General features: G+C 36.3%; 58 protein-coding genes, 2 long non-coding RNA genes and 1 other non-coding gene across 149 annotated transcripts; 28 read left to right on the top strand and 33 right to left on the bottom strand.

Moving 5' to 3' along the window:
• Positions 1-55072: 55072 nt before the first annotated feature.
• Positions 55073-95927, bottom strand: LOC105229513 (steroid receptor seven-up, isoforms B/C). 3 transcript variants are annotated; one of them, XM_049449378.1, is made up of 6 exons: positions 95245-95910; positions 94326-95163; positions 75845-75994; positions 69003-69554; positions 59282-59439; positions 55073-56274 (listed from the first exon to the last, which is right to left on the bottom strand). In XM_049449378.1, the coding sequence occupies exons 2-6, from the start codon at positions 95071-95073 to the stop codon at positions 56158-56160; spliced, it is 1725 nt and encodes a 574-aa protein (XP_049305335.1). In that variant the 5' UTR covers positions 95074-95163; positions 95245-95910; the 3' UTR covers positions 55073-56157. The 3 variants fall into 3 exon arrangements, with proteins under 3 accessions (XP_049305335.1, XP_011208147.1, XP_029407513.2); XM_011209845.4 differs by having other exon boundaries at positions 94326-95461; positions 95616-95910; XM_029551653.2 differs by lacking the exons at positions 55073-56274; positions 59282-59439 and adding an exon at positions 61633-68850 and having other exon boundaries at positions 68941-69554; positions 94326-95927.
• Positions 55159-56151, bottom strand: LOC105229512 (sericin 1). Its single transcript, XM_049447061.1, has 2 exons — positions 56145-56151; positions 55159-56108 (listed from the first exon to the last, which is right to left on the bottom strand). The coding sequence occupies exons 1-2, from the start codon at positions 56149-56151 to the stop codon at positions 55159-55161; spliced, it is 957 nt and encodes a 318-aa protein (XP_049303018.1).
• Positions 95928-184125: 88198 nt separating the features above from the next.
• On the bottom strand, positions 184126-187111 carry LOC105229511 (chymotrypsin-2). The gene is made up of 2 exons (XM_011209842.3): positions 185478-187111; positions 184126-185320 (listed from the first exon to the last, which is right to left on the bottom strand). Exons 1-2 carry the CDS (start codon positions 186231-186233, stop codon positions 185156-185158), a joined length of 921 nt encoding a protein of 306 aa, XP_011208144.2. The 5' UTR covers positions 186234-187111; the 3' UTR covers positions 184126-185155.
• Positions 187112-187259: 148 nt separating this feature from the next.
• On the bottom strand, positions 187260-188309 carry LOC105229510 (plasma kallikrein). Its single transcript, XM_011209841.3, has 3 exons — positions 188157-188309; positions 187532-188079; positions 187260-187478 (listed from the first exon to the last, which is right to left on the bottom strand). Exons 1-3 carry the CDS (start codon positions 188239-188241, stop codon positions 187299-187301), a joined length of 813 nt encoding a protein of 270 aa, XP_011208143.2. The 5' UTR covers positions 188242-188309; the 3' UTR covers positions 187260-187298.
• Positions 188310-197191: 8882 nt separating this feature from the next.
• LOC105229508 (chymotrypsin-2) lies at positions 197192-198383 on the top strand. The gene is made up of 3 exons (XM_049449392.1): positions 197192-197341; positions 197433-198034; positions 198110-198383. Exons 1-3 carry the CDS (start codon positions 197248-197250, stop codon positions 198263-198265), a joined length of 852 nt encoding a protein of 283 aa, XP_049305349.1. The 5' UTR covers positions 197192-197247; the 3' UTR covers positions 198266-198383.
• A 1405-nt stretch (positions 198384-199788) lies between these two features.
• On the top strand, positions 199789-201305 carry LOC105229509 (chymotrypsin-2). Its single transcript, XM_011209840.3, has 3 exons — positions 199789-200228; positions 200291-200901; positions 200954-201305. Exons 1-3 carry the CDS (start codon positions 200165-200167, stop codon positions 201113-201115), a joined length of 837 nt encoding a protein of 278 aa, XP_011208142.2. The 5' UTR covers positions 199789-200164; the 3' UTR covers positions 201116-201305.
• Positions 201306-201440: 135 nt separating this feature from the next.
• On the bottom strand, positions 201441-203764 carry LOC105229507 (protein TsetseEP). 2 transcript variants are annotated; one of them, XM_011209838.3, is made up of 9 exons: positions 203485-203764; positions 203156-203381; positions 202777-203087; positions 202620-202718; positions 202482-202553; positions 202312-202416; positions 202216-202254; positions 202099-202152; positions 201442-202039 (listed from the first exon to the last, which is right to left on the bottom strand). In XM_011209838.3, the coding sequence occupies exons 2-9, from the start codon at positions 203337-203339 to the stop codon at positions 201758-201760; spliced, it is 1146 nt and encodes a 381-aa protein (XP_011208140.1). In that variant the 5' UTR covers positions 203340-203381; positions 203485-203764; the 3' UTR covers positions 201442-201757. The 2 variants fall into 2 exon arrangements, with proteins under 2 accessions (XP_019847107.1, XP_011208140.1); XM_019991548.3 differs by lacking the exon at positions 203485-203764 and having other exon boundaries at positions 201441-202039; positions 203156-203465.
• A 533-nt stretch (positions 203765-204297) lies between these two features.
• LOC105229506 (conserved oligomeric Golgi complex subunit 1) lies at positions 204298-207869 on the top strand. 5 transcript variants are annotated; one of them, XM_011209837.4, is made up of 6 exons: positions 204298-204540; positions 204604-205286; positions 205346-206412; positions 206480-207124; positions 207223-207232; positions 207627-207869. In XM_011209837.4, the coding sequence occupies exons 1-6, from the start codon at positions 204404-204406 to the stop codon at positions 207647-207649; spliced, it is 2565 nt and encodes an 854-aa protein (XP_011208139.2). In that variant the 5' UTR covers positions 204298-204403; the 3' UTR covers positions 207650-207869. The 5 variants fall into 5 exon arrangements, with proteins under 5 accessions (XP_011208139.2, XP_029407541.2, XP_029407539.2 ...); XM_029551681.2 differs by having other exon boundaries at positions 207202-207232; XM_029551679.2 differs by having other exon boundaries at positions 207223-207869.
• Positions 207870-209878: 2009 nt separating this feature from the next.
• On the bottom strand, positions 209879-211002 carry LOC105229505 (uncharacterized). 2 transcript variants are annotated; one of them, XR_007421818.1, is made up of 3 exons: positions 210988-211002; positions 210743-210928; positions 209879-210122 (listed from the first exon to the last, which is right to left on the bottom strand). It is a non-coding gene; the product is annotated as an uncharacterized LOC105229505 (transcript). The 2 variants fall into 2 exon arrangements; XR_007421817.1 differs by lacking the exon at positions 210988-211002 and having other exon boundaries at positions 210743-210981.
• Positions 211003-243576: 32574 nt separating this feature from the next.
• On the top strand, positions 243577-254197 carry LOC105229641 (uncharacterized). The gene is made up of 6 exons (XM_011210061.4): positions 243577-245090; positions 246802-248159; positions 250988-251222; positions 252056-252705; positions 252907-253012; positions 253825-254197. The coding sequence occupies exons 1-6, from the start codon at positions 245024-245026 to the stop codon at positions 253935-253937; spliced, it is 2529 nt and encodes an 842-aa protein (XP_011208363.3). The 5' UTR covers positions 243577-245023; the 3' UTR covers positions 253938-254197.
• Positions 254198-257298: 3101 nt separating this feature from the next.
• LOC105229504 (hypothetical protein) lies at positions 257299-265268 on the top strand. Of its 3 annotated transcripts, none has more exons than XM_011209832.4 (6): positions 257299-257698; positions 262148-262551; positions 262623-262708; positions 264016-264099; positions 264565-264815; positions 264876-265268. In XM_011209832.4, exons 2-6 carry the CDS (start codon positions 262149-262151, stop codon positions 265000-265002), a joined length of 951 nt encoding a protein of 316 aa, XP_011208134.1. In that variant the 5' UTR covers positions 257299-257698; position 262148; the 3' UTR covers positions 265003-265268. The 3 variants fall into 3 exon arrangements, with proteins under 3 accessions (XP_011208134.1, XP_011208136.1, XP_049305347.1); XM_049449390.1 differs by lacking the exon at positions 257299-257698 and adding an exon at positions 261355-261486; XM_011209834.4 differs by lacking the exon at positions 264016-264099.
• Positions 265269-268650: 3382 nt separating this feature from the next.
• Positions 268651-273401, top strand: LOC105229503 (uncharacterized). 3 transcript variants are annotated; one of them, XM_049449382.1, is made up of 8 exons: positions 268651-268875; positions 269525-269808; positions 270149-270190; positions 270306-270841; positions 271590-271827; positions 272219-272430; positions 272491-272596; positions 272743-273401. In XM_049449382.1, the coding sequence occupies exons 2-8, from the start codon at positions 269658-269660 to the stop codon at positions 272856-272858; spliced, it is 1401 nt and encodes a 466-aa protein (XP_049305339.1). In that variant the 5' UTR covers positions 268651-268875; positions 269525-269657; the 3' UTR covers positions 272859-273401. The 3 variants fall into 3 exon arrangements, with proteins under 3 accessions (XP_049305339.1, XP_049305338.1, XP_011208133.2); XM_049449381.1 differs by having other exon boundaries at positions 268651-269260; XM_011209831.4 differs by lacking the exon at positions 270149-270190 and having other exon boundaries at positions 268653-269260; positions 272743-273392.
• A 1456-nt stretch (positions 273402-274857) lies between these two features.
• On the bottom strand, positions 274858-283929 carry LOC105229640 (uncharacterized). Of its 5 annotated transcripts, none has more exons than XM_049449363.1 (5): positions 283501-283929; positions 282215-282474; positions 281551-282149; positions 281082-281492; positions 274858-280702 (listed from the first exon to the last, which is right to left on the bottom strand). In XM_049449363.1, the coding sequence occupies exons 2-5, from the start codon at positions 282306-282308 to the stop codon at positions 277334-277336; spliced, it is 4473 nt and encodes a 1490-aa protein (XP_049305320.1). In that variant the 5' UTR covers positions 282309-282474; positions 283501-283929; the 3' UTR covers positions 274858-277333. The 5 variants fall into 5 exon arrangements, with proteins under 5 accessions (XP_049305320.1, XP_049305319.1, XP_049305322.1 ...); XM_049449362.1 differs by having other exon boundaries at positions 283696-283929; XM_049449365.1 differs by having other exon boundaries at positions 283777-283850.
• A 1967-nt stretch (positions 283930-285896) lies between these two features.
• LOC105229502 (protein bride of sevenless) lies at positions 285897-291015 on the bottom strand. 4 transcript variants are annotated; one of them, XM_049449370.1, is made up of 5 exons: positions 290947-291015; positions 288871-288947; positions 287874-288806; positions 286350-287806; positions 285897-286289 (listed from the first exon to the last, which is right to left on the bottom strand). In XM_049449370.1, exons 3-5 carry the CDS (start codon positions 288271-288273, stop codon positions 286032-286034), a joined length of 2115 nt encoding a protein of 704 aa, XP_049305327.1. In that variant the 5' UTR covers positions 288274-288806; positions 288871-288947; positions 290947-291015; the 3' UTR covers positions 285897-286031. The 4 variants fall into 4 exon arrangements, with proteins under 4 accessions (XP_049305327.1, XP_049305325.1, XP_049305328.1 ...); XM_049449368.1 differs by having other exon boundaries at positions 288871-288944; positions 290841-290952; XM_049449371.1 differs by lacking the exon at positions 290947-291015 and adding an exon at positions 290841-290945.
• Positions 291016-292554: 1539 nt separating this feature from the next.
• On the top strand, positions 292555-294633 carry LOC105229501 (uncharacterized). The gene is made up of 3 exons (XM_011209827.4): positions 292555-293418; positions 293483-293606; positions 293663-294633. The coding sequence occupies exons 1-3, from the start codon at positions 292816-292818 to the stop codon at positions 294259-294261; spliced, it is 1326 nt and encodes a 441-aa protein (XP_011208129.1). The 5' UTR covers positions 292555-292815; the 3' UTR covers positions 294262-294633.
• Positions 294634-299859: 5226 nt separating this feature from the next.
• LOC105229500 (cardioacceleratory peptide receptor) lies at positions 299860-308348 on the top strand. Of its 2 annotated transcripts, XM_029551733.2 has the most exons (7): positions 299860-300254; positions 300322-300617; positions 305242-305377; positions 305485-305682; positions 305765-306025; positions 306078-306360; positions 306445-308348. In XM_029551733.2, the coding sequence occupies exons 2-7, from the start codon at positions 300450-300452 to the stop codon at positions 306668-306670; spliced, it is 1272 nt and encodes a 423-aa protein (XP_029407593.2). In that variant the 5' UTR covers positions 299860-300254; positions 300322-300449; the 3' UTR covers positions 306671-308348. The 2 variants fall into 2 exon arrangements, with proteins under 2 accessions (XP_029407593.2, XP_049305337.1); XM_049449380.1 differs by having other exon boundaries at positions 299860-300617.
• LOC125776563 (uncharacterized) lies at positions 303606-305884 on the bottom strand. Its single transcript, XR_007421819.1, has 3 exons — positions 305748-305884; positions 305516-305693; positions 303606-305313 (listed from the first exon to the last, which is right to left on the bottom strand). It is a non-coding gene; the product is annotated as an uncharacterized LOC125776563 (long non-coding RNA).
• Positions 308349-310131: 1783 nt separating the features above from the next.
• Positions 310132-312096, bottom strand: LOC105229499 (uncharacterized). 2 transcript variants are annotated; one of them, XM_011209822.4, is made up of 4 exons: positions 311279-312096; positions 311102-311225; positions 310770-311044; positions 310132-310700 (listed from the first exon to the last, which is right to left on the bottom strand). In XM_011209822.4, the coding sequence occupies exons 1-4, from the start codon at positions 311744-311746 to the stop codon at positions 310473-310475; spliced, it is 1095 nt and encodes a 364-aa protein (XP_011208124.2). In that variant the 5' UTR covers positions 311747-312096; the 3' UTR covers positions 310132-310472. The 2 variants fall into 2 exon arrangements, with proteins under 2 accessions (XP_011208124.2, XP_011208123.2); XM_011209821.4 differs by having other exon boundaries at positions 310134-311044; positions 311279-311984.
• A 491-nt stretch (positions 312097-312587) lies between these two features.
• On the bottom strand, positions 312588-318752 carry LOC125776561 (sodium-coupled monocarboxylate transporter 1-like). 2 transcript variants are annotated; one of them, XM_049449383.1, is made up of 9 exons: positions 318640-318752; positions 314774-314839; positions 314662-314713; positions 314512-314579; positions 314266-314420; positions 313957-314206; positions 313491-313871; positions 313267-313436; positions 312588-313174 (listed from the first exon to the last, which is right to left on the bottom strand). In XM_049449383.1, the coding sequence occupies exons 2-9, from the start codon at positions 314810-314812 to the stop codon at positions 312925-312927; spliced, it is 1365 nt and encodes a 454-aa protein (XP_049305340.1). In that variant the 5' UTR covers positions 314813-314839; positions 318640-318752; the 3' UTR covers positions 312588-312924. The 2 variants fall into 2 exon arrangements, with proteins under 2 accessions (XP_049305340.1, XP_049305341.1); XM_049449384.1 differs by lacking the exons at positions 314774-314839; positions 318640-318752 and having other exon boundaries at positions 314634-314705.
• LOC105229498 (sodium-coupled monocarboxylate transporter 1) lies at positions 318429-325196 on the bottom strand. The gene is made up of 9 exons (XM_049449377.1): positions 324711-325196; positions 322756-322915; positions 320398-320463; positions 320271-320322; positions 320127-320194; positions 319918-320072; positions 319599-319848; positions 318990-319543; positions 318429-318928 (listed from the first exon to the last, which is right to left on the bottom strand). The coding sequence occupies exons 1-9, from the start codon at positions 324986-324988 to the stop codon at positions 318661-318663; spliced, it is 1851 nt and encodes a 616-aa protein (XP_049305334.1). The 5' UTR covers positions 324989-325196; the 3' UTR covers positions 318429-318660.
• An 11271-nt stretch (positions 325197-336467) lies between these two features.
• LOC105229497 (superoxide dismutase [Cu-Zn]) lies at positions 336468-337717 on the top strand. 6 transcript variants are annotated; one of them, XM_049449396.1, is made up of 4 exons: positions 336469-336825; positions 336883-337101; positions 337207-337501; positions 337561-337717. In XM_049449396.1, exons 1-3 carry the CDS (start codon positions 336568-336570, stop codon positions 337486-337488), a joined length of 759 nt encoding a protein of 252 aa, XP_049305353.1. In that variant the 5' UTR covers positions 336469-336567; the 3' UTR covers positions 337489-337501; positions 337561-337717. The 6 variants fall into 6 exon arrangements, with proteins under 6 accessions (XP_011208121.2, XP_049305353.1, XP_029407577.2 ...); XM_029551717.2 differs by having other exon boundaries at positions 337556-337717; XM_049449395.1 differs by having other exon boundaries at positions 337207-337505.
• A 21633-nt stretch (positions 337718-359350) lies between these two features.
• LOC105229496 (uncharacterized) lies at positions 359351-398995 on the bottom strand. Of its 5 annotated transcripts, none has more exons than XM_049449373.1 (7): positions 398856-398995; positions 369730-370545; positions 368955-369436; positions 367582-367804; positions 367286-367413; positions 365589-365757; positions 359351-365059 (listed from the first exon to the last, which is right to left on the bottom strand). In XM_049449373.1, exons 2-7 carry the CDS (start codon positions 370106-370108, stop codon positions 364572-364574), a joined length of 1869 nt encoding a protein of 622 aa, XP_049305330.1. In that variant the 5' UTR covers positions 370109-370545; positions 398856-398995; the 3' UTR covers positions 359351-364571. The 5 variants fall into 5 exon arrangements, with proteins under 5 accessions (XP_049305330.1, XP_011208118.2, XP_011208117.2 ...); XM_011209816.4 differs by lacking the exon at positions 398856-398995 and adding an exon at positions 376490-376766; XM_011209815.4 differs by lacking the exon at positions 398856-398995 and adding an exon at positions 376075-376386.
• Positions 382499-384066, bottom strand: LOC105223351 (zinc metalloproteinase nas-13). Its single transcript, XM_011201067.4, has one exon. It carries the CDS (start codon positions 383632-383634, stop codon positions 382831-382833), a length of 804 nt encoding a protein of 267 aa, XP_011199369.1. The 5' UTR covers positions 383635-384066; the 3' UTR covers positions 382499-382830.
• Positions 384328-398999, bottom strand: LOC105223310 (protein fem-1 homolog CG6966). Its single transcript, XM_011200991.4, has 6 exons — positions 398856-398999; positions 386332-386689; positions 385672-386272; positions 385367-385620; positions 384853-385301; positions 384328-384799 (listed from the first exon to the last, which is right to left on the bottom strand). The coding sequence occupies exons 1-6, from the start codon at positions 398913-398915 to the stop codon at positions 384614-384616; spliced, it is 1908 nt and encodes a 635-aa protein (XP_011199293.1). The 5' UTR covers positions 398916-398999; the 3' UTR covers positions 384328-384613.
• A 3412-nt stretch (positions 399000-402411) lies between these two features.
• Positions 402412-421022, bottom strand: Frpd4 (FERM and PDZ domain-containing protein 4). Of its 8 annotated transcripts, XM_011201001.4 has the most exons (14): positions 420880-421022; positions 411811-411876; positions 411575-411753; positions 411361-411511; positions 410650-410766; positions 410398-410578; positions 410087-410338; positions 409814-409930; positions 409593-409724; positions 409268-409527; positions 409050-409194; positions 408745-408894; positions 407810-407987; positions 402412-407757 (listed from the first exon to the last, which is right to left on the bottom strand). In XM_011201001.4, the coding sequence occupies exons 1-14, from the start codon at positions 421005-421007 to the stop codon at positions 404879-404881; spliced, it is 4935 nt and encodes a 1644-aa protein (XP_011199303.3). In that variant the 5' UTR covers positions 421008-421022; the 3' UTR covers positions 402412-404878. The 8 variants fall into 8 exon arrangements, with proteins under 8 accessions (XP_011199303.3, XP_011199301.3, XP_019844836.1 ...); XM_011200999.4 differs by having other exon boundaries at positions 411361-411753; XM_019989277.3 differs by having other exon boundaries at positions 411361-411753; positions 411811-411893; positions 420880-420925.
• Positions 421023-423489: 2467 nt separating this feature from the next.
• On the bottom strand, positions 423490-431024 carry LOC105223312 (glycogen [starch] synthase). Of its 2 annotated transcripts, XM_011200998.4 has the most exons (9): positions 430865-431024; positions 430580-430810; positions 426325-426751; positions 426180-426253; positions 425431-425903; positions 424966-425368; positions 424425-424889; positions 424220-424355; positions 423490-424155 (listed from the first exon to the last, which is right to left on the bottom strand). In XM_011200998.4, the coding sequence occupies exons 3-9, from the start codon at positions 426749-426751 to the stop codon at positions 424064-424066; spliced, it is 2070 nt and encodes a 689-aa protein (XP_011199300.1). In that variant the 5' UTR covers positions 430580-430810; positions 430865-431024; the 3' UTR covers positions 423490-424063. The 2 variants fall into 2 exon arrangements, with proteins under 2 accessions (XP_011199300.1, XP_029404983.1); XM_029549123.2 differs by having other exon boundaries at positions 430580-431015.
• A 5542-nt stretch (positions 431025-436566) lies between these two features.
• LOC105223311 (uncharacterized) lies at positions 436567-441906 on the top strand. The gene is made up of 7 exons (XM_019989279.3): positions 436567-436730; positions 436817-436989; positions 437247-437984; positions 438542-438775; positions 438842-439283; positions 439508-440863; positions 440934-441906. Exons 1-7 carry the CDS (start codon positions 436691-436693, stop codon positions 441737-441739), a joined length of 3789 nt encoding a protein of 1262 aa, XP_019844838.2. The 5' UTR covers positions 436567-436690; the 3' UTR covers positions 441740-441906.
• Positions 441907-442757: 851 nt separating this feature from the next.
• On the top strand, positions 442758-447612 carry LOC105223314 (uncharacterized). Its single transcript, XM_011201005.4, has 7 exons — positions 442758-442933; positions 443005-443177; positions 443258-444001; positions 444496-444729; positions 444788-446722; positions 446778-447255; positions 447318-447612. Exons 1-7 carry the CDS (start codon positions 442894-442896, stop codon positions 447503-447505), a joined length of 3792 nt encoding a protein of 1263 aa, XP_011199307.2. The 5' UTR covers positions 442758-442893; the 3' UTR covers positions 447506-447612.
• A 112-nt stretch (positions 447613-447724) lies between these two features.
• LOC105223316 (inhibitor of growth protein 1) lies at positions 447725-454676 on the bottom strand. Its single transcript, XM_019989272.3, has 4 exons — positions 454284-454676; positions 453804-454166; positions 453209-453741; positions 447725-453154 (listed from the first exon to the last, which is right to left on the bottom strand). The coding sequence occupies exons 1-4, from the start codon at positions 454420-454422 to the stop codon at positions 452948-452950; spliced, it is 1242 nt and encodes a 413-aa protein (XP_019844831.2). The 5' UTR covers positions 454423-454676; the 3' UTR covers positions 447725-452947.
• Positions 454677-454838: 162 nt separating this feature from the next.
• Positions 454839-657639, top strand: LOC105223317 (microtubule-associated protein Jupiter). Of its 13 annotated transcripts, none has more exons than XM_029549126.2 (8): positions 578502-578817; positions 579583-579872; positions 647503-647636; positions 648896-648928; positions 652824-653084; positions 654697-654714; positions 654872-655378; positions 656342-657639. In XM_029549126.2, the coding sequence occupies exons 2-8, from the start codon at positions 579811-579813 to the stop codon at positions 656476-656478; spliced, it is 1152 nt and encodes a 383-aa protein (XP_029404986.2). In that variant the 5' UTR covers positions 578502-578817; positions 579583-579810; the 3' UTR covers positions 656479-657639. The 13 variants fall into 13 exon arrangements, with proteins under 13 accessions (XP_019844834.1, XP_029404987.2, XP_029404990.2 ...); XM_029549125.2 differs by having other exon boundaries at positions 578502-578829; XM_029549127.2 differs by lacking the exons at positions 578502-578817; positions 579583-579872 and adding an exon at positions 454857-455258.
• Positions 657640-660594: 2955 nt separating this feature from the next.
• Positions 660595-661445, bottom strand: LOC105223319 (D-aminoacyl-tRNA deacylase). Its single transcript, XM_011201022.4, has 4 exons — positions 661290-661445; positions 661138-661228; positions 660849-661084; positions 660595-660786 (listed from the first exon to the last, which is right to left on the bottom strand). The coding sequence occupies exons 1-4, from the start codon at positions 661330-661332 to the stop codon at positions 660620-660622; spliced, it is 537 nt and encodes a 178-aa protein (XP_011199324.2). The 5' UTR covers positions 661333-661445; the 3' UTR covers positions 660595-660619.
• A 110-nt stretch (positions 661446-661555) lies between these two features.
• On the bottom strand, positions 661556-664167 carry LOC105223320 (uncharacterized). The gene is made up of 5 exons (XM_011201023.4): positions 663235-664167; positions 662981-663166; positions 662834-662918; positions 662601-662756; positions 661556-662499 (listed from the first exon to the last, which is right to left on the bottom strand). Exons 1-5 carry the CDS (start codon positions 663483-663485, stop codon positions 662368-662370), a joined length of 810 nt encoding a protein of 269 aa, XP_011199325.2. The 5' UTR covers positions 663486-664167; the 3' UTR covers positions 661556-662367.
• Positions 664168-664286: 119 nt separating this feature from the next.
• On the bottom strand, positions 664287-665212 carry LOC105223321 (28S ribosomal protein S10, mitochondrial). Its single transcript, XM_011201025.4, has 3 exons — positions 665057-665212; positions 664726-664997; positions 664287-664657 (listed from the first exon to the last, which is right to left on the bottom strand). Exons 1-3 carry the CDS (start codon positions 665063-665065, stop codon positions 664402-664404), a joined length of 537 nt encoding a protein of 178 aa, XP_011199327.2. The 5' UTR covers positions 665066-665212; the 3' UTR covers positions 664287-664401.
• A 211-nt stretch (positions 665213-665423) lies between these two features.
• LOC105223322 (protein arginine N-methyltransferase 1) lies at positions 665424-667495 on the top strand. Its single transcript, XM_011201026.4, has 5 exons — positions 665424-665574; positions 665652-666008; positions 666096-666412; positions 666473-666660; positions 666729-667495. The coding sequence occupies exons 1-5, from the start codon at positions 665565-665567 to the stop codon at positions 667420-667422; spliced, it is 1566 nt and encodes a 521-aa protein (XP_011199328.2). The 5' UTR covers positions 665424-665564; the 3' UTR covers positions 667423-667495.
• Positions 667496-667621: 126 nt separating this feature from the next.
• On the bottom strand, positions 667622-669645 carry LOC105223323 (chromatin assembly factor 1 p55 subunit). Its single transcript, XM_011201027.4, has 3 exons — positions 669313-669645; positions 668698-669255; positions 667622-668644 (listed from the first exon to the last, which is right to left on the bottom strand). The coding sequence occupies exons 1-3, from the start codon at positions 669332-669334 to the stop codon at positions 667935-667937; spliced, it is 1290 nt and encodes a 429-aa protein (XP_011199329.1). The 5' UTR covers positions 669335-669645; the 3' UTR covers positions 667622-667934.
• Positions 669646-670298: 653 nt separating this feature from the next.
• On the bottom strand, positions 670299-672559 carry LOC105223324 (THO complex subunit 4). The gene is made up of 4 exons (XM_011201028.3): positions 672185-672559; positions 671159-671360; positions 670876-671094; positions 670299-670819 (listed from the first exon to the last, which is right to left on the bottom strand). The coding sequence occupies exons 1-4, from the start codon at positions 672398-672400 to the stop codon at positions 670677-670679; spliced, it is 780 nt and encodes a 259-aa protein (XP_011199330.1). The 5' UTR covers positions 672401-672559; the 3' UTR covers positions 670299-670676.
• Positions 672560-672858: 299 nt separating this feature from the next.
• On the top strand, positions 672859-674006 carry LOC105223325 (dephospho-CoA kinase). The gene is made up of 3 exons (XM_011201029.4): positions 672859-673083; positions 673170-673461; positions 673524-674006. The coding sequence occupies exons 1-3, from the start codon at positions 672972-672974 to the stop codon at positions 673810-673812; spliced, it is 693 nt and encodes a 230-aa protein (XP_011199331.2). The 5' UTR covers positions 672859-672971; the 3' UTR covers positions 673813-674006.
• A 9830-nt stretch (positions 674007-683836) lies between these two features.
• Positions 683837-710582, top strand: LOC105223326 (transforming growth factor-beta-induced protein ig-h3). Of its 3 annotated transcripts, none has more exons than XM_049449353.1 (9): positions 683837-683861; positions 688063-688189; positions 698562-698866; positions 699268-699418; positions 707767-707949; positions 708099-708372; positions 708447-708915; positions 708992-709692; positions 709760-710582. In XM_049449353.1, the coding sequence occupies exons 2-9, from the start codon at positions 688113-688115 to the stop codon at positions 710243-710245; spliced, it is 2646 nt and encodes an 881-aa protein (XP_049305310.1). In that variant the 5' UTR covers positions 683837-683861; positions 688063-688112; the 3' UTR covers positions 710246-710582. The 3 variants fall into 3 exon arrangements, with proteins under 3 accessions (XP_049305310.1, XP_011199333.2, XP_011199332.2); XM_011201031.3 differs by lacking the exon at positions 683837-683861 and adding an exon at positions 687685-687907 and having other exon boundaries at positions 698775-698866; XM_011201030.4 differs by lacking the exon at positions 683837-683861 and adding an exon at positions 687685-687907.
• A 2067-nt stretch (positions 710583-712649) lies between these two features.
• LOC105223328 (uncharacterized) lies at positions 712650-717460 on the top strand. Its single transcript, XM_011201032.4, has 5 exons — positions 712650-712907; positions 713146-713425; positions 714671-714835; positions 714934-715307; positions 717303-717460. Exons 1-5 carry the CDS (start codon positions 712765-712767, stop codon positions 717379-717381), a joined length of 1041 nt encoding a protein of 346 aa, XP_011199334.2. The 5' UTR covers positions 712650-712764; the 3' UTR covers positions 717382-717460.
• A 5964-nt stretch (positions 717461-723424) lies between these two features.
• Positions 723425-730382, top strand: LOC105223329 (hypothetical protein). 5 transcript variants are annotated; one of them, XM_011201033.4, is made up of 4 exons: positions 723425-723688; positions 728801-729194; positions 729703-730045; positions 730161-730382. In XM_011201033.4, exons 1-3 carry the CDS (start codon positions 723598-723600, stop codon positions 729920-729922), a joined length of 705 nt encoding a protein of 234 aa, XP_011199335.2. In that variant the 5' UTR covers positions 723425-723597; the 3' UTR covers positions 729923-730045; positions 730161-730382. The 5 variants fall into 5 exon arrangements, with proteins under 5 accessions (XP_011199335.2, XP_011199337.1, XP_011199338.1 ...); XM_011201035.4 differs by lacking the exon at positions 729703-730045 and adding an exon at positions 729312-729442 and having other exon boundaries at positions 723426-723688; XM_011201036.4 differs by lacking the exon at positions 729703-730045 and adding an exon at positions 729312-729463 and having other exon boundaries at positions 723426-723688.
• Positions 730383-731205: 823 nt separating this feature from the next.
• LOC105223330 (solute carrier family 35 member F6) lies at positions 731206-734220 on the top strand. The gene is made up of 5 exons (XM_011201039.4): positions 731206-731349; positions 731413-731507; positions 731634-731781; positions 731912-732065; positions 732875-734220. Exons 2-5 carry the CDS (start codon positions 731449-731451, stop codon positions 733666-733668), a joined length of 1155 nt encoding a protein of 384 aa, XP_011199341.1. The 5' UTR covers positions 731206-731349; positions 731413-731448; the 3' UTR covers positions 733669-734220.
• Positions 734221-735503: 1283 nt separating this feature from the next.
• LOC105223331 (mitochondrial glutamate carrier 1) lies at positions 735504-744255 on the bottom strand. Of its 2 annotated transcripts, none has more exons than XM_011201040.4 (6): positions 744010-744255; positions 741842-741886; positions 737544-737678; positions 736980-737465; positions 736775-736915; positions 735504-736714 (listed from the first exon to the last, which is right to left on the bottom strand). In XM_011201040.4, exons 2-6 carry the CDS (start codon positions 741883-741885, stop codon positions 736567-736569), a joined length of 954 nt encoding a protein of 317 aa, XP_011199342.1. In that variant the 5' UTR covers position 741886; positions 744010-744255; the 3' UTR covers positions 735504-736566. The 2 variants fall into 2 exon arrangements, with proteins under 2 accessions (XP_011199342.1, XP_011199343.1); XM_011201041.4 differs by having other exon boundaries at positions 744015-744255.
• A 290-nt stretch (positions 744256-744545) lies between these two features.
• LOC105223333 (uncharacterized) lies at positions 744546-747769 on the top strand. Of its 2 annotated transcripts, XM_011201043.4 has the most exons (5): positions 744548-744871; positions 744940-745268; positions 745338-745583; positions 745869-746694; positions 746752-747769. In XM_011201043.4, the coding sequence occupies exons 1-5, from the start codon at positions 744691-744693 to the stop codon at positions 746808-746810; spliced, it is 1641 nt and encodes a 546-aa protein (XP_011199345.2). In that variant the 5' UTR covers positions 744548-744690; the 3' UTR covers positions 746811-747769. The 2 variants fall into 2 exon arrangements, with proteins under 2 accessions (XP_011199344.2, XP_011199345.2); XM_011201042.4 differs by having other exon boundaries at positions 744546-744871; positions 745338-746694.
• A 2160-nt stretch (positions 747770-749929) lies between these two features.
• LOC105223335 (ATPase family AAA domain-containing protein 3A homolog) lies at positions 749930-752952 on the bottom strand. Its single transcript, XM_011201047.4, has 7 exons — positions 752597-752952; positions 752244-752398; positions 752014-752126; positions 751742-751948; positions 750848-751672; positions 750585-750783; positions 749930-750519 (listed from the first exon to the last, which is right to left on the bottom strand). Exons 1-7 carry the CDS (start codon positions 752802-752804, stop codon positions 750454-750456), a joined length of 1773 nt encoding a protein of 590 aa, XP_011199349.2. The 5' UTR covers positions 752805-752952; the 3' UTR covers positions 749930-750453.
• A 276-nt stretch (positions 752953-753228) lies between these two features.
• Positions 753229-756310, top strand: LOC105223334 (protein asunder). Its single transcript, XM_029549116.2, has 6 exons — positions 753229-754197; positions 754261-754553; positions 754610-755068; positions 755123-755292; positions 755596-755719; positions 755777-756310. Exons 1-6 carry the CDS (start codon positions 753361-753363, stop codon positions 755988-755990), a joined length of 2097 nt encoding a protein of 698 aa, XP_029404976.1. The 5' UTR covers positions 753229-753360; the 3' UTR covers positions 755991-756310.
• Positions 756311-756556: 246 nt separating this feature from the next.
• On the top strand, positions 756557-758456 carry LOC105223336 (zinc finger protein 436). Of its 2 annotated transcripts, XM_029549117.2 has the most exons (4): positions 756557-756699; positions 756789-756956; positions 757022-757455; positions 757522-758456. In XM_029549117.2, the coding sequence occupies exons 2-4, from the start codon at positions 756792-756794 to the stop codon at positions 758390-758392; spliced, it is 1470 nt and encodes a 489-aa protein (XP_029404977.2). In that variant the 5' UTR covers positions 756557-756699; positions 756789-756791; the 3' UTR covers positions 758393-758456. The 2 variants fall into 2 exon arrangements, with proteins under 2 accessions (XP_029404977.2, XP_011199350.2); XM_011201048.4 differs by having other exon boundaries at positions 756687-756956.
• Positions 758457-758697: 241 nt separating this feature from the next.
• Positions 758698-763994, bottom strand: LOC105223337 (arginine/serine-rich protein PNISR). The gene is made up of 9 exons (XM_011201049.3): positions 763378-763994; positions 763023-763299; positions 762802-762967; positions 762421-762645; positions 761954-762056; positions 761646-761702; positions 761023-761126; positions 760672-760951; positions 758698-760036 (listed from the first exon to the last, which is right to left on the bottom strand). The coding sequence occupies exons 1-9, from the start codon at positions 763808-763810 to the stop codon at positions 759048-759050; spliced, it is 2634 nt and encodes an 877-aa protein (XP_011199351.2). The 5' UTR covers positions 763811-763994; the 3' UTR covers positions 758698-759047.
• Positions 763995-764484: 490 nt separating this feature from the next.
• On the top strand, positions 764485-766572 carry LOC105223340 (aurora kinase C). The gene is made up of 2 exons (XM_011201052.4): positions 764485-764728; positions 764797-766572. Exons 1-2 carry the CDS (start codon positions 764627-764629, stop codon positions 766057-766059), a joined length of 1365 nt encoding a protein of 454 aa, XP_011199354.2. The 5' UTR covers positions 764485-764626; the 3' UTR covers positions 766060-766572.
• Positions 766573-766705: 133 nt separating this feature from the next.
• LOC105223339 (hypothetical protein) lies at positions 766706-768849 on the top strand. Of its 2 annotated transcripts, XM_049449355.1 has the most exons (5): positions 766706-766955; positions 767027-767128; positions 767988-768022; positions 768080-768334; positions 768412-768849. In XM_049449355.1, the coding sequence occupies exons 1-5, from the start codon at positions 766889-766891 to the stop codon at positions 768640-768642; spliced, it is 690 nt and encodes a 229-aa protein (XP_049305312.1). In that variant the 5' UTR covers positions 766706-766888; the 3' UTR covers positions 768643-768849. The 2 variants fall into 2 exon arrangements, with proteins under 2 accessions (XP_049305312.1, XP_011199353.2); XM_011201051.4 differs by having other exon boundaries at positions 766714-766955; positions 767988-768334.
• LOC105223338 (nucleolar protein 6) lies at positions 768725-775604 on the bottom strand. The gene is made up of 8 exons (XM_011201050.4): positions 775452-775604; positions 774141-775389; positions 772626-772914; positions 772444-772554; positions 771707-772383; positions 771081-771638; positions 770604-771004; positions 768725-769384 (listed from the first exon to the last, which is right to left on the bottom strand). Exons 1-8 carry the CDS (start codon positions 775482-775484, stop codon positions 768818-768820), a joined length of 3885 nt encoding a protein of 1294 aa, XP_011199352.2. The 5' UTR covers positions 775485-775604; the 3' UTR covers positions 768725-768817.
• A 396-nt stretch (positions 775605-776000) lies between these two features.
• LOC105223342 (E3 ubiquitin-protein ligase HRD1) lies at positions 776001-779502 on the bottom strand. Of its 2 annotated transcripts, XM_011201054.4 has the most exons (7): positions 779345-779502; positions 778936-779181; positions 778780-778836; positions 778531-778719; positions 777523-778028; positions 776873-777449; positions 776001-776812 (listed from the first exon to the last, which is right to left on the bottom strand). In XM_011201054.4, exons 2-7 carry the CDS (start codon positions 779059-779061, stop codon positions 776249-776251), a joined length of 2019 nt encoding a protein of 672 aa, XP_011199356.2. In that variant the 5' UTR covers positions 779062-779181; positions 779345-779502; the 3' UTR covers positions 776001-776248. The 2 variants fall into 2 exon arrangements, with proteins under 2 accessions (XP_011199356.2, XP_011199355.2); XM_011201053.4 differs by having other exon boundaries at positions 778936-779453.
• Positions 779503-779961: 459 nt separating this feature from the next.
• On the top strand, positions 779962-801650 carry LOC105223343 (probable ubiquitin carboxyl-terminal hydrolase FAF). Of its 9 annotated transcripts, none has more exons than XM_029549112.2 (21): positions 779962-780529; positions 781664-781942; positions 782071-782396; positions 782900-783048; positions 783120-784105; positions 784709-784966; positions 785047-785646; positions 786091-787467; positions 787540-789302; positions 789367-789682; positions 790428-790581; positions 790720-790870; positions 790957-791265; positions 791815-791926; positions 791991-792100; positions 792176-792527; positions 793034-793293; positions 793350-793920; positions 793991-794395; positions 795478-795580; positions 798596-798839. In XM_029549112.2, exons 3-21 carry the CDS (start codon positions 782137-782139, stop codon positions 798616-798618), a joined length of 8259 nt encoding a protein of 2752 aa, XP_029404972.1. In that variant the 5' UTR covers positions 779962-780529; positions 781664-781942; positions 782071-782136; the 3' UTR covers positions 798619-798839. The 9 variants fall into 9 exon arrangements, 7 of the variants coding, with proteins under 7 accessions (XP_029404972.1, XP_019844828.1, XP_049305307.1 ...); XM_019989269.3 differs by having other exon boundaries at positions 795478-795622; positions 798596-798735; XM_049449350.1 differs by lacking the exon at positions 795478-795580 and having other exon boundaries at positions 779964-780529; positions 781664-781779; positions 781847-781942; positions 782076-782396; positions 798596-801650.
• Positions 801651-804588: 2938 nt separating this feature from the next.
• LOC105223344 (methylcrotonoyl-CoA carboxylase subunit alpha, mitochondrial) lies at positions 804589-807768 on the bottom strand. The gene is made up of 8 exons (XM_011201060.4): positions 807601-807768; positions 806715-807486; positions 806349-806653; positions 806086-806287; positions 805733-806021; positions 805467-805654; positions 805131-805305; positions 804589-804935 (listed from the first exon to the last, which is right to left on the bottom strand). Exons 1-8 carry the CDS (start codon positions 807636-807638, stop codon positions 804808-804810), a joined length of 2097 nt encoding a protein of 698 aa, XP_011199362.2. The 5' UTR covers positions 807639-807768; the 3' UTR covers positions 804589-804807.
• A 3546-nt stretch (positions 807769-811314) lies between these two features.
• On the top strand, positions 811315-863881 carry LOC105223345 (hypothetical protein). 6 transcript variants are annotated; one of them, XM_029549115.2, is made up of 8 exons: positions 811315-811397; positions 819849-820074; positions 855627-855749; positions 858941-859080; positions 861465-861746; positions 861806-862297; positions 862588-862743; positions 862809-863881. In XM_029549115.2, the coding sequence occupies exons 2-8, from the start codon at positions 820032-820034 to the stop codon at positions 863415-863417; spliced, it is 1845 nt and encodes a 614-aa protein (XP_029404975.2). In that variant the 5' UTR covers positions 811315-811397; positions 819849-820031; the 3' UTR covers positions 863418-863881. The 6 variants fall into 6 exon arrangements, with proteins under 6 accessions (XP_029404975.2, XP_011199363.2, XP_011199364.2 ...); XM_011201061.3 differs by having other exon boundaries at positions 811316-811397; positions 819811-820074; XM_019989271.3 differs by having other exon boundaries at positions 811323-811575.
• A 1760-nt stretch (positions 863882-865641) lies between these two features.
• On the bottom strand, positions 865642-870634 carry LOC105223346 (uncharacterized). Of its 2 annotated transcripts, none has more exons than XM_011201063.4 (3): positions 869874-870634; positions 866733-866835; positions 865642-866678 (listed from the first exon to the last, which is right to left on the bottom strand). In XM_011201063.4, the coding sequence occupies exons 2-3, from the start codon at positions 866770-866772 to the stop codon at positions 865648-865650; spliced, it is 1071 nt and encodes a 356-aa protein (XP_011199365.1). In that variant the 5' UTR covers positions 866773-866835; positions 869874-870634; the 3' UTR covers positions 865642-865647. The 2 variants fall into 2 exon arrangements, with proteins under 2 accessions (XP_011199365.1, XP_049304399.1); XM_049448442.1 differs by having other exon boundaries at positions 870093-870634.
• A 3689-nt stretch (positions 870635-874323) lies between these two features.
• Positions 874324-875615, top strand: LOC105223347 (restin homolog). The gene is made up of 2 exons (XM_011201064.4): positions 874324-874642; positions 874705-875615. The coding sequence occupies exons 1-2, from the start codon at positions 874562-874564 to the stop codon at positions 875455-875457; spliced, it is 834 nt and encodes a 277-aa protein (XP_011199366.2). The 5' UTR covers positions 874324-874561; the 3' UTR covers positions 875458-875615.
• Positions 875616-877001: 1386 nt separating this feature from the next.
• On the bottom strand, positions 877002-878135 carry LOC105223349 (mediator of RNA polymerase II transcription subunit 15). Its single transcript, XM_011201065.3, has 2 exons — positions 877976-878135; positions 877002-877916 (listed from the first exon to the last, which is right to left on the bottom strand). The coding sequence occupies exons 1-2, from the start codon at positions 878054-878056 to the stop codon at positions 877158-877160; spliced, it is 840 nt and encodes a 279-aa protein (XP_011199367.1). The 5' UTR covers positions 878057-878135; the 3' UTR covers positions 877002-877157.
• A 994-nt stretch (positions 878136-879129) lies between these two features.
• LOC105223350 (uncharacterized) lies at positions 879130-880360 on the top strand. Its single transcript, XM_011201066.4, has 2 exons — positions 879130-879318; positions 879386-880360. Exons 1-2 carry the CDS (start codon positions 879241-879243, stop codon positions 880169-880171), a joined length of 864 nt encoding a protein of 287 aa, XP_011199368.1. The 5' UTR covers positions 879130-879240; the 3' UTR covers positions 880172-880360.
• A 6537-nt stretch (positions 880361-886897) lies between these two features.
• Positions 886898-944950, bottom strand: LOC105223352 (histone-lysine N-methyltransferase trithorax). Of its 3 annotated transcripts, none has more exons than XM_049449199.1 (10): positions 942309-944950; positions 908107-911328; positions 902165-903416; positions 901781-902089; positions 901362-901538; positions 894702-901282; positions 890267-893883; positions 890070-890203; positions 889827-890002; positions 886898-888109 (listed from the first exon to the last, which is right to left on the bottom strand). In XM_049449199.1, exons 2-10 carry the CDS (start codon positions 909559-909561, stop codon positions 887936-887938), a joined length of 13875 nt encoding a protein of 4624 aa, XP_049305156.1. In that variant the 5' UTR covers positions 909562-911328; positions 942309-944950; the 3' UTR covers positions 886898-887935. The 3 variants fall into 3 exon arrangements, with proteins under 3 accessions (XP_049305156.1, XP_049305157.1, XP_049305155.1); XM_049449200.1 differs by having other exon boundaries at positions 942493-944950; XM_049449198.1 differs by having other exon boundaries at positions 943630-944950.
• LOC125776547 (uncharacterized) lies at positions 942687-955612 on the top strand. The gene is made up of 2 exons (XR_007421806.1): positions 942687-942806; positions 955343-955612. It is a non-coding gene; the product is annotated as an uncharacterized LOC125776547 (long non-coding RNA).
• On the bottom strand, positions 950597-1117625 carry LOC105223353 (lachesin). Of its 11 annotated transcripts, none has more exons than XR_007421804.1 (14): positions 1117467-1117625; positions 1110030-1111059; positions 1049074-1049125; positions 986701-986777; positions 961626-962345; positions 961406-961542; positions 959596-959803; positions 956064-956237; positions 955670-955798; positions 955332-955530; positions 953732-953880; positions 952314-952373; positions 951466-952239; positions 950597-951352 (listed from the first exon to the last, which is right to left on the bottom strand). XR_007421804.1 is itself a non-coding variant. In XM_049449202.1 (13 exons), exons 5-13 carry the CDS (start codon positions 961705-961707, stop codon positions 952103-952105), a joined length of 1275 nt encoding a protein of 424 aa, XP_049305159.1. In that variant the 5' UTR covers positions 961708-962345; positions 986701-986777; positions 1049074-1049125; positions 1110030-1111059; positions 1117456-1117625; the 3' UTR covers positions 950597-952102. The 11 variants fall into 11 exon arrangements, 9 of the variants coding, with proteins under 9 accessions (XP_049305159.1, XP_049305162.1, XP_049305158.1 ...); XR_007421805.1 differs by having other exon boundaries at positions 950597-951228; XM_049449202.1 differs by having other exon boundaries at positions 950597-952239; positions 1117456-1117625.
• Positions 1117626-1121112: the final 3487 nt, after the last annotated feature.

Raw genomic sequence — 1121112 nt, 5'->3', positions numbered from 1 at the left:
TCAAGTTGCTTTCTACCAAACAGTTTCTCGCTTCATGGTCTTAAGCGAACCCCAAGTGCTCTCACGTCACCTCCATCGGAAAGGTTAAATAATAACGCGTTGCTTTCAGCGCACTTTATTACTATCCGTTGCGGCGCTTTGTACTTCTGGCAAACATTTTCCGCTTATCCTTTGTTTGCATTATAAGTTTTGGAATTAAGTGGCAACTCGCGCTCAATTTCCGCAACACTTTGTTGGATTATCAAAACATTTGTTTAACAACGAAGGTGCTTTGGAGACCATCGGAACAAAGACGCATTTTAATGGCTGTTTGTGTTGTGTGTAGGTGGTGCAATTATATTCGGATATTTACTAGAGCCCTTTGACACAACTAAATAAATAAAGATTTTATTATGCGCCATTGTTTGTCAGAGCTATCATACGAGTATTAGCGCGTCGTTCTACATACTTCTAACAGTGTTTTCGCGATTTCACCAATTTCAAATGAAATAGCTGTCTAATTCTTGCATACTAAGCATGTGCATATGTACATACATATGTATATAGCATATTATTATATTATAAATTAAATATCATTGATTCAAAACATATAACGGTTCCCAACTCCATTCAGTTGAATTGCAGTCAGAGCACTTTAACTTCAAATCAACCAAACTCTTTTTTTAGTATCACGACCTTCAACTATTTTCATTCGAAGTTTTATTGATGCCGCAACCTAGAAAAGTGGAGATTTGATGTACAAGGTGCGTTCCAAAGTAAACAGGACTTTAAAAAAACAGAACAAATGGCTTTTTTTCAGCAAAATGTATTTATTTTATTCAAAATATTCTCCTTCTACTTCAATATAGCTTTTTGCACGGTCCAAAAGCATGTCGAACGAGTTTTTTTTTAGCTCTTTGGCCTGTATGGCCGCCAGTATGCCGGTGGAAGCCTTTTGAATGGCTTCTACGTCTGCATAACGCTTTCCGTTCATGGGCAAATGCATTTTTCCGAAAAGGAATAAGTCGAACGTGCCATATCAGGTGAATACGGGGAGTTAAAATGTGATTTTTGGTCAAATAATCGGTTTTGATCAATTCACACACAGTTTCGATGGAATTTCCAGTGATCACGGATTTTGATTGACCCACATGTTGATCGTCATTTATGTCCTCACGACCACTTTGAAAACGTTGAAACCACTCGTGCACTCTGCTACGGGATAGGCAATCATCGCCATAAACTTGTTTCATCAATTGAAACGTTTCGGTAAAAGTTTTACAAATTTTAAAACAAAATTTAATATTGGCTCTTTGTTCGAAGCTCATTTTCGCACCGATAACACAAATATAGTGATACTTAAACCGCAATAACTTCACTTCCAATCAATGAAAAGTCATGAAATTCTCACTGGACAATCGATAAAGATAGCAGATTCTAACGCACCAGTCGACATATATAGTAGATGGCGCTGGATTCAAAAAGTCCTGAAAGAAGAAGCCTTTCGAAATTTTTAATCGAAAAATTAAACAAATTGATTCAGTTTTTACTTACGAAAGGATGAATAACATTAAAATGGACATTAGTTTACTTTTTTTATATAATAATATATTCAATATGAAAAAGCCTTCGTGATCACTCAAATCAGTTGGAACTTCGTAATCTCAAGTGGTTTATTACTGAAAGAGTGGGCGTAGTTTTTATATTGACTATATAAGTATTACACTAAAGAGGAGAAAAACGTTTCAAAAATTTAGTTTTACTTAACTGAATAGGTATATTAGAATATAACGACTCCTTATATTCGCGAGCTTTTCCCTAATACCTTTGTTTTATTTTTTCTGCTTCCAAATTGTGGTTTACCTATTCCAGTTTCCCGATTGTTCTCCACGAGCTGCAAAATGTTTTGTTCCTTGATTTTATAACGTATTTCAACAACAACATTGATAAAAATAGTCTAAATTATTTGAAATAGAGTACTGCCTTATTCATTACTTTCTATTAATATTTTTCCATAATAATCAACTGCATTGGCTCTTACCCTCGCCTCGAGTATTACTTATACAAAACAATTCAAAGTATAGTAAATCGAAATAGGAGTAATATCTTGTAAATACTATATTAACGGTTATGAGAAAAACAATTCTAGTGGAATTATACATTTTTTTGGTAAAGCTGAAAATAAAAACGAGAGTGTCAATTCGTTAGATAAATTAAGATTCCGCAATGTAGAGGTAATAATACAAGTTATCCTTCTGAAGGAGGTTCCTGAAAAGATCTTACAATAAGACTCATAGAGGATAATCGACGGCCATAAACTCGTAATTTGTGAAACTTTATCTTAAAATTACTCTGCTCATTTTGTGTCCACTTTCAATTGGCAACTATTTTTATCATAACATTAAACTTACATTAATAGGTATGAATAGGTATTGAATATGACACCAATTCACAATAAAATATGGTGTCACTTTCACACATTAAATTTTAGTTTTACAAATTTAAAGATTTCCGAACTTATTGGAGTTGCTTCTTGTGCTTTGTAACAAGTGTCGTATAAACTGCGCTCCTTTTGATCCCTTTACTCATATGCTTAGAAAACTTTCCATAAAGTCTGACACTTTACTCAGTTGACCAGTTGGGTTCGATATGGCAAAGTTTACTTCGCACGCTCATTCACACATGTGACGTGAAGTTTTCAGTAAGACCGGCATTGATGACAAAGTCCTTGTGAATGCCGACAATAGAAATATTATTTCTAAGTAAACTTTGAGATAAACAAGTTTAATTTAGGAAGGGTGGAAAACTTTTACAATGGTTAAGAATTCTGTACTGTATATAACGTATCGAAAAAGTACAATTGTTTATAGAATGATATGTTTGACATTTGAGCATTTATGCTGAGATGGCGAAGCTACAAGACGCCAGTGGCATGCAAGAAGATAATATTAATGAAACTCAGAAATGTAAATTCTCGCGGGACCAATCTCGATGCAATAACTAAGGGAGGAGCTACCATATCTTGTGATTTCAATAATTTGGAAAACCATAAAAAAATGCGGCTGCGTATCTTTTACTTACCAATCGGATCGGAATTGAATATGAGAATCTTCGTCCCTCCAAAATACTCTATGTACTCGTATAGATGAGTTGAGGCATATGCAGGATAATATTTCAACCGTCTTTAATTCATTCATATAACGAAGGAACCAAACTCGTTTTTATGTTCTTAAAATGTTTTTTATAATTATTTAATACCGTTTAACTAAATGAGTAAGAAAAATTATTATTTTTATAGTAAGTGTAGGTTATTGTAAATTAAATTCACTGTAGCGCTTCTGCCAGCCATTGCTTTTGATTTGAAATGAAATTTTCGAATTTGCGGCGAAGCCATTTTCTCCTCACTTAGTGCAGTCGATCACAATAGGTGGCTTAATTAAGTATTTTATTTCAACTGGGGAAATTACACCACACACATTCCGTGCAAACGAATGAGCATCCAGTGCAATCAAAGTTAAACTTAATCAAATTAAATGCAAATTTGAACATTGTAACCGCATGTTTGCAATCAAGAAACACCCACTGAAACCAAATCCAAAGCATACATAGTAGAAAAAAATTCAGAAAAGGAGAAGGAAAGGCTTAGCAAGCGATCGCATGAATAGGCGCGAATATCAGAATGCGATGCATCGCTCCAGATTCATGGTGGCATTCAGCTCTTAGCCTTAGCCTGAGCACTTGCTCTAGCTCTGCGGGCATTTCTATCCATCCATTCATTTGAGCTGCTGTTTTATCTGCTTGTTTGTCCTTCTCTCTGTACTCCATAGCCAGACAATGGAATATATGGTATGGGCGATGTATTTGTACACATGTTTGTACGTACCGTGCTCTAAAATGCCTCGCTATGATAATGCTGCTGGCAGCAAATTGTTATTGCCGCAATAAAAGTAGGTTCTTCAATAGATTGCGAATCCAAATGCGAATGCGAACGCGGTTTTTTGTTGAAATGCAGAGATATTATATATGTATGCACAAGTATAAGTAAGGTGCATACGTAGGTGACTGTTTGACTGCTTTCAAGGTTCACTGAATGACTGTCTGAACGCTCTCATTTATTTATTGCTTTGCTTTGTGGTTCTTGTTGCTGTTACGGTTTAGGCATCCTGTTGTGTGGATACTCATTGGGCTGACTGTTGATGGCTCGCTGTAGCGCCACTCAGAGTGCGCCTGGACGCCTTCCATCCATTCATTCAGTGGTAATTGAGTTGGTAATTTGACTTGAGGCGCGAATGGTGACAAATTGTCAATGTAAAACGGCACATACCGCAACGTTTTATGTATGTGGTTGGCGCTTCTGTTTTTATGTGAATTGATTGAATAAATTTTATTTTCGCTCAGCTTAGTGTGATATTAGTGATTATTATGATTTAAGTTTCAGTTTCTACTTTTAAAGGGAAAACAATGTTGGAACAATTTGTCGACAGCAGCCAATTTACAAATAAATGATTCAAAACAAACGTCGGCATTTCCGTGGGTTGTCTCCTCTTTGATATCAGCAACAGCCATGCAAATTTCCCGAACTAATTACCATTTTAATTATGAACACATTAAAATGCCATCAGCTTGTATCGAAAGTTATCTGCTGCGTTCCACATAAATGTATGCAAAAACTCGTACATAATTCCGATTTATAAGTTATGCTTTGTCATCGTTGGAGTGGAACCCCGGCAACAAGTAGAATCCTTGCTGCGTTCGGCAAATGCTTTGTTGTTAATGTTATCGCAAATTTTCAATTAAAAGCAAACAAAAGTTATTTCATATGCCGAGCTAACGCTAATGAATTGTGCAAATGAGTAATGGCTTCACGCATTCGACACGACTGAAGGTAACTGCTCTTCCGCATATACGAGTACCTATATATATTCACAACAATAATGTCGATTCGACGTTGCCTTATGGGCCGGATAGTTTTAGTTAATGATAATCGAACAGTTTGTGGGTGTCCAATGCGCTTAAAAGTACATACATATGTGTGTTGATTAAGCCTCACTCATCTCTTCGCGCTTGCAACCTTCGCTAAAAATAAATTGTTTCGGGCCATGCACAAAAGTATAATACTATGAGGGAAGTTTTAGTACAGCTTCGCTCTGAAGTCTCTAGTAGTTTTCACTCTGTGTTAAAATAAACAATTCTTCTGCTTCGTCGAAAGTTCTGCTTCTATAATTATTGTACATCCAGTTGCAATAGCTTCTAGTCAGGACTAGGCTGAGTTATTAGATCTAAAGCTTGTCAACCTGACAGTATCAAATGAGGAGTGGTTATATTTTTTATAACATTGGGTGTGGTTCTATGATGGGTGGAAAGTGAGATGCAATATGTTAGCATCATGACACAACCAATACAAAAACTTAGTTGGCCGGTCTCCAGGGAGTTTCATGCTCGGCTGAATGACTCTCGCAACCATAGCCGCTGAGTTGACAATGCTTTGAAAGCGTTTCCGTTTTCAATTTGCATGAAAGTACTGCAAATGAAAGCAAGAAAAATCAACAAATTGTTGGCGAAAAGCCGCGTTAATTAGGAAGGCAACGGGGGTTCCGGTAGCAGCTCAGTACCTGTTGCCCGCGCCATTCGTAGAGTAGTATAGCAATCGCTCAACTGGGGAGTTGTCGCATGTAAATGGATCACCTTGTGAAATTCGGTAATTGAGTGTAATTAAAGCCTTTCTCGTTTGTAACTCGCCGCAAAGTCGCCTATCAGTGTGTGGAAGCCACTGACTTCTGCTGATTTTGTCCTGTTGCTAATGCAAAGTAGCGGGTTATTTGGAGACTATTGGATGGCTGACGAGGAATTGCTCGGTGAAGCTCAACCTTTCTGTGTGAGCAGCGATTATTGTTTTAATTATGTGGCGTGAATAATTTTCGCTGCAGTGTTCGCTTTCGTCGCCAGTGTTTGTGTCATTGAGAATTTAATTTAGTCAAGCTTTGGATGCCTTGGTGCGGCATAGCCTCGGCCTTTTGGTGTGAGTTAAGCAAAGTTATTTGGCTTTGATTGTGGTTAATGTAATATCCGATTTAATTACGAGGCTTTACTGCTTTATTTAATTAATAAAGATATGCCCGTACTATGGCGTTCGAATTTTAAATTTAATGTTTCTAGTATCTAATTACGTTGGAAAGCTAGCAACGAGAAACAGGTAGTAAGTAAGTACGTATAAAGTATGGTTGAAGAAAACCTCTTGTGAAATTTAAAAGAGTGTGAGGATTTTGTGTTATAATAACAACTTATAAATAAACTCCATTTATTGGCATAATTTAAAGAATATCTCATGAATGATGTATGAGTAGTAAAACTTCAAGAGAACTTTGATTGTTTCAGGCCAAATAAAAAAAAATACGGAGAACTCCTTACACATCTAAACATGCATGGAAAATGTGTTTCATGTCTGGAATCTACATATGTATGAACATACCAAATTAATTCGAAATAGTTCCCCTGCAACTCTGTTTTATTAAAGTGCAGATTAATTACGCTAATTAATTGTTAAGTACATAGCTGAAACAACAGTTCCGACTTCATCAGCCTTGTTTACGCAGTGGTTGGGCAATAAATGTGAGCCAACAAACCAAATGGCATTTCCGTTTTTCATTAACGAAAATCACAAGCCGACACAAGCTACGAAGACCCCAGCATTGCCCTAGCATTGCGCTCTGACAGATTTATTTGCAAGCGAACACTCAAGCTGAAAAACGGGATAATCGGAAAAGTAAAGCAAACCAGCAACAAAATTGCTCCGTTGATGTGAGTCCAAGGAGATGGGCTTCATAATGAAAATGATTTGTTTTCTGGACATTTATTTTGCCAATATAAATAAGAGACGCCCAAGGAATCCTGTTAATCGCAGCGGATTAATCAGCGCCTTCATGGGGATATATTCATGTAAGAGCCGTTATTGACGGCATTTGTTTATACATGGATAGCACAAGTGCAAGTACCGTTCAAGCGGAAGCTGCTGGTGGCAGAATCGTCGATCCGACGGAACTAGCCAACATATAAATTCAATAATGTGCTCTTGGTATCAACTGAGTTGTAATTATAATTATGTCTCGATTACTCCTCATGTATGCATTACCAATATTTAAACAAGTTACATACATGTACATATGTACGTTTATACATACATACATATGTACTTCATATTTCTAATGGTATTTGTGGACTGTAATCCGTTGCGAAGAAACTTTTCCGCCCCTGTGCTGCTTGTTGCTTTTAACTTTATTACCTGCTCAAGTTGGTGATTTCATTTTTTATTTGTTGTTGCTGTTTGTCGAAGCGCTGGTGAAAAAGGATTTGCCTATAAATAAAATTTGATTTGACTTGATTGATCATTCCCAGTGGGAAACCTAGAGCGAGTGGATTAATTTCTACTCGAGTGAGTTGGGCGGACTCGAAATATTGCGCACAATAGGCTAAATCAAACTATTCAGGCTATTATTAAGCCTTGTGTGCTTGGTCCGTAGTATTTGCCAATTCATATGCACTCATGAGGGTGATTTATAACATAGCGGTTTATTTTCAAGTAGGTCATGATACTCCACAGGACGTCTGATAATGTTAATAATCACTTATATGAATCGCATGATTTTTAAAGTAAAAAAACGGCATGGCCTTGAGTAATAATTATTCTAGCCACCGGTTCTGCTTGAGATCTTACCTACATACATACGAGTATGTAACTAGCAAAAGCGCAATAACTAAAGTCCGCTCTATTTGTTTAACTTTTGCCGCAATAGTATTTAGATTTGCGTATGGTATCTACTTTGAGATATATAATATGTATACACATGTACGTACGGCCACCCCATTCAGAGAGTTGTATGGCGCTCTATATTATTTTGATATTGACAATATTTGGGTCCCATGTCTCGTTTTGATTCAAATCGAGTATTTTATCATAAGTTTGGTATGTTCGTAGCTGTCAGTCATGTCAATATGAAGTGTCAAAAAATCACAACTCAAAGCAACTTTCCGCAACAAATGTCACAAAAATCCATTCATGTGTAAATGACAGATAAAAAGCGAATCGAGAGCAGAAAAACTAATCAGTACAAATTTGTACAAATGTATGCTTATACACTTTCCCAAACCCTGTACTCTTGTAGCAACATACATAAATATTTACATACATACATATATGTAGGGATGCCTGTGCAAACGTACTACTACTTATAAACGGTATGCATTTTAAAGTTGTAACACATTATAGTATACAGACTAACATAAAATTAATTTTTGTAGGAAATTCTTAAAATATTCAACACTGTGGCACCTGCGCCCAACGAATAACTTTTCAATTAGCTAAAACCCTTGAGTTTATGACAATGGCTACGAAACACTCATACCGGAGTACTAACACTTAATACCTTTTATCCAGGTTATAATTCCTCTAATAACCAAAGTCTCATTTTCCTTTTTAACTACGGGAAGCGAGCATAAACAACGGCAGCGCCAGTCGATGTGGGCTGCATGTACATGCTTCATCGCCATGCGTGTGGTACTGCTCTACCCAGCCCGGCATACTAGTGGATTATTAAAGTCAAGGACAACCTGTTCGAACAATAACGCCCATTTTTCATTTAGCAACGGTAAGTTCCCTTGCATTTGCTGCCGCTGACCGCTGCTTCGCACACTGCGGCAGGAGTAGCATACTCCACACAAGCCAGTCATCCGCTCAGTCGATTTGTTTGTGGCGACGTGCAAATTCAACTTTCCACCCTGTTGCGTGCAATCCATGCTCGTTTGCGTCGCTCTGACGCCCTCCCTGGCTCCATGGCACGTACTTTCACTACAGTGATGGCAAAGTGCGAAACCGCAAATGTTAAGCAACAAAAGTCAATCTACGTAACTGGCACACACAAACCATGCGGCGCCACTGTAACCGCATCTAAACACACCGCAATGTAACCGCTATGTGGCTTGCCACAAATCCACAAAACGGTTGCACTCCCACCGTCAATTGAACAAAAGCTCACAAATTTGCGCGTCTATTATGGCAGCTCATTGTGGGATTACCGACGATCCCGTCTGTCTGTTTACGGTGCTGAAAGTGCTTCGTCCCACACGGCATTCATGCTACACGGATATAAGGGTGGAAACCCACTTTGCTATGACATTTGATTTTTTAATATTGCTACTGTGTTTCCCTGCTTCGTATGCTGTCGCTACATATTTGCTCCGACGCGTTGTTGAGTGCTCAATCGAATTGAATGACTTCGCTTGTGATGTTCCAAAAACATTTTGCATTCATGAATTTTATAGGATTACATTAAGAGAATATGACTTGTTTGTGAGTTACTTTTTTTATTTCAAAGATCTTCAAATTAGAACTTCTTAAGTTGTAAAAACATAGTTGACACTTTTCTCCTATCAATTATGGCATAAGCTTGTCAATTCACTTCATGAATTGGTTCTAGTCTAGAAATTTGAAAAAAATCGAAATTTTTTTTTCATAATTCGATAGTTTTGATATTCAAAAATATCTCCCTAAAAGGATTTTTTAAAACTCAAATTATTTTCAAAGTTATAGCCATTTTAGTGACGTGGCAACTAGACCGGTTGAGCGAATATCGTATAACGTAAAACTTAAAATGCGTTTTTCTCAAAACTCCTTTTTTTGATGCGGTAGCCACAATATCTCAAGTTCTAATCAGTCGATTTATTTGAAATTTGGCATGAATATTCTTTAAATATATCTCTATCACTAGAAGCACCAAAAAATAAAAATTTGAAATTTATAATATTTTTAAAACAATCGAAAAAATTTAAAAAATGGTGAAAAAACGACCTTTTTTTTGAGTAGCCGCCATTTTATGAAATTTTGTTTTTTAACTCGATGAAAATATACCTTTTTTTGAAATTTATTTTGTGTGCTCTTCTAAGTTCAATAAACAAATGATAAAAAACGGATAGTAAAAATATCTAGTGCTTCTTTTTTATTAATTGCTGAAAAAAGCTCGAAATTAGAGCCTCTAGCCTAGAATACCCCTTAAACTATTTGATGAGAAGTCTTTCGAGAATCACTCGGGACTCAAATGGATAATAATATCAGGAAAAATTAGAAAATCAAATTAGAAATAATATCACGCATATAATAATTTATATGGTAAGTGCCTTGGTCTCTACCGAAATCCCTAGATGACATAAAGTTTCTTTCAACCACCATAGACGTAGACTCTAGCTGAAACCACACTACTGCTTTGGCCACCAATCTTACTGACTTAGGAGTATTATTTTAATAAAGCTGAGAAGAGCCTTTTACTTTACGGCTCCATGTAAAAGCCAGTGGAAACACGTCCGGGTGAATTATGTGGCATTTTAAGACGCGTAAAGAACAAAGCATCTGCTGTGTAATTTCTTGAAATCAGGCGACGCCATAAAAATATCATAGATGATGAACTATCTGGTGAATTATCGGACGACATGGGTTTCTTCCCTACAATACGAGAATATGTGTTGACTAAAGAGCATTTTATAAACTTTTACGACAGCAGAATAGTTTTTTTTTTGTCTCTCTACTGACAATTAATTAGCTTTATTGTTCTATGTCGCATTTCATTTATGAGGTGTTTAGTACAGGTATCCCTCGAATAACACGGTTAATTGGTTCCGTGTTATTCGAAATCGTGTTATTTGAAATTTAAAAGGGAAAACTTTATAAACGCAATAATTTTTAAATTACATATGTTCAACCACTGGCACTCTCCAAAGATTGATTTGTTTTTCCTTGAAGAGGTAGAGGATCCTTAAATTTCAATTTTTAAAAGGAATTTTCGCGGCTTCGTGTAATTCGAACCCCGTGTTATTCGAGGGTTGTCGCAATTTTTAACCGTGCTATTCGAGATTTCGTGCAACTCAAGTACCGTGCTATTCGAGGGATACCTGTAATTATTTATAGGGGCTGAGCTTTCGCTCCTACTGTGGCGTGCGTCTAAACAAAATTTATCAATTAAAGAGGGGGAAACGTTTGAAGCCGGCACCAAAGCGATCAAACTCATTCGCAGTATCGATGAATTTAGCAATTGAGTTTCAATGATGGAATTTAGAAAACGTCGAAGTGCATATACAGGTGCGTTTATCCACCGTCGGAATGAAGGATAGTGATAAAAATGTCTTCATTCACATGCTTGTGTGGCAGTGTACATTTCAGCAATATTTAAAATTTCGATTGATATTAAATATTTCGTTCCTGTTTCCGCACTCAAGGTTCGTTGCAGTCCACTTTAGTCGCCCTACCGCATCCATATAAGTACATATGTAGGTATATGTGTACATATAGTATACATCAAACTTGCAACAACCCTTCATCTGTTGACGATAATGATCAACTCACCCCGAAGCGGCGCCTGTGTGATTTACTAATATGATAATATGCTTCTTGAGTTGCATTTGCGGTCACACAGGACGGAGGTGGGGATGCAGCATCACATGTTGACTTGACGTTTGAGAACTGAAAGTCGCTTTTGTGTGTTCTGATATACTTGTGTAAGTATGTATGTATGTAAATTTGCCAAGTGATATTGAATGTCAACGTTGCGAAGCTCTCGACGCGGTTGAACAGCATGTGGGTATGTATGCGTGCATACGTGTTAGAACGTGTCATATTTGCAAGTTTCGGAGCCGGCAGTGTCCTACGAAGGACTTAAGTGCTTTAATGCATTTTGCATAATAGTTTAAGTGTGGCGGCTAATGGCAAGACTATTAATTATTTATGACTTTGGCATTGTGACAAATATGAAGTGCACTAAAAAATCTGGCCGTTGAAAAATGTAAAGTAAATCGGTCTGTCTGTCCTTTTGTTATAATGTAATATTTACCACGTACCTTTTACGTATACACACGCAAATATATGTATATTTTAAAGTAAGTTCCAATACTTTAAAATAAGAATTGATTTTTCGCAACTCCTCGCTGCTGGGAGTGGGGTGAGTATGTGTGCATATGTGTTGATATGTGTAAGTATACATATGTATGTATAAGTAAAGTGTATACTAAAGTGAAGTTGTGTGTCAAAGCATACAAACATACGTGAATACAGATGCCATATAGTATACGAGTATATTTGAAAAAAGATGAAGGAAATGGCAAAATCAAATGGTTTGCAAAAAATTTTAATCAAGAAGCGGAACAGCATCATTGTCACCGAAGCACGACAACTCTTCGCTGCAATGGCCGATGCGATAACCCACAATACAATCGATTAGCGCGCTTTCACATTCGTCGAATACACATTCATTGTCGGGCTTTTAATTAATTGTGGTGTGAGAGCAACCCCCAGCAGCTATTCGGTGCACAAACATTGGCTCATAAGCGCTACGAGAAGAGCTGAAAAAACATTTTAGATTTCCGCAATGTAAAATTCGAAGCTTTTGTGCGCTTTTCGAAACATCGCAAAAAAGAATTGCAAAAAGAGACAATTCAAATATTGAGCATACCGTGTATAACGGCGACGGGACTATCAAAGTCAGTAACAATAATAAAAACCAATACTACAAGTATATATTTTAACGGTTTGGTTGATGTTCGCACTGGAGTGCTGATAACATTCAAAACGGAAAGGAAATTAAATTTTTTCCAATCAAAAATTTTCCACAGCTTTCAACATCCATACATGTACATGTCTACAAAGAAAGGTAAAGCTTCTATAAATTCATACGAATGTAATGATTTTCAGATCATTCAACTAGCGCACATACATACATACATATACATATATACGCACACTTTAATTTAACTTTAAATGCATCACTTTAGCCTGTAGAGCTAAATCATATGAGCTTAAAGTAGATTCAAAGCTTCTTGTGCCTTATACACAACATTATTTATATTTAGTAAGGTTATTTTGAAAAAATTCCTATAACTTATTTCCTACCAACAAGTCAGATTGTTCTTCAATTATTATGATATCTTATCTTACATTGTGAGAAAAAAGCACGGGGAAATTGCAATTAAATTCGCGGGTAAATGATATTTCTAAAAGATGTATTTTGCTAAGTTGTTAGGACTGTCCTTAATTACTATGCCAGCAGCTGTTTAAGTCCGTACACCTCCGAAGTGCGTTGCGATTTTTACAATAGTTGAAATTATCGAACAAAGAATTAGTCTCAATTTTTTTATTTCTAACCAAATTTCGTGTGCGGAATCGTTGCGAATATTGGAAAAGGCTCACGGTGATTCAGTTTAATCAAAAACACAAGCCTACGAGTGTCACAAAGTCTTCAAAGAAAGTCGAGAGATCGTTGAAGACATGCCTCTGTGGAACCCGTCGTTGAACAAGCTGAAGGCCAATAAGTGCTTATGAAAGATATTAGAAAATCGTTGGTGTAAGAATATTTCATCTGCTGGGTAGTACTTTGAAGGTGGCAAAATAAACATTGATGAATAATTAAATATTTTGCGTGTTATTTACAATTACCGGGTACTTTTCTGTCACAATGTATATCAAATATGTTTTAATGCCTGGTCGTTTTTTTGTACCAAATATCAAATTCACTTAGTCGGAGAGTTCATCTAATATTTGTATGGCATTGTTGGCTTCTTAACCAAAGATTGCTAAGTCTATATGAAATATTTTAGATTTTTCTGTTACTAATATACATTATATTATATTTATACCCTGAACAGGGTATGTTAAGTTTGTCACGATGTTTGTAACACCTAGAAGGAAGCGTCCATAAAGTATATATATAAATGATCAGTATGTTGAGCTGAGTCGATTTAGTCATGTCCGTCTGTCTGTCTGTATATATACGAACTAGTCCCTCAGTTTTTAAGATATCCTTTTGAAATTTTGCAAACGTCATTTTCTCTTCAAGAAGCTGCTCATTTGTCGGAACGGCCGATATCGGACGACTATAACATATAGCTGCCATATAAACTGAACGATCGGAATCAAGTTTTTGTATGGAAAACTTTGACATTTGACAATGTATCTTCACCAAATTTGGTACAGATTATTTTCTAAGGCAACTATGTAATCTCCGAAGAAATTGTTTAGATCGGTTAACTATAGCATATAGCTGCCATACAAACTGAGCGATCGGAGTCAAGGGCTTGTATGGAAAACTTTCGCATTTGACAAGATATAATCACGAAATTTGGTATAGATTATTTTCTAGGGCAACAATGTAATCTCCGAAGAAATTGTTCAGATCGGATTACTATAGCATATAGCTGCCATACAAACTGAACAGATAGTTACTAACAGAAATGCACCTGTGAAGGGTATTTAGCTTCGGTGCAACCGAAGTTAACGTTTTTTCTTGTTTATAAATAAATATCGGTTGTTAACTCGGCTATAATCGCGTAAGCTGTGTCTACGCCAATTAAGAAGAAATAAATATTACTTTTTCTTTTGAAAAGTCAAGTCACATTAAAAACCAGATAAACACAGCATAGTGTTGGATAAATTTATGTACATATTCCTTTATTTGTATACAGCATATAATCGTACATATGTATGGTCCCAATTAATATTAATTTACGAAAATTTCATCTGGTCAGTGGCATACGCGAGCACAAATCTTTCGAAAGCAAAAGCGACAGGAGCACCAAACAGTGTCAGAGTTTCCAAACCATAACGTTAAATCACTTAAAATGTCAACAAACCGCAATCGCCCGGCCCAAGCGCTATGAAAAAAACCCTAAATACGACTTTTTCACACATTTGCTGGGCCTTTTCTCTGCCCTATCCCGGCCAGATGGTTTCCATTATCATAATCTGCAACATCATCGCCATCGTAAAGCGATTGTTATTATATGGTGCACAATAAATATTTACAACAACAGTTGTGGGATATGTATGCACACATTCGAACCCCGCAGCACAACAACAAAAAAGCTGCGAAAATAAATTAAAGAATAGCACTAAAGTATATCAGTTGGCCTGGAATGCAAACAGTACTTGTAGTTAAGTTGAAATCTTAATTACTTGCGGAGCATTTGACCTGCGCCTTTGGCAGTCTCATTTGGTCAGTCAGTTGTTTAAGTCCATATGCCAAAAGCCATTGCGATTTCTAGTACTTAAAATGTCCACGCACACATCCATAGGCAAGTGCGGCGCCCTAGGTTCGCACCAAATTGCGGCAGATTAGTCGCATCATCAGCATATTCTTGCAAAGGCATCTATCCAAATAAGCGTCAGATCTAGCGTCTGTGCGTTGCTGTATATACATATTTGTTGGGTGCTGCTGGTTATGGCAGGACTCCAGTCATTAGCCAATATGTGCTGCGTTGAGGCTTACCGCCTTGCGCGTCCGCTCGGTCGTCCGTCTGCGTTTGTCTGCCGGGTGGGATGTGTTGCACTTGTAATGGGGGTTAATTAGGCTGTGCGCGCGACACGCATATATCTTGGTAATTAAGCGAGATACAAGATACGAATGCAAACGGCACACCAACTGTCCGCCTAATCGACATCTCGCCTCGTTTTTGAAGAAATGCAAAAGTCGGACGTCTCTATGAATTTGCGAAGAGTAAAGTAATCACAATTTAAGTGTCTCCCACATAAATATTGCCGTGCATACATACATATGTATGTGCCATAAATATGAAGTGTGTTGAGGACATGTGTTCGTGTTTTTGTCTGATGCATGTTTTGATATTATGCGTATTTCTTCCCTAAGTACTCTTGTCTAACGCCTTTCCATACATGACACCGTATAAACTCACATTTGTTTTCGTATTTATGCAGAATGCACGGCTTCGCATCTGGTTAGTCAAGTCGGTGAACTCAGCGAAAGCAGCTTCAATTAATTTATGGGGCGTGACTTTCTCCGCTGACCACTTACTGGAGAGTCTTCTTGCTTCCTTGCTGATACGTTGAAAAAAGTGTTGCCAATTAATAATTAAGCAGGACTTTATCGCACTTTCTTTTCTCGACTCACAGTGCATTAACTTGGATCTGGTGCTTTGGTGCTTTTATTATTCTTTCATTATGTTAATTACCAGCAATTGCCCCGAGAAGATGAATATCTGTATTCGCCATCGACAAGCGCTGCTGTTTGTTATTGTTCATAGAAGAAATTATTTTCTGTTCCTTTTCTGGCGACGGAGTAAATTCAAGAAAAGTTGCGCATAAATTGCAAAAAGACAAATATTCAATGGCCGCTCTCTTTAGAAATATGACAACCTAAATGGGGGAGACTTTAGTGAATATTGGATGGGTGGAAATACGAAAAAGATCACGACGGTTGAGACAAACAAATGAAGATTGAGAGCAAAGAATTTAAATTTATGAAGTGATGAAATTGTGCTTGATGAGTTCTACTTCCTACTCTCCAGACCATATTAAATGACAAAAACTAGGAGCACGAATATTTAGACAGTCGTAAGCTCTTACGCTCAAAAGATTGACTAGAAAATAGACAAACTGATGTTCGATTAATTTTTTCGAAGCCTTTACAGCTTTTCAAAGGCAAGCGTTTCTTCTCTTACTAGATATTATGCTAGGGTAGATTAGATTAGATTAGATTGATAGATGAGGAATGCACCGCGACTTTAGGACAAAGACTCAGTTAGCCCCAGCACATTGATGAAGTCCAATATTCTACCAGGTGCTAGTGAGGCGATGCGATCCCTATCCGGAAACATGGATCCAAGGGCCTTAATCCTGCATCTACAGACTGCTGTGCAGTCGATCAGCAGGTGTTCCGGTGTTTCAGACTCCCTGTCGCAGAACCGGCAGTTAGCTCAAGAGGATAGGCCCATGTTATACAAATGCCTATTCCGCTTGCAGTGGCCGGTATAAAATGCCTGAGTTTATTCCTGGGGAGGTTAATTAAAATTTTGACCCTGCTCAAATTGTACCCTCTAATATGGTTATCCGCTCATTGCGATAGTAGCGATGGAGGTTTATCTCTATGCACCGACTTATGGCAAAGACTGCCTGGAATATGTTCGGAAACCTCCCATGGGTATGGAGAGCTTGGTGCGTGGACCCGCGATTCCTGCACCGATTCCCTCCGATATTTTCGAGCCGTCGGTGTATCACCTCAACGTACTATTCCTTAGCATCAGCTCGAGATTGGAGTGTTCCACTCATCTTTGCTTCCGAGGATGACCTTAAATTTATTCGTGAAGTTAACTGTTTTGGTAGTGCTGTCCTTCGGGAGGAGCGCTAATAGTATATTGCCACTTATCTTTTCCATGAGATGAGATTACCTTGCCTTTGCCACACCCTTCTGCCGTTATTTGCAAAAGTGTGTGTTTGGCTACTTGACTGATAACCAAGTGAAGCGGTATAAGTTCAAGTAAGACCTTCAGTTTGACGTTGGACAAGTGCGCATTGCGCCCGTCATGCAGACACAGGCTAGCCGCTGTAGCTTCGCTAGTTTGATCCCCACCGAAATCTGCGACGCTATTGGGGCACAGGCCATGGCCCCGTACGTGATTATCGGTCGCACTGTCATGGTGTACAACCACCTAACGATCCTTGGCTTACAGCCACAGGACTTTCCCGCCAGCCGATTGCACACCATTAACGCTTTTGTTGCTTTGACCAAGGTCAGGTCTACATGCTGCTTCCAACGCAATGTAGAATCCAGGTTCCTGAGACCGGGTAGGGACCTGCGTCTCATGAACGGGACTACGGACGTCTTGAAGGGGTTGATATTCAATTCAACCCCCCTACACCACCCCTTTGCCAGGTTTAGACCTCTTTGTATTATTATTCTTTGATCTCCTACTGTGGTCTCAGCAATTCTGGTGCGCAGTACGGCTTCCATCCATCTACGCACCGGTGCTGCCACATTCCTTTTCTCCAATGCCCTGGCTACACTCCTGTAAGACGTGTTGTCAAAGGCACCTTCGATGTCCAAGAAAGCGCAAAGCATCATCTCCCCACTCTCCAGTGAACTCTCTATCTCAGAGGTTAGCTGGTACAGAGCAGTACTGGTAGATCTGCCCGCTCTGTAAGCATGCTGAGCCGCATGCAGGGGTACCCTCTTCAGCGCTTTTGACTTTATTTCATGGTCTACGATCTTCTCTATGGTTTTTAGTAGGAAAGACGTTAGGCTGATTGGCCTGAAGGACTTCGCCAGTGAGTAGTCTTTCCTTCCTACTTTGGGTATGAAGATCACCTTAGCTGTCCTCCATATTTTAGGGATGTACGCCAGTGCGAGGCTCTCTCAGCAGCCGAACCAGGTATGGCAGTAGAAACCGCTCCCCCTGTTTTAACAGCACTCGAAAGATGCCATCCACTCCCGGAGACTTGAATCTCTCAATGGAGGCCATTGCCCGCCTGATCGAGTCCGCCGTATATAGTAGTTTAGCGATACTTCAATCCTCGCCGGATGGCCTGTGTTCGATCACAGGTAGACATTGGTCTTCCTGAACAGTCTCCGGGAAGTGCGCCCGCAAAAGCCAGAGCCTTATGCACCCGAGCCGCTTCTGGTGTAGAGGTGGCATTTTCGCAGAATCTCCTGAAGCTTGCCTGCTTTGCAGACCTAATCTCCTTATTATATAAGGTGAGGTAGCCTCTGTATTCTTCCCAGACCCCCGTACGTTTCGCTTTGTTAAATAGACTCCGTACTTCTTTCCTCAGGTCTGCAAGTTTCCTTGACCACCAGGAACAGTTTCGTCTGTCCGTGGCCACTTTTAGGGGGCAACTGCCATGATAAGCATTGATAACAGACACGTTTAGCGCAGATAGCCTACTCTCCATGCCTCGGCTTGATACGTTATTGTCAGTCTGTCCCTCCCTGCTCAATTCCTCACTTAGTATCTCCTTGAAGGTATCCCAGTTCGCCCTCCGAGGGTTGCGTTTAAAGGGGAGTTGTCTGACCTCTACCTTTAGCCCGAACCTTACAATCCTGTGGTCTGAAAAAGAGGGCTCCGTTGAAACTCTCCATTGTGAGGCCAATCCGTTAGCAGGCTCGTTGCTCAAGGTGATGTTCAGCACCTCTCTCCTGCTTATAGTTATAAATGTGGGTTCACACCTCACATTCTCTATAGCTAAATTACTACCTAAAATGTACTCTAAAAGAGACTCACCTCTTGCGTTGCAGTTTGTAGTGCCCCATTCCAAGTGGTGGGCGTTCGCGTCGCAGCCAATGATCAGAGGAAGCCTGTACCTTCTGCAGTACTCCACCAGTCTTTCCACCACCTCCGGTGGTGCCGTGGATGCCTCCCCTGAAAAATAGGCTGAAGCCAGGACGAAGTCTTTGCCTTCAAAATCCCTGGCTTGCCCCGCCACCAGATCCTGCGTCTTTCCTAGGGTAAATTGGCTGGATTTTGTCACGAAGTAAATAAAAAACTGCCAAAAAGCAATCATACCAATCGGAAAATTGGTGAAATATCGTAAGACATCAGCTTGTAAAAAATAGCGGTTTCTGGTCTGAGAAAATCGGTCAAAAGCAGTATCTCCGGCTGCTTATGCGAGGGATGAGATTTTCTGCAGCAATTTCCTTTACAACCAAAACTTGAAATTTATTTGTACGCTTCCACCAACTGGTATGAAAATGGATTTCTCGGTCTAGTTTGCCTTTGGAAAATTAATTGTATTTCGCCCATTTTTCGCATTTTATGATTGGCATAAATCGTTCCCTTGTTTGTAGGCCACAGGATGCAGGATATAGAACAAGCATTTTGCCAAACATGACATGTAAACCAACATATCACACCCCCGTCACACGATATAATAATTAACAACCACTCATTATCAGATACATGTGTATACGCATACTTACATATTTACTCGAGTTCACATGACGGCAACAACTATTTGTTACAGTCCATTTGACTTCCTACGGTTCTACAATAAAATCAAATGCAACAATCAAACATCTGAAGCAACTGACAAACATCTTAGAGCTGCTCACAACTCATGGGATATGTAACTGAGACACATTTCGAAAGTGCGATGATTAATAGATTTGTTTTTTGACTTTAAAGACGATTTGAAAAATAGTCTTATATAAGAAACATTTAAACTCACACTCTCAGCAATTGGAAGAAGATACTTTAGACGACTGCTAAACATAAAAGGTTAATCTATTATAAGAAATGATAGAAGAAGAAATGATAGATAGGTGTCCTTCGCGTTTCTATCTTTAATTTAATCTTTAATATTGATAAAACTTTTGGTTTCCAATTTTTGTACAATAAAATCTAAAAATAAATTATAAAATCTCCAAGTTCTTCGCTTTTTATTTTGGTCTCTCTGTAAATATGCACATATACGTTAGTCATATAAATGAATATCTTTTGTTAAACCGGACTCCCACTGCTCTACTTGATTACCAAATCCATTAGTACTGCATGTCCACAAATATGGCATTATATGTTAAAAAACGTGTCCACGACGTCTTCGTCAAATGGACATTCGCCAGATGCACTAGGCGGACATGTACGTTCCGTCTAATGGATGCATTGTTTGCAAACAATGTGTGCATTACTAGCCATAACAAAATATTAATGAGTAAAAAACTCTTAAATTGGGATAAATTGAAATAATAGCAATTGACGAAACCAACCTTAGCTATATTTTAATATGTCCGCGTACACTCGCACGATAAGTACAGCGATCGGCAGGTCCATCATAACAAAACACTGAGCTCGGCGTATGCTTTTATTATGCTGATTTTACAAGCTGTTGAGTGTTCACAGACTGCTTAGCGTACTCTAACTCCAACGGGAGCACTACGAGTATTTAAGGAAAGTTTCTCTTTTCAATGTAATGGTTGGAAAACATTCATTGGGCTATGAATTCCAGCAAAACTCTAAATTATTTTCTACAACATTTTATTACGCACATCTCTCCCTACATGCCCTCAAATAGCTGTATTAGCAAGTTTACGTGATTGTAGGATTATGCACTTTGTTTTTTCCCAACAGTCTACACACCTTCATTTCAATTCGAAAAGTTTTCTTTGCCGCGTTTTCCAAAAACGTAGCATTAAGGAAAAAAATAGTCGCGCCGCTAATAAATAATTTTGCCGGATCTGTCTGTGCGGCACAATCGTTAGACATTTCGAGAGCGACAATTGTGAAGTTGTTGTTGGCTACCGTTTTTTCGCAACTTACTTTTTAGTGACTTGCCAAGTTTATCTCCCACAAAATGTTTGGTGTTTTTTCCTATTTTTATACCATAGCAATATGTTGCTGCAAAGTATAATAGTGTCGTTTAGCTAGTGGTTGTTTGGAAGCCTGGCTCCGCTCCCAATGTTAGAAACATTAAATTTTGCGCAAAATATGTTAAGGAGGAATCTTTGTAAAAAATAGAAAATGACCATGGCAACGTCTACTTTTGGGTGAATTTCTATATCTCAGCACCAACTTGACCAATTTCAACCAAATCATCATATTATCAAGCCTTCATTTTATGCCATCTCACATTCAGTAACACTCGAAATATGTGGATCTCAGGGCATATGTATGTCTGACTTTTCACTGACAATATCGGTTATTCGGAGAGCATATTTTCCAGATTATAATATAGTGATTCCCGACCTTCTAGTTGATTTTAAACCGCTTATTTGAGTCAATGTGTGGGATATTTAAATAAAGTAAGTTTATGCCTTATATAACAAATACCTATGTATGTATATGCTTTGCTTCAGTTAATATCTCATACATCTTTTTAGAAGATATTTCAACAAAATTACGCAGTTTGTATAATTGTAGTGCAGAATTCTCTCACCCAGTAATAAAAATTATGAACATCGGTGTCTACTCTTTTCTACAGTACTAATGCCATGAATATTGAAAGTGATTCTCGGCTTTCATTGTTCCTGAAAATTGAGAGGGTATAAAATATTTGGTTACACACGTACATAGTTCTTCCCTGCTGGCTCTGGTTAATTTGCTTTCGCACTTCATATTTTATCTCCGTTCATTTTCGGGTACTTGTCTTACCCTTTACCAATAAGTTACAGCAGTTGCGGGTCGATTCTGTGGCAACGTTGTCATCAGTTGCGCAGTTCATTGGGTAATCAATTAAGCACAAAATCCGGAAGAGTTACAGGTGAGAGCCAGCCACAATGGTGAGCTGAGTTTCAGTATCACACAAAAACAAACACAATTTTAAAAAGTTTGAGGATTTAAAGTTTGCCTGCAGCTTTGTGTGACTTCAATGTATGGTTTATTTAGAAATAACGCTAAGATTGTTTCTTCCTTTTAATTTTGATATTTAAAGCTGAATGTAAGTGTACTGAGTAGAGTTGTTTTCATCCTTTTGCAAACTCCATTTGCATGAGTCATAAACTCAATAAATTCAAACAGTTACTACCAATTTCATAACAATTATGAATTGTAGATTCAAAAACATTTGAATGCCACCAATTGGCGGCGTCTAATTACTACATAAAAAGTGATTAACATTCCCGTCCATAAAAACAAGAATTCCTTTAATGTTTGCCATATTTCTTTAAGTGCCTGCCGCCACCATTATACCCATATTGTCCACACGAGTGTGTATACACACATACAGACACATAACAATTGTTATTCAAATAAGGAATTCGGTTTTGTTCGAGATTCGCTTCGCTATCTGCACGACTCTATTAACCATTTGCGAGTCTTAAAGGCCGAGTGCAAAATGCAATAAAATTAAAATTATCTCAAGCGAATCTCTTTGTCTTTCGCGGTTTTGCCAAGCTAATTTATAAGAACTTTGTTTTCCGTCGCTTTTATTTCTACGCTTGTTAAGCACTAAGGATATATTGAAAGGGTTACCGTTATGCAAAGGAAGAACACAAATGTTGTAAAAATGGATAATTTCTAGAACAAATTTACACTGACAACAAGAAAGTGACAAAACACTGAAGAATCTATGAATCTTTAAACAAAGCAAAGCAAAAAATGCTGATATGCGAATGTATCAAAATATGAAAACATAAATAAATTTCTCTTTCCGCAGCAGGAAGCAAAGTTTGAGTGATTAGTTGGCAACTTTATTATAATTTGACGTCGTATTATAGTTCGTCTCAAGAGCAGTTTATATATCAAGGTTTCTGCTTTCTTTACCACAGCTAAAAGATAAAATAAAATCAACGAACTCTTTCGGAAAGACTCGTACACACCAAAATCGTGAATAAGGAAAAAAGCAAGTGCATTTGATGGACTCGTCAATTGAATTGCTTAGAGGTACGAGTACTCACCCTTAAATGCTTTTCTATTGGCGTTGTTTGATGACTGGCCTATTTCCATCTTGTTGGTGGTAATTAAAAGCCTACATTTTTGACATTAACCACCAACTCAAATTATCGAGGCGGAAGTTGTCAGCTTAATGAGTAAATAACAGTGCAAACAAACCTCGGCCAAAAAACCCAATGGAAACTGATGTGTTTAAGTATTTATGTAAATATTGAACTTCGATATCACAAGGCCGGCACTGACTAAGTATGAAGGGCAACCTGCTGGCAACGAAACAAAAACAATAACAAATCAAAGCACAAGCCATGAACTACTAATAAGTGGAAACCGTTGTGGGTCCTTAATGTGTCCTCAAATAGCGAAATCGTAAGCATTCAAACAAATGAGCGAGTTCATATTATAAACTTTTGAAAATATGTGGGTCTATTTATTTGCAAAGTCCACACATCCACAGCGGCGTGATGCATTTGTTTATTTAATCGTTTAACACGACTGAGCAGTGCCATTGCCGCTTCCGTCCGCATAAGGGATCTGGGAGAAGGAGCGCAGCCGAGTATGCATTTGAAGTGTCGCTGAGTTTGTATTTGTGTTGTTTCATAAGTTCGTAATTAAAAATGTAAAACTTTATGCAGTCCTCTGGCTTTGAGCTTTTAGTAAAAACAAACTTATGTATATGTATATGAGTTTGTGTTCGATAACAGAGCTTTTAAATTTTAAATATTAAATATTGAAAAAAGTTATGCACAATGGCTCGCAGAAGTCCCATTTAAGCCACATAAAATTTAAAATAAAAAAGATTTTAGTTTTCTAATATTATTTTCATTTGCACATTTTTTTTATTCAATTCAGTTCACACAGAGTTGAAGTCATATTTATTACTAAATAATATAAAATTTTTTCTAGGATTTTTGTGAAAAGGATAGCATTGTCGCTTTCAACTCTTTTTTCGAGAATATTTGTATGTAATTCAGTAAGAATGTAAATATTTATACTGCAGACCGATTAATTTTGACATTTTCGCCGGTTTCAGTCACGGTTGATTGATTTGTAAGCTGCTTCATTAACATGTTTGCTTATCGTTGTACAGTGGCGCTGACCTGTCAGTCACCTAGTTAGACCCACAACTGCGGGGCATCGACGTCATTTATTGACAATACGAGTAAATGCAACTGTCACATCAAGTGTAAAGCAGATACAATTTTATCTGATATCATTGCGAACAAATACACGTATTAACGCATTAAATAAAGCAGGAAGCAAAGAGCTGGAGTAATTAAAGCGCACATACTGCTCTTGGAGGAAGAACCATAACAATTTTCAGCGTGAAACTAAAAAATTGCCAATAGAAGTTCAACAAACGCCAATGCAATTTCAGTAAAAGCTAATAAATCAACATTGGAATGTGAAATTGCAGCCATTGCAGAAGGCATGGCCTTCATATTTATACGCATAGGTCTATCTGAGTTCAGCGTGCAAGCGTGAGAGTGAATGCCAAAGGATACATAAATTTTGTGTGAATCCCTATTGGCCCCTCACGCGGTTAGTGGCAATTCCACAATGCTATTGCAAAGTTTAATGAAAATATGTGAAGTAGGTATGCGTGAATGTACATATATAGTACTTCATGAATGGTCATCCCACATTGAGTGTCGACATTAATCAGCCAATTGTCAAGTTTGCATATACCTCAACAGATGTAACCCCGGGGTTATTGTGAATGACGTTGAAAAGGATTCGGAGACCACCAGGAAGAAGGATTCTGTTCTATTTACATGAACACATATGTAGGTACTTGTATAATGCCGCCGACTACGCATATACTTATATTATATGCAAGCGAATTATTATTAAAGAGAATACTTTGGCATTAGATGTCCATGAGAGTAGATATAATACGAGTACAGGATACGTAATGAGTTTATTGCAAATATTAAATAAATAAGAGCATATTTTAAACAAAATGACAATATTTCAATTTGGGTTATCAAATGATAATGATCCAAACGCAATCGCCTAAAATTATGGTATTTAATTTCTCTTTCGTTGTGCTTTGAGTACTTTAATATTCCTGCAAAGTTTTTCACGACTGCCTATTGTCCAATCCACCACATTTTCCTATGTTACATTTTATGTTTTTCCGCTTTTAAATATAATTCTTCATTCGAAACTCACACTTTTTTGTGATAATTTGTTATGTTTTCCTCCTTAGTTTTCATCGTATAAACAATTTGAAAACTGTAGAAAAGTTGATGAATGATGTATGGCGTCGACGCGTCGTTTGTGGTTTGCGTTGGGGTAAAGAGCTTATGAACTGGCTGGCTTTTTGGCCCTTTTTAACTTGTGCAAACCACAACAAATTTGCGGCTTACGTCACCACAATCCCCATCGGCTAATGTTCCGAGCACACTTGGTACCTTTTCTAATTAATTTTGATGGACTATGATGACGATGGCGACGTCGCCAGTCTTGAAATTAGCGAAATTAGCGAAGAGAGTGATGGTGAAGACTCATGCTTGCCGTCATAAGCTGTTGCTGCAGCTCATCCGAGTCGCATCTGTTTTGTGCGTGAAGTTCATTAGCCAAGGTAAAAAGTTAAAATTGAAAGTGGCTTTGCCACCTTTTTTATTCCACTTTACTTAAAGTTATTCTGAATTGTTTGTACTTTGATGAAAATGTGACTCGAAAGTTGTGTTGCTCTCATAGTAAAATTTATATTTTATAAAGGTTTTATGATTCCTTTCATATTTATATTTCTTATTTTCTTCAATTTTAATCAGAATTATTTTTGTTATATAATATAATGTTAGGTTGTCAAATATCTCCCTTCCGCCTTTTTGCTCTTTATTCAATGCTTTAAAAAAATGTTACAGTAACCCGATTTAGTTCAAATATGCGCCGTTTCGTTCAATAATCTGTTTCCATCCAGACGGCAACTTCATAATACCCCCTCGTAGAAGCCTCCCTCCTTATTTACGAAGAACTCGGATTGCCACTTTTCACAAGCCTCTTTTGAGTTCAACTTTACATCAACAAGGGCATTCGCCATGGACAGGAATAAGTGGTAATCACTTGGTGCAATGTCTGGGCTGGTGGATGGGATAAAACTTCCCATCCGAGCTCCCGTAGCTTCTGACGAGTCATCATCGCAGTGTGTGGTCTGCCGTTGTCCTGGTGGAACACTAAACCCTGCCTGTTTGCCAATTCTGGACGCTTCTGGTCGATCGTCTGCTTCAAGCGGTTCATTTGAAGATGCTTAAATTAAGCGTCTGGCCATATGGGAGCAGGTCATAGTGGATGATTCCCTTCCAATTCCATCAAACACACAGCAAAATCTTCCTGGCCGTCAATCCCGGCCTGGCCACTGTTTGAGACGATTCGTCGGCCTTCGACCAGGACCGTTTTCGCTCCATATTGTCGTATGTGATCCATTTTTCATCGCCAGTCACCATCTGCTTCAAAAATGGGTCGAGTTCGTCCCGTTTAAGCAGCATATTGCAGGCGTTGATTCGATCCAGAAGATTTTTTTGCGTCAAATCATGCGGCACCCAAACATCAAGCTTTTTTGTGTATCCAGCCTTCTGCAGATGGTTTAATATGGTTTGGGGACTAACTCTCATCTTCTGGGCGATATCACGAGATGTCATATGCCGGTCTAACTCGATGTTTTCCATGATTTGATCGGTATTCGTGGTCACAGGTCTTTCGCCGGCTGGCTTATCCATGGTGTCGTTTTCACACGCTCTGAATCCTAGCGGATGTGGATTTCATTTAGAGAAGATACCAGTGAAATTTTTCGTAAGATGCACATCAGAGTCGGTATTAATATGAATACTTCTTCAATCACCATTGACTTATTATCTCTTCGGTGTCTTTAAGTTAAACTGAAATAATAAAATAAAATAGTTGATAAATTTAGAAACACCATTTTTATACCCTGAACAGGGTATATTAAGTTTGTCACGATGTTTGTAACACCCAGAAGGAAGGGTCGGAGACCCTATAAAGTATATATATAAATGATCAGTATGTCGAGCTGAGTCGATTTAGCCATGTCCGTCTGTCTGTCTGTATATATACAAACTAGTCCCTCAGTTTTTAAGATATCGTTTTGAAATTTTGCAAACGTCATTTCCTCTTCAAGGACCACTATAACATATAGCTGCCATACAAACTGAACGATCGGAATCAAGTTCTTGTATGGAAAACTTTCACATTTGCCGAGATAAATTCACGAAATTTGGTATAGATTATTTTTTAAGGCAACAATGTAATCTCCGAAGAAATTATTCCGATCGGATTACTATAGCATATAGCTTTCATACAAACTGAACACATAGTTACTAACAGAAATGCACCTGTGAAGAGTATTTAGCTTCGGTGCAACCGAAGTTAACGTTTTTTCTTGTTTAATACTAAGTATGCTATAAAAATAATATGACTGGTAATTCTCATTTTGAAGACACTTCGCCTTTACAACTTAGTAAAGGTTAGGTTTGAAATACCACATTTGAGTTGGTTCAATGTACTAATTTACTTCATATGCAAATTTTAGAATATTTTGCGTATTGGGAGTTTCATTATTAAGTCCTCCAAACAGATAAGAACAAAAGGAGACAGAGAGGAAGAACATAAGCTAGAGGTACATATATTCTATACGAATAAATCTTTTGATCAACTTGGACATTAAATAAAATGTTAGTTGCTTTTGTTGAAACATTAAACGGTACTAATTCTCGGCAAACAATGACACAATTCACACCGGATTTCACATTTGTCTCAAGTCAATGTTTTGTATTTACCAGAACGAATTGTTTGTATGTAAACATTAATAGTCGACAAAAGAACAACTGTAAACACAACACAACAGCAGAGAAGATCAGGAATTTGGGATCGTGGTTAGTAAGTGGCAGGGCCTGGCACTTTATTGACATTCGATTTCGGGGCGCAACAATAAATACAAAGCAATCCAATACAATAATGAACATAACCGAAAGAAATCAAGAATGAAACAAGAAGAAATACTAAGTCGCCGTTTTGTATTAACTAAATGAAATAAAAGGTATCCGGACAAATGTCAGCTCCTGCTCCTGCTGCTTACTGCTTCGCCAGCGCAAAAGGTGTTCATTGCCCATGCAGCTATTGAGGGCGTCTCGCATTCCGGCCAAGTGATCCACTCGAATCGTTTTTTCGGTCAATGTTGTAATAAATTATCACTTCCAAGTAAATGAAAATAAAAGGAGAACACAAAGACTGAATAAAGCCAGCGAATAACAGCGCAGCAAAACAAAGACTACACAATGGAAGAAAGAAAGCAGTACTCGAATTGAAAATAAACATATTGAATTGACTGGAGGAATGTATGTAGTTATGTACCAATACACGGCGAAAGCGAATGTGACATAAGCGACCATAATGGAATGACCAATGAAACATCAAGCGGCGAATGCTGTGGAATGAGCGAAATTATGTTTGAAAACACGACGACGACCACCAGGTGAAGTGAGTGGATCTTGGTAAAAGCGGCAGCGGCAGCGGGGGCGAGGCGGCAGTGCGTGTTCGTACGAGTGTGCGTCGACGACGACATGCTGCGGCATTTGAGTATTCAGCGACAACAACACGCCAAGCCAATGAACATGGCCGTAGTGACAGTTTCAGTAGTGTCGAGAGCCACCGCAGTTGCCACACATTGCCATAAGCGAGTTACAACCGTGGCACGTCTTGCTATTCGGTGCTTGTCAACGTTGTTGCTCCTTGTTGTCATTGCTGAGGCTGCTACATGTACCCATCCTTTGCACGGATCCTTTGGCGTTTTTCTCTTGACCCAGCACTTTATGAGCCAATGTCCACTGCCGCATGTGCGGACATGCATATGTGTGTGCGGATGTTGCTTGGGTGCAACAAAAGGATCCCGTAGTGTTTACAAATCAAAACAAGCAAACGACGACAGACAACATAAACACCGGACTCGTACGATAATAACAAGCTAGTAAAACTGAAATGCCATACACACACACACATATATATATTTCTACAGAAGTGATGAGAATGCTGCAATGATGTTGCCACAATAATTTTACTTGCGCTTCTTGGAGCGTGTCTAGCCAAAAAATGCCTATTAATATAATTTTTAATACTCAATAGGTTAAACATAAAAATACATTTCTTTATAAAATAAAATTAAAACCAATAGAAACAGTTAGTTTGTTTGAGACCGTTTAAGGCATATGACTGGAAGTTGTCCAACCACGGCAGAAGGCCATGCAAGTATACAATCAATCAACGGTTATGATTTATTCTATATCTCGAAGCTGTGGAGTTGAATATCCTTTATATTGAGCCAAATTATTTGTGTCGCACATTTATTTAAAGTAATACTTCGTTAGATTTCCTAAAAATTAAGTTGATTTTAAAATTAAGCTCTTGTGTGGTAAGTATGTGAAGTGCTAGCCAAATTCCAGTTTGGGACCGGCAATGGGGAGACAGATTCGCTAACACGCTTAAGATTCTTATTAGGTCTTTTATATTTACTTACATGTTCCCAATTATTTAATGTAATCCTTTATAATTCATCTCAGAAGAGACGACAAACAAACGAGCCAAAAAATCATACATACCGACTTGAACGAATTTGGAAAACAGCATAGTGGCATCAGTTTAGCTTAGCGCTATGACCCCTGAGTCAAAATTAATGAAAAAGATATCCATCATTTAGGCGCAAATGTTGATTGTTGAAGCAACAATTAAACAAGAAGGGCAAAGCATCACAATCACTTATTACAATAACAATTGAGGAATGTGTTGAGAAATCTATCAAAATAAATAAGCGGGTCAAATTAGAATAAATTGTTACATAAACATGGGCGACTGCATTGGACCCCTTTAACCAGAGCGCTTCGGACGATGTGAGCACGAAATAAAATGTAAATGAATGTAAATGGCAATTTCGTAATAAGAAAGAATTAAAAATAAATAAACCGAATTGAATAATTTAGGTCATGTTTGTTGGTTATGAATTAATGAATGAATGCGTCCAAGTTTGGCCGACAGCGCGCAGAGGGATGTACATACATATGTACAGCGATATTGAAGAGGCCGACGACACAACTTACAATTTTCACTTATATGAATGTTTATAGTTGATGCTGCTTGTAAGCTGCGGTTGTTGATTGCGCTTAATTAATTGACTTTTTATGCCTTTAGATTCACGCTCTATTTCGTAACTTCGAGTATTGAACGTGGATACTGTAATTTCCAAAAAAATCTACAATTCTTCGAAACTAACATTTATGTCTCCTCTGAAACACTACTGACGCTCAAATTTGCAGATTTATGATCTTTACATATTTACATACATATGATGAGTTGTTTCCATTTATTCTGAAAAATCTTGAATCTTATTTTAGAAAATCTTTTTTTGCCTCCACCATATTAAAGGCTTACATTTTTCAGCTTTTCACAACACATTGTATGTTTTTTCTTTAGTAATATTAGATTATTACGTTTCAATGTTATCAGATCATTTATTATACTCTCGCAACAAAGTTGCTAAGGAGAGTATTATAGTTTTGTTCACATAACGGTTGTTTGTAAGTCCTAAAACTAACAGAGTCAGATATAGGGTTATATATACCAAAGTGATCAGGTTGACAAGTAGAGTTGAAATCCGGATGTCTGTCTGTCCGTCCGTTCGTCTGTCCGTGCGTAAGATTTCTTGTGTTCCGACCACCACACATCTGCTTATGGACCTCAAGATGGAACCCTCATATGTACATTCGTAGACCTTTTTCTATCGTGATTACTTTATTGAGTTTCCAAAAACCTTTGTAGGAGCAATACGTATACTACTCTGCTCTGTGCAACATGTTGGCTAAATTTAAGAAGGTGCCGCTAGCGATTCTACACATCTTCAATTATTTGATAACTAGTTGTGGAGTCAAATAATGTTCGCGTATTATTTACATAATTTGTAGTTTTGTTCTGCAACTGGCGACTGTGTAATGCTATCCATTTGTAACTGGGCTTAGTCGTTCTAATAGAGGTCAAATGTTGGCAACCAAGAATGTGAACATACTATGCAGAGTCCAATACGAGTACAAGCATATTGCTTTCGACAGTACTAGTTAAATATCATTATAAAAAATACGTCACCAATTCTGGTAGCTGCTGGTTCTGGGTCGCTGACAACCAAGCCGCTTGTAGCAATTAATCATCATGGGCGGTACTGAGTAATGATACAGAACGTGAAAGCAAATTGCCGCATCACCCCATTAACAAGAACAAATACAACAAGGCTGCGACAGATACATTTACTCCATTTTATCTACGAATTCTGTACTCGCCAAAGCTTCTATGCCGCGAGTCATATACTTATATCCGCATTTATGGTAAACTTCAAAGGCGCCTGCCTCCATGCTTTGTAAATCTCTTTGGCTAATTTGTGAGCGTAGTAGTTTATAGTAGAGGATAGGCGAGGTGAGGCGAGCATCGCATCTACGACAATGTACTCGTAATATGTCAATTGTGATTCTACACAATGCTAAAAGTGACTATGCAATGCGAAGTCGACTGCAGCGTTGCATGCAGCATGATGAGCAGCGCACTGTGGCGCTGTGTCGCTTGTCATGCAGCTACTACATTCAAAGTAACCGAACATGTGGCAAATAATAACTTGACATGCAACAGCGTTTCACATTTAATTGTGCAAACGACGCGAAAAGCGCGGACCATAAAATTAGTGAACAAAAATTGAATGCAATTTGTAAATTAAGTTGCCGTGCTGAATAGTGCATTTTTGGGAGCCTCGAATTTGATGATTCCAAGCGCAAGAACTGAGGAAATACTAGTAGTAACGGAAAGATTATTTGCAAACATGGGAATAGGAGAGATACGAAAAAATGATTACAATAATTTTATTACTTGCGGATCTGATCCAAAATTCAATTATCGGTCAAGCTCAATTTGAGTAAAATTTCTCTCTTCTCATTGATTTTCAGGTCGATTTCTCTTTTCAGTGTTAATGTGGAAGAAAGATTTCTGAGGAGCTGCCAAATATCATATCGTCATTTTTACGATATAGCTCAAAGTCACGCATTATGTATAAATTATTTATTTACTTAACAAAATTTATGTTGACACTTTCATATTTGTAAGTCTTGCAATCCACTTCAATGGACTAGGATAACTCCGTGATACTGCATACATAATTCTGCACTCTCGTAGTTCGTTATGCGGAATATCTTTAAACGGCGTCTTGCTGCAATACGAAGCATTTGGGCATGATTGGTGTATCAATGTACTTTCATATATCCCTCTATTCGATCATAAGCTCAATATGTGCGGTAGTACTTACAATGATTTTAGTCATAACCGACTTAGTCGGGAGTAATTTAAATGTTTAATGATTCTTGTGACTCCGTGCGAATACGAGTATCAACCGACCAATCGGTATCTACGAGTACCTGCAAAGTAAGTTTCTTTAGCATACACCGACATACATATGTATGTACATATGCACATACATATGTATATGTGAATGGCTATTGGCGCATATCAGCGTTTGAAACTTTCTTCGTGCGACGGTGCTCACTCACGCCTCAGTGCACTCACCCATCGAAACGTACGTACACATTGGTGCACCCACAAGATAAATTTGCAAATCTATCGTCGGATCGAAATTATTTCTAATGCAAAAGAAGACATCGCCTAACCATGGCCTGTTGATTTGTACTCGTACCATTTCAGAAATTTCTGCAAGTTGGGCGACCTAAAGTTAAGGCTGCGAAGGGTAGACTGCGAAAGTTGGCATTGTTCAAATCTGTTGGCCTTTCCAATTTGGAATTCTACCATCTTGAACTTTTTAAACGTCGTTTTTTGGTTGCTTAAGTGGATATTTCATGGTTCGTTGGTGTGTATTTGCCTTTGTGTGCGATACTGTGCCAATATGGTATTTGCATATATTTTGCATAACGCAATCGATTGTATCGACATGGAAAATATGTTTCGCCGAGCCAGTCATTCTATGTTTGCGCCATCCAGATGCTACTTTTTCGGGCATACCTTGCGGCCGAAGATGCGCCAGTGGCCAACGTAAAATGAATGCTTAATGTTGTTTCCTTTAGAGTAACTTAGACTGAATTGGTTGTTGTTGTAGTGGATGGAGTGTGCTTGGAAATATTTTGTGCGACATGAATTTATGTTGTGCCAGATTGTGATACTGTCGTCTGCGCGCTTGTGTAAATTTCACGTTATTGGGTGTAGTGGATATACGGTAAATGGCTTTGCAGGTGACTTGAGTGAGTACCCTACATGAAATGCATCGACCACGTACAACATTGAAGCTAAGCTATTAACAGATATTTCTAAATAATATAACAAGGTTCTAATACTTTTGAAAAAAGCGTAAATAGACCATATAAAAAGGGAACGTTAGCACTTTGTAATTGCCTTAACCCTCGTGGTCTCTCTCATGCTAAAATATAGTAAATTATGTACCTTTTGCAAAGAAATTATAGATATACGTGTCCTTTATTAAAATTTATTTAGCACTTTAAGAATTCCACCAAGCCACCGACCGAGAATACTTAAACCTGCTTGTTTCTGTCTCTTAGCTTTCACAATTGTAAATTGTTCTCTTCTCTTATGCATACACATGTCCACATATTTTCACATGAATATTATATACATATGTATGTATGTATGTATAAAATAATGTATGGGTCTAATAATTCGCATTGACGCTCTGATCATTTGCGCTGTGACTCACTATTTCTGCTATGGCAGCGTTCAACATAAAAAAGATAATTAAGTCTATCGAACTTACAGTTTGTCTGCTTGCTTATTTACTTAATCTTGTAGTTGTTGGAGTAGCTGTGCTTTTTATAGAAGGTCTATCTAAGAAATAAAATCTTAACAACATATTTTTCTTGCTAGAAAATTTTTGGTACAAATAAAACGTGAGCTTGGCTGGCAACTCTTCTACCCCTTCAGTCTCCAGGCAGGCACACAAAATTTGCAAATAAGATACATTCTTCAACAAAATATTGCTTGGCGATGGAGTATCGAACATGTACCCATGCAAGGGGATATTTGGAAAATGCAGTAGCAAACTTTTGGCACGTTGCTGCGTTCAATCTCCAAGCATATCTTTATTTTGCTACTTTTTTTTTGGTTTGTTTCGCGTCTAACTGATGATTTTTATCAAAAAATATTTTTGGTTTCGATATTGTCACTGGCTCCTGGCAATCATATTGTTGCTGGTGTTGTTTGTTGTTGTAAATTTGTACAATAGTTTTCGTTATCTGCAAACAGTAGCAGCGCTTGACTTTTGCTTGAACCCGCAGCCGAAATTAATTGAATTGAAATCGTGGCCAAACAGAAATAAACATGCAAAATTGAAATGAAAATAATATCTTTGTATACAACTTTGAAATATTCACCAGGTCTGAATTGTTGTATGCACGTGCATGCAGCTCATTGTTTATTTGGTTGAAATCAAGAATCTGCGATTAATTGTGAAAGTGGTGCGCTCTGGTGACTGAGTAAAGAATTATGCCGAAGAAAGCGCAAAACCCAAAATCTTAGATCACATTTTAGAAATTTTAGTTCCGATCATGCGTTTCTTTTCTTTTTCTGCAATTGATAAATCCATTAAAACTTAGCTTCCTTTATGATATGATTATTACCCAGTTTAACGGTGTAAAATGTATACATATTTCATAAGTGAATGCGTGTACATATACAGTTTACTGTTAAAGTGTATTTTCCTTGAGAGTGCGATTCAACCATTCCGATTGTGCCATTCACACTCTCAACGTATAGTATAACAAGCGATGGGCACAAAACGATGCCTAAAGATGTCCAACACCCACGGGAACAACAATAGTTACACCGTAAACACAATACCAACAGCAATGCCCCTCCAACGCCGCACACCTCGCTGGGTATAGGAATCTGGGCTTCTATCTGCATTGTTGAACCCACCGCCAATGCAACGTCAACACCATCACGGCTTCAATTGCCACCATTCACCATGTATCGTTGTACGCGCTGTCGTTACACTCGTCGATTACATGCCATATCCAATTTTTCCATCGACACGAGCGTGCATAAAGCGAATTAAAGGAAAAATCGGTCATCAAAATCGAAGCGCGCCGAATACCGTACGACACATCGCACACACCGAATACATCGGCTAGAAATGCAATAAGAAGTGAGGGACAAAAGGAATTTAAACGCTCATATTAACAATGTTAACACCACTAGCGGCCAACCGAAGAGAAGCAACCAGCATCGGTCCAACAGACGCTGCCGATGTCGCTACAGGAATTTCGGCAGGAAAAATCACAACACAAACAAAAAGAATAATCATTGCTGAAGAAACAATTTCAGAAATAGTTATACTACACTATAACCACATGCATCCCAGCAGTGGGCCAACGAATTCTTGTGAGACTCTCTGTTTCCCTCTGACTCACTGCAATGCACATATTATATAAACAGTGTTAGTGTTATAAGTAGCCGCTGAGGACTATGAGACGAAGCTTCCATGGCCAAATGTAACGTTGGAGTCTCCGTCTTTCAGTTCTCTGTTGGCATTGATCTTTCTACAGTGAAATCAACGCTTAATGGTGTTTATATGATTTACCTGCGAACAGCGTATTAATGTGTCTTCAATAGTCCATCTATTCCAAAGTTCGAGATGGAAAGGCAACAAAGCAGGAATTTTTAACGGCAATTGGATTTTTTGGCGATGCCTTCCTTTTATTGCATTTGCGGTTTTTGATATCTTTCGGAAGACCATTAGGTGCATTTGTTAGTGAAGAGCTAGAGCTAGTCTTCTGTTTGTAAGCCATTCGGTGTACTCGAACGTCGTCGTCGTAATCACCAGCGGATTCACCGGCGGTCGTCACAGCGGTGCATTTCGTTGCATTTGCCACCACTCAGCGGCACATTCATCGATCTTGACGTTGATGGCTGACTGAGAATAGGTCTGAAGGTGTGTGTGCACGTGCTGCTACGGTCGTGTCATGCTGTTGCTAGCAGCTAGCCAACTGGTTGCTTTTCACATCTCCCACTTTATATTTGCAGCTTTGCTTACTTTTTGGGTACCACTACTTATGCCGTTAATGCTCATTGGTGAAAATATTTCGTAGTCTCGCCTGGTTCAGTTAGTACTTTTAGTGGAGTCCGCTTGTGGTCAGAGGTGAGGGTACCCTAGAGTTTACAGTTAAGCATTTTGTTTTAACTTTGCAAAGGCAAATCGCTTGCGTTTTCAGTTCTTCACTCAGCATGAGGAAGCGACTGAAGTTCATTAGTGCGAATTGCTCATTGTGGATTGACGATGGTGCAATATTTGGCCACCTTTTAAACGAAGTGTTATAATGATTTTTTTTTTTTTCATCTAAAAGAGAAAAAATAAGGATGCACTAAGTTCCGGTGCACAAAGAATTTTTTTAAGAAATCACTTACTGAAATTACCTAGAGGATGTTGGTTTATTCGAAATCGCAAAATTGCAGCAAAATTGTGTGTTAGAAATTTTATAAAATTTCTGAACTCAGTAGATAATTACGGTGTAAAAAAATATTATAAAGGAACAGAGACAAAAAAATTATTTGGCATTTATAAATCGGTTAATTACCACGTCCAATTGCTTAATAACAAAATATTGAAAAACATTTAAAAGCTTGAACTTGAAAAGACTCACTCACATCGTCTGCGTGGTGGGTAAAGAAGGTATCTTTGGCACTACGGTCGGTAAATTCAGCCTCCACGAGGAAACATACCCAAATGGGTTGAAGCTGATCGACTTCATCAGGGCCCGAAATATGGTTATCTGTAGTACTAGATTCCAGCATAAGAAAATACATCAAGCTACCTGGCTGTCTCCGGATCGAAAAACTACCAACCAGATCGATCATGCTGTGATAGACGGTAGACACGTCTCCAGTGTTTTAGATGTGCGTGCGCTCCGAGGTCCTAACAGCGACTCGGACCACTATATTGTCGCAGCCAAAATTCGCACCCGCCTCTGTGCAGCAAAAAACGCACGCCAACAAACACAAGGAAGGTTCGATGTCGAGAAGCTGCAATCACAACAGACAGCCGAACGATTTTCTACTCGGCTTGCACTCCTGCTCTCTGAGAGCACTCGTCAACAACTCGGTATAAGGGAACTGTGGGACGGCATTTCAAACTCCTTACGTACAGCTGCAACTGAAACCATTGGTTTTCGGAAAGTGCAAAAGAACAGCTGGTACGACGAGGAGTGCCGTGTCGCAGCGAAGAGAAAACAGGCTGCCTACCTCGCAACGTTACGATTGACCACAATACGTGCGGGATGGGATAGATACCGAGAGTTGAAGAGGGAAGCGAGACGCATTTGTAGACAAAAAAGAAAGAGGCCGAAATGCGTGAATACGAAGAGCTTGATAAGCTGGCCGACGGGGGTAATGCTGGAAAATTCTACGAAAAGATGCGGCGACTTACAGAAGGTTTCAAGACCGGAGCATACTCTTGTAGAACCCCTCAAGGTGATCTAGCCACTGATGCCCAGAGCATACTTAGACTATGGAGGGAACACTTCTCCAGCCTGCTGAATGGCAGTGAGCGCACAACACCAGGAGAAGGCGAACCCGATACCCCAATCGATGACGATGGAGCAGATGTTCAATTGCCCGACCATGAACAAGTTCGAATAGCAATTGCCCGCCTGAAAAACAACAAAGCGGCAGGGGCCGATGGATTGCCGGCCGAGCTTTTCAAACACGGCGGCGAAGTGCTGATAAGGTGCATGCATCAGCTTCTTTGCAAAATATGGTCGGACGAAAGTATGCCCAAAGATGGGAATTTAAGTGTGCTATGCCCAATCCATAAAAAAGGAGACCCCACAATCTGCGCCAACCACCGTGGGATTAGCTCCTCAACATCGCATATAAGGTCCTGTCGAGCGTATTGTGTGAAAGATTAAAGCCCACCGTCAACAAACTGATTGGGCCTTATCAGTGTGGCTTTAGACCTGGTAAATCAACAACCGACCAGATATTCACCATGCGCCAAATCTTGGAAAAGACCCGTGAAAGGAGAATCGACACACACCACCTCTTCGTCGATTTCAAAGCTGCTTTCGACAGCACGAAAAGGAGCTGCCTTTATGCCGCGATGTCTGAATTTGGTATCCCCGCAAAACTAATACGGCTGTGTAAACTGACGTTGAGCAGCACCAAAAGCTCCGTCAGGATCGGGAAGGACCTCTCTGAGCCGTTCGATACCAAACGAGGTTTCAGACAAGGCGACTTCCTATCGTGCGACTTCTTCAACCTACTACTGGAGAAAATTATTCGAGCTGCAGAACTTAATCGAGCAGGTACAATCTTTTATAAGAGTGTACAACTGCTGGCGTATGCCGATGATATTGATATCATCGGCCTCAACACCCGCGCCGTTAGTTCTGCTTTCTCCAGACTGAACAAGGAAGCAACGCAAATGGGTCTGGCAGTGAACGAGGGCAAGACGAAATATCTCCTGTCATCAAACAAACAGTCGTCGCACTCGCGACTTGGCTCTCACGTCACTGTTGACAGTCATAACTTTGAAGTTGTAGATAATTTCGTCTATTTAGGAACCAGCATTAACACCTCCAACAATGTTAGCCTGGAAATCCAACGCAGGATTACTCTTGCCAACAGGTGCTACTTCGGACTGAGTAGGCAATTGAAAAGTAAAGTCCTCTCTCGACGAACAAAAGCCAAACTCTATAAGTCGCTCATAATTCCCGTCCTGCTATATGGTGCAGAGGCTTGGACGATGACAACAACCGATGAGTCGACGTTACGAGTTTTCGAGAGAAAAATTCTGCGAAAGATTTATGGTCCTTTGCGCGTTGGCCACGGCGAATATCGCATTCGATGGAACGATGAGCTGTACGAGATATACGACGACATTGACATAGTTCAGCGAATTAAAAGACAGCGGCTACGCTGGCTAGGTCATGTTGTCCGGATGGATGAAAACACTCCAGCTCTGAAAGTATTCGACGCAGTACCCGCCGCGGGAAGCAGAGGAAGAGGAAGACCTTCACTTTGTTGGAAGGACCAAGTGGAGAAGGATCTGGCTTCGCTTGGAATATCCAATTGACGCCGCGTAGCGAAAAGAAGAAACGACTGGCGCGCTGTTGTTGGCTATAATCGCGTAAGCGGTGTCTATGCCAGTAAAGAAGAAGAAGTATATCGATCATATTCCAACAGGCTTATGTATTGCTGAATTGATATTAAGAAGAGAACATCCATCCATAAAATGTTTACATTTTCTCAGGTCATATAGGTACTGTCCCGTATAATTCTGCTCACCGAGTTTATATTTTCAACAATTTAATATTCTTATTGTTCTGAAAAACACTCTTGCCACAGAAGCACAATGGCTTTAAAGCAAATAGTACTATTTATTTTAAGACAAAAGAGATATGAACTGAGTTCTGACTCTTAATTTGAAAAATGTTTCACCTATATAGACATAGGTATTGTGGGGCAGCCGGCAAATCAGAATGCAATAGAATTAGTATTCTTATACTTCAAATGTGAGAGTCCTAATTTGCATTTTAAAACACACACATGCGTATGCGAAAGGGTTACTATATATACAAGAGATCATATATTACTTCAGGTGGCATAAAACCGGCTGCTGGATAACTAATGTGCCACATGATCGCACAACAACTTATAAGACGCGAACTACTTCAAACTCAATGTGAATAATCGTCGATTCACCAATCCGCGTACATAATCAGATGGCGATAAACAAATTAAATAAGGGGCAGATTACAACCGGTTTCTAGGCTCCGTTGTTTCCATATGGCGTATGTGCAACGAGCATGGATATTTGTAACTCCATTTGGGGCAAATGACAGAATTATGCGGTTGCATGTTACATAATTGTGCATATCGCAATAAGTTCTGCGCATCGTCCACCGCTACAGTGGCAAGGATATCAGCTACAACTGATCGCTCGGTCCCAGTACCATAAGTAGGGGATTATCAAAACGCGGCTTGCGAGCTTAAGAGATATGCAACACTTGGCACAGCCAATTGTGCGGCAATTTGTTATTAAGTTGCAACAAACTTAGCAGCTGATTTGTTGATCGGCAGCCGGTACATTTGCCGCAACGGATGTCAGTGTTCTACTGCATTCGCAATGCTTTGGGCTGGGGCGTGCTGTCTCGTATTGGTAATCACACTCTACCTGCGGCGGGTTGATCGTGACACGTTGATGTTGCTGCTCCACCGGGCGAAGCACACATGATTGACAGGTGTTGATTGCTTAGGCAGCCAGCCTGTTGTTGTTAACTTGTTGTTCTTGCGGACATCGGCAGTGATCGGGAGCGGCGGCCGTATTCACGTCAACTCTAATGATGAGATGTTGGCGGAATTGGTAATTGGCGCATTGGAAGCGTGAAATAAATTATTACAGCATGTACGTGATTTCAATCAATTTTTGTATTACGTTCACTGGATGATTTATTGCAAGATTATATTACGCAAATGACACCTACTTCTACTCATGCCGATAGTTGTGTGCATCCATCGACTTATAACGGGTGTTTATTTTGTTCTGGTTTAGTCAAAATCGTATTAGCAGTGGTTTCTGCCTTAACGATTCCGTATAGTAACTCGAAATAATTGTGATTAATTCGAAGTAACTTTAAGATACTCTCTAGTTGCCCCAGTAAATGGCGAAATCTACTGAACGAAGTGATTTGTGGGTTATAGACCTTATTACAGTACCAAGCATTTGAAGTATACAGGTTGGTACTATTTGTTTATTCAAGATCATATCAATATCCTAAAGACTACCCATATAGCGCGTGACACCATCACATCCTAAAGATTATTAAGTTTGAGAATAGTAATAGTGTCCAATAACTTGAATGTACTTGTTATAAAAAATCTAAAAAAAACACCCTATATAGGTGAAATGGGAATTGGGATTTTAGTACACATATACACGTGTAATAAAAAACGCAGCCGCGGCCAATTCGTGTAATTGCCTTGTTTTAGCCGCAATTTGCGTAAATCGGGTTCTAATAAACGCCTTCGATGAACTTCGCATTCCTTCGAGTCTGCGGCAGCAGCATATCCGTGTTCGCTGGCGTATTCTGTGTAGCTGCTGAATTTTAATCGAAAACCCCATGAGCGACTGCTTTTGGAAGCGTGGAAGATTTCTTCAGTAATTAGTCGAGAAAGCATAAACAGGCGCTAATGCAAACAAAAACAAATTCTTCTTTCAGAAAACCCCTTGATGGCATCCAACTACTTATTTCGCATACTAGATGCCAAAAACTATAACTCAATGCGTAATAATATAGCTATGAATGTCTGTGTGTATGTACCAAATTCACATGGAATTGGTGCAATGGCTAACAGTACTTTGCCACTCAAAAACCAATAACACTGTTACAGCAGTCACGTCATTGTGTGCTAAATAGATTTCTAAAAGGCGATACAAATTTGCACAAACAATGGGCAGCCTGTGCCCGCCTAATCGACTAAACAACGCAGCGATCGGCAGCGCTCTGATCGTCGGCTCTCCTTGCCTACAACAGTGTGTGTGTATTCTACGCATGCGCAGCATTGACTGTTTCACAGATGGTTTGTTGTGGACGTTGTTGCATTTTCTCTTGGTTTTAATTTTGGTCGATTTGGAAAAAGCAGCGACAGTGGACCAGCCGCAGAAGCCGCTGCAGTTACGAAGCAAAGCGGGCGAAAATGGTGCTGCCGGCAGCTAGTGACTAGTGACACTCGCAGAATTGCGTGGTAACAATGACCACAAAGATCGGCTCGACAACAACAGCGATTGAGTGCAACGATCTCATCGGCAAGAGGAGTCGTTGCATAATACGTTTATAGCTACTTACCACACTGTGCCACGCAACATTTGTCTTCCTGAATTACTGCGAATGGACACATACACATACACATGTATGTATGTATATTTGTAATACTTCCTCTACATTATCCGTTGATGGGCCCAAACAATGTGGCTAAATACATTGACACTATTGTTTTTGTTTTGTTTTTGCAACGTCTGCCACTGCAATTCTCTTTCTTCTTACCACAAGAGCATAATATGATGAGTTGCTTGCCACATTGCCCATTGCCTTGCTTGCGTGCTATTATAATCTCTGTAGGTGATCTGCATTTTTTATTCTCCTCCGCTAGTCCTTTATAAAGGACATTGAAGTAGACATTCTGCAGCAAAGAAAAAGTAAAAATCAATTTATGGAGTATTGAAGATACCTAGGAAGAATTACGTTGCACTTTCGCTTTGTTTATGTTTTTGTTTTTCGTTCACAAATATGGAAGAACAAGCTAAAGAATAGGCGTGTGACGGCTGCTTTCTTTGCGCGTTGCATGGTCTTCTAGTAAAAGGTTGGCACGGGGCACGTAATTTGTATATTTCTGCAATGTGATTTCCTAATTTCCTGAGATTTATTCCAACGTCCAGACGGCAGATCTTGTGCGCTGCTTCTTGTAGTAATCTCCAACACATCTCTCTTACTGCGTAAAGAGTGTCTTTGAAGCTGGACATTCGCTACTTTGGACTGCTTACGGTGCAGGTAATCGGATTTCTCAAACGATCAATAAGTGCGTAATTTGTGGGATTTGAAAATTAGGTGAGTGATGCTCAAAAATAGCAATGCATGACGGCCACGGTTTAAAAGGCGGGATGACTGGCGCACAGCTGCTTCACTTTTATGAATTATCCATGACGTAAGGAATATTATACGACAGTTCGTGTGTTGATTTGTGTGTCGAATGCGAATTTTGCGTGAATTCTTCGGAAATGTGAATTGAATTTTGTTGATAATTAAAATATTCCGCCACATTGCTCGGTATCCTCAGGAACTTTTACCAAAACGTGAAAGCGCTGTGATAATACGTAATAATGAGTGGCCCACTCTTTGCAACTATAGGTAATTAAGTTGAAAATTTATTAAGTCCGCTATCATCAAAATTCATTAGCGAAAAAACCGCATGAAAGCTTGAATAATGCGAATGTAAAACAAAAGTCGGCCTGAAGTAGAAATTAAAACTCCTCAGCTATATGAATTTCAATCAGACACATTCAAGGGATGTCCTGTAGCTTGGCTCCAGCGGAAATGGTACAAACATCCACTTAATATTATTATTTTTTTGGCTTGTGACATACATACATATTTACATATTTCTGTACACCTATATGATAGCCGTAATAAAAGCGTTCTGAGTAGGGGGAGGGGCGGGAAAACATAGCCATGACGCACACAAAATGATTAATAATGTTGTCATGTACACTTACACATGCACACACACACATGCAATGCCACGAATTTGAGAAGAAGTAAATGCCTCTGTATCCTGTTCGCAGGCAAAGACAAATGAAAATTGTGCGTGGTCTGCTTTTCGCTGAAATTAGCGGGTAGAGCTGCATACTTGGCCGATTTGTTTCAGTGCTTTCTAATTTTTCAGTCCTCAGACTTAATTTTGGGTATCTTTTGTAAATGCTGATTTAGTCAACTGTTTGCTGGTGATAAAATTATTAGCAGCAACATTTCATTTTCAACGCGGAACCGTGCCGGATGTGGTGGATTTGCTGCTTTTTAAACGGCAGTACCGATGCCACTGTAGTGGTGGCAATCGCTTTTATATTTAAATGCAAATTTTTAATTCTGGTTGTTTCTGAGTTTTTAATCAGGGCCAGTAAGCACCAAGACAATCTTCTGCATAATTTCATTTCTCGTTTAAGGTCGCTTGTTTTTCGTTTTTGTTTTTGCTTTTTTATTTTGATATTGGTTGTATATCCTGTTGCGATGTGTCCTCTAATTTCGTTGTCGCACTTCGCTGATGATGAATTAGCTGACGCAGAGTTTATGAATGTGGAGTTCTTTAAGGCGATAGAAGGTGAAGATGGGAGATGCGTGAAGCTTATTGATTTACTGTTTAAGTCCATTTCTGAGGAAATAAAACTACTACTAGTACTACGATATTGTTTCCACAATTTAGTTAATCTTAGGCAAGGGAGTGATCAGTTTTCCCCGTTTGCACTCAATGTCGCAAATAAATATTTTAAGAAGCTTTAAATCAGTTGTCTTGAAGCGTCACTGTTGATAGTCATAACTTTGAAGTTGTAGATAATTTCGTCTATCTTGGAACCAGCGTAAACACCACCAACAATGTCAGCCTGGAAATCCAACGCAGGATTACTCTTGCCAACAGGTGCTACTTCGGACTGAGTAGGCAATTGAAAAGTAAAGTCCTCTCTCGACGAACAAAAACCAAACTCTATAAGTCGCTCATAATTCCCGTCCTGCTATATGGTGCAGAGGCTTGGACGATGATAACAACTGATGAGTTGACGTTGCGAGTTTTCGAGAGAAAAGTTCTGCGAAAGATTTATGGTCCTTTGCGCGTTGGCCACGGCGAATATCGCATTCGATGGAACGATGAGCTGTACGAGATATACGACGACATTGACATAGTTCAGCGAATTAAAAGACAGCGGCTACGCTGGCTAGGTCATGTTGTCCGGATGGATGAAAACACTCCAGCTCTGAAAGTATTCGACGCAGTACCCGCCGCGGGAAGCAGAGGAAGAGGAAGACCTCCACTCCGGTGGAAGGACCAAGTGGAGAAGGACCTGGCCTCGCTTGGAATATCCAATTGGCGCCACGTAGCGAAGAGAAGAGACGACTGGCGCGCTGTTGTGGACTCGGCTATAATCGCGTAAGCGGTGTCTACGCCAGTAAAGAAGAAGAAGTTAATATGACAGCTGTATGCCATAGTGATTCGATATCAGTGGTTCCGACGAATGAGCAGTTTCTTGGTGAGAAAAGAATTTTTGATCGATTCTTAACTAAAAGCTATGGAGGCCATGATCCCCCATTGGTACATAAAGTAAAATGTTGCATACTTCTTAAAAGGCATATTATGAATTAAGAAAATCAAAAATCAATATTCCTACATACAATGTTATGGATAGTTTCATCTGCACACGGAAATAATATGATTATTATAATGGTTATACCCACGTACCTCGTTTGCTGCTGTGTTACCCTGTGTGCGGTGGCTTCCTTTGAAAGATATCAAATTTCAAGCGCTTGCGCTTTAGTACTCGACATTTCATGCAAATGAAACAAAGTTTGTCACATTTAAATGACAGATTTGCTGAAAATTTATTTCAACGAGAACAGGAGAACTGAAGAATGGTTGAATGGTGGTATGGTAGTTGAAACATGCTCAATTAACTGACGACAGCCGGAGGCATACAAACATGCAAGAGGCGCACACTGTGATTTTGTGCATATCATTGAATCCGTTTATGCTCATAGAGGAAATTCGACCCCGACGCCTCGGAAAGGAAAGACCAAACATGAATTAATTCAGAAATGTGTTTGAATCATGATTTCTGCTGGACACCAGCGCTTGCTTTATTTCTTGGTTACTTTTTATGAATATGTTAAAACGCCCGGAATTATGCAAATTATATCATGCGATATGCCATAAAAGGTTGATATGCCTGCATGTGTGCGGTATTTAACCCTAATTGGCAAAGCGACCAAATTCGTACATTTACACACTAACACACAACGTGTAGCAAAGGATGCACGTATCCTTGCCGCAATTTAAACAAATGGTGACATTGATATGACCACACCAATGCGTACATTTTAATTAGAGCCAGTGATTGTCGCAACGTGCTTCTTGTCAGTGTATATGGTGTAGGAGTGAGGGAAAAGCTGAAGGGTGCTGTCGGTGGCGGATATCTGCCGTGTGACTGCTGGTTACATGAGCAATTGGCTCGATTATCTGTGCTGCTGAATCGCAGTTTTGACAGTTACATGGAAACGCACACACACACACACACACTGGACTGAATTGCCGGAGCACAATTAGTGAAGGGGTTAGTTGTTGAATACAACTCTACATTGTCCTGTCATTTAGGCATCCTTGACCGTCATAAAACGGCAATCACCTTCGACACATGCCAATGGCTAATTCCGAATACCACTAAACTGTCATTGTGGCTTAGTTAACTTTCAGTTTGATGTGGCAAAATTTGTCTGCAATTGCTATCACATACCTTTCGATGCCATCTACGTAGAATCGCTTCTCATTGAAATAATTATTAATTAAACGGGAAAAGGAAATGTGAAAGCAACAAAAAATACTTGTTTTCTCAATAATGTTATTTTCAAATATAGAAATAATCGATTGCTTCGCACAAATTAAGTTATTTACTAACCAAATCCCACAACGAACCTGAAGAAAGATGTTTCATTTACAACACCAAGAAATTAATTTGATAATTACTGAATTAATTATAAATTAAATAAATTAGAAAATTTTCCCGTGCTCCTAGCTGATAATTTAAACACCCTTTGATTCCATATCTGAATAGTTTGAAAATTTTAGATTACTTTCCTGACGATTGCTTAAGTGGCTAATGTGTTGGCGTTGAAAGCGCGTAGTTCTAGTTTTATTCGTCGCATCGAGTCATGCTATACCTTTTTGGAAAGCTCATTTCACGCGCTAACAGGTGTTTGATTGATTGTCGTTTCTTTTAAGTCGTTCGTGAGTTATAGCGTCGCAAACATGGAGCAAAATAAAAAGAAAATACGGCATATTTTACAGTATTACTACGATAAAGGCAAAAATGCATCTCAAGCCGCCAATAAAATTTGTGCAGTTTATGGACCCGATACAGTTTCCATTTCCGCCGCACAATGATGGTATCAAAGATTTCGTTCTGGTGTAGAGGTGATCGAAGATGCGCCACGCTCCGGAAGGCCTGTCGTCGAAAATTGCGATAAAATCGCTGAATTGGTCGAAAGAGACCGGCATAGTAGCAGCCGTAGCATCGGTCAAGAGCTGGGCATGAGTCATCAAAAATTCATTTCAATTTCAATAAAAAAAAAATCAATAAAAATACCGCAAGACTATTTTGACAACCCATTATTTCATAAAGGTGCTAACATAAAGATGCTAACACTATACGAAAACATAGCTAAATCGTTGACACTGCAAAGGTTTATTCTAGGTCATGTTGTATGCATATGGGTATCTGGAATTTGGATCTTATGAAATTCCAATTCTGGATATAATTACCTGGAAATAGATGGCTTATTTAATTTATGGTGGATATCAAGCTGTCGAAGCCTCATAAATACGCTCAGTCAAAATTTGTTTTCAATTATATTTTACCACTCGGGATAGTTAAAGTTAAGCAAAGTAATCGGCATAAAAGTGGCAGAAATATAGTACAAATATAATGAATTTTCTATTAGTAATTTATAGCGACCTGCTGAATGGCTTTAACAAATTGTCAAATCTCAAAATGAATTTTTCCTGCAACAAATTCCACAACACAGCAATTGATATACCACATGGTGTGCTAGCGCGGCTTGGCGACCTCACTAGCGCGAAGCGTGCTGATTAGGCAGGACACTGAGCAAGCCAAAGCGAAACAGACCACCCATGGCGAATTGGCGTATGGCAGATGGCCACACCGAGAATCTAACAGCGTAATATAACTACAACCTTTTGTACGAAAGTCCAAGACTTATGCATGTAAACCCGATGAGTGGGTGATCTTAGAGGAGGCAGAGATGAAAGGCAGTGTACAACGTTGCTAGTATTGTAACAAGCTTTTAATATTTCTTGCTACTCTCTGGCGAGTTCATTTGTTGGAGTCGCTGCTTTTTCAATTTCGGTCAATTCCATTGCTGTTGCTATTGTACACCAATCCCATCATAATTTTTCACCAAACAACACCTCACTGGAGGGTCCACCCGCCACAGCTCGCATGCCTGGTGTGACTGGTGCGATCGTAAAGCCACAACCGAATTGGCGCGTATTCGCAAGTGTTCGTATGTGCCACCATCAAAGCCAGGGTAGGAGCTGAATCTTTATTGTTGGTGTTTGTTGTATGAATTCAGTCGCGTATTTTTGCGCATTAACGCAGCATAAACAATTTGCGCCTTTGGTTTTTCTTATTGGGAAGTTGCTCAAAAGATTGAAAAATGTCCTCGCGATTACCACTGTTCCAACCACACAACAGCTACAACTCTTGTGCGTTCATACCGTCCTATGCATGCACACAGTCATAGAGCCATTTGAGCGGTGGTGAGGAAATTAATTGGGATCATAAGTAGCTTGCTGAGCGGCATTCAAACGGCGATCAGGGTTCGCGTACGAGAAACTCAGTCACAACTCGACGAGCTTTAGAGTCGAGTCAGCATACACATATGTATGTATGTATGTACACCCAGCGAAACAAAAAAGGCCGTACCCTAAATGTTTTGTATTTTGTATCCAAATATTTATTTATTTCGGGCACCAAGCTGGGTATCACGCTTTTCGTTATAATATTTTTACATTTCACAGCGTTCACTGAGCTCTCTAATATTAAAATTGTTTCCGATTCGATACCATTAATTTAGCGGGAAGGTTTCACAGTGGAAAAATTCCATTTTCTGGGAATCGTTCACACGTCTGCGACGAAATGCTTAATAACCATAAGGACCTATAAGGTTAAGCTTCGACTTGTCAGAAAACATTTCAGATTTCCACTTAGTTTGGATCCGGTTTAGTTTATTTTTAAACCAATTGTAAAGCCTTTATGTTTTCTGATAAAAAGTGGCTTTTGTACAGGATTTCTTCCTAGCTTTCTATCTCGTTAAGCCGATTTTGCACTGTTCGATAAAATAACATTGCTAAATGATTTCTGCAACTCTGCCTTAGTCTCGGCTGCGTTTTTAAACGGTTTTATAATTTTGTTCTTAAGTTAGTACGATCTTCTCCTAAGCTAATGCTACTTTTTCTTCCTTAAGTTATCATCCTTTCTACTTAGTTCGCCAGTTGTGCGATATTTTACAAAAACACGTCGCACTGTTTCTGATAACTTTTTGAGACAAAGAAGGCTGCGTTTGCTTAGGAAAAATTATGTTTTATTTCAAATTCATTGGAATTCGGGCGATACCCAGACGTTTTCCAATGAATTTGTAAAAAACATTTCATGAGACTTTATTTGTTTCGCTGGGTGTATATCCATTTGTGTGTCTAATTATAGTACCTACTTCAGATATTGCACAGAATGCAGCTTTGATGTCATTGAATTTCACTTATTTGCGTACAAGTAAAATATTAAATATCAATCAGTACTTAGAGTTGCATTTCGGTTTGATAGATTGGTTTCCAGACACCTTCTTTAAGATTTAAATGAAGCAAAATAGCCAATGACATAAAGTTAATACCAATTCATTTGGTTTTCGTACCTTTATTAAGTACCGAACTTACTGAATACCCCTATTGATTGCTTCAAGAAATCTGCATATTTGAAGATGCATGTATGTATTGGCACAATAATTTTCTGCGATGCGCCGCACTTTAAAGCTTTAATACGTTATTTATGTGTCACAAAAAGAAGAAAAGGCTTTGGATGCCACACGGAATTGTGGATTATTTATCATTTCACACGAGCTGTGCTGCACCAAAACGCTTGCATCGTACCAAAGTCCGAAACAGCATATTTTTCGTATTACCACTACAGTTTTTGTATTGCCAGCGGCGAAAAAATCGCCAATAAGTCCAGCGCTTTGCTTATGAGCTCGGTCCGACTGCACAGGCCGTGTAGAAGTGAGAGCACATTCAAGCCCCTCAGCCAGCGCCGTCATCCGCGCCGCATTATTTAAACTGCATTTATGCACAAAAGCCAGGCGTTTGTCAATTCGATTGGTAACCAAATTTATGACCACACGCACATAAATTAGGACTGGTCTGAACGCGCAGCGAAGGTGTAAATGCGTGAATATGCCAATTCAAATGGGGAGTGCAAAAAGTGTGGTCACTGGTGTCAGTACTCCAAAAAAGTTAATAAAGTAGATCCGTCTTCGCAAATTTTTCTCGCTATTGATTATCCGAAAATTATCCAGGAAGTGTGCACATGCAAACACAAGCTCACTCAGTTCTCCTGGAACAAAGGCGGACTGCCCGACTCTTGCGGTGGCAAGTGTTAATTGGAATCAATTTGATAATCTGTACATAAAGAATGGAATTGAGTGGCATTATAGTGAGCTCATGCATTTTCAAGTATTTAGCACACACTGTGAACAGAAGTTAGGCTGTTTCTAGCAGAGTCTACCTCTACCGTGATTTCTCTAATTTTTGTTTGTTGTCCTAAGCTGAGTTTTGAACAAGTGTTTAATATTTTAAGGTCATAGCCTTGGAACCTTACACTTTTGCGAATTCATTTGGGATCGCCATCTTTTTTCTATAAGCCCTTATCCGCTATATTATACTGATTATGTGAGAGTAAAAGGCACTTTGCATGCCCAGTCAAAAAACTACGCCCCGGGGGGTCTCATTCACGTGTTCGTATATAATATGTGTAATTGTTGTACATGTGTACGCATATACAGGTTATGTATTCTTGCCTGTGCTCCTTGCCTTTGTTGTGATTTGAGTGTAAGCGGATGAAAGCGTAATTCAAATCGAATTAAATGAAATGCCGATTTATTGCTCAAAAGCTGCCACCGCTAACCAAATTCACCAAAATCATGAAATGTGGAATGCTATAAATAATAAGGGAATTGCAAAATTTATCGCAAAACAGTGTAAATATTGGCGCAAATGATAAATACACACAGCCTAATACCTCAGACCCATGAAGAAACTGTAAAAATTAATGTAATGTAATTACGGTAATTTACTTTGGTTGGCCGAAGATCGCATTGCCCTAATACGTCTAGATCTAATTCTAACAAATTCAAATAGAAAAGTCTTACCAATGTTTGTCATATTAAGTAATATTCGTTAAACCATAGGCTCATAGTTAATTTTTTTGTTGAAAGTTAATGGAATTCAAATATCTTCGGGTTCCACAATTCTCACGCTCACTACACAACTGACAATTTCATGGTTTCAATGTACGAGTACGTTTCGTTTCGAGTAATCGACATCTTATCCCTGTATGCCAATGTGTGTTTGTTCCTTCTCTTAACTTACAAGCAGCGAGCTGTGTGTATATTGGGAAATAATCAACTTCCCCGCTTCCCAAGATGATCGACTCGCTGAAAACCAATTGGTGATTGGAGTGGTAATTTTAACACCTTCACTACCGCAAAATTATGCCAAAATGCTAACGATCATAAAACGGACCGCGGGCGCAACACAAACAAATCAATAAAAAATGGTAAGGAACACACTCGTATTGAGCATAAGGTCTGTTGGAGACTATGTAGTTGTATTCTGATTATTGTAGTCGGTGGCGATTATTAAAGTAAAATCATTCTTCACATTTATATTACAGAGAACAGTTGCCTAAACTAACCCATAAGATTAACACCTCACACATAAACGAAGTGCCGCGGGAACTGCAATAAAAGTCATGCAAATATAAAGCATTAACCGCCAATCGATTTCATATCACGATCTGCTTACCTTTTTGAACTAAACGTAGTCGGACAGCTGATACTAACATACATATGTACATAACATGCAGAAGTAATCATATGAACACCTTACGCCAATAATCCAACACCAACGCCAATCGTTCATCCATCAGCGATCTTAGCTCAGCGATCAGCCCATACAGCCGCTGGACAAACCGCAATTGTTGGCGACTGTAGCTGCCCTTAATTTGTCCGTCTTACTTGCATGCGATTTCTTTCATACAATAATATGTATAAAACTACAATATATACATACATTTCCAGGCAACATAAGTGTAAAACAGTTCGATGAAGCACACGTAGTATTGCGCTGGAGAGTTCTCAAGTTTTGATTGTATGATTGAGTGGTATGGAAATGCTAGGCCATAATATCATACATGCTTATGCAGCTACGGGTTGGAAGCTGACGTTGTCATTTATCGAGTTATTTCAATTTCACTCACTTCATTGTAATAGTTTGGCAAATTAACGCGACGATTGGGCAGTCGGTACTCATAGAGGTTGGACCTTTACTACGAGTACAAGCATCCAAGCAAATTAGTGAAACCATATTACCGTTGCTAATCGCACATTCTGCTTCGATAACGTTTTTAATGTATTCTCCACTTTGCTCCATTATTTGTAATTTGTGCATGATGTGAAGTTTTAGCGCAATCTTCCACCTGCAGTGGAAAGCTAAATTCAAATGTAACTAGATTTCTCAATGTGGATTAGTGTGGACCAAAGGCAACACTCCGACAAAGTATATATTTAAATAATACGTATAGTCTCTTAAAAAATTTTATCTTTATATATATAAATCTTCTGACTGTGTGTTTGTATTTGAACTGCTCCTAAACGGATGGACCGATTTTGATGAAATTTTTTGTGTATGTTCAAGGAGATTCGAGAATGGTTTAGATTTACAATTTGGTCCACTGGAAAATGTTTTTCAAATTATTTTTTCAATTTTAATCAATTGTTAATTTTGGAATGTTTGGCCGATAGATGGCGCTACCATCACAGTATCCAATATTCAAACCTTAAATTGGCGTAAACGTGCATTAAACAAAACGATGCCAAAGTAAAAGGCGATATCTGTGGATCAAGTTTTTGTATTGAGGACAGAGTTCGGGCATAACTGAAGTGTTGATAAAAATTTGAGATATACAGAAATCTTTTCGAAGCATTGCACAGAGCAATACCATATTTAAACGGGAACGATGAATACATATATGCGTACAATTTCAAACTGATTCTTCCTGAAAAATATTAAAATTGCTAAATATTAGGAATGGTAGAATAGAATTGCAATCAAACATACAATGCAATGAATTAAAACTGGCTCATTTATCATTCGATGAATAATATACCACGGGCATCCCAAAAGACTGTTGCCATAACCCTGCCAGCCGATTTTTTTGTCTTTCCACGCTTGAGAACCGTTTCTTAATATGCAGTCCACCAGGCTGACAATTGATTGTACTCGATTGATTTCACTGATGCACAGCCCAAATTCAATAGTATTTTTACCCCAAAAACCAATTCTTTCTTAACGCACGAAATGCTTTTTGATTCATTTTTGTTGCTTCATCAAAAATGCGATTATTCCTTAACTAATACTTATAATCTAACTAATAGAAATGATATAGATCGTATTAGTTACCTATGTAACAGCCACAGTAAAACGTAGGCGGATCCTCTAGTTTATTATAAATTTATTCATTACCCAATAACGGCTGCAACCTAGATTTTTTAAGCGGCACCATAAACACCTAATGTGTGCTGTTTCCAAATAAAACTATGTAATAATTTTAAAAATTTATTTTTCATTATTTTATTTCCGTTGTGAATTTAACTTGTTCCTATTTGCGTTTTTACACGTTTTAAATAATTTAATATAAAATATGAATTGGAAAACAAAGTTGTGCTTATTATTAATTAATATGTATGGTACTCGTATATATTTAACATACAATTCACCGATAAATAACTGTGAGTTCTTTTTACTAAATATGTCAAATAGTACATATAGGAAAGATTTGGCATGCATTGCTCTTTCCTAAAGTACATTTGTTTTTGTTTTTCTAAATTGTATAAAACTAGTATTTACGTTGTTAAGTAATTTAATTAAGGTCTATGTTAACCAAATTAATAATATATTTTACAATATGAATACACAAATACACACCCATGCATAAAATCGAAGCAAAAATTTTGTTTCCTCTCCGCTTTCACAGTGACAATCGCATGTCTCTTCAACTCAGTTATATACTTGTATGTACATACATATACTATATAGTACAGCAATACTTTGGGTCTACATAGAGAATTTATTGCTAGTAGAACTAAAGCTACGCCTTAACACACTTCGATTCGGCTATTATTTACAGTTTATTTTAGCAACGAATTGCATTGGCTTGTTGTACTAGTATTCTTAATGGAAAAAGTCGGCAAAGAGCAAAATTAAATTTACAAACCTTTTGTTGAAGAAAATCAAAATGCCATTTCAGAAAAATATCAAACTTTATTTCAAAATAAAATATATTCATGTTGTATAATAAATAAAAAGTGTTTCAGCTTAAATCTAACTTGCACTGGTTTTGATTTTCGTAAAATAAAATAAAAAATTTGCTAATTAAATTCTGCTTTTAATAAAATAAGGTTTTCTGGACATTTATTTGTATATTGTAAAATTTGTAATTTTACTTGTTTAAAAATATTTAATAAAGCACAAAATTGCAACAGTTCCGATTAGAAGACACTAGGAATTTTTTAAAATTAATTTGGTATTTGAAGCATGTGTAGAACAAACAAGTTGCACGAGATAAATAAAAGCATTTTATAAATTAAAAAGTACTTTTTAAATGTAAACTGAAATTAAGTAAGATTCAGTGCCATTCCATTTCACAAATATTGATATATCATTTTCGCTTTCGCCTAAGTATATGAAAATTGTTGCATTTTACCTTTTAAGACAACATTCAAAGTCTCGTTTAACGAGACTCTGAAGCGTCTATCATTTTTTTTTCAAAGAGTATGTCACTTGAAGCCGCCATATCTTTCCCGCAAATTAGGTTCAGAGCAAAATACTAGTTTTTGTTTCGGTAGTGATGATTATCAGCCTCATTTTAGGAGATTCCTTAGCTAAGGCGTTGCCATCGTTCGAGAAGAGCAGTTTACAAAAATTTTAATTCATCCTCAAACGGTTGGACTATTACTATTTTGTAATTGCTGCAGCTTTAAAGCAAGTCAATACTTTTACTTTTAATTTTTGGCTTCAAGTTTCATAGTTTTGGAAAACCATTTGTATAACTTCAATAAATAAATTACTATAAATATTAATTATTAAAATATTTACAAATGCATGACAATGATTAAATTTCTAAAAAATTGCGCTTTAACAACTCTAAAGAGTAAAAATTTATGCTAATTTTACATGTCTTCACATCAGCTTCTATTTTTTTTTTTTTGTATTTTTTTTTTTTTTTGAGTTTTTGTTTTGGTCAATTCTTAACGTAAACTTTTGAAATCTATTTAAGCTGCTTTCCTTTGAACCGCAATTACAACTATACTATATTTACTTGACGTCGACAACGAGAGGAACTTCGCTGATATCGATTAGGTTTGGTGACGATGCCAGCTGCGTTTGCAGTTGTTGCTGCCCCTGGAGGTCGTGGATGTGCATATGTGGCTGGGCAGGTGGATGCGCATTTGAGGGGCAGCGTTGGGTCTGCTGCTGGTATTGTTGACTGATGCTAGTGGCGGCTGAATTGACAGTAGACATTGGGCCAGAAGCGCTCGTGGTTGCCGTCGAAGTTGTCGGTGATGTCACTGCCGATATGGATGTGGCTGGCATGATCGCGTCTCTGTTCACAGTTGTACCGCCGGCTCCGTCAATATCGTCAGTGCAGTCGTGGCTATTGTGACCGTTCGCGAGGTTGTGACTGCTGCCAGCGCTATTGGCGAGCAACATTCGGTGGTGTTGTTGAAGGCATTGATTGGCATTCACCGCCGCCGCTGCCATCATCATAGCTGCGTCACAGTAATTGGACAACATTGTTGTTGGATTAACAACACCAGCCGTTGGTGCTCCCTGTGCAGTATTGGGGGCGTAAAAACAGCTGGTACTACTGCTGCTGTAGTCACTAGCCGCCGATGTTGAACTTCCTACCACACCGGTGGCTGCAGCGCCGAAAAACCCACTTCCATAGCTACCCACTCCGCTTATCATGCCCACACCTGCTTCGCCATTGAAATGCTGCACGTTACTCCCATTTCCAATGTCATTACTACTATTGTTATGACTGTTGTAATTCAGTAAGCTGCTGCTGCTGCTGCTGCTGCTCGTACTACTGCCTGTATGGCTGTGACTAACGTCCACATTACTCGTACTTTCTCTATGCGTATCATAATCATTGTTGGTGCTGCTACTCCTATTGAATGCAGCAGTGCTATGGATGTTGTGGTGGTCGTGGTGATTGTGGTGATTGTTGCTGACAGCAGCTGCTGCAGCAGCGGCGGCGGCGGCTGCGGCAGCGGATGATCAAGTCGTTGTCAATTGGCGCCACATTGTGTGTCACATCGATGGTAAGTAAGGCCAGGAGAAACTGTTGCCGGACAGCAGCATGTCCCGTATGAGCGTTTCTATTGGCGTTTTACCGACTAGACGTACAAAAAACAATTGCTCGATGACCTAATGAGAGGGGCGAAATAAACAGAGTGATGGAATCAAGCGTATATTTCATCTGACTTCGCAATTTTAATTATTACAGAGTCCAGAGATGATCAAAAATACTTTAAAATGGAGTATGTGTCTTGTTTTGTCCCTTTATAATAATAATTCTCTGACTCGACGATATTTTGAAACAAGGGAGAGGTAGTTCGGATGTGACCGATTTAAGAAAATTTGTGCACTTAATTTCACTAAAATATCGCAGATTTCGGGAATGGAGAAATGGGAGGGCTGTATAATATTTCAACTCTATAGAAATACCATATAGAGACTTGTTGGAATAAAATATAATGAAGTCATTGTATGTTGTATATGAGAGTTGGGGCCATTTGTAGATTAAAAACACAGGTTACTACATTAAATTATAGTTTAATATATAACGGGTGATTTTTTTGAGGTTAGGATTTTCATGCATTAGTATTTGACAGATCACGTGGGATTTCAGACATGGTGTCAAAGACTTGCTTGCAAATCATTGAATTTTATTACCAAAATCAGTGTTCGGTTCGAAATGTGTTTCGCGCTTTACGTCCGATTTATGGTCTACATAATCGACCAAGTGAGCAAACAATTAATGCGATTGTGACCAAGTTTCGCACTCAGTTTACTTTATTGGACATTAAACCAACCACACGAATGCGTACAGTGCGTACAGAAGAGAATATTGCGTCTGTTTCTGAGAGTGTGGCTGAAGACCGTGAAATGTCGATTCGTCGCCGTTCGCAGCAATTGGGTTTGTGTTATTCGACCACATGGAAGATTTTACGCAAAGATCTTGGTGTAAAACCGTATAAAATACAGCTCGTGCAAGAACTGAAGCCGAACGATCTGCCACAACGTCGAATTTTTAGTGAATGGGCCCTAGAAAAGTTGGCAGAAAATCCGCTTTTTTATCGACAAATTTTGTTCAGCGATGAGGCTCATTTCTGGTTGAATGGCTACGTAAATAAGCAAAATTGCCGCATTTGGGGTGAAGAGCAACCAGAAGCCGTTCAAGAACTGCCCATGCATCCCGAAAAATGCACTGTTTGGTGTGGTTTGTACGCTGGTGGAATCATTGGACCATACGGTGAATGGCGATCGCTATCGTTCGATGCTAACAAACTTTTTGTTGCCAAAAATGGAAGAACTGAACTTGGTTGACATGTGGTTTCAACAAGATGGCGCTACATGCCACACAGCTCGCGATTCTATGGCCATTTTGAGGGAAAACTTCGGACAACAATTCATCTCAAGAAATGGACCCATAAGTTGGCCACCAAGATCATGCGATTTAACGCCTTTAGACTATTTTTTGTGGGGCTACGTCAAGTCTAAAGTCTACAGAAATAAGCCAGCAACTATTCCAGCTTTGGAAGACAACATTTCCGAAGAAATTCGGGCTATTCCGGCCGAAATGCTCGAAAAAGTTGCCCAAAATTGGACTTTCCGAATGGACCACCTAAGACGCAGCCGCGGTCAACATTTAAATGAAATTATCTTCAAAAAGTAAATGTCATGAACCAATCTAACGTTTCAAATAAAGAACCGATGAGATTTTGCAAATTTTATGCGTTTTTTTTTTAAAAAAAAGTTATCAAGCTCTTAAAAAATCACCCTTTATATATGTATATATGTATATATATATATATATATTATGCATATATATATGTAAATATTAGGGTGTTTTTTTTTATTTTTATAGATGATAGGTAAAAAATCTATGAAAATTGCATACAGCCTTACTTAAAAAGCTGAATAACTCGAGAAGTATTAATGATAGCGATTTTGACCTCGAATGTTTTTTATAGCAAATAAAATTTCCTACAAATTTGCCATGTACGTTTTTTCTATAGCTCCTGTCGTTTACGAGATATATACAAAAAAAATGCGAAATTCCTAGGAAAATCGGGTTTAGAGCCCCGTACTACCTTGCCGGTGTGAGTCACGACTTTGTTGCACTGGGCACTTTTGTAGAGTGAACAATTCTGAGAAATATGCGTCTAAAGTCAAAGCGATGCCATAAAATACCTCTGATCTGTAGGAATTTAAAGATAAAAACGCACGTTTGTAGTGTATTTTCTATGGAAAATTTTTACAGACCTTGGTCCAGATTCTAATGTTAATATTAAGGCTAAAATTTTCATGGATTTTTTTTTTAGGGTATTTCCAAGAAAATTTCGTGACGGGACTGAAAAAATTAATAGTTCAATAAAAAAACACCCTAATATATATATGTATATAATTTAGAAAATGGGTTTATTATGAGGTCCTATTAGATATTATATGTAAGATTGACTGATATATACGGTATAAAGTCAATCCGAAGTTGGAAATTCGTATATAATTCTAATTAAATTATAGACGGTGCATGGATGCTAGGGAATAACTTGACTTGATTCTATCCGGTTTTTGTGTGGCGACATATCACATCAGATATAGGGGCTCTCTGAATTTCATTAAGAAACCTCACAAATTACCATTTTACATATTGAGTAGTATAAAGTCAAGTGAAAAATTTGAAAACCTATATATGTTTTTTAGGTATGCTAGGGAAGTATTGGAAGTTATCAAAAGGGGCCTCATGCAATACATGATGCCCGATTTCGGCCATTTTCAGTGCACAATATAATTGTTTGTATAACCTCACACGCCTAATTTGGTTGAAGTAGTTCCAAAGGAACATGATTTCGCCTAACTTCCGCGGTGCAACACCCGTCGTCTAATTCTTATAAAGCCCTTCTCTAAGATCCGGGTTGTGAAATTTAAGGATTGTGTCACAAGTTCAACGAGTTATAACGTTTTTAGTAGGTTTCGTTATAACCGTTATATGGCGATTGGGTGTAATTATTATTTAATTTTAAGCATTTTCATAATTGGATGCCATGAATATATGTATGTATGTATGTATTTTGAGTGTCATTAAAGAAAATGTGAATGAATGCGAAATATAGGGATTTTTATCAAAAAAATTAAAATTTGAACTGACCTGGGATGAAACGGTGCGCAGGGAGGGCAATCTTAAAAGTAACTTTCCAAACCGTGTTGGCTGACTGGGGTACTGTGTACGACAGTATTCCTCTAGGGCGCACTGCGACTTCTCTTGCAGTGATTCGATATGTGTGACGTCAGATAGACCGCATGCATCTAAAATAGGTAAAAAGCAAAGAATAAATGATAAATTAACATCATAAATAAAATAAGTACTAATTTATAACATTTTTATAATCACAGTCTGTCAGAGAAATATGCACATATGTATGTATGTATTTATATTCTCGAAAAAACTCAGCACCGAAATATGTACACATGAGGGCAAGATCAATTATGTAGACAAGATTAATTATATTTAACAAATTAATAATGTGGTTTATTAAACAAAACTGTTGATTTTAAGAATACAAAGGAAATACGATTTATATAATATTAAAATTAATTCAGCTCTATCTTCTTGCTGATACTCTTCTTCTTCTTCTTCTTTTGACTTTTCTGTGCTGCCATATCATTTCATTCCCACACATACATATATAACAGTTTAAATTTTTTCTATTTATATTCGCTTTAATCTCTGACAGACTTTGAAAATCTACATATGTATCAGTCTAATATCATAGAAGTTTAAATAGTTCGTACTTAGTCATTTTTACACTCAGATGCGCCAAATTATCCATTGCGAAAATTGTTTAACCACTCGAAGATTCATTGCTACATACATACATACATACATATACATGTAAACTGAGCATGAACATCGTTTTCAAGAAACAACAGTATTAACCTAAAACTCTCGAAATAAAAGCTAAATTTATTGTAATAAATTTATGGAAAAACAGCAACAACAACTCATTGATCGCTCGCCAAACATTCCTAAAGATAATAGCTCAACCTTCAATTGCTGCAGCAAAACTCGAATGACAGCGAAAAACACATAAGCGCAATCAAAAGTACTGCTAATATACATACATATGTACATATGTACTCGTATGTACAAACATGTATACTTGCTTTTGAACATTGACTGCGTCAGCCGCGCCGTCGGTAATTGACATAGTCAGTAATCAACAACAATCAACATACAGCACTCAACATTTAACAAGTATTTAATTAATGCTTTTTGTTTTAAATTTTTTTTTAGCTCTTTGTCTTTATATTTCTAATGGAATTTCGCTTCATATCGCAACATGGTTCGCCTATGAATTGACTGCGAGCCTCAGCTCTCGTTAGTGTCTGTGTATATATTGCCCCTGAGTGGACAACTTGTATCAAGTTGTAGCCATTAATAAAGCCAAGTGCAGACACATGAAGCCACTACACACTTATATTTCGTCACAGAAAAGCAATATCTTCCAAATTATCTAAAAGCCGAACTAAGCCTATCTCCACTTGTGAGACTGCCAAGCGGCGTAAAGTCTGATGCGTATACGCCTCGTTGGACACCTTTCCCGATAGGGTTCACTAGTTCAAGCTAATGTATGAACGTTTACACCTTAGTGAAGACTATTCTTAAAAGTGTGGTGTCGCCAAAGTAGTTTGTTACGCAAATTTAAATAAAATTAAAGTTTTAGAGCTTTTATATAAATTAAGTCTGATATTTAGTTTTTCATTTCTAAAACAGAATTTCGTGAAAGTCTTTATATGCCACTCACCAAGAAGAAAGTGAGGTTTCTTTTGCATTACTTTGTCTTTGATTTCAGTTTTTTGAAAACACGTGCGACAAAATGTGTTAGCTGAACCGAAAGCCAAGTTAACCTTTATTCTTGCCTAAGCTAATTCTTTGCCTTTTTTATTGATTCTATTTTAATGCATCAGCAAATTTCTCTAGGAATAATTATTCATATATTTGCCTGCTCTTTGCAATATACTACAAGTAACGGGTGATTTTTTTGAGGTTAGGATTTTCATGCATTAGTATTTGACAGATCACGTGGGATTTCAGACATGGTGTCAAAGAGAAAGATGCTCAGTATGCTTTGACATTTCATCATGAATAGACTTACTAACGAGCAACGCTTGCAAATCATTGAATTTTATTACCAAAATCAGTGTTCGGTTCGAAATGTGTTTCGCGCTTTACGTCCGATTTATGGTCTACATAATCGACCAAGTGAGCAAACAATTAATGCGATTGTGACCAAGTTTCGCACTCAGTTTACTTTATTGGACATTAAACCAACCACACGAATGCGTACAGTGCGTACAGAAGAGAATATTGCGTCTGTTTCTGAGAGTGTGGCTGTCGACCGTGAAATGTCGATTCGTCGCCGTTCGCAGCAATTGGGTTTGTGTTATTCGACCACATGGAAGATTTTACGCAAAGATCTTGGTGTAAAACCGTATAAAATACAGCTCGTGCAAGAACTGAAGCCGAACGATCTGCCACAACGTCGAATTTTCAGTGAATGGGCCCTAGAAAAGTTGGCAGAAAATCCGCTTTTTTATCGACAAATTTTGTTCAGCGATGAGGCTCATTTCTGGTTGAATGGCTACGTAAATAAGCAAAATTGCCGCATTTGGGTGAAGAGCAACCAGAAGCCGTTCAAGAACTGCCCATGCATCCCGAAAAATGCACTGTTTGGTGTGGTTTGTACGCTGGTGGAATCATTGGACCGTATTTTTTCAAAGATGCTGTTGGACGCAACGTTACGGTGAATGGCGATCGCTATCGTTCGATGCTAACAAACTTTTTGTTGCCAAAAATGGAAGAACTGAACTTGGTTGACATGTGGTTTCAACAAGTTGGCGCTACATGCCACACAGCTCGCGATTCTATGGCCATTTTGAGGGAAAACTTCGGACAACAATTCATCTCAAGAAATGGACCCGTAAGTTGGCCACCAAGATCATGCGATTTAACGCCTTTAGACTATTTTTTGTGGGGCTACGTCAAGTCTAAAGTCTACAGAAATAAGCCAGCAACTATTCCAGCTTTGGAAGACAACATTTCCGAAGAAATTCGGGCTATTCCGGCCGAAATGCTCGAAAAAGTTGCCCAAAATTGGACTTTCCGAATGGACCACCTAAGACGCAGCCGCGGTCAACATTTAAATGAAATTATCTTCAAAAAGTAAATGTCATGAACCAATCTAACGTTTCAAATAAAGAACCGATGAGATTTTGCAAATTTTATGCGTTTTTTTTAAAAAAAAAGTTATCAAGCTCTTAAAAAATCACCCTTTATATACTATATATTTCCCAGCAAATTAGTACTTTTGCTAAATTCGTCAACAGTCTTCACATTCTAAATGTTGTGAAAACTTACTTTCATAACAAGTCAACATGCGCATTATACATATAGTATGTATGAACATACATATGTACATAAATATGTTGTTTTTTTTTTTAAATTACGACAACGACTTGTCGCCAGCGGCGTCAAACATTTAACATTTAATTGCAAATTAACCACGAACACAGCCTTCGGAGCATCAATAATCAAATCACTTCACATAAAATAATTGTCAATTGACTTTCTATTAACTATGGCAGCAACATGCTCCTCAGGCTCCTAATGCCAGCTCTTTGTAACGACAATTTCTTATGGCGCTCGAAGACGCCTAGTGGACTGTCTGGTCATTGGATGGCGCGGTCAAGCGACCAATAAGCTCAAGTCAGCTGTAAATTCATAAAAATTACATTCAGTTCTTCCACGGACGCTTGGAGAAAATAAACTAGCTTTAAGCAGCTAACAAAAAGCAGACACTAAAAAACCGATAGTTACAAAAACAACAACAACAAAACTTGTACGAACTTGTAAAAAAGAATGCATTCATAGTCACGACAAAAATTTGACAATAACCAGCAATAAGGTACCGTACTAACATGCACTTACAACATAGGCATGTATGTTTGTATATACTCGTACTATATTTATATATAGTATAATATATACGTAGATAGTCGTCCTAGAAGTGCAATTGCTGAGTTGAGGGATAATGGTATTACTTTATTGGTAAGAGTACCATTTATGGAAATTTATATATTTTTATTAATTAAATCAGGATATATCATTAACACACATACCCAGATACAGACCCAATTTATTCAGAAGGAACCTTCATACTACGCAAAAAAGTAGTTTTCTGGAACAACTTCATCGAATAATTTCATTTTTGAAATTTTCCATTGAACGCATACTTTTAAAACTGTCCCGCATATTTGAAAATCGTTCAGTGCCCATTCAGAAACCTTGCTTAGATATCCTCTCAACGATACTTGAAATCACCAATCAGCCGAAGTACGAGTAAATGTGATTACCCACTTTGCCGATTTTCGGTAATGTTAGCATAATATTGGTGTTGTTTGTGCTATTGCTGAAAAAATCTTGTGAACAGTTTTCAAAGTAAAAGCTCGAATATGTATGTACATTTGTATTTTAGTAGTGCATAAAATAGTAAGCAGTGAGTGCACGAGGGCAATGGTGCGGCTAAGTAAATCCAATAGTGGTGGGGCAGGTAGAAGGAGTCTCTAACTCAAAAGATCGTGACCGCATGTCTTAAATGCATAATGACCGTAAAGTAGTTTCTGCAGCAGCCGCAGCAGCAGCAGCAGCACCAGCTATCAACGACGGCCACAGGAAAAACAGCAGCAATGAAGAGTCGCCAGAATCGTTAGTGTTTAGTGAACGCTCCAAACTAGCCAAAAATAAATTCCTCGGCGTGAAAGAAAGAAAAGTCAGTTAAAGCATTTCAACCTTAAATGATTTGGCCCGAAAAAGCCAGACTTGGTGTTGCACGCGGACGAGATTTGACAGACACAGACAGACTGGCAATCGAGGGCAGTGTGTGTACGAGCTAGCTGAGCTGGGTCAGTGATTTGGATTAAAGTATGGGAGCCTCCGTAAACATTGCATATGGACTCATGTACTTATTCGTATGCATATATGTATGTATTTACAGCTGGCGGAGACGAGGTTCAAGACAAACGAGCAAACGCCAGTCATTTACTTATTGAAAATTTACTGATTTCAACATTCTGGCATAATTTTGGCATTGTTGGCATATTGTCTTTATCTAAACTACTATCTAGTTAACTATTCTTTATTGCTTTGTTGAAAAACTCAATAACTTGATTATATACTAATTTATGCGACGTTGTTGGTCTGGTCTGTTAGTTTTGGGAGATAAATGAAAATAGAGTATAAGTTAATGCTGACACTTTGAGGGGATGCGCTCTTGTTTTATGGCTTGTAGCACCGAATGGTGAGTTTTGCGAGTACGTGGGAAATACGATGCATTTTCTCGTGAAAAATATAGCTTTATTAGTTTAATAGCTAAGATGCTATAAAGTTTCGAAACTATTTATCAGATATTTAGTAACATTTGTATGTGCATAGCATTATAAACTCCGTGACGTACGAAAAGATGAAACAAGTGAATACGACAACAACCAACAAAGAACTTTGCCGATCGATTGGCATGCGCCGTGTTTACCTGCACAATAAATCGGTACTCAACCGGCTATTGACTGAACATCAAGGAATACAATGTACGAAATCAGTTAACAAAATATCCACCAGCCGGTCAATGCCATGTTTCAATAGCCAGCCAAGCAGTCAGACTAGATCGATGCAGCCTAAGTGTGACCAAAACATACAAGATAAATGTACATACAAGTATATACGAGTGAATACTAAACAATCGTAATCGAAAATAAAGCTAAGTGGAATCAAATTGTAATGAAACGCTGGTGCTTTAGCTACTAAAGGAACATAACAAGGAATGGCGATGTAGTCGAATGTTTGGTGGCGAAGCGTTGAGGCGCTCACTTAGTAGGAGCAGCCCAAAACACCATTGCCACAACGACAACAGAAGTGCACTACGATTGTAAACGCGACAGCGTGCATTCCCGGCGATCTAACCCAGCAAATAGACAATTGACGGCGTCGATCGTGTCGCCCACAACCCAGAAATGTTTGGTGAGCGGCAGAGAAAGCACCACGAGAGATTTAACAGTGGCAGATGTGCCGCATGTCGGTGTTTTTGAAGAAAAATACAAAAATATACTCAACGAAGTCGTACGATATACGACACAAATGTGTGCACATGAATGACTGATCGGCTGAAGTTTATGGACAGCAATTCAACTACAATTGTAATTTTTGTCTCAGTCACCTCAGCTGAAGATCGACCGTCTTTAGTCAGTCTTTCGCAACTTTTCGGTGCCTGTATTGGTTCGCTTTTGTAACATCAACATTCTGCAGCCGCCTCAGACCATATCACATAACTGGTACAATTCCGAAATTACATTCAATGCCTCTAACATTGATTCTCCGTTTACATTTTCTTCGCAAATTTAGCTGCTTCTTAACCAGACTGTGTGGAAGTTATGTTTTTGACAGTATGCTTTATCGCGCTGTCGCCGGTGCGATACTCTTGGCATTACTACCGATTACTGAGAGGACCCATTGCGCTTGTAAATAAGCGACGTTAAAGCGTGTTGTATTAATGTTCATAAAGTGGTATCTTGACGTCAATAAACATCGTTCGGCCAACAGACAACCAGCCGCAGAGCTTCCTCTGCGAATGAGTCTGCGGCGCATGTTACTAAGGAGTACAAAAAAAGAGCCTGTAGCTATAAATTCCTTGCGTTCGCTATGCGTATTGGGTTAAAACGCCAAGAAGAAAGGTAAATCTAGTACTTCCTTGTGAATTAAGGTAGCTGTAAAGTGCCGTGTGGGTTCCTCTTCTATGAAACTAAAGCTTATTAATTCTTACCTTCCAAAATAAATGGAAGCCCTAACTGACGACCTTCTCTCTTTCAATTCAGAGTGAGATTATGTAAGAATAAGGTTTACTAAGCTTACACTTACATACTTTTAAATAAGCAAATTAATAACTTATACTTATGCATACCTTAGACATTAAAAATAAGAATTCTAATCATTCCATGAAAACGTATGTATATGTAGCATATGGTATGTAGGATTTATTAAAAAGTAATAAATAGATATATAAAATTAAATGAATAAATATGGAAATGGTTATATAATTTAGTAAATATAATATGCCTGAATGCTCCAACTGGTGTTTCCTCCCTCATATGGCCTTTTAACTGATGCAGGTAATTTTGAAGCTTAGTGACGTGCGACACCAATGCATTTTATCCAGATACGTGTATTAGTTCAGTGTGAGAGATGTAGATATTTATATGTGTGTGAGTGCATGAGTGTTTGGAATGTAAAAAACAAATTCTGACACATGAAACGAAGAAAATATATTCGTTAAGAAATGAAAATATAATCAACGTTGAAAGCAACTACAACAATACATTTCTATGTAGGCTGGTACTTAACGGAATAAAAAAGCTAAGAATCACTTCGGCTATGCATTGCTTCAACGGTGGATATGCGCAATTGTCTCCACGACACATTAGCGGCAAATAAAAAGGTATATGCATACATACATACATACCTTACTTACAGCAATTCTACTTTTATAAATTTACTTGCTACTTTTGTTAATACTACTTTTTTGATAACTCTATCCACATTTTACTACAAAAAGAATTAAGATAAGTACAATTTTAAAAGTTTCTAGGAAGAACTCTTGTATCAAACAGCCACAAAATACAACAGAAAGTACGAAAATGTCTACAAATAATAAATGGCAGCTAAAGAAAGAATAAGATACTTTTAGGCAAAATTACCACTAAAAACTTATTCGAAAGTAGTATTTGAAAACCATACTTTTTTCAAAGATGCTTTTGTTGCGGAATCATTTTCGTAATAATGTTAAAAACTTTTAGATTCTAATAATAATAATAGATTGAGTGTATCTGACTCAAACTCAATTTTACTTAGCCTGTTCACAAATATTGTTGTTGTTTTTAATACGAACTTTCCTTTGTTTCTTTGAATTGAATGGTTTTAATCGATAAAAATTAAGAAAACTTCCAATTCAATAACCATTCCGGTTTTAAATTTTTAATCACTAATTTCTGAGAACTTAAGTTGCAATAACAATATTAAAGCTCAACCCGGAAATTGCGTGATTAGTTTTGTTCAGAAAGCGTGAACCAAAATATTAAATAAAAAGAACGTCGTTTTTCAAATTAAATTTTAAGTAACAAAATTGTATATTTTTACTATTCCTTTTCATCATCCACTTCTTAGTGTCCAAATTATTAACCAAAATTACTACTAAAATAAATAAGACTTATGTAAGTAAATAAATTAGTTAGCACTTATTACTAAACTTGCTTAATCTTCGATTAAACATTTCGGGCACACTGGAGGCATATCACTTGGACATACATACATACTCGTACATAATACTTATAAATATATTTATATATCTACTAATACATAGATTTGTATATTAATTATATTACGTAAAATTAAATAAGGTGATTGCAACGTCTAACAAAATATACAACTAATCTCTTTAAATTACAGCGTTCTATGTCTAATTAAGAATCTAATAACAGTTCGTTACGAACGATCTGCTTCTATACACTGACCGACCGAGTTCAACACTCGGCTGCGCTTCGCCGCGTTCACTTATCGTACATATGGTATGAGTATGGCTAACATGTTACATATATGCTATGTGGACTAGACTAAACGCTATGTGATCCAAATTCTACGGCAGCTCTAACAACTTTGATTTGTCTCAAGTTTTGCAACTATTTTCTTAGTTCAAACTACAATTGCCACCTACTGCCAAAACTGTACGGCGAGTATCTATAACTGGGACTACCGAACGAAGCGCCACTACTCACACCGAACGGTGTGCTATGGTGGAACATATCAAAAGCCGAACCGAAGGCAGAACGTGGCGGCGTCTGATAGAACATAGCCGCTGTGGCCGCCGCTGCTGCGGCTTGTTGTTGGTCTTGTGCCGTCTGCGAATGGGTATGTGCATTGTATTGGTGTTGAGAAGTAGTCGGATGCGGCGATTGATATGCCCCACCATGATTACTAACTGCGGTACCAGGGGAGCTAGCGACAGTGGTTTGTGTGGCGCTATTACTCAAAGGCGAAGCGGTTAGGTTATTTAGAAGGGACGAACCGATTTGCGATTGAGTATTTATAGAAGCGCCCAGACCACTGCTATTGTTGTGACTCGCATTCGAGGTGGATGTGGTTGTGTTGGTAGTGTTAGAATTGGTGGTGACTGGGGCCGCAGAGTTAGCACTGGCATATAAGGCAGCAAGTAAATCGTCGGTGCTGGTCAATTGAGCCGAGGTTTTGTGACTTGGTGCACAAGAGCTGAAAGCACTTGTGGCTGAGTGTCCCAGACCGTTTGCCGAGCTTGTGGCGAGCTGCTGCGATGTAGGCTTCCGATCATCGTTTCCTTGATAATGCTCAGTATTTCCAGCATTCTGCTCTGCTATTGATCTAGATGTCGACGTAGTTGGTGTGATTGCTGAATTTTCAGTAGTCAAGCATACATTTTGCGTGACCGCTTCAACACCAGCTACACTCTTCATAAATGCAGCCAGGTGAAAAGCGGCCGCCGAAGTGTGCTGTTGAGACTCTGTTTCTAGCCGATTGAGTTCTTCGAGATGATCGCGCACCACCAACAACACTTGTTCGTGCAGCAGATCTGCATTGGAGCCCTTCGTCACCGACCCCGTAGACTTAGTTGTCACTGAAGTATCTGAATGCTCGCTGTTGGTCGTGCTGGCGGCAGATGCCAAGGCACACACTTTAGCTGAAACTTTAGTAAGCAGCGCCGGAATATCCCGGTAAAGGATGTCCAACAACTTACCAGTGGTGAAGAGCACAATCGCTTTGAGACAGGAATATTCAGCCGAATCTACGTGCAACGCCTTCAATTTTTCCACCTGTTCCTGGAAGATGCGTATATGGTCCATGAATGCTACCACGCGATCCGCCGCCATCGGCGATGCGTGCAGACCTGCAGCAGCCAACAGTGGTGCCACGTGTAATGGCATTGAACATTGGCTCGCATTTAAGACGAATAGTTCGGACCAGACCAGACGTAACAGCGCCACTTGATCCGTCACTTGTAACTCAGGAAAAAACGGTATGTTCTTGGCCCACTCGACGGCAGAAAATAGTAAACGCGCGGCCAATTCGCAGATATTATCGATACCCATAATATTGTTCGGTTGCATGCATTGACCATATCGGGATGTTGGGTAGGGTTCTGCGCGCAGTAACAATGAAATATAGGAACTTAGATAGGAGTGACCATTGAATCCGGCAACAGACATAGGATCGCCATTCGCTAGCTGGTATTGACCATGCATGCCGGCTAAGCCGGGCTGAGTGGGAGGCACACGACCGCGCTGAACAGCTGCAAAGAAAGAAATAGAAAGTAGAAATATAAACATTAGTATGAGCACACATGTATGAGGGGCTTAGAGTAAGACAGTGCTATAGGTTGTCCATGCCTGTGGCACAGCTGGTAACTTAATACCTTATTTAAATATCTAATTTTCAAATTTTCAAATACGAACAATTACAACAAGACTATTATTTTGACCACGACATCACACGCCGAACAATGCGGCTGCCAGATAACGCCGTAGATACGCATTCAGAGTGTGGCATGTTTTCAGGCGCGGTCACATGCACAAAGGACGCGACGACGACGACAAAACTCAGACCTTCACAATGCAAAAAACCCCTAAACTATCAGCCAAAACAAAAGGATATCAGCAACCTCAATCTGGGCGCATTGTAATGGGAAGCTACTACAAGAAGACATAGCGGTATAGGAGATGAAGCAAGGTAAATAATACGCTTTCAAAGATTTAGCAAGAAACAGAGCATAGCACAAACAGCCGAAGAGCAAACATTGCAACCCCTTGGCAAGGATAGTGGCGAGCCACTGAAGTTACTAAGATACTTTTTAGCATAGACGAGCGTTGCGTCATTAAGCAAGATACTTTTGAGCATTGAAAATGCAAAAGACGTTACACCCGTTGCTTGAATAGAGCACACGCAGAGACGCGAAGAAGAGGTCAAGAAACAACCCCCTGCCGTTTCTGCTTGAGCAATACGCCGCCAGCTAAGTTTTCGCCTAAGTGTTAATGTGTATTTACTCGTACGAGTATATTGTAAAATATATTTTCAACAAATCTACAACACAAATTTGCATTGCTATTTTGAGTGCTGAGTGAATTTACTTTTAATTAAAATGCACAATTTACAAACCATAATATGCACTCATACACACAAACGCTGTCGTCGATGCATGTATCTGCATATATGTACATACTCGTATTTATGCTTACACACGAGGAATATTCTTACTATGAGGTATCTTATTCATTGTGAGTACCGATGTGGCGAGGAAATGCAAGAAATCATTTGCAACACGTGTAGCTTTCGTGAAATAATTTCACAAAAACAATATTAACATACATATGTGCATATATTTATGCTTGAGAATGCTTGGTGGAGAAGCGTTTGCACCTTTTATTTAGTATTATCATAAACTTTTGACAGACAGCAGAGGAGCTCTTGCGACTAAGCAAGTACTTCCTCACGCTCGTCGATTTAATTGCAACAATATTACATTTACTAAGTTGATCCAACCAGGGAAGGATTCAAAAAGCAATATTTGGTAATACACCGATTTTTTCGCCTCGTGTGTCCCCTTATTTTTTACTCTGCATCGGTCTATGCAACATCGTATGAACTCTTCAGACCGTAAATTCAACAGTACCCCAGTGAAATCATAGAAAATCCATTTTGTCATGAGTATGTGTTTCGGTGTTTTCCTGACGAATTGTATTTTAGTAATTTTTCTTGTGGACTCACTAGCTTTTTTTAAATAGAGATCGCAGCAATGTTTTCACCAAATTGCAACGGCTAGTAAAGCGCGACTTTTTAATAAGCAAACAGCGTTTGCCCAGTTAGCTGGGAAGCGCTTCATCCTAAATATACATACATACAAGTACAAATGTTCATGCATACTTGTAGTGCAACGTACGCACCCACAACGAAGCTGAAATGATATGCAAGCTTTATCATTTGTGGAAATCTGCTAAAAATGGATATGAATGCGGGGCAAATAAATAAAGTGGAGAACAATGGAGCCCGAGGTGTTGGAGTGTGTATTAGGATATTGAAAGCGCAAATGGTAAACACTCCTGCAGTGTGCCAAATGGAATGCTTATAATTTCCAAGCTTTAACACTTACATTTATTCAATTACTTATTTATATGCCATCGCGAACGATACTTATGAAAGGAAGCGGTGATTGAGGGACGGGTTTGCAATCGTTACACTGTGGCCGGCAGTGTATTCTATGCACTTTTCATAGTCTGCGCATTTTTAATTCTCGCCATTAAGCAAACTTTTAAATATTGTATTGATTGTAGAATTTACCTTCGCGATGGTCAGCGCGCTGGTCATTCTTGGACCCTTGGTGTCTTTCTCTTTTTATTTATGGCAATTAAAAACTGTATATGCAAATTTGTGCGCAACTAAGGGTGGATGAAGCGGGTTTGACAAGTTTTTGAGGATACAATTTGCTTTCAAGACAAACAGTTCCTTAGGAAGGTAACTAAGTGAAATAAATTTTCTTTATAAATATTTTGTTTTGGTCAGCGTATTCTCCCTTTTAACTATTTCTTTTCCCCTTTTCCTATTGCTTTAGATCACTCTCTCTCTTGGGTGAAAACGGGAAGTATACAGGCCGACAATTAAATCGACAAAGCATTTGTGTAATTGTGTTTTGATTTAAGTTCCTCTTCCCATTACTTCATTGTCGCTGGCATGGCTTTGCTCCTTGGGCTGGGTGCGTGAACCAGCCGTTCAGCTGTTGTGTCGTCCACCCAGTACCCAGTGACAAACTCAGGTAGATTTGCGTGAACTGGACATCTAAACTGGTTTTTGAGCGAACACAAAAACCCAGAGACGTTCTAATGCATTTTGACCGGTTGACCACCGCCTCTGTCAATTGTCTGACCAGCCGGACACTAAGTTATAAATGAGCCTGGGAAAGCATAGTTCCGTTGCCTTTTTGGCACCTTTCTGGCCTTTGTACGTCTTTGTCGCCGCTCTTTGTGACCATAACCACAATCATTTGATCCTCACGCTGCGAGTCATTCTGCAGCGGTGCAAGTATTTAAGCTGATGCTGTGTGGTTTATGCACTTATGCAAATGTGACAACACATTTGGCTTTCATATTTTGTCATATGCTCTTTCTGTGAAAATTTAAACGGCGAAAAAACAACAAACATCTCACGCCAAAGTGTACAATTTACCCAACTCTCTCTTTCTTCTTGTGTGAATGTCGGTTTTTAATTTTATTAGCTCCGGTCTGTATCAACTCGCTGTGATCAAAGGCTTATTCCGACTAAACCATACTGTATTCAAACTTTAAGTATATTCTATATACTATTCTGAGTCATAGATGATATATCTAGTGAAGTGACCTAGCGAATTGATAAAATTTACGTGGAATCAAATTTAATAATACCGAAATAGTGATGTTTAAAACCGAGTTGTCTGTATTATGAAATTCGCTTTAAGTTTTAGGTTGTGCAACGCAAACTAGTTTTGCATGCAATGATTCGTGTATATGATCATAAGTATGTATGTACATTTGTACCCCGCATCTGTGCATTTTCTGTACTGGTGCTGCGTTCAGGTACAAGTGTGTGTCTTCCGTTAGCAACAATTGCCGCAACAGTTTAATTGTATTAACCTACCACCGTGGCAACTTTGACGCTGAACCTTAAACTTGTTGACCATTTCTTACACTAGGTTGTCAAGACTTGCCCTTTACTCAGTTTTTTATCGCCTGTTATTTGTGTTGATTACGTATTTTCATATGTCTTCATTTCGGGAGAAAACTGAACTTCTCGTTTTGAGCTTTTTATGTGCTCTCCTTCGGTTTGATAAAAGGGTGTTTTATGCTGAAAAATGTTGTCATTTAAAATTGCTGGAAGTGTTCTCACGATATTTCAGTGGCGATACGATTAACAGAGGACTACTGGATTCATGTTGAACCAGTTTTGCGATCATATTTACTATCTACCGTATCTACCGTAAGTACATCCGAAAATGTGTGCATGTGTTGAAAGAAAAAACCGACATGAATTTTACAAATTTGACATGAAAATGGTCAATCTCGTTGATGAGAAGCAGTTGAGTTGTTGTTCGCTAAGGGGTGTGCGGGGCAGTAGGAAGGTGTTGAACTCTTTTCCTAAACACAGTTGACATTCGACCGTTTCAGATGTCAGTGTTAAATGTGGTCTTCGCTGCAAAGTTTACATGACACCCTAACAACAACAACGTCAGCAAACGAAAATTGCGAATGACAATAACGAGTCGAGCAGTTGGCAGTAAAATGTCATTAATGTGGTTTATATGACCACTTAAGTGGTAATATTTCGCTGCCAGTACACTAAACTGTACACACACACACACACATATGCGTAGTTAACAAACGTTCACCAATGCTAGCTGTAAGGCGACTAATTGCACTTGTCCTAACAGCATAGACCGACTAAATACCTGCGCATGTGTTATGTTTATATGAATTATTTTTTAATAACATTTACTGCTGCTCAATTACAACCTCAACTGACTGCTTTGCGGTTCACTTTGCGTTTACATTCTTGTCGTTTGCCGCTGCTCTTGCGTTCCCCACAAATTACAATCGATCTTAACCCAAATCGATGCATGTAATCAACAAATACACACATCTATTAATTATTGCCTATGAAGCGGGTATTTTAAGTGTTCCACCAAACAGCTTTGGCCGCAGCTGAAATTACTCGAGTATTCATTTTCGAAGGATTTCTAGAAATCTAAAATTTACTCAAATTATTGCCATTTCAACACACACTGAACGAATTACATTTGTATAATCTGCGCAGCAAATGATGGAGTTTTTCACCAAATAAGTGATAAGGCAATATTTCAGAAAAAGAATATTTAAGAATTTGAAAGTGCAAATTATTAAGAATTGTTGAATTTTCTCTTGCTCTTTTGTTCTTAAAATTTTATTTTGGCATTAAAATAAATTCCTCTCTAATTTTTTTGCAGTGTATTGCATCGACAGATACAGTAATATGTTGACAGCCGGATAATTACTATGGGTCGCAACCGCAGCCACAGCAAAGCTTATTGCAATTGGTACTTGCTATAAAGACAAAATCACTATGGCTATGTAATCTTGTCAAAGTCAACAACTTTACTAGCAAATACAATAGCCAGAGCAGTTTTAGTTCGAGTCGGTACATATTTTGAGGAAGCCAACAAAAATTCATAACTCTTACGCATATTTTCAAATGTTAATTTTAACGACAAATAAGAAATTAAGAAAAACTGAAATGAAAATGAACAAATTGAGAATCAAAATGTCATAAAAAGACCCCAAGTTGATTTTTAATTGCAAATAATTAAGCAGCAACTGCATGTCAGGAGAGTTAAAACTGCACATACGCATTTATATATAGTAAGTACAAATGTACGCGCATATTTTTCGCAATTCATGCGTTTAATCTTATACATATTGATGTATGTTTACTGTCGGACGTGAAGCAAGTTGTTCGACTGTCAAAAATGACAACCCAATTATGGAACTATGCCATTAGATTGAGAGCTGACAATTGGATTCCACAACAGAAAATTAAGTGATTCGCGTCTTTCACGCAACTAAATGCCAATAAGCGCTTAAAACAAACCTTTTAACATACTCGTATTAACTTTTAATTAGAAATCGACTTTGAGTTACATTTATCGATATTTTTGTCTTTTTTTTATATATTACATGTATATTTGACTATGGACGTATTGCTTAAGAATTTCAATTTGCTTTAAATCTTGCTAAGATATTGTATGTACACTTAATATACTTAATCATAAAACTGCAAATTGCCTTACGAACCATTGCGTCAACGTAAAGGCCCAAGAGTGATATTTGTATGCAAAGCAGTTGTTTTTTTTTTGTAATCTTGGCTCGCAATCGATTGCTTCTAAACACATTTATGTATATAATTTATATTTAGCTTAGGTTATTTGAAGATCAGACCTATTGTTCGGGTGCAAGCAACTATACCAATAGACCTAACGAGCGCCAAATGTCGTTCTTCTCTGGTTATGTGAAGCGAGTGGCTAATGCTAGTGATAAGTTGCAAGAATTTTCCTTGCAAAGTCATTGTCGTAAACATTAGCTATATACATATACTTGTACGTATGTCTGTACTTCCGTTTTGAATCTGTTCTCTAGTCATTGCTCTCAACACTTTCTACTCGACGCTCCAATAGAATGATATTCTTCGATTGCTTTCAATTTATTTATTCTCAAATAAACTTACATTAGCACAAAACACTCACACATCCATCCATTATATATGAACGCATGTCCGCTTACTCAGCCTGTATATTTGACTTTTAATTGACCCTTTTCATTAGAATGTTGTTGATATACTCTTTGTTTTTGGTGTTTTCGCAATTTTCTTCGCTTGATGAGCGGTTGTTTTGTTGCAAATTTTACATTCCACACACACACACACACTGAATTTGTAAGCATTTATTTATTGCTTTCAATTTCAAATTTTAGCTGTACTGTAAATAAGTGAAACAAGTGTGAGCACATGGTGCTTGAGATTTTCGCTTACCTTCGCGTCGCATTCCCATTTTCAGGCACTTTCTTAAACGGCAATATTGACATTGGTTTCGATGATGTTGGTCGATCGGGCAATTTCTGCTCCCCCGACACGAGTACGTTAAGTTGCGGCGCACCGAGCGCTTGAAGAACGATTTGCAACCTAAAATAAGAAAGAAATCTTGCTAAAAACTGTTGAAATCAATATTTGGAAAGCTTAAAATTAGGAGAAAGTCAGTAAAAACGTAAAACAAATATTTCCGAATTGTCTGGGCTTCAGATTAGTTCGAAATATCTGATTGCAAGATGAAGTAAAAGGCGAGTGAGCCCAGTTATGTCAGACAATACAAGAAGATTACAAGTAATACTCCAAAGCAGTGACTACCTGTTAACATGTGAAAACGGGGGAAAATGTCCTGAGCTTGCCTGTTTTTTAAGCTTTAAATGCGCACGTGAATTACATTTAGATGAAGCCTTACAATTTTCGTTCCCAGTTGCATTAGACAGTGCACAACAAACGAACAAAACTGCAGAAAAACGTCGTGAAAAATGAGAAGCTAAAGCCTTGAAATCCTTTCGAAGCCATTTTGCAACGAACTGCTCAACGATTCTAATATATATGTATCTACTGTGAGCAAAATAAGCTGTAAAAACCAAAGGCGATTAAGCAAATGTAAGGGAAAAAGCTTCGGAAATCACAAGCGAGTGTGCGCAGACTTTTGTGGTTTCTTAGCAGCCATTTTCCAATTGGCAGCGCGGTGTACAAGCAGACTGCGCAAACCCCCCTCAAGGCACCGTAGCGTATAAACAAACCGTTTCTTGGCATTTTACCTATGGTGAGGGCGTCAATTCAATCAAAACCAGGTTTGGAATGCTGCTTAAAGATTCAACTGAATTACCATTTGGAGTTGAAGTGGATCGTTTTCATTTTGGAAATTCCTAACTACTTTTAGCTGTCTAATGCGAATGTAATCTTATTTGTTAATTTTTATGCGCGGTTATCTGGCAGATAACAAATAAATCGCAGTGAAACCGTTATTAGTATCGTCTGCAAACAGGCGCCTGCTTTGACTAAGGCTACAATACGATTCCATTAAGTCAGACGGTAAAAAATATTTTTGTACCTGCAGAGTCCTACTGAATAACAGCAAAAACAACATCTACAGAAAAGTATCGTTTTTCGCGTTACATTTGTGTAAAGCAGAATAGAATATTCCCAGATGAAAGAGTCGAACTTGTTGAATTGGTAATGGAGGCTGCCCAGGAGGTGGAAGGCGACAATCGACCACCAGCAACCAGTTTCAATATTATGTGCGGCAGTAACTGGCGGACAGCAAGTACAGACAGCGGTAAAGGTTCAGCGAGTTGCCGAAAATCTGGGAAAATATGTTGCAAAACAATGACCAAGTGAACGAGCGATTGCGCGTGCGCACACCACAAAAGCAGTATAGCGTGGGCAGAGATACAATGAATGAAAACAAAGAAAAACGAAATTATAAAAAATTGCACAAGAAGATACCGCGGCTAGGACGCACGAAGCGGGCGTGGCGGCAGCAATAATTGGGCATCTCCGGTAAGCGCCGAATTGTTAGCGACGAAATTAAAAGTCATAATCGCGCTGACCAGTCGTAACTTGACCAAACTAAAACAACAGCCGCATACAAAAAAGTACCAATCAAAAAGAAATTACGACAACAAGCATTCAATTCAAATAGCAGGAGCAGTTTACAAGTCGTCCATAACCATATAACATTCCAGTCCTAAAACACCAAACCATGTTTTAGCATTTTCTGTGCTTGTCAGCCGCTGGACACACTTTATTTTATTTCCAGCGTTCTGTGGTCACTGAGAGTTTACCCGGCGTGGTTAGCGACAGATCGTCTACGCGCAAGTTAGACAAGTTTATTTTCCTGTATCTTCTATTATCATATATAAAACTTGGAAAGTGTTGGATGAAACACATTTCTGTTTACAACAAATTGATCTTGATGTATTCACTTCCATATTAATCCCTTCAGTCGTTCAAAGCATGCATGCATCGAATCTGGACCGAGTTCATCACTATTCCACTCTTTAACTATTTTTGATTTACAATTTGCTTTTCAAGCACCGCTTTATTAATTATATATTTACGTATAGTGCGAAAATGAGTTGCCGAAAGTCAAGTCTACGTAAATGTATATAACCACTCTGACCATCTGTTGCCCAACTTCACCATCGTACTAGCATACGAGCATGCTTCCCTCTCTGCCATCCGTAGCATTCATAGGTCTTTATCATTATTTTAGATTATTATACTGCGCGGACTGATCTCTGGCTGAAGTATCTCCATCTGTAGCTAGGTATCTTCATCAATAGGTATAAGCGATACTCCAGCACACTCTCACACGGACGCACAAGGCATCGCTTTGAGACTAAGAAGAAGAAGAGCTCCAGATGCTGCTGAGATATATTGGGCGCATATGGGCAGTGCTACACGTAATGTGCAAGAAGTTCAGAAATAATCAAATGGATAAATAAAATAAATAGGATTTCAACGCAAGCAAACAGTAAAAGAGGAAAGCATCCACAGCAAAGCTGTCCCGCTGCTCGCGTAGCTAAGAGAGTGTGCTTATTGCAGGGAAATAAAAAAGGCGCAATGAAGCTATGGCTTGGAAAAAATCGTGACTCAAGAAATATCGTTGTTTTGCGATCGTATGGATCGTTTATTGTTTGTACGTGTGCATCAAACGCTAGGAGCCGCGTGCGCGCTCAAGCACCCCCAACTTCGCGGTGCTATATGAGCAATATGAGCTATGTACTTACATAGGAAGTAGTACGTAGTTAACCAAACAGCTGATGCCAACACAAACATCCTGACACGTATAAACACATGCCTATATGTATGTACATATTTAAGTTTGCTTGTTTACAAGGCGAAGAGGCATGCATATGTACGAGTATGTCGTTTGTAGGCCTTGCTTGCTTCAACCAGAAAATGGCGAACCCATATTGGAAATGTTAGCGGACGGTGGGCTATGAGCGGTTAGTAGGATAGGGCGAAACACGAGTATTTTGATGATGACTTTACAGCTTAAAAGGAATTTTATGAGCAGCCACCATTGTTTGAGATATTGTGAGAAATTTTTTAACTTTATAGACGAGTGAGAGCAGTTACATCTATAAGTATACATACTATATATAGTAGATAATTCGATTGCAATGTACATATAGCGAATTCCACCGGAATTTCGGCCTGTCATCATATTCCGTCTATCGGCAGGTTTCCCCCCATTGACAGATAAGTTATTCCTTACCTACGATTTTTTCTAACGAAAGAAAACTTGGCTTGGACGAACTAGTCTAAAAAGCAAATATCATTTATTTCCATTCTGCGTCAATTGAAGCTTGCAGATACACATGTTGAGATATGTGGCGACACAAAATTACGATCACCTAAGCATTGACTTTGTCAGGAAGGCAGCGAAGAAAAGAAAAAACTATACGTTGCTATTCCGTGTGTGGCCAGAGACCAGCGGGTATCAGCAGTTCCAACTGCTTGAGTGGCACAACAAACTAAAAGCGCTGTTGTTACATTTAACAGTAAATTCTTGTAGTAATGTTGCTACATTGATGCGCAGCCACCGTAGAAAAAAGCCAATCGCCCAACAGCAATAGTCTTGGCAATGAGTGGCGTTTCAACGTACAGCGGCGCGGCGTAAGTATCTCTGATATGCATTTGGTTAATTGAATCCCATTAAAGGTTATTTTATGGGAGGCGTTAAGCCAAGAAACGTGTGCAACAAGTTCGCCATTAACGTGACCCGAAGGAAATGTGCAAGTTTAGGACTAAAATTGTTTTGATATTTAGGGTTTTAACGGAATAAAGATATCTGAAATGAAATGATGCTACAAGCATCAGAAGTAGCGCATAAAAGCGCGCCATATACACCACAACTAACGAAAAGCTTTAGCACTGTGAGAGTTATAGCCTTCTTTGTTGCATTCAGTATCAGCACATACCTACAGCTGAACGGTAGCTCTTCCCTGAATTAGTTCATATGCAGGTAATTTGAACACAATTAATGATAACCGCTTGGGCAGTTACCAAGAAAGTGTTCTACTAAACAAGTAGAGGTGGCTAGCAGTTGCCACTTATTTGCTGCATCAGCATCAACCGAAAGCCGAAACATGGCGCAAAGCAATAAAACTGTCACAATCACTCAAAGCAACAAATAAACTTGTCCAATTGTGAAGGGAATTGCCAGATCAACAAAAAGATATATCATACAAGCTGCAGAAGGCCGAAAAAAGGATGTTAACAGTGTTCAGTTGAGATTTCCATATAATTTCGTTGTTTATGTAGTCGCGCGGCGAGCAATAACTACTACTGCAACAACAACAGAAACACTGTAGAAAGAGCACGGAAGCGACTCTGAGATGTCAACAGCTGATAGGAAGGTCGTAGAGCGGTCATGCATCGGGATATCTGCACTGCGTTTCAAAGAAGCAAAATATCGGTGCTTAATGTGTTACTTTTGTTCTTGTCATTATGTTTTCGTTTCAATTTACGTATTAAACCCGCTGCTTGCATTTGTGTTACTTTTCTCTTTAGGTAGATATGTGCGATATATAAAACTGATATCTAATAATCAATTTTCAAAAAAAAAAACTGAAACTTGCAAAGGCAATTTCACAAACGACAGGCTCAATCGCAAAATGTGTAACAGTCATGTCAGCAATATTGCTGATTGCGTAAATACAAAGTCACAATTGCCAACAACGCAACCGTTATTCTTCAGCACCACATTCCGACAATTAACGCATAAAGCTTTTCTGTATCAAGTAATTGATCTTGGGGATACTCAATTGACTGCTTGCGCTCAAGAGCATGAGTTTGTATATTATTCGTGGAATCTTCGAAACTAGGCTAGTAATTATGTATTGATGGAGATGATTGCGGAACTGTTCTCGGGTGTTGTGAACTTACAGTGCATGACCATCGTACCGTGATTCGGTAATGAAAGTGTATGCATTTTAGCACGCGCATGCGCACATGCAATAACACTGCAATGTTCCGTGGCACAAATTAAAGCATGAAATTGCTTGCGCAATAACAACAATTCCGAGCGCCTGCCTCAGCAAGCTTGTCAAAAATAGAATAGAAACTTGTTAAGCCTAAATAAAAACACCAACAACATTTGCAGCATCCACACAGAGAGATCTTGGCACAGCTTTGGTAAATGATTCATGTGGCACGTGAACAAGTGACTATTAGTGCGACAATTCATATTTCGAATACCTAAAAAAAGAAGGTTGTTGTTCTAGTGCGCTATTGATTAAGAAGCACAACCCGATAAAAACAACGCAAATCGAAAAGTATTAGTCTCTCTCGTGCAGCCGCTTTGTGATTTACCTTAGCGCCACACTGTGTTTCGTTCAACGAGCTGCATGAACGCCAAAACAATTTGAAGCCGTCACTCTTTTCGAAGTTAGCATTGCAAATACAACTATTGCAAGGCAACAACAAATAATAGCAAATTATTCAGTACAAAAATAGAAAAATGATTCTGGCGCTATGTAGTCATGTGTATGTGTGCATTAATGCTCGAAGCCAACACCCAAAGCGTCGACGGCGCTTATTGCCTGGAACTGATAATGATGTTGCCCCAATCAAAAGCCAAACAGACAAACGCTTCTGCGCTCAGACGTTGGTAATTAGCGCAGAGAAGCAAATTCAATTTACCTTCTGGAGAGGGGCGCAAAAGCTGTCTGGGAACACTCTGATAAACACCAAGCATTATAGCGGTGCTTAAATAAGAACAACAACGAAGAAACAACGGAGTGGCGCGCACGCGTTGTAAGCACACTGCGCATGCGCCATTACATGCCACTACAATTGATTGCACCGCACTGCAGAAATAAAGTATTATAAATAATAACGAGAGCAACTGCACCGGCACCGGCACCGGCACTTGGCTTCACCTACACCCCCACATAAGGCAGCACACCCTCACATGCTTTGATATGAGTAATTGCCACATAAGTCTACTAAACTGCAGCCAAAGTAATTAGCAGTCGAGATTAATGCAGAAGGTAACTAAGCGACTACCACGGAAGCCGAATTTCTGCGCGATCGTCATAGCAATCATTGTGCGGTGAAGGAGGCAGATTCATAGGCAAGCGAATAAACTGTATTATATACATATATGTATATGTACATACACATAAGTTATAGTAACAGTGAGAAACAATTTTCTTTCTGTTAATTTTGTAGTACATATCATGTACTAGAACAGAAAAGTTAGGCTAGATGTTACCGGTACACAACCGAAACGTAAAAAATAGTAGTGCCTTCCATCATAAATTGTCTAAGATAAAACAAATTTCATCTACTTAGTTGAAACTGTAGCATATTGTTAAGGTTTGTTTCATGTAAGCTCCCAGATATAGCGATAGTTGCAAGAATGTGACACACATCTGACCAGATATCGAACTGTATGTCAGAGTTTATACAAACGTTACACATAATAACCGACTTTTAACAACTTTGGGTCGTATTATAAATATTTTGTATTGTGGCACGTTGGCATAAGTAAATGTACATTGTCTCATTTACGAGTTAATACTTGCTTCCGCTTCTTCTCCATCGCACATCGATAAATGCATTTGTGGAAATTGTTGTGATAGCATATGAACGAGCATGAACTTAGCTAATTTAACGTCAAGTTAGTGAGGGAACAACTTTGCCGCAGGTACTTAGGCATGAGAGATGTGCGATAGTGTTTAAGGCAACAACAACTGCTGCAAAAGTAACGTGACCATTCTACATGGAAGGTGTTGTAACTGTTGCAAACGTTGTTCGCCGCGAATTATTGCCTGATAATAACTGGAACAGATAATATTGCTAAGCTAAAGCTAGAACATTTCAGCTTGAACTACAACTTGCGCGTCAATCAGGCAGAAATGATTTTAGGAATCTTAACGGAAATATGCCCTTTCGCTCAAGCTCATAAAATCGCTTTAGCTAATTAATATTTGAGTAATCTAACTCAAATGGGGGGCAGAAGCTTCGATACGAACCCATTTCGACTTCGCTTTAAGCAGTTGCAGATTATTTCAAAAAAGAGCTTCAAGTACATCAAATGAAAACTCATAACAACAATAATCATTTTTTTTTTTTTTTTTTTGCAAAGTGCAATTTTCATTCGCTTAACATTCATAGCGAAACCGTGAATCATAGCGGCGCTCGCTCCAGTCATTCCAACCTTGGCGGCATAAAATCGACTTTTTTAAGCGGGAGTATGGCCAATTTGAAAATGCGCTTAAGAACTTTCCACTTAAGTAAGTCGAAAGCTTAAAGGTACAACTCCACCACTAGAGAATGACTAAGAGAACTTGCTCATACACATGTCTATTTACGCTTATAATTTGGCCGATCACCCTTCTCTCCGTCATGTTCATTGCTGACCGTGCAGCGTCTCACTAAAACGTTAGTTACGCTCATGCAATAAAATTCAACGAACTAAAGCGTTAAATCAGCAAAAGATGCAAACAAACGAACAAACTGACGGACAGATGAAGTTGGGCATAGGTGGGCTCATAGAGGGACGAGGAGACTGAGGGACACATAGATGGCTAGGTGGCTAGGTGGCAACGTAGCGCGCAGATATGAGTCTGACTGCGGTCTATTCACACGGCGTCCATACCGCACGGGCTAGCTGAACTGGCTCCAACTTACAGCGCGGCGCACCGGAACGGCAAGTACGAGTGTGTGCCCGAAGATGAGGTATGTGGCAGCCGCGTTGCCAGCACGGAACAAGACATGCATTTGCTGGGGCGCGTGTGTGCAACCAAAAGCAATCGCAGAATAATAGAAAACACTGGCAGAATGAAGGAAGCATGCAGCCAAGCCAGACCATCGGCAAAAACTATGTACAAACAAAACTACAATGCTATCATTATCCAGGTGCCAAGTGAATGGACTACAGTAATAACAACAACAAATGATAGAAACACACAAACAATAATGGCTATTGGAAGAACAATAAATAGAATGAGATTTTCAACAACACCAACAGCATTGCCGTCCAGATAACCGATAACCGATATACGGTATGTATGTATGTATGTATGCGCAGGCTTGCGAGCATAATACTACACAAAGCAACAACTGCCATTGTAAGTATATGTTGCACATTGCTTTAGCTTCGTTCGCGACCAAAGCAATAACAGCAAAATCATTGAGGAAAAAATCGAAAAGCATAAGTTACAATATTTTTGATTCATGTGTTGTAACGCAGGGTGTGTATGCGTATTGCTCGTGTGTATGTAAATGTGAATGTGCCATGGCCTTTAGTACTCACTATTCGCAGCGGATTTATTTGTTAGTATATCCTCAGCCATAGAGGGCCACCAAACTTGGATTACAAATGTACGGGAAACTCCCTCCAACTGTTGCGGCGTTGGCCATGTGGAGAGCCATGGTGCGATATTAGATAGATGCAATCAAATGTGGCAAATCGAAATTCAACAGTTCAAAAAATAAACAGAAAATGCTTTAATCGAAGGGTGCATGTGACGAAGTGAAAACCGAATTTATTTGCTAGATTTAAGTTACTTTCGATAGAATAAATGGCAATAAAAGTGTAAAAAGTAAGCGCTGATTAAGACATGTAAGTATATTCGATAATCTGAGTTATGTTTCCAGTATACAAAAATCGTCCATCTAAAATCATTGTTGAAATATTTTGAGTCGTATTTGTTTACAAATCCTTCTTTACGAACGAACATCCTGACATTTTGACGAAATTACCTTAATTGGCGAGCGATTGTGGCTAATGCAAGCAAAGCAAAGCAAGCACTGCAGTGTTGCAACATTGAATATGGTAGATACATACAAACTTGTTGGTTGAGCAAAGTCTGCATCGATCACCAACCAAAAACTGTTGCATTAAATAACCGCGCTGACGCCAACCGTACGTACAACGTTAAGTACAACAGTTAAGTAGTGGCGGTGGTGCGGTTATCGATATCGCTTTTGCTGTTGCTGTTGCTGTTGTAGCTCGTGCAACGCGACGGCCCAACGTGCAATAATTAATTAAACCGTTATATTACACAAAAGTTTGTGGCGATTCGAGAGTAGCTAAGCAAGAAAACGATCACGACTTGCTGCCCTAGACAATTCTCTCAAAGCACCCAATGAGGTGACAGTGTCGGCTACGAATCGTGCCCAAGAGGGTTTGTCTGCTCTCGATATAAAAAGTAAAAACATTTTAAGATCTGTTTTTTTCAGAAGTTCTAGGCTTCAGTTCAGGTAGGCTGCTGTAATTGTTGTAGCTATGTTATTTGTTCTACAAGCGCGCTTAAATGACTACAACGTACGAGGAAGTATCAGTGCTGTGGAGGTTCAGTGCTTTAGCGGTGTAGTAATTTTTGGCTGGCGTCACTGATATCGCATCTGTTTCTCATTTAGTCTCGCTTGTGAGTTTGTAGTTATTGTTATTGCTTTACCGTTGTTGCAATCTGTGGTTGTTTTATTGTTATATTGTTTGTTGTCGATATTTCCCGTTTCTGTCTCGATTGGTAATTATTTGTGTCTGTTTGATGCTTGGGGATCAGGTTGGGGGTTGGACTTGTCGTAAAGTACGAGTAATTTTGGATTTTGCTTTTTAAGTTGGCTTAGTTGTGGTGTCTCCTAATCAACAGTTATCCCTAATGTTCTTAATGATGGCCAACATTTAATTAGCAGTTGTGTTTGAACGGAAAACTAACTTAAAATTTTCCCACGCTTAATAAGAAATAGACACTCGAAATGACGCTGGCTAAAGAGGTCGAAAGCGAAAGCGGAGGGTGCAACGATACTCAACGCAAACTACATACCTCAACTCAATGGCATGCTTGTGTCAAGAGAGTCTTAGTGTATTCAAATTCGCTGCTTCGAAAGACAATATTAAACTGTTTCCGCAGAGCTTATTACCGTTCCAAAACTTACGCAATTAAAAATTACCATACGCAATAATCTAGCTAAATAGTTTGCGCTTGGGCATACAAAACGTCATGGATAAACCACATGCTAACGCATGTATGTATGCATGTATGCATGACGGTAGAAGTTAAGTTAACCTTTGCAAATATGCTTGAACCTCAGAAGTGGACTCTGGTCCGCAAGCTAAGCATATGACTTTTTATGGTCATACATATGTAACGGGTGATTTTTTTGAGGTTAGGATTTTCATGCATTAGTATTTGACAGATCACGTGGGATTTCAGACATGGTGTCAAAGAGAAAGATGCTCAGTATGCTTTGACATTTCATCATGAATAGACTTACTAACGAGCAACGCTTGCAAATCATTGAATTTTATTACCAAAATCAGTGTTCGGTTCGAAATGTGTTTCGCGACAAATTTTGTTCAGCGATGAGGCTCATTTCTGGTTGAATGGCTACGTAAATAAGCAAAATTGCCGCATTTGGGGTGAAGAGCAACCAGAAGCCGTTCAAGAACTGCCCATGCATCCCGAAAAATGCACTGTTTGGTGTGGTTTGTACGCTGGTGGAATCATTGGACCGTATTTTTTCAAAGATGCTGTTGGACGCAACGTTACGGTGAATGGCGATCGCTTTCGTTCGATGCTAACAAACTTTTTGTTGCCAAAAATGGAAGAACTGAACTTGGTTGACATGTGGTTTCAACAAGATGGCGCTACATGCCACACAGCTCGCGATTCTATGGCCATTTTGAGGGAAAACTTCGGACAACAATTCATCTCAAGAAATGGACCCGTAAGTTGGCCACCAAGATCATGCGATTTAACGCCTTTAGACTATTTTTTGTGGGGCTACGTCAAGTCTAAAGTCTACAGAAATAAGCCAGCAACTATTCCAGCTTTGGAAGACAACATTTCCGAAGAAATTCGGGCTATTCCGGCCGAAATGCTCGAAAAAGTTGCCCAAAATTGGACTTTCCGAATGGACCACCTAAGACGCAGCCGCGGTCAACATTTAAATGAAATTATCTTCAAAAAGTAAATGTCATGAACCAATCTAACGTTTCAAATTTTATGCGTTTTTTTTTTAAAAAAAGTTATCAAGCTCTTAAAAAATCACCCTTTATATATGTATATACTAGTTGCCTTTACATAATTAAACATACACACTGCATGTACTGTTACAGACAAGCAAGCGTTGACGCTAATTAATAAAAGTGTAAATAATCATTAAAAAGCAACGGAATGGCCCCAAAAGCCGCATTAAAGCAACAACAAGTATTATGCACAATTTAATGGAATACGCTAGAACTACATTGTCGCAGCGGCACTGCATATTTCCATACCTGCTGGCCTATTGTGTACGTCTGAATCGCTGATAGCGGTCTAATAGAAAAGTTGAAACTACATATGTACTCAGAAGACAAGCGAAATGCATACGAGTGATGCCCGCGCGCGTCACACGGAATTAATGCGAGCAATAAATCAGCTACTTAGTGAGCTGACGCTCTGCCGCTGCGCCATTTAGTCGGCAGTGTCGTTGGCCAGCGGCGCATGCGTGCCATTGAACGAGGGAAAAATTGTCAACTGGCACAGACGAAAACCATTACTTGTGTGTGGCTTCATTCATGACGCGATGAGAATATTTAACATTAATAATTTTATGCATTTGAAATTAGTAGCAAATAGCAAATAGCAAACGCCGTAGATAGTAGTAAATTGTCATACAACTTCTTTATATTCAAAAGAAATCATTCAACTCAATGAGATGCTGTACAGCCCCGAAAGCTGAGCGCGAGGCAATCCTCAACGAAATTAAAAAAAGAAATGTTGCAAATAAAATTATTATGAATAACAGTAAAAAAGCAGAAAGGGGCAAGGGAAACAGTCAATGGTAACCAGTTCCCACGTTCAATAATTAAAGCGTTCCCTGTGGCATGATGGTGTTGTAGAAGCGCGACTCTGTTAATTTAATCACATGCAGCCTACAAGCAATGCCTGGGCCACTAGCGACGGGTATACCGTACGCCCTGCAACTTCTTGCAAGACATGCTGATGCTTACGTACTTTTAGTTGGGTTGTTTGTCGAATTATCAAACAATTCGTGTGGACACAGTAAGCGCAACTTTTTCGACCGAATGCGAGCCCGCCTCCGACTCTGACCGATGGACATAGCGGATGTAGGTAGTGAATATGTGATTGTGTACTAGGTAACTTTTATTGTGTAGTTTAATGTTGGCGGTTTGAATTATGTTTAATTTGAAAATTGGCAAACAACTTGTGTGGCCTTTTAATTAAATCGATTATGCGATATAGTTGCTCCTTTTAATGGCCCTGTCACTGGTTGTGCATTATATAAGAGCAAATTTTTGTAATACATCCATCAAAGAACACCAGTGCATATTCAGAAAAGCTGGTAATCGCGTTCATAAAAGAGAAATGCCAGCATAGCTGAGATTGCAACTCTGCTACAATTAATTAGTATAAAATCTTTCAGGTATGTAAGAGTCCTTATTTTATTAATTTAAGCTTTATAGAAGATGAAACCTCACGCTCATTAGTCGAAATACTTCAAATAGTTTCGAATGTGTGACAAAGTAGAGAAAAACCTGTATATTTATTGTATTTCAATTACAATCTTGCTAATTATACCCTGAACAAAGTATATTAAAATTGTCACGATGCAAACACACCCATATATATATATATATATGTATATCCAAAGGATTAGCATGGTGGGACGAATCATCTATTACTTTTGAAATTTTTTACACTCGGTTTTTTCCTCAAGAAATTGTCCATTTGTCGGAACCGCCGTTTATCGGACTACTATAGCATATAATCGCCAAACAACATGAACGATTGCAGTCAAGTGCTTGTATGGAAAGCTTTCTCTTGAGCGCGGTATCTTCAAGCAATTTGGCATGAATTGTTGCCTAAAGCGATGATCTCTGAAGAAATTTGAGATTAGATCACTATAGCATATAGTCGCCAAACAAACAAACTGGCCGATCAAAATCAAGTTCTCGCAAGAAACCTTTTGCATTTGTGAAGGTTTTAGCTTAAAGATTTGTATTGTTTTCCTTAGACTAACAAAATTACTCTTGAATTTAAATGTTAAAGAAAACAAGGATAAGTTTATGACAAATTAAGATCGCAAAAGGTAGTGACATGTTTTGGTTTTCACAAAACGTTCAACCATAACTCTCTCGTCTCTCCGCCACATATACGTATTCTAGCCAGTAATCTCAGCGCCTTTACATCCTCGCCCTAGTAGTCGTGCATCTACCAGCAATTTAAAACAGTTGCGACCAAACTTACCAAAGTCGACTTTTGCTTTCATTCGCCCTTTTATAAGATATTCGCATATTTTGTTTTTTATTGTTGTCTTTATGCTTGCGATTTGCTTTCTGCTTTCTGCAGGCAAAAACTGTGTGCTTCTTCTTCGGTGACTTATTATTTGGTCGTTAACATGCTCATGACAATGCCGTACCGCCCCCTTCACGTATGCACATATTTTCACTGCGCTCCTGTCCGTCCGTATGCCTTCGTCAGTCTGTCTGGGCATATACTCGTAATGCAGCATTTCATTTGGATTTATTTCAGTATAAAAAATTCAACAAAGACATCGTAGAGCAGCAACTTCAACGCTCACTACCTTCATTGCGCAGATCTCACAACATTTAACGCAGCAAAACCAATGCGGCTTAAAGTCGCTTGAGCTTCGCTATTTTGGCACAATAATTTATCAAAATTTGCTATGCTTATGCAAAACATAAGTTCAGACTGCGTACATACATACTTAGAAAAGAGAGAGAAAAGTTTCAATTTTCTGTTGCAGCTTCTTATGGTGACTGGGGTGGGGGAATCGCTTCAAAATAACAAAATCCTGTTTCTATGGTAGTGGTAGTGACATGTTTTGACGTTATTCGCATGCGTGCTTATAGAGAAGTTCGAAATTCAATTTTGAAATTTTCCTGCTCTGACTAATCAACCAAATGTCCTCCGCACTTATTGTTGCATTCTCCCCCCGAAGGTCAAGGGAAGGTAAAAGAATCAGGGGGATATCAACAATTAATAAATTTTCCCAGTGTCTTCCGATGCTGTTCATTAACATTCTTTTTGTGTAAAGGCAGACTTGAGCTGAAAATCTGCAGTAATAAGTGGGCGTTGTTGTACTCCTCATTGCAATATTTACGTATTGCGGGCTCTTAGTTTTCTCTTTTTTTCTCATATTTTTTCATATTTATGTACTTATACTTAAATGCTTTGCCCTTTACATTTGTGTGCGTTCATGTTTGTGCCAATGAGTGTTTTCGCACATGATCAGATACTCCGCCTCAGTTAGACTCTTCACACACGAAAATGATTTGCGCGTCGGTGTGTACATACATACAGACATGATTTATGTGATATTTCGATGAAGCTTAACAAAAGTTATCAAAATGAATTCAAAGAACAAAGGCGCCAACATTCAACGAAAAATTTTGGGCATTTCCAATATTTGGGATTTTTATTAATTTTGGCTATTATTAATTTTACACGATTTTTTAAAAATTTGCTTAAAATAAAAGATAAAAATTCAAACGCGCAATGAATGTTGTTTTAAGGTGTGTGTGCTTAGGGATTTGGTAAATTTACCATATGAATGAGTCACAACATGGTTACAATTTCAGTTTGCGACCAACTTTAGGAGGGTTTTCTGAAAACAATAGACGAAATTCAGTATACTCCTGTCAAGAGAAGTTGCTACTATTTTCCATCAGCCGTTATAGGTTCTTCTATGTGTAAGATGAACTACAATTAGGACCAAGAGGGAGAAGATTTTTTGTCAAAGTCAAAGTGTGAGTGCTTCACCGTTCATAGGTGACATTTTTAGCAGATTGTATAACATGTCAAAAATCAATTTCTTAGGTATTTCGCATTGTGAATTTACAATTTATATTACTTAAATATCGAATTATGTTCGTACATCTATAGAATTAGTTGCTTAAGTAAATTTAAATATTAAACCTTGAGTCCACTAGATTATTTTATTATGCTTAGCAGAATAGCACAGCAAACTCTCCGCGCTCTCCACAAAAGCGCTTGTTGCTGGCACATTTGCTTAATGGCCGATGTACGAGCATGAAGTACCCCATTGGCTTTCTTCTTTCCGCTTCAATAAAAAAAAAAAAACGTAAATATGAAATAAGAAAAATCGGCTTATCTTCATAGGGGCACAACAGCACGTCTATCCATCTATTCCTACATGTCCTTTCGCAATAGACACCGTGTCCAGCACGACTACTCAACTGATCTTAGCGCTTTTCGGTACAGTGTATCCATCACCACTGCAATTTTCATTTACGTGCGCTTATGTGCTTATATTTGCCAGATATCTGTGGGTACTTTTAAAAGAAATCGCGTTTGCCACAATTAATCTTCTTGTATGAGCATGTCGGTAGATTGGTATGAGCGTACATACTACATACATACATACATATGTATGTACACATGCACGTACATACATACATATAAGAAAAGCCAGTTGGGATAGGTGGCAGAGAACGAGGCAACGCCGCAGTAAGGTTTCATCGTCTTGCGCTGAGATGGGGATGGCTTGGCATGACATGAAAGCATTTGAGGTGTGCAAGCAACAGACATATAACAGCATAGATACAACAAAAACCAAAGCAAGAACAACAAACGTAGTAACGGGCACTGACTGGCCATACGAACGTTTGAGCGTGTACATATCCATATGGATACAAACACAACATAGGCATGACTAGGCCAAACGTAAGCACTGAGCACCAAACAAAGAATTCACAAAAACAACAATACCATAAAGCAGATACGACGGGATCTTTGCGTTGTTCACATACATAGATGAGGGAATACCTGTGAGGTGGACGAGAAAACGAAATGAACACGCATAGTTCACTTCGCGCAATTGTGGCTCATGCTGTTATCGGTGGTAAATATTCAGGAGAGTGCCGGCTTCTATTTAAAAGTTTTTGTGATTTTCCTAAGCTTCATAACAAATTTGGCACGCTGTTCTACAAACAAAGTGATTAGCAATTTAGGCACGATGATCACATGCTTTCATTTAACATTTGCAGAAGAATATCTTTGAGGAAATGTTATGGCTCTGATATCTATGTATGTATGTACTTATGCTTATGGTATTTGCAAGTTCATAGTCGTTGCCCAACAGTGTTGTGCGTTCGGTTTGTAAGCGCACATAACTTTTGCAACAAATAGTTGCACGCTCAATCCAAACTTCTAGCCAACTGAAGCCACAACAGCTTAAAGTTTGCTATCAACAGCCGATCTTATTGTATGCACCTCGCGTAAGTGTTAAGAATTGCCGCAGCAACCGCACGCTCTACTCCGCTCTGCACTCTGACTACATTGGGTAGAGTTCCGTATAGCTGTGTCTGTGTGGGTACGTGTTGCGGCCATAGGGTTGCCCATACGAGATATGAGCAAGAAAAAATAAAGATTCGTAAAAGATGATTACTATCAGCTCTGGTATATCTTGAAGAACCTCTTAAGAACAACAACAATAGTAATAAGCGGAAATATGCGTAACTATGTAAAAAGAGAACATCCCAAAAGCTTAGTACGCTTTCAAGTGACCATCTCGCGCTAGACATATGCATGTAGATGGACTTAGCAGAAGTTTGCCGGCACTGTGCACTTTGTGACACTGTATTATATCATAAAAAGTGTCGTTTCTATATATCTATGAAGTTTATATTTGTCTTACCGTACATCTAAATGCACGTCTTTCTTTCTAAGTAATTGATAATAATGGAATTTTCAGCGTCCTCTCAGTATGCAGTGTTCATTGTCCTGCCTCATCTGCCTCTGCATGAAGCTAGTCTGGTATGGTAAACAGAGCGCAGCGAGTATTACTATCAGATCTGCTACATTTATGTATAGTAAACACTTGCTCATTTGTCCGCGTGTTCTCCCTCAGATTTTTTACAAAGAAGGCGCGCACTTAAGTGTGTAATTTGCATGTTTGCACAATAATTGCTTTTGAAAAATTGCAATTATCTAGATATGAAATGAGACATTCGTGAATTCAGGCGCGCGTACCGCCTAAGCGCTTTGTGTGCTTAGTCGCGATGCTGGCGGGCCGCCTGCTCAACTGTTAGGTTGGTAGCTGATTGCCCGCCAGATGACTCTGACTACTTATCTTATCGGTTAATCAGTTGGGGAGCCGACGGAGATAACTGCAGTTCTACCGATTGTGCGACAGAAATGTGCTATTGTTAGTCTCACTTTGATTACCTTTTCATTAAGACTTTTTAACATATTCACATGAAGACTCGCTTTTCTAGGCGGCTATAATGCCTCATAATTGAATTGAAGTAATTTATCAGTAATTTGCTGGCGCTTTTTCAACATCAACATCATAAAAGTTCGAAATGGGGCCACACCGGTTAAGCATCGCTTAACATGCCAAAAGCGCACAAACTCATTCTGATGATTTTTTTTTTTAGTATTATTTAGTAACATTATTCAGTGTGCGCAATAACTGATCAGTTATTCAATCGCACGTATCACTTTTTTATGGACGTATTGTTATTGTTGTGTAGGCTTTCGCCAACTCATCAAACTCTCATAATTCACCTGAACTGTCAAAATTCAACGAAAGCGGCAGGCACGCTTCGCAGCATCAGCAACAATGGAACAACGCCGCAGTTTAGGCCCCCTGTGCTGCCAAATATCCCCGCTTCTCAGCGGCGACTAAGCATTGAGCTATCAAACTATCAAACTATACGAATGTCTAGTTTCCGCCGTCCGTATATTGGAGGAGTTTCTCTTTGGTCATCATCGAGAGCGTGGCACCTTACCTATGTACACATATTTGTACATTCGTACAACTCTGCAAACCGCTTGTCATCTGGTCGCGCTTACCAGTCCTTTGCTGATTTGCAGCATTCAACTATTTGTTAACTACGTATATTTCAAACAAATAGAGAAAAATAATGCTAAAGTTATGGATCGTGAATATCAGTCTATAATGACTTCGCATTTACCCTCCCAAACACACCAACACATATACGAGTACGGCACATATCTGGATTTTGACAGCCACACTTTCAAGGGACTCTGCTCATTCATCGGCCTATGGTTTATTGGCAATATGGCAATTGAAACATCATTGCGTTACATTGCATACACTCATATGACATATTGAATGACATTTTCTGATTTGCGATTTGGAAATTTTGATAAGGCTTTTGACTTGTAGTGAGTGTTTGCTATTTCGGGGTCAACGATTGTATAAGATTGGGCGCATGATGTGTAGTGGCGTTAAAGTTTTTTGAGTTTTAATTCTATTTGTAATCACATGCCAATGCAAACTCGTAAGATTCACGACTTTAACATATGAATTAATAATTATAATCTCAATGTACTATATCTGACATTATAAGAACTTCACCACTAGAGCAATTAAATCGATTTTTGCCACGAATTTTGCTAAATACATATGTGCGTAGGTATAAAAATGTATAATCACTTACCTTCGCAGGTGAATTGGCCGTAGTGTTTGCCGGAGCTCTTGTCTCCGCACACCACACACTCGATGTTTTGTTTGCAGTCCATGTTCTGTTTGGAGTCGCTGTTACTGCTTTGTGAATGTAAACTATTCGCCTGAGAACTAGGCGTTGTGCTTCCACCGCCGCCGCCGCTATTTCCTCCACCGCCCGCTGTACTGCTCGCACCTAAACAACTCGATCCCGTCTGTTGGCCTTTGATCATGACTCCCAATTCTTGCCCATGATTTTGTTGGGCAGCCGCGGCATGATGTACTGCCGCTGCATGGTGCGCTGCTGCACTTGCCGCTGCTGAAGCCGCCGTCAGGCTGGAGAGATCCTCTTTGATTGCATGGTGACCGCTTTGGTTGTGTGTATTAGATTGACCGCCGGCACCCGTCAGTCCAGAAATGTCCTGCTTGATACCGGCCGACTGTTGACTGGCAACGCTTGATGGCGTTGTGCCGCCGCCAGTGCTCACCGAACTGCCACCTGCACCTGCTGTGCCCGCCAACGAGCCGGGTCCAGCGGAAGCATGCAAATGGCCGCCGAGGTTGGGATCATGCCATGCAGAGGGCGGTGGAACGCCCAGCGCCATGGAGCGTGGTAGACCGAGATCAAAAGCGGACAGCTCTGCACCGGACTGCGGTCGGGGATTAAAGAAACCAGGAGCAGTGGATGGGGACGCGCACATGACGCCGCCACCATACACGCTCAACGAATTGTGAGTGATCATTTTGGCGGCTTGCGGGGTGTAAGAGGGAAATGAAGTATGCACTTTGCAAATATCCCGTCAACGGTAGACGGGACGGTACCGTTTTACTGGCTAGCCCAGATGGTGTATATATGTGTATTGTAATCAAGTGTATATTGGCGCGTTTATTCGCACTGCGTGATTTTTTAATACTTTTTTAATTTCACAAAATGAAACATATGCAAAACTTCAGAATTGTTTAATCCATTTGTATTTTTTAGCTGTATATTCTTTTAGCCAGCATTCATTTTTTGAATGATGAATTTCTTTTTATAACACTCATATATGTATGTATATTTTCACTTTATTATTCTTTATGGTCGGAAAAGATTTTCTTGTAAACACTTTTTGTAGATAACGCGTTGTTGCGCTGGAAAATATATTAAAAATTAATCAAAATTTCTTTTTTTCTTTTAATTTATATATTCTGAATCACACTTCGCGCGTATTTCATTGAATTTCTCAAATTGATGTATTTTATTGATTTTGTAAAAATCTTTATTTTTTGTTTAATTGTCACACACTTTGTAAAAATTGCGATATTCTCCTTCTTGACATAACTACGCAACTAGATATAAGAATAACTTTATTCAAAGATTCGGAAGATATGCGCGTCATGCGAACTAAAATTTTTTGCTGTTTTCGTAAGGCCTTTTAGAGCCTGACTGGCAAAACATTCGTGGCAAAAGGTACACGACCCGACCCGACTCGACCGTTTCGACCTAACGACACATCACACAAATCTCTCATTCCACCACTCAATGCTTCCACATTGCCACTATGAGCGCAATACGAAACACACTGACGCAGAGCTCTGAGCGAAGATAAACAACCATACGCTCAAGACAAAATCAGCAGTGCTGCTAGCCCCAGTCAACCACCCTGAAATCTAAATCGTGCCTTCATTTGTCTGCACCTCTCGCACATCCAGCGTCAGATAGTAACCGAATTTGAGTGGAAGTTACACTGTCTCGCTCACTCGCTAGTGCTGAGTCTGGGCGGTGCAGATGTACCAGAGGTGGTGGTAATGTTGGTGGTGTTGTTTGTAGTGGTATAAGCGATTTCGTGGCCTATGTCTGCGCTCTATGGCCGGGCAAGACCCCCAAAGTGTTTGGTAGAGTCGACACATCCATTAGAACTCACTCGCAGTGTGTTTGGTGTTTATGCTTCAGAGCTGGTTCAATGCAGTTGGGAGACACGACATTTCCACTCCACTCACACCAGGTAAAAGAGCTCATATTCGTACTTAGATTTTTTCTTCTTTTGTTCATTTCGAATTGAGAGTTGTGGTATGAGAACATTAGTTTGTTTGGTTTGTGTGAGATACGAGTTCGTCGCAGAGCGGTGCAAACAGTGAGGCCTGCATTGAACTCATTTTTCTTATTAGTACATTTACTTCGTATCTGTGAGCTGGCTTTTTGCGTTTTAAATATACCATATCAAGTTGTTGTTGTTTCAGTTGCAGCTACTTGGCGGTTTTAAGTGCGTTGTTGCTTTTGTTACTTTTTTACATTAATCGCAAAAAGCGCAAAACAATAAGAAAATGATAAGCAAAAAGTATTGTTCGCTCGATAAGAGCGAAAAAGCCACTTAAAGTGAAAAGCTTTACACTACTTCACTAAATCCCTCCCAATTTTTTAATGACTTCGTATGATAGTTTGCGATATTTTACTGGCCATGTTGGTGTTGCTGTTTCTCCATCCGTTCGCTGGTTAAAATGTGTGTGTGTCTTTGACAGCATCGCTTTTGGTTGGTTAATTTATGGAAATGCCGTTAACCAGCCAAATACACATACTCATAATTCATAGGCAAATTAAATTGAATGCATTGAAATTCCGATATGTAAACAGATGTACATAAGTACATAGTTATATATTTATGTATATATATACATATTTATGTATGTATATGTATCTATCTAACTTAGCCAAATCAAAATCCGGAAAGCAAATGCAAATAATCATTAGATATCACCTAATCAGAATGCTAATTAGAACACAAATGCCTCATTATCAACAGAAGTCCAATTAGATTTACAAACACTCACCATCGTTGGAGTCGGAGCTATCTCTAATGACTGGTTAATAAGGTGTTTAGCATTAAATTAAAGCATTGAAACACCCAAGTGATCACATAATTTCAATAATTGGGAACATTTTTTAAAAATACGAATAGCCACGCAAGCGTGTACTTACTCATTTGTTTACAAATCAAGGTCTAATATTCTACTTGTATAATCGAATTACTATTTAGAATGTCTCTCAAGCTTAAATCCTATTAGACTTACAACTTCTACAATCGAACTAATTCAATGTTCCGCAATAGCAAGGAAAAATAGTTAGACATCTAAGGTTTCTGAGTGACAAAGTAAATGCTACCTTTGGCATTCTGTTCACTCCAAATGGCTACTTCTATGCTGTCCATTGGCCATAGCCCTAACTAGTATATACTAGGTCACATAATTGGATTTTTGCGTGACAGTTAGACTTTTATGTGCGTATGTGTTTGCGATATGGGAATATGTACAAAAATGAATGAGCGTCTGAACTGAAAAATATTTTCTAATGCATTTTCTCTGCCTTAAGTTTTACTAAGTTAAAGAAAATAATACGTAAACTAAAATTTCGTCATCAAACTACTTCACAAGCACGTCCTCGCCCATATTCCATCTAATCTAAATATATGAAAGAAGATTTAAAGTCTACCAAAAGTTGTGGACAGTGGAACGATCCGACCAATAACTATATAATCCTTGTGAATATAAATTAAAGATCGTCAATTCTTGCTTCCTAGCAAGTTTTCATCTTATGTACAAATACCCGTCTTATTGAAAATCCTTTTGTATTGTGTTTGACATTTATAAGTAAAGTAAAGTTGAAAAATGACTCCTAAGACACATATTCTTCAATCTTTCGTAAATGTTACATTTTTTGTTAGACCGCTGATCCTCATGTCCATCCTTCAACTGTTTTTAATAATATTGCAATTAAATATTCTAATTCACCACGGACGTCACAATATTTTTTTTTACTTTTATACATACATACATACTATGTACATACTTATGTATGTATGTACATATATACTAATATGTACCTTTATACGTTTCAGATATAGACTGGAATATATGTATGTATGTATGCTCTTTTATTAACCAAAACTAACAATATGAACTAACCGTTCGTCGCAAATACTTCAAATACCGTTGTAACTGTATGCTGCTTTGAATTTCGGAGATGCCAGCGGCTTTCAAGTCCAGTTAACAGCTCAGAGGGCAAATACTGATACTAACACTTTGCTCTACATTTAAAAATGACATACTTTACAGATTTACTATGGTTAGTGCCGCTGGTTAGTGGGCAATAAGTGCCTCTCATACTAGACGTCCAAGAAAAATGCCAGAACAGTTCTTCCATTTTCACTGAGTCAGCCACTGAAAACAGTTTTTTGTATTGAATAGCTTTTTACCGTTAAGCCTTAGCACAAGTACATACATACTATGTACATATGTATGTCTGTAAGTAAATGTCAAAACACTGAGGGCCTTGGAGTACTGATATGACGGTCGGGGAGCAGGCGTACAATTGGATAATAAACGAGCAAGTATCATGGACAGGGTTGGTTGATTAAAAGCTTATTTTTTTTATTTTACTGAACAGCCAGCTCTCTCTCCTGGCTTTGGTTCACTTTGCGCAGAGCTCCTCCTCGTTCGATGTGGTAGGGCGCGATAACGAATACAAAAAGAGGTGCTAATATCTGCTAACCCATACAGACAGGGATCAGTTTTGCTCCATGTCAAAAGAGCAATGGGGTTTACAATTTTCTTACTGTGCAAGCAACCTCAATACTGCAACGCAGACGCCAAGCCACACCATATTAATTCTATTCAATGTCTTATTGGAATTGTTATTATATTTTTCTTGTTTGAACGAAATTCCAATTGGTATTCAGTGGTGTTAAAAAACTCACTCAAAACACATTGAATTGAGAATCTACATGCATTAGTTGAACAGAAAAGAAGTGCAGATGAGCACTCTTGCGTTTGCCTGCTTCTCGTTAACAGCTTTCGTTGAGTTTCTCTCTCAGAAAACTCAACCACATTTGAATTGAGTGTGTGTCGGTGCGCTTGCTCGCTTAAGTTGAGTGTACGCCCCTATTGGCCATCAGAATTGCACATATGCTCTCTCGCTCTCACTTCTCTTCTTTTTCATTCATTCAAAAGCACCTCCGATGTATAGGAATTCACTGTCGCATTATTCTTACCGGACCATCTGAGATCTCTTTTGCTCCAACTGCTGGAGCTCAACCCATGTGCCACGAAGCATCCAATTGGTATTGTTGTAATTGCTTGGACAACCGTTTGTTTGTTTGATTTGAATCGAGTTGCCCAACTTAACATTGCTCCTTTTTCTGTCTGTGTTTGATGAATATTGTTGTTGTTTTTGTGCTTTCATTGTAAATGGAACTAATCGCAGCGCTCTCAGCATCTTTGGAGCCCCGCCAACCCATCGAGAGTATGTATATGCGTAACTTCGGTTGTTGCTTGTTGCTGACTCAATAGTCGTCGGCGAGGTTCTGGTCGTCGGCGAGCAGAGTTCGCGCATATGTATGCATTGCACCTCCACCCTTTCGGGTTAAATACTGACAACCCTATTTGAGCGGCTTTTTGCACTTCATGAACATTTGAAGGCAGTCACCGAACCAAGCACACCTCTCGTCTGCTCACTCACCGGAAGGTATTTGGACGCCATTATTGTGGGCGGTTATGCCACCTCCACTTCCTTTCCTTACTAATACCTATTCTCCAACAATAACAACAGTTCGAATTTGTTGTTTGAGAGCAACTGATTGTTGTACTACTATCTTACTGATTTAATTTCCTTTTTACTCTTTAAATCTAATTTTCATACTAAAGACTTGCTCAGTTGAGTTGTCATTGCATATTCTTAGAAAAATATTTTATGCTCTTCGAAAAAAATTTAAAATAAACAATTTTCAACCTTACTGCTGACTTAGGGCACAAGCTTGCGAAGCGCACTTTTGATGAACATTTGACTATAATCCTGTAAAATGCATCTTCTATATATGGATGCTGTAGCCCACCTCTTTTACGAAAGTTCAGAATGCCAAGTTCGGCGATCGTTTGTACCACATAAAAAGAGAAACTTATACATATGTATAATATGTCTTACATGGGGCATTAGAACCCAGGTGTCAATATCGGTAAAAGTATACATAACAAATCTTCACACTTTATTAAAAAAAAATTCAATCTGAGAAGAATTCGTACGAGTATCCGTAAATATGCTGTATCGTATCAATCAACTTTTCCCTAGTTTATTCTTCTACAATTTCTTCATTCCATTTGCTCTCCCACAAGTCTTCCACGTTAGCTCTATGCCCACTGCGTTTGTTATTATTGTTGCTCATCGCGCGCTTCTATAGTGGGTAAAAAAAAAATAGGAAACCACCTAGTCAGCAGGCCAACCACACGGATGCTTCGTCGTTCATTTTTATGAATAAGTGTCGAAAAGCCAGAGTCCAGGACCACATGAACCTGACCATGCCATTCTGGTTAAACTGATGGCCAAAGCAGTTATACATATTGCTCCAGTTTGTATTTGTAATTTCATTTTTTTCCTTGTGGTTTTCAGTTTTTGCGTGCAATTGTCAGTGAGCGGGTGCAAAGTTAGTTGGTTTGGTGTTTCCTTTCAGCATTATACTCTCTTTCCTCTTTTTAAAATCTGAACGAATGAAAAATTTGTCAGACTTGGTATTTTGCTAGTGTGTATAATAAACTTTGTTATTATAATAAGAAGATAGATACGGACTGTCTTTAACTCTGGACTTTAAAGCAATTTCTTTTTATCCACAAAGATGAATGTTACCAAAAGTAAATTAGTGTTAACAGGGAAGGGATGAGCGCCGAGCAATTTTAAGTCGTATAAATAAATTTCATATTATTACTTATTTTTTAGCCAAAGAAAGTTGTTGAAATTTAAAACTGATCGGAAAAGTTTGATTAGAAAATTTTTGATAATACATACATATGTATATTCTTTAGAACAAAATTATTACCTAAGAATATTTTTAAATGTTATTTGAAGCTCATATCTATTGGGCTCATTCCTGTCAGAAAAAGTAAGCAGTAAATATTTTTCAAGAAATTTGGTAGTTATGCCTGAATAACCTGAAAAGGATGCGGGTGAACATCATTTATCAAAAATATTGTATTTGTAATTCCCTATATTTTTTTGATTATCAATTCAGAACAATATTTTTAACTATTTGCTGATTATTGTCCGAGTTTGTCAGTTGATAGAAGCAATTCTTTTTTAGATTAACTGGGCTGGACCTAGCTGGAATATCTTTTCGTTCTGCTTTTAGATCTAAATGTAAATTATTGGGCGACAACAGAACACGTTCAAAAATTTAGGGTTCAAATCTAATCATAGTTTTGTAGCTTAACTTTTCCTCTGTTAGAACTCTATGCATAAATAGTTATTTTGGTGGAAACATGAAAACAACTTTCCTGACCACAAATCGCTGCGCTTCATTAAAACTGGACTAAGCATTCAGAACAAAGAATGTAAAATCTTAGCAAAAATACCTCAAAGTCCCAACATTTTCTCACGCTGACCAAAATGCCAACATAATCCAGGGCATGCTATGCAGATACGCACTTTAAATGACAAAATCGTGGACATGAAAATACGCTACGAACAACCAAAAATTATAAAATCACCCCACAAAAAGTTCTTTGCACAAGATTTCAATAAATAGTGTAAAATTTCAGAAATCAAGCGGAAAATCATAAGAAAACTCTCTTTGCTTTGCAATTAATTCCACTTTCTTTGGGTGATTTATGAAATGCAACCAGTGTGTGTACAAAAACGCCAGCTGCAGCGCTGACCAACGCTGACCAATCTTCCTAGGTAGGCAAATGATACACATTACCATATGTATGCCCTGCACATGCGTGATTGGGGTGGAACATCATAATAAATACTTCACAGCTTCAGCGCGGATGTGAACTCTTAGATGACAGTCAAGGATTGAGGTTAATTTGATGTTATTCTTTGCAATATTTTTTCGTTCAAAAGGTCATACCAGTGGCTATTTTTACATCTCAAAAACATGAATTTGCATTTGACATTTCTTTTAAAATGCCTTGCGTTCGGGGATGATTATAGGACGAGCGTGGTGCGTGTGATCTTTACCTTTGATCGTCGGCTAGTGGGCCATGGCATTCATTAATCTTGCTTTAGAGTTGAATGTGAATAACTACAGTTAGGCACATAAGCAAACATATTTATATTTAGTGTAATTCAAATGTTCATAATTCACATGATCGATAAATATTTGAAGAAATATCGCAGTACCGTAATTAAAATATGAATACAGTATATATGAAGGCGGTTCGATAAGTACTTAGCCTGGCTGTTCGAATTGCACTCACAGTTTAGGACTCGATTGGCTAATGAAGTTGAGAACGTGGCATCTGTATCTTATACGGGAAGAGATAATGGGCTGAGATAGGTGTTGGCGCTCCCTCCGGACATACATACTCTTCTACCAGGAAAAAGCATCGCTTCACTGGGGTTCACTTGAAGCCGAAGGTTCACCGCAGGCAAATTGGTCGAATTAGGCTTTGAATTGCCACTTTTATTTCCAACGCCGGGCAGCTAATTGTTTGGAATGAGAAGTTTATCTCCGCCATTGAGAACTATTTTTCAGACTAACAGTAAACCTATTTTTCAAACTGGTTAAAAGAGTTGCATGACTGACCTAAGGGTCTCAATCTAAAACGAGAAAATGTTGAGATACACTATAGTATAACGCCAAAAATTACAAAAGAAAATATATTATATGTACGTTTAGTATTGTCCCCGTTTGTTTATTCACATATGGCTAACATGCATACGTATAATACATACATATAAGTATGTACATATGCTCAAATAAATCTGGGAATCGGTTCAATATATCGCTATTATATTATAATCGTTCTATGTCATCGTAAGTGTGTTTAATTAAATATATGTATACATACAATATCAATATATGTTGTATCATAGCCCGTGAAAATGAACGAAACGCCATATTGTCTGTCAGTGCACATGTGAGCGTCCACCGCTATATGTGCGCTTATGGATTCGACTATTGACAGCTCATAAATTAAGTTGGTTGATGTCGTCGTTCGTTGGGAGTGCTTTTGTTACTCGTTACCAGCGCTAAGTGGGGTAATGCTTTCGTATTCTATTTGACCTTCTGACATGCGCACACAAATTGTGTTTATATGTATGTATTTTCACCGAATCGCCAATGAGCCCGCCGTCCAGTCGCTCTAACAAAGGCCTACATACACATGTACGCACATATGTATGTGGGCCTTAAATTCATGAAATGAGCGAGCTTTATTTACGCTTTGTGTCTATATACAAACTTTATGTATACATATGTATACGTACGTACTAAATAAGTAATAAATATGTATGTATAGACGCCGCAGTGCATATTTGACTAAACAGTTCGACAATTAATGCAAATGAATGCAGGACATTATGCAATTTTCACATATTCGTAACTCAGCCGTTTTCTAGTGATACGACAATACTCGATAAATATAGTTCTACCGTTTAACTGGAAGCATTAAAAGTCGATAACTAAAGCTGAATAATTGTTCCCACTGTTAAGGGAAGAAAATTAAGTTATTGTGAAGGAGGTTGCTTTCCGGGTTCCTTCAGAATTTGGGGCTATTTTGAGACCGACATAATAAATGAATACCTTTAATTGCCAATTCACCTACTAAAAGAGCTCTGCAGATTGTTCTTTGGTGTAGAGATTTTATATGTAATATATGTAAACCTGTCATTCTTTCATTGGGGGTGTTTTTCTACGTGGCGGGTCCCAAACCCAGCGCACAACCCTATGCAGGGGATGTTTCGCCTTCTCACTTTAGCTCAACTTGAAATGGATGTTCTTAGGCTACCCATAGGATACTTGGTCAAAGACCGGAAGTCGTGAGCTGCTTGAGCCATATGTAAAAGAATCGTTTCTGGCTACTCCCAAGTGAATGGCGATCAGAGAACTTTCCTCACTTGCGTGAACTTCTACACATAACTCCATGCTCCAACATCAAAAGCTCCGTCAGGATCGGAAAGGACCTCTCCGAGCCGTCCAATACTAAAGAAGGTTTCAGACAAGGCAACTCCCTATCGTGCTACTTCTTCAACCTGCAGGTACAAACTTTTCTAAGAGTGTACAGCTGCTGACGTATCATCGGCATACGTATCATCGGCCTTAACACCCGCGCCGTTAGTTCTGCTTTTTCCAGACTCTTGATAATAGGTGCTACTTCGGATTGAGTAGGCAATTGAAAAGTAAAGTCCTCTCTCGACGAACAAAAGCCATACTCTATAAGTCGCTCATAATTTCCGTCCTGCTATACGGTGCAGAGGCTTGGACGATGACAACAACTGATGAGTTGACGTTGCGAGTTTGCCACGGCGAATATCGCATTCGATGGAACGATGAGCTGTACGAGATATACGACGACATTGACATAGTTCAGCGAATTAAAAGACAGCAGCTACGCTGGCTAGGTCATCTTGTCCGGATGGACGAAAACACTCCAGCTCTGAAAGTATTCGACGCAGTACCCGCCGGCGGAAACAGAGGAAGAGGAAGACCTTCACTCCGTTGGAAGGAACAAGTGGAGAAGGACCTTGGAATATCCAATTGGCGCCACGTAGCGAAAAGAAGAGACGACTGTCGCGCTGTTGTTAACTCGGCTATAATCGCATAAGCGGTGTCTACGCCAATTAAGAAGAAGAGAAACCTGTTATCATAATTTTTCTATTTTAGTTAGTTAAAGGAGAGTTCAAGATATTGTCATCAGTTTCGTTATCTTCTGAAAAAAGTCTAAGTCCCCCAACTCCTACATACTACATATAATGATTTTCGTTTTTCTAACAAATCTTATGTCGAATTTGTCGGCCAATGGATGAGTTACATATAGTATATGTATATATATATAAAATTGCTTATATTACGATCCTCTAGTTGTCGTTTTACATTATAAGATATTTCGCTTGCTTTGATAAAATGTTCAGTTGCAACCGAACTTAGCCCACCCTTACATGTATTAATGTATCTCACATACCACTACCAACAATCTGCATACATATACGGAGTAAAGTCAGTTGGATGTTCGAAAATCTGTATATTACGGTAGGTAGGTATTATATTTGGGGGCTAAGGGAAGTATGGACCCGATTAAATAAATTTTTGGCATTCAAATAAGTATATTGTTATCAAGAAAGAATTATCTCCAAATTTCAATTATACATTCAGAGATTATCCGGAAAGTAATAGGACTGAGTCGGTTTAAAAAATGTATTGAACCAATCGTTACAATTCTTTAAACACTTTCAAAACATAGTAGGCTCCTTCTGCGTCAATGCAGCGTTGCCGGCGCAATTTCCGAGCATTGAAGGCGTCAAGGAAGGCAAGCTTCGGAAAACAAAAAAAGTCCGGAAGGGACACATCAGGGCTGTAGGGTGGCTGCGGATGCGTTGAGATGCCCGCCTTGGGTAGGTAGCTGTTCACAAAAAAAGCGGTGTGAGCCAGGGCTGCGATGTCTTCTTGGTCCCGATTGAAAACTTGGCGTTGACGGTTTGTCCAGGAGGAACAAATTCTTGGTGAACAATGCCTTTGAGGTCAAAAAATACAATGGGCATCGTTTTCATTTTATATTTGATCATTAATCAGCGACTTCTTCCCGGCCACGTCTTGCTAAAGCAGTATCTGGGTAAGCCTGCTTGATCATATCAAAGGTCTCTGTCGCAGATTTACCGAGTATCACACAGAATTTAATCGCGTACCTCTGCTCTAAGTGGTGCGATTACGCCCATCTACAGTATCAAATTTCTTATGGCTCCAGGGCTACAGTCTACCATAATTCATCAAGATATCTTAATTTTTACTAAAGTTACACTTTGCAGTGACGGACGGGCATACGGACAGTCCCATTAATTTGAACTCGTCTCATCATCCTGATGTTTTCAGAAATATATAAAACCGCTCTGTGGCAACATGTTGCAAGGGTATAAAAATGTTTCATGTGAATTCAGCATACATTACTAGCAAAAATTGTGAACCGATATTTCATTTCTTGCCAACCAGTATTCCGAACTGCATATGATTCGCCGAGAAATTTAAAGAAATCGTAAATAATGTATTGTATACTTTCAGAAGTTGTTAATTAGATTATATTTACATATATTATATATATGTATATGTATATTTTTTTTCTATTGAATTATGTACATATATGCATCCAAAAATGTTTTTAAAAATGTTTATTTATGGAGGCAGACAAAATTAAGACAAACGATTGGAAGGCGGAGCTAATGAACCAGACCCCTGGGCTCCTCCCAGTTAGGAGAAATATTCCATATGTACAACCTCTTTACATTGCACGAATAAAATAAGGCTCGCTGCGAATATCTGCATAGTCGCGAAGACGTCATCAATATTGCAACAATAAGTAATGCGGTTAATTTCAAGGATCGCGTTCGCCGAGAACAGTATTTGTAGTTAGAGAAACACACATACATACACATGTGCATAAGCATAATATACTTGTATTAAGGTCTATAACAGCGTTGGCACTCATTCATACTTAAGCACATTGCTCTACTGTATGCACGCACACATACAGAAGTCAAAATATGAATGTGTTGCATGCACTCTCACAATACTGTTGACAATCACAAATCAAAAGTTGACAAGTCTCAGCAACACAACCAACAGGCGGGCGACTGAAATTGCTTCCACAGGCATGGCGGATCCACAACACGAAATGATAAAGTGCATATATTAAGCGATAATTATGACAATAGTACGTGATGATTGTGGGATATTGCATTGCAACAAATTAAAAACAAGCAACGCATAGAAATCCTGCATTAATCACACGGCAACTGGGCTTTGCCTCAAATAAGATGTTATTGGGTGAACGAAATATGTATTTATATGTATGTAGGTATATGCATCCATCAGGAAGTATGAAGGTAACGTCGGCAACTCAGCGACAGCAACGACACCTGCATTTATGAGCGAGATAAACATGCAACATACATATGTTTGTATGTATGTTTGGGAGGCGTAGGGCCCACAACTACACCCAGTACTCACGTGCATGCATCACTACGACGGGGATGCGACGGTGGCCAAAGTGGCTCATGTCAGATTATAGCAATAATTAGTTGTTAGTAGGGAGTGTCAGCGGCAAGCAAACAACGCCGCAAGTGTCATTGGGCGATTAGCAGATATCGGCGGCATGAGGGTAGAACAGAAATACGCACTGAATCCGAAAAGTAAACAAAAATATTTATTTTTGAAATATTTGGTTTTCTAAATTGTTATTGCTGAGGATCTAGTAGCGGCAGTATATCTTGTGTATGCACACTCGCAAACAGTGACTGAAATTAATTCATTTGAGGTCATCTTTTCTCTATTGGCGAGGTCAAGTTTCGACCCATTTTCTGTTGTCTGAACCTATTAAAAACTTGAGTGAATGAACACGAGTACGAGTACTTTACATAGAACAGCAACAGCAACATGTTCTGTCATTTCAAACACACACTAGTGGGGAAGACGGGAAGACTGTTAATGGGAGCTCGGAAAGCTTTGCACATGTTTGCTCATTTGTGCGCTTGTTCAATATTATTAAAGTAAAAATATGAAAATTGTGCAGTTTGGCTTTTGTTGTGAAACACTTTGGGGGGAGCACAACAACCATTCAATACAAATACAATGCTTAGCTATGCGTTCGTTTGAACAGATTGTGTTATACGATTCATTTAATTTTTAATGGGATGTGCAGTATTTCCACCTAAAATCTTTATTTTTTAAAGGCTCAAAACTCTCTTATCTATTTAGTTGCCAGTTAAGAAACATCAAAATCACGTCATTTTTTATTTATTCGTTTAGAAATTAACAACAAAATTATATGAATGAATGTATGTATGCATTATACATTATATACATATATAAGTACATATATAGTATATATTCTCAGTGCTGTCTGAACTCAATCACGGGGAGTTATAGTATAGCTTCACGCCCATAAAATGCGTTCGGGCAACGAATTAATTTATTTTCAGTGTTCCTGATCGGCAACTCGGTGCTTGACATCTGTTTTATTCCGATGCTCTTGCGTACAAACGTGCACATTTTTATTTGGAAGTAAAACTGCGAAAACTTTTTAAAGTGTCAATCGATCCAGACGTTGAAGAATGCAAAAGTTCATAAATAAAACGCCGGAATAGCATAAGGGTCGATGAATTTGCGTGTGGAAGCTGTGGCTCTGCGTGTTGTGTCTAGCCTCTTGGGGGCAAGCCCAGCAAGCGTGAAGCAAGTTGCTTAACTAAGGAATATTTATTTATGGAATGCAAAAGTGAAAATCGAAACAAATTTATTAAACAAAACTATTATTTAAAATTATATAAGCGAAATGAAAATCATTACCTGAAAAATCAATAAATAATTCCTGCAATAAAGGTAGGGAGCAAATGACATCTGTAGGGTAGTCGAAAAAGTCTTTTCGTATTTTGTCAATAGATGTCGTTGCAGTCGTGTATTTCAGTACTACCAAACACATTAAGTCATAACATATGGTGATGGAAAGGTGAGATTTTAAGCTTCATTCAACCAAATTAAATTCGGGGAAGTTGAAAAAATTTACATCTGTTCAAAAATTCGCTACATTTTGAAATTTTAGTATAAAAAAGGGAAGAAGCCACGTAAGCCACCAATGAAATTTGTGAAGTTTTCGGAAACGATGATGTGTCAGTTCGTGTTGCACAACAAGGGTTCGCTCGCTTCGGTTCTAGAAATTTCGATGTGAAAGATTCATCTCGCCCTGGTCGACCTACCGTTGAAAAATTCGATGAAATTATAGAAAAGACTTACCAGGACCATCATATAAGTAGTCATAGCATCGCTAAGGAACTTAACATTCATCATCAAATGGTTTTGAACCATTTAAAAAGGCTGGCTACAAAAAAAAACCAAATGTTTGGGTACCACATGACATGATTCTTTGCTGAAACGAAATGAAATCGAACTATTTCTGAAGTGAATGGTAACAGGAGACAAAATCTGGATCAAATACGACAATAATGTGCGAAAAAGATCGTGGTCCACGCTTGGTGAAGCTCAACATATGGGCGTAAAGACAGGATTGATGCCCCGAAAGGTTTTGCTGAGTGTTTGGTGGGATTGGAAAGAAGTCGTCCACTATGAGCTGCTCCAGCCTGAGCGAACGACTGGTTCTACATTTTAATGTCAACGATTCATGAGACTGAAGCAAGCAATCGAAAAAAAGGCCAGAACTGATCAAGAGAAAGGTCTTCGTCTTTCATCAGGATAACGCTAGACCAGACATATCTTTGGGGACTCGGCAAAAACTGGGAGAGCTTGTCTAGGAAGTTTTGAAGCTCCCACCATATAGCCCTGACCTTGCACCATCGGACCACCTTTTGTTTCGGTCAATGCATAACTCCTTTAGTGGAGTAAAGTTTTTCGTCGAGAAACCAGAAAAGTTTTACACTGATGGAATAATGAAAGGGTCGACCAAAATGGTATATATTTCATTCAAAAAGTTCATTGTAAATATAAAAAAATATGTTGAAGTTTGAATAGAAATACGAAAAGACTTTTTCGACTACCCAATATTTGTACTCGGATATTGCAATGTTCCGTTGTACGACACAACGCCATTCACTTGCATTAATTCGGTAAATATTAAGCACATGTGTTCTTACTAAGTACATACGAACATATGTATATATGGATACAGTTACATGCACATGTAAATGCATACAAAAATATACAACACAAGACCGTCTCTTTTGATGCAAAAAGCGCAAAACTGCTGGCAATTCCATTGACTTCAGAAGTATGCCAAGAATTTGAGTGGATGGTGAACATTTTCTGAAATTAGACAAGAACGTGATTTACGGAACCTCAGCGAAATAGCATTTTAATGGAAATATCAACACAACGGACGAAACACTCGCTGATCGTTGAGTATGGGAAAGTGCATACGAGCTTATGTTAATCATGGAAAGTACTGAAAACGTATACATATGCACATACTTTTTTATGTATATATGTATCTCTATATTTTTATATATCGCTGGATCGAACAGACAGAAAGAAAAGCACATGTGACACATTTGCAGCGCCGGGCTGTCACTGCTACTTGCCACTGCAACTACAACTGTTACTGCCGCCATCAACGTCGGCTGATGAACCGTTGAAGGGAGCTGTTCTTGCACACCATCAAAGCGTTGAGCTCTTCCGCCAATTTAGCTTTGTATGCCGTTCAAACGATCTCCATTGATTTATGTTTTATATCGATCGTGGCCATAAGTTGCATGCATCATGTGCCGCTACGCGCTATTCATGGGCGTTTGCCGTTCATGGAAGCGGAGAGAACTGCCAGCTATCAACAATTTAATTTATGCACTGTGGAGATTTTTATTCCTACTGCACACGTTGACATATGCGAGCCAAAGAATCTTCATTGCCATATATTTTGTGGAAAAAGTCATTAAGTCGACTAAATCTACAGATTAGCTGCTTAATTCACTATTTCGAATGAATAATCCTAGACTGTACTTTTATGCTCTCGCAACATATCGTATGAGAGGTTGTAATAGTTTTGTTCACTTAATGAAAACAACCGTTCACCTAAACCTAATTGAGATAAAGAAATGGTTATATGGATATAACCGAGCAGGATGACGAGACGAATTGCAATCCGAGTGGCTGTCTGCCAGGCTATCCTTAAAGAAACTTGGTACACGTATTCCTTGGTACCAAAGAAGGGCTGGTATTGGCAATGGGCGAAGTCGGCTCTTTGCCACGCCCACTAAGAGCCGTAAAGCATATAGCATATAAAGTGCAAGGCATCACAGTAGCGTGGGACACCTGTGAACTAAAAATTATTTAGAAGTGGTCTAAATGATTTAATGAACATATATTCTAGACCATTATAGATAAATTATCCAAACTTACTTTCATGCTCTTTATGTTGACAACTAACAAAATGTGATAACTCCCAATAGGGGGCCGTCGGCCCAGGCCCAACGTCTTGGGGGCGGCAAAACAATCTTCGCTGTTTTTTAATATTCAGAAAAATTTTTTTACAACGAGGGTACGAGATCTGCTATATATATTTCTGGCCTAATAATAAAAATAGGAATATTTATCAATTATTTTATTATTTTTATTGTTTTTCAAAATATTCTCCATCAAGATTTATACACTTTTGCATGCGCTCAAACCAATTTTCGAAACACTTTTTCCACTCCGATTGAGACACCTCCAAAACATGGTTTTTGAATGCTTCAACAGCATCTTCTGGCGACGAAAATCGTTGACTACGCATTATTTTCTTGATGTGTGGGAATAAAAAGAAGTCATTGGGTGCCAAGTCAGGGCTGTACGGCGGATGACCCATCAATTCGACGTTTTGGCCGGTCAAAAAGGCGCTGGTTTGAGCCGATGTGTGAGAGCTCGCATTCTCTTGTTCGTTTTTCGAATTTCTCCGAAGACTTCAGGCAAACAAATGGTGGTGTACCACTCAGAATTGACCGTCCTACGTTGCTCAAGCGGAACAGTCGCCACATGACCAGTTTTGCCGAAGAAACAGGCGACCATTTGCTTCGAAGTGCTTCTTCCACGAACAACTTTCGTTGGATTTGGCTCGTCTTGGAAGACCCACACGGTCGATTGCTGTTTTGTTTCGGGCTCATACGCATAGATCCATGATTCGTCACCTGTGACGATCTTATAAACGTCTTTTGAAACACCGCGATCGTATTTTTTCAGCATTTCTTTACACCAATCCACACGAGCCTTTTTTTGAGCGATTGTCAAATTGTGCGGGATCCAACGAGAACAAACCTTTTTTACGGCCAGGTGTTTATGCAACATCGAATGTATGCTGGTGGGAGAAATGCATAGGCATGCCTCTATCTGAAGGTATGTTACATGACGGTCTTGCATTATCAGTTCACGTACGGCATCGATGTTTTCTGGCACAACGGCTGTTTTTGGACGACCTTCACGGAATTCGTCTTTGAGCGAGCGTCGGCCACGATTGAATTCGTTGTACCAGTTTTTCATAGTGCTATAGGATGGTTTTAGTTCATCAATGCACTTTTGTCGTGATAATCCACGTCGAAAGTTGTGAAAAATTATCGCACGAAAATGTTCACGAGTTAATTCCATTTTTTGGCCGAGATGAATTTTTTAATTCCCTGTAAATAAAACAATTCACGATTAAATGACAAAACGTTCTGAGTGATGTTATGCTAAAAAATGTCAATCTTTCCAATGGAAATGTCAGATTGCACCTGCCAACAGTTAGTGTTGCCTAGGCCATAAATATATATAGCAGACCTCGTATACACTTTTTCGAAATTCTAGTTTACTTATATCGGTCAATATGTAAAAAATCTTAGTGAAATTCGGAAAGATCTCTCTCTTGCGATAGTATACAGAGGTTCCTATTTGTTGTAATTGATTTCCTTTTCAAAATTTTGCACCTGATCTGTGGCTCTTATACATACATACATATATACCTACAGTTGTACATAAGAATTTTGTCGTATATACATAAATCGATTACTTACTGAAGGAGGTATATGTTACACCAAGAGAGAATCTGAACCAAAGATAAGAGATACACTATATCTGTATTAAAGTCAAACCAAGTGCCCTTATCTCAGTATTTCTTTGATTCGATTCGACTAGACTGAGAGAGCAATTGTCAGCTGATTGCTCTCTCAGTCTAGTCGAATCGAATCAAAGAAATACTGAGATAAGGGCACTTAGTTTGACTTTAATACAGATCATTCTGCCGTTTCTACGGCAAAAATCCAAATGCCGTGGAAATCTACGGTATCCTACGGCAAAGCGGAAGGTAGAAGCGGTGTTGGCTGATCATTTACATTGCGCTGACACGGGCCACGGGTTTACGTTGTTCGCTGATTCAGCTATAAGCGGTTAATATCAGAAATCAAATACATACTTGCAAGTAGAAATGAATGTTAAAGTTTCTAAATCAGTAGTAGATACAATATGTTGAAAACTAAGCGCACCTCCATCAACGCAATAACGCATATCAATTATCAACTTTGAAAGAGTGCACTTATTACGCCCTGGGGGCAAATCATTACACCGGTTACCCCAGCACATGGAACAGAAATGGACAGTAACCCATTCATGCGATTTCCACCTTCATTGTGGCATGCTGCTTCCATCTTTCCGGTAGTACAAAAACCTAAGCCACCCAGGGTTGGAGGACTTAACCATCTCTCCATCACATGTGTGGTTAATTATAATTACGTAATTTTAATAACGCATCCGGCCACACAAACACTCACACTGCAAAGCATTCCTGCCAGAACAAGTATATGTATGTGTGTAAGTGCGTGTCTGTCTGTTTGTCGGCTGGCAGGTATGTTGACGTTCGGTTTAATTTGTGCACGCAATTGCGGTTTATTGGCCTGACTTCGAAGGCGGTGCGCAACAAACAGGTCCTGGGAGGGTTGCTTGGAGCCAAGTTATTGTGTCAGCACGCCGTTTTGCGGCAAGAAATGATAAATGAAACGTGATTCTCAATGCCAATAACAAACCACCCCCAGTGTTGGCAAGCTCAACCTCACTTCCCCCGCTTTCATTCAACTTGTATCACTGTACCGCATGGAACTTTGATTGAGCGTATCCGGTGGGATTAGTGGTAATGTTTGAGGCAATGAGTGAATGCGACGAATAAGCGGTGGTGGGGTGGCATCACCGTTTACGCAGTCGACTGAAAATTATTGGCTTTTATGCTATATATATGTATGTATAAGCGGCAACAATTCGAAGTCTATTGACAATTAAACAATACAAGTAACGTGAGCCACGCTAACCGAGCAAAGAAGCCGGTGAATCGACAACGAGCAATCTGTGTACCTGCTTGAATTTATTTGTTTGCAGCTCTCATCACAGGGCGGACGCTTTGTAGTTGACTACCAAATTGGATCGCTGTTTTGATATTTTTGTTGTTGACGTTTTGAATAGCACATTTGAGGGCGAATCCACGTAATTTGCGGGATTTTCCGTATATTAGTCGGATTAATTCGTTAGTGAGACATGAAGCAGGTTAACGCAATTAAAATACTCACAGATGTAAAACGAAAGCCGAGTAAGTGCATCCACGAGTATTCAATTATATCGGTGTGACTTAGGCTAATGTTCTCTCAGCTCTGAACATATGAAGTTTGTAAGCAGGAGAAAGAGTGTAAGTAATAATGCTGCCAATTACAGTTATTTCTTTTGACCTTTTAGGAAACGACAAAACATCACTGTTTTCAGCCAGATACTCGTATATGAATTTCATAACATTTGAGAATGTGTGGCTACAGCGCTGAAAAATTGTGTGTAGCATACGCGAGACGCGGCAAAATGGGTGTATGCGCATCCATGCCAACGCTTTGCCATTAGTCAACTTCACTTTTGATTGATTTCAATTAATCTTGGATGCGTGTAATTAATCACTGAACACTTTAATATGGTTAACAACTTCTGTCCAAGCAACGGTTAAAAAGATTCTGCCTTCAAAGAAGTAACTGCTCACAAGTGAACCAACGTAATGTACGTCAGCAAGTTGGCTCACAACCTAACCAACCGACGGACATGGAAAAGTCATATGTGATAATAAATACCCAGCGCTTAGCTGAGGCGAAGAAAATCTCATTTGAAGCCGCACATTGAATTTAGTTGTGGTATTCTCCGCAATGTTTGTGTAAAGCACTTAGAAATGCGTTGGTGTTGTAGGCATTTGTGATAGGAAAAAGCATAAATGATGTGAGTTACAGCCCAGAAGTTTTTGTTTTTTTTTTACCTAATGGAAGCAGCGCCATAATGTTGTGGTACTAGTGTCCTCATATTGCCAACTGTTTTTAACAAATTGTGGTCGATTCCTATTTAAATATGTGCCCCACTCTCAACACTCAAGCGGATTGAGAAGGCGGAGGAGCCGCGAATATAAGCTCTCTTGGGTAGGCTGGCGCAGTGTACACGTGTAAACTGCGATTGATGACTATCAATGCCTTGAATGATGTTGCAACATTCCATCCGCCCAGGTCGACACCTTCTATCTTCTCACCCCAACATCAGAATTGCGCTAATCACTTCTATTGATGGATTGGCATTGCCATGAACAGGGATATGAAAACGTATTGGGTATTATATATTATGTCCCAGAGAAATTTTATATGGAACCCACCTGTATGATTTGTTCTCATTCACTTTAGCATTGAGTGCTCATATAGTATAGTAAATAAGAAATCAACAAAGTAATAAAGTAATTCTTTCCGATTTATGTAAGTTTCGTTATTTAACAGTACCTATAATGCAAATTTGGACCACAGGAATACATCACAAAGGGCTTAATACGCGCAAACTTACTTAAGCTGCGAAACTCGAGCCACAAAGGACTTAGCAGCGATTAGAGAAGTGCATGTTTGATTGCAAAAATTTTTAAAATTTCTGAACAACGCCGCCAGAAACAAAAAGGTAGTTCAATTATTGGATTATGTGCGTGACATCAGTGTGACAATGTAAAAAATCGGTCTGAAATTAAACAACGCCATTTGAATTCTCATCAGCTTCTTTTACTCTGCAATATACATATGTACATATAGCTCCCCATTTACATATGCATGCATATCGGGTAACATATACTATAAAATATCTTAACGGAAGAAAGTGGAAATTTCTACTTGCAAAATTTTAATGACAAATGAGCAAATGTATCGAAGTGTTCAATCCGCATACAAACCTCTAGCAAAATGCCCGTAAGTGAGTTATTCTCCATTCGTAAACATATATTTCAATATAGATACAATATAATATACAAATCCATAAAACCGTTCATACATTCTTCCTAAAAAGACATTGTGCTCGACGCCCAAATGAACCATTTGGCACACTCCACCACAACTATTTCTATGTATAAATGTGTGTGCACCACTTTAGTGGTTTTGAAACGCGGACAATTTACCTTTCCATACATATGTATGTACTTAGTGTATACATACATATGTATGTGGACAGGAAAAGCTTTACGAGGTGTGAGTTTGCGTGAGAAGGCGCTTGTGAAAAAATATAAATGACATTTGTATGTGCTTGTGGTAATTTGTCCGCATATTTCTGTTTGTGTGCATAATTGTTGATGCGTGGGCGCCGTCAATTGCTGGCTGACAATGACCAAAGCACCATCAATTTTGTATGAATTGTTGAAGTAGCAATTTAATGCTATAAATAATAGCAACAAATTTACAACTCAACGCTCTGGTATTATATCCAATTGTGACTGTGTGAATGTGTGCGTTAAATTGGCTGGCCACTGTCCAGGGGTGTATGGCGATGGCCCAGTAATAATATTCACTTTCATAAGCCATTATCGAATTGGTGTTTCAGACAATATGGTGTCACATAGGCCTTTAATGGTGTTAATGGCATATATACATAAATAAACATACAGTATACGTATATACATATGTACATATATGCATATATTGATTTATTTTAGTTTTTGAGATCTTCACAAGAATACAGTAATTTTATTACTGGATCAACATTCCGTACTATTGATTATCCAATGGCTAAAATTCGAACTTTCTCTCGATAATACCGCTATACGAGTACTTGAGAACCTGCGATATTCCATTAACACATTAATAAATGAAAGCTAATAGTTGTAATAGTGTAAAGGGTATGTTTGTTTCTTTATCCATTCTTTATTCTTCATACAGCAGTTGAAATTATGCAGGTCAGCGGACCAAATATTTTCTCATAATTCCCTAAATTTGCTGGTAGCAGGTGGCTAAAATCATAAGTCGCACTTTTGCTGATGAATTTACAATAAATATTCGTATATTTTCGGCCATAAGTTTTCGTTCAATCGAGATTTTCCTCTATCCAGCAAGTCGGTGCATATTGTAATATTAAAATTAATCACGTCATTCATTACAATATATGTATACTTCAACTAGTCTATTCGCACTTGTATGTTAGTGATACACATCATCTATAAATCTGCCCTTGTCGCCAATGTATTTTTCCATAAGGCGAATGCAAATTACCATAAAATTTTATGTCGTCAAAGTAGCTTCGCTCCAATGAGAACTTTGTCTATTCATTTTAGGGCACTAATAAATATACAGAATCACTCCAACTAAAATAAATTTTCAATAGTCTTACAAGAAATTATCGCGTGCGTAGTAAAATTGCCGCTTGATGATACCGCGCGCCGAGGGATGGAGTAGATGGGATTTTGGAATGGAGCACGTAAAGTCGTCTCAGTTGGCAATTACTTTAACGACGAAATTAGGTTTCGAAAATTTCTTTATACGCTAAACATGCCGCGATCTGTCCTAATGACCTTCTTCTCATACTCCATCCATGTGCTTTCTCCAATAGATCGATCAAACATCTGCTGCTGTTTGAATGGCTCGTGCTGAGTACGTTACTGCAACAGCTACTCCTACGTTGTGGGAGTGTTGTTTTAACACTTCACGCAATGAGACAGCTACTTAGTGAAAATACATTTAGCCCTCTCGAAACGATGACAGAAACAAAAGAACAAAGGGGTTCTAATTGTATATGTTCAATCGTCAAATTGCCTGCATATTCAAGTGTTTGTCAGTTTATCTGCGTGTGTCTTACCTCTTTGCCGATTTATTTGTTTATATTCGATCGCAATACGTTTTGATGCCACTTGACAACATAATTTTGACAATCCATAAAATTTTATGGACCGCGTGTGATTCTGAGTTCAGATGTGAGACACTGTATATACTATACTTATACTTACTTACATACATATATACTTATGTATCTCTGTTTGGTTAATATCGAAGTTGTCGATCGGTCTCGGTATATGGGAATGTGCTGCGGCGCGTGCTCCACTCGAGATATGTACATCAAACATCGTTGTGGCATTAAAAGGGTTCGTGTGTCGTTAGGCTATAAAACTGATAGTTTGAAACAAAAAGAAATGAACGACTAGTAAGGGAACACCTGAGGTTTGGTTGGCTGCCACATTCAGCATCTGTTTATAAAACATTAATTAATATTTCGAATTTTTATAGTTGGATAAAGTGCGTAATTTATGTAAATGGATTTCTTTGGTATCTTTTTTATTGAATATTATGATGCTGCAATAAACACAAATCGCTGTATATCACAACAGCTGTTCTTCTCAAGGAGGATCCTATCCAAATGGTTTCCAAACAAGTTTGTTCCCATGATTTTTGTAGTATTGCAACATGTTACTGTGGTGTATAGTCGTTTTGTTCACCTAACTAAAACTAATTGAGATAGATATAGGATTATATATATATATCTTCTTCTTCTTTACTGCCGTAGACACCGCTTACGCGATTATAGCCGAGTCAACAACAGCGTGAACGCCTGCTCCATCGTCATCGATTGGGGTATCGGGTTCGCCTTCTCCTGGTGTTGTGCGTTCACTGCCACTCAGCAGGCTGTAGAAGTGTTCCCTCCATAATTTAAGTATGATCTGGGCATCGGTGGCTAGATCACCTTGGGGGGTTCTTACACTTTCCGAAAACCAATGGTTTCGGTTGCAGTTGTACGTAAGGAGTTTGAAATGCCGTCCCACAGTTCCCTTATACCGAGTTGTTGACGAGTGCTTTCAGAGAGCAGGAGTGCAGGCCGAGTAGAGAATCGCGACATGTTGAAGAAGCTCGCTTTGATGCGGATTGTGGCTAGACACACACAGAACAAGAAGATCATTATTCGAAAATCTAAAAACTGCCATAACCAAGCTTCAGCTAAGCTCACCTTTTGAAGGTGTAAAAATGGTTGAAATCTGATTATAACCTCGCACACACTTCGTATACCAGTTCTGTTGAAAACTACTAAAACAGCGATAACTCAATAAATCAAAGTGTCAGCAATACACAGTTTTGCATCCGAAATGATACAAAAAAGGTTTATAGGAGCCAATATCAAAATTGGATGTTCATTGGCACTGTCCATATTTAGTTGATAATCCATATCTCGGGACCTGCTCGACCACTTTTAATCAAATTAGTTTCATAACGTTGTCCGGGCATTCCCATCTTATAACTACATGTAGAACGAAAATGGGCGAAATCGGACTAAAACCACGCCTACTTTCCATAAAACACAATTTCATATTCCATCTGATTCTTTCACTTTTCAGTAAACAAATCAAGCAGCAATGAACATATCGCTATAATACCTATTATTATCAAATTTTATTGAAAGTATCGGTGAATGAGTGATATATAACATTGAAATTAAGAAAAGTTGCAAGAGTATGAAATGTTCAGTTACACCCGAACTTAGCCCTAGCAGATTTGTCCTAACATTTATTGATTATTTTTGCTACTAAGAAAGCTGCTTTGTGAAAGTTACTTACACTTTTTTCGAATAAAGCATTAAGCCTTGACTTCATATAAACACGTACATATGTAAGTAAGTGGAAAAAATATTAGCTGCATAACTAGAAGCAGTAAACGGCATCTGCTTTGAGTGCGATCACGGCACCACGCACCTGTTGATGCGAGTACCTCTCCATAAGAAGTGGCAAACATCTTAACTGAGCCAGCCAGATGATTAAACTGTTGAATGATTGAAGAAATACTCGTATGCGCCTGCGCAATGTGCAAGTTGAAGCCGAAAACAAAGCGCGAACAGAACAATGACTCAATAACCTGACCGAAAACGGATTGTAATACAACAATGCCAATTCATTTAGCCTCTTGTTGTCGTTGACGAATGAGCTCATCAGTAGGTGCCAGCTCGTCACAAGCTATTGTAACAATCATGAGATTATTTTGTGTTCAGAGAGCGGAATGTGCCTCAAAAACAATTTTTAGACTAACAGGAGGAGAGTTTCGTAAAAGTTATTAAATTAAAAAATTAAATAAAAGCAGAAATATATTTAAAAACATCTTCATTTGAGAGCATTCCTTCATTTTACTTTAAATCGTTAATTACTGGATGCACAGGGAAGCTTTCGTTCCCACGCAAGAAAGGAGAAGACAATATCAATTGCCCTCTGTCCCATTGCTTTGCTCCCTAGACTCCTAGTTTGGTTACTGCACGAGTATTCTGTCCTTTTCCATTTCTTACATACATACATAAACACGTATACATAATCACACGCCGTTGGCTTGTTATTTCCCAGTATGATTAATGATGTTAAATTATGAACTTGCTTGTTCCGAAATGACATGGCATGCTGAAGTTAAATCTCAGTTTTGTTAAAGAGCCAAGAAAAATGACTTCATTAAAACCATTAGCGCCCATGTGTGAAATTCGATCAATTGCTTTGCCTTTAACCACGAACCACCGAATTATAGTGAGCGTATTAGCCAATAAAAGCAAGAAGAAAAACAATAGAGCCGCATAAACAATATCGCTTTATGAAGTTAAGTAGAAAATAAATTTGATTCATTGAAATTACTCCCATATTCGCGCGTGAAGGGTTTTACATATTGCAAAGCATAAAAATAATCCATAAAGAACATATTATTTTAAAAAAGTAACTAATTAAGTAGTGCCAAAAACTGCCATTTCCATAAACAGTTCAAAAATGGAAGAAATCGGATAAAATCCACGCCCACCTCCCATACAAAGGTTATGTTGAAAATCACTAAAAGTGCAATAACAGTGGAACACTAAATTTTACGATAAGCTACTCTATAATCTATATACATATGTATCTATATCTACTTTGAATAATGGAAAAGGCGTGACTGTGATTTAGTTTTGGCAAAAACACAAGCCTACGATTGGTACAAAGCCTTCAAAGATTGTCGAATGATCCTTAATGCAAAATTTGCGTTTTAATTACAATTTCCGGATACCCACAATGCATAATATATACATTAGAAACCAATGATCATAGCGGAATAAAACTTTACTCAAATACGGTATGTGAGCTGAGGTATCCCTTGTGGAAAAATTGTCGTGATCGGACAATAACTTTTCAAGGTCATTGATATCGAACACGAAGAACTCAGTGCCAAACCTAACCTAACCTAATTTTTCACCGAAAATATCGGTAAATCTCTCAGAATTTAATTCTAATTAATTTTACAGCAAAATAAAAAAATATGTAAATGACGGATAATGAAATCTCGATTATCACTTTATCATGCGAGAGTATAAAATGTTCGGTGACACCCGAACTTAGCCCTTCCTTACTTGTTTTTTAGTTATATAAGGTGACATTTTCTCTCATTCCGCATTCAGGGCCTCTTTGAAGTCACAATTTTTCATTAGCATTTATGTATGTCAGTCGGCTGTGCTGGAGGCGGTGCGGGCAATTGTAAACTGTCCAGGTTTGCACATTACCTGATTTGTGCTTCGGATCATCATCGTGTTAAAAAACTTTGACCTTAGGCCCAGGTTCTCAGCAGTCTGTAACAGATTATCCTTCAAAATTTGTATGTTTGAAAATTTGTTGATTGTTGTCTCTGTAAAAGCTAACCTCCCAATAACAGCTGCTGAAATGCACGCCCAAAACCATGACGCTACCATCTCCATGTTTCACCGTTGATCTCAAGTTTTATTTATTGAGCTGAGTATTAGGTTTTCGCCACACATAGGTTATACCATCCGAACCGAAGATATTAAATTTCACTTTGTGGAAAAAATAACAGAATTCCAGTACTCGGTGGCTTAGAAATACATATGTACTTTGGCGAAGCTGAGTCTGCAATGCCTTTTTTGGCGCTGATAAAATACTTTTTACGCAAAACTAGGCCATGAACTTCCTGTTAGCGCAGCACACGACGAATATTTTCCACACTTCAAGATTTTTCGAGATCAGTTTCAACTTCAAAAGCCAGTTTCGGTGCGGAAAGTTTCGGATTAGCTTTTATCTTGCGCACTAATGATACTTTTTGTATGATATTAGTCTGTATACTCCTTATAGTCTCTTAGTTATAATGCTTTAAAGTCGGAAATATGTACGCATAACTGTAAATACTTATTTAAATTAGTTATTTCACCTTTTGCTCGAGATATTCAATCAAAAGTTTAGTATCATTTCGTAGCAGTTTCACCGAGATATATACATACATACACATGTATGTACAAAATTTTGTACCGCTATAATTTTTGTTCAATTTGTTTTGTAGATAAAACATGTTAATACTTTTTATTCCTATAAAAGTGCAGAATTTGTATTCCCTTAGGGAAAAATTAATTGAGGTCAGCAGTAAACAACGACGCAACATCTGAGAAAGCCCTCACACAGAACGCCTTATTGTGACAATGTGCGAATTAGCTGGTCAGAATCAAGATTTTTGCCGGAGTCTTATGGAAGTTGCACACTTAAAAAACTGACAAACAAGTCATCCCTACAGTTACAATATTACAATATTTATTGTTGAAAAGATTTTTTTTTATGAAAACGGTTATAAAAAATATTTTGAATAACGGAATTGGGCAATGCAAAATACTAATCGAAAACTCGGCAAAAGCGCCCTAATCTACCAAACTTCATCCTACATTACATTATGCTCCAAATTTCCCTCGTTAAAATAGGGTAACACAAAGCCATACATACATACAAACATACATGCATACATATTTATGTGTCTTTAACCCAGCCCAACTCACTTCTTTTACCTTCAGAAGTCCGCAATGTCCAGCTGTGTGGGTCCATGCATTCGCGGCTTATTTTCTTACCGAACAGCCGTTTGCCGTTTGCCGTTTACTTTTTACCTGAGTTGCTCCCTTTCTGTCCGTTTTGCAAAGCAGAGTAGACAGCATTAGTAGCAGTTTGAGAAAATGTGCGAACATTCGCCCAACAAATATAGCAGATTTTCGCACAAAACAATCGAAGATTATGCTACAAAAATTTGCTTTGAATCATTGCCCAAATGCGCTGACTGGTCGGGCGCGTTCCACTCTATTTGCATTTTGGACGTTTGTTTCGTTTGCATTTCAATAAATTACAATATTGTAAATTTGAATTTGCTATTGTTGTCGTCGATTTGGGGTGTTCGATTTGGGAGGGGTTGACGAAACATTCGGGTGTAACTGCTGAAGGTGATGCGAACGATTTTAATTAGACACGGCACTGTGACAATTGTTGCAAGTAGTTCATCGAGAATTTTACGTTGAGCAAACGAAACAATAACGTCCAAGCAACAACAATTTTGATTTAATTTTGGTTTTTGCATTTTGGTTCCCATGAAATTATAATTTCGTGTCACTGGACTTAAAATTTCCGACTTTTATAGAAATTGCAAAAGTAATATTTCAAGAAAATGCAAAATGTATTCAGACAGATTTTTTTTGTCGTACGTGGTACAGATTCCTGGCGCTGCGCTTATACATATGTATAGGTACATAAGAAGTAATACATATAAATATGTAGGTATGCAATTAGAATGCTTATGCAGCAAATATAGACTGGAAAATAATCGAAATTTCCATTAAAAATCAAAGGCACATCGAACATAGTACATTCCTTGGATTTAAAAATGTTTCCAAACTTTTTAGAATTTTCGTTTAACGGAAATTGAATACAGCATGTATAGACAAATCAATATTGGCTCCATTCTATAGTAATACCGTAATCTACTTAAATTCCATCTGTAAAGACTTTCGCATTTTCGTCAATAGGAGAAGTGTGCGTAAAGTGATCTGTCACACAACAATCGAAATGTCAAAAATTTTGACAGTTCAATTTTTTTCCTCCACAACTACAAAGAGACAACGGTGCCTAGGAAGGATATGTCATAGCAGCTCCTTTAAGGCACAAATACTTACGCATACACACACATGTACTAGATGCGCTCTTTGGGACGTTCCATCATCTGAGGTGCAACATAAAACAACAACGCAGTGAAATGCTACAAGAACGCCAACAAATGTCAGACGCGCGTCAAAAATGTTGATGTGCACGCACATACACACATACATACATATATACGTACGAGAGACTGCTTGTAACGTATGAAAGCATCGTGGAAATTAAATTGAAATTTCAACAAAAGCATCCAGGTTGGTTGCTGTCTTTTTGCTACTGCTGTATATATGTATATACATATACATACGTATGTATGTGAATGTATTTTTTATATTTTTGTTATTGTTTTTATCTTTTTCAATTTGTTTTTCAACAAAGTCATCCTTTGTGAGTCCTTTTGATAAAATCTGATTATGTAAGCGTATCTACACAGATGTACGCAATGTAATATCAAAACATATGTATGTGTGTCTGGATGTGAGCGTGATGATTCCATGACATGAGCGTACGCGTCCGCATCCGTCATCCAAGCCAACGCCCGCGCGCAAAAACTTTGGTGTTTGCGAACTCCCGGTGACATATGCAAAATATTTGCAAAGGAAATGAAATAATGAAGTGAAGTGTGAGGGGAGAGAAGATACATAAAAATGTAGAAGTAATAGTGACGTTCATGGTCTCTTTGATGAAACAACCTAGGGTCTAACATTGTTACTTTGCAGCGAAATGCCAACGAAATTAAAAATCAACACCGCCAACCTTAGTGAGTTGAAAAGGCCTGAGGCCGCACCACCAAAGTTTAACAGCAGAAATCGATTCTGTATTGAGTTCATATGGTGACTGCTTCAAAACTTTTGTGTGATATTCCCCACGTATATTTCGAGTAATTTCGATAATTTCGAGCTAGTTGTATTCTATTACTAAGAACCCATGCTAAAATAAATCAAAACGAAATCAAATTATGAGACTTTGACATGTCTCCAAGTTCCAGTGGTTATAAAGTGGGTTATACCGTGTGCCTGACTGCTTCGTCTCTCTTCTTGCTTCGCCGGGTATTTGTAATGCTTCTAATTTTATTTCTCTCGATCAAAATCGGTTTAAGATTAGTAGGTTGAAGGCTAAATTCGCTTGAAATACATATTCTGTATGCCATAAGTGTTCTGCAGTAAACCTTTTACAATTTCTTCGACGGCTCATTATTCAATGTAGTTTGCGCGTGCTCGTTATGAACAGTTATAAGACATAATTAAGACATACATCCGGAATACAACATACCAATGTACTGGATTAAGTTCAGAACACCCAAAGTTGGTCATTAAACTTTTGATATACCAACAAGGCAATAAATACCTGCTGGCCGCCTTTTGATCTCTCTTTGGAGATGACAAGCACTAAAAAAAATGTCGTAAAGTGAAAAGAATAAGTGAACATCCACAAAAGATACAAAAAAAAACGTAAATTGTAAAGATTTTTTATACATATCTACATAACTAGTTACGCGATTCTCCGAATAGGTAAAAAAATGTATATACTGAGTTTGGAAACTCGAATTAAATCTTAGTTACATACGTCAGGAAAAGTGAATACGGCCTAGAATGCTTTCTTCCTCCTTGCGCAAGGTTAGCTGACCATTTTTAGACTTTTAACGGTTTTGGCTGATCTCCTCTGAGCTCTATTTATACTATATATGTTTTCGATGCAAGGGTTTGCCTTCTAGCCGAATTTTATTTGCGCTTCTGATTTCGTCACTTATTTTTTGCACATTCCAGTCACATTCTTTGCATTTATGTGGATAAGTGCAATAGTACCTGATGATATCTATTCTGCCACTTGTGTCATATATGTATTTCCAGATTGTTTCATCTTCGCCGCTTGTAGTGACCTTTGTCGCAAACACTTGTTACTGTTCCTGTACATTTGTACTCGTTTGCACATAACTTTGGGATGATGTTGTTGTGGATACAACGTGCAACGTACCATAAGACCTCTGTCGCAGCAAACACACATATTTAATTGTCGGTTTTGTGTGGTGAAAGAGTTTTTATTATCACTCCATAACTACTTCCGGATTCCTTAACATACATGAAATGCGGAGTTGTCTTCTGAATAATTAAATTATTGTTGGCAAAGAAAGTATGTTCATATATGTAGTTATAAAGATAAGAAATGATATCTGCGAACAGTAGAGATAGACATTATGATGGTTCATTTTAAGAGGAGTAAAAAAAACTACTATTCATGTGGTTTTAAAAACTGTATAGATGTATATAACTATACAATTTCATATTATACATTTATATTATTTCTAAAATGCTTTAGTTCTTTTAAGCCGATATTGTTTTGAGCTAACCGCCTGCTTAAATTGTTTCAAAAAGACTTTAAATGAAGATTAATTGAGTACACTCGTCAACCGCGAAGCAAACACTGAACATATAACCCCTTCTCAAATGGGATACAACTGCTAAACCACTTCAATTTAATTAACATAATTTTACAGATAATATTTTGGTATGAAACTTCACCTTTTGACATTGAAGCTGGCATCAAGCAAGACGACTATGTATGTAAAAGTTGTATGCGAACATTGTAACACCAGAAGCTTTGTTGGCAGTGTTCTGTCAAATACGGGACGAAAAGTGACAATTAAATTAATAGGCTACAAGTCAGCGAGTCCTGAACATGGTGTTCGTTCGTGAACGCATCCTGCAGCAAGTTCTCTCTCACAATACTGGCACTTACACTTCTTGAGTTACAATTTACACATTTGGCTTTCTCTGGCGATTATTTCGATTGTTGTTGTTTTTCTGTTTTTAAAAATTTCCATAATTACCTCATCAAGTTGACTGATAAAGCAAATAAATCTCTGTCGAAGTGCTGTTGTCTCAGCAACTCGATATGCATAAATTAAATTAATATGAGTACAACAACAATAAGAGTACATTGGTGAAATTTAACCCTTACACGCTTAGATGATTGGTATTTTTCTGGGCAGTACGACTACTTTCCAGTTTCCTGAATTCTGTGAATCTGTTTAGTTGACTGGATTAGCCACTGCTTGGAAGATAGTCTCTCAAGGATAATAAAAATTTAGATCAATAAGAAAACGAAATACTAAAAAATACTTGCGAATATCACTCACAAACAAACATATACTATATGTACACAGCGATATACATGCTGATATATTTAGTTATTTGGTAGTTAGTACACAAAAAGATGTTGCGGAAAGTTTGTGCCAGTGCTAGGACCACACAATTCTGGTTTTGACAATATGCTGCCCTCAGTAGACCTAAATCCATGTTTTGCGTGTGATTGATAGTTGCATTGTTGGCTATTGTCGGTTATTGTCCGTCATAATGCTGAGTATAATAATAGCTACGCTCATTCATTAAGACACGAAAAGTATTTTAAATTAGGTAAATGGTATCGCTTCAAATTACAACTGGATTTGGCGCGCAATACGCGCGGAGCCACCGTGTATGGAGAGCTACTCAGTCGTTTGTTCGGCTATTTAAATTATAATCGAAAACGCACACACACACACACACACTCTCTCTCGCGCACACAATAAATGCGTAAACAGATTATTTTCATAAATCACACAAAATTAATTATTAAGACGGCAGCTATGATATTTCTTGAAGATGGGATTCGCGAACTGGACTCTGGGGAAATATATGAGCGGCAAAGGATTGCAAGCAAAATATGTATGTTGGAAAGTGAAGCGTCAATTGAAGGGTGGAAAATGCTGTTGAAGGGTAATAAGGCTCACAGTGGTCAGTTCAAATGTCCATTGGTCAGTCACGCACATAATCCCCTTGGACATGTACTTTGGGAAAGTGCTCATGCGCATGTGTTCGTAAGAATATTCTCTAACCGGTCACTCAGCGGACAGAGATCAGAGGTCATCACCGTACTTTTGGTAACTTCTTCTCATCAGATTCCAGCATATACAGATGTATGTGTGTGCTTGCGGAGTATGTTTGAAGAACGGTCAGTTGCAAAGAAAAGGATAAACCAGCAGGACATGCGAAATGTAAATGTGATTTTCTTTTTCGTTGAATTTTAATGTTTTTTATATTTAAATTAGATTGGCGCGCCTTGGCTAAACTGACGCGTACCTTGGTTATGTACTTAATGTATGTACATATATGATTACATAAATAATATAAAACTATGCATGTATAGTATATCTTTATATACATAAGCTTTTAAATAGATACTTGTGTATATAGGGATGAATAGTGAGGAAAACCATATGGTATATGCGTCCTTTCCACGAAGCATTTATATAATTTAGAGGAGTGGTCGCTTGAAAGCCCTTCTGCAGAAAATGGCAGTCATCAAGAACTTGATTCAATTGTTTCACATTGCTGCTTTAGCCGAGGTCAAGCGTACAACATTAGCTAGACATGATTCAAACAATACATAACAATGATTTTTTATAGAGTGAAATTGGTATGTGATCGAAAACCTTAGGAATTGTATACATATGTGGTACGAGTAAAAAATAGCAACACTTTGTTCATAATTTTAAAATTTTTCATTTGTTCTTCAAAATCTACGTCCTTCCCCTTAAAGTAAACTCTCTTGGCCCCAATTACACTTATTCTAATTTTTCTTCCAATTCTCGAAACAGTGGTTAAAGTCAATTTCCGGAAGAGACTTCAGTGCGTACTCGTATAATGCTTTCAGTTCACTCAAAACAGTTTCCTTGGAGCGATCGTTTGAGTTTGCTGAATAGCCAGAACTCACACAGAGCTAACTCCGGCGATTCGGTGGTTGCGGCACGATATTGGTTGAAAATTTGGCGAAAAAGTCACGAAGAATTAATGTAGTATGCGACGGTGCATTAACGTAATTCCAAAACCAACATTTCTCGGCCCATAATTCCGGCCTCCTTTTACGAATAGCTTCGCACAAACGACACATAACAATCAAAGAGCACTCCTTGGTAACACTTTAAGCGATCGGAAAGAGCGCGAAGTGCACCACTACTCGACATAACCTCCATTTTTGTCTTTTTCGGCTTCGGCTCACCTTTGCGACGATATTCGGCCGCTTGATCGTCTATTTCGAGCATATATCCAAGCTTATCGCCAGTAATAATACGTTTCAAGACTTCCTGGTAGTCGGAGAGCAATGTTTTACAGACGTTAAAGGCGCTGTTTTTTGAAAAAAATAGAGTGGTTTTGGAACCAATCGTGCTTTCACTTTTCTTAAGCCTAAATGATCTTTCAAAATGCTTTTAACTGATCCTTCTGATAATCCAATGATGCTAGTAAGATCTCTGACTGTAAATGATTGATTCTTCAGCATCAATTATTTTATTTTATTGACGTGTTGATCATCAGTTGATATTGATGGTCGTCCTGGAGGAGGTTCGTCTTCAACGCGTTCTCGAACTTCTTCGAATAATTTATACAAATCAAAAACACTTGCTTGCGACAAACAATTATCGACGAAGGCCTTTTCAAAATTCTGAAGGTTTCAGCACCAGAAATTTGATTCCGCATCGTAAAAATTGCCGAATGAATTTTATGTATTTCAGAAAGAAAGGGTATACTAAACACTTATCACTATTTGTATGTAACATTTGGCACAGATGTGACTGACAGTCATAACAACCTACAAAAAAAATATTTCGACGACTGGGTTTTCCGGCGAAACTTAAATTAAAAAGTCTTACTCTTTTTTGCCGACGGTAGTGCATAAGAGTTTGTGGCAAAGCCAAAGCCGAAAAGGTTTATTTAAGCGCTTAATTTTGCTTTAACTTTAGGACTAAATCGGTCATCTTTTCCAGACTAACGATTAAAATTGGAAAACCTTCAGTAATACTGCTCATTTCACGCTCCTTTATGCCTTTTGTATTTGAAATTAAAATAATTTTCAATGTGCATATTTCAACACTCACTTTCACCTGTTCAGGCAGCTGCAATCTGTATACAGCCTTTAAAACTCGGATGCCCGTTAAAGCAGTAAAAGTTTCATTCTATATGCTAATACTACATATCTAGCAAAAGTTGCCACCGCAAACGTTTTTACTTTGGTGGTTGCATAACAATCAAAGCGCTGCTCTTAAATTGAAAATCACATTTCCTGCAACTAAAACAACATTTTCCGGTGGTAAACAGCAATCAAGATAAGCGGGGGAAGTGAACGAGAGAAAGAACAACAAAAAATACAGCGAGCAAAACAAAAAAATCACAAAGTCATATTTTCGTCAAACACGGACAAGCCGACAAAACAGAGAGAATAGTGAACATTAAAAGACTCTTCACTGTGGCCGTTTAGCGCTGTCGACTGCTGTCCTGTTACGCTTTATGCTATTTGATTGGCATGCAACCACTTGACGCAGTCAGTCAATCAGAAACTGAGGAAGGATATCACACCGGCACAAAGTGACCGAGTGACTGCAGTGCTCCGATGCCGTGGAAAGAGCAATAGTTTGTGTACTCGAACCACTTATGCGCAAAGGTACTGCCAGTGCACTTGCACATAAGCAGTGTTTTAAACGCAATCAAATGCAGCACTTTCATACGCACCTTGCCTGGGAATTTTCATGTTGCGGGTTCAACGGAACTCGACTCGACCTCTCTTATTTATGTTTGCGTCGCCCAAACGCCGGATCTCGACTTCCTTACTTCCTGATTTCTTTGTTTGCGCGCGGCGAGGCGCAACAATCCGAGCAACAACCACACCTGCAGCTCACAGGTAGGGTTTTAATTTTAGGCGGTAGCGACAGGATAATAGTTATTTGCACGCAATTGTTGTCCTGTTTAGCGCGTAATGTTTGTTTCAACCAAAACTCTACTGGAATTCAATATGGTCGTTAAATAGCATTATGCAGTTATTGTTATCATGGGAAACAATTAAGAAGACATAACTTCCAGTCGAACTCATAAATGGATGAGTTTTTAAATAGACGTAAGTGGATACGAAATTTCATAATTTATTAAGATTTAAATATAGAATACTTATAGTTTGTACAAAACTTTAAGCTTCTGGCATCAAAATTCCAATTTCCTTTCAATATGAGTAAGTTCTTTTTTGTATCATTTTTATTTCTCTTTCAACATGCTAGCTTTGTCATCCAACGGCTGTTTGTATCACAAAAAAAACCGAGCTATAAATAGGGTTATATATATTTTTTTTATAGTAGGAGGAAGCATCGAAAGCCGGAGTGCGGGACTTTAATCCGCCAAATCTAACCTACTCCCAACTCAAAACTCTCCCACGGAACTACCAGACAAGGTATTACTTCATTGGAGTGACAAGAGATTTTACGTCTGCTCTATAACACGGATGGACTGACGCCTACTCTGCTGTAACTGTCTTAATGTAGTCATGAGGGAAGTGGCCGCGTCGCGAACAGCTATCCACTTATCAGAGGACTGACACATGAATGCAGTCAAATTTTCCACCGTTAGGCTACCACCTAGTGCAGTTTCTAACTTTTCCCTTATGTTTCGAAACCGAGGACAGTGGAAAAGTACGTGTTCAGAGTCTTCAATGGACTCTGCACACATCGAACAATACGGATTGGCGTCAAATTATGAAATTTGTATAGGTAGCCTCTGAAGCACCCATGCCCGCTTAATATTTGGGTAAAGTGGAAATCCAGGTCGCCAAGTCGTCTACCTATCCACGAATGGATGTCACGTATAATTCTGTCGGTCCACCGTCCTTTAGTTGAGGTTTGCCACCGTTGCAGCCATATAGTTATGCTTTTCTTTCTCTCTTTTGGATTTCTGTAATTGGCGCTGATGAGTCTATGGTTATATATATGTATTTATGTATCTGTCTCTCCTTCTGTCCACTTGTGCAAGCGATAACTTGTAAGTAATATCAAAGATACTATATTAAACTTAGTACACGTGCTCCTTGGGAGAAAAGTTCGTAGACGCGCGTAATCGGATCGCTGCCACACCAACAAAACACCATTGAACTAAAATCTAGAAAGTGCCATACAAGTCCCTCATCATTTCCGTCCTTGCTGTATGGCGCGTAGGCATGAACAATGACATCATCTGATGACTCGGCCTTAGGAGTGTTCGAGAGAAAGGTTTTGCGGAAAATGTATGGTCCATTGCGCATTGGCAACGGCGGGTACGCAGTCGATGGAACGATGAGTTGAACGAGATATACGGCGGCACTGACATAGTTCAACGAATTAAGAGACAGCGGCTGCGCTGGCTATGCCATGTTGTTTGGATTGATGAGAATAGTTCAGCTTTGAAGGTTTACAATTCAGTAGCCGCCGGTGGAAGTAGAGGAAGAGGAAGACCTTTATTCTGTTGGAGAGATTAGTTGGAAGAGGCCCTGGCTGCACTTGGTATCTCAAATTGGTTATTTCACGCAGAGGATCGCAGTATCAAGGGGTACCCGTGGGCTAAAACTAAAAAAAAAAAATTCCGTGGCGCCATCTGAGAGGTTTAATGTACATATCTCCTAAGCCAGTTAAGAAATCGGGTCGGGGTTATCACGTAGTTGGTTAAAAACTACTAAAGAGCGATAATTCAATTAATAAATACGCCAGGGACCTTATTTTTTACACCCATTGTAGGATAATGACTTTATAGAAGTGTGGGTGAAAAGTGGACGAAAAGGGTGGCAACGTCCACTTTAGCTCCTTTATACTAATAGAACTTATATAAAACTTCCAGTTGATTTTATAGCGCATATATGGGCAAAAAAGGCCGGACACTTTGAACACTTCATAGTCGAAACTTTTATACGAGGCCTGCTATATATATTTCTGGCCTAATAATGAAAATAGGAATATTTATCAACGAAAATGGTTTTATTGTTTTTCAAAATATTCTCCATCAAGATTTATACACTTTTGCATGCGCTCAAACCAATTTTTGAAGCACTCTTTCCACTCCGATTGAGACACCTCCAAAACATGGTTTTTGAATGCTTCAACAGCATCTTCTGGCGACGAAAATCGTTGACCACGCATTATTTTCTTGATGTGTGGGAATAAAAAGAAGTCATTGGGTGCCAAGTCAGGGCTGTACGGCGGATGACCCATCAATTCGACGTTTTGGCCGGTCAAAAAGGCGCTGGTTTGAGCCGATGTGTGAGAGCTCGCATTCTCTTGTTCGTTTTTCGAATTTCTCCGAAGACTTCAGGCAAACAAATGGTGGTGTACCACTCAGAATTGACCGTCCTACGTTGCTCAAGCGGAACAGTCGCCCCATGACCAGTTTTGCCGAAGAAACAGGCGACCATTTGCTTCGAAGTGCTTCTTCCACGAACAACTTTCGTTGGATTTGGCTCGTCTTGGAAGACCCACACGGTCGATTGCTGTTTTGTTTCGGGCTCATATGATTCGTGATCCAGTGACGATCTTATAAACGTCTTTTGAAGCACCGAGATCGTATTTTTTCAGCATTTCTTTAATGTTCAGTGCGTTATAGGATATGCTTGTTATGTGCAAACAAAAAGGTGGGGGACCGCTGCACCATTATTTAGCTGAAGGTAGAGTTATATGGAAAATGTGTGAGTTTTGCCAGAGTTTATCAGAGTAGAATAGGGATTTGCAATGTATGGTATATCCATACTGAATTTATATTTGACAAAAGCAACATAACCTAGGAAAACGCCAAACACGAAAAACATGTTGGCATGGCTATGATGATGATATTACTAATTGTAATATAGGAAGAGAATCCTTTGCCTGCGACCGTAGCAACACATTTCACAGCTGCTAAATGCGTCTTCGGTGTTATTAACAATAAACGGTATTAGTGGAAAATTCACACTTTAACGCGCCTAAAATGCCACTTCAGTGCCACAAAACGAGTGCACACTTGCGTTACGAGTACAATAGCTTTCTACACACAATGTTCGTATTTAATTACTTAGAAACCCATTTAAATAGTAGTGGCGCTCGGTGCAACAATGTGACGACAAGTGTCAGCTTAAGAGCATTAAAATGTGGGAAAAACATCGGCAGTGACAAAACATAATGTGCACTATTGTTGTTGTTACTCAGTGACGAAAAACAGTTTCACACCCTCATCGTGTTAGAGGAGACGAAGCGAACTGACAATATTCTTTTCATAAAAAACAAGATGGTTAAATCATTTATTTAACGTTGAAAATCCAGATTTCGATTGAGTAAATCATTTGAAGCGAATTCCCGTCAATGAATGCTAATCGCTCGTTTTGTTTGCAGCAATGGAACAGTAACCACAAAAGCTTTACGCTGATGCTATGGTGCGATGCAACAATGGCAATGTGGCGTGATGAGTATTCAAACAACAATAACACAATAACAAATAAGTTAAATATGTATTCAACTATATGTATATTCTAAACTGTTTCGAAAGGACCGGTCTTGCCAGAAAAAGAAAAGTTGTTGCGCACACGCAGCATGAGGCCGAACACAAGCACACTGATACTCACTCCTTCTTCCGTACTCGTACACGTGTGTTGTGTGTTTTTATAAAACTCGATAATCGTGATAATAATCCTTTCAGTGCATCACTTAAGCCGATCATGCGTGGAAACTGAAGTCCCATTCAGAAACACTCATTGCTCTCGTTTATTTTATGCGCTTTGTTGGCAGTTTTCCCCTCTCCGCATTGTTTACCTATAGAAAATGTATTGTGCCGTGGCCCTTTTGCATCCCTTTCGCTTACCGTACGAGTATTTGTCATGTTTGCGATTCCTTAATTTTTTATTGCAGACTTTAACTCTTCCACTTTTTGATTTTGCACCCTTCCTTACAGTTTCTTCTGGTCCATTTACCACTCTAGTCATCTCGTTGCTACGCTTGATCTTTGGCTCTGATCTGTATTTAGTTTAAACGAATGCTCAACTCGTTGAGGGTTTGATCGAGTTTCCCGTTTCTTCGACATTCCGAATTAGGGCAATCATTGGTTTGTTAAATTGTTGAGGTCATGTACTTTTGTGTGGCCTAGCTGACAGCAAGCAGTTGATCATCTTAACTCCGGTCGATCATAATGTTTACACAAGAAGGGTTGATCTCATTTTCTCCATATATATTACCTTGGCATTGTATGCCAACGTCATTGTCCTAAAATGGGATGCTGCTAATCGAATTTGACTTTAACGCGGCATATACACAGACAGGGAGCATTTGCGCGCGGCGCTGAAAAATCTTGCCTAATTTATATAAAAAATTCTTGTTTTGCAGCTACTGTCACGTGTTTGGAATGTGTCAAATGTTGGAAATAAAACCACCATTACCGCACAAAACTTTCGTTTGCGAAGATTTCAATAAAAAATAATACAGTTTTATTTTTACATTGGGAATTCTATATATAAACAAACAGGGGTTTAAAGATGCTCATTTTAATTGACCTCACGCACATTCTTAAGTTCCTTTGATGTCGCTAACTTACCTCAAAAATTAAAGGAATCTCAAATTCTATTGATTTGCTTGTTATGTGATGCCCGTGTAGCTGCAAATGTACATGCCCAGTCGCTATTATTTATGGCAAGCGATTAACGACAACAGTTCGAATGATGGGTGGCTTCTGTGTTGATCTGCCACCTACACTTCCCATGTGTTTGATCGCCCTGCTTGTGCGCGTCCGCGCTCAATAAATTATGGTGTACTAATATAACACTATCAACGAAACAAGCAACGACAACTTATGTATGGTATAAATTGTGTGATTTGCAACGACATTAGTACATTGAAGCACATTTGTCCCATGAAGATCATCTGTTAAACGCCCCCGCTTTCTCCAGTGACGTCGGCATCTCGTTTCTTTCTTTATTTATTTATGTATCAAATGCTTAGGCACAATTTCTTTGTACATCTCCACTCTATATAGTCTATGGATAATTTGACTGAAATCAAAGCGAGTGTTTTGCTATTTGACAATTGCTACTGGGTGCTCTTTTAATTGATCATCGGAATGAATTCCGTTACCTTTAGTGTGCCTTAGTTGAATTGTGACACTTGATGGTATAGGTAACATTAACGATTGACCCCATCAATGTCCATTGCGCCTAGGCTATTTTGCCATTGTTTGGATATATGTACATACATATTTAGTATATGTATATGAGCCTTCAAGAACCCAAGTTGGCAAAAGTTAAGAATTGCTACATAAGTATGTCTGATTAAATCAAAAGCTACATATGTATACACATTTATACATATGCATATTTGATCAACTCCTCTCTCTTTTATATACGTAAGTACATATATACATACAAGGAGCTTTCCAAAGTAAACAGAGCTTTTTGAATCTAGCGCCCCATGGTGGCGCCATCTATAGGTATGTCGACTGGTGCGGTAGAATCTGGTATCTTTATCGATTGTCCAGTGAGAATTGCATGAGATTTCATCGATTGGAAGTGAAGTTATTGCGGTTTAGGTGTCAGTATATTAGCCTTATCGAGTTTCGAAAATGAGTTTCGAACAAAGAGCCAATATTAAATTTTGATCTAAAATTTGTAAAACTTTTACCGAAACGTTTCAATTGATGAAACAAGTTTATGGCGAAGATATTCCCAGAGTGCACGAGTGGTTTCAACGTTTTCAAAGTGATCGTGAGGACATAAATAGCGATCCGTGATCACCGGAAACTCCATCGATTGTGCGTGTTTGTCCCGCATAAATTGACTGACGACCAAAAATTGCTCTGAATCCAACATTCGAAGGACATCATTAAAGAGGTCAATAGGGACAAAAACTTCTTTTACAATATTGTGACTGGTGACGAAACGTGGTGTTTCCAGTATGAAACCGAAACGAAACGCCAGAATGCTAAATGGAAGGCACCGGACGAGCCGAAACCCAAAAAGTCTTGCATAGAGAAGTCAAAAGTCGCGAAGATGAAAGTTGGCGTTTGTTGAACGATAATGCGTCGTCTCATCGATCGACGCTTGTGACCGATTATTTCACTAAAAATCACATTTTAACCATTAACCACTCCCCGTATTCTCCTGATATGGCACCGTGCGACTTCTTTCTTTTCGGAAAAATGCGTTTGCCCATGAAAGGAAAGCGTTATGCAGACGTAGAGGCCATTCAAAAGGCTTGCACCGGCATACTGGCGGCAATACCGGCCAACGAGCTAAAACACTCGTTCGACATGCATTTGGACCGTGCAAAAAGCTGTATTGAAGCAGAAGGAGATTATTTTAAATAAAATAAATTGATTTTGCCAAAAAAAACCTTTTGTTCTGTTTACTTTGGAACAAATCTTGTATATGTATATGAATAATGGTAAGCTCTTCCTCTGCTGCCCCCGGCGGGTACTGCGTCGAATACTTTCAGAGCTGGAGTGTTTTCGTCCATCCGGACAACATGACCTAGCCAGCGTAGCCGCTGTCTTTTAATTCGCTGAACTATGTCAATGTCATCGTATATCTCGTACAGCTCATCGTTCCATCGAATGCGATATTCGCTGTGACCAATGCGCAAAGAACCATAAGTCCTTCGCAGAACCTTTCTTTCTGCGAGTGCGACGACTGTTTGTTTGATGACAGGAGATATTTCGTCTTGCCCTCGTTCACTTCCAGACCCATTTGCATTGCTTCCTTGTCCAGCCTGGAGAAAGCAGAACTAACGGCGCGGGCGTTGAGGCCGATGATATCATCATTTAAGAAAAATATTTTTTCCCTGATCGCCTAATTTTTTGAAAGCAAAAGTGTTGAGTTTGAAAATTGTTTGTGCAGGGCAAGGAGAAGTAAGCATAAGACAGTGTATATTTTCCGTTACTACCGGTCAAATTGTTTGCCATTCTTTGCAATAACATCTTCGAGCATCTCCTTCCTGCTTATGTTGGAATGATCCAATTGCTTGGGTACGTGTTAAAATTTCCATTCAAAAAATACATTTCAAATTATCTGAAGCAAATATAACTGGCTATATGCCAAGTAAGTTCTGTAGTTGCTGATGAAATCTTGTATTTTATGAATTAATTCCTTAGCTTTGATCATTATCGTAATTATATTTAGTTTTCGATTTAATTTTAACTGGAAAAATATATTTAATATACTTAATTCGTGTGAATCTTTATGTTTTGCTTTGTTAATTCTATTTCTGATTTGAAGAGATTATTTGCCCAAAAAATAAGGTGACATTTGAATTTAAACTGCGCGCGTCGAAGGATTTGGAGAATTTTTGTTTTTTGGTTGGTAGTACTGTCAGTCACATTTATGTCAAATTTCATGTCAAAATATTCATTAGTGTTTGAGATACGTGTCGTTTTGTGAGCTGCTAAAAGTGATTTTTTCGTTTTTTGCGATGTCGAAATTTGTTGAGCAAAGAATTTGCATTAAAGTTTGTTTACGGAATCAATTTTCTGCGGCGGATACGTTGAGGATGGTGCAGAAAGCCTTTGGTGATGAGGCTATGTCTAAAAAAATGTTTACAAGTGGTATAGTGAGTTTCAAGCCGGCCGTGAACGTGTCGAAGACGAAGAGCGTCCAGGGCGATCATCAACCTCAACCGACGAAGCTCACGTTCAACAAATCAAAGATTTGGTGTTGAAAACCCGTCGATTAACAATTAGAGACCTTACCGATGAAGTTGGCATATCGAAAGGCTCAGCCAATACCATTTTGAAGGATGTTTTGGGCCTCAAGCGCGTCAAATCTCGACTGGTACCGAAAACATTGAATTTTTTGGAAAAAGACGTCGCGTTGAAGTATGTGAAACGATGCTTTCCGACTACCAGGGTGTCATGAAATGCATTATAGACTTGGATCTATGCTTACGACCCCAAAACAACCGATTAATTGAGCGAATATCGTGCCAAAAGAGAGCCGAGACCAAAAAATAGCGCCAAAGTCGCTCAAAATTCAAGGTCATGTTGACTGTTTTCTTCGATTATCGTGGTGTTGTGCAATATGAATTCCTTCCAACCGGTCAAACAGTCAACAAGGAATATTATTTGAACGTCATGCGTCGTATGCTCAACCCATATCGTTCCACAATCACCGTATTCACCTGATCTCAAGCTCAAAAGACCGCTCCGGGGACACCGTTTTTATACGATAGAGGAGATTCAAGCCGCAGCGAAGACGGAACTGAAGGCCATCCCGGAAAGTGACTACAACCAGTGTTTCGAAGATTGGAAAATCCGTTGGCATAAGTGCATTGCATCGGGAGGGAATTACTTTGAAGGGGGAGAAATTGATTTGGAAGAATAAATAAAGAGTTTTCAAAATAAATATAATGTCACCTTATTTTTTGGGCACAGTAGTATAGTAAGTACATACATATGTATATGTTTATTATGACGTTTCTAATTTGTGGGCGTCGACTGTAGTCGTTAACATTTTCAAAGCCCTAAAATATGAAACATTGATTGAATTGATATACATGATTCGAATCGCTTACCCTCTTTTATTTAGGTTTAGTACTAATCACAACAAATAAGTAAAGGAGTAAGATTTCTTAAAAGGAAATTAATGAAAATCATATGGCTGGCGAAAAAATTTAGCTAACTTCGATGTATTAAAAATGTTTACAACGACATTCTTTTGAAAAGGCCCGACAAAAATAACGGTTAACGATTTTTTTTGGCTTTTATACTCTCTCCCCACAGTATAACAATATCTCATCAAAATTAAGTGAAGGCACTTATATTATTGAATATACTATAAGTTAATGCCGAAAATTTGTGGAATCAGTCCACAAATAACCTCAGCTCCATCTACTACATATAACGATTTCGTTATTCTAGCAAACTTTATGTCGAATAAGTCATTAAATGTGTGAGTTATCTTCATGAAACTGCGTGGAAACATATCCTCAAAAATACTTGAGTTAATGTAATCATTCCATTTTTTCCAGCCTCAATGTACCCGTTGTATTGATTTATGCCATTGACAGTTTCGTTGAATAATGAATATTGAACTTTTACGCAACATTTTTTAACATTTGCTTTGATCCCATCTGCTTTTCATTGCTCGTATGAGACGAAAACTTTAAATCAAATCGGCAAAATCAATTTCATATAGTGTAATAATAATCATCATACAATTACCGATGTTATAATTACCGCTAAAAGCAGTTCTGGATCTGGGTAGTGATACTAGCTCACTAGACTTTTACCAAAACTTATGCGGGCTATTTTACCGCTGGTGAACCCATAAATAATTCGCGTTCAATGAACACCACGTCATAAATATAAGCGTACCATAATTCACACGTGCATATGCGTAAAGATTTGCTGAGAAAAATCCCACGCTCAACGGCCGCACACCTTTGCCTGGTTCGCATCAGAAGAGGTATTCTGTGTACCCACTTCACTGCGCCTCACTTGGCTCAGAAGAACATTAGAATCACATTAGAACCCACTCACATGAACAATGGTCGCCACAGTATCGCAATTGCGCGCCATAAGATGTGCAAAATGGATATGCAACAAACAGTTGCAACAACTGCTGTAACGTAACACACAACAAGAGCCGCTTTTGTTCGTAATCAGTACGAGGCCAAGCACTTCAACGGGCAGGACGATACTTACGAAGAAGAGTACACATTTTGCTTTGCTTAATTTTTGTTGTCTTAGCAGCACTATTTTTAATGTTGCTTGATGCACAACCAAGCCAACCGCAAATGATTCGAGGCGACAGTGACGGCTGCGTAGGCACGAAAACAAACAAAATCAAAAGGTTGTTGCGTCCGCAAGACACACAGCAGGATCACCACAACAAAGGCAATGAATTGTGTTGCGGATGCTAGAAGAAAGCAAGAAGCGCCATCGACGACGTGTTTCTGCAAGATCCATATCTGAAAGATACTCATGCGAGACAAAACACATTGGCTACTTCATCTGCCACTTGGGCTGCTGTTGATATTGCGCTATTGCTGCGTAGGTTGTTGTGGTTTTTGTGGTTCTTGGGTGCCCGTTAAGTGGCCATAAATGGTCACAAAAATACCGTTTAATGAGTGCGCACAGCTTGAACGGAGCGCCATCAAAACCGACAATCCTACGCACGCCAGATTGTTGAGCACATTTTTCAATGTCCTTCAACTGCGGTCGAGGCGACTTATTATCCTATCGGCATTGAAGATCATTCTGCCGACAACTGTTCTATGTGACTATGGTACACACGAAACCATACGATAAGATTTCGTCGTATTTAAAAGTATTTCCTTTATCTGCTGCTGTACTTGCCTACTGCTGACTTCAATGATTTTATTGGAATACTTTTGTGAAATTTATGTACTTCCGATGGTTGAAGCATAATAAGAAGCAATATTTATGTATTATGCGGTCAGTTTGTTCGTCTGTCGAAATTTATGTTAAAATTAATTTGCTCTTCTTGTTTGGAAAATGGATACTTCGGTGAGTATGCACAAAGATCTAGTTCTACTGTAGCATGGGAAAATTGTCAACTTTATGGCCTCATCATACCCATATACATATATTGAGCACATACATATGTATGTATGTATGTATGGGTATATAGGTATGGAAAAAGTGTTTTTGCATAAAATCCAATTTTACAAGAAACGGGCACAAAGACGGAAAAATTATGTTAAATGCTTCATTGTCATCAGAGAATTATCATTACAAATATATGTACATATACTGCCGCTTAAGCTCTCGTTATGGGATAAATCCTTTTCAGTCCGTTCTCTTCGTGGTCATCCATATGTTCCTTGCCTTCTGTTTTGCTCAGTTTGACATATGTGAAAAATATGCTATAAATGCTAAGAATCACTTGCGACTTGGTTTTATATTTTTATTTAATCTACCACAACCGACCCTTCAACTTCCATCAGTGACCACCCAACCTCCCTCGCCTGCCTATTGCCACGAGCTAAATCGCATTTGAACGCCTTTATGCTCTCACTCAAGTGTAGCTGAGCTAAGGATAATGATGATGATATCCTTTTTATTTCAAGTTGCTACTCTGAATGCAACAAAACGTAGCGAAATGTCGTCGAACTCTCGTTTAGCTTTTTCAGCAGCACAACAAATAATGAAATTTCGCATATTTCATGGCACAGCAAAAATCGCAAGAAAATATGCTACAAAATACGGAGACCTGATAAAAAACTGGTAAATATAAAATGTAAGACGAAGCCGCTCGGCAATAATAACAACAATAACGTTGCAGCGGAAGTGACTATAAAAAGGATAATACTTAAGCACTTGAGACCCATCAGTGCACTTTACGAGTGGGGATGCTTGATGCGTCTCCTTCTACCGCGGTCGCCTCAATATACATATGTATATGTATGTATGTATGTGTGCTGATAAGTGGTCATTGAGAATTTGTTTTTGCTTATGAAATCCTACTTTCCTTTATGCTTTCGCACTGCGAGCAATGTAAATATCTTCAGTGATGCATGTGTTGGCCGCGTCTTTTCGTTCACAATTTAGGGAAATGAGCTTTAGTAGTTATTAAATGTTTGTAGCTTTGCAAGCCACTAATAATTTTCATTCATATCTGTAGATGTGCGATCGCAGTTGCGTGCAAACTTTTTGGGCCATAAGCAACCGCGGCAAGACAGCTGCTATTGGCAGAAGACCCAGAGTCATCTAGTGCTGTATACTTATGTGCACATATGTATGTACATATGTACGTGTGGCCGATAAAATCTGTTTTAAAGCGATAATAAAGGACTCGTAAATGGAAAAACAATAATTACCTAATAGTTCCCTAATAACTAATGACCATGGAAGCCATCTTTGTCTACATAGATCCACAAAATAAAACTTTGAATCGAATCCAAAATCTGTTTTGCCCCATCGCGTCATGATTTTTCTCTAACATCAAAGAACATGGTAAATTTTGGCTTGCAAACTCAACTTTTTAATTTTTTTAATAACGAATTTGCTATAAACTGTTACTCGAGGGTTTTCGGGGTCGCTGAACACGAATCCCTCAACGATTTTTTGTGCACCTGTGTAATTAAAAGAAGGCGAAACAATAACTTCGCTTTTTTCACAAACAATTACCATACTTCCTATCTTTCCATGATCACGCTTCAGTCACATGACTAGCTTTTTCGCTGGAGATCATGCGGTCGATTGTAAATTACTACAATAACAGCTACGCCATAACAAGGCATATGCAGATATACATACATACATACATATGTACATATACTAACGTAACTCAAACTCACAGAACATCAACAAGAATCAATACGCAGACTACGGACACTGAAATTAATGCATATACACACATATGTATATATGTATGTATGTATGCATATATGCATGTATGCATGTATGTATGTAGGTATCGACATTCTAGCAACCATAGTTGTTGTAATTGTTAGTGGGAGATCGTGCACCTCTAATTGCCGACAATTCACCCTAAAAATTAATGTCACCGAAGATCAGCATTGCGGGCCAGCAATCCGCTTTGGCGGTCCACCGGGTGTATTGAGCTGAGTTCAGCGAAAGGACAAAAGTTCACTTGCAGATCACTTCAAATTAGAAAGCTGTTCCGGGCGACCAAGTTGCTTGACGCTGATTGGCACCAACACAAATTCATTGTGTTTCACACTTATTTATTAATCGGCCATAAGTTGTTTATATAAATAAATGAATGCTATTTTGTTGTTCGATTAAAAATGGCAGCGATTACTCGTATTTGTATGTCTTATCTGTGCGAAATGGCACTCACCGTGTAAATAATATAGAGAGAGTTATCGCTATAAGCAAATTAAAAATAAAGTAAATAAGTGACTATGAACAGGGTATTTCATGAAACTTCCACAACAATATTCATACAAAACCGCGTTTTCATCATATTTTGCACATTTTCAACACTAATTGTAGAACGTGAAAATCTGGTATAAAAACTCGGAACTATAAATGCCAGAGGCGAACAAAGGTTTGTAAGTAACTAGAAGAAGAAGTTTACCTGTTGTGACTATACTTATGTGCATACTTATGTTAACATATTTTACATACTTATGTACATACATACATATGTATGTATATTCCATTATCACACCATGCATATTTAAACCTTTTTCTAATCGATCAAAGTTGTTGAGTTTAATGAAAAAACTATCGTTACCTCTGTGTATTGATTTTTAGGACTGTTTATACATATCTACATATGTATGTATGTATGTATGTATGTATATGAATATGATAATATGTGGTAAACTATATGTATAGTTTACGAAATAGCGCAACCAATTTAATATTATATACATATGTATGTACGTAAATGTATAACATCTATAAGTGTCTATTTAATTTCTATAACTTGATTTGCATGTTGAAGTGGGTTGGATGTAGTTTTCACGAATACATACATAATTGTTGCGCACACGAGAATAAGCGAAGACTCCAAAGTATATAATTTATTTATTTCACTCAAAGATTAGAAACATATCAGAAAGAGGTCGGCTGACCTCACATTTTAAACTGTAGATTATCGCGCTGTATTCGTTGAATCTATTCTACAAATATCGCTTATCTCTTGAATTGTGCTGAATTTATTTTAGACTGTGCTTCACTGCAGAGATTTTTAAATTCGTCGAAAATGAGTGTTTACACATTCTCAAGAGCACTTCCTAAACGAATATTACGGAGTAAGTGATTTGGTCGTAATATTTTTAATATGCATACATACATCTGTATATATAGTATGTATGTATATTTTTAGTATAGGCGTAAAACTTCTTATGAATTGCACTGATGAAGTTCCAGTGAATAATAATGTGGCGCATGGTTTTTCGAATTTTCGTAACGCAAGAAGTTTGTACAAAAGAGCATCCTTTGATTTTAACCGGTGCCACTGCAAAGTTAAGTATTCCTCACACTCATAAAAGCTCATGTACAAACGTGGTTTTTACATACATAGATACATTTGCCGAATTAGTCGTACCATGAGCATTTCGTGAGGACCAACGCGCCAATTCCTCATCCCATACACTGCTTGGGCTATGAGGCCGAGCAGATGTCACTTCGGCAACGGAATCGTCTCGTTTTTTTCTATTAAGAGACTCAAATATGCATACACATAATTATGAAATCCTTTTTGTTGCTGCTGACTTATTTGTGTGGTGTTGTTGTGGATTGCTTTCTTCCATTTGACTACAAACCATAATTTATCTTCGCAAAACATGCTAAAATCGTTGGTCAGTTGCACAATAAACGCCGCGTCAAGGATTATTGATTATGCAAAGTGCCTGGACAAAGGGATTTTTACAAGAATGGGACAATCCGCAGGCAGATCGGCCTTAAGCGGCGCAAAGCGAATCAGGCCAACAACTGGGCGCAAAGTAATAGGACAGCATTCTCAAAGGGTTGACGTGATTGAGGGTTGGAATCTTCGAAGGAGAGAATATTTCAAAGGGAAATATGTTCGTCACTTGCAAGAAATAAAACTGAAAAAAGATTGTGATTTCCTTACAAGTCCGCGGTATACCTGAAGTATGTAAATCTCAAATTTCGCCCTCCATGGTGGTAACTACGTATGTATGTATGTGTATCTACCAAACTGACCACTGGCGATCGCCGAGTTTGGCAGCTTACTTTTCGTCAAAGCGTGTGTTTTGAGTTATTAGGAGGATAATGTTTCTTGACGTTTGCCGTCACTGAAATACTCGCGAAAGAAAAATACTAAGCCCACTGCTTTGAGACAAGGAAGAGCTCACTTAATCATCCGGCGCACAATAATGGTCATCGATGACGGCTGCATAAATATACATACATATGTATGTATATAAGTTGGTGGTATGTTCTGGCGTTAATGGACACTTTTGTATGCTTAATTATAAATTTTTATTTTAGGTTCATAACACTTCCTGAACTGGTTAGTGCATCGTGTGAGAAAAAGCATCTCCTTAATGAGTTCGCTTACCTAAACGTATGTACCATGAAAAAAGTAAACTTGCCATCTGACCAAAGTTTCATTTGCACATACCGTTGACGTAAATCCCCAAAGCCTGCAACGATGTTTTTTCTATAATTTTCGAATTATGATTTCATATATTTTATAAAGATAACCCCAAGCTAAACTATTATATATTTCAGATTATCGATATGTTTATTGATCTGTTCATTGATGAATGCCATGGTTCCAATATGATTTTATATCAATATTAAATAATATTGTTGTGATTTGAAATAAATGGCTAAATTCCGGATTTACAACTTCAACTTTTCTTCAATATTACGTCTAGACTTTTCAGGACTTTGAGCTTTCTTTAAAGTTTACTTTTTTGGATTTTTATTGTAAGTTTTTACAAACGGTTAAAACTCTCTTATTCCTTTAATTTGCTAAAAAAACTAAACTTCTGTTCCGTTAGAAGCACATCTTTGTCAGCTGATTTTTACTGAAAGATAATCCATTTAATTAATTTGAAAGTAATCCAAATTTAAGATGAGGCAAAATTATGGGTGGTATTGTTTGTAGTTCATATACATATGTATATAGCTTGTGCACATCGTTGACTTTTTCATAAAACCAATTGACCTCTTGCGCACTTCCCAACGAGTTTTATTAGACTGAATAGTGTATGGTATTTCGTTCAAAAGTCTTGGGACAGCTGTGCAAATGTCAAGAAGAAAGTGTCAAAATTATCATTAATTATCAGCGCAAACGAGCTTGTCCGCTTTGCACGCTGCTTCCCATGATAACGCACATTTTCCGCTCGGCAAACATCATCTCAGATGGAAGAAATGAAAGTGTAAACAACTCCTTGGCAGCTCCGAAGATGCATCGATGGCAAATGCAAAATTGTGCAAACAAATCTACAAAACTGGACATTAGAATAGCACCAAGGGCTGAAAATCAGGGGAAATGCTCGCACTTTCGAAGCATCACACAAAGATCAAACTGCGAAAAGTATTTGTTTGTATACGAGTATGACGGTGTTTGATGGTCGATGCTGTATAAAGACAACTGTGAATTGAAAAATTATGATAAATAGCTTAACAAAGCAATGACCAGGGAGCAGCTCATAAAGACGAAGCATATTAATACGCTTGTACTACCAGTTGGGCACTGATTCATTCAGATGCAGCGCCGTCGGTTGTGTGTGTGGCTTTCTTCGCCGCAGACTCACGTTTAACACCGAAAGGACGATCATCCACATCATAGCCAGCCAGCGCACGGCAACAAAACACTAACTCATCCGCACCGTGGAGGTAATAAAAGGTGCACCACAGCTTGAAAAAGGGTTGGTGCGTGTGTCGCATATGCGACTGCGGTATTATTTACATAAAGGTAATTCATATCTGCGAGAATGCACAATGTCCTGTTGAGTGGAGAAACAAAAGCTAAATAATGGCGTAATGTGAGGACGTAAAAAGCGTTGAAAGCAGTCCTTTCGCCACGGGATATCGCTGACGATTTGTATGCAAAAGAATTTGAAACAGGCGACAGGACATCTCTCTGTATAAGAACGAGTGCTGCCAAACTGAACTATAAAGCTTACCCGATTACCTTGGTGTTTGCTTTTTATGCTAACGCTATATAGTTCACATTGGCCATGCGTTGGTTTGACCATAAAAGGAATCAAAAGGATATTAAAACCGCGCGTGTTTGCGGATTTTTCTTTTATCTCTAAGTATTGCTAATACATTCTTCAGCTCATGTGTCCTTTCATTCTTTCTTTGGTTTTTGCAACTGCTTATCTACTTTGCAATAGTTCACATTGGCTTATCAAGTGCTCACCCTCCAATTTCAGACTTTGCCAGGATATGTCTGATACGTGATGTTACGTGTTAAGCAGCATGTAAGGATATGTGCAAATATTGCTTTCGTAAACACTCCTCCATTGCCTTGCAAAAGTTGCTTTCTCACAGAAAGGGTTCACTGTCGTAATGTTGACAAATGTCGAAAGTTTTCCTTTGCGAAATGCAGCGCCATTCCGCCACATGATATTGGAGGGGTGGAAGGAAAGAGTTGGGCGGGTCAGCCAACCGGCCGGATTTCCGTGGCTTAGTAATGTAATGTGTTGGTTACACTTTGACAGTGTAAATTATATTGTTTTAGGACTTATCAGTGAAAGGACATCGCTTAACGCAATATATACACGCTTTCAGTTGAAATAGTTATTGCCATTTAGGATGATTAGGCGAAGGGTTTATTTAGCCACGAAATTATTTACGACAGTCCCATTTCTTTTTCCTGCATACATTTTAAGGATATTTGAATTGGCAAACGCCTCGAGAACACAGTTCTAGTTGTTTACAGTTACAATCGTATTTTTCGTGATTGCTTGATCTAAGCGTCCTACCTACTTGCTGACTGCAATTCGACTTCGAATATTAGACAAAAAATAATGCTTTAATTTTAGTCGCGCTACAACCTAAACGCATTTAGAGGCCGCAAGGAAACAAAACTACTATATGAAACATTTTCCCATAAGCATCTGTCACATATCAGAATTGTCCCTCGTTCAGCAGCAATTCGAGTACCACAAACTGCATCCTGTCATATTGTGCAGGATATGATCTTTGATCCGGAAACCATAAAAATATTACTCGCTACCACAGGCGAACTTTCAGAAATCTCTGTTTTTAATGTCACGCATGGCCGTACACCCAGTCAAAGGACCTCGTAATGAGCGTTTGAAAATGAAATGAAATTAACCACCTGCAACACGTCTACTTGCATTACAAAATACAAATGCAGAAGTCGATTGACAGTGCACGAAATACTTTGAGGGGAACTTAGGTGTTACTTTCATACTTAAATGTGTTTGTGTCTGTATGTACGTGCAATTCGGAATTAGGGAGAGAAATAAGAATGTAGTTAACGCAAGTGTATTAACTTCCTCATGGAACTACATATGTACTAATTCGAAGCCAATCATACTGCAATGTATTTTTAATGAAGGCTTTCAGCGATTCACGGCAGTGTGCAACACATCTAGAGTTAAAGGCTTCTTGTAAAGTAACAGAACTTTTTGCGATACGAATGCTTCTACCACAGCGGGCGCATTCAATTAATAATATTTCAAAAGAGATGTCACTGTTTTGCAAATGCCTGTATATACGTATTTTATATCACTCGGTATTTACAAACATAACTCTTTTATGCTTCAAAGTGGGAGTCCTTGCTGACAATGTGTCAATTTATTGAAACAAAAAAAGGTAAGCAAGTGTTTCAACACAGTTTCGAAACCACAACCGGACACATGGCGAAATACCACAGACCTGCTGTCTGCCACGTCTCTAACCAGATGTAGGCACTTGAAGTGAGTCAAGTATGAATGAACTCGGATTCTTTTGTGTCCTTACAAATTACACCTACAACTCCAACAATGGGAACATACCAAAAACATACCGACTCACCAACGCAATTAAATATCTCATTTCGGCTCCTTGCTGAATGCCTTTCGGTAATTCTACACTTGTGCATGCAATGGTGCGCCTGCGCATAAGGCGAACCAAACATTCAGTGTGCCCATGACCTCAATGGTCGAGTGAGCCTCGGCCGGCACTTGTCGTCGGTCACGATTTACTTTTGTTTGTCTTTTAACGTTTTCGTCTATAATTCGGTATTTTTGTTGCTTTTGCTTCAAGTACTATGCATTTTTTATAGACATTCACTGTCGTGGCGTGATTTTTATGGTTTTCTGCTTGCAATTAGTCCGCTTGACAGGTTGGGGGGATAAGTTCCCAGGAAAACCGCAGCATGTGCTTGGATTTTGGTAAATGGAACACACAAAAAAAAGCAAAAGGTGAAGGCGAGCTACATCCTACAGCTCGTAAATGATATTTTTGTATAACTTTGTGAGTAATTCAATACAGTATTTATTGCACGACTTCGCACAATTTGAACTGAATTTCGGAAGTCCGCTTAAATATTGCCGTGGATTGATTTCGGCGGTTTCATTCGTTTTTCATGCATTTATTTTGAGCATAAATCATAAGATCCATTCACATCCTTCACAATTCATTCTTCTCAATCGGACTACGTGGTGTAACTTCTACCAACAAATTCCCATTTCCTTTACGTACTCCAGATACATATGTATGTACATACGTATGCGCATACGCCAGTGAATACTAATTACGCGTAAACCGTCTAATTTCCCCCCAACGTACAGCCTGGATTGCTGCTCTAAAAATAAACAAAAATGTTCCAAATAAAAAACTGCTTGTACAAGCGCAATCCATTGAAACACCCGCACATGAGGCTGCTAGTTGTGGGAAAATTTCTAACCCACGAGAAATTGTTTCAAAGTTACATATTGTTGCGACGTTTTCCCTCAAGGACTCTGTCTAAGTATCTCGCGGTGTTCAAATTACCTACGTAGTGCAGACTATCAGCGTTGATTTAGAGGAAGCAACTATAAACGAATGAAGCGAAACTGACAATATTGTGAAACAAATTGATCAATTGTGTTCTGTAGCTGCGACTAGCGCGTATTTTAATATCCTTGGGAAAGTGAGAAAACTAGATCACTTAAGACAAAGCAATACTTTTTTGAAGTTTGTATGGTGAACATCCGGCTTGAATAGGGGAAATCAATTCATTATTTTAATCACCTGCCTAAATGAGTATTTATACGACAAAATACATCGAAATATATGAACACACTAGTGGAAATAATAATAGCAGCAATACCATAACGTACGAAACAAAGCGTTTTAACTTCAAACTAAATAAGAAACCGTTAACTTCGGTTGCACCAAAACTATAATACTATTCATTTTACAAATAAAAAAGTGTTCATACAAGAACGTGATTTTGATCGGTCCGACTCAGCTCCTCGCGCTGATCACTTATACGAGGTGTGTTCAAAAAGTATCGCGAATCGTAACTGACAGTTTTCTTCGATTGCAGGGGCGTGGTGCATCATGAGTTCTTGCCACAGGGAAGAACGGTCAATAAGGAATATTACCTGCAAGTTATGCGCAATTTTCGCGAAGCAATCCGCCAGAAACGCCCGCATTTGTGGAAGAACAAAAATTGGCTTTAGCACCACGATAACGCCCCTGCTCACACACATCGTTGCTTGTGCGCGACTTTTTGGCCAAAAACAACACACTAATGATGCCGCAGCCACCGTATTCCCCAGATGACTTTTTCTTGTTCCCTAAACTGAAGAAGCCCATGAAAGGACGACGCTACGCTGCTCTTGACGAGATAAAGACGGCATCGAAGGAGGAGCTGAAGAAGATAAAAAAAAAATGATTTTTTGAAGTGCTTCGAAGATTGGAAAAACCGTTGGCCGAAGTGTATAATATCTCATGGGGATTACTTTGAAGGGGTCAAAATAGATATTCATCAATAAATAAATAATTTTTGAAAAAAACACAAAATTTGCGATACTTTTTGAGCACACCTCGTATATACACATATTTTATAGTGTCTTTGACGTTTTATCTGGGTAATATACAGGGCGTCTTGCACCCTATTCAGGGTATAAAAACGTATAAGTTCAAAAAGATACCTAACCTAGATACATAGGTGTACCAAGCTTTAGCTTCACCCGCTTTATCTAATATTAAATATCTTTACATTTACAAAGTAATTCTGAGCAGTACATCATATAACTTTTTCATACGCTCCCATGTTTATATGTCTTTGTCCTTTGTTATTGGTTGTTATTGCTATTGCCGATGTTAGTTGAATCCCCGCATTGCTCGTTAGCCTTTCTGCAAAAGATAAATGTCCTTGATGATCCCAAACTTATCTCTGTAATGAGGCTAAGGCGAGGTTTGACCCATTTTATAAGGTTATGCGTTTAAAGCCGACCAGTAAACTCTGAGGCCTGACAGGGTCTAACAGAACAGAAGCAGCCTTGTTAATAACTACCCTAGTATACTAAGTCCAGTGTTCACCGACGTCGTTGATGTCTTAATATAATTAATATTCGTATAAACAATTCAAGGTTCATGTTGCGCAAAGCAGTTTAGCAGGTCACGAAGGTATATAGTTTAATATAAAGTATGTATATTATTATATATATGCTCAGGAAACTGCCTGAAGTGATGAAATTTGTATGTGCTTTAAGTTTCGAAATTTTTTAGCTTTACATACTTGTATACTCATAACAGATCTGGTGTGCCCAAATAGCTTTATCCTAAGGGAACGGTAAATATTTACTCGCTCTTTCATTTAGATGTTATTTTTGTTTGCTTTTTTACTGCGTTACGCATACTCGCACTTCCTCTAACTGCTGAATGTTTAAATAATGACTTCATTCATAAAACTTGCAATGGTAATTTTGTCATTTGTGCGTCTGGTACGCCTTGGTAGGTGCGTTTTTAAATCAGTCAATATTAGCACTTAGCTTATCAAGGTAGCAACGTGGCACCGGTACACTGAGTAAGAACTCGATGAGAGCAGGTGAGTCTGCAGCAAAATACATGTATGGACAACACCGCTCTTTCATCCACTGAGATAAGCGATCAGTGTTTTTGGTTGCATAAAATAAATAATGAAAGAATACAAATGTAATATACGAGAATCCACTTATAGAAGACTAAAAAAGACTAAAATATTTGATAAGCATATTCATAGAGGTGAATTCAAGGGAACACACGACTAAATGGTTGCAATGGTACAACTTTTTCCATTCGTGAGCTTAACTAAAAAACAGTAAAACATGTTTTTTTTTTTTACATTTTGTGGAGATTTCTTAAAGGCTGGAAACATCAAATATATACAAATTAATTAAAATTTGCTTGAAATAACTGTCCATCCACCTATGTATATACAGCAAAAGTGTGCTTACTATATTAACGATTTGACGGACAGTGCTTTAAGGATTCTTACGTTCTTTGCAATGGATCTATTGTAGACATTTGCCGTTTTGATTTTCCCACCGATTGTATAAACCACAGGTTTTTCTTCTCCCAATGAATGGTATACATCTTGGAATACTTAACGAAATGGCGAAGTTTATTGTGAAAGTTAAAGGAAACCATAGTCAAGCTATGAAATTACATATTTATAAACGAACACAACATATATGGATCAAATTAACATTTATATTTATTACTGAATTTTTATTACTATCTATTCCCACATTATATGAAAGGCGTTAGCATATGGTATACATACATACATACATATAAGTAATGAGACAAGCTTTTACCAAAAATGGATGAATCCGTAGTTTCATTGAAGTTTATGCCACATTTATCAACTGATAAAAAATATATTCTATTTAGCATGTTTTGATAGCATCAATTTACGAAAAAAATATATTTAAGTTTTTTATATTTTTATAATATTTGTATTTATGATATAAGTATGTATTATTATGTATACCGGATAGTTTATTTATTTCCGGCGACTTTAATACTAAGTATATATATATACAAATATCAGCCGCAAACCGCACTTTCTTAAAGACAAATCATTTTTAAAAAGTAAATATTTCAATTAAGATGGAAAGTAATTTTATAAAGGTTTTCAATTTCTCGGGTTACGCATTATCACATTATATGCTTGCTTTACATTCCCAAGTGTTCATTGTTCTACTTCGGTATATTGATAGCTTTTTGCTGAATATATCAATTACGGATAAATCTGGCAATCGCAATGAAATCGAAACTGTCAAAGCAACCACTTAAGTACATACACATATACTTATGTCTGTATATCCTCCACCAAATCCGGCAATTTCGGTTATTTCACAAGTATGTTTATTTGCCGAACGAGTAAATATTTAGGTGTCACTTACCCGATAACTTCACAGTTTAATTTGCCACCACGAAAGGATTGATTTATTTTTACCTGCGAAGTAGTAAACCGCAGGCGGCGAGTACTTGCACGAAATTCGATACCCACAAATAAAATCGAACTGTGGTAATTGATATCGAATAAAAAGGGTGAAATGTGACTTTGTTGTGTACATGCACATACATACTTATTTCAGTCGAAACAGTAGCAAGGAGTTCGCATTCAATTGAACAAATGAGGAATGGAAATTATAGTCGAGTCGCTGCTTCCGCCGCTCCGCGTGCAAAAGTATGTTGTGCAATAATATTTAATAACAATTTATAACTAAATATGAAAATTATTACTATAAGGTGTGTAATTGATATTTCGATGAAGGTATTGCGTGCGGAGGGGTTCCAACGGTTACAGTTATGAAGTAAAGCTTTGGTGAAACAACCAAGCAAACGGAAATTTCCTGAGAGTGTTAGTTTTCGGAGCAACATAGCTCTTTGTGTGCAGTGAAGTTATATTTGGCTGAGGTACCAAACTGCCTGCTTTTCTAAAATGTCTTCAACTGTTTACATGAGATTTAATGTGTTTATGACAATCATCTTACACAGCTGCATAGCAGCACATTGAGTATCATGAAGTACGCTCCGAAATGGGGAAACCTATGAGACTCTTATCAGTAATAATATAATATGAGATTTAACGGCTCTCAAGTGATTTGGATCAAGTGATTTGGAAAATGCACTCAGATTAGTACGTAGTTTAGAGTTTTTTTAGAGATAACCGAACAATTTTGTTTGAATATCAAAAAGGCAGATAACGTACATATATTCCTATTTATTGGTATAAGACCGCAATTTGGAAGCAAGTTCTTCAGGCATAAACATGTCATCGATGCGACCAATATATTGAGTTTTGGCTATAAAGCGTGTGGCAGTAAATGGAGCATTATGAGCACAATTGTTTACATACTTATGAGTCTGCGATCTCAAAACTACAGAATATTGTGTATACGTTAGAAGTATCGTAACCAAAAACGATAAGCATCCCCAAAATAACAATTTTGTTAGATTTATGTAATATGAGTGATAGCAAGTATCTTTCCATCGCAATCCTGAGGCTACTAAAAGAAATTTAGTTCAATGAACTTTGACCAGTCAATGAACTATTTGAATGTATAGGGTAATTACAATAACGAATTTTCGTACATATGTATATTAGTATGCGTCTTTTTATCATTTCTTTTGTCAGGACATTGAGTATTCTCACCAAAATCAGGCATAAAATCCAAAAATACAAAATAAAGTAGGCTTTGTTGCTGGAAAAATCCTTAAAGAATTTGTTGCGTTTTATGCTTGAACGGTAAAATCAATTTACATATGTGAAGTGATCACACACACGCACTTACATATGTATGTAGAAATAATATATTGATCCCAAGTCACACAAATTTTTGTCCAGATGTGTCTCGTTCGTGTTTTTTAATCTCTGCTGTTGTTGCTGCGCCTATCGTATTTTTTAGTAAACCGCCGTTGCGGGTATTTACAAATGTGTAATGCAGTACATTTTTCTCACACTTGAAATACTAATTTGTGATTTTAGTATATGTAAGTATGTAGTATAAGGTATTGGGTTCGCATTGGCTTAACTGTAAACACGCATGTTTTTTGTCAATTTTATTAGTTGTTCTGGTTGTTTAGGTAATGATTTTCCGGTTGTCGCCTATTTAATGAGGATATGAATGATTTACGAGTGAGTTTATCGAATTTAAAATTGTTCACCTTTTCTGAGATATCGTTTATCGAATTTAAAATTGTCCGCCTTTTCTGAGATATCGTTTATCGAATTTAAAATTGTCCACCTTTTCTGAGATATCGTTTATCGAATTTAAAATTGTCCACCTTTTCTGAAATATCGTTTATCGAATTTAAAATTGTCCACCTTTTCTGAAATATCGTTTATCGAATTTAAAATTGTCCACCTTTTCTGAGATATGTATGTATATAAACAGATTGTTTCTCACACATTATATTTAAATTATAGAAAAATAATTTATGGAATCGTAGCTTAACTGTTTACAGGCTTTTGAAATATCCCTGGGTCTAATCTACAATCTCATCTGATTACTGTTAGTAATTAAGATCTCACACTTCAATCATTTCACTCGCCGTTCCGTCACCTATAACCATCAATCAGTCAGTAACCACGCCAAATTGGCATAATTATTCATACTTGTAATTTCATTAATTAAACCTTAATCAATTGAAAGTCAATTCTTTAATTAACATAGCCGCAAATGCAATCCATTGATCGGAAATAAAAGACAAATGGAAGTTCAATAGTCAAAGAAGAAGTGAAAAGCGATTAAAAGAACCGCAGTTGGCCACAAAGTATTTGCCGTATTAAAAAATTACTTTATTTCCTGCTGCAGTACACAAAGATCAGCACTTGTGGAATACACCCCCCGGGAGGAGGGTAATCACCGATCACGATTTATTCCATCAATATAAGCACTTTCCATCACCTCATAAGTCGGCAATGTCAGTAGACCACCCAATAGAGTTGTTGAATGACGCAGACGTCAAACAGTTGAAAGATACGCCGCTCATTCAGCATTTCGCTATTACATGCATACATAAATACATATGTACATACATATAATCCTATCATTGATGATCTTTTGCACAATGCTAAGATCGAAGAGAAATGAAGTTATTTTAACAACTCGTACTAAGCGGCAATTAGTCATAAGAAGTAGCCGCCATAATTTAACCACTAATTAATGGAGATTTAATGTTCTCGAAGGAGGATGGAGTCATGTGTAGAAGTTCAGGCAAGTGAGGAAAGTTCTCTGATCGCCATTCACTTGGGAGTGGTCAGAAACGATTCTTTTACATATGACTCAAGCAGCTCACGACTTCCGGTCTTTGACCAAGTATCCTCTGGGTAGCCTAAGAACATCCATTTGAAGACGAGCTAAAGTGAGAAGGCAAAACATCCCCTCCGCAGGGTTGTGCGCTGGGTTTGGGACCCGCCACGTAAAAAAGCTTACCAATGAAAAGGAACAACAAGCCTCGGATGAGTGACCCCCCTTTTGATGACGACCATGGCAAACGAATTAAGGACTATGATTTGAGGGCATGCATCTGGAATGTCCGGTTCTTTTTGGGAAGGTGCTGCTGCCCAGCTGGTTGATGTCCTCGTGAAAATAAAGGCTGACATCACCGCCGTCCAAGAAATGCGATGGACGGTACAAGGACAGAGACGAGTAGGTACTTGTGACATTTACTACAGTGGCCATATAAAGGAGCGCAAGTTTGGTGTTGGATTCGTGGTTGGAGAGAGACTCCGTCGCCGAGTACTATCATTCACTCCTGAGAATAAACGTCTAGCCACAATCCGCATCAAAGCGAGGTTCTTCAACATATCGACGGAAGAGAAGGACGATGTGACCAAAGATGCCTTTTATGAGTGCTTGGAGCGCACTTATAAGAGTTGCCCCCGCCACGATGTCAAACTCGTGCTTAGCTACTTCACCGCCAGGGTGGGCAAAGAAGGTATCTTTGGCACTACGGTCGGTAAGTTCAGCCTCCACGAGGAAACATCCCCAAATGGGTTGAGGCTGATCGACTTCGCCGGAGCCCGAAATATGGTTATCTGTAGTACTAGATTCCAGCATAAGAAGATACATCAAGCTACCTGGATGTCTCCGGATCGAAAAACCACCAACCAGATCGATCATGTTGTGATAGACGGAAGACACGTCTCCAGTGTTTTAGATGTGCGTGCGTTCCGAGATCCTAACATCGACTCGGACCACTATATTGTTGCAGCCAAAATTCGCACCCGCCTCTGTGCAGCAAAAAACGGACGCCAACAAACACAAAGAAGGTTCGACGTCGAGAAGCTGCAATCACAACAGACAGCCGAACGATTTTCTACTCGGCCTGCACTCCTGCTCTCTGAGAGCACTCGTCAACAACTCGGTATAAGGGAACTGTGGGACGGCATTTCAAACTCCTTACGTACAGCTGCAATTGAAACCATTGGTTTTCGGAAAGTGCAAAAGAACAGCTGGTACGACGAGGAGTGTCGTGTCGCAGCGGAGAAAACAGGCTGCCTACCTCGCAATGTTACGATCGACGACAACACGTGTGGGATGGGATAGATACCGAGAGTTGAAGAGGGAAGCGAGACGCATTTGTAGACAGAAAAAGAAACAGGCCGAAATGCGTGAGTACGAAGAGCTTGATAAGCTGGCCGACAGGGGTAATGCTCGAAATCTCTACAAAAAGATACGGCGGCTTACAGAAGGTTTCAAGCATACTCTTGTAGAACCCCCCAAGGTGATCTAGCCACCGATGCCCAGAGCATACTTAAATTATGGAGGGAACACTTCTCCAGCCTGCTGAATGGCAGTGAACGCACAACACCAGGAGAAGACGAACCCGATACCCCAATCGATGAGGATGGAGCAGACGTTCCATTGCCCGACCATGAAGAAATTCGAATAGCAATTGCCCGCCTGAAAAACAACAAAGCGGCAGGGGCCGATGGATTGCCGGCCGAGCTATTCAAACACGGCGGCGAAGAACTGATAAGGAGCATGCATCAGCTTCTTTGCAAAATATGGTCGGACGAAAGTATGCCCAACGATTGGAATTTAAGTGTGCTATGCCCAATCCATAAAAAAGGAGACCCCACAATCTGCGCCAACTACCGTGGGATAAGTCTCTTCAACAGCGCGTACAAGGTTCTGTTGAGCGTATTGTGTGAAAGATTAAAGCCCACCGTCAACAAACTGATTGGACCTTATCAGTGTGGCTTCAGACCTGGTAAATCAGCAATCGACCAGATATTCACCATGCGCCAAATATTGGAAAAGACCCGTAAACGGAGAATCGACACACATCACCTCTTCGTCGATTTCAAAGCTGCTTTCGACAGCACGAAAAGGAGCTGCCTTTATGCCGCGATGTCTGAATTTGGTATCCCCGCAAAACTAATACGGCTGTGTAAACTGACGTTGAATAGCACCAAAAGCTCCGTCAGGATCGGGAAGGACCTCTCCGAGCCGTTCGATACCAAACGAGGTTTCAGACAAGGCGACTCCCTATCGTGCGACTTCTTCAATCTGCTGCTGGAGAAAATTGTTCGAGCTGCAGAGCTTAATCGAGCAGGTACAATCTTTTATAAGAGTGTACAGCTACTGGCGTATGCCGATGATATTGATATCATCGGCCTCAACACCCGCGCCGTTAGTTCTGCTTTCTCCAGACTAAACAAGGAAGCAACGCAAATGGGTCTGACAGTGAACGAGGGCAAGACGAAATATCTCCTGTCATCAAACAAACAGTCGTCGCACTCGCGACTTGGCTCTCACTTCACTGTTGATAGTCATAACTTTGAAGTTGTAGATAATTTCGTCTATTTGGGAACCAGCATTAACACCACCAACAATGTCAGCCTGGAAATCCAACGCAGGATTACTCTTGCCAACAGGTGCTACTTCGGACTGAGTAGGCAATGGAGAAGCAAGGTCCTCTCTCGACGAACAAAAGCCAAACTTTATAAGTCGCTCATAATTCCCGTCCTGCTACATATATGGAGCAGAGGCTTGGACGATGACGACAACCGATGAGTCGACGTTGCGAGTTTTCGAGAGAAAGGTTCTGCGAAAGATTTATGGTCCTTTGCGCGTTGGCCACGGCGAATATCGCATTCGATGGAACGATGAGCTGTACGAGATATACGACGACATTGACATAGTTCAGCGAATTAAAAGACAGCGGCTACGCTGGCTAGGTCGGTCGGCTAGGATGGACGATAACACTCCAGCTCTGAAAGTATTCGACGCAGTACCCGCCGCGGGAAGCAGAGGAAGAGGAAGACCTCCACTCCGTTGGAAGGACCAAGTGGAAAAGGACCTGGCTTCGCTTGGAATATCCAATGGGCGCCACATAGTGAAGAGAAGAAACGACTAGCGCGCTGTTGTTAACTCGGCTATAATCGCGTAAGCGGTGTCTACGCCAGTAAAGAAGAAAAAGAATGTTCTCGAACGCACGAGTGCTATACACAAACTATACCGTTAAACAGGGCCAGTAAGATAACATCTACCAGCGAATAAAATTGGAATAAGCACCTAAAATATTGTGACGACAAATATAAAAAATTACTAAAATATTGAGTAAATTTAAGCTGGTCTGGTCGCGTGTACGACATATACAGATCAATGAATTCTTTAGCCAACGCGGTTTCATTCTTATTACTCTATTGTTGTGTGCCGATCAGTGCTTTTGTTGGGTGCTTGACTCATGATCTGACCTCACAAGTCGCATAGCATAATTCATTCATAAGTTACGAGTACAGTATGCCAGCCAGTACGTACATACATATGTATGTACATATGTGTATGCGTCACTACATCATCCGAATAAATGCTGCAATTTCTGTCTAAATCAACGAGTGAGCTACCGAAAAACACAGCGATGTTGTCATTGATGGAAGCTATGAAACATACATATGTAAAAACATACATACATATATTCGATGATATATAAAATACGAGCTATCCTAATTAACTTGATTATGTATTCGATTGCAATATCAGTGGACGCTCTTGTAATCTCTGCTACTAGTTTTGTATATATATTCATATAAATAACTCGATCTATATAGAAATACGTACATAAATTTTCAACTAATGTACAAGGGCTTTATTGAAAATTGTAAAATTGCCCCAGAACTTTAGCGAATCAAGTTTTCTGTTTGCCCGCGAAAGAATTGGAAATGAAAGAACCAGGAATACACTAAGCGAGGAGCGTATTTCTTCAACTTACTAGCCCAAGCCCTGTCTTGTTGGTGGATGGTGAGGTCACCTATAGCACACATACTCACATACTTTCTACATATTGCTGAGTAAATGTGGCTATGCGTGTGTGAGTGTCACCGTACATTTTGGGGTAGAAAAGCACACATTAACGCTGTCGCCTATTGGCCCGGGTCAGAGGTCAAGGTGTCCGAAAAGTTCCCAGGCTATAGTGGTGGAAAATGATTTTTTTTTGCGAAAAACCGGATATTTAAATTCTTATGTTTAAGGTTTTGAGAAGAAAATTTTAATATAACCTTTGACCTCACCGAAGCTCACAGATATTTTCCGCCATTTACAAGTTTTTTGCATGAAGGAATATGTTGCTCTGAGGTTAGAGATATTGATATTGAGTACCTACAGACATACATATATACATATATATATATTTCCATTCACGCGTCTAAACATTTTTATTAAGTTTCTAAATGGATTCCTTTGCATTGGCAGAACCATAATGCATCTGAAATTTCGTAATCCATTCATAATCTTTACAAAGAAAATAGTTCGAACTTCGCCTTGTATTGTTACATATATTATCGGTTCCATGTGAGCGATTGTCTGTTAAAGAACGTAGAAAATCTTTTCAGAAGATTAAAATCATAGATAAGGATCTTTGGGGTTTGGGTGAGCTTATTTTAACTTATTCGTGGGAGTTTAAAAACGTGTTTTAAATATTAAACTTAGATAGCAGTCTGGATGAGTCAAAAGGAAGAAACAAAGAAATATAATGTGCCCATTTCCTCACGAACTTAGACATCTTCCTCAATTTCTCAATTGTAATGTTACAATGAACGTAAAATTTTCCTAAGTGACCCATATTCTGATAATTCGATTTAATAGGGGCTTTTGGAAATTTATATGTTGAAAATCATACTTGTTTGTTTCTCCACTTTAACACATAATGAGCGCGAAGGCAAGGAACACAAACTATATTTTCGAAGAGTTCTTCTGAAGAAACTTTTAAATGGATGTTAATAATATAGACAAAAAAAAATACTTTAAAAGATCTTAATGGTGCAATGGGTTTACGGGTTTCAAAAAATCTAGAATGTTGTCCCAAATTTTCAAGTTGATCCGAGTACTAGTTTCGAAGATACAGCCTTGAGAACTTGTGCGCTCGAGGCTAGCTAGGCTAAGTGCTCTTTAAATGTGTTTTTCCCGAGACTGTGTTTTTTGATGTCGGTTGGCAAGATTTCTCGAGAACTACTCAACCGATATTCATGAAATTTTACACAGGTCTTTGAGATACAATTTTTAAAGATTTGGACGAAAATTTTTTTCGATTAAAAATATTTGAAACAAGAAAAAACGTTAACTTCGATTGCACCGAAGCTAAATACCCTTCACAGGTGCATTTCTGTTAGTAACTATCTGTTCAGTTTGTATGGCAGCTATATGCTATAGTAATCCGATCTGAACAATTTCTTCGGAGATTACATAGTTGTCTTAGAAAATAATCTGTACCAAATTTCGTGAATATATCTTGTCAAATGTGAAAGTTTTCCATACAAGAACTTGATTCCGATCGTTCAGTTTGTTTGGCAGCTATATGCTATAGTAATCCGATCTGAACAATTTCTTCGGAAATTACATAGTTGTCTTAGAAAATAATCTGTACCAAATTTCGTGAATATATCTTGTCAAATGTGAAAGTTTTCCATACAAGAACTTGATTCCGATCGTTCAGTTTATATGGCAGCTATATGCTATAGTTAACCGATCTAAACAATTTCTTCGGAGATTACATTGTTGCTCTAGAAAATAATCTATACCAAATTTGGTGAAGATACATTGTCAAATGTCAAAGTTTTCCATACAAGAACTTGATTCCGATCGTTCAGTTTGTATGACAGCTATATGTTATAGTGGTCCGATATCGGCAGTTCCGACAAATGAGCAGCTTCTTGAAGAGAAAATGACGTTTGCAAAATTTAAAAAGGATATCTTAAAAACTGAGGGACTAGTTCGTATATATACAGACGGACGAACGGACAGACAGACGGACATGGCTAAATCGACTCAGCTCAACATACTGATCATTTATATATGTATATACTTTATAGGGTCTCCGATGCTTCCTTCTGGGTGTTACAAACATCGTGACAAACTTAATATACCCTGTTCAGGGTATAAAAAAGTCGCGAAATTTTAACTGAATTTTTTGTAAAAATGCCTGCCAATATTCCAATTTTCAGTTTTTTCTCTTCATCCTAGTTCTAAGTGTTGGTTTTAACTAAAACACGTATTCTTTCACTTTAGATGATCCTCTAAGGAGTTTTCCTACCCATGCATCTTTTTTCCGAGGGGTCACCGGTAATGGCGTCGCAAAGGCCGAGTTTAAAATAGTTTTTTTCCAAAAATTTCGTAATTTTTTTATTTATAGTCTAGATTTGTAACAACAAAAAATTCCAATAAAATACATATTTGATTTTTTATACGAGAATAAATTTATAGAAACAATGTTTGACGTTTCTGCGTACAAAATTAAGACCCACTAAGACAATTAAACATTTGTTGACCGACATCCAAGAACATATTTATATTGACAGTAATGCGAGGAAGTTTTCACCTTGCCAATAATATGAATATTTATTTAGCAAATTTGTGGAGAATTCAAATCATTCATTGAAGCAGCTTTACAGACTCGCGCGGCTGAGTCCAAGGGTAAAATTTTGTAACATTCTCAATGGGTCACATAATCCCACCGAGTTTTTCGAAAGGGGTGTGCTTAATGTAGCACATTCGTTTGCATTGTTCTTGTGGCAAGATGCGTATCTTTTGCATATCTCAATGTTGACAGTTCGTGCTCGGAGATAGAATGCAAGTGAGCTCAGATTACCATCTATCAAAGCCAAGCGGTAGAGCGGTAACCTTGCGGTATTGCAATGTCAAAAAGTTGCAGCTAATAATGTAGTCAAAGTCAAATTTCATTCACCAAAAATATATATTACATAAAAAAATATATTTGAATGCAAAACATTGTTACTCATTTCGTTTGCAAAGGATGCTGCAAGGGTTTGCGGCTGGAAAAAACTACCTCTCAGCACAGTCGCGTGCCTTTGATCATAGATAGCACAAAGGGCTTTGTCAAAGTAATGAATTAAGTTAGCATTTGGTCAATGGGCGTAGTAGATTTTATCAATTACTTCAGAGAAAATATCGAATAACGGAAAATTAATATTTGCTATTGAAATTATGCAATGATATGTCGGGTTTCGTTATATCGTTGAGTATGAAAAGTTGAGAGCTTAAATTAAAACGGTGCAATGGACAAGTATACATATTTGTGTACATACATATGTACTATACATTATTAAGTACTCGAGTATAGGGAAAAAACTCCGGTATTTTAATGTGAAATTAAATCAGTGAATATTTAGATTTATTTATTGGAGAATGCAAAAATGTTGGAGTTAGAATTTAAGAACGAATGTTATTGAGAATTTATGACTTATTCAGTTTCACTTTGGGAACTTATAAAAACGAGGTCACTGATTGGGCATTAAACTATAGATGATCGTTCGCAGTTAGCCACAAAAACATCACACCTGCCTTTCCTATTTCCCGCTTCATACTTAAGACGGTTTTGTCCCTTCCTTTCGTTCGTTTAACATGGTCAGAAAGAAACGTATCAATATCCAAACCACTACATCCTTATCGGATGATTCTTACCAAAATGCTGAAGGTGTGCAATGACAGTTTTGACCTACGAGCACATTGTCGGCTGCTACTGGTCATATTGTTGGCAAGCGCCAGCAGATTTCTGTAATACTATAATGACCGCACGTGTAACAAGGAATGTGAGTTGAGTATATACATATGTACATATATATCGTCACCTGAAATGCAAAATAACGTATCATCAAAAAATTCGAAATTGAGTGTCTTATTGATTACGCTTCACTACTTCAAATTTTATACATAATATTAAATATGTTCAACATTTTCTGGTTCTGCGGTCATATATAAACCAGTTTTAACCAATATTAATATTTTGTTTCACTCAGGTTCCATTTTATTCCGTGTTTCATTCATGCCACAGTAAATTTCTGAAAATGCTGTTACGTTATTTTGCATTTCAGGTGACGATATGTATATATGAATGCATATAAATATGGTTAGAATTGCCATCAGCACCACCTACTAAGTATGTAATGCGTTAATTGTATTGTTATTGTTATTGTTGATTTCATGATGTGTTGTATATTCAGTTATCATATACATACATACATACATATACAATGCATATTTAGTTTGTCTGCTTCGCCGCCTTAATACCAATGACTTCAGTAAAGTGATTTGTGTGCTGTTGAAAGGACATAATAATATCCCTGCTACTCATCTGCGCTTGCACTCCATTGATAGTTTTGCTAGGCAGACAACTTGTACTGACCATATTTATGGACATTTTAACCTTATTGTGTCTTGTAGACATTATTCCTTGGCATGCATTGTTGTTGGTTGTGTTTGTGCGGCTTCTGGTGGTCATGTCGTGCGCTGTGGGTGTGTTAATGGGCGTATATCCTTCCTGTTACGGTCAGCCGCCAGCGTTTGAATTCCTCTTCGTTTGTCACCTGCGAGGTGTTGGTGCTGCCTTTTTGCTTCCACTCCTTCGGACTTTTGCGACGGTTATTGAAAACTATTCCGATGCGCCCTTTTAAGATATTGCAATTAAGGTGTCAATCTGGTAGCCATCTACTTTTTGCTATAATTTTGTAATTTTACGAAAACAATGGCCGCATGCTTCTTTCGTTTGCTAACAATAGCTTTTGTGGACATTATTTGTTATATGTATGTATGTATGTATGGTATATATTACATAAACCTGTATGTATGTGTTATGTAGTTTGGTTAGCATCTGAACTTCCGAAAGCAATTTCATGCTCATTTTGTGGTTATTAAAGGCCTCAAATTACATTGAAGACGATTACAATGACTTTTGGCTACATAAGGATTTTTCTAGGGTGTGAGTTGTTCGAATTAAATACGAGTATAACATTTAACACATTTGCAGTATGTACTTATCATGATTTGAAATAAAGGAAACAAATGGGATATCATCATTGCCTTTAAAATCTTTCAACCTCAAACGAAAAATGCCTCCTAATATCCCCTAAAAATATACATAAAATACTTTAAACTCCTTTTTTTGTAACAGAAAGTTCACTGTGAGGTTGCATTAACTCTTCAACAGATCAGCGACCTCCAATGTTCATTTTTATTTGCCAGCATCCTATCTACTCACCCCTTTTAATCTACTAACACTATAACTGGTCAAATGTCAAAGCAGAAAATCTTGTTGCAGCACAACAATGTACATATGTATTTATTGCCAAAGCAACAATTTTTTAATCCCTCCAAAACCGTTAAGAACAACCATCTAAAAAAACTGTTGCCATCAGCATCCGCCGCCTGCACCCTGTCGCAAAGGTAAGGGAATCTTAGGGGTTTTTTCTGAAAAATTCGTCAAATAATCATAAATGTTTCTGCTAAGGAACAAAGCAATTTGATTGAATTAAAAATGTTGTTAATAATAAAAAGAAACTTGTCAATCAAAATTTAAAGCGACATGAGTTGACGACGGGTTTGCTTAAATGCAAAATTATGCGCAGATTATGGTGTACATGTACATATACACAGTATGTATGTACATATGTATGTATATACAACCACAAGTATGTATATGTCCACGTATACTCACAAACATATTTATATATTTCATGACTTACTACAACTACAATGGCTTTTGAAAGGAAATTTTTTATTGGAATTTCGAGAACAACTCTTCAATTGTTACATATTAAATTTAATCTTTTTCGGACTAGTTCAATTTCGGAAGTAAAGTAGTACTTGTATTTCTTCTCTGGAACTTAGTGCTGCACTACACGAAACTTATACTACATATATGTATATATAATATACATACATATGTACATATGTACATACCACCCCAATTTTTTATATTCGTGTGTTTAAATGCATAATATTTTCCCCCTTGCACGAACAACAAACATAATTTTTTAATTAATTTTATATCCACGAAAATCAAGATTTCTTTGTACATATGTATGTACATATGTATGACAAACTAGAAATGTTTTAAATACTTGGACCAGTTTACTGCTCTAATTTCTTTTGACGTGTTACACATATGTAAGTATGTATATAAATACTATTATATACGATATGGACATATGCAAAATAATAGAAGAGAAAAAAATTAAGAAAACATTCCAAACATAGGAAAAAAGTATATCGGGGTCATCAAAGGTCAATACCGGTCATTTTTTCACAACACAAAATTTGTACACAACAAAAAGGGTGCCTCTTCTGTTCTGTGAAACCCGCCAAGACACCGTGGACTGTCCAGGTGTGCTGCTCGGCTTTATGTGGTTTTTCAAGATTAACTCATAAGATTCATATGAAAATTTGCTTTAAATAATCAAAATGCAATCGCAAAATGATTGTTATGATGCGTGACTGCTTAAATAGGCAATGCATATTGTGCGCCCGTCTGCGTGTATGTACATACATACATATGTATATATTGTATGTGAACATGTACGTATGTATGCATCTTGATATGAGTACAATGAAATACGTTTTCCCTTACCATCGACACCGCTGTGTACGCACCAGTAGCAGATGTCCTATTTTCCTTAATCAATTTTAGTGCAAAGTCGCATTTCATCTCGATTTGTTGCATGCAACTTATCATATTGGCAGGCATTAACACAACTTGCTACGAGTACATCAAAACTTGTGTAATTAACGCTGAGTCCCGGAGATGTCTGCTGATTTTGACCAAGTGTCTCTCGTGTTGTGTCTTGGCATTTTTCCTCTGTTCCAATTTTTATGACGCGTATCAAAATGTGATTCGTGCAACAAAGAGATTGGTGAGAGGGAGTATGTCATAATTTCTTCATTACCACAGGCTGTTCAAATCATTCGTCGTCATTTCCTTGTCCGCATTAAGGTGACACTTTCGCATGTGTTTGAACATTCTCAACTTTTTATGTGTGGAGCAAAACGATTTTTATGAGAGTGTGAGATACATAAAAGAATGTTCGTTATTCGGTTATTGCGATGTCTTATTTATAACGGTCACTCTACGTTTTCAAGAAACGGTTGATTTAACGATGGTTTATATTTCATTAGTGATATTATGGCTTCTGAAATCTGGTCCCAACTGAACGAATGTTAAATGATAAATAAAGGAAATAAACAATTTTTGTTTTGCACATATGTACATATGTACACATATGTATATACATACATGCATACAATTGGTCGATTAAGGATGGCACGTATGTATGTAATCTTTTAAATGAAATCCTAGTTCCACCGTTAAGTCGACTCAGTTTGTCAGGCTGATCATTTAGCATCTCCGACGCTTCCTTTTGGCTGTTACTTTCACAATTACTTTTAAGGCACTTTTTTTTAGTAAGTGGAAGCATCGAAAGCCGGAGTGAGAGAATTTAATCTGCTAAACCTAATATACTCCCAGCTCACAACTCTCCCACGGATCCACCAGATAAGGTTTTAATTCGTACGACTGACAGGACATTTTACGCCTCCTCCATAGCACGGACAGACTAACGTTAATCTGCTGGAACTGTCTTAATTTAGTCATAACAGAAGTTGCCGCTCCGCGAACAGCTTTCCACTTATCAGAGGATTGACACATAAGTGCAGTCAAATTTATGACCGTTAAACTACCACCTAAAGCAGTTTCGAACATTTCCCTTATGTTTAGATACAGAGGACAATGGAAAAACACGTGTTCATAGTCTTCTATGGACTCCGTACACATTGAACAATACGAACTGACGTCATTTTGAAATTAGTATAGATAGCCTCTGAAGCAGCCATGCCCGCTTAATATTTGGGTCAGGTGGAAATCCAGCAATATGGATGGGTGCTTCAGTGCTTGACATCCATACGTGGTCCAGTTATCCACGTATGTATGGATGTCAAGCACTGTATACATAAGTACCTACATATGTATGTATGTATTAAATACATATATGTACATATGTATATAAGTAGATACAAACATTCTATATGTATGTATGTAAGTATATTATTTATACATAAGTACATATGTATGTATATACATTGGTAGACATAATTGAATATATAACGTTGGGCTACCTAAGCTGTATTCTGCGAAAAACCGTTAATTTTAGCAAATTTCGGAAAAAATAGAGAACAAGTAATAAAAATCGAATTAGTCACAGCAACAGATAATTTTTACAATTAACAAGAGGACTAGGAAATGGTCACAAATAATTTTACAACTTTTACCACCAAAAATCATTTCGAAAAACATGACAACAACATAATTCACGACTCTATTCAGCCCAGTAAGCAAAGTGCGCACACACTCTTACACACTGCATCAGTCGCATTTTTGCACTATCATTGTTTTAGAAGCAAAAAAAACAAAATACATAAAGACAGACCACGGTAACAACAGGAAAAATGTCGTTACAAAATATTGTAGAGAATGATTATGTAATAACGCGTGAGTATTGGAAATATGTCTCTGAAAACTAAGCAGAAGGAAAAAAATTTACAAAATTCAGTGCGCAGCGATGACCAGGCCTTCAATAAAATTAGGTGAAGTTTCTGAAGAAAGCGCTCATACAACCCTCATATTCAGCTGCTCTCCTACATTTATTTTATATATGTACATAAATATATACATATGTACATAGGTACTTTTGTTTTTGCATATCCACACCATTCAAGTTCGAATTGGAAAAGGCTCGCGCGGCTTTAGAGTTGTTGGAATGGAAAATCGGTGTTATAAATACATACACAAATAATTTATATGTCAAATTGCATAGCCCTACGTGAAGGTACCTATTCTTTTGATGACGTTTAGTTTATTATTGCTGCAGCCTTTGCATTCTTTTATGATAAAAATTGTGCCGACGAAATTTTCAATTTTTCAACTTTTCACTCTTGTTATTTTTGCTCACTGTCACCTCGCATACATATTTATGTATGTACATACATATAATGTATTTTCTAGCTGGCTGTTTCGTCAACTTTGACCTCTTAAGTCAGTTACCTTTTTTTGCATGTTTTGCTTATCCTGAATGCGAATTTTTTAAAGCGTCGAGTAAAAAATTTACTTCAAATTCGTTTTGTTTGAAGTGGCAGGGAGGTCCCGGAGGGATAAACACACTTTGTTTGTTAACGGGGCATATTTAAAATGTAATGGCAGCAAAATTCAAGATCGGCGCCTCAAAAGAATGTGCAATATTTGTATGTATTAAGTGTTGTGTGAGTAATTATATAAGTACATACATATATACATGTACATACATTTCTATAGTAATGTCGATCATCAAATACATTAAAATAATTATTTGTAGACTCTTCTATTCCTCCGAGTTCCTTATATGTTTATGTCTGCACATTAGGAAACCTGTAGTTTTAACGGTCAAATGTCAATCAAAACGCTAAAGTTCATTAAATCGTGTCGTACAGAAATCTAACGGAAGCTTAAAAGTGGACCACGCAGCATCACCTTTTAAACCACTTTTCTGTCAACTTTCGCAACAAATGCACATTAAACAAAACGAGTAAAACTTCCCAAAACCATTAGAGGAGCCACCGTATAATGTAGAAACCAAACACCATTCAGGGCAAAGGTGGAAATACTTCTCAACTCTTTAAAAGATGTCATAGCATAAGGTTGAAAACAAGATCATGATCAAACCTAAAGCCCAAATAATTAAATAACTGAAAAGGGTCAAAGTAACAAAAATGCCTTTTCTTTTTCTGCTAAAAACTGCAACTACTTCTGAAGATATACATACATAACAGTTTTGAAAGATCAAAGCAAAGGCGTAATAGGGTCGAGGGCAGGGGTTGAATGGTAGGGTTGTGTATATTTTGTTGAGATGCTGCGGTATTTAAACTGGAGTTTCAAGTCATAGGGTTAATGGAAAATAGCAACAAAAAAGATCTTAAGTGTGTTTTCTGAGACTCAGACAAATTCGTCGATCAACGCATTCGCAAAGGATTTCATACACGACAATATCGTAATGATTCTTGATAGGTCATTATCACTTCAATTAACTTCCAATTGATGCATACAAATGTTGGTATATTTTGAAATAATATTGAACATGGTTTCCTTAAGAAATAGAAATAAAATCAATATATTTTGATCCCGAATTTAGCTTCTTAATTGTCACAGTTGGTAGAAGGTAGAAGAACCAAAAATCTAGTCATCCAATATATAAAAATGCAATAAACATCGGATAATAAATGGTTGAGGGATATAAAAAACCGCTGATATAACAAAGAAATTCAGTCACAGCTGTTTTTGATAGAACCGCAACTTAAATACTGGAGCCTTCCTGTTAAAGTCCCCTAGCTAACATATGACTTAAAATCAGTATCGACCAAAAATGTTTAAGGAACAAGAAAAATTTAATTTTCATATACCTACATAATATTAATCGTATTAATGCGGGTAATTTCGCTTCAAAACTAACGACTAAAGGAAAAATTTAAGTGGCTCATTATTCACATTAGTGCCATCACTTTTGCTCCAAAGTCAAATCTAAACTGCTACCCTTTTTGCCACTAAATATGTAGAGACACAACAGCGGAGCACGCAGCAATAATCAATGTGTACACACACATCGAATTCACAGATTTGAGTGAGAGATTAGTCATTCTGCGCAGAGCACCAAACGCAAAGAAAAATGGGCGGAGTTAGATTTTGAGCCGTTTTGCGTTTGAACGTGTGAACCAATGAGTGATTTAATTGAGTGGAAAAATGGTGAGGGTTCATTGAGTTTCGTTAAAATAAATTCTTATTAACGGTATGTATAAAATTCTGAATAAGAAAATATTATACGTGCTCTCTCAGCATATCTGGTGCTTACATTAACAGAATGCTGTTGATAGACGAGTTGAAGTTCATTGCTGTTGTTTAACAGAATACACGGTGAACAATTTTTAATTGATAGAGAACTATTAAAGAGGGCTATACAAAAGGCAGTATTCCTATAAACGAGCCTTCGTATTTATGGTTCACAATGCTGTTCTCTTTCAGAATAAGCAAATTTTGTTACAAAATAAGTTCATTTCTAATATTTATATTTAATAAATAAATAATAATTAAGTATACATATAAAGTAAAATTAAATAACCACTGCCAAAGACTCTCACATGGTTTTATTAGAAAATAAATAGTAACCCTGCAATTATTTCGGCATTTGCTGCTTTCATATAAAGGCCAACTGCCGTCTCCTTCGATAAATTCGTCTTGATGCTAAAGAATCGAAGCTATACATGTCCATTGTTCTTATTTAAGACTTCCTGCAGTACCTGAAAATTAGGAATGTGAACACTGGATAGAAAAAAAGAAAACTTACTTTACTCTGTCGCAAATGAATAAACAGACTTAGACTCCTCAGTTGAAGTAATTACAATTCCTATTTGATAAAATCAGTTTTTTACAATTTAGGAGATTTTTCGAAAAACAGATAAATAAATGTTAAACCAGTACTTCAAAAAATTATTCCATTCAAATCTCCAAGGGTTCTGAAGAATTTATGGAGGTAGAAAAAACATGTAAGCACAGATTAAGCACAATATAAGAATGCTTTTTCTAAAGTTTTTCGTCTCTGAAATAGAGTTCACCATGCCAAACCTTTCTGTTCAATTAATATACCCTGAACAAGGTATATTAAGTTTGCCAGGAAGCTTGTAACACCTAGGACAAAGCGCCGGAGACCCTATAAAATATATGTATACAAGGTGTGTTCCAAAATAAACAAGACTTAAAAAAAACGGAACAAATCGTTTTTTTGGCAAAATCAATTTATTTTATTCAAAATAGTCTTTTTGCACGGTCCAAAAACAAGTCGAACGAGCGTTTTAGCTCTTTGGTCGGTATTGCCGCCAGTATGCCGGTGCAAGCCTTTTGAATGGCCTCTACGTCTGCATAACGCTTTCCTTTCATAGGCAAATGCATTTTTCCGAAAAGGAAGAAGTCGCACGGTGCCATATTAGGTGAATATTGGGGGTGGTTAATGGTTAAAATGTAATTTTTGGTGAAATAATCGGTCACAAGCGTCGATCGATGAGACGACAACAAACGCCAACTTTCATCCCCGCGGTATTCGGGCCGAACACGTCGAATGTGCGGTAAAAATTCGATAAATCAATGTTTTGGAGATGTTCAATTCCATTTCCATGAATTTCAATGATGATTTCGGCTGATTTTTGATGAATTCACGTGCACTCTGCTACAGGATAGACAATCATCGCATAAACTTTTTTCATCAATTGAAACGTTTCGGTAAAAGTTTACCAATTTTAAAACAAAATTGAATGTTGGCTCTTTGTTCGAAGCTCATTTTCGCACCGATAACACAAACATACTGACACTTAAAACGCAATAACTTCTCTTCCAATCTATGAAATGTCATGACAATCGATAAAGATAGCAGACTCTAACGCATCAGTCGACATATACATGTATGTATGTACATAGACCATAGACCAGGGGGCGCTAGATTAAAAAAGTACTGTTTACTTTGAAACGCACCTTGAATATACAGTTAAACTTCCCAAAATCAAACTACCAAAAATCACAAAAAAATTCGAATTAGAGGGACTTCGAGATATGGAAAGAGATTTGTATGGAATTTGGCTTATTTTCTAATTCAAGAGTTCGAGTTATGGAGTACGTCGAATTATGTACGTCGAATTCAGCTGTATGTGTAATTATAAACATGACGAACTGTGTCGATTTAGCCATGTCCGTTCGTCTGCATATACGCGAACTAGTCCTTCAGTTTTTTGAGAAATTTTTTACATGCCGGTTTTCCCAAGAAGCTGCTCATTTGTCGGAACCGGTAATAGCTGTCATACAAACTGAATGAATCAAGTGCTTATATGGACAACTTTTTATTTCACGAGATATCTTCCCATAATTCTTTCTGGCGGCAATACAAACTGACCAATTCAAATTTTTTTTCAAAATTTTTTTTTTTTCAAAAATTTATAATTTTTATAATAATTTTGCTTAATAATAATATACATTTTTATATTATTATGTTAGCATTATTATTATATTATTTTCAAACTTTACTGCTAAGCTATATTAGAGGAGAGCGTGGTTATTTCAACGGTCGAATGGACGAAGAATTATAGGTATGTATTACTACTAAGCTTCTTTAATTGAAAGTGTTATAAAAACCGATTGGTTATAAGCTATTTGATACGTGCCTTAACGGTTAAATATTTTATGAAGGTATTTGTGATCTGAAGTGCCACATTCGGGGATTTTGAGTTTCTTTCTGGTATCACGAATTAATTGTAGAAATAAACTTGAACAGCTGGCGAAAGGGCAACCCAAACCCCAAGGATTTGCAAATGGATTGACAAGGCCAAGAAAATCGTTGAGTCTAAGCTATGGTAACTAAAACATGAAAATCAACTAAGCAGAAATCAAAGAACATTAGCGGACATCAATGGACAATGTGTAGAAAAATGTTTGATAAATGGATAAAATGAATTCATTGACAACACGGCTGACAAATTTTCTTATTGCTTGCTCTCCCTTCATGTTGAATGCGGCAAAAAGGTGTTTTTAATTACTACTGCCGTTTACTGGTGGGTTGCTTGCTGCCGCTTGACATCAATTAAAATACGCTCAAAATGAATGGAAGCGCAAATATTTGCTGAGTGGGAAAATATTTTCCAAAGCATGGTACATGTGTATATAATAATAGTAGCAAACAAACTATGAAAGACAGTTTGCTCACTGCAAATCATTAGCGCTACAAGCACCAGAAGACTTCTACTATTGCCGTCGGGGAGGGTTAGCGCAGCAGCAGCGAACGGTGCTAACCGTCAGCAGGCAAGAGATGGAGGAAAGAAGCAAATTTAAAAAGATGACATTTGCGGCAATGCAACAATAACAACATTCCGACTACTGTTGAGTACGTATATAAATAAAGGCTGACTGGGTGCATTAATTTGCCAATATTTGCAAGTACATCATTAATTATAACGCAATGTGTATACGTACATGTGAATGTATGTTTGCCTTCTTCTACATATGTACGTATATACAATACTACTAACATTTTATAATAGAGGGGTAATGTGTGGGAAGGCAAATTAAATGTTCAACCATTTAGCTGAGACTTTTTCTTCTCAATGCTAATTGTGCCTTTGGCGTCTGCGTTTGAATTTAGTTAGCCGGCAGTTGGTCAGCAAGATATGATAGTTGGATCCGAAAGAATGTGGTAATACAATAACAGCAGACAGTTCAAGTAAACATACTCACTTGGAATTTACGTCTTAACAGTTGAAGCTTCTCATATATTTTGTAATGTGCAGCTTCTACTGGAAAATAGTTAGCATTTGCGATCTGGAAGACTGCAGTTTACAGTGTATTACTCGCCACTTCTGAGAGTATACCAGCAAACTCGGTACAGTTCATTCTCTCCAGCGGAAAATTTTCTAATCAGACTGTTTCTAATGCATCATGGCTTTTATTTGTATCTATTGAAACCGTTTCAAATCGATTCGATGTTGAATTTTCGTGTTTTTTCCCCAAGTTTGTTGGAAAGAGTTATTGGAAATATTCGAAATAGCTATGCCATAGAAAAATCCACACAAGGATATAATGATTATTCAAATTTATATTGGGGTGTCAGATAGTGGTTCGATGACAAAAATCACCAGTATTTATGTACTTTTAACAGTGGCGTAGCTACAACTTCGGGCGCCCGGGGCCCAGGATGTTCTGCCGCCCCTCTTAATCTACCTACCTACAAGTTTCATGAGGTGGTTCGAACAAAAGTGAATTTTTAGGAAATATCTTCGTTATTAAATATATAAAATTTAGGAACTAGAAGCCACGCAAATTCTGAAGTTCCAAAATACTCACAATACGGTTTTTGCGGAAATTTATATTAAATTTACAAGACATCTTATTAAAAGCCATAGAAAAAACCCTTTTTCGCCCTATATCTTGTACACTTTTGACACAATTTGCAGGACTTTTTGTCCGAATAGGAGTTTTTAAACACCATTTTTGAAAATTTGGAGAAAAAAAGTATTTGTTACATTCAAAGTATAGGGTAACTGTGAGAGTGACATGTCGCGACGACAGAGTAAAAATAAAGATACTGTGTTCTTTGTCACTCCTACGTCGCAATGTGTTGCTCTTACAGTTTGCCTTATGCTTCAACTGTGACATATCCGTTGGTTTCTCAAAATACGTAGGAGAAGTTTTTATAATGAAATAGTTAGATTGGACTTAAAAAACTCATTACAAATGAAAATGAAATTAATCGGTAAAGCCACGAGTTTTATGTAACTAGGCTTCTTATTTTTCATTAGCGCCTAATAATTTAGGGTGTGCCCATAATATTGCAATGGCACGATACATTTTGTAAAACTTATCGTTAAGTCTTATTTGATATTCGCCGTTGAAAATGTTAAATAAATTGAAATTGCTGACCGATAAGCTGGAAATAGTTGACTCGTTGATCATCTAACATAATTTATGTAATTTTATTAATATGAAGAAAATGTGTCCGTATTTCAAAACCTGAAAGAATCAGAGAGAATAGTCGTAAAGTGAAATAGTAATGAAAATGGATACGAGATCCGGCGACGATCATAACATTACCAACGCTTATGATTTCAATTAATCTAGTATGACTGCACCCACACAAAATACTACACCAACAAGCCAAAAATTGGTGTTTTGCTTCCCTTACTTCACTTGTAAATGCTGCTCAACGTATTCCATTTGCACACAACCAACGACAGTGCATTTCTTAAAAAGAATAGAATGGAGCAAACAAGTCAAGAATGCAGTCGCCATGCCTCCTCGAGTCTCTTGTATGTGCGGGTGGTTGGCGATTTTCCTAGCTTGAGTACAACGCGATGCACTTTGAACAAAACAATTGACCCGCAAACTGCTACTCCAACAACAACAGTTGACAGTAAACTTCCTGCAAATATCTCGCGACTCGTCGCGTGGTCAGCTGTGAGAGATTGTGATAGTATGGTATGGCAAATTTTTTTCTGCATTTCTGTATTTATGTATAATTCAACAACTGATTACGAGCATAAACCAAAAGCGAAAGATAAAAATATAAAGATCTAAGTTCCTTGAACCAGAGGCGATTAATTAAGTCAAGACTGGCTGTCAAGCCGTTGTTGTAATCTTTAATTTGCTTAAATATTTGGATATTGAAGAAAGTGAACTTATTTGTATGAAATTAAAAAATTATGGTGAAAGATGTTCAAAAAGATTGTAGGTGCATTTCTGCACATGTGGATATAGACGCTTAGAAGTAGTACGGAATATCATAAATAACTCCGCCATCCGTTCGGGGTGTCATTAAAAGATGTCACTGAACAACCGCTACGTTCTTTCATTAACGCTTGTTTCAATGCGTGTTGCGGGTTTAATACAAGCTCAAAAGCGCAGACAAGTAGCGTCATAGATATCGCAACAATTACCCCGAAGGCTACATACATACTTATGTATGTGTTGAGAGGTGTGAAGTGTACGACACCATAAATGCGTACGCTGTGGAGCACGACAAAAGGATAAAAGCCGGAAGTTAAGAATATAAGTACTAAAAGTATCCAACTCGCAGTAGAACACTGGCAAGCGCACATGCCTATTCCTATGCAAATATCCTTGTTAGGAGTTAAATGGCATGGCTTTAATGGAAATATGACAGCAAGGATATGTAATAGTGTGCCAGTTTTATTGTTTATTCGACACGCTGCTCACACCCCCAACCAGCTTTGTAAGTACATACATATGTGCGCATACGTCACAACAACAAGAGCGATAAAGGAAGTTTATCGCAGTTAAAGACGGTATGGAGCGCCCTACAGTGTTGGAAAGAAGGGCTGACATATATGCAACACATATACACACGTATAAATATGCAAGGATATGTGTGCTCAAAAATTAGTAGAAAACACCTCTGCATATGCATGTACAGTTAAGAGTTTATTAGTATGTATGACGGGCGTGTTTAATTCACGAAAAATGATACCTTAAGGACAGAAGAAGGAGTCAGCGAGTAAAGGATTCCTCGGATACAACTGTGACGGCACGATTCTGTAAGAAAGCCAACAGCGCGGAGCGAAATTATTAACCATTAAGTCGTTTTATTGTTTCTGCAATACACGCTTTGAGTTGACATACGCTTAACAGCATAATGAAAGTCAAATATGATATTGCCATAAGCTACTCTTCACAAGCGATGGGGGCGGTTTGACGCGCGGATACAATTTAAATTCATTACATGTGTTGGAATGAATGCGCTTTTGGTCGATCGATGCGACGATGCCGCCCAGAATTACACAAGTTTCCTGTGTACACGGCATATTTGCAGTGCTACAGATGGTAGCGATTAGAAAATAAGTAAATTCGCGTATGTACATATGTATGTACATACTTATGAATGCCTGAACATACTTACATACATACATATGTGTGGTAGAAGTGAGCGAGCTTAAATTCAAAGTGCCTTTAAGAAATAAGAGCGAGAACGCCTTAATGTGCAGGCACAGCTGCGTTCGTCGTGAGGACACGAAGGCTACAAACTTTCAAAATTAACTGTTGTTCATATGCGTACATATTTGTGTGGGTGAGTCTTGGCAAATATGCAAATTGAAAGTAAAAAGACGAATGTAAATAATTGAAATGTTTAGATTTTTAATAGAAAATTAATTGGTGTACATAATGTTTGTTTTTGTTGGTTTAAGCAGCATGCCGCCATATGCGAAAGATTTTTGAATGCGAAAATAAAATTAAGAACATGCACTAAAGGTGCAATAGACTAACAAACCGAAGTAACCGCACGAAATAATTGAATGTCATTGAAGACGATAGACTGCCTTCGGAAACGTGATACTACAAGATATCGATAAAGTTTAATTATAAATATTTTCTTAAGTTTTGCCGAATATTGACAGAAAAAATCATTCAATTATAAAGCAAAATATTTAATATTTTTTACATCTTAAGTACATTTTTCGCCAGTAACTAATAAATATATACAACAGCTGTTTTAACCATTGCATGATTATTTTTGAAATTGGGTGAAAATGTATAATTTGCATATCATAAATTTCAATATGTGCTTCAATCAGCAATCATTGCTTACAGGTGTTCAAATTGGCTAAAAAATTAGTTCAGCTACACAAAACTCAAAGGATGAACCGTGGAAAACTCCGCAGAATTGCATTTCCAATTGTGGCTATTTTCGCAGCTGCAGCCAAACCGTTTCCAACATCATACACAGGTATTGCATATCTTCACAAATTTACCAAATTGGCCTCGAAAATGAAAAACACTGCTCGTAAAGACACAAAAAGAGAAACAACACAAGTCACCAGCCCGCTGGTAAGCAGTTACCAATGCGAAAAAGAAGCGAACGCCAAAGATATTTGGGAAAGTGGTATTATCTTTGCCGGAGATCATAGTTGAGGAACGTGAGGCGAATGCGTGATTTTCTGACTTGCCGATGAGCTGTAGCTTTAGCTAAGACAGCAAATCATAAAATAAAATCTACGCGTTTTGCAGTAGTATCGGTACTAAACTGCACCAGGTCAACGATGCGTAGGACCATACCGCACCGCCGCGAAAGAACACTGGTATTAAGAAAGCCAGTAGCATCCACGTCCTCTAGCTGTTGCCCCAAAATTGCATTGGCCGTCATCAAAGCACAGGCGCACAGTTTGCTATTGACATTTGTTCCTTCGCGTCTTGTGCCAGCACAAACACACACGTGTGCGCCAACACAGCGCTTGGGGCTGAGCTAAACCTTCTTATACATACATACATATGTATGTATGTAGACATATGGGCAATGTACCATATGCTTTGACATTTTGAACTCACGCGTCATTGAAAATATTGGCCGAGTGTAATAATTTTGTATGTGTACATACACATATGCATTTTAATACTGGTAGTTTCTTGAAGTCGAATTTTTCTTGAATTTTTGCGCTGCTTGCAGCTTGCACTCTTGATTGCATTTATAAACGTACCATACACACACACGCACACACTGTCAGCTCCGCTATAATGCAACTGCGATATGTTTCTGGTTAATTATTCTTTATTACTTTTGCCGCTTACCTATAAAATATTTACAGACACCAATTGCCGCATCTAAATGAATAATAATGGAAACTGTACCGTATTAATGAATATTGATAAAGCCAGTGGTTCAAGGTCGATTTGAGACATACAATTTTTTGTTTATTTCGAAGTCCCGACTTTGACACCTTACAGCATCTGTCAAAAAAGCTTGACTGAAAAATTGTATACATCAATGAAGTAAGAGGAAAACGTGATGGCGCCCATATTTATAGTACTTGGTTTCAATAAGCTCAATTTCAAAATTCAAATTTCAAAACTAGCTTCGAACAAGAAAAAACGTTAACTTCGGTTGCACCGAAGCTAAATACCCTTCACAGGTGCATTTCTGTTAGTAACTATGTGTTCAGTTTGTATGGCAGCTATATGCTATAGCAATCCGATCTGAACAATTTCTTCGGAGATTACATTGTTGCCTTAAAAAATAATCTATACCAAATTTCGTGAATATATCTCGTCAAATGTGAAAGTTTTCTATACAAGAACTTTATTCCGATCGTTCAGTTTGTATGACAGCTATATGCTATAGCAATCCGATCTGAACAATTTCTTCGGAGATTACATTGTTGGCTTAAAAAATAATCTATACCAAATTTCGTGAATATATCTGGTCAAATGTGAAAGTTTTCCATACAAGAACTTGATTCCGATCGTTCAGTTTGTATGACAGCTATATGTTATAGTGGTCCGATATCGGCAGTTCCGACAAATGAGCAGCTTCTTGAAGAGAAAATGACGTTTGCAAAATTTCAAAACGATATCTTAAAAACTGAGGGACTAGTTTGTATATATACAGACAGACAGACGGACAGACAGACGGACATGGCTAAATCGACTCAGCTCGACATACTGATCATTTATATATATACTTTATAGGGTCTCCGACCCTTCCTTCTGGGTGTTACAAACATCGTGACAAACTTAATATACCCTGTTCAGGGTATAAAAACGGAGAAATTACCTTTATCTTATGACTGAATTCGTTGAAAAAAACTTGGAATTGGACCAAAACAGCCGAGTATTGACAGTGCTAAGACCAGTGTATTTTATTTCATCGGCTGTGATTCCCTATTGAGATTTTCACGCGAGTCCGCACGACCATTTACTGTTTTTGTACTTTGCAAGTTACAGCTTAGGCATAAATATACTGTGTATATGGACTTGTATATACCAATGTATATATATTATATTTTCACTTACATTTACATTACCTTCTTTTATCAAAGCGTGTATTAAATATGCTTCAAAATTTCTGTTTGACCGAATAACTTTCCACCGAAAACATAAGATAACGCGGCTTTACGCGAATAGTCCTTACAGCACCACGTGTCTCCATATATCACATGTTTAGAGTACTTACGAAGGCATGGGTGGCCACAAATCATAGGCGCACCGTAAAGTGGCAATTGTGTGGTGGCAACGGCTTAAAGGTGTCAGACTATGCGAAAGGTTACCAACGTCATTGCGCACACAAACCCAAGCTTTGATGACGACAATGACATTATATAGAAAAGTACAACGCAAGCTAAGGAAATCGGTTGCCATAGACTATCGAAATGCTGCCAACTGACTGTCGCCGTTACCAGCAATGTTTTACCAACATGTATTCACCCGAAAGGCAGTAACAGCAAACTCATATTAAACAAGGAAGGAAACATTAAGTTCGGACGCAACCAAAACCTGGAAAAATATTGCATGCAAACCTCGTAAATATTCAATAACAGGTAAAACTCCAGCGTAATGGTTACATGAGAGTTCGATTTAGTCATTACTCGACTGCGGCATTCTACAATACAGTATAACCGATATTGATATATTATAGCATTATGACCTCAATAGATTGGCTTAATAGACAGCTGAGTCAGAGTAACTTACTCGTATATCTACTTATACCAAAAAGTTCATTTTGACTTTCCGGCACTCGAAGTTTTTCCAAAATTTTTCCAATTAAGCAATTCGTAAACTCTCAAAACGATAGGGTTTACTTGACCGATCGTTCATACGAGAATCAAAGTCATCGGTTGGCCACCAGGAGGCAGCACCCGCCACAAATAATGGTTTGGGCCGCTGTCACCACAGATGAACGCTCTCCAATTGTTTTCAACGAGGCTGGCGTCAAAGTAAATTCGACATATTATTGGGAAAGTAATCTGGAGGTTGTTTTGAAGCCGTGGGCAAACAAACATTGCGGTCGCAAACCATGGACGTTTCAGCAAGACTCAGCAACGTCTCACAAAGCGCGAGTGAACCAAGAATGGCTGAAAAACAACGTTCCGAACTTCATTACGACCACACAATGGCTCTCGAATTCACCAGATGCGAATCCAATGGATTATTCTCTCTGGGCCATTTTGGAGAGCAAGGTCCGTAGTAAAAAATACATCAGTCTCGAGATGCTGAAGAAAGCCATTGTCCGTGAGTGGAGCAAAATACCGGCAAGTCACATTCGGGCAGCTTGCGATTCGCTTTTTTGACCGTCTCAAGGCCATAGTTAAGGCAAAAGGTGGTCATATCAAGCAAAAGTGAATTGGTCCTGAATTTATGATTATTTTCACACATTTTTTACTTTAAAATAAATAAAAATAATTTTCCAAACCGAATTTATGGCTTTTTTAATTGGTTACGCTTCGAGTGCCGGATATATACCTAGCTCTATATCCATCTAATTTGGTTTCAGTTGTTACAAACTCCCATTAAATGAACAAAACCATTATACTCTGAACAAGATGTTATAAGTGTATAAAAATTGCAAAGAGAATTGCGTATTGCATAAAAGCATTTTATTTGAAGCTTCTATGTTTGTGGCGATCGCGCCGAATTTTATGGCCACTACGCGCAAAAACGTTAAAATGATAAATGGTCGAACGTTGCCAGCTCGAAGTTGCCGATATTTTTTCTCTGCTCTTGCATGTGTCGCCGTGTGTGTGTTTATTATTAATTCTAGCTTTGAGTGCATTCTAAACGCTCTGCTTCAGCTGCCGATACGGCACTGCACTTATTGCATGCCACTTCTATAGGATAGAGGGCCTAATGCACAACTCGGCTGTGGACATATTGGCAGTGATGCGTTGCGGCGCGTCGAAAGCATTAGATGCACAATTTGTTTAGAGAGGCGCTCGAAGCGCCACCTCAGTGGTGGCTGCCTGACACCAGTAAAGGCCAATCGGAGACCTGTTGTGGCGGACTGACGCTGTCGGCCAAGCCAAAATACTGCGGCCGCTGTAGTGTCTTAAGGCTACGTGTATCTATCGATTCACAGGTTTTCGTGTTAATTGAAAATTGCTCGCTAATGTTGCTTATCTGCTTATCGCTGGCAGTATACAGTTGCACGCAATGTTTCACGGACAACAACATGGATTGCGGTGGTAACTGTGATGGACACAATTTAAAAACAAAAACCGACAGCAGTGAAACATGCAGCTATTTCAGCGGCTGAACAATGTTCTTCGAACTGCTATCGCGTACTATGCCAGCCAAGCTCTGTGTCTACATATACCACTCCTCCGGCCAAATCAATTATCAAGAAGTACGTACGTGGCTATTCTTTAAATCTATACGCATTCACGCATGTATGTATGTGTATGCGTGCCACCACTTTTTATTTTATTATTTATTATTTTCGTTGACAATATACCAACTTGAAACGCACTTAAAGTTATCAACAAATAAACAATTTTCTATGTGTTTTTGATTCCTCTACACAGCGATAATTTTCGTGGCGTGTTTATACTTGGGTGTTATCCGGCTTTCTGTCTATTTATCAGCTGACCATTTTTGAAAAGGTTTTTGTGCGGGTGATTGATACGACTTGTTCAACATGGGTTTACAAAAAAGTATTACAATCTTGCATAAGTGTAAAAAGTAAAATTCCCAACATTGAAGTTTAGCTTTTACTACATGCCGATTTCTTAAACAGATTGTACCCACACTCCGCACTTTTATTGCTGAAAAATCATAATGTTTAAACTTCTGCAGAGAAATTACTTATAAGAAAACATTTAGGTGAAACTCTGTAGTAACTCTTGATGTGTCAAATTCGTTTTTTAGATTTGGTAGCATACGCACGCATGCTTGCAGTCTTCGGTATATCGGACGACGGTCTTTAAGCACCAGAACTTCAAGCGCAAAAACTCAACTCGGCATTCAACTGGGTCGATTTTAATTTGCTTAAATGAAATACTCATTTAAATTTTATTGACAAACAAATTGAATTGATTGATTTAAATGAATTTATGTGCGCGCAGCAATGAGTAAACCGCGTTGACTGCAATTCCAGTCAACGCCGAGAGAGCAACTCTGAGCAGTTACGTCCAAGTAACTAAGTACGCTTGTCTACTAACGAATAAACAATATGACTGCTGTTCCATTATTTCTTAGGGTTCACGCGAGCAACGCGAACACAGCCAATAAGTCCCAACAAAACTGTGCATGTTTATACATATGTATATACATATATGGGTATACTATATAAATGTCGTTGAGCTCAGCTAGGTCAGCTCAGCAGAGCGTACATTTCATTCTCAAATCAATCTGAATGTGAGTCTGTTTGCAAGTGCATCTCAGGTTTGCTGTGCAAAAAATGAAACTTTGCTTAAATATTTCAGTCAAGTCCAACAAAGGCAAGATTTTTTTCTATAGCCTAAATGCCAACAGCCACTGACTTTCTGTTATACTCGTATGTGAGAGTTTGTGCCACACTTACAGTACATCATTTGAGCAATTAGGCATAGTCTTAAGCTTTTGGACTCGAGGTCGGTGGATCGCATGTACATAAATAGAAACTGCGACAAATCAGAGTCAAATTGTTTTCATTTGCATTAGGTTTGGTTGAGCCATCAGTTCTTATTCCTTTTCGTTGATGTCAGCGAGCAAGTGACTCGCGCTAAATGTCGCCGTTAGCTGAAGCAATAAATTAGCCCAACCGTTTTGCCAATCGTTCAGCATAGGCCCTTTCTTACGAACACATGGCATATTCAAGTTTGATGATTGTGAATGTAAAAAGAGCAAAAAACCAAATGATGGAGTATGGAATTTGTGAAGAGGTGCCCGTGGCGAATATCGAATAAGATTTTTTAATTAGCCGTTGAGTACACTTCGGACACTTATGGTTATTCAAGTAATATTTATTGATTTACCAACGGCATTTCTGGCTGGCTTTTGGCCAAGTGGACGTTCGCATCTGGCGGGTCGCACCGTCTTCAGCGCCATAATAAGTGGTAATGAGGCATGGCAAGCAATATCCATTCGGAGCCGGCGTCAAAGAAGATAGTTGTTCTGTACTAAGTTTAAAGCAAAGGTGGACCATCTTTCGCACCGTTCGTCATGAATGAATTTTTTGAATGTTTGTCTGTTTGTTCTTATCTCGTCACTGTCATTGTCGCTACGAGTATTGCATCATAGTTTATTTATTTATGTATTTGTCCATTTAGTTTCGCGTGTTTCTTCCTTTTAAAGTTCCATTAGTTAAATTTGTAACTATCTGGTGTTTGAATACTAATTTCAAGCTTTAATTTTCACAATAGCATGTTTTACAACTTCACGGTATTTCACTGCTTATTACTCTATTAATGTATGGCAGAAAGCTTGAAACTCTTGTGTAAACATCAGGCCGACCCAGGGCGCATGTCGCCGTGCCATAGGAAACAATCCCGACCAGCTGTGGTGCGCCGTTCGATATTGTAAGTGGACCTCCGGAGTCACCCTGAAAATATGAGAATATAAGAATGAACGGAACTAAAAGAACTACAATATATTGATATAAAAGAGTTTCTTATAATTGTGCAGAAGTTTGTCACTGCCATAAATTCACTTAATAGTTTTACAAATAATTGTTAGATAAATGGAATCATACCACTTACCACACAAGCGCCGCGACCTCTTTCGCCGAGAGCGCACAGCTCATTGGCTGTTATGCGAAATCCACGTTGGGCACATTCCTGGTTCGATATGGTGTGATAATCTAACACTTGCAATCGTTCTGGCAAACCGGTCGATCCCGTAGGCGTCAGGGAGCCCCAGCCTGTCAAACGCACTGGCACTTTATCACCCACACGTGCTCGATTACCCAGCGAAATTGTGCTTATTGATGTTCTGGCCAAATTGAATGACGGAGTTACCTTTAACACCGCAATGTCATTAATAATTAATGAACTCGATGAGAAACCCGGATGGGAGCGCATAGCCACAACCCCATGGCGATCGCCACCATTGCGCCATGTCAATGTACCGACTACAACACTGATCTCATTCGGGTTCATCTTCGTTAAGCAATGAGCGGCGGTAAGAACGTGCTGAGCACTGATAATGGAACCACTACAAAAGTGGTGATAACGTCCACGTCGGTGCACCTGCAACGATACCTGGTACGGAACGATTTGTTCTACCGGCCGTCCGCCATTTATACGATTTACAGCGTCAGTGGCAAGCTCATCGGTTTGGTTTCCCAAGTCCCAGATATCAATTTCCTTTGAAGTTAGCTTTGTAAAATTTGATTTTTCTATAAAGGAAGCATTGCCTAAAGCAATGAAGATTAGTATACTGAACGCCGTTAACTTAAACATGCTGGAAGTGAGTAAGTATCCAATATCCGTACAAGAATAAGAAAGTTGGGACATAATAGTAGCTATTTATAAGCTTAAGGAAAATTGAAATATCATTATTATTTTCTTAACGATTATGTCGTCTCACAATCTCTTATAAATAAAAGTCATGGCATGTGACACAATTATGTTTTATTTATTTAATTTACTCTTTTATCGAGTTAAACAGTGCGGTTTTATTTGCCTCTTGTCTTCAGTACCGGCCAAGCGTTCATACTCCAGTTAGTTTATCAGGTGCCTGTTGGGTGAAAATTGGCGAAATGTTGTATGTGTCCATAAAACAGAGCCTACACATTCTCATTTATTTCAATACCTCATTTGTTTACAAGAACACAAGTTACCAAGTTACCAAGTTACCATGAACCGTAATACAGTCGATACCGAGCACAACCATGCACCGCAGTAGGACATAAATTATGGCTTGGCTAAGTTCGATGTCATACAGTGCGCGGAATCGCTCATGGATGTGCTTTAAATCTGCTAAGGTATGAGATATGAGTTCCGTAACTACTGTGGAACCAATAAATATGATTATTTTGGAAGATCTGCTCAATTTTTTTTAAAAAATTAGAACTTATGAATGTGTTTAAGGCAAATTAAAGAGTGAAGAGTATGTATTATTCTTTTATGGACCAATTGGGTTTGCGGAAATGCATTCGAAAATGAATAAAGCAGACTGTAAACAGTTATAGCCATTTTCGCCACACAAACCTGTGCGACAACCTGATTTTCGAATGGCTCGTTAAAGCCGCCTGAAATCAAAAACTTCGTCTTGTCTTTTGGCTGTTTATTTTCCACTGTTTGCCCTTAAAAAGATAAAAGCTGTAAGTGCACACAGCTTGAGTGTGGAGATTCTTGTTAATCCATAGATTTTGTTTTCACGTTATTTATAGGTCGCGTGTGCTTGTTACTTAATTGATGACAACAGGTAGGCGCTTCTGCTGTCACAAAACAAATTGCAACATGACAATCTTCTCTTACAATTATATAAATACCCAGTTGATAATGCTGTTGTTACCAATAAATATTGTGGCATGCGAATACGTTACAAGCATTGCGGTTACATTTATTTTCAGTACATCATGCTTGAAAATTCTGTGTGCCTACCAAATTTTCAATTTGTCCGTCTATCCAGTCAATCAATCGAAACATATTTGTATAGACATAGATGTGATTTCTCTTACAAAAAGACTTGCCATACGACAGCAGTCCAACCTGTTTGGTAAGATTTGCGGTAAGTAATGCACCACCAGAATCGCCCTAAATTATGAAATAACTAAGTACAAGGCTCAATATTTCGAATTCGTACATACATCGCAAGCTCCACGTCCGGTGGCGCTGTAAGCGCACAAATCAGTGCTGGTTACATAAGTAAAGCCCAACAAACGACAATCATTCGATTGAACTGTCGTGAATGCAACAATCTCCAGCATTCCCTTTGTTCGACCCCAACCAATAAGATATGTTTCTAGACTGTCTTCGACATTACCTCCGGATCGATAATCCACCGTATCAAAATGAACACCATCTATGGGCAACGGCAAAGTTAGACTAACCAGAGCGATATCATAACCTTGTAGAGGTGCAAAGGCCTTGTGCTGGATAACTTGCGCAACGTCGTAACGTTGCGCCGTGTTCTCTGAAAGATTTTGTACACCGGCAATCACCCTTAGATGTTTCGTTGGATGTTTTTGATAGAAGCAGTGCGCCGCCGTTAATATGACTTGCTCGTGAATGATGCTGCCGCCACATAGATGCCGGTACCTCCTACCGAGCTTCACTTGTATGGAGACTTGAAAAGGTACTTCAAAAGGCAGAAATCCGTTCATTGTCCCGTTGGCTTCCCTCAGCTGGTTGACCGCTATTATTTGCGAAAATTATCAGTTGTTTTCTACATTATATAAATATCTATTTACGCTTAGGGTTTATAAGATGTACCTTCTATGAATTTTTGATTTTCACTGATTAGTGCTACCAGGACCATCGGCAGGGTGCCTATGGTGAATATTACTAAAGGCTGCATTTCCTTTAGTCTACCTTATTTTTAGACCTTTAAAACCATACTGATTAGCAATAAGCCCGGCTAAAACGATTCAAAGCAAAAAATTTCTTATAATCGCAATTTTACAGAGTTACACAACCACATTTAGCTTCGAAGGGGTTCAGCTTACAGGGTACCGCCAAGCAATTGTTGCCAGAAACATCAAAAAACTTGTAAATAACTGATTCTTTGGTAAAGGGGGTTATTTCCTTTTTAATATATCGCATAACCTATACTGAGATTAAATTATATCCTTTAAAAGGCTGATTTTAAGTTTTAACAAAGTCTCTCCTGGCTTTCATTAGCTTTTACCACTTTGTATTAACAAGCAAACACCGTAACACCACAAAGCGACGGGCAACCTCAAGCATTGTGCAAAGGATTAGCTGTTTGTTGACAACATAAAGACGTGGGCAAACAAATGAGTTGCTGAAAGCGTACCAACAAGTTCACGCCACATCTGCGGGGTACGTGTGTGCATACACAAAGTTATGCAGTTCGAAGAATATAAAGACAAAAGCGGCAAGCGGGAACGAACAAGCAGAATCTACTTTGTAGAATGCACATGCCTCTGTGTGTGTGTGCCTTCTTTGCAGTTGCGGTTAATCATATTTTTTATAAGCAGCCATTTGTGTGTAGATATATGCGGCCCAGTTACATTTCTAGGATTAACGAATATGTCAACTTATGATTAAACGCCTCAAAGCTTTACAGTTAAAGTATAATAAAATACACAGTGGACATTTAACAAAGACGCGAACAATACCTCCACACATACATATGATATTATATTGATATTATATGTTAATTTTTGTAATCATAAGTAAGATTCATGTAAAATGACTACCATAAAAGAATTTTGACGAGATCTGACATTTTATTGCCGAAATAGTGGTTACAATTATACCTAGCATCTAATTAATTTACCGATTAATTAAATTCTGTCTAGTTTCATTAAGACATCTAATAGGCATTCTGACCGATTTAGTGGTCATTGCGTTTTTTATGGATTCACGAGTGATCCCTGCGATTAAAATCTGACTTTATATAATACGAGGGCTGCTATATATATTTCTGGCCTAGGCAACACTAAGTGTTGCCAGGTGCAATCTGACATTTCCATTGGAAAGTTTGACATTTTTTAGCATAACATCACTCAGAACGTTTTGTCATTTAATCGTGAATTGTTTTATTTACAGGGAATTAAAAAATTCATCTCGGCCAAAAAATGGAATTAACTCGTGAACATTTTCGTGCGATCATTTTTCACAACTTTCGATGACAAGAGTGCATCGATGAACTAAAATCTTTGTATGGCTATGAAGCACCATCCTATAGCACTGTGAAAAACTGTTACAACGAATTCAATCGTGGCCGACGCTCGCTCAAAGACGAATTCCGTGAAGGTCGTCCAAAAACAGCCGTTGTGCCAGAAAACATCGATGCCGTACGTGAACTGATAATGCAAGACCGTCATGTAACATACCTTCAGATAGAGGCATGCCTATGCATTTCTCCCACTAGCATACATTCGATATTGCATGAACACCTGGCCGTAAAAAAGGTTTGTTCTCGTTGGATCCCGCACAATTTGACAATCGCTCAAAAAAAAGGCTCATGTGGATTGGTGTAAAGAAATGCTGAAAAAATACGATCGCGGTGCTTCAAAAGACGTTTATAAGATCGTCACAGGTGACGAATCATGGATCTATGCGTATGAGCCCGAAACAAAACAGCAATCGACCGTGTGGGTCTTCCAAGACGAGCCAAGTCCAGCGAAAGTTGTTCGTGGAAGAAGCACCTAGAAGCAAGTGGTCGCCTGTTTCTTCGGCAAAACTGGTAATGTGGCGACTGTTCCGCTTGAGCAACGTAGGACGGTCAATTCTGAGTGGTACACCACCATTTGTTTGCCTAAAGTTTTCGGATAAATTCGAAAAACGAACAAGAGAAGACGAATCATTGTGCACCATGACAATGCCAGCTCTTTCACATCGGCTCAAACCAGCGCCTTTTTGACCGGCCAAAACGTCGAATTGATGGGTCATCCGCGGTACAGCCCTGACTTCTTCTTTTTATTCCCACACATCAAGAAAATAATGCGTGGTCAACGATTTTCGTCGCCAGAAGATGCTGTTGAAGCATTCAAAAACCATGTTTTGGAGGTGTCTCAATCGGAGTGAAAAAAGTGTTTCGAAAATCGGTTTGAGCGCATGCAAAAGTGTATAAATCTTGATGGAGAATATTTTGAAAAACAATAAAACCATTTTCGTTGATAAATATTCCTATTTTCATTATTAAGCCAGGAATATGTATATATAGCAGCCCTCGTATATGCATATTTAGATAGATATATGGTTACTTGAGTGATTTTCTATGTTTCAGTTGTTGTGGCGGTATAATAATAAGTATTTAGTATTTTAGTCATTAGTAAGAGTTTGGAAGCGCAAACTATACAATCTACAATATAAGTATGTTTAGAATTTTACGAGGACGTCTTCCATATAAACTTCCTTAACCTCAATTTTTTCCGATCTGCAAAATTGTTTCTCTCCACATGTGTGTGTACATTTTCAAAAGTATGGAATACATAACTGTGGTCGAAAGTCAATAATAAAAGATGATTCAAAGGGAGCATGAGGACAGAGAGAACTTAGAATAAATCACGTATATTAAATTTGAAAACCAACGGGTTTTACGACTTCACGGGCCATTTTTCTAATATTCTCTCCAAATCTGACAAATCATTTAACTTCGGTGTGAAACCAATAATTGTAAATATGTTTATGTGACGCTTAGTGATCAACGCAGGAAACTTTAATTTACATTCTGCTCTTAATTGCTTTCAGAACATCCATATGCCCTCTTTATCGGCTCTACATGTGATTTGTGCAGAGTAATCAATGGTATTGCGTAGGTGGTAGGTGTGAAATATTTCCGACATGAGTCAATTTAGCTTATTTGCGATCATGTGTGTAATGTCTTCACAGAAATCTAGTTTAATTGTCCTTGATGTTTATGTACTGTATGTATACACTCACAAGACTATCCCTTCTGTAGCATTTCGTTTGTATATCATCAGCAACAATTTTTGAGGCATATGCAAATTAGTTGAATCTCATTAAATCACTGCTGTTAATACATGCGAATACGTGTGGTCCAATTAAGTGGGAAAGCATTAAGAATCATGACACTGACCCGTGGCGAGTTGTGAATGAATAAGCAAACAAACAACACCAAAACTTTTACAATACAAATTCATTCTAAATAAAGCCATTGAGCCTTTCCTTATCTCTGTCTGCGCCTGCGCCAGTGACATGATAGCGTGGCATACGCCGACAGTGGCATGCAACATCCGACCCGTCAATAAGGGTATAATCAACTGGACGGGTGGGCAGGCCATACTAACAATTAACACAACAGTGCAGAGATCAAGACCCATTCTCTGTATAGGCAGAAGAACTTAAGAGGAGGTGGTTAGCCAAAAAGCGCAGCCGGCAGTAAAGCTTAAACACCAACAAAGGTGTGCATAATTAATTCGATTAAATACACGCAAACTCAACACAAGCGCTCCGAAAGCTCACTATAACACAGTAGCAATAATTGGAGTATTCAATTTGAGTAACAATCGCAATTCTGTAGAAGAAACACAATGAGAATGATTCATTAACATAGTGTAGCTAATGTTGTATGCTGCAGGGGCACTCATCAAGCCCACGCAAGATTTCACGAGAGGTCCATCGCGTAAACCAATGAAATGCGAAAAAGAAGAGGATATTTTCTGTTCAATAACATTCTCCCAGTTCCTCCTCCCTCCTCTTCTCAATTGATGACTGAGTAAAGTATGATGCACCTATCTGTCGTCTCCAAGCGGTATCCTTTGCAGGCACAACAGGAATGAATGAATCAGTCATCTGCGCAAATGGATGCGAACTGGTTTGGATGGTGATCTAATGATTCGACACTTCTGGCTTAGCTTGGCTTGACAGCAAACTGTTCGTACGGCTCACTTCAAGTCTGAAATTACAATATTTAAATTTTTCACAGATAAAAACTGCCATGCTGCGGAATTGGACAGCAGAGAACAGACCGAACTCATGTCCGAAAACCGTTGCCACCGACATTGCAGCGATCTATGTGAATGCATTTGCAAGAAAACATTGGACGTGAGTTGATGGGCCATCGAAAATTTTCATGATAGGCGGATAGTAGTAGGTGTTATTCCTCAGAATTTGTGCAATTGAAATGCCACCCGAAATTGATCAATTTGCAGAATTAAACTCCCACTGAATAAACATACATACATATGGATGTTCTCACAACGTGTGCTATCATACCTTACTTACATAATGTACTTAAGACCAAAAAAATGCAAACTATGGTAGAATATAGTATACAGATATGTACACTTATTATTAAAATTGAGACATTCTAGTTGACTTTATGCCGTATAATCGGCCAATATATGACTTATCTTAATGAAATTTGCCAGAAATTAATATACTAGAGGACCCGCCCAAGTTTTACTGTGGCTGTTACATAGGTAGTACTACTAATACCATCTATATGATTTCTATTAGTTAGATTATAAATATTATTTAAGGAATAATCGCATTTTTGGTGAAGCAACATATGTTAGTTTACAAAAAAATGAATCATAAAGAATTTCGTGCGTTAAGAAAGAATTGGTTTTTGGGGTAAAAATACTATTGAATTTGGGCTGTGCATCAGTGAAATCAATCGAGTCCAATCGACTGTCAGCCTAGTGGACTGCATATGTATTAAGAAACGGTTCTCAAGCGTGGAAAGACAAAAAAAATCGGCTGGCAAGGTTATGGCATCAGTCTTTTGGGTTGCCCGTGATATATTATTCATCGAATGATAAATGAGCCAGTTTCAATTCATTGCATTGTGTATTTGATTGCAGTTATATTCTACCATTCCTAATATTTAGCAATTTTATAATTTTTCATAGATGCTTTGAATGACCCAATTTATTACTTAAGAACGAACAACTCTGTCCACAATATGAAAACTTGATCTACAGATGTCGCCTGTTACTTTGGCATCGTTTTGTTCAATGCACGTTTACGCCAATTTAAGGTTTGAATAATGGATACTGCGATGGTAGCGCCATCCATCGGTCAAACATTTAAAATTAGCAATTAATTACAAATGAAAAATTAATGTAAAAAAACATTTTCCAGTGGACCAAATTGTAAATCTAAACCATTCTCGAATCTCCTTGAACATACACACAAAATTTCATCAAAATCGGTCCATCCGTTTAGGAGCAGTTCAAATGCAAACACACGGTCAGAAGATTTATATATATAAAGATAAAGATAACACATAACAATTCCCTTGCTGACATTTTCCTTATGTACCCAAAGCATTAAATTTAGAACATTTGGTTGAGTTTGTGAGTAAGCAGCTTATTTCAGATAATTACAATAACATGTCAATGCGTATAAATACGGACACGAAGCAAATTCAATAAATTGCTTATAATTATTTTGTAAATAATTTTTCACCAAACAAATGTACGAAAGTGTGCGCGATTTTGGCAATTTACTAAAGTTGAAAAAGTTTTGAAAGGTGGAGTTGTGAATTGTTATGTGATAAAATCGTATGTATGATGATATGACAGTATTTATGTGCGGGTGCAAAAGCGAATTGACTACGTAATGTAAAGGGTGATTTTTTAAGAGCTTGATAACTTTAAAAAAAAAAAAACGCATAAAATTTGCAAAATCTCATCGGTTCTTTATTTGAAACGTTAGATTGGTTTATGACATTTACTTTTGAAGATAATTTCATTTAAATGTTGACCGCGGCTGCGTCTTAGGTGGTCCATTCGGAAAGTCCAATTTTTGGGCAACTTTTTCGAGCATTTCGGCCGGAATAGCCGAATTTCTTCGGAAATGTTGTCTTCCAAAGCTGGAATAGTTGCTGGCTTATTTCTGTAGACTTTAGACTTGACGTAGCCCCACAAAAAATAGTCTAAAGGCGTTAAATCGCATGATCTTGGTGGCCAACTTTACGGGTCCATTTCTTGAGATGAATTGTTGTCCGAAGTTTTCCCTCAAAATGGCCATAGAATCGCGAGCTGTGTGGCATGTAGCGCCATCTTGTTGAAACCACATGTCAACCAAGTTCAGTTCTTCCATTTTTGGCAACAAAAAGTTTGTTAGCATCGAACGATAGCGATCGCCATTCACCGTAACGTTGCGTCCAACAGCATCTTTGAAAAAATACGGTCCAATGATTCCACCAGCGTACAAACCACACCAAAACAGTGCATTTTTCGGGATGCATGGGCAGTTCTTGAACGGCTTCTGGTTGCTCTTCACCCCAAATGCGGCAATTTTGCTTATTTACGTAGCCATTCAACCAGAAATGAGCCTCATCGCTGAACAAAATTTGTCGATAAAAAAGAAAAGAACCGAACACTGATTTTGGTAATAAAATTCAATGATTTGCAAGCGTTGCTCGTTAGTAAGTCTATTCATGATGAAATGTCAAAGCATACTGAGCATCTTTCTCTTTGACACCATGTCTGAAATCCCACGTGATCTGTCAAATACTAATGCATGAAAATCCTAACCTCAAAAAAATCACCCGTTACAATGTGGCAGAAGTTCTTACTGTGTGTTATTGAATCGCGCTGCTGGCTAGCACCCAGCTTGATACCGCACACGACATGTGGTCCGTCGCAGTTTAAAGGCCACAACACTTAACTATAACTCTGCTCCAACATGTTCAGTATGGTTGCAACTGTTGCCGTTTTTCAACGCGAATCTCCACATTCAATCGCAAATGCCATCCCTTTTGTTGTTGCCGCCGCGGAGTGTCATCTTAAATGTTAGTATTTCTTTATAATGCTATATGTAGATTTCTTTAACCTTTCTCATCTTTTACTTTCCTATGCATTCGTACATATGTACATATACCATATATTATATGTACATATGATATATGTATATAGTGCAAATTAAGTCACCTGCGATCTTCCAAGCTCGAAATTGCTAAATAAAACTAGTTTAATTCAAATAGTATGAGTATGACCTATTTTTTATTACTTGGATATACTAAATGGCCTAAAGATGATTGAAAATGCTTCATTCATTACAAGCTCAGTCAAGACTTTTTAACCCGAAAGCACTATTGGTCGGACTTAGTTGTAGGAAATAATCCAAATAACACTGTGGCATGCTCTCAATATAGATTATCTGTATAACTTAGATAGATAAATGAATGAGGATTGCACCGCGACCTAGGGTCTATTGTGCCCTCTCCTAACTCACAGCGTCTCAACTAGCCCCAGCAAATTGATGAATTCCAATATACTTCTAGGTGCTAATGAGGCGATCTGATCCCTATTTAGAAACATGGATCCAAGGGCCTTTGTCCTGCGTCTACAGATTGCTGTGCAATCCATTAGCAGGTGTTCTGGAGTTTCGGATTCCAAGTCGCAGAACCGGCAATTTGCACAAGAAGCTAGGCCCATGTTGAATAAGTGCTTCTTGAGTTTGCAATGGCCGGTGTAAAAGGCGACCAGTAGCCTGACTTTATCTCTTGGGAGATTGATTATAAATTTAAACCTTTTAAGGTTATAACCATTCATTAGCAACTTTGCGTGACGCATGCCAGGAAGTTGTTGCCAATGTCTCTCCCTACCCACTGCTTCATCCTTGCGGAACTGTTCCTTTATGGTATGAGCACCTACCGCTATGAAAGGTTCCGGTCGTACCATGCTGGTGGATGCTGCAGAGCGGGCAAGCTCATCGGCCAGTTCGTTTCCGGCGATGCCTTTGTGACCTGGCACCCAAATAAGGTGCACTTGGTTGCATTCTGCCAGACTATTCAGCCGTTCTATACACTCCTGCACCAATAGCGATTTTATCTCGTATGACGAGATCGCCTTGAGTGCCGCTTGGCTATCGCTTAGTATGGCTATACGTTCATTGCGATAGCCGCGTTGGAGGTTTAACTCTACGCACCGACTTATAGCAAATACCTCAGCTTGGAATATGCTCGGAAACTTACCCATAGGTATGGAGAGTTTTGTACGTGGTCCTGCGACCCCTGCACCAATTCCCTCTGACGTTTTCGAGCCGTCGGTGTACCATCTGATCGAGCTATCCCTAAGTAGTAGCTCGAGAGCGGATTCGCTCCATTTGGCATTGCTGCCGAGGGTGATCTTAAACTTCTTAGTGAAGTTCACCTTTTTGGTAATGCAGTTCCTAGGAAGGAGGTATGATTCCGCTTAGCTCTTCCATGCGTTGGGACGAGATAACTTTACCTTTGCCAGTCCCCTCTGCTGTCATTTGAAGCAGAGTGTGCTTGGCGACTTGACCAATTACTAGGTGTAGCGGGGTGAGCTCCCGCAAGGCCTCAAGTGCCGCTGTCGGGCAGGTGCGCATAGCTCCTGACATACAGACGCATGCGAGCCTTTGCAGTTTCGATAGCTTAAGTCCTACCGTCGTCTGCAATGCTTTCGGTGCCCAAACCACCGCTCCATAAGTGATAATAGGTCGCACTATCATAGTGTACAACCATCTGATAATTCTTGGTTTACACCCCAAGGATCTACCAGCCAGCCGGTTGCACATACGTATATACATACATGGTTCTTCTCTTAAAAAAAAGCGGGAACTGAAGGCTGCGAAGTAATGTTATTATATAGTATAGATATGAGTGCACATCATTTGTCACCCAAATAAGAGTAAATTGGAACTTATGTATAACGATGAAAGCCCTGAAATATGACAAACCTTTAACCAAATGAGCTCAAAAATACTTTTATTTTCCTATATCACATACACAAACTAAAACATACCATATGTAAATTCGTTACCGCCTACTGTTCGCGATTAAAAATTAGCAGAGGTTACTTCATGGGTGCCTTGGAAATTTCAGTATATAAACGTTATATGAATTTGGCAAGTGGCACTACATCGGAAATAGCATTCTAAATACCTCATAAAAATGAAATCAGACGTAATAACCATTTTATTTATATCCTGCTTTCTGGGAACTGGTTTCACTAGTCTAAGGCGCTCGAAGGGAACCATTCTAGATTGTAAGTACTTTTGAATGGGTTTGTGCATACAGCGTAATATATAAATGTATATATAGTATATGTAAAATTTTTTCAATTATTAACCATAAAGTGGATGATTACTTCGAATCACATGATTTTGAATCACAAGAGCGAGTAGTTGGCGGTGCCGCAGTACCTGAAGGCGAGTACATTCCTTATCAGGTATCCATGCAATATAGGACACGAAGTGGCAAAGATAGACACTTCTGTGGCGGATCCATAATTGCTGCCAATCGCATTCTAACGGCAGCTCATTGTGTCAATGGTCAGGATGCCAAGCGAATCTCAGTTGTGGCAGGAATACGTGACCTTAATGATAGCTCTGGAATTCGATCACAAGTGTTGTCCTACGAAATCCATGAGAACTATGAGGAGTTGGTTACTAGTGATATAGCCATCTTAAAAATCGAGCCAGCATTTGAGTTGGATGGCGCCAAAGTAAAACAGGTGGATGTGAGTGGAAGTGACAAAGTCGATGGTGGTCAGGCTGTAACGCTCACTGGATGGGGTGCTATGTGGCATGTGGGCCAAGGTCCATTGGCCATATACCCGACATTGCTGCAACGGATGTCCTACAAAACAATTACCAACGAGCAATGCAAAAAAGTTATGACACAGTTGACCGATACGGAGATCTGCGCATTGGAGCGCTTCGGCAAAGGAGCTTGTAATGTATGAAATGATTGAACATTGCATTTGAGTAGTGGTAATTCTTAATTGCTAAATGAGAATAAATCAAATTTTCAGGGTGATTCCGGTGGTCCCCTGGTAATGGATAATGGTGGAAACTTGAAACAGGTTGGAGTCGTTTCCTATGGCACTGCATTATGTGCGTCCAATAGTCCCGATGTTTACACCCGCGTATCCATGTTCGACGGCTGGGTGAAAGCGCGCTTATCTTAAAACAAAATAACCCATGTACATATCTACATATCTATGTGATGCGGAATTTAAAGAGCAACATTATGACATTGAAATAACAACTTAATTAATGAAACCCGCAATAAAATTGTCTTTTTTTTTAATTTCACAGTAAAGTAAAGAACAAGTAAGGAAGGGCTAAAACCGAACATTTATACTCTTGCAAGAATCAAAACCAGGGAAATACCTTAACGAGTAAAACGTCAACCAGAGTATCCAAGCAATTTTATATGTTCATATTCATATATAACTCATACACTGACCGACATATTCGACACATGGTTTGTTAGAAAAACGAAAATCATTATTACACATACAAGGTCTGTCGCAAAAGAAACAGGACTGTTAAAAAAAAAACAACAAAAAATTAATATTTTTCAAAAGTTATATTTTTTTATTCAAAGTAGTTTCCTTGTGCTTCGATACAGCGTTTAGCCCGGTCAATTAGCATTTCAAATGAGTGTTTAAGGTCATTTTTCGGAATGGTCTTGAGAATATCCGTCGTCGCCTTTTGGATAGCTGAAATGTCCTGAAAGCAGTGTGCTTTCATGGGCAAATGAAGTTTTCCAAATAGGTAAAGATCACAGGGTGCCAGATCAAGTGAGTGATTAATGGTTAGTATGGAGTTTTTTGCCAAAACAAGCGTCAGTGTCAGTGACAAGCGTAGACTGATGACACGGCGTATTATCGTGCAACGTGCAACAGGCGCCAGGACCCTGCCTCACGATATTGTGGTCGAGCAAGGCGAATGCGTGACAAAAGACGCTTCATAACACCAAGGTAAAACACAGCATTAATCGTTTGGCCAGGTGGGACGAACTCTCGGTGTACAACACCCTCGGAATCGTAAAAACAAATCAGCATTGTCTTTATTTTTGACTTCTGAAGACGACTTTTTTTCGGTGATGGTTCTCATTCTCACGACCTTCTTGGAATCGCTTAAAACACTAATGCACATTACTACGGGATAGGCACTGAGCACCATAAACTTTTCTCATCATTTGAAATGTTTCAGTAAACGTTTTCCCAAGTTTAAAACAAAATTTAATATTTGCTCTTTGTTCAAAATGCATTTTACGACCGATGACCAAAAGCTGCTGTCACTTTTTGATCGATAACATCGATTGTAGTTATCCAATTGTCTTAAAATTTTTACGAAATGTCAACAAGAGATCAAACTTTTTATTTCATATACCCACCAATAGGTGGCGCCACCAGAAACAGTTATATTTAAAAAGTTCTGTTTCTTTTGCGACAGACCTTGTATGCGTGTAGTATATGGGAGTTGGCGTAGTTTCGACCCGATTTTATCCTTTTTTCCCAATATTGTAGGTATATGGGGACACAACCCATTTTCGGCTCCGCAGCAACAGGTTGCAAGTGTACGAAAACTCTCAAACTCTTTAATTTATCATCTGTAAGGGTATTTTTGTCATCTTGGAATGGCTACTAATTTCCCTACAGGGTGAATCTAGCTATTCAAATGTATCTCTGTAAGGACAGTTTCAAATAAACACAAACGCACTTTTGCAAATTTGTTTAATTATCTATTAACTTATGTTTTAAATTAAGTTTTTTGCTCGTCTAAAATACATTTGCATGTACATACATACAGTTGCTTGTCGAAGTCATCAAGCGTCATGCATTTCAAGTGCAGCTCTAATTCCATGACCCAGCAGATAGTTATGCTAATGGCACTGGTGTTTGTTGGAGGTCGACTACTGCGAGGGCTGATTATTCGTGGCTAATTGCATTACGTGTTTACTATGAATATGTGAATATGTGGAATATCGTGCAACTATAAATAGATCGGTGACAGTTTAATACACATTTATTAAAATACGAAATGTTAATGGCATAACAGTCTGCTGTTAATAAAAAATGGAATTGTTTAAAAAATTTAGTGTCTCACATTTTTTAAACACCTTGCTTTGTTTCGCTGATGGTAGTATACTCGTGTATCGACCGTGCAGACAGCCTCTTGACTTTTCGTTTCTTTGTTTTTAGCTGTGACGTCCAGCAGCACGGATTCAACGCGAATTGTTGGTGGTCACGATGTGCCGCCTGGCGAATATGTTCCCTATCAGGTATCGCTACAGTATTTTACGAGAAAAAATAAGTACCAACACTTCTGCGGTGGTTCAATCATATCACCTAATCGCATTCTCACAGCCGCCCATTGTTGTAAAGGTTTCGATGTAAAGCGGATGACGGTGCTGGCTGGGGTGCGCGATCTTAATGACTCAGAAGGTGTACGAGTAAAAGTTTCATCCTATGATATTCACAATAACTACCAGGAGCTCGTTACCAGTGATATAGCGATTCTGACACTTGTGGGATCATTGAATTTGGATGGAATTCGTATGTCAGCTATTGAGGTGCGTGGTTCTGATCATGTGGACGGCGGAGTACCTGTCACCTTGACTGGTTGGGGTCTGCGGTTGCCCATTTCCTTACCTTTCCTGCCGCCGGAGTTGGAGAACATAAATTATCCAACCATATTGCAAACAGTAAACTACCACACCATTACTAACCAGGAATGCACATATAGTGGAATGGAGGACCTCACAGAAACGGAAATTTGCGCACGCGGTGCCATACTTACGGGTGCTTGTTCAGTGAGTGGCTCTAATTGTACTTTTTAAACCAAATGTATAAGTTTTTTTATAGGGCGACTCTGGTGGACCACTGGTGATGAAAACAAGCGCCGGTTTGCATCAAGTAGGTATTGTCTCTTACGGGCTGTTTGTTTGCGGAGTCTTCACTGTCATTCCGGATGTGTACACTAGAGTATCCATATTTGATGACTGGATACAGGCGCGTATGCTTTAACTATACTTTAAAATAAGGCATAAATACATACATATATACATATTTAAAAAAGAATTTGTGCTTTTATTTCATATGTCGATACGTTCACCATACTAACATATTTCTATCTGTAACCAGAAATTTTCTGTATGAATTACTATGCTCCAATGTAGTTATCCTTGTAATAAACTTAAATTATGAAACCATTGAAAGCATGATATTTTTTCCACTTTTCAGCAAAAAGTCATGACCATACCATTTTCAAGGGCATGCGATTTAAAAACTACTCATTCTACCTTCTCCACCCAACAGCTCTAGCGCGTTCTCAGACAAAACTGGAGGGTTGTAATGTGCTTGCGGACAATTTAATAATACGGTTCATAAAATAAGTCGACCGGATTTTTATTACATCGCATATGAATATACTTTGCTACCGGCATGCCATAAATAGAGGCGAAGGAAAGCAGTAAATTTCTTCAAAACATATTGATGTTTGTGTGTATATGCTTTCCACATGACTAAAATTGCAGTTGTGCTAGCAAAATTACTACATCCAATGGTTCTTTTTATAACGAGTTTTCAGGCCCGCAATATATTATTTTTTTAACAAATTTATTATAAAATCTTTTTTTATTAAACAAACAATTAAAAAACTCCAAATTTTCAGCCTTCTGCAGGAGCGTCAACTTCATTTGCAGCCGGTTCAACTGCGGGTTCCTCCTCAACTGCTGGGCCGTTGTCCGGAGGAGCTTCAGAATGTTCGGGCTCCTGTGAAATTGGTTCTGGTTCTACCTCCAATGTAGGTTCCGGTTCTGGCTCAGGCTCGGGTTCGCCAATAGGTTCAGCTGCTTGTTCGGCTTCTGGTTCAGGTTCTTGTGCAACTTCCGAGATGACTTCAGCAGGTGGCTGAGATGGTTGAATTGCTTCTAAAGGCACATCCTCACCCTACCAATATTATTATTACGTAAAACTAAATGGTCAGGTTTAAAGGTAACGTTGCTTACTATTATATGCTCCTGAGGTTCTGTTATATCTTCGCCCGGTATATCGGTAGCAGTCTGAAATAATCTACAATGTAAGTATATTTATGCTTACACAAGGAGAAATGAAAGGTTACATACAACTTTAACTTCCGAACCGGGCTCACAAATCTCACCGTCCTATAAAGAGAACTTTAATGTTTACTTTTAATTTCATTTTGGAACTTCATTGATCACCTTTTCGATTGATTTATTAGACTCCACAGAAGACAAGTAACGGCGATAAGCTTTTTGAATAGTAATTGCAGCTTGAGTTTTTAACTCTAGATCTTCATCTTCAAGCTAATAGTGAATAAAGATAAAGAGATCATATTCAGATTATGTTTCCAATCTGGTATTATTCCCACCTCTTCTTGAGAAACTTCTTTGGGCAGTGGCTTGCCTAAATTTCTTCGTACTCTATACCCCCTAAAATTTGCCTGAAATACAAGTATATAAGAAGTGTTAGCTTTCAAAAGAAACATTTCATCACTGCGTATTGAAACCTGAATTTTTGTTGCAGCCAATTTTGCCTTCTCTTCTTCCTGTCGTTTATGCTCACGTTCTTTGAAATATTGGTATAGTTCTTCGGTGCCTTCAAAGTCCTTAACAAATTAAATATGTCAATTATGTCAATAGAGGATGTTTTTGGTCTTTAGTTACCTCATGTGCTTTCATGTATGCATCCACAAAGCGGCGATAAGCAGCTTCGATCATTGGTTTGGAGATTTTTAATTCCTGCTCAGTGAACTTGCAGCGCTCTATCATCGCATCGAGCATATCTCTCTCCTCGAAACGCACAACTTCAATATCCTTTCGCTGTTCACAACGCATTCTGCTCAGGAAGCGTCGGAAGCATTCTTCCATATGCATTGCCATTTCTTCTGCCTTTTCCTTACTGATGTCGCAAACACACATGTCCGCGATGATTTCATCCACCACGGCTAATGCGCGATCGATAATGCCTTTGGCCACTGTAATCGTATTAAAATTTTTCCTTTTTAATATGATAAATAATATATAATAAATAATTTTTTATTACCTCTGGCTTTTTCTCTTGTTACAATTACTGAATGCAAGTAGTCGATAATGAATTGGCATAGACATTCCGTTGTTGGCTGACAACGCAACACTTCCCGTGTGATATCCGACAAGAGTTCCGGGAGTCCCTGAGGTACATTTATCATTTGATTGCGAACCTTTCCCCGTTGAATAAGATAATTCATAATGTATTTTGGCTGATTACTTCCTTTCAACTTGTGAAAATTCTGCAAAAATAAAACAAAAGATGTACTTATCGGTCTATCAATTTTATGTGGAAAACATCACATTTTTTTAAATATTTGACCAAAAGACAATTCCCTTTCATACCAATTTTTTAATTTAATCAATTTAATCATGTTGTTTTTCATTTGTCAAAAACTTCTAATAATTGTATACCCAGAATTTGAAAATTATGTTTATGATAGACAGAAGGGGCAGACGAAGCAAATGGTACCTTTTTTTAGTCGCGCTAGTAAATAAAATGAAAATGGTATCTCCATCGTTATTTTCGAGTAATTTAAAAATTTTACTAAGCGAAATCAAAATCCTGTTATTAGGCATAGTTTTGCAGTGATGTATGAACCGAATTCTGGTACCAATTTCACTTTTACTATAAGAATTCGCATTAGAAAATGTAATCAAACAAAGGACAGAAGGCCGGAAGACCGGATGGAGTATAACGAAATTTATATGTTAGAGCAATGTTGGCATGTTGAAGAAGCAATTTGGACTGTTGCCAGACTGTTAACAATTAAAATATCGATGCCAATATATTTAATAACACATTTGAACGTTTTTAGTAAATGCCTACTCTAAATATTGTATTTAAATCATTTCTGTATTAAAATGTTTAATAAATCTGAATATTATTTTGTTCCAAAAATTTAATTTAGTTTATACATTAGTATAATAATTTATTAATTTATATCGATTCATTATATTGCTCTTTCAAATCATGAATAAAATTTATGCGAAAGTATTTGAAAATTTTTAAAATCTTATAAGCAATTTGACGAAGGTTTCTAAAAATTTTTATAAATAATTTTTTTCTCTCAAATTGCTCACTTAAAAAGTGTAAAGAGTCCTTCTTTAGCTAACCGCCGCTAGATGTAGCTGTAATCAATCAGCTGTCACCGACGTGTCAAAGTTTTGTTTTCATATTTATTTCAGATTTTTTAACAATATATTCCTTGGAATAATTCGAGAAACTTTTACCGGCATAATATTTATATATTTTCCCGGCATAATGGATGCCGCTAATTTATTGAGTGTAGACGTAGATACTCTGTTCGAGCACCACAGTGTTCCAGAAATTGATATCGTTCATAAGAAAATTCAATCGGTTGTCGAAAACAAACGGGAGGAGCTACGCTTAATGGTCGGGTACGTTTTTGTTGGATATATGTAAATAAAATAAACATATTTATTTGAAAAAAATTTCAACAGCGAACGTTATCGTGATTTACTGCAGGCTGCAGACACTATTGTGGCTATGAAAGATACCTCACAGAGACTCACAGAGCAAGTGGATTCAATTACCATGAAGTGTCGTAATCTTAACGATCAGCAGTTATTGGGATTTAAGATTAGCGAACCGGAAGATTTACTTCGCAATCGCAATGCTAATAAGCAACTAAATAACTACTTTAGTACAATGCTGCAGATCAAGCTGTTGACAACTTTACCTGAATTAATTTGGACTCACATTGATAATGACCGATTTTATAGCGCCAGTGAATTGTTTATATTCAGCAGACATGTCAGCACTGGCTTACAGTTAGATGCGAGTAATATGTTAATGCCACATCTACCTGTTGCAAAAAAACAATGGGAAATTTTAAAGCCCTTCAACATGACGATAAAAATGCATGTACTGGCAACCTTAGAGAAGGAAGATTTGAATGTGAATGTGGCCACAGATTGTTTGCTTAGTTTGTTGATACTGGAAAAAAATTCATTGAATAGTGTTTTGAAAACGTTTCTGAATTTACGGTGCAAAACTTTTTTAAATTGCTTGAGCAATGATAAAAAACGGTCTATTGAAGAGCGGGGACGAGTACAAAATATAATATTAGCGAGCTTACGCATATTAAACAACACAATTGATATTATAGAGAAATGCTTTTTAGGTTTGATGCTTATGCTATTTACTAAATACATGTAGTTAATGTGTTTTCTTAATTTCCAGAAAATGGTTTACTGTTGCAAAGACTACAAGAGCACAACGATGTAAATTCATTGCCAATAATAACTTTAGTTGAGGAGGCGGATATAGTTCATTCGTATTTGCTACCGGAGATCATTTCGAATTTCCGTGTTAGAATCGAAACACAGTCTCTTGATGATACACAAGTCCGTGAATCCCTTGAACAATGGATCATTGATATAAGACGCATTGCGGCAACGCAACTCAAGCAACTTTTTGATTACGTCTCAACAATGAGTGTAATCAAAGAGATAAAAACAGAAGCTAATTCTTACAAAAATTATTTCAAATTTGATCAAGTCGTCAAAAGACTAAAACTCACGCAAACACTGGATTTTTTCGAACAAAAATATATACCACTTATTAATCAGCGCATTCACGACATTATCCACGATAATTGGGCAAAAGCGATGCAAACAACATTTGAGTCATTGGAACAATCATTAACAGATATAAATTTGAGTTCATTAGATATTTGGTATGAAAATATTAATGATCTTCCATCAAGTTTAGAAGTAGCTTTAAGTGATGATACTAAAATTAAAAAATTGCTAATGAAAACAAAAGGATATGATAACGACATAATATCACTTTGCGCTGAATTCGATGAGAAATTGAAAAGTATTATATCTGAAATGAACGTTCTTCTTGAAGAGCAAGCAACTCGTGCCGAAGACAAACTTTCATTGATTGTTTTTTTGAGAGAGACTTCTGAAGCACAACTAACACATTTTCTAAGTCGCGTAAAAAGCCTTCACTTAGTTCCGACGCAGCGTAGTGAACTTTTATTTGTAGCACGTTGCTTTGCAGCTCTCCTTGAACTCTGCCCCAATTTGAAAACCTGCTTCTGTCAAAGAGGAAATTGGCGTCAGTGGGTGGGAAATGTTACCGCAAATAGTATTGAACATTGGAATCGAGTGTGTATGTTAATTGAAGAAGAAACATTCATTTTTTGGCAACAAATTGTCCAAGGCATTTTACAAGAGAGCAATTGTGAAAAGAATCTTCCAAGTTCTATTACAAATGAAAACATTCTAGAAGAATTTGCTGTAAGTATAATAATAATTTAAAGTAAAAAATGAGTGTTGTTGTTAATTACATTTTAATTGCTTATAGAACTGGGAAACTGTTGAAATTGAGCAAAAGGATGAGTCAGAATCCACCATACATTCAACTTTTCGCATCCCCAATCAACCACGTATCTCACTACAAACGTATCTTTTCACATTAGTACACATGTTGAATTCGAATGTACCACAAACTTTACCAACTAAAGTTCTTCACTACTACAACGTGAATATGTTGGCACAAATCCTGCAACAATATCAAAAAATCCTAACCGATAATATGTCAAGCAACCAAAATATCGCACTACAACTGTATTTTGATTTGAAATTTTTACAAACTATATTTGCCGTTACTAGAGATGAAAAACAGTTGAATGATCAATTCTCTGCTTTGCAAGGCACATGCAAGAGCTTCATTGATCCATTTGATTTCGAATTATTTTCTGAACCTATATCAACTAATGTCAAAAGATCTATAGCTCGGTACCATTGTCAGTTTGGTGTGCTAACTCCACCTTTCCCAGCACACATGGCTCCTAAAGGAACTGCGAATCTGCAACATGAGAAAGATCCAAATGTTTTGTGTTTAAGTTCAATTGGCTCATCAACTGCATGGTTTCCCCTACTACCCATTGTAACACCAGCATCCGCCGAATATTCGGAGCGTAAAAGCGCTATTGTGAACAGTGAAAAGGTAAATCACACATTTTGTTTTACTACACTTGATTATAACAGTTACAGTATATACTATACGTTCAAATTTTCTTCAAGAATATTTTCTTTGATTTGTAGCTAAACCCGCGTAAGCTAAATCTATTTTGGGACCGATAAGTATATTTCTTAACTTAAACTGATTTTTAGCTTTGTTTTCTGTTAAAATCTCCATCCCAACGAAATTGAAACTACTGATTGCATTTAATATAAAAAAAAATTTACTACCAAAATCCCTAAATTCTGTATTTGGCTACGTTTGCACCGAATTGGTATAATATCTTATTTTGCCACTGAACTAATGTTAATTCTTGTTTGTTGGAGTTTCATTTTGCTTGAATTAATTTTGCGAGTTTAAATGCTTGGTACCTACCGTTATCAGATATAATGTTTGATATAGTACCATTAACTATGCAAACACATATTTTACGCAACCACTACTTCATGCTTATGTCTTTTTCTTCTTGAATTACCTTCCCTTTCAGCCTGCTTCGACAGCGGCGCATAAAGCGAGCTTGCTAACTTCAACTGTGACTAATGCAGGAGGGAAAGTTAAGTTCGATTCCAAAACTAAATCAGGAGCTGCCTCTTTCTTTGGGGCGATGTCACAAGATTGGTTTCGCTAGTTAAGGGGGCTGTACTAACAACTCGGACATCTCGTACGCTTTGAAGAACATTTCTTATTTATAACAATAGAGCATTATAAATAAATTTAATCAATAAGTTTAGCATAATGTCTTGTAATTATTTAAAAAAAAAATGATATTTTGCCGAGTTATGAGAAAATTTGAACGAAATGCGTACACATAAAGCGAAAGTTCGGCATAATTATACAATGGCAGTTGAAATAAAGCTTAGGCTGGATAATGGCTGAATGCCCAGTGCCTAGATGCAGGCTAAATATTCAGTGGCAGTGACGCAATTCCACCTAGATCCGTGCGCGACACCATTTAGAGATCAAAATTGTCTGAATGTTAAAATTTTAGAGCCGGAAAAATATACCAAAATTTTATTCTAAAATTACTTACAATTTATTATATAATTGTAAGAAAGCGTGGGATGCTTTGCGCCGTATTTTTCGTATATCGAGCATTCCATACTTTTCTCATTTAGACTCATAGTTTCCTTCGTGCCATTAAAAAATTGCATTATTTTTTTTCAATCAGGCCTGTTTATTAGCAATGAGTAACAATGAAAAAAAAAAATAGTGGTGCAGAATATCATGAAAAGCAGAAGAATTTTGAGTGGGGTTAATGTATTTAGGGTAAAAAAAGACTTTTTTGTGAATTTATTTCTTAAATATGGTTTGAGCAATTTCATTCGGACGTTTTGTACATTATTGATTATACATCATGCAGAAATATTGAAGCATAAGCCGGTAACAGAGCTTCCCCCAGAACGCGTTATGCAGACGTAGAGGCCATTCAAAAGGCTTGCACCGGCATACTGGCGGCAATAGCGACCAACGAACTAAAACACTCGTTCGACATGCTTTTGGACCATGCAGAAAACTGTATTGAAGCAAAAGGAGACTATTTTGTATAAAATAAATTGATTTCGCCGAAAAAACCATTTGTTCTGTTTTATTTTTTTTAAGTCCTGTTTACTTTGGAATGCACCTTGTATACGCGTAAGATGGGGCCACGTTAGGCTGAATGCATTTGCATTACTGTCTATTGAAACCCAACCAGTTCATGAAATGGATAGCGATGGCATAGTAGATATTTTTACACGAATAAGAAAAATGCTTATTACGAAGGCTGCTATATATATTTCTGGCCTAATAATGAAAATAGAAATATCGGATTATCTTTTGTAAGAGCTTAATAAATGTTTCTTTGTATTCTTATTAAACAATAATTATACAACAATTATATTTGAAATAAAAAAAATATATATATATATATTAGGCATATAACAAATTTTGACGAAAAATTTGGCATACCACCACGTGTTGGCAAATATTGTACAAGTAATGAATATCACTATTTTAGGTGATTTCGGTTCAAAAACGTTCCGCGCAAAAATGGATTTCTAAAAAAATTCAAAATTTTTTTTAAATTTATTTTGAAGAAAAATTAGTTTGGGGTGGGTGGGGTCCATTAAAAGGCGTTTGAAATAATAGGAAGATTATTAGTTAAATAAATATCTATTATTATGAAGAAAAACGTGTACAGTGTACAAAACTTTTTTTTTTTTTTTTTCAGCAGTTCTGATGAAAAAGTAATTTCGTTTTGCGCGGAAACTTTTTTGCAATTTCGCAAAAAAAAAAAAAAATAATGGGGTTCATACTTTTTTATTCTCTATTCGACTATGGTATGCCGTTTTTCGTATTTGCGAAAATTGTAAAAAGTTATATGCCTAATATGTATGTAAACTAAATCAAAATGTGTAGAATTTTGCTGATCTAAAAGGGCGTCGCATCCGACCGGACTTAGACCGGCAGTGAGTCTAAATCCACCGCTGTTCAGTTGTATTTTCATCACTTTCTGTCAACTAGTGATTCTCCAATTAACGATATATCGTTGTAAGGGTGATTCAGCTTGTTCTTTAATGTATAAATCAATTGATTCTCGTATCTTTAGATTGAAACAATGTTTTTGTAGAGTCAGTGCCGTTTTGGCAAGACAACCATCCATAATAACCGATATCATCCTGGCTACGGATGAGAGAATACACGTAGTCATGCAGATGCCTGTTTATTTCTCTGTTTCAACGGATATTTTTGTTTGCTAACTGCTAACTTTAAACTTTTATTAATTTTATTGGCAAAACTGTTTTGTATACAACATAGTTTTTAATATACAAATAAATCGAGGAAGTGAACACCTAATCGTTCGTGGTTACTTCTTGTTTCCTTTTTTTCCTCCTCCACTACCGCCAACCTTCTGTTCTTGCCCCTTTTTGCCACCAGCTTTTTCCGCAACCCCAGCACCCTTATTTTTGTTCCCACTCTTATCACCACTGCCACCACCTTTTTTCTGAAAATGAAGAGAAAAATAATGAAAGGTAAGCCAAATTTCTTGATTAGTACAGATTTATGGATTTTTGATTTTCTTTGAATTAAGTCATCATATATATTCATCAATTTCTGTCAAAATGATAGCTATATGATACGAGTATAATAGTCCGATATCGGACGTGTGCTAAATTTTTGGCCGATATCTTAAAAACTGTGGAATTAGTTTGCAAACGGAAAGATGGGTATGGATAAATCTACTCAACTCGTTTCGCTTATTATTTATATACTATTTACATATTCGTATATAGTTGAACTTCCATAATTCGAAATTCGAAATTATTTTGTGAATTATGGTGATTCGAATTAAGGATGTTCAACTGCATATTCCGCGCCGACTTCTTCTGGTTGTTCCCATTTATATATAAATTTATATTAATCTTTTTATGTACATAATATTTTCTAATAAATACCTAAGTAGTTTTTAAAATATATGACACAAGTTTAGAAAAATCGATGTGTATACATACATATGTATGTAGATCATATACTAAATATTTATACTATATATTTGAGGTCAATCTATCGGTCTACTTACAATTACAATAAATATTTCGCTTGCATAACACAAATTTTGCTTACATTTCCACCACCGCCACCACCTCCACTGTTATCGCCGCCACCGCCCCCTTTACCTGCTCCACTCCCTCCTTTATTTTTCCCCATGACTACTAATTCTTTTTATCAAAAATGTGGTTAAAAATTAAGAAAGAATGCCCTGCGATAATGTCATCCGGTCGTGTCAACGCCACGCTTACGAACCCGAAACTAAAGCAAAACATAATTAGAAACATTTTCAAAAATATTTTCAAGTGCAGGTGCCCTACGAATAACGTATGTAGGTGAAACAAACAACTGCAAAATCCCAAAATGTAAATAAATAGGAAAATACTAAGGTCTGCCAAAACCAAATTGCTACACACATATTTTGCTTATTTTTTGAAAACATCATATCATAACAAAACAACACAGTTAACCATGAGTATCCGTTAATTTCTCATTTTCTGGGTGTGAAATACATACATATAACCACCATTAATATCAATTTAAGTTAAAGATATGTGCCGAATTTGATATTTTCGAGAATTCATTATACTCATAGAAAAATTGTTAAGTTAACAAAATCATAGAGCTTTATGAAACATATTGCACCCGGGTACAAAGAGTGATGCAAAAAAGCATGTGCAGAATATGTAAGTATGTGTCATCCATGAGGAAATGAACAATAATCATAGCTGTTGTGGCCTTGCCTTGTGGTTTGTAAAATGCTTGTTGTGCCTGCCCAAGAGTGACACAGAATGAATGCATAAAAGCAAGAACGATACAATTAAATATTATACGTTTAATATAGCATTATCTCACCCTGATTCAAGACGGAAGAGGCGCTGTCTATTCGCTGTGGCAAGCAAAGTGGTAACCATGATCACACTAATTCTTATAGTATAGTGAGTAATAAAAAAAAGTCTTGCGGTATTTTCGCTAGTTGGCGCTGAAAGCGCGTAGTTCTAGTTTTATTCGTCGCATCGGGTCATGCTATACCTTTTTGGAAAGCTCATTTCACGCGCTAACACGTGTTTGATTGATTGTCGTTTCTTTTAAGTCGTTCGTGAGTTATAGCGTCGCAAACATGAAGCAAAATAAAGAGAAAATACGGCATATTTTACAGTACTACTACGATAAAGGCAAAAATGCATCTCAAGCCGCCAATAAAATTTGTGCAGTTTATGGACCCGATACAGTTTCCATTTCCACCGCACAACGATGGTTTCAACGTTTTCGTTCTGGTGTAGAGGTGATCGAAGATGCGCCACGCTCCGGAAGGCCTGTCGTCGAAAATTGCGATAAAATCGCTGAATTGGTTGAAAGAGACCGGCATAGCAGCAGCCGTATCATCGGTCAAGAGCTGGGCAGGAGTCATCAAAAATTCATTTTAATTTCAATAAAAAAAAATCAATAAAAATACCGCAAGACTTTTTTGACAACCCTTCTTTTCAATACCTATGTGTTTGTTGGACTATTGGGTTGAAGCAACTGTAAACATTATCGAAACGTGAATTTGATGCATAGCATATTTAATAACATACTTTTGTACCTTCAATATATACCCCGCTATTAAAAGTAATTTTATTAATCTCCGCCGAACTCTCAACGCCGTTTAAAGTCTTAGCTTACCATATGTATTGTGTATATATTTATAAGGATTTCCACAGTTTGCTACAACGACATTTCTAACCTAGAAATCTAATAGTTTATTTTCACTTTAAGATAGTAAGAATGAGAATGACCTTCCTCCACTTCCTCATGCTAATAAGGAATACATGTGTATGAAGGTAGGTCAACAATTGAAATTTTTAAATTAAGTCGGCTTGTTGCTTTAAATCAAATTAATTGCAATATAAAAATAAAATCGGCTGAATTCTTTAAGTCCAATTACTCTCCAAAATCTCCAAAAAAGTTCCGCATCAGCACAAGTTATGTCCGATTTCTGTCATTAATGCACCTACCATTTCCGAAGCGGGTGTCTTATATCAGTTAAATGTGTTAGAACAATCATACAATTATGGCCCAGATATGATTCCCTCATACTTTCTTAAGAAATGTGCCAAATATATGTATATACCAACCCCTAACAAAACTATTTAATTCATCTCTTATGCAAGGCTTATTTCCATCCATATGGAAAAAGTTATTTATAATCCCTTTACATAAGAATGGATTTAGGTCATCTATTGAAAACTATAGGGGAATAGCAAAGTTGTCATAACCGACATAACCTTCCGTATCTCTCCACTAATGTCTTGTTCTCAGCACGGTTTTCGTAAAGGGAAATCTACAATAACTAATTTTCTTGAATTTGTATCACTTGTATCAACGGGCTTTAGGGAGAATAAGAATACTGATGTTATATACACAGATTTTAGCAAAGCCTTTGATCTTCTTGGTTTTCAACCAATATTTCTAAAATGGGTTGCTTCTTATCTTAGTAATAGAATTCAACAAGTCATATTTAACGATCATTTTTGTGACATAATCAATGTTCCTTCAGGCGTTCCTCAAGGTAGCCATCTCTCTTGTTATTTATTGATTGTTCTTGTTATTTATTGATGACATCTCATCTGTTGTTGAGTCTTCAAAAGTTTTGTTATATGCTGACGATGTAAAACTTTTTAAAACGTATACTTCAAACAGCGAAAGATGTCAGTTGCAAACTGACTTAAACAACCTAGTTTCTTGGTGTGATAGAAATGACATGCCATTGAACCTTAAAAAATGTAAAACGATGTGCTTTTCACGTAGATCTGTATACCCTACTTCATACACAATACAAAACTTTAGGTTGGAACAAGTATGTAGTTTTGTTGATCTGGGAGTAACTATGGACCCCAAACTCAATTTTAATCTTCACGCATCTTCCACGGTTTTTAAAGCTAAAGACGCTCTTAGTTTTGTTAAACGTTGGTCTAAAGAATTTAGAGATCCGTTTACCACAAAAATTCTTTTTACATCTCTGGTGAGGCCTATATTAGAATATGCTTCTGTGGTTTTGAACCCTAGTTACCAAGTCCATTCAGTTAAGTTAAAGTCTGCTCAAAAACAATTTTTACTTTTTGCCTTAAATCATTTGCATTGGGATTCCAGTTTAAATCTTCCCCCTTACACTAACCGCTTAAAACTTATAGTATAAATCTCCCGACACTCGCTAGTCGTAGGGAGATGCTTGGTATAATATTTCTTGTAAAACTCATGAATGGGTCAGTCTGTAGCCCATCTCTCTTATCTGATATTAATTTTAACGTCCCCGCTCGCTCTACCAGGCAGTTTAGACCCTCAATTTTAAAATTTTCTAGAACCATTCCGCCGTATATGTCATGATTTCAATTCTCATTCCAGCACATTTGATCTAACAGACTCACTCTTTACCATTAAAAACATTATCTTATCTATTCTCAACAAGTAACATTTAAAAATTATAAAATTTAATTTAATTTTTAATTTTGGCTGTTGAAATTTTTGTTTTTGTAGCTGAGCAGCTTAAGATCACAACGCTTAAAAGTCTCTTGCCTTTTATGACTCGGCTAATTCCGCTCGTTCGCGGATTGCGCCCCTCGCGTCGGTTGGGCGGGCGGGCGAGCAATTTTAATTCCGATTCGGTTGTGCTTTTATGTCTATTGACAAAAGTGATTTTTCGACGTAACTTTCTACTCTCTCTGAACTACCTGTCTAAAAAATGAGTGCGAATTTGCTGGTTTTCTAACTATTTGATTCCCACGAAATTCTATACGTAAACTGATATTTTCCAGTTTAGTTTCACTGTAATATATAATAATAGCACCTTCCTCTCTACCAGCTACTTTCTACTCAAGATTTTTCTGTATGTATATACATACATATACACATATAGTACATCAAGCATTTTATTTTGCAACTTTATTGTATATAAACAACTTCTTTCGAAAACAGGTTAGATATAGCGTTGAAGAGTCCTGCTGTAGTTTTATGTTTGTATGTCGAGCTATTTATGTTATGAACACAATGATTTGTTGAAATTTTCATCTGTGCTCATACCTCGCAGTCACTTGCACTGTCAAGTGGCAAGAAGTGCCATGATGGGACATTACTCCATATTGACTTTTCATTTCTGAAGTCACAGCCAATAAATTGTGAAGAAGCGCTTCTTTCAATAGCGAATAAAAGGTTAAGGAGACAATAAACAGATAATTCAATTTGGGCATCTATTTTACAATTGATAAGCAAGTAATTGTAGTGAGTTTAATATAAAATATTTTCTTTGTCTTAAAGTTAATTATTTCAGGTTTGTTTTTGAAACCAAAAAATAAACAATTTACTATGCAGATAAGCAATAGGGATATATCAGATGCTAAATATGCATAAATAATCATTTGGTAATTATATAAGACATTGATGCTGCAACCTTATGTGGAAGGTTTATGTGAAACTTAATATATAGTGCTGAATGGAAACCAAAGCTGGAATACAGCGACTTCAGTGAATCGACTATACTAAACTATACAATGGCGTTCTTCGTTTTCTTTCGTGATATTGTATTACGAGTATAACATCGTCCAAGCTAACTTTCTACATTGGCGGATAAGTGTACTGTCTTCTTCATATGCCAAAATGCAGACTCCCCGTACAAAGTCACAATTATTTTTAAGAAACATATTCACAATTCTGCACCCATACATATAGGATAGCGGTTATGATTTTTTGTTCAGCCACAGTATTAAATCGTAAATGTTTTCAGATAAGTTACTGAAAATCTGCACCATACATTGCCAAAATCATAAAGGTGCCCGATATCAACAAGTCGAACAATTGCCGTTACTTTAATTGATCCGGTTATATGGTATAGGAAACCGGTTTGCCACTGGGGATAATAAGGAACTTTAATGACCAAAATAACTTACCTTTAATATTTAATTTGCAACAAATATTTGTTATAGTTGCGAATGCGCATGGTATAATAAGATATTGGAGAATAATAGAAGCTGCAAAGAACATTTAAATGTAATCAGTATTTTTTATTATGTACTTGATGGTGTTTTACTTCTCCCATATTTAAATATGAATTATCTACAAATTATTCATTAATTGCTGGCGAAAGGCTCTTAAAAGAGTCCTCCAACGATGGTAACAGCTGCTTCAAGCTCCCAAGCTCAACAACTTTATATGAAAAATATCCGTTACTTATTATTTTTTCACTCCGCGTTTTTCTCTCTTTGCTTGCTTAAAAAGTTAATATGGAATTGCTTACAGTATAATAGCATTGCTGATGGCGTGAACATGGCCGAACATGTGTTGCCACGAAATGTTGATTTTCCTTTTGTTTCGGCTTTATTCCCGAAGAAATTTAATGTATTTTTAACGAACTTCAACATGCTAGTGATTTACAGTGAGATTCTGTTTTTGCTTATTCATGTGCGAATGTCAAATCGAATGAAACTCAAAGCAATTCAAATTATTTATTGTTTTAAGAAGTTAGGAGTGCAATGCCGCCAACTGCTTTTTGACTATCAGTCTAGATCTTTCAGTTCAGAAATCTAATATGATCGTAGTACCATCCGTTTTAGCTGGCTTTACTGGTCGAAATTTAGTTTACTAGCTGCATTGTAAGTAGAGGAATTTATTTAAGATTTACATACGTGTCCAGTAGGCAACACACCCATGGCGACTACAATACTTCCTGTACAATATTTCCAGTAGTTCTTCTTCCTGTCTGCACTGTCTATACAATCAATTACAATTTTAAATTTCGAGTATACTTCGGTATACTGCTTTCCATGGGTATACCAATGAAAAACAACATTGTTGTTGTTTCCTTGAGAAGTGGTGCAGTCATGTCCTTGATGTGTTTGTTCCACCTTTCCTCTTCCTTTTTTCAAACATATTTTGTTCACCGGTGGTGATGTTTCATGCCATTCAATAGTCAGCAAGACCTATCGCGGTTTCAGTGGTTTAATGGATTTTCGACTTTTTAATTGCTATTGGAATGAAAAAAATTAAAGGAGAATTGAAGTTGCTTTTTCATGACATTTTCTAGACCCAATCGCAGTAATCATATTGAAGAAGAAGACATCGCTTTCATATCTATAATCTTCCAATGTTCATATGTCCAAATAAAAACAATATTTGTATGATTCTATAAATTGTAATACCGTGTTTTGTGGATGCATTTGATCTCTTTTAAAGGAAAGGAGGAAGTATGCATGGAGAAGGAAAAATCGTAACACACATACACCGAGCGAAACAAAAAAGCCACAGGAAGTGTTATTTATAAATAAAAAAAAACATTAGCTTAAGAGAAAACTGTGCTAACTTAAGAACAAGTTTACATGCCGAGATTAAAGCAGAGTTGCAGAAATAATTTAGCAATGTATTAAAAAGCAAAAATAGTCCAGTCATTTAAGCTTAAATTAGGTAAGAATCTCTTATTTCGATGTAGGGTATAGCTACCATATGTAGGTTTTGAGACAACTTTAAGGTGTCAATATACAAGTATTTACAGACATATAAATGGGTATATCGAATTCCGAGGTGAACTTACTATAATGACTGGACTAAAAAGCCACTCGTGACCCGAAAAATTATAAAAAAGTGGTTAAGTTGAGTTAAAAATAAACTTAAATGGTCGCAAGCCAATTGGAAATCGGTAATATTTTTTGACGAGTCGAAGTTTAACCTTATCATCACATTAAGCAGTTCGTCGCAGATGAACTGTGCAACATTCCCTCTGTATAATGATATGGGGACTCATTTCCAAGTACAAATCGGAATCAATTTTAATATTAGTGCGCTCAGTGAATGCTGAGAAATATGTATAAAAATATTATAACGGAAGGGGTGAAACCCAGTTCGATGCGCCTAAGAGAAAATTATCCAAGCCGTATTTTTTGTGATAATTCCGAACCTTGCTTTGACATTGTAAAGATTTTTCACACCCGTCATCTGTTTAAGATAATGTGTCAATTTAAATTCTGAGTATTTCTTTATTGGTTTGACAAATAATAGAAACAGTGTGATTCTAAGTAGTAAATTGCCGACTATTTAAGCGCTTTATACGAGTCCATCCCAAAAAGAGTTAAAATCGGCGTAAACGTTAAACGTTAAATGTCGTCACTACTCGTATAGGTTTCAAAAAAGTCCAAAATTTTAGAAGAGACTATATTTTTATTTAATTAAAATACAAAAAGCTTTAAATTTAGATTTAAAAAGAAGTTTTAGTGAATATTTTTCACTTTAAACATCAAAATGACAAAATAATATGAGTGTGGCTTTTTTGTTTCGTTGGGTGTATGCATATATGTACATAATATCTATGTTCATATGTACATATGTACATACAAGTAAGAAAAATAATGTGTTCATGTTCACACAACGTACTTTAAAGTCCATTAGTAAACGAAAATGGCAAAAATATTTTGGCGTCTGACATGTGTGAACGAAGGAGTGGACATTTTAAGCAAAAGTAAACAAGATGAAGGATGCTAAGGAAAATAAGTCATCAAACAAAGAATGGCTGAATGCAATAAGCGTTAAGAAGAAAGTGGTAAGAGAAGAAACTAATGTAAAAGTTGCGAGACGAAGAACTCTTACATAAAAGCATTTGAACAGAAGCAATTCTCATATATATGCGCATTTTTTAAATTTAATCCAACAACAAGACAACGAAGAGTCCAAGGTAGTTAAATCACATGATAATGCGCTTTACCAAGTTTTATATATTAGAAGAAAGGAGTAGCTAGCTTTAGGACGTAAAGGCGGAGCCGGAAAGTTTTCCACTTTGTGCAAAACTTCAAATTCGCACAGCTATGTATGAATGTATGAGCATAAGTATGTATATACATACATATGGATATGTCGACGTAATGTATTTAAGATAAAAGGAGGTTGAGTGTTTTTAAAATACTACAAATATATGTAGGTGAGACACATAAACAAAGGTAACTTGGTTCAAAGTTGAAGAGGGGTTTCTAATTGACACTCGTTTGAAATCCTTCACTACAGAAATATTTGAAAAAAAGTGCGCTCATTTGGCGTACATTTTGCATGCTTAAAATAAACATTTGTGGTTACGAGAACTTGAGAATAAATATGTACAGCATGAATGTAAAACCAGAATTGGATATCTTATAAATTCTATTGATCACCGGACGCTCAATAGATATTTATGACACTAGGAATTGTCAGAATAAAATCAATTGAGTAACTTAATCAGACTTTAATTGATGAAAGTGCCAGTTACGTTCTAATAAAGTGTTTTATATAACGCTTTTGATAAAATTAATGCGTTACGCATTTCCAACTGGCAAAACTTACTAGAAACTTTGCCCTTAACAAATCTAAGCTTGCTTGACAAATGTGAAAACTTTTCGATCCTATTTTAGTAATATGGTAAATTTTTATTTGGCTTCACCTGCGAACAAAAATCCTGTGTTCAAATGACACACATACTTGTATATACGTGAGTGAAGACACTCCTATCGCTGACATGAAAATATTGATACAATTGTTTAGAAATAAATCCGATGTTTTAATCGTTGAATATATGTAAGTTAACAAATCTTCAGGGTGCTATTGTTCTACACTAACCGTTCTGCTTAAATATTATTATTACTAAAATTCGACTGTTTGCATTTCATTTGTCTGCACTTGGATGTACATAATTATCTGTACATACATACATATGTATATGTATGTAAGTAGTGATTGATAGTGAAAGTAAGAGCTGAATCCATTGTGTTGTCTTAAGATGGTAATAAAATGGGTTTCCTTCGTTTATACTCATTGCTTATGGTTGTCCACCAATGTTACTGCAAAATATAATAGTTTTTTGTTATTTCGCCAATACTAAGAGTTTGCTTTTGTTTGTGTGTTTACGCATATTTCCGTCTGTAAATATTTGTTAGTGCATCGAAAAGCGTATGCCTATAAGTTTAGGCTTCAAAATTAAATCTCTGCCACCGGTAAACTACACTGGTCTGCAAAGAAATTTTCCTTTAAAGAATTATGCCGTCACAATTAGACTTGGAATCTATTCCTGTTAACCGTTTTTATACTCTCGCAACAAAGTTGCTAAGAAGAGTATTATAATTTTGTTCACATAACGGTTTTTTGTAAGTCTTAAAACTAAAAGAGTCAGACATAGGGTTATATATACCAAAGTGATCAGGGTGACGAGTAGAGTTGAAATCCGGATGTCTGTCTGTCCGTCCGTGCAAGCTGTAACTTGAGTAAAAATTGAGATATCATGATGAAACTTGGTACACGTATTTCTTGGCTCCATAAGAAGGTTAAGTTCGAAGATGGGTAAAATCGGCCCACTGCCACGCCCACAAAATGGCGGAAACCGAAAACCTATAAAGTGTCATAACTAAGCCATAAATAAAGATATTAAAGTGAAATTTGGCACAAAGGATCACATTAGGGAGGGGCATATTTGGACGTAATTTTTTTGGAAAAGTGGGCGTGGCCCCGCCCCCTACTAAGTTTTTTGTACATATCTCGGAAACTACTATAGCTATGTCAACCAAACTCTATAGAGTCGTTTCCTTCAGGCATTTCCATATACAGTTCAAAAATGGAAGAAATCGGATAATAACCACGCCCACCTCCCATACAAAGGTTATGTTGAAAATCACTAAAAGTGCGTTAACCGACTAACAAAAAACGTCAGAAACACTAAATTTTACGGAAGAAATGGCAGAAGGAAGCTGCACCCAGGCTTTTTTTAAAAATTGAAAATGGGCGTGGCGTCGCCCACTTATGGACCAAAAACCATATCTCAGGAACTACTCTACCGATTTCAATGAAATTCGGTATATAATATTTTCTTAACACCCTGATGACATGTACGAAATATGGGTGAAATCGGTTCACAACCACGCCTTCTTCCAATATAACGCTATTTTGAATTCCATCTGATGCCTTCTCTGTATAATATATACATTAGGAACCAATGATGATAGCGGAATAAAACTTTACACAAATACGGTATTTGAGCTGAGGTATCCCTTGTGGAAAAATTGTCGTGATCGGACTATAACTTTTCAAGGTCCCTGATATCGAACACGAAAAACTCAGTGCCTAACCTAACCTAACCTAATTTTTCACCGAAAATATCGGTAAATCTCTCAGAATTTAATTCTAATTAATTTTACAGCAAAATAAAAAAATATGTTAATGACGGATAATGAAATCTCGATTATCACTTTATCATGCGAGAGTATAAAATGTTCGGTGACACCCGAACTTAGCCCTTCCTTACTTGTTTAATCTCACGTTTTGATGCAACGATAAAACTATTAATATTAAGAGTTGTCGCCATTTGAATTAACAACAATAAAGACACGTTCTATTGTGTAACGGTTCATTTTTATAAACCTAAACGGTCAGCTGTCGATTTGCTTTTTTCCAAATTTGTCAACACTATATTAATTTTAAATTTTAAATCTTGCGTTATTTCATTAAGGCTATAGAATGTCGCGAACCTTACAAAATTCTACAGACTGTTTTCTAAATTTCTGGTGAGCCTACTCTGAAAGCACCGCGAAATGCCGCAAACCAAAAGGCAAGGTTATGAACAAAGAAGGTTCAGGCTTTCAATTTCTCAAACCAAAATTTCTTCGAATCCGAGAGATTATGACGAATGAAGCTTTTAAAACAAAGTTGAAGAAAGCAGGAAAAATTGTTAAGTTGGCTTCCGTAATACGAGGGCTGCTATATATATTTCTGGACTAGGCAACACTAAGTGTTGCCAGGTGCAATCTGACATTTCCATTAGAAAGTTTGACATTTTTTAGCATAACATCACTCAGATCGTTTTGTCATTTAATCGTGAATTGTTTTATTTACAGGGAATTAAAAAATTCATCTCGGCCAAAAAATGGAATTAACTCGTGAACATTTTCATGCGATCATTTTTCACAACTTTCGACGTGGATTATCACAACAAGAGTGCATCGATGAACTAAAATCTTTGTATGGCTATGAAACACCATCTTATAGCACTGTGAAGAACTGGTACAACGAATTCAATCGTGGCCGACGCTCGCTCAATGACGAATTCCGTGAAGGTCGTCCAAAAACAGCCGTGTGCCAGAAAACATCGATGCCGTACGTGAACTGATAATGCAAGACCGTCATGTAACATACCTTCAGATAGAGGCATGCCTATGCATTTCTCCCACCAGCATACATTCGATATTGCATCTCGTTGGATCCCGCACAATTTGACAATCGCTCAAAAAAAGGCTCGTGTGGATTGGTGTAAAGAAATGCTGAAAAAATACAATCGCGGTGCTTCAAAAGACGTTTATAAGATCGTCACAGGTGACGAATCATGGATCTATGCGTATGAGCCCGAAACAAAACAGCAATCGACCGTGTGAGTCTTCCAAGACGAGCCAAATCCAACGAAAGTTGTTCGTGGAAGAAGCACTTCGGAGCAAATGGTCGCCTGTTTCTTCGGCAAAACTGGTCATGTGGCGACTGTTCCGCTTGAGCAACGTAGGACAGTCAATTCTGAGTGGTACACCACCATTTGTTTGCCTGAAGTCTTCGGAGAAATTCGAAAAACGAACAAGAGAAGACGAATCATTGTGCACCATGACAATGCGAGCTCTCACACATCGGCTCAAACCAGCGCCTTTTTGACCGGCCAAATCGTCGAATTGATGGGTCATCCGCCGTACAGCCCTGACTTGGCACCCAATGACTACTTTTTATTCCGACACATCAATAAAATAATGCGTGGTCAACGAATTTCGTCACCAGAAGATGCTGTTGAAGCATTCAAAAACCATGTTTTGGAGGTGTCTCAATCGGAGTGGAAAAGTCCTTCGAAAATTGGTTTGAGCGCATGCAAAAGTGTATACATAAATCTTAATGGAGAATATTTTGAAAAACAATAAAACCATTTTCGTTGATAAATATCCCTATTTTCTTATTAGGCCATTTTACATGTTAAGGGGCTATACCAGTGTGACGCATGAAAAATTAGGCGATTTTCGTGATTTTTTTTTAAGAGAAAGTACGCCATTGAACATTTCGAACTTCTTTGAACGTAATAAAGTATATTTTCAGCTATATTTTAAGATTTTTTTTTTACAAAAATGTTGAAAAATAACGGAGTTATGGGCTGTCTTCGGAGGGGCAAAAAAAAGTGCCCCAACTGCCGGCATGATTCCGGCCGAAAGAGTAGCTGAAACAAAAAGAATTTAATTACATTGTTTGCACCTCCGAGCGGTCGCTCTTTAGAACGCTGCCATTTAAAAACTATTCAAGATACGACCTTTCCGATTTCACAGGATATTTATGGAAATATAAGCTATCGAACAAGCAAATAAAACAATTTTTTTTTTTTAAAGTGTTACACTGGTATAAAAATAAATGCTTGCATGTTAAATTCCTTGCTTTGAGCAAACACTATGATGAAAACAGTAAATAGTACAAAGAATCGTTTGAGTTTGTGGACCAGTGTTATTAAAAAAGGTCGTGCAAATGCGCATCAATAACCATGCGTGCGCATAAATTCTATACCCAACTAAGTATTTTCTCCGGAATGTAAATAGCTGCAGTTTCATGCTAGGCAAATTATATTGTTGGTATGTTGTACATATGTTTGTATGTACATACATAACTCTGTTTTGCACCATTCATTTACGCATGGAAAATGTCATAAAGAAGTTAAAGAATCATCAATCAAGTTAAGCGGAAATTTATAGTCACAAAATGGTGTGCACACCACTTCGCATAATGTTACTTTAAAAATTTGCCTAAAGGTTGGAAATATATATACATATGTATGTATGTATATAATGCCTAATATTTATTTTTTCTATCTACATACACATCGGCGTAGCTATAACTTCGGGCGCCCGGGGCCAAGGATGTTCTGCCGCCCCCTTTTATCTATGTACCTACCTACAAGTTTCACAAAAGTGAATTTTTACAAAATATCTTCGATTTAGGAACCAGAAGCCACGCAAATTCTGAAATTTCAAAATTCTCACAATACCGTTTTTGAGGAAATTGATAGTAAATTTACAAGACATCTTATTAAAAGCCATAGAAAAAAACAATTTTCGCCCTATATCTTGTACACTTTTGACACAATTTGCAGGAATTTTTGCCCGAATTGGAGTTTTTAGATACCATTTTTGGAGAAATAAAAATATTTGTTACATTCAAAGCATATGGTAACTGTGAGAGTGACATATCGCGAAGATCGTTTTGCCGCCCCCAAGACGTTGCGCCCGGGGCGACGGCCTCCTTCGCCCCATTACTTTTTCACTTGACGGGATTTGTATAGAAATCAATCTCTTTATTCTAAAACCTCCAACACGTAAACACGTACGGTTAGCACCAATTCATGTGCTAATAGATGCTTGAATTAAACAAATTGCTTTTGCAAATTAATTTAATTTCTTCTTAGGCAGCAAAGTCAAAGCACGTATTGTATTGCCTTTGCCTGAAAAATGGTATATGTGCAATTGTATTTAACAGGTTCTCTTTACTGTTTTTATCGAAGTGAGCAAAGTAGAGAGTATTAGCGGCAGGGCATGCGCATATTTCATTTTGCTCACTATTTCCACCGTTATAACTGCAGCAAAGGCGCGTAACTTGGCGGCAAATAGTTTTTTCCTACACATCGTCTATCAACTAAATAGTAATTATCCAGTTTAGCTGTTTGCAAAAAGTTTTTTACGATTCATTGCATATACATACATATAAGATATACATACTCCTATTGTATATCTTTCGAATCATTTTGATATATATAACTCTATTTTTTCTTTTTTGTATTTTAAACAACTTAGGTCAATACAACTATAATACTCCGTGCAACATTTTGAAAGAGCGTAAAAATATCAAAATTTTGCAAATGTTTTTCCAATTTGGCAATATTTTACACACCAGCAATATATATCGAAAAAATAAATTATAGTAGCCTCCACCCAGTGCCAGCACGCCTAGCACCTATTTCTTAAATGGCTACATCGTTTTCATTATCACTCAACAAATTTCAGTTTGGCACAGCTGTGCTTAGGTGGAGTATAGAATTGGAATAATTTATCAATATTACGTGAGAAGAAATCAAATTGAAATATTTAAATAAGATTCGAAAAAAGCCACTGATAACATGATTTTTTGTTTGTTTCTGTATTCACGTTAGGGAGTTTTGACTCTTGCCTGGAAGGGGTGGGCGGAAGAAGTATACCTGTTTAAAATTACAAAAATTGATAAGCATCAATTTATTTATGTGGCTTTGTTATTTACTTTATTTGAGGAGGCTGAAGAATAAAGTCGGAGCTGGAGAAAAATTTAAATTCGTATAAAAGTATTTTTTAAGAGAATCGGCCTTCATAGAATATTTGTAACAGATGGTCTTTCATTAATGGGGAAATCGAACCCTTTTTCGGGAATATAAATATAGAAACTGTGAAATGCATATTATAAATTTAATATTTATTTATAAACCTACTAACAATATTATTACTAATTCTTCAAATTGATCTTTAATATATAATTCTGACTAAATCCATTGCTTCTGTGTTCATTATGGAATAGATTATGAAATCAGAGTTAATTAAGTTTAATTCAATGGATTAACTACTATATACATCATTTGCAACCATCGTATTATATCAAAAAACCTGACTAAAAACGTATTATTTAAGTTAATAATTCACAGATTCCACGGAATGTACGTCTTGTGAATACTTAGGCTGTAATTTCAGTTACCATACAAAAGCAAAATCCTGCGAAACAAGAGGTTGAGTATCCGGATATATTAACACTTGCGGTTAATAGTCTTGATTCTGCACACAAAGACGCACAGATCCTTACATGCATACGATATATATATTTCTGGCCTAATAATGAAAATAGGCATATTTATCAACGAAAATGTTTTTTTTCTTCGTTGGATTTGGCTCGTCTTGGAAGACCCACACAGTCGATTGCTGTTTTGTTTCGGGCTCACACGCATAGATCCATGATTCGTCACCTGTGACGATCTTATAAACGTCTTTTGAAGCACCGCGATCGTATTTTTTCAGCATTTCTTTACACCAATCCACACGAGCCTTTTTTGAGCGATTGTCAAATTGTGCGGGATCCAACGAGAACAAACCTTTTTTACGGCCAGGTGTTCATGCAATATCGAATGTATGCTAGTGGGAGAAATGCATAGGCATGCCTCTATCTGAAGGTATGTTACATGACGGTCTTGCTTTATCAGTTCACGTACGGCGTCGATGTTTTCTGGCACAACGGCTGTTTTTTTGGACGACCTTCACGGAATTCGTCTTCGAACGAGCGTCGGCCACGATTGAATTCGTTGTACCAGTTTTACACAGTGCTATAGGATGGTGCTTCATAGCCATACAAAGATTTTAGTTCATCGATGCACTCTTGTTGTGATAATCCACGTCGAAAGTTGTGAAAAATGATCGCACGAAAATGTTCACGAGTTAATACCATTTTTTGGCCGAGATGAATTTTTTAATTCCCTGTAAATAAAACAATTCACGATTAAATGACAAAACGTTCTGAGTGATGTTATGCTAAAAAATGTCAAACATTCCAATGGAAATATCAGATTGCACCTGACAACACTTAGTGTTGCCTAGTCCAGAAATATATATAGCAGCCTATGTATATCTTAAGTTAAGTAAGCTTGCAACATGCTTTCCTTCATATTTACTACTCCACAGCCTGCAGCGAAACGGTTTCACAGCAACATAACAAGAGGATTTCAGTTGCTCTCTCAGGTAAACTACAAATCGGTTAGTCAACTAAGGAAAGCTTTATAAGAGGACACACAATCATGTACAGCAAGCAAATGACATACCTTTGTCTAAAACCCTACCGACATGGTGTGTACGTAACACCTGCTGTTTGCACTGTGATGTGTTGGCGTTGTCCAGCAATGTCTGCAGCAAATACAGTACTTGCCCTTATTGCGGTGAATGTGATGAGTTCACTTGATATTTGCTTTGTTACTGTATCAGCCAAGTGATTTTAGAGTTGTTACTAAATTGTAACAATGAATGTTTGCAATTATTCTTTTTAAATAATGTCGGCGTCTATTACACTATTTGTACGACTCGCTTTGGCTGCTGAAAGGATACTAAATAATCCGTGAAAGAAATGGGTTTAATAAAGAGTTCCTATCCAAGTTTACCACATCCCATATTTATACATATGTATGTCTATTTCATATACGCCCAAATATTCATGATAATTTAAGTGAAGTTTATAGCGGGATTAGCCAGCGATGAAAACATCACATTGCATTCCAATGAATGACAATAAGAAAACATTTGGATTCTACAATAATGAAAAGAAAGTCAAATTTTGCATACGTTTGAAGCGTGAACAAAAAGTATATCGATATACCAGTTGAAAGGAGTAGCAAAGATGAGGAATAAAAATAAGAAACCAGTTGGAAACTGTGCCATCTTATATTTTTATTTCTTTAGGAATTTGATTTAAATTAGCTGCCAAAGGCAAGGAAATCGATATCATCCTCAGATATTGCTAACTCCTAGAATGTACAAAGAGGAAATTAATACAATCCAAACATAAAATAAATATAATGTAATGGCTATGTGTGTACTCGTAACTTCTTCGTTTATGTACATATAAACACTGAACCAGTAAAGATTAGATGTGATATGTTTGCTAAAAAATAGAAGCAGTGAAAATCGTTTAAGATTTAAGATTTAAGATCGTTGTTGAGATGTAGACGTTGTGTTATCGACAGTCTTATTTGCAAATCTTATTTCGCATTAGTTTTAAACCAATCTCTTCAAATTCAATTCCCTTTTTTCAGCTCGATAAGTTTCTTTTATTACCGTCGCATTATCAAAAGTTTTCACATAAGAATGTATTTATAATTATTCGAAACATAAAAAATTGCTAAACCGAACCTTATAAACTTTACAAATTGGCCTGGTTTGACTTACTCGAGATAATCCTTGAGTGTGCTGGGAGTTGGCATTACTCTTTTATACTCTTTAGAAGCCGGTTTATAGTTTGGTCATTTTGTAAAATCACGCTTTATACTGATACTCCTTTGAGAGGAAGTAATGGAATAATTCTCCTTTGTACGTACGTGTGAATGAGAGATTTGAAGGATTTACCTTAAAACTTCAGCAATTATTCACGGGGTTTAGTGTTCTAATCCAGCTAGCAACAATCTAAGTCGAAGGTAGTGAAGCACTAGATACTATAAGAATTTGTGGGAGTTGAAGGCGATAAACTTTCGTTATAGTTTAATTTAAGTCGCAGAATTTTAGAATAATGATTTGATCTAAATACTATATATTTTTCTTATGTAAACCTACTTACCAAACCTTTAATAAAAGGCGCTAAGTCTCATCACCTTCGGCATAGATATTGGGTCATCCTTACACGTGATTACTCTATAGTATGTGGCTGCATACAGAAGACATATTTCCCACTTCTAGCCTCTCTTTCATGCTTTCGTGGGATAAGTGCAGATAAATACATGTACACATAAGTAAATGCGTGTAACAACAAGTAAGGAAGGGCTAAGTTCGGGTGTCACCGAACATTTTATACTCTCGCATGATAAAGTGATAATCGAGATTTCATTATCCGTCATTAACATATTTTTTTATTTTGCTGTAAAATTAATTAGAATTAAATTCTGAGAGATTTCCCGATATTTTCGGTGAAAAATTAGGTTAGGTTAGGTTAGGTTAGGCACTGAGTTTTTCGTGTTCTATATCAGGGACCTTGAAAGGTTATAGTCCGATCACGACAATTTTTCCACAAGGGATACCTTAGCTCAAATACCGTATTTGTGTAAAGTTTTATTCCGCTATTATCATTGGTTCCTAATGTATATATTATACAGATATCAGATGGAATTCAAAATAGCGTTATGTTGGAAGAAGGCGTGGTTGTGAACCGATTTCGCCCATATTTCGTACATGTCATCAGTAGAGGTAGTTCCTGAGATATGGTTTTTGGTCCATAAGTGGGCGACGCCACGCCCATTTTCAATTTAAAAAAAGGCTGGGTGCAGCTTCCTTCTGCCATTTCTTCCGTAAAATTTAGTGTTCCTGACGTTTTTTGTTAGTCGGTTAACGCACTTTTAGTGATTTTCAACATAACCTTTGTATGGAAGGTGGGCTTTTCTTTTTTAATTCCAAGAAAAGTGCGGCTGAGGCCCCGTCCACGCTTTACTGAGGCTGATACATATGTACATAGATAATACTATTACTCTACTACTACCATCTATATGATTTGTATTAGGTATTAAAAAAATATAGATTTAAAAAAAAAACGTGTGTTAGTTAACAAAAAATGGATCATAAAGCATTTCGTGTGTTAATTAAGCATTGCTTTTTGAGGGAATAAGGGAAAACACTTTTGGACCGTTTTTATACAATAAAGCTTTAAATTTAAAAAAAAAAAACGGCGGAAGCAAAGTTGTAGACCTAATATTCTGCCCCATCGATAGTTGCTGACGTGCCTCCTCTCACAATCCCACCTAAAATCCAGTATGTACCACAACAGCCTTTGACGACATCGTTAAATGGTATTGTGTTTGTTGTTTCATTTTTCGTGTAAAGATTGCAACAAGTTGCAGCCGTTCGCTGTTTGCAATTCTTAAATAAGCAAGAAAAATTACCGCAGCCAACTTCTCATGTTACAGCGTTGTACCAATGTTTTTGTAGTCTCCTCATTTTATACATTGCATAGAGTTTCTGCTACCCATTAGCCCTTTATTACACTAACATTCAGTGTGAAGGGATTGCCTATTCGTTCTCATTTCCTTAAAAATCCGTTAGAAACCGGTCTTTGGAAGCTCTCACTTGTTTTTACCTATTGAAAAAATTGTGCAAACAATGATTAAACTGCTAACAGTTTTGTCAATTTTTTTTTATATGAAACATGAAAGCACGTATTGCTAAAAACATATTGGATATTTTCCTGTTGGGTCCAAACTTATAAAGTTGTCGTATGTACATATGTATCACATTTATTCGGAAGTAGTTTACATCACTAGGTAGGGAAACGTTAGGTTTGTTTGCAGCCGAACATTGTATACTCTCGCAATGTTCGGATGTTAGCAAAGTATTAGGGGTATTCTCTCTTTCTCTTGCAAAACCCTTGCACGGTGCAAGAATTTCATATATTTCCTCTTGGTGCACCGGCACAATAACAAACACACGCAGAAAATTATTTGCAATGGCTGTAAAATATGTCAGACCAACACCCATGTACGATATTGCGTTTAGTTCTAGTAGTTCTAGTTTTATTCGTCGCATCGGGTCATACTATACCTTTTTGGAAAGCTCATTTCACGTTTGATTGATTGTCGTTTGTTTTAAGTTAAGTTAAGGCATAGTAGCAGCCGTAGCATCGGTCAAGAGCTGGGCATGAGTCATCAAAAATTCATTTCAATTTCAATAAAAAAAAAAAATTCAATAAAAATACCGCAAGACTTTTTTGACAAGCAATATATTTGCGTGCAATGTATAATATAATTGCAGCCCTGTTTTAGCTGACATTTTACATAAAGACATATTACGTCGTTAAATGGTTGAGGAAGGTAAGTTTTAAATAGATTTTATAATTTTTATTTAAATTATAAAGATTTGTTACTGTTGTTTTTGTTAAAAATGTATGCAGAAGGTGCGCCAATTCACAATAGCCATGCGTAATAGTCATTCACAATAAATTGACCGAATCAGCCGTTCATATATCACTTCTGCAATGCGTGCTCTCGTGACCTTGTATATTTCGGTATAGTATTTTTGCAATCTGCAATCTTGCAAGAGCAAGAGAATACCCCTATTATATTTGTAGGGTGCATGGAGGGTGCATTAGAAGAACATAAGGACCCATTTAATTAATTTTTGACACCAACCACATTCTTACTTTAAAAAGTTTATTTAATGCCACTAAAATAGAAAAGTCTTGAACGATTTCATTCCTTTCTCGGCACCGAAACAAAGTAAAAAGTTCACTTTGCTTATTTAAGACATCTTATATATCCACTGATATACATATATACGGCTTCAATTCAATAGGATGGTGATATGGAAACTCATTATATTAGGTTTATCCATTTTTAACCACAATATGGTCAAGAATATAGTTAGTTTGTTGTCACATTGGGGGCACTACTTCTTATAGGTATTCTTTTCATATCCTCATTCATGTTTGATTCATCTATTATAAAGAAAACAATTTTAAATTATTTTCACATAGAAAGTAGTCTTATTTGTATTTACTCTTTTCTTTAAACTTGCTTCGAACTCATTTAAGACTTTCATTTACCTATTTTAAGGTGACGCATATGTTGTTTCCTAAAAATTTGCAGAGAATCGTTCTTAAACACGACAGACGCCAAACTCTCTGAAGAAAAAGAAAAAACCAAACAGCATAAAATGTGCATGTAAAATTGTTTGAGTAGACATTAAAAACTTATGAAAAGCGAATGGGAAAACGCGAAAGTTTCTGAATGGCTAACAAATGAATAAGAAAAAGTTGCGACACAGCAGGAAAAGTTAATTCACGCTTCTTTCCACAGAAAACAGTTGAAGAACTTATTAAAGCATATTCGACGAAGGAAGGACACAAGGACGTTTTTAAAATGCGCGTAATTGCGACAAAAGTCACAAAACATATGTAGTTGATCCTCAATAGTTTGTATACTTCTACTATTTAATGATTCCTGTAATTAAGATATGAATAAATTTTTAACCAATGTTCAGACTTTTGTTTTGAATATGTTTTGCATTAACATCTATTCATACTTTTGTCAAATCATCAATCAATAATAACTCCAAAATCCAACACATATACATATATTATTAAAAAAAAGAATACGTGCGCTTCAAATGCGTCATTTTAATTATTTCACCTTTTTCAATGCAACAAGTCAATAAAGAAGTCAAGTGGCACTCCATGCATTTGCTCTGAATCACCGAAGGGCACAGCATACATGCTAAGAAGATATATGGGTCCTTATTTACAGTCGTTTCCCTTTCTTTAGTTATTATTAAATTTAAGGAGTGCTCTTCTTTAGCTTACATTAGATATTATACATACATAAACACACATTGGCGCATTTAAGTTATGCGAATGAACCCAATGACAGTCGTAGGATTTGGAGTCACAATTAAAAACAATTTTTATGGAAATTTCGTGCACAAGTGAACGTGTAATTAATTCATAGTAATGAGAATTTCTCATAATTATGCTTCGTTGCAAGCTTTGGAAGTCAATTTGTGCTGGCATCGCGCCATTGTTTTTCTCAATTCCAAGCAGCATTTGTTCGTGATAAGCACCGCTCGCGCCATATTGCAACATGTGTGGGAAAGGATTTTCTGGCAGTTATTAAGTGAAGAGAAATTGATTATTATTATACCACCTCATAAGGCCCCAAATATTGAAATTTTTGTATTTTGTAGGCTCATAGCAATATGAAAATTTGGCTAGATTTTTTCACATATTGCGTAACGTGTTATTTATTCGTACGATGTCCTCTGCCTGCCTGCAATTCTCCGTTTTTATACAATTGAGGTGCTATTTGTATTCACGAATTCATAAATTTTCATAACTACATCCGCATTAGTTAGTCGCTCTTACTTAGTTGTACTTCATTGTCGCAAGTACTTTTATTCCGTTACTGTCACCAATCTATTCAACGTCCACTATCTTTCAACCATTTTCACTTTCTAACAAATACGAGTTCATTTATTTCCCCCACACCTTTCCCAACAATTTCATATTTTCATCACCATTGCTCTTTCCCTTTGCCACTTCATAAAAGAATGTAAATAAGTTTATTCCGCTCGACAGACAGACTTTTTGTTGCTTATGTTGTTTGTTGCATTGCATGGCATTTCGCGCAAGATATACTGCAATCCATTTCGTTGATTTGTGTTGCACTTTGTGTTAAACATGCCTATGTATGCAGCATGCTTCCGTGTTCGTAACCGTGTAGCTCAAGCCGCAATAGTAATGACGCTGATAATAGTTTAAAGTAAATATTCATCCTGTTCTGGATAGCAACAGCGAATAATATACATACTATACACATTATATTGTCAAAACTAGTACATTGCGATTTTCTTAAATCAAAATTAAATTATAATTATCGGCTGTTATATATATTTCTGGACTAGGCAACACTAAGTGTTGTCAGGGGCAATCTGACATTTCCATTGGAAAGTTTGACATTTTTTAGCATAACACCACTCAGAACGTTTTGTCATTTAATCGTGAATTGTTTTATTTACAGGGAATTAAAAAATTCATCTCGGCCAAAAAATGGAATTAACTCGTGAACATTTCCGTGTGATCATTTTTCACAACTTTCGACGTGAATTATCACGACAAGAGTGCATCGATGAACTAAAATCTTTGTATGGCTATGAAGCACCATCCTATAGCGCTGTGAAAAACTGGTACAACGATTTCAATAGTGGCCGACGCTCGCTCAAAGACGAAATCCGTGAAGGTCGTCCAAAAACAGCCGTTGTGCCAGAAACAATCGATGCCGTACGTGAACTGATAATGCAAGACCGTCATGTAACATACCTTCAGATAGAGGCATGCCTATGCATTTCTCCCACCAGCATACATTCGATATTACATGAACACCTGGCCGTAAAAAAGAATTGTTCTCGTTGGATCCCGCACAATTTGACAATCGCTCAAAAAAAGGCTCGTGTGGATTGGTGTAAAGAAATGCTGAAAAAATACGATCGCTTCAAAAAGATTGCTTCAAAAGACGTTTATTAGATCGTCACAGGTGACGAATCATGGATCTATGCGTATGAGCCCGAAACAAAACAGCAATCGACCGTGTGGGTCTTCCAAGACGAGCCAAATCCAACAAAAAAAAAAACACTTTCGTTGATAAATATGCCTATTTTCATTATTAGGCCAGAAATATATATAGCAGCCCTCGTACTACAAATATTGTGTTGAAGGCTGTCGACGAATCCGTAATCTTTTTATTTGGTTGAGTTGAAAAATTTAAATTGGTGTAAACAAATATTATAATTGAAAGCAAACATTTTGGCAACTTTCAAAATATATCAGACATTGGCTCATTGCATAAGTCAATTCATACTACAGTAAACAGGGTTTTCCAATAAGAGTGATACGTTTAAAAAAAAACACACACACTAATTGTTAGGGAAATGCAAATGTTTTTTTATTTAATGTGAAGTACAATCGATACAATTAAGTACTGAATATAAAGTCATCCAAATGGCCTCCACGAATTCTTTTACAGGAGCGAATTCTATGAACCCAATTTTCGAGTACTTTTTCCACTAAATGGAATCGTAAGTCTTGAATAGCGCGTTCAAAAGCTTAACGGTTTATTGCGGAAATCCAATGACTTCAAATAACTGTACAAGAAATAGTCTAATGGTGTTTAATCATAACTTCTTGGAGGCCATACAATGTCAGAATTTCTTGAAATAATGAAATCTCCAAAGTTTTTTCGCAATTATTCGGTTGTTGTGCTGTTCAGCACGTAGCCCCGCACTCTTGGAACCAGATGTTGTCACGAACGACTTCTTCCAATTGCGACCATAAAAAGTTGGCCATCAACGATCTATACCACTCTCCATTGACTGTAACGGTGTCACCAGCTTTATTAAGAAAGAAGTACGGACCGATAATTCCACCAGACCAAAAACCACACCAATTTAGGTGAATATAATGGTTGTTCATAAATAATTTGTGACTTTTCATTGCACCAGAATCGACTGTATTGTTCAGATGAAAGTGAGACGATCATAAAATAGAATTGCAATGCAAAGAATCCTGTGAGCAAACAAAACCACCAGAACGTTCAAACAAGCAGATAACTTTACAAGTTGATGAAATAAAACCATAACTGCCAACAACAAGTACCATCACAATAACATTAATGCCATTATTAAAAGCAAGCGTAAAAACTACCCAAATGAACCAAACCCAAGGCTTCCTTTCATTCATACAAAAACGAAAAAAGTGAACACATATAGTATGCGAGTATATTGAATTAAACATATATAGTATGTAAATTCTTTAAACTCCTGACCTGTTGCCAGAACAAAAGTCTACAACTTAGATTGGCAGAATGAAGTGAGAGAGCGTACGATAAACTGTGAAAACACTACGACAAACTACCCACACATGTCCGACGAATCAAGGCTTAATTTGAATAGCGAAGAGTTAGTCAAATAAGCTCATTTTTAATTTTACTTTTATTACTCTTCGTTTTTGCTTAAGTTACCTTGACTAGTGGAATGCATTTATTACCATAATACAACAGCTGAAATAACTATAGTAACATTATTATGCACCGTGTTATATAGCGGGGTGGAAAAAGAACGAAGGGTTAAGCTAACAATACTAATCAGGGAAATTGCATTTACAAGGAGTATACTGAATGCCCTGTGGTATAGCAATGTCCAAGAGCTTGTTTGCGGTTAGAATAGTGCAAACTTTTATCATTAGGCCTTGGGGAAATTTTACGGATACTTAAGTTTCCCTACTTGTTATAGTAGTTGCTTATGCCACAGTAACTGTGGACCCCGCTCATTTTGCCTTCACTGTTCTACAATCTGTTTGCGTTTACTCTCTTCTTCTGTTGTTGCTTTACTTATTGTTTTCCATTTCATATTTTATAAGATATCACTTCTGACTTACCGCGACTATAGCTGTCGCCGAGGCTCAACAAATGCAATTTCTTCAGCAACAGGCAAATCAACGAATACCACCAAGTGCAGGATAGCACTGTTAGCCTTCCATTGGAGTAAAAACAAAAAAAAATAATAATAATAAAACGAACACACAAGTATCTATATATGAAGGAATGAAATTACTTTGATGAGCACTCTATTGCCCCAACTATGGTAACCAGCACCGAAAATGAAAAGGATATTTTTGTTATTTTATTCCAATTGTTTGTTTGCTTGACCTTGGCATTTTTTATTGTATTACATTCACTATTTCTTATGTTTTCTCTACATGTTCAGGGAAGTTGCAATTTATTTTATGGTATTTTAGTTCGTATTTTTCGTGTACTGCTATCTTAAGAATTTTTTTGCCACTTATTTACTTTTTCACTTGTTTTGCTTTATCAGTTTTCATTTTCTATACCCTGAACAGGGTATATTAAGTTTACCACGATATCTGTAACACCTAGAAGGAAACGTCGGAGACCATATAATATATACCCGTACATAGGTAAAAGTATATAAATGAGCCGCATGACTATCTGAGTCGATTTAGTCATGCCCGCCTGTTTATGTTCGAACTAGTCTCTCGATTTTTCCCTCCCCAAGAAGCTTGTTTAGAACCGTCGATACCGCCGATCACTATGGCGGATATCAGCCACACAAAGGGAAGTTCGGATTCAAGCAGTTCTGCAATTTGTGAAGAAATTGTTTAAGTAGGATCACTATAGCATATAGCTGCCAAAAGAACTGCTTTATGGACAACTTTTTCATTTGAGAAGATATCTTTACCAAATTGGTATGGAACTGACAGACCGTAATCTAGTTCTTGTTCTTCTGTAACTTTCCAATGGAAATGTCAGATTGCACCTGGCAACACTTAGTGTTGCCTACGTCAGAGATATATATAGCCTACGTATGAAATCCTTTGCTTTTGTGAAGGGTATTATAATTCTTATTTCTAGTTTATTTTGGTGCGTCCAAAAATGGAGCTTTTCTTATTAGATATTAGAAACTTTTCCTTGATGTTTTGATTTTCACATTTAAAAGTGTAACTTCCCAATTTCCACAAGTTTTAATAGCACCACAGTGGGTTGAAAACTTTTTCGATTTTACCTGAGTCCCGAAATACTTTAGTTTATACATTTGTGTGTACTGTGTACTTGTAAGTGGAAATGTACAATATAAGAGGCATCGTGATTTTTACGTTGATGATTGGATTAACGAAGTTCTAAAGACGTCACTGATTTTTGAATATAAAATTAGAAATAAAACAAGTAAGAAATCCTAAGTTCGGGTGTAACCGTAAATTTTATACTCTTGCAACTGGCAAGAATCCAAAACCAGGGAAATATTTAAGGTGTAAAACGTCAAACAGATAATTGAAATCCAAGCAACTTTATATATACATACTATACATACATATACTAAATACATATAACTCATAGACAGACCGACATATTCGGCATAAGGTTTATTAGAAAACGAAAATCATATGTGGTACATAAATTGGGTTGTCAAAAAAGTCTTGCGGTATTTTCGCTAGTTGGCGCTGAAAGCGCGTAGTTCTAGTTTTATTCGTCGCATCGGGTCATGCTATACCTTTTTGGAAAGCGCATTTCACGCGCTAATACGTGTTTGATTGATTGTCGTTTCTTTTAAGTCGTTCGTGAGTTATAGCGTCGCAAACATGGAGCAAAATAAAGAGAAAATACGGCATATTTTACAGTACTACTAAGATAGAGGCAAAAATGCATCTCAGGCCGCCAATAAAATTTGTGCAGTTTATGGACCCGATACAGTTTCCATTTCCACCGCACAACGATGGTTTCAACGTTTTCGTTCTGGTGTAGAGGTGGTCGAAGATGCGCCACGCTCCGGAAGGCCTGTCGTCGAAAATTGCGATAAAATCGCTGGATTGGTCGAAAGAGACCGGCATAGTAGCAGCCGTAGCATCGGTCAAGAGCTGGGCATGAGTCATCAAAAATTCATTTCAATTTCAATAAAAAAAATTCAATAAAAATACCGCAAGACTTTTTTGACAACCCAATATAATAACTACATGGGATTTGGGGGTAGACCTGATTTTATCTATTTTTCTCAATACCACATACTGAAAAACCAATTGTACGAATATATAGTAAAGTCAGTCGGATGTTCGAAAATCCTGATATTAGCTAAATAGCGGTTATGACAAGTTTTTGCCCAATTATCTATGTCCATTTTAAGCACAATTATATTATACATTGATATCAGTAAAACACGCTATCTCCTTGTCGTTGAGATAACTCAAATATTGGCTGATATATGCGGTACAAAGTCACACCGAAGTTCGAAAATCTTTATATTAGGTATATCGGGCTAAGGCAAGTATACCGATTGAACCCATTTTTAACATATATAATTTCAATTATATATCTCCCACATTGACCGACATTTTCGATCAAAAATCAACTATAGGTACTGGGTCTTGAAGTTATATCTTAACTAGGTGCTTAGTTATGGCACTTTTTATGTTTTTGGTTAATGGTGATTTGTGGGCTTGCCAATGGTCTGATTACGCCCCTCTACACTATATATACATAACTCTGTATCTATCTCGCTTAGTTTTAGGTGATACTTACAACCGTTAGGTGAGCAAAACTATATTATTATGTAGCAACAGGTTGCAAGAGTATAAAAATATACCACGTACATCAATTCCGATTATCCTAGTAGGGTGAACACTAGACGTTTAGGGTAAGAGTGAAAGGGTTTAGTTACCCTCACCTTTACCGAGACACACCGTCATAGTAATTTTTCATAATCTTTAAAGAATTTAAATTTCGTTTTGAATTTCTGATTGCAAGAAATGTAAACAAAATTTAAAAACAATAATTTTAGAATTTGATTTTTACATTTTCATCACTTTTTTTCAATAAACGCCACAAGTTTGCGACGTTAAATGAATATCACTATTATATTTGCTTGTGAGTTGCAAACCGTATTCATTAATTTAATATCTCACTTGGTTTTGAAAGTATTAACGGGTGATTTTTTTGAGGTTAGGATTTTCATGCATTAGTATTTGACAGATCACGTGGGATTTCAGACATGGTGTCAAAGAGAAAGATGCTCAGTATGCTTTGACATTTCATCATGAATAGACTTACTAACGAGCAACGCTTGCAAATCATTGAATTTTATTACCAAAATCAGTGTTCGGTTCGAAATGTGTTTTATCGACAAATTTTGTTCAGCGATGAGGCTCATTTCTGGTTGAATGGCTACGTAAATAAGCAAAATTGCCGCATTTGGGGTGAAGAGCAACCAGAAGCCGTTCAAGAACTGCCCATGCATCCCGAAAAATGCACTGTTTGGTGTGGTTTGTACGCTGGTGGAATCATTGGACCGTATTTTTTCAAAGATGCTGTTGGACGCAACGTTACGGTGAATGGCGATCGCTATCGTTCGATGCTAACAAACTTTTTGTTGCCAAAAATGGAAGAACTGAACTTGGTTGACATGTGGTTTCAACAAGATGGCGCTACATGCCACACAGCTCGCGATTCTATGGCCATTTTGAGGGAAAACTTCGGACAACAATTCATCTCAAGAAATGGACCCGTAAGTTGGCCACCAAGATCATGCGATTTAACGCCTTTAGACTATTTTTTGTGGGGCTACGTCAAGTCTAAAGTCTACAGAAATAAGCCAGCAACTATTCCAGCTTTGGAAGACAACATTTCCGAAGAAATTCGGGCTATTCCGGCCGAAATGCTCGAAAAAGTTGCCCAAAATTGGACTTTCCGAATGGACCACCTAAGACGCAGCCGCGGTCAACATTTAAATTAAATTATCTTCAAAAAGTAAATGTCATGAACCAATCTAACGTTTCAAATAAAGAACCGATGAGATTTTGCAAATTTTATGCGTTTTTTTTAAAAAAAAAGTTATCAAGCTCTTAAAAAATCACCCTTTACTTCGCTTGAAAATTGCCAAATTATTGCCAACAAACGTTTGCGTTTACTTTACCTTAGTTGTGTTGTTGTAAGTTTCGGTTTTCAGTTAATAACTGTCAACGTGACAGTGTACGCGCGACTGTGCATCTGTGCCAAGGCGAATCCAACATCTGTACCATGCAACAATCATACCCGTGCGTTCAATGGCTAATGCAGGCATTTTTTTAAAATTCTGCGTTGACGGGTGTCATAGTACTTTAAGATAAAGCAAGTGAATAGTATTAATTACTCGCTATTATCATTACACATACCGCATTATCTAACTTCGAATGACTTGTACAAAATTAAAGTAAAGCGTCTTCGTGACATACCCAAGTCATTCAAAAATTATTTTTAAAACAAATTGCAATTTAATAAAAATACATTTGCGAGCAAAATTGCTGAAGAAAACAGTAGTGTGATAAGTTTTATATATAATTTGCACCAGTATGTTTCAAGTGCTGTATAGAGATCCAGAACTTGGGGCAAAATTATTAATTTTGCAACACTTTTTGCAGTGTGACTGGGCCCTATTGCGGCAACCGTCGGAGTGTGCTGGCTAGGTGAGCAGAGTACATATTTGTTTGACGATAAGAATCAAGAAAAAATAAGCTCACTTGTGCTATATCAAGTAAAATATAATGAGAATAAAATGTTCATTGTTGACTGAGTTAAACATACTATTTATTCTAGACTTTTAAATCGACAAAGATTTAATTTCTTTAAATCCAATTTGATTCCCATTTATTCTCAAAATATTTTAACAATTTAAAGCAATAAAAGCAGTAAACAGTCAAAAATTTACACACTCCTAATGCCTTCTTTTAATTGTATTTATTTATAGATTGGCTTTTGAATAAATTTCCAAATAATCTTAAATTTAAAGAGTTTAATAAATTTTTATGTTTTATGTGCGTAAGCACATTCTCTTGTTCAAGCATATGCACATATTCGGCGAACTTGTTGACCAACTAAACCCCATGCAGCTTTTTGAATCAGTGCTGGCTGCTGGATTAAAAAAAAATCCACGCACACTTCAACACACATCATTTCCCCTTCTGACGTGGCGTTATACTTTTTATATCTTTTATGATTCTTTATATTTGCATACTTGCTTTATTAGAACATGTCTAGACTCAATGGATCAGTCATTGTCGTGTTTTCACATCGGATTTTCGCTAATCGGGCTTCGAATTTGTTCAGCCAAACCTGACCTATTACATTAACCCTTCTAATGCCACGCCCAAAGTTTCAGAGGGCAGTTATTGCTGTTAAGCGTTTGAAATATATATGTAATATATTGTTGCGCATAATTATTATATTAAATACAAATTATGACGTAGTTAATATTGGGAAAACATTTAAATTATACTAGATTTCTCAAACTTAATTTAAATAAATCGAACGAAATAAATATAGAGACACGTTTTTATGCATTATGTTTTAGCATTTATTAGAAAAATAACATATTAATATTGGTATCGAACGGTCGGAGAGGTCCTTCCCGATTCTGACGGAGCTTTTCTTATTGCTCAACGTCAGCTTACACAGCCGTATTCGTTTTGCGGGGATACCAAATTCAGACATCGCGGCATAAAGACAGCTCCTTTTCGTGCTGTCGAAAGCAGCTTTGAAATCGCCAAAGAGGTGGTGTGTGTCGATTCTCCTTTCACGGGTCTTTTCCAAGATTTGGCGCATGGTGAATATCTGGTCGGTTGTTGATTTGCCAGGTCTAAAGCGGCACTGATAAAGTCCAATCAGTTTGTTGACGGTGGGCTTTAATCTTTCACACAATACGCTCGATAGAACCTTGTACGCGCTGTTGAGGAGGCTTATCCCACGGTAGTTGGCGCAGATTGTGGGTTCTCCTTTTTTATGGATTGGGCATAGCACACTTAAATTCCAATCGTTGGGCATGCTTTCGTCCGACCATATTTTGCAAAGAAGCTGATGCATGCTCCTTATCAGTTCTTCGCCGCTGTGTTTGAATAGCTCTGCCGGCAATCCATCGGCCTCCGCCGCTTTGTTGTTCTGCAGGGGGCAATTGCTATTCGAACTTCTTCATGGTCGGGCAATGGAACGTCTGCTCCATCGCCATCGATTGGGAATCGGGTTCGCGTTCTCCTGACGTTGTACGTTCACTGCCATTCAGCAGGCTGGAGAAGTGTTCCCTCCACAATTTAAGTATGCTCTGGGCATCGATGATCTAGTCACCTTTGGGGGTTCTACAAGAGTATGCACTTTCCGAAAACCAATGGTTTCGGTTGCAGCTGTACGTTCCCTTCTACCGAGTTGTTGACGAGTGCTCTCTGAGAGCAGGAGTGCAAGCCGAGTAGAAAATCGTTCGGCTGTCTGTTATGATTGCAGCTTCTCGACGTTGAACCTTCTTGTGTTTGTTGACGTTCGTTTTTTGCTGCACAGAGGCGGGTGCGAATCTTAGCTGCAACAAGATAGTGGTCCGAGTCGATGTTAGGACCTCGGAACGCACGCACATCTAAAACACTGGAGACGTGTCTTCCGTCTATCACAACATGATCGAACTGGTTGGTAGTTTTTCAATCCGGAGACAGCCTACCTGGCTTGATGAATCTTCTTATGCTGGAATCTAGTACTACAGATAACCATATTTCGGTCCCCGGCGAAGTCGATCAGCCTCAATCCATTTGGGGATGTTTCCTCGTGGAGGCTGAATTTATCGACCGTAGTGCCAAAGATACCTTCTTTGCCCACCCTGGCGTTAAAGTCGCCAAGCACGATTTTGACATCGTGGCGGGGGCATGTCTCATAAGTGCGCTCCAAGCACTCATAAAAGGCATCTTTGGTCACATCGTCCTTCTCTTCCGTCGGGGCGTGGGTGCAAATCAGCGATATGTTGAAGAACCTCGCTTTGATGCGGATTGTGGCTAGACGTTCATTCACCGGAGTGAATGATAGTACTCGGCGACGGAGTCTCTCTCCCACCACGAATCCAACACCAAACTTGCGCTCCTTTATATGGCCACTGTAGTATTTGTCACAAGGACCTACTCGTAACTGCCCTTGTCCCGTCCAAAGCATTTCTTAGACGGCGGTGATGTCAGCCTTTATTTTCACGAGGACATCAACCAGCTGGGCAGCGGCACCTTCCCAATTAAGGGACCGGACATTCCAGGTGCATGCACTCAAATCATAGTCCTTAATTCGTTTGCCATGGTTGTCATCAACTTAACTTACATATAAGTATTAATGCCTGTCCAGGTCCGAAATAGTCAAGTTACAACTTGTTTAACCACAATCATATTCGCAGTTACAAAGAGATGGATTCTATTAATTCAAATTTACTTAACGAATCACACTCTCTATATGGAAACTCTAAGCTCTATGCTTGAGTTCCAATCCAACAATCGGAAGTCGCTTCCTAACAATTCGTTATCATTGGCATTTTATGAATAACATCAATAAATCGAATTTTGGTGAAAATATTGTATTTATAAAAAAACATTTTGCTGACCAAAACCATCATGTACATATGTATGTATATAGGAATGAATATAAATACTATTTACATCGGCGTTTAAATAGCCATATGTACGTGTGAGCACATGTTTACAGGAATTGTTATTTATAAGATAGTGACAGATGTTAAAAATTCTGTCTGTTTATATAAATATATTATACATATATAAAATAACATACGTACATACGTATGTATGGACATCGCTTGAGCTCGATTTGTGATATCTGCTGTTTGGGTGTTGATTACGATGAAAATAACAGCTGTGTGTATTTCATTTCAATTTGTTTCGTCTCGCTAATTTTGGTCGTTTATGGCTTTGTTGGGCGCATCCTTTCTGTTAAATAACAGTAACATAGAGAAAGTTAAGAGAGAGAAAGAGAGAGAGAGTAAATAACATGGTTTATTTTGCTTTATAGAAGTTATCTAAAGTAGAGGTTTTCTTTAACTTATTACAGTTGGTCTTCAATGTGCTGTTAAATGTTTACGGATTTTTTTTACCGACCGCAATGGGAAAGCTTTAGTAAAATGCACTCGCTCATATGTTAAATCGTTCACAGATTGAAGTATCTATAGATAGGTCAAAGGACAATTTTGGTTTTGTCTCTCACTGTTAACGAATTAAAACTCAAGATAAATTCTCTCATTTCCCACAGCTTTGGATGGCGTATAAAATGTGGACATCAGTGGAAACCACAGTTGAATACTATTATCAGTTAACGAGAAGCATCTCGTGCTGATGCACCATTTCGCGCGGTAAATAGCAGTACTTGCCATATACAAATAAATAAACTGTGAAAAGTGATAGTAACTGTTTACTGAATATGTATATGCGGACATAGTAATTCGTCCGTAATTTTGAGTTGCTTATACGACACGTTGTCCCGAAATACTGTTTGAAATTAGGACCAACTGAGTCTCCATGCGAAGTGGAAATAGAAGAAGCAATTAGTGTAAACAAAACATCAGTTAAGAGTGTGAACTTTGCGGTTTAATTAGCGAAGTGACGTCACGGAAGCGATACATTTTTGTAGCGACTATTTTATTAAATCCGAGTGCGTGCAATAGCTAACCAACATTTTCTGCGTTATGAAGTGTTGGATTTAGAATTTCAAACGGTTAACTGAAACAATTACAAAAAAGCTTTACGAAATGTATATTTATTTTTTTTATATACTTAAAAATGTTTGTTTATACAATATTTAAATATATATCCGCATATTATCCAGAAGAAATAGCGAGAAATGATATTTTAATTATCCTAAACCATTTGAAATTATACTTACCAAAAATTGTATATTGTATTTTTGACTACCCTGTTGCATGGCAGAATCATTATATAAGTAAACCTATTTATCGTAAGTTATAAAGTCGATTAATAGAAGTAAATCTGGAATAATCTCTAGAATAACACTTTAGAGGCTATTATTTATTTGATAACTGGTTAGCTCTTTTAGTTCTTTGATATGACATACATATCATTCAAAGAAGAAGTTTTAAATTTAGTTTCGAAAACGATTTTTTAAAAGTAACTAAGGCGTGTTTTTGAACGCAACCTCTTAAAATGAGAAAAAAACGCGAAAATGTATATTTCAGCAGACTTCCTCTAAGTTTCACAAATCACAAAACAATCGCATTTCCATGAACCCATCTGGTATATACATATTCTTCTCTCCGCTGCAATTAGTAAATCATTCGTACTTTTCAAAGAGAAATAAAGAAAACCACAGAATAAACAAATAAGTATATAAAAATAATTCTAAGGCAAAGTAAATAAATTTAAAGAAATAAAATGTTCAATTAATTCCATTATTAAATAATGGGATTTATATTTGGTTATTCTCATAAAATCCTCGAAACCCGCGTTGAACGAGTTCAGTAGTGCACAATCATAACAGTAAAACAAAATAAACAATATGCAGAGTTACTTCGAAATTTCGTTGTTCCGATTTATTCACAAGCAGTGATTGAATTAACTTGTGATGAAATTAGATATATTGCATATCGATCTTGCTCAATCTGAATTTGACTGGGAACCATGTGAACGTTACCACTTCTTTCTTCTTTGATATAATGTGTACTATATATAGCAGCAGTCATTAATTATTTCATACTTCCGAACCAATATAAAGATTTAATGGATTTGAAAGGTATGACTACTTCTAACTGGTGGATTCTATTCGGTGTTTTAGTAATCATCCCAGGTAAGTAAGAAAAAATGTGAATTAAATTAAATAAATCTTCGTTGTGCTCGAATATTCCATATATACTAGTATCGTTTACCCCAAAACTCAGACAAACAAGGCAAATTTATTTGGGATACTCACATGTAAAATTATACATTTTTACACTTGTTAAAAAAAAATTGTTGTTGGATTTCATACAAAAATGAGTTTACACATTTACAATTCTCAATGCTATGTTTTCGAATCGTTATATAATAACTTATAACTTTATGAGACCTTATGAAACCCCTAATTTTCTAAATATATTATATCATTTTATATACTAGAGGACCCGCCTACGTTTTACTGTGGCTGTTACATAGGTAGTACTACTAATACCATCTATATGATTTCTATTAGTTAGATTATAAGTATTACATTTTGTGCGTTAAGAAAGAATTGGTTTTTGGGGTAAAAATACTATTGAATTTGGGCTGTGCATCAGTAAAATCAATCGAGTCTAATCGATTGTCAGCCTGGTGGACTGCATATTACGAAACGGTTCTCAAGCGTGAAAAGACAAAAAAATCGGCTGGCAACGTTATGGCATCAGTCTTTTGGGATGCCCGTGGTATGTTATTCATCGAATGATAAATGAGCCAGTTTTAATTCATTGCATTGTGTATTTGATTTCAGTTCTATTCTACCATTCCCAATATTTAGAAATTTTATTGCTAAATATATTTGCTATTTTAAATACTGTATTGCTCTGTGCAATGCTTCGAAAAGATTTCTGTATATCTCAAATTTTTTATCAACACTTCAGTTATGCCGCTATTTTTTATGCCAGACATTTTTAAATTTTGAATTGCCTGTCAAGATACCCCCTCCAATAGTTAGCAGGTATGAAAAAAATGTTATAGCTACCCATAGATGTATTGAATCACCCAATTTATTACTTAAGAACGAACTCTGTCCTCAATATAAAAACTTGATCCACAGATGTCGCCTATTACTTTGGCATCGTTTTGTTCAATGCACGTTTACGCCAATTTCAGGTTTGAATATTGAATACTGCGATGGTAGCGCCATCTATCGGCCAAACATTCCAAAATTAACAATTGATTAAAAATGAAAAAAATAATTTAAAAAACATTTTCCAGTGGACCAAATTGTAAATCTAAACCATTCTCGAATCTCCTTGAACATACACACAAAATTTCATCAATATCGGTCCATCCGTTCAGGAGCAGTTCAAAAGCAAACACACGGTCAGAAGATTTATATATATAAATATATATCACGTGGCGAATAGGCTTCGCATTTTATGTTAACCAAATTTTTAACGTCGTTTTTATTACTCGATCTCGTAGCAATTAGTAATACTTAATTTTTAAATGGTCCCCTGTTCAGAAACACTCAGCGGTTTCAGAGGTCTTGCAATTGACAGACAGGCACGTGGACTAAATTCAAGAAAAAAAATCGTATTTCAATGACCTCGTTAGTAATTCTTTGCTTCAACGGCGTTATTAATATTTTTGATATTTTGAATTCAACCCTTAATTCGGGGTATCGATATGTAGGTTTGGTACGTGTTTCGGATGGCTTAATGTTCTTTGCCAGATTGTGTGAATTTTTCGCTTTAACTGCTTCGCCCTCAGAAAAAATAACAATTATACTCGTACAATATACCCAAATTTTTTTATGTTAAATTTGTTACTTGCCAGTTTTCGCATTTATCATGTCACAGGTTCGACATTGAATGTTATCGAGAGGGCAGCAGGGACGGCCAAAAAAACCGTGTCAGCTACTTCAATACCACTGGTATTAAAACCAGTCATGCCAGCTAATATGGAATTAAAGATGGATACTAACAGTTTAAAAACGCATCGAAAAGCTAAAGAAATTTCTATGGCCCGTCCAATGAATTCGGAAGAGTCGACGTCAGTGCCAACACTAGCGCGGCAACTAAGTTTGGATAAAGGAGTGAAAGTAAAGCCATCACTGACGTCATTAACAATGAAACGGCAACAAATAGAGGAATTATCTCGTCAAGGCGTTCAAGGCAACATACATAAAGCGTCTGAACATGTTAAATTTTCTATTATCCCTACAACAACATTAACTAAAGCATCAATAAACAATACGACAATCGGATCCTTAAGTTTGACAGAAACTGTCCGAAAGCTCAGAGGATCAACAACAGAAATGACATCGAAAACAATTGTGACCATAAGAAATTCATCAGCAAAAGTGGCATCTGCTACGAAAGTGCTGACATCTCCATCTCCAACGCAATCAGAGGTCAAATTAGTTCCGTTATCTAGTATGAATAACGAATACGAACAACAGATTCACCAAAAGACGACTGATATCAGACATCCCTACAGAGATAACAATATTAAAAATAAAGAAAAATGTAATTACAATTACGACTACAACAAAAAGTCATTAGTTCGAAAAGCTGATGACGATAACCGCATTGTAGATGAACATGACATCAAACATATTTGTAGCCTATATCAACATATACTACAGACGCTACAGCGTCATACTTCCACCCTACAGCGGACCCAGCCTCAGAGCGAGAGCCCACACAGCAATGACCACCACATAAATAATAACAATGGCAATTCGCCGAAACAGCAAACACATTCGGTGAGGAAAATTCGTCAACAACGCACTCGTCAAGTGAAGCAACAACAATTAAATTTAACAACAAACGCACCTGTTAGAGCAGCGAAAGTTGTGCCAGAAACCGAAAGCGATTTGATCGGCAATGACACCGACTTTAAAAAAATCGTAGTGTTTTCGAACCAAACAATAAAAAATAAAAATGATCCGTTACGAAATTCGAATATTATGCCGACGATTCTGACAACTAGACCTTATCCGGACACAACAATGGAGGTAACACTAGAAGTCAATAACCAAGAAATTGTACACACCACAACAAAAGAGTTTTCGTTTCCAACGATATCACCAAAAACAACGAAAGCAAAGACGAATAGACCTTCTCTAACAACGACACCACGGCCTATTCCATCCATCGACGACCACCAGACGGTGATCAGTCAGGCGGGCACACATGCCTATCTCCCGTGTAATGTAAGTCCAATTTATAAGTTTTTATGTCAAACGCCATGAAGTTATAAAGGCATTGCCTTTGACCAATTATTGCTTTAAAGAGAAAGCATTTACGTTCTTTGTTCCAAGTGGTCGTTAGGACAGCCCAATTTTACGTGACTTACTATAGGTGACGGTATCCAAATGATATTGCACAGGGCTGGCCGTCAGATTTATACAACGAGGTACAAGCTATTGGCAGAAAAATTGCTCATAGCAATATGCCACTGAGCATTTTAAATTTTATTTGTTCAAGCAATTAACTACAAGTAGATATCGTTCCAAATTTATTTACGGTAATTCAGTTCTTATTAACACTACCTGTCTCCATAGCTAGTGGAGAGCGCAGGCTGTGAATTGTCTCGGGCCGGCCCTGACATCGCAGATAAGACTGTACTTAGGTTAGCAATGTGCGGTAGAATGTCAAAAGACAGCTGCAATGTACTGGGATGATTCAGGCTGAACAAGACGCATCATTTGTGATTATTATGGTTGGATATTATCCTAAGCTATGTATATAACTCATCAAGTTGTGGACTTTTACAAATACAGTGAAATTCCTCATAACCGGACACTCACGGTTTCAGTGTTTTTGTCCGGTTATGGGAGATGTCCGCTTATAGGGGATGAGGTCAAAAAATATATACTATACATATAAAATTCTTTGTAGTTTATTTAAGAAATTTTTCGAAGTAAAGAATATTTAAATACTTTAGTATTACATATACATACATACATAAATATATCAATTAAATACATTGTACAAGTCTTTACATTTCAATATCGACTAGTTTGATAAAAAAAATTGTGTGATGCTTGTTTGTTTTAACATTGATTCCTTTGATTTGAAATTTTCATTTTCAAAGTGACTCTCGATATTTTTAACCTGCCACTTATTTCTTCTGAAGGTTCATCTTCTGAATCACTTAAGTCCATAGTATCATCTGGTTGGTCAAATTGAATTTCTATATTGATGTCCTCAGTGAAAACATTTTGATCTATTTGGAGAAAACCTTCGAAATCATTTGCCAAATCTAGTCCATCCTGAAGCCTAGCATAGACTGCCAGTGGAATGTCATCTTCGGGATCAAAATCTGAAGGATGCTGTAAGGTTTCCAAAAATCCTGCTTTACGGAAGCAGTTTCGGATTCTAGTGGCTTCCACTTTATCCCAAGATGCTTTGATAAAATACACAGCTTCCAGTACATTAATCGATTTTGAGAGCTCTGAGGCAGAACTTGTATCGCCAATTTTAGTTATCAAGTGTTTTAAAACTAAACTTCTATACAAAGTTTTAAAATTTTGGATTATACCTTGATCAAGGGGTTGGCTAACTGCCGTTGTATTTGGTGGCAAGAAACAAATTTTTATGTTGGTCAAGTCTAATTCCTTTGGATGAGAAGCCGCGTTATCTAGAAACAAGATAATTTTTCGATTCTGGGCTTTCATTCTTCGATTGAACTGCTGCAGCCATTCGTTCATCACTTCTCGAGTCATCCATGCTTTTTTATTAGACTTCCAATCCACTGGAAGTTTTGCAATTGGAACATGTTTAAAGGATCGAGGACGGGCTGCTTTCCCTATAACTAAAAGCGGCTCCTTATCTCCAGCCATATTAGCACAGAACAAAATTGTGAGTCTTTCCTTTGATAGCTTACCTCCCATACATTTTCCAGATTTAAAAGCGAGGGTTTTGTCCGGTAAGGCACAAAAGAAAAGCCCACTCTCATCGGCGTTGTAAATGCCTTCAGGCTTGTACCCATTCAACAGAGTTTGCAGCTTTGTCTGAAACTGTTCGACATCATCCTGATTCACATCTGCAGCTTCACCAGATATGCATTTGAAGGAAACATTATTCCTTAAGCACCATTTATTTAGCCATCCATCCGAAGCTTTAAAATTAGGTACACACAGTTTTCCTGCAATTTCCATCGCCTTTGCTTTCAAAATGGGACCAGAAATCGGAATTTTTTGACTTCTAGCCTTAGCGAACCAATGAAAACACATCCTGTATATTTCCGAGCCGCCTTCTTTAAGGAAACTTCGCTTTTGGTGAATATTAGATCCAGACTCCCATTTAGAACGAATTTTTTCTTTATTTTTATTAATTTCAGCAGCTTGCGTTTTGCCAATATTGAACCTTTTAAAGCAAAGGAAACGAGTACCTACAAGTTAAATTTTGGACTCACCATACTTTACCTTTTTGCAATTCCGCGTACTGATAACTTTTTTTTTCGAAAACATTAATTAAAAGTAGCTTCTTTTTCGGTGCCATATTATTACGAACTTTGAACGCAACCACTCACATGCAACTTACTTGACAAACTGAATAGAAAACCACCTTTTACTTGGCACGCACGGCTTGAATGTGTGCATACATGTTAAAAGGGGAGTCCCCTATTTCATTTTTATAATGAACAACAAAGCTTGCTTGTGATGTTTTTGAATTTTGTCCGTTTATGAGAAATTTTTTCATGGAAATGGCTTGAAATACAGTGTCCGCGTCCGTTTATTAGAATGATATTTGTATGAAAAATGATTGAAAAACCTGTGTACACAAAATTTGTCCGGTTATTGGAGCTGTCCGGTTATAAGGACTGTCCGTCTTGGGGAATTTCACTGTATTATAATAGCCGTGTTATGATTGTTTGAGGATAGTTGCACACTGTCACTGATATTTATATTTACATCAAATATGTAAATAATCATTAATTGAGTTTCATTCAAGTACAATAGGGCTCAAAATGCTTTGCTCAACTTATTTTATAATTGAAATCTCTAGTAAATCTGTTCTATTTTTCACTAAACAGGTGAAGCAGATCCTGAGAAAACCGATATCCTGGTTACGAATACGAGATGGACACATTTTAACAGTTGATCAGACGACTTTCATAGCTGACCAAAGATTCCAGCCAATTTTCGCACCGAAACCTGATCGTTGGTCGCTACAAATCAAATATGTTCAACTTAAAGACGAAGGTACCTACGAATGTCAGGTATCTACGGAGCCAAAGTCGAGTGCCATCGTCACATTGCGGGTAGTTGGTAAGTCGTGCTGAACAATGTATTGTGTACTTATGGTATTTGATGCTGCTGTAATACAGTGAATATATTATTAAGACTGTCGGTACAAGAATGCAAAGCATTGAACTTGAAGTCTTACTGGTTCGACGTGGTTCGTACAAGGAAAACAAGTCGCCTTGTTTATTCGAATCAATCAGTATAATATTTCTACAAAAATTACTTGTTCTCTCGCATAGCTATGTGTAGATATGTATTTTATTTGTTTGAAGTAATAAAATATTTAAATGATTCTCACACGAATTTTGGCCACATGCTAAGGATTTGAAAAAATATTGTTTATTTATGAACTGTCTTAACTTTTAACACAAAATAATTTAAACTATCCTATCTTCTAAGTTATGTGAAACTGAACACAGTGTGCTAAATTGTATTAAAATCGGTTAAATAGTTTAGTTAGTTAATTGGGAGTTTACGCCGGACAAAACGTTACACGCAATTTTTATATAATTTATCTATGATTGCCATCCATAATTGCAATTGGCACAACTATATATATGGACGTGCATGTATATATTACTTATTCTTAATAATATGACAATTTAAATGCATCAAATTTCCATTATCTTAATTTCCTGCATCGAATCGATTTCGCATAAAAATATCGAAAAATTGCTAACATGCCATCAAAAACATTCAAACACGCATGAACACATAACTGCAATATGCATTATCCGACTTTTACGGTTGTTTGCGCATTAATGTCACCTACACCGATATGATACCTCCAACACGGCCCTTTCATTTCATTGTGATGACCGCTGCACACTGTCGCCATCGCTTGTTCACTGGTGCAGAACCGAAAACGGAATTAATTGGTGAGCCCACACAACACGTCAAGGCTGGCAGTCAAGTGAAGCTGCGTTGCATAATTAGCCAGGCATTGGACCCGCCAGTTTTTATTAATTGGTTCCATAATCATAAGCAGATTTATTTGCATAGTAGAAGGGCTTGGCGCATGGAAATCGAACGCATCGAATGGCCTATTCACGATTTCTCAACGACTGCGGCAGCAACAACATCAACAGCTCAAGGCGATAGTGCAGCAACAACTACTAAGCCAATAGATGCTGCTGCAGCCTCATCAGCAAAGTCCAAGGCACCAGCCATGCTCTTGGCTACCAACTTGGGAAATGAAGAAAACAGCACGCAGGTAGTCCAAACGACAGTCAGGAACGTAGAATTGACAACAGGAACGCCCTCGACCACTTTACCAATTTCTCGTTTAGATACAGACGTCGCGACGGACTTAGCGGACAGCGACGGTGGCTTTGATTTTAGCACAGAGAACTCCACTTTCTCCCTCCTCCCCACCGTAACGGCGGCAATGGACACCGTGTCAGCAGTAGTGCCAACCAAACTAAAGACGACTCATTGTCCGACAACTACATTAACAATAACAACAAAGATTACAATGTTGGCAGCAGTGAAAGTACGAGAAGTAACGGTAAGTAGCCTTATATTTATAAAGTATTTAATACGATTTATGTATAAAGAAGATGAAACCCGTCGCTTTTTTGAAAATAACATTGCTTGTGCTCTAACTACTTTTACAATCCGGACTTTGTCACAAATGATCCCACACCTCACATCGTCAACATTTCTCACTTTACGACGAAAAATGTATATCATATAATTTTTATTACAGGCTGCATCTTTAATAATACCATCCGTGGAGAAAAAGGATTCCGGCAATTACACTTGCAGCCCATCTAACAGTGCTCCCAAAACTGTTGTCCTTCACGTGCTGAATGGTATGCCTTCTTATATTAACATATTTATAGATTTACTTTTCTATTTCGAAATTAATTGTGCTCGTTTGAAATACTAGCTTATATACAGTTAAGATCTAAAACTATTCAACTAAAAGCATTACCTATCCTGCGAGTGCCCCATGACATTGATAGTTTCTGATCAAATTGAATAAATGGTGTTACTTCATAAAAATACATTTTCTAGATATTTTTTATGTTTATACTTTTATTTTTATGAAAAGATATTACTGTATACGATCGATTATGCGTCGTAAAAAAAGTGGCTACATAAATTTTGACTATGTGTATGTAGTAACATTAGACATTGCTCATACGCCCCGGTAAACGCTTTTATTCATCGTATTAATATATTCGAAGAGATACATAGCCAATTCTATGTACTGTTGCACAAGTGATGCAGATTTCCAATTTTCATATATGTACATGTGTATGTGTGCAATACTCCCGAGACATATATAAATATGTCGCACCACAGGGTTCATTATAACTTCAAAGAGTATATATGAACGCATTTACTCAAATTTAAAGCCAAATTAAAGACCACATTGCTAAATACAAATATTTAAGGCCCCAAAATATTATCTCATTTACTTAATATTATTTAAAGATTCTGAAAATCGTTATTGGTCAACTTTAAATGCTGTCTACTTTCTATACATTACATACATACATACCGAAACATCTGAAACAACTAAAATACTGTGCAGTAGTATTAAAAACATCAATTCTATTACATTGTCATATTTAATTTTCTAAATCGCATTTTTCTAATTCAATCCTCTTACTTACAGGCGAATACTCGGCATCGGCGATAACGTCTGGTGTTAATGATAGGATTAGCATTACAAACCAATATACGTGGCGAGAAACACTCTTAGTTCTGATAATTTGGCAGTGGCACTAAAAATTCACTGCATTTTTACGCAATTGCGGATATTTTTATCGAGCAGAATGATGGCTACTCATGGAATCCACTAACCTCTGTTGAATAACAAAGACAGAGTATAAGATTTAATCGACTTAAGGGATATTCACAGAGCATAATATTATGAGGCAAATAATATACAATATGCATTTTGATAATAACTAGTAACCTCGTCGTTAAATTAATATGTAAAGGGAATTGATTATCGCTTCTGAAGACTTTGAATAATAATAATAATACAAGAAAAATAAAATTTAATAGATCTTGTAAACATATCTAATATAAATCAATAACGGCACTCAAATGTCTTCCACCGTGGAAATTAATTTTATCTAATCGTTTTTTTTTCAAATTTGTAAAACATGATTTAGGGTTTCTATTTTATATTGTGGAATTTCGACTGATTGTAAATATAAAAAATTGTAAATAAAACATTGTCAAGTAAAATAAGTTTAGACTGAGATTTTAAATAATGTTAAATTAAAGTTTATAATATAATGCAATTTCAAGGTTATTTTCTCAAATGAGAAAAATTAAATCGTTAAAATAATGATATTTGTAGTATATTCACCCGATTTGTCAAGCAGGGAGAAAAAAAACTTACGTTTCTAAGTATACGATCATAGTTAAAAATATTTAAGAGCAAAAGAGGTATGTTTGTTATTCACAGTCACATTGCTAACAATACGTTTATTAAGACAAAACTATAAATAAAAATTAGAAAGCAGATAAATTGAGACGGACATGTGCCAATGCCACCTAAAATTTGTTTAATAATATCAAGCTATTGAAATAAAGAGTATTCCTAAACAAGCGTGGGAGAACTTTTGTTTATAAATATTGCAAATATGTTTGTACGTACAGTATAGTAAGTATACCTACGCCCTAGTTGAAATCGTTTTTAATGTAACATAACAAAATGCAATGTTTGGCACTCAATGAATAATTAAAATTGAGAGGACACTGAGAGCAGAAGAAGGAAATTTGTTTGCAAAGCAATGCTACAATCTCTGCTAATATTGTTCAGATCGGGGCATTATATATACGCTATAATTATTAAATCAGGGTTTCTCAGAAAACGAAAGTCATTATATAATATACATACATATATACACATATAATATATCTGGCACGTGGTTGTTCTGCGATCCCCTTTGTCAAATTACATATTTATATCTAATCTTAATTTAGTGCTTAAGTTAAAAATGTTCGATTACACCTGAACTTATCCCTGCCCTACTTCTTCAAATTCCACATTTTTAGAAAAAGGTAGCGTTTGGCGTTTTCGTTCGGAATGGAATCAAGTTTAAATCCTATTTCATAGTATATTACACTTTGGCATGAGGAATTTGGGATAAATATTTGTATAAATATCTTAATACAAAAATAGGTATTTGCATAAAAAATCCCATTATTTAAAGTCCATCATTTAATGCGTATGGTGTTGATTGACGACCAGATGTTGCTGATGTTCTATTTTGTTTACATGATGCATGCATGAAACTGCTTTAGATAATCATTCATATGTATGTGTGTATATACAAATGTATATATTTTATAGTAAGCCGCAATGGAGCAGATGATGAATTTTGAGAAAAAAAGCTTTCTTGTCCCATTAAACAAGGTCTCTCTACCACAAATTCTGACACCGCCAGGCATCTGCTTCGGATATACTAAGCTATTCAAGGTCTACCAACAAGAACGACGTGATGTTAAAATTGAATAAAATACTCAAATTTGGTCAAAATAGGTTATGTTTGATATGATTATTCTATGTTTATGATTTAAAGAAATGTCTGCCAAATGGCCACCAAAGCTCTGTTTGCATATCTTCACCTGTTTACGCCAATTTCAAATTACCCGGTGCGGTATTTCGACTGAACTTTCAGCTACAGCGCGGTGAATGTTTTCTTCGAACTCAACGAGCGTTGCTGGTTGATTGCCGTAAACTATGATTTGACACATTCCAATAACGGCAAATGGGCCTTTTCTGAGAAGATCGTATTTTACGCGAAAAGCTCACTAGAGAACGCGTATTAATAATAATTTTGGACAATGCTCAAGCGTTTGTACCAAAGTGAAACATGGCATGATAAAATGGCAAACCTCACTGAACACACTGAAACAATTTAAGACAAATCCGTAAACATACATGCCACTGCCAAAACTATGTCATTTCTAGAAGTACACGCAGTATTACATATAAAGCTTAAAATCGGCCACGTAGGAAGACGGAATTATCTTATTGCATATAAGGCGCCGAAAAGAACTGGTGCTGCCGAACATTTAGCAACTTCTCTATATGTAAAAATGAGAGAAGTATGAGGTGTTTCCAGGTACGTACATATAAACATGATCAATATATAATATGTATACGCCTTACATTTTAGAATTATGCCAAAAATTGGTATAAAATGCATATTTCCATTGTTATCTGTCGTACTTAAGCTAGTTATCGATTTAAGTCTGCATTGCCTACTTTTAGGCAACTTCTATGTAAACAAGCGATTTAGTAACAATGTAAATAATTTCACCACGAACCATTTTTCACTAACATTCTATTGAACTCTGGTCTCTGCTCTGTTGGGAACAAGGCATTATTTTTTTCCAGAAATCCAGATGGATCTATTAGTATAATCATATTATTAAACACATTGGCAAACTTAGTTTTTGGTTGTGTTCCAAAAATTAGCATTAATTATCTTCATTGGATTGAAATAGTCTATCACAAGAGTTTACTTTGACAAAAAAAAATTGTGTTAATATTTTACGATTTTTACATGAGAAATTATCAGTATTGGTGTGGGGTGGATATGGATAGTAGGTGAATCAATACTAATTAAGTTTGTTGAAACAAGTTTTTTGACAAGTTTTATTATACTCGTAGCTACTGAGGCAATGTAATAGTTGCTTTCTTTAATTATGATGTTCTGCTAACTTAACATTTATGTGTGATTGTTGGAATATTACGACTGTTTATATTCTTTTGCGCTGTTCCTCACTCTTGAATTTGAATTTGCGCTCATACAAGTTGTGGAGTTACAAAGCGACGTTGAAGACGAAACTAACATTTGTAAAACCATGCACGCATGCGCTAAAGCTGCCCTAGCCTCAACATTGATTCGCAGCAACAGCAGTGTGCTTCTGCCATTTTCACGTTCGTTACCTTCACTGTGAGCATATTATATGTATGTATGTGTCTTCAACAGCAATAGCGGCAACAAAACTACTGCTGCAACTTGTTGCTTGTAAATTTCTTCGGCAACTCTCATCTGGTAGTTGGTTTAATCGCTCCAACAGCGTTGGAATGTGGGTCAGACTATATAAACCCAAGTTCAAGGCGATCGCTGTTTCAGACGAAAGAAATCGCTTACAGCGACTGCACGAAAATACAATCACCGTAGAAAGCACTAAAACGAAACCAAAGTGTAGATTGTGAAAAGTTAGCAAACTAGAACAAGAATACTTTTGTTATAGTCAAAGAAAATCGTACTGTATACACAGGTGTCGGCAATTTCCTAACAAGTTACAAGATTAACGTCAGTGCAGTGAAAATATAACTTACAAACGTTAACGTTTATGTTAAAAGTATAAATATATTTAATAAAAGATCCTATATAGCAAATAGTAAAGTGATTGAGTCAGCAGCAATTGAGTCCGCAGTTACGAGAAATAGTTAACTGCATAGTTCTATAGAATACAAGCGAATTGCGAAGGAGAAAATTACCAACTGGAATCAGGTGAGTTTTTATGATAGCGATCCGCGAAAGACTCGCGTGAATGTGTTGTTAGCACGTAGGTTGCCTGTTGGGGAATAATTAAATATATAGTAAAATTAAAATATGCTATATACATATATTATAAACATGTAATGTTAAATCCGCGAACTGACTGAATATTTTTTAAGAACTTAGTACATTTCAGCGATTAGTCCATGCTCATTTTCAAAGAACTACAAGTTATTCTTATCAATTTTGAATTCCCGCTAACTAATTGTTGTTGACAGAAATAATAAACATCAATAAATACTTATATAGCATATCTGCGTGCCATCTGCTTAAGACGAGAAGAAATTGACAAAAATATCAACAATTTAGGCAAATAAAAGTAAGCTATAGCGTTACATTTACATGAACGAATCGATAAGGCCTTTATTTTGCAATGATCGACCTTTTAAAATTTCCAATATGTTTGAGGCATATACATACATATATAAATAGCTAACAAACTAGTAAGCGAAAAAAGCCCTGAAATATAATATTTTAAGTAAGAATTAGAAAGTTATTTATTTGCTTATCATAATAGACCTGGAAATGTTCAATTCAGCAAAACTTAAAGTGTATTAACCAATAAAACCGTATGAGAGAAAGAAGATACATACATACATATGTATGTATGTAAATTTCTTACGCATTCGAAATGGGATAGCGGACGACGGTATTAACATTATACATATGAATGTACGAGTACTTTCTAGCGAATTAGGACTAATTTACACCAACATATTGTGTGCTCACGTTTTCGTGCTTGTTCGAGTTCACACACTCGAATATGCTTTGCAATGTAGGTCAAAACACCAGTCATAACAGAACCTGAAGAATTAAAACGTTAATATATAAAAAGACAATGTTAGCAACAGCAAACAACAAACAACAATTGTGAAAAAATACAAACAAGTTACCTGTTTGATATGGGAAACCAAAACGAAGACGTTGTCTTAAATATAACAATTATAATACAATTAAATTTATATGTACATATGTACGTAGCTAAGTGCTACAATGTCTAAACATCTAGTAACTATGTAAATTTCTCCCGAAGAGCACGCTCACCTAGTGGAAATCATGGACAAGAAATCGAAACATCAAGCGATTTCGTAAAATATTTTGAAATTATTTAAGAGTTTTTTTGGAAATAAACATGAAGTGAATGAAAACAAAAGCATTTGAATGAATTTATCAGTGCACATAGGTACAACGGCATATAAGTATGTACATATGTACATATGTATGTTTTTATGCACAATAACGTACAATTATCTCAGTCAAGTTCAAAGATAAATTAACATAGTTTGGTTTTGCTTTTGAAATTCTAAGGCTTTATTGTAATAATTGATATCGTTTCCTTACAAATTTTATACATATGTATATCGAAGCAGTTAACCAAAACGAATGCACACACAAACTTTTACATCAGTATATGTAAATATGTATATGCACATACCGTTTTTATATTGTTGTAGTTGTTGTGATTCCATCTGTTGATTGGCTGGCATTCGGCTTTTGCTTGAGTGGAGAAAGTTTTACTGTTGACTTGACACACTCTGCTTTTTGTTATGCTCAAAAGCGCAGTGCGTGTAGGTATACACATTGTACATACACTCATATATGTATGTAAATACATATATGTAATTCCCTGCATTTATATCGAATTAAGATATGAAATATACACGATATATTTTTTTGATTTATTTTAGCTGTCAAACGTATAGAAAACGTATAACTGTTTCGAAATGAATATGCATGTATGTATATATGTGAACAGTTATATGGGAAAATAATTAGTAAAGAAACTTAATTAACTTCCATATTTTATACCATTACTTTGGCGCCATTGTCTTGTCACAGAAAAACATACAACTACCTTACAGATTTTGATCTTCAAATACTAGAAAAAACCCATTATATTTACATATGCACGCAGTTTGAAAAATAAATTATTGTTACTAAATATTCTAATGTGTTGGACAAAAATGAAAAATTTGCTAGTTTAAGGACTGTTGTCTATATACCCAAGCATTTTTGGATACCTGACTAAACCGCATTGCATCACTCAAAGTAAAAGTAAACGATTTGGTTTCGTAATTGCGTTGTATTTATTTTTGAACCCAACCAAAGTGCATGGTTGTGCTCAATTTAACGAAAACGTGAGACGCAAACGAAATCCAATCCACACATTAATAACTATAGAAAAGAAATGATACTATATGAACGCTTAAAGACTATAGTAGAATGTACATATGTATGTATATGTATGTATGTACATATATCTTCCAAGTTCACAATGCTCTTCACAAGACCGTGTATATTGTCTTTTAAGGAAGGATATATCACGATATATCAAATTAAAATTATTTACGTGCTAGATATGTAGGTATCACAATGATGTTCTAAAAATTTCAAAATACTTGAACCCAAATTTAATGAAAATTCCACGCAAGTCTAAAGTCCAGTTCCATTTTCAAAGCTGGACAATATTAATATTTGAGGAGGATGAGTCTTCTATACTCCTAAATGCAAATTTAATAACGAACAACTAATTATTCCCCGGATCAATCAATAACCACTGCATATATTAGTGCATATGCCAATGATTTCTCTTTTTTATGTGTTAGCCCGGCGAAAATGATTAAAAAAGCGACAAAAGTGACGCACAACATTTACGGTCAATAAACTTTTACTTTTTTCTCCGCCTTTTCTACTTACACTTTTCTCCCTTTATCTGTTCATAATGCGGCTTTTTTTGTTTTTTGATTTTATGTGTGGACTGATGAAAGTGAAAAAGCAATCGTGTCTGCCATTTTCATCTTCGCTTGATCTCCACAAAAAATTAATGATACCAAAGTAACTGTATAGGTACTTCAACTATATTAAATGTTAACAATTAACTTAAACGTCTTGCGACAATTTCACTTTCTCTGCCGGGGCTCCACTTATAAGCACTAATTATTAATGAAATTGGATACAAATGCTTCAAACTTGCAAACCAAAAGAACGCAAATGACATACATACATAAGTACATGCATATATGTATAATTTTTCCGTTAGCAGGTGGCATACTATAGCGGTACAATCTTTTCTTTTCGTTTCGCAAGGTATATAGTATGTCCATTATGTTTTTATCGGTTTTGAGGTTGATTTTTTACATTTTCCAAATACTAGAATAGTATACATATGTATGTATGTAAATCGTAGAAAGTATAGATTAATCAATTACGGTATTTATTGATTGACACTGGCAATAAAGAATTCAACTTTCATAATTCACAAATTCTTCTTAATTTGCTTATGGCGATCGACGAACGTGCTGGCGCGCTTCTCATGGCAACTTATGCTTGCATGGCGAACAGCTACGGCAGTCTAAAACATGCGATTTGTGTCACTCGTTTCAATTATCGTAGTGCTAACAGAGGAATAGAACCAGAAAATCAAGCGGAAGCAGCAGCAGCAACAACAATGTGGTCAAGTGCCGCTATTCGAAGACAATTGTTACGATAGTTGCATTTCTCTTTTCAACTTGCAAGACTTACTTAGCAGCCGAAGCTTTACTACTATTATATTCACATACAAATGAACTTTTAGAGAAATGTATACCTAAGTATACATATGTACATACATACATACTTATTGAGCTAATTGCATACATACATACATATGTATGTGAAATTAACTGGCAAGCAGGGTGATACTTATATTCAGTAGTCCGGGGTAAATTGAAAACATCTGTTGAGAAAAGCGCTAAGCACAGGTAATTGCAAATAAACGAACGTAAGTTATCGGCGTGTCTCAAACATAAATCATCTCTTCAGTATACGTATTTATGTATGTACATATGTATGTACCATACGAAGAGATTGATTTGTGCCGTTATTTGAACTTTCTTTAAGTTTATTTTCTCGCATATATTAAGTTAGGTTGTTTTCTCATTAGGAAGAATGATTGTTTTATATAAAAACACAGTCCAATTAAAGTAAACTCAACTAAAGATTATAAGTTTGCCTTTTCGTTTAGCACATAATCTCGATATAATAAGAATATTTTCATAATATTCAATTTCTTTTTGCTTTGTGCCAATGTTTTTAGAAGTAAGTGGAAAAAGTCGCATTTCTTCGTAAATATGACAATTGCAACACACCTGTTAAATATCAAGGGCGAGTAAAAAGTACATCAAAAGCTGTATAAATATGTTTATTGTATCAAAATCGTTTAGGAAAATGCAAATAAGAATATCATGTAGACATGCTCCTTGTTGACATTTTGAGCTTGAACAATAGATTTTTGTGACATACTTACATACTTTCTAAATTTATGTTTCTCTACACAAAAGCGTATTAATACAAACCGTTTTCTTTTCAACTGCATTTGCTGTGTTTTTTTTTAAATTAACCGTTTCATTTTTCTCCCTACAGCATGCTTAACCAACGCAGGCTTTACTCTTACTTGCTACTTTTAATAGTTTCTACCAACTGCCTGCTACTCTCGTATGCTTATCCGCAAAATGAAGTTTACCAACGTCAGCTTCTTCAGAAAACGCAGCAGTCACCTGTTTATCAATCAACAGCTGAGTCCACGGGCCGGAAATATGCGGTGAAACCCAATGCTTCAAAAAAAGTGGCTTTAGATGACGTCGAAGATGACGGCGATGTGGTCAACCAACTAAGCGAGACTCCTACTGGTTTTTCCTGGTCCAATATGTTGTCGACTGTTTTAACGATGTTCTTCAATGGAGCAGCTAACGCGCCGTCTAAGTCTGACGATATCGACAACTCTGTCGGTTTTGGTGGCTCGCCATGGGCCAATGTAATATCGATGGGTGAGGGCAATATTCAAGAGGAAAAAATTGCTTTTTTAATACTTATGTACATTTGATTTCTCAACTATAAGGTCTAAAAATCATTAACACACTGTTGGGCGGCGGTGCACCAAGCGACGGCATTGATAAGGTTGACAACGGCGGCTCACCAATGCAGGTAAGAAGAAATTTTTCAAATTGAATCACATTTTGCATAGTAGAAACTTGAAGTGCACTTTATACAATCCCATAGCATTTGATCATATAGTGTAAATAATTCCTTAGATATAACTAAAAAGTACTGCTTTTACATGCTTTACCACTCAACAATGTAAGATACATACATATATAATATAAGAAAAGAGTTTAACAAGGGCAATGGTTAGTTTATGATTTTCATAAATTTATTTAATTATTTATATTTATATTTTTAGGTGTATGTTTTATTTTACCAAACGGTTTATTTAGAATGTACATACAACATATTGTATGGATACATAGTGCAGTATGAAACTTCAAGATTCTAACAGAATTTCCGATTACATACATATGTATATGTATCTCATCTGTACATACAAACAGATTCAATGGTTCACTTTAGTCTTAATTAATGATAGTATTAAATATGCACAAATAATAGTTTTATATTTGAATTATACGTAAAACATAAACAAAATCAAGCAAGAAAGAGCCAATTTCGGGTGGAACCGATTCTTTACTCCTCTCGCAAGGCTCAAAAGATTTCGCCCATTTTATTCATTAAACTATAGAATATCCATATCCGTGAACATAGAACGCAATTGTAATATACATATGTACATATGTATGTATTACAAACATATGCCCCGATAATATATTGTATATCGTTGGTTATCCGATATTTGCGTTATGAAATGAAACGGAAATTTAAAAATTAGTATTTACTAGCTTTCAACACAATCGTTGTATATGCGATTAACGGTATTTTGTGGACGTACCAGTGATACGATATCGCCCATCTGCAATATCAAGCTCTCGGGTCAAGAGACATGTGCACCAAGCCTCAAGTTCGCTAGCACGAACGAACAAAAAATCCCGCAATTTAGCCCGTTCGTCATCGTGAGCGATATCTGTTTTGAGTTTAGATATTTTGCTGAGAGTGTAACTAGCACCATATTTCGCGATAGAAAAAACTACAAAAACGGAATATTTGCAGATGTGCTGGTACATGTATGCCCTTCCCTCTGTCTTTAATTAGTTCTCAAATTCCACTGCCTAAATTCATACTTACATATGTACATATGTACCTACCAGACCTATGTACGTATGCGTATTCGTAGAATCTGTTTTCATACATATTTCTAATCCAAAAACCTATTCTTTTTGTTTTACCATTATTTTTGTTGTTCTTGTACAAAACAAATCGATACATATAATATTGAAAACTATCTCAAACTGAATGGTGTGTGGAATTATTGGTTTTGTGTGGTTTCTCGCTTGCAACAGAACATCTTAGCTGCTGTGCTGTCATCAGTGCTTGGTACCAAAGATCCCGATCAAGTGAATTCGATGGCGAAACAAGCTGGAGAGGTAAAACAACATTTTGATGAATTAGTAAATTATAAATTAAAAATAAACAAACTATTAAAAATATAATTGAAGGAAAATAGTATGTAAACAACGTAATGCTTTTACCTATATGTAGAAGATAAAGAAATGTTTACAAAACACTTTTTACAACAATAGCAATATACTTGTAAACATTACACAGATCACATTTTAGTACTCACATGCAAAAACACCAACTAAAAACACATAACTCTCCACTATAATTTACCTGTGTACTTTAGTTACCTATGCACACTTTGGCAAGCTTACACAGCTATTCGCACACGCACACATTTATAAATAAATATTTATAAATCTTCGTTTATACATACATATATATGTTAGTATGTTCTTGAGTAGTTTAATGAAAAATAAACGTAATTTCTTTATTCTCTGTTTATATGTATTATTGCTTCTCTATCTACTTTTGCATTTCGGCTGACTCAGTTCATTCAAATCGTGATGAATCTGCTAGATGCACTGAAAACATCATTCTCCCATCGGTCGTTGTCCGCTCGTTCGATGGGCAAACGGGACTCGGTAAGTGACGCCACAGTTGCCGGTCTTTCTCTTCTGAAAGGTTACGTGCGTACTTATCGCAACACGGACGACAAATGCATGCAACGCTATATGTGTGAAGCAAACTCAGAATGTGTTCGTGAAATTGGAGGCGCCAGCATCTTCTGCCAGCTGGGATCGTAAGTATAGCTGCTATTAGAAAACCGTGGAAGTAATCAACAAATAAATTTAATTTTCAGTTATGCTACAAGCTACTTCCTGGATCGCACCAGCGATGGTAAGTTCGAACATTTATACGATGCGGGACGCAGGGGACGCTCCGGATATGATTGTCATCAACTGTTTCTTGAGTGTAATGAAGTTTAGGGCCTGAAATAAAATGACTGGAATACACACATCTATAATATCATATAAACCATGCAAGTTATATTACTTGTCGCACACAAGTATCACGAGCGATTACTAATTAAGTTTAGGTTAAAACAATGTAATTTATTTATTTATTTATGTGCGAAAAGAAAAAAAAGCACGAAAGCAAGGCATGTTCTAATTTAGGCTAGTAAAATTTAAACAAAACAAAAATATAAACTGTTGGAATTACTGTAAGTTGCAGTAATACATGGTCTAAAGTATTGTTTACGGAGTTTTCTCTATAATAATGACGCCTTACAAAATTATTCGGGTAATCTCTTCTATTAAATATAGAAATATTTCGAGTATATACATATATGTATATATATATGTATGTATATACATATGTATATTGAGAGTACGGTGGGTATACAATTTGGTTAAGTCAGTTAAGGGGTTACATGGGTTTCCTCGGGCAAAAAGCGGCCTTTTTTCAATAATTTTTTTTTACATATAAAAAATAAAATATTTTAATGAATTTTTTTTTATTTAAAAGACTCATATTTAGTAAACATTTTGTAAAATTTTCAAAAAAAAAATATCAAAATGGCAGTCATTACGACGCCATTTCCGGCAGTCCCTCGGAAAAAAGGTGCATCTGCGATGTCAGCAGAACTTCTTTCAGTATCATCAGAAATAAAAATAAAAATACGTGTTTTAGTAAAGACAATAAACTGGGTATTGGACGAAGAAAAAAGAAAAAAAAATGAAAATTGGATTTTTAGCAGACGTTTTATAAAAAAATGCAAATTTCGATGAAAATTTCTCGACATTTTTTTTTAATAGTTGTAATTAAAAAAAAGAAAATCCTTCATTCAAGATCTTGTAAATGATATCTCGAAGATCTGTGTAAAATTTCATCATCTTTCATCATCATCTTTGAAAACACAGTTTCGAGAAAAACGCGCTTAAAGACGGCGCACTTAGCCTAGATTGCCTCGAGCGCACAAGTTCTCAGGGTTGTATCTCCGAAAGTATTGATCAGGTCAACTTGAAAATTTAGGACAATATTCTAGAAATGTTATAGAATTTAATAAGATAAACAAATTTTTTTCGATTTTTTGAAACTGTGAAACCCATGTAACCCCTTAAGGAGAGTTGCTTCAGATAGAACCAGTAAGTAAGAGAAGAAGTCAAACAATTTAGAAACCATTTATTTAACTGACACCAACTTTAAACAATATCTCTCAAGCACAGAGTGGTAGGAATTTGAAAATAGGCCAACAGATAACGCCCTTCACAAGTGCTTTTTGTTGCAGATAGAACTAAATATACATATGTATGTATGTAGAACAAAATCAGAAAATATAACTGGCAGTTTTGCATCTGGAAAACGTTTTGCTAGTTTTTTCTAGCGAAAATGGTTTATTTAAAGAAGCATCAAGTGTGACTTAATAAAGAAAAAGATCGTGATTTCGAACGGTCCATTTGTATGGTAGCTAAGGGCAATAGTGGTCCGATCTGAATGATTTGTTCGAAAATTGTACCGTTACCTTGGAAAATATTCTAAAATAAAAAATTTGTCCATCAAAAGCTTTGTTTAGATCGGTCAGTTGACATGGAAGCTATATGCTCAAGTTATCTGATATCTGTCATTTCGAGTCTGATAACAATGAGTTTCTTGGAGAGAAACAGACATATGCAAAATTGAGTAAATAGATATCTAAAAAACTACGGGTCTAGTTCAGTCAGATGGACACCCCTAAATCTATACTTATGGCGATGAAAACAATTTATTAATTGCGGTGGAAAGCAACTTCGAAAATTTAGATTAAGTGCCAATTCGCAAAGCGATTTACCTGGGATACTCAAACGATGATGGCGTGTCTGCGGGTTTGGACAGATATGTGAACATCGCCCTTTTCATTTTAATTGTTTTAATATATCGTTTATGCAATATTGTACAGTTAAAATGAAATATGTACCATATATCAAAAAAAGTTACAACAAAATTCATTCCAACAGAGATTTTTAACTTGTATTGACGATATTAGGGTTAACAAACAAACAGGCGGGATCATATTCATAAAATCGATTCTGAACTGAATAGTTTTATTTTGACTGATCAATTTATTATTTTTTGTGTGCAAATAAAAAATTTGATTGCTAATACTAAAAAACAAAATTTTCTTAGATTTCCCCACACTGTAGCATACGCCCTCAATAAGGTGTCGTTATCTCACACGATTTAGGTTCGGTTGACTGCAACTTCTCCATTCTTGATATTCTGTCTGGGCCTTTCGTAGAAATTATTTAAATCTTTTATTCAGAGAATAATAAAAATCTAAAGATTTCAACCAAATGGAAATGAAATTGGCAATTGATATGCACATGTGTTTCCTTGGGATAATCAGGAAAGTAAACGCTGATGAATATTTGAAACATTTGAAACGGACATGCGCGCGAAAGAAGTGCTTAGAAAGATGAAATGTCAAAAATGAATAACGAAACGTAGTGGAAAATAAGAAATAAAAGAAGTCAGGAAGGGCTAATTTCGGGTGCAACGGAACAATTCATACTTTTGCAAAAACCAAAGCCAAGGAAATACCTTAAAATGTATACCGTCACCCACAGGGTCGGAATCTAAGCTATTATATATGTATATATATATACTTACACTCTATATAACTCATATACTGACCGACAAATTCGACATACGATTTGTTAGAAAAACGAAGGTCATCGTATATAGTATGTGGGAGTTGGGGTAGTACCGACCCGCCACATACTAAAAAACTTATTCCCTGAGTTTCATTAAGGTACCTCACATGCAATCGCCAATCATATGGAGTAAATTCAGCTGGATATTCGAAAATCCTGGTAATAGTTATAAGGGAGGTTGGGAGGTAGGTCAAGTTTTCGACCAATTGTATCTATTTTAAGTACAAATACTATTGTTGTATCTATTTTAGGTACAAAGATATACTGTAATGATAAAACAGGTTTTGTAATTTTCATTGAGATAACTCAAATATTGGCCGATATATGCACCATTAAGTTACCTGGAAGTTTGAAAATCTTTATATTAGGTATATGGAGGCTTAGGGAAGTATTGACCCGATTAAATTCATCTTTGATACACCGAATTGCTATTGTCAGGAAAGGATTATCTCTAAATTTCAATTGCATATCTCACGCAATAACCGATATTTTCAGTCAAAAGTCAACTATAGATACTGGGGTCCACATATACGGTACCTAGGGGCTTGAACAGTTTTATTAGATTTTGACAATTGTTGTCCAAATTACAGTTTTATATCTTAATTTAGTGCTTAGTTATGGCACTTTATTGATTTTCGGTTAATAGCGATTTCTGGGCGTGGGTGGGTGGGTCCGATTACCTCCATCTACGAAGTCATAATTTGTTTTGTACTAAGAAACCCACATACCAAGTTTCAGTTACAGCTTGCACGGACCGACAGTCACCGGATTTCAACTTTTCTCATCATTCTGATCATTTATATACAAGTATATAAAACCTTGTATCTATCTCGCTTAGTTTTAGATGATACGTACAACCTTTAGGTGAACAAAACTATAATACTCTTCGGCAACAGGTTGCAAGAGTATAAAAATATCTGACAAATGGAGCAAAATGGCGTCACTGCATCCCTACATCGCTAGTAGGAACTCCATTTATTCAGCATCAGCGAAAAGGCTCTTGCACTGAGTTGAAGACATTTGATGCGGTTTCAATAGTGACTATTTATCCTAGCTTAACAAACAATACAATTGTGATTTAAGTTTTTAAAATGGCACCTCTATACTGATATTGATAGTTGTTGAGATGAGATTAAAGCAAGATGAGGAAGAAAAGCTGCAAAATGTGTAAAAAAAACTGTGGTTAAATGTGTTTTTATTTTCTCGCTATGAGCGTACATACAAATCGAGCAGACATACATATGTTGGCAAAAAAAAGTCATTTACATTTATTATGCCCTCATAGCGTGCACAACAGCCCACCGGTTGTGCTTTTGTGTATATTGGAAATACGATCATTCAAACAGAAAGAGATGATGAAAATATTAACTTTTTTTGGAGTCCCATTAGATCATATTTAAAAATTATTGGCGGTATTTGTTCGTCTGGCTGTTAGTTGGTATTTTGGTCTACCTCTGTACTGTTAAAGCTCTCTTTAAAATTTTGAGGTCTAGTGAATTATGAATACAACTAGCAACATGTTGTTTTTTCTTCACTCAGTGACACATATCGCGTAAGTAAAAATTTAGAAAACCAAATCTCTACACATTCGAGTCCGTTACGAGCAATTTGAATAAATAGAATTGTGACTCAAAACTAACTAATTAATATTCGAAATAATTTCGCAATATTCGTATACAGTTAAATATTTTGAATTACAGTATATCAAATTCCAACAACACTAAATGCGAACTAACGATTAGTATACATAATATAAAATCCAGTAAATATTTGCACCAACGATTTACCTTAATAGATTTATTTTTATTTACCATAGCCGTTAATAATCATCACAAAATCACAGCGCGAATATATCTCAAGGGAAACACAAAGAGAGTCGTGCAATTGTGGTCTACAAGTTTACAAAAATCTCAGCTCTAATCATAGAAAAAATACACAGACGAAGAAATATGAAGAACACGGATAACACACAAGTAGAGAATGACATTAATAATAACTGCAATGGCACTAACCATCATAAAATTATCAAGGATATGAATTCATGCATTATAACATGGAAATATTTATTAGCAATTTTGTTTTTCGTACTAGTGGAATCGAGTAAGTAAATATATTTAGAAGATGTTTACATATGTTAACTTAATTGTGATAAAGAAAGCTTAACCAAACGTTGGAAGCAATTGGTTTTAATATATGTACATAGTAATATATGCGAGATATTGCTTGTCTCATAAACTAGTTCACCAAAATTAAAAATTTTCAAACTAAATTACATGCACGTCATATGTACTTTCCATTATTCTCGTAAGCTGCTTTTATTGTACTAAATAACTAAACCCGAAGCAATGAAGGCAACAAAATAGAACTAATATGCATACAAAGATAAAAACAGATAAAGTATCGGAAAATCGATCATTTGACTTCTGATACTTTCTCTTAGCTTCTTCCTTAACATCTATAACACAAGACCTGACTATCAACAGTTAAGTACAGTGCAGTGAAGCTTTTACGTAGTACATATGCAAACCATTATTATTTCAAAAAGTATTTAATTTAATTACAATATTTAAATATATGTGTATTCATTGGTCTCTCAGGTTCAACGTTGGCTAAATCACAGGACGCAGCGATACCTTTAACAGAAACGTCGATGACCCTAACACCTGTTGTAGATTTATTGTCCACAACTACGAAAACTGCTTCATCACAAAATCCAACGACAACTCAGTCAATATTGGCTGCGGAATACTCGTTGACACCAATAACTAAAGATTTAGTGAAAACTGTTTATGGACTGACATCTTCAACACCACCTGTAGCCCAGCAATCAAATCCAATTTCATTACCGTCAACTGTATCATCGAAACAGACTTCATCGGCACCTGACGACCTCTTAAAAGGTTTTTCGATGCCCACACTTATACCACCATTATCGCCATTTGCCATAGACCAATTAGCAAAGTATCCACCCCCAACTCCTTCCATAAAACCACTAACATCGACCATGTCTACGCAATCCGAGGACCAACTTTATATCGCCGCCTATCAACAGAACAGACGCCGCCCAAACTTTTCTCTGGCCACAAAAAACATTACCGTTCAATTGGGAAATCACGCCTATTTATCATGCAACGTAAGTGCTTAAAAGTTATTACACATTTGCTTTCCATTAATTTGACAATTTTCGGCGTTTTTAACGCTAATTAAAAGGTGGGCTGTAAAGTTCGTTTTTTGAATTTTGTTCTTCAAACGCTTCAACAAGTCATGTAAAGATTTTTCTCTTTTAAAGATGGTCGATGAATATTATAGTTACCACATCTATCCCAAAATAATCATGCCATAACCTTTCCAGCCGACTTTTGCGTCTTTCTACGCTTTGCATCGGTTCGTAATGTGCAGTCCACTCGGCTGACTGTTGATTGGACTCCGGTGTGAAATAATTGAACCAAGTGTCATTCACACAATGCAAAAATTCGGTTTTATTACTATTAAATAATTTCAAACAATCTTCAGAATCAGCAATTCCTTGTTATTTTTGTCCGAAATTACATTAACGACTTTTTAGATATTTTCGTCGGTAATAGTCGCTTTAGGCAATCCACTGAGTTCATCGTACTCGATATTCATTTCGTCTTGTTCAAACTTAGCAAACCACTTTTCAACGATTGATTTCCTTTGGTGCAGAGTCTACTTGTTAATTAGCAAAACTTCAAGACAATGCTCTTGAGTAAGTCGTTTACTTACTAATATACCGCTAACAAAATAAAGCTCCGTTCACTTTTTACACAAAAGCCTACTACTTAGTGTATTTTAATAAGAAATCTTTAAAAACACATGAAAAAGTTTCATCAAAATGTATAATCGTTTTCATTCATCAACAGATTCAGCGCGTTTTGAATAAGCCAATTTCATGGCTGCGCATTCGCGATGGACATATTCTATCTGTCGACCAAGCAACTTTCATCTCCGATCAGCGCTTTCAATCTGTTTTTCAAGGTCAGAGCGAAAACACTTGGTCACTACAAATCAAATACGTACAGAAAAGCGATGAAGGCTGGTATGAATGCCAAGTGCCCACCGAACCGAAAATGAGCGCTAAAATCCATTTAGGAGTGGTGGGTAAGTAGAGACTATCTGGATTTATAACTACTCTAACCAAGTAATCCTGCTATATGGTAAGCGTTAGATGCAAACTACATTACACTAGTTTGTAACAACATTATAGAAACAAATTTATATATATACATAATTATAATTAGAGAAATAAGAAATGTCTATATAAAATGTTTAGGAAATCAGTTTTAGAATTTTAAATAGTTTTACATAGTCGCTTGAATGTCGGCAAGTTTTCTGAATATACACCTTAAATTTTACGATGTACATATCATTACATTGTTCTCACCATTTCGTCATTGCGACATTAAATGACTACCTCAACCTTATATCAACAAAATTTATATAATCTTTACATTGTATATATTATATTTAATTATTACTTTAATTCCACTAGTACCCCATACTGAACTTATTGGTGATCGGAATCGTTTCGTGAAGGCGGGCAGCAGAGTGGCATTGCACTGTATTGTTCGTGATACGCTAGAACCACCAGCGTACATTATCTGGTTTCGCGGCAAAACACAAATCACAAATGACAATGAAATGGGTTGGTACACAGAAATCGATCGTACGATATTCGGTAATGCTGACAGCAGTAGTAATACGGTAAGTATAAAGAGTTTTCGCTATGAAATTGCAATATTATTATTGACATATACATCACAGATCGGTTCGTTAATAATACCATGCGTTCGGAAGCTGGATTCGGACACCTACACTTGTGAGCCATCGAATAGTGCTTCCGTTTCCGTCGACCTTCATGTGCTTAACGGTAAGAGTTAAGAACTACATAGCTTAAGTATTGAAGACATTCTACATATCAATATTTACAATATTTAGCGTTCATCTAATTCACAAATACATTCATCAACTTTTTATTATTATCTTTCAAATCTTTAATTAATTTATCCATTGCAGGAGAGTATTCTGCATCGGCCATAATGTCAGTGGCAGGCTCCCATCGGCTTAGTAAGTCCGTTTTCACTTGCCATTTATCTTTTCTGCTGCTTCTGCAGGCCATGGGGAAAACGTGACTGAATTGCAATTCGTCACACGTTACGAAAGAGCATTTCCTTCCCCTTCGTTTATTCCCATTAACATGTCAAGCGCCATTTTTGAAAGAATAAAATATAAACTTAAGTAAATAATTTTTATTAACAACAGCAATCACTAATACCGAAGTATTGTAATTATTATTGTTAACAGTATTAAAGTAAAATTTCAAATAGCGAAATGCAAGAAGAGGAACAAAGTTGTGAAACTTCAATAAATAGGTTATTAGCTCAACTAATTAAATTTAAGATATTTAAGCACTAAGTAAGAGTTGTATAACTTGTAATACTATACATGCTTTATGCAGTTAATAAGTGAACACTAAGTCTGCAGTAAAAGTCGAAGAAAGAAGTTGTAATACATATGTATATTTTAAAAGGTTCTAGCTGAATGCACTCCCAATGAAAGTCGCAAATTCGTTGAAAATTGAAACTATGTATAACTTAAAATTACATAAAATAAATGATAACATGAACATTATTAAATCAATTAAAGTTTTCTCTTCTTTAGTCTGCTCTTAAACAATTTCCACGTTTTTAAATCATGTCAGTCATATTCATTATATTAGCGTAAGCAATGTAATGAAGTGATTCCAAGGTAAAGGTAGATTTTCATTTACTCAGCGTTTCTTAGCATGCACAACAACGTATTAAACTTTTAATGAGCTTGCTTTTAACAGATGGTTTTACTATAGGGGCTCTCATATAAAAAAATTATTGAACTTTTCTAAACTTCTAGTGTTCTTATATGCAAGCTTTCTAAATGGCATTAAGATATAATTCAAAGTATACTTACTGTTGTCAAATTCAAACATACGCACCAAGTGATCATGAGTTTATCAAATGCTAAAAGCCCTTGTATTAACCCGTTAAAAATATTTTTAAAATCCAATCAAAATATATATCTATTTAACTTCTTTACCGTAACTAACATTTAACTGACAATTGAGTGAACATAATTGTAATAGCAGAAATCGATCATCAGCTTCGACCAGATTCAACATGCTTAACGATTCTAATATTCTATACTCAGATTTTAAATTTTAATACGAAAAAAATTTATTGAACAAGCCATGACAAACATTTAAACAGTTATGTTGATGTCATTAGATATTCCCACCACAGTCGCTTTTTATCCTAAGTAGCCGTTGTCCACGTTTGTCACAAGTAAAATGAAAAAAAAAACAGGAAAAAACGTTAACTTCGGTTAAAAACCCTTTACAGGTGCATTTCTGTTAGTAACTATGTGTTCAGTTTGTATGGCAGCTATATGCTATAGTAATCCGTTCTGAACAATTTTTGTGGAGATTATATTGTTACCTTAAGCAGTAATCCATGCCAAATTTCGTGAAGTTACCACGTCAAATATAAAAGTTTTCTTACAAGAACTTGATTCCGATAGTTCGGCTTGTATGGCAGCTATATGCTATAGTTAACCAATCCGAACATTTTTTTCTCATATTACATTATTTCTATAAACAATAACTCATACCAAATTTCGTGAATATATCTTGTCAAATGTGAAAGTTTACCATACAAGAACTTGATTCCGATCGTTCAGTTTGTATAGCAACTATATGTTATAGTTGTTTGATATCGGCAGTTCCGACAAATGAGCAGCTTCTTGAAGAGGAAATGACGTTTGCAAAATCTCAAAACGATATCTTAAAAACTGAGGGACTAGTTCGTATATATACAGCCAGACAGACGGACATGGCTAAATCGACTCAGCTCGACACACTGATTATTTATATATATATTTTATAGGGTCTCCGACCCTTCCTTCTGGGTGTTACAAACTTAACTTCGTGACAAACTTAATATACCCTGTTCAGGGTATAAAAACAAATTTTAGCAACAATCGCAGATCATCTCTAAGCTGTGTACGGAAGAACCACCCGTACGAGCGTCTTTCGATGAAAGGTGTAAAAATCGCTAGGGCACATAGTAAAAAAAGTATTTCAAAACAAAGAACAAACACTTCATTTAAGAAGGAATTTATTCGGAAAAGTTTTAGATAATATATATTCAGTTTTTGAGTACATGGTTTTAATCAAAATGTAATATTATAATTTATGTATTATTGTACTATTTCTAAATTTTTTACACTCTTCTCTATTAAATCAATTTTATTTGTGATCATTCGTTTATCTTAATATTTAAATACTAAAAGACTAGTTATTAAACTTCTAAAGAATTTTAAGATATACGTTTATTGGTTCGAAATAAATATCACTGCACGCAACAATATTCGGATTTACATTTTCGAGTAATAACTAAATTACGAGATTTACATATTATTCTTAAGATCAGCATACATAATATAATCGCGTAAGTATGTCACTCTAAAGAACACACCAAACATATTGAGTGACATAGGTATAAAAGTTGCCAAATTAGTGTTTTGAACACCAGATGTCAAATTGGAAAACCACAATCTTACTTGTTAATATTCAATTTTGTTTTTTTTTTTTTATCGCCACATCATTCATCCTAATAGTCGCATTTATAAATTCGGGTGTAACCGAACATTTTATACTCTTGCAGTTTACGTGATCAGAAAGCGGGAAAATATTTATTATTTTTATGAATTTAACTCAAACACTAACCGATATATTCGACATAAATATGCCAGAATAACGAATATGTGGGAGTTGGGGCAATTCGTTGAATAATTTCACAAGTTTTTGAAATACACAACAATACATATATTCGATAACTTACATATTCTCCGATATTGACGGTTTAATGTTAACCGAAAGTTTTAAAATCTTTATTATATGTATATGAGGACTAGATCACTTTGTATCGAGAATAGGTTGACTTGAAAAGTTATAGTCTGATTATTATTCTTTGACGCGAGATGGCATCATATGTACACAAATCTTTTTTACCTTTTCAATTAGACACCGGATGCTATGAGGCCCTTTTGTGTCATGGATGTGACCAGCGTATTTAGTTAGTGAGTTGTCGCACTTTTAGTAGTTTTCCAAATAAACGTATGAGGAGTAGGCGTGATTATCTCCTTTCACTTATCAATTTTCACAGTGTATGAAAATGAGCTAAAGAAGACAGCCCTCAACAAGTTTGGCTGATATCTACATTGGACCCATTATGGTCGGAACATCAGACCATAGCTGCCCCTATCTACATGCCTGTATTTTGTGAGCGTGGCAGTGATCAGATGTGATCCGTCTAGAATGCCAACTCTCTTGGGTGCGAAGGTATACGTGTACAAGCTTCATCAAGATATCTCAATTTTCCTCAAGTTATCGCTTACACGAACAGACGGACGCACACACAGATAGTCACCCGCATCTTAACTCGGTTTATATAATACAACGCTAAATGTGCCTCAATTAGTTGTAGGTCTTACAAACAATCGTTAGATGAACAAAATTTGTATACTCTGCATCACCATAAAAAGGATTGTACAACAATTTTTTGTCAACGACGGTAAACCCTTTTTTAACGAAATTAGAAATATAACTTGTGACTTTATGTATGAAAACGGGTTAAAAATGGTGAGCCAATTTATACATTATGCGGGGAAGAATCACAGACTAAAATATCAAAAAAAAAAAATATTATTTTTAAGTTGTATAGCTGTAAGAGTTAAAGCTTTTCCAGTTGTTATGAGCAATACAATTTTGTTTGAATTATTTTGAATACATTATAATTTGTTTTTTTTTTTTACTTTTGATAAAACCAAGTATTTTGTAAATTATCGTGCGTTTTAAATTCCAAAGCTAGCAACACTGTTACTTTTTCTTTTTAATATGGACAAACTTCTAGACACAACGCCATGAATTGGATGAAAAACTGCAATGAAGTAAGTATGAACTCGTAATACAAATGATTGTGAAAAATAATCACGCCTATCGCAATTAAAAATAATCTTATATCAGGTAAATTTATGTACAAATATAAATAGAGGCTTTCATAAAAAGTTACATCTTTTACGTCTTTCATGTATTTACAATTTCATATTCGTTAAGAATTTGCTCACTAGCTTAATAACTAATCGTTGCTTTAATGAAAAGCTGCGTTCGAATTAAACGTAAAATATCTATGAATTCGTTAATACCAAAATAAACTTAAGCACCAGTATTTACATAAATACGAGTATGTACATCCATATTTATGTTGGAAATATGTTAAGCGATGAGCTAGGAATATCTACTTATTAAATATAAATATTCGTTGCGACTATTTCGTTCGATGTAAGCTCAGGAGTTTATGTGTATGCATATACCAGATATACCTATTAAGCATTAGAATTTATTCCGAATTAGAACTAGATCGTGTGAACACACTAGCAATTCCTTTTGCACATATACACATGAAGTTGTATGCACGAGTAAAGAGACGCAATTTTTAAAGGTAATTAGTTGGCCCGGGGTTATTTACGTACTATACTTTTCTATTTTCATTTTATATGAGGTTTTAGATGTTATTTATATAGTCCAGACCTGAACTTTTTCAGCAACTACACACCAACTAGATCGTTCATAGTATGAGGAGACTATATGTAGACTAGCTACATGGTGGTTGATTAATGCATCAAGCTCTCCCTCGCGAAAAACATGATAATAACGGTGATGTGTTGTCGATCCTCCTTGAGAAGGACTCTCAAGCGAACCGGCAGAGCTATTAGAATTGCCCCATGATTCTGTTGATTGTCGATTTTGGAGAGATTTTTGAGTTTCTTTATTTTCATGTTGAACTTTAATTTCGAAATAGCCTTCTTTCTCAGCTGCCACTTCCAATCCTATAGTATCACACCTGGGCGCCCTTTCTATGGCTTTAGGATATATTTGGACCTCATCTTTGGGTTGATACTGAGTTTCTTGACCAATCGTGTGATGATGTTTAGGCAAGTGGCCAAGCTCATTTTCTTCTTCTTCATCAAAGATATCACCTTCGTCTTGCAACAGATAAGCGGTTTCTGGATTCAAATTATATGGGCGATTACGTTTATAATTAATTTTGGATATTTTACAGTTTTCATAGAGTTGCAGAGAGTAACTTCGTTCATCACTTTCTTCTTCATTTTCCTCATGAATAGTAAAACTACGTGTCTGTGAAGATAAAGACGATGTAGAAGAAGTTGGCGATTGTTGTAAGCTTGGCTGCGTAGAAAGATTTGCGAGCATTAAACGTCGTTCTCGAAGTTCCTCACGAATTGCTGACAAATCTCGCAACTCATTGCTGCGCTTCCTATTTACATTAATGTGTGCATCTGTAGGATCCCCACATTCGCTCGTGATTTCTAAACTTACACATTCATCAACATCGATTTTGTCCTCAATTTTTCGCATCAACTGTATATTGAGCTGTTCAGCAAACCCAACAAAATCTTGTTCTTTCCTTTGTAGTGAATTCGTACTTAGGTTAATGTTGCCTTTGTTCGGTGGTATAGGACAACTGTCTTCTTCATTTAAAAATATGTTGTGTGGAATATCGTTATTGGTCTTCAGTTGTTCATCATGATATTGTTGTTTTTTTGTCTTAATAGTACGCTCAAAAAGTAAACCATCGCTTCCATCTTGTTCAAAAGTAGGTGACGATTTCATATTTTCACTTTGCTCTATGGTCGTTGTCGTAGAATTCGATTTTCCAGTACTAATAACACTATCAATTGAGTTTGGAGTGGATGCCTCGCTCGAATCGCTGTCTAGATCGTCAGTAGCCGGATTGAAAAGTTCTAAAGACATTAGTTTTGGCATATTTGGTATAGATGAACCAGATGTTGCAGATGACCGTCGTACGATTGGAAAACTTTGACGTATTGGTTGTAAGGATTGTTTACGAAATTTAGGTATAGGAGGTAAGTTCTTTACAATATGCCGTGTTATTTTACATTCCATATCTTGCTGCTGATGTTGAGCTGTATCCTTTTCGTGTTGTTTGATAAGATCCTCATCAAAATCGAATCGATCCTTAATATTTTTCATATTAATTTTGGAGAATGCTGTTGAATTTTCATCTAAGCTGCCATTTTTATTGTCTGAAGGTGGAGTAAGCATTGCCATAGCTGCCGTCACAGTTGCAACTGTCCTTGGAGGCGATGTTATTACAGCTTGTATAGTAGCAGGAGAGTGAGCTGGTGTTGGGGGACATGCCAAAATCATAGGTGAAGTGGGTACGGAGGACAATCTTTGATGGTGCGGCTGTTGCAGATGCTTTAGACATGTTAAACAGTTCGCAGTATTGTCATTGTTTTGAATTTTACACGTGTCATTTTTGTGTTGGCAACAACTTCCGTAAGTGCGACATCCCCCTCCACCGTTACTGGACGATGAATTACTTGAACTTGAATTTGAGCTTTGATGATAGTTAAGTTGCTGCTGTTGCTGTTCTGGCTTCGGTATGAAAATAACTGAAGCAAAACTATCTTCAGACTCGATACTTGTATCCGACTGTAAGCTGCTGTCCTTAGAAGAATCTGAACCGGATTCTTTAGAGTGTCGACGTGACTCCCCATCCCTATTTTCAAAACCATCGTTAGTAGTGCAAAAGGTATTACAACCCACATAGTGGTATGTACTGCAATAACAGCCCGAGTTAGAACACTCAGCATTGTTGCAATATGTGACTGGACCAGCGTATTTGTTGACTGCACTACCGACCGATAATTGTTTTTGATAATGTGATGCCTGTGAACCTGTTTCGTGGGTGTTTATGAAGGTACGTGATTGACCATGGCAATTTTGGAGATTTAATGATTGCTGGTGTTGAGTATACTGATAATGATGATGATGGTGATATTTATTGCATTTTGGAACGTTTGACTGTGATTGTTCGGCACTGTTTTCTTGACTCTCGCTGATTACTTTTTCCGTCAGATCGGAATTAATCGTGCCTGGTGATATATAAGATGAAAAGTTCTGTACTAATTTGTTTAAACCAGTTTTTGTGACCCGCTCAAAGCTACCTGTTGACGTTTTCACTTTCTTGGTGAAGTTTTCTCTGATGATATGAAATTTTTTAGAAAGCGTAGTTGATTGACAGAGAAATGCTTCATTTAACGACGTCTGTTTTTGAATGCGTTTCCGAACTCCCTCTTTTTCACGCAATCGGTTTACGGCCATAAGTTCCTCATTCAATGAACTTTGTTTCCGTAAAAAGATACTTGCTTGCATCATTTGGCGGGCGGTAAGGGGAGATTGATGGTGCAAATTATCCATAAGAGGCATTTTTCCTAGAGTTTGTGAGTTAATGTTAATATTATTGCCGTTGAAGTAGCAGCGATTACGTAAATACAAACTATTACTGGCACTATGATTATTATATGTACTTTTTATATGAAAAGAATTTTCTGGCAGTTGACATTCTTCATCACAAAAAGATTGTTTTTGTTTTATCAGCTTTGGGCGTCGACCTAGTGGAGTGCTGTTATTTATATTTTTCAAAATTACTGCATTCATGGATTTCGTGGGAGATACATTGGTTTTGGTGACAATAACTGGTGCTACACTTAAATCCTTGGTATGAAAATGTTGACTGTTTTGCATTGAATAGGTTGATACAGGTATTCCGGATTTGTAATTCATATCCAAATGAAATAGAGTACCGCCCAAGCTAGGTACACTGGATCGCGAACGCACAATTTGGCGAGGAGGTGGATTAAGAATACTACCAAGGCTACGAGACTTCAATCCTGCAGAAAGTGGAGGATCGTAAAAATCTTCGAAGTCTTCAAGTCGTCGAAGTTCGATTGGTAAGTCTTTAACATCTTCGAAGTCAAGACTACTATCATTTTTGGTTTCTTTTGATGCCCACGAGTCCAAAAACCAAGGATGCTTGCGACCAGCAGCAAGTTTCTGAAAAGAAATGACAATTTTTTACTTTTTCTTTTTATTCTCACTATCACTACGTTTATACTTCTTCTACTCGGTTATATTTTACAGGGGTAAGTTCAAACCACATGCAAAAACACTATTTCACCATGAGTTAAATGGTCTACTCAGATAAAAATTTACAAATTTTCTTTACATTGGTAGATGTGTTAACTCCAGTGCATAAACGGCTTTAGGTTAAGTTGTACGTCAAGTCAGGTTATTTTAGAAACTGATTCACGCAAGGCTCCCGTTGTTTTGAAAAATATAATTTTTTGCCAAAAATATAACTATTTACCCTCGTAGAGTATAACCGATTAGAGTTGAATATGCTTCTAGGTTAAGGTAAGGTTATGAACCTTACTTGAATAGCACGTCGAACAAAACTGTAGCAGGATTCACCAGGCGATGATGAGGATAAACTTGAGCTATCGCCATCACCAGCTGAGCGACTTGAGTTTGTTGAGTCCTCCGTGTAAGCATGGTAAGGTGGTAAGAAGCTTTCATCATCCTCTTCATCCGAACAGCTCATATTACGAATTTTGGGAGGCTGCCATGGAATGAGAACATCTTGTGACTCAAAACGACGATGTCTCTGTTCAAGTGCCCATACCGTTATAATGACACGACCACCAATACGCAAAACACGTGCCAGCTCTCGGAGAGCGTTTACTCGACGCTCAGTGGTAGCAAAATGATGAACAACAGCCAACGAAAGAACAGCATCAAATGAATTATCTCTAAATGGTAGCTCCAAATTATCGCACATTATAACCTTAAATAAATTATAATGTTATATCAAAACTGCTTGACTCCACAAAAGAAATACAAACCTCTCCTCCTTTTTCACGTGCCACTTTGCTCAATCGATAACAACGATCTACGCCAACTGTACAAATAGAACGATTTCCATGAGCAAGATAACGACCATTACCGCAGCCGACATCACACACCACGGCACCAGGATCTAAATTATTTAGAAATTGTGCTATTCGTGGTCGAATAGCGCCGGATGGTTCATCACAATTCTCATAAACGTCATGAACGTAGGCACGTTCCAGCGCCGCTGAACGACCATTAGTATCATCCACTGACTTTTTTGAAGAAGCCTCATCATTTCCTGAATTGATTGAGGCCAAGCTGCTTGCAGCTTGTGACTTTGGCAATATAGTTAAATAATTACTGTTGCTTTTTTGCAACACTTTTGCAGTATTACAAATATCCGCCTCAGTGCCAGTCGAATCGGTTTTACCCCGTACTGATGTATCATTATTAGCTAGTGGGGCCAAAGGGGCTAAAACAAAGTTACTGGCGTTTCGATCACCATTTGTTGTAGGAGAACTGGTAGATAGTTGCTTCGTCATCGATACTCTTTGAAATGTATTTGTGTTTGCCTCCAAAGAATTTGCAAATTCAGTGTGAAAAATTTCATCTGCAAGTTTATCATTATATCGTTAAGAATACTATTTTTTCAAGATCATAAACTGTAGTTCTTACCATCTAGATTAGCATTAATGCCGGCGAACACATCATCTGCAGCTATCTTCGAGTTATTCGTGCTTGAAGCAATGGCTAAACAGCTGGTCAGCATTTAGAAATATTTTATGTACTTTCATTTAACTCATTATGTGAAGCAAAACGTCTAATTGCTTGTTCATAACACCCCGATATATACATTCATATATACTATACACACTTTTATTATTTTATAAGCAATCCGGGTTTGGGAAATGTCCGCCTTGTTTCTGTGCAATATGCTAATATTACATTTATTAAAAAGAAGGAACAAATTTTGCACCAGTGAGTATATATGTATGTACCATATATAATTGTCGAATCAAACCGAAAAGCATATGTAAATGTGGTGTTGTTTGTGAAAGGTTAGTTTCGTTAAGTTGATATAAACAACAGCAGCAGCACAAGAAATGCTCTCTAAAATAATGCAAGCATGCGCTTTTAACAGTTGGCATTCTGTCAATTAGTTGACGACAGCTCACCGCCTCTTTCCAAAATTACTTTTTTGAATTTTTATGAATGAAAGCTTTGTTCATAAACACTTGTATAAATGAAAAGTGCATCATAATTTAGGGCTCCACATTGGGGTCGTTGTGCTAATTTCTTTGACCTACCTTTTGGGATGCATATTCAGTTAAATACACAGTCACTATTATGTATATTTGAATTGGATCGATATTATAAGTATTCAGTGTGCCAAAAGAGGATTGTTGGTGTGCAGATATTAATTGAAAAATATCATTTCTCATGTCTGCAAAATAGTTACTTGATTACTGTTCACGTTTGTAACAAATCCAGACTTTGATAATACTAGAAAAGAAGCATGTATAACTTTCACCCAAGCCAAATATTGTCGATTTATTCCTTTTTAAATTCATTACAATTTTGCATTTCGCAGTTCTTGCAATTTGTGTGGATATACCCAATATAACCCATTAGAAAAACGTTCTCTGTTTGGTATAATCTTGATGTTCTTCTATTTAGTTGGATTTCGGGCAGAGATTTTTAGCTGTGGAATAGTTTGATGCTTTACTGTGGGCTTTTATTTATGCTTGCATGACAACTTAACGAACTGCCAAACACAAAACTACATACAATGTCAGAGAGTGACTAATATGTATAAGGACACACAACACATTCGCTACGGGAGAGGGAGAGAAAATATTTCACGAGGATAATGGAATAAAGCTTTTGAAAACGCGAATTTAATGGCAATGATTTTTCACAATTTTCTAAAACTAAATTAATATGTCTTATGCAGTTATTACTAATTATTTAAATTTCTGTAAATTATTTGTTCACTATTTTACAGTTATATTTAATATCGAACAAATAAATCAAACACGTGTAATTATCATAACTTTGATTTAAGTACTAATCTCAACAAATAGTTGCAAACAATTTATTTATTATTTTGCCACTTCTTGGTTCAAAAATATTCAATTCACATCATTTAACCGTACTTTGTTTTTTATTATTTGAGTTCTGAGTATATTTATAATTTATACTATATGCATCGATAATCGTCGACCGAAAACTTTTACCTACGCGAATTTGTAATTGAATCCTAATTGTTCGGGATAGCGTTCAAAACTGAACTCGACGAAGTTTGTCGAATAACAGTAACCACAAATGAGCTGAGATGAACAGGAGTTACCAGACAAAATGAATTATAATTTATATAAAGCGTGTATATGGAAGCTTTTGCATTGTATTTAATAATTCAGCTTTTTGTAGCGAAACCAACTCAACGAAAGTCAAAATCTTTCGTTAAGAAGCTTTCTCAAGATGCTGTCTTGTGGGCAGTTATCCAATTTATAAGCGTATTTACGCAACAATACTAAATAACTGACAATAATGACACATGAAATGAACTGCGTTCTTTGGAGATAAATATGTTTTATCTTTCGAGAGAAATTGGTTTTGTGAATACGAACATTTTGTGTTTGATAAGAATTTCTTATATTATCCCCAAATCATATTCTTGACTTCAATAAATTTAGCGGCAAGCATGCTTGTAAATACAGATTATTGAGCAAAAAGTAAGTTTTGGAAATAAATTTCGACGAATTTTAAACTGTGCTCAGCGTAATTGTCGAAGTATGGATATTACAGTAGTATGAAGCCAAGGATGGCAGACTTCACTCATAAACTTTTCACTTATGTTTAGAATAAAAAAAAATTAATACAAACAATAAATAAATTTTGACAGAAATTCAAATATTTAACAAAATTGAAATATAAAAAAGATAAAAAGTTACTTTTGTTAGATAAATATACCAAAATATTCATAATGGCATATACATACATATGTATATTAGGTTGACAAATATCTCCCTTCCGCCTTTCGCGGCTACATAGCTCGCATCTGGCAATCTTTGAAAGGTCTTGACATAAACTACAAAACGACGCTTTGTATGATTAGTTTGGATATTGCGTTCAACAATTATAGACGTGTAAACAAGGAGTTCACTTACACCGAAATTCGCGCTATTTTAAAGTTTTCCTTCGTTAAAGACAAAGCCGCTAGAGAAACGTTCCGTGAGGTTAAAGGTGTTTTGGGGGATGGTACTCTATCACATCGAACTGCCGACGAATGGTTTCGACGATTTAGAGCGAGTGAAAACGACACCATGGTTAAGCCAGCCGGCGGAAGACCTGTGACCACGAATACAGATCAAATCATGGAAAATATCGAGTTAGACCGACAAATGGCATCTCGTGACATCGCCCAGAAAATGGTAGTTAGTTACCAAACTATTTTACACCATCTGCCGAAGGTTGGATACACAAAAAAGCTTGATGTTTGGGCGCCGCATGATTTGACGCAAAAAAACCTTCTGGACCGAATCGACGCCAGCGATATGCTGCTACAACGTAACGAACTCGATGAAAAATGGATCACATACGACAATATCAAGTGAAAACGGTCGTGGTCGAAAGACGATGAATCGTCCCAACCAGGGCCAAGCCGAGATTGGCGGCCAGGAATGTTTTGCTGTGTGTTTGGTGGGATTGGAAGGGAATCATCCACTATGAGGCTGCTCCCATATGGCCAGACGCTTAATTCTACCATCTACTGCGAAAAACTGGACCGCTTGAAGCAGGCGATAGGCCAGAAGCGTCCAGAATTGGCCAACAGGAAGGATGTAGTGTTAAACCAGGACAACGTCAGATCACACACTTCGCTGATGGCTCGTCAGAAGCTGCGGGAGCGCAGATGGGAGGTTTTATCGCATCCAACATATAGCCCGGACATAGCGCCAAGTGATTACCACCTGTTGGCGTAAGGTTGAGTTCAAAAGAGGCTTGTGAAAAGTGGCTGTCCGAGTTCTTCGCAAATAAGGAGGAGGCCTTCTACGTGGGCCATTATGAAGTTGCCGTCTAGATGGAAACAGATTATCGAACGAAACGGCGCATATTTGTACTGTAACACTTTTTATAAAGCATTGAATAAAGAGCAAAAAAAAGGAAGGGAAATATTTGTCAACCTTATATAAATGCTTTATTTATCTCGAGTTTAAGTGTTGCAAACAAACCTTAGATGAAAAAAATTATTACACTTTATGGCAACCTGTTGCAAGAGTACAAAACTACGTACGCTAGTATAATTTATTTCTTTTTAATAATGTATATAGTATGTTTCGAAAATTTCAATTTAATAAATATATATGTATATTTATATATATGTATAATAAAAAGGACAGTCTTCAAAAGACAATGAATGACTAGATACAAATAAATGGATTCAAACAGTATATTTGGTAAGTTAATATGATTGCATGGAGCTTTTGTCTGTCTAAAACCGAGTTATTTTACTGCTCTCTGGTGAACCGGGCAGAGAAGAACACTCTGAACGTGTAGGACTGCCCCTCTGTGGTCGTGGTGGTTGCCGTTGTGGGTTGATATTGGCATTAGCCTGGCGTAAGTTTGCGAAAAATTGTTGTCTACGCGGGCCACCGCCGCGTAATGGAAGTGTTGGGATTTCACTTGGTGACTGCGCTATATCCACTTGCGAACAACTTCGCATAGCTGGATTAACACACTCGTAAACGCTCTATGAAATAAGTAGATTATGTAATTGTTTAGGTAATAATACTAAGAAATGATTAATTACCTGTTCTGAAGAGTACTGATTATTTTGCGCAAAAGCTAGTGAAGTGAGCGAAGGCAATGCTTGAGCAATATCCGAACGTTCAATGCCGCGTACTATAAGAAATGTTCGCGGTATAAGCACACCTATCAAAATAGCCCAACCTGTGGCTTGTAGGCCTAAAGATATTGCTGCATCTCGCATCTCATCGCCTAAGAGTGACATTCCAATCCAAACGATCCAAATTGCGAAAGTCAGCACAGCACCAATAACAATGAGAATACCTTCGCGATAATTCCGTTGTGAGCGATAGATGAACGGAACCAAGCCCACAATTCCCATAAGTAACATGAAATCATATCCAATCAAAACCCATAACCAATGGCCATAGTACATATTTTCACATGATATACTCTCGGTTGCGACATGCATAATGACTAATAATTGAACTGACATACCCAGCTGTACGAGTACACTGAAAATACAGATAACAGCCTGAATATAGCCATTGACATGAGACAAAAAGCCGCCCTCTGAACCTATCGAAGCGAGCATAACAGCCCGACAAAGTAATAGTGAAAAAGTCAAGCAATAGGCGAAAGTCATAATAAAAACGCGTACAGCGCAAAGCGTGTTTAGTGTGGCGGCATCTTCAAAAGTCACGTGGGAGTTTTTATGTTCACCGATATACTCCAAAGAGAAAGGTACAAAAGATGTGAATAACAAAATCATAGAGAGCAGCAATAAGATCGATGTAACGGGATTGCCTTCGAATACATCGCCCAATGATATTCGAACAACAATAAATACTAATATGGCCAAGGTAATTATTAGACCAAGAATAGCGGCAGTCATTCCCGTGGCTACCCATGCATCCGGCTTAATTCTCCAAAACATCACTGACTCTCCATCAAATAGGAATGGATATCGCCTATTCTCTCCCGCGCTGTACTGACAGTTGAAAACCTGACCAAATTTAGGTTTTAACTCTATGCTACTGCTATTAGCTTGATTGTAATGATAAAACGTAGTTATGTTAGTAATGAAGTTTTGTGAAGCAATCTCTTGAAGATCTGCGTTATCTTGACTAGTCGTTGTCCTTTCGTTAGTGTTTTTGTTGCGTTTTTGAAACATTTTAAAGTTCATAAACGAAGTAAATCGTTGCATGTGTAATAATTCCAAAAGTTTAACAGGTTCGTAATATTGACGATTCTCAGGTGTTTGCCAATCACCAATAAAATTTAGGAAGTTTAAGCAAGACTCAAGTACAAAAATGTTTTGCTCCCGCTTACAGTTACGCATTAATGATCCCTTTAGCCAACGGACGATTTCCAGCATGGGTCGAGCGAAAGCAAAAACCCTCGACGGTTGAATCAAATTATCCCTTAAAGTCTCTTCTGTTGCAGGCATTGTGGAATTTTCCTCAATTTTATCAGGATCTACTTCGCTTTCCATAAGTATATACGACTTATCTGGGAGATCTTAAATGAAATAATAATGGATGTACTCATAGATCTATATAAGTTTTCTAATTTTGACTACACACACCTGTTAGAAAAGTACGATCTGTGCGATCAGTGGATATTGCAAAAATAGTGCTATTATCTTCGAAATGCCTCGTCAACTTGTTTCCAAAGAGAATGTAAATATTATTGACGCTCTTGAAATGCATAAGACACATGTGTTCGTGACGCACAGCCTCAATAAACTCATTATAAGTGTCTAAATTTTCAGTAACAATTTCTACAGAAGCTATACTTCCCGCCCAAGGCATTTGGTGTAACAGATGTGCCACTTTTGGCAGTACATACATACGAGGTGGAAGTATTGGCCAAATGTTGTACTCTAGATCTTTGATAAATTGCTCGGAATTCTTGTACAAATCATAATCGACAAAGATACCAATAGCATGAGCAATGCACTGCTGAAGATATTGTACCTCTTGCATAAGTAAGTTTTCAGCAACAGATTCATCTTCGATCAATATAGCACGTACTCCTGTAAAGTTAAATAATGAACGTAAACAATATATACATATATGTTACATAGATTATAGCAAATATCCAATATACTTCCCAATTTCAAAGTCTGCGTCCAAGAGATTTGCTCTGTTGATCCGCTCAATTACAAAAAGAGGTGAAGAAACATCTGTCGTCAATATGCTGAGCATAGCATCACCTTCACGGACTTGCACGAAATCTCGTTCGTATTGTATATTATGTGTTTCATGCTTGTCGGTTGAGTAAATTTTTACACCATGTATGCAAATTTCAGGTACTACAGATGTCGCTGGATTTGGCTCCGTCGTAGATGAACCAGTCGCTTGTAAAGTACTTGGAATTGTTGCTCTTACTGCTGATCCTTTTGAAATAATTCTCGGCGTTGGTTTTGTAATTTTCAGCAAATCAGTAGCTCCTTGCGCAGAAACGCATACTGAATATAAAATGCAAATATTGGCCAAATTGAGGGTCAACATTAAAACTGAAAATAAATTGTGTAAGTTTCGAAAGACGTTAATTAGCGAAACAAATTTGATGACACTTACCGCTAATTCTGCAAAGCATATCTTTTTTCTCCGCAATTTCAGTTCATTTATTTCACTTCTTGTTCAAACGCAGTCTACTAGTAATATAAGATAACAGTGAAAAATAGTGAATAAATCAATTTTACTAGTAGTAATAGTAATATGTTTATATAGGCCGCTTCTAACTAAGTTATACAAATACATAGTTCTGACTGTTTTACATTTTTCCTTCCAGCTTTTCTTTCGCGGTATTGTTTTTCTTGTGGCAAATCTGACTGAATATTCTTTTTGAATAAATACATACATGTTTGTATACATACATACACGCATACATACATATGTATAAGCATAAAGGTGTTCTGTAGGTTATTTGTTTCCTATTCTATTTTCCAAGTTTAGTTTTCACTGTAATCGCATTAGGCTTGTAGCAATTGGATACCACTACCCACAGGAAAAGAACATCGAAACATTTCGACCTAATTTGACCAAAACACAATTGTCAATTCGCCTTATCTATGCACAAATGAAAATATACACATAGTAAGACTGATCTTGGAAAACAGGTAACGGTTAAAAGCCGTCTTATATTTCCTACAGGGTACGTAGTTGGTATATTTGTGCCAGTTTTTAAAGTAGATAAAAATAAGTTTTGAATGATATTATCTAGTTTGTGCATATGTAAAAAATATATTTTTTCGATATTCTTACATAAGTTTGTTATTTATGTATATATACATACATATAATTCTATAGCTGCCTAGCACAATAATTTACGACCAATGATTTGATGTACGAGTGAAAATACCCTGATATAATATACACGAAAAGTAATGCTTTTTTTAATATTGTCTTATAGCATACGGCTTCTTGTAACTTTTTCTTGACGTAGAATCTTTAATATATTTTTGATTTCCAAAAGTTTTGTCAAACAATTACTGCTGATTAAATTAAAACAGATTTTTTTTATAACTTTCCCTAGTATAATAGAGAGAACCCATAATTTACATTTATATAAAAAACAGAATTGATATTACCACAGTTCCAAACCATAGTTCTTTATGTTATGACCTAGAGTACTTTTTTGCAAGTACTCTTTAAATTGCTTATGGCATTGATTAACCTCCCACCAAAATAAGTTAGTCCTTTAACATTATTTAACCGCTCGGAATAATTAGTTGTTATGGTCAATAATGATGTAAACGCACATTTCCGTAAATTTGTAAACAGATATTCATATGTACATATGCATGTGTACGTATGTACTTATGTCCATACAAACTGTGTGCGCACTTTAACCTGTTCAATCATGCACGGAATTGATATTACCTTCGAAGGGTTGATTTCTGATCACAACTGCAAATTTGAAAAATACGAATATTTACAGGTGCATACCTGGATAGATAAATTTACATAACCGTGTAGAAGAACTTTCGTTTTTTACATACATACTTATTTAGTATATTAATTCTCTTTATGTATGTATGTATATTGCACAGAAATATTATTTCTTAGGGAGCACTTTTAAGTATGCAATGCTTTGTTGCTGAAAATGTACGTTTAGTAACAATTTCGCGCATACTATATACATAAGTATGTATGTATGCAAGTATGTAGTTATATTCGTAGCAAAATGCCAATTTTTGAAATAATGCACGCGCCGACGAAAGGTGACAATCACTTAATATCTTTAATAAATCTCGTTTAAAAATGTTTATGTGTATCTTTTTCATAGAAATATCACAGCACATTTGTACATACATAGTTATTTGATCAATTTTGAAAATAAATTTTGTTATAATTCTAATTAATTGTAAATAATTTGTGTGCCTTATTAGCTTTTGTTGCTGAATATATTACAAGTGTAACTGAGATATGTACATATGTATTTACGTTCGCTAGTATCTGCATACGAAAGTAAAATAGTTAACATACGTACATCACTTTGTTTTTCATTAATAATTTTTCTTTCATGCATATGCACATGTATGTACATACAAATTTGATTTATTTTAAGGCACACGTCTATAGTTCCATTTAAAAATCAATAGGTAATACTTGTCATAATAAGTTTCGTGAATGTTGGTGTTGGTGGCTCACTTTGAATATTTAGACTAACGCAAATCAGAAAATTTACTAGGTCTATATTTCCATTTGCCTAGAATATTGACCGGTTAATGTAAACAGCAGTAATTACCTTCACTGTTTTCGCGCGACAAGCAAACGGTTCCGCTTTTTGGTACCTTTTAACCGGGAGTGGAATTTTAACTGTTGTACGGCTTGTTTTCATTGTTACATTTCCCTGCTTTTGCCAGTTAATTTGTAGTATTTGAGTGAGACAGACTTAACGCTTCACCAAATTTAAGCTCAACTAAAAAGAGTGAACATGGCATACAGCGCATGCTCCCTTATCGTTAAGGTCGCTTTTAATTGTTTTACAAGACCAATAAATACTTGTAGCAATAATAGTTATATGCGCACAGTTAAATTATTGCATAAGCAGTGAGCCTATTGAGACAAAATTTGTCGTTATGATTTTGTGAATATACATACATACATATGTAGAAAAGTTATATATCTGAATTCGCCATGTTAAAGTGCAACATATTAATGTTTGGCATCGCTTTCCGTTGTCACGGTGATATCGTTCAAAATATAAGTACATACATATGTACATATGTTCATATTTACATTGTCTCTGGAGCAAAAGTGCACTGGCCTCTGTAACATAAGAACATTGCTATATGTACATAAGTATTATGGTAAGGGTGAAATTTCTATGTAAATAATACAATGACTTACTATAAAAGACTTCGAAAAATAAAATGTATACTTTCGAGGCGAGCATACCTTCACTTTGCACATTTTAGAAAAATAACAAGAATAAATACTTATAAGCAAGGAAGGGCAAAATTCATCTAATTCTTGTGAATGCTGCAAATAAGGTGATCATTATTCTAAGTGCTAAGGGTAAGAATAAGATTAAAAAATAATTCTGAATTTGCTTTTATGTATAAAAACTGGAAAAATTTAACTCAATGTAAATACAAAAAAAAAATACATATAAATAATTTATTAAAAGATACCAATCATCCACTTAGGATTCATTCTTACAATTAACATTTTAAAATAGACTCCAAATATACATATAAGAACAGTTTCACTTTTCCGGTCCCGTTTGGTAGAAGTTCTCATTATCTTTTAAACTTATCTAAATGAGGATGTAACATGTGTATCATCACAGACATTCTACATTTGATGATGGAGAAATTCGTAATCATGTCAGTGATTAGCTCGTCATAATTGACAGCCCAATGGTTTCCAAGGTTGATATTTATGCCACATAATACTAGCAAAAGGTTAAATTCAAGGACATTGTTTGCTATTAAATTGTTTAAATTTTATTCAATAAAATATGTTTAAAGAATTGCTATTTTCGTCGACAATTATTAATAAACTTTTGCAAAATGTTGCTACAGATTATAATAGTTTCGTTTAGCTAACGGTTGTTTGTAACACCTAAAACTTAACGTGACAGACACAACCAAACTTCATACACTGTAAGAATGGTTAAAATCGGATAATAACCACGTCCACTTCCTTTACAACGATATTATATACATATATCTACCTGTAAAGACTTATCTAGCGCTATCTGGTGTATACTTTGAATTCTCTACTGCAGTTTATTTTTTTATTTTTCAGACACATTTCAAGGAAACGCAAACTGACATTTTCGTCAGAAAAGAAAAAAAAAATTTGTTAAATAGTCTCAGAGAAATAATTTGCCACTAACATTTATCTCCTTCTTTGTTACACACCATATCCTTGTAATCAAGTGATCAGGTCAGCTACAAAATCATTTTGGCATCGCACAATTCTATGGTCTTTCCCTAGCTGAAGAATCGCAAGATCAATAACAGTATTCGTATATTTTTAAGAGGTATTTATTCGAACTCCTTCAATAAAATGGTAAGACAACGGCCACGAAAATCTGTCGAAGAGCTGTATGCGTCAAAATTTGAAACAAACACAATTAAATCTCAAGCAAACAATAACATGCCAAAGAACTTACGCGATCGCGGAGAGTACGGCGGATACATTATCACTTCCAATACACCATACAATACCAGCTGTCAAGCAACATCTGGCAACTCGGCAACTGTCAATGGTAACGGCAATACAATGGGAGTTAGCAGTATGACGACAGGTCGTCGTAAAAGTGCACGTCCGGTAACTAATAGCGTCAAACAAGACAAATATTTTGGTAAGGACGAGAAGGTACTGAATCTGGATGATGGTAAAAAAGAGCATAGTGGCAGTAACAAAGCTAAGACTGCCCGCACAGAAAAAAGCAACTATGGTCCACCATCGGCGATATACAATGCGCCTAATATATACGATAACAAGAACTATACAAGCTATGCGGATAGTACCGCACAAAAAGATCTACGCGTTCAGGAGCATTCTAATCACCATCGTCACCATCACGCCAACCATGACGATGATAAGGATGATGATACCGAAGAGTTTTTTGAACTCATTCGTCAAACTGTTGAAAACGCTATTGGAGTATGTTTTGGCAAATTCAACCAGCGCATAAATTTCATCTTACAATTGTTTTTTTTTCCCATAGAAATCCATCTCTGATTTACTCAACCGTAATTTTCGTGAATTATCAGCAAAAGTCGATCGATTTTCTGCTGAACTTAAGTCCACAAACTCAATGTTAAATAAACTTCAGGCTGATTTGAATAACAGTAAGTTTTGTGTTAAAATCAGTTCGAAAAAATTGATTATACTATTAATCCGACAGAGGTTGTGCACTATGGGGAGGAGAACTCACGCCATTTCCGCTATCTCTGCATGAAATCAGAGTATGACAAAATGTTTTACCAACACCATACGATGTTGGCATCTACATCAAACACCCAATCAACTGCAGCACCAACTCCACCAACAAATCATCCCGAGAAGCGAGGTAGCGGATCGAAGCAAAGTACATCGGTCAATGAATGTGAAAAGGGACAAAACTCATGTTCATGTCGCAGCACAATTAAAACACCACCTTCCGAACCACACAAAACCTCTTCGGAGGAGCGTAGCATGAGCCAAAAGTCATCTGAGATGGGTATGCGTGAAGTTTTAGAGCACATTCAACGCTTTTGTACCCAAATACAAATGAGTGAACTAAAATGTGACGATCAACCGTTGCCCAAAAGTAACAGTTATCGCTTAGAAGACGCTATGAAAATTAGCAAGCCCGTTTTCGAAGAGGATGATGATGATTTCCAAATGAGCTCCGATGGCATGACACCTCGCAGCGACGAACACTTGCACCACAATAAATATGGTGGTACAACGATGCGTAGTTGCAGCACAACGCGGGGAGGAAACGGAGGTGGAGATGCCTAAGATTAGAATAATGGGTATTTATCTGCTGTTCTTTAATACACTTGTATAATAATAAGTACAGCGAAGGAAGACACAAAGAAGAGGAAGAAGGAAATTATAATGAAAACAAACAATTAATATATGTACATAAAATTGTATGTGAATAATATAATATACATAGTAATACGCTATGGCATGTGTGATCGTTAAAAATCCCTAAATAATGGAATTTTAAATGTAATTGTAACTCTAAATTATGCTCGTTCCCGATTATTTATTTCTCAAAGAATTTAAAATTTGTATCATACATATATATATGTATTATATATATATTTCATATTATAATCTTGATACCTCCCGTTCTACTTGGAATAAACTAAAATTGTAGCATTATTTTGACTAAGCAGTTCTGAACTTTGTAGATTACTATTGTCATAACTATAATTATCACTGGCGATAGTGAAGGTATAATATGCACCAAAACTTTGTTGAAAGATTTTATTATTAAGGGGGTATTCGACTCTAAAATTTTGAAAAATTCGATTTTTTTTCCTATATTTAAAGTTTAGACCCTTAAGAACATATGCTTCAAAGGATTTTTAAAAATTAAAATTATTTTAAGAGCTACAGTTACTTTAGTGACGCTCACTTTTTTGAACGCGTTTTTCTCGAAACTACTTTTTTCCACACGGTACCAGCATTATTTCAAGTTCTATACAACCGATTTACTTTAAATCTTGTGTGAACCTTCTTTATATAATCCTTTATCCTTTATCTTTATATAATCCTTAATCCTTTGTTTTTAATATTTTAAAAAATTCAGGAATTTCAAAAAAAAAGCGTAAAAAATGATTTTTATTTTCAGGCAATCGCCATTTTTCAAAAAAAATTTTTGTTTTTTTTTTCAGACTACCAGGAGAGCCAGGATCAATATCACCAGGATGCGCCATTTTTTTTTTACACCTGTCTCTGAGAGTCTAGTAAGTATAGCGAATTCAGCTCGTAATCCTAGGTATTAATTTTAATTAATTAATACATTAATTTGTATATTGGTGGTATTTACAAAGTTAGAACAGCAAACGTGTGATTATAATTATGTAATATATTGTAATATTGCTTATTTGAGTAGAATTTAGTTTAATTTGTGTCAGTCTGCTTTACGTACATACATACATATGTACATATGTGTCTTACAACTCTTGCAATTAAATCTTGTTGTTGCAGTTATTTGAAATAAGTGAGCAAGTGCTCTCAAAACTAGGTAATGTTTCTTAACTACTTGAAAACCATTTGCCAGGTTTAATATCGAAACGCGCATCACATTTAAGAGAAGTTGGACCAACCGTTTAAGCTTAATCAGTGTAAATAAATGTCCTTTAACAGAAAAACACATACACATTATATACTGATTCGCAATCGTATTTAAGAAAAAGCTTTCTGTTAATGTTAAAAATGAAGTTGGAAAATTTATAAAATAAAGTATGAGCTTTTATTTTCTGTTTAAATCGTTATATTAATGCCTACATATATGTATATACGTATATGTATATTAATATACATACATATGTATGTACAGGGTATTAACTGGTACTAGTTTACATCTTATTTCTATGTGTACGTACATAAGCATTAAGTAATAACCAGAAATGGTGTTAACTTTAACAATCGGAATTTGTGCTTTTAGATACCAAAATTAAAGATGACGCGTATGTGGACCATTCGTCTTCCACAAAGACCATTTGTGGATTTCTCACATGGATTTCGTGACGCAGATATATATATGTACATATTTATGTTGCTATTAACAAAGCTTTCTCTTTGAAAGGACAGCAGCATGGTACAAAAGCAAAGGCAAGAAAGTGTCTACAAATTTGTAGCTACAGCGGCTACATTGGCAGTAGCATCAGACGCGACCAATTGATTTGTTAGTATGTCGTCGCCTTCCGTGAGAGCAACACGTTCGATTGGTAGTGTTAAGTGATGCAAGCAACAAACGTATGGACGAAAGATAAGCACATACAGACTTACGTTTGTCGTGGCAATTGGTTTTTCGTGTCCCATGAAGTGTTTTCTATGTATGAGATTAGATAAGTGTATTCTGCAAATAGTGCAAGCATCAATTATTGGAAATATATATGTATGTATGTATGTACATACATATGCATATCCGTGTATGACCGCATATCTACATACATATGTATGTATGTACATGAAATGCGTAATCAAAAGCGTGCACCGAAATCAGTGAAGAACCGGTAAATCATAACTTCCCTTATAGACGAATAAGGTATTGGTTGAAATTAATTGTTTTGTGATAAAAACGTTAGTGGTTTAAAACAGAATGTTTTTATGACATTTGCAGCGTGTTGGATTATTGTATATACATATGTACATACATAGAAATGCATATTTAAAAACAAGTTTTATGGCTAAACTAAATTCAAAAGTTTTACGCCGCATCATAATGAGTACGCATACATACTATATATCTGTACTTATGCACTTATTTACATAGTATGTACATAGGTGTATGTATAACTGCAACAATAAATGGAAACCAGCGTTATAAGATTTTAAAACATCGTGTACCAGTTTATGTATGTACATATAACTATATGGCGAGTGATAAGGAAAATGGTGATAATACATATATGCTATAAGGTATAAATATCTACTAATTTGGTGTGTAATATCAAAGATGTTTGCTTTGCTTTATCATTTGCTAAATTACTTGTAAGTACTAGATATATTTAGAACAAAGAGTTATAGGTTGCGTATAATATGAATATATTTTTAAATTGAAAAAATTCAACATTTTTTAAAACTTTAAAAAATTCTTTTCCAGCGCACTCGTTTCATCTTCCATAATTTTCAAAAGCAATATGGTAGCGTGTACCCTGAATGCACGTACATACATATGTACATATATGTGTGAATAATTATCTGTTGCACGAACGGATAAATAGGATAGCGAAGCACTAAATATGCATTATGATTTTTGAACCATGGATAGCCCTTCCTACGAAGGGCACTGTTGACATAGTAATAACTTAATGGCGCATTGTAGATCTAATAATAATATTGTAGGTGTAATAACTATTCAAAAACTGCAATCCAGTACTGTTTAACTCTTAAATTCTTAACATCACTATCTACATATAGAGTTTCGTGTACGAAAACAAGAGGAAGCAGTAAAATTGTAGAAGAGGTGCATTAATTCTTTAGCGATTTATTTACTTTTCTTGTCGGTTAACAATCAATTTAAATATATTTACTTAACTTCCATTAAAACATTGAAACATTTGTGAACTCCATGGTTTTATGGTATTATCTTTTAAATGACCTTATTAAACAAAACTTTAGACTTACTTTACTCCATACGTTTTTTGTAGTACCTATCTATAAAAGAGTACAAAGTGTTAAAAGTTACCTTATTATAAATATTGAACTATTCACCTTCAATAGTACTGCAAGATAGCAATATTTAGGACAATCTAAATTATGGGTTGTAAACCCATAGGGGAGTACATATTCGTTTTAATAATTATCATTGTATTGGGATATGAGGCCATTCCATTAATTTTTAATACTAAACCAAAATCTGGTCAAGAAACCATCCTCACTGAATATAAGATACATATATGATCCATATATACTTTGTATATTTTAATTATAAACCGAATCATGCCTTTTAGGAGCTATGAAGAGTGGTATTGCGGGAAAACAGGAACTAAGATGGTGAACTGTTCGCTAGTTCATGTTTGCTCCGCGTTATTTCAGCTTACTGCCTATCACAAAAAAACAGGATTTAACAAATATTTCTATTATTTAGAGAATGTAAGAATTCATCCATTTCCTCCATTGCGTGGAGCTGAGCAAAACACATCGCCTAACATTTCATTGGTGCTGCTTGTACATACATATGACCAATATTTACGGTATGAAGTCATCCGAAAATCAATATTAAAAATTGTAATGACCTATTTATTATATACATGTCTTAAATAAGATCGGCATATAAAGTCAGACGAACGCAATTTTCTAATGGAAATAAAGATTCTTATAATTTTTTAATTTCAAAGTACCAGATGCAAAAAAAACGTATTGCGCTTAAAAGGAAGTGTTCATCTTTTACTTAATTTTATTTTTGGTTAATTAATCCTCTAAATATTATGATTACACTAGAGGACCCGCCCAAGTTTTACTGTGGCTGTTACATTGGTAGTACTACTAATACCATCTATATGATTTCTATTAGTTAGATTATAATTTATTATATTTAAGGAATAATCGCATTTTTGGTGAAGGAACTTGTGTTAGTTTACAAAAAAATGAATCATAAAGAATTTCGTGCGTTAAGAAAGAATTGGTTTTTGGGGTAAAAATACTATTGAATTTGGGCTGTGCATCAGTGAAATCAATCGAGTCCAATCGATTGTCAGCCTAGTGGACTGCATATTAAGAAACGGTTCTCAAGCGTGAAAAGACAAAAAAATCGGCTGGCAAGGTTATGGCATCAGTCTTTTGGGATGCCCGTGGTATATTATTCATCGAATGATAAATGAGCCAGTTTTAATTCATTGCATTGTGTATTTGATTGCAGTTCTATTCTACCATTCCTAATATTTAGCAATTTTAATATTTTTCAGGAAGGATCAGTTTGAAATTGTACGCATATATGTATGTATTCATCGTTCCCGCTTAAATATTGCATTGCTCTGTGCAATGCTTCGAAAAGATTTCTGTATATCTCAAATTTTAATAGACCTTTTTATCAACACTTCAGTTATGCCACTATTTTTTATGCCAGACCTTTTGCAATTGTAAATTGCCTGTCAAGATACCCCCTCCAATAGTTAGCAGGTATGAAAAAAATATTATAGCTACCCATAGATGTATTGAATGACCCAATTTATTACTTAAGAACGAACAACTCTATCCACAATATGAAAACTTGATCTACAGATGTCGCCTTTTACTTTGGCATCGTTTTGTTTAATGCACGTTTACGCCAATTTAAGGTTTGAATATTGAATACTGCGATGGTAGCGCCATCCATCGGTCAAACATTTAAAATTAGCAATTAATTACAAATGAAAAATTAATTTAAAAAAACATTTTCCAGTGGACCAAATTGTAAATCTAAACCATTCTCGAATCTCCTTGAACATACACACAAAATTTCATCAAAATCGGTCCATCCGTTTAGGAGCAGTTCAAATGCAAACACGCGGTCAGAAGATTTATATATATAAAGATAAATGAACTATTAGCAGTACTATAATGTAATGTACATACAATATTTTTTATATGTACATACATGCCTGTACATATGTACATGTATTTCATAAAAATCAGATAATAAAAGAAGAAGGTAATTAGGCCGTCGCTAAATCAGTAATGGATGTGACAGTGACTAGATAAAAAGGATGTGAATATATTTCTGACAGAAACTAACGGAGAGTTTGAATTTGTTTCGTTGAGATAGAAAATTTAAATTATTTTGAATTCATTTAGCATACTATAAAATGTATACTTCTGCGTTGTTGGCAGTCCTACATGATATATTTATCGAATGTAAATGATCATTTATATGTAAATACAAGTTATATAAAAAACTTTTTTTTTACTTCTTGCAGGGTCTTAATCATGTATTATTGGTTTGCGTCTGTTCAACATTTTATGCTGTAACTCTACTCCCAGTCTGAAACGTAAACCCAAAAAAAATTAAGTGGCAAATTCAAAATTTTAACTTTTAACCAGATTTGCAGTGGGATCTGCGACGACTTTAATTTTTCGGAGAAAAACATTGAATTAAATCCGCAATTCTCCAAAGAAATACAAAGTCGCAATTCACGATATAACAATGAATAATACTTATATATGTATTAGGCTATGTGATGGGTGGTATTAATGTTCGTTTGTATACAGTGGAGCCTCCAGTTGTGCTGGCCTACGAGCATACTATTCCGCAGCATTTCATTCCTGATAATTCAGCAACGACAAATTCGAATGTAAGTGCCGCTGTTATTGCTGCGATTGACAGCCCAAATAGCACTGCTAATGACTTCAATTACGTAGAAGTAAGCAATAGCAACACTCCTGCAACAAGCACTATCGTTTCACTAAGCAACTTTACCTACTCTCACTTCATTGCGGCTGTGTCTCATGCTGTCCTTACGTCTACACCACCGACTACGACTTTGTCAATGGCATCATTCGATCTTCATCCAGTTTTGATTGAGCAAGATATTTCTTCATCATTTAACGGTGGCAATAAAATTTCGGAGGACGTAGTGGGAAATAATTTGGGACCATCAACAGAGACGACAGAGAGTGTAGGAAATGATAAACTAAATTCGTTCTATTTTTACGAGGTGAGTGACGTACATACATACATACATATTTACTAATATACTAATATATATAATAATAATTAATATAATTACAACTATAACATATGCAACAAATAATCTTTTTCGAACGCTTAATATACACATATATAAGTATAACTAACAACCTTAAATGACGTATGAAGCAAATTAAAATTTCAATTCAGTCTGGAATAGTTAAAAATTTGTAATTGATGCACTACTGACAAAATTTGGTGTAAAATCTTAATCAAAGCAAGAGGTAGCAATAATAATTTTAATTTTGTGCGCAATCCTCAGGTTTTTTAAGTACTTGTTGGCAAATTTCCATTTTTTTCAAAAACACTTAGTTAAACAACGGAATATAAATAATGGCAAAACCGAAAAATGTCGAATTATTTGATGAATCCATATTCAATAGTGGATGGAAATAATTTTATTAGGAATTGCGCGTTAAATATTATTGTCTTTTGACACTAACTTATTTCATTGGTGTCAACCACATCATTACATAGCATTCACATAACCACCATTTCAAACCACGACCTTGCTTTTCCTTTATTTTACAAGAAATTTGTATCGGCGATGTCATTTATTTTCCAACTAAAGGAAGTGTCTAGAGTATGAATGGTATACATTTTCGAATACGTTCATTTAACACATGTACCAAGAATCGTAGTATGATGTGTACAGGCAGTGACGTCAAAGCTGAAACACCGCGACAGGATTTTATGCTGATACATCCGGCCACGCGTTACTGTGGCTATGGTATGCAATGAATACTATTACAGTAAACTAGTATACATAATAAACAATGCAATAAAGAAAAAATATTATTTATCAATAAAGACGAAAAGCGTTATTGGCGGTATAAATATCCAAGAGACGTACTTGAGGTTTAATTTTTAAATTGATTTCAGTAAATTTTTGTCAATTGAAAAAATAATTAATTTTCCGAATGGCATTCTAATCAAAATTATTACTTTTTTAAATTCATGTACAAATTACGTGTTCATTTTGTCTGGCGTAAGCTGCTTAGCTATTGAATCGATTTTAGTTAAACTTTAATCCAGTTTAATCTAACTGAAAAGATGGGATAGCTTATATCTCACTTACATATCTTAAAAAGGCAAACAGTTCGCAGTTTTATTTTTAATGACATACTTTTCTTCGCGTACGCCAAATTATATTAAAATCATCTTCAAAAGAGATTTATGAGAACCGAAAAGGTTAAATTAAATATGTATATTGAATTTATGTGGAAAACGTCAACCATAGAATCGGCATTCAGGCAAATGAGGCTTAGACTCCAGACCAGGTACATTCATATTCAGCGCTAAGCCATTAATATACATATATAATTTTATCATTTTTAAGAAGCTTTCATCACTTCGTTTCATAAAATATCCTGGGGGAGAGAAAGGGCTGAGCTTGTGGCATTAACCTTTGCCGCTGACCGACATACATATTAGGCATAAGGCTTGTTAGAATAACGAAAATATTTACATATAATGTATTTCATATAAAATAATTTAAAAATTTTTTGGCATTAAATAATAGGTATACGTAGTACTTACATATATCCAGAATTGACTTTTGTATGCGGTATAAAGCTGACCGGATGTTTGAAAATCTTAGGAGATTGGGGTAGTATTGACCCAATTTTATCTATTTTTTTTAACCACTACTTATTATTAACAGAAAAAGATGATATATTGACCCTGATTCCACCTATTTTCGTCATACAAGGTGCATTCCAAAGTAAACAGGACTTAAAAAAAAAACAGAACAAATGTTTTTTTCGGCGAAATCAATTTATTTTATTCAAAATAGTCTCCTTCTGCAGCTTTTTGCATGGTCCAAAAGCATGTCGAACGAGTGTTTTAGCTCGTTGGCCGGTATTGCCGCCAGTATGCCGGTGCAAGCCTTTTAAATGGCCTCTACGTCTGCATAACGCTTTCCTTTCATGGGCAAATGCATTTTTCCGAAAAGGAGGAAGTTGCACGGTGCCTTATCAAGTGAATACGGGAAGTGGTTAATGGTTAAAATGTGATTTTTGGTCAAATAGTCCTTCGAATGTTGGATTCTGAGCAATTTTTGGTCGTCGCACACACCTTTCGTAAGCTCAAATGTTCGGTCAAAATGCGATAAATCGATGTTTTTGAGATGTTCAGTTCCATTTCCATGAATTTCAATGATGATTTTGGCTGATATTTAATGAATACACATAAAGTTTCGATGAAATTTACGGTTATCACAGATTTTGATTGACCCACATGTTGATCGTCTTTATGTCCTCACGACCACTTTGAAAACGTTGAAACCACGAATCGATTTTGAACATTTTTAATCTTTAATGCAATTCGTTTTACCATATTACAGTTTTATATCTTAATTTGTGGCTTAGTTATGGCAATTTATAGGTTATCCATTATTGGATTCCATTCTTATGGTGCTAAAGAGCTTATGTAAACAAAGTTTCATCAAGATGTCTTCATTTTCACAAAAGTTACAGCTTGCACGTACGGATAGACAATTTTAACCGGATTTCAACTCGTCTCGTCATCTGATTATTTATATACATATATATACATATGCATACAACTTTATATCTATAAAGTTAAGTCTTAGGTGTTACAAACAAACTTTAGCTGAGCAAAATCATTATACTCAGTAGCAACATGTTGCAAGAGCATAAAAATACTGATGCATGATTCATCCACACTTTCCCCAAAATCATACTTGAAAATACCTCCCTGGTGTGCCCATCGTTCATACCCCTAAATTCTTTATTTAATCAGTGGCTCCTGTTCCATGATTTTCTTCAACAACATGCGAAATGTCTCAACGAATTATGTAGAATAAAAAATTAATTAATTGTGTTAATGACAATAGTAGTCATTCTGATTTCTACTTTGTCATTCAATCTCATATTCGCAGGGTATTGAGTTTTACATCGCAAACATTTCTTAATAGAATATGAATACGTGAGTACAGAAATATGTACAAGTGAAAGTAAATTCTACCCCATACGGATTATTATTTTTATTTTCTCTTTAGGGGCTCTTTGCTTTAGGACAGACAGATTTTACTTTACTTTTTACTTATTTTTTAGGCTGGCAGAACAGCAGACTTGAGCAGACTTGAGAAGATGTCACTACGCCTTAGTTGCCATGACTACAATTATTCAAATCGTGCGTACATACCTATGTACGTACGCGCGACACAATATACATACATATTTGTATTTGTGCATGTAACTGCTGTCGCGACGTACATATTTACATCTTTAATCTCAGCGGCTAGCTTTTCCTTTCATATTTTATCCAAAAAAAGCTTTTCGCAGCGCATCACGTATTAAACGTCTAAAAATGGGCTTGCGGGCCGTTAAACAATATAATGCTTAAATACCTGCGTTATTGTATACACGTACGGCCACAATATAAATGCACATTTATTTGTACATAAACATGCGTACGTACACACAAAGTAGTGAATTGAAAAATTATTGATAACACAATGGAACACAAAATCATCCACTTCTACCAAACTTTTTACTTATTACAGGGTTAGTGCGGAAAGTAACAAGTCTGAGTCGATTTTAAAAACTTTATTTAACCAATCGTTACAATTCTTTAAAAACTTTCAAAATAGGCTCTTTCCTAGCATTGAAGGTGTCACGGAAGGCATTTTCCGGAATAGCCTTGAGTGTGTGTTGTGTTGTCCGTCGTCTCAAAATGCTCGAAAGATTGCCTCTTTGTATCGGGATCATACTCAAAGATCCATGAATCGTTCAAAAATTGGGGGTCACTTTAACTTATGTATGTATGTTCAAATTCTCTTGGCACACTCCCAATCGCCCGAATTTCGGGTCGTCAGTGAGCACTTTTGGGACCCTCTTCGCGCACACCTTACGCATGTTTAAAACAAATGTGATAAATTTAACATCAGGGCAATTAAACGAATACCTAGTCGACGGTCTGAATTCAAAACTTTGCGCACACGAATCACATTGCCGGTGTTTGTCGAAGTCGCAGATCTCTCAGCACGGTCTTCATCAGCGACCTCTTCCCGGCTCTCCAAAAAGGCACCAAAACACACCACCTCTTGCTGAAGCAATATCTGGGTAAGCCTGCTTGATCATATCAAACGTCTCTGTCGCAGATTTACCGAGTTTCACACAGAATTTAATCGAGTACCTCTGCTCTAACGAACGCTGTATTTTCGGCTTGCACCACTCACAGAAACACGTCGCGCGAAAATGTTTGTCCTGACTCTCCAGGTGCTCGCTGAAAATTGACCAGCCGCTCGTTCGTTAGCGAGGAATGTCTTCTACTGAATCCAGTCGGTGCGCGCACGTTCCGAAGTACAGTCACGGCGGAAGAAAATCAATCCTATTACTTGCCGGACAACAGTACAACATTTAAATTCGATTATTTCAATTTCAAAGACGAGATACAAAGTCATCCTTTCAAGTTTAAGCAAATTTTCTGCAGAAATGTAGTCAATGTCCTAATGTTTGTTCACCGTGGCAGAAACGAAGACGTTTCTGAAAATTTTGCTATGCTTTCGTCAAATTAATTTTTTTTCTCATTGTTTATTAATAATATTCAAATTTGTTATCTTTCAGATGGAACAGTTCGCAGTCCTGTGGATACTCTTCACTGTTATTGTGCTCGGTAACTCTACGGTGCTTTTTGTTCTGTTTGTAAATAAAAATCGAAAATCAAGAATGAATTACTTTATTAGGCAGCTGGCAGTCGCAGGTAAGAATGTCTTTGATATACTCGTATTATATCAAGTAAATATAGATTTTTCACTATAACTATTAACTTTCATTATTTTTACATACAATTATATATAATTTCATAAGATCTTTCTGTCGGTTTGCTTCATGTGCTTACCGACATAATATGGCGAATAACAATTTCATGGAGGGCCGGTAATATTGCTTGTAAGCTCATACGCTTTTCCCAAGTTTGCGTAACATATTCCTCTACGTATGTGCTAGTAGCTATGAGTATCGATCGCTATGACGCCATAACTCACCCAATGAACTTCTCGAAATCATGTGAGTCTTACCTATTTATAAACAATTGATAAATTTATTTGTACAGTAGATGCGCTTTGATTTACATTAACTTCTCGTAAAGGGCGAAGGGCAAAGCATCTTGTTACAGCAGCATGGGTAGTATCAGTTATTTTCTCGTTACCCATTTTGTTTCTTTACGAAGAAAAGCTAATCCAGGGCCAGATGCAATGTTGGATAGAACTTGGTTCGCCGGAAGCATGGCAAACATATATGTGCCTAGTGGCGACAACACTATTCATACTTCCCGCGCTTATCATCTCAGCTTGTTATGCGATTATCGTCAAAACAATTTGGGCGAAAGGCTCCATATTCACATCCGGAGGTAAAGTATGCATATAATTATATAAATCATGAATTAACATTTGCGATTTCAGAACGTTGTAATAACAATGTAACTAGTAGAAGAGCCAGCTCTCGCGGAATAATACCTCGAGCCAAAGTAAAAACCGTCAAAATGACATTTGTTATTGTCATCGTATTTATACTGTGTTGGTCTCCATACATTGTCTTCGACTTACTGCAAGTATTTGGACGTATTCCGAAAACGCAAACCAATATTGCTATAGCAACGTTTATACAGAGTTTAGCACCATTAAATTCTGCAGCGAACCCACTCATTTACTGCGTCTTTTCATCGCAAGTATTTCGCACACTCAGGTTAGTGACTCATTAGTGATCTAAAAATTATAATAGCTTCAGTTTCATTAACACACACTTTTTTGGTTTTTGTTACTGTCCCAGCCGTTTTCCCCCTTTCAAGTGGTTCAAATGCTGTTGCCGTTCTTATTTAAATAGTACTTTAACACAAAGTCGCTGCAGCACCGTGAGCCGTCGACTTCACTATAGCTGCGATTCAGTGCGAACGTTGACTACTTCGCTCGCCGTATCACGACGCTCTACCAAAGCGTCATCACATGTAGTCATATGTGAAAAAGAAAAGGATCCATTAGCCGTTTCGGAAGTATGATGTCGTACACTATTTAGATCGCATCTTAACCACAACCTTAATACATAACTTAAGTTATTTTAAAATTGAATTGAATGGTTTGTGATACAAAAATAATAAATTCGTAAATTGTTGGAATCAAAAAGATACAAAGAACATCATTCTTATGGCTGATTTACATAAAACTTTCCTTGCTTTCGCTTTGCGAAGTAAACATAGAAGGACATGTCATAATGAACGCTTTGCTTTCCCTGCTACTCTCAGATATCTATTATTGCGTGCATTGATATTTATTTTCATCTTAACAGATTTGGTAAACTAATTTCACATAAGTACATACATACATACATATGTGTGTATTTATATCAAAGCATAAAAAGATGTAAATTTTTCGCCATTTATGCAAAAGCAAACATCGAATTTCTCTGTCAGAGCAATAATCTGAAGCAAAGCGAGGCAAAAGATGCATGTGAATCAGTCATTAAAGACCTCTCTTCGGTAATTAATATTTATGCTAACATGCCGTGTAGACGCTGATGTACTTAAATGCATGGATATGTAAGGAGATATGTACTTGCAAAATATTTTACTTATATGGCTAATATGCATTTTTTTGCATGTATGTATTTATATATGTAATATATATGTATATATATAAAATGTTAAACTATGATAAAATACGCATAGATGATAAGAAAAACAGATTACAGATTTTTTTTTAAATAAAACTAATTTTATATATGTATATACAAACGTCTGGTTTTATTAACGTTATGTCGAGTTTCATTAAAAGCCGCCAATCACCATTGATTAATTATACTATAAAAATTTATTTTTGGACGAAGTTATAAGTCAGAGCTATATTATTTATTATTTTAACAGGTGTGAATACTTTAGCTCATTACCAATACCAAAAAAACTACTAAGATAAACTACCAAAAATTGTCGATATCTAATACGAGTTCCAGATAATGCTAGACAGAAGCATAGCCAGCGTCTCTCTCATGCCTACTTCCCTGCACTTTCTGCCTATAATGTAATTAATTACGCTGATCCGGTTCGCATGTGATGTCAATAGTTGCCTTTTCCAAATATAGCGTGAGAGTATACATATGTTCTATTTTATCCATCAAATCCTTCATATTGAGCAAGTCCCAAAAATTCATATGGAGAATTCACATAACAATCAATTTTGCAACTGATTTTACTGCAGAGCTTTCCACTTCAATGTCGATGGGATGAGTTACTTTTTAGGGAAAACGTTGCTGTGGTACTTATAGCCCCCATTATGCAGAGAACAGCAAGTCGCTGTATCCCCTCCAAAGGTTTTATGTATGAGATTTTACAGATAGCGGTTTACCACACCAAAGCATCGTAAAGCAATTGACAGCAATTGGCTTGATTTCCGCTGTGTAACACCAATGCATGAGGCCAGGATAAAAGTCCCCTTTTTCACTCTATTCTTCATATTTTGTTTCTAAATCAGTTTGCTATCCAAAATTACTCCAAGATACTTGGTACGCACCCTAATTGTTAACTCAACAGTTTAGAGCCTTAAGGGTTTTCATATCGAGATTTTGTACCTCCTTGTAAAGAGTACCATATCCGTCTTACCGGCGATATCACCTAAAGCGTTATTCATCACGCTACTAATAATAGGCATTATAATCGCTATATTTTATTCATTTCGATTTGCGTTTAAATAACGGGTGATTTTTTTGAGGTTAGGATTTTCATGCATTAGTATTTGACAGATCACGTGGGATTTCAGACATGGTGTCAAAGAGAAAGATGCTCAGTATGCTTTGACATTTCATCATGAATAGACTTACTAACGAGCAACGCTTGCAAATCATTGAATTTTATTACCAAAATCAGTGTTCGGTTCGAAATGTGTTTCGCGCGCGTGTTTTGTTCAGCGATGAGGCTCATTTCTGGTTGAATGGCTACGTAAATAAGCAAAATTGCCGCATTTGGGGTGAAGAGCAACCAGAAGCCGTTCAAGAACTGCCCATGCATCCCGAAAAATGCACTGTTTGGTGTGGTTTGTACGCTGGTTGAATCATTGGACCGTATTTTTTCAAAGATGCTGTTGGACGCAACGTTACGGTGAATGGCGATCGCTATCGTTCGATGCTAACAAACTTTTGGTTGCCAAAAATGGAAGAACTGAACTTGGTTGACATGTGGTTTCAACAAGATGGCGCTACATGCCACACAGCTCGCGATTCTATGGCCATTTTGAGTGAAAACTTCGGACAACAATTCATCTCAAGAAATGGACCCGTAAGTTGGCCACCAAGATCATGCGATTTAACGCCTTTAGACTATTTTTTGTGGGGCTACGTCAAGTCTAAAGTCTACAGAAATAAGCCAGCAACTATTCCAGCTTTGGAAGACAACATTTCCGAAGAAATTCGGGCTATTCCGGCCGAAATGCTCGAAAAAGTTGCCCAAAATTGGACTTTCCGAATGGACCACCTAAGACGCAGCCGCGGTCAACATTTAAATGAAATTATCTTCAAAAAGTAAATGTCATGAACCAATCTAACGTTTCAAATAAAGAACCGATGAGATTTTGCAAATTTTATGCGTTTTTTTTTTTAAAAAAGTTATCAAGCTCTTAAAAAATCACCCTATATATTAGGTTGTCAAAAGGTCTTGCGGTATTTTCGCTAGTTGGTGCTGAAAGCGCGTAGCTCTAGTTTTATTCGTCGCATCGGGTCATGCTATAGCTTTTTGGAAAGCTCTTTTCACGCGCTAACACGTGTTTGATTGATTGTAGTTTCTTTTAAGTCGTTCGTGAGTTATAGCGTCGCAAACATGGAGCAAAATAAAGAGAAAATACGGCATATTTTACAGTACTACTACGATAAAGGCAAAAATGCATCTCAAGCCGCCAATAAAATTTGTGCAGTTTATGGACCCGATACAGTTTCCATTTCCACCGCACAACGATGGTTTCAACGTTTTCGTTCTGGTGTAGAGGTGGTCGAAGATGCGCCACGCTCCGGAAGGCCTGTCGTCGAAAATTGCGATAAAATCGCTGAATTGGTCGAAAGAGACCGGCATAGTAGCAGCCGTAGCATCGGTCAAGAGCTGGGCATGAGTCATCAAAAATTCATTTCAATTTCAATAAAAAAAATTCAATAAAAATACCGCAAGACTTTTTTGACAACCTAATATTTGAGTTTTACTACAATAAATCCTGCACTAGAGTTCAATTTTCCAACAATTCTGCGCATATGTAATGATGATTAACATATGGATGAATAGGCATTTAAACGCCTTAAAAAAGGTGGTAAATGATTCAAATACTATAAATATAAATATAATATTTATAACTAGACATATCGGTGTTTGTTATAACAGTAAACAATTGCGCATAAGTAGTTGCAAAACTCTCTTGTAAGCAACGTTTATCATCCTAGTTATTGGTTCTATGCAATTTTACCTTGTATACTTTACCAATACGCATCCAAGAAAATAAATGTTTTTTGTTTCGGGCTCGATATTTGAATATAATATATTAGAGGATTTAAACTTTCGTTAAATTTGGAAGAATCAAAATTATGATAAGTTAAAAAGCGAAAACTTCTGCTCCAACACATACATCTACTGGTATATGCAAATTGGAGGAGAAGTCTCTGCCTTTTAGCCTGCGACAACAGCTGAAGAATGATTTAAATACACTCGTCTGTATATGTACATACTCGTACAAGGCTCATCGAAATATTCGTAATAAAAACGTTAAATCGCCACTTTTGATGCACAGCCGAATATTACTGGTCACGAAATACGGCAATGGATAAAATAGCTGTCATTACAGTTTTACTTCCGGCATGTTTGTTTCACTTGGCCCTGTTTTCACACTAACGTATTTGCCACCTTCTATTCGATTCTCATATTGTTCCATTTTAAAACTGTCATCGACCCTAGGGGGCTCAGGAATTCTGCGATTATTGGAAAACTCAAAGTGGTCAGATTCATTCAACCGTCTAATATTTCGCCGAATTGCCTCATTACTCAAGCTACCAATGTTACCTGGTGGCTTTTCAAGTAGTTTAGGTTTAGATTGTGCTAAATTTGTGCAGCTTGTCAGCGATGTTTTAGGTTTTACCTCGTTGTCGGGGTCACGATAGTTCCTTGCATTTAACTCACTCTTATAAACATTGAAGTTAATGTTACTATTGCCGCTTCCAGAGAGGCGGCGTCCTTTCAACACAGCCCTTTCTTTAGCCAGTGATATAAAAGATTCTTCCGTTCCCGTGCAGTTCGGACAATTGCATCTCTGATTCTGTGTACGATCTTCGCTAACTTCTCTCTGAGTTTCGGCAATAAATTGACACAAGCATTTAAACTGTCGTAAACTTTTCTCGCTTTGCTGTGATATTTCTGCAATAAGCAAATATTAAGAGCATTAACTTCTTCAGCTCAAAGTTCAAGTCTCACTGTCTAAAATATCCAAGTACATTTTGCTTAATAAACATTCATTTCTCATCATCTGCGAACATAACGTTTCGACCTTTTCCATTGTATGGACAAAATAATTTCGCATCATGCATTCAACCGAACTCTAATGAGAAACATTAATTATGGTTATGGTCATACAAATAACATTTTACTCACTTGAACTGTTTCTAATACCGTGTCATGTACAATACTGAGAAAGTCGGCACATGAATTCTGAATATTTTTGCTGAATGGTTCTTCATCCGAATCTTGTTCTGCTTCCTCACTTATTACCTCCATACGCTTCTTCTGGTCCTGGTATTGAAAGTTTTGCTTATTCTTTGTCTGTTTAGGATTCTTACTTTCCATACTGGGTTCGCTTTCGGCTGATACATTTGAACGCTTTCCGTTTTTAATTTGGGATGGACGTTTATTATTATTATTTTTAGACATGGAAGACTTAATTGGACAACTTCTAGACTTAGGTTTTTTGGGAGGAACTTGTACATCCGGAATCATCCGCGTTGGAAAACAATCAATACAGGACCGATTTCGACGGATATTACAGCAATCACCCATATAATTGCAACAGGGCGAACAAGACGAACAGCAGCAACATTCCGATTGACGCGGGAAGCAACTCATTACGTGTTCAATTTTCAACACTTGATTTTATTTCGATAAGACGATATGCAATTTTGGTAGATAGTGGAGAAATAGATTCCCTTACTGAGTGGGATTCGAAAACAAGGCAACGAAATGTTTGATATATTTTCACAAGTTTAAATATTCCAAACCTAATTTAGACATTTTGTTTTGGCAGCAAGATTCGATTACTGTATTACATATATGTATATGTCTAACAAATTTTATTTAAAAAAAATACTGACAAAAATATCTAATGGGAAAAGATCGATTTTAGCGAAAGCAAAATTACAGCAAAAGCAGGTAAATAACATAATGCTTAAGCATAGGAAAATGTGAAGCTTTATAATGATGACAAATTAATATCAATAAACATACATTTTCTGTCCTTTGTTCAATAGTTTTGAGAATGATTAAAATTTTTGTGAATACTCCCAATCATTAAATCTGTATAAATTGTGACGTATGAAACGTAAAAACATTAAATTATATAAAAAAAATTTTAGATTATATAATAATAATTATCAGATAGAGTTCTAATACAATTCAATTTAATTATTTATCCATATAATTAATCCTAACTCTGGTAACCTCTATACTGAATTCACGCAGATTCTTATTTAAAATTTTATAATAATTTCCCTTGGCTCATACTGCTGTATTACACGCCATTCCCTATATATAATCATATCCTAATGGTGGCAGATTAGTGTTTTGGATTTCGAAGATCTATATTCCATTCTTCGTAATTATTCATTTAACTGATTATTATCTTATATTATGTAGTTAACAGCTTTAGTTTTCAAGCCCTCTTGATCGTTAATAGCAAAAAATCCACCGCTAATTTCTTCTAGATTTTATTTCAAAACTGGTTTTGAACAGTCACTTTTAAATTGTTATAAGTTATTTAATATAACCCAGGTAAGTACCAGAAATAAAAATCTCTAAATATTTTATTAAATTTTGAGTTAAGAAATTTTAACATTTTGAACGAAAATTCTTAAGAGACTGAACCCACGAGAACCAAATGTACCTAAAAGTGGTAACTTTTTCCATTTACTCTTTTGAATATTTATATACATACATACATATTTGCTTATATTTCAGACTGTAGTGAATGTACTTTGAAATAAAATTTAAACGATTGTACATAGATTTTAAGTTGATAGTACTCGTAGTTACGTAGCTTTCTGTGATCCAACGGATTCCTCCATTTCAAGCTTCTCGGATGTTTGAACATTTTTATAGCTCTGCTTTTGGATATATTTGACGATGAATGGGGCAATTAGCTTTTCATCCACATCAGATATCCTATTTCGGCCAAAATAAAGTGAAGCGATATTTGAAACTACAATGGTGATAAGAGCACCCAGCATTGTATACAACAGAAAAGAGATATGGTGTATGGCATTTCCATTCTTAACCTCGCTGGTATTATTAAGGCAATTAAAAAGAACAAGTTATAAATTGTATTATCAATGTGTGAACATTTTGATATTAGAAAGAATAAAACTACTTACTATTCATTCGTAGAATTCAGGTACCGACTGTTATCATATTCGTAGTCACATCCCTCAACGGAAACCGGCAATTTTGTGTGACGAAATGAGCCTGTCACAATGGCCATTTGAGCTTTGATACATATCCAGGCCATGGATATGACGGCGACAAGGCTTCCAACAAAAACACTCTGAAAATAATAAAACCATGTATTATTTTCTCACGCCAGCATAAAAGTTCCAACCTTTTCTGAGATCCATGGCATCAATACACCAGTAGAAAAAATGCCTAACATAGGTCCGTATGAAATCGATTGCATAGTAGCAGATAGCTGCAATACCATACCCATTTTTTCGACAATATATACTAGTCCAATTGCACTTACACCAAAAACTATTACAATGGTCCGCATAACGATAGCCACCGTAGTTTCACTGATCGGACTTCGAACGTTCGGTTTAATAAAATCTTCCAGTAACACTGCTGCCAAAGAGTTTAAGAGAGTTGAAACGGAACTTAATGCAGCACTAAACACGGCTGATACGAAAAGACCTGGAAGACCAGGAAACTTGCCAAACACTTGCATTACCAGCAATGGAATCAGCTGATCACGAGCCTCTGCAAGCTTTCACAATAATTAAATATTTTATGGTTTAGTAGTACTATTTTCATATCAAGGGATTTTGTTATACATATGTTAATTTACTCACGCCGGTTGAGATTGGATCACATTTAAAATATGTTGCAAATGCTACGAGACCCACATATATGCAACCCAAATAAAGAAAAATTACGCCAAAAGTAAATATAAAAAGTGTATGTTTTACAGCTTTTAATGATGAGAGAGACATAAACCGTTGAATTGTCGGCTGGTTTATGGAGGTATTCTGAAGCTTAAAAAATGTACCTCCTATTATAACAGAAATAATGCTCATGCGTACCGTAGGATCTAAAGTAATTCTTTCGAATAAAGTTATTGTTACTCTTGGTATTTGAAAATTACTATTCCATTTTCTTACTCTGGAGTATTCAATCGACCACCTTGTTGGTTGCGTTGCCATATGATTGTAATGCCTCCTACATCATAAGTACCTTTAATAATTAATGCGACCAGGGAACTATACATAACCAAGCTCTGAATGGCATCTGTCCATACTACGCACTTGATACCTCCCTTTTTTTCATTAAATTATAAAATCATATATTAAATAATCATAAATTAATTGAATTAATTGAATTAAATTAATTTATTTTAATATACTAACCACTGTTGTATAGAATGTGCATATTACGATCACAATGGGGGTGATTGTGTGCACTCCGATTCCGCTAACTGAAAATTAAATAAATATCTGTAAATATATAGTATATGTAGGTATGTATATACTTTATATAGGTGAACTATGAATTCTCACTTTGGCTGAATGTTAGAGCCGGAACATAAATCGCAATGGGCAGCCATATAATCTGTTAAGGTATTGTTTGCATTAGTAATGGGTCTCTAAACAATGGAAATTCTATTCTCACCGCTTTAATTACAAATAGTGTAGCAGAAAACAGCTGCATTCTTCTACTAAACCGCTTGCCGATGTACTATGAATAATATGAAAAAGCAATTATTTTATATCCTGTGATAATATAAAAATTTATTTACATATAAAGGGTGATTTTTTTGAGGTTAGGATTTTCATGCATTAGTATTTGACAGATCACGTGGGATTTCAGACATGGTGTCAAAGAGAAAGATGCTCAGTATGCTTTGACATTTCATCATGAATAGACTTACTAACGAGCAACGCTTGCAAATCATTGAATTTTATTACCAAAATCAGTGTTCGGTTCGAAATGTGTTTCGCGCTTTAATTTTGTTCAGCGATGAGGCTCATTTCTGGTTGAATGGCTACGTAAATAAGCAAAATTGCCGCATTTGGGGTGAAGAGCAACCAGAAGCCGTTCAAGAACTGCCCATGCATCCCGAAAAATGCACTGTTTGGTGTGGTTTGTACGCTGGTGGAATCATTGGACCGTATTTTTTCAAAGATGCTGTTGGACGCAACGTTACGGTGAATGGCGATCGCTATCGTTCGATGCTAACAAACTTTTTGTTGCCAAAAATGGAAGAACTGAACTTGGTTGACATGTGGTTTCAACAAGATGGCGCTACATGCCACACAGCTCGCGATTCTATGGCCATTTTGAGGGAAAACTTCGGACAACAATTCATCTCAAGAAATGGACCCGTAAGTTGGCCACCAAGATCATGCGATTTAACGCCTTTAGACTATTTTTTGTGGGGCTACGTCAAGTCTAAAGTCTACAGAAATAAGCCAGCAACTATTCCAGCTTTGGAAGACAACATTTCCGAAGAAATTCGGGCTATTCCGGCCGAAATGCTCGAAAAAGTTGCCCAAAATTGGACTTTCCGAATGGACCACCTAAGACGCAGCCGCGGTCAACATTTAAATGAAATTATCTTCAAAAAGTAAATGTCATGAACCAATCTAACGTTTCAAATAAAGAACCGATGAGATTTTGCAAATTTTATGCGTTTTTTTTTTTAAAAAAGTTATCAAGCTCTTAAAAAATCACCCTTTATATATTGGTTGCTCAATATTTATATAACGAATATAAAGTAATGTTAAAGAATTTGAAATAATTTTGATAAATAATATCAAAAGTGGAAAGAGTTTGAAACTAGGTTAAAAAGTAATCAAATAATACATATATGACGAATTGGACATTATCAAAACTTAACTACCCTCTTCAATGTCCCAAGAGAAATTGGCAACTACATCAATTAAAAATAAAGCGGCACAAACTCTTACCATTACAGCAGTTGTGTCTGATTTTTCCAAATTAAAGGCACGAAAATATTTAAATAATTAACAGATTTTGTATTGTCTTTTTAAATAGTGACGTTAAGCATTTATAGTACTAGTGTTTTTTTGTAATAAAACTAGAAAACCCTGCAGGTGCTTTGAAATGAAAAAAAAGTTGAGTGTACTATATTTTTTGTATAAATCATTTATTTGCGATTTTTCTATATTTTTTTCAATGTAGGGCAGCTTGATAAACACAATTTTTTGGTTTCTGTTCCGGTGCGCAAATGTATAGAGAAGAACTTATAAACACCCCACGTATACCATGGAATTTCCAGATTTATGCCACACACTTCTAGCGACTATCCTTGTGTCTTGTTGATTATCATTTCAAATTCAATTTTCCCTGTAAACTGAATGGATTTGAACTAAAATGGCAAATCGTTGGAACTCAATGGAATTCGTAGCACCACGCATTCAGCACCCTTGTATTCGATAGCTGCGTCACAATCAGTCGGACTCCATTACACAGTTTCGGCGCGAAACATAATAATGACAGATCCAACTTTGAGACGCAAATGATGCGTCGGCATACCAAGCCTCTCCAAAGCACTTAAAAAGAAAGACGATCGGAATTTGCCCATTTCCAATTCTTAGAGAATACGATGTAAAATGTTTTCGGCAATGTAACTTTTGTTCGTATCTCATATTGACGCGTATTTGAGGGCTTACATGTCGAAATGATCATTGCGAAAAGTGTGCGAACTTCAGTGGTATGCGAAATAGCTATAGCATCGTCCATCGTTTGATTCCAGTGATTATCATGTTCCAGAAATTGTAATTGCTGGCATGCTACTCAAAAAGTTACATACACCGTACCATTCACAATATGCAATGACTCAAATAAAGTTGAACCGCGTACATTAATCAATAGCAACCGAAGGTAGAAGCAATCGTGGTTTTTCGGGTGGATTGTGTAAATTCATCCTAATGCATTAGTTGAGAACACACCTGAATGTCCATCTACTGGTTGGCATTGTTTTCTGTGTAAACATTTCTTCGACGATGCATTCCATGTATAATATCAAGGGATTTTCGAATATTGTTGTTGGCGGTATTTCCGTTGGCTGTACTGTATCCTCTGGGTTGAAATACACACTTTGGCCTTCTCCAAATGAACTGCGAGATGCACAACAGTCGAAAAATTTTCATGAATTGCAAAAGTAAATATCCTGCAGAGCGCTTTATCGATCCATTTGATACTGCTGATCTTATCTCGTTCAAGACCAATAACCGCCATGTTGCTTTCTTTGGTGACGTACTTGCAAACGTATTTAATGGATTTCTCCAAACAGCAATACTCAACATTGATATGAGTTTTGAATGTGAGTTAGACAATAGTGGTCCATGTGTTGTCAACTTCGATATTCACTCTTCTAAATTGAATGCTGAATGTTCTGCCATTGTCGTCCGATGAGCGACGCCGATAGAGTGGATATCCATCATTTCAAGTTTGTGTTTCGGAAAGAAAAGCACCTGGATAGTTTTTCGTGCATTTATTGTCCGCAAGGTCCATGAACCATATTGGTTTTCACCACTTCGTATAATACTGGATCTTTCTCTGCATCAGGAATTTCCGCAGAAATGATTTCATCAATCTGATCTGGTGTAACCACCATCCACTATCCAAAGGAGAATGTGTGCGTGTGACAAACCTCTCTTCTGCCACTCAACAGAGTACATCTAGAATCTGGCAGCACCACACATACGTTGCTTCAAGATAAAGTCCATCAAACACCGTAGCTGTTGCTTGAAAAGTCGTGCTGTAACAACGTGATGATCGCTTGCTGATTGACAGCGTTCCATAATTCCACGGGTATGTCATCGCATCCTGGGAGTACTCGTTCATGCGTTCTTGATGGCAAAAAGAACGCCGACCGATATTAGCGCGGTCTTTTCGTGACTTCGTAGCAAATTTCAGTATGTAATTGATCAATTTGTATGAAACACACATAAAGTTTTCACTGAATAATTTTCAATAATTTTTATTTTGAATAGCCGGAATAAAAAAGCAAGCGTCCGAAATTGAACGATTCAAATGATTTACAAATCAAATTAATGAAACAAAAAAAATTGTCCAATTTTCCGACTTTTAGAGGTATGGAAAATAGATTGTAGCCGATTCTCAGACCTACTGAATACGCATATAAAATTTGGTAAAAATCGGGAAAGCCGTTTCGGGGAAGTACAGTAACTAACATTGTGACATGGAAATTATATATATTAGATGATATGAATAATTTTCAAAAATTATGAAAATTAATTTGTTGTTGCCTAGGGAAATATTTGCTTATCCGCTCAAATTTAAGTATTTAACATCAGTTTTATTAGCCAATTTGTAAACAAATCTTAAGAACCCTACACAGGTATACATATGCAAAGTTAAACTACTTTAAAAGATGTAAGGATGCGGATAAAACACATCCAATTCCTATTCATGGAATACACATACGCACATTATAAATATTTTTTGGAAAACTTAAGCCAAAACACTTGAAAACAGAGTAGACATACATTAAAGCATTTATAATTAATTTAGTTAGCACGTCGTTGGAAACCCTCATTCGGAGACTTAGCATTAGTAAAATCTTCCAAACTAACACTACAATACGCTTTGCGTTGTTTTAGTGGTAAGAAGCGCCGTGCAAAGGGTGAAAGTAATGCTGGATCTATTTTTTCCAAATCCGTTGTACCAAATAGTCTAGTTGACACACATGCAACGGCCATCGAAATCATTGCACCAAAAGCAGAATACCACAAAAAGGATAGATGGTATAAATTGCGCTGTTCGAAAGTTGATGGCCTATAAAATGTATTATTTGTTTATTTAAGCAGAGTTTTATTTACTTCATACAAAAGCTCACTGATAGTTGTAAATGGTATCCCAAGCTGTCGCATTATCAAATTCATATTCGCATCCATCAATGGATACTGGCATTTTCGGATAAGCGATTTCCCCTCTCATTTGGGCGATTTGTGCATTAGTACATATCCAACTCAAAACTAAAAAGCCGGTCACACAACCCGTAAGTGCGCTCTTCCCATTGATCCATGGAAAGCAAACGCCCATTGTGTAAACAGCTAAGAGTGGTCCCATTGTGACTGCCCCTGTCATTGTGGCTAACTGTAAAACCATACCAAGTTTCTCAACGACATAAACCAAACCGATGCAAGCTATACCAAAAACAAAAACGATTAAGCGCAATAAAATAGCTGTATGCCGTTCGTTCAACGGTTTCTTAAAGAAGGATGCAATAATATCTTGAGAAATAACACAAGCCAAGGAATTCAACCCAGTAGATAATGAGCTCAATGCTGCGCTGAAAACACCAGCAACAAAAAGGCCTGTCAAACCAGGTATATCACCCACCGTCTTCATTACGAGTAAAGTTGGCAACTGATCACTAGCCGCAGCAAGCTGCAAATAAACGAATTAGGGTAAGCTAATATACTCGTATTACCTTTATACCTACCTTTGTGCTAATTGGATCGCAGTCGTAGTAACTGGCATAGGCTAATAATCCCATATAACAACAACACAACATCAGAAAGATCAGCAGGATATTAAATAAAACGACTGTGTGTTTGGCTTTTTGTAGGGAAGGCAATGAAAGGTAACGTTGGATGCAAATTTGATTGACAGCAGAAGATTGTATCTTATGAAGAGATCCTCCCACAAATACAGCTAACATAGACAAACGTACAGTAGGATCCCAGGTCCAACTATAGCATATAGCGAACATTAAATCTTTACGCCTACATATATGAAAGAAGTTAGTAATTTTCCCTTACTCCGGCATGTTCAAACGACCGCTTTCTCTATTTCGTTGCAAAACCACATCTAAACCCCCCACATCAAGTGTACCTTTAATGCAAATAGTCACTATTGATCCATACATAATGAAGCTCTGCACAACATCTGTCCAAATCACTGCTTTTAAGCCGCCCTATGTATAGTAATAATTAAATGCGAAAGAAAATTCCTTCTGAATCACGCTTACCACACAAGTATAGAAGGTGCAAATCAGACACACTATTGGAGTTACAATATGCGTGTCGATTCCAGATACTGGAAGAGCAAAGATATATGTCTGTTAAAAAATGCTTAGCTTTCGCAGTGATAACATCCGTCAATTTATTCTCACCTTGGTTAAAGGTCAAAGCTGGTACATATACTGCAACGGGCAGCCAAAGAATCTTCGTTTGACGAAATAATTTAAAAAATATTACAAAAATAAATTAAGATAATTGTGACTAAACTGTATAGCTCACCATGTTTACGATAAACAAAACGGATCCAAAATAGCGTACCTCGCGACCAAACCGCATTTCAAAATACTAATTAAGGAAAAGAATAAAATCATAAAAAATATACTGTTTTTTATTAATTTATTCTATAAGTTAGGCACCTAAATGGGTTAATTACTGTCCCCTTCCTTATATCCGAAGAGTTTACTTAAAAGTTAACTTAGCTGACAGAAATCGCTAAATTCATCAGATTTGGATGTACAGATTAAATATACCGATGTGCATAATCATACGAGTATAATGCAATCGAATGTATTGGGTATGCCAGGAAAAGGAGAATGAATGAAAAAACTTATCGATTTTTCGACATCAAACCACTAAAATTCTCACCTAATTTACAGGATTTGACAACTTACTTTGACAATACCCACTAAATCCGTCATATTTACAAAAACTCTTCGATCAAAAAAAAATTGTCTCTTGATTTCATCGACATATCTCACATATCAGCCTATAATTCGCTAACACTGGACGAATTGGTACAGAGAAAAAAGCATATTTAATAATTGACGAATATACAGGGATACATACATATATGGTAAAAAGTCACTGCAAAGCACTCACATAATATCAGATATCATTGAGAATTATTGGTCTTATTAATGGATCTGATCGTAGTCCGATTGCCACCATTATCCAAATGTGTTATACGAAAGTGATGTAAATGTTATAAACTTATTTTGTTACAGTAATTTTTACTTGTAAAACGTTTTCACTAAATTTAAACTATGCATTTTCCTCTATACATATATCTACAGCGATCCGTTGAAATATATATCAGCTTTATAAATGGTTCGGTTCTGTTACATAATCCTTTATATGAATATACCGATTTGTTTTAGAAGTTAAAAAAAACCGGGCGCAACCGAAAATTTTATACTCTTGCAACTTGCAAGAATCAACACTAGGAAAATACTTTAAGACGTAAAACGTGAACCAGAGGATCAGAATCCAAGCAATTTTATATATATATATAATATAACTCATACACTGACGGACACATAAGGTTTGTGAAAAAAACGAAAATCAGGTAGTACCGATTTTATCTGGGAACTATTATCATGCCACATATTAAAAAATGTTCCTTGAGTTTCATTAAAATATCTCACACACAATTACCAATCATGTGGAGCAAAGTCAGCCGGATGTTCGAAAAGCCAAGGTCAAGTTTCGATAAATTGTATCTATTTTAGGCATAAAGACATATGTAGTATAATGAATAAAACACGTTTTGTAATTTTCATTGAGATAACTGAAATATTACCCGATATATGCAGGATAAAGTCAAGAGGTAGTTCGAAAATCTTTAAATAGGGCTCAGATTTGGTTGTTGTAGCTTTAGTAGTTCAGGAGATACACTTGCTACTGCGATCCTTTGTGCCAAATTACAGTTTTTTATCTTAATTTAGTGCTTAGTTATGACACTTTATAGGTTTTCGGTTAATAGTGATTTGTGATAGAAAACCGCATAACAAGTTTCATCAAGATATCTCAATTTTTACTCATGTTACAGCTTTTAACGGACAGTCGGACGGACAAACAGACAGTCACCCGGATTTCAACTTTTTTGCTGGTCATCCAGATCTTTTATATATTTATAATCTTATACTTATCTCACTTAGTTTTACGTGATACGTACTACTGTGATCAAATTGAAAGGTGAATTTTATCTATTTCATTTCCTTCAAAGTAATTCCCTCCCGCTGCAATACACTTATGCCAACGAATTTTCCAGTCATAACAGCACTTGGAAAAATCCTCCGTCGTGATGGCGACAGAGATTTCTTCGATTCAGCTTTTATATCCTCAATTGTGAATTTGCTGAATAGCTAGAAGTTACACGAAGGTAAATCTGACGAATAACCAATGCAGTATGAGATGGTGCATTATCGCACTTCTTTGTTCAATAAATTCAAACATAGTAAAAATCGAAGAATTCTCTTTTAGAGCCTCACAAAACGACGCGTATCTCAAATATTAATGAATATTTTGACGTAAAATATAACACAGATGTTACCAGCAGTACTACCAACTTACAGAAAAAAAAACGATTCGAAAAACATCGAAATAGTATATACAACCGTTAGGTGAACATATACCCTGTAGCAACAAGTCGCAAAAGTATAACAAAACATTCTATGGACAATTTACTACGTATGAAAAACAACTATAATATGTGGCAAATCCGTTGCAATGAAAATTTATTATTTACTCTCAGCGAAGAAATTATATATACATACATATATAATTTATTCATCTGACTAATGACTAATTCAAAATCAAGGACAGATCTGAACATGATTTAAATAAACTATGACTTACCTCATATGTTGAAGTTAACTGAAGATTGCAAAAAACAGGAAGAAAGACATACCACGATATTATTCCAGATATGACTAACGTAATGAGAATGAAAGCATATTGGGTACCGTAAACATAGATTTCCGTAGATGTACCAAGTAGAGATATTCCCGAAACAAAACTAAAAGCGAGAAAGTTGTATTAATTAAATATCATATAGTGACTAAAATTCTGTTATCATACTGTCCCATTTAGACAAAAATTTTTTAACACTGTATTTCATGAGGTAAAAATATTGTTAAAATAAACTAAAGTCTTTTATTAGTACTCAAAATCAGTAATACAACTCATACGAGGTATTACAATTAAGTAATGAGACTGATTCCATAAAAACGGTATATTTGAAAATTATTCTACTACTCTGCCATCCCCTTCAAAGTAGTCCCCTTGGGCAGCTATACAGCGATTCCAGCGCGTTTTCCATGTTTCGTAACATTTCTGGAACGCTTCGACTGGGATGTCCGCGAGTACCCTCGTCACGGCCGCCTAGATGTCCGTAATCGACTCAAAATGGGTTCCTTTGGTCATCGATTTTGTTTTAGGAAATAAAAAAAGTCACAGGGTAACATGTCGGGCGAATAAGGCGGCTGTTGCAACATGGCGATGCCTTTAGAGGCCAAATACTGGGACACGCTGAGGGCGGGGTGGCACGGCGCGTTGTCGTCATGAAGGATCCAGTTACGAGCGAAGTCTGGGCGCACCCTGTTGACTCGTTTTCGCAATCTTTCGAGTAGTTGGCAATAGTAGATTTCATTCACAGTTTTGCCCGGTGGAACGAATTCTTTGTGGACGATTCCACGGCTATCAAAAAAGGCAGTAATCATCGTTTTCACTTTCGACTTGCTCATGCGAGCTTTTTTCAGATGGGGGACGCGCGGAGACAACCATTGTGAGCTTTGGCGCGACTAAGAGCACTATCACCATACACTCTTACAATTTTAGCGTACGTTTCCGAAGCTGTTTCGCCCAATCTGGCGCAAAATTTTATCGCGACGCGTTGCTCTTAATTTCGTTTTTCCATTTTCGTGACGAGCACTACAAACACACGTCTACTCAACTTGACGCAGCGGCGAACTAAACAATGGAGAGGGGAGGGATGCCGGAAAGAGAGAAAGGGAATTTCAAGGTCACAGGCTTGCCACAAGCGCGACAATAAAATCGGTCTCATTACTTAATTGTCAAACCTCGTACATGAAGAATCAATGTCAGCAACAAAACCATAGGCTACGACCATTCACAAGTCTGTGCTTTAAGGCATTTTATTTAATTTCATTGCTTTGCACTTCTTTTTAAAATACACGAAACATACAGAATATATTTATATAAACAAATAGAAGCACAATACAAATGTGAATTGACCATGATTTTGAAAAAGCAGGGCGAATAAACCAAAGGAACAGTTAATCACAAATACTATATTACTTGCAATCCTGTTCACTTTAGAAAAGCGACTATCATAACCGTAGAATGTACTTAAATATCATAAAGAAAAATGATGTAAAGTGAAAAAATAAGATTTAGTTGGAATGTTAATATGCTTTATATAGTACTTTTGAATTTTTCGGGTAAAAAATTAATTTTGTAAAAACGAGACCACGCACAGTTACTCCGCTATATATGTACATACAAACATATGTATGTATGTAAATTACGATCTTCCGCCACTTCTTCTTCGTCTAATTTACTCAACAGAAACCACCAAATTGTCACGACGTGTTATGAATCAGTGATTTCCTCCACAATTGTCATCAATAATATAAATGTACATATGTATATAAATGAAATAATATTCACTACAATCGTGAATAATCAAGAATTTAACCAGAATTAGCAATTTGACAATACCACTAGTTATTATTCATATGTACAAAAAATTAATTAACTGATTTGCGCCAGTCACGATTTCAGAACAATACCTCGCGACTAAAGACAAAGCCACAGGAAACACTTTCATTTTTCTTCCGCCCACCAAGTATTCTAACGCCTCTGAACCCCGTCGCTGCTCATTGTCACTTTGCTTTTTCTTGTTCTCAATGAATCCAAAATATAAACCAATTATTGCACACACCGACAGCATGAGCACAAAAACGAAATAGTCAAGAACACCAAAATGTTGTAGAGAAGAGCTTAATTCAGTCACATTCATTGCCTTTATTGGTTTTGAAGTTATAATGGATGTTACAGTAGAGTCCATATTTTCAATTAGGGTGTTATATTTGCTGAATCTGTATTATATATTATCGTGCTTGAAACTAGCACAGTATTTGAATATTGCTCAGGCTTTCCGGCTAGACTGAATTAAATGGCGCGTTGCGTTAATAGTTCAGATGCACCCACTCCAACGGAATTCAACGGTCGTACTAAATCACAAGCAGCGTTGCATTTAGAAGAATTGAAACTTGCGAAGAAGACGCTGTATGTGCATTTTATTACTGATTAAATACACGATAACATACGTAGATCATAAGACTCATGTAAATCAATTAAGAATAAGTAAACTACAAAAGCTTATACGAATTTAATCGCGATAAGCCGTTATGTCTCTAACTAACTATATCTACTTACTAATATTATATCTCGAAACATAATAGTGAACTTTTTCATTACCTTGGTAAAAAATGTCACATATTTGTTTAGAACATTTCCATGAGGTTCTATTCTCAGAAGGTGTTTATACCGGAGATGATAGGACGGTCCGACAAAAATCTAAATATTTAGTTTAATTTAGTTTTTTCGTTTTTATTAAATTTCAGTTTTAGTCATACCGCTTCGAAGGGTCCTTTGTATGTATTAAATTTATTTCATAGAAAAAATTATTGTAAATATTTAAAATAATTTTGATGTGATATGATATCATATAGATTTACAAGTATATTTAGTTGAACAATTTTTAATCTTTTTTTAATCCGAACGATTCAATTGATTTTGGTTTGCTCTCTGCAGACAAAGTTTCCTTTTCGATTCTCTAACTTGGACTAACTAAGGGATTAGGGGTAGTCAGAGGCACGAAAAAATGAGAGTTTTCAGTATTTCTTTTGCTATTAAATCGTGTTATTTTACAGTAGTTTTTTAAAGTAGTAATATGGCATTATTATAGTATGTGTTGACTTGAAGTCATAAAAATTTCAAAAAAAAAAAAACAATTTGATTTTCAAAGTTATAGTTGTTTGTGTTGAGCCTAAAATTAATCGGACCAAAAAAATTTATTTTATAAATAGATAAACTAGGGCCTGATCAAAGGATTTTCTTTCCTTTTCAAAAATTAACAAAATGGCGGCCTCAGGAAATTTTTTTTCAATTTTTTTTCAAAATTTTCGAAAAAATAAAAATCCTTCGATCATGCCCGAGTTTATTATGTATTCTAAAAGCTGTATACATTTCATTAAAATCTACTGAGAGGTTTTCGAGTTACAGTTGTCACCGGTTCAAAAAACAGAGTTTTGAGAAAAACGCGTTTAAAGTTTCACACTAGCGCTTTGAAGTGCCCGAGCTCTCTTTGTTATTTGTCGAATAACTCAAAATTTAATTATCCGATCAACGTGAAATTTTTAGAAAATACCCCTAACCCCTTAAGTTGCTAGTTTAAATACAATACACATATTTTTTCGGTTTCAGAAAAAATATTAATTTAAGAAATAAAATATTCGTCCAAATTTATATGTATAACACAATAGAAATCAGAACGTTCTTTTATTTTTATTTCCGTATAAATTACACTAGCCGACAATGGATTTTGCTCTGAAATAAAAATTATATATTTTGGTTCCTGTTAGTATTAGAAAAATAATAATAAAAAATCCTTAGGTCCAATTACGATAATATTATTGAAGTTATACTTCTTATACGAGTTCGGAAAAGGTTGCGATAGATTCAGGTGCATGGAGTACATATCAAAGAAACCTATGAAAATATCAAAAATCTACTACAAAAAATACAGTATGCTAAACATTCTTGGAAAATTTGTTCTGATTTAAAAGTAGTTGGGATGTTACTAGGTATGCAAGCTGGTTACACAAAATTTTGCTGTTTTATGTGCGAATGGGATAGCAGAGCTCAAAGCAAACACTATATCCAAAAAGAGTGGCCAAAAAGAACAGACTATGTACCTAATCAGAAAAGTGTGTCCAATCTTCGTCTTGTTGAACCCGAGAATATTGTATTGCCACCCCTTCATATAAAATTAGGCTTAATGAAAAATTTTGTAAAAGCAGTGGATAAAACGGGAGAAGGTTTTCAATACCTTAAAAGTATATTTCCGAGACTTAGTGATGCGAAATTAAAAGAAGGGATTTTTGTGGGGCCAGACATACGACGAGTTATGAAGGATCAAAACTTTGTCTCTAAACTAAATACGCTAGAAAAAAAAGCATGGCTTTCATTTGTTGAGGTTGTAAAAAATTTTTTGGGTAACACCAAATCACCCGATTATGAAGAACTCATATCAAGCCTATTGACGGATTTTCAGGCTTTAGGGTGTAACATGTCCCCGAAAATACATTTCCTACATTCGCACTTGGATTTCTTTCCTCCCAATTTAGGTGCAGTCAGTGATGAACATGGGGAGAGATTTCACCAAGACTTATTGAGTATGGAGAAAAGGTATCAAGGCAAATGGACTCCTAGCATGCTGGCAGATTATTGCTGGATATGCTTACGTGATAATCCTGACTACCAATACAGCAGAAGTTCAAAAAAGTACAAGAAAATATAAATTGAGGGATAAAAATTTGTAATATTCAATATATTTTTTGCAAAAACTTTACTTTTATTTTTTTCTTAACCTGGACCTAGCAATTTTTTTTTATATTCAAATTATATATGTACCTTATCAAAGCAACATAAAAAAACAAGTTTGGTTTCAGAGCAGAAAAAAAATGTCAAAATTGTCGGCTAGTGTTATCTGAATTTCGAATGCGGAATATTACTTTCAAATTTTATATATATTTAACATAACAATATTTAACAAATATAAATAGGTTAATGCAGTTAAATTGAGAGGAAACAAGAAAAAACGTTAACTTCGGCTGCACCGAAGCTAATATACCCTTCACAGGTGCATTTCTTTTAGTAACTATTGTATGGAAACTATATGCTATAGTAATCCGATCTAAATTTTACCTTAAGCAGTAATTCATGTCATATTTCGTGAAGATACCACGTCAAATGCGAAAGTTTTCCATACAAGCCGATCGTTAAGTTTGTATAGCAGTTATATGCTATAGTAAGCCGATCTGAATAATTTTTTCATATATTACATTACTAACTTAGATAATAACCTGTGCTAACTTTTGTGAAGATACATTGTCAAATGCGAAAGTTTTCCATACAAGCCCTTGAATCCGATCGTTCAGTTTGTATGACAGCTATTTGTTGTAGTGGTTTGATATCGGCAGTTCCGACAAATGAGCAGCTTCTTGAAGAAAAAATGACATTTGCAAAATTTCAAGACGATATCCTGAAAACTGAGGGACTAGTACGTATATATACAGACAGACGGACATGGCTAAATCGACTCAACTCAACATACTAATCATTTATATTATACATATGTACATATGTATACACATACATAATAGGGTCTTCGACGCTTCCTTCTGAGTGTTACAAACATCGTGGCAAACTTAATATACCTTGTTCAGGGTATAAGAACAAGCTCTCAAACATAGACTAAAAAGCTTTTTTCTGAGAAATTAGAATCCAAAAGTATGTTAATGTATATAAATAAAATTATGGGTTTACATCTACAGTACACATAACTCAACTTTTGTAGCAAGTTAAAATCTGTAAGCAGAGAAGGTTAATGAAAGTTGTGCTTTACCGCTCTCTGTTATACGTTATCGGAACGAGCTTTCTCACTGTTAGGTTCAGGACATACATATAAAAAGCTTTTTATGTGCATAAGTGTATGTACAAAATATTTAGAGTTCACGCTTTAAAAAAAAAAACTTGCACCCTACTCCTGTCTGCAACTACCTTAGAATACATGGAAAACATGAAAATATGTTAACCTCGGCTGAACCGAAGACTTCATTTTGATCGGTCAGTTTGTATAGCAGCTACATATGTATAGTATTTGCTATAGTGGTGCGATCGGAACACCTGCAATCTGTTGCAACAGAGTATTATAGTTGTGTTCACCTAACGGTTGTACGTATCACCTAAGACTAAGCGAGATGGATATATCCGTCCGCGCAAGCTGTAACTTGAGTAATTACGAGTTCGTAGATGGATGTAGTCGCACCACTGCAGCAAATGGCACCCGTAGGCAAACATTTTGGAAAAAGGTGGCGTGGCCTCACCCTTTAACAAGTTTAATGTACATATCCCCTAAACCAATTAAGCTACGCAACAAAATTTGCTGGGTGCTAATTTTAAAAAAATTTCTACCGACAGTCTGAAAATGGACGAAATCGGACGACAACCACGCCAACTTCCCATATAGCACAACTTTATATTCCACTTGATATGTTCAGTTTTATAACGGGATAAAACTTTGCACGAATAATGTCTTTAGGTTGTACCACCTTTTAACCAAAAATTGTTTAAATCCAACAAAAACTGATCAAGCCCCATGTACCGAATATTTGGACCCCGGTACCCATAGTTGACTTTTGATCAAAAAGGTCGATCAATGTTTAAGACATATAATTGAAATTAAGGGATTCTTCTTCTTAATTGGCGTAGACACCGCTTACGCGATTATAGCCGAGTTAACAACCGTGCGCCAGTCGTTTCTTCTTTTCGCTACGTGGCGCCAATTGGATATTCCAAGCGAAGCCAGGTCCTTCTCCACTTGGTTCTTCCAACGGGGTGGAGGTCTTCCTCTTCCTCTGCTTCCCCGGCGGGTACTGCGTCGAATACTTTCAGAGCTTCAGTGTTTTCGTCCATCCGGACAACATGACCTAGCCAGCGTAGCCGCTGTCTTTTAGTTCGCTGAACTATGTCAATGTCGTACAGCTCATCGTTCCATCGAATGCGATATTCGCCGTGGCCAACGCGCAAAGGACCATAAATCTTTCGCAGAACTTTTCTCTCGAAAACTCGCAACGTCGACTCAGCCGTTGTTGACATCGGCCAAGCCTCTTCACCATATAGCAGGACGGGAATTATGAGTGACTTATAGAGTTTGGTTTTTGTTCGTCGAGAGAGGACTTTGCTTCTCAATTGCCTACTCAGTCCGAAGTAGCACCTGTTGGCAAGAGTTATCCTGCGTTGGATTTCTAGGCTGACATTGTTGGTGTTGTTTACGCTGGTTCCTAAATAGACGAAATTATCTACAACTTCAAAGTTATGACTGTCAACAGTGACGTGAGAGCCAAGTCGCGAGTGCGACGACTGTTTGTTTAATGACAGAAGATATTTCGTCTTGCCCTCGTTCTCGGCCTGACCCATTTGCGTTGCTTCCTTGTCCAGTCTGGAGAAAGCAGAACTAACGGCGCGGGTGTTGAGACCGATGATATCAATATCATCGGCATACGCCAGCAGTTGTACACTCTTATAAAATATTGTACCTGCTCGATTAAGTTCTGCAGCTCGAACTATTTTCTCCAGAAGCTGGTTGAAAAAGTCGCACGATAGGGAATCGCCTTGCCTGAAACCTCGTTTGGTATCGAACGGTCGGAGAGATCCTTCCCGATTCTGACGGAGCTTTTGGTATTGCTCAACGTCAGCTTACACAGCCGTATTAATTTTGCGGGGATACCAAATTCAGACATCGCGGCATAAAGGCAGTTCCTTTTCGTGCTGTCGAAAGCAGCTTTGAAATCGACAAAGAGGTGGTGTGTGTCAATTCTCCTTTGCCAGGTCTAAAGCTACACTGATAAGGTCCAATCAGTTTGTTGACGGTGGGCTTTAATCTTTCACACAATACGCTCGATAGAACCTTATCGATGTTAAGGAGGCTAATCCCACGGTAGTTGGCGCAGATTATGGGGTCTCCTTTTTTATGGATTGGGCATAGCACACTTAAATTCCAATCGTTGGGCATGCTTTCGTCCGACCATATTTTACAAAGGAGCTGATGCATGCTCCTTATCATCTCTTCGCCGCCGTGTTTGAATAGCTCGGCTAGCAATCCATCGGCCCCCGCCGCTTTGTTGTTCTTCAGGCGGGTAATTGCTATTCGAACTTCTTCATGGTCGGGTAATGGAACGTCTCCTCCGTCATCGTCGATTGGGGAATGGGGTTCGCCTTCTCCTGGATTTGTGCGTTCACTGCCATTCAGCAGGCTGGAAAAGTGTTCCCTCCATAATTCAAGTATGCTCTGGGCATCGGTGACTAGATCACCTTTGGGGGTTCTACAAGATAATGCTCCGGTCTTGAAACCTTCTGTAAGCCGCCGCATTTTTTCGTAGAATTTTCGAGCATTACCCCTGTCGGCCAGCTGATCAAGCTCTTCGTACTCACGCATTTCGGCCTCTTTCTTTTTCTGTCTACAAATGCGTCTCGCTTCCCTCTTTAACTCTCGGTATCTATCCTATCCCGCACCTGTTGTGGTCGATCGTAACGTTGCGAGGTAGGCAGCCTGTTTTCTCTCCGCTGCGACACGGCACTTCTCGTCGTACCAGCTGTTCTTTTGCACTTTCCGAAAACCAATGGTTTCGGTTGCAGCTGTACGTAAGGAGTTTGAAATGCCGTCCCACAGTTCCCTTATACCGAGTTGTTGACGAGTGCTCTCAGAGAGCAAGAGTGCAAGCCGAGTAGAAAATCGTTCGGTTGTCTGTTGTGATTGCAGCTCGTCGACGTCGAACCTTCCTTGTGTTTGTTGGCGTGCGTTTTTTGCTGCACAGAGGCGGGTGCGAATCTTGGCCGCAACAAGATAGTGGTCCGAGTCGATGTTAGGACCTCGGAGCGCGCGCACATCTAAAACACTGGAGACGTGTCTTCCGTCTATCACAACATGATCGATCTGGTTGGTGGTTTTTCGATCCGGAGACAGCCAGGTAGCTTGATGGATCTTCTTATGCTGGAATCTAGTACTACAGATAACCATATTTCGGGCCCCGGCGAAGTCGATCAGCCTCAACCCATTTGGCGAAGTTTCGTCGTTCTTTGCCCACCCTGGCGTTGAAGTCGCCAAGCACGATTTTTACATAGTGACGGGGGCATCTCACATAAGTGCGCTCCAAGCACTCATAAAAGGCATCTTTGGTCACATCGCCCTTCTCTTCCGTCGGGGCGTGGGCGCAAATCAGCGATATGTTGAAGAACCTCGCTTTGATGCGGATTGTGGCTAGACGTTCATTCACCGCAGTGAATGATATTACTCGGCGACGGAGTCTCTCTCCCACCACGAATCCCACACCAAACTTGCGCTCCTTTATATGGCCACTGTAGTAAATGTCACAAGGACCTACTCGTCTCTGTCCTTATCCCGTCCATCGCATTTCTTGGACGGCGGTGATGTGGGCAGTGGCACCTTCCCAGTTAAGGGACCGGACATTCCAGGTGCATGCCCTCAAAACTTAGTCCTTATTTCGTTTGCCATGGTCGTCATCAAAAGGGGGGTCTCTCATCCGAGGCTGGTTATGACTATTCACTGGGGGTGTTTTTTTACGTTGCGGGTCCCAAACCCAGCGCACAACCCTATGCAGGGGATGTTTCGCCTTCTCACGTTAGCTCGCCTTCAAACGGATGTTCTTAGGCTACCCAGAGGATACTTGGTCAAAGACCGGAAGTTGTCTTTTTGCCAAAAATAGAAAAAATTGGGCAAAAACTTGACATATCCCCTATATAACTAATATCACGATTATCGAGCATGCGGCTGACTTTACTATACGAGGTGTGTTCAAAAAGTATCGCGAATTTTGAATTTTCGCGGGTTACGTACATATATTCGAATTTCGAATTTTTTGTGGCGTTATGTTGGTACTCATGTCTCTCACTTATGCCGACAAGCTCGGCCATTTTGAATGTTCATTTAATTGTTGACAACTGCTTTGCTTGCACATGTTTTGGATCGTCTTCGATTTTTACCTATTCAAAAAAATGGACCACACATGCAAAAATGCTCACACATCGTTGCTTGTGCGGGACTTTTTGGCCAAAAACAACACACTAATGATGCCGTAGCCACCGTATTCCCCAGATCTGGCCCCCTGTGACTTTTTCTTGTTCCCTAAACTGAAGAGAGAAGACTAAAAGGACGACGTTACGCTTCTCTTGACGAGATAAAGACGGCATCGAAGGAGGAGCTGAAGAAGACAAAAAAAATGATTTTTTGAAGTGCTTCGAAGATTGGAAAAACCGTGGGCACAAGTGTATAATATCTCATGGGGATTACTTTGAAGGGGACAAAATAGATATTCATGAATTTTTGAAAAAAAAAACACAAAATTCGCGATACTTTTTGAACACACCTCGTACATTATTGTGTTTTTAGTATGTATGTATGTAGTATTGAGAAAATTTGAAAACATCGGGCTGCTATTACCACCAACTCTCATATATTATATATGTACCATATAATGAATTTAGTCTTTCTAACAAACCTTATACCGAGTATGTCGGTCAGTACAGAGTTATAGTTTGTATATACGAGGGCTGTCCGATAAATAACCGACCTCAACGTGAAGCTAGCGGCAACTCTGAAAAAAAAGTTTCTACTTCAAATTGTGCATATTATAATAGCTACTCGCCAAAATTTCAGAAATTTATCTTGCGCAATTATCTGTTGACAGTCGTTTTTGTGAGTCTATTTCGGTGATTTCCCCAAAATGAAAAAAATTGAATATCGAGCTGTAATTAAATTTTTATTTTTGAAAGGCAATACACCTTCACAAATCAAAGATGAGTTGGACTCTGTGTATGATGACTCTGCACCATCGTTTACCACCGTAAAATTTTGGGCAGCTGAATTTAAACGTGGTCGCAGGAGCTTGGAAGATGATGAACGTCCTGGGCGTCCAAAAACTGTAACCACTAACGATAACATCGCCGAAACAAAAAACCAATCTAAACAGTGGATTGAAAAGGGGGAACCAGCCCCAAAAAAACCTAAAGCTGTGTATTCGGCTGGGAAAGTGATGGCGAGTGTTTTTTGGGACAGCCATGGAATTTCGAAAAATCGGCCACATTTGCAAAAAAAGAAAGTCTTGTTCCACCAAGACAACCCACCATCTCACACCTCAACAGTCGCCATGGCGAAAATCCACGAATTGCGGTTCGAACTGCTTGACCATCCACCTTATTCACCGGATCTAGCACCAAGCGACTTTTTTTTGTTTCCTCAACTTAAAACTGCGCTCGGCGGCCAGAGATTTTCGTCAAATGAGGAGGCAATCTCTTTCGTGAACTCGTATTTTGCAGACAAAGACGCCAAGTACTATTTGGAAGGGTTGCAGAGATGGGAGCATCGCTGGGAGAAGTGTGTGGAGTTACAAGGAGACTATGTAGAAAAATAAAAAAAAGAATTTTGAAAAAGTCGCGTGCATCATGGTTAGGTCGGTTATTTATCGGACAGCCCTCGTACAATATTTTACTCCTTAAATATTTTCCTGGCTTTGATCCGGTTGCACTCGAAGCTAACCCTTTTGGACATGTTTTTTATTGAATTTATCGCATTAGCTTAATTAATAAAATGTCTTTATATTAGTGATGAGCGATATTTCACTACCGGTGATTTTTTCACTGTGATTGAAAAATCGCAAATCGCAACTGCGATCACTTTTTATAAATAGCAGTTCGAAACTGTGATCGCAGTTCGAACCTGTGATTTACGATAGCAGTTCGAACCTGTGAATTACGATCACAATAGCAAATAGCAGAAAAGTAACAACTTTCTTCAGGGTATTGTATATATCGTATATGCTATTTTTCGTCATAGCGGTTTGAAGTTTTGAGTGTAACGTTCTTATAATTTTTAATAATGGCAGGAAATGTATCAAGGAAAAAAAGTGAAGTGTGATGTTTGAAGTGGTAGATGAAATATAATCAAAATGGAATATTTTAATTTGTTTTAATAAAATTTTTAATTTTACTTATTGTTAAAACCAAATTTGAAAGCTTTTTGTGATGAAAACAAGAATTGTAACTAATTAATTTCAGAAAAAATGATGGAATAAAAAAATTACGCGTTTTTAATATTTTCCCAAAGATTAGGAAACTCGCGTTAATTATTTGGTCTTGAAAATATTAAAAGCGGGTATACTAAACAAACAAATTATCAACCACACTAATGGTAATTCCTTCTAAGAAATGTGTAAAACCATCATACCAACATATAAATGAACTATGCAATACGCTCTAAGTGTCAGGTAGCCGAACCACTCCAACATTTGCGAAAATGTAGTGAAAAGAAAGGCGGAAAAACTTGACTCGAGTTACAGGAGCCAAAAGAGAATTTGCCGCCAATAACGACAAAATGTTTCCGTCGTTCCCATGACAGTCGGGTCTACGTAAGTGGAACAGACCCGGACTTTTATTCGACCAAACAGTGTCAAATTGGCAGAATCTGCCGCTACAACAACAACAACGTCGTTCGAACGTCGACTTAGTTGCGATCGCAATAGCAATATAAAATCACAGTGATTTAAAAATCGCAATATCGCTCATCTCTACTTTATATACGCCACTGTGGTGTACTATTTTCTTGAGCTAAAAACACAACAATATTGGCATTTTTCGCACGTGAGCCCAATATGTAACACACATGTTTATAGTTGTCCATGCGTAAAGCAATCTCTAATTTACTATACACCAGGTTTGCTTAACGTTTGTCCTCATTACTGGTTGATAGTCATCATAGCAAAGCAATCAATGAGAGAGATTTGCATTTGAATTCAAATGTAAAATTAGAGAAAATTAAAAATTGTTGTTGTTTTATAATAAAATAAATTAGCAAAAGTTACTCCTTATTACATCATGGAAAGATGGAAAGTCCCATCAAAATCAATCCAGCCATTTCAAAGATTACCCGGACCAGACGGACAGACAGACAGTTTCATTAGTATAGATCAGAATCTCCAGCTCTGAAAGTATTCGACGCAGTACCCGCTGAGAAAAGCGGAAGACCTTCACACCGTTGGAAAGATTAGGTGGAGAAGAACCCGGCTAAGGAAGAACGATTAGCGTGCTGTTGCCTACTCGGCTATAACCGCGTAAGCGGCATCTACCCCAATAAAAAGAAGATATGTAAAAATTGCACAGCTAATCTCTATAACGAAATTGTCGCATTAGTCAATCCGTATTTTCGAATAGATCGGACAAAATTTCGCAGATAATGTAATAAATTTTTTAATTGAGGCGAACACTTTTATATTGGGATTAGTTGTTTTGGTTTCTAGTTGTCCAGCAATGTATGTATTTATGCCTAGTTATACATTTCTCTGATCGGCTATGTTGCGTGTCAAACGAAGAGCTTACATATATACCAGACACCCTGTTAAACAAAAAAAGCCGCAGCAATTGCTTGTCATAACGCTATGCAGGGAAACTTTTTAGACATTTTGCTTTACACATTTCATTAACAGCGGACATTTTTCACTTGAAACATCAAAATTACAAAATATTTCGAGTGGGGCTTTTTTTCTTTCGCTAGGTGTACCCGTACATTTAAAAGTGCATAGAATTCGAATAGCGTACCGAAATCGAATTACACTATGCTGTAATTAACTAAGCCAAATAGCATGAAAATTGTGTCGATGCCACCATGATCATTGAACGCCACTAGATATTTGTGTTGAATCAGTTTATTGACGGCAGTTTGATACTCTGGTTGTTGCTACATTGAAAATTGAAAAATTATATTTTGGGGTGCACAATAACATCTGCGTTATGAAATATACAACTTTCCTACTTTTGCAAGCATTTTTATTGTATCCAGCTTTTATTAGAAACAATGTGGTCTGGTGCAGCCAAACAATAGACGACCGGCCACTTGCCAAAGTAAATGATCCGCCATCCAAAACGCAGCCTTCCGATGTTGTAAAAGTTGTGTCTGGTACCAACGTAAAACGTTTAGAGCGAATGACGGTTCCTTTGAGTGGACAATTTACGCAATATCCAATATATTTTGGTTATAATTATGTCGGCGTAAGCATATTTTTCACAAAACAAAATTCTATAAAAGTAATTTTAATTTTCTTGCAGGCAGTACCTCGTTGGCAAGCATTTGCGAGTATTGTAGGAGAAGGAGAGTCTGCCATAAACGGAATCGTTACCTTTCAGCTATTGCCTTACAACGGTGACATTAGAGTGACCATTAATATAACTGGACTACCAACAGGCAAACACGCTATTCATATACACACATACGGAGATTTGCGAGACGGTTGCAAATCAACTGGTGGGCAATTCCCTAACAATTTCGTGAGTATTTATTTCCTTAGACACCTCCTAAGAGTTAACTTTGTAAAATCAATCGTTTTTAAATATTATCAAACAACATTTTAATATTAAATTTTATTTAAGCAGATAGGCAACGTAGACACCAAAGAAGATGGAAGTATCTCATCGGCCTTTCGCAGTTCGTATCTAAATTTGTTTGGCTTCAATGGAATTGTAGGGCGTTCAATTGTTATACATGAAAAACCCATCGATGTAAATATTGCACTCAATGCTGAAGTGTTTTCTAGCTCACTGCAATCAATGTCCGATGCTCTGGCCTATCAAAATGAGGAAAACTCTGTAGGTCCCGCTATTGCATGTGGGATTATCAGTATAACAAGCACACCGCCGGCTACCGTTTCAGCATAGAGATAAAAATATAGTGTGTAAGTTAAACTATATATTTCAGTATATGTTACATCTTAGTGCCTTACAGCATAGTATTCTGAGGTTAAAAATATTATTTGTTATACAATATAAGCGGTGGAAAAGGGACCTCAGAAGCAACGATGTATCGAGCAGCAAATTTATATTATGTCATAATATGTAGTATATTAATTTTTATCCGACGTCCAAATTACAAATAATAAATATATATGTATATTACACGCAAGAAATTTTTTCATTAATGTATATACAAGTACATATGTACTTTGCAGTCATTGTTGGAAACAATGTGCGAATCTTCTGTTTAGCTGAATTTTAGAGAGGTTTTATACCCTGAACAGGGTATATACAGCGTGCCAAGGTATTTGTAACAGCTAGAAAGACACGTCGGAGACTCTATAATACATGTGAATGATCAACATGAGCTTATGGCTGTCATACAAATTTTGCGTGATTATCAAAAAAGTAATGCAAAAGAACGGTCCAAAGCGACAATATGAGAAATGTCGGAGACTGTATAAAATATATGTATAAATGATCAGCGTGACGAGCCATATCCGGCTGTGTGTGTATATGGAAACTAGTCCCTCAGTTTTTGATCTATCGCTCTGAAATTTTGCAGAACCTTGGAAAAATCATCCGTCATGATGGCCATCAGAGCCTTCTTCGATTCAGCTTTTATATCCTCAATTGAGTCAAAACGGTGTCCTCGGAGTGGTCATGTGAATTTGCTGACAAATCAGAAGTTACACAAAAGTAAGTCAGACGAATAACCAATGCAGTATGAGATGGTGCATTATCGCACTTCTTTGTTCAATAAATTCAGACATAGTACAGGGTGGGCCATCTATAGTTTTAAATTTGAATTATCTATATTTCGACATTGGAAACGTCAAACACCATTCGGAAAGTGACAAATATTCAGTAAAAAGTGTAAAATTTACGAAATGGGTCGCTATTCACTAGAAGAAAACTGGGAAATATTGAAAACTTTTTTTCAAAGTGGTGAGTCTTCAACCCCAACTGTGAGAAATGTGGCAAAAAAATGGACAGACAAAAAGTGCCATCAGTTCAATTTGTGCAACAATTTGTTAAGCGTGAACATGTGCATGAAACTGGCTCGTTGGTGGATAAACCAAAACGTCAACGTTCAATTCCCGCGCGTTCAACCGAAAATATGTATTGTGACTGAAAATGTTAGTGAGAATCCATCCACCTCAACTTGCCGTCGATCGCAAGAATTAAACATTCCGCGAACAACTTTGCGACGAATTTTGAAAGAAGACCTCGCTATGGCCATATAAAGTTCAATTGGTGCAACGGCTGAAGCCACTTGACCACCCGAGCCGTCTACAGTTCGCAGATTGGGCAGAAGATCGTTTGACCGAGGATTGTCAATTTTACCGAAAAATCACCTTTTCGGACGAGGCTCATTTTCACCTCGATGGTTACGTTAACAAGCAGAATTGTCGCATTTGGGGCACAGAAAACTCGCACGTAATCGTCGAGAAGCCAATGCACCCAGCACGAATCACTGTATGGTGCCGATTTTGGTCTGGTGGAATCATCGACCCATTTTTCTTCGAAAATGAAGAAGGAACCGCCGTAACCATCAAAGGTGAGCGATATCGCGCAATGTTAACCGAATTTTTCTTCAAGCAAAGAGGAAGACTTGGACAACATTTGGTTCCAGCAGGACGACGCTACGTGCCATACAGCAAACGCTACACTCAATCTTTTACGCCTTTTATCTTCGAAAATCGCAAAATCAGCAAAAGCGGTGATGTAAATTGGCTTCCCAGAAGCTGCGATTTAACTCCGTTGGACTATTTTCTGTGGGGAGCTGTTAAAAATAAATGTTACGCCAACTATCCAGAAACAATTCAAGATCTAAAGTACGAGATTCAAGCTAGTGTAGCTGCCATAAGGCCTGAAACCATCGAGAAAGTACTTCAAAATTGGGTGGATCGAATAAGCTACTGTAAACTCAACTGTGGTGGTCATTTGTCCGAAATTGTTTTCCACAAACAAATTTCGTAAAACAGCCTTTTAAATAAATGTTAGACCTTTGAAAAATATCAAGTCGTTTTTTTTTATTGACATTTTAAATTTAAAATTTTATATGTTCCACCCTGTAAAAATCGAGAATTTCCTTTTAGAGCTTCACAAAACGACGCGTATCTCAAATACTAATGAATATTTTGACGTGAAATTTAGCATAAATGTCCCTAACAGTACTATCAAAAAAAAACAGTACTACCAAAGAAAAAAAAGAAAAAAATTTACCGATTCGAAAAACTCGCGAAATATTGTATAAATTAAAAATTCGCCTTTCACAGTATATTGTAATCAATTCAAGTTTTTTTTTTTCGAATAATGCATGTTGAATTTTTACGCAATATACATATATACATATGTACATATATGTATATTAATATAAAGTTTTATTAACTCCTGAAAGTTCTTTGCGCTTTTGCGAGAAACGGTATAAAAACCATTTAAAATACTTTTGGCATCGTAACATGTGGATTCGAAGTTTGAACTGTCAAATCACTAAACATATCAGTGATTGTGCTGAAGAAAGCTCAGATATTCGTTGCAAACAGAGTTCTTAAGCTTGACATAACTAGAAACAGTTATCTTATCTATAATCCTTTAAAAATACTTATTATTATGATTTTACTAGCACTTTTCTTTTGTTTTTGGAATTTGTGATTCTACTACCATTTAATTGGTGGATGATACCAACTCTATACCAAAGAAAACAACTTCACTAAAAGGAAGAATGTTAAAACTTTCTATATTATTCTTATAAACGGCAAACTTTTAGGTCAATCGGCCTCACCATGTGGCGGATGCATTTTCGTAGAGAAATAACGAGAGCGTTTGAGAGAATTAAATTGTTTTTACGACTGCGCAGATTGTAACGCCATTGTAAACTTTCAACATTCTACATTTGTAAGTAAACTCTGCATGTAGGACACACGAGAGGAAAATAAGCAAGTCATAAGTAATATTGTGCACTGCACAGGAGTTGTCTCTCCGTATGACAATTATTCCAACATTGGAATATGTGATACATAACTCACATTCTTTTATTACGAATCAGTAGGTCTTGTTTGAAAGCTCAAGCTCGCTCAAGCTCTCCGTTTCCTCAAGCACAGACCAACTGAGCTTGTATTCTTTAAACTACTTACTATTTCAAATTTTGAGAATCAATTACAAGGCAATGTTCGAACTCATTGGACTGTCCGCAAGCAGCTCATTAACGTTCTTCTTAACCAAACTAAAAATAATTTCTAATTAAGTAACAAAAATGCAATAAATTTTCAAAGTTTAAAGTAAATATAATTTTAATTATAAGTTTTAATTTTAACAATCTGAAACCTATCTACATATAAAATAAAGTACTATTAAGTTTTAATTTACAAACATATTTTATCACTCTATACCCATGAGTATTATACATATAATATGTATGTATGTGTTATGGCGTCTTACTATGCATGCAATACTCGGATTATCGGATTATCGAAGGTGCTAAATCGTTCTTTTAGTCTGTTGTGTTGCAAACTATTTCCATATCTCTAAACAATATTTCAAATAATTCTTGAAAACGGACATGTTCACACATACATATGTATGTATATGCAAAAATATTCTTCATTTGGGAGTTAAACGCCGTTATACGGATTTTTCCAAATTTTGCATCACAATTGCAATACGCAAAGATTAACAATTACATTTGCTTCATTAGGGTGATAGCTATGAATGTTGGATGTTACTTTCATATTAGGGATATTATTGGACCAAGTTTGGTTATTATTATGTTCAAACCTAAATTCACGTCGTTACATAATTGATCATAAAATTCTGTTTGCGCATATACACACATACTATGTATATGTATGTAAATATGGTTGGCAATATTTTGCCTTAAAACAATAATTGCTTTTTCATACACGCCACTTAAACTTTTTGACCTTGGAGTGTACTCATAGGGTATTATGGCAATGGTATCAGTCATCAATGGTCCTCGCGGTTTCATAACTCTCATACGTAGGAGAGTACAAATGGCATACAGAAGTACAAACATATTACGCATATGTGTGCACACATTAACACGGTTAAAACCAACCAAATTATATAAATGATTTGTCAATTCTGCAAATATTATGGGTCTCGCTTTCTACGATCTTAATTTAGCTGATTTCAAATGTCAAATCATAAATCTAGATTGTATAAAACAGTTTCATGAAATTACCGAAATCACCAAAACAAAATCTAGTACATTAGAGCAACTTACCTAAATTTTCTTACTATACTACATTAGTTCATACACCATGTAAACGTATGGCATATACTCGTACTAGCAAATATTGATTTTTAAGTAAATTTATTCCTTTTTTACATACATATATGTACATATTTGGTAGTTCTAAAGGTATTACATATCATCTAAAAATGTGAAACTGAATATATGTACATACATATAAACAACATATTTCTAGTACATACCTATGGCTACGATAAAACATGCCCTACACTTTATAACTGTTTTTAAACCTAAAATGGATTCCCATATACCCCTTTTATATTAGTGCAGGCGTATATTTAAAAGTCTACATTTTGTTCATGAAAGATCCATTTTTTTCATACTACTATAATGGAATAATACTAATGTGAATAGAAACAGTCTTAAAAACAATTTATAAATTTAAAAATGAGAATTATGCTTTCGAAACAAGGGAAAGTTTATTAAGGTTGCTACACTCACTTAAGTTTTGCTTACCTTAAATTCGTCTTTAGTATCTAAATATTCTTTTTAGGCGCTGGCAATAAAAATACTTAATAGCGAATACAAGTGCTTTTGAGTATTGTGCTCAAAAGTCAATACCTTCGAACAACTTTGACAGAAAGTGATTGCGCATTGTTGAAATGAGCGAACGAAAGTAAGTAAATTTAAAAAAATAAGAATACAAAAACTCACAACGCCAGAATAGTGAACAATTTACTACACCTTTTATCCTTACGAAAGATTTCTGCCGAAGTAGAGAAATAAAATTATATGGTTAAGAAAAGGTTTTAAAAAGCTTCCTGTAGATCATTCTTTTAAAAAACAGCCAATTAAATAAATTTCTGATGGAAACATTCAAGCTGGCGCAGATCTTTATTTTTATCAGTTAAATTCGTATTTAAACAGATGTTCAGGTATAGAACGATCCCAAAAGCTTTTATTAAAGCCGATCAGGTGACCTACGTGGTCAATTGGCAGGGCGATTCTATCACTATTAGCTCATTCCAATAAGGTATTGTTTTCACGAGCTACGATAATATCCTTTTAGATATCAGTCATCCTTTGCTATAATTGTAAATAAAGCACATACTTACCTATATGCTCAAATTGTATATTTATGGATGCGAATTTCACCTAGATATTACTGGAGATACTTCGGAGTCAATAAATTACAGCAAATACAATATTACTCGAAGTAAGCTAAAATTTGGCACACGATGTCAAGTTTGGTCCAATTTAACAAATAGGACAGTTTATATCTCAACTATACCAAAAGTCAAGAAATCATACATAAAAAATATATTCAAAACAAAAGCAAGGGTTAAAAATTCCAAAAATATATAATTATTATTATTGTTTCAGTACAATTCCAAAAAAAATGTGCAAACCTCAACAATCAGCGGAGCAGAGCGCTGTACGCATATATTCCAGAAGAAGAAATTATCAGTGGAAGACACAGACGACAGACTATTAGAAAAACAAATGCGCCGCGTAAACAAAACATCTGGTGGTTTCCGACAGACCTGGCCGGTCATTCCCCGCTGTACTTTCGTCGACGAGATAAATGTCCGTTCAATAGTGTAATTCTTATGCCACAGAGTTGAGAAAGACTTTCAAATTCGTTCTTTCGTGAAAAACATGTAACTTAAAAAAATCTGTTAATTTTATAAATTCATTAGCATATGTATGTACATATGTATATGCTGTATATTTATATTAGTTAACTCAAATTCACGAAAGCGTTATTATATGTGGATTGAATCTAATGGGAATATGGTGGTCATCATAAATGTCACTGATCCAGATAAAAACTTTCGCCATTAGCAAACCAGCGATATTAGTGCCAATTCTGTATACTTGCAAATTTACATAAATAGTTTTGGTATAGAGGCATGCATGCACACATACATATGTACATAAATGTTTAGACTTTTTGAAGAAACGGAAACCAACAAAATGTGTATTAAATTACTAAAATAAACAAACTTATTTTATTTAAAATATATGTAAATATTTAGGTATACTCGTATTTGAAGTAAATTATTCTGTAAAAACCCTGAATTATTTCAGTTCTGTTTTATTTGCTATTTAAAAGCCATTTTGAGGAAATGCACTGATCATAAAGTAACGCCAGCACCTCACTAGCTCCCAGCAAAATACTAGAATTTATCGATTTGCTGAGGCTTGGTGAGTCCCTGTGAGTTAGGAGGGGGCACAATAGACCCAAGGTCGCAGTGCATACCTCAATTAAATTCTATTCTATTCTTCTATTCTAATGCCAGCACCTAAGTATTTTCGAAAAAACATGGAAAATAAAGAGTGGCATAGCAATTGTGAAATACAACAATTCACTGTGGTACCTGCACTGATTCATTTGGGTTTTGCATTTGCATCTTCTCTTTCAAATATTTGGTTTATTTATTTAAAGTTATTCTTGGTGCCATGATTTCCCACCTTTCAGTGTTCAGAATAGTTCTATAATCCATAGGCACGTGATAATAATAACATAGGAAACACCAATGTTTGAAATTGGTTAACTTGGTAAATAATATAGCAAAAACGGCATAGTAATTAAAATGAAAATGTTGAGAAATATATTTTCAGAAAATTTTTTTAAATAAAAGAGTGTTTGAAAAGTACAAAATTTGATATATGACATTCATTTTCGTTTCTAAACCTATTCTAAAGTATAGTAATTGAACTTGAATTAAAACGCAAGAAAAAGTTTTCAATCCGCTTTGTTATTTCTTATTACATAAACTCAGAAGTGCACAATGTGCATACATGTATAAATTCATTTGTGCACGCCACTGTATTACGCGGTGAGTTGGAATCTGATATGCAAACACACAGTTGAGAAAAACAAAGAAAAATTATTCGCCCCAGAGCAAATTTGTCAACATCTTGAAGTGTATTTGCTAAGTCTCTTAACTATTTTTGAGTTTTAATTAGAGGAATTCATTCTGCATAACTATAATGCCTTGCTTGTACTCGTACAGCACAGCACAGCCTACAGCCTAGAGTTAATTAAAAGTTATTAGACTAATAATAAATTATTCTGTATTACGAAATGCGGTTTGCCCAACAAAACCCAGAGATAACAGTTAAAATGAGATATGACAAGTGAGTAATAATATGTTCCGGTCATTACAAAAGGATCGGAATGTATTAATTTCCAACTTTTTGTCCATATTTTCAGCAGCTTTTCTACTGTAAATTTTTCATATCCCCTTCATGGTAAGGCAGAATTTACGAAAAATTTCACAGCTATTAATATTAATAATTTTTATTGTCGTTTCAGGAGGAAAGCCCATGAAACAGAACCGAATAAATGTGTTATAGCAGTAAGCTAAGTGTAGCTCTGATTTTGAGGATTAAAAACATTGCTAGACCAAGAGATGAAAAATTAGACGAGAAAATGGTATGCACATATTAAATGAAAAATTAATACCATCCATTGAACCCTAAATAATGGAAAGAGCGCTTATATGAAGATATTTTAGAAAAAGTATAATAATAGCTCTTTAACTATAATAAAATAGATAAAAAGGCAATTTGGGCCAATTCTCTATTTTCTATTTTTCAGCTGTTTTTATCTTTAATGATGGTTATAAAGGTTGATTCATTCAAGAAACACAGAAACTTCAAATTTAATGGGAAATGTTTATTATCATTCGAAAGAACATTCTTTGGCATTTATTTTTTGAAGATTATCTCCTTCAAATGTTAGTCCCGGCTACGTTTCAAATGGTCCACCCGTTTAGTCCACTTTTCGGTGACTTGTTCAAGCATTTCGACTGATAACTGGCGAATGACACGCGTAATGTTTTGTTCCAAGGACTGAATCGAAGCGATTGTCCGCATAGACTTTATACTTTACATATCCCCACAGGAAAAAGCCTAACGGTGTCGTATCACATGATCTTGATGACCAATCGATCGACCCAAAACGTGAAAATATCAGCTCACCGAAGTGTTCTCTTAATAAATCCATTGATTGATGTGATGTGGAGGAAGTTGCGCCGTCTTGTTGAATCCAAATGTCGTCGAGATCACGAGCTTCAATTTCAGGCGTTAAACAAACGGTTATCATGGCGTGATCATTTTTGAAGAAATATGATTTCACCGGTCCACAAACCACACCAACCCGTATTTTTTTCTGGATGAAATAGCAGCTTTTGAATCTCTTCAGGTTGCTCTTCGTCCCAAATGGGGCAATTTTGCTTGTTTATACACCCACTGAACCAAAAATGGGTCTCATCACTGAACAAAATTTGCCTCGAAAACGTCGGATCTTCTTAGAACTTTTCAAGAGCCCATGGAACGAAGCGATCTCATTTGGGAAGGTCGAGCAGCTTCAGTACTTGCACAAACACTATTTTGTACGCTTTCAGTTTAAGATTTAAACGTAAAATCCGAAGTCGAGTTGCCGCGAACGGTGCGGAATCGACTCTTCAAGGTCTACGTATACTCTCTTAGCTACGGCTGTCAAATTTACGCTCAGTAGGCTGATAATGTTGAGTATAAGTTGAGCGGAGTGCGCGCACTTTACAGAACGTGGTTTTTCGTAATAAAGTTGAACGATTGTAAACGTTGTTCAGGCGTAAGTCTTTCCATGATGAAATGCCAAGCACGAATGATGCGTGATCCGACAAAAAAAGACTATTGAAAAAAGTACCTCTAGTTAGATCACCCATTACAATTGAACTAAATCTTATTTTTATTCCTATGCATGATATAATTTTAAAACTAATCCATTTTTCAATATAATACCATGGAGAGAGATAATGAAACACATGATTATATAAGTTAATAACGTGTCAAACATACCGTCATGTTATATATTCGAATAACGATTATTGAATTTATTGCCAACATTTTTTATATAGAATTTTGCCAACACCGAAAAAATGACCCCGTCTTTCTTATTTTGTAAATTTCTACATTTTACATAATTTGTTGAATGTACATATGTACATACATACATACATATGTATGTACATACATGTTTTCGAAAGAATTAGCCTTAATTTCGAAGGGCCAGGATATGGTACTGCGAATATTTCCTTAGATGAGGAAAAAGCGTTTTCTAAAATTATTTATGTATGTATGTTTACACATTTGAACTTAACCCTTTTGTTTTAAATTATAACATACAAAAACATAACAATACGCACCGGGACTTTAGATGGTATAATCCAAACGAGTAAACACAGGTGTGAAAGTATCAGAAACAAATTATTACCTTGCCTTTGGGAGTTCCGTTAGCCGTCACTTTTTGTCATACATAAGTCGCCCTCATTATAAACATGTTTGCCCATGCATACAAAACACCCATGTTACAGAGTTTTAATTACCGCTTTGTGTTTTTTATATATAGGAACGGTACTTGCAATTCACTTGTAGCCCGACGGCAAGATTCAATAGGTACACTCTGACAATTGCCAACATACTATGCACAAGAATGTAAAATCCATACATATATACATATGTACATACATATTTACATACATAAATATAAATTCACTGACTGCATGACAACTGTGCGTTGACAGACTGCAATTAAATTGTAGAGAAGATTCAGCAATATCTCGATAAATACATATGTATGTATGCATACAACCATTCGAATAATAATCGAGCTTCAAGGTACATTTTCATAGCAACTAGGTATAATTTTAAATATTTTTGATCATTCAGTTTGAAAGGCGATACATATGATATAATGGCGCAAATTGAACTAAAGGGTGATTTTTTAAGAGCTTGATAACTTTTTTTTAAAAAAAAAACGCATAAAATTTGCAAAATCTCATCGGTTCTTTATTTGAAACGTTAGATTGGTTCATGACATTTACTTTTTGAAGATAATTTCATTTAAATGTTGACCGCGGCGGCGTCTTAGGTGGTCCATTCGGAAAGTCCAATTTTGGGCAACTTTTTCGAGCATTTCGGCCGGAATAGCCCGAATTTCTTCGGAAATGTTGTCTTCCAAAGCTGGAATAGTTGCTGGCTTATTTCTGTAGACTTTAGACTTGACGTAGCCCCACAAAAAATAGTCTAAAGGCGTTAAATCGCATGATCTTGGTGGCCAACTTACGGGTCCATTTCTTGAGATGAATTGTTGTCCGAAGTTTTCCCTCAAAATGGCCATAGAATCGCGAGCTGTGTGGCATGTAGCGCCATCTTGTTGAAACCACATGTCAACCAAGTTCAGTTCTTCCATTTTTGGCAACAAAAAGTTTGTTAGCATCGAACGATAGCGATCGCCATTCACCGTAACGTTGCGTCCAACAGCATCTTTGAAAAAATACGGTCCAATGATTCCACCAGCGTACAAACCACACCAAACAGTGCATTTTTCGGGATGCATGGGCAGTTCTTGAACGGCTTCTGGTTGCTCTTCACCCCAAATGCGGCAATTTTGCTTATTTACGTAGCCATTCAACCAGAAATGAGCCTCATCGCTGAACAAAACACGCGCGCGAAACACATTTCGAACCGAACACTGATTTTGGTAATAAAATTCAATGATTTGCAAGCGTTGCTCGTTAGTAAGTCTATTCATGATGAAATGTCAAAGCATACTGAGCATCTTTCTCTTTGACACCATGTCTGAAATCCCACGTGATCTGTCAAATACTAATGCATGAAAATCCTAACCTCAAAAAAATCACCCGTTACATATTTGTTCGGAGATTGCAACATTAGCTTGGACAATAATAAGGTATGCCAGACTTCGTCAAGATATTTTCTCAAATAAAAAGCGTTTAATAATTTAACCACAAAAGCTTCTTTATTGAAGAAACAAGCTAGAAAGTATATTTTAGAGAACAGTAGACATCATACTCACATTGAAAAATTTTAACTGGAATCGCTGGTGGAAAAATTTAATAAATACAAGTAAATTGCAAACATTGAATTGAACAAAATTATCGTTAGAATTGAAAATAACCAAAACCATAACGCTGTAAACGTAACGCTGTAAAAAGTAAGAAAGTTTCTGAAGTGAGCTTACACAGTATTGCTAGGAAATACCTACTATATACGAAGATGTAGTGCACCACGGAAGCAGTTGCTTAACCCAAGATAAGTTATAAATTACATCATTTAAACAGTTTTCATATTTGACTTGATAAGTACATGAATCTATGTGTTGCATTCCTATATTTATATAGTAAATAAGTATATGGTATATAAACTTTATACAATTTAAACATGTTTACACACAAACACAAGGTTTGTGCTAATTTAAGCTCTCTAACGAATTATATGTCAATGTAGTTAGTTGAGTTGCAACATTATTTTCAATCTATGTTGCTAGCACTGTGCGTACTTATTCCGCTCTTAGAAACCAAACTCACGGTTTGATGTAGCTATTACCGAAATGTGCAGTAGGCCATAATTATATCGGGTATTTTCTGTAGTATTAGTACTCCTACATTAGTTGTTGTGGTTCACTCAGATGCATGAACAATGCTCTGCACCTCATTTCGCTTTCGCCACTGTTTATTCTTACAGTATACGTAGGTACATAGCAGTAGCACACCAGTAAACCGCCCCACTCAGTATGAAACACCAATTAAGGAACTCTTGTCTACTGGTGACGTCGCTTTCCGTATACAGAGACTTGTTTCTACTTTCTGAATATTATACTCATGTGTTGGAAGTACCACTTATGTACTCCGGGTATCACTCTTATTATACTCATTCATAAGGGCTTCAAACTATGACATCATATTTACACTTAATGTAACACGTAACGTAAAATGTCAACGTGTGCGTAGAAGACCCATGTAACATTTCATCACTAACATATTTGTGACTATTTGGGTATTTTAAAAGTAGTTATATATTATTGTAGTACTTAGTATAAGCCGTACTCCAAAAACGATACGAAAAAAATTAGGTACTATTTCAAGATTTGTGCATATTTTACTCAACTTACAAATTTTGCATTGGGAAAGAAATTTGGTATTGGGAAGAAACATTTCCAAGTTAACTACACTAATGTGCAGTAGGACTTATGCATCAACAAACGTTCTTCCACTCGCGTTTGTAATATGTAAGTCAAGCGGCTTTTAATTTCCAACTGGGATATATTGAAGTTGTATTCTAACTACCATATTTGCATATACGTTTCTTCTTCTTCTTTACTGGCGTAGACACCGCTTACGCGATTATAGCCGAGTTAACAACCGCGCGCCAGTCGTTTCTTCTCTTCGCTACGTGGCGCCAATTGGATATTCCAAGCGAGGCCAGGTCCTTCTCCACTTGGTCCTTCCAACGGAGTGGAGGTCTTCCTCTTCCTCTGCTTCCCGCGGCGGGTACTGCGTCGAACACTTTCAGAGCTGGAGTGTTTTCATCCATCCGGACAACACGACCTAGCCAGCGTAGCCGCTGTCTTTTAATTCGCTGAACTATGTCAATGTCGTCGTATATCTCGTACAGCTCATCGTTCCATCGAATGCGATATTCGCCGTGGCCAACGCGCAAAGGACCATAAATCTTTCGCAGAACTTTTCTCTCGAAAACTCGCAACGTCGACTCATCGGTTGTTGTCATCGTCCAAGCCTCTGCACCATATAGCAGGACGGGAATTATGAGCGTCTTATAGAGTTTGGTTTTTGTTCGTCGAGAGAGGACTTTACTTTTCAATTGCCTACTCAGTCCGAAGTAGCACCTGTTGGCAAGAGTAATCCTGCGTTAGATTTCCAGGCTGACATTGTTGGTGGTGTTAATGCTGGTTCCTAAATAAACGAAATTATCTACAACTTCAAAGTTATGACTGTCAACAGTGACGTGAGAGCCAAGTCGCGAGTGCGACGACTGTTTGTTTGATGACAGGAGATATTTCGTCTTGCCCTCGTTCACTGCCAGACCCATTTGCGTTGCTTCCTTGTTCAGTCTGGAGAAAGCAGAACTAACGGCGCGGGTGTTGAGACCGATGATATCAATATCATCGGCATACGCCAGCAGCTGTACACTCTTATAAAAGATTGTACCTGCTCGATTAAGTTCTGCAGCTCGAACTATTTTCTCCAGCAGCAGATTGAAAAAGTCGCACGATAGGGAGTCGCCTTGTCGCCATATGTACATACATATTCCGCAGTTGGACAATTGTGGATGTCAAGATTTGTGAACTAGTCGGATTAGAGCGAGTCGATTTTTTTCTATAAAATCCCTTGTGTGGGAAATCTACGCATCATTTTGAGCCTATTTTACCTATTAAAAATCTGAATAATCGGTTGTATGAAAAATACATATATGATATAGTTGTCCGATCTGATCGATTCCGACAATTAACGAATAAATATCTTTCAGGGTATAATAAGATTAAATTTTATCGGCATGGGTTCTATAAAAACTATCACTTAAGTTAACACATCGATTATATTGATGCTGCATTAAATTCAAATATCGGCACTTTCATCTGAACTTACCGAAGCTGCTTTAAATTATACTATAATTTTAAGTAAACATAACTTCCTATTAAGAAGCTACTTAAAAGATAACCAACCATATTTACATAAGTTTAACGGTGCGGGTGTTATAAATCCAACTAACCACTTTATCCAATAAACGTTTCCAACGTACTGTTAACCTCAAATGAACAATGAACAAACGACACTCGTAGCTTTAGAAATTAGTAATGATATTAAAACTATTCGATTATTATGATAAACTTTATAATAAGCAATAATTTTTAGGAATGCACACCAAATACTTTAATGGTTAACATTCAAGTCCTCGACTTATTCAGGCTTCCAACAGCACATTAAACTTATATATACAAACATACTTACATATGTACATACATAATAGAATGCTTTACCCAATTGCATACTGACAGTGCGTAGTAACAGTCTGTTCAACTACAAACATAAGTATGTATACATGCCTTCTCGCATCTACCCACGCATACATAACTACATATGTTTGTAGATATTTATAACAGCAAAATGTGGAAGGAACGTTTTAATTATGTAGGTACTATATATGTACATACATACATATGTACTTATGTCTTTCGCGAATTTTCACTTTGTTTTTACTTAATTCAACTCGCAGTTGCACTTGACACAATTAAGTGAACGTACTAGATGTACATATACACACATACATGAGAAGCATTCTGATGTGATTTAATGTAAGATATGTTTGTTATTATACACGGCACATCCATTCCACCAATTCATGACGAGCAGTGATACTGAATTCCACTGCATCAAACAAACCAAAGCCTAAAGAACCGCGGACCCGTACGAATATACATATGTATGTACATACAATATACACTCATTCATATGTACTATATTCGTGTGATTTCATATACGAATAACTAACACACCGCTATAATGATAGAGTTGTGAGTTGGTAACAAACAAAATAATATTGCCTCTAACTTGAATAGATGCTATGCCAGTTTGAGAACGCCTACTAACCTTATACTTACATAACAATATAGATCTTCCCAAATTAAAGTACAGACAATTGTAAGAAGCTGAAGTGGTCAAATTGCAATTATGGTCATTCAATTTGACCAGTACAAAGAGGGATGAACCAAATAATCCATGCTTCGCCATTTATAGCACTTGGACCCATATTACCTTAGCCGTATTAATAATAATAATAAATCCAACGATTACGCTCCTTCCGCCCAGTCACCCAGCCCACTATGTCAACAAGGTTAGAGCTTACTATATTTTAAGAATCTCACAAAAATTTACAATTAAACCTTAATAATAAACACATTCAGTCAGAGCAAATTATAATAATTTAAGCTATAACACAAGTGTATATATGTATGTATACGAGGTGTGTTCAAAAAGTATCGCGAATTTTGTGTTTTTTTTTTCAAAAATTATTTATTTATTCATGAATATCTATTTTGTCCCCTTCAAAGTAATCCCCATGAGATATTATACACTTGTGCCAACGGTTTTTCCAATCTTCGAAGCACTTCAAAAAATCATTTTTTTTTTTATCTTCTTCAGCTCCTCCTTCGATGCCGTCTTTATCTCGTCAAGAGAAGCGTAACGTCGTCCTTTCATGGGCCTCTTCAGTTTAGGGAGCAAGAAAAAGTCACAGGGGGCCAGATCTGGGGAATACGGTGGCTGCGGCATCATTAGTGTGTTATTTTCGGCCAAAAAGTCGCGCACAAGCAACGATGTGTGTGAGCAGGGGCGTTATCGTGGTGCAAAAGCCAATTTTTGTTCTTCCACAAATCCGGGCGTTTCTGGCGGATTTCTTCGCGCAAATTGCGCATAACTTGCAGGTATTATTCCTTATTGACCGTTCTTCCCTGTGGCAAGAACTCATGATGCAATCGAAGAAAACTGTCAGTTACGATTCGCGATACTTTTTGTACATACCTCGTATACATACATGCGTTTGATAATTCAAACAAGGGGTACTAAAGGCTTTTCACGGCTACATATCTACATCATTCTTGAGAGAAATCGATGATGTGGCTTATATAAATAATGAAGCGCAGTACTGTACATATAGAAACCATAGGTTAGCTATCAGTTAGATTATGTGGTGTTCTGTTTGTATTCAGCTTAACATCTGCTTTTCCTGTAGGGCTCCCCTTCACAGTAAAAATAATCATTAAAACCTAGAATGATGATTGTGTGGCAACTTACATATGTTTGGTAGAAAACAAAAAAACAATGAAATAACTAAGTCTTTTGCATTTTCCTTTAGGAACCATAAATCGCCACATCTCTTTCATTTAATTAACTTAATTAAACAAATGTTCAATTGGGGAAATATGCACATAATTGTATTAGTTTTAAGAAGAGCATATATTTTTAGGAGGCTTATTCGTAGTATAAGAAAAGTAATGGTATAATTTTTTGAACAGAAAATTGTATAAAATATTATTAAGCCTGCTCATTTTTATAATCACATTATTATTTAACACATTATTATTTAATAATATTAATACAACTTATCTTCCAGCTGTCTCTGTTAAGGCTATGCCTAGAGGATTATAGAAATTTAAAAATGAGCATGCAAATAGCTAAAAAAAAAACAATCACGAGCTACATATACTATATGTATTTATATAATATGTGTTCACGTATTATTTGGAATATTAATAGATTTGTTCCAAGCGAAAACAATTTATTTGAGTTGTTAAAATTTTCATTTATGTGTCCGTAAATCAGCAACCAATGATTTGACAATCAACTATTTCCAACTGCGTCCCATTCTATAACTATCATAATTACAGCGCTTATGTTTATAACTAAAGTTTGGCATGTATACAGAGTATCCCGGCATTTGTTCGCTTAGCCTGTACGCCAAAGCGTTGAGTAGCGTGTGCGTAGGCCATTTAGAATTCTTAGACCACTTAAATGAAAGCGCTATTTTAGAAGTGCCAATTGACTAACAGCTTCAAACGACCCTAAATCATACAATATTCACAATTATGTGACCATTTGTGGTGAAGGATAAACACGCGAAGGAAGGGTGAAATTCGGATGTACCTCGGTCCCCCGTGGGTTACCGACTCATTGGACCGAATTTCGTTCTTCAACAGGACAACGCGCCCATTCATACTGCAAAAGTCATCAGAGAACATTTAGAAAATGAAATTTTGAGTGTACAGAAATGGCTTCCTCAAGACCCTAACTTGTCACCAAATGAAAATGCATATGCAATCCTTAATACTCGTATGCGTATAACTGAAGAGAAACCCCAAAACCTGGCTGATTTGAAGGACTGCATCTATAACTTTTGGAATAATTTTCCTCAAAATTAGTGTTTGAGGCTTGTCAACTCCTTTCAACAACAATTAGGTCCACTAGCTACACGAAATTGTTGACATTGTGGATAGTAAACAATTTGATAACTTATTTTTTCTACATATATTTACTGTATGGGTTTATGTTTTCCTTTTATAAAGGCAACAAGCTTCTTTTTTGTTTTTAATTACATTGATTAGATACTTTGAAATATGATCTCAATAAAAAATTATATTTTGTTTGAAAAAAATGTAAACTATAAAATTTTATTCACTTCGTTGATTTATATTTCACTTTGATAACTTACTTTTTCTACCTACTGTATGTATTTATGTACATATTTTAAAGAGATAGAGAAATTTTATATACATATACATATGTTCCTCATAGACTCCAAAACAGCAGGCCCGATTTCAATTAAATTTTAAAAGGATCTTCAGGATGGCCAAGTATGTGTTCCCCCCCTGTCACATAATAGATTTTATTTTGAAAATGTTAAAGTTAATATAAATGTATTTACATTTTTATTTTACGTAAATAAACTTGAGGTATCAGCATTTCTCAATAGAGAGATTTTTATATAAGACTTTTTCTTACGTCGCGAACTTGGAAGAATTGAAAAGGTAGTAAATGATGCAGACAGGCGTAGCTAGGGAGGGGCGAAGGGGGCCGTCGCCCCAGGCGCAACGTCTTGGGGGCGGCAAAACGATCTTCGCTGTTTTTTAATATTCCGAAAAATACTTCAACAAATCTTTATTTTTACTCTGTCGTCGCGACGTGTTACACTATGCTTTGAATGTAACAAATACTTTTATTTCTCCAAATTTTCAAAAATGGTATTTAAAAACTCCTTTCGGGCAAAAATTCCTACAAATTGTGTCAAAAGTGTACAAGATATAGGGCGAAAAAGGGTTTTTTCTATGGCTTTTAATACGTTGTCTTGTAAATTTACTGTCAATTTCCTCAAAAACCGTATTGTGAGAATTTTGGAACTTCAGAATTTACGTGGCTCTAGTTCCTAAATTTTATACACTTAATATCGAAGATATTTTGTAAAAATTCACTTTTGTTCGAACCTCCTCATGAAACTTGTAGGTAGGTAGATAAAGGGGGCGCAAAACATCCTTGGCCCCGGGCGCCCGAAGTTGTAGCTACGCCACTGGATGCAGATGTGAATATAGTAAATATCAGTATCCTTATTAGGTCATTTTGAATATAGTCATTTTCCCCACTCACATTCTTAGTCATACTTTATGAAGAAACAGGGTTGCAATCTGGCTTTTTCTAATCGTATCGGATCCATGAATTTACCTCTAACCATTATGATTTTTTTAACAGATACCCCGTGAGTCGTGTCAAGCTGTCATGTCATTTTTGTTCACTATTTTTTGACATTTCATCATAGAAAGATTTACGCCTGAACAATGTTTACAAATCGTTCTACTATATATCGAAAATTCACGTTCTGTAAAGTATTTACTTCGCCTGCAACATAATCGGCCTACTGAGCTTTGTACACCACCATCACCCATCCCAGCGTTCATTATGAGATATTATTCGATCGATTAGACCACGTCCAGCTCGCAGTGAGGAAAATATACAAGATGCGTTCCAAAGTAAGCACTATTAAAAAAAAAAAAACAGAACAAATGGCTTTTCGGCGAAATCAATTTATTTTATTCAAAATAGTCTCCTTCTGCTTCAATACAGCTTTTTACACGGTCCAAAAGCATGTCGAACGAGTGTTTTAGCTCGTTGGCCGGTATGGCCGCCAGTATGCCGGTGCAAGCCTTTTGAATGGCCTCTACGTCTGCATAACGCTTTCCTTTCATGGGCGAATGCATTTTTCCGAAAAGGAAGAAGTCGCCACCGTGCGTGGCGTGAGTGGCATATCAGGATATATATTACCGCATTTGGGATAAAGAGCAACCTGAAAAGGTTCAGGAGATGCCATTTCATCCAGAAAAAAACAACGATTTGGTGCAGTTTGTGAGCCGCTGGAATCATTTAAAATTCAAACTTTAAAGGGTTTAAGTAGTTTTAATGATAGTGATAGATGTATTTTAAAAGAAACATATATGTATATATAATATATATATTGGGTTGTCAAAAAAGTCTTGCGGTATTTTCGCTAGTTGGCGCTGAAAGCGCGTAGTTCTAGTTTTATTCGTCGCATCGGGTCATGCTATACCTTTTTGGAAAGCTCATTTCACGCGCTAACACGTGTTTGATTGATTGTCGTTTCTTTTAAGTCGTTCGTGAGTTATAGCGTCGCAAACATGGAGCAAAATAAAGAGAAAATACGGCATATTTTACAGTACTACTACGATAAAGGCAAAAATGCATCTCAAGCCGCCAATAAAATTTGTGCAGGACCCGATACAGTTTCCATTTCCACCGCACAACGATGGTTTCAACGTTTTCGTTCTGGTGTAGAGGTGGTCGAAGATGCGCCCCGCTCCGGAAGGCCTGTCGTCGAAAATTGCGATAAAATCGCTGAATTGGTCGAAAGAGACCGGCATAGTAGCAGTCGTAGCATCTGTCAAGAGCTGGGCATGAGTCATCAAAAATTCATTTCAATTTCAATTAAAAAAAAAATTCAATAAAAATACCGCAAGACTTTTTTACAACCCAATATACTCAGAAAGAAATAATGTTTTAGAATAAGTTGAATTCTTCTCAGCAAGAAAAAGTTTAAAATAAAGTAAAAATTGAAATTAATGGTTTTAATTGTAATTAGTAATTTCTCGTACATAATCACCTTTAGCATTGGTACTCTTGTTACCGACCCTACCCTGATATCGGTTAATCCTATTTGTGGACATTTTGTACAGAAATGGAAATGAAAAACAGATTATGAGTAGTAAAGTAGGTAGATTTGGTCTCCTGCTAAGCGCTTATTTTCACAACTTCGAACTAGTGCCGAGTACCGCAGGGTAAGCTCGAAATACATTCGAAGATAATTCACACAGCCGGTAATCATTAACACATTACCGTCATAATGTCTAAGAATTGTATTGCATTTCCTAATGGTTTAAAGAAACAATCCAATTCTCTCCGTAGCTCAATATTTCTATCATGATCTGAACCTAAAACTATACAATCATTTGTAGTAATTAGTAAAGTTTTGACCAATGTACTTGAGCAAAGTTTCAGTTCCATCTTCAACAGCTTTAGCAGTCAATTATATTTTTATTGATAAAGTTTGCTCTTGTCCAACCAGTTTGACGATAGGTGAGAAAAGAGTATTGTCTGCCTTTCCTGCCGTTTATGTATATGACAAATGTGTGTAACTATCACATACAAATGTATGTATGTATGTATGTATGATTAAAATCAAAAAGCCGCATAAAAGTTTTTCAATGTACCACGCAAACTTAGCCATCACGAAAAAGATAAATAGAAATGATGATTGAGAAATTAGATAAAGAAAATAAAAAAACATAGATTTTGTAATGATTAAATACTTGGACAGATTTACGACCTTAATGGAATTCAATAAGTTACATTTGCTACAAACATGACAACAGAAGCAATGTCCAGGCTGATTTCATTAGTTTGTTGTTACTGACTACTTTATATTACGTAAGTTAAGATATTAATGTAATATTATGTTCTTAAATTCTTACTCACTGTGTTTCCAAACTCAAAGTTGTAGCAAGCCAATTAACTTTTCTTAGAAACATCTTAAATTTCATCATTTTTTCATTAGTTGATTCCACAATCTTAACCCTGTCATACACGAATTAAAGTCGGAGCAGTTAAAAATATTTAAGGACAGATTTGTGATAGTCATAATGCAAGTATGAATTCATAAAAATGTCAAAGTACAAAATTATTATAAACCACTATTCACCTTTCCCATTTTTTATTTTCTATTTTCTATTTATTCTTATACTTTTTTCCATTCATATTGTTCAATTGTATCTACAATGAAGCGCTTACTTTAATGTTTTAGAACACTTTTTGACGACACTGTTTTCGGGAAAGGATATTTATAATTTTACTCTTCGGAGAATAGCTACTGAATGAAAGATACCCCACAGCTTACAACGGCTTACAATAGAAAAAAGTAGATGCAAGCTTACTAAATAAACGAGACTACATAATGTAAAAAACAGCGCTCCAAAAGACTGAAAAAACGAGACTTAAAAGCCTATACACGTGTGTGTATGTATGTACAATGTTGCCTTAGAGTTGCGCATATCTCTTTTAGATAAATACAATTGGGGTACTCACTACGTGTCATAAAGCTTCGTAAAATCATTAAATCATAAATTTTTAAGCTAGTTTCAAAAATTTGTTGTTGGATTGCATACTAAAATAAGTTTACGCAAATACAACACTGACCGCTATGTCTTCAGTTCGTTATAACTTATAACTTTATGAGGCTATGTGAAACCCCTAAATATGAACTAAGATCCTCATTACCTCATTTCATTTTCCATATGTACCAGTATTAAAACCAAAACATATAGGCAGTAACTTGTTTTTTTAGATAATAATTAAATAGTTTAGCTTTTATTTAACATTTTTAAATTATTACATAATAATTATGTATTCATTTCAATTAAATTAATACATAAATTCACACTCATATGCATATTTTAATATTTTTATTAAATTTGCTGGACATTCAATATAAAGTACTGCACTAAATTTCAATTTCGAAATAAAAATTAAAATACCAGTTAATACAAGAGGCACAAAAGATATCGGGAAAATACTGTTTCCATTTAATATATATCACAAAATATTGTATATTAAAGATTCCTATTAATGTTTCTTTTAACTAAGATAGTTTTGCGAAAACATAAAATGCGAGAATTCGTACAATTTATTTAATTACATTTGCAGCTTTTTTACTGTATTTGCTTATGAAACTGATGAGTTCTAATCATAGCGTCCATTTAACTTCCCATTATTTACCATACATGACTACGAGTTTCGGTTTTATCTCACTTTAACTAATGGTAGTTTTTTATTTGTTTCGAGGATTTTATGTGATTTGTTAATATAACTTTATTTTTTATTAATACCGTTTTTTTTAATTTTAACATTCAACTTTGTTTTTTTTGTAACGCTTCATTTTCATTTTATTTTCAGCTCATTCAGTATAGTACTTGTAGATTTATTTATTATGTTACCTATGGTATATGGTATATCTTTCTGATGGGCGAATGCTTAATTTTCAAAAAATAAAAGAAATAACAGTGATTATTTATGTTATTTGTCTTTGGTTTATTTTTATTTTTTTCTCTTTGTTATGCAGTCCACGCGATAAATTTGAACAAACAACTTCATACATATATATGTATAACAGCATGTGCAGATAAATTAACTTAAGCTTACTCATTTTCTCGGTAGCTACACTCCCAAATGTACCTTGAGAACATTTCCCTTTAATCTAACTTGTTGTATTATATTTAACTAATGGCGTGTGAATGACTGGTATTTTAATGACGGTAACATTATTTAACACATATTTATTTACATATATGTATCTACATATATTTTTTAAGGTACATTTTTCCAAATGTCCAAAGAGCTTAAATCAGTGCGGTATTTATCTACTATATGTATGTACTTATACATATGTCTATATGTACATACTTACATAAGTAATCCATAGTTAAAATAACATAACGTTAAGCACCTTGTGATCAATGCATGAATGCAATGAACCGCTCTCGGAACTGTTTTTCATGCATTTGTTTTTCCCCACTATCCGTATATAGTGTATCCTGAAAATAACCGAACTCTTTTTCAGGGATATGATCAAAAAATGCTCTTTTCATTTTCCATCATGTTGTTTTTCAGTTTTGGAAAGAGAAAAAAGTTTCATTGTGATAGATCAGGCAAATAAAAATGGTGGTTGATAGAGAAATCCGTTTTTATTTTACAAAAAATTGTTATATTTTCTTCAGTTTATTAATGTAGAAGAAAACGCGCACAGATCTTTCTTTTACCCAAATCTTCAGATAAAAAAAGGAAAAAAGGTTAACTTCGGCTGCACCGAAACTAAGATACCCTTCGCAGGTGCATTTATTTTAGTGGTCAGTTTGTATGGAAACTATATGCTATAGTAATTTGCACAATTGTTTCGGAGATTATATTATTAGCTTAAGCAGTAACCCATGTCAAATTTCGTGCAGATACCACGTCAAATGCGAAAGTTTTCCATACAAGGCCTTGATTCCGATCATTCGGTTTGTATGGCAGCTATATGCTATAATGAGCCGATCTGAACAATTTCTTCGGATATTACATTGTTGCCTTAGACAATAATCTATACTAAATTTCGTGAATATATCTTGTCAAATGCAAAAGTTTTCCATACCAGCACTTGATTCCGATCGTTCAGTTTGTATGGCAGCTTTATGTTATAGTGGTCCGATATCGGTCAGTTCCGACAGATGACCAGCTTCTTGAAGAGAAAATGACGGTTGGAAAATTTCAAGACGAGATCTTGAAAACTGAGGGACTAGTTCGTATATATACAGACAGACGGACATGGCTAAATCGACTCAACTCAACATACTAATCATTTATATATGTATATACTTTATAGGGTCTTCCTTCTGGGTGTTACAAACTTCATGACAAACTTAAGAAACTCTGTTCAGCGTATAATTATTCAAATACTTTTGTAAAATTACTTTAAGGACTGACTCTGCCAGTTATGCTATGCCATGCCTTGGCCGTCATTTAAATCCTCATGACCATTAAATTCGTATAAACCACATATAAACTTGAGTACCACTCATATAATCATAATCAAGAATTTTTTCATCAATTCGTATGTGAGGGCGATTTAACACAAATAATGTATTTGCTCTTTGTTAAAATGAAAGAATTCTACCCTTCTTCCTTTATTGAAATTACGGCAAATTTAACATTTATCATCCGATTTATATGAAGTTAGGTGAGTTTGATGGATGGATGTATTTGTTTAATGCTTCAAATTTTCAACGGATATACTCGTACGTATCGCTGCATGTTGTATGATTTAAATATAAAGTTCGGTTACTTTTGGACACACCTTGTATTTGCAGCCTTTTTGTGTCATAATGTAATTTATTACTGATTAACTTAAATTTTAAGGCTTTTCAATTCATTTTCAAAATTTATGGTAAACATAAACGAACTTAAAATGGAATATTTGAGATTATATATGAACTTATAATGTACATTATGCTATATTTGCATATAACTGAAAGCTAACTATAAAAATGTGCAGATAGTTAAAAACTGACAGCGAATTTTAATTCTATGGTATTCATTTGTTTTTTGAGACTCGTGGAAACCACTTACTCAATTTTCATAACATCAACAAATGTACGTACTTATTCGAAGATATTATATAATACATATGTAATTTAATGACAAGCGACAAATGAATAATTCTGATTGAATTGAAATCCAAATGAATGTCATCATACAATAAAGCTATCGTAGTTGCAGAATCTGGAACAGAAAACTTGACGCAAATGTCGCAAAATAAATCTATGAATATTTTTGAAGCTTAATGTAAGGTTCCTTTCATGATTTTCAACCTAACTGCACCTTTGTTGAAGTTTGGAAATTCGGTATTATTAATAGCGATCGTCAAAACAAATTCGTTTGAAGTGTTGTCAAACAACAATTTTTGTGATACTACGGTTTTCAACTCTGTGTCAATGGGGTTTGGCGGTTGAAGTTAAACATTACTGCGTTTATACGTCTAACATATTTCATTCAACTTCATTAAGCGAGATATTTCCTGAAAATTTTGATTTTTTCGTCTAAATCAGTTTGTTAATTCTTGCTCGATATGTACAAGTATTATAAATCTTTAACCGCTTAATTTTTTCTCTTCTCAATAATATTATTCCATTTTCTTTAAAGCTCTCTTTGCGAGAATTGAGCTTTTGCAAACTGGGAACCAGTAATCTGCAGATAATGAAATAATGATCTCGCCTTGACTTCATATAGTCACTGCTCTGAAACATCAAACTACTCAGCAAATATTTAATCAAAAATGAAAAGATGATAATTTATTGTGAATCCTAGAAATTTTTTACTAACCCCGAGATAGTCAAATATGAATGTTAAATATACAAGATGCATTCCAAAATAAACAGGACTTAAAAAAACAGAACAAATGTTTTTTTCGGCAAAATCAATTTATTTTATTCAAAATAGTCTCCTTCTGCTTCAATACAGCTTTTTACACGGTTCAAAAGCATGTCGAACGAGTGTTTTAGCTGGTTGGCCGGTGTGGCTACCAGTATGCCGGTGCAAGGGTTTTGAATGGCCTCTACGTCTGCATAACGCTTTCCTTTCATGGGCAAATGCATTTTTCCGGTGCCATATCTGGAGAATACGGGGAGTGGTTATTGGTTAAATGTGATTTTTGGTCAAATAATCGGTCCTTCGAATGTTGGATTCTGCGCAGTTTTTGGTCGTCAGTCAATTTGTGCGGAACAAACCGTACACAAAATGCAAAAAAATATCGAAAAACCATTAAAAAACCGAAATCTATATATACACAAATAAATAGTTTAAGAATGCATTAAAATATAAAAATCAGAATGTTCAAATATACATATATAATTTTATATAATTAGTCACTAAAACATCAGATGTATATAACTTAATTATAGAACGATTTTCCAATGACAAAAGGACGCTCGTGTAATTTTTGTTGCTTGTGGTTTATGTATACTCGTACTAATAAAAAAATAATACACACATGTTATTCAACTGTCAGGGAAAAGCATCGCATCATATTCTTTATTGCCGCTAACTGCATGGAAAATAGGTGCTTTTTATATCTCAAATTTGGAACACATACATACATATGTACTTATGAATAAGCCAAGCTAGGAAATAATATTAAGCCAATGAAAAAAAATGTATCTGTATAAGAAACTGGTCATTGTTGAAATAATTGTTTAAAGTGGGCTTCATCCTGAAAAAATTACAAATAAAATATCTTGATAGTATTTTTTAAATTAACTTGTCGCGCGAAGTTTTCGGAAGATTGAAAATAAACCATATTGGATTTAACTATTATATGTATGATATACCTGTAAAATTATAATTAATGATGAATAATGTCAAATTTATAATTTAAGAAAATAAAAATACTGTACATATTGATAATTGCGTTGCGAGTTAGGTACATTTGGAATGAGAATACGTACTACATTCTATGATCTGTTGCCGTATCGGTGAAGCAACCGGTTTTATTCCGTCTAACAATTTAATTTACCGTCTTGGTAAGTTATGTTACATCTCATGCACTTCTAAGCTATTATATAATTATTTAACATGCTTAAACAAATAGAGAGCATATGTGTAATTTTACCTATTCCAGAGAGTTATGAAGTGTATAATAGAAAAAATAAGCATCTACCGATTATAAAATCGGACAAACGAATTTATTAATTGGTAATAATATGTAAAAATTAAAAAAACAAAAAAAAACCTATTAAAACAAATTAATGTGTTATTTTCGCAAATATATATTTGGTGTACCAAGCAAATTTGAGTTCTCTCTTAAGGATAGTTGTATATGCTTACTTAGCATACAATAATTATCGTTATTTTTTAGTTAATAATTTTCTCTAACTTTATTAGTTCATAGTTTTTAGCAATTTAGAATTTTATTCTTGAAACAATATCTTTTCGCTTTTTTTTTTTGGTCTTTTTTTCAATTTTTGGTTCATTATTATTTAGTGTATTATATTAGTTTTATTTACAATATGTCTTATAAGTAACTTTACAAATACCCAAATTTACCTAATACTTTTATTCGATTACAAAAAAGTCCGGTTTCGCTTTTAGTTGGAAACCCGAGGGAAGTAAATACCCAAAATATACAATACACATAATACAAAAAAATGCGATGGATATTATTATCATTATAAAACTCACTTTAGTCAAGTTTAGTTCGGATTGTTTGAGCTTACTTTGCCCTCTTTCTCGGTAACATGGCTAGGACCAGTAAAAGGCATTAAATCGAAACGCACTCACCTGATGTCTGGTTCAAATATAGGTCTGTTAAACAGTATACAAGTATGTACAACGTTAAAGTGTTTCATCGACTTAAAAATAGTAGTATTATAAAATAAATTTCGTAAGTTGACCTCTCCGTTATGGCTATTGTTATCTGATTTCGACTTTTGGAGGTGTAAATTTTGTTTAAGTTGTATATCATTGAAGTTGCAGCCGCAGGTATTAATCATTCCAGACTTTCTTCGTTTAACTTGCTTTCCAAGCATATCGGTTGCCAGCAACACGAGTACGTTTAAAACCCACGCAACAAGATGCTTCAAATTCCTGCTATCTTGATCCCAACTGCTGCCAATGTTTGCATATACCACTTTACATATGCTAAGGTGCATAAGTACATTGACAGGTACACTAGGAGATATCGACTTTGGGACATTCGAAGATATACTGGTCCCGCGCGCTGCATTGCTGCTGGGAACTCCCCTGGAAACGGAATGAGAAACACCTATTTAATTTACAACTTTTTTCTGTCCTTTAACACCATTACAAAATTTAAGTAATTACAAGTAAAAAAGTATATACATACATATGCATATGATAAGCTCTCAAAATGAGTTAACAATACTATTATCCTTAAATAAATAATCGAATCGCTGTAATAGTCATTCAAAATATTGAAGAAATTAGAACACTGCACTCCTGTATAATGTGCTGTTATGCACTTTGCGAACTAATAATTATAAATAGTATGTTCAACGCATACGCAACGGTGTCCTAAAGTATAAAGTCACATTTCACTAAACAACACTTGCTAGAATAAATAACATTTGGAGTACTTGGTAACTTACAACCATCATGTATGCTCGTGGAAAAGGGTAAAATTTTATGTAATATTTTATGACTTGTATGACTTATGAATATATGCATGGTTCACTCTTACGCGTACAAGAATTAAAAAAATTACAATTTAATTCTCAATTAATTACTATTATTAAAGTACGTTGCAATTTATGCACATCAATATTTATACTTACCATTCAGTACATGAACCGTTACACTTTTAGGTTTTGCATTTGATGGGTTGCACTGATAGTGTCCGGAATCTGAAGGCCGAGCAGATTTTATAAGAAGAAAAGAAGTTGTAGTTTCCCCTTTATTTGTTACTACCGAGACACCACCACGAGGAGAGTCGTAGTTGATAATCTAGAATCAATAATTGTAATATGTACATATGTATATTAAATGACATAATATATTTCAGTGTTTAAAATTGCAATTAAAGACCGGGATGCAAGTTTTTCAGCAATCCTCTTGTGGATTGCAAAAAAAAGGCAACCGAACGAAGTATCACAATCAGTGTTTTTTATTATTCTGTAAGTAGAACTTTTGAAATACTCAAGGACAAAGACGCATAAATCCCGTTTTAAAAATAATGATGTGGATCGCTACTATTTTAAGGCAAGGCAAGTATTGATACAACTTCATTGAATTGCATAATCAACCTGATGCACAGATACTAGTTGAGTAGTGAAAGCTAAGATGTGATGTGATGTGACATCACACAATTTTTGAACAGAATCGCATTATGTTTATCGAATTATTAATATGTACTTATATTATAGTTAGCTTACACTTAGTGAGAAAAATGTGTGGACTGTACAATACTCCGATGAGTTAATGGAAGTTCAGAAAATTTACTATTTCGCTTTTTCTACGAACACGCTCTTTTTACTAACTTACTTACTTCTTTTTACTAACTAACCAACTACAGAAAAACTGAATTAGATTAATGAAATTATAAGTCTGGCTAAATAGGTATAATGTTATATATATAGACAAGGTCCCAGCTATATATGTATATACGTATAAGTATTGGGTTGTCAAAAAAGTCTTGCGGTATTTTTATTAATCAATTCGTGTGGCACCCATACATGCCCCCCATGACTCCAAGCTTCTTCAAATGATTTATAACAGTTTAATGACTACTATGCCGGTCTCTTTCGACCAATTCAGCGATTTTATCGCAATTTTCGACGACAGGCCTTCCGTAGCGCGGCGCATCTTCGACCACCTCTACACCAGAACGAAAACGTTGAAACCATCATTGTGCGGTGGAAATGGAAACTGTATCGGGTCCATAAACTGCACAAATTTTATTGGCGGCTTGAGATGCATTTTTGCCTTTATCGTAGTAGTACTGTAAAATATGCCATAATTTCTCTTTATTTTGTTCCATGTTTGCGACACTATAACTCACGAACGACTTAAAAGAAACGACAATCAATCAAACACGTGTTAGCGCGTGAAATGAGCTTTCCAAAAAGGTATAGCATGACCCGATGCGACCAATAAAACTAGAACTACGCGCTTTCAGCGCCAACTAGCGAAAATATCACAAGACTTTTTTGACAACCCAATATATGGGTGATTGAAAATTTTCAAATTTTACTCCAGTTATGTGTATACGAATGGAAGAAGGGAAAACATTCATGGGAAAATCAGCTTGTCTATTCATTCCAAAAATGTATACAATCCTTACGTTAACAACAATATTCTTCTCATGCTCATCGTACACATAAATAGATAGGCTTCATTTGTAATTTTTATTAATTGACGAATACGATGTTAGCAATGTGTTAATTTATTTATTAATATTTCGACAGTTTATTTTGTACAAATATATATACTATAAGTCATGCATTTTATACGCATATAGTATACAATTACTTACAGCGTTATTATGATTCCAAAATATGTACGCAGGAGGTTCGGGAGAATTTAATATTACACAAGTTAAATTTATTGTTGAACCGCTCTCTATATAAAGATCCGGCGCGCCAATGATTTCCGTAGAAGGTTCTAAAATGAAAATATGTAAGAGCATTTCTTATAAAAAAGTGAAACATAATGTAAAAATTGTACTTAACTTGTAAATCAAATAACGATTTTTTAAATGTTTCCGTACTTATGTATGTACAATACTTTTATAAATATTTTTATATACATGTGTATTAGTCTTTTACTCACCGACAACATTCAAGTGAATATAATGGCTCATATGTGGCGTGGTTGAAACTTGGCACTCATATATACCAGAATCTCGATGTTGAGGATACTTAATTTGCAAAATCCAGTCTTCGGTTTGTGGCTGATGAATAGCACGAAAGCGCTGATCCGATGTATATGTATACCGTCCAACAGTTAACAGATGGATGTCTCGATGCCGCACCCAAGAAACTTGCAAAAGCATCTGAAATAACATTTTTGTTTGAAGTCGCAGTAGCATTAACTAAAAAAATTATCACCTAATTACTTTCAAATTAATTTTTGTTGTTTAATTTACAATTGGAATGCATTTTGGTTGAAATTTTGACAATCGTTTTTATCGATAACCATACAATTCGTAAAAAGAATTAAATAATGGGAGTGGAAGTCCACCCAAAGGCTCAGCAGAGGTGTAAAATGCTGTTATTTGAGTATGCACATGTATGATTTATCTATTTTTACACTTCTTAGTCAATCGTGAAAAAACTATTTGGTGTCGAAAATGCTTTTAGTTTTTCTGCAGCCAAGATCAATGGGAAATCTTTTTCCGCAGCACTTTATTTTTTTTTACTTTCTTTTTATATGTACTCTCGCAACATGTTGCTACAAAGTATAATAGTTTTATTCACCTTATGGTTATTTGTAACACTTAAAACTAGATATAGAGTTATATGCACGTATTTTCCTGATAATATTGTGTCCGGGCGCTAAAAAGGTATAAAGTCGGGTCAATGCTTTCTGTAGCCCCCATAGACTTAATAAAAATATTTCAAAGTTCAAGTAGATTTCATACCATTTGGCACTTATGTATGTATGTCAATAAGTAAATTATCTTAATGAAACTCTTACATCATCTGTTTTGGTAATAAAAATACCAATTTTTGCAATGGATTTGCTGTTTTATAAACAAAAAACTTAACTACTGTTGAACGTGCCAAAATCGAATCACCGTAATCCATAAAAAAAACTTTGAGTAAGTGGGACTTCGAGTTATAGAAACTTGCCTGAACACACATAATATTTTTTGCTTGTTTGTTTCGGTGAAAAGAGATTGTAATTTGTACAGTGCTTTGTGGTGGTCGTCAGTGGTGTTAATATTCGTATTTAAATATGAATTTAAAATCGCAAAGGCCAGTTCAAGAGTTCGAGTTATGGAGAACTTCGACTTATCGAACTTCAACTGTATTTACAGTAAACAAGTGTAAATTATTCAAAAGTTGTCTCGAAAATTCATCGATAGTGCCCAATGGGTTAAAATGATATCATGAACTATCATTTTCCATTTCTGGTAAAGAGTAAGCATTAGACCAAATAAATAATTTGATGCAAGCATTGATCACAACAATGAAACTCACCGTTTTATTTCCTAGATTTTTCACACGACAATTTAAATATGCCGTTTTTCCGAGGAGTGCTGTTATATTTTTCGATGCAGCTTTGTCAAAGTATGGACCATTACGATTATCTTCCGTTACTTCAATCACATTACGATTGACGATGGATGTCCCCGAATAATGTGCGGTACTGTTCTTCTGCACACCTCCATAATATACCGAATTGCTCGCTGTACTAAATACTCCTACAGTTACGAAAGCAGTACTTGAAGTGACGATCGGTGATAGTGTGACGTAATTGGCCTTATTACGTATATCAGCCGCTGCTAATGAAACATTGATATCAGGATTTCCATTGCTTGCATTGTTTCTAGACCTAATGGTGTTGGCATCGCTAATGCTATCAAAATTACCGTTGGTATCAACTCCGCTTCCCGTAGGTATATTACTACTCAGGTTGTTGGAATTCTTTTGTTTAACTGAGTCCCGTTGCGATGCTAGAACTACAGATTAATTTATTATAAAAAAATATAAAATATGTTTCGAGATTTTTTCTTTAAAATTTATATTAATGGCTGCTCAAATACCCCGTTAGGGCTTTCTTTTTTTAAATAAAAAATTTTGTTAAAAAAAATATATATGTAACTACCAAAAATATAATCCCAAATTTAAAGATCTTTCTCAAATAAATAAATAAAGTTAATTTTCGCTGTATAATCACTTATCACCTGTATATTTTAAATATTAAAATAAAATCAGAACTTCATTAAATTTGAAAACGGATATTGTGACTCACCAGTGCTTTCCGATATCAAAACAGTCATTATAACAGCAAACAATAACATTATCGTATGTATTGAATCTGTCATTATGCTGTAGTTAACGCCCAATCTCCAGAAAGTCAGTCTATGTTTCGGCGTTAGCCCCTTCGATTTACCAAGAGTGCTAACAGTCATATTTCCCGATTTTCTGGTAACACAATTCCACTTTTGTAGCCTCCGGCAATACTTGTAAATAGTACATGTCCCCAATCTTTCATTTAAGGTCAACTGCATTCGATTTTGTCTGCTAAACCCTTTATCATTTAACAATTTACCGAATACTCGCCGTTGAAATTGTTGAATATATTGAGATCGATGTATCTTTGGGACAGTTGGAGAATTTGTAGAGCTCATGGTTTGTTTATATGTATATGGTATGTTCTCCAGGGAGTTAGGTTTGAATACAGATATATTTACGTTTTAAATTTATTTAATCGAAGTGAGTACTTTAGGAGGGGAGTGACCAATGTGGCTCTTTTGAGTCGAATTGCTGTTAAAACAGCTTCTTAACATTATAAAGTGCATATCTATTTTGAGTGGAACAAATAAGCATGCGAAAGTAAAATCTTTTGATTTTCTGGATCTCTTAAAATGTCCGTTTGTTAGTGTCTATTGCAAAGTGACAATTCACAACCCCTTTCTATTTGACCTCTAAATGTGTCTGGTTAGCTCACAGTAAAGTAGGATTATTGACCATGAAATAATCTGCAAGTCCTTGTGATATTTAGTATTCCACAATCTTGTGTCATCATTATTCGTAGTAAAAGCTTGATTGTCATTTAAATCTGAAACTGAGGTAAAAAAAATTGTGTATGATTTATAATAATAATTAAATCACGTTATTTTCTATTTTGCAATAAAATTCATTTATTCCCATAGGGCTATTTTAATAAATTTGGTATAATAAATAAATAAATTTGATTATAATCTTGAACTGGAAGTACCATTACTTCATAATTATAAAGGCCCATGCACATACAACTTTCCTCGCTTTGCGTGACATTTCATATTGAAACAATGAAGCGGAGAAAACAAAGGGTATGGCGCAATGAACGCTTTGCTTTCAGTGTTTCTCTGTAATAAAAATGATGAGTAGTGCTTGGCAAAGTGTAAAAAGATGAGAGCTGCCAAACAATATGCTTGGCTTCGCGTCGAAAACTTTTTACGTGAACGTACTCATACAAAAGCGTGCATCGAACTTTTCTGTCAAAACAAATATCATCAAGCAAAGCGAACCAAAATTGCAATATGAATGAGCCTTAAAGCGCAGATGAAAAACTACAATGAAAGAAGAAAATATTCAACAAAATATCCACCCTAACGATTTGACTGGAGAAGTAGTTTTTGTTTCTTAGTAAGAACTACCTGCATACGTTCGTATTTCAAATAATAATAAATTATCATGGCGGCGTCATTGGGCCGTACTTCTTCCGTGATGATCAAGACCGGCACGTTACTGTGAATGGGAATCGCTACCGCTCAATGATAACCGAGTATTGTTGGCCCGAGTTGGATGTTATGGACTTGGACAATATGTGGTTCCAACAAGACGACGCTGCAAGCCACATAGCGAATGTCACAATCAATTTATTGAAAACCAAGTTTAGTGAACGGCAATGCAAAAAAAAACTCGAGTTCCATACATAATTGCATCGAATGTAGTTTCACAGGAATAAATCATTTCAGTGACATCACAAACCGTTTTTGTTTTATTTAAAAAGAACGTACATATATTGAAAATATGTACCATAAGAAGGCAATCTTATTACTGATTGCTTTTGAAAAAGAGTCCTTATACTATGTTCAGACCGAAAATTTAAAAGATTAGATTACATTTAATTATTTCATAACCCAACAGTGTTCTCACTGCCGTTAGAAAGATCAAAAAACAGCTGTTATTGTCATTCTTGAAGTCACATCGCTTAATATTTATCAAAAGAAAAGATTGTCATATATTATTTTGAAATAAAAGCCGTCTTTTCTCAAATGTTTTCCATATAATAGAAATAATGAATGCATTTTTTCATTTGTTAAGTCGATTTTCAGGTGAAATTAGATTCATTGCTATAAAATAAATGTGTTTGTTTACATTTTTTTCCCTTTGTAGTGTCTAAATCAGCTGTGATAATGTAACAGATTTCCAATGCAGACAAGTAGATGGCGCAAAATCAGAGTCGCACAAAGAGATTTTGCGTGGATCAGTTTCAAATCATTTCAATGAAGTGATTTGGAACTGTCATCATCTTGATAAATTTATAAGATTAGTGGGATAAACCACTCAACAGCCGGAATCGTGTGATTAAGTGTCGGTCTGAACATAGTATTACTCACCTTGAAAAATGTTTGAGAGTTAACTTGTTCAACTTCATGGGATTTGCTACACGTTCCATATATGTATATATGTATGTATGTATATATTGCAACTAACTACAAAAGGGTCTTAACTCATAAAATGACAAATGTTTGGGAGGAGCAGTTCCTGTAAGAAATATTAATTCGTTGTCCATAATGCAGAATACTTTCTTTAAAGATTTTCTACTTTAAAATAGAAATTAAGAGACATTTTTGGGTTAGAACATCGAATAACAGTGTGATAATCGTAATTATTTCATCAGAAGTGTTATAGTATTTCAAATAATCCACAAGAGACACAACTTCGCAGAGTACAGCAGAAAATTTACAATGGACATATCTTAGCAATAGCTACACAAGCAGAAATACTTGTAGTACTATTTAGCCAATACTACACAAGCGTGGCCAAAGGCACAATTAACACAAAAATAGATCTAACGGTGATTTTCCAGCTAAGTAACAATGAAATTCGTAGTATATTTTGCTCCTATTCTTTTTTATTTTATTTTTTATTTTTTTAAACCTTAGAAACTTTTTCAATTTTGTTTCGGCATTAGAAACTAAACAAGTAATAGAGAAAACCCTGAACAGGGTATATTAAGTTTGTCACGATGTTTGTAACACCCAGAAGGAAACGTCGGAGACCCTATAAAGTATATATATAAATGATCAGTATGTTGAGCTGAGTCGATTTAGCCATGTCCGTCCGTCTGTCTGTCTGTCTGTATATATACGAACCAGTCCCTCAGTTTTTAAGATATCCTTTTGAAATTTTGCAAACGTCATTATCTCTTCAAGAAGCTGCTCATTTGTCGGAACGATATCGGACCACTATAGCATATAGCTGCCATATAAACTGAACGATGGGAATCAAGTTCTTATATGGAAAACTATTTTTTAACATAAAATTTGTTTCAAAAACTCGATTTATTTCGAATAAATACTAACGTGAATTATTGAACGTGTAACATTCACTCGCGATCTATCAATCATCAATATAGATTTCGATTCAAATATCACAATATGCTCCATGTGACAGGGATTTAAAGATGACATAGATTTAAATACAATTAAATTGTCATCGGTTAACCATAGCATATAGCTGACATACAATCTGAACGACCGGAATCAAGAAATATGGACAATTTTGATATTAATTGACAAGATATGTAATGTTTAAATTAAGTTATAGATATTTCTAAGACAACAATGTAATCTTCAAAAAATTGTTTTGTCATGAGAAAAGAAACCATAAAACTAATATGAATAACCGTTTTTTCCTTTTATTAGTTTTTGGAAAACACAAAGGGCCAACGTTCACAGTTATCCAAGTGAAATGCATTGATTAGGATCAACCCCACGACCTAACTTAACATACAAATTTATTCAAATCTACTGAACATACATACATAGTTAGGGGTTTCATATAGTCTCATACAGTTATAAGTTATAACGAACCGAAAACATAGCGTTGAGAATTGAAATTGCGTCTACTCATTTTTGTATGTAATCCAATCACAATTTTTTTAAACAAGTGTAAACATTTATAATTTTATGATTTTACGATGAGTTATGACAACTTGTGAATTGATTACTTTAAACAGTGCTACAAAGAACTCAGAAACAACGGATCGAAGAAGCCAAAGAGTATGCCACAATAAACGTTATGTTTTCCGTAATTGTCCCTAATAATATGGCGACTGTTGCTTGGCAAAGCGTAAAAAGATTAGAGTTGTTGAATAAATGACAATTATACCATTAGTTTCCGTTGAGCAACCGCGAACCAGCGCAGGTCAATTTGTTTGCAAAACACAAATTTACAAGAATTAAAAAAAAAAAGCGGGAACTATTATTTTGTGCACCACTTTCTTGGCAAATTTATGAAATCTTGTTCGTTTAACAGAGATTATTTATACGAATATTGGAACGTACTCCTGTCCGGTTATAGGAATTGATTTCGCGTGAAAATAATAATGAAAACGTTGTGTTCGTGAATTTTGAGAGCTATCCGACTATGAAGACTGTCCATAATGGGGAATTTCACTACATATGTACATACGACATATAAAGCGCGCAGGGATTTAAGTAAAAAGAAGAAAAACGTTAACTTCGGCTGCACCGTAGCTAATATAACCTTCACAGATGCATTTCTTTTAGTAACTATGTGTTCAGTTTGTATGGAAGCTCTATGCTTTAGTAATCCGATGTGGACAATTTCTTCGGAGATTATATTATTACCTTAAGCACTAATCCATGTAAAATTTCGCGAAGATACCACATCAAATGCGAAAGTTTACTATACAAGCCCATTGATTCCGATCGTTCTGAGCAATTTCTTCCTTTCTTTCTATGTAGAACTCATACCAAATTTCGTGAAGTTATATCGTCAAATGAGGAAGTTTCCCATGCAAGCATTTGATTCCGATCGTTTAGTTTGAATGGTAGTTATATGCTATAGTAAGCCAATCTGAACAATTTCTTCGCATATTACATTATTTCTATAAACAATAACTCATACCAAATTTCGTGAATATATCTGGTCAAATGTGAAAGTTTTCCATACAAGAACTTGATTCCGATCGTTCTGTTTGTATGGCAGCTATACGTTATAGTTGTCCGATATCGGCAGTTCCGACAAATGAGCAGCTTTTTGAAGAGAGAATGACGTTTGCAAAATTTCAAAACGATATCTTAAAAACTGAGGGACTAGTTCACATATACACAAACAGACGGACGGCGGACAGACGGTCAGACAGACAGACGGACATGGCTAAATCAACTCAGCTCAACATACTAATCATTTATATGTATACTTTATAGGATCTCCGACGCTTCCTTTTGGGTGTTACAAACTTCGGGGCAAACTTAATATACCCTGTTCAGGGTATAAAAAACTTATGACCAACAAATTCGAAATTTAGTTTTTATTGATTACGATACACTATATCATATTACATACATATGTATGTATGTAAAAAGTTTCGAAGAAGAATCGGTTTTTGTTTGTTAATTTTTTATTTCCCCCGGAAACATGTGAAAAATGATGTGATGTTACGTTGTTTTATATTTTAGGTGAGGTTATACATTTACATACTACATATCCATAATTTACCAATGGATTAAAGAGATCACAATAAACACATTTGTTACCTTAATATGTGTACTCAGTTATAAATTAATGACTAACTTAAATTATATTTTTTTCATTCACTTCAAACTTTCAACAAATATGCGTAAATTTTGCATTTAATACACTTAAAAAATTAAGACGCAACTGATTTCTCTGTTTCACTTTTTATCCTGTTTCAGGTAGAATGAAAAACTATTTTAGACACCATTATATGAATTTGAATTTAATTCAACAAAAATCTTTCACCCACGGTAACTGTTAAATATTTCTGATGCGTATTTTTATTTTGGTATCCTAAGTATTTTTTTTTATTTTATGTATGTACGAATAAGTAAAATTTTCTTCTGTACTCGCTGAATCACCACGGAGAGACAGAAATACGAAAACGAATGAACCGTCCTTGACTCATGTAAATATCTCGGCACTTAGCACAACCACTTCACAATTTTATTCTCCTTCGCATGAGGAGGAGAGGACTGGATACGGGGTGTGGCGGAAGCTTTAACTAGTACCAACTGAAAATGGAGGCATAAAGCACAATTTCACATTTGCATGCTGAATTATTTATTAACTTTCTTACTTATACAGTTTTTGGATTAGTCGCACTTTTTCATTTCCTTACAAATATTCAAAATACTTAGCTGTACATCCAACCTTTCAAAAGTAATTCATTACTATTCGAAACCGATCACGGAATCTTTCCTCTTATTTTCAAATATACATATATATAAGCGCATTTAGCGTTTGTAATGCACAGATATATTTTATTACGGATGGTAATTTACATTTTGTGAAAAATATAGTGCATAAAGCAAACACCACAGTCACAAACACTTACACTAAACATTATGGCAGCAATTATAATATTACTCCATAAATATTAATTCCGAAACCGCCGTTTTGGTCGTTTTCCTCGGTTGAACGTCTTTACAACTCGATTGCACAGAGAGCACTGCCGAAAGGGATGAAAAAAGTGCCGACTTTGGGGCTCACAGAAGCGAATTTGCCAAAGCCGATACGTCCATATGTATTATCGAACAGTTTCGTGTTGTAGAAAATTGAGAACTGAGAGAGCTTAACCCCCAATAAATATGTACATTCCAGTTAAAACTAAAAATTCCAACAGAGATTACGTGGGTCTTGTAATCCTTGAGAGATTTCCTTAGTAGAACTGCAAATATATGCTGCAATGAGAGCTTAAAAAAGCTTTTACACTTCGTAATAGTCGCAGATACCTATTCGCTATCACTTACGTTTGCACTTAATGCTTCTGACGTATTTTTCAGTGAAAATTTTACATTTAAGAAACATGAGCCCACTTCCTCTGTACCATTGTACTCGTACTTAGAGCAACGTCAAATATGTGCAGTTGTTGTATACACAAAGCTTTTATGAAATAAACAAAAAATTTTTTGAAATGTTACAAATAAATTCGACATTAAATGTATTATATTAATACAGTAATATGCGAAACTTAGAGTATAAACGGTGACCGACAAAAGTTTAAACACGACTCACAAAAAACTAATTATTCAGGTTGCTACAACTTTCTTTTAATTTTGGAAAGACCGAAATATAACGAAAAATAATAAACTGCTGGAAGCTTTCTTAAGGGTTGTCGCGCTAAATACCTCATCTGTCCTTACGCTCTAAAAGCTCTCAGGTGTGCTCAATAAAATTCAAATTCCGACTTTGCAGTGGAGTGTTTAATTCCGCGGTGCATTTTAAAGCAATAACTATTACAATGTGAACCGTACGTTTGGGGTCGTTGTCCTATTGTAATATGTAGCTTTCACCAATTGTGACTTTACGAACACTATCTTTAAATTATTTTCAAAGGTATTCCAAATTGCTCCTGCCAGAAAACTAATTTCCTACTTGAGACGCAACAAAATATTCCCGAAATCGGATTTCCATAATTCAAAGCTCTTTCATTTATGCTCATAAGAAAATTGTAGTATTTTATCATTTTGCACATACAATATAACGGGTGCACCAGTAGAGGTACTTTTTTCAATAGTCTTTTTTGACAGATCACGCTTGAGTTGTGTCAAACTGTTATGTTATTTTCGTTCAGTATTATTTGGCATTTCATCGTGGAAAGACTTACCTCTGAACAACTTTTACAAATCATTCAACTTTATTACGAAAATTCATGTTCTGTAAAGTATGTATTTCGCGCGCTTCGCTCAAGTTATGGTCAACATAATCATCCTACTGAACGTACTATTCGCACCACCATCAACCATTTTGAGACCCAGCATTCATTATTGGATAATATTCGATTGAATAGACCACGTCCAACACGCAGTGAAGAACATATAGCAGCCGTAGCTGAGAGTGTATACGAAGACCGAGGAGAGTCGATTCGGCGCAGTTCGCAGCAACTTCGACTGACGTATGGAACGACTTGGCGCATTTTACGTCTAGGTCTTAAATTGATAGCGTACAAAATACAGCTTGTGCAAGAAATGAAGACGCTCGACCTTCCCAAGCGACAACGCTTGGCACTATGAAAAGATCCAAGATCCGACGCCCATCACATCAATCAATGGATTTACTGAGAGAATACTTCGATTTGGATCTTGAAGCAAAACATCACACGTGTCATTCACCAGTTACCCGTCATAATGTCGAAGATAATCATCAAAAAAGAAATGCCAAAGAATGTTCTTTCGAATGATAATAAACATTAAATTTGAAGTTTATGTATTTTTTCTTTAAGAAAGTAGGGAACTACGAAATGGATCACCCTCTATATACACTACAATACTTTAAAACAGAGTTGCGCATAAAATAGCTGAAATGTTGTTATCTACAACTCTCAAGTTCTAGTTTGCGTATATAGACAGACGAAGATGGCTAAATCGACTCAACTCATCATGCTAATCATTTAGATATCTATTTTATAGGATCCAAGACGTTTCCATTTGGGTGTTCCAAACATCGTGACTTAATATACCCGGTTCAGAGGCAGCTACATACAGAGGCAGCTATATACACATATATAAATTTAAAACCGATATTTAAACATCTAAGAAGCGCTAAGTTCGGATGCAACCGAATATTTTATACTCTTTTAGGACAACAAAGCAAGAGAAATACCTTAAGATGTAAAACGTCAACCTGAGTATCGAAATCCAAACAATTTTATATAGTACACTGTATATAGTACATACTATATAATATATATATAACAAAGTCACCCGGAAGTTCGATTATCTTTATATTAGATATATGGGGACTAAGGGAAGTATTGGTCCATTCAACCCATTTTTGACATACAGACATACCATTGTCAGGGAAGTACTATACCTGAATTTTAATTATATATCTCAGACATTGACCGATATTTTCTAACAAAAGCCAACAATAGGTACCGGAGTCTAAATATTCGATACCTAGGGGTGTAAACAGTTTTTGTTGGATTTGAACGATTTTTGATCATTAAGTGGCGTACGCTAAGGGCTTTATTCGCGCAAAGTTTAATCCCGTTATATTATTTGCTTTTTGATTTGCAATCAAATGAATTTTAAAATTGTGCTATATGGGAAGTAGACGGAGATTTTCGAACGTCCGACTTCGCTTATTTTTACAAAGTGACATAAGAATATGAAAAAACATGCCACCTACCAAAAGGGCCATCCATAAATTACGTTACACGAATTTAAGGACTTTTAACTATCATATGGAACTTGTTTCAGATGGGATGATGCTTGGAGATTTAATAATATCTGTAGTTGTAGAGGGAAGCGAGACGCATTTGTAGACAGAAAAAGAAAGAGGCCGAAATGCGTGAGTACGAACAGCTTGATAAGCTTGCCGACAGGGGTAATGCTCGAAAATTCTACGAAAAAATGCGGCGGTTTACAGAAGGTTTCAATACCGGAGCATTATCTTGTAGAACCCCCAAAGGTGATCTAGTCACCGATGCCCAGAGCATACTTGAATTATGGAGGGAACACTTTTCCAGCCTTCTGAATGGCAGTGACCGCACAACGCCGGGAGAAGGCGAACCCGATTCCCCAATCGATGACGATGGAGCAGACGTTCCATTACTCGGCCATGAAGAAGTTCGAATAGCAATTGCCCCCTGAAGAACAATAAAGCGGCAGGGGCCGACGGACTGCCGGCCGGGCTATTCAAACACGGCGGCGAAGAACTGATAAGGAGCATGCATCAGCTCCTTTGTAAAATATGGTCGGACGAAAGCCTGCCCAACGATTGGAATTTAAGTGTGATATGCCCAATCCATAAAAAAGGAGACCCCACAATCTGCGCCAACTACCGTGGGATTAGCCGTATAGCATATAAAGTTCTATCGAGCGTATTGTGTGAAAGATTAAAGCCCACCGTAAACAAACTGATTGGACCTGAACAGTGTGGCTTTAGACCTGGAAAATCAACAACCGACCAGATATTCACCATGCGCCAAATTTTGGAAAAGACCCGTGAAAGGAGAATCGACACACACCACCTATTTGTCGATTTCAAAGCTGCTTTCGACAGCACGAAAAGGAGCTGCCTTATTCCGCGATGTCTGAATTTGGTATCCCCGCAAAACTAATACGGCTGTGTAAACTGACGTTGAGCAATACCAAAAGCTCCGTCAGGATCGGGAAGGACCTCTACGAGCCGTTCGATACCAAACGAGGTTTCACACAAGGCGGCTCCCTATCGTGCGACTTCTTCAACCTGCTACTGGAGAAAATTATTCGAGCTGCAGAACTTAATCGAGCAGGTACAATATTTTTTAAAAGAGTGTACAGCTGCTGGTGTATGCCGATGATATTGATATCATCGGCCTCAACACCCGCGCCGTTAGTTCTGCTTTCTCCAGACTGAACAAGGAAGCAAAAGAAATGGGTCTGGCAGTGAACGAGGGCAAGACGAAATATCTCCTGCATCAAAGAAACAGTCATCGCACTCGCGACTTGGCTCTCACGTCACTGTTGACAGTCATAACTTTGAAGTTGTAGATAATTTCGTCTATTTAGGAACGAGTATTAACACCACCAACAACGTCAGCCTGGAAATCCAACGCAGGATAACTCTTGCCAACAGGTGCTACTTCGGACTGAGTAGGCAATTGAAAAAATTAATAGCCATAAGTCTGAATATATTGGATTGTCAAAAAAGTCTTGCGGTATTTTTATTGAATCAATTCGTGTGGCAGCCATACATCGAGCTTCTTAGTGACTCCAAGCTTCTTCAAATGGTTTATAACGATTTGATGACTACTATGTCGGTCTCTTTCGACCAACTCAGCGATTTTATCGCAATTTTCGACGACAGGCCTTCCGGAGCGTGGCGCATCTTCGACCACCTCTACACCAGAACGAAAACGTTGAAACCATCGTTGTGCGGTGGAAATGAAAACTGTATCGGGTCCATAAACTGCACAAATTATATTGGCGACTTGAGATGCATTTTTGCCTTTATCGTAGTAGTAATGTAAAATATGCCGTATTTTCTCTTTATTTTGCTCCATGTTTGCGACGCTATAAATCACGAACGACTTAAAAGAAACGACAATCAATCAAACACGTGTTAGCGCGTGAAATGCGCTTTCCAAAAAGGTATAGCATGACCCGATGCGACGAATGAAACTAGAACTACGCGCTTTCAGAGCCAACTAGCGAAAATACCACAAGACTTTTTTGACAACCCAACATATCATAGGCTGCGCATAATTTCAATATAGAAGATAGGGCCATTCCTTACAGACGTTTATAGAAATGTTCCAACATTTCATATAAACGAAAATAACTTATGTACATATATTTAACAAGTCTACGGCTTTTAATCGTATATATCGGCCAACATTTAAGATGCAATAGGTGATTAAGTATTGTGTAAATTTTAATACCAAAATGTGTGAAATTGGTCCACCAATTACCCCAGTTGCTATTTGCTCAATATAAAAATATTCGTTATTTAAGAAGTTTTGTAAGTACGTAAGTGATTTCTTCATAAAATTATGTGAAAGCATGTTTTCTAGTCTGTTTGCGTATTACAAAAAGTTGAGGCCAGACGCGGTGTCCATATAGTATATTCCGAATTTCCACCTGACGTTAAAAGTTTATGATAGTAAAAATGAAGATTTTATCGAAATTAAATAAAAGCCTATTTAGTTTTCTATATAAAAATGTGGTTTAGCATGAATGAAATTGGTCTAGACCTGGGTCAAAGCCTCATATTCGTAATGATTTCCGATTCTCTGGTTGACTTTGTCTTCATAATGTATGTACATATGTATACATATATCATTTGAGTTAATTTGGTGGATTTTAATACAAAAAAGACAAAATGTTTACTTCCGAAACTTTAAAAACTTTTCAGAAATACAAACGATTCCATACAAGTACGGCTAATACATACATATAATAATTATAAGTTAATAATATACCAAATATGAAAAACATTAAAAAAAAAGGGTTTTTTCAACACCTGAAAAATTTGCTCCTGCAAACTACGTTGATTCAATATGTGCCGTACTTTACTTACCATATCTTTCTTTCTCATAAATTGCATTTGGTGACGCACAAGAAGTTGAATGCTGATCTCCAATAAAAATGAAGGTGGGTGGCTGGCTGGACTAAAAATAAATGCATCTAACTAAAGAACCGAATAAAGACGAAAAATATATTGCCGGCTAAGAGAAAATGTAATAAATTTAACACACAAACGGAACAAACGGAAAACAGTGTGCAAAATTCAGTAGCTTCGGAGTTTACCCGGAGAAGACGTAGCACGTAATTTTTATAAAATAGAAGATAGAATATTCTATCGGTAGGTCGGTTTGGTGCTAAAATTTATCAAATATTTATTATAATAGTCCATGAATTGTCCAATATATGTCACATAGTTTATACATATGTATGTATATCAAAAAGATCAGAATTTCCAGACGAGTTAACGGAGTGTATGTCTGTCCTTTCACCCATGCATTTGTACAAGCGCAAACTTAAGTAAGACCACTTGATAAATATTGGTACACGTATTCCTTAGCAGGTTGAAGTTAGTATTGCGGATGGACGAAATCGGTTCATTGCCATTGTAAATGTTGTAAAGGGAATATTCTAATGTAAACTGTGGTTTAACGACAATACCCTTACTATAATGATTTCCCTCTCTCTATACAACTTTTTCTTCATATAACCAATAATAAAAAGTAGAAGTTAAAAGCAAATTGCGACGAATATATGAATAATTAATATAATCTTTACATTTAATTTACCAGATTCTTAGGACAAACATATTCTTTGTGTTTCCACATATGTATGTATGTATATTGCGTTTTGAATGCAAGATGATTTTACATAACTGAGCAATTTAATTTTTTATTATGTATACATGTATGTAACAATATATGTATATATTTATATATTAGACACTTGCAAGATTCGAACACCAAAAATTAAAAGCCAAATCAATTACTATTTTCTGCATTACTAAGACGGGTTTTCTTGCTCCTGAAAAAACTTGTATTCATATACATACGTATGTACATATGTATGTATGTATACTTACAGCTTTTACAAAACAAAAGTTTTTACTTTTGAATTCGGCATTTCACAAATGCGCCATTTCCTTACTTTAATGGGTTACATTTGTACATGATATTAATTTTTTTCAAATCCCCTTCTGAGGGACCCACTATTTGCCCCATTTTACGATCTATTACTGTATTGCCACTTCTTGCACGCATTGATGGTTTCGTACGGTCCTTTGAGAAAGCAAACTCCGAGTAATGCATCAGACTTTCATAGTCGTACAATACATTGTAAGTAGTAGTGTATATTTCGGGGTAGGCGATAAATTGTGACCAATACTTTTGAGGAATATTGGAATATTCAATTTTTACGTATTTATTGCGATCTGGACGACTCTGTTCGTGGTAGAGTCCAAGAGCATGCAAGGTTTCATGTTGTATAACACCACGTTCACTTAAACAGTAGGGATTTAGGATCACGTCGTGAGGTCCCGTTGGAGTTAGGGGGTTAAAACCAACTCTTGTACCACACAAGTCCGAAGATTTTTTATAATTAATGTACTTTAAATTTCCATTTTGACGAACATCATACTCTCTAAATCTTAGACATGTACTTTCATTAAATACCAGTAAGGCTGCGTGGACATTATCAACTTCCTCCTTGCTGTAATCTGTGGAGATTGTGTAGTGTAGCAAATTGCTTGGCCAGCGTTGTAACGGCGAATTCACCGCGTTACGGGTCTTATCTTCGGCCGCTTCGTCATCAACATGGATTTCATTTAAGTAATTTTCAAAATCTTCTATGTTGACTTTTCCTGAAGTGTTTGGTTTTGCAAAAGTTAATTGTACAACTAGTAACAAAATAAGCCAGCTAACGAAAAAATAGAAATTATTTCGATTCATGATATGGAATTGGATACAGTACTAAACACACTTTACATTTGGATTTTCTTTTATATAGTACCTGGATCGTCAACAAATGCGTGCAATATGTACAATTCATTTACATATCGCAAAGCCTATTTAATATGCTAATGGCCAAAGATAGATCACTACGTTACCTGCAGTTTTGTACAAGACGACACCATTTGCAATCACATTGAGTGTGTTATACATTGAGACCTGGTTAAAATTATGCAAAAGAAATTGCTGAACACTATTTGTGTTTGTATATATTTTCGTTTATACGAGATTATACTTTGATGGTTTCCTTTAATACAAGTTAATGTATTCGAATAAGTCCAGATATGCACACATATAACTGGACAATGCAACTATACATTGAAAACAGATCTTTGCAAATTATGAAGTTTATTTTGTTATACTTATTTGCCTAGTCGTTTGATTTCTCTTCTTTCTATGAATGTATTTATATGAATGTATTATATACTTAACCCTAGACACACAAATCGTTAAGTAATCCATAAGAGTTTTACATTTTTGCCTTTTCGACATCATTTTTGCTCAAACACTTTCATATAAAACTTAATATGTTTATCAATACCTCTAATTTGTGACTTGCACAGAGTTTTCTGTTTGTCATAAAATGATCCTACAATGGTTTATTCCTTTCCGAATCAATGATTTAAAAGCAAATTAACATTGAACCCTCTAAAGTCTACTGTATTTTGTTACATTATATTTATCAGTGCAAATATGAAAGAAAAAGAAAATAAACATGAACGTTAGTAGAATTAACTTAAATGTTTCCTTATATGTCACTCGAGTAAGCAATATACATGTAAAATAAGATTAAATCAAATTTGAAAAAACGATCACAAATTATTTATAACCTCGATCATTTGCCACTTGGTTAATGGTCATCCACACTACAAGCGTTCAATATACCATTACTCATCGCGGTATTGACGCTTTACAGCAATTAATGAATTTCAATAAAAGTATAAAGCGATGGAGGCACAATGTTCGTATATTTAATTCGATGTTTTTGTATGGCTCGTGCAGCCAAACAAGCCAGAGTGGTATATTTCAATGGATTGACGACTTCATGTATTTTCCTGGGTTTCAATAATGATTCAAAGGTTTCGCCGGCATCATTTTTGGCATCCTTTATTAAAGAATATAATTAGCACATTTCAAAAATAAATCGTTTCAACTTACCAGATGCGCGCCATGTTTTAAAAGAACTTTTGAAAGCGTTCGAGGACATTGTTGCGCTGTTGCAGCCAAATGCAAAGGAGAGTTTCCTGCATCATCCCTAGCATTTGGGTCAGCTCCAACTTCGAGTAGAGCTTTAGCTAGTGCTGGGGAAGGAAACTGACAAGCTGGATAACGACCGACAAGCGTTCCTTCTCGGTAACAAGCGTAGTGTAGAGCTGTTCGTCCCGATCGAACAGACACTTTAAGCCGATTCAACTTGTACAAAGAATATAAAATTTGTTTGCGCATATTTGGGCAGAAATTTTCATCTTCTTCAAGGGAAGCCAATAAACAACCAATATGTAAAGCGCTTACTAAGGCGCGACTCAGCGCGTTTGGATCGTGATTACAATCATGTATTGATGGTACTATGGCCGGATTTTTTTCCTGTTCTATAGTCCATTTAAGGCCTACAAAGGCAAAACTAACTGTTTCACCCAAAACAAGACGAATGTATTAAACTTGTTTTTATTACCTCGCTCCACTTCTAGAACAGCCTTATTAAATATCAGCAACATATCTCTGGCTTCAATTGGAGGAACAATGCGACCGCGAGGCAATAAACGACCGGCCTCAACAAGCATAAAACTAAACAGTTCCGCAAATGATAACAAAGATGATTGGGTCATTGGGCTGAGAGGTTGTAAAATTTTCTGCTGCATCGTCAAAGCATATGTCCATAACTCAATACAACGATCAAAACGTCCAGCGTCTGCATAATGCGCTCCTCTAAAAAAAATTGTCTGAATAATCTGATTTTAAATGGTCATTTGTAGTTACCTGAAACGTATGTAATAGCTTGTATCAGGATGTGTAGGACCTAAAATTCGCTGTCGTATAACTAAAGCTTGCATTCGCATTTCATCGGGATCTAGTACTAACTCTTCGAGTCCTTCTATTGTTTTCACTTCTGATACATATTCATAAGCTGCAATTGGTTCGCTGACAGTTTTTGGTATTTTAGGTTCTTGATTTCGATCTTCCATTGCCCTTCGCCACAAGGACAAAGCACTGATCATGTCACGTTTTTTATCTACGTATGTTGCACCCAAGAGTTCTAAAGCATCGATGCGACTTTTTCTACTAACGCAGGCCAAGGTAATAAGATGTTCCACAATTGGCAAATGCCCCGTCACACTCGCGGCCAAAAGTGGCGTCATACCGTAATAGTCGACATCCATTGTTGCGCCATGTTTTAACAACAATTGCAAAATCTCGAGTGAACCAGATTCTGCGCAGTCATGCAAAGCTGTATTTCCTTTTATACTACACCGATTCACATCTGCATTTAAAGTTAATAGATACTGAGCGATCTTGTAATGACCTTTGTAGCATGCAATCATTAAGCATGTATGTCCATGTCGATTTGCCACTTCAAAATCTAAAAAATGGAACCACTTTTAATAATATGTTTTTAACAAGCATTGATATATAGCACACCTGCACCATTGGTCACCAGGAACTTGACAATATCAAAATGTCCATCAAAACAAGCAGCGCGGAGTGGTGTAGAGTTAGTGCGGGTGGTACTATTTACATTTGCCCCATGATGAACAAGGAGCTTTACAATACCATAATGACCAGCTGCTGCGGCGCACCATAGCGGTGGCGCATCCTCAATTGGCTCACCATCAAAACTCACGGAACCCACTTGCTCAACATTGGCGTGTCGTTTTAGCAAATACTCTACAATGTTATAGTGACCATTTCGGCAGGCAATTACTAATGGTGTTGCTCCGTTAACTCTCGCAGATATAAGCATCTTTGTTTCTGACTCTGATCTGTTGGAGAGGGTATGCTGTAAATAAATTATTTCAATTATTAACAATTTTTATTTTATGTATACATATATAGTACATACATGAAAAGTGAGGAGCTCATATGCACTTTACTCTATGATACGATCTAAATTAATATATATGTACATAGCTATTTTTGAAGGTTTCATAAAGAATGGAGAAAAATAAAAGCTCAAATCCATCTGAATGAAAAATCAAATGGAAATGTTATCAAAACTACAAAATTATTTAAAATAACGGAATAAGGCATTTTTCAGGGGAATGTTAAAAATGCTTTGCAATATTTCAGGAAAAATAACATCTTTGAAAATTTGCTCGCAAAAACATCAACAAATAGAACATCAGAAGAAGGCTAGCGTTTGCGGAGGATCACCAACAGAAATACTTAAACTTCTGGGATCTAGGGATTTGGAAAGATGAATCCCAGAGTAATGTCTAGGAATGATGATAGACCCAATGTCAGACGACCACCATTAAAAGAGTTAAACCCACGGGTGCTTCACTCCATTGACATGTTGAAACAATGGACCCCGGATCAATGTAACCCACTAGATCGTAAAAAGGGCAAACGATGCAGAAAAAACAAAATACTAGACTAAATAAAGAAAGTTTTTCAAACAAAATATGAAATTCTTTTATTTTGTTGCACGTGACATGTGAGCATGCAAAATAGTACCAATAAAAAAGAAGAAAGATTTTTACAGAATGTTTTTACATTAAAATTCAGCTTTATAATATACCATAAATACAATCAATTTTAAGTTAATTCATTTACATTTGTGAAATGTTTTTATTAATAAGATTTCAGTTTGCTCTGGGCATCAATCACTAGATCACCTCTGGGGTTCTGCAAGAGTATGCTCCGGTCTTGAAACCTTCTGTTAGTCGCCTCATCTTTTATAGAACTTTCAACAATTACTCCTGTCGTCCACCATATCAAGCACTTCGCACTCACGCATTTCGGCCTGCCTCTTTTTTGTCTGCAAATGTGTCTCTCTTCCGTCTTCAACTATCGGTATCTATCCCATCCCGCACGTGTTGGCGTAGATTGTAACGTTGAGAGTTAAGCAATCTCTTTTCGTTTGCAGCTGTATGTAAAGAGTTTTAAATCTTCTTCTTCTTAATTGGCGTAGACACCGCTTAACAACAGCGCGCCAGTCGTTCCTTCTTTTCGCTACGTGGCGCCAATTGGATATTCCAAGCGTAGCCAGGTCCTTCTCCACCTGGTCCTTCCAACGGAGTGGATGTCTTCCTCTGCTTCCCCCGGCGTGTACAGCGTCGAATACTTTCAGAGCTGGAGTGTTTTCGTCCATTCGGACAACATGACCTAGCCAGCGTAGCCGCTGTCTTTTAATTCGCTGAACTATGTCAATGTCGTCGTATATCTCGTACAGCTCATCGTTCCATCGAATGCGATATGCGCCATGGCCAACGCGCAAAGGATCATAAATATTTCGCAGAACTTTTCTCTCGAAAACTCGCAACGTCGACTCATCAGATGTTGTCATCGTCCAAGCCTCTGCACCATATAGCAGGACGGGTATTATGAGTGGCTTATAGAGTTTGGTTTTTGTTCGTCGAGAGAGGACTTTGCTTCTCAATTGTCTACTCAGTCCGAAGTAGCACCTGTTGGCAAGAGTTATCCTGCGTTGGATTTCCAGGCTGACATTGTTGGTGGTGTTAATGCTGGTTCCTAAATAGACGAAATTATCTACAACTTTAAAGTTATGACTGTCAACAGTGACGTGAGTGCCAAGTCGCGAGTGCGGCGACTGTTTGTTTGATGACAGGAGATATTTAGTCTTGCCCTCGTTCACGGCCTGACCCATTTCTTTTGCTTCCTTGTCCAGTCTGGAGAAAGCAGAACTAACGGCGCGGCTATTGAGGCCGATGATATCAATATCATCGGCATACGCCACCAGTTGTACACTCTTATAGAAGATGTTACCTTCTCTGTTGAGTTCTGCAGCTCGAACTATTTTCTCCAGAAGCAGGTTGAAAAAGTCGCACGATAGTCGCCTTGTCTGAAACCTCGTTTGGTATCGAACGGCTCGGAGAGGTCCTTTTCGTGCTGTCGAAAGCAGCTTTGAAATCGACGAAGAGGTGGTGTGTGTCGATTCTCCTTTCACGGGTTTTTTCCAAGATTTGGCGCATGGTGAATATCTGGTCAGTTGTTGATTTACCAGGTCTAAAGCCACACTGATAAGGTCCAATCAGTTTGTTAACGGTGGGCTTTAATCTTTCACAGAATACGCTCGATAGAACTTTATATGCTATATTAAGGAGGCTAATCCCACGGTAGTTGGCACAGATTGTGGGGTCTCCTTTTTTATGGAATGGGCATAGCACATTTAAATTCCGAACGTGGGGCATGCTTTCGTCCGACCATATTTTACAAAGAAGCTGATGCATGCTCCTTATCAGTTCCCCGCCGCTTTGTTGTTCTTCAGGCGGGTAATTGCTATTCGAACTTCTTCATGGCCGGGTAATGAAATGTCTGCTCCATCGTCATCGATTGGGGAATCGGGTTCGCCTTCTCCTGGCGTTGTACGTTCACTGCCATTCAGCAGGCTGGAGAAGTGTTCCTTCCATAATTGAAGCATGCTCTGGGCATCGGTGACTAAATCACCTTGGGGGGTTCTAAATGAGTAAGCTCCGGTCTTGAAACCTTCTGTAAGCCGCCGCATTTTTTCGTAGAATTTTCGAGCATTACCCCTGTCGGCCAGCTTATCAAGCTCTTCGAACTCACGCATTTCGGCCTCTTTCTTTTTCTGTCTGCAAATGCGCCTCGCTTCCCTTTTCAACTCTCGGTATCTATCCCATCCCCACGTGTTGTGGTTGATCGTAACGTTGCGAGATAGGCAGCCTGTTTTCTCTCCGCTGCGACACGGCACTCCTCGTCGTACCAGCTGTTCTTTTGCACTTTCCGAAAACCAATGGTTTCGGTTGCAGCTGTACGTAAGGCGTTTGAAATGCGGTCCCACAGTTCCCTTATACCGAGTTGTTGACAGGGAGTGCAAGCCGAGTAGAAAATCGTTCGGCTGTCTGTTGTGATTGCAATGTGGGTATTTTGGCTGCAACAAGACAGTGGTTCGAGGCGATGTTAGGATCTCGGAGCGGACGCACATCTAAAACACTGGAGACGTGTCTTCCATCTATCACAGCATGATCGATCTGGTTCGTGGCTTTTCGATCCGTAGACAGCCAGGTAGCTTAATGAATTTTCTTGTGATGGAATCTAGCGCTACAGATAACCACATTTCGGGCCACGACGAAATCGTTCAGCTTCAACCCATTTGGGTAATGAAAATAAATATGTTGATAACATGTATTAAATTCTCTATAACATAGATATAAATACCAATAAAAACATAAATATACGTTCTCTTTGTTTCATAATATTTACGAAATTTAAGTAAAATTGATTTATTTTTAACTTTTTCGTGTTTGAGTTGCTTACAAAATACAAAAAAACGACAATCGATTAATATATATGATGATCTCTATTTAGTATAACCAAAAAGGCAAACAAGAGTTCTTTTTAGTTTTGTGACCTGCTATCAGGTCTCAAATTTGTGTCAATATTTTGAGACTAACGCTAGAGACTGTTCAGTGAATAGTAACTAGTCACAAATTGAGACTTTACCTCAAAATGTCTCAAATAGTGACTAGAGACTGCTTACAGAATTCCACTATAAGACAACCAACCAATTTGAACCAACATCGTCATCAAACATATGATTTCAAAGTTGTCGTAACCTTGTATTCTATGAACGTTGTTCGAATCAACGATGTATACATAAAAACTATTTATTAGTGACGAATTCGTTTAGCGCACTATGTGCACTTACACATATGCACATTATACTTGTACATACTTATGTTGTGTGGATATCGAACTCGTAATGCATTGACATTGCGAATTCAATGTCAAAACAGAAATAGCTTACTCGTGGAACCAAAGAGAGTTCCCTCATTCCCTACATACATATGTACACGGAAGTGTTGGTAGATTAAAGTACACCATTAGAGATTTTGTAAATAAGAAATTATAGTACCGTTCGTGATGCGATGTATTTAACATCATACTTTGCATACAACACATTTTTCATAATTTTTTTGTAAAATTACAAAACTAAGGTATTTGATATCAACTACCTTTGGGATAACAAAAACAAATTGTACCTTTGCGTAATATTTGTTTTGCTCGATCATAGCACTTTTCTAATCTAGAAAATGTAAATAGAATCAATTGAAGTTAGAACATTAGTAGAAATATTTATCACATTAGAATGTACATATTATGTTTACGGGTAGGAGAAAATATGGACCGATTTCGTCAATTCTTATCACCAAACCATTTTACGTCTTAAATAATTTGTAAAATCATTACATTTATATTTGATATGCGGGGGCAAGGGAAAGCAAGATTTTTCCATGGAGTTATTTATTTTCTTCATAATAAATGAGAATCAAAATAGAAATTAAAAAATATAACAAATTATTTCACTCAAGCAATTGTAGTTACGATAATTTGGCCAATGTTCGGATAAACATTCGTGATGAGTTCATCTTTCGTTGAAGTGAATTGACAAAAGGCAGGTGGAGTTGATATCAAACCACTGGAAATATCAACCGAAGTTTGCCCATTTCCAATTCTTAGAGAATACGATGTAAAATGTTTCGGCAATGTAATTTTTGTTCGTATCGAAATGATCATTGCGAAAAGTGTGCGAACTTCAGTGACATGCGAAATAGCTATCGCATCGTCCATCGTTTGATTCCAGTGATTATCATGCTCCAGAAATTGTAATTGCTGGCATGCTTCTCAAAAAGTTACATACCCCGTATCATTCGCAATATGACGCAGGTTGAGAAAAAACTCGCCAATTTCAATTTTGTTGTTGGCGGTGTTTCCGCTGGCTGTACTACATTATCTGCGTTGAAATATATCCTTGGGCCTTCTCCAAATTAACTGCGAGATGCACAACAATCGGAAAACGTTCATGCATTGCAAACAAAAAGTAAATATCTTACAAAACGCTTCATTGAAGTTCACGTATCGACCCATTTGATACTGCTGATCTCATCTCGTTCAAGGTACGTATTTTATCGATTTCACAAAACTGCAATACTCAATATTGATATGAGTTTTGAATTATAGCCCTGACAGACGACAGCGCTAATATGCATTAGCGGGCTTAATTTACATTTATTTGCGCATTTTACCCATGTTAATGCAAGTTTGTAATGCACAAGAATTCCGTGCATTTGGTTGAATTTACTAAATTTGAGTACGCAACACTGCTCAAAAATGGCCGATTTTTGCTATTTATTGACAGATGTCGCAATTTTGCTATCCATTTTTCCAATATTCTTAACTTTTTTGCACACTTTTTCCGCATTACAATCAATTAATGCTATTAATTTCACTCTATTCTCTTTTAACGTAGATAATAATAAACGAATTTTTTCGTTGAATTTATATTGATTCTCCAAAATTTTCTTTTAATAATTTATCTTATTCATTTTTATTTCACTTTTTTTTTTAATAAAGAAACAAATTTCACTATCAGCTGTCTATATGCACAAGCCTGCCGTCTGTAACCATAAAATTTCAATTCGCATTAGCGTTGCTTAAGGCACATTAATTTTGCTCGTCTGTCAGGGCTATTAGACAATAGTTGCGAATATGGACGATCGATGTGTTGTCAACTTCGATATTGGATGCTGAATGTTCTGCCATTGTTGTCTGTGAGCGACGCCGATACAGTGGATATCCATCATTTCCAGTTTGCGTTTCCGAAAGAAAAGCACGTGGATAGTGTTTCGTGCATTTATTGTCAGACATACAAACCGAAGTGGGATTATGGTGTGCGCAAGGTCCATGAACCATTTTGATTTTCACCACTTCGAATAGTTCTGGACCTATCTCTAGATCAGGAATTTCCAAAGAAATGATTTCATCAATTTTTAATATAATTTTTTCCACCATCCAAAGAAGAATCTGTGCGTGTGGCAAATTTCTTTTTTGCCACTCAACAGAGTACATCCATCATTTAACAGCTCCATATACAATGTATGTTGCTGCACGATAAAGTCTATCAAACATCGTACATGTTGTTTCAAACTCGTGCTGCGACATCGTGACACTCTTACTGATTGATCGCGATTCAATAATTCCGTAATCTATGGCCATTTTGCATTGCAAGTGAATGTAACAAACAAATCCGGCAGTCCATAATTCCGCTCATATGGCATCGAATCCTGCGAGTATTCGTGCATGTGCTTTGGGCTGGCAAAGTATATTATGCTGATGGCAAAACGAATGCCGACCGATATTAGTGCGACCTCTTCGCGGCATCGTAACAAAGTTCAATTTATAATTGATCACTTTGTAAGAAACACACATCAAGTTTTTACTGAATATTTTTCAATAATTTACCTTTTGAATAGAAAATTAAACGATTCAAATAATTTACAAACAAATCAATTGGAAAACAAAACAAAAAATTTTGTGGAAAAGTCACTTTTTGGACCTTTAAGCTAGTAATAGCTCTGACAGACGAGCAAAATTAATGCGCCTTAAGCAACGCTAATGCGCATTGCAATTTTATGGTGACAGACGGCAGACTTGTGCATTTAGACATCTGATAGTGAAATTTGTTTATTTATTTAAAATTAAAAAAAAAGTTAAATAAAAATGAATAAGATAAATTATTAATAGAAATTTTGGTATTTTTGGAAAATCAACAGAAATGTTACGAAAAAATTTTATTATAAGTTTTTTATTAATTACGTTAAAAGATAATAGAGTGAAATTAAAAGCAATAATTGTTTGTAATGCGGAAAAAGTGTGCGAAAAAGTTAAGAATAATGAAAAAAAGGATAGCAAACTGTGCGTTGTTTATTTTCTGCTATCTAAATATATTAAAATTTGTTTTTGTTAATATACTTGCACATAATTTAATTAGCAATATAAAACTGCTTACCTCTGATGCTGCAAACGCAAAGGAGGCGGCAGACTTCAAGCGACATCTGTCAAAAAATAGCAAAAATCGGCCATTTTTGAGCAGTGTTGCCTGCTCAAAGTTGGTAAATTCAGCTAAATGCACGAAATTCTTGTGCATTACAAATTTGCATTAACATGATTCAAATGCGCAAGTAAATGTAAATTAAGCCCGCCAATGCATATTAACGCTGTCGTCTGTCAAGGCTATAAGTCGGTTAAAAATTAACTTTTAAATGTTTTTTTTTACAAATTTTTACCGGTTCAGGCCATTTTTCATTTCATGCAACAGTTTAGTCAGCTATAGCGAATAGACAAAAACCTAACTTATTTTTATATATTGGTCATATAAGATGTACATATTTACAAAAACTATTTGACAATCCTACTAACTTAGAAAAATACTTTTTTTAATATTTTTACCCCGGAAATTTAAATTACAATTTTTGTCACAATGTACATACATATATGTAAATCAAGCGCCAATGAAGATAGTGGAATAATTTTACATCATCTCATCTAAAAATAGTCGAATAATAAATTCCTGTCAACAGTTCTCTCCTTCTTAAAAATTTAATTTTAAAGATAAAAAAATATTCAGAAATAGTAAGTATAAATCAAATACTGATTACACAAACATCTGCTGTATAACTTCTTTTGCTTATTACTTCCAAGTAAAATTGCTGTCAATTTCGTTTCAGTTTACATCAGAGGATGAGATTAAACACACATGCCGAAAACATAATCAGCTGATCAACAGTGTTGATCGCGTCTAGTACCGACTAGCATCAACTGATTTCATGCAACACGACCAAGCTATTCTTCGACAATCGAGTAAATCAGTGTATTTAATATAATATAAGATTATTTAGTACAACTCAAACACTGTGGAACATTTAAATTATACAAATGTGAGTATGATTTGCAAGGAATTATGAACTTTACAAGCTAATCGCTACCCATGGCAATTTGTTCTCTGTCGCTGTTTTGAAGACAAACGGTACGATTCGTGTAGTACAAGTATATTATAAGGTCTCCGGCGTTTATTGCGGTTGTTACAAACTTCGTAAAATAATACACCCTGTTCGGGGTATAAAACACCAAAGCTCAATAAAAATTACATAAAAATCTCTTAGTTATATTAGGTTTTTTTTTTATCGAATTACTATTTACTTTATTCATTCTCGTTGAATAAAAGCGATTTTTGACTACTGAAATTGATTTGTTTTAGATGAGTTCCAATATGCAATGAGACCACGCATTAATTCGTTCCAACAACAGCCGGTTCTAAGCTACCGGAATTTATCCGGCCAAAGGCGGTTCCGGCGATTTAATCCTGTTTAAATCGGTGAGTTTGGGTTAAGTTTGCCATTATTAGAGCTCCTCCTAGAAACATTCACGAGCCGGGAACACTGCTGCGGTCCAAGAAATCAATTCGATCAATCAGCCGGTCAGATTTTCTGCATTTTGCAATATTGTCTTATCGATGGTGACGTCGATCGCGGGGGTACTACCCTTGAATGTGAGAGGACAGCTATCCGGACAGGCGATTTTGAGTTCGAAATATATAATATTATACATCAAAAAACACCTAATGTAGATGCACTGTGCGACACATTGCACAATGAACGACGAAGCCTCCACCAGCAATATGGGCACCTGAGAACTGCAACGAGTAATAAATTTTTGTGTATACCTAAGTACTGATCCCTTACTCTGTTTGATTCTGTCAGTTCGGTTCATGTACACGAAGCGCACCGTTTGTCATCAAATCAGCGAAAGAGAACAATTTTGATTTGTTTATAAACGTTCGCATCAGCAGAAAATACTCGAAGTAAAGCAAACACGTGCTTCAATTATTGAAATGATCGACAGCGTTCGGTTTGTATATCACCGAAAATTTGTAAATTCGAAAATTTGTAACATGCGTACATTTTCAAAGCTGCTACATTTTTTGCCACACATGATTCAAATCAGTCCAGCAGAAAATTTCGGTTGTTTGCTGAACTCATAGTTTTACCCATAGATTTACTCGCAGATTTACTTATAGTTTACCCAAAGTTTCACATCAATTCAAACAATCGTCGCAACGCTATGAGCTGGCATGATACGATTGGAACCGAAGCCAGCCATACCGGTTACTCGATCGTGATTGCCGAATAGCAGATTGTTCGTGTTGCATCAGATCGGTTGACGCTGGCGGCTACTCGAATTGATCAGCTATCTTGTCTATGCTGAACTGAATTGATTTGATTGGGTTTTTGGCACGAATGTTTGTTCTGATTTTATCATACTCGTTGCTGCTTTCTGATGGGCACCTTTAATAGCTCGCCTGCCATAACCAACGCTAAAAGTGGTCTGATAAATAATATAACCTGGCGACCTATGCTAACGCTCGCATCAGACCATCTGCCCATAATTGTCTCGACCGAGAAACTACCCGACTTCATTTTTGTAGACAACCGCACCTTCGTTAACTTTAACAAAGCTAAATGGGTCAGTTTTCAGAATTTCCGCAAGGTTGCGCAACCCCCATTTCCCAGCCGAAGAAGCTGTTTTAGCTGAAGAGAGCGACACTTTACTCCATGCCGATACCCGTGATCCCTGAATAAATGATGCCAATTTGGAGATTCGGCAAACGGTAAACCAGAGCATAAGCGGACAAACTCGATAGAGCATCTGAATTCATGTAACCTCTCCTCCGGTGAGTAAGCTTTTTAACTACTGTCAAGAACTTGGCTGATCCGAAGAGAGATAACGACCGCATTGAATTGCTACTCCCGACATTCGCTCACCACCTGAGTCTAGCAGGCCACAAACATGGCTTCCTTAATGTGCACAGCACCACCACAATACTTAGATTCGTTGCCTAAACCAAAAGCCACCCTGTGAGAGGGCGTTCCTTGTAGTGTTGGACTTGCTAAAAGCCTTTGACACAGTCAATCACACAACGCTACTTGAGGATATTGAACAATTCACGCTCGCTTCAAGATTGAAGAGGTGGACTATTAACTACCTGAGCGGTCGGCAAATAACGTAGCGCTAGACAACCCATGCTCCTTCACTCCTCATCCGACCGAGTTAAGAGAAAAAGTATAGAGCCGCAAGAAAATCATCAAGTCGCTAGCCCGCAGCTCATGGAGAATTAAGTAGGGAAGAGGGTTGGGGAGTTGCAGCGTTATGAGTTATATACATGTAGATATATATTTCGATTCTCTGGATACTTTTTGTACCTTAAGGTATTTCCCTGCCTTTGATCATTGCAAGTTGCAAGAGTATAAAATGTTCGGTTGCACCCGAACCTACTTCTTCTTTACTTGCAATTCTTACCATCACATATTTTGATTTACTTACGTATGTATACTGAAAACGAAATCACAAAATTTATATGATTTTAATTTAATTACATAACCAAAATGTATCATATTAAACAAAAGTAATATTATTAAATGGCACACTATAATAACAAATTAAGAGTGGCAAGTTGGTGAAAAGTAAAGAATTTATCCCGACTGCTAAAAGATTGCTTAAAAAATTAAATATATTTTTACTTACATTTTGAGGGTCATAATATAAACTGCGACCATTGAATATTAAAATAAAATAAAACGATGACGAAATGAAAGAGGTGAAACGAAACACAAAATTTTAACATCTAAAGTTATTGACCATGAGTTCATTGCTTTCAATGGTAGATTCGTTCAATATTCAAGTTAATGGTAGTTGTTGTTTTTTGAACAATTATTTGTCCTTCCTCATTCACGTACTTCACAAAAACACACGTTTATTCATGTATGCATCTATATTCATGAAGAATTGAGTCAAAGTAAACTAGATACGAAAACACATGCTGACCTTTTGCAAATGGAAACACACACAGAATCTCTTAAAAAATCAGTTACGGAAAAACTAACGAAGATGCAAAAACATTTTTACTTATTAATAATACTATCAGATTTTTATGTATCATATTACATATCGATTATTTGACAACAAAAAGTAAACGATAAGATTAACTATTTTGTTTCTATTTGTTTACATATGTTCCAATAATCACCAGTTTCCTTGTCCTTCTAAAAACTGGTTTTACCAATAAACAAATTATAATATTTAAATCGAAGTTAGTTTCATATTAAAAATATTTGTACACTTGTTCAGCTTTGTTTAAAAAAGTGGTAGTGCAAACAAAAAGAAAGCAAAGAGCTGTTTTTTATAATAAAGATCTGAATTTATTCAAAATAAATTGTTGGTACATTAGTTGCTAAAAAAAATGAAGTGATTTTTTACGGTTTATTGCCTTGATTAGACATCATATTCTTGATAAAGCGTCACATACTTACAAAAGTGGCAGTAATGATATATTGTGGGTATGGCTCATCCTAATGACCATAGATTGGACTCTAGAGTGAAATGGAGACAGAATGAACTTTTCTTGTTTTTCTTCGTAACAGTCTCTTCTAGACTTCTACTCCGTTCATTGTTTTATACCAGTAGTTTGCTTTGCGCACATAAGCACAGATAACAAGAACTAACCTGGCTGCTTAGTTCAATTTACATGTCACATCGAGAACCGAGGATACGTTATTATTTGTAAAAAAAAAAAACACAATCCAGTGATGAACATATATGTATATATGCAGAGTAAAAAGTAATTCACATAACAAAAACAATCGAGAAATGTAGGAAAGCTGAAACCTTATTAAACATAGTTAAATGGCCGGATGAAAAACATTTACCGGGATTAAATGTTGTCAATTCTGGTAATTTAGAGATAGAAATCGTAAGGATTGTTTATCGTCACCCAGACTTTGGACACGAATATAAGTAGTTCAATACGTTCTGTGAGTTTAACCACCACATACCCGAACCTGGATTTTTATCCGGCCAAAAGCTGTGGCCATTACATGATTCGGAGCAAGGGGAAGAATTTAACTGCATTCTTATCGACGATGGAACTGACTGAGATTATCAACTAGACATAATCATGCTGACAGCAGTTTACCATTGTTGTTTTAAAATATTGGTTAGGATCTATATATGTTAAAAAAGAGAAACTTAAAAGAAGAATCAAGGGATGTTTTTAGTCCCAAGTTTGTGACAAAAGGTTCGATGAGTTATTTATAAATATATAAAATGAATAGCTCGTATTGACTTACCTTCAACTGCGATAAGTTATTGTCTCGAGCCGCATTATATACAACAAATTTACAATCCATAGCCAAGGCAGAATTTCGACATAAAATTCTTTTGTCTTGCAAACCAATATCACACTCTTTTTAGTATCTTTATGGTTTTTTTGATGTTGGTAGGCTTTATGTTTGAAAGATATATTAAACTTTCAAAGCAATTTTAAAAAATAAGCTTGCTCTGCAATTATATTTATCTTTCTTGATTCTTCCAAAGCTTGCGAATATCTGCAGATTTTTCTGTCGTCGTATTTGATGAAACGCTGAAGTTTATATTTCGCTCACAGCCAAACAGAAAAACAACCCGTAGGCCACACAAACAGGAAGACAGTTCTTTCTTTAGCACTTTTTGTGTTTGCCTTATTCACCGATTTTTACTTCTTTCTTTCTTGTTATATTTTTTCTGCACTTTACGCGTTAAAATTTACTTCTTTGTTCTCGAAAGAAAAACTTAGCCAGAAATAGAATAAGTGGCACTAAAAATTCGGTTGATACATTTGCTTGGTTCTCTTCAGCATGCTTTAACGAATGAATACCAAAGCGAAATTCGCAAAAAAATTCCACGGGTGAACTAGGCACAACATCAACAACACACAACCTTACTGGATACCAAAATTTATAGTAATAATTAGTAAATAACGCGTGGCCAAGAAAACTCGATGAAATTGGATACAATATACAATAAAATTTTTATTATTGTAGTTGTACTCGCTTACAAGCCAAAAAATAGTTCGAGGTATACTCGTATTTTTTCTGCTTTTTTTATCTCAACATCAACAACACTAAAGAACACTTTCGAACTCGTCGTACAGCAAAACTCAACTATATTTTGCTTCCGGACTGAGCCAGAGAACGTAAAGTATACGTACTTTACGTTCTCTGACTGAGCTGCCGTTTCAATAGTTTGGTATAATTCATATTTCGTATAATATGGCAGCATCAGATACTACGATGACTTTTTCGAAGATTACGTTGCCTTGCCATACTGGAAGTTTAGGAACATTCAGAAGCATACTAAAACAGATCTGCTTATCTACTATCACCTTTAGTTGAAATTTTTGAACGATTACCTTAATTGTTTTGAGAATTGCGTATGTATTTACCGAAAGAGATATAAATATGTCGTTATTTATTTAGGCCAATATACAATTGAAATATCTGTTTAAATTAAAGGCAGATGGCAGCTTCAGAACACCTGATTTTTTATTAAATATGTGTGTATATTAGACCATGTTGCTACTTTTGATACGATTGTGTGTACATATATGGGTTCATGTATGTATATTTATTATATCAGCATTGAATTGAGCATGTAATTCATTCATATACATATGTAAGTAAGAATGATGACACAAGGTTATGTCGCTAGCAGTAAAATCATGATTTCCTATTAATTCTGACACCTATAAGTTTTATTATTTGTCAAGTAGTCGAATAAAAAAAGTTGCCGGATTTTTATTATAACTATCAGATATCGTTTCTCATAACAATATTGGAAGTATTATTATTATTCTTGATCTCGTTATTAAAAAATAGTTCTTTCTTCTGGGCAACTGCTGACAAAAGTTAATGACATATGCACATACTTATGTATATGTATATATACATATGTATGTATATTCACTAACACCGCTTATAATTAATAATAACTTATTTTTTTATACATCGAGTGTGCAAAAAAGGTTTACGTGCAAAGTGTTTTGCTGAAGAATCCCGTTCAAATCTATCCTTTCGTGCATATAAAAGCAAATTAATTATATTTTGATTATACATTTTTTTTTTCAAAATACTTGTACATAAGTATGTACATATGTATGTATTCACAACAATAACTCTCTTCACATTTTGTAAATTGATAAGAAAGAGATGGGCAAAAACAAAAAACATAAGGAACTTCAATTTTTAACACAAAAAAAGTTTACATACATTTTTGAATTTCATTTTAATTGGTCCTCCTATTGCAACAATAATTGCTTGAAGATGTCGACACATGCTTTGGACTAACACTTCTGCGTCTTTTTTGGCAATTTTCTCCCATTCAGCCATTATAGCTTGATTAAGGATTGCCTTGGATATCTTGGGTTTACATCCGGAGATTAGGGAGGCGCATTTATTTGCGTAGTATTGTATAAGAGCCGCTTCATAACGATATGTGTATGAGGTGTGCGTAGGATCGTTGTTCTGTCGAAATAGAAAGTTTTTTCACTCTAATCCTCTGCGCTCTGTGCGAGGTTTTCTTTCAAAATTTTTAAATAAAGATTTTTGTCCACTGTAGAATAAAAAAATAAAAAAAAATTTTTAACTCATCACTATACCACGTTATCCCAAAACGAATTAGGTTCAGCAACGCAATCAGAGAAATTAATTGTTCAAGTTTCCAATGGAATTTCACGACCACGACCCATAGTTTTGTCCAGCAATGGTTGTTTGTATTACCAAGCATTATACGAGATAGATATGTATAGGGTTACATATATGTACATATACATATGTATATCTGTATGTATAGTAAGTATACTTAAATGATCAGGATGCCGAGACGAGATGAAATCTGTATGACTGTTTGTCTGTCTGTCTGTCCACACACAAGCGACAACTTGAATTGAGATATCTCGATGAAGTTAGGTACATATGTTCCTTGGCACTCCATGGGGGCACGGTTGGGCGAAATCGAACCATTGTCACGTCCACAAAGCGCCATTAATCGAAAATCTATAAAGTACTATAACTAGGCTCTAAATTAATTATAAATTGGTGAAGAGGATGAGTGGCATATGTGGTCTGAAAATATTTAAAAAGTAGACGGAGCCCCGTATAAACCTATTTAATGTACATCCATATCTATCTCCTAAACCACTTAAGCTAAATCAACCCAACTTGTTATATTATATTTCTATGTACTTAAAAATAACAATAAAATATTGTAAATTAAATAGATTCGCATAAAAATAACAATAAATTCTACTATACACAATACTCACTCGCCCATGCTTTGAGTTTTTAAATTAAAAACAACACCATGTCGTGTGACAACTTACATAAAAACATATACACATGCACATATATTTAATTAGATAAATTAGATTTAATAATTGTATAAAAAGACAAGCAAATCAATAATAATATCAAAAAACTTCCCTTACCAGTGGAAAGATTTTGAAGAAGTCTTATTGAGTTGTTAACAGCCTAGCTTTAGATAAAAACTCCTATCTTTGGATCTACACAACAGATTTCAACCAAATTCTGCAGGTAACATTATTAACATTCCTATGTTACAGTGTGGAAATGGCCAAAATCGGACTAAAACCACGCCTACTTATTATTATATGACATATTTTAGGCCTATAAAATAATTTGGTAACAACAATTTCAAAAACTTAATGGGTACTCATATTATGACTGAATATTATAAAATAAAATTATATACATATTATATGTATGTATATTTGAAAGAAATTTCAGCATCACTTGCTAATTATTTTTTTTTTTACTTACCCGTCAATATACATTTCTTGATTTCCGATACTTGTAACGTGTATAAATTTTTATTGTTTTTAAAGTCTTCTTACCACATGTGAATTGATGTACATACGTTCTGCAATATCTTATGAGTTTATGTGTTTTAGATCTCCTGCTTTATATCTGTACATTCATATGACAATAAATATGTATGCATTTTAAATACAGTTGTTTAGTTTATTATTATATATAGTAAATACAACACCATATTATATGTTGGTGTGTAAAATTATTTATTTGAATTGCGTTTAACGCCAACTCATTCCCACAATATCGTTAATAAGCTCGCACGAAATAGTTTAATCATAATAGGGAGTACAATAATAGTTTAATTAACAATCCATATGTATGGGTAATATTTTTAATAGTTTAATTCTGCAGCTATAATTTCTCATTAAAAACTAATCTTTTTAGGTATTATCTAAAACGAATCAACAAACTTATATTAAAAAAAGCTATCTTATTTTATATGTTTTCGTTTACATATATAATTTATTAGTATGTCACATACATATACTTATAGGTAAATACGTTTGTAGGTATGCATGTACATAATATGGTCTTACTTAAGGATAAATCCAACGTACGCTCAACCGTTTAAACTCTTAATTATTATGAATTTAGATCACAAATTCTAATAAATTCACAAAAATTAGATATCACAAGTTATTTTTTTTTTTTTGATTATTGTTTGGTCATGAATATTTTAGCTAGAATCTGCTGTATTAAACCTTATGCGATTGAAATATCCATATAATTGCTTATGGTATAATGTTTTTATACACATTAATGTAGAATTACAAATAAAGCACAAGGATGTAGATACGTATGTATATATTTACAATACAAACGAATACACCCACATATGAATTCTGAAGTATTTGCCTTTTAATTTTGGTGGAATGTGCGCTTAAGTTATAAACCCATTAAAGTTTGTACTACTGATTGACCGAAGCAGTAAAAATCTTTCATAAAATTCTTTGGTATGATAAGAATTGAGAAAACACATTTTTTAAGCTTTGGAGAATAAAAATGTATATTCGCAAAATTCAAAATGGTATACAGTGAAATTCTTTTCTCATTAATATTTGCAAACACAACCAATTCCTACAACCGGACATGAGAACTTTCCAAGAAAATTGTGTACAATTTTTAGTTCCCGCTCTTTTAAATTCTAATCAATGTTTGGTGTTTTGATAGTTTTTTTTAAGAACAATACGTAAAACGATCACAGCGAACAAATTATCTTATGCTGGCGCCGTCTAATGGGGTAACTGTCATACATTGACTCCTGGCTGACATTGTCTCTCATTGATTAGTTCAATAGAAATACATAGATTTGAGTTACACGTTCTGACTCTAAGAACATATTTTAAATACTCGCTTATGCTCCCATATACGGACTGCTCTCTTAGCCGAACAAAAACAGTGCGACGGTGGGTAAACGGTTATGCGGTATTTCACTGTATTGATATGTAATAGTACATACATACATATGTACCATAGATTTACAAGTATACTGATGACGAATATTGGTAGCAATAATATTTGGAAGTCACATACAAATCAACTTTTAGATTTTGTATTAGTTCATATTAACTTTATGGAAGACATCTCTAAAATTCAAAGATTCTCGCAACAATTTTATTTCAATTAATTTAAAACAATTTAGTACTCGAAAACCATGGAACTACGTATGAAAATATCTCAAAAGCCTAAGCCAGTATTCATTTTCCATTAATAAAGGGATTTAATGATATTAATATGTAAAGTTATTATTTAAAATAACATGCATTTATCGGGAAACGTTGGTAGAGAGTGAACGTACACCCCTTCCTTAATAGAAGTCGTTTGCTTAAAATTTTGAGCGTAACTGCTTTAATCCTTATCAGACGATACGAGAATATCATTTATGTAATTCCAAAAATTATGACGTACTGTAGACGCATAATGTAATTTAAAATCATGAATATTAAAAAAAAAATTAAAGTATAATGGTATATGCATATGTATATACATACCTAATTTAATACATTTAAATGTAGTTGACATGCATGCAGATATCGTTTGAATTTAGTAAATCCGGTTATATAAATATTATAGATATGTATAAGTTATACGAATTTTTTAATACTTGCAACTTTTGTAAATTGATACATGCATATACCGTATGTATTATTATATATGTATGTATGTATATGAATATTATTTCATTAGATCACAATGTATTACTTATTTCTGAAAGACATTGCTTGTGAAAAGGAATTTGACTCTCTTAGTAAATTAATTGTATTTACCAATATGTATATTATCATGAACTGCGATTAAGTGTATATCTTTGACATGCTTAATATTACATATTTTATAATATTTGGTTACATTGAGTCTAAATATTTCATATATGCATAAATTATTTCACAAGAAAGTAGCATATTTACACAACAAACACATTCTCGAGATATGTATGCATATGTTCATGGCGAGAATACCCGTAAACTTCGAAGTAAAGTTGCTAACACATTGGCTAAACATTCAGCTTGTAGCGCAAGTTGTCCAGCACCCAATGGGCCAATTTGCACTCCTACTAATTCCCTGAAACTGGATCCCACATCATGAACTTTAAGCACAATGTTACGAGTTTGTAATGGTGACGATGTATGGAGAGTCATATCTTGTGTGAGTTCAGTAATACGCCGAATCGCTGTGAGACAGGAAGTGAGATGCTCTGGCAGAGTCGATAAAGTCATATCCGACATTGCTACTACTAAAAATTTAGACGCAGTCACTAGCATCAATGTTTGTTCAGTCAGTTCATTCCGAGCACGCTGAAATTTATCCTCGTCAATATTAGAACCCCCGCCTGCGAGTTGCGCTGCTGAACACTTGGCGGCTACCTGATCAAGTTTCACCAAGAGTCCTGCCATTGCTATGTCGGTTTTGGTCAACAGTGCTTCGCTGTCAATAACATGCCCATTCTTTATAATATACTTTTCCCCAAATTTTTGTGATATAACTGATTTTAGAGGTATGGACACTGAACCAGGACTTTCAATTTTTTGTGACATTTGGGGAGAACTGAATGAAGAGATAGGAAGAAATTTATCGTTTGTTGAGTTCTTAATATAAGTCTGGGGGTAATAATTTTTCAATAGATGATTCTCATTCGATGTAGCAGTAATAGGGTGTTTTTCATGTTGTATGTTGCAGGAGTAATTAGAGATGGGGTTAGGATGAGATACCGGGAAAACGCATGAAGGCACCAATGGTGGAACATGTGAAAAATTTTCACTGCTTAAATCGTTCACATTTACTGATATATTTCGTTGAGTGGAACGGTTGGTTATTGGCGGCAAAGGTGGTTTTTGTGGGGCTTCACTCACCGATGGAGTGGAAGAATTTTCTTCACAACGGTTGAAATTTTTAATTCTTGGTGGTAACAATGGTGGTCGCTCTTCGTGGGCTTTTTGTTCTTGTTTTTTAGCCTTTTCATTGTAGTTTTGAAAGCCAGCAGCTGTGCTTGGTGGCCTCTTTGGAGAATAACGTTGAATCAACTCTAGACTTTTAGGAGGTCGCTCTGGAGGTGTTGGTTTGTCTATGGATTGTAAACGTGGTGGCACCTCAAGACCAATTTTGTTTGATTCTGAAATATTTTCAGCATTACCTTTTAAAGATTTTGGACAGCAAGAGAACTTTCCCTTGCGTTCGACTGTGGAGTACTCGATCACATGCTCCCCTTCACATCTACTTAACTTGTTTAATTGATTTCGGTTTGGAAGCAAATTTTCAGAAATCGAATTGCTGTATAGATTTTCTGTTTGTTCCTTCAATTTATTTTTATTATCTTCTGGATCAGGTGGTGGAGGAATTATAAATGACATTATTTCTTCTGGCGTAAGTTCTTTTGCTGGAGTTGTTCTTTGTGTTGGCGGTGCCACAATTATGTTTGCTAGGAATGTATCCAGATCACTTTCAGCGTTAGTATTTAAAATATTCTTCGACCCATCACCGAAACCTTGTGGAGCAGCATTCAATAAGGATATTGCATCTAATTCGTCAGGAGTGCGTGGAGGTGGTATAGAGCGCAAATCAATTAAATCAGTATCAGTTGCAATAAATGTGTCACCATGAATTTCAAAACCATAAATTTCAGAAAGTTTTTTTGCAGCTACATCGGTATCCTGACTTCCATCATGAACATTGCTTATTTCTTTTAGTTGTTTCAAGTATTCTTTTAAATTATAGTCCTTATTATCTGAAGCAAAATTATTGCCATCGGGACTATGCAGACCAAAGCTGCTTCGATAAGCCAAATTCTGTTTATGGCTATTTCTTCTGTCATTAGAACATAGGAGTAGTGGTCGGCGAGCTACAGGGGAGCTCGTTGGAGAATTAACTGATTCAGAATCGCTTTCACTTTGAGAAAAATCTGCACTCGTTTGAAGATTGGTCAGTATTTGTCCGATGTTGTTAAATTTCCTATCTGGCCGCGGACTACACGTCGTACTAATATTTGAAATGGCAATCGACAGTTCTGACGGTTTCCTTCCGATTGAATTCAAACTCTGTGTTATACCATTTAAATCTTGATTTATAGATTCTGCCAAAAGAACTAAGGAATCACTATGCTTAAGAGCTCCTGGTTGAGGGGTATCCTCCGTTGAGGATATTTTGCTGCTATTCATACTATCGCAGTCACTATCGAACTCCATCGAATTGCCTGTTTTATTTAGATTTTGTTCCTTATTTATGGATTCAATCGGCCATATATTTAAAGTACTATTAAATTGGATATTAGTATCATACGAAAGCTCATCAGACTCAGGAACCATCTCACCCTGCTCATTTAAATACTGTTCGGAGTTTTCTACCATTTTTTGCATTTCGTGAACACGTCGTAGTACTTCAACATTTTTAGCCTCTATAAAAGCATTTGTTTCCATAGTAATTAATCGATCACCACCGCTACTGTCGCTTATACCGGAATCCTTTGCTTCCTCCAATAATTCCGTGGCCATAACACTGTGAATATCTAGACCTGTAGAACCGTTGTTAACAAGTGGTATAATCTTAGGGTTGTGGTTACTATGTGCCTTATTTGAAGAATTCAAATCCATACAATTCTTTTCGGATCCACTTAAAATATAATTCTTTTCATTTTTGCTTTCAATTGATATAGTTTTGTCTTTCTGTGGATGATAGGGAGGCAATAATAGGAATGTTATGCCGTGAGTTCGATCGTGAAAAGGCAATAAATAACTCCAAGCAGCTGGTATGACGGTGTGTTGGGTTAAATAAGATGGTGCATTGTCATCATGGTGTTGATCTCGTTCTCGTTCCACAGGAAGTATTTTTCCTAATAAATAAATATATTTTATAAAATAAATTGGTATTTAAGGAAATCTTACCTGTTAATAAGGAATGATAACCGGATAAAACTAGTGAGAATTCACATGCATCACGATCCTCCATAGAAAATTTTACTGATTTGCCTCCTTGCATATAAATAGTTACACTGCAAGACACGTCATCTTCCCGTTTGACGGCGACATGACTAAAGTCTTCAATAGCTGATATAGGCTGAGGCTGTGAAAAATACAATATTAATCTGACCATTGCTAAAGTTCGTTTAATAATATATGTATGTAATAAATACAAAAATTCATCCCTTAGCAAAAGTATGCATACATTTAATATATGGTATTTAGAAAATATGATATTCTGGCCCATTGAGAATTAAAAAGTAAAATAGAAATTGTTAAACCATGTTTATTGCCTATAGCAATAAATTCATGTTGGTGGTTTGACAAGTCCGTTTTCAATTATACAAGAAGGTTTGGAGTGGCAATATATAACAAATTTTTTTCGATTAATTCCTGTATCAATATCCCCAAAACGGTCACTGGAAATCGACCTTTCCAATTTTCTCCAATTAGAAAAAATATGTTTTTAGCCAAAACTATTAATAGTTTGATAACTCTAAAAGTAATAATAACAAGCATGTAAAGTGAAAAAATAAGGCTCACGTTAATACGAATTGTGCTAAGCCACAATGGTGTTAGATTGTATAATACATTGCCAATGGAATTAAAATATGAAATCAGGAATATAGCATTTAAACAAAAACAGGAATAATGAAACGTCATGTTAAGTATTTTTGTATACTAATAAATATTAATAATAAAATATAAATATATATTACAATAATTAAAATTGCCTCCACCCGCACCTCCCTTTACTGAAACGGCTATTGATTAATTTAACTGACTTAGCAATAGACAACTTTGAGTACCAAAGATATTGAAGCAAATTTAAAGTAAAGAAATGATCCTCAAATACCTACCACCGAATTTCTTACACTTGGTATTTGACTCAAGCCATAGCGTGGGCTAATAAGTAAAACGCGTTCAACACCTTCCCTTTGGTTTGTACTGAAACATTTAGCGCCATAACTGGGTAAAGTTGAGATGATATCCAAATAGTGTAATTTTGCCTAAAAATGTATAGTTTATAAATGTATAGTATATTAATATAAATGTTAAGCAGTATATAGATAATTTATTTGATGTACTCGTACTTTTAAATTTAATGTATGTATATATGCATATTAAAAATTGATAGAGGGATGGTTGTAAAATTATTTTTCACCTGTAACTGTGTCAAAACTTTAGCAGATGAACCAGTCATTTCTGCATTTAATTTTAGAAAGTGTGATATCAATCGTCTAAGTTCCTTTCGTTTCATTCCCTCAAATAAAGATATCGGTACAAATCTTTCTAAGCCAAATTCTCTCCTATAATTAAATACAATATTTAAATTCGTTCGTATTTTAAAAACATATACAAATATTCTCATTTGTAACTTACTCAACAGCTTTAACTGTTAATTTTGTTGGTGAAATGTTATTGGCCAATGCATGTTGATGCATATGTAATGCTGCTAGTCTTAAAGCTACCTCTGGCTGGAGTTCGGGTGCAAAACGTTCTTGTGTCACATCATTACAGCATTGCAAATATAAATAATCTAAAGCATTCAAATCTTTCTGAGCCAAATCGCCAGCGGATTTCGGTACGAAAGTCACACGAAATAAACAGCGCAGTTTATGAGCACCAGGCCGCGCAGCGATCTGCAATGTTGTATAAGATAATTAATTTACTTTACAAGGGAATTAACGAGAAAGAAAAAAATTACTCTCGCCAAAGATTCCTCAGGATCTAGTAATGTGAGCTTATTCCGTTTTAAACTTTTCACATGCTCCAATACGAGGCTAAAAATTTCCCCTGTAGAAAGACACAACTTGTCTAGAAGTGAACGCACCACATCCTTTCAATAAACGATTTCGATTAATTTTTTCACACATGCTATCATTATTCTGCATAACATTACTATAGTTATAACATAATAAATATTACCTGCACACTGGTGGAGGAATCGTATTTGAACGACTTTGTTTGCCCATTTTCAAGGAATACTTTGAGCACATTTGCCATCGGCGGCACACAAATGTCTCCCAATGAAAATGCCGATGCCTGTTAAATAATCCAAATGAATCGTTTTATAAATTTCTAAAAACCATAATAATCTCATTGTAAATAATAGAAAAAATGGGAACAAAATTTGGAAAAGTTTCAGGAAAATCTTATCTATATGTACGTCATTACACATTAGTATTATTGCTTTCTTACCGGAAATAACGGTGATCCATTTACGCAAACACTTTCAGCAAAGCGAACCCGACTAGGTCGCGTCCGTAATTTCGCTCGTTTACCCGCTGAGAGGAGTGTAGATTTACGACCGGGTGCAAAGATATGCGTTGGTTGACACACCATTATTGTTACTTCGTTTTCACAAGCTCGTACCAATTGAATAACATGATCACGAGGAGCCTCTTTTACATCTTCTCCGTTTACAGCGAGAATCTGGTCACCAGGTTGAAGCTTAATTAAATATATATACTTTAATTCATTACTCTTAAAAATAACATTAAATGCGTTACTTTATTCATACTGGGTCCACCATCTGTAACGAAACGTACTATAACTGGTCTTTCACTGCCAGCAACGAAACCGAAGCCTAGGGTGGGGCTGCGCTGAAGAGTAACCATTCTTGGTTCGGGTGAATTGCCATCACATTGTATATTTTCAGGTGCCTCATATGTTGTTGTTTTATTTATGTGACTGCATAAAATAGGAAAAAATGTATATGTATATTGGCAATAATAATGTGTAATTTATATATCGACTCTTACTTTATGTAATATGATCTTGCCTTTGAATCTATTGCCCTTTCCCAACCATAAGGCAATTCTTCATATTTACACCAGTCTTCGCTAGATGGCAACCAACTGGATATTTTAGCAACATGGCTGACAAGAAAAAGATATGGTTTAATTAATTTTTTCCTACGATGTGAACAATTGTAAATGGTTTGTAAAAAAAATTCGAGGCTAATGAAGTGAACAACTGGATATCATGATCATATCTGCAGCAATCCATTTTGCTCCAAATGAGTTCATCCGTGTGCACCCATTCATAAAATTAGTTAGTGCATATTAGCATAACTAATAATAATTTGCATATACTATTAATGGCAGTGGTACAACCACTATGATTAATTGCAAATTAATGAACAAGTTTAGGATAACTTCCCTTTTTGCCTCCTACAACAAGATATTGTTCCTTAGTTACATATATTTATGAAAAATACGTGTCTGTTGATGAAATCAATGCAGTCTGGATATTGTAAGTCGTCTATTTTAAAACTATTACCCCTAAAACTGGTAACTTGATAACTGATATGTTCTCGTGAATTGCTTTTCATAATATGTGCACTGTCATTTAATGCATTACTTCTAAAAGCGAGTGCATATGTTTGTATATTTAATATTGTGCTAACTATCATAATTCGTTTATATATAATATTACTCGTATAAAGGTGCACACCACACCTACTTACTTACTTGCAATAATATAGCCGGCCGTCTTTACCCATATGAACAGTCCACTCATCCTTCAGAGTTTCTTGTAGTGCTTGTAACTGTTGACCAATTTCTTTCCAACTTTCTGTATTACTCAGTACAGCATAGTCTTCTGTCGTAGTACCAATCAAAGCTGGAAATTTTGAGGTAAGTATGGAATGAGCGCTACAACAGATTCCGTTTTCACTCTGATTACCAGGTGATAGAGAATTAGTGCCCACTGTGGACACAGGTCCATTATTTTTTGATATTATTGAAGCCGTTGTTTGTACATTTTCCAATTTATTTGTGCTTTTGACTACCAATTGAGGAGATGTGGTTCTATCACTGTTTGATCGCCCCGAAGGCAGTAACATCATCGAAGAGCATTCGTAGCTATCGGGAAGTAATAATTTAACATGTAAAATACATGCGTATGTATTCTAAAGATACTTGATTCCAATAATTGCCAAATGTATTCCGAATTCTTCTTTATTTGCAATATAATAGGTTGAGATTCTAAAAAACGTAAATACCTTACAGATAATTAAGTATAATACTTATTTTTAATTTATAAAATAGTTAATAAGCATAATTTTTAAGAAGCAGAATAATGTAGACTCAGTTCGTTGGTTCACATATACTCTTCATTTGACGCTTGTTGCTACAGAATATAATAGTTGAAATCCGGGTAACTGTCTGTTCGCAAGCTGTAACTTGAGCGAAAATTTAGATATCGTCATACCCACACCCCCGCGATGGTATGAGAGGGCTTTATAGGAGCCGGTGTCGAAAGAGGAAGATGTGCGTAGCACCGCGCACATATCTCGGGACCTCCTCGACTGATTTTAACCAAATTCGGTACGTGATATTTTACTGAAATTCTTATCTTACAGTGCAAAAATGGGTGAAATTGGACTATTATCATGGATATAACACAATTTGTCAAAATCGACAAAACTGTTCAAGCCCATAAGTACCGAATATGTGAACCCCAGACCTATAATTGACGGAATGTATAATTGAAATTTAGAAAAAATCCTTTCCTGATAATAGTCTACCTATGTTCCAAAATCGGATAAATATTTCCCTTATCCCCATATACCTAATATAGGGTAATTCGAACATCTTGTTGAATTTATACCACATACTTACATATATCGACCAGTGTGCCAGTTAGTTTAATGAAATTGTGAGAGCTTGTTTTACTCATAACAGTAAAGAGTATAAAATCGGGCAAAAATAACTTGCCTTAGCTCCCATATAACTGATACTCTGGATTTTGAAACAACCGGCAGACTTTACTCCACATACATATATGTTTATACATATGTATATAATCATGAAATTGCTTGAAAATAAGTCCTTACGTATATTTGGACAATGTCAAAAATTTATGTAATCAACTCTTTTTCTGTCCTCAATGATTTTCGTATAATTTCCGCTGACGGGAAGTAATATATAGTAATAAAACGGAAAATAAACTAACGGAGTCTATAACCTTTAAAATACATTAATATGATACTGATTTCGTAGAACCAGTTGAACCCTTTCGCTACATTTTTTAATTTGCCAACACCTCAAAGTATTTAGCCGGCTTTTATCCCTGCAAGTTGCAAGAGTATAAAATGTTCGATTACACCCGAACTAAGTCCATCCTTACTTGTTACAGTTATAATTTCTAACCTTTTCTTAATTGAAAATGAGAAAATGGAAAAACAAAAAAAATAATCTACTATTTATACTAGGTTTGGAAAGTAACTATTTTAGAGGAAAATTATAAAACATTTATAAATAAGGTGAATGTCCAACTTAAATTAACGCTGTTGGGGTACTTCAATGTAAATATAGCTCAGCTAAATATTTATTGGGTAAGTACGACTGGCGCGCTGTTGTTGACTCGGCTATAATGGCGTAAGCGGTGTCTACGCCAGTAAAGAAGAAGAAGAAGTACTTTAGTTAATAATATACCTACTGTATACATACATATGTAGCTTGAAGTTTTAAAGAAACTACTAAAATATTAAGATGATTTTTGACATGGAACAAAACGCTTGAAAAACTCAAATTGACCGCGTTAAGTGTTAACGACTAACATTTTGCTAAATATACATACATATATAAATATGTTCGCTGATTTTTTAATGTAGTTTGATGGCTTGCATGCATACACGCCAAGTGAGTAAGTTTGTAAATGTAAACTGAAAGTATAATGGAATGAAAACTTCAATTTACCACCAAAATAAGTATTTACAAATATACTTTACCAGTTGGCCTTAATTCTCTAAAAGAAATACTGTACACTGAATACAACTTACAATACAGTGGTAATAAGAATTGACAACAAAACATTATAAACGGTTTAATGTCAATTGATTGACTATTTTCTAGTAATTAGTTCGAATAAACAATTACAGAAGCGATTCACACCATATGTATTATTAGGGGGCTGGCAAATTCTTGCAGCCAGATATTTGTATTTTATTGTCACAAGCTTGTTAGTTTATTTGGGAAACAAAATCAAACAAATCCATACAATCAGCAAATTTTATAACTTATTTTTATATTCTCGCAACACGTTGATACCGAGTATAATAGTTTTGTGCACTTAACAGTTCTTTGTAATACCCATAGTGCATTTCCAAAGATAACGTTTTTCCCTGCTGCGAAACGCTTTGAAGCAGCCTTTCTAAAGAAACATCCTTAAAGAAATACGGGACAGACTTCAAAGATCTGGCATCAAATGCAACAAATACTGTAATCAAACCCCTACTATCAAAAAGAAAAAAGCTTGCATTGGGTGCACAAAAATATCGTCACCTGAAATGCAAAATAACGTAACAACATTTTCAGAAATTTACAGTCGCATGAATGAAACACGAAATAAAATCGAACCTGAGTGAAACAAAATATTAATATTGGTTAAGACTGGTTTATATATGACCGTAGAACCAGAAAATGTTGAACATATGCAATATTATGTATATAATTTGAAGTAGTGAAGCGTAATCAATAAGACACTCAATTTCGATTTTTTTGATGATACGTTATTTTGCATTTCAGGTGACGATATGGATCAATATAATTTTTAGAGATGAGTCAACTTTTGTAGGTATTCCTTAACCCCTTGGGACGTGTTAGACTAAAAAAGAGACAAACATTAATCAAAAAAGTCACCCCTTAAAAGGTTCATGTTTTTGGATGCTTCTGTGCTCATTAATTTAGGGTTTTGAGGGGTTTCATAGAGAACCTCATCTCCATTAAAATGATAAAATTTTATAAAAAGGGTTTACTGATGTGAACTGAAATGCTTTACGGCAAAAGTATGTAACTATGATTGGATAATACAAAAAGACAATGATCCGAAAGACAGAAACAGATTGCATATTGCAGAGCATATTGTTACTTTAGATTGGCCATCACAGTCACCGAAGAAAATGTTTGAGATTTAATGAAAACCAAAATATCAAGAAAGCACTTAACGTCAACAAAGGAAAATTTATTTGGCATAAAGTATTGAATAAACGCGAGCTATAACAAATTAATATTTTTTCTATAATTACAACATTTTTCTAATACTCACTTTCAAAACGGAAAACGTTATTTTTTAAACGTACTGTAAATCGAATCGAGAAAGATATAGTTATTTAATATATATATATATATATGTATATGTACATATATAGCTATAAGTGGTCATGATGACGAGACGAGTTCTTCTCCGGGTGATTGTATGAGTTAAAATTAAGATATATAGTATTAACGAAATTTTGTACTCGCGTTTGTTGATAGTACTATAAGTGGTCGTTTTGGTAGATGGTCAGAATCGGATGATCGTCAAGCCCATATGCCGTTAATAAAAAAATATATAATGCTATAATCAAGCTCTACATCAATTTACAAAACTAAAATTGAGTACAGGAGATCGCAATTGAAGGAAAAGTAATAAAACTAAGTGAGTCTATGCCCTATAATATAAGATAATAAGATATCACACCTTAAATACGCTTTATCCGCAAAGTTCTATTTCGATAACGTCATTGGCATCTAGTTATAACACTTTTTAAGCTTTCGATTAAAGTATTTTGTAAAATTATTTTTTCATTTTTTAATCTAGATGTTGGGATTAGAAATTAAAACTAAAACTTGCCTTAGTCCCCATATAACCAACAAAAGAAAGTATTTCCTCGGCTTTTATCCAGACAAGTTACAAGAGTATGAATGGTTCGGTTACGCCCGAACTTAGCTTTTCCTTACTCGTGTTTTAATTATGTTCCTTTGTTGAATGCAATAATATATTGTTTACTAATTAATATACTTTTCATACTGATAAAAATTGTATTTTATATGTTTAGATCTATTCGAAAATTACAAGTTAAATGTAAGGAGTTTACTTACTCAACTGTGCATATTTGTATATAGCCAAAATATACATATGTAATTAGTTACACTATGAATGTATGTTATAAAAAAAAGAAAGTGTTCAAATATGTATACATAATATTTTTGGGACGAATAGACGTTATTTTTGGAGTGTCATGCGCATACAGACGCAACGTGTTCAGACTTGGTAATCATATTTGCTAAGCGGAATATTTCTGTTATCCTAACTTCTAAGCTTTCAAACATTAATAGAAAGCCATACCGGCTATCTTTGCCCCGCCCTAAATAGTTTCATGTTAATATCTTCCAAATCAAACTTGTTGAAAGAAAATTTTTAGCACCGCTTTGAAAATGGGTAAAATTATAATATAACCATTTCAACTCCCCATATAAAGGTTTTGTTGAACACTACTAAAAGTGCGGTAACTCACTTAATAAATGCGCTTCCAGCTTTAAATTTCACAACCAAGATGGTAGTAAAAGGCTTTATAATGGTATAAGAATCGGACAATGGGCGTGACTCCGTCCACTTTTAGGTAAAATCCCATATCTCAGGAACAACTTGACTAACTTCAACCGAATTTGGTGTATGAAGTTACCCATCGTAGACTGTGAAATTGGCGAAATCGAATGGCGATGACACCTACTTTCCTTATAACGAACTTTTAAATTTTGTCTTAATTTTCCACTCTACGGTATACAAATCAAACATAAATGAAGCTATCAGATTAAAACTTTGCGCAAATACTATCATCAAGTTGTTTAATCTTATGACTTTGAATAGAAATAATATTAATATAGAAATCGGACTTTAATATTTCAAGGAACCAGGCACAAAATATGTGTATATGGAAAATTTTTTAGCGTACATATCGGTCAATCTGTGAGTTCTACTTTTGAATTCAATTGTACTCACAAAACCTTCGAAATTTTAATTTTAAAATGACCGTAATTTTTTAACACACCTTCTATATTTAAAATTAGCATATAATGTTTATATTTGAAGTAGTGTATCAAACTGTTCTTGAGTTGCAACCTTTTTAAAGTATAGCCGCTCAGTTCATTAAACTCCTTCAGTTTATCTTTAAACGTGTTTTACCCAAAACTACGTTTTACAAATTTGCTTTAGTAATTATTCGGGAACAAATGGCCCGATCAATATCAAAGTCAAGATAATTTAATTAGATTTATTCGAAAAATTGAACGTACATACAAATGTATTGTACATGTATTTTCAATTATTTTTTATAACTAACTAAACTCGAGTGTGGGAAAAAATTTCTGCACGAAACAAAATTGGTCTTACATGGTTTAAGCTGATAAGAAAAGTCAGATTTCTATATTAAAAATGTTTAATGATAAATATACCTTAGGTGCAGAACAGCCTATTAGCCATACCTCGTTTTTCATATTTGAGTTTTTGTTAAAAATTTCACTGTTTGAAAAAGTTTGCACTTAAAGATTCAATTATGTTGTCATAGTAGTAAACATGCTATGTCGGTTCAACCAATCTTGGGCAACACAGTTTTCTGTTAATAGTACTATACCATAATAGCAATACCATATCCATAATTACAGCTTTCAATTTGGAATTTTGGTTTACCGCCACAGTTATAAAAAGTTGATAGCATTGAAGTAATGCTAAAATGGAATATACCATACTCGTTTTGAAATCAAAATGCATTCAAAACAATTACCCAGCTCTGCAACTTATTTTCGCAAAATTCGAGGTTTTCAAATAACCAGATAACGAATTTATTCATGAAAGTATTGATGCGCTACTGTTTTTATGAAGATTATAAGAAATACAATTTGCTCAATTATCGGCTTGCTGGCAATAAAATTTATTTTTCCGGTCACGGTTTGGGTTCTGCGAACCTTTTTCGCACATACAAAGGGTTCAGTGAGAACCCTACCTTTCCGAAATATTATGCAGAAGGTTTTAATGAAAATCAAACGTAGAGATATCTAGACTTAAGAGATCGTGTCAGTGTGAAATTTTCGAGAAATAATTTTTTTTTTGTTGCATTATCGGGTAGTGTTCACTTTAATAACCATTCTCTCAAATTTTGAAATCGAAATTCAAATTATTACGGTCGCTACAGTGTTACTAGTAGAAAGGGAATAGGGTGGAGAACATAGCGAATCCAATCTTTAAACGTGTTTTTTTCAAAATGGTGTTTTTCAAAACGGTTTCCACTCTCAAAAGAAGAGTTTTGAAGATATCTAGGACCAATTTGGAGAGAACATTTTCAACGTCGCACATTCGCTATCGCACTACGGAAGCTCAAGATGGTAGTCATGATGGTTTTGGAAAGCGAATTTTATAAAAAATTTTGTGTTGATAGTCTTAGTCTATATTCTCTAGGTAACCATAAAGTACCAAATTAGTAAGGAGTTGTGCAAAATATGCACATACATATGTAGGTACATACATATGTATGCATGCCCCTTGGGGCTTTTGATCTGAATATTAAATGAGTGGTAAGAAAAATTTATTAAAAATATCTTTGCGTAAATTGAGTTATTTCTCAATAACATATTAAGCTAAAATGCTAATAATAGAATTCTTCATGAGAAAAATTGAACATATAGTGTTGATGGGAAATTAAGTTAAACACTTTTTTTCTAACTAAATTATATTTGAATATTTTATTTTTTAATTTTGAGCAATCGCAACTCGCTTAAGACTAACATAATCTTATGGTAGTCAGAGTAGTAGAGGTGGTTATGTCAAACTTGCTTATTTATGCTCTTCGGAATGAGCTGTTGCAAAGCAAGTTGATACCTCGTCTGATAGGTACAATAAAACTATTTTTATCAGTGGTGTTAGAAACAACCAATCAGGAAAAAACTACTAATCTGTGCAACATATTGAGAGTGTATCCAAATAAATATTCGCTCAAAATACATACAATATGAAACTTAACATAAGCTTTCTCAGTTAAAACAGATGTTAGAATAGCTGCAGTATTTTACACATCTAATACATACTTTGTTTAGATAACTAAGTATAAATATACCTGAGTATATGTGCCTTAATGATGGTTCACACACAAATACTTTTGTTGTCCAAACTCGGTAGTTTGCTTGAAATAAAAAGCCACTTGCACAATATGTAAATATGTATAAAGAATTGTTAATGTTACAAATTACCAAAATCTTTGGGTGGGATGACAGCTTTCACACTAAATAAAATTGGTTCATACAAAAACACTTATGTTTTTGTGAATTTTATGCAACCATACAGTGAAAATCTCTTTTTTTTAAACGAATTGTTTGTTAAAGCACCACATTCATAAGATATTGTATAAAATTTTCAAGAAACACTTAAAAATTTTCTTGAAAAAATTGTGCAACTTGTTGCTCTCAAATATTACTTTTACATGGGATCAAACCTACAAACGTTTATTATGTGAAACCATCTGCTTTCTTTGCTAAGATAGCGTCTTTTTGAAACCTATAATTGGATGAAAAATTATGAAATTTTGACGGTAGCTAATATTAATATTCTAAGATAAATTTGTTGTCCAAAACCAAGGACTTTTCAAACCATGTATGTATATAGTAATCAATTCTGTATAAATACACATACATACATGACGTATATACATATAAAATCTTAATAATTTTGTATTTGAATGTATGCATATACATATAAAAACCACATTGAAAAATAAGGTAGTTTTGCAGGCAATACCGCACTCTTTAATTTAGTTATTCTTGGTTCATGATTTTTGTGTTACTCTTAGTTTGTATCCGTTTTACTTTAATTCGTAAATACAAAACATTTGTAAGTACATAAGTATATGAATGTGCGATGAAAAGCATAATCTAGTTCACGCATATGTACTAAGTATGCAGCTCAGGCGCACATTTATAAACATATATGTACATATATACATATATATGTATGTATATAAGTATATATAAACAGTATCGAGCAATTCACACCCACAGACAAAATGCGATATAAAGAAGAGTGGGTAAAAGGAAAAGAAGAAAAAATAATTTGAGCATTTTTTAAATATGTGGTCTTGTATATAAAATATTAAATATACGTACATATGTATTTAGAAACACAATTTAAAATACATATAGAATTCATCGTTCATAAAACACAGTATCTATTTGTATCTAATAATTGGTTATACGTAGTCATGACGAAATTTCATTACTATTGAATATTACAATGCGCGTAGATATTAAACTACTCATAATAATGTACTTTTTTGCGTTATTTATGGTTTACTGTCTTCATTGCAGTAACACTTTGCAATTAAATTCTGACCACTTAAAACCTTATTTTCGAGTATACGATGTTCATAGTATTTTTTCCGCTACAACAATAACAATAAAGTGGATACATATGAACGGTTTCATTCATATTCAAGTCAATCATAACCATTATGCAGTACATTAATCTAAATAAGCACTGTAGGAGGATTTACTGTTCCATTAATTGTTGTCAACCACTATACAAAATTATATGTACATATATACATGTGTATGTACATGTAAATAACTTGGGCGTTTTCCGTCATATGGAAATTTGTCAGTAACATTAATATCACAACAGTTTGTATTCAACAGCACCAAACTTTTATATTATTATCGTATTCAATATTACATCTTAAAACAACATCAGTAAACTAAATACGGCATCAATAAGACGACGCTGACATCCCACGCTGCCAGATCACATACACACATATCTGTGTATGTATGTAAGTTTAGTTGTTGTCGCACTTTTTTCATAGCAATGGCTTTTAATCAAATTGCATACACAAATATTAAGAATAAACAATTAATAATGATTTTCTCGTTTATTTCCACTTGCACAGTTCATTTAAAGGTTGCCCCAACTGACATGGTTACATAGACATTTTTGTAAGTTGTGGTCATTTATACATACATACTTCTCATGTATGGTATGAAATATGTATATTTTTTTTTTGCAATTTTAAACCGATATTTTGTCTTCGATGAATTGAGGGAGGCAAAGGCGCGTCAAGATTCCATATTTAGTGGACACGTCGTATGTGCTGTACAAACGAATTCAAAAACTCATACGCATACACATACCCACACCCAAATGAATACGTTTTATTTTTATTTTTTATAAAATTGTGTATTTACTTAAGTTCTTCTAAATTATCCGCTGACTGTCGAGATTCATGTCCGCACGAAATCACTCTCGCGTATAAACTGTTTATGGTTCCAACACGCTTGCAAGTATTCAGCGCCGTGTTTGGTTTTGTGGACATGCTCCAAAGAATGAATGAGTTCCTATATACTAATATATATATGTATGTATGTACATCGCAAGAGCTTTTTTATTCATTAATGTCTCTTGTTATATTATATAATAAAGCTCTAAATTTAAGCTTTTAAATATGTTCGTGTTTTTAAGGTTGTGATCTTCTCTAACGAAGGAAAACTAGTAAACTTATAACCAATCAACCAACTTACTATATATTTCGTTATTTACAAAACTGTTTGTTAAAATAAAGAAATATTGAATTTGCATAATACGAGTTTTTGTAATAACAAGGTTCTGGGCCTTAGTTCTATCTATTAATACTGGTATTATCCGTATATTGAATTCTAGTCTGAAAACTTGTATACATTTACCACTAAATAGTTTTGTTCACCTAACGGTTGTTTTTATCAAAAAACGACATAAAACAAAAACCTATAAAGTGCCATAACTAAGCGTTAAATTAAGATATAAAATTGTAATATGATACAGGAGATTGCAATAGCAAGGGGCATCTGAGGGTTAAAAATTGTGAGAAAATGGGCGTGGCCTCGCCCTTTAAGATATTTTATTTACATACATACATACATATCTCCTAAACTAAATATAACCAAATCGGTCAAATCCCTTAAGCACCCCTACCGACACTGTAAAATGGATTAAATCGGATGATAATCACGCCCGCTTCCCATAAAACGTGACTGATAAAAACTACTAAACGTGCGATAAATCAATAAATAAATTTACCAAAGACATTAAATTTTATATATCATGGTACGAGAGAGCTTTATAGAAGTCAGAGTCAAACCAATACGATGGACGTAATAGCGCCCATTATTAAGTGACGCTTTTCTCAGAACATACTCAATCTTTATCGACCTAATTTGGTATGTAATATTATCTTGACATTTTTATGTTTCAATGAGCGAGATCGGACTACATCCACGCCTACTTCCTATATAATACAATTTAAAATTCCATCTGATTCTTTCACTTTCCAGTATTTAAATCAATGAATGTATCGGTATAAAACTTTGCCCGAATAGTGTGCTTAAAGTATGACTAAAAAATGTCAAAATCGGAATACAACTGTTCAAGTCCCCAGATACCGAATATGTTGATCCCAGTCCTTAGCATTTGATTGAAAATATTGCTCTATCTGTGAGATGTTTCATTGAAATTCGGAGCAAATCCTTTTCGGATAACAGTAAGACTGTTTGTTAATCCATTAAATCGGGTCAATACTTCCATTAGCCCTATATACTTGTATGTACCTATTACAAAAATTTTCGAACTTCCAGTTTACTTTTTATCGCTTACATCGGCTAGTAGATGAGTAAGCTCACTGTAAACGATAGAGCGTGTTTTACTAATAACCAGGGGCGGATCCACGGATCTTCGCAGTTTTATATTTTACCTTGTCCGCCCTTATTTCTATCGAAAGAGAATTCTACTGAATAAAGGGTTATGATCCTGAGGCAGGGCTTCGATTTTCATTTTTCTAACAAGCCTTATGAGGAATGTTGTTCACAAATACTTTTATAAAAATGTTTTAAAATAAGTTCTTAAGCATACCTGAGCAATGTCCAAATGAATTCCCTCATAAAGGCACTTATTATTTCTGACTTTGAATTCTTCTCCAACGTTTTTTAAGGTAAAGTTTCCCCAACACCTATAATAGGGTATTCACAAAATGCTTAACGGATATATAGTACGTACATATGTAATAAGTACATACAAACACATATAAATGGGCAATATCTAGTAGTTTATACATAATAGGGGATCGGCGCAGGTAGATTGTCCAACGTCGTAAGAGAAGGGATCAAAATTGCCTTAACAACTTTAACTGGTTGAAGAATGGAAGCTCAGAACAGCAGTGCAACTATATTACATACATATTTACTGATAATGATAACAATATTATTTTCAGAAAAGGTTTAGTGTAGCCGATTTTTTGCAAAAATTTCACTAAAATGTGACGGTCGAACGTGATGATTTGAGCAGTTTGCAATACTGCTGTCGTGATTGTCATCTCGAACGCATCAAAGCTCTCTCCAAAAGGCCAATGCGCCCGGTTAAACAGGTACACTCATGTTTGGGTATATAATAAACTTAAACCTAATCAACTGACAGACTCTGTGACGTACAAACCAAATTGGGATCCACATCTATATCAAAATAACTTGATGCCGTATTATTTCGCTTTCGTACTTTTTCTTCAAGTCATATTATTGCTACTGCTAATAGCCACTCAGAGAAAGATTTCCTTTTACAAATCAATGCAGATCATCCACGTAGCCCGTAAATGCACATGACCATGTGGCTATTTCTGTATTCTTGCTTTTAGTTTTTCATAATTAAGAGATCCACACTGCGTTATATTTGATTTTTTAGCGATCGAAAGTACTCAATTCAGTATTATGAAACTGCAGTGCTGTCGTTGTTGGTTCAAGCTCAAAGACACGAAACACAATAAAAACACACCGTTTTAAACTCTTTTTAACACAATTTTATGCATCACGTATTCGACATAAACAGGATGTTGTCAGAAAATATAACTGTTCAATAAGAGACCTACTAAAAGCGGCATATGTTTTCCAATATTCGTAGCTCCTATTTAACATAACGTTATTTAAATCAGTTTAAGATTTACATTTGTTTGTTGTACGTCCTACTAAAATATAAATGTAAAAAAACAATAAACTTTCAAAAAATGCAAAAAAATATTACTTTTTGAAAATCAACTACTGAAAGAAATATGCATTTTAGAACGATAATATTTGTATTTCTTGCCCAAGTTGTCGGAATTTATAAAGCCACATCAGGGCAACAAATACAGTTTGAACATAATTACTCTTCAAACATGGGCATATGCTCTTGTGGCTAATGAGGTTTCACGAATTGTTAAGTATTATTTCAATGAAATAACTTAAAACTATAATATAATTTAAAATCTCTATTTTATACACAACAATTAATATCAACTGCATTTAAAACAATTTTAAATTTGTTAATATAAATTAGCCATATATGTAGAATTGCCTACAATTGAAAATGTTTTTACTTAATTCCCAATTCCTTTAATTCTTTTTCATCATCTACGGAATCTTCATCGTCAGAGCCGTGCACTGATGGAGCAGGGGTTGTGTGTCCTTTAAAAAAAAATAAAATAAAATAAATAAAATATTTTTTTTTGGTATTATATAATCGAATTACTGGAGGATGTAGGGCTCGGTGGTTCACTGAAGGGCCTAGAAAAGTTCAATGTACTCCGTGAACTGTAGAGAGATCCATCATCAACATAATCGGGGTAAACTGCTTGTAGTGCCTTAACTCTAGCTTGGCGGTAATACTTAAAAAAAATAATAATAATTATGTTTTATAGAATCAGTTTACATACTTAAATACGCGCATTACTTACAATTCCTAAGGTTCTCCAATCTAAAAGATCGCTGAGACGTTCCGTACGATTTCTCTGAATTATGCGTTGACGTCGATTTAATCTTGCAAACTCCATCATAAATCCGGAAAGTTGTTGAACACTGTTTTCTAAACCAATGTATCGACGGTCAACAATATATATACCATAAGACTTTGGGTCGCAAATATGCTCATTCATAAAACAACCAAAGCCAGACAAATTTGTAGTTATGCTTGGTATCCCCATAACTGTGCACTCCGCTGGAGTGTATCCCCAAGGTTCATAGTACGACGGAAATACTCCTAAATGGCAGCCACGTACAAATTCTTCATAATCAATACCAAAAAGCGGATTTGTAGACGTTAAAAACTCTGGATGAAACACCATTTTCACTCTATCATGCACCGAGTTGAATAAATTGCAGCGCCGAATCGAACCCAAAACAGGGTCATTCCAGTCATCAATCTAAGTAACAAAGGGTAAAATGTATGTGTAATAAATTCCATTTATGATGTCTTTGCGATATATCTATGTATCTTACAATATTGTGTGTAGTAACCGGTGGCATTGAATCTCTCTGCATAGCAAACATGCAACGCTTAATTTTAACCAAATCATCTTTTGTAAGAAGTTCATCTGAGCTTGGTATATGTCCTTTTACACAAGAATCAAACATACGTTTCCCAATAGAATTTTGTACGTTGTTAATGGTGTCGCGCAATTGTTTAATAACTGCGTGTCCCCGTAGGGAGTCTACATTAAAATTATTTACTTTGGTGGGAAAGATAAGGAACGCGACAACAGTTGTATCAGGCTTTTCATGTTTTAACATTGCATTGAGTCGAGCCAACGATTCTATAAATATATCAGCACCTTTATTTCCAAATTCATATCGTCCGGCAATAAAAAAATAAAGCGTCTTATCTAAATCAAAATCCATATGTCTATAAATTTAGAAATTATTAAAACTTCTGTGTTCACATAAGCAATTGATAATAGAACTTACCCATAAAAATGTCCTCGAACGAATTCATTGATTTTTTCTTTAGCAACTGCATGCAAGTTTTGGAATTCGTGTATGGCGGAAAATTTTTTCACATTGAGACCATTTGGCGTTATGATATCAGGTTTTCGCTTGAGTAAATGTTCTGCTTCATATCCGGTTATTTCAGATACCGTTGTGAACACATGAGATAAATGAGTGGCAGCTCTTTCAATACAATATCGGTGGTAAATTTGTCGTTTTCCCGCTTCTTCATCTACAGCAAACTTGTCTAAATTATTATAGAAATCTGTATTACCAGCACACAGATAACGGCCCAAGAGTGTAGCATGCGTTGTGAAAACTGTAGCAATTTCTACATGTCGTGTCCGTAGCGCGATCAAGCCTACACCTGCTTGCCATTCGTGAAAATGGGCGACTATTCTAGGGGTTTGCAGTTCATGGTTACTAGAATAATCTAAAGCACGATTTCGAAACTAAAATTATAGTAATCAAATCCTTGATTATTTACTTTATACGTATACTTATACCGTTGCCTTAGAAATAATATCCTAATCTCACATTCAATTGGAAACCAAATTAATCTGGTTCAGCTTATAACTGAATTAATTAAATAAGCAAAATGGTTTAGATAAATATCACTATAGGAAGATATCAGTACGTATTTTCAACTACTTGAAACCTTAATAAACACATATGTGAGGTTAGAATCTAGCAATACTAAGGTAACAAATAATTATGTATTTACAAACCTCCTCAAGAAATTCAGCAATCATAAAGCCTAATATAATCGCATCGTTTGTTTCAACATCTAAATGTGGTACACCTAAGATTTATTATACAAGTTATAAAAACGACAAATGTACATATATATTAACTCCTATATGAACATCTTACCAACATGGCATTTTTCCCATAACTCTGATTTGAATTGATCCAATTTCCATGCACCTGAGCCGATATCAAACAGTATGAGTTGAGGGTTACCATCGACTAACCAACGTCCTGTATGTATTTTATAACCGCGCGTTCTCATTGTATTCACTGCATCTAGAAGTGGATTACCGCGTGGAAATTCTATCTCCTCCATTTCTGTGCGTGCACAATGCTCTTTATAAGGGCCCATGAGACACAGCTGCTCACCCATCTCTTCTGTTGAAACATATGCTTTAGAACGAATGACTGTGTAGATGCCTCCAACCTTGTTAGCCACTTCCCATGCTATTTCGAAATTCCATCGATTTTCTCGAGAAGCAATGTCACCGCGATCAAAGAAATCTTTTAAGTCACCACCGGACTCTACTCGAGAAAATCGCCGATTCATCTGTAATGAATACAAAATGATTTAATAATATAAATATTTTGAGAACTCTCTAAACTTTCCTGGTCCTCCATTCGAAAGGAAAGTTGTCTTCGCAACATTTTGCTCCGATCTACAATACTACTGGCTACTGAATGGATTGGACTTTAAATGTAAAATCGTCGCGAACTATCATAATGTCAATCGACGTATACCAGTTTCTTATCTCCCAATAAGATGTGTTTGTTTTAAATAATGAATTGTAATCAACATAAATTATGCAATACTTTTTCCTATTTACAAATGTACATGTATACAGATATTAAATACAATTGCGCTGACGAAAGCATCTAAACCCCTAATAAATGTTGCCATTTCTTCGTGATTTCAGTATTCAATATTTACACATTTTATATCTTAGATTATTTCTTTCAAATTTATCATATTAAATATCGTTTTGTTAGCTATTGTTCCTTGATTTGATACGCATGTTCAAATATATATGGTATATGTATGTATGTATATGCATTAAATAGAAAGACTAATACAAGATATATTAGTGGAAAATGCAGCGATTCAAAGAGTTGAATAAAAGTGATGTTGTTCCTTCGGTTTAAAAATCATAATAACACTGTAATGCTGTGCTAGGTGCACAGGTCACTATGTTATCGATGTAATTTAAATTATAGATAACACGTTTCACTACAGCATGTTTCACTTACTTAATAAGAGAAGAGCTCATGTGTGGATTAACTAATGATCAATAAATTTGATTCGCGCAAACACTTTTCCTCACTTATGCATTTTAAAAATATACCCAACCACATATAAAAATACCATTATAAAGAACTGTCAAATACAGTTCAAATGTGGTTTACGAATAAAGTCAAAGAAGAATTCATGGGATTCTACATGAGTTTAATTGAAAATTATTCTTACAGATTTGTCAAACAGGAAAATAATGAATTTTTCATTTGATATTTTACTGAATATTATAATTATTTTTAGTTTTTTCGTTTTGATAAAAACTGTAGTATTATCTTTTAAGTTTGATCAAATTGAACATAGGTGCTACATTTTAATAAATCGGTTCAATAGTTTAGAGATTATCCCGGAGAAAAAGAAACACGTAATTTTTATACATGTGCGCATATAAGTATATACAGCGACATTCCCCAATACGAACAGTCCTAATAACCGGACAGCTCCCGTAACCTGGACAAATTTCATGAGCACAACGCTTTAATTCATATTTTCATACACTAAATTGGTAGTTTTCGTTCAAATTATCTCTGATAAACGGACAAGATTTCATTTTTCAAGAAATTTTATACAATTTATAGTTCCTGCTTTTTTAAACTGTCTGGCTCGCGGTGAATGAGTTTCCCTTTAATTTTCATATAGTCATTCACTGATTGATGACATGGGCTTACATGTACAAGTTTAGTAGTTGAAGCTTCTAAATTTATGAAAACGTTATAAACACATGTTTTTGACACTCCTCTATATGTGGACAGCTCCCACAGCCGGACAAAACATTGCGGCTTTAGAATACCGTCCCAGGATTTCGGGAATAAAATTAATATAGTCGGATAGAACAGTTTCTCCAGATCAAGAATATATATAGCTTTATCCGCAGAAAACCAATAGTTTTCGAGATATTTGCGTTTAAAGTTGAATATTATCACTATTTGAATTACGTATTTTTTCGATGACTAATATTACATTAATTTTAAAAAAATTTACAAAAGGATTTTTTCACGTTAAAAATTAAAACGCCCCGGTGTTGGACCGACCAGTATTATTTTTTTGAAGTGCGGATGAAGGTCGCCAAATCAAAAAGGAATTTTACGCGAAAAAAACTTGACACACCCCATTGGCGGGTAATAAAAAATCCTGCAAAAATTCTTTTTTTGGGTATAATTTATTTTTTGTTATTTCTTTTAGTTCATTTACAAAAGATGTCGAAAACAATAAGCTTAATATTGATGTAAAACTACTTTTGCACTATATTGAAAAATATAAGTGTAAAATTAATTTTAAATCGAAAAATACGTAACTAAAACGATTGGTTTCCTGCCACTTTAACTATATATATTCTTGATCTGGAGAACCTCCTCTATCCGACTATACCCATTTTATTCCCGAAATCCTGGGTATACGGTATACTAAAGTTTTCCTCTTAAATGTTTTAATTCAATGATTTTGGTATGGCTGATCATTTAAATGTCAAAATTACAATTCTTCTAACATCGCGATTTGATGGTAAAGATGGAGAGAGGAAGACCTCAGTATTAAAAACTGTTTATCCCCGCCTCTGACTTATCGAGATATTTGTATTTAAAGTTTAAAAGTAATACACGGTATTTTACTATGTTTAACTCAAATCGCACACAATATGTAAATCTAAAATTTACATTTATTGTGTGCTTTTTAAGAAAATAAATATACTTTCAAAACAATTTTCAAAAGATTTGTGTGTTTACATTTATGACAAATACCAGTGTGAAAAAATAATCAAACAAGTTTGTTTATTATCTTTATTGTTATTTTTTTGCAGCGCGGCCAAGGGCCTTCAGTGCAGGAAAGAATTCTACGCAAAATAATATATATCTTATCTCTATTTATTAAATAATATATGATATATAATATATACGAATGAATCAAAATTCCTTTTGATCTATTTTCGCTTTATATTATATATTATTAGTCCACTACACAATATGTGGCAACATTTTTATTTGTCATGAATGTAAACATACAAACGGTGAGTGTGAGTTTCTTATATACATACAACTGTTGACCTTTAAATGCAAACATTTCAAAATTTTTAAGCCTGAGGTGGGTATATGTGTATAATGTTTTTTATTCTGAGTACCTCTTCTATCCCCCCCCATTATCCTCATATTGTGGCGCCAAAATAATCGTAATCGCGCCAAGATATGGTAATAATATACAAATCTGTTTATAAACGATGATACATATGGAGAAACATAAAAACTACTTTTGGAGATATTTGTATTTAAAAATATAATAATAATAATAATACCCATCAAACAATGTATGAAACAAAAATAATATTAAAACCTTTTTTTCGAAAATGTGAAGGAAATGATGATGGTTGGTTCCAAAAAAATCGTAATCGCGCCAAGATATGGTAATAATATACATATATGTATATATATAAATGATGATACACACGGAGAATTTGGAGATATTTCTATTAAAAAAAATATTAATAATAATGCCCATCAAACAATGTATGAAACGAAAATAATAATACAACTATTTTTTTCGAAAATGTCAGAAAGAAATGAAGATGGTTGGTTCCTGCACTGAATATTAAATCCTTTGTTTCGTTTCGACTATATTGTTAGATTCGATTACAAGATTTTGTTTATTAGGTCAAAATATAGTAAAAAAAAAAGCTTGAAAATTTTTAGTTGGCTTAAAATGACCTTAATAAATTTAACATAGCAGGTGTACTAAATGAATACAATCTTTAATTAGATTGGACGATATGTATTTTTCCTTATGCACTTTCGGTAGTAAAGCTCCATACTTATTTTCATTAAAATATCTGACATTTTACTCGGAATATGGAACAAAAATAACATTTGTTACAAAATAATATTTCACAGCCATAAAATATATCACACGTACAAAAGAAAATGCATACATATGTATTTAGTGTACAAATTTATAAACCACAAGACACCGTACATTATAACATTTATACATATATATATTATGTGAGCTATTCTAATTAGAAATATACATATGTACACAATTCTCTTCTTTTATATCACTTCCTAATATTATGGTTAATATATTTCCAAAATAATATCTTACCTTGTAGATAGTTGGAAGTCGACTGCGTCCAACTTTCCGTATGCACCTCTATGAATTTATGGTTGGTCGAAAACGGCTGACAAACTAGCTTTTCTGCAAAATGTTCTGCTACCGCTCTTATTTATAAATGTCAAATAAAGGTCAATAACAAGAGCTTGCTTCACTTCAAAATTCGCCGGCCTGGACGTGCTGTCAAACTTGCTTAACTTAAGAATGGTTTACAATTGCACCCTTCAAGAAAGATTTCTCATTAGTATGGGTATTATTGAGGGACTAATGTAAAACCTTTTTCCTTTAGTATATTAATTTAAATCACGATTTACAATCCCAACTATTTTTTTATCAAAAAACGCCAAATTGTCTGCAAGAACAAACTAAGCGAACTCAATTTGCTGGGGTACCCTGAATATTTGTTGCTGTATTTCTTATTAAAATTATCTGCAAAGAGCTGTAGATAATTACGATACCTCTATATCGAAGCGAAGGCTGCATATAAACAGCGTTGCCACAGTCAACTGTAATTTTTAATTTATTATAATTGTTGCTATAATTATTTATTTCAATTTCAGTTACATCCAATCAAAGCAATGCACTGCTAAATTGCTTTGAACTTACAATTGCGTAAACATTTAATCTAATCGTCCCTTCCCTCCGTCTTCCTCGTCATTCCTTGGCATACGTTTGGGTGACAAAAAAGACTTATGTGAACACTGCTTTAGGGAATTTCGAAAAACGCAAATTCGAAAAGAAATATACTTCGGGATGAGCGTAATGTGCTGAACACATAGAGCGCGACAGACTGCTAACGACATCTGTCAAATATTAAAATACACACGTTCTTAGGAACACAGTTATTTAAACAGCTGCATGACTACACGACTGCAGGCCGTCAGTTGTCGCTCTCGCTAGCTTCAAAATATTCTTTTATTTGCCAACGACAGTAGGACGATAGTAGAGTTGACAGTAGAGAGGTGTGATGCCACTAATATGTAAAATGTAAAATTATTCAAAGCTCTAACAAACCTGATGTTATTTTACAAATAAAAGCATAAAATAGCTCTGTTTCATCATTTGTAATAAAAATTGATAATTTAAAACAAATAAATTTACCTATTTACTTATTTTTTGCATAAAAAATTCCACTTTGAACAAAATATTAAAATTTCATTGAAGTGAAAGGTATTAGTACGACCACAACGAAATTATGTACATGCAAAATGGACAGCTGTGTTGTCTTGTGTACATGTCGACCACTGTTATGTCGCTGCCTTCTTACAAATATTCATATAGAAGGATTCACGACGCCATTTACAGTTCACTGTCGTGCTGCCATGTCGCGTCGGGCTCTTTGTGTTCAGCACTTAACATGAAACAAAGCTATAAATATACACAAAGAATGGTTTCACATCAATTATTTATGCGCGTACCTTTGAGATTTGCGTCTACAATTTAAAAATTAGAAAATTTATATTAACAAATATTCTTTTGAATCAAAAAATAATCATTTTGATAAAAACCATTTAAAAAACAAATTTATCAACATTTCTATGTGCGTTGCGTGAATAACATCTAATAGACCATTATCAATAAAACAATACCGAAGGCAGTGAAAATTTTGTTTTCAATTTAGCACAGGTCGTAAGCACGCGGGAGTTAAATTCAATGTGATCTCAAACGCTTACATAAGTACATACGTTCGAATCCTGAAATTCATGAAAGTTTATTTTTTTTTTTATTAATTAGAAGCTTAAAAGACATCATTCAGTTACTTTTATAACATTTATACGAACCAACAAATATGAACAGAAAACAGCGAGTTGAACGATTGCAAGCAAGGCGCGGTCAGGAGGCACAGTACGGATATATTAAGTTTGTCACGAAATTTGTAACACCCAGAAGGAAGCATCGGAGACCCTATAAAGTATATACATAAATGATCAGTATGTTGAGCTGAGTCGATTTAGCCATGCCCGTCTGTCCATCCGTCTGTATATATGTATAACTGAGGGACTAGAGTTTTTAAGATATCGGTTTGAAATTTTGCAAACGTCATTTTCTCTTCAAGAAGCTGCTCATTTGTCGGAACTACCGATATCGGACCACTATAACATATAGCTGCCTTACAAACTGAACGATCGGAATCAAGTTCTTGTATGGAAAACTTTCACATTTGACGATATATCTTCACGAAATTTGGTATGAGTTATTGTTTATAGAAATAATGTAATATAGAAAGAAATTGTTCAGATCGGCTCATTATAGCAGATAGCTGCCATACAAACCGAACGATCGGAATCAAGGGCTTGTATGGAAAACTTTCGCATTTGACGTAGTATTTTCACGAAATTTGATATCGATTACTGCTTAAGGTACAATACAATCTCCTAAAAAATTGTTATAGCATATAGCTTCCATACAAACTGAACACGTTACTAAAAGAAATGCACCTGTAAAGTGTATTTTAGCTTCGATGCAACCGAAGTTAACGTTTTTTCTTGTTTTTCAATACTTGTAGATTATATTTTTAGAATTTTAAAATTTATATGAAATCGTGTGTTTCAGTTTTTCTCAATACAAATCAATCGATATACTACATAATTAAAACAATAGTCTTAGTTGAAACGCCCAATATTTAGTGCTTACTTATGGCATATTATAGGTTTTCGATTAGTGGCGTTTTGTGGGTGGGAGAGTGGTCCCAATGCGCGCATCCAAGAGGTTTTTCTCCGTTTTTTGTCAAGGAACACATGTACCATGTTTCATTACGATATCTCAATTTTTGCGCAATTTACAGCTTGCACAGACAGTCAGACGGACAGATAGACTGGCGGAGTTTAGCTCATCTCGTCAACCTTAGGGGCCATCCATAAATTACGTCACACGAATTTAAGGACTTTTTAACCCCTCCCCCCCTCCTTGTCACAAGTTGTCACATTTTGAACAAAATTTTGAAAAAAATCAAAACTAAATCATCTTGTGTCCATGGACTTTTGACCCACTCCTTTATATCATTTATTACTGGTAAATCAGGCACTTCATTTTCGTTCTGAATTTGGATGTCAGGAACATCTTTCGTACCAACATCGTCTTCTTCCATCCATAAAGCATCGTCATCATTCATTAAACAGAGAATCTCTCGGGCACGTCTAGCCGCAATACTTTGAGGACGCATTTTCGCGATAGGTAACAGCTCTTGTTTTTTATGTGATTGTTTGTGTTGATTGGTGGCTTAATATGAAGAAAAATATAGGCCACATATGCTACACGATCTTTTAAATAAGTATGACTCGACACTAGGGCAATAACTATCATGGAACTTGTTTCAGATGGGATGATGTTTGGAGATTTAATAATATCTGTAGTAATAATGGAGCAAACTTAGCGTTGTTGTCATCACTCTCTGTGACTCCATAACCTTCTGATGTCTGCTTAATTAACACAGGTGGTGGTAAAAATCCTTTTTTTTAATAATTTCCAAAGACTAGAACGTCTTACACCGCAACATGCAATAGTTTCACATTTAACTATTTGTAAAAAATATTGTGACTCACGTACATGATTAGCATACCAAGTAGCATTATTTTTCAACATCATAGTTTTTTCAATATCCAGTCCAGTAACAGTTGGTGCAACAAATTCAGCAACGACTGGAAAATTATCAATGACTAACTTGCTTCAAATGTCAACCAACACATTGCCCGCACTTTCGAAGTTTCGTTTTTCTAGATCTGAGACGTAGTTCGATTACTTGAATCAAGATGTGACCCGAAATCATCATAATTTAAAAGTGCACCAGTAAGTTCGCGTCTGAGAGGTGCCATACGTCGTTCAACTCTGTTAATTGCACTCCTTCCTGGGGCGTTTGTTGCTATATAAATTGCATCTAAATGAAAATATTTAAAATGTTGTAAAGCTGAAACTATAACACGGGGGACAATTTTGTAACTTGGATTAAAATTATAATATTGTATAAAATAAAATAAAGTACGATTCGCAGAAGAGCCCCAATGTTTACAAATTTATTGTAACGAACCCTGGACACGGCGAGTATACCTCAGCAAGTTATATATACTTGTAAGAAGCAGGGGCAGTAAAAAGCTTCGTTACAACTTAAGTATTAAAAAACAAATATTGTGTTTTTAATTGTTTAATATTTTTTCACGTTTGTACATCACAAATTTTGAAATGTGATGTCACAAAGCTTTTGACCCCCCCTGCCCCTTGTCACACAGTGTCACTTCTGAATGATATCCTCCCCCCCCCTTCAAGGTGTGACGTAATTTATGGATGGCCCCTTATCATTTATATATAAGTATGTAAATATACATATGTATGTATGCATATATGTATGTATAACGCTACATATACATATCTAGCTCGATTAGTTTTAGGTGATAACAGTTAGGGGAACAAAACTGTTCTACTTTGTAGCAATATCTTGCTACTTGCATACAAATACTTACATATCCCTAGCTTTGATTCTTGCTAGAGTATAAAATGTTCAGTTGCACCCGAACTTAGCTCTTCCTTACTTGTTTTTGTTTGTACCTTTTAAGTAATAAGTATGTATTACTATATCTACTCACATATAATTACATATGAGTGTACATACTCGTATAATACCATGTAAATTCTCGCAGTACGAATAGATAGATTTACTCGTAAAATGAGTTTTTTTACACGCTTTTTTTTTTTGCTCGGATAATTTTTTAAATTGTCCCTAATAGTGAATTTTATATGAAAGTGTTTTTACACGGTTTGTTAGCACGAGTAATTTACTGTCCCAGTTGACCATGCAAAAAGGAAATCAAATGTATGTATGTACATAGCTATTTGAGGGTACAGTGGCTCAAGAAATCTCGCATTTTATTCTTGGTAACGTATCTTAATTTCGCTTGCAAATGCTTTAATCATCTCTGCATAAAAGAAACATATCTTAATTAATATGTTATTCTTAATTATTAGTTTTTAAGTAACTCCAACCGCTTATATCGTCACCTGAAATGCAAAATAACGTAACAACATTTTCGGAAATTTACAATGGCATGAATGAAACACGAAATAAAATAGAACATGAGTGAAAAAAATAATTTAATATGTATTGGTTATAATTGATTTATATCTAATCGCAAATCCTGAAAATGTTAGACATATGTAATATTATGTATGTAATTTGATGTAGTGAATCGTAATCAATAAGCCACTCAATTTCAAATTTTTTGATGATACGTTATTTTGCATTTCAGGTGACGATATGTACATACATATGTATGGATGTATGTATATATGAATACATATGTACATATGTAAGACACCGATTAATAAACTCGTTCTTCGATACAAATTATTTCGTAATAAGTACACTAATAGGAAAAAATTATTATAATAAATATAACTACTGAATTTATGCAATTTATACAAATTATTTTAATTTTGATAATTAATTTTCGTTTCGTTAGTAAACATGCCACACATACTTTTCTATTCACCTACATACATATGTACATACATACATATATACTATTCTCACAACATTGTTGCAGCATTTTATATTCAATTTTATAGTAGTTTGTTTAGTATTCACTTCACTAAAATTGATCTGTTCAAATATATTTCCAACCACTCAAAACAACTTTTTGCGCCCGAAATGGTCGAGTGCATTTAATACCCGACTACTATTCAACGGTTCTTGGGTTAAAACACAACCATGGCAAAAAACACAAATATTTTATGTTTTTTCGACAGAAAATGTCACATCTATCAGTTGTTTGGAAACGCCAAAATATAGAAAATTATATTTCTAAAATAACATAAAAAGCCACACTTTAAATAGCAAGGAAAACTTGGCCGAAAATTGAGAAAAACATTTATTCTTCGCTTTCATCACCATCATTTAAAAACGCTTCAAATACATACACATACATACATATGTATGTACAATGTATGTAAGTATTAAATACAATGTATTTCCACTAAACATGCACGGTTTATCGAAAAACTAGTTGTGCGTCGAACAGCAAGCAGTTCAGACCTCGTAATAATTGTTAAATTATTGAGAGGTAAATAAAAGTGGATATTCATAGAAATTTTGAAAATTTTAAGCTAAAAAGGATGACAACCACTTTCAATGTCAACGGTTGTAAATACAACGGTAATTGTAAAGCCTACAGCTTTGTATTTTTGGAGTTGGCGATTTTATCTTAACTAATCTTACTCTTACATATTTCGTTATTTCAGTAAATCTAATAAATTTTCCACCAGACATCACTCTTAATACTTTTATACGGGAATATGTGCAGTTAACGGCTACAAAATACATGTGCTTGGAAGGAGGATGTGGCGTTTGTGTATGTGTCATTAAAGGTAAACGAACCGTCAGCGGAGAAACCCGTACATGGGCTGTTAACTCGGTAAGTAAATTTTTGGGCATAGAATTTTATTATTATTCTTATTCTATATTGGCGTAGACATCGCTTACGCCAATTGGAGATTCCAAGTGTAGCCAGGTCCTTCTCCACCTACCTTTCTAACGGTGTGGAAGTCTTCCACTTCCTCTGCTTCACCTGGCGGGTAATGCGTCGGCGAACGATATTCGCCGTTGCCAATGCCCAAAGGATCATAGATCAAATTTTATTACCAAAAAATAAGTTTCCTTTATCTCTTAAAGTGTTTAACTTTACTAAATACATGCATGGATTGGGAGATTATAACAGCTGAGGGTATAGGCAACAAAAAAATGGGCTATCATCCAATACAGAAACGACTAGCCAAGATGAATGGCACTCAATGTGGTTTTTGCTCTCCTGGTTTTGTTATGAACATGTACGGTCTTCTTGAATCGAAAGGAGGAAATGTTAAAATGACGGAGGTTGAAAATTCTTTTGGTGGCAATATTTGTCGATGTACTGGATACCGTCCTATATTGGACGCTATGAAATCATTTGCTGTGGATAGTACTATACAGATTCCCAAAGAATGTATAGATATTGAAGATTTCGAGCGTTCCGACTGTCCTAAAGTCGGTGCGCAGCTTAAAGGCACTTGCCAAACGCCATTAAGTTACTTGACCTACCCAGACGGTACACAATGGTATTGGCCGCGAACATTTTCTGAACTCTTTGAATCACTGTCCAAAATACAGAAAGAAAAATTCATGCTTGTCGCAGGAAATACAGCACATGGCGTCTACAGGAGGTCTTCAGATATAAGACATTTTTTTGATATTCATGCGGTGCCGGAGTTAAGGCAGCACTCTATAACTAATGAAAAGGTGACACTTGGTGCAAATATAAGCTTGACGGAAGCAATGGAAATTTTTGACCAATGTGCATTGAATCCTGGCTTCGAATACTGTCAGCAATTGAGGGAACATTTTGATCTTATCGCAAACGTGCCAGTTCGTAACGTAAGTATTGAGAAAGTTTTTTTTTTTGAAGAACTATTTCCCTTGGTTTGGTTCTTTGCTTGAGTAGAAAATTATATAATATTATACATATTAATTGAGTTTTGTTGGTACACATACATGTCAAAATAACTTATTTCTTCTTTCCAAACATCCTTTTACTAACAAATTGCATATAAATGTACTATTTTATTACTATCTAGATATTTTAATAAATACATACATATGTACATATATCTAAATGTGAAACGAAGTGGAACAATGATTACCGTAATTAGTGAGATTGCGAGTAGCCAACATTCAATGACCTCATGATTTTAATAAAAACATTTGCAGTTGTAGAATTTATGATACATAAGTACTATGTAAATAATAAAACTAGAACTACGCGCTTTCAGCGACAACTAGCGAAAATACCGCAAGACTTTTTTGACAACCTAATATTATAGATGCTCTTAATGTACTTCTCGTTCAAAAATAAATAATTTACTGTATACATTAAAATTAAACATAATAATTTAGATACGAAATAAAAACTTTATTATGTATGTATTTCCCAGTCTGGAACATTGGCAGGCAATATCAACTTAAAAAAATACTATCCTGAATTTCCTTCAGATGTATTCATAACATTCGAAGCACTTGATGTTCAGATTATTGTTGCAGAAGATGCGTCTACATGGAAGACCATATCACTAAAGGAATATCTAGCTTTGACGAATGACCAAATTATTATTATAGCATTCGAATTAAGAGCTTATCCAAACGACAAATTTGTGTTCGATTCCTACAAAGTAAGCAAAGAAAGATATAGCACCTTAGAATAACAATTAGTTCTACACATATCAAATAAATTTTAGATAATGCCCAGAGCTCAAAATTCGCACGCCTATGTAAACGCTGCATTTTTATTACATATGAATATGCCAGAAGGCAAGATTGTAGATGCTCGTATATGCTTTGGCGGTATAGCACCCGATTTTGTACATGCTAAAGAAATAGAATCTGCATTAGTTGGTCAGAACTTATTTGAAAAGGACACTATTTCGAATATATTTCAAAATTTGATTATCCAACTGCAACCTAATGCTGTTCTTCCGGACGCTTCACCTGAATACCGAAAAAGTCTTGCTGCTGGTCTACTTTACAAAAGCCTTTTAAAAATCGCACCTAAAGACAAAGTGAAGGATGAATATAAAAGTGGTGGCAAGTTACTTCTACGACCCCTTTCATCCGGAACTCAATCTTTTGAAACTATAGAAAAATATTACCCAGTTACTGAAGCTGTGCAAAAACTTGAAGGTGAGCCACATAATAACTAATATTCTTAAGAAAAAAACACCATAAGGTTGGTAAAAAATGAATACCTATAGATATTACTACATATATTCACCTAATTCTCTAAGTAAGCTAGGCTACCACGGTTGGTTAAAAAAATAAAAATAACCGAAATTATAATTTTTTATTTTAACTTTATAATTTATAAAATATAGATATTTCTAATTAATTATATTGTTTATATTAAGCCATGATTCAATGTTCCGGAGAAGCAACTTATATGAATGATGTACTAACTTCTTCCAACGCGGTTTTTTGTGCTTTTGCTACTGCAACAAAAGTTGGCGCAAACATCGAAAATATTGATGCTTCTGAAGTTTTACAAACTCCAGGTGTGATAGCCTTTTATACCGCAAAAGATATTCCTGGTATGAATTCATCATGTGATCCAATATTCGGATATCAATCTGAAGAGATTTTTTGCAGTGGCATTGTTAAATATTACGGCCAACCCTTAGGTGTAGTGGTTGCACAAACAAGTGATATTGCGAACCGCATTGCCACAAAAGTAAAAGTGACATATTCAAATAATGTACGAGAACATAATATTTTAACCACCACCGCAGAAGTGCTTGAAGCAGATGAAAGGAAACGAATTCATATGATAAAAACTACGAAACTCGATGAAATAGAACTTTCACAGGAACCAGATATTAATTCAAAAGGTGTTTTTGAAATAGGTGGGCAATATCACTTTACAATGGAGCCGCAAACTACTATAGTTGTTCCTTTTGAAGAAGGACTACACGTATGGACAGCAACACAGTGGATGGATCATACTCAAAGTGTAATAGCAAAAATGTTGAAACTTCAGGTAAACAATGTACAGTTGAAAGTTCGCCGCCTCGGTGGTGGTTTTGGCAGTAAAATTTCACGTGGAAATCAAGTTGCCTGCGCTGCATCATTAGTAGCATACAAACTAAATCGACCATCTCGCTTCGTGCAGACCATCGAATCAATGATGATGTCTAATGGAAAACGTTGGGGTTGTCGGAGCGATTATGAATTTCACATAAAAGCCAATGGAAAAATTCTAGGACTTAAAAATACATTCTATCAGGATGCAGGATGTACACTCAATGAAAATCCTATTGACGGACATTCTGTTGTTTGCGCAAAAAATTGCTATGAACTTACTGACTTGAGCACTAAAATTGTGGCCGAAGCTGTCATAACGGATGCACCCAGTTCAACATGGTGCCGTGCACCAGGTTCCGTAGAAGGAATAGCAATGATTGAAAATATATTGGAACATATTGCATTTGAAGCAAATATAGATCCTGTAGATGCACGATTAGCTAACTTAAAATCTGGTAACAAATTGGAGCAGCTACTACCGCGATTTATAAATACAACAGATTATCGTAATCGACGAAAGCAAATTGACAGCTTTAACGAAAATAATCGGTGGATTAAACGAGGCTTAGGCATAGCTATAATGGAATATCCAATTTTTTATTTTGGTCAATATTCAGCAACAGTTTCCATCTATCACGTAGATGGTACTGTAGTTATATCTCACGGAGGAATCGAAATGGGTCAAGGTTAGTAAATAAGGTTATAATGTATACTTAATTAAACTGATAAAAAATTACCTGTTATTTTTGTCTTAAGGCATTAACACGAAAGTTGCTCAAGTGGCAGCACAAACACTGGGTGTACCATTAACTTACATTAAGATTGAATCTAGTGACACTATCAATGGTGCTAATTCTATGGTTACTGGAGGTGCTGTGGGCAGTGAAAGCCTTTGCTTTGCTACTCGAAAAGCTTGCGAAACTCTTAATGAACGTCTTAAACCAATTAAAAACTCGCTTGGAAAGGAAGCTAGCTGGTTGGATGTTGTGCAACAAGCGTGGGGGAAAGCAATCAATATGATAGCTAGTGATCATTATAAAGAAGGAGACATGCAGAATTACAGCGTATATGGTTTGGCTCTAACCGAAATTGAAGTAGATATATTGACGGGAAATAATCAAATAAAACGTGTTGATATATTGGAAGACGCTGGTGAAAGTCTAAGTCCATACATTGATATTGGTCAAGTGGAAGGATCGTTTGTTATGTTGCTCGGCTACTGGCTTACGGAGCAGTTAATATATGATCGGACAACAGGAGAACTTCTAACAAATCGCACGTGGAATTACAAACCACCGGGTGCAAAAGATATTCCGATAGATTTTCGCATAGAATTACTGCAGAAAAATCCAAATTCAGCAGGATTCATGCGTTCCAAAGCAACAGGTGAACCACCGTGTTGCCTAGCAGTCAGTGCGATCTTTGCTGTTCAGCATGCTTTACAATCTGCTCGTAAAGATGCTGGACTAAAGCGTGAATGGGTTCGTTTAGGTGCTCCAACAACACCTGAGACCATCGCACTGAATGCTGGAACAAATGTGACCAAATTCTCTCTAGCATAACCGCTCGGTGAAATTAGTTATAAAAAAATTCGTACATTGTTCAATATTTAAAACTTTTTGGTGACTGGGTATTTGAAAGGTATTATTACATAAATACATATACCATATGTATCATTTTATTGCTGTTACGTTTTGTTTAAATACATTATATACATATACATATGTATGTATATTGCAATTGAATTGATTTTTTATTATTATCATTTTATTTGTGAAAATAATGCACTCTTATCATTTTCCCTTATCAGCGAATACAAATTATTTTTAATTTGGTACACACATACATACATATGTACATAAATAAAACTGTTACGTTGTACATAAGTACTTGTGATACCAAATAACAACAAGTCAAGACAAGCTAGTGTTTATTTCGGAGGAGAGTTGCGCATTGCTCTATTATACTCGTATTATCGCCATTTTTGAAAGGTCTTGAAAGAAGATAGCACGCAGTATACGAGTATAAACTTGTCTCGTTTAGAATTTGACTTGCAATAAAATAATAATAACCCAAGTACTTGGTAGTTTTTCTTCTCAGAGTATATATGTATGTACATACATACTTGTATAATGTGTGGGAATTAATTCAATTGAGCGATCAGTTATAAAAATGTACATATATACATATCAACAAGCAATTGTCGATAATGTGTAGTTGTTAGCGTCATAATTTATACAAAATAGCCCCAGCAGAAAATTCGTTCGACTTCTGATATATGAATTTGGGATAACAAATTTAACTTAAACTTAACTTAAATTTAATTTGAATTTATTTTATAATTGAATAAATAACATGTGAATTTGTCATGTTTTATGTTTTAATATTTGGGTTTGCAATTAAAAAAAATAATAACTTTTTAAAAATGTGCAATGAATTTTTAATATAGTTTTAATTAATTAGGAATATACATACATACATATGTATAATAATTTTCCGGCAGGCTAGTTAAGTGTTGTTTACACTTAAATATATACTTACTCTTTTATATAACTCACTCTCAACAAAAGTATTTATATTTTAAAATGGTTAATAAATAGACAGTGGCTGACGAACAGTCAAGCATAACGGACGTGTCTTTTAGAACAAGTGAGGAATACCATTCACTAGTATTTACATACATACATACATATGTAGACATAAAAAAATTAGCAAAATGTCAACAGGCTTTTCAATTAATGGTAAAATTTACAACGGTGAGTACATTTATAGCATAGAATTGTGTAAAATTTGAATTATCGATGCATTTAATAACAAATTTCCGCAGTTACATTGTCCAGTCTACCAGCAGATATAACATTAAATACTTTTATTCGTGAGTATGTGGGACTTTCAGGTACAAAATTTATGTGCCAAGAGGGTGGTTGCGGTGTATGTGTTTGCGTTGTTACGGGAAAACATCCAATTACTGGAAATGTACGAACATGGACCGTCAACTCTGTAAGTTGAATTTGTTTTAATTTAACCGTTAATCTTATCAAATATTTAGCGAATAAAAATATACCTTATTATATTAAAAGTGTTTGACATTGCTGAATACGTGCGTAGATTGGGATATAACAACCACGGAAGGTATTGGTAATAAGAGTGTTGGCTATCATGCAATTCAGAAACGTTTGGCCAAAATGAATGGCACTCAATGTGGATTTTGTTCGCCTGGATTCGTAATGAGTATGTATGGTTTACTGAAATCTAAAGGTGGCAATGTTACCATGGAAGAGGTGGAGAATTCTTTCGGCGGCAACATTTGTCGCTGTACTGGCTACCGACCTATATTAGACACCATGAAGTCTTTTGCTGTCGATAGTACAATCGAAGTTCCTAAAGAGTGTCAGGATATTGAAGATATCAATAATATAATATGTACTAAAACTTCAAATTTATGCAAAAGCTCTTGTACTATCCTCTCAAAACGACCGCGTATAAATTATAAGGACGGTAGTGATTGGTCTTGGCCCAAGTCAATTGGTGAATTATTCTCAACTATCGAACAATTAAAAATTAAGAAATATTTTTTGGTTGCTGGTAACACTGCTACTGGTGTTTTTCGGCGCGATCCGTTTATTAAAACGTTTATAGATGTTAATTGTGTGTCTGAACTGAGACAACACAGTATTACTCCAAAGGCCCTAACTTTAGGCGCTAACTTAAGTTTAACAGATACAATGGCAATATTTGAAGAGGCAGCTAAAATGAAAGGATTTGAATACTGTCAACAACTTTGGAATCATTTCGATTTGATTGCAAATCTACCAGTCCGAAATGTAAGTACATAATTTTAACAATAAATCTATGTAGGACTCTAATTATTACCGTGAATATGACAGATTAAGTTTGCAGGAAGTGCAACTATAAAGTATGTATGTATGTATATAAATGATCAGCCTTACGGGCTTTGTCGATTTAGTTACGTCCATCTGTCTGTTCGTCCGTCGATATATACGCGAACTATTCCCTCAGTTTTTGAGATATTTATCTGAAATTTTGCATACGCCCTTTTATCCTTTAAAAGCTACGCATTTGTCGGAACCGACGATATCTGATCACTATAAGATATAGCCGTCACACAAACTGTTCGATGAAAATCAAATTCTTGTATGAGAACTTTGATAAATTATCTTATCGAAATCCGACATAGATTATTGTCTTAAGTAATCTCCCAATTGTTCACATTGAACCTCTAAAGATGAAGCTGCTATTCAAACTTCTTTTTTGCTTTAATATTCAATTGTAGCTACATATGTAACTTATTTTTCAGATGGGTACTTTGGCAGGTAATCTTATCATGAAGCACAATCATAATGATTTTCCCTCCGATGTGTACATCGTTTTTGAAGCACTAAACGCTCAAGTGGTACTTCAAGAAAGTCTAGTAAAAGAAAAAACAGTAACAATGACAGAGTTCCTGAAAACTGACATGAGCGGTAAAATTATTAGAGCAATTATTCTCCGACCTTACATACGTGAGCAATATATTTTTGATTCTTACAAGGTAAATATTTCCCATTACGCTATAATATTACATTTTTTTATAATCTCATATGTGATAGATTATGATAAGAGCACAAAATGCACATGCCTACGTCAACGCTGCATTTCTAATAAATGTTGAAAGACCAAGCCTTAAAATACAAAATGCTCGTATTTGTTTCGGAGGTATAAGTCCTGGCTTTATTCATGCGACGGCAATCGAAGAATTTATGAAAGGAAAGCAGCTATACGATTCACAAGTTATAGCAAAGGTTTTCTCAATAGCCAATAGTACTTTCATTGCTGATCCAGACCCATCTAATGGTTCGGCTGAATATAGACAGAAACTTGCCTGTGGTCTTCTTTATAAAACCATATTGAAAAATACTCCAGAAAGCTTAATTCCACAGAGATTACTAAGCGGTGCAGAAATCCTCAAGCGTCCACTATCCTCGGGCAAACAAGTGTATGAGAGTATACCAGAAGATCATCCTGTGCACCAACCCATTGAGAAATTCGAAGGTTTAAAGCAAACAGCAGGGGAAGCAACTTATGCAAATGACATTCCCGTAGCAGTAAACCAACTGTGGGCTGCTTTTGTTACTGCGAAACTTGTGGGGGCTACAGTAGCAAATATTGACACTTCTGCCGCATTTAAATTACCAGGTGTCGTTGCATTCTTAACATCCAAAGATATCCCAGGAAAAAATACAATTAGCGGCAATGAACCCATGTTTTTCTTGGAAAACGAAGAACTATTTGTTAGCGGTGCAATTAAATTTTACAATCAGCCTATTGGGGTAATAGTAGCGGAGTCAAATGCTACTGCTAATATGGCTGCCGAATTGGTAAAGATTACTTATGACGGCGAAGGAAGTGAAGTTTTTCCTACTTTACATGATGTTCTCAAGAGCAGTCGCTCAGATAGAATCAATCATACGGTTAAGTCACTCATAGAAAATCTAAAGATTGAAGATAGTTATGATGTATGTGGTTTAGGAAAATTGGATTTGGGTCTGCAATATCATTTTTTCTTGGAACCGCATACCGCTGCAGCTATACCATTCGAAGGTGGATTGGAGGTATATGCAACTACTCAGTGGATGGACCTTCTACAAGGTGTATTAACAGAATTACTTGATATGAAAAATAACGAAGTCCAAGTGAAAGTACGTCGTTTGGGTGGCGGATTTGGTGGTAAAGGAACTCGAAATTCCTTTGCTGCTTGTGCTGCATCTTTAGCTGCCCTCAAGCTTAACCGCCCGGTGCGTTTTGTTCAATCTATAGAATCGATGATGAATGTTCTAGGAAAGCGGTGGGCTTTTCATTGCCGGTACGAATTTTACGTTAAGCAAACAGGAAAAATAGTTGCTTTGCGTAGTGAGTTTTATGAGGACGCAGGATATCAATCCAATGAATCACCAATGGGTCACACTGTTTTAGTATCTAAAAATTGCTATGAATTTACTGACAATTACAAATTGGATGGCTATATGGTTTTAACCGATTCACCCAGTAACACACCGTGCCGAGGGCCTGGTTCAGTGGAGGGAATTGCCATGATTGAGAACATTATCGAACATATTTCTTTTGAAACAGGACTAGACCCAATCGACGTACGAAAAGCCAACTTAATTCCAGGTCATAAAATGGAACAAATGTTGGTATACTTTATACAATCGACTGATTACAAAATGCGAAAGCAGAAAGTTAAAACCTTTAATGAAAATAATCGCTGGCGAAAGAAAGGTCTAGGGATCGCCATCATGGAGTACCATATTGGATATTTTGGACAATTTCCGGCCACCTTAGCTATTTATCATCGTGATGGCACTGTCATCATTTCACATGGTGGTATCGAAATGGGTCAAGGCATGAACACGAAAATAGCACAATTAGCGTCTCTTGAGTTAGGCATACCAGTGGATATGATTCGATTTGAAGGGAGCAACACTGTTAATGGTGCTAATAGCATGGTGACTGGAGGATCCATTGGCAGCGAAACACTCTGCTACGTATATATTTTCCGATTATTGCATATTTCTTTCATTGAATTTATATATATTTTAGGCGGTGCGTAAATGTTGTAATATAATTAACGAACGTCTGAAAAATGTACGGCAATCACTTAAAAACCCTTCATGGTTACAAATAATACAAACTGCTTACAATCAACACATTAGTTTAATTGTAAGCGAAGATTGTAAGCCCAACGACATGGACCCGTATACTGTTTGTGCTTTAGCCCTTGTTGAAGTGGAAGTCGACATACTTACCGGAAATTATCATCTTCCTCGCGTGGATATCTTGGAAGATGCAGGCGAGAGTCTGAATCCAAATGTAGATATTGGACAAATTGAAGGAGCATTTATGATGGGTCTCGGCTATTGGACGTCTGAAGAAATAGTTGTCGATGAAAATACTGGGGAACTGAAGACGAACCGAACATGGAATTATAAACCGCCCGGAGCTAAAGACATACCGATAGATTTTCGCATTGAGATGTTAAGCGGCAGTCCAAATGTAGCTGGATTTATGCGGTCTAAAGGTATTATTTGTTAATATGTACCTAATCATATATGGTTTTTTGAATAATATTTCTAATTTCAGCAACTGGCGAACCAGCAATTTGTTTGGGAATAGCTGTAGGCTTTGCTTTGCAGGAAGCCTTACAATCTTCACGTTCTGATGCTGGTTTAGCGAAAAAGTGGATTCCCTTAACTGCGCCTATGACGCCGGAGCGAGTTTTGCTACATTCAGGCACCGATTATAGCATGCTGCATCTGAATTATACTTAATTGTACTAATTAAAATGTACTGAATTGATTAATTTAGAAACTTACTTAGAGAATTATACAGCGTACAAATACATATGTATGTACATATGTACATTTATAATCTTCTTATACATACATATGTATATAAAAATGAAATGCGTTTTTTGTATGTCCGCGCATTACGCCAGAACCACAGCACGAAAAGACGGTAAAATTTGCACGGGTATTCCTTTAGTCCCGCTCGATTTCGCAATTTATGTCTATATTTTTAACTCAAGAACGGCTGAACCGATTTGGCTGAAAATTGGTGATGAGGTAGCTGGGAACCTCTGGGCGGGCATAGGCTACTTTCTATCGTTTTATGTTAAATATCACAACAATTCATAAATAATAAAAATATGTTTTAAAACATAAGCATGTGTATAATATTCATCATTTGAACATTTTTTTCTTCAAAAATACAAGATAAAATCGCACAGCTATTGAAAGGGTACAGTGGTTTTTGTTTACATTTTTATACTCTTGCAACTTGCAGGAATCAAAGCCACGGAGGTCCCTTAAGATGAAAAACTTTAACCAGAGGATCAGAATTCAAGGAAATTTATATATAAGTGCATATATAACACAACTCATACACTAGGAAATGAGAGGGCCGACGAACTAGCCCGCTCTGCGGCAGCGCCCAAGATGATGGGACCAGAACCATGCATCGCGGTGGCATCTCACACTCTTAAGGAGCTGCTCCACACAGAAGAGAAAACGGAGAAAGAACAGCACCTGCAGCAGGTATGCACCACCAAGCCGCTTCTAGGGGGGTAGAACCTCTCCAGGTTCAAAGAACTAAGGCTTAAGGTTTGTTAGAAAAACAAAAATATTTATACTTGTATAGTAAGTAGTATATGAGAGTTGTAGTAGTATCGACCCAATTTTATTTATTAACTTCATTTTCATTTTAGATACTGGGGACCACACATTCGGTACCTAGGGGTTTTGGTTGGATGTATGTGCAAATCCCGTTGTACCAATTTCTTCCTGATTCCTGCACTGCAAAGTGAAAGAATTAAATGGAATTTAAAATTGTGTTATATGGGTAGTAGGCGTGGTTGTATTCCGATTTTACGCAATTTCGCACTGTGACATGGGAATATGAGAAGAATGTCACGTATTAAATTTAGTCGAAATCGGTACTTCGTACTTTGTATGTGATTTCACCAAAAAGTGGGCGATGTCACGCCCATTACATACTATCTCGGAGGTAAATTTTAACGTCTCTGACATATGTACATATGCATTTAGTTATTACAGTTACATATATAGAAAGTGAGCGGGGTTATCATCCGATTTCAAAGGCAATGTATATGAGAATTGGAGAATGACTCTCTGCGTCACTGTAGGTAATGACAATGCAGGCAAATGCACCGAGTGGCGCGCCGTTACTTGTGTTATGCAGGCATCAACAAGTTTCATTATAGCCTTGACAGACGAGCAAAACTAATGCGCCTCTAAGCAACGCTAATGCGCATTGAAATTTTATGGTGACAGACGGCAGATTTGTGCATTTAGACAGCTGATAGTGAAATTTGTTTATTTATTTAAAAAAAAGTGAAATAAAAATGAAGAGAATAAATTATTAATAGAAATTTTGGTATTTTTGGAAAATCAATATAAATTTTACGAAAAAATCGGTTTATTATTAAGGGGTTAGGTGGGTTTCAGAGACTAAAAATAAGCGTATTTTCATAATTTTTCTTTTAATATATACAATCATATATTTCATTCAAACAATTCAGCATATCGAAAGTACATATTTAAAGACTATTTGTGAAATTTTCATGTAAAAATTCTGAAAATTCAGCGGTTGACACCTCAAAAAAGTGATCTTGCCGTGGACGTCATTACTCATAATTGGATAATCTAAAATCAAAAAACCAAAAATATTTCGTTAGTACATGCATAAATCTCTTTATTGAACGAAGGAAAAAAAATAATATTGAAATTTGAATTTTTGACAGACTTAGAAAAAATAACACATTTTTTGGTTAAATTTTCGCCATATTCTGGATCACAAAAAATTATTTATTATAAAAATAAAAAAAAAATGATCGTTCATTAAGTAGATAATGTTATTCCAAAGATGTGTGCAAAATTTGAGCCAAATCGGTTTATAACTTATCGTGTCCACTGACTAAAAAAATAGAGTTCTGAGATAAATACGTGTAAAGTTTTGACGCTCGCTGACGTGGCCTAATGGGCGGAACATCCGAAGGATATATCTCCTAGAATTTTACTCGGATCGATTTGAAATTTTTGGAGAATATTCTAAACATATCATAACAAAAAAATATCGATTTTTTTTTTAATTTTCAAACTCACCTAACCCCTTAACTACGTTAAAAGATACGAGGTGTGTTCAAAAAGTATCGCGAATCGTAACTGAATTCTTGCCACAGGGAAGAACGGTCAATAAGGAATATTACCTGCAAGTTATGCGCAATTTGCGCGTAGCAATCCGCCAGAAACGCCCAGATTTGTGGAAGAACAAAAATTGGAAGAATGCACCACGATAACGCCCCTGCTCACACATCGTTGCTTGTGCGCGACTTTTTGGCCAAAAACAACACACTAATGATGCCGCAGCCACCGTATTCCCCAGATCTGGCCCCCTGTGACTTTTTCTTGTTCCCTAAACTGAAGAGGCCCATGAAAGGACGACGTTACGCTTCTCTTGACGAAATAAAGACGGCATCGAAGGAGGAGCTGAAGAAGATAAAAAAATGATTTTTTGAAGTGCTTCGAAGATTGGAAAAACCGTTGGCACAAGTGTATAATATCTCATGGTGATTACTTTGAAGGGGACAAAATAGATATTCATGAATAAATAAATAATTTTTGAAAAAACACAAAATTCGCGATACTTTTTGAACACAACTCATAATAGAGTGAAATTAAAAAACAATAATTGATTGTAATACAGAAAAAGTGTGCGAAAAAATTAAGAATATTGGAAAAATGGATAGTAAACTGTGGGTTGTTTATTTTCCGCCATCTAAAAATATTAAAATTTGTTTTGGTTAATATACCCGCACATAATTTAATTAGCAATATAAAAACTTTTTACATCTGATGCGGTAAACACAAACACGGCAGATTTCAAGCGGCATCTGTCAAAAAATAGCAAAAATCGGCCATTTATGAGCAGTTTTGCCTACTCAAATTTGGTTAATTCAGCTAAATGCAGGAAATTTTTGTGCATTACACACTTGCATTAACATGGGTCAAATGCGCAAGTTAATTTAAATTAAGCCCGCTAATGTAACTTAGCGCTGTCGTCTGTCAGGGCTATAACATACGGCTGCATATGCACATTATAGTTAGGCCTTTCTGCGTCTTCGGTTTGTTGTTTTCTGTGTTTTTGTTGCCAGAGAACGTGTGCAGAGAACGTTAAATCAAACCTTAAACGTTCTCTGTCTATGATAAACGTTCTCTGCTATTATTTTATGTTCTCCGTTGTTACTTTATAAGAACCATCCTCTTTGAAAGTGACAGGGATGATTCTGCTAAAAATTAGCGATGTGTTTATTTTAACAAAATAATCTTTAAGTAGCTAAACTTCAGACTTCGTGTCTTTTTCAAACCGTTATGTAATTGAAAGTTGCCAATGCCTCACACAATAATTAATTTTTCTTTGAATGTATTATTATCTAAACTATAAAGAAGATATAAAGATAGCAGAAACATAGCTTTTAAAATTTTCAAGATAACTTTAATACTACCGCAGCCATTTCGGTATAATATGGCAGTATCAAAGGCACGGTTGCAATATTTTAGAATCCACTTTTCACTTAAAACTAAAATAGCACTTATCCCCAAAGTAATTATGGTATTGTTTTCAATTGGATCCGTAAATTAGACAAATAGCCCTGACAGACGACAGCGCTAATATGCATTAGCGGGCTTAATTTACATTTATTTGCGCATCTGACCCATGTTAATGCAAGTTTGTAATGCACAAGAAGTACATTTGGTTGAATTTAATAAATTAGAGTAGGCAACACTGCTCAAAAATGGCCGATTTTTGCTATTTTTTGACAGATGTCGCACTGTTGCTATCCATTTTTCCAATATTCTTCGCTTTTTTGCACACTTTTTCCACATTACAATCAATTATTGCTTTTAATTTCACTCTATTATCTTTAATTTGTTCGTAAAATTTATATTGAGTTTCCAAAATTACCAAAATTTCTTTTAATAATTTGTCTTATTCATTTTTATTTCACTTTTTTATTTTATTTTTTGTTTACTAAATAAACAAATTTCACTATCAGCTGCCTAAATGCATAAGTCTGCCGTCTGTCACCATAAAATTTCAATGCGCATCAGCGTTGCTTAAGGCGCATTAATTTTGCTCGTCTGTTAGGGCTAAAAGACTTACATCCTTTCTGTTTAAGATGTGTCTTCTTCTCAAAAATATTTAACAGAAAATAGCAACAGATTTATAATTATCTTGAGAGACAAAAGAGTGTGCATGGTAAAAATTAAATACTTTTACTTAAAGATCAATAAGCGCAAACAATAATAATAAATGTGGCAGAGCTTTTAGCAAAAATTAATATTTCGAAATAGAGCTGGCAACTCCGTTACAAAAAACCATAAATATTAGAAACTAACACAACATGGTTTATCCACACAATTACTCCTTCAAAAATAATACATATATGTTTTCTCTATATTTATGAAACTTCAGATTTATTTGAAACAAAATCAACGTCAATGTTTTATAAATTTATATTAAACAAAAAATAAAATACAAATTAAAATACATTTTCATGTTTTTAAGTAGCTTCAGTAAAGAACATATTTTTTGCCAGTATCTGACGTGACTTAAATATTTTACAGTTACAGACGATTTAAATTAAAATAAGTTAATAAAATCCAATTATCGAAGCGAATGTTAAATCTACAAGATCTTCCCCGATACTTAACATTTTTATGTAAATTTACATTTTCTATGTATAAAATATTTACTTCTTTTACGTACTAGGTTTTTAATTTACTCTAATACAATGTACATTATAAGCAAAACAGGAAACTCAATAGGAAATATTAAAGCAGGAGAGCCGCAACCATACTTTGCGAACATACAAAAGAAAATGTACTCAATTCACTATGTGCAGGCGTCACTTTAAACTTTCCGTTTTTGAAAGTACATTTAATATACATTGATATTTATAAACTTCAAATAAAAAATTCAAAATGAAAAAAAAAAAAAAAATATATATATATATAACTATAAAGGCATATTGCTTTTCACTTGGCGTTTAATAATGGAATACAACGCCTGCACTGAAGTTTATATGGTAACTGAAAAGAAAACATCCTTCGTTGTCACTATGCGGTAGTGTGGATTTATATTTTTTTCAGCTCTCTCTCTAACTTCCTGTACTGTTTTCCGCTGTGTCCTATTTAGGTTTTTTCCTCCTTTTCTTTGTTATAACGTTCTAGCTCTTTAAGGAATTGAGCTTTTGGTTTCATCACATTTGGACGATCCCCTCGACAATTCGGGCAGAACCACTTACCTTTTGGTTTCAGTACCAGTGAAACGCACGAAAAGTGGAACCACTCGATGGGGCACAGGTCATTATCGCAGAGTATCATTTCGCCAAAAGATATCTGAATTATAAATTTATTAAAATTATTTCTATCTAAATGTATTCTTTCACATACCTGATTGCATACACAATATGTCGGTTCATCTGGATCAATTGGATCCGGAGGTGGTGTCTCTTCTCGAACGCTTGCCTGCGCTGATGATTGACCACCTCGTGTCTTTCTCTTCTTCTTCTTGCCGGAATTGTTGCCACTACCCGCTCCAGCTCCAGATGTATTTCCACCACCAGCTCCACCACTGCCACTGGCATTTTGATGCTGGGAGTTATGTTTTTTCTGCGCTGCACCAACAGATGTTTTCTGTCCGGTTTGCCGTTCATTCGCACCTCCTCCGTTACTTCCACCACCTTCGTTAGCAGAATTAGATTCATTTCCACCAAATTCCACATTACTATTCATAATCGCACTCTCATTACGCCTTCGAGAACGTTTGCTAGCCGAACGTTGACTTTCTAGGCCTGCCATTGATCCCGTACCAGTATTGCTGGCGCCATTGACAGTTCCACTACCACTGGTACCATTGCTTGCATGGCTAGATCGTTCAGAATTCGGTGTAGAGCCACCTCCACCCGCTCCGCTAGATGAACCACCTGAAACAAATATTGGTGAATTTTCCTCTTTTAATTTTTATCTTTTTATGGGAAGCAATTACCATTTGCACAAAATGTGTTGCTATCACGTGTTGGACTTGAAGCTCGCGCTTGTTTCGCTGGTGTTGGACCTACAATATCGTCAGCTTGTTGCAATTGATCAATTCGACTCTGTTGCTGTTGCATTTCCTCTTTAATATCGAGATTCTTCTGATCAGTGTCTAGTTGGCGTGTCTTATGATCTATCAACTCCTGCAATAAATTTACTATTTGCATTTTTTCATCACCCAATTCTTGTGCTTGTATAAGGCTCTGTTGCATGCGTGCAATAGCTCTGGCACGTCTAGTACAATTCCCTTCACTGCCGTTATTATTCTGTAATGAACGCCACAAATCGTAATAATGATCAACGTCACGTAGCAGGCCTGGAAATATAAAATTAATACGTATGTAAGATATTTCGCAATTGAATTTGATAGGCAATTGTCCACAAAAGGTTATGTCGAGTTGATCATCAATCTTTCACAAATTGGAATACTAACTTCTGTATTGTACATCTATATCACGTATACGGGACAAATGCCGTTGCACATCATCTGGAAGATTTTCGACCGAATCTATATAATTATCGACATATGTAGCCGAGTAGAGTAATGCTTCAGTTGAAACGGGATTCAACATTTTGTAAATGATAGTTTCTTAACTTTCTGGAACCACATTTAATAAAACTTGATTATTTACTTGTCCTATGATTTTATGCTTTACAGCAACGCTTGCTACTTTCGCACTTCAGTAAATATACAATGATGAATATTTTTCTATATATATATTCTGGAAATAAATTAGGGAAAATCTCCAAACTTTTCCTATTTGTTGAGATGTTTAACGAATCTGTGTGGCGTATTTGTGGAACGTGCCAGTGGTCCTCATTCGTCGACTGTACCAATGTGGATTTTATTTCTGCGTTGTAATAGATTTCTGCAGGGTTGCATAACCAAAATTTGTATAAAATCTCTCAACGCAGTCATAAAAAACTCCACCAAACTAATAATCGCCTGGCGATGACATATAATCGATACATTTTGATTTGATAATCGTGCTTCCCTAGTCATTTCGCCGGTTATTTGATTTCATTCACTTTGCGTCTTTTGTACCATCCGGTCATTATAAATAGAGATCATTCGTTTGTTATTTCGCTTTTATCCGGTTTATATTCCTTGTTTGGTAACATTTAATTTTTTAGTACCGCTACATTCGAAAGAAATTTGTGTAGTGTGCGAATTTTCATCAAGGAAATTTTATTTAGTGCTATAACCTAAAAAGTGCTTAAATATCCAAACGGTAAACTATAAAATTAAATTTGGCAAGTGTTAACGTGCGTGCGTTTTTACGAACGGTGTATACATTTTTATAAACTTTAAAATTTTAATTTCTGTCGAATCTAACACAAAACCAATCAAAATGATCAGCAACACCAACTTCGCCGGCATCACCGATAACAACAAGCCCACTAGCAAGTAAGTGCATACATCAATGTGTACATGTATATTTAAGTGCAGAAATTTAGCTGTGTTTTTGTGAAAATTTTATAGTTCAAATAATATTTGGTATTCATAATCCTCATAGATGCACTTGATATATTTTCAAGTCATGGTTTCTGTGTCCTTTTATGTTGCATTCGCTAACACATGCGCGCGTAGAAAAGAGAAACATGATAAATAAAAGATGTCTACGGCTGCGCAGCTTACTTCTGGTATATTTGCCATAAATACCCTTCGAAATTGTACAACAAAAAGGAATGGCAATAAATGAGAGTGTAGAGCTAAAGATACAAGGATAAAGCATTCCCTGATGGACATTATTTGAAGATAAATCTACGTTTTTGTACTTATGTAAAAATATCTCTATTAAAATTAGACCTATGTATGTACCATTTGCCGTACAACTTACAGTTTCAGTTAATTTACTATATATACGTACATATACACATATATCCGTATAGTTTTATAGAAAACATAGCTAAATTCAAAATTCAACTTGTAACGATAGAGTAATTTTAATTTTAAATATATTAAACTTATAATATGTACATAACTTAATACAATGTATGAAAAATCTATCTAAGAGCGATATACTATACATACTATATATAGTATGTATAATTTGGACAACCTTTGGCATTTTGTTTATCAATATAAAACTACAACGTTTTTTTTTGGCCAATTTTGGTTTCTATACTTCCTATACATTGCACAATTAATAAAATTGCACTATATATATTTCTTAAATTAATTTGTAATAGTTACAAATCCTGTATTATTTCTCCCTTAAAGTTTTAGGAAGTCGATAAAATAATTTTAATTCTGAATTTTATTAGCATGGTAGTTTAATGTGGTTAATCACGTCATTCTACCCGCCCATAATAATATGTATTACAATATTTTTTCAAATATTCTATATGTATGTATGTATGTATGTATGTATGTATACCATGCAGTTTGTTTCTCTTATCGCTAAATTCGAAGAATATAGAGCGTTCTGCTGCGGTCCAATTACCAATTGTTTTCCTTTTCGCCTCTTGCGTGAATAACGTGAGAAGCGATAAGTGGATTGACGAGCAGCTGATATTATTGTTATTATTACTTTTCTATTGTTATTGTAAGACATGTGTTACCTGACTACTTCATGATTTCATGGACCAACACGCACACTTTTTTCGATAAACAAACTGCTGATTTTATTTTTTGAATTCTATGTAGCGCTGAATTGACCGTTAGAACTTTTTGAAAACTTAAAAAATAAATTTATTATATGACAAACTTAAGCTCATGTTTGTAAGTATGCATACAAATGAATGCTTATCTTTTTTCGAAAAATACAAGTCTTATCGCCGTCACAATTTGTGCTGGCTTGTTATTACTTTGACTTCCTAAAACTTTCGCGTATTGAATACAGACGTACGTGTACATACACATGTACATATATGTACATGCTGATCACCGGCTACTTTTTTCGCGGCTGTTGCTCTCTGTTTTTTTTTATACTGCTCGTCCGTCGCCAATTTTCACACCAATTCAAAATAACGTTCGTTGGAGCTTTTGCATATGGGCAAGCAGTGGGTGTCATATAGCGCAATTTTTATAACTCTCAATACTTCGCTTTGATATACACATACTTTTATATATAAATGTACATATGTATGTAAGTACATACAAATATAATTTATACATACATACATATATAGCACGTAATATCGGCCTCACTCAGCAACTGAAGCTTGCCATACAAATATTATCAAAATTGGTAGCCAATCTTTTATTCATCTCAAATTTGTTGTGGTGTTTTTGTTGTTGTCGTAAAGATGTACATATGTACTCGACATGTGGGGTTTCTCCCTGTCACTTTTCCGTATTTTTTGCTTGCCTACTTGCCCGCTGCTGAGAAAAAGGTACTTAGTTTTATTACTTCCATACTCTATCGTGGATTGCTAGCAATAAGTTTTGTTTGTTGTTGCCGATAATGGTGCTTGTCACCTCGTGGAGGAGGTCTTTATTCCATGGACTTTAAAGCACAATTTTGTGAGTCATGAATACTTCACATGTGCCGGTAAAAGCTTGCGTTTTATGCGAACATATGAACATACAAATCATACATATTTATATGTGTACATAATATATAAATATACATACATACATACATACTTACATATGAATAGATAGTAAATGAAGTTTTGTCCATCGTTTTGATTTGTTGATTTAGATAGAAAAAAGTGAAACAAAAGAAATATAAAAAAGGATTTGGCTGTAAGAATATTTAAGTTCTTGATCTTCAGTTTTTATATTCCATTACTGATTTTTTTAATTTTGTTTCATATAGGATAAAAGTTGTCAAGGTTCATTAATTTTTATACTTTTTCATGTTCGAAACACTTAACGAGCTCCGTTATATCACTTCCGCGAAAGACGTAATGTAAATCGACTCTATTTGGTGTTTTAAAGTTCCGTACATACAGTATCGGTCAAAACATATTGGACTTATGGCTATGAACGCTAAAAACATCTCGTATACTCCAAATTACCTTCATTATTGTAAAAAATAAGGAAAATAGATCTCCGAGAAGCGGATGTTTTCCCGGGTTTGTTGTTCGGTCTCTTAATCGAATCAATGGCATTAAGGAACCATTCATATACACGGAAATCCTTGAGAATCTCTAGGCAATAATAAATAGAAGGATAGACAGAAAAGTTGTGAATGTAGACAAAAACAAATTGTTCGAGCTGCAAAACAAGACTCGTTAATCATTCGACGGAAACAATCTTATAGCTTCTAACCCAAATAGTTGCAGTGAAGCAATTTGAAATAACGATTGTGCAATAAAATATTGAATTGCAGTCAATATTCAAAATTTTTGTCGCACAGAAACGTATGTTTACTTTTTTTCGTATAAAATGACATGGAGTCAAATAATTTCTAAGATTTTGTATGCTTTCATAAAATTAATAACTATTTTTCAAATTGGAGTGTTTTTTTCAAATTATAATTGAGAGAATAGGAAATGATAATGTATATAAGATGTGTGACTGCAATATGTTTTGTCGAATACTGTAAACACATTAGAAAATAAAGAGGTCTCTAAATCGCTAAGTATGTTCGAAATTATTATTGTACAAACACTTAATACAAGTACTAAATGAATTAATTATACATACATACATATGTAATTGTTAACTTTCATCGCGTTTTAGTTTGCTTTAATTGCTTTCTCTAGCTACAGAAATTTGTCCTACTTTTATATTATTTATTTATTTTATTCTTTATTTTTTAATTGTTTTTATTTTTATCATCGCGTGTGCTAACTCATCACTTCCACTGAATTATACTCATTTTGGTTAAAAAACAAAGAGAAATACGCTTAAAAAAATAGTGAATTACACAGTGCCACCCAGCCCAAGGCAATTTATAGCGCCACTTGGTTGGCTCAAAAATATATACATAAGTACATACATACATAAATACATACTTATGTATTTGTACTAATTTCTCGCACATTCCTTTTGAATTATGCCTATCTGATGGAAGTTCAATTTCAAGTTGTGGAACTGATTCATCCACTTAATAGCAGATGATAAAACTTTTATTGTAAATGTTTAACTGATGAATCAGGTGATAATTTTATTTATGAAGACCATTTTTTTACTTCGAATTTATAACGCTAGTATTACTATATAATCCTGTAGAACATGTTTCAAATAAATTTTCATATATGTATGTATGTACATATGTACATACATATTTATAAAGGGGTTTTTTAGTCATAATGTTTTCAAGAAGGCCGAGAATATAGCTTTATATTAAATATAAAAATTGTCATTACGTTTTAAAAATTATTTCGTACAGATGACCGCTCGAATAAATTCTAGTCGAGAGACCCAAATTTCGGCACCAATCGGGACCGTATGTCAGAGGAAACGCCGAGTCTTTATCAGTGATTTTTTAAGTATGTAACGGCATCACAACTATGCTTTAGTCTTTATCAGTGATTTTTTAAGTATGTAACGGCATCACAACTATGCTTTGGGGATTAAAATCACTTCAAATGAGACAATTTTGAATGCAACGAGTCCCCCCAAAATTCTAACCACCTCTTTGCATGCCCAGCTAACCTTACACATCTGTGTATCATTCTGACCCCGTCGAAATATCACGTTTCCTGTACCTGCCGTTGGATGACCTCAATGACTATTTAATTGAACCTGAAAACCTTAACGGGAAATAGATAACCGTCACAACAACAAAAACGTGCGGCACCCTTCATGGTCATTCGGTTTAAATTCTTGCACAAGTTGGATCTTGTAAGTCTGCGAACCTACTTACATATGTAGATCGCTCGTAAAATCTTTCATAAAGTCATATGGGGAGTTTCAATTGTTGCATGTTATGGTGATAGGACTTATTCGGGTCTTCTTCGATACTCGGCTTCACATCAGAAATTGCGTATTCGATGCGCACTGCGTCTCTAAGGATGTGCATTATCCGATTCATGGTAGCTTGAAATATTGACTCTGCTGGACTGAATATTTGACGTCAAATATTGAACTGAACCATTATTTTGGTAATAAATTAGCACATTTTGCAATCGTTGCTCTGAAGTTCATTCTGAAATGGCAAATTAAACTCAAGTGACAGCTGTCAAAAGGGCTAAATCCAAAAAAGTATGTTATCATTGAAAACCACATGTTCAAAAAACACCCGTTGTGTATTTATTTACGTACTTTTGTACATATTAAATTTTATTTCGAAATTGAAGCCTTTCCACCATTGAATGATGGTTTACTTATATTTTTTCACGGTTATTATTGAGTATACTTATGTAGTTCTGTGACAGCTTCTGACTGCGGCATATAAAACCAAGTTATTCTTGTCTCTTCGTATTTTATTTTAAAGCATTTTTTCATATTCATTTTCAGGCAAGCGCTATCCTTGATGTTGCACATATGTAAATATGTGAACGTGTCTGTTTTAAAGTTTATTAATTTTTTTTCTTTGCAAATTGGCGTCACTAATATCTATTACTGTTTGTCAATTATTTCAGTCAAGGCAATAAGTTCTGTACATAGGAGATGCACACATACTTATGTGCATATGTGCAGGAACCATTTTCTGCACTTAAAAAATCAATGTAAAACGTTGTTGACACTGTAAGGTCCTACATTGACGTAAGAAAATCACAAAGCAGGGGGACTGCGTACAATGCGGTAGTAGGCTATTACTATAGCAATAACATTACGTATTACGTTTCGCATGTGCCATGGCGCAATGAAAGTCTCTTCTTGACCTTTCCCACATCGAACCAGGGGACGATAGCTAGCGTGCCGACGACTTAACCTCAAATGCGATTGCTGTGGGTGTGCGTATTGGGTGACATTAGACATTAGACGTGCGGCATATTCTTATATTTTGCTTTATTCTTTTCACTAAGCAATTTTTTTTGTGTTGTTATATTTTTTTTTATTTATTTATTTTTTTTTTTTATTTTGATTGCGATTTATTGATCGCATGATTGAGTGACATGCTTTTCGAATTTGCGTAGTTGCAGAATTTCCATTTGTGGCAAGTACATCTACATATACATACATACATACATATGTATATGTTTGTATGTGTGTGAATATGCAAAATTTATAGCTCTGGCTTTATTTTGCGATAATTGCATGCGATCCGTGTTGTACTTGTATTTGTACTTTTTAGTGTGTATTTGCCCAACCTCTCTTCAACCGATTAGTGGCGGCATTGCTTTTGTTTGTTGTGAAAACACTCCTTGAAGACTGCAATTAAGATTACATATGTATGCTTGGCGTCTCATTTATTTACTTTTTTCTTTAATATTTAATTATGACTCTCCCATGTGGAATATATGAATTTTCCAGTCGTATGTTCATATATTTTCACATTTGTACTTAATGGCGCGGAAAAGCAGATTAATTTACTGACTTTGCTTTAATGTGTAATAAGTGAGTCACTTTGCTTTTCAAATATGATCCCATATGCTGATTTTCCAAATACGTTTATCGTGCTTAGTACTTTTATGTCTGTGTCTACATGAACAGAACAAAACGCGATCATTGTCAAGGACGGCTGTCATCATCTTGTGTCGATCTCTTGCGCTGTCATGCCAAGCGCTCATATTTACTTTTACCTACCCGTTACGCATCATTGCCTCACTGTTTATGCACCGAATTAAAATTTTTTCCACCTTCCCACCACACGACGACCCTCACCGCTATGCCCCTACTCGCTTATCCGCCTGTTCGGCTGTTGTTTCTCGTTATTTCCCTAAAATGGTTCGGTTCGTCAGCAATTGCCGGTGTGCCGAGTTGGCTGGCCTATTAATTCATTACTGCTTTCCGTCTTGTTAATTTCCGTACAGTTTTGTACATTTTTTCCAACGAAAAACACATAAAACTCGGCGGTGGTGCTTTCGCTTATATTTTGGTCTTTCTTAAACATAAGTTTCGTTATTTTTCACCCAAAATGGCTTTACAGGATTTGCATGTGCGTCGCGTGGCAGTTCCTCTTTTCGAATGTGTACCTAATGTGGACAGGTAAATAAGTGCAAGAGTGCATAATGAATTGTATAATACATAAGTGCATTCGGTGCATATACATATGTACATATGTTTGTAAAAATGTATTGTATTTCATCGCTTCGTTTTGTTTATTTTTTTTTTATTGAAGTGCCATTTGGATAATCGATTTTATAAGTCTTCATAAGTTTCCGTTTGGTTTCCTGCTAGTGGAGTCCTATTGAAAAAGGATATGCGACACATTTACTTAAACTTTTTTCTCCTACAGGTTTAGCCGGAAGTACATTAATGTTACTTACCAATTGAAACTACTCGTTTATTATTCGGTCAATCTAAGTGAAGCAGTGAAAATTATTATAATTTTAGATCATGTTTTAAAAATAAGCCGGTCAGCACGAGTAGTGACTTCTAAACCATAACTCGAAGGCAATAAAAATTATTTAATTCAACAGTCTGTTATAAAATTGCAACGGCCAATTACAGGAATAATTTGTATATCCTCGAATCAAGAATGATAACACAAGCTCGTTGAAATTTAGAAAACACAAGAAAAAAAGGTTAACTTAAACGTTAAGATGTGTTACAAAAACTTCATTTCGATCGTTCAGTGTTTATGGCAGCGTATGAGGCTTTGCACCGCAACCTATTATGGTCTATTGTGTTTTCCCCTATATCACATATGGTCAGAAAGGTCCAGCAGGTCCTGAACAATTAAGGAGCCTGCTGGGCGCGACTGAGTTAATGTGAACTCTGTTCTCATAGATTGATCTAAAGAGCTTGAGCCTGCTTCTGTAAATTGCTGGGCAATCACAATAGTCTGGAGTTTCCTGTTTCATGTCGCAGAACCGGCAGTTTGCGCAAGAGACTGTGCCATATTGTTGGACATATGCTTCCTGAGCCTGCAGTGCCCTGTATAGAGCCAGTGCAATCTCTCCTCTGCGTGGAGCAGTTTTTTTTTTTGTAGTGTGGAACCCCACTGCAATGCATGATTTTTTCCCATGTGGTTGTTATAACGGGTACGTAGTCCCTGTTGGGATGGTAAGGGTTAGCCAGGTTGTCGTCGGTGTCATCTAACGGAAGGCCCAAGAAACGTGATGTTTCGACGGGGTCGGACCAGAGGGGGGTGTTAGATGAGTGTGGTTGGTGGGGCATGCAAAGAGGTGGCCAGTGCAGTTCCATGCAGGACATATATTGGATAAGTAGGGGTTTCACCTGCTACAGTATCCAGACCGAAGCTGCGCAAGCTGGTTATATTTACCCAGGTTAAATTTTGTGACGATATCTCGTCAAATGCAAAAGCTTTCCACGCAAACACTTAATTCTGATCATTCAGTTTGTAACGCAACTATATGCTATAGTCATCCGATCTAGACCATCAGTTCGGAGATACCATTATTGCAACAGATAATAATTCATGCCAAATTTTGGGAAGATATCTACATAGTTAAATGAAAAAGTTTTCCATACAAGCACTTGATTCCGTTCAGTTTGTATGGCAGCTATAGCGGTCCGACATCGACGGTTCCGACAGATCAAAAACCGAGAGGCTGAAAAATAGGTAGACAGACAGACAGATGGAAATGACTTTATATATATTTAAGGTAACCGACGTTTTCTTCTGGGTGCTACAAACAATGTGGCAAACTTAATATATGTATGTATGTACTCTGTTCAGGTGTAAAAAATCATATTTAAATTCAAGTAAAAAACAAATTTTGTATTAAAAAATATTAAAGCTACATATATTGATCTACTAAAAAACGTTGTATGAATTTCCAGAACTTTTGCCGTGTAGCTAGTCTCACGATAATTGTTTTGTGTTGGACCGAAATGAGGTTAATAACCTAAATACATATTTGCCAGACGTTAGTCATGCAACGAAACTTACTTTTCCACTTCCTACCTAGCTACCTACTAGTCTATCGAAGGGTAGTTGCCATCACCTTACTATTGACACTTTGCCGGACAAATGAACATAGAAAATGCATTTGTATGTTCGTAAATATGTTTAGTATATATGTACATACATATGTATAACAGCTTTCAGTTTCAAACTAACAATTTGTCCAATTTTTGTTTCCTAAAAAAATTACACGAGACACTACTGAAGCCATACCTTTCCCAAAATGACAAAGTATCGACATGTTTCACCTTCCTTCCTGCATAATTTGCTACCTAAAAAATTCATTAACCACATTAAGTGCACACTCTGCAGTTTTAAGGGTAGTTTACGCTTATGTTCGTTGTCTGGTGATCGACTGCTGTCGATACATAATGACTGTCTCGTACTACTCATACCTTATTTTTTATGTTACCCTCTCTACGTTGAATGCATAATTTTAGGTTTTAAGACAAATATTCAAATTTATTATGCAAGGCAACTTCGTTTATTTTATGTGACTTTATACACCTGATTAATTATTGGAAATTCATAAATGCACGTATTTAAAGGAAATGATTGACAGTTTGTCGCGTATTTCACGAGTTATATTTCATTTTAAAATTTAAATTAGTAAACGTTAAAAATTTAATGTTCACTTAAAAGACGTGCGCCGGACGAAGTTTTCCACGTAAGAACTTGATTTCGAACAAGATATTTCGTTAAATATATATTTTATAGGGTCTCCAATGTATCATTCTGAGTGTTGCGAGACTTCGTGAAAACTTAATATACCCTGCTCAGGTTATTAAAAATAAAGAATATTAAAAATTCTTTTTCAAGATTTTTTTTTTATTTTAAAATTTAAAACTTAGTAATAAAATGAAAATTATCACGCAAACAAAAAACTAAACAATTTTGAATTAAAAAAATGTTACATTTATTCCGTGCTTTTGCAAGTGCACGACAGAAGAACACGCGCTAAAATAAAAATTCATTGAATTGCAAATCGCTAGAAAATGCCGAGTCGGTGCACTCAATAAATTATATTATAAACTACGCTCATCACGTGATAAGAATCACGCGCCGCTGCTCTTAATAATGTGTGTTTGTGGTGATCGTGGGGCTGCTGTTAGAATGAACATAAAAAAATGGAAAAAGCAACATCCGACGCTGTTAACTGCAAAATAATCATAAAATGTTAGAAATTAGTTTTGCGGCAAAAGGAATGCTGATTTCAGAATAAACCTGCGTTTAAACTGCAGAAAATTATTATGTAAGAATTAAAAATGCAGTAAAAAGCGTCTGTGGCAGCCGCGCATATCAGGAAGCGATGCGCTTGTGTTGATAACAATAAAAAATAATGAATGAAGGCGAGAAAAAATTGAAGTTTAATAGCGAGTAGTGATGAGTGCTGCCAAAGCAACTCAAATTTACACTACAAAAAAAGAAAAATAAAGAGTGAAGAAATATATAAATATATACTAAACATATTCACAAGAATTTATTTTAAATAAAAAAAATATTTCACGCAATAAAAATTCTTTACATAATTCCAGAACGCAATAAAGTATTCGAAAATAATCGAAGCACTTGCATAAAATTCTTCGTGCAACCAGGTTATAAATATAAGAAACACACCCATTAGCAAGCCACCAAACGTACGCACACTTTTTGTTCTTGTGCAGCGAATGCATATTTATTGCACGTGAGTTGCGTGAGCGTATGCACGCGTGCAATTCCTTACCAACCTTAACATGCATTAAAAAGTTGCCTTAGCTGGCGTATAAAATGTGCGTGTGTGTGTGCATGGAAAATTACAAATGGTCATGCCATTGTTTTATGAAAATGGCAACAACAATAATATTAATAATATGTTCATGCGGCAGCTTATTTAACTCTAACTCATTACTTATGCTATAAACGCACTTAGTAATGGAATACTTGGACTTTGTTTGCTTCGTGTGGCAATATGTTAACGTCACGGATGCACCCATGATGGTGACGTATGATAATGTGGTATTGAAATATGCGTTGCGGCAGACCAATTGTGCGTCGCATTGCAGTTTATTATTTGGCCTTTCCCCCTATTCGGGCCTAATACGCAGGCGTAGCAAAGCGGACGATGATTTTACGACAAGTTATGTTCTGTATTCACATTTAATAAAGTATGTTCTTTGCATATAATAAATTTATTTGCCTTTTAATTCTATAAAACGCGCTTTAATCTTAAATAAAAAGTGTAATTTAAAAATAAAAACTTTTTTAATTTTTTATATACTTTATCATTAAAAATACTTTTCTCTTTTTGACACGTATTATTCTGTTTACGACGCGAAAAGTAAAAAAAAAAATTACAAGGAGTTTGCTGGAAATATTGAATCGTTGAAAATCTTGCAGGTGTTTTTTGCTAGGTCTACTTTATCACAACCACAAGGATTTGAGTGGTAAAAGGCATTCAGTGAAGCTTGTAATGTAATTTGATATATCGCTCATTTGCTGCAAGACCGGCATAATTCAAAAAACGTGATTTTGGAGTTAATGCTGCAGAATTGTTCGTTATATCATACTTCATGTTGAGTGAAAAATTCATATGAATACCTCTTATATGCTCCGCTTGAGAAGAGGTGTAAGGTTGGAGTCACCGAGTAAGGTTGTAATAAGTTGAAAACTTTAAACGCGTTTTCTGGCGAATCGATTTTTTTGACTTATGCCGGTCTTGCAGCAAATGAGCGATATGTATTTAGTGTAACAATAAATTTGTCTAAACTTGAGGTTATGTTAAGTTTTCAAGGTTCAAAAACCATCAGCTGTTTCGAAAGTTTTTTTCTTCTATCACTAAACTTGTTGATGCTTTTATCTTTAGAGCCATAACGTTCAGTCAACTTAAGTTAATTGTTGGATTAAAAAAACCAACTAAAAACGTTAACTTATATTCAGATCCGTCAGGTCGGTTTGTGTAGCAGCAATATTATATAGCATGCTATATTCAATCTGAACAATTTATTCGAAAATTGTGGCATTTTTGTTATGAATTTATATTGTCAAATAATGTCAGGATTGAGATTAGAGAAAAATTTATCATCGAAAATTGCTTTGTTGTTTTTTTCAAAATATTAAATTCATTCTGAACGCCTAGTCCGCCTCTTCAGGTGTCAAAAAACATTGACCTCTTAGTTTATGTTTTATGTACAGAGAAAAAATAGAAGTCATTCGGTATCATGACTCATTACATCAATGTTTTCAGTGCTCAAAAATGCAGTCTTTTCAGTCAATAAGTCAGAGAGTTTGCTATCCTGAAATAAATGGTTGTATACCACTCAGAATATACAGTTCTGCTTTGTTCTAGTGGTATGGTTGCGACATGACTAGTTTTCAAAAAGAAAAAAAAGGAAACTATTAGCAGGCAGCTGGAAACACTCATACAGTCTACTGTTGTTCACATTCGCAATCATACGCGTAAATCTACAATTCATCATCTGTCAAGATGTCATAGACGTGTTTCGAAGCACCGCTATCGTATTTTTTCTCTCGGCCAATTGACACGAGCCTTGTATAGGATGCAATGTGCACAATTTTTTTTCAGTTAATTGTTCATGCAATATTGGATTTATGTTAGTCACACTCTTGCCTATAGTTGCCTCAATCGTACGATAGGCCATATGATGATCTTGCTTTATCAGTTTGTGAACAGCAACAATAGTTTCTGGAACAACAACTGATTATGGACGCCTTTTACGAAGTTTGTCTCAGAGCGAGCGATGTCCTACTGTTATTGTAGCGGCAGAATTCTACCCAGTTCAAAGTTCCGGTAACGTAGACTTGACTGTCGAGGGATCGGTTATATATGTATGTCATCGGTTGAATTCACTATAACATTGATAAACACTGGTCCTGATGGAGTAAGTTTATCGATGCACTGTTACTGCTTTAAACCACAACGAAAGTTGTAAAAAATAATCGCGCGAAAATGTTCGCAATTTAATCCCATTGTTCGAGGCGCTAAATCCCGAAATTTGAAGTATGGTTCGATCTAATGCCATAATTTCTATAGCTGACTTCTATTTGCTTTGCAAAAGTAAGATATCCATAAAATATATTATATTTGTACATATGGAAGTACCTACTTAGCATACACTCGTGTCAAAGACTTGGAAAGGCTGCACGGTAACACCCAAGTAAATAAATCCAAAACTAACTGTAAGCAGCAGGCATGAATGCACGAAAAAATGGATGACTGAATTTGTGAATGACTAGTCAGCAAACATTTTTTAAGAGCATAAAATTGAGGAACTTATTTACACACATACACGTTGCTAAGCGCATGTGTATGGACATACATATGTATGCATGTGTGTGTGTGTGTAACCACATCATTTATCTGCGCTTAAGACGCCAGCGCGACATTGACTCCAGCCTCGTGGAAGTGCTAAACGCTTGCTTGCCACCTTTTTAACGGGCATTGGCGGCTGCGCTGACTGCTGGCGGTTGACTGTTGGTTTTGGGTTATTGAACGGCTGTTTGCATGCACAAATGACAATGCAAATGCATAACTTGTGTGGGCAAACAATGCAAATTCTAAGCGAGTTGAATTCCCCGTTTGCTGCCGCAGCCTTCAAAATCGCTGTTACCTACATACATATGTGTGTATGTATGTATATATAAATACACAAACGCATACATAAATATGCATAATGCTTATATAAATATATGCTAAATGTCGGATGCTGAATATTGGTGGTTTCGTTGATGACCGTCGGCGTCTGGAGGTGGCAACAGCGCTAAAAATTTTTGCAGGCATGTGGGCACAGCTGTTTGTGGCTTGCCGCTGCGGATGCCTATTTGCTCCCTGCTCTTCTCTACCTTTGCCTATTTTTTTCTGCTTGCTTTATTGTTTATTTTTATACATACACACACATGTGTATATTTCACTACCGCAAGTTTTACTATAATTTTAGCAGTTTGTTGCTGTCATTTCTGTTCCTCAAGTGCTTGCAGTGCGTTTGGCAAAATTCAAGGCAGCTGGTCCCAGAGTGTGGGGCGGCTTAAGTTTTCAATAGCTTTGCAAATAACAGCTGAGTAGATAAGATCATTTGATAAATAATGCTTAAACACATTTGTTGTGACTTTTTACTTTTGTTGAAATGCAAAAGTGAGTTGAATGAGTACTCATATTACTGACTCTTAAACAGCAGTATTTAAATAATAAAATTTAATATTTTTATTTTTTGCAAATTTTATTAAATTTACAGGGCATGTGAAATATGTAGCTGCTCTGTCGATATTTACTAGCAAAAGGCTATATTTTCTCGAAATTAATCTATTTGGTCTATGATTATTCCCACGAGGTATGATAATTAAGTAATGAGACTGATTCCATAAAAACCGTATATTTGAAAATTATTCTACAACTCTGCCATCCCCTTCAAAGTAGTTCCCTTGGGCAGCTATACAGCGATTCCAGCGTGTTTTCGATGCTTCGTAACATTTCTGGAACGCTTCGACTTGGATGTCTGCGAGTACCCTGTCACGGCCGCCTGGATGTCCCTAATCGACTCAAAATGGGTTCCTTTGATCACCGATTTTGTTTTAGGAAACAAAAAAAAGTCACAGGGTAACATGTCGGGCGAATGAGGCAGCTGTTGCAACACGGCGATACCTTTAGAGGCCAAATACTGGGACACGCTGAGGCCGGTGTGGCACGGCACGTTGTCGCGATGAAGGATCCAGTTATGAGCGATGTCTGTGCGCACCCTGTTGACTCGTTTTCGCAATCTTTCGAGTATTTGGCAATAGCAGACTTGATTCACAGTTTTCTCTGGTGGAACGAATTCTTTGTGGACGATTCCACGGCTATCAAAAAAGGCAATAATCATCGTTTTCACTTTCGCCTTGCTCATGCGAGCTTTTTTCGGGCGGGGGCGCGGGGAGACAACCATTGTGAGCTGTGGTGTTTGGTTTCCGGGTCGTATTGGAAAAACCAGCTCTCATCGCCTGTAATAGCTCGATCAAGCAGCTTGGGATCGTTTTCCACTTGTTCCAAACAGTCGCGACGCGTTGTTCTTGATTTCGTTTTTCACTTTTCGTGACGAGCACTACAAACACACGTCTACTCAACTTGACGCAGCAGGCGAACTAAACAAGCTAGAGCGATGGTACATATATCAATGGAGAGGGGAGGGATGCCGGAAAAAGAGAAAGGTCACAGGTTTACCACAAGCGCGGCAATAAAATCAGTCTCATTACTTAATTGTCAAACCTCGTATACCTTGCCAATAGATAGCGTAACTTGATTGTTATTATATCGTTTCATAATTGAGAACATGCTTATTTTGCTGAAAGTATACGAGGAACTTTCTGTAGCTGATCGAACGTGCTAAAAGTAGTTTACACGATTTAAAAGTGATGATTTTCGCTTGTTAGACGACGAACTTCGTTCAGAACGGCCAGGAAAGTTTCAATATGTGGAAAGCATTACTCGATGGAGATTGTTACCAAACACAAACAGGATTCATAGAATAGTTGGATGTTGTCTAAGCAGCAAATTTCAGAACGTTTAAAAACCGGCGGATACATTCAAGTGCCAGGAAATTGGGTGTCAAGAAACGTTGAGAGACTTTTCATGTCAGTCAGAAGTCGTTTTTGCGTCGAATTGTAACTGGCAAAAAAAAATGGATCCATTACAATTGCATTGACAATGATAAAGGCAAAAATTAAACCTGGTCAAATAACCTTGACACCAAGGTAATACTTTGTATGTGGGATGAGAAGGGGGCGCTGTATTCGGAGTTTCTAAAACCGGGTGAACGGGCAACATATTATCAAACTAAAACGACCAATTGTCGAAAAACGCCTTGAATTTGCGTCTAGACACAATGCGCTGTTTGGATTACGGTTCACATCAGAACAGGGTATTAAATTTTGGCTTGGTTCATTCTAATCTAGCCAGCGGAGATCTTTTCGGATGAGATTCGCGAATTCCCTGAAATGGAAGAATGTTATAGCTTCAGATGTAATAATATTTATATAAAATTGGTGGCTGGAAAATGGTTTTGGACCTATAGTCTCTCAAACAAATTTTTTCAGATTGAACATTTCTCGCAAGCCGATTTTTCGGGAGAAAAGTTCATTTGGGGCATTTGTTATTGTTTAAGTTAAAGTGTAAAATTAACCTCTGGACACAATTGATTTCCAAATGTCTATCACATATCCTTTCAATTTTAGTGACGCAAAAGCACATTATATTTGTGTGTAGTCCAGAGTTAATGAGTAACCTCAGCACGCAATTCCCATTGCTGCATGCACTTAATATATTTTAGAATGAGCGTTTTTCCAATTTTAATTTAAATACCAATTTCCTTTTCAATATAAACCTTTCTATTATTTATAAAAGCGACACACATACATATGTACATATGTCCATGCATACATAGTTTGGCAATTTTGAAACAGCGGGTGGCCAACAAAACTCAGCTGGAACAATCCCCAACAGTCATACATATTTATAATGTATACCCTGGAGACTTGCAAAATCTGCGAGTCTTTTCTCCCTGCTACTTTGCACACACGCCCTTGCCGTGCGTGATTGCGTGCGAGAGGCGCGCATGCCAAAAATTGCTTTCATTTTACAACTTCGGTGCATAAAATAATGATGCCAACGCGCAGCCGATCATATTGGCATTGTTGCTTTTTTTCGTTTTGTTATCCCACTTACAACAATTGCTCTACACCAATGTGTTCTATATGCTGTATACATACGAGTACATAAGTATGTATGTGATATGGTGAAAAAGGAACATTAATTGTTTTGCCGATTTTCGAGAATGATAAAGTCACTACAAGTTGAACGGCGTAGAGAAAGGACAACGCAACTTGTGTTTCGTGGAAGAATCACGGGATAAAAGCATTTTCAGTTGCCTTCCTATTGTTGTTGCTTAATTACATGTGCGTGACACGCCCTTTGGTGATTATGTACGTATGTATATTTAGAAGTATGTCTGTCTGCAAGCGCATATGTCAGTGGCAACATGTTATGTTGCATTATATTGAAAGTAATGATAGTTGTCAGTGCCTGTTCTGAACTGAACTGCATTTTCGTAGCTACCTGACAGTTGGCAATAAATCCGTTGTCATTTTATAAATTACACATTGGAACTGGAATAGAATAGAAATAGATTGCTACTGTTTTTTTCTAGTTATAACGGGTGATCCAAGTAGAGGTACTTTTTTCAATAGTTTGGTTTTAACAGATCATTATTTTAATTCAGTATTGTTTAGCTTTTCATCGTGGAACGACTTACGCCTGAACAACGAAATCTTTCAACTAGATTTCAAAAAATCATGTTCTGTAAAGAATGTGCTTCGTGCCTTTTGCTCACCTTGTGGTCAGCATAATCGGCTTACTGAGTATATGTGCTATTCGCAACACCATCACCCATCTTGAGACCCAGCATTCATTATTTGATAATATTCGACCGGATAGACCACGTCCAGCACGCAGGGAAGAAAATATAGCAGCCGTAGCTGAGAATGTACACGAAGACCGTGTAGAGTCGATTCGGCGACATACGAGCAACTCGGACTGGAACGACTTAGTGTAATTTACCTGGAGATCGCTTCGTTCGATGAGCTCTTGAAAAGAATTTTGTTCAGCGATTTGGCTCAATGGGTGCGTAAATAAGCTAAATTGCAGCATTTGGGACGACGAGTACCTAAAGAGATTTAAGAGCTGTCATTTCATCCAGAAAAAACTATCAAAACAACATGGAGCAAGACATTACGCGTGTCATTCGCCAATTACCAGTCGAAATGTTCGAACGAGTCATCGAAAATTGGATTCAAGCAATGAACCAAAGAAAGTTTTTTCCAATGATTATATAAACATTCCCCATTAAATTCAAATTTTCTGTAGTTTTTCTTGAAAAAAGTTTAGTTGAATATTCTCAGGAATCTATCTTACTTTTTTAAAAAATCGATTAAAGAACCTCTTTGATGTGGCAAAAAGTTTGCAAGGCCCTGAATTATGAAATTGCTCTGCCTAAAAATTTTATTGCTTAAAACTTTTTAGCACATGTAATTTAAGTCGAGAAAGCTCGCGGTATAAAACTTACTTTTCAAGGTTTTTGTTGCCGCACATCACTTTTGAATTTCTTACTTCACGCTTGGTAATAATAGCTCATAAATTTTTCCTTCCGACATGAAATTAACTTGATGTCGGCAATTTTTTTTTCTTTATAATCACAGTGGTTTTTCGGACCAACCATTAACTGCATAACATATATTTGTTTAGTACCGATGTATGTACAGTATTCCCTACTTAAATACAGAGTGCTCCAACATTTATATAATATTTTTTTTTTTTAATTTTTATAAGAATATGTATGTATATATTTTTAAAATATGCACATGCATACATACATATATGCATTAGGGCGCGTCGTTATTTTTTCTATGAAATGGCATGTGCAGGAAATGTTCTATATATCATTTTGAAGAACTATTAATCTAACCGGTTTCAAACTAGCGTTTTTTAAGGCGAAGTTTAAAAAACTCTGAATAATAAGTTGTATGGGAGATACATATGTGATATACATACATATGTATGTGTGTATTTGTCCGATTTGATCGATTGCAACAAATCATTAATATAATATCAAAATATTACTACTTTTTAAATTTCATATGGATGTCTCAAAAGCTGACGCACATTTTTATAATCCCAAAAAACTACGTCTTAAAAATTGCTGGCTCGAAAACCGTTTTAGAGTCATAGTTGTTCAGAATGATCCGTAGAATATTCTCCGTATACGCGAATTTTTCGTGTTTTGGATTCCTGTAAATCGATCCGCTCTAATGGAATATATGCTTGTACATTGATACTTCAAAAACTTAGTTTTAGCGAAAAAACTTCGTTCGTAAAGCAGTAATTTTAATACCATTATTTCAATGAAAATTTTTCAAATGTTCTAGCCGATTTTTCGGGTTTTACCGATGTCTAAAAAAAAGTACCTATAGGAGAATTTGTCTTTTTTGTTGTTCGGTGAACTCGTTTTAAAAATTCATTTATGTGGTTTTATGAGATTTTTTGGTATTTCCAGTATTCCTAATATTTTATTAAAAAAGAAATATTAACAAAAAAGTTGATCCAGTTCTAATAAGCGGTGCACTACTGTACCATACGCTGCGGCAACAATAACGACCCCACATTCCCTTAACAAAAAACACGAATATTGCATCGTGTGTACACATTTGTATCTAGCAGCATATGCACCAGTATAACTGCTATAATGACGTTTTTGTGGCATGTGATATGTGGCACGCGATCCACCGATTTTATTTTTGATTTGTACTTGCAGCTTTACTCTGTTTGTTTTTAGTATTTACATATGTACATACGAGTACATACAAATAATTACACATCATTTTCCTAAAATTTAATACACACACATGCTTTGCGGCCCTGGCACTCGGGCCACTGAACTCGATTCGTGCCAATAACAAATGGACAAACGCTTTGTGTGATGTTGGTCACTGCTGGAAATGTGAAAATGCACAATTGCATAATAATTTTTACTTATTTGCAGCATTTTTTATTATCTCCATTCATTTGCGATATTTTGCAAATTGCCAGTGAGATTAGTACTCGTTTTACGACTCTATTTAGTTGTGAAAAATGAGAATAAAAAATATTTTATTATTTCTGAGATTTATGCACTAATTATATGGTGATTCAGGAAAATGTATTGCTTCTGAAAAAATTTCCAAAGTTTAGAGTCATTCTGCGACTGCGCTAGTTTTGGGTTGCTAAAACTGAAAATGATAGTAAAAAATTCTGAACGCGTAGGATTTTTTGTATTGTAATCAAGGGGAGTAGGTGTCAAACCCAATTTACCAAAATGGCAAAATAGCTGTGCTTGAGGAAAATTTTTGAACTCAAATTCATAATCAAGGCACCTCAAATAATCTACAGACCTCTTCGCACGTTAGTCACAAATTTTTCGTTCTTTGTTGAGTAGTGTTATCTAATTGGAGAAACCAATCGTTTCTTCCTTCCATATTTGGCGCTAAATTTGAGATACCAAGTGGAGCCAAGTCCTTCTCCATATGATATCTCCAACGGAGTGGAGGTCTTCCTCTTTACTTTTCAATTGCCCACTCAGTCCAAAATGGATTTCAAGGGGTGTAGGTTGTTGTAGGACTATACCCAATTCCTACTCTTGCGTCCTCACCGCGCACCCTGGAAATGTGAGTAACCTTTGTTTAAGATGCGGTAGCCAGCCCTGTGTGGAGCCTGATGTCACGGCTAAAAGAGAGAAAGCTTCAGCGGAATTACTCCCAGATAATCGGTTTAAGAGTTCGCTAAAGTCTAATTGCAGCGTCTGTTCTCCAGAGTTGCGGCTGCGAGGTGGTGTACGTCTTGACGGGTCGCTATATAAATATCTATCAAGCTGTATACTACTCGCCTAACGAGGTTGTGCGCTGAGTTTGGGACCCGTTACGTAAAAATCACTCCCAATGAAAGGGCAACAACAGCCTCGGAATAAATAAGTCCATTTAATTTTTTTATATCGACACCCACACACAATCCTCATATCCCATGTTTAAAAAAAGTGACAAAGAAGTCACCAATATTACTGTAACCACACATTTATAGTTCAAGATTTCGTAGGCAGACTTTCTGCGAGCAAATTTGAGTATATGAGTGCACTGCCTTGAAATACACTTTGAAAGCAAAAAAGTAGCAAAACCCATAGCAATAAAAAGTAACAACATTTTAGAAACAAGCGATTAACCAAGGTGAACGCTATTTGTGCAAAAAATAATAATAGTTCGATGGAGACTGAAGTCTTGTTGTTTGCAAACATCAGTATGTACATATCGTTCATAGCAGACTACAAAGAGGGTAGCAAAACTGTTAGCTGCTTAGTCATTTAGTCAACATGCATAACCTTTTTACTTCATCCTCAGTATTTAAGCGAAGAACTTCTCAGTTTACTGCACTTACAACAAAGTCACAGTAAGGTTATTTGTTGAACTATGTACATACATATGTATGCAGTCGTATAGCTGATCGCTTGTCGTAGTGGCTTCACTTGTTCGTCACCGTTGTGTCTTTACTACCTTCTTGCGCCTGTTTGGCTTCTCGAACTAGCTGGTGCAATGTAATGTAGTTGATATACTACATACATACATATATACATATGTATGTACTCCATACAACATCAGTCATCACCAACTCCGGTGATTAGTTCTTAGCTATCAAAAGTCTTTCTTGCCTGTGCACATCACGCTATTTCAGTAATTAGAGTATTAGAGTAAAGTTGCAAAAAAGAATAATGCCTAGGACGGTTCTATTTTTAAACGATTACTCATTGTGAGTATTATTGCCATTTACTTATTTGTGATTATACATACATATGTATGTATGTATATACTTATATATTGATACTTAGCAATTAACTAGGAATCAAAAATGAGGCATAACCTCAACAATAAATGCTTGTGGAGTGACATAAATCCTGTATTTTATATGGTCGCCCAATGCTTGTATTATATTGTTAGTGTCAGTACTTTATCTTATTATATTCAAGTGTCTTTGCAATCGATCAATATTTTCATTTTAAAATATTTTACTGGTATTTGATGGTTATTTAAGGGGTTATATGGGTATACGCGTTTCAAAAAAAAGTTTTTTTGTCTTATTAAATTCTGCATCCTCTAAAATATTGGTCTAAATTTTCAAGTTGATCCGGGTATTAGGTTCGGAGATACAGCCTTGAGAACTAGGCTAAGTACGCCGTCTTTAAACGCGTTTTTCTCGGACCTCTTTTTTGAAGTCGGTTGGAAAGATTTCTTGAGGACTACTCAACCGATCTTAATGAAATTTTACATTCTTTTTTCTTAAAGTCTTGGACGAAGGATTTTTTTCGGTAACAACTATTTGAAAAAACAAATGTCGCGAAATTTTCACTAAAATTTTAATTTTTTTTGTAAAAATGTCTGCCAAAAATCCCACCCGATTTTCAGTTTTTTCTCCTTCGTCCAAGTTCTAAGTTAAGATTTTTACTTATTTTCGTCACTTAAGATGATCCTGTAAGGATGCCAACGCGGGCGCATTTTTCCACGAAATTGTGAAATTTGAAGATATGGCTGGTCAGTCATAGACAAGTCTCTAAAGTAGACATTGTAAGAATGTCAGGTAAATCGGTCCATTAGAATCTGAGAAATCGTGGGTATCTTTTTGAAAAGGACAGTTTTGAGAAAAACGGGTTTACAGTTTCAATACCGGCCGAATCAGTGTGGATGCCTGGTTAGCAAAATACCTATACTTCCATAAATAATTTAAATTTTGAAAAATCCTCATGCGGACATATTATTGAAGAGTGAAATTTTGAAAAAAAAATAGATTTTATTTTATTTCTAGACCAGAAAATCGCCTGGAAAAAAATGAACATCACAAAAATTGTGTATTTTTCTTTTTTTCTTGCCTCTACTGTCTTTCAAACCTCTCGATTTAATCTCCTTCCATTTTATTTACGTGGAAGCAGCTTTGAATTTGTATTGTTCTTCTTCTGCGCTTTTTATCATCTGATATGATTTTGTGTAAACAATTGTTTTGTTATTTGTTCTTTTTATTTTATATCTACACATTTCTAATCATATTATTTTACTTCTCTTTCTTTCTAGGTAAGTCTTTCAACTATTATAGTATGTGAAAATCATTTCTTCGGCGCAGTAACTACTTCAATTTGTTATTTACCGGTAAGAAAGGATTATTGTGTGATCGGAATATTTTTCTTCAATTACGCTTCAAGCTGAAAATATATCCTTTTATTTCAAATAATTCCTAGCCAATTTTTGAAGGTTTCTAAAGGTTTAAGGTTACCAAGGTATAAAAGCAAAAAAAAATTGAAAGAAACCAAGCGCTTTAGTTCTCCCTGAAGTGATTTCGTGCGATTTTGAAAATGTGTTGAGAAATATGATCCAACCACGTTTCAGACGAGTTAATTAATTTTTTATATGTAGTATGCCAACATTAATGTGAGTAGCGTTTAAGCACCAAAAGGCATAAGGTCGAGTTTGGGGGCAAATTAATTTATTTCAAGGATTGAGTGTTGAAAATCTCTAGAAAAAAAATTTACATTTTTGAGAGGAATTCGTCAACTTGGTAGCAATGAAGATATCAGTCATATTTACCTTACTAATGAAGTATCCGCAGACTTGCTTTTATCAATTCAACCCGTTAACTTTATTATTGTTTCCACATGTACAATTTTTGACAAGAGAGCATCGCTGAAGGATAGCAAGGAGAGAAATGGCGAATCAAAGACTCTATTTAAAGCATTTTGTAAATGATAGTTTAAATTTGGTAGGGTTTTATTTTCATTCTGAATTTTTCATTTCCATTTTAAGTAAGTTATTTTTATCAATTTTTTATCCATTTAATTAAAAAGAAACTTCAAATGTAATGGGGAATGTTTATTATCATTGGAAAGAAAATTCTTTGGCTTTTATTTTTTGAAGATTATCTCTTTCAAATGTTGGCCGTGGCTACCTCTCAAATGATCCATCCGCTGAGTTCAGTTTTCGATGACTCGTTCGCGCATTTCGACTGGTAACTGGCGATTGACACGCGCTTGTTTTGCTTCAAGACCTGAAACGAAGCGGGATTGTCTAACGGTGTGTTGTCAAATGATCTTGGTGGTCTACCGGCCCACCCAAAACATGAAACTGTTTTCTCACCGAAGTGTACTCTCTATAAATCTATTGATTGATGCGATATGTTGGAAGTGGCGCCCCTTAATGAAACCAAATGTCACCGAGATTACGAGCTTCAATTACAGGCATTAAATAGTCGATTATCATGGCGAAATGGTTACGTTATCATTGAATAAATATGGAACATTGTTTCCACTGGCCCTTAAACCACACCAAACCGTTGTTTTTCTGCATGAAATGGCAATTTTTGAATCTCTTTTGGTTGCTCTTCATCCCAAACGCGGCAATTTTGTTTGTTTACATATACTTTGATCCAGAAGTGGGCCTCATCGCTGAATAAAATTTGGCTCAAAATCGTCGGATCTTCTTGGAACTTTAGCCCATAGAGCGAATCGATGTCGCTTGGGATGGTCGAGCGGCTTTTGTTCTTGCACAAGTCATTCCATACGTCAGTCCGAGTTGGTGCGAACGGCGCCGAATCGACTCTTCACGGTCTGCGTGTACACTCTTAGCTACGGTTGCTATATTTTCTTCACTACGTGCTGAACGTTTTCTATTCGGTCAAGTTTTGCCCAATAATGAATGCTGGAACTCAAGATGGGTGAACATGATTTCTTGTAATAAAGTTGATCAATTTATAAACCGTTGTTCAGAGGTAAGTCTTTCCATTATAAAATGGCAAAAATTCTCAACAAAAATAACATGACAGTTTGGAATGATTCTCGCGTGATCTGTGAAAAAACGTTACGGAAAAACATACCTCTACTTGGATAACCCGTTATAAACCCTTTAATTCAAATTCGAATGAATTTTGTTTTTATTATTTGGATTGAGGAACTAATTATCAGGAAACGCATAAATATAGTAGATCATGTGTCTTTTTCGATATTCACAGTGATTTGTACAAAAAATCGCAAAATTTCATTTCTTTGGACAACCCTAGTGCTCTTGTAAATGCTACTGCAAATAAATAGGATTTTCTTATGTAAAATTATCTACCTGTGTACTTATCACAATCTAACCGAAGTGGGTATATTTTTCCCACCCATTATTTAAAACATTTTATTAGACAAACAACTTGCCAAGAGAAATACTCCTACATGATCAAAAACAAATTGCGTTGCATGAATTCCTCGAGTGTTTATTTTTGCATTACACTTCACTGCACGTCGACAACAACAGTAATGCGACGCAGCTTACCGCGCTACTCGCACTCCTTAAAGACCACCACTGTCTACACAACGAAGTGCAGTGTATGCATGAAAGTCACTTCAGACATCTTCTCAGCATATAATTTAGAAGAGTTTCATTGCCATGCCGTTGCGGTAGCGGAAGAAATGCCGTTGGAGGCCATGGAGGTTGTAAGGCCGTGAGGATTTCGAGGTTGCAAGGCAACGCCAAAGCAGCATAACACTGCATATGTGTGTGTGTGAGTATGCGCGCGCAAGTTTGTGTGTTTGTTTTGGCAACAAAAGAGTATAATTATAGGCACTTGTACACGTCATGTCAAGCGTTTATTTACACATTCATTCTAACGATGTGGCCGACGGCGCGTCAGAATGCGGTGCTTTTCCTCCTCATCCCAAAGCCGAAAGCACAAAAGAACGCCACAGCACTGGGTCTGAGTGAAGAAAAGTGAGAAAAAAGTGAAAGTGCTGCAAGTAGCAAGCTGCAACATGGCAGCCACCGGCGGTGTTGTTGGTAGCGCTAGTACGCCTCAGGGAAGCGTTGCAGTTGTCGGCAACCTCGGGCCTGGCGAGGTGAATAAACGCATTGATGCATAAATTCTATTTTTTCTTCCTATTTTTTATTTGCTTCATATTATCCTTTTTTTATTTTAATGCAGTCAAATGCAATTAAAAGTACATACATAGAATGCAATAAAGCCACAGTGTTGATAGCCGGCCGTGCAGCTGTAGAGGTAGCGATGGTACGAGTATGCTGCTGATGATAGCAGACGGTTGCACTGCGACACGTTAAAATCGCTGTATTCAAAAGTGCGCTCGCGCCTCAGTAATTGCAAATTAAAAAGCTAGCAAACACATTAATTGACTGCAATGTGTCCACATGTGAATAAATGTTTATACAAGGTAATAGTAATGCATAAATACACACTTGAATAGCTGGCGCATACGCACACACACACAAACACATTTACATATGCTTAGTAGCGGCACCTAGAATGGTTGTGCAGCGCGCAGGTTGAATGATTACAAAATGCCAAGGCAGTGGCGACGTAACGCTGTCGCTTGGATGCAAATACACTGGCTGGCGAGGTTCATTGCAGCGGCCACTGCCCTTTCCAACAATGAGGAAACGCTTCTTTGAAATACCAACTATGTGGTGTATATAGTATGTGTCTTCAATTGGGCGCAAATCAATTTCTGCTTTTTCAATGGAATTTTTCGCTCTACAATGCTTCAATTGGCATTAACAATTTGTCAATCATTTTGCAACTAAACAATCATTGTAGCGCTTGCAACAAGAATGTATAAAATCTGAAAAAAATATATTACAGCTATCAACTATTTGATCGCAAAGCGGTGTTGGAGCGATTTATAGCTGCAATTGCCGCCATTACGTGTTTCGAATATTACAAAAAAAAAAACTTAACAACCAACCAGCGTAACATTTGGTTTAATGGAATGTAAACATTTATGTGGCAACATCATATTTTATTTATACATATGTACATATACATATAATTCCAGCTCTCCAATTACAAAATCACTCATTGCAAAAAAAAAAAAAAATAACGAAAAAAGTTAACTTCGGCTGCACGAAGCCATCATACCCTTCACTGGTGTATTTTTTATAGCAAAAATGGGTATACAAAAACTTTATATGTATATGCACATACATACATACATATATTGATTTTTATCGGTCCATTTTTGGGGCAGCTATATGATGGAGAGGTCGAATGTGAACAATTTATTTGGAGATTGGACAATAAAATATGCATTGTGACAAGAAACTACCCGCATATTCATCCGTACTTATTTTGTCGCCTTCAAAGTAGTCCCCACCAGTTGTAATACACTTATCCCAACGTTTTTTCCAATCTTCGAAACACTTGTCATAAGCACTTTTTGAGATGGTCTCCATCTCCTTCAGCGAAGTTTGTTTTATCTCGTCGATCGACTGAAAACGGGCTTCATTCCATTGATTGTTTCCTCGGAGAACCGGTGTCTCATACACCCACACCGGTTCTCCTGAATGTGGGATCGGAACTCTCTCGATCAAGTATGTCCAAAGACAGCAGTTTACGGTAAACAATTCAGCTTTCTCGGGACGATTCGAGCAAGAACATGTTTTATACCCAAAGTATCCAAAATCATTCGAACGGGCTCGCGAGATATGTCGAGCTCTCTTGTCATCTCTTTAACATTGTCCTGAGGATTTTCTAGCACTTTATTAATATTTTCGTCGGTTGAAGAGGTCGAAGGTAGTCCAGAATCATGTCTTCAACGATATGTCGGCCGTTATTGAGGGCTTTGTACCACTTGTACAGACTTGCGTTTTTGATAAAACTGAATTACCGTTAGCCTTTTCCAATATTCGTAACGATTCTGTACACGAGATTTGGTTAGAAATACAAAATTTGATACAATTTTTTTTTCGATATTTTAATCCATTGTCAAAATGCCAATGCACTAATGAGGTGTACCAAATTAAGCAGTTGCTGTAAACAAAGTGGTTGCCAGATCGCACTCATATTTGGCAAAATAATTAAGGGCAGTCCTACCAACTTAGAAAATACATTTTTATGGTGTGTGCTTTTTGTTTGTTTTTTTGTTTTGTGGAGATAGCTTTTCAAATAAAAAGTTTTCCTTTTTTTCATGGCAGCTTTATCCTCTAGTGGTCCGATAGCACCTGTTCCGAAAATGGGCAGCTTCTTGAAGAGAAAAGGGCGTGTGTAAAATTACTGATCTATATCTTCAAAACTGCGGTCCTACTCACATAAATACATGGGGACAGACAAGGCTAAATTGACTCCGCCCGTCGTGCAATTTATTTATATATACTCTATGAGGGTCTCCGATGGTTTCTTCTGTCTGTTACGAACTTAATGTACCATGTTCAGTGTTTAAAACCTTGTCCAAATTACCACTTTACTAAAAATCCATACAGAGTACTATGGTTTACAATGGTGTCATGGTGTTTCAATATAAAAAATATTAATAAAATATTAAAATGCATTTAAAAACATAAATTCACTGCCATTTAGACAAAAATATTCAGAAGATCAGTAAAATACAAGTTTCAGAGCAGTTTTTTCAGAGGTGTTTCCTCTGGTGGTCTTCATTTTAAAGAAGCGAAAGCTCTATGTAAAAATTAAGAGATGACTTAAAAAAATATATACGTCAGTCCTCTTACATATGGGTTCTTTAGACCTTTTAATTTATCAATCCTGTAAAAAAGTTGCAATAATTGAAGTTATGTCGAATAAACTGTCGTGGAAGTCAATTTCCGGTAACAAAAATAGTTTCCCTTAATCCCTTCAGTTATTTTTGCTACTTAATATTTAGCTATAAATGAGTTGTGGTTCAACATAAGGGTTAATTACTACTTCTGTGTATCGTTCTTTTTTATGCCTGCTTCCTCAGCGCATTATATAAGACTTGTGTTCTTGCTACCCGTTACTTATCGCGCCATAAAAGGCTATTGTACTATTCAGTGTATATGATTATAAACTCTTATGAATAATACACAGAATAGAAAAAAAACTTTTCCGCCAACAGTGCAACCCACAAGTGTTTACAATTTATTTGAATACTTACAATAACTTCTCGTTGCTTGTATTGCATTATTCTTTCTATATGCTTGTTCTCGCTTACAAAGTGATTTTGATAAAAACCACAGAAAAAAAAAACAAATAGTTTGTTTACGATAAAATGAAAATGTGGTACGCTGTACTTTGATGATAAATGCAATCAAATAAATATTTTAGAAATAAAAATTAAATTTAAATTTGTTAGAAATCTAGCTGACTTTTAATCTATTTTTTAATTTCTGAAAATTGTTTCTCCATGATACCACAAAAAGTTTTTTTTTTTTGTTTTTATTATATTTTTTTTTAATAGAGTCTGGTTTATTGCTAATGACTTCTAAAAACCCCATATGAAGTAGTCTAACGATGTTAATCACAACTTCTTGGAGGCCATTCAATGTCATAATTTCTTGAAATAATCGAAACTCCCAACTTTTCTTGGAATAATTCGGTTGTTGCACGTGCTGTGTGTTGCCAAGATCAGCTTCCTCCAGTTGAGGCCATAAAACATTGGTTATCATCGATCTAGCCCGCTCTCCACTGACAGTAATGAAAATATTTAAAAATCGTTATCGTTTTCAGGTTGATACAAAACAAAATCAGCAAATTCACGGCTTTTACGCTGGTCTAATGATTTCAGTTCTGGAGTGAGAACACTGAAAGCCCAAAACCTTTCTCAAAATTCGCCAAGTTGTGATTTGAGACAGACCCAATTTCTGAGTACTTGTTGGAATTGACAAATTGTGGTCTTCAGCAACACTTTTCCGAACGGCAGCAATGTTTTCATTACTTCGGGCGGTTCTTTGTCTTCTTTGAACATTATGTAAGGGAAATATAAGCTCGACGATAAAATGACAAAAGTGCATGAAAAGTTGCATTGGAGAACGATTATTTTGATAATAAAATTTATTAACGTTGTTCTTGCGTATACTTTTCCTTGATGAAATTGTAAAGATTACTGAATACCATGAAAAAAAATACAAATCATGACATATTAAAAATGAAACAATACTTAAAAATCATAGCCGGCATTAATCCTAATTTTCAGAAATCTTGAGAAAAGTATGATCTTTATGAGAAAACTTAAGAAAATGTTATTTCACAAAATAATTGAAAAGAAATATTTTTTCGATGCATGTGAGGAGAATGATCAGTGTCGATAAATTGTACAGGATTGAAGAATATACAGAAAAAATATTTACTATCAATCTATATACATATCGCTCATTTGCTGCAAGACCGGCATAAGTCAAAAAAATCGATTCTCCAGAAAACGCGTTTAAAGTTTTCAACTTACTACAACCTTACACGGTGACTCCAACCTTACACCTCTTCTCAAGCGGAGCATATAAGAGGCATTCATATGAATTTTTCACTCAATATGAAGTATGACATAACGAATAATTCTGCAGCATTAACTCAAAATATATATCACATATATATTCGCATTTGGAACGAACTAACTGTCATTAAAACATTATTCAATTCCTTTCTCTCCATCAATATCCAAATAAAATCTAAAAAGTACATAAATCAACATTATTATCCTAAATTATGCTGTGACAAGTTCATTTTATATGTAAATTCGCTATCAATATTTCAAGTTTGCTTAATTTTTTATAAGATTTTTTCTATCGTATAAAAATTGAAATCTTAAAGATAGCTCATGTCTGTGAAATAACTTCTTTGGCAAACTGCCAGCGAAAATTCATTACCTTAATTAGTAGATTAACTGCTTTGAAGCAATTCAAATTTTGTCACACGTTAAAAACTCGAATTGATAAATTTCGTGTGTGTGAATGTAAGTCAACTGCAGAAGAAATAAATAATCAACGTATAGTGACGCTAATTGCATTGCTAAACATTTAATATAGGAAAAGGTATACTTACATACATACATATATACATATAAACAAGTATGTACGTAACCAAATTGGTTACTCTACTTTTTTCTTACATATTATGTACATATGTACAACTCCGCTTGGTGCTGCGAGTTACATGCCGGCAAATAATCCGCATAACCATATTTGTTATGGTTACCAACTACAAATGCGCCAAATAAAAGTAGCAAAAAGCAAAATAAATTTCTGAGTAAACACAAAATCAACGCCATACAAGCCGCGCTTATAAAAGCACAAAAAATTACATAATTGTACAACTGTATGTAAGTAAGTGCATGTGAAGAAGTCAAGTCGACAGTCAACTGAACGTAAGTGAATTTGAATTTTGTTGCCAAAAATGGCACGAATATAAAGCGAGAAGAAAACAATTGAAGTTTTGAGTTGTTTGACAAGAGCAAATCGCAAATTTATTATTTTTTGCAAACAATTTTCAATTACTCTCAAATGAATAGGTAATGGATTTACATACTTACATGTCTGTGTGTACAATTTTCAACACTGTGCACCTTATTACAAACACTTTTGTCCGCAATTATCTTTAATTGATGACGGTTAGGCGCGCCGCTTAGCGCGTGCATACGCTTCAACGCATTTTCGAGTATATGCATTTAAAAATATACTTCTGCCGAAAGTGTTATCTCTGTTTAAGTGGATGCGAAGCGGACTAATGCATGTGTGTGTATAAATGTAAATATTTCTATCAAAAGTGACTATAATTTATGGCAGACGCACATAGTATTCCTATATCTAAACATTGAATACAAAATTTGAATACAAATTGTTTCAGTGACTCATTATGTGGCGCCTGAAGAAATTGTTTTTTTGTGCGTACAAACAATTTTTGACTTCATCTCCATTTCTGGAGTTAATAAATTGTTTTATAAGGCCAACGAAGCATTAAATAAATTGCTGCATATTGGCACCCTTTGGAATTTGCTTTTGTAAACAATACTACGAATGTTGAAGATAAACAAAGGGGCTCTTCGGTACAGTAAAAGAAAATATGCAAGTCAATATGTTTTTATACGAATATTACGTTGATTTTTGCGGCTCAGGATTTTAGTATCGAATATGGCAAAATTGAAAATTATGTACACTTTGCGAGTAGGCACAAAAAAGCTTTTCACAAACAGGATAGAGACAATGTCGGAGCCCGATGAAGGTCGAGGGATTTGTTGGAGAAAAAATCAGCAAAAATCGTTGCAGCACCGAACTGAGAAATCATCTTCTCCCCCTTCATTTCTCACAAACATTATCAGTTGTGTCGATGGATAATTAAACGGTTGGGCTACTTAGTCAACAGCTCTAAACACGGAATATTTTTAATGAATTACGAGAGTGGGGAAATGGGGATCGAATTTTCTTCTTTCAAGTTTTATCTCGGAATCACCTTTTTCAATAAGGCGTCGACAAGCCGTGGTGATCCTAAGAACTCGTACTTCTTGAAACTTGCTGGTAAAATATAATTGTATACATACGTGGTGAGCTTTAAATCAATATTTCGCAAAATAGCGGACTTCCAAAAAAGGCTAATTTGTATCGAAAAAATGTATTTCAAGATTTTTTAGATTACTACGATTATATTTTTTACATCATACGTTGATTGCCTTTAATATTTTGGCAATCCTAGTGTTACAATCTGGCAACTCGCAACTTGATCGTTGAGTTTGACATATATCGCTCATTTGCTGCAAGACCGGCATAAGTTAAAAAAATCGATTCGCCAGAAAACGCGTTTAAAGTTTTCAACTTACTACAACCTTACACGGTGACTCCAACCTTACACCTCTTCTCAAGCGGAGCATATAAGAGGTATTCATATGAATTTTTCACTCAACATGAAGTATGATATAACGAACAATTCTGCAGCATTAACTCCAAAATCACGTTTTTTGAATTATGCCGGTCTTGCAGCAAATGAGCGATATGATGTTATATACACTCAGAACGTTTTGACATACATACATATGAGCGCAATTTGTCTTGTTTACAGTAACTTAAAATTACATTTCGGCCAAAAAATAAAATATGAACATTTCTCGGTTTTTTTTTTTATAATTCTGACATGGATTAACTCGGTAACAATTCATCGATGAACTTTAATCAATATTGGGCAATGAAGCTCCATCAAGGATCATTGTTTATCGATGTTATGGTGAATTCAATCGATGTCGTATATCACTCCAAGGCGAATTCCGTTTAATGTCGACCAAAATCAGTTGTTGTTCTGGAAACTATTAGGGCTGTGCGCAAACTGATATTGCAAGATCGTCCTTTGGCCTTTCATGAGGTTGAGACAACTATTAGCATTAGTGGGACCAGCAAATCCACATTCCATATTACACGAACATTTGACTGTAAAAGAAATGTGAGGACTGTGTGACAGATGAGTCGAATCCATCCAAAGCTGTTCAGACGCGAAGCACTTTCAAGCAAATGGTTGCCTGTTTTTGTGGAAATAGTGGACATGCCGCAACCATTCCACGAGAGGAACGCAGAATAGTAAGCTCTGAGTGGTAAACAACCATTTTTGTGGCAGTTGTCTTTCAAGAAAACAGGAAAACCAACCGCCGATGTTAACCCTTCAAAACATCTATCTACCGTATATTTATAACTTGGCACCAAATGTTTCCTGTACGTAAAAAAACAAACTAAGAGGCCTAATTTTTCGACAGTTGAAGACAATTGGTTCAAACGCATGCAAAAATGTGTCGATCCCAATGAATGAATGAGAATATTTTGAAAAACCATAAAGTAGTTTTCGATGATTAATGTTTGTTTTTTCTTCTCAGCTTTGTTTTCATAGCCAATTCAGATATCGTACACTCGGTAAGCATAGGGTTACTTTTGTAGCGTAGTCCTTCAGTTTATGAGATATCACTTTGAAATTTTGCATACGCTTCCCAAAATGCTGTTCTTTTGTCGGATCGTTAATATCGGATAGTTGATGTCGGACCAATAGAGCATATGCAATACATAGTTGCCATATTCCATAAGCTTGAATGATCAAAACTTGTTTTTATATGGAAATTTTCTTAGTAGTGAAGATATTCTAATTAACGGTTTTCCTTGTTAAGTTCTGAATTCATGATTTTATCGGTGGAAATATTAATATATTAGATCACTTGACAAATACTTATGCTGAGGTGTAATCGGAAAGAAATTGTTATACAGACTTGGTTAAGCTTTAACTCCAATTTGATTTTTATGACGTTTTGTTTGTCCACGTAATTACATACATATGTATATCTACGAATATGCGCTGTAGTACCCAGAACAGCCCACGCATCATTAGCCAACGCTGATTTGATTACCAAGTGAAGTTGGCTTTGCAAATTTTATTTAGTCTAGTCCCCTCGCCTAGCACACGAATGGTATTTTCTGTGGTACATGCCCACTTGACATTGAAGTGTAGCAAATTGTAAAGCATACATGTACATGCACGTACATATGTGTGTATACGCACGCAACTTCTTGATATGATGGATTTTTATTTCTGCTTTGCCAATTTCCAGTTGAGTGCCTGCGTATGCCAAGTACCGTGCATGTGCCTCGCATTACCAATGCCAATGTGGTATCTCGCTATAATCCCAATTAATTGCAACGATCGCATTGCAACCACAATAATAACATTAACCGTTTCGTGTAGGTTTAATAGCCGATTATCAAGAGTAATAATAGAAAATACTTAAATCTGTATGAAGAGAGAAATTTTGCAAGATCTGCCACGCCAACGAATAGTCCAAGTATATTTCGCAAACAAAAAAAAAAGAGAAATAATAATTTCATACTTTTGGAAAAAAGTAAGAAAATCATTTTTGAGTCGATATGATTTAATTTGGCGCACAAAGGCAGCAAGTAAGCGTTGGAGCTGCATTCGTGTGGCTTTCTTTCTTTGCCTCACTCTGCGAGCGGAGATGTTTACGTGCGATATGCGCCTGCGCATGTGCCGCTATTTCCTGTCATCCACAGCGCTAGGCGTGTCCCCACACAGAGCAGAGGATACTGAACTCCAAACCAACAACAAAGCGAAACGTCTACTTACTTGTCGTGGCGTTGCACTTTGTTGTCTGTCAGTGCCTGTATCCGTGCGCTGTCAGCGATCACCAGTCTGTATGTATGTATGTGCAAAAATATTTATACAGTTGCTTTGTAGGCTTCACTTTATTCGAGTTTTGACTTCTATGTTTCCAAGTTTAATTTTTTCAACACTTTTTTTGATCTGCTGTGTGCACATTTTGTGCTTACTTTTATTATTATTATTACGTCTGACATTTCTTGGCCATGATTCATGCCATGCATTCACACATACAGAAGTGTGTTCGCCGCCTCAAATTATGGCTGTGCTTAATAATTGATTTATTAAGTTGGCAAAAAAGGAAACAAATTGTCTGTGTGAGCCTTCAACTTTATACAGTGCATTAGCCTGGCAACATGGTCTTTCTTTGTTCCGATATGATAATACATACAAACATACACACAGGCACGTGCACTATATATGTACATACATATGTGTATGCGTATTTAAATTCTGTGGGTTGATAGACAAAGGAGTGCTGCTTCATGGTCTCTGTGTAGTAGACTGCGCAAAGTACATATCCTTACGATGAGTAATCTGCGGTTAATGTGTACTACATACATATGTATGTATATTTTAGCACTGACTCGCATTATTGGTAGCAAAGTTCTTCATAGCTACGGGGTCATAAGCAGAAGCTAACCACCACCTTGACCACAAAATATCCCATAAAATGCTTGATTTTCGTCTTCTGTTTGTCATTTATCTTGTTCGCTATGCTTGGACTCTTTTCTTCTCACGAAAAATTCACCGAAGTTTACAAATAGGTTATCCATCTAAATTTTGTAGAAAATAATATGTGGTTATCTCATTAAAATCACATGACTTCTACCCATTCGATTTCTATATGCCAATATATTTGATTTATATCAGTTGTTTGTTCGATTCGCCGATAAAATGTATCGACAAACAATACTTCTGTTCCGGTGAAAAAGTTGAGAACATAATGTTTAGAAATGTTTGTAAGCGTTTCTAAAGTAACTTTCGGAAACATTAACTGCTATTTTTCATTCCCAAAACTTATTGTTATGGATCTATTTCATAATTGTTTTTAACCTACTATTTGGTTATAAAGGGAGGATCCGCTTCTGAATGGATGATGTATTTTATGATAGGCTTTTTCATGACAGAATTGTGCTACGAGGTTTGACAGCGAATTTGTTACAACCAGAAGGAAATAGCGGAGAACCAGTCAAATACATTTATAATTTAATTTTCAGTTTTTGCATCCATCCTTTTCTCCTCCTCCTTGGGATAACAATGAAATTCTTCATCCCTGTGAAAGTAAATTGGAAACCATTATGTATGGAGCTCAATTTCCTTTTTATGTATAAATCGAGAATCGATGATATGGCTGTAATTTCACGTTCGATATTCGTACGAAATTCATCAATCGTCGCTGGCTCGTTGGCATAGATCATAGACTGGACGTAGCCCTACAAGAAATGGTCTAATAACATCAAATCGCACGACCGATGAGGCTAATGGACTGAGCCATTTCTTGAGATAACACATTCACCAAACTTGGTTTTCAATAAATCGATTGTGACATTCGCTGTGTGGCTTGTGGCGCCGACAGTTGGAACCACATATTGTCCCAATTCCCATCATCCAATTCGGGCCAAAAATATTCGGTTATCATTGAGCGGTCGCGATTCCCATTCACGGTAACGTGCCGGTCTTGAACATCACGGAAGAAGTATGGTCCAATGACGTCGCCGGCCCATAAACCGCAAAAAATCGCAATTTTTTCGGGATGCAATGGTGACTCATGGAGTACCTGTGGATTGCTGCCTGACCAATAACATATTTCGCTTATTGACGAAACCTTTCAGCCCGAAATGAACCTCATCGGCTCATCGGATAATTTTCAAGTTGTTGCTTAGCCCAATTCACGAACATACGACGAGTCTGGTTGTCAAGCGGCTTCAGTTTTTGCGTCAATTTGTTCTAGTAAGAATGTAGGCCGAGATCATTTTGCAAAATTCACCACAACGTCGTCGCAGAGATGCCCAACGCTTGAGAACGACGTGTGGGAGACTGATTTGGGCACAAGCGGCAGCAATGTTATCGACATTACGGGCACTTCTTTGTCTCACTGGCACGGGAACATTTCGTACTGTGCCTGTGGGTTCAAATTTTTCCACCAGACGTTCAATTGTTGATCTGACGGGACGGTTATGACGACTATAAATTGGACGTAGTGCTCTTAAAGTTGAGGCCACTGATTTCGAATTTCGGTAGTAAATTTTAATAATTGTTGGATTGTATATTTTTCAATGTTAAAATGATAAAAACCTTACTGAAGAGAAATGTCAAAAAAGCGGAAAAATATGGCTTCGTTTTGCTGTCCCTGTCGGTCTACTTTTTCAGCGTCCCTATTGAAAAACCCGTTATTAAGTTTGATGAAAATTTCTAAAATTTTGGACTTTTACGGGGAAAACGTTCATCATTAAAAGCATTTACCAACCATGTACATACAACAGTGGCATCGAAGAAAAATTGCCTCGACCATGATAACATAATACATATTATAGATCAATTATGAAAGTCAAAATTTTTTTACTTTAGTTTTTATACTGTTAAAATACCTGAAACAATATCAATATCAAATAAATTTTAAATCGAAATTCCAAGCTTTATATCGATCCAAATATCATAGGTATGTATTAGTTTTTGTATTTTATTTAATGGTATAAGCTTCAGTGCCGGACAGTCTTATACGTATGTATATTATTTTGCAAATTACCTAACAATCATATTAAAAATATATACATATACATATGTATATAACATATTTATATATATATACAGGTACCGTGTTATTCGAGGGATACCTGTATCTATATTATTATATTTGTATTACACCCGTTGCCAATAATTGAGCCAATTCACACATCATTTGCCACGTGTCGGTTTTTTGCGCAGAAATATGGATGTAAGTGGTGGAGTATGTGTTAGATATAATTATATGACACGATACATACATACATACATATATACATATACCAGTATGTGCAGCCAAATCGATTGCAGCAATACTGCGGGCAATAAATCATACTTACACACTTACAACACAATTGCAATGGCATTAATTTCCGTCATTCCCCATTGCATTCATTTAAATGGGGTTGCGCTGAAGCCGAATTGAAAGCCACTCGGAGTACGGAAACTGTCATTCATGCTACATTTTTGGCAAAATGCAAATTTATCGCCGCGAGCACCAAAGACATAATTACATGGCTTTCGTTGGGGATTAAGAGCACTCATTGCATGAGACATAGATAAAGACGTGTGTCCATGCATCAAGGCTGCATTGAGTTGGAGAGAGGTTTGTATTGCTTTTGTTTCGACACGCATATGCAAGAGTTGTGCAAATAATATGGCAACTCGCTGCCTTCACGCGAGAAAAATATTGGTTGCCGACTGCTTTCGCTTTTAATTTGCGTAAGGACTATAATGTTGGCGGCTACACATTTGGACATAAGCGCACTTATTGATTAAAGAAAATAAAATTTGGCAATAATTTTTCCTCAAAACAATAAAAATAGTTGTACCGCCCTAAAGTTGCCTACAAATACATATATAGATCTACGCACACATAACACCGAACTTAAAAACAATAACAAATACATGCAAAAATTTATTCATTATTGACATACTCGAGACAACACTTGTCGGTGTCGAGATTTTATCCAGCATATTGAGTGGTAGAAAGGATAAAGCATGCCGGTCTTATGCGTTCATAATTGCTCTCACTTTTCAAGCCCTTGCCCAACTAACATTGTTGTCCTTGATATACATACATATATAATTTTGTTTGTTTCTGTTTGTTATTTTTTGTTGTTTCACTACCCATTCGCACTACAAACACACGTACACAGACAAAGTTTTGAAAGGGAAAGTGCAGCTCGAAGGATTTTCTCGTCGTTGGGTGTGAGAAAGTGTCTGCAATTCGAGACTCAGGGGATTTTTTCGCATTACTGCTACAACGTCATCCATCACTTTCACCACTGCACCAGCATGTTCTTCCTCCCTCCTCGGCATTGCAAAAAACATGTACATACATACATATATACATACATAGTTATAATAATACTTTCAATTGAGCAGACGTCGGCTCGCTGCTTATTGCAGCAATGCCCTTGACGCCATAACTACCCCCAGACGCGAGTCTTGCTTATTTTGTGCATGCAACACTGCACGCTATAAATAAAATTTTCGGTTGTGAGCACCCCCAACTGCAGCGAAATTTTTGCAATTGTGCGAAATGAAAGGGTTGCGCACACACCGCCATGAGCCTCAAGGCTCATCAAGCGAACTCGTCTGCCCACCAACCAGTCAGCCAGCCAGCCAGTGCTTTGTTTGTCCAGTCAGCAGGATATTTGCATCGCTGCACCGCTTTTGCTCTTATGTGGCCTTTAATTTTTCCACTAGAAAAGCATGCTTCCAAAACGTAAATAATAAAAACTTGAAATAAATCCTGTTAAGCCACCATTTTCGTCTGCGCCCATATCAACCCTTTTCACATTAACGTCACCGCTTCGTCATTCGCTTTTTAATTTGATTTTCGCATTTTTTGTTTTAAATATTTTTATTGCATTTACCTGCGATTTCAATCATCAGTGCTCTGTAATCTAACAGCTTTTCGATTGCATCATATATTTTTGGTTTATGTTTTTTACATGACTTTTGTTTTTTATTGCACGTTTGACTACCCTTTCTGCCTGCATTGCAATTTTGCCTTTTTTCTTCCATTTCACTTTCTATTTGACCTTTTGAGTGTCATTTTTCTAGTTTTTTCTTATCCGCTATTATGACCGCTTAAAAAACGGCATTTCATCAACGTTGTTGTTGCGCTTGGTTTGTTGGCAAGCACCATTAGACTTCTAATTCTCTGTAGTGTGCTGTAGAAGCTGGCACTTTCATATGGGGCTAAGTAGACACTTAATTGTGTTTTGTCTGACGCCAGTAAAGTTTTACTGGTTGGCTACAAGCCTTTAATTTTCTGGGGAAAAATTTGGCGAGTGTTCAAGGAGCTTCTCTCATCAGTATCTGCAAGGTGTGTAGTCACTAAAACTGTCCTCAGACGCAGAGAATATGTATACTTAGCTGACTGCAAGGCTGAGCACTCTGAAATCTTCACACACTTTGATTGCATTCTACGTTACTTGGATTACCAGGTCGCCGAACCTAGACCTAGCTGTCGCGTCTCTGCTCATATAACTTCGATGGTGTCTTGGGAGGGGAGGACGCGCTGGAGGAGAGTTGCGGTGAGCTTTTTTACAGATAGATCAGAGCTTGCGGGAAGGGTTGGTGGAGGAGTACATTGTCGGGAACTTTTCATCAACTCCAGTCTTAGGGTTCCCGACCACTGCAGCGTCTTCCAAGCGAAGATAACTACCATAAAGGTAGCAGCAGATCTACTGCTCCATTGCGCAGGGTTTTCACAGTGATGACTATCCACTTCGATAGTAGTGCAGTGTTATTAGCCTTCAGTTCGCTGATTGTGCGCTCAAGACTGGTTAAGGGCTGAGGAAGAGCTCCACTCCTTTGGAAAGACCATTTGGAGAAGGACCTGGCTTCGCTTGGAATCTCCTATTGGCGCCAAGCAGCGAAAAGGAAAAACGACTGGCGCGTTGTTGTAATCTCTATGTCTATGGCAATAAACAAGAAGGCAATAAACAAGAAGAAGATATAATTGTATTTTTCTCTTTACCATGTGTTATGGCAAAGCATTCATCCATGTCTGCCTTTGTTACAAAATGCAATTCTGCAGTGATCTCGTGCATACACCAACATTCATATGACGTACAATTGATCGTCAACTGTTCAATATCACTCTAAAGTGTTCTTTGTTCCATTCAGTTGGCACTCGGCACAACTTGTTTGCATATAACTCTGCAAAACTTTTTTTTTTCAATTGTAGATCGACTTCACTGACTTGTTTGGTGCCCTTGTGCAACCACGGTTCCGAAGAAAATTTTTCATTTCTGCTGTTTTCGTTTTTAATTTCAACTTTTGCACAATTCTTGAGTACATGAAACCACAAATACAAAGTTCTTGCGTACATACAATGGAAGGGGTGTGACAATGCTCGTAAGAAGACGTTCGATTCCTCGTTGTGCAGGGATAAATTGACAACAAAGAGCAGTGTTATGGACTGGATGCGTAAATATGGAAGTAGTGTCGACTTTTACTTTCCGTTCTTTAAACTTTTGTTTTACGTTTTGCTCCTCTTTTGCTGAGAATGCCTTGTCTTGCTTTTTTTACTTCAGTTGTTCGCATAGCTTTGCTAATTTTCAAATCTGCTTTTTTCTTATTTCCATTCATGTATTTACTTGGCTTTGTAGGATAGCCAATTAGCCTAAGTATACCTAGTAAATAAAGTAGATAAATGTATGTAAGTATGAGCACTTCAGACAGTAGCCACTAACATCAAGTCGAATACTGCAATCCATTGAAGTATGTACAAGTGCATGTGGCTGGCTACTCCATTTAATGAGAAACAAATGAAACGGTATGAAGTCTACTTAAGGGCTTAAGCATTCAGCTCAGCCACGGAGAAGCGCTAGATAGTAGATTCATATGTATGTAGAAGGTATGTGGAGTGGTTAGTGCGGATTTTATGCCTAGCGGCTTGATTGCATACCAAACCAGCTTAAGCTAAATACTTGCCATTTTATTTTATTTTGATTTTTTTTTTCTTGCAACACGCTCAATATCAATGCAATGGAGTTGTCATCTGCTTACTCCCTCCAACCCCACTCGCTGCGGACATTTGCTCTTCCGTGTCGTTTGCTCTGTATTCGTTGCATTCGCAGCTTACTAGCCGTCTAAATAATGGCTAGCTACTCGTAAATCCTCGGCTTACACGTATTTACCGTAATATAATAGCATTTTGCACGGCGGCATCGAACCGGCTTCCAAGTGGTCAGTCTTTCGTGCTCTCATTGTGTTGCTATTTACATATGTATGTATATAGGCATCTACAATTTTTATTTCCTATTTTTTTGATATTATTTTCTGGTATGCTAATGACACTTGGCAACTCTAATGTTGCATGCAACGAATCTCGTTTTCGCTGCCGCTTAGCGTAACTGTTATACATAAAGAATCACATTGAAGCAAGTGATCGTTTTACACTCTCAGATTTCTTGCTTTACTTTTCTCTTATTTTTTTTTTTGTTTTTGTTTTCGCAGTTATGTAAATAATAACATTTTCTCGAATTTTACAATTTCCTGTTTGAAATCACATTTTCGCTCTGAGTTCTTTTTTTAGTTTGCACACGCACGCTCAATACATTTCATTTAGAACTGAGATAGTGCTTCAAAAAAGCAATGAAACATAAAAAATTAAATGAAATTCAAAACATTTGACTTCTCTTTATCAACGATCATTGACCACGTCATTGTGCTCGCCGACTTTACAGGCTTCTCTGCTTACTTACGCTCTTCAGTTTCGTTTTTGCAAACATGCTTATTTCCTTTTATTTTTTAGCGTTTTTATTTATTATTATTTTTTCATTTATTTTACTTCATGTTCTTCTGTAGCATATCACAACAGAAGCACTCTCTCTAAAGCTCTTCGTGCTACAGACGTCGTCGAGCAGTTATTTTGGTTTTAATTTACAATAACATCCAAATACGAGGGCTGCTATATATATTTCTGGCCTATGCAACACTGAGTGTTGCCAGGTGCAATCTGACATTTCCATTGGAAAGTTTGACATTTTTTAGCATAACATCACTCAGAACGTTTTGTCATTTAATCGTGAATTGTTTTATTTACAGAGAATTAAAAAATTCATCTCGGCCAAAAAATGGAATTAACTCGTGAACATTTTCGTGCGATCATTTTTCACAACTCTCGATATGGATTATCACGATCGTGTGGATTGGTGTAAAGAAATGCTGAAAAAATACGATCGCGGTGCTTTAAAATACGATTATAAGATCGTCACAGGTGACGAATCATGGATCTATGCGTATGAGCCCGAAACAAAACAGCAATCGACCGTGGGGGTCTTCCAAGCCGAGCCAAATCCAACGAAAGTTGCCTGTTTCTTCGGCAAAACTGGTCATGTGGCGACTGTTCCGCTTGAGCAACGTAGGACGGTCAATTCTGAGTGGTACACCACCATTTGTTTGCCTGAAGTCTTCGGAGAAATTCGAAAAACGAACAAGAGAAGACGAATCATTGTGCACCATGACAATGCGAGCTCTCACACATCGGCCCAAACCAGCGCTTTTTTGACCGGCCAAAATGTCGAATTGATGGGTCATCCGCCGTACAGCCCTGACTTGGCACCCAATGACTTCTTTTTATTCCCACACATCAAGAAAATAATGCGTGGTCAACGATTTTCGTCGCCAGAAGATGCTGTTGAAGCATTCAAAAACCATGTTTAGGAGGTGTCTCAATCGGAGTGGAAAAAGTCCTTCGAAAATTGGTTTGAGCGCATGGAAAAGTGTATAAATCTTGATGGAGAATATTTTGAAAAACAATGAAACCATTTTCGTTGATAAATATTCCTATTTTCATTATTAGGCCAGAAATATATATAGCAGCCCTCGTACTATGTGAATGCGGTTTTAATGCAATTACTCGCATTTTTATGTTGTCTTTTATTGTACTCCTTTATGCTTAATCCAGTTGGGTGACGTGTTGCTTGTGTATTTAAATCCGTAATCGATAATGTAAGGGTTATTTTATGTTATATTCGGTGATCATTTTTATACAAATATCAGTTAGAGAGCTTTGGACAACAAAAACAAGAAAATAACACCCTTCTCAGGCATAATACCCTTAAAGCAACTATATGTATCTAAATCGAAAAACAACCTTCAAGTTACTTAATGCAGAAAAAAGTTTTTATTATTGAGATTTTTATTAATTTTTATCGATCAGATATGGCTACTTTTTACTTCATATACATACTTTATAGGGTCTCCTGTTCAAGGTATACATTAAATTCATCCATAACTGAAGTCCCCAAATCTGTAAGAATCTTCTTGAACAGATGTGTTTGGCTTTAAAAAAGAAAAAAAAACGGCATATTTTAACAAAAAATGGTTTCCTTCAATGAAGTTCCCATCTAACGATGTTCTAGACAGCAGCTTACTTTTTATTATTTTGTTTTTTATTGTATTCTTAATTTTTTCTACATCAAGACATTCGCGTTCTATTCATCAATTTGCAAATCTATTAATTAATTGCGAAACCGTTTATTGTTAATTTGCAAACAAATGTGTTTTATTAGTTTATTTTTTGCTTTACTGAAGTGTTTTCTAGAATAATTCTGTGTTCTTTTTGTGTGTCTTCTTTTTATTTCAGCTCTCGATATTATTCATAATTATTGTTTGTTGTTACTTCTTGTCTGCCGAACACGTTTTTCAGCAAATTTCTTTGTTTATTATTTAACTTGTTTATAGCCTTTTCTCAGCAAATCTTTTCACTTGGTTTTTGAAAGCTAAACCGCATCGTAAATAAAAAATAGCATTAAGCCTGTTTTTACCACAAAAGTTTAATAGTTCTCTTTTTGACTTTGACTTTTATCTGGCCAGCTGTTTTCATTGTTTTGTTTTATTTTTGATTTTTGCCAATGTACCAAGTAGTTCAGTGATTATCAGCACTTCACAGGAGGTGTTTTATTGTTTGTATTTTTTGTATATGTTATGGTTTTTATATATTTTATATCTTTTTTTTAGTGGTTTCACGCCACTGAGGGACACAATTGCTGAGCTGGTACCTTCCTTATACAACTTTTGCCTATAATTATCGCTACTATGTTCGAAAAAATGCTGGCAATGTCTCGACTGTTCGAATTTAATAACACGAAATCTGAGAGTAAAGGAAGGAATATCCATAAAGTATTCAAAATGTGTGCAAAAAATTGTATAATATAAATTAGCCGGTTTTCTTAATTGTTTTCGAATTTGTCGCATATATTTTTGTGTGAAATTATAATCAGATTAAGACGCGTTTGATATAAAAATAATGCGCAGAAAAATCTTATTCAGATATCATTTAGAAAAAAACACAGTTTTGTTGGTTAGAATATTTAAGAAACACATTTCTTATCATAAAAATAAAGCAAAACAGCTGATTTTGACATTTTGAGTTCAACCTCTTTTGACAACTCGTTGTTTTTGGACCAACAACATGTCCTCATTTAATTGAATTTTGCGTTGAAGAAAGGGTTGCTTCCCATTTATAAAATTTTTATTGCAACTAATTTCTGAACTAACTAATTGTTTAAGGGGTTATATCCACTTGTAATTTTCAAAAAATCGATTTTTTTTTTTTCATTTTTTGAATGTACATATATTCAAGAATATTCTCTGAAAATTTCAAATCGATCCGACAATTAGTGTCGGAGATATGAGCGTATTACTAAGAACGTTTCCGAGCGTTCGAAAGTAGGCGGAGCACGTAAATCGTAAATCGTTCCCGAAACTTTAACCCTTGTGTTGCCACCCGGGTACCCGGGTACCCACCGGCGTGTATTTTGTTGAATAATATTTTTTCTAAAAAGGATAGGCTAAAATCCTCTTGGATCCCCATGGTTTAACCGATTATCTAGCGAATTGTGCATTATACATAGCTCAAATTTTTTTCTAACTTCAGAAATGTTACATTTGAAAATAGAAACACGTCTCAGCCACCCGGGTACCCGGGTACCCGGAGTAAACAAGTATCTGTATGATGACTATAACAAATTATATTCATTTTTAAACATTTATTGATAAAATATACTGTATATAATAATAATAATAATTTTATTTTGCGACATGAAGCTACAAAAAAAATTAATGATTTTTTTGCTTTTTGCACAGTGAAATATAAGTAATAATTTGAACAAGTAAATTTGAATAATTAAATTTTAAGAAATAATTAAAAAATTAAGAAAAATTCAAAATTACTCATTGCAATGTAAACATTTAGAAATGTTCACCGAATGCTATCGCACTCAACGCAGGATTTCCATGTTTTTCGTCGGTTGCGAATAGGCTGCTCCTTACAAATATAAAAAGATCCAACAACAGCTCTTCTCGCAGTGGCGTCTCAACGTTGGTCATTTCTGGGTACCACCCAGAAATTGGCCTTTCAAAGAAACTTTCGACTGCGATTTTGGTAGAGTGGTTTCGCATTATTTGCTGGTTCGGGGCTCGCTCTTCGATCATCGGCATTGTAATTCTTCTGACAAATGTCGAAGGAAAAGTCTGTTTGTTTGTTGCGAAGCATGCTCTTATTCTCATAGTAGATTGCATAAGCAGCTACACCTGCAATGTCAAGGATGTTGAAAAAGAAAGCCAGCGTACATATACACATTCGCTGTTGGGTGGAGTACCTCGAACACATTTGACCTATGGTGTCAACGCCATCTTTTGTTTGATTATAAAACAAAATCATTTTTGGTTTTTTGTGAGCTGCATCAGAGATTTCATAATCATAGTGCGTCGTACTAAGAAGTATTAGAGCTTTGTTTTTCTTTGGAATATATAAAAGTATATGTTAGAGTATACGAAAATAAGTTTTACATTACTATATATACCCCATACTCATCGATAAAAATATTTTTTTCATATTTTTCGCATTCAATTTTCGATAAAATTAAAAACCTATCGTGGTAAATTAATTGTGTATTTATTGTATACGTATATAAGTTACCTCAAAAACTGTGCTTTCGATAACTCCTCCATCCTTTTATTTATCTGAGGTATGTAAATAAAATACAATTATCTTTACTCATCACTTCACAAACTTTTTTCAATAATATTGCAATAAATAAATAACTTCGAATATCGATATGTAATGCACACACGCTAACGAACTATCCAAACTGACTGGAGTGACTGCAGCGATACGCCTGGCTTCTTCGAGTCAACGACGGAAACTGAACTATTTATTTATTTATTTATTTTTTATTATATTCGTTTCACGGGATTCTCGAACGTTCCTGAAGTACAAAGCAATTCAGAGAGCGACCTGTTTCTCTAGCACTCGAATTCCACGCATTTGCCTTTCGAGAAACGAGAAATTTACGTTAGACAGACCGCGTTTTATTCCTGATTTAGGACTATGAAGGTGTCTGTACATAATTTATATGGTAAATTCAAGTAGGTATACCTTTCTAAGATGTGTATACATAGATCCTGATAGAATGCACTCAATTATTTTTACGTATAACGCACTTATACGCACGAATTTGCGTACGGGTACCCGGGTACCCTGGGCGGCAGACAGTGTGATTTTTTTTGGGTGGCAACACAAGGGTTAAACGCGTTTATCTCAAAACCGTGTTTTCAGAGTCGGTGAGCAAAATTTCTCCGAAACCGCTAAACCGATCGGTTTGAAATTTTCACACGACTTACTCAGATATATTTTTCAGGTAATGATCGAAGGAATAAGAATTTGGACAATAATTTCGATTTTTTAAGCCACTTTGAAGTGAAAAATTTTCATGAAAAACTGAATTTTTTTTTTGAACCGTCGCCATTTTGTCAAAAATCAAAATTTTGACTAGACCTTCGATCATTACCTGTATTTACAGGGTAGGCCATTTAAAGTTGACCCATTTGTTTCTAAAAAAAAAAGAACAAAAGAAAACAATGTTTTTTGTTCATTTCAAAAATAATTTATTTTGGTCCAAGGGGATTTGTTTCAGCTAATATTTAAAAATTAGATCGCGTAAATGGGCACCTTTAGCTTTGACAGCTAAATGCACTCTTTTTTCGACATTTTCCATGACTTTGGCCAATGTTTCGGATGATATGGCGGCTGTTTCACGTCGAATGTTGGCTTTCAGTTGAGCTAAGGTCTTTGGCTTATTAGCGTATACCTTGGATTTCAAATAACCCCACAAATAAAAGTCTGGTGGCGTCAAATCTGGTGATCTCGGTGGCCAGTCAACATCACCATTTTTCGATATCAATCGCCCGATGGCCCATTTGCCAAAATTAAGGCGTCGCGGATAATCAGCTGGGTTTAGTTTTTGTGCCATTTGAATTTTATATGGAAACATCTTCAAATCGTTATAAATTATGCGTCGGAGAGTGGTGCGAGAGATGTCTAATTCCTGAGAGCGGCGATAACTCGATGTCGATGGAGTCTCCTCAATACTGGCTCGTACAGCTTCGATATTTTCATCAGAACGTCTTGTGCGTTGTCTGGATGCATGACTGGCATTACTGAGATTACCGGTGTTCACAAATTTTGCGTATAAAGACTTAATTGTGTTCTGAACTGGAGCACTTTTCACTTTATTTTTTTTGCGAAACGCACGTTGAGTTAACACAATTGAAAAGTTATTTTGAATATAAAGCTGAACAATTTCAGCGCGTTCTTTTGGAGTGTGTTCCATGGTATAAATTGTCTTCGAATGACGCTTCTAACGCGGTATGACATTAGCCGATTTGTCAGCGCTGTTAAAAGTTACAGCGTTGCCAGATGGGTCAACTTTAAATGGCCTACCCTGTATTTATCACAAAACTAAATATTTTTGGTTTTTGGTTTTCAGATAATTTGGACCAGAGATATCTTGCTCACCGCCAAGCACCTTTTTTTGGACGTCTCTCCGCAGATCATCTACAGGATCTAGGAAATCCAATATTTTTTTAAATAAACCGCTGATTTGTAAAGTACATTAAATTCTGTTTAAGTACATTTTTTTCATTAATGTATAAAATAAAATGCCTCTTTGGAAAAAATTCACAAAAAAACGCGTTTTTTCTGCCTCGCAAGTGGATATATGTAACCCCTTAACTATCGAAATTTATCTTCTTTTTTAACACAAATCATTTCATTTTATTATAACAGTACATATCTAATTTCAATATTTCTTCTCTTTTCAGGTAAGTTATCATTAATATAATGAGCTCTTGAAATCCTTTAAGATGTTTACATATGTATGTGAGTATAAAGAGTTAATGTGTTTGTATATACTATCGTTAACTCACTGGAATAAAATGTGGTTAGATCTAGAAAAGAAGAAGGTACATGTTGTGGCCTACACAGAAGATTTAGCAGTTTTGGTTAGAGCTAAATACCTCAATATCATCGCTAACTTTTTTGTAAACAATATTAAATGCATGGTTGTATGTTGCGGACTTAGCTTAAATGTTAGCAAGACAGAGTTGGTATGGCCACTAGGAAACAGAATTACAGAAATTATGCCGCCATTATTAAATAATACCAGGTTAGCAATAGGGAATAAGGCAATATGCTTGAGACTAATTATAGTCAGAGAGCTTTGATGGAATCCAAACAGATGCTAAGGTAAAGAAAGCATCCACAGCACTTTACTCGTGCAAGAGTACGTGTATCCCAAATGGGGGCTAACGCCTCGGCTAGCTCGTGCAAGTTTTAAGACCAATCCTGACTAACGGTATATTGGTAAAGTGACCTAAAACGGAAAACGCCAATCAAGGACTAAACGTCATTTTACACTTACTGCCAATATACTTATTTTTTAAGCAATGGACAGCGAAGTTACACAGAGGGAGTCCTTCCTATTAGTCGCCAGTAACAAGGGGCACTCTGTCATATTTAGTAAGTTACCGTTTCCATGGATTTTCGAAATTCTATAAAATTAATTTTAAATTCGGTTCCCAATATTGCCTTTCCTTCCAGAGAAGAGCGGGAAAGGATCAAGATTAGCCAGGATGCAGGGATTAGCATCTTTACGGACTGGTCCAAACTGAACAATCGAGGTGTTGTCTTTTCAGCAAAATCAGATACCAAAATACCCTTTCGATGAACCATTGAAATGTCTTCCAAGCGGAGATATAATTTTGATACAAATATCCCTACCTCTGAGAGTTCAAAATGTTTTCTGTTTATGTAATGAAATCTATCTGTTGAAATAAAAAGGAAGTACATGTTCATTTGTTACATCCACCTAGTTTTTAACCCGCATCAATTGAGCATATTTATTTAAGCAAGAACGCGCATAGCTCATCCACTTGCTGTGTGACTCCGTTTGAGTGGCCAGTTTGCTTTCCCACCAGTAAAGCGGTAGCAGAGCAGCGCGCAACCGCTAGTTGATTAGGCCACCCATATTTTTTCAATTTATCCGAGGAATTCATTTCTACTTTGGCAAAAAATAATTTACGTAAGCACAAGAAATGCCGCGCACTGTTCTTAGTACATATGTATGTATGTATGTATGTTTTACACACATACACTTGTCTTCATGCAAGTAAAACTGCGGACTCGGCGGTTATGCCATAAAAAATTATCCATCGAGCGAGTCAATAAATTGGCCGATTACAAAGTGCTCATTTTGCGAAATGATGCTGCGAATTTTGTGTGAAATACAACACACAAGCAAACACTATACTTGCATACATATTATACAAACATACATAGTTTACAATAACGCCAACAACAGCAATAATGCGCATACCTATACCTACCTACATACCTATGTTGCTGCCGTTGATTGCGTCAAACCGCACTGAGCGATTATTTATCGACAGCAGCAGCAACAATGTTCTGCGCTTGCGCAACAGTTGCCACCAAACCATCTTGCTACGCTCGTTTGCTGTGCCGCCTGTATGCTTCACACTAAAATTCTTCAACGCGCTTACATTCTTGGCATCGCAGTGTGTCCCAAGCGATGGCTGTTTGCTACTTTGCTGCTAACTTAAAGCTTTCTATGAAGTTGTTGCCGTCTTATCGTAGTTGTTGTTCTGCTTTTTTTTTACCATCCGCTTTGTTTGCGAAAATTTCTTTTGCAAATGCGGTGATTGAACCTGTTCTGCATCATCATCATCATCATCACCAGCATCACTACAACCAACTATCACCGCCTCGACAAGTCAATAGTTGTTTTTATTTCCCCTCTTCCATTGTTATTGTTGTCCCTTAAAGCTGTTATTTTTAATGTACGGCACTGTGACAGCGTCAAACAGCAACAACCAACAAAAGAATCAACCTGGTTGCTTACGCTTTGTGTGCGCTTCGTTCGATCGCTGTTGTAGTTGATCAATTGATCAGTCGGAGGCGGCAACAGTTGCCACAACAACAGCGCAAAAAAATGAATGGAAATTCGTACGTTGTGTTAGTCAGCCAGAGCAATCGGTAACAACACAATTTTTTCCAGACCTTTCTTGCTGCGAACATACAAAAAGATAATGCGAGTACCCATACAATGTATTGTATACCGTTAATAAAATGCTTTTGTGGCTTGTTTTTGTGTGGTTTTCATTCATATAAATGACAGCAAAGAGGCACTCAAACCGCAACAAAATTAATCGACCTGAAGTCTGCTATATTTTGTACAGAGAGTGTATATTTTTTCATAGTTTCGAGGTACAACATATGATCTAAAGACTTATCAGGAAAAAAGTGTACGATTTTAATAGCTGAGCATTTAAAAACAAACGTAACTTAATCGACAAATTTGAAGATTTTTTACAGCAGTAAAAGGTGGTTGTTTGTGTTGATCCAGTTCCAATCGAAGCTCCTTGCTGTGGAAAAAAATTATTTTATTGATAGATAATTTAATGTCTGATTGAAGCATTTTTTAATTTACAAAATGACGGTTTCAGAAAAATTATTTTCCAAATTTTCGTTTAGAAAAACCTTTGGTCAACCACTACTTCATTTTACTTTCATATGAGCCATTCCATCAATTGGCGACGTTGTTTTGTACCCGTATTTCGATTAAACAAAAAATGACTATTTCTTTTATTTTTTAACGACCTGAAAATTGAGTGCAAAAAATTTTGAAGTTTTACAATTTTATGTAAAAAACTCTCAGCTTTCTGATAAAAATATTTTTAAAATCCAAAAAAAAATTTCAAAATCCAACAAAAAAGCATTTTTTTCCAAAAAACAGGTTTTTGTGCTTTTCCACCAACTTTTTTCAAAATTGACTTTTCCATTCGATTCTTCGTTCAATTTTACGTAAGAATCAATGTTCAAAAATGTGGGACTCATGATGTTTTTGGTTTTTTCCTCTATCCCGATGATTGTTAACTTTTTTTACATGTCAAACTCAAAAACTCATTTCTCATCGGCAGTTATAATGCTTTCCCTGAATGTGGGATCGGAATTCGCACGATCAAGCATGTCAAAAGACACCTGTTAACGGTACTATTTTTGAAAAAATTCAGCTTTATCGGGTCGAGTCGAGCAAGATCGTGTTTCATACCCGCAATATCCACCAAAGTCATTCGAACGGACTCGCGAGAGATTTCAAGCTCTCTTGCCATCTCTCTAACACTTGCCTGACGATTTTTAGGCTTCATATTCTTTCTTAATATGTTCACCAGTTGAACGTCGAAGGTCGTCCAGAACGAGGCATGTCTTAAACAATCTCTCGACGGAACGGATTCGCCGTACGCCTTTTCCAACACTCACAACGTTTCCGCACACGAAATTCGGTTAGAAATACAAAATTTGAGAAAAATTCTTTGTTCGACATTTTTATCCAGTGTAAAAATCGTAACGCACAACTGAGGTGTACCGACATAAGCAGTTGCTATAAACAAAGTGGTTGACAGATAGTGCTCATATTTAGCATAGTAATTAAGAATAGTTCAACCAATTTAGCAAAATATATTTTTTTGAAATATTTTACCGGGGAATTTAAATTACATTTTCCGGGTACTATTTTGTGTAGCTGCCATGCAAGCGAACCGATCAATCTTAAGCCCTTGTATGGAAAAACCCTTAATTTGTCAAGATATCTTTACTATTATTTTTAAGGAGAGGATACAATATCTGAAATTATTGTTCAGATCGGACCACTAACGCATACAGCTATAATAATACAAATTGACCGATCAAAATTACGATGAAGATCTCTTTACACACTTTTGCGTATATTTTTAATTAAATAATTTTTTTAGGCTTTATCTGCACTTTTTGACATTTTCCTCCATAAAAAATATATTTAGAAGAATTTTATCATTTAAAAAACATAATATTTCTTTTGTGTTAATATATAATAATTATATTGTTGTTTTTAATATAATTTTTAAAATTTCGGCTTTAAACTTGAAAAAATATTTGAAACTATTGAGAACAGTAAATTTTCTGTGAAAAGTTTTCTACTACTTATCTGACATTAACATATGATGGCATATTTCTTCTTTCTGTTGCCAACTCTTTATTTTAATGTCAACAAAAACATCAACAATGCAGCAGTTTAAATACATATTTACCTTGAAGCACCAAAAAAAAAAGAAAAAAGGAAACAGTACAAAATGCTAAGTCTGAATAAAGGCCGTCAATATATCAGCCAGCTGCTCCATACTTGCGTAAATAAGTGTTTATAAATAGTGAGAGCTGTCATTCTGACTTGCGTTGTTGCGAACTTCACCTGTTCACCTGTGGCGCATGCTGCAACAGCTGGAATTCAGTGGAACACAGTTTCTTTCACTACATACTATTTCAAAGACAGTCACTCTGTGCTACGAGCTCTTACCTACTTGCGTACATACATAAATATGCAGACATATGTTTGGCATTTGAAGTTTGTTCGAGTAAATCATGTCATTTGTCATCTTCCAATCATTGTTTCTATGTCAAAACTAATACAAGCTTTGTTTCGATTCGTCTCAGTTCCATGTCTATTAGTTTGTAACACTTTTCTGATCCACACTCTACGCACATTTCATGTTTTGCTTTCGTATTCTTTATTAATTATGGCTTTTACGCATATTTTATGATATTATTAACATTATTGTAGTTGTTGTGTCAAAAAAATCATGCAATTCGTTTCAGTGTCGAATGTTAATGAACTTTTATCGTGGTTGCCTGTAATACGCGTACATAAGCGACTAACTGACTGAATGCAAACGGTGCTGAGCTTTGGACGTCAAGCATCAAACGTTCACATTGTGTGTCACCTTGGCATGTTGTTCTTGTCGCTATTGATGCGTTTTCTTTGCAATATTTTTGCTTTTTTGTTTTCAACTTTCCAATATGTGTGTGTCTGCATATATACTTTTATAGTTTTGCAGTTATAATTTCTGCGTTTCTTTCACGATCTTACACTGGCATGCGTGTTTAAATCAAAAAAAACCTCTTGCACCAAAGCATTCTCCGTCGTGAACGCTTTTCTTCGGTGCACATGTGTGGTAATTATTGGGTTGTGGCTGCTTGATTTTATTTAGGTCGCTCGCCATGCTGGGTCAATGGTGTCGCCGCGTTGTGCCTTGTCACTTGCCACTTGGAGCAAAAGAAAGGCGCAAAAACTCGCGAAATAACAAAGAAAACTTGAGCTTTTTTGCAAATTCCGTACGTACTTGTTATAAATCAAAGTTAATGACTTTTTCGGTATGCGGAAAATTTAATTTTTTTTGCCAGTAAATTAGTAATGACAATGAATTGTATTCTTCTGTTTTCCTCTCCCCTCAATTTAAAGCTAACCTCAATTGGATGTTGCATTATATGGAAGTGTAGTTATGTGCTATTTTTTCTCTTCTAACGCATTGTGTAGCATTTACTGCTTTTCATCAGTTTTGTCACACGGTGCAGACTTGCATTTTCTTTTATTTTTGTAATTATTGATTTTTGCAACCTTATCAACACAATAGGTCATAGCAGTATTAGACACTGTTGCACTTGCCGGCCGGTTTTTTCTGCACTCAAGTGTTGAACGGTGACACATGATAAACCCGTGCGCATCAGGTGATTCTCCTAATGAGAAGGGAATGAGTTGATTTGTAATGCAAAGTATGGAAAGAATAAACTTGTTTGGAGTAATTTCTTTGTAAAATTTATGTAATTTTTACTAGTAACTAAAAAGCTATAATATCCTTCACAAATAAAAAGTTTCCACCAAGAACTTTTGGACGGTCGGTTCGTATATATAATATATGTTGCAGGGATCCGATCTGATTTTGCTTTGAATAATAATTCGTGCCAATTTTAGGAAGATATCTCGTCGAATAAAAGAGATTTCCGCATAAGAACTTGATTTTGTTCGTTCAATTTGTATCGAAGGTACATTATGCTATAGAGGTCTGATCTAAGCAATTTCATCGGAGATTCTACTGTTATTTTTGAGAACAAATACAAAGTTTTCCACTTAAGAACTTGATTTTGGCCGTATAGTTTATAGGGAAGTAGCATATACCTTCTTCAGAGGTCTGATCTGAAGAATTTCATAGGAGATTGTACCGTTACTTTTGGCAATACTACATGCCAAATTTCGTGAAGATATCGAATAAAAGAGTTTAGCGTACAAGTATTTGATTGTAATTGGTCAGTTTATATGACAGCTATATGCAATAGTGGTCTGATACCGGCGGTTGTGACAAATGAGCAGTGTCTTGGAGAGGGAAACACGTGAGGAAAATTTCAGATCGATATCTCAAAAACTAAAGGACTAGTTCGCATATATACAGACTGACAGACGTACATACATGACTACATCGACTCAACTCGTCATGTTTATCTTTTATAGGTTAATCTGGTAGTCCAATAAACCACGCATAGACCAGTTTGGTTCTTTGCGATACCAGAAAGCGTTCAGTTCAAGAGGAATAGTCATCCTTTAGGATGCCTGCACTTGACGTAAATTTGCCATTGATGTCTTTGTGGCCTTTCACCCAGTAGAAGTGAAGTTGCTTGCTTCTGGCAACACTTTCCACTGCCGCCCTACTTTCCAAGACACTTCTGGACAGCCAAGCGTATACTTAGATGTTGACTCTGGAATTGCCTGCAGGTGCATTAGAGGCTAGCTCCGCGGCTTTCACAATAGCAAAGACGTTTTGAAATATACTGCAGTGTTCCGGCAACTTATGCCTAACACTGGACAGTATATTCCCGCACCAACTCCATCGTCTATTTTCGAGCCATCCGTATAGATGTTTAGAGTCTTGCACGTAGCTAACCAATGTACATTTACGACAGTCATCTTTTTCTATGTTTACTTTGAATCCAGTTGAAAAGTGGGATCATGTAGTCGGTGTTTGCTCAGCCGCCATTACGCACCGAGCTATGTCCAATGATCTATTGTAAATTCTCCTGCAGCCAGTAATCGTCCCGCCGATTTGCGGCACAGTTCTCAGCGAAGAGGTTTATATGAGACAGGTTTAGTACCAGTTCAAGAACCGTCACTGGAGTTGTTCTTAAAACTCCTGTTATGCACCGCGCAGCGAGTCTCTGAATCCTTTCTATTGACTTCCGGTAGGTGGATTTCCGCATGCCTTTCCACCACTTTATCTTTTTTATAACGCATATATGTATATATTTTTATAGGGTCTCAGCTTTTCCTTCTGGGTGTTGCAAACTTCGTAGCAAACTTAATATACCCTGTTTAGAGTATAAGAAATTTTATAGTTGTATGCAGTTGAGACCTCAATTCCAAAACTCTCTTCGCATATGTATGTTTTACACAATTGATTTTAATTAAACTGCACACAATTTTCAATAAACGGTCGATGACATGTACGGGCCGTTGCTTCCCTCCATAACATCGGGGTTCAATTGAAACTCTGCTAACTATAATTGCATAAATAAAGCAATGGGTCAAAGGTTTCATTCTATTTACTAGAATGCACCAACATAATAAATCAGAAATTTTATATACAAGTGCGGGCATTATACAAGTATGGTATTTGACTGTCAGACCTTTGAAAGAGCAATCGAAGCAGATAACAGCTGTAAAATGAAGAAAGGAAATGCAGCCAAGTTGCATTAATAAGCAGCTGAATCACTAGTCTATTGACTGGTTGTCGCTCACAATAGATACCAATAATCGCACAGGGTCATACTGCCAGTTGGGCACCCTATACCATAATTATTTTAATGGCTGCTTAGTTGCATCTCTCTCTAAACTCACTGTGCGGTCATCTGTCACTTGACCATTAACTAACGCCTTTAAATTGTATGGATTTCAATAAATCAGTTACTTTTCCACTGCTTGTGACGTGTTAAGCAGGTAAGCCAACACTTACTTTCCGTACCACATCCGGTAGTGGTGCTTCCATGTTGTTTTTGTATTGATAATTGCCATTGGCAATGCCAATAATGATTCGATCCATACATAAGTATGTAGTATGCACGTTACGGCACCCTTTTTCGGCACTGTCCGTAGTAATACCTACTTGGGTTATCATTATCGGCAACAACACTTCACCACAATAGACTGGCAAATGTATTTATAATGACGGCATAAATTAATTTATGACTTACTTGCATTGCATTTTAAGTGGAAGTTATTGCTTTACGATTGCATGCGAGCGCTTCGCTGTCAATTGGCACAATTAACCGCTACATTTCAGTGGATTATATGCAAGTGATCTTCATAAAATAAACTGTATTTTCTCTGCTTGTGCTTCGACCAGCATGCGTGCTGCGTGCTACATCATTTATGTACGATCTAATTGCATTTGACCTGCTGATGAGCAGATAAACTTCAGGCATTAATTCTCAAATATGTTATTGCTGATGTTTATGGCGCAAGAAATCTCCTTTTTTGATTTTGCCCACGCTTGTCCTCGGTGTCTTTAGAATTTATGCGCGGTTTTAATACAGCCAATTAAGTGGAAATGATTTTGTGGCTTATCAGGAGTCAATTTTTTATTTTTAATCTTTGTTTATGAAATTTTGTTATCGTAATTATTTTTTGTTGACATTTAACAAATGTTTGAATAATCGTCAGTGGTCAAAACTCACCATTGATTGAACTGCCACTTGTTCACTCTTTCTTTACTTCTGCTTCACTTCATATTTCGTTCAATCAACGTTAATTAAACTTAAATCCAAAAATTGCACTTTGAATATTTCTTTTTTGCAAGTTCACTGAACAGCTGAGAATTCTTTATCACATCATTCCCATGTAGTATTTGCAGAGTTCAAGAAGTCATCGGCTTTATTTAAAAAGTTTCTTTATACAGTTTGTGTAAATTAATCGTACTTCCTTATACGACATTAATTAAAGAAGCTCATTTTTTATGTAAAGGGTGATTCATTTCGTGGTTCCTTACTTTTTTTTAAGAAAAAAAAACGCCGAAACTTCAAATTTATTGGAGAATGTTTATTATCATTCGAAAGAATATGCTTTGGCATTTATTTTTTGAAGATTATATCTTTCAAATATTGGCCGCCGCTACATTTCAGATGTTCCATCCGTTGAGTGCAATTTTCGATGACTCGTTCGAGCATTTCGACTGGTAACTGGCGAATGACACGCTTGCTGTTTTGCTCCAAGGCCTGGTGGCTATTCGACCGACCCAACACATGAGATTAGCTGCTCACCGAACTGTTCTCTCAATAAATCCATTGATTGGTGCGATGTGTGCTAAGTGGCGCTGTCTTATTTAAATCAAATGTCGCCGAAACCACGAGCTTCCATTTCAGTCTCCAAATAATCGGTTACCTTGGCGCTGTAACGGTCGCCATTGACGGTTACGCTCTCACCGGCATCATTTTTTCACCGTCCCACAAACCACACCAAACAAACAGTTTTTTTCTGGATGAATTTGAGCTCTTGAATCTCGTTAAGGTTGCTCTTCGTCACAAATGCGGCAATTTTGCTTGTTGTCGGATCTTCTTAGAACTTTTCAAGAGCCTATAGACTTCAATTCTTGCACAAGCTGTATTTTGTAAGCATTCAATTTAGCATTTTGAGGCGCCAAGTCGTTCCGTACGTCAGTCCGAATTGCAGCGAACGCCGCCAAATCGACTCGGTCCACGGTCTTCATATACAGCTACGGCTGCTATATTTCCTTCACTGCGTGCTGAACGTGGCCTATTCGGTTGAGTATTATTCAATAATGAATGCTGGGTCTCAAGATGGGTGATGGTGTTGCGAATAGTACGCTCTGTAGGCCGACTGTATTTACCATAAGTTGAACGAAGCGCGCGAAACATATTCTTTGCAAAAGGTGAATTTCCGTAGTAAAGTTGACGATTTGTAAAGGTTGTTCAGGCGTAAGTCTTTCCAAGAGGAAATTCCAATTAATACAAAAGTAACATGTCAGCTTGACACGACTCACGCGTGATCTTTAAAAAAAGGCTATTGAAAAAAATCCTTCTACTTGGATACTCCGTTACTATATATGTATATTAATAATAATATAAAGACAGTTTGCGCGAATTTTAAACTAATTGAGTAGACAAGTGTTAACAGTTATCAAACGTGATCAAATTGGTGATTAACTTTCTAGTCAAAAAATTTTGTTTACTCGACCAAAATTAGGAAGTGACACTGACATGTACATAACTGTCAGTGCTAAATTGACACTGACATTGAAAAATTATTTATTAGTATATACTTGTATATACATACATATGTACATATGTACATCTGTACCAGTATGTAGGTAAGTACATGTTTTGCGTTTTCTGGCATCATTAACTTTCTTTTACGATTACTAAACAGCAGCATAGACCTTTCTTCTTTGGCTGACATAATAATATCGGTTATTTGTAGAAAAGCCAATTGAAAATTACAATCAATGCACTTACAAATTCGGTATTACACTATGGAAACTCTGAAAGTGTACATTTACTAAAGCAATACATACATTATTGTTTCTTTGTAATAAAAATTGAACTACACAATTTCTTACTCCACACAAGCATACACACATACAAAAGAGTCTTGGTTATTGTCACCATTTGGAAATTCGTTACAGCTTGTTCCAACAATTTCGTACTGAAATCTCTTGCAAGACGTGGTTTTCACTCCCCTTTGCCACACTTTTCAATTACTATTCATTATTGTTCGGTTTACTTGACTTTTCCAAACTTCATTTGTTGGTTATTTGGCGTTTGTTAATTTAACATCACATACATATGTATTTATATATGTATGTATGACTAAGCACTTTGTTAAAAAACCAATGTAATCACTAATTTTTTTCTTAATAAATAGTCAAAATAGCCTGACCAAAATGATCTTAGAGCAATAGTAAACATTTTGAGTTTCTTAGTTAATTATTGAAAATCTGCAATGTATTAATGTTATATTTCCTTGCAATATTAAAATTCCCCACAAACAATTTTGTTGTTAAACAGTATTACTTATTTAATAATTCAACATTATTATAATTACCTATAAATTTTAAAAGTAAGATAACGACCATTTAAATCCGGCAGCTCATAAAAAATCTGCAATTGAATTGAACGGTGCACTTTTATAAGGCAGTTTATTGTTACAGTGGCGTTCATTCAGTTACGCCAGACTGCATCAGTGTCGAATTCGTCGTTAAAGCTTTGTGGTGGTGAAGCTTTAAATAAATTGACACGTATTTGGTTTGTGCTCTAGCTAAATGCACGCGCCTAAAAGCAGGCAATACTATGTAATATGTGAATGTTGTTTATTTGGGTTGCTTGTGGCAAGTTCATTGTGAATGGCACGTAGAGTTGGCGCAGAGACCGTATATGTTGGACAGAGAACGTATTTGTGTTTATACCGTAAATATAGAAGAGCTTTATAGAGAATTTTTTGGTTAAATGGCTTGAGGCTTGAAAAAAGTTACGTATTCATATATTATATAATTGTTATATTTAATATATTATCAGATAAACAAATAAATTTTTTCTTCGTGATATTAAAAAGCATATATACATAACATCCTCTGTAGAGGATGATTTGTTTTTTTTGTATTAATTTATCTCTAGTAAAATTAAATTAAGTTAAATTGAAAAAATTGTTTAAATCTGTTTTTTAGGAATTTTGAGATTAATGTAAAAATCAACTGCTTTAATTCATTTTCAGTAGTGAATTCAAGAGGGCACTTGTATCGAATGCTCTAAAGCCTTGTCTCTTATTCGTGACGGTATGCCATCATTCTCTCTGTCAGTTATTGAAGGAAGCCATTTTTGATATTCCTAGTGGACGGTTCCGATTCAATCCACAGTGGTCGGGCTTATATGGAGCGAGCGGCCAAAAATACTTCTAGTGGAGATAAAAATTCTAAATTTTTTCCGAAATTCTATAAAAATATAAATAAATAAATAAACATAAAATATCGTTCACATTCAACTCACTTCTTAAGTTACACCCCCTGCTCCTAAGTCCCCATATCACAGAATAATGAATTTGTTTGTAATTTTAACAAGTACTAAGCATATTATTGTATAATATATTATTCTAAAAGATCATACACATATTTATTAAAAATTGACTTCATTTTAGGTGGTATCTTTCGTTGTCCCGTTATGAAAGGATCCGATGAAAGGAGTAGACGATTGAGTAGGTCTTCATTTGTTGCTTCTTGAGAAATTTTCCTTGTTTGCTGCAGGCGAAATTTTTTTATATCCTTATTTCTTGACTCAGCAGCTTCTACCGACAATTCCCCAATCGACAACAGAGCGTTTTCAATTATGGATGGTCCATGAATTAAAATCTTATGAACAGTAGGCGGAAGGTAATACCATGAATATGTCCTTGTTAAATCAAAAGCTATTTGGAGTGCAAATGTCCTAAATTTTTCAATATTAATTGTGTAAATAAGTGGCTGTCTTCCAAACTATTGTTCGCCACTTTCTGCTAGTATTCACTGTATCCAGAGCTTCCGTCGAAACCCCAATTCCCTATAAGTTTTAGGTTGCAAACAGGATCGGCAACAACATCATGTATTACATTATCCTGCAACTCAATAATGCGCTTTGTTGTGTGGTCCAATAAACTTTGAAGCTCCACTTCTGCATGTGCTTCACTAACAGTAATGTTTTCCGGATAACGTTTCTTTTTTTCTTTTAAAACATTATCATAGCTACAAAAAAGCTCTGTAGAAATTTTGCTATTGACAAACACCCTAATGAGGATATATTGGTGCTTTGTTAAATTCGCTTCCATTATAAGCGAAATAATTTCATTAGCACTTGCAGGCGAGATTTTTTCTACAACAGCAGTAGAACGCAAATATTCAGCAGCAGACTCATCCAACTCAGCAATCTCAGCAATCCGTCTTCGCTTTGTTCGGCTTGAACACTCAGAGAAACTAATTTTGTGACGACCACGTTCAATATTATTTTCAGGTGAAGTGTGTAGATCGGAATTGAATGAAAACGATTCATGTTTCGAAAGCCAATCGGAATACTTTTCCAAAACGAATGTTTTATTTCGTTTGCAGTCACTCCAAAATATTGCAATTCTCTTGCAGCAGTAATTAACGCGTTTTTCCAATTGATCCAATTTACTTTTAATCTTGACTGGATTTTACCTGTCACGGAACACCACTTATTATATATATAAATGCGACTTACTTCGCATTCGTAAGAAGCTCCTATATAAAAAGTAAAGAATAATATAACTAAAAATTATAAATAACTTAAGAATAGAAAATTAACAAATGAACGGAATCAAAAAACAACAAGAGAAAACGCACAAAGACAATTACGATATTAACAACACACACCACATAAAGCACAGTTACACAAACGAAAAAAATGCTCAAAAGCGGCGAGACCACGTTGTTCTTTTCAAAGTTACGCAGCGGCTAGCAAAAACTAGCAGCTAGAATTTTCTATATATAATCTATAAATATTGGCTTATATTCCGATATAAGTTTGATCGTTAACTTCGATTAACTTCACAACTAAAAGTCTAAGTGAAAATTTTGTTTACGTATAAATTTTTAATACAACCCAATTTTACATTACATAAATTAAGTTAATTAATAAAAACTAACACAACATATTGAGTACATAAATATAATTAAATATAATAGTTCATACCTTTATTTAAAATATTAAACCCTTCCATTATTCGTCTTATCTTTTTTTTTAATTATTTTAATTTTTTGTTTTAAAGCCTCACTTGCACGTTGCTGACACTGCAGCGCATTGAAAACCAATAAAATGTTTTGCTCTATGTTAAACAGTTATTCTTGCAGAGTACAGCTGGAACAAAACAAAAATAACGGCACATTAAAAAAGTTTGAGCTATTATGAGACAGTGTTGGCACATTTTTTGCGAAAACTTTAACATGATTTTTTTATTTTTGGCCTATGGGGGCGACCACTGTGCAATCGAATGTCTGCAAAGATGATTAAGAGCAAAGACGTCCCTTGCCCCATATTTTTTTAGTATTCGAAAATGTTAAAAAGAGAAATACAGTTGAACTTCCCTAATCCGAATCCACATAATCCATAAAAAAAACTTCGATTTAGAGTGACTTCGAGTTATGCAAGGAAATTTGAATGAATTTGACTTCTATTGCCAAATCAAGAGTTTGACTTATGGAGGACTTCGAGTTATTGAAGTTTAACTGTAGTTGATAGCTTGGCTTCTTTTTAAAATCTGGTGAAATAGAGGATTGCATAACAAATGAGTACTGCTTCTAAGGTTAATATCTCTGTCTTCGAATCACTCGTTATGCTTAATTACAGCTCTCTTGTAAAGAAAGGTTCGCATAATATTAGCAACAAAGTTACCCAGTTGATTTTAATAAAATACTAACAAAAAATTCTTTCTAAGTTTCATTGAGATGCCTCCACATATTGTTTGAAAATCCCCAGTGGTGAAACAATTTTTCAAATCCGTTAAGTAGTGTCGAAGCCTATTCAATTCTTACAAACAAACAATCGAATGTTTCCATTCTATAATATTATTCTTGCTAGTATTGTATTATAGAATATATAATATTATTCTACTCCACGTTTTTAACTCCATATACCGCCCATTATAATGCATTTCAATTGCATTGCATTAGAAACTTCAGCTATTTGAAAAACTCATCAAACACTTGAAATTAAAAACCAATTCAAAAACGTTCTATACCACCAATTACGGTATACGCAGAGTTGAACGTTTCAAAAGAAAAGCTATTTGAAAATTTAAATTGTGTTTTTGTTGATTGATGTGTGCTTGTTCAAATGTCTTTCCTGCATATTGATCTATATGTGTGTGTATAAAAGTCTGCAGAATGCTTGGTATAATTAGGCAACAATGTATCGAAGTGGGAGCCACTTATACAAGAACTGACAGAACCCCAACAGAATTTCGTTGCACTTCAAGTTTGACTGTTTAAAGAATGATGTTGAAGTTCTTATTGAAATAGCATAATTAATTTCATATTGGCTCTGTCTTCTTGAAGAGGTGCAGAGTGATTTATTGAGGAAATGGAGTAATTATCATATATTGAAATCCGTATTACTTATTTTTTTTTTTAGTTTTTTTATGAGATTTAATCATTTTAATTCTTCCAGTAACCACTAGACCAATTCCGATGCATTTTAGTTAGCATGGATTATTGTACAATATCATAAAAAATTGTCCAGATCGGACTAGTATACCATATACAAATACATAGCTGTCATGTAAACTGACTAATCAAAATCAAGTTATTGTATGGAAACTTTTGTACTTGTGAACCAATTGGTATGGAGCCTATTCCCAGCGACATCTTTTCCGCGAGATATGTGGGTGTTGCGGAATCGCTGGAAAAGAGGCGCAGTGAGCCTTTTCACGTAAGGATCGAAGCTCATGGAGAAGGTTCCTGGAAGAGTCTTCTATCGAAAGCCTTTAATCAACTCTTGCGTCAGACTGATTGGTCTCTGGTGTGTTTCAAGCAGCAAGTGACAGCCATCAAAGTAGCAGTAGATATACTTCTCAGAAGTTCGGTTTCTTTTAAAAAAGTATGCATTCACTCCAATAGCAGAGTTTCTAAACAGGCCTTGAGTTCGGTGACAGTGAGCTCAAAGCTAATCAAGGAGTGCATGACCTCACTAGCAGTAGTAACTTTCATATTAAATTTGTCTAGTCACGGCGTAATCGTCGGAAACTGTTAAATCGATGAGCTTGCAAGAAAAAGCATCCATACCCAAATTCCATTAGGATGGGAGCAAGTAATCTGTCTTCGTGCACACTGTACTTGTAGATTTGCGAAAGGGTGTGACCCAGAATGGAACATAAAAGATCCATTGCACTATTGACACTTAGCAAGACTCACATCGTTGCAATGATAGGAGTCCTAACTGGACATGTCTCATTGGCACCCACGCGGGGAGGCTACAGATTTTGTAGACGCAACTTATCGAAGTTGCAATGAGGAAGATGAGGAGGAAATATTTAGACAATTTCTCCCCCAATGTCCACCTTTTGCAAGATTTAATTGAATTATTTCGGTTGCCATACTTCCTACGAACCCGGCGAATTGGCTGGAATTGGTATTAGCCGTCTCAATAACTTTGTGATAAGGCACCAGGTGTTTTGTCGATATGAGACGGTCTTTTAGATCCATACCCAGGAGTTCGAGGCATCACAACGAGCAAGCTTTCTAGCCGTCCAAGTGGGGTTATATGTAGTCTCACAAGAAATCAGCATATTTAAATAACCAAAACTTCTTGTAAATTCTGAATAGAGTATTTATTCGCTAAATATCTGTAAGTTTTTAGGATGTGACTTTTAAGATTAATTTTCTTTAGATATTATCAAATGCATGTACAAGACCCAATTTTGCACCACAGTGTAATTAAATAATCTTACGTTAGACCGTTACTATAATATATATTTTTTCTATCTTTTCAGGTAAGTTGAGTAACTCTTAAGCCATATGCCATTGACATATGTATGTATGAAAGAATTTCGTGAGTAAAAAAATACATAATATTGTTTTACGAAAAAAAAAGGAAGTTAAAAATTCATTTAGTAATTTTATGTTTTCACTAATCATTTAAATTTTGTTTATTTTTCAAACATTGGCACATGCATACGATACGATATAATATACAGCTTGTAACATTTCATATAAATAATCATGCAACTGTGACAAGCTGATTAATCACTTTATTTATTTGTGCGTATTCGATTTTACATTGACCACTGGTCGTTGCACATGCGCATTGCCGTAACTCTAAATACTCGTAAATATTTATCGATTATTTACTCATTACCCATTTGTGTCAGCCAATTTCTCTACCAAATAAATAATTAAAATTCAGCGGTTACCTCAAAATTGAAGTTAATTCACGGAATGTGCTTGGCAAAGGTGTGAAACCAATGCAAATTTCCCGTTATTCCTTATTGCTCAATGCATGATTGCATTACTTGTAACATTTTGGCAGCTACCACACTTGCACCGACTAGAAATAAATTATATTAAAATCTGTTTTTTTTATAAACATGTGCCATTTCCGCGTTTCGCCGAGAAAAAGAAAGTTTCGTGCCCGTCTGTGGCTGGTTTTTGGGCTGATCAGAATAAATTAGCAGTTTGAAATAGGGTTTTTGATGCATGACCGCAATTGGCGCATAATAGGGCAATTTCCATTGCATAATTTTAATTTTTTCGTTAATTTTTAAGATAGTTTAACATTTTGAAATTTTATTTTTTCGCCCTTTGAAAATGTACATATATAATGTTATAAACGAAAACGAAAAGTGATATAGACCATTTTTATGTCTAGGTGCCGGTAGGTAAAAATGGCTGGCTGATCTCTGCTTGTAGTGCTTTGTGAAGATAGAAAAGAAGAACACCTTTGTTCGAACTTATAAATTTGCATAACGTTTAGAGTCAATAGAAATTTGTCTAGGCGTTTAATTTCCATTTCCGCCAGTTCGATGGGATGTCTGAAGGTATACACTCCCAAGTGTTTAAGTCTTGACCTCCCAACTGCGAGACAGTCAAGAAGGAAGTGTTGAGTTGTTTCCACCTCATCTTCCATACAGCTTCTGCAGATGGCGTCTGGTAAGATTCCAAACCACAACTACGGAGGGGCTAGCCTTACAGAGGGCAAAGAGATCAAAAGATCTCTGACGATCGATTTTGGGACAAAAAACTTGCAACAGCGAATGTACTGATGGTGGCCCAGTGCTGGCTAAGCTCCCGCGAAACCCAGCTATCTAGTAGTAGAACATAAGAAGATCCCATTCTACCGATAGCGGTTCTAGGGTGTATTTCTTTGCTAGCACATCAGTTTTACAATTTCCTGCGTTTCGCTGTGGCTTGGCACCCATACCAGTGTTATCATTAAGACACTCGCTTCTATTGATAGGGAGGTTAGGCACTCCTTGACCAACATTGAGCGCACTGTTAATGAGTTCAAGGCTAGTATCGACGTCTTACCATCTGAGTTGATGGTCACTTCTCTGCACTCCGGACCAGTAAATCTACTGATATCTCAATGGCTGCAACCTCGGCTGGGAAAACACTGCAATAATCAGGGAGTCTGAAGCTGGAGTTGAAAGAGAGCTCCCGAAAGTAAGCCGCTCCACTAACCTTCCCTTCAAGCTTTGACCCGTAAAAAATCTCACTGTCCCTGTCCTCCAACGGTTTCTTCCCACCCACAAATCCCTCGCCAGTATATAGTCATAGAAGAAGGCGCCACAGTTCGGTTTGGAGACTATGATCCAAGTAATCCGGTATGAAGTCAAAGTGTATGAAGATTTCCGAGTGTTCAAACACGTGTTTTTTTTAGAAACCCAGATTCTTTGAGTCTGATAGCAATTTTTGCAGCCATATACTATATTATCCGATGATGTCTATGGGCACTAAGTGCAAGATGGCGTTAGTGCACCCTACATGTTGATGAGCGTCGCTCGCTTAAAGTTCTCAAGTTTCTTTGCAAGTGTGGTCTTTTCTAGAGCTCTTCACCGCATAAAGACTCCATAGATCATAATGGGCTTGACTATGGTGTCGTATAGCCAAAGAACTACTTTTGATGAGGAACTCCATCTTCTGCCAATTGCTCCTCTATAGCAGTATAAAGCAATCGATTCCTTTTTTGCTTTCTCTTCGATATTCGGCTTCTATAAAAACTTCCTGTACACGTTGAGCGCTAGATATTTCCCTGTATCTATCGGTTGCAGACGGATATCTGCCATTTCCGGCAGCAGTGCCACCGGAATCTAGTATCTTCTAGTAAATAAAACCATATCGGTTTTATTTGTGTTGATGGCGATATCCTTTTGTCAACTAAATCTTCTGCAATTACCCGGCAACCACGATTCTCAAGTTTTTTTAATTTGGTCGTTAACGACCAGGATCCATAGAAGAGGAGAGAGAACTCCACCTTGTGGGGTTCCCCTACTCCCATTTAGTCGAGCGCGTGCGTTGCCCCATTCCGTTTCAATCGCTCTGTCTGAGGACTTACAACATATTCAATAATAAATCTAAACCACATTTCCGAAAACCTAAAGGTATCAAGTCCAGGACTTGTTCTCGGATACATTGGGGTTGTTTGCGTTCAAATCTAGGTTTCTCTGATTTGTTATTATACTTTAGTTCATCTGGGAGTTCTGACGATTCGGCCACAGTATCTTGAATTCTCATTTCACTATCTATTTCCAAAATTATCTGTTTCTAAACCTAGAATATGAAGCTTTTGACCTAAAGCCTATGATCTAGTCCTGACAACCTGCACTGAGAACTCTTGAGCAATTTTAATCAAAACAAATTACTACTGATACTTCTTTTTTAGCCTCAAAACGCAAATATGGGACCACACACACCTTTGCGCAAAGTAAAAAATACAAAACGAAAAATAAATAGGTGAAATAGTAAATGTGAGCTATATCGTTATGTATGAGTATGAGTATATGGTAGAAGTTGCACGAATCATTTTTAAAGAAATGTCAAAACGAATTCAAACAAATCTCTTGCAAGGGAATCGCTAACCAACACAAGGGTTGCTATATTTTCGTATTTTCTCTAAAAATAAATGTTTCTGAAAATTCTTCAAACCAAACACATACATTTATGTCTACATATGTACATATGTATGTAGTGATGCATGTGCAATGTTCTTGGCTACAAAATTACTGTAGGCAGTGGAGTGTAGGAAAATTAGGCGTAAAATGGCCTCTGGACGAACACGGAAGACAACGCACGAACAGTTGCATGCCACAATTGCGTGCGCTCTACGCTGCTGCGTACACATTTTAACTTGACTTGTGCGGCACAGGCCAAGGCAGTGCAGCGGGCCAACAAATATTGACACAGAGTGGCGGAGACTGCGAAATACAGTGGTTGAAAATGGGGTTTCAAATATAATATTGGCTTGCTAAAAACTATTTTGGAGAATATTTTCTGCCACCACAACAACAACAATAACTCTCAATAAAAGCGACACTTACTATTCCTCTAGTGCTACTCCACGAAATCCGATATTTATTGGAGTTATTTCGGGGATTTCAAAAAAGTTCACTTTCATAAAGAGCACTTTTCAATTTCTCTCGGAATACATACTACTTTGGGAGAAAATAGGAAAATTTTTAAATTAAAATTTCTCGCAAAAACATATTCGTCGAAAATTTATTTTCCAGCAACAAAGAACTTCGTTTAAATTTTGTGGGCAGTATCAAATTTCTGTTCCCATAATGCTCAGTATGTTGGAAAACGACTTCGGTAATAATTGTTTGTCGCGAGCAAGAGTTTTTGGTAGGCACAATTTATTGAAAGAGGGTCGAGAACGCGTCGTCGAACAACCACGGCCATCAACATCAATTGATGATCAAGACTTCAATAAAATAAAGGAATTGAGGCCTGAGAATCGACGACTAACAGTCAAAGATCTTACTGGCATCGTTGAAATATCGGAAAGATCAATGCAAACCATTTTGAAAGATTATTTGGGCCCAAGTAAAAAGAACGCACGATTGGTTTCAAATTAACTAAATTGTTTCGAAAAACAGCAACTCGTTAACGTCTGTGAAACAAGGCGTTCCGACTACTAGGATGTCATGAAACGTATTATTACTGGCGATGAGCCTTAGATCTACGCTTACGACCGAAGCCGAAGCTGAAAAAACCACGCCAAAGCCAGACAAAACAAGACAAGGTAATGTGAAAGTTTTCTTGGATTATCGAGGTCTGGAGCATCCGAATTCCCTCCAATTCCAAGTTGACAATTTTAAAGTATTCGTATTCATCGATACCTCAGAACTGGTTGGTTATATTTACTCCACTTTTTCAACAAATATTCAAAAATTGCTTAATATTTGGTAGAAGTGGCCCACAGTGCGCTGATGGACAAATGGCCAAAATGTGCATCGTTTCTGCTATCTTTGGTGCAGTAGCAATTACAATAATAACAGCAACAACACACATTTTCATTATACATATGTATATGCGTGTCTGAATATTAAATGAGTGGAAAATGCGGCAACGATGGCAGTGGATGCTGCCAACTACTAGTGTTGCTGCAACATGCGCTAAACGCGTTTTCCAAAACGAAATAGAATGTTCTGAAAATAAACATGCATTTCTTGCTAAATTGTATCTACATTTAGTAAGTACGCGTGTTTCGATAAATTCAGCTACAGTTCGTACACATATCTCGCATGTATAACCAAAACTCCGCCGGCAATGACGACCAAGTGGCGACCGAATGGAATTAGTTGTCGTAACTCGCTGCCGCAAATACATAGCCACACACAAGACAACCGCCAAGCAACCGCAAAGAGCCATAGAAAAAGATGTGAACAAAAAACAGTTTCTAAATATCGCATTGCATGCGGCATGTGGCAAGTAGCAAATAGCAAACATTAAGTAGCAAGTGGCATGTGCCATGTCGCATTCTCGTCGCCAGCGGCCAGCGCTAGTAAATCGCGAGTGGGCAGTGCTCCAGTGCCATGTGCAAATGCGTAAATGCGTTACTTAAAATAGTTGATAATTGTGAATATTTTACTCCTGCGTATGAGACTGCAAGTGTGGATCCGCACACATACTTATGTACTCCCCATAAAAATAAAATTAATTTGCTTCAGCATTTTCCTACAGATGCTCGTTTGTTTTAATTTGCCTTTTCTTCTATTGGTCACTGAAGAGAGGGCCACAACATATAACTCTTAATTGCGACTTCTAAGAAAGATGTCTCATACTGCATTAGGAATTTCCATTTGCTGCTATTATAGGAGGAGAGTATTATAGTTTTGTTCACATTTGTTGTTTGTAAGTCCTAAAACTAAAAGAGTCAGATATAGGGTTATACATACCAAAGTGATCAGGGTGACGAGTAGAGTTGAAATCCGGATGTCTGTCTGTCCGTCCGTCCGTCCGTCCGTCTGTGCAAGCTGTAACTTGAGTAAAAATTGAGATATGGTGATGAAACTTGGTACGCGTATTTCTTGGCTCCATAAGAAGGTTAAGTTCGAAGATGGGCAAAATCGGACTACTGCCACGCCCACAAAATGGCGGAAACCGAAAACCTATAAAGTGTCATAACTAAGCCATAAATCGAGATATTAAAGATATTAAATTTGGCACAAAGGATCGCATTAGGGAGGGGCATATTTGAACCTATTTTTTTTGGAAAAGTGGGCGTAGCCCCGTCCGCTACTTAGTTTTTTGTACATATCTCGGAAACTACTATAGCTTTGTCAACCAAACTCTATGGAGTCGTTTCCTTCAGGCATTTCCATATACAGTTCAAAAATGGAAGAAATCGGATAATAACCACGCCCACCTCTCATACAAAGGTTATGTTGATAATCACTAAAAGTGCGTTAACCGACTAACAAAAAACGTCAGAAACACTAAATTTTACGGAAGAAATGTCAGAAGGAAGCTGCACCCAGATCTTTTTTAAAATTTGAAAATGGGCGTGGCGTCGCCCACTTATAGACCAAAAACCATATCTCAGGAACTACTCGACCGATTTCAATGAAATTCGGTATATAATATTTTTTTAACACCTTGATGACATGTACGAAATATGGACGAAATCGGTTTACAACCACGCCTTCTTCCAATATAACGCTATTTTGAATTCCATCTGATGCCTTCTCTGTATAATATATACATTAGGAACCAATGATGATAGCGGAATAAAACTTTACACAAATACGGTATTTGAGCTGAGGTATCCCTTGTGGAAAAATTGTCGTGATCGGACTATAACTTTTCAAGGTCCCTGATATCGAACACGAAGTACTCAAATTTTTCAAATTACCGAAAATATCGGTAAATCTCTCAGGATTTAATTCTAATTAATTTTACAGCAATATAAAAAAATATGTAAATGACGGATAAAGAAATCTCGATTATCACTTTATCATGCGAGAGTATAAAATGTTCAGTGACACCCGAACTTAGCCCTTCCTTACTTGTTTCTTATAAATTATTATTTGTTTGTTTGCATGAGTATTTGATGTGTTCATTTGATACCTCTATTTTTTAATCGATAAAACGATTTTTTTTAAATTAAAAAATCGATATTTTTTTGTTTGATCGACATTTTTTCACGATTATTCAATGTTTTCTTTTAAGAAATCTATATTTCAGTCGTGAAAAGGATTTTATAATTTATAGATCGACAATTTTTCTTAATTGTTTTTTATATTTTGATCGATAAAATTGCTATTCTCGATAACGACACTTATATATTTACTGGTTGCATGGATAATTTTGATTTTTAGTTTTCGTTGCCCTATCTTATCGGTAAGATAGCTCAGTATTCTATATCTGTCGAATTTTTATTGTTTGTCTGCTAACTAAGCGTTCTGCTGCTCATCGTCTAAACAATCTCAAAATCAATTTATAATGTTTAACTTTTATATTTGTAATAATATTCATGTAAAGGTAATTTATGTAATAATCTATTTCACTACATACATGTGTATGTACATATGTGCGTAATATACAATATGTACATGACAACAAAGGACTGATGCAAAGCTGGGTCACTTAAAACTGAATCCATTGATATTTCCCATTATAAACTAGATTAGTAATTTCCTCAGACACATTTAGACAAGAGTTCTCTTTATTTACCCTACAGAGAATGTTACACATTTCTACTATTTTTCCACACTAACTGTGTAAGGCTTCCCATTTTGTTTATGTCAAAACAAGCATCAGTGGTGGAAATGAGATTTTCGCCTACAGACCGCCTAGATAAGAATTTTTTAATTATAAATTATGATTAACCACACACAGACATATGTGCAACAGTGGTGTTGTCCACAAAGAAATGTTACGGCATACACCGTCGTACACATGATCTTATGTAGGCAGGAACATTTTTACAAGCGTGGTACTGCCCACCACTGGTAATGATGACGCGCTCAAAATAAAGAATACGTGGAAGACGCAACACCCAACGATGAATGCATGAACTTCCCAAAACGAAATGATACGGAGACACAGCAGACAATGACTCAGCTGTATTTTGCGTGAGATCGCAGCACACGATATGAGGTGAGGCGGGTGAAAATGATGAAGTGTAAGTGACTGATGAGAACAGCTACGAGGAAACGATCTAACACAGAGGCATTCAAATTGCAATTAGTTAAATGTTGAAGGAGAAAGAAACTCCGAAGAATTTTCTAAGTGTGAGTGGCGCGTTGCCGCAAATAAAATAAAATCACGTTCAAAGATGCAGCATCACAGAGGAGAATGCCAACAAAGGCACTGCTTGGAGATAAACTGTCGACACACAGCTGTTCCGTGGAAGATTTGTGTGCTTGAAATAGCCTATCAACAGAACGAATCGGGTGTGAATTACCAGTTAGTTGGCCGGCTGGCCGACTGATTGGAATAACTGAGCGTTGAACTGTGCTGTCCGTTAAAAATTAATTGTGCGCATGCGCACAAAACATTCGTATTTTTTCTGTGAAGATAAAAATGGCGATAAAGTTAAAATAGAATCTTTGTAGGTAAATTGTTTTTAACTTCTATGAATTATAAAGATTTATAGCTTGAGATATGAGAGTATTAGAATATATACATATATAAAAATGGATTTCAAGTGTTTTTTGTTTTTTTTTTTAATATTTATTATATTACACTGCTATGCAAAAATTAAGAGACATAATTACCTATATAATTATTTAGTGTTTGTTTACATCGACAGTTTTTCACGATAGTTCGATATTTTCTATCGATAATTTTACTAATTCAAAAGGTTAATTAATTTATAAATCGATAATTTTACTGATATATCAACATATATTTTCTTAGTCTTAATTCCATTAAATGATTTCTTTAATTTATCGAAAAATTTTCGATATTCTCTCGATAAATTTATATTTTTTTCACTCAAAAGATTAATTACTTTATATATCGATACTTTTACTCATTCAACGACATATTTTTATTCCCTGAAATTATATACTAATTTATAAGTCGAGTTTTTATTTATTTTATCGAAATAACTGCACGATAGTTCGATATTTTCTCTCGATAAATCTATAATTTACGCATTAAAAATGTTATGTAAGTTATAAGTCGATAATTTTACTCCTATTTACATTTCATAAAATGATTTTTTATTTTATAAATTGATACTTTCTTTATTTTATCGAAATATTTTCACGTTGGTTCTATATTTACTCTCGATAAATCTATAGTTTACTCATTAAACTTATAAATTAATTTATAAATCCATAATTTTCTGATCCATCGAAATGTTTCTTTTGCTAATGTGATATTTTAGCCGATAAATTTACATTTTATAACATGAAACGCTTTATTATATTATCGATTTATAAATGCTGTTCTTTATTTCATGGAAATTTTTTAATTGGAATTCTATATTTTCTCAAGATAGATCCAATTTTTTTTGTTCGATTTAGCGAGTTAAAAAAATGTGCAAAATTGGTCAATCTATTATTTCGATAAATTTTCATTCCCTCAATGTTACTTAGGAATTTTTAGTCAGCGAATTGCATATTTGGTTTGCCAGCAGTCCTTTCATGGTAGAAATAATAATCGTAGACTTGTCTCTGCCTTGGTGACCGCTTTCAAAAAGACCTTGCTTTTGATAATAGAATTGTCATGTGGAAAGTGTGCAGATCCTCACAATATGGTCTTTCCCAATATTTCGGCGCAAAACTCCTTATTGCTGGAAAAAATAAAAGCGAACGTTGCCACTTTTTCGAAAATTTAAATTAACTTCAATTTCAAAAAAGCATATTAATATAATAACCTTAGAAAAGCACCGAAAATTTTTTGAGTGTTGCCACTAAATTGATAATGAATTCAAAATTAAAATATTATAAAAAAACGAGAATCTAGAAATCTTTATTATTTAGTTTTTATATTTTATTATTACTTTTTCCTGAGTAGCAACCTCGTTATAATTTAAATTTGAAGTCAAGTCTCTGAAAGCATTCCTTTTATACTATTTTATATATTACTATCTCTTATTATTTTTTAGCCTATTCTTTTATTTTACTAGTCTTCAAAAATGTCAAATTACAAAACAAAGCGATAATAGAACTGGTTGGTGCTGCCATATTAACACACAATAAGCGTAAAAATTATTAAATCACATATCACAGTGTGTATATACATACATACCATACTCAGATTTGACTTAATCGATTTAAACCCACCCATTCTCCGCTTAACCACATTAATGGCTGACTTTTCAATTTTCCAATAATCCCCAATGACATATTTGTCAACTCAATGAAAGTATTTATGCATTCATTATCTCTTTGAACATATGTACATAGCATAAGTGTATTCCATTGTAAGTGCGCATGTGTGCAATTGTGAGTGACATTTGTATGCAACGCTGCGAATTGCAGCTGTCAAATTGACTGTCAGTGTCAACAGCAAAATGTCAGCATACCGCAGCGTATTGGCAGTAATAACTGTACTTACCGCAATGCTTTCTGCAATTTTTCTTCGATTCAATTCAATTATTGCACTTACCAAATTTTTTTTTTTGTTTTTATTTGTATATTAGTGATTTCGTTCAATTTCTTTCATGAATAATTAAAGCTGGAGGGGCGTTGTCAGTAAGCCAATGTTGCAAGAAAAATGCATTCTTCCGTAAAAGCTGTAAAAGGCAAGCCGCACACTGCATTTTAATTGAAAATTCAGAAAAACGCGTGAATCAAAGAAATGAATTAAAACGAATGGCAAGGAGTGGTGGGATATTTAGTGTCGGGGAAGCGGGTATCGGAGGCGACACGGCAAGAGGGTGCGAAGCGTGAAGAAAGTCGGTGAAAAAGACCCGTTTTTGTGCAAAATTGCAATTCCAAATGTAATTTCTCATTTCGCGCTTGCTGTCCGCCCGGCTCTTCTAACCCGCCTCCTTTGGCTGACTGCTTTGGTTGCTAGGCGCGCAGTGTGACGAATGTACTGACTCAACTATCCGTCTGTTTGTATGTTTACTAGATTGTTCAACCATGTCGTCCGCTTTGTCCTCATTTTTTTTTTTTTGTTGCGACTCTTCTCCGCTTTGGTTGCTTATTATTGCAGTGGTTTTGCGGAGCAGCGATTTAACGTTAATCCCAGACAACACAATCCATCAAATCGCATGGAAACAGACATATCTATATATCTACGTATGTATTGTATTGTATTATAATGTTGCTGCTCAATTATGGAAATCATATTAAATTGAGAAATCTAATACAATAAGTCTATTTGTTGCAAGAAAAATATTGTTTAAGATAATTTAGTTTTCCAAGGTACGAAATAATAATTTCGAAAAGAGAAAGGAAAAGACATTTTGCATTGCTACAGTTTTTTTTATTGTCAATCTCTTATTCCATTGCAACTCTAATTAGTTAGTGCATATTTATATAATCCATATATAAAAATTGTCAGCTAACTTCGAATCGAGAATTCGAGGGACACTTTTCGCAATATTTTTTTTTTGCCTGCCACGCCAAAAAGAAATTAAAACTCATATTCTCTGTCAAACCAACTGAAATAAACCGACTGTTACAACTGCCTGCTTCTAGCTCAAGAGCGCAAGAAGTGTTCCGTTAAAGTCGCATTTCGATGAAAACAGATTTTTAGTGGCTTTTCAGTAAGTGAAATAGAGTACAAAAGATTCTTGCTGAGTTTTCGACATTCGGGGAAGAGAGAAAAATCGTTGTGTGGAAAAAATATAGCATTTAGGTCAGACAAGTACTGAAAACTGAAAACATGCCAACATGCCATGGATAAAACCTAAAACACAACAAGTAAAGAAGAGCTAAGTTCGAATGAAACGGAATATTTTATACTCTGGTAATTGACAACTTCACAAATTGCCCAACAATTGAAGTATAAAGTGAACCGGTTGTTTGAAAATCCGAAAATGAGGTGTATGGGATCTATTTTATGCAAGAAGAGACACTGTTATTTGAGAAAGATTTTTCCTGAATTTCTTTCCGTTTTCATACATATTGACTAATAGATGCGGTGTAAAGTCCACAGGAAGGTCGAAAATATTTGTAATAGGTGTATGGAAACTAAGGAAGTATTGTCCCGATTTTTGGCACAAGGGCAAAATATTCAAATATTCAAAATATTTTGCTCGAATTTCGGAATTAGATTTGCCAGATTTATTGATATGTTTGGTAAAAATCAGATATTTTGCGGAGGTATCCTTGAAAAATTATAGTTTCGGCGTTAGAAAAAATACCTTGAGAGCATTATTGCTGTTCTATAAACTTTTGTACGTAGACAAAATTTGTAGAGGTTGAACTATTCGAATGTCGACAACGGACGGTTAATCAAATAGTCGACGACTTCCGATTATCCGATTAATCGAATACCAATCGCACTAATTTGTATTTTGTAAAGTGATGAAATATAAAAAATTTGTTATCGGATTTCGCACATCTTCACAGAAATATTTGGGTAGTCTCACGCAAATTTGATTGAAATCCGAGAGATTTACGATTTCGCCTAAAGGTGGGCACTGCCATGTCTCGGGACCCGCTCGACCGCTTTCGATTAAATTTAGTACAAAGATTTTCAAATTTTTGGGAGATTTTATACCGCATACATTATCCAATACGTGAGTTATCTCATTGAGAGAGTGTGTTTTACTCATAACAGTGTATCGTTGTGTCTAAAATAGATAAAATTGGGCGAAAGCTTGACCTAGTCCCCATATACCTAATATCAGGATTTTCGAACATCCAACTGACTTTACTCCATGTGATTGGTGATTGTAACGGTTGGGCCATCTAACGTTTTAAATTTGAATTATCTATATTTCGACATTGGAAACGTCAAATACCATTCGGAAAGTAACAGATATTCAGTAAAAAGTCTAAAATTTACGAAATGGGTCGCTATTCACTATTCTACAGTTCGCAGATTGGGCAGAAGATCGTTTGACCGAGGATGGTCAATTTGACCGAAAAATCATCTTTTCGGACGAGGCTCATTTCCACCTCGATGGTTACGTTAACAAGCAGAATTGTCGCATTTGGGGCACAGAAAACTCGCACGTAATCGTCGGGAAGCCAATGCACCCAGCACGAATATAGTGCGGATTTTGGTCTGGTGGAATCATCGGCCCATTTTTCTTCGAAAATGAAGAAGGAACCGTAACCATCAATGGTGAGCGATATCGCGCAATGTTAACCGAATTTTTCTTCAAGCAAATTGAAGAGGAAGACTTGGACAACATTTGGTTCCAGCAGGACGGCGCTACGGGCCATACAGCAAACGCTACACTCAATCTTTTACACCCTATGTTCGAAACTTAAAATTTTATGTGGCCCACCCTATTTGTAAGCTACGTTTTTTTGTATATGTCATGATAATAATTAATAGTTAAAATCGGGTCGATATTATCTAAACTCCCATATACTAGTATGGGTATGCGTTATATAAAATTGCTTGGATTTCCATTCTCTGGTTGGTATTTTACAGGTATTTCTTTGGATTGTATTCCTGTAAGTTGCAATAGTATAAAATGTTCGGTTGCTTCCGAACTTAGCCCTTCCTAAATTTTTTATCGTAATTTAGTGATTACTTGTGGCACTTTATATAGGGTGATTTTTTAAGAGCTTGATAACTTTTTTTAAAAAAAAAAACGCATAAAATTTTGCAAAATCTCATCGGTTCTTTATTTGAAAACGTTAGATTGGTTCATGACATTTACTTTTTGAAGATAATTTCATTTAAATGTTGACCGCGGCTGCGTCTTAGGTGGTCCATTCGGAAAGTCCAATTTTGGGCAACTTTTTCGAGCATTTCGCCCGGAATAGCCCGAATTTCTTCGGAAATGTTGTCTTCCAAAGCTGGAATAGTTGCTGGCTTATTTCTGTAGACTTTAGACTTGACGTAGCCCCACAAAAAATAGTCTAAAGGCGTTAAATCGCATGATCTTGGTGGCCAACTTACGGGTCCATTTCTTGAGATGAATTGTTGTCCGAAGTTTTCCCTCAAAATGGCCATAGAATCGCGAGCTGTGTGCATGTAGCGCCATCTTGTTGAAACCACATGTCAACCAAGTTCAGTTCTTCCATTTTTGGCAACAAAAAGTTTGTTAGCATCGAACGATAGCGATCGCCATTCACCGTAACGTTGCGTCCAACAGCATCTTTGAAAAAATACGGTCCAATGATTCCACCAGCGTACAAACCACACAAAACAGTGCATTTTTCGGGATGCATGGGCAGTTCTTGAACGGCTTCTGGTTGCTCTTCACCCCAAATGCGGCAATTTTGCTTATTTACGTAGCCATTCAAATGAGCCTCATCGCTGAACAAAATTTGTCGATAAACACATTTCGAACCGAACACTGATTTTGGTAATAAAATTCAATGATTTGCAAGCGTTGCTCGTTAGTAAGTCTATTCATGATGAAATGTCAAAGCATACTGAGCATCTTTCTCTTTGACACCATGTCTGAAATCCCACGTGATCTGTCAAATACTAATGCATGAAAATCCTAACCTCAAAAAAAATCACCCGTTATGTTCTCGCTTAACGGAACTTTGTGTGCGTGGCAGTGGTCCAAATTCGCCCAGCTCGCTACATTTTGTTGCATAGTATTATTCACCCAACGCTCGTTTGTAACACCTATAACTAATCGAGGAGACATAGAGAATTGTCTCAATATTATTTTATAGTTGTATACAATAAATTTCTTCAAAATATTATACATACAAGGTGCGTTCCAAAGTAAACAGGATTTGTTGAATCTAGCGCCCCTGGTGGCGCCATCTTTATGTCAACTGCGTTAGAATCTGCTATGTTTATCGATTGTCCAGTGAGAATTTCATGCGTTTCATCGATTGGAAGTGAAGTTATTGCGTTTTAAGTGTCAGTATGTTTGTGTTCTCGGTTCGAAAATGAGCTTCGAACAAAGAACCAACATTAAATGTTATTTTAAGATTGGTAAAACTTTTCCCGAGACGTTTCAATTGATGAAACAAGTTTATGGCGATGATTGCCTATCTCGTAGCAGAGTGCACGAGTGGTTTCAACGTTTTCAAAGTGGCCGTAAGGACATACATAAATGACGATCAACATGTGGGCCAATCAAAATCCCTGATCACCGGAAATTCCATTGAAACTGTGGGTGAATTCATCAAAAATCAGCCGAAATCATCATTGAAGTTCATGGAAATGGAATTGAACATCTACAAAACATCGATTTATCGTATTTTGACCGAACATTTGGGCTTACGAAGGGCTTGTGTATGTTTTGTTCCGCACAAATTGACTGACGACCAAAAATTGCTCAGAATCCAACATTCGAAGACGATTATTTGACCAAAAATCATATCTTAACTATTAACCATTCCTCGTATTCACATGGCATGGCACCGTGCGACTTCTTACTTTTCGGAAAAATGCATTTGTCCATGAAAGGAAAGTGTTATGCAGACGTCGAGGCCATTGAAAAGGCTTGCACCGGCATACTTGCGATCATACCGGCCAACGAACTAAAACGTTCGACTTGCTTTTGGACCGTGTAAAAAGCTGAATTGAAGCAGAAGGAGACTATTTTTAATAAAATAAATTGATTTTGTCGAAAAACCCACTTGTTCTGTTTTTTGTTTTTTTGTTTAAAAGTCTTGTTTCCTTTGGAACGCACCTTGCATATACATACGTATAAGACAACCCAAAAACAACTTACAATTTAAAGCACATCGGCTTCGCTTAATTCAAGGTGAAAGAATTGAGACAAGAGTGTCACCAAAAAAAAAATGTGCAAACACCTTGCAACCCAGTAACATCTTTCAACTCCCAACTGCAAGTTGAGCGTAGCGCCTCCAAGGCAAGTGTTGTGACAGTAAGCAGAAAATAAAAAGCCACAGCAATAATGTCAGCAGCAACAGTGAAAAGTACAACGCAATAACAACAAAAACAATTAGGTGGCAAAAGTGGTGTACCACTAACTCGTCGGAGGTGACGACATGACCGACTGAAAAACTAAAAAAAATAATAAAAACTGAACGAATAAAGAAACCGTGGAAACGGCACATAACAAAGGAGTAAATGAAGAAGCAGCAAACGCTGGTGGCAGCAACGGTTTACATTTGACATTTAGGTGCTTAGTTGTCATTGTTAGTGTATTTATTGCTTACATTTGTTGTGTTGCAACTGAAGTGCGACGACAAAGTTAAAATGCAAATACTATTAGAGCGAATTTTTAGTTGACTTTGTTACTCGGCTGTTGCTGTTGCAGATATTTTTTATATTTATTGTATATGTATGTTGCTGTCTCTTCAGTTACATTTTAATAAATTGTGTGCCGTGTGACAAATGCCGCGCTGCAACTTGCCATCGCTGCGTCAAAAAATGCAAAAAGAGAAAAGCATTTAGCTTGTCGCGGATTATTTATTACTTTTTTCACTCCAGCAGACTATTTTTCCTGAGCAGCAGAAAGTGTGTGGAGATTTTTTTCTTTAATAGCATTTTTCATTTGCAAAAAAAAATCGTAGTATAATATCGCACACCAAAAGATTTGCAGCCTCTCAGGCCTTCGTTACTTAGCAAGGTCCAGCGCCCGGTAAAGTGTTTGGCAATTTACACTTTTACCCCAAAAAAAATCGGGTGTGTCATTGTAAATATGTCAGTGCCAACAGCAAGGCACAACAATGCCACACTTGCCACAAACATGCACATACAGCATTGTATTTGTAGCAGCACGCCTTTTTAAATGCAAAACTAGCGTTTGTTGCAAATTTGTTTGCCGGCTGTTTACATTTTTTCCCCACAAGCAACAACAACTAACAAAAAAATCGAGTTAATACTGAAAACCACTGCTAATCGCTGTTTATTCACACTCACTTTTCTCAATTTATTTATGCATATGTACTTACATGATCACTTACGTGACTACTTACATATGTATGCATAATTGTGCACAAGAGTGTACCTTGCAATTGATCGGTCACACATCGCCGGTGGATTTGCGCAAAAGCAAGTGCGTTTGCATTTTGCTTGCCTCTTTGCCCTGCCACTGTTTGTGTGTGTGTATTTGTATTTTTCACTAAACAATTTTGCATGTCAGCTGTCGGTGTAATACTGTGGTGGATTATCAACTGTCATCGTAAATGCCAAAATGTCAATGTGTTTGACGAAACGAAGAGTTGCAACGAAGATTTCGCTAAACGCCGCCGATATTACAACCGGTGGCTGTTGTGTGCAAATTTGCTTGCGATATCAGAAAGGTCCGTTGTAAAACTGAAAATAAATATAAAATGCAAATTGCAAATTAATATTTTCGATTTCGCAATTTTAAGCATACCTTCATAAATAAAAAAATGGATTCTCAGGGACATTAAAAGGTTTACTTAGTTAAAAATATATTTTCTATCAAATAAACAACCAAGTATGGTTCTGTTTAAGATGATTCCGTGTGCTTCAAACCGCTTCCTCTATTCCAGCAGACTGGCTAACCTAAAATCTGGAAACGTCGGTACTGCGATCTTCCAGTCGATGGAATCGTTTTGGGCGTCAGTTTAAAAAATGTAGTTTTGAGAAAACACGTTTGAAAAATTCAGGTGTTTTGGCCACGGGCTCTAAATACCTTACAGTCTCACTTCTGTAACTTTCCAACTACATTAAATTTCGGACTAATTACCTTACCAGCATATTCTATGAATGCTCTAGATTGAATTGAAACTGTCACACGGAATGAACCTCTTAAGAGGGTATTCTTGTCTAGATGTCTTTGAAGTATAGTAAAAAGCGTTAGAATTTTAAAAATGTCGGGTAAATCGGTCGAGTAGAACCAGAGAACGCGTGAGTATCGTTTTTAAAAAGCCAGTTTCGAGTAAAACTCATTTAAAGTTTCAGTTCTGGTCGAACCAGTTTGAAGGCTGGGTCAACAAAATACCTATAATTTTGAATGTTAATTTGATTCTTGAGAAATCTTTTAAACATATTATTGAAAGTATTATAAAGTAATATACAAATATATACATAACAATAAATAAATCATATAATAGAAATTATTTAAATCCATAAGCAAATAATTTAATATTTTCTGTATTATTTAGTTTAGTAAGCACAAAATTTTAATATATATATTTTTTTGTATTTTTCAGGTAAGTCGAATCTACGTCCATTATATTTCTCCAAAAAAAAGTTAAGGTGTGAGTAATACGACTTAGGAAATTAACATTTATTTTTTATAATATAATCCAAGAAACTTTAAAATTTATAACTTTCCCTGTCTCTCCTGGGAGAGTAGCGAATGCGCCGAACTCCACAGAGTCCTTCCAGATCCTGACGGTAGTTTTAGTATTGCGCGGATATCAATTTCAGGCATAACGGCATAAAGGCAGCTCCGTTTTAAGCTGTCACAGCTGCTTTAAAATTAATGAAGAGGTGGTATGTGTCAATCCTCTTCTCTTTCTCAGGTCTTTTCCTAGATTTGGCACATGGTGAATATCTGGTCAGTTACTTTTTCTAGGCCAGGCCTAAAGCCACACTAAAAAGGTCCAATCAGTTTGTTGCCGGTGGGATTTAATTTTTCACACGCTCAATAGAACTTTATACGCAAATTGTGGAATCTCCCGTTTTTGTGGATTGGGCAGGGCACACTTAAATTCCAATCGTCGGGCATGTTTTCATCCGACCATATTCTACAAAGAAGCTGATTTTTTAGTATGCTCTGGGCATCGGTTACTAGATCAGGTCTGGGGGTTCTACAAGAGTATGCTCCGGTCTCGAAACTTTCTGTTAGTCGCCGCATTTTGTCGTAGAATAATCGATCATTACCCCTTTCAGCTTGTCAAGCTCTTCATACTCACGCAGTTCGGTCTCTCTCTTTTATTGCCTGCAAATACGTTTCGCTTTACATCTTCAGATATATGTATGTATGTATGTACATATATTTGTAAAGTTTTAAATTATTATTTTATTTATCTTTAGTACTTTTTATTTATTTAATTTCTATATATGTATATGTTTTTTTTTAATTTGACGAATTTGCGAATCTTCGCAATTTTCAGCAAAACTCAAATATTTTCAAAAGTCAAAACAATCGTACGTAATCCGCATACTTATATAACCGTAATATCGACGTACAAATGTGTTGTCTGTCTCTTTTTAAATTTATAAGTTAATTTATTACTATTTCAGTTACTTTTCGTGTTCGTGGGAATACTTAGCGAATGCCACACATTAAATTTAAAATGCACGTGGGCGCCAGTAAACACTAATCCATAAGTGTTAAAGTAGCTAAATGATTTAAATTAATTAATTGTTTACGAGCAACATAAATTAAACTCAGCCATATTTTTTCGGTGCTCAATGTTTGTTGTTTTCCTAAGCTAAAATTATTGTGGCAGCCCAAAAGCATTAAGGTTTGGCCAACATTGTTGCTAGTATATAGCCAAATATATATTTATCTCTCCTATTGTTTTTGTTTTCTTTTCCGAGTTCAGTAGATTGTGAGTGGGCGTTGGAAGCGATAAATTTTCATGCTACATAACCTCAAATGGTTAGTTGTTAGATTGTACACGGCTGCTGGCAACAAGTGTTGTTATTACTATTGTATTTAGCGGTAAATAGTAGTGAATTTGTGTTGTTGTCACGCCTGTTTCGCTGCCTTAAATGTCATTCGTGGTTAAAAGAAAAAGACGAAAATAAATAACTGTTATGATGCAGAAATATTTATTAGCTTGTTAAAAAGCGATAAAAATTAATTTGTTATCTCTCGCCAAGCGCTGTGTGTGGCGAATGCTTATGTGAGATGGTATGTGCATGTATGGGTAAATTGTGCTCTGAACCATGCCGAAAACGTTAGAAAATTGATTGATGACAACCATAAATAATAATTGATGATAATTCATTTAAATTCTTATTAAATATTTTGAAGGTCTCGAGAAAAATCAAAAATGCAAGAATATCGAGAGAACTATTATATTTCGTACCGTTTAAAAGATGCAGGCATGTGATCTTATATAAAATATTTTTGCATGAAATATGTATTTCATATTTATACTACATTGCCACACCCACAAAAGGTCATTAGTCGTTATAAAACTATAATTTGGTACAAAGGTTTTCATTAGTAAGGGACACCTGTGGGCTAAAAATTAAAAAAGGGATGTGTTCTCGCCCTCTGTAAGGTGTAATGTATGTTTCTTCTAATTGAAATTCACTAAGGGCATATCCTACTTACACTACGTAAGTACTTCATATATTGGCCAATGTGGAAGTTATTTTAATGAAATTGAGAGGACCTGTTATTCTAATAAGAGTGTGTCTTTGTGCCTAAATAGATAAAATCGGCAGACAACTTGCCTTATACCTAGATTTTCAAACATTTAACTGACTTTACTCCATATATATTGACTGTGGTCCTAGCAATTGGCAGGAGTATCGAATGTTCGGTTACACCCGTACCAAGTAGGTTTTCCTGACTGGTTTTTTATTTATTTATATTTTTTTTGGATTTCATTTTACCTACGTTTTTTTTTTTTTGTTCCTAATATTATTTTTAGTTTCAATCTTTAAATAAACATTTTCATTTTCTTTTGCTTGCATTTTTTATTTGGATTTTTTTTTTTGGTTAAAAAAGGACTCATCCATCATCCGGCGCAAATTTATACTGCGGTTAACCAATTCACCGGTAATATTTGCTCACTCAAGCAATGAATCTATAAAATAATGTTGGTAAAAAAATCCAAAAGCAATCAATAGCAGGAAACTTGTAGAGTAAATTCAATTTAGTGGCGCCACATTTTTGCTTTTTCGGTACGCCATTGGCAATCGAAACGAGTAGTGCCGGCAGCTAATCCAAACTAGTTTTTGTTGATTATATGCAACGTGCACACGTGTATACATATATAGATAAATATGAACTCACAAGACACATCTTTTGGTAAAGATAAATAAAATTGATATTGCTGCCACATGGATGAGCTGTATTGCAAGCAACAAGTAATGAAGAAGCTCTGCTGGCTCTATGTTTTCAACATAAGTCTCTACTTAGTTGTCTTCTCTATGTGCCAGTTCCAATATAGTTGCTTATTTAGCTAGTTTGTTGTCAATACAATAACAAGCTTATATACCGGTTCGAAGGTGGGTGATGTTACTTCTGCTCTAACTTCAATTATGAAGGCGGTATTTTTCATTTCCAATCTTTTTATGAGTGAAAAGGCATCGTTAAAGAGTTTAACCTTAAACAAATTTGGAGGAATAATATTTTTTTAGGTTAATTCTAAACCTTCACCACAATTGCTATACATGCCAGTTAGCTTGGATTCACCATTTCTTTACTTGTTGAACTTAAACGCTGAAATGAAGCGTCTTAAACCTATACTACCGAGTTTTTCCTTCTATACTTATGCTAGCTGACGTTATGCCACTTGCTTGTTCGTTTCGCTACTCTCTAATCAAAGGAAGGAGTTGTAGCAACTCTGACAGTGGTGAAGGATATGTGTACATCAAAGCATTGTGCTTCCATTACACAAAAAAAATACACGAGAGTGTAACCTACTACTAAAATCTTGTACAATTTTGAAATACAATATTTAGTGAAGCCCTCATGACTTAAAAAAAAATTATATAACCGTACATATGTATAAATTGTGTAAACTTAGTGTTTTTGCTGTAGTTTGCGGAAATTGTTTAACGAAGAATTATCCAACTACTACCAGAAGAAACCCCATTCAATGCATCATCTTGCCACTATTTCGTAATTAGTTTGAAAATAAAATGTGCAGACTTTATGTTTATATTCGCCAAGTTTATGTGGGTGGAAATCAATTAATTACTAAGCCTTGACAGCTATCTATGGTTACAAGATATTCAATATTTTTTAATTGATTTCCAGAAATGATGTAATAAATGCATCGATGTACATACATACGTACTTTCATATACATATTTGTACATTTATTGTGGCTACAAGAGAGAAAATTATTTTTATACTCTTGCAACATGTTGCTACAGAGTTTAATAGTTTTGTTGTAAGGATTAACTAAAACTTAGCGAGATAGATACTGGGTGATATATATGTACATATATAAAACATAAGGATGACGAGACGAGTTGAAATCTGGGTGACTGTCTGTCTGCCCGTCCGATGGTCCGCGCAAGCTGTTACTTGAGTAAAAATTGTGATATCTTGATGAAACTTGGTATAAGTGTTCTTTGGCAAAAAAAAAAGGAGTGCGTAGACGCCCTCAAAATGACATTTACCAAGTGCCATAACTAAACACTAAATTAAGATATAGAACTGTAATTCCGCACAGGTGATCGCAGTAGCAAGGGGAACCTGTGAAGAAAAAAAATCGAAAAAGTGGGGTGGCACTGCCCATAATAATTTCATTTTACATATCTCCTAAACAACTATTATAATAACCCCTATCAGTAGATAGTGTGAAAATGGATGAAATCGAATAATAACCCCGCTCACTGCCCATATAATAGTAACGAGATTATAGGAGAGCACTTTATGAAACTCAGAGAGAATCCTTTTCTGATAATAGTATCTTTGTGTATGGGGTGAATCGGTCAATATTTCCCTGAGCACCCGTATGCCTAATATAAATTTTTTCGAACTTCCATGTGACTTTGAACCGCACATTATGTCAATGAAAATTAGAGAGCGTGTTTTACTCATATTAGTTTATCTGTATCCCTAAAATGGATAAAATTGAGCGAAAACTTGACCTAGCCCCCATATAAATAATATCAGGATTTTTGAAAATTCGGTTGACCTCACTCCATATAGTTTGACGATTGTATGTGAGGTACTTTAATTAAACCCAGGTATAGTTAATAGAATAAATCGGGTCGATACTATACTACATATAATAATTTTCGTTTTTCTAACAAATCTTATGCCTAATATAATATGTCGGTCAGTGTATGAGTTTTTGGTAGTATATGTACTATATATAAAACTGCTTGGATTTCCCTGTCTTTGATTGCCGCAAGTTGCAAGAGTATAAAATGTTTATGCTGCACTGTGTCGTACATATACGCACATTTTTGAATATTTAAATATCGAAATGTATTGACCTGTTGCAATTACAACGCTGTGAGGGTGAGGTCCCCATCATTAATTTTCCAACCTTGGGGTTAATTTAATTTTCACACACCTCAACAAACACTTCCAGGTTCATATGTATTTACATTTTTATTTTTATCACTGGCGGATTGCCGGAAGAAATTGAGGATAGCCAAGAGGTAGTGACACTTCGTTTCTGCATTTGAAATAAAACTGGGTTTTTGTTTTGTTTTGTTTACACTCAACTTAAACTCGCTTTATACGATTTATTCACTGCACATTTTGTGCTCTTAAGCTATCAATCATATTTTCTTCGACATTAGCGCTCTTTGCCTTTCTCCACTTTGTATTATGTAAAATAGTTTTTAATTTTCCTTACAATAGGTAATCAACATTGAAGTTTGGTAATTAGCAAGAAAAAAGGAAAGACTTTTTTTATAAATAAAGGTTTTTAGTCTTAATTTGAGGTGCTCATACAAAATTAATTAAAGAAATATGTAGTAAGATTAATTCAATTTGTGTTTGTGTTAAGAAACACCATTACCGTAGTTCTACTATTGTTTGGTCATTTTGATGTTTTTTGAGTAACAAAGGGTTAATTGCACTTTTCGATTTTTTTTAGTGGTGTTTTTGAGGGTTAGTTGAACTCCATTCGGTTATAAGAAGATACGAAAAATTATGTTCGTCTTTTTTAGCCTAATCTTATTTTATTTTATTACTTTATTTGAGATTTGAGTTAAGTTTATTTATAAATTTATTTGTCCCCATTTTTCTGGTTAATTATTTAACGGTTTGTAATTAAATTTCCACAACCGCTCCTTGGCATTTGGTGACAACATCTCACTTCATCTAAATGAGTTTGTCTAAAATTCGCTCATTTCTTTGGCATAATTTATTATTTTCAAACAAAACAAAAAAAGACAAAATACACAGAAATATAAAAAACAGCGCTTCAATATGTGCTCTGGCCGAATCTCAAGAGAAGTGCAAATAAAAACCAGAAACGCTTAAAATGAGTATGAAAATGAAGTCATTAAAGTCATTAGGTGCTTTGTAGTTTTGCCTCGAAAATTAGGAAAAAGCAACAAACTTAGATTTGCGAAAGCAGTAATTTGCAATGAAAATGAGTACAACAAACTTAATACGAGTATTAGCGCAAGATGTTGATGTAAACTGAAAGTAATAAAGAAATTGTTATTATTAATTATATTAAACGTGTTTATGACATATAAATTTGTTTAAAAGTTAATATTAATTTGTTAAAGTTTTTATTTAAGAGAGTGTGAAAGTTATAATTATTATAATTATAATTATTTTTTAATGAAATTTAAAGATAGTTCATAAAAATGTTAATGTTAAAGTTATCTTTTCTCTCCACGGATTAAGAGGTTATATCCACTGAAAGTCAGTTAAAACGAGACTTTTCTAAATTTTTCTTTGAAAAGGCATTTTATTTACTAAATAAATAAAAATAATGTAAAGATGCTCCGATTCGAGGTTACAAACAACACCTTTTGGGTCTTTGTTGAAACCGGTTCGTTGCTATGCACTTTGCCATTTAATGAATATTTAAAGTGTGATCCATTTTGAACACATAAACTTCAAATTTAACGGGGAGTATTTTTTGAAGATTGTCTCTTTCAAATGTTGTCTGCGGCTAAGTCTCCGCTGGTCCATCCGTTGAGTCCAATTTTCGATGACTCGTTTGTGACGTTTCAGGCATCAAATAGTTAGTTAACGTGGCGCGATAACGGTCGCCATTAACGATTACGTTCTCATCAGCATCATTCTTGAAGAAATATGGACCGATGAGACCACCGGCTCACAAACCACACCAAACCGTTGTTTTTTCTGGATGAAATGGCAACTCTTGAATCTCTTCAGGTTACTCTTCGTCACCAGTGCGGTATTGAGCCAGAAATGACCATCATCGCTGAACAAAGTTTGGCTCGAAAATGTCGAATCTTCTTGGAACTCTTCAAGAGCCACGTCGATTACTTTTATGCTCTAAATTATCTTTTACATTTGAGCCAGCCGGTTGCATCCGAAGTCATGTAAGTAGATCTATATTGGGAAATATGAGCCGAGCTGCTCCATAGACAAATTTTAGGTATAGGCATACTTGGTGCACCATTTATCGGAACTTTATTATATCAGTAAAGCCAAAGACCAGATTTGATAGCGAATTAAGAAGGAAGAAAGATATAAGCAAGAATTTGTATGTACTTATGTATATTAAGTTCTTTGATTTTTTTTTTAGAATTTTATTTTAACAAATTCTTTTTTTGTTTTGCGAAAACAAATTCATAAGTACGTACATATATTAACTATTAATTCTATATCCTTCTATAATCATTATATTTTTATAGTACAACCTTCAATATTTTAACTTATCTTCCTGATAAACAATTAAACATATCTACTATTTCCCGGCATTGCATTTCCTTTTACATCATTCGTTTCCGATGCTCATTTTTCATACGAATTAAATTTTTTAATTACTCATGACATTCCCGAATGTTAAAATCGAGTTTTTCTGGGCAAAGTACTTTCATCATTTCGACACACAAAAGCTACGAAGAATTGCACTAACACACGCAAACACATATAATCATATGTATGTATGTATGTGTGAGAACGAGAAAGGCGTGACCAATTAAAGAAAGCGCACCAAAATCAATTATTCAGCTTTATACGAAAGCAAGCTCATCTCTCACTGTGCCGCAATCGTTCACTTTTCGGTCGTCGCTTTGTTCTTTTCGCTTATAAAAGTCAAATAAAAAAAGTTTTTTATTTCCAATATTTAATTGTTTTGATTATTTTGTTCTCCCTATTCATGCATCCTCCAAGTCCCCAGCGTTGAAGCGGTAATTGAATTTGTGTTGTTGCTGCTGCCTTGCTGTTGAAGGTGTGAAAAGTGTGACGATCGAGTAGTTTCCTTTCCTAAAAGGTTCATCTCATCAGTCAAAATGTGTTGCCAACCTCTTTGCAGGTGTTAATTTAGCTTTACTTTGCAGATAACGGCACAGTTTGGTTTAAATAATTACAGCAACAACAATAAAAAGTGCATGAAATGATACCCAACCCAGAAGTCATGATTACCCCGTTCCACTAAGACGACCCGATGAGTGAGACTAGACAGAAAGCGCTTACTATTATTGTTCTTCTCTTGTGTCTCCCTCGAAGTTTCGGTTTTGTGGCAAGCACCATTTCGTACAACGTGACTGCGCTGATGGACAGCTCTGTAGCAATTGGCTTTCCAACTCAAGCGGCATTTTAGAGTCACAAGCCGCTAGATAGTGCAACATGGCGAGGCGAATGCAACTGCTCTTCGGTGCAGCTGTGAGCTAGAGCGTTGTCTAATTTTCCACTAATGAAAGCGGCAGAAGGCGTAGGTAATGGTGTACGTAGAAAAATGCTTGTTGAAAGGTGAAGAAAAGCAGAAAAATTAAAGCGATTAGGTTTTAAGCGGCAATTTGTCACAGGTGTCTGTAAGCAGGTTGCTGCAGATGTTCACGTCGGGATGTAGGCCAAAGTGCGGCAATTAAGTTCACGTTTATTGAATGTATCCGTGTGTTTGTGTGTATGTTAATCAAATCGGTATCGTTTTACACGTTTGTTTAATTTAATAGGTTGTTTTTTCAGATTTGTGATATAGATCCTCCGATCGAATTTACTAAGAAGTGATCGGAAATTTCTAAAGTCACTTAGTGGCTATATGTCGGCAAGAGCTGTAAGGTGAAACGTCCACATTTCGCCTTAAACTCGTATTTATAAATCGCTTTGGTTTATCATTTAATCCTACTTATAAATATTTAGCTAACTATACAAAAACTATTGGGTAGTCACTTCTTCACACTTCAACTTTTTTTTCATATTTATAATGAACTTTAATGGACCAAATATGTATCATTTTGGTCGACCACTTTTTGCCATTTTTCCGCTAGAGACATTATTCCAGCAGTGTAAAACTTTTCTGGTTTCTTGGCGTAAAAGTGCGACAAGTAATTTTCACTACTCTTGAGCCAACCTTCCTCCAATAAGGGAATTTTGCTTTGACCGAAACAAATGGTAGTCCGATGGTGCAAAGTCAGGGCTATATGGTGAATGCATCAACACATCCTAGCCAAGCTCTCCCAGTTTTTGCCGAGTCATCAAAGATGTGTGTGATCTAGCGTTGTTTTCATGGAAAACGAAGCTTTTTTTGTTGATCAGTTCTGTCTGTTTTTTTTCGATTGCTTGGTTCAATCTCCTTTCCAATCCCACCAAACACTTAGCTTTAGCACTTTCGAGGTGTCAATCCTGGCTTTGCGGCCATTTGTTGAGCTTCACCATTAATGTTGTATTTGATCCACTTTCTTCTGTTATCATTCGAGCCTTTCTTAAATCGTTCAAACCCGTTTGATGATGCCTTGGTCAATCTTTTCCATAATTTCAACGAATTTTTTCACGATAGTGGACGACTAGAGTGAGGTGCATCTTTCACATCGAAATTTCCAGGGCGGAAGCGAGCAAACCACTTTTGTGCTACACGAACTGATTCAGCATCGTCTCCGTAAACTTCACAAATTTCATTGGTGGCTTGCGTGGCATTCTTCACTTTTTTATATAGAAATTTCAAAATATAGCGAATTTCTTCATTATTTACATTCATTTTTGAACAGCTGTAACTTTTTTTCACCTTCTCCGGATTTATGACACAATGTGATTGCTAGCACTGGAGATATATGACTGCAACGACAAAATACCTTACTTAGGCACTAGGCTAGGTTGGATGGTGTGGTTAATCCAAGATTGGTAGATCCCACATGGACAAATATTCGTCCTTTGTGATACCTATAAACTCTTAAAAGTGGATCACCAGATCTTCATAGATTTTTCCGATCCGAAGCGTTTTGAACTTAGCACACATTTATTAAAGCGGTTTATATAAACCGTAGCCACTTCGCTGGGCTCGCTAAAGATGTATCTACCAAGAGATTTTCGAGATATTTCATCTCAGTCTTGCAAAAGGCAGGCAATAGAAAAGAAATGACAAGAGACGAAGAGCGTTCGACAGAATATTTAACAGCACCACGTGTAAACTTTTTAGACAGTGTCTGGTCAGGACATCTACCTTTGCGGCGAAATTGACATTGCTCAGAGCTAGTCGTTCGCAGCTCTTGTGGTTAACTTTAAAGCCAGAATGTCTCGCTGTCGCTGAAGCTTTATTAAAGAACCTTAAAGCACTTGTTAATGAGGTCATGCACCCCTTGAATAGTTTTGAGCGCACCACAGTGGGCGATTGGGTCTCGTTAGCGGCATTTAATTAATAACTTCTAAACGAAAAAAGATATCTTCAGACGGTTTTTTTTCAGAGCTCAGAAAAAAGTCATAGAATTTAAAAAAAAAAAAAATTGTTTAAATTTATTTTTTTAATTTTTAAATTTTTTTTTATTTTTTTTTTATTTTTTTTTTTTAATTTCAAAATTTTTTTTTACCTTCAATAAACAAATTTTATAAATCAAAATTATCTTCGGAATCTTCGGAATCAGAATCAGGCATATCTAGATGCTTCATTAAAAGCAAGCTCTTAACATCATCGTCCATAATAATATTTTTTACAGTCGAAATTGAAGACCCATTTGACAATGAAGATATCAAAGGGTCAGACGAAACTAATAAAGCATTTATGATATCTTCCATTGTATTTTTCCTGGAATTTTTTCTTGTATTGCTCTCGCGTATGTTTCGATAGTCCTTGTTCCTGGCTTCAAGAGCTTCTTCGGACATCATACCAATCGGAAGGGAAAAATGGTTTATTATATCTGCTCCATGAATTAAAATTCTGTGAACAGACGATGGCATATAAAACCAAGAGTATGCTTTAACAAAAATTTCGGCAGTTTTCAATGCGTAAGATCCGAATGCGTCCGAATTTATGTCGTATCCACAAGCCAATGCTCGTAAGATTACGCTAAATCGATATATTAAATCATAGCTTACTCCTGTTATACGAGCAGCCAAATTTGGTTGTTGGAAAAACCTCCTTGCAGTGTTTCCGTTGTTCGTGCTGCCAGTACCAGCTATTGGTATATCCACCAACAAATTCATTTCTTCTCTTAGCTTCTGCTGAATACTTCTTTTATTTTGTTCAACGACATCCTTGTCAGCACCACGAGCTTGTATTGGTATTCTATATGCAATGTGCAAAACACACTCGAAAAACCTAATCCATGCGTGGAGACTTGATAAGCCATATTCAAATAGGTTTGCATTAATAGGAAAGCTTTTCACCAAATTTAGATCGTTCATATTTTTGGGAGTCGCGCTACAGATTCCGCATGTTTGCGAAGCCGATTCCGATAAGACACTGAACGTTTTGCCATCAAGCATGGTCATATGAAATTGGTGATCAATTCTTAAGGTACTCACAAATGTTGGAAAAATATTTAATATTTGGCTCTTAATGTTTTGAATTTCTCTGCGAGACAAGTCTGCCGATTCTTTCTCGCAAAGTAATTTAATGGGTCGACAATATCGGGTAGAAGAAGGCCGATTGTTTTTCCATAAAACTGTCGATCCTTTCTGCACTATCAATGGTACCATACAAATTGAAAATAAATATTGATCTATCATCTCTCCATCGAAGTCATTAAATTTTTGCCTGTAAGTAGAATGGCCGCTGCTGCCATCACAACCCCATTTGTAGGTAGCAGTTAATTGGGTGTTATTGTTATTTTCAATATGGTTTTGAAAACTTTCTGGGTGTACTTCAATAATCCTAGCAATCGTATGGTCTACTAAGCTTTGTAATGGTACTTCAGCGAAATGATCAGTGACCGTGATGACACTAGGATAGCATTTTTTTTTCGCACAACGCAGTTTGTCGTAGCATGGATATATATCGGCGTTTTGCCCTTTAGCGGCTCTCTTTGACAAATTCCATGTGTATCTACTTGGTATGTCCAACATCTACAAATAGCGCCAGTGCTTTTTCATCGGAAAGTTTTGTCGGTAGACGCTGAGGGGTACTCATAGTTTTCAAAATCTTACCGCTAAACTCTTCGTCGGCGTTTAGCATTGACACCACCTGTGAAGCACTACGTTTTCCACCTTTATACAAACTGCAGCTTGCAGCTACCAACAATGCTTCTGATGGCACATCTTCAGTAAGGCCTGACAATTTCTTAACTTGCGTTTTTTTGCAACACTCCGAAATATCTTTTTGTGGACGTCCAACAGTTTCGGAAGATGATCTTTCAATCAATACTAACGGCGTATCTAGCCATTCCTGGTTTTTGTTTTCAAAAAAAACCTTATTTCTTTTACAGTTTTTCCACTTTTCTACAAGCTTGCCAGTAAAATTTCGCAGCTTTTTGCCAATCTCGTACTGCTCCTCCTGAGTATATTTAAGGTTTTTGAGAACAGTACCAAATACAAAGTTTTGCATGGTGAGAAACTTCTTGGTTGGGATCGCTTCTTCATGCCATACTAAAAAAAGTACCCGTTTTGCTACCGACATTGTTCCTAAAAAGTGCCATGATTTAAAGGCTAGCAGGTAGTAGCAGTTCATATTACACATTTGGGACGCACAATGACTCATACTTCCAGCTAAAAAAAGAGTTAGACCTAATCCGTGCGAATGTTGTAACTTCTACTCCACGAACGACAAGTGCACGCTAGTGCGGGCTAGTTGTTAATACACTTAATTACCACTACGTTTTATGAACAACACATTTACAGACCGGTCACAAACACTGATTTTTTATGTAATACATACCTTGAAGTTAATAAAAAGCCACACTTTTAATAAAACAAGTAAAAATTGTAAATTTCCAAGGAGCTCGAAATCAATGCTCACAACAAAGAAAAAATATTGTAAAGCACTTGCTAAAACATATTCTGTGTTTGACAGCTCACAGCTGATGATCAGCTGATCGTAGAGCTTATAAAAAACCGCCAAAAATCTAATCAAAGCATCTGTTAGCGATTTGTGAAAAAAAATTAACTCTTTTTCAAATTTGAAAATTTGAATTAAATGCCGCTAGCGAGGCCCAATCGCCCACTGTGCGCACGGCCAGCGATCTATATTCTGCTATCGGAGTGAACAAATGACTGTAGCTCCACCTATCGTTATAGATTTATTTATTTAATAAATCGATTATCTTGTTTTAACCTTTGACTTCATAAACTTTTTAGTCCAACTCTATATGCAACTTTCCTGTCTTTTTTTTACCAAATCATGATTATCGACTTATATGAAATTTATATTTATCGGCTATTGATCTTTACAAATATCTTCCCTAAATATGACATACTTACAAATCTTTAGATGTAAAAAAACAAATATTATTTGCACTTAATTCAGTCGGTACAATAATTTTAATGCGAACTTCCGCCAGTTCTGAAAGCTCCAGCGGCGAGCGAATTTAATTGCAGACAATAAACCTAAATGTCATAACATTTAATAGTCATCAACACTTCAGACTTGTCCGACTATTGTCCAAATGGGAAAAATTAAAATTAATACAAGTATGCAACAAAAAAAAGCGGGTAATAAATGCAATTTTTACATACATACATATGTACGTAAGTATGTGCGACAACCGCCACATATCAACATCAGCAACAGCCGAAGTAGGCAACAAGTTTACTCTACATGGCATCTTCCTGTGTTCTTTGTATGCACAAGTTTAACTTCTGCTAGTTATTCGCATAAATTATGACAGGCAGCTGTGGAAATTATTCGAAAAGAGATACATACAAACAAATCTATGCTTCCTTTTGCTAGCAGCATTTGGACACTTTGTGCAAAATCTGATTTTTATTGCATTTTTTGCTTCTTCCAAAATACTGCCCCATCACCTCGCGCTTTGACGCTAATAACAAATGTGGCCCACTTAGGCGGCATTTGTTGATAAACATTGTCTCTAGATTGTTGCAAAAAATACGCCAAAGGTAAATAAACTATTCTTTGTTAAATTTGGCTTCTATCAGCCATTATTTTGTATATATTGTATTGTTCTCCTTTCCTCGAACTTTGTGCAATTAGCATATAATTTTAAAATTAGTTTTGAAAGTTTTCGTTCCAAAGTCAAAAATTATTGCTTTGGAAGTAAGAAAGAGAGTTGCAATAATATCTAAAATTTTTTCTTCTTCTTCATTGGCGTGGTTATAGTCGAATTTACAACAGCGTTGTCGTTCTTCCTTTTCGCTGTTTGGCCTCAATTGGATATTCCAAGTGTAGCCAGGCCCTCTAGTCCTTTCACCACCTGGTTTTTCCAACAGAGTGGACGTTTTTCTCTTCCCCTGCTTTCCCCATCGGGTACTACCTCCAGTACTATCAGAGCTGGAGTGTTTTCATCCGTATGGACGACATGACCTAGCCAGCGTAGCCGCTGTCTCTTAATACGCTGAACTGTCTCAAAGTCGTCGTATATCTCGTACAGCTCATAGTTGCATCGAATGCGGTATTATTCACCGTTACCAATACGCAAAGGATAATGAATCTTCCGCAAAACCTTTCTCTTAAAAACTCGTGACGTCGACTCATTAGATGTTGTCATCCATGCCTCTGTACTATAGAGCATGTCGGGAATGATAAGTGAGTTATGGAATTTGGTCTTTGTCCGCCGAGAGGGAACTTTACTTCTCAATTGGCTACACAGTCCAAAGTAGACCTGTTGGTAAAAGTTATTCTGCGTTAGTCTGACATTGTTGTTGGTGTTAATACTGGTTCGAAGATAGACAAAATTATCTACGACTTTGAAATTATGACTATTAACAGTGATTTGGGAGCCAAGTCACGAGTGCGACGACTGTTTGTTTTGCGTCTGCTAAATCGTCATCGAATGGGGAATCGAGTTCGCCATCACCTGGTGTTATGCCTTCACTGCCATTCACCAGGCTGGAGTAGTGTTTTAATTTTAGTATGCTCTGGGCATCGGTTATTACATTACCTCTAATGGTTCTACAAGAGTATGTCCTAGTTTGGAGACCTTCTGTTAGTCGCCGCATTTTTCCGTAAAATTTTCGAGCTTAACCACCCTTGTTGGCCAGGTTGCCAATCTCTTCATAATCACGCATTTCGGCCTCTCTCTTATTTTGTCTGCAAATGCATCCCGCTTCTCTCTTCAACTCTCGGTATCTTATACCAAGTATCCTCTGGGTGGCCAAAAAACCATCTGTTTGAAGGCGCGCTAAGGTGAGAAGGCGAGGGGTTAGGGCCCGCCACGTATAAAACCCTACCAATGAAAAGAAGAAAACAGCCTCAGAATTTATATTTATAAGTGTATGATTATATACCAAATTTTGAGTATAATAATGGAAAGCTGGTACTTACTGCCGAATCACCGAGTCAAATTATATTTCTTTTTGTAAAATTACATAATTGCTTTGAGGGCATCATAAAAGTGCTTAACACCCAGTACTTTTCGAATCCTCTTGCAACACAAGCTTCATAATTTAATTTAACGTAGTCTCTCACACATATTAAATCACGTGAAAAAAAAATTTTAAAAAGGTGAAAACCAATTAAGCATAATTTGCGCACATCCAGCAATTTGCGCTTAATTTCAAAAATTAACTTTTACTTGCTCATAAATGAAAAGCTTACAATAATAAAAAGGAATGTTCAAACTGGCATTTGTGAGATTTACTTAATGTTGTTGCTGTTGTGACTTAATTATGCACAAAATTTTAGCTGGAAAATTTAACAAAAACTGGCAGTAATCACATAAGCAGCATCGAGCTACATCTAAGTAAAAATACTTACGTATGTTAATATAGCTTTGTGTTTATTTACAAAGCTCATACTAACACTAAATCCAAGCACTCAACTTCTTAGTTATTTTTAAATGCAACCCAAACAAACAGCAAAAAAAGAAAACAGCCAGACAATCAGGTCAGATTTTGGGGCTGGCAGCCTGCCAAAGTTACACTAACTTCAACTCCACATATTTTGTTGTTGTCTGATTCTTTCTCATCACAAAAAATTACTGTTGTAAGTGATTATACACAAAAAGTAAAAATTTTCTCTACCACAGAACCCCTGAACATTGAGCAGGCGAGGCCTGTGTGATGTGAGCAATTTGAAACTTTTATTTTCACTACAACGAAGCATTCATTCCTATATTGTTGTTTTTGTGATTTTTTATACGTTTTTGTTTGTAGCTTTCTTCGTTGTTAAATATTTTCCTCTTTATTAACAAAAAAAAAAAAGACTAATGTGCGTTTATCAACCGAAATGCATATTAGTTAAGCTTGCATTGAAATACTTGTATATAAACGTACGCGTAACCCAGCAAACAATTGAGAACAATTGATAAAACCTTTCTCCCGAAAGTTTTTTTTTTTACTTAGTCTGGGTTTACACACGCTCGATTGTGTTGCTCATTATAAGATCAATTCTCTCCTATTGCATTTACACGGGCGACCCCAGTTGGCAGAAAATTTTCTGAATTCCTTATCATGGTATATATTGGGACAAAAAATTGCTATTTTTTAATTCCCCGGGTAAATGATATATCAAAGAAATGCATTTTGCTAAGTTGGTAGGACTGTCCTTAATTACGAGGTTGTTCAGTAAGTTTTTGTTTCGAAGCCAAGCAAACAAGTTCAGACCACTCTTTAGACTCTTGTTTTGATTCAGGATCATGGTGATAGACCAAGTCTCATCGAGATGATGAATCGACGCACAAAATCCACTTTACCCTTTTTGAAACGCTCTAAATATTGCTGAAAAAGTCGTATTCGAATGTCTCTTTGCTTCATTGTTAGCGAATGAGGCACCTATTGTGCACACAGATTTCTGAACTCAAACTTTCACTAAATATACAAGGTCTGTGGCAAAAGAAACAAAACTTTTTAAATATAAATGTTTCTGGTCACTTATTGGTGGGTATATGAAATAAAAAGTTTGATCTCTTGTTGACATTTCATACAAATTTTAAGACAATTGGATAACTACAATCGATGTTATTGATCAAAAAGTAACAGCAGCTTTTGGTTATCGGTCGTAAAATGCATTTTGAACAAAGAGCAAATATTAAATTTTGTTTTAAAATTACGTTTACTGAAACATTTCAAATGATGAAAAAAGTTTATGGTGATCAGTGCCTATCTCGTAGTAATGTCATGAGTGGTTTAAACGATTCCAAAAAGGTCGTGAGGACGAGAGCCATCACCGAAAAAAAGTCGGCTTCAGAAGTCAAAAATAACGACACTGCTGATTTGTTTTTACGATTCCAAGGGTATTGTACACCGAGGGTTCGTCCCACCTGGCCAAACGATTAATGCTGTGTTTTACCTTGGTGTTATGAAGCGTCTTTTGAGGCAGGGTCCTGGCGCCTGTTGCACGATAATGCGCCGTGTCATCGGTCGACGCTTGTCACTGATTTTTTGACAAAAAACTCCATATTAACCATTAATCACTCACCCTACTCACCTGATATGGCACCCTGTGATTTTTACCTATTTGGAAAACTTCATTTGTCCATGAAACAACACTGGTTTCAGAACATTTCAGCTATCCAAAAGGCGACGACCGATATTCTCAAGAACATTCCGAAAATTGATCTTAAACACTAATTTGAAATGCTAATTGACCGGGCTAAACGCTGTATCGAAGGACAAGGAAACTACTTTGAATAAAAAAATATAACTTTTGAAAAATATTAATTTTTTATTGTTTTTTTTAACAGTCCTGTTTCTTTTGCGACAGACCTTGTATGGCTCACACTGCCTAATGAAATGAGTGGAGCCTCTACTAAATATCTCTCAGTTAATCAAATATCTTCCAAAACCGTATCCTGTCCCAACAAAGCTGAATTTTTTCAAAAAGGGTACTATTAGGAGTTATAAAATTCGAAGACTTGTCTGATACTTTTCTCCAGCCATATCTCTCAAATTACACGTAAGTAAAGTCGATTTGAGAAATTATTGGCATATTTGAGTTTAATAAGTGGAGTTTTAGCAATTTGTCAACACGAAATTTTAACAATTCATCAGATAATAAATAACGTTGTCTTTAAAATGTCTTTCGTGTTGAGAATTCCATAATGAAGTTATTGATATTCTGTTGAGGTTCAGTGACATCTTAACTTTGGCTTCAACCAACTTTTCAAGTATGAAGGTTATCTTTAAGGTTGTTTTTTAAGTTGAATACACCATAGTCCCCTTTTTGAAAATGTTACGATTTAATAGTTTTCAGCCGGATAATATTGTAACCCTTTATATAAAAAGTTGGTCACAAAGCAATTCTTGATGTAAAAAGTTATCTTTAAAGTTCCTTTGTTGAGATGTAACAATTTTTCAACCCAAGTTGTTTTTTCAGTAGATATTCTGTTGTAATTGAGTAATTTCTCAGCTTGGTTCCCATGCAATTTTTAATATAAAAAGTTATCTTTAAAGTTGCCTTTCAAGTTGAAAACAATATAGTCCACTTGTCGAGATGTTGTTGAGATTTAATAATTACTCAACTCAATAATCTTGTCATTCTATAAACAAAAAGTTGTCTTTTAAGTAAAGTGTTTATGAGATTTGGTTTCTCAAATTGATTACCAAGCTTTTCTTTATGTAAAAAGTTGTCTTTAAAGTTGCCTTGTCAGTTGAATATTAGAATGACTGTTGAATTGATGTTTAGAATTTGCAATCAAGGTTTGCGAAAGCTTTTTTTCTAACAACGAATGTTTTGCAAAATGTTTACTGGGATATACATATGTATGTATCTATGTAAACATATTCACGTATATTATCTGTTTTGGTATATTTTGCTCTGTGAAAAGAGGTGAGACCGCTCAAAACAATGCATTAATTCGACGTGTGTGAGCATTTTAAAGAAATTATTGTACAAACAAAAAACTTCATAAATCCACATTAAACCAAAACCGCCTGCCAAAGCTCTTGTTCCAAGACACTCAAATTTAATACAGTAATAATTATAGTAAAGAAATAAAAAAACTATGAATAAATAGTTAACTTCATTAAGCACTTTTTGCTCACATTTCGGCGTTTCGAAACAATAAAAGCGACTTACTTTAATTGAACGAAAGATAAACAGCATTAAAAGCGCGCTGTCTTCGCTGTTTGCTTTTATTTATGGCGGAGTATTATGTCGTCTTGCAAGCAGCAGCCGCGCCAGTGCATCATCAAGCACAACTGTGGTCCACATGCAGTTACTGCACTTCTCTACGAAGAAAACTCACACTAAGCGTCAGTTATAAATCATTTTTCTTCATTATCGTTTTTGGTAGCCACATTTTTGGCCTCTAGGCTTCGGCTAGCTATTGCAGCAATTGCTCTACTCTGACTGCATTCCACAGCTCATAATTAATGTGTAGATATCGCTTTAAAAGTTATGACGCGTCTGCTCACTTGGAAATTAATATCTTTGCTCTACTCGTTGCACATAGGAAACGAATTTAAGATTTTATCTACATGCTTGTGTGTTCTAATCTACATAGCTAAATGATGTTATGCTGGTAATCCCTTGTGTCCATGGAAGCTTCTTCGTGTGTGCTTTTGAGCTATGAAAAGTGCTATTTTAATTGAAAAGGCATTTGAGGTATTTTCTATTTAGTTAAATACAATTGTCGTTTTTTTGTTTTATGAGGAAAACGCATATTTTTCTATTCCTATAAGATTGTATTTGGTGAGCTGTTGCTGGTATGTTACATATTTGTGCTGTAAGTCTTCATCTGCTAACGGAGGATTGAAGCCATCTTTATCCGATGATAGTTATAAATTTTGGCATTATAACTTGAATACGCCCGGCCTCAAGCGTTTCAACAATTGAAACAATTTATTAGATCACGTTCTAACGATGTTAACTGAACAAAAGGCTCTTCAAAGAACTTGATTTTCACTGGCCAGCTTGAACGGCAGCTATATGCTATTGAGATCCTATCTGAACAATTTCTTCGAGATTGCACCGTTGTCTTCGATAATAATCTATGCCAAATTTCGTGAAGATATATCATCAAATGCAAAAGTTTTCCATACAAGCACATATCGTTTGTATGAGAGTTATACTCGTATGCTATAGTGGACCTATCAAAACAATTTGTTTGGAGATTGCACCTTGGATAATAATCTGTGCTGAATTTTGTGGAGTAGACAAAAGTCTCTAAGTCGATATCTCAAAAACTAAGGGCTTAGTTCACATATATAAAGAAAGATGGATGGACAGATGTTGCCAGAAGTAAGCAACTTCACTTCTACTGGGTGCCGGGCCACAAAGGCATCGAGGGCAATGAAATAATGGACGAGATTTCCAAGAATGGTGTGCGGCTAAAACGTGATTTTGCTGGGTGCAAAACTGCAAAAGTCATGTGCAAAACGGTAGATCGGAAATACAAAAAAGTCCTATTGGCCCTCGATAGAAGAGACTAAGAACATGATGGGAATACTAAGTGGTCACAGTGTGATGACGACACACACCCGCAATATGGGACTGGCAGGTCGAGAAGATTGCAAAACTAGAGCAGACCACTAAGGAAGCAATGGAGCTTCTCTTGTGTACTTGTCCTGCATTGGCAACACTAAGCTGTAATCATCTGGGGTCCCCAGAGTATGATACACTGGAGGAGGTATCGATAGTGAGGCTGCAAAGTCTGTTAAAATTCGCGTCATGCGCAGGCATCGTAGGCGATGGCTACTCCTCTTGGACTTAGCAAATGAATTCCGCCTGGTATCGCAAAAGACCAAACTGGTCTATGCGTGACCTATCGGCCCAACCTAACCTAATCTTGGAACCAAGTAATTACTATCGTCACGTTCTGACCATAAAAAACATAATGTGGCTTCTAACCTAACCTAAATATAAATAAATAGGTATTATGATCCTATATGATATAGTCACAAAATTTCATTGTCTGTCGCACAATATATACTTCACCCGTCCGCTATTTGTCGCTTAACGCGCGCTTTAATGTCAAAATGTTTACACTAACCCTTTGCGGGTCGTCATTATAATGATTGATTTGCTCAACTTGAAAGTTCCGCTGCGTTGCAGTCGCTGTCCGCCCATTAAAATGCTGAACTGCTACCATCCGTCTGTCCAACTGTCTGGTCTGGTCGTACGTAACATAATTCGTGTGCCGCTGCCGTGTAGCCCTTAACGATGTTTTTGTTCGATATGCGCCACTTTACACGCTGTGTTGACCATCCGGTGGCAGGTGAAATGTTTGAGTGTACATAAAAAATCATATATATGTATAGATATATATATATACGACAATTTAATGGTTTATTAGACATTTTAGTTATTTACACTTTTAGGTTGCTTCTCTGTATGTTGTTGTTGTGTATTTAGTTGGGCGTTTAGTTCGCATGTTGAACCTAACTTTCTCGAACTCTACGTCACAGCTGGTTTCTCCAGATTTGTTACTTTGACACTCACACTGACTATTATTTTAAGCGATTTCTACCGTCTGGTTCTGTACGTTGATTTTCTTACGAAAATTTATTGTAGCCTGACAATCGTGTCAGTCATTTAACCGTAACGGCTTTTGTTGTACATTTTTTCCGTCTACAGACTATAGATGTCTTCGAAAGATTTATGTGAGTCAATGGATTTTCTGTTTACGAAAGGCTAATATTGAGTTTTTCTTTTACCGTTATTATTATTGTTTGGAGTAATTACTTAATTATTTGTTAGTTGGCTACATACATACATACATACATATGCACTTGTTATCAAGAAATGTTTGCTTTTACGGATTATGACCCAGCACTTTTTAAGGTGTTATGTATGGTTAAAAGGCCGAGATAAGCGAATTTTCCAGAAGCTTTTCTGAGAAAACTTTTTAATTTATTTATCCAAAAATTTGTACACACATTATGGTGTCCTTTAACTGTATTTTAAAAATAGGTATTAGTAAAAATATTTATTTCGTAAAGAACTACAGTTGACCTCCGGGAGCTCTTCTCAAAAAAGACGTTTGGGGGTGATTGTATATTGAGCTCTCTCCTGATGGATTCGGGAGCTTGGTGTCAGCTCTGGCTGGGAGTCGTTTAGGAAAGCTCCTAAGCTTGTCTTCTTGAGAGTTCATTGCCTTCTTACCAGTCATGAGCGACGACAAGGCCAGAAGAGCCGCCTGCCTAACCGTATATAGTCCAGTTATTTAAGCTTAAATTAGGTAAGAATTTAGGTAGGGTATACCTACCATATGTAGGTTTTGAGACAACTTTAGGGTGTCAATATACAAGTATTTACAGACATATAAATGGGTATATCGAATTCCGAGGTGAACTTACTATAATGACTGGACTATATTGCTACTTTATGTATCCTCTCGTATTTATCCAATAGAGCTTCGCAGGCCTTCTCTATACCCAGTACTTCCGCTTGGAAGATGCTAGCCGAGTTCGGTAGACGGATAAATAGAGAAATGTCCAGATCGTCGGAGTACACTCCCATGCACGCAGTCCATTTTGGACCGGTCGGTGATGTTATCTTCCTCCTCATACTATGCCCCTTCTCCATTCACGTTTAGAGGGTTACCTCACTTGGAAGCGTCTATTGAAATCCAGCACTGGGAGAATGTAGTCTGATTTATTGACGTTTACACTGTGTTGGTTTAGGATATCATCATGTCCATTGTTCTTCTGATTCCAACCACCCAATTCTTTTATTCTTATTGCAGAACATGCTGCTATTTTGTGAATATATACGTCAATGGGCAATTGGTACTGGATCGTATTAAGCGCGTCAGTCGGACATGACTTGATTGCACAAATCAGGCTTTGAGGAATCTTTTGTATTTGTGAAGGGTATAATAGCTTCAGAGAAACAGAAGTTAACATTTTTTTTTTCTTTTTATACTGAATATTAAATATTTCTTCATTGTTATAATATTCTAATATGTACGTTTTTTATTCTCTTTTTAGGTAAGTTCCACGTTCTAATAAATACTATGAAAGGAGTCCATGTACATACTATATATGTACATATGCCATAAATATTTGTCGTAAGTATTTATTTGTAAATAATAATTTAATAGTTGCCTGTCAAAACTGCATAAATAAGGCAAACGGCTAAATTAATTTATGGACACAATTAATTATGAATCTTCTCACTCAACTGGCATCCCCTTATGAGACAAACTGTAGCCGCTATGACTGCCACAAATGCTTTGAAACGATCCATTTACAAATCACAATTAATTACAGTTATGAGCAATTGCAATTGAAAAGTTTAAATTTATTACCTTCACTAATAGACTGACATTAAATGTTTAAAAATATCAAATTACAAAGCACACGCTTTGAAAAATTGTCGAAAAGCGGCCGAAGTTGATTTGAGTAAATCGATACCGATCTGCGGAGAACGTCAGTTAATTGACTACAATAAGAAAAGTTCCAAAAAAATGTAATAATAATTTAGCGCTGTGGACGAAATGCATTTTTAAAAGTCAGCTTGTTGGGTTAATTTGCTTTCTCTCAATGCGCGCTCCTCCTTTTCACCCATTTTTTGCGCCACTGCATTGTGTTTAATATTAAAAAGTCGTGATTTATGCCGCTCGGTTGAGTGAAAGAAATCAAAACCACCTAATGTTACTATCATGGAGTAAGAATTGAAAATTTCTCGTCCGCTAATTTGGGGAAAAATAGTAAACGTGCAGGCAGTTAAACAGGCAGTCATTGGAGTTACGTTTAGTTGAGATTTGGTGGAGCTATTTTGAATGCAATGCAGTTATTTGTATTGATTGCATATTTGTTTGCTTTTTAATAGTATTTTATATATTTTTTACGTGGCAGTATAAATATTTACTTTTTTAATATTTTGGTTTAGTATTTTTCTTCGTTGCCGCCATGTGTAGTTTATTAGCTGCGAGCTGTCTTGTTTGTGCGCACTTCAAAAGAAATTCACCGACCGACATAACGTGCTTTGCCATAACGTAGACGTTAACTACTCATACGCAGTGCTAACTTTGTGTGCGAGTTTTAACTAAAAATTTGAGTCAAAGCTGCAATGCAACTTAATGATGAATGCAATGTAAATTTTTTTCATTAATTGGCTAACGATAGCTTTTTTCCCAGGCTTTCAGTGTAATTTCTTACAAATTATTATTTTTTATTATTACAACCGGGTGATGATAAGCATTTTTTTAACAAAAAATAAACGGAGAAAGTTGTGCCCTTAGGGGATTTCGGAATTATAATATAGTGAAATGGTTTTCTAACTTTTCTTATGTTTTAACTAGGCAGACCCACTTTTAGTGCAGGCCCTCCAAAAGGTCTGTGCCACGTTTTAATAGCCATACGTCTGAATATATGTATATAGGGGTTTTCAATAGGGCACTCCAACGTAGACCAATAGAGACAGCAAACGACGTCATATTTTTCCCGCTCTTTTGTCATTTCTCTTCAGTAAGGTTCGCCATTTCATCATGGAAAGATATACGATCCAACAATGAGCCGAAATTATTAAAATTTTCTACCGAAATTCAACTTTAAGGGCGGTGTTTTCAAAAGTTTTTTCTAAATATAACAAAAACGGCTTGAGGTATTAATGAAATTCTTTATTGCTGTGAAAGTACATTCGATGCCATTATGTATGGAACTCGATTACGGAAGGTATTACCCTTTATTAAGTCCCTGATTCTATACTTGTCAAACTTTGGCTATACCTGCTTTGTTATCTTGCAGCTTTTTATTGATTTCAATTTGTTCAAAATTCATACAAAGCTCCTCTTTCATCGTTCCCAGCGGGCATAATATTATCTTGACCTCGGATTCGTCTAAAGAGGCTTCTTGCTTTGACAACTCGTTTGCCCATTCGTTGCCGAAAATGTTCCTGTGCCCGAGAATCGAAATTAAAGACAAGTAAAGTTGACCTGCCATTGAGCTTAAAGCCTTCCTGCAATTGTTTACTACTTTGACATAAAATCTGTGACGTCGACAAGGCCGGCCATCCGTGTATTTGGCTGCTTACTGTATCTTCTCGGGGTTATTTAATAGAACGCCCATCATTTTATTTACCAATATTTCCACTTGGAAGATGTCTGAGTGTATTAGAGAAATTTCAAGATCATTGGAGTACAGCCTCCCCCTACTCCGAGGTCCATTCAGCACCCGTCGTTATATTATATATTGTATAAACATAGTAACCTCCTCACCTACTACACTTCTTCTCCCTTCACGTATGTAGGGTAACCTCAGCCGAAAGTGACTATTGAAATCTAACCTTGGAATGATATAGTCTGATTTACTTAGGTTTATCTGATTCAGGATGGATCCTTTCAATTCCAACCTATATAACTTGTGTCGAAAACTTTTTCATTTAATCAGTTATCTTCACCAGATTTTTCATGGGTTATTTTCCAATTCAACGGTGCAATCTCCGAGGAAATTGTTCAGTACGACCCACTTTTCTTCTTTTCTTTTGTATTTGTGAAGGGTATTATAGCTTCGGTGCAACTGTATTTAGCGCTTTTTCTTGTTGGTAGTTATTATCAACCAATCTAAAAATTGAATTAAAAAAAAATAAAAAATTTTATTGCAAATTATATTTCCGCATTGCTGATTTCACATTTATATATTTACAATATATTGTAAAATGACAATACAATTTTAAAATAAAATGCTTTTATGTGCGCCGCCACGATAGCAATTTTAACTTGCTTTCAATAAATATTTACTGGCATATACAAACATATGTATGCATATACGCCCGAATTTACCTATGCATGAGCACCTTATCAACTCATATATGTATACATGTATTTATTGACCCCTCAATATGATGACAACAACAACAACAACAATAACGATAATCAATGCCACTCCCACCAGCGACCGTGGGTGCGCCACACCACTAAAATAGCACTTCAAAGGCTTTCAGCGAATTACTTCGCGGTTTGTGTTGAGAAATGAAAAATTTCGTTGATTTCCAACCGCAATCGCAGCTGCTGTACTGTGTTTCACTCCCTGTCGCGGGGTCATCCTCACCTCATACACATGCAACAAGTGCCAGCGCCAGTGTCAGTGCAATGGCCTGATAACTCAATAACAAAATCGAAAGTGAAAATATGAGTAAACAATAATAGTGGTGATTATTTGCCAAATAACTGAAATGCCTGTACTTATTTTCATACAAAAATAAACGCGATTAAGACAATTGAACAAACACAATTTCACATAATTATTGGTTAAATTTTGTGAAATCGAATAAAGCAGTGCCACTTTTGTACTTAAAGTCGAGTTTGTTCAAGTTTATGGAAGATTTAACACATGGCGTTTTATACGAAAATTTACATAAATAATCATATATATTTTTTTCGAAAACACGTTTAGTTGTAATACGATTTGACAATTTCATGTCGTACATTTTGCAATATGACTAAAATTGCTGCATAGATTGTCTTATTAGCTACGATTTCCATTTATCCAACATTTAGAAAAATTAAAAAAAAAAAATTAAATTAAAAATTTAAAGTTTTTATACCCATTGTAACATAATGTTTCCCCCTGTATTGCACTAAAATTTTTTTGCAACAAATAGGCCTGCGGAAAGCTACAATTCACAAAACAACCATAACAAATACAAAATTTTTCATATGGCGTATTAAAAAATAGTTACGTATAAGTTGCGCCAAAAACTCGAGTTTAAGTTTTATAAACAACTGTTTAGGATGCTCATAAAATTTGGGATCTCAAATTGACATTTTTTTGGCAAGAAACGTTCATAGTGCGACCAAATTTTTCGAAAGATGGACCAAGTTTTTGGATTGTATATTACTAAACTCCCTAAAATTGTCTATAAGTTGAGTTAAGCAAAAATTGTTTATGGTAAACTCAATATTTATTGGTGGTAAACGTAAAATGTTCAATAAACTCGTGTTTTTTCTGAGGAGCAATTTGGTGAATAAACTCGAGTTCTTTACTTGAAATGTTCGCAATATTTTCAGAGTACAAGCTGCTTTTATTGGTCGAATAAGGTTTTCAAACTCATAACCCTTGGACTTAATATTTTTATACCCTAAGCAGAGTATACTAACTTTGCTACGAAGTTTGCCATACCCAGACGGAGTAGAATAAAATATAGAAGGTGATCCATTTCATTTTTTGAAGGTTATATCATTCAAATCTTGGTGGTTACGTGTAAAATGTTCCATCCGTTAAGCCAAATATTCGATCGAGCATTTCGACTGGTAACTTGAAGCGGGACTGTCCCCATAGACTTAAGGCTTTATATATCCCCACAGGAAAAAGTCTAACGGTGTGATATCTTGGAATAATCGACCGACCCAAAACGAGAAATTATCTGCTCACAGTGGTGTTCTGTCATAAATCCATTGATTGATGCGATGATGATCTGGTTGGAACCCAATGTCATCAAATAGTCGGTTCATTTCACCAGCATAATTTTTCAGGAAATATGAACCGATGAGTCCGCCGGCCCACAAATTACACCAAACCGTTGTTTTTTCTAGATGAAATGGCAGCTCTTGAATCTCTTCAAGTTGCTATTCGTCCCAAAGGCGTCGATTTTGCTTGCTTACATACCCATTGAGCCAGAAATGGTCCTCATCGCTAAACTAAATTTGGTTTGAAAATGTCGGATCATCTTGAAACTTTTCAAGAGCCCATAGAGAAGCGATGTCGTTTGGAAAGTTTAGTTCTTGTACAAGCTGTATTTTGTACACTTTGAATTCAAATTTCGACGTAAAGTGTACCAAGTTGTTCAGTCCGAATTGCTGGGGATGGCGCCGGATCGACTCACCACGGTCTTCGTGTACCCTCTCAGCTGTGGCTGCTTTATTTTCTTCACTGCGTGCTACACGTGGCCTATTCGATCGTCTGTCTATTGATCTGAAATTTTGTACACTTCTTTTTCTCTCCAAGAAGCTGCTCAGTTATCGGAACCAATAATATCGATACGCACCAAATGCTTACAAGGAAAACTTTTTCATTTGACGAGTGGTCTTCAAGAAATTTGGCATGGATTGGTCAGATCGAGCGACTATAGCATATAGCTGCCATATAAACTGAACTATCGAAATCAAGAGTAATATTATTTTATATTTAATTTTAAGAAACTCATGGTTACCATAAAGAAAATGTAAAATTATCTAGACTCCAATGCCAGCTTTGAACAAGTGGTACACCGAGTTATAGCAATTTATTGTTATAAACGAAATGTTTAATTAAAATACAACAATTAATTACCTGTCAAAAATTTATTAACTTGAACAAAAAGCATAAAACAAATTTTAGAGAATACTTATGAGCCATTAAACAAAAGGGTTTCCACTTATTTTAAACAATGAGTTGCTTGTAAAACCACCATTAAAAACACACGGCCTCATTTCGGATTTAATAGTTCAAAAGCTACTCTGCTTTTTAATTGTTATAGCCATATAGAGTGCACTTATGCAATGACTTTCGTTTTCCCAGCAAATGTGGCTAATTTTACTGCTTGTTAATACTTCTTCAGAGCAACAAACATTAAAAACAACAAAACATCAAGCAATGTGCCATGAAATTCCGGCCGCAGCAGTGGCGTCTAACGTTCAACTGCCACATATCGCCATTTCGTTTTTGACTGAAAGCGCCTATTGATCAGCTTGCCACAAAAAGCCAATCGAAAAATTTAAACCGCAGCAATAATGAGCTTCGACCAGCGGCAGAAAGATGCTGAGTACTACAAGCAACTCCATTTATCTGTAGTCCATAAGCGTCCAGCAAATTGCTTAGAAATATGCGTCCATGTGCATAGAGACTGCGAGATCAAATTCAATGTGCGCGAGATAACTCGCACACGATTATATATGTATGTGGTATATGTACATATATAGAAAGAGAGCAGCCCTTAAGCATCGACCAGACAATGATGCGACCAGCCATTGCAATCTCGGTGCTATTTGTGGGTTGAACATTCTGCTTCCAACGCCCGAAAGCGAAATTGCATATCGATCTAAATGAGCGCAGACATACAAACTGTTTTTGTGATTATGAAATCTCTGTCTACAATCACGTTAGTAAACGAACCAAAAGCAACACCAACAATGATAACCACTGTTCCAGCTGCAGACTCCCGATTCACAGAGCCAATAACAAAACCAACATCGAACCCAAGCAATCTCATCATCATTAATCATCGTTTTCACATGCCCATACATATATAAATAAATACATATTTCATATACCATCTCTGTATGTGTCTATTTGGCTTTGGCGCTCGTTATGACTTCTTTAAGACCTTATCATAATCTGATATGTCGGCGGTGATGATAATTGTAAATAATATTGTTTGTTAATGTTTTTGTAAATCGTTTTGATGGGCTTTTACGATTGGTTATGCTTAAGAAAAGCGTAGAAAATGTTGTATATTGTGGTACCTATGGTTGCTAGGCCGTTGCTATTATTAATGATAAGTCAGCCGTAGATGTGTGGCATTTAAAATACTGCTGAAAGCTTGTTGAAAATGAAAGTGATTGATTTTCGTTTTCGAAAGTTGGAGAACGTAGCGTGAATGCTCGGTAATTAGAAAAACATATAAGCGCTTAATATTTTAGTAATTTCTTAACTAAAATGTAGACTTCGGGTTTGCATAACTTTACTATGAGAAATTTGTTGAATTTTTGTTTATTTTAAACATATTAACAAACAAATCTCGGTCTTTTACTAAGATTTTTAGTTTCTCATAAAAATTTGGTTTCAATAGTCCACAAGGGTTTGAGGCAATGCCATGTGCAACCAAGTCTTTTTGACCTTCCAACGGAGTGAAGGTCTCCTTCTGCTCCTAATGCATCGAATACTTTCAAACCTGGAGTGTTCTCATCAATCCGTATAACATGACTTAGCTGGCATTGCCGTTGCTTCTTGTTTCGTGGAACTATGTCAATGTCCCATTATCGTTTCATCAGCTTTAAAATCGATGAAAAGGTAGTGTGTGACGATTCTATTTCACGGGTCCTGTGCAAGAATTGGTGTATTGTGAATATATGGTCAATTGTAGATTCAGCCCTAAAGCCTCGCTGATAAGATTCAATCCTTTTTTAACGGTGGGCTTTAATCTTTCACACATTACGCTCGATAGGACCTCAAATGCGATATTGAAGCGGCCATGTTGCCAAACAAAAACACTCCTTTAGTTAGATATCTGTTATAGGCAAATATGCCCTGAACTTATCACAAATATGCTTAGGTGCCTTATTTCTATTTCCGCTATTTCAGCTGGATGTCACACTTTTTGACTTTGTGTTTGTCTTGATCTGGAGACAGTATTGGGGATGTCTTTATCTCAACTTCTTCCAAACAGCTGATGCAACTAGTGTTCGGTATGAGATTCAATCTTACTGCTTGAATACCGGATCGGCCAGTATCGAGTCAGAACTATTTCGATCACTGAAAGGCGGACCGAAAGCAAAGCGAAAAATTTTCTGAATCCGGTAGTAAGGCACAGCAAATCAAGGGAGCTGCTACCCGTTCCCATTCCGCTATTATTAGCACTGAAGTGCCTGTTCAGGCAAGCTCATCCACCTTTTATAACGGTAATTCACGCAGATTGTTTGTTCCCCCTTTTGTGGATTGGACAGAGCGCACTTAGGTTCCAATCGCCGCTCATGCTGTCGTCCGACCATATCCTGAAAAGAAGCTGATGCATACACTTTGTCCGTTCTTCGAATTTGAACAGCTCGGCCGACAATCCATCTTTTGAGATTACTTAATATTTTCTCCCCAAAAAATATTTATATAATGTTTCGCTAAAAAATTAGCTTTTTATTATATAAACATCTGCATCATAAATTTTCAATTTTTACTCAAAATTGTTGTTCTTTATCTTTTTTCCGTTTCAACCTTGAGTGATTTCAATTATGATTATTTTGCAACCAACTATGTTGGTTTCTCAACCTTGTTTGGGCTATTGTTATTTCTTAGTTTCTATTTAGCTTTTCTCAATATTTTTTGTGTTCGTTTTCTGCTCAATCAACATTAAAATCTGCAAATTGCAAACAAATTCGAAAAGCAAAAACACAGTGCATACAATTTTCAATCAATAATTTAGATATCAATGTGTAGATAAATCTTTATGCAAGACTTAGTGACGGTACTTATGGCTCATGTATCGAAAGAAAATGAGAAAAAAATGTATATATAAAAACCGGGTAATTGCAAGCATTCCAGCGTAGAAAATCGTCAATGAAGTGGAACGAAAAACAAAAGTCAAAGACAAGGCAGCTTCAGTAGCTAGACTAAAGGAGTACAGCAGTAAGAGACGCCTTAATGTAGGAGGCACACTTCATTGGCACTTTTCTTTTTAACGCACTCTTTTTTGTTTTTGTTTAAAGGATTGCCTGCAAAAGGAAAAGCACCTCAACCAAAAATGGTTGCAGGAAGAACGCACGCGAACACTTAAGTGTGGCATATCAGGCATCAGTTGTTGGCGCAGTGGCTCCGGCCTGGACGCGCAGCTCAACCGACTGAATTGCGCTAACGTCGGCGACAATGACAGTGGCAGTGACCGTGGCGGCGGTGGTACGGGCGTTGGCTACTCCACCTAGTTTGAACGCAGTGTCTGTCGGCTTCTGTGTTGCCAACCGGGCGTTACGTGCAAAAGTAATTACTGATTAACCACGACAATGACCATAATTACAACACTTTTGCGCTACAATTTTATTGTGGTATTCACTCGACCGTTTGTGCGGTGTCTCGCTGGCTGCCAATTGCTGCGCTTGATTTGTTGCTAATTTGTTGTTGCCGTTTATATATATATGTATATATCTTTTTTCTTTTGCATTAGTCTTAATTGTATTGACTGACGACTCGGAAGTTGTTTGTGTTTCGGTGAGCAATAATTTTAGTTTTTACAAATTTCTTTTCCTCTTTGAAATTGCAACTTTATCTAGCGCTGTTGGCAATGCTCCTACTGCCAAGTGACAGCAAATCACAGAAAGCGTCGTCAATTTAGCTACCACTTGACGCTGTCGTCGTAACATACAGTTATTGTGTGTTGATCTCTCCATGACCGCAGTGGTTATTATTATTGCTATTGTGTTGTAATTAAATTTATGCAATGTATTGTTGTTGAATTTGCATTAGAAAATGAGAAATTGCATAAAAGATTAATCACTATAAAATTAGCATCAATTTTATTCGTGAAGACATCAATGAACCCTGTATTAATAGATGGAGTATTTTAAATAGCAAAGGATCGATTTCAATTAACACATTGATTTCTATATAAACTGTACAAGGAAGCAGCGTATATAATACTTTTTATATCTCGTGAATCTGATCTTTTATTAAACCAGGACTCATGAAATTTCTTTTTACGTCATTTCGAGTTTGGAAGCCATACAAGAAATGTGTTTGTATCTCAGCTTCAAAAACAACTATTTTATGCTTTATACTGTTAGAAGTGATTAGTGAGCTCACCAGTACTTTAAGGTTGGCCTGGAATAACTGAAAACGGGTGCCACGGAGCGTCAATTTCAGTTTGGGGAACAAGCAAAAAATTACACTTATCCAAATCTGGTAAATTCGGTCCCAATCATAGCTCGATGCGATGGTGCATTACCATCGTGTAGAATCCATCAATAGTTCTTCCACAATTCCAGCCGTTTTCAAGGGATGTTCTCACGCAAACGCCTCAATATGATCAAATAGAACTCCTTATTCACCGTCTGTTCCTCCGGTACAAATTCGTGATGCACTAAATCACGAATATCGAAAAAAAAACATGATTTTTGAGCGGCTTTGGCGTGTTTTTTTTAGCTTCGGCTCGTTTTTTCCCCCCCATTCCTGTGATTGTAGGCTTGACAAACTCATAAACCTATGCCTTATCGGCAGTTATAACGCTTTCCATGAATGTGACATCGAAATTCGAACGATCAAGCAGGTCCAAAGACACCTGTTTACGGTACCTTTTGAAAAAAATTCAGCTTTATCGGGACGAGCCGAGCAAGAACGGTTTTCATGGATTTTTATGGGTAGTTCCTACTTTCGGAAAGTCATTTCGAGTTAGTTATGTTTTTTTCTTCTACTGAAAAATTAACTCTCGGTCCACCAGCATGTAATGTGCAACATAATGTAATCGCCAACTATGCCTACCTAATAGTAGAATCACATTAGATGCATACGCCTGAAAAGTTCATTAGCGGTTAATGAGAATCTACAACAACACATGCCGACGCATTTATAAATATCGATGTCGCAGCAAAGTGGCGAGTGTGTGAATACTTCATATAATGAAAATACATGAATATAAATATATGGATGTATGTAGAATATAAACTTCATGGATTGCACCATGATGCTAAGGAGATTAGACACATACTGCGGCCACTTGACACGCAAGACTCCGCACACTCGTTCTCGCATGCGCCACGCAGTGTCACAATGCTTCCCACTTCTGCTGCAAACCCACAGGTACCTCCAAACCCCTCCCCTCAAGTTGCATGTCACCCACTCATAAAGTGTTAACGCACTGTTCCTCTTTTTTTTTTGCCGCGCCGCAGCTTAGAGGCAGTGTGCCGTTTGTGTTGCTGTCGCCAACAAAGTAACGTCGGCTGTCACCCGTCGAAAGCCTTGCAACCATGCGTATTTATTATTTTTTTTTTGCATTAATTTTTACAACGCTATTTGCACTCTGTAGCACCTATGATGCAATCACCTGTCTATATGCGGAGTGCCACCATGTCTACGCATGTGTTGCACTTCTTTACGCATTCACCACTCGTGGAGAAACACACTTGTTCTTGTTCGGCGGGCTTTGGAGCTTTGCTGCTGATTCCGTCAAAGCACAAAAACAAAATAGTGGGGCGACAGTGGCAACAAATAGTTGTATGTTGCGCCTGGCTGCCAGCAACCCATATATTGCGTTGGCACTTGCCGCCTCACACTTAGTGCGCTGCTTTTTCGCTTTTTCAACTGTCAACATGACAATTTCTGGCATTTTTCAAATTTTCGCTCCTCACTCGCCGTTTGTTTTAATTTTTCACCACTAGTTTCTCACTTCGCTAACTCTAATTATAGCTCTCGCGTAGGACACTCTGCATACGATTCTATTATTCGTGGGTATGAACGACTTTTCACTTGTGAGTGCATACATTTGCAAGCGCCTTTGTCATTTTCCTCGTACGCCTTTTTGGTGTCAAGTTGCATACGAATGCGAAAACAATGCAAAGCTACAACAAAAACATACACTAATTAATTGTACTTGCTTTTAATACGCGACATATTTACTTATATATAGTGTTTACAGATTTATGTTGTCTTTTTGTAGACTTGACAATAAATCCGTTAAAATTTTCACTCATAAAGCATTTATTACAATAGTAAGTCAACATTTCTTCACAACTTTTTTTATTTTGTATACGAAGGAACACCTTTTTAGGTCCAGGAATTTACAGACTTGATTGAATTAAAGGACAATATGAAACTAAAACTAAGTCTTTAACAACAGTTTGCAATATTTCTTCTATATCTTAGACTAGGGTAAGTTCTATAGTTGATCCCCAAAATGAGAATCACACTTGGACTGCTTAAGATAAGTCAAAACCCAACCACTAAGAAAGGGCGAAGAGGTCACTAGACCACCTATTGAGAAATTTGTATACTGTAGATTTATCAAGCTTATTACAACACATGATAAGCTGTGGAATGATGTCATTTTAGCTTTCCTAGAATTACTGTTTATATGACCAGCCTGACACCAAACTTTGTAAACGAAGATGAATGCATAAGTTGTAATGCAGCTTTGGTTTCTATTGAATGATGACTTTTTATATGTTTTAGAACTTTAATTCCTCCCGTTATTTTTAAAGCATGAACAGTTCATAAGGACCTCTCCTGAAACATGCTATCATATTAATGTATGTTCACTTGAGGTTATGTCTTTTTGTTTTGGTCACAGCTGTGCTATTAACTTTAAGCTTATCTTTTGAATCAAATTTGAAGCACTGATATTATGATTTTATGATTTTCTACTTGATCAATGAACCTACTTATTAATTGTTTCGTTCATTATTCAGAGGAATTTTCGGTAATAACATATTTTTCAAGAAACATGCTATGACTATCACGTCGCTCCCTACTTGATTTTTCCAACGCCGCGTAAGTCGTCACCAACCTCTACTTCCACCAGTGGGTATTGTATCAGTCACCTTCAAAGCTGGAGTGGAATGACATGACCTAGCCAGCGTAGACACTATCATTTTATTTGCTGAACTAAGTCAAAGGCGTCGTATAACTCGTACATCCCATCGTTCATCGTCTGCGATATTTCCCTCAGCAATGTTCAAAGAACCATTCATCCTCTACCTTTCTCTCAAAAACTCCTACTAGTACCGTCTCATCGGATAGGAAGATGTTAACGTCTACTCTTCCGCAACGTAATGTGCTATTTGTAGAGTTTGGTTTTGGGTCGATATAATGTACCGATTCTTTTCCAGAACTTGACGTACGATAAATATCTAGTCAATGATGGATTGACCAGAACTAAAAACACTCTCTTTAAGGTCTAATGAGTTCGTTTATAATAGGGTTTAATCTCTCACACAGTACGCTTGATTATAATTATTATAATTGGCGCAAACTTTGGGGCCTAACTTTTTATGGATTGGGCAGAGTCCACTAAGGTTCCAATCTACGGGTCGGCTTCGCCCGACCAGACGTTCTTTAAAGATATTTTAAACTCTGCCATTGCGACGCCATTTCCGGTGACCCCCTCAGAAAAAAGATGCACCGGCGTTGGCAGGATAACGCCTTACAGGATCGCCTAAAGTGAAAAAATACGTGTATAAGTTAAAACCTTAATTTAGAACTTGAACGAAGGACAAAAAAAAACCGAAAATAGGATTTTTGGCACACATTTTTACAAAAAAAAGTTAATATAGTTGTAGTCGAAAAAAATCCTTTGACCCAGTCTTTAAGAATTGAATCTCAACGACCTGTGTAAAATTTCCTGAAGATCAGTTAGGTAGTTCTAGAGAAATCTTGCCAACCGACTTCAAAAACACAGTTTCGAGAAAAACGCTTTTGAAGATGGCGCACATAGTCTCAAGCGCACAAGTTCTCAAGACTGTATCTCCGAAACTATTACTCTGATCAACTTGAAAAATTCCATGTAACCGCTTAGTTAATAATTCTACTTCTCTTTAGGATAGTACATTTTCGATCATTCTGTAGAAATTTTGATGTTTTGCGGTAGAATTCTCTAGGGCTCTCTTTCAAACCTGCATATCTTCTTTTTACAAAAGTATATTTCCTTATCTGCTCCAAATTGTATGTACATACATATGTATGTTAATATTTAACCCAAAAGATTATTATTTTCCAAAGTAAATATGCAAATTAAATACAAATCGTATTTTAATGTGCCACAGATAGTCACACACTTGCTTGTGGTTGATGCCACATTTATAAATAGATAGTGGCAGTTTTTGTTGTTGTTGATTTTGACATGTAGTTTTCCTTTTTCGTTATGTCTGTCATATTTTAGACGCTTGCCACACTTTTATGGCTTTTGTTGTTGTTACTACTACTACAACGCCAGCGCCGACTGCATGCCACCGCCTTTGTTGATGATGAAAGTGATTTATCTGCCACACGCGCTGTTGCTTTGAATCACAAAGAGATCACTTGCTGTTGATAGCTACCGCCCGCCGCTGTGTCGTCTTCTAACCTCCAATACGCGTATATGCATATGTATGTAAATAGGCGCTGCTACAGCAAATAGGCACAAAAATTGCAAACAAATTTTCAAATGTAAACATATTTACATGTTTATATGTAAATAAGCCAGTTGCAATGTGGGCGGCTGGCAATAAATACGTTGAGTGGAGTGGAGCATTTTACTTTCAATATCTACAGCTGCCTTTTGTGGGTTAAATGATGCACTCATTTTCACTGCTTGCAACGCAAAACGGCTACGTGGAAGGTGAAAATGCGGGTGTGCAGTTGCGTTGTGCTGCAAGTAGTGTGGGCGCGCGGGCAAGGTGGCAGAGTTGTTGTAAGTCTACAAGCACATGGCTGACTGGGTCGCTGTCGACGACCTACTGACTGCGTATGCTGCAATAACTACGCACGTGAGTGTGTTCGTGTTGCCAGTATTTTATTGTTACACTTTGACTTTTTCGCATTTTTCTGCACTTCTTTTTCGCTGCAATATAAAATGCAAAACGCATTTTCAGTTTCCTAAAACTGCTTTTAATTTACATATTCGCATATACACACTTACATTAAAACAGACGAGTGTGCCACAGTTTTTTTTCCTTCGTTTGTGTTTCTTCCTTTATTTTACGACATATTTTTGTTGTTGCAACGGAAGCTTGGCGCATAAAAGTTATTGTTGCATACAACAGCTGCCCTCGCGTACACAAAAATATTTGCTACAAAGTGATTTTGCGCCTCCGTTATCTTCAGCTAAGATGGTGGCACCGAAATAACTTTCAGTATTCTTCCTTTTTTGTAGTTTTTTCCTCTTTCGTTAATATTGACGGTGTGCTATCTTCGCTTGTTTACTACCACGCCTTTTACTGTATGCTGGATCCGTGTTACCCACGAAAGTGGTCATAAATTTTATAATAATTATGTGGGAGTAACCTCTTCAAAGACGTGTATGTAAATCTCTCTTACCACTGTGTTGTAGAGCGTACAAAAAAATAATAGTTTGAAATTGAAAATGCTTTTGTTGCACTTAAGTTGTCTTGAGCGAAAATTCATAAAACAAAATTTTTCTTCATATCCAGTTTTAGACTTTTCAAAATGTGTATTTTTTTTTAGATTAGATTATTGTCATGATAGTCTCGCCATTTAAGCTGGTTATTTATTACTCGGTGACTAAATTTGCATCCTATTAGTTCTCCATAAATCCATGCATTTTCCATAATACAAGCTTATTTTAAGCTTTTATTAAATTGAGTTTATATTGGAGTTGTCCGGGATTGGGTTTTTTGCATCATTACTAGATAGAGAGAGGTTATGCTGGAGCGAAAATATCATGAGAAATTAGCTTAATTTCTTCGTTATGCTAACCAGAAATCGAGCATTTCTTAAGTCGTAAAGCTTCTACACAGCATTGGCTATTTTTATTTCGAAGAATTTTTTCAAGTCATAGAAAGAATGCTTTACAGTTTAACCAATTACTAAGTTCAAAAATTAATGAAAAATTTATTAGTTAACAAATGCGGTAAAACTACAGTTTTCAAATATTCACTTAAACGTGTCTTTATTTTCATTAGTCGGTAATTCCCACATTTTTTTGAAGGAGATGTAGGTTATATTTGTCGAATTCAGCTAAAGTTAAAAACGAACTGTTCGACGGGGGTTGTAAATGAAGGGCTGTTGGTCAAACAAAGATTCAGTTAGTTATATATAGGACTCTTTGCATACCGGACTTATGTTTATTGTCTATTGGTTAAGTAGGATATTAATCTATTACAATATCCAGTATGTAATTGAGCAAGGCACACTCTAGTTTCGCGGTACAACTTGAATACTTTGTCTGCAAAAGTTGGTGGTTTAACTTCGAGGATGGCATACAGCGGAAGGTGTGCTGATGACTTCTTTGCTTCTCTATGAATGATATTTGATGCCTGTCAGCATTTATAGTCTAACCGATAAAAATTATGTTACTAATGGAGGGGATGTTTCCCCTTCTCACTTTAGCTCGCCTTCAAACGGATGTTCTTAGAGGATACTAGGTCTAAGACTGGAAGACGTGAGCTGCTTGAGCCCTATGTAAAAGAATCGTTTCTGGCAACTTCCAAGTGAATGGCAATCAGAGAACTTTCCTCACTTGCGTGAACTTCTACATTGTAGATTAACACTACATCCTAAAATAAGTTCAGCTCGCAGTACTCTTCCATTATGGATTAAGTTAAGTATGCACATTTTAAACCATTTTAAATTTAGTATATGCTACAATTTTTGCATACATTTGCATAGCTTGCATCTTTCATAACTGTTCATTTCCGTTCTACGAGTATTGCATATTTGAATGAGCTTTTATTGATATTTTCTCCACCACTTCATAAATGCTCACGCTCTCCGCGAGAAAAAAATCGTATGTGCATCTATTTGCAAAAAATCAACACCTGCAGCGCTGCAGCAAGCTCTTCAGTAGAACAACACTGCATCCGAGTGTGTGTGTATAGCGTAAGCAGTGCGCCTACGCTTCGCACGCACGCAACATTTTTACACACAAATACGCATCTGCGAATAAGCACATAAACAATTGTCTTACAAAATAACCGACAACAAAACGTGACACCATATTCCGGTTATTGAACTACAATGCCTTAAAACAGCAATAGCAACAAACACTGCTGCACGCAGTGTTAGTCATCGTGAGCGCTAGCAACATGTTGCCAGCTATTTTGGCACGCGCTGCAAATGTTGCTAACGGCATATCGTATCCATCATATGTATGTACTCATCAGTATCGGCAACATGACTTATATGTGTGTATGCGCGTTTAAAAGTATCTTAGCACAACCTAGCCCAACAAATGCAGACAATGCGCATCGCAACGGCGATGATGTTGTATTTGTTTATTGTTTTTGTTATTTGACTCCACTGAATATGTGCCGCTACGACAAAAGCGCTGCAAAGCTCCAAACAACAAAGCAGCCACAAATCAGCTGTATGTGTTGCTGTTGTACTGAGCATACTCATTTCATTTGTTTTGTTTGTATGCATGCTCACTGTGCATTCGTATGTACATAGTTGGTTGATGAGAACGCGTGCTTGTGGGAGCGCGCTTTCGAGTAATCGCTCTGCTCAACATAATGTTCTTGGAGAAATTTTAGCATTGCATTGTTGATGCACTTGTGGTGTTGCCAATGCGGTGGTTTTTATACATATTTGACTGAATTTGCCATGATTTTATGCTTTTATATAAAATAGCATGTCACTACTCGGAAGTTCAAACTATAATGGGAAAAAGTTAGTATTAAAAAAAAATTGAAAAAAGTCATGTATAATAAATATATATTTTTTTTTATTTATTATTTTTTTTCCTTTGGTTTTTTTGTTCACTTTGCCTACAACGGGCCTCAATTAGGATCAGTGGGCTATAGGCGAACGGACTATGTTTTTTTTTACTATTTTTGGTAAAAACCAAAAAAAAATATATATAAAATTGGTGCGAAAAAAACCTTATCGACTTAAAAAATTATATATTTTGGCGTCAGTATTTTTCATTGAAAATTGGATTCTTTCAATATTAAGTCAAAATAAGAAACAAAAAATAAATATTTTAAGTTCATAAAAAACTAAATTGTGTTTGGAACAAAAGAAGGTAAAAACAATTTTGTGTAAAGTAAAAATAAGAAATCTAAAAACTTGGTTATTTAATTTTTTCACATAGTTTTTGAGGCTATGTCCAAAAGCTGGTCATACAAAAATGTTAGATATTTTTATTACCTACCACTTTGCGGTATAATTGTTTTCTATATGACTCCTCAGATCGCCCGTAAACTATTTTCCTTTCTTCTTTGTTACTTTATCTTTCATTTCTAATGGGTTTCAAAATTATCTACCCTGGTCTATATCACAAAAAAAGTAATATACTTAGGGGACTCACAACTTGTCATAAGGCATCCTAAAATCATAAACTTTTACACTTGTTTAAAAAAATTGTTTTTGGATTGTATACAAAAATGAGTTTACGTAATTACAGTTATACACGCTATATTCTCGATTCGTTATAACCTATTTGTATAACCTAATGAGACCATATGAAACCCCTAACTTCTTTCCAAGTTTGTCAAAATTCTCATATATGCCAAATTCTTCAAATCAGCTAACAAATTTGTTATTCGTACCGTAATATACAAAATTTCTTATGACTGCTAAGGGAAATTCAAATTTGCTTAAACTGAAAGTTCTGTATCAATGTACATTTACTGCTTCACAGTATTCTCCTGAATAATTTCGTTACTACGAAGTATTGTTCTAGATGTTTTTTGTTCTTCATCCACTGCCACAAAAGAGTTTTTTGATTTTACTTTTTAACCGCTCTACGAAATGCTCACTTGTACGCTCGCTCATACAACAAAAGTCGGCAGACGTTTTGTTTACCACCAGGCGGCTTTTTGACTGCAGTGGTTGCTGCTTTTGTTGACTTTTCTCGGCTCATGAGCACACGTTTACTTATTCCCGTTGCTTCTGCTTTTACTTGCCGCTCTTAGCTGGCTGGCACATTAATCACACCGCTGCTTATCGGCTTGTGAACGTGTATGTGTGTGTGTACTTTAGTGTTGCATAGCGCTTTTCCGCCTGCTCTCTGCATTGTATGCGCTCTCGTGAGTGTCTTCATGCCATGCGGATCGATATAATATAAAATGTTTTCCACTTTTCCATTTACGGTTCAGTCGAAAGCTTCAAATCGTGACGTTCACAACAGAGGAAAAAAGAAAAGCGCATAAAACGCATTCACGCACGAACATTAAAAGAAAAGAAATATTTATTTATTTATTTAAAAAAGTATAAAGTATTTATAAATTAAAGAAATTCTCAAAATCTTCCAAATCACCATAATAATTAAGGAAAACCGAAATATCAATTTTTTCAAACGAAAACGTGAACAAAAGCGAAAAAGTTTCGAAGTGTGCTCATATTCAGTATTATCCTGCCGCGTTTCCAGCTACAGAAATAACCGTTAAAACAATAAAGTGTTGGTTTCTTTGTGAGTTTTATTTCGAAAAAATAGAATAAACGAGGAATTTGCAAAAAAAAAAAGGCAATTGAAAATTGTGAAATATTTCAAAGGACTCAAGACCACATAGAAAAGTATTATCTCATAGCATCACCGGAGTATTGTAGCAGCATTGCAGCTGGCCTACGCATTATACTTGTGCAGCCAAATGGCCGCCAGCATCCCACCAGCTGTATGTAATGGCTCTAAAAGCTGCGCTCTCATCCTGTTCAAGGATACAACTTACGCTCTTCGACGCTCATATAGCTTTCAGTCCTATTGCATGGACTTGACTGCGTTGTAACTGATTTTCACTCTTCACCCCTGCCACAGTGCATCCCCCTCAATTATATATGTGTAAAGTTTCGGCTCTCCGGCCAAATGCTATATTGATTTTACGACTTCCTGCAAAAGTTTACGCACTTTGCTAGTAGAAAAACTCAATTTCAACCCAGTGTGGGAGTACCAAAGGCATTTATGCTGTGCTATTTATTTATTTGATCTGTTTTTCAAAGTCAGCGCTGACTGACGTCCGGCACATATCCTTGACAGGTGACATGTGACAAGGATACGCAGTATGTATATATGAAATACATTATACGGCATGGTATGTCAAAGTGTGTAGATATCTACAAGTTCTAATCAATTTTTGTAATCAATAATGTCTCCATCCTTGGAAATATTTCACAATTTCCCGGACACTATCGCCGTTATTGCCATCACTCAAGCATGTTTTGTTTCTAGATTACTTTCTTGAGAAAGCTAAAGAAACTTCCAGTAGAGCACTTGCCACATCTACCGACTTAACGACGTAGCATCCGGCGAGGTTTTTTTTTGTTGTTCAATTTGGGTACAAGAGGAAGTCCGAAATCATCAAAGCCAACGATCTTTCACGTGTCAGCGTTGCAATTGTGCAATTAACATTTAAATAATATATAACTACAACACACGAAAAAAATAAACAACACAAAAATGGCCACATACGCTGCATTCAAACATGTTGAACTCTACAATGTGGGCAAAACTAAAAAGAGGTAAGCAAAAGTAGTCGAGTCAAACCGATTAACTCCATACTTAAATAAATAAATATGTACTTTCCATATGTATCTTGTTCGTTAGCTTGTATGAGGAGGCTAGTTAGTTACTTTCCAATTCTACTTTAAACTGGCAATTAAAGTGAAAGGGCTGAAAATCGTACTGAGCGTCAATTTACTAACTCGCAGTAGCTTCTATTAAAATGTTCAGCCAACTGAGCGTCAATGTGTGTTTTAACTTGCTACTGGCATTTCGGGAATAAGCCATGCATATTTATATACGTACATACGGAAAGTAACTGCTTAATTGCAGAAGATGACTTAATGGCGGAAAATAAAAAAATACTAAGGCGGCGGAGCCCTTTCTTAAAGGGTAATGTACTTGTATATGTACTTATTTGTGGGGCTACAGCGATTAGGTCGAGAAGAATAAATTTTTTTTATTTTTCAACTTTCGAAATTATTAACTATTCCCATTATTCTCCCTCCCTATCTGAAGTTTTCTTTAATCAAAATTATTTTCTTTTATTAATTATGCCTACTATGCGGTCGTATTATTGCTACCAAGTGGTAAGCTGTTTAATGGGTTCAGACTTGGTTTTTATCTTTTCTAGAGATGGATCTGTACTTAAAAAAAATATTCCATCATTACATAAAATCTGCTTATAGAAAAACCCATGTCTCATGTCTTTTATGAATCAGGCATAAATTGTTTAGCTTGCTTTTAGCTTAGATTTCCCGTGGAGTGAGTTAAAGTGAGTCCCTTTCCATAGTACAGACAACAGTCGACAATATCATTGTTGATTTTTCATTTGAAAGGCATTAATATTTTCAACTTTTCAAGCAATGGCTTAGCATGACCTTCTTAGATATATTGGATAGTCGAAAAGGCCTTTCATATTTCTAATTAAACTTCAACATATTTTTTTATATAATCAAATATGTACCATTTTGGTCGACCACTTTTTGCCATTTTTCCGCTAGAGACATTATTCCATCAGTGTAAATCGAACACTGATGTTTTCAACACTATATGGTATGACACAATGTGATAATTGATAAAATACGAAAAGACTTTTTCGACTACACAATATATTGTATATTGATATCATTGATATATGTATAGTACATAATGACCTGATTGATATCAGGCATCGAAGGAATAAGATTCTTGATAATAATTTCGATTTTTAAGTAACTCTTTTTTGAGGATATTTTTCACAAAAAACGACTGCTTTTGGGGAAACCCTCAAAACATTATGTCCAAAATCAAAATTGCAACTAGTCTTTCGATCATAACCAGTATTTATCTATAGCAATAACAATGTTTTAAAGGTTTTGAAGAGAATTTTGTGCTGAAACAACTTTTACACCGCCAGACACATTTTTTTCGGAAATAGGCTATAGGATCAAGGGCATCCACAAATTTTAAAAATAATCGCCGACTATTAGCTTGCATTAAATTTTGTAAATGTAATTTTTTTTTGCAATTATTAAAAAAATGACTTCAAAATAAATCACAAGAAACTCCATTTTAGAACTTTTCACTAGATACAACTCCTTAATACACTCCACTGTTACAACTTTGATACCAAAAAAATTGCTTGCTGGATCGTTCAAAAACTCATTTTCATTTGATTTCCATGAAAACTTCAATAACTTTGGAGAATTGTTGAAGGGTTTCAGATATATTGGGTTTTGCGAGGTTTTTCTGTTGCTCAGATCCACATTGTTCATTCTTTCTAAATTAGAGAAGACGTAATTATAGTCTTGATTTTCAAAAGCTTGACGTTTAGTAAAATATAGTAACAAATAATACATAATCTTTGTAACCCATGACTTTACTAAAGTTTACTTTCACGAATACTTTAAAATTTAGAAATCATTTTACATTACGGCATTGCTCTTCTACCAGCACTTCACCCTATTTAATGGTAAACAAAATGAAATCAGCTATCTGCTGAATGCTCATTAAAAACACATTCATTAGTTAGCATTTATCGGTAATATAATCTAAGCAATTTACCAAGAATACTCGCAATACCACAGAACCATGCCACATAAGCGTCAGAAGCAGGCAGGGTTATCACACACTGTACATACTATGTACACACCACAAGTCAACTGAGAGTGTTAACACTTTTGTTTAGCCATAAAATTCTTTCATTAAGAAATACACACTCACATACCAGAAGCCTTAAGCTCGCCCCCGCAAACGTGCACACCAACATGCCAGCACTACTTGACCCCGTTAGAGGTAGATGCAGGTAGTGAGTATGACGAAAGCGTGCTCGAGCAAAGAAATGAGGTTAGGATACAACTTGCATGGGGAGTATCGTTCATAAAACATATGGTCAACCCTCGACAGCTTTTAAAGTAACAACCTCATTTTAATTTATTTTTAATTTTGTGTCTAAGTTTATATGCAGGAATTAACAGCACCCTCTTTGATGGGTGGACGTGTAGCGTTTCAGTATCAATCAAATATGAAATGCATTATAATGTTGCACATGCAAACAACCCCTGTTTGCGCGCTTGCTTATTGGAATTTTTTTTTCAACTTTTTTGTTGCACGTCAACTTTGTATATTCTTATATGTATATAGTGGGTAGGAACTATACAAACTTTATTAATGACTCAAATTAGATTACAAGTCACTCGGATTTTTATGCAGTGTTGGCTTTTAGATTTACCATATATAATTTTTTTTGTTTTGGTACGAGCGCTGTTGGATAAGCCTGATTTATTTAAAGAAATTTAGTTTTTCTACGAAACCCATTGCTTTTCTCGAATTTTTTTTTTTTATTTAATTTTTTTAATTTTGTTTTTGTGTTAAGACCGACAATTCTTAAATATTTAACCCGTTAAATGCTTGGAAATTTTTTTTTTGTGTTAAGACCGACAGTTCCTAAATATTTAACCCGTTAAATGCTTGGAAATTGTGACTAATTTATTAGAGCCCAACTTGTCAATACAAATGCCGCTTCAAATTTGCAATAATTCCAATACATGGATTATCTTTTGGTGAATATTATTCTTACTTAAGCATTCCACTTTTCCTTCAAATCCTTATTTTATTTAACTAAAAAAATTGAGGTTATATGCAACGGAGATTAATCCGCAGTTTTATCGGGGTTATTATATGATAATTATGTTATCTTCCGCTTAGGTTCGATCAGGTTGTTAAATCATTATCACTAGCATCATTTTTTGACTTCGCCAAAGAGTCAATTTTTGTGGGAAAAATTTTTAAATTCAGAGCGGCTTAAAAATTCCTATTTCTTCGATCATTACCTGAAAAATATATTCGAGGTGGTCGTTTGAAACTATCTTGTCGATCAGTTCAGAAGAAGAAATTTTTCTAAACAGACTTTGAGAAGAGCTAGTATAAAGTTTTGAAAGTCAGTTACACAAATATAAAAAATGCCTTACTTATATAAAGTATTTGCTGTAAAAACTTCAAATTTTCGGAGTATATTCTCAAATATATGTATATAATAAGTACACACGATATATTGAGAAAAGCGAGTTTTTGAAATTCTCAACTTTATAAGTGCTTATATAGACAACCAAAACAGACTAATCCAACAGCCCTCGTGTTCTACATTGCCATTTTGTTTGCCGTATAAATAACTGTCTATCAAATATTTTTGTATGCCAGTCTGCATACATCAGCTGTTTGGTAATTTTTTAAGCTTTAGAAACACTCTTGACCGGTACGTCAGCTGACGCTTCATTGTGAGATTGCGTGTAGCCGTGTTTGAAACAAAGGTATATACGAGTATGTAGGTAAAAAAAACAAAACATTAAATGATGTTGTGCAACACGCGACTTGCGTTGCGCACGTTTTACAGTTTGTCTAACGGTACGTTACGTCACGAAGGTGCTGAGTAGCCATGAACGAGGCGATCTGGCCGGCAGCGGGTGGTCATTCTTTTTTAGTTATGCTAATGCGACGCATTCTACAGTCATTTTTTAAGGCTTCTCGCCACGGTGCGACCGTTTGTCTGACGACGCAGCGTGCATTACTTGTGAGTGGCTGTGTTCTTTTCGCTATTGTTAACAAAAATCGATAGCTCTTTGGACTTTGCTTTGCACATATTTAATGCGTTTTGTTGTTGTTGCAATCCCTCTTGTCTGTTGGTATGTTCTTAATTATGACATCCATCCACCGTTATTCTATTGCCAGCTGTCAATATTGATTTTTGTGCATTAGAAACAGAAATTACACCGCATACACACACGTGATACGTGGTGGGTTTGTGGGTTTTCGTTCGTTGACTTTTCAATTTTGAAAATTCCACACTTGTAAAGTGCATTAACCTCAACGTCAACTTTTAATACGAGCGCGCGATGTCTAGTCGACAATTTCGCTTCGACGCGTCATGAGCTGCTATACATACATACATACATACATACATACATATATACTTGTATATATAGATATGTACATATCTACATACTTATATGTATGCCTGCAGTAGTCAATCAGCGTCAAGCCGATGGGTATTCTTTGTCGCAAGTTATCCTCGCTCCTACTCAAACCACTTAACGGCTTAACTTGCCGACTTCCCAGCACTTCGTCCATTCACTTCCGGTCGGCTTACTTTTGATATGTGTGTACATACATACAGGCTTACTAATGCCACATTTGCGATTTTCTTGCCACATTTACGTACCACATGCCACATTCTAAGCAAACGGCCGCCACAACAAAGCGAATTCGCAAATCAGCTGCACTTCGGCCGTTCATATCTCCTCGTCGGCGTCGGCGCTATTGATTTACTTGCCTTTCGAAAATGTCTAAATTCCCCTTGGACCGAGGAAGTTTGTGCAGCCTTTGCGCATATTTTTATTGCAGTCTGTTTCTCCTCAGCTGAGCTCAGCCGACCTGCTCCGCATATTTGTCGTTTTTCGCGCTTTTACTCAAAACAACCGTTAGTATGCGCCGTATACATAAGTTTTCCCAATGTTCTTGTGCCATGAAAACGTTTCCTTGACCATTTTATTGCATTTACCTTTGAAATTGCGCCCGCTTTCTGCTTTCTACTTTCAATGTGCGGGGCAGAACATAAGCGTGCAAAAAAGAAGCCGAAAAAATCAAGTGCGGGTTCAATGAACCCACAACTTGCTTAGAGTTGACTAAAGGTCTGTGCATATACATATGTTGCAAGTGTGTAGGCAGTTAAATTTTAATCGTTTTCAGTTGTTTCTCCTGTACTTCTTCTTCTTTTCATTTCCTTGACCAGGTAACTACTATTTGTTGCTGTTGTAGTTGTTATTGCTCTCGTACATTGAGCAACTTTTATGAAACATGAATAATCGACCGAGCTGACTAAGCAACCAGCCAGCGAACTTTGTATTTATGTGTGTGTGTGTGTTTGCCAGGGTGAAATAATCAAGTTAAGCGGCTAGCCAGCCAGTTCTGCCAAACACGTTCAGATTCCCGAATCGCCAAAAATAAAGTGCACTTCTAAGAGTTAGTGACAAGTTGCGCTTTTCTGCCTGCGCGCCGCAACTTCGTCTTTCACTGCTTTCGTCTTTCAAATGAAAACTGGAAACTTAAAACTTCAGACTTCTAAGAAAAGTTTTGCAAAATCTTTATGTATATTCTCAGCATTTCGGCTGTTTGTGGCACTCACAACTCCGCTTACTTTAATCTTTATCATTTTAGCATGACAATACCACTTCCAGTTGTTATTGTTGCTTGTGGCAATCTTTTTCCACTTCGGCAATTTATTGGCAATAAAGTTTGTGCAGCTCGCTAATATTTTCTTAATCTTTCTTGCAATTAACTTTTTACCGCTAAGCCAAGGAGCTTTTAAAGCCTGTACTTCTAAATGTGAGAAAATAAATTTCGGTGACTGCTTGCTGACAGTTCGCCTAAAATTAGCTGCAACAAACATGAAATTTAAATTTTCGAACTGAACTCACACAATGCTCTCTTAGGTGTTATATACATACATGCATATGCAATGGAATTTTTTTTATAAGTAAAACTCATAAATAGCTTGGAAGAGTCACACAGCTTTAAGTGGCTTTTCTGTCTCGATTTTTCACTTTTATGGCATGTCATCTACCAGTCGGCACTTTTCGAGCCCATAACTTTTCATTGAGTTATTTTTAATATCCAGTAAGTGCATGCAATATACAAACACTTATACACATGTATATAACAAACATACGTGTTCGTGCTTCTGGTATTGTCGCTCACGAAGATGTGCATATGTATGTATTGCACCCGATTGTGTCCATAGTTTTCCATTCGTGCTATTTATGTAATTTTTCTGGGTTATTGCTCTTGTTATTGCTGCGCTCGTAAGCCTTTCGTTTTTTTCTTGTTAGGGAAAGTGTGAAAATAATCTCGCCATTCATGAAAATATATGTTTTAATTAAAAAGTGCAAGTCACAGAAACATTTGTTATCATGCGCAACAAATTACTAGTCCTCAAAAGAGAGAATAATAATAGAATAATTGTATGAAATTAACCAGTTCGAGATTCCTTACTTTTTAAAAGAAAATCCCAGAAACTTCAAATTAGATTTAGAAGATTATCTCTTCCATCCGTCCATCCTTTTAGTCCACTTTTCGATGACTCGATAGACAAGAAAAAGTCAAACGGTGTGATATCACACGATGTTGGTGGCCAATCGACTGGCCCAAAACGAGAAATTATCTACGGAAGTATTCCCTCAATAAATCCATTGAATGATGCGATGTGTGGGAAGTGGCGCCGTCTTGTTGAAACCAAAAGTCGTCTAGTCCATGAGCTTCAATTTCAGGCATCAAACAAAAAGATAACGGTTGCCATTGACGGTTACGTTCTCACCGGTATCATTTTTGAAGAAATATGGAACGATGATCCCAAAAACCGTGTTTTTCGGGATAAAATGACAGCTCTTGAATCTCTTAAGATTCTTCTTCATCCCAAATGGATTTTCTTTGAACTTTTCAAAAGCCCATAGAGCGAAGAGATGTCGCTTAGAAAGGTCGAGTGGTTTCAATTCTTGCACAAACTGTATTTTGTAATTTTTTAATTTAAGATCTCGACGTTAAATGCGCCAAGTCGTTCCATACATCAGTCCGAGTTGCTGCGAACGACGTCGAATTGACTATAATAATAATACAAGTATTATCCAATAATGAATGCTGGGTCTCAAAATAGTTGATAGTGTTGTGGATAGTATGCTCAGTAGGCCAATTATGTTGACCATAAATTGAGCGAAGCGTGCGAAACATATTCGTGAATTTTCATAACAAAGTTGAACGATTTATAAACATTGTTCAGGCGTAAATCTTCCCATGATGAAATGCCAAACAATGCTGAACAAAAATAACATGACAGCTTGACACGATTCACGTGTGATTTGTCAAAAGGCTACTGAAAAAAGTTCGTCTACTTGGATCACCCGTTAAATACAGCTAAAATCAAGACCCAGAAGACCAAGACCCTGGGCACAAATTTTTTAACATATATTCTTAAAACAGAAGTTTGCAAAGCTATTTTTTCCTATATCTTCCTTATAATTGAAACAATACAAAAATATATCAAAGTTGCTATTGCCCAACCTTGAACGGTTTCACGTTTAAATTTTTTTCCTGTCGCATTTATCGTACTATAAATGACATACTTATGAGGTCATCTGAATGCCCAACAAGTTCGGCTGTCTTCTAACCTCACTTTCACTCGAAGTGGTTCACGAGAAATTAAGAAGATCTACTTTCAATGTCATAAGCATTTGAAGAGCAATAAAAATAAGCGTTGCCATATTTGGAAATATTATGTACGCATTTAAATAATAAATATCATTTCATTATCAACGGAGTCACTCAGGCATGTCACATTTCCTCATAGTTCAATACATAAATGGATAATTAATTATTTGGAGAATTTACCGCAAATTAACTAGCAAAGCGTAAAAAGCGCGCCGATGATACTTATAACTGTATATATAATAGATATGGTAAATGCATACATATTTACATAATGTGGGCGCGTGCCACTTTCGATTTTCAACGATTCTTAAGTTAATTTTTATTTTTGTATAATTTTATTTTTACGTTGCTTAACTTCCTGTCAGAGGCCATTCATTTTGGCGACTGTTCGCTTTTATATCATTTATTTGCTTTATTTGGACGCAAATTGAAAATCGATTTATCACTTTTGAATATCAAACGTTCTCTACTTGGTAGTGCTAACTAACGAGTTGCTTGAAATGGTAAATAAATAGTCTACGGCATATGGTATACACTCTCTTCTATTGCCCAAGCGGTTTTAATCTATTTACCTTGATATATACTTAAGTACATACACACGTAAATTTTTATATTTGTAAATTCCGGTTCTGCCAACATTTCAATGTCACTATAAATCATAAATGAAATGTCTGGCCCTATTTGTTTCGTTTTCGTTTTATAGCATTTTAATTTCAATTGCTTATGAAAGTAATAGATCATATGATTTGACAGCTTCCCCTTTTTCAAAAGAGTTATATAATTTTCATCGATAATAAATCGATGAAGCTTATTTTACTTAACAAATCCGACCTGAAACATAGAAGACGCTACTAGAGTTAAATCCAAATAATTTTCAGTTAGCCCCAAAAATACATATTTCTTTTTGAAGGGAAAAAAATACAGTTGAAGCAAAAACTTGGCTTGATAACGAGTTTCCGGATACTGCCCCCTGAAAATTAACCATCAAGGATTGTTATGCTAAGTTTAGACGTGATGAAATGAGCACCGAACAACGTCCACAAAATAATTTTTGATGACTTTAAAGTGAAGTTGTTCGAGATAGCCGTCGCTGTAAAGATACATACAGCTGTGTTCATTGAAATAGCAGTGCAGATGACCTGTATGGAGTCAACCAAGCTCTGACAACGCTCAAGAGGAATCTGCGCCCATGCTTCTTGAACAACATGCCAAACCTGCGGCTTAGAAGACGGGGATTGTTTTGAGACAAATCGTTTGACGTGTCCTCATAAGTTTTCTATGGGGTTGAAATCCGTGGATTGAGCTGGCCATGACATCAACACGATTTTTTCTTGGCTAAGCCAATTTTTAGCCAATTTTCTGGTCTGTTTTGGATCGTTATCCTGCTGGAATGTCCATTTTAAGGGCATATTCCACCTGGCACATGTCAGCATAACATTCCTTAATATCTCCACGTACACATTTTAATCCATGATCCCATCGAACATATGTATTGGGCCCACACCGCTATAGGAAAGAACGGCCCATATCATAATTTTAAAGCCACCGTGCTTTACTGTCTTGACCGTATAATCTGAAGTATAATCTGGAATATACTCCGTGTTTGGGGGTCGACGGACATACTGTCTAGAGCCTTCTCCACAAAACAACACCATTGAGGACTCATCTGTCCAAAGGATATTGCGCTATTTTGATATTGGCCAGTTCAAATGGCTTTTGGCAAACTCAAATCGGACTTTGATATATCTTTGACTAAGTAAAGGCACCTTTCGTGGGCTTCGCGCATTCAAATTTTCTTTCATCTGTCGTCGTCGAATGGTTACGACGCTGATCCCCAACTTCAGTTCCGCTTTTATTTTCCTAGAAGATGCAAAAGGATTGTTTTTGTTGAAGCTCATTATGCGAGGGTTCTCCAAATTTGTAGTTTTGCGTAGGGTATCACGTTTTTCGGGCTTCAATTCATAATTTATGGCATTGTATATCATCTTGGCAGAACTTTTTAAACGGCTTTGTATTTCTTTGTATGTTTTCCTATCCTCTCTAAGCTCAACAATCAAAAGCCTATCTTCCTTGGAGCAGTGGGGTCCTGTACCCACTAAAATTTAAATTTTTTCATTGTTATAGACTATTGTCATTTAAATTACAATAATAAACTTAATTTTACTCACTATTCACAAATTTAAAATTTTTATCGGCACTTTTCGTTGAGAAAAATTAAAAACTGCTATTTCAGTGAACAGCCAAAATACAATATGCCTTTTTTTAAATACCATTTGATCCTAACCCAAGTTTCGAACCCGCTGTGTTGTGCTGGGATCACAATCGATTCTTACGCTTCAAAAGATTTTGCTTACAATTTTCTTGAAAAACATTTCACAAATCCATGTTTGAGCATAAACACAACACAAAAGTTTTTCGGAAATTGTCATACATTTATTACCAGCTTTGAATAACTACCAGTTTTATCGTCCATTTGACGACTTTTAGCGATTGCGCTAATACGACAGTTTAGATAACTGAATATTCAAGACTTTTTGTCTGCTTTTGGATTATCACATGACAAACACTTCTTTCTATACAAACTGTAGTAAAGTATTAACAGCCAGTACTTACTTGTTGCTTTACGTTCAGCATTTTGCCTTCCAGTCGCTTCATAAAAGTACGGTTAGCCGATTAAAATGAAGAACAACAAAAAGCACGCGATTATTTACCTTTGTTCTAGTGACTCGACATTATTCCATTCGCAGAAGCAACCAACACAAAGCGTTTCCTAAGCTCGTTTCACAGCTTTCGGGTAGTGAAATTGCAATTAAAATTAAGCAAAGTGCGTGAATTCGTAATGCTGCTGCTTGGTAACGCTTTTCAGCTGCTTGTGTCGTTTGGGTTCTCAGAGTTGAGTGGTTGTTGTTGGATGCTGTGCTTATAGCTTTCACACTATTTTGCTTGTGTAAGCATTTCCTGTTACTATTTTTGCTTGTTCAAGCATTTTTCATACTTTAATGTTTTTAATTTTTATTTTATTTTTTTTTTTTAATGTTTATTAAATTTAATTTTTTAATTTTTATTTTATCGTATTTTTTTAATTTAATTTTATTTTTTTTTTATTTAATTTTATTTTTTAATTTTATTTTATTTGTATTTTATTTTAATTTTTAATTTTTTTTAATTTGTATTTTTTAGTTTAGTTGAAAAAAACAGATTTCACATTAATAGTAAATAAAATTCATTGGCCGATACCCGTTATTAATGTTGGAGATGTTTGCTCGAGTTTCGTCTATATATTTTATTAAATTTTAATTGTATGTATAACTGTGTATGTGTGCATGTGTTTGGGTGCACTGACGACAATTTGCTAAAATTTTAACATTCCACGATTTTCACCGTTCTGTATATACTAAATGGCTCATTGCAAAACTTACTATTTACTCCATCTCTTCCTGTTTATTTTCTTCGCTTACTTCACTGCTTTGTGTTAGGTAATCTTTTGTCGCAAAACTTTCTAAGTTGCTTAATTACTTTTTTATACATTTATACGACCACTTTTACGACTTCTGTGGCCAAGCTTTGAGCAGTTGCGAAAAACGTCGGTTCGCGTCGTAAACCCGTCGCGCTTTGACATTTCTCACAGTTAACCAATTGACCACGGCGTTTTTATTGCAAACTGTAGAAAAAGTGTAAAATAATTTTAGTTGCTTTAGACAGAATTTAAAGCTTACACATACTTACATACATATGTACCTACATATGTACATACATTCTTTTACACACCACATCCTTTCTTTCACTTCTAACTCCGCAAACGATTAAAGGCTCATAAAAATAAAAGATACAATAAAAATTAAGTGAATTTCTGTTTACGCATGCTATAAAATTTAGGCCAACAAACCAATTAAAATATAACAAACACAATTATACAACAAATTTACGAGCCGTACATATCTACGCTGGCATTCCACTAGCTTACTTTTGATTTGCGTATTCATTTCCGACTCCTTGCGGCATGTCCTTGTGTGTATGTGTGTTGGCTTGAATTTCTTTGCCATGTTTTGACGTTATCATGGCAATGCCATATATTTTCAGCTAGCAACTGACTAACTGGCCGATTTGACTGATAGTCAGTCGTACAATGATTGCCTATGTTGGTAAGGTGCCACGTGAATGCCTTACATTAGTGCCTATCGCCAGCCCAACTAAAAGCTCAAGCAATAGCGCTACTTTAGAGTTTATGGTATCGTGCTAGCATTTCAATATGTACTTATGCACTATATATACATTAATCTACCAACAAACTCTGCTTTCTTACTTTTACTGCTAAAACATTCTTCACTACACCCTGTCCTGCAATTTTGCTAGTGCTTCCTGAAAAAAAACTGCTATATATATTTTTTTTTGTGGAAAATATATTATATAAATACCTTTGGTGCCAGCTGCCGCCATCACCAGCCATTGTTACTGTGCCAAATATTCATCGCGGCTTGCACACGATAATCATATTGTTATGGCGAAAACGCTACAAATTTGACAAATGTAAGGCCGTTTTATTACAATTACTATTTTCAGTGTATATTCAGTTCAGTATATATAAACATACATATTTCTGGTTATAAATTCTGTTGCCTTCATTTTTATTTTTGCATTGTTACCTTTATCCTTATTTTAACTTTATATATGCGTTCTAGTCCCTCAGTTTTTCATTACTGTACGTACACTATATTTCCACAATTTCATGATTTAAGGAATAATTAATCGAATTTGACACGGACTGGCAAAAAAACATTTTCTCGCCTCAAGTAGTATTCCTTATTGACCATTTGACCCCTTTGTGTGTGTTTTTTTTTTTGAGGTATGGGCCCATTTTCAAAGCGCCAATCGCTAAATCGTTGGGCAGTTTCGTCGTCACTAGTAATACTACTTTTAGGAATGTGGGGTCGTTAGCTTCGTGGTCAAGCACCTTTTTTTTTTACTTGACGCTGGTTTTGTATTGAGTCTATTTATAAGAGATCTTGAGATTCTCTGCTATCTCTGAAGCCAATAGAATGTTTTTTTTGACCAAAATGTGTTGAGATGATCCATAAAAGATGTTGAGATCCTCTGCTAACTCTTTGAAGCCAACACGACGATTTTCAAGCACTGTTGCTTTAACCAAAATTTATTGAGTCAATTTATAAGCGATATTAAAATTCTCTGCTATCTCTCTGAAATCAACACGACGTTTTTCAAGCACTGTTTCAGAAGTGTATGTACAACTCAGAAGAGGCAAGTTTTCGATCTTCAGTCAATACTTTGTTTACTCAAATACTTATGTTCGTGATAAAGTAGACTACCCCAAATAGTAAACTACAATAATAAACCCCTACCTGTACATATACACATAAACCTTTATATTGTCTTTCCTAGCTCGCTAAAAAAAACTCTTGATGTGTTACTATTTCCATTGATTATTGTGCATATTAAATTAAAATACTTCCGTATTTGCTTTTTTCTTATTATATACTCTGCTTCTTCTCGTTTGTTGGTGTCACATATTACCGATTGTAATATTGTTGTTAAATCAATATAAAATCCATTGTGTTGATGAATGTCAAAATGCAAATTCATTTTTTATTTGCATGTAAACAGGCGGAAGACAATGGAAGGATAATGCAAATTTCGGATTGCATGACAATTTCACGAAAATAAAACAGACAAAAAAGAGATCCGACAGTAAAAATGTTCAAGGAAGACATTGTATTTAGCGATAAAGATATGTTTATACATATACCATAAATGAATGACAATTGGTTTTATGTCATATTAGCGGTGGAATTTTTGTACAATTACAATTTTTGCTAGCTTTACAAGGATTTATTGACCTTCAAAAAAAAAATATATATACTCGTATATACATATGTATACATATGTATATACATACATATAAATTTAATATAATTTTTCCCACATATTTTTGTCTCGCTTTAAAAAGCATACGCTTCCATATATTTTATATGTTTCCCATTAATAACTTTAATGGCAACACACAAGTATATCAACAATGTTTCCCATGAAATTGGCAACAACAAATTGTTTGGTTGACTATCAATAAAAAGGCCATTGATCTTGCAAATAATATTTTGATGACAGTTATTGATTATTTTTAGTTTGTCACAGTATTAGCCGTGTATGTGTGCATGAATTTACATTTTCACTTTCTTTTGAGGTATTTTTTAGATATCAAATGTATTATTTAAATCATTAACTCTAACATCTACCTACCTAACAGCAGAGGGTTAAACCAATTTATAGATGAGAATATTACGTGTAATGTTGTGGCGGCAACAAAATCACAATTTTATGATCATTTTAGACAATATATTTTTTCAGTGCAAAAAATGCTGAGGGCATTTTGAACTGTCTTTTTTCTTGAATTCTATTTTAGATTTTTTAAGCTAGTAAATTTTGAACTGGACATTAGCATTCAGCTCATGGCAACCTTCTACCGACTTATTCCTTAAAATCAAGTTTTCGAAACTTTCAAATCATTCACACCTGTTAGCAAATTATTATTTTTAAATTATACTTATTTCGGTTTTCAAAAACAATTTTTTGAAATCGAGTGGCAACTACAATTTTTTTGTAATAAATCTATTATAATTAAATGGCGCTCTTGATATAATCTTAATATGAAATTCTTAATATATTTTTATACACAATTCTTCAAATTGATATGTGGCAACATTTCGCTTAAAGCCAAAGCTGATTTATTCCTTAAAATTAAGTTTTCGAATCTTTCAAATCATTCACACCCGTTAGCAAATTATTATTTATAAATTATACTTATTTTGGTTTTCAAAAAAAAAAAATTAAATCGGGTGGCAACTGCAAAAATTATTATTTTTTTGTAACAAAAACATTTTTAATTAAGGGGGTATTCTACTCTAGAATTTTGAAAAATTCGATTTTTTTCATTGTATATTTAAAGTTTAGACCCTTAAGAACATATCCTTCAAAGGATTTTTAAAAATTAAAATTATTTTAAGAGCAGTACCTATCCCGGTAGGTAGGTAGACTCACCTTTTTAAACGCGTTTTTCTCGAAACTACTTTTTTCCACACGGTACCGGCATTATCTCAAGTTCTATACAACCGATTTACTTTAAATTTTGTGTGAACCTTCTTTATATAATCCTTTATCCTTCATCTTTATATAATCCTTAATCCTTTGTTTTTAATATTTAAAAAAAATTCAGGAATTTCAAAAAAAAGCGTAAAAAATGATTTCAGGCAGTCGCCATTTTTCAAAAAATTTTTTTTTCGTGTTCCCTGAGGTAGGGACTATAACAGCATCCTTACTGATTAAGAATTTCTTTTGATTTTTTTTTCAGACCACCAAGAGAGTCAGGATCAATGTCACCAGGATGCGCCATTTTTTTTACACCTGTCTCTCCCCGCTCTAATTATTTTAATTTTTAATATTTTTTTTGTAAATTTTTTTTTGTATTTGTAAGATGTCAATAAAAACACCATAAAAAATGGATAGTAAAAATATTTTTGGTTTTTTTTTAAATACAATTCAAAAAACTGCCCAAAATTTGATTTCTAGAGTAGAAAACCCCCTTAAATGGCGCTCGTGATATAACCTGAATATGAAATTCTTAATTAGGCTGTTCACGGTAAGGTGGTTATCGGGTTATGTGATTATTAGATTAAAAATAACCTCTATGCTCCCTGAGCACCCTATGTCGTATGGTTATTTGCTTATTTGTTGTTGTTTACTTAATCACATAACCACATAACCCGATAACCACCTTATCGTGAACAGCCTAAATATATTTCTATACACAATACTTTGAAATTTACAGGGACTTACTCATTCCCATGGAGAGTAGAGACATGCTTGCAGCACATTTATGCATTGATTGCGGCAGATATATTATGTATGAATGTAAGCAAAAGGACACTCGTGTAAATATTTGTCTTATACATACATATTGTGCTTCGTTTTCGATACTTTTCCCAAGTACTGTTCTATGCTGCATTTTTGCAGCGTTATTCCCTCAACGCCTCACTTCCGTTCAATGTATGCTCCCTCAACTTGCCTTTCTTATCCGCTTTTCCATGCTTTTCATTTTATTCACTTCCTTTTCGCACACTTCCTCCATGCACACATCCTGTATTCCTTCATTTTTTTTGCAACAATTGCACTAAAGCCCTCGCTAAGGACGGGTTTATCAATTCTAAAAGACTTCGCTGACTTCGACTGTATGTACATATGTATACTCGGGAGTATTCTATTATACACAAATAATTTACTGCAGTACTTGCGTCTTTTTTACAGTATTATAGATACTTACTTGTGGGAGGGCAGGGGTCATGAAAAGCTTTCTAATGTTACCTTTGTTGTATATGTAATTTCATTGCAACGTGACGCTGACCAAAGCATATAGTACTCGTAAAAGGCGCTTAAATGAATTAAAGTCGCTTTCTGTTGAGTGCATGACGTGTTCGTGCTGAATCAGATATTATTTTTCGTTCTAAGTGGCTTAAGAAGTTTGTTGTTTCCAGAAGCTTTAATGAATTGAAGTTTTAAATTGTATTGGGGAAAATGTATATTTTGCTTCTGTCATTAATTAAACTCTTCTATATATTTTATCATATAATACTAAGTATTTATTTTTATTTAAATCTAATAAATTTCTACTTTTTCTATTTGCAGGTAAGCATATGCGTTTCCCTACTATGTATAGAGTACATGAATGTGTTTTGGAAATATTCTATCGATAAGTATTAAATTATATACAAGAAGTTATTATTTGTTGTTGAACTTTAATCTTTAACCTTGGTACCTTGGTGGTACAAATCGAAAACACAATTAGTATAAATCAAGTAGGGAGATAATCAAATATAGATAGAACTTTTCCTTGGTTATGTCACTATATTGATGTGTTATAACCTATTCTCTTTTATTAAGTTTAACTAGAGAACATTGTTGTTGGTTTTCATCTGTAATTTATTTGACATTAGAATAAAGTTCAATTATTGAAAGGAGAGAAATTAGGTTTTAAGAAAGTTAAAACAGTTTTTTTAGTTCCAATATTATATATATGTACATATGGTATATACAGTAGTGTTCAATGAAATGTTATCACCCTCAGAATTTAGAAAAAAATTAATCAAATTGACGGATATTTGTCTTTTTATTTCTCTAGCAATATTGTGTTTTAAAGATATTATCTTAATATAGGTGCTAAGATATAGATTTTTTATTTTTTTTTTTTATTTGAAAGAGGAAAGAATAGTGATTATAGCAACTATAATACTTGGAGGCATCACTGCTGGCTCCAAAAAGTGCTTAACAATATCAACAAATTCAGAAGCATTTAAGGAGCCATTTATAAAAGCGAATTCACTGCAACCATAGTAAGAAACTCTACCACAAACAATATAACTCGCTGGAAATATATACCTAGTTATCTCAGTCAAAAAGTAGTGGGAGCAATTCTTTTTGTGGTCTTCTCCGAACGGACTGGATTCCATCGGATTGATTCAAATTTATTTTCGATTCATCAGTGAAGATAACCCTTTTCCTATCTTCTAAAGTTTAATTTCGATGTTTTCGGGCAAAAATCAGACGTGCCGTACGTATTTTTCGCTTTAAGGCAATTATTATAGAACCTCCTGTTTATTGTGCGTACACTTATAGTTATATACCGCATATTGCTCCATCAACTCTGAGCTTAACTCCAATGCAGTTAAAAATCGGTTCCACAGGTTTAGGTTCCTTAATTTTCGGTCCATTCTAGTTGATGTTTTTTCTTTGCTAATGCACTTCCAGGAGCTTTGTTCAAAGATTTACTAAGTTAGTGAATCTTGACTTTAAAACTTCGACAGACAAAAACCGAAGATCAGTTCACATGAAAACAATGTGAAATAACGGCATTAGTATAAGTAAAGTGTAATTATATTATGCGTATGTTTTGGAAAAATTAATGAAGCGGTAGCGAGACAGCAAATTTTCCATCGCAAATTGACGAAGGTCAGGAGTTTTTTCACCTGTGCCTTAACGCTGAAAGGCCCTCACAGTACTTTTTGTAATCGATGTCTCCTCTAAAATACTACTGTGGAAAAATGTACAAACGCCATTAGGCTTAAAAATTTAAGTGCTTCAAATTTATAATACCTTTTGGTCTATATTATAGGGTATATTAAGTTTGAGATATCGATGTGAAGTTTACCATATATTATTCTTTTTTCCGCAAGAAACTTACCATTTGTCGGAACCGCCGATATCGGATCACTATTACATATAGCTGCCATACAAACTAAACGACCGGAAGCAAGTCCTTGTATGAAAAAATTTTTCATTTGACGAGATGTATTCACCGAATTTGGTGTGGATTATTGTTCAAAGCAACGGTACAATCTCTAAACAAATTGTTCAGATCGCACAACTACTTGTATGAAAACTATTTGTTTGTGAAGGGTGGTATTAGAGCTTCGAAAAGTTTTTCTCTTGTTTTAATTATAGTTGATATCCTGAAGGTTTTTTGTTATACTCTTCACCATCTTAACCACTATAAATAGCAAAACTGTTTTCCCCTGATCTGCATCACCATTTCTGTTCCTTCTGATTTAATCAAATATAATTATCTATATTTCCAGAATACTTTCTACAAACAAAAAAATACAAAAAAATATTTCTGAATCACTGGGTAGTGCCCACAAATTTCGTTTTTCTTTTAATGGATTGTGGGCCATTTTTTATTCATGTGCCCATAAATGGTTTTACTACACTGTCATTTGCCTATTTATTGCTAATAAAATCCAAGTCATGCCTTGCATTTGTTAGTGTTGCTTTCCGGTGTATTGAAGATTACTGTTTTTTTTCTGTCTCGCCAGACTGTCGTTGCGCTAATAATTAAATTAATTATGTTTACGTACGAGGCGTAAAGTCGCCGCTTAGTGCAATAAACAATTTACATAGATTAGAAAGTTTGTGAATGAGGTCCTTTCGCTTTTCATAAACTGCTAAATGCTAAAGGCGGCAAGAGACAGACCTGCGTCTGAGACTTGCAACTTTCTACATCCTTTCGCTGACAACAGCTGACCGCCACTGCGCCTGCGTACGCCGTTTACATGTCAGTCACACGATTAATAACCAACAACAAGTGAAATAGCGTTGAAAAAATATGCAGATAGCAACAACAATAATAACAACAACAATAGAAAGTAAACACAATACTAATAGCAGCAACAACAACAACATAAAATAGTTATAATGACAATAGTTAAACGCTTGGTTAGCGCAAGCGCGCAAATCAATCAAAGCGACGCAAACCAATTGACCGGCAACAACTACATACATGAACATGTGTGTGCGCTAATTTATTATATACGGCGATAATGTATGTATGTATGTAACCGTGACATTGTTATTTTTATCTGCGTTAAATTTTTATTTCTCCCAAGTACACCGCTGTGTGTGACTAATTCCCCAGTTGTGCCTCGCTGTGTGATTGCGACAATTACAACAACATGCACAAACGTGTACCATACAGTCAGCGAGATGGTAAATTGCTACATGTTGCTGCAACATGTGCCGCGCGAACGCAGACAAAACGTGCCGCCAATGCTAAATAGCCAACTTGCCACATGCCGCATGTCGCTAGCGGCATATATGCGCATTGCAATATACATAGTGTGTGTGTATGTATATATATCATTGTCGTAACTACATACATACATATATGACTGCTTGGCTTTTCCTCGCTAGCCGCCTGTCAATGTCCATTTGTCGTTTGTCATTTGATTGGTGGTCGCGGTGAGGCTGTGAGCTGTGCCCCACCATCAAATTGCCTCATTTTATTTTTATTTAATCAAAATTGTCTTCTAATTTTGTATTATTTCGCTATTAGATATTATTGTTGTTTTGCTGTTGGTTTTTTGTCGTTATTGTTGTAATAGTATTTTTTATTATTGTTTATGTTGTAGTAGCATTTTTTTTTGTTTATTATCAGTGTTTTTATTGTGTGTCTCTGATTTTTCGCTATACGCGCAATCAAATTATTTGCATCTAATCGATAATTACCGATCAACACATGTTGCGCCGCACAAATGTTGGTGCGCATGCGCGCATTGTATGCATTGTAGGCATATACGCGACATTATCGATAATTGACAATCTCGTTTTTTACAAGTTTTTGCTGAATTTTTTTGTTATTGATTTTTTTTCTCTTTTTTGTTTTTATTTTTTTCTAAATAATTTTTATTGGTCTACTGCTCTTCGGCAACCACTTATCGCAATTGCATTGCCAATTATTAATTATAAAGCGTGCAACATACTTATTGCCAAGGCGTAGTTGTGCGGCAAGCACTTATCATTTTCATACACATATAACTATTTATGTCCATACAAACGAGTTTGTGCAACAAGAATTAAAAAAAGTCCACAATGTTATTATTGCTGTGTGTCGCACAAGCTCATTTGCAACATCCGCAGGCGTTTGCCGGTACCAGCAGTGGGCAATGTCAATGATAGCATGCTGTAGTAGGCATGCGCTGCGGTTGTGCCGCTGCTGCAGAGACTGCGACACCCACTTAAATGTGCGCAAATACTCTTACAATAAACGCACACACACTTTTACGTATGCATACACACAAATATAATCAGGCCTCGTTGCAGTCGCCTTTTTTGCGGTCTCAACTGGGCGTTTGCGGCTGCCACAAAACCGCCCAATAAACGCTGCACCACCTAAGCACTCGCTGTATATTGGGTGTTTAGTTGTTGCTGTTGTTGTGTTTATATTTGACTTCGTAGTTTTCCCAAACCACTTAAATGATAGTCTTTTTTAGTGTCAGTTACTCACTTAACTCTGTGGCCGATAGCTATCATCATATGCTTTACTTGATGATGTTGTTGTTGCTGGCCGCAAGTAATAATTAAACGTAACAAATTAACAAAATAAAACATGGAAATGCAGGAAATGTAATGTATGTCATTAAATGAAATATTAGATTTTACGTCCTCTGGCTGAGTTTTGGCGACATTTTGCTCTCAGTTCTGCTAATCTGCTAATGGTAAGTTTGAATTCACGAAGCTGCAGATGACTGTAACTTTCATTGGCACCCAGGCAATTACATTACGAGTACTTCTTCAACCATTGAGAGCATAGTCATAGAGCTCAAATTAACGATTTCCATGACAGCCGGTTCTACGTTACCGGAATTTACACGGATTTTATCTGGCCAAGGGCTTTCTTTTCGGAGATTTAACCCTGTTTGAATGGTTAAGGTTTTTAGAGCTCAAATTAAAGATCCAGTATACTTATGGTATTAATCAATGATTACTTTTCATGCAAATAAGAATTTCATCTTCCCTACTGGAGAAATATTCGATGGATTTAATATCTTCTTGATCCCTGCATTCGAAAAGACCTCGTGTAAAAATTGGCCAACCCCGTCGAAAATTCGGCTAATATATGAACCCCGGAGTTCTTAGTTGTAAAATTTTCATTAGCATGACGATCTGAATTGATTTAGTCCTGCATTTTTTGAGATATCGGTCTGAAATTTGCACCCGTTCTTTTCTCAAACTTAAGTCCTTGTATCTTCTTTATAGACGTAAACCCCGCTTGCGCGGTTATAGCCGAGTTTACAACAGCGTGCCAGTGGTTTTTTCTATTCGCAGTTTAGCGCCAATTCGCGATACCAAGTACAGCCATGTCCTACTCTACCTGATCTCTCTAACGGAACGTGGATGTCTTCCTCTTCCCCCGACAAGCTACTGTATTGCATCGAATACTTTCATCCCGCCACTGTGTCTTAATTTGCTGAACTATGTCAATGCCGTCGTATAACTCGTACAACCCATCGTTCCATCGAAAGTGATATTCGCCGTTACCAATCCACAAAGGACCATACATCTTCCGCAGAACCTTTCTCTCGAAAACTATTAACGTCGACTCATCAGATGTTGTCACCGAACATGCCTCTGCACTATATAACAGGACGGGGGTTTGTTCGTCGAGAGGGGGCTTTACTTCTCAATTGGCTACTCAGTCCGAAGCAGCATCTGTTGGCAAGAGTTATTCTGCCTTGAATTTCAAGACTGACATTGTTGTATGGAAAACTTTTTTTACGGGATTTCTTTAAGAAATTCTGGGTGGATTATTGCTCAAGTTTACAATCTCCGAATATATTGTTCAGATCGGTTCTTTATAACATACATATTCTTATGTATGTTTCTGCTTTTCATGATCAAAATCAAGATATCGAACTTGTGTGCTTTAAAAAATGCACCTGTGAAGAGTATTATAGCTTCGGTACAGCTGAAGTTAATGTTTTTTCTTGTTGTAATTTTTAGTTTTATGATGTATCTTCAGAAGCTCAATTTATTAATATATTCGAAATTGAAGTCTAGTTAAATTACTTGATAAAATTTTTCAAAATATGTGTTCATAAAGTGCAATTCTCTTTTCCCTCATGCGTTAATTTCTACAGTAAAGAGGAAAAAGCAGACTTCACTTAACAACCAAACGCGAAATTTTACACTGGAAAGCAGACAATTTTTTTCTAATTACAAATATCGCACTAGAAATTTTCCCACAGTGGCTAAGTAACAAGCCATCACCGCTGCAAGTGTTTTCTTCAGCTCCCTCAGCAGTCGGCAATTCATGCAAGCGAGCAAATTTTTTTTCCACGTAATCAACCAAACACCGCCAGCCCGACTTTGACTCTCTGCGCCAGGCATTACTTTACGCCATTAACACCGACACCCCGGCTTTTTTCGGTTGCGCGCCGGTCAACTGCTCGCCAGCTGGCTAACTGCGCTAGCAAAGTGCAAGTCAAGCAAAATAAAATATTAAAAATATATTGCAGGAAAATCTGCGCGACTGCTGGGTGCGCCACAATTTTTCTTGCAGCGATTTTATTTTTTTTTTTTTTACTTTTTGTTATGCTTGCTTGTTTACAATGGCCAATCTCCTTCGGTGCGAAAAAATTGTCCACATCAATGTAATTGTCCACAATTGATTTAATATGCAATTTGTTGTCCATGCCGCTGCCCATGCATACATACATACTATATGTATATACATATACTAAATTTTGTTTTTGCCGCTGGTAAGAGAGTTGTCACTTTCTTGTTGTTTGTTGTTGCTTATCTGTCACCTGACGCTGTGATTTATTTGCACGTTTTATTTGATTTAAATGCTTATTATTTACATTTAAGCGTGTAATGTAATCAAATATGTCTTTAATTGGCATTTTGTGGTGTGATTGAACTCGCGATTACTTCAGACATGATATTGAAATTTTAATTTGACTAAAATTGCGTTTTTTTTATTTGTTGACATGTTATGGTGTCAAGACTTTCGCTTCGGAATATGTGCTCTCAGTTCTATAAAATTTTTACAGTTACTAGCAAAGTTTGCGTTTTCGAGGGCAAGTTTTAAAAATAAAAACATAATTACCTTTCACGAATAGTTTAAAAGAAGAAGCAGGTCTCACGTTCAAACCAAAGTTTTGACTTTTTGAAGCTAAGAAAATTTCAAAAATATTCAAAATTGAAAAACAAGATGTAATATTTTCCCAGAAAATATTTAGAATGCCACTACTAGCCGTCTACTGTTGCGGATGTATAAGAGCTCATATTGACGTAGTGAAGAACTTCGGCTATCGCGATGTCATAAACATGTTACGAAGCATCGTCTTCATATTTTTTGTAACATTTCTCTCTGCCAATCAACAACAGCCTGTTTTTAGGCGATTAACAAACTGTGCAAAATCTAGTGAAAACAAATTTTTTTACAGTGAAATGTTCATGCAACATTCAATATATGCTGGTCCCACTAAAGCCTATGGTTGCCTCAATCTCACGATTTTGAATTGTTATCAGTTTGCGCACAGCGCCAATAGTTTCCGGGAAAAAACAATTGAATTTGGACACTCCTTCCGGAAATCCCTCTTAGGGTGATCTACGACCTCACCACATCGAAAGTTGCAAAAAATAATTGCGGGAAAATATTAGCATTTCAATTGTAATTTTTTGGCCCAGAAGAATATTTTATGTTACTGTAAACAACACACATTGCCCTCGTATGTCAAAGCTTGAAAATAGAACCCAAAAGTCGCCAACTGAACCGAGTTTCAAAACATGCGAAATTTTATGCTGGTCTGCCTTTGCCAAAATTCAAACTAAGACTTCGAAGTCTGGAGTTAGAATGCTTCTACTGGGTTTATAATATATAGGATTTACAGGTCAATATTGAGTCTGATAAATTATATATGTATATTACGCTAATTTTCATATCTCCTCAGCTCATTTGGCCTTAAGATTACACATCTCTATGTACATGCATGTGTGTTGTTTGTATACATTTACGATTTCTACTTTTCCAAGGTAGATTTCTTCTCACCAAACGCAAGCAGAAGGTTAAATGCGGGTCGCCAAAACATTCAACACGGTGGCAGCGAACAGACAAATAATAAATTTGCTTACATGACTACTTAAAAGCTGTTATTGTCACACCGACATACATACATACAAATGTACATGTTGTAGCATTAGTTGCTCATACTGTTTGCTGTTGTTTTTGCTTGCAGCTTTTTGCATAGATACACAGGCGGCTTTTGTGCGTCTGCGCATGCGCCTGCCTGCCTTTGGCCGCACTGCTGTCATGACAGCTACCACATTTGCTTTTGCTGTTGGCGGCTTTAAGACCGCCAGCATGTCGCTGTCCAGCTGCCTGCTTGCCTGCCTGCCTGTCTATGTCAATGTCATGGCACTCTATTACACTAAGATGACAGTGTGTAACATATGGTATGTAGCGCCTCGGCTGCCACAACGGCTTTTCTTGTGGTTTATGGTTGTCTTGGCTGCTGCTGCTTCTGTCACGCGGACAACGTCAACATTTTGATTAATGCGTTTGTAATGGGCAGGCATGATATGCGCATGCGCATGCGTCACGACGTTCTACGCAAACACTCACATCTGGCATACACATTAAATTTTTGTATTGGCGTTGACGAGCCGGTCTTCGGTGCTGCGGGGGAGACAGTAACTCACGCATGTCTGCTCACTGCTTTGCAACTTTTTATTTTCCTTCTTTTTGTTGCAGCAATGCTGTTTATTGAATTAAAACTGCATTTGGCCAGTTAAGAAATTAAATGAAGATTTAAAGGTGGTAGCGCAACGCCAAACAGCAATTGATAGCAGCCAGTGGGCATCACTGGCAATTTTAACCTCTAAATTTCTGCATATACAAATTAATTGAATTTATTATGCTTGCCATTTACTTTTCACAACTTCTTTATTGCATCGCTGCACTTTCATTTCGCACCGAGTTGCCGGCCGGCCATTTGGCTTTGCGTTGCTGTATTCCTTTACTGGCTGTCTGACGGACAGCTGTTGCTCATAAATCAGTGGCGCACTGACGCGTAACACTGTCTTTTCAGCCACGCGTTAACCGCGTATTTTCTTTTTCTTTACTTTTTGCAGAAGTGCGTGTGTCGGCGCTGTGCCGCATCTGCGTTGTAGGCCAAGTGCGCCTCTGCGCATGCGTGTAGCGATTATTTTTTTAAGTTGGCCGTTATAGCATTCGTTATTAGGTGGGTAGTAGATCAAATTATAAATTGTTTGCCATAATAATTAAATATTTTTTTTTAATAAAAAATATTTTAATAAAAAATTTTAATAAAAAATATTTTTAATAAAAAAAAATTATTTTTAATTTTTAATACAAAAAAATTTCCGGTTTATGAAAATGGTTCCTGGTACCTGTTTTCAAAAAATAATTAAAAAACAAAAAAACGTGTAATTCGATTGCGATAACATTCGTGGCAAATAATCGATTTTTTTATTGTTTTGGAAATAATTGTACTACAAAACTAAGCAAGTACTTGAATTCGTTTAACTTTTATAAGTTGTCAACTTTGTTTGGCTTTCATTACAATTTTTGTTGACTTTAGTTCAATGTTAAGTGTATCGATAATTTTTATTTATTTTATTCCATGTAAACTTTAGCGATAATTTTTATTATTACTTCGATTATTTTTTCATCGATTGAAAATGGTTATTTTTGAAAGGAGAAAAAAGTTATCAAATTTGTTCTTGCCTTAGTATATTTGTTATCGAGTATAATCTGATCTTGAAAAGTTTTTATCGATGTCATTATGTTTTCGCAACACAAACACTTGTTCGTTGTTTGCTTTTTTCAGATACAAATTTTCTTATGACTTATCGATATCTATCGATTTTTAATTTTTCATATGACATATCGATATTTATCGATTTTTGATTTATCGTAAACTTTTATTGTTGTTATTTTTTAAACTTTTTGTTTCCTAACTACTCTTTTGCAATCCAAAAAATAGTGAAATTTTATATTTTTTATTTCACGATCGTTGATAATATGCCCAAATGTTAATAGTTGCTTAATCGATTTTATTTAAATTGAAGCCATATTTTGTTTGAATATAAATTTTAACGATTGTCAAAAGCTTATAATGATTTATCGATTTATATGGATTTTAATCGGTAAATAATAATTTTAAATCTATTAAGACTGCTATTTTCTTACACCAAAATTCATAAATCACCAATATATAACATTTTCCAGCCAATGTATATCATATATCCCCAACACACCCCTATTATTTGCTATTAAGAAATCCAAAAAAGGTAATTAATTTAACGAAAGTCAATTCAAGTGTGCCTCCTCAATATGAACCATTATTTTGTTTGGAAATAAATTGTATCGATTGTTAATTCTAATAATTTATAGATATATTTTTAGCGATATATATCGATTTTAGTCAGTAATTAACATTTTTAAATCTATTAATACTGCTATTTTCCAGCACCCAAGTGCATAAATCACCAATACATAATATACCATATATGCAAATTATAATATACCATTTCCCAACACATTCACATTCACAAAAAAAAAGTAATTCAATTTAACGAAAGTCAATTTGGGTGTGCCTCCCAATGTGCATATTTGTATTAAAAGCGCACTTTAACCGCACATTACACGCATTAAAATGCCATTAACATTGCGATGATAAACAGTGGTAAGGAAAAATGTAGTACATGTATGTATATGCAATTATATAAGTATCTCTATAAATGTTGGTAAAGAAGAAAATTGTGTAGGAGCAAAACTCTGATTGAGCAAATAATCCACCGCAAAAGTACTGACACACATATTTATACATATATAAGTCTGTGTCTCGTTGTATGCTTTTATGCCTTAGCAAATTAAATGCATGAGTTTGCTAAAAATTTGCAAACAACAAATCGATCGATCGATCGCTGCAACATTCGGCCAGCAAAAACATGCACTCGCTCGTTGGTCAATGCAAAGCATTTGCGCATATACATGTGCCACGTGTTGTGAAATGCAGCTTGCCACATGGCGTTGCAATATTAAGTGCTTTGCTCTGCTGCTGGCTGGTTGGCAACGCTGAACTTATCGCCGAATTGCGCGCCACAGTGTGACATGAAAGACTCCTCCCACTGTTGCTGGTTTTGATAAATGGAAAAGAAATTTTTGAAAGCCTTGAAAGTAATCGAAAATCTGTCAAGCTTTTATATGCACAACAACAACAACTTGAAAGTTGGTCAGCGAACATATGGTACTATGCATATACATATGTATACTATGTACCATATGTTTATAGAATGTAATCGATTAACATTGCATTGAGGTTTCAAGGAGTGGAAGTGTATTGTTGAAGATGCTGCAAGAGCTGAACAAATATTGTTGTTTTAGTATGCTCAGGTTAATTAATAAATGTTGAAGAAAATTTAAAATTATTGACAGCAAGCAGAAGACTTTGGCAGTTAATTAAAAGTATACTGCAATTGTTTTATTTGTTTTATTAGTTTTTTCCATATTTATTTTTCACCCTTTCTTAACCTTTTGGATATGAATATGAATTACATGAGTGCTACGGTCGTAGATATTTTCCCTTGAAGGTTTTATAATTGGTGAAAGTGCATCAGGTAGAGCATAAGTTGAGAGTGGGTGTGACGTAAAATTAATGAACCTATATTTCGAGTAAAAATTTGCATTCACGCCTTTTATTTTTAGAGGAAAAAATAATTCGGTATTACCTAGAATTTAGTTACAGTACAATGTTAACGATCTTTTCTTAGGGGGAATATTCCATTTCAGAAAACAAACTTAAATATTAAATAAAGTTATAGATAGTTATTTCGTTTAGATTTTGGTTATAACACTATATAAATTTGGCTGATTAGTACTCACTTTTATCTATTTTTTTTACTGTTTTCTCAATGTCTGGTTAGCAGCCATCTGTCAGTTAAGTTTTGGTGGCCGTTCCCACGAAACCGGAATGAACCCGGATTTTTATCCGGCCAAGCACTGTCAACTCGGCAGAATTCTGCCGCTACAGCAACACTTAGGTCTGGTTAGCTTAACCAAGACCCCTTCTTTTTGGTAAAGAACGTCTTTTTTAGTGTCTGGTTAGCAGTCATCTGTCTATAATGTTCTGATTAACTTAACCGAGACTCTTTCGGTAAATAACCTCTTCTTTAATGTCTGCTTAGCAAGCATCTGTGTCATTTATCAATTAAGTTCTGGTTAACTTAACCAAGACTCCTTCTTTCGGTAAGGGACCCGTTTTTAACGTTTGGTTAGCAGTCATCTGTCGATAATGTTCTGGTTAACTTAACCAAGACGCCTTCTTTCGGTATAGAACCTGTTTTTAACCAAAACTTAACTTAAACTCGGGTGCTGACTATACATGGAGAAAACGGCTCGATAAAATAACATATTTGAGTTGTTTCTAAAATAATTGTATTATAACTCCTTTGAAATGGCAAAATCCGTCAGTGATAATTCATTTATCAATAAACATTCGAATTATTGCACAAAATGCATTTGAATACCAAAATACAATCGAGAAAAAAATCGATATTTTGATTTTATTGATTATAAAAAAATGTATCCACTAAGAAAGAATCAAAACACTACGAGTATTACGCAAGCATAAGAGGACATGTTAGCGCTACTGATATAGTTTGTTCGATTTGCTAGTGAGTAACGCTTGTCGTGTCAAAGACAGCTTATGAAAGAAGTGACTTTTGTCCCAAAATTCTAGTTCACAACAGAACAGATTTTGAAAATATAAGATGCAACACTACAATGACTTGAGTTCTGAACATTAAAACTATAGAATTTTATATCGTTGCCTTGCATATATACACATAGTATGTATATGCAGCTTCCTCTAACTATTGTTGTTTTCGCTCCCACCTATTTCTTGTAAGTTCGGTGACCCGAACACAAATAATAATCCTATTTTATTAGTTCTAATGACTAATGTGACGATAATAAGTAGCTGCATCATTTCAAAAACGTTCTGGAAAGAGTTCCACTTGTTGCTGTTCTCGAATCGGTGGCCGATGTGATGGCTTTAGTGAAGCGCGAAAACCTATTTCCGTTTCCTTTTGCGCTTTAAATGCCTATAAATAGTTTTTTGATACTTTCATATAGAAATACGTACACTCATATATTTATATTGTATTTACTTTGGCATTTTGCCCTAAACACACATATTATCTGCTTGCTACTCCATTTTATGTGCTACACCTGAGTGAATGTTACACACAATTAAATGCGGCGTGCCACTACTTACTTTCATATAGTACATATGTACATATACATATATGTATTTCAGAAGCAACAGTAATTGATATTGCTGATTTAACAGTTATTGCTGGAGTAGCACCAACTTGACTCTGGGTCATACATTTACTGGCGATTGCAATCGCTATTGTATTTATTATTTTTATTTCGTTTTCACATTTAGAATTGACTGCCCGGCCGCTTGGTGGCTGGCCATTTAGACCTTTCCCTCAAAAAACAACACGCTACAAACGCATACACACATGCGCACATTTGGGAATAGCATTTAGCCACACATGTGTGCCTCGAAATTATAGCTTCTGTTGGTGCCCATTGTCTAGCTGATATTGTTGTTGTTGTGGCTACCTTTCTTTCGACTAAAAACTTTCGTTCCTGCGCGATTGTTTCGACGGCGCACGCGCATTGCAACAGTTCCGTTCCATTCCATTTGCGCGGTGTCATGATGCCGCTTGCCACCAGCAGCAGTCGGTAAATAGTATTTATGGCCACATTTGGATTTTCCAAACAAACAGTCGGACCAACAGACCAATGTCAATAACAAAAAAATGGAAATGAAAATAATAAAAGCCGAAAATAAAGTCAAAACTACCAAAAATAATACAATTTTTCTTTTGGCTTTGTGTAATGAAAGGGGCCAGGCATCAACAACAACAAGTGCTTTTGGTGATTTTTCACATTTCATTAAGTTTTTGTTACACAAAGCATCGCTGCTATATGTGTTGCATGCAACATTTTTTTATTCATCTTTTTTTTTTTGTTTTTGGTTCACTAGCAAATCATCGCCCCTTTTCGCTTATTGTCTTAACCGTATCGTACTTTCACTTGTACGCTCGTGTGTAACGGTGTCTATACACCCGATACACATATAAACACATATAAATAGATGTCTATGTATACACTTCCCGCCATCTGTCAAGCATGATTCCATTTGGTGTGTTCAGTGTTTTGGGATGTTGCTCTGGCAATAGTCCCCAAAACAAAATCGAAAACAACGCCAACTGATTAGTCGATTTCTCATTAAGTAATTGAATTGTATGGCATGTGTCAGAGGTTGACAACTCACGGTGCAATATCCCATGACAGGTGGCTGCAAAAGCACATACATACATACAACAACTTTAAGTGAACAATGAATATGTACTGCTAGACCGTCCGGCTGTGCCTAGTCAACTGGGCGATCGGGCACGTACTTAATGACAGTTAAAACGAGTGTGGCAAAGTGATAGTTAAATTGTTCACTCTCAAAGTGAGTAATGCTAGTTTGCTGATATCGAACTTATTTGGGGTGAAAGAAATACAATTACACGCATAAGCACGCCTAATGATGAAGCTAATGTGAAGCAGTTATTTCCATATTTTCACAAGTTCCGATACACTTTTTTAGCTAAATTTTAGAAATTGTTGTTTTATTTTTGTCAATAATAAATAAAAAGTTTTATAAATTATAAAAAATAACGGTTTTAATTAAAATTCATCAAAGGAACTATTCTTTATTAAAAATGAAAATCTCTAACCTCAGTTATTTTATACGTTTTCCCTCTTTTTCTCGTCCCATGTGGAAGCATAATCTATAAATATACATATATAAGTATTTTTTAAGGTAGAGATCGCGTCTACGAGAAAATCAATATATATCATATTAATGGGCGCAGTTGCCCTAGAATAATTATTTAAAATATTAGTTTTTGAATGATGTTTTTTGTTCATATATTCTTAACTTATCAAATGTTCAAATAGAAATACTATAATTTTCTACTAAATATTCTAATTAATTTTTCTTTATTTTTTACAGGTAAGTTTCTCAGTTATTCTTAAAGAGTTCGATATAAAACACTATTTGAAAGTATTGAAGTAAAATATTGACAAAATTGCGAAAAATGTGCTCCTGATTAAGTATCACTCAAATTGTCAATTTCATAAAAGATTTGAATCTGCTCATTTAACGGTTATAATTTATGTGAACAGCTCAATTCATTTAAGATCGTCAGATTGTTGCAATATCTAAAGTTGATATCTCTCATTTTTAATCATTAATGATGGCCGCGGGTGATCCATTTCGAGGTTCCCTATTTTTTTAAAGAAAAAACACAGAAACTTCAAATTTATTGAATCGAAGCGGAATAGTCCGCATGGACTTTAGGTTTCACATATCCTTACAGTAAAAGATCTGACGATGTGATATCACACGATCATGGTGGCCCATCGACCGGCCCAAAACGTGAAATTATCTGCTCATCGAAGTTATTATATCAATAAATCCATCGATTGATGCGATGTATGGGAAGTGGCGCCATCTTGTTGAACCAAATATCGCCGAGATCACGAGCTTCAATTTCAGGCATATCATGGTGCGATAATGGCCGCCATGACGGCATAACTTTTCGTCCCAAATGCGGCAATTTTGCTTGTTTACATACCCAAGGAACCAGAAAATATCGGATATTCTTGGAACTTTTCAAGAGCCCATAGAGAGAAGCAATGATGAAGGTCAAGCGGCTTTAGTGCATGCACCAGCTGCGTTTTGTACGCTTTCAATTTAAGATCTCTACGTAAAATGCGCGACGTCATTTCATACGACATTTCGAGTTGCTGAATCGACTATCCACGATCTTCATGTACACTCCTCAACTTGCTGAACATGGTATATACGTTCGAATGTTATCTAATAATAAATACTGGGTCTCAAGATGGGCGATGGAGTTACAAATAGTATGCTCAGTAGGCCGATTATGTTGACAACAAGTTGAACGAAGAACGAGAAATACATTCTTTACAGAACCTCTACTTGAATCACCCGTTAGATATTATCCAATTGGATTCCAATTTAGAAAAACATTCGCGATATCTACCATATTCAAGACAAAAATTGTTGGTGTAACGCCATTGAAAATTTCTAAATAGTTTCTAAGATTGTTCTAATGCTGGATATTCGTACCTATATATAGTAAGACTACTTAGACTCAATTTTTTTAATATATTCCATGAATAATCTGATCTGCTTAGCTTTTTTCTTGTTTTGCAAAAAAATCTCCCACTAAGGATATTAGATCGATGGTCGATAGTCTGGGAACTAGAATATAAAGGGCAATTAGAAAACATATGGAGTAGTAAATGTTGAATCAGCTAAAAGAAAAAGAGAACAGCACTTGCATTTTAAACGGAAGGAATCCTTTCTAAAACAGTTGAAAGATTTACAGAGTACTGAGATCATAAGCGCACATCAGCATGTCATTAAAAACCTCAATCGGGAATAGCTTAGTTAGTTATAGCGTATTGACCTTGTGAAGATGCCGAGAGCGTTCGTCCAAGCCGAATCCTGAAACAAATCCGAAGCTATATATGTTCAGCCAATAGACTGTCCTTTCTGTAGCTTCTTAACACTATCCGCAGAGTCGTCTATGTTTTTTACAACAGAAAAACGAACAACAACCGTGAAATATACAAACAACTACAAGTATCATATTTTCTGAGGCATTTTTCAACTTCCATATCCAACTTTCCATAAAAATCCCCGAATGGCAAATACATATATCCCTACCCTTCAAAGTAGACAAAAAATAAAATTTGCTGTCAAAACATTTGGAGACGCCCAAAATGCCGGATATCTACTCGCATACTCTCCAATTGATTTAATGCAGCGCCTAAAACTAAAACTGCCAATTTGTGTTTTTCTGATACATGAGCTTTACCTTCACATCAAACAAATCATTAAGTCTATTCGACCACCCAGCAATAATATATGCTTGTTGTTGCATTTACCCATTCATAAAGCTTGTTAACTTAATTTACCCATAAATTGCTGAGTAAAGGCCGCGGGCAATATTAAATTATGCTGTTAGACAATATTATAGAGTGCAATAGCTCATTCAGTCAAACAACTTGATAAATTGATAGATGATTGCCAAATATTTGCATACTAACTACGTCAGAGGAGCAATCAATAAGCTACAGATGGATGCATATATGAAATGTGAGGCAACAAATGGGGGAGAAATATGTATATGATGAAGTGGAAAAGTGAAATGCACAGGCATAAAAATCGCTAAAAAATTAAAACAACAAAATTGTAAATTAAATTTTTGAAGTAAAAGCAACAAAAAAGGTAAGACATAAGCCATAAGCTAAATCAAGCCATCAGTTGCTTGGCAATCAGCGCGGAATTCATTAGGTGCAATAAATTGTGTACTAAACTACACACATCCATACTCTTATATATGCATATGTCAGCCATAGTAGGTGCAAGGTGAGCGCAAATAGCCGCAACAAATATTTAAAGCAGCAGCTGTTGCGCTTGCTGCCGCGCAACCGAACGCTGATCGCTGCTGGATATAAAAGCAACTTCATCAATGAAAAATTTCTTTCTATCCAACGGTTTTTTGTTTCTTCTTTTTATAATTTCTGAATTTTTTTCACTGTATATGGCTTTTGAATGTTGCTATTTTCCTCACTTGTGCTCATGCATCCTTTGTTTTAGACCATTTTAGCTTGCAGCGAAATTTTCATACCTTCACATTTTTCAACTCATAGCTGGTGTTGTCTTTAGTGTTGTTTTTGCTGTTGTTGTATATATACATACATACATATGTGCCTCATTGTGGCTGCTGCGCAAATCAATGGCAATTAATCAAACGTTGTTCCACAAGCCTTATGGCTGGCAGAAGTGAACTATGCTGTGTTATGTTGAGCTATGCTATGTTATGTGCTATGCTATGTTATGTGCAAAAAGTACATGTGAGTTGTGAAAATACCACTCATACTTGCAGCTACGCTGTGTAGGAGCAAAAAAATGCCAACTGGGCATGCTTCACAACTTCATTACATGCCACAGTGAAATACATCAAATGCCAGGCATGCTCCAACATCATCATAAAGCGAAAAAAAGCAACACTTACCACACGGAGCCATTACCATTTTAGCTACGCTCACACAATAAAGCTCACATTCGCCGCATATAATCACACCGGCAATCACAATGGCTGTAGAAGTGGCAGCAGCACACAGCGGTGGCGACTCCAGCGGCAATGGCAGTGAACACCTACCGCCTACCCACCTAAAACAGGCCTCACACTGCTGATGGCGGACTGGTAGGATTCGCGAATTACAGTCCATATATCCTACGTCTACACATGTATGTATGTATGTAATATATAGTGTAGCATGTGTGCCATCGTCTACGATACCCACCCGGTTGCATTGCTACATTTGTAGCGGAATTTAAAGAAGTGAAAAACCACATTGCAGCAAACGCGCCTACGTCAATTGGTGGAAAATGCAATTGGGTAGTATACTCCTTTAACAATTGCATATGCGAGCAATGATGATGCTATAAGATTGGAGTAGATATTGCACATCGGCGCGCAACAACAAGGGGAAGACTTTTTTGATGCCTCTTTCGCCGCTACTCTTTAGCTGGCATGTGAGTTGCTATCTTCACGGAGTGGAGTGTAAGAGCAGCAGCGCCACATTGTATTGACCATTTCGGGTTAACGAAGAAGACAAATTGTCGTCAACGCCACCGCTGATAGACGACACGCCCCTTCAAAGCAAGCTACTCGTTCGTACAATGAGTGTCTGCAATACCCTCAATATATAGCGTTTGTGTGCGAGAAAGTTTCCCAGCAAGCAATGGAAAATATATTCGATCGATTTTGTAGAGATGTGTAGTTCTTGGACACAAATCAGTCTTCGTTCGTTTTTCAAATCGAATCGTTATTTTCTCATGTTTTTTTTTTTAAATTTCTGAGATTGTCTATCGTTACATCTTCCTAAACCCGATATATTCTAGATCGTTCTCAAAGTTAATATAAATAATTAAAGTGATTTATTTTATGTATTATTGCAAACCATCTTTTCCCAAGTCCGGAACCAAATTTAAGTATCCATTGAGCACAATAATCTTCTCAAGTAGACATGTTGCCTGATAATTCAGTTACTGCGTTATTAAAGATCCCCGCTGTAAATTTGAGAAGCACATGATTGAAGCAGAGAGTGAATCTAACAACCTATTTTTTTTTTGCCATAAACCACAATGGGTTCTAGAACACACTGATATTCTTGGTAACTGTGAAGCAGATAAACTAGCCAGGACGGGCACCACCCCATAATTAGACTCCGATAAAAGAGAGAGAAAAAGATATATATACTTCAGGTTATTTGTAGATTTATAATAGACAAACTTGTTATGGATATAGCTGAGCCTCGATGTAAACAATCCTTAACTTGAATGGAACATGGGCCGTACATGCTGACTATTGAAAAAAATCCAAATGGATTAACATAAGCGCTTTATTAGGAGTCCTACAACGATTATTGTAAAATCTGCCTAGAAAAATTTCAAAATTTTGTATAAAAAAGAAGTTCAACTAACGGTTCCCGGTTTTTTGATTATGTCTCAGAGGTTGCACATATTAATCTTTTGAATTGAAGAACTTTATCATCGTCAGATATGCACTCTACCTAACCTTCAAATTTAACTCAAACCTAACTGCTTATTGGGTTACTATTTATGTACAGGTATGGAGGAGTACATACGTACATCCAGCTGACAGTGTGGACATTTATCTGTTTGCCCAGCTGGCAGTTGGTATTACTGCCGCCTTCGTTTTTGGCATTGAACCGAATGTGAGTTGGCGAAATTTACAATGTCTGAAGTTGGCGACAAGAAGGCAGTAGTAAATTTCAGGCGCGCTACCTAACCATGTAGGAGCCATTTGTGGCAGACAATAGTCAGCAATAGTTTTTTGATTGGCGACAATCATTTTGTGCTGGAGTCATCGCTGTTTACTCGAATCAAGTAGCGACAACTCAAATACTTGGTTGGCGGTGTCTAAATTCGGCTTTAAATGAAGTTGTCAAGCATTTTTGGTTGTGTTGTTGAAAAAGAAAAAAATAGTACTAGGTGCCATGTGGTAGTCGGTGGTCGTAGTTGTGGCTGACATTGCTAACGCCACAGCACAACGTTTATTTCCACTGCGCTGACTTATTACCATTGCATTTTGATTGCTTACTACTCCTGCATTTATTATTTTTATCACATTTTTGTAATAATTACTTTTCGTGGTGGATTACTTGGCTATGATAGTCATACATGTCTTCGGTTTTCTAATTAAGTATAATATATGTATAGTATATGTCGCTGGTGACCCAATGATGCTGAAGAATGCTAATTTCTAATTTTGTTAATTGCTTCGAGTGAAAGTTTCGGAATGAATTAGACTCGGTTGGGTCAAGCAGTTGAGCGTGAGATTGCCTCAATATGGCTCGTAGAAAGCTTCAACTCAGTGTATATAAGAACTTTCTTTACTTCATAGGACAACTAGTTAGCTCAGGCTGTATTCACAGTGAGGATTCAGTTTAGGAGGTAGATTTATGAACTATTTTAACTAAAGTTGTGATATAGTATGTGGCATAAACTTAAGCCATGATGCGAGTCGAGTAGATTTGTTTCTTTCTCAATATAAACTCTGCGTTCTTGGTCGCTTTCTGAAAACCGTCGCAGAATTAAGATTTTACTTTTTGTTATGATATTTTCACTTGAAAAAGATCCATTTGAATTGCAGTACTTAATTCTCCGTGTGAACTATCAACTGCAATGGCACTAGAATTTGGTGACACTTCTACATGATTTTAATCCTACGCTGCGGCTGGTAGACATTTTTACTTCACCAGAAACCAGCAAATGTGTTCTTTAATTTTTCATTTGATTCTGCTGTCCTTGTTTTCCGGTGTTTACCAAGGTCATTGACGTTCATTTTTCCAAATATAAGACGCATGTAAACAAAAGAGCTTTAAAGCTTTTCTGAGGCTAGACCTTTTCTAAGTGAAATGTCAAGCGAGCCCGTGAAGTTTGAGGATCTTGGTATTCTGATTTCTGTAGTTCTAGGTGAACTACATATAATTAAAATTGTCTGATCTGATCTGATCTGATTGTCTAATAAAAAAGGCCCTCTAAAAAGATTCACAATATTATTCTCCGACACTATTATAGAGCCTTCTTCTTGGTTTAACTTTACTAAAGCTCGGGAGAACTCTGATTAATTAATTTGTATAATAAAGCTTTTACTCTTGGTTGATCTTGACGAAAGCTCGGGAAAACTGGCTAATTAATTTTTATTATAAAGCTTTTATTCTTGGTTGATCTCGACGAAAGCTGGGGAAAACATAAGCTTATTTTTAAAATTATTGAATGAACTTGATCATAATGGGAGTGTGATCAGTAATTTTTCTAGGTTCAACTTTCGGGAAAACTTTGGCTAATTGCTTTTATTATAGAGATTTTATTCTTGGTTGATCTCAACGAAAGGTGGGGAAACCATAAACTTATTTTTTAGTTTCGAGAATCAACTCGGCACTGATGGGAGTATGATCAGTTACATTGTAACTAATGTAGAAATCCGTTCTTGCATATTTAGTTCTTTTCAAAAACATCTCTCTAATCGAGCTTCATAAAGCTTTCACAACAGTAAATAAGAACAAAATACATTATTATTATATACATATAAATTTGTTTATATTCATACACACACACAAGTAGGAATGCGATTTCCGTTAACTGAACCAGTAAAAAGCATTCCAAGCAAAATAGTTTTCTGGAATACATACACTCAGTCCTCATTATGATCGTGCATACCCGTACATAAATGTGGATAATTCCCATAATTTGTCTATTCGCTATATAGTTGCTCTTATATTTTTGCTTCCCCACTCTTCGCATGCAACAAAATTCTGCGCTGAGATTTTTTAGCAACGCGGAAATTTACTGGCACAAATTTATTTTCCTCACAGCCGACACTAATTTGCAAGTCGCCGCTGGAATGGTGGAGCTTGCAGTCGGAGGCGACGTAGATTAAGTTGTAGACTGTGGTGAAAATAAGTCAAACTCCCACAGTGTTCCATGCGCTTAAGTTGTTCTTACATGCATACATACATATGTACATAATTTGCGCTTTACAGTTATATATTCATATATACATACAGTGCTCTTTTCCATTTGTTTTGTGAGACGTGTAGTAAAAATTGTCTTCCTGTTTCGCGAGCAAGCGAATTTAGAGCAAACACCGATTACATAGTAATGCTTTTAAATGGCTTTAATGCTGGTTGCTTTCAAGTAAAAAACAGTTGACTGCCGTTAAAGCTCACATTTACAAAATTATAGAAATTTAGCTTACAATTATCTCGCCTTAAATGAAAAAACAAAATGAAGAGAAATTTACTTCGCACTGAGGTTTCCACTTTTTTGGTCTTAGACGGTGTATAATTTCACAAGTGAATTGTATTACACTAATTGCGAGTTCACAATGGCGGTGTGAAAAGGTTGAGAATTTTGTTAGCTCCAGAGCTAACTTCATTTGAGGTTATGAAAGACGGTTTGTAATTATTTTAGGTATTTAGTATATGAAGGATTTTATATTATTCACATACACACATATATATAAGAAACATAAGCTTATATTTTTACAAAAGCCCACAAGTAAACCTATTTGTATTATTCATATCTTATTTTGACTGCTTTATTGTTTGAACATTTTTTCCCACAGTTGTTATGTTCGATTTATATTTTCTACAAATACATACATGTATTGCTACATAAAGCCATTCTTATTTTTGTGACATTTCAGTGAAAGTCAGTCACTTCCTGCTTAAGAAATACAGCATATCATATGGTTTTATTTTGCTTCGTAAATCTGTTTGGAACACTCACGTGTCTGACAAAAATGTCAGCAAAGCGATTTGCGAACGTCAAATGTCAACTCCTGTTAATGCTATGCAATATTCTTGTTGACGCGCTTACTGTAGACTCACCTATGTCTATCGCTGGCATATAATACGTACAATGGAGGTGTGAAGCGATAGATGCTAGTTGACAGTTCTGCCACATGCTGACTTATCCATCTGACTGTGCGCGAACGTAACTAATCGTAATTTTACGCTTTTCTTTCATTTCCGGTAATGAGAGTTGTTTTTTACGAGTTTTCAAAGGAAATGATTTAGGATTTTTATTTTATTTTAATCTTCGAAATCTTTAGTTATTAATATTTTATTTCTTAACATTTCAAAACATTTCAAGTATAATGGATAGAAGTTAATGAACATTATTCTTATTGCGCAAATATACCATAGAATCTCATAAATTTTTCTCAACTCATAGTATATTTTAAAAAATATGGCAGAGTAGTATTACTGCGTTTTCCTTTTAAAAAATTATTCGAGTTCTTAAAATGCTTTAAGGTGGGTTACCCTTCTTCAAAAAATCGATTTTTTTATTGTCTTATTTAATTCTATAAAATTTTTAGAATATTATCCTAAAAGCTTAAGCCGGTTATCCCATGTGACAGCCGTTTTTTGTTAGATTTTTTTCGGATTATTTTTTTTATAGTGAAGCTGAAAAACACAGCTTTCAAATTTTTACTATATATTAGCTCTTATTTTGGAAATTTTTTAAGTAAAAATATTTTGTTAATTGCGAGATTTTTGAAGGAAAAGATAGACAAACGTCGCACATAGGTTTCTGCTAGTGCATACTGCGGCTAAAAATATAAGGAGTTGTCGCAGGACAATGACATTTGGTACATCATTGTTTTGGATTCCAATCAAGAAAAAAATGAAAAAATTTTTTTAAAAAATTTTATTTTACGCCCACCTCCCATATAAGGTGAAACTTAATTTTTGACCTACAGCACTGATTTTTGGTACATAGCATTTTTATGACATTATATATGTTGGTGTTAAATTTCAATAATATCCGCCCACTTTTACGCCCACCTCCCATACAACTAAATTCTCTTTTATTAAGTCTCTTTTAGCAACTTTTTTACATCTTCGTGACATTCTGACATTGTTTTTTTCAAGGGGGGCAATTTGGGGCAGCTGAATTTTTTTTTATCGTTTAGCTGAGACTTCAGGCTTTAATTCGGTATATGTATGTCGACAGCGGTAGACAGCGCTAAAAAGATGCACCACTTTGAATTTGAAGAACCTTGAAATTTTGACGTCCAAATTATGTTGTTCCACAAAATTTTTTGTGCATTATTTTTACAATGGATTTTGATGCAAATTTTTTCTTTGATACATATTATAAATGAAAAATAATAACAAAGTTGAATTTCAATAGTTGTTTTATTGTATCAATGATTTGACTTTTGAGTAAATTTTTTGCTAATTTTGATGTTCTCAACATTCATCAACTTTGGGTATTTCTGGACAAAAAACTAATGCAGATAGAATCCTAATACTTTGGGAAAGTAATGTATAGATAGTTGGTAACAAACTGTGAAATTTTCATTCAAATCAGACAACATGAAAGAAAAGATAGACAAACGGCATCCAGGATTCCAGCAGACTGGCTAATTTAAAATCAAAAACCAAATTGAATGTTAATTTGTAGGTATATGTATTACTATGTTCGGACCGACATTGAAAACATGTTTTCGTGGGAAAAACTGGCTTTCGCACGAAAACTTGTGTTTTCGTCCATGTAAAATCAAAACGAAAACACAGTTTTCGCTGAAAACTACTTGAAAACTTACATTCCACTCATTATAATCAGTGCCTGCTCTAGTTTAATCGATGTTTTTGGAAGACATATTTTGTCGGCCCTAAATTGTCACTTGATATTTGTTTACATTCCATATACAAATACAGCTGCTCACTGTTAAGGAGATTCTCTTGTTCTTGCAAAACCCTTGCACGGTGCACCAATTGCAGAACTTTCTTCTTGGTGCAACGGCACAACAAACACACGCAAAAATTTATTTGCAATGGCTGTAAAATATGTCAGACCAAAACCCATGTTTATTTTCGTGCCGTCATATATCTCTAGATTCTGCAATGGGTGCTCCCTTGGCCTTGCATATTTCGGTAAAGGATTTTTGCATTTTGTGTCATCTTGCAAGAGCAAGAGAATCCCCGTATTGATAGTTGTCGGTGAAAACTCATCGAAAACACACATTGTCGGTTTAAAAGATGTATTTTCGAGAAAAACATGTTCGCGTTCTGGACGGGTTTTGAATATTTTCTTTTGAATAACAAGATCGCTGTAAAATATGTATCCTTGGAATAGTAAGAAGTTTGAAAAAATATTTAATTTTTTATCAGAAATCAATTTTTTTCAATAAAATTAAAAATAAATTTAAAAAACAATAATTGCAAATAAGTTTTGCGCTCAACTAATATCAACTTTTTGAATATCACATTCGAAATCTACTCCCAATGAATTGAGAACATTGCTCTACAACATCTGTTAATTTACTTTGAACATCCTTCGCAAATGGTCTGGTTTTAAGCTTTTCAAACATTAAAATATTATTAAATATTAAATTATTAAATAATATGAACCTAGAGACTCTTCATGTTATGGATGAGATGTAAAACTATTTTTTAGGTCGCTTTCAGAAACTTATTACACATATTTTTCGCTTCACTTTAGCGCTTTGAACTTTTAAGCAATACTTTTCGTCACAAAAATTCATAAAATTTATGCGAAATTTCCTATAAACAACTCGAAAGCTTCAAACAAACGCTACTTTAAACTTAATGCGCTGCTAATTAAAATTTTCTTGCACCATTGCATCGCAACTGCGCTGAAATTTTTACGACCATAATTAACATTTTTGATTCCGCCATTTACTTTGCTTATGTACGAACAATTTTTCTCACCATCAACAATGCACAACTGATGAATTTGAGCGCGTTTTTTCGCTGCTGAAGCTAAACTGCTGCGGCACATGCAAAAGTGCGCTGGCATTGTCGTTGTAAACACAAATGCATAATTTCCACACAAACAACTGTAACAAAAATAGTAACTGTAAAATAAGAACACAATGCACTTACACATATGCACTTAATAGCAACTAAAACATAACTCGCTAATAATGTAGATAGCAAGCAATCAGCAAGCTGCCATTCACCCTCTCGGCAGTCCAATATTTCATAAATGCACCGGCTTTTCAATTTTTAGCGAGTATTTGTATGCAAGCACGTCATCGTTATACTCATCACCATTATCATCATCATACAAAAATAACAATAACAACATGTTTAACTTTTTTTTGCCTTTGGCTGGGAAACTGTGTTAATAAAGCATTTCAATCATGTAATCGACGGAGTAGAAGCAACAATAAATTAGAACAACAACAGAAAGAAGAATGCCTTGAATGCGCTATATGAAGTTTGCTTCAAAGTCGGAAACGTCGCCTCAAAAGGAAACGTCGTCGGCGTATCAAGCTGATTTGATTCAGCCATGCCCGTCTGTTCGTCTATATGTTATCTAATTTTCTCCCAAAAATGGTACTTATTTGTAGGAAACGCCGATATCGGTCCATTAGAGCATATACCTACCATACAGGCTGATCGATCAAAATCTAGTATTAGTATGGAATTTTTTTTATTTTGGCAAGATATCTTCACTAAATTTGGTACAGATAATTTTCTAAGGCAACTATACAATCTGCGAAGAAAATTTTTCGATCAGACCACTAGAGTATATAACTGTCATAGAACCACGTTTGTGAGGCAATATAACCAGGGGCGAATACACAAGTGTGTTTTGGCGGTCAAAGAAAGAAACTGGATCCACCACCGAACATAACCAATTCCTCTGTTTTTGAAGTGACAGAAAGCATTTCTTAAATATTGGTAAGAGTTGATTGTCCTTCTACTGAATTGACTGTGCTAATCCTATACATATATTAGTTATTAGCTATTTTTTTGGTAATGGCTAAGAGTGTTCTCTAAAAAAAACTTATTTTTAATAATTTTTAATTTTAAGAGTTTTTACAACACGATAATGCATAATCGCATACTGTATTGATTCTTCGTAAGTTTTTCGCCAAATTTTCAACCAGTATTGCGCCGCAACCACTGTATTCGCCTGATTTAGCTCCGATCTGGCTATTCAACATACTTACACGACCTCTTGAAGGAAATCCTTTAGAAGCCATTAAAAGTAAACTGTTACAAGCCTTGAAGGCTATTCCGAAAATTGACCTTAACAACTGTTTCGAGGATTGGAAAAAAATGTGGTCCCAAGAGGGATTACTTTGAATAGGACGCCATATATTTTGAAGAATAAATTAAGAACTTTAAAATTATGAACAGAGTCTTACTTTTTTATGCTCATAGTAGTATAAACATATGTATGTATGTATGTTTGTACCTACGTACATAGGAATATACATACATAGGTAGCAAACTGTGGCTTGTCTAAAAAGTGCACCAGTAAAGTCTTACGTCTGGCAATCTTTTGCAACAGCGCAGTTTCTCATCATCATTATCAGCAATTGCACTGTTGAATTTTAGCACACAGTAAAGATTTCACAATATTTTTTTGCTTGGTTAAGGAAATCAGACGAGCAGAATGAAAATTCACAAAAAAGTGGAAAATAATAATAAATAAATAATAAAAGTAAAACCTATTTCATATATTATTGAATGCCCATGCAAAATTCGATATGCAATCACAACAAACTCGTACATAAGTATGTATATATATTTATAAGTAACTACCTACAGCTGTCCAAATTTAGATAGCTTTTTACTGGCACCGCTCTTGCCGCCTCGTAATTTTTCCAATGTTTACCAAAAAAAATGTTACTTTTGACTGCATGTCGCCTGCAACTGCAAAATATTGGTTTTGCAAGGCTTTCCCAGCGGCAGTTTTTTGCTCTTCATTTGTTGTTACTGTTGTAACACCCAACTGTATACCTTCCTACTTGCCACACATCATTGCCACTGCTGCTTTTACTCAATATCAATTTTGGAGCTGGCTAGTACATATGTTGCTAAATAGGCATGTGTGTAGGTATGTATGTGTCGGCATTTTGCTTTTTATCGTTAGTGATTTTGCATGTGCAACAAATGCCGCTTCTTACCTTTTGTCTGCAACTGCTCTACAGCTTACTTCTCCCCCTACAATATTTAGCGTTGCCCAAGTATTATTTCTAAACATGTTTGAATGTGTGTAAATAAGTATGTATGAGAGTGTAAATTTGTTTGTTAGTGTGCGATATGTTGATGCAGCACCTGGCGCTGTTGCCATAATTGTCTTGCGGGCTTTCTTCGTAATCGCTTATGTAATGCTGATGGCTTCAAAAAAGGAAGTAAACAAATGTTCAGCTTTAGATGTATATATTAATGCAGTATAGTATGAGTCTGTGAGAATAGCTTAAAATAACTTAGTAAATGTGAGGAGAGTATGTTTACACAGAAAACGCTTATATTAGATATACCTTTAAATAACTAAAATTCAATTTGAGGCTTGGAATATTTTGATTAAGCTTTTTAACGGAATTTATACTAATAATACATATATAAATTACATGAAAATACAAGAATGTGATGTTGCGCATAAATTCCAAGCTAGAATCGTGCTCTTATTTTAATTTGTTTATGTAAAAAATAAATAAGACAAAAATACAATAAATAGAAATAAAATATATTCAAAATTCAAAAATAACCTAAAAAAAATCAAAACTATTCTTTGTGAAATATCAATAATATATGCATACAATCATATACATACAGTTGTGTTCAAAATAATCGGAGTGCATCGCTAGATTCAATAAAACTTATAATAAACTAAAAAATTTTAAATTATGATAGTTGCCTTAATATTTAGTCGAGTAACCGCCATTTTTTATTGCTGTAGCACATCTGTGAGACATGGGATCAGATCACGACACATTTTCAGCGAGATTTCTTGCCATTCCTCGTGGACTGTGCTCCATAATTCCATTGTCTTTCATATTTAAATATTTTTCTCGGGGGCACTCCTATTATTTTGAACACAGCTGTACATATATACATATGTATGTATATGTGCTGTTGCAAATATTTTTAATAATATTTCATCCCGAAATCTAATATTTTTAAATTTTTTTCAAAACGGGTTTTCCAGTTTTGCTTTTTAACTTGAGTTTTTTTTGTTTTTAAACTATTAAAAAATCAAAATTTGAACTATTTTTTTTATTTATTACAAAACTTATTTTATTTCAAAATTTTTATTTTTTTTCAAAAGTAAATAAATAATTTTTTAAATAATCGACAAATAGATACATATGTATGTATGTACACAGTTTTCTGATGATTTTTTATTTCATATGCATATGATTTTTAAATTAATTTTTTTTTATCTGTTTTAAAGAAGTAAAATTTTAATTAATTTTTTGATTTAGTTACTTTATTCTAAACCTTTTTTTTTAATTTCCAAAAATTTTCAAAAAAACAAATATTTTTTTTTTTTAAATAATCGAAAAATTAATTTTTAATATTTCTGGTAAATTTAATTTTTTTTTTTTTAAACAGTTAAAAAAATCGAAATTAAAATAATTTTTTTAAATTATTCTAAAACTGATATTATTTTAAAACTTTTTTAAATTAAGAAAAAATTGCAATTGATGAAATATTTTGTCATTCGTTCGTATTATTTCATTTGTATTTTTTAAACTAAAATATTTTTTATAAATTTTTTAATTTACTAAAAAATTATTTTGTTTTTAAAATATTAAAACGTGACATTTTTAAAATATTTTGGTATTTTAGTGAAAGAAAATTAAGTTTTTAAACTAATTTATTGATAAAATACTAAATTATTTTATTTTAAAAGTGATATTTTATAAGGTTTTTTATATTAAAAATTCAATTTTTTTATTCTGAGTTTATTTTTATTGCATATACATTTGTACATATGTATACATATACATACATATATAAAACTACAAAATATTTATTTTCATTTTAAACAATAAAGAAAATGCTTTTCTGCTTATTTTATGTTTTAATACGATTTCTTATTTTTTTCCAAATGTTGCTTGTCAATTTTGGTAATGTTTTGCCACATAATTGGCAATTGTCATAAACTTTGATTTACTGCAACTACAAAATTTAGCCGCAGGATAAACTATTCTATGTATTATAGACACTAAGCAATAATATGTAGGAAGGAAAGTAATTGGAAAACGCGACCAGCTGTCTGCAAACAAATTTTAGAGTATAAAAGTAAAACAAAAAAATAATACAAAAACCACAACCTTTAATTTCTCTTAAAAGAAATGCACGCGTACGCATTAAAACTTAAGCAAATATATAAACCGAAGTGCAATTTTTTATGACATTCGAGCAAACATGCAATACATATGTATGTATGCTTTCGAAAATTAGAAACTAAGCATTTTTGAAAAGAAAGAAGCAAATTAAAGCGGCGCATTTCACATCTGTTGCTGACTGACCGCCCAGGCGACATGTTATAATACATGACAATATGCTGTCCCCTTGGAGCACAATTGCCTATTGGTTGTGAATGCACCATTGGCTTTGTTACTGCTATTGCTAGTGTGTTTAATAACGACATTCACCTGTCGAGGCGATGAGTACATCCATACATACCTCTAAACATATACTATATATGGGAGGCTGTAGAAGCGTCTAAATATTGTTGCTATACAAATATGCATCCAAGATGCAACGTTAACAGTCGCCACACCAGTACTTTGACAATTTATGTGTCATGCTTTGGCAGTAATCGACTTTTATGAGTACTGCCCGAAACAAAGGTGCAAGAAAAGAAAGAGGAACCAACAATCAAAACTGAAAATCCCATTGTGTTTAAGCGATGTTTTCCTCTTAAATTTTTGCTTGACCAAACTTTTTACAGACTTCAACACTTTGTTTTTATCATCCTTTCTTCTTACTCCTCACACATATTTGGTGTGTGTGTGGACCACATGCTACTTTTAATCTAAGAATATATGACTAACAGGACTTTCGAATGTATGTAAGTGAGCAAACGCGTTTGCTTTTACTGTTCCATTTTGCAGCGCTCAAGATAACACACCATAGCAAAAGCGAATAAAAGAGAACTCATTTTTCGAAAGTCGCACTCCAAATAACCATAAATCCTTAGCGACTGCACAGTTAGAGTGCCGAAAAGTGTTGAAAGCTTCATATATTTTGCGAATATATATGTATTACGAGTATATGTATATGTACACATAAGTATGTTTATGTGTAGCACTTTTCATGCTCTGCTAAATACACTCGAAAATCCACAGCCAGCTGAGTCATAATCGTAATTTACTTTTGCAAGATTACAAGCTGCTATTTAGCTTAGCCCAGCGCGAGCCTCACACCCACTTTCAATTTACAACTGTTTCGGTTATTCCATCGATTTTGCGTTCAACACTTAACTTGTAAGTTTTTCATGAGTAGGATTGTATTTACCATTGCTCGCGGTGATAATGTGAAAGTCCAAAAGCAATGATTTCCACAATTTCGCAAATTTTTCATTATATTTTTTTTGTTTCTATCCTTTATTTAAAAAAATATGAAATAAAAAACAGAAATAATTGATTTTTCACCAAGAATTTTTTGCTACCTTCTATAGTTTCGTAGGTCAAAAATAATTAAAATTTGTTTATTTCTTTGTTGTTTTGTGCTTCCTATGCACCCGAATACCGTATCAGGGTCAGTAATGAAAAATATATTTTTATAATGCATATGCATTTAAATGGTCAACGTGACGAGCTGAGGCGATTTAGCCATACCCGCCTGTATATATGCGATCTAGTCCCTCAGATATTGTTCTAAAATTTTGCACACTTCCTTCTCTCTCCGAGGAGTTGCTCAAAATCAGGTTCCTATATGAAAACCCTTTTTTTATTTAACAACAACGTCTTCACGAATTTCGAAATGGTTTATTGTCCAGGGCTACGTTATATTCTTCGAACAAATTTTTCAGATCGGACCACTATAGGATATAGCTGTCATACAAAACTCAACGACTAAACTCCAGTCCTTGTATGAAAACTTTATTATTTTACAAGATATCTTTACGATATTCGGCATAGAATGTTGGCCAAGGCAACGGTATAGTCTCCTAACAATTTGTTCACATCGGACCACTATAGGATATAGCAGCCATACAAATTGACCGATCATATTCAAAAGAAGGATATTTTTATACACTTTTAAGCTATACGAAATGCACCTATGAAGGATGTTGTAGCTTGGGTACCTCCGAAGTTAACGTCTTTTTCTGGTTTCTTTATATTATGGCTTTATCTCTTCGATAATTGTGCTTAAAAGTTCTATTTTACTACAGTACCATGTAATTGTAACTTTTTAAATTATTAGTTTGAAGTTTCAAACTAAAATAAAATTTTCATATGTAAAATATAAATATGGGGTAAAATATTAAGACGATTTTGAGAAATTAAATAGCGAAAATTAATTGTTTTATTCATTCATTCATTTTGATGCGAAACCTGAATTTACAATCTGATGCTGATAAGATTAGAATTGATTTAGAGCAACCCTGTTACTCCTCTAACGAAACAAAATAGTAATTATATTTCGATATTTTCTTTGGTATCAATATTATTATAATATTTTTTTATACTTATACCATACTAATATATATTTTTTTCCTTTTTCTTTACAGGTATGTTCAAATATATTCAATATCAACTTAAAATTTCGGCGGAAATAGCATTCCATCGTTATATTTTGCGATAACGGAGTACATATGTGCATCAAATATACATATATGAAAATTTTATTGTTTTAGCAAGTGATGCAAAAACGAGCCCGTAACTCTTGTAGCATTCTATAGAAATATCTACATCGTATGTAGGAATATATGCTATATTTATATATCTACCATACCGTTAAATCCATCAATAAACTCATACAAGCAAACTCATACATACGCACATTCATATTTGCATGCCAATAAACTGAAATCATGCAATAACGGTGCAATTAAAACGCAATTAACTCATAAAATCAGCTATGCTTATGCGCCTATATGTATGCCACTGTGTGGTGAATTAATGCCGCGAGTGAGCAACTCTCAGATGGATTGCCTTCATTTAGCGCTGAGTGCTGCAACATTGTTGCCAGCAAATGTTTGCATCTACACACGGGCATACCTAGTACATATACACACGTTTGTATATGCTAATTGATAGTCAATAAAATTATGGGCTTTGCTGCTGCAAGGCTAATTGAGCTGTAAGTTGAGTTCATACTACCAATTTCCGGTGTCTACCTAGGCGTTTGCGTCTATGGAAAAGTGTTGGTTCAAGGCAACGGTATAACAATGTGTGTATGTACATTGCCTGTATGGTAGTTTATTAATTAAATTTTGTGTAAATTGAATCGGCAACTAACTTGTAATTAAAAAGTGAAATTTTATACTGAAATTAAAAATTTAGAAATTACAAATATTGATGAAAATTTTATGTAAATGCATATGTTTTTGTAAATATACATCAACACAAATCAACCGCTGTACAGTATCGCAAGTTGCAGAATAGCTGTTATCAACATTGTATCGGGAAACATTATGTTGAGGAGTATTAACATATCACTGTAACTTATATTTCTGCTGAAGTTGTTTACATATTCTAATAAATTAAAACATTTTTGTTTGCTAGTGGGCATTGTTGAATTAGTGTTTGCTAAATTTTCGACAAGTGTTGAAGAATATTTCATTGGCTTCTGTAATTCTAAATTTTGAACGTTAATCTTTCTAATAAAAACCGTCAATTTATTAGCTGAGGCAATTAAGTTTTTCCAGTTGAACGGCAATTGCAACTAATTTAATAAATTCATTTGTGTCACCTTATAATAAATTTCCTTCACTGCCGCATTTCATACAACTTCCTGCTGTATGAAAATATTTGTGCAAATAATTTTTCTTATGTCATTTTAAACATTTTCATTCGTAAAAGGTCTTGTAGATTTCTCAAACTTTTATACCTTTACTTTTTTTCCATTATCAATCGTTTTGTAATACCTTTCGTTTGTCTTTTCGCTTATATACATATATAAATATTTTCACAACCTTTATTTGAAATTTCCGTTACTTGTAAATGGTGTGGAAGTGTTGCTAAAATCAAAATTCCATTTACAATGGCAGCTAAGCACTTCCACATGCCTGCTAATGAACTTTCCCATCTGTAATTATCGAAAATAGTTTGTATTAATGCTTAACGCTTATCAAGCCATGGTTAATTTCTATAGACTTGCATTCCCAACCATATTTGCGGTGTGATTGGAATTATTATAAAAATCATTGAAGCGAATTGTTGATGGAAGATAATTTTGCTGGCAATAGAGATTTTTATGTGTGTATATTAGTGTTATGACTAAAATGAAGAGCTTTACTCCTCAAAAAAATAAAAAGCCGATAACTTCAAAAAAATGTATCATGAAGATATCGATCTGAAATTTTGCACACGTTCTTTTCTCCCCAAGAAGCAGCTCTTTTATCAGAATCGCGAATATCCGACCACTATAGTATATAGCTGTCATACAAACTCAACGATCGTAAGCAAGTGCTTGTATGGGAAACTTTTTCATTTGACGAAATCTGATACAGACTATTTTCTAAGACAACGGGACGATGTCTGAAAAAATTCAGATCGGACTACTATAGCCTATAACTGTTTTTATGGAAAAAATCAATAACACTTTTTTTAGACAGAACAATTTGTATTTTTATTGATAACGAAAGCTATGCTAAATTAATGTGAATTTTGCTTAAAGAAAAGTGTCAAACCCTATAGTTGCTCGTAAAAGAATATTCGTAGAGTAATAGAGTTTAGCTAACAGTGATTTCATGCAGTAACATTACTGTTAAAGCCGTCAGAAATGTATACAATTATGTAATATATAATTGGTTGTTAAATAATATTAAAAACTGACATGCACAATAATTCGCAGATGCATACAAGCATAGTTAATTATAGATGTACATACATACACACAAATGTAAGTGTATGGTATAAGTATATCATAAAAACAAGTGTGGAAAATGCAGAAAAATTTCCACGTGTAAATATAATTAGTGTTGGAAAATGCCTGCAATGAAAATTAATTATGCCCAAACGTATTTATATGCATGTACATGTGTATGTGTGTACTTAAGTCACACAATTACAAACACTGCATAACTGCCGAAACCGCTCGCCGATTGCTTTCACACTTGATGAATTGCAGTTATGCAGTCGTTTGTGAGTATTTTCATTCACCACTTTTTGTCTTTACTTTTGTTTGTGGCCATTGGCGCTTGCTTTGTCGTCATTAGTTCGGCTCAATTACACTTTCAGTTTCATATCAAATTAAAGTAATTAACATTTTTATTGCAAGCGATTTGTTGGACAGCTTTTTGTTTACATTTTGCTTGGGTACATACATATGCACATATGTGAGTATATGTCGCAAGGTGGCCAGAAAGATAATAAAAAAACTGTTTTTTATGTCTTTTGCTTTAAGACTACAACTTATTTTATATATGAAGCATATTTCCTCAATTTCGACAATTTCTGGAATGCATGCGAGTTTAAGTTATTCAAGGGGTTAGGCCAGTCTAAAAACCTCAAAGAAAGAAAAAAGTACTCAACATTGACTCTTTGAGTACTCATTAAGCTTGCATTTGAGTTTATAAAAAATATATACTTATGTATGTGGATTTTTGGAAATAAAATGACAATACAAAGACGCTGCTCCATAAGTGCCTAATTACCTGCAGACATTTGTATATTTGTAAATTTTTGCAAGTATTGCATTTAATACTATTTTTTCTGCAACTGTCTGCTTTTTGTTGCCTTTTTTCATCCTAGTCTTTCAATCGCAGCTGTCAGCACACATGCGCAACACTTTGTAACCAATAAGCTGCGCAACTAAAGTATTAAGCTACGAATAAATGTGTTTGCATGTATTTACAATTGTTTGTGCAACCATTCAGACAATCGTTCACTCACTCACTTATAGCGGCCATACACAGGCACACTTGTGCGTTCGATCTGTGTGAATTCGTTTGCCCATACACGACACACAAATCCATTTTGCGTTCGTTCTTCACACAGTTAACATGTGCGACAGGCAAGCGGAACATTTCTTCGATTTTATTTCTAATGTAGCACTTTTATCTATTTCTTTGTATTTCGTTAATAAGTTATTCCAAATTTTATTTTTCTCAATTTTATTTTTATATTTATCACTTTTCGTTTGCCAAATTGCCAATTAATTTTTTATAAGATCAATAAATTCAGATACGAAATCTTTATTAAGGGGAGAGCCTGCTTTAGAAGATTCAAACAATCGCTTAAATCTCTTTAAAAATTATCTAACAACAAACAAAGTTATAGATTGGAACTCGAAATATTGTCGAAGCTAGAAGGGAAATAGTGTCCGAGCGTCAGACAGATTCATACAAGTATATGAGCGCTTGGGCAAAAAGCGAAAAGCGCGATTTCTCGGTTTTTTATTTTTACGATTATTTTAATTGGCGGGCAAAGTTGGAATTGGGCAAAGTTTATTATCTTTGGCATAAAATTGTCTTCTATTTAAACATAAAAAAAAAGCTAGGAAAAGTCAAGTTTGAACATATTTTTAAAAAAATAAAGTAAATTTTTTTTGGAATTCTCTTAGTTTAAGTAGAAGATAAGTTATTAAAAAACATGAATCTCTTTGAATTTTTTTTTTCCTGATAAATGCATATGCGAGATGCATCGGGTGATTGCTTCCTAAAGGCAGAATATCAAAGATTTCGTATTCAAAAAATTTGTGAAAGATGTTCAAATATATGACTATAAAGCCTAGAAATTTCGCTTGAATCAATTATTTCTTTCCCTCCCAAAAAAATCCTCAAAAAAATCGATTTTTTGAAGCCTCTAAAGCAGTCTCTCCCCTTAACACTTGCAATTGTCCGCGATCTTCACTGCTCGGCGACACGAGAGAAATGAGATTTTGTGCGCTCACAACGCCATACACGATAAACATGCTCGCGCACCGATCGTAAAAAATCAAACATTTTCGCGAACATGGATCGGTACGCGAACAAGCCCATACACGAGTAAACCGCATGTTTACACATACCGATCGAACGCACATGTGCGCCTGTGTATGGCCGCTATTAGCCATGCCACTCTGCTGCTTGGCTGTCAGTTAGTCGACATGCCGCTTAGTCTAGTTGATTTTGTCACGGTATAGTCTAGTCATGTACTTGTGTGCGTGTGACTGTCTAACTGACGTTGTGCCATCATTAACACCAGCAGTGGTCATAAATCAGCGTGACAAACATGTTGCAAAAATACATATGAAGAATTGTATCCAGGTATGATTGACACTCATACGCCATGGTAAACAAATAATAAACATTTATGTATGTGTATAAATTGCGAATAAATGCATGTCTCATTTTCAGCTTACATAAACATCTTAAATGTTTTTCCCATTTTTTGTTTTTGTAATTTCCTTACCAGCGTACTTCTTTGTAATATGATCTACTTCTTTAATACTCCAATGTACTTATGGCGCATGCCCAGCCAGTTCACTACTTTTAACTATTTTTTCTCTTTTTCTGCAAGCATGGCGTGATGGCATTTATCACTTGCCTCGAGCGCCATCATCTATCCACTTCAGCTTTCATTTGTTGCATCGAAGATGACATTTCTTCAATTTTATTTTTTTTTTAATATTTTTTAAACTCATCCTTGCTTCAACTCCTCTTTTTCATTTAATGTCATATTTGCGTCTCGTATATTTTTTACAATATTTATTAACTTTGAAGACATTATTTAGTTGATTGCTATTTGTTGGTGGTTGGTGCTTGTCAACAGCAGCAGTGTTTTTCTCATCATAATGTCAACATTGGGTTGGTCAGCACGTATTTATTGTCGTTTCATTGACGTCAATACACTTTCATTGTTACATGATTATTACTTTGCATATTTTCATTGTTTTACCTTTTTTTTATTTGGTGGTTCATTGACAGCTGATAGAAAGGTGTTAAATTTCTTTTATTGCGTAACATTATTTTGTCCGCCCGATGGTTCGATAATTAAATGCATATTTGTAATTCCTTATTTTGTTGTTTTTTCCGCTGGGGATCTTTACAGTGAGTTTACATTGGATTCGCTTATGTCAATTTTTTGACAAACATTTTCTGTAACATTGAGATCGTTATACAAATAAACGTTGCTTGGTATTTTCATTACACACATGTTCTAGAAGCTCATGAATCCAAAACTCTTTACCGTGCCAATTTATTAGGATAAAAACTGGTAACCTACCAGAAAATAGAAAACTTAGTTATCGACTAGAGATATAATAAATACATTCGTTCTTCAAACTCTTATGTTAAAAACCATTGAGAAACAAAGAGAATCCCAATTATTCTTCTTTATTTGGTAAAGAATTGTTTCTTTCCGAACCAAAAAAAAAAACATTTTAGAAACCCTTTAGTTTCGAGCAGCTTTCATGCTTTCATGAAGTTTCACTATAAAGAGACATCCAAATATTCACTTGTATCGAATTCAACTCGCTAGCTTTTTAGCTGCTTTTACATGTAAAATTTTGAGCAAAAAGCATTTAAAGTTAACGAGCAGCATAATGGCGATTCGAACACGAAATAGAATATTACTGCATGTCTTTTTCTTTTTCGTATGTTAATAGTTAAGTTCTTGTAAAGAATCTTTTACGAGTATATATGTATGTGAAGGGTTTTCCTTGTTTTAAGATGATATTGTTGTTATTCGGGTCTAAAATATTAACCAAAACTAAACTGCTCTAGCAAAAGATATTTACAAAAGGCTTATAAATTACAAACACTCCAACCATCATTTCATTTTCATAAATCCCATGGACTGTTTCTGGCGTTGTAAGCAATTTTTGTATGCCCTGACTGTCAAACACTTATAGTTGCTTGCACAAAGGCTTCGGAATGTAGTTGAAGTGCAAGAGTCAATGCAATATCTTTCAAATCCCTTCTGGTGTATGGCGTTTTATAATGTTTAGTAACATTAAATGTTGTCTTAAGTATTCATTTATGAGTTACATACATACATATATGTATATGCTAAATTACAATAAAATTTAGTAATAAAAAATGTACATATGTGTATACCATGGTCCAGTATATGAAAATTCTCTTTGTCTAACCTCAATTCGTAATAACTATAATTATCACTGCAATAGTATTAACACTAATAAGAATGACGCCAGAGGACCACAGTATTTCACATTTAAGTGCATTCTTTCACATTGAATGCCTTTCTTGTCTCAACATGGCTTATGGACACTTAAAACTAGGCAAAAAAAAAAATATTAAAGCGCAAACAAAATCAAATATTTGCTTTCTTTATTGTTGCTCTCATTGTTTGCGTGGCGCCTTAAGCAAAACACTTCGATTGAATTGCTTTCCTTAGTGCCGCAATTAACCTTGATGGTAGGCATTGATGGCAGCTCTGTGGCTTGTTTGGCATTCGAGTGCTGGCTTTCAAGCGCCTTCTGTTGTGGTAGCTTACACTTGTGGCATTTATAGCGCCGATGATGTTATAGCCATTTTTAGATATTGCGCTGTTGCTGTTGACATTAGTGGTATTGAAGGCAAGTTGTTGCATTTTATAGTTAAGTTTTTAAACTCTCATGTCTTTTTTTATTGATTCTGTCACAATTTTTTTAGTTGTGCTGTGGCTATTGTCACACTGAAATAGACATTGAAAGATATTTATATTGACCAGTGAATTAATAGATTATAAATGTAAAATAATATTTTACTACAAAAAAAGGGATAGGGAACTGTGTGAATGTTAGTTATGAAAACTAAAATATTTTATGGTAAAACTTGTATTAATTAAATAAATATCAATAGACGAGGTGGTGAGAAAAATATAAATTATAATAATTTAATATATAAAATTGACAACTCATCCAAAAATATTTTTTCAAACTATAAATATCTATTTTTTGTTCATACTGTTTAAAAAAAAACTATATTGAGATATATTTAACTAATAAATTAAAAATTATGGACTTTATGAAAAGTCTTAACAGGATACATGGAATTTGCCACGACGCTTGTAACATCCAGAAAAATATGTATTTATGAAACCCTAAGAAGTAGGAGTCTATTTAGCCTTGTACATCTGTCTGTATATATGCGAACTAGTTTTTCAGATTTTGAGATTTAAATTTTTTTATTTTATTTATTTATTTTCTTTCATTTTTTTTTTAATTCTTTTCTAACACCTTCCAAAAACTTCACAGATGCTTCAGACTATATAAAATATTGCGTTTAAGCATGTTCGAAAGATTCGAGTAGTTGATATTACAATCAAGGCCAATAAACAACATTTAAACAGGAGTTAAAATAAAGCTCAAGTTTATATACAAACGAATATATCTAGCGCTGATAAATTGAACGTTAATTAGAATACGTTTGTATGTATGTGTGTATTAGCCAAGTGATGACAGCCACTAAATTGGCAATAAAAATATGCCATTTACACCCATAATATTTATTAGATATGACTTTCGCCAACTACAGCACAGCGAAAAATGAAGTGGCTTGTAGCAACATCAATCATGCTGATGCGTAGGCTTATCTTATGTGCCACTAGGTGTACGGCAATTTATCTCATACTCCCATATATGTACATATACAAATCTATCTTCTTCCCAGCGCTATTTCGCACCGACTAAGCCTCTGTCATTTCTTTCTAACGGCACTTTCAAGTGACCGCCAACTTGCCACAACTATTACTTTCCTTTCAAACCTGCAACATGCGACTTGCAACGCTTTCCTTCATCATTTACCATTTAATCTTACTGCCAAACCTTTTATCTCTTGGCAGCGCTTAATTAAATGACTATTTTCTTCTAGCAGTTTTGAGATTAAAAGCGCGCGACCGCACTCACATTGCATGTGTGCAAGATGCGATGGAGCGGGGCGATGTGTGTTGCAAACGAAAGGCTAGTAAAATGCACTAATTACCGCCTAGTACGCAGCTGCGGCGGCGCAGCATTGTTAGTGATGGCAATAACTAACCAACAAGCGAATGCCCACTATTTGCCGGCAGCTCTATAGTTATATTAGTTAGTTGTTGTAATTAGCAACAGTCATGCGCCGGCAGTCAACAAGTCACCAAGTGCACTTGTACTCATAACTTCTCTGTATCTAACAAAGTAAATGATAGTGTTACAACCACTCACCAGATAGATGCTTGAGCCTTGCGGACCAACCCACATCCTCTCCGCCGCAGGCCACGCATGCTCCGTCTGTGCCGCGGCCACACCGGCACTCAGCCACTCAATTTTCCTTAATTACTCGCATAAGTAAATTCGTATCGCAGCAGCTAGCCGCCAGTTGACTTAGTGGCGCATAGTTTTCGCTTTCTAATCTTTAACATCTTTCACTGGCGTGGTTGCGGTTGGCTTTTGACCACGCAGCCGCATAACAAACCGAACAAACTGTCTCAGTCTAAAAGCGGCATTGCCGCGAACTAATGCGCCTGTTCGACGCCGCAGCCGTTGTGTCACTTATGCTCACAAAACTCATCAATTTTTGATCTTTCAAAATTGTTCCGCTTCCATGACATGCATACATATATACTGTTATAAATGTGTACCCACATACATATGTATTTAAGTACGTGTATCGACAGTTGCGCTATCTTTTTTAGCCGACTCTTGCGTGCGGCGCACCTCGTTCGCATGTGAAAGGATCTCGTACGGCTGTTTAATGCTTGTTGTTGTTTTGTATAGGCGTAGTTATGGCGTCCACTTTGTTATTAATAGCTGCCAAAGTGACCATTTAACTGAAATATATTTATTAACAAGCATTCAACAAGAAATGCACGTGCAACATAGTTTGTCCAACTCTTGCCGATACTTTTTTTCCGATCCCTTAAAGGTGTTGATTGAGGTAAATTCATTATGGGTCCATAACCTGTAGGCCAGCAGATTACAAACATTTACTTAATTCATTTGCTTCAATTATCCGCCTCTTTTAGAACATAGCAATCATATAAGGTAGATCTGTTCATGTTCAAATGAGTAACTTTATTTTTGCAATTTGAAATCTTGAAATTAACGGCAGCTTTTTTCATATAATTTTCGTTTACAAAATATATAAAATAAATTTATATCGCAGATGGCCGTATAACTCATATCGAAGGTAGAAACTTACAAGTCTTGTATCTTCTTTCACCTTTTACCTTCCTCATCACTTTAGCACCATTATTTCCACAATTAAAAGTTACACTAAGGAAATGTCGATATACGAGTTCAATACACCTTTTATTCTTCTACTTTCTTAAAAAAACATTTGCCGCGAAAACTTTTCCAGTCGCTTACACTACTTCTCTTGACTTGTGCCATTCCGCATGAAACCTACAATTAAACTCTTACCCATTTTAAACGCCTCAATTTTTCTCGCTTCCAACTCAGCTTATGTTGCTTCGTCTCTGTTTTAGTTAAGTACAAGGTAAGGTGCTTTACCTTTGAATTCACACAAAATTCTTTAACATTTTATTTATGTATATGTGTGTAATGTAGCACACAGTTCAAAGCCATAAAGCGTAAAATTTATTTCAATTTGAATTTACCAAATTTTATGTTACCATTTTGTTACTCTTCTAGCTACATTTATAAGTGCATGTATAGACATAATGACCATTGCTTAAATTATAGCCCAGTGGCGTTATTTACTCTGAATTTTTATGAAGCACATTTTGTTGAACTGAGCCCATGGAAGTGAAAAAATCTAGAAATACTCAAAAACTGTCTGCAATATAAATAGTCTAACCTGTGAGCTTGTGAAAATTGCATTAATATTTGTATAAATAATATATGCTGTGTGAATTCTTTCCATGGTGATTGCTAAGATATTTCATATAATGTCTTTGCACTTTAAATGAAATTCGCAAATAAATGTAGAAATGTAGAAATGTAGTAAGTGTTCATATCTTTCATTGGAGTAACCTTTAATCTACTTATCTCATATGAAACTAAACTCGAATGCTTCATTTTGTGCAGTAATTGAATTTTAGGCTTAACCACAAAGTATGATTATATGAGGCAGATGATTCTTCGGTTATTTCGCTAAATAGATTTTGAACACGATCACACAGAAAATTGGTTATTCGATATAAACTGAAAGGTGGCCACCATAAAAACGAATATCTTAGATATTCAAATTATTATTTAAAAATTTTAGAAAAAGCTATGAACGTGTAAGTGCTGTAAAATATCACTGCATAGACTTTAAAAAGAGAAGTAAGTCTCTCAGCGATTCGTCAGACTTTGGAAAGTGGCGAATTGAACAAACGACTATCATACATAAATGAAGATATAACAGCAATCTTTATTAAGATACAAGTATCACCATACTATTGATGAATTCTACTCATATAATACATAGTACAATATTTAATTGGTTAAAAAACAACAAAAAAAGAGGTATTTTATTAAAATGTTTTTTTGTGTCACAAACATACTCTATTAACAAAGGAATTATAAAATTTTTGGAATAAAATGTTTTAAACTCGGCCATTACGACGCCATTTCCGGCGACCCCTCGGAAAAACGTGCGCCTGTGTTGGCATGATAACTCCCTACAGGATCATCTAAAGTGAAAAAATAAGTACGTGTTTTAGTTAAAACCTTAACTTAGAACATGGACGAAAGAAAAAACTCAAAATTGGATTTTTGGCAAAAATTTTTAGAAAAAAAATTAAAATTTCAGCCAAAATTTCGCGATTTTTTTACAAATAGTTATAATCGAATAAAAAGCCTTCGTCCAAGTCTTAAAGAATTGTATCTCAAAGACCTGTGTAAAATTTCATGAAGATGGGTTAAGTAGTTCTCGAAAAATCTTGACCACCGACTTCAGAACAGTTTTGAGAAAAACTGGTTTAAAAATGGCGCACTTAGCCTACATAGCTAGCCTCGAGCGCACAAATTCTCAAGGCTGTATATCCGAAACTATTACTCGGATCAAATTAAAAATTTCGAACAATATTCTAGAGGTGTTTTGGAATTTAATAAGACAATAAAAAAATCAATTTTTTGAAACCCCTAAACCCGTATAATCCCTTAACTAAGCTGTTATATCCAGGTTTCAATGTATAAAAAATAGTCTCATAAATTATTTACTTAATAATATAAATCATTTTTGCTGCTGGATCAAATTTATGTGTTCAAAATATGAAAATCTTGTCATTGATAAATCAAACACCGTGAAAAGTAGATTTGATTAAAGCCCGGTTAACAAGTTTATTAAATCATAAATATCTTAAAAGTAATTTGTCCACGCCACATGCACGGAATGAATTGCTATAAATTGTAGAAATTAATCCGGTAACCTACCTAAAGACGTTTATATACAAATATATATGTACATATTTATTTGCCAGAAATGCACCGATGCGAGGCAAACTATTTAGCTTTTTGATTTATTCATTAGTAAAAGCGCTAAATTTCCATTCTAAACGAAGATAAAACATAACTTATGTGCTAACTGTATCAGGTGCGCTATAGGCTATGGATATGATCCAAGCAACTACAGACTGGCTTACATGCATATTTTCATAACGATGCCTCTCCAAGGGTGGCGTTGAGAAAGCACGCGCTGCGCCACAAATAAACAGCGGTAAAGCTATGAAAGCGCTTGTCTGTGCTGTAGCCGAAGCGATGCGCCTGCGCACATGTGCACCGCCAATGGGGTCGTTTGCATTGCCCGCTGTGCGTGCATGCACCAACAGCGCGCGCGCGTATTGCAGCTTATTATTGCTTTATTTTATGAGTGCACAATCTAGCAAATCAAAAGCTGCGGAAAAAAAATATTTAACTTAAAAAGCAAATAAATTGGGCGCGAATATGAAATTGCTGATGCAAACAAGCGAGCAAAATTGGCATAGAAAATGCTTACAAGCAAAAAAGTGTTACGAATGCCAACAAAAACAATTGTTTTGCACTTGTACCGTACTTACGTATGTTGCTATGTATAAAATATAGACCCAGTAGGGTCTCAATTTATGATTTGCAAATAAATAAAAAAAACTATGGAGAGTTCCCTCCCCAAAAGTTAAAAGTTATACATTATTTCCATAAAAAGTGACACTCCGCGAAGAAAAAGACTTTGAGTTGCAAGTACAAAATTATATATTTCCCACCCCACCAAAATCTACTCTGGATCCGCCCATGTGTGCAATAGTATGCAAATGTCATCTGCAAAGTCCATAGTCATTCTGACAGCAAAACATCTCAGTAATTCAGAATATTCCTGCTGGGATATTTGTAAGTTGTAAACAAACTTTATACATACATACATAGTACATATGTTGTACAGCTTGTTGCTGCACATGCGCGCCGTTAAAGTTCAAAGTCGTTGGAGCATCATTTGTTGCAGTGAAATAAGGATAAACACACCTGCATACATACATGCATATAACCGTTCAATAGATAAAAAAGCAACAAGAAAACATAATGAAGTGTGGCGCTGCCTGTGCGCCGACCACTGCGCCTGACATTTGGTAGCAAATTTGCAACAGAATTTCGGAGCGCAAATTCCAAACACACATAAAACAAGTCATTCGGTAGCGCGGTGGCTGCAACAAGCCAGCTGATGGAGCGCACAAAATGTTGGCAGCTGCCTGAAAATAATTTTCTTTGGAATGCATGCTACAGTCATGTGCAACATAGCTACTTGGGTGCCCATAATGCGCTGCGCAAGGGTCAGCACTGTGTCTGGCTCCTTTGTTGCTCATAATAAACTCGTGTTTATTCATATTTTCCGCGCTTGCATTTTACTCTTTTACACTTGTGTTGTTTTTTGTAGCGCACAAAAATATTTCATGCCACACAAAGGTGTCATACGTGCCAACAACGCATTGCCAAAAGCGCACCTCGAAGCGAGTGTGAAATATCGTTGATTATACTCGTAACTGTCTTAGGTGTATGTATGCGACTTCTGCACATTTTCGATTGCCAAAAGCAATGAGCCAAAGACAAACCTATCATAAAGTATTCAAATGTGTATGCAGTATATGAAAGCTTCTTTGAGTTGCCATACGTCAGCTAGGGTGCGGCTTTTAGAAGCCTCAACGAATTGATTTTTTCTTTTCGTCTTTTTCACTTTCATCGAAGCTTTCTTTAAATTGCCTTTCTTTCGCTTAGACATATCGTTTATCATCGTTTTTACAATAACTTGCGGAATTACCTGCCTGTCTGGGTCTGACACCTCGCACATTATTTATGAATACAAATCGAAAAAAGTGTTGTGCTAGTCAGCCATTTCGGCTAGACAATGCAGTAATTGCAAGATAATTTCGTAAAAATAAAAAAGGGAATTAATATTAAAATTTGAAATTGTACATATAAATATATAGGAATGAAGAGATACTTATTTAGACACATTCTGAGTTGTCAGCCCTGTAAGGATACGGTTGATAATAATATTATTTTTTATTACGTCAACAGGGCAGACATCTAAGACCGAATTTTCGCTCACTCTCTCTCACATATGTGAGATAAATTTATTGTCCCAGATTAGATCTCATGCATAAACAGGTCTTTAAAACAATTTTACTTGACAAATATAATACAACTAATTATGTAAGTTATAGAAAGTATAGTTACGCATGGAAAAATTCTTAATGTCCTCTAGGCCAGCTTTCCTGCAGGGGATCTTTAGATCAAAATGAGCATTGTCATATTGCATATATGCAATTTTTAATTGAAAGCACTTATGCCAAGTAATTATTAAAAAATGCTAATAAAAATGCAGAAAAGAGGACAGCAATTCTGAATGCAGAAACGTCCAAAAGTCATAAACCCACATTGCCACACGACGTTGCACGTTAGGCCAAATTGGGTTTGTTATAAAGTATTAAAAAATATATTCGTGCGAAAACTGCTATGTGTCTATACATTTGTTCTACAGGCGAAGAAACAAACAGTTTTGTGATTTTTTATGCTATTATTTAACTTCCGTCATTTCTCCCCTTTTTCGGTGAAATAAATGAAAGTCAATTGTATGAATAATTTCATTCATGAGATAAGGTTTATTAAAATTTGGTAATGACTCACTATCATTCCCCGATATTAAAATGGTAATTAGTGCCACAAAATTAACAACCCTAACCGGTATTTGGTTTGTATGTGCCACCAATTAAACCAACAAACTAAGCAAAACCCTTTTAAAAAGTCATTAGACTTTATTTTAAGCACTTTTTGATTAGTTGAAAGTTTTATTAAATAAGAAGGTAAAGTAACCTCAGTTTTCTCAATGCATTCCTCACTACTTTAATTTAGTTTGGGCCTGCTTTATAAGCTTCAAAAAATCTAATTATTTTTTTTTTTTGCTTTAAATTATGTAAGAATATGTATATCTTCAAAGTTATAGATGGGAATTCGAAATATTGTTGAAGCTAGAAGTGAAGTAGTGACTGAGCATCTAGCAGATATATGAGCGCTTGGGCAGAAGTGAAGTAGTGACTGAGCATCTAGCAGATATATGAGCGCTTGGGCAGAAAGCGAAAACTTTGACGCACGATTTCTTGGTTTTCCATTTTTACGATTTTTCTTAATTGGCGGGCAGGATAGAAAAAAAAACTAAACGTCGTATGGAATTGGGGCAAAGTTTATTACATTTGGCATTAAATTATCTTCGATTTTTTTTTATTGGTTCCGATAGTTTGCAATTCCGTTCAGAAATATTATATAGGGTGATTTTTTAAGAGCTTGATAACTTTTTTTTAAAAAAAAACGCATAAAATTTGCAAAATCTCATCGGTTCTTTATTTGAAACGTTAGATTGGTTCATGACATTTACTTTTTGAAGATAATTTCATTTAAATGTTGACCGCGGCTGCGTCTTAGGTGGTCCATTCGGAAAGTCCAATTTTGGGCAACTTTTTCGAGCATTTCGGCCGGAATAGCCCGAATTTCTTCGGAAATGTTGTCTTCCAAAGCTGGAATAGTTGCTGGCTTATTTCTGTAGACTTTAGACTTGACGTAGCCCCACAAAAAATAGTCTAAAGGCGTTAAATCGCATGATCTTGGTGGCCAACTTACGGGTCCATTTCTTGAGATGAATTGTTGTCCGAAGTTTTCCCTCAAAATGGCCATAGAATCGCGAGCTGTGTGGCATGTAGCGCCATCTTGTTGAAACCACATGTCAACCAAGTTCAGTTCTTCCATTTTTGGCAACAAAAAGTTTGTTAGCATCGAACGATAGCGATCGCCATTCACCGTAACGTTGCGTCCAACAGCATCTTTGAAAAAATACGGTCCAATGATTCCACCAGCGTACAAACCACACCAAACAGTGCATTTTTCGGGATGCATGGGCAGTTCTTGAACGGCTTCTGGTTGCTCTTCACCCCAAATGCGGCAATTTTGCTTATTTACGTAGCCATTCAACCAGAAATGAGCCTCATCGCTGAACAAAACACGCGCGCGAAACACATTTCGAACCGAACACTGATTTTGGTAATAAAATTCAATGATTTGCAAGCGTTGCTCGTTAGTAAGTCTATTCATGATGAAATGTCAAAGCATACTGAGCATCTTTCTCTTTGACATCATGTCTGAAATCCCACGTGATCTGTCAAATACTAATGCATGAAAATCCTAACCTCAAAAAAATCACCCGTTATTATAGTGTGTTAATCTCCTATCATCAAACAAACAGTCGTCGCACTCGCGAGTTGGCACTAACGTCACTGTTGACAGTCATAACCTGAAGTTCGGACTGAGTAGGCAATTGAGAAGCAAAGTCCTCTCTCAACAAATAAAAACCAAACTCTATAAGTCACTCATAATTCCCGTCCTGCTATATGGTGCAGAGGCTTGGACGATGTCAACAAGGGATGAGTCAACGTTGCGAGTTTTCGAGAGAAAAGTTGTGCGAAAGATTTATGGTCCTTTACGCGTTGGCGACGGTGAATATCGCATTCGATGGAACGATGAGCTGTACGAGATATGAGACGAAATCGACATAGTTCAGCGAATTAAAAGACAGCGGCTACGCTGGCTAGGTCATGTTGTCCGGATGGATGAAAACACTCCAGCTCTGAAAGTATTCGACGCAGTACCCACCGGGGGAAGCAGAGGTAGAGGAAGACATCCACTCCAAGTGGAGAAGGACTTGGCTTCGCCACGTAGCGAAATGAAGAAACGACTGGGGCGCTGTTGTTAACTCGGCTATAATCGTGTAAGCGGTGTCTACGCCAATTAAGAAGAAGAAGAAGTAATTTGATACTTTTCAAATAGCATTTTGGAACACTTAATTTTTGATATACATTTAGTAGTTTTTTAATTTTGTCAATAGTTGGTAACTCTGTGATTTTTGTTATATTTGTATTATTTTAAACTTTTTTCCGATAGTTGTCAACTATGTTCAAACTATTATGCATGTTTTTCAAAAATAAACGTTTATTTTTTGTTACATGTTTTGAATATTTTAAATTTTTTCGATAATTGGCAACTCTACTACGTCCTCGGATGCTATAACAGTTAATAATCCATTTACTTATTTATAAAATTATTTTAAAATTTTTATTATTTTCTTTCGCATAAATTGTTATGTTCGAATTATCTATAACTTGCAGCTTGCATAATCAAATTATTCAGCAACAGACAATATTGCAACAACAGTCTCAAGCGGAAGCAAAGCACAGTGTTGCACAGTTTGCAAAGAAAAATTAAATAGTGTCGGTATATATGTGTGTGTGTCAGTAATTATGCTGGTTTTCTAGTTCAGATTCTTTGAATGCACAGTTGCATGTGTATAACAACAACAATTTTACCTGTACGCGCTACTGGATTCGCATCGCTGCCTTAAATCTCATAAAACCATGAAATTAACTACAGTTTCCGTTCAAACAACACCAACAACAGCGACGACGATGGTATCAAAATTCGCAGCAGCAGTCCAATGGCAACAACATCAGCGCTGGTCATCGTCATTACCACAAATGTTGTAGCGGTGTTAATGATGATGCGCCGTTCTGTTGCAGCCCGGTGCTGTTGATGTTGCCTCTGCTGTTGCTTGCTACTGCTATTTGTTGCAATCGCCGCTGATGTTGATATTGCTCACACGCTTTACTTTGCTAATGCGAATTGGTGCCACCGCAGGGTGGAGCCACAAGTAAGAAGTCGAGCATTTTTTAGGAGCAGAAAAGCAACAGCGAAGTGCCAAAATGCACCTGCTGTTGCATCAACTATTTAACTGCATTTCTACGCTTCGCTGATTGTTTAATTCTTGAGCATAAAGTTGCTGGCCGACCACTGTTCCTTTGATTGCCAGCTAAGTTTGGTCTATTTTTTTTTATTATTTTCACTGCCTTTATTTGCTGTTGTTATTGTATTATTTCACTTGTGAAGCTTGTTGTAAGTGGCACTATTTCGCAGCGCTATCAGTTTACCATCTTATTGTTGCAGTTTGTAATAGCTATTTCATAGTAATTGCGCAGTTGTTGCCTTTTCTCGTTATTCTTTCTGCGTTGCTGTTGTTGTTCTGGTCTTTTCTTCGCTGCAATTAAATGCAACAAGCACATTAGGCCACTTGCAATGGTCACTGACTCGCATAAAGCTTGCCATACTTACGGTCGAGCTAATTACTCATTAACCGAAGAGCATGCTTCGTCGATCTTAAAATTTATGCAGGCGCACACAGAAGCAAAGCATATGTAAAGATTTCTTCAAGATCGGTCACAGGTGCATTGAGATGTACTACGATAATTTTAAGCCATGAAATTGCATTTCACTACTTGCATGATTATATTTTACTTGTTGTTGTACTATTTTATTTTAATTATTATAAAAATAAAGAAAAAAGTTCTTAATCGGGATGAAACATTTAACTCATTGCGGCCATTGCGGATGAAAAGTTCGTATCATTTGTAGGGAAGAAAAGCCACTTGGATCGAATATGTACTTCGAATTGGTTACGAATCCAACCACGCATTCTGCGTATGTATCCCTCAGCCACTTTTTTCTGTACTCAGGCCTTATAAAAAATAGTCACAGCAAGAAATTTCCGAAATTATTGCAAAAATCTCTAAAAATTTAATGCACAAATAAAAAGTCTACAGAAGCAAAAAATTTTCTCCAAATAAAGAACTCAGACAAAATATACTACAAATGTTTACAGACAAAAAAGAATACAATAAAGCGAATTGTGAATATAGCTTTCGATTTTGGATTTCTTTCTAAACAATATTAATTTCCTAAAAACTATGAGAATTGGAATTTTTACATTTTAATTTTTAACATCTTGATATCTACCAACCTTTCTTTTACCATGACATACTCGTAGACTAGTTATCAGCGTCTAGAAACAATATAGTCGACACATTACTTGCTATTAAAAATTTTTATTAATTCAAAACATTAAATGAAATCAAATAAGTTACATTATGATTTAATATTAATTGTAATTGTTTAATTAAATTCAAATTCTTTTTTCTTTTCAGGGTCTTAAGGCCTCCAGGCGGTGGCACTAGCGACATATTCGGCGGTGACCTTCCACAAACTCCACGCAACGTGAAAAATCACATGCAATCGAATATTTTCTCATGTGACAAAAATGGCGCTATCAAAAATAACGGTATGTTGAAATACAACACATTAAATAACCGCACTATATTTTAGATTTATACTTTATGTAAGTCTTTTAATATTAAATTATTTTTATCAACTTCGTCTATTAGTTATTAGTATATTAGTTATAAAAATATGAATAAAATATAAAAAATATGAATAAAATATAAAAAAAAATATAATATAATAATAAATTAATGCTACTACGTTGAAATTGCGGTATAAACTCGAGTGGAGTTAGTAATTTTTGTGTTCAGAATTAAACCTGCATTTCATTAACCTTAAACATATTATCTTTCACTCGCTTTAAAGAGGACTTTTTGAGTGGAAAACTTTCAGTGTTTTGAACAGTTAGCCAAGAATTGAATTTTAGCCGTCCGGTTGATTTTTTTGACAGTTCTATGTATTTATGAACGTCGTCTAGATATGATGATTTTAGAACGACGTTCATAAACACTAATCTTTAACTCGAGTTTGTGACCCAACGTAAGTGTGCTAAAAACCTGAAATAGATAATTAAAAAATTTAAAGTGGAAATTAATATTTGTAAGTGTGTACTGTTTGTTGCAAATAAAATAATTTGAAATTTTTTTTGTTAGGTAAATATTTATATAAATTACCATATAATTTGTACCAATATGCAAAGATAATTTTCAGAAATTTCACAAATAAAATTTATGGAAAAAAATATAAATAAGACTGCACACATACATACATAATTTTTCTCAAACAAGCTACATTTAGATTTTATTGTATATATACATATATATAGACATTTATAATGATATACATACATTTTATTATATATTACTTTTAGGCTACATAGATACATATGTATAACTTTCTTCCTCTGCTTTGAAGCTTTCCTATTCACATTTAAGAAAATAAACCTTCTAGTTTTCCCTCAGATAGTAAAATAAACTTAATAAATTATGCTACATACATACATACATATGTCAATTATGTACAGATTTATTATTTTTTATATAATACGAATTTCATTTTTAGCTTTTAATTTCTTACTATATTCAATACGTCATTCACAATATTGTTGTGGTATGTCTCCGCGCTGTGTAAATATGCGATTTGCAATGCTAAAGTATTTTTAATTTTTTTTAATAATTAATTATTTAAATTTTTAAGTGTTGTTCATATTTTGTCAGTAAATTTCATAGAAAGCTTAAAAAGTTAAAACAATTAATTAAATGTGAAACATTTTATTTTTTTCTTGTTTTTTCTTTATTTCTTTTCTTCATGCCTTTGCAGTACGACAAGGAGCTCACAGATTCTATTTCATTGGTACCTAAATATTTCTCTCTTTGTAAAGCATATCAAGTTTTTAATTGTTACATATTTCTTTATGGTTTACCATTCGTTGTTGTTATTGTTAACTATTGTTGTTGTTGGTTGAAAATAATTCCACCCAAAACACCTTTATACCACAAATGGGTTTCCAATAGTTCAAAGCAATATATTTTTTTATAATATTTAATTTTTAAATTTTGTTCATAACCTTAAATATAAAACGGCAACTTTGTTACACCATAGCTGGTACTAAAATCCCAAATTTTCCACCCCATTCAATTTTAATTAATACAAATAGACAAACGAAATGGTTGGTCGACTTGTTGAGAGTTTTTTAAATGATTTTAATTGAAAAGCTGTCAAAGGACTTTCTTAGCATTGAAAGTGCATAACAATATTTTCGGTCATTCAGCGCTTATTCGGCTGAAGAAATTGATAGAAGAAAACTATCAGTGCTCAAAGTTACGGTATTCAGCACATTATTCAGCTTCTGATGTATGATGGCTGAATATCATACTATTCAGCTGAATAAAGCGCATAATGACAAAACGTCTAAAAGACTGATATGCAGTTGCAGCCTTATTTCGTTTGTAACTATTTTTGGCTACACTTTTTTAATTCACGACCACTTTTTTAGACTTTTAACCTTTTCGTAAACGCATACTAACTTTTTGGTTTATTTCTTAATTTGTTCTCTATTTTAAGTTTATAAAAATGTTTAGGTGTAATATACCATAAACTCAAAAGCTCAATACGGTTGAAAGACCTTTTCCCCCACAGAGTTATTCTAGTTTCTTTACTATTTTTAATTGGTTTAGCTTTTGTTTGAAAGTGTTAAATCTTGGTTTCCCAAAGATCGAAAGTATCCCGGTTTTACCAGTAAACACAAGAGCTTTTTATTAGAAAGTAAAGATATATTGTAGATTTTATAGCTGGGTTTATGGTAGTATATCTAAAGGAACCCAATATCAAATCGCTTACTTGTAAGCAAAAATAATCGAAATCAAAACGAAGGATTTAATACTGATCGCAAATAACTGTTTTAATATAGAAATTTCAAAACAAATCTTAAATCAGTCCTACTGCACTCAAATGCGTAGAAAGTAAACTGATCCATAATTTAGCATTTCCACAAAACACACTCCTAATACCAGGCTCGGTGTATCTTTTAAGCGCATGGCAGGCATTTAGCAATAAAACCGCAAATTACGACTGCATAAATAAAAAGCTTATAAAAGTCTCTTCAACTGCACGAACATTTTGCCGGAATTAACGTGGACAGTAATTGGCATTAAATCGTTAAACGATGCGCACGCTAACGAAGGCGTAAAATCGCGCTCATTTAACCGCCTTAGGACGATTGAATGAGCGAGTGAAAATGCAACGCTGACTTTGACAATGACAGTGAAATGAGCGGCAGCAATGACCGACAGAAGCAGCAACATTTTTAAACTACTTGTAATTTCAGTAATGCGGCGGCATGGTTTGTAGCACGCGCCTCATAAAAAAATCACAAAATTGTGGTGAAACGGGATTATGGCCGCTAAACATAAAATTGGAATTTTCGCTATTCCGATCGCAATTCTTACTTCCTCCCACTCATAGAAATGCAGTATTGCAGCTTATATGCAAGTTTATATCTAACAAACTGTAAGCGGTAAATTATGATGGCTACTAAACTAAAAGTATCTGAAATATTTCGAATGTATAATTTTCACTTACTATGCCTTTAATGCCATACTTTGAATAACATACTATTATCGAGCTAAAATTGGTTCCAACTCCTACTTTTCAATTCTCCTCTCCTCACACTTCAGGGTAGGCTTCATTGAGTTCATATAATATAATTCACCAGAATTTTGCCGCAAAATCTATTTCATCCGCTTTCATATATCTATTAACAGGTATGTATGGTATATTATTGCCAGTTTCATAGTAGTTGTTGCCCTTCAATCTGCCACGCTTTGTCTAAGCGCAGCTTGTTGGACGATCCACTAGCATTGCTGAAATTATAGGTTTTGAACTATTATTGCCTTTTTTTCAAATTAGTCAAGCTGCTAAACTCAAAAGAAAAGTTGCAAAATCGTTGAAAGGAAATAATATGCCCTTCTGAAACAATCAAAAAACTTTAATATGTAAACATGAGTTGACAGCGACATTTCAAATACTTCCTTATTATTATTATCTTGCTGAGTATTACTGTGTATTCATCTAGATTTTCTTAAAAATTAATTGAAAAGAAAATTTGGCATTTTTTGAAAATAGATTGGAAATTTGTGATTATGAAAATCTGATAAATAGCTAAAACGAACCTAACTCAAAAGCTTAATGAATCCAAAAAACCCAAGAGAGAATTTTTTATATGAAAAAAGTCAGAAATTTCGAAAAAGCTGAAAAACTACTAAGAAAGAAGCAAAAAAATCTAAAAAGACTTCTATATTAGTAATTAGAAAACTAGTATCGTAGACAGATTCACACTGCTTCAGCAGTTGCAATCCGGTAATTTTTTAGTTCGTTAGTGTTGATTATTGTGAATTCGCCTTCAAGCATTAGACGGATTATTATTACACTGATTTGGGTGTATAAAGTTTGTCATAAGCTTTGTAACACCCAAAAGGTACCGTCGCCTACCCTATAAAGTATATACGAGTATATACATAAATCAGCATGACGAGCTAAGTCGATTTAGCTATATCCGTTGTGTACCTATACGTAAACTAGTCCCTCAGTCTTTTGAGAATCGATCTGAATTTTTGCACACGTTTTTTTATCCTCAAGTAACTGCTCATTTCTCGAAACCGCCGAAATCGTTCAACTTAGCATATATGTACATATGTAGCTACCATACAAACTGAACGATCAAACTCATCCGTTTTCACGACAGCCAAGTTTAAGTAACCGGAACTCATTTGGAAATTTCTTCAGGAGTGTTTTCTATCGCTACAATAATAACAAAAACTAATCAAACTCATGTTCTTGTATGGAAAAATTTGTATTTTGACAAAATATTTTGGGGAATTTTGAACAGGTTATTGGCTAAAGCATCACTACCTACAATCTCTTGAACAATATACTCAATTTGAACCAATAGAGCATATAGTTGCCATTCAAACTGACCTGTCAAACTCAAGTCCTATGAAGGGTATTATAGTTTCGGTTCTTATTTTTGTAATTTTTTGTTTCATTGTGCTAAATTTGTATTATCTTCTTATTTGGATTATTATGTGTATTATACTAGGTACATACATATGTAAGTATATGTTTGTAAAAATATATATTTTTTTTTGGTTCACTTACTTTGTTAAAACGTATGCTCTCCGAGTGATGATGCGAGTGTAAAGATTTTTTTTTTTTGTGATTTTAAATTTTACTTATGAATAATGCGTCTCTAATGACCTCACAGTTTAGACAACACCTGCACTCCCTCCGTTATGTGTCACAGTAATAAGTAATTTTTAGTCACAGCTGCCGCTAAAAAAATATTAAAAACGTTTATGTACATACCATACACATATTTATGCAATAATCGTGTTATAATATATTTTTATATAACCTAAATAATGTATACAAATAATCTTACAATAAAAATTATGTTGTAAAATATTGTGAATCACTTTAACTTCCTTTTTTACCTTTTATAAAAATATATGTTATATACATACTTACTTATCCTACTACTTACTTACATACATATCTACATATTGCATATAAACAATTTCATTATATAACATAATATTGCCAACAATCTTGCATATTTGATCTAATTTCTCATTTTGTTTGTTTTTTCGCCCACATACACTATGTCGTGGACTTCGTTTGCACACACACATAAATGCAACGTAAAAAAACAAACGAACACTTCCAATTTTTCTCCTTTTTCAACACGCAGGTGATCAGCCACGTCGCGGACAACAGAAAGTTGATTCTTATCAGCGTCTTTTCGGCGAACCAGAACGTCCAAATACTCCCGCCAGGAATCACATGAAGAGCAGCATTCCATTTGGTTCAAATACTGAGGCCGCCCAAGAATTGTTGGCTAACGGTAATGGTCATCACAGCAATGGCAAAGGTGGTTCAGTGTCCACTTCGACATCGTCCTCGGTATCATCGTCCACTGAAAACTTGAAGATGAACGGTGTCTCAAAATTAGGTGAGCAAATAAACAGATTATTAATCTAAAGTATATAGTAAACTTATATTTATGTATTTAAATTTAGTGAAACAATGATTAGTAAGTTAGGACAAGTTTACGCTTCAGTAGGTTTTTGTAAACTTTAATAAGAATAACATATTAATATAGCAATAGCTCAGATGTTAGTTTGACAATACTTTTATACTCTTCATTTCAAATATTATTTGTAGTATAACGTTATAATAGGAATATGTGTCGTGTTATATTCAGTATCCCGTTTGAATGGGATTTCACGATGACTGCCTAGGTATTATGGGACTCACGATTGGAGCATTTTGACTATGGTAAAGCAGCAGTTTTCACAAATATTTAAAAATTCTAATCTAAGTTAGACAATTAACATAGCTCATAATAATACAGCTATCAGTCGAAAAGCACATACTATGGCCCAATGCTCCAACGTAACACTTCTACTTGAAAACACTGGAGACATGTCTTCCGTCTATTACCGGAAGATCCGGAGACAGCCGGTAGTTTGTTGAAATTTTCTATGCTGGAATCTAGTACTACAGATAACAATGTTTCATCAATGAGGCTGAATTTACCGACCTTTGTGCCAAGATACCTTTTTTGCTCATCCTGGCGTTAAGTCGCCAAGCACAATTTTCACAACGTGGCGGGACAGCTCTCTTAGGTGCACTCTAAGCGCTCATAGCAAACATTTTTGGTTGCATAGTCCTTCTTTTCCGGCTAGACATTAATCCACCAGGGTGAATGCCAGGACTCGGCAACGGAGACTCTCTCCCACCACCACCGAATATGCCACTCTAATAAATAAATTATATTGTCACTCTAGTAAATGCCCTACTCGGCTTAATCCTTGTCCGGTCCAACACACTTCTTGGTCGGCGATGATGTCAGCCTTTACTCTTACGAAGACATCAGCCAGCTGGGCAACGGCACCTTCCTAATTAACATTCCAGCTGCATGCACTTAAATCGTAATACTTAATATGTTTGCAGTGATTGCCATGAGAACGATTGTCTCTCACCCAAGGCTATTGTGTCCTTTTCATTTTTTTTTTACTGAACGAGTCCCAAACCCAGCGCACAACTCTGGGATGGGATGATGCGCTTTATCAATATAACTCGCCTACAAACGGATGTGTTTTTTCTACCCAGAGGATACTTGCTTTAAGACCGACCATTTCTGGCCGCTCCCAAGTGAATGGCGCTCAGAGAACATTCTTCACTTGCGTGAACTTCTACACATTCAATATTTTATACGTGGTTTAATTTGTACGTACACTGCCTACACAGAACTTCACTCACAAACATTTCAGAAACATTGGTTTTCAACTCATAAAGCAGATAAAAGGTCTAAGCTATCAAATATTTTGTTGTGAAAAGTCATAAAATCATATTATTTTGTTTGTCATTAATTGCAGATCTTACAAAATAAAATACAAATATTTTACAATACATATTGTGCATATATTTTTAAATATAAATAGCTAAAAAGCAACATACATATAAGAAAAGAAACTTTTTTGATTTGTGTGTACCTTCGTCCATTTTTGCACGCCGCATTTTTTTGTCGAACGCACTTAATACTCACTCTCAACAATCAGTCTTCCGCAAAATGAGCAGTAAGTAGACGTATTTTGTTTTATTTCCTCAATTAACAGAAATTCAAAAGCTCAATGGATTTTTATTAAATTTATAAATATCCCTTTACGCCACCTGCACTTCCCGACAAACCAATCCACTCAAAATCCGATCAACTAAAATCACCTGTTCAAAAAGAAACGGATGAAGCATGTCCACCACTCCCTGTACCGGAATCAAGTTCGCCACCCAATTCCAATACGCCACAATTAAGCATAGATTTGCCATGCGAGCCTAAAGCGTCAGAACAAACTGACAGCAGTGATTTGTCCGCACGTTCTCGAGTAACTGTAAAAGACACCAATTTATCAGCACGTTCTGAATTAAGTGAACATCCTCAAGCCACATCACGTTCAAAAGTCCCGACCACAGACCATGCTCAACGTTTCAGTTCAGCGTCAAAGCATAGCAATATGGGCGCTGGCGATGTCGCTTCACAAACGCGTCGTGAAATAGGCACAAATTCAGACAATCCACATTCGTTTACGAAAACTCAACCCGGCAAAGAAGGTCGCCAAGAAGTGCTGGAACCGTGTGACAACCGCGTACCACCAGCGCCAACGCCACGCAATCCGATTACCGGTTTGGGATTGGGCGAAGATGGTGTTGGAGGCATAAAACCGAAAAAGCCAAAGGATCGTAGAGGTTCGCGTGACTGGGCAATAATTTCTGAAAGTTTGTAGCGGCAAAGTTATTTGGGGCATTTAAAAAGTAGAAAGTTAGAATAGTAATTAATTAGAACTTCAATATTGAGTGTTTAGGCTTTCACAAATATGTACATATTACCTTTACAAATAGAAAGATATGCCACTTAAGGTTCAAAATATGTAGGTGAAACATTTCTGGTCAATATTGAAAATATTTAATTAGGATATTGTGTTAGATTTATTTATGAAATAAGCCATTCGCATATAAAAATAATGGCCACCACAGCCGAATGAGTAAACCTTGACAGATGTAATTATGCAATTACAAAAGAAGTCTGATCGTCGCTCAGCAAACAACGAAAAGCCTCACGTTAATACACTATCTCGACGCGCCTCAACTAAAACTGAGTCAGCGATTTTCAAGACGAATTTTAGCTTTTTAGGAAATTAGTTTTTTGAGATACCCAAATGTAATTTAACACACAGGAGTATACTGATATTGACTGATTTGTCTGAATCGTTCAGATCGGACTGATTATTCTGATTTTTAATTTTTCTATGCTACGCCTCGTTATGCAGAATTGTCCTCTAATACATGGTATACTTAACAATAACGAAAATGCAACATATGTACATATATGTACATATCTCCCACACCACCGATATCTCACATACACTAGTGCACGTAGAGAGTTTAGAGGAAATAAATAGTTACTTCCTATTTTTATGACACTTTATTTAATGCAAAGTACTGCAATGAATACTTAGTAATGCTAATTTAATGTAATTACTTTGGTTTTTTTCTTTGATACCTCTCCAGTACTTCCCAATACTTTGATAAGTACTGCTCAAATTAATAAATATTTAATATATTTTTATGACAAAGTCGTTAGTTTAAATTTAAATATTTATAATTTACATATTTTCTAATATATTATTTTTCATTTTTATTTACATTTAGATGGTAATCCCGTCACCGGTGAGGGTTACAAGCCCAGCAATTCTTTCAACAACGCGGTGCCCACCCTGAATGGTGCCAATCAGGTCATCAATAAGAATCGCATTCCACCAGGTGGATTCTCTTCAGGCCTCTGGTAAATCAAGTTTTTATCGCCTGTGTATTGTTCGTTCCGTGTTTGGGAAAAAATCAACAACAGAGAAGCGAGGGTCTGAGATGAAGTGATGAAACCGAAAAAAGATAATAAAAGAGCAAATATATTACACACACACACAAAAACCAACCAACACAAAAATAAAAAATCTTAAAATTAACTAATTGATCATCAGCAAATCACATAATGATAACAACAGCCGTTGAAGGAATTAAAATGTCCTTCACTTTTTTTTAAAAGAAGAATGAAATGAATGTATGGATGGGTGGAGAGTTGCGGTGGATATTCATATATTACTAACCAGGTAGCGAGAAAACATTTTAAGAGCAAAAATTTAAATATAATAAAAGTAGTTTGAAGGCGATAAAGAATTGAAGAGAATGCAAAATAACTAGTATTTAAGCTAATCAAGCAGAAAATAAAAAAATATACATGCATACACACTACCACACACACATAACAAGTGTTATACAGCGAAAAGTAGTAATACAAACATAATTTATTTGAAAATTTGTGGTCCCAAAACCTGCAACGAAAGAAACTGGCTGGCTGACAATTGACGATTCGAACATGAAATGCAAACAAAATAAAGCAGCAACAACAAATCAATACAATTTACATGCAAATGATTATGAAGTAAAATTAACAGCAATATTTGAGCAAAATTGCATAGATGTGGTTAATACGGACAGCAATTACTCTACAAGTAACAAATGTGCATAGCAAAATTGAGATTTATGCACTCGAGCATAAAATCTATAATTTTCCAAAACTAAAAAAGCGAGAAAACACACAAACCTGCATGGCATTTGGCAATTTTCGTACGAACAACCGCACAACCAACATCACCGCCACCCTCACTATCAGCAAAGTCAGCATCATCATTAAATTGCAATTATAAATTCAAGCTTTTGAAATTGTTCAGAGCTTTTGCAATTCATCATTATCATGTCGCATATATTTACATTTGCATCACCTGAATACTACACACACAACCTTAGCGTGTACGAAAAGTGCTCAACAACGAACTGCAGCTCATACCAACAACTCAACGAACTTAAAAAACGACGACGTCGGCTTAGACGATTAACAGATGTTGCTTTAGAAATTATAAAGAAAAAACCAAAAACCAAAAAAAAGAAAATATTTGCTCAATCAAGCTGCAGTTTGTCCGTCAAAAAACAAACATTAATAATTACAACAACAACAGTTCAAACGCATACGTCTCTTAGCAGTATCTTAAAAATACGATATTGGCGCGCCAGCACAACACTTGGCGCGTAGATTTTGTATTTTCCAGCCGAAGTGTATCGCCCTTCTAAATATCTACCAAGACAAAAAGTGTGAAAGACACAAAACCCAACATAACCAAATCCACCCGCATCCAACATCAGTCACAACAATATTGATGAACTGAAGAATAATAAGCTAGAACAACAATGAATTATAAAATATTAATCACTACATCGTAATTGAAAAAAAACAAAAAATCGTAAAAAAAAACAAACGGATGTATGTAATAAAACATCATTCATACCATCACACATACATGCATTCATATAACCACTAGCATTCATTTCTACGATACTTGAAATCATACATACATACATAATTAATTAAACATTAAAATGCCTATAATTTGCATTCATTTATTTTAAATCATAATTATAATTATGTTCTCCTAATATATATATTTTATATCTATATAAACGATACATCTACATATGTTTAAACAAACAAAATTGAAAAGAAAAAATCTATACATATTACAACGTACGTTAGTATAACTTGTAACGATTTCTGATTTTGTCAAAACTCTAAAATTGCATTTCTTTAATACATATAGTTTTTTCAAAATTATTTATACTACGCAAATTTTTAAAAGCATGTTAAAATATACAGTTAGATATTCTTATCAACACATCTTCAAACATACATACATATATACACATATAGTTGTATAACTAATTGTAATAAATTAATAATGAAATGAGTTAAAAATAACATACCATTTATAAACATTAAACATACGTATAATATACACACATACACATACACACGAAAACTACATTAAAACAAAACGCATTTGTAAAAAATTGTAAACAAAATTTGTTTAATAAATTTCGTATATTGAAAATTCACTTAAAATAAAAGCATTTGTTGTTGTTATTAATGAGATTAATGAGGTAAGTTACAATGTTGTAAGGTGTGCTGCAACATAAATTGACCGATATTTTGCATTACATCAAATTACCCTCAAATCCGATATTTGTTACATAAACTCAAAAGAAGAGACTAAATTTAATATAATCAATTAGGCTGCAAAACGATATGATGATATTGACCATACTATATATGTACATACGAGGTGTGTTCAAAAAGTATCGCGAATCGTAACTGACAGTTTTCTTCGATTGCAGAGGCGTGGTGCATCATGAGTTCTTGCCACGGGGAAGAACGGTCAATAAGGAATATTACCTGCAAGTTATGCGCATTTTACGCGAAGCAATCCGCCAGAAACGCCCAGATGTGGGGAAGAGCAAAAATTTGCTTTTGCACCAAGATAACGCCCCTGCTCACACATCGTTGCTTGTGCGCGATTATTTGGCCAAAAACAATACACTAATGATGCCGCAGCCACCGTATTCCTCAGATCTGGCCCCCTGTGACTTTCTTGTTCCCTAAACTGAAGAGGCCCATGAAAGGACGGCGTTACGCTTCTCTTGACGAGATAAAGACGGCATCGAAGGAGGAGCTGAAGAAGATAAAAAAAAGCTGCATTAAGGTACCTCACATACCGTCAACAATATATAAAGTCGACCGGATGTTGAAAGATGTATCGTTAAAATAAAAACATTAATTAAGATAACTCACTTATAAAGTCAGCCGAAAATTCGAAAATTATTCTATTATGTACATACATATATGGGGGCTAAGGGAAATATTGACCCAATTCAATAAATTAACATACAGACATATTATACTATTATCACACAATGAACGACATTGCGCCTTAGTTATATATCTCAAACTTTAATAGACCTTTTTCTCAACACTCCAATTATTCCGCTAGATGTTTGGCTGGTTATGACTGCATTTGTGTTCTTCGCCCATAATCTAGCAAAGTGTCCGCAATACCTTGACAATGCCATTTTTTGTTGCGATATTAAATATAGCTTACGAGTTTGTCCTAAAAAAACTGCATGGTTCAGGAGCACAGTCAATATAGCCCATATACTAAGCAGGTTCAGGAGCACAGTTAATATAGCCCATATACTAAGCAGGTATGGATATTAAAATTTTTACTTATTTCTCTCTACTTTTGAATTACTAAATTTCTGAAATGATTCTTACATGAACTTTTAACAAATGCTTATGATTTGAAAATAATTTTTGTATTTATGAATTGTATTGAATTTTAACATAATGGCATAAAAGTATCTTATATCCTTACCCTGGTTCTAAGCCACCTCCCCACCAATTTTCAGCCAAATCGGTTTAGCCGTTCTTGAGTCATAAATGGTGTAACTACCACGACTTTCTTTTATATATATAGATATATGTATAACTCTATATCTAAATCGATTTAGTTAGGTAAAAAAAACTATTATATTCTGTAGCAACATGCTGCAAGAGTGTAAAAAATGAAACTTGTCGCAATAAAAACACCGGTATTGCAGGTGGGGAGAATCGGACCACTGCCACACCTCCAAAATGCCGTTATTCGAAAAATAAGAAAGCGATGAGTGACTAAATACATGTATAAGCTAGAAGATGAAGCAAAATCCTATATTTATGTTAGTAACTACTCAACTAATTTCTAAAAAATTTGGAGCGTAATATTACCCAGCATTCTTATGTTATGAAAAAATAACTTCCATCTGATTATTTGACTTTACAGTGTATAAATCAAGAGTCAAAATGACGTTTTAGAAATAAAACTTTGCATACAAAGTGAATTTAAGTTATGTGATCTCACGTCCAAAAATACTCAAAATCGGACATAAACTTTTCAACTCCCCAGTTACAGAATGTGAGTACCCCTGTGCCCCCGGCTAATTTTTTCTGTAAAAAATAGTAATCAATTTGCAAATGCACGATATTTCCTAAATAAATGTTTAGAAATTTTATTTATCGATGTCCGTAGATTCAGGCTGTTTTACTTCATTACAATTATTCACTTTTGTTTGAGAATCTTTAATAACTTTACTATCTACCACGGGTGATTCCAATTCAACAGTAACAGGACCATCGTTTTGAATGTGAACTTGCATGTAAGCACCAAATTTACCGTCTGCAATAGGTAAAAATAATTGTCTTATTTATATACATAAATACAAACTAAAGCGCACAAACCTTTAACTTTCGCCCCATCATAATCCTTACCCAAACGTTTAAGAAATGAGTTGTACAACATTTGGGCCGCATCACCTTGCATAGCTAAATGGAAATCAGGTTTATTTCCTTTAAGCCGATGATAGAGTGTAAATTGCGAAACACACAATATTTCCAATTGTTCATCTTTGACGCTTTTCTGCCAACGTTTACCCGCCGTGTCTTCGAATAAACGTAAAGCAAGCAGTTTGCGTGAACTATAATTATCAAGTTTTATAAAATAAATTTAAACGATCCAGAACAGACTTACATATATTCCACATCCTTTTCTGTGTCCGAATGTGTTATACCCACGAGCACGCAAAGACCACGTCCAATGGAACTAATAAGCTCGTCGCCAACTGAAATGCTGTATGATTTGGAAGCCATTATAATATTTTACATTTATACCATTATGTATACCAGTAACTTTTGCGGCAGAAACCCTTTGTATTATCGCCTTCATTAATAATATGTTTTCTAATAACAAAAAATGTATAAAATTCAAATGTTCCGGAATTGAATGCACGACCAACAGCTGATATTTGCTTACTCCAAAGCAGCTGATTCTAATTAATTTTCATATGTACAGTACGAAGTAGGAATGACATTTCTACACTGTTAATTGCTAGTTACCGGAACAGCATAAATCTATATCCGGTAGAAAATTTATATGTGTCAACTAAAATACTTATTTAATTTGCTTAATAATGCATAAGTTGATAATTAATATACATGTATTAGCTTCTTGATATAGCGACTTTATTGGCATCAATGTATTTATAAATAAAACTTTTCATGCATATTTTACATTGGGAGGGGGAGTTGTTGGCGTTCAATGTGCTTGTTCAAATCTAAAGGCATAATTATAAATAAACAGTTTCCTTTAATGCCGGCTACTTGACGAACAAATACAACCACTTAATTTATTCCTAAAAACTTTTCATAAATATGCCAACTATTGGATAATAACACCACTACACGCTGTTCTACATAAACGGGTCGAACCAGAATTTCTATCTTATAAAGAACGCTTCAGGGTATAATAAATACGCCGCTGCAATAAAAAAACTAGTAATACATAAAATTCTCGTAAATAAATATGTTGCTACAACAACAACATCTGTATCGTAAGTAAATATATTCAAACGTATTTTTAATCGCAAAATTTCAACATTTTTAATCTTTTCGAAATAATTTCGATCTGTTTGCAAATATTTTATAGATGCATACACGTGATTTAACGGTAGGTGGTCAAAATTGATAATAAAAATGTTTATTGAACTATAAAATAATAACAATTCCATTAAGAATAGCGTTCACATATAATCTAATCACCGTTTTATACTTTCGGATTTTTAAAGATTAATAATCTTAAGTAGATAAAAAAATGTACTATAAAGGTTGCGGACAATCTTGCATATTGTGCGTTGCATAGCGGAATTTATGACCAAGCTTTTGTTTGCTATTTCAGTCTTGTCAAGTTTTTTTCGATAATAGCTTAATTGAAGGTAATATCATCCTTGCAATCACCTGGGGGTCCACTATCAAATATAGGTTCGCCCTCACCGCTGTCCCCAATTATCTTTAAAATATCAGATAGAGTGTATTGACCAATAAAAGTATTAATGCGCTATAAATGAAAATGGAACGTTATTTAAACGATCGAACGAAGGAGCTATAACCATGTCAAATCATATACTTAGTATATGTATGTATATATGTAAATATTACCTCTTGTATATATTGCTCTGACAAGGCTTTTTCATCAATCCAAAGATCCCCCAATAGTTCCAAGCCTAGTTCGTTGACTAAAGCATGGAAAAAATCATTTATTCGTTCCTCCTCGAGCAAGTTTTCAAAGTCCATATATATTTCACCGACAATGACCTACGCAGCAATTTTGTAATATGTGTATATAAAGACATATAAATATAAAAATTAAATTAAAATGTTGACCAATTTACCGTAATATTCAAATTTCGTATGCTAAGGAATTTTCCGATGCCCAAATTAAATGATATTTGCAAGTTTAAGTGTTTTATATGTGCTCTAGTAATAAAAAGAAATCAAAGTTATATAAACCTTACAATTAAAATATTATAACCGCTTACTGTGCATTGCCATCACCGCTCAAATTCAATATATAAGCCAAAGATCCTTTGGCAGTGTAAATGGATTTAAACTCTGTCATTGGTAAAGTAATATCAATTATTGATTTTCGTATTGTAGAAATACGCAAGTCTATATCAAAATCGGATAATCCTGTCAGGTTGAAATCAGTGACAGAGCCGGTGAAACTGCAAATATTGTGTATAACCCGATTAGTAAAATAGAACAGTATACATTTCATAAACAATGTTCTTACTCTACTAAGTATTTGTTATTAATTTCTGTTTCGACATGGTGAATTTGAAAAGGATCCAAGGCTGGCAATCCTAACTGTGGAATAGGATGACACATGCGAACACGTAATTGTTCCAAAAAGTTCAAAATAGTATCTTCATACAAACACTCAGCCTTCCGAATGGTTTGCAACAATACAGCAATTGCCAATAATTTAACCTGGCTTAAACGACTAGCACGCGTTTTTGAGAATCTCATTTTGATTGTTGGCATGGAATATGTTTTTATTTTTTATCAAAATGCAGTTTACTGAATTTTTCTTGCAGCTAACGTCTTAACGTCTGCAATAACTAAAGCGCTACTGATCGCCATAAACTTCAGATTATTGAAGTCATTGCAATGTATTATTAAATTTATGTTAATAAATATAAAAACATGCCTCTGAGATAAGCCGCCTTTATCAATAGATTTGTATTTTTCTCTACAGCACTTTATTAACAACATGTGTTAAATTCAATTACTTCTGAACTAGTTCACAAGTGCTTGATTTTAAATCGTACCAAGTCTCCCACTCCGTTCTCTATGATAACACATTCATTATTAATACACTTACTCCTACAAAAGCAGCTATTTATGTAGTTGACAATGCCTTTCATAGGCGCATTTTCCATAGCAAAATAAGGGTATAAAAAGCACTGTACCATATCTTGATTTTTTTAAATGAAAAATATATGCTATAATGTCCAATTTTATCAAGATGTTTGGAGGTTGTGGAGTTGGCTGTCAAATTTCAGGACGATACCTTGCCAAATAATAAGATTCCAATACAAGGACATGAGTTTGATCGTTCAGTTGTTCCGACAAATTGACGGACGAATTCAATTATATACAGACGAACATGAATAAATCGACTCAGTCCGACACGCTGATCATTTATTTAAAATGATCCCCGATGTTTCCTTTTGTGTGTTACAAAAATAGTGGCGAGCTTAATATACTCTGCTAAGAAAATAATGAAAATAATTGATGAACAAGCGAGATTTTCCTATTAGATACAATATAAAACACCGTAAATATTTTGTTTGTTCTTACAATATATGCAAAATATAATTAACGGAATAAGAGCTCATTATATATTATATTTTGTAAACAAAGTTTAAATAACTAAAACAATTCGAATTCAAATACATTAAACTTCACTTGGTGGCTCCCTCAAATGCTCAGGAATTTCTTGCAATTCAGTTTTAGTTGCATTTAAAGCAACACCTTCAGGTAAATTGCGTTCAATGTACTCGAGGAAGGTATCTAGTGTTGAACCCGTCATTTTGTGAAAATTCATGTAACGGAAATAAGTGCGCACTTCATATTGTACACGATGTTTCTTATAAATGTGCACCGATTTTAGTAGAGTCAAACGATCGTGATGTGCCTTACGTTCAGCCCAACTGAAAATATTGGCAAGTAAAAAAATAAAATATTATGAAGGTAAAATTGTATGTGTAGGTATGCGCACCTTTTGCCTACTTCAATATTTAAGTGGTTCGCCGCCGTCGTTGCAAACCAGGCATAACTTTTGAGCACTGCTGGGTCAACTCCACGCAACTCAATTTCTAATTTACTAAATAGTTTATCTTTCTCGACGGCAACTTCATTAATAGCAGGAGTTGTAATATTCTGAATGGGCTCCGCACTGCTGCCAGCGATTTCTGTGCTATACAGCACCGATGTAATACGAGGCAGGGATAACCCAACAGAGACACGCTCCAATAACAAACTCCGTACCGCCTGTAAGGGTTGAAAAGCTATTATTTATTATTTTATTTTAATTATTTTTATATGCTCACCGATATCATGATTCCAAATGATTTTAGTTTGTTTTGGAAAGAGCGGAAGAGGTTATGTAAGCCAATCAGCTGGGAATATTTTATTTTTTTTTATATTTTGGGTTAGCACTTGCTTGTTTATAAATACTTGTTCACACGCTATTATTTTAAGTAAATTATTTATCATTAAAGAAAATTATCTAAAACTTATGTCTGACGTAACATGCATTTAGTGGTTAAGACAAAAACAAATTCGTTTTATAATTTTTAAATAATTTTTATGCTGACATAGAGTAATAAAATGTTCATATGCTTATATTAGAATAGCCGAATTGAACAAATTGAATCAAAAATTAGGCAGATGCGTTTTAACTGTTAACAAATTAAAAACTCTTGACAATTTATTAATAAAAAATAAATTTCATGCGGGGTAAAATTATTTAATCATCTACATAAAAAGTTGGCAACTACTGCCTAGTGCACACCCGTATTTGCAGCACGTGCAATTGTTTTGTTTTTGAATACTACGATGGATCAAGGTAGCTACAATTTAAAGATGTTTATACACAAATATTTAAAATATAAGAACAATGTTACGTTTACACTTTCAAATTAGATATGCCTGAGCTTGTTGATGAGGAGCACAATAATGCTTGTACCAATGGGGATAGTTGTAGCGATGATGACGATTTCAGCGAAGCTGATATGGAGATGGAACCAGTCCATTGTTTATTTTGTGAACAGCAATTAAATTGTGTAGAAATAGGATTGGAGCATTTAAAGAAAGATCACAGCATTGATTTCCAAAAATTAAAAAGTAAGTTCCATATGGATCAGTATGCGTTTATTAAGTTGATAAACTGTATACGTTGCGAGAATGTACCGGCAAAACAAGTCCTAGCAGCCGATATACCATTTTGGAATGATGAAAAATATTTAAAACCTCAAGAGTACGAAGCATGGCTAAGTTACGGTAATTATTAATAATACATTACACAGCTTAATATATACATATATATACTATATATATAGTATTCAAATATATGTTTCACCTCTAAAGATTATGACGACATGCCTGAGGCGTCTGTGATAGGTAACGAGAGCGCTACCGCAAACGAAAAAAATTTATTATCTACAATAAATTCTTTACAAGAAAAGGTTAAAGAACAAGACATTTTGCTCGAACAAGCAAGAGAGGACATGGCAAAAATGCGTGTAAGTTTTCAACGACTACTGGATAAGGAAACAACACCAACAACGAATGTGCGAAATAGAAAATTAAAATCACCCAATTCAGTAGCATATGTTTCATTGGAAGCTGATAGCAGTTATTTCAGTAGCTACGCGCATTTCGGAATACACCATGAAATGCTGTCCGTAAGTGAAAAAAGCGCCTGTTCTTAATTAGCTTTTATTGATGAATTCTTATATTTGAAGGATACAGTTCGAACGACAAGTTATCGTGATGCATTACTACTGAATAAAGAATTTGTTAATGGCAAGGACGTGCTTGATGTTGGTTGCGGCACCTCAGTACTCTCAATTTTCGCATCGCAGGCCGGAGCAAAATGTGTCGTTGGTATAGATAACTCCGATATTATATATAATGCAATGGATATTGTGAAGTAAGACATTTGCTAATGATCTCTATTACAATATATTTATATATGTATGGATCATGTATTTCCTTTAGGCGAAATAATATTAACAACGTTACATTGGTTAAGGGACGCTTGGAAGACACAAATCTACCACAGGAAAAATTCGACATTATAATATCAGAGTGGATGGGATATTTCCTGCTATTTGAAGGAATGTTGGACAGTGTAATTTATGCGCGTGATACACACCTAAAACCGGGAGGTATACTGCTTCCAAATCGTTGTACAATGAGCATTGCTGGCTATGGCAGTGAGTCGCTCTACAAAGATCACGTGACATACTGGGACGATGTGTATGGTCTAAATATGTCAAATATGCGCAAAGAGGTACTACATGAACCACTCATCGATGTGGTGGATGCCGAGCATATTCTCACTGAACCAAATATGGTAGCCGACTTGAATCTACTGAAAGTCGATTTGAATTATTCAAACTTCACCTATTCGTTCAATCTCAAATGTATCAAGAGTGGTGAATTATCTGCGTTTGTGGGCTACTTTGACACATATTTCGACCTTCCAGTGCCGGTGATGTTTAGCACCTCAGCTGAAAGTAAACCAACGCATTGGAAACAAGTTGTATTCTTTCTAGAGAAAACGCAAAAAATAGCAATTGGAGATGTTGTCAAAGGCAACATTGTGTGTCGCCGTAGTCGGAATAGCGCTCGTTCACTGGACATAACAATTGAAGCATTTGGAAATAAATGCACCTACTATTTAGATTAATTTCTTAAGCGAGAATGTTGAAAACATCTGTATATTTCCAAAACTAAAAATAAATTTTGAATGACATTTGAAATCTCCAAACCTCCATTTAGTTTCTGTACCCCATTGAACAAGGCTCGACTCTTCTCAAGATATAGACGAACTAAATCGCTTGTGTGAAACATAAGAACCTTTAGCAAATTATTGAAAAAATAACGTATTACTCTACGCATTAGTAAGATAGTAATTTTCTTTATTTGGACAGCCTGTGCCCATGCATATATATGTACGTGTGTATATTTGAGACAATGCGCGCTCACCGTCTAACTTACTAGTAATAATAGATGAGCGTTGCATACTAATACAGAACAAATAAATTACTAAAACTGCATACATATTATTTATAAACAGAAAATAATTATAAAAGAAAGTATATATCATTTTTCCCACACGTATGGATATTGACATAGGTAGTATTTCAAAACAGTAGTTAAAAAACTTGTAATTTATAAAAACACGATAATTAGAATCAGTTATGCGGTGGCTGTTTCCAATTCAGATGCTGGTATTTCGGGCTCCTCGTCATTATATACGTTTTCTGCCATCTGCCATACTTGCATTATGTTGTCCTCCGAAACCGAACATATTATCCACGGTTCGTTTGGATTCCACGAGAAGTCCGATATTTTAGCGGTATGACCGCCATGAATGAATAATAGCTCTGGTGGTCCATCTTCGGCGTCTTCTGCGCTCTGTTCTTCACCAATTTTCGATAGATCCCATACATGTAGTCGACGGTCCGTACCAGACGAAGCCAAAATTGTTTCATTATGCGGTGACCACTGTACTTGGAAAATTTCGTCCTTATGCGACTCGAAGGAATGTAGTTTCAATTTGAGATTGCGCAAGTCCCATAATGCCACTGTCTTATCAGCAGAACCGGTTGCCAGAATAAATTCAGAATAGGGATTAAAACTCAAACAATTTACTTCAGCCGTATGGGCATCCACCGTATGCGATGGTTTTGACGTATTATTATTACGTGTGTCCCAGATCATAAGTTTCTGATCATCAGCAACAGAACCAAAAAGTGATTCATGCAACAAATGCCAGGCAACGTCTTCCACGACTGCAGTGTGACCGGTGAAAATATTTTTTGCATCAATAACCCGATGCTCCTTAGGTGTGGCGTTTATATCCCAAAGGCAGATTGTATGATCGTCAGACGCAGACAGTAAATAGCCTACACAAAATATCTAAATTAGTTGCAAAACAAATATTGAATTTCTTACTAACCATTTAAATTTGGATTCCATGATAGTCCATAACCTTCTTTTTGATGTCCCCGCAATCGCAAATCAGGATGGCATTCACCGGATGGTTCGGGTTTACTAGGATGTTTCGTATAATCAAAGACAAGCACATCGCTTGATGGTGTTTTCGTTGCAATAACACATGCATTTTGTGGCATATAACGTGCACGATTTACTTCACCCTCATGATTGATTTTAATTTCGATTTCTATCTTCCCACAAACAGATCCAAAGCCTCCGAACTCGCCTTTTTCATTATCATAATGTGAGCCATCGAATTGAGCATCTTCACTGGGTAATTGAACGCTTGCAATGAGGAGGTGATTTTGTTCGTCCGAAGTATGGGTGCCCAAAATCAGACGATGTACAGAATAATCTTTTCCCTCCTGTTTAGTGACATCCGGCAGCCACTGTGCAGTCAATGAAGGCCACTCCAATGCATGTGTCATTACCAAATCGTAAAGAAATGGTGTATTTTTCTTCCATATTTTATATTCTTCATTAATGACGCGCTCTTCAACGGCATCATCGAAAGATTCAGCTACAAAAGTATATGTTTTTAATTCTATTTCCAAGCATCCAAAAAAAATTTGCTTACCATTATCACTTCGGTCAACCATAGTTGGTAAATTATTCACGCCGCTAGCGTTGGCTCAAAGGCGCCAAAACAACAAAGCAACAGCGGCGAAAGCTACGATAGCAGCGACGCAGACAATTTTTAAGCAACTACTAGCAGTAATTATCAAATTACCAGAGTGAATCTGCAAATCTTTTAACTTATTTCTTAAATTATGCTATGCAGTAAATAGTATAATTCTGTCGAAATATTTAATATATTTCGCTAATAAACGTTTGTATAAATTAAATTCACCGGTAGCAAAATGAAAAGAATTATATAGAAGCCGAAGCACTTTTCAAGCGAACTTGGTTGCTTTTTAATGCGAAAAAGCGGTAGAGTTAGCGTTGCCAACTACATAAATCACACATGGAAGGTATAATGAGGCTGTATTCACACTATAGAAGGCTGTAATAATTTAATTTTAAAAATTTGACCAATCAATTTTATTTTGCATATAACATATATTGTTATTAATATTTCGTATACAATTTTTTATTTTTTCGTGGAGATGCTTAAAAGAATACATTTAATTGCCATGCGGAAAAAATAATTTTTAAAATTAAAAAAAGTTATTTAATTATTAGAGCTCAATGATAAATTATTTTCATATAAGTTTACACACGATATTTTTAAGATTTCAATATCCTGAACTATGTTATAAGAACGAAAGACGCAGCTGTTTATTGTAATCGTAGTCTAGCAATGAATTTCCTACCGACCTCTTTGACTCATTTTATTTTTCCCCACGACAGTCGGGTCTACGTAACCGGAACGGACCCTGATATTTGTCCAGCCAAGGACTGTCAACTCGGCAGAATTCTGCCGCTATAACTCATTTTTTTTAACTTTTTCAAAAAGTTGCCTTACTTGTTTAAATTCTCTCGGGTATTAATGGTCTTGTAAAATTGAATGTTGTTGATATATGTATTTTCTTGCCCAAGTAAATAAACTAACCATTAAAGACCTTTTTACTTTGAAAGTGCATTCTTTTATTTACAGTTTTGTAAAGGTATTGACTTTTAGGAAAATGCGAATTATATATAAAAATTTAACAACCATTTGTTAATGTTTACTTTGAAATAGTTATGGATTCAGTTTTATGATTAAAAAAGAATGCATAATAATTAAGTCAGCTAATACATTGATGATACATAAACAAAAACATACAATCTGCAGTGACATCGTATAAAATGTTGAAAGTATGTACTGCTCTGAGTTCTTGTACTTCTTGGTTTTAAAGATATTTTTCTTTAATTCATGTAACATTTATTTCAAATATTTTAAAGTCAAAGTCAATATGTAAGTTAAAGTCGAGTCTTAGCTAATAATCTCTTATACTATATCTAAATTTTCATATCATTAACATATGCATCCAACTCGGCATCTAATTCAGCTGCTGTCTTTTCAGGCCCTTTGGTGCGGCCTCCACGTTTTCCACCAACTGCGCCTTTACGATTTGGGGGACCGCGTCGTGCTGCGTTGTTACCTATTATTAAATTTTGGTTAGGGCTGTTTAAGAATTTTAACTTCTCAAATTAATACCTCCACGTCTGGCAGGTGGGGCTGCTCCAGTTCTACGCTTAACCGGACTACCGCCCGTACCAGCAGCGCCTCCTCCGACACGACCAACTCTTGTCAGAGCAGAAACGTCCGATGTGGTCAATTGAATATTCATTGGTCGGCCATCCAAAGGTACACCATTATATTGTTTAATTGCCTTTAATGCGTCTGAGCGGCGTTCAAATACAACATCAGCGGTACCTATGAGTATAGTTTCGAAAGTTAATTATAATGTACAAAACTTAAAACATTCGTTTAATTTTACCTAAAGACCGTCCAGAGCGATCATAATGTACGGCTGCCTTCTTCAGCGGGCCGAATTCAGCAAATAACTCCTGAATATCCGAGTCCGATACACCATAATCCAAGTTCGAGACGAGTAGTTTCGCTACTTCAGTTGATCCTTTTAAAATACCGCGTTTTGGCCCGTCGTACATGTCATGTTTCCAAGCGCTGTTTACATCGCCCTAGAGGAAGTAGGAGTAGTAGGTTGTGATGGATTGCTTTTTTTGATCAGTTGTTCTGGAGTTTGCGATCTAATCTATGGTTCGATTACGATCTCCGACAGCGTTGCTGCAGTTTTACAACTGTACTCGCAAATGCGTTTTTAGTTGTTTGGGACCACTGGTCACAAACGCCGACCGCTTACGGTGACTGTGACGGTCAGCAGTACACGGTGCGTTTTACGCGCCAACGTAAGAACGCGCGTAACTAACGAACGAATTGAGAATCGCTGACGCATCAGTCGATCGGTCAAATCAAATCAAAGTTAATAAGTTATTCAAATAAAATTAAACATAACCACTGCTAAGCAGTACAAGTAAACATTTATCGTTCAATTTAACTGGTTTAAGAGGTACATATAAAATAACAATACAGGACATGTTAATAGACGCAATGTTCTTTGAAGTAAAAGTCAAACTCCTGTCGTAGCTAGTGCTCACGACAGCCATAAAACTTCCTCGTATCTATTCATCCCTCTTTTCGATTTTTATTTTATACTCCTTCATCCAAAGTCAGTAGCTTTCAGCAAGTCCCGTTGTGTAGCCATTTTATGCACTCGTCTTCTTTTAATGTATATCGCGAAAAAGAAAAATTGCGATCGCAAATATATGCTGTAATTTAGTCATTCTGTCGGCCACATTATTTTTAGGATACAAATGACCAAACAAAAATAAATTCAGCAAAGAAAGCACATGACTCCACAAATGGTTTTTGCTGCCGAACGCTAATTTTATTCCCAAATTATGAAATCCCACGTATCGTTATCCATTTAATTCATATTCTTTACCCTTGCGAATTTCGCCTTTTGTATTCCACCTCCTCGACCACGTCCTTTTAACGTAGCTCCACCTGCGGGCCTACGACGTCCGTCAGTATTACCGCCGCCGCCGCGATTTGGTCTTCCGCCGCCACGACGTGCTCCACTGGCACCACGTACGCCACCAGCTTTTGGCTTTTGACTTTTTATTATTTCGTCCAAACTCATATCAATTTTATCAACCATTTTGTCGTTTAAGATTATGTGTATTTTAAGAATAAGAAGCACTACAAAATTACTTAAGTTCTATTTATAAATTAAGTTATCAAAAGTGATGAAATTATTTAATGTTTCGCGCACAAATCACCGTTCTGAACTTCTGAACCTCACAAAGAATTTACGGGCGAACAGAAAATAAAATGGCGACGGCGAATGCGGTGTTACCAAGCTCACCGGCAGGGATGATTTGGTGTTACTAACAGAGTGGTATTTGTATGCTTAAACTTAAACTTTTCAAGTAACCAAGTTTAAATGTTGTATTAGTTAACATTCAAACTAAAATAATATTTAACATTTGTTCTATAAAATAATCAGCACTTTCAAAAGATTATATTTGTAAAAAGGAATTTTTAAGTTCATTTTAAGCTATGGAAGTATATTTTAAGAATGGTTGGCAATAGACGCACAGTGAAATTGCAAAAACTGTTATACTCTGTTATACTTATATACTAATGTCAGCTGTGTTATAACAGCCAGACGTATTTAGAAACTCTATAAACTACGAGTGAATCAATTGAGCATATTAAATAAAGTGATAATGTTTATAGTAGCTATAACTGGAGGAATAGCTACTGGCAAAAGTACCGTAAGCCAAGTGTTCCTAGATAATGGTATACCAGTGGTTGATGCTGACAGAATAGCCCGTGAAAGTGAGAACTTAAAAAAAGTTTTTAAGTATTAGTAACAATTAACATTAATTAATTTTAATGAACGATTTTTTCAACTTAATTTACAGTCGTTCAACCTGGGACAACATGTTGGCATAAGATACGACAAGTATTCGGAGATGAGATTATTCTACCAACTAAACAAATCAATCGTGAAGCTTTGGGCAAGGCAATTTTTAATAACAAAGAGTTACGCGGAAAACTGAATCAAATTACACATCCGGTAATTCATCGAACCATATTCCTACAAGTTTTCAAACATTTCATGAGTGGTCGCTCGTGGATTGTACTCGATTTACCCTTGCTTTTCGAAACAGGCATACTTATGGAATTCATTTATAAAATTGTTACCGTGTCATGGTAAATACAAAGCAAAATCCAATATGTACATATATTCACTAAGTATGATTTAATATTTTCAGTGAGCCTGAGATTCAATTAAGCCGACTTATGCAAAGGAACGAATATTCAATTGAAGATGCTAAAAAGCGTATTGACTCGCAAATGCCATTAGAGAAGAAATGTGAACAGTCCCATTTCGTAATTGATAATTCGGGTAGTATTGAAGCAACCCGGGAAGCAGCTTTGCGTATAGTGCAGCTAATGAATGACTCGAAGCATCATTGGCGTAATCGTGTGACACTTTTTGGTATAGTGTTGGGACTCGGTTTAGTGATATATTATTTGAATAGAATTTTTAATTTTTTTTAGGCTTGTTCCTAAATAAAGTACATTCCAAAAAAAGCATAAGTAATAACTATATATGTATACGCTTAAAAACTTGCTGACCTATCGCTATTAATTAAGCTTGGTAGCGACAAATACAACTAAAATTATTTATTGAGACTATTAATTAATAGTCTTGCAAATGATATAAAATTTTAATAAAGAATTCCGCTTTAACATCGTTAGTATATTATATTCCGTTATTACAATAAAAATCAAGCTATTTGATACGTAACAGTATATGTATAAAATTTCGATTTGTCATTAGTTTGTGTTAATTTTGAGTTCACGAAAAGTGGTTTGAATATCGTCTCCGCAATCGCAAACTAAAATTGATATAAAAAACCTTAGTTTTAATATATTCAGTTTACTAGTGTCATAATATTCTCTTAGTTTAAAAAAATATTAAGTTATACTCTCATTTCTTTTTTTAGAGTTTGTACTCAAGTTATCATTTCACCAAAAATTAAATACCAGATACATTTATGTAGTCATTACACACAATTTGCATAATAAATAATGTACACAAGCATACATATTGCGTATGTATGTACACAAGCGCAAGTATAAAATATATTTTTTATTGTTCCTTATAATATTAATGTGGGTGGCAAAGACTTCAAAAGTAATCCTCCGAAAATTCGTATTTACCGACACAGTGTTTCGCAAAACTATTTGTTCAAAAAGTTGTTAATGAATCATGTTATCAAAAAATAGTATAAACTATTGGAGTAATAAATACCCACAGTATGATCCTTAGACAGTTTTATGTCAATCAAGAGCGTAGAACTACTACTATATGTGGAGTTACCGGGGTTTTCAATTGTGTTCGAATAATTTTTTGCCTTAAGTGAATACATAATATTAAGAATCTTATGTATAAATTTTAAATTGATTCCATCAAAACTGATAAAGTTCTGACTATTTTTATACCTGCTTTATGAATGTTTAAATCAGATTACAAAAGTTTAACGCGTTTTCTCCAGAACTCAATATTTCAATGCTCTCATAACTTCTAAACTAGTTTGCTTATTTTGAAATTTGAACACTATTTCGATACATAATTTACGACACATACATACGACAGTCTATATAAATTTTCGAAAAAAATCGCGTTTTTTTCTTTAAGTATTCCCAAAACGTGCAAATTTTTATTTAGAAATTTAAATATGTTTCGTGTCTTGTAATTACATATATTTAGTTTTATATTATTTAATAATATAAATTGTTGAATTTCTAGGTTGTTTTTGAACAAATTGAAGATATGTCTAGACAACCTATTAGTCAAAATAATATCACATGCGAATCCATAGAACCAAAGACACACATTTTTTCATTTTATATGCCCGCTTCAAACACTTACCTACATACATATATAAGTACCATTGTACGTACTTACTACAGACAAATTGGTACGACTAAGTTTGCATATTTATATAAAAATTAAATTAAAAGTTGATAACAGCATATACATACATATGCATACAAAAATATTTTGCTGCTATCAACAACTTTTGTTTTGCTGAACATTGACATTTTTTCTAGAAACTCGAATTATATTAATAAATATTATAATAAATACGTTGTGTACATGTAAGTAGCTGTACTATATTGTATATACAAGGTTAGTTTGCGGTAACATAGTACATAGGTATGTATGTATGTATATGTGGCTTCGCATAAGTGAACACGTTAGGTCAAATATACATATTTATGTATATTTTTTTATCAAGTCTTCACAAAATTCTATAAGAGAATGACACAATCTTTAAAGAAATTTTTCAGATCGGACCACGATGAGGTATAGCTGTCGCACAAATTGAACGATTAAAATCAAGTTCTTCTAAGGAAAACTTGAAGCTATGAAGAGTAGTTATTATAGATTCAATAAATAAAGTTTATATAAATGTATGTACTATGTATAATAGATGCTCGCGATTTTTCTTTACACAACCAAGCACAAACGATTACGCATATAATGCACATGCCCTGTTCAAAAAACATGAAACAAATTTTTTCTGAATATTCCTATAAATTCTACAAAAATAAATATTAAATTTTGGGAAAAGGAGGATATATGTATGTATTGTTCTTGTTGTTATAGCCACAGAATTCTGCTGAGTCCTTGACCGGATAAAAATTCGGGTCCGTTCCGGTTACATAAACCTGACATATGTAGTTGATGTACATATGTAGGTCACACCTAGTAAATTCGACTCTTTCCGAAATTTCCTCGAATTACGATGGTGGTGCCCAAGGGTAGATAGGGTAAATATTTATTGAACCGCACTCATAGCTTTATTTTAATGTATAAATGTGTACTTATACGAGTATAATATACATATATTTATAGGTTATTGCCAGTTATATAACAATTACATATATGTATGTGGGTGTGATCCTATATGTAGTACATACTTGTATGTATGTACAAGCATATATGAAAATTATGGATGGGGATCAATATAAAATTGAAATATATTGAGTTATTTACAATCACTTATAAAGGGAAGGGATTTAAATTTAAATTATTTCTATAAATAATTAGGTGCGGCAAAAAACATTTCACGGTTCACGATAGTTTCTGTCAGTTGTAGACGAACGGAAAAATAAAATAAGAAGCGCTGTTAGAAAGTGGATGTGAACTTTTCATCAAGCGAGTTAATATCACTTAGTACCTTGGGGATAAAAATTCGGTTAACCTTGGACTTTAATACTATCGACATTTTTTTGCATACCGTCCATTTCAGTGATACGTGTACTCCCATAAAAATTTGTTTAAATATAAAAAACAGCAACAGTTCGTAAAATAATGTTAAGAACTTGTGATTCATGCCAATTTTAACAAAATATTTAGATAATATAAAAAAGAATTAAAAAAAAAAACAGAGCTTCACACTTCTTTCATATTTCAAAATTAAGAAACGAAATTAAAAGCAAAAAATATAAATATGGTTAGTAATTAAATATCCTTAGAACAGTTTTAAAAAGTGTCAATCTGTAACGATAACCTAAAAAATTATTCTTTCACCAGTTCTATCGGCATTATACACAATATACTATACATATGTATGTATATACTTATGTATGTATTTTATTTTGTGTTGCATAATGAAAACACCATTAATATGCTATACATATCAACATATATTCATATACATACATACATAAAAAATGTAGTATGACTCAGAGTATTGTGTAAACAACGTATTTGCGCTTGTTAAACAATAAAACAAAAATAAAAGTTAAATTATAACACATGTGAGTACGGAGACGTAGGTACTAATTTATCAGAGCAATGAAAATGAGCTTTTCTGCGAAGTCAAGAAAATGGCTATTGTTTTAGCTTTGTTCATATATAACGGGTGATCCAAGTAGACGTAATTTATCAATCGACTTTTTTTGACAGATCACGCGTGAATTGTATCAAGTTGTCATGTGAACCGGTGAAATCATCGTTAGTGGATTTATTGACAGAACACTTCGGTGAGCAGATAATTTCAGGTTTTGGGCCGGTTGATTGGCCACTAAGATCATGTGATATCACACTGTTAGACTTTTTACTGTGGAAATATATAAAGTCTAAAATCTATGCGGACAATCCCGCTTCGATTCAGACCTTGGAGCAAAATATCACGTGCTTCATTCACCAATTACCAGTCGAAATGCTCGAACGGGTAATCGAAAATTAAACTCAACGGATGGACTATCTAAGACGTAGCCGCGGCCAACATTTAAAAGAGATAATCTTCAAAAAATAAATGCAAAAGAACGTTCTTTCGAAAGATCCTAAATATTTACCATTAAATTTGAAGTTTCTGTGTTTATTCTTTAAAAATGTAGGGAAAATCGACATGGATCACCCTTTATACATATATATATATGTTGTATGCCGTACAAATACATATGAGTGTTCTCGAAAGAAAAATGATGCTTTCTTTTTTTAAGCAAGTCTTCAACATTCCGAGTACAATAATATTTGTGTACTGTTTTTTTTTCTAGCATGATTTATTGATAGCAAAGACATGACTCGAGTTTGTCGAGGGGAATTCCTGTGTATAACACAAGTTTATTGTTTCGTTTACATAATATATATGAGAATTAACATTGTCTGGAGAAAAATAATAGACATAATATAAGAAATAAATATTAAAGTGTAATAATTAAAGACAAATTATTTATATGTTTTTAATATAATTTTTTTTTTACAAACAATGAATGGAATGTAAATAAAAAAACTTAACGCAATTATTGAACATTTATAATTAAGGGATAGGTAGAATAGTAAAAAAAAAAACAATTTAAATTCTCTTTACCAGTCCAAAATTTTACGAAAATTACGAAATATTCATTGGGTGGTTGTAAAGAAAGGCACAGGCACGCCAGACCGCTGGCGGCGGCATTTTGTCTATCATTAGGCCCATTGTGCTCCTGGGTGGTAGAAAAATTAACCCTTATCTAGCAATTCAGTGAATTTGGTAAAAAACCTGATATTTTCCATCACATCCACCCAATGTGTCTTGGGTTGAAGCATTGCCAGCTGTAAAATATATGCATACCGTCTCATTCGGCTGAAGGCTTGGCATTTGCATATATAAAGTCCTAGTGTCTCAAAGTAAATTTTTCGATTTCTCATCATCTTTCGCGCATGTTCTGCATTCCCGCCGAATCTACTTTACCAATTTTCTGAAGGTGATACCTTAAGAGTACATAGGTGCGCTGTGATGACTCCTTCAATAATATATACTTTACTCGAAAGTTTTATGTAGATTTAGATCCCGTTTTTCATATTGTTCCAGATAGCAGGAGTTCCTATAATCATCGTCGCGTTCTTGAAAAGGTGAGTTCGAAGATTGGCTTAGTAAGTATCATTTTGTAACAAATTGTCAATATTCTTTAAATTGTCAAAAAAGAAAGATGGTTTCCATTTTCTTTACCACCAGAAGAATTGTCGAAGTTAAACATTTTTTAACCTAAACCCTGATATCCAACTAATATTTGTTGAGTTTATGCCACCTTCGACAGCACAAAAAATGAAAAAGTATGACAGATCACTCGAAGGCGTTTAAAAACAACGAGGTTCTGATAGATTTAATGTAATCATAATTCGAACAGTAGATGTATAGCCGTCATAGTCGGGCCTGTGACTATGATCATAATCAAAATGAAATAACTCCTGTCAACAACTAAATAGTTTGTCTTCTACATCACTATTGGCATTACATACATACTTGTTTCTACCTACAAATACAAGTGTGTTGTTGTAGCTTGTACAATGAACAAGTATTGTTTTCTTTGTCCACATAAGAATCTTCAGTATTTTATTTACAATCTGCCTGACACTAAGTTCCAACGAATTTCTAACAATAAGTCTTTCACCTGAGGCAACATGTATAAAACTGTAACTGTGTAATTGGCACCTCTAATGCAGTAACACATTCAAAAGTACATACATTACATATACAAGTATGTAGTATGTATATAAGGGAGTATCTATTGTGCGTTTCATATAATACAATTCAAGGTGTTACAAATCAATTCTAACATCACCTGTCTGCAGGTACTGAAGAGAGTGATCACTTAAATAAATTCATATGATGCACAATAAATATCTGGTGCGATAATATTTATCAAGAACTCTCGTATCTGATTCCAATTCATGTGATTATATAAAGGAAAAGGGCTTTCCAGATACGTCTTCAGAAGGACATGAAAGATGCGTTCGAAAGCCTACCTTAGGCTCACAGATGTGCGTTTAGACTGAGTGAAGGCGACATTAAGGTCTATATCTGGATCAGGAATCTATTTAAAGCATCTCAATGTGCTTATCACATCTTTTGTATTTTGGTAGCGCTATCTGGGTCGTTTTTTTAGCGGATTGGGATGCGATGGGAGCCGAAATGCATGAGCTCGACAAGCTGTCCGGCAGGGGTGATGCTCGAAAATTCTACAATAGGATGCGGCGACTAACAGAATGTTTTAAGACTGGATCATACTCTTGTAGAGTCCCCAGGGGTGATCTAGTGACTGATGCCCAGAGCACACTAAATTTATGGAGGGAACAACCTGCTGAGTGGCAGTGAAGGTAAAACGCCAGCAGAAGGCGAACGCGATTCCCCAGTCGATGACGATGAAGCAGACTTTCCATTGCCCGATAATGAAGAAGTTCGAATAGCAATTACCTGCCCGAAGAACAACAAAGCGGCGGGGGCCGATGGATTGCCAGCCGAGCTATTCAAACACGGCGACGAAGAACTGATAAGGAGCATGCATCAGCTTCTTTGCATAATATAGTCGGACGAAAGCATGCCCAATGATTGGAATTTAAATGTGTTCTGCCTAATCCACAAAAAGGGAGACCCCACAATTTGCGCCAACTACCGTGGAATAAGTCTCCTCAACATCGTCACTAAGATTCCATCGAACTTATTGTGTGAAAGATTAAAACCCTCTGGCAACAAACTTATTGGACTTTATCAATGTGGCCTAGAAAATCTACAACTGGCCACATATTCCCCATGTGCCAAATCTTGGAAAAGACCCGAGAAAAGAGGATCGACACACGCACTGCCTATTCGTCGATTTTAAAGCTGCTTCTGACAGCATGAAAAGAAGCTGCCTTTATTCCGTACAAAACTAATACGCCTATGTAGAATGACATTGAGCAATACCAAAAGCTCCGTCAGGACCGGGAAGGACCTCTCCCAGCCGTTTGACAAACAAAGGTTTCCAATCTGCTCTTGGATTCGAGCTGTACAACTGCTGGCGTACGCCGATGACATCGATATCATTGGCCTCAACAACCGCGCCGTTAGTTCTGTTTTCTCCAGAATGGATAAGGAAGCCAAGCAAATGGATCTGGTAGTGAACGAGGAAGTGGAATTGTTGACAGTCATAATTTCGTCTATCTTGGAACCAGTGTCAACACCAACAATAATGCCAGTCTCGAAATCCAACGCAGAATAACTCTTGCCAACAGGTAATACTGCGGACTGAGTAGGCAATTGAGAAGTCCTCTCTCGACGAACAAAAATCAATCTCTATAAGTCAGCAATTCCCATCCTGTTATATGGTGCAGAGGCATGGACGATGCCCACATCTGATAAAGCGACGTTACGAGTTTTCTAGAGAAAGGTTCTGCGGAAGATTTATGATCCTTTGCGCGTTGGCTACGACGAATACCGCATTCGATAGAACTATGAGCTGTATGAGATATACGACGCCATTGACATAGTTCAGCGAATTAAATACAGCGGCTAAGCTGGCTAAGTAAAGTCGTCCAAATAGACGAAAACACTCCAGAGGAAGAAAAAGTCCTCCACTCCGTTGGAAAGACCTGGTGCAGAAGCACCTCGCATCGCTTGTAGTTAACTCGGCTATAACCGCTTAAGCTGTGTCTACGTCAGTAAAGAAGAAGAAGAGGAGAAAAGTGCAGCCACAATTTGGGTCAGTAGGTTAGGAAACGACAAGGAAACATCATCATAACTAAATTGTGACTAAAAACACACATCTTTCATATAAATATATTTTATTCGAAATTTTTGCTATCTTATTAGTACATTCCTTTAGACGTGTACAATTCTTGTTTCGGGAAGTCAAATCGAGCAGTGAAATTAAAGAGCGCTTCAATGCTATCAACTTTAACGCGCTTCAAAATAGTTAAATCAGTAGATGATATACAGCAAAGACCAATGAATTGTCCAAATCGAATAGTGAACTACAAATGGCGAACCTGTTCAGATCAAGACGAAAACTGTCTTATAGGGCGGAAGAGAGAAGGCCATTGTTTTCTGCAATTCAAAAGGTATGAATCCTTGATTACCTGTAAAGGAACACAGAGATCCAACGAACTGACTTACATCTTCACCGTTGCTACAACAAAATTTGTCAAATTAATGTGCAAACTGTTCTGAAGGGCTAACGAAGTTGGATCATCGTTTATAAATTCCAAAGATTTAAGGCAAGACTATGTATGTTAAAAAGAATCTTAATTTTTCCAAAATGTTCGTTTTTCTTTTAGAGGCTAAGTACTAATCGGTTCTCCCCTGTATATGGGTGAAAAAAGAAGCTTAAAATCTGGATTCACGTAATTGAAGTTTGTAAGTTAGCATCGCATAATATATTTCTGAAAATTTGTTTGTAACTGTACAATGTAAAAATATTCTAATAGCGAAAAGTTTCACTGTAAAATAATTTAGCCTTCAAGTCGGGTTTGTCTTGGTTAGTCGTTTGTGTTTATATTTTTCACTTAGTTCACTCAGTTATTTGTTGGTACTTGCTCTTAAGAAAGTAGATAAGAAAATACGTTTTAAGCCGCAAAAAATAATAAAACACGCAAACATTTTTTATAATTTTCTTTTTCGCTGTTTTTGTTCTTTTAATTTTAATTTATTTATTTTTTTTTTTTAACTCAGCATAACATTTTTACAAACCAGGAGGCCAACGATCTCGATTGTATTTATCATAGCATCGATAAACATTGGCCCTTGATGGAGCCTCGTCGCCGAAAACGGATTTAAGTTCATCGTTGCACTGTTGCTGAGTTAATCCACGTCAAAAAATAATCGTTCGAAAATGTTTGCGGTTTAATTTCATTTTTTTTAACCTAGAGGCATATTTCAAGTTACTGTAAGCAACACAAATAGCGTACAAAATGTTCTGAGTATGCATACCATCAGAAATGTCAAACTTTACCCTAAAGTTCTGAGTTACTGGATTGAAACACTAGGGTTCCCAAATTTCGAAATATGGAAGGTAACCTACGTAAACAATTTAAATAAGTTATATTTATTGTTTCCTTTCTCAGCGAAATTATTTTCTTTACTTGGTTTTTTTGGAAATTTTTCATGGGAGATGACCAAAAGTAATTGCACACTCCGAAGGAAGAGTCGAAAAAACCAAAAGTGATACGAGTAAATCAACGAAATATATTCATAAGCTTAAATGCAAAAAGAGTGTATTATGTGCAACGAAAACTCTTAAGCATAAAATTAAATATAAGTACGTATATATGTATGTATGTAGAATGACACACCCTAATGTATTATGTATATACTTATTTAAATCCCTTGTTTCCAGAATAATTTCCAATGTTTGCTGACCGCAAATGCCGAAATTCTTATTCTATAGTATTAAAAAAGGTTCTAATTTTTTAAACGTGTGTAGAAAAATTAATCTAAACTCAAGTTAATGTTAGCAAATTAATGATTGGCAGTTTTAATGGGTTAGGTTAGTCTAGGACTTACAAAAATTCGAAAAATTTATTTTGATTAAAGTACACTTTATGGCCCTAAAAAATATTCAATGGTTAATAGTGATATAACGATCTCAACGATACAATCCCCGAAGAAATTATTCAGATCGGTCACCTATAGCATATACCTGCCATACAAACTGACCTATCAAAATAAAGATAATGATCTTTTTATGCTATAAGAAATGCACCTGCGAAGGGCTTCAATGCAGACAAAATCAACATTTTCTTCTGTTTTTTACTAGCATTTGGACCTATTGTTTACAAAACCGTCATTTTGCAAAAAACTGATGTAAAGCTAACACATATATGTAGTACGTACTAGCAAATATTATTGACATTAAATATTATTTTATTTGAGATAGCACATAGAGTTCTTAGAAATACTATCGCTCCGCACGGCCCTCTTTAAAAAGGTGATTGTGTATTTTATAAACATTTCTTAATACTTTCAATTACATAAAGTCTGAAATAGAAATTCGATTACATTTTCTATATTCCCATAACAGATTATCATAGTTAAGTCCCTTAACCCTTAAGTAACTCTTCTATAAGGCACCTTTCGCATTGAGCTTTCAAAGCGCATAGTCATAAAAATCATTGAAACAGAAATAAATACAACCCTGGTTCATAGTATATACAGTTATTGATTTATGCTTTTTGTCAGCTGGTTTTGTTTACATTTTCTTGTTTGTATACGATATACAGACCGTACGTTTTAATTAAGTTTTTTTAAAAAAGTGTAAAGTTATACCACTGAAAAAATACTAATAAAATTCAGGTTAATACAAATTCCTTTTACCAGTTGTTAAAGTGTAAAAATAGCACATATAATAATATAAACACGCTTAATTGTAACTATGCGACGCGATAACGACAAATCGATATTAATTGAGAAAGGCGTTTCTGTAGTTACAATTTATTTATTTTACTGCTAAGAAACTTGAAGTATATCGAAGGAAGCAAGTAATAATGATTTTCGAAGTGAAAGTTATAAAAATCTATTTAAGATAAAAAAAAATATGTTATGAAATCTGTTTTTCAAAATTATATTATATAGACGATAGAACGTTACGGGTTAAAGGAAATAACTTTTTATATGAAAATAATTGACTAATTTCTTAACAACTAATTTAAACAATAATTAACCAAGTGTATGCTAACTGAAAAAACTGGCAGACGTCAGCAAAAGTAGAGAGTGTAATATAAGAGTGTAGGTAGTAAACACTGCTAACTTTTCTAGTAATTTTTAACAAAATGTTAGTTGTACTAACAACATTAAAAGCACTAAATATGCACATCAATATACTAAGTTTTGTAGATATGTATATTAAAAAGATATACAAGTGGAGGAACAGTATCAACAATCAGTCGGAACCGTAACCGAAACATATTCCGATATGTATCTGGGCAGGAACGTTTTGCTCGGTAGTATTCATCTATGTTATAAATTAAAAAATATTTTCTTTTTTTAATGTGGAAATTACTTATCGGTCCGGTTTTTTTTTATAAATATAATCACCAAGATTCAAATTTTTACCTACAATTAGTAAGGGTGATAAACTAGGGTTGGACAATTATAGACTTACCTATAGTCAGTGTACTAGATTATATGATTATATTCGTAAATTAAGTCTATAAATTGAGAATATTATATCATAAAATTTTTAAATTATATATTTTATATGATAGAAATAAAGTTTAGTTTTTTTTTTCATTTTTGAAAATTTGACAATTTTTTTTAAATAAATAAAAAAAAAATAAAAAAAAAATCGACCCACTCCGGGATTAGCAGAGATCAAATTAATTGAAGTTTTTTTTTTGAAAAAAAATGGCGAAATTGCAAAAAATGAATCGATTATTTTATATCTATAATTGATCGTGTTAACTTTTTGTCGTGTATTTTTTCGAAAAGTTCATTCAAAAACAAAAATTTAAAAAAAAAAGGTCCCCAAAAGTTAATTTCTACAAAAGTTATGGCTATTTGAAAATAAAAAAAGCCATTTTTTTGAAAAATTCATAACTTTTATGAAATTGGACAAAAAATTTTGAAAAAATTCTCAAAAATGTTTTTCAAAGGGTAGGAAAGGATGGATAAGTTTCAGCAAAAACTAAAGGGGTCGGGTTCAAAAGTGGTCGATTTGGTATGGAATACCCTATATGTATCGATAGAAATATGTTGGTAACGCTGTTGGCGCTTTCCCATTTATGAATAATGGGTCGCATGGACTATTTTATGTGAAGCTATTGGGTTGTCCACTTTGATGATCGTGATCAGCATCCAATACAAAACCCTGTATTTATACATACTTTCGATTATTTAAATCTTTGCGATTAAAGAACCAAGTATAATGGAGTATTCAAGGCCAATACACACTCGGAATAAAAATTGAGTTCTTGAGACGAAAATTAAACAATGATAATACCGTAAGAACAGAGTTAATATAGTATATTACTATGTTATAAAAAGGCTACCCCTACAATAGCCAGGTTAGATTTTACGGAATCATCTTGCAAAACTGTTTTAATGACTGATGCACTGTGAAACTTAAATTTTTTGTTTATACATATGTATGTACATATACATATGTATGTAAGTAGATAGGACGGTCTAATAAGCATAGAGTCTCGAAAGAGTCATACATTAGCTACATATGTAACTATGTTTTTTTCCTTTATATATATGTATGTATATTCCGAAATTTACTTCAGTTTAACAGCACCACAACAAAAGAAACTAAAGATCGAGAACATTTCAGTTTCCATACACAAACAACATTTTGGACTCAAAATCGCAACGTCAGACTTTAGTAGAAAGTGGAAAAGGTAAAAACGCTGGCAGGCAAAACAACCAAATAAAAACAACGAAGGGAAACTAAGAAAAACAAGTAAGGAAGGGATAAGTTCGGGTGTCACCGAACATTTTATACTCTCGCACGATAAAGTGATAATCGAGATTTCATTATCCGTCATTTACATATTTTTTTATTTTGCTGTAAAATTAATTAGAATTAAATTCTGAGAGATTTACCGATATTTTCGGTGAAAAATTAGGTTAGGTTAGGTTGGGCACTGAGTTCTTCGTGTTCGATATCAGGGACCTTGAAAAGTTATAGTCCGATCACAACAATTTTTCCACAAGGGATACCTCAGCTCACATACCGTATTTGAGTAAAGGTTTATTCCGCTATGATCATTGGTTCCTAATGTATATTTTATACAGAGAAGGCATCAGATGGAATTCAAAATAGCGTTATATTGGAAAAAGGCGTGGTTGAGAACCGATTTCGCCCATATTTCGTATATGTCATCAGGGTGTTAAAAAAATATTATATACCGAATTTCATTGAAATCGGTAGAGTAGTTCCTGAGTTATGGTTTTTGGTCCATAAGTGGGCGACGCCACGCCCATTTGTAATTTTTAAAAAAAGCCTGGGTGCAGCTTCCTTCTGCCATTCTTTCCGTAAAATTTTGTGTTTCTGACGTTTTTTGTTAGTCGGTTAATGCACTTTTAGTGATTTTCAACATAACCTTTGTATGGGAGGTGGGCGTGGTTATTATCCGATTTCTTCCATTTTTGAACTGTATATGGAAATGCCTGAAGGAAACGGCTCTTTAGAGTTTGGTTGACATAGCTATAGTAGTTTCCGAGATATGTACAAAAAACTTAGTAGGGGGCGGGGCCACGCCCACTTTCCAAAAAAAATTACTTCCAAATATGCTCCTCCCTAATGCGATCCTTTGTGCCAAATTTCACTTTAATATCTTTATTTATGGCTTAGTTATGACACTTTATAGGGTTTCGGTTTCCGCCATTTTGTGGGCGTGGCAGTGGACCGATTTTGCCCATCTTCGAACTTGACCTTCTTATGGAGCCAAGAAATACGTGTACCAAGTTTCATCATGATATCTCAATTTTTACTCAAGTTACAGCTTGCACAGACGGACGGACAGACGGACGGACAGACGGACGGACGGACAGACAGACATCCGGATTTCAACTCTACTCGTCACCCTGATCACTTTGGTATATATAACCCTATATCTGACTCTTTTAGTTTTAGGACTTACAAACAACCGTTATGTGAACAAAACTATAATACTCTCTTTAGCAACTTTGTTGCGAGAGTATAAAGATAAAAAGCACACAAAACTAAAACCGATATTGCATACAAATTAATTGAAAGAAGCTGCACCGATTGTACTATGTGGGGGGAGTAGCGTAAAAACGGCATCAATCCAAAGACGACTCATCCAGCAAAACCAACCAATACATACACGCTACTATGCAGCTAGCGATCGCATCCAAACACAAGAAAGCAAACACTTACTCATTCAGCCAGTCAACGAATACAAGCAAGAGGCACAGCCAGGTCGCCGCCGGGCCAAACCTCATCAGCCGCTAAAGATCTTACCAGCAGCGGGCAAGTCATCAACAACGCACTAAACGAACGGGCAATCAGCCTGCCAGCCGATTGTCATTTATACATACATACAAACAAACCAACTCGTAGTTGACGATCGCCAACAACGATCAGCTCAAGTGGCAGGTGATGTAGGGGGTAGCGCACCTTATAAATACCGGCACTGTTGTTCTGTGTACTCAGTTAATATTGAACGGTGCTATAGAGAACAACGTGTGAACTCAACAAAACTAAAACTGCGATACTCGTTGACTACGAAACTTTGGGATTTCAAAGTGATCTAGAAAAATATTACAGAAAGAAATAGATATAGAAACGAAAAGCGAACTTTATAGACTTGCTAGCATTTCAAAAGAAAATTGCAAACCAGTATTTTGCAAGTAACTCTTGCTCTATAATTACGGTAATTAAACAATTAATACAGTGTAAAAAGTGCAGAGTGAAGAAAAAACTATTCGAAAAAAGAAATTCATATTGCAGATAGTGACAATTTTTTAGACATTACCAATTAAACTAACTAGTCATATTTGAGTGATTTTCTTTTCATTATTATTTTAGTGTCTATTTTGGTGAACATTTCACTTTTGGGTGAAAATCGCTAGTAAAAGATGTTGCGTGGTAGCTTTTTAGTGTTAACATTACTCCTAACGCTCGGATACCTGCAGGCGCTGCCATATTACGGCGAGTAAGTATATATGTACATACATACATATTTATAATTTTACAAATATCTAAGTTGCACATAGTTAACAACATGCGCTCTGCACTATGTATAATAACGGTGTATATACATAAATAGCAATTAGTATTGCATTAGTGGCTTTATGTGCAACAAAAATGCTTGTGGGATTGCGGTTGTAAGAAATAGATTAAAATTAGTGCTGTTCTTATTTGTACTGAATATTGTATTGAAGATACTATTTTCGAGGGGTTTTTAGTTCAAACCTATGCATCTTAATATATACATTAAAATAATAATTGGTAAAAGGTTGAGAGCAAGCAATTTTAATGTTGTTTTTTTTTATTTTTTGTTCTATTCTTTCAAGTTTTTTATCTTTCCGTTGAATTTTGGTTCAAACTCATATATATACATATAATTCTAATATATTAACTAGTCTAAAGCAGAAATAAAGTAATTTTAATTTTGTTTATTTTTTTTTTTAATTTAATTTGTGAACTACTTGTCATGGGTCAAAACTCGATTTGAAACAAAAAATTAAGCTCGCTTTTATCTGTTTTTTTATTAACTCTAAGCGAACGTTATAATAGAAATTTATACTTTAATGCCACGGATAATCAGGAAGGGTTATAAAATTAGACTCACGCCCACGAAATTTAATCATAATTGGTTATATTAAATTGTAATTTACTATGTGCTATTTAAGGTGAAACTTTAAAAACAGAAGAAAATAATTACTTGTGTCATTTTTATTATTAACATATATGACAAGGAATATAGAAATTTAGAAAATTCTTTTTGATAGTTAAAGTTGCAAATATTAAGTTTTTAATTTTTAAAATAGTTTAAAAAAAATATTTTTCAGATATATATACTAAAAGAGTGAAGTAAAACTTATTTCTTTATTTTTTTAATAAGTTGTTTATTTCTTCAGATATATCTAACATAAATTTATATTATTATTATTTTTTTTAATTTGTCAGGGTATTTTTTTCATTTTCCCTTCTGATTATACATTTCTTGAATGGATTAATTTGCTCCACAGTTAAATATGTACATTTCAACATTCTGTTAATTTGTTGGCAAAAATTTTAAGCAGCAAAGAAAAAAATAGTCAATAAATAAGAACAACCTTAGTGAATGTGTATGCCATTATGTTAAAATATTTACTAACGTTATCAATCAATCTCTACGCTTATGCTTAAACATATAAATCATAATTGAAATTTTTCAATACATAATTTGACATTTATACAAATAATATATACAAATAATATATGTATATACATAAATACATATGCACATATAAGAGTAGTAATAGCAATCACACATTTTCACAAATTATAAACCCCACACATGCATACATATGATACACTTAACACCTTATCACAATATTTTCTTCGAATCAATCTATCTGGAAATTTCTTAATTTGTAAGTTACAGTGTGAGTTAATGGATGGATCATTTCCATTTAAAGTGAAATGCATGTGGCAGGATAATTGAAACACTTGATCACAGCTGCAGTAAGCAAACTCTAAATTAGATGAGTTACACTTTAGCTTTACTTAATTTAATAGCCAACGAAAACAATTTCGTAGTGAGTGCAGAGTTTCAATTAGTGTGAATTAAGGTGGGAACAGATTAAGGATTGCCATATCTTCAACTATCAGTCAAGCGAATTGAAACGCATGTCAGAGAAATAAATAAGAGCATGAAAATACGCTAAATGAATTTTAAACGCGCTATATAAATGAATACAACTTTTGCGGATCTAAACTAACGCCGAATGGAAAAAATATAAAGCTAAAATGTCGATAGAATTATATACAAATATTTTTGAACATATACTTGTATATATATACATACATTAATAGATATGGGTATATCAAATTCTATATATTAATGAATGTACGTATATACGCTTCTATTACTTTAAGCAGTCTTCTTTTTTTGCTTAAACATTTTCGGCACATTTCTGGTTATAAAAGTTTAAAAGCCGGTGTGTCATGCATTTCAAATACAATTGAGCGCTTTGAACAAAAAATTAAGGGGAAAAACGTCAAATTAATTAATTTAATTCGTTAAATCGGCTTTTGCGTATTAAATTTGGCAAATTACAGAATATTTGTAATGGAAATATTTCGGCCATATTTATTCTAATGTTTATATTTATATACTTCAAATATTTAATTTTTTGTAAAACTGGAACAAGTTTAGAAAATGAGCATTTGCGGACTAAATTATTAATTTTAATACGAATGTCCTTTTTTAAATTATTATAGATAAATTATGTTTAAAACCAAGTATAAAGGCTAAAGCAGTCGACAGTTCCCACAATCGTTAGTCAACATTACCTGAATTAGACAGGGATCTTTTTCCGTCCGAATATTGACAACTCGGCAGCATTTCTCAAAAATATTCGGAGAAATATTTTTCCATAACAACATATGTACCTATTCATTCTATGGAAGTATGTACATTTGGATCATTTTAATTAAAATCAAATCCATCAAAATTTGTCATACTTTTTTATTTTTTGAAATATCGAATATGTCGTAAGCACTCAAAACAATTGTTTTTATTCAAAAAATGTTGAAGAACGCCGATCGTATTTATTTCAAAGTTCTTCATTCTTAAATTGTACATATTAATCTTACATAGTATGTAAGCTATTTGAGGTTTTTTCAATTTTTTTTTTTTCTATTTCATGTTTAACCAAAACCCGTATTAAGCCTCAAGGCTGTCTGCAAAATATTTTTCTGTTTTTCTGAGTGTAGATTAAATAAAATATGCTAATTCCAACATTCATAAACCATTCTAAATGCAAAATGAAAACAAAATAAAAGCAATTGTAGTACATACCACTGTGGGCAAAAAATAGTAACACTTTTTAATTTAAATTTCGCACGAAAATCAAATTTTTTTTGTCTTTTTTTTTTGCCAGTCAGTGACATTTGTGTCAAATATCACATCAAAATTAAAATTAATTTTAACCATTAGTGTTAAGTATACGCTTGTCTTCCTGAAGCACATAAAGTGCATTCGGCAATTTTTACGAATAGTGAAATTATTCAAGAAAGAATTCATTAAATTTTGTATGTGGAATCAAATTTCTGGTGCCGAAACGTACATAATGTTGGAAAAGGCCTTTGATGATAAATGTTTGTCGCGAGCAAGTGTTTTTGATTGGTACAAATTATTCAAATAGGGTTGAGAAAGCGTTGACGAACCGCGTACAACACGTCAATAAAATAAAGGCATTGGTGCTTGAGAATCGACGATTAACAATCAGAAATCTTACTGACATCGTTGGAATATCGGAAGGATAAGTAAAACCCATTTTGAAATATCATTTGGGCCTAAGAAAATTGAAAGCACGATTGGTTCCAAAATCAGCAAATTTTTTCGAAAACCAGCGTCGAGTTAACGTTTGTGAAACAATGCTTTCCGACTACCACGATGCCATGAAACATACTGGCGAAGAGTCTTTGATCTATCTACATATGCTTACGACCCGAAAACATACGAATACAGTGGCAAAAGTGCGCTGAAGTCGAAAACCACGTCAAAACAGGTCAAAAATCAAGGTTATATTGACAGTCTTTTTCTTCCGAATTCCTTTCGTCCTGGCAAACTGTAAACAAGGAATACTATTTAAGTGTTATGCGTCGTTTGCGCGAAGTTATTTGTAAAAAGAGGCCGGAATTATGGGCCGGCAACCCTTGGATTTTGCACCACGATAATGCACCGTCTCATTGCATTGATCCTTCGTGAGTTTTTCGCTAAATTTTCCACCAATATCGTGCCACAACCACCGTATTCGCCTGATTTATCTCCGTCTGACTTCTGGCTATTCAGTAAACTCAAACGACCGTCCGGGGAAACCGTTTCGAGTCCATTGAAGACATTAAACGTCCATTAAAAAATTAAACGCAATTAAAATTGACATTAACAACTGCTTCGAGGATTGGATAAAAAGTTGGCACAATTGTATTTTACAAGAGGGATTCCTTTGAGGGAGACGACATGGGTTTTGAGGAATAAATTAGGAATTTTAAAATTATGAACAAAGTCTTTCAATTTTCTGCTCATAGTAGTATGCGTAATTTTGACTACAATAATCATTATAATCCCTCTGAAAATAAGCAATTCACTAACAAAGCATTAGTTATTTCTTATAAAAAAACAAAAACGTTTCTCGAAGCTTCAGTAATATAAATATGTAAATGAACCCACTCTTTCTTTTAAATATTCATATGTAAATCCTTCCTGTATTGTGTACACAAATATACTATACATATATGTATGCATATACTGTATAAATATATAGAGGTTATTATTAATATGGAAGTAGATAAAATAAAATAAGCAAATTTCAGTGGAATTAACCTTTCACCGCAACTGTTGCATAAATCTGTCATAAAATAAATTAAAATTAAATAATTAAGCAATAAAATTGCTTCAAACAAAACGAAAATGGTTAAAAGCATATATCAAGAGTGACGAAAAATAATATGCATTTAAATCCATACTCACATTTTATGACTATGGTATGCAAATAAGGAGAGCTGTTGGTGCTTTTTTAATTTTTTCTTTATTTTCCAATGCATGTTCGACTTTCTTCTTTTCATACCATCAGAAGGTACGTTTGTGTAACTAATGAAGTCGAGTTGTCGTCGTTTTTGTTTTTAGTTGTCACACATTTTCTGCATTTGTATAGTTCATTGGCTCCTCTTTTATTAATTTTTCATTTATTTTTATACTCTGAACATACATACATATACATACATTGAGTTTGCTAAAAAGTTTGTAATATCCAGAAAAAACTTCGGAGGCCGTATAAAGTACATAGGTGTGTATATAAATGATCAGCGTGACGAACTGAATCGATTTGGCTATATCTGTCCTGTCTGTCCATCTGTTTATCTACATATGTATGTATATATGTAGCCCCTCAGTTTTTGAGATATCGATCTGAAATATTCACACGTCACAGAAAGATGCTCATTAGTCGTAACCACCACCGATATCGAACCAAACTCAAGCCCTTGAAGGGAAACCTTTTTTATTTGACAAGAGCACATTGTTCAGATTGAATTAATATCGCTTATAACTGCCATACAAACTGACCCACCAAAATCACGTTCTTGTATGGAAACTTTTTTATGGTATTATAGTTTCGGTACAACCGAAGTTAACTTTTTTTTTATTTTTTAATTTTAACACATTTCTTGGAACGGGTGAAATTTGGCAGTTTTTGTGTTTCTTCATTTACGAGTACAAATATCAACACATCGAATAAGGTCGTGAAATGTAAAGAGGCGTAAATATGTAAGTTAAATACATAATATAGATATGTACATATGTATGAATGTATCATATTGAGTTTTAATCGCCACTTCGTGTTGCATTTTAAAGTATTGTTTTAAAGAATTTCTGACCTCGTTCGATTGCAACTTAGTAACGGTTTATTTACGAATGGCGCAGCAGCAGCTGTGCCGTTGTTTAACCAAACTCAATGCAGTTTAACTAAACTGATAGTGTCTACTTATCTGCAGAGAGGCATATCCATAGGTAGAACTTCCGTTTATACATATATACATGCATATACTTGTGTATGTATGTGTTCCAAAAGATCACTTAGTTCGAGGGTACCACCGTACAGCTTGCTGTCAGTTTATTTCTGTTGCCTTCAGCAGCGTGCTTCGTAGCGTTTGCAAATCATGCAAATCTTGGCGTTTCTACGCTTCTTCACTGCGCAGAACCCGCTTACGGTCAACTTTATTTAAATTTTTATTTCCTGACAACGTTGTTTTATTGTTTCTGTGTGTACAAGAAGTACCTATAAGCGCTCAAACACACTTTTTAGTGTTGTATTAATGGCTTTTTCTGCTACAAACTAACTGCCAGGGCACGACTTTTACGAAGGGGGCCAACAAAATATTTTAAAGTGGGGCACCGGGTCTCTTTTATGCTGTTGGTTTCGAAGTTGTGTTGTCTTTATCTATGTATGTGTTTGCTGAGTAAACAATAAAACATGAACCATGCAAACGAAAATAACAAAAGCATTATTTGTGTGTGTGTGTAATTTTCAGGCTATGCTTACCAATGATTATTTAGCACTCTCTTCCAATTATTGCAGTACTGCTGTTCCACGCAGTTAGTTCTAGAAAGATACTACATCCATGTTTTGGTTTACGTGGCTTGTGCGATGAGCAACAACAGTTTTGGCTAAATTTACGATTTACAGTTTAGAATCAGATGGATTCAAGGTGTTCTGCCAATGATGGCAAAAATTAACACATCGCATGTATGTACTTACATATGTATGTACATACATACTTAGTATATGTATGTGCATATATTTTCTTGCCAACGTGATTTAAAGCGTTTTAGTCAGTGGCAATGGAAATTTACGGAAGCTTGTTAGCAAAATTAATTTATAGTTTTCACACATAGTACATACCTACATATGTATTATGTAGTATATGTTTCCGTTTACCATTTAAAAATAATTTTACTAAAATGCTAATGTTAATTTAGCAGCAAATCGCAATAATTTGGGGATTATGTCCGACTATAAAGATCCCAAACAAAAGAAATGTATTTCCGTGTTTAGTAAGTTAGCGGAAAGTAAACCCAACATACTTTTGTTTTGACAAGGCGGACGAAAGGAAAAGATTTTTTGTTAATCTGTCTGATCTATCATGAATTTCTATATAATAGTTTTCTTCTTTACTGGCGTGGACACCGCTTACGCGATTATAGCCGGGGCAGGTTCTTTATATCTGCAGTAATTTACATTTTTCGTCTGAGGTGAATGCTGGTAAATTGCATATTTCTCCAGAAGATTGCTGTTTACGGGATTTAAATAAAATTTTTTAAGCTCTGTAGTAATATAAAATAACGATAATTTATGGAGTGATATTATGTTTGTCCAGATACAAAACATAATATTTTCCAGTAGTTGCTTAAACATTTTTTGAGCCTAAGTCTTGACTAATACTTTACCCATACTACGTCCATATCGTTATTTATTAGAATTTCTCAACTCAATTCCTGTTTATTATTCAAAATATGCGGTATTTTCATCTTATTTTAATGTTTCTTGCGTTTTTGTCTATTTTTTTTTTTTACTTGTTATTTGATACAAAGACATTCTTTTGGTCCTAAAATTTATTAGATTTGGACAAACCCCCACAGAGTTTTGGCAGGAATTTCGAAATAATATCTATATAAAAGTTCAGTTGGGTAGTTTTATCAATAGGAAACGTTTCTTGAATCGTCACGTCACCTTTATATTTTTTCAGTACAGCTTATTTTAGACTCAGCTAAGTCCTGACCTACTGGCTTGAAAATTTCGGTTTCACTGTTTGCAATTAAATAAAAACTCACAATTAAATAATTAAAACGGTTGTTTACTAAAACGATGCCGCTTTTAAGCGTAAATTTCCAATAGATAAATTCGAAATTTGAGTTTTGTCGTGTTATAATTTAACATTAACTGCGTTTAGTTGACACAGTGTACAAGCCCCACTTATCGCAATTTGTATATAATGTCTCTTTGTTTTCCAAAAAAAATAATACGTGGAAAAAGTGTGCCGATAATAATTTCATGACGCTTACAAATAGTAACTGAGCTGCCTTTCATATTAATTGCACCTAATTTAAGTGCTTTCATATTTATTTTCATAATTTATTTCCACTAATTATTTGCAATTATATTAATGCGAAAAAATATATTTTGTCAGCTATTTTAATTTTCAGGTCACACTAATTTTTGGGCTTACTGGTTTTATGCTTTTAAGTGTTTGTTTATGTATATTATTTATACACGCAGACATGTATGTGTAATCTATATTTGGTAGGTTTGTTAACCTTATAATAATAATAGTAATTCTAATATGGCAAATGCCTAGCCAAAAAATTACTAGGAAGTGTAATGCTACATAAATGATTGCCTACACAATATTGCATTTGAAAGATGGTACACATTGTCGAATTTAGTTGAAAATATGCATAATAAAAATTCTTACAGCATAAAATACTTAAATTCTTAGAAAAAAGTACACCGCAAAGAGAATTTTTGTTTCATTCACCAATTCAAACAATATTTATGTATGTCTATTACTTAAAACTTTACTAAGCATAAATAATAGAATATTTTCATACATTTTTACGTTTACCAAAAATGGTAGCCAAATGTCAACGCGGTGCAACGAAAAACGAATTAAAATGCACAAAGAGGCACGTGCTTTGTCACAGCGTGACTCATAATTTTAATTATTTTGTGATTTTATGTTTGAATAAATCTTATGTGTGAATGTTGTGCACAATGAAAGAGAATTTCAATTATACATATAAGTCATTCAAAGTGATTTATATGCAAATAACAAATAAATAACAAACATATGTGTATGTATATATGTCAGTTCTTTAAACTTTGAAAGGAAGTAACATTTAAATACCTGAACTCATCAAAACTTTATGTAGCCACAATTTTTTAATGCTTAAACGTAGATTATTTACAGCGTATGTGTGCTTGTAAACACACTGTGACGAAATATAACGAAAATTTTATATGGCATTCATGCCAAAATCTGTACATGCAAAAGTAATAACAAAATTTTAAAAACCATTTTACAATTTAATTTCATTATTTACCTATTGCACATTGTTTAAAATTTTATAAAACTTTTTACGCTTAACACTATTATTTACGCAACGCTTTTTGATATTTCAGAAGTCAAAAAAGGAAAAGGTTATCAGCTTATTAGAATTTTGATCACATTTTTTATTGTTTCTAATTCTCTGTAAGTGAAGTGAGACAAAAAAGTAACAGAAAAATTATGCGCAATGAATAATAAAAATATATTGTAGTTTTATATGTCAACTTATGCATAGAGGTGGCTCAAGACGGTAGTTGAGAGGGTATTTAATAAAACTATTAGAGAATGAAAATCAGCTTAATATTTTATATGTTTTTTTGATTTCAAGAAAAATTTTTATTTTATTTTTATCCATATTTTCCGAAACGTTAAATTGATAAAATGAAAACTATAAATTTTAAAATATTTCTTTCAAGTGTTTGTAATTTTATTGAAAAAATCTGACTATAAAACATTGAATATTATTTTCTTATATAATTTTTATTAATGAAATTCCTATTTTTTGTCTTAAATATTATTATTTTGCTGAAAATATAATCGTAAATCAGCTTGCAACCACAAATGCTACGACACTGTGTACTTGACTTTAGAAGCAAGCTTTATAGTTTTTACGATTCTTTGAGGCTTTTGTTTTTCTGACCAAATATTTAAGCATGTACCAATGTATGCTTTAATGAGAATAATTTGTCTAGAAAATCACAATCTGGAAACGTTTTATAACTACAAAATAGTGATTATTTTTTTACAACTAACTTTTTCTAATTCTCTTTCGAAGATTTAAAATTTTTATCTAATTAAATAATAAAAATTAAAAAATAAATATTGTTAAATAAATAAATTAAATTCATTTGTATAAATAAAGTTAAAAAGAGTGAAATCTTCGCAAATTCCACGTTTTTGGATGATTAACGACGTACATATGTACGTACTGTCATTATTTCTTTCACTTGCAAATTTCGACTACGGTTTGATTTTAATATGGTTATTATGATTATGTATCTGGAATACAGAATATTCATTAATTTTTTAAATAACAAGAAACACCCTCAGTTACTCAGTAATTATTCTGGTCACATAACTTGGCACACAAACAAAAATTTATTATAAGTATAAATTCCAATTAACTTTTGCTTATGCTCACATACACGAATTTTATAAGATTTTCAAATGTATTATATACCATATATGTATAATATATAAACAAACTCGAAATAACCAATGTTAATTTGAAAATACAGAAAATGAATACATTAAATTTTTAAAGTATTAGACATTCTACAGCAGATTTTTACAGAAAAATCATGAGCAGATAATTTTAAGAAACGTCACAGGAGAAGTTGACAATGTTAATTAGCAGAGTACAGTAACTTATAGAAGAATACTGTTAAATGTATTTTTAATTTTGTCATTTGCATATTATTTTTATAATCTGTCAATTAACTTTCGCTTCTTCTATATTTTTCAAAGTTCTCTGCTCTGCTCTGCAAATATTTACTGATCTTCCTACCATTATTTGTAATTTCTTTCATTACCTATAAACACACATACAAACATGCTTTCACTGAAAACACAACATATAATTTCGTTCTGTCAAATACATACATATGTACATACATACATTAATATTAAAACATATCTAGAGATGCATTAAAATAACGCTTAAATACAAAACACATAAACAAACATGCATTTTATTGGAATATTCGTAGTTTTGCGCATCTACATCATATCACAACACCGTTACAACACCGTCTCTTACAACCCATACCATTAACACCATTCGCACCATTACCACCCGCACCCGCTGTTGACACACAAGTAGTAGAAATTGTTGAACCACAAGCGCAAGCGCAATCAACTGGTGGATACCAACATATTTGGCAAAATTTTGCTAATTCATATCCTTTAAATCTGGTTTCTAGTAATTTCGATGAAGAAGCCGAATTTGTGCCGCTCGAACAACAACAGCAGCAGGGACGTGCCGGTTCACCGCATGTCAGAGAGAAGCCATTTGGTAAGTAACGTAATGATTTTGTATGGAATTGTTTTTTTAAGATATTCGTATTTTTTAAATAATAGATATGAATTTGATTGAGAAAGCAACAATTTTTAATATGGAGTTAAGCTTTCACTGCTCGTAAATATTTTTATTTCGAAATCAGTATGGAAATATAAGATAAGAAAGACAAAGAGTAGATCAGTGCTTGTTACTTTTAGAGTATTAAAATAATTCTATTGCTGTTTTGTTATTTTTTATATAATTTATCTTTTGATGTTTCTAAGTAACAAAAATATTTGTGAAACACTATTAAAAAGTACAGACAAGCTTTTATTCATATAATTTTACTTTTGTGTATATAACTACTTGTTTATATGCTCTTGTGCAAGTTAATATTGATTATATTTATTTCACAGATGTAGATGTTGTGACCAGTGAGATTAATGGCGGCAATCAAGCCCCCGGCGTGTTTTTCCAGCAATCATTCCCCTTTCTCGGAAATGATTTCTTTAATTCGTTTGGCGGTTTTGGTTTCGGTGGTATCCCACAAGAACACTGGTGGAAGGGGTGAGTGCCGTTTTAAAATAAATTTGTTACAAAATATACAAAAATAGTAGGCATAATTAAGCTAATTATTATATTATATTTAGGGCCGTTTTTCTATGTTCGGTTAGTAACCATCTGTCTGTTAAGTTCAGGTTAATTTAATCAAGACTCATTCCTTTTTTCAGTTAAGTTCTGATTAAATTAACCACGACTCCTTCTTTCGGTAAAATTAATGTGTTATGTTAACGTTAATTGACAGGGAAGCTGTGGCATTTAAGATTTCTAAGACAAAATTATCTTAGTACTAATGTGAATTACATTATATACATAAAAATACATTATTTACAACAAAAATGTAATCTATTTTTTTGGAAAATATCATCTAAACAAATTTGCCATTAAAATTGCGTACTCAAATCAAATTCATAACATGAGAAGAAACCCAGACTGTTACAACTCTTGATCACTTTATCTGAATTAGTGTGTGCTTGGCTACTGTTTGGTATGCGAACAGTTTGGGGATGTAGCAAGGAAAAAAATTTAACAGCGAGTTTGCTTGAAATTTTGTATTTCCATTGAAATCATTGCTACGGATTCGTTAAAAATGCTACAGAAGCGGGAGTCTCAACTTTATGATAAACACAATTTGAGTGGCACAAAGCATTCATTGAAGATCGTGAAGTCATCGGAAACTAGAAAACAGAGCTTGAAAACCTTTGTGTTGGTAACATAGAAATAGTAGAACATCTCAACATCTCTTATGGATCTACATTTGGGGTCTGAAGCGTGTTAATGCTAGAACTGATTAGACCCGATTTTTTTGCAAAAACTACCTCAGCTTGATTAAAAGAGATATCTTGGACAACATACATACTTATGTAGCTGAGAACCCTATGTATTCATCAAATGCATCACTAATGGTGATGGAATGTGGGTTTATGAATATAACGTCGAAACTGTCCAGCAGTCTACTGATGGCTCTCTAAAAATTAACCGAAACTGAAAAAACCAAAACACGCTAAAGGTACTGAAGTCCTGCCTTATTAGAAAAGGAAATTGGATTAATCGTTCACTTGCTTGTATTGGCTCAAAAGAAGCGTATTTTGAAGACGATAATTAAATTTAGTTTTAAAATACGTGAAATTGGTTTCTTTTTTTCCAAGCCCGGCTTAATTTTGATCAGATGTTTAAAATGTGGAAATGTGTGGCCTACGCGGTCTTAAAAATTGTAATTCTATAACAACCATATTTGTTTGTTTAACAACCGATAAGTATTAAATACTTCTCATAATAACTTTTATTGTTAAACAAAATTTATCCATTGTCAACATTCGCTTCAAAAGCAAAACTCACAGAGAAATTTTTTTTTAAACAAAACAGAAATATGAGAAGAAATGATATGTAAAATAAACAAAATAAAACACCAAACAACAACAGTAAAGCAGCATTGAATGACGCTCATTGACATCAAACCGAGATAATTTCGCCATTTACCAATTGCAAAGTGAAATCGCTCACTGTCAATTTACACACTTCTTCACAACCCATATTGAGTGGACGCTCAGTAGGCAAGCAAAACGCCTAGCTTATGGGGTATATATGATAGAGTGACTGAATTTTTAATGACACACAATTGTTTAGCATATATGTATGTATTCCATTTCTATCATATGTATGTAGTGATGTAGACATATAAAGTTTAAAAAGATGAAGGTACTTGTATCCCAGTAAATGGTGCTGTGGCCACAAAAAAGAATAACACGAAATACAAAGTATTTGTCTTTTAACTTTCTAGAAAATTATATTTATTTTATTAATGCATATTGCAGTACGACATTAGTGGTAAGTTTAACCTTACATATAAAGACAATGAAAGTACAGTACGCACTTTTTAACCGCAACCATTGATTACATATAGTATGTATGTACATACATACTGAGGTGCGCGATTAATTGAATGGTTGACTTAACTAAATAGTTACTTTAAAAAATAACAGTGAAAACATAATAAATATAGTTAAAAAACGGAAATAATTCAATTTAAACATTTTAGAACAGAGTTGACACATTTAAGAAAAGTGAAACTGAGAAAATTAAAAAAACAGACAAAATAAAACTTTTCCAGAAGCAAAAAATTTTTGGTACATTTTAGAATTTAGTTAGGTTAGCAAGGCCGTAGAGCCTTGAGGGCAGCTCTTCGAACACATTCTATCTTCATAGCTAGTGTGGTGCGCCCTTTACCAGACAACAACCCCATTAAGCATTATTAGGAATTTAACATAATATACTATAATGTATCGGGGTATGCTAAAGAATGTTCATATATCACAGTATCTATAATGTATAAGCACATTCTCGCCTAAATTGGCTTGTAAACACACGATATTGATCCTTTGGCAGAAAACTAAATATAAATTGAATTGAACATTTTTCTTTAAAACTAATAACCTACAACTTTTTAAAAATTATATTCTAATTCAAAATGTTCCTCCGCTCTACTAAAAGGTCTCAATGATTTTTTCTTAAAAATATTCCTTTACAAGTTATGCGCAGTTAAAGTTATGCATCAAATGTACTCACTTAGCATTCAGGTATACGTTCCACCATGTCGTATAAGCAACACAGGAAGTATAAATCACTTGTATGAATGCTCAGTGCATTTGATATACATATGTACATATTCATCTAACTTTTAAAATAATGGTTTTATTAAAAGAATCATTAAGACGTTTTTTGTAGAGAGAAAAATCTGCTATTAGAATATATTTAAAGTTGTAAATTTATCTCATCTCATCATAAACATAAGAAAAAAATGTACTTTTGTCACGGTTTAATTTCAAAATAAAGTGCTTGTACATATACTTAGTACGTTAGATCCTCGTGTTTAGTGCAAAAATTGAAACTTCAGCGTACGCCTTAATGTATATAAGTATATATATATTAAATAACAATCAGTAGTTTTATAATAATTATTATAATATATTCTATATAATAATTTCATAAATGCAACGGATTCACACTTTTTTACTAGTGTTGCTTAACGAGTGCATACTGTAAATCTAAATTATCCGTGCAAAAATTCTACTACGCATTAGAATAAATATGAAATTATAAAATTTAAATGAACATTTGCAGTTTGAAGAAAAAATTTGTGTATATACATACATACATATGCACTAACTATAGGCATTACAAATCACTCAAGATTTTTTCTCTGGGTTGTCAAAGCAGATGTCACCGTACTTTTATGCAATCAAACGGGCGATTAAGTAAATTGTTTCCTCCATTTCAATTAATTCTGCGAAGAACGCATTCATTGCAAAAATAAACTGGTTAATACACACACATATGCATAAAGGGTGTCCCATAATTAACGCAAGATAAATTTGCCGGCATTTATGTAAGTGAACCCAGTTCTTTTTGCCGGATGATATTGATGTGGCCACTATGTAGTTTCAACAAGACGGAGCCACATGTCTTACGGGCCTTAAAACACTTAAGTTAATACATGAGACATTCCCAGGTCGTGTACAATCTCGTTTTGGTGATCAGAATTGGCCTCCTAGATCGGGTGATTTAACACAATTAGATTTCTTTTTATCTTCTTACATTAAAACCATAGGTCTATTGCAAGAAGCACACAACAATGTGTGCCTTAAATTAGGAAGAAAATTTGCCCGATGTGATACTCCATTAATAACCCAATGCTATTAAACTTATGATTCATTAGAAAAATTACAATCGAAAGACTAAAAAGTTGTTTCTATTTAATTCTAATCTTGCGTTGATTTTGGGACACCCTTAAGATTAGCACATAAATACATGTACATACATATGTACATAGGTATGTACATATATGTATGTATGTATATTCTTGCTGCACTCCAAAGTAAATGTAGGAGTTAATTTAGGCTATGCAGTATGCAAATAAACTTGCAAATGCACATACATACATACATATGTATGTATATACCATATGTACAAATATATCGTCATCTAAAATGCAAAATAAGGTAACGTCACTTTTCGTAAGTTTACAAGCGAAAGAAACAAGATATAATAGAAACTACTCATATTGAAACAAATGAGTTTTGGCTATAAGATGGTTATACATACTTACATACATATGTATATTGGTTATATCTCACAGCGAAAACTGAAAATTTTATGCTACTTATACATACATAAGTAAGTACATACATACATATGTATGTAACATGTTGTAGAAAATCGTAAGGAATAAAAAACTCAATTTTGGTTGTTTTGATGATACGTTGTTTTTCATTTTAGGTGACGATATGTACATACATACTTATGTACATATGTATATCACACAAATGTAAAGCTCTTCTCACATTGGAACTTTGTAGAATTTTTATTTCTAAATTGTATGTGTCATTGACGCACAGCCTCCCCTTTCTATTTTACGATCACAGATTTGAGTTTGTTCAAACTATTAGCATGCATATTTACATAGTTATACATATGTACCTACATATTCATGTATGTGTACGTGTGCTAAATAGTTCACGTTAGCAAACAATGGATTTACTGTTACGTGCAAGCGGGTCTCCAATTTGCATGCATTAGTACTTAGAAATACATATGTACTCGTATGTGTCGCATAGTTGTTTGAATGTGTAGTGTGGACGCGCCAATTTGCGCCTAGCCGGCAATTTTTCAACTTTCCCGCTAATTCGTGAAATTTCTGCTAATAAATGGGGACTAACAACACTGCCGTTGCTGTTTTGGCAAACAATGCGGGGAGCTTTCATACTAACATACATAAATATATACATACATGCAAGTATTTATGTGCATAAGTAGCAATTTGAATGCATTTGGAGTATATTTCTATTTACATAAATGTATGAACGTGTGTAAATGTCTAAAAGTACATTTGTCAATTATTATTGCACTTTGCTCACAGCTGCTGCATGCATATCTCGTTTATTTACATCAACAACAAAAAATTCAATTAGATGGGAGCCATTAGTTGCATACATGCTGTCAATCACACATTACATGTACATTTCGCATACTGTTTAGAACAACAAATAATGATAACAAAAACAAATAATACAAATCATAATAACCTGACCGGCCGGCAAATTGGCACAACGCTTAATAGTATAAACATATTTACTATATATGAATATGTGTATACATGAACACATGCATGCATATACGATACAAATATGTATGTACAATATCACCAAAACAAATACATATGTTTTTATTACACCATTTTGAATTTGTACGGTATTGTTCGAAGCGCTTGCAACTTTTTAACTATAAGCTTTCCACCAATTGTCGCTCACATAAATCAAATACGCTTAGGTATCTATCATATCATATGTATGTATGTATATAAGTATGTATGTATGTATATATGCACGAAAGTTCGATTTTTTTTCTTCTAAAGATAAATGTAATATTTATGCATGCAAAATGCTGATCATGCGTACGCGTGTACACACATACATATGTATGTATGTATTTCTGGCTGCAATAAAAATCCTTAATAATGAACAAACTTTCACTACTTGTGTTTGAAGCAAAAAATAAAATGATATTTAAATGTTATTCATAGGAAAGGAAAATTGCAAAAATATAGTTATGAAACAAAAAAATCACAATAAAAAATACAGTGGCTCTTGAAGTGCAAGTTAAATTTGTACTTTCTGTTAACAATAGATTTGGGCTTCAAATTTGAGTAAATTCGAAATTCCCTTCAAATTTAATACTTCAATAAATGACAATACATACATAGGTATGCAAATTGTCCCTCAATAATCATTGATTATGTTCAAATACCTCAATTTATTTTTAGTTTCTTGCATGTATTGGGTAGTCGAAAAAGCCTTTTCGTATTTCTAATTAAACTTCAACTTATTTTTTTATATTTATAATAATAAATAAATAAACAAATATGTACCATTTGGGTCGATTCAAATGTCATTGGTGGCTTGCGTGGTTTTCTTCCCTTTTTTTATACAAAATTTCAAAATATAGCGAATTTCTTCATTATTTTCACTCATTTTTGAACAGCTGTAGCTTTTTTACACTTCCCCGAATTTAGTTTTGGTTAAATGAAGCTTAAAATCTCACCTTTCCAACACTATGTATATGCATATGATTGGTAACACGGGAGATAGACGACTGTAAAAAAATCGATTGACAAAATACGAAAAGACTTTTACGACTACCCCTTATTTCCAATGCATGCATTTGACAAGAAAATCGATGTTTTCCACCAAAATTTATAGTTTATTTGAACTCCTATTTCGACCGGAATCGTAATTACTTACTTCGTTATAACTTTTAATTAAGTGAATCCATAAGCCAGAAATCCAATATTTAGAATTTTTTTAAAATCATTTTTATTTTTTAATTTCTTTGAAGATTCTATTCGTTCAAAATTTTACCTACATTTTCTAGTGTGTTTTCTAGTTGACAGCATGGATAGCGTACCCTAACAAATAGTAATATAACTGAGTTAAATAAAATGATATTAGTGATCAATTTATAATTAAAATTCTTAACTCGATTAATTACAAAAAGTTCGTCGGAATATACCTACTCCGTACGACTTACTCTACCGACTTGCAGGAAGAATATAGCACTGAGACCAGTGGCGGATCCACGAGAAAATTTTTTAGTGACAAGTGTGTAATTTGGCAGTCGATTCGGTGGAAAATTTTGTCCAGATAAGAAAATCATGTGTCTTTACAAAAAACAGCTCTTATATCTTTAATTCTATAACCCCAAAACCATTCCATTTACAGTATACTTATATTTAAATACACGTTTTGTATTCTTCAAAGAACTGATTTGCGTTAACATTACATAAATATTTTTTTACAATAGAAAATGCATATTAGATGCATTATAAGGCATACTTAGAAATACTACATAAACATTTTTAGTAAGATTTGCATTCATTTACTTGCCATTTATATGGCACAACAACTGTATATTCAGACTCAGTTAAGTACATACATACGTACATATAGTATATAGACATGTAGGTTAATGGTACTTACTCATGACACTTCTAGAAAGTTAATTAACTGACAACAATTAGCTAATTATCGGATATTAGTAATCAGCTTATTTAAAAAGTAGCTCCCAATAAAAAAGTAAGCCAGTGACGTGGTACGAATTTTCAGGCTCAAAACAACATTATATTAAACTTGATATATGTACATATGTACTATGTAACATTTAATATTTTTAAACTTTTGAGATCGCAAAATCAGGCGCGACTTATTTACATTTTAATAAATATTCAGGAATTTCTTAATATATGCATCTCACATATGTGAGAATAATTAAATTTTAAATGAGTTCTATATACCTATTGTTGTATCTGAGCTAATTTTTCAGCGCAATAAATATTCAATTGTTTAAATTAAAACTTCAAATAATTAAAGCTATGCAACGTAGATTCATGCTCTAAATGAATGATCTAGATCAAATAGTAAGGCAACGTGACGTTTTTGATTCTCATTCTAGCATTTATTTATTCTATTTATTTAGTTACGAAATCGAAAAAATATAGTAAATAATTTAACTTTTGAGTATGAGGGTGCAAGAATATTATTTAAATTATCATTAGTTACGAGCAAAATTAAATTTTGTGGTGATGCCACCTTACAATAAATATAGGGGTTACATGGTTTTCTCATACAAGAAATGAAATATTTTATTAGAATTTTTTATTGTTACAAGCATGCACTATTAACAAAGAAATTCTGAAATTTTTGGAAAAAAATATTTTAAACTCGACCATTGCGACGCCATTTCCGGTGACCCCTCAGAAAAAAGAGGCAACAGCGATGGCAGAATAAGTCCTTACAGGATCGTATTAAAAAAAAAATGAAAATTTCAGTGAAAATCTCGCGACTTTTTTTTCAAATAGTTGTAATCGAAAAAATATCCTTCATCCAAGTCTTTAAGAATTGTATCTCAAAGACCTGTATAAAATTTCATGAAGATCGGTTGAGTACTTCTCGATAAAAACACAGTTTCGAAAAAAACGTGTTTAAAGACGGCGCACTTAGCCCAGCTAGTCAAGAGTGCATGAGAACTTTCTCGGATCAACTTGAAAATTTAGGAAAATATACTAATGGTGTTGGAAAAAATGATTTTGTGAAATCATTAAACCCATGTAACCCATGAAGTAATAGTATTTTTTGAGGTTGCCAATATTATTAGAAAAATTTTCATACTGTTTGGTTAAAATTGTTTGAAAGACTTAAATATACATTTTATATAAAACGAGGTTATATAATATAATGAAATAAACAATTGCTTAGTTTCAGTTTAAGATATAAACTTATTTATACATATATATTTATTTTCAGCCCGAACGTCTGCACCGAAAAGGAAGAAAACGAAACATCAGCCGATTCGAAGCCCAATGATACTGAAGAACTTGCACCTGGTGTCTCGGAGAGCGTCGATGTAAGACCTAACATATTTGGACAGTTCCACATTAGTCTTAACTCATGTGTTGAGAAGCCAAATAAACATGTATGCACACGGGTGTAAGTATTCAGCAGTCTTATTTTGCCTTACACAGAAATACAGAAAACACCAAAGCTCCAAGCTGAACTCTGTTTTGTGTTGCAACGGTGTTTGTAATTACCAACTAAATTCCCTTTCCTTTGTACTGCTTCTTTTCTATAAACATTAGCGTTAACCAAAATGGCAAAAAGAAGACAATCACGATAACACGTCAGTGCTGTCATGGTTATGGACGTCCACGTAATGCTGACTTCGCAACATCATGTGAAAAAATCGAAATCAAAGGCATCGATGCAACAGCAGCCGATATGGGAGCTAAAGAGTTCGTGGCAACTGCCAAGAACGTGGGCATTAGCGAAGTTTTGAACAGCAAAAACGTGACCATCTTCATGCCTGTGGATGCGGCATTCAATAATTACATTGATCATTTGCAAAGCGAAAATGTAAGTGAAGAGCAAAAGTAATTAACTGATGGATTATTGAACTTATTTTCTTGTTTTTTTCTAACAAAAAACAGAACGCCGTTGAGCCAAAGGGTGATGCTGCCATGATGAACTTATACAAACGTCATATCGTTGATGGTGAAGTCAGTTTGTACGATCTTAAAAATGATCAACTGCTTAAGACGCAAGAACCCGGCCAGTCTATACGCATTAATGCTTTTGAAGTGCCATTGGCTTTGGGCGGTGAACCTTACCGCTTTACAGCCAACTGTATACCAATTGCAAAACATGATAAACTATCGGAACAGGGTTTGGTACACACTGTGGACGGTGTTATGAAGCCAGTAACAAAGAATGTTATGGATTTAATACGTGAACGCCCCGATATGTCGATTATGCGCACTGTACTCGAGAACACCAAACTGAGTGAACTGCTGGAAGGCGAGAAACCAGTCACCATCTTTGTGCCAACTGACGATGCCTTCGAAAAGGTCGATCCCCAGCTACGACGCGCACTCAAGGAGGGCAAAGGCTGTGGTGCAAGTAAGTATATGCATTTTCGTACACTATCTAAAATATTGTGAAACTATTGTATTAAATTTTTTTTCCACTTTTGTAGATATTTTGAAGAATCACATACTCGATTTGACTTTCTGCTCCGTCGCCTCCATACCTGGTGCCAAGACAACCGCGTATAACTTGCTTGGTGAACCGATGCGTTTCAATCGCAGCGAAGCATCCGTCGGCAAATCAGAGGTCGCCGATTTAGTGGGTGAACAGCCGGTGGTGATCAATAGCATTGCGAAAATCACTGAAGCAGACATAATGGGCACCAATGGCGTGTTGCACGTAATTGACACTATTCTACCAACGGAATCGGCATTGCCACTATCGACACTGATGCAAGAGAAGAATGTCACTATCTTCAAGCGTTTGCTTGAGGCCGCTGGTTTGGTTGATAAATACGACGACATGGATAATGTGACTGTATTCGCGCCAACCGACAAGGCATTACAAGCCACCAAGTGGGCACAGATTTTGGAAGAATCACCAGAGTCATTGCGCAATAATGCGGAATTAGTTGAATTCCTCAATTATCATTTTGCACAGCCGATGACTAAGACTTGCGACTTGTCTGATTCCAATTTACCAACTATTGCCGGTCCTGAGGTGCGCATCAATCTCTACTCCACACATTCGCTTTTCTCCAATGTTATGAATCGTGCAACGGTCAATTGCGCCCGTCTCGTACACTTCGACGATGAAAGCTGCGGTTCTGTGTTGCATCAAGTGGACAAACCGCTGGTGGCACCAAAAATGGTAAGTAATGCAATAACCGTGTCACATTCCGCAAATAAACCTCTAACTTGCATGCCTTCTTTTGTAGAATCTGTTGCAAGTCTTGGAGTCCAATCCCATGTATAGCAAATTCCTCGAATTGGTGCGCGCCGCTAACCTTACCAGCATCTTAGCGAATGCCAGTGATAGCTACACTTTGCTCGTGCCCAAGAATGATGTGTTCGAAGAAGTCGCTGACTGGGAAACGACACTTACCAAAGATAAAGCCGAATTGGAGAATCTGATCAAGACACATATTGTGAATGATGTTGTCTGCTGTGCGGGTATCATACCGACAAACTGGCCGTTTGTGCGTTCGATTGAGTCACTGAATGGCGCACATTTGCGCATTACACGCGAACGTCGTCCGAAGATTGAAAATGCTGGCGTGACCAAGTGCGATGCGATCGCCACTAATGGTATTGTGCATGAGATCAATGACATTATTGTTCCTCAAAGGCGTCAACAACAACAGCGACCACAACAACAGTTGTATCGACCTCAAGTGGATACTTTTGGCGACTTATTCTTTTAAAACATAAATACAATTACTTTGTAACGACAGACAAACATACATACATACGTACGTAATTGTAAGCGGTCTGATGTTTTAGAATTGTAAAGCGCTTTTAGCACTAATTATAAACTAGATTCGGTGCTACTAGCCTGAAATTGCGATATTTTTTATTTGTGTATTTATTAATTTAATGAAATTTCTCTATAATCTGTCTATACATTCGAATATACACACATACATATATGCCTATATGTCTTTTTTTAATAAATTAAAATATATTTATATGTATTAAACCGATTTGTGAATAACGGTCTTTACAAAATATATACATACGTATTTAAATCAAAAAACAGTATATTTGCGTTTGTTTCCAAATTTTTGAAAATGATGTTTGGATCTTTCGAAAATCGAATTAATAATCACAAAAATAATAAATTTTTAAAGAAAAACAGATTTTGTTCAAAATGAAGATTTCATATGTATATGTGTCCATAAAAAATATACCCTTCACAAATGTCACACAATAATTTGATTTTGATCGGTCGGTTTGGATGACAACTATTTATATGCCATAGTGGTCTGATTTAGCGAATTCATGCAGATATTGTAGTAATGCTTTGAGTAATAGTCCGTGCGAAATTTCGTGAACGTGGCTTGTCAATTCAAAATCTTTTACAAGATTTTGATTCCGATCGTGCAATTTGTATGGCAGATATATGCTATTGGGTCGTTCACTAATTAATTCCGTTTTTTTTTAGTGCAACTTAAACACGATTTGTTTATGTGTAACGTGAACGATTTTTTAATGCACATAGGCTGTAAAAGGTCTTCTAGGCTGTGGTGCGTCCTCAAGATTCAAATTGTAGGAACGAAATTTTACAAACCAATCTTTGCATTGGTGTTCGGTCAAAATATCTTCCCTGTAAACATCCCATAACTTTTGCCTTACTTGAACTGTATTTTTACCACTTTGCTAGTGTAACAGTAAAATATGTAGAATCGACAATCATCGCCATAAACTTGTTTCATCAATTAAAACGTTTCGGTAAAAGTTTTACCAATTTTAAAGCAAAATTTAATGTTGGCTCTTTGTTCGAAGCTCATTTTTGCACCGACAACACAAACATACTGACACTTAAAACGCAATAACTTCACTTCCAATCGATGAAATGTCACGAAATGAATGTACTGGACAATCGATAAAGATAGCAGATTTTAACGCTCCAGTCGGCATAAAGATGGCGATACCAGGGAGTGGGACACCGTTTACGCGGTTATAGCCGAGTTAACAACAGTCGTGGAGGTCTTTATCTTCCTCTGCTTCCTCCGACGGGTTCTGCGTCGAAAACTTTCTGAGCTGCAGTGTTTTCATCCGTGGGAGCCAAGTCTCGAGTGTCGACGACTGTTAGCTCGCCTTCAAACGGATGTTCTTTGGTTACCCAGAATATATTTGGACTAGAACCGGAAGTCGTGAGTTGCTTGAGCCATATGTAAAAGAATCGTTTTTGGGCACTCCCCAGTGAAAGACAATCCCAGAATTTTTTCACTTGCGTGAACTCCTACACATGACTCCATGCTCCAGCACGCATTGCGTTTATTGGTTCACTTCAAAATCATGTTCATCGGTTGCCGACTCATGGTGGAAAGGACCTTACAATACAAAATGAAAACAAATTTTAGTCCCATATACGTATTCGCTAAGCTGCTTCGTCAAAAACATACGCAATGTAAGACAACGAGCATTGTAAGAAGTTTTAAGTATTCTCTAAAAGAATAAACGGTAAGTTATTCAAAACGTCAAATTGCACTGGTAATCTTAAACTGATATGCATATATTTTTAAAAACAACACATTTTATTTCCTTATTTTCAAATTCTGTTGAATTTCGAATACTTTCGTTCCCCTTATTTTATAAAAAAAGAAAAACACCTTTCCTTGGTCCAGCAAACGAGGAAATCGGTACTTCAGTCAGTTCCACAGCAACTATTGAATTTAAAACAAATATTTGAACTTATTCAACCTAAAAAATATGTATAAGTATTATTAGGAAAAATTCGCCGAAACTATATTGAATTCCACATATTTTGTTTTCGATTTTATTTTTATGCGAGATATATGTATATGGTTTTATTAGGCTCTTACTTGAGTTTTCCTAATCTAATTTTAATTGTTACTAAATTGCAAATAACAATATGTCACATAAAATTCAGAGATACTGTATTGTATATATAAGTTATTATAAATTCATATGCAGGTGAGTATGTGTTATCAAAATATCACGGTTGGGGGGACTGCAACATGTTATCAATTTATTTATATACTCAATGAACAATTAAGCGCTCAGCGGCTAATTCTCATTCTAGAAGTGAGAGTCAACTGACAAAATGAGCAAAAATGTGCATATGCACACATTGTATGTTATTGCATTATTAGTCCATCGGCACTTTCAGTCACATAAAGACGCGAACTCTATTTGATTTGCAAATTCTAATTTTGTTTTCAATTTTTTACACTAAATAAAAATGTTAAATTAAACAATGTCCAAACTTCCTCCAACATTTATTGCGGATTTCCACGACGAAAAGCTCTGCAAGCGCATGGAATATCGTAAATTCGGTCTCACTGGGTTACAAGTGTCCAAAGTGGCTTTGGGCACTGGCACTTTGAGTGATTTCTATGGGTTAGTACATCTTAGACTCATTTCTGCATTTAGTAGGGGTTTTTCCACCACTTTGCAGCACTTGAAAGGCGATAAAGCGATGCTGTCAGGTGAACACTTGTTTACGTGCTCTTAGAGATTGTACGCTTATATACGTATACTTATGTACATATGTACATAAATAGTATAAATGCATGTGATATATGTTGTTTTATTATGCACATTTTTTGCATTACTTGCTTCTCTTATTCGCCGGCAGTGATCTTGATGTGGATGAAGCGATAAAGACTATACACTCAGCTATCAAGTCTGGTATTAATTACATCGACACTGCACCATTTTATGGACAAGGTCGTTCGGAGGAAGTTTTGGGTATGGCTTTGAAAGACGTGCCCAGAGAGGCTTATTATATTGCTACAAAAGTTGGACGTTATGAAAAAACTTTTGAAAATATGATTGACTTCTCCGCTAAAAAGACTAGAGAGAGTGTGGAGAAGAGTTTGCGATTGCTTGGCCTTGACTACGTTGACATCATACAGGTATGTACATACTATGTTACAAGAAAAAAAGACAAGTTGTTATTGTTGATATTGCACATGAAGGGAGAACATGTACAAGAAGATCATAGCATAGTTCAAGAGCTGTTGGCGTCGGTTTTTAACTTTATTAAAAAGATTTGGAAATTTTATTGTACATAATATACCCACTTTTCATAACAATACCGCATATATCTGAATGTTGTAAGAGTCATCACAGATAACCACGTTCACTTGAGTATTAACAACGAAAAGTTCAATAACTTTCTGAACAATGAACGCAATAGAAAGAAAGAAATCAGAGTTGCTTGAAAAATTCAGAGTTGCTTTTGAAAATTCTTGAAATCGAATCATACATTTTTTGGATATACCGAATATGACAATCTCTTTTCACCTGGATACCTGGATACATGTCAGTTAATGCGAGCGATAACTCAAAAACTTGTTTGAACCCGAGCACAGACCTTTAATACCTCTTTAATATACAATTTTACAACGCTTATAGTTTACAAAAGTATTTATACACATCTCAGCCCGAAATCCCTTACCACCCAAAGTCTTGAACTCATGTATTAAATTAAAGTGTAGGGTAAAATTATAAGATTTATATATAATCCGGTAATCAAAAAAGTAAATAAACTGTTCAAAATCACGTCGTCTCTTACCGTCTTGTAATGAGCCTGATAACATAGTTTTGATTCTATGGCTGATTCTCAAGAGGGGAAGCGATTGAACTTGAGAGCACATTTGGACTACTTGAAGTACTTTATGGCGCCAGAAAAACGTGTGCAGTTGAAGCACGTGTCTGGGCAAAGCGCCTTTCTGAACTCGACACGAACCTTGTCAGACGTTTTTTTATTCTGTTTGCGCTGGTTATAGGTGTAATATTGAAGGAATTTTAGCAATGATCTTGCAAAGTGTTGAGCAGATTCTACACTTTGAAGCTTTAACTTCACGTGTAGACCTACACACATATTTATAACTAGGAAAGGGTAAACCTTGCCGAAAATGAAGAGCTAATTGGATCTCTTACGATTTGCCTCGTAACTTGAGTTGACCTGCGATTTCTAACCTTAGGCCCAGCTGCTCAGTAGTAAACCGCAACCAGACAACAGTATTCCGACCTGTTCCAATTCTACTGATAGTGAAACAGATTATATTATTACAGCCTATAATTACAAGCTGTTGCTCTGACGTCGTTAAATAAGCTTCACGTACACACATACATATACTTATATATCATTTCAGATCCATGACATCGAATTCGCTAAAGACCTTGACATTGTGATAAACGAATGCCTGCCGGAATTGGAGAAAATCGTAAAAGAAGGAAAAGCTAAATTTATTGGTGTAACCGGATATCCGTTGTCACGCTTAAAGGAATGCATTGAGCGGGCGCCCAGCAAATTTGATGTAAGTGATTATATAATCAATCGATGTGACATTGTTTACTTTCACACGCACAATTATTAATTTATTACTTTCTCACGGCTAATTTTCCACACCCACAGTCAGTATTGGCTTATGCGCGTTACACCTTACTGGATGACTCGCTCAAGTCCTACATGGACTTCTTTCAGCAAAATAATTTGGGTATAGTTTGCGCTTCCGGTCATGCACTTGGCCTTCTGACCAACGCTGGACCACAGGTATGGCATCCAGCCGGTGAGGAAATAAAAGATATATGCCGGAAGGCTGCCAACATTTGCAAGGAGGCTAATGTTGAACTCGGCAAGTTGGCCATGTACTACTTTATGCAGTTAGACGGTGCAGGCACTTTCTTAACCGGTATGCAAACACGCAAACTATTGGATATCAATCTGTCGGCATACTATAACGGACTGACCAAAAAGGAGCAGGAAGTCTTGCAACTATTACGCGAAACGTAAGTATCTACACATACGAGTATATGTATGTACATGTGTATGTATGTTGTAACTTGTAGCGATTAGTGCGCATAGTAACCGAAACAGGTAACTAGTATGACCAAAGTGGTTGGTTGTATTTTACGATTATTTTTTTAGCAAAGTGGCCGGTTGATCTGGTGGCCCGCTGTTGTACGGTGTTGACGCTTTCAATTGTCGAGTTTTTCCTCTTTTTAAAGTCGGATATAAAATTGTGCAACTCGGATATGAAATAAACACCGTTAGTTATGGCATGAGGTGCATTTATAGTGAGATATTGTGGCTTTTCTTTTGCGGAGATTATACCTATTATATTACGTAAGTGTTTTGCATGTTTGTAGGAAGGTAGTGGGTATCATATTGATCTCGTTGAAGTATCTGAGCTAGCTAAATCGACAGCCACAAACTTGTTTGCAAATGCCTTATTACCGTAATTTTTCGCTTGAACAGCTTTCATGTTCATGGCCGTAAATCAATTGTCTGTGTGGTTGACCAATTAGATTGCCATTAAAAATATGCCTACTTTTTGTAAGTAATTAATGAACATTATATATGCAGTAAATGTGGGCATAACTGCCAAACAAACAGTTAAAATAGTTTAGGTCAGTGCCGTAGACAGGAAGGATCTTTATTATAGATAGATAGACAAATGGTTAGACGAAAAAGATTTCATCGAAGTAACGCTAATTCTGTGCTTTACCGACATTTTCAGACGACAATTTTTTTTTTTTTAATTTTAAGGGAGGGGTTAGGGTTTCAAGGTAAAAAAAATACTTTTTTGCGAGTTTATTTTTTAAATATGGATTGAGTAATTTTATTTGGACCTTTTGTACATTATTGAGCACACTTTTGACAATACAGGGTAATTTTTTCATGCAGAAATATTGAAGCATAAGCCTGTAATAGAGCTTCTCCCAGAACATCTTGAAAAAAACACTTTGCGGTGTTCATCATAACTCGGTTGGAAATTATCCGAAAATAAAAAACCAAAAAAATTGGTCAAATTATAATCAAGTCTTTCCCCAACGTTCTCTGATAATTTATTATTATTTAAAAATTTTTGGGGGGCCATTAAAAGTGTATACTGTTATTTTTAACTAAAAATTTCGTCATTTTGTGGGTAGAAAACACCCTTGATGTAATAAAAAAATTACTAAACGCTGGAGAGCGATATTTTATATATCAAAAATGTGTACTTAATTTGAAATGAACCGGTCAAGTAGTTTTGAAATGACAGTGAATACGGGCTTTGAAAAAGTAGTTTTGAGAAAAACGCGTCTAAAGTTTATGAACTAAAAAATTACCCTATATTGTCAAAAGTGTACTCAATAATGTACAAAAGTTCAAAATAAAATTACTCAATCTATATTTAAGAAATAAATTATTTTTTTTTACCGTGAAACCTTAACCCCTCCCTTAAAAAATGTATTATCACATCTGTCAAACTGATGAATTATAATAGGTTATGTCAGAGGCGTAGATGGTTTAGGCAAGCTCTGAGAGAACTAATGATTTTATCAAGTTAAGTATTAAAATAACTTCCTTGGAAATAAAAAACTGTCAACGTGAAAAAAGTGGTAATTCAATTAAAGAAGTGTCAAACCATTAAATGGTTGTTAGCACTTGTTATTATTCTGCGAAGTGTTTGTAATAATGTTGTAGACTGCAAGAAATTAAAAAAAAAATACTTTTCAATACATTTTTAAAAATGTGTATGCAACGATTTTGAAAGTCGATTTAATAAGGAATAGAAATAGATAGAGAAATAGCCATAACCTTAAAAATTAATTTATTGTTATCGTGAATATAATTGACTAAAAAGTATATATGGGGTCATATCAGTAAAAATATCGTTGTTGAAGTATTAAACGATTCGTATACATATAACGATGATTTTACTTATTCGGTATTGCGTACTGTTATCTTTATATTTGTATGTAAATGATTATTTATAATATTAATATTTTCATTATTAGCGTTTTCACAAAGTCACTGAACTGGGAAGGAAACGAGTTGGATACTTATTGGGCCGCAATGAAAGCAAAGAAACAATAATAAAGCGTTTGAAAGTGTGTTTATACATCAGTGAAATGCTTTTTTACTGAACAAATAAAATACGATTAAAACAACTGCATACTAATCTTTAAACGTTGGAAAATTATAAATTAGAGGCGAATCTATGTTAGCCTTTAATATACTTGCAAAGAATATGTCTCAAATTTTGTATTTCTAATAAAAGCTCGCGTGTGGAATCTTTGCGAATGTTGGAAAAGGCATCTGAAAATCGTTTGGCAAGTCTTAGAGAGAAGGCAGAAGATCTCGATGTCTCTCGCGAGTCCGTTCGAATGATTTTTGTGGATATTTTGATTATGAAACATGTTCTCGGTCGACTCGCTGAATTTTTTTTTTTAAGAGTAAGATAAACAGGTCTCTTTAGACATGCGGTCTTTTTACAAGTTTACAGTTCCTTTTGAAATTTCGTGCGAATTCCGATCCTACATTCTTGGAGAGCATTATAACTGCCAATAAGACATAGGTTTATGAGTTTGACATGCAAACAAGTCAGGAATCATCGGAATGGGCGAAAAAAACGACCCGAAACCAAAAAAACCACGCCAAAGACAACAAAATTAAAGTGATGCTTACTATTATTTTTCGTTATTCGTGCTTTGGTGCAGCATGAATTTGTTCCGAAGGGAGATACGGTCAATAAGGAATTCTATTTGACCGTATTGAGACGTTTGCGTGAGAACATCCGTCGCAAACGGCATTAATTGTGGAAGAACAATTCAGGGATTTTACACGATGATAAAGCACCACCATCGAGCCACGATTGTAACCGAATTTAAAGCCGAAAACGCAAAGAATACCATCGATCAACCATCTGGTGAGATTACTTTGAAGGCGGCAAATAAAAATTTTGATGAATCATTAAATATTTTGCGTTTTATTTACAATTTCCTTTTACTTTTGTCAATTTTTACGTTAACCATTGCAAAAAATTAAAAGAGGAAGCTGGCATTGCAAAAGTCCAACCTCAAACTGTTCAGAATTTCTGGTTTTCACCGGGTCCCGCTCTACCGATTTCTACTAAATTTAGTCTGTCGCATTTTTCTCACATTTCCACATCACAGTGCGTAAAATGGGTAAAATCGGACTACAACCACGCCTACTTCCCATAAAAAAGTTTAATTCCATTTGATTCTTTCACTTTCCAGTGCACAAATCAAGACCAAAGTAATATAAAATTTTGCATGAATAATCCAACCAAAACTGTTCAAGCCCCAAGGTACCGAATATATGGACCCCAGTATCTATAGTTGACTTTTGACCGAAAAATAAGTCAATGTATTAGATATATAATTTATTATAGTATTCCTGTGTATCAAAAATGGGTTGAATCGGGTCAAAACTTCTTTGAGCCCTCATATGTACATACCTAATAGGAGAGAGTTACTCATAACAGTATATCTTTGTGAATAAGCTCGCCTTACTTGTTTTTATGTTTTTCGTTTTTTTATTTCAAACTTTTTTATAAAATTTATTTAGTTCAACAGTTGAATAACGAGTTTTCACAAAATTGGTGGATGTTGTTTCCATTATTTTTTTTTTAACACTGCATCATATATTCATACGTAAGGATGTATGTATGTAAGCCTTTTTCATTTGTCAATTGTCTAAATAAATATTTATTGTCACTAAAATCCGTAGATCAAAACTCCCACTGATTCGCTGTCACTTAATTATAGGTGAAAAGGAAGCTAGCTTTTTCTCTAAAACCTATACAATTTTAACAACATTTATATTAATATTTCCATGCGTACAAATTTTGCAGCAATCAAGCTAATCAACGGCAATATTTCCTTTTTATGCCAGCGGCCTATACGTGTGTATGTACTCGTAAGTATGTATGTATTTCAATTACGGCTTATTTGCACTCCACTGCATTGAATATACATGACAGTTATTGTAACCGTGTACAAAACCGTTACACAAATAAATCGGAAATAAAATTTAATTACTTAATAGGCATTTAATGCCGACACGAAGAAGTGGTAAAAGTGGGCACTACAAACTGCCATCACAGGCGTACATTGGTATGTATGTATGTATATGTGTATGCTGTACGTGGAACAGTTTTGTACCGTGTTGTACCAACGCACGCGAACGCAGTGATTTGAGTAGCGATTTGCACGAATTTTAGCTAATGCTAAAGAAATGTGTGCAAAAAATTGTTCACAAAAACAAAACAAGTGAAGAGTAATAAGTATTTTCTTATGGCAACAGAAGCAATGCAGAAAAACTTCGATGCAAATATTTGCCTACGAGGGCGGTCCAATAAGTATTCAACCTCACTGCACAATAGCCATTACCAATTTTAACCGAACCGCCTTAAGCAATTAAATCAAAGGGAGCTTGGATAATGTATTTCAACTGTGGTGCTTGTCGGCTTTCGAAGGGGCCCTTGGAGGTGCCACGAATAATGGCAAAAGTTTATGATCTCGTATTTGCAGACCGCCGATTGAACGTACGCAAGACAGATGATATTGAGCATAAGAAAATCGTCGGTGCGATTTTAGTCTTCTTAGTTCACCCCAGAAAACAAGTGCAATCCTCAGGCCACTTCACTGTCCCATTATGTTGGACGCTCCAAACAAGGCGAAGACTGTCCTATTCGCTAGATGATATCCACCGTTTTCCGGGATCACTAGCTGGGCAGAAATTTTAATCGATTGAAGAGGTTATCACCGCCTCGAAGGTCTACTTGCCTATTGAACTACATTTTTTTAACGGATTAATGGAGTTTTATCAACGCTTGTGCAGTGGCTACTATGTGGAGAGCATATAGCAATTTATGCAAAATTTTCATTTTCCGATTTTATCGAACTTTCCTCGTATATGTACATATATGTACGTTGTATGCCTTTGCACTCTCGTTTCTATATTAAATTCAAAGTTTATTAACATGGCGTCCGATTACCACTAGAGCCAGCGGAACATCGTACTCGTAGCATGAACTGATCGGAATGAATGAATGTATGAAGTAAAACGAAACGGATGGATTTTGTTAAAATTAATTCACTGGATTTCTGTTCATGTATCACTACTTGATGTGAAATGCGGAAAGAGATTTTTCTTCTTTTAATTTTAATTCTCCACTTCTTTGCTCTTTCTGCTTCGAAGTGTCTTTTCCGACTTAATGAACTTCTTCTTCTTAATTGGCGTAGACACCGCTTATGCGATTATAGCCGAGTCAACAACAGCGCGCCAGTCGTTTCTTCTTTTCGCTACGTGGCGCCAATTGGATATTCCAAGCGAGGCCAGGTCCTTCTCCACTTGGTCCTTCCACCGGAGTGGAGGTCTTCCTCTTCCTCTGCTTCCCGCGGCGGGTACGGCGTCGAATACTTTCAGAGCTGGAGTGTTTTCGTCCATCCGGACAACATGACCTAGCCAGCGTAGCCGCTGTCTTTTAATTCGCTGAACTATGTCGATGTCGTCGTATATCTCGTACAGCTCATCGTTCCATCGAATGCAATATTCGCCGTGGCCAACGCGCAAAGGACCATAAATCTTTCGCAGAACTTTTCTCTCGAAAACTCGCAACGTCGACTCATCTGTTGTTGACATCGTCCAGGCCTCTGCACCATATAGCAGGACGGGAATTATGAGTGACTTATAGAGTTTGGTTTTTGTTTGTCGAGAGAGGACTTTGCTTCTCAATTGCCTACTTAGTCCGAAGTAGCACCTGTTGGCAAGGGTTATCCTGCGTTGGACTGCGACTTAATGAACGCTCTTTGCTTTTATCCTTCACGCTTTTTTTATTGAAGCAAGCATTACTAACGTCTATGCATAAATAAACAATGCCAAAGATGACATTTTGACGTTTACTGCCTCTTTGTAACCAACACGTTTGGGTGAGAAAATTGCCACAACATGAAAAACACTAATGAGATTACTTTAATAAAGCCCAGAAAAGCGAAGATAAAAAGAGAATTTCGGAAATGATCTGTTAAAAACTTTAAACAGAATTATATATTTAGCAAACCTTTACAAGCAATTAAAAATTGCAATGAAAGTACTTTCAGCAACACTTTCCAATTGAACATTTTGAAATTTCTATTGTGAAAGCTTACAACGAAGTTTTTAGCACCTAGAAAGAAACGTAGGAGGTCATATAAAATATATGTTTATAGAAACGATCAGTATGACGTCGTGAGTCGATTTAGCTTGTTCGTCCGTACGTTATCGCCATAGTAACAGTATATAGTTAATAATTTCTTCTAGTTTTTAATACATTTTTGCTTTCCTCCAGCTTTTATTAGTTTTGTACCATTTTAAAAATGGTTGTCATCTTTAGAATTAATGAACACTTTTGAGGTTATGTCAGAAACAAACTATTTCTTTAAATGTTTGCCTATGGTTTGAAACATATTCCGCGTCTCCGATGAACATGTGAATTTAAGAAGTTTAATGTTATGTTATGGTAGAAGTAGATAATAGTTTTCATCAGTCCATGATTGGTTACGGGGTTATAAGTAGAAATCGATACAATCGAAATGTTCAGAATTTTGGAAAAGGCCTTTGGTGGTAATAGTTTGTTGCGAGCAAGTGTTTTTGATTGGTACAAATTATTCAAATAGGGTCGATAAAATAAAAGAATTGGTGGTTGAGAATTGATGATTAACAGTTAGAGATCTTACTGGCATCGTTGGAATACCGAAAGGATCAGTCAAAACCATTGGTTCCAAAATCACTAAATTTTTTAACAATTTTTGTGAAACAATGTTTTACGACTATCATCATATCATGAAACGAATTATTGGCGATGTCCTGGATCTATGCTTACGACGGAAACAGACGAATACCGTGGTACGAGTATAGGTGAGCCGAAGCCGAAAAACCACTTCAAAGCAGGTCAAAAATTAAGGTTATGTTTATAGTTTTCTTTGATTATCGAAGTGTGGTGCACTCCGAATTCCTTCCGACCAGTTAAACTGTCAACAAGGAATACTATTTGAGTGTTATGCATAGTTTGCGCGAAGTTTTTCGTAAAAAGAATGCGGAATTATAAGCCGACAACTCTTGCTTTTGTAGAATGATAAAGCACCGTCGCATACTGCATTGAATCATCGTGAGATTTTAGCCAAATTTTCAACTAATATCGTGGCGCAACCATCTTATTCGCCTCATCTAGCTCCGTGTGACTTCTGGCTATCTAGCAAACTCAAGCGACCGACCCGCCAAAACGATTTTAAGTCAATTAAAGAGATTACATTTGAATCGCTAAGCGTATTGAAGGTTATTCCGGAAATTGACTTTAACAAGGATTGAGAGAACCGTTGGCACAAATGTATTGGGGCCAAGAAGGATTATTTTGAGGGGGAAAACACAGATTTTGCGGAATAAATTAAGAATTTTAATATTATTTATACATATCCCTCCAAACTACCAATGTTTCTAGTAAATTGCAGCAAATACGAAGCGCATAAATGATTGCGAAATATGTGCGCATGCGTTACTGTTTTTAGCACAACCGAGTTAAATAAGCGTAATATAATAAAAATTTGCTGATATATCTATATCTGTATATGCAGGTATATGCTTTATGTGCATTTTAAATGTAAACAAACTGATTTTTACATTTGTGCAACAGACAAATGCGCGTATTTCTTAATTATTGGCGATGCTTGCAGACAGTTATATACCCATGCGCTTATTTATAGGTGTGTACATTTACAACTTACCGGCTATCAACTATTCATTCCATCGTTCATCCGCATTACGTCGTGTTGCAGCCAATATTTGGTAGCGGGTCTACTATCACCGCTCTTTTTTTCCACACTAGCCACCAAGAGTTCGTCTGTTCAACTCATATATTCACGAATATTTAGTCCCCTGGAGCATATCAACTTCTTGACTTTTCTCTTTCCTTCTTTCTCTTTTATACATACATATTTGGACAGCGTGAAAAAATAATACCGCCGCTAACACCTGTCCACCGCTGGCGTATTGTTTGCGGTTAAGTCATCACTCGCGCAATCACCGAACATTACCACCGGCGACCAGCGCTGGCTTTTATATTCTCTGCAACCGGCGCGCTTGTCTTCAGTTGTTACTTTTGCATTTAAGCGCACAGTCAATAGTCACGGGAAATAAAATCTACGAAAATCATTGTCGGCAACTAACTTCTCGTTATACCGTGTATTTCTGTTGTCGCGAAGTCTCCGTTAAGAAGTGAGATTTATAAAATAAAAAATAATCTTCGCAAAAATGCGTGCTATAATCCTTCCAATCAGCATCCTCTGCCTTTTGGTATTGAATGTTTCAAGTGATGATAAAAACAAAGAGCAGAGTAATGCAGGTAATCAAACAGTATTAAATAATATTTTTTTGAAAATACATATGTGCAGTAGATAAAACGGGTTTAATACGTACTGAGCACGTCAACATATTTTCTTGACCAAGAATTTAGTTGCGCGAAACCGGATTTCTGACCGCGTAAACGTCAACAAACAGAACAAAGCAAAAGAAAGTGTCAGAAACACGGTGCTGTTGTTGATAATGTACTGTAGATGAGAAAACACAACATAGTTTTTTAATGGCTTTACCGTATTTTCTATAAAAATACGGTTATTTTTTTAATATAATTTAGATGCATTGTTGGAAATATTTACTTAAATAATATTCTTTTGTAAGTGGAAAATATTTATTAAATGCTAAATTAACAATTGAAGAGAATAAATTTCGTTTATATTATATATAAAATGCTATAAAGAAGTTTCAGCTTACTTTTTGTAGTAGTCTAGATATGTAAGTATCTAGTAATGAGTATATTCAAATATTTGGTAAAAATGAATCGGTCCTGTTAAGTAGATAAAATTTTATCAATCAAATATTTTATATTTAAATTATATTTTATGTATGTATATTAGGTGCTTCAAAAAATGTCTGAATTTTGTTTTCAACTCTTATCCCCTCAAATATTAGTAATTGGCAAAAAAAAATCCTCCCTCAAGCCAGGCGCTGTAGCTTAACTGTAAGGGGACGCTTTTTTTTATTTCCATTTTATTTAACATAGGATTTTCGTTTTTTCATTCAAATAAAGTTTCGCCAATTAATTTTCGTTTCTCAAAAATCTTCTTCTTCTTAATTGGCGTAGACACCGCTTACGCGATTATAGCCGAGTTAACAACCGCGCGCCAGTCGTTTCTTTTTTTCGCAACGTGGCGCCAATTGGATATTCCAAGCGAAGCCAGGTCCTTCTCCACTTGGTCCTTCCAACGGAGTGGAGGTCTTCCTCTTCCTCTGCTTCCCCTGGCGGGTACTGCGTCGAATACTTTCAGAGCTGGAGTGTTTTCGTCCATCCGGACAACATGACCTAGCCAGCGTAGCCGCTGTCTTTTAATTCGCTGAACTATGTCAATGTCGTCGTATATCTCGTACAGCTCATCGTTCCATCGAATGCGATATTCGCCGTGGCCAACGCGCAAAGGACCATAAACCTTCCGCAGAACTTTTCTCTCGAAAACTCGCAACGTCGACTCATCCGTTGTTGACATCGTCCAAGCCTTTGCACCATATAGCAGGACGGGAATTATGAGTGACTTATAGAGTTTGGTTTTTGTTCGTCGAGAGAAGACTTTGCTTCTCAATTGCCTACTTAGTCCGAAGTAGAAGTTTCTCAAAAATAACCATGACATATTCAGAAAGTTGACTTTTAAAATTTTAAAAATTCCCGCGACAAAGTTTGTCTCGATTAGACGATTAAACATAGAATATCATGATAATGTTATTGTATTCCAAAAGTTTTAAACCACAGACGCCCAGAGTAGCCTGTATAATTTAATTGTTGTTACAATATCGGAGTGCCTATACAAGGTCTCTAGCTCGTGGTAAAACTGCTTCTTCCATAAGCCATCACCGCAAAAAAGTCAAGAACATTTTCGACAACACCTTTCGTTCAAAGACTTCTGGTTTCTTTTTTTAGAATTGCACAACATCCACGTTTTGTTGGTGCATGCTAGCACAGGAGCAATCAGTATGCGGTAGATTGAAATCTTGCCCGATCAATCGAACGTGCGACGATTTAGGTGTTTGCTCAGCGCGAAGTAGAGTTTGTAGCGCTAATAATCCTTTGATTTAAGATAAGATAAGATTAATAAATGAGGATTGCACCGCGACCTTAGGTCTATTGTGCCCTCTCCTAAATCACAAGGACTCACTTAGCCCCAGCACATTGATAAAGTCCAATATTCTGCCGGGTGCTAGTGAGGCGATGCGATCCCTATTCGGAAACATGGACCCAGGGCCTTAGTCCTGCGTCTACAGATTCCCTCCGACGTTTTCGAGCCGTCAGTGTACCACCTCAACGTACTATTCCTCAGCATCAGCTCGAGAGTGGAGTCGTTACAATAATCGTTGCTCCCAAGGCTAACCTTAAACTTCTTCGTAAAGTTAACTGTTTTGGTAATGTTGTTCCTCGGGAGGAGGGATAATGGTATGTTGCCACTTATCTCTTTCATCCTCTGGGACGAGAATATCTTGCCTTTGCCACACCCCTCTGCCATTATTTGCAGAAGTGTGTGCTTGGCTACTTTCCCGATCAAATGAAGCGGTGTGAGTTCATGCAGGACCTCCAGTGCTGCCGTCGGACAAGTGCGCATTGCGCCCAACATGCAGACACAGGCTAGTCGTTGCAGCTTCGATAGTAGGAGCCCTACCGAAATCTGCGACGCTAGTGAAGCCAAGGCCACCGCCCCGTACGTGACTATCGGTCGCACAATCATGGTGTACAACCACCTAACGACCCTTGGCTTACAGCCTCAAGATTTTCCCGCCAGCCGATTGCACACCAGTAATGCTTTTGGTCATCTCTATTTCTCTACCCCCAAGTGTAAGGTTCCTGAGACCGGGTAGAAACCTACGTCTCGTGAACGGGACTACTGTCGTCTGGGGGGCTGATATTCAATTCAACACCACTACACCACCCCTTTGCCAGGTTTAAACCTCTTTGAATTAGATCACAGAAAGTGTACTCAAATTTGCCTTTGCCTATAACTACAATGTCGTCCGTATACCCCTAGCAGCGGATCCCATTGTCCGTTAGCAGTGCTAACAGGTTGTCCACGACAAGACTCCATAGCAAGGGTGATAGCACAAACGAGGTCATTGCCCACTTGATCGGATCCGCCGTGTATAATTGCTTAGACCCTGGTCTTCCTGAATTGTTTCCGGGAAGTGCGCCCCCAGAAGCTCCGTAGCTCTGTCTCCTGCACTGGCCATAAATTTCCCGTCACCTCTTTTGATTGCTGGTACTGTGTCAGTCTTGCCTCTGGCCAGTACCTTATGCAGCCGAGCCGCTTCAGGTGTGGGGGTGACATTTTCACAAAATCTCCTGAAACTTGCCTGCTTTGTAGACCTAATCTCCTGATTATATAAGGTGAGGTTGCCCCTATATTCCTCCCAGACCCCCGTACGTTTCGCTTTATTAAATAGCCTCCTTACTTTTTTCCTGAGATCTGCCAGTTTCCTTACTACCAGGGACAGTTGCGTCTCTCTGTAGTCACTTTTAGGGGGCCACTGCCATGATACACGTTAATGAGTGACCCATTTATCGCTGATAACCTGCTCTCTATTCCTGGGCCTGTAACGCTATTGTCAGTCTGCCCCTCCCTGCTCAATTCCTCACTTAGCATCTCCCAGAAGGTATCCCAGTTTTCCCTCCAAGGGTTGCAACTAGGGGGGAGTTGTTTGACCTCTACCTTTACGCGAACCTTACGATTCTGTGATCTGACAAGGAGGGCTTCGTTGAAACCCTCCGTTGTGAGACTAATCCGATCGCAGCCTCTTTGCCCAAGGTGATGTCAAGCACCTCTCTCTTGCTTATTGTGATGAAGGTGGGTTCACACCCCACATTCTCTATAGCTAAGTTACTGCTTAATATATGTATGTATACCCTAAAAGAGACTCACCTCGTGCGTTCATACTGCCCCATTCCATGTGATAAGCGTTCGCATCACAACCAATGATCAGCCTGTACCTCCTGCAGTACATCACCAGCCTATCCACCACCTCTGGGCGTGCTGATTCCAGGACAAAGTTTGTGCCTTCAAAGTCCCTGGCTTACACCGCCACCAGATCCTGCACCAGGAACTCTGAAATACAGAAAAAATCAATATTATTCCTGACTACTACACAAGTTCTAGGTCTCTCGCTAGAGAGATCCCAGATTACCTTGTTGAACTCTGTCTTGAGGGCTTTAACCTCTTCTCTATAGACCCAAGGCTCTTGGATCAGCAGAATGCCCAGTTTATCCTATGTGAACCTGCTCGTTATGACAGCCGAAGCTAACGCCGCGTGGTGCAAATCCTCATCCCCGCCATCATTCGCCCTGCCATCCATTGGGTCTGCTAGCCCTTGTTAAGTTCCTGGGTGGAGGGTACAATCGCAATTTGATCAGCCTTGCTCTCGCTGGGTTGAGTCGCAACCTCATCCATCATCATCTTTTCCCCCTCCGAGGCCGCCACAGTCACAGACTGTTCCGTGTTACTCCCGCTGGGTTGAGTAGCAGCCTTATCTGCTTCCTTGCTCCCGGTGGCCGTTGTGGGCTTGCTCGTCGTCGTCGTCTATGTACAAGTTCAGTCTCCACCCTTTTATATCACCCTTTTCCTCAACTTTACTGCTGACGACGCGCCAGGCCGAGATACTGAGACCCAGGCTCTGATTCTTGACCAGACCTAGATCAAACTCATATGGCTTGTCTCCGCTTAGGGGGAAGAACATCGTGCGGAGGATTGGTCTCCGGCTGTGTTCGCGCTGCCCTTCAGCGGTCAAGGGCCACGGTTACTAGCCCCGCTGCCTTGCGTGCGAGCAGACGCGGTCCTGCCACGCTCCTTTGCAGGGGATACACTGTTCCCTCTGATTCTGCTCCTGGCCATAGGCTCCGCCAACTCGGGAGTCTTCCCATCCCGGAGGTGCCGTAGGTACCAAGGTACCACTTGAGGCTGGCTCCACTCATGCCCCTCCTGCTAAGGTCATCGCACCCGCCGGGTTTGCCGGCTGCTGGAAGAGGGTGTTGGTGCCCACCCGTTTTGCGCTTCCACCTCCTTTTACGAGCATCTTCGGTCTCTGCCCGATGTGACTCCGCCGAGTCTGAGCAGCTGAATCTACTGAGGGGGTCTTGGTGGTGTTCGCAGCTTTATCAGCGGCCACAGTCGCTTTCGCCTGCCAAGAGTCGCTGCATGAGGGCATGTCGTCGTCATCCTCCCTGGCATGCTCCTCAAACAGCGCCTGCTCCTCTGGCGAGAGAGCGTCAAGGAAGCTAAACTTCCGCTTACCTCCTTGACCCCCCTTAACTGCAGCTGCACTGATTGCCTTTTCTGTTCCGTTAATTTATTTCCGCAGATATATATTATTCATATAATATTCGTATGTACCGTATTACGTTGCAATTATTTATTTTAATATTTTGCAGAAATCTGGCAACAGGACTTATCGGACACCTTTAAAATAGAAGGATCAGATCAGGGAATACAAAAGGTCAATCTCAAGTGCGGTTCCAATTCTATGAACGTTATGCTGGAGACGGAGAAACCTTTCTCCGGCGTGATGTATACACGTGGCAGTTTTTATAAACAAAGTGAACCTTGCTTTGTTAAGCCAAGTACACAAACTTCACGTACTTTGGAGATGAATTTCCAATTGGACCAATGTCAAACGCTGAAGGATGGCGAACTATATTCCAATATCGTTGTCATACAAAATGATCCTGAGCTGATTACACCTGGTGATTCGGCATTCTCGCTGGAATGTGACTTCCGTCAGCCGCGCAATTTGGATGTGGAAGCAAATATGCAAACTCGTGACAGGTAATTTTCAAAATTACTTAATTGTATATGAATTTCACAAAAAGCTTTTCTGCAATGTTAAATATCACCACTCGTTTATCCAAATTTTAAATATATATATATAAATGTATTATGTAGACATCCGCAAAAATTGCGAGGAACCAACACGCATCATCGGCAATAGATAACCAAAAACGCTTAAATGCCAAGCAAACAAACGCAATGTACATAAGGTATACATATACTACATATGTATGATTGTGATAACAGTAAGCACACAATGCAAATGTGTATGTATGTATGAATTATGCTGTAATATGTAAATTAGTCGGTGAACATACACATATAATACGAATATTGGAATATTCAAATGCCATAATTCACAATTATTAATTCTACACCTTTAAATCATATACATAAATATAGTTATTTATTCTCAAATAATCATAATTTTACCACAAATTGAATAACACTAAAGTAACAAGTTTCACAACAATACCCAAAAATACACACAAATTTGCTTACACAGAGTTGCACGCGGTTCCAAAATCACGCTTACAAGTCCCGACCCTTCAACAGCAGCGTCCGACTTGAACATTTCATATCAAAGTGACACAGACAGCGTGGAATATGTGCCAAGACAACAAAATGCAACCGATAACCAAGGAGACGTTATACATGAAGCTGAGACGGTGCGCTTGGGTACGGTGGAGGAAGTAACATACACACTTGAGAAGGACGAGCTTTAATAGAATTAGTGGTTTAGTATTTCAATACAATCTGACAACATAAATCACTAAACATTCACAACAAAACATGTACCCAAATGAATTATATTTTATACACAACACACTTCTTGTTCCAAACACCAGGTGAGAGTTGCAAGTAGCTAAAATGCTTTTGATAGCAGTAAATGTTTGGTGTGGCCGTTTTTAACCAAATACTATCTTTTTTTATTTATTTGCTTATGCTGTCCTTCCTTTTCAGTCCAAATGGACGTAACGAAACGGAGGTGAAATCGTGAAATTCCATTCTGCAGCATACGACACTTTTGGACAACGCAATTCCAATTTATTCAGTTTCCATATACATTTTAAGTTAATTTTAAAATATATGTATATGTTCAAGGTAAAGGAACTGTAAATTAATATAAATCCTGTGATATGTTTTGAAGATGATTGGTATATAAAAATATATAATTTCATTTGATTTATTGTTTGTTTTTATTTACTTTATTTTTAAGATGTAATAAAGTGCTGTTAACCATTCGGGATACATTCGAAACACCTTTGATGACGTTAGGAGTAGACAGTATTTAAATTTTTTTTTGCATTCTCTTAAAGTATAATATATTAAAAATATTCTCAGAAAATTTTAAGTAAATCCGATAAATATTTGTCGAATTATTCGACAATTAAAAAGGTTCTCTGAAATTCGCGTGCTAAACTTAAAATGTTTTTATGAACTGTGCAAAATCGAAAATCGCTATGTGGATTTTAACGAAATTTATACAGCTGCTTTTGTGTATTTTGACTTTTAATATTGATATTTAAAAAAAATTACCGTTTGTTTTTTTGGAAAATCTATATAACTGTTTCCGCAAGCACCCATTTTGTTAATTTAAAAATCTTCGATCAGGTACTAGTTAAACTAATTCGTGATGGTCGCCGCAAGGAGCTTCGGTTGGAACTCGATCAACGCAAACAGCCATTACTTCAAAAATAATTATTTTTTGTCGCAAATGTCTGTCAAGTCAATACGAATTTTTTTTTAATTATATTGTGTTCTAACTTTTATAAAGTAATTTACCGGCAAAAAATACGCCTTATGATAGTTCCTGGAACATAAAATTTTAAAATAAATAAATAGTTCCAACTTTTACTAGTATGAAAATTTGAAAATATGTTTTGTTTCCGTTTCCGTTTATATATGGTAAATATTCTTTTCATTGTGAACTGAATGCATTTATTCACATTTCGCAGTTTAATGCATCCCTGTTGTTTCTCTGCATTTAAAGTGGCAACTCTTGTAAAAATAAATATCTCTGCAAATTGTTGTTGCCTAGTCGTTGTTTTCTTGTTTTTATTTTGCATTGTTATTTTCTTCTCCTGACTTTTATTTTCCGAATACTGCAAGAGAGCAGTCAAGAAAACCCAGAACGAAAAATAAGAAAATTGTAATTAAATTAGAGCAAATTTTTACAAAGCGGAGTTATTGCTAATTATTGCGAAATACATAGGTACAATTACTTAAACGACCGGCATCGCAGGAGAAGATGATGTATTTACCACTACTATACGTTTGTACAGGAGCTTTGAACGTTCTACTATTAAAGTAAGTGCATAGTTTATAGTATAACTGCGTAAATTGTATAAGTTATTGAACTTCTTTATCGTTACCTAAACCTTAGGGACCTAAATAATATATATGTATATGTATATATAAACTGTCTTTGTTTAGATGGAGTGACACCTTGGAAGGCGAATGCAGCGATGGAAAATGGCGTCGTTTCCAACATCCAGTGGTTCAAACTGCCCTCATGTTCTTAGGACAATTTCTTTGCTTCGTCTTTTACAAAGCTGCATATTTTTTTCTTCAACGGCGCGGTGTAAGTTGTCAACATATATGTATAATTAAATGTATGGATGTAATCAGTAATACGATTGAGTGGCGGTGATAAGAGACTTCGTTATTTTAAAGAAGATGCGATTATAATTTAACAAAAATAAATTTTCTAGACGGGTGCTGAAGGTGAAAATGTGTTAACACGAGGCGGACGTGAATTCTCACCGCTGCAATTGTTTTTGCCAGCTGCATTGGATGTAATAGCTTCTGTTATATTGTTAACAGGGCTCTATTTAACATATGTGTCCAGCTTTCAAATGCTAAGGGGTGAGTAAGGTGTAGATTAAACTTCAAATTATTAGAAAATAATGTAATGTATATACCTATTTCTGAAGGGAAAGTACCTTACATGAGATATACTGTACTATCAGTCCCTTCTTGAATTACCAAATCGTCAAGTAGGTACACGGTATACTAAGATGTTTGTAACACCTAAAAAGAATGTATATAAATAAATGATCAGCGTGATGAGCTGAGCCACTTAGCCATGTCCGTCTCTCTGTTCGTGAGTCCGTCTGTATATACGCGAACTAGTCTCTCATTGTTTGAGATATCGTTATAAAATTTTGTCCGCACCCTTTCATATTAAAAAATCTGCTCATGAAGTTCTTGTATGGTCGTTCCACCGACAGTCGGGTCTATGTAACCGGGAAAGATGTGGATTTTTATTCGGCCAAGTAGTAGTAGTGTCAACTGGGCAGCATTCCTCCAAATCACTTAAGGGATGTTTTTTGCTGTTGAGGCAACAACAACACTTAGTTCTTGTGTAAAAAACATTCTTTGGTGAGGTGTCTTTACGATTCTAAAGAAATTGTTTAGACCGGACCTTAGCATAAAGCTGTCATACAATCTGACCGATTGAACTCAAGTTCTAATATGAAAAACTTTTTATTTGACAATGAATCACCAAGATTTAGCATGGATATTTTCCAAAGGCATTGTTACAATCTCCGAACATATTGTCCATTTATACATTAAAACTGTTTCTATGAACGGTATTATAGTTTCTTGATTAATTTTATAATTGACAAATTTTTCTTATTTTTAACTAAATATGTGCAAATGTATAATTACAGTTTCCGCTCTAATATTTGTTGGAATATTTGGTGCCATACATCTTAATCAAACTTTGACTGCACGTCACTGGATGGCTATGTTCACCATCAGTTGCGGTATCTTGGTAATAGTATCTATTGATGTACAACGCGTCGCATATGATCGCATTTTATTACCAAACTGGGATAGCAATGCAGTATTAACCGGTAATTTACTCGTACTTTTCGCACAAATTTTCCACGCTGCTAAATTTGTGTATGATGAAAAGTGTCTTAAAGGAACGGATATACCGACCTTGTTGGCTACAGGTTGGCAAGGCATCTTCGGTCTCTTAATCACTGTTTTGCTGGGCGTATGTCTAAATTTCTTACCATCACCAGTACCACTTAACCATAACAGCCGAGGCGTTTTCGACGATCTTGGCGATATTATACCGCAACTCCGCAGTAATCCAACATTATGGGCGCCTTTAATAATTTTTGTGATCTCCAGTGCTTGTTATAATTTTGCTTCATTAACGATTGTGAAGTATTCATCATCAGCGAATCGACTACTGGCCGATGGCTTACGTGTGCTACTCATTTGGTGGATGGCCTTCATGTTGGAATGGGAATGGTTCAATCTAATAACATTAATGGGCTTCATAATACTGGAAATGGGCACAATTGCTTATCGAAATGCGATATTTATTGAATGGTACAGATCGCTAATAGCTCGTTTGATGCGTGGACGATATGCAGACCTAAGCAATGAAACAGTCAATGACAGCGCAGAACCTGGTGTATCGACGAACCGTCCTGCGGATGTTATTTAAATGACCGCAACTGATATAGCGAGTAACGCATTGTTGTGATATGCCGATGTAAGAGAGTAAACATTTCAAGAATTTATAGTTAAAAGCACGAAGGAGAGCGAAACTGACATGACTACTGACAAACATATACACATACATATATATGTATATATATAGAATAATAATAATTTTTGCAGTTTATTTAACAATATTTGAAATTCTTCTGCTTATTTACTTATATACAAATTTATTTAATTTACTTAGTGTGACAACCTAACGTACGATGAGACAATAACTGAAACATCTTCTACCCCCTGAAATCCTTTAATAACATTTACATATAAAGCTTCGTGAAAAATTCTAGTTTTCTACCTAGTTTTATGTAGTTATTAAAAATTGCACTACGTGCTCAAGTTGTTGGTGTCACAGCTAAATTATATGAAATATTTAATATGTAAAAAATGTAACTGATTTATCTGACTGTTGGAGAGAGAAATTAGGCGATATTTGACTAAAAATAAGTAAATTACTAATTATTTGAAAATAAACTTATTGAGAAGAATGGTAGATAAATGTTTTGTATAATTTCTATTAAAGAAGAGAGAATATGCGTGTAAGTATTTAAAGAAGATATATTTATATTAATGTTACAACAAAGACAATTTCAATGACTTGTTCACCAATACGAATCCGTAAACTTTTGTTTGTAAACTCGCAAACTACTTAGTAAAGAAATATGCGTTAAGATGGTAGTAGGGCCTTTAATTTTTTTAAATTCTTTTGTAGCAAATTGCCAAAGTTATGGCTATTTTTATACTTATCTTGCGATTTCAGGACATTAAACCGTTTTCCCCACAACTCACGTTTTCAAAGTCGGCGCTACTCATAACTTATAAACTAGTGCACCGATCATTTCGAAAGTTTGAACACTATGGTATACATAATTTACGAGATAACGCAGGAGTTTTTTTTTTATTATTTTCGTTTTCAAAATCGCCCTTTTTTTCAAAGTTTTTCCAAAAAGTGAAATATTGAAATTACGAAAAACAAACTCGAGTTACCTATGCAAAGCAATTATCTAACAATATAACTTTAATTCCAGATGATCTAGCTATGAGTTATGAAAGGCACCAAAAACTCAACTTTTTCAGGAGACGCTTCAGTGTAATAAATCTCATGGTCGCATTTTTTTAATATTTTTATATTTTTTTTTTATTTTTTTATAATATTTAAAAAATAAAAAAAAATAAAATATTTTAACTAAGCCTTGTTTTACACGAATTAACTTAACTGTCGCTTTAAATGCTTTAATCCACTGGGTCACAAAACCGAACACTTTTTCGAACGAAACCCGAGTAATCGAATGAAATCATCTAAACCACGCCTGTTGGTTTTATTGCAACGGCTTTCCAGATTCTGTTTGGGTGGCAAAGCGCAAGTTAACTGTCGTCGAGATCATCTAACGAGATGCCCAGGAAACGTGCTGTGTGGAAGTGGTCGGATTATACGGAGATTGGTGTTACAACAGTGGGTTTAATTTCTACAAACCTATTTGGATTGGTAAGTAGAATAGGTAAGTGTCCTCGCAAAACATTGCCTCAAAGCAATTCAGCCCACACTGATTAGAAAAAAATCAAAATCAAAAATGCCACGACTCTGATCCGACAGCCAATCTCCACTAAAATAACAAAAAAAAATAAATGAAAAATATTGTAGTGTTGTACACCTCTTAAAAAATTTGTAACAACGAAGAAGACTGTTTATTAAGCTATACATTGGTATGGAAATAATTTATATTTGTACATATTTAAACACAAAATTTTATTTATATTTATCATTATATAATTTAATACACATATGAGGCAATCACAATATTTATTTATTTAAACGAAATTACTTTTAAAGCAGCAATATTATTTGCTCCTATGCACATTAAGCCACATTAACTTTGCACTGACTGTATATGTACGTATACACATAAAAAACAACAATGATAAAAAAGCAAGGGTATTAAATTGCAAGAAATACTATGGTTTTTGATATCTATAGCTCTGAGCAGATGACAAAAGCGCTCAATTTAAAATAAAGCCAATATAAATCAAGAAATTTCGCTTAATAGTATGTTCATATATATAGTGTATACTTTAGCATTATAGTTAATACAGTTTAATTTATAAATTCATAATTTTCTCACTTTTGCTAATAGAATTTTAGCTGTTTTGTTGTTATTTTTTATTTGCTATGCATCTACAGCAGCTGCAGTTTATTGTCATATTTTTAATTGTAATGGTAAGATTTTGTGGAACTCAACACAAATGGGCTTTTTTGCTTGCAATTACGAAAGAGTATGCACATACATATTTAGATAAGAAATATACGTACATAGCTGTATATGATTTATATACAAATAAACAAGTATGTGCATACATAAATGTAGATAAAAAATAACGTGTTGACTACGCATATGTAGACTGTCCTTTTCAGCTGTAAATTGGTTCAAGCATATGTTTGTGCTGGTTTTAGGTTGCATATTTGAGTTGACCGTTTTATTTTCACTGTATTATTAATGCTAAATTTAAGTATATTTTATGACATTCATATGCATACAAATATGACACATTTTTCCAACAACAATCGCAATTTACGTACATATTGCGCTCACAATTATGTTTTTCAATTTGAACATTTTTTTTAATGCATGGAGTATATATGGACAGCACTCATTAAATGCATGACATATACTTATTTATATATTACATACAATTCTGAATGTATGGATTACAGTTTGGTAGTATTTTTTTTAATCTGCTAACATCACTTAAACTGCCTTTTTTAAGTGCTAAATTTATAATGATCTTTTAACTTCATTTAATATTTCACTAGCAACTAAAGTAACCATAATTATTTCTCTGTGTGCGTTTAGTTCTTCTTTTGCATGCCCAACATCGCCTCGGCTACACCAAGGAAGTACACCATTTGTGCAATGCCAAATAGTGGTGCAATCACAATCATACGGCACAGACCACCCTTGAAAAATGCTGTTGGACCTTCGTACTTGAAGGTTTTGCTAAATAAAAACAACAATATTAGTAGCAATGAAAAAATATTTCTTTTTACTACCACATACCTAATACAATCCACAATACCCTTAAACTCCTTTTCGCCATCCGCTTTCTTAATGGCCTGCAGACGTGTCTTCACCACATCTAATGGATTCACAAAGAGCGCAGCAAATGAACCAGCTGCCAAACCGGATAGGAAGGAACACCTGCAATTTAATAATAAATACATATTTATATTTCCACTGCAAACTCTTCACTTCGTATACAAACCAAAATACTGCCTCGCCTGAACCATCATTTCTACGCGGGCCAAGCGCATTCAATGTTGCAAACAGCGGGAAATAAACTACTGAGAAGGTTACATCACGCGCACCGGTCGCACCGATACCTTTATATAGACCGAATATACCCTTCTCTTTGAGCAGCTGTGAGGCTAATTTAGTTGCTGAAACTTTCTCCACCGTTTTACCCGTTAATTTAGCTTGTGCTGCAATGCGGCCAGCGTCCTGCATTTGAATTTTCAATAACTCCATAGGAGTCGTAACGATGATTTGGAATGCACCAGCTAATCCGCCAGCTAACATTTGACTGCTCATCGGCAGATGTCCGTCTTTGGTGGTCAACTTGTGACGGAAGTAATCGTTAGCAGTCAGTTTAATAGCCTTCTCGGGCGTAATGAGCAGAATGTTGACACCCGAACCACGATACATGCCGAAGTAACCCTCAGCACGATATGTCTTGCGGAAGCAGTCGAACCTTTACAGTGGAGCAAAAATAATCGTTTTTACACTGATTTAAAAAAGTTAACGAAATTAATTATTGTTTGTCACTTACATATTTTTATACATCTTCTCGCCATTCGGACCCACTTGTTGATTCTGCAAACGAGTTTTGACCAAATCCAAAGGGAAGACGCAGGAGACACCGATAATACCGGCGATGCCGCCATTGATAATCTTTGGCAGCAGGCTAAAAAGGAAAGAAAATGTGGGATTAATTAGTAATTGTATTACCGTTAGTCTTTTATAAAAAAAAGTATGTAGAAATGTGAGAGGTACATAGGTACATATGTATAGATGTACATATGTAATATAGAGTCCAAAGGATCTAATTCTGTTTTTACACGGTCGATTGTTCGCAAAAATTAAATCCAGTAAATATAATTTAAGCTCAAAAAAATGTTGAATTGTGTTAAATGGAATAAAACCGTGTAAAAAGTTAAAAATTGTTTTATTTTCAAGTCTATGTGTGTATATATACATATGTGCATATGTATGTGTATGTATGCACTCCCCTGCGGTCATTCTATTTATGAAAAAAATATAACGGTATTAGTCACATATATTACGAGCATAAGAAAAAGCTTAAAGGCTGCCTAACCTAGGTACAAAATAGTCTATCCTTTCCCAGATATCCAGATATAGCAAAAGTACATCTCACATGTAACAAGGTGTCGCATCAACCATTCCCTCTGCCATTATACTGATACAGTAACTATTTTATGTATGCGTATAGACTGTTGAAATGCCGACCGGCTGAGTAATTTCTTTTCAAACACTCACCATTTGAGGAAAAAATAGTACGACTGACGTACTAAATACCGTAATGAACTGTTTGGACCCCACCAGTGTAATTTTAGACCTAACAAATCTTCGTTATTTGTGTGAATTCAATAAAAAAAAAGTTTTAAATAGTCTCTATTATCAATAAGTGTGCTACGAAAAACGTAAAATAATTATAACAATTTGTTTTCAAAACAAGAATTGATTTTTAAGCGCGTGCCCCGGGGTTGTTTACGCACACAGTGAGTCGCTGTTTAATAATTGCAAATACTTTGGCAGGCGACTTTTTTGTTTGCAAATAAAAAATATATATATATTTCTATATTCGAATATTTAATATATGTATGTATGCACATACATACTTCACTTGGGTATGTATAAATGTAAATATAATTAATAATTTTTAATGAGCAGTTTATTTTTAAATTGACGCTTTCAGCATTTTTTTTGTCCGTAACAAATTTTGAAATCAATCGAGACAATATCTATACATACATATGTATGTATGAACATATGTTTAACAATTTATTGTTAGACGCTTGTGCAGCTAATAGAATCTGTGGAGTGCAAATAAGTAAAAAGCGCCACGCTTATCAGCGAAATCTAGTAAACAAATGATGTTAGTAGAAAAAAAAATCTAAAATCAAATCAAACAATTTAGAATAAAATGCCAGGAACCAAATTTTTTTTGTTATACATATGTATGTACATATCTTTACATATTCTTATTTTCATAAGACAATTTCAATTCCAAAAGTTCATTCGTCTTTACTACTGTGAGAAACGCTTTTGTTCTACACGTGGAAAAGAAAGGATAAACTTTATGCTCTTTAGAATTCTTAAGAATTCAGTTGACAAATACAAACCTTATGTGATTGGCTAGGTGAGAAATGATTCGGATTTTAATATAAGTATGTGTATGTACATATATGGATCTGTAGCTTTGGAAAAAACTAACATCTTTCCAATATGTATGTACTTCGCAACGCACGAACGCCTTTTTACTTATCTTTTTATTGCCAATTATTCCCAATAAATTAGTAACAAATTTTTATCGCTAGCAAATATTGATATTTTGAAAGCTTAAAATTGAAAATAATTTAATTGTTTATTTTTATAATTGTATTAGTGCATATATATATGTACATACATAAGTATATATCATGGCGGTGTTATAATTTGAGCTATGGTTAAACAATAAATGCGCTTATATACAGAGCGTCCAGCAAAGTTTAGCAGATGTACATAAATTATAAAATCAAATAGAAAATGCATAAACAAATACATATTTTGAACCGAAAACCTTTTAAGTTATATATTAGCATACAAACTTTAATATACACATACTTACATACATACCAACATAGACAGAATATAAACGACTTAACTCGCAAAAATAGAATTTCGCACATTTTAATTGTTTATTGGATATGTACACACAAACAAACTCTGAGTAACAAACAGATATTGAAGTAAACAACTGTTATCAGCATAATATCGAGCACTCGATTATGGTGCTTACATTTTATACCCTGGACAGTGTGTATTTAGTTTAGCAAGAAGATTCTATCACACAAAGGGAAACGTCGGTATGACAAACTAAATCTATTTAGTCATGTCCGTCTGTATATACACCAACTGGTCTCTCAGTCGAGATATCGATCTGAAATTTAGCACACGTTTTTTTACCCAAGTAGCTACTCTTTTGTCGGAACCGCCGATTTCAGGAAAAACTTTTTTGTTTGACGAGATATCTTTACGAAACAGATTGATCATTGTCTATACATACATATGTATGTACATATATACTATACAATTTTCGAACAAATTGTTCAGTTGTGATCATTATAAAATATACCTGCCATATAAACTGATAGATCAAAATCAAATTGTGGTTCCTTCACGAAATTTGGCATTGCTCAAGGCAACCATACAATCTCAAAAAAATTATTAAGATCGGATAACTATTGTATACACAAACTGGCCGATTAAAAACAAATTCTTGTATGGAAACTTTTTCGTGTGTGAAGAGTACAACCGAAGTTAATTTTTTTTGCTTTAATGAAGAATTAGCAGTTGAAGCCAATTGGAAGCCAGCCGAAATGTGGAATTACTATAATCGCATAGTATAAATAAATATGTACAAATAAAATTAATACATATACATATATTTATGTATGTACATCTACATACTTATGCTCATTCATTGCATCGTTTGACATATATTACAGTATTCTTAATATGGGTGCATACATATTCTTATATTAAATATTTTCAACCTTGACGGGTGTCAGTTTTTTGCGAACAACAAATAGAATAAATAATCCTCGCATTTTCTCAAATGTAAGAATATAAGTATACGAGTATGTACATCTGCATACAACTAGATATGTAAGTATTTCTGCTCTCATTTAAATAAAAACAAGCACCTTAACGAAGGATGAGCAGACAAGAAAGAACGGCAAGGGGTTATTATTAATATTTATAAATATATAGTACATGTATGCAAATTAAAACGGCAGACAGAGCCTCAGATATTTGTGCGTGTGCCTAATATAATGTGTTGTATGAAAAATATGTATGTATATTTTACAAATTACATAGGTTTCACGATTTCGTATATATTCGTCTTTAATGAATTTCTTTGACATTCAGAGACACACTAGATTCTGGCTAAAAAATGTTCTGGCATACATCTTATTAAAAATATACAGATGGGCGTGTGTCCATGTATATATTATATTTATAAAATATTTGTATACATGCGCATATGTATGTATGTGATGTGACTAACATATTATAAGTGGCTTAACAGGTATACATACTTGTATTATATTTTTTGTCAATGTTCTAATGTTCGAATTGCTTACCAGAATATGTATTTTATTTTCATATAAATTTTAAACAAAACTTTAATCTGAACTTAAATACATACTAAGTGGGTTATAGTTTACATGGTATGTACATACATACATTTGTCTAACTTTATTATAGAAAAGTTGTTGAAAATCGTTTTTTCATCGAAACTTGGGTCTATATGGCGCATAGTATTTAATTTGATACTTTGGCCAGTCAAAAATAATTTTACGCCATTATTGATTCTTGTTAGTAAGAACGCCTATATCTCATGTGACAGGACGAACATGTCCTATCTTTCAAACACATATGTACGAGATATTTTCTGGCAAAATTACCGATTTTTTGGACAAATTCAAAGAATTCATCATTGAGCGAACAGCGACCTGAATTTTTACTATATCAGGTTTTACGATGCTAAAGAATGGTGTTTTATTGTTGAATAAATATCTTAGTTCATCGAGATATTTTTTAACACACGAAAATGTTCATACATACTACGACAGGAAATATAACCGATCGCGTAAATTTTATCACACGTTCTTTTAATTTTTTAGACATTGTACTAAATTGTTGTCAACCCAACATTCATCAACTCTATGATGTTAAGAGTTATAATTGTTTATAGGTATTTCATGGTACAAATATATTAGTGTTTGATTAAAATTCATTGAGACGCCAATGGTTTCTAATTGATCATAAAAAATAACTTACGCAAATTGCTGTTGTTGCGGTTGTGGCAATGCTTGTTGAGACATTCTGTAATTAGATAAAAAAAATCGAATTTTAGTATGAAATGCTTTATGTAAGTAAATACATATATATATATATAAATATTACTCTTATCAATTCAGCCAATAATGTTATATACCGAATACAAACTAAGTAATATATTTGTAATTTCAGAGTTTATTTACCCTAACTAGAGTAATAGGACTTTTCTATAACATAGCATATAATCGGATTCTTTCAAATACGAAACAAGTGTTATTATCTTTGCCTTTTTCAAGTATTATGGGTTTTTATTTATTATTTGCTATTTCTATTTGTTAATGACTACACTATGCATAAATTTGATAAGACAAGTTGTGTGTGCACACGTAGGTTGCCTTTTATATTTCGAGGTTAGAGAACAAACCCAATTCGAAATCGAAATCATCATGCGTTTGATCCAATTCTCAAAGCACTTTTGGCACTCTGATTGAGATATCTCCGAAACAAGTAATCTTAACGCCTCTCCAGGTCTCGAAAAAGATTGACCTCTTAGTTTAATTATTTTTTCGAACGGGAATAAAAAGATGTCATTCGGTGCCATGTCAAGATTACTCATCAAATCGATGTTTTAAGGGCTAAAAAATGCTGTTGTTTCAGTCGATGTCTGAGAGGTGGCATTGTCGTGGTGAAGAGTGATCCATTTTCGGTGATTGGTTTTCCTAAATTCTTGCTAAACACCTGGCAAACAAATGGTTATGTATTACCCAGAATTTACTGTTCTGCGTTGTTTTGGGAATATTTTGTATAAATTCATGATTCATCATCTGTCACGTTGTCATAGACATGTTTCGAAGCACCGTTATCATATTTTTTTACATTTCTCTCGACCAATCGACAGGACCATTTTTTGAGCGATCAACAAATTTTGTGGATAATACTCAATAGTCCACCAATACCTATAGTTGTCTCAATCTACGATAGGTTATACGACTATCTTTATCAATAGTTTTTGGAGTAAGAACTGATTTTGAATGACCTCACGAGACTCGTTTTGGAGTACTCTACGATCTCGATAGAATTCACCATGCCATCGATAAACACTGGTCATTGATGAAGCTCCATCGTCAAATCGATGCACTGTTGATGCGTTAATCCACCATTGAACACAACTGAACATTTAAAGTAACTGTAAAGAGCACAAGGTTGTGATTTGCCACATTGTATCAGTAGGGTTGCCAATTCACGAAATATAAAAGGCAACCTACGTATAAACCCAATGGATTCGTATCGGATATTTGTAGATACAATGGAAATCATAAATATTTTTTGTTTTTAATTTCACATGCATATTTGTCCTAGAAGTTATATGTGAGGTTGTGTGTACGAATGAAGAACACTTAATTTTTTATCAAAATTTATTAATGTTTCTGAAGGTACAAAATTATGATACCATTACGTACTTGGTTTTAACTACCACGTTTATTAAAATAAGTTGGACTTGAGGTGTCAAAGGTTTTTTAATGTTACCCATCCGAAAATAAAAAATATGTTAATTACGTTTTAACGGTAAAAAAAGAAGGCATACCTTCAATTTAAAATCGTTTTGGTTAATTATATTTTTGCAGCTGATGCCAAAAACTGTCTACGTCCAAGAACTACTTGTTTAATAGTCTAATTTACAATTTATAGATACTACTGCACAAAGCAAGAATATCATTACTTAAGTTGACATCGGGAACTTAACTTCAGAAGTAATCTATAATTTCGTAAAGTTCTGTTTTATTTTTCCCTGGCATTCGTCTAAACATTTTTGTTAGCCCTATCGAATATGTAGCTTAAAACTTCGGCCATGAATAGGTAGAAACTACTTTATCGAAGCTAGATAGATTAATTACACTTGTATTTAAACATATAACTTGGATTAAAAGGTGTAAAAATGATTAACAAATTTAAAATTAAGAAATAACTTATGAAACACTAAATTCGCAAGTAGACCTGGGTGTACGTTGGATATACCCTATATAGGTGAGCTATAGTAGTCAAAAGCCATAAACTAGTTAAGCGCTTATATAAGTTACCGGTACCGTAGGTAATCTAAAGACATTGATTTTTCAAACGAGGTATTTCCAAAAGTTGATTTTGAGCTGACTGCCCTGTTGGCTACTTACATTACTGATATTTGTTGTTTACTTATGTATAAGAAGTGGGGGTAATCAAAATACTTTGTGGCACAATTATTAGCTTTATGCGTATAAATTAGTGCTAGGTGTCACTATTTTGTGTAGTAAATTTTGTATATTTATAACACTTTGTAGCTGAACATTAAATGCAAATTTTCGTAAAAATTGACACCGATCTTCACCCACAGACCAACAACCGCACGTATTGGATTCTGTGCAAAACTGTACAGATGTTTTTGACAAGTATATTATATACTTTTTTGACATTTTCTTATCAGACTAAATTTCTTATCGGAATGCCAAACGATAAAAGCTACCACCTTATGAAAATAGTTTCTTGTATCTGAGAACAGTCAACCAAATAAAAAGATTGAGAATATTTACAATTCGTTTAACTAATGCGATTATTCAGATAAATTGATACATATGCATTTAACTAATTGAGTGGGACTGATAATAAACTACGATCTCATTCTACTTACTGTACATAATGAGACAGATGTGGCATTATTCTGTAATTCTACAATATCAAAGTGGCAATATTGTTTTACGTATATTTGTATCTCCTATTCAGGAGACCTGAAAAATAAAATTCAGCTGTAGTTCTTCCAAAATATTTGGAAAAAATTGTTAATAAAAGTGCATTTTACAAGAACCGCCTCCAGAAATATGACTGGCACAAGATTTGCTCGCACAGGACGTTGCCGGTTTTTTGTGTGCTTAGCTGTACTGACTGCGATGCTTTGTATGGTGGCGATTTTTCACAGTTCTCAACAACAATTGGATGAGACACGCGAGCAACGCTTACGTTGCGAAAGGCAACAGGAACAACTAAATGAGCAACTTCAAAGTATGTGAAAGAAAGACAATTTGTTTTTGTTACAAATGTCTAAATATGTATATTATACTTAATTATAGATATGGTGGAACAAAAATACAATCAACAAAAAACGTTGGAACAAGAGCGAAATGAACAAATGGAAGCTCGGCATAATTTGGAACAGAAACTTAAAGAACTGACTATATTGCGAACAAATGAACAAATGGATATACACTTACGCTATGATAAGTTACAACAGGTGCATAAGTTATTGAAAAGTGAACATAATGAGCTAGTTACCGAATGCCAAAAAAGCAAGAAAGAACTAATGGAAAATACCAATGCTTTGGAAAAGAAACTACAATCTGTGCGTTCAGAGGCGGATAAAGAGAAAAATGTACTCAATGGGGAGATTACATTATGGAGAGTAAGTTGAAATCTTACACAGATATTTTTTAAAAATCTAATATTTCTACATCATATTTAATTATTGTAGGAAAAATATAATTCCATTGTTGCCGAAAAAGAACGTCTTGAGATTTTGCTGGACGCGTCTGGCAAAACGGCAGAGTTACAAAGCAAAGTTATAAACTTGGAACACATAATCGCCCAATATGAGCAGCACTGTGACTATAAACCTGAGACCAAAAGTAACAACGAAAAACCTTTGAATCCGCCAAATACATTACGCAACACAAGCCCACGAACGCGCATAGAGAAGTCCTTTAATGAACAAGTTCCAGTGAGTGCCGGCTTATATCACATCGATATTAAACTAACTAACAAAACGGAAGAAGTTGTTTCGACAAATACGAATCAAACTATTTCGCCCACTAACAAAACTATAGCTTCAAATTCTAACGCACCTAATGTTGAGCATAAAGAGAATGATAATGAAAATGTAATTTTAAAAGCTGGTAGCGATATTGTTGCTGGTGGTGTTGGGTTAGACGGTGTTGGCGGCTTTCTGCCTTATCTTTCACGTAGTAACCGCAGCTTAATACTAAATTCTGTTGAAAATTTTCAGATTTTACCAAAACCAATCGAAAAAGTTGCAGATGGGGCTGAGAGTGATGGCAAAGTATTGAATCAACTACGACAGCCACCGGCGAACCAATCAGATGCATTGAGTAACAACAAATTAATTTTACCATTAAGTGCACCTCGAAAGGCAGCAACTACTGAAGCGTCAAAATCCGAACAACATGTACTCGAAGTAAATGCTCCAATTAAAGAAATAAACAATACATCTACTACTAGTAGCGCCTTTCCGCCGCTACCAATGCCACCAAACCCACGTAAATTACCAGAGAATGTAGCGCCTATACCGGCCAATTTCGAGGAACTTTTGAAGGAAGACAATGCTAACCTGAAGGCCGACCTTGCGAAAGAGGCAGATGTAAATGCGGCAGAAGAGGTGCAAAAGCACGGAAATGATGGTGCAAAAAATAATAGATATGCAAATGCAATCAATGAAATGGAACCGAAGGCCTCAAATAAAGAAAAGGTTATTGCGGCCGCGAATGCAGCCAACGAGGATTCCGGTGCGCATGAAATCAAAGATAATGAGTTCATAAACGATCAAAATTTCAATTTGCCAGCCAACGAAGAGAATAATTTCTTTGATGGTGGTGTTAAAAATGAACCGGCTGGCAACGTTGAGGAGAAGCCCAAAGGCGATGACAATGATGATGACGAGGGGCTTGCGGGCGCGGTAGATGCAGGAGATATAGCGGTTAAAAATCACAACTTGCTGGATACCAATAATTTAAACAATGAGGTTGCAGGCGATCAAGGAAAGGAATTTCCCGATGAGTTACGATTGGAAGAAAACAACGAAGAAGATGAAGATGGTAATTAACTCAATAAAATATCAAAATCTTACACACTTTTAACATTTGCATTTACAGAAGATGATTATTCCAATCCGGGAGCGCGACAGCAAGGCGAACAAGCAATTAGAAATTAGACAAGAAAAACTAATAGTTTAATAAATAAGTATTTATAATAAGCGGCATTTGCACTGTGCACATTAACATTCGAATAGCTAAAAAACACGATCCAAGAGAAAAGCACACATCTCATTAAGCGCACATTAACACACATACACACCAGCCCCAGTTGAAATGCAAGGAAATGCAGCTATTTAAATAGTATCCCTTATCAGGAGCCTTCAAAATACCCAGTAAAGATAATCCATTATAAATTAAGAAAAAGCTTCGAAAATCCGTAAAAAACTAAAGTGAATTTAGTATCTACTAACTATACATATAAATATGTACATGTAGACCTTAGTAGGTCTTTAAATTTAAGTCACGGTTCCATAGCTGATCTGTTTTCACGGTTTTCTGTGATAGTATTAAAAGGGTTCTGTAATATTTGAGTCTGTTCTCACCTATGGTGCTCCCAACGTACGTTTTGTTTCCTATCAAATAAACTTGCCTGCTTGTATACATGCGCATAACACTTAACATATTTATGCCCTCATATCGTCAAAATTATATCGCATTTTGCTCACTGTTGCAATAGACATATGTATAACAATCTATGTATATAAATATGTATGTATGCATATTATTGGCAGCTAAAATTAGCGCATTTTACGAACAAATATCTATTGTAAACTCTTGTTTAGTTGAATTAAATATTAAATGTAAGATAAAAATTTAATTCAGTCTTAGGTTTGTAATTTTGTTTGAACTATTTAAAATTTTCTAGTTTATTAAGACAAATTCATGCTAATTATAGCGGTAAATTATCGATTTTATTTTTTCTTAGTATCTTCTAACATTTAAAACCAGCAGTAGTATACAGATACTGATATCATTTAGCGTTTAAGAGAAAGTACTTTTTTGTAATTATTGTTGTATGATCTTCATTTTAAATGTTAAATTAAATATGCTAAGTAAATTTATTTTTACTCCCCTATATTTGTGGTGTATTTTTATACTATAAATATTTACATATGTATGTTTGCTCATCTGAAATTAGTTAATATATTATGCGACGGGATAAATCAGTGCTCCTTTATACTACTGGAATTATAGATATTGCTTGCTTACGTCTGATCTGCTGGAACACGACCCATAAAAATCAGAAATCGGAGTTATAGCTAGCTTGGAAAAGTTAAGGCGTCAGCGTTCTCCAAATCTCTTTTACATCATCAACAACAACACTTATTTTATGCTGAACAAAGTAAATTTGTCTCGAAACACCTAGAAAGAAAAGTCAGACAACTTATAAAATATTCATTCCCATGACAGTCAGTTTTACGTTACCGGAACGAACGGACTCAGCATTCAAATTATTTCATGGGTGTTATCTGTAACACCAACCCTATAAACTGTATACTATATACAAGTGACGAGGTGAGCAGATTCAGATATCTCCATCTATCTGTATATACGGGTACTAATGTTTTAGTCGGAATCGTCGATATCGGAACACTAAAGCATAAAGCTGCCACGCAAACTGTACCAACGAATTTCAGTCCTTGCATGAAAAACTTTTTATGACGAGATATCTTCACGAAATTTAGCAGATATTAGTGTCCAAGGCAATAGTACCATCTCCGAAGCAATAGTTCAGATCAGACTTGCTAATCCCCATTAGGATGGTAAGCGTCGTTTGCGTTGTCGTCGAGATCGTCTAACGGTTTGGCCCAAGAAACGTGCTGTTTCGACGGGGTCGGACCAAAGGGAGGAGGGTGTTAGATGAGTGGGGTTTGTAGGGCATGCAAAGAGGTGGCCAGTGTCATGCGGAGACTCGTTGCATGCAGGTCATACGTTAGGTATGTCGGGGTCGATTCTGGATAGGTAGGAGTTTAACCTGCTACAATATCCAGAATGAAGTAGCGCTAGAGTCACTCGCGTTTCTCGCGGCAACTGGAGCTCTTCGTCTGCGGTAGGTGGTGGTTTGACTCTAAGAACGCCATTCACGGGAAGGGAGTCGGTGAAGGTGTTGATGGCTCCAATGTGAATGGCGGTCAGTACCTGTCGAAAGTCTGTTGCGTCCGAAGTCCGGTCGGCGTACTGATCGAGGTCGTCGACGTAGTCGAGGAATGACCTCTTGATGCTCCTAGGAGGCGGTTCCGCTCCAAGCAGATGGTTGCAAGGGTGATTCCTACGGAAACATTCCAGCAGGAACTGCCTGGAGAGGAGTTCATTATGCTCCTTTACAGGTAGCATGCGCGTTTCACTGTGGAGGTGTTCAATGGGAGACATCAAGAGGCATCCCGTCGTGGTCCGGAGTGCTGTATTCTGGCAGGTCTGAAGTTTCCTCATCTGCGTACCACTGCATCCAGGCGACCATATTGGTGCTGCGTAGTTGAGGACCGGCCGGCCGATTGCCTTGTAAGTTGCCAACAACGTTTCTTTGTCTTTTCCCCATGTGCTGCCGGCTAGCGACTTGAGGATTTTGTTGCGGCTCTGTATATTGGCAATAAATGCGGTCGTATTGGGGGAGAAGGAGCATAGACTATCGAGGGTTACGCCTAAAATCTTAGGGTTTTTGACAGTCGGAATTTTGATGCCATCGACTGCAATATTAAGTTCAAGTCTATACTCCTTCGTTCAGTTTGTAAATATGGTCGCTGTGGATTTGGTGGGGGAAAGTGTGAGGTTTCGTGCAGTGAGGAAACGAGAATGGTCGGAGAGGTAGTTGTTTACTTTCGAACACATGCCATCGATTCCATTGCCCGACGTCAATATCTTGCAGTCATCTGCGTACGAGGTTATAAAACCCCCTCTGGTGGTTGCACGAGTTTCGAAATATAGAAGTTAAACAGTAGCGGGGAGAGGACACCACCCTGCGGAACCGCCTGTTTAATTCTTCGCAGTTTGAATGTTTCACTTCGAAATAGTACGGATGACTGACGATCAGACTTCTTCCTTATTGGCTTACGCGGTTATAGTCAATCGGCCTACTATATCATACAGTTGTCTTACAAACACCCATGGAAGATATTATAGCTTAGGTGCATCCGAAGTTAACGTTTTTTCTCGTTAATTTAACTTTCGAAGCTTTTCTTTAGGATCTTCTAAAGACTTTCGGAAAATTTCACTAATATAAAGTAATAACAACAACAGATTTAAAGTAATGTAAATACATACATACATAGGTATATTTAACTTTCTTATTTAATTTTTTAACAAAATCAACATTCCAATATGATTAAAAGGTAACAGAGATTTATGTCAAAAAGCAGAACACATATCATCCAATTATATCAAGTAGAAGTTTAATATAAATTTCTAACAGCCTTGATATATATTCAGATAAAAAGCGTTGTGCATAAACCAACATGTCCGCAAATCCTCTACATACTGTATTGTCACATTCAGGTACAAATTTAAATGCAAGGAAATTTTTGTAATTGCCCTTGAACAGTGTTGGACAGTCTCAAAGCTTTGCGGAAAGCGGGTGTCGTTAATCTACTTATTTCATAACTTTATGGATCATAAAAAAAGAAACTAAAATCATATTTTTTAAATGCTGGCCCACTCAATCAACCGCACTCATATCACGCATTGACGCCATTAAACGTTTTTGTAAAGGAAGTTAGCGCCGGCATTGTTTGGAAATATAATTTTCTCTACGCTAGTTTATAGTAATTATGTGCTATTTCCGCCGGTAATAGATTTGTGATCACTGCGCTCTTGCTCGGACAACCAAGCCATCTGTTTGGAAAGAATAAACCTTTAGTAACAAATCTAAATGTGTAAAGACAAGAATAGTAAATAACCTTTTGTTTGTGTTGATGGGCAGCAGCATGACAACGATCCAAAACCATTTTCTCGGTCAAAAGGCCGTCTTCGGAAGCATAAACCGCTGCTTGCCAAGAGACTCCCAACTTTGAAATTTCACGGCCGGACATGCCTTCACAGATTTTCGCCATCTCCGTACAAGTAGCACCATAATCAAATTGATCCAGTTTAAAGCGCCTGTTACGAGTTAAAACATTTATTTATGTTGTTCATATACTATGACTTATTATTAATGACTTACTTGTGTCCTTCGGAAGCCGGCTGTAACACATATTTATCAAAATACAGTCGTAACAAGCGTTCACGCTCCTCTAAGCCAGGCAGTGAAAATTCGACCATCTCATCGAGACGATCATTTATGGCATAATCGAATTGTTCGGGTGTATTGGAAGCCAACACCAACATAAACTTGGAGTTTTGCTCGGATGTGCGGTAAAGGAATGCGTTTAAAGCAGCGCGCAAATCTTCGGATATGTGTTCCGATGAACGTTTGCGTAAGAACGCATCAGCTTCGTCCACAAAGAGTAGTAAACCGCGACGACTAGCTTGTGACCAGTCAAAAACTTTATGGATGGCAGTGACACCCTCTTTACCCATAGGTGCTACATCACCACCAGTCATGATGGCATAATCCATACCCGAATGGGCGGCTAATCGTTTGGCAAACATTGTCTTACCGGTACCGGGTGGACCGTGCATCAATACATTGCGATACATTCCCTTATTGACGCGCGTATTTTTTGTTGCAATAGCAATGTCACGAAGACGTTCCTCCAGCTTGGGATTTAAAATAACACCCTTTAAAGCGTCAGCTGGTTTAGAACGCAACTTTTGCACATACTTGATTGGATGTTGTATGGCATCAAGAAATGCAAAACGCGACGTCTCACCAACCAATGTTGGTTTGCCTATACGCGCTTCTACGTAACGGGATGTCACACCAGTTGCCCCTTTTGCAGCGTAAACACCCAATGCGAGCAGTGATAAACCACCAGCTGCAGTCAATACCTTGTCCCAGTCAGTGAGCATAGCTTCAACTCCAGCGCCAACAACTGTTCCAGCAGTGCTAAAAATTAATTTATAAATTGTTTATTCCTTTATTTAAACCAATTAATTTAAAATTAAAAATAATTACCGTATGCCTTCAAGCACAGTTGTTCGATGCTCTTGGGCCTTCAGACGTATTTGTTCCAAGTTTATGTCGCGGTTTTCACGATCCACCTTAGCCTTAACACGCATTTCATGTTCCAGCAATTTAAGTCGATTTTTTTCTTTCATCTCAATTTCATGTTCAATGGTTTGGCGTCGCATGGCTTCTTGACGGGCCACACTTTCCTCTTGCCTGTTAATAATAAACATAAATATTTATAACTAATACTGAATATAACTGAAATAACATTTATTCACTTTTTCAGATTTTCCTCTTGGACTCGCTGTTGTTGAGCTAGTTGGTCTTCATACCGTTTTCTTGCCAACTGATCCTGATATTGAGCCCGCAACTGCTGTTGTTTTGTTTCTTCCTGCAAGCATATAAATAGTTGAGTATATAAAAAACTATCTTTTGATAACCATACAAATTAGTTCCTAATAGTCCCAAAAAAAGTTAGTAATTAATTAATACATAAAAAATATCTTACAAGTAACGTTTTTCGTCGCTCCTCATGGTCAATTCGTTTTTGCTCCACTTTTGCTTGCTCAATGTGAGCTTCGTACTCTTTGACCTTTAACTGGTATTCTTGCTGCCTTGTCGATTCCTGCATCTTAGAAAGTTCCAAAGCTTCGCGGGCATGTTCTATGCAAATAATCAAAGTTTATTATTAAATTTCAAATTCATAAAATTATTATTATAAACAAGTAAATTATTTACATACATAGCGTATACATATACTTATTACATATGTATATATATTTATGACGAAATTATAGCACTTTGTGGTTATGCAACCGGCGAACGATCATCTTTTCGCAGAATGCATGGTTAGTTACTTACTTGAACGTTCCAATTGCCGAGCTGCTTCCGCAGCTCGTTCCAAAGCTGAGGAATCAAAACGATAAGCCTCCATGGCCTTTCTCTCTGCATTACTGAGCTGGGCATCACCGCTACGACTCCCCGCAGTTTTACCTTCTGGGTCCGCTCCATCTACACTTAATTGTTCTTGAGGTTGTTGAGTTCTATTCCTTCCGAGTAACCAGGACATTTTCAAAAATTATGATATTTTCACCTTAATACAACTGAAAGAAATGGTGGTAGAATCAAATACTCATTCACTGGGAGTAATCTTCCGTAGAGCAATTTATAAAAACGTGATGATTGCGGCGAATTCTTCTTCATACACGTTTGACTTCGCCAAAAAATGATCAGCTGATATAATCAATTAAACAAAACAGTTTTTTAGGGATGGAATATTAATGTAAAAATTATACTGAATATCTAAAAAAAAAATTAAGCCGATATATTAACAGGACAGTTCTGATGTTTTTAAATTTTATTGTGAAAATTGTAATTTCACCAATTGAGATTCAAATAAGAATTATCGCAATCTAAAGGAGAACTGAAGAAAAAAACGATAAATCTTACGACTTTTATTTAACAATCGAGTGATCGAAATCGAAAACAAGTTGTCGATAGCAAAGCGTGTATTTGATGTACTGTAAATAAAATAAAAGACCTGTGGAAAAATATTGCTATGAAATGACAGAAGTCTTGTTTATTATTAATTGATTTTATAAGAGTGATTACTTTTAGTTTGAAAGATGTCGGCTTACGATCTTAACCAGAAAACAATCTTCGTACTAGATCATACCCAATATTTTGGGATATCAAGCGAGGATTACATTCCCGTAGAATTACTCAAAGGCAAACCGACTGTCCCCGAAGGATTAAATGAGGCAAATAACTCTTTTGGAGAGGATGTTCGATTTAGCAAAAGCTTATGGACTTGCTCAGTGGAGTCTTCTATAGAATACTGTCGTATAGTATGGGACCTATTCCCACGGGGTAAATTAGTTCGTTTTATTGTCAGTGACACAGCGGCACACATTGTCAACACTTGGAATCTGGCTACACAAAATATGTCTCATGTTTTAAATGCCATGGCACTAGTTGGCATTCCACCAGAAGATGAAGCGATGTCGTCAGAATTTTCGGTGATACATGGTTTACGTGCTGCTATAGAAGCACTAACGGAGCCAACGGAAGCACAGCTTGCACGTCTACAAGAACGCGAAAGAGGTGGAAGTCCAAATGTGGTACCAAATAAGGGACGTGTTATATGCATAACTTCTGCACGCGATAACACTAGTATGTTAAGCCTGGAAAATATATTCCGTAACGTCGTGAAAGCGCAAAATGAATTAGCTGATAAACAACGCAAAATGCTAAACATTGACCTCAGTCATTTCGTAATTATAAATGTTGTACCTCAGGGTCTTGAGTCACTTGTGACAAACCGCGCCAAGATGGAATTTGCGCCAGGAGTATTTACTGAAATTCACACTACTAGTGCACCTAATATTTCAAATAAATTAACACATCTTATTATGAGCCATTATGACTTAGCAAGCACTACAGTAACTGGAATACCCATGAAAGTATGAATATGTAATATCTATATATATATGTATGAGTTATTATTAATATGTTTTTATCTGCAGGAAGAACAAAACGCCAATTCTAGCGCAAATTATGATGTAGAGATTTTACATGCTCGAAATGCCCATACTTCTATATGTGGCAGTGAAGCCCTATTACCTACAAGCCGTAAAGAAGGAGCTGAATACGAAACCGTTACTTTGAAGTGGTGCACTCCTAGAGGTTGTGGCTCCTCCGATATGCAACCATGTTTAGCTCAACATCGTGTAACTCCGGTTGATGTCACATCACGGCCAAGCGCTTGTCTCATTACATTCTTATTAAATGGTCGTTCAGTGTTACTTGAAATGCCAAGGTATATTGTATACTTTTTCAATTATTGGGAATATTGTTTGATTTACATTGTTATAGAAAAACTGGTGGAAAAACTACTAGTCATTTACTCTCGGCACGTGGTGGTGAAATCTTCATACATGCTTTACAAATCACACGTTCCTGTCTTGAAGACCTACCGTCAATATCAGAAGGACCAGGTGGACGTGTAACCGATTATCGTATATCTGATTTTGCATCTTTTATTAAAGCCCATCGCTTTGTACCACTCAAAGTGAAGCCGAAGACTGAGGAAAACCTGAGCAAAGCTCGCGACCGACTTCAACGACGCTCACGCTATTTTCCACTCACACTTAACTCCAGTTTAATATTTAATTTACAGCGAAACCTTAACTGGGTGCCATTTTTTTTACGCAAAATTAGCAAAGAAGATATGGATAAAGCTGATGAGGCGCAATGTCAACAATATATTTTTGAGCTTTACACTGCTGCGTCACGAGGGGAACCTCTACCATTCCCAAATATGGGTGTTGGACGGTTAGTTTTTAATTAACAAAAATAGAAATATAGAATCAAAATATATTTTTTTAGGTTAAAAGGATCAAAAAAGGGTGATCAGTACAAGTTGTTATGTGCCGAATTAGAACTGTTGATACGTGCCTATGCAACAACCCCACATCACAAAGTCATTTTAGAGAGTGTGCAAAATGTGCGCGCTGCCTGTGGAGATGCTACAGTTAAAACAGAAAATGACGGAAGCCGTAAGTAAAACGTTTTTTTTATTATCGAAAATTATATTATATTATTATATAATTATATTATATAAATAAAAAATATCTATGCTACAACGCTCTTTTGCTAAACTAGTGTATTTTACATTTAAAAAATGTTTCAAAAATGTAATTGTAATTATAACAGCACTATAAAGGGTACTAGTTCTACTAAGATATCTTTTTAAGAATGGATTGCTTTCAGTACCATAGTAAATAAATTAAATAGTAATTAGTTAGATTAATGAACAGTAGGTTATCACACTAATGTAATTAATATAATTTTTATTGTAGGTGACTCAACTACTAAAGCTGTAATGCGTGATTCCCCCATGTCGCCTCCGCATTCAATGGACAGCAGCAGTAGTAGCATCGGAGTGCATAAAGCCCACAAACGTGCTCTCAGTGGTGGACAACGGTATGAGATGTTAGGAAGGAATTACTATTATTTTCTATTTCACTTTTGGCTTTACAGATCCCTTTTGGACATTGTCACTAGCACCGAACGTAGTCAGTCTGCGAAACGAGTTGATTTTTCAGGTCGTCTTTGTACACCCGCCGGACAAGTGGCAAAATTATACCCAGACTTCGGAAATAAAGAGAAAGATGCTAGCTCTACAACTTCCACCACAACTGCCGTTAAGGACGAAAACTTAGTCATTAAATCAGAATTGGGTTCTCGAAATTAAACTCAAAAATATTTAATCAGTAATAAACAAAGTTTGATATAAAAAATGTATAAATTGAAGAGTTGACTTATAACAATAGCAAATTTAAAAATTTAACTGTGTTTAATCAAAATCCTTTCATGTTAAACACATAACTGCATATAAATAAAAATGGTTTGTAAACTGAAACTGAACTAAACTCAAAACAGGTTAATTAATTTCGAAATTAAGAAAGCTAGTTATACAAGAATGATCGACTATCTACATTTTACAACTTTTAACCGTTACCTTTCACGTCCGCATATAATATCGAAAAAATCAGAAGATAATAAATTTATATCAAAACAATATTTAACGTGTTTTTATTATAGTTTTCTATGTTTCCTCTTATAATTCATCCTTTTATGACGTCATCGCAATTCGCTATCTTATGATTTAAATAATTCACGATGCGTGTGAAAACGTACTTTACATTTTTATGAAGTTACCGGGTATTGTTTTCACTATGTTACAATCGATTACAATACACATAATTTATGATATATATGATGCATTTATCACATCATTAATAATTTTAGGAAACACTTTTATTAAATTAATTGTTAAAGACCGGTTGTTAAAAACATTTTAGCAAAAATTAGTAATGATAAACTTTTTAGCAACTTTATTAAAACTCAGATGTTGAGTAATTTCGATAAACATATCCAACATATGATCATTGTTTATATTTGTAAGCACATCTCTATAGTATCTTATTTTTGTATCACGAATGTGAACTATTTCTAAACCAAAATTTTAAATAAATTTTATTAAATTTAGTCAATGGATACTGACTACAGTGTTTTGACCCTTAGCGATGAATCTTGTCGTACCTGTTTACAAAACATTGCTGACACAAACTCCCTCTACGACGAAGTAGAATACGGGAATGATACTTTTGTCTTAAATAGCTTATTTACTCAACTCCTACGTGCTACTAATGTTCAAGTAAAAACAATAATAACGCTTACGCTTTCATTTTATGTTACTAATATGTTAATCTGTTCTTTCAGACGCAGGCGATCAATCAATGTGGGGGTCAAACATTACCAAATCGCATCTGTGCAGATTGTACCCTAAAACTTCTAAGTGCTTACGATTATATTTGTTTATTGGAACGGTCAGAAACTTTGTTAAGGCAATATCAAAAGTCGTTTCCTGCAAAATTGAAAACAGATGTAGAATCGTTTGTTATTACTGAATTAAAAAATGACACAACAAATAATGAAGATAGTCAAAATGTCGAAGAATTAGAGACAGAATATCTACTTGACGACTATAATAATGAGGAAGATGTTGCAGATGTAGATAAGGAAAGAAGCGATGACGAGGTTTCTATTGAAAACAAAAGTGAAACTTATGTGGACGATGAGCTTCAATTTGTAAAATTTGAAGCGGTAAACATTGAAGAAGTTACAGAACAAGTAGAACAGGTTAACAATAGGAAGTAATGATTCTCTTGAATTTTTATAAATCAGTTTTTAATCAAATTTATTTCTTTTCTAATCGGAAGACATAAAAGAACAACCCAAAATACTGACATTGTTGCGAAAAAGCAAGCAAGATTCGCTATCGGCTCTCGCCTAGGAACATTTGTCACAACCAACTGGCGTAAGTGTCCTCATTGTGAACGTGTTTTTGCCAGAAATATAACGTTGGAAAAACATATACAAACAGCACATACAAATGTGCCGCCAGAGTGTATTGCTGCTATTGCGCCAAAACCTACTGAGGATAAGCCAATACAATGTGACCATTGCCCACGTACTTTTGCTAGACCCTTTGCCTTGGAGCGACATCTAAGAGCCATGCACCCGGCGACTACGATTGCAAATAATGCTGACTCAGATACAAATCCCACTGACACTGCAAAAACGAAAAAAACTTACAAGCGTGGAATATGCCCTCACTGCGGTCGTAGCTTCGCTCAAGCAAGTTTAGTGATACATATTCGCCGACACACAGGTGAAAAGCCATACCAATGTGATGAATGTCAAAAGGGTTTTCCTCGACGTCAGGATTTAGTGGTACATAAGAGACAACATACTGGGGAAAGGCCACATGTATGTACTATTTGTGGAAAATCGTTTACAAGACCAAATAAATTATCGAGACATATGCGTATACATACTGGACTACGACCGTACAAATGTTCGGAATGTCATAAATCATTCACACAATCGAATGACTTGCGTATTCATATGCGTCGACATACCGGAGAAAAACCTTATAAGTGCAATATTTGCAATGAGGCTTTTATAAGTGGAACAGCGCTCAAAACTCACCGCATAACAAATAATCATGCTGCACCACCTGATGCCGAAAACGATCCATACGCGAAATGCCGATTAAATAAAGCAATTAAACTTGATACATGCGAGTAATTTCGGAAAGAAAAAGTATTTAAATATTTAATATCACGGTTGCAGTTAAAGGCAATAAAAAAACGTGTAAAGTGTCACTCAAATAGTTCTAAATTTTTTATTGCTAACTAAGCTCTAAGTGATTAATCTGAGAAGACGATTTAAGACTTGCGATGCAACACTAGAATAAGTAAGACCTTGACAAGTTCCAATGGTTTCGATATAAATCCATCAACATTTTGACGAAGCGCAAATTATTGGACTCCATCTGTTTTAATGCGCTTAAAATTTCAAGAATTTTATAAATAAAATTTTGAAACAAAATATTTAGTTTTGAAGCATGATTTATTATATTTCTTTTCAAGCGGATTTCTAAAGAGCTCAGTTTTATTTGTGTTTATTATTACTCAACGCGAATATTTTTTATATAGTTTAAAAATTTTAAATTCATAATGAATACACCTATTTGAAGTCGAATATCTTTATATACATTAATTCCGTTTTGTTCAATGATGCCGAAAGATAATTTAAAAAAAATGTATATTACCTGTAGTTAAAATAAGAGTCATAAGCAAATATTTAAATCATGACAAAAATAATAATAAAAAAAATAAAGAAAGAATACAATGCATTTCTTTTCTACAAAAAAAAGACACTACACTCAAGCGACATTGAATTAATGTCTACGCCAATGGGATGAAGATGAGTATGTTGAACGTGAACGGGAACGCGAATGTTTCCTCGACGAACCATGTCGCGAAGATGAATGATGACTGCGCCTGCCGTTGTCATCCTCTGCGCTGGAGTGGCGATAACTGCTGCCACGTTGGCTATGGTGATGACTACGCTGACGGCTACGACTGCGACAGCGCCCACTCCTTGTTCTGCGATGACTACGTTCGTCACGGTTTTTACGTCGATCATACTCATGTTCACGCCTTTTCTTAGACGAAGTCGATGTGCGACTGTAGTGGCTTGATTGTTGCGAAGAAGATGACGACGATGTTGATGATGATGTGCTCGAGGTATCTGTATCGCTTGATGATGTTTGCGATTCCTCCTTGCCATCATCCTCGTCACTAGTGTGATCTTCTCGTTTATTTTTATGATGGTGATGCTCTTTATCACGATCTTTATCACGCGTACTTTCATGCTCCCTATTGCGCTTTCGCTCTCGTTCGCTTCCACGTTCCCTATAACGATCACTTTCACGATCTCTATGATCATAATGTCTGCTACGATGACTGCGTTCCCTTTCCGTACGTGAAGCAGACGAACGACTACTGCTCGCACGATGACCTTTCGTAACTTTATCGTAAGCAGCTTCAGCTGCGTTTAATAAGTTTTTATTTAGTGCTGTTACGCTACCACTATTACTATCGTCAACAAGTTTACTTGCTACATTGTATGCGATATGGGTACTTTCGGGCGCCATTGCAATCGATGACGCTGACGTACTCCCTGCGGCCAGCACTGAGGTGGCGTTCGTGGTGGAAACAACAGGGAAAATTGTGCTGCCATTTGGATTTCCACTCAAATTTGCATTTACCCCGTGTACTTTCGACATATAAGTTGCAGCAACAGCAGCGGCGCTTTTCGAATCTTTATTATCGCTGAAACGTGTGGTACGTTCTTTTCGCGAATTCCGATCCTTCTGACGTTTGCCTACGAATATAAGTAATTAACAAATTTACTTTTTTTTTAGGTTACTACTTAGCGACATTTTGTAAAAAAAATGTTAATCCATAATTTCATAAACAACTAGAAAATGGAAGACATTTAAAAATACTAATACATGCGTTTGTAAAGGCATGTTTAAAACCAAAAACTAAAATTGCTTCGCTTGGGAGGCTATATTAATTCAAAACATCCACTTTCGTATGGTACTGGCACTTGCTACATGTTTTTTTTGTTCACAATAAATTTTAAAGAGATTAACTGAACAATAAATAAGATACATAATGAAATTATATTCAAACAATTTTTAAGGTGTAATTTTTTTCAATTAAAACTAGGTAGATTTAGGATTTTAGTTAACGAAAAAATTATATACACTACTGTCCAAAATTTGTTTGTAAAATTCTACCTGTATCGAAATAGATTGCTTATAATCTCCTAATATATGTATATAATAGTACTATTTATTATTAAGCTAACTTCTAATGTTTAGAAATTTTAAAAATAAAATTATGGAAAACTTTTTCATTTTAGTAATTTTAGACATTTTTCGCCGATTTTGTTTTTGTTTTTTGTTCAAATTATTTAGATTTGGCAGAGAAAGTGTATACGAACAAACGCACCGTTTGAGTTTTGTAACTTTGTTTCAGTTGTCTCACCAAAATCCCGGTCGTATGATTTACTAACTGTGCTTGATGTGGCCGTAGACGTTGAGTTTTCTTCATTTCGCTCTATATCGCCGACTGTAATCTCCTTCTTGTACGGTTTATCATCGTCCTTTTGCTTTTCCAAAGAAGTGTAATACTTTAGTTTTTGCTCCTCACGTGCCGCACTCGCAGCAATGCTTTCCTCAATATCCTCGGTTATTTTAGCAAAAGCGCGTCGCTTCGCACGTATGGACGCCTATATACACACATAGACGACAAAGAAAATGTTAAACAGTGCAGTATTATTTAAAACTTACACAGTTATACCTTTAATTCTTCCTCTGAGTCATTGTTTGGATCATTATCCGCGGAGGCACCATCCTCGGAGTCGCTACTCTCATCACCTGTAGAATCATCGTATGCTGCTAAGCCTAGAAATAATTTTGCTGCTAATTCGAATGCCAAAACTTTATTCATTTAGTACTGTGATTGTAGTCTACAACAAGAACTAACACCACAAGTATTGGGCGATAGTAATATTTATTGGAGGACAGAAAAAGTAGAACAGCAAACTGTTTATAGCAGCAATGCACACAATTTGGCATTAAGGTGATCCCATTTGAAAAAAGTTCATCACAGAATTGATATTTTTCCCTCAAGAAGTAAAACTTTCTGAAGAAGCTTTAAATTAAATTTTCAGTTTTTTTTTTTGGACATATTTAGTATGCATATTAAAATGTATCCAACTTTTAGGTAGTTTTTTGTAATGTATTTTGGAAAATGAATTATTGCATAGTTTACCTGCTAAACGTTTCAATCAGAAACGAATAAATTTTTTACAAATTAATAATACCGACAGAAACTACATAATAACAACCAATATGTGGAAATATATACACGTACATATGTATATTTCTATAGCTTATAATAAACAAAAAGAGTTGACTTACCCAATTTTCCGGTTATGGAGGATAGCGCGCTTTTACGGATCACTTGAGCTGATGACGCTTTGTTTATACAAGTTCGTAGGTATCGAGTATATGTAAAATGTACATAATTTCATTTGGTTAACAGATAAAGTTCATTCTAATTAACATGGTTGCAGTATAGAGAGGCAAGTGTTAATCAACGTCAACTTTAAGAATTGCAAATATTTTATGCATGTTCAACATTGCACCAATGCCTCAGCAACGATAATATCACACAAACACTAGAAGGAAATATGCATATGAAATAACTTAAAATTTAGACTTAGTACCTTTGGCTTTGTGTGCATTGACAGCTTCTTGCGCCAAGTTTGCGATCTCCTGATTTGTAACATCAAGTAGGAGTTCGGTTAATGTTGTCCGCACCACTATCATCTAAGCATGTTAAAATTTTAAGAATTTCTCCCCAAGGTTGGTCAAAGGGGTAAGAACGAATGCAATTTGTATATGAGGGTAGGTGTATCATATAATTAACACGGTACAGAGGCATATTTTTATTTTTGCCGAAACGATCAGTTGTAAAAGTTCATTTCAATTTCATTATGTTTAGTTGTAATTTCAAATCATCATCATACATTTGTATGTTTGCACATCAAGACAGCACATACAAACACATGTTTAGCGTTATGTATGTATAAAATGGCGTATTTCGATTTGTTTATTAAATGAAAAACAAAAATTAAAGCTTAGTGTACTAAAATATATGTATTAAGATGAAAATTAGTTTCAAAGTACATACCAGGTCCGCAAGTCTATCTTCATAGCTTCTTTTACCCTTATAATTTAGCTGTTCAGAACTATTTTCGTTATCTGTTTCGTATTCCGCGCCACTATTGCCACTGCCATCATCGTCGTTCGGGGTTGGATTTTGAAGTAGAACCAATGTGTCATCGGTTATTGCTACGCCATCTAAGTCTTCTAGTTCCCCCTCATCCTCACAACCTGATCTATCGTTCTCCCTCTCCTAAATTGTTTCTTATTTAGTAAAACAGTTGTGTTACCTTTCATCATTCTCTCTAAAGTCCTCATACTTAGAGAGTTTCAAATGAAAGGTTTCATGTGGCGAGGCCGGAAGTAGCACTTCAGCCTTTATGCTACTAAATGAGGATTTTGAACTTACCGCAGACTGTTTATATTTCATGTTTACCGTGTGCGTTGCATCATCGGTTGTACCTACAAACTCAGTATATTTAGTGTCATCAGTACCTTCCGGATCTTCATGTTGCTTGTTTTGTTCCCTTTCTAATTGTTTCTGTTTTTCCCGCTCCATTTTTTCTAAACCCTCCCTTTGATCAACAAAATAATATTAATAAACACATTTCCTCAGAAATTCATATTCACCTTATCCAAGCTGGAAGCATTTTCCTTTTCTTTGCATCCACCACGGATTGTGTTGGGTTTTGTTCTCCTGTATTAGCTGAAATCATTCTTACAATGTTAGGGTTTGGTACATTCATCTTTAGTAGGGATGGTATATGTGCTGTTGGGTTTGGCATAGGACTATTTAATGGTACATTTAACATAGTTGGTGGAACCGGGGGTGGTAAATTTATACGTGGTGGCCATACGGTGGCATTCCATTGTGGTGCAGATGGAATGATTGGCGTTGTGGTATTACCTAAATGTGAAAAAAACAATATATATATATATATATACATATATATACTTTTTTGCTATTCAATATATATTATCATACCTATACCGGGTATATTTTCAGCTACCGGTGGTCCAACAACTATATTTGGCTGCTGCATAAACCATGGAGATTGTGGTTGCATAACTGGATGATCTCTATTTTTACCTAGTTGCGTTGAAGGCGCTGGAGAGGGTGGTGTATCACCACATCTCGCACTTTCTTCGTCTTCGTCCATATCCATATCGGCTTCTCCTTTTTCATCGAATGATTTCTTAATTGCGGTCGTGGTTGTTGTAGTTGTCATCTTTACCTCATTAAGTGTATTACTAATATTTGGTGGTGGCGGTGCATCTGGCATTGATATAAAATTACTAGTGTCATGCATCTGAATCCATTGTTGGGCCATAGCTGCCCAGTCTATCGACCCACTCATGCCAGCAAATTGATTTAGACCGCTTAAGCCGTCTCCACTAGAATCACCAGCGGAGTACATTTTGATGTGTATCTTCTTTAATATTTGCACAATATATATATTTAATCAGCACAATTTTCAAAATAACCAATTTTGTTTAATTCAAACAAATATTTGTATTAATTCGCCATCTTTTGTAAGATAAAATACTCCTGTTTTCCTAGCTTTTCGCAAATTAATATAAATTTTACAGTGATGCCATATGAATGTAAAATAAATCAATTAAAGGCAGAGGAATGAAAAGTTTTAACTTCAAACTGTTTATTATATTCAAATATCCTTCAATCCAACAAATCCGAAAAGATAAATTTGGTAGAGCTATAAGTAAAACTGTTTGAACAAAGCAATAGTATAAAACAATTTTGTCGATCTTAATTAACTTCTACCACACAATTATCCTTTAGGGGTATTCTCTTGCTCTTGCAAAACTCGGTGCACGGTGCAAGCATTGCAGATTTACAACGGCACAACAACAAACACACGCAGAAAAATATTTGCAAGGGCTGTAAAATGTGTCAGACCAAAACCCATGTTTATTTATTAAACACGTACTCTTCAGCGAAAAAAAAGTAAACAAAAATTGTTGATTTTATGTTCTAATCGATTTTATATAAATTTTGAAATGTGGCCACGCTATTAAACAGCTTTATCGACGGAATGATTTGATGTCTAAATGCATTTGCCACTTACCAATACCAATAAGTTTTCAAAAAGGGCTGTTATACGCACATTGCATTTTCAAACGGCATTTTTGCTACAAAATTGTTTCATGTAAAGAATAATTTCTTATGGTAAATAATTGAAATATTAAAGAAATAAGTAGAATAAAAAGACGAAATGTATAGAAAGCCAATTAGTGCTTTAAATGGCAAGGAGAACCATTTGCAGGCGATAAAACCGCTTCCTCCGCCACCGCAGAAACAGCATAATACGAAAAATGTAAGTGATTAAAATAATGTTTTAAGTAAGTACCGAGAGTAACAGTACCAATACAAAATTATTTATAGACATTAAACGAAAATATGAAAGGTGTATCCCCAATTGCTATGCCAAGACCAATGCCTTCCAATAGAGCTGGAAATTTGTTAGGAGGTCTACCTGCTTCAAGAACAACTCAAGTTACATCAACTGCTGTCACGCAGAAGAAATTATTAACAAACAACAATTCTGTTCGCTCAATAACAGGACCTTTGGTCTCATCGACCACGAAACACATCAGCCAACAAGTCGTTGCACCTGCAGCTACAGTATCCATGACAAAACCTAGCGCCTCTGTCGTCTCAACTTCATCTAACAATAAGGTTGCAAGTAATCATACGAAAACAGAAAAAGAAAAATCCAATTTCGAACCAAATGCAAACTCAACAGAAGTACCACCGAAAACTGTTGCGAAAGTAGAAGACAAAGATTCGAAAGATGAATCAAATAAAGCCGAAAACGAAAAGACTGGTGAGTGTAACAAAAAGGAAAAGAAATCATGGTCATTGAGCAATTTCGATATTGGAAGACCACTTGGACGAGGCAAATTCGGTAATGTATATCTTGCACGCGAAAAAGAATCGAAATTTGTTGTTGCACTCAAAGTGTTATTTAAAAAGCAGATACATGAGTCAAACGTAGAACATCAAGTAAGGCGGGAAATTGAAATACAATCACATTTAAGACACCCACATATACTGCGTTTATACGGTTATTTTCACGATGATGCACGCATTTATCTAATATTAGAATATGCGCCCAAGGGAACACTTTTCAAGGAATTACAATCACAGCCATTGAAACGTTTTAATGAACCGACCTCAGCAATTTATATACGGTCTCTAGCATCAGCATTGCAGTATCTACATGAGCGTGATGTTATACATCGCGATATCAAACCGGAAAATTTATTGTTGGGACATAAAGGTGATTTGAAAATAGCAGATTTTGGATGGTCAGTGCACGAGCCGAACTCTATGCGCACAACATTATGCGGCACACTTGATTATTTGCCACCTGAAATGGTGCAAGGCAAGCCACATACTAAAAATGTAGATCTTTGGAGCTTAGGAGTTCTATGTTACGAACTGATTGTGGGTCGTGCGCCATTCCTTGCTACCGACTATGACGAGACATATAAAAAAATCATTAAAGTTGATTACAAATTACCGGAATTTGTTTCACGCGCAGCAGCACATTTTATTTCCAAGCTTCTGGTGTTAAATCCCCAACAACGCCTTCCGCTGGATCAAGTATTTCTACATCCTTGGGTTGCCGCACACATTAAATAACAACTATACATACGACTTAAATAAATTTTTCATCTTTATTTATATTATTTAACATACATAACGAAAGGATAGCTAGTATGATAATTTGGAAATATAAAAGTTGCTTATTCTGAGAAAATGTTCAAAAAGAAATTATAAGACGTCTGCGTATATTATTTGTATTATATATACATATGTGTGTACGTGTGTGTACAGAAAGATTAACTTTATAAAGAACATTAAGCGCTATCCTTTCTTTACTCCATGTTACTATATAGCGCTATTTTTTAAACTTCTCTATTGCAACATTGTCAGTGTGCACTTTTTAGTTTTGCATGTTTTATTAGTGTAGTGATTTTGATACATATTTAGTAGTTCGTTAGTTTTACTTTTTAATTTTGAGCTGATTTATTTTTTTACATATGTAAATGAATTTATGACAAGACATTCGAAATCCCCTCAACGGCATTCATTTATTAAATTAAATTAATTGTTAAAATGTCTTTTTAAATGAGAAATAAATTTTGCATTTTATAGCTAAAAATTGGAAATCTTAATGTGTCTTATTAGTTTTGCAATATAATAAAAGCATTCAATACTTTTAACAATTCCACATTTTTTGGCTGGGAACATTCATACTCAACTTAGTGGGTGTGGTAAAAGTGTTCAGAAGTCAAAAACTTCACACTCTATTCAGATGCTCAAATTTGCATTTCAATGCTTTTCAAAAATTAATTTAAAAAAATATCTTAATACGGAACTAAGGGAGCTATTATAGAAATTCAAAATTCTATCAAATAACTGCTTTGGATTAAAATCTGGCTTATAATTTCCTAACATAAAGGTAACAATGAATCCAGATCCAACTATACGAAAAGTCGTACAAGTGGCGGAGCAAGCACAACAGCCTTTACATGGTAAATATGTGCAATTTTGTATTTGGATTTCTTTCCAATAAACCTTTTTTAAATCACGATAATATCTGTAGTGCCCGTGGTCGTCGGCAACCAATGTTTTATAATCACACAGCAGGATATCCGGAGAATTGAAGATTCTCGTCTATATTCTTACAATAAATTGAATGGAAAGGGTGAGTTAAATTAATTTGTATATGATAATATAAATTATTTTTTGTATTTTTGTATATGATAATATAAATTATATACAAATTAATTACTAATCTTTAGCAGATATTTGAATTTGATTAAATATTTAGATTTCAGAATTAAATTAGAGAAACATACTTAGGCGTCTTTATGCTGGTTTAAATTAACGTAGAATTGCATTAGATGGATACTCTAGGAAATTTACATAATATAATAGTTGTTGATGCAAAAGGGGTAGGATAATAATATCTAATATAACTGAAAGAAAATTATTTCGAACATAAATGTTCCATCGAAAAAGGTAGCAATCCCAAAAATAGGGCTTTTTGGTTTTGACTTAATTTTGCATTTCTCTTTGATTATAGAAAGCGATTCCAAGTCTTATTTTTCAATGTACGTATTAATAACGGTTCTATTGTTTATATTCTGGCAATACCCGTTATTTCAACAATGATACCAAAAACAAATAGAAAATATTTAATCTGATACAATGACTGGACTCATGGCAGGAAAATTTTTAATCTACATATATAACAATAGACAATTTAAGGACCCATCCCATTGAAACCGGACTTTTTCTGAATCAGATCATAATCAGACTGGGTGAAATATATTGTTACCACAACAATATGCAAATATTTAATTGCGTTTTCTCAAAATGTACAGTATTTCCCTACCGACAGATATGAACCAAAGAAAAATTAGAACATGTTTTTTAGATACTAACCTTTGAACTGAACCCTCATTAAAAATTAATCGGCATTTAAGATTATAGAGGTTTAACATTTTTTTTATAACTAATACTGGAAAATCGTCTTATTACGTTCGCATAATTAAACTTAGGCGAAGTAGTCCCAATGGATACCATGGATTCCAATGTAAGTGGACATGATGCTTTGTTGGCCTGTATCCGTCAGTTAACACAATTTCAGCAGAACGCGTCTATTAATCCATGTAGTATAGGATTTTTGTCGGATCTAGTCGGACGTGCCTGCAATATAACTGCAGCAATGCAGCAGCAGCAACAGCAACAACAGGCTACTCAAATGGCAATGACAATGCCCGATTTGCTGGCATACAACCAGGCACAATATATACAAAGTGCAGGTTATTCACCGGTTTCAGCAACGCTACAGCAACAGTTGGATTGGTCGAAAGCTTGCGACACTATGCCGACACAAGCTTCCATGGTATGATTTGTTCTTTAGAAATACCTTCTATTATATTTTAGTATAAACATGCTAAACTATTAATCTAAATTTTGTAGCATCCCCTGCACCATACTTCGGCCACATCGACAACGGAGATTGCGCGAGCTCAGTGCGTTCCCCAAACACCCTCTTCGAAAAGCCATTGTTGCACACGCGGTTGCAACACCATGGATATTGGTCCCAGCTTATCACCGAATTCGCAAGCACCTCCCATCACAAGTTCGGCCACTTGTTTGTGCGCACGTCAACAGGCGAAACAACGTAAAATGATACAATTTCAACTCTAATGTTGTTAAATCAGATTTGTGAATAATTATGTGAAAATTGTTGGCGTGTTTTTTTCGTCGTATGATCTCATTTATGTAACTGTTAAACATTTTTTTTTTACCTCTTGTTAGAAATTTTATTTTTTATTTCAATTATGTTCATAGTTTTTGGACAATATTTAACTAAAATTAAATTTTAATGTTTTTTGCTTGTCGCAACATCGGAAATTAGCGATTTTTTTGTTTTTAAGTTTTTTGTTTTTCCTTTTTTGTTAATATTCTTTGACTTTGTCGCCAAACCGTTTACTTTTAAACTTTTTGCTGACTTATTTTTCGAAATATTTTTCATAGTATTCATTTTCAGGTCTTTCGATTCTTTTTTCACTTCTTTGGTCACTACTTCTGACACCTCCACCGGCGAATTGGTAAAGTAGCGTTTCTCTCCCGTATTGTATTGAAAACGCTCAATGCTAGTTGTGCTAGTGTCCTTACTAATAGTAGGTAGTGTAGTACGCGAAGCAGTCAACACTTCGTCTACTGTACCGATTCTTAGATACATATCTTTTAGTATAAATTTCAAATCCTCCATTAAGATTTCTTTTTTAACAAAAACTTTGCCACTATTTTCACTGCTTAATGCACAACCATTCATTTCGTTCACTTTGAAATCTCTTTCCTTAGATATATCAGGCTTCCAGATTAACGCTATTTCCTTGCCACCATGGGGGTTGTAGAAGAAAGCGGCGAAGTCCGAATATGCGTCCTATTGAAGTAAAACATTAAGTAAGCTTTAGATTTTCTATTGAAATCGAGTTATAATATTAAATATATAATTATATAATTACATAGCAAGGTCAGGATGCCAAAATTCGTCAAGATAACTTATCAAATAAAAAAAAGTTTTACATACAAGGGCATTATTTGGCAGCTATAGTGGTCCGATATAGGCTATGCCAACAAATGAGCAGATTCTTGAGTAGACAAGCTCGTGTGCAAAATTGGTTTGTCATAAACTGAAGGCACATGCTATAAGTCGGTGTGTATAGATTGCCATACTCAGCGATAGTCAAGCGGTACTAAAAGCGATCTCCGCTTATGAAGTTAAGTCACTACTAGTGCAGGAGTCTATAGTAAGGCTGAACAGCCTATCTGATCGAAACCAAGAGCACCTTATTTGGGTGCCCGGTCACAAGGTTATAGATGGGAATGAACTGGTTAACGAGCACGCCCGCTTTGTAGCTTACTCAGGAATGGTAGGATTGAAAATGTACGTTGTGGTTGGTTGGGAGAGATATTGGCAACAACTTCAAGGCATGCGCCATGCCAGGTTGCTAATGGGTGGTTACAACCTCAACAGGTTTAAAATAGTAAACAATCTCCCGAGAAAAAAATTTCGGCTACTTGTCACATATTACCCCGGCCACTGCAAACTTACGAAGCACTTACACAACATGGGCCAGGCCTCTTGTGTAAACTGCCGGTTCTGGGCATGAAGCCGAAACCGCCAGAACACCTGCTAATAGACTGTATAGAAGTCTGCAGACGCAGGATTAATGCCCTCGGAGTCATGCTTCCGAATAGAGATCTAGCACCTAGTAGCGTATTGAAATTCATTCATGTAAAGGGGCTAAGTGTTTTCTTGTGAGTTAGGGGAGGGCACAATAGACCTTAGGTCGCGGTGCATATCTCGTTTTCGAGTAAAATCTAATCAAATCCTTCTTGGTGGTCAACTAAATACTTATATCTGTTCAGGGTATACAAAAAAAAAAAAATTAAAGTAATAGCTTTATCAAACTGACTCTGTTATTTCTTTCTAGGTTTTTGAACTCATTTTTTTTTTTTTTTGCAATTTATGAAGTCAGTGCCTGTTCAAAAATTCTTGTAAAATTTTAGATTATTTGAAACTATGACTGCAATAAAAAAAATCGCCTGAAATATGTATGTGTGTATCCAATCACTACGTTTTGTATTTTTGTACATACCCGAAGCTTTTCCATCGTGTTTTGCAAAAAATTGCTATCTGCTAAAGGCAGGCGCCAATTTGGTCTTGTACGCGCCGTAAATGATGAACCGAATTCATGCGCCCATGAGTTAGATACCAAATCTGGTTTTAATTGGATTACGAAATCGTAACCGTTATTGGGCGCTATGAAAATTTGGCCAGGTTTTATAAAAGGTTTAGTCGAGAGCAACGCGTTTTCAATTATATCCAAAGCGTGGCGCGCCAATAGCGTAACACGAGCGAGTACATTAATGTTCGGTTTACATGCTGATGTCCATAAATTACCCAAATGGTTTTGATCGAACGAGGTTGCTATACAAAGTGGCGGGAATGTATCACGTTCTGTGCTAAAGCGATGCTCCAAATCAGCTACAGTATTTTCTAATACAAACGCAAACAAAATATAATAATAATAATACATATAACATTATGAATAATTTCCAAGCCAATAACATACCATCCATTGCATTATTAAAGTTCAATAAGAACAACTCGTTGCGCCAATCAGTGCCAGCCAGCAATTGCAGAAATCTTATGAAACCTGTTTGGGGCGAACTGGGATTTTTTTGTGTAGGTGTTCTTAGAAACTGTGCGGCAATCAGCAATTCAGTACATTCTTCTGGCCACAGACCATCATCTAGGAATTGTGTACTCAGCCAACGTTTCGCGATCATTACTGTGCCACCAAAACTGTTATGTAACTGATATAAGGCATGTAGCGCACCCGTTACTTTAGGCAGAATATAATGTCGTTTCTCTAAGGCAATACTGGCCTCACAATCAACATACTGTGTTAAGCCCCGTTCACTTTTCTCCTTCTTCAGTAGAGCCACCTCCTTGGGATGTGACATTTCGATAGCAAAACAATAGCCTTGTTTAAGTACTAAAAGGCCATCGTAAGTCACTTTAGTTTTTAGATGATATTTCTCCCGCAATAAATTAGCTATTTGTATGTAAAATGCCATTTTTAGTGCACGCAGGGCACCTAACTCACTAGGCCATTTACCACTCTGACCTGAAATACGTAAATATTAGGAGTATTAGTGTAATACACAATAAAAAAGGGTTACGAAATAATATTACCTAATTGTATAACACCACGTTGCACTTGCATAGCATACATTTGCTCGCCTATCATGCGCGCTTGTGGTAGAATTGGCACAGGTTCACTGTAGCGAAACACGGGCGATATGCCAGCAATGGAGACAATCTCAAGCGGAAGGTCATTCAGCGCATGTAGCTTGCGTGCCAAATCGTCAAAACAACGTATTACATTGAGTGAAGTGTCCTCTGCATCGACATCCTGTTCTACTTTAAAATTTTCAGGCATTTTATCCGTACGGAAAATCGGTGTCAAACGGTAGGAAATATCCAATTCACCAGCAATATATTCGAAATCATTATTTTCTAATTGAAAATGATGTTGTAATAGATGAGTAACGATTGAACGAACAACCAAACGTCGCTTCCACAGGCTGTCGCTAGTTGCAGCCCACACCACGGATTCGGTAATACTACCGTCCTGAAAGCGTCGTAATTGCGCTTTGTCACCCCAAAATTTGCGAAATTCGTTAGCACCCTCAGCGATTGTTTCAGGACCTTTGTCTAAGACTTCGAACGCTTTTTCCGGATTAAGAACAATGCCGAGATGACAGTAACGCGCGCAATCTGGCGGGTTTTTTGTGCAACTCCAAGCATCAACCAACTTTTCGATCGGTACTAAAGCGCGTACACGTTCACCGAGTCCTTTACTAAGGAGCCTACAGATGAAATGTAAATGCATTAATAAGAATATAAACAAATATTTGTATAATAATTACCCAACTATAACCTTCAACAGCATAGGATATGCGTAGCCAGCGAAATTGTACTTATCAGCAGGTTTGACATGCATTTCTAAGATTTGCTCAACAATATCCCTTTTGTTTATTCTGCAATATGAATAAGATAATTTACGCATTATTCCAATATATTAATAACAAATATTCATTATGTTTATTACTTAAGTATATTGTCGAACTGGCTGTAGAGTGGAATTTTCTTCATGAACAGCATGTGAAAGCTATTTATTTTCATATCGTTCAACATATCAACCGCTAATTTAGCTTCTAGACGCACACGACGATAAATCTCGGCATTTAGATTTGCGGCGATATTAAAAAAGCCAGTAACATCTACGAAGACCACGTCGTAGTATGTATGGAATTGCTCCAGAGTAGGTTGGTTAGCGAGATCTGTAGAGTTATCGGACAGTGAAATACCCTTGCCATCCTCATCCCAAGCACTGTACGCTATAAATAGAAATACATTTTTAAAACAACGTTAACTTCGGCTGCGCCTAATTTATAATACCCTCCAGAGGTGAATTTTTTTGTCTTGATTTTTTGTATTTACATAAACTGATCAGTTTGTATGACAGCTACATATACATACATACATATGTTAAAGTGGTCCGATCTGAAAAATATGTTCGAAGATTGCCTTCAATAATAATTTATGACAAATTTCAAGATGATACCTTGTCGATTAAAAAAGTTTTCCATATAAGGACTTGAGTTGTGTCAGTTGTTGTTGTTGTTTTAACAGCTTAGCTAATCGCCGTTAGGATGGTAAGGGTAGTTTGCGTTGTCGTCGAGGTCATCTAACGGTAGGCCCAAGAAACGTGCTGTTTCGACGGGGTCGGGTTTGTAGGGCATGCAAAGTTGTGGCCAGTGTCATGCGGAGACTCGTTGCATGCAGGACATATGTATATTAGGTATTTCAGGGTCGATTCTGGATAGGTAGGAGTTTAACCTGCTACAATATCCAGAACGAAGTTGCGCTAGTTTTTTTTCAAGTCAGTGTGGGAGTTATGTTGTCTGTTTGAACTCCTGACCGCAGAGGTCCTCTGTTGTCCATTCAGGTTGATTGGCGGCGCGGAGCGCGAACTATGTGCAGATTGCAGAGCCGTAGAGGCTTGTGTCGCAGTATTGCGCAGGCGACATGGGGCCACGTAATGCGTGGTCCACTCCCTGTGAGTCTTAAGGCCTGAGCAGGTCTTAAGATGGCTCCATCCATTGCATGTATTACACCTGACTGAGGTGGTGTTTGGATGGAGCCTTTTTGCGTATACGCAGCAGAAAAATTCCTCCGGGACCGGGTTGGACTCACTGTCAGCACGAGTCAGGAGGATACGGAGCAACCCTGCTGCAAGGCGTTGCTCCAATGACGACAAACACAAATTAGTACTCACCGATCCAAACGGGGTTAGATCGCCGAAAAAACAGCACTTGGTCGGATAAAATCCGAGTCAATTCCGGTGCGTAGAACCGGCTGTCGTGGGAATTGGGTTGTATCAGTCAGTTTGTATGACAGGTATGTGTTAAATTCGTCCGACTAAACAATATATAATATATTATATAAATATATATATTATAAGCTCTCCGACGATTCTTTCGGGCATACTAGCAAACTTAACATACACCGTCCAGTGTATAATTATATCAATACTATTAAGTTCGTGCATTTTAATACATACCTAATTGGTTCCAAACTGTACGTGCCACCTGGTAGCTGCTCATGTTCATATGTAATTTACGTTGTTTGTAAAGGTAAGCAATGAACATGGCTAGCAAATGTGATGAAAATCCATTGAAACCCAAATCGAATTCACGCTGCCGTAACCAAACCTTCAGCAAAATTAAACCTTCTTGAAAATTCTTTCGCTCATCAAAAATGCCATGCAGTAATTGTTGATTTCTCTGCATAGTGAGATCGAATAATACTCCAGCGTTGTAATTTGGCGTAGCCAGTGGAATGGATTCATCAGTATCATCACCGAAAATGTTGGCGCGCACATTATTATTCCATGGTACGAAACGGTTTAACTTGAAAGCGCTCTCTTCCGCTGCTATAAATAGGCGGAGACTAAGCTTATTTGCAATATTCGTTTTCACATTGTCATCGGTTAATGGTGTGGGCGTTATATCCAATATTGGTTTAAGTGGATTGTTATTATAGTAGCTAAATTTCAATTTGTCTGTTGTCAGTTCTTTACCGAATACGCGGCTGTTAATTAATTTATTTGCAATGTAAGTTAAATAATATGCACGCTTTTGGTCATATATTAAATTAAGATAATTCTCTTTCTGGAAACATTCTTCCGGCATTAGAATACTGATATCAACGTTTAATTTGGGGCCGAGTATTGACTGAGTAGCGGCTGCACCTATAAGGTATGGCGATACTTTGGATTTGATAAATTGAAATTGAAAGACTTTTTGTTGTTCCACATGTAAATTATGTAGCGAAATAGGAAGTTTTATTTGGCTTTTCTTCAACCACTCCTGGTTGTTCATATCCTCTTTCTCCGATTGATCTTGTAGTTCGTTCAGAAACTGCTTAAAACGTTCCAGCCAATTGTTGATATAGTTGGTGTACTTGTCCTTAATTTTTACTTCCGCCAACATTTCCTTCACTTGTAGCCTAAATAGATTCGAATGGAATAGATTACGCGTTTCCTTCAGCTCATTAATCTCCTCAAGTGTTGGTGGTTTCACTTTTTCACCAGTGGGTTTTTTTAACTTTACTTGGCTAGCATTACTATTGTTTGTGTTGGGGGCAACTTTTGATTTGTCTTGTTGCGTTTTCTTCTTTTGCATCTTTTTCAACTTTTTTTCAGATGGTTCATTGCCTTCGTTCTGTTCCGGGGAACCATCATCACTTTCATTATCTTCATCGCTAGTGCCATTTTCAATCATGGAGTCCTCTGCAGAATCATTATACAGCTATGTAAGTAAATATTAAGTTTATAAATAATAGAATGGTTTTGACAAATTATTTACACTACCTCCTCTCCTAATTTTCTTTTAGTTTTCGCCATATTTAATGTTTTGAATTTCTTGCGTTGCTATAAAAATATATTCAGACTACACGTGCGATTCAACAATCTTCAACAATAACGTGTGGAGCTTGGCATTGCAGTTGTCAAAAAACATATGTTTTCGTTCACTTCATATCTTGATTTTCTAAACATTACCCCGCAATGTTAAGTACATTGAAGTTCAAAATTCTGGCAGAAAATATATAAGTAACAGGTAGTTCAACACAAAAGTGTAGTAAATCCACCACACCGTTTGATTTTTTTCATATAAAACCACATTGCGGTTGAAACAGTAGCATATTTGAAAATACGTAGAAATTTGATATAACTCAACAGTATGCAATTTTAGATCTTTTAAGTTATAAGAATAGTGATTATTTGAAATATTTTTTATCCTTCCAATCGATTCGGCAATCAAATTAGTAAATTTTTCTATATTCATGTTGTCCAGTGAAGACAATTGGTTGAAAAATCGACTAAACGCAGATATTTATGTACAAAATAAAAATTAAACAGTACAAATTGAGTTTTCATTTATTTATGTATGTAAGTGTATATTATTTTTGTTTTATTTATATATTATTAAATACAGTTCAGCTCATGATTTCTCCATTCTTTCTATCATAATTTCAACATAATTTCCGTCTTTTTATATATGGTTTTTCTTTTTGAACCGCAATTACTTTTTTCCACCCGTTAATTTCCCAATACAACAAAAATCCTGAAAAACAAAACTTAAACAACATAAAGCTAAAAGTCCTTCTCTAATCGCTTGAAGTGTTTTCCGTAGTTGTTGTTGGCGTTGACATTTTGCTGTTTTCTTCAAGGAATTTTAAACGTCGTTTTCTCAGTTCACTGAGCTCGGTATTCTCGGGTTGTTCAGCTGTAACGCTGGTGGTTTTGTCATCAGTACAGATCTCAATACCCGACGTATGCACCGATGATGATGCTGATACTTGTGCTGCATCACCACCTTGCGTTACACCGTATTCATGTTCTTCACCGCCTAAATCTTCAATTGTCACATCACCATGTTTTTGCAATGGAGGATGTGTTGAACTTTCTGTAAGAACTGTTGGTTTCGCTACTGATGCAACATTACTGGTACCAGACGTATGCAACTGATTTTCAGCAAGCGCTGCAGCAGCAGCCGCTGATGTACTGGGTCTTTCGTTTGTATTATTTATTGTATTATTGGTGGTGTTGTTCGAAGACGCTACAGTTTCGGTTGGTAATGGTACTGTCGTTTGCAAACGAGCAGTAATTATTTGGTAGTTATTCATCAGTATTCCTGCAGCATTCAGCATTAACTCAATATTTCGTAGTAGCTAAACCAATTAGAAAAATGGTTTACTAAAGTGGATGTAAGATCTAATACAACTACAAACCTTGATACGTTCTTCAACATTACGGCGTTCATTTCCTTCTAATAATTTTAATTCTTCATCGCTCAAAGTACTTAGATCCGATGGCATAGGTGGTGGTGGTACAGCATATGGTGCAATAAATGGAAATGGAGGCGGTATCATGAATGGCGGAGGCAACGGCAAAGTTGGGAAATTGGGTGGTGCTGCTGTCGTAGGAATCGACGGCAGTCCACCAGGCAAATTATTTGAACCAGCATTGCCAATGCCCATGTTTTCAAACAACCCTGGGACACTCGCAGCATTGGGTGGTGCTGCACCATCAACTCGTGGTATCTCAGCACCGTTTGCCTGATTTCGTATGGGAGCAGCAGCAGCGACAGGAGCAGGCGTTGCAGCAGCTGCAGCACCTTGACCCGCAGCTCCACCACCCACCCCCTCCTCTGGTCTTGGAATAGCTGTAGAATTAGCATTAGGTGTTCGTAATATATTTAAACGACATGTTGGGCATGTTTGTTGACGTTGAAACCACGAACGTAAACAAGTGGTATGGAAAATATGACCGCAAGGCAACTTTTTTGAGTGATTAATCATGTCTTCTCTGTAAATTAATTTTAATAGTTTCGTTTAAATTATTTAAATTATGAATAACGTTATTTTAACATTTTACTTACCTGCAGATTATACATATGTTATCTGAAAGTCGTAGTTCCTCAGGAGTAGCGTCAGGATAAAGTGTGTTCATGTTTCGTATAGCGCGTCTTGACATAATGACATCGATTAGTGCTTTCTTGAAATTTCTAATCGTAAAGAACATTGGGCGGAATACAAACATCGGTAATGCGTATATTTTGGCCATTATAAACACGAACAATACATAGAGAATTACTTTGATCAAGCCAATCACCAATTCAGTGTAGAGCAAAAATACGGCTTTATTTTCCCATGGTACATCGGTTCGCATTTCAGCAGCATGTAACACATATTTGATAGCCGTACTCGCAACTACAGTTAGCAATATTGCATATTCAAAGCCAAAAACTAACTGCACTGTTGGTCCACGAACTAGAGTGGAATTATAGGCGTGCATGAGCAAAAAGTAATCTAAAATGCCCAGTACTCCGAGAAGACTTGCTACGCGTATATGAAATAGCCAACCAAGTACAGGTGATCGCTCCATCTGTAAAACAAAAATTTCATAAACATTTGAAATCTTAAGTTAAAAAAGAAAAAACGTTAACTTTGGATACACCGAAGCTGTAATACCCTTAACTGGTACATTTCTTATATCATAAAAGTGTATAAAAATATCTTTATCTTATAGGATTTTGATTGATCAGTTTGTATGACAGTAATGACAGTAGTGATCCGATTTCGGCGGTTCCGACAAATGATCAGCTTGTTTGCGAGAAAAGGTCATATGCAAAATTTCAGTTCGATATCTCATAAACTGAGGAACTAGTTCGCATATATACAGACAGACGGACATTGTCAAATCAAATTTGCTTATCATGCTGATTATTTATATTTATATTTCACAAGGTCTCCGAAGTTTCATTAAGGCTATTACAAACTTAATATGTCCGGCTCATTGTAAAAAAGTATTACTAGTTAAAAAAAAAAATAGAATAGATACTTCTAATTTTTAAATATATTATACAATCAATTAGTGACAAACTTACAAAGTCAACGCGTTCTTCCGCCAACCAATGGAATGATTTCAGAAACAATAAAACTGTAAACAGTGCTACAAAACGCGGATTGAAATCATCGCGGAATACAGTGAATGCAAGGCATGTTTCTGTCAGGGCATACCAAAATCGTTCCAATAGATGTTCAAACTCAGCTGCTCGTAATGTACCCAGGAAAATCTAAAGAAACATTATTAGAATAGCACTTTAAAAATTAAGTTATATGTATATGTAACTAACCTTGCGCAATAACTTTCCAAACATGAAAACTATAACGAAAAACTGTATATAAATAACCTGAAAAAAATAAAAAAAAGTATAAATAATAGTTCGTATTTTTTTAAAGTTGACATTTTTACAATAAAAATACACACGCTGTGTATATATGATACATACGGCCATAGATGCATTAGATTTGGTGATGTACACAACCGCAGGATAAAATTGTTTCTTCTGGTAGTAGGCGTTCCCGATGACGATGCTCGTCAACGCCAGACATACGGACGAAAGTAATATTTGCATTATGTCGTTGTTGGTAGCACGTACAGCCAATAGGCTGATTGACTCCAGAAATATATTAATTTTGAATTATGCTTGTAGAATTTTGTATTCAATACAATATAACAGATCCCAAGCATCCAACTATATAGAATGGGAAACAACACACACGTCAAATACAAATAAATACAAAACTAGCCAACTGTATGTACAAAATTTGGCAAGAGACTTGTAACTTCCGCAAAATTGCAATATTATGACTATATTTTTTTAGATTTCTGAAATTAGTAATTCCGAATTTTTGGACCTTTTAGTTGTTTTATAGAACAATCCTTTTCCGATATTTCATCGAGACACGTAGTTTTTTCCGCTTTTCGTTTTTCTTTCGTTTTGGAGTATATAGGAAATGTCAAATTCCAATTGGATTCTTTAATGGTTGCCACGAACTATATTTATTGGTGGATTTTCACAGACTCTGGTGTATACGGATATTGACATTTAAGCTTTGTGTGATGCACGAGCTCTTTATCAGCTGTTTTATTGGATGAATGCGATAAGATTGCTGTATTATTTAACGCAAGAAAATCGTTTCCATTTAGTTCATAACAACATACAAATTTCAAAAGTCATGCAGATCAATTTTTTTACAATTTTATTTCTAGCATAACTAACCAATTACAAAATTTTGTTATTTTTCTTAAAAAAAAGTTTTCCCAGCCATGATAATATACATAATGTAAATAATGATTATTTAATATTTACATATACGATATTCTAGACACCTTATCAATTGTCAAATTTTTAAAATGGCACAAGGCTTAGGTACATACAAATATTTCTGTGGAAATTATTTTTACTTACACTTAGCAACTCTTTCGAGGAAATATATTGGATATATTTCACCTCATAACTGCCAAAAATCAAATGACGTCTTGTTTCGAAAGAACTCGGCAAGTTTTTTGCAACGATTCCCGAAAAGTGTCGACTGATTTTTGTAAAACGACGCAAAGGGAATTTGTACTAAATAATAAAATTTAAAATTAATTAATATACAGAAAAGAATATTCAGTAACAACGAAAGGTGTTAAACTTCGTAAAAAATCTGTAAATCTGTTGAAACGAGTAATTTTCGATCGTAAAAAATTACGTGAAAATAGAGATAGTGAAGGAAAAATCAAAGCGGAGCAGCAAAGAGTCTAGCAAGGAAGATCCTATTTCACCACAGTGGCTGAGTCGCCATTTTGTCTGCTGGCCGGCTGATTTTGCTTGCGGGATATGGAAAATTCGCTAATCTTCAAAAATTAACTTGATTAGACGGTGACGTTGTAGTTGAAAAGAAAGAGCCGAAGTTAAAGTAATCAAAAGGATAAGTGATCATTGCTAATTGTGCATAGTTGTGGTATATAATTGTAAAGTGGTCAAATAATTGCAAAATCAAGACAAAGCGGAATTCGACTGCAATCCAATGGTAATAGGGCGGATGCAAAAAATGGTGAGTTTGGAATGGAAGGAAGAAATAATATGATATTGCGAAAAAGGAGACTTAGCGATGGCGAAAAGAATGCATTCGAGAAAGACCAGAAAGTGAGTAGGTTACAGCTGTAGGGAGAGTGAGAGCGATAACGGACTGGCATTGTTTAAAAGAAAATTGCGAAGATTCTCCGTGTTTGCTTTTGAATAGTCAGTCCGCTGTTAGGGGAAAAATGAAGGAAAACAAACAAGATTATTAAAAGAATTAGCAAAAGTGTCGTAAACATAAACGGATATTGCATTTATACGAATTATAAATAAAAAGGCAATTGAATAACAAATTTGTGTGAAGAAACGAGTAGTGATGAGTAAACAACGAAAAGTGCGCAGCTGAGCCGAACATCGAAATGTGAAAAGGAAAAAATGGGATATAAAAATCAATAATCGATATGCAACTGAATTTTTAACATTGTGTTTATACATGCGAAATTTGTCTTACGACTGCTTTTGGAACTTAGATGAGTGCGTAATTTGAAGAAAGAATAAACCTAGCAATTAATAATTCTGTGATATATGGTGCTACATAACACCTTCTGGCAATATAACTAACACCGGTTCAATATAGTCAAAAGGTGTCAAATAAAAAAATTTTAATAGTCTTTAATTTTTAAGCTAAAACAATTATAATGTGTATATATAAAATCATAATACATTAATAACTGCTTTTAGCTAATAAGTTGTGTATAAATATTTTATTCAAAACATATTAATGAATTCTTTAAACGTTTAGTTCTAAAACGAAATGCGAAAACTAGCGAAGATAGTACATATACATTTTCTGGAACAAGGAGAGCGACACTATTGCTAATAATGTAAAAGAACAAAGTGATGTAATATTACTAGAAACATATTTAAATTTAAAATAATATGTTATATTGCTTAAAGTGCTAATATAGTGAATGAATTAGTAATAAAAATAAAAAAGAAATGTGACAACGTCTAACAAATTTTATTAGTATTGATTTTCCGTTTTTCTTGGCTAATTCCATCTTTCTTTGCGGTTACATTCCAATTCATCGCAACTTATCAGATTCTGAAGTGATTTCTGCTACAATGTTTCTAACGCATTCTCTTTTGTGGCTAACTTTATTTTCAGTAAATGGATTTATGCTTCTCTCTATTGAATATGTAAATGACCGATAGCAAAATCATCAAATTGCTTGTGCTTAATTAAGGGTCAAGGAGGTACAAGAGCAGCAAGCAATATATAAAGTAATTCTCATCGATAATTAAAAATAAAGCAATAAAATAAACAATAAGGTAATAATTATTGCAACAGCTACTAATAGATCATCACCAAAAAGTAACAACGGCTATAACAACGAAGCACAAAATCAAAAGGTTGCAGCTGTGGAAGCGGCGGTGGCTGTAAAAGGTAGTTATAATTAAAGCCAAATCTAAAGAAAAACAAAATTTTGACTATAATATACAATAAATGCATGTATATGCTATAAAACCTATAATCTATTTTATATAAATATTAACGACGTATATTCCAAATAGATTAGAAGTTGCATTTAATTGTTAAAGTGCAACAGTATTAGTGCCTCTGTTAACTACCACGAAGAGATGACGTTTGATACGCGCGGTCGCCAGACAGGCGGGGGAGGTGGTGGTACCGGTAACGATAATTCAAATGTGGGCACGGCAAATACAAATAGCAATCTAAATAGTAATAGTGGCACAACCCTTGGGAATACTACTGGTGGTGGTAGTGGGGGAGGTGTTAACAATGGCAGTGTAGAACAACCTACACCTTCTACAGTTAATCCAGATGCAACTTCGCAGGGTGGAGAGACAACGGCCAACAACGCTGTTGTGGACAACATGTAAGCTTTTTATTACCGTGATTATTATCGTTGATCTTTGTAACATCTGAATTAAATTTTTCTAAACATTGGAATTTTAACATTGATTTTTTCCATGTTAGATAAACAATTAAAATGAAAAGAGAAAACAATTTTCTTAATACTCCTCGAATTTCGAATAAATTGCAGGGAATTTGACAACAGTTTAATAAATATTATTTTTAGAATTTTTAAACACTTTCCTCTTTAAAATGGACAAAAAATTATAATTTTCATTTTAAAAGTTTTTATGTAAACTTTAAAACTGGTGTGTCTTATCACAACGTGAGCAAATATAAATGCATAAGAAGGAGAAATTTAAATGTTAGGGCTAATCAAAACAAGAACACAACTAGTAGTACATATAAAATGAATGAGTCATATAATATGATTAACACGTACCCAATCTTTGTTCTTACTTTCATAAAATTCAAATATTTTACGCTAGTGCATTAAAGTATATATTTTTCATTTTAATTTACTAGAACGCCCGAAAAACTGATTTCATCGTTTCCTACATTAAAATTGCGTTCATTGACACAAAAGATCTCAAATCCTCGTTGGGTTGTACCAGTGCTGCCTGAACAAGAGTTGGAAGTATTGCTTAACGCAGCAATTGCGCTAACCGCAGCAGGTATGTATAACGTTTGATGTGCAAAAAAATTCAAATTCAGAAACTTACACACTTTTTATTTAATGCTTTAGGTGTGGATCATGACTGCGAACCATGCGTGGAATTCTATCGCAATGCGCTTACTACTTCCTTTTCAAAAATCCTCACCGACGAAGCGGTTAATTCATGGAAATACAACATCCATCATTGCATTTTATTGTCCTGCGGCAAGTTACTCCATTTAATTGCCATACATATGCCGCGTGATAATCCCTATCTATTGGATTTGCTTGCGATGGTCTTTGATCCGGAGAACAAGTTTAACACATTCAATGCCGCACGTCAACCCAGTTGCTTTGCTGCACCGGAATTTCTTTGGGGCGTATTAGACGCTAATAAAATGTTTGCTAAACCACCACCAGAGCCTAAAAATCCTCGTGGCTGGCTTGTTGATTTAATCAATCGTTTCGGTCAGCTTGGCGGTTTCGATAATCTGCTAGAACGATTCAATTGTGGTTTGCAGTTGTTAAAGAAGAATCAAGAGCAAAGTGGACTCGAATCGTCGGGATCTGGCTTAGATTTAAGCAGCAAGACTAGCAAATCGTCACAGGCGTCCGACGAAAGTCAAGATAATAAATTAACATTGGCGTTGATATTTAGCCTACTACGTCCTTTCGGGCAGTGCAGTGAGCTATTAACACCTGCTACTATTGCCAAATACTTTATGCCAATTTGGAATGTGGTATTGGATCTATTAGATAGTTTCTCCGATGATGAATTGAAGCGTGAAGCGAAACCAGAGGGACGAAACGATTACATTAACGGTATTGTGAAGTCGGCACGTTTGTTGGCAAGTCGTTTGCCAGGACAAGAGGATTTGATACGAGATCTGGAAATGTTTCGTCTGAAAATGATACTACGTCTACTACAAGTCTCTAGTTTCAATGGCAAAATGAATGCACTAAATGAAATCAATAAGGTGCTCAGCTCTGTTTCATATTATTCACATCGTACGCAGCAATTACAACACTGCTTGCCAGATGATGAAATGGACTGGTTAACGGCGGAGCGCATGGCTGTGAGTACAAAAATAGTAAATAAATAGTAAAAAAAGAAAATCGTTAACTTCGGTGACACTGAAGCTGTAACACCTATCAAAGCTTGACTTTGATCACTATGTTTGTATTTGCGAAATTTCTTGAAGATATCTTGTCAAAAAAAGTTCTTTTTTTCGTACAAGAAGTTGATTTTGTTGATGAAATGTGTAAAATATTGATATCTCAAAAACTGAGGGACTAGTTCGCGTATATAAGTACAGACAGATGGAAAAGCATACACACAGATAAATGAACATCGCTATATATATTTTATAGGGCCTCAGACGTTTCCCCTTGGGTGTTAAAAACATAGTGGCAAACTTAATATACTCTGTTCAGGGTATAAAAGATTTAGTTGGAAGTTGAAAAACAAAAAATTTTGTATCCCAAAATTAATCTTTCGTGTAAATGGAATATTTAGATTTAGATATTAGATTGTTTTAAGAAGAAAGTAGGTAAAAGCGAAAACTTCTAAAAACCTAAAAAACATAAATAAATAAATTAATGTTCTTTTTTACATTTTTATGAAAATATTATTTCAATATATGTATGTATTAATAAAAATATTTCGGTTTTCTTATAAGAACTGGATTAAAGACTCTGATGTGCTGGGCATTGTTCTGAAAGATTCACTACATCAACCCCAATATGTGGAGAAGCTGGAGAAAATCATACGCTTTTTGATCAAAGAGCACGCATTGACGCTAGAGGATTTAGATGCCGTTTGGCGTGCACAAGCGGGTAAACATGAGGCGATTGTAAAGAATGTGCACGATCTCTTGGCGAAATTGGCTTGGGATTTTACACCTGAACAGCTGGATCATCTCTTCGAATCGTTTCAGGTACTAAATAAATCCAATTTAAAAAAATTGTATAACAAAATAACAATTTGTCAAAATTCCTCCTTACCACGCGATAATAGACAAGCATGACAAACGCCAATAAACGTCAACGTGAACGACTGCTTGAATTGATAAGACGCTTGGCCGAAGATGATAAAAATGGTGTAATGGCACAAAAAGTATTGAAACTTTTTTGGACGTTGGCACATAGTCAGGAAATACAACCAGATGTATTGGATCAAGCTTTGGCGGCACACGTAAAAATCTTGGACTACAGCTGTTCACAGGAGCGTGACGCGCAGAAAATTGTGTGGTTGGATAAATGTGTACAAGAATTGAAGAGTGGTGATAATTGGGTGTTGCCCGCTTTACGTTTAATACGTGAAATCTGTTGCCTATACGATTCTTTGCCCAGCCATGCGCCGCGTACACAGCAAACACTTAATCGTCAACAAGTCATCGAGCGTTTGCAAAACGACTATACTTTGGTGATTCTGGTGACAAATAGTTTAACAACGTATATGGACAAAATACGCACTATGATCGCTGAGATGCCGAATGTGGAACCGAACACATTATGCATCGACGGAAGATATCCACATAATATGCAAATTCAAGAGCGCTTAGATTTTCTGAAGTTCTTGCTGAAGGATGGGCAACTGTGGTTGTGTGCCGAACAGGTGAGTAATAAGACTTAGAATAAGACCGTTAACACGACAGTCTCGTCTAAGTAACCGGAAAGAACACAACTTTTTATCTTGCCAAGAACTGTCAACTTGGCAAAATTCAAATGTGCTACATTTAATTTACGGTCATTCTGCCGTCAGTGAACAACACAGCCCTCCGTTGTATTGACAAAAAGGATTTCCTAAATTATTTTGAGAAATGCTGACGAACTGACGAAACTTAATCGAATAAAAACCCGAGTCTACTCCGGTTATGTAGACCCAAATTTTGTAGTAAAGCAAGTCTACTGTATCAGCACGGCTAGATTTAAATAGTTCTAGAAACCATTTAATATAAATACCATTTATATTACAATTTAAATTTCTATTGTATTTGAACATAAAGCTAAAATGATTTTAATATAGTAACTCTCATTTACATTTATATTTCTCTTACAGGCTAAGCAAATTTGGCACTGCCTGGCGGTCAACGCTGTATTCCCAAGTGATCGTGAAGAATGTTTTCGATGGTTTGGCAAATTAATGGGCGAAGAACCCGATCTGGATCCAGGCATAAATAAAGACTTCTTCGAAAATAATATTTTACAACTCGATCCGCAATTGTTGACTGAGAGTGGCATCAAATGCTTCGAACGCTTCTTCAAGGCTGTCAACTCCAAGGAGGATAAATTGAAAGCAATACATCGCGGTTATATACTTGACAATGAGGATCTCATTGGTAAAGACTATCTGTGGCGTGTCATTACCACGGGTGGCGAAGAAATCGCCAATAAGGCTATTGATCTGCTAAAAGAGGTTTCGACAGCGCTAGGACCGCGCCTGCAAGAGAGTATTTGTGATTTTCATGAAATGTTCATTGCCGAATGCTGCGAACGACTGCGTACACATTATAGTAATATAATTATTTTGGGCAAAACAATTGGCAGCAACAGTTCAAATGATCCTAGTCAAGCGGATGCCGATTCGAAGGATATTAAGGATCGTTTCATTGAAGCCGAGAAAATGTGCCGTATTATAAAAGTATTGCAAGAGTATATAAAAGAATGTGATCGTTCATTTAATGGCGATCGCTACCTACTGCCCCTTAGTCGGGTGACACGCGGCAAAAATACTAGTCTCTATATACGCTTTCAAAATCCCGGCCGACCCATTGACGATATTGAGGTGACAACACACAGTAATGAAACGGTGGCATCATTCAAGCGCAATTTATTGAAACGCATCAAAGGCAATTCACCAGCCAACATAAAGGTCGATTTGTTCTACAATAACGGTGAACTAATTGAGATTAGCGATGAGATCAATCCACTGTATCAGTATGCTATACGTGATAAAATGATACTCACAGCCAAGTTGACACCAGTCGGTCCAGGACTGGCCAGTAGCCCCGATTCATCGAGTGACTCCAGCACCGGCTCACCGCCACGTCCCTGTCCCGACATGCAGCGTGTAGAGTCGGAGAGCACGCTGCCCGGTGTGATCATCGCACAGAACTACAAATATACCGAGTTTTTCCTGAAGCTATATCAATTGGGCAGCGACTTGGATCATGGTCGATTGCGAGAGAGCGCAAAATCCTTGTTGCATTTGCTGCCATGTGACTGGCACACCGTAAAGATGCTGCAAACCATGTGTCGCGTGCAGGGACAATTGCAGGGCGGCACCAATGACGTTGTTAGTGCCGCGGTGACAGTGGATGCCGTTAGTGGCAGTAGCGCTATACCAAGTGGCGTAAAAGAGGAAGAGGCTGAAACGGTGGGCGTTGGCAATGGCAGTGTTGTTGTGCAAAATACAACCGCCTTTGATGGTGATCAGGTAATGCAGAATTTACAACTTAAAAAGGCATTTATTTACAACTAATTTATTGTAATTTTCTATTGTGAACAGATCAATCTGCAGGAATGCACGCCTGAGATGCTATTTCTGCATGGCACACCCGCACAGGTGCTCTACAATTTGGGTGTATTGAATGGTTTGCTGATACCAGCTTTGGATCCCTACGGTGAGGCGGCAATGCAAGTGCAATCGGCATGGTTACATTCGGGCTGCGCACATTTCATACTCGAGTTGTTGACCAAAAACAATTTCCTACCCAACGCCGATATGCATACCAAACGTGCGGCATTTCATTGTGTGCTACACCTTGCAAGATTGTTCCTCTACACGGTGGGCTATGTGCTGTCACGTGTCGGCGACGAGCCGATGCTACGCGATTTCGATGTAGGCGCACGTTCACAAGTTGAAATACTTAAGCAAATACTAAATTCGATACCGAACAACTCGGAGAGCACCATGCGCGCCATCTCCACAAAATTGGCTGAAAATTTAGCGGCAGAAATGCTTTCGGCCAGCGCCGAGGGTGAACGCTGTCGCATACTATTCAGCTCGACGCTACAGTGGTCCTGTCCAGACATAGCGACCATCAAGGCTGTTATACAATTGGCTTGGTCATCATCGTGTGGCAATCTGCAAGCGCTTGGCAACAAAAATGACTTTGCCAATGATATAACAATGCCGGATGCGCAGGACTTTGCCATGTGTAAAGAGGCGCTCGAAGTGCTAACCATTTCATTGGTACTTAATCCCAGTGCTAACGAGGCATTAAACAACGACCCGATTTGGCCGAAATTCATTACATCGCTTATATTGAAGAATCCATCCCGTCATGTGCGTCAAATCGCCGCCGATCAGCTGTTTCTCTCGTGCACTTACTGTGCCGGTGATCGTCGTCCATTCGCTTATATGGTTAATCTGCTGGTGAATTCACTGAAAACCCTCGTGCCACAATACGAGGCAACTTGCGCCGATTTCTTTCAATTGCTCTGCCGCACACTCTCCTATGGCAGTGTGTGCAATTGGCCGCTAAACATTGGGGACGGCTTGCTGACCGAGGAGATCAATTGGCTGCAGAAGATACGCGAAAATGTTATACATACCGGTGACATACAGGTGCATGAGGATCTATTGGAGGGTCATCTGTGTTTGGCCAAAGAATTGATGTTCTTTTTGTCGCCAGAGACCAAGGCCCAACTTACCGATTTGATCGACGAGATAATTGATATTTTCCTCTTTCCGGCTTCACGTGAATACCTGCACTTGCGCAAGTTCAACAAATTGCGGAATCCAACATCACCCCCACCCGTTTGTCGTAGTCCCCATACCATAGCGGCGGCTTGCGATTTCTTGATAGCACTTTGCCAGAATTGTGTTCCTAACATGAAATTGCTGACCAACACGCTAATCGATTTCGTGTGCACCGATACCGATCCGTTACGTGAATGGGACTTTCTACCGCCGGTTGGTCCACGGCCCGTCAAAGGTTTTTGTGGTTTGAAGAATGCCGGCGCCACATGCTACATGAATTCGGTGTTGCAACAATTGTATATGGTGCCATCCATACGCGTCGGTATATTGAAGGCTGACGGTGCTGCTATAATTGAGAATGAAGATTTCAGCGGCGAAACTGACGTGGCTAGCATAAATAGTGCGCTTTTCTCGAGTGCCGGTAACGGTGAAGATAATAGCAGCGGTACTGATGTACGGAAAAACTATCACGTGGTCATATTAAAATATGTGCAGGCGATATTTGGCCATCTTGGTCACAGTTCGTTGCAATACTATGTGCCACGTGGCTTGTGGGCATATTTTAAGTGAGTTGCATGACATTCAAGTCTTAAATTTATAATTATGTACTAATTTTTCTTTTATTTTTAGACTACAAGGTGAACCGGTTAATTTGCGCGAGCAACAAGATGCAGTTGAATTCTTTATGTCGCTCTTCGAAAGTCTGGATGAAGGTCTTAAGGCATTGGGGCATACGCAATTGATGAACGCTACGTTGGGTGGTTCGTTTAGCGATCAGAAGATATGTCAGGAATGCCCGCATCGCTATTCCAAGGAGGAGCCGTTCAGTGTGTTCAGCGTGGATATACGAAATCATAGCTCATTAACAGAATCGCTGGAGCAGTATGTCAAAGGGGAACTGTTAGAGGGCGCTGATGCATACCATTGTGATAAATGTGATAAAAAAGTAAGTGTGTCAATTGTTTTCTGCAATTAAATAGTAGCCAGAATGTTGTTACGTGATATTTGTGATTGTGACAGCTAAAAAGTATTTTTTTCTGATATCGTTAAAACCTATGTAGGTTAGAAATTATAAATAAGTTATATGTATATGGCTCTAGTTAAAATGGTATTTTTCTCATTTCCAAAATTTACTCTCCACGTGTTTTTTTTGTTTAACTGCTTAAGAATTTTCCCATTTTTTTAGAGTGTTATTATTATTGTTATAGTTAGTGTTACAGATAATACATTAAAAACATATCTGAAAATTTAATATTTTTTTTATTTTGTAGTTATAAAAATCTTAATAAAAATTATTTTCAAATTTCTAATCCCAAATATCGGATGGAAAACAAGAAAATTAATCACAAGTTTTGAAAAATTGAAAAACAATTAATCAAAAGTTTTGAAAAATAAAAAAAAAATTAATCACAAGTTTTGGAAAATAAAAAAATAATTACAAGTTTTGAAAAATTGAAAAAAAAAAAAAATTAATCAAAAGTTTTGAAAAATAAAAAAAATATCACAAGTTTTGAAAAATTAAAAAAAAATGAATCACAAGTTTTGAAAAATAAAAAAATAATCACAAGTTCTGAAAAAATAAAAAAAGGGATTTTTTGTGTATAAAATTGAAAATTTTCGTAACTTTTATTGATATTGTTTCATTTTATTTCATTTATATACTCAAACTCTCATTTCTTTTATCGTTTCAGGTAGTTACAATTAAGCGGTTGTGTGTAAAAAAACTACCGCCTGTGTTAGCCATTCAATTAAAGCGTTTCGAATACGATTACGAGCGCGTTTGCGCCATTAAATTTAATGATTACTTTGAGTTCCCACGAGTTCTTGATATGGAACCGTATACAGGTGAGTAACTAATACCTCCAACACACGAATAAGCGAGTGGACTCCTCGCCGAAATTTTTAATTAATGAAAACCAAACTGCCGCTGCATATTTTCCTAATCTAATTAATTCAAAAATGATTCATATTTCTTTCTTTCAGTTTCTGGCTTAGCCAAATTGGAGGGTGAAGTCATTGAGGTGGGTGATAATTGCCAATCGAATGGCGAAACAACCAAATATGAATTAAGTGGCATTGTGGTACATAGCGGACAGGCTTCCGGTGGCCATTACTTTAGTTATATACTTTCTAAGTAAGTTGCACTATACGTTTGCATAATATATGTATGTATGTATATGCGTAATAACATTCAATATAACATAATTTGTATTTCGTTAGAAATCCCTCCACTGGCAAGGAGCAATGGTATAAATTCGACGACGGCGAAGTGAGTGAATGTAAAATGCACGAAGATGAAGAATTGAAGGCGCAATGTTTCGGTGGCGATTACATGGGCGAAATTTACGATAATAATTTGAAGCGCATGCAATACCGGCGGCAGAAGCGCTGGTGGAATGCATATATGCTTTTCTATACGCGTTGCGATCAAAAGCCCATACAATTCGAACCCTGTGTGGAGCAGTTGTCATTGGCCGAAAGTCGTAATTTTGTTTTACCGCTGCCAAAACCAATCGAACGCAGCGTGCGGTGAGTGCATAATATTTGATGAACAGGGTTGCGAATTTTTTAGTTAAAAGATTTCTAAAATTTTGAAATATATAATTTTGATTTCAAAATGCTGGCATTTAAAATGCAGAAAATTTGGCAAGAATTATTGTCTAAGGCAACCGTACAATCTCCGAAGAAATTGTTCGGATCGGACAGATAGCTGCCATACAAACTAAGGGATCAAAATCAAGTTTTAGTATGGAATCTTTTTAATTTGTGAAGGTTAATATAGTTTCGGCGCAACCGATCTTAAAGTTTTTTCATATTTGTAAAGAAATGTATTTTTTTTAATTTTTTTTTTAATTAAAATTAAAAAAAAAAAAATTTAAAATGTTTTAATTAAAAATTTTTTTTTTCATTTTTTATACTATATTTGAAATTTTAAATTTACTATGCATTAAGTTTTTCGGGATTACAAAAATATTGAAATATTAATTCAATTATTTTTTAACACATTATTCAAAACCCTGCTGAAGATACACCAAAATACTCATTTTATTTATTTTAATTTTTAATTTATTTCCACAGTCATCAAAATGTACGTTTTTTGCACTCGAAGAGTATTTTCTCGGTGGAATTTTTCAATTTCATTAAAAAATTAGTTAGCTGTAGTATACCGTCAACACGTCCGGACAAAATGGTATGTCTATTTTACAGCTATGTGCTTTTTAAATATGTTTGCTTACTTTCTCTATTTACCGCAGACACCAGCTGCTGAAGAGCTTTCATTGCTAGGCGTTCAACTAGCATCGCAATTTTTATTTCACACAGGTTTTAGAACGAAAAAATCGTTGCGTGGACCGGTTATCGAGTGGTACGTTTGTTTTATTTATGTCAGACATTTGAGATTCATATTCATACTTACGTTTGATTTGCTTACACTTTCCAGGTACGACACTTTATCACATCACATTCGTTTTTCTTCGCTCGTGCGCAAATGGTTCGCCGCCAATGCTCTACTCAATCCATCATCCCGTTTGGGTGAATATATATTGATGGCACCATCGCCGGAAGTACGCACTGTGTTTGTCAAATTGGTGGTTTTCTTCTGTCACTTTGCCATAGCCGACGAGCCGCTGGCTGGCTACGAAGGCAGCAATTTGTGTGAACAGATTTTAATAAGCGTTTTGGATTTGTTGAAGTGTGAAGCGGTCGATTATGGCAAACATTTGCCGCACTACTTTAGTCTATTTAGCATGTATGTGGGCTTGGGCATACCGGAAAAGCAACAACTGTTGAAGGTACGTGACTTTTTATTGCGTATCTCTATTTTCTTATTAGAAATATTTGTTTTTAATACAATATTTTATTACTATTTTTTTTTTAATTCTAATTTTTTTTAAGTTTTTTATTTAATTACTTTTTGTTGTTGTATTAATATACATATATATTTATTAATAAAAAATAATTGTATTATTATTTCTTTTATTGTTTTAGTATTTTTATTTTTTTAATATATGTTTTTAATAATAAATAATATTATTTTTATTTGGTTTTTGTTTTTAATAATTTTGATTTTGTCTTTAATATTCTTTATTTTTTCAATTTTTTTACTATTTACTTTTTTCTATTTCGATTTTTCTTCAATATTATTTGCAATACCTTTAATAATTATAATTTTACTGAAATTAATAATGCTCTATTTTTTTGTAATTGTCTTAACTATTAATTTCTATTAAATATATACATACATATATTCCTTTGTTAAACTAATACTTAAAAAAATATATTTTTTTTGTAATTACAGTTGAATGTGCCGTTTATATTCATGCAAGTCGCTTTGGACGAGGGTCCCGGTCCATCGATAAAGTATCAATATCCCGAACTGAGCAAACTGCATCAAGTGGTCTCGCATTTAATACGTTGTAGCGATATTTCTGACAAATGCCAGAATTCGAATCAAAATGCACAACCACTTGAGAATCCATTTAAGGATTCAAATATTAGGCGTGAAGAATTGGTGCCATTATCTCCAGAATGTGCTGACATACTCTTCAATCGAACGGGGTACGTTGTGTGGGTGAAGCACTTAATTATCAATACTTATATTTCTCTCTATACAGCTATATTAAGAAACTAATCGAGGACACAGCTGTTGGCGAGGAGGGTATCAAATTGCTGCAGTATTGCAGCTGGGAGAATCCACATTTCTCACGTGCTGTATTAACCGAACTGTTGTGGCAATGCGGTTTCGCCTACTGTCACGATATGCGCCATCACACCGAATTGCTGTTGCATATATTGTTAATCGAAGATTCGTGGCAACACCATCGCATACATAACGCTCTCAACGGTGTAGCGGAGGAACGCGAAGGCCTGCTGGAGACGATACAGCGCACAAAGACGCATTATCAAAAGCGCGCATACCAAATAATCAAATGCCTTACACAACTATTCCACAAATCACAAGTGGCCCTACAGATGCTTAATTCGAATGCCAGTATCGCACGGCATTGGACCATGGCCGTGGAGTGGTTGCAAGATGAATTGGATCGGCAACGCAGCTGTCAATACAATTCGTATTCGTGGTCACCACCAGCACAGAGTAATGATAACACAAATGGCTATATGCTGGAACGTTCACAATCCGCTAAGAATACGTGCACCATGGCGTATGAGTTATGTCCCGAAGAGGTATGCTAAAAACACTACAAGTACAATAAATTATTTATGATTTATGCATTATAATCAATGTTTTGTGCAGGAACAAGAGGAGACCAATGAGTCGGATATTGAGCCGGCCGATGAGTCACAGCGACAGCAGCAGCTGCAACAACAGCAGCAGCAACAAATTGCACAGACGCTGCATGCACCCGCTGTGGATGATGATACAGTACCCGCTAGTCCAGCACACAAACCGTTTATGGTGGGACCGGTGAACAGCAGCAGCACCACCGGTTATTGGACTGCTGCGAATACATTTGCGGTTGATAGTCATACAACAACAACAACAACCACTTCGACCAGCAGCAGTGGTGGTGGCGGTGGTGGGGTTTTGACCGCGGTAAATAGTACGGAACCACAACAGCAACAACAGCAAGCTAACACAGATGCAAACATAAACGGTTTGACGTCCAGTGTGAAACAGCTGACGCTCTCCCCTAAAACGGTAATTCCCCCCTAAAAGTCGACAGTAGCATTTCTAATGTACTCGTACACTCCTAAGCATACCAGAGCAGCGGGTAAATGAGATTTTCAAGCATATCTACTAGCGTATTAGTTTTGTTTGTGTTTTACGTACGATTATTATTATTACTATTATTGTTTGGTTAACACAGTTGGAGTTTACAAATTTTATATTTTTCTGTTTTATATGCTTTGGGTATTGAATTTGAAATCGTATGGATGTGTGTAGGAAATTTTAGTATATATCTACATGTATTTTGAGGTTAGAATTGATCCTTACATGTGTTCACAGTTGTTTCTACTGAGATTTGTACGATATAAGTAGGTTCCTGAAAGACACATACATATACATATATTTTAAGAAATGCTGACCAGTGTTTAAATTAGTTGAGTAATTTGAATGTGATGCCAAAGTATATAAAAATAATTAAATTTCTTAAAACTCACTAATACGGTATATATAGCAATATATGAGCAAAATGAAAAAAAAAAACGTTTAAACTAAAAGACTTAAACAAATGTATGTCGCTGTGCTTTTCTATAAAATTTTCTTTTTCTTATTTTTTAAATATACTTTTCTTGCAACACGCCGCGAAAGTATTACTATAATTATTTTAATAAAAGCATATCTTATATATGTATATGTATGTATAAGTTGTATAAGACATGTTTCCGCTGTTAACCAATCTCTTATTACACCTTTAATCCCTGATAGCGTTTAATAACTACATTCTCTTATCTAACCAACTTAACGTTTCAGTATTAAGTGTTAAAAAAAAATTAAAAAACTTGATTTAGCTTTTAACAGCATTATATAATTAATATTTGAAATTTATACCTTACATTCATGCATTTTTGCCATTTTGGAACAAAATCATCTGATCTTAATTGTTTTGGCTGTTCTATTCTTATATTCCATCTCAACGTCTACGCTGACTATGACACAAATTTGACCAACAACATACACACACACACACAAATACAAATGCATACATATATATACACAAAATTATTTACATTATTTATTTATATATACTTCATATATATATATAAATACGTTATTAGCGTACCTTGGGAATTAGTAAACATCACCAACAGCAGCTACAACAACATCAACAACAACACCATCAGCAACAGCTACAACAACAACAACAGCAACAGCAACGCGGTAACAGTTCAAGCCGTTTAGTTTAATTTACTTTAGCGCAAAGTTAGTTGAACTTAAATGCTCTTTTTCGCTTTGTATGCAAATCAAATGCAACAGAAACAGCAACAACAAAATAACAATAATCACAGCGGCATACACTCACGCACACATCCACACAAATACACAAACACAACACCCACGCCCACTTGTTTGTCTAGCATTTGACGCAGTGTTGTTAATATTTGCCGTTATTTGACATTATTCAGCATTATTTATATTGCAGTGTAATGTTGTGTATTGTTTTCACTTGATTCACCCACTGAATTGCTGCATTCGCATTTGATCACACTTGCAGCTAATCGCAAATGCGTTTATTTATAGATCGTGCAAAATTATTTTCGCTATTTTACAAACTTTTTTGTTAATAATTTTTTTTCTGTTGTGCAAAATTTCTTCGCAAAACCGACAATGTGTCAGATTAATTAGTGGCTTTGTGTTTGAAATCTGCAGGTTCAAAGAAACACTTTTTAATGAATATAATTTCCATTTTTTGTTTTTATATTAAATTTTGGTTTTATTTTTTTAAATAAAAATTATATAAATTGAATAGGTTATGAAGCATTATATATGGTACATGTATATACATATATGTATAGTCCTTTAATATTTTTTTTTTTAGCTTTTGTTGTCATAATTTTTTTTTTTTAATTTTATGTTTTCATATACATTTTCCAATTTCCCTTTTTAAATATAAAATAATATTTATTATATTTTTTATTTATTTTTTTTTTATTTAAATTCTTGGTGTCATTATTTTGTTTATTTTTATTGACAATTGATTAGGAAATTAATTTTAGTTTTTTATTTTAAATTTTTTCTATACATTTTTCAATTTCCGTTTCTAATATACAAAAATGTATTTACATTACTTTATTTATTAATTTATTTTTATAATAATTACTTTTTTAACAATTTTAATTAATTTCTATGTTTTGGTTCAAATATTTTTCTAAAATCTAGTTTTTTTATTTTAATTTTTTTAATTAATATATTAATTTTTTTTAATAATCTTATTAAATTTTTTATTCTATTTTGTTCAATTAAGATTGTTTAGTGTTTTTCACTGTTTTCTTTATTTTTATAAAATCTTAATAATATATCCATCGTTGATATAAAATAAGTTTTTATTTGTTTACACAGAAACTAGTTTGAAAAAATTTCATTAAACGTTTTCACAAATCAAAAAAAGTCGTCATAAACAAAAAATAATTTTTTTTTATTTATATTTTAAATTCGTCTATAAACAACTTATCCATTATTCTAAATTTTAATACATTGAAAACCCTTTTTAACATTGTGCAAGTTTTTTTTTATAAATAACATAATTAATAGCAATAATATATAAAAATTGTTCACAGTCATTTTGCGGCTGTGATGTTAGAGGCTGTTTCTAGCTAATTTTGTGCTGCTAAAACCAGAAATGGTAGTAAACATTTCCTAACACGTATTCCACTAACAAATTTTGAACTCAACTTCATAATCAGGACACCTCAAATACCCCACAAATCATTTAGCGTATTAATTAAAAAATTTTTATGTTTTATAAACATTAATTTTTTTATTTCATAATTATTAACTTTTTTTTATTTAATAAATAAATATTTGGCACATTTGTCGCTTTTGAGAAGTTGAATTCTGTGCTAAAATATGAAATTTTCAATTTTTCGCAATATAATAAATTTACAGCTTGTTTTTATATTTTTTTATTAATTAAATCTAATTTTTTACTAATACTTTTTTTTACTAGTATTGCCTCTTTTAAATTTTTTTCATTGTAATTTTTTCACAAACATTTTTTTTTACTTTTTTTAATACTTTAATTTTTTAAATAATCATTAAGTTATTTTTATTAATTCTTTTATTAAATCGGTTTTATGAACATTATTTTTTATTCAATGTAATGTTTATGATTCGAACATAAAATCTGAAACATACGTTTTTTTCGCATAATAATTTTGGATAATCTTGCATTTTATTTCATTTCACTAACGGTACTCAACAAATCTGAAGGAAACATTTGCGATTTGCTAAGAGATCTGTGGGGTATTCGAGGTGTCCTGATTACGAATTTGAGTTAAAAAATTTTCCATCACGTACAGCTACTTTTGTCATATTAATAAATGGTAGTGGTTTGATCCCACACCTCTTAACTATAACACAAAGTCCTACGGGTTAGGAGGTTTTTACTATCATTATCGGTTTAGCAACCAAAAATTATCAAGCAACATCACAGTCGCATAATCGCTATAAACTAGTGTAATTTTTTAATTTTATTACTTTTTCCAAAATTTCTTCCATTTTGAATTTTTTCAAAATATTTTGTTCACAAATATGATTATTTTTTGTAATAATTTTATTATTATTTCAGTGCTAATTAAATCCATATAATAAATATTAATATTATTTCATTAAGAAGTTCGAAGTTTATTAGATTGTTAAGTTATTCGCTAAATGTTTGTATGTATGTACAAATATCACATTTACATACAAAGGAGTTTGTATAGCACCTGTGACACCTGGACGCATACTCATGCTTGACGCAAACATTACTACAAATGTATGTATGTATGTACACAAGCACACATACACACCACAGTTTCACTGCTTCCAATTCACCGTGCCCTTTAGCTTTTATTGGAACTAGCTGTTAGCCCTGTGTTCCTGTGAACTTGAGCTGAGGCTTAGATTTCTTAGGTTGCAAAAACGTTTGATGCTTGATTACGAATTAATATTGTAAATGCTTTGATTTAACTATTTCGTTGCAAAATGTTTTTTGTAAATATTTGGCTGTGTTGTAAAAAAAAATAAAAATAATAAATTTTAATCGATTTTAAAAGAAAATATTTTAAAACATTTCTATTGTACTATTTTGTTAATTTCTCTCTTTCTTATTTCAAATGCAACTGTTTGGCTGCTGCATGGTGGCAACCACAACAACCATATTAATGCCTTGCTACTGTTTATATGAATATACAGTCCACCAGCGGCGGCATTGGTGAGACGACAACGACTACAGCGACGACGATGATGACTGGCCCAGACATCGAAAACTCCAAGCAAGCAATGCTGACAGCGCAGCAACAGCAACAGCAGCAGACAATGGCAATAATGTCGCCTGCATTCATACAACTACAACAACAAAATCAACAACCAGCAGCGGGTGTAGTTACATTAGCTGCTCTGACGGCAGTCACATCATCAATAACAACAACAACAACGATTTCAATCAGTTTGCCTGTAAATACAATAATAGCAACAGCGACCACTACAACAGCAGCAACAGCCACAATCGCACCAACCACAAACACACTAATCAACACACTCACAGCAGTAGCAGCAACAAAAGCAACAACCAAATTGGAGAACGGCGATAATATAACAGCAGCAACAACAACAACAGCACTCAATGAACAACAATCAATAACGTAGATGAAGTTCTAAAATTCAATAGAGGAAATGCAACAACAACAATATTATTAAATGAAAGGAGCATAAAAGGAAAAATATACGTAAAACGTGCGTTTTCCAACGTTTAAGAAACAAATACACACACATACATACAAAGAAGCATATAGATTGGGAGGCGAAATGAAAGCGCAGCGAAGCAAAGCAAACAAACACAAAACAAAGATGCAAATATTATTAATTTAATTTATTCATTATGATAATAAAATAAATAAAAAATATTGCAAATAATAAAACCAAACGATAATCGAAATGATGGACAGGATTGTGAAGAAACTCTGAGGATAGAAAGAAAGAGTGAGGTGGTAGTGTCTGATTGTGGGAGAGTTAGTAGAAGAAAAAGCCAAACGGGTTATAGCATAACGAGCGAAAGTGCATACGCCAGAGCTGAAAACATGTGCAAGCGGCTTGAAGAGCAGCTTAAACTAGGACCGGCGCCTTAAAGCGGGCTGCAAAATTCCAAAGCGAACAAGCTGCTTACTTCTACTACACAGACACATTAGTTAATGGCGTGCTCTAAGCGCAATTAAACTTTAGGTGCATACCGCGACGCATGAAGTACGCGGAGGACTCGTTCAAAATCGGTGCAAGTTACTCCGAAGCGCAGCCACAGCCAGGCTTTTTAAAACGTATGCAACACACTAGTTATAAACTAAATAATTAAGGAATTCATACGAAATAATAAGTAATACCATACGCATACACAATTCTATAACTTAACAACATGCATACAAACATTAACGGAATACACATGCAACTGCACGATTTAGAAGTAAAATTCGAAACGATTATGTAATAGTATTAAATTAAAGTGCAGTAAAGTAAGAAGAAGTAAAGGTCAGCAGAAGCTACAACCCAACACACATAATACAAATAAATTTATTGGTGAAAATGTTGCTGGAAGCATGTGAATTATATGCACTGAAAGAACTTTAGACCATAAGCTTGTATTACAACACCAAAACTACAATTGGAATGAAAAACGAAAAACGTAGTAGTGTAGACACTGTTGCTGCAACGCATTCACACACACACTCATACACATAAGCGAAATTAAAGCAAGACAGTCACTGTAAATCGTGGAGAGCGCATAAATAACTTTAATTTCAATGCAAGACACTACACATACAACGTTTTTAATTTTTTGCTCTGCAAGAAAAACGCTAACTAACTCGGAATAATGAAACAATTTATAAATAAAATTGAAAAATGAATTAAAATAAAGTTTTTAAAAAATATTGAAACTAAATATATGTATATGTAGGTATGTATGAGCATGATGTGTATGTACCGTACAGCAGACATTGCAGCACTGATAGTTGCAAGTCATACAATTATATAAATTATGCATACATACATACTAGTAACGAAATATTTAGAAAGTTAGCAAAAGGTGTGAAGAAGCTGATTTGCATCGCGCTGCCATGGCTGTATTGGGCGCAATTAACTTTGCTGAATTTATTGTGAATACATTGAGTTCGAATTTAATTTTCACAATGTGTTTTAAAGCTAAACATTTATGCTTATTATTTAATTACATACCTAAACATTTTATTATCAAAGTTAAAACTAGATGTTATTTTTATTTTTTATTTTATTACTATTTTTTCTTTTTTTACCCTCACGCCTGACACTATAAGCATAAAAATAACTTAAGTTAAAACAAAACATGAAAACATGCTGGTAACATAAAAGAGTAAATAACTAAACATTTATTACGCTTGCAAAAAAGAAGTAAAGAAATTTAAAAAAGTGTTTAATAAACATTAATAAATACATACACACATATATATATATATAATTAACTTTAACTAAATAAATGAGGAGTAATTAAATCAAAGTTGAATTCAACCTTAACGTGTACACACAAGTACCGTTATACATGATAAAATATTTAGAAATTTATTTTGAAATATAACATATATACATATACATATATGTATGTATGTATGCGCCTATAGTTACACAGTTTTAGTTACGAAAATGCTGTACGACGTTTTTCATTTAATTTAATTATGTAAAATAAATATAAAAAAACATTATCAACAATACATAATAATAACAATAACAAAGTAGTTAAATAACCGAAACGGAGCAAAACAAAAAATTAAACACACTTAAAATGAAGCCAAATTTGCATTGTATGAGCTCGTCCCAAATGTACTAAGTAACGCAGAGCCTTGAAAAGGTCGTGCGCTTCGTCTAACAATTGTAATGAAATGTGCAAAACTGAATAACTGAATAACCGAAAACGAAAACTGCTAGTTATGAAAGTATATGGCAAAAGATATGTAAAAAAATATTAAGAAATTGTTTTATAAATGAATGTAAATGCGTGTAGTAGTGCACGTACAACGTTGCACACACATTTTCAATATAATTTTTTAATTTTTATTTACATATTAGATTTTTTAATTATACAAAATAAAATAAAAAAGAAATTAATTAAAAACTAAACAGTAAATAAATACCAAGTATATGTATTAGTGAGTGGAAAATATTAGAATTGATTAAGCAGCGATTCGTTGGATTGTAAAATTTGTTAATATATACATATATGCATATATATTTTTTTAACTGTGTTTCTTTTGTTGCTTCATTTTCAAAACCATCGTGTTTGTAGTTATGAGTTTGTGAGCAAATATATGAATTTGCTTTTTTAGAAAACGGTTTTTTTAACTTTAACTGTTAGGTTCATCATATATTTCATGTGTACATCAAACGTTTGTAAATTATCCGAAAACAGTAGTTTTAAACAAATTTTATTATTCTAAACAGTTTTAACAAAACCGTTTCTTCCGTTTCATGTGCCTACGTTGTTGCGCCAAAATATTCTCAAACCTACCTAAATACCCATTCTGTTGAAAAATATCTAAACCAATATATAAGTAGGTTCCATAAACAGACTAACAATATGCGGAATTAAAATTCGAAAATAGTTGGCATTCCGTTACACTAACGGCTTATCGTAACGTAACGTAATGCAAAACGTGTATAAATAATTTTAAGTTAAGTGATTTCGACATATGTAATTGCAACATGCTACCATTTTACTACTACGAATATTTAAAAATAATATAAAATATAATAAAGCAAGGAATTATTACAAATTATATGCATATGATTAATTCCATTATAAAATATATTTAGTTTAGTTAAACCAAAAACAAATTAAAATTACGAGCGTTATGAATTGCAGAAATTAAAAATTAGAAATATTTTTAGTTATATAAAAAGCAAAGAATTGACAAAAATAAATTAAACTTTTTAAAAAATATACACAAATATTTCATTTTTTTTAACAAAAGCTGATTTTTTTTTAGATTTCTGGCAGTGAAAAATAATTTTATAAATAGAGATTTTTATTGCGCATATTAACATTTAACACGAAAAGCTTAAATTTTTTCATTTAGATTGACTTGTTACTTGATTGATTTATTTTTTTTTTAACTTTTTTATTTCTGTTCTTAATTTATTTCAATATTTTAAATATTTATTTATTATTTTTTTTTTACATAAACAATATATTTTTTAATTAATTAATAAATTTTTTAAGTTATTTTATTTTTCTTATAATTTTTTATTTTAAATTTTTTTTAAACTTATTTTTTGATATTTAAAAACCTTTTTTAATATTTATTTAACTAGTTTTAATTTTTTAAATATTTATTTGAATATTTTTTTTTAAATTATTTTTTTAAATAGTATATGTATATTTTTTAAATTAATTTACGTTTTTAACTTTTAATTAATTAATATGCTTAATTTTTATTTTGTTTTATTTTTATTGTAATTATTAATTATTTTTTAAATCTTTTTAATGTTATTTTTCTCATAATTTTTTATTTTTTTTTAATTTATTTTATTTTAATTTTTTTTTTAATATTTTAACATATTTGTAATATTTAATTTTTATTGTTTTTTAATTTTTTTTAATGTATTTTTTTTAATTATTATAATTAAAAGTTTCAGTTAAATAATAACTGCAGTAAAAAGTAGAACTTGAACAAAAAATGATTGGATGAAGTAAAATAATAAAATAGTTTAATTTATTGCAAAACAAATTTTAAGTTTCAGCGTTCTATGATTGACTTTATTAAAAAAATAATAACGGGAAATTAAGTCGTTTTGTTTCTAATACGTAATAAATTTTGCATGTGAGTTAAAACAAAACTTATGTAACTGCATTACCTCCCTAATAATTATTACTCAATGAATTAAGTTTTAAAATTTTAATTTTAAATTCTCAAACCCTGTTTCACTGCCGAACGGGCCAGCACTTTTTACTATTATTTGAAGCATTTGAGATTGAAAACAGCTGCATATATTATAATACCATATAATAGTTAAAAAGAAATCTCCATTTAAGCAGTTTTCAAACTAATATAACTCATATGTCGACGAAATTAAAAAAAAAAATTGAAAAAATATCCGAATTTAAATAATAGAAAAAATAATAAAGTAGATAAAGTGAACTGTATTTATATATCCTATTCAATTGATATAAAAACATATTTATATTCGAAAAAATATATGTATTTCATAATGAACAAATTAAAAAAAAAAAATATTCTATGATAAACGTGACATTAAAGGTTTTATGCTAAACTATTTACTTTTATTTAGTTTTTTGTTCTATTTTCTTTTAACAACAATTATTTTCCAATTTTACTTTATGCATATGTGGATAGGCAAAATCACTCAAAATACTTAAAAAGTAAAAAAAAAAAATAATGGCTGAAAAAAACAAAATCGAGACGAATACGTTGTGTAAAGAATAACAGAAAAATAAATATTTTTTAATTTAATGATGATAAAAAAAAATAAAATAATCCATATTAAAAAATTATTAATTTAAGTGAAATAAATAAAAAAGTGAAATATACATCAAATCAAAAAGGCTTTATATTATTACTATTATTATTATTAATTATAATTATAAAAGAGAAGTAATAATAAAATATGAAAAATAAATGAATCTTAACATTTGAAAAATCTCTTTGCTATTACTTCTAAGGGTGTAATTAAATTGTTGGGAAAATTAAGTATTTGCTCAATATTATTTTAATTTGATACAAGCAATTTCTACGATCAATATATGTTATGTGCTTAGCTTTGATGATATTTGAACCAGTTTGCTTTTCTATATGTGATCGTAACCTCGTATTGGTTGGAATTTTGCATTTCAAAATCTCTCAGGTTCGAGTATACAATACTGAATATTACATTATTGAATCATTTTCCAACGAAAATCGAGTCTATCATCTGGTGCGGACCCGGATTTCTAAAATCAAAATATTTTTTTATTGAAAACTTTTCCCATGATAGTTAAGTCTACATAAATCAAAATAAAAAAATACATATATCTTACGGTTCATTGTCCATCTTTGCCAAGCTCTAAAATATCCGCGTAGATTTATTTTTTTGAAGACTTTTTTGAAAATTGCTCCTTGTCTAAGTACTGTTATTTAGTACAGCCATTTGATAAGATATTGATAAAACTATTTTTATGCCAATGTTGTATATGTAAATTTATTTGTATATTTTATTTTTCATGAACACATGTTAACAAATAACAAAACCCTATTTAACAACTAATAAATGCATTATTTATAATAATTTGCGGTCACCATAATAAAAAAAAATATAAAATTATTCACTGTATAGTTGTGTAAATGCAATTTTCTCTGGTACGATTGTTGAACAATTCAGAACTTCGAATTTTATTCAGCTTCCTCGTCCTCGAAGATAATAACTGCCGCACCTTTAGCAATATTATCGCCTTCAGCACCGCCAATTGACTTAATTTTGGCGTCCTGTGGTGCCTTAAGAATGTGTTCCATTTTCATTGCTAAAATTTGAAGGATATTATTAGAACATTATAGAAGAATCGAGTATTTGTTTTAAATGAGAATTTCAAATTTGAAGAAAAAGTTTTAGGTTATGTTGTTAAAACATGTTTATGCATGTAAATATATATGTATGAGTATTTAAAGAAATTTGATTGAAAAAATATTATATGAACTTATTCTTATTTATACTTTACCTATCAGCACTGCTAGGCTGTCGCCCTTTTTGACCGTATCACCAGGTTTCACCAATACCTTCTCCAAAACGCCAGGCATTGGTGCGACTATTTTGTTGCCACCGACGCCACTGTGTTGCTCGGAGAGTGCACTTAAAAATTTCGGCTGGACTAGTTCAAAACTCAATTTGCCATTCTACAATTGAGAAGAGGAGAAGAGTAATAGTAACAATACTTTCAAATATTTTTAAAAATAATCCAGATTGCAACTAGATAAGATATTTTACATATTTTTTGTAATAATGAATAAAGTCTTCTAAGTAGTAGTACTTCTTGTTTTGAAAATTTATTACTTACATCTAAAAAGAGTGTCACTTCTGTACCATCAATATTGGCATTAAATGTTGAAATGCTGTCTTCAATATTTGCTCTGATTTTCAGTCGGTCGCCATCGGCAATGCGTTCGGATTTTATACTCTTCCACGCACCATTATCGACTTGTACTTGCAAGGTGGATTTGTCATAGCGTACTTTTACATTGTGGACTATTTTTACGAAATATATGTAATTTCAATTAATCATCAAATAATTAAAACAATCAAATTTATGAAATTTCCTCACACCTTTTTCATTCGCTTTCAATTGATAGCTTTTAATCAGCGAATAATTTAAGCGTCCATTTGGTGTTGCATTGAATGGATCGTTTTTGCTGGCGTTGCTGCCGAAGACTTGCATCTCATTGAGTACCAAGGCGATAGCTGCCTTACAAAGTTGCTCAACTTTGATTTCGATAGCTGGAAATAGTGTATCAAAATGCTGATCAATAAAACCGGTATGAACATTGCCCTGCTGGAATTCTGGATGAGCAGCCAAATCGATGAGGAAATTGATGTTTGTTTCAAGACCGGTGATCTGTAGGTAAAATTTGAAATTATTGATGTTCACTTAAATTCTATGTTGAGTAGTCGTTACACACATGATATTCACGCAGTCGCGCAATTAAGCTATTCAACGCTTGTGTACGATTTTCGCCCCAAACAACTAGTTTGGCTATCATTGGATCGTAATGCACGGATACCTCGTCACCTTCGCGTACGCCAGTTTCAACGCGTACAAACTCATTTGGTTGCGGAGTGGCAAGATAACGTAAGGGACCTGCACCTGGTAAAAATCCACCACTGTAAATAATAGTAGGTCAAAAAACATTTTATAACAATTAAAAACCATATTGGGACCCACCGTGGGTTCTCAGCATAAATACGAGCTTCAAATGCATGTCCTTTTCGTCCGATTTCCTCTTGGGTCAGGGGCAAACGTTCACCGGCCGCAATACGGATTTGCCATTCAACCAAATCGGTGCCAGTGATCATTTCCGATATTGGATGTTCCACCTGCAAACGTGTATTCATTTCCATAAAGTGAAATGAAAGATCTTCTTTGTCCATGATAAACTCCACAGTGCCAGCGCCAACATAACCCACAGCTTTTGCGGCACGCACTGCAGCTTCACCCAATTCGCGACGTAGTTGTTCAGATAAACCAGGCTAAGAGAAAAATATTTAATTAAATGCAATACTTATGAATATTTACATGGAAAATACTCACAGCCGGTGCTTCCTCGATAATCTTTTGATGCCGCCGCTGCACTGAACAGTCGCGTTCCCACAAATACACCGCATCTCCATATTGATCGGCGAATACTTGCACTTCAACATGTCGCGGAGAACGTACATAACGTTCCAACAATACCGAACTGTCGCCGAATGATTTCTGCGACTCATTGCGTGCTGAATTGAGTGCTGTCAGAAATTCTTCACTTGTATTTGCAATGCGCATGCCTTTGCCACCACCACCACGCACTGCTTTAATCATGAGGGGAAACCCGATTTTCGCTGCCTCTGCTTGCAAACGCTCATCACTTTGATCCTCACCATGATAGCCATTGATGATGGGCACACCGGCAGCATCCATAATGGCTTTACTAGTGCTTTTGATGCCCATATCACGTATAGCCGTACTTGGTGGACCCATAAATACAATATTTTCACGCTGACATAGTTCCGCGAATTCAACAGACTCGGAGAGAAAGCCGTAGCCTGGGTGTATTGCTTGGCAAGAAGCATTTTTGGCAATATCAATTATGTGTTGACCACGTAAATAAGAGGAAGCTGATGCGGCCTCTCCAACGCGAAACGCCTCATCTGCGAGTGATGTGTGCAATGAATGTTCATCAGGATCAGAGTAAACGGCAACAGTGCGTACACCAAGTCGTCTTGCAGTACGTATTACACGACATGCGATCTCACCACGATTGGCTATCAGAATTTTGTTGATCGGTCGCACTTGCACCTTCGTATCTGCTTTCGTGCTGTAAGTTCTGAAAAATAACAACATAGATGTTTAGTACACTAATGTAGAACTTGTTTACGTAATCAAGGTGTGCATTTGTAATTTTTATAAATATTTTGATGCTTAGTAAAAAGTTATTTACCTTAATGTAAGAACTTGTCTCAGTAATCTTGTATACATCTTAGCTTCTCTATTAGATTTTAAATTACGATAAAATGTATACAATTCAATTCAGGTATCAAAAGAAAAACTGAAAATGAATTTGTTATTCTTTGCGTTTATTACCCACGCATAATTCTTATCACACTTTGACAATAGCAACAGCTGTTCGATTAGACAGACAGCGTTGATCGTGCCGTATCGCTAAAGGTCGACACCCAAGGGAATCAAACAAACATTACATTTTTTGAAAAGCAAGTACTCGTATCTTTCAAAAGTAATCGGTATATAAAAATATTTAAAAATATTTTCATATGTAGAAGTATAGGGTCGGCTTTAGTATACGATCCCACGATTTCAGGGTTAAAAGTGGTATGGTTGGATAGAGCTGATGCTCCAGATTAAGAAAATATATAATTGTTGCCGCCGCAAACTTATAGTTTCCGAGATATTTGCATTTAAAGTTGAAAATTTTGCTAATTTTATCTTGCAATTTCTCGATTGCTAGTAATTATTTAATTCATATTATGCCCTTTTTATGCATTTATACTTCATTACATTGTTTCTACATATTTTTTTTTTCCAGTAATTATTTAGTTATTTGCTTAAAATAAGCATTTTATATTTTACACAATTTTCATTCCATGCACAATAACAAAAGTATTCCGTGTTTACAGATATTAAGTGTTGCCATAATTACACATTTATCAAACGAATAAAAATGAATAAAAAATAGGACTATACCCCAAATACATAAATCATTGCCCTTTTTCTTGATATATCAAGATTTTTGACACCCCCCTGTGTTGGATCGGCCAGGGTTATTTTTTTGAAGCGCGGCCGAACGCCGCCAATAAAGCCTTAAAACTTTTCTTATTACAATGGAAAATTTATTTCAGATAGTATTTGTTTTCTGCGTTTGAGTTTTTATATCCATTCTTATTCGTTTGATATATGTGTAATTATGGCAACACTTAATATCTGTAAACACGGAATACTTTTGTTATTGTGCATGGAATGAAAATTGTGTAAAATATAAAATGCTTATTTTAAGCAAATAACTAAATAATTACTAAAAAATAAATATGTAGAAACAATGTAATGAAGTATAAATGCATAAAAAAGGCATAATATGAATTAAATAATTACTAGCAATCGAGAAACTGCAAGATAAAATTAGCAAAATTTTCAACTTTAAATGCAAATATCTCGGAAACTATAAGTTTGCGGCGGCAACAATTATATATTTTCTTAATCTGGAGTATCAGCCCTATCCAACCATACTACTTTTAACCCTGAAATCGTGGGATCGTATACTAAAGTTTCCCCGAAGTATATAGTATTTATATTGCAATGTTCTACTGATATGATCATTACTTCTTATAATAATATTTGATTGACTTAATATAATATTATTAAAGATATTTTTAGACTATGTGTGGGTGTCGTATATCGTGATTGGTTTCGTGTAATCGTATGAAAATAAGGACAAGTTTATCAGTTTCAATTCAATTAATTTTCGAGAAAAAATAATTTATTGTTGTATTAAAAATTTGTTAAATTTCTAAAACTTTACACACGTTCTTTTCTCTATAAGAAGCTGCTTATTTGTCGGAACCGCCGAAACTAATCGATCCAAATCAAGTTCTTGAATAGAAAACTTTTTATGGGACAAGGATTTCAAAAAACCGATTTTTTATTGTCTTATTAAATTCTACAACACCTTTAGAATATTATCCTAAATTTTCAAATTGATCCGAGTAATAGTTTCGGAGATACGACCTTGAGAACTTGTGCGCTCAAGGCTAGCTAGGCTAGCTGTGTTTTTGAAGTCGATTGGTAAGATTTCTCGAGAACTACTCAACCGATCTTCATGAATTTTACACAGGACTTTTGAGATACAATTCTTAAAGACTTGGACGAAGAATTTTTTTTTGATTACAACTAATTAAAAGAAAAATGTCACGATTTTAAATTTTTTATAAAAATCTTATACAGAGCTATCTTGCCAACGCGGGCGCATCTTTTTTCCGAGGGGTCAACAGGAATGGCCGAGCTTAAAACATTAAAAAATACTGGTTTTTACGCGAATAGAACCCTTAAGGGGTTAAGATTTTGAAAAGTTAGGGGAGTTTAATTATTTATTATTAATTATTATTATTTTATTTTTAATTATTTAATTAGACATTTAGTTGACGTTTCGATTATTTAAAAGTTGTTTTTATTTGGCAAAAGCAAAGCATGTGTCTACTTACTCTTATGAGTCCATATACTATTCTATCTTATTTATGTATTTTAGACTAGCTTCAACCCAATAAATAAATCTCGGGATTAACCCAATTTGTACATTAGGACATAAGATAAAATATTACTGGACATTTTCTCAGCTTTTAATTAAAGTCGTTTTTTTGCAGTTTTATATTTGAAAAATGCCGAGATGTGTTTGTTCGGGATACCACGAATTCTCTAATTGTGTTATCTAGTTGTGATTATACGACGATTAGACGTAGCCATCCGATGAAGATGGCTAAGCTCGGTCCATTGTGGCTACCACTGACAGTCATTGATTGCAATCAAGACATCGTATAAAATGTTTGTGAGATTGTAAAAATCTTAAGTCAGGTGCAAGTATCGAACAATTTATTATATTTAAAAATTCAAAAGTATTCTTTACTGACCTTCGTTTTATCTACGATTTATAAAAGATGAAAAAATTTAAGACATTTTTGTTTTTCAATATGTAATAAAAGTGCTTAAATCAGAATAAAGTACAATAGAAATACTAATTTAATACAACAATGGCAACAAACAATGACAACAAATTCAGCAGCACAAAAGAAAATTTGAAGCAAACCATTTTTCAAAAACCGAGTGTTAATTAGGCTTAATTTGCGGTTACCGAAAGCGGAAGAAGCAGAAGAGGCGTCACGATATACAAATTCATAAACGAAATCTTTTAATAAAAAGAAACAACAACAGCACAAGCATAGAGGCAAATATGCACGTGGCTTGTGTTGTTATTGTTAGTTGTTATTGTACGGGATGCAACTGAAGCTCGCTTAAAGTGTCTCCAGTGACAAAAGCTAAGCAAGTCGCAGCAGCAATGCATAATGAAAAAAGACACACAAAAACAACACATACAAAATAAATAAATAATAAACGTGGAGCATGCTCAACTGTTGAATTGGTGAACGATTGTTGCAGAACAAATAGAAGTGAACCTTTGTTGTTGTGCGCTAAGCACAATTTGCCACTACAACAAAACAAAAAATTAAATAAAAATTTAAAACACAAAAAGCTACACTGGCGAGCAGAGAGTTGCTGCCTTGAAAACAATAAAGAAGTATGTGTGTGTGCATGTGCGCACTCATGGGTATTTCGTTCATATTATTCAATTATAAGCGCCAAAGCACCTTTCCAATTTTCAAAATAGTCGCTAGCCACTTGAGCGAACACTGTTGACTCTCTGCATGTATATAACAGCAGTTGGCAATGTTAATGAAAGTTGGATTTTAACAGTGGTCGTTAGCGGCACTGTAAACTACTTGCGCTGTTCATTTTTATTAGAGAATGTGAGTGGCATTAATAATTTGTTTTTGTTTTTTCTTGTGCACAATGTATACCGTTTGTTATTGTTGGTGTGGTGAGTTTTTATCTTTCAGGCAGTGCAACTCACTTGTGCTGAGCATGAAGTTTGTGTCTTTAGTCTTTAGTTTACAGCGCACTGATGTGCAAGTGGCCGACGCTTGCTGTGTTTTCACGAGTTGCTTATCAAATAAAGTTCGTACTACAAGTATTTCTTCTAAGTGTTTGAGCAGCGCACAGCGTTCAGTTGCGCGTAATACCACGAGCGTGCAACATAGTCGATTTAGAATAAAGAGAAAACGTACAAAAAAGGCAAAAGAAAAAAATTCAAAAAAAATAAGCTATTGAACAACAGTTAACACGTTTTTGCGGCGTAATATATTCTTATTATTTATTTTTGTGCATTTTTTCTAGACCGAAATTTGAAATCGCGGCGTTTTGCAACGTGTTAGTAAGCGATAAGTGTGTGCCAGTAAAAAAATTAGTAAAGAAATATACATATAACCTTGTGCAACTTATTAATCGCATAAATTGATGAAATTAAAAAAAAAACACAAATAAATAAATAAAAGGAGTGCATTTCTGATTCTCAAGCATTTTTTACCTAAAATATAATCACTCGACAGTGAAACGCTGAAAAGTAAAATTTTAAAACTGCAGCTATACACATGCCCACATGCCATAAAATGATAAAACAAAATACTATATATACATACATATGTACATATATACATATTTATATAAAATAAATGCATAAAAACCTGTGTGACCTAAATAGCTGTATTTGGTAACAAGCGCTTGCGCTGGAAAGTGCTGGAGAAAGATAAAGAAATTTTTAAGTGCTTGACAGTGTTGTTATAGCAAGCATGCGTTTGATTGATAAGCGTATAAATTTCATATTTGAGGTGAATGGATGCAGTTTTAAACATAAATTAATAACGGAAAATAAAAAAAAGATTTATATTCAGTTTGGATGCGTAAAAACCACTTAAATAAGTAGAAAATTTATATAGTAGCAGCGTATTACAAAAAAATGTAAAGTTAATATTTTGAAAAAAAAAAAAATTGCGCACACACATATACATATGTATGTATTTAAAGAAGGTACACAAATTGAATACGGAAAATCTTCTAAAAGTTCGGAAATGTTTATTTATTGCAAGTGCCGCTGGCTTACTCCTTCATCTCAGTGAAATTTTAATATTTGTTGATAAGGCGTTTAAAAATTGGATTTAAAATGCAAGAAGTGAAACATTATTTACCTCAATTCGAAACAATATTTGTCGTAGTTCAAAATATTATAGACATAAATTTGAGATTTTTTATTGTTATTATTTTTATAAAAGTTACAAAAAACAAGAAAAACTTTAACTTCGGTTGCATCAAAGCTATAATAGCCTTCACAAATACAACAGGTCCCTTACAAGAACTTGATTCTGATCACTCAGTCGATGTTGTTGTAAGGCAGCTTAATACTATAGCTGTCCGATCCGAACAACATCTTCGGAGACTGCATTAGGCTTTATATAGTGATTCATGCCAAATTATGCGCGCTCATCCTTATTTTAGAGCACTAGCCTTAACCTTACTGTCAAAGTTTTATGGCATTTTATCCAGTGTTCCTCAAGTTATTGTTACCAAAGCGATGTTATTATTGTTTCCAATGGATATTATGTATGTTTATGTTTTAATAAAATATTGTTTTCTTAATGTTATGTGTGGTCTAACATATTCAACGATCAAGCATTTCTTTGCTGAATTTCGTCGTAACGCTACCACCATGCGTCAAGAAGCCGTCGTTTTTTAAATACCTCGTTTCATTCAACACGCGATACGAGAGATAAATTGACAGGTTTTCTATATAAACTAGTCCTGCACCCAATATATTCGCTAAATTTGGCTACCAGCGTCTATTTTCTTTTTCTTAGACTAAAGAAATTGCTTGCTGGAAAAAGGTTTCCCTTAAATGAGGAGCTCAAAATACATATAAAGAAATATCTATTTTAAATAGCACGAAGTTTCACACTATCGAACCGGTATCAAAATGTGTGCGCACCGTTCTAATAAATGCATTAATTTAGATGGGAAGAATATAGCCATATCCTCATTCAAATCATTCAAAGAAAGTTTCTTTCATTTCTAGGCTAAGGACTTTCCAGCCTTTGTAGTGTACATATATACAAAAATTCAATCAAAATTATTTTAATTAATATTTTTCTACATGATAAGGAACAAAAGCTTTAAAATATTCGTCGGAAGTTTACAAAGAAAGTCTGAAAAATTGGTAGATAGACACCTCTAAGAGGGGCTTTCCAATTATGAGACCTTAATTGTAACGGGAAGGTTCGCTTCATGGATTTTTAACGTTTTTTTTCGTAAACCTAACCATTTTAAAGATATTAACGTTTGAAGTTTAGTAATTTTTAGGCAAATTCAACTCAATGAAAAAAAATAATAATTTTTAATTGCAAAACTCACAGTCTTATAGAAAATTTTCCGTTTTACGAAAATGGTTTACATAATTTGTATATTAAGTTAATCGTTAACGAGATATTTAGCATAAAAAATCAACGAAGAAACAATTAATTCAAAAAAATTTTAAAACAAATAAAAAAATAAGTTCCCATTTTGGAAGAGCAGTTAATTTCCTACAAAATTAGGAGTGTCCCGAGAACTCATACTTGGAGAGCCTTACTTAGAGGTGCTATTTTTTAGAGTATGACGTAAAAAACTTTCGTTTTTTGGACCCGCCATAATATACATTACTCATCAATGGAGTAAATGGGCTAATTGAGTTAATTAGGTTCTCTCTTAAACAACTTATAATTCTTTTACTTCTTAGTAGGAATGGCCATGACATAAATTCCCACTCTAGTATAAGATTTCGGAACCACTGAGATTCTCAGTTGGAGTTATTTCTGATAGTATTAGATTTATTCTTTGAATTAGTTAATAATTGGTTTCCAAGGTCGTTTAGGCAGTAAATTAAAATTTTCCAAGAGCATTAAATGATTAAGATGGTTGGAAGGTATTTAAAAACTTTTTATCAAAGATTTAATAAAAAGAAACGTTACCTTTTTTAGAAGTTCATTCGTACTTTTGTATATGGAACAATAAATCATCATCTACAAGTAAATCTTGTATATACGTTGTTCACTTCCAGAGTTTAAAATACATATTTTTTAAATCTCCAATAAACCTTTGAAAAGAAATAAAAGAATGTATCTCCCATTCAGCTACAAAACATTATAATTCAAAAGTTAAAAAAACCAAAATAATAATTAAAAACAAGTCTAAATTATATCACTTTGATATCAAATATGAAAATTCTTCTAATTATAAGTATTCAATTTAATTAGAATGTAACAACAAACGTAGTACTTCCGGATTGAAATTGTTTATAAACTGTTTAGTAATCTTTATTTCGTTTTTTTACACGTCTCTTTGCATACCCACATGCTCTTCAACTCTCTTCACATTTGTAATAATATTTTGTGGCATTTTTTTGAGGTTAGTTACAGGTTTAATGCCTTTATAGGCGAATTTTATGCTCACACCCGGAACGAAATGGAACGTGTGTAGTAAATAATCGTGTACATATTTATTTATCTTTGTACTTAATATTATTGTGCACACGAATGGTGGCACATGGCACATGACTGACGCTTTAGCGGCCGCTTTAAATGTATGATTGCATGAGCCTGACTTAATGACGTTGATTTAATATAATGGCCAACTAACTTTTCTACCATTATTTACGCGTCTGTGCGCACAACGTGTGAGGCATCTGCCTTTAAGATTGAGCGCTGCAGTGTTGATGGAATAATATCCGGTTGAAATTATGGCAATACACAGTCGGACGCGTAAACGTGGATTTTATATTAAAAAAAAGCTTGTGCTCTCGCAAAATTAGAAAAAAAAAATTGTCAAAATCAACTGTTTGTATTTTTTTATAATAAGGTGGCGGCCTCAAAAAATATTTTGCCAATAATTTTTAAATAACAAATTTTGTATATTTTATTTTTTCGGTTTGTTGTTGTTGCCTATTCAATTTGTTTGTTGTATTCAATTTAAAAAAAAATTTAAGTGCAAAAAATTGTGTTTTTTATCAAAGAAATCATTTTTCTCATGTGTTCGCGCAAAATTAAAAAAAAATTTTGCCAAATCAACATGTTTTATAATTTTATATAAATCAGGCGGCAACCTCAAATATTTTTTTTTATAATCATTTTTACGTGATAAATTTAGTATTATTTTCATGCTTTTTCAGTTTGTTTGTTTAATTTAGTTTTGTAATAAAGGTGGCAACACTTTCGAACATTTTCAAAAGCGCAAAATATAGTGTTTTTTATACAATAAAAGATATTAGCTTGTGCTCTCGGGAAATTAGTTGCCAAAATGAAGTATTTATATATTTTTTATAATTTCAAGCAGGTGGTAACATCACAAAAAAAATTTGTTAATAATTTTTAATTGACGAATTTTGTATTGTTTTCAGTTTTTTTGTTCAATTTAGATTTGTAATAAAGGTGGCAACACTTTCGAACATTTCCAAATTTTAAGCGCAAAAAATACTGTATACACTTTCAAGTTATCACTTCAGTAAATTTAAATAAATGTTAAAATCGCGCTATCTGCAATTATCATCTTCAAAATAAAGTATTAGTATTTCGGTTATTTCGGGTTCTTTTAACCCATTTCGTACTTCTTTAAGCGTTTGGTTTGATTGAGTTAGGAATCCAAGAAAGTATGTATCTCTATTGAACCCAGTATTTCCCTTTTTTACCAAAATAAATTTCTTTGGTATACGTTTGGAAGGAAAGCAATTCATATACATATGTATACGTTGTAAGCTATCAATCAGACGTTTTGGGGGCCTCTATTATCTTTATATGGTATTTGGATGCATGACTTGCGTTAGGAAAGTTTTCCAAAGAATTTCATAAGAAGATTTCTGGAACTGACTTTCTGGATTTAATTAGATCAAGAATTTCATTAAAAGTTTTACTACTTACACTGCTAGTTGAACAAACTGTTAATTGAAACTATGGTTGTCTACCGACCTACCAAACTTCCAAGTGAATTTAGGTACTGGTAAAGCTATTCATACAAGGTGCGTTCCAAAGTAAACAATTTCAACTTTTTGAATCGAGCACCCCCTGGTCTATATGTCTATTGGTGCGTTGGAATCTGCTATCCTTATCGATTGTCCAGCGAGAATTTCATGACATTTCTTTGATTGGAAGTGAAGTTATTGCATTATCGGTACGAAAATGAGCTTTGAACAAAAAGCCTACATTAAATTTTGTTTTAAATTTGGTAAAACTTTTACCGAAATAAGTTTCAATTGGTGAAACAAGTTTATGGCGATGATTGCCTATCTCGTAGCAGAGTGCACGACTAGTTTCAACGTTGTCAAAGTGGTCGTGAGGACATAAATGACAATCAACATGTGGGTCAATCAAAATCCGTGTTCACCGGAAATTCCATCGAAACTGTGCGTGAATTCATTAAAAATCAGTCGAAATTATCATTGAAATTCATGGAAATGGAATTGAACATCTCCAAAAAATCGATTTATCGCATTTTGACCGAACATTTGGGCTTACGAAAAGTGTGTGAACGGTTTGTCCCGCATAAATTGACTGACGACCAAACATTGCTCGGAATACAACATTCGAAGAACGAATATTTTAACCATTAATCACTCCCCGTATTCACCTGATATGGCATCGTGCGATTTCTTCCTTTTCGGAAAAATGAATTTGCCCATGAAAGGAAAGCGTTATGCAGACGTAAAGGCCATTCAAAAGACTTGCACCGGCATACTGGCGGCCATACCGGCCAACGAGCCAAAACACTCGTTCGACATGCTTTTGGTCCGTGCAAAAAGCTATATTGAAACAGAAGGAGACTATTTTGAATAAAATAAATTGACTTTGCCGAAAAAACCATTTGTTGTTATTTTCCTGTTTACTTTGGAACGCACCTTATATATTGATAAATGTGTGACTCCTTCCATTTAATAGCACAAACCAGAAGGCAAACCACCTACAAGTGTATGAAAAGTGGCTATGTCAGTTCTTTATAAAAAGTACCATAATTAACCATTAAAAAAACCAAAAGAGTAATCACTTTCCAGTTTATTTGGTAATATTTGACATATATATATTAAATTTCCGGGTGCGAGAGCATCTATTAAGGGCATGAGAAAGCATCCATTCGCTAACTGACGGTTTAAAACTCCATTTGTTCCCCAACTACAAGAGGTGTATCACAAATAGAAGCAGAAGCGCTGGCGAGTGCTTCACAACAACACCAATGAAATATAAAACACCATTAACAACATGTTATTATACATACTAACACACATAAGACGACAAACATACAAACACTTTGAACCAGGCAAACAGAAGCTCAGTAAGCAGGCCCAGTAGACACCCAATATTAGTTAGCTATTTACTGAAGCAGAGAAACACTTGACGGCGACAACATCATCATGACTTGGCGTATATGTATGAACAGTGATAGCAATAAAAATAAAACAAGTTTCGATGCTGCAATATCATTGATTAGAGCTTGCGCTCTCACTGAAATAGTCGCTTAACTGTCATTAATTCGTCTTCCATTATGTGCCTTTGAAAGAAGCGCTTTAAATAAATGTATACCGTTCATGCCATGCGTGAAGTCATTGAAAGTTCATATTTTAGGTTAGGTTAGGTTAGGTTAGGTTAGGTTAAACTGGTAGACCAATTAGCCACGCATAGACCAGATCCTTTGCTATACCAGATGGGGTTCAGTTACAAAAAGTCCAAAAGAAGTAGTCATCCTTTAGGACATGGTCTCGAATAATGTTTACTGAAATGTATAAATCAATAATATTCCATAAATTTAACACAATATTGTTTTAACAATTAGGTGAAAACACCGTGGAATCCGTCGAATATATATCTTTTATCAAGACCCTACCCTTTGGCTAGTTCCGATGGGTCTATCCTCGTTGGGTTACGGGAATGTTCGTCTATAGCTTCGCCTTTATAAATTGTACTTAAAAATACACTTTCTCTCCAAAATATTAGAACGCTCAAATGAAAAATTGTAAATAGCGGAAGATGAAGACAAATGGGCTGAGGATGTTAAACATTTTATTTTTGTAATTTCTGACTATAAATACAAATTTTAAATATATAAGTTACGATTGCAAAAACTTAATACAATTGTTTAAAATTTCAATTGCTGAAATTTCTCTAATTCAAGGGCTGTGTCTCTCTGGTATGAAACTGCTAATTTGCGCCTTAAATTTTTGGTGTTGTCGCACGCACTTTTGCTTTGTCGAGCATTATAACTTTGCAGAGTCGCACTGGCATTTATAATTAAGAGCAGGGCTAGTGGTGCTTTTTACGCAAAAAATAAAGTATGATGCGCTCAAGAGCTACAAGTTACCAAGAGCAGTATTTCGTTAACATTACTGTTGCTTTTATTATAAATTTTTTAATAATTGGGCATATTTGCGACGAAATGCTGATAGAGATGACACATGTCAAGTGGCTGCCTCTCGAATTTTCACTTTTTTCATGCCTATGCAATTTACTCGTATGTATTAATGCTTATTCGTTGTCGCCGATCGATAGTTGTCCGACAATCATTCGGTCATTCGCCGTTGTTTGCTGTTACTTTAGTTTCTTGAGCGAGTTTGGTGTTGTTGTGTTGCGCATCGAAAACCGCTTTTACTTTGCATACGGAAAGAGAGAGTGATATTTGTTGTTATATACCATGTTTTTTAATTTTTTTATCATTTTATTATGACTGTTCGTGTTTAGTTGTAAATTCGATTAAGCGCTGCTTGATAAATATTTACTCTAAAGATACGAGTATGTTTGTATATACACCTGTTCATTCAGATGTTGATTTGAGTGTTGACTGTTTGGAAAATTTCGAAATGCTGTGAACTGATCACAAAACTACCCGTTATCTGAGCAATCATGGCATATTGGCTGTTAACCCATTCATAGCATTGGAATTTGGTCAAAATATTTGTGAGTTTTTGCTACGACTTGAATAGTACATAAGTGCTTTACAATTAGAAAATGATAAATATTTTATGCGTTTTTTAAAGTGCGTGGCTTAAAAGGTTTATATAATAGATAGCTTGAAAAAAAAATAAAAAATTATAAAAAAAAATTGAAATTTTAAATAATAAAATAAAATAATAAAAAAAGAGAAACAAAAGCATACTAACATATGCAAATTGCCTGCTCACAGCAGCAGTCTACCGAAGACGTGCTCATAAAGTGTAAAAATTAACGAAAATCAAATAACACAAAATTGGCGTTTGTGCGCATGCGTTCACGCTGCTCGAATAAATACGTGAAAAAAATCAATTTCTTGCTCCCAAAATACAACCAATTTACATATACACATATTTGTCTGCATATGCTTCCTGCGTGCTATATTTTCCATGCGTATTTTCACTTTTAAACACCGTGATTTTTGTTTTTTTCTTATTTTTTGGTGTGTATAATTTCTCAACACTGTTTGCATATGCTTATCGCTTACAAAAAATGTGCCTGTGATATGTGATTTTTGATGCTATCGTTTATGATTTTAGTTTGGTATGTTAAAAATTTGCATTTCTACTGATTTAAGTGTGTCTACAGTGTGTCAAAGCGAAACAAAATATCTGCAAAAGTGAAAAAATAATTGTGTAAATTAATTTGAAATATTCAAAAGGCAAATAGTGACATAGTTTAATCAACAATTAGTAAGTCATATATACAACAACTGTTAATTTGGCATTTGTTTCATTTGTTGTATTGACGCTGGCGAAAGATGAACTTCTTCGTGATCGGATTTCTAATAATGCAGGCGGCAAGTGAGTATTTGCACATACATACATACATATTTAAGCTAATTCACAAATTTATATTTTACGTTTATATAATTTTTAGTATATAATGTGTATATATCTTCAATGTATGTAGTTGTGACTAACAGTCATTTGGTGAATGGTGCGCGTATTTAAAAATTCATCAAACATATCATTTACATACTATACATGAGTTTTAGATTCATTAAATGTTGAACTGTTAGCTGGAAAAATTAAGTAATTAATTAAGGATTTATCGATTGTTTTTATTTTTGGAATTTATTTACTTATACCAAATTTAAAACATGTCATCATTGTATTATTATAATCGGTGATTTTGAGCTAAGAACATTAGATTTTTGCCAATAAGTGAAGAAGTTTCAATGATCACGCCTACCAATATCACGCAAAACCTCTAAAAGTGGAAAAAATTAAAACATCACAATAGAAAACATTAAACACCAAAAGATAAGGTAAAGGTGATTTAGCAGTCGTCTATATAGGCTAAATTTCTTACCTCGCAAAGGCCTTCGCTGGTTTTAATCCATTTTCTTAATTTATACGTAGTTTGTCCTTCATATTTCAGGATTTGGCAACCCTAATAGGTTTGCATTTTGGCAACTTACAACTTTATCGTCAAAATTGATATGTTTGTTATTATTCATACTCAGAACGGTTTAACATACGAGCGCTATTTATGTATGTTGTAACTTTAAATATTGATATGATCAAAAAAATTGAATTAAAAAACGAATACGATTAATTTTTCGACATGAGCAAGAGGACGTCATTGAATTTAATTAAATTTTTGGTGTTGAAGTTCGATCAAATACCAGTGTTTATCCATGGTTTGGTGAATTCAATCGATCACCGACTCCAAGAAGAATTTTGTGAAGGTCGTTCAAATCAGTTGTTGCTCTAAAATGCAACCCCTATTGGGAAATGGAGACATGATATTGCATGAATATTTAATTTAAAAAAAAATGTTCACGTTGGATCCCACGTAATTTGCCAAATGGTCGAAAAAGGGTTGTGTTGATTGGTCGAGAGAAATGTTAAAAAACACGTTGTTGCTGAATTGAAATAAATCTATGACATATAAAATTGACGAAGAGATGGTGTGCGTCGATCTTCCTTTCACGGGCCTTTTCCAATACTTGTCGCCTGATGAAAATCAGGCCTTCAGTAGATCCAGTTGTAAATCCAGTCTGATAAGGTCCAATTAGTTTGTTGACGGCGAGCTTCAGTCTTTCACACACTACGCATGATACGATATTAAGGATTTTATTTACGATATTAAGGATGCTTCTTAACCCACGTAATTGGCGCAGATTATGGGTTCCCCTTTTTGTGGATTGGATGGAGCACACTTATGGTAGTTTCCAATCACCGCGCATGTTTTAATCCGTCTATGTCTTGCAAAGAAGCTGATGCATCCACCTTATCAGTTCTTCGCCGCTGCAATATATCTTATCCTGCTGCTTTGTTGTTCTTCCAAGTTAGTCATATGTTTTTATACTTTGAAAGCTTAATTTCAAACATTAATTACAGATGCATAGATAGCCATTGTTGTTTAATCCGTCTATGTCTTACTCCTGCTGTTTTGTTGTTCTTCTGGCGAGAAACTCCTATTCGAACCTCTTCATAGTCGGCCAATAGAACATCTATTCCATCGTCATCGATTGTGGAATAGGGTTCACCATCTCCTGGTGTTATGCTTTCACCGACGTTTAGTAAGCTGAAGAAGAGTTCCCTCCATGACTTCAGTATGCTCTCAACATCAGTCATTAGATTACCTCTGGGAGTTTTACAAGAGAATACTCCGGTCTTGAAACCTTCCGTTAGTCGCCGCTTATCGTAGAATTTTCTAGCAATATCCGTTTCTATCATAAATTTGTTAGGTAGTTACGACCCGCATTCCACATTCTGGAAGAGTTGATTCGATTAATTTAATTCTCCATTTTCCAAACAGCCTTTTTTCATTGGGCAGAATGAGGATCGTTTGTATGTTTTTTCACAAACGGTGCATCTTTGTGCCTAGAATGAATAAAATCCGGTGAATACGTGCTCCTGACCCCATATAACTTACAAAGGTATATCCTTGGCGTTGATCATGGCAAGTTGTAAGAGTACGAAATGTTCTACAGCCGAAGTAAGCCCTTCCTCACTTGTTTTATTTTTAGGTATTTTGCTCCCAGTTCTTTCACATTTTTTAATTCAACATTACGATATGCACCTATTTGGCTTTAAACGATTCTATTTCGTCAGCAGAGAATTCTAAGAATCCCATCTTAAACAGAAGTAATAACGCATATCCGATTATCATGAAAAAATGTACGCGTATATAGAGAATTACTTAGATCTAAATTTGTTACCAATTTACAGTTGTTACAAAAGAATAAATTGTTTCATTAACTGCACCAATTGCATAAACCCATACGAACCCACACTGCTCTGATTGTTTCTAGTCCAGTTCGCGCACAAAGTGCCACCGCAACTTTTCTTTGCTTCGTTAGACAACTTAAGAATACTAGAAATGACGCATAACTCCGTTAGACAAAATCATTTGGAAGTGATACAGGGGCGGGCGCACAGTCAGCCAGGCGCGCAAGCGACCGCCAATTTGTGTCTGCCTAGTTTAGGCCATGCAACGGTTACCTAGGAACAACCGCAATGCACTTAACTAGCGCCGACGAACGTCGCCAGTTAAAGCGCTTTCTGAGATCAGCCGAGAGCGACTGCTGCTGTGACAAGTGACACCGTCTGGTTTTGAGCATATTCAGTAGCGTCTTTGTGCTGACGGTATGGTCGCGAAACTTATTCGATGTCTATTATTTTAGATAGTCTCGTTTGTTTTGCTTGCACTACGCTTTTGGCCGTAATCGTTTGATGGTTATTGGTTAATGCTGTAATCAGTTGTTGATCATTGAACCGACGCGTTTGCGGTTTGCCAGTATTCTACTTGAAATTAAGCCTTGATGTGTGGTAATTGCATCGAAAAAATATAGACATACAAGTATGTACGAGTATATATTGAGTTACAAAATGCTCATAGTTATGGTGTAACTAATCGTTATTTTCCATTAGCATATTCTTATAGAAAAACTTAAAGGTTATTTGCTAACGGAGAACTTTAATTTGAAAAAAGATTCTTTTGTTGGTTTTGGTTCGCGACTTAGTTGAATGGAGATTCGAGTTAAAAATTGAGCTGAGACACCAACACTTAAGAGATCTATTGTATTCCTGTGAAAAAGCCAAATAAGTCTCCAACTGTGAGGGCGTATATCTCATACAGGACCATAAATCTTCCTTAGAACCTCTCTTTCGAAAACTGGTAAGGTCGACTCATTAGATGTTGTCATCGTCCATGCCTCTGCACCATAAAGCAGGACGGAGATGATGAGTAACTTATAGAGTTTGGTTTTTGTTCGTCGAGATAGGACTTTACTTCCCAAATGTCTACATAGTCCGAAGTAGTTGTTGGTAAGAGTTTTTCTCTGATGGATTTCGAGGCAGACATTGTTGTTACTCTTAATACTGGTTCTAAGATAGACGAAATTATCTACGACTTCGAAGTTATGACCGTCAAAAGTGACGTGGGAACCTAGTCGCGAGTGCGACAACTGCAGATATTTTGTCTTGCCATCGTTCACCACCAGACCCATTTGCTTCGGTTCCTTACCCATGCTGGGGAAATCAGAACTAACGGCGCGGTTGTTGAGGCCAATGATATCAATATCACCGGCGTACGCCAGTAGCGCTCTTATAGAATATGGTACCTTCTCTATTTAGTTCTGCAGCTCGAATTATTTTCTCCTAGAGTAGATTGAAGAAATCACATGAAAGTGAGTATCCTTGTCTGAAACCTCGTTTGGTATCGAATAGTCAGACAGATCCTTCCCGATCCTCTTTGACCTCAGTTTACACAGCCGTATTAGTTTTGCGTGGATGCCAAATTCAGACATCGCATCAAAAACAGCTTTGAAATCGGAAAAAGATCTTTTCTCGAGTCTTTTCCAAGATTTGGTGCATGGTGAATATCTGGTTTGAATTATAGATTGCGATAACTTCATCCTCTTACATTTTTCTGAGTGCGCTTGACAGGATATACATTATTTTGTGACGTCATAAACGTAAAAAGGTCTTGTCTCTACAATAGTTATTAGTCACACTATTTATTGAAAAATCTTTAATTACATTTCGCACACATTTTAAATTTTTGTTAGTTCAAATTAACCATGAAAAGCAATTTACTTAACAATTCGTTATTTCTATCCAATTTGATTTGAATTTGAAAATATTACATTATCCCTAATTTTGGCTTGTGCTATTAATAAGCCATTCTTAAATAGGCAACAATTGATAAACAAAGTGATTAACACCCAAAAATAATTATGAAATCCCTGCCAACCATTTACCATATGGAATTTAATTATCTTTTGATATTAATTTTTTGAAGGCGTCACTATAAATAATTAATAATATTTTTTGTTTCATAGAGCCGCTCATTTAGATTTACAAGTATGTACGTAATTATTTACACAGATTTGTAGAGTTGTAATGGAAAGGTAAAAAATTTATTCCAATATGGTTTTTGTTATTTTACATACTCACGTGCGATGCGGTTGTTACCCTGTCTTACTATTATTATTTATTATTTTTTTAGAGTTTCACATTGGCCGCGTGCCGTGCAATACAAATTTTTCAAACGAATGCATATCGGTTAAAATTTATTCTGCACGCTGCTAATATTCGATTCGGCTATGGCTTGGTGTTGAACCGTAACGAGGTTGGCGAACATTTACTGCAGTAGTTTCAGTGCTGACATGTGTTGTTGCAATGAGAGTTAGTGTTGTTTTTGGCCTTTTATTTCTTTAATCTGTAGCAAACCAGTTAGCGTTTTGCTTAAAACACATGTATGAATAATTGTTTGCAACTCGTCGGGTAAAACCGCCAATCGTCATCAGTTTGGATTTGTTGTGTGAATGCTAAATTACAGATCTACATACATGCATTAATTTAAGTAGATACACATGTGCTACTGTATTAAAAAAATTAAGATATGAAGTCAAAACTAGCTTTTTTCAAATATATTTGATATTTGGGAACTTGAATGGTTTTGCTCCGACTTGTACAAATTTTGTTCATAAGGCGGCACACCACAAAGATTTTCATCTCCTTACGTTTTTTCACTATTCGTGCAAAGTTTTCTTCGGACACATTGTTTTGCTCTTGATTTATATACGGGAAAGTGAAAGAATCAGATGGAATTTGAAATTGTGCTATGTAGGATGTATGTAGGTCTGGTTGTACTTAGATTCCGTCAATTTTAGCACTGTAATGTAAAGAAGTCGGGTGAAAATTACCTGAAAATTTTGGTTGAAATCGTTAGGTCTTGAGATATGGGATTTTACCTAAATGTGGGCGATGCCACGATCATTGTCTTTTTTTAACCTATAGGAGCCGAGCTTTCTCGTACCAACCCGGGTGCAATATATGTTATTATTTAGTTATTGATTTATCGGGCTTTTAGTAGTTTTTAACAGAGTGGGCGAGAGTATCAACCGATTTCGACACTTTAATAGTGTCGACAGGAGTGCTTATAGGATTTGTATTGAGCGAACTTGGTTATTGAATCTTAAGTGGCTTGGAAGATATGTACATTAAACCTTTTATTTTTTCAAAATTTTTACCACACAAATGCCCCTTTCTACTGCGATGCCCTATGCCAAATTACAGTTTTATATCTTATGGTAATTTAGTGTTTGGTTATGGCACTTTCGATTAAAGATATTTTGTGAGCGTTGTAGGGGGCCGATTACTCCCATCTATGCATTCTCTTCCTTTTTTGCCAAGAAACACGTACTCGTATACTAGTTTCCTCATTTTTACTCAAGGAAAATATATTTTATTTATTTTTTTTATTTTTTTAATAAGTTTAGAACAGGGTATGTGATATAATATTGGTCCAATAAATAGGTTTCATGATAGATTATTTGTAGAGTAATTACGTATCTAGATAGAGATGCTTTAGAGGGTTGCCTGTTATATTTCTTTACAGAACAAAAACAAATATTAATCATAGAAATTCGCTTAATTGTTTTTCAATATATTCTCCACTATGATCTATACACTTTTTCCTGCGTTTGAATCAATAGTCGAAGCAGTTTTACCACTCTGATTGATATACATTTCTAAAAAAACGTGCGTTCTGAACGCATGAATTGTCTCCTCAAATGTCGATCAACGTTGACCTTGTCACCTTTTCCAATAATACAGGTAAACATTTGCTTGGAACTGCTTCGTCTTTCCAACTTTTGTTGGATTCAGCTCTCCTAGAAATACCCAGTCGACTGCTGTTTGCTCATATGCATAAATTCATGATTCATCTTCGGTCTCTATTTTAAAGATGTGTTTCTAAGCATCGCTATTGTATTTATCGTATTTGTAACCATAAAAGAGACATAACTTAAAAAGTAGATAGAAGTTTAGGTTACTGGTGAACGCAGCTTTGTGTGTTATGTGGACGACTACCAAAAGTGAGTTATACGTTGAAATTTCAACGTATGAAATATAAATTATAGGAAAATCATTTTCTTATGGCATACCCTCTTAGCACGTCTTATCATATCTTCATGCTATATTTCGAAACTTAAAGTTTTTTCATAAATCCCTTGACTGATAATGGTTTGATACCATTTGACAGATAATATCAAGATAAGCACTTTCCATAAAAGTAGAAGCTAAGCTAAATAATCAGCAAGTGTCCAAATTCCTATCTACTATAATGAACTTTACTCTCATATAAAGTTAAATTCAAGCATCCCGAAATCAGGCAATAACATATACAATATATTGTACTTTCACCAATTTGTGTACATAATATCAAAATGATATGCAAATTAAAGAGATCACGATCACGCCTTTGCTAAACGCTCGTTGTCGAATACAAAGGAATTTCAATATTCAGCATGAATCTCGAAATTGAACTGAAACGAAAACGAAATTTCTATTGATAAACATCCATTTGCCTAAACACACAAGTGTTTACATATGTGTGATTATCGACAAATAGAAAATCGATGAGAAATCGGTCAAGTTCAACTGCAGTCTCTGGGCGAGCACTTAACTAGCCGAGAGCGATCGCTTTTTCGCGGCACCAAAGGCGCAGCCGCACACCAGTCGCTAATAAACATGATAATTGTTGTAGTTCGCGTGTGAATAAAATTATATACAACAAAAGAAACATTTGGCGCTTATAAATCTGATACAATAATTCATTTATATTTGTGCCGCTGGTGTTTAGTAAGCATCAGCAATAAAGTATGTCGAGATCTATGAAAAGGTGTGGATTTATTAAACGATAGTTCGTGGAGCACGACCTGAGAAGTAAAAAACTAAAACAAAAGTGTCTTTTAAGTGCTTCTTCTCGTGAAGTTAAGGTGATGCCGGTTAATATTTGACTGAGAAAAAGCTCTGTGCGAGTAGTCCCATTCTCATGTCATGAAATCAGTAAAATTGCGGCCTCCATCTCTTCAAACTAAAAAAGTAGTAGGTTTTAGGGCAGTGAATTTATTTCACTGATGATATTTTTTTAAATAATCTAAAGTGTTGTAAGGGTTGTGGGTTTACGGTACCAATACGCAAGACTTCACTTAGAGTCCCGATACTAACAAATATGAGCAAGTTATTTTCTAGTACTAGTCGAGCGGTACTTGCAACAACACGGAGAGTAATGAAAAATTTTTCATTATCTATCTGCTAGTCTAGTGAGCTTCTTAACTTAATACTTCTTCTTTATTGGGGTATACGAGGTTTGACAATTAAGTAATGAGACTGAGAAGCACCCGAAAAAAGCTCGCATGAGCAAGTCGAAGGTGAAAACGATGATTATTGCCTTTTTTGATAGCCGTGGAATCGTCCACAGAGAATTCGTTCCACCGGGAAAAGCTGTGAATCAAGTCTACTATTGCCAAGTACTCGAAAGATTGCGAAAACGAGTCAACAGGGTGCGCCCAGACATCGCTCGTAACTGGATCCTTCATCACGACAACGCGCCGTGCCACACCGCCCTCAGCGTGTCTCAGTATTTGGCCTCTAAAGGGATCGCCGTGTTGCAACAGCCGCCTTATTCGCCCGACATGTCCCCCTGTAACTTTTTTGTTTCCTAAAACAAAATCGGTGGTCAAAGGAACCCATTTTGAGTCAATTACGGACATCCGGGCGGCCGTGACGAGGGTACTCGCGGACATCCCAGTCGAAGCGTTCCAGAAATGTTACGAAGCATGGAAAACGCGCTGGAATCGCTGTATAGCTGCCTAAACTACCTTGAGTGGGATGACAAAGTTGTATAATAATTTTCAAATATACGGTTTTTATGGAATCAGTCTTCTTACTTAATTGTCATACCTCGTACACCCCTTACGCGGTTATAATAGAGTTTATAACAGCGCGCCAGTCATTCTTCCTTTTCGCTGCTTGGTGTCAATTGGAGATTCCAAGCGAAGCCAAGTCCTTCTCAGCCTGGTGTTTCCAATGGAGTGGAGGTCTTCCTCTTCCTCTGCTTCACCCGGCGGGTACTGCGTCGAATACTTCAGAGCTGAAGTGTTTTCGTCCATTCGGACGACATGACCTTGACAGCGTAGCCGATGTCTTCGAATTGTTGCCAATGCGCAAAGGATCCACCGCAAAAGCTTTCTCTCGAAAACTCGTAACGTCGACTCATCAGATGTTGTCATCGTCCATACCTCTACACCATATAGCAGGACGGGAATAATGAGTAACGTATAGAGTTTGGTATTTATTCGCCGAGAGAGGACTTTACTTCATTCCATTTGCTTTGCTTCCTTATCCAGTCTGGAAAAAGTAGAACTTACGGCATCCATAATTACACCCTGGGCATCAATTACTAGATCTCCTCTGGGAGTTCAACAAGAGTATGCTCTGGCCTTGGCACCGTCTGTTAGTGGTTAGAATTTTGGAGCATTACCCCTGTTGACCAACTATGTTACGGATTGTTAATGGCTCCAGTAACTATTCTCCATAAATACTAAAAAGTATCGACAAGTTTGAATACATCTTAGTAGGAACCTTATTTGGAATATGTCTATAAAAGCAAATGAAATTCAGTCAGATTTTTGTAAGATCTTCTAAGAGTATTTTAATGAATCTATAAGTTGCGACTTTAGAAGATTGAATACAAACTACAGTGGATCACAGCCAAAATGATGCAGCCATCTGAGAAATTTTAAAACATGCTTAATAAAAAATAAAAAGCCAAAACTTGTTTGTTTATGAGTGCCAATTATTAGTGGCAGATGTATTTTTTTAAATATTATTTTTAAAACTCACATTTTACACTTATTTCATTTAATAAAAACAAAAAAACGAATTCAGCCTTAAATTTTACCTCACAGCGAAAATGATGCAATCTCTAAATAAGCAAATACATAAATAAATAAATAGATTTTTTTTTAACAAAACTTAAATTTTCGGTTGATCAATACTTCGTAGGATAACCTTTGTTATCTATGACAGCTTTCATGCGCCTAGACATCGATTTTACCAATTTGTTTGTGTAGTTTGTGGATATTTTGTTCCATTCAGCTTCCAAAGCAGTTTTCAGATCAGCCTGATTTCGAATTTCATATTTTCGAATCTCTCGCTCCAAAACTGACCACAGATTCTCAATAGCATTTAAATCTGGAGATTGTACCACATGTGGGCAGTTCCAAATAAGCCAACTTTGGACAACGCCCGATTTATGCTTTGGATCGTTGTCCTGGTAGAATCGAAAACTTTCTCTAATATTTAATTTTGAGGCACTTTGTAACAAATTTGCTTTCAAGATATTCAAATACATAGTTTTATCCATAGTACTGTCAATGAAAGCCAAATTTCCAACACCAGCAGAGGACATGCAACCCCACACCATTACATGCCCTCCACCGTGTTTTACAGTGCTCCGCAAATTCTGTGGATGAAGCTCTGTATTTGGCTTTCTCCATACGTAGCTCTTACCATCTGATCGAAAAAGGTTGAATTTACTTTCATCTGCAAAAATTACGCTAGTCCAGAAGCTTTCATCCTTAAATAAATGCTCTTTAGCAAATTTTAGTCGTGCACTTCGATTTTTTGCGCTGATATATGGCTTATTACGGGCTGTGCGTCCATTGAAGTCGGCTTCCCTAAGGATTCTTCGCACGGTTTCCGGGTGGCACTTTTTCCGAGATATTTTTCCACATCATTTGTCAATGCTGGAGCACTTAAATGAGGGTTTTCCCGTATTTTCCGAACTATCCAACGAGAATCAACTTCGTTAAAAATTTTATTATGGGCCTTTTTAGTTTTATTTTCTACACGATTTTCACGAATGTAGCGTTCAATGATATGTTGAACAGTTCCGTGGCTCAATTTCACTGCTTCTGCGATTTTTCGTTGGGTTTTGCCATCTTTATAATGTTTTAAAACTAATTCGCGCACTTCAACTGTTGTTTGACGACCCATTTTGATCTGCACTGTGTAAATGTCGACACTTGAATGCAAAAACTATCAAATATTGTTTCTAATTCAGTTATTTTAATGTTACATAATAGCTGACATTTGGAAATTCCCGCCAAGCCGTCGCGACTAACGGTAAACTACAGTGCATCACTTTCGCTGTGAGCTTGATTTTCTGCAAGTGTGTGAATTTTTGTTAACCGTTGCCGAAAAAATTTAAATTTGAGTTGATTTCGTGTTTTACAAGAAAATACATGCTTATATAAAATAACAAAATAGCTAAATTTTTCATTTTTTTAAGATGAAATTGTTTTTTTTGTCAAGTGCTACTACATATCAGTGCTGCATCATTTTGGCTGTGATCCACTGTATATGAAGAACAAAAAAGTGTTTCTCGATTTTGTTAATAAATCCGAGCATTTATACCACCTTATAACGGAGGTATGTATAAGTAGTTTCAAATCCTTCACGAAGGGTTAAGCAATAAAGACTTGCGGAAGACTAACCGCCACGAGAGTAAACTTTTTCTAATAGATATGTTTTTGCTACGTCCGATACTCGAACCGAAGGTCTAACAAGAGATAAAGATCGGAATTGATAGAAATATACTAATCTTAAGTATAACTAGTTGATGTTTTTGTGAGAGTTCGTTTAATTTAGTACTTCGTTTGTATAAAAAAATGTATGTCAAAATTGAATCTTCTTTCGAAGCTGTTGTCTATTTAACTCTTTACACCGCAAACCACTCACCAACCCGTGTGTCACCTTTTGTTGTACCACAAAACTTCAATTCATCATAAAAATATTCAAAACAAAAAAAGAAAATAAATAAATAATAAACACAAAAGTGATTCACTTTAAACCAATTTATCTCAAGTTGTCCACATTTTCCGCATTTTTTACTTACCTCTTTTGTATACACTAATAATGGAGTGCTTTGTTGGTCGGACACTGTGGCAGCTTCGGTAATGGATGTAGCTTGAAAGAAACACAAATGAAAGGCCACTGAAACTATTCGCATATTTTGTTGTTGTTAAACTTCATATATTACCGCTTTTAGCCGAGTGACTAATGATGCTGCGAAAAATGAGCCAGCGAGTGGGCAGCAAAAGCTTACTGATGCTCCCATATTATGACCCTAATCCATAAAGTTGGACCAAGTGTGACGGATTCGGCTGAAACAAATTTAACAATACGACGGTTTTGCAACGGATATAAATATGTATGATGCTATATACTATATACATTATATAGGCGTGTTAATGTTGACTAAAGCGATTTATATAAAGCCTATGCACATATTTTATCTCACTCAGTGCTCTGAATTCATTTGGAAATTGCAAAGTAGTTGTGTTGCTGTAAAGGTTTTGTTTGGTTTAAGCATTTCTGAATGACTTTGTATATATAAAAGTATGCATGTGTTTTCGCTTATGGGCAGCCACAGTAAGTGAAATGCAATCGAATTATACGTAAGACCTTTAAATCGCAGATATTCGCATCTTCTTTCGTTTTTTTTACATGAAAGAAATTTGTGTCTTTACAGCTGGGTGTGGTCTTACGTAGGGATCTTACATGATATTTTAAGTTCACTTTTATATATGTAATACAGGTATTTTTGCATGACCGTATACGAAAAATGAAAACCAAAATTCACGAAAGTAAATTCACGAGATTTTCCCCTTTCAACTACTTTTCTTTTCACTCGTTTTTGGGTCATAAATAAGATGATTTCATATCTGCAGAGGTAATTACATGTTTTATTTTGTTGCTTTTCCAAAAAAAAAAAAAAACAGCAACACTACCTCAAAGCAACATTGTACTTGTATAGTTCCAATAAACAACGTGGGGTCATAATACCCTCTTTGGGGCAATAGCTCTTCTGCAGGAGTTCCAGATTCAAAGGACTTTGAAAGCCCTGCTCTCCATCTCAGTTTTTTATTTACGATAACTTCGAATTTTGTTTTCTCCAGGATAGGATGAACTAAACTCGGAGAGCCATAAGTGATCTGGTGAACGGTTTATTTTACCCATCGTATGTAGATTCTTTTTTGCTTATCCTGACCAGCAGGTTCTGATTCATATCGATAAAAGTACAGCGGTAAGCACACAAGTTGAGCTCTTTCATCGACGTTCTTTCCTTTTATCTGTGTTTCAAGCAAATTTTCAGCAATTACAAGTTGTAACTATTTGGTTGTTAGCAGAACTTGGCAACTAGTTTCCCAGAAACTATGAGACAATCTATATTACGTATCTTGATATTTTACGAAAACCCTTAGTTGTTTTGTTGCACCATACTTGTACGAGTATATTTATTTTCCCAAGAAATTTATAACACCTAGAAGGAAACGGCGGAGACCGTATAAAGTATATGCATATATAAATCGATCTCAGTCGATTTAGCTATGACCGTCTGCCTGTATATACTTGAAATAGTCCCTCAGTTTGTAAGATATCAGTCTGAAATATCGAACCAAGACTTCGTTTAAAACTTTGTATTCCTAACCGAATTTCATGTGCGGAGTCGTTGTGAATTTTGAAACTTAAGGTGATTCAGTTTTATGAAAAACACAAGCTTGCGAGTGATTGATTTTTATTTGCAATTTTCTGGTAATTTTTTGTAATGAATGTATGACTTGGCACGAAGGTTATGTTATTAAGACTGCATTGTTCCAATTGCTCGGGCCTAAGGTTTTGTGACATTTTATTGTTGATAGACAAGTTATAGGCGATTCGAGCTTGAAACTCGGTTACCTTCTCTGAACAATTGCTTTTAATGGATTTTTGTCTGGAATTGCACCCTTTGTATGTGTTTGCCGGTTATTCGTAAGTGACGCTGTGACTCTGTTATGTGAATAGTTTAGTCAACTCATATCCTTACATTTGATCTTTGCGGATATAAACCATTACCTATCGTCTGAATTTTATAACAAACATAAAAGTAAACTTGCTCAAGATACAAGTAATCATATCTGAGGTATAAATCTAAAGATAACCTTAACGCAAAGTCCATTTATGCTTTTAACATTAATCAATTTGTGTGTGTGTGAGACTTGTACAAAGAAACCCATAAAAGCTAATTGCGAAAGCGAGAGTGCAAGCACGATCTGACGCCTTGAACTCGGGTGCACATTTTAGACTTGCTAAACATATTTTTTTATAAATTAATTAAAGTAGATTTTTGCTGCAGTAATAAAGCACAGAGCTGCAACAAAAAAGCAACTGCCTCTGGCAAGCAAGTTAAGGTAAACCGGTGGAAATTAGCGCGCTAAATTTAAGCCAACTAGCAGTAGACATACTCGTACTCACATATAAAATTGCTTATGAGCGAAAACTAAGATCATTTGCTCCAAACAGGTATTTTATCCAATTCAAAGCATTTGTCATATTTTGATTTATTATATATGATAATAATATAATTCTATTTTGCTTGATATCTTGTATATACCGAAAATAAGACTGCCGAAAGTTTTGTAAAATCGAGACAATAGAGAGAAAAGTGCTTGACATTTCTCCATACAACTTTGACATTTATCGTCCTATAAGATATTTAGCCTTATTTCATGGTTGCCTATCGGACAATGTCAAGTACGAACTCTTACAAATATAGATAAATTTTGCTAAAAGGAAGTAGATCAGTAGAGTTCTTGCGTTCCGAAATAGGCCAGAAAGTTTTCGCAGTCGGACTAGACGTAGTTGTTGACCAGCGCCTACTAAGCTTACGCGAAGTGCAGTGCTAGAACACAGGTGGGTCTAGGGTATCCAGCTCGTTCCCAATTCTATGTAAGTGGGACAAGCGGATCACCTCCTGCGAGCTCATCAGTAATTTGTAGTGATTCCGCTATGACCAAAAAATCAAATCAGTCTTATAAAAAAGTTGCTTGATGATATTAATAATGAAGATGGACACATCTTGACTAACTTTGTGCGCACAGCGAACTATTTCAAAGCTGAAAACCATTGCAGTGTTCTAAATCCTAAAACTTAGTTACTGACTAGTATGTCTTTCTTTACAGGATACTTAACATCAACTTTAAGCCAATTTTAAATTTTTCAAAAAAATTGGTATAAAACTATTTTTTTTTTACTTTTAGACCAGTTTGCTTTTTCCTGCAGGGTAGTTACATACGTAACCATTTTCTAATAGCCATTTATACATATGTATATAGACTACTACATGCACAGATATAGGTGATTACATAAAATGATTGCTCAAAGTGCGACATTGTAGAATCTGCACCACAATTGCTTAACGAGCAGTCGAACTTGAAAAGAGGTGAGGTTAGTAACTTTAGCCAAGCCACAATTATAAAATAGCAAATGCGAGCAAAAAGCGGATTAAGGCAAACGTGGTCTATTAAGAAATTCCATATGTTTCACAGTGAAAGAAGTTTTAGTATTTTAGTTCCACTTAATTTTGTTGTTATTGAAAATATTGTACATATGTATGTATGTATTCGTACATCTTCAAACTTGACCTTAATACTATATTCTTGTAGTTGAGCAATTAATTTATCAAAGAACAAAGTTCTCAAGAAATGATTAATGATTTCTTTCTTACTGGCTGAAAGAGTTTGAGTATTATGGACAATTTTCTAATTTAAAAAAATAATTGGTTTTTATTTACGCGATTCCCTCTTTTCCCCATTCTTTATTGCCACTTAATCATCGAAGTCATTAGTTGGCTGTCAATCGTTTCTTTATTTTGAGAATTCAGAGCATATCCCAGCGGGATATGGTAGACATTGGTAAGCGAGCAAGGTAAACGATGCAGCATGATTGTATCGCTTACCCCGACCGATGAAAATTAACACGGCGATGTCCTACGAAAAGTAACAGATCACCCCTTTCGCTTACCATAGGGACGAAGAATTCTTCGATGCCATAGTTAACGAAGATTTCTTTGATGCCACAGTTAACGATGAATTCTTCGATGCCACAGTTAACGAAGAATTCTTCGATGCCATAGTTCACGAAGAATTCTTTGATGCCAAGGTCAATGGGAAAAATTGCATATTTGTATGAAAATAAGTATTATGTGTACAAAAACTCACCTTATACTCGTAGGCCACTCACACTTTTTGTTAAAAAGAAAAATGCACTAGATTCAATACAATCGTTATAAAGGTTTTATTTTATGCGAAATGCACTTAAAAATTGTTATAACAAAATGTGTTTAGCGAACTGAATTATTACAAATTGAAATAGTTTAAAAACGTTAAATACATATTACGAGTATATATGTATGTATATATAAAATATTCAAAGGTTGAAAACAGCAGGTTTTAAAAAACGTTAAATATACATACATATATACAGACGGGTAACTAGCGGAAAGATCCGGGATGCTGCCAAAGCGGAGATGTTGGTCGCTACTCATTTAGCCATTATGGTTTTCTTTTATTTTTGTGGCTGAGTCTCTTTTCGTTTTTTTTTCCAAGCAACGAGACTTGAAGAAACGGCCTTTGGCGAGCTTCATACTTTTTTGAATTTGGTGAATATACTCCGATTCGGTGAAGCCTTCAACTTTCACACATTCTACAAAAAGAGTATGTTTATAAATTTGAAGCTATGTCCTTCAATGTTAAAAACAGGAAAAACTTACCAAATAGCAACTTTTTGCTTGATGATTTGAAGAAATAATGAAAAAATTTACTTATAAATTTTATTCCATCAATTTGTATTTGTCGTTTTTCACGTACTTACTTGACTAGTAAATATGAACACAGTAGAATTTAGCCGCATAGCTTACTTTTATGCATTACCTGGTATCGAAGAATTCTACATAGAATTTTCTTCGAAGTATTCTTCAAAGAAAAATGTAAGCGGGGAACCATTATACCGCATAGCTTACTTTTATGCATTACCTGGTATCGAAGAATTGTACACAGAATTTTCTTCGAAGCATTCTTCAAAGAAAAATGTAAGCGGCGAACCATTATTCTGCATAGCTTACTTTTATGCATTACCTGGTATCGAAGAATTGTACATAGAATTTTCTTCGAAGCATTCTTCAAAGAAAAATGTAAGCAGTGAACCATTATCCCGCTGGGATGTAATAGCAAGTTCTTCTCAGCTTATAGATAATTTAGGAGAAAAGTCTGCCTTCTCCAAAAAAACTAAAACACATTAAGACTACAATATTAGCTATCGCTCTTTTGACTATATTTGAACGGTTGTACCGTGATTGTAGACTTTGGTATTGTATAGACTTATAAGCAAAATATGTCGAAGTGATAGCTCGATTTCGTTCTCTCACATTCTCTCACAACCCAGCGGGATATGGTAGACATTGGTAAGCGAGCAAGGTAAACGATACAGCATGATTGTATCGCTTACCCCGACCGATGAAAATTAACACGGCGATGTCCTACGAAAAGTAACAGATCACCTTTTACGCTTACCATGGGACGAAGAATTCTTCGATGCCAAAGTAAACGAGGAATTCTTTGATGCCACAGTTAACGATGAATTCTTCGATGCCATAGTTAACGAAGATTTCTTTGATGCCAAAGTAAACGAAGAATTCTTCGATGCCACAGTTAACGAAGAATTCTTCGATGCCATAGTTCACGAAGAATTCTTTGATGCCAAGGTCAATAGGAAAAATTGCATATTCGTATGAAAATAAGTATTATGTGTACAAAAACTCACCTTATAGGCCACTCACACTTTTTGTTAAAAAGAAAAATGCACTAGATTCAATACAATCGTTATAAAGGTTTTATTTTATGCGAAATGCACTTAAAAATTGTTATAACAAAATGTGTTTAAATGAACCGAATTATTACAAATTTAAATAGTTTAAAAACGTTAAATAAATATTATATGTATATGTATGTATGTATAAGTATATAAAATGATCAAAGGTTGAAAACAGTTTTAAAAACGTTAAATATACATATATACAGACGGGTAACTAGCGGAAAGAACCGGGATGCTGCCAAAGCGGAGATGTTGGTCGCTACTCATTTAGCCATTATGGGTTTCTTTTAATTTTGTGGCTGAGTCTCTTGCCGTTTTTTTTCAAGCAACGAGACTTGAAGAAACTGCGTTTGGCGAGTTTGATAACTTTTTGAATTTGATGAATATACTCCGATTCGGTGAAGCCTTCAACTTTCACACATTCTACAAAAAAGTTGAAAGAGTATGTTTATAAATTTGAAGCTATGTCCTTCAATGTTAAAAACACGAAATACTTACCAAATAGTAACCAACTTTTTGCTTGATGATTTGACGAAATAATGAAAAAATTTACTTATAAATTTTATTCCATCAATTTGTATTTGTCGTTTTTCACGTACTTACTTGACTTGTAAATATGAACACAGTAGAATTTAGCCGCATAGCTTACTTTTATGCATTACCTGGTATCGAAGAATTCTAGATAGAATTTTCTTCGAAGCATTCTTCAAAGAAAAATGTAAGCGGGGAAACATTATTCCGCATAGCTTACTTTTATGCATTACCTGGTATCGAAGAATTCTACATAGAATTTTCTTCGAAGCATTCTTCAAAGAAAAATGTAAGCGGGGAAACATTATTCCGCATAGCTTACTTTTATGCATTACCTGGTATCGAAGAATTCTACATAGAATTTTCTTCGAAGCATTCTTCAAAGAAAAATGTAAGCAGTGAACCATTATCCCACTGGGAATTAGGGCTTTGAAAGAGGACTCTGCCACACCTACAATGAGCTTCACACTAGTGAGCGACAAATATTTGCAATTTTTATGAAAGTTCTATTGTTTGATTAAAGTAAAATATGATGGAGATAAATTTTATGCTTAGTCGTATTTTTAGACTTTGAGATAGTTTTAGACAATTACATGTGTAATTTTGGCCATTAATAAATACAATACTTAAATACAAAGTAATAGAATTAGTGTTAAGCTTAGCTATTAAATTGTGACGCCATAAAAAATAATGAATACTCGTTTAGCGCCTGTGTAAACAGTAATGATGATGATGATTTTCAGCACCTAAAAAGCAAAAAAGTTAAAAAATATTATTAGTTTGAAATGTTCACAAGTATTCCATGTGATAAATTATGCTAATTGGTATTTAAACTTTGCTTTGAGCAATAAGGAAATGTGTGTTGAAATGGGAAGTAATAATTCGGTTGTTGTATATAGACTAATATTTTTTATAGACTATGGACCCTTGCAACCAGTTGCTACAGAGTATTATAGTTTTGTTGTACGTATCACCTAAAACAAAGCGAGATAAATATAGCGTTCTGTATATATAAATGATCAGGATGACGAGAAAAGTTGAAATCCTGTCCGACCATCCGTCTGTCCTCGATGAAACTTGGTGTGTGGATTTCTTAGTTCAAACAAAATTTCGAGTTCGTAGATGGGCGTAATCGGACCACTGTCAAAAACTACTAAAAGAGCGATAAATCAATAACGAAATACGGCACAAGCATTAAATTTTACCGCTGAGATGGTATGAGAGAGCTTTAGGGGAGCCGGTGTGAAAATTGGATAATAGGCGTGGTACCGCCAACTTTTTGGTGAAATCGCTTATCTCGGTACCCGACCAATCGATTTCGACTAAATTTAGTATGCAGCATTCTTTTTACATTCTTATGTCACGTTGTGAAAATGGACAACAACCACGCCCACTTCCCATATAGCAGAATTTCAAATTCCAATTGATTCGTTCAGATTGCAGTACACAAATCAAGAAGCAATTAACGGGATACAACTTTGCACGAATAATGTATTTAAGGTGTGCAACCTTATGACCAAGAATTATTTAAATCCAATGTAAACTGTTCAAGCCCCTAGGTACCGAACATTTAGACCAATAGTTGACTTTTGAACGAAAATGTCGGTCAATGTGTGATATATATGTACATACATATAACTGAAATTAAGGGATAATCCTTCTCTTATAATGGTATGTCTGTATGTCAATATTTCCCTTAGCCCCTATGTACTTAATATACAGTTTTTCGAACTTAATGGTGACTTTGTATCGCATATTTCCGCCAATATGTCAATCATCCCAATGAAAATAAGAGATCATGTTTTGCTCATAACAGTGTATCTTTGTGCCTAAAATAGATAAGTTTGAGCGAAAACTTGGCATATTCACTATATATTTAATAAATATAAGGATTTTCTTACACCTTAAAGTATTTGCCCGGTTTAGATTCTTCCATGTTGCATGAGTATAACATGTTCGGTTGCACCCGAACTTAGCGCTTCCTTATTAGACACTTATTTTTTTATGCTCCAAATATATTGTATATTTTTTTATTTAAAATGTTAAGGAGGAAACGTTATTTCGACTTAGTATGGAAAAAACTACCTTAATTAAAAATTCTGAAGTCAAAATTACAGATTTTTAAAATAAATCTGGTTTTATGTTTGTTGAAATCTCTATTTTCTGGTGCTATAAATATATATATATATATATATTACTTTGGTAAGTTTCCTCAGAAAATTGAAAAGGGACCCATCCTTTGAAAATTTCACAAAATGTTTAGAATAATTCGAATAAAATATTTAATTTTCTATGTGAAAAAAAATTATTAAAAATGGGGCATTTGTTGTTCCAAATCCAAAAAGGCATTCGATTTATCCAAACTACAAACAAATCTTTTCTAAAAGTCGTCCAAGTCTTCTTGCTGCCCGTGATGGTTCGTGCAATCATGATAAATAATAACCAGTAGTTTTATTTAAAGCAACGACTTTTAAGGCTCATATTCTGACTTTTACGAAGCTTATATTTTTCTCAGGAGGTCATTTTGCTGCACCTAAAAATTTATTAATAGAAACTTCTAATTTAATTTTATTTGGATATGAAAACGGTATTAGGCTTTATTAATACTTAATAAATACCTTATTGTCAAGGTTAAGCCAGTAGTACAAATGATCAATACTAACTGATGATGTTATTCTTGTTAAGTCAACCCTGTATCGCATATATTTTTGAACAAAGAAGTGGAATTTTTGACAGAAGCATAATGAAAATTGTTGAAATTGTTGAATATTTGCATTTAAATAAAGCTACTCAAGCGAAATGCATGTTTTGATCTGCTACACACAAACAAACATTCATATTATCATGCGTATTCGAAAAAATACTATATGTAGGACTGCACACAACAATGCATTCGTCATGGCGTATACGCGACATTCAATTAATTCGACAGAAACGACAATTTTAACACCCAGCTACAAAAAGCAAACGAAGAAAGAAAAAAATTTGAAATACAAAAAAATTTAATAAAATACAAAAGTATAATAAAAGAATAATGAATAGGAACAATCGAAAATATTGTTCAGTGCAGCTCACCATTAAACGTGCCGCTTCTTCTGCAATTCGCTTCGTTCGCAGCTTCTTTATTTAATACTTCGTAGTTTTTTATCGCTTACTAAACTCAAAGAATTATATATACAGTTGTGCATCTACATAAAAGTCTGATGTTCGTCTTCTTTGAGTTTTTGACACTAATTTGATGGTTATAAATAATATTTTTGGATGTCAAATCAAATATTATGCCAAACGCGGTGGGAAATTTTTATATTGTTTGCTGATAGTTGAGGGCATGAATTCAGTAATAACGCGCCATAGAAAATTTACTTTAAATTGTAACTTAATAAAAATAGATAGAAAGATTTTTTGATAAAATACTGTTTTTTGATGGAAAAAATACAATTGAGGCCAAAACTTGCCTTGGTGACGTGTTTCTGGATACTGCCCCAAGAAAATCAACTGTCAAGGATTGGATGAAACATGATTTTATCATTTCACTCCGAAGTCCAGTGGATGGTCATCTGGGTAGACAGTACGCAATGATCCCAAAGCGTGGAAAAACGCAACAATCGGCTGGCAAGTTTATGGAATCTGTATTGTAGGGGGTACATGGAATAATTATATTAATTTATGGGCTTTCTTAAAAAGGAATTTTGCACCATTTGAACGACGAAATCGCCGAAAAACGGCCGTATTTGCAAAAAAAGGTAATGCACCATGTCACAAGTCAGTAAAAATGAAGGAAAAATCCATAAATTGAATTTCGAATTGTTTTCGTATCCACCGATATTCTCCAGATCTAGCCCCCAGCGACTACTTGCTGTTTTTAGATCTCAAAAGAGGTGATCGCCGAAAATGAGTCCTATTGTGAACCAAATGACGTACTACAAAAATGGTATCTAAAAGTTGGACGCTCTCTATAATCGGTGTGCCACCCTAGAAGGCAACTATGTTGAATAAAAATCGAATTTTGCCAAAAAATGTGTTTTACTTTGATGTGCCGGGGACATTTCAATTGACGTGTTAGGCACGCCCCAACACAAACATACACATTCAACTTAGTTCCCAAAAGAGTATACAGTTTCGAAATATTTCCACAGCCTATTACCCAAAAAGAGATAAAAAAGCAATGCAAATTTTATCTCAGCGATTTAATCAAACTATTTAAATTTACGCATTTTTTAGCGCTTAGCTAAACTCGCTCATCTCTGTTTGCTTGTCCATCTGTAGGTATACGCCTGAATATTTCATTTGACATGCGTGCGTTGATGATGATGTCGATGGCGAAAGCGATGTCACTCATTTTCACCATAGGCCTTTTGGCCTTCACAATTTTTTTGGTATCGAAGCACCGTACGGCGTGTTAATTGCGGCGAATATTCAGTTTTATTGGCAAATTTGATTTCTTAATTAATTGCCCTCAACAGTTAAAAGTGTGATAAATTTGAAGAGTTGTTAGTTAAAAGACACCACCATTAAGGTAAATAGTCGTACATAGTTAGAGGACCCATAATTGTTTAGTATTTCTCTTGATTGATAGGCGCGGCGCTAAATGCCTAAGGCTGTCCTTCAAAAGTTGTTCAGATTTTCTGCATTTGATTTATTTAAAGTTTAAAATATATCATTTTAGTGCTCTCAAAAGACGATAAAAATTTGTATTTGGTTGTGTGGTGAAGTATTTTTTCGTATTTTAATGGCAGGTTGTTTGTGAAACGAAATAAAACAAGCTGCTTGTGGTTTTTATGGCCTCATAAAAAGTTTACATCTCCAGATGGTGTTACGAATTCGGCTGGTAAAATTTTCATTAACTCAGCAAAATAGACGCATCGGAGTTTGGGCAATGGACTGTCATCTAAACTAATGACTTTAAAGAAATTTACAAAGAAATATAGCTAAATCTCAACGTATAGGTTTGTCGTCCGATCGACGGTAATACGTTAAATATACATAGTCGTGTCTATATGGAGTAAAGCGCCATCTTGCCCATCCTGTTTGGAGTTCCCATTGCTCCTGGATTATTGGATCAACCGCAAACTTCATGATCGATTCGCCATTGCTTTGTTCGTTCTTTTTTTGATTAAATCAGTGAGAGTTTTAAGTGTGTTTAATACAACTAAATGGCTTCTGGTTTGCCCTCAACAATGTTACGATTACAATATTATGTGATGAAATTGAATAATAACTGGGTTTGTTATAATATTATTATGATTATAATTAAATCTTTACATTTATATAATATTGCGACAATTGTTGTTTGCTATTAAAATGTCGGCGTGTAAATGGCGAACGAGTTAAATTGACCATCTCACGCAAATCTGATATTCATCCTACAGCAACTTTCACTCTCGCTTTGTTATTCGTGCTAAAAATTGCTTAATATAATGTCCAAATATCGAGCGTATGTTCATATATGTACATATATGAGTACATGCATATATGTATAAATAACTGTTTATATACGTATTGTCTTTAAAAAATTATCGCCATGCAATCATAATTGTCATCACGCCTACCAACATTTATACCACTCTACCACTTGTAGTTATTTATTTGTATAAGGCAAATGTGTGTAAATATGAGTGAATGTACATATATACTATATATATACATGTGTCATATGGCGACATTTCAGAGATCATATCACAGCACTTTGCATGTCTGACGCATCATTAAAGATGTACAATCAAGTGACATACATATGTGTATGTATGTAGATTTGTACATACCATAGATGGCTTTTGTGTAGTGACTAAATAATTGTCCGTCTTTCACGTATTTTACTGTATTTTGTCAAAACATGCAAATTCGGAATTAATTACACAAAAATTAGTCATCAAATTGTTTATCACTTCTCTTACAAGTATTACATAGTTTACGTCATGTCCGTACTCGTAGATATGTACCTATGTGATTATGAACATATATACATATATATTTTTATAAGAGCACAGTCATTATTAATGATTAATTATATCAGTGTCTTTCTAGCCGATCTTTCTACAAATCTCCATTTTTATAATCTGAACAGGTTCCCAATACGCCCAACAGAGCGGATATATAATATATAAGGATCTCTCGATATTGACAAAAAGTTATTTTTACCGTAAATTTGGAGACCGATTTTGTAACTAAAATATCAACCGAAGTGTACTAGTATTTGTCATCCCTTCATTCGTGTTCAAATCAGAAAAGAATATTCAATGATCTTATAACCCTCAGTGTTCTCAACATTCTTATGGCAGAAATAGCTCTGATTTTGATTAATCTAAAAAAAGAATATTTCTTTTTTGTATCTATTAATGAGTAACTTATAGAGTTATGTATAGAGGACTTTACTTCTCGATTGCCTATACAGTCCGAAGTAACAGCACCTGTTGACAAGTGTTATTCTGCGTAGAATTTCGAGGCTGACATTGTTGTTGGTGTTAAATGTGGTACCAAGATAGACGAAATTATCTATGACTTCGAAGCTATGATTGTCAACAGTGTCTTGAGAGCCAAGTCGCGAGTGCGACGACTGTTTCTTTGATTACAGGATTTATTTCGTCCTGCCCTCGTTCACTATCAGATCCATTTGCTTTGCTCATTATCCAGTTTGGAGAAACCAGATGTTGAAGCCAATGATATCAATATCATTGGCAGATTGAAGAAGACGCACGATAGGAAGTCATCTTGTCTGAAACCTTGTTTGGTATCGAACATTTTGGAGAGGTTTTTCCAGATCCTGACAGAGCTTTTGGTATTGCCCAACGTTAGTTTACACAGCCGTATTACAGCTTTGAAATCGACGAACAGTTGGTGTGTGTCGACCCTCTGCTAAAGAAAGCAGAGCCACACTAATAAGGTCCAATCAGTTTGTTGACGGTGGGCTTTAATCTTTCATCAGATTTCATTCAGATTGTAGGGTCTCCCTGCTTGTGGATTGGACAGAGAACACTTGCATTCCAATCGTCGGACATTCTTTGGTCCGACCATATTCTAAAAAGAAGGTGATGCATATTCCTTATTAGTTTTTCATACATATTTCAGTGCACAATAATTAATCACTATGTGCTTTCGACCTTACCAAGAGCTAGTAATAGACATTTAGTGTTTTACTCTTGGCCAGAAGACTTTTGCATCCCCACGAGTGCTGGTTGCTGACCTGTAATTCCAGCTTGTTTCCTTCCTAATGGGATTTGGAAAAGTGTGCCCTTTACAGTTCCACAGTTTCAAAGCCGGACACCCAGAAAGGTTTAAAGCCACTATCAGCGCGCTCAAGGCCTGTATAGCAGCTCTGCTATCGGCTTGGATACATACCTTACTAAAAGAACCCGTACTTCGTTGAAGTACATCTGTCTTAACCTTATAGCTGTCACTTCATATTGAAAGACACTACAGTGGTCTGGCAATCTGAAACAAGAGTTGATGAGAGCTCCTGACAGAAGATTTTCCTCCTATCTTCAATCCATCCGTTAAAAAGCTTACCGCGCCTCTGTTCCGACGACACCGTCTCACTCACATATTCCTCAGAGGTGTGTGCGCAGAGAAAATACCGCTAGGTTCCGCGGCGCCGTGGTCCAAGTTATTAGGGATGCAATGGAAGTGCGAGAAGATTTCGGAAAAATTGTCTAGTTAAATGAAATCAGATTTTGCGGAAACCTCTTTCATATTGATAAACTGTTGCCATTCTAGTTATATTTATTTATACTAGTCTATTTGATTTGCCATAAACCAGTAGCTTGCTCGTCACTCTACTAATTTTGCACATATTTTTAACTCCTCAAAATAATATGATAGGTTGAGGCTTTAACCGCACAAATATTATTTAGAATTTAATTAACTCAGTTATAACCATATCTTCTGCTTGCTTTTGCTATTTTTTAAGAAGTTGATTGCATTTAACGCCTTTAAAAGTCGTTGTTTACTCATATTGTATACAATTCGTCATGACATAATCTTTTAGCGTGTTTTTATGACACTTTGACGGTAATATTGCAAATATTACTGTGTTAATTAAATTTTATATAATTTTAAGATTCAAGCGTGACCTACTTTTAGAAGCTAAAAAAAAAATTCATAAAAACAATAATAAAACAAGAGTGATATATATAAAGGCTGTCAATACTCGTTTGTTAAAAACACAAGCGATAAAATGCATAATCACAATAAAGAAGAGAAAAAATGGGAAGCCCAATAAATGAGGCAGCAAATGTTTTAGTTTCCAATTTAATAAAGATGCGTTAATATCAAAGAAATAACTAATGGCTACTGTTGACAAACGAAAGAGACACATATAATTAATTATGGTCAAAGACAGAGCGAAGACAATGAAATTAACCACATCTAATCTGCCTGGATTCATAAGCTAAAATGTTTTCTGAGTTGCTTTTGGCAATATTTGCAGAGACAATTTAGTTCTACAATTTTGTATGTGTAGATCAAGATTTGCTGCCATTCCCACAATATAGTACAGGATTGTTAGAAAATGTATTGATACGATTGATGATCTTGTGAGCTCCCAAGTATTTACGCGTTGATCTCGCAAACGCAGCACAAACAAGAAGGAAGAGTTGGTGTTTCCCCCTCGTATTCTTCCTTGTAGCTTCTGCAGCTGGCGTCCGGTGAGATTCTCAACCTTACAGCATGGACTCCGATCAACTAGAGAGAGCCTAGCATTACTAAGGACAAAAGTTTACTGGATACCTTATGTTTGAATCGATGATAGCCCAGCGCTGGCTAAGCTACGGCTAAGCCCATCTTTTTGGTCATATATAGAGCTAGGTTAGCTTAGATAAGCTGGTAAAATCAGCTTGTAGCCTGGCAACATTTTATATCAACCCACCACCATCAAGATTTGACTCATCTGTAAAAAACTGCCCCTCTCCTTCAATGGCTTCCACCCACTCCCTCTTAGGAGTGTAGGACGAGTCGGAGTTTGGTTTAGCGACTCTTTAATTCAAAACATCTGATATAAATTCAAAGCATAGACATACATAATGAGAGTCACTCGTTGAACGCTCTCGAGATACCTTGCAAGTTTGGTCTTTTCTATGGTTCTCCAGTACGTAAATAGGAAGCTAGAGGACTACTTTTGATCTGAGTCTCCACCCTCTGCCAAATAGCTCCTGTGTAACCGTATAATGCAATCAATACCTTATTTCTCTCTTTTCGATTTTAAGCTTCCATACTGCCTTCCTATCTAGGATGAGTCTTAAATACTTTAGTGTATCTGCCTAATAGATAAAACTACTTTGAGGCCACTTTCGGACGCCCAATTAGTTACAATTCTACGATACCCTTGCGTCAATTCGTAAACGGTTAGTTACTAGGATTTCAGGTTAAGTCAATCATAACAAGCAGTTCTACCATCCTTTTAAAGACATAGACTACAAAGATTTGGTATTAATATAAAAAAAAAATTGTGAACGCTGTTCGAAAGCAAGAGGTTACTAAACTGTTATTTGACTCTTTGAAACCAAATAACGCATGAAAATCGCGTATGCGCCAGAGGGCATGTTCCGTAATTTTGTACCACAAGTGTTGGAAGTTTGGTTGAACAAACGGTATTCTTCGAATTGCTATTTTTTATCTGGTAACGGATAATAAATTTCATAATACGGCTTTATTTTTGGCAATGCATGTATCGAGATACAACTTTTTTCGAATAATCGGCTTAAAATAGTCACCTTATGATCATAAATTTTCCAAATCGAACCAAAACTAATCATGACTTCAGATACCGAATATGTAGATCAAAGCTTCGATTGTGAACTTTTTATCGAAAATATCGGTCAATCAGTGTGATAGATTATAGAAATTCGGAGAGAATCCTTTCCTAATAATAGTATGCCAATATGGGAAAAATGGGTTGAATCGGATCAATAATTTATTCGGCCCCCATAAATCTAATATTGAGGTTTTTTTTACTTTTATTTGACTTTATACCGCATATGTCGGCCAAAATGTGAGTTATCTTAATCAAATTGAGAGAATTCATTTTTCGAATAACGGTGCTTTATTCTAATTAAAATGGATAAAATTGGGTGAAAACTTGTTCTATACCCCATTTAACTTATGCACCTTCAGGTATTTTCCTGGCAAGCTGCAAGAGAATAAAATGTTCGGTTATTATTTCATTTCCCATCACTGCACCCATATGCAATTATTTGGTGAAATTTACAAAAACAACATTTGCAAAAAATCAATATTGATGCATAAAATAAGCAATTGCATTTATTTACTTCGCTCACTTCATACTTCACATCTTAAAAGGGAAACGTTTGAGAAATGTTTGCTGAAACAACAAATGACTGTCAATAGAGAGTGATGGTGTGACTTAGTGTGACAGGGCGTATGATGACTCCACCTCTTAAGCAAATGCAGTGAAGTAAAACCAGTGTTTACACGCACACACTTAACATATGAATATGATTTTGCCAAACATGGAAATATAAATTTATTAATATTTGTATGTACATATGTGTGTATTCATATGCTCATGTATTGACACACCGCACCGCTAATTTGCACTTAAGCTCATTTGAAGCTAAGTGAAGACAAAATTTCTATTTGTTCAACAAATAATAGTAAAAACAAAAAAGAAACAAGAAAAAATGTTAACTTCGGTTGCGCTGAAGCTATAATACCCTTCACTGGTGGATGTCTTATGGCATTAAAATGTATAAAATGGTATCTTGATATAGGTTGATCAATTCATATGACTGCTATATGAAATAGTGATCCGACATCGATAATTCGGACAAATGAATAGCTCCATGTGAATAAAAGCACGTGCGGAAAATTTCTATACGTTATCTCAAAAACTGATGGGCTAACTCGCGTACTTACAGACGGACAGACGGGTAGAAAATCATGGCTAAATCGTCTCAGCTCATTACGCAGATCATCTATATATACATATGTATATACTAACGTTTCCTTCTGGGTTTTTCAAACTTAGTGGCCATAGTATGTACATATGTATACTTAGGTATACCAAACACAAATATACGCCTAAACAAAAACAAACACCTAACGAGCAGTGCAAACACGTGAAGAGCACAACAAAGACGACGACGAAACCGAAGAAAACAAACTTCACTTGCTGTGGAGGTAAGTCCGCATAACAATAACAACAATATACCGGCGAAATGTTTCACCGTAACCGGTGAAAGTGACTACGCAGCTGTTAGTCGCATTTTATTTTTATTTTTTGTTGTTGTTGCTGCTGTCATTTTTTAGCGTTTTCTTTTTGTGTCTGGCGCACGTTTTGCCATTTGTCACCGCCCGTCCAGCGCCGCCTACTGCTGGCATTGTCCCGTATCATTATCACTTGTTGCCGTGACGCTTAAGACACGTCTTTAGCTTTGTTTGTTTGGACTTAATGTGCGCGTAAATATTTTTATGACAATATCAGTTGCTTCTACGCTCTTTCTACTATTTCTGCGAAGCTTTTTGGTCTCCGTTTTTTAATTTTTCCACATTTTTTACACGCCTTTGCTGTTGTCTAATGTGCAGCATTCTTTTTCTAGTCTTTTTGTGTGCTTTTAATTGGCTCTGCTTTTGGCAGCAATTTTTCATAAATTTTGACTTTTTGCGAATCGCTCTATTTGCTACAGCTAACATTCATATTTTTCAAATTTCTTCGTTTTAATGACAGTTTTTACTTAATTTGTTGGTTTCCTTTTAAATTTAACTTATTTTAAGCACTTTATGGCACCTGTGTAGTTTTGTTTGGCGGTAATAGAGTCATTTACAGTCTTCTAAGGTGTGCCAATTTCGCAATTTTCTCTTTTTTGTGCACGAGCGAACGTTTTAATGAATAATCAGTGTATTGCTAAGTGTTAATGTTTGTGTGCAGAAGCCATAAATATCGGCCAGTCATTGACCTTGCGGTTAATACGTTATCTTGATTTTGACAGGCCAATTTGAATGACCGTTGTTTAGTATATCGGTCGGATTTGAAAGATTTATTGCTGTCAAAAATAATCTGTGCCAAATTATCTGAGAATATATTTTTAAATGAAAAATGTTTTCCATACAAGAACTTTGTTGTGAGGGATAAATTTGTAATGGTCCGATATCGGTTATTCCGACAAATGAGTAGCTTTTTCGGAAGAAAAGTACCTCTGCAAATTTTCAGATTTATTTCTCAAAAATTGGAAGGCTAGTTCGTATATATACAGACAAACGGAAGGGTAGACAGGTAGACAAAACTACTCAGCTCATCACACTGATCATTTATACCTATATGTGGATATATAAATATATGTGTATATTATAAGTCTTCGACGTTTTCTTCCGGGTGTTACAAACTTCGTGGCAAAATTAATATAGCTTATACGAGAACTCATAAGGGACCGTTAAAATATTACGTAACTCATATTTTTGCTCTGCGTTCGATTTAAATGTAAACTTCATACTGATACAGCGTCTACTAATAGGATGACATGATGTTGACAGCTTTGGTGTCCATGTTTGCTTACGGATTTGTGTCAAATTTTTGTCAAGATGTTCAGTAAGGTTTGCCGTTTCATCATGTCATGTTTCACTTTGGAAGAACGTTTGAAAATTGTCCAAGATTATTACGTTCTCCGGTGGCTACTGTAAACGAAAAATAATGTTCTCGTTTAACTCGATTTCGACCGACCTTTTTCCCGGAATTTGATGAAATCGACCCGGAAGATCTCTTTTTCCAACAAGACGAACAAGAAATTCAAAGCGTAAGCATTTTCAAACTAACCTTGAACGAGTGAAACATTGTTAGTTTGTTTCGCATTAAAATAGTTGAATATTGTTGAATTGTTGTAGGGAAATACTCCAGACGTACATGGTGTCGGATATTCGCTCTAGTATATGAATAAGTATCAACTTATTTTAGCGATAGTCTGTTTTAAACAATTAACATTCTATTTTCAAAGGGTAAAGGATTTGAAGATGATATGGGAGGGTAAAGAGATCAAATAAAATCCACCTTTAGGGTGTATAATATGCTTGAATGCTTTCGAATCCATTAAAATAACTATATTTTAATATTTAAAGGGGGTCTACTAAAGAATAAAAGTTTACAGCAATCATAAGCGTATTATAAGCTATTGTCTATCATAAAAACCGTTTTTTTTTTATTTCAGTGCCTCATAAGTTGTCAAATTTGTTCAATAGCAATATGTACGAGTATTTATTGTTGTAGTCGTTTTATATTCGTTATAATGCCTTGTATGCTGCAATACCACTTAACATACTTTTTGTTGTTGAAAGTAAGATAAATACCGCAACTTAAACTCTTAAATACAATAATGAACTTCAAATATGATAATAGTCTACTTAACAAAGTTATCAAATTAATGAACATTGTGATGATCAGCGAGTTATTCCATATTAATTGCCTGGCGCGATTACTGCAATTAACAGCTATTAGAATGGCGTAAATAACGGTTATAATAAAGTTAAATATAAATTTTGTTTATGTACAACAACATTAACTGGCTTTATGTCATTGTAACGATTAGTACTTGTGATCATTCGCTGTAATGTAGTGTAACATTTACGAGGGTCTATTCATTTGTGGTTGTTTGCTTTTGTTGTTCCACTGTTTCTACTCTGAAACTGACATTTGGCGCCCGACATGACCTGCCAAGGTCAACTTAAAGTGTTGATTTTATTTTGGTTTTCTGAACACTTACCTAATCATTGTTTCTGTGTGCAATACACTGTAAAAAATAATTAAAAAACTGAATATTTATTGCAATATATATTGAATATTATTGAATTTGTCTCTTTTGTTAGAACAGTTGATTAATTTTTTTATAAATTTTCACTTAACCTTTATCCTCAGAAAATCAAACAAGTTCTCACATATATTTAAGACACCTTCTAAGATTCCAAAATTACCAATTCGGGGCAATTCGAGCGCTTTATTGTTATGCTTATATATCAAATAAAACACAGACAAATGAAAAAAGCTATTCATATAATTTAGTCAAATTTGACCCGGACTGACAAAAAAAACCAAATATTCACGAGTTTTAATAAATTTATTATCAGCTATTACATATGTTTAGTTACGACGTCATATTCATAAACTCACGCCTCGTTACTAGTATTGATGCATTTGATGCATATAAGGCTCTCAGTCTTGTTATCAAGCAGCTATTTTGATAACTGTACTCAATATCGTGTTTGTAAAATATTCAGTTCTTTTGGTACCAGTTTCACATCCAAAAAATTAACCAAAACGGTTCACTCGATCCATAAGTGATATTGAGATCTGGCGCTATATCTCTGATACCAACTCGTCGATTTTCATGCACTGTTTCTTTAACATTTTCGATATAGATGATGAACGATTCGCATGAGGCAAGTTTTCGATGACTTCACGACCTTCATTGAATGCTTTGTCCCACTCAAAAATTCGTTTCATCATAAAATAGACTCCTTACAATGCATTTGCATCATTGTGAACGGTTTGAGAGTCGCCATTCCAAGATGAATGTATGTAATGTACAAGATTTACCCGTAGCATTTAAAGAACAAGTATTTTTGCCAACCTCATCACGGGCCTTATCAGGAACGATGCAGGGATTGAAGTAAATCAAATGGGTATGGCACTGAATGAGGGCAAGATGAAATATTTGCTGTCATCAAACAAAAAATTCAATAGTTTGGAATATTTTTCAAGTGTCAGCTTTTAAAATAAGTCTTTGCAAAAAATTGGCAAAAGCTTCAGCACAAAAATGTCAAACAAATGTGTTTACGTTGATAGATGGTTGAACAGTTATCCCTATAGGAAATTATAAACCTCTAAAAAATGCACCCTATATACCTTTAAAGCGTTTTCGTATATATTTGACAAGCTTTTATTTGTTTCCCAACTTCCCCTCGGTAGTCAAATTTGCAAATTTATTGCAATAATTAAAATATGTCATAATTGTACTGAAGAAAATCAATTAAAACCGTGGATTTCAATTTAACTGCATGCAAATGTGACTTCTCCACCTTTTTTGGCAACTCTAACAGCAACATACTAACCCAGTTTGGCACCACACGAAATGCCAAGCCACGCATTTGCACACCTTAAAAATTTCACACATGCCGTGGCAGTCCAAGTTCAGTGTGTCGTCTGGGCTAAGCACATGAAACCGTTAGGGACCAGTGCTTACTTTCAACTACCATCACATACACACGTAATAAATAATTGCACTGTGCTTCCGCTATGAAACTATGTAGAAATTTTAATGTCTGTATGTATATAAGTCCATTCGAATGAATGCACGATTTTTAAATTTTCGCAACACTTTGACAGCGAATGTCACTATTTTGCTTGATGTTTCTGTCAGTTGCTTTCAATTAAACATAAACATATGTACAATTATCTGATGCTCTTGGGAGTAACTTTGCAATATTTAAGACGGCTAATCAACAGACAATTAACACGCCACAAACGCATTTACAGCCAGCTGTGGCGCTGGCAACGGCTCCTTAACTCACAACTCAGCTGACACGTTATAGCTGAGCTTTTTGTGTAACCGTTATCTAAATAATGGATAGCCTACGCCCTTCACTTGGCAGTTCCGTACGTGTCGGCGAATCTATCAGCAATGCCAATCGGCGTGTTGTTTTATTTCTGAACTTCTTTGAAGGTGATACGTTCGCCGAACTGATGCATCTTTGTGTGATTTACGACACTTCAAATTTCCAAAAAGATTTATTGAGGCTTTGAATGCCTTGTACATTATGGCTAGGCAATAAAAAGGGTATGACTATAAAAAATTTATGTAAACAAAGGTTAAAATAAAGCAAAAATGTTTGCTTGTTAAAGCGATGTAAAATATTCCACCAAATTTTATTGAGAATGTTGCGTAATTGATAATTCCTTGCTGGATAAAAGGGCGATCGCTCTGCTTGTTCTTTTCATCCTAAGTGACTGGATTTATGAAAATGTAGGATATACAGAATGAAAAAAAAACTAATTAGTATAGACATACTCAATAACGGGATGATGGAAGGACAAATAGACTGTAATATGGAGAAAATTGGCAAATCAGATCAGACCAGGTCAGACTAGACAGATAAAGAAATCGCACAAAGAGATTTTTGATTTGTTTCTCCATTAGAATAGATATGTTATTTATAATGAAATATTTCTAAAATAGACTGCCTAAATAAATTACATAGACAGTAAGATAGTAAAGACTGATAAAAAGATCAAACACACTTTCATAGCCAAGTTTCTGGATCTTCTTAGGAGTCACTATCGATGTGCAGGGTCTGGTATTAGTTCGATGAAGCATTATTCTTTTTCTATTGGTCAAAAAAGCGCTGTTATTAATCTAGATTTCTTCCGATTATGTGGACCGAAGTACTTGTAAGATTTATATTTTTTTAATTAAATCCGTTATATAGCATAGTTCGAATTATCCGATTAAGGTCAAATATGCGTCGTTTATTCGATAACTACTCGACCGAATTGACAAAAATGGGACAGTCGATTTTTAAAAGCTTCTTTCGCTGCGCTTTGTTCTCCAATAAATTCATTGGCCGTTCAGAAGAACAGATGGTAATCACTTGGTGGCATGTCTGGACTATATTGTGGATGTATAAGAAGTTGCTCACCAAAGTTCCCGGTGAGCAACAAAAACCATCAGTTTCAGACATGGATCCATTTTGTTATGATTCAGCTGTGATTGGTTTTTTACAATGTTTAGCTCCTAAGTAATCGAAACAGTGTATACATGGCGGACGGTCTCGACGACCAAAGAGTGGTTTATCCTGGACATTAAAAATTTCAAAACGCGTGGTTGTCGGTTACAGCAAGAATAAAACTGTTTAAAAATGTTTAGCACGAAATTTTAATTTTCGATCGTACTTATACAATATGAAATCTCAGAATTATATTTTTATACGCCTAAAACAACGTTACAGTCTCGTTGTAGAGAAGCTAGTACACTATATTCATTCCTGCAATGGTCTTTGATTACCTCTTACTACAAACCATACTATGAATGGAGCTCTTGCTCCAATATGGTAATGCAACCCTCTTGACTGAACGCTTTAAATATCATATTTTTTGTGAGTTTGAAAAACGTCAGTGTAAGGTGATTATTACCCGTTAAATTAATCGCAACTTCTATGAGGAGAACGTATACTACCAAGGCGTTTCTAGAATATAAAAGGGATCCTCCGCCAGCTTATAACATATGTTAGGTGAACAAAAATCTCTATTTGTAAGCTTTTCGAGAGGTGCTCATAGCAGAACTACTGATACCTGAGCGTAAGCACAAAGCTTCGACCGGCTACGATTATACAATAGTTTCAAGTATTTTCGAAGTGTTTCTACGAAAGACTCGAATACACTGTCATTAATCGAATAACTGTAGCAATAAGGTATGCTTAAAGTTACTTCTAACCGTGGAACCGACTAAAGATGTACAGAATTCGATTGCGATATAAATAAACTAAAATTGTCTATGCATGTATTCAATTGAAGGCTTATTATTTTTATATTTTACATGTCTATTAACAATAAATCATCGCGAAAACAACACAGAAAATTTCCAATTCCTCATATCATCCCACTGAAATGCTTGATTTCCTACCAAAAATGTGTTTAATCAAATTAAATGTATCCTTCATATCCTCTTATCAACCTCAAACTTTGTCATCTCTCCAACAACAACTCTCACAGCAACTCAACAACTAACATTCCATACAAAGTCATCATGCTTATCAAATCCGCTTTCTTCTAAAACTAAAAACAAAAAAAAACTTTCTGTATAAAAAACATATCCTTTTTCTGTGTTTGTTTTTAGGATTGGCTTGCGGGACATGCGTTTTTGAATCTGAATTTGGTTTCATACTCAATTGTAACTTCAAAAAGTCTGGACTATTTCGTGTAAGGAATTTGGGCGGCCTAAAAGCACATTTTGGTTTAGGTAAATGCAACAACAACAAGGCAAAATATATAATATATTTAATAAAAACTAATCAAAATTGCAATAAAATTAACAAATGAAACATATTTTAAGATGGGTATCCACTATGTACTGTTACATGGCCGAAAATGAAGGTATATTGTTTTTTTTTTTTTAAGAAAATTAGTTCTTACTTTAGTCGTAATGAAAACTACGCGAAATTCGACGAACAAATATTTATTCGTAGCTCTCATGAAAACAATCAACAATGTAAAAGAAGTAGGGAAGTGCCAAGTTCGGGGAAAACCGAACAATTTATGATCTCATAATTTCAAGGACCAAAGCCATTAGCAGAAGATGGTAATACTTTCGGAAGCTAGAAACGTTTATATTAGGTATATGGGAGCTAGAGACTGCACTGACCCGATTTTATTCGTTAACATGCATTCTGAGTTGCATTAAGATGACTAACAGTTTTGTCGGTAAAAATATTATAATAATTTACAATATACGGTATAGACAGCCGAAAGTTCAAAAATCTTTATATTAAGTATATTGGTGATAGGGCAAGTATTGATAACCATTATTGACAAAAGAATTCAAAATTATTATTAAGTGATTACTTTCAAATTTCAATAATTATCTCAGAGATTAACCGTATTCTCGGTAAAAAGCCACCAACAGCCGCTAAGGTTCACAAATGCGGAACTTGAAAAGTTACGCTGTGATTTCGACAATTTTTAAGCGTCGGATTGACTACCTTAAGGTCACTATTTGTGAAACTTGTACTGAAAGAATTATCTGGAGCTTAATATTGTGATATATGGAAAGAAAGTGTGGATGTAGTCCGATTACCCCCATCTTTGTAGCTTTAAATGTTTGCACCTTTAGTGATTTATGAGATATGTACTTAAAGCCAATTAGTAGGTGGGGCTAAGTCTAATTTTTGAAACTGTGGAATTTCAAAATGATAAGGAATACCTCGTCTGAACATGCAGATATATGGCTCATCAGGTTTACACAATTTTGCCTGTTCACAATACGCTTCTGTCAGTGAAAGCTGTCATCCAATTAAGCTACCAGAGATTAAGGATAATAAAAACTAAACATTGAGAAGACGGTCTTAAGCATGTTAAGTAGTTGTATATTTCTCATTTACGTTTAATGTCTTCAATTGACTCAAAACGGTTACCCCGGAGCGATCGTTTGAGTTTGCTGAATAGCTGGAAATCACACGGTGCTAAATTAGGCGAATACTGTGGCTGCAGAACGATATTGGTTGAAAACTTGGCGAAAAACTCACGAAGAATCAATGTAGTGTGTGCATTATCGTGGTGTAATAACCAAGAGCTGTCGGCCCATAATTCCGGCCCCTTTTCACCAAAAGCTTCACGCAAACGACGCATAACACTTTAATAATATTTCATGTTGTTTGGCCGGTCGGAAGGAATTCGGAGTGCAACACATCTCGATAATCGAAGAAAACAACAACATAACCTTGATAATAAGCATAGATCCAAGACTCATCGCCGTAATACGTTTCATGACATCCTGGTTTCACGGACGTTAACGCGACGTTGCTTTTCGAAACCGAATGATTTTGGAACCAATCGTGCTTCGCTTTTCTTAGGCTCAAATGATCTTTCAAAATGGTTTTCACTGATCCTTCCGATATTCCAACGGTACCAGTAAAATCTCTAACTCTTAATCGATTCTGAAGTACTGATTCAGTTGATGTTGATGGCCGTTCTGTACATGGTTTGTCGTCGATGTGTTCTCGACCCTCTTTGAATAATTTGTACTTATCGAAAATACTTGCCTGCGATAAATAACTATCATCGAGGGTCTTTTCCAACATTCTGAACCTTTCGGCAACAAAATCGGCTGATGCCGTTTATGTGCTACAGAAAAGCAAGCGTAAACTAAACAATAATGCATATTCTTGATGTGATATTTGACAGAGATGTCAACGTCATATCTAGAAAAAAAATATTTCGACGAATGTGGTTTCGCGCGAAATTTAAATTTAAAAGTGTTATTATTATTTGCGTATAGTATAGTATGTCATCGACACTAACGTCTAACTTAAGCGGGCTTTCATGGTTTAGAGTTTGATTATATTGTGACTAAACCTTATCTGTTGGTTGGGTATTGAAATGGGTTTTCTTTTGTACTAATTTCAAGACACCTTAAAGTCCACTTTGGTACACCGATAACAAATTGGAGATTCTTTATACACTTTACTTTATTCAAATATGTGTTTTTGATTTTTTTCCATTTTTCCTCACAATGCTTTCATTTGCAAATAAAGTTTGGGAAGTACTGAACTCAATACTTTGCATATGACCATTTATCCCGCGGAGGCGTTATACAAGTATGTATTAAGGCATCACTGTAAGCCTAATTCCTTAATTAATATATTATGTTTGTTTGTTGAAATAATTAAAATACAGCATACCTTTTCAATTAAGACTCGTGATTTAAACTTTACACAGTTGATAAAAATACACATGAGCATTTGAAATTTTAATAAAACGATTAGAAATGCTGCTGTTTGCAAAAATTGGATGGCAAGGTACACAAAACTTTAAAACACAAATTTAAAAACACCAAAAGCACATTAAAATTTGCGTCAAATCAATAATAGGTATATTTATAAAAAAAAAATAATTATGTATTTATGCCAATGTCAATGACATTATGTATCGAAAAAAAAACAAAAAATACACATATGAAGTTATAAAATAAGAAACAATGCGAATCTGTGATCAAAAGCAGTCGAAAAGTGAAAAACCAACGGCGAGTATGAAGCAATTGTGGCGGCCAACCGACTGGCCGCACACGCTTGCGCTGTGCAAATCGCCAAAAGCTCGGCAACAGCGTCAAGTGTATAGAGATAGCTGCTAATGAGTGCAATCTGCTCACCATGCTTGCAAGCTGCCATTTCCGACTGCTGTGCTCCAAGCGTTTATACGCCAATTTAGAGGCGAAAAACGTATATGAAGATTGCTGAAAAACCTCAAACAGTTAATTAGCTGAAAATTATTAAGATTTTTTTTTTAATTAAAACAAAATTATATACTTTTAACGAAATTATTATTTTTTATATAAAAAATTTAAAATCTTTTAATTATAAAATATATATTAAAATATAATATAATCATTAATAATATTTTTAATTAGTCTATAAACGATTTATTATATGTTTCTAGGTTTCAGTTTAGGCGATGAACTGGGCTTCGCTGAATCGCTCGGCAATGTAGAGGGTGAACCGGAGCGGCGACGAGCCATTAGCTATAAAAATGGGCCACCACCAAGCGCTGCAGGCGTAATGCCTGCTACACAAAAGCCGGTAAGTTCAACGTCATACATTTTGAAGGCAAAAAAAAGTTGAAAAAAACTTAAATATACTAAAAAGTAGCTGAGAAAAATTTGCCAAGGCTTAAATATTGTTATGGTCAGCTGCGGTAATATATTTTTTGCTTCCGCTTTTCGCTTTTTAGATACCTCAGTCGAGCTCTAGGAATACCCTATTAAATTTTTTTGAATTTTTTTGTGATTTTTTTATATTTATAAAAATATGGTAACACCGAAGATTTTTTTCTGCAGCTGCTGTATCGAAATCTACCGACAGATTAAAGGGCGAAATAGAAACAGGTGCAGGCTTCTTCTGTAGTAAACCATTTACCGAAGATAGCTTCAAAATAAATTACTAGAATTCACTCAGCCAGACCGAAATTACTGGAATAGCAAAAGATATGGAAAGTCATACGAGCTGGTCCGGGTCTAATTTGCCCTAGACCATTCAGCTCCTTCAAGGGAATACCACAGGTCTGGAACACAAACAGGACACTGCATACCCCAAAGTTACTTTGGGGTAGTGTTAATGGTGGACAGACCAAAAAGCTCTTACTTTTAGGCAAAAGGGAATTTAGTAGCACTGTAGGGGTCATCACAGGGCACCAAACCTTAAGATCCCACCTTCAGAAAATGGGAAAAGTGTATTCGATGGAATCATGATGAGACGCTGGAACATTATCTATATGTATACCCAACCTATAGAAAAGAAATATTTCACGGCTCCCAAAGTTACGTGGACAGCTGTAGTGTAAAATGGAAGGTTTTTTTCAACCTACTGATTTTCTAGATAAGGCTTAAGTTAGTTACCCTCCTGGAACACAACCGTCCTAGTATTGGTTTAAGTGCAGTGCAGTGCCTTGTGGTCTGGCGCTCATGCGCTTCTATTTTCAACCAAGCAACCATTGCTGCTATATACTCTATGTTTGAAAAGCCAACTTTATGAATATGTGATGATTACAGCGCCGGGCTTGAGGGAGGATTTTTTGTTTGTCAATCACTAACATTTGAAGGGGTAAGAGTTGAGAAAAAAATTAAAATTTTTTTTTTTAAGCACCCTAGTGCTTATGTTTTTTATATCCTTATCCTTTTATTGATGAACATAGAGATTACGACACAATTTCATTTCGTTATGTTTTTGGGAGTGCATTTGACAGAGAAATATGTAAGTCTAAAATTTACGAAATGGGTCGCTATTCACTAGAAGAAAACTGGGAAATATTGACAGATAGGGCAGAAGATCGTTTGACCGAGGATGGTCAATTTTACCGAAAAATCATCTTTTCGGACCGGGCTCATTTCCACCTCGATGGTTACGTTAACAAGCAGAATTGCCGCATTTGGGGCACAGAAAACCCGCACGTAATCGTTGAGAAGCCAATGCACCCAGCACGAATCATTGTACGAATCGTATGGTGCGGATTTTGGTGTGGTGGAATCATCGGTCCATTTTTCTTCGAAAATGAAGAAGGAACCTCCGTAACAATCAATGGTGAGCGATATCGCGAATCGAACCGAATTTTTCTTCAAGCAAATTGTAGAGGAAGACATGGACAACATTTGGTTCCAGCAGGACGGCGCTACGTGTCATACAGCAAACGCTACACTCAGTCTTTTACGCCCTATCTTTAAATTTAAAATTTTATATGGCCCACCCTATATATTAGATCGCCACGCCATGATCGAAATAAAAGGAAGTTTTGACTGCACTGACAGTTCGACAGTTCGCTTCATTTATGACATAGCGTGTCAGAATTTGTTAATCGTATCATCTTTGTATTGTCTAGCACCAGGGAGCTTCCACTTCAAATGTAGTTGGCTTCTAAAGCAAGAATCAGAAAATGCGAGATCACAACAGTCCCTTAGGCTGGGTTTTTATAGTCTAAAATTTAAAGAAAAACGAGCTAGAAGGATATAAAGTAATATTTTCGTTAACCAAAAAAGGACTTTTATAAAACTTGTAGAGATGTCTACCCATAACGTTGTTGTTATTGCTGTAAACAGTGTCTTTTGGACTTATTCTTTTATAGTCCGTGTTAGAATTACTATTGCGAAATATTCCGAGATGGAGTAAATAGCTTTATAGATGGCCTTCAGAGCAACGTAAATCAAACTGGAACAAATATATTAAAATATTATTTAAAAAAGAGAGCCTACTTGAGAGAGTTCTTGCCCATACGTCATGGTCCAACACATAATACCCAAAATATTTGAGTAATATTTTAGTATTTTAATTTATGGAGTAGACGAGCACTGCTCTGTGAACCATGGCCTCATATTCACAAAAAAACCCATAAATAAAAATTAGTACATTTTTATTATTATTGGTTAAAAATACGTATTTTTGCGAACTAATGAAATATCTTGTTTCCCTATCAGCCAGTACAGCATCCCATACCCGAGAAACGCATTGGCGCGCGAGCCTCTCCCAATTACAACGCTGCTTACAGAGAGAATCTTAAACGTCAAGTAGCGCCTACACAATTAATGACAGAGGCGAGACCTTTACCGTTAGGTGTACCAGCATTCCGACCCATACCGAAAACTGCAACCGTGCCTGTAGCGCAAATGGCGCAGCGGCGTACGAATGTTGCAGTGGACTCCCCAAATCCGAGAGTTCGTCTCAACAACAAGTTGGTAGAAGGTTACTCCGATCCAATGGTAAGTGCAGAAACATTTAAATTTTAAATAAAATGTTTTAAATTAAATTATTTATGTAGAACTCCAATCGTACCTTCCACGTTGCGAACCCTTCTGTCTCGCAACCGCTTGCGGTGCCCGCCTTCCAGGCAATGCCTAATTCGGTGGCACGTCTCGCTGCCGTTACAAAGTCCCTCACTAACGCAGAGGAACGGATTATGCATGGACAGCCAAATTACTTGCAGTTCGAGGAACCGAAATTCGATTTGAAGGATGTGACGGTGGAGGAATTAGCCTCAGCGGCCAATGTCACCGTGGACACAATCAAACATGCAATCTATGTACGTGAACAACAAATGAAAGCCGAGCATCGTGCTATGTTGGCGGCAAAGTTGCGTCAAGAATTCGTACGTACTTCGACGACAGCGCGTACTACGACAACAACAACGCCAGCACCGTTACCAGTAGCAGCGATTAAGGAAGCACAGGTTATGAATTGGGCTCAACCACAGAACGAACTCGACAGCCAGAATATCAAAGAGAATGTAGCTTTCGAGAGTAAGATGTCGAAGGTACGTAAGTTGGATGTACTATTACAGTTATTAAATATAGATCGCCAAACTATTGTGAGAACTTAGGTAAATACTGATCATTATAACTGTCCGCTACTCTCTTCACTCTCCTTTTTGTATAACTTACAAGAAATTCTCTCCCTTTCGTGTTATCGATGTTTGTCGATATCGCTCTACTCCCTCTGTCGGAAGACATAGGCCAGTTTTCTGGAATCACTCAATTTGTTGAATATTTTTGAGACAATAAGTATTGAAAGTGTTAAAAATATATTCTAATTTTTTTCGCATAGGTCATGAATGCACCACGCGAATACTATCCAGTTGGCTATGACAAGAACTTCGATGATAACTTTAAGTCCAAAGTTGATCTGCCACCGACGAGTTTCTCCTGCGGGAAGCAGAAACATTTCCCAGGACTGTATGCCGATACAGATCTTGGTTGCATGGTAAGTTACAACGTTACAAACTAATAAAATAACCATATTCACTATATAGTATATTTCTTGTTCAGGTGTTCCATGTTTGTGCGCTCACCGATGATGGACTTGTGCGCAAATCGTTCCTTTGCCCAGAGAGCACACTCTTCGATCAAACAATCTTGAAATGCAACTGGTGGTTCTATGTGGACTGCAGTGCCAGCAAAAGTGTCTACGACTCCAATATACCCATCTCTAAGAGTTATCAGCTCATGAAGTCGCTCACTTACTTCTCCAAATACAGTAAAAATGCTGACAATGAAGGCGGTGATGGCGGTTTGGATATACAAACACTCAAAGATTCCATGGCTGAGGAAGAGAATTCTAGAGCACGACGCGTGGACAGTGATGATATACATGTGTCGGACAAGGCGCGTAGTTTTGCTATACACGTTGAAGATACAACCACTGCAGCGCCGGAGAAAGCGTTAAGTGACGCTATAAGCCCTACTTTGGAGACACGTAGAGTTGAATTGAACAACGATATAAAAACGACGGCGGATGACTTGTCAGAGATCACCACTGCAGTGGATATTATCACACCACAACCTGTCTACGATCGCCTGGCTCAGCTGAAGGCCAAGTTGGACAGCATCAAGGCGGCAAATAGTCAGACTACAACACAAGAAACGAATGAAGCTTGAGTAGGGGGGTTGAGCGCTTGGTAGCGCTTTGCAGGGATTAAAATTACTAAGTTAATGGAAGTGGTGTTACGAAACGAAGCCTGCGCGAGTTGGTGGTGCAACGGTTGCTTTAAATGAAGTCGAGTTATAGTGTATAAAGCTGCCAAGTATGAGTTTCTATACAATGTTTGTAGGTCGTTAAGTAAATACGTCATTCCTAAATAGTCATTGTGCGCATTTGAGAAATTGAGCGAAATATATATAAATAATTGAAATTAAATCGGGGATACGATTGTTGCGCCAGCTTAGTGTTAAGTTTTCAATATAGTTCAATCAGTAAATTAAGTCACACAACATCAATATAAGAAAAAGTAAAAATCTGCGTGTGTGGGAGATTCTTGGATATATATAAAATGAACGTACAATTACATGTAATGTAACTTATTTATTATTTTATGTTTTTTAATAAAAATATATACAATAAATTGTGTTTGTGAGTTTCGTGAAGAAAACAGTGAACTGGGTTTTGAGGCCTGAGCCTCATCATCCTGAGCCAATCATCAAGAAAAAGTTATTCTTTGGTTCCAACTTTAGGGTATATTTTTACCCCTTAAATAAGTATTTGAAAATTGCAACCACCATCTTTTGTTCTATAGTTCGACAATAACCAATTTGGTTTGTATCCAAGAGAATGTTGGACATTTTTTGGCTTCAGCAGTATGCCGATTTGTGACGTAAAATAATGTCTTTCGCGCGCTTCGCTCAACTTATGGTTAATATAATCGGCCTACTGAGTGTGCTATTCGCAACACCAGCACCCATCTTGAGACCCACCATTCGACCGAATAGACCATGACCAGCACGCAGTGAAGAAATTATAGCAGCCGTAACTAAGAGTGTACACAAAGACCGTGGAGAGTCGATCCGGCGCCGGATCTTGCTTCTCGGCCTGGCGTATGGAATGACTTGGCGCATTTTACATAGAGATTTTAAATTGACAAATATAAAATACAGGTTGTGCAAGAACTGAAGCCGCTTGACCTTCCCAAGAAAAACCGCTCCGATATATAGGCTCTTGATAAGTTCAAAGAGGATCTGACGTTTTCGGGCCAATTTTGTTCAGCGATGAGTTCCATTTCTGGCTAAATGGGTATGTAAACAAGCGAAATAGCCACACTTGGGACGAAGATCAACCGGAAGAGATTTAAGAGCTGTAATTTTATGATTTATGGGCCGATGGAGTCATTTTCGAACGATACTAAATATTACCCACTAAATTTGAAGCTTCTGTTTTTTTCTTTAAAAAAGTGGGGTACCTCGAAATGTATCACTCTTTATTTGAACTAAATTACAAACCTTTCACACCATTCTGATTTATTTTCAAGATTAAAAGTCATTACTGGGGAGTCTCTACTCCTTTTTTAAACTACCAAGCTAAGTATACAAACGGCGCGACAGAGCTATTGATCAGTACACAGCAATGACTTTTCAATTGAATTGACTGGAATAAAGGTAGCAGTACGTATAATGTTACGAAGTGTATCCTTTTCCTGAGATTTAAACATTTACCATAAAAGTAATGCGACATAACTGGCTGTGAGACGTTGACTGTATGTTCAAGAGTAGTTGAGGAGTGTTTGGACTTTTTATCTATTGCATCAAGCTTTTTGGTGATGAGTGTTGGAATTTGTAAAGCCGATTAGATTGCAAAAAATGGTACTGGGAATGAGTCACCTTATCGCAGTTGCAGTCGTTTTAACTAGACCATGTTTAGTAGGTATGTATGCGCAGAAGCTAAACATTTTGACGGATGTCAGTTGTTTGGTGGGCAGTTTTTTTCGACTATGTAGTTTTCACTAGACTGACGTTGAAACAACTTGGCAGTCATGCCTTCAATGAAACTGTCAAATTAGTTCTACAATTTGTGGTAAGTTCAAAAACGGTTCATTCCTCCATTGTCTCCAGGTCTCTCTATCCAGACCTAGAAGATCTCCGCGTCGTTGATCAAACCTGAATCCTTAGCTGACTTAACCTTAAATTAATACTTAAGCATTGCGGTTTTCCAAGACAGCCTATGAAATTTCGTATTATTTGTTCTGCAGACTAGTAACTTTGCTTTATTTACACTTTCGCGAGTCTGGAATAAATTATTTGCTCCTTTTGTTCGATAAATAAACATTTATTAGGTACATTTGAATGTAAGTTAATATAAAAATGTTAAAAATTACAAACTAAGAGCTCGCACACGAGATTATTTCTTCTTATGCGTTCCTTCAACGCTGCCATGTTGCACGGAGTCCACGGCAAGCACCGTGCCCACAGTGTAATCGCTTTTATCATGCGCATCCACACTCACCGACTCGCTGAGCTCCACGTTCGCATGCACTGCGGCATCGTTAGCATTGATTTGCGCCTCTTGCGCCGACGATGTGGCCTTCTCTGCCGCTTCCTTGGTCTCCTCATAATCCAAACGCGCAGTGTAGAGTTGTGATTCTATTTGTTCCAACTTCGATTTAGCCTGTGCCACCATATCAATTTGTGATGCCAACTCGGCAGCTGCCTCAGAAGCTGCCCTCTGTGTCAGCTCCGCAGCAGATTGTGCATTGTTAAGCGTCGCCGTTAGCACCGATACGTGATTAATGGCTTGTTGTGCGGCATATTGCGCCGTCTTGGCCGAACGTTTCGCCTGTTGCAGTTGCGACAATTCGCCTTCCAAGTTTTTGTGTTCGTCTACATTTTGATCTTCGAGTCGTCGCAAAAGTACCTCCTTACCTTTGAGCACAGCCACTGCGGTACCGGCTGCTTGCGCGGCCGCCTGTGCTAGCGTACTCTTCGCCACGTAGGCGGCTTGTTTACCGGCAGCATTTTGACTGGCAACTGCAGAGTTTGCTTGATCGGCGGAACCTTTGGCAATACTACGGAGACCATTGTCAATGAGAAATTTCGAAGAGGTGGGGGCACTGTGCACATTGGAGTGTGAAAGTGTTTGTGTGGGCTTGAAATCGGTTTCGTAATGGTCTATTTCTGGCTGAGAGTGATAATCATGCTCGTTAATGTCTTCGTAGGGATAAGGCTCGTGTTCCACACGATGTGAAGCAGCAGTGGCCGGGGATGGTTGTGGCTGTGGTTGAGGTGGCGGTGGATGGTGAGGTTGAGATTGAGCGTGTGATTGAGATTGGGGGTGTGGTGGCAGTGGGGGTGGTACACTTAAATAGCTTCCTGTGCGCTTTACTTTGCGTGATGTAACGGTGAAAAATGTGCTCGCTGACAATACCGAGGGAACTGCACATGAAAAATGTTTTTATTATTTTTATAAATCAACTGCAAAGCACTTACCAAGCAGCAGTAGCACTGTGGCAATGTAGAGACGTGACATATTTGTTGATTAAAATAAAATTAAAATAGAGATTTTGGAAATTTTATAAATTTCTGTCGCAATCTGAAATTGTGAATAAGGTCGTGCTTTATTAATTATGCAAAATTTTAAGGCTAGAGTCATATAAATATAAGGATGAGATGGTGAGTTCTTTAGGATGGTCAAAACTTGTTGGGGCTTCCATTTGAAAGATATTTTGTATTGACAATCTTCGATTGACGTTTAGCTTAAGAAACATTTCAAGTTATAGAAATGTCACTGTATAAGAAATATATTCTTTATTGGAAGGTCTTCCTCCCTAAGACATGTCCTACTTGTGGTATCCGACCTTTGAAGTTTCTTCATTACAACTCATCTTGTTTTGCTATTTTATTGGAAATGAAGATTTGCTAAATTTTTTAAATTTTGTTTTAAACTTCCTAAATGGAGGCTATTCGCTGTACGAGTATACTTTCATGTCCTTAATAATATATTTGTCTAAACTAAACTATAACCCACTATTACGAGTACTGTAACTATTTTACTTTTTTTAGGAAGTTGAGTTGAAGTTGTCAGTTAGAGGACAGGCTTCTGTTGGAACGTGTTTTAAATGACGTAGCAAGCCTGGCCTCATCTTCATTCCTAAAGCACCGTTAAAATAATATAAAAAATCAGTACTGGAAGGCGAAATTGCAAATATTTTATCTGTGGTAATGGTTTTAAGGTTATTCAAAAATATAAAATGTCTTTCATGACGAGCTAAGTTTTGGGGAAGAATCATTGACAGAACCCAAAAAAAGATAATTTAGCAACGGTCTTGAAATCATTTTGTTATACTCTAATTTTTCTTAACGTGAAGATCTTCTTCTTTGGGACAAAAACTTTCTTTGATATATGTGTGTAAGAGATAAGTTTCATCCACTAGTCGTATTCTATACTGGACACTGTAGGTTCAAGAAACACCGGTCCAAGATGGACATTGTTTATGGTGCAAACTGCCGGAATTGCGGCATATAACCGGAAACTACTGAGCACCTGATTGCAGATTGCGTAGCAATGTGTAGACGTATGCTCAAGGCTTTTGAATCCATTAAGATGAACAGGGATTAGATCAGCTCCATTGCGTCCAGCAAGAGTGCTGGGCTTTTGTGAATATATGTATGTCAAAAAGGAGAGATCGTAATAGACTTTAGGTCGCGGTGCAAACCTGAAAATAATTTCTCCTTCTATCAAATTATCGAAATACATAATATTTGAATTAAAATTGAACCATTGGAATAAATAAACACCCGGAAGCAGCTGCTTACGTCGACCTCCTCACCTCAGTAGTGCGTTGCTATTTTTACAATTGATAAAAAATCGAACAAAGAATTTGTCTAAAATTTTGTATTTCTAACCAAATTTCGTGTGACGAAATCATTGCGAATGTTAGAAAAGGCTTACGGGCATTCAGTTTTATCAAAAACACAAGCCTACGAGTGGTACAAAGTCTTGAAGGACGGTCCGAATTTAGATTTGGCTTCGTGTCAGTCGTTTTCAGTCGTTCGTATGAAAAGAAAGATTGGAATAATCGTTGCCATAAGTTGCCGGTGGGGATTATTTTGAAGGCGACATAATAAATATTGATGAATAATTAAATATTTTGCATTTATTTGTAATTTCTGGGTATTTTCTTGTCACAATGTATAATGATTTAGGTGCCATGTTTGATGTTTTAACCTCATAACTATAGAGCCATTGTCACTAAACTTATACTCGTATACGATTTATTGATTTTTATTAAGAGATGTGATCTTTTTAGCTAATAGGAAGGTTCCCTAAAGATACGTATTATTTATTATATCTAAAAATTGACACAAGTTTTGTCTACTATTTTTCAAAAATTTTACAAATCAAGGTCAATTTTTGACCAAACTAGAATCCATGCATAAGAGGGCTAAAAATGGCCAAAATTCAATAAGTGTGTCGTCTTCCCGAAGTCATCAACGAAATCAGAAAAACGTTGCCGAAAAATTAACTATAAGTTAACGCTCTGTATTTAACGTTCTCCAGAGGCGCAATATTGTATGTGGCCGATTAGTCGGAGAACAGCCTAAACTCCTCTGAGACCAAGAAGCATGTTCAATGTAAGGGTAAATGAGGAAAAATAGTACGGTATCACCAAACAAGGCTGCAGAAGTGCTAAATAAGACAGTCAGCGAAAAGACCACGCTTAGCGCCTTGTTCGAGTCGGACTGGTATCAGCTATCCCGGAGAAAAAACCGGTCCTATCGACCAAAAATTCTCAAGCTCGTCTAGCCTTTTCCAAATTTTGTAAAAAGTGGAGCGTTGAGCTTTGGAAGCATGTGATTTGGTCAGAGGAAGTGAAAATTAACAGATTTCAGAGTAACGCTATAAATTATTACTAGCAAAAGCATACAAAGACACAATTTTAAGCAGATGGTAAAGCTTGACGGAAGGAGTTTGAAGTTGTGGGGTTATCTCCTATGCCGGCATATCGGATCACTTATTAAAATAAATGATATAATGAGGAGGAAGACTACTTCATAGCGTTTATAGCACGAGTGGAATCTGATTCCGAACGATTTAATTCAAAATCTCGTGAAAAGCATGTCCAAATGTATTAAAAGCGTCAATAAAAATAAAGGACTCTGGACTAAGTACTAAGAATACACCAATAGCTAATTTTTGCGGTAGATGAAAAACTGAGAAAATTAAGTATCTCTTAAGTCTTATTGTCTTTTAATTTTTAGATTATTTTGTAAAATATTTGTTTAAAATTTTTTAAGGAATAAAATACTTAAAATTTTAATTGAATTTTGCTCCGTTTTAGTATTTTTGTAAAGCTTTAAAACAAAATGTCAGAACATTTGCTCGGTTTTGCTCGTTACTGTATACATTTAGGTCCATACGTTTCAGTACAGGACTTCGGTTCGATCTCGCTTCCGACTAAGCTCAAAAAATTTTGTTTCGGGCGTGTTTCTATCATTAAAAAGCTTTTAAAATTTTTTAGTGAGACATTTGTCGGATAGCATTTGGGATTACACTCAAGTGAACACATCCAAATGAATAACGCATTAAGTAAGTTGCGGTATTTCATCAACCGCTGCTCGATTACAAACCTCAAGACTTGCCAATGTTGTCTTTATAAATATTTATTGTGAATTTCTTTTATTAAAACGCTTCCTAGTATTTAATTCATATTTAACTCAAATGTGTCTCTATAACACTGCACTGGATTGTTATTACTTATTACAACAAAAAATGCTATTTTATTTGATTTCCGCACACTTCTTGCAAATGAGTCCTTAACAGTTATTTCCTGTTGAATATATATTTACTTCCCGTTTGAGCAATGCGCGTGCAAAGTTTTTAATCGCGTCCTGACGCTGTCAATATCTAATCGCGACTGACTGAACGCGCGTACAGTTGCGCGCAAAAATAACAAAATACTGCGCATGCGTTAACTCTCAGTTGTAAATGTATGCGAATAATTTTGTTGTAACAATTTTTCACAATAAAAAATAACGATTTTTTCCTTCTTGAAGTTGCGAACTCGTTCAAAATTCAAATGCGACTTCAATGTCGTTAGGCGTACAAGTCCAAGGCGATGTTGGCGGAATGGGATGCCGAAAGCCTGGCGTGGTGGCAAACGTGTCGGGTTATGTAGTAGTTGGACGCTTTTACTTTTCAGGAAAAACCACTTTCAGCTTCGTTCGCAATCCCACGCGTACATATGTATGTATGTATGCTTGTATATCCGGAGTGAACCTGTGTGAACGGAACTCGAACGCGCTACTGCAACACCAGTAGTTCGAGCAACAGTTACAATTTGATATGTGGAAGCGCGCGTTGCCTGCTATCGATTTTCAGCCGCACGCGAATACATTAAGTAGGAAAGACGTTGCGCATGCGCGCCCAGCAATCATATTTATAAAGTTTCTGCCGTGCCGCAGAGTGAGTGAAAAGGCTAGAGATTTGTGTATAGGCCGGTGTAGCGCCATCGTAAGCAGCCGTTGCTCTCGCTGGCCGGTCATGAACGTTTGCCTGCTGACCAGCATCTTCGATTGCGATGTTGCAATTGTTTTTGTTGCATTTCTTTAGCTCTGTCATAACACCGGAGTTCAGACGTGTCTTCAACTTTCTTTTGCATGCATTTTATTAGCAATGCATGGCTCTCGGCGCGGCTGGTGTTGCTGACCACGAAGTTGGAGGAAAGTGCAAGATCGTTTTTGTTACTTTGCTTTCCTTCGTAATTCGCGTGGCGATTTTTTTCAGTTATTTTTCTCATGCACTCGTTTTTATGATGAAAAATTCACTTCTCTAGAAAAGTCCACTTCAACGGCGATTCATTCAATGCCGTTGCAGCGATTTGCGGATAAGATTACGGTACGAGCGCGGTTCGGTAGACTTGTGGTTACAAAATCTCATTCAGCCTTTTTCCGGCGGCTAAGACTTTTTGCTTAGGCAAAACATATATTCCGGAAGGGTTGTTGTTGTAGCTGCGGTTCCGAAATTTAAAGAATGCTGACGAATTGACTGTTCTTGATTCAATAAAAATCCGGTCCCGTTCTGTTTACATAGACCCGACTATCATGGGAATGGATTCCGAAAGTATCATTTCATTAGGTCAAAATATTTTAATATTATCTTTGTGGAGTTGAAAAAATGGTAAAACGGAATATAAATGCAATTGTCTCTAACACCGGCAGACCTACGAATATTTAACAGTTGCCGATTTTAAAGCGGGGAAAAATGTCCAGATCTATGGTTCAAAACTTCTAAAACAACTCCCTGAAGTTGAAAAAGTCGGGTGAAGAAAATAAGTGATATTATATAGTACACCAACCACAAGGACACAAAGGCCCAAAAGTGCTTTGGTTGTTCGAGAACATGATTCGACAATAGTTCAATATTAACTCCAATGAGATTATGCCATTCATATAGGTATTCTAAATAACATTGATAAATTCGTTAAAAGATTTATATTCTGTTATAAGTAGAGGATGTTGGAAAATACTGCATGCGTTTTATGTTGATGTAGCTACTCAGAGTCAGAGCAACGAAGACACTAGTAAAATGACAAAGAAATGTTCAGCAACATTATTTTATATAAAGTCTTCTCGCTATAATAAGCAATATGGATTTAACAGACAGCTCTCGTAACTAACAGGTCATTGTATTGCGTGGATGACAGTGTAACATTTAAACACTTAAAGTTTCAGTCATGTTCCGTCATTTTTGCGTTGTAAAGTATTGCGTTAATGACTAAGTAATGAGTATGAGTTTGATTGATTTTTATTTGCCTTACCTTATCATTTCTACCGTTGATTTGAACTGAAAATAACTTCAACTATTTTTTAAACGGTTGAAAATTATTGTGGCCGTTAATGGCGCCTAGAATGGAGAAGTAAGGTAGTCTAACATATTCGCATATAGCTCAGAGTAAAGGGTAATGATAAGAACAACCTTATAATTGAATTGGATTTTTTATAACCGAATTGATTATGAAAAAAGAAAAACAGGTGCATTTCTTTTAGTAACTATGTGTTCAGGTTATATGGAAGCTATATGCTGTAATAATCCAATCTGAACAATTTTTTCGGAGATTATACGAGTATTATTACCTTAAGCAGTAATCCATGTCGAATTTCATGAAGATGCCACGTCAAATGCGAAAGTTTTCCAAGCCCTCGGTTTGTATGGTACCTGTATGTTATAGTAAGCCGATCTGAACAATTTCTTCGGAGATTACATTGTTTTCTTAGGAAATAATCTATACCAAATTTCGTTCATATATCTTGTCAAATGCAAAAGTTTTCCTTACAAGAACTTTATTCCGATCGTTCAGTTTGTATGGCAGCTATATGTTATAGTGCTTCGAAAAGAGTGATTTGAAGAGAAAATGACGTTTGCAAAACTTCAAAACGATATCTTAAAAACTGAGGGACTAGTTCGTGTATATACAGACGGACGGGCAGACAGACAGACGGACAAGGCTAAATCGACTCAGCTCAACATACTGATCATTTACTATATATATATACTTTATAGGGTCTCCGACGCTTCCTTCTGGGTGTTACAAACTTCGTGACAAACTTAATATACCCTGTTCAGGGTATAAAAATTGTTAATGCTTCCATAACAGTAGAATCATGGATCGTGTCAAAAAGTAGTGAGCTGATACTTAGGGGATGCTAAAGGTGTTTGGCCATTTACGTGTTGGCGACCACTATCTTATGCGGACCAAAGATGAGATGTTTTTATTGTACCACATCATTGACATTGTCCAGCGAATAAATATTCAGCGGATGCGCTGGCTTTTTAATGATGTGAGACCAGGTACTGACACTGCAGCGATAAAAGACTTTTGATGGGAGAGTCGGTAATAAAAGACGTCGAGGTAGACCGTTTCTCTGGTGCAGTAATCTTGGTGTAAGAGACCGGAGGAGAGTGCGCGTAACACAGGCGCCTGGAAGGCATTATTACAAGCCAATATCCAACAGGGTTGATAAGGTTAATTAAAAAAAAAGAAGAATATCCTGAATTGAAGTATAAGTACATCGGTTATACTTCTATGAAAATCACATCATATAATGTTTTCTCAGATAAAAACATAGATTAATAGTACAGTATCGATGCTGGTCTACTATAATTTTACTATGTTATTCCATATCGAGAAACGTATGTGAGCTTTTGACACAAATACTAAAACTAAACTAAATAACTGTAAAATTGAATTTCAGACGGATATCCAAAATATGTAACATAACTTCGAAAGACTGCGGTTACTACTTGCGAGTTTTATATAAAGTGAGTTCGACAAGCGATATGAAGACTTTACTTTCACCTATTCCCTATCCCGAAATAAACAGTCATATGACGTTCTTCCCAGAAAAACAATTGATTTTAGACGACCTTCATGAAATTCATTTTGGAGTGATCTACATACTACCCCGAATAGATTCACCATAACATCGAGAAACACTAGCCCTTGATGGAGCTGTATCACCGAAAGTTTTATTAAGTTCATCGAAGCACTGTTGCTGGTGTTACAAATAATATATGTACTAAAATTTCAAATTTTGCCAATTATCGATGTCATTTTATGACAAAGTTCAATTCACAATTCCAAAATAAAAGAAATTCGACAGATAGTTTGGGAAAAAACTTGGAAATTTCATCACATGTACCGAGTTGTTGAATTGTGTTTAATTGCTTATTTTCAGCCGCTTGACGTGAACCATTTGAAAGCCTCTTTTACATATAAGAGAAACGTGGGTCAAGGCGGTTCTTCTGTCAGGGCCACTTTTCTCTCGGAGCGATTTTCAAAAGAGACGTGGATATTTTATTTGGGAACCTAAAGTTAATATTTTTGCTTTTGGAAGTTTTTATATAAAGTGAAATTCGGATTTGGACAGAATGAGAACAGAGGTCTCCTTACTTGGAATAATAATAATAGCGTGAATACAAAAGCAGTAAATTAAATTATTATGCATATAATATTATTCTTCTCTTGTTTTTATGGCATATAAACATCAACTGAAAGAATCATCTATGTATGTCTAACTTGCCTCATATACATAATTCTTTAGATCTGTAAGATATTTGTCACTTCGAAAATTTTATCAGAATTTGACGTTTGAATTTTACAAAGTCATATCAAAATCCAAACAAAATAAAAATAGTCTCCGCTGAAGTGATTTTAACGATCATCTGACAACCCCGCTAGGCAAGCAACAACTTATACAAAAGCAATAATTATGAAACTTTTTTAAGATTAGATTTTAAATTTCGCAAAATATTAAAAATGCGTTCGATCATTTTAATATTGGTCCTTTTAAACTGTCAGTTTTTTATCGCGCAAAGTTTCGACAACAATCGTATACAGGTAAGTAGACGCGTGCTAAAACCCTAAATGGGGTCATTTAATATTCGATACCTCCAACACAGGAGCAGCACAGAAAGATAAAGCGAATGTTGCCGCGCTTGTACTCACAATATTCAGAGGATTCCGGTGGCGAGCAAGAGGGTGGCGCAAACCGATCGGAAGGTGAGTGCAAGCAAAATCCCATGATGGCGGGAAATGCGAAACAAAAAGCCACAAGCATCGCACAAAAGGCAGCTCAAGAGGCAAAAGCCGCGTCCGAAGCGCAGCAGGCGGCTGGCGAGGCTGCTGCACTTCAAGTGAAGGGACAACTCGCCGAGAAGGCTATGCAAGCTGCCAAAGCGGCCGAGGCAGCGCTTGCAGGCAAACAACAAATCGTCCAGCAGCTGCAGCAGGAAGTGCGCGAAGCCGAGGCGGTCGTACAGGAGGAGAGTAGCTCACTACAGAACGCACAGCAGAATGTCAATGCTGCCGTCAGCTCGGCACAGCAAGCACAATCGCAATTGAAGACGCTGACGAAGGCGGTGCAGACAGCGCAAGCCAACGTCGGCAACGCCGAGCAGGCTGCCACTGGTGCACAGCAGGAGTTTGCCGAGAAGACGCAACTGGTGGAGGCGGCTAAGATGCGTGTCGAACAGCTGTTACGGCAGTTGAGTTCCGCCCGACAGGATTTCAATAAGACAAAGGATGCGGCCATGAAAGCGGCTGCAGCTGCGCACGAGGCTAAGGTGAATGCATCACCGACTGGTCGTTGTCGTCGTATGATGCGTGTGCCGCGTAAGCGTCGGCTTGCTGCAGCGCCACAAGCGAAGCAGTGATACATTTTATTTATATATGTATATATATTTGTTAAAATGTTTATTTTTTAGTTAAGTCTTTTGTAAATCGATTCACTTGCACAGACCTGCCTATTTTTTATCTATATATTTTTTCATATACAATATATATAAATATTTAAAAGAGGATTTAAAGGAAGCCATAAAACTGGACTCAAAAGCTACGCAAAATTTTCTGCAGCCTCAGGTATATTAGTCTCGGAAGACCTCCTTAAAGATTTCAGTGAGATTATGAACTGATTTGGAGAATGATTCACATTTCCATTGTAAATATCTGTAGTGTGCGAAATGAACAACTGGATTGCCGTGTATCAGCTCTGCCCTACACTGTAATGTTTGAATCCATTTTGATCAATATTATATATACATATATACTAAATATTTTATTTTCTTCTTCTTCTTTATTGGCGTAGACACCGCTTACGCGGTTATAGCCGTGTTTACAACTGCTCGCAAGTCGTTTCTCCTTTTCGCTTTCGACAGCCAGGTAATTTGATGAATTTTCCTATGACGGAATCTAGTACTACAAATAACCATATTTCGGACCTCCGCGAAGTTGATCATTCTCAACCCTTTGACAATCCTGGCGTTAAAATGGTCAAGCACGATTTCGACTTCGTGGCGGGGGCAGCTTTCATGGGTGCGCTCCAAGACATCTTTGGTCACATCGTTAATCTCTTCCGTGTGGGCGATTATGTTGAAGAACTTCGCTTTGATGCGGATTGTAGCATACATCGGTATGAATGCAAGGACTCGGTGATGAAATCTCTCTCCCACACCAAATTTGCGGCTGTTTATATGGTTACTGTAGTAAAGGCCACAAGGACTTATTTTTCTCAGTCCTTGTCCCGTCCACCGCACTTACTCTTACGAGGCATTTTTACTCCTAAGAGGACATCAACCAGCTGGGCAGCGGCATTTTCCCAATTAAGGGACTAACATCCCAGGTGCATGCCCTTAAATCATAATCCTTAACACGTTTGCAGTGGTCATCATCAAAAGGAGGCTGTGTTCTACGTTTCATTGGGTTTGGCGGCGACCTTTGGGAGGGATGTTTCGTTTTACTTTAGCTTGCCTTTAAACGGATGTTTTTTGGCTATCCAAGGATACTTGGTCTAAGACCAAAAGTAAAAATCGTTTCTGTCCTCTCCGAAGTGAATGTTGCTCAGAGAACTTTCTTCACTCGCGTGAATTTCCACATGACTCCATCTTCAGAAATTTTATAAGGCTAAGTTTCTTTCCAAAGCTTTCTAAAGAGAAGTTTTTGTATCATAGAGCCGTACTTTCCTCTCTCTACTCTCCTTAATGATCTAAATTATTTGAAAGTAGATTCTTTAAAATGCCTCGTGGAAAGGGTTGAAACATTTCTGCACTAAGTTCCGATTCAAATTTTATTAAAATGTGGAATAATTCCAATTTGGAATCGTTTTCGCAATGTATTCGACAACTAGAGCATAAAAGGTTAAGAAAAAATAGCGAAACTAAATGTCTAGCTTCCTTTGCTCGTCAGTCACTTCCAAGCAATCAAATACGTTTTCTATAACAACCGGTGTACATATGTATGTTCATTTATATAATTGTAAAATACAGAAAAAATATAAAACCATTAAACAGAAAAGGACGATTTCACAACATTGAAATATATGTATGTATGTTTCAGTTGTCAATTGTTGTTATGAACTCTAATGACGTTGTCGCTGTGCTAGTCGCAAGTGTCGCTTTGCCATCATTCGACTGCCTGGCGAGGAACGTCCACAACGATTTCCGGGATTCGCATTTTGTTTAGCTTCGTGTGCTGCGGCAGCCGCCTTCATAGCAGCCTCTTTAGTCTTGCCATAATCGTTGCGTGCCGAACTCAATTGACGCAATAATTGTTCCACACGACTCTTTGCGGCCTCCATTAGTTGCGTTTTTTCCGCCAAGTCCTGTTGTGCACCCTGTGCCGCCTGCTCAGCATTACCGACATTCACTTGTGCCATACTCACCGCTTTCGTGAGCGTCTTCAGCTGCTGTGCGGCATTTTGTGCCGCTTGCATGGCGGCGTTGACATTTTGTTGTGCATTTTGCAGCGAGCTACTCTGCTCTTGCACCACCGCCTCGGCTTCACGCACTTCCTGCTGCAGCTGCTGTACAATTTGCTGCTTTCCCGCCAGTGCTGCTTCTGCGGCCTTTGCGGCAGCAACCGCCTTCTCGGCCAGTTGCGCCTTCACTTGTTGTGACGCTGCTTCGCCGGCGGCTGCTTGTGCATCCGAGGCGGCTTTGGCCTCTTTGGCGGCCTTCTGTGCGATATTGGTGGCTTTTTGCTTAGGATTACCCGAGGTGACGCCACTTTTTTTGCATTCCTCCTCCTTGTTGCCTTCGGAACCGCCGCTTCCACCCTCACCGGGCATGAGTTCGGCATACATATTTTGCAGCATGTGACGCGCATTGCGATGGTGCATCTGCAAACATAGCGGTATGTGTAAGTGGGTTTCGATATTTTGAAGTGCTGTGTACGTACCCGCCTCTTGTTGTAACAGTGCTGTCCAACCGCCGAGTGCGCTGTCAAATAAATCAGTAAAAATATACAGAACCAATTCATATTTATTTTTCGATAAAAAATTCTATTTTCGACATCAAAACTTTGAAGGCTTTGGCGTTGTGAAGGGAATGGTTGAAATTGGTAACAAGTAGAGAGTTTATATTCGGACGCGTAAGAGCTTAAATGAGCTTAGGTTGTTGTAATGTTTAGTGAGTGCGGGGTTTCCACCGAATACAAATACACCATTACAATCTTTTCTAAAAGTGGTAGAAGAGAAACACTTCAAAAAAGCAGATTGGGTGTTGGTATATTATTGAACTGAATGTTCTGCTGGGTTCCAAGCTTACTATTGTATATTTTTAACCATAAGAGAGTAGTGATTCTATTCTTGTTAATCCTTAAAGCCTTAGTTAAATAACACCCTCTTTCCGATATGTTCTATAAGACAAGTAGATTTTCAAATTTCAGATTCCAGGGTTCCAAAGTAGGGTAATTTCTATGGTCCTTGGATACAAGGCATTAAGGGAAGCGAGACGGCTGATCACTTGGCTATGAAAGCCCCCACTTTCACACCAAGCCGATAGAGCCGGAGGCAACCGGAATGTGTACACATATCAGCAAATTCGAATTCCAGAAGGAAAGGGATAAATAAAAGATCGTTACATGCTATAAGTGCCTGATCTTCGACAAACCAAGCTTGGATATTTTCTGCAAAAGGTAACTTTCTAGAAACAAATTGGCTCTGAAGTGGTATGCGTATAGTAAGACACAAGCTAATAACGAGACGTGCCAATATGTTCTAATTGCAGCGCTTTGTTGGAAACGAATTAGTGAAGCACGAGGAGTCGTTAAAGGTTACATGAGAAGATCCAAAATCTTCAATCTCAAATTGTGTCAAAACTTCACAACCAAAGATACTTTAAAGAGTATTGCAGGAATAAATCAGGCAGTCTTGAAGAGAAATCTCGTCATAGAAACCCACTTTTATTACAGTTAATTCCTTACTTAATTCGAGTGCCGCAAACACTTAGCAGTCCGCAAGCGTATATAGCACCCTATCAGGATCTCGCCGTCATCAAAGTACTGTGCTTCTAGTAAAATTATTTGATTAAAATCTCAATAATTTTCAGAAATCCATTTTGACACTAGTCAATTTACAATTGAAAACCGAAAGGAGAACTCAATATTGTTTATATTTTCTTAATTATATATACAAACATACAATATATGCAACCACCTAGTAGATGCATCTGAAAATATATTTTTTGCTCTCGATAATAGTTTCGTTACAGTTATTAACGGCGCGGGCCTACATTCGTCAGGTGGGTACCATGAAATTCCATTTTTCCAGTTACAATTTCTACATCCACATCTCTTTTCTGTTAACAGCCACATCGCAAGAATGTCAAACGAATGATTCCGAGCCTCTACACCGACTTCTCGCTCGCCAACGAAGTGGGCGATAGTGGTGGGAGTGGTGGTAGTGACAGCGGCGGTGGTAGCAACAGTGGTGCCGCCGAAAAATGCAAGAACGAAATGAGTGCAGGCAGCGCAAAGCAGAAGGCTACCAATATCGCTCAGAAGGCAGCAAAGGAGGCTAAGGCCGCTTCGGATGCACAGCAAGCGGCCGGTGAAGCCGCCTCCATGCAAGTCAAGGCACAGCTGGCTGAGAAAGCTATAGCGGCAGCAAAAGCAGCAGAGGCTGCGCTTGCCGGCAAACAACAAATCGTACAACAACTCCAGAATGAGGTTCGCGAGGCTGAAGCAGTAGTACAGGAGCAGAGTACTTCTCTGCAGGACGCCCAACAAAATGTCAACGCCGCCATGCAAGCGGCGCAGAATGCGGCACAGCAACTGAAGACACTTACCAAGGCGGTGGTTATGGCTCAGACGAATGTCGGAAATGCAGAACAGGCAGCACAGGGTGCACAACAGGAGCAAGCCGAAAAGACACAGCTCTTTGATGCCGCCAAGACACGAGTCGAACAGTTGTTGGGTCAGTTGAACGCGGCGCGCAATGATTATGCCAAAACGAAAGAGGCTGCCATGAAAGCAGCTGCTGCGGCCCATGAAGCCAAGCAGAATGCGAGCCCTGGTCGGTGTTATCGCTCTTTGGCGACAGCACGTTTGTTAGCCAAGCGACATCGCTTGTTGGCGCATAGGCAGCGACACTGATTGACTTGACCTGTGATTTTGTGAGTGAGCGAATCGTTTAGGCGAAGAATTCAAATAATAGCGCTTTCGATGACTTGTTTTAGCACATCATCTTTCATAATATATCTACGACTTATGTTATTTTATCTAATTTTTCTTTAACTAACTTAGTCATCGACATAAAATTATTTTGTTTTTATGAAAACATACTTTGGTTTCTAATCAATACTTCGCTAAGGAAGAAATTATATATGTAATAAATGTCAATAGTCATGCTGTGTCTAGGTTAAATTAAGAGGTCGATCATTACACAAATCTCACTCGGAGAGCTTGGAACGTCGGTCCATTGTGGTACCTAAATTTCTTATATATTTTATCTCTCATGATCGACAAAGCCTTTTAACCCTTTCACAAATTTGTTAAGGTGGCTAATGTCAGTTTTGTCTATGTCCCTTGGTTCGCCGAAAGTAAGGGTGCTGAGATGTTTCAACCTTAATATTATAAAGACTGGACAATAGAGTAGAAAGTTCTCGGATGTTCTCACTATACCTTCTTCCATATAACTTTGATAAATTACTGCATGAAAGTCTATTAAAGGATGCCCAGTAATAACTACTACAATTGTAGCAAGTTTAACTTTTCTAAGGCAAAGTAATTCAATAGATCCTCTGCCGACCTCCACTCCGTTGAAAAGACCAAGTGGAGAAGGACCTGGCTTCGCTTGGAGTCTCCAATTGGCGCCACATTGCGAAGAGAAAAAATTATTGACACGCTGCTGTTAAATCGGCTATAACCGCTAAGCGGTGTCCAGTAAAGAAGAAGAAGAAGTACGGTTTCCTCAAGATAAGCTGACGAAGAGCTTCTAGGCATTTTATCTTTTCAACAGTTTAAAGGCCTGAACCTCCCAATAAAGGGAAAGGGACGCCTGGGATTTTATTCTCACTGGTAGATAAAATCATGCCAGTTTTAATTGGATTGAATTCCATGGATTACTAAGATCTGTTACAAAATGCGGATTGTGTAAAATTTTTATAGACCACAGGTGATAATCTCATATCGCATTACGTCAGAGAATGTCCTTAAAAGCAGGGAAGCAGTAGATGTATTGGGGATGAGATTGCCAAAAGTAAGTGTAAGTCATTAAAAATGATATATGTGACCTGGTCTACGGAAAGGGGGCTTAGGTGTCAAAAAATCAATTTTCACTTTTTAGTTGATTCGGATGACGAAACGAGTTGTTTATTTTTAACAGCTGTTTCCCAGAAAACTAGTTTTCGCACGTTAGCTCCCTTTTCGTAGACCAGGTCACATATAATAAATTTTTGCGCTGACAAACAGATCAAGGTGAGATGGAAAGCCTTGAGAACATGAAGGTTCACCAAGACCATTCGCAAGAGCCCCGAAGATTATAAGTCACGACAATACATGCAAAAAGTATAGGAAACTAGGTATGAGGAAGACCCTGTAACAATAAGACCAACGATTACCTAGTTGGCTACGCAAAAGACATTGTCGCGATAATCACTGCGATAGCCAGGTGATGAACAGAGCAAAAATGTATATAAACATGAGGATAACAACAGAACCTTAAGGACACAAAAGATTATCAACTACTGGGTGTATGAATAGATTACAGGCATGCCTACTGGGCACAACATCCACAATGCTGCGGAAAATAACTTTCTAACTTATCAGATTGATGGCCAACATCGGAGGACCACGACAGGAAAAATTGATGTTTTTGATGTCGAGAACACTGAATGACTTGCCATGGAAAAATAACCGACGCAAAACGCTAGAAAAAGTGTATCACACAGTTGCACTAAGGGTAGTATCTGCATACCGCATAGTTTCAGGCAAAGCTGTATTGGTAATAAGCGGACGCCTATCGACTTACTGGCATTTGAACGAAAGAAAATGTAGACGTTCAAGAAACAAGGAACAAATACCACCTCCACAAAAGAGCAAACAAAAGGCTGTTCCCACGACAGTCGAGTCTAAGTAATCAGAACAGACCTGGATTTTGTCCGGGCGAGGACTGTCGACTCGGCACCAGTGCCGGATTAAATTACCGCGGGGCCTGTAGCAAATTCTGTCAGGGGGCCCTTGGTTTGCTAAAGGTTCTCAAGTTTAGGGTACTAAATAACACATAATTCTTACAAATAAACTTTTCTGAATTTATTATAGACAAATTTAGAGATAATACTTTCAATATCGACGTTTTTAAGCAAGTCATGCTCTATATTTAGCAAAGTGAGACGTTCTTTGCCCAGCGTGTTGCTTAATTCATTTTTAATACGTTTTAATGTTGAAAAAGAACTTTCGCCACTGCAGTTAGTGATCATGAGAGATTAGTAAATTCGCAAAGCAATTTCTAAGTTTGGGACACACGATTCTAAAGAATTATTTAATACTTAAAAGTTTAAAATATTGCTATTCCAGAGGCTCCTGTTTCTTGCTGTCAATGACAGTAGGCACATCTGTTTTCAGCAGCTCTGCGAACTGCACTAATTCGCCGTCTAGGCTGTTCTTCAAATCATCTTCGTAAGGAGTGACCATAATAGAGGATTTTTCCAAGATCTCTTTTGTTGTAAGAGATTGTAGCTGTCGAAATACTTCAAAAACACTAGTAACTTTATGATATGCTTTCATATGTTTAGTTAAACCAGACAGTACGTTATCAATAATGACAATAAACACCTCAGGTGTTCCAGGTGTTTGATTTTCAACAAAGTCGTCGAGTGTAGTAGAGCCGCTGAAATGGTCGTATTTTGTATTTCGTTTGATTTGTTGGGATGTCTGTTGCTGGTATTCTTCACAGTAGGTCAGATCTTTGACTATTGCCTCAATATCTGAAAAAGTGGGTCGCATTGCTTGGACGTAGCCATATAGTGATTCATAAAGGGCGTATCCCTTTATTAAGGTCTTGATCAGACGACTTCAACGAAGCACCAGTCGCTTGCAAGCGTTCTAGGACTTCGTTTCACGTAATTGTCATTATTCCCGTTTCCAACTTATTCATCGTTGAAAGTAGTCCGTAAGCTTTAATACGGCACTCCGCTTTTTGATCCACGTTATTGAAAATGTCTTCCAATACTTGCTTAATAGTGATAAAGCCACATAAAAGTGCCTCCGTAGCATCAGCTCGGGCTAACCACATAGTGTCCGATAACCGTTCCAAAATCGGAATTTTTGAAGTAGAATCTTTAAGTGCGTTCGTAAGAGAACCCCATCGATAGGTAAAAGCGGAAAAATTTATAGAGGTTTTCAATGAAATGGAAGAAAAGTAATGCTTCTGTACAGCAGTCTGCAGCGCACTTAGCAACCACATTTAATGGATGTGCAAGACAGGGAGTGTATTTGGCACACTTCTTTATTTTCTTAATTCGGGCTTGTAAGCCGATGTAGTTCCCACTCAAGTTGCTGGCATTAAAATACATACCTTTGCCCACGACAATCTTTGATATTAATGCCACTCTCACTCAATAAATCTAGTAAACTTTGAGCGAGTTGCTCAGCAGTATGACCCAGATGACAAAACATGACTTGAGACTCTGAAACACATTGCTCTTAAGGCTGGACTGATATAAAAATTAATGGATATTAATAAAAAAATAAAAATCTGGACGCTTGAAGGGTAGAAATATAAATATAAATATATCGATTATAATATTTATAATTAAACATTAGAACATTAAAGTTAAGAAGCTGAACACACATTTTTCAGATGCTTACGCTGTCAAACACAGCGAAATAGGTTCCACACTTTGATCTGCCCGCTGAATGCTGACAACATAACTGTCAGGCTTCAAAACGAGAAAAACTGTTGCATTCTCACCCTCCCCCGTAAAAAATAATCCACAAGGCTTTCAAGAAAAAGTCCAATTTATATTATTTGCAAAGAAAAAAGTTTATTTTCTTTATTCACAATCGTTTTGCATTTTTTTTTTTGCTTTTAGATGATACTTAATAGTTGTTTTTATTTTGTTATTGTTTCGTACAAATGATATATAAGTATGTATACATAACTTAGAACTTATAATATAATAAATCCATATTTTTAAATGTAAATTTTGTGTTTAAAGTTTTCTTTATTTTTATGTTTTTATTTTTTAATTAGCAATTTCAGTTGCAGTTCGTTCGTTCGTTATGCTTTTTTGTTTTTGTAAAATTTTTTTCTTTAGGGAATAAAAATTTAAAATTCCTTTGCATGCTGCCAAAATGGGTAACCGCCTAAAGGATACCATACATTACAATAATTTAGCATTTTTTACGGCTTTTCTTATGCTTTACACAAATTGTTTTTGTAGATTTCGTGTTTTTTTTTTTGATTTATTGAATTTTTGTTTTTGGTCTTCAAATTACAAAAATCGAAACAATGCCAAAGACAATAATTAAATAATACATTACAAATACAAATACACCAACAATTGTATGCGTGTGTGTTGCTGCTGTGCTTATACATATGTATTTTGTACGTTATAATCGTAATTTTATATGTGTATGTGTGTGTGTTAGCTTAGAATTGCGGCTTAAACAAATAAAAGGGGTAAGGGGCTATGGTAGAGGTGCTTTGGAGAAATTATACAAATTCAGTTGCAACCATTTTCAGGTCTGACGGGCTGCGTGTATACTCGTATGTGTGTGTGTGTGTGAGAATAGTTTCAGGAAATGCAGCTTATTCTATCGTTAATTATTTTTAAATTTCTGTGAAAGCATATAATCTTTAGATGACTTCAAATTAAAAATTCTGAAAGCAAAAATTGTATATTATGTCGATTTTATTTTGAAAATTTGCTTAAGAAAATAAGAGATAAATGAAGTCTGACGATGAAAATTAAAAAGTAATAATTAAAAAGATAATGACAAATTAAAACAATTACAAAAAAACCTAATTAAAAATTTTAATTAAGTTTAAAAATTTTATAAAATTAAAAAAATATATGTATATGTGTATATAGATATACATACATATACATAAAATGTTAAAAAAATATAATAAAAAAATAATAAAAAAGCAAACAGAAAAAGAAAGAAAGGAGCGTAAACAAATGTAAAAAAAAAAGGAAAAAAAAAAACTAAAAAGCGTTTGTACGTAAAAATAATTAAGAAAAAATAAAAATAATGCAAAAAATTAAAAAAAAAAATAATGCAAAAAATTAAAAAAAAAAAAATTATTATAAAGTTATAAAAAAATAAAATTATACAAAAATAATTAGAGAAAAATTAAAAAATGATTAAATGCAAAAAAGTGTCTGCATATACCTTTTTTAAATAATTTAAAAATTATTTTTGGTACACAAACAAAAAAGGAACTACAATAAGAAGTAATTAAAAATATATGGTATTAAATAAAAAAATAAATAAATTATTTTGAAAAAGTACATAATACGTTATATTTATAAAATAATGCCTGAAGGTAATATGTAGTTTTTTTATTTTGAAAAGCAAAACAGACACATAAGTTGAGTGTAATTATAGAATAGGTTACACCAAATAAATGATAATAAAAATAGAAGAAAAAAATAACAAAAAAATAAATAAATAAAATAAAAACGAATTAAAAAAAAAATAATAAAGTAAAGAAAAAAAATTATAAAATTAAGAAGATTAAATAATCAAATAAAAAAATGTTATTAATAAATAAAAAAATTAATAAAAAAAATAATAAAAAAAATTAATAAAAAAAAAGTTAATAAAAAAAAAAATTAATAAAAAATAAAAAAAAATTTAGTAAAAAATAAAATTTAATAAAAAAATAAAAAAAAAAAATTTAATAAAAAAATAAAAAAAATTAAAAAAAATATAAAAAAAATTTAATAAAAAAAATTAACTAAAAATTAAAAAAAAATAAATAATAAAGTTTCAATTAAAAATTAAAAACCAAAATTAAAAAGAAAATTTTAAAAGTAATAAAAATAAATCATAATATATTGAATACAAAAAATATTATTTACAAAAGTGTGCATGCATAAATTATAAAAACTTGCAATAAATGTAAATATATAAATGTGTTTACGCTGTGTGATTGTGATGCTTACGCAGTTTTTCTTATACTTTTTTCAATAAATTTTCAACTTTTATTTTATTTTGCTATTTTATGTCACCAACTACTTCGCCGCCACAGCAATATTGCGTACCGTTTGCAATTCTTAAGCTTGAATACGCCCTCATGCCACACTAACGGTGAGTAATAACATACGATTTTTGTGTTTTTTCATTTGTTTTTGCATATGCATATATATATATATATATATATACTTTTTTTTATTTCTTATACAATTTTAAGTCTCACAATACAAGTTGCGCTTGGTCTGCCGCAACATAAAAATCTCGTTCGCCAATTTCGCCCTACAATAATACCTAACACATAGAAATTATAATAAAAATATATGTTTTTGTATAAATAACTTTTTTGTCGCAAATATTTACAATTAACATTATCAAGTAATGGTAATAAAATCAAAAAACAAAATGATACCCTGTAAAGAGTTGTTTTCAACCTTAATGCTAAATTTTTTTTGTCGAAATTTCTATTAACGCTTTTTGAAAACTGAAAATGATAAATTTTAAACATTTTCAATTTTGCTTTATTTTGTTGGTTTCACTGCTCCGCACACATACACATTCTTTATTCTAGACTATGCTAAGCGCCTATAAGTAGATTTTTAACTATTCTTCAATTTTAATTTTAATTATTTTATATTTTTATTTTAATTATTTTTTATTTTTCATTACTTTTTATTGTACAACTATTTTTTATTATATTTTTTTATTGTGAAAGCATACTTTGAAATCATAATCAGATTTAATTTATACTTGTTTACATAATTTTTAAAACATACACAGTTAAATTATTACAGTTACTTAATAATTTTGTTTTTTATAAATTTTTATCAATCAATAATTTTTGTTTACACTTTTAAGTCATTAACTTTAGTTGCGTATGTATATATATGCTTGTATATATGTATGTGTGCATGTGTTTATTATCAATTAGTTAATCAATTATAACATTAAGTCATAAAATTGTTAATAGTTTTAATAGCAATATTATTCATATTCTATGCACACGTACATATACATATGTATGTATGTATATATGCATATATATTTTATTTATTTAAATTTTTTACTCAATAATAAATACATTTTGTATAGACATAATAAAATTCTTCTGCTTTCTTCAGTTGTTTGCAACAAACACACCAGCAATGTATAATTTTTTGCTTAATTTCTTTTATAACGTTTCGCCTACATAATTATATAACTAAGTATATACTTTTTTCATATATATATATATGTATGTATTTATGTTTAGTTTAGTAGTCAATAAGTAAAACTAAGTTAATTAAGTTTCCATTATAATCACGTTTTGTTAATTGTGTGGTGTGTGTGTATGTGTTTGTATATGTGTGTAATTATATATATTAAATGAAAAATAAAAATTATTATTGGTGAATACTGACATGTCTGCAATCTATCAATAATATCAACATATTCGATTAAATCGTCCGCGCGTGTCGCTTGCCGCATGCTGCAAACTTTTATCACACTAGTGTAGCGCGGAGTTTAATGTGTCTAGCAAAGGGTCCGCAAAGAATTTTTGATTTTGTAATGAGCACTTGCTCACCCGCATACGCGTATGTATATACAAATATTATGTGTTTTTGTGTTTGTTTTTGCACTGCACTTCGCTCGACGCTTTGCAATGGACCAAGCTATTTTGCATTTTTGTTATTGTTCTGTTATATTTATATTTCGTTTCGTTTTGTTTATAACGCTTCAGTTTAAGTACTTTCGGCAACGCTTGGAACCACAGGAACAGGGTATCTTCTCATCCTCGAAGGGGAATTTGTAATCATAGGTCAGCTCTTCGCCTTGTACGATGCGCCGCAAGGCGAATATAATTATGTGTTTATGACCGAGTATATCCACCACCTTGGAATAGCAATTGGGCTGGAAAAGGAAGAGGCGTAAATTAGCATTAATATATAATTTACGATAGCAAAAATTTAGCACACAAAAAGTAAATATTGTGTGGTTATGAATAATTATACGCTGACCAGGTAAATAAGTTTGGCAGAGAATTTTTAACACCCAAAAAGAAAGATTGGAAATCCTATGAAGTATATACTTTGTGACAAGAAAGTACGCCGGAAATTGTTAATTAATTATCCATCAATATTTATTTTGTCGCCTTCAAAGCAATCTATCTGGTGGGGATTACTTGGAGGCGACAAAATAAATATTGATGGATAATTAATACACTTATGCCAACGACTTTTCTAGCCCTCGAAACAGTTTTCATTTGTTTGAGCTGGCATTCAGTTCCTTTTGCGAATTTTCTTTTATCTCGAACGGGTTCCACGGAGCGGCAATTTCAGTTTTGGGCAACAAGAAAAAATTACACGGCGTCAAATCTGGTGAATACGGTAGTATTCATTGCGTTTTTAGCTTTAAATTCGGTCACCAACGTGGCTCGATGCGATGGTGCATTATCATCGTGTAAACTCCATGAATTGTTCTTCCACAATTCTGGGTGTCAACAAACCACGAGTACCGAAAAAGAAAACAATTAGCAACACATTTATTTTTGAGCGGAGTTTCGGCTTGTTTTTTCAATCCATTCGAAAGATTGTTGATTGGTTTGTATGTCAAACTCATAAACCCATGTCTCAGTGGGAGTTAGAATGCTCTCCATGAATGTGGGATCGGAATTTGCACGATCAGCATGTCCAAAGAGACCTGTTACGGTACTCTCCTTAAAAAAAATGCAGCTTTATTGGGACGAGTGGAGCAAGAACGCGTTTCATACCCAAAATATCCAACAAAAATCATTCAAACGGACTCGCGCAAGATGTCGAGCTCTCTTGCCATCTCCCTTTTGAAAGTTGGCGAAAGTACTCTTATTGTTTCACAAAAAGAGCCTTATTATTGTTGTAACAGGGTAAAATATCAAGCACTTTGTTTTAAGAAATATTAAGGCATTGAGAAAACTCGGCGAATATAAAACTGAATGCGGTTCAGTTTCGTAGAGCTGACTATTTTTAAAATTGCGGATGAAATCATCAACGTGGTTTCCTAACCTAAAATATTACATAAGTCTGATCAAATCAAATTCGAGTAATTTGGCGTAGAGACCTCCAAGGAAATAGTAATAAAAGATTTGATCAGATTGGAAGTGTTGGAAGCGCGCCGAAGGAATTGCAACTTCTCATTTAAGACAGATCTTCTGCGTATGCCTCTTCAATTCTATTAGTCATCCGACAACTCATACGGACACTGCAGCCCTCCAGAAACTGCTTCAACATATCTACCATTATATATATATATAATAAATACAACAACAACAATAGCAGCAGCAATTAGTTAATAATTGATATTCTCATGGACCGGTCCTAGCCAATATACATATACCATACCTATACAACAACAGCAGGGTATAGCCCTTCTTGAAAATTTTTACAAAAACAAAAAAAAAAATCGGGGACAAAACGATCTCTGTGAACGTTTTAAACACGATCACTTAAAAGACATGCCTAGAATCCGAAGGGAATATTTAATAACGTAACATTTAATCAGATCAAGCAGTAAACCCTCCTTAATGCATTATCCAAGAAGTGAGTCGTTGGTTTTACTATAAGTGAATCGTTTTCTTCAAGTCTGTACTCACCTCACACGAGTGATTTATGAAACGCGCCGCATTGCCGCGCATAGTTGCGTCCACCACCAAGTTATCGTCAATCTTAAACATATAGCAGCCAATGCCACGACTGTTGTAGTTGCGCTCGCGCTTGTCGGTTAAAGTGGAACGTATCAATTCGCCAGCATATTCAATAACCATTTCGCCTGTGTAAACCAAAATACAAAATATTTAGTAAAAACACATAAAATTGTACACAAAAGCGCAACGTACCCGCTTCGATGTCTTTCGTGCAATAGAGACCGCGTCCGTGTATGTGCGAGCGGAAGACGCCAACATAATCTTTGTAGGTTTCCTTGAGCGTACGATATTTCATAGCCATCGGTAGATTACTGCCCGTGCCGCGTCTGAAAATGTAAGTGCGTTTAATAACAATCAAAGCATAAACGATTTATTTGCCACACACTCACCTTGGTATGAGCTCAGTGTCGGAGGGCTGCACAAACACCTGTATGGGTTGTTTGCGATGTCTGGATGCCAACCAGCTGAACATATCGTATTCGGAGCGCGTCGCGTAAGGTTCGCAGCGCGCAGAGTCGTACGGATTCTCCTGCAGCTCATCCGGATCGGACGCATAGTCAAGTGAACCGTTCAGTTCAATATTGCTGCCAGCCAGCGTGGCGCTCAACAATGCAGCGTTATTGCCAGCCGCTGCTGATCCGCCGCCATTTGTTGCGCCTGTATGCGTATTTGTTGTGGCGCGCTTATGATATTTAGGTGTGTATTTGGTGCAACGCTCTACGCCCGGCAACTGCTCAATTAGATATTTCAGCGCATTCGTCTTCAGACCCATCATTTGCACACCGGCCATATCGGCGAGTGGACCCTCTGGCAACGGTGACAAGCCGTGTGCGCGACGCGCCACCTGCACTGCCTCGAAAACTTTCTCCCAAATATCGGCAATCGAGCTGGATTTATAGGTGAAGCCATCCTCGCTTTGTATCTCGTAGAGCAAGTGTGGGCCACTGATTTTCTTCGGATCTCGTTGCGGTGGCGGTGGCGGTGGTGTTGGCTTGCGCGTCGCTAATAAGGGCTCTTGTGTGCGTGCGACCAGTGCGCCGGCCCGCTCCACTTCGTCACATTGTCGCGCGGTGCTGAGGTTTCCATTTGTGGTATTGATAGCCATTGACGGTAGCACTTTGGGCGCGAGTTTCGGCAAATCGAAGTTAGTGCCTATCACTTCGAGCGAGCCATTTGGCATGTGCGCGCTCATCTTGGCGGCCATTTGCGTGATATATTCCGTAGCGGCAGCTGCCACATCGGCATTATCATCTACGTTTACGCTTGTGTTATAGTTGTTGGGTATGCCATTCTGATACTTGATAGTGTCGGCAGCCATTTTGGCGCTGACGCCTGGCATGCCGCTTAGGTAACTGACGTTATTCAACTCAATATTGGTCGCTTCTGCTGTGGTGGTCGTGGCCAGTGAGTCCGCACAGTCTTCATTCGTTAAATTATCGAGTATTTTGCTAATTTTTTCTTTCACAGCGGGCTCATCACTGTCGGACATATCGTGATCGTCATCCTCTGTGGGCATTTTCAAGCTGAAACCATCATCATCTTCGTCCTCATCCTCCTCATCGTCGTCCTCATCATCATCCATGTCATCCATACAATCACCATCATGCTCACATATATCACTGCCAGCCAGCGCATCCACGTGACCATTGAGCCCATACGTCTCCTCCGGTGTGGGCGTTAGCTCTTTGGGTTTTTCATTTGCTACCAGACAGGTGCCGGTGTACCGCGGCAAATTGTTGTGCACCATTTCCTGCAGCTGTTGGCAAGTTGTCGACAGCGTGGTCTCGGTTTCAATGAGGTCCAAGTCACACTTGATGCTGTCGTCGACGAAGTGCGGCTCCGGCGATAGTGACTTCATCATGATCGCTGTTTCTTGGTGGGGCTCATGCAGCTGCATTTGCATTACCTGTTGTTGTTGCTGCTGCTGCTGCTGGTGGTGGTGTTGTGGTGAGTGCAGCATGTGCAGCATTTGCTCATCTTTCTTCACCTCAGCTTCATAAAAGATTTTGGCGCTGTTCACCGCGTTCCTACTGTCATAGCACTTGGCGTCCACAGCGTTCATGACGGACATCTTCGGCATGACGCCGGTGGGGGGCTTCACTTGCAGCGGCGGCGTTGTGGCGACTATGTGCTCTTGCCGCTGTTGCATCGGTAGCACACGATTTGTCGGACGGGAACCCATAGTTGTTGTTGTGGCGTTGCCATTACTGCCGTTGTTGTTGTTATTATTATTGTATTGCAGTGTTTGTTGCAAGGGATTCACGATGTTCGTCGGCACGTTGACGTTGCCGAACGCCGAATTCGTATATTGTAGACAACGCGCATTGCCGTTGTTGTTGTTACTGTTGTTGGTAATGCCTGCCAGCGTTGCATTGGTGTTGGTATGCGCTGCCGCTAAAATGCTGTTCTCCTGCTCATGCGGCTGTTGTTGCTGCGGCGTAGGCGGCGGGAAGCTCTCCACCTGCTCCAAGCTTAGACTATTAAACTCGATTTGTTGCGTGTGTGGCAACTGCGGCTGTTGTTGCTGATGGCTACAGTCGTAGCTGTGCGTCATGTTGCCATTGGTAAGGTGCGGCGCCGGAGTGTGCTGCTCCTCCGGTGCGACACCGCCACTGCTGTACATGGTTGTGGGCGCATTATTGTACGGTTGCTGTGGCACTACCGGCGCCTCGGCGAAATGTTGCACCTGCAGCGGCGGGGCTGGCTGCTGGTATTCGAGCAATTTGTTGCTGTTATTGCCGTTGTTGTTGCCGGTGGCGTGTGGCATTGGCATAGTGGGCGCTGGCACGGTGGCTGGCGTCAGATTATGAATTGGCTCCGTGGCAAATTGTGGTGGCTGCAATTGCGACTGCGGCTGTTGTTGTTGTAGTGGCTGCTGCTGCTGTTGCTGTGGTTGTGGCATGCACACCTGCGCTGTTTGTGGTTGTGGTTTCAGCATTGCCATTTTCGTCGCTTGCTGCGCGGGGGCCTGTGTCGTTTGCAATTGCTGTTGTTGTTGCTGCTGCTGCGGTTGTTGCAACTGTTGCTGCTGCTGCTGCTGCTGCAACAGTTGTGACTGCGTTGACTGTTGTTGTTGTTGCTGCTGCTGTTTGTTCATTGTGTTTGCAGCCGTCTTCAGCACTTTCGGCTTCACCTCTGCCTTATTGGCGGTGATTGGTCGGATCAGGTTAGTTTTGCGCGGCGCTGCTGTGGTCACTGTTGCTGGCACGCTGGACAAGGCCTTCACCGTTGTCGCCTGGTTGATGCTGCTTGTCGTTGTTGTTGTAGTAACTGATGTTACAAATATGGACACGGCTGCCGTGTCGGTGTGGTTGGACACTTTGCTGTAAGCAACAGTGTTGGACTGCTGCGGCGTTGCTGCTTTCGTGACTGGCGTCAGTGTGATATGCGCTTCAGCTGCAGCTGTTGCCGCCACCGCTGTGGCTGCCACGTTGGCCGCTGCAACATTGCGTGCATACGCCTGTTGTTGTTGTGGTTGCGCCTTGTTGTTGTTACTCAATTTGGACGCCTGCTGCGTGGATTGCGTCACTGTGGTGGGCAACACCTTATTCACCACTTGCTGCGGCTGCACCTTCGTAACGGTCGACATTGGCGTAGCCTTTACTGCGTTGCTGCGTTTCACCTGTGCAACCGGTGGCACCTTTGCTGTAACTACGTGCACATTGTTGTTTGATTGCTGTGGTTGGTGTTGTTGCTGTTCAACCAATTGTGGCTGGAATTGGAAACTGGATGTTGTCACAGTTGGTGTAACGGTCGCGGCCGTCACTGTGGCGGAGACGCTATTTTCGGTTGTTTGTAGGCGGAATATTTGTTGTTGCTCGTTGCTTTGTAAATCATTGTTTTGTGTGGTTTGCTGTTGCTGTTGTATTACCGCGGTAGCATTAAGGAAATTCGGTTGTTGTGTTGTAGTTTGTGGTTGTTGCTGTACGATTGTTGGTGTCGTATCGACATTGTTGAGTACAACATATCCAGTTGGTATATCCACAAGGGGCTCGATTTTACTGGCCTGTAGAGAGAGAAATGTGAGATGTGTTAATATGTGAGGTTATGTGTAATTAAAAACCATTCGGATTTTACGCGGGGAGCAAATATTCATATAATCAAGAAAGAAATGAGAAATATATTTAATATTGTAAATGAAAGTCTATCATATTTCTTCAAAAATGATGCCAGTGAAAACGTAGCCGTCAATGGCAACCGTTATGGCGATGTGATAACCGACTATTTGAAGCCTCAAATTGAAGCTCGAGATCTCGGCGACATTTGGTTTCAACAAGATGGCCCTCTTTCACATACATCGCATCAAATAATGGATTTGTTGAGATAACACTTCGATAAGCAGATAATTTTACGTTCTGGGCTGGTTGATTGGCCTCCATGATTGTGTTATACTTTTCCTGTGGGGATATGTGAAGTCTAAAGTCTATGTGGACAATCTCGCTTCGTTTCAGGCTTGGAGCAAAGCATTACGCGTATCATTCGCCAGTTACCAGTCGAACGAGTCATCGAAAATTAGACTAAACGAATGGACCATCGCAGACGTAGCCGCGGCCAAGACTTGAAAGAGATAATCTTAAAAAAAAATAATTGCCAAATAATGTTCTTTCGGAAGATAATAAAAATTTCTCATTAAATTTGAATTTTCTATGTTATTTCTTAAAAAAAGTGGGGAATGTCGAAATGGACCACCCTTCATTTGGTGCAACGTACAAAAACATCGCGATTTAAAGAGTATCAAAGCCAATACAAAAATAAAAATAAACTTTGTTCTAATCAGATTCCAGTCTCTAAACATAATATTACTTTTCATGGTGAAGTACGTACCTGGAAAACCTGCGTGGTGGTCGCTGAAAAGCTGGCATTCTGACTGAGCACCCCCGGCATGGCGGTGGACACGAACTGCTGTGACGACATTACCGTATTCTGCACAATCGTCTCCAGACCATAGTACATGGGTTGGGTGGAGAGTATGACTTGTGGTGCGGCCGCATTCGATGCGGCTATCATCTCCAAACCCGTCGCACCGCCACCAATTATCACCTGTTGCTGTTGTTGTGGATCAGCTGTTGTCGCTATGACATTACCGCCCAATTGCAACGTTTGCGGATTAATAAGCGTACCGATCACTTGCGGTTGCGGGGGTGCCGGCGTTGCGGTCGCTATATTTAATGGTGTAGCAGAGAGCATTTGCAAGCCGTTCGGCGTTTGGGTAGTGGTAAGCATTAGATTACCGCTGGCGTCGGTTTGCAGAAATGCGCCTTGTAGAAATTGATTTGTCGGCGCCGGTGCTGCTGTTGCCGTTATAAATGGTGTCGCCTGTGCTTGGGGCTTAAAATCATTAGCTGTTGGTATGGTCATATATTGCACCTGCGGCGTTTGTGTGCCATCGGTCGTCACAAACGAAATGATATTCTGTGGCACCGTAGCATTCGGCGCGCTCAGCTGTTGCATGACGATCGGCTGTTGTTGTCCGTTGCCGGTTTGAAAGATCAACTGCGGCTGTTGGGCGGTGGTGGTGGCGGCCGTCAAGCCGGCGGCCTGTATTTGTTGTAGCAAATTCTGATTGAGCAATTGTGTGGCGTTGTTGCCGGTATTCAGCACTGTGATAGGTGTGGCTGTGGGCAACGACTGTATGGAGGGTTGTGAAACCGTTACAGTGGCTGCGTTTAACTTTGACTGTATTGGTTTTACGGTATTGCTGTTGCCCTTCAGCTTATGTTTAGCAGCTGTGGCTGCTTGCTGCGCTGATTTGGTGGCAACCGTTTTTAACGGTTTGCCGCTTGCGATCGGCAGCACAATTTTCTTGTCGCCACTTGTCGTCTGCAGTGTTTGGAAAGCGTTGAGCCCCTGCAGCAACGGTTGGTTGGTCATTGATTGTGTTGTCACACCCGAAGGTAACTGTATGATCTGTTGTGTGCCATCGGGTGACGAGGAGACGGCGATCAGCTGTGGCTGCTGTTGTGCAGCCTGTACCGTAGTGGTGCCAAAGCCGGCAGTGGGCGCCAAGGTGTAGGTGCCATTCAAATTTGCCGTCAAACCTTGTAGCGAATTCAGTAGCTGTACCTCATCGGTGCTTGATGTGGTTGGATTTGCTGGTGAAATAAAGAAACCGCCACCAAGTGGCTGCGGCGTCTGTAAGCTTTGCAGTTGTATATTCTGTAAGCCTTGTATGTTTTGTAAGGTCTGTATATTCTGCAATCCTTGTACGCTCTGGAAACCATTGCTCATATTCGCTATAGGTATGCCATTGATATTCGCCTGTATGCTGCCGAGTGGTATGGCCTGTGAGAAGGCTTGTAAAAAGGGCAAACTGTTGGCGCTGCTGGTGAGCGTAGCTGTGCGTTGTGCCTGCCCCAGTTTGCTCAAATCGATGTTGGCATCCATGCCGGCCAGCGGTGGACTACCGTTTACTGTTGAACCCGGCGAGCGTGAGGTAGCCTCGGATTCGGATTCACTGGTCGAGAGCGGTTCACAGGTGGCAAGATGCCGTTGAAAGGACTCATAGTTGCGGTAGGTGCATTGGCAGCGTTCACACTTGACGGTGCCGGTGAATTGCGCATCACTAGTGATGATGCGGTACTCGGTAATCGAGTCATCTACACCGTCGACTTGCATCAGCTTAATTTTCGTGTCGTCTTTTTCATCAGCTGTATGCGGCTCTATGTAGCGCTTAGCTGCGCTCCATGTGAATTGCTTTGTGCGTAGCGTTGTCGCACATTCCGACTCGCTGGAAACCGACTGGCGACGTGAGGCACTCACAGCAATTGCTACATTGTCCTTCTTTGTGCGGTGTTGACTCAGACTCTGCAGGATGCTTTCCGTAAGACGTAGCTCGGGTAGACCTTTGTTTAGTTTGCGCTTTTTGATCGCCGCAGCTGCCGCGGCCGTGTTGGCGCTTTCAATCTTGCTGAAGGTTTTCTTGCGCAATTCGGCGGTGCTGCGTTGCAACTCCGAAGCGCACATTGCACGCTTCAACTGTGTGCTTGTGGCGCGTGTACAGGACAGTAGCGCGTCCTCCACATGACCTATGGCTATGTTAGTGTTTGTGGATGAACAGGAATTGCTGAGCTCCAATTGTTTGCTGAGTGACGAATTCGCCGTATCCTCATCCGATACCTGTGCGCTAGAGGCGCTACAATTACCACTATGGGCGGCATTTGATGCAGATAAGGCGGCTGCAACAGTCGTTGAGTTAACAGCGCCATCTTTCGACTGTTCATTCAGATACATCTCAGCCGTTCGGCCTTCACTTGTGCCGCACATCTCCTCGTAAATCATACATTTCGGAAAGATATCAAGCATTGAAATGCCGTCGAGCAAATCGTGTGGTAGATCCTCGAAAATGGCGTCTTTAATCTCCGGCGGCAACAAGTCGGCATTGGTTTGCGGCTCTTCTTCGGTATTTTCATCTGGCGCTGGGCAAGAATTCTGGCTCTGTATTAAGTACTCGGGCAGCAGTTTTGTCAGCGTTGAATTGCGCAACTCCACCGCATCGTAGTCCGTCAATTCACCACGCGCCAGACTGCTATGCCAACAAGCGATTTGCGCCAGGCCCAGCTGAACCAGTGAAGCATTCGGATTGCTGTGATCCACCGTAAAGTTGCGACCGGCATCGAGCGCTGTCAATGTGGAATAGTTATTTTGTACAACTGTGCGTACCGTATACTCGACGACCTTCCATGGTTCCTTGAAGGACCAGTATAAACGTGAGCATATAAAGTTGATCGGTACAATAGCCTCATAAGTATCGGAGAAACGTGGAAAGACACTGCCCAATTGCTTAACTTCAAGCGAGCCGATATGAAACTGCACTTTGCTGGGCTCCAACAGCTTCTTACGCTTACGATCCAGTTCCACATAGACGGGACGCGCTACCTCGAAATTCGTCTCAATTGTCAGTGACGAATTGCTGCGTAGCGCATTGCGCGCATGCTCCGGGCAATAAACTGACTTATCGGTAAGAAACGCGCAGGCGATGTTGCGTGCGCATGAATAGTGATAATGTTCACCGCAGGACTTCACGTTGCAACCGACTGTCGCGCCACGTCCACCACAAACGGTGCACTTTATCATTCGTCCGCGCGCAATGGCGCTGTGCACGTTCTGCAAAGAACCATCGATTTCCTCAAATACCTCAGCGGACCACATGGCGCAATTCGTGTGTACCCAGCAATCATGACCGCAGTAGAGTAGCCTCGATTCTTCGTTGAAGAGACCCTCACCAGATTTGCGACAGAAAAGACAGGTGCGCAGGTCGTCGCGCGGTTTTAACGAGTACAACACCTCTTCGATATCTTCGGGCAGATCGATGACCGAACGATTGTGCGCTTCTTCAACGAAATCGTCTTGTGCATCCATGGAATTGCCCAACGAATAGGAGCAGGACTCGTACATGTCCTCTTCAAGTGCGTCGGTGCAGGCTTTTGTTTCGTTTTGAAACCACGGGAATTGCTCACTCAATATTTCATTATATGCAATTACCAATTCATCACAGTTCACACTCTGTATGACATTGATCATGTCGTAATTGAATTCGGCTAGCGAAACATAGTCGTTATTGTTGATTTTCTTTTTAATATCCATTAGACTAAGCGTGTTTAATTGCGCGCTGCTATTGCCATACACACTACTATAGCTAGACGTCTTTAGCTGGCAAGTGCATTTGTCTTGCAGCTTGCCCTCACTGGGTTTATCCTTGAATTCATAGACATCGCTGCATTGAGAATCACCATCGCTACCCGCTAAAGAGTGCGGCAAGCGCTCAGCCTCATTACTGAATTGTAGACTCTTCGGCTGTGCGCGATGGCTGGACTGCGATGTGCTATTGCCACAAACGCAACGCATCTTCTTGCGCGGACTTAGTTTAAGAAGCGTGCACGCTTGTCGCGACTTGCTCAGCAGCTTCAGCACGCTCATTAGACTGCTCTTGAACTCCTCCGATACGGCCATGCGCCATTCGGCCGCCTTCATTTTGCAGTCTTCGTTGCGCCGCGCACACTTCTTGCAAATGAATTCTATGGCCTCGGGTAATGTGCTCAGCAGGTTGTATTGTTCGTCGGAGAGTCCCTCGCACTTCGAATGTACCCAGTGATTGCAGTTGCCGCACTCCATCATCTTCAGATCGAAATCGTTGTCATCGTAACACTTCTGACAGATCGGACAGTAGTTGCCGCGTTTGCGCAGTTTGAAACAGGGCGTGCACATGGGCAGATTGCCGACGAATTTCGAAACTTTCGTTGTGGCGCAAGACTTGCATTTGAGACAATTCACACAGATGAGTGGGCGGTCGGCGCCCAACAGGCGCTTACTAGTACCCAGACATGTGGAATGATAGTTCTTTTGACATTTCTGACATTTCACTTTCGAACCGGACGACATATTGCACGTGTAGCAGACGGTACAACGTGGACAGAGCCAATTAAGGCGATTTGTTATTTGATTTAGTTGCTCGGGTGTGGGCGCAGCGGTGCTGTGACCCATTGTCGAAATATCCATGAAGCTGAGCATGGTATCGTCCAGTGAGGAATGCTTCAAATTATACTCATCCATTACGCAATACTGATGATATGGCTCACAGCAGCAGGCGCAGAAGATCAGTGGCTCTAAGCCGGCTGAACCGCAGAGGAAGCAGAGTGCGCGCTGTGCCACCGTTTCAGTGACGATTAGGCCGAAGCCGCTTTGACACACTTCAGCTGGATCGTAGTTCTCCCAAAAATCGATTGAGATCAATGTTTTCGGCCTTTGTGGCTCTTTGCGACGCAATAACTGCTGTTGCTGTTGTTGTTGATATGCTATGTTGGCGTCGCTGCTGATTTGACGTATCGGCTTTTTGCCGAAAGTCGTAGCGTAGGAGGACGTTGCAGTGTTGCGTTGTGTTTGCAAGTTAATATTACTCGTGTTCGAGTTGCGTGTGACCGCCTTGGAAGGCTGCAGTGGCAACAAGGACTTCTCGGTTGCTTCGACTGCAGTTTCATCGACAGCGTTAACCTCTTTCTTCTCAGCTGTTGCATTGTTGCTGATTTTCGGCGCCTTGGCCACAGGTTGCCCGGCATTCGGTTCAGCCTTTGGCGCGCTACTTTCGCTAACTGCCGCAGTCTTACCGTTTTCACTTGGTTTCGCCGCAGTTAGTGACTGTGTAGGTGGCGTGGTTACCTCAGGTTGTTGCGCCACCGCTTTCTTATTAAGCGTTTCCTCCTCGCTCTGCGTTGTTATCGGCTCTTTTGTTTGCGTGGGAGGCGTTTCAGCCGTTGTTGTGGCCTCATTACTACTTTCGATCACAATTTCATCGGGCTTAGCGGGTGTTGACGTTAAGTCCGCCTGTGCTTCTGCAGTCACCTCGCACTCGGCTATGGTAAGTCTATCTTCGTCATCCTCTTCGGTTTCTTCGCCGAAGGTGGCCAACGGCTGTCCAAGCACAATCGACGCACTGCGACAGACATGCTTTACGCGCGGCCCCTTCAAGTCGATGCGCTGACGCTTCAGCTCACTGGTTGCTGTGGTGGTTGTGCTGCCAGTAGTTGTTGTAGCAGTGAGCGCTTGCGTGCTGCTAGCAACTAACGCTGTGCTATTCGTCTCTGCTGCAGCAGTAGTGGTGGTTGCTGTCGCTGTTGGCGATAGGGATGCTGCTTTGGCGGATCTTGTGTTTATCTCATTAGTCTCTGATTTAGTGTTGACGGCTAGTGCATGCGCAGCGGTCTCAGTTACCGTTGCTTTATTATTCGCCGCCGACTTTTGTTGACTTGTTTCACGTTCCTTTTCCTTTTCTGGCGCTTTACAGACGCGTTCCTTTTCCTTTTCCCTCTCTTTTTCCTTCTCCAGCTTCTCTCTGCGCTTGTTCTTTCCCACGCGCTGTGTGCTGCTCTCAGCTGCCGCCGCCTCTTGAACTTTGCCTTCATTTTTGCTATTTATGCTGTGTGTTTTTTCGAGCTTCTCTTGTTGTTGTTGCTGCTGCTGCAATGACGGCGTTGCCTCAATTGGACTCTTCAGGAAGAGTGGCTTCTCCAGTATTGGCGGTCGCAGTATAGCCGAACTGCCGAACGTCGCGTTATTCTCCGCCAGTGGATTACTTTTTAGATTCAATTTCAAACCCTCAGCTGTGGCATCCAATGTGGACTTCCAGTTGAAACGTGCCGTCCCAAAGAGTCCACCCGTCGGTGAGAGATCGGCCAAATCGGTTTCCTTACGTGCCGCTGGCTCGCCATCGTCTTCGTGGTCACGCTCCCGTTTTGCCTCTACTTGCTTGAGCAGTGAATGTGGCAAGGCGGCGCTCAAACTCAATTTGTCATCGGGTGATAATTGTAGAGTTTGCAGACACTTTTTCAGCCAGCACGATGTACAGCGTTCTTTGTAGATCTTTTTGAAATTCTTGATATGAATTTTGGTATGCGGTTGCAGTGCGCAATTACCTAGAGAACAGTGTGTGGGGAGGAATAGGAGAATTAGTTGCGTTAGAAATACAGTTAATATAGTTGATTTAGTGCTTACCATCTCCCTTGCAGTGTAGTTGGGAGTTCTTCAATGATGTATTGGAGCTGTTTTTTGAGATTTTCGAGATGAACTTGCGACAGGCAATGCACGCCGGCACACCATACTTACGTGGCTGCTGCAAGTTGCTACAATGCACGGGTGTATTGCAGACGCTGCATAGGGCGGAGGAAGAACCTGGTGGAGAGTATGGGATAATTGGAATTATTAAGTTTTTTCTATTAAATATTGTAGATGTGAAAATTACTGTTATATAAAATAAGGCTATAATGCTACTAAATTTGGGTTTTTGTAACTGAGGAAGTTTTAGATGTCAATACTTTATAAAAATTCGGTTTTAGAAAATAAAGTAAGAGAGAAAAATCATGAACATTTACTATGAATTGTCCAATTAAGCATTTTCGGTTTGTTCTACGCACCTGGTGAGCTTTTGCCCAAATTATTTACACTGCTCATGCCAAAAGTGGCGCCAGCTGTGCTATTGGATAATGAAGCCTTCAAGCCCAACATTGCTGGCTGCGTCTTCGGCACGGTTATGGACAACGGTGCTGTTGCTGGGTTATTTAAGGATTTTGTCATAGTCGCTGTTGCATTACGTTCGGCGAGCGAGTCGAATTGCAAACGTGGCTGACGCAACACAAAACTGTTCGCTTTTAGTGAGCTGAAATTCGAACCGAATGTGGTTGCGCCGAAGCCTGAGCTCTTGTTATCCTTGCCGCTTTTGATACCTGACGGAAGAAACGGCGTGTATACTTAGATATTAGAAATTTTAAATGAACCGTTAGCTTAATTGACATACTAACCTAAAGTATCGCCAGCGCCTTTGCCTGTCTCCGTATAGTCACCCAAGCCGAAATAGTTTTGTTGCTCCTTCTTCGCTGCAGCAACGCCACTGGTTGTGGTTGTTGTTGTTGATACTGCCGTCGCTGTTGTGGTTGCGTGTGTTTGTTTCGTCTTTGCATGTGACACCTTCTTGCAAATGATGCCATCTTCCAGCAACCATTTATTGGGCTTGATAACACGCGAGGAGCGTGTGCTGCGCTTCGGCAGCACAAAATGCTTGTCCATCACAATTTGTTGCTCCTCCTCCTCGTCTTCCTCCTGCGCGATCTCATCTTCCTCCTCAGCAGCTTTGACATTCTCATTGTCGTCATCAACGCGCTGGAAATCGCCAGCCAGCTCCTCAGCCATAAATTCGTGTGTACTGTTTGAATCAGCGCCTTCCGCGCCATGCTCACGCTTGGGGTTTATATCGTTTGTATAGCCGTTTGCGGTCTGCTTGCTGGTCTCGCTTAGCGTAAAGGCCACTGTGTCATGCTTGCGGTCATCGGCAAAGGCAGCTGGTGCGCCAAAAGCACAAGCAAGTGCCGTACCGCCGAACACCGATGCCATTACTGCGGTCGTTGACGATGCCATACCGACAGCGTGGCCACCAACAGCACTGGAACTACTCATTGAAGTTGTTGTTGCCGTCGCTACACCACCACTACCGATTGTATGACTGGAGCGAAATTTTAAGGAATTCAGTTTGTCGATATTTGAATTGTTCTTGAGTATCTCGGTTAGACGCGACGGTCGTACAATGCATTCGCTGCTGCGTGAGTACAATAACGGTCTATTCATGCATTCCTTTTTCATGATCGAGATGAGCGGCGCGCGGTTGTCGGGATTGTAGAACTTCTTCACGGCGCTCTTATCATCGCTCGTCTCGAGTATATTCTTGAATGTGACGGTCTTTTTCTGCTTGCTACCCGATGCGGTTGAGGAAGAAGACGAGCACGACGACGACGATGATGATGACGAGGACACGGTTGATGGCGTGGCCTCTGTGGAGCATGCACTACTAACAACGGCCGCTGTTCCTGCTGCACTACTTGTGCTTGCGGCTGCTTTGCTGCTGTCTTTGCCGCTTGCCGTTGTGGTTGAAGTGGCTGACTCACCAATACTGTTGTTGCCGGCCGTAGCTGCTGCTGCTGCTGTGGTCGTACTATCACTGGGCCTTTGGCTATTCCTGCAGCTGGTTGTAGGCATTTCATTCGTCTTCGTGTTGGGTTTCTGCAAGAGCGCATATTATTTGATTAGCCCGAATACAAACACAAAGGCAGACGTGTAAAGAAGGGCGTGCAAAGGAACAATAAAAAATAATATGGCAAGCGCATGGGGGAAGGATATGAAAATGCTTTTATTTGCGCTGTCATTGTTGTGATGGTAAATATATGCTCTATAGGTGCATGCCAGTGTATGTGTGAGCACTTAAGAATGTAAACAAAGCGGGCTTTGAATAATAATATGCTTATGAAAAGGATGCATGCGTGACAAAATTGGAATGGTTGTGCTTTGGAGTGCACGCACGGCGGCAAACTCATTATGGACACTCTTGGTAGAATTTCAAATGTATACATACTTATTTGTCAAGTATTTGATTTCATTCGGCGTTTATATTTCAAGTGGGAAATTAAAATTAAAATAAAGCAAGCTTAATTTTGTATTGACACAGTTGAAAAAGATAAACAAACAAAAAATAAAAAATAAAAAAACAGAAAAAAGGAGGGAGAATGTTAACTTCAGCTTTAATACCCTTTACAAATACAACCGTTTCCATACAAGCACTTAATTTTGATCGTTCAGTTTGTATGGTCCCCTTAAGCTATAGATGTCGAATCTGAACAGTTTGTTCGGAGATTATACCTTTGCTTTGACCAAAAATCTATAGCAAATTCCGTGTAGATATCTCGTCAAATAAACAAGTTTTCCCTACAAGAACTTGCTTTTGATCGTTCAGTTTATACGAGAGCCATATGTTATGATGGTTCGAAAGCGCCGATTCCGACAAATGAGTAGTATCTTGAGGAGAAAAAGACGTTGTGCAAAGAGAAAATCGCCAGTTGTTCTTCGATAAAGCCGAAAATTAAATCCATAAGGCTTTAGTAGGCACCGTTTCGACTACCCAGTTGTATAACATGGCAAGACTGGGTAAAAAGACGCTCATGTACTGAATTACCATCTACGAATCGCAACAAAATCGTTTAATTTCTGTATTGCATTGTTACTGGTGGAGAATAGTGGTTTACTTAAGGCAATGCCAGGCGAGAAGTTTTGTGGCTGAAACGCTGTAAGCCGACGTAAAACTGTTTCTAATTCAGGATGACGGTCAGGAGGGGTTCGTTATGTGTCAAACTCTTAATTCGGGCCTGTACTATCAAGAATTGCACCATATGAAGGAGGTATTGGCCCAGAAGTGGGTTTTTATGTGAGTGGCATTACGAAAAGTGAACAAAACTGCGCGTATTTGAGCTAAATGGGATCATTCTAACTATGCTTAATAATGGATTTATTTTTAAAAAACCTTAAGTGTGTTTCTAATATAAGAAAATGAAGAATATAAATCTAAAAGTCCGGTTTACATAAGCGGAACAACTTTAAGACATATATCCGGTGAAAAACTCGGCTTGCTTCAATTTTATGTTCTGGCGCTAGAACTGCTAAATTAATCCCAAAATCACATTCGTGTATTAATTATGAAAGTTATAATAACATAAACATAACGAGATTTTCAATAGCGACGCCACAAAAGTAGACCGATAGAAACAGCAAAGGACGCCATATTTTTCCCGCTCTTTCGACATTTCTCCTCAGTAAGGTTTGCTATTTCATCATGGATCCAACAACGAGTCAAAATTACTAAACGCTACGTCCAATTTATGGTCGTCATAAACGTCCTGTCAGATCAAAAATTGAGCGTCTAGTGGAAAAATTTGAATCCACAGGCACAGTACGAAATGTTCCCGTGCCAGTAAGACAAAGAAGTGATCGTAGTGTCGAGAATATTGCAGCCGCTAGCGCATCAATAGAGGAAGGCCCAAATCAGTCTCTCACACCTTTTTCTCAAGCATTGGACATCTCTGTGATGTCGTTGTGGCGAATTTTGCAAAATTAAAAGATAAAATTTACGCAAGAACAGAAACCGCTTGACCACCAGAATCGTCGTATGTTCGTGAATTGGGCTGAGCAACAACTTGCAAATGATCCGGATTTTCATCGAAAAATCATCTTCATGAGCCTTATTTCGGGCTGAATGGCATCGTCAATAAGCAAAATATGCATTATTGGTTAAGCAACAATCCACACGTACTCCATGAGTCACTATTGCATCCCGAAATTACGGTATGGTGCGGTTTATGCGCCGGAGGCGTCATTGGGCCATACTTCTTCCGTGATGATCAAGGGCGGAATGTTACTGTGAATGGGAATCGTGTCCGCTCAATGATAACCGAATATTTTTGGCCCGAATTGGATGATATGGACCTGGACACTATGTGGTTCCAACAGGACGCCGCCACAAGCCACACAACACAACGAATGTCACAATCAAGTTATTGAAAACCATGTTTGGTGAACGTGTTTCCTCGGTCATATGATTTGACGCCGTCATGTGCAAAGGATAAAACAAACTATCAGTAAAAAGTATTCAAACTGTCGATTATTTTCAAATAACTTTCCCTGAGTATCTCGCTACGGTGTTTTCTGCAATGGGTTTGGATCCAATTAAGAAGAATAATATGTATTACGCATGACACTGAACAGGTTATTTACTGGTATTATATTATATGGATGATATTATTCGACGAATGTTCGCAAATATCGATCCTGATTTATAGAAAACATCATAAGTATCTGTGAGAACATTAAATCTAAACAAATTGAAGCTATTAATGATTACATAACTTTTTTTAGGGGATGACACGTTCGTATTGTTATCATGACGCATCTTTCAGTTGAATCACGAAATAAATGGGCCTTATGAAGAGTCTGAATCACAAAAAAACCTTTATAAAAATGAATAAGAAAAAAAAAGAAACGAAAATATTTGTGGTAACGAACATGTCAGAACAAACAATAAGAAGAGTACGTGAGAGTAACAAAAGATTCGAGTGACCATAATAAGGACGTTTCAAAACAAGATAAGGCAGAGCAAAAATGTAGAAAGATCGATAAATTAAGTGTTGAATAAGAACTCTTGTCAACCCCCATGATTAAATCATCAATCACTTTTTAATTAAATGATGATAATATAATCAATTAGATGATCAATTAGGTGATTATTACCGAATGAATTAGTTAATAATCATAACATGAATGAAAATTATCACTCAGGTGATCAATTAGATAATGATTGTATAAGTTTAATCAAGCAGTTGATCACACAAGATATAACAATTAATTTTATTTTATTTTTAATTGCAATTACAAGCTAAAAGCTCTTCAATACAACTCTCGCAATAACAAACAATAAACTGAAAATAGCAAAATTTAAGGAAATTAGTTAAAAAAAAACGAACACAGTTATGAAAAATCACGGTTCCAGCAATATTAATGAATTAAAAAGGAACGCTGCTGGCGTGAAATTAAAAAAAGAAAACTTTACGTTGCACGACATTGTTGTCTCGGAAATGAATAGTAATTAAGCACATTGTATAATTAAGTTAATTGTTTAATTTTATGTGTTTGTCTATGCATAAATCCATCCATAACAATGCATGAGTAGTCATCGTGAATGATGAGCAGGTGACCGATTAAGTGATTAAATAGAAAGCTTTAAGTTGTAAAGCTACAGAAAGCTTTTTGCTTTAATAATTAATTTGTAAAACAAGAAAAAACGATAACTTCGGCGGCACCAAAACTATAACACCCTGCACAGGTGCATATTTTGTAGCACAAAAAGGTATAAAAAGGTTTTTTAACTCGATTTTGATCGCTCAGTTTGTATGGCAGCCGAAGGTTATAGTTTTCCGATTTGAACAATTTGTTCGCAGATTATAACACGGCCTTGGACAATGTGAAGATACTTTGTCAAATAATAAAGTTTTCCATAAAAGCACTTGATTCCTATAATTAAATTGTATGACAGCTATATCTTAGAGTTGTTCGATATCGAGGGTTCTGACATATAAGCAGCTCCTTAAGGAGGAAAGCACGTGTACAAAGTTTCAGATCGATATCTCAAAAAATTTGAAACAAAGTTCTGTCAAAAAGCTCTCAAAACAGCTTTCACTGAGGCTGTATTTTTATCGATGTTGCTATTTTGGTATGGTAGTTAAGCTTATTCCTTGGTTTGTACGCCATAAATGAGCTCATTAACAAAATCAACATAAAATGTTGGAAAGAAAAACAAAAGCAGCCATTTAATCGGGCCACACCTCGCACATTAAACGGTCAAAAAGTTTGCGTAAAACAAAGTGACGACGAAAAACAAATACCAATTTGAAGCAGCAATTTGTAACGATGAATCAATCCTTCTAAATGCCATAAAAGATCAACACAATCAACGGTGAGCCCAACCGACTACCTGTGCGGACGATTGCCGCAAAAGAAAACAAGAACAGCACGGAAGGCAAACAAAAGCGTAAACAACCAACATATTAAAGCTGCAAGGGAGAAAATAATCGAATTAAAATAAAATAAAGGAGCTGCAATAAAGTTGGTGTGTGTGTGAGTGCGCGGCCTGTGGATAACCGGCAGCAAAGGAATTTCAAAAGAGGCAAAAAGCCTAAAGGAGCTTCCACAGCAGTATCAGACAAAGGTAGTCTCACCATCTTTGAGGCGCGCGCAAATGCATATTATTACAGCGCAAATAAAAACAACAACGAAAGATTTGCAAACAAAAAATGTGTAGAAAAAAAACGAAAATAATAATAATAATGATGGAGGCAATGTAAGGAAGCGTAATGCAATCAGAAACACTCACCACTGCAGCGCCGCCTTCGTTGTCAACACAACCGTCTTCCGCACCCGCAGCAGCAGCACCCCTACCGCCACCGCCAACGCTACTGTCACCGTGCTGCGCAGTAGTTGTGCTCACACCAGCGCCATTTATTACCGCATCAACGGCCATGATACACGATGCCTCGTCGTCATCGGTGTCGTTTGTCGTCGCACAAAGTTTGCCAGCGACAGCGAAGGGGTTCGAGATGCGCGTAAATAGCGATGTGGCCGGTGTTGTCGCTGCGGGTAGCGTTGTTGTTGTACTTTTATTGTTGCAGCTTGTTAGTGTGGCATTGTTGTTGCCACCGCTGCTGCTGCCGTTCGCTGTTGGTGGCGGTGATGCGCAATTAAGTTGGTTTTGCTTTTGTAGTTGCCGTAATTTGGCCGATGACGGCAACATCACCTCGGGCTTGGCAAGATTCAAGTTTTTAAATTTACCATCACGCTTACTGCGACTAAATGCCAATGCCACCGTCGTTGTGTTGCTGCTGTTGATGGTTGTTGTAATGGTGGCGGAGGATGTTGTCGTGGAGGCTGTTGAGCAGCCGGATTGCTGTGATTTGCGACTAGTAGACGATGCATTGTCATCCTCGTACTCATCCTCGTCGATATCGTCATCGGCAACGCGCTCAACATCACAGCCATCATCATCATCCTCATCCATTTCAGCATACTCTGGCATATCTGCTGTGTGCGCATCCATCTTATCGCCATCTTCAGTTGGCATTGTCATTATGGCAGCTTGCTGCTTCTTCGCATTATGCGCTGCCACAGTCACCGTGCAATCAGCATCAACTTTATCATTCGCCGCAGTCGTATGCCGCGTTGCGCGCGTTTCGTCGTCTGCTTTATCCACACTTTCATCACGTTGTTTGTTGTCATCAAGTGCAGTTGTGAGCTTTTTATCTGTTGTATCCTTGTGCTTGCTTTTGCCACGATTACTGCTCCTACTTTTGCCTTTGCCGCCGCTCACACCATTCAGCGCTGCTCTCTTTACTGCCGTCTCGGCTGTGTTTTTCGCAGCAGCGCTTTGTTTGTGTGTAGCAACATTATCAGCAGTGCTAGCGCCACTACTGCCACTTGCACCATTGCTGCTGCCGTTGTTGGCGGCGCTGCTGTTGCCATTCACATTTCGGCCATTGCGTGCGCCGCCGCTGCCACCAGCGCTGCCGCTCGTACCGGCTTGGCTGCTGCTGCCGCCTCCGCCGATACCACTGCCGGGGCCACCACCCTTCTTATTGTGACCATCTTCGTCGTCATCACAGTTGCCGCCGCCGCCGCGCTTATCACCACCGACACACGTCGTTGCCGACGAGCTTACACCATCCTCCGGCTCGGTCGCCGCCGTCGTCGACGCATCTTCATCTAATTGTAATACACTGATGCGTTTACGGTTAATCGACTTGGACGGTTTCCCGGGAAACTTGGAGCGGCCCATAATAATACTCGTATGAAATTTGCATTTGCGAATGCGTCAGCATTAACTGTAAACTAGTCACCACACGTTATTATTGTTGTCGTTATTACTTTTTTTACGATTTTTAACTAGTTTTAGCGCACAGTAGGGATTTGCACGTCACGTCCCTGTGTGCAATTGTTCACTACTCGCCGATTTGGCCACCCCGTTTGGGTGCTAATTTCTTTCGTAACACAACCGACACGTTTTTGCTGCAATTCCTTGCGCGTGCACGCGCCTCAAAAACAAAAACTATTCTACTGTGCTACACTTTTCAGTCAATCCGTCAGCCAAGTCTCTATTCCACTCCACTTTGTGTAGGATAAAAGATGTAAAGTGTAGTGTTGCCGCCTTGCGTATGTAAATGTTGCTTTATGAGTATGTGTGTGCGTGTTTCCTTTCCAGCGCAGGGTATTAGGCGACAGCTGGCTTTATTGTTTTTCTTTTGCACCTTTTTGTTTGGTGTGTTGTGTTGCCGCGCGCTGCTTCCTTATTGAGTGGCGGTTTGTTATTTAGTTCGTTCGTTGCTTGCTTGTTTGGTTCGTATGCTGCTTTTGACTTGCGTGACCACCTTTTGCTTGCAACCAGCCCGACGACTATTGGTTTTTGTTGCAGTTGTTGTGTACCCACACCACCCGTCGTTACAAATACACTCGCGCGGTGCAACTAAAAACAGTTCCAGTTGTGGCAAGCTGCTCGCGTTGCAAGGCTTGGTGTTTTAACAACTCCCTCTCACTCGCGCACTCTCTTTCTCCCAGCAATACTCTCACACTGCGTTCGCTTCGGCTCTCCCCAATGCGTTTATATGCACTTTTCGCACGCGCTCTCCCACTCTTTCGCCTTATCTGCTTTGACACGTCGATAGTTCTGCTGCTCGTGTTCTCGCTTCACCCTCGTTCTGTTGCAAACAATACCTGTTTTTATGCGCTACAACTTTAGGGAAAAAATTAATTTTCCTCACCGTGGTTGCAGCTGCAGCTGAGTTGTGAGTATAAGTACGCTGACTTTTATAGTGGCGTCGTATGTTTCTGCCTTGCGCCTGCTCGCGCTCTCAAACGCCGAAAATTGTACGGTTTTTTGTTGTATTTTATTTCGCTTCGCTATTGTTGCAGGCACGTTGACCGACCGCGTGTGCTTGCTTGCTGTTGTTGTTGCTGTCTTTAGCTCGAATTTTCTTTGCTCTAAAATCGGGACGCTTCACAAAGTCGTTGCTACTTTCCTTTGCATCTTCCTCGTCTTGACGTTATGACAGCTCGTCGTTATTTGCTGTTGTTGTTTTTGTTATATTATATTTTCGTCTCACGCGTGCATGTGTTCAATCTCAAGGAACATGCAATGAGGGTAAACCGAGACTCTGTGTGCCTGAAGGGCTGACGGCACAAGGACTGGGAACGACGTTTTGTTGTTCGGTTTTGCGTAGTCGCAAATTCTTAGCGAATTTCGCTGCTACTCCACTAATGTTTTCTGTTGGTTTTTCTTCTATCTCTTTCTACCTCTCACTCTCTCGCTCTCTCTTATGCCCTGCGTTTACGGTTTTTTAAATAATGTTTCTTTTCACTTTGCTCTCTTGCGTTTATGCATTTTTAGCGAGATCTTAACTTGTTTTTTTCCTTTTCATTGCCTCACATTTTGACCATATTTCTGTTTTTGGCTGTAAGATTTTGTTTAAGCGTTTACTGAACGCTTTCTGGGGATTTGATAAATGTTTTTTGAGTGCTGGTTTGTGGCAAACGCTATTTTTGTTGTTGTCTGCAAAGAAGAAGGTGAGAAAATTTTACAGATTAGAAAAAGAAGCTTAAAAAACAATGCTTGAAACAAATAAATTATAGAATATTATGGAACAGTTTTAATTTTTAACAAAATATTCCGTTCAGTATTGCGAACACTGTTTTTTGGCTTGAGCGAGAGCGTAATTACCGTTCTTTTTTGTGGTTGTGAGCTTGGAAACTAGTGGGGTAAATGACAAGGGTAGGATAAAATGTCAAACTGGTTAGTAGAGCTGCGAGAAAGTATTGAGAATTGAGAAATGATTGAAATTAACAACGATTAACAAAATCACGTCTGAAAAAACTAATTATTTATTTTCTTTTCAGGCAAGCTACCAAGAGTAATGATATTGAGTCGTCAAAGGATTAAAAATTGATTTTTATACGATAGACGTACGGAAACTGAAAGTTGATAAAGCTGTTTTGACTGCATACGTTGCAAAAGTTCGAGACAAGTCAGAAGTATGCCTGCTTTCGTTAACTGAAGTTATGAATTACTCAGATTGTTGGATATAAAAGAAAAAAAAAACACGGCTTTCACAAATACAAAAGATTCCATACAAGAACTGGCTGAGCACAAAACAGAAGTATTGCTCAGAAGCACCAGGAAAATTGAGAAAAAATAACTCTTACGATAAGTGAGTGCGTACTTCACAGCCACAGTTGAATTATTTAGGGGTAATTTTGGACTCCAAACTGAAACTCAAGGAGCACTTGGCATACACTGTCAGTAATATCATATGCTGCTCCAGTATGGATGCTGGCACGTAAGCCAGACCTATAAATGCAGTGCACAGAATCACAGCAATAAGAGTAACAAGTGCTTTACGAACTAACGGGTGATTTTTTTGAGGTTAGGATTTTCATGCATTAATATTTGACAGATCACGTGGGATTTCAGACATGGTGTCAAAGAGAAAGATGCTCAGTATGCTTTGACATTTCATCATGAATAGACTTACTAACGAGCAACGCTTGCAAATCATTGAATTTTATTACCAAAATCAGTGTTCGGTTCGAAATGTGTTTCGCGCGCGTGTTTTGTTCAGCGATGAGGCTCATTTCTGGTTGAATGGCTACGTAAATAAGCAAAATTGCCGCATTTGGGGTGAAGAGCAACCAGAAGCCGTTCAAGAACTGCCCATGCATCCCGAAAAATGCACTGTTTGGTGTGGTTTGTACGCTGGTGGAATCATTGGACCGTATTTTTTCAAAGATGCTGTTGGACGCAACGTTACGGTGAATGGCGATCGCTATCGTTCGATGCTAACAAACTTTTTGTTGCCAAAAATGGAAGAACTGAACTTGGTTGACATGTGGTTTCAACAAGATGGCGCTACATGCCACACAGCTCGCGATTCTATGGCCATTTTGAGGGAAAACTTCGGACAACAATTCATCTCAAGAAATGGACCCGTAAGTTGGCCACCAAGATCATGCGATTTAACGCCTTTAGACTATTTTTTGTGGGGCTACGTCAAGTCTAAAGTCTACAGAAATAAGCCAGCAACTATTCCAGCTTTGGAAGACAACATTTCCGAAGAAATTCGGGCTATTCCGGCCGAAATGCTCGAAAAAGTTGCCCAAAATTGGACTTTCCGAATGGACCACCTAAGACGCAGCCGCGGTCAACATTTAAATGAAATTATCTTCAAAAAGTAAATGTCATGAACCAATCTAACGTTTCAAATAAAGAACCGATGAGATTTTGCAAATTTTATGCGTTTTTTTTTAAAAAAAAAGTTATCAAGCTCTTAAAAAATCACCCTTTATAATATATCCAGCGAAGCAGCTGAAGTACTAGCTAGCATGCCGCCCATAGATTACCAGAGAGACGAATTCACGGGATTATACTCGTATGAGCTATCAGGGCCACTTACAGAAATAAAAAAAGAGAGGAGAGAAAGAAGAGCATAATTATATGGCAGCAACGGTCGCTAATCTTAACCAAAAGACGGTGAACCCACAGACTTATACCTGACAACGTGGGGACCTGAATTTCAACCTGACCCAAATATTAAGCGGGCATGGGTGCTTCAGAGGCTATCTAAAAATTAAAAACTGCGCTAGTTAACGGTGGAAAATTTTACTGCACTCATGTGTCAATCCTCTGATAAGTGGAAAACTGTTCACGAAGCGGCAGCTTCCATCATGACTAAATTGGACAGTTACTGCGTCAGTCAGTCCATGCTAAAGATGAGACGTAAAATGTCTCGCCACTCCCACGAAGTAATATCTTATCTAGAGGTTCCGTGGGAGAGTCTTGAGCTGGGAGTACTATAACTTGACTTCGACCCTTGTTAGGTCCGATCTGAACAATTTCTTCACACTGTTGCCTTGGAAAATGAATAATTCATGCCAAATTTCGTGAATATATGAAAATGAAAAAATGAGCAGTTTTTTTTTTGGAGAAAAGAACGTGTGCAATATTTCAAACAGACAATGGGCAAATCGATTAAGCTCGTCGTGCTGATTATGTATATATGTATGTATATACTCTATAGGGTCTCCGATTGTCTACAAGGTGAAAAGAGCTTTTCCTTTTACCAACAAAAAAAAAAATTATTTTTGTGAAGTTTGAACTTTTGAAACACATACTTATGTATATGTATTTTAGGCAATCACATGAATAATAGGAAAATAATAGCAGAAATGAGCTTTTTCACTCGATGATTTGAAGTAATTTTCAATTTCTTTTTTTTAAGTTTTTAATGATTTTTAAATTAAATTTGAAGATTTGAAAATCATGATAGAATACAATTTCTTTTACCAAAAGCTTACGTCATAATTCTGATAATGGAACTATCCCAAAGCGACGTCGAGTTAGTGAAACTTGCTTTATTGAATAGCCTAAATGTGTATGTATAAGCAGTATAACCTCACAATCCCCATAAAACTGGACTCTTTGTAACGGAATACTTGTAAAGCTAAACATTCACTCTTCTAAACGTTGGACTCAAGGAGCACACAATATTTTCAGAAAGGCTTTTTGCATAATTTGCTTTCCATAAAAGAAACGCAAACAAGCTTAATTTATCCATGGGTTAGAGTTCTTACGCTTAATTAACCATAACTTTGGCTTCCGAATAATAATAATAATTAAATAATAATAAAGTGTTTCTGAGTCCGCCGAGATTACTTTGGCATATTATTCAGTTATTTCCTGACTGTCGGAAAGCCTTCACATGAGAATACCAGCACTTACACATACATACATACACATGTGTAATTCTGTAAGCACTTCTTCTGCATGGCTCTAAGTCAATGCACTGTGACGGCGACAAATTGAATTTAATGTCAGTTAGCTGCCGCTTCTTCAGAATGCATGAAAAGCTGCTGCTGGGGCACGTGGTGGCGCGGAGGGGAGAGAGCGACTTAAGAAAAGGAAAGGAAAAGAAAGTGCCGTGATGACTAAGAGGATGCTTGAAAAGCTTGTTTAAGCAGCGGGCGGCAGCAGGTGATGCTCACTGAACTGGAAACGTGTTGCTAGTTGGGCAATCAACGTCAGCTGCCAGCAAACAACAAGCAACAACCGGCAACCAGCAGGCAACCGCCAAGTAAGTGCCAAAGCCACAAACAATCAGCGAAATAGCAGCGATGCGAAGGAATCATAGATGTCTATTTCCATTGCGATATTTTTCTTATACACGGTAGTAGTTGCTGGTTGGTGTTGTTGTTTTTTTTTTTTTTGTTGGCTGCAGTTAGCTACTGGTTGTGGCCTTTTTTGCATCTTGACAAACTGTACGCGATTTTCCTGCAACTAAACCAACTGAGGCAAGTAAGTAAGTTAGCAATTGACTGGCTGACTTGAATTGCCTGGCTGACTGGCTGGCTGGTTCGCTGAGAAGTGCCTTGTAAGCACACTATGTGTATGGGTTTGTGTTGGCGCATTTTTCTCACTCACTCACTCACTCGCCGGCCGATGCCTCCACCTCTAAGCACTTATCCGGCACAACTTGACCATATCAAGCGCGCTACTAAAACTAAAGAAGCTTATTGAAGCGTTATTATACCAGTCGCTGTTGTTGTTGCAGTTGTTTTCTGCTGCTGTGGAATGTCAAACAGTAGTTAGTTGACGTGAGTAAGGTAATTTTTGCGGGCGACCAAAGGGCGGTCGCTAGATGGCTAACTAAATAAATGCGCTGATACTGATAAATCAGGTAACCTGTTTACAGCAACACAGCGCAACGGACAAGCAGAATAGGGGAGAGCGAGAATCAGAAGATTGGCAGCACAGCAAAAAGGGTTGGGCAGAATATGGGGAGTTATGTGTGCTGAGTGAAAAATGAAATTAATTAAAAGCAAAAATAACAAGAAAAATTTATAATGTTGGTAGCGGGGTACAGCGGTGTTAGCAGTGCTCAGTCGAGTAACCTGTAGGGTTACACACACATACAGTGGCGAAAAAAGTGTAAAAACGGTAAGAAATCTTTTCTTATTGGATTTTTCCTTTGAAAGGGTTTATTTCGAATTTAGTTCCATTAAAAAAGTTAAAAAATACAGAAATAATTTCACGAAACTTGAAAAAATACATATTATTCGTTCCACAAAGTAGCTTTTGACGTTAGAATACTGTGATGTATAACAAGGTAGATTCTTGAAAGGAGTTGAAATGGGAACGAACCTCTTATAGAAAGGTTGTTGGTTTGTAACGGGGTTTTCAATAGAGACGTTACAAAAGTGGAGCGATGGAGAGAGCAAACGATGCCACATTTTTCCGCTCTTTTGTCATTCAGAAAAGTTTATCATTTCATCAATGAAAGATATAGTACAATCCAACAACGAGTCGAAATTATTCAAATTTACTACCGAAAGTCGCAGTCAGTGGTATCAACTTTAAAAGCGCTATGTCCAAGTTAGGGTCGTCATAATCTAGTCAGTTCAAACAATTGAGTATGTAATGGAAAAATTTAAATCCAAACGCGCAGTAAAAAATGTTCCTGTGCCGGTGAGACAAAGAAGTGCCCGTAGTGTTGAGAATATTGCTGCCGCTAGCGCATCAATTGAGGAAGATCCAAACCAGTCTCTCACATGGCGTTCGCAAACGTTGGACATCTCTTTTGGCGTCGTTGTGGCGAATTTTGCTAAAAGATCTTGACCTCCATCCTTACAAAATTCAATTTATGCGAGAACTGAAGCCGACTGACCACCGCAATCGTTGTATGTTCGTGAATTTGGCTGAGCAACAACTTGATTGGATTTTCATCGAAAAATCGTCTTCAGCAATGAGGCTCATTTCTGGCTGAATGGCTTCGTCAATAAGCAAAATATGCGTTATTGGTCAGGCAGCAAACTACATGTACTCCATAAGTTACCATTGCATACCGAAAAAGTTACGGTTTGTTGTGCGGTTTATGGGCCGGCGGCGTCAGCTTCCATGATGATCAAGACCGGCACGCTACTGTGAATGGGAATCGCTACCGCTCAATGGTGTCCGAATATTTTTGCCCGAATTCGATAATATGGACTTGGACAATATATGGTTTCAACAGGACGGCCCAACAAGCCAAACAGCAAATGTCACAATCGATTTATTGAAAACAAAGTTTGGTGAACGTGTTATCCCACGAAATGGTCCAATGAATTGGCCGGCTCGGTCGTGCGATTTGACTATTTCCTGTGGAGCTACGTTGTCTATGGTCTATGCCAACAAGCCAGCGACGATTGATGAACTTCGTACGAATATCGATCGTAAAATTGCAGCAGTAGCGGTCGATTTATGCTTGAAAACCATTGAAAATTGGGTTTAGCGTCTGGACTTTTGCAAGCGTGCCAACGCAAAATAAATCGAGTTCCATACATAATGGCCATAAAGAATTTTATTGATACGCCAAACCGTATTTGTTTTATTAAAAACAAAAAAAAAAAAAACTTTTGTACCGCTCTTATTGAAAACCCCGTTAGCTGCCTTACAAACTGACTGATCTAACTCAAGTTTTTATATGAAAATACTTTTTACTTGATGAGATTTATTCACAAAGTTCGTCTTGAATTATTAAGAACGCCAGTTTTTGGTATTCGCTCTGCTATTTTTACGCACAACAGTATATGTACATTTGAGTATTGTATACATTTATCTGTGTAATTAGTCAGTTATTTAATGTAAATTCAAAGCGGCAATTATACAGCATTTTAATTGCTAATTTACAATACAAATAAGAGGGCAGCCACTAAACTACGACTAGACTAACTAAGCGCGATTATATATGCGCATATGTATGTCGGTAGAAATGTCTATGTGCACACTAGCACACAAATCAGATTACTATAAATAGAGAGCAATTAATGCAACACAGTGCAAAGGCGCAAAAATGAATAAAAATATCAGATGGTTGAGTGGGGGGAAAACCGTGTCTGTGCATTGTTCTAGAAGCGCGTAAGAATCGCTTTCAAGTCGAGTCAAGCACTTTACACGCCTACATACCGGCAAATCTCCATACCTATGTATATGCATATTTATACATGTAGGTAATTCAGCAATTATACAATGTATATACAATTTATTATGCACTCACACACGCACAGTTGATTATTGTAAACAGATACGCGCTCGCTTTGCATTTACAATCGCCATTGTTCTCGTCCGAACGACGAAAAATCTTGATTAAATAATGACCAGCGAGCGTGTTAAGTGGCGAACATAACCGATTCAACCGCAGAATAAATAAATAGCTAATTGTCCACAGCCCTCAAAAAACCGGCATACCAACAATAAGAATAATAATAACAAAAACAACACCACCATTGCGTTGAGCGTACGCAGTGCAACACTTTCACCACCCTGAGCGCTACTAATCACCAAAAAAACACATTTAGGCCCACTCAAGTGCCATAACCGAATGAAAATGTAATCAATAAAACGTTAAGTCCACAAATTAGGCTATGAGTGCTCACTCGTAAACTCTTGACTTAATTATCAATTGGGGTGTTCGGGCGGAAGGACAATAAAGGAAACAGATAATATAGAATTAGGAAATGGAAAGTGGATGAGAAACTTGACTGCCAGTTTTTTGTCTGTTGCAAGCCACCATGTATACAGGAGGTCACGGTTCTGGTAGAAAGTAAAAAAAATTAAGGGAAGTTGAATAAATTCACTGAGTGATGAGCAAAAGAGGGTGGCGGTGAGAGTAATGGCAGAAATTTGCATAAAAGACATGTGGGAAAATCCAGAGAGTCTCGGATTAAGACTTTAGATGTTACAAAAACTTAAATTTCAGGAAAGAAGTTGAAAGTTTTCACAAATAAATAGCAAACTATGCGAACACTGTCAACTGAATGGTTTAAATTTACTTTTTCTGCGCAAAAATTATGTTGAACCGTTATTTGAATCTAGAAATACAATACGTTGTCTATTTATTTTAAGAAAACGTCTGAAGAAACGTACATATGTTTTTCAATAGGTCCGAAAGGATTAAAGTAACTGCCTTTGAAATGAGAGACATAACCTTGAAGTCTTAAAACTGTTCGTGGAGACTTTTCGATTTCGAAATTTTGTCTAAAATACCCATTTTATCGACGAACTTGTGCAAGCTTTCATACTTTTCGAAAGATCCACTTAATTTTAAATCTAATCCCTGAATAAATGTTCTGTTTGGATTCACAGAAGCTGAGATGAAGAAAAAGGGTCTAAAATACATACTTATATATATGGGGTTTTGCTACAAGCTTATACGCAAAATTTGTTTATTTGCCGATTAAAATTGTCAGCATTAATTTCCCAAAGTTAAAAGTTCGCTTTCGTGAATATACGAGCATGTTTCATACAACAAATAAATAAGTGCCCGTCATAAAGATAATGCTCAGCAAAAGGGCATCTAATAAATACATAAATAACAGCGCTAAATCCACTCGAGTACGGTGTTAGCACAATGATCACACTCACTCATGCATACCGTACGAGGATGGCTCGATATGTTTGTGGATTTTTGAATTGAAATCGAAGAAATGAGACAACTAATAGTTGTTACCGGCGATCGTTGAGTCCAAAACCAGCTTTTCGCCTTCTAGAGGGCGTTTCGTAGCTGGGGTCGAAATAACAAGCGAGTAGCTATAAAATTGTTGGACTTCCAGGGTGAAAAGACATAAAAAAAAGATGTTCCTCGAAGAACATTGAGATACTGGGTGTTCATATGACTCTGAATCCGTGTTTACCTAAATGATTTAAAATATTTTACGATCTAGAACTTCATTCAGAACATTTTCCACATTAAGCTTCTTGAAACTTTGTTCCCAGAGGGTTAAAAACCGGGGTTCAAGGAGAAAGATTGCTTATTTTACTCAAGCCTATAGGTATCGCATAAAAATCTATATAGAAAAGAGTGGTGTTTTAGCTGGTAAAGATAACAGATGACCAGTTTTCAGATAAGGTTATAACGTCTTTTGCGGTTTGAAACCTATTTTTTGGTAGGCGACATGTTGTCATGTGTTTTGATACGAATAACTTCTTTAAGTAACTTATGGTTTAAAAGCATAAGGTCCTGCTTCTACAGACGTAGCTCACAGTTGTCAGATTCGGATTTTTGGTGTCCTGAGAAGGTTAAGCGATACGCAGGATGAAAAAAAAATATTTTTTTTTTTTGGATAAACCCCTTAAACTTAAAGTAAACAAAGGGTAGAAATAGAACGATGTTTTGGTGAAAATATTTTACTTAAAAATGCAGTACTCTACAAGCTGCCCTCGTATATACAACAACACAAAACCAAGCAAGACATACATACATACACACATTGGGTACTACAATATATTTACTTATAATCGGCTTAATTTAATCGCATAAAACGACAAATTAGCACACAAATCAAATTGAATCAAATTTGTTATTAATCACTCGCAACAAACAACCCAAAGCCGAGCGCAGACGCGGGCGCACGGTTGCGCCAGGCAGGCAGACAGATAATGGCGATTAAAAGCGCCGACTAGAGAATGGCGTAAAAGCACGCAGGCCGCGGTGTAACCAAGGCACATACCGACACCCGCAGATAGCGACGACACGAAAGCGCATTTACTTATACACGCGCATACGCACACACACACGAGCGCGCATCACCACACACCGATGAAAGCAAGGCTGCAGAGTAGAACAAGCAAAGCGCTGAGAGGCGCGGCAGCGGGAGCTCATTGGCAATTGAGGCAAGCCGCTGACGGTCTCTCGCTGCGCAACGCAGCTGAAAACAATGCAATTTAGCACATTCCGCGCCGCTACCTCTCCGCAGCCGCGATGCGCCAACCGATTTATGGCTGGCTGTCTATCGAATTAATCAATAAAATTTCGCAAAATGACAAAAATCCGTAAAAACGAACAGAGTGTTCGCTCTACGCCCCAACAACAACAGTTGCACCCCCAAACCGCACCACGAAATCTAGCCGCAGCGCTCGGATGCAATTGCTGTGCGAAAAACACGAAATATGGTATTTGTAGCAGCAGCAGATATGGGTCGCCAGCAATGACAGCGACAACAACAACATAAAACTGACAATGGTTGCCTATGTATGTGAGTGTGTGGGCTGAAAATGTCGAGTCCCAACGGAAATGTTGTTTATTGGTCACAACTTGACAGCCACAAGTGTGCGGTGCCACATGCCTCGGCGCTGCGCTATGCTCCACACACACAGTGTGCGGACCGTCCTTCAACCCGGCCTTGTACGTTGCGTCTTTGTGTGTGTGTGTGCGGGTGTGCGCTGTTGCGTCATTGGTTGGGAATTTAATTTTGATGATTGAAGATTTCGCTAATGCGACAGTGCGCTTATTGGATTTAGTTGGTCGGTTGGTGGTCCCCAAAGAGGCGATTAGTTAAGATCTTCGGGTAATATGCGTCGGCTTCAAGTCAACCGCAAACTGTGACGCAGCGGGACAAGGCCGCGCAGCTCAAAACCATAGACATGAGCCAAAGGGTCGCCTGAAAGGCACAAATTACGTCAAATAATAATATTATATCCATCAATATGGGCGCTGAGGAGCATTGAAATCAAGGCGCGGGTGAAAGGGGGATTCATGGCAAGTTTCAGCGGTAATTTGCTTTTTGAGTTGACAGCTGCGACTCACTGCGAGTTATCTATGAATTTGTGTGGATGTAAATGTGGTAGCATTATCGGAAATTGGAAGTGGTTGGAAATTGCTTGCAAATTAGTATCGCTAACGAAGTGGAAAAATAGCGCTAACGTTCGGTACAAATTTAAATGGTTTCAAAGGAAGAACATTTGAAGGCCAATTTATAACCGTTGGAAGAATGATTAGGATTATGGCGGAGGCGAGATAGAAAAAAGTGTCGAAAGAATGTTGTAATTCTTCTTCTTTTTGTTTGTTAGCATAGGCACCGCTTACGCGGTTATAGCCGAGTTTACAACAGAGCGCCTATCTGTCCTCCTTTTAGCTGTTTGGAGTCAATTGGAGATTCCAAGTGTAGTCAGGTGCTTCTCCACCTGGTCTTTCCAACGGAGTGGAGGTCTTTATCTTCCTCTACTTCCCTCAACGGGAACTGTGTCGAATGCTTTCAGAGCTGAAGTATTTTTGTCCATTCGGCCGACATGACCTAGCCAGCGTAGCCTCTGTCTCTTAATTCGCTGAACTAAGTCAATGTCATCGTATATCACGTACAGCTCATCGTTCCATCGAATGCGACACTCGTTCTTGCCAATGCATAAAGGACTATACATCTTCCTCGGAATATTTCTCTCGAAAGCTCGTAACGTCGACTCATCAGATGTTGTCATCGTCCATGCCTCTGCACCATTTAGTAGAACGGGATCACCGAGAGAGGACTTTACTTTTGACGAAACCTCCAATATTGGCTTTTTCGCCGATCGTATTAGGACACTTCAAAAAGAACGAGTGTAAAATCATAGTTTAGAACCTTTGTATTTTTGTGTTCAATAGCTCCACATTTTTATTTGATCTTGCAAAAAAGGGATACGATTTTTCAAGATAATTCTCCGAACAAATTAGTCTAAAACAGTGCTACCCATAAACTCCGAAAGGTAAATCACCAGATCCTCGTAGATCGGCATGTTTTGTGTTTACCACATATTTATTAAAGCAGTTAGTATCAATCTCAGCAAATTCGTTGGGTTCTTCAAAGGATATTTCAATCTCAGTCTGGTGAAAGCCAGGGAATATAGGACAAAGTTACAAGATCATTCCACCTAGCCTTCCTTCATACAGCTTTAATTAGTCGCACCGCGTGTGAACTAAATCTAATTGTTCAGAGGGCCACTTACGGTTCACTCTAGGTCAGAAGTATTTCGCAGTTCGCACATGTTCTGATTGTTGAGCAGCACTTGCTGGGCTCACTGGAGATCGAAAGTTGCAACACCAAAACGTAGGAAGACTTCGGAAAACCGACTCGTTTTCAAAGGGATGAAATTAGGGGAAGGATGACCTGCCTAGTAAGCTCAACGGCTCTGCGGTTTCTAGCGATTCCGCTGTGACCGGACACCTATACAAGTCCAATATGGAAATAGCTCGAGGCTGTTGCTAATGAGGCCATGCACTTCTTGACAAAAGTATACTCTGTTTTCGTTCCAAAGAATTGATGCGCGTAGATTTTTTACATCGAAGATTCACATGGGGGGACCGTAACGAAATTTATCTCCTATGAGAGAAGCGCGCCGTAACGCTGCGCACATTGTTGGAAACGTTATGCACCATATGCGTGATGAATTCGTTGTCAGCACGATCAAACATGAAAACAAATAAATTATAAAAGTAAATAAATGCATAAAAACGTGTTCGGCCCCCAATGACTTTACATAAATAAAAGTTGTTCTTTGAATTGCCAATGGACGGTGAAGTGTTGAAAACTGCGCAGGCGTGAAATGCAAGATATACCCGAATACCCGGTGGCACAATACGCAGCCACCGCGTTGCCTGTCATTAATTGTTTTTCTTTTTAATTACACTTTCCTACGCAGACCACGCAACGCCACAGCTATGAAGCCACGAAGCCACTTGTTTGGTTATTCACGCTTTCCAAATTCTTCGTTAGTTTTACTTATCTGCCTCGTGTTTGTTTTGCTTTGTTGTCTTTTACGGATAATATGACTTAGCAAGATTTATTTATAAAAGTCTTTTGACTTGGGGAGCGCTTTTACATTGTGTGGCCAGCCAGAAAGAGCCATTTACTGATGAACAAAGAGTGTCTAAATGAGCGAATGACTTTAAGCGCTTAGAATTGGGCAGATGTAGATTGAGTTTTAGCTGTGATGTGGTTATTTTAATGAAGTGCCCGAATTAGTTGACAATACAACATTTGAATAACAAAAACAAAACATTGATAAACCGGTCTAAAAGAACCGGAGGTGAATTTAAGAACGCAAAAACGCCCAAGTGTGAAATATTAATGAAAATGGAATGAAGACTTTAATGCCGGTCAAGCTTTGTGCGTAAAAAAGTATTGCCTACATTTAGGCTGATATCAGAAATCATCAATACAAATGAGTTTATTGCTTACATTTTCGTGTCCGACTTAAATTGAATAGGACGAAGATCTGTGAATTGAAATGAAGACCCAAATGTCAAATGTAGAAGTGTAAGGCTCTTATCATAAATTCGATAGAAATATTGTGAGCTTTTACAGCAACATTAATCCGAGTTGCTTTGTGCTTTTAAAAGCTATTATGTCTGTTCACAGATTAAGGAGTGCCCCAATCAATTGGTTTAGTATATCAATATGGAATTTGTTCAGATAAACCTTACTTTGGAGCAGTATTTTTAAGGCCGATAAGTTCCAATATCAGTAGCTACTGGGAATATTTGATCTGACCAGTGAAATATAGCTCTCTGTAAGACAACGAGTTAGAGTAGAAAGGGATTACGTACATATGTACGATCTGGGAATCCAAAACTGAATCTATTCTTTATTCGAAATTAAACTTCCAATACAACACGTATCGCATTACAGCTCTCCAAGTAAACTTTTCAGGCGCGAGAAATGAGTAAAACATATGAGTTCCCCGGTTACCGAGTATAATTGTAAAAATCTAATTTAATTTTAGCTCGACTGAGAGAAAAGCAAATAGCAACGTCACAACACTTGCTTGAGATGCTAGAAAGTTGTCTGAGAATGCATAAATAAGGGGCCTATAACAGCCGGAGATTAACGATGAAGAAGCTAATGTAACGACGAAATGCGTGAGGGTTTTCTTAGATATATGTATGTATATAAAGTTAGGTTGAACTGGTAGGCCAATAAGACACGCATAGACCAGTTTTGGTGCTTTGTGCTTGACGCGAACAGACTTAACAGACTCTGCGGCCTCACGATCGATATCTCTTCCAGTGTATTATACTGTAGGGACCCCAGATGCTTACAGCGTAGTCTTGTCATTGCGGGACAATGCTCCACTATTTCCGTGGTGCCTGCCCTAAACATTTCCTGCAGCATTTTCGATCTGGACATGTATAATGAAATTTAATGATTTTGCTTATTAAAACATAAAATATAACTTTTTGCATCAAGCAGGAGAGGACTTCTGCTGTGAGCTTGAATAATCAATAATAATCTCCTTGACGACCTGAACTTGAAAAGTGAATCTGATGGAATCGCTTTTCTGGAGAATTTAAGCCAGGTCACTTAGATTAGATTCCCAAGCCATGGAAGAGGAAAAAAGAACTCGATTTCATTCGAAAATTTGCTTATTTCTTCCGAGTATAAGATGTACTAGGCTGTAGTAAAATATATAGAAGACCCTTTAAGGTTGCAGTTTTATTTTTCTCCGTTTGATAATCTCAAACATATTTGCGAATTTTCCAGCCAGTTGACTCACTTTATTGATTCAAGAGCTTACTTAAGCTGCCGTAAAATAACTGTGCTTTCCAACAGCAACGAATACCCTCTTCTCGTAATAAGCAAATTCAATCAACTTTACAAGAGTCAAAAATCATCGATTTAATATGCTTACGCCACTTAAAACGCTTTAGCTATACTACCAACCACCGAAATGAGAAAAAAATAGTAATAAATTGGTACACAGATTTCGTTACCCAAGTCCTTTTTCAATAACTCGAACCATTCGACTGGAAACAATGTGCCACTGTGACTCATTGAAGCCAAGCAAAGAACTCGACATACTTGAAACGCAGCCGAAAAAACTCGAAATTTGTAAAAAATCAATTCGCTAAACTACTGCAACGTCACACACTGCAGTCTGCAACAAAGGCAGCAACAGCATTTAATAAGTTTTTGCATGAACGCTCCCCGCGTCACATAATCGTATGTAAAAATTTGCAAAACCCAACCGAGCAATCCTGCTTTTTTCCGCCAATCGACCATTACACGAATGTGAGTGACAAAGAGAGCGGCGCGCTGATTTGCGCTCACTCGCCGATGTGTGCTCGCTGCTCGTACGTATGTATGTAGAGCGGTAGCTACGCGTTTGGTTGGGGGGTTAGCGCTTTGAGGGCAATTTATGGCCATTATTGCCACCACTCGAACTGAAATCAATTTGAAATCGTCAAACATCAAACGGCTAAACACCAACCCAAGGCAATATGTGGCGTTGATGGTGCCGACGACGATGACAACGACATGGGTAAACAGGAGCACAAAAGGTAGACGCAAAAATACATGCCTGCGAATGAGTGCGCATACACGGGAAATTTTATGAAAAATGCAAATATTAAGAAATCAAATCGAAAGCAGCGCGAAACGAATTGAAAGTGAGTAAGAAAGCCGAAGTTTGCGAGCCAGTCCACTTTGTGTACCCAATACGATGTTGGCGGTGGTTGTAATTGATACGAGAAATATTTTTAATTTTAATCCTAATCTAATTGGGCGATCAGGACTCTACTTTTATTTTGGATAGGACTTTGAGTTTGTGGAATTTATGTGGTATCAACACCGATTCTGATGCAAGTCGTGGAATGTAGTGGGACTTATGTGAAGCCAATACCCTCGCTACGTAGGTGCTTTTGGTTATGGAAATCAGGACCCCTCTTTGTATTTGGGAGAAGAATTTGAGTTTGTGGAACCTCTGTGGTATCAACAGATTTTCTGTGTACGAAAGGCTCTGGTGCAAGTCGTGGAATATAGTGTCAGTGTAGGGTTGTGTAGGAAAGGGCTTAGGGCTTGTGGTACCTATATGGAAAAACTAACTACAGTATGTATAATAGTAAAGATTATGTTGCTAGTTATGGAATGTAGAAATGCGGACTTAACTCAGTGATTTGCTGGTATGGTTTTAGAAGGTCATTTGTTTTCAGAAGCTCTCAATCCATGTTATCTCGCGTTTATTATATTAGGAACATATTCAGATATTGGATAGTAATTTATATCGGTATTCTGCTTGTCACGATTGTCTCATGTCTCCTGACTAACAGAGTCACTAAATTACGATTGTGACAATTAGAGACATGAGACAATCGTTACAAGCAGAATACCGATATTAGTCTACTCTCCATCACTTTGTACCATTGGTTGGAAAAAAACTATAATACCGTAACTAACAACGCTCGGGTATAACATAAAATGTTTGAAACGTGAAGTAGACACTGAGGTCGAGACAAATCGGGCGCGTCAGCGATGGATGGTTGTATGTACATACATATGTATGCCAAAATGAGTTTCAGTCTACAAGCGCAAATTACAAGTAATTGCGTAGATTAGCGTGTAGGATGCTAATGTACGATAAATTGAATGAAAAGGTGCGATATAAAATAAATATTTATCACTAGTGAACACCAACAAAAACAAATGTAACGACAAGTCGACAACTCAATGAGCAGAATGAGCCAAACTAGGTAAAAAGCGAACTCACAAGTTTTGCTCACTCTTACGAGTAAGCCAACAAAATAAACGAGGAGATATACTTAAATGCGTCAACGAGCCGAGCCATTTAACCACGAACCATCAAACCATGAAATGACCAAGCCAACCGAGGCACCATAAACAGATGGTAACTAAGTGCTAGGCGGCTGAATTTATGTCACTCTCTAGGCAACTGCAAGTTGTGGAGCTGGTGGGGGTGTTTGCACGAAATAATTGCCTAAAGCGTGTCGGTAGCGATTATTAAAGGACACACGTAGTCGAAAAGTTTTGATTAAGGATCATATTGCTTTGATGTGGGGCGTGAGAGGTGCATTAAGCAGGTAGATAATAGTCAAACAGGAAGGCAAATTGGCAGCCACGCAAGCTGGCGCTCTAAATAAACTGGCACAGAGTGGCAAAGCGGAAAGTCGTTAGCTGCAGACGCGGCTTAAGTGGTTGTCTGCTTTGGATGAGGGTGGTAATTGAACGGCTGCGGTCATTTGCAGAAGCCAAACGCATACATACATACGTACATGGTATGTGAAAGTGACAATGTTTGGGACCAAATTATGGCATGGACAATGGTCCATTGTCTGGTGGTTGCCGTATTGTTGCTGGAATTTTTGTAATCAAGACTTTTTGAGCGTAAAATCTGCAGGGTTATATAATAGGATTTATTTTAACAATAACATACAGACGCTTTGGGCGGTTTATACGTACGTCCATTGCCTAGTTATTATCTAAATTGGGCTCAATCATGAACAGTGTTGCAAATTGCGAAAGCGAAGATTATATTAAAATCATCCTCAAATAAGACATATCTGACATAAACTCAACGGAAGAGATTAAATTTAGGTATTAGGTACAGAAAAGGGGTGGGCTGATTACACAAACTTTTACTTCATACACTGATCGACATATTTCTCATAAGTTAGGGTAATGATGGGAATTTGGATATTTCGTGGACCAATGTATGTATTTTTGGCATTAAACTATTGTATAACCAGTATTATACTTTCAGTTGATTTTACCAAGATATCTTACATATTGACCGATTTAACGGGTGATCCAAATAGAGGTACTTTTCTAATAACTTTTTTATAAAGTGTTCAACTTTATTACAAAAATTCACGTTCTGTAAAGAATGTGTTTCGCGTGCGTTGACTTATGGTCAACATAATCGGCCTTATGAACGTACTATTCCCACCATCATCATCCAACTTGAGACCCAGCATTCATTATTGGATAATATGAAAAGTTCCAAGAAGATCCGATGTTGTCGAGCCAAATTTTATTCATCAATGAGGACCATTTCTGGCTCAATGAATATGTAAACAAGCAAAATTGTCGCATTTAGGACGAAGAACAGCCTGAAAAGATTCAAGAACTGCCATTTCATACAGAAAAAACAACGGTGTCATGAGGTTTCTGAACCGGTGGAATCATTCATATTTCCATATTCCTTCAGAAATGATGCCGGTGAGAACGTAAGCAGTCAATGGCCATCGTTGTCGCTCCATGATTATCGACTATTTGATGCCTGAAATTAAAGTTCGTGATCTCAGCGACATTTTGGTTTCAATAAGACGGCGCCATTTCTCCCACATCGCATCAATCAATGGATTTATTAAGAGAACCCTTCGGTGAGCAGATAATTTCACGTTTTGGGCCGGTCGATTGGTGTGATATCACACTGTGGGGATATGTAAAGTCTAAAGTTTATGCGGATAATCCTGCTCCGAACCAGTCCTTGGAGGACAACATCACGTGTGTCATTCGCAGTTACGGGTCGAAATACTCCAACGAGCCTTCGGAAATTGGACTCAAGGGTTCTTCTTAGGTCCATCTTAGGCGTAGCCGAGGCCATCGTTTGAAAGAGATGATCATAAAAAAATGCCAAAGAATGTTCTTTCGAATGATAATAAAGATTCCCCATTACATTTGTAATATCTGTGTTTTTCTTAGTGGGGAACATCGAAATGGATCACCATTTATACAGAGGATAAGGAAATTATTGATCCGATTCAACCCATTTTTGACATACAGACATACTATTATCAGAAAAGGATTCCTTCAAAATTTCAATTATATGCAAATTGGTCGAAAGTCAAATAAAGGTTTGAACAGTTTTGGTTCCATTTGGAACTAGGAACTTCTGGAAAGTGAAGGAATCAGATGGAATTTAAAGTTTTGTTACATTGGAAGTAGGCGTGGCTGTAGTCCGATTTCGATAAATTTCACACTGTAACATAGAAAAATGTTATGTACCGAATTTGGTTGAAATCGGTCGAAAAGGTCCCGACACCACCCACTTTTTAAAACTTTTTTTTCAAACAAAGATGCCCCTCCCTAATGCTATACGTTGTATTAAATAACAGCTTTAAATCATATTGTGGTACTTTATAGCTTTTTGATGAATGGCGCTTTGTGGCCGCGGCAATGGTCCGATTCCACCCATCTGCAATACCAATCTAGTGACAAGGAACATGTGTACCAAGTTTCATCAAGATATCTCAGTTTTTACTCAAGTTCTCGCTTGCTTGGAAGGAAAGATATAATTCAACTCGTCTCGTCATTTCGATCGTTCATATGTATCTCAATTAGTTTTAAGTGATACAAATAACCGTTAGGTGAACAAAACCAGCAACAAGATAAAAAGAGTACAAAAATTACAAGTAGTTATGTAGTCTTAACAGTCATTCTTCTCACTATATTTGCAACAGTTCACAATATTATGCACGCCACTGTATGCTTGCAGTTCTAATCGCAAAATGTTCTTCTAATTCTGGCGGCTTTTGCTTTTTGATGACAAATATTATTGTTAATTTTTGCATTACAAACAGGCATATCGCCAAGTAAACATTACTATGCATACACAAGTATGTGTGTATGTGTGTTTTTGCACCGATTTATGTAAGTAATGCCTGTCGCTGTTGTTAATGGGTCCCGCTGCGCTGTGCAAATGTTACAATTTGCTATAAAAACAATACTAAAATCACATACAAATAAAACAATAGAATGGCATGATGAAATAAAAACGGACAACAACAATAATAGCAATAACACTAACAAAATGCCACTGCAATACGCAAATGGAAACGTTGCGGCAAATAAATGCAAGATGAATATTTTCAAAGGTAACAACAAAAACAAATACATGCATACATGTACATATGTATGTTAAATTGTATGTGCATATGTGAAGGTGCGTTTGCATGTGTATGTGTGTTTGTGAAGTACTTGGCGCAGCAGCTGCTGTTGATTTAGTGCACAAAAGGAAATAATAACATGAACAATAACAACAATAACTATACCAAATAACTAGCAAACCAAATGAATGAAAGGAAAACAAAAGTAATAGAAAGCAAATAAAAACACAAGCTAGCCGAACACACCGACACACACACACACACATACACATTTGTACAAAAGCGGCATGAGAATAAATGAAATGTGTTTAATAATTTGCTACTGCGCAACATTTCCACATTTCCACTTAATTTGCACGCCAATTGGCAATTGCCGCAATGTGCCGCCCGCCGCAAGCGAATCGCAGCGAAATGAATGTGCGCAGCAAATCAAATACTCCAGCCTAACCTTTGTCGCAGCAGCTGACGGGCACCAATACCGCCGCCACCGCCGCTACTGTAGCCTCACCACACAGTCAGGCAGCGCCGCCACCACCACCAACAGCAGCAGCAACTATAAATATACACCAGGTATGTATGTGGGTGTGAGTGTGTGCAGCATTTGCCATTAACAAGCGTCCAACACAGTTCAACAATCCGGCAAACGTGTGGCTGGCTACAAGTCGCTGCCAAGTACTACTCGGCTTTTGACTAATGCGCGTTGAAGCGATTTGCGTTGAGTGGCGGTGATGGGCGATCACGGATGGCGGATGTCGAATAGCGGGTGTGGGGTCAAACGTGCGCTTAGAGCAGATACTATAACTACCCGGAGTGGTAGAAATAAATATATCAAGATACATACATACATATGTATGTGTGTTACTTATTGTTATGAGCACGCGGCGGTGTGAGGCGCGTGAGGGCATTGTGCCATGGTATACGCCAGCAACAACGGAAAAAGCAAATAATATTACGGAAGTCGGGGTGGGTGAAATGGCCGGGGTGACGACGGCATCGAGGACGACGATACGGACGACAACGACTATGACAAATGCCATGGCGACATTGACGGCTGTGTGGCTACGTTATGGCGGCGCTTTCGTCAAAAACACGGCGCCTGCCAATACACACGTACATTTTCCATAAATTGGGGTGGCTAAGTGCCGGCTTCAGCCCTGTAGCATGTGCACGGATATACAATAGTTAAATAAAATTTATTTCGATATACAGTATATAAATAGCGATGAGTATGTATGAAACAATAGAGCATATGGCAAAGGATATACGCGCACAGTGGGTTGTCGTCTTCAAGGCCACAGATGGCGTAATATTTCAAAAACACAAAAATAAATCCGGTTTGTACAATTTAGTAGTTGAGTGCCAAGCTTGTATCTAATGATATTCGATACACTGCCAGACTCGCGGCACCTGAATGTATGGTGTTTTTATAAACCAGTGAGTGCTTAGTAGCGAGGAGTTAATATTTTCCAAGCCTTCTCTATTATACAATTTTAAATTCTTGAAACCATTTTCTACAAAAAGATGTCGCCTTTGGTAGCTACTTTCAAACAAACCAGTGATTATCTGACCTGACACAAGGTTTAAAAATCTATTAGAAACTTAGAAGCGACTTCAAACTAAAAGAACCGTCCAACTTTCGTCAAAAAACTCACTAAAAAGTACTTTTATAGATCATGTTGCATTGGAATATATTCCTTGTAAAATTTCGGGAAGATATCTTGTTATTCCAAAAGTTCTCCTTTTAATTCCCATCGTTCAGTTTGCATGATTATATGCTATAGTGGTCATATCTGAAAAATTTCTTTGGATTGCACCATTATCTTAGGTAATAACTCATGTCAAATGGAGGAGGAGTCATGTGTATGAGTTCACGCTAGTGAGGAAAGTTCTCTGAGTCTCATTAACTTGGGAGTGGCCAGAAACGATTCTTTTACATACGGCTCAAGCAGCTCTCGACATCCGATCTTAGACCAAGTATCCTCTGGGTAGCCAAAGAACATCCGCTTGAAGGCGAGTTAAAGTGAACAGGCGAACCATCCCTCCCCAGGGTTATGCGCTGAGTATGGAATCCGCCAGTAAAAAACGCCCCCCAATGAAAAGAAGAAAACAGTCTAGGACGAGGCAAGGGAATGGCGCTCAGAGTGTACAGCTGCTGGCGTACACCGATGGTATTGATATCATTGGCCTCAACAACTGCGCCGTTAGTTCTGCTTTCTCCAGACTGGATAATGAAGCGAAAACAATGGGTCTGGCAGTGAACAAGGGCAAGACGAAATATCTCCAGTCATCAAGCAAATAGTCGTCGCACTCTCGACTTGGCGCCCATGTCACTGTTAACAGTCCCAACTTCGAAGTTGCAGAAAATTTCGTTTAGCTTTGAATTAGCAATAACACCAACGACTACGAGCATCTCGAGATTCAACGCAGAATAACTTTTGCCAAAAGGTGCTACTTGGGACTCAGTAGGCAATTGAGAAGTAAAGTTCTCTCTTGACGAATAAAGACCAAATTCTACAAGTGCCTCATCAGCCTCGTCTTGCTATACGATGACAATGATGAGTCAATGTTACGTGTTTTCGGGAGAAAGGTTCTGCGGAAGATTCATGGTCACTTACGCATTGGCGACGGCGAATATCGAATTCGGTGGAACGATGAGATGTATGAGTATTAAGAACAGCGGCTACGCTGGCTAGGTCATATCGTCTGAATATACGAAAACACTCCAGCTCTGAGAGTATTCGACGCAGTACCCGCCGGGGAAGCAGAGGAAGAAAAAGACCTCCACTTCGTTGGAAAGACCAGGTGAAGAAGGACCTGGCTGTGCTTGGAATCTCCAAAAAAAAAAAAACTTTTTTTTTACTTCATAAATCACTGCTGTTTAATACTGCAAATAAAAACTTTCCCTTAATTACTTTTTTCTTGTTTTATTGCCTCGATAAGTGATTATAAGCGTAAACAATTATTTTTAATACTATCTTACCATCATAAATAGTACCAATTTGGTAGTATAAACCGCAGACTTATGCACAATTACGGAGTATATAAATTTAAATAAACTCAAACTCTGCCAATTGTGTGACAATGGAAAGGCGCTGTTAATAACTTTATAACTTTTAAGTTTATAAACATTTAACAGCGCCTTTTATGTCGAAAATGGGCATGCATTTTATGGCGTAAACAAATGATAAAGGCCGAATGCGCAGCGGGAATGGCGCTGTAAATAAAAATCAAAATAATAATCAACATTAAGCGCTTTAAAGGCTTCACTGTAGACGAAGCCTCTATTAACTAATTAACTTTTTGTCATAAATAAATAAGAAATTCGCAGCGTCTGTGCACCGCGTAAGAGTCGAGGCATTAAGCTGACAATCACCGCCAGCAAATGGGGTTTTATGGATTTATAAATAACAATAATAATAATAACAAATGATATGCGCATAAATTTCATCATAAATATTTACTTGGCAACCAGACTAAATACAGTGGCTTAATTATAAATGCAAAAGATATGAGAACCAACAAATATTGTGTTATCAGTAACTGTACAACCGAAATATGTATAGTCGGGGGAAGCTAGATATGTGCTATGGTGCGTTGTATGATTTATAGCGAGATCGTTGCAAGCACCAGATTGATGTGGTCGTTTAACAAACGCATTATTTCATAAATAAATACACATATTACATATATACTTCCCTTTAGCGTTATAATCGTCACACTCGTGTCGGCAGTAAATCAGCAAGTAAAGCCGAATTGTCAAATTGACAGGTTTATGAGGATTTTCCTTTCAGTTTTTTGGGGTTCGCGCGCTACTTTAGTCACGAACCAAAGATATAAATGAAGACCAACACAAAAAACAGCAAAGAATAAAAAAAAAATACATACACATAACCTAAAATTGCCGTTGATGGTTATTTGATTAGAGATTTGTGGCCTCATGTTGTGCAATTGACATAGTAATCCAACTTTGCTGCACCACAAAATAGAGATAATTAAAAGAAAGATAAGACCAAATTCGGGTGGAATCGAATGCTAGTGACTGAGTTAAGAAAAAAGTTGCTATAATGGACTACTAGAGCCACCAACTTTAGTTGTTGCAGCGACACAAAACATTCTGCAAATAATTTCGATGAATGCTAGCGCGTTAACGAAGACTTACCCAGATAAAAAAACTGCGTAATGGTTTCGGTCCGGGTCCGATTACGTAGGAACAAAGCTCAAAGTCGCAATATTTTCTAACATGTTCTAACTGGTTCCGGAATTGTAGGCCTTCTTGGCACGAAGTGTACCTAAAATGAGTTCAAGAACTAAGCTTTCTATCATAATTTCTTGAAATAATCGAATCTCTAAACTTTTCTCGCAATAATTCGTTTGTTGCACATAGCCCCGTCTTGTTGGAATCCTATGTTGTCTGGATCAACTTCGTCGATTTGCAGCCATAAGAAGTTAGTCATCATCGATCTATACCACTCTCCATTGACAGTAACAGTGTCACCAGCTTCTTTTCGAAAAAAGTACGGACCCATGATTCTACCAGTCCAAAAACCACACCAAACTGTCAATTTAGGCGAAGGTAATGGTTGCTCATGAATAATTTGTGGATTTTCTTCGCATCAGAATTGTTTCTCATTTACAGTTCGAGCAGTCAGAAACTTAGACATCTGGCGATTGGAGAAACCGAAAATAATAGTACAAAAGTGTCACTTCCAGGTTTTGCAGTTTTTACATCAAAGTCTTATTTCGCGTCAAATTAAAGCAACTTTGCTTGGATGATCTTCAAAATCTGTAGCGTGTTATTAGCAGGTCTAGACGAAATTAAATGAGACTCGGATCAAATTTTGATGCACTTACGGAAATAATCTATAACTAACTTAGTTCTTTAGAGCGAGTATATTATTCGAGGTTAAGGGGAGAATAAGACTCGATACTCTCTAGTGTTGACATAAAACTACATTCGATATGATGTGTAGCTAAATGTGGTCACTATACTTTTTTAGTGCTGTCGTTTTAAATGTTGCGATAGGACTCAAGGAGTAAATCACCTTGTTCCAAGCATAAGGGTTTATATGAGCAGTAGGCGTGGCTATGATCACATGTAACCCAATTTTCTGTTCAATTGAGTCCATACATTATTGAATGCATTCGGTTAGGATTATCTGAAATTTGGCTCCCTTTAGGCAGTATTCGAGTATATCGTTTTATGAAAAAGGGCGTGGTAACCGTCCGACTTTCTTCATGTTATCATCATAGCATTACCAACCTTTTAAGTTTCTAACAACTACTGTTAGCTGCACAAATCTAAAATTTTCTTGAGACAACATGCTGTGGGTTTCAAAAATTGCTCTCAGTGATAAACCATTCTGCATTTACAGGTAGGTGCGTATTTGGGTTGTTTTGCTAGACATTTATAAAAACGCTTTGGCTGAACTTGATGATGAGCAGATTGTCAAAAAGCCTTATCTGCAGTGTCAATCACAGTTAATCCCATTGCTGGCGATAGCTACCGAACTGCTTCGCAAATAACAATCTACATTGTGCACATGCATTTGAATAAGTATATTTACGAGATTCGTGCGTTAAGTAGTAGTTAATCGTCCGTAGAGTTGAGTTCCGTAAGGCAACTACGCTTGGCGTTAGATATGAATCCCTTGACAAACTTGTCACATTGCGGACATGTGGAGATAACTGAGAAATGGAACAAACTTTAAATGTAGCACTGTATTATGGGTCCACAAGTAACAATGTCTGTAGAGGCCTTGAAGTTGTATATATGTGTGTGTGTGTGTGGAGCTTAGCGGGGTTGCGCCTTTGACTTGTCAGCGAAGAAATAAAGTGTAAATATGCTTTTAGTTGTTTTCCACATACCTTTCTCGTATTTTGTCATTTGTTTTGATTGCAAATGTTGCTACGCTAACCGTCAGTTAAGACAAATGTAAAGAGCGATTAGTTTATTTGTAGATAAGTACTTAGACGGGTTGTCTACGTGTCGCATTAGCGTGTAGAGTTGCTACAGTCACTCAAGGTATAATGAGCTTTGAAGGTAATCTCATTGTTACCACGAAGTTTCATGGTGAGGGTGCATTGTATGGCGTGGTGCCTACCGTTTCAAGGCTGCTTGCTGCACGACTCAGATAGAGTGAAAGCAGCAATAGAAGTTCTCTTATTTATGCGCTTAATGGTCCAGTATAGACTGAAAGTGCTCGTATGAAATAAAGTCTCTGAAGAAAAAAGATTTCCTTTCCTGCGAAACTCAATTCGGGTTGTTGTACTAGGGGCAAAGGCTATACTTTTTATTTAAAGTCTAAGTATTTAGAGATTTGCTTAAAAAGCAATCGTGGTTCTCCCCTTATAAAAGAAGTATTTATAACCAAAAACCTAGGGTTATCGATGCCGGAATTTTTTCAACCCAAGCTCACCATTCATTTTGATATAAAGCGTTGAAGCAAACATGAGAAAGTATTCTGACGTGTTGATTATCGTGTCATACATTTTAAGATCGCTTTTCGTCTGAGTTGATAGGATTTAACTTGGATTTTCTGTAGCATTATGGACACATACATATGTAAATGGCACATTTTTTATATCTTCTTTCTCGTGTTACAGTATCATAAATGTTTTCAATAAATAGCAAGTGTTAGGGTTTTTTTAAAAGGTTAAATCTTTGTCTTCAATAACAAAATGAAGTTGCTATTCAAAAAAATTATCATCAAAATACGAAAACTTTAGTATAATGAGCTGGACACATATGTAAATTGCACAACCTAAAAAAAGGTTGACAATTTAGTTCATATTGTATTTTCATAAATTTTATGCCATACAAACGTTTTTATTGTTTATATTTTGTGCTGTAACCTTTATTTTTAATGACTGCTTCAGACCTGTAACCCATATTCTGACACTTAGCTTTAGGTATAGCGTACCAAGTTTCTTTAACGACAGACCAGAGATAGTCCATATTTTTATGACAATTTCAGTCTTGACTTCATTCCATAGGTTTTCAACTCGATTTAAGTCAGGGCTTTGCGCTGGCCAATCCAAAATATCTATCCTCTCTGCAGAAAACCAATTTTTAACTAGTTTCGAGGCGTTTATGGTATCGTTGTCTTGCATAAATTTACATTTAATTGGCATAGACTCAAAAGCATATGGTTCCATATGGTTTTTTTAAATGTGCAAGTACTGAAACTTGTCCATTTTTCCATTGGTTCTTACGAGCAGACCTACACCATGCCAAGAAAAACCATAATATTTCCGCCACCATGCTTTATCGTATTCTGAGTGTAACTAGGATTATATTCTTGGCACTTAGGACGATGTACAAATATTCTGCCATCTGGTCCTATCCCGTTAACCTTTGTTTCGTCACTCCACAATATACATATATTTTCAAAAAATTAAGCTTTTCTCTCATGAACTTTGGCGAAGATCAGTCGTTTAGAAATATTGTTTTTTGAAAGGAGTGGTTTCTTAATCGAGATGCGTCCGAACAATTTTGCCTGATTCAGAAAACTTCTGACAAGTCTAGAAGATATTTCTAAGCCCAAGTTGATATCACCTGCTACCTGCTGATAATTTTTTGGTGACTCTTACTATAGCGGCGTCTGTACGCGCATCCGTTTTACGTGGTCTTGGTTTCCGAATGCAATACTTGGGAACTCTCCATGCATGATTTGATTGCGTTGTATACTTTTTTACGAGAAATGTCCATTAGTTTAGAAATTTCGGCCACTTTTGGCCCTTTTTATACATTTTCCAAATTATTCGCCTTTCTTCTATTGTAGTATGCTTTCCGGATCCCATTTTATATTATTTCTTTCACTGAATTATAGCTGCGATGCTCTCGACGTTAACGGTTTTTTGGTGTTTAATAATTTTTGTAAAGATTTATGCCATGCACGAGACACTGTGCGATTACCTTGATAGCGGTGTAGACAGAGGAGTGCCATAACTGTAAATATTGCATCTATAGCCATGTAGATATGCATGCAAGTATCTTTATACAAACGACATTGTTGGCATGTGTGGGCAGGCAATCGGCCAGGCGAATGTGTAAATAATAATAATAATAATGGCAATAAAAGCACTTTGAGAAAAATGGCAATTGAAATTGAAATTCGATTTTCCGCTTTTACGAGATTTGCGTTTGTTTGCATAGCCAACACTCGTGTTTGTGCATATGTATGTACATATAGACACTGCTATTTGCCTTACTTTTATCGTTTTTATATTTTTCCTATTATTTTCTCTTCGTTTGCGCTGCAAATAATGCAAACAAATATTGAGACCGCATTAAGATGACTGTCAACGGTGCAGTAATTGCTGTTGTATTTGTTGTTAGTACATGCATAAGCCTACCTACCGTCTATACTATGTACATACATATGTATGTAAGTATGCCTATACATAAGTACATACATACGTAGCTATATTTGACTATCTCGACATACCTAACCAAATAATAAGTAAAATGTGTTTGGGCCGAGCAAATATGAGGATAATTTTTGTTGTTTATTTTTACGTTTTCTTATTTTTTTGTTGGTGTTCTTGTAGTTCTTTCAGTAAGATATTTATGTGTATATTTATAATATGCGCATTTGGAAATTTCACAAACCCAACGAAAAATGCGCGAATAGCAAACCAAAGCAAATATGCGATTATGGAGAGAGTGGACAACAGGAGAAAAAAAAAATAAAAAATTAAAAAACGAACTAACAAATTAAAGCGGGGTGACATGAGATAAACAGCAATAAAAATAAGGTTACGCCGATTGAAGCCAGATAAAATGCGGCGAAATATAATATGTAAATATAATACGAAACAACAATCGCAGGCTGGAGAATTACTTTGCCGGATTTTTTGTGAAATAATTTTCTTAATTCCGTCAATAAGTGAAAACAATCAACAACGTTTTACTAGCAAAAATACACCACTGTGTGTATACATGCTTTTTGTATGTGTGGGTGTTTGTAGGTATGCATGTAAATTTTATTTGACGAGTGAAAAATCGTGTAGCGGAAAAATCTATTCGTCATCGGCGGTGTCAGCGACAATACAAAACTCGTTACGACCGAAAAGAGCAACAAATTAAGTGCTCAACAACAACAACAACCACCACAAAATCAATTTAACGAAATTCATATTTCTTGCCCAGCCGAAGCGCTAAAAGATACATGTGTATACATTTATTTCACATGGCAAACTCGTACACGAATCGCTAATATGTAGTAAAAACTAAAAAGGCCAGATGAAAAAAGTGTGTAAATGACAACAACAACAAGATGTGGTGTTGCTTCTGCACGAGCAATCGCACACCCGCATATTCGCTCGATTTCGCATCACTACATATCGCGGCTGAAAACACGATGTATCTTCGCAAAACAAATCTTCGCTCAGAAGACAATAGGCGCAACCAGCAAGTGCGCGGGGCATAAGGTAGACAAATTACACAAACTACAATGCAAAATACTTGTTTTTCTACACTTAAGCGACAGTCGCGCATACGTATGTACATATGTAAATATGCGATGTACAGTGGGGGCGAAAAAAACACTCTCGCATTAATGTTTTTTTTTTTAATTAGAATATGTTTTAGAAGATATTGTATTTTTTTAATATTTTTAAAGCAAATTTCAAATAGTTCGAAAAATATTTTGGAAATGATTCAAACAAATATTTTCAAGGAATTTAAAAATATTTTAAATTTTATTCGAAAAGCATTTTACAAGTAATAATTCTTAAGTAAGAAAATCATTTGTAGTTAAGTCTATTCATTCAGGCTCTATAGCGACAAAAAAAATTGATATTAAGAAACATTATACTGTTTTAATTTTAGTTATTATTTTTATAGTTTTGTAGTTAATTTAGAATTTGTCACAAAATAATAACGCTCTTATGCAGTGAATGAAAAAAAAAACTTTTTTTATTTATTCCTTTCATAATTTTTTCACAAAAAAGGTTAGTTAAAAAGTCATATTGAATTTTGATATATTTGAAACCATAAAAAATTCTAAAAAAAAGGTGTGTAAAATTTAAACGAAATTCTTGTTCAATTCACAACCTGTCGTAAAGCATCGTAAAATCGTAAAATTATAAATTTTTACACTTGTTTTTTTTTTCATAATTTTACGATTTTACGATGCTTTACGACTGATTGTGAATTGAACATCTATCTAAAATATTTTGTATTTAATTTTTTAAGGGTATAAACTGCACAGTGAACTTTTGTTCATTATTTTATAAATTTTCTGATGTTTGTAATTAAATTATTGTAACCTAGCCCAAAAAGGTAAGATTTTCTTCTTTTAGTCTAGTAAGAAGACTTTGAAAATGATGAAAAATAAATCTATTGGAGATTGAAATCCATCGGAACGAAAGGAAAAATGTTTTATTTTTTTAATTAAAAATATTTATTTTTCCTGTTTATATTGAGTTAATATCGAAAAAATCCACATTTTTAATCAAAATTACGGTATTTTTTAAAAAGTCAGTAGACTTTATGTTCCTTGAAATATCTAAATTTTCGTGGTATAAAAATATATATAAAATACTAAGGTAAATTTTCTCAAAAAGGCAAAAAAAAAATAACATCAATTAAACATGTTGTATGAACATTCGATATATTCACAAGTGCATATAACACCTTAAGTCAATGTGCTATACCTTCGCAAATCACCTACTGTGCTTAAAGGTTATGTATAATTTAATTCATCCAAGTAAAATTATAATTTTTTTTGGATTATTTTATGTGATAAAGTCTTTATGAATGCATTCTTGAACAAGATATCTATTATAAATTACAAAAAAGAGATTTAACTAGTTAACAGAATTGAATTAAGTAATTTAACGGAATGTAACAAATGTATTACTTTAAGGAGCCAATAGGGTAATCTGTTTTTTTGAAATTTTTTTATCGAAATTTTTATTCTACAATAGAACCTTTTTCACATATCATGAGGTGTATCGTGGAGTGTATAAACAAATTTTTTTGAAATTTTTTTAAAAAATTTGAAAAAAGATTACGCTACTGACCCTTAATGAAATCTAAAGTAAACCCTTGTTTAAAAAATATCGTTCAACACGCCGCAATAATTATGACGAACACTGTATGTCATACTTCGCACATTTGCAGATATATGTACATAAGGTTAAAAACATACATATTAAATCGGCTATTTGTCTATTTACGCTCTTCTCCCACAATTGCTATAATTTTCTATGTTTTTGTTTTTGTCTTTTAACCACAAAAGTGTTTTTATACGATTTATTAAATAGGCAACTAGTTCGGCTTTTGTTATACATACACAAATATTAAATCAAAAAAAAGCAATTATAATGTGTGTGTTTATTTAAGTTTTTTAATCACATGAATCTGCGAACGGCTAAAAGGTACAAAATTAAAAGCAAAATAAAGCACCAACCGATTATGACTTTTATTTATTATTTATACATAGGCTTCGGTATGTATGTACATATGTACGTTTTGCGAAGAAACACCTTTAATTGCAAAAAAATCTATAGAGCGAGTTTCAACAATCGCAACAATAATAAAACGGCAGTCGAGAGCAGCCATAATATCCGCTTAATTATAATTACTATTATTGTTGTTGTCATTAATTTATTTTAGCGATTTGTTGCTGCTTTTGTAGCCATTCACTTATGAATTTATTATTTATTGATGCTGTAGCCACACACGCAACAATACACACGTCTAAAGGCACACTCACACACACGAATGCATTGTATATACACACACTTCTACACACACAAAATTTTATAGTGCTACTTTTCAGCATGTTTTATGCATATAAATCGCTTTAAATGTCAGCACAGCCTGCGGTTTATAATTTTTATACGTTTTGTTTTTTTTTTCAATATTTTTCAATGCTTATGGACTTAATTGGTATTTCTACTGTTATAGTTTCATAAATTTTACGTTGCTTTTATTTGTTTGCTTAATTCTCTTTTCGTATTTATTCAGCGCGCTTTGCTGCGTGTTCGTTTCGATTTGTATAGGTTTTTTTGGACATAATTTATTATTTGTATTTTATTTGCTCACACTTTATCGTCACTTTACCTTCAATTTAAAGCAAATTTTTATTGCTGTCACGAATTTCAATTATAAGTTAATTTGCATAAATAATACTTTGCACTTTTTGTCGTGTTACAATTTGTTATTGGAATTTATGTTTATACAGCTAGGACTTTATTTTTATATAGCTAACGTAATTTTTCGTACAAATATTGCTACACATACATACAAGCGTTTACTCGAAATTTTTAATATTCCTTTTCACTTTTCGATTTTTAATTTTTGCTTTCCGGTTGTTATCCAATAGTTGACTAAACGCATGCTTGACGACTGTCCGATTAAGAGCTAAATTAAATGAATATACCTAAAAAAGCTGTAACAACGCATACTGCGCGATGAAAACAATAACAAGGTATAAAAAGTAACCACCACGAAGAAAACTCGTTATATCGTTCCCAATAGTGGTCGCGGCTACATTGCAAGCAGCGTTGAACAAAGCCAACGAAAAAGGTTGGCTGCTTTTAAGGATAATTACATATTCAGGTAATGGTAATTGCTGTCGTCGCTGCGCTGATGTCGACTACATTGCGCGAGCATACACATATACACTTACTTCCATATATATTTCGTCTTATTTGTTCTTGTTTTCGCTTCATTTCAAGGGTAAACAAAAAATAAGGGTAAACGTGACGCAGCGCAAACTTCTAGATAGCGATTTTATTGTGTTTCGGTAAATACCAATAATACAGAATGTGCGCTCAGCGTTAAAATTTAATATTGAATTGGTTTTCTCTTTTTATATTGGTTTTTGGTATTCATGGTGTGCACGCAGACATATGAACTGCAGATGGTATCAGTGCATGTTTTTCTACATAATAATATTTCTCACGTTCTCATGAAGCAAGCATTTTTCACACCAATCTGCGAAATCTAACCCCGATTGCAGCAACAAATTCTATTTAACCAATAATTTTACACCGAGTTAAACAATTATTTACAACGCGGTTAGCCGCTTGTGCACAATATATGTACATATATCGAAGAATTCGTAAAAGAAATTACGAAATATCAGCATCAACAAATGACACACTGTATGGGAGCAACAGTAGGCAAGAGCCATCAAAACAAACTACAAATTCACCGCCAATTGCAGCGTTATGCGCGCGCATTTGTTTTCAAAACATTTTTCGCTTTCAGTTTTTTGTGTTACGCTTTAACATTTCATTTCTCCCATTCACTGTTTTCATATGTTGTTTTCATGATTTATTACGATTTTCTGCTATTTGCGATTTTTTCAGATATTTTCATATTTTTTCTTGTGCACATACTTGTCCTGTATACATCGTTGTTGTATATATTTGCTTACCTTCTTCTTAAATCCAGATTTCCGCCTTTGTTGCTGCGTTGGAACTTAGTTTTGTCTGCACAGTTTCAAAATTTATTTGTTGTCAACTTTTTTATGTTAATTTTTTATTGATATTCACTTTAAACATTATTATTTTCACTATATTTCGCACATTTCACTACCGTTTCGCATTCTCAACCCATTTACCATTTTTATATAGTTTGTTTTCGTTTTTCTCGTTGGTTGTGCGCTCTCGCTGTTACCATTCGCGCAAACCGAAAATTCACTCACAAAAATATACACAACTACACGCACTTTTGCTACATACGAACACACTCGATTACTCGTGTATACGAAAGATGAAAAATTTTTCTCACTACCTTTACTGTAAGCAGGTTTTTCGATTTTCATTCGTTGATTTGACACACTTCCTGCACGATTTTCATGCCGTTTTCACTACTCGCACTTACTTTAGTGATTGTTTTTCACTTTTTCAATAGTTTTATTAATTAATTATGACATTTTCTACATAAATAAGTGGAAAATAACGCACGCACGATACGTTAATACGTTTGAGGGAAAAGCGAAAAAGTAGAATGCGAAATGTGAGCTTAGCTGCGGTTATTGTGGCGTTTCTCTTTGCTGACGGAATTCCGAGTGGAGTGTGTTCCATTAGGTAATCGTGTTTAGGTAGCAAACGCCAATTGGCGGTGTTCACAGCTCGCGTAGTTACGAATTGGAAATGGAGAGAATGAAATAAAACCGGTAGTTTAAAATTAGAGAATTTTGTAAGGTGTTTATTTTGTATTATAAGCTTATTTCTTTTTTAAAACAGTGAGGAAATATTTTTGTATTTATAAAATGATTATTTTTTTCACTCATTGAATGTCACACACTGGCAGTGCTGTCGGACATTTTATAGGCTTTCCTGTATTTGGTAAATTTTTTCTCATCATTTGGGTTGCTGTCGTTAAAGAAGCATCATATTTATGGACCTGATATGCAACCTCCGCTGATTGTGCATTCAAGATAAGACCAACGATGCCTTTCCAAAGCGTAATAGCAGGAAACTGGAAAGTCGATAAGGCTGATAAAAGGACACTATTGTCTCAACATTCATAGCTGGGAATTAGTCCGAGCTCCGTTGTCCTAGTGGGGTAAACGCTAATCGAAAATGTCTCGCGAGAGTTCGGTGAGCGCTTGTCAACAACTGGTGCTAATACCACTGTGAGGTACTTCTATCCAGATCTGGAACGCTAGACGTCCAATGAACAAGGTTCACCTTGTTCTTATTATATTGATGTCGTTGAAGCTAAAAATCTTAACGACCGCCAGTTGTCGGGAGAAGACGAGCAAGAAACAACCACAACACTTTCTGCTCGACTGAAAAACTTCCGATAGACAGAAGATCAAATTTTTGGCTACCATATCTTCGATGAACTGGCTGAATTGAATGTAATAAAAGGTCGATAGTTCAAATGTCTCGAGTGGAATATTTGTAATCACCAAATCAGCTCGAGATCTAGGCAAATCAACAAAGCGCCTACGAATATCCTGAAAGAATGTGCACATTCCATCTTTAGAAGTTTTCTAGAGATAGTGTCTTCACTGCGTTGAAAAAAACAGAAACAACTTGGTGATATAATACCAAATGAAGCAATTGGTGCATCAGTAGCGACTTCTTTGTCTACATTAAAAGTTGTTTTATTTAGCTCAAAGTGTTCTCCAGAGTTTCTATGATTCACCTCATTCATAACGAGCACGATTGAAAATTGATTAATTAAAACCATTCATGAAGAACAATACTTGGGCACCACCTTGGTCCAATCCTCTCATTCCTTACAAGTATGAGGACAAAGAAAAAGATGACAAAGAAACTCGACACAACATACTTAGCTATCGGAATTATCATGAATGAGGTCGAAGTCCCCAATAATTTCAGCGGGTCCTTATCTACAGGTAATAGATCTGTAAGCCATATTTTTTCATAACCACCAACGGTGAATATATATGCTCGGAAATTGATCGGAAAACTATTGACGGTAACTGGTTTCACCTCATTCCGATGTTAGATTAGTTTAAGAGGTCGATCAAAACTGGGGTCTCATATGAAGAGCTTAGAACGCCGATCCGTTGTATTACCTAAAATTGCTATAAAACGCTTTGAGTCTTTCACAAATTTGTTGAGACGACTAATGTCACTTTCGGCTGTCTCCTAGTTCACCGAAGATAAGACTGCTAGATATTTCATCGTAAGTCTTGCAAAGGCTGGACAATGGAGGAGAAAGTGCCATCGCACTTTCCCAGTCAACTTTGACAATTTGCGCCTGTCAAAAATTTAAGCGGCAGCCTAAAGTTAAGTTGACAAAGAGCTCCTTACAGACGACTTCCTCTCCAACCTTCCCTCCTAAAGGTTCAAAAACAGATGATATTGGTTGGCCACCTAGATCTTCAAATCAAACTTTCCACAACTTGTTTTTGTAGATATGTATGTTATTTCGAAAAGAAAGTTTATGCCAGAAATCCTCTGACCATTGACGATCTCAAATACACTCGTTCGTGTCGAAATCAAGATGGTAATGCAGTGGCAGATAAAGGCATATAATGCCAGTTCCAGTGGAAAGATTTGAAGGCAATGTATTCAAAAGTTAGTTGAAATCATTTATAATACTAAACCAGACACTGAACCCAATTATCGACGGTTTTCAAGCATAAATGGGCCGATACTGCTGCAAGTTTATGTTCGATATTCGACGTAGAGCATACACTTGACGTAGGCTTACAGGAAATAGTCTAACGGCGCCAAATCACACGACCGATATGGCCAATTACCTGGGCCATTTCGTGAGATAACACGTTCACCAAACTTGGTTTTCAATAAGCCGATTGTGATATTCGCTGTGTGGCTTTTAACGCCTTCCAAGTCCATATCATCCAATTCGGGCCAGAAATATTCGATTATCATTGAGCGGTGGCGCTTTCCATTCACTGTAACATTCCGGTTTTGATTATCTCGGAAGAAGCGCTCTTTTCTTTGTAGCGCTCTTATTGAAAAACCGGCTCTTAAAGTTGAGGCCACAGTCTACGAATTTCGGTAGTAAATTTTTATAATTTCGATTCGTTGCACAGTGGTCGGTATCATATGGAATCAGCGGCCAAAAATACTTCCACTACTTTCATATATAAAAGTGAAACTTTTGTCAAAGCTTTTTAAAATCTCCCTCTTGCGTTTCCCACTCCGACACCCCCCTGATGGTAACAAATTTTAATTAATTATATTAAATTAGAAAAAGTTGATAAACAAAAAAAGGAATTTCTTGAATATTATTCACCTAAATTAAAAACTCATTTTAATAAAATCGATTTACTTTTGCATGATAGTTTCTTTGACTGGTGAAGAAAGGATCTGAGCTCAAAAGCAATCGGTTTAGAAAGTTCTCATTTGTAGCGATCCGTTAGTGCTTTCATGTATGATGGAGTCCATCCATCTTAACGTCCTTATTGCTTGACTCAGCAGATTCTTCTGAGAGCCCTCCAGTTGAAACTGGTGCATATTGAGTAACATCGGGAGCGTTATGACTGAAGGAAGATAATACCAAGAATAATATGAAGTTAATTACTTTGCAGGATTTAGCGCAAATCTAGTACATTTACGCTTTATTAAACTGATTCTTTTTGAATTTGAATTCGAACAGGACAGCAATAGCGAGTGGACGAAGGTCTGCGGTTTTTCCAAATATGTTTGCGCTCTTTAGCATTTTGCGACTTTATTATCAGTTATACAGGGGCATACATATGTCGTGACAAAAAAATTATTGTCTTCCAAATTATTATTTTCAAATTTCTATTTATATTCGCTCTGACCAGAATTGCCATCAAAGCCACATATTCCTATTGATAATACATAGGTAACTAGAGGACTCTTTCTGTTCATTAACTACATTTGAGACGCAATGTGGTCTAATAATTTTTTTTATCTCAACTTCAACATCAGATTCTGTGACCTTTATTTGCTCAGGATAACTGTTTTTCCTTTAAAATGTTATCATAGCAGGATAAAAAGTTAATATCAAGTTTTTTGTTAACGAAGTTTCTATTAAGTGTTCTTCGGTGATAAGAGATATTACTTCATACATTTTCTAAACACCAAAATTCAAAAATATAATATTTTATATAAGCGTGAAATTTTACACCGATATGATGATGTGTCTAAATAAAAGTACGTATAAAACGAACATTTGATAAAAAAGAGAAAATGATAAAATGAAAACTAAAGCTCAAATATGTATGTATATCTTTATCTTTATATATATAAATCTTCTGACCATGTGTTTGCATTTGAACTGCTCCAAAACGGATGGACCGATTTTGATGAAATTTTGTGTGTATGTTCAAGGAGATTCGAGAATGGTTTAGATTTACAATTTGGACCACTGGAAAATGTTTTTTAAATTATTTTTTCATTTTTAATCAGTTATTAATTTTGGAATGTTTGACCGATAGATGGCGCTACCATCGCAGTATCCAATATTCAAACCTTAAATTGGCGTAAACGTGCATTAAAGAAAACGATGCCAAAGTAAAAGGCGACATCTGTGGATCAAGTTTTTATATTGTGGACAGAGTTGTTCGTTCTTAAGTAATAAAATCCTGCTAACTATTGGAGGGGGTATCTTGACAGGCAATTTAAAATTGCAAAAGGTCTGGCATAAAAAAATAGCGGCATAACTGAAGTGTTGATAAAAAATTTGAGATATACAGAAATCTTTTCGAAGCATTGCAGAGAGCAATGCAATATTTAAACGTGAAACGATGAATATATATGTATATGTGTACAATTTCAAACTGATCCTTCCTGAAAAGTAATAAAATTGCTAAATATTGGGAATAGTAGAATAGAACTGCAATCAAATACACAATGCAATGAATTAAATCTGGCTCATTTATCATTCGATGAATAATATACCACGGGCATCCCAAAAGACTGATGCCATAACCTTGCCAGCCGATTTTTTTGTCTTTCCACGCTTGAGAACCGTTTCTTAATATGCAGTCCACCAGGCTGACAATCGATTGGACTCGATTGATTTCACTGATGCACAGCCCAAATTCAATAGTATTTTTACCCCAAAAACCAATTCTTTCTTAACGCACGAAATGCTTTTTGATTCATTTTTGTTGCTTCATCAAAAATGCGATTATTCCTTAACTAATACTTATAATCTAACTAATAGAAATCATATAGATGGCATTAGTAGTACTACCTATGCATCAGCCACAGTAAAACGTAAGCGGGTCCTCTAGTACATATGTATATGTATGATGAAAAAAAAAATAAAAAACAATAAAATATTCACGAAATACATACACGTAAATACAAAAAATTACACACAAAAAATCGCATGCCTGGTAGAATAACATGAATAACAAAGAAAGTTGCAAAAAGTTGCAGCTGAAATCAATAGCATGGACTTAGAAAACATTAACTAATATAAATAGACTTGATTCATTTGAGGGCGAGATAGCGATCACAACTTTTTGTATACCTTAAATCGGTGTATAAAGAAAAACATACCTCTCAAAAGGGCACTTATAAAGCAATTGTTTTAAAATAATAAAACAACATATTATTACATAAAAACCACTTTGTTATATAACATATACGGACTTATATTATAAATACTCATTTCGATTTATGGGGATTAAACATGATTTTATATTGCAATTTAATTTATTGTAAGAGATAATTTTTAAGCTATTTTCACTGCACAGTCCGCGTGTTTCTATTGTCTCACTTCTCTTGGTTTTCGTAGCCCCTACGAATGGGATTAATCAAAAATGTATTTACCGTTAGTTTTGTTGGTGTTTTAGGAATAGCCTTGATACATACAGTGGTAAATTTCAAACTTTTATTTTTTTTTATTTTTGGCCTATGAAATCGACCAGTGTGCGCTGGTTTGTTGAAATCGCCGATATCGGACCATTACAGCTTATAGCTGCCGTACAAACTAAACGATCGAAATCAAGTTGTACTAAGGAATCTTTTTTATTTGTGTAGAGTATTATAGCTTAGAAACCGCAACTTTCTTGTTGTTATTATTATTGTTGTTGATATTAATTTTCATTACTAGGATTATTGATATTATGAAAACTTCTCATTTGTTTTTTCTCATTGCACTGAAAATTTGTTCTTTACAAACGTAAGCATATTTTGTTGCCTACATTTAGGCGCCAACCAATTTTGTATGAGAATCCGCTCTAAGCATGGAAATTTTAGAAAATTAAAACTACTTTTTGTTGTTTTTTAAGTATGCGTTATGCTTTTATTTTATTATGCCAGACTTTCTCGCAATATCTTTTATATTTATCTACTATTTTATAGTATCGTGGTTTTGCTTAATCATCTGCTAGTAATTACAATATATTTATTTTAGCAATAATATTTCTTATGCACATTTCTTCATTCAACTTACTATAATTAATTAATTATTATTTACCAAGTAACGTTATGCTTGTACATACAGACACACATATGCACTTACATAACTATGTATGTATGTCTTGATTACACTTAAATATTAAACTTATGCACTCATACATATGCTTATACATATATGTATATGTTTTACATAAGTACATTTACATAATCGTATATATGAATATATTTAATGAATGCTTCTGTATGCATGTTTTGGCGATGTCATAATGATATTTACCGTTGCAGTTGATATTTTTGATAGTTCCGTTATATTTGCTCATGCATTTTGGCTCATATATTTGGCATTTCGTTCATGTATATATATATATATATATATGTGTGTGTGGATTTACATTTGTGTATGTATTGTGGTTCATTTTCGTTTTTAATATTTTTTAAATTTTATTATTATTTTTTTTAATTCAATACAATTACATAATTAGCACACAAACTTAAATTCAATTCGTTTAGTTGCATACATATATTCTACATTCTCATATACTTATGTAGATATGTTTTTGTTTTTTTTTTTTGTTGTTTTTGCTTACATTAAGAGTTCGATAAGTATTTTTGATACGTTTTGGTTTTAATTTTATTTGTCCTTTTTTCTCTTTGCTCTTCGTTTGGTCATCTTATACACGCAGTACTTATTTATTATTAGTTTTTTTTTGCTTTACATTCTTCGGCTTTTTTTCTTGGCTGCTGTCTTTATATTTCTAGAAATGCATTTTCTGCCACTCTTTGAAGTTGTTTTTATTGTTTAGCTAACTTACGGTAAATCATAAATAATATGGTTTTGCCTTAATTACTGGTTTTAGATACATTTTACAAGTTTTCGAAGCTTTTGCTGTGTTGACGTTTAAGCCTTAAAGAATTAGTGTTTTCAAAATAATAACGGAATTTCAAAATCAAATCATAAAGCAGCTACAATAAAGGATATGTAAAAAAATTAAGTTCAACTGAAGTAGTTTTGCTGAAAAAAAGTTTTAATGAATAATAGTATGACTTAGGTGTTGATAAACTATTGAGAAACTGTTGAGAAACTGCTAAGATTTAATATTTGTGAATTTGGTAAACTTTTTGATATAAATGCATATATTAATTGCCAAAAAATAAATTATTCTTTATATTTCTAAATTTAACTAACTGTTGAGAAACTATTGAGAAACTGTTGAGAATCAATATTTGTGTATTTGGTAAACTTTTTGATAAAAATAGAAATAGGATTAGTCAAAAGCACATTTTTGTTCAAATTACTAAATTTAACTAACTGTTGAGAAACTGTTGAGATTTAATATTTTTGGATTTGGTAAACTTTTTGACAAAAATAGAAATAAGATTTGTCGAAAGCACATTTTTGTTCATATTACTGAATTTACTGAACTGTTGAGAAACTATTGAGAAACTGTTGAGAATCAATATTTGTGTATTGGGTAAACTTTTTGATAAAAATAGAAATAGGATTAGTCAAAAGCACATTTTTGTTCAAATTATTAAATTTAACCACCTGTTGAGAAACTGTTGAGAAACTGTTGAGAATCAATATTTGTGTATTGGGTAAACTTTTTGATTTAAGCGCATATGTTAATTACCAAAAATAAATTTTTGTTTATATTTCTAAATTTACCGAACTGTTGAGAAACTTTTGAGAAACTATTGAGATTTAATATTTGTATTTATAGTAAACTTTTCGTTATAAATTTAAATAGTTTTTTAAAATTGCTATCACTGAACTATTGAGAAACTATTGATATACTGATGGGAAATATACTATAAAATTTTCATTCGCAAATTTAGTTTAACAAAAGTACTTAAGTGATTTGAGAACTTCGAAGATCAAAGATCACTTTTTGATTTGAACGCCATGCATTCATTACTCCTTAATCGTATTAACATAGTTAGCCAACTAACGAACAAACAAGCAAACATGCTAAGTAAATATGTATACTTATATATCTATATACCTAAATACATATGTATTAAATAAATGCATTAGTTTCGCAACTTGAACATAAACTACGCTCGCCGGCTAACCGCCGGTGCTGTGACCGACGTCGAAAACAGCAATTGTGCGATGTAAAATGTCAAATGAAGCTTCAGAATTGTGGCTAATGAAGTCGCTGGAACACCACCGCGCGCCGCCTCCTCGATGCCTGTCAAAAAGCCGCAAGTAACAGAAATTGAAATGGGTTAGACATTTTTCTTTGGATTATGCAAAGCAACTCACCACTGATAAAATTGAGATGATCGTCATTTATGGACGCGATGCCGGGATGCAATTTGATTTCTAAAAATAAATATAATAAAATAAAATAAAATTTAATATTTTTCAAACAGATGGAGTTAAGAATAAGCTGAATGAAGAAATATAAGATAGTGCAGAGCTCATATAGGCGAGTTCTTTAATTGAGAGAGTGGCATTCACGACTTTTATTCTCACCCCTATATACTTCGGATTCCTTAATGTGTCAAAAATCTAGCAGTTCTGGAATTATTTTTAAAATAAACATCGTCACCCATACTTCTCATACACTTGAACACTTGGTCTGACTTTTTCCTACCCTGTGTGAGCTGTATTTTTATGACGTATTATATTATCACAATCTCGCGGAATTCAGAATAGAATTACACCATTCCGTTTTCAGATCTCGAAGTGATTGACAATCACTTATGATTTTTGTAAATACTCTTCTTTCTTCTGCTATAGATCCTACACTTGCTGAAGCAATTGTCCGTAGAAGGGTACTATCAGGGGCTACTTTGGTTTGAAAATATTTAAAAGTGGGCGTGGCCCTGCACCCTCATAGGTTTAAATAATATATCACCCAAACCCTTAAAGCTACATATATCAACCAGGGCGAATTATGTCGGCACCTCTCGTGACAGCGAGAAAATAGGTGAAATCAGATGATAACCACGCCCACTCCACATATACATATATAACAGTTTTTATTTTTATTTTTCATCAAAAAATCACTTTCAGCGATGAGGCTCATTTCTGACTGAATGGCTTCGTCAATAAGCTAATTATGCCTTATTGGTCAGACAGCAATCCGCACGTGCTCCATAAGTCACCATTGCATCCCGAAAAAATTACGGCTTGATGGTATTAGTATTAAATCCTATACATCGATTTTCGTTATTCTAACAAACCTTATCCCGAATATGTCGGTCAATATGATATATATATAATTGCTTTGATTCCGAACCTCTGATTGACGTTCCGGATCTTGAGTTGTTTTCCTGGCTTTGGTCCTGGGAAGTTGCTGCAGTGTGAAATGTTCGGTTGCACCCGAACTTAGCTCTTCCTCACTTTAAATATAAAAAAGAACATGGATTTGGGCATTGAAATATTCTGGAATTTTTATTTTCAGCCCTTAAACTTTGCTTTTGCTTGATACGAATGAGGTGTAGAAGTCAGGCCAAAAAATTGTGTGTGGGTAATGCTATTTGGATTTCAAGGTATTATGTACTATATATAATTTAATGCCAACTTACAATATCAAAACTTGTCCCCCGATTTATTCTCTATTCTCATAAAAAAACTGTCTATTTTCATAAAAAACCATTAAAACAGCGTTTATTTCCATTAAATCATCTCTATCACCACATAAATAAATGCCATATCATAATATTCATACTTACCATAGAGCCTCAGAGTGCCCTCTGCACGGCCGAGGGAGTTCGTGCTCACACAGTGGTATGTGCCAACATCGGAGGGTGAGAACGAGCGCACGACCAGCAGCATCACGCCACGGTAGCCATCACGTTTTTCCGTTATGCCATATTTGGGACTAGAAAAAGTGTAAAGGGCATATGTCACTGTTTTATGGGAAAAGTTTTTATTGCGTAAATATGGTTTTTTGCGTCTTTCGCACACGAATGTAAATATACGAGTATATCTTGTATGTGTATACGTTTAGGTAATTGCAATTATGAACACATGTTTGAGTTTACAATTTCATACAAAATGCCTGTTTGGTGCAAAAATATCACATCACATCATAACAGAAGTAACACATGATGCTGATATGATATCATGTCGTACATGACAACAATACATGATGTTATATAAATTTGAGTTTACAATTCCATAAAAAAACCCGTTTGGTGAAAAATATCACATCACATCATTGCAAAAGTAGCACATCACATGATATTGATATGATATCATACATGTACATCACAACAACATGTGACATAAATTTGTAGCGTGTGACACAACAACATTGCACCAACCTGCAATAGATTTTAATTTTTTAAATTCAAACGCGATCCAATATCTCATCACATGAACTCTTCACTAAGAATCTCTTTCGGGAGGCCTGTCTTTTCGTTTCTGGGTCAGTGACCGTTCAATTGATGAATCTCACAGTGTAATTTTGATAACATCATTAGATATCTGGTTCCAAACGTTGGCGGAATCGGACCACGGAACCGGATGGAACCGAACCAGTCGACCAAAAGTCAATTTATTGGCGAAACAAACCTATACGGTCTGATATTTGTCTTGGGTTTGTCCGGAAAGTAATAGGACTGACTTTCTTCCGCCGCGACTGTACTTCGAAGCGTGCACGCACCCACTGTGTTCGGTAGAGGGCGTTCCTAGCTAACGAACGAGCGGCTAGTCTGTTGTCTCCGAGCACCTGAAGAGTCAGGACAAACATTTTCGCACGACGTATTTCTGTGAGTGGTACGCGATTAAATTCTGGGTGAAACTCGGTAAATCTGTGACAGAGACGTTTGATATGATCAAGCAGGTTTACCCAAATGAACTTGATCAGAGAAGCCGGGTTTCCTACGTTTATATGTTTGGATATTTAAACGTGATGCCCATCTCCATTATGTTATTAATGGAAATAACGTAAAAAGTTCCATCGTAAAGGGCCGTGAGCCATTTTAATGATAAAGGTTTACGGTCAAGGGTTGCGGGGAATGTTGATGAAGACCTCTATTGTCGATAACTGTCGACCAGCTCGAGTTTCAGACTACGATACAGCTTTTTCAAGCGGTGTCGGCTTCTTATCTAAAGGTGCACTAGCGGAAATTTAAATAATTCTGTAAATAATTTGTCAACTCTACAAGTCGCTTTATCGATAAATGAGATTCAGGAGTTTTCTGGTATCACAAAGTATAGTATATCAGCTGACTAAGTGTAAACTCAGACACATGCATCCGTATTTATTATATATTTTGATAGCAACAACAAAATAAGTTATAAAAATTTAACATTTCAAATATTTACCCGTCCAACAGCATCTCCGGCCCCGGCTGTCCCGATTCCAAATTCGAATTCGAGATGCTCGCATAGCCGCTGGGAGTGCGGGCACCCTTTAGCCAATAGGAGACGGGCGATGGTGAGGCCTCGACATGACATTCCAGTTGTACGTCGGAGCCGAGCGGTGTGCCTAACAATTGACTTGGAGCGCGTACCATGGGGGCAACTGAGAGAAGGCAATACAAATGTGAAATTAGTTGTAAAGTTTTTAAAGTTAATTAGTAATTAAATAAATATGTAATAAATAATTTTCAATTTTGTTTTAATTTTTTTATTATTATTATTTTTTTTTTTGTGAAACTCACATTGTACACTGAGCGAAACGCGTTTACTAACTGCCGGTGGGACATCATTCGATGCAATGCACAAGTAAGCGCCCATCTGGCGCCGCTCCAAGCGCACCAGCCGCAACGACGAGCCACTATAGTGGTCCACTAAAGGAGAGAGTGAAGAAAAAACAGGCGATAGTGACAAAAGAAAGTCGAAAAAAATGCAAATTGAAATAAAGGTGATTGAAGAACTTTCACATCGTGCGACCTGAATGATTTATTGACTTCAAAGTGTATAAATAATCGTTTATATACTCGCACTCGCGCACACGACGCGTACGAACTCAAACTCCATGGCGTTTTGCCACCGTCACATGCACACGAGTACGAGTAGGAGTTGACGAGCTACAATAATAACACGCGTACATACCTTTCATGAGTTCACGACTCCCCGGCTTGCGTATTAAAATCATATCACCATCTTCACGACGCCAGATGACGCGCGGCATTGGATTACCGGTCGCCTTGCAGGTCAATGTGGCATCCTCGCCCTCTTGCACCGCCAAATCGGCCGACGATTCCTCGTTGATGATGTCGGGTGGAACTGCAAGACAAGCCAACACACAATATATGAAGAGGCGACGAAGATATATAAGTGTTTGTATATATAGATAAATGTATACACGAACGTGTAGTGTATACAAAGTGGCGTTGAAGGTTAAGTTGCTCGGAAAAAATGCTCAAGATTATACGTGACTTAAGCGCATTGCAAAAGTGAAGTGGCACTGATACTGCTGACTCTTCATGGCGCACGAATTATTATGGCGCTCCTCGATTTTTTCCTCTCTCTTTTTTCTTGTGCAGATAATTAAATAAAGCTGTCGTGCTTGGACTCGCATAAATGCTTGCTGCCAACTGCTGTGAAGGACAGCGCCGTAATGAGCTTCAAATTGGCGAATGAGATTTTTCATTTATGCCCATTTATGTTGCGTTCAAATTTACATACTTTTCGGGTAATTCAAAATTTTTTATTGAGTGTTCACTTTTATTTGTAACATTATTGAGGATATTAAGGCGCTCGTAGAGCGAATTACTTGAGCTGTTTATGTTAAGTTATGTTCACTTTGATGAAGGGACGAAATACCTACATATGTATAGTATGTACCTGTATGTGGTGAATACCATGCTAAACCATGCTAAAAGAAAAAAATTGCGATTTTTGTGATTGTCGTCCTATAATTCCGTCATTATTGCATTTAAATTTTCCAGACCAACATGTATGCCTATGCGATGTGGGATAAATACCGAGAGTTGAAGAGGGAAGCGAGACGCATATGAAGACAAAAAAGGAGATAGGTCAAAATACGTAAGTATGAAGAGCTTGAGAAGCGGACCGACAGGGGTAATGCTCGAATATTCTACGAAAAGATGCGGCTATTAACGGAAGGTTTCAAGGCCGGAGCATACTATTGTAGAACCCCCAGAGGCGATCTAGTGACTGATGACCGAAGTATACTATAAAATTCTGGAGGGAACCCTTCCCCAACATACTTAACGGCAGTGAAAGTGTAATATCTGGAATGGCGAAGGTTTGAACCCCACAACCTGTGCCAATTACCGTGGGATAAGCCTCCTTAATATCACATATAACGTCTTATCAAGCTTGGTGTGTGAAAGATTGAAGCCCATCAACAACAAACGGATTGGACATTTTCAATGTGATTTTAGATCTGGAAAATCCACAATCGACTAGATTCTCACCATGCGCCAAATCTTGGAAAAGACCAGTGAAAAAAAGATCGAGACACACCACCTCTTCGTCGATTTTACAGCTGCTTTGACAGCCCGAAAAGAAGCTGCCTTTATGCCATTATGTCTGAATTTGGTGCCCTGCAAAACTAACATGGCTGTGTAAACTGACGTTGAGCAATACTGTAATTTTCGTCAGGATCGGAAGGAACTTTTTGTATTGCTGGATGAAACAATACGAGCTGCAGAGCTAAATAGAGAGGGTAGAATATTCTATAAGAGAGTACAACTGCTGGTGTACGCCGATGATATTGATATCATTGGCCCCAAAATTCGCGCGTTAGTTATGTTTTTTAAAGACTGGATAAGGAAGCGAAGCGTATGGGTCTGGTTGTGAATAAGGACAAGACGAAATATCTCCTGTCATCAAACGAACAGTCATCGTATTCGCAACTTGGTTCGCACGTCACTGGTGACGATCATTAGTTTGAAGTCGTAGATAATTTCGTCAATCAAGAGACAGCGACTGCTCTGGCTAGGTCATGTTGTCCGGATGAAAGAGAATACTCCAACTTTGAAGGGTTCAGTATACGCCGGTGGAAGTAGAGAAAGAAGAAGACCTCCACGTCGTTGAAGAGATCAGGTGGAGAAGGACCTGACTGCACTTGGTATCTCGAATTGGCGCCGAATAGCAAAAAGAGGAAACGATTGGCTGTTATTAACTTGGCAATAACTGCGTAAGCGGTGTCACCGCCAGTAATGAAAAAGAAGAATTCTTCATTCTATGGTTTTCTCGATAAGATTGTGTTCTTTCTCTCGGAGATCAGCCATAGAGTCAAACCTAACGTAACATAAATATAGGTATATCGAAAAAGTTCGTAGGTCACTCAAAATTGTTTTATTGGAACTCATCGGGTCTTTAATGCTCTATTCGAAGCAGAAATTATAAGATTTCTCGAATTGATTTTTAGGAGTTAGATGGCTTTTGAAATTTAAAAAAATCTTTTTAGGATAGCAGCCCGTCAGGTTAGACAGGTCAGCTACAACAATCTTTGATCGTATTTTTCACGAAACATAGTTTTCAAAGTCGGTGGTCACGATTTATCAGAAACTAATGAAACGATTTTATTGAAAATTTTCACAGTTCTTCTAAAAAAGAAGACCTCATAATTGATCGAAGATTTTTTTCCGATTACCACTTAATCCTTCGTTTGTTATACTGACCAGGAGGAGACTTTTTGGGCAGTGCCTCTGGAAACCAACTGCCAATGACTGAATTTCCAAAAAAAAAAAATTATGAAAAATTATGAAAAATTCTCAAAATATTATTGAAATGCTGCTCTCTGCTGATGCTAATAAAATAATTAATTTATTATAGAAGAAAAAAATCTGTAAAAAAGGTATTGAAAACTCACGTAACCTCTAAGCAGTTTCAGTGAGAGTAGTGAATCACTTAAGAGGTAAGGTTAGACTAAGAGATCGGTGCTAACAGCGATCTCACTTGGACATCGCGGAACACCATTATGAAAAAGTACCAAAATGATCTACAACTCCTCGTAAGACCCTTAAAAATCGACAAAGCGCTTTGGACCTAAGTCATATTTGCTAAGACGGGCAATGTTATTTGCGGTCTTGTCTCCTGATTCGCCTCAGTCTTAGCAACAGCTGTCTCTACCATAAAACTTTGAAAACTTGCGTCCGCCAAAATTTTTTGCATTACAGCACGAATACCTATTGGAAAATGTCAACTAAGATCCTCTACTAGTGCGCCAAGAGGAACTTTGCTAAGAAGATCTCCTGTGATCTACTCTAGGCCAAAAGGATTTTGTAGTCGCACAGGAGCAGATCGTCGACCAGCGCCTGCTACCACATTGGTCCTGTGCTAGAATTCAAGACTGAAATGGAGATCTAACTCGGTCCCATTCATTAGCCATCCAAACAATCTGTTGCTGAAGTAGCTTGATGCTATGAGGACAGACACTTCTTGACAAGCTTTGAGTGCAAAGTTAGCGAGCTCAGTGCTAGTATTGCCTCTGTGTTGTCGGATTGAATACTTACCACTCTGTAAAAGGCTGCACATCGGAGCATTATTTTTAACAGACTGACAGAACATACATTTTTTTATGCTTTTAGCAGTGAGGGTGACGGAAGCTGTGAGTCGTTGAACATAACTTTCCATAAAATATTCCATAACTTTTTTCATTTTATCTTACCTTGTACATCGATGCAACCGATTTGCTTTTTCATTGGACTCGTATTAATTTGGCACATGTAGCAACCGCGATCACTTTCGCGCAATTTGCTTATCTTCAATTTCCAAGTGTGAGCATCTTCATGTATGACGCTTATCCGAGCATTGTGTGTGACAACGCGACCTTGCAGTGCGAGCACAGTTTGATCGGAGGCGCGTAACCACCCAACCTATTGGAGGAAGAGAGAGAGAAAGAAATAAAAAAGACGTCGACATTAGAAAAATAATAATAGATGTGGGAAGCGATGACAGGACAACACGTAGTGGACACACCTATTAATACGTCCGCATACTCACCTCACTTACAAAGAGCAACACTGACCTATGACAATAGGGAGACTGACAGGGCACAACCAACTTAACAAACAGGACAAGAGGACAGTCGTTAAACAGTCATCACACATATATGACGGTCAAACGGATGGACGTCACATATTCAGTTTATACATGAACATTTAACATTTATGTGTTTTAAATAAAAGTGTATGCTAATTATAAAGTTGAACCAAGTGCGTTTATTTGGAAGGGCTATCCTACATAGATTCAAGTCTTGGATGGGTTACATTGATCTGCTTCTAATAATTTCTAAATAAATTAAGTCAATCATATATACAAGTTCCCGGTTTCATTCAGTGGCTACTGAGAGGCCTGAGGGCTTATTTAACTAAATATTATTTGCAAAGAGGCAGAACCTTAAATCATTCACATTCTATCGACCTGACAATTGTCTTATAGCCTGCGTTGACTCTTGGTTAGATCATCACTCTGAAACCAGTGTAGATCCAGATGTTTACCCAATATGCTTTCCGAAATAATATTAATTGGTTTCGACTATATCTTAAAATATTAACCGAATCTTTCAAGGTTTTATCACTTCAGATGTGAAAGAATAGTGAAACTACCTATTTTTAAATAAAATTTAACTTGGTAATTTTTAAAGTTTTATATAAGCTTTAAGCTCACTAAATCTGATCAACCATTTTATCTATAAAATTGTTGTCTAAGGGTCTAATAAAAGAAGGTCGCTGGTTCATCCCTTGGGGGTTGAGTGGTCAAATATATATTGGTCTCAGTATGAATGCTGTATTCGGTGGAAGCACATGTGGATCTCATTATCGTCAAGGTTACAGAAACACTCAGGGTGTGCAAACGACTTGGTGGGATTGGTTTGGAGCTGCAAGTCAAGAATTATTGGATGGATATACACCATAATCGTGAGATTCAAGCCTCCGCTCCATATATGTATAACAAATATATGGATTGGAGGCTTGAGTTTCGAATATGTCGCAGACTACGGTAGGATTTCAAACATCGAAACAGCAAAAACTTGCCATCATCAAACAGATGAACATTTAATGCTTCAAATGACAACAGAATGGTTTGGCAGAGGGTTCTGCAAACTGTCGGTTCTGCGTCATGCAGCCGGAAAGCCCCGATTACCTGATGCTACATTGCATAGCAGACTGTAGGAGCAGTATTAAGGCTCTTGAATCCATATATCCGAATAGGGATCACATCGCGTCATTAGCACTTATTAGTATACTGGAATTTATCAGTTTGCTGGAATTGCTATTTGTGAGTCATTGTGACTGAAGGGAGAGCTTAGGTCGCGGTACAAATCTCAATTTATATCTATCTATCTCGATGAAGTTAGCGCTTATTATGAGAAGATCAAGCTTGGTCTCTATCCCACCATTAAGAAAAAAGTCAATAAAATAATGCTTAAGATTTCACTTAGGTTTGGTAAGTAAGCTTTAAGCGCTCCAACTCACCTTATTTTTACCCAAATTCCGCACCGAACACGCCAATATCGCCTCACGTCCCGCCGGATATGTGACATTACTAATGGTGCCCAAGAATTCCGGATCCGGATCGAGCTGCGAATTCGGCTCTGTAATATAAGTGTAAACTAATATTGAGCAGTAGCTTACATTACTGTTAGTCAGTGGTTTCAACAAACTTTGATGGCATAGTTGGACTTGTCATACTTACCATGCAGATTCTGTGAGCTTGAGTTGGGACATTGGGTCGCCACGAAAAGGAATATGATGAGCAGTGGCTTGATTTGTGGCATTTTTTGTCCGTTTTTTCTTTCTTTTGAAGTGCTGTCTCTTACGCCTAATGCGCTTAAAGTGAAGTGAGCTTTTTGAGCTTTTTACTGGTGAAGAGTTTGTAATTATTTTTGGCTTAATTTGCGTGGGTCGAATACAGTGCTTTTGCGGTTTTTTTCGCTTTGAAACGTAAACTTTCGATCACAGTTTTGGATGATTTGCTTTTAATTTTTACTTTTGTTGGTAGTTATTAACTTTTAATTAAGTTTTTGAGCAAACTTTTTTTCTTCAAAATTAAAAGAAAATATTTTATAGAAATTTGTGCAAATTTGCTGCTGGTTTGTGCCGCTTTATCGCTTTTATAAACGACTTTTGTTTACAATATTTTTCTATGAGCTTTAGAAAAGCTTCCTTTGGGCTCTCTTATGCTTTTTAATTAAGCGTTCGTATTTGTGTTGTATAACTATTTATTATGGGCCTTTTGTATTTGTAGTGCTGCTTCTTCTACTCTTTCTTCCATGCGCTTCCTTTCGGCATTCCTTCAAACTTTTTTGATTTATGCTCCTTTTGTTTGCCACTTTTCACAACTTATTACAGCGGCAACATTTCCGTTATTATTCAAGTAGTTTATTGAAGTCCAAAAGAAAGCCCGCAACGCCAGCTGTAACGAATGAATAAAGCGAAGAAAGTAAGAAGTGTTAAATAAATTGAGCAAAGCTTGCAACGGGACAAGTGGGGCATAAGTGTTTTTTTTTTAATTTTTCCCCTTTTTTTATATTTTTTCTTTTTAATTTTCGAATTTTTTTCTCTTTTTTTCATATTCCAAAGCTCAGCAGCATTCATTTACATGTACACATACATACATGTGTGTGTTTGTGTATTGGTGAGCCAGCGCAATTCTCTTGTGTGCGGCAAGTTTTAACGGTAAGCACTTTTCAGCTGACCGCAGCCAACTTAATGAACTTAAATTAGAAAAAATAAAACCGTTTGCGTGTTTAAGTGTGCGTGGCGATTTGTGTTTGCATTTGTATGACTGTTTGTGTGTGTGTGTGAGTGTTTAAAATAGTGGAAAAGTGTAAGTAGTGAAATGGTTAAAGTATGCGTAAGGAAAGCAGGTAAATTGTGTATAAAATTTGCTGGCGCGAAGAAAATTGCAAAAAGTAAAAGATTTTGAAAGCAATTTGCAATTTAAAAAAAACTAACACAAATTAAAGAAATACTGTTATACCAACAGGTTGGCAACCAGCGCCATGCCAAGGGTCGAAATAACTGCATCCAACTTAACGGCAACGTGAGACTTACTTCAAACCCCCAACACTAGGAGTACTTCATAATAACTTTTATGCATTGAGCGCTAATTTTGCCGAAAAATGTAAAAAAACCGCGAGAAAGTATCTTAACACAATTATTGTTGCAAGCTAAATTTCAAACTTTTGTACTATTAATTATTAAAGGGTGGTCCAAAATGAAGTGATCATGTGTGAAGCTACCGATTTGAATGGACTATTTTTTTTGAAACAGGCAGTATTTCGGTCTTGGACCAAATATCCTCCGGATAGCCAAAAAACATCCGTTTGAAGGCGAGCTAACGGTTAGAGAAGGCGAAAGATCCATCTCCAGGCTTTGAGACCCGGCATGTAAAAAAGCAGGCTCAAGGAAAAGGTCAAAATTGCTTCGGATGAGAGACCCGCCTTTTGACGACCACCACTGCAACTGCGGACTGAGTAGGCAATCGAGAAGTAAAGTCCTCTTTCGACGAACAAAGAACAAATTCTACAATTGCCTCATCATTCCCGTCCTGCTATGTGGTGCGGAGCCTACATCCGATGAGTCGGCGTTATGAGTTTTCGGGAGAAAGTTTCTGCGGACGATTTTTGGTTTCTTGCGCTTTGACAACGGCGAATATCGCAGTCGATGGAACGATGAGTTGTACAAGATATACGATGACATTTACATAGTTCAGCGAATTAGCGGCTACGCTGGCTGTGTCATGTTCATCTCTGAGAGTTTTCGATGCACTACTCGCCGGGGGAAGCAGAGGAAGAGGAAGACGTTCACTTAGTTGGAAAGACAAGGTGGAGAAGGACCAGGCTATACTTAGAAACTTCAATTGGCGCCAAACAAAACGAAAAGCAAGAACGACTGTCGAGCTGTTGTGAATTCGGCTATAACCGCGGTGTATATTCCAATAAAGAAGAAAAAATTCTGTGTTCGACACTAATTCTAGTTTGGAAGTTAAAATTCTTATAAAAGAAGCTAAAAAGCTGTAAAGCACTGTGGAGAGTGGAAGCTGGGCTCAAATAAGGTAAGTTTAAAGAAAACTTTGAAAAAGATGATAGCAAATCAGTCTATAGCAAATTCTTGAGATAAAGAATCACCGAAAATAAGCAAATTTGTGTGACTTTATTTCAAAGCTGTTCAATGTCGATCAATCATTTAGGAATGTTGTAATACAACTTTATAGTTCTTAACTGACTCTCTAACTCTTTTTTTATAATTATTGTTGGGCGGTAAAATCCACGAAATAACATTCATAATAGTTGAACATCCTTAGACAGTATACAATTACGCATATTTTTCGTTTACATAGACCCAACAGCCGTGAGAATGGACTGGATGTTGTCCCCGATCATGATAATTTATTAAATACTTTATTTAGCAAGAATAGTTACCATGCTGAGAAGGAAGGCGTTCTTAATTAAAGGGTGATCTAAGTAAAGGTACTTTTTTCAATAGCCTTTTTTTTTTGACAGATCACGACTCTCTGTGTCAAGCTGTCATGATATTTTCGTTCAATATTATTTGGCACTTCATCGTGGAAAGACTTACGTCTGAACAATGGTTACAAACATCAACTTTATCACGAAAATTCACGTTCTGCAAAGTACTAGTATGTACAAGTTTCGCACTCTTCGCTCAACTTATGGTCAACATAATCGGTCTGTTGGAACACACCATCACCCATCTTTAGACCCAACATTCATTATCAATAATATTCGACCGAATACACCACGTAGAAAGGAAAATATTGCAGCCGTAGATGAGAGTGTACACGAAGACCGTGAAGAGTCTATTCGGCGTCGGTCGCAGCAACTCGGACTGACGTATTGAATGACTTGGCGCATTATATTTAATGTCGAGATATTAAATTTTAAGCGTACAAAATACAGCTTGTGCAAGAACTGAAGCAGCTCGACCATCTCAAGCGACATCGTATAGCTCTATGATCAGGTTGTAAGAAGGACTGAAGTTTTCGAGTAAAATTTTGTTCAGCGATGATGATGTTCTTGCTCAATAGGACAATGAGCAACCTGTAGAGATTTAAGAGCTGCCGTTTCATTTAGAAAAATTAACGGTTTAGGGCCCGAGTGAACCATCGGTCCATATTTCTTTAATAATGATGCCGGTAAGAATGTAACCGTAAATGACGACCCTTATCCTTACCATTATAACCAACTATTTGATTCCTCAAATTGAAGCTCGTGATCTCGGCGACTTTTGGTTTCAACAAGACGGCGCCCATTCACGCATACTTCGGTGAGCAGATGATTTCACCTTTTGGACCCGTCGATTGGCCACCAAGAAAGTGAGACCTACTTTCATAAAAAAGGTACCACATGCTGCAAGACAGATCAACATTAGTTGAGTTGGGTACGAATCGAAGAGTTTTGGTTTTGTGGAATTGGTTACTTCTCAGGCTAGTATCAAAGAGTTGTGGACTCACTAGATACCCACAATTTATATCGATTAGTATTTCGTGACTTTAAATTGTCGTGTCTTCAAGAAAATATCTTCTATATATTGCAGTTTATGCTCAAGCATGATTAAGTACTAATTTGAACCCTTTTAAACGTCATTTTTTGTAGATAAAATCAAATAAAAAGTTTTTTTCTTGTGTTTGCGCTTTTATTACAAGTGAAATATATGTTTTTCTTGCTACTTTCAGCTTTCATTTCAAATTTCAAATACCGTTAAATAGCGTAAAAATGATGAAAGGAGCACATAGCCGGTTAAAAGCGAACAAGTGGCCTAATGGCAGCAACAATTACCAACTGCAAACACACAAATACACACACAACTAGATTGGTGCAGCAGAAAAGTGTAGAATAGAGAGAAAAGGCAATTTTGGAGCAAATCAAGCACCCAGATTTGAACGATAGCCAGTGGCCTAGCCAGGTCAGCCGAGGATACGGCATCGGCCTTAGCGGCTGCGGCTAACGGAGCAATGCGCTGAATTTTTCATGCAACTTCAAGTAAAAGTGCAAATATTAAAAAAGTTTCGGCCAAGCGACCGACCAGCAGCACACAGCCAAATTACTCCCTTGTGTTTGGGCATTTAGAGCAAAGCGACGCTTGTACGCATGGAAGAAGCCGTGCTGAATGCGCGCACAAGACAAACTGTGCGAAAAAAGTGCAATTCAGCTGGGGCAAGGCGCGGCAATTGCGAATAGATTCAACAAAACTCCAAAACCAGCGCATTTGTCGACATACAAAGCCAGCGAGGATGTTAGCGGAAGCGTGGGTGCCTAGCACTGTACACCTGCGGGGAATGTGAGGGCATTGAAAGCATTCAAAAAATGTTTGGCAACGCTGAGCTTGCTTCCCCACATGTAACTACTTTATTTTCAGAGCGTTGTGCACAACTCAAAAACAAAAAAAAAAGAAAACGCTGGCAAATCTGAAGAATAAATGGAAAAACTATTACTACTACACGCATATACTATACATACTTACATTTGCATGAAACTGCCAAAACTACCGTTTAGTAAAGTCAAAAGAAGTTTTTCATAAACGAAAATTGCATAGAAATTAAAAAGCCAGATACACAAATCCTTTTTTGTTGAGCGTCAAGCATAAAAAGAAACATATTTGCTTTATGAAAGCACAAACACGCACCAACACATATAAAAATATAATTCTTTGCGGGAGTGTGTGTGTATGTATAAAGATTACTGCTGAAGAAAACACTCACGTTTGTGGTAAACAAATGAAATTAGAACAGAAAGAGGAGAAAAAAGGTAAAGAGGCTAAGAAATGATAGCACACAATAGAAAGCTGTTATTCTGGAAGTTTTATACCCTGCACGAGTAATAACTGACTTTTAAATAAAAAAAAGTATGCCTGTGTTGGTGCTATCTCTATGTCCTTCATTTTTTGATTCATTATAAATTAAAGTTTTGCACAATTCGGTGACCCCAATTACTCAATTAAAGTAGTTATGGTACAAAATATCGTTTTTGAACTATGAACTTGTGTGAAAGCTATATGCTCGATCTCGATAATTTTTAGCGTAGTGTTTGAACTTATGATATTATAAGTATATATCTCACGGAATTTGGTGCTACTAGTTGCTTTACTAATAGAGTTATAATCCAAAATATCGTTTTTGAACTATGAACTTATATGACAACTAACTATATACTATAGTGGGTCGATTTCGATAATTTTCAGCACTCTTCTTAGTTCTATGATAAGTATACATTTTACAAAATTTGGTGCGCTCAGCTGCTTTAGTTACAGAGTTATTATATAAAATATCGTTTTTGAACTGTGAACTTGTATGAAAGCTATATGCTATGCTGACTCGATTTCAATAATTTTTAGCGTACTACTTGTACATATAGTAAGTAAACATTTCACAAAATTTGGTGTGCTCAGCTGCTTTATTTAATTAGTTATGATACAAAATATAGTTTTTGAAAGTTCGTTTGTATGGGAGCTTTATGTTATAATTGTTGTATTTCGAACATTTTCAGCGAGGTAATTTTGCTTGCGATTTTCAAAGTTTTCACCAATTTTTGTACTCTTCGGTACTTTATTAAAGGAGTTGCAACACAAAAACTCATTTTTGAATTTATCAGTAAGACGATAGCTATACGATGCTATATGTATTGCGATTTTGATAATTTTTTAGGCATAAAAAGTAAATTTTTCGCCAAATTTGATGCTAATAAATGCTTAATTTAGGAAGTTATGAGGCAAAATATCGTTTTTGTACGATCGATTGTACGGCAACTTTATGTTCGAATTGTTAATTTTGGAATATTTTTCAGCGAAGTAGTGCAACTTCTTTGGTGTTATTAACTGTTTTATAAAATGAGTTATTAAAAATATCTCGTTTTTGAAGTATCGATGGAACTTTTTAATTATGATAAATCACTAAATTTGGCCTCTTTTTCGAACAATGTAATATTTTAAGGAAGCTTTATGTAAAAATCGACAGAACTGGATTATTTGAAGTTTACAGTATTTACGAATGTTGAGTAGCTACTTAGCAGAATTTGGTACATATGTATAGTTAAATGGTTTGAGAAAAATATCGTTTTCGAAAACTAAATTGTATGAGCAATAATAAATTCAATGGATTTGAAAAGTTTTCAGGAAAGTAAAATGCACTTTACGGATTTTTTTTAACATTTTTTTCATGTAGTGTGTTTGTACTTAAATGGTATAAAGGAATACAGGTTGAAAATGAAACCAAGTGCTAAGAAACAGACATAATCTAAGCACAAAAAGAGAAACAAATAGGAATGAGAGACCAAAACAAAAAAGAGCAATCGAAAAAAAAAATGTATAGAAAACAGGAAGAAAAAGTCAAAGGACATTAAAAACGCAAAGCAAGCAAGCAAGCACGGATGCCTGAAAAAAGGACAATAGTCAAGGAGGCAAAGACTGTGTCGGTGTCACGGTAACTCTGCCAAAGAATTTATGCGTAAAGTTATATTAACGCCTCACAGCTGTGCCTCGGAGTTGGCTGCCTAAAAGGCTGAAGATAGCTGTGCGATTAAATAAAACAAAAAAAAAAAAGAAGCAGAGAAGAAGCAACAAAAGAAAAGGCAGCCAAAGGCAACAAAACGCCAAGAAACCTGACATCAACGCCATTGTAAAGGCCATCAACGGCAAGCAAGAAGACAGAAAGACATGTGTGTTTGGAGATGTGCACCACATGCGTCCATAAACACACACACATACACAAGTTAACACCTAGGTGATTACTTTGTCTCTTTATTTGCTTGTTGTTGTGCGTAAGAGACCACAGAATCCTTTAAGTGAATATTTATGCAGACGAGAGAGAGAGAGTTTATGTGTGTGGGCTATGCACAAAGCAATTGTGGCCAACCGCCGCAGGCATATATTTACATATACTAAATAAATATTGGATAACATAAGCAGGTGTAAAAGTAGTAAGGAAGCCAAGTAAATATGGACTCAGTTGTTTAAGTAGAGTTAATCATCCAGCACTTCAATCAGTAAAATAAGTGCAGATCGTTTCACTACTGTAAGTCTGACTTTCACATGAGTTTGGGAACATCTTGAATGTCGAACCTCACGACATCCAGGTGCAACAACGTTGCTATTAAGCTTAGCCGGATTCTAATGTTTTCAATGGGCTTTGTCCACACTAGAGATTCAACTTAAGCAGTTATTTGGCTTTATAAAGGATTATTTTAGTGTTTCAACATGTGCTCCATACGATCTTCGATCCGAAAACACTTGGCAAGCCATTAGCAAAGCCGTCCACTCACTTATTACTTCTGGCCTGCTGTTCATTTACTTTGTGAAGATTTCTGATGTTCTAATTCTCTATTTAAACTAGTTGCAACGAGAGTTGTTTTTTTTTTGCAAGTTCATAATAAAAACATTTAAGTACAGAGTGTTGGGAGCGTCCTCCAAAGATTCCATATAAGGGTCCATAGAGCTTGTTTTCCCAAGGAGAAGACTGTATTGGCAAGACGGTATTACACACTGGAGGAGGAATCTATAGAAAAGCGGAGTCTGTTAAAAGTCGCGTCAAGTACAGGCATTCTAAAGGATGACTACTTCCTTGGACCTAGAAACTGAACTCCAGTGTCGCGAAGGACCAAAACTGGTCTAAACGTGGCTTTTTGCCTACCAGTTCCGTTGTTTCAAAAATGGTGGGCACGGCTTTACAAGTTTTTCATTATGGCGGGCCGTTGGATTCAGAGATCGTGTTAGCAACTGCAAGTAACGCTTAAGGTAGATTTAGAAATAGTAAATAGGGAGAATACTCGACTTTACAACAATAGGTATAAATCTACCATATATATATACCTTACATACCTTACTTGGCCTTTTGGTCTCATTCTGATCTTAAGACCTTCTTAGCGTGCTCATAGTTCGGTAAGTTAAACTTTATTCTCGAATAGACAATCAACCGTCAAAATTTACTAATGCTATTTGGTTTGTGGGGGGATTAAGATTTGGCATTGACATGCCATTGCAACTGAAAAGACCTTTCGCGGCTGCCATCTGCATTACGAGTGCCATCTGCAGCAAGCAAGCCAGCAAAAAATCGTAACCACCAACTCTTAACTCAAATAATTGCCGCTTACCTAGACGTCGGAATTGCCAACCTAGCAACTCCTTTTAGGGAGAAAGACGGTGGGATACATTCTTTTTTCGGTTGACGCTGATGGCGATGCCAAGTGAACGAAATGAAACGAAAAGCTATTTTCTCCACTTTTTAATGGCATGACACGTTGCCACGCTGATGAAAAAGTCGACAGCAGCGACGGGCAGCGCTGACACAGAGACCACGACAGAGTCGGAGACGATGGTGGCAAAGTTGCCGGATATGTGCACACATATGTACACATGTAAGCTGAACGGAGCAATGTGTGGCATGATAAGGACTACATATATGCATACCCAAGAATAGATTTGATCGCGCGCGCCAAGGCTTCAAGGGAGGCCTTTCCCGAGTTAGCTGCCTGTAAACGGTACCAAATTCAGTTGTGTAGATGACAACGGATGCCAGACAGCAGCAGCACGCCGCTAACGCATTGACAGCCAACACAAGCGTCAACAACAAGCATATCAGCAACAACAGTAGGAGTAAGAGTAATAACAACAAGAATGACAGGCAACAAGGTTGGAGTTCAGACAATGTGACAGTAGCCAAAGCAAAGGACAAAGCAATTTAGCTTAGCTGTGGCTGAAAATCCCCGACACTTGCATGTCCTGGCGGGCAGGATAAAACTATCAGGGAGGTGTTATACAAGAAGCAAGAGGAGGAAGGGAGTTAAATATGTGGATAGCTTTCTGGAGGTAAGGTTGGTTGAAGACCATGCGCGGTAAGGTTTGATGGGAGACCAAACAAGGTAAGCTTTGGTTGGAGACCAAGCGGCAGACGGGCGGCAGGCTGATAGGCTGACAGGCGAGAATGCAGCCGCGCAGGTGGTCGCAGTTTCCTCACATAAATTGCAGGCTCACATGGTTGCCTGGTTGCCAAGCTGCGAGCTGCCGCCATTATCGTTGGTTGCGGCCGCTGCATCATCCACTAACAGACGTGGTGTCTACTGCTCATTTGCTTTCTTCGCAGTCTTTGCATTGGCAGTCGAGCGCATCGCTTTGAGTAAATGTTTAAGCTATACGGTGGAAGACAACGCCTTTACTATTAGCACGTCCGCATCTTAGTTGAATGTATGTGTGTGTGTGTGTTGAAAATGCAAAACTACAAAGCAGTTAAAGTACAAAGTCGTGGAAAACAAAGAAAAGGACAACCAAATGAGCAAGAGGAAGATACAAAATTACTAGCACAGAACACGTGCATATACAAAATTCAGGGCTGGTTGGATTGGATATGAAGACTTCCAAGTATCTTAACCAGGAAATCGTCCTTCAGTTGTATGAAAGTGTAGTTTGGCTCATTGAGAACAAAGAGACTAATTGATATGGATAGAGGATATATAGTACCATTGGAGGGGCCGTTTTATCGAACTATTTGATCCAACTGTATCTGGATTCATTCCAGATCTGGGGCAATGTGACTTTATGTGGAAGTCAATATTTTAAATGCCCATCAGCTTGAAATGGGACAAAAACTGGATGGCAAGGTTAGCCGCTTATTTTCTATGGGAAGCATTCTATCAACATATGATTAAGTGATCTGAACACTTTGAGGAAGGGTTCATTGACCGCCATAGTGATTCCTGCTCAATGTGGTAATCAGGTAAATACAGTTTATGGAAGAGCTTGTTTGAAAGATTTCCTAAAGGCAATGACTTTCTCACTTATTGGCTTTATTTCTCGACGGACATAATTGAAGGTGTAGAGAAGTGCTGTAAGTAGGCTTTGCATTTCGATTTCTTAATACTCGAACGGTTGAAGCGTAATCTTGGCAGTACTGGACTTGTACTCTAGCTCTGAACTTCAATGGAATGGGGTTTTCTTATTCAACATTTATTGGAATATCTTGATTCGCGCGGCTGAGCCGGTATTGCCTTGCAAGTTCGGCACGTTCGTCTCGATGTTGTACTGTTTCTCAATATAACGCAACTGTAGATTGAGAAATTCAAAATTTGCAAAGTGGAAAACTAAAATTTGTAAAGATCTTAGAATGCCCGTGAAACATAATAACACGGATTCTGTATCCACGGACTATCTTGAAAAATATTTAACGATCTAAAGTGAATATTCTTCTGTGTTTTCTTGATATTTTTAAAATGAATTGAAAGTGACGACCGATTCGGGAATGAGAAAAACTTTTTTATCGATTACTCAAATGGAGAAAATCTTGCGACCGGCAAAGTCGAAACCGTCTCTTTGTCACAAGAAGTTTTAACTCGACCAAGTTTCCATGTCTTGAGGTGAAACATTAAAAAAATCACTGTCATACCAAGCAACTCTCGTAGAATCATACCCATTGGCATACCAACAATCGTTCCACACCGTCGACTGCTTGCTTTGCAAACTGTTCCGCGCACACACAACAATGTGTGCAATTTGCAGTGAAGAACAGAATTTATTGTAGAAAAACTAAAATATCGGCACACAGAACGTGTGAAGAGGAATCGGCACAAAGAAGCAAAAGAAAAAGAGGGCGAAAAATCAACGCTGAGCGCTAGAGTACACAGTGCATAGAATAACAAGTGTAGCGATACAACGAAAGTCGCGGGGGGCGGAGGTGGTTTTGAGAGCGCTCGAGATAGGAGGCTGCTTCAACCCAACCTCAATTGTATACAGTGACGTAAAACGAGATATAAAAGTTGGTACACTCGTTCAAATGCTTGTGGCCCACTTCGGTGGTGTGTCTGCCCTTAAGTGCATATTAGTTTTAAGGAGATTTGAGTATATTTACTTTTTGCAAGAGCAAATTATTTAAGCTCTTTGTTTTGTTTAAGTACAACAGGGAAATAAAATGAAGAACTCTTCACAAAAAAATTTGGTGTAATTGATAGTTCTTGTCATAATTCATTAGCCATCACCCGGTTGTGAAATATCTACACTGCAGGGAGTTCTAATGACTTTGTGGGGTGGAGTTTCAAACGAAATTGTTACAAAAAGAATTTTAAAGCATCTTATTTATTTGAAGTCGTTTTAACCTTGCGAAGGATAGGGATTAATTCTTCGAACAAAAATGATCTTGGTTAGACACTGAGTTGATCTTGGTTCATAACTATATCATTACTTTCATTTATACAAATTTTTTATACTCTTGCAACATGTTGCTACAGAGTATAATAGTTTTGGTCACCTAAAGGTTGTACGTACCAAAAGATATCTCAATGAAACTTGGTGCACATGTTAATGTAGGAGTCCGTAGACGGACGTAATCGGACCACTTTCATGCCTACAAAACACCATTAATCGAAAACGTATAAAGTGCCAAAACTTATTTCGCACAGAAGATCGCAGTGGGAAGGGGCAACATTTTTTTTGAAAAAGTGTGGACGTGGCCGACCTCCAATAAGTTAGATGCATATATCTCTAAAGGCACTTAAGCTATTAATACAATAACCAAATTCATCTAGCACAAATATTAAAGAGCTCCTATCGACAGTGCCAAAATGATTGAAATAGGATGATAATTCCGTCAACTCCCCATACTATGGTGAGGTTAGGTTAGATTAGTCTGGTAGACCTATGAAGCACGTATAGAGCAGTTTTGGTACTTTGCGGTACCAGATGGAGTTCAGTTACTAGGTCGATGAGGAGTAGTCATCCTCTAGGGTGCCTGCGCTTGACGCCCACCTCAACAGACTCTGTGGCCTCACTAATGATACCTCTTTTATTGTATCATACCGTGTGGATTCCAGATACTTACAGCGTAGTCTTGCTTATATAAGGCATCATTGTTCCCGGCTTAGGCAATAGCAAAGACCTCAGCTTGAAATATACCGCAGTGTTCCGGAAACTCAAATTGCTGCCTTATGCCTAACTCTGGACTGTATATTCCCGCACCAAATCCATCCTCCATTTTCGAGCTATCTAAATGTTTAAAGATTTACGCGCATCCACGGGGTTCGTCCGGAAAGTAATGGGGCTGATTTTCTTCCACCGCGACTGTAGTTCGGAGCATGCGCGCACTGACGGGATTCGGTAGAGAGCGTTCCTAGCTAACGAACGAGCGGCTGTTCTGTTGTCTCCAAGCACCTGGAGAGTAAAGACAAACATCGCGTTAGTTAGAGCAGAGGCACGCGATTAAATTCTGTGTGAAACTCGGTAAATCTGCGACAGGCTTACCCGGATGTTGCTTTAGCAAGAAGTGATGTGTTTCGGAGGCACCAGGCCTTTTTGGTAGGCCGGGAAGAAATCGCTGATGAAGACCGTGCTGGGAGACCTTGCCCTTTTTTTTTAAAGAATTGTAACGATTGCTTCAATAATTTTTTTTGAATCGACTCAGTCCTATTACTTTTCGAACAAACCCTGTAACATACCTTTACGCCAGCCAGTGGGTTCAAGTAGTCGGTACGTACCAAACCGCCACTACCTACTGAGCTATGCTTGAAGGTCCTATAAGCAACTTCGAACTGAGTAGGCAATTGAGAAGTCAAGTCTTTTTTTGACGATCAAAGACAAAATTCTACAAGTCACACATCATCCCCAACCTAATATATGGTACAGAGACATGAACGATGAAGTCTTCCGTTCCGTTGGAACTTGGAAGAAGGACCTGGCTACGCTTGGAAACTCCAATTAGCGCCAAGCACCGAAAAGGAAGAACGACTGGCATGCTCTTGTAAATTCGACTGTAACCTCGCAAATGGTGTCTACGCCAATGAAGAAGAAGAAGAATATTTTAAATTTGTGTCAGGTGGCAACGGCTTAAAATTTTTTTTTTAACAAGTTAAATAAATTTAAATTTTCATCAAATATTTATATTAAAAGGAGCAACTTTATTTACTTTTTAAGTTAATTTATTTTTAAATAGTACCAGGTGGTAACTCCATCTATGTACTTTTGGCAGTAAATCATTTAAAAGTCACGGTTTGTAAGCCTCTTAATCGCTTGGATATTAAGTAAATTTTTTAAATTATATACATGTGGCAACCATGTTTCAAAATTTATTTTAATGTTTTTTATAAAATATACATATATATGTATAGAATGTAATTAAGTCTAATAGTTTTGAACTTTTTATTTATTTTCAAATACTTTTTAAAACAGGTGGCAAGTACATATAAGTTTTTAGCTAATAAATAAATTTAAATAAATCAAATACGTTGAACGTCATAACGTGGATTATTATTCAACACTAATATTACAATAATCTAATTGCATAAATATGGCAACTCCTTTTCAATTTAAAAATATTGTTTTTTGCAATAATTTATTTTCCGACAAATTTCTAGACACAACATCTTGCAGAAGCGTTGTTTGCTTTCTCTAACCCAACTACGGAGCCCAGCACTACGGCTCTAAATCAGCCAAATCCCCGTTGATGCCAATGACTTGGGCAGCTTCCAGAAAATCACCTAAGTGAACTGCTGCAATTAATTTCTTGCACCACTGTGCCAAAAGAGCAATGCTGCCGAGCAAACGCCGTTGCAGCGCTTAGGCGGTGTGGCGCAAAGGCCTGTCTACGAAAAGTAAACTGTCTACCAACAATAACAGCAACAATGGCAAAGTACATGGAATAATAAAAGACTGTGTAACACTGACAATGACACCGGTAGCGTGGGCAACAACAACAACAGCAGCAGCAAGAACAAAGCGCCAACTAGTCAAGCACCCAGCGAAATGAGCAGCAACGTCAAGTGGGTCGACAAGGCGACGGCGTGTGTGCGCGCCTAAAAGTAGGGAAGCAAAGCCAGCCAAGCATGCAAGTGCTTTTTGTCGCCGTCTCGGTAGCTGGACGAGCATTCCCGTGCATTTATGCAGGCTGCCCGAACATATGCGAAGGTGTGTATGCATGTGCTTTTGTTGTTGCTGTTGTTGGCCGGCTTGTGCAAACTGTTTGTCAACTTGTTTTGTGTGACAGCATATTTGTTTGCAAATGATTATGCCTGTGTGTGTGTGTGTGCGTGCGTTTGTGCGCGACTGTGTGCGCAGCTGCTTAAGCTCATTTATTTAAATTAGAATAAACACTGCAAGGCACATTCAGACACATACACACACACTCAGCGCAAGAGAGAGCGAGGTAGAGAGTGAAAGGCACGCGTGCTTGCAGTTATGTTTAGCGCTTGGCTGCCTGGCTGGCAGACTAGGCTTGGCTGGTGTTGGCCTCCGCCAGGCACGTGCAACTAAGTGCAATGCCAGCAACAACAATAACAAGAATAACAACAACAAAGGCGTGCGAATGAGTAACAACTGCAGGGACAATGGCAAACGGCAAGTTGTGCACAGGTCGTGCGCGCCTCAATTACTCGGGCCACGTCCGATTTGCTGCCAGCGTCGCCGCCGGCGTCACAGTCGGCGAAGTTGGCATTAAGCGCCGCATTTTCACACCAACCGAGAAGCAATGCAGGCGCAAAGCATATGTGTGTGTGTGAATAATATTTGTTGTATTTATTGCTATTGTTGTTTCCACGTACACACATGCACAGATGCATTTGCACATACTCCTTTTCTCGCTTATATGCATTTTAGTTTTGTTTTCCCTGCACCTCTGTGTTGGGCAATGGCAAATGAGCAGCAAAAGCAACAATAGCTGCAACAACACTACTGTCATTTGTTTGCAATGTCGCAAAAAGAAAGTGGGAAAAATGTTAGCGCGCTTTTAGGAGCAAAGCACTTACTTTGCCAACAGCGTGGCATAGGAAAATGAAGGCATGAGAGACAACAAAATAAAAAGTGACAGCAACAACTAGAAAGAAGAATCTCGATTGCCAACAACACAACAACAACAACAACGGCAACAACACAAAGTCATGGCAACAAAGAACAATTACGATAATTGTATCGCCGACTCTTGTTGGCAGCATGCAGGATGGCGTGTAAACAAATTGTTGGTAGATGAAGAGACAGCAACAACAATAACAACAACAATAGCGTCAACAACAACATAACGTACAATGAAACCATGAAAAAATGCAAACGCAAAGAAACACGAAGTGAAGACAATAACAATGACAACAGCAATAACAACAATAAGAACGAGAACAACAATAACAACAATAACAACAACGGCAATAACACAAAAACAGCTGCAACAAGGAAAAAACAAAGAAGCACAAAAACCCAACAATAGCGAAAACAACAAGAACAAAAATATAAAAATCAGCAACAACAACAACACCAACATCACGAGCTATTGAAAACAATGCACAAGAATGCGAAGCGAAAAAATGCAGCGATTGCAAAGAAAAAATGGCGCTGCTCTTTACTAAGCGCCCGGAATGCGGAAAAGGAATGGGAAGTGTATGCAGGCGCCGGCGAGAGTTCGAGCACGACGCAGCATTTTGGAGACACAATAGCAAAAGGCCGCTAAGAAAATGTAGAAGCATTAAAAAAAACGTAGAATTTTATATTAAAGCTCGTATAAGCATCTCAACAAAAAAAGGAAAAAAAACAACAACGTAAAGAAATTCCCAACAACAAGATAATTGAAATAGCTACAACAAAGATGGTGGCGCATTGTTGCAACGACATAGCGTTGAGCTTAGCGGCTCAACAGCTAAGTAGTAATTTATGTTGGGCGCCCGGAACTAGGAAAAAAGTGTCGACAGCAACGTTCGCAAGCAATTAAAACAATAACAATTACAACAACTACGACATTGATAATATGAAAAGTGAAATGTACGCAGAAGGGTGTAAAAAAGTGACGTAAAAGAGTAAATGTTAGTTTTTATGTAACAGCAGTAGTTATACCCTTAACAACATGAGTTTGTTTGTTAAAAAAAAAAACAATAAAAAAACAACGGATTGCACCGGACACAAAATACCTTCACAAATAAAAAAGTTTCCATGCAAAAACTTCATTTTGATCGTTCAGTTGGTATGACAGCTATATACTATGGTGAGCTAATAGCAGCGATTCCCACAAATGAGGAACTTCTTGTGGAGAAAAGGACGTGTGTCAAATTTCAGATCGATATCTCAAAGACTGAGGGAATAATTCGCGTATATACAGACAGAAACAGACATAGTCGGACATGGATAATTTAACTATCGTTTACATGTATTTTTCCCCTATTTTAAAGGCAATAATATAATAAATTTCTACTTAAATATGCAAATGTGTAGCTCTTTTTTATCAGTCCGGGTCAAATTTGATCACATGGTAGAAAAATTTGTGGTTGGCCAAGTATTTTGTCAGTCTCGAAAAGACCGGTGGTCTTACAACAAACTACCAGCATCTGCCAAATAATGCCCTATTTCAAAAGCAAGTTATGCAGAGAAGTCTCTTGCTGCCTACCTGCTCAGAAGAGTACAACTACAACCATTATCCCAGCAGAAATTTAGAACGGAGCTCTAAGAGTCCATTGATTACACGAAAGTGGTTCGATGAGAGCCAGTATTGGTCTCTTTGAAAACAAAGATCTAGTGACTACATTCAAGCTAGACTTTCTTTGACCATGTTGACGACTTTTGGATCACTATTTCGTACTTTCACTACTTTTAAAGTCAAAGCAGTGGTGAGCCGATCTGGCCGATTGTTCCTTGGTAAATATTTTGGAACTAATGAAGAAATAAGCAGACAAACGTTCATTCAAAACATTTAGAAAATTTAAAGAAAATGTAAAGTTTTCTACTTGGCCGAAAAAATATATTTGAACTACAGATTTATAACTTCAGAGAAGTGACCATTTACTCCGATAGGAAAGCGGCGATACTAGCCTTAAACTCATGCGTTCAGGGTTAGTCGAGGAGTGCCTAACCTCGCTATCAATAGCATCGAGTGTCTTTGTGATAATATTGGCGGAATCGCAAGAAATCTCAAAGCTGATGAGCAAGTAAGAAGAGACACCTTGAAACCGCTATAGTTAGAATGGAAGCGGGTCGGTGCTCCCGTATCCTCGTGTGTTCTACTACTAGATAGCTTGGCAAGCGTTGGGCAACCATTGGTACATGCGCTGTTGGAAAAGTCTTTTGGCCTAAGATCAATCGCAGGAGATCTAGAGGTCCCTCTGCCCTCAGTAAGGCTAGCCTCAGGCTACTTTTGGGGCTTTTAACAGACTAGGCTATTAGCGTCCATGCTGTAAGGCTGGGAATCTTACCAGATGCCTTCTGCAGAAGTTGTATTGCAAAATATGAGGTGCTAACACTTCAGCGCTTCCTTCTTGATTGTCTCGCGTTTGTGAGGTCTTTTCTATGGATTCACAAATGACTACATGCAGCAGTGTACGTACGATCCTCGATCAGTCATCTAACTTAATTTAACCTAAAACATTCACATATTTATTAAACAGTCTTTTTGCACAGTAAATATGAGTCCAAAAAAAAGAAAAAAAAATTGGTGGTAGAAAAAAATTGTTGGACTTCTTCCGGCAATATCATCCTAACAAAGTCTTTGGCACAGCGTAAAGTAACAACAAATTAAATAACGGCATTTTCTTCAACACTGCTTGCATTCTACTTTCCGAAACTTTCCAGCTACGCTAAGGAACTCAGCCGACAGCCTAAAAGCATTTCTTCGTCCTCACTGTGGGCATACTGTGTTGATTTTTCTGCCGGATTTTACATCGTCTGCGTATTTCTCCTGGTTATTATTTTTTTGTACATCCTTTGTAGAGTGATTGTGTTGTAAAATTGCTTTTATTTCACTTTTTGTGGTGGTTCCTGTTGTTGTTGTGTGTTGTATTGTTATTAAGCTAGAGTACAGAAAGGCTTTAGGATGCCTTGTGACACTTCAACTTTACTCACTTCCCTGCACTTCGTTTCGGTAACTTCAGCTTAGTTTTTGTGCACTTTTCTGACGCCTATATTTTGTCATTTTCTTCCTTTTTGCGAATATCTGTCTGTAAATGAGCTTCTACGTTAGAATTATTGTTTATAAAAAGAAATCCTGTCGGCTTTCTGCACTTTTAACACCTCCTAAGCACTATCAACCTCACAGCTCCATCCTTATGTCTCGCTTTTCCTATATATTACATCTTTTCACCGCCCCTACCTTAGCCCACCTCAACTCTCTTATTCTATAATCATTCACCATTCCGCTTTGGTCACCATTTTCTAGTGTTGTTACCCTAACATTTGCATTTCATGTGTGTTTTGTTTTTGTATGATTTGCTTTTGTTGTTGTTTGCTGTTGTATCGTCGTTGCTGCGCCCTTATCTTTCGATTAATTCAAAGTTGCATTTGCATTCGCCACATTGTTGACTAGCTTGCATTGTACGCTCCCTCCTCTTTCTCTCTCTGTTGCTCTTTGTTTATTGTATGTTAGAGTGTGTGTCTACATATTTGTCTATGAGTATATTTATGTGAAAACCCATTTTAAGTGGCTACGAGGGTCTGCAAGTATGCTGCAAGCATTAACCCAGCAGTCGTAGCTTCTGAGAAGGCAGATTGTGTCTTGAAGCTTGTCTCTCGAGTGACATTGATGCGTGTCTACTCTACGATCCTTAACTCGTGGCTATACAATGCTTTAAAGAGGAGTTTGAGAAGCGGATTTACTAGGTATTCCGGTAGACTGGGACATAATTTGTTATCAAATATAAAAGTAAAAGTAAGCTTACGATCTCATTTGTTAGCACGGATCAATCAACTTGTTTAATCTTTTGTCTTGGGATTTAATCTTTAACTTCTAATTTATAATCCATTACTAAAAAAATTTTAATCGTTTATTTTTAATATTTAATCATTAAAATTAATCACTTATATAATCATTGATCTTTAATCCTTAATCTTTATTGTTAAATTTGTATCTTTGATATTAATCTTTAATATTTAATCCTTAATCTTAATCTTTGTACTAAGGTTAGTTTAAATCTTATTCTTAGTTTTTAATATTTAATTTGTCATCTTAATCTTTAATCTTCAATCCTTAGTCTATAACCTTTAGTTTTCACTTTTAATATTTAACCTTTAATCTCTAATATTTAATGTTTTCAATCTTTAATACTAATTCGTTAATTTTAAAACCTTAATATTTAATATTAATCTTAGAAAAATTGTTAAATTTAATTTTAATCTTTAAGTTTAATCCTTGATCCTTAATTATAATCTTTAAACTTTCAATCTTTAATTCTTAGTCTTTAATTTTTATTCTTTATTCGTTAATCTTTAATATTTAATTTGTAATCTCAATATTTAATCCGCACTCCTCAATCTTTAATTTTCATCTGTAATCTTAACCATTAATTTTTAATAATTAATACTTAATCTTCATATTGAATTTTAGTCTTTGCTTTAATATTAATCTTCTTTAATATTTTTTTTAATCTTAATCTTTAATCTCTAATATGTTTTTGTTGTTTCTTTGATCTTTTATCTTAATCACGTTTTCAATTTTTAAGTTTTCATTTCAATATTTGCCTGATCTGAATGTTTAGAGTGTACGCGCTACAACTAGTGACTAAACTCACAACCAAGAAGTTGAATGCGCCTATTTACTTTTCACGATATTTTCTACTGGGTATATGGATGTTGTTTATTGTATCTGCATATGCTTATGTTTTTCTGCACACACTTGTGATTAAAAGAATTTCAAGAGAATTTTAAATAAAAATTACTCGCTCGAGATATCCTCGCACGCACTTCACCCTTGGCAGATTTTGTTCTCAAGCGTTGATGTGTTCAAGTAAGTACGTTAGCATGTACTTCAACATAAGCGTTTAAGCTTCTTAGCTTTGGCTCTTACTAGCTATTATTCTTGAAAATTACAAAAGGGTAATTGTGATAAAAAGTAAAGCGAAGTGGTTTTTTTAGCATTTTGATTTTGCTCACAAATCATGAATGTCGGTTATTCTATATAAACTCTGCATACATATGTACATATTTATGTATACCTATTGTGGCAAAAAAGCACTTATGTACAGTATGTCAAGGAAATGTATTTATTTAGCATATATTTATGTACCGTTTTTCAAGTTTTAGCTATTTTTAGAAATCCTGGAAAAGCTTAGAGCTTATAATTTTGTGTAAGAGAAGTGGTTAAATGCTTTATTAAAAATAATATTATGTATTACTTAGATTTTTCGGGCTTTCAAGCGGTTGAACCACGGTTATATTATTAGTCATAATATTTTTTTTAACTGATAAGCTTGAACTGATCATGAGAGCATTTCAGCAGCTCACTTAAACTATAATGTCGATAGAGGCATTTGAAGTATGTAAGTAAGTAAACGCCTTTCTCGTAGAGCGTTCTAACATTAGAAAGGAGATCTCAGATATGTTAGTATATTTGGCTCTTTCGAAGTAAGATACGATTAATTTGTAAAGTTGAAGCAACTAGAGTTTAGTGTGATGATATTCTTGGAGACAGTACTACATGAATGTCTAGCCACGATGGACGATAGGGGTAATGCTCGAAACTTCTACCAAAAGATGCGGTGACTAGCAGAAGATTTCATGACCGGAGCATTCTCTTGCAGAATCCCCAGAGGTGATCTAGTGACTGATGCTTAGAGTATACTAAAATTATGGTGCGAAAACTTCTCCAGCCAGTTAAATGGCAGTGAAAGCAAAGCATAACACCAGGAGATGGCGAACCCGATTCCCCAATCGATGACGTGATGATGACCCGTGAAAAGAGAATCGACACTCACCAGCACGAGCACGAATGCCTTTATGTCTCAATTTGGGATCTCCGCAAAACTAATACGGCTATGTAAACTGACGTTGAGCAATAGCAAAAGCTCCGTCAGGATCGGGAAGGATCAAACGAGGTTTCAGACTAGGCGACTTCCTACCGTGCGACTTCTTCAATCGACTGCTGGATAAAATAATTCGAGCTGCAGAGCTTAAGCGAGAAGGTACAATCTTCTATAAAAGTATATAGCTGTGGGTATACGCCGATGATATTGATATCATTGGCCATAACAACGGCGCCGTCAGGTCTACTTTCTTTGGTAGTGAACGAGTGCAAAACGAAATATCTCCTGCCATCAAAGAAACGCAATTGCGACTTGCTCCCACGTCACTGTTGACGTCTACTTTGGAACCAGTATTAACTCCAACAAAAATGTCAGCCTCGAAATCCAATGCAGAATAACTCTTGCCAACAGGTGTAGGGAATTGAAAAGTAAAGTGCTCTCACGACGAGCAAAAACCAAATTCAATAAGTTCCTTATCATTCCCGTCCTGCTATATGGTGCGGAGGCATGAACATTGACATCATTTGAAGAGTCGGTCTAAGGATTGTTCGAGAGAAAAGTTTTGCGGAGTATTTATTTTTCTTTGCGCCTTGGCAAATGTGAATATTGCATGCGATGGAACGGTGAGCTGTACCAGTTATACGACGGCACTGACATAGTTCAGCAAATTAAGTGACAGCGGCTATGCTGGCTAGATCATGTCGTGGTTATGGACGAAAACACTCCAGCTTTGAAAGTATTCGACGCAATACCCGCTGGAGGAAGCAGAGGAAGAAGAAGACCTCACTCCCTTGGAGAGATCTAGTGGAAAATGACCTTGCTGTACTTGGGATCTTGCTATTAAAGAAGAAGAAGTATTGTCATGATAGATTTTATAAAGGTTGTTGATTGAATCGAACAAACAATAGGTAAATCAAAACGACTGGCATAATGAAACGATTATATCTTTCCAATGTGACATACATATACTCGACGATATGAAAAGAGAATTCGCTAACTTTGTTGTTACTAATTTTTGAATAAGAGAGCGTAGCGCAAGCATGACTAACAGGAAAGTGGCGAATCGAAACCGGATATCGCACCAAATATAATTATGATTAATTGAATTCCAAAAAAAAAAAAACAAAAAAAAAACGCTTCAACTTTTTATATAAACTGTAAATGTAATTGATTATTTATATTAACATACATAATACTGTTATGTAATATAAATATAAAATATCGCAAATGTATATTTATAAATATTCTGAATGCAAATATTTTGTTAGCACTCTCATAATACAATAAGCTACTTAATGCAGGCGAAACACTCTCGTTTTCCAACTCAAATACAGGGTGTTCTGGTGTGTGCAAAGTGTTTGTATTTGCTGTCCCAGTTGGAAAATTAAGTCGCTGTTATAAAAATGCACAGCAAAAACTTCAATGTGTTAATATAACTTCCTTTGTTGTTGCATGTGTGTTAATCAGCAGCTTTATATGAGATTTGTGTGTTTGTGTCACGTGTTTGTCTTGTTTTAGCCCACAAAAGCACAGCAGCCCATTAAATGACTACTAAGCCTTAGCTTTTAGTGTGTATCCTTTCTACTTTCTCCACTTTTGTTGTTGTTGTTTGCTCACTTTCCGAGGCTTTTGTTTTAAAAGCAAAAATGCATATTCTTGTTGAAATTGTTCCCATGTGGCACACGCCGTTGATTTGCACTTAATGAACGAAATACCCGAGTGTGTGAATGGTTGCATTGCCCATACACATATGTATATACACTCACAGGCATACATACACTCATAGTAGATGGTAGCTAAATATACCGTTATATTTATTATAATACACATTTGGGTTGATATGTGTGAATACTGAGAATATATAAATACGAGCGCTATATGTTTGTAAATACGAATTTAGTTTTCCAGCAGTAGAATATAAGGCTAGGAGCATTTTTTTTTCAAAGTAAAATAAGAGAAAACAAAAACAACGATTGCACCGAAACTATAATAGTATTGCTGTTCCATACAAGGACTTGATTTTGATAGCTTGATGATTTGTATGGCAGTTATAGTATACAGTATATATTATCCATCAAGGAAAGACTTACGCCTGAAGCACGTTCACAAGTTGCTCAACTGTATTACGAAAATTCACTTTTCATAAAGAATGGGTAATCGGAATACTGAGCGTGCTATACGCAATACCATCAGCCATCTTGAGACCCAGCGGTCATTATTGGATAATACTCGAACACAAATACTTGAATACGAATAGGCAAAAACAGAAGAATATTCGACCGCAACTCCACGTGCAGTACGCAGTGAAGAGAATATAGCAGTCGTAGCTGAGAGTGTAGACGAAAACCGTGAAGAGCCGATTCGGTGTCGTTCGCAGCAACTCGCACTGACGTATGGAACGATTTGGCGCATTTTACGCCGAGATCTTAAACATGAAAGCGCGCAAAATACAGCTTGGGCAAGAACTGAAGCCGATCGACCCTCCCAAGTGAGTGCTATGTGGGCTCTAGAATAGTTCCAAGAAGATCCGAAGTTGTCGAGCCAAAATTTGTTCAGCGATGAGGCCCATTTCTGGCTCAATGAGTATGTAAACAAGCAAAATTGCCGCATTTGGGGCGAAGAAAAACCTAAAGAAATTCCAAAGTTTTCATTTCATCCAGAAAAAGGAATGGTTTGGTCTGGTGGTTCTTCAAAAATGGTGTCGGTGGAAACTTAAACGTCAATAGCGATCGTTATCGCTCAATAATATCGCACCGTTAGATTTTTTCATATGGGGATATGTAAAGTCCAAAGTCTATGCGGAAAATCCCACTTTCCACCCGTTACCAGTGATGGGTCATCTTCAAAAAATAAATGCCAAAAAATATTCTTTCGATTATCATTCGAATATATATATATTCCCCATTAAATTTTAAGTTTCTGTGTTTTTTCTTTAAAAAAGTAGGGAACCTTGAGTAAATATCCCTTTATATGCAATAGCCGTATCGATGGTTTCAACAAATGAGAAGCTTCGTGAGGAAAAATACACGAAGGGACCAGTTCGTTATATACAAATAAACAAACAGACAAAAATACAAGACTAAATCGACTCGTCACGCTGGTCATTTAAAAATATGTATTTTCTAGTGTGTCCGACGTTTCCTTTTAGAATTTGGAATAAACTTCGTGGCAAATTTACTATACACGTATCCTGTTCTTCTTTTTTTATTGGCACCAACACTGCTTACGCGATTATAAACGAGGTAAGTATCTTCTTCACGGTGTAAAAAATAACCAGGAAATCATGAAAAAATCTAAAAAAAAAATTGATCGAAAGAAAACTCGAATTTTTTGTCCAATCTGAACAACACATGCAAAAGTATACTATATGAGTAAATATTTTTTTTTATGTATATACGGCTATAACATTATTTCGCTGTTTTCGACTTTGTTTTGAATAATATGAATAGAAAAATACACATTTCGTTCTCAGAAAAGACATTTAATTTTGGTTTCGTGGTGAAACCTGAATAGTCGAACAAGGAGCTCCTTCCTTGAATTGTCGCAATCTCGGGATTAATCGGCGAAATAATGAATAAATTTTTTTTCATCTTGATTTATAGAAATGACTGGGTTTTTCTCTACCACGCCATCGAATTTAGACGGACACTTTAGTAAATACCACGTAATCTAGTTGTGCGTACAATGCTAATCCGTCTTTGCTTATCCTTGTACTTTAAATAGCGTTTCAGAGGCCTACTAAGATAGCGGTTATTTTAATTCCATTCTCTAGAGACTTAAATGGTGCAGCCCTCAAAGTATAGTTTCATTTTATAATGAATTTATATTTACAGATGTAACTGCTTACCTCAGATCTCATCTAGTTAGTCTGAATCTTCATTACGACGGCTTCAAAATTAAATTCTGTTAGTTTTTACATCAATTAAATTGGGAAGGTGTAAAGTGTTAACACAGATTGCAGATAAATTCTTTCAGCTGTTTCTTATAAATAAGAACTCTGTTTTGCTGTGAACTTTTTTCAAAAGTCACTATTTTTTATAGTATTCTAAATGAAATGTCTTTGGTGTTTGTAATTACCTTGCAATGCTGAAGATGTCTTGCTTTGATGATTGTAGAAATCAGCTGATTTACTTAGAAGTTATTTTGGTATTAATCTGAAAATAAAAAAAAGGTAATTATGTTTAAAAGTTCAAATTAAAGTTCAATCAAAGTTTATTTGTATATCTATAAATTACTTTTACATATTAAATTTTAGTTTCTCCAACATCAAATTTAAGGACATTTTTTTATTAAAGTTTGATATTGTACAATTTTGTTCGTATTTCTTAGATATTCGTAAGAGCAACATATGTAGGTCAATTTGTATCAGGAAAAACCAAACTTTAAGAACTGAAAATAAAAATTCCCGATTTTGACCTAAAAAACAGAAACCAAAAAGAATTTTTTGTTCACCCGTGTTATATAAAAGGTGATCCAATTCGAGGTTCACTATTTTTTTAAAGAAAATATACAGAAACTTCAAATTTAAAGGAGAAAATTTATTGTCATTCGAAAGAACATTCTTTCACATTTATTTTTTGAAGATTATCTCCCTCAAATCACACCAAACCTTTGTTTTTTTTCTGGATGAAATGACAGCTTTTGAATTTCTTCAGATTACTCTTTGTCCCAAATGCGGAAATTTTTCTTGTGTACATAACCATTGATCAAGAAATAGGTCTCATCGTTGAACAAAATTTGTCTCGGAAACGTCGGATCTTCTGGGATATTTTCCAAGAGCCTATAGAGCGAAGCGATGTTGCTTGGGAAGGTCGAACGGCTTCAGTTCTTGCACCACCTGTATTCTGTACGCGTTCAATTTAAGATCTTGACGTAGAATGTTCCAAGTCGTTCCATACTCCAGTCCGAGTTCTGAGAACGGCACCGAATCGACTCTCCACGGTTTTCGTGTACACTCTCATCTACGGCTGCTTTATTTTCTTCACTGCGTGCTGGAGTGGTCTATTCAGTCGATTATTAACCAATAATGATTTCTGGGTCTCAAGACGGGTAATGGTGTTGCGAATAGCACGCTTAGTCGGCCGATTATGTTGACCATAAGTTGAGTGAAGTGCTTGAAACATATTCTTTGAAAGTTGAACGATTAGTACACATTGTCTTTCCATGATGAAATGAGAAACAATATTAAACAAAAATAACATGACAGTCTGACAGGACTCACGGGTGATCTGTCAAAAAGCTATTGAAGAAATCACCTCTACTTGGATCACCCGTTATATTTGACTAACTTTTAATTCATTTGAGGATTACTTTTACCAGTAAGAGTAAATAATAACATCAGATTTATCTTTAACTCTGCTGTTCGAAGCTTTCCACGACAGCTTTGTTCCCCAAACAGCCTGCAGGTTACTCGTATAACTAACCTAATTTTGCTTAAGGATTTGCTCTAATTCTCTTGTTTCGAAAAGTCACGCTTTAATTCTATGTGTTTCTTAAACATTTTTTTCCACTATCTTTTTTGTTGTATACTCTTATTTATTTATTTTGCCATGTGTTCGACGTCCGTCCGTTCGCCCTTCTCATCTGCAGTCGCAGCAGTTTGCTAAGTTCGAGCTTGTTAGTTTCTGTTTGTTCATTTCGCTCATTCATTTGTGTCGCCGACAAGTGACACTTGTGCGTTTATTTTCTACAGCAATGCAATTTTTTTCGTCGCCTCCACTTTTTAAGAGTTTCGCAGTTTCTTGTTTTAACAATTCCTCTCATGGTCCTTGTGGTGCATGCATTGCTCGACTGCGCATTTAAATGATGACTGCTTCGTTTTCTGTGTCCTTCTTTATTTGTCTCTGGTGTTGCTGCTGCTGCTGCTCCTCTTTAATTTGGTTGCATATGGCCGATTGTATGTATGGGTATATATAACGGTATAGATGGCCGCATAAAGTGTGGAAAATATATGAGCCAAGCCCCTAATGGGCCAAGTCTTATTACAAAAGCTCCGGCTCCGGGCAACTTTGCGACTGTCACCTGTTCTTTTCAACTTTCTGCACTGTCAGGCAGCAGGCACCTTGCCCCCGCAACGCACAGCAATTGCTACCCACTCACTTCTTTCCGCCTATTATTCGCCACCACCGTCTGCCTTAGGCTTCGCTGTCGGAAGTGTGAAGCTGAAATTGAGCAACTAAAAGTGCCTACTTTGGCGAACACTTCTTTCTCCCCTTTTCTTATGCTTTGTTCTCTATGCATGCAGGTGTGTATGTGTGTGTGTGCTGGCCTCTCTTCCTCTTCCTCATACCTGCGCGAAAATGCTTATGTTCCTGCTTATGCTTATGCAATTGTAGCCGGCTCCGCTGCTCTTTGGTCTGCCTGGTGCTGGTCCTGGTCGTCGACTAGCTGCTCATCGTCTTCCTTTTCCTTTTCCGTTTCCGTTGGCTATGTGTCGCTTTAATGCGCTTTTGCACGGCTGGCGGCACTAGTTGTTTGCTTGTTGTTATTGTCATTTTGTTGCCATTGTTGTTGTTTCTGTTGCTAAATGTGTTGCTGGTGGTCGTGTTATTCAACGTTGCAATTTTAATGCTTCACACGCACAGCAGGACACGCATACCGTTCCACACACACTCACTTCTTTTGTATTGCCATTTACGTATACCCGACAGCTGAGACTCATGGTTTTTACTTAAATATTACTGATCCAACTTGATCCGCAATTAGATTTTTGAATGTAAAGTGGAAAGTGGTCGGCATCGGGTTTGAACAAACAAAGTTGTTGTATGTCGTCGATCAGGTCTTACTTATAGTATATACGCTAAGGTTTTTTGGAGCGGCGTTAGTTAAAAAAACGCAGAGTATTAGTCTTCACATCACTTTGTCTGATCTTCACAGAGCTAAAACAAGATTGAAGTTTGCAGCCGTGAAGTAAGCTGCGTCCGCTTCTGTATTCAGTTCGTAAAAGATTGGAGGTTGCGAACTAAAAAAATAAGGTCATGGTGGTACCTCGGTTAACCAATAAATATTAAATATAAGATCTGGTGTTATTTTGGCAGGTCTTAGCTTCGGTAAATGTCAAAAAGTTAAATTTCCTTTAAAAAGGGACTTTGGGCGGGTATTTCCACAAATCGCACAGATGATTGCATAACAAACCTGTGTATACCACTTTCCATACCACAGTTTTGTTATGGTGTTTGAGTAACAGTATTTCATTATCTTTTTGTTTTAATAATTCTTCCAGGAGAATAACCTATATAAGACTGTGGCGTACGAAAAATACTTAAAAGCTAAGCTCTACCAAAACAAACAAGCAAAAAAAAGATAATGTCGCTTCTCTTAAAGGTCCTGAAGTGGTTAGACCAAATATCCCTCAGAGTTATCAATAAGAATAATGCTAAGAACTTGGAGTTTAACAAATGACTCAATTAAATGAAATATTATTGATGTTTATAGACTACCGGAGGATAGAGTCATGTGTAGCTCACGCAACTGAGAAAAGTTCTTTGATCAGTATTCACTTGGGAGTGACCAGAAACGATTCTTTTACATACGACTCAAGGCGCTCACTTCCGGCCTTAGACCAAATATCCTTTAGGTAGCCAAAGAATATCCGTTTGAAGGCGAGTTGAAGCGAGAAGGCAAACCATTCCTCCTTCCTCCCCAGGATTGTGCGCTGGGGTAAAAAACCCTACCAATGAATAATAGAAACAGTCTCGGAAAGCTGCTTTTGACAACACGAAAAAAGCTGCCTTTATGCCGCTATGCCTGCAAAGTAACCCACAAAACTAATACGGCTGTGTAAACTGACGATGAGTAATACCAAAAACTCCGTCATGATCGAGAAGGATCTCTCGGAGCTGTTTGATACAAAACGAGGTTTTAAACAAGGCGAATTCTTCAATCTACTCTTGAAGGAAATAATTCGAGCTGCAGAATTAAATAGAAAAGGTAGCATGTTCTTTAAGAGGGTACATACAACTGCTGGCGTACGCCAATGATATAGATATCATTGGCCTCAGCACGCGTTCTGGTAGCTCTGCTTTCTCCACCCTGGATAAGGAGACGAAGCAAATGGGTCTGGTAGTGTACGAGGGCAAGACGAAATAACTCCTGATAGTCTTAACTTCGAAGGCGAAGATAATTTCGCCCATCTTAGAATCAGTGTTAATACCAAAAAACAATGTCAGTCACGCAAACTGAGTAAAAAATTTAGAATTAAAGTCCTCTTCTGAAGGAAAAAAAACCAAACTCTATAAGTCACTCATTATTCCCGTTCTGCCTTATGGTGCCGAGGCATGGACGGTGACAACATCTGATGAGTCGACGTTACGAGTTTTCGAGAGAAATATTCTGCGAAAAATGTATGGTCCTTTGCGCGTTGGCCACGGTGAATATCGCAATCGATGGAACGATGACGTATACGACGACGTTGACATAGTTCAGCGAATTAAAAGACAGCGGCTACGCTCTCCAGATCATGTCGTCCGAATGGACGAAAACTCCCGATCCGAAAGTATTTGACGCAGTACCCGCCGGGGGAAGCAGTAGAAGAAGAAGACCTCCATCCTGATCGAAAGACCAGGTGAAGAAGGCTTCGCTTGAAATCTCCAATTGGCCCCAAGCAGCGAAAAGGAAGAACGACTAGCGCACTGTTGTAAACTCGGATATATGCGCAATAGAATTGAAATATGTTGCTCAACTCTGCTAGTGGTGAAATTACCGTCTAATTGCATGACATCATGCATTTTAAGATAAGGTTATGAGCACTGAACTACAAGGTGTATACTGAGTGTACACTATATATCCTTGGGACTCTGTATTGACTCAGAGACTAACGTCTTGAATTTGCCTAAACACAGAGAGAATATAAGAAATGGTCTCAAACCGCTTTTTATCCGTATGGATTCACTTTTTTTAACTTTCCAATATGTTTGTAGTAACCAAAAGAAAATATCGCAAACCTTCTAAAGTATAAATAAAAATGAATGGCGTGACGAGCTGTGTCGTTTTAGCCGTGCCCGCGTGTCTGCCCGTTCGTCCGTTTTTCATTAAATTATTATACAAAGCATTCAACGAATATATTGTTCAGTTCGGACCAATAGTCATCCAAACAGACCGTTCAAATCAGAATCGAGATCTTTTAATAGCTTTGAAGCGTATTATATCAGTATTGCGGCCTCATTTATGGTTTTTCCTTGTTTCAACTGGGATCTGAACCTGCGACCTACTAACTGGCAGTTACGTGCTAAAGTCGCTTAAATAGAGTTAAGAACAAGATTGTATTTAAAAAAGATCTGTAATTAAGGGATACACCCAAACTACTTTCAATGTAACTAGTTCGAAACTAGTTCATAAAAGGTGAGTTAAGTAACCAGTTGCATTATTTGACACAAACATCATTCCTCTTATGTGTAAACATTTATGCAAATTATATATTTGCAAAGCTGCCTGCCACTATGCATACATTTACATATACATACATATGTATGTTTGTGTGTGTGTGTGCGTGAATGTGCAGTTGTGCAGCGACAGTAACATGTTGTTATGCATTTGCATTTCTTTCATTGCATTCCTTGTTGCGAAATTGTATGGAAAAAAGCATTCACTTGTTTTTGCAAATGTTTCCACACACGTCTGTGAATGCCTGTGAATGTGTGCGTATTTGTTTGTATTAGCGCATGTGCATTTCATGTGTGCACTCGTTGTATTATGCATTTGTATGTGAAGAGGTTGGAATTAATTTTGCAACATTTTAAATTGGGCGCAATTAATTGCAAAATTACTTCACATACACATACACATCCTTACCTTTATGTGTAAACACGCCCTCGTCGTTGTAAGTGCATTCAAACGCTTGAGCTTTTCACGTTATTCACTTGAGTTCGCCTGTGTGTATGTGTGAGCGTGTGTGCGCTTTTGTTATGCTGAGTGTTGTACTTGCCATTTGTCTTTGCGCCTAAGTGCGCCAAACACGTGTGTGTGTGTGTGCGTGAGTGCGCTTTTCATGCCCATAAATTTTCGCATGAAAAATGCAGAATTCCAGCTGTTTAGGTGGAAGTGCTACAATGTGCAACATACAAAAACAACAAAAATAAAAAATAACAATAAAAGTAAAAATAAATATAACTTTTTAGATAAAATAACATAACTGTAAACAATGCATTTAATAGACGAGTAACAACCTTTGAAAATGTCGGTTTTAATTAATAAAAATATTTCATTTGATTGGCAATCACGGCACAAAATTAAGAGGTGGAGATTTTCATTAGCTGTCTCTCTCTCTCTCTCTAAAGAGTTCGATGGTGATATATGGTATGTATGTATATAACAGGTTCGCCCACCTCAATACAAAATGTAAACTACAGCTTTTATTTGCGCTGAGAATCTAATGGACAGCAGAACTTCGCTAGCCTTAACCCTTAGTTGACCAAGGTGAGGAAAAATTTGTGTTTCAAACTTATTTTTAAATATTATCATTCATATACGTATTTTATTAACAAAAAAGGAAATTATAAAATTCAAGGATACCGCAGTGTACAAAAAGGACTTACAAGTACCATCGGGTTTGAGAAGCTTAAACATTTTTATTCACATATTAATGCCATGAAATTCGGCGAAACAGTTCTTTTTTCATTGCAGCGTAAAAATATACCGCATTGTTGGCTTTTCGAATGAATTTTGGACTGAATTTTTTAAGGCGATATCTCACATCTTCCTCGGCTTCAACAAATATTGGCCAATGTACTCCCAAGTTACCTAATCGAGAATCAGTTGCAATAGACGGACCCTTGCCACGACGTTTTTTTGGACGGGAATAATGCGTGACTTATAGAGTTTGGTTTTTGTTCGTTGAGAGGGGATTTTATTTCCAAGTTGCCTACTCAGTCCAAAGTAGCACCTGTTGATGAGAGTTATTCTGTGTTGGATTTCCAGGCTGATATTGTTGGTGGTTGATACTGGTTCCAAGATAGACGAAATTATCTACGACTTCAAAGTTATTACTGTCAACAGTGACGTGAGAGCCAAGTCGCAGGTGCGATGACTGTTTCTTTGATGACAGGAGATGACAGGAGACAGGAGATATTTTGTCTTGCCCTCCTTCACCACCAGACCCATTTTCTTTGCTTCCTTATCCAGCCTGGTGAAAGCAGAACTAACCGAGCGGGTGTTGAGGTGACGCCAGCAGCTGTACACACTTATAGAAGATGGAACCGTCTCTATTAAGTGCAGGTCGAATTATTTTCTCCAGCAGCAGATTGAAGAAGTCGCCTGATAGGGAGTCGCCTTGTCTGAAACCGAACGACTGAGTGAGGTCCTTCCTTATCCTGGCGGAGCTTTTGGTACTGCTAAATGTCAGTGTAGACAGCTTGTCAAATACGTCTCGCTTCCCTTTTCAACTCTTGGTATCTAGCCCATCCCGCTCGTGTTGTGATCGATCGTAACGTTGCGAGGTAAGTAGTCTGTTTACTCTCCCCTGCGACCCGGCACTCCTCGTCGTAACTGCTGTTCTTTTGCATTTTTCGAACACCCATGGTCTCGTATGTAGCTGTACGTAAGGAGCTCGAAATGCCGTCCCAAAGTTCCCTTATACCAAGTTGTTGACGAGTGCTCTCAGAGAGCAGGAGTGTAAGTCGGGTAGAAAATTGTTGGGCTATTTGTTGACGTCGAACTTTTCTTGTTTTTGATGATGTGCGTTTTTGATACGCAAGTCTAAAACTCTGGAGACGTGTCTTCTCTTTATCACAATATGATCGATCTGGTTGGTGGGTTTTCGATCCGCAGATAGCCAGGTAGCTTGATGTATTTTCTTGTGCTGGAATTTGGTACTACAGATAACCATATTACGAGTACGAGCCTCAGCCCATTAGGGGATGTTTCATTGTGGAGGCTGAATTTACCGACTGTTGTGCCAAAGATATCTTCCATCATTTATCATTTATGCCCACCCTGACGTTAAAGTCGCCAAGCACGATGTTGACATCGTGGCGAGGGCAGCTCTCATAGGTGCGCTCTAAGCGCCCATGGTCCTTCTCTTCCATCTCGTCGTGGGCGCAAATCAGCGAAATGTTGAAGAACTTCGTTTTGATGCAGATTGTGGCTAGACGTTCATCCCCCGGAGTGAATGGCAGTACTCGGCGACGGAGTCTCTCTCCCACCACGAATACCACACCTAATTTGCGCTCCTTTATTTGGCCACTGTAGTAAATGCCACAAGGACCTACTCGCCTCAATCTTTGTCCAGTCCATCGCCCTGTAAATGGGATGTTTCGCTTTCTCATTTTAGCTCGCCTTCAAACCGATGTTCTTTGGCTAAGCAGAGGAGACTTGGTCTAAAACCGGAAAACGTGATCTGCTTGAGCCATATGTAAAAGAATAGTTTTTGGCCATTCTCAAGTGAATGGAAATTAGAGAACTTTCCTCATTTGCGTGAACCGCTACACATGACTCCATCATCCTAATGCCATGAAAATTAGACGCCAATAATATTGGTTTATTATCTATCCATTTACAGTATAAGAAATCACTCCATTCGTTGTTGATCGTGAATCAAATTCTCCTCTTTTCATTTGCTTGTCTAGCTGCATGTTTGAAGGCAGTCCTTTTCGATTTTCTCTAGTTGTTCCACTTTTTGAGTTTGAAAAAATTATATTCAAAATTCACATACATTTTGATCCGACAAACCCGCAATTTAGAACCACGCTTAATTGGTTTTATGGGGCAATATTGTTTGAAGAAGCTTCTGCCCTTGAGGAAAATCAACTGATAATTCCTTGGTTCCGCAATACACCTGCTAAAAGCGTTTGTTTAGAACGTCAATCATAGCGCGAATTTTGAATAGCCGATCCTGGTTGTTTTTCGGGATTTCTGCATTATCATTTACATGTAAAAATTTTAGTATTGACTCGAATCTGTTACGGGACATTGTTTTGGATATTACGGGTACAGCCAGGTCTTCACTCATACTCCAGTAATGACGCCAACTTAAAAGTTGATGGTAACTCAAGAAAAATTGTGTCTGCTTCCCCCTTGAGGGTCCTTACTTCATAATTGGTTGTTACTCAGTTCTGTCAGCATTGGAAACTAATGTCGAATTGCTCTTGCCAATAGATTAATTTTTGAATAGAATAGACAATTTTCTTTACACTTGGAAATTTGTCAGGGGTGTGAACCAAAATTTACGGTCCCTTCCCTTGTCACACTGTTCCAGCTCCAGCACTCTAAACACGACTTTCTGCTATGCTTCCATATACCTACTTTACGCCTTCTTTCATTGAGACTGAAACGATCATATCCATATTGAATAAATGTATCCCAATCGCATTCGATGGAACGATGAGCTGTACGAGATATACGACGACATTGACATAGTTCAGCGAAGCGGCTACGCTGGCTAGGTCATGTTGTCCGGATGGACGAAAACACTCCAGCTCTGAAAGTATTCGACGCAGTACCCGCCGCGAGAAGCAGAGGAAGAGGAAGACCTCCACTCCGCTGGAAGGACTAAGTGGAGAAGGACCTGGCTTCGCTTGGAATATCCAATTGGCGCCACGTAGCGAAAAGAAGAAACGACTGGCGCGCGGTTGTTAACTCGGCTATAATCGCGTAAGCGGTTTCTACGCCAATTAAGAAGAAGAAGAAGTTTAAGAAGACGGATAGAGAGTGAGAGGAGAGAAAGCGAGCAGGAAGGATAGAGAGAGGAGCGGTGGCGGGGGAGCTGGAGGTAAAGAGAGAGACTTCATTTGACTCACTGGTTAGAGTTTGGAGGCGGCTTAGTAGACACTCTGAGATTTTTATACTCTGAACAGAGTATATTAAGCTAGCCACGAAGTTTGTATGATCTAGAAGCAAACATCAAAGACCCTATAAAGTTTATATTACTATGATCATCGTAACGTTCTGAGTCGATTTAGATATGCGAGTCTGTCTTTATATACACGAAATAGTGTCTTAGTTTCTGAGATATCGAACTGAAATTTTGCACACGCTCTTTTCTTCCTAATAAACCGTTCATAAGTATATCGGAATCGTCTATATCGGACCACTATAGCATATAACTGTCATGCAAACTGACAGACCCAAATCAAATGCTTTATGAAAAACTTTTTTATAACTTAACGATATTTGGTACAGTTTACTGTCCAAGAAAATACTATATCCTCGGAAGATATTGTTCAGTTCCGATCACTATAGCATATAGCTGTCATACAAACTGAGCGTTTAAAGTTAATTTTTGTTATAGAAAATGTTTATTTGTGAAGGGAGATGTAGTTTTGGTCCAAAGAAGTTAACGCGTTTTTCTTATTTTATACATATATGAAGCCTAAAATAATTACCAAAAAATTTTAAGTAACAACAAAAAAAGGGAAAACGAGAAAAAATTTTGTTAGTGAATATTTTTTTCAATAATTTTTTTTCCAACTATTGTTACAAAATATGTGTCCTTAAACATCCTCTCGTCATATTGAGCTTTTTTATTCTTCAATTTTTTCTGATTCACACGCCAGCAGCCATAAACTCTAATCATTTTATAATTAATTTGCGGCTCAAAATGATTTGCTGCAGGCGAAAAATTGCATATTAAACAAACACAAAGTGAACAACAAGAAGAACAAAAACAATAAAAATCATATAAAAAATTTATAACACTTATAAATAATAAATTTGACAAAGCGGCTGGCGGTTAGATGGAAGCAGCTGGCAAAAAAGCAGCTGCTGCAACGAACCATTTTGCCGCCATGGAAGAGCTTGTGGCTGCTGCCTGCTGCCGCTGCTGCTGTGGCTGCCATCGCCCGCAATTGTCGTAAATTGTAAATTATTTAAATGCCTACACGCATACAGGCATATATAAATACCCATACACACGAGTGCCCACTTGCATGAAGATACACATGTTACTCATACGTCATGTCCGCCGGTAATATTTTCCATGTGCACTCACACGTATGAAGCGAGGTATGCTACACGCAAACATACAAACATTTATTTTATTTTATTTTTGCATAATTTCTTTGTTTTCACATTCTCCCACTCGTTGCGTTCGGCACTATTATTTTAAAGTGACATTTCAATATTTAAAGTGCTTACCAACACATAGCCACTCGGCAGCCTATTTGCATAAACATATGTATGTACACAAAATAAACGTACACATGTGTTTGCGTGTGTGTGTGTGTGTGTAGTGTACATATGTGCGTATTGTTTTTCACCTCTTTTGTTGTTGATTGAATTGCGTAGCGTTTGCCTTGAGCGTTTTAAAGAAAATTTCCACTTCATAGTAGAGCGGAGGGAGAGAGACTCCAGTACGAGCGGGCAGGATTACTATGCAGTGACACCAGAATCTGGCATAAGCAAACACAACTGGATTTGTTTAACATAAGAAAATATTGCAATATGAAAGAGGATTATAAATTCAATAAAATGTTTTTGCTTTTATTCGCACTAGTAAACAAATATGTTTAAGGAGTAAAGGATGCGGATATGTGGCAAGACAGACACGGAGAAAGTCATTTGAAGGATATATGAATACTATATTTAGATTATATGAATTAGGTAATGTCTGATTGGTACGTATTATAGAATGGAGAAACTTGAAACATGGAACGGTAGATAGGGAGGAAGAGAATGTGTATAATGAATCCTCCCTTTTTCTCTTTATCGCCTAACTCTCCATTATGTTATTTACTTTTGTCAAGTGGCGGGCCTTCGGAAAAACTATGCTAAGCCACTGGAGCGTGTTCAAAAGGCGGGCTCATCGAAATCTGTAGTGCACTAAAGACAGCCCCAACAATGGCACTCAATGACTTTTTTACTCAATGTACCGGTAGAGATATCTAGTCGGTGCTTGGCATCGAAGGCGCTATTAGATTTGAGGAAACTGGGTATACGAGTAGCCTGCAATAGGGCCACACTGAAATTCTTCACAAAATCGATTGCATTCCAACTCGCGAGAGACTGTTAGGCGGTACGAAGCTGTTGAAGGGGTTAAGTGAGCTTTTTCACGGATGGATCGAATTGTTAAAAGAGAGAGTCTTGAATTCTCCTTCAACTATGATTTTAGACTATCATACCACTCTAGTGTCTTTCAAGCTGAGGTAGCTGCCATTAAGGTAGTGGTAGATGTGCTGCTTCAAAGTGCAGCTTCCGTCAGAGAGGTGTGCATTAACTCCAATAGCCGAGAGGCACTGACTGTCCGCTCAAAACTAGTCAAGAAGCGTATGACTCATTAGCAATATCTTCAAGCTTCATCCATATTTGACTTATATAGATGACCGATCTCAGCGGAATCGCCGAAAACAGCAGAGGTGATGAGTTTGCTAGGCAGGGCAACGTTTTTCCAAATTCACCCTATTGGAAGCGAGTCGATGTTTTCTTGCGTTCTAGCGTTGGACCTGTGAAGAGAGCTCAGAAAGCGCTAGTCAACAACTAGAACTTTTGCGAAATCATTCGGGCCAGAATGAGTTGAAGTCCTACTACTACTACGAACTACTCGCTGTTACAAAAGTCAATCTCGCCGTAATTATAGGTGTTCTAGTTGGACTCTTTTCAATAGGTTAATATTCGCTGCGACTAAATGTTTTGTCGGACGTTCTTTAATAAAGATATATGAAGGAAGCTGAGGTGGAATCATCTCTTCTATTACCCGGATGTTGGCAGACTGAGGTTTATATTTAAGTTTTTGCGAGTTCTTTTAATGCTTAGATTGAAAGCTTTTCCATTCAAGATGAATGGCAAGCTTTTGGAGCTCCTAAGCCCTGTTTTCATAAAGGCTTTTTTCGTGGTACTTATTAATGAGATCATCTACAGCTCACGAAGAACCTTATATTTTCTTTAGTGTTAAAACGTCCAGCAAAGGCAAACTCGAACGCGATGTAGAGTCAAGCTAGTAGGTTCACGAACATCATAGACATCGTCATCGGTCAACTTTAACAACACTACGGCATATCATCAGCGGTTCGAGTGAGTTTTATTATCTTCGTAATTAAGTTCTTTTCGCACTATTCCCCAGTAAATGCATGATCTAAAACCTTACTCCACTCAAAATTATTGGAATCTTGTGTTATTGAACTCCTTTATTCATCCAACTAGTAACAAGGAATCATGGAAACTATTGTCAAAATCTGAGTTGCAAAATGCCGAAGTACTTCAAACTTTCTAGGAACCTATCTTATTTGTGAATAAGGATGTAATTACAAAGCAGTTTCGAGACCGAATTATTCAGTCCTTATTGGTGAGATTTAAGCTCTGCGGAATACTTTGTCTTGTGACATGAATATCCATTCTTGAAGGTTTTTCTTTAGATCGTAGTTGTATTCGGTTTGTTAAAGTGGTTTCCGAGATTTTCTTATCCCTTGTGAGAAAGGTTGTGATCGCGGTTGATGCCCCTCGAAGAGCAATCATCGACGTATCTTTAAGATTGCCCAATTCGGCCTTTTCCTCATATAATGGTAAAACTATTCTTAGAATACTTCACGGTCTCTTCCAAGCGCTGTTGTCATTGTCAAACGGTCGGCAGTAATTATTCCTACGAGTATATGGTGTATGACGTCAAAACACCCACATTTGATCCATCTAATGGGACGCGATATTCTGCTGCTCAAGTACAAATATGTTACATAATACATATTAGCTTCAAAAGAATTTGTGGACTTCATCAAAAGTGACAATAAACTTATTTTCTCGTTATCTAGTTAGACTTGACAGCGCTGCGTATTCACCTTGGTAATTCTAACGGCATTAAGCGCAACTTTGATAATTCGCCAGCGAGCACTTCGCGGAAAGGAAATTCCAATGCAAATTAATTATAAGCTTTATGACACATTTCGAAACTTAAATTACTTTTCTTTCGCACTTCATAAGAAATTAGCCGCCAACAGATACGTTGTGGGTTTCGCCTTGTCGATTGGCGCAATGGGAAAATTTACTTTGAGAATTTAATAGACATATTTAAAATGTAAGCAAATCTTTAAAGCCACCACAATATGCCGTCACGTTCGAAAGAGTGAGAGAGCGTGGGTGAAGTGAGTGGCTGCCACCTGCTCTCATGTTTACATTGTGTGTACGACGGCAATGACAGTCGTGAATGTGAGATGCCTATGTCTCGGGAGGGAATGTGTAAGTACATTAGTGATTGAGTAAGCGGCCGGGATCAGTTGCCTGTGGCATGCGGTGGAGTGTGTGAATGAGATTGTGGCGCTGGTTGCGGTGTTCGTGAAACGTTCGCTGAAGTCTTCGGCGCTTGTGGTGACTCAGCCAAGACTGCTTTTGATGCGGCCACGCCGCTGACGTTACGAATGGAGATGGAGGTTTTCCTGCTGATTTTGGCTGTTGCTGCTTCTGAGTTTAATTAGCCTGCGGCTTGGCAACGACTCAATCGACTGCCGCAATGCCACAGCGTACCGCTCGCCTCTCGGCATTTTGCTCAGACGCAAAGGTACAAATAAGTTCAACAGCTGCTAGCTGTTACCTATAGACTTCGTGTGTGTGGTGAGTGGTGTGTGTGGCGGTGCGGAGAAATGAGTTCGAGTACAAGTATATTTGGGCCGTGGTCTAAAATAATTACGCAGCAAATTTTTATGCGCCAAAGTTGAGGCTATGCGGCCGTGAAGCCGTCTGTGAATTTTTCTTCTGCATTGTTTCGTGGCAGGTGGCAACCACTACCGTAACTTTCGCCTGCTTTAAACGCCAACGTCTTCACCTCATTTCAACTTCCTATAATTTTGTTGTTTTACATGGGTATTAAGGTAAGACAGTAAGTTGTCTTAGTTCTTTATTTTCCATTTCTCCTTAGACGAGTGCACAAGTTAATAACTTTTTATTCAGCTGCGTTGGAAAATTTATTGGCCAATGGTAAGTTTCACGTTTGAGATGTGGGCGTCGTGAAGCATCCGCCAGCATATCGTTTTGGTAAGCGCTTGCCCTTAAGCGATTGACCTCCTTATTAGTTGCGTCAGTTTTGGGTTAGAGTTCGGTGATTAGTGTTGGCTTCCCTTCTCTGGGAGGATGGTAGTGGCGTCGTCTAATGGACATGTGTAGATCTCCGGCGAAGTTTTGATATTGCACAACCCTATAGTAATAACGGCATATTTAATCAATCTAAATTTAGCTGATGCTAACTAAAGAGAGGCGTTGAGAGCAGACTAGAACTAGACTTCTTATTTTATAAAAATGGTATTTTCCTTTTCCATTTCTTTACAATCTGACTCGCTTCAAGCGCATATAGGTAACAAAGTCGGTTTGAAAAAGGTTAGAGCGGAACAATTAAAGATAAAGAGAGCGACGTGACTTATTTAATCAAGTCTATAATAAGAACTGTTGGTTTTTATTAAGGAGCAGAACTAATTCCACGAATCCGAAAATTGTTAAATGGCAGAAATTGAACTTTAGTTTGAAAGTGGTATCTTTTGAAGATATATATATTTTTAATACAAAATGACCTATTTTGTCGTTCATATGAGTCACGGCGAATTGTGTTTGAGGAGTTGAACTCCTAAACGCTGACTGATAAATCCAGAAATATCAGCCTTAAAATATATAGAATGCATCTCAGATGGAGGCCGTCGCAGTTATGATACTTTAATTCTTCGTCTCTAATCTATATTCTAGAGATTATTTTGTAGGCATAAGCTGGGTCCCTGTTCGGAGGAGGGTATATATAAATTGTATATATAAGATTCCTCGAAGCTTTTCCGAGAACCGGTTCTTTTCAAACCAGACACAGTGTATATAGCTTTTATTGCGTTACAACAATATATTCAAATCATATTTCTCAAGAAAGGTTGTGTCGAGGTAATTAGAGTCAAAGCTAAATCTTCGCCTTTTATTCATATTTTAAAGTGAATATTATAGCAGTTATCACCGGGCACCTTCCCTAAAGATCCCACCTTCTGAAAATTGGAATAGTTGATTCGGCGGAATGCAGAGTATGCGTGGAAGATGATGAAACCCATGTGGTTCTTCGAATTCTGGATAATCTCCAACTTTCCTAGACAAGCTACTCATCGCCTGTGTAGCCGATTCGGAGTTCTACTATATAACTAGTAATGGCTACTCCTCAGAGATGGCGTATCCCCACTGATTGGCTTCAAATTCTGCTTTAATTTGAGGAGTAAAGCAAAAAAAAAATTGTAGTACTAAATTCGCTCTGCTATATACATAGGTACTAAAGACCATAAGAGATGCGAGGCCGATTCTATCATTGACATCATCGGCATGGCACCTCATTTACGCCTCCTTGCGAGGTCGCAGGTGTCAAGCGGCATTCAAGCTGTGTGGACATAAAGCGGGCAAATTGGCTGTGGAAATTTTCTAGGCATACACCTACACACACACACACACGCGTATACAAAGCAGGTGACTAATGACACCGTTGAATTTAAAGAAAATGCTGTGCGCAGGAAATGAGCGAAATGTAAAATGACAAGATGAAAACGAAGATAAAAAATATTGCAACTAAATAACGAATTAACTTGCTCTTCTTTATCCACCATCTCTTCTGCCCACAGCCAATCCAGCTGATGGGAAATGGTGCAAAGGCGATGGCCTGATAACTTGATGCAAAGGACCGTTAGCTTAGCAGGTGTTGGTGGTCGTCTCTTCACACCGATGGTGCGAAATGTGGGCGAAAATTAAGTCGGTTTTTTTGTGTGCGCTGAAATAGCTGTAAATATGACAATTAATCAAATTGTAGTCCCTTTTTTGGGCTGACACCTAATTTGACAAGATTTCGAAATGCATTTAATTGAATAATGGTTGCCAATTGACAAGCGGATGAACATGAAAATCGTGGTTAATTCGCATGCTTTTTATGTTAAAAGCTTTTTAGAGGTAGGAGGATTTTTTTTTACTATAAAATCTTAAACTCACAACAACAAAAGATTATTTACAAATCTCAGTAAGTCTCAATAGCCACTATACCAATACCAAATACTTATTGTCTCAGTTTGAGGTTAACCTTATGCTCTGTAGAGGTTACCAACGTCGGAGACCGTATAAAAAAATATATATACTATAAATGATCAGCATGATGAGCTGAGTGGACTGTCTCTTCAACTGGAAAAGTTTCCATACAAGCCTTTGATTCTGATCGTTCAGTTTGTATGGCATCTATATTCTACAGTTGTCCTTGGAGCCAAAATGATATGTGCAACATTTCAGATCGTTATCTCAAAAACTGACGGACCCGTTCGCTTATACACAGACAGAAACGCAGCTCGAGAAGAAAACACTGCTGGAGTGGAGTTCGTTAAGTACCTTGATCGGGAGTATGGGGACCTCATTGTGTATATGGTCAACCGGAGACATTAAAGGGCATCATGTATTCGTTCGAAGTGCAGTATTTTGATACATCTGCAGTTCTTCTGTATTGCTGTACGTCCAGCCGACCATATCGGTGCAGTCTAGTTTATGACCGCCGGTCCATTGCTTTGCTAGTTGCCAACATCGTTTCTTTGTCCTAGAGACTTGAGAATTTCTTTGCGGCTCTGTACTTTGGCATCAACAACTGACCAGGTATTCACTTTGCACCAAATCTTGGAAAAGAAACGTGAAAAGAGGATCGACAAACGCCATCTCTTCGTCGATTTCAAAGCTGCTTTTGACAGTACGAAAAGAAGCTGCATTTCGATGTCTAAATTTGGTATTCCCGCAAAACTAATACGACTGTTTAAACTGACGTCGAGCAATACCAAAAGATCTGTCCGAGCCGTTCGATACCAAACGAGGTTTCAGACAAGGCGACTCCCTTTCGTGTGACTTCTTCAACCAGTTGCTGGAGAAAATAATTCGAGCTGCAGAAGGGACCATATTCTATAAGAGTGTACAACTACTGGCGTATTTGATATCATTGGCCTCAACCGCGTTGTTAGTTCTCTTTTCTTCAAAATGGAGAAGGAAGTGAAAAAAATGAGCCTGGTACTGAACGATGGTAAGACGAAATATCTTCTGTCATCAAACAAACAGTCGTCACACTCGCGACTTGGCTCCCACGTGACTGTCGACAGTCATAACTTGGAAGTCGTAGATAATTTCGTCTACCTTGGAACCGGTATTAACACCAAAAACAACATCAGCATCTAAATCCAACACAGAGTAACTCTTGCCAATAGGTGCTACTTCGGACTGAGTAGGCAATTGAGAAGTGAAGTCCTCTCTCGACGAACAAAGCTCAAAGTTAAACATATATCTATTCCAATGACTGACGTTAATATCGTACAACAATCTATGAGGTGTGAGGTGAAGCGAATTGCTTTTGGTGGTTTGAGTTTCGAAATATATAAGTTAAGTGGTAGTGGGGAGGGATGGTGATGTCTTCTATTAAATTTTCATTAACTTAAAGTTTTGGTCGAGGGGTGAAGGGTTTCACCTGAATAGACATCCTGACGCGCCCTCAACCAATCTACTCTACTTTTCTATTTCCAATAATACCTATTATTTGATTACATTGTCATTATAGATATTTTATAGTCAAACTAAATGAATAATATTTTTTGACTTTTTCATTTATTCTTTAACATTTTTTACTTTCATTAAGCTCATGCAGCCGTGTCTCTTCTTTGATTATGTGCGGTGTCAGTGATTTTGACATATCCAGTAGACAATATGAGTTCAGTGAAGTGGAAATGTAGACATTTTTGTCGGTCGAAAGCTCAATCGCAGACATTGTAATCTTATTACGAAAGCGTTGAAAGAGCGGGTGATAGACCTGGGGGGAATAAAGACAAAAGAATATTGATCGAACGTCCGCTAAGCGTCCACGCAGCATCGTTATATTTGTGGAGAGCTGTAGGGTGGAAGCTCAAAAGTGAGGGACACGGAAATTAATATTGTGACATTTTTTTCGTTTAATGTCTGAGAACAGTAACGGAGTTTAGTTAAATAATATTATTAAATGCAGTAGCTTCATTGCTTAGCTTTTACTTTTAAGTGCAAGTTATCACGGTTATTCATATACCTTCATCTTAGTCATAAGGCCGAGAAGCGAACTCAACTCCCTTTGACAGCAGTGGTGCATTACGTACAATACCAATGATGGCATTTAATGATATTCTTTATATGTATGTATATCACCGTTGCACATAGCGGGCAGATGAAATGCAGCGAAGGTTGCTATCAGATTCTGGGAAAGTGAACAAATTAAGAATCTTAAAGATTGACATTCCAAAATTCAATCTCACTTCGACTGCATTGCTGATCATCTTGTCCGCGCACATACTTCGAGAGATATATGGGTGGAGCGGATCCGCTGGAGAGAAAATACAGTGAGCTTTTTCACATATAGATCAGAACTTAAGGTTGGAGGAAGAGTCCTCTGGCCGGACCTCTCAATCAACTCTTGTTTCAGACTGTCTGACAATTGTAGTGTGTTTGAAGCAGAAGTGGCAGCTATCAAGCAGATGTACTTCCCCGAAGTGCGGTTTCTCTTAAGGTGGTATGTATCCATTCAGCAGAGGATACAGAGGAGAGAGAGAGAGATATACAGGCTCGGAGCTCGCAGACAGGGAGCCTATAACTTGTAAGGGAATGCATGACCTCACTAGCAGTAGCATCAAGCTACTTACCGCAGCAGAATCGACGGAAATCATAAAGTCGATGAGCTTGAAACACTTGCGCGTTTGTAAAGCATTCTGGCCCAGAGCGGAACGTAAAAGGTCCATTGAAATGCTAGGTTTTAGCAAGGTTTACATCACCGCAATGATAGGTGCCTTAACTGAACACTGTCCCATTGGCACTCACGTGACGAAGCTAAAGATTTTGGGTGAAAATGTGGTGGAAATATCTACACACTTTGTCCTTCACTGCCAAGCTTTCGTTAGAGTATTTCGGCTGCCATACTTTCTACGAACACAGCGAATTGGCTGGAGCAAATACTAACTGCTGCAGTAAGTTCCTGGCTGGCTCTAGGCGCTTTGTAGATATGTGACAGTCTTTTTGATCCATGCATAGTTCAGGCCATCACTACCGTGCAATTGGGATTTTTGTGGCCACACGAAAAATCAGCCTATTTACCTCACCTAACCTAACCTACCTCAGTTCATTATGATGTTGGAATATTGCTTTATCAGTCCAGCCATTTTAGAAAGCGTACTTATGAAATCTATTTTCCGGTTTCTTGTTGAATTTAAATCCTTTACTCCTAGCTTACTCTATAGAAAATGACTTGGTATGGATTATAGCCTAAATGAATGTTGCAGATTCCAAAGAAACCGTTTAGATTGGATCAGTATAGCATATAGCTGGCATACAAACAGAACGATTGGAATAAACCGCTTATATGGAAAGCTTTATCATTTGGCGATATATGTACCTTCAAGAAGTTTAGCTTCGGTTATTGTCCGAAGAAATTTTATGGATCGGATTATTATATGGTATAGTTGCCATATAAACTGAAGGACCAAAGTTAGTTTCTTGTAAGGAAATTTCTTTATTTGTGAAGGGTCTTTTAATGTATGTGCTATGAGCAGAAAATAGTATACTTTTCTTCATAATTTTATTTTTCAAAATCTATGTCGTCTGCCCTAAAAGTAATCCCCCTTGATGCAGTTGTTAAAGTTAATTTCTGGAATAGCCTTCAATGCTGGAGCGATTCACGCTTGATGTCTTCAATTGACTCAAGATGGTGTCTATGAAACGGTCGGTGCAGTTTATTGAATAGCCCGAAGTCACACGAAGTTAAATCGGGCGGGTACGATTGTTGTGGGATGATATTGGTTGAAAATTTGGCGAAAAACTCAAGAAGAATCAATGCAGGATGCGACGGTACATTATCGCGGAGCAAAAGCCAAGAGTTGTCGGCCCGAAATTGCGGCATCTTTTTACGAAGAGCTTCACACAAAGGATGCATGACACTCTAATAATTTTCCATGTTGACAGTGTGTCCGGTGGGAAGGAATTCGGAGAGCACCACAACTCGATAATTGAAGAAACCTGCCAGCATAACCTTGAGTTTTGACATGCTTTAACGTGCCTTTTTCAACTTCGGCTCACTTTTGCCACGATATTCGGTCGAATGATCGTCTGTTTCTGGCTCGTAAGCATAAAACCAAGATCCATGGCCAATAATAATACTTTTCATGACATCCTGGTAGTCGGAGGTCCAAAAGATATATCAAAATGGCTTCACTAATCCTTCCGATATTGCAATGATGCCAGTAAGATCTCTGACTGTCATCATGGATTATAAAGCCCCAATTCCTTTATTTTGTTGATCATTAGTTAATGTTTATGGCCGTTCTGGACTTGGTTCGTTGCCAACCCGTTCTCAATCCTCTTTGAATAATTTGTACCAACCAAAAATACTTGCTCTCACCGAGGGCCTTTCCCAAAATTCTGAATGTTTCGGCACCAGATGTTTGATTCCGCACACACAATTTAATGGAACTTTTTGTGGAATAATTTCACTAAACGTAAAAATCGCCGAATGCATTTTGTGGAATTCAGAAAGACAAGCGTATACTTAACACTAAATATTATTTTGATGTGGCATTTGGCGCAGTTGTCACCGACAGTTATATCAACTTGGCTAAAGAATATTTGAACGAATGGGTTTTCATGCGAAATTTAAATTAAAATGTCTTACTATTTTTTGCCCACAGTGGCACTTTTTAGAATTTCAAAAAAAAATATGAGAAAAATTAAAATTATTTAATCAAAAATAAAAATAAATAAATGGAAAACATAGAAAAATTAATTAATATTAAAGCCTACGAATCAAATATAATAAAACAAATGCGAAAGCGATCAAAGTTATTAAAATAAAACCAAATAAATTGAAATGAAATGTAAAGAAGTACACTTTACTGCGCATACATGGATTCCAATAGCAAAAACAAAATGGAAAAATACTTTTTATCTCTACAATTATGTATGTGTAAATGTGTGCGTAAATAAAATAATATTTTGAAACGTACAAATGCAGATGTTGGGATAGTAAGTTAGATTATGTTCGCTTTCGAAAGCAGACATATGGGCTTGGAATGCTTCACTGCTCGCAAATTTCTATGAAACTACCATACACTGCCATTATTCCTGTGTGTACGTACATATGTATGTATTTATATGTGTTTACATATACTTTTGATTCATGGCAAATCTTTTTCGTAGTGCATTTTATGCACAATATTTGTATAGACAAAGTTGAAAGCCCTTAAGCTATGCAAGTCTTAGCTGGGCAATATTAAATTAAAGTAGGGAAGAGACAAACATCCTTATCTACTAGCATGTAGCTAAGGGAAACGCAGAAGATACGAATCTGCCTACACTTATGTACATGTATACATTTGTTGGCTACCTACGAGCTTTCGAGCATTTCCGCTTTAATTTAAAGTTTTGCTAAAAAATAAGTCCATAGTACCCAACAAGCGAGTCCCTACTTTGCATTTGTAGGTGGCGCGCAGAGGGAGCACGTTCTGTAGATATGCCTATACTTTGAAGAGCTCTTATGTATGTAGATAGGTTTGGGCAACTTTAATAGGCAAATGAGCCGACCACGCTAAGCTTACCACAAATTTAAAATTATTTAATACAACATATTACTTCAACAGAGACGCTACAAAAGTGGACCGATAGGGATAGCAAACGATGTCATATTCCCACTTTTTTAATATTTCTCTTCAGTAAGGTTTGCCATTTCATCTTGGAAACCTTTACGATCCAACAACGAGTCCAAATTATTAAAATTTACTACCGAGTTTCGGAGTCAGTGGTCTCAACTTTAAGAGCACTACGTCCAATTTATGGTCGACATAACCGTCCTATCAGATTGACAATTGAGCGTCTAGTGGAAAAATTTGAATCCACAGACACAGTATAAAATGTTCCGATGCCAATGAGACAAAGAAGTGCCCATTGAGTCGAGAATACCGCTGCCGCTGGCACATAAATTGAGGAAGATCCAAATCAATCTCTCACACGTCGTTCTCAAGCGCTGGACATCTTTGTGACGTCGTTGTGGTGAATTTTGCGAAAAGATCTTGGCCTACATTCTTACATAAGAACTGAAAACCGCTTGGCAACCAGAATCGTCGTATGTTCGTGAATTGGGTTGAGCAACAACTAGAGAAAGATCCGGATTTTAATCGAAAAATCATATTCAGCGATGAGGCTAATTTCTGGCTGAATGGCTTCGTCAATAAGCAAAATATGCCTTATTGGTCAGACAGCAATCCACACATAGTCCATGAATTACCATTGCATCCCGAAAAAATTACGGTTTGGTGCGGTTTATGGGCTGGCGGCGTCATTGGCCCGTACATCTTTCGTGATGATCAAGATAATTTAGGCAATCGGTCGCCTCGGTCGTGCGATTTGATGCCCTTAGACTATTTCTGTGGCGCTACGTCAAGTCTATGATCTATTCCAACAATCCAGTGACAATTGATGAACTTCGTACGGATATCGAATGTGAAATTGCAGCAGTATCGGCCGATGTATGCTTGAAAACCGTCGAAAATTCGGTTCTGGGTCTGGACCTCTCCACGCGTGCCCATGGTGGCTATGCAAAATAACTCGAGTTCCATACATAAAAAAAAATAAAATATACATTCACATGAATAAAGAATTGCATTGATATCCTATACTGTTTTTGTTTTATTAAAGAAAACTGTTGCAGCGTCCTTACTGAAAAACATGATGTTAACAGAAAAATCGTGCCGACTACTGGATCCATATTTACGGAGGTACGGGAACAACCCACAATTTTTAAAAATGAGTTTTTAGAATGAATCAAATTATTATAATGTCTCTTCAAAAAACGCTCGTTGTTTCTGACATGCGAGTGGATATAACCCCTTAAAGCACCAACGTGGGGTCCCAACATGCTGCTATCATCTACTGTTGGATAGGTGCATTAAGATACATAGTTAGTCGTACGATCATCTTTTCCAGATTTTCCTATCAATGCTAAACTTTCAGGCAATGTTTATGCTTTTGACGCTCATCTAGCTACATGGAAACGCCATTAATATACTTGAAAGTTTTAAGGAAAGTTAAATCAAGCTAAGGCTACTGGTTTAATTTCTTCAAAAATGTTTTCTCTAAAAAATTTTTGGTCGTTCTCCAAGTCAGCTGTTGACGAAATCACTTCTCCCATAAGCATTTCATCTCGCTTTTTTTTTTGTCGAGAAAATGACTTTTCCTCATTTTCAGCTCTCGCCAACGATGCCTTGGTGTTAGGATTCCGTCGTTAGGAGAATTAACTTTATATTGATGGCAATGAAGTTCAACGGTATCAGCTATTTACGAGTGGTTACTAGCCAGACTTTTATGTAACTCTGGGAATGCTGTAAATTAGCTTAGAATTTACTTGCAGATCCCGGAGATTTGAACGGCTTGAAACTGCTTATCGCCCAATTAACATTACTATCTGACATTATATGTACAGGACTGGAATCTATCTCTTCTGAGAACTCTTCACTGGATCTGGATTCTGAAGATTGGGTACTGATTGTGCCAATTTTTTTCTACGCCGAGACGCTTCTGCCGTATTCTCGGTATCATTACAAAAATAATTCCAAAAGTTTCTTTTCGCTTTTCTTATCTGTTAATGTATGAATTTTAACGGTCCTTACTATCTCAGTCCTTCCTGTAATCCTTCTGAAATTTTTAAGTTCGGGAGACAACCATTGGGTGTCAATCTTCTTTTAATACGTGTTATTGAACAATCCAATTCTAATGCTTGTTAATCTTGCCGAATAAAAACATGATTTTGATTGCTCAGTTTGTAAATTATTTGTTTGATAATGCAGGCTCCGAAAAATGTTCAGCCGCTTTAGGAGGAAAGTGTGAAACTTCAAAATTCATCACCTCATCGGAAACCACCAACAACTGTATTCTGTAGAATTCGACTGAAGATAAAGTTACTACTACTACTTACAAAGTAGTTAACTCACAAAGTCTCTGAATGAGGTTTTTGTATTAACCCTATCCGAAAACTTACCCCATTTAACTTTAGTTTAGTTAGATCGTTGAGTTAATCCATAATCGATGAATCTCACTTGAACAGACATTCGTCCTTGGAACGGACAGATCCTCATAGATTAGCGAAGCGTTTAATATATGCTAGGTTCGCAAAAGCTGTGTCTACCAAGATATATCAATCTCATTCTGGTAAAATTCGGGAAATACGGGAGAAAATGGCAAGATGATTTCACCTCGCTTTCTTCCATACAGCTTCGAGTGCGAACTTATTAGACAATGTCTAGCCAGAACATTTATAATAGCGGCGAAATTGACTTTGCTAAGCACAAGTAGTTCGGAGGATCTCTCACGGTTCAAAGTAAACTAGAAGAATCTCGCAGTAACACAAGTTTTGGCTGTTGAACAGCGCTTGCAAAGCACACTGGAGGCCCATAGGTCCAGCGTAGGAATGCCAGAGGAAATTGGAAAACCGACTCACTTCCATTTAGATGAAACTGAGGATGTGTAGAATTCGACTAAAGATGGAGTTGGTAGTTCGATTTGCTAGAAGCTCGTACTCTTTCAGAATAGTTAGCTCATAAGTGCTCTGGGTTTAAGACGATTGTTTTGTAGCTTTGGTATTTCGGTATGCATTCCTCCTAGTTGAAATCCTTACCTTTCTCCTTTAGGTTTTTCATTTCGGGTGTTGATGGTATAGAGACCAGTAAAAATGCTTGCATATACTACATAATAGCATGTTAAGTGTATTTATATTTAATCTGAGCAAACACACATACCAACACATTCGTATAAATACACTGCCAAATCGCAAATACTCAAACCGTTCAGCCTGAAATCGCAGTTGAATTTTTTCAGAGGTCAAACTTCGTGCAAGCTCTGCCACGCAGCGCTCCTGCGTCGGCTGCTGGCGACTGCGTGACTTGGAGCGTCCAAATGTAGGGGGGCGGCGCGGCAATACAAATCTGCGCCATTCAGCAATAAACATGAGCTCGTTAGGTGCATATGACAACAACAACAACAAGTAAAATATTAAAAAAAAAAAGAAATTGTGCAACAATAATAGCAACTTGCATGAGCTAAGGCGTTCTGCGCGTGGCTGTATGGCGGCTGGTGGGGAGCGCTTAGGCAGCCTGTGGCGTTTGAAGTGCTTTTCCATGTAACATAAAAGTGCGCGCATATCCACACACACATACACATACATATATTCATGCACACATTCGTATGCGCTCATGAATTACTGCAAATCTTATGCCGAGATTCGCCATATAAAGCCATGAGCGGGCGGCTGGCGGCGGCAAATTGAGTGCTGTTGCTTAAAGTTGCTTTTGCCAAAGCAACAATAACAAAAAACAATTTTTTTGAAACAAAAAACTTTCACTGGCAAAGTTGCAGAAAAAAGAAATTGAAAAAATAACGGTAAAAACGAACTACAATAAATAGCAATCAAGCCATTATAGGCAAAAGCGCCAATAGTTGGATAAAAATAACTGTAACAAAACATACAACAAACGAATGGCGGGCGTAAAACATGAGCGAAAAAAAGCGACCGCGAAGCAAAGTAGGGGCGAAATGATGGCGGCAAATTCCTTTAGTTTTAAAAAACTATGCGCCCACAAAAAACACACCCACCGACTTATACACAAACACACACAAAGCCTCACATATGCACTTGTGTATCCTTTTGTGCCTGTGTGCGGTCCTTGTTGAGCAGCGGGCATATAATTGACGCATATTTGTGCGCTTTCAGCCGCACCAAAAAACATAAAAAAAAACAACAACAAAAAAAATTTGAAAAAGAATATTGTAAAATAGCTAATGGCAAACATGTGGCTAAAGTACACGCTATAAAAATCCGAAACAAGCGGAAAATAGCAAATAAAAGCATCGGTCCGAAGCGCAGAAATTCGAGCAAGAAGCTGGATTAAAAATTATTATTTATTGTGCGCACATAAAATCGCAAAAATTGCAAAGTAAGGTGCCGTTGCATACGAGCGGAACAGGATATTTTACACTCAACCACTTTTGGCCAAGGGGTTTTCAAGCTGCTCAGCTTTGTGGCGATTATAAGCGAGTCTATAAATTTTTGAAAACTTCAAGAGCTCAGCCTTGATTTTATCATCGTTCGATTTCGAGTTTGGCATCCCTATTTTGTACTGCAATTTCTATTTAGTATATTTTAAGTAAAGGCAAAAGGCAGGAGTTTGAATGGAAATGAAACTATGGTCGGCAAAAACTTCACTTAGCTGTATCATCCGCGTCCAGCTGTTTTTGGGCTGGCTGCATCAGTCAGGCGTCATACAATGAAAGTTGGTGTATTTCCGCATTCATCCACTGATGGTGGACTGCTTTATATGCAACCTCAGAAGGAGTTCAACGAGAAATCATAACAGCCATTGCTATAGACGTACCGGGCGATAGGCAAAAAACCGCTAGAGGTAAAGACCTCCGTAGTCAAAACCCAATCTAGAGACTAACAAAGAGATGAAGCGTGCTGGGAATCAAACGTCGGTGGGAGACGAAACTGCAACCACCGGCATGCATAGCGATTTGACAAGCGGAGATAAAAGAGGAGATAAAAGTTAAGGGGTGATACATAGTGGCGGTTGGAATATATGGTTGACTCGAAAACACATTTGATTTGAAAAGGAGGTAAAACAGTTCCAGAAAAAAGGTGAAAGACGGCCGGGAACAATTCGCCGCACGCAATTTGTGCAGTGCCTCAGATCAGATCAGGACAGCACATCGCTGAAAAGAGACATCGTTTGTCAAAGAGTGAACCGAGGGTGTTCTCGGAAAAGAGAATGTAGAAGAACACAGTCGTTGAGATCAATGTAAAGCACGCGGCCAATAAGGCGATAACTTCCAAAGAAGCGGCAGCAAATCTGATCGTGGCGCTCATCGACCACAGTAACCACATAGGATAGATGTCGCAGCAGGGGTAGATTTCTCTATCCTCTAAAATGGACTCAGAACCAAACGTAGCCATTCCATCATGGAGTCTAAATCGAAGGTCATCATAACTTTCGTGGTGTAGCCAGAGTATGCGCTGCGGCTACTACAACATCAGAACCCTGACGTGCCGACTAATGACGCATAGAACATTGAGCGTGCGAAAATCTGTAAATGTAGGTGGAAGCCAAAGCTACAATCCCTAGGTCAATAAGGAAGCAAACGATATTCTCTGCACGAAGTTAGAGAAGATGGCAAGAGGCGTTGAAAGAGAATTTCTTCGCCTCAAGAAACGCCAACTGGCAACAAAAACACGCAGGAGAAAGGTTACATGAGGAAGTAGCTCGGCTTAGAAGAGATCATAGAGTGCTACAGGAGGTCGAAAAGGTACCTATTTAACATTCTGGGTATCTGAAGCCGGAAATTAAAGTGTGAATTAAGTTTGGTGGGTGTAGAGCCACATTTTGAAAATTTACGATTATGAATTCCGCTTTGAGACCATTTTAATAAAGTTCTGGCAGAACTTGGCAATATTTTTGTATATCCTAAATAATACCGTTATAAGCATGGTAGGCGTGGTTTTCAATAATAACCTAACCAGTGCGGAATTTTAATCTTCTAATCATACTAATATACAACCACTATCATTATGATTATAAAGCCCACATTCAGAAGAACAATCACGAAGAGACTGTCTATTAATTTTGCCTAGTCATTGGGAAAATTTGGCGGGATGATAGGGTTTACATCCTACTATAACTATTTGCTTTATGAGTAAGGTTATAATACCCTTGTGTTAAACATTGTTTAAGGGTATAAAACATTTGGTAGAAAAAATTCCGAATATATTGGCAAATATATTTGGCATTTATACATTTAACCCCACAAACAGCTGCGATGCCTATTTGTATCAAAGAAACGGCCATATTGTATATCAATTGTGAGCAATATCACAGCGCCATAGCTTTGGAAAAACTGAAATTGGCTAAAGTACTGTGGGTTGCAGTGGATATAAGGAAGATAAAAGAATTTAAACACAAAAGAAAAAGTCACGCTTTTTAACCGTTTCTTTTACTCACTCACTCTTTCTCACTCTACCTTTCTCATTCATTCTCTCTCTCTCATAAAGAGTACCATTACTTAGTCCAGGAGGAGTAGTCATCTTTGTAAAAAGTGCACAAGTGCAAACGTGATGTTTCAATGCTTCCTCGGTGCCTTGCTCTTTACATTTCCTGCAGTCTTCTCGACATATCAACCTCATTCGGCAGGAGTGTGCCTCCACCAGATTGAGTATTGCAATCATGTTTCCAAAGTCTCCTTTTTCTAGTGCCAGTAGGAACTTTGTATTTTACCGGCTCGAAAGAAGGCCTTAAATTGATTACCTCGTACTGCTACAGAGGAGAAATTGGAATGTGGTAGGGTTTTTCAGCGAAAGTAATCCTCTGGGGTCCACGACATTATAGTCAAACCGATTATTTTCCGTGGGCTCTTTGTGTGGTGGAGGATCTTAGAAAAGCCCAAACTTGTAAGAAAGGTCGAGAGCGTCGAACCTGCAGTGTTCATCAGCATGTGCGGTGCTCTAACCATTAGCATTTTACCATTTAGCAGAATCTGGATTTCTAAGTGAAGACATGTCTGAATATTCCGAAATGCTCTCACGCTTTTACTCTATATCGAATCTTTTGGATCACGGAGTCGCCAAACTACTGCTTTACAGATTTGGGCGGATTGGATGAGAGCGGCAGTGAACTTCTTTACGAATGGGACAAAGCTTGGGGGTGAGTTTGAGGGAGGTGTTAGGAACACTCTATCAACTTCAGTTTCAGAAATCTGATTATTGATCTCACAAACCATGCTTTCAAGGTTGCTTAAGGAATGCCTTACCTCGTTATCGGCAGCGAGTCATTTTGTGATAAGACTGCTATGGGTGGCAGATCACAGAAAATCGCTAGCAATTGTAAAAATGATGAACTGGCAAGGTAGGGTATCCTAGCCCGCTATCAGTAGTTTAAGAACGGTTCGAGGCTTCCCTCTCCTTGTGTGTTCTACTACTGGATAGCTGGGCGGGAACTTGACCAGTGCCAGGGCTACCATCGGTTCTTGCGCTGTGGTAAGGACCTTTTGACCCAAATCAAGACCGATCTTAAGCGATCCAGTGAGCTCTTTGCCCCCAGTAAGGCTTCTCTCTCTAGTTGTGAGGGTGCTTATATACCATTGTCTTGTCAACGTTCCAGCTTTAAAGATGAGAATCTTACTCGTCGAACAATAAAATCATTTCAGCCCTTTTTCTTGAGCTCACACTTTCAGATGCTCTCCCTAACTGGTGAGAATAGAAATTAAACGCCTTGGCAAATTTTTATTCGTCACAAGGCGCTTTACTGATTTGTAACCTAGCTCTTAATTTGAGTTATTGGACTATGAAGTTTTCAAGTGTTTGGACCCTAAAGCGGCTTTCAAGAGCAAAAAAATATCACCTGCGCTGTAGCTATTTTATTTAATTTTGAAACACTGTGCGTCTGTGGAATGGGTAAGTGACTTGGCTAACTGATGGTTCTGCTGTTTGTTTGCCGTGGTGGCAATGACATTTGCAATAGTGTTGGTGACACATACATAGCTGCTGGCAGTTTCACTATGACAGCTGGTCGCTTGTACAAGCTGTGCGTTGGAGTACCAATATTTTGGGCGTCACTCACAAACACACACATACACATACTAACAAACGCTTAAGCGACCAGAATAAACCAATATGTATGTGTATGTGTGTTGCGCTGCCGCATGCCAGCACTATTTGCGATATTTCTGCGACTTGATTGATTTATCAAAAACAATTGTGTGGCACACAGCAGCCACGACAGCAACAACAATAACACTAACACTGTCAAATACCTGCAGCTTTGCTATATCAACTCATAAGTAATCTATATGTTTGCTCATAGCGACCCGCATAGCTGAACGTAGGCTGCCGCCGCATGCCACACTCAACGCGCTCTTGCCCCCCACGTGCGCCAAATTCCGGCGCGTACGTGTTTGTGATTGCAAAAAGCACCCCGAAAAATTTTCCAAGTAATAAATCAATTTTCCACATCAACGCCAAAAACTACGGCGACAGCACTGTGGCACTGCACACACAACAACAGCAACAACAATAACGCCAACATTAAATGGCTACAATAACGAATAGCGGCAAATAAGCGCAGCTAAGCGTTCGGGCGTTCGGGCGACTGTGCAAACATGCTGGCAACACCTGAAATGGCGCAAATTAAAGCCATTAAATCGCAAAACAAAAAAATTCAACAACGACAAAAAACAACAATGCAAAAAAAAAATATAAAAACAATAAAAAGTTATTCGAAATGAAAATGGTTGAAACAAATAGCTCGGAGTCGGCCGGCAGCAGCCGTCGCAGTGGCCAAGCTTTATTTATCGCCAAGGCATAGTGCACGGGGCTCCGTTTGTACATAAATTGGTGACGGTATATGTGTATATACTTGTATATACATATATGTGTGTGTATTTATGTTTGAGTTAAACGTTTTGCCCCTTCGCTCGACCGCTGCGGCATATTTATGCGAGAAAGCGCTATGAAAACAAACAGTCGCTTACGGCCAGGCACATCCGCGACGTAGCAACTACACACAAATATTCGCTCAAAGCCACTCACTCGCCTAAATGAAAGTCCAAAAATCAAGTGATTTCAAATGAACCTCCGATTCTTTTTATTTGCTAACCCAAAAATTCAGCCAAATAGCTGGAAAAGCGGCGCTTTCCATCACTATGGCGAGCTAGCCAGCCACAGCTGCGTTAGTATGTGTGTGTGCATATTTCAGGGCGTCGTGGCACAGGCGGTGCGCGTGAATTCGTACGCATAAACAACAATAGTAATAATAAATAGGTTTTGATTTTTTGCTTGCCGTAAATCCCTTCTTCTTCCCCCACCTTTTTGATTTTCTATGCGCAAGCCATCGTGGGTCGGTAGGCGGCGCGTGTTTTCGCCGAAATGCGCATAAAGCAATGCTTATAAAAATCAGCAAAACAAGCAATAACGCGCACTTGGGCTTTGCCTTACTGATTTTCAACACTTTTCCCCACCGCCGGGCGTCACATTTTATTTGCGGCGTTTCTTTAAGCCACCGTTTGGCGCATGTGGCATGTTCCGGGAGCTATGTGGAGCTTCAGTAATTGAAAATTAGTTTTCATCGAATATTTATTTGCTTAGTACTGTTAATAAAGCATAACGGTGCATTGCAGATTGGTCAATTTTTCCAATAAACTTTCGTAAGAACGCAAAATAAGATGGTCGACACACACCACCTCTTCGTCGATTTCAAAGCTGAGTTTGACAAAACTAAAAGGAGCTGCCTTCATGACATTGAGCAAAACCAAGAGAACCGTCAGGATCAGGAAGGACCTTTTCGAGCCGTTCGATATCAAACGAGGTTTCAGACAAGGCGAATCCCTATCCTGCAACTTCTTCAGTCTACCGTTGGAGAAAATAATTCATACTGCAGGCCTAAATCGAGACACAATCTTCTATAAGAGTGCACAGCAGCTGACGTACGCCGATGATATTGATATCATTGGTCTCAACATCTGCACATTAGTTTTGTTTTCTCCATACTGGGTGAGGAAACTGGTAGTGAACGAGGGCAAGACGAAATATCTCCTGTCATCAAACAAACAGTTGTCGCCCTCGTGCCATGGCTTCCACGTCACTGTTGACAGCCATAAATTCGAAGTCGTAGATAATTTTGTCTATATTGGAACCAGTATTAACACCAACAACAACGCTGAACTCGAAATCCAACGCAGAATAACTCTTGCTAAAAGGTGCTACTTCGGATTGAGAAGACAAAGACCAAATTCTACATGTCACTCTTAATCCCTCAGTCGATGGAACGATGATCTGTACGAGTTATACGGCGACTTTGACATAAATAGTTCAGCGAGTTAAGAGAGAGGAGCTACGCTGGCATGTCGTACGTATGGGCCAAAACACTCCAGCTCTGAAAGTATTCGACGCAATACCTGCAGGGGAAGCGAAGAATCCTCTTTTGTCTTTCCAATTTGTTAGAAAGACCAGGTGGAGAAGGACCTGATGAATTTTTTCTAATGGCGAGGTTGTCGGTTGTCGGATATTCCTTTGGCTTTTACCATTGGATCTAAAATATGGATTTCAATCGAGCTTGGCAGGCGCTGCCTAACAATTATGCGACTGCGAGATACTTCGAGCTCAGAAGTAACTGTAAGTGGGCCTGTTAACCATTTGCTCTTAGCAAAGTCAATCTCAGCAATTATAAATATTATGACTGGACACTGTCTAATAATTACACACGCGGTACGACTAGATATTTTGTCGACTTCAAAGCTCTATGGAGGAAGGCGTGGATTCATCTTCTCACTTTCTGCTTTATTGTCCGACTATTGCTGGATTGAGATTAAATCTTGTTGATGAACACACCTCTGGAGAACCTGACTAGGAGGCGGTTAATATTAATAGCGACAAGTATCGGGTTGGCAACTTAAGCTCGCTGTTCTCAGTTTAACGTTCTTCGGAAATACAGAAAAAATGCCGACATACGTCTCTGATTTGCTTATCAACTCGAATTAACATACGAGTGTAGCAAAATGATGAACTTCGACGTCAGGTGTATACTTCCCCACTTCGTTTTTCTCTTTCTTTATTTTTAGAAGTTTTAATCTCTGCTTTGTTTGATTCAAAAGCTCGGAAATAAAAACTCTTTGGTTTATTACTAAGATTTCTTGAAGTTAAAGGGTTATTTTTGACCGGGGGCTCCAAAGAAAGTCGAATGAGGTTCCACTTTGTACTGAATAATGCTTACAACGAGAGCTTTAAGCTTCAGCGTTGAACTGTTTAGTCGAAGAGACCGAAACTCATGCGAAACATGTGTCGTGCCGAAGCATTAGCTCTGTAACCAATCTTTATTGATACGGCAGGACATTGAGAAGTCGCCAGCCATATACCATAATAATATACCATAATACCAATAGAGTGTGCTTTGTACTAAAATTCACAATAGGTAACGGTTTTTTAACACAAAAGTTCTGAAATATCAATGTGCTGAAACTGTAAGCACGGAAAGCTGGAGAAGAATTTTCTATGCTATTCCTTTTAGTTAACAACTTGGTTTTCTGACACTTGTATAGAAATTAGCGAGATATCGATCTCTTCAAATATGCAAGGAATATGATAAAGTAGCAGGTTTAACCTCAACATCGGTGCGATTCGAGTGCATTACACTTAACGACTTCTAGAGTTCAGTGTCTTCTACATTTTTCAGATTGCGCAAAAAAGTTGAAGAGTAACGAGGCTTACGGGAGACAGATCTCGTTGCCATCAATACAGGCTTTGGTTTTGTATGTTATACCTATTGCCGAGTTTCTTAAGATAAGCATTCAAAACGTATGTATAATTTAGTTGATATTGAGTGCGAGCAACTAGTTTGGTAAGGCATACTTTCGTGGATACTTTAGGGCTCTGAGATAGTTAGCTTTTATAGTATAACTTGTAGTTAAGACTAAGTAGTTTTCGGAAAGTTGATGGTTGGGATACTTTAAAGCAGATAAGACAAAGTACATTAGTTTTCAGCAGCATGTCTCCGAAGCGGAAAATCTCAGGTCTTCTCAACTCATACCACAAAATCTCAAGGGCTTAAACTCATCAACTTTGAACAATATGCAAGAGAAGCTCGGCGTTGCTCTAACAGTTGCTTAATGTCAAATTACAGCGATTTATAAAAAATATCAAAGACCTAAATAAGATTTTCTTCTATCTGCGAAAAGATCTCCCTCAACAATTGAAAATGGACCCACTTTGTGAGCCCATTAACTAATTTATGCAGCCAGTGCCTACTGTAAGCCCCTTAATAGCATAAAGGCTGATTTACACAACGAAAAATGCGGACCCCTGCCTTCCATCCCACCGGCACCAAGAGGAATGCCAAGGATATCAGAGCCCGAGCGAAAAAAGAGCCATAAAATGTGGCGACAGAAATATGTTTGCTGACAAGCCAAAAAAACAAGCACCGCCACATACAACCCTGACAAGGAGAGCAAAAAGCTTAGCAGAAAAGCTGATTGGGGGAAAAAACAACGAACGTGAAAAAATGGGAAAAGAAATAAGTCAACAATCAACAAAATACGCAATGCACATTAAAGTCGAAATTACAACGAATTATGGGCCAAATAGCACGAAATGGACTAGAGGAATAAAAAAAAACGCAGCAACAACAACGGCGACAATTGAAAACAAAACGCAGGCGGACAGTTGGACAAGCACAACAACAATAAAAATAACAAAGAAATGCTTGTGGAATACAAATGCTAAATGCTGAGGTGGGGGTGGGGTGAGGTCAGTAAGTGGTCTATATGGGTTTATGTTACGGGGTTAAGGTTGTAGGAACGTTGCGCGGGGTGTGCGGTGCAAATCCAAGCGCAAATGTGTGACACTCTAACAGCTCTTGCTGCTTTTGTTGTTGCTTGAACTTAAGGGTCCATTTTGTGCCAGAGACGCTCTCTTGTGCTCGCAGCTTGCTGTGGTAAGTACATATCAGCGTGGTGTCAACGCGGCTGTTGCGTGTGTATGTGTGTTTTGCGGCGGTCAGCGCTGAGTGCGGCGCTTGTGGCAGCGCAATTATGGTCGCTGAGGTATTTCGGCGTTGGGTCAGCTGGCGGGCGCTTCGTGGGTGCTCTGCTTGCTGAATACTTCTTTTCGCTGTTGTTGTTGCTCTTGAACACTCGTATGTTGGCTGCGTGCGGCGACGCAGACAATATGTGTTGTGATAAAACACTTGACGTCAAATCCCTGCTCGCAAAGAAAACAGCTTCAACTCGGCGCTTGGTCAATAAAGTAACTGTTCAATATACATGTGTTCAACACACACACGTATAGTTATCTACATATAGAGAGAGATATATACATATGTATGTATATCGGCGTGCGCGTGGCAATTTATTGGATAGCATAAAAGCTTCGAGCGAGCGCAAATAAATATTTTGTCTCGATAAAAATTTATTTCTGCTTTCCCTATACACTTATTTGTTCATTTATGCGTGTATGTATGTATGTGTGTGTTTTCTGATTGTTTGAGGCCACATACGCGTGGCACTTATGACCATGCGAGCAGCGCGAGATTGCAGTGATTTTATTTGGAAGGAATTTTTTAGTAAAATAAATGTTTATTGCCCGAAATATTTCCAATCATATAAGTGCTATCGTCTACAAAAACAACAATTGTACGCATTAGTATTGTATTTCAAATATGTATTTTTTATACAAGTATCTAAAGCGAACTTTTCCAGGATTTGTGAACATTAACCCATCGGACCCTCTATTCGCAATACTGTGACTGGAACGGATCCGAATTTTTATGCAGCCAAGGTCTGTCAACTAGGCAGCAATCTTCCAAATTATAAGCCACATGTTATCTGTTACTACAATCACAGTTACGAGCTTGCGGCTGTTCCACAAATTCAATCAATTTCCAAGTTGCTTCGAGCTCTGTAAAATCTAGCATTTAAGTATTTAGCTGAATTTCTCCGAGCTATGGGTTATCCTTGAAAAAGCACGATTCAAAAGAGTATAAACTCATTTTTTTGCATTATTGATATTTTGAATTATAACAGCTGATCCAAGTAGAGGTATATTTTCAATAGCCAGTTTGTGACAGATCACGCGTCGGGTAAAGCTGTTGTGTTATTTTTGTTCAGTACTGTTTGACATTTCATCATGGAGAGACTTATGCTTGAACAAAGTTTACAAATCATTTAACCTCATACGAATAACACGTGGATCAATAAGTCCCGGCACTGACGCATAGATGGCGCTGCCAACAAAAGTTCCGTATGATTTTTCATAAGTACCAACCTTCAAAAGATACCTGTCAAAATTTCATGTCATTCTGATGTTTGGCTCACGAGTTACAGTGATTTTAGTGACGCTTGTCTTGTCAAAGTGGGTGCCGCGTTTTCTCACGGTGAATCAAAAACGACAACGTGTCGTTGATTCTGAGCGCTGTTTGAAGCTGTTTCGCCGGAACAAACAGGATTTTTTGCATCGGTATGTCACAATGGACAAAACCAAACATCACTACACTCCAGAGTCAAAGCGGTCGTCAGCCGAGTGGACTGCAGTCGTTGAGAAGCGTCCAAAGCGGCCAAAAACGCAAATGTAGGCTAGTATGTTATTTATCTTATGAAACCGCTCGACCTTTCAAAGCGACATCGCTTCGCTCTAAGAAAAGTTGCAAGAAGATCCGAAGGTTTCGAGCCAAATTTTGTTCAGCGATGAGGCCCATTCCTGGCTCAATGGGCATGTGATTAAGAAAAATTGTCGCAATTTATGACGAAGAGCAAGCCAAAGAAATTCCAGAGCTGCCAAATCCTCCGGAAAAAACAATGGCTTGGTGTGATTTGTGATCTGGCGGAATCATCGGTCCATATTTCTTCAAAAATGATGCCGATGAGAATGTAACCGACCATGCCAACCGTTATCGCGGCATAATAACCGACGAGTTAATGCCTGAAATTGAAGCTCGTCATCTCGGAGACATTTAGCTTCAACAAGACTACGCCTCTTCTCATACATCACATCAATTAATGGATTTATTGAGAGAATACTACGGTGAGCATATAACTACACGTTTTGAGCCGGTCGATTGGCCACTAAGATCATGTGATATCACACCGGTAGACTTTTTTCGATGCGGATATGTAAAGTCTTAAGTCTATGCGGACAATCCCGTTTCTAGTTAGACCTTGACTTCACGCGTGTCAGAATGCTTGAACGAGTCATCGAAAACTGGACTCAACGGATGGATCATAATACATGCCATAAGAATGCTCTTTCGGATGATAATAAATATTCCTTATTCACTTTGAAGTTGAAAATGTCTAAAATATCATTAGTTTGGAGTTCTAGGAAAAAGGTCTTTTGCTGGAGTTCTCTGTTTATAACGGCAGTTTATGTGACCTGAGGCCGTCTGGAACTATTTCAGCCATTTGCCGTTTAGGTTAGCTTCAATGTAGTAAACATTGCTCGAGGTTGGATATCATACAAAACGGATATTATTGCTAAGCCATCCGAAGTGGTTTTCGTCTAAGGCCACTCTTATATTCCATACGAACCAGTACAGGGAATACACGATCTAATGATTATTCTTTGGAGTTGCACTCTTTGTCTCTTTATGATAATTTCAATTTTAGATTTAATGTTATGTAAGTGAATTAAATCATTCATTCTAATTCGTGTGCTACCCGTATTTTTAGATGATATAGGAAAATATATATGACTTAAGTTTAGGTTTTAAAGCTGATTTACAAGTTGAGGGCTACTAAACACAGTTATTTGTGAAGACATAAAATTGGATCTCATGTACTGATAAATCACCTTTAAGTAATCACAAATCTAATGACGCGTTCTACTTTTATTCTAGTTAGCTTCAATCAGGGTTGGTCCGAGCTGCTTAAGTCGCAGCTTTGCTGATCGCAACGGTGAAAAAGTCATGTAAAGAATATTCTACTTAGTCTTCTTCCAACTAATTTATAAAAATTTACCAGCTCTCACCAAGCTTAGATGCGGCTCGGCCATTTCGAATCCTTCTTGATACTTGACTTCTACGAGAGCCTTTTATATTGGATATGTTATAGATATTTCTCTTTGTTCCCTATGAAGAGAGATACGCCTCTACCATTTCATATCTCTCGTGAATTAAGTACAGTTTACTTGTGGTGAGTTAAAGACGAGGCTGATGTACACTTGAAATTGCCGTACTTTGAGATCCGGCGAAGATTCTCAAATTTTCTCAAGACCATGATCCAGACAAAAAGCGGAGACATCTCCCTTTCAGTGTGCTCATATTCACGTTTAGATATGGGAGTTCATGCTTCGCTCCGCAAAAACAATTCTATCCCCAAATCTATGAAGAGTTCGAATGATCGCTTCCTAGGCCTTCAGCGGGTCCATCTGAACCACTCAGCGTTTTTCAGGAAGTTCTTCGAAACTTCGAAGCATCGTCAAGAAACTTTCGATCGATAGACAAAGCTTTGCTTTTGCATAGAAGATGTTTTTCTGCCACCTGCTTCTACAATTGACGTTATATGGTGTTCGTAGTTTGCTGGCGTGTCCGACACTTATTCAGTGAGGTGCAATTGCAAGTGGTGCTTGAGCTTGCTATTTTAGCAGCTTCTATGTTCTGAAACCCCTTGCGTTTTTTTCGTAAAATTGGATATTTGATTTAGTAAGAGATGAAGACATTATTACACGTCTTTGTCGAAACTGTAAAAGGTTTCAATGAGTTCAAAACTGCTTGGATATTTATATATATAAATATATTCCTTCTTATTAGCAATCTTCTTGTATGTGGTATGGTAGACGGAAGGCGATTTTGGTATTAAATTTTGCTGTGAAGACACTACCTCCCAAGCAGTTGTCGTGTTTGAACTCATTCTTATAGATGATTGTCCTTGTATCCCTGTTCACCTCACTCTTTTCCCATCTGGCCTCTTTTTATGAATAACTTCGCGCAAGTGACATATATGACTCAAATAGTATTCCTTGTTGACGGTTTGGCCGGTCACGTCCCGATAATCGAAGAAAATTACCAACATAACCTTGATTTTCGACTTGCTTTGACATGGTTTTTTCGGCCTCGGCTGATTCATCGTCCGTTTTCGGGTCATAAGCTGGATCCAACCCTCATCGCCAGCAATAACACGTTTCATGACATCCTGGTAGTCAGAAAACATTATTTCACTGACTTTAACATGACGCTGTTTTTCGAAAGAATTTAGTAATTTTGATATACCAATCGTGTTTTCACTTTTCTTAGATTCAAATGATCTTTCAAAATGGTTTTCACCGATCCTTACGTTATTCCAACGATGCCAGTAAGATCTCTGACTGTTAATCTTCGATGACCAAACACCAATTTCTTTATTTTTGCAAGTTGATAGAAGCTTTAGTTTCAGGATTTCTGAAACTGTTCTCTCGTGTTGTTGAAACTTTCTTCTTCTTTCCTCTGGCATCTCCTTACATTAACACATAAAAAAGCACGCATTTAAAGGTTATATAAAATCTTTTCCATACACCCGCATAGCTTTATATGTTTCCTGCCTAAAGTCAATACAAAGTGCCCGAGGAAAACAGAATCCAAATCAAACAAAACAATGCATGAAATTGAAAAAAATACCTACTTGAGCGACCGCAAATATGCACACATCATAAACACACACACACACGCACGCACACGCATACACCAGCACAGATGCGCACTCACTCCTTCTCAGCAGCGTCACAGAGACATTGTTATTTGTAGTCAGGCACTCAAAGGCTAAAATTTTCTATTACACAAATAAACAGCTATAAACCAACAATACACACATACACATACACAGTCGCAGTCAAAAGGGAAAAAGACATACACAGTCACACTTTGCCGCCGCACGTGCACATCTGCGACCCGCCCACAGTTCATGAAATAACAATGCGCTTAGGTGCCCACATAACTATCGTCAAGTCGTTCGACTGCCTCAAGCCCCTCTCACCAATCGCTACCAACACCGCCAGCTTGCTTCCACAGCGCACCGCCCAATTATTTGCGCTCCGGTTTTCTTTGCTTCTAAGCTGTTTATGTGGAGTCTTGCCTCTGTCGTCTTGCGTCTTGCCTTGTGCTTCAACTTCATTTTGCGCCCCTCTCGGCGCTTTTGCCGCCCCGCTTCCTACTCGTCGTTGTCACATTGCTTTGCTGGCGTTCCTTTGTTGCGGCTTAAGCTTGCATCCTTTAGCCGCCGCAGTTTTGCCACCTCATTTACCCTTGCCGCCCGCCTCGCGCTTCCGCTGCCCTTTTGCGCCCTTTGTTACTTTACTTTCTCATTACGACGAATTTTTTCCAATTTCTTCGGTGCACATTTTTCCGCTTTATTTTTATTTGTTGTGGTTGTTGTTATTGTTTTTTTTCGATAAGCAGCTTTCTTTTTCGCTTGCAGCTGTTCTTTTGTGCTCCGTTGCGAGCGCCTTGCTTGCTTTCGCTAGTTTGTTTGCCTATGTGTTTGATTGTGTGTGTGTTCGTTTGTATGTGTGTTTCTTTGTATATGTATGTGTGTGTTTTTTTGGTGCTTCTGTTTGTCTCAGCTCCTTCTATTTGGCCACATTCTCCCTCTCTTTAACTATATACTCGTACTAACTGACTACTACACAGTTATTTTCTAATTTCCCTTCTTCCTTCCTTCCTTCTTCATTTCCGCCTACCACCCGCCCGTCCGCCAGGCCTTTCCTTTTTTAATTATAACCGAAAAGTAGAAATTACTTTATAGCCGAGTGTTTGCCTGCCCAAAGGGTTAATACACAGTGGCGCAGTTATCGCTTGCACGCCCGTAAAATCGGCAAGCTTCCCATAATGCCGCTGCGGCGTGCAGTGCGTCAGTCAAGTGCTGCCTGTGTGTGTGTGGGCGCATTATATTTCTTATTTGTCATGGGTATACTGGCGTGCACTTTGTTAGTTTTGTTATACAGTTTTCTCCCCGATTGATTGGCGCTCTCAGAAGCCTAATATTTACTTGATTAGTTGTTGTGCGTAACACAACAAAAACAAAAAAATACAAGCATTTGCTTTACTGTATGATTTTTTCGGTTGAAGTGTTTTAATTTAGCACAAGTTTACTGCGAAAACTTTATTAGAAAAATTCTCATGGTTGCGCCTGGGAATACCCTAAAGCTGAGTAGTTTTAGCAGGCGACTTTGCAATGGCGGCGCAGAGCAGCTGAGCTGTGACTTTCGAAAGAACTTTATGAGAAATTCTTGTTTGTTGTAATTTTTCATAAGAAGACAGCAGAAAAAACACAAAAAATATTATAACAAAACAGAAAATTAAGAACAGAGTTGCATCTCAATGGGCTCATAATTAAGTGTTCTTAGCACAAGCATCGTAAACGTTTTACATGGATTTTTAAAACTTCTAGTCCAATATTTGGCGCTAAAGTAGGTTTTTTCGGTTCCATAAATAGTTCCGTTATTGATAATTTTCAGTCCTGAAGCTCTATATTTAGATGGAGGCCTACATGACTAATTCTGCTTTTCCATGAATTCGAGACGCTGAGACCTTGTTACTCCCGACGTTCACTCATCATCTGAGCTTTGCAGATCATCAATATGGCTTCTGTAAAGTGCACGGACGTCACTATATCAGGGATTAGCGACATAAACGTTCATACAATTCGTGATCAAAATCAAAAACTACCCTCTTGAGAGGATGAGCCTCGTAACTTTGAACTTATCAAGAGCCTTTGACACAGTCACTCATACAACGCTATTGAGGAATATCGAACAAACCATGCGGGCTGCAGGGTTTAATGCCAAAATACAGAGCCGCAATAAAGTCCACAAGTCGCTGACCGTGAGTCCATAGGGAAAATACATAGAAACGTTGTGGCAACATGCAAGGTAATCGGATGGCCGGTTATAAACTACGCCACATCGATATGATTGCCTGAATATAGTGAAACGCAGACGAAGAAGCTTCAAATATGTGAAAATTCTGAACTCCGACCAAAGTGACTCTTGATGTTTCCGGTTGAACATTTACACAGCAAGGCTCGAATACTTTCGATCAAATAACACAATGAAATCTTCAATAAGTTGATTATGGTGTGATGTTGTCGCACAAACTGTTCCTAAAGTCATCTGCTATAAGTGAAGCCGCCTTCTAGAAATATCTTTGAATACGTCGGCGTTATCGAACAGTACGCCGACCAGACTTCGGATGCAACAAATCTTAGACACGAATTAAGCGCCATCCATAGTGGAGCCATCAATAACACCTAGAGTGACACTTGCACAACTTAGTTTTGGATACTATAGCAGGTTAAACTTCTACTTATTTCTTATTCCTATAATTGACCCCAACATACCAAATATATGTCCAGCGTGAAATGAGCCCTTTCATAACTCTGACTACCTCTTTGCATGCCCAGTGAACTCAACTCATCTAGAACGCCCCTCCCTATGGTCCCAACCGTCGAAACAGTACGTTTCCTGGACCTACCATTACAAGACGTACATACATATATGAGAACCAACCTGAACCTTACTAACCAAGTGAGGTGGATTGGTAGACTACGTTTACAGTTGACATAACGGTAACACTTCTGCTGCTCATTGATTTTCGGAAAGTAGATTTCTTGCTTGGACAGCAATACCATTATGTTTTATGTATTATACTCGTATACTATACAAATTATGATTTCCTTTAAATCGCGAGGCTTTTTTAGATATTTTCTGGAAAAATGTCTCACTCGTATAATGTATTCGAAAGTTGGGCGGAAGCCTTGCAGTTTAAATTTGAGAGTTTACGTTTTTCGCTTTAAGTGAGATTTTAGAAGAAATTTTTTTTGTCGTATGGAGAGAGAGAGGTTAACTAATATGATCTATAGACTATTCTTCACTGATAAGTGATATTACAAGGAATAATGCAATCGAAATGATAATCAAAAAATGTCTTAAGCTCAGAAAAACTACTCCAATTTGGCTCTATTTACTTCTAGAAAGCTTCGAAAGTTAGCGTTTAATATTATAAATTAAAAGAATGTAACTCAGTGTTAGTCACTAAATCTCACTGTAATATCCCACAGAACTTTTTACCACTGGTTTATGTCCATTTCGAGTACTTCAGTGTTATCGAACACACGTACTCGTATGTTGGAATTTTTTCAGAAACAAGTGACCTAATATTTCACACAATCATATGTGATCGAGATAGCTGCCATAAACGATACCCATAATTCTTTTAGGCTAGCACAATCTGTGAATTTCGAATTTATTGCAGGTGGTGTCAGATTTTACATGAAAGTAATAAAATGTACTACAATCGTCGTCATTAACAATTAATTGACAGGAAAAGTTCTTTACATCATTCGTAGATGGGCTTAATTCAATTAAAATAGCAACAAAATCGGCAAATAAAACTTTCTGTTATTAATTTCATTGCTCATTTTTTTAATTACTGCTTCAAATTCTCACATGAAAGCAGTGAATCAATTCTTAATACTGCAGAACATTTTTTTCCTTTTACAAATATTAGTTCCGTATTGCTTCAATCTGGAATAGCATACTCGTGCCACTAATGTGACCACACCTAAACGAACATATGTACAAGTGGATATTTTAGTGAGTTATCAGAGCAAAATTGCAACTTTGTGTAGGAAGATTGCCATTTTGTGTAGCCATCTACCGAAATCCTCGTATGCACGAAGAACAAATAGCAATCAATCAAATGAGTAAGGCCGATAAGCGCCTGAGAATGATTTGTTTATTAAATTCAGATGAATTGTGGGTTTATTCAATTCAGTCAATATTTAAACAGGATGTGCTTTACTTTTACTTCTATTTTCAAAATGAGCATTAAATCAAATTTAAAAATAAAAATTTCAATTTAGAAATTAAAATTAAAAAGCTTTGTAGAGTGGTGTGCTGTGGATAATGTTTGCTCAAGATTTTACTAAATTTATGTCGAAATTGTAATTAATATCGAATTCGTTCGGAATTTGTATCTAATATTTGTATAATGAGCTTTCACATAATTTTTACATTTATATTGAATATTTATATTTTATATTGACATTTTATGAGTTGCGTGTTGTATTTGTACCGAAATTATTTGAATAATTTATGGAAATAATTTGCGAAATTGCATTCAAATCATCTTACGGAAATATTGTCGTAGTTGCATCGATATTGTATTGAATTTTTACCGAATTTTTAAATCTTATTCTTATCTAATCGAAGTTGTACCGATATTTTATAGAATTTATACAAAGTTCTTAGCCAAATTGCAGCAAAATATTTCTATAAGTAATTATATAATATAAAAGTTGTACCGTTATTGTACCGAATTTGTATCGTTTTCTGAAATTTCAAATCAAAAATTGAAATTTTATGAATTTCTCGTTGTCACTGACCAAAATCGAATTTAAATTGTGTTGAAATTGTACCGAGTATTAAGGAATAATATTGAATTTGTGCAGAATTTTCACCTCATATGTAACGAACTTGTACGGAATTTTTGAATTCAAATCCAAATTTTTTTAAATGCGTATTGCATTTTACCGAAATTTTAACGAAATTCTATCGATATTTTACAAAAATTTTATGAAAACTATTTCTATATTTTTCCCGAAATTGTATCAAAATAATTTAATGAAATTTGTAAGTTGCACCGAGGTTGTACCGATATTGTATCTTATTTTTACCGACTTCTCCAATCAAGTTACATCCAATAAATTATGAAATTCGTATTCAAGCTGCGCCGAAATTGCATTAAAATTATCCTCTGGTAGCTAAGTATATTGAATAAAACAATATTTTTAACGAACTTTTAAATCAAATGTAAATGAAGTTCGTACGGCTCTGTACCGAAACTGTTTTAAATATTTAGCTATGCTACTTTATGCAAAATTTGTAGACTATGTATACATAAATTTTATTAAAAAAATTGTTTGAAATAATATTGAATTTGTGCAAAATTTATATGTAATATATGTATAACGATTTCACGACGACTTTTTAATCATATTTAAATTGAAAAGTGTATTGAATTTGATTCCAAATTTTATCAAAATTGTACAGAGATTTTAGGAAATTATAAAGAGCTTTTACGAAAATTTCTTTAAAATCATTTTATAAAAACTACGTTGATTTTGTATCGAGATTGTACCGAATTTGTATCGAATTTTTGCCGAGCTTTTAAATAAATGTTGTATCCAAATTTTATGAAGTTGGCATTGAACTGTTCTGAAATTATATCAAAATTTTACCAAAATTGTACCGAACTTGTATCGATATTTTAGCGAAGTTTTGTAGAATTTGTAGCGAAATCTTATTGAAACAACTTTATCTGAATTATATTGAATTTGTACCGATATTGTACCGAATTTAGATCGAACGAACTTGTTTTTGCTGAATTATATTGAATTTGTACCGATATTGTACCGAATTTACACCGGTATTGTAAAGACACAAATTTATATCAGAAACTTCCTTGCGAATTATTATACACACTTCAATTAAATATTTTTAGGTTCCTCCAATCCATTTACAAACATATGTATGTACATGAATATGTTTGTATGTGTATCTTTTCACGAGCAGCAAATAAAGAGCAAAGTGAATTTGCCGATAAGTTCGCTGGATGCGAAAATATTTATTAGCGCTTGAACTTGTCAAATTTTGAGCATTATTAAGGATAATGATACTGCGATTAGCGTAATCGTAAATACATAATTGATTACAAAAAATTTAAAAATTAAATAATAAGAGAAAATGTGAGAGAAGAATATTCAATTAAGAGGGTTAATATGTTTTGCTAAATTGACAGGCTTACTTAATATTTCAGCGTAGTTAATAAATCGTTAAGTAAATCAATAATTTATTTATAAAATATACAATTGCTATAGAAATTTATCTGAGATTTGCGAAGCACATTTCTTGGGGCAAACTTAACCCTTTATTTTTATTTTCTCTATATTTTTTATTTTCCTCAATTTTTTTTTAGCCAACACTTTAAAGAGTTTAATAAATATAAATAATATTCAGTTACAATGTTTTAAATGAACAAATTTCACTTGAAACAAATTGAAATTCAAACTAAAATTGTAATATTTAATTATTCAAAAATCTAACATACCAAAAATTGATCACTAAATAAATTTTTTTCCCAATAAACATTTATTTTTGCAAAAATGTATTTAGTTTCTTCTATGCATTTGCAAACTACAAATTATAACATATTTTATACACCTCTGAATCATTCAAGTGCTTTCTAAAATTGTATGGCATTCATGTTCAACACTGCGTATACGTAACATTTGAATTCTCTTTGCTCCAGTTTAAAAGTATATGTTTGAATAGCAAATAGGTCAAGTCAGCTGAATGGCATACAAAATGGAAAAACAACAACAACAAGCATTAACGGTTACAGTGTTTGAGCTCCAAATATATAATTCTATTTCATTTTAATCGTACGCCAGTGTGCGTTGGTGTGCGTCTGCTTGTGCAGCAGTGCGTATACGCAACACTTTTCCAACGCGTTTCAATTAATTATTCGTGTGCAAACGATTTATTTATTTTTGTCCGTCATTCGCACTGTGACTACATGGAGTTACTACTGAGTGAGCGAAGCTGCAACTCAGTGTGAATGGTATAGCAGGGATTGTACTAAAGTATTAACAAATGTTAAAAGAAAATTTTATTTTGATATTTTTGGATAATAACATTGATAAAGAAATGAAGAGTTTTTCTCAAATAAAAATGTTCTAATGGTGCATTTTGCTAGAGGCGGTAAGAAAGCTGTCAAAAGTTCATATTTGATCGTTTTTTAAGGGCGGAGAAGTCCGGAGTGAAATGCAGGAAAATTGATATGGAAGTTAAGACATGCAAACATAGGCTTTGATTATAACATGGCAGCGTACAACATTTTATTTTTTTTTTTTTTGTGTAATTTTCACATTCAACTCCTTAAAAGATGAAGCCGTTCGACATTTTTCTAAAAATGCTCTCTACCAAAGATACTGTTATACCGTTTAATAAAACTTTTATACTGTATACATATGCGATATCATTGAAACTGCTTAGTCACGTCAACGATTTTTTTGACACTTTTCATTTGACACCAACATTACAATATTCTAAAAGGTGGCAACCCCTTTTTAAGCTTTTCTAAATATTTACTTTAACATTTTTTGTTTATGTTAATTTAATTTTTTTTTGCGTCTATATTTTCATATTTAATGTAGGAGATAAATATATTAATAAAGTAAAAAAAATATAAAGAGATGGCAACACCTCAAAAATTTATCTGCATGTTTTATGAAACCACATTGCATTACCGAAATTTCTGCTCTATGCAACAAATTTTATAAAATAAAACTGAAACAGGTGGCAACACCTCAAAAATTTATGTGCCTGCTATAAGAAACATCATTCCCTTACCGACTTTTTTACTCCATGCAGCTAAATTATTAAAATACAAGTAAAATAAAATTGAAACAGGTGGCAACACCTCAAAATCTTATTTTCATGCTATATGGAGTCTCATTACTGTACTGATTTTTCTGTTTCATTTAAAAAATTTGGTAAAATTAAACAAAATTTAAACATGTGGCAACACAGCAAATATTAACCGAAAATTTGCACTTTTAAGCGAAAATATTTCTGTTGTTATGAAGGATTGTATGTGGCAATGACGAAAATTGTCTCCCTGTAGAAGTTATTTTCCATATTGTTGTTGTACAAACACTGCCACTGACATTTCTTGACTCGATAAAAACTTCGTTGTTTCCTGAAGGGATGTAGACGCACTGTAAGAACAGTCTTTGAAGAAAGTATTGTGCAATCTTCAAGAATTCACAAATAGTTGTGTTTATAATTCTAAAGTCAAATAGATATAAAAAGTGGACTTCAAATACAAAGTACGTACATTTTGCTAAAAGGATATACTCAAGGATGTTCTGGAATATTTGTTGAAAACGTATCGAACGCACTAGAAGGAAGAAAAGTAAGGAAAGCATTTGCAGCTACATAAATTACTAGTCTAACTCGTTCACGTCAATAGCTTGCCGCACTTGTTAAAAGAAAAGCTCTATTTGTTTACCACAGCACACCACTGCGTATACGCAACACCGCAAAACCGCTCTTATAACATACACACATATACATATGTATACGAGTACATTTTGAAATCAATGACACTTCGTTCGAAAAACGCTGCTAATGAGGTGCAACCAAAAGATTCGCCCGCCTGTGGCATGCAAGTGTTTTCAAATTTAATGCGGTTGCGGCTGATTTATTTTGAGTTTTGCGGATAAGTGCCACAAATACAAGCAAAATGACTGCATACATGTGTGTACGTGTGTCCACAGGCGCACTTTGGCGCTGCGGTCTATTGTGCTGGCAAATGGCCGGCGAGAATGTGCTGACTAACGGTAAATATTTCAGCAGGCCACGCGAGCAGGTCATTTTTCACGCACACCAATGAATAATGCAAAGCGAAAAGACAAACAAAAGCAATAAAAGAATTGCGTATAAAAAATAGTATATAGAAAGTTTGAAAAATACCGTTACACATAAATAAGTCAAGAAGCAAATCTTGCGTGGAAAAAATCAAATTTGCAACCGCATAAAATATGTACGCACATAAATATATTGCTTGCTGGTGCACAACCTTTTTGTTTTTTTTCTTTTTTGTCGCTTTCGATTTCTTTGTTTCTGGGATTTTTGCGCTCTAGACTGGGGTATTGTGTTAGAAACTTGTGAAACATGACATATATTACAATACCTTTGTGAATAACAAGTGGACTAACTCTATATACGAGTTATGCATACGAAGGTTGCCTCTTATTTTTCAGGATTCGGAGAACAAAAACAAATACTGCTCAAATAAAATCGTTTGAGCGCATTGCTGAATCACTTCTGCCACTCTGATCAAGGTATCTTCAAATCATGTATTCTACACGCATCAACTGCCACCTCATATGGCGAGAAACGTTGCCCTCTTAGTTAATTGTTTTACGTATGAAATAAAAAGAAGTTATTTGGTACCAAGTCAAGACTTGACAAGTTGACGCAGATTGTGGGGTCTCCTTTTTTGTGGAATTGGCAGAGAATACGTAAATTCCAATCGTCGGGCATGCTTTCGTCCGTCCATATTTTACAAATAAGCTGATGCATGCTCCTTATCAGTTCTCCGTCGCCGTGTTTGCTTAGCTCGGCTGGCAATCCATCGGTCCCCGCTACTTTGTTATTCTTTGTTCATCGATTGAAAAATAAGGTTAACCTTCTCCTAAGACCGGAAGTTGGGAGCTCCTTGAGCCACATGTAAAATAATCGTTTCTGGCCACTCCCAAGTGAATGGCGCTCAGAGAACTTTCCTCTCTTGCTTGGAAATGCTTCGTGGGCATCTTTAACACCCATACAATGGACTGAACCTTTTTTGAGCGACTGTCAAATTGTACGGGATGTAACTTGAAAACACTTTTTTTACAGTCGAATAAGATATTGAATATATGCTAGTTCCATAGTGGTCTCAATCTAACCATATAAGTAAGTCACAGGACGATCGCAGCATCAATAGTTTTCCGTACAACAACGGATTTTGAACGACTTTCCCGAAATTCGTCTTGGAGTGGTCTACGAGCCGGATCTTCTTTAAACACTGATCCTTGTTGGAGTTTCATCACAAAAAATTCTATTAAGTTCTAAGATGCACTGTTGCTGCATTAATCCATGATGAAAGTTGTAGAAAATAATTGCCCGAAAATGTTCGCGATTTAAGACCAGCTTTTGGTCGAGAAGAATATTTTAGTTACTGTATACAACACAAATAGCGCTCGCATGTCAAAATGCTTGGACTATGTACCTGTTAGACATCAACAATGTCAATCTTTATGATAAAGTTAAGAGTTGCCAGATTGCCATACTGGCATTCCAAATCCCGAAATATAAAAGCCAACCCACGCTTACAAAGCGTACGCACTGGCAACACATTGCACCACAGAGAAGTGCATAATGACTCAGAGAAGCGCATATCACGGATCATAACGGTACATACACTTATAACAACGTTAGCACTACATAGCACAGCACCCTATAATGCCGCACTGTAATGCCAACGCTCAGAGGAACACTGCCCTGCCAGCATGGTAATGACCTAATAAAAACTCCCAACTAAGTTACGACGACGAAAATACTTTCTTTTTTACTTTACCCAGCTTGTTGTTGTTGTACTTTGTCACACACATATACTTGCACACTTGTGCTTGCTTCCTGACAAAATAAGTTATGCAGCTGTACGTGTCTGCAGCATGAAAATGACCAACTTAACAAAAGAGTGGCACACACACACACATATACACTACAGTGGCCCACATCACTGACAATGCTTTCGATATCATTTCGTTGTATCTCTGACATTCGACATAACTTTCTCTGTTTTCCACTTACAATTCGTTATACTTAATATGTTTTGCCCAGTTCTACTGACTTGTAGTCTTGTATTTCTTTTCATTTTCAATTCATGGTTTTTCATTTTGTACTTCAACTTCTGGACTTTGACGAGCTGGCAGCAACCGTGCTCAAATATCAAAACTTTTCTCACCGTAGAAAACATTGTTCGGCCTGACAGCGTGATAAGAATCTCTCAAAGCAAATGCAGTGATTAAGTTTCTGCTCACAAGAAGTGCCTCATATGGACATCTCTGTAGGTACTTATATGTATGTGTGTATTTGTGTGTGTGTGCGTATGTGCAATGTGGAGGAGTGAAAGATTACAATAAGGATCAAGTTCTGAGAATGGTCAGTGAAAAGCCAAAAGAAACATTGCAGAAATACAAACAGAATAAATAACAAAATATATGAAAAATTACAAAAACAACAAATATGAAAAAATTACAAAATCAAGCAAAAAAAAGTTAGCTTTTCTTGCACCGAAGCTATTATGCCCTTCAGACATAAAAAAAGTTAATAAAAGTTAAGTTTCCCTTCAAATATTTCATTTTCATTGCTCAGTTGGTATGGCAGCTATATGCTACTTGTATAATCATCCGATCTAAAAACTCGTTGTCCTTTGGACAAAAGTCCATTCGAAATTTCGTGAAGATATAAAATATATTTTTTCCATACATACAGGGTTTGTTCGGAAAGTAATAGGACTGAGTTGATTTAAAAAAAATTACTGAACTAATCGTTCTTAAAAACATTCAAAATAGGCTCCTTCTGCGTTGATGCAGCGGTGCCACCGCGATTTCCAAGCCTTGAAGGCGTAACGGAAGACATTATGCGGAATGAGAGCCGAGGTGTGTGCAAATTGGATTCCCTCTATCGTCTCAAAATGTCTCTTTGTCTCGGGATCATACTCAAATATCCATGACTCGTCACCTGTGATTACGTTACTTAATAATTGGGGATCACTTTCACATATGTTCAAATTTTCTTGCCACACTTCCACTCGCCGCAATTTCTGGTCGTCAGTGAGCATTTTTGCGATCATCTTCGCGCACACCTTGCTCATGTTCAATTTCTCCATCACAATGTCATGAACCACAGATTTTGCAACCTATATTTATGTTACTACACTGCTAGCATCAAGTGGCAACCCTAATATTTCTTCCATAAAACTGCAGAAGCAACTGTTTCAAATGAATACTACTACCAATGCCTTTTTATTTACTGTTAAAGTCTTATTTGCACAATCGGACGTTCTACATTATATGCCATTATGCTGAATCGGATTTAAGATCTGTTTCTGCTGGCGTGCCCCAAGGCAGTGTACTCGCCCCTGTGCTCTACATTCTTTATACAGCAGACCTTCTAATGCTCACCTTTGACTCCACAATGACGGCAACCTATATTTATGTTTCTACACTGATAGCATCAAGTGGCAACCCTAATATTTCTTCCAGAAAACTGCAGAAGCAACTGTTTCAAATGAAAATGGAAATGGAAATGGAATTGAACATCTCCAAAACATCGATTTATCGCATTTTGGCCGAACATTTGGGCTTACGAAAAGTGTGTGCGCGGTTTGCTCCGCACAAATTGACTGACGACCAAAAATTGGTCAAAATCCAACATTCGAAGGACATCATTAAAGAGCTCAAAAAGCACAAAAACTTCCTATACAATATTGTGACTGGTGACGAAACGTGGTGTTCCCATTATGATTCCGAAACGAAACGTCAGAGTGCTAAATGGAAGAAATGGAAACCCAAAAAATCACGCATCGAGAAGTGAAAGCTGAAGACAATGCTGATTTGTTTTTAAGATTCCAAGCGTGTTGTCCACAAAGAATTTGTTCCACCCGGTCAAAACGTTAATGCGGTATTCTACCTTGGAGTTCTGAAGCGTTTGGTGCGCCGTATTCGATGTATTCGGCCCGAATATCGCGAAGATGAAAGTTGGCGTTTGTTGCACGATGATGCGCCGTCTCATCGATCGACGCTTGAGACCGATTATTTGACTAAAAATTATATTTAAACCATAAACCACTTCCCGTATTCAACTGATATGGCACCGTGCGACTTCTTCCTTTTCGGAAAAATGCATTTTCCCATGAGAGGAAAACGTTATGCAGACTTAGAGGTCATTCAAAGGGTTTGCACCGGCATACTGGCAGCCATACCGGCCAACGAGCTAAAAGACTCGTTCGACAAGCTTTTGGACCGGGCAGAAAGCTGTAGCTGAAGCAGAAGGATACTATTTTGAATAAAATAAATTGATTTTGCCGAAAAACCATTTGTTCTGCTTTGCTTTGAGTCCTGTTTACTTTGGAACGCACCTTGTATACTCTCAACCACAAAAATTGTCCTCCAGTGGCTTTATATGGTCAGTTGTTACCAGCAAACACATGCGCAAAATTTTTGGAGATTACAATTGGTAAGAGACGCACTTAGAAAAACTACATAAATATAAAAAGAACTAAGCTAAGATTAAGTTGGTGCAGCTGGCTCTTTAGGTCAAGTTCTCGTCTCAGCCTGAAGAATAAATTGCTAATAATAAGCAATTAGGCCAATCTGGGCGTATGGAAATGATGTCCTTCACCGGGATCTAAAGTTGTTTACTGTACAGAAAACAATTGAATATTCGATACCACTTTGTACAGACTTAAAGGGTTAACTACCAACTTACCCTCAGAGTATTTTTTACATATACATATATTTAAAGAGAATTCAGAATGAAGTACATGTCTCTTAAATATTTTTTAAAAGATTTGTACTCCATGAGAGTATTACGATAGCATTACGAACCATCTTACACTTTTTTAATTTTTTTTTAATTTTCAAGTATTTTAAAAAATGCCTGATATATCCGAGAAGCCTCGCATTTTGTCAAATAACAAAACAATTATATGTACATTCTGTGTATACAACATTCACTGTATATATATATATATATCTGGGGTATATATATATGTATATATATGTGTGATAAGATGAATGGCTGCTGCGTATTTCAGCGGCACCGTACAGAATGCATTTAAAATATCCTATATGTATATATAGATATATACAAAACATACATACATACATAGACTGTGTTCTAAACCTGTGTTATATGGCATTCAAACTGACATCTGTATCAACATTTCAGGAATTCAAACACACACACGCACAGGTGCACGAACATTCGGACCTGCGAACATTCGGACATTCCTCTGACACCAACATCATGTTGGAATTTATCCATTACCACTGCATTCCAAACCATTCTAAGTCATTGTAATAAACGAAATCCGAATAAATTGCATTGTGTAAAATGGCCATACATTGAGTGACTGATTAAGAACGCGGTGAGGTCGAAAATTATGACCGAATTAGCACACACACACACACGCAAACAGTGGAGAGAAGACCGAGCGGTGATATAGTCGCGCTGATAATATTCATGTTTATTACAAAGGTGTATTACAAGCACATATCCACATACGTTGTACATATATGAATACCAGTTACAATAGCATTGCATACCTTTAGGGGCCGAAAGATAAGTGTACACTCATACAGGCACACATACATACCCATTTGCCAGCACTCGTCCAAACAAAGTGAAGTGGAATTTAGAAGTTTGCTGTCATGATGCGATCATAAACAACAACAACAACAACCAATAAAGCAGTAACAACAACAATTTTAGGTTGCTCACCGAAATAGCAACGAAGTGCAAAAGGTGACGCAGACCGTACGGTAATTTGCTGGTGCCTATATTCACTATTGTTGTTGTTAGTATATTTGTTGTTGTTGCGTTCGGTGTAAAGTTATCGCATTTAAAATATCCTGCAGCAAAGGATGTGGCCAGCAAGCTAAACAAAGGCAATACGTACTTCTGTTTGAATAGACAGACAAAAGGGGCATGGGCACATACACACTCACTCACACACATATACAAACAAATGGATTCGCAACAGTGTTCTCAGAAAATACGCCGCCGGCATACTACCCATATTAAGAGAGCGAGCGGAAAATCAAATCGCATCAGCAAAAGTTGGAAAATTGTGGAAAAGCGAGATTTTATTATTTGGTAGAAAGTTCGCTAAGTGAAGGGATGCCGGAATTCGACAAACCTTTTAAAATACCTACATTTACATGCTGTTAACAACGGATAATACAATAAACTTGGATTTAATACTTTTCTACATGGCTGTGTGCGTAATTTTTTGGTATTGTAAAATTTAACCTAATTTCCGTTTTTTTCGAAAAGAGTTGCCACATAGCAGAAACGGATTTTTTCGTTTCTTTATAAATATAATCACCTGAATGATGTTGATTATTGCCTGGTTACCCATATTTTTACACGATAACCTAAGGTGGTGATTCTACTTAATTTCGATGTCATAATTTATATGAAGAAGTTATTTAAATTATTAGAAAATGGGACCAAATCAAGCTTGTACTGAATAATTAATCACATATACCTCACCCTTCTGGACTTAATTGACGCAAAAGTGACCATTTTTTCGAGCAAAGCTGATTTCGGATGGAAGCTGATCCGAAATCAGTATCAACCTACTCACAGTGCCAAGAACCAAATATATTAGATGCAAATTTCATTGAAATATTAATCAGCGAGATTATACTGAAGACACTGGACAGACGTTTCAAACACATAGTTAATGTTTAGTTAGACATCCGAAATCAAACAATACTCGAATTCGTAAAATTTTGGTATACGGGTACTATATCTATATGAATTGCTCCAAATTAAGTTGTCGTGAATTTTCCCTAAAGATCAAGACGTTTAAAGTTTTTATTTTAGCCTATTTATCCTAAATCCTTCCTACATTTAAAGGAATAGATTAATTATGGAAGCGATAAGGGTATAAGGTACGGAATGAATTCATATAGAAACAGATTTTTCTTAGAATCTTGAACCTCTGCGAATGGTAGGCACCTTGCCGTGGTGCAGGGGCTTAGGCGCAAGGCATTTTCGGCACCCCCCAATCTGCGTGGTTGGTGCTGATAGGCACCGTCCAGGCGGGATGTCGGGTGCCGCATGCGTGCGCTAACCAAGAGCTACCACCTCCTAATCCAGGGTGTCATGCGACCCGTGCCCATTGGATGGTTTGCAGCCAGGAGGTAAATCTGGCTGTATTATAACGGAGCCTCCCCAACACCGGGCCGAATTGGGGTGTAACTGTGGCCTTACCGCGTCAAGGGGCTCTGGCGTGGCTGACCTTCCCAGTCCCCATTTAAATAATAGACCTGACGGCTCACCCTGTTTGAGCCTAGGGTCGGAAGACACAGATGGAAACAAACAAAACAAACAACAACAACAACAATAACAAGGATTTAAGGCAACAAAAACGGAGAACGGACACGGACAACGAGAAGGAAACTGATGCAGCGCTAGGCAAATCCGGTCGAGGAGCCAGACGGAAGGTGAACTTCATGGATATTCTCTCGCCGGACGAACGGGAGCTATTTGTGGAGCATGCCAAGGAGGATAGCGACGACACGCCCTCATGCAGTTGTGCTCACCTGGCAAAAAGGCCTGCGGCCGCAGCAGCAGCCACGAGCACCGCCAAGACCCCCGCCGTAAGGCGGAGCGGGTCGGACTCGGAAGAGTCACATCGGGCAGAGCCTGATGGTGCGCGCAGAAGGAGAAGGAGGCGCAGAAGAGGTGGGCAACGCCCTCTCCCAGAAGCTGGCAAGCCCGGAGGGTGCGATGACCCAAAAAGGAGGGGAATGAGCGGCGCCATTATGAGGTGGTACCTACGGTACCTGCGAGAGGGGAAGACTCCTGAAGCGGCGGAAGCTATGGCCAGAAGCAGAGGCAAAGGGAGTAGCGCACCCCCAGCAAAGGATCGTGTCAACACCGGGTCAGCTCGCGCGGAAGGCAGCGGTACCAGTAACCGTCCGGTTGGTGCCACACTGACCGCACGGCGTGGTGATGGTAGGGCAATGCCCTCTGAAACGTATGCCCAAACAGCGAAGCGGAGTAGTGGCCAAATCACGCCGCAGGAGCCCCCCAGCTCCAAAAGGTCTAGGGGCAACGGAAACAAGGAAACCGGTAGTCAACAATCAGAACCGGCTCCCCACCGGGTGGAGGAGGGGCGGCGCAGGTATGCGGACGCCGTTAAAGGCATGCGCATGGCTGTGCTGCCTCAGAACTACCCGGCGGAGGCGCTGAAGCCGGAGGAGCTTACCGTGCTCCAGAACCTCCTCCTGGACGAGGTCTTCAGAGGAGAGAACTTCGCGGCGTCCTTCTTGGGGGTGGAGTTCAAAGGAGGCATGCTGCAGGTGGAGTGTAAAAACGAGAGGTCTGCCAACTGGCTGCGGGAGTTTGCACCAAAGCTGGGAGGCTGGAAAGGCCCTGCCCTATGCGCGAGGAGGGGGAAGGACTTGCCCGTCATGCATAGCATGACAATGTTCCTCCCCAGAAGTGATGACAAACCCTATGAATATGCGCTAGGTCTGGTGAAAAACCAAAACCTGGGGCTTAGCATCTCATCCTGGCGCGTCGCGAGCAGCAAGATGGAAGAAATAGGTGGAATGAAGGGATGGAGGCTGAACTTGTACATTGACGACGAGTCGTACAAGTACGTCCGGGCAGAAGGCTTCCGCCTGTATTACAGGTTTAGCACGGTGATTATGCGGCCCCACAGGTCCGCAGCCACCGGGAGCAAGGGAGCAGCAATGCCCGCGAAGCAGGAAGGAGAGAGCATCGAAAAGCAGGCCGCGTCCTTGGCGGCCCCGGAAGCAGTGCCGATGCAGGTGGATGAGGTGGCGGATCAGCCCTGCGAAAGTGGGACTGAGAGGGCAGTGCCAGCAACGACCACCGACGTCCCCGTAGAGGACCACTGCGACCAGGGAGCACAGCTCCCCTCAACACAGGAACTCCTAGACGGGCTAGGTGACCCATTGGATGGTGGCGAGATAGACGGCGGGGAAGAGGGAGTACCCTTCCTCGAACCGGTTTTATGATGGCCGTCCATATGGAGATTGCCCAGGTGAACCTGCACCACGCGGCGGCAGCTTCAGCTGTAATAACGAGCAGGTTCACGGCAGAAAAGCTGGGCATACTGCTGGTCCAAGAACCGTGGACCCGCAAAGGAGAGGTTAAAGGCCTCAAAACGGAGTCAAATAAGGTAATCTGGGATCTCACAAGCGAGAGGCCTAGAACTTGCATAGTTGTCAGGAATAATATTGAATTCTTCTGTATTTCAGAGTTCCTGACGCAGGATCTGGTGGCGGTGCAAGCCAGAGACTTTGAGGGCAAAGACTTCGTCCTGGCTTCAGCCTACTTTCCAGGGGAAGCATCCACGGCACCCCCAGAGGTGGTGGAACGGCTCGTGGATCACTGTAGCAGACATGGGCTTCCCTTGATTATGGGCTGTGACGCAAACGCCCACCATCTGGAATGGGGCAGCACCAACTGCAACGCAAGAGGTGAGTCTCTTTTAGAATACATAGTAGGTAGTAACTTAGTAATAGAAAATGTTGGGTGTGAACCCACATTTATAACTATAAGTAGGAGGGAGGTGCTGGACATCACCCTGAGTAATGGGCCTGCAAGGGGACTGGTCTCGGGATGGAGAGTCTCGACGGAGCCCTCCATGTCGGACCACCGTATTGTAAGGTTCTTGCTGGGGGTAGAGGTCAGGCCCCTCCCACCTAGGCGCAATCCCCGGAGGGCGAATTGGGACGCCTTCAGGGATATACTAAGTGAGGAGTTAGGCAGGGGGGAGCAGGCAGATAGTGGCACTTCTAGCCTGGGTCTGGAGATTAGGCTATCAGAGTTGAACGAGTCTCTGATTAAAGCCTATCATGGCAGTTGCCCCCTGAAAGTGTCCGGGGACAGACGTAACTGCCCCTGGTGGTCCAGGAAACTAGCAGACCTCCGGAAAAAAGTGCGCAGCTTGTTCAACAAGGCGAAGCGCACGGGGGTCTGGGCTGAATATAGGAGCTATCTCACTTTATACAACAAGGAGATAAGGTCTGCAAAGCAGACCAGCTTCAGGAGATTCTGCGAGAATGTCACCACTACGCCAGAAGCTGCTAGGCTGCATAAAGCTCTGGCAAGGGGCACAAACGACGTAGAAATAGCAATCAAAAGGAACGATGGGACGTTCACGACCAATGCAGAGGACAGAGCCACGGAGCTTCTGCGGGCGCACTTCCCGGAGACAGTTCGGGAGGACCAGTGTCCTCCCATGACCGAACACAGGCCATCCCGTGAGGATTGGAGTATCGCCAGATGGCTGTTTACGGCGGACTCAATCAAATGGGCAATGGCCTCGTTTGAGAGATTCAAGTCTCCGGGGGTGGATGGCATCTTTCCGGCGCTGTTACAACAGGGGGAGCAATTCCTATTGCCCCACCTGCTGCGGCTGTTGAGAGAAAGCCTCGCTTTGGCGTACATCCCCGAGATATGGAGGACAGCGAAGGTGATCTTCATACCCAAGGTAGGTAGGAAAGACTACTCATTGGCAAAATCTTACAGGCCAATTAGCCTAACATCTTTCCTACTGAAAACCATGGAGAAGATCGTGGACCAGGAAATAAGGATGAATGCGCTGAGGAGAGCACCGCTGCATCCGGCTCAACATGCCTACAGAGTGGGCAGATCAACGAGCACTGCCCTGTACCAGCTGACCACTGAGATAGAGAGCTCACTAGAGCATGGGGAAGTGATGCTTTGCGCGTTCTTGGATATCGAAGGTGCCTTTGACAATACGTCCCACAAGAGTGTAGCCAGGGCTCTGGATAAGAGGAATGTGGCACCACCGGTGCGCAGATGGATACAAGCCGTACTGCGCTCCAGGGTTGCGGAGACCACAGTAGACGATAGAAGGATACGTCTCGGCACAACTAGAGGTTGCCCACAGGGAGGTGTGTTATCCCCCCTACTATGGAGCCTAGTTGTGGACGACCTGTTAGCACTGCTAACGGACAATGGGATCCGCTGCCAGGGGTATGCGGACGACATTGTGATCATGGCCAAAGGCAAATACGAAGACACTCTATGTGACTTGGTCCAAAGAGGTCTAAACATAGCGAAGGGGTGGTGTAGGGGAATTGAATTGAATATCAACCCCTCCAAGACGACCGTAGTCCCGTTTACGAGACGCAGGTCCCTACCTGGTCTTAGGAATCTCGCACTTGGGGGAAGTGAAATAGTGATGACCAGCAGTGTCAAATACCTGGGTTTGATGCTTGACTCCACACTGCGTTGGAAGCAACATTTAAACCTGACCGTGGTCAAGGCGACAAAGGCTTTGATGGTGTGCAATCGACTGGCGGGTAAGTCCTGGGGCTGCAAGCCAAGGATCGTCAGGTGATTGTACACCATGATAGTGAGACCGATAATCACATATGGGGCGGTGGCATGGGCCTCAATAGCGTCTCAAACTTCTGTTAAGGCAAGACTGTTGAAGCTAGAGCGTTTAGCCTGTGTCTGCATGACGGGTGCAATGCGAACCTGTCCAACTGCGGCACTGGAGGCTTTGCTCGAACTGACACCGCTTCATTTGGTTATCGGTCAGGTAGCCAAGCACACACTTCAGCAAATAACGGCGGAGGGGTGCGGAATTGGCAAGGTAATCTCATCCCGGAGGATGGAGACGATAAGTGGCTGCGTACCATTGGTCCTCCTCCCGAGGGATAACACTACAAAAACGGTCAACTTCAGGAAAAGATTCAAGGTTACCCTTGGCAGTAAAGACGAATGGGATGACTCCAACTTCGAACTGATGCTGAGGAATAGCACGCTAAGGTGGTACACCGATGGCTCTAAAATGTCAGAGGGAATCGGCGCAGGGATTGTAGGCCCACGCACTAAGCTCTCCATACCCATGGGAGAGTTCCCTAGCATTTTTCAGGCAGAAGTCTTCGCAATAAGCCAGTGTATCGATATTAACCTCCATCGCAACTATCGTAATGAGCGAATAGCGATCCTCAGCGATAGTCAAGCGGCGCTAAAGGCGATCTCTTCCTATGAGATTAAATCGCGACTAGTGCAGGAGTGCAGGGAAAGGCTGAATAGCCTTGCAGAAAAGAACCAGGTACACCTAATTTGGGTGCCTGGTCACAAAGGAATAGCCGGCAATGAGCTGGCCGACGAGCTCGCCCGCACCGCAGCCTCCACCAGGATGGTGGGACCCGAACCCTTCATGGGGGTGGGTCCCCACGCGATGAAAGAGCAGCTCCGTAAGGAAGAGGTAGAGGACAGGGAGCAGCATTGGCATCAGACTCGAGGTATGAGACATGCCAAGCTGCTAATGGGGGGTTACAACCTGAAAAGGTTCAAAACTGTGATAAACCTCCCAAGGAACAAGCTCAGGTTACTGGTCGCATGGTACACTGGCCACTGCAAACTGAATAGGCACCTGCATAGCATGGGCCTATCCTCTAGTGCAAGTTGCCGGTTCTGCGATAGGGAGCCTGAAACCCCGGAGCACCTGCTGATCGACTGCACAGCAGTCTGGAGACGCAGAGCAAAGGCCCTTGGATTGATGTGTCCGGATAGGGATCACATTGCCTCACTAGCACCCTGCAGGCTGTTGGATTTTATTCATGCGCTGGGGCTGAGTGAGTCAATGTGAGCCAGGAGAGGGCACAATAGACCAAAGGTCGCAGTGCATTCCTCAACTTTCATTCTAATTCTAATTCTAGAATCTTGAATATCTTTATATATATAAATCTTCTGACTGTGTGTTTGCAATTGAACTGCTCCTAAACGGATGGACCGATTTTGATGAAATTTTGTGTGTATGTTCAAGGAGATTCGAGAATGGTTTAGATTTACAATTTGGTCCACTAGAAAATGTTTTTTAAATTATTTTTTCATTTTTAATCAATTGTTAATTTTGGAATGTTTGACCGATAGATGGCGCTACCATCGCAGTATCCAATATTCAAACCTTAAATTGGCGTAAACGTGCATTAAAATACAGATATACAGAAATCTTTTCGAAGCATTGCACAGAGCAATGCAATATTTAAACGGGAACGATGAATACATATATGCGTACAATTTCAAACTGATCCTTCCTGAAAAATATTAAAATTGCTAAATATTAGGAATGGTAGAATAGAACTGCAATCAAACACACAATGCAATGAATTAAAACTGGCTCATTTATCATTCGATGAATAATATACCACGGGCATCCCAAAAGACTGATGCCATAACCTTTCCAGCCGATTTTTTTGTCTTTCCACGCTTGAGAACCGTTTCTTAATATGCAGTCCACCAGGCTGACAATCGATTGGACTCGATTGATTTCACTGATGCACAGCCCAAATTCAATAGTATTTTTACCCCAAAAACCAATTCTTTCTTAACGCACGAAATGCTTTTTGATTTAGTTTTGTTGCTTCATCAAAAATGCGATTATTCCTTAACTAATACTTATAATCTAACTAATAGAAATCATATAGATGGTATTAGTAGTACTACCTATGTATCAGCTACAGTAAAACGTAGGCGGGTCCTTTAGTAATATATACAAATCAAAGAAAAAAAAATTTTAGAATCTAAATAAACAGTAAATAAAGGTAAATTTTTAAGTGTAATCAACATTTCATAATGAAATAAGTTCTTTTGCTTACCATTTATGTTGAGAGTTCCACTCCTTGTTTCTTTACACTTTGTTGATTGGTCCTGAAAAGAAAGAGGAATATGATATATGTATGTTAGAAATAAAATCAATTATTAAACAAAAGTGGTTTCTCTAAGGAAATTTTAACTATGTAATTTATTGCAAAAAAAAAAAAAATAATGTTGCCTACACTTCGGCGCATCATTGAAAATTATGAACTTTTGAAACAAACTGTCAATTCATGTCATGTCAATTATTTCTCTTGAGGTTATATGTGGAACTGCAACAACGAATTTAAGGGAACTGAGAGTAAATAGATTAGATGTTTTCTTAAATATGTTCAAAAATTCATGAAAATGTATAGTTTTTAATTGACAACCCATTCCGTTATATAATAACGGTATAAAATATGAAAGCAGCAAAGCAAAAATGAAAATGTATATGATTCTTATTTAAAGTTTTTTTTAGAAGTGAGTTGATTGGAGAGTACTTCAGGCGAGGCTATAATGACAGAATGACAGAATATATCGATACCATCCAAGTTCTGCAAACATTGCTTGTGACAGGGGTAGTCGAGAGCTCATTGAAATTATCGTAGGTTTCTCTAACACTAACAAATTGTTGAATACGGGAACAGTAGAAACACAAGGCGAAATTGCTTGTTTCATTTCTCTTACGCCGATATTAACTTTACACCTGTTTCTTATGACTAACAAAACAATTTAAAAGCCCTCGGCCTGATACATCTATAGATGGCGGCACTAAAATTAATTATGATACGATTTTTAACCTTAACCTTCAAAAGGCGCGTGTCAAAAATGACGGCAATAGCTTGGTTTGAAGATTAGTTTCCGTACACTTCCCCAGAAAAATCAAACATCAGAGATTGGTATGCTAAGTTTAGAAGTGGTGAAATGAGCTCCGAAGACGGTGAACGCAGTGGATGGCCAAAAGACGAAAAACATCACAAAAGTCCACAAAAAAAATTCTATAACCGTAAATTAAAGTGGTTCGAGTTAGCAAGAACTGTAAAGATATCACATGATCGCTTACATCATATTATTCACGAATATTTGGGAATGAAAAAGTTCTGTGCAAAGTGGGTGCCTTGCGAGCTCACTTTTGACAAGAATTAACGACGAGTTGATGATTTAGAGCAGTGCTTAGAGATGCTCCAACGTAATAAACCCGAGTTTTTGTGCCGATATGTGACAACGGATGAAACATGGCTCCATCATTTCACTCCGAACTTCAATAGACAGTATTTTAGGATGCTCATGAAATAATTTTTATTGACTACTTTTAAAAGAAAGAAAAGTACACAAAAACAGTGAAAACGATGGAAATCTATGTATTGAGCTTCGAATAGTTTCTCAAGATCTGGCCATCAGCGACCATTTTCAGCTCTCAGATCTCAAAATAAAGCTCGATGGGAACAAATTTTAGTCGAATGAATAGGTGATCTTTGAAACTGGGGCCTATTTTGATAGCAAAAGACATATCATACTACAAAGTTGGTATGGAAAAGGGTTGGAGGGTCTCTATAAATAGTAAGCACTCTTGAAGAGAACTATGTATGTTGAATAATCAACCTTTCCAAAAAAAAAATGTTTTACTCTCGTAAGCCCGGGACTTTTCAATTGTACTATTGCGATGAGCCCTTTGCTGATATAGCAGAGGAATTTCGCAAGAAAATAAGATTATTAGAAATATACTTTTGCTGTTTTTTGTTAGTTTTGAAAATAATTTTAAGATTTTATCATGAACTGTTTGCTCACTTTCACGCTGATTGAGTGTTAATAGTATCTCGGAAATAGGCTCAAAGGGTTTTACAATGTCTCAGGCAAGGGAAATTTTGAAAAAAATCTAAAAATGTATACTCGTATATGAATCTTTTAGCTTGAGCTATGTTTATATACGCTTTCAAAGTGCTGATAAATTGACTAAAATTCTCAAATATACGCAAAACGTAAAACACATTTAACGGTATATTTTGCGCTAAGAAGTATCAGCGCTTCTCGGTTATATATCAGTTAAACCTTTCAGAGAATATTAATGTTAAAGTGCCTTCAACTTAAATGAAAACTCAAAATAGCCTCAAAACATAAAATCGCTGTAACGGTATAATCCGAAATACAAATATAGTTCGTCCTTGATATGCATTTCCTGTATGTTAGCAACAATTTCCGCTTGCCAACCAGCACTTTCCTGAAATTACACTCGTCATGTGATTATTTATGAAACTAAAATTCATTGCGGTCAATTATTTTGCACGCACATATTTGCAAGTCACTGTGGAAACACAGACACACACATATTTGTATATATATAAATATATATATCACAGTTTTATATATGTACATAAATAAATCTGTGCGTATAATCAATCGACCGCAACGCTGAGGCAACAGAGCATACAAGCGCCGCAACCGCCGCCACCGCAGTGGATAGAAAGAAGAGCTACACACACACATACGCGAATCCCTGCACGCAAACATATACGCCTGCCTTAAACGAGTTCCAATACAAGCGCGGTGAAACATGCCTGAACACACTCTCTCACATACACGCACAAACACACGCGTGCAGCCATTGATAACTGATAGCCGCGCATATGCGAGTGTGTGTGTGCGTGCCGAAAAGCACGCAATCATGCACACCTACAAAGCAAACATAATTGATATCGTAATCAATTCAAACTCGAAATCTAAATCTTAAGCTCTGCGCGCCAGCTCAACGGAAGAGCCGTAAATATGCAACGAACCCACAAGCGAGCAGCCAAGCAGAAGCCTTCGACTCGCACAAGTCCTCGACCATGACGCCGTCTTCGTCTGCTCGCTGCTATCTGCCAGCAGCCGTTTACGATACGCGCAACAAAAGAGTGATTTGAGTGGATCGGGGAGGGTGAGGTTAACTTGAAATCAGAAAAATTCCTGCGAATCCGGCGAGTCATCGCACAGCAGGAGGTTGAAGTGGTTTTGGTGGAGGGCGAGATGGCGAGATGGCGGAAGAAAGCAAAAATATGCGCAAAGGCAGAGAAATCCTCAGACATTGTGACGCATTCGCACACAAAACGAAGCGAAACGAGAACTGAGTATGAGTGTGTGTGTGTGCGTTAGTTTGTAACTGCAGGTGAATTGTTATCGGCGCAAGAAGAACTGTGTTTGTGTGTGTGTGTCTGTGTGTATGGGGGGAAATATATTTTAACTCGCTTGTAACGCAATGCACCGCAACCCCCACTTGGCCTGCGGCATCCCCAAGCAATAAAGTGTACAAATATTAGACCTAATACCATTGAGACGGCAAGTCGAGTTGCCTGCAACAACAATAACAATGAACGAGCGTACAAAATAACAATATATGCGAGCACAACAACAGTAGCAACAAAACAAAAAAAAACGAGAAAAAGCCATAACCTCTGCGAAATGATAATGCACACATACATACACACATATATACATACACGCACACATTCAAAAACATACAGACAACAACAGCAACCGTCCAAAGTAGTCTTAAGATGGCAACAATAAAAAAAATAAACAAGCTGCCAGCTATCGAGCGCATGAAGGCAGTTGAGGCAGAACTGAGCGCACAAAACGGCAAAAAAGTACAACAAAAACAACAGCAAATAGTTAAATACAAATAAAAACGTAAACGAAAATGAAATGAAATTGTATTGGCAACAAAAAAGGCAAGAAAATTACAAATATAAATACACTAAGCATACTTGAAGGCGCACAAGCAATTGTTTGCCGCCCACAGCGCGTGCTTGTGTGTGTGTATGTGTATGCGTGTGTTGGATGAAATGAAAATGCTGAAGGTAGAAAACAAACAACAAAAATAAAGAAAACAAACAAGGAAAAATTGCAGCAACAACAACAACAAGAGCTGCTGCGGTGCAGAGCAGCAACGAAACAATAACAAAGAGCGCATAAGAAAAAGCAAAACCAGAAAAAAATAAAGAAATATACGATGAGAAAATAAGATGCAGCTGAAGACGAGGCAACCGCCGAGGCAGCAGAGGCAATAAAATGAATTGTGGCGCCACTGCGCTGCTGCGCCAAAGTGCCAGCAATGGTTGTGGCAAGTGCAACCACAACGACTACAACAACAACGACAACAGCAACAAATCCAATAGTATTCGCAGCGGTAATGGCATACAAGTCTGTTGTAAGCGTGGAGCAGTTGCAACAACAAAGCGAAAAGCAACAACTACAACAATTAAAACAAAACAAAAACCACAATATTTTTTTCCATTCCAGGCAATATGTGCTGTGCAACAACAATTATACGCGTGGCAACATGCAGCATGCCACATGCAACAAAGCAGACTAAGTAAGTACGTACGAGTGAGTGGCGAAAACATTTATTTATTTGTTGATTTATTTAACCAATGCACAACAGTGGAGAGGCCACATGCTTTGCTGACAAGTTATTGCTGGAAATTAGTTGTGCTCGTAACTGTGGCGAGTGTTGCATGCTCTCGTCTCAAGAGAGCTGCAGCGACGTGTTATTCGAATCACACGTTGATTGCTATGAGTTGCAGCTTTGGTCCCAGGAATTCGGTACAGTTTGAGTTCGGAGTTGCTGGGAGGGAAATTTCGGAGGGAAAATTTTGGAGTTTTTTTGGTTTTGATACCGAAGTCTTGGTTCGCTGGCTTGCTAAACTATTTTTCTTGCAGAAAAGCATGCACATAATCATATTCTTAACTTATTGCCCTCCTTTTTGACGCAGTAGAGCCAATAATTTTAAGGTAAAATATTTAAAATAAATTTAACAGCAGAGAGGCTCGAAACCCTCAAAAACTCAAGCCCAAAAAACAAAATCTCCAATTGAAAAAGAAATCTCCAAAGTCAAAAAGTAACAGTGCAAGAAAGAAGGAAGGACATCGGAGAAAAGCGATCGGAGAGGAAAGAAGAAGAAGAAGAAGAAGAAGAAGAAGAGAAAGGAAATGAGGAAAAAAGATCAACTCGTTGGAGCGACAGGCAATGTAGAAAGCAGTTGGATCCGAAAAAAATATAAATCATTATTTGTTGACATCTGAAATACGTGAGTAATCCGGATGTGTGGTCCGACCTTATTCTAGCATCATATGTGGCAGTGCAGCAACCTCGTTGAGAGCTTCACGATTTCTAACTAAGATTCTTTCTTCGGTCGCCTGCTAGTTTATTTCAGGTTGAAGTATGGGTACTCCTAGGTAAAATATCCGTATCTATCCCTTGAAAGATAATTTCGGCGAAAAAAAAGGAAAAGCACAATTGATTTCAAAATCACTAAATTTTTTCGAAAATCTGCGTCGGGTTAACGTATGTGAAACAATGTTTTCCGACTAGCACTAGGTCATGAAACGTATTATTACTGGCCATGACTCTTGGATCTGTGCTTACGACCCTGACGTAGACGATTGTCAACCGTATATCGTATCAAAGATGAGCCGAAGCCGAAAAAGTCACGCAAAACAGGTCAATAGTCAAGGTTGTGTTGGAAGTTTTCTTTGATGTTCGAGGTGTAATACATTCCGAATTCATTCGCACCAGCCAAGCTGTCAAAAAGGTATACTATTAGAGTGTCATGTGTGTTAACCAATCGCCTGATTTAGCTCCATGTGGAAACTGTTTTGAGTAAATTGAAGGCATTAAACGTGAATCGCCACGCGCATTGAAGGCTATACTAGAGTTTGACATTAACAGCTGTTGCGACGATTAGACAAAACGTTGGCACAAGTGTTTTGTGGCCAAGAGGGATTAATTTGAGGGGGACGACATAGATTTCAAAGAAAAAATTATGCACAAAGTCTTACTATTTTTTGTCCACAGCATTAAGAGCGTTTTTTATGTTGCCACAATAACTTGATAATGCTTATCTCTGCCAAAAAAAAAAATGGAATTAAATCGTAAATATTTCCGCACAAATATTTTTGACAACTTTCTATGTGAATTAACTCCGCAGCATTGCAATGATGAATCTAATTGAATTTTTGACGATAAAACTCGATTAAGGTCCAATCGATGGTATGTTGAATTCAAGCAAGGTCACAATACGAATTTTGGGGTGGATGTTGTTGTTCCTGAAACTGTTGGTGCTGTGTGCACACTGATATTGGAAGATCGGCTTGTGCTTATAATAATTAGTGGGAGAAATGTGCGGATACATTTAATTTGCAAGAACTTTTTATTGTAAAAAACTATTCAAGTTGGCTCCCACACAACTTTGTTGTATGGTGGTGGATATGGTTATTATCCGATTTTGATCTTTTTCACAACGTATCAAAAAATGTCGGAAGGAAAATATTTCTGGAGTTATATTAAGCTTATCATGAAGTACAACCGAAGTTTACGCTTTTCTTGTTGATATAGCTTTTGCAGCTATTCCATTAGGTTAATTTTCCTCAGTGTAAATCGAAATTTCGAAAATTCCAGAGTTAATTGCCATTTGGTGAATATTGAATACTTTTCAGCGAAGTGAGGACGAAATCGGGGTAAAGGAAATATCGAAACAACTATTTCGATAAAAATATAATTAGATACAATCTGGTGGTGGTTAATATTCAATCGGGAGAATTACCGATTTCATTAACGACTTCTAAATTTATATTACGTTTAAGAAAAATCAGCTGTCATTTGAAAGAAGAAAAATATACTTAAAACAAATCGTTTTTAGAAATGTGTTTTGAGTGGCCAAGTCTAAAATTAAGTGCGACTAATATTGAATAGAAATATGACAATGGTTACATTTTTATTGTGTCGGTGTATGGGCGAACACTTGCAAATGACGAATAAAATATATGGTAAGTAATATGTGGAAAATAAAATAAGAGAAGTTTACGTGAGGCGAGTTTAGGTATGGTGAGTTTAAGTATGGTGAGTTTTGGTATGATGAATTTCGGTGCGGTAAGTTTCGGTATGGTTAGTTTTGGTAATGTGAGTTTTGTTGAGGTGAGTTTAGGTGTGGTAAGTTTTCGTGTACTAAATTTGAGAAGTACAGTCTAGGACAACTAACGCTACTTTTAGATTTCATTAGAGCTACTTTTTAACAGAAGCATTCTTTTAGGGGCATTTTAACAAAAGAAAACTAAATTTTGAGGAACACTGCCTTAAATGATATTTCAAAACTGAAAAGTTTACTTTCTTTTACTAATACACATCTCTATTTGTAAGAGAGATTCTCCAAATTCACTATCGTAATATAACAACGCAACTTTATTTGAAAACACTTTCCTATATTCTAAGCAACATATTTAAATATTTTTTTAAACTATAGAACAACGCGTAACATTGACACGTCAACCAAACTTGACAAGCCGTCAAAGTTGCGCTCTATTAAAAAGTTCGGAAGCAAACTACACAACCAGCAAGTCGCTTAAATGGAAACTTTGAAACCTTTTTTGCATTGATATGTTGGCAGACGAAGTGCAGAAAGCACAAGAAATGAGAACAACGAGTGGAGAATTATCAAAATAGTCAATGTAACAGCAGGACAAAATAATGTCATCAATATGCACACACACACACACGCGCGAGTTGTACTCATACACACATACAGCCGAACAATAAACCACATGTGCCACTTTGATAACGGTAAAGTCGGTAAAGTGTGCTTGTGTGTGATAATGCAGCGAACGTAAGAAAAACCCCAGTCGAAGAAAAATAAACAGCCGAAAAACGAAACAATAGCACACACCCGCACACATGCATACAAAACTATATGCGTACACAGAAGGCAAGCCTCAAGGCAAGTGTGTGGCAAAGAGCGTACAAATAACGGTAAAATGAGAAGGAATCGAGAAAAAAATGGCACACAGAAGAAAATAATATTTTGTCAAGCAGGCAGCAGTCATGCAGGCAGGCAGCCAAGCAGGAAGCAAAGAAATATTGCGAAAAGCATGCGTTGCTCGTATGTTATGTATACGACGAGGTGGCTAACCGCCAACAAGCCCACACAGCTGTTAGGCAGCAGCAGCAGCACTTGCTAGCCGGGGTGGCGGCAACAGCGCTCAAGTGCAGGTAGCAAGATAAGCAGGCCGGGCCACAGTCATGGCTAGACTGGCGATGGTTGGTCTGGTTGTTTTGGTTGCTCTGGTTACTGTGACTATGGCGGTGACTATGAGACTGACGTCTGTGCACAGTTACAGAAACAACAATACTCGGTAACTAAGTTGCAATGAGTGTGTGTGTGAGCGTGTGTTTGTGTGATTATGTATATATATTTGTAACTGCGAATGTATGGCATTGTATGAATATATGCATGTGTGTCTTCGTATATATTCGTTTCGGCAATGTACATGGTAGTGTGAACTGAAGTTATGACCGTTGTCGCCCTTGTGTCACATGTGTCTGGCCTCAAAGCCAACTGCCATGTACGCACACATACCTAAATATGTTCACACACACACACACACACACACATGAAGTGTTGCCTTTCGCGCATTAGTGTGTGACATGAAAGGAAGTTGTGCTGCCACACCAACATAAGAACTCAAATAATTATTGCCACACACACATGCACACTCACTCACCTATACGTATGTATTGCTGTTCATATGCGTAAAATGATTGCGCCTGGGAGTATGCAATGTGGTAATAACTTGCCTGTTCGGTTAATGATTGGTGGAAGTTAATTTGTTTTTTATGGAAAATACCATTTGCATACGATTATATACTTAAGTCTGTGTGCCACTGTGATTGCCATTTCAGTTTTTTCCTTAATGACTCTTGCAGTTACATTCTTGTATGTACATAAGTGCCACATATATACATGTATGTATATGTGTGCTTAGTGGGCTTAGCGCAATCAAGTTCAGTTGAGTGGAGTTTATTCAAATTATAAAGGCTTTAAAGTGTTATTTTCGTAGTAGAGAAATTTTAAGCTATATTTGTGCCGTTGATTTTGAATTGAATTTTCTTGCCTTTTTGCATAACAAAATCGGTTGCAAATATATGAATATTACTTAAAACTTTATAACTCAACTTAAACTTTTTTGCTTTCTAGCCTTGGATACTTATGAAAAAAATTAACTAAATTTATTAAAAATCTCAGTCCGTACCGCTCAATTGGGCCTGACCGACGTGGTAAAGGCTTTTTGGAATATACCTTCCGCTGATATGAAACATCCTACTGAATAAAAATTATGAAATCAATTATAATCGGATAACAATAAAAAAATATTTCGACAAAAAATAATCAAAAATTGGAAAAATATATTTTTATAAAAAAAAAATATTTATATAATAATTAATACTAAAATTAGAAACAGAAACAAAGATTTCGATAAACATATAATCAGGAAGCTTAACATCGAATCGGAAGAATTACGATAATTTTATTAACGACTTCTAAAGGTATAACAAGTTTAACGAAAATCAGCTGTAACACGAAAGAAGAAAAAGAACTAAAAACAAAACGTGTTTAGAAATGTGTGTTAAGGGGCAAAGTCTAAAATTATGTGCGACAATTTTATTTAGAAAATAAAGTATGAAAAATCTTGAGTGAGGTGAGTTTATGTGTGGTGAGTTTTGGTGTGGTGAGTTTTGGTGTGGTGAACTTTGGCGAGGTTAATTTATGTGTGGTGAGTTTTATGTGGTGAATTTTTGTGTGGTAAATTAGATGTGGTAAGTTTTCGAGTGGTGAGTCTTCGTATACTGAATTCAAACAGGTAAAAAATGTAGAGGACAATGAAGGTTACTTTTACATTTCATTAAAGGTAAATATGATGACCATAATATTACCAAATATGTATGTAAGTACGTAGGTATATAGTAGACATACTTATCGCGCAAAACGACTGCATTAATATAGTAAAATCGATTAAGGCAAATTAGATTCATTAGGTTGAGATGAATTAATTTTTTGGTTTGAAGTAGGAGTTATAAGAGGATGGAAGAGAACACTCCAGTTTTGAAGGTTTTCGATTCAGTGCCCGCCGTTGGAAGCAGAGGAAAAGGAAGACCTCCACTCCGCTTGAAAGTTCAGGTGGAGAAACCTGGTTGCATTTGGTATCTCGAATTGGCGCCAAATAGCGAAAGAAAGAAACGACTAGCGCGCTGTTTTTAATTTGGCTATTACAATCGCGTTATCACATTAACTTGGTTTAAATCCCAAAAGAAAGATTTCACGAAATAAAACTGTACTAGAGCCGTCCTAGAATTTGCAACTTTAAGCACAGGATTTCTAAACAAAAATTGAAGCCATACAATTCTAGTTATGTTGAGCTCTGGCGCTCCTTTACAAAAATCAACGAAAGTTGAGATTCTCGCCATATCATATAGACTAACTGTGATAGTCACAGTGGTGAAATTTTCTGGCATCCAAAAGTTGGTAAAATAGCTAATAGCATTTATAAGGAATTTTTCAAAGCACAGATTGTTGCAATCAGAGATTTTTAATTGCCTGCGAAAAGTGATCGTTAAGAAGTGTAAATTTTGAAACTCTCTGCCTTGTGAATCAATGGTCTTAAAACAGATGCCTAACAGGCTCCACCTCTGTGGCAAAACAAAAAGAAATGATTGAGTGAAATTTAATTTTGGTCTCAATAATGTTTATATTACTATACTATATATCATAAATCAGCTTGACATGTTCATTATTCATATATATTTTTCTTATGAACGTTTCCTTCCCGGTTCTGGGCGATCCAGGATATAATGAGGCAATCAAAAGAAGTTTTTAACAATTTTTCTTTCTACTCACATCGAAAAAAAGAGTTTTGATCTGTTTTCGACCAAATCGAGCACTGTGCAGTCAAATATATACGAGTATTCGCAACGCCGAAGTCAGGACGCCAAAAATTTAACTTTGTACGAATATTTAGAGTAGTCGCATTAGTGAAACTCGAATTCGAAGTGAATTGGAGAGACAGCAGCAAAAAAGTGTTCGTAAAAAGAAACTTCAATTTCGGATGATTGTTAAAAAAGTTGTAGGAGCAACAGAGAAAGATACCAATGTCAGTCAATTGTCAAAGAGGGAGAGAGAGAGCCAAATTTAAAAGAGAGGCAGAGTATGTGAGAGAGTTAAAAAAAAGAAGTTTTAGATTAAAACAAAAGAGTTTTGTGAGAATGGTAATTACTATGAAGAGGAATGAGAGTTTTAGTTTAGAGAGTAATTGCGATAGTTTACCGGTTTTCAATTTAAATTCAATACTGAAAAAGTTATAAATGAGACAAACTATACATAGTGATTATGAAAATTATTATTTTTTTCATGTTTTTCCGTGAACAAATGTACTTTGTTATTGTACTACATATTCTGCCTACTTGGAGAGAGAAATGAGAATAGAATTAAGCACTCTACAATCTTTGTTGAGAGTGAAAACTTAATTTTGTGAAAATTGCACACGAATGAGAAGAGTAACAGAGAGCATTCAATGCAATTACGAAAGTAAATGATGAGCACATAGTGGTTTTGAGCGCTCAGAGAAACATAGAGCTGAGCGCAAAGCAGTAAAAAGAGCTGCAAAGTGCATTAGAGTAAAATTTTTTAGAGATAAAAGCGCGCGTAAATATAATTTGTAGAGTAGGGCGAGCGCCATACATTGCTCTCTCACGCTCAGCGGCGCTTCTACCAATGGAAGAGCTCTGCTGTTTTTCTTCAAATATTATTTTTTTACGAGCTGAGCGTGTATGTGTCTGCCTTGGAGCCTTTGCTGTACAAATCCTGCGGCCGCTCGACTGCCTTCATTGGCTTCTCAGCCACAACTGCCGCAGCTGCTTGTGAACTTAGTCCGCATAGTCATCGTTGTGGTTAGCAAACTAAATATTTTAACCCGCTGACGTATGCTTGGCGTACTCAACATTGTATTTTTGGGGGTCGCGTGCGCCACCATTGTGCTGTGCTGTGTTGGATGCCGCACGAAGTGGAGTTTTCGTGAGTTCAATTGTGAAGAACGTGCCACAAAAAGCAACTTTGCCACGCAATCAGCATTTGGAACAGACAACTTGTGTGCTTACTCAACGCTCAAGCGGCCCTACCACACATTTAGGTGTCATCTACATTGCTCCTATCATTTCTCCATCTTCATTGCCACCTCTCTGTCTGCACTTTCGGCTTCTCCTTTATCCGCAACCTCAGTTACAGGCTCAACTACATTCTCGTCCTCATCGTCGTCGTCATCACCATAACCATTTTCATCTTCATTCGGCATATCCTTTATCAACGCCAGCGACTTCGTCATGGACCACACACACACACAGCGTTCTACAATCGCCCACCTATGTAGCGTACATGCCACATTTAGCGGATTGAGACATTCTTGTGGGTTTTTGTATTATGGCGTCAAGTGTAATGGAATTTTTAGAGCTTGCCTCAGATTTCCTATTTAATTTTTTCTTTATCTAAATTAGCAGTGTCATTAGACTTAAGGCATTTAATGTGGGTACGTGTATGCGCTGCTATGCCATAATGCCTCTGTGTCTCTTCTGGTGTATGTATGTGTGTGTAGACACTTAAGTGGGTGCGTAAGTGTGTCTGCGGCATTCTTGGGGTGCTGTTCGCAAGTAGTTAATGCTTAGAAACAAAAACGAAAACGCTAAAACAAAATTAAACGCGCACATTCATATAAAGATACATACACACACATACTCATAAGACACGCACACACACAGTTACTTGCTCACTTGCTGTTGCTTGTTTGTAATGTTGGTTATTTCATTTAACGACAGACAATATTTTGCGGATACTCTTACAGTCTCAACATTCCACCGCGTTGTTGCAGTTGCTGTTGTCGTGACAAACACGCTTACTGTCGCGGCGTGGCTTGGCGTGTCATTTCAGCCATTCAGAAAATAACACAATTTTAATCCACTTGACACATAGAATACGCTCGTGAATTTAATTTTGAATTATTAATTTGTGGTAACCATGCAGCGAACACAGCGCGGAAAAATATATATATAAGCTTGCGTTTCCCAAAAAAGTTTGTATGTGCTGGAATTAGGGCGAACCGGATTCACCTAACTTGCTATTATTAGTCTTTGTTAAGCAAATTTTAAACTTCCCTCGACGACTTGCGGTCTACTTTCGGGCTGAAGAACCAAAGAGGCCATTAGCCAATTCGATTTTTTTTAGTTATGTCTCTACCAGCGTAATTCTGTAGCACATTTTATGTTATTAATGGACTACCCAACAGTATACCACAAAGTAGTAGCATAAATATTACCTTAAAGCCGGCTACCTTCTTTATAAATGATTCCTTGTGAACCAATGAACGTCGCGTGCGGTCAGCAGACCCTGGTGCGACAACCCGATCCGTTTGGTCTAGCTTTTTAGTTCACAGTAGATCCATCGAACTACTATTTTTTCTTTTTGCTGTACACTGTAGTAGTTTCGGCTACGAGGTCTGACCGGAAACTTAATTCTGGTACCACGAGGAGCAGGAGCCCTTGGAGATAACTCCAACCTGCTCATGCGGACTGGCCTCTCGGGGAGTATCGTGATGGTTGTGGTTTAACCCAAATGCGGGTAGAATTGACATTTTGTCAGTTCGATGTGGAGTTGCATTGCAACCGGGTGCCGGACCCAAAGCACGGCAGAGGTTTTAGATGGGCCTCGAACCCGACCAAGGTGGTTAGAGTGTCCATTCCACACTGCCAATTGGTACTGAAAATGCCAGGGCGCTGATCAACGCATTGATTTGATCCGTTGTACTTTTGAGTACTGTGGAGTAAGGCTGTCGTCAGCAGGTACCTACGTAAAATATTCCGGTTGTTGTACACTGTCCAATAGGCATTCATTATGTTAGAAATAACAGTCTTAGAAGTCTTAACAGCGTCTGTTAGTGGCCAAAGTTGTATGCTGGAAGTAGAAACATGTAAACACTTTCTTCTCCATTGCCCAGTCTTTGCAAAGCTGAGGCTGTAATATCGTGGTATTCTCACCTTTGGAGAACGAGGAGACATAGCCGAAACTAATAGTAGCCGTCTTAACAAATTTGTTATAGACTCAAAGGAACCTATGATGTATTATATAGCAGCTGCTAAAACCTGAAAATCGATGATTGGAAAACGGGTTATTTATTCCTGGTATCTAGAGCCCGTAGTTCAACATTAGGGTACTATATCTTCAGTCCAGAAAACACATTTCTAAAAAAGTCTGTAAAGAGACTCCACAACCAGCTTTAGTACTTCTTTTTATAAATCACAGAAGACTTAAGGTAAGATTACAATCTTTCAATAAGTTTTATGTCATTTGGTTCCAGAAAGTGTTTTCAGTGGAGCTGAAAAGGCCAGAACACTTTTGGCTTTAATAACATGTAAAAACTTCAATTTCAGTTCATCTTTTTTACATCCCAAGTAGCAAATTTGGGAGATTTGGAAGAGAGCCAGATTGGAGACTGTGGACAAAGCGGACCTTCCGCTACGCCCTAGATCTAGATCTAGGGTCGGTAGAAGCTTTTCCTGCAAGTGAGATGAGAAGGTATTGCAACCCACGCATTACTGAAAGTTAGACCGAATCAAGGAATTTTATCGGCAAGCGCTGGTTCTGTTAAATGCATAATGTGTTGGATTTTTCAGCGAAACCAAGAGAGCCACAGTCTACGGGTTCGAAAGGGACCATATTCAGAGTCCTTCCAATGGCATCTGTTAGCTGCTGACGCTCAGGCTTCAGATGGGGTGGATATGTCAAATTATATATATGTTATTTGAGATCTCTCCTCAACCTTGAAAACTCCCATTGATCAGAAGGAGGACGACTAACACTATTTTACTATTAGAAGCTTTGGGAAGTGGCTTATCAAAAAAAGTTTTCTGTTACACAGAATGATGATCTCTGCGAAAAATTAAAAAGGCCGATAATAATGTATACATATGAAAGCATCGTGCAAAATGAGGTTATGTTGCGAGTAAAATGTTAAATTATGGCAAAAAATATTTATTTAAGACCCAAATAAATACAGAAATATTTGTATAAATTGTGTGCCTTAAATAAGAACCACCTTAACATTGTATATAGTCGTATATAAATGTTTTTCCCATATTAAATCCCTTTCCGCTTGTAATTGCGTTGGTAAATTATAAAATCGCCGCTTTGATATCATTAATGTTGTTGTTTTTGTTGTTGGTAAAGTCGCTGAGCGCGTTCCGCAGTCAGCCAGCGGCAATAGACGCGGTTGTGCTGTCACTGTCGACATTTCGGACCACAAACGCTTTCGATAAATGATGAATGTTTTGTCTGATGGCGTTCGACTAATTTGTAGGCGGTCGAACAAAAATGTAACATGAAAATATTTATCTATAAATACATAATTTGCATATGAAGCGAGCTTAAGTATTTTGGGTGCATTATTCTAATTAACAGTGGTTGCTGAAATTATACAGAAAATTTTAATGTCAGCGGGTTTTTGCGAATCCTAAAAGAGGAACACTGGCTGGCTGTCACGCCATACATGGACCTGCAAAATCTTTGTAATGTCAGATGTAGGTTCATTATTAATACCAGCTGAAGCTTACGTCGTAAAGGACGTCAACGCATTTTCCGAAGTTTAACAGGGACTTGATATTTAATTCTGATGCTTCACCCAGTCCTTAGAACTGCAAAGTTACTAGGTATCTGAGCAGAGTTCTAGATATGTAAGACCGGACATTTCAGCGCGTGTTTTATGTCTAATACTCTATGGACGTGTCATTAATATCCATTCGGCTCACATGTGATGTCAGTAAGTTGTAACTGAGACTAGGCCAACAATTATCCTACAGTCTTTTGAGACCGCGTGGAAAGAAAACTTGCAAGGTTTACTTCCATTCTCTTACACTTCCATTCTCTTACACGGTATGCACCTAGAGAATTCCATCTAACCATGAGCTATCTGTCAGCCCTTCCGAAAATGTATCGTTTTTATTGACTTGCACCTTTCCTGTACTGGTTCGGTGTTCAAGGCGATGGCACCCCAGGCAACCTCATCAGCATTATCGATTCCCGGAACGCCTTTATGGCTGGAATGCAGCGGCTTGGAATCCAGCGTTGGTCTTCGTCCAAGAAGAATCCTCTGTATTTCGGCAGCTTAAAGGATTGCCTGACATCCAGCTCTGCGCTATGGACCCCGGCGCTCAATCCGTCGGGAATTTTGGATCCATTCTGAAGTTCCACTGGCGGATCGCATGCTTCTGTGCCATCCATCCTTTTTAGCGTATCTTGACTCTTTCGCTCCCAGATAAAGCGGGACAGTATAAGGTTCTTGTGGAAAATTCACCTAGCACCGCCAATTTTGTAGCTGTCTACATTATTTCAATGTCAATTGGGGCAGGTTGAGTAACCTTTCAAGTGCTGCGGTTTGAGTGGTTCTTAGTATACCACATGGATTTAGAAAGAAACTAGGAATTTTTAAGAAATAAGAAGTTCCAACTTGGGGTGGGACAAAATTATTGGCACTTCAAGAGTAGTTAATAATATTGATATCTAGACTAAATACGAGTTTTGACAATTAAGTAATGAGACTCAGTAATGATTTTATTGCCGCGTTTGTGGTAAACCTGTGACCTTGAAATTCCCTTTCTTTTTTTTCGGCATCCCTCCCCTTTCCATTGATATATGTGCCATCGCTCTAGCTTGTTTAGTTCGCCTGCTGCGTCAAGTTGAATAGACGTGTTTGTAGTGCTCGTCACGAAAATGGAAAAACGAAATCAAGAGCAACGCGTCGCAATAAAACTTTGTGCCAGATTAGGCGAAACAGCTTCGGAAACGTACGCTAAAATTGTAAGAGTATATGGTGATAGTGCTCTTAGTCGTGCCCAGCTCATAATGGTTGTCTCCGCGCGCCTCCCGCCTGAAAAAAGCTCGTATGAGCAAGTCGAAGGTGAAAACGATGATTATTGCCTTTTTTGATAGCCGTGGAATCGTCCACAAAGAATTCGTTCCACCGGGGAAAACTGTGAATCAAGTCTACTATTGCCAAGTACTCGAAAGATTGCGAAAACGAGTCAACAGGGTGCGCCCAGACATCGCTCGTAACTGGATCCTTCATCACGACAACGCGCCGTGCCACACCGCCCTCAGCGTATCCCAGTATTTGGCCTCTAAAGGGATCGCCGTGTTGCAATAGCCGCCTTATTCGCCCGACATGTCACCCTGTGACTTTTTTTTGTTTTCTAACAAAAAAAAAAAAACTATGGTCAAAGGAACCTATTTTGAGTCGATTACGGACATCCACGCGGCCGTGACGAGGGTACTCGCGGTCATCCCAGTCGAAGCGTTCCAGAAAGCGTTACGAAGCATGGTAAACGCGCTGGAATCGCTGTATAGCTGCCCAAGGGGACTACTTTGAAGGGGATGGCAGAGTTGTAGAATAATTTTCAAATATACGGTTTTTATGGAATCAGTCTCATTACTTAATTGTCATTCCTCGTAAGTCAAAATCACTGTTAGTTGCGGGAATTAACATTTTAATCAAAGTATGCTTGGTTGTCTCCCGAAAGTCGGTTGTAAATCGTCGGTACGGGTGGCTTACGAAAATATACTGCTAGCCCAGAAGTTTCGGAAGTTGTCTATATATATTGTATTTTTGAGATTCATCAGTAGCACAGAGTGGGACAGAGAGGACAAATAGTGTGAGAAGAGTTTTGTCCCGCTGGTTTTAACTCAGACCTCCTATCCTTACCCAACCTAATAAATATTGATATATTTTACACTTCTCAACAACAATAGCAACAATTATTGGAGCTGCCTTTGCTTAGAAGTATCCCAAAACTTTAACAATTGGGAATATTTTTGGCACGCACTGTGCCAAATGCATTGAATTTATATAAAATATTTACGAATAAATTTGATTTGCCGTTACCAAATGCAGTTGTCTAATAATTGGCGTTTCACCGCTACAATGCCTTGCTATATGCCTCACATACTTATACCATATAAATATTTGCATACATACATACATAATATGTATGTATATTAATGATTTGCGGCCGCATAAATTGTCTGTCACCTAAAACCTGTAGCATAAACAAATATTAAAATTGCCATAAATTATTTGTCAATTAGTGCATTATGAATTGCTTGGCGGTCGGCCATCTGTCCACATGCTTATCCCGACATCCCGGTGAGCAGCCACCGCGCCAACCCGCCACGCATTAACTCAACCGCTATTTCAATGGCATTTAAGCTATTTGCGCACATAATTCATGTTTGCTGGTCTGTGGGTGTATGCGTGTGTGCGACTTTGCGTATTAAATATGAATGAGACTAAGTAATGCTGCTCTAACTGGCTAAATGAATCAAGCGATGTTCAAATGAAGTCCATTGAGGAAACAGAGCGAGACAAAGCTGATTAGCATGCACACATTTCGTATTCTGTGGAGAGTAATGGTTTGCGCTGCTTTTCTTCATCTTATAGTAAATATATTATTGTATGAAGTATTTGTGGTGCCGAATACTTTTTATGAAAACTTTCAAGGAAAAACGAGTCGCAACCCTAGCCACTTGCCATGATAGACCATTTTAAATAATATTGACTATTTGACCTTCGCATAACTAGTGCCAAGTGTGATCAAAAATTAGCCGCTTCTTGGAACATATTAGTTTTCGATGGAAATACATTTGAGAAAGATATTCTCAATGATAACAATGTAACCAGGCCCTAAAATCATTGATATAATTAATTCAGTACTCATTTCATATACTACTATTTTGTGTCTTTGAAAAAATATGTCCACCCAATTTTCTTAATATAACTCACCAATTAACTGACTTTACGACACAAAGCTCTATATAACAAGTGAAATGATTTTCGAATTCCCATTTGGCTTTGTTTTTCTTCTTTGGGACAGCAACCGTGGGTTGGTCTGAGGCGAGAACACAAAACATCACCATTTGCATTTAAGATTTGATGTACTACACTTATGCCAACGATTTTTCGATATCTCGAAACCCTTTTCATAAGCACATTTTGGAATGGCCTTCAGCTCCCTCAACGAATTTTGTTTTATCTCTTCGATGAACTGAAAACGTGTTCCACGGGGCGGCAATTTCAGTTTGGGGAACAAGAAAAAATCACGCGGAGCCAAATCTGGTGAATACGGTGGTTGGCTTTAAATTCGGTTAGAACCGTAGCTCGATGCGATTGTACATTATCATCGTGTAAAATCGACGAATTGTTTTTCCACAATCACGGCCGTTTTCTACGAATTTTCTCACGCAAACGCCTCAAATAGAAAAACTTATTGACCGTCTGTCCTCCGAAACAAATTAATGATGAATCAATCCACGAATATCGAAAAAAAACAATGAGCTCACTTCGAGATTTGAGCGGCTTTGCGTTTTTTTTGGTTTCGGCTGGTTTTTTACTCTCCATTACGATGATTGTTGACTTGTTTGCATGTCAAACTCATAAACCCGAGTCTCATCGGCAGTTATTAGCTTTATCGGGACGAGTCGAGCAAGAACGCGTTTCATACCCAAACTATCCACCAAAAATATATGAACGGACTCGCGATAGATGTCTAGCTCTCTTACTATCGCTCTAACACTTCTCTGACGATTTTCGAGCACCATATTCTTCACTTTTTTTTTATTATTTTCATTAGTTAAAGAGGTCGAAATTCCTCCAGAGGACGAAGTTCGTCAAGGCATATTTTCAACGATTTCTCGATTGCAGATTTATATTGAAGAATATGCATGAGACTTAATAACCTTGGCCAAAACCTCATTTGGTGTTTTTTGCGGAGCTGACGGTTAAACTCAACGTCATTCTGCACACTGTATGCGTTTCTCAGCGTTTTTTCTAAATTGAGAAATGGCGTCGAAAAAGCAGCTCCTATTAGTATCTTTGAAATCGACAAAAATGTGATGGGTGTCGATCTGTTTATCTGGTCTATGGCGGATTTGACACTGATAAGGTTCAATCAGTTCATTTACAGCGATTTTAAATCCCTCACACAATACTGACGAAAGAAGATTGTCGATCGCGTAGAGTTATATAGCAATCATTGGTATTGGATTTGCGATCAAATCATTCTTAGCTGCTGGAATATACGCCTTTCCACCTGCTCTCTGCCGACCTTAAAGCCGGTAATCCATCGGCGTCTGGGGTATGCTTTTCTTAAGCCGCCTTAAAGCTATTTTCACCTCTTCTTGGTCCAGTGGCAGGGCGACAATGTTTTACGGTAGTTTGTTGGCCCGTCACATGTTTTAACTATTTAATAGGTTCGAGAAGTGTTCCTTCCAGATTTCTCTGTGTGCCCGATATGAGGTTTCCATTTCTGCGGAAGTACGGCTCCGGGCTTAAACCATTTGTTCGATGCTTTAACTTCTGATAAAATTTTGGGGCGGAACTTGTAGTACCCAGTGTCCCAAACTCTCCGCGCTTACGTCTTTTTGGTGCTCTCTTCTTTTTGTAGAAGAGTAGTCTCTCTTTCACTTGGCTTTATATCGTATACATCGACCAATGTTTAAGTTATTTTTATAAGTTTGGATGGAAATATTTTCCGAGGATAAAACAGTTTAACGTACTGAATCACTGAATTCAATATGCTTAATAAAAGAGTGAGTTTCGATTTTCTAGTTGACTTTACTTGACATTAAGGGTCATGGATTCTTTTGAGTAATTCGTGTTAAATGGAAGTAAACGGTTAATACTTTTCGATGGGCACACATCCATTATAATGATATCATAAATTTTGCTGGTTTTATACCTCGCTTATTGCCTAATCTGTTAGATCTCTTAATCTCAAACTTAACTTAAACCCACTTTTTAGTGTATAATAAGCTTTTGTTTTTTGTTTTTACAAAGATTTGACATCTGTTTCTTAAAAGTTATGAGATATTCTAATATTCGTTTCCTTGCAAAACCAGCCCTGCCTTATATTTTTCGTTTCAACAAGTTTTATTTTCATTTTATAGAGTTCTTTCACCAATATCCATCAAATTACCAACTAGTTATGAACTAGTTACATTTAGACCAAATGCCATTTGTCGTTATTTCTAGAGAATTAAGTAATTAATGCACACTAATCTACCAACAACACTTTATATAACGGTATGTGAATATAAAAAAGGCGCCATGGAATTTGCAGCCAATATATGAAATATGCACTACCTGGGATTTAGCTGTTGCTATTTGCGGTCACATGTAAACGCATTTATTTATGAATGCATTTTAAGCTTCGGTTAGCCGTCTAAACAATAACACACACGCACATACATACGGCAAGCCATATAGAGACGCAGGAAGAAGCGCGCAGCAGCAAATATGCAATTGTTTACATTTGTAATGGAGTTATAAAATATGCAGAGAAAAGCAAAAAAGAAACAAATAAACAAAAACACAACAACAACAAAAACAGCAAAAAGTTATAAAATTAAATTATACAGTTAGAAATCAAATGGCTTAACCATAAATAATTGTCAGTGAGTAATTTTGTGGCGAATGGTGGGTTAGAGTTGCGAAGACAACAACAACAACTTAAGCAACAACAACAAAAAATAATTGTAATAAAACATAGCGATTTTTGTATAAACAACAACGCTAGCAATTATAACAACAAAAACAGTGAAAACAAAAACAACAAAAACAACAACACTCATAAAAATAAAAAAAAACTCATAAAAACAACAACATAATTTTATGTTGCTTTGTAGCATATGCATAATTTTTCAGCGCGACGCAGGGAGAGCTGCTGGCACACAGTTTATGAATTACGCTTATTTGTTGCTTGATTGTGTGTATGTGTGTGCCATTTGTTTTTTTTTTTTTTTTATTTTAGCGTTTCTGCTTTGCTGTCTCACTAAATTATAAGGCAGCGCAAAGTTATTCAGCTGCAGTAGGCGGCACGTGACTCAAATACTTAGCAGCGGCTCACACCCAGACTACTCAAGCCACTCACACACACATGAACGCTCAAACACGCGCATTTCACTTCTACATGCACACACATTTGCACATATGTGTGTGTGTACTTAGAGCTGCTTAGTTGCTTGCTTACTTACTTACTTGCCACTTAAGCGACTACTTACTTACTTATTTGGGCAACGTGCACGCGCTGCCTACCTAAACGCACCCTCCACCCCCACTACCGCCAACACTAACATACGTTCTAATGGTTAAGTGAAGTAAATGTGCATTTCTGCTTGCCGTTATTTATAAGTTGCTGCAAGTGTAAGCAATTTCATTGCTTAGTGAAGTTTAGTTTCATTTGTATCAGTTACTTATGCCAACACACACCCACATACATACATATGCAAATATATTACATTTGACTAGTATATGTGAGTGCTTTAGATGCGTACGTGAAAGTTTTCCTACAAATGTTCGGTGTCTCAAGTTTTTTTTGTTTTTGTTGTTTTTGTTTTTCCAAGACAAATTAGTTATAATAGTTGCTCTTATTGTTATTGTTGTTGTAATCAAATATAGTAGTTGCTTGGGATTTCACAACACCATGCTGCGCCAATTCAGCCTTAAACACGCTTATATGGGTGTATATGTGTCTCTCTATGCATTCGAATGTATTTATATGTGTGCTTGTGTGTTGTTGCCAGCGCGCTGCGTAGCAAAGTTCACGTGTTTACCTGCAGCCAAAAACTAAAACAATAGCTGCTATGATCTTTGAATTAGTAACCTACAGAGCTTCAGCTCCGACACATACACATATATACCTACTGGCGACATACATGTAAACAGTGTATATAGTATATATGTACTACAAATATATACATGAAAGTGCTTGAAAGATTGTATTGCTGGATTTGTGAAGTTTTATTTGTGCGAGGAAAGTTGAGCAAAACTATGCAAAAATAAGGATGAAGGAGCAAAGAGGGAGAGGGGATATATTGAAGATTAATATTATATATATTTTTTTATTAAATGAGTGAGCGCGCATTGTTTTAATCATGGTTAAACCAGCATTTCTTTGCTTTCTGCGTGGATACAGCAAGGTGCGACGTGGCGTATGAGTGACAAATATTTCATGCAACACTTTGGCGGTGTTTGTGAGTAACTGATTACATATCGTCACCTAAAATGTAAAACAATGTATCATCAAGAAAATCGGAATTAAGTTTTTTATTGGTTACGATTCACCAAATCGTATTACATATATGTAGCTTACAATTTGCAGCTGCCGCTGTCAGATATAACCAATTTAAAACCAATATATAACCAAAACTCGAATTTAGTTTTAGTATAAGAGGTTTCTATTATATCGTTTTTCCTTTGTTTCTTCCTTCTGAAAAATGATGTTAAGTTATTTTCATTTTGGGTGACGATTTGTAATTACAAGGTGCTTTCCAAAGTAAACAGGACTTTAAAAGTAAAAAACAGAACAAATGATTTTTTCGTCAAATTTAATTTATTTTATTCAAAATAGTCTCCTTCTGCTCCAATACAGCATTTTGCACGGTCTAAAAGCATGTCGAACGAGTGTTTCACCTCGCCAGTAAGCCGAGCAAACCTTTTGAATGGCCTCTACGTCTGCATAACGCTTTTCTTTCATGGGCAAATGTATTTTTTTGAAAAAGAAGAGGTCGAACCGTGCCATATCAGGTGAATACGGGGAGTGGTTAATGGTTAAAATGTGATTTTTGGTCAAATAATCTGTCATAAGCGTCGATTAATGAGACGGCGCATTGTCGTGCAACAAACGCAAAATTTCATCTTCGCGATATTCGGGCCGAACACGTCGAATATGGCGCACCAAACGCTCCAAGGTATAATACCGCATTAACGCTTTGGCTAAGTAGAACAAATTCTTTGTGGACAATACCCTTGGAATCATAAAAACAAATCAGCATTGTCTTCACTTTTGATTTCTCCATGCGCGATTTTTTGGGTTTCGGCTCGTCCGGTGCCTTCCATTCAGCATTCTGGCATTTCGTTACGGGATCATATTGGGAACAGCACGTTTCGTCACCAGTCACAATATTGTAAAGGAAGTTTTTGTCCTTTTTGACCTCTTTAATGATGTCCTTCGAACGTTGGATTCTGAGCCATTTTTTGGTCGTCCGTCAATTTGTAGGGAACAAACCATGGACACACCTTTCATAAGCCGAAATGTTCGGTCAAAATGTGATAAATCGATGTTTTAGGGATGCTCAATTCCATTTCAATAAATTTCGGCTGATTTTTGATGAATTCACGCACAGTTTCGATGGAATTTCCGGTGATCACGGATTTTGATTGGCCTACATGTTCATTCGTCATTTATGTCCTCACGACCACTTTTGATATCGTTGAAACCACTCGTGCACTCTGCTACGGGAAAGACAATCATCCCCGTAGAACTTGTTTCATCAATTGAAAGGTTTCGGTAAAATTTTTACTTATTTTAAAACAAAATTTAATGTTGGATCTTTGTTCTAAGCTAATTTTCGCACCGATAACACAAACATACTGACAATTAAAACGCAATAACTTCACTTCCAATCAATGAAATGTCATGAAATTCTCACTGGACAATCGATAAAGATAGCAGATTCTAACGCACTAGTCGACTAATAGATGGTGCCACCAGTGGGCACTAGATTCAAAAAGCCCTTTTTACTTTGGAACGCACCTTGTATTTATGTACTTACAAACACCACCAACGTGTTGAACGGAATCTTACGGAGATGATTTTGTTTTTAGTTTTTAAAAAATGTCCATTTTCAAAGACTTATTCACTAATTTTGAAAAATCTTGCTTAATTTTAAGTAGTACATATATATGTGCGCTACCCTTCCCCGTCACTCTGACGAAAAGGAGACTGAAAATGAAATGTTTTAGGTTTGATTCAGCCCCAAAACCGGCTGCGACTGCTACTGCAAGACGTTATTAATAACTCCAAACCCTATTCTTTAAACACGATGGCTTTCTCAAATCATTACGTAATAGTATACGAGTATATCCCATCATATACAGACCCATCTTTGCAACGAGCGTGTATTGGCCTTTAGAATACCAGCCTAGGAAATGAACGTAACTTCTCTGGAATATATGCCAGCCTTATGGAGTTCACTTAGATGGATACTCGTACCAGGTGTATATATGTATACTTGTATGACACTTTAAAGGCCTGCTGTAACTGTGCTGGTATGATGTCATCCGGCGACTTAAATGGTTAACTGATTTAATGACGCAAACCATGTGCCGCTCATCCAGAAGGTCTTCGGAAAAGCTGCACAATCAAAAAGCAACTTAAGTATATCCTCCCTGCTAAAGGCACACTTTCTATTTGCTTCCTTAAGATATCCCATGGAAATGGGGTTCTATGCGAGTATACGCCTAAATCTAAACGATTCATAACAATCCTTTACTTTTTCGCTGAAGCTTTTCCATAAATTCCCCTTGTATATTGAAACGCCCAATCGTCAGTCGGTCAACTGGAGAGGTCGACCATTGCTCTTCGGTGTTTTCAGTATTCAGACCTCTTCTGTGCAGAGTCACACGTTGAGCTGAATACTGTATTAAAGGCACTCTTCCACCACGTCAGTTTTACGCAATGAATCTACGGCGTATGTGGATGGGCTTGACGGAACCTATTACAGTATAAGTCCCATTTTGTATTTCCATGATTTTTATAAGATCTAAATGGAACCACTCCGTCCTAAGGGTAATATTTACTTGATTTTTTTCAATATGTAACACAAGAGTGTATTTTTACAGGAAAAGAGCGTTTAATTTCAATTATGCAGCTCACTTTAAGAAGTTAGCCTTGGAAATTGGGGTCCATATACTTGGTATTTGAAAGTTTGAAAATGTTTGGCATTATTCATGCACTGTACAAGAAGCTGCACTTCACAGCAGTACGTTTACCGCCACCATAATAGAGGTCACTTTTGCTTGAATAAGACTAAAGTATTGCGGTGGCCTAAAACTAAGATTGACTGAGAGCTTTTACAGAAAACTACCCCTCCAACCTACCCTCCGAGCTTTGATCCCTCCATGAAAAAGCTCATTCTGCCTATTCTTCAGCGCCTTCATCTCATCCAAATATGTATTTGTAGTCGGTAGGTGAGCAGAGTAAAATCCGCCTCACGTGGCCTCTGCGACATACAGATCTAAGTTTTCAGGACCTTACGGAAGAGAAATTGCCTGCAGTTGAAGACCAGATACTTGAAATATTGCAATTATTTTTTAATACGAATATGTATTAAACTGTTTGAGCATATGACAGAAATATGCGATTGAAACCATTTTTATCTAACGAAAATTTTTTCTAAAAGACACCTTTTTGTAGCTGCCGTATTTCGATATTTATTGAGAATTTAGTTCCATGAAAAATACGCTTGCGGTAACTTAAATCCATTGCAACTGATTGCAATTACTGGAACGCTTGATCTACACACACACACAAACGCATTCACGCACTTATAATCTCAAAAACAGAAAACAGAAAAAAATCGCAGAAATTTGTTTGGCTTAATAAACCAAATCTGGCAATGAAGTAGAAATTGCACTGAAATGCAATTCTAGCAATCACTCACGTGTATTTCTGAACCAAACAACAACAAAAAACAACACTTAACACAAACTCGCTGAATTGGTATGGCCAATCGGCATTGACTTTCATGGCGCATGAAAAAGTATGGCCAAAAGCTGTATGGTTGCCCTAAAAAGTCCGCGCCTATATTCAAAAGGTATCGCATTGCAAAGCGACTTTTTCTTGATATGTGCGTGCAATTTGTTGTTTTTTTTACAGTTGGCGATTACCAAGTTCACTTGAATATATTCATCGGCGTTTTTTTGTGAAAAAACAATTTATTAATTGGTAAAATACCAGCTGGACACCCGACAAAATACAAATCAACTGAAATTATTATTTAAATATAAAGCATGTGTGGCTATTAGGGTGTTCTTATTTGTGATATTTCGAAGTAGAGGGACTTTTTTCAACGGCATTTTTTTAACAGTTCACGCATGAGTCGTGTCAAGCTGTCATGTTATTTTTGTTTGGTGTTGCTTGGTATTTCGTCATGGAAAGACTTATGTCTGAACAGCTATTACAAATTGTTCAACTTTATTACGAAAATTCACATTCTGTAAAGAATGTGTTAAGCGCTTTGCTTAACTTATTCACAAAATAATCGGCCTACTGAGCGTACTATTCGCAGCACCATCATACATCTTCAGACCCAGCATTCTTTATTGGATAATATTCGATTGAATAGACCACGTCCAACACGCAGTGAAGAAAATATAGTAACCGTAGCTGCGAGTGTATTCGAAGAGCATGGAGAGTCGATTCGGCAACAACTCGGATTGGCGTATGGAACGACTTGACGCATTTTATGTCGAGGTCTTAAATTGAAAGCGTACAAAATACAACTTGTACAAGAACTGAAGCTGCTCGACCTTCCCAAGCGACATCGCTCTATGTGCTCTTGAAAAGTTCCAAGAAGTTCCGATGTTTCGGAGTCAAATTTTGTTCTGCGATAAGACCCATTTCTTACTCAATGGTTATGCAAACAAGCAAAATTGTGTCATTTGGGAGGAAGAACAACCTGAAGAGATTCAATAGCTGTCATTTCATCCAGAAAGAGCAACGGTTGTGTGTGCTTTGTAGGTCAGTGGTATTATTGGTACATATTTCTTTAAAAATGAAGCCAGTGAGAATATGACCCTCAAAGGCAACCGTTATCGTCATCGTCATCGAAAATTAGACTCAACGGATGGACTGTTGGGACGTTACCGTGGCTAATATTTGAAAGAGATAAATAATAATAAATGGCAAAGAATGTTCTTTTGAATGATAATTATCTCACTCTATTAAATTTAAAATTGCTGTGTTTGTTCTTTAAAAAAGTAAGGAACTATATACTGATTTGAAAATATTTAAATGAAAAACTTTGTCTTCGTAAGTTTTCAACCGATTCCATTCACAGCATAAGCCGTTACATGATTGAATCTTGCTTCTCGCCTCGTCTTACGGTACAAAGGTGTGCGCTCATTTCTCTCTTAGTACTTAGCATATGTGTTTATTTCATAACATATTTTGCTTTCTCAATGCTTATACATTATAGGTTACTTTTAAGGTTATTTACTATATATCACTCCAGTCATGAACTTTCTCCTTTAAATCTTCTCAAAACGACGGAGAGAATGGTTAAGGCTTATATTTGATAGAAAGTAGGGGCCAAACATTGAGAAGAGGATAACGAGTTGGCTGGCCTCTTATTGCTGTAGATGACACATAGGGAGAAGGTGGGAACTTTCACCAAAGATGGTCAAGCCAATAATTTTATATCGTATACTCGTTTGGTAGAGGGCAGGTACTGCGAAGCGCACTCTAAGGCTCGGTGAAGCCGAACATATGAGCCGAAACCCGAACAAGAAGTTCTATCCTTCTTCAACTGCATTCCGAAAAACATGAATCACGGTGTCTCAGTGACTGGCCCTGGTGGCGTTTTCTGCGCATACTGATGAGAAATATGTGGATGCGAAGGAGTTGCTGGAGAAGGGACGCATTGAGCTTTTTTATGGATGGCACTAAGCTAGAAAGGCAGATTGGTGATGGAATTTTCTGCAGGACCTAAAATAACGAACTGATGTAGTATTTTCAAGCAGAAGTGGCAGTTTTAATGGTGGTGGTAAACGTACTGCTATGAATTTCAGTCTCTTTTAGGGAGGTAAGTATTTACTTCGACTGCAGAGCGGCAATACTAGTAACTGTGCTCTCAAAGCTAGTTAAGAAGTGACTTTCCTCACTAGCAATATCATTACGCTACTTCACCAACAGACTCGTTAGGGTGCCTGAATTTTCAGCACATTATAGCGGTGCAGCCGAAGTTAACGTTTTGTCTTCAGTACTTAATCTGGCAGTTAATACAATTGTGGCTGCCAAGCCCGGATAATAATCTTTAACCCAACGGACCGGCGTTCTAGGCTGTCCAAGTGAAATCCCGGTTCGGATCGACCTCTTAAACTAACCTATCCTGGCTTCTATGGTTATACATATAGTGTGGTTAAAATAATTGAATTGGTCATTCTGCTCAGCTCGGCTCTGAGCGCAAAGTTTTTCGATTTTCGATTCCACCCTAATGTTATAATTGAAAAATATTCACAAATATGGAATTTTTGCGACACAACTACATTTCTTCTGGCTGCACGACCCCCATCGGACTACGAGTACAACATTTGAATTATGGAAATGAAAATATTTATTTTCAAAACAACAACCACAACAAAAAAATAAAATTAACCAGTTTTTCCTGCCACACTGCAACTGAAATTTGAGCACGCGTGTGTGGCACATATGGGTTTGTGCAGAATATTTTATGGTTGCTGCATTGTTGCTGTTGGTGCTGCCACTGTGCTTACTCGTACTTAGTGTGTGGCGCACCTTACTTTTTAATTGAGTTAGAAAACTATTGACTCCATTGTGACTCAAGGAAAAATTTGATTTTTCAGCTTTAAAATAGTTTTGAATGATGAGTTTGCAAAATATTTTCCAGCTGCTACTGTTGTTGTTGCTGTGCACTACAAAAAAGCTTTCAAGTTGTGCAATCCAGGCAACAGCAACACGGACAACAACAAGCGGAATACAAAAGTGAATGTAGAAAAGTGCAAAGCAGCAAAACAGCAAAACATGGCTGTTGGGAATTGGCAAATGGAAAGTGTCAGCATTAGTGAAAGAGGACAAGCGAATGACCGAGCCAGAGCGCGAGGGTAGGGCGGTGTTACGCAAAGAGGGGCTGCTATGATTTGTGTGAAGTGTCAGTGTGAAAAATGAAGCGATTTAATGCACTAACCAAAGTTGTTGGTGCAGAAATGAAAAACCAAAAAATAACGGTAAAAATAAAAATAATTTTACAACTTTGCTGAAACTGTAGTTTAAACATTTCAATTAGATTAAAAATGCAACTTTTTCTGCTGAACTAATAACGTAAGTGCGATTTTGTTGTGCAAATTTCGGCAATGCATGCACATGACACATACGTTTTTGAAGGTTTTCGAAGTGGGGCAAGTCCTTTCGGTTCATTGACAGCTGTCAGTATGGTGTCGACTTAGTTGTTTCGGATTTTGATAGAAATGTCAATGAAATTTAAATTTTTGTAATTTTCACATATTACTAGGTCCAAGTTTTACAAGTGATACAAACTAGTACGAAGTGGTAGCAAATAGTATATAAATTATATTGCCTACATTTAGGCGAATTTTTAAATACTAAAATTTGCAACGAAGCTGTGAGTAGTGTGAATCGTGCTAACCACGCAGCTATTGTCTAAAAAAGCTACATTAAATTCTTCAAAAATGTAAGGTACAAACATGCAATCATTAGGACCTGACCGGTAACGCTTTCTGGAGTTGTAATTAAAGCGATGAATTAGATCTAGACAGTTTGCACTGAGATGTAGTCCATTTCAGCGGTAGTTTAAGAAAGCACATGAAACCATATCACAACATCTATGAATCATCTCTCGTATAAGTCAAACATTTAAATTTTCTTTAATATGAGGGCAGGAGAAATGTTAACCGCAGACACATAAGAAAAAAGTAAAAAAAAAATATTTTTATATCAAAGTTGGAATATTCGCTTAATTTTATCAATTCGGCTATTTTTAATTTTTTAATTTAATTTTTTCAAATAGGTGGCAACGCATTTCAAAAAAACTTTAATCGAAAACTTTCTTAAACCACTTTAGTATAAGGTACATATTGTAATGATATTTTTTTAACGACTTAAGTCTAAAAAAAACTAAACATGTGGCAACACTGCGCAAATATTTTTCTGTCATAAACATTTCTAAATCGTTTTACTTTGATGATAATTACTAGCAAATCACTTTTATTTTTGTTTCTTTGTTCTAAAATTTATAAACAGGTGGCAACATTTTTATAAAAATCTTTTAAGAAATAAGAAAATAATTTTTAATAGAAAACTTTCCTAACTCACTTTAGTGTAACGTACTTATTTTAATAAATTTTTTAACAACTCAATTAAACAGACAAAACTAAACACGTGGCAACTCTTTGCAAATATTTTTCTGTTAAATATATCTCTTTACTTTTTTTCTAACAAATGATTTTTAATTTTTTTTGGTTCTAAAATTTATAAACCTTATTATAAAATTAAGCCTCTTTAGTGAACAGATTGTAATATTTTTTTTATCAACTCAATTGAAAGAGAAAAATTAACACGTGGCAACACTTCGCAAAAATATTCTTTGCCATAAACACTTCTAAATCCTTTTACTTTGATAATAAGTTTCTAATAAATAATTTTTAATTTTTTTCTTTGTTACATACATTTTTTGTTTCTTGTGTTACGAGGAGGAAGCTGAAAACCTGAGCCCCATGTCAGTGTTGAACTTTATTCTGAAGTAAACCTCTTACCGTCACGTACGGATCCCCACGGTACGACCGTCAAGTATTTCGTGTGGACTATGAGCAATGGGCTATTGAGCAAATCCCTAACATTAACATAACAGCCTCAATGTATTCAGTTACAGGTTGAATTTACTTGACCCTACCTCTGTTGGTTAATACTTGTAATCCCGCCCCATGCAATGTTTGTCGCCTAACCCTTCCCTTATGACTTAGTTCTTTTGGTACACGTTTGTTTGGTTCACATTCTTGTGGTCCTCTTAGTTTTGGAGTTCTCTGCTCTGATGCTGCTCTCGAGCTCTTGGCATTTTTATGATTTTGGCGTCTGTTTCTCATACCGTATTCCGATTATTGTTTGCTTTAAACTTTCGATCTACTTGGTTTTCTGTCTATTTCTATTCTATTTCTCATACCGTATTTCGATTATTGTTTGCTTTAAACTTTTGATCAACTTGGTTTTCTGGGATTGGGCCTATACCGTATTTCCTTTTGAGGTATCACATCTCTTGTTTATGTTGAGGACAATGGAACAAGGTAAGCTCTATATTCTCAGTTGTCTTGCCGCCGTAATTATCGCATATATCATCATTTTCAAATTGAAACTTTTGAAATATGCTTTGAAACAACCTGATCCTGTGATAATTTCAGTTAAATAAAAATATTTTCAGCCTTGGTTCAGATGATTCGCAACATCTGGAACATCCAACGTCTAATTCGACTGCCTTCCTATCGCCTTTGCCAACCGTCTCTGCTCGAGCTTTTTCTTTTACGATTCTGGGTGATAGGTTAGGTTAGGTTAATCTGGTAGGCCAATAAGCCACGCATAGACTTTTGCTATACTAGATGGAGTTCACTTGCTAAGTCCAAGAGGAATAATCCCGTAAGCCCGTTACCGGCTTTTTTGTATCTTTGCCAAAGAGATCTAAATAGTATAATACCGCGATAACAAGGGCAGCGTCTTCCGACATTGTGCGAAATGCGGAGCATACTCTAAGTGCACAAGTGACATAAATGGTAAAAAATCCACGTCGTGTGCTTTTGTCCACGAGCATTAAACGTTCTCGTTAATTCTCTGCACATTTTTGAAGTCTTTTCACAGATGTAAGCCAAGTGTTCTTTAAAATCTATCTTACATCAATTCGAGATTTGAGCCAATTATTATAATATTGCTCTCCTGAACCAGATTCCAGAGTAACGGTCCGAGTACAGATCCCTTCTTCTTTACTGGTGTAGACACCGCTTACGCGATTATAGCCGAGTCAGTTGTACAGATCTCTTGGTTACCTATATTATAGCTCAGATATCAGCTGAACATTATTTTGTATAGGTACAGAGGCACGGAAAAGCTTTTTAGAGTAGTCGATACTGAGGTTTATGGATTTTTGACATCGAGGGTTACAACCATACAGTATTGTATGGTGCTGTTCCGCGTCTTTACTATTGATGCGATCTTGCTTTTCTGATCTTGTCTTGCTGAATCAAAAGTAATTCGGGAATAAGTCGCCACCTTCATCAATGGATTTAATTACCTGCCTTCACCTGGTGCAGTCCGTACCATGGTGTTCACCCTCACCACATGTTCTCCACAGTTCGGACCTGTCTTCCATTTTGCAGCTGAAGCACCGCCGTGATTGCCGGTATTCTCTGATGCGGCATATTATCCATCATACTTTCAATGAATCAATTTCCTGGCATCCTTCCCAGGGAGTTTTATAAACACTGTTTGAATGTAATTTTTACTTTTGAAACAGGTGGCAACTCGTTTCTAACATAATTTTAGTCAAAAACTTTTTTATGCGTCTTTAGTTCGACGAACGTAAGAATTATAATAATTTATTTCTTTTATCAACTCATTTTAATAAAATGTAAACTAAACATATGGCAACATCGCGAAAATAGTTTTCTGTCATAAGCATTTCTAAATCATTTTCTATTAATAACAGTTTTCTACCAAATCATTTTAAATTTTTTTTTAATTTTTATAAAATGTATAAACAGGTGGCAACATTATTTGAAAAATATCTTCAGATTTATAAATACTTCAGATTTTTCATTAGGCCACACATATTGTAAATATATCAATGTTTGTTTTTAATTTCCATTAAAAACCCAGTTTACAAACAGGTGGCAACACTAAAATTTGATTTTAACAATATGCTATAAGCAGTATTACTCTGTTTAGTTTGATACCAATATTCTGGTATTTTGTAGTATTTTATCAGTGTATTCGCTTAACAATTTCGAACAGCTGGCAACCCTATAAGTTTTTAGTTTTAAAATAGATGAGGTTTTGAATAGATGACCGAATATTTGATATTAAATAATTTTTTTATCTATTTCTTTGCTTTAATTTGAGAGATTTGACATATTAGGGTAGGCCTTAAAAAATTAAGGCAGTCGAATTTTGAAATTTTTTTCTTCTAGTTTTCAAAGTCTAATTGGATTTGGGTCACCTGCGCTACACCCTAACATTTTCTAAATTATTGCGAAATTAAGCGAACCGCTATTTTAGCATGAAAAGTCTGTTAAAGAGTTTTAAGGGCCACCCTAATTTAATATTTTGAAATACCCAAAAATAGCTCGGTAATGACTCATCATATCAATTAACCATTAGTTAACAATGCTATTTATAGTTTATCGATAAGCAAGAACAATGAGACGAATCCAAGCTACACACACTGCAAAGCCAAGCGCTGAAAATAGCGGAAGTTTTGAAATCCGCACTAAAAATATGTGCTTATACCCACTCGGCGGTGTCCATTGTGAATTGCCGGCAATGACTTACTTATCACTGCTGCGCTTTGCACTTATTGATTGCTAATTGATTAATGATTATTTACGAATCGCTGTCACGAACTAGCAACGAAGTTAATTGTAAGTTAGTCAAGCTGATTAATTACAGCAGTGGCCACACACATAAGCACACACACACACACATACAACCATAGATAGTTAACGAGAATCATGGCATGTGCGTGAGCGTTTAATAAGAATTGCTGCTATTAGTTGTGAAACTATTAATTACTAATTAAATATAGAGATATTAGCACAAATACAACAGCATACGTATATATGTATGCACAGAAGGCTAATATGTACATAGTGTTTGTTTGTGTGTGTCTGTGCTGCCAAGTAGTCAATTAAGTATTATTAAGTGAGTTTGGCATAATGATGAAGAAGTCGTAACGGTATATACGTGTATGTAAACATTTACTTTACATAAGCTTACATAACTAAATAATACAGTTGGCTGCTCGTGTGCTTAGCGGCTTACACAATCGTAACAATCTAATAAAGAAGCCAAGAAATGGCCGTTGAATTGTTAGTTTTATGCGCGTCATAACAGAAATCGTTGCAAAATGTTGTGTTGGAAAATGAGTTATACAATGGTCTTATGAGGCAGACTTGCTCGCTAAAAAACATACTGACGTGTGTTTGTGTGTGTGTAATGGTGTACGAGTGTTTTTGAAGTGGTGTAATTGTGCACGTGAAAGTTTGTTTACAGTTATTGCAGGTATTGTGAAAGTTTTGCTGCTGAAAAGCTACTTACTAAGCCTTCCGCATGTTTGTTCTGCATTTGTGAGACTGTGTGTGTTTGTCCAATTGCTTGATGTGAGATTTTACCACACGCCGGCTAGGAAATGGATGTAGTAGCATTTAAAAATTTTAATAAAGAAATTAATTAAAATTACTTATATACTGAGAGAATTTATAAAAAATAGATGTAAAATTTAAAATAAATTTAATTAAACTTAATTTTAATTTTGCTGAAATTAATCAAAATATGGGTGTGGTGAGGTTCAAATATGTAAATATGTATGTAAATGAAGCAATTTATTAAAATTACTAAAAAATAATTATTATAAAAAATTAATATTAAATGTAGTTTTAAATAATTTAGTAAACTTTATTAAAATTTCTAATAAATTTAAATAACATAAAATCAAAATAATTTCAAAAAATTTAGTAAATACTTAAGTAAAACGTTGATGATTATATACGTAAAAATAAAAATATTAAATTAATTAATTAAAAAATTAATTATTAAAATTAAAGATAATTAATCTTAATTAAAATAATTAAAAGAAATATTGCTAAATTTATTAAAATATGAAAGTCGTGTGGTTCAAATAGGCATTAAAATTACTAAAAAATAAATAATATAAAATAAAAATTAAATATAATTTTAAATAATTAATTAAAATTCATTAAAATGACTAATAAATTTAAATAATATAAAATTAAATATGATTTAAAAAATTAGGTAAAATTTAATTTAAATTAAAAAATAATTAAGTAAACTTTTGAAAAAATTAAACAAAAAAACGTGTGTTTATGAAATGACAAATAAAATTAAATAAAATCAGAATATTATGAATTGCGATTAAAGCAATTAATTAAACATAAATATATAAATAATTATAATTTTACTTATATTAAATAAATAAGTAAAAATTTTATGAAATTATGGTAAAATGAAAAAATTTAACAAAATTATAATAATTATTAATTAATTATAAACATAATCCCAAATAAGAAAAATATATATTTTTATGATATAAAGCTAAATAACTTGAAAAAACAAATTTAAATTAGAACAATTAATTAAATTTAATCAAAATTCAAAAAATTTAAATTATTTTTTTTAGCAAATACAAAATACTGCAAAAAATAAAAGTAAAAATAATTAAAAACAATTAAATAATAAAATTTTAAATTAATAATTAAATTAAATTTAAATTAATTTAGACAAAATTACGATTAGATAAGTTATGAAAGAAGAAAAAAATATTAATTTTATTTTTAAAATAATCAAATGTAATTAAGTTAAAAAACAACCTGAAATAACGGTAAAATTAACACATAAAATATAATTTACTAAAACAATTCAATCAAAACTAGAAAATAGTTATACAAAATTAAGTAATTAAAAAAAAAATACATTTCGAAAGAAAAATTAAGTGTAATTGATGCAATTAAAATTTAAAAGCAAAAATTAAAAATAATAAATTAGCATAATTAAATAAATATAATTGAGATTTAGAACAAAATTTAGAATTAACATGTAAGGAAGGACTAAGTTCGGGTGTCACCGAACATTTTATACTCTCGCATGATAAAGTGATAATCGAGATTTCATTATCCGTCATTTACATATTTTTTTATTTTGCTGTAAAATTAATTAGAATTAAATTCTGAGAGATTTACCGATATTTTCGGTGAAAAATTAGGTTAGGTTAGGTTAGGCACTGAGTTCTTCGTGTTCGATATCAGGGATCTTGAAAAGTTATAATCCGATCAAGACAATTTTTCCACAAGGGATATTTGTGTAAGGTTTTATTCCGCTATCATCATTGGTCCCTAATGTATATATTATACAGAGAAGGTATCAGATGGAATTCAAAATACCGCTATATTGGAAGAAGGCGTGGTTGTGAACCGATTTCACCCATATTTCGTACATGTCATCAGGATATTAAGAAAATATTATATATCGAAATTCATTGAAATCGGTCGAGTAGTTCCTGAGATATGGTTTTTGGTCCATAAGTGGGCGACGCCACTCCCATTTTCAATTTTTAAAAAAAGCCTGGGTGCAGCTTCTTTCTGCCATTTCTTCCGTAAAATTTTGTGTTTCTGACGTTTTTTGTTAGTCGGTTAACGCACTTTTAGTGATTTTCAACATAACCTTTGTATGGAAGGTGGGCGTGGTTATTATCCGATTTCTTCCATTTTTGAACTGTATATGCAAATACCTGAAGGAAAGGACTCTGTAAAGTTTGGTTGACATAGCTATAATAGTTTCCGAGATATGTACAAAAAACTTAGTAGGGGGCGGGGCCACGCCCACTTTTCCAAAAAAATTACGTCCAATTATGCCCCTCCCTAATGCGATCCTTTGTTCCAAATTTCACTATAATATCTTTATTTATGGCTTAGTTATGACACTTTATAGGATTTCGGTTTCCGCCATTTTGTGGGCGTGGCAGTGGGCCGATTTTGCCCATCTTCGAACTTAACCTTCTTATGGAGCCAAGAAATACGTGTACCAAGTTTCATCATGATATCTCAATTTTTACTCAAGTTGCACGGACGGACGGACGGACAGACAGACATCCGGATTTCAACTCTACTCGTCACCCTGATCACTTTGGTATATATAACCCTATATCTGACTCTTTTAGTTTTAGGACTTACAAACAACCGTTATGTGAACAAAACTATAATACTCTCCTTAGCAACTTTGTTGCGAGAGTATAAAAATATTAAGTGTAATTAATGTAATTAAATTAACTAGGCCAAAATAAAAAATTAATGTAATACAATTAATTAATAGTAATTAACGAAAAATACTTGAGGCTAAAAAAATATTCTATATGAAAACAAATTAACGAATCAACATTATAAGACAATGAAATAAAATTTAAATAATAGAAATATTTTCATAAAACTGAAAATATATTACTAAAAAATTAAATGTAATTTAATTATATATAAACAGAATCAAATATAATTACTTCAAAAAAATAAATAAATTTGCTTAGAAAACAAATCCCTTTTATAAATAACTTAAGATGTTTAGAAAAATAGAAAACAAAAATAAAGTTCAACTAAATTAATTAAACGTAAATAAAAAAAAAAAAAGATTTTAATTGAATGTAATTAAAATAATTAATTAAATAATTTATTTTAATTAAACGTAATTACAGTAATTAACTTAATAAAATGTAATTAAAATAATTAAGTACAAACAGTTGATTTTAAAAATATTCAATTCCTTTTATCTACCAAATCAAAAAATTTAAACTGAAATAATAAAAAAAAATAATGAAAAAATAATAAAAAAATAATAAAAAAAATTAAAAAAAATGTCTTTAAAAATTAGTTTAGAAAAAAATTATACTTAAGTTTCTTAAAATTAAAAACAATTAGCATAAATTATTAGAACCAACATTTTTCATTAATATTAAAAAATAGAAACAAGTGGCAACTCTTCTAAAATATACTGTTGCTCTACAGCTTCAACGTGATACCCACATCGCGACTATTGTTTCAATAAATTTTGATTTTACAAAAAATATAAATAGGTGGTAACCTCATCCGATAAACAGTTTCAACAGTGAGGTTTTTTCACTAAAAATTTTGTGCTAAATTGAAGGCTAGCACGAAAATTTAATTTTATCCGAGACACATTCCCCAAAGCACATGAAATATCACTACAATCAAATAAGCGCCTAAAAGCAGTTTACAGTTTTTATTTTTAAAGTAAGTTACTCTAAAACTTGTTTCTGTGGTTGTTGTAGCGACATTCCTGAAATAATTTTGACGATGTCGCTGAGTCTATAAAGATTCTGATTACGTGGACTTGACAGTTATAAGAGAAATTTAAAACCACAAAAACCACTTATTTCTTACAGGGTATTTCTAGTCAAAATATGTATATATGTTTATAATAAGTATGTAAAACTGTATGTGTAGAGATTACCTAAGTTTTAAGAGTATATTCGTAAGTATTCTGTAGAACTGACTTATAGAAATTCTATTTGTTATGAGTTTGCGTAAGGATACTCGCTAGCGAGGCTGTGTGTGTGTGTGTTTGAGTGTTTGTGCGCTGCGAAGCCCTTTTCTCGAAAACTTTTCCACTTATTTATTGGCAGAAAGTTATTGTACTCAACGCAGACAAAAGAAAAGTCCTCGATATGCCACTACAAACTTCACTACCCACAAACTCACCCAAACACAGACACATGACGCTGCTTGGCTGGTAAGAGTACTTTTGTGTGTGTGTATGTCTACGCGCGTGCTTTCTTAGATTGATTGAAATTTCAACGCCGGCTTCAAAACATATTGCATAATCCAATATGGGCAAGCATGAGGCTGCATACTTTCAGGCACCAATACATGCAAACATGCATTCACATATACATATGTATGGGAGAGGCGGCAAGTGCTAAGTCAATACAGTTGTCAGCACTCTTGTGTGTTCTTATAAGTTTGGGTGATCTCGTGTGTACGTCGGCAACGTCAACACAATTGAATCATTTATGATGTTGACGACGACTAAGATAGGTGAGAAAAAATATAACGGTAAGGCACGTAAACAAGTAAAATTTGCAAGTTTTTGGCGAATAATAATGTAGACGAACTTTGGCGCAATAAGAAGCCGCAGCGAAAGGCACAAGCGCCTGAATATATGCTAGCATATATTCATATGTGTGAGAGAGAGAGAGAGAGCGGGAGAAGGGATAAGCAAAGTATTGAACTGAATATAAAAAGATAGAATTTGTATGGCTTCTTTTATAAAGTTGTATGTGTGTGTGCTTTTATGAATCTGTGGCATGTTGACGCCGAAAAGTATGCTGCATAGGAATTTATGTTTCACACCATTGCGAAGCCTGCAAATAAAATAATCACAACAAACAAACACAGCTGACAAATGCACATCATTTGGGTAGAATAGGCAACAACAAAAAATAGCAACAACAATAACAATAACGAAAACAACAATAACAACAACATGTACAACAGCAGCAATAGACAACGACAGCAATGACAATAGAAACAATTACAGCAACAACAAGAACTGCAATAATAACAACAACAACAAAAGTGGCAGCAAATTCGGGGAAATCAGTAAGCAAGCACATACAAACAAAATTTTTCGCTTGCACACATATAAGTACAAAATTGGTCAATAAGGAATCCCTGCACTGTATATATGTGTATATATACACACATGCTTACATAGATATAGTACATACTTACATATATATGAACATATATGTATACCGTTATTTGTATGGTGCTATGCAGGAACGGCACTAAATTATAGCATATAAAAACAAGATGCTACAGAAGCAATCAAAAATGAAAAATCACACATTTTCACACACACACACACATGCAAATATATTTGCATGCGCACAAGCAAAGCATAAAAGCGCATAAAGCAGAAAAAGCAAAGATGAATGGCAAATCAGCGTTTATTTGTGAATTGGCAAAAATCAAAAATATGCAGCACAATACTAACAACAACAACAAAACCAGCAGTGAAAAGTAAATAACACACCGGCAGCGGCGAAGGCGCCAAAGCCATCAGCCAAGCGGAAGGGGTGCAAGCGCATACAAATACAGCTTTATATAAACACACACACATTCAGGCATGCATGCGCACATAACTGTAACTGTGGCGGACGCTTGCCAAATTGAACGTGCAGTATTTTATTGCCGCGCCAACGAAACGCCGCAAATCCACACAAAATGTTGCATACTTCACGGCGCTGCTACTGTTTTTGTGTATTTTTTATGCAAATTGTTGTAAAATAATTCTTATGATTTCTTTGCGCTGATTTTTTGTGTATGTTTTGGAATTTTTCACTTTTTGCGATTCTGTAAATTTTCCATATTTCTTCTCTGTTGCTCATTGCTTTATCGACACTTCTCTTTGTAAGCGATTCACATTATTTTAAATAACTTTGCAATCTTTTTTCTTCGTGTGCGAATGAAATTGACATTTTTGCGCCATTGAGTCGTCAAGTTAAGCGGATATGGGCAGTGGCGTGAAACATATCGTTAAGGCGATTATGCGATAATGCGCACACACACACACACACAAACGTATTTAATATATGTATGTATATCATGCTCGTATGTACCAGACATACCGTTTCTGCATAGAAATATGCTGACATTCAAAAGTATAGCTGATTTTTTTTTTATTTTAGCTAAAAAAATCCTTCCTTTCCAAAGCGACATAAGTACCTACATATATGAATATTTTGAGTTACTGTAAACAACAAAAAAACGATAGTTTATATTTTATATCTCTGGATTTTACAACACCAGTGTTGCAATCTGGCTACTCACAAATTTGTTGTAAAGTTTGACATTTTTGACGTCTTACATACTCAGAACATTTTGACATGCCAGCGCTATTTCTGTGGTTTACAGTAACTTAAAATATTCTTCTCGACCAAAAAATGAAAAAATTAAACTTCGAACATTTTCGCGCGATTATTTTATACAACTTCCGGCGTGGATTGTATCAGCAAGATCCATGCATCCATGAGCTTTCTGGCAACGTAGCTCCAGCAAGAAGCAAGATTTATCGATGGTATGGTGAGTTCCATCGAGGTCGTTGTTCGCTCCAAAACGACTTTACCGAAAGTCGTCCAAAATCAGTTGTTGTCTCGGAAAAAATTGGTGCTGTGTGCAGACTGATGTTGCAAGATCGTCGTGTGACCTATCATGAGACTAAGCCAACTATATGCGTTAGCGTGACTAACTGACTGACATTTGACTGTAAAAAAATTTGTTCGCGTCGGATCCACACAATTTATCAATCATTCAAAAAAGCCTCCTGTCGATTGGTCGTGGTATGGATATGGGGATTAGCTGGACTGATGGACGATTAGATGTTAGTGGTGTGATCTCCACTATTTAAAAAAGTGGAGTCGTTTGCGCGTGAATTATTTAAGCGGTGAAGGCGGTTAGCTGGGAATTAGGGTTAGTTTTTGTATGATTGGTGTGTGTACGTGATGTATGTATGGGGTCCAACCCCTGGTCCACCAGTCCAGACCCGTATGGAAGCTCAACTGGTAGTAGTTTCGGCTACGAGGTCTGACCGGAAACTTAATTCTGGTACCACGGGGAGCAGGAGCCCTTGGAAGTAACTTCAACCTGCTCATGCGGATTGGCACCTCGGGGAGTATCGTGGTGGTGGTGGTTAAAACCCAAATGCAGGAAGAACTGGCTTTGTCATTTGTTTAGCATTCTCAGGTCGCTGATCAACGCATTGATTTGATCCGCTGTGCTTTTGAGCGCCGTGGAGTAAGGCTGTCGTCAGCAGGTACCCACGTTAAACACACCGGACGTTGTCGATGGGTCGGAAGAAAGTTAAAAAAAAAATACGATAACGATGCATATGAGTCCGAAAGTGAACAGCAGTCCACAGTATGGAAGATTTAAGATGAGAATCCAGCAACAGTTGATTGTGCACGAGTCACTTCCAAAAAATTTGTTTTTTTCTGAATAAACACAGTATTCAAGCTACCACTCGAATACTTTTGAAAGTAAAGGTACATAAATGACTTCTTTTATTCCTATGCGTAAAACATAAATAAAAGGCCAACGTTTTTCGAAACCTAAAGAGACAGTTGTTGCATTCCGAACGCATACTTTATAGATACCTCAATCAGAGAGGCAAAAGTGCTTCGACAATTGATTGAAACGCAAGCAAAAGTGTATAGATCTTAATGGAGAATATTTTTAAAAACAATTAGGCTCTTTAAAATATCGCTTCACCGCATAGCCTCGTTTGGTTAGATTTACTGAAGTCGAGCTTTTAAAGCTATAAATTGTATTGGACTGACTTTCTTAAAAGGCACAACTGGCGTGACCGCCTAAAAAAGGCGTTTTTTCGTTCTCCACTGCTGCGGTGACTCCGGACTTCTGCGTAGATGTAACATCAAAAGTTTACAAATTAGCTCAAAATTAGAATTTGTCCACAATTTTGATCGTTTTTGGGTTGACATAATCGAATTAAAAGCTGGAAGGAAAGGCTTTTTTGAAGAAGGCTTACTCGTAAAACCGGATTTAAATCCAATTCAGCATTTGTGGTTAATTTTGGATTCCAAAATATCAAAAAACAGCCGTACAAGCTTGGAATAATTTTTCTTAGTTTAGGCAATGCCACCTAGTTCACCGAAAGTAAATGCCGAGATGTTTTATCTTCGGTCCTACTTAGACGGAGCAATGGATGGGAAAGTTCCTGAATGTTTCCGACTCACTGAGCTCCATACAACCCTGACAACTTACCTCTGTTAAAATTTGAAAGATTTCAAAGGAGATCCAACTCGATCCCATTACAATGTGAGCGGGGCAGGCAAGTGTGACACCCCAGGCAAGCTCGCTAGCTTTGCAGTTGTCGGTGATTCCAAGACAATTCGCGAAATAGTCTGTTGATGAAGTAGCTTCATGCTATTTTTAGTGATAACAAAGACTTCTTGACTCGTTTTGAGCGCACAGTCAGCAAGCTATGTGCCAGCATTGTCGTTATGATGTGGAAGTCAATGTTCAATTCCTTGAAAAAGGCTGATCTACTGCCATCTTAATAGCACCCACTTTTTCCTGAAAAACGCTATAGTGGTCCGGTAGCCTAAAGCTAAGATTGACGAACGGCTCCATACAGAAAACTCCTTTTCCAATTTTCCATCCTAGTTTCGATCTAAGCGTGAAAAACTGACTGTGCCTCTTCTCCAGCGCCTCATCCAAATATCACTCTTCGGCATACGAGCAGAGAAAAAGCCGCCACGTGTAATCTTTGCGCCGCAGTGATCCAGGTTTTCAGAAATGCAATTGAAGCAGGAGAGAATCTCAGCGTGTTCATATGTATATCCTGCTTTTCTCAGCCTTAGAGCACACTTTGGAGCGATATACCTGTTGGCACTGTCGCCAAGTGCTATGTTTAAATTAAATTGGCATTAAATGCTAATCTTGACGTAGTCCGTACAGTACCAAAGATGACAGACGCTCTTTGGACACGTCCTTAGCACACTATTAACTTAACACCTGATAGTAGAGCCAAAACAGATATTTTAAAAGAGCCTGTTCTTGCTGATCTGCTCATTGTTTTTGTATTCAAAATTTTCAGCTCTCTTGTTAACATAATTTTAACCCTGAGATCCCAAATTAACTGGAATTGTTTCTAAATAACAAACAAAAAAGGCAATGAAATAAAAGATATTATTGAGTATCTGAACCTACGTTGGTTCCACAAAAATTACGCCACTATAAAAAGAGCCGATTTTAGAAATAGAATTTCTGAACCTTCAAGCAGAAGTAACAGTTTATATCATGGAGAGTAGATTAAACATATATACATATGAGCAATTGGAATTCCTGTCCCTTTCTCTTCTTTACGCCCCTGAGAAAAATTAGGAAGTTCCTTACCAAGACCTCGACAGCCAACTTAAATTAAGTTACAAATTATGTAGCACTCGGAGTTTAATTCCCAAAAACTGCGCGCCGTCAAGTATACCAGAAACATTTATCTTTAATGAATACCCTTATGCTTTGCTTATACGCACAGATACACACATATTCTCATGCAAGTGTTCTTCTTCGTCGACTCGGTTGTGGCAATCAGCAGCACGCATAAATATTAATTTAATTGAATATTTTGCTTATCTTGTTAAAGTGATAAAATTAAATGAACTTTTATAAGCTTAAAATTATTATTGGCGAGTTCGCAAAATTGCGCCTGTGTGTGTGTGTGTATGTGTCCGCTATGGAAGATAAATAAATGAATAATCGAAATCAATGATCAAATACAAATTTCTATGAAAGTCCTTAAGAGAACTTAATGAAAATATTGAAATCAATACCCGAAAGTATTTTAGAATTTTATTCACACATACATACATACATATGTAAAAACGTAAATATAATTACATATATAGTATAGGGATATATTCCGCATTTCACATAAGATGTTTTAAAAGTTAATAATAGATTGACAAACCCTTCACTGAGCCTAAGAAAATAAAATATTCGAGAAGTATAGTACAATATGTCAGCAGATTATTGAAAGTCGACAGTTTCGATCTGAGCAGTTGAAATCATTGTTGGAAGCTCTCGCTAATTTTCCTAATGAAAATTTGGCACCTGTTTAAGCTTCAGATCTGACACTTATTATTTGAAAAATATTCTCCGTAAAAAGTTTGACAACTCATAAGGTCTCATTTCCAGCTGAGCTGCTCTCTAGAATACAAATATTCCAGACTTCTTTGCAACTGCTTGACGCTGGCTAAAAATAAAGAATACTATTTTTTTTTTTTAATTTTCAAAGCTTTTTGTGAGACGTTATTAAACACATACTTGAATAAAGCTTTCCGAAAGCTCTAGGTGGAACGTTAGCGTGAATAATTTCAAGAAAACTTAACAATTTATAACTGAGATAACTATCAAATGACTAGAAAAGCAAAACATAAAAAAACTAGCATTTACGTTGCACGCAGCTTCCGAATGTTTTCTGGGCTAACACAAACAACTTGAAATCTTCTTTCTAAACAAAAGCGCAACATATGTATTTGTGCAGCAAAAATATTTATTTAATTAACTCCATATTCAAATTTTATATAGAAAGCTGTGAATAACTGGCCACGAACAATAAATTTATGACAAAAGAGAAATGCAAATAGAATTTAGCAGAGCTTCGAGCTTTTTATTTATCAATTAAATTTGCATGTCTCAAATTGAATGGAAAATATGAAGTATCATCAAATTGTTTAATAAATTTTTGTTTTTCTTCCCGCTGACAACTCTTTACAGATTCGAAAATTTGGAAGGAATTAGCTTCAATGCAACCAGAACAACTAAAAGCAAAAACAAATGCAAATTAAATGGATTGATTAAAGTTTAAAAAACATGATTAATATTGACACAGTGTTTTAAAATAATGCGCACAAATAAGGAAGAGCTAAGTTCGGGTGAAACCGAACATTTCATACTCTTGAAACTTGCAAGGATTAAAGCCAGGGACACAGGTAAAGAGGGCTTTTCAGTTTTATGGGGTCTAGGGCGAGTATTCAACTGATTTTACACATCCTAAACACAGAGATGCACCATTAAGTTATTAGAAAAACACGGTCTCTCAATTTAATGGAGATAACTCACATATTGGCCTTATATGTGCGGTATGCAGTCACACGGTAGTACAAAATCTTTATATGAGGCATAAGGGCGCTCAGAGAAGCATTAACTCGATTCAACCCATTTTTGACACACATAGATACTATTATCAGGAAAGGTTTCTCTTTGAATTTTAATTATATATCTCACATATTGACCGATATTTTCGATAAAAGTCAACTATAGACACTGAAGTCCGCATATACGGTATCTAGGCGCTTTAACAGTTTTTGTTGAATTTGAAAAATTTTGGTTGTAAGGTGGTATAGTCCCGTGCTTGATTCGTTTACTCGAAAGAAAAATATCAAATGGAATTTAAAATTTTGTTATATAAGAAGTAGGCGTGTCTATAGTACGATTTCGATGATGTCAGAGAAATATCGTGTACCATATATGGATTAAATCGGTCAGGCCGGTCCCGAGATATGAAATTTCACAATAAAGTAGGCGGTATTGACTCCATTGAAGCCTTCTCATGCCATCTCTTTTTCAAAATTTATGTCTTTGTTGTATTTAATTAAAGATTTATCGCGGTTTGAGTACTTTTTAACAGTACAGTATACGGAAAGTGAGCGGGGTATTCATCCGATTTCAACCATTTTCATACTGTGGGTAGAATATCTTATATTATATGAGCTAGACCATGTTTTTTTGTTCTAGCTTTCGTGGTTTGATAGGTATGTACTTTAAACTTATTGGATGGCGGAGCCATGCCCACTTTTGGAAAAAATTTTACTTACAGGTGCCGCTTGCTACTGCCATCCCCTGTGCCAAAATACAGTTCTACTTGTATAACTTAGTTTAGTGCTTAATTGTGGCACTCTGGTGAAAAAAACTATTATACTTTATAGCAACATGTTGCAAGAGTATAAAAACTTTTCGACCACAGAAGAGGTTGGCGTGGTATTAGCTTTATAAACTGAACTCAATGATTAAAGCCTAGATTAAATACAGTGTGATTTAAAAGCAATTTTTCGTGAAACACAATCTAATCCTCACCTGAAGTCGGTTTCGGGCGTAGCGCATAAATGTAGGCAATACTTTCGAGGCAATTTTTTTGATAAAAATTATTTTTTTATTAACATGATAAAAACAAAGAATTGAGCATAGAAGTCTTTTATTGAGAGTGAAAGGTTCTATTATTTATAAAACTGTTTTTTCTTTTGTTCTTTTCAAAAAAAAAACAAGGATAGGTATCGAATTAAGTAATCTAAATAATTTGCCTTAAAAAAATATTTTGAATGCATTCTGACTTCTGCTGAAGTCATAATATAAATAATATAATATATTAAACCGTTTTTTCACGTCAACAAAATTGATAAATAATATTCCTTTTCCAGCTTTAGGTACCTGTATATCTAACAGAAAAAATTTACCTAAAGTTACTGAAAAACTAAACAGAGGAGAATATGTTTTCAAGTGTAATTCATTTGGTACTTTGGCAGTGGTTTGGCAAGATACTACACAGGTAATGCTTCTAAGCAATTGCCATGAGGCTACAGTGGGCACCGTTCAAAGAAAACAAAAAGATGGCACCAGAGTTGATGTGACTTGTGGCGTAGATTTGGCCGACAAAATGGTTACCCTGTATGAACTAGACCGAAAGTCTGCTAAATGGTGGCGAAAAGTTTTCTTTCGACTTATGATGACATGCGCCGTAAATGCTTGGATTATCCAAGCGGAAACAAACCATCCACGTCAGAAAAGAGAACCGTTCTTGGGATTCTTGGTAGAGCTATCCGAATGCCTCATCGACGAAGGGAAAAAGAATGCGAAAATTCAGCGCAAAGTTCGAACAGGACCGGTCTCCGCATTGAAGAAAAAAATTAAACAAAATCTGGGAGATCATTTGCCACAAAGAACGAACAAGAGACAACGATGCGTAAATTGTGCTAAAAAGGGCAAAGAGAGCCGTACGAATCAGATTTGCATTGCTTGCAACTTGGCATTTTGTAAAAAATGTTTTACTCCTTGCCATCAGATATAAATAAAATGTCTTATAAGATAAAATTGAATATATAAACGACAAAATAAAATGAAATCGAGTGAATTTAAGTCTAGAATTTTTATTAATATTTTTGCATACAGATGGATTTGGGATTTTATCCCAGGACAATATCTCCTTTTAGGAATGCGCTAAAAATATATTATCAAATTACTTTTCTTAAAATAGCCAAAGGAGACGAAATAAAAACTTTCCTTTGAGATTGTACGTCACAAAAGTTCCCGTCCCGAAACGGTTAACAACTTAAGTGCATATTCTAATCTGCAGACTCAAATTCCAAGTGTTTCTAAGAGCAAATGCTTTTACTGCCATTTTTTATACTCTAAATATATGAAGTTTGCCACAAAGTTTGTAACACCCATAGGGAAACTTCAGCGACTACGTGGGAATATACATGACGAGCTCAGTCGACTAAACCGTGTCCGTCTGTCTATATATATGTGAGCTAGCCAGTTTAATTTCAGTTCATTAAATATCTACCTGAAATTTTGCAGTCGTCCTTTACTATCCAAGAACTTTCTCATTTGTAGGAATCGCCGACATTCGATTATTATACCATAAAGCTTGTGCAATAATTGAAACCGCTCGACTTTCCCAAGCGACATCGCTTCACTCTATGGGCTCTTGAAAAGTTCCAAGGAGATCCGACGCCAAACTTTGTTCAGAAATTAGGCCCGTTTCTAGCTCAATAGGTATGTAAACAAGCAAAATTGCCGCATTTAGGAAGAAGAGCAACCTGAAGAGATTCAAGAGCTGTCATTTCATCCAGGTCTATGGGCCGGTGGAATCATCGGTCAATATTTCTTCACTCTATATTTCGAAAAAGTTGGTTTAAAGTAAACGGCAGTTTAGAGTCCTCATCGATTGTTCTTCAAATCAAAGCTTTTACATATTCAAAAAAATAAAATTAAAAACCTAATTTAATTTATGAATTTATGCTTGTAAATAAAGAAAAAAATATTTTTTTGCCTCATCTCTAATTTACATTCAGAATTTCGGTGGCAGCGCTTACAAATTGTTTCACTTCCGATTTGATAAAATAAGAAAAAAGTAGAAAAAATATTTTATGCTAATAAGTCGGTGTGCATAAATAAGCCATTCTGCATAAATTTCGCTGGCCGAAGAGTCAGCAATTCATTTAACCTACTTTGTAGAGCGACCACATAAAAACGAAAGCATGTAAGCATATACTATTATGCCATAGACATATATACATGTGTATGTGTGTATATACATACATATATATTTAAATATTCTGCGGAAATCGTCGGTGAACGTGGGCGATTTGCCGAAATTGGACCCGTTTATTTAATTATAAAATTACTTGAAAATATATTTCTAGGTACTTATATGTGAATGTGTGTGTTGTCTATTTCCTACACACACACACATGTGGTGCATTTGTGTGCGTAAACAATTAAATCAGCCTAGCTTAAATGAGAAATGTGACCAATATTGTTGAGATTAAATTTTGCAATTTGTCGAAAGGAAGGTCAGCCTGCGTGCAACGGACGCAAGGGCTGCTGGCGGAGGGCGTGCCCCCGGGAGGACGGCAATGGGTTATAATGCCACCGCAATGTTTGACCATAAATATGTGCTCGTGCGAAATGCGAGTATCTATGAGTAATCGGTTTTACCGCTACACTCAACTCACCCCCTCTCTCAATTCATCGTTTTCTCCTGAATCCACGCTCGTTTTGGCAGTTGAAATAGAGATGCATGCGTTGTGTTTTGGTTGTTGCCGCAAAGCTCACTATTTTCGGTTGGAGTTTTCAATTAAAATGAATCACTGTACATTGGCTGGCGACGGGAGAGGGGCGGAACGTGTGCGGGTTAAGCTTGCAATGTGTGTTTTTGTGTGTGTGGCTGTGTTAGTTTATACGCGTGTGGTGTGGCAACAACGCTGATTGCGGATGCACACAAAGACCCACAGCCATTTATACATAACTGTGCATAGCATAAACCATAGTAAAATAAAGTCGTTTATCCGGCTGTGTGTGTGAATGTGTGTGTGCATACAATTTAAAACTGGCGAAGCAAAGTGATTTAAAGACACGCAGAGTTAACCGAGAAGAAAAATTAAAAAAACAAAAAAAACAGTTAAAATGTACTAAATTAAAAATATGGAAAACTACCGTTATTCGGACAAGTTGTAGCAGCAATATCACAAAAAGCAACAACAAATACAAAATTTCAAAAAAAAAGATACAATCAAAAAAACAAATTTAAGAAAAATAATAATAAAAAAGTACCGCTTTGCAGACAAGTTGCAACAGTGAAAACTAAAAATAGCAGCAACAACAACAACAGCAACGATCTTAAACATCTTTATTATAAAAGCCAAATATAAAAAAAATTAAATAATAAAGTACCGTTATACAAACAAGCTGTAACAGCAACAACGTATACAAACCAACAACAACAAAATATAAAACATACAAGCATAAAGATAAATTTAAAAAAGAATACATAAATAAATAATACATACAAAAGTGCCGCTATAAAGAAGAGTTTTACCAACAACAACAACAACAAGAGCATCTCAAGAATTTAATAAAATATACAAGTTAAACAAATTAAATAGAAAAGTACCGTTTGAAGACAAGCTGTAACAGCAGTAAAAAACAAAGCAACAACAACAACAAATTGTAAATATAAAGAAGAAAAACAAAAACAAATTAAAAAAAATATATACATATATATAAATAAATAATAATAAATGTACCGCTATGCAGAAGAGTTTGAACAACAACATCGGCACACAAAAATCAACAACAACAGCAACAAGAAAATCTCCAAAATGTAATCAAACACACAATTAAAAAAAAAAAAGAAATAGAAAAGTGTCGTTTAAAAACAAGCTGTCACAGCAACAACAACGAAATCTCAAAAATTTAATTCAAAAATATAGTATTTAAAAAATACAAAACAATACCGCTATATAAACAAGCTATAATAGCAACCATATACACAAACTAACAACAACAACAACAACAACGGAAATAAGCATAGCTATGTACAACTGTTTGCGTGCAGCGACAAAACCGCTCGTAAAGTAAAATCTAATGCGCTGTCATGCGACAACAAAGAATTGCAAAAACAACAAAAGTGCGGTCCGAAACAAATTCGAAAGAAAAAAAGTATGTAAATAAAAAAATGAATAATCACAAAACGGATAGTGCCATAAGAGGAAATGCCATAATAACAATATGAATGTGAAAATATGAAGGACAAATACAACAATAACAAGAGAAACAACGGCTCAAACACCTAGCAGAAGCCAAAAAGAAAAAAAGCACGAGTGAAAATACATACAACAACAAGCGGTGACACTAGCATAAACTAACTACAATGTGTACAACAATAAAAATCCAGTACGAGTGCAAGTAACAAGCAGCGACAGCAGCTGTGCAGCACTTTGCCAATGCCAGCACTATTTTCGCCTCCCTCTCACTCGCTCGCTCTCTCTGCCAGCTAACCATGTCCGCACACACAACTATCGAGAAAAATAATTGACAGGAAGTGAAAATAATAGAAACGGAAATACACTTTCGGTGTGCTCTTACTTACCTAGCTGCACAAAAGCACACAAGCACACGTACACGCACATCCACACATTTACATGCATCCGTATTAAGGTGCTGAGGTGCTGCTTGCATAATATGCACACACACACACACGCAAGCAAAAGCAAATTCTGGAGTTCGCAAAAGTGCGTTGGTGACAAAATTTATAAGTTGGACCAAAAGAGATAAGACGTTTGCTTATTTGGTGAAAGAATGAGGATATATAGTTTCTAATAAGCACACTATTTCAATTTTTTGTTGGCTGAAGTTTTCAAGGAATTTTGCATCTGAACACGTCATATAATTCGACGGTGCTTTCATGGGAATTCAAATTGGCGCCTAAGTTGTTATTATAAAGCAAAACAAGAAAAAATCTTAACTTTGTTTGCACCGAAGCTAGAAACCTCACGAAAATAGAGAACTTTCCATACAAGTACTTGATTTTGATCATTTAGTTTGTATGATAGCTATATGTTATAGTAATCAGATCTGAACAATTTTTTCGAATATTATAACATTGCGTTGGGCAATAATCCTTGCCAAGTTTCATGAAAATATCTCACAAAAAAAAAGGTTTCCATACAAACACTTTATTCCGATCTTTCAATTTGTATGACAGCTATATGCTATAGTAGTTCGATATCAGTGGTTCCAACAAATGAGCAGCTTCTGGAAGAGAAAATAACGTGCGCAAATTTTCAAGGCGATATACCAAAAATTGAGAGACTAGTTCGCCCATATACGGAAGGTTTTGTTTTTTTCTCTGCCAGTACTCTGTGTTTTTAGAATACACATGTGATCAAAAGCTTCGCAGAAGGAAAGCCAGAACTTATTGTCAAGCTAGTATTGATAGTTTATGCAACGATTCTAAAGATATTTCTTTTGTTCATACCACACAAAATTCTCGTATATTGACTTGTCATTACTTTGTGTAGGTAAGAGTGCGGCTATCTTGGGCTCAATTAACGCTGAACCGCCATTTTGATGTATACTGCATTGCTCGGTGGACCTTTTAAACTTGCTATCCCGCTTCATCGTTGATTTCCAAACATTTGGTGTTCTCAATGAATTTAGTAATATCCGTTGTGCTTTTTGCGGACAACCATTCATTTTGTGCCCGATGGGTTCTATGATCTGTGTCGAAATACATGGTTTAATATAACACTTTACTATATCATGGACTTATCTATAAAGAAGTATATCCATAAAGTCTTTGTATTTCATGGTATGGTAGTTGGCGCCAAATATATTTTGTAAACTCAAACTTTTGTAGAACTCCCTCTCCAGAAGTGATCTAGAACTGATACCCATATACTGAAATTATATAGGGCACACTCCTCCAACCTGCTGAATTGCAGTGAAAGCATAACGCCAGGAGAAGGCGAACCCGATTCCCTAATCGATGATGATGGAGTAGACGTTTCATTGCTCGACCATGAAGAACTTCGAATAGCAGTTACTTTTCTGAAGAACAACAAAGCGGCGGGGCCGATGGGTTGCCGGCTAAGAACGGCAGCGCAGAATTGATAAGATGCATCACCTTCTTTGCAGAATATGGTCGGACGAATGAAATTTAAGTATAGTCTTCGCAATTCACAAAAATGGAAAGCCCACAATCTGCACAAAATATGGTGCGTATCTGTATAGTGCAAAAAATTAAAGCCACCGTCAACTGGCTTGAATCTTATCAATGTGGCAATATGCCTAGAAAATCAACAACTGATCAGATAATCATCAATCGACACGTAAACCCGACTTGGCTCCCACGTCACTGTTAACTGTCATAACTTCGAAGTTGTAGATAATTTCGTCTATCTTGGAACCAGAATTAACAGCAACAACAATGTGAGCCTCTAAATCCAATGCAGAATATCTCTTGCTAACAGGTGCTACTTCCAATTGAGTAGGAAATTGAGAACTAAAGTGCTTTCTCTCCGAACAAAAACCAAACTCTGCAAGTCAGTCATCATCCCTGTCCTGCCATATGCGGCAGAGGCATGAACCATAGCAACACCTGATGAGCTGACGTTACGAGTTTTCGAGAGACGGGTCTGCGAAAGATTTGCGGTCCTTTGCGCATTGGCCACGGCGAATATCGCGTCCGATGGAACGATGAGCTGTACGAGATATACGACGACATTGACATAGTTCAGCGAATTAAAAGACAGCGGCTACGCTGGCTAGGTCATGTCGTCCGAATGGACGAAAATACTACAGCTCTGAAAGTATTCGACGCAGAGAAAGAGGAAAACCCGCACTCCGTTGGAAAGATCAGTTGGAGAAGGACCAGGCTACAGTTGGTATGTGAAGTTGGCGACAAATTGCGAAAGGAAGAAACGACTGGCGCTTTGTTGTTAACTTGGCTGTAACGGCAGAGTCTACGCTAGTAAAGAAGAAAAAAATAGCTTTGCAAGGACTGAAATAATATATTTCTACAGCTTACTCTTTTAGCTAAGTTGATCGATACAAGTCACAAAAGTTAACGAAACAATCTAAGAATTGCGGCTTATTCCGCTGTTACAAGTACATTTAAGTTATGTACGAGTGCAGTTTTTCGTAAATTACTTTATTAATGCCAATTGGGTGAGTACCTTTACTTTTGTGGCAGCCTGTGAGCACACAATACACAAATATGTACAAATATATGCAGCTCGTTTGGCATTTCCAACAATTTGTTACACAACCGAAGTACTTGCTTTGCATAACTGAACAAATATGCCGTTATCTTTCGCCACAGTGTGCGCAATAAGTGTGTGCACACACCACGGCGACGACGACGACGGACCAGCACTTTGAAGGCCATCAAGTCAAAAGTTAGCAACAACATTTCTGGGCGCTTTCAATGAAATTGCAATTCAAATATTTTTGACAACTGTGCACATATTATTTTTGGGGAGCATTTTTAGCGTTTTATTTCCTTATTATAACGGTTATTATTATTATTATTTTTGCATAGGCAAATATTCGCCACTTGACGAGCTGCTGCCTTGAGAGGTTTTGCACTGTTTCAAGTACGCTGGCGACTGCATGCAAATGTTGCTCTGTCTGTGTATGTGTATGTGTGTATGAGACTTTACGTGAATTCGTATTTGCTGGTGTGTGCGTGCGTGTAGTTGCAGGCGTGTGTTTGAATTTGTACAAGTATTTACCGTCAAAAAAGTGGGCGGTCGGCGGCAAGCGGGCGCGGAGTTGCCAGCAAGTAACAAATGTAACTAAGTATTTACTTAAAACTTATTTGGGTGTGCGTTTATGTGTGTGTGCCATTATGCGCATGTGTATGTGTATGTGTAAATATCTATGTTTGCGTGTGTAGCGCAGCGGGAAGCGCCGTAGAACTAACTCTCTAAATATTTTCGTGCAATAAACTGGCATTTACATATATACTCTTGTGTGTGTGTGTGCACCATATAACTCGTTACAAATGTTACAAATGCAATTTTCTATGACTGCACGCAGTCTGCGCACAAGTTATCGAGCTGTTCAAGCGCGCGCCACCACGGCGGCGAGGTGACGAAGCAGCGAAGAGGCAGCAGCAGCAGCAATGCTTGAGTGCGACTTGCAGGGCTGCTGCCGAGACAGCTGAGCCGGAGATTTTGTTGCAGCTTCAGCTTCAGCTTCTTGCTGCCGCTTTGCCGTTGCGGCTGCTCCAGCTGTGGCAGCAACTACCTGCCGCCTTACGACTAGCAACAACAACAGCAAAGAGCTACCTTCGCTACCTGGACTACCTTTGTCTGACTGTTTGCATGCTTGTGTGTATGTGTATATAACTGTATCCACTACTTGGACTTGAATTGCTTCTACTCTCCTACTTTTTCTTCTTCTCGCCTTCCTGCGCGCTGCCGCTCGCTGCCTGCATTACGTTGGCTTGCTTTCTTGACGTTAAGTGCATTTCCTACTTTCACAAAGAATTCTCCAGGCGCACTAACACACATACACACAAACATGTCATTCGTAGCAGCGTATGTAATTATATATTTTACGCTTGAATTTTTCTTACCAGAACAAGCAAGCACACACACACACTCACCATATATGGAAACACTCCTTGAGGTAGTCCGTAGAGCCAAATGTTCACACGCATATACTCGTATAGTAAATGCATACATACATATGTGTGCCAGTGTTTGTATGTTTTATCGTACCCAGCGAGTAAAATTATTCGCAATTTTTAGAATATTTCGCAGATTTGAATAAATTTTCAGGCTGAAATGGCTGCAATTCTACAAAAGTCCAATAAACTCTAACTGCGAAGCCTTTATTTTATTACTAGTGAATATAGATAAGGACCCAGTTATTTTTTCAGTTATTTTTCGGTTAATTTTTCGATTATTTTTTCAGTTATTTTTTCGGTTATTTTTCGATTACAATACAGTTACATATTTCAATAAACCAATTTTGCCTAATTTTTTATAATTTTATAAATTTTAAATAATAGTGTTACTGAAAGTTAAAAAGGGTAGCAGCGAACCCGTTTGACAGGACTCAGTTATTTTTCGGTTATTTTTTCAGTTGTATTAGTTATATCAGTTATTTTTCCGTTATTTTTTCGATTATTTTTCGATTACAATACAGTTATTTCAATAAACAAAATTTGCATAATTTTTATATTTTTATAAATTTTAAATAATAGTGTTACTGAAATATCTTTTTTTTGAAATATATTTTCCAATACCGATAATGAGTACATATATATATTCCAGTACAAGTGAGGTTATCTCGAAGTAATACGATTTTATTTTTTTATTATATTGAGTAGAAATATGACGTATAATTTTTATTATAATAGCTCTGTTTTAACATCTTAACATTATTATTTTGTTAACATTTCATCAATTCGACAAAAATGATGCAATATATCACAGCAAAAAGCTAGCTAAAGCTTTGAAAGATGGGCTCCTGAGAAGCTTCGTTTAGAAACAATAATACTAGCATCTAGCATTTAATAATACCATATACTAAATCTCATAATTATTATCGGCCTATGAAAGTAACTTTTCCAGAGTAAAGCTGAGCTTTTGAATGAAATTTCATAAATAGAGAAAGCTCAATGAAAGCTATTTATATACATAAATAGCTGTGTATTGGGTAACGTTTGATAGTTCTGTTTTTATTGACTTTCAAACGCAAACTCATAAAATTTAATAAAAAGAAGGGCGTAACTTAGGACTTGATTATGATAAAGAGCTTTTTGAAAAAGATGGCGTGGCCACGACGTCTAATGTGTTTAATGTGCGTATCTCTCAAACAGTTCAAAACAAAATAACCAAATTCCCTCAGCAAAAATTGTATTAGAATCCCTACCAACAGTGTGAAAATTACTGAAATCGGTTAATAGTCTCTCTCACTCTCCTTATAACGGCATTATTAAAAACGACTAAAAACGTGATAAATAATTAACCAAAAACTGTGAAGATATTAAGTCTTACCACCGAGATGGCATTAGGCAGCTTTATAAAAACCGGTCAAAATTAGTCGATGGGCGTGGCACCGCCCACCTTTTCGTGAAATCTCATGTCTCGGAACCCGTTAGACTGATTGCGACTAAACTTAGCATGTGTCATTCCTCTCATATTCCTATTTCAAAATTTAAAAAAGTCAATTTTATTATCTCACTTCGCGTTATACAAATCAGGAAGTAATTAATATATCGGAATACAACTTTGAACGAATAGTGCCTTTGAAGTGTATGACCAAAAATTGTTCAAAACCTTCAAGCTTCTACATAACGAATACGCGGACCTTAGTATCTACAAAAAAAATTCAATCCGCAGCTTTGAAATTTACTCCTAAATATCGGTTAGGAATTCATCGATATTTTATCGATATACTCGTATCAGTAACTTACTTAAAAGTCAAGTAATTTCTAAGAGCGGAAGAAGCTGTTAGATGATCCATAAAATTATGCAGTTTTCTTAGACCTCTTCGTATATCAAGCAGGAAGTGCTTAAGGGATTCGAGGCTAAATATTAATTGGTTTTTATTTCCTTAATAAATGTATATAAAAACTTTGCTAAGCGTAACTATCTGAGCCCATTTAGTTAAAATATTCCCTTAATGACTGTTATATAATCTTACATGATTTAAATTGAAATGGTTCTACTATATATTATATATATTTAGTATAGGTATATGCTAGGATTCAGCTCAGTTTTAACTCAAACTTTCATTTACATTCAAAACGCTCTTCTTCTTCTTTACTGGCGTAGACAGCGCTTACGCGGTTATAAAGGATAAAGTCATGTGTAGAATTTCACGCAAGTGAGGAAAATTCTCTGAGCGCCATTCACTTGGGAGTGGCCAGAAACAATTCTTTCACATATGGCTCAAGCAGCTCACGACTTTCGGTTTTAGACGACGTATCCTCTGGTTTGCCAAAAATATTCGATTGAAGGCGAGGTAAAATTAGAAGGCGAAATATCCCAACAGCAGGTTTGGGCGCTGAGTTTGGGACTGGCCAGGTACAAGATAGACAAGAAGAAAACAGCCTCGGATGATCCCAATTTGAAGAGTCGAAACGCTCACTCTGATAAATTTGAATTTCAACAAAGTCTGCAGTCTGTTCATATAATATTATGCACATGGAGCTTCTTCTCTTGTTTGTGATCGTTTTCCATTACAATTATTGCGTCCATAGGACTAAAGCTGCTTCTGAACTGCTGCGAGATTTTAGGGGAACCGATTGTTATAAAGAAGTATACATGCATAGTGGAAGGTTCGCCATTGGTTGTCGAGAGCCAATCACTTTTGTTAGTAGTTGGAAGACACCAAGGGATTAAAATAATGCACTTTGCAATAGCATGATTTGGTTAACAGTAAAGCCAATACTGTTATTTACGAGGTAGGTTGAATTTGTAGCATATTTTCTTTAAAAGTCGTTGAAAGAGTAGTTATAATTATACTACCCAAGAAGCCTATTCGGAAAAAGTGTTGAGCTTAAAGTCTAGTTAGGCACTTCTAATAACGATTATTGGGTATTGTTATAAAATTAACATAAAACTCAGTTTTACATTAGACTTTAAACTCATGTTTTATATATTTTCTTTACACATGGATCTTAGGGAGCTAATCGTAGTTGGATACGAGGTAGGGTATTTCTTCAAAAGTAAAGTTAGTTTTACAACTCCTCTCGGTGTTATAAGATTATATTAACAGTGATACTGAGAATTTAGGTTGGTCACATCTTAAGGGATTAAATACAATTGGAATTTTCAAAACATCGATTTTTTTAATTTGATTTTCATAATGTACATATATTCAAGAATACACACAGAAAATCTCATATCGTTTCGGTGTATATTTTCGAAGTTACACGCAAATTTGAATAGGCGTTTTAGAGTGCTTGGAAGTGCGTCGTTTTTCTCAAAATGTTGTTTTCAAAGTCCGTGACCAACCTTACTCGAAAGCGGCTAAACAGTTTAGTCTGAAATTTTAACATGAACCTTTTAAATAAAAATGATTTTTTAGAGGAACTCCCTGAAATCAGCTGTAGTAGTTTTCCAAATTAATATTTTTACTAACACTAATCCTTAAAATATAGGTAAAAGATACCAAAATACAAAGTAAACAGGACTTGAAAAAAAAGAGAACAAATGTTTTTTTTCGGCAAAATCAATTTATTTTATTCAAAATAGTCTCCTTCTGCTTCAATACAGCTTTCTGCACGGTCCAAAAGCATGTCGAACGAGTGTTTTAGCTCGTTGGCCGGTATGGCCGCCAGTATGCCGGTGCAAGCCTTTTGAATGGCCTCTACGTCTGCATAACGCTTTCCTTTCATGGGCAAATGCATTTTTCCGAAAAGGGAGAAGTCGCACGATGCCATATCAGGTGAATACGATGAGTGGTTAATGGTTAAAATGTGATTTTTGGTCAAATAATCGGTCACTAACGTCGATCGATCTGAGCAATTTTTGGTCGTCAGTCAATTTGTGCGGAACAAACCGTCCACACACCTTTCGTAAGCCCAATGTTCGGTCAAAATGTGATAAATCGATGTTTCGAAGATGTTCAATTCCATTTCCATGAATTTCAATGATTATTTTGGCTGATGAATTCACGCACAGTTTCGATGGGAATTCCGGTGATCACGGATTTTGATTGGCCCACATGTTAATCGTCATTTATTTATGTCCTCACGACCACTTTGAAAACGTGGAAACCACTCGTGCACTCTGCTACGGGATAGGCAATCATCGTCATAAACTTGTTTCATCAATTAAAAGGTTTCGGTAAAATTTTTACCAATTTTGAAACCAAATTTAATGTTGGATCTTTGTTCGAATCTAATTTTCGCACCGATAACACAAAAATACTGACACTGAAAACGCAATAACTTCACTACCAATCCATGGAATGTTATGAAGTTCTCACTGGACAATCGGTAGAGATAGCATATTCTAACGCATCAGTTGACATGTAAATGGTGCCATCAGGGGGCACTAGATTCAAAAAGTCCTGCTTACTTTGGAACGCACCTTGTATATGCAAGATTTTCTTAAGAATAGTTTTCTCAGAAAAAATTCTGAAAAAATCTCTTCCCACTACATATACGTAACCACTTAACTTATCCCAACAAGTTTCTGTGAAATTCAAGACCAAACATTTCATAGTTCAGCACTTTCAGACTATTTTCTTTCGATGGTAATTTTTTTTTTAATTAATTTTAGCCTGAAATACAAAGTAGAATATTTTGACGTGAGCTTCAAACAAATGGCCTCAGCTTTATTGATTCCAGAAACAGTTTTCCAGACCCATCGTTAGGCACTTTACCGCGAAAAATTTCTAATTCTCACTGTTTGAAATAATGTTTTAGTACTCTTCTTTTCTTTTAAGTAAGTAATATTAAGTTAATGTTGTTGTTGTTGTGAAAAAAATAATTTTCAAATAATTGCAAGAAATCTGCTTAACTCACGGTAATTTTCGAATAAAAATCCCAGTTTGTTCCGGTTGTGTGGGAACGATAAAGCGGTGTAGTGGACTAGCGGTAGCCAACAATTATATAAGGTAGGAGCGGTTACAAAGTATCAATAGAATTCTCAATAGATTCTAGTCGCAATTGAACAACTTTGTAAACTGACTAACTCGCTTCTTTGCAAGGTCTAGCGAAGTTCAATAGTAAGTTGTAAATGCTTAAGAGCAAACGCTGGCGTTTGACAGTCAAAACTACTCTTCAGTGACTTCAAGGAAGCTGAAGATTCCTTGATATGTGACGACAAATTACGCCAAAACCCCATAGATCAGAGCACCCCTTTCCGTTATGACGTGCACTAACTTATCAGTCAAAACTTTTGAGCAACACAAATGAGTCCTGATTGCGGCATCTCTAGAAGGGCAGCATATTTGGCTTAATATGTGCGTGTTTGGCTGTAAGCATATGTTTGTCTACCTACACGGCTATATAAATGTTGATTTACGAGTATGTGGCATATTTATGTGGGGTGTATGTGTGTGTGTGGGTTTGCTTTTGGTAGCTCAGCGCACTCACCATTAAACTCATTCATTTACACTTGAAGTTTTTAATTACCGTCGCTATGATGTACGAGCCGTGTGGGATTGATGCTGCTACCGGGCTTCATGGCAAGCGTGCTGTTTGTTGACGATGTTTTTGTTGTTGTTTTATATTTTTTTTGTGTTGTTGTTGCTGTTGCTTTCACTTCGTTATTATTTGCTTTTCGAGAAAACAGTGAGCAGTTTTTGTTATTATTTTTGTTGCTTTTTCATATTAATTTTTCGTTATTGTTGTTGTTAATTTTTTTTTTGTTGTTCTTGCAGTTGATATTTTAGACGTGCTACCACGACCACCGAGTTTCTTGAGATGCCAACGTTGCTGCACACACTAACACGCTTACTTATGTTGTTGTTTATTCATATATATGTGTGTATGTCACACATCTATATATGTGTGTGTGTGTTTGTGTGACTGTCTGCCGACTCATTCACCGTTTGGCGCACGCTCACCGCACTCACACGCTTACGTATGCACTTGCTCGTATGTGGCAGCTTCTTCGTCGCTCGTCGCTTGCCGCTCGCTTTGGCTGCCGCGGTAGGCAGTTGTTTAACGCTCGTTTTCCGCCTGCATGCGCCAACAACAAGCGCCACAAATACACAATTCTATATTCACGTGCACTCAAGTGCTTGTTATTTTATTTCATGTGGTTCGGTGGGTGGGTGACGGTGTGTGTGTGTGAGTGTGTGTGCCGTGGTGAGTTTGCACTTGTGAAATTTCACTTTCTGTTGGCGCATTACGCGAACACACACATACATACATACAAAGTTTTCCTTTGCGTTTCTCCCTTTGTAGCACTATTGTTTTTGTTGTCGTTGTTGGTCTTTAATTTCGTTGCTTTTGATTTTTGATTTGCGTTTTTCAGTCGTTTCGGTTTTTTGCTTTCGCTTTCGTTTTAGTTGCTCTTCGCTGTCGTTTATACACTTGTGTTAATTACATTAATTCCTTTTTCTGGTTTGTTGGCAACACTGTCATTCAAAAGTTTGCCTACATGCAGTAATTACAAAAGCTGTTGTTGTATTTAATAAAATAATATTACTCACTTTGCAAGTTTTATGCAAAAAAAAAAAACAAATACTTAACGTTGGTGAATATATGTACATATATACATTAGAGTAGGTAAATTAGAGTGGATCATAATAACCGATTTTTTTTTTCGCTCAGTTCACTGAAAATTTGGCTGAGCAGTAAATTTGCTACAAAGCTATAAGTTTTCTGATTTATAATGATATTATATTATATATATATACTCTTGCAACTTGCAAGCATCAAGGCCAGGGAAATACCTTACGATGTAAACCGTGAACCAAAGGATCGATATTCAAGCAATTTTATATATAATTTAAATTTTATGTATACATAGTTGCGGGTGATATGATCGAAAATCTTGATGTTAGTTATATGGTGGCTAGGTCAAGTTTGCTCCTGATTTTATCCATTTTATTCAAAAAGATACTCTGTTATGAGTACAACAAGCTCTCTAATTTTCATTTAGATAACTCACATATTGGCCGATATCTGTGGTATAAAGTCATCAGAAAGTTCGAAAATCGTTATATTGGGTATATCGGAGCTAAGGAAAGCATTGACGCGATTTAAACCATTTTTGACACAGAGCTATACCATTGGAATACGGAAGAATAATTCCTGAATTTAAATTAAATACCTCACACATTGCCCGATATTTGCAGTTCAAAGCCAACTATAGGTACTGGGGTCCACATATTCGGTACCTAGGGACTTCAACTGTTTTTGTTGGATTTGAACAAATTTTGGTCATAAAGTGGCATAATCAAAGGGCATAATTTGTGCAAAATGATCATCCTGTTATTTTAATTACTTCTTGATTTATGTACTGGAAAAAAAGAACCAGAAGAAATTTAAAATTGTGTTATATCGGTTGGGCAGGTCTCGAAATATATGATTTCATCTAAAAGTGGGTAGTGCCACTCACATCATTCAATTTGTACCCCGGCTCCTATTAAGCCCCTCATACCATCTCGAGTGTAAAATTTTATGTCTCTGGCGTATTTAGTTATCGACTTATCACGTTTTTAGTAGTTTTTAACAGCACCGTTATATGGAGAGTGCGCGGGCATATGGTCCGCTTTCATTCGTTTTCACACTATCGGTTGGAGTTCATATAGGATTTATCTTGAGCGGTTGTTTTGGCTTTGCGGGCCATGCGCACTTTTAAAAAAGTTTTGAATCGCAGCTACCCCTTGCCACTGCGAACCTTTGTATCAAATAACACTTCTATATCTTAATTTAGTTATGTTTTTCTTTAATGGAGTTTATGGGAGTGGCAGTGGTACGATTACACCTATCAACGAACTCCGCACTACTATTTTGCCAAGGAAATAAACAAAAAATAGAAAACAGTAAGGCGTTGGAACTTTCCTTTACAATCAAGAGCTCATAGTTGGATAGGCTTTCTTAGAGTTGACTACCATGCAACTTTTCAGAGAACTAAGCGAAAGAAAATATTGTCCTTGAAAATTGTCAGGCATGCATTAGAGACATGAAGAGAGGTCGACATCTCTCGCGTGCCCGTATGAATGATTTTGGTGAATATTTTGGGCATGAAACGCGTTCTTGCTTAACTCATCACGATAAAACTGATTTCTTTTTTCAAAAAGGGTAAATTGTGACCGAATTTAAAGCCAAAAACGCAATGAATACCATTGACCAAACACCGTATTCACCGGATTTGCCTTCGTGTTATATTTTCCTGTTCTGTAAACCGTGGAACCCGTTTTCAGTCGATCGAAGAGAGAAAACAAAATTCGCTGAACTGAAGGCTTTCCCAAAAAGTTTGAGAACTGAACAAGTAACAGTTGGGCGATGAGTGTGGAACCGTCCACTTTTAGATAAAATCACATATCTCGGTATCCGCTTCACCGATTTAAATCTAATTTGGTACATGACATTCCTTTCACATTCTTATGTTACAGTGTAAAAATGTGCCAAAGCGGCTTCTCATACAGCGAATTTAATTCATTCACTTTACTGAACATAAATCAAGAAAACAAATTCAATCAGCAAATAAATTTGCACGAATTATACCTCTAAACTATGCCACCTTATGCGGAAAATTGTCCAAATCCAACTAAAACTGTTCAAACCCTAGGTACCGAATATGTGGATCCCAGTATGACTTTTGACCGAAATATAGGTCAATGTGTAGGATATAAAATTGAAATTCAGACTGAATCCTCTCCTGAAAATAGTAATTCTGTGTATCAAAAGTAAGGTCAATACTTTCCTGAGCCCCCATATACCTATAATAATATAAAGATTTTCGAACTTTCGGATGACTTAATACCGCATATATGTATGTATATATTGAGAGAGCTCGTTTTACTCATAATAGTGCATGTTTGTGCATAAAATAGATAAAATAGGGGAAAAACTCGATCTAGCCCCTATATAACTAGCATCAGGATTTTTGAACATCCCGCTTATTTTATTCCATATGATTGGTGATGGTTGCTTAATGAACCCCAGAGAATATTTTGTTAGTAAGTGGCATATTTATGGTATGTAGTATTGGCAAAAATAGATAAAATCAGGTCGATAAGATATGTACAAGGAGCGTTCCAAAGTAAACAGGATAAAAAAAAAAACAGAGAAAATGTTTTTTTCGGTCAAATCATTTTAGTTTATTCAAAATAGTCTTCTTCTGTTTCAATATAGCTTTTGGCACGGTCCAAAAGCATGTCGAAGGAGAGTTTTAGTTCGTTGGCCGGTATGGCCGCCAGTATGACGGTACAAGCCTTTTGAATGGCCTCTACGTCTGCATAAGGTTTTTCTTTCATGGGCAAATGCATTTTTCTGAAAAGGAAGAACTCGCACGGTGCCATATCAGTTGAATACGGGCAGTGGTTAACGATTAAAACTGATCGGTATGACGGTACAAGCCTTTTGAATGGCCTCTACGTCTGCATAACGTTTTCCTTTCATGGGCAAATGCATTTTTCCGAAAAGGAAGAACTCGAACGGTGCAATATCAGGTGAATACGGGTAGTGGTTAACGATTAAAATGCGATTTTTGGTCAAATAATCGGCCACAAGGTGTCCTTTGAATGTTGGATTCTGAGCAATTTTTGGCCGTCAGTCAATTTGTGCGGAACAAACCGCGCACACACTTATCGTAAGCCCAAATGTGCGGTCAAAATGCGATAAATCGATGTTTTGCAGATGTTCTATTCTATTTCCATGAATTTCAATGATGATTTCGGCTGATTTTTGATGAATTCACGCACAGTTTTCCGATCTCCGGTGATCACGGATTTTGATTGGCCCACATGTTGATCGTCATTTAACCACTCGTGCACTCTGCTACGGGATAGGTAATCATCATCATAAACTTGTTTCATCAAATGAAAGGTTTCAGTTAAAGTATTACCAATTTTGAAGCAAAATTTAATGTTTGCTCATTGTTCGAAGCTCATTGTCGCAACGATAATACAAAGATACTGCCACTTAAAACGCAATAACTTCACTTTCAATCCATGAAATGTCATGAAATTCTCACTGGACAATTGATTGAGATAGCAGATTCTAACGCACCAGTCGACTTATAGATGACGCCGCTAGAAGGCGCTAGATTCAAAAAGTCCTGTTTACTTTGAAGAACACCTTGTATTTCTAAAATTGCTTAAGTTCCGATCCTCTGGTTGACGATTTGCGCCTTAAGGAATTACCCTGACTTTGATTCCTGCACCCGACTTTGATTCCTGCACCCGAACTTATCCTTCTTACTCCCCACTTGTTTTTGTAATTATTTCGATTAATTATTTAAAATTCAAAATAAAATATGTGGCAACTTTTGTTTTTAAAAACATTCCCCTGAACTATAAATTCAAGCGTTTTTCAATTTTATTTTTCCTTTTCTTCAACTTTCAGCAACCCAGCTAATATGTTAAACTCTTGTTCTCTGATTGAGTTGCCACACTTGTATTATATTTTAATTTTTTAATTTTTAAGTTTTAACAATATTTTATAAAGTAATGCACATTTGTACTAAATATATTAAGTAAATATTATCAGTGTACTTAATTAATATATGTATACAAATTTTTTGAGGCTGGCAACCTTGTGTTGAAATTGAAATATGTTTTTCGAGTTTTTAAACCATGAAAGCCCTGTACATTATATACATTTTTAAATTTTGAGAGATATAATAAGGTGGCAACATCAAAAATCACAATTTTGATGGCAAATTAACTTAAGCAGCTGATCTTTTTTTTGATGTTTTTATGGTTTTATATTCAAGAATATGCTTGTAAAATAATTGCGGGTGCCAACCTTGTTTTAACATTAAAATATATTTTTCGAGTTTTAGAATTTCTAAAATTGTACACATTTTATTTCACATATTTTTAAATTTTAAGAAAAATTAAGCTGGCAACACCAAAAATAATCATTTTGTAGACACACCAAAAGCGTAGCTTTGACATTTTAATTTTTGAATATTTTCATAGTTTTATATTTAAATATAAATGGCAACATTTGCTTATATATTGTACGCTTTCGAACCAGAATGTTCCGACTTTATTCCAAAACTGATTTTAAAGTATTTAACGAAATATTTTCACTTTTCAATTTTTTATTCAATTTCCTGGTCTTCACTGTTCATGTTTCATTCATTCCACTCTTTCATTCACGCTGCTGCTCGTAGTATTTTTATTGCATTTTTGTTTTTAAATTTTCTTTCCGCTTGCGTTTCGTTTAAAACCGTATTTACTTTTGCCACATCTTTAATGCCGCGCTTTAACACAAACAACTGTAGCATTCGCCGTGGCGGCTGCAACTGATGGCCGAGTTGGCGGTTTTGCCCGAAGAAGGCAGCAGCGTTGCACCAACAAGCATACAGCCATCGGCGCACCAACGCCCCGACGTTGGGTCAAAAGAGTTGTGTTGGCTTTGGGGCACAGCAACAACACACTGGCTGTTGCGAGCAGAATAAAAGCAATGTAAACACACTCACGCACACACACAAACACGCAACGAAGAATGTTGCAGCAGCAATAAAGGTATGTTGTGTGCAACGAAGTAGCGTTTCAGGCGCACGAGGTGGCGTATCCCTTTTGAGCAGAGTCGTCGAGAAATGCGCCTGCAACGCCAGCAACTTTTTTTCAACTCCGCTCAAACAATAACAATCGAATCGAGTTGGTGAACGACAAAGCATACAAGAGCGCAATAACAACCACAACAATGTAAAGAACAACAACAAAAACAATAAATATGTATGCCCAAACAAATTACCCAAGGTAGTCACGATTGCGAAATGTAAGCGTGCTGAAAAAAGCGTTCACGTCCGCGTACGCGCTCAAAATGCCGCAATGCAATGCTGATGACGGCGGCGCCGAGCTACACACATGCGCCACGTACAACCGTACAAAGCACAAATGTACTTTGCGCGCGCGTGTTTGTGCGCGCTCAATAAGCCACGTCTGCCGGTTTGCGCTGTGGCAAATCAAGACAAGCGACTAGACGCGGCTGATAGTTAAGCGGAAGAATCATAGTTGTTGTGGTTTTTGTTGCTGCTGACGCTACGTGGCCGCAATTGTTGATAACAAAAAAGTCGTAACAACAACAACAAACACAAGTTTCAAATTCCTCCGAAATCAATTGGTAGGGAGGAGAAGGTGAGGCGGTCTATTTGCTAGTCAAACCGCCAGACAAGTCGACGGCGCGCAAACAAAATGCACAGCAATGCCGATGCTGCGGTAAATATTTTTTCAGCAATGGACGAATTGCGGGTACGGCGCGAGCCAGAGAAAGGAAACACAAATCATTCAAAGCAATGTTGGCGAAAGTAAATATAAAGAAGAGCTACGCAAAAATGGTGGCGCAAAAGCCTTCGCGTTGGGTTAAAAGCGCAAACGCGGCACTTGGCGTTCGCGGCCACCCGGCACGTTAATATGCAAATATTTGGTAGCAGAGCGCAGTTTTGTTTTTTGATTTTTCAAAACAATAGCGCGTCGCATCGCTATTTGGAATTGCATACAAATTTTTAAATTACAAACTACCACATCTTCGGTGCCGCGTCGCAAGAAAGCAAGCGTCCAACGCGTTTTCCGGTTCATATCCGCATGCACGTACACATACAGACAGACCGAAATCGCAAAAAATTGCACATTGAAATGCTAAACGCAATGCCTGATAGCGATAGGGACAGCGAAGTGCACGGTTCCTACCATCCAATGAACGAGCAAGGCGCGTGTGCGGCCAAAGCGCGCACTGCAACGCGGCAAACAGCTCCAATACACACACGCGCGCATTTGCATTGCACAAAAACTGTCAAATACAATTTGTTGCAAAAATGAAGCACTCACACATACACACACACGCACATACGCGAAGTAAAGTAATTCCCTCGTTCTGTCGTCGTTATTACATTTTACTCACACTCGTCATTAGACGACACACTGGCTTCGCTTTTACCGCACGCGTTCATTCGTAAATTTGCGAAGCGCCTTTCAAGCGTTTGCGACGCGCATTTTTATACTTCCACTACACACTGGATACTAAGCGACCACCAAGCGTGCTGCGAACCGATTGCGTGGACTCACTCTCAATAACTGATTTGCTGAGCTCACTGCAGCAGGCGGCAGGTTGTTGTTTGGCTACGAACGCGCTGCGCGAAGCTGGCAGTCACACGATTGCCAAACAGCGCTTCGGCTAAAGCAGCAGCCGAGCTATGGATTGGAGATGCTGCGAAAGTTGGGAGAGCGCTGGTGGGAGATAAAGGATGCTGTGTTGTGCTCTTGCTCTCTGCTTTGTAATTGTGATTGTTGTTGTGTTATTTAGTTTGTTGTTGTTAGTCATTGGTGGTAAACGAAGTTGGGTGCTTATAATTTGCTTTTGGTCGCATTGTTGTTAATTTTTTGTGTGTGTTATTTTACGAACGTTGCGTATACGCCGTGTCTCGCTGCCGCATTAACAGCGCCAGGAGCTAGTAAATGGCAGAATATAGTAGAAAAAATGTGCAGTTGTTCTCGTACTGTGCACTTAGAGAATTTCGAGTTGTTGCGGGTTTCAGTGAAACAGATTTTCTCGGAGAAATCTTTAATAATATATTCCAGCTTAAGACTAAAATAATAACATTAATTGATATCACCTCGTCTATCTATCTCCTCTCTATCAGACTTTGGAGAGCAGCAACTGTATATAATTATCTGTCGTAGCCTTTCTCAATAAATTCATTCGTTGATTACGCAGAGATAAGTAGATTAAGATCTCCCAAAGTCACATCTGGACTACTATTACTGAGGTTTTCTTCTTTATTTCAAATAAGTCTCTTGGATTTGTGACTAACTTAGAATCTAGAATAAAATAAATTCACATTCCGGTGCCTTGGACGCAGATTAGAGTGGCGTAAGCCCGGAAAAGCTTTTAGCTACTGCTAAGGACTTCAGGCCCCGCCCCGAGAATAGACTCGTTTCTAAACTCTAACTCAGGCCGGTCTATACTGCTTTAATTTCTGCTGGAGGAGGGTTACGTTGGAGGTCGAAGCTAATCTCAATCATATGGTGACGTTCTTTCGCACTTGCTCTGGATCCTAGTGATGAACGAAATTTTGAAGGGACTTAAGCATCGAGGCTGCCGGATGGTAGCTACGATGTAAAAGGAAAATACGCGAACATCGTTTACAATCTCAACCAAGTGTATCTAAATGTGGTAATCAATCGCACTAATAGAAAAAAACCCAATAAAAATTCTGATGTTACCCTATACTCATTGGGAGGTTCTATTCTTCAGCAAATGGACAGGGTGAGGTACTTAGGGCCTATCCTGGGTAGAAACATTTTCATAAATATGGAGTACAGAGTGAGGAATTCATCGGTCACTTTATAATGTTGTAGAGAGGCAATTATGAATGAGTAGTTCTTGCACTTAGCAAAGTCAATCTCACAATTATTGTAAGGGTTCCGACTGTACACGCGTGACACGACTTAATATTTTGTAGGATAATCTTTGTCAAATCTGTATAGAAGAAGTAGGTGGAATCAAATTGTCACTTTTTTCTCTATTGACCGACTTTTGCCAGACCGAGATTAAAATATCTCGGTGGACACACCTGTGGAGAATATATCAAGGCTGGGATTCATATTAATCGCCTTAATAAATTTGCGGTAAGCTCAAAATGATTCGTCGATCTCTGACTTGACGACTTTTAAGGAAGTAACACAGAGGACAAGTACTTATTCAACTGAGATCCATCAATTTTGGATCAATCCTACGACCTAACCTAACTCAACCTAACCTAACTGAGGATCAAAACATAAAATAGCTCAATATTTATAGAGTGTATATTGTATATAAAAGACTTTGTATTCTACTTCCAGCAATTAATGGAATGCAACAGAACTTGTCTTAATAAAAAGATATGCTGAGAGAAGAGTGCTTTGTCATCTCTTCTTATCGTTAAGTTAGATATAATTTTACTCACAAGTCAGCTATTACTTGTTATTTAAGACTTCATAATATGTCCTTAATAACCCTCAATTTGCTATCTGATGAAGGTATCTCCGCTTCCCTTTAAGAGAGCAAAGAAGCTCTTCTAGGGATTAGAAGACGAATAGGAGAACACTGAAAGCTCAAGTCTATCTATTAGAATCAACACAGACCTAAGCTACGCAACGGTACTATTAACCTCTGTGTCGATAACTTTAAGATGAGCTCGTGATGGACCACGATTCTCTTCAGGGTGGCGTACCTTACTACATATTCTGTACCATAATGAATTTTTTGTTAAATTTTGATATTAATCTGTGCACACCAAAGCTACTTGATATCTGTCATACATCAGTTGACATCTTGTCACTTGTCAGCTGTCATCTGCGTTCCACAAATTTTGGATATTCGGTATAAGTTTTCTTTTAATTTATGATATAATAATTTTTCTGCATCACATTGACCACTTTCTTAAAATGTTTCCTAGTTTCTCCCAGTGTTATTGCAATCGCCCAACTTTCGATCAGTTCACCGCCAGCGACAACAAATATTCAACCAAGTCAATTCGGGTAACCGCCCAACTCCATACCGCCCATCGTCAGCCGCATGCACAACTTCGTCATTGTTACGCTTCGCGCATTCGTTGACGACGGATAACGGCAGAGAAGCATGGCATGTCGGCGTTGCCGAGCGTGTCCAGACGAAGTTTGAATCAGAGTAAAAATTGTCGTGGAGCACAAATCACACACATACAAACACACACGCAATCATTCATGTTGTTGGTGGAATTGCAGATAGCATTTTCATTGCTGTTGTTGTTGTTGGTTGTTCATATAATTTTTTTTCGGAAATTTGCAAGAAAGTTGCAACTCAACCACAAATTCATTTACTGCGTATTGCTGTTGCTGTTGCTGTTACTGTTGCTGCTAGAATTTGCGCTGTTATTGTAAATGTGTTATTGTTGTTGTTATTATATGTTAAGAGTCTACATTTTTTCTTAACTTTTTTCTGTTTATTGCATTATTATTTATGCATGTTTTGTTATTTTTCTTTTTATTTCTTCGCGGTCTAAAATAGACGTGTTGTTGCTGTTGCTGCTGCCATTCCAATCAATTGCCTACAACACTATCACCATCCTTTCCTGCAAGTTATCTGTTGTCGATTGCCAACAATTGCAGCCATCTACCATTATCCGCTACACCTCTCAGCACCTCCTCCACATTGCCCCTTACTTCCAGCCCCCATCCATCACTTTCCATCCTACGTTGTAGCGTCAAGCTTTGAAGCGTTTTGCTTTGTTAAAGTCGCGCCGCTTGTCGCACCGCTGGCCTCTGCACTCAACGACAGCATTAGCGGGAGGAAAGCAGTGCGAATGCAAGTGACCAGTGACCAGTAATAAAGCCGACATCTTACTGATCTGTCGGTCATCGCGTTGCTACGTTGCCGAGTCCTTTGGCCGTTCCGCTGGTTGGTGGACTGACAAAGTTTCTGACGGTTTTGCGCTCTGCAACGATGTTGCGTTGGCGGTGTTGGAAAAGTTTGCGCTTTTCTTTGTTCCCAAAGCTGTTGCTGGTGCCCCTGCTCTTTGTTGCCATTT

Source organism: Bactrocera dorsalis, chromosome 2 (genome assembly GCF_023373825.1).
Source record: "Bactrocera dorsalis isolate Fly_Bdor chromosome 2, ASM2337382v1, whole genome shotgun sequence".
Lineage (NCBI taxonomy): Eukaryota > Metazoa > Arthropoda > Insecta > Diptera > Tephritidae > Bactrocera > Bactrocera dorsalis.
This window is presented reverse-complemented; position numbering and strand designations above follow the sequence as displayed.

Excerpts from the sequence above, each read along its gene's own strand:
- LOC105229513 (XM_029551653.2), bottom strand. The coding sequence starts at position 95,073 with ATGATCACTCACAATTCGTTGAGCGTGTATGGTGGCGGCGTCATGTGC. Across the intron at positions 69,555-75,844 it reads AATGGGAATGCGACGCGAAG|CTGTTCAGCGCGGTCGTGTG; the intron begins GTAAGCGAAAAT and ends CTTTCTTTGCAG. Across the intron at positions 68,851-68,940 it reads TTACTAAAGTTTCAGCTAAA|GGCTCCAATGCAGATCTGCT; the intron begins GTGTGTGCCTTG and ends TCGGTGACGAAG.
- LOC105229511 (XM_011209842.3), bottom strand. The coding sequence starts at position 186,233 with ATGTCCCAACTTTCTTATTCTTGTACGGATATTGGATACTTACTCACT. Across the intron at positions 185,321-185,477 it reads GAGGTCGCGGCGCTTGTGTG|GGTGACTCCGGAGGTCCACT; the intron begins GTAAGTGGTATG and ends TCATATTTTCAG.
- LOC105229510 (XM_011209841.3), bottom strand. The coding sequence starts at position 188,241 with ATGCAGCCTTTAGTAATATTCACCATAGGCACCCTGCCGATGGTCCTG. Across the intron at positions 188,080-188,156 it reads AAATCAAAAATTCATAGAAG|CGGTCAACCAGCTGAGGGAA; the intron begins GTACATCTTATA and ends CGCAAATAATAG. Across the intron at positions 187,479-187,531 it reads CCGGACGTGGAGCTTGCGAT|GGCGATTCTGGTGGTGCATT; the intron begins GTATGTACGAAT and ends TTCATAATTTAG.
- LOC105229508 (XM_049449392.1), top strand. The coding sequence starts at position 197,248 with ATGAAATCAGACGTAATAACCATTTTATTTATATCCTGCTTTCTGGGA. Across the intron at positions 197,342-197,432 it reads GAAGGGAACCATTCTAGATT|TGGATGATTACTTCGAATCA; the intron begins GTAAGTACTTTT and ends TTAACCATAAAG. Across the intron at positions 198,035-198,109 it reads TCGGCAAAGGAGCTTGTAAT|GGTGATTCCGGTGGTCCCCT; the intron begins GTATGAAATGAT and ends TCAAATTTTCAG.
- LOC105229509 (XM_011209840.3), top strand. The coding sequence starts at position 200,165 with ATGGAATTGTTTAAAAAATTTAGTGTCTCACATTTTTTAAACACCTTG. Across the intron at positions 200,229-200,290 it reads CTTGCTTTGTTTCGCTGATG|CTGTGACGTCCAGCAGCACG; the intron begins GTAGTATACTCG and ends CTTTGTTTTTAG. Across the intron at positions 200,902-200,953 it reads TACTTACGGGTGCTTGTTCA|GGCGACTCTGGTGGACCACT; the intron begins GTGAGTGGCTCT and ends GTTTTTTTATAG.
- LOC105229507 (XM_011209838.3), bottom strand. The coding sequence starts at position 203,339 with ATGAATTATCTTATTCAACGGGGAAAGGTTCGCAATCAAATGATAAAT. Across the intron at positions 203,088-203,155 it reads AACAAGAGAAAAAGCCAGAG|TGGCCAAAGGCATTATCGAT; the intron begins GTAATAAAAAAT and ends ATACGATTACAG. Across the intron at positions 202,417-202,481 it reads AAGAAGTTTCTCAAGAAGAG|CTTGAAGATGAAGATCTAGA; the intron begins GTGGGAATAATA and ends ATTCACTATTAG.
- LOC105229506 (XM_011209836.4), top strand. The coding sequence starts at position 204,404 with ATGGATGCCGCTAATTTATTGAGTGTAGACGTAGATACTCTGTTCGAG. Across the intron at positions 204,541-204,603 it reads GAGCTACGCTTAATGGTCGG|CGAACGTTATCGTGATTTAC; the intron begins GTACGTTTTTGT and ends AAATTTCAACAG. Across the intron at positions 206,413-206,479 it reads ACATTCTAGAAGAATTTGCT|AACTGGGAAACTGTTGAAAT; the intron begins GTAAGTATAATA and ends AATTGCTTATAG.
- LOC105229641 (XM_011210061.4), top strand. The coding sequence starts at position 245,024 with ATGGATTTGAAAGGTATGACTACTTCTAACTGGTGGATTCTATTCGGT. Across the intron at positions 251,223-252,055 it reads CGTCACATTGCGGGTAGTTG|AACCGAAAACGGAATTAATT; the intron begins GTAAGTCGTGCT and ends TCACTGGTGCAG. Across the intron at positions 253,013-253,824 it reads TGTCCTTCACGTGCTGAATG|GCGAATACTCGGCATCGGCG; the intron begins GTATGCCTTCTT and ends TCTTACTTACAG.
- LOC105229504 (XM_011209832.4), top strand. The coding sequence starts at position 262,149 with ATGCTTAACCAACGCAGGCTTTACTCTTACTTGCTACTTTTAATAGTT. Across the intron at positions 264,100-264,564 it reads TGGCGAAACAAGCTGGAGAG|TTCATTCAAATCGTGATGAA; the intron begins GTAAAACAACAT and ends CGGCTGACTCAG. Across the intron at positions 264,816-264,875 it reads ATCTTCTGCCAGCTGGGATC|TTATGCTACAAGCTACTTCC; the intron begins GTAAGTATAGCT and ends TTTAATTTTCAG.
- LOC105229503 (XM_049449382.1), top strand. The coding sequence starts at position 269,658 with ATGAAGAACACGGATAACACACAAGTAGAGAATGACATTAATAATAAC. Across the intron at positions 269,809-270,148 it reads TTTCGTACTAGTGGAATCGA|CTTCTTCCTTAACATCTATA; the intron begins GTAAGTAAATAT and ends ACTTTCTCTTAG. Across the intron at positions 272,431-272,490 it reads CTGACAGCAGTAGTAATACG|ATCGGTTCGTTAATAATACC; the intron begins GTAAGTATAAAG and ends TATACATCACAG.
- LOC105229640 (XM_049449361.1), bottom strand. The coding sequence starts at position 282,308 with ATGCTGACCAGCTGTTTAGCCATTGCTTCAAGCACGAATAACTCGAAG. Across the intron at positions 282,150-282,214 it reads CATTAATGCTAATCTAGATG|ATGAAATTTTTCACACTGAA; the intron begins GTAAGAACTACA and ends ATAAACTTGCAG. Across the intron at positions 280,703-281,081 it reads TTGTTCGACGTGCTATTCAA|AAACTTGCTGCTGGTCGCAA; the intron begins GTAAGGTTCATA and ends ATTTCTTTTCAG.
- LOC105229502 (XM_049449370.1), bottom strand. The coding sequence starts at position 288,273 with ATGCAAGAGGTACAATATCTTCAGCAGTGCATTGCTCATGCTATTGGT. Across the intron at positions 287,807-287,873 it reads AGATCGTACTTTTCTAACAG|ATCTCCCAGATAAGTCGTAT; the intron begins GTGTGTGTAGTC and ends ATTTCATTTAAG. Across the intron at positions 286,290-286,349 it reads ATCAGTACTCTTCAGAACAG|AGCGTTTACGAGTGTGTTAA; the intron begins GTAATTAATCAT and ends CTTATTTCATAG.
- LOC105229501 (XM_011209827.4), top strand. The coding sequence starts at position 292,816 with ATGGTAAGACAACGGCCACGAAAATCTGTCGAAGAGCTGTATGCGTCA. Across the intron at positions 293,419-293,482 it reads CTGTTGAAAACGCTATTGGA|AAATCCATCTCTGATTTACT; the intron begins GTATGTTTTGGC and ends TTTTTCCCATAG. Across the intron at positions 293,607-293,662 it reads TCAGGCTGATTTGAATAACA|AGGTTGTGCACTATGGGGAG; the intron begins GTAAGTTTTGTG and ends TTAATCCGACAG.
- LOC105229500 (XM_049449380.1), top strand. The coding sequence starts at position 300,141 with ATGGGTGGTATTAATGTTCGTTTGTATACAGTGGAGCCTCCAGTTGTG. Across the intron at positions 305,683-305,764 it reads AATGAACTTCTCGAAATCAT|GGCGAAGGGCAAAGCATCTT; the intron begins GTGAGTCTTACC and ends CTTCTCGTAAAG. Across the intron at positions 306,026-306,077 it reads CTCCATATTCACATCCGGAG|AACGTTGTAATAACAATGTA; the intron begins GTAAAGTATGCA and ends TTGCGATTTCAG.
- LOC105229499 (XM_011209821.4), bottom strand. The coding sequence starts at position 311,746 with ATGAGTTGCTTCCCGCGTCAATCGGAATGTTGCTGCTGTTCGTCTTGT. Across the intron at positions 311,226-311,278 it reads CGGTATTAGAAACAGTTCAA|AGTTCGGTTGAATGCATGAT; the intron begins GTGAGTAAAATG and ends GTTTCTCATTAG. Across the intron at positions 311,045-311,101 it reads GTACTTGGATATTTTAGACA|AAATATCACAGCAAAGCGAG; the intron begins GTGAGACTTGAA and ends TGCTTATTGCAG.
- LOC125776561 (XM_049449383.1), bottom strand. The coding sequence starts at position 314,812 with ATGCAGCTGTTTTCTGCTACACTATTTGTAATTAAAGCG. Across the intron at positions 313,437-313,490 it reads TGCCATGGATCTCAGAAAAG|AGTGTTTTTGTTGGAAGCCT; the intron begins GTTGGAACTTTT and ends TATTATTTTCAG. Across the intron at positions 313,175-313,266 it reads CTGAATTCTACGAATGAATA|CGAGGTTAAGAATGGAAATG; the intron begins GTAAGTAGTTTT and ends TAATAATACCAG.
- LOC105229498 (XM_049449377.1), bottom strand. The coding sequence starts at position 324,988 with ATGGACTCTACTGTAACATCCATTATAACTTCAAAACCAATAAAGGCA. Across the intron at positions 320,323-320,397 it reads TTTTGTTTATCGTAAACATG|ATTCTTTGGCTGCCCGTTGC; the intron begins GTGAGCTATACA and ends CGTCAAACGAAG. Across the intron at positions 320,073-320,126 it reads GCACCTTCTATACTTGTGTG|GGCGGCTTAAAAGCAGTGAT; the intron begins GTAAGCGTGATT and ends TACTATACATAG.
- LOC105229497 (XM_049449396.1), top strand. The coding sequence starts at position 336,568 with ATGAAATATACAACTTTCCTACTTTTGCAAGCATTTTTATTGTATCCA. Across the intron at positions 336,826-336,882 it reads TTGGTTATAATTATGTCGGC|GCAGTACCTCGTTGGCAAGC; the intron begins GTAAGCATATTT and ends ATTTTCTTGCAG. Across the intron at positions 337,102-337,206 it reads GGCAATTCCCTAACAATTTC|ATAGGCAACGTAGACACCAA; the intron begins GTGAGTATTTAT and ends TTATTTAAGCAG.
- LOC105229496 (XM_049449373.1), bottom strand. The coding sequence starts at position 370,108 with ATGAGCTCTACAAATTCTCCAACTGTCCCAAAGATACATCGATCTCAA. Across the intron at positions 369,437-369,729 it reads TTTGATATCGGAAAGCACTG|TTCTAGCATCGCAACGGGAC; the intron begins GTGAGTCACAAT and ends ATTAATCTGTAG. Across the intron at positions 365,060-365,588 it reads AACGGTTCATGTACTGAATG|GTGTTTCTCATTCCGTTTCC; the intron begins GTAAGTATAAAT and ends TAAATTAAATAG.
- LOC105223351 (XM_011201067.4), bottom strand. The coding sequence starts at position 383,634 with ATGAATCGAAATAATTTCTATTTTTTCGTTAGCTGGCTTATTTTGTTA.
- LOC105223310 (XM_011200991.4), bottom strand. The coding sequence starts at position 398,915 with ATGGATTGTAAATTTGTTGTATATAATGCGGCTCGAGACAATAACTTA. Across the intron at positions 386,273-386,331 it reads CCTGGTGACCAATGGTGCAG|ATTTTGAAGTGGCAAATCGA; the intron begins GTGTGCTATATA and ends TCCATTTTTTAG. Across the intron at positions 385,621-385,671 it reads AGCTATTACATACGTTTCAG|AGGAGCGCATTATGCAGACG; the intron begins GTAACTACAAAT and ends AATTTTTTTTAG.
- Frpd4 (XM_011200999.4), bottom strand. The coding sequence starts at position 421,007 with ATGTCCACAAAACCAAACACGGCGCTGAATACTTGCAAGCGTGTTGGA. Across the intron at positions 410,579-410,649 it reads GCAAGATCATATTACATAAA|TCACATAAATAAAACAACAA; the intron begins GTAAGAGTCGAT and ends TATTTTATGCAG. Across the intron at positions 409,725-409,813 it reads ATTCCTCCACCAGTGTGCAG|GATGTGGTGCGTTCACTTCT; the intron begins GTAATATTTATT and ends GTTTATTGAAAG.
- LOC105223312 (XM_011200998.4), bottom strand. The coding sequence starts at position 426,751 with ATGAATCGGCGATTTTCTCGAGTAGAGTCCGGTGGTGACTTAAAAGAT. Across the intron at positions 426,254-426,324 it reads ATGGGAAAAATGCCATGTTG|GTGTACCACATTTAGATGTT; the intron begins GTAAGATGTTCA and ends AATAAATCTTAG. Across the intron at positions 424,890-424,965 it reads CGGTTACTACACACAATATT|ATTGATGACTGGAATGACCC; the intron begins GTAAGATACATA and ends TTTGTTACTTAG.
- LOC105223311 (XM_019989279.3), top strand. The coding sequence starts at position 436,691 with ATGACAACCACTTTCAATGTCAACGGTTGTAAATACAACG. Across the intron at positions 436,990-437,246 it reads GTACATGGGCTGTTAACTCG|TGTTTAACTTTACTAAATAC; the intron begins GTAAGTAAATTT and ends TATCTCTTAAAG. Across the intron at positions 437,985-438,541 it reads CAAACGTGCCAGTTCGTAAC|TCTGGAACATTGGCAGGCAA; the intron begins GTAAGTATTGAG and ends TGTATTTCCCAG.
- LOC105223314 (XM_011201005.4), top strand. The coding sequence starts at position 442,894 with ATGTCAACAGGCTTTTCAATTAATGGTAAAATTTACAACG. Across the intron at positions 443,178-443,257 it reads GAACATGGACCGTCAACTCT|TGTTTGACATTGCTGAATAC; the intron begins GTAAGTTGAATT and ends TTATATTAAAAG. Across the intron at positions 444,730-444,787 it reads ATATTTTTGATTCTTACAAG|ATTATGATAAGAGCACAAAA; the intron begins GTAAATATTTCC and ends CATATGTGATAG.
- LOC105223316 (XM_019989272.3), bottom strand. The coding sequence starts at position 454,422 with ATGTTGAATCCCGTTTCAACTGAAGCATTACTCTACTCGGCTACATAT. Across the intron at positions 453,742-453,803 it reads CAACACATTTTGTGCAAATG|GTGGTTCATCTAGCGGAGCG; the intron begins GTAATTGCTTCC and ends TATTTGTTTCAG. Across the intron at positions 453,155-453,208 it reads CATATTGTGTATGCAATCAG|ATATCTTTTGGCGAAATGAT; the intron begins GTATGTGAAAGA and ends TTTATAATTCAG.
- LOC105223317 (XM_029549124.2), top strand. The coding sequence starts at position 461,773 with ATGGCTTTACAGGATTTGCATGTGCGTCGCGTGGCAGTTCCTCTTTTC. Across the intron at positions 461,844-647,502 it reads TGTGTACCTAATGTGGACAG|GGTCTTAAGGCCTCCAGGCG; the intron begins GTAAATAAGTGC and ends TTTTCTTTTCAG. Across the intron at positions 655,379-656,341 it reads AAAGCCAAAGGATCGTAGAG|ATGGTAATCCCGTCACCGGT; the intron begins GTTCGCGTGACT and ends ATTTACATTTAG.
- LOC105223319 (XM_011201022.4), bottom strand. The coding sequence starts at position 661,332 with ATGAAGGCGATAATACAAAGGGTTTCTGCCGCAAAAGTTACTG. Across the intron at positions 661,229-661,289 it reads TTCTGCCGCAAAAGTTACTG|TTGGCGACGAGCTTATTAGT; the intron begins GTATACATAATG and ends ACAGCATTTCAG. Across the intron at positions 660,787-660,848 it reads TGATGGGGCGAAAGTTAAAG|ACGGTAAATTTGGTGCTTAC; the intron begins GTTTGTGCGCTT and ends TACCTATTGCAG.
- LOC105223320 (XM_011201023.4), bottom strand. The coding sequence starts at position 663,485 with ATGCCAACAATCAAAATGAGATTCTCAAAAACGCGTGCTAGTCGTTTA. Across the intron at positions 662,919-662,980 it reads AGCGGTGATGGCAATGCACA|AGCACATATAAAACACTTAA; the intron begins GTAAGCGGTTAT and ends TTTTATTACTAG. Across the intron at positions 662,757-662,833 it reads TACGAAATTTGAATATTACG|GTCATTGTCGGTGAAATATA; the intron begins GTAAATTGGTCA and ends ATTGCTGCGTAG.
- LOC105223321 (XM_011201025.4), bottom strand. Across the intron at positions 664,658-664,725 it reads AATATTGAAGTAGGCAAAAG|TTGGGCTGAACGTAAGGCAC; the intron begins GTGCGCATACCT and ends CAATATTTTCAG.
- LOC105223322 (XM_011201026.4), top strand. Across the intron at positions 666,009-666,095 it reads CGAAGCATGGCTAAGTTACG|ATTATGACGACATGCCTGAG; the intron begins GTAATTATTAAT and ends TCACCTCTAAAG. Across the intron at positions 666,413-666,472 it reads TACACCATGAAATGCTGTCC|GATACAGTTCGAACGACAAG; the intron begins GTAAGTGAAAAA and ends TTATATTTGAAG.
- LOC105223323 (XM_011201027.4), bottom strand. The coding sequence starts at position 669,334 with ATGGTTGACCGAAGTGATAATG. Across the intron at positions 669,256-669,312 it reads GGTTGACCGAAGTGATAATG|CTGAATCTTTCGATGATGCC; the intron begins GTAAGCAAATTT and ends ATACTTTTGTAG. Across the intron at positions 668,645-668,697 it reads ATGGAATCCAAATTTAAATG|GCTATTTACTGTCTGCGTCT; the intron begins GTTAGTAAGAAA and ends TATTTTGTGTAG.
- LOC105223324 (XM_011201028.3), bottom strand. The coding sequence starts at position 672,400 with ATGGTTGATAAAATTGATATGAGTTTGGACGAAATAATAAAAAGTCAA. Across the intron at positions 671,095-671,158 it reads TCGCTCTGGACGGTCTTTAG|GTACCGCTGATGTTGTATTT; the intron begins GTAAAATTAAAC and ends CTATACTCATAG. Across the intron at positions 670,820-670,875 it reads CCCACCTGCCAGACGTGGAG|GTAACAACGCAGCACGACGC; the intron begins GTATTAATTTGA and ends ATTTAATAATAG.
- LOC105223325 (XM_011201029.4), top strand. The coding sequence starts at position 672,972 with ATGTTTATAGTAGCTATAACTGGAGGAATAGCTACTGGCAAAAGTACC. Across the intron at positions 673,084-673,169 it reads TGACAGAATAGCCCGTGAAA|TCGTTCAACCTGGGACAACA; the intron begins GTGAGAACTTAA and ends CTTAATTTACAG. Across the intron at positions 673,462-673,523 it reads AAAATTGTTACCGTGTCATG|TGAGCCTGAGATTCAATTAA; the intron begins GTAAATACAAAG and ends TAATATTTTCAG.
- LOC105223326 (XM_049449353.1), top strand. The coding sequence starts at position 688,113 with ATGTTGCGTGGTAGCTTTTTAGTGTTAACATTACTCCTAACGCTCGGA. Across the intron at positions 698,867-699,267 it reads TGTCAGAGAGAAGCCATTTG|ATGTAGATGTTGTGACCAGT; the intron begins GTAAGTAACGTA and ends TTTATTTCACAG. Across the intron at positions 708,373-708,446 it reads ATCATTTGCAAAGCGAAAAT|AACGCCGTTGAGCCAAAGGG; the intron begins GTAAGTGAAGAG and ends AACAAAAAACAG.
- LOC105223328 (XM_011201032.4), top strand. The coding sequence starts at position 712,765 with ATGTCCAAACTTCCTCCAACATTTATTGCGGATTTCCACGACGAAAAG. Across the intron at positions 713,426-714,670 it reads ACTACGTTGACATCATACAG|ATCCATGACATCGAATTCGC; the intron begins GTATGTACATAC and ends ATATCATTTCAG. Across the intron at positions 715,308-717,302 it reads TTGCAACTATTACGCGAAAC|CGTTTTCACAAAGTCACTGA; the intron begins GTAAGTATCTAC and ends TTTCATTATTAG.
- LOC105223329 (XM_011201033.4), top strand. The coding sequence starts at position 723,598 with ATGCGTGCTATAATCCTTCCAATCAGCATCCTCTGCCTTTTGGTATTG. Across the intron at positions 723,689-728,800 it reads CAAAGAGCAGAGTAATGCAG|AAATCTGGCAACAGGACTTA; the intron begins GTAATCAAACAG and ends AATATTTTGCAG. Across the intron at positions 729,195-729,702 it reads AATATGCAAACTCGTGACAG|AGTTGCACGCGGTTCCAAAA; the intron begins GTAATTTTCAAA and ends TTGCTTACACAG.
- LOC105223330 (XM_011201039.4), top strand. The coding sequence starts at position 731,449 with ATGATGTATTTACCACTACTATACGTTTGTACAGGAGCTTTGAACGTT. Across the intron at positions 731,508-731,633 it reads TTGAACGTTCTACTATTAAA|ATGGAGTGACACCTTGGAAG; the intron begins GTAAGTGCATAG and ends GTCTTTGTTTAG. Across the intron at positions 732,066-732,874 it reads CAGCTTTCAAATGCTAAGGG|TTTCCGCTCTAATATTTGTT; the intron begins GTGAGTAAGGTG and ends GTATAATTACAG.
- LOC105223331 (XM_011201040.4), bottom strand. The coding sequence starts at position 741,885 with ATGTCTCAACAAGCATTGCCACAACCGCAACAACAGCAATTTGC. Across the intron at positions 737,466-737,543 it reads GAGAAGATGTATAAAAATAT|GTTCGACTGCTTCCGCAAGA; the intron begins GTAAGTGACAAA and ends TCCACTGTAAAG. Across the intron at positions 736,715-736,774 it reads GGTATTGTGGATTGTATTAG|CAAAACCTTCAAGTACGAAG; the intron begins GTATGTGGTAGT and ends GTTTTTATTTAG.
- LOC105223333 (XM_011201042.4), top strand. The coding sequence starts at position 744,691 with ATGACTGGCACAAGATTTGCTCGCACAGGACGTTGCCGGTTTTTTGTG. Across the intron at positions 745,269-745,337 it reads GGGAGATTACATTATGGAGA|GAAAAATATAATTCCATTGT; the intron begins GTAAGTTGAAAT and ends TAATTATTGTAG. Across the intron at positions 746,695-746,751 it reads CAACGAAGAAGATGAAGATG|AAGATGATTATTCCAATCCG; the intron begins GTAATTAACTCA and ends TTGCATTTACAG.
- LOC105223335 (XM_011201047.4), bottom strand. The coding sequence starts at position 752,804 with ATGTCCTGGTTACTCGGAAGGAATAGAACTCAACAACCTCAAGAACAA. Across the intron at positions 752,127-752,243 it reads AGCGACGAAAAACGTTACTT|GAAGAAACAAAACAACAGCA; the intron begins GTAAGATATTTT and ends ATATGCTTGCAG. Across the intron at positions 750,784-750,847 it reads CCGGCTTCCGAAGGACACAA|GCGCTTTAAACTGGATCAAT; the intron begins GTAAGTCATTAA and ends AACTCGTAACAG.
- LOC105223334 (XM_029549116.2), top strand. The coding sequence starts at position 753,361 with ATGTCGGCTTACGATCTTAACCAGAAAACAATCTTCGTACTAGATCAT. Across the intron at positions 754,198-754,260 it reads TAACTGGAATACCCATGAAA|GAAGAACAAAACGCCAATTC; the intron begins GTATGAATATGT and ends TTTTATCTGCAG. Across the intron at positions 755,720-755,776 it reads GCTCTCAGTGGTGGACAACG|ATCCCTTTTGGACATTGTCA; the intron begins GTATGAGATGTT and ends TTGGCTTTACAG.
- LOC105223336 (XM_029549117.2), top strand. The coding sequence starts at position 756,792 with ATGGATACTGACTACAGTGTTTTGACCCTTAGCGATGAATCTTGTCGT. Across the intron at positions 756,957-757,021 it reads TACGTGCTACTAATGTTCAA|ACGCAGGCGATCAATCAATG; the intron begins GTAAAAACAATA and ends CTGTTCTTTCAG. Across the intron at positions 757,456-757,521 it reads GAACAGGTTAACAATAGGAA|ACATAAAAGAACAACCCAAA; the intron begins GTAATGATTCTC and ends TCTAATCGGAAG.
- LOC105223337 (XM_011201049.3), bottom strand. The coding sequence starts at position 763,810 with ATGTACTCCGCTGGTGATTCTAGTGGAGACGGCTTAAGCGGTCTAAAT. Across the intron at positions 761,127-761,645 it reads CTCCATAACCGGAAAATTGG|GCTTAGCAGCATACGATGAT; the intron begins GTAAGTCAACTC and ends AATTATTTCTAG. Across the intron at positions 760,037-760,671 it reads AAAGTTACAAAACTCAAACG|GCAAACGTCAGAAGGATCGG; the intron begins GTGCGTTTGTTC and ends TTATATTCGTAG.
- LOC105223340 (XM_011201052.4), top strand. The coding sequence starts at position 764,627 with ATGTATAGAAAGCCAATTAGTGCTTTAAATGGCAAGGAGAACCATTTG. Across the intron at positions 764,729-764,796 it reads AACAGCATAATACGAAAAAT|ACATTAAACGAAAATATGAA; the intron begins GTAAGTGATTAA and ends AATTATTTATAG.
- LOC105223339 (XM_011201051.4), top strand. The coding sequence starts at position 766,889 with ATGAATCCAGATCCAACTATACGAAAAGTCGTACAAGTGGCGGAGCAA. Across the intron at positions 766,956-767,026 it reads AGCACAACAGCCTTTACATG|TGCCCGTGGTCGTCGGCAAC; the intron begins GTAAATATGTGC and ends TAATATCTGTAG. Across the intron at positions 768,335-768,411 it reads TGCCGACACAAGCTTCCATG|CATCCCCTGCACCATACTTC; the intron begins GTATGATTTGTT and ends TAAATTTTGTAG.
- LOC105223338 (XM_011201050.4), bottom strand. The coding sequence starts at position 775,484 with ATGGCGAAAACTAAAAGAAAATTAGGAGAGGAG. Across the intron at positions 772,915-774,140 it reads TACAGTTTGGAACCAATTAG|CGTACAGTGCTTGGGATGAG; the intron begins GTATGTATTAAA and ends TTCTATTTATAG. Across the intron at positions 769,385-770,603 it reads ACACGATGGAAAAGCTTCGG|GACGCATATTCGGACTTCGC; the intron begins GTATGTACAAAA and ends TTACTTCAATAG.
- LOC105223342 (XM_011201054.4), bottom strand. The coding sequence starts at position 779,061 with ATGCAAATATTACTTTCGTCCGTATGTCTGGCGTTGACGAGCATCGTC. Across the intron at positions 778,720-778,779 it reads TTGGAAAGTTATTGCGCAAG|ATTTTCCTGGGTACATTACG; the intron begins GTTAGTTACATA and ends ATGTTTCTTTAG. Across the intron at positions 777,450-777,522 it reads AACATATGTATAATCTGCAG|AGAAGACATGATTAATCACT; the intron begins GTAAGTAAAATG and ends ATTAATTTACAG.
- LOC105223343 (XM_049449350.1), top strand. The coding sequence starts at position 782,137 with ATGACGTTTGATACGCGCGGTCGCCAGACAGGCGGGGGAGGTGGTGGT. Across the intron at positions 784,106-784,708 it reads TAACGGCGGAGCGCATGGCT|AACTGGATTAAAGACTCTGA; the intron begins GTGAGTACAAAA and ends TTTTCTTATAAG. Across the intron at positions 790,871-790,956 it reads TTTAGTTATATACTTTCTAA|AAATCCCTCCACTGGCAAGG; the intron begins GTAAGTTGCACT and ends GTATTTCGTTAG.
- LOC105223344 (XM_011201060.4), bottom strand. The coding sequence starts at position 807,638 with ATGTATACAAGATTACTGAGACAAGTTCTTACATTAAG. Across the intron at positions 807,487-807,600 it reads AGACAAGTTCTTACATTAAG|AACTTACAGCACGAAAGCAG; the intron begins GTAAATAACTTT and ends GTTATTTTTCAG. Across the intron at positions 805,306-805,466 it reads AAGTGACACTCTTTTTAGAT|AATGGCAAATTGAGTTTTGA; the intron begins GTAAGTAATAAA and ends TCTCAATTGTAG.
- LOC105223345 (XM_029549115.2), top strand. The coding sequence starts at position 820,032 with ATGAACTTCTTCGTGATCGGATTTCTAATAATGCAGGCGGCAA. Across the intron at positions 855,750-858,940 it reads AAAAGCACATTTTGGTTTAG|GTTTCAGTTTAGGCGATGAA; the intron begins GTAAATGCAACA and ends ATATGTTTCTAG. Across the intron at positions 862,744-862,808 it reads ATACAGATCTTGGTTGCATG|GTGTTCCATGTTTGTGCGCT; the intron begins GTAAGTTACAAC and ends TTTCTTGTTCAG.
- LOC105223346 (XM_011201063.4), bottom strand. The coding sequence starts at position 866,772 with ATGTCACGTCTCTACATTGCCACAGTGCTACTGCTGCTTG. Across the intron at positions 866,679-866,732 it reads CACAGTGCTACTGCTGCTTG|TTCCCTCGGTATTGTCAGCG; the intron begins GTAAGTGCTTTG and ends TTTCATGTGCAG.
- LOC105223347 (XM_011201064.4), top strand. The coding sequence starts at position 874,562 with ATGCGTTCGATCATTTTAATATTGGTCCTTTTAAACTGTCAGTTTTTT. Across the intron at positions 874,643-874,704 it reads TCGACAACAATCGTATACAG|GAGCAGCACAGAAAGATAAA; the intron begins GTAAGTAGACGC and ends CCTCCAACACAG.
- LOC105223349 (XM_011201065.3), bottom strand. The coding sequence starts at position 878,056 with ATGAATTGGTTCTGTATATTTTTACTGATTTATTTGACAGCGCACTCG. Across the intron at positions 877,917-877,975 it reads ACTGTTACAACAAGAGGCGG|ATGCACCATCGCAATGCGCG; the intron begins GTACGTACACAG and ends CTATGTTTGCAG.
- LOC105223350 (XM_011201066.4), top strand. The coding sequence starts at position 879,241 with ATGCATCTGAAAATATATTTTTTGCTCTCGATAATAGTTTCGTTACAG. Across the intron at positions 879,319-879,385 it reads CGCGGGCCTACATTCGTCAG|CCACATCGCAAGAATGTCAA; the intron begins GTGGGTACCATG and ends TTCTGTTAACAG.
- LOC105223352 (XM_049449199.1), bottom strand. The coding sequence starts at position 909,561 with ATGGGCCGCTCCAAGTTTCCCGGGAAACCGTCCAAGTCGATTAACCGT. Across the intron at positions 901,539-901,780 it reads TTTGGGCAAAAGCTCACCAG|GTTCTTCCTCCGCCCTATGC; the intron begins GTGCGTAGAACA and ends ACTCTCCACCAG. Across the intron at positions 888,110-889,826 it reads TCATAAATCACTCGTGTGAG|CCCAATTGCTATTCCAAGGT; the intron begins GTGAGTACAGAC and ends TTCCTTTTCCAG.
- LOC105223353 (XM_049449202.1), bottom strand. The coding sequence starts at position 961,707 with ATGCCACAAATCAAGCCACTGCTCATCATATTCCTTTTCGTGGCGACC. Across the intron at positions 959,804-961,405 it reads GGAATTTGGGTAAAAATAAG|GTTGGGTGGTTACGCGCCTC; the intron begins GTGAGTTGGAGC and ends TTCCTCCAATAG. Across the intron at positions 955,799-956,063 it reads GAGTCGTGAACTCATGAAAG|TGGACCACTATAGTGGCTCG; the intron begins GTATGTACGCGT and ends TCTCTCCTTTAG.